We start from the raw sequence: 1,081,093 nt of genomic DNA on the forward strand, positions 1-1,081,093 counted from the left end.
TCATACAAAAATCTATACACACACAGTTATGTGACCCAGTTGCTCTCCCTCTAATGTGACAGCGCATGCCTTCTTTCCACCCCAGATTTCCCGTGTCCATTCAACCAGGTCCTGTCCCTTTTTGCCTTCTCATCTCGCCTCCAAACAGGAGCTAGGGCAACCCTATTTTTAATCAGGAAAGCCCAAAGTGCCCCAGAACACCCCCTCCTAGCAGACTTTCATTTGGTTTCATTGGCAGAACTTCGACCCTCAATCACCCCTTGCTGGATCACCCCTTGCAGTAAGGAAGGCTGGGAAAGCTGGAACACAATTGTCATGGTTGGCCAAAACCAATCACAATCCATCCATCGCCTCCGGTGAGGCACACTGCTGCCCCCAAACAAAGTCTGGGTTCCATTGGCCAAGGAGAACAAGGGAGGTCGGTGTTGTGGGTACGCAGCTGTTCCAGGTACCAAGAGTGTGTAACAAACCATCCCCAAAGAGAACGGCTTAGAACAACAGCATTTATTTTGCTCACTAATCTGCACTCTGGCAGGGCTCAGAGGGGATACCTTGTCCCTGCTAAAACAACAGCTATGTTTATTTTGCTCATGATGCTGCAATTTGGACAGGGCTTGGTGGGGTCAGCTCACCCCTGTTTCCCTTGGTGTCAGCTGGAGTGTCTGGAAATCTGGGGCCTGAAATCATCTGAAGGCTCATCTGCTCACATGGCTGGTGCCTGGGCTGGGACGTCTCAAACAGCTGGCTCTCCTCAGGCTTCTTTCTGTATCTCTATGTGGTCTCTCCCTTGGACTCCCCTGCAGAGTGGCTTCAGGGTAGATGATCTTAGCTCAGCGCAGGGATCCCATGGCATGAGTTGCAAGAAAGAGAGTCCAGCTGACGCTGTATCTCCTTTTGTAACCTAGCTCAGTCACAGCCTTATTTCTGCCACATTCTATTAACTAGAAGGAGCCCTGGTGGCACAGTGGTTAAGCGTTTGGCTGCTAACCAAAAGGTCAGTGGTTCCAACTCACCAGCTGCTCTGGGGTAGTAAGATGTGGCAGTCTGCTTCCGTAAAGGTGACAGCTTTGGAAATCCTATGGTGCAGTTCTACTCTGTCCTATAGGGTCACTATGTGTCAGAATTGACTTGATGGCAATGGGTTTCCCTGAAGTGTCACCTCTTGCCAGAAGTCCTCCCCCCCACCTCTGTGTCAGTCTGTGCTGCCCTCATCACAGTGTTTCTTATGCTCAGCTAGTGGTGTCTCTGGGAAAGAGGGGCTGGGTCTGTCTATTCCTGTCCCCCCAGCTCAAGACCTGGCACAAGAAGTGTACAGAAATAGACACTGACTGACTACATTTTTCATGCCCATGCCATGGCTTGCCTCCAGGTATTTGCTTATACCATGCCCTCCACCTCCATGCCTTTCCACCTTTTCCTCTCTCTTCCTCCATGGGCCTCCCCACTGACCCTTGGAGGCATCCATCAGAGGCCACCTCCTCCAGGAAGCTGTCCCTGCTCCCCCGGGGCTGAATCTCCTGTGTATCACTTACTTGGGGGTCTGTGGCTGTCTCACCCACCTGGTTGTAAGGTCTCCAGAAGGCATGGCTAGGGCTTGTATCTGTCTGCATCCTCAGCACTTGTCACCGGTCAGGCACACAGGAGGCCCAAGAAGGAGTGAGTGCAGCAATGAATAAATGAATGAGACTGAACTACAGGTCATCAGTAGTATTGAACTACTAGGTGTCCTCTCCTCTAGGAAGCTAACTCTTACTCCCAGGGGCTTTGTGGTTTCCCTGGCTTACCCCCACCAGGATACTTGATCCCACTGGGCTGTAATTGCCTCAGAGGAGTTTGCCTCCTACCCTCAGACTGGGAGCTCCTTGAGGGCAGGATGGGGTCAAATTCACTCTCTGAGTGCCCAGCACTTCCAGCCCAAGCCTGTACACTGCCTACCTCACCTCCTGTTTTCCAGCCCTTCCTGGGTCTCCAGCCACCCTGGCCTTCAGGCATATACTCCAACATGTGAACAAGTCTTCCAACAAGTGAACTGGGTTTCTACCTCAAGGCCTGTGTACTTGCTGTTCCCTCTCCCTAGCTAAACACTTATCGCAGTCCAGTTGATTCCAACTCATGGCGACTCCATGTGTTATAGAGCAAAACGTTTCCATAGGGTTTTCTTGGCTGTAATCTTTATGGAAGATTGCCAAGCCTTTCTTTGGGGTACCACTGGGTGGTTTTGAACTGCCAACATTTAGATTGGTAGTAGACTACAAACCATTTGTGCCACCCAGGGATCTATCTCCCTAAACTAGTCTTCCTCATATCCTTCTCTTTAGGTTCTCAGTTCAAATGTCTCCTCCACAGAGAGAGGCCTGCTCTGACCACCTGCCCCGCTCTCTTCACTATTTTCTTGTTGGGCCCTACTATTACCTGAGATGGTCTTACCTGATTTGTTAGTGTGCTTTCCCACACTGTCAGGCATCAGCAAAGATGTCACTTTAAGGACTAAGGTGCACTTGACCCAAACCATGGTGTTTTCAATCGGCTCATATGCATGCGAAACCTGGGCAATGAATAAAGAAGACCGAAGAATCGATGCCTTTGAATTAGAACTATGGTGTTGGTGAAGAATAGTGAATATACCACGGACTGCCAGAAGAACAAATCTGTCTTGGAAGAAGTACAGCCAGAATGCTCCTTTTAAAGCGAGGATGGCAAGGCTTTATCTCACATATTTTGGACATGTTATTAGGAGGGATCAATCCCTGGAGAAGGACATCATGCTTGGTAAAGTAGAGGGTCAGGGAAAAAGAGGAAGACCCTCAACAAGATGGACTGACACAGTGGCTGCAACAATGGGCTCAAGTGTAACAGCCATCATGAGGATGGCACAGGACTGGGCAGGGTTTCTTCTGTTGTACATAGGGTCGCTATGAGTTGGAACCAACTTGACAGCACCTGACAACAGGCTCCAACACTTTTATGGTGATCTACGTAACCTGGGTTCCAATTCCTGCTCTATTGCTTACTTGTTTCATGGCAGAGCAAGTTTCTTAACGGCTCTATGCCTCAGTTTCCTCATCTGTAAAATGGGGTAATAGTAATAGCTCCCTCATAGAGTAGTTGTGAGGATTAAATGGGTTAATACATGCAGTGCCTTACAACAGGGTCTGACAGACTGTATTAGCTATTAACTAAACCTTTGTTAAGATGCCCTGGTAGCGAAATGGTTAAGCGCTGGGCTGCGGTTGGAACCTCTCAGAAGCTGGGCAGGAGAAAGGTGTGGCCGTCTGCCAGCCTTGAAAACCCTATGGGACTTCTACTTTGACCTATAGGATCACTGTGAGTCAGAATCGACTGGAGGGCAATAGGTAAAGGGTTGTTTTCTTATCTAAAAATTTCTGGAGCCCAGCCCTGGTGGCGCAGTGGTTAAGAGCTCGGCTGCTAACCAAAAGGTGGGCAGTTGGAATCCACCAGCAGCTCCTCGGAAACCCTATGGGGTAGTTCTACTCTGTCCTTCCAGCGTTGCTTTGAGTCGGAATCGACTCCACAGCAACAGGTTTTGTTTGGTTTTCCTAGCGTTTTATCGTAGGCGCTCAGAGAAACATTTACTGAGGAATGAACAAACCTTGGCACTTGTTGGAAGCTGGGCTGTTGGGAAGAGGCTAAGGATTCGAGTTGGTCCAGCCCCAAACCCAACTGGCCCCTCGGCAAAGTGAGGCGAGGGGGTCGTGGCAGGAGGGGAGGTAGAGGGCGGAGCGGGAGCCTGGAGAAAATCCGCAAGGCTTTCTTTGCATTTTGATCTGAGAGCGAGGTGGGAACTACTCCAGATTCTGAGCGGAGCGCGGCCGCGTGGAGAGCGTGGCGGCGAGGATCCTGGTGGGGTGCTGGCCTCGCCCCCAGGGGGGGATGGCGACGCCGACTGCAGGGGGCGGTGGCGACAGTGCCAAGGACGCAGAGTCCAGCCTCTCCGCCTGGTGAGCCAGCCGGACTCGCTCCCGGGGGCGCGCGACGCCCTGCATTGCCGGTGCGCAGACCAGCCGGGCCCGGGGCGGGGCCTGCATGCAAATCAGCCGTCCCCGGGGCGGGGCCTGCATACAAATCAGCCGGGCCCGGGGCGGGGCGCGGGAGGCCGGCGGCCGAGATCCGCGCCCAGGAAAGCCCCGCGCTGCGCTGAGGAAGGTAGGGGCGCTGGGGTCCCCCACTTTTCTTTCGAGGCGCCCGAACGGCGAATGGACCAGGATCGCTCAGGTAGGATCCGGGGCCGCGCGCGGAGGAGGTTCTGGGGGACAGCACTGGGGGCGCAGCGAGCGTCGGGGAAGTTCCCGGCCTGCGGCCGGGATCGAGGCGCCGGCGACCCCGGGGAGCGCCCGGAATCGCGCGGGGAACGCCCTGGCACCCGCCCCGCACTGATCGGGAGCCGGGGAGGGCTTGCCTGTGGGTGATCGGGCACCCAGCACGCCCCCAAAACTCGTGCTGTCCACGAGATGTCAGGGGGGACGGACCCTCGGGGGCTTTGGGGACGCCACGAGTTTGGGGTGAGGCAGGTGTTGGGCCACGCAGTCCCCTTCTCCGGGTAATCACTCCAGCCCCGCACGTAAGAGCCAGGACGTTGGTGAGGACTGAAAGAGAGTAAGGGTGTGAAAATTTCTGAAGACGGTGAAGTTGGAAAGGAGGTCAAGGAAACAAGGCCCTTTGGACTTCTGTGCTCCTCCTCTGAAGATTAATTGGCCCGGATAATAGTGATAAAAAAAAAATAGTGATAGGGACTTGTTTTATGCAAACTTTCCCTGAATATTCAAAGTATCCTGAGGTAAACCTCACAGTAACCTCTCTGTGGTTGGTGCCATGTATCATGGCCATTTTACAGGTGAGAACGCTGAGGCACAGGCAGGTCAAATAACTTGCCCAAGGTGATGCCCAATTTTGTTGAAGCAGGATTCGAACCCAGGCAGTCTGACACCAGAGCTCACTGCCCTCTGTCTCTCAACAATATAGGTCAAACTACTCTGCTCACAGGATTCTCCAGGGAATTTGTCTAAAAAGAAGGTTCCCACACTCCTTCCCTGAAATTCAGATTCAGTAGACCCAGAAATCTGGACTATTATTATTTCTTAAACAAAATCTGGTTTTTTTGTAGTCAGGCAAGACTGGAGCTCAGCAAACTCTATGCTGCTGGGATTTCCAGTGCCCTCAAGCCAGCACCAATCCTGCTTGAAGCCTGAGCTCTGGCTTACCCCTCACCCTTTGCAGATGTGACCCACTGAGCTTCTCCCTTCTGGGTCACCTTTTAGGAGCCTGGGGGATTTGCTGGGACATCAGTCTCTTTATTAAAATCCTAAAGTCCGGTGGGGAAACGGAGGCTTGGCTGTACGTGTGGCCAGGGTGGCCCGCCCAGTCAGGGGATCCAGAGGCCTGGAATCTCTGGTGCTGCAAAGGCCTCTTAGAACTCAGAGCCCATTACTACGGATGGACACACTGAGGTGCAGTGTGAGGTGGTGGCCCAAACTCACTCAGCACTCATTGAGCTCCTACTGTGTGCTTCATGCTCTGGGGGCTAGTGTCTGCCCTCAAGGAGCTGCCCCCTGGGGAGAAGATTGAGCCAGGGAGGTCGGGGGTGAGCTATGAGGGCAGTGGGAACACACAGCAGGGCAGTGAATAAGGCTCACAGAACGGGGACCCTGAGCCAGTCTTGAAGTAGAGGTGTTTGGCAGCTGGGAATGGGAGGTAAAGTCATGCTAGGTTGGGCATGGAGGTTGAGACTACGGAGTAGGAGAAGGCAGAGAGGGATGGAAAGGTGAGCCGGGCACACCTAAGTGCCTCACTGAGGAGCCTGGATTTTATTCTATAGGCTGATGTGTAAACCAGAGGAGTCACGATGCAGATTCCTGGGCCCTGCCCTGGACCTCTTGACCCAAATCTCTATGGAAGCTGTGGGAGGCAGCAGGGCTAAAAACTGATTTTGAGTTACCCTGGTTGCAGCACACCCAGTTGTGACCTGAGGATTTCCACATTCCGGGTGGTGACTCAGTGTCGGATGTGTTTTGTGCAACAAATTCCCAGGGTTGCGGAAAGCCCAGGCAGGAGGTGGAGGTGCCCCCTCAGACAGTCACGCTCCCTGATGCTCAGATTTAGAAGCAGCTTCAAGGAAGCTTCAAGGAAGTAAAACCTTTCTAAACCTCTGCTCTCCCTGCGCCTGCTTGGGGAAGAGGGAGGAGAGGGTTTAAGATCTCTGGGGGTGGGGCGGGGCCCAGAAGCCACCCTGGTCCTCTGTTTTCTCACCTTTGTAAAATTGGGTTTTCCTGAGGCTTACTGACCTCACGTTTTATAAGTGTCTTAGTTATCTAGTGCTGCTATAACAGAAATACCACAAGTAGATGGCTTTAACAAAGAGAACCTTATAGGACAAAGCAGAACTGCCCCATAGTTTCCAAGGAGCGCCTGCTGGATTCGAACTGCTGACGTCTTGGTTAGCAGCCATAGCACTTAACCACTACGCCACCAGTGTTTCATCCCACAATCCACTAGGCTAGAAGTCTGAACTCAGGGTGCGGGCTCCAGGGGAAGGCTTTCTCTCTGTCGGCTCTGGAGGAAGGTCCTTGTCATCAGTCTTCCCTTGATCTGGGAGCATCTCAGTGCCGGAACCTCAGGTCCAAAGGATGCACTGTGCTCCCAGCACTGCTTTCTTGGTGATATGAGGTCCCTCACTGCTCACTTCCCTTTCCTCTTGTCTCTTGAAAGATAAAAGGTGGTGCAGGCCACACCCCAGGGAAACTCCCTTTACAATGGATCAGGGATATGACCTTAGTAAGGGTGTTACAATCTCACCCTGATCCTCTTTAAACATAAAATTTCACTCACAAATTGGAGGACAACCACACTATACTGGGAATCATGGCCTAACCAAGTTGACACTTTAGGGGGATAATTCAATCTATGACAATAAGCTGCTAAACACAGTTCTTAACACAAAGGAGATCCACAGTAATATTGCAGACTGTTTTTTACCTGTCCAGAAGTATGGGTTGGGAGTTAAGAGCATGGACCCTCGGAGCCAGACTGCTCAGGTTCAAAGGCTGGTTTTGCTACTTACTGTGTGGGGTAGGCAAATTATTTAACTTCTCAGGACCTCAGTTTCCCTACTTGTGAAATAGGAATAATTGTAGTGACTACTTTATAGGGTTGTTAAAAAAAAAAAAAAAAAACCACCAGCTGCCCATGGAGTTGATTCTGACTCATGGCGACCCCAAGTGTGTCAGTAGAACTGTGCTCCATACAATTTGCAATAGCTGCTTGTTTTGGAAATAGATCACCAGGCTTTTCTTCCAAGGAGCCCCTGGGTAGACTCGAACCTCCAACCTTTTGGTTAGCAGCTGAGCGGGTTAACTTGTTTGCAACACCCAGGAACTCTTAGAGGGTTGTAGTGAGCATTAAATTAGTATATCTCAAGCATGTTGATCAGAACCTGGGATGTAGTAAGCACGAAGTATTTGTTAAATAAATATTAATTGCTGCGGCCATGAACCCCATTCTTTGGGCCTTAGCCTACCCATTTTGCAGGTGAGAAAACTGAGACCCAGAGATCTGTGCAGTGGCCTTGCCTAAGTCCCCACTAGGAGAGATGGAGGTATTGGAACCCACTTTCCTTCCCAGCCTGGGTTCTTTTGCTCTGCGTCAGTTTGCTGGTGTGACCAAGAGGACATGTTTCCAAGAATTCCTCATGGCTGGCCCTGTGGAGACATGCCCAGCCACATATGGCCAGACTTCCTTTGGCTGTGTTGGAAAAGAGGTCAAGGGCTTGCCTGGACTTTGCTTGGACTTGCTTTTGCCTGAACCATGGTGGGAATTTTGAGGGTGCTGCAGAGGCTGGGGATCCAGCATCAGATAGAACATTTTTCCTATTGCTTTGTGCTGTGTCTTCCAGCAATTTGCTCTGGTTCTCTGAGCCTGACATAGGCTTAAAGAGAGGTAGACCCAGGTTCAAATCTGGGCTTGCTGCTTCCTAGGTGTGTGATCTGGAGGAAGTTGCAGAACCTCTCTGAACCTCAGTTTGCTTGTTTGTAGAATGGATGTATTTTGGGGTGGAGTTCATGAGATAATTTTTATAGACACCTCGCTCATGGAAGGGGCTCAGTGATTCTTGGTTCTCTCTCCATGTAGGACAGTCAGTTCTCCGTGTCCACCACCTGCCTTTCTCATTTGTTTCTTCTTCAAATATTAATTGAGCACCTCCCACATACCAGGCACAGTGCCAGGTGCTAATGAAAGCACACAGGACAATCTTTGCTCTCCTGGAGCTTACAGTCTAGTTGAGAGACAGGCAGTACGCAAACATATATGCAGACCTACACCCCTGACCTAGAACTCTGAAATCCACAAGCTCTGAAAACCAAAACTTTTCTTGTGACTCAGTTGGAATCAGACCCTGACCTGAACTAAACGTGAGGCTCTTTAGCATCGTTATCATCCTTGGGTGCGGTTTCATATGTCTGGCTGCAGAGAAATTAACATGATTGATCACGGGTGCTGCCCCAGACCCTGTGAGAGGTGGTTATGTCGGGGGGCGGGTATTTTATACAAGATGGCCTTTCTCAGGTCTGAGTAATTCTGCATTCTGAAACACATCTGGGCCCAGGACTTCACAGGACAGACTGTGGCTCGCAGTATCCTGCCAGGTGGTGACAGTGCTGTGAAGTGTAAAAGAGGGCTCGGCAGAGCCCAGAGAGCTTTTCTGAGGAGGACCTGGGGGAGAATGGGCCAGGTGGAGGGGACCAGAGAATGGTCGAGAGGGCCTCGTCCACCCCACAGACCCCACTTCCTGGCCCTGGTGGAACCTTGCCGTCCGCTCCATGAGCGCAGTTCTGTCTAAATGCGTACATCCTTGCCCTTCCGAGAAGTGGTGAGAGGAGGTTTCAGGTTTGGCCCCGACTGACTCATTCTTGCTCCGGGGCCTCTGCAGGCCTCCTCACTGCCTCGTGTTGCTTAACAGTATGGCCTCATTGAGGACACTTACCAGCTGGGCACGCTTCTGAGTCCTCACCGCCTCCCCTCCCAGAGAGAGAGGAAGTGGGTCCTGGTGAGGGGAAGAGGTGGTTTTGAAGGTTTGGAGGGACAGAATTCCTGGAGGGTGGGGTTCTGAGCAGTGGGTGTAAAAAAGGACTAAGCCTCCAGCCTCCAGAGCCAGTTTACAAAGTTAAGAGAAACGAGCACTAACATGTCTGGTCTTGCCATCCCTGGGCTCAGTGCTTACATTCACTCAACAGTATGGTGGCCCGTGGGCCAGGTGCAGCGAAGAACACAGGAGCCAGGGCCCGCGTGGACCTGACACTCTAGTGGGGGAGGTGACTTTTGAGCTGAGATCTGGAGTAACAAGACATATATGGATATCTGAGAAAAGAGTCATCCAGGAGAAGGAACAGCAAGTACAAAGGGCCTGAGGTGGGAACACGCTTGGTGTGTTTGACCCATGGCCAAGAGGCTAGTGTGGTTGGACAGGATTAAGTGAGGGGGGAAAAAGCCAAACTCATTGCCATCAAATTGATTCCAACTCATAGCGACCCTATAGACAGAGTAGAACTGCCCCATAGGGTTTCCAAGGAGTGGCTGGTTGATGGATTTGAACTGCCAATCTTTTGGTTAGCAGCCAAGTTGTTAACTACAGGCACCACCAGGGGGAGAGGGGTAGAAACAGGTTAGGGGGTGTCTTAGTCATCTAGTGCTGCTGTAACAGATATACCACAAGTGGGTGGCCTTAACAAAGAGAATTTTATTCTCTCACACTCCAATAGGTTACCAGTCCACATTCGGGGTGTCAGCTCCAGGGGAAGGCTTTCTCTCTCTGTTGGCTCTGGAGGACGATTCCTTGTTATCAATCTTCCCCTGGTTGAGGAGCTTCTCAGGCACAGGGACCCCAGGTCCAAAGGATGGGCTCTGCTCCTGGTACTGCTTTCTTGGGTGTATGAGGTCCCCCACTCTGCTTGCTTCTCTTGAGAGATAAAAGGTGGTGCAGGCCACACCCCACAGAAACTCCCTTTACCTTGGATCAGGGAGGTGACCTGAGTAAGGGTGGTGTTACAATCCCACCTTAATCCTCTGAACATAAAACTACAATCACAGAATGGAGGACAACCACACAATACTGGGAATCATGGCCTAAACAAGTTGATACACACATTTTTGGGGGGCCATAATTCAATCCATGACAGGGGGTAAGTGGGAGCCAGATACCTGCATTATCACAGCCAACTTGTATAATAACCCTGTGAGGTAGGGGCTACTCTCATCCAGATTTTATGGATGGAGAATTGGAGGCACAGAGGGGTTAAATTACTTGTCCGGGATCACACAAATGGAAAGTTGGCAGAGTTGGGCTGTGAACTTGGCAGCTCCAGAGTCCTCAGCGTTAACCACTGTGGACAAGTGCCTCCCTAAATAAATGTCAAGAGAGTTTAAGCACAAAGTGGAAACTGTTCTTAAATGCTAAAGGCCCACCTTCAACTTAGATCTGCTTTCCTACATTGTCTGTGTGCTCACTACCACCTGCTGTCCATCCTCCCAGCAGCCCTGTACATGTGGTCAGGTCACAGTTGGTTCTCCCAAGGCCCATTTTACAGAGGAGCCAAATAAATGCACCTTCCTCGGTGTCACAGACAGTGAGGAAGTACCAGAGCAGAGTGGGTGTGGAGTGGAAATGAGCTTTAAGGGAGGCCCGAGTCCATGTCAGGTGCAGTGCTAGGTGAAGGCAGGTACAAGGGTGTCCACACATTTCACTGAGGAGGAGTCTGAGACTTGGGGTAGAGACTTACCTGGGTGACACAGCTTATAAGTGGCAGAGTCAGGATTCGAACCCTAGGTAGTTGACCTTGAAGCCCAAGGAGTAGAGTTTTAAAGAACTAAAATTCTTATCTTGGAGATAAGAACCATTTTGGAGAACCAGCCGGGGAGGCCTGAGGTTTTCCTGAAGCAGCCAGAAAAGAGTTCTGCTTTATCTAAAGAGGAAACGAAACTTCTCCAGAGGACAGATAAAAGCTCTCTGAGCTGGGCAGCTCTCCAAGCCCTCAGAGCCACAACATCCTGGCAGTCGCTTGCCCCCTGCAGAAGCCACATTTCCACAGCTGGGCATCTCTAGTGGGAAAAAATCCCGAGAATTAGCCAAATTAACTTTGCAGGAGTCACTTTCTGGCTCTGGTTCTGCCTCTTGTAATTAGTAACCATTGTCCTCCAACCCCAGCCTAGTATTTCTCTTATCCAGACTACACAGTGCTTTCAGTCATTCTTCTTGACTCAGGGAGTTGTAAATTCAATCTGGCTTTGGACAGGATCCCACATAAAGCCCATTGCCTCCCTCAGGGCTGCCCAGTCAGAGAGGAGGGAGACTATCACCTCCTTGGATCTTGAGCCTGTATCTCTATTGATGCAAACTGAAAGCATACTTTGTAGAAACCACATCCCACTCGACCTCCTATGGGTCTTACCTCCAGGTCTCTCTTCCACATCAACTGCTGTCAATGTTTGTGGTATTTCTTGTTTTCTAATCTGTTTCAGGATATAAAGGCTATTATTTTTTCTCTGAGTACTACTTTGGCTTCATTCTGCAGGTATTTTTCATTGCTAAAATAATTTATGACTTCTCTTTCAACTTAGGAAACCCTGGTGGCGTCATGCTTAAGAGTCCGGCTGATAACCAAAAAAGGTCAGCAGTTCAAATGCACAAGGCGCTCCTTGGAAACTCTATGGGGACATTCTGCTCTGTCCTGTAGGGTCGCTATGAGTTGGAATTGACTCGATGGCAATAAGTTTTTCTTTCAACTAAGAGTTATTCAAAAGTATTAATGCACTTTGAAAATTTTTTCAGGTGGCTGGGATTTTTTTAATTTATCTTCGTATTGTTTATTTCTAAATTTATTTCGTTATAGTCAATATGTGTGACTTTTATGATACCAGTGATGGGGGATTTTTTGGAATCTTTTTTGTAGCATTTTCTGGTCAGTTTTTTTTTTTTTTAATGAATGTTCCTCTTATATTTGAAAAAAATTCTATTTTTTATTGGGTTTTTAGTTCTAGAAATACACCTATTAGATCAAGCTTGCTAATTATACTATTCATATTTTCTCTTTTTATGTTCCTTTCTCTGCCAGATTTGTCTCCTGTTATGATGGAGGATCTGTTATTTTTCTCTGTAGTTCTATCAGTTTTTCGCATTGTTTTTAAAGCTAAGTTGTTAGGTGCACGAGGGCTCATAATTTTTATACCATTTTGGTGAATTGCTCTTTTTATCAGTATAAAACAGCCATATCCTCCCTTTTAATACTTCAGTGCCTTGAATTTTATTTATCTGATATTCGTATTCCTACACTTATTAAAATTTGTATTTTTCTAGACTAAAGAATTTTTTAGGTCTTGGTTTTGTTCAACCCTAAATACAGGACTTTTTTTTTGACCCGGTCTATCAGCCAGATAAGTTGAAAGAAAACAAACACAGAAAAAACTTCCATTCCCGTCTCAGCTCTGCCGTGACCTTGGGCAAGTCATTTTTCTGTGTTTGGGTCTCAGTTTCCTCTTCCATTAAATGGGGCTATGATGACCTGCTTTAGCTTTTTCTAAGGGTTTTTGTGAAAAGCAATACAATAGTGAATATGAAAGGCACTATGAACTTCCCTGTACCCATATTAGTTGTTGGGTGAAAACAAGTTGGCCGACATTCCAGGCAATGAGAATGGCGTGTGCAAAAGCCTGGAGGTGGGAAAGCCCCCAGTGATGGGGAGAGGGCAATGAGGATGCTGGTGACCTCCCATCTGTTGACTGCCTCCTCCTTTCAGAATAAGACATGAAAAGACACAGTCCCTGCCCTGGAGGAACTTTCAGTTGAAAGGGAGAGAAATGGCGTGCACAGGTCCCTATTAATGAGAGTGAAAAGGAGGTTGGGAGAGAGGGACAGAGAGAGCTGTGAGTTGGGCTAAGGAATAAGGACACCAGGAGTGTCATGAGGGGGAGACATCTGGAAGAGGATGGCATTGGAGGAGGCACTGGGAGGCAGAGGAAGGCATTCCAAGAAAAGGTCCACACAGAAGTGAGAGAATGGAAAGTTGGTGGCACCTTTGGGGACTGGTGGGACGGGGGTGGGAGAGGGCAGGGTTTGTAAAGGCTGCTCTTGGACCCCGTGCCTTCTCCCAGAACAACTTGAATCTTTACTGATGCCATGATGCTGCTCCTGGGGCATCTCCAGTCCAGCTCACTTCTCATCGCCATAACAACCTGCATCCGATAATGAGCAAGAGGTAATCAGGAAAGGGTTGGAAAAGGCAGCCTTTCACCTCCCGTTTGGAGGTGCCAGTGCTTGGGCTAGAGATGGGGTCTCATCTGCTACCCATTTCCCCCCGTTGGGGTCTCCTGGCATCTCAGAACCCTCAGCACACCACACCCCCCTCACCCCAGGAGGACACCAGCTTGGCCATTGTAAGCCAAACTGGGACCACAGATATGGGATTTCAGGGCCCCAGGGAGGCTTTAATAAACTCACTTAATTTTCAACATTTGCAAACCAGGACAATGCAAATCTAGATTTCTGGCTTCTCTTGAAAAATTGAAAGACCTAGCGCTAACCAGGCCCTCATATTCCCATGACACGAAGCAGCTGGAGTGGAGTGGCGACTGCCACTTTAGAACTCGGCTGTGCTTGCCACTTGTCCCTCCTGTCATGTGCTCTCTTAGATATTGCTGTTTACTCCGAGAGAGGTGACTGGCCACCAGGTGAGCTTCCTGTGAGCCGCCTCCAGAACAGTGAGCATCCTGATGCTGAAGACATGTAACCAGAGGGTAGATGGACCCTTATAAAGGCCGAAGGGGACCTGCAGTGTCATTGGGGTGGACTGACGGGCCTTTGGGATCCTAGTGGCCCTGGGAATTGGTGGTTCTGAGGTCTTTGCTGATACTCTCAGGTTTCAGACTAGGCTTCTCCCTTCCCCCTCATCCATTGTTTTTCTCTTTACCTTCTTACTGAGATGCAGCATACCTGTGGGGAGTGCCAGGCAGGTGTACAGCCTCGTGAATTTTCTCCTGTGTGTTACCCAATCAAGAAATAAAACAGGACCAGCTCCCCAGAAGGCCCCTCCTGTACCCTCCCAGTCACACCGCTGCCGCTAGGGGCACCATCCTGATGTCTAGGCTTCCTTTCTTTGCTCAGCACTGCACCTGTGAGGCCCGTCCAGGCAGTCATGGCAGCTGTTGTTTTGTCAACAGTGTCCCGGCCTCTTCCACCCAGCCATGGCTTCTTTGCCTCCTTGCAACTACCCAGTGAGGCAAGTGGTCCCATAGGGTACCATTTCACAGATGAAGAGACTGAGGCCCTGACACGTCACCCAGCCCGCAGGTTGGGGTCCACACTTAGGCCTAGAGTTACCTTCCATGTCTCAGGTGCTCTGGAGTTGCTGTGTACATGGGTGGCCACGCATGTCTCTGTGTCCCCGGCATGTCTGTGTGTCCCCACCCAAGCCGGGAATGATATGGTGCAAAACAACAGGAAGAGCTTGAGAAAGGAAAGCACCTCACCCAATCCCATGCTTGTGTGCAAACAGAAAATGAACAGGGAGCTCTTATCTGCACTGACAAGTTGTGGGGGCAAAGTCCTGGGCACTTTGAAACATGTTCAGTGAGGGCTGGGCAAAGAGTGAGTGTGTGGCCCCAGCTTGGCCACTTCCTGGTTTTTCACTGTCTTAGTCATCTAGTGCTGCTATAACAAGAATGCCACAAGTGGATGGCTTTACAAACAGAAATTTATTCTCTCAGAGTCTAGGAGGCTAGAAGTCTGAATTCAGGGTGCCAGCTCCAGGGGAAGGCTTTCTCTCTCTGTCAGCTCTGGGAGAAGGGCATCAGTCTTCCCTGGGTCTAGGAGCTTCTCAGCCAGGGATCCCAAGTCCAATGAACATGCTTCATTCCCGGCTCTTCTATCTTGGTGGTAGAAGGTCCCTCTCCTCTCTGCTTGCTTCTCTCTTTTATATCTCAAAAAAGATTGACTCAAGATACAACCTAATCCTGTAGATCGAGTCCTGCCTCACTAACATAACTGCCTCTAATCCTGCCTCATTAACATCATAGAGGTTAGGATTTACAACCCATAGGATAAATACATTAGATCACAAAATGGAGGACAACCATACAATACTGGGAATCATGGCCTAGCCAAATTGATACATATTTTTAGGAGACACAGTTCAATCCATAACAGTCACCTTGGGTGATTTCTTCCAAACTGGACTTGCCGGGAAGAGCAAACAGAGAGATGTATGAAAGGAGTGGGTGTATGGCACTACACTGTGGACTCCACAGACAGGAAGCCTGGTTCAAATCCTGGTCCCACCACTTACTAGTCGTGTATCCGTAGGCAGGTCCTGATGCCTCTCTGGGCCTCAGTCTTCCCATCTCTACAATGGGGATAAGGATAACTGCACCTGCCCCAGTCTTAGGGTTGTCATTGTGTGAGTCAAGGGCCCTGATGCCATGCTGCTGTGTGAGTGCAGAGGGATCTGATGGCAGCAAGCATGGGTGGCAAGTGAAGTGGCGTCCATGGGCAGAAGGGCCTAGGGCATGGCCTCTAATGGGGACTTGCAGGGACAACTGCTATAACTTCTCTGGACCTTGGGAAGGAGGTCCATGGGCAGCTGTGACTGTCACTGTTGTCATCAAGTCAATTCCAACTTATGGTGACCCCATGTGTGCAGAGTAGAACTGTTCCATTGGGTTTTCAAGGCTGTGACCTTTTGGAAGCAGATCACCAGGCCTGTCTTCCAAGGCGCCTCTGGGTGGGTTTGAACCACTAACCTTTTGTCTAGTAGCAGAGCCCGTGACCATTTGGGCCACCCAGGGACTCGTGACTGTTGCTAAGACAGCCAAAACCTAATCGGAGTCCTGGGGCCAGACATCATCATCCCGAGGAAGCCAATTGACTGATGCAGTCTTAACAGTCTCAGCTGGGGCAACGAGTAATTATCTTCTAATGCCCCAATTACCAGCTTTCTGGAGGCCGGCTGGGGGATGGCCAGGCTCTGTGCCTGCTTCTAGGTATTTAAAGGAGACTGAAAGCCAGAATTGGTCAGTGTTTATCCAGTGAGGAGAGGTGGAAAATTCCAGCTCTTGGAGCTGCTTCCCTGACCCCATCAGGGAAGGCTGACTGGGTCGCTCTGCACACACACAAACGAAACCTGTTGCCATCAAGTTGATTCCAACTCATAGCGACCCTACAGGACAGTGTAAAACTGTCCCATAGAGTTTCCGAGGAGCGCCTGGTGGATTCAAACAGCCAACCTTTTGGTTAGCAGCCATAGCACTTGACCGCTATGCCACCAGGGTTTCTGCCCTGCACATAGCCGGGGGAGTTTGTTCATTCATCCATTCAGCAAATATTATGGAGTCCCTGCTGTGTGCCAGGCACTGTGTTAGGAACTGGGGACACAGCCATGAATACAAGAGACACAGCCCCTGCCCTTGTGAAAGCCAACGCTCCACTGGGGGATATCACTGATAAACAGATAACTCCTGAGAGTAGAAAATGCCACCAGGGGTGAGTGTGTTGCTGAGAACCGAAGCAAACGAAGGGGTGTAGAGTGGTGGTAGTCAGCACTGCTCCTGAGGAGGGGGCGTCTGGATAGGAGCTCCTTGGGCTGAGGCTCCTCCCTGGGGCATCAGGGACTTTCTGAAGCCAGGCTTGGTTTCCCGGATCCTCAATGGGGTTGCTGGGGCAACCAACACGTGTCCACATTGCCGTAAAGTGGTCATTGGCATGTGATGATGGCCTGTTGCCAAGACAGTGGCCCCTGGAAGCCAGTCCACAGTCTCAAACCAACCCTCCCTGTCCCTCTCGGACAAGGCCCTTGGCTCACTCTGTCTGGGTTTCATCCACAGTATCAGCTGATGACCCTCAAATCTATCCCCAACCCAAAGTTTTCTTCTGACCCAAAGACCACAAGATCACACTGCCTCCTGGGGCCCTGCTGTCTGCTTGGTTTTGATGTAGCATGGCACAGCTCCTGGGCTTCCCCAGCAAGCTTGCTCCTCTCCCCATCTCTATTCCAGGGAGAGGAGCCACCACCCACCTCCACCCCAGCTGAGGCCCACTGCTCCCCCCCTCAACCCTTCTTCTCCAGCTCTGGCAGCACTGCTTTCATTTCTCTCTTGATGGCCTGGGTAGCCTCCAAACCCATCTACTTGCTTCCATACTTACTTACCCCTGCAATCTTTTCGCCACTCAGAAGTTAAGTGGTCTTTTGGAAAGCAAACCTGAGCCTAGTCCTTAACCAAATAAACCAAACCCATTGCCGTTGAGTCAATTCTGGTTCATAGCGACCCTATAGGACAGAGTAGAACTGGCCCATGGGGCTTCCAAAGAGTGGCTGGTGGATTCGAACTGCCGACCTTTTAGCTAGCAGCCATAACTCTTAACCACTTCAATGGTTCCCATCACCCTTGGGATGGAGCCTGAGTCTCTTACCACGCCTGGTAGGCAGCTTTGCCCTCTGGCCCCTGCCAACCTCTCTGCCTTCATTCCCCATGCTCTATACGTCACTCCAGTCAAAGGGTCCATACTGTGGGCAGTAAATGGGCCACCCCCTCTTCCCTCCCTGGTTATTCATTTAGTCCAACCCCCCAGTGGGTCACGTGAAGACTTGGAGTCATTGTTCACTCGCATTTCTCCTCTTTTTCTCGCATCTACCCCCCAGCATCCATCTGTCAGCAGGTCCTCCAAAACAGATCCAGAATCCAGCCCCCTCCAACCCTGGTCTGGACCCAGCATCTCGTTGCTGGTTCCTGCTTCTGTCCTTGACCCAGCAGGGCATCCACCACCCCACAGGCTATCCACCACCCCACAGGCCATCCACCACCCCACAGGCCATCCACCACCCCCAGGCCATCCACCACCCCACAGGCCATCCACCACCACACAGGCTATCCACCACCCCAGAGCCAGAGGGATCCTTATAAAAGTCTTGTTATGTCACTTTTCTGCTCAGAACCATCCAGTAACTTCCCATCTTACTCAAATACTTGTCAAAGGAAGGAAGAGAGGAATGAATGAGTGAATAAATGGCCTTGTTTGCTTTCATAGTAGCCGGCACATAGTGGGTGCTCAGAAAACACCTGCAATAAGAATAAAGGATTGCAGGGCAGGTAGATGTGGAACTGGGAGCACACAATAGGTGTGCAGGAAGCCTGAGACCCTGAGGGCTGAGGCTCTGATGCTCCTGTGGCAATAGAACCAGCTGTCACCCCCACCCCTTCTATACCAGCGGGGGTGGGGGTAGGCAGAGCCCAGGGCACGCTGGGGCATTGGCCTGGCTGCCTTACAGGCTGGGTGGGGCTGTTGACGCAGCTATGGATTCTGGGAACACTGGCCAGGCAGCAGTTCTGGGAAGCCTGCTGCTCCGGGACAAGTGCGGCCTTGGGCCCCCGGCCAGACCACCCAGCTGCCCTGAGGAAGCTATCTCGAGGAAGCTCCAGGCCGGCTTACTGCTGGAGTTTCAAGAGTCAGTGGTTCTGAGCTGCCCAGCCCCTCTGTCCTTGGTTTCCTCTCCATGTGCTGCTTGTCACGGGTTGACTGCATCCTGTCTGCAGATTCAGCTTGTCTCCTTCCAGCTGGGTTTGCTGCCGGGAGCAGGGAGGAGAGATCAGGAGGCCTATTCATCCCACTGGGCTTGAGAAGAACCCATGGGGTCCCATCCAAGCTGCCGTGGCTTCTGACGTCCCAGGGCTCACCACTCACCTCTGAGAAATAGTGAGTTGTGTGTGTTTCCCGCCAGCAGGACGAGGTCATTTCCCTTTCTGGGCCTTTGCACTCTTCCTGGCTCAGGCTTCCACCCACTCTGCGGCTTTCAAACTCCACACCCTTGACAGTGTCACTTGCCCTCTCTCAGCCTCAATTTTCCTCTTTGGCCGTTTTTCCTCTTCGGGGTCTAATAACACCACCTCCCAGGGCCCACGGGGATTAGAAGGCTGCGTTTCGAGAGGCAGCAGAGCACAGCAGTTTAAGTGTGGACTCTGGAGCAAGACTGCCGAGGTTCAAATCCTGGCTTTAACCTCTCTGTGCCTCATTCTCCTCACGTGTAAAATGTGGATTTTAATGGCAGCTACCTCAGGGTTGTTGTAAGGACTCAGTTGATGAATTGGTCAAGAACAGTGCCTGGCACCTAATAAGTACTGCGCGAACGGTTTGCACTCAACTACTAACCTAAAGGTCGGTGGTTGGAACCCATCCAGTCCCATCATAGAACAAAGGCCTGGCAATCTGCTTCCATAAAGATTACAGCCAAGAAAACTCTATGGAGCAGTTCGCCTCTGTAACACATGGGGTCTCCATGAGTGAAATCGACTCAGAGGTAACGGGTTTGGGGTTTTTTTTTTAATATATATATATATATATATATGTGTGCATAGCAATTATTATGAACAAAGCCCTGGTACATAGTACATGTTTAAAAATATTGAATTCGTTACTGTTGAATTGTAGCCATTTATTCATTCAACACATGTTTATGGAGCACATGCTATGTCTGTGTCAGGCACTGTTTTAGGAACTGGGGACACAGTATTGACATGGCAAACATAAAGCTCTGCCGTCATGGGGCTGGGATTCTCATCCGGGGAGTCAAAGAATACGTATATAGAAATAAGTAACTTAAGTGTTACAGGTTATCTTTTACACTCCCAACTAGCTGCCTACTGGGAGAGGCTATTTCACATCTTGCCAGCGTGGAATTCTTTTGTGAACCATTTATGTCCTTTGCCTATTTTTCTTAAAGAAGTGTTTGTCTTACTGATTTGTAAGATCTCTTTATATATTAAGGCCATTAACCCTTTGTAATGTAGATTGCTGCCTTCTTGTAGTCTTTTGCCTGATTTCTATTTTGTGAATGGTATGTTTTGGTACAGGGATGTTGAAAAATTGCAGTCAGATCTTTCTATCTTTGCCTTCTGCATCCTGAAATAAAATAAGCATTTATACATGTAACCTCACTGAAATGATTAGGGATGGTGATAAGTATTGTGACGGAAGTAAACAGGGTGTGGTGACAAGGAGTCATGGAGGAAGCCCCCATTAGATGGGGAGCCAGAAAAGTTCTCTGAAGTCTTTTTGGGTGTAAAGACTGTGAAGGAGGACAGTCTGTGAGTGCGTCAGAGTGGTAAGGAGGCCAGCGAGCCTGGAGGCTTGTAGGGGACAGGGAGGAAGCAGAGAGGACGTCAGAGGCTTAGCTGGGGCCCAGTCATCAGAGGGCTTGCAATTTTTTTTTTTTTGCACTCTTTTAAACTTTTGCTTTTGAGGTAATTATAGACTCATATTTTTTATGTAGTTGTAAGAAATAATACAGAGTGATCGAGTTTCCCCAAATGGTATCATATTGCAAGGTTATAGTACAGTATCACAACCAAGATATAATCTGCTGATCTTGTTCAGATTTCCCTGTCCTACTTACACTCATTTGTATGGGTACGTGTTTGGTTCTGTGCCATTTTGTCACGTGCCCAGTAGGCTTATGTGTCCACCACCACAGTCAAGATGCAAACAATTCCATCATCTCACAGATCCCCCTTGTTGCCCTTTTATAGCCACACCCATTTCCCTCCTGCATTCTTAACCCCTGGCAATCACTCATCTGTTCTCCATTTCCATAATTCTGTCATTTCAAGAGTGCTATATAAATGGGATCACACAGTGGTTTGGGGAGAGGTGGAGGGCAGCAGGCAGCGCTTAGATTTTATTCTGAGTCGGAGATGCCCTGCGTTTATGGGCCATGGATCCCCCAGTGAAGAAAGCCTTCAGGAGCTGGAGGCCCCTGAGGGTGTGAGCAGGTGGTTCCTCGCCTGGTTTCCAATTTAAAAATGACTCTGGCTGCAGCAAGAAGAGACCCATGTCTGCAGCAACTGCTAACTCCGCATCCCACCATACTCTCAGCCCCAGAATGGGTTTTTGAAAGATGTTGCCACTGCCCAGCTCACAGACCTCAAAAGCTGCTAATTACCTAAGGAGGGGCCCTTGACTGGAGCTCTAGGGTGAGCTTCAGGCTATCTGTGAGCTCTGATATGGAATGCAAAATTAAATGGGTGCCCTTTTCTAGAAAGAGGGTTTTTTTGGAGTTTGCATCATATGTTCAGAAAGGTCAGTGGTCTCCCTGAAACTTCTAGGACTCTGGTTTCTAGGTAGAGATAGTGGTGAAGAGCTTGAAGCTCTGGATCCTGAACCCAAGGTTTGAATTCTAGCACAGTCAAAGCTCTGCAAATCACCTAACCTTTCTGTGCCTTGGTTTTCTCATCTGAAAATGGGAAATATAATACTGCCTATTTCATAGGGTTGTTCTGACTAAGAAATGAATTAATATAGGTAAAATGCTTAGAAGACAACCTGGCACTTGGTAAATATGTTTGTTAACCTTTTAGGCAAAGACCTTCTAGGCCCTCTGGGATTTTCAGATCCTCTCTGTGTCGGTTGTGCTCCTTTCAACAAGCTTCAGCTCAACAGTATGCCTTCCAAAGAGGGCACTGTCACCTCCCTTGTCCTGGCTTTCATAAACCTTCTGTTAATATGACCCCAGTTTTTGTTCTTTTTTTTAAAGCTACTGCTTCACCATTGGTTTTTGCAGGCAATGAAATGCCCAGGCGTTTCCAGTGCTCAGCCAGGCTTTCTAATTCTACGCTTGGGCAACTAGTGTTTCCTATTGATAAGTAGAGTGGCCAACTTCTCCCGGTTCATTTCATTTCATCTTGTTGGTTTCAGCCTGTGGTTCTAGGAGAAGGAAAAGGAATTGTTGTATTGGAATGCACTGTGGACTTGGTAGCAGACAGGCCTAGGTTCTGATTCTAACTCTGCCTTCTGTCTAGTGTGGGGTCCTGGGCAAGTTATTTGACCTCTCTCGGCCTCAATTTCCTCAGCTGGAAAGTGGGGATAATAACAGTACTTAGGTTTCAGGGTCCTTGGGTGGATTCAATAAGGTAATGTTTCTAAAGCACTTAGCCAGTGCCAGCAACAACTTAAGTTAACAAGCAGGGTTTTGTTTACATAGATCTTGGCTCAGCTTAAGGAAACTTTCCAGTAACCAGGCTCTGCTCAACCATAACCGGACAGTGAGCACCTTGTCCGAGGAGGAAGCCAAGCAGAAAGCTAGACAGCAGCATGTCAGAGATGGGGTGTTTATTTGCAAGGCATTCCTGTCCAGGCTCGCAGTTGAGCAAGGCAGGCAACTCCTGAGGCCCCTGAAGAATCCCTGGATTCAGTATGCAAGGTTGAAATTACATCCTCTTGCCACTACTTGACCCTGGTCATTTGGCAATTCTTCTTAATTCCTTGAGTCATCTGAACCTTTGTCCTTCGTCCCCTGTGGGAGGTGTCTTCTCTCACTGTGTCTGTGTCATGCTTCACCCTGAAATGCAGACTGTACACATCCCTGTGAAGCTCGCTGGAGGCGTGTGTGTGTACACGTGTGTGTGTTGGCATGCCCATGTGCTCACCCTCCACAGCAAATCAAAGGTAACAATCTTGACTGGCAGTAGACCCGACATTTTAGTGCACTCTGACTGGGGTGCTTGACATCTCTCCCACTGGAGGACTACCATGAAAGTTCTTCTGCTGTGTGACCTTGGGCAGGTAGCTTGGCCTCTCTGTTTCTCTTTTTTCAAAATTGGGGCAAAGGTAACAGCTTTGCCCCTCTGCCACAGTATGCTGTGGGCATCTTCTTTGAACTTGTGGGAGTGAAAGCTACCAGGACTTTGCAGAGGTAACTGGCGTCACGGACCTGCTACCCCACTGCCATCCCACCCTCCTTGATCTTCACCGTGACATTCAGCCATGGAAGGCAAGGTAGATAGGGAGGTCCCTCCAGGAAGAGCTCTCCACCCCAGGCTGAGCCCTGCGTCAAGCCCATTAGGGGCCCCACATCGTGTCCAAAACGTGTTTGTTCAACAAACACTTATTGAGTACCTATGTGCCAGGCACCATTGTAGGTACTAGGGACTCAGCAGTGAACAAGACAAGGCTCTGGCTCTGTGGATTACAAACAATTAAAAAAAGGAACTGTTCCTCACATTTTCCTGTTTTTTGCACCCGGGGTCTTTTGAAAAGTACAGGCCAGTTACTTCATAGCCTGCACTTCAGTTTAGGTTGGCCAGATGTTTCCATGCAATTCGTGTGTTTTCGGCAGGAATACCAGGGAAGGGAGGCTATGTTCTCAGAGCATCATTGCAGAGAGCTCATGGTGTTGGTTTGTCTTGGCACTTTGATCACTTGGTTAGGATGGTGTCTGCTAAGTTTCCCTATTGTAAAGTTAATGGCCTGCAGGTTGGTGGTTCGAACCCACCCAACAATACCACAAAAGAAAGGCCTGGCAATCTGCTTCCATAAAGATTACAGCCCAGAAAACCCTTTGGAGCAATTCTACTATATTATACATGGGGTTGCCATGAGTTGAAATCGACTTGATGGCAATATCTCTGGTTTGATTTTCTGGCTTTTTGACTCATTAATTAATAAATAGTTGATATGAGTTTTGCAAGGAGATACTTTGAAGCTGCTATGGTACAGAGAACTTTCCCTTTTCCCCCATTTACTGCTCTCTAATCAGTACAGAAAGGAGCCCTGGTGGCACAGTGGTTAAGTGTTCACCTGCCAACAACCAAAAAGTTGACAGTTCAAACCCACCAGTGGCTCCGGGGAGAAAAGACCTGGCAATCTGCTTCTGTGAAGGTTACTGCCTAAGAAACCCTGTGGGGCAGTTCTACTCTGTCACGTGGGGTCACTCTGAGTCAGAATCGACTCGACGACACACAGCAACATCAGTATAGACTCCAGGTTCCTGTTTTACTCCAAGGGTTACAGTTGGTTACTCTGATATTTATTTTGCTGCTCAGATTGTCCCCATGTTAGCCAGTGGGCACGTGTCAAGCTAGCACCTGTCTTTTTCACATGCCCCCATCATTCTTTGAGTGCTTCCCTGCTTTCTGGCACCAGAAGACTCCCAGGCTTTTCTTGTACTTCCCTTGCTCCGGGAATCAGCCATTTCTGCAGCTCTGTTTCCTGTCAGTGCAGAACGGCATGTAGAAGTCAAGGTGTGGTGCCAGAAGACATGATAATCCAGTGCCGCTCATGTTCCTGGCTTGGCTCCAGGGCTTATAAAGGGCATAACTGAAGCAGTTAGCAAACTTCAAGCAGTGTCTGTGGAGTAGGTGGCAGTAGTGCGTTTGCCTTATCTTCCTAGTTTTGATGGTTGTGTTGTGGTTATGTGGAGCCCCGGTGTCACAGTGGTTAAGAGCTCAGCTGCTGACCAGAAGGTTGGCACTTCGAATCTACCAGCTGCTCCTTGGAAACCTTATGGGGCAGCTCTACTCTATCCTGTAGGGTGGCTATGAGTCGGAATTGACTCAATGGCAACAGGTTTGGTTTTTTTTCAATTGTAATTATGTAGGTGAATGTCCTTGTTTTTATAAAATATACCCTGAAGTATTGAGGGGGTAGTTTATTCTTAAATCTTCAATGTTCAGGAAAAACGAGAGAGAGAATGGGGGAGAGGGAAGGGGAAAGAGAAGGAAAAGGAGGAAGGCCACTCGGGAGGAAGAGTGGGGAGAGGAAAGGCCCCAGGTGGAAATGAGTCGAGTATGTTTTCAGGCAGTGGGTGGTACAGATGGTGGGCCCGAGGCTGGAGAGGGAGGCAGGCCCTGCTGGGTAGGGCCTTTTGGATGTTGTTACAGGTGGGACACAGTCGCTCTCAACAGGGGCTGGGGGCCTTGACGAGGCGTTCAGCCCTTACTGTGTTCCAGCCACTGAGAAAGTCCTTTACTTCTAGTAAAAAAAAAAAAAATAGTACCTCATATTAATCTTCAATGTGAATCTCTGAGGTAAATTCTGATATGATTCCCATGTTCCAGAAAAAAGAAGCAAAGCTCAGAAAGGCAGAGTAACTGTTGTAATGTCACCCAGCTCCCAAGTGGCAGAAGGAGGCCTGGGTGTCTGAGGTCAAGCCTGTGCTCTTGCCACCAGGCTGGGTCACTTTTCTGAATGAGCCTACAGATAGATACCCAAGGGGCCGGCGGGTGGACCCTCTCAACGTTGCCGGGAAATACAACCCGGTATGTTGTTTTTTTGGAGGGAATTTGGCATTGATTAGCAGGAGTGTAGAGGAAAACGTGCACACTTCTTAACACCATGGGATTCAGCTTCTGAGGGTTGTTCTTACTGATAATAACCGGAAACGTTGCTTGAGTCTTTTCTCCGTTCCAGTCACTGTTTTAAGGGCTCCACGTGGGTTTATTTAATCCTCACAAAATTCCAATTTTATTATCCCCACTTTACAGATAAGGAAACTGAGGCACAGCGGAGTGAAGCAGCTTGCTCAAGGTCACAGCTAGTAAGTGACAGGGCAGGTGTTCAGACTTAAGGAAGTAATCATAGAAATGTGTAGAAATGGTAGTTTGTATCAATGGAATCGTATATCACCCCTATTGTGTGAATGACACCCAATAATATATAATTAAGGAATAAAAATAAAAAGGCACAGCCACACACACACACAAACACAATTTAAATTCCTCTCGAAACCACAAGGCCCAGCAATAACTTTATTTAATATCTCTTTTCATATTTTTATATAAAAATACGAAGATAAGTAGATATTTTATTTATCAAAAGAACAGCACCTTCTACATACTGAAACTTAAATTTTAAACTTAATATATCATTAATATCTTTCTACGCCCCTAAATTTAAATCTAAAGCATCAAAATTTAATAGCATTCCATTGTAGGTTGACCACTGGATATTTAGCTCTTATTTATTATTGTTATTTTTATTACCATTATTATATTTTGCTAGGGGTCTTTTCAACGGCAACGGGTTTGGTTTGCTTTTTCCGTGGGCTCTTCCTTAGAAAACCATCTCTACACAAATAACCCACAGCCTTCTGTATCTGCATCCTTCTCACTCAGGTCAGAAATCTTGGGGTCACCTTTATCTCTTCTCTCTCTCACCCCAATTCCAACTCGTCTTCAAATCTTTCCAAGCAGGTCCAGAAGCCAGTCCCCTCTCACCTCCTCCACGATCCGAGCCGCAGTGTCCCCCTGCCTGGTTTACCACAGTGCCTCCTCCTTGGCTTCCCACCTCCACTCAGTCCTGTTCTCCAAACAGCAGTCCAGGGGTTCTTTCCCCTCCTCGTGTTCACACTCCTCCACCCCACTGGCCTCCCTGCTGTTGCAGGAACATTCTGGGTATGCCTTTCTCACAAAGCCTCTGCCTAGAATGCTCCTCCCACAGGGAACCACCTAGAACACCATGGCTCCCTCTATATCTGCATGGCTCCTTCCCTCCCCCACTCAAGTCTCTGCTCAAATGTCACCTCAAGGAGGCCTTGCCGGACCATCGTGTTTTAAATTGTAATGCCGCCCACCCCACCCTCTGTTCCCAATCCTCCCAGTTACCAAGGAGTCTACTCTACAAACTACAAAACAGCACAGGTGATTATGGGGTTAGGAGTCAGGGTATTGGTGGTTGGGGTAATGACTGGAGGGGAATACAGTAATGCTATGGAACAAACAACCACAAAACCTCGGTGGCATGTGACTACAGACGTTGATGCAGCTCCTGAGTTTGCAGGCCCCAGCTTACCTGGGGTTGGCTGATCTTGGCTGGGCTCAGGCATGCATCTGTACCCAGCTGCAGGTCGGCTAAGCAGCTCTGCTGATCTTGTTTGAGCTCATTCACATGACCAGACGCTGGCTGCTTGGTGCCTCAGCTGGGGCTATGGTGGTGCCTCGGCTCTGCTCTGCTTATTATCCTCCTCCAACAGGCTAGCTTGGGCATGTTCTCAAAGGTGATGGTCATGGTGCAAAAGGTCAAGCAAAAACTAAAAAATACTTTCTCAAGCCTCTGCTTGCATTATTGTTGCTAATATTTTGTTGTTGGCCGAAGCAAGTCACACAGTTGAGTCCAGAGTCCAGGGGCATATTAGAGTCCAGAGTCCAGGGGCATATTAGAGTCCAGGGTGGTGGTAGGTGCATTGTGGTTACATAGATACAGGAAGGGGTGAGGAACTGGAGCCATTGATGTGATCGGTCTTAGACACTCCGCAGCAGCATGTTTAGTGATTGTCTAATACTTCATTGCGTGGATCCGAATAAAAAAACCAAACCCCATCGCAGTTGAGTCGATTCTGACCCATAGCAACCATGTAGGACAGAGTAGAAATACCCCATAGGATTTCCAAGGAGCAGCTGGTGGATTCAAGCCGCCGACCTTTTGGTTAGCAGCTGAGCTCTTAACCACTGTGCCCATAATTTATATAACCAGCTCTGTAAGGCTGAACAGAATCCCTGGGTGATGCAGTTAATGTGCTTGGTTGCTAACTAAAAGGTTAGAGGTTCGAGTCTACACAGAGGTACCTCAGAAGAAAGGCCTGGCCATCAACTACTTCTGAAAAATCAGTCATTGAAAACCCTATCGAGCACAGTTCTACTCTGACACACATGGGATCACCATGAGTTGGAATCAACTTACAAGCAATTGGTAACTGGTAAGGCTGAACAGTTAGATCAGAATTTCCAAAATATATTTTAAGGAATTGTAAACCCTGCAGGGAATTAATTGGATTTTTTCAGGCGGGGGGTGGGGGGGCGGGTAATGAAGGGAGAGTATGAATAAATATGGTAATCACTGGGTTAAATGAGGAAAAATAAGTTTCTTTATTGCAGGACTTATCAGAACCTTTACATACAAATGTGCATTATGAACTTCCAGAAGTCTGGGGCATTCCTCAAACATAGTGGTCCGTGGGATTTTCTTCAAGAAGCATCTCTGGGGACAGGTATTCCATGTTCCACACTCTGGGATCTGGGTTGTGTTTCATGATTGTAAACAGCGCTCTGGTGAACAGGGAGGGGCTCTTTGTTGGTGCAGATATAGATGGCCTGGGTGGCGGGGTCAGCTCTGAGAGCTACACGCAGGATGGTGGACATAGTGGGAACTGGACTGGCACTCACAAGGCTTTCTTTCTTGTAGCAGGTGCCTTAGGATCTCCCAATGGGGTGGCTTTGCTCTGGGCTCATGTTCCCCATGGGCTGCCTGATCCTGATGTGGGCCGCAGGCTCTGGTAAGTCACCACCTCTCACTCATTCACTCAACAAATGTTTATTGACTGCCAGCTATGGGCCAGGCACTTGGGATAGGTCACTGAACAAAATGAAGATGGCTGCCCTTGAGGAGATGACACTGCAGTGGGATGAGACAAACAATGACCAACCCCAAAACAAGCCCGTTGCCATCGAGTCGATTCTGACTCATAGTGACCCTATAGGACAGAGTAGAACTGGCCCACAGGGTTTCCAAGGAGCGGCTGGTGGATTCGAACTGCTGACCTTCTTTTGGCTAGCAGCCGAGCTCTTACCCACTGCACTACTAGGGCTCCACAGACAATGATAGAGGGTCCTAAGATAAGTAAATTCTAAGGGCCATTAGAAGGTGATGGGTGCTAGGGATAAAAGACTGTTTAGAATAGAGTTAAGGAAGCATTGCCGGAATCCCTGGGTGGTGTAAACGGTTAGCATGCTCAGCCGCTAACTGAAAGGTTAGAGGTTCAAGTCCACCCAGAGGCACCTCCGAAAAAAGGCCTGGTGATCTACTTCCGAAAAATCAGCCATTGAAAACTTATAGAGCACAGTTCTACTCTGTCACACATGGGTCACCCTGAGTCAGAGTAGACTCCTTGGTAACTGGGAGGATTGGGAACAGAGGGTGGGGTGGGCGGCATTACAATTTAAAACACGATGGTCCGGCAAGGCCTCCTTGAGGTGACATTTGAGCAGAGACTTGAGTGGGGGAGGGAAGGAGCCATGCAGATATAGAGGGAGCCATGGTGTTCTAGGTGGTTCCCTGTGGGAGGAGCATTCTGGGCAGAGGCTTTGTGAGAAAGGCATACCCAGAATGTTCCTGCAACAGCAGGGAGGCCAGTGGGGTGGAGGAGTGTGAACACGAGGAGGGGAAAGAACCCCTGGACTGCTGTTTGGAGAACAGGACTGAGTGGAGGTGGGAAGCCAAGGAGGAGGCACTGTGGTAAACCAGGCAGGGGGACACTGCGGCTCGGATCGTGGAGGAGGTGAGAGGGGACTGGCTTCTGGACCTGCTTGGAAAGGAGACTTGAAGACGAGTTGGAATTGGGGTGAGAGAGAGAAGTGATAAAGGTGACCCCAAGATTTCTGACCTGAGTGAGAAGGATGCAGATACAGAAGGCTGTGGGTGCAAGCAGACATTTGGGGGGAAATCAGGAGTTTGTTTTGGATCTGAGATAAGTTCGAGGTGTTTATTAGACATCTAAGATTTTGCCTTGCCATGATGAGCCCTTCAGCCATTGAACCAATGCAGATTAAAGTCAGCTGTGATGGGTGGGAAGGCCCTTGGTGGTGCAGTGCTTAAGTGCTCGGCTGCTAACCAAAACGTTGGTGGTTCGAACCCACCAGCCAGTCTGCAGGAGAAAGATGTGGCAGTCTGCTTCCGTAAAGGTTATATAGCCTTCCCCCCGACACCCTTCTAACTCAGGAATGAAGCCACTCCTGAAGTTTACCTTTCAAACACAGGTTGGGTAGTGGTTAAGAGCCACGGCTACTAACCAAAAGGTCGGCAGTTTGAATCCACCAGGCGCTCCTTGGAAACTCTATGGGGCAGTTCTACTCTGTCCTAAAGGGTCTCTATGAGTCAGAATCGACTTGATGGCAACAGGGTTTTTTTTTTTATATAAGACAAACAGGAGCGCTGGTGGTGCAGTGGTTAACAGCTCGGCTGCTAACCAAAAGACTGGCAATTCAAATCCACCGGTTGCTCCTTGGAAACCCTATGGGGCAGTTCTACTCTGTCCTGTAGGGTCGCTATGAGTCGGAACTGACTCGACGGTAATGGGCTTGGGTTTTTTTGTTTTAATTTTACTTTAGATGAAGGTTTTCAGAACAAACTAGTTTCTGATCACACAGTTAGTACACACATTGTTCTAAGACATTGGTTAACAACCCCATGATGTGTCAGCACTCTCCCTCTGCCTGCTCAACTCTGGGTTTCTTATTACCTACTAGGTTGGTTTTTTTTTGTTTGTTTGTTTATAAAACAAACAGTAATGCACATGAGAAATGTGTGTTAGATCAAGTTTGTGAGATCAAATGGGTAACACCTGCTCAGGAACAAAGACAAGAAGGTGAAGGAGACAGGGAAACTGGACGAATGGACACGGTGAACCTGGGGTGGAAAGGGAAAGGGGGAGAGTGCGGATACAATGCGCGATTGCAGCCAATGCCACGAAACAATTTACCTATAAATTTTTGAATGGGAAACTAATTTACTCTGTAAACTTTCACACCTAAATCACACACACACACACACAAAGAGATTACAGCCTTGGAAACCCTACAGGGCAGTTCCACTCTGTCAGGTCGCTATGAGTCGGAATCCATGTGACGGCAGCGGGTTTGGTTTTGGTTTTGGTTTTTGTGATGTGTGTCCTCCAAGGGAGCAAGACGCTCCCATCGGGCTAGAGTGAGGGCCATGACTTTCAGACGCTTTGGCTCGCCACAAACCCAGTATACAGACTGCTGGTTTGAGTCCCTGCTCTGGCCCCAACTAGCTGGGGAGGGAGCTGAAAGAAGAAATGCCCCAATCTCTCCTCCTGCCTTTCCATCTTCCCCTCTCACCAGGTGAAACCAACTGGAAGGCAGAGGATAAGGGAGTCAGGTGATGAGACCATGGGTCAGCCTCCTGGGCACAGAGAGGGCAGGGAAGGGTGGAGAACAGATGGAGGGGAGACAAATGGAGGATAACCAATAAGTATGGAAGCTGGCATAGGTAACAGCCCTCCCTCACCCACACTCCTCCAAGACGGGTGCTTGCTCTAGTTGTTAACCAAAACCCACTGCCGTCAACTTGACTCCGACTCATAGTGACCCTATAAGACAGAGTAGAACTGCCCCGTAGGGTTTCCAAGGAGTAGCTGGTAGACGCGAACTGCTGACTCTTTGTTTAGTAGCCGAGCTCTTAACCACTATGTCACCGGGGCTCCCACTGTAGTGGAAAAGCACCCCTTAAACAGATACTTTTTCTTTAATTTGGCCAAGGGCAAGAAGTTGAGTTTGCGTAAGATAAAGGTGCCTTTGGTTCCACTCCCCTTGAATGGCTTCTGCACTACGGGGGTATTTCTTCTGCTTCAGGAATCCCCCCACAGGCTAGCTGGCTTCCAAACTCTAGGAGCCCTGGTTTTTGCCCCAGTTCAGTGGGAATTAGCATGTGACATTGCCTGGGCCTGTGGTCTTGTTTTTTTGATTGTCCCCTTGGTCCAGTTTGGACTGGTTTCTGACTTGCCTCAGTGGTGTGTCCCCCTTGGTTGTTGGTTCACAGCTGCTCAGAGCTCTCTTGTGTCTCCCCAGGCAGTGTTAAGGTCCTGTCTGAGCCCACCTGCTTCTCTGACTTCGTCACCACCTCCACCTGTGAGTGGAAGATGGCGGGTCCCGTCAACTGCAGCACTGAGCTCCTCCTATCCTACGAGCTGATGTCCTTCCAGAAGATTTCTGACACCTTCGAGTAAGCTGTGTTGGAGCTGGGTATTTGGGTGGTGGTCCCCACGGGGCCTGGTCCAGGTGGTGCCTGGAGGGTGTGATGCTAAATGGGGTTCACTGTGGCTTATTGGATAGGGAGTTAGAGATGGAGTGTCATGGGGTGGGCGTATGGAAGGGCTCAGAGGCCACTGTCAGTGGATGTGGTTCCAGGTGGAATATTGGACTAGGCCAGCAGTTCTCAAACAAGTTAGACTCAGGATGCTTTTGCACACTTAAAAATTAGCAAGGACCCAAAAAGTTTTGTTTAGGTAAGTTATATCTATCGATATTTACCCTATTTGAAATTAAAACTGGAGAATTTTAAATCACAAGAACACACAAGCCCACATTCCATGAGCCATCAGAACAATGACATCATTGCACATCACATAGCTTCTGGAAAATTCCGCCATACACTCATGAGAGAAAGAGGGTAAAAAAGGCAAATAGCATCTTAGTATGAAAAAAGTTTGACTCAGTGGACCCCTGGACCACACTTTGAGAACCACTGAGCTGGATCATTGTTCTGGGGGTACAGAGGTGACGTTCACTGTGACAGTTGATGGATCATGGAAAATGGGGTACATTGTTCCAGGTGTTTCATTGGGATAGTCTATGGTACACAGGGTGTTCTGTTGCAGGGGGTGCCCATGACGTAATTGGGTACACGAGAAACATGGTTATGGGGCACACGGGTATACAGCACACCCAGTAGACAGGGTACACGGATAGAGGTGGTATTCCATGATATACTGAGCTAGGTGGGCTGTGCTGTTGTGTGTGCTACATTGGCCTAGACCAGGGTTCAGCAAACCATGGCCCATGAGCCAAATTCAGCCCACTACCCGTTTTTGTAATTAAGTTTTATTGAAACACAGCCATGCTCATTTGCTTACGTATTGTCTATGGCTGCTTTGTGCTACAGTGGCAGAGTTGTGTAGTTGTAACAGAGACTATATGTCTTTCAAAGCTAAAATATGTACTTTCTGGCCCTTTATAGGAAAAGTTTGCAGACTCCTGGCCTAGCCCCTAGCCTAGATGTGGGATTGGCTATCAGAGGTGGTCCATTAGGATCATACTGTGGTACACAGGGCAGGTGTTTATGGGCAGATGCCAAGACATGCCATGGTCTACTGTACACTGGGAGAAACTGCTACACAGGTGCCCTGGGACTCACACATATGTTGTTATAAATAGTTTCAGTAGAGAACCATGTCAAGGGTTCTTCCCTTTTACTGGCTTTCAGGGAAGAGCTCAGTCCTGGGACCAGGACCTATAGCAAGGGGCATAGGAGCATCCATGGTGAGTGTGACGAGGGCTGGAACCACTAAGGAAGGCAACCATATAGTTTGATGTCGCCAAACACTGACCACCCCCAAGTCGCCAGAACAGGGTGATCAGGAAGCTGGGAGAGTGTGTGGTTCCTTGAGGCATGTCCTGGGGTCAACTGTGGGTCACGGCCAGCCTAACACAGGCACGTTGTGTGTGCAGAAGCCGCACATGTGTCCCTGAGAACAAGGACGGTGCGGTGTGCGTGTGCAGTATGATAGTGGATATCATATACTCCGTGGACGTCTATACCCTTGAACTGTGGGCTGGGCAGCAGCTGCTGTGGAAAGACATCTTCCAGCCCTGCCATCATGGTGAGTAGCAGTGGGCTAGGGGCAGGGACTGCAGGTGTTCCCACAGCTGGCTGGGCTCTGGGACAAGGGGGGCAGGCAGCAGGTGGGGAAGGGAGTCCAAGCAGCAGGAACTACATTTTCCCAGATGTGATAGGCTTCCAGCCCTTTTCTGGGCCTCAGTCCTCCCATCTGCAAGATGGGGTTGGGTTCAGCAATAGATCAGGCTTCTTTCAGCTCATATACTTCACCTCCCTGAATTTAAGTGCCCAGGGAGGGGTATTGAGATGAGGCATGTCTGATTGAAGGCATGCTTGCTGGAGATCAAACAGTTAGCTGGGAACATCCCTTCCACCTTCTGTTGACTGGTCATCTGCTGCTTCTTTGGATGGTCTGGACCATGGAATTCTGAGCTCATCCTGGTACTTGAAGCCTGTTGGATCTCCCCATAAGCTTGTTGGGGTGTAGTGACAAGTGTTTAAAATACCACTCGTTGCTTTCACATTGCCTTTCGTAGCCTCAGTTTCCAGAAGGTAGTTAGTATTCCCATTTTACAGTTTAATAAACTGTAGTTCAGAGAGGGCAGGTAACATGCCTAAGGTCACACAGCTAGAGAGCAGCAGAAGCTATATTCAAAGTCAGGCCTCTGCAGAACTTACAATCTTAACCACTCCATGAGCGTTTCCTGAAGGGTCTAGGCATACCTGCTGGTGGTTGAAAGGTTATTTAAATTGACCCATGGATGACCTTTAAAATAACTTTTATATTTGTGCATTGATTTTAATGCATATTCTGTACTCGTGGTCTCATGGATATGATTCCTTAAAAAAAAAGAAAACTAAATGTTTTTAAAACGGCGAATCAATCAAAGTAAAACAAACAAACAAAAAACTTAGTAAAGAATCGTACAGTACCCAGATGTGGCCAAAGATGTGAAGGATGAAAGTGAAAAAGCTAATGTTTGGGTGTCTTTAGCTTGTACTTTTTGCATCTACCGTAGTAAGACAGTTTATAACAAACACTGACTGAAGTGCTATGAACAATTTTAGCAACATTCTAGTCTGTGTTATGGTTGTAACTCTCTGTGCTTGTTGACTGAAATCTAAATGACTTGGGGTTCTGTGAGGCTGGATCCTGGGCAGGGCTGTGCCTCCTCCCATTGCCTGGCCAAGCACCTCACACAGGCAATGCTTCTCCCACAGTCAAACCCAGGGCCCCAGAAAACCTCACGGTTCACAAGAATGCCTCTGACATGTTGCTGCTGAGGTGGGGCAACCCATACGCTCCTGCGGATCTCCTGTACTCGGAGCTCACCTACCTGGTCAACATCTCAAATGAAAACGACCCCTCGGATGTGAGTGGATGGGCCAGGGAGTTTCTTTGTACCGTCTTGGGAATCCTTGAGGGGAGGTGGGAATTTAGGCTTGTGCGGGACAGGCCTCTGGGCTTCGTAGGACACCTGGACCGCTGCAGGGCTGTTGTCGCCAGAGACCTGGCTCCTAACCTGGCTATGCTCTGTGACCTGGGTCAAGTCCCTCAACCTCTCTGGGCCCCCAATTCTCAGTGTGACACAAAGGGAGCTTATTTCCGCTCACTGTTCCTCACCTTTATAGGAGGGCCTTTGGACCATATCTGTGTTTCCCAGAGCCTGGGACACATGGAACTACACACTTAAATCACCTGAGCCACAAAGTAAGACAGTATTCCATGTCAATTCCCTCATGGTCCTAGGTGGTCAAGGAGGAAGTCTCTTCAAGCGGATAGGCTTTCTAATCCCTCTTTTTAACAAAGAGAGAAGGGGCCGCAGGCACAGAACCTTCCTGGAGAAAACAGTTTCGGCCAGTGATGTTGCTTGCTTTTCATTGTGTTTACTTTTATGTGATATTCGTGGCCTGTGATACTTGTTTCCCATTCACAGTAGTAATAGTATGGTTCCTTTGAAAGTAAATGTATTGAAGTTTTTTAAAAAGGGGGGAATAGATTTAAGGGAGTCCTGGTGGCTTAGTGGTTAAGAACATGGCTGCTAACCAAAAGGTCGGCAGTTTGAATCCACCACCCACTCCTTGTATACCCTATGGGGCAGTTCTGCTCTGTCCTACAGGATCACTATGAGTTGGAATTGACTTAACAGCAATGGGTTTGGATTTTTTTGGGGGGTGGTTATTAAGTAAATAACAGCAGAGGCAATACACAATGGATGGCTTGGTCCCATCTCTCTTAGTTGCAGGTGGGGGAGGAGAAAGGAGGTCACTTCCTGCCATCCAGGTTTTGCCTCCAAGTCCCAAACCCACCTTCCTCACATTCCCAAGGGGAACAGTATCAGAAGACCTTGGACCCCAGAGTCCCACAGAGCTGGGCTCCTTCCCTGCTCTGCCAGGTACATGAGCTTAGGCATCTTATGTAGCCTCTTTGTGCCTCAGTTTCCTCATCTGGAACATGGAGATCACAAGAGTACCCACCCCATGTGGCTGTTGACAGCATGAAATATGTGACATAGCAAGGGCTCACGGTGTGGTCAGGGGTGCACAGAAACCAGTGACTGGGGCAGGTTCTGTGTTGTCAGCAAATCTCCTTCCTGGGTCATGGGTCTGTGCCAGGCCTGCTGAGAACTCAGGGGCATGGGTTCCAGGGGAGGGGGGGTGAGATCTTCTTTCTTGAGTTACCTTCAGGCATGGCTGGATCCGGTTGCACAAATAAGGTTTTAGTAATCTATTCATCTCTTGGCCACGATTTATTTTGTGTTAGCGTCATTTTGGGGCAGTCTCTTCACTTGGGCAGTGGCAAATATGCCCCCTAGCAGCTTCACACCTGTCTTTCCTGACAGTCTCAATAGAAGTCTTGGGGCTGATGTTCCCTGGGCCCGGCTTGGATCACATGCCAGTCTCTGAGCCAGTCATTGGCTGTGGGGAGGAGAGGGTGCTGGCAGAGGCTCTGATTGGCCAGGGACGAGTCACATGCCCACCTCTGGAGCTGGAGATGGGATCAGCTGGACTGAGAATGAGGAGGGGGATTCCCCAAGGGAAACTGCAGAGGGGGAAAAGGACCGGCCTGGCTGAAACACTGGCCAGGTGTAGGACCTGGGGCCCCACTCCAGCCATGGGATAGAACTGGTCAGCATGCCTGGGCTACGGCTCAGTGGGCATGGCAGTCTGCCCCTGGGACACACAGTACCAGGTCCGAGGCAGCAAGATGAAGCCCAGCTTCTCCTGTTGGTGGGGCAGAGCCTGCTGAGACTTCTACCCCCATCTTCCCACAGACAGCTGAGCCTGAAGATTTCCCTTCACTAGTCATTGGCCAGAACAGGTCACATGCTCTCTTTAACCAGTCACAGGCAGGGAAATGGGATCACCATAATTGGCTTAGAGCAGCAGGATTAACCCTCTAGAGACAGAGGCTCCCTGACTGCGTGCTGCTGGGTGGGTGTCCACCCGTGTCTGTTATGGCACTGTGGACACAGCCCTGGCTCAGACAAGTACATTCTAAGAAGAGACATTAGAACTTCCTGTGGAGTTTTGGGCCTGGGAAATAAAGAGGCGCTCTAACCCATAGGAGTTTCCTGGATAGGGAAAGGAGGAGACAGTACGCCAGGCAGAGGGAACTGCGTGAACAAACGTGTGGAGGTGTGGACATTCGTGGATACCTTAGGACTGTGGAACATGGAGGTGCCCACAGTGAAAAAGCAGAAAACGAGAGCACAAGTTTGTTTTGGGCGGTGAATGCCATGTTCATGATAATAGTGTTACCATTTCTTATATGCCTACTATGTGCCCAGCACAAGGTATGCCATCACCAATTGTTATGAAAACCCTGCAGGAGAGAGGGTATTTGTCTCTTCCATTTAGAGATGAGGAAATTGAGGTTTATCCAAGGTCACACAGCTGTAAGCGGCCAAGCTTGGATTTGAACCAGCTGTCTGGCTCTGGAGCCTGTGCTGTTTCTTCTCCCCAGGCACGGGCCTGTTTGTTACAAAACCACAAATAGTTGCTTGGAAGCTCCCATTTCTCTTTTGTTTCTTAGTAAAACATTCTCCAATTTCTTGCTGCTTTCCAGGGTGTAGGATTCCTTTCATGAAATAAACCCAGCATTGCTGAAATGTCCTCCTTTCCCTCCCCTCCCCCAGATCCCCCTCAGTCTCAGCTCATCTGTAATGGGAAAGCTCCCAGCCCCACCCTACTTTCTCTAGCAACCTCCTGGGGGCTTTGCTTCTTTGTCATGAAAAACCAGCCCCTGGCTCAGTTTGCAGAGCCCTGGTGGCATAGGGGTTAAGAGCTACATCAAAAGGTTGGGTGTTGGAATCCACCAGCCATTCCTTGGAAATGCAGTGGGGCAGTTCTACTCTGTCCTACAGGGTTCCTATGAGTCGGGATAACTCGGTGGCAATGGATTTTTTTTTTTTTTTTTTTTTTTTTGGTTTTGGCTCACTTTGCACCAGACTGTTTCCCCAAACAACTCTTCCAACAGGAAAGGGGCTGCCAGGCCTGTGGAGGAGAGAGCCAGCAAAGGAATGGATCTCTCAGGTAGAGGCATTACAGGCAGAGGCTTCAGGCCATTGACTTGCTCTCAGAATCGATACTGAACATAGTGTTTATTTCATTTTTCACTTAAAATCTTTTTTTTGTAAAAGTAGTATTTACACGAAGTAAAAAATGCAAATGGTGCAAAAGGACATAGAATGAAAACATATTCCCCTCTCAGCCCCATCCTCCCATTCCCTTTCCCAGAGGTTGACTTCTGCTCCCTGTCTCCTGCCAGGAGGAAAGGAAGGCAGGGATGCAGCAGGCAGAGGGCATGGGGGCATGCATGCCTTTCCCAAGAGTTTGTGCCTCTACTAGGGAATGTGTGTGTTCATCACTGCAGGTTAGCATTCTATTGCTGCATAACAATACCAGCACAAGCTTAGCAGCTTTAAACGGCACACATTTATTATCTCACGGTGTCTGTGGGCCAGGAGTCTGGGCCTGGCATCCCTGGGTCCTCTGCTTTAGGGCTTCGGAGGCTGTAATCAAGGTGTCAGCTGGGGCTGCGGTCTCATCTGAGGCTGTCCCGGGGAAGGACCTACTTCCAAGCTCACGTGGTCATTGACAGGATCCAGTTCCCGGTGGCTTGTTGGACAGCGAGCCTCAGCTTCTTGCTGGCCATTGGCCAGAGGTCCTCTTCAGTTCCTTGCCATGTGGCCTTCTCAAGGCCAGCAGGGGAGAAGGGGTCTCCTAACAAGATGTACACTGTAGTCTGATATGATATAATCACACACTCGTAATCCATATACCCATCACCTTTGCTATATTCTCCTAGTTAGAGACAAGCTACAGGTCCTGACTACACCTAGAGGGCATGATACAAGGCGGCGATCATGGGACCATCTTAGAATCTGTCACCCTCTATCACTATGCCTTCCCCTTTTCTTCTTTTCAACATAAAAGGTAGCAGACGACACATACTATTCTGAATCTTACCCTTTCACTTAACACTAGATCTGGGCAGTCACATGCCAGGTGAGGCTAGTTGGGCAGGGCCTTAGAGTCCAGGTCAATGACTTTGGCCTTGGCCTTGGTGCTAGAGAGCCCAGGAAAGATCAAGAGGGACGGGTTGGCCCTCTCTGCACTTCAGAAAGATCATACTGGTGCTTCCTATGTGCCAGGTGCTGTTCTAAGTGCTTCCCTGCTATTAAGCCATTCAATAAAGGTGGCTTTATTAAATGGGTTTATTTATTTATTTAATGGGTTAATGAGAGGTAGCCACCTTTATTATTCCCATTTTGCAGAAGAGGACATTAAGGCCCAGAGAGGTTGTGGCACTTGCCTAAGGTCACACAGCCAGAAAGCAGATGTAGGAACTTTTCTTATTGTTATTTTACAGATGAGAAAATTAAAATTCAGAAAGCTTAATCAACTTGCCAGAGTGATGTAATATGGGTAATTTGTGGGGGAGCCGGAGTGAGGGCTGATACCCTGACTGCTTCACTCTACTCTGATCACTGTTGTGGAGGTGGCAAGCAAAGACTCAAGTTAGGGAAACAACTGTATGTCCAGAATGGTGTCTCTTAAACATTGTGGGGTCAGCTAAGGACAGCAGCCAGGGCGAAAGCTGATGCCCCCTCCCTTAGCTGGTGTACTAACGTCTCCCTTTCCTCTACCAGTTCGTAGTCCAAGAGGTGATCTATAAGGAACCCTTCCTTTACCTGCCAGCCAGTTCCCTAAAGTCTGGAGTCTTCTATAGGGCATCAGTGAAGGCCCAGTCTCAGGAGTATAACAGTACCTGGAGTGAGTGGAGCCGCAGCAACACATGGTACAACTGTGAGTATCAGGAGCCCTGAGCATAGAATCGCAGCCCCACCCTTTTAGTCTGTGGCCAGATCCTTCCCCTGGCGGAGCCTCTGATTTCCATTTCATAGGATGCCTCTAATGTCAAATAACAGAATTACTGACTGATGTGGTGTATTAGGGTGGGTAGACTAGGCAATGGTAACAAATAAGCCCACAATTTCAGTGGCTTAACACAATAAAAATATATTTCTTGCTTGAGTATTTCTTGGCTTTCCTCCCTGTGGTGATTTGGTGACTGGAGTTCCATCCATCTTTGAGGCTCCATCATCCACTAGGGCAAAGGTTTTTAACATTTTTGTGTCATGGACCCCTTTGACAGGCTGGTGAAGCCTATAAACCCCACCTCAGAATAATGTTTTTAAATGCATAAAATAAACTACACAGGATTACAGAGGAAACTAATTGTTTTGAAATGCAGTTATGTAATATTCTTAAACACATTTGTTACCTAGGAATAGACGTGCGTCATTGTTAACACGTTAAATAACAAGATCTAGTGGTAGATCTTATAAATACTTAATTTCAAAGTAGATGAGCATAAATGATGTCTGTGACTCTGATGTGATGTGAAGATAGCTGTGACGTCTATTGGTGACAGTCACTGATGCTGCCATTAATGTGGTTTGCCCCCTACATTCCTAATGGAAGAAAATGCTGAATGTCAGTTAGAGGTTAGTGAAATTAAAGATGTCATTTCTTTCCCATCGAAGTTCCCAGGCCCTGGAATTCTATCTATGACCTTGTTGGTGGTTTGTGGACCCAAAGTTAAGAATCCCTGCTCTAGGGCCTCCCATTATCTGCATCCAGCCAGCCAAAAGGGAAAGAAAGCCTAGAGACCACACCTACTTCTTAAAGCTTTAGCCTGGAAGTGATACAAGTTCTATTGGTGAAAACTGGTCACATCGCCACACATAGCTGCAAGGGATGCTGGGAAATGTAGTCCTTGACTTGACAGCTACATTCCAGAAAGAACTGTTTATAACTTTGCAACACATGGCATTTATAATAGGAATATTGAATTATATCACATAATATGAAGTCTTACAAGTGAATCTTCCCCGGGCCCATCCCAGCTCAGCAGTGTCATCCTTCTTCCCCTCTGCTGTCCTTGGCATGGCCCCAAGTCTGCTGCTACATATACCCTCACACACTAGGGCCCAAAGCAGGAAGGAAAGGAAAGGCTGCTGTCATGGATTGAATTGTGTCCCCCCAAAATATCTGTCAACTTGTCTGGGTCATGATTCCCAGTATTGTGTGATTGTCCACTGTTTTGTCATCTGATGTGATTTTCCTACATGTTATAAATTCTATCTCTATAATGTTAGTGAGATGGGATAAGCAGCAGTTATGTAGACTCAATCTACAAGATTAATCTACAACTTAAGCCAATCTCTTTTGAGATATAAAAGAGAGAAGCCATGCAGAGAGACGGGGGACCTCATACCACAAAAAAAGCAGCGCCGGGAGCAGAATGCATCCTCTGAACCCCAGGTTCCATGCAGAGAAGCACCTGGACCAGGGGAAGATTGATGACAAGGACCTTCCCCTGGAGCCGACAGAGAGAGAAAGCCTTCCCCTGGAACTGGTGCCCTGAATTCAGACTTCTAGGCTACTAGACCGTGAGATAATAAACTTCTGTTTGTTAAAGCCATCCATTGTGGTATTTCTGTTATAGCAGCACTAGATGACTAAGACAGCTGCCATGAGGGAGTATACCTCATGTATCTCTCTCTTCTATCTGGAAGTATAAGTCTTTCTGGAAGCTTCCGTAGCAGACTTCCCTTCTTATTGGCAAGCACTCTTCACATGACCTCTCTTAACTGCAAGGGAAGTTGGGAACTCAAATGTCTGGAAAAGAAATGAGAATCATGATCGGCCCAAGCCTCAGTGTGGGCACATTGCTGCCTAAGAAAAAAGAAGGGGAAATGGCTGTTGGGTAGGGTAGGCTGCCTCAGTCATCGTCTGTACAATGGGGAGGAGTAAGGCTGTTACGAAAATTCAATGAAAGAAGGAACCTTTAAAGTGCTGGGCACAGTGGGGTTGGCAGTTACCCTGACCCACCTTGCCACTTGTCCCTCTCAGCATTGCTTCTCTTGTACTACGGATGTCTGTTGACCTGTCTCCCACTTAAGGGCTGTGAGCTCCTTAAGGCAGTATCTTCTCTGTGTCGATAGCTCTAATGCCCAGAACAGGGTCAGGCACACAGTAGGTACTTGGGAAAGTTTTCTCAAATTGGTTGAATTCTACCATTGATCTGGAGAAAAGGAAGGTGATACAGTGAACAGGTACGATGTGGTGGACACTCATTAATTATTCCAACAACTGCTAATATTGAGTTCCTACTGTGTGCCTGGCCCTGCGCTAGACACCGGGGAGCCAATAGAGAATAAAACAGACAAACGCCTCACCCTTGTGGAGCTGACATTTTTGGGGCGGGGGAGATAGAAAAGAAACAAGTAAACAAAGAAGTCAGATCTAGAAGACAGCAAGCGCTGGGGAGAAAATAAATCAGGGTAAGAGGAGGGAGTCATGGAAGTGGGCAACAGAGGGAATCAGAGACAACATCTTGAAGCAGGCGACAATGAAGTGAACTTGAAGAAGGAGCCAGCCACGGAAAAATGATCACAGCGGATGCCTACGGAACATGAGGGCAGTGTTCTGAGTGCATTGCCTATTAAATCATGTAATCTTCCCACCACCCTGTGAGAGAACCACTGCTATTAACCCACTGTACAGATGAGAAACTGAGTCACAGAGAGGTGGGGGAATTCTCACAGTGTAGGAGGCTAGACCTCACAACTGGACCAATGAGCAACATCATGATAAATGGAGAAAAGATTGAAGTTGTCAAGGATTTCATTTTACTTGGATCCACAATCAACAGCCATGGAAGCAGCAGTCAAGAAATCAAAAGAAGCATTGCATTGGGTAAATCTGTTGCAAAGGACCTCCTTAAAGTGTTGAAGAGCAAAGATGTCACCTTGAAGACTAAGGTGCGCCTGACCCAAGCCATAGTATTTTCAATCGCATCATATGCATGTGAAAGCTGGACAATGAATAAGAAAGACCGAAGAAGAGTCGACGCCTTTGAATTGTGGTGTTGGCGAAGAATATTGAATATACCATGGACTGCCAAAAGAACGAACAAATCTGACTTAGAAGAGGTACAACCAGAATGATCCTTAGAAGCAAGGATGGCGAGGCTATGTCTTAAATACTTTGGACATGTTGTCAGGAGGGATCAGTCCCTGGAGAAGGACATCATGCTTGGGAAAGTACAGGGTCAGCGGAAAAGAGGAAGACCCTCCATGAGGTAGATTGACACAGTGGCTGTAACAATAAGCTGAAGCATAACGATGATTGTAAGGATGGCACAGGACTGGGCAGTGTTTCGTTCTGTTGTGCATGGGGTCCCTGTGAGTCAGAACCGACTCAACGGCACCTAACAACAACAGCAGGAGGCTAGAAGTCCAAATTCAGGGCACCAGCTATAGGGGAAGACTCTCTGTTGGCTCTGGGGAAAGATCTTTGCCTCTTTTATCCTCTGTAGCCCCCTCCGGTGTTCCTTGGCTCCATGGCGATCTTCATGTGGCAGTTATCCCTCTTATCCTTCTGTGTCCCCTTCTGTTCTAATCTGCTTTTTTTTTTTTTTTTTCTAACTCACAAGTGATTAGTGTAGGACACACCCTACGCTGATATGGCCTCATTAACCTAACAAAGAAAACCCTATTCCCCAATGGGATTACATGCACAAGTATAGGGATGTTGGTTAGGATTCCAACACATGTTTTGGGAGATCACACTTCAGTCCATCACAGGACTTGTAGGTCACCCAGCAAGGATATGACAGAATCAGGCTTTGAACTCATGAAGTCGGGCTCCAGGTCTGTGAGCTGAACTTCCCTCCATGCTTCAGGGGGGAAAGCCCAGCAAGTCCAAGGCCCTGAGATGGCGCTGAGCTCTGCAGGGTTGGGGGACAGCCAGGAGAGCAGTGTGAGCAGGAGGGCGGGAGAAGAAGATGCGGTGGGAGGGTGGGTTGGTGGGATCACCGAGGGTCTGTAGTCCAGGAAGCTGAGACTAGGCAGTTGCAGAGTGTAGTGCTCATACTTCCCCCTTGCTTCCAGACTATGAGAAGCCCCTGGTGCAGCGCCTTCCGCTTGGCATCAGTATCTCCTGCATCGTCATCCTGGCCACCTGTCTGTCCTCCTACTTCATCATCATCAAGTGAGTCCTGGTGGGCTTCAGCATGGGGACCGCTGAGCTGCCCCTCTCAGGTGGAAGTGGGGGGGTGGGAGGGAAGGGCTGTTCTCCCCGCTGGCTCCAAGAAGAAATTCTTTCTCTAATCCATTAGCTCGTGGTCCTTTCATTCAGCAGTAAAGATTTATTGGGCACCTACTATGCACAAGACATTGGGGCTAGAGCTGAGAACAAGACCCTGGCTCCTAGTGGGGAGACAGAAGATGCCCGGTGAACAAGTAACTAAGGCGGTTTTCTGTAACTATCCAAGTTTTGAAGGAGGTATACAGGGGAAGGGGAGAGATGTTTTGGGGGCACTATTTTAGACAGGAGGAGCCCTGTTGGTGCGGTGGTTAAACACTCGGCTGCTAACTAAACGGTTGGTAGTTCGAACCCGCCAGCTGCTTCGTGGAAGAAAGATGTGGCAGCCTGCTTCTGTAAAGATTTAGAGCCTTGGAAACCCTATGGGGCAGTTTACTCTGCCCTATTGGGTTTACTAGGAGTCGGAATCGGCCATTCGGCAGCAGGTTTGGTTTTTAGTTTTGTTTTGGATGGGGAGCCAGAGCAGGCATCTCTGAGGAGGGATATTTGAGCAGAGACTTGACTGGAGAGAAGTAGTGGCCAGGGGAGACCTGGGAAAGACCTGCCTTTGACAAAAAGGAGCTGGAGTTATCCTGTGTCCCCTTATCCCCCTGGGTACCTCAGGAGTGGTCCAGGCAGAAGCAAGGACTTGGGGGCAGGAGATAGGAGTCCTTGACGATTGTCCTGATGGAGTCAGGGGACTTGCATCTGAATCCTGGCCTCGACGCCTGGCAGCAGTGTGTCTGTCAAGCTGCTGAGCCTCTCTGAGCCTTGGGATCCTCCTCTGAAATGGGAACGGTGATATCCCAGTGTTTGCCGTGCAGACTGAGAGCAGTGGGGAGGACATAATTCATTGGTTGTAAGGGGCTGACTCTCCACCACCTGTCACCTGCTGTGTCCCAGCACTCCAGCCTCCTTGCTGTTCTTTGCACACATCTAGCAAGTTCTCACCTCAGGGCCTTTGCACTTGCTGTATCCCTGCCTGGAAAGCTTTTTCTCCATGCGTCGCTGTGGTTTACTCCATTACCACATTCATTCGCTGCTCAGAAGTCATTCCTCGTTGCTCCCCATTCCTCTCTACCCCCCATCTTTAGTTTATTTTTTAAAATACTTTCTTTTATCTGTTGTTGTTGAGAATATACACAGCAGAACATACAGCAATTCCACAGTTTCTACATGTACAATTCAGTGACATGGATTACATTCTTTAAGCTGTACAGCCATTCTCACCTTCCTTTTCTGAACTGTTCCTCCTCATTGACATAAGCTCACTGCCCCTTATCTTTGTTTTTATTCATGGCCCTTATCGCCAGGAATGAATGATGTCACATCATTCTTTCTGTATCTGTTTATTGTCTGTCTCCCCATCTAGAATGCTCACTGTTATGTTCCCAGGGCCTGGCACAGTGAGTGGAACATAGTAGGTGCTCATAAACACGTACTGAAAGACCGGCTGAAGTGGGCGGAAGCTAATCCAGAGGTGGAAGGAGGGTCTTCCCTCCCAGCACTGATGCTCGGAGGCTCCAGGCTGTTTCTCTAAGGGTCTTCTCAGCTTCCCAGGCCACTCCAGGCCTCACCCTGGTACCTTACCCTCTGCTCCAGAGAGGGCATTGGTGATGCGGAAACCGAGAATTCTTTCTCTGCAGCTTGAGTCGCCCCTAATTCCTTGGGGCTGACTGTAGGATTTGGGGCTTCGTTCCCACTGGGGACAGAGGTGGCCACGTCAGGAACTCCATTCTGGGGAGCAGAATGCTGGAGCATGTACCCAGCTCTGCCACCTACCAGCTATCATTTCACCTCTCTGGGCCTCAGTCTCCTCATCTGTAGAATGGGTTAACAGTAGAACCCATTTCATAGGATTAGTATGAGAGTTCAGTGGATTTACATCCCACAACCAATCAGCATAGTGTCTAGTGCTGCACAAGTCTTAGCGACTACGATAATTTTTGTGGGAAGAGCATCAACCTATCAATGGTTTGGAGACCAATTCCGTTTCCTTTTGTTTTTCAGGATTAAGAAAGAATGGTGGGACCAGATTCCCAACCCAGCCCACAGCCCCCTCATAGCTATCATCATCCAGGACTCACAGGTAGGAGAGTATGTTGGTGAGGATGCTTTTGACTGTGCCTATCAGGAAATACGATTTAAAGCATCTGGGATCTTAAGGACATTCATTGGCTTTTGATATTAGCAATGAAAAGTTAGGTAGATCTCCAGGTAGGTTGTTTCAGCAGCTTAATGTGGTTGTTAGGTGCCCACAGTCTTTTCTGACACCAGCTGTCCCTCCCACGGCACTCTCTACTCCTCTTCTGGGTTCAATAATCCATTGCAATGGCCACTCAGAACTCACAAACTATACTCACAGTTAAGTGGTTTATTGAGGAAGTAACAGGATAGGACAGGCTGGAGCCTGGTGGGCGGTGAGTGGGGATATATCAGAGGAGGAGGCCAGCTCAGGAGAAGATGAAAGAGAGGAAAGCAGGTCACCAGAGACTTTGAGAGGTGCCAGCTTCTCTGAAGCATTACAGCCTCCCTCCAAACCAAACCAAACCCAAACTCATTGCCATTTAGTCAATTCCAACTCATAGCGACTCTATAGGACAGAGTAGAACTGCCCCATAGAGTTTCCAAGGCTGCAATCCTTATGGAAGCAGACTGCTACATCTTTCTCCCATGGAGCAGCTGGTGGGTTTGAACCACTGACCTTTTGGTTAGCAGCTGAGCTCTTAACCACTGCACCCCCAGGGCTCCAAAGCACCAGCGGATCTCCTCAATTCTCACTGGCCTGAATTGTGTCATATGCGCTTTACAAAAATAGCCAGCATTGTGGTGGGAATACCTTACGAACAGCAGGTGGCCACCCCTGAGCTGGGGGTGGGGTCAGCTTCCCCAGGGCACTGGCCATGTGTGGATGGGGTTTGCTTAAGCAACATCAGGGTTCTCTAGGAAGAAGAGGGGGATGCAAGTCCAGCCAAGAACAGAAATGCCATGTGTCCTCTATTCTCTAGGGACTCTAGCAGGCTTGGAGTCCAGTGGGGCTGACTTAAAATCTTGCCTCTGCCACTTACCTGCAGTGTGGACTTAAGCAAGTTGCTTAACTTCTCTGAGCCTGCTTTCCTCATGATTCAAATGTGAAGGCAGGTGTTGGAATTCACTGAGAATCCACGCAAGGTGCATGTTAAAGGACCCTGCATATCGTGCCATTGATCGATCAGTTAGGTCTTGCCATGTAACGATCACTCCAAAATTTAGAGGTTTAAAACAACAGTCATTTATTCAGCTCATGCTTCTGCAGGTGGGCAATTTGGCCTGGGCTTAGCAGGGGGTGGGGGATTCTGGGCTGGGCTCAGGGTGGGGGAAGTCTGGGTGGGCTCAGCAGGCAGATTATGATCTGGGCTGGGGAGAGGGGGAGCAGAGCAGGGTGTGGGGAGGGGACAGGGTTTCTGGGCTGCTCTGGGCAGATCTTGCCTAACTGTCCTGTCCCTGGTGGTTTACTCACAGGTCTAGCAGTTGGTAGACCCTCAGCTGGAGTAGTAGAGGTGACTGAGCCATGGTCCTTGGCTCCAGCAGGCTAGCTCAGGAGGAAGTGACTGAGCTGTGGTCCTCCGCTCCAGCAGGTTAGCTCAGGTGGAGATGACCAAGCCATGAGGCTGGTTCTCCAGCAGGGTAGCTCCAGTGGAGATGACCGAGCCCTGGGCCTTGGCCGCCAACAGGCTAGCTCAGGTGGAGGTGATCTCGCCGTGGGCCTCATCCTTCATTCAGCAGGCTAGCTCAGGTTCAGTCTCACGGGTGGCAAGCTCAAAGGCCTTCTGAGGCCTAGGCCCAGAGCTAGCCCACTGTCACTTCTACCTCACTGTGTTGATTAAAGCAAGTCAGAGGGCCAGGCCTGATTCAAGGGGTGGGGAGAGCTGCAGAGTATTGTGGCCATTTTGTCATCAGCCACAATACCTGTTAATATTAGGGCAATCTCATTAATTCTCAGAGCTCCCCACCCCCACCCCAGGAGGGCTGTGTTAGCCCCACTTTACCAGTCAGGAAACCCAGGCTCAGAGAGCTTATGTGAATGGTTGGAGCTCAGACCTGTCAACACTAAGGCTTGCACTCTACCACAAACATTTCCTGAGCGCTGCTGGAGGTCACTCAGCTCCGTTTCACTGGCTGTCTCTCTGTTTTAGGTGTCACTCTGGGGGAAGCCGTCCCGAGGCCAGAAACCAGTCAAGTGCCCGTATGTATATGAACTTAGGTTGTAGCCTGAGTGGGTTCTGAGGTGATGGAAGTGGGGTGGCGGGCCCATCTTGAGCTGGGTCACCCTGCCTCCACATCTGCCTTCTGATCTTGGTGTCTGATAGATGTCCTGGGACACTGGGCTGCGAAGGGTGGGAAGAGGAGGGGCATCTGGGTAGGTTGGCTGCTGGCAGAGGCCCCTGTTTCATTTGTGGGTCTGGCACGTGCTGAATCCCATGGGGAGAAGGTCAGGGTCTTTGGGGGTGCCCAACCCAGCATAAACCAAAAAAAACCGTTACTGTCGAGTTGATTCTGACTCATAGTGACCCTACAAGACCCTATAAGACAGAGTAGAACCACCCCATAGAGTTTCCAAGGAGCACCTGGTGGATTTGAACTGCCGACCTTTTGGTTAATAGCCATAGCACTTCACTACGCCACAAGGGTTCCCGACACAACTGTATACTGGTTGGCAAATAGCCCCTGTCCCAAACCCTCCAGTGTCCCACCACCCCCTGGCCTCCCTTGCCCCTCCCTGAGGGTGTCCAGTAAATAACGAGCTTCTGCCTGAGTCAGTAGGGGGCTCCAGAACCCTGCTCCAGCCCTGGGGCCCCACGTCTATTCTAATTGGTCGTTGCTTATGCTATGGTGTTGGTAAGTATTTGAAATATCATCATCCCTGATAAAGACTTATTTTATTAATAGATTGAGTTTGAAATAAGTGCCAGGTCACGTGCTGGGCTCTAGAAATCTCAAAGTAAGATGCTGGCCCTGCCCTCAAGGAGTTCCCAGGCTAGTAGTGAAGGTAGACTGATAAGATTATTGATTATAAAATCAAGAGGCATGTCTGCAGTAGAGAGAAGTCAATATAGGTGATTTCAAACCGGGCTTTGAAGGGTGGATAGGAGTTTTCCAAGAGGAGAGACTGAGCCCTGACCAAACTTGCGTTTGCTTTTGCAGACGCTGGAAGACTTGTCTTACCAAGCTCCTGCCCTGTTTTCTGGAGCATAACAAGGAAAAGGATGAGGATTCCCCCAAGGCTGCCAAACATGGGCCTTCCCAGGGCCCTGGAAAGTTGGCCCGATCCCCTGCAGAGCTCAGCAAGGCAGTGCTCTGGCCAGAGAGCATCAACGTGGTGCGGTGTGTGGAGCTGTTTGAGGCGCAGGTGGAGGGCGAGGAGGAGGAAGTGGAGGAAGATAAAGGGAGCTCCTGCCCTTCACCAGAGAACAGTGGGGTCAGCTTCCAGGAGGGCAGGGAGGGCATCGCGGCTCGGATGACAGAGAGCCTGTTCCTGGACCTCCTCGGGGGCCAGGATGGGGTCTTCAGCCCACAGGGCTTGGGAGAGTCGTTGCTTTCTCCACTGTCAGGAAGCGGGAATACTCAGATGCCCTGGGCGGAGTTCCCAAGTACAGAGCCCAAGGAGGCAGCTCTGCAGGGCGGGGAGCCGGAGTCGACCAGCCTGGCTTTCACAGAGTTGCCTGCTGTCATGGAAGACAACCCCACGTACCGCAGCCTCAGCACTTTCCTAAGCCAGTCCCCAGGCTCTGGAGAGCTGGACTCAGACCCGCTGCTGGCTGCATGCCTAGGGGAAGCAGACTCCCAGACCCCCTGTGCCTCCCAGCCCTTGGAGGAGCCCACCTCGCTCCAGCCGGAGCTGGAGACCTGGGAGCAGATTCTCCGCCGGAGTGTCCTCCAGCATGGGGCAGTCCCAGCCCCCACCTCAGCCCCTGCCAGTGGGGCAGCCCAAACCCCAGCCTCGGCCACCATCAGTGGCTATCGGGAGTTTGTGAGTGCAATGAAGCAGGGTAGCACCCAGGATGGCCAGACAGTGGGCCTCAGCTCTCCCGGAGAGTCTGGGTACAAGGCCTTCTCAAGCCTGCTTGCCAACAGTACTGCCTGCCTGGGGATATCTGGGGTTGAGGCCAGCAGTGGGGAGGGGGGCTATAAGCCCTTCCAGAACCTCCTTACCGACTGCCCTGAGGCCTCTGGCCCAGGCCCAGTCCCCCAGTTCACCTTTGGACTGGACATGGAGCCCCCTCACACCCCACAGGGTTCACTCTTCCCAAGCACTTCCCCAGAGCACCTCAGTCTGGGGCCAGTGCTGAAGGGAGAGGACAGCCAGAAGCCCCTGCTCCCCACAGAGCAGGCCATGGACCCCCTCAGGGACGACCTGGGCAGTGGCATTGTCTACTCAGCCCTCACCTGCCACCTGTGTGGCCACCTGAAACAGTGTCACAGCCAGGAGGAGCATGGCGAGGCCCACGCTGTAGCTGGCCCCTGCTGTGGCTGCTGTTGTGGAGATAGGTCCTCACCCTTGGTGAGCCCCCTGAGGGCTCCAGACCCCTTGCCAGGTGAGCTTCAGCTAGAGGCCAATCTCTCTCCAGCATGCCTGGCTCCCTTGGGTGTCTCAGAGGAGAACAAGTCCTCACTGTCCTTCCAGCCTCTCCTCAGCAATGCTCAGAGCTCAGACCAGCCTGCCAAAATGGTGGCCATGGCCTCCACGGAACCATCACGCATGAGGGTGACCTAGGTGTATGCCATTGTCATTGAGGACCCCAGATGAGGGCTGGAAGGCAGCCAGGCTGGCAGATTTCTGGAAGACTCAGAGAACTCTGGTATGAAGTTGCCCCGACATGGAGACTATGGAGACTATACCCTCACCCAACATGAGCCTGGGCTTGCCACAAGGCCCCGCAGCCACCCCCCCGCAGTGGAGGGCACCAGGCAGCTGGACCCCACAGCGGGCAACTACAGGGCTTAACTTCCCTCATGAGGCCCCTAGGTACCGTGACTTGTGAGCGAACCACTGAGGCCTTCCTTGGCTTCCCCAGCTGTGGGCCTTTGACCTGCCCACTCAACACGCTCCATACATGGCTCCACTCTGTCTCCATGTCTCACTCTGTCCTGGGATTTGCTGCCACATCTCACTGCATTGGAAGCGGAGTCTAGAAATTAACAAAGCCAAACAAGGAGACGTTGGGAAATAGATGGGAAATTGAGGTCCAGGAAGGGTGATCACTGCCCAGAGGTGACCATTCATTCAACAGAGCTTCACTGGGTGGACGCTGGAGACAGAATCCCGGCTCTCGGAGCGATGCTCAGTCAAGTGGAGGCAACAGAAAACCCCGTTGCGTTTGAGTCGATTCTAACTCATATCAACCTACAGGACAGGGTAGAACTGCCCCCCAGGGTTTCTAAGGAGCGGCTGGTGGATTCTAACTGCCGACCTTCTGGTTAGCAGCCTGAGCTCTTAACCACTGCACCACCAGGGCTGCACTGGTGGCAGAAGAATGCGGAAAATTTTGATTACCAAAGCCACATAGTATGCATCAGGCTCCCAGACACATCCGTCAGGCCAGTTCTCCTGTTAAGCATGGAGTCTCCAGGAAAAAATGTGCCCTGCGACCTTGAGACCAAAAGGGAGTGGTTCCCGTCTGTGACACTGCTCCCCTGGGCCATGCAGAGGGCAGGCACCCCGCAGCCTGCGCATTGGCCCAGACTTGGGCTAGGGATGGCGGGGACCTTGGGTTGAGCAGCGTTTGTGTGAGTCTGAAAGATTGTTTTATCACCTGAAGAGGGTGGGTGGGAGGGGGCAGGGCTTTGCAGTAATTAAAGGCTCTTGACCTCTTTGTTTTCATTTATTAAGCAAACATAGTACTTTACAGTCTACTGACTCATTTCATCCTCACATCAACCCTTTGAGGAATGGAGATGCAAGAGGTGAAGTAACTTGCTGTCTGGATTTCCCCAGACCAAGCCACCACCCCCGCCCCCCCTACACATGTGGTTTACGGATGGGAAAATGTAGCTCTACAGAGGGAAAGGGACTTGCCAAGGTCACAGGGTGAATGACAGAGCCTGAACTTGGACTTTTTGCCTCCAGGTGAGAGCTCTTTATAAACAAATATAATTTACTGTAAAAATAACAATTTAGAGCCAAGAAACATGCTAAATGCTACACATCCGCTATGTCATTTATGCCTCCCAGCAGCTCCAGGAATCAGGTTCATTTATTATTCCAGTTGTACAGATGAGAAAACCAGCTCAGAGAGGTTGAGAATTAGCTTAGAGTCACACAGCTAGGGTCCCAGTGCAATTTGTTGATTTCGGAGGTGATCCCAGGAAGACCTGGAAGGGGAGCAGAGAAATGAGACAGGGAAATGAAGGAGGCAGGAAAGGGTGTGTTACCGGACAGATCACCAGTGTGGCGGCTGACTCTGGATCCCGCTGAGAAACTCTGGGAAACGACGCCCAGAGCGCAAAAGGTGAGGGAGCCAGGGCATGTGTCCACTAGCTCCCCATCTGGCACTGGTTGAGGGCTGCCCCACACTGCAGCTTGCCTGCACTCTGGCTGCTCCAGGCAAAGTCTCTGGACTGAGAGGTGAACATATTTGAGCAGGGGAGCTTGACCGGGCAGCGACAGCTGCAACTGAACTTCAGCAGGGTCCCACAGTTGGTTTGTGGCAGGCCGATAGCTGAACCCGGGTGTGTCCCCATTGTCCATACCCTCTGTAGGTCTGTAGGTGGCCTGAGCTTGACATTGGACAAACAGTGAGACAGAGTGGTGCTCACACAGGGGACTGCGGGAACAGGGAACCTTAAGCTCCTGGTCTGTGATCACTGTCTGAGTAGCTGCTCCTACTTCCACACTTGGCCTTTTGAGGCTCCTTCCTGTTCTGGCGTACTACATATACACTAGAAGAGGTGGGGAGCTCACTACTTCACGTGCAGCCTGATGTGTGCGCTCAGGCTAAATCTAATCTGTCCCTTTAGCTGCTCACCCTTGGAAGAGACCAAGCCACACCATACCACCCCCCAACCCCCACCCCGCCACAGAGTTTACAGATGGGGAGACGTAGCTCTAGAGAGGAAAAGGGACTTGTCATGGTCATATAGTGAATGGCTGAGCCTGAACTAGCCTCTGGACTTTTTGCCTCCGAGGTTAGAGCTCTTCACAAAAAAATAATAATTTATTACAAAAACAACAATTTCGGGCCAAGCAACATGCTATACATCCACTATGTCATTTATGCCTCTTAACAGCTCTAGAAGGCAGGTTCATTTATTAGTAGTCTCCTCCCTTATCCGCGGTTTCGCTTTTCCCAGTTTCAGTTACCCATGGTCAACCGTGGTCTGCAGTGCTCTTGTAAATCCTTAGTTTACTTGATAATGGCCCCAAAGCACGAGAGTCGCGATGCTGGCAATTCGGATATGCCAAAGAGAAGCTGGGAAGTGCTTGTATTCTATTATTAGTTATTGTTAATCTCTTACTGTGCCTAATTTACGAATTAAACTTTATCATATCCGTGTATAGGAAAAGAGTACATTCAGGGTTTGGTACTATCCCTGGTTTCAGGCATCCACTGGGGGTCTTAGAACATATCCACTGTGGATAAGGGGGGACTGCTATAGTCCAGTTGTATAGATGAGAAAACCAGCCCAGAGAGGTTGAGGATTAGCTAAGGTCACACGGTTAGGAAGTCATGGCATCAGGATCTCAACCCAGGTGTGACTACAGAGCTTCCAGCCACCCTGATAGGCCATCTGATGTACAGCATGGTGCCTACTTAAATGTCAGCCCTAGCTTTGCCTGAGTATGTCCCAGAGAATCCAATTAAAAAATTTAGCAGCAAAGAGGGAAGGTAAATTATTGTCTGAGTGGTGAAGCTACGGCTCAGCTGGGAGCCCGAGACAGCATTGAGGCCTGTCTCGTTGTTCTTGCTCCAGGATCTTCTGAGAAAGACCCAACTAGTCAGCTGAGGCTCCTACTATAGAATTGGCTGTGTGTGTCCCGGGAAGCAGGAATGGAAAACTAGACAGAGATGCCTCCCACCTTCTGCTCAGATTTAAACCAACCTCCCGGTCTCATGGAAGCTGTTGAAACACTGGCTGATCTTCCTGCTTCCCCAGGCCCTCCCCAGCTTAACAAGTGGAAGGAGGAAGCGGAGAAAGCAAGGAAGTCACACATCCCACCAATATTTATTGAACACCTATTATGTGCCAGGCACTGGGCTGGGTGCTGGGAAACGCCTATGAGTGAGACAAGTGACGTCCCTGCCCTTCTGGGTTTCACAGTCCAGGGGGGAAGACAGACATGCAGCCAGTAATAGGAAAAGTTCCAAACTGAAGGGTGCTATGAAGAAAGCAAATGCGGGTCTGAGACATGGCACTAACAAGATGACCAAGAAGATCTCTGAGGAGGTAACATTTGAGCTGAGCCCTCAATGACTGGAAGAAGCACATTCTGGGCAAAGGCTAGAGCAAGTACAAAGGTCCTGAGGCACAAGGAGCTTGGCATGTTCACAGAATTTATTCGATGGACTATTTTATCCCACTAAAACCTGACCCTCACCTGCCATGCACTGGTCTCCTCTGGAGTGTGAAGCCCCAGGATCCTTCTCCTGATCTCTGTCCCCTGGATCCTCCTGGTGCCTCAGTTTTCTCATTTGTAAAATGTGAAGGATAATAATAAAAATTTGCATTGTAGGGTCGTCCTAAAAATAGTGCTTATTATCATGTCTCATCATCTCTTGGATGTGCTCCTGGCAGGTGGTGAGAATAAAAAGATACTAACAGCTTAAAAATCTAGAACTCTCAGTGCTGGTCATTGCTCTGGGCTTCCTGAAAACCTGCCTGGTTTGGCCTCTAATGGTTCCCTGCTGCCTTTGGCTAATTCTGACATGGGAGCTCCCCAGCCTGTGCTCTCTCCCAGTCCCGCATCCTCTCTGGCTTACAACTTCTCCGCACTCAGCTCCTTCATTCCAGTATTTATTGAGGAACTGACATTATGAGTGTGGATCAAAGTTTTGTTTAGATTTGCAGGAAGAGAACCAGAAAAAAAAGAAAAAGAGGGAAGAAAGAACGTTGGATCAAAGAACAATCTTAAACCAAAACTTGCCATAGAGTCGATTTCAACTCCTAGCGACCCTATAGAACAGAGTAGAACTGCCGCATAGAGTTTCCAAGGAGCGGCTGATGGATTTGAACTGCTGACCTTTGGTTGGCTGCTGAGCTGTTAACCGCTAATCTTAGGAAGCGGTTTTATGGTAAGACAAATGAGTGCCTAGAACAGAGCTGCCCAATGGAACTTTTTGCTGTGATGGAAATGTTTTCCTCTGTCCAGTATGATAGCCACTAGCCAGTTGTGGCTATTAAGACTTCGAAATGTGGCTAGAGCAACTGAGGAACTGGTTTTAATTTTTTTATTTTAGTTAATTAATATTTAAATTTAAATAGCCACATGTGGCTAACTGACTACCATATTGGACCAGCCAGGGCTAGAGGATAACTTTATTCTGATATACTTTTATTAACTAAGTGGGCGTGGACGAGGCAGAGAATGATCTTGAAAGATGGAAGAAGAGAGAAGAGGTGCAGACTGCACCAAATGTTTGCCCCAAGAGCCACGGAGGAGTGCGGGTCTGGTGGACCAGGTGGGCCCAACTCAGGCCCTGCCCCGCTAGAAGAAGGCGTGGGATGTGGGATGTGGGCGGAGCGAGATGCTGGCTGAGGGGAGTTTCCCAGCGTCCCATGCTGGGCTGGACCAGCTGTGCGGAGCGCAGGGGGGTCTGGGCGTGGCCGCACCCCTCTTCAGGAAGGAGGCGTTGATCCTCTTGTCCCCTCGCCCCCACAGCGCACGGCTCGCCTCGTGGTCCTGCTTTTACAGAGATTTTTCCGAGGGGGAGGGCGGTGAGTGCGTCTGCTCTTCTTTTTTAAAGGCTTTTTTCTGATTACTAAATTGGCACGTGCCGACCTTCTCCGATTCAGAGAAAACCTAAAGGTCTAAAGAGGAAAGTGAAAACCACCGGAAATCCCATCCTCCGCCCTGCGCCTGGCACCAAGTGGGCGGTCATAAAATGAGTGGTTTTGGAGGATTAGAATGTCCGTTCACATCTTGTTGAACAACCTTTCTGACATGATTTTCCCACGAAAGTTATTAATGTACAAAAGCAGCAAAAAGTGAGCCCCCAGTGCCAGGGACTATGGCCTCGTGCAGCCTCACAGCAGCCCTTTGAGACCCCCGCGGGGCTTACCTTGGATGTGTAGCTCCCTCGCACCATCTCTGGGGCTTGAATCGGGGTCTGGCTGACTCCTAACCCTCTTGCATATCATTTGTGCATATTCGTATCCCCCCTTTATAGCTTAGAGAACGGAGACACAGAGAAACAAGGGCTCTGGACTCGCCCTGCCTCTGCTCTTGAGATGCTGCGTGAGCATAGGCAAGTTGCCTGACTACTCTGGCCTCAATTTCTTCTCGGTTTTGACCACATTACATAATGAATGAAAAGCAGGTGATGTCCAGCTGTTCTTGGAATTGATTTGCCTAACCGACGGTAGCAAGGCGATGCCGGTTCTTCCACAAAATCGCACACTTTTCCATTGACAAGCCGGCAGCATCCACCTGCAGAAGGGAGTGGGTGGCACCAGTGGCTGGAGGGCCAGGAGGGAAAGGAAAGGGAGGCCCGCTCCTTGGTCCCTGCTGCCCCCTGGTGGCCCACATCTGCCCCAGCGGCTCCAAATCCAAATCCAGACCCTGGTGGCGCCATGGCCAGAAAAATCGGCTTGAGAGTCCCCCACCCACCTGACCCCACTTCTCTTTCATCTCTGCATTTCCCCCACCCCCTCCAGCACCTGGCAAAGGGCCTGGAATACATTAGGCATTCAGGGTGCTCCAGGGACCAGCCATGTGATGCAGGGCAAGTCACAACCTCTCAGTGCTTGCTTCCTCATCTGTAAAATGGGAATAATTCACCAACCTCGTGGAGCTGTTGTGAGAACTAAATATGTGGATACTTGTAAGGCACTTAGAACGGTGCCTACTCATCGCTGATGCTATGAAAGTATTTGCTGGCATTATTTTTATTATTGTGCTGAATGGGTCTGAAGATGTGGTGGGAGGTGAGTACATAGAACATAATTAAGGAAATAATGACATTTAATATTTAATGTTACTTTATTGCAGAAAAAGACAGAGTGGAGCAACAGAAATTCAAGGCAAAAGTTGTCCCATACCATCATTCTGTCAACTCGTGTCTATGTTACCTTCTATATGTTGTCCATAGGCATATCTAGTCGTTGCATAATTGCAGTTTCATATCATGTGTTTTTCACCTAATATATATTACGTATACACACACGCCTGCTGGAAACCCTGGTGGCATAGTGGTTAAGAGCTATGGGTACTAACCAAAAGGTTGGCAGTTCAAATCCACCAGGCGCTTGTTGAAAATTCTATGGGGCAGTTCTACCCTGTCCTATAGGGTCGCTATGAGTTGGAATTGACTCGACAGCAACAGGGTGGGGACACACCTGCTTGCTTGTTTCTGTGTCCCTTCCTCCCCACCCCCACATTTTGTGACAGCCCTTTTTTTTTCCTTTTTCCCTTGATGTTCTTCATATCCAGTCTTACAGAGCCCCTATCCAGACTCTACTTCTCTCCTTCCCATAAACGAAAGTTCCTGAGCTTCCAACGGGTCTTTCCAGAGAAGACCAAGTCAAAGAGAGAAAGAGATGCACAGAGAGAGAGAAACACTGAACACCTGACCCAGCTCGAGTTGGATACCTGAGTCTAAACACAGGGTGGCCTGATCTGGGACACAGACTGACTTCTAATCCTGGCCACAGTCTGTCTCCTGTACCTGGCCGTAGGCAGATTCCTGACCCAGGCTATAGACCTATTCTTGATCTTGGCTGCAGACTGACTCTAGCCACATGTTGACCCTTAGCCCTGGTCACATACTAATCTTTGACTTTAGCCATAGATTGACTTCTGACTTTGGCCACCCTGTGCCCTCACTTTTAGACACTGACATCCTACCCCAGCAGGGCCCCACCTAAGAACTGGTACTTCCTGACTTCCAGCTGGTAAATCCAGTTCTAGTTGATCAACACAGTTGGCCTATCTGTCCTTCCTCTCTACCATGGAACATCAGGGAAAGCTGAGAGTTCTCCCTGATCAAAGAAAGCAGCATGAGGACAGGGCCCCTTTGCCATCTTCCCTCCTGCTTTGGATGTGGAAGTGATGTCTGGTGCTTTAGCAGCCATCTTGTGATCATGAGGAGAAGGACCTGGAGATGAAAGATAGCATTTTGAATATGGCAGAGCAGGGAAGAAAAGAGCCTGGCTCCTGATTACATCATTGAATGACCAAACCAACCTCTGGGTTTTTGTTTAAACCTCTGCTTTTATTTAAGTCACTGTAGAATCTCTCCCTTTTGCAGCCAAAAAGCAGCCTTAAAGATTGTGGCAGGAAGAATAATGGCCTGCCCAAAGATGTCCATGTCCTAATCTCTGGAACCTGTGATTCTGTTATATTACATGGCAAAGGAGAATTAAGTTTGTAGATGGAATTAAGGTTGCTAATCAGCTGACCTTGAGATGGGGAGATTATCCTGAATTATCCAAATGGGCCCAATATCATCACAAGTTCCTTGAAAGTGAAAGTGGGCAGTAGGAGAGTTAGAATCAGAGGGAGATATGAAGATGCTTTGCTGCTGGCTTTGAATATGGAGGAAGGGGACCGCAAGCCAAGGAATTCAGGAAACCTCTAGCAGGTGGAAAAGGACTCTTTCCTAGAGCTTCCAGAAAGGAAAGTAGCCCTGTCAACACCTTGATTTTAACCCAGTGAGACCCATGTCAGACTTCTAACCTCCAGAACTGTTGTTTGTGTTCATTTGTTACACCAGCAATAGGAAACTAATACACAGTTACATTCCAGCATCCCAGTTTGGGTCCTGGACTCATCACCAGGCTTCTTTTCCTCAAGCGCCTTCCCCACACCCCATCTCTCCCTCATTGTTGGTACTCACCAGCTCAGCAGAGGAGAGCCTTTTGCCCACCCCAATCCAGTACACCTCTGATCAAGCGTTGCCATCTTGAAATTCTTAACAGTTTTTTGAACAAGAAGCCCTGTGTTTTCATTTTGCATTGAGCCCCTCAAATTATGTAGACAGCCCTGGTGTGGGTCATTCCTTCTCTCCAAGGCTTAGCCCTCCACTCCCTCTGAACCCCAAGCTACCATCACTCCCCTGCTGGTTTCTTCCCATCACCAGGTCTGTTCAAGTCCCTCCTACATTCAACAACCCAATGTTCCTTCCACTCTGCCCTCTATTTCTTTCTCTCCTTCCCATCTCAGTGTTAGTTCTCAGGCACTGTCTCCTCTCTCTGTCTCCACTTCCTCCCTGCACATCTACTCTTCAACTCTCTCTGCAGAATCTGCCTGCACCTCGGCCATGAAACTGCTTTCACTGGAGCCAGCCACCAAGTCAAGATCTTGGTTTCAGTCTGCCTCTTTCCACAGCATTGGCCTCTCCCTCATTCTTGAAACTTAGCCCCTTGTTGTTCTCTTTCCACTGGCCTGCTTGCTGGTGCTCAGTCTTTTCTGCAAGGGTTGCCTCCTCTGCCCCTCCCGTAAACATTGGGGGTCCTCAAGGCTCATCTCTAGCTCCTTTATGTCTCTCTCTCTACACACGCAGACACACACACTCCATGGACAATCTCATCCATTCCCATGGCATTTACTACAACCTTTACTAAATCCAGCCTGGAATTTCATGGAGTAGGGACTCTGTGGCCCAGCACCCAGCTCAGTGCCTGGCACATACAGTGTGTTCAGTAAACACATTTGTTGAATGAATGAATGATGTTCCTTCAATACATTTCTCCAGTCCATATTTCTTGCCTGAGCTCCAGACCCATCTATCCAACCGCTACTGGGCATTTCTAAATCTCCACACCTCCCCTGTGGAGCCTAAGGACATGGTTGCTGCCTCCCAGCTTGCTATGGTGGATGTGGATTTTCCAGGCTCTGTTGAACTATTGCCCCAGTATTCTAGCATCTGAAACTATAAGGGGACTTTCCAAGTCTGACCTCAGTTACGGGACACCCAAGATCATGCTAGGACTATTTAAACAGAAGTACTTAGCATCTCAGAATTTCGGAGGATTCTTTAATTTACCCTATCTCTGTTACAATCCTGGAATCCTCTACATTTGCTTTTATAATAGATTGGATTATCTTCTCACCTTCCAATAAAATCCCCTAATTAAAAAAAAAAAATATTCATACCTCCCATCCAGACATTTCAATACCTATTTAGCTGCTAACCAAAAGGTTGGCGGTTCAAAGCCACCAGCCACTCCTTGGAAACCCTATGGGGCAGTTCTACTCTCATATAAGGCTGCTGTGAGTTGGAATTGCAGTCGGTTTGATTGGCTGTTTTAAAGTACGAATCACTATCTAATGTGACATAATATACCTCCTTTGTTTCTTATCAGGCTCTCCCACGCCCCAGCTCCCTACTGGAAGTTAGGCTTCATGGGGGCAGGGATTTTTGTTTGGATGGCTCACTACCATGTCCCCAGGGCCTAGAACAGTGCCTGGTATGTTGGAGGTGGTCAATAAATACTTGTTAAGCAATGAAAGCTTCTCCACCTGATGGTCCCACATCTCAGGCTCGGTGTAGCCAACACCGGGGTCTTCGTTGTCCTCTTTAAACCCTCTCTTCTCAGTTCCTGTTCTCAACCGCTACAGTTAGAGAGTGGGTGTCATCACCTCCTGCCCCTCTACCGATATTCAGGCTGTAGCAGTCTGTCCACAAGTTCCCTTCTCTCAGCTCCTCTCTTGGGCCAGGTTAGCCTCCTTGTTTGTATCATCTGAGATCATGCAAACAATGCCTTCTTTCTCACACAGCCTTCCCACCTGATCAGAGCCATCTTTATAAAACCCAGCACTCAACATACCCTTCCTGCTTACAGCACCCCCTAGCTTCCATCAGCCAAAAGTGTGGGACACACACCCCTGGGGTTAACCCAAGTGTGGGCCAGATCTTGGGACCCTTAAGATGCCTTTAGGTGGCGCATGGGAGTGGTGTAACAGGACGTCAAATTACTCATTGGCAGCGTGATTCCTTTTTCAGTTATCCTTCTCTTCTTCTGATGAAACTTCGCAGGCTGTAGCATCCAGCGTGAATCTAATAATCCAGTTTTGGTTTGTTTTTGTTTTCACTGTGCCCTCCTATTTACGGTAAAGGATGCTGGTTGTCCATTTATGATGGTGACAATGTTTCTACTCTTAAAAAGTTATTTAAAGTGAGTCAATATGAAGAAATTTAATAATGATAGACGGAAAAAAATGTAAATACGGCAAAAATAACTTGTGACAGGGGTGTGTGAGGGGATGAGAGCTGACAACTCTGATCTTCAGGCCAGAATCCAAACCTGTGATTCGGCACCGAGCCTCTTTGCAACCTGGGTCCTGGCTCCCTCATTTCTTCTCTCTTCAGCTTCTGCCCTGCTCCCTAGACACCATGACCTGCTGACGCCGCCAGAGCACACCTGGCAATTTCAAACCCCCACGGCTTGCCTCATATACTTCCCCTACCAAGCTGCCCTTCCCCACTGCTCCATCAAGCACCTCCATCCTCAGCCACAGGGACTCTGGTTTGGCCTGCCCGCATCCACACCCCCTTCTGATAACAGCACCTGGTCCTCCTTGAGGGACAATCTGTCCCTACTCCTAGTTCATGTAGTTTCCATGGAACTGACCCCACTCTCAGCTTTGGAATAGGACACATGACTCAGGCGTGGCCAATCCGAACATTTCTTCCCCAGTCTGTACAGTGATTGGTTCAGGGACTGGCACATGGTTAAAACTGACCAATGAGAGTCTTTCCCAGTACAGTTGTTGGAACCATTGTGAAGGAGACTTTCTCTTTCCTTCATGGTTCCTGAGCTGATAGGCTATAAACTTAGACTTCTGACAGTTGTTTTTTTTTCCATCCTGAGGCTCAAGCTGCTTGAAAATGAAGCCAGCATAGAGGAAAGCAGAGCCTTTCCACCTGAAGAAATCATTTGAGCACACTAATCCATCCATGACTTTTACATTTTTTTCTTAGCAATGGGCCAATAAATCCATTCAAAAAAGGCCACGTCTGTCACTTGCAATCACAAGGCTCCTAGTTGAAACATCATGTTTTTTTTTTTTATGCAGATAAAATTTATATAACATAAAATTTACCGTTTCGAACATCTTAAAAATATAGTGTTCAGTGGGTTTTAGAATATTTACGGTATTGTACCATCATCGCCACTATCTAACTTCAGAACATTTCCATCACCCCAAAAAGAAACTCCTGCCCCTTAGCAGTTAATCCCCAATCCCCCGACGCCAAAGAATGAAACAGCACCTTTAAGGTCAGTGGCAGTGGGCGCGCCCCTGTGACCCTCAACCCAGAGCAGAATTGCACTCTGCTCTGTGCCCACCCCTCTGTGATCATTATTGTAACTGTCTATCTTTATTTTTAATCAAGAAATACATCTGCCTCTCCTACTAGCATCCTGGAAGGCAAGGACTGTGATTTATTTCTTCTTGCATCCCTCCCAAGCCCTGGTCTAGATGAGGGATTTGATGAAAAACAAAACAAAAAATAGTAAACAAGGGTTCACGCCAAACCCCTCAGCCTGAGGCCTGGCAAGACGCGAAGACAGCGGCAGATGTTTGTTGCCCCGTGATTGGCGTCCTTGGTAAACATTTCCACCCTGCTCACCACTCTTTCCTTGTTGGTGTGTGAACCCATCATTTCCCACACTCTGACATTTAATTAAACCCAGAACTAAACTGACACTTGGTTGCTGTGCCTGGGTACCCCCTAAAATTTCCCAAGCCCCACCCACTTCAATTAGACGCTTAGAGGCAGCACAGCACGGAGGCAGAGCAGATCAGTGATCGTGGGCAGGTTGCCTTAACTTCTTTCTGTTTCAATTGTCCCACCTGTAAAATGGGGCTAAGAACAGTAACAACCTCACAGGGTCATTGTTAAGGGTTGAATTGTATCCCCCACCAAAGATTATGTTGACATCCTAGCTTCCCAGAGCCCGTGAAGGTGACCTTGTTTGGAAATAGGGCCTTTGGAGATGTTATTAGTTAACCTGAGGTTATACTCCAGTAGCTCCCTGTTGCCGGGTGGAGTCAATTCTGACTCATAGCCACCCTATAGGACAGTGTAGAACTGCCCCATAGGGTTTCCAAGGAGCAGCTGGTGGATTTGAACTGCTGCCCCTTTGGTTAGCAGCCGAGCTCTTAACCACTGTGCCACCAGGGCTCCTACTGGAGTAGGATGGGCACTAATCCAATATGACCGGTGTCTTTATAAAAAATGAAGTGACAGAGAGACACAGAGAGAAGATGGCCAGGCTAAGGTGGAGGCAGAGATTGCAGAGGTACATCTATAAGCCAAGGGGCCCTTGAGGATGGCCAGAGACCACCAGAAGCCAGAAGAGACAAGAAAGCGTCTTCCCCTAGAGCCTTCAGAGGAAGCATGGCCCTGCCAACACCTTAATTTCAGACTGCTAACCTCCAGAACCGTGAGACAATACATTTCTGTTGTTTTAAGCCACATAGTTTATGGTACTTTGGTCCTGTGGCCTTAGGAAACTAATAGTCGCCGTGATGAGTGAATACCTGTAAAGCACTCAGGATTGCGCTGGCTCATTTAAGTATGTTAAACAGGAAATTTTTGGTAGATTAACCACGAGGTGCATGAGATTGCTAAGCCATTGCACATGCTATTTCCTCTGCTTGACATACAACTCTTTCCTATCCCTCATTCACCTGCCTTCCTCTGTTAGCTTAAATGCCACCTCCTCCCGGAAGTCCTCTGGGTCCTCAGTGCCTTGCTCCCCTCAACGAGGTAGGAATGATCTGAGACCTCTGCATGCCCCATGCCTGGCAAGCAGGGTGGGTGTGCTGAGTTAATGGAAGAACAAACCAGAACGTGTTTCAAAGGATGAACAGAGGTTTCTATTCTTGTCCATGACCTTCTACCGGGGCCCCAAGGCTCTGGCTCCTTCCTTGGGAGTTTCCGGGAAGAGGAGGTGGTGAATCGGTGATGCGCTGAAGCTGATGTGGGCATCTCTTCTCAGCTCTGCCTCCATGACATCATGCTGAAATTGGCCAAGGTGGGAGTATTTACACCATGGAAAGCAGCAAACACCACATATCAGGCTTGTTTTTTTTGTTTTTGTTTTTAAGAGAGATGGCTTACCAGTACACCACCAGTTGTGATTCTGGGGGCCACAAGAATGCTGACTGTTTCAGTCTGAACGAGAAGATCTTCCCGCTGCTGCCTGGACTTCCTCTGCTCAGTCGCCCCTCCCCTGCGGGCTAACTGCAGCACCCTGGTGGATGTCCTCATGGATGTCCTTGTGGACACCCTCATGGATGCCCTTGGCAGCTGCAGTCTCTTGGAACACAGGCCTGGGCTTCTTCAGCCCTAGGCCCACAACGCCCAGCCCAGCGTGTGAGCTGGCAGTAAATGCTTGTCGATTGACTGACAGACAGTTCCTGGCAAGTGGTTCTGCAAAGGTTTGACCTTTCCCCATGCGATTGCGGGGAAACCACGGCAGCCTGAGCTTTCAGTAAAAAGGAGCCTCTTTGAGGAAGGGAGTCTTTGCATAAACTCACCACAACTGCCTGGAAGCCGAGTCATTGCAGCCCTTCCTCCCTGGGTGTGCAGCATCTGGGAAGACCCAGGTGCCTCTGGGCCCTGGCTCCCTGAAGTGCAAGATAAGGAAGAGGAGGGGTCGGAGACTTTGGGGCAGTTGACTTCGCTGGGAGGGCTGGGTGAGTGTTGAGGGGCTTGCACACACACGTGCACACACACCAGCACACGTGAGGCGTACATATGTCTGCAAATGCAGGTAGCATTTGTCACTTGGATTATGGTCTGATCTCTGGAGGGCTGATGGAACCACCCAACGACCAAACCCTCTGTTGTCAGGTTGATTCCGACTCATAGCAGCCCGATAGGACAAAGTAGAACTGCCCCACCGGGTTCCCAAGGAGCAGCTGGTGGATTCAAACTGCAGACCTTTTGGTTATCAGCCATAGATTTTAACCACTGCATCACCAGGACTCCGATGGAGCCACAGGAGGTGTGACTATGATGCTGATCTCTGTGTCCTGCACCCAATCACCCCCCTGCCGAGGCCCAGACTTGTGCATGTGGCCCCTGCATGGAGGGGGTCTATACTCATCCCCGTACATGTAAGCGTGGGGAGTGTGGCATTGACATGGCTGCCTAAGGCACATGCAGGCTCCAGCAGAGCAGCAGATGCAGAGTAAGCTCTGGGGAGCTGGAAGTGGCCTCTCTGCTGCATGTCTGTGCCTGCGGGTGCCCCACTGGAGAACAGGCTTGCAGAGGGTAGGGCTCTGCTCCTTCACGGCTGCATCCGTAGCACTTGGCACGGTGCTGGGCACATAAAAACCCAAAAAACCAAACCCACTGCCATCGAGTCGATTCTGACTCATAGCGACCCTGTAGGACAGAGTAGAACTGCCTCATAGAGTTTCCAAGGAGCGAGCGCCTGGTGGATTCAAACTGCTGACCTTTTGGTTAGCAGCTGTAGCACTTAACCACTACACCATCAGGGTTTCCACTGGGCACATAAAAAAAAGGTGCTTAATAAAATATCTGTTCATGCGAAAGCATGCACACATACATGCCTGTGCTTGTAAGACCAGGTACACGCACTTTCCAAGGTGGGAACATGGGTGGGTGGGGAGGTATGTGCTTTTCTATGGGACGTGTTAACAGGGAGCTTATGTCTGTGTTCACGTGCTTACAGAGCGTGCACACATGAGTGGGGGTGAGTACTGGCTGGACTTCATGACCCTGCGTGATGGCTCTCACACTATGTGGGAATCCCTGTCTATGTGCTTCAATTGTACGTGCACATGGGTGCGTGAGCAAGTGTGTGATTTCCTGTGCCAATTCGCATACACATTTGTCTACACATGTATGTGGTATGTACACTGGGGGCATTTGTGAGAAAGATTACAGAGTGGTAGGTAGCAGTTCAGGCTTTGGAACCAAAATGTCCAAGTTCAAATCCTGATCTCAGGTCTTCCTATCTTTGCAAATGTGGTGGTTGTTGTTAGCTGCTGTTGGAGCCAGCCCCTGACTCATGGTGACCCCATGCACAATGGAATGAAACACTGCCCAGTCCTGCACCTTCCTCATCACCAGTTGGGAATTGGACGGTTGTGATCCATGTTTTCATTGGCTGATTTTCAGAAGTAGATAGCCAGGCCTTTCTTCCCAGTCCGTCTTACTGGAAGCGCCACTGAAATCTGCTCAGACCAGTAACAACAGTGACAGACAAGTGGTGGGTGTCCATGAGGTGCATTGGCCAGGAACAGACCTGGGTCTCCCACATGGGAGTCAAGAATTCTACCATTGAACCCCATGCGAATGTGGACAAGTTACTTAAACTCTTTGTGCCTCAGTTTCTTCATCTGCAAGATGGGGATAACCACTGTATATACTGCCTCGTAGAGTTGTTTTAGAGAATGTATGAGACACTAGTATCTGGCACACAGTATGTGCTTAGTACATGTCACCTGTTGCTGTTTTCATTTGCGTGTTGCACATACATGTGTGTCCCCCAGAGTACCTCCCCACCCTAGCCCTGGGGAGACAAAGATCCTGGCTGATGGCTACCAAGATTAGCATGTGTCTCCTGGTCTACGATGATTGGAGGTGGGGAAAGGTCTGCGTGAAGCTTTCTCCACTCAGGCCATCACACCACTTTCTCCTTGACCTTCCATCCTCCTGGGCTGGAGGGATCTGCTTCTGCCAGAACAGCTCACTGAGCTTTGGGGAGACTGGGTGAGGAGCTCAGTCCAGGGTAAAAGGTGGCCCCAAGTTGCCCACAGTGGAGCCACTTGGAGGTGGTACTAAGTGTACCCATCACAGGCCCGCTGGGCCAGGCTCTTCCGCAAATCCCCATCAAACTGGAAAAGCCTGGTACTTTTCAGAGTCTGAAAAGACCTATAATGCTCAGGAAGGAAACACTGTACCTCAGAAAGCATTAGAGGAGTCTGCGTCCCTGAGAGTGGTTAAAGAGGATGAGGGCCCCGTCACCCCTGCCTGGGCCCTATAAGGGGCTGGAGGGTGCAAGGACCTTTGAGGTCATCTAATTTAGATCATTCATTCTGTACCAAGTCATTCAAATCCCATCTCCATTCTAGACCCTGGGGGTATAAGACCCCCTTTGCGCTCATGGGGCTTGAGATTAAGTGTATAAGCAACAATAGCACAGTGCGTCTGTGATATGATGGAACGTACAGGGGTTGGAGGAGGGATAATTCACCCAGATCTGGAGGATCAGGGAAAGCTTCCTGTAGGAGGTGGCATCTGAGTTGAGATCTGAAGGATGAGAACTCGTTTAGCCAGAAGACGGCAGGGAGAGTGTGCAGCACCTGGCAAAGGCCCGGAGGAAAGACGCCTGCCTGGCTGAAGCAACCAATACCGGGAGATGAGGTGGAAGGTGGAACTTGAGGTATAAGCAGAGCCATGGGAGCTACACATGGGGCCAGAGACCAGCCTAACTCAGGGAGCAGCAATTCTGTGTCCTGGTGAAACCCGCTTCATTGCAGCTTCCCCCTGCTCTGCTGCGGCTCTTCCCCCACTTTAACTGCAGCCCTTCAATATCGCGACTTCTAACTGTAGTTTGTCCGGCACCAAATCTTTGCGCATGTGCACGTCAAGGCCTTGGCACCTGTGCAGATCAAGAGAATCTTGTCCTTAGCCTGACCAGACCTGAGCAACACTGGAAGGGAAGATATTCTCCAGCACACAGTTCCACCCGAGCCCCTTTGGAAAGTGACAAGTCCTACAATGCGAACTTCTTGTGAAGAGTGACTAAACCGGACTCAGCACCCGGATCACCAAATTTGGGCATGGAAGGGCTCAGGGTGTAGGGTTTTAGGCTCCAATCCCTGCCCCCCTGCCCCGGGACTTGAGGACATAAAAAAGGTCTCCCATCCCCTGGGGAGGGAAAGCATATGGTCTTTCGGCCGCTAGGCCCCATGTTGATCCTTGTCTGCGCAGACAATAAATTTGCCACTTTCTGTTTCCTTTGCAATTAGTGTCCTTCTTATTTCAATCAGCTAATAGAACAGGACAAGCACCCAAGGCATTCAGTTACACTGGGGAGAGCCCCTGAGAGGGAGTGGAACTGACTGTGGAGAGGAGGGCTGTCTTAGGCTGGGTTCTGTAGAGAAGCAAAATCAGTGAAGAATATGTGTGAGTATATAGAGAGAGATTTATTTCACAGAAATGGCTCACACAGTTGTGGAGGTTGGCAAGTCCCAAATCCATGGGTTAGGCATCAGGCTGGAGGCTGCTTCTGACTCACGTGGTTGCAGGAGCTGAGGAACCAAAATCTGCAGGTCAGGCAGCAGGCTGCTAGCTCAGGTCCCAAGAACTGGAGGTCAGAGGATGACAAGTTGGATGCAGGATGGAGACAGGGAGCTTTGCCAGGACAACTATATATATTGAGTGCAGGCCACACTCCCAAGAAAACGCCCCTTTCAACTGATTGGCTGCTCACATCAGATCACGAGATGGAGGATGATTACATAATATCTGCCAAACCACTGAAGTTCATGGTCTAGCTAAACTAACACATAACATTAACCATCACGAAGGCCTTGAAACAGCCATTCATTCACTCAACAAATATTTAGTAGCCACTCTTGTGTGGCAGGCCCTGTTCTAGAGGCTCTGCTGTGAACAGAAGAGGCTCAGTCCTTGCGGAACTGATAGTCTAGTGTGGAGACAGACGCCCAAGAGACATGCAAATGAGCACACTCTGTGAGCGCTGTCTGAGTGGAAAGAGGGCGAGGCTGGGGGCTTAAAGCTGCTTTTAGGGGGGTGATGGGGAGGCCTCTGGCAGTGGGAACTTGTTGAACACACGCTTGATTGAAGTAAGGGAAGGAGCTGGTCATTCCATTGTCAGGGTGGGGGGTTCTAGGTGGAGGAACAGCCAGCACAAAAGCCCTGAGGGGAAGCCAGTGTGTTTGAGGAGCCGCAAGGCAGCCCGTGTAGCTGGAGCAGAGAAAACAGGAGAAGAGAGACAGATGAACTCAGGTGACGGAGACCAGCTCAGAGAAGGCCTTGCCAGCCACAGTGAGGAAGTTGGGTTTATTCTACACATAATGAGAAGGCTTTGGAGGGCTAAGAAAACGGGCGCACCGTAATCTGTTTTTTGTTTTAAGATGATCACTCTATGAGGAGACTGACTTTTTGGCAGTGGAGGCACAAAGGTAGATCGTCCAGTGGGTGATGAGGCCTCGGTGCAGGGTGGGGGCTGTGGAGGCGGATTCTGGGAATGCTTCCAAGATAAGACCGACGGGACTTCCTGGCGGATGACAAAGAGGGAGGCTAGGATGGCCTGGAGCTGTGGCCATCCTGGTCCCCAGCCTCGCATGCAGCCACCCCTTTGGCCTGGTCCCAGCGGGGGTGGAAAGTGGCCACTCAGGAGCATGATCCTGACTGCTGCTGTTATTGGTCCTCTGCTCTGCAGGCTCCACGAATTCACTGTGCCCTCACAATTATCCTTGGGCTGGGTCTTCCCACCCCCATTTTGCAGATGGTGGTGTAGATGCTCCAACACAGGAACGGCCTTGTCCAGGTCACTCAGCCCTAAGGTGGGTTAGGACAGTACAGTCTCCTGTCCAGCTCTGGGTCTAGTGCCCCTCCTGCCACAGCACTCTAAATCAGTTCTCATCATGGGGTGGTTTTGTCCCTGGGGGACATTTGGCAATGTCTGGAGACACTCTAGATTGTCACAACTAGAGGGGGTTGCTACTGGCGTCTAGTGGGGTGGTGGCCAGGGATGCTACTGGATATCCTAAAATGTACAAGACAACCCCGCAACACAGAATTGTCCAGCCCAAGTGCCAACAGTGGTGGCGCTGGGAAACCTGCTCTAAATCCCTATGAAGGCTGGAGACCCTATAGCTCCACAGCCTCCCCTGACCTTCCAGGACTTCTTGAAGACCTCTCAAGGGGTTTGGCAGCCCCTTCCAGAAACGGAAGTGAGCCTGTGCCAAGGTGGCAGTGGGCAGCCAACCACTGTGGGGGCAGTTTCCCCCGTGACAGCAGCTGTTTCTTGGAAAACTGAACTTGGCTTCGTTTGTGGCTTTTCTTCTCCTTTTCAATCAGCCTTGGGTGTTTGGGGCACGTTCATCTGAGGACAGTCTCCGAGGGTTCTGCATATCCCCAGCCCAGGTGGGATGGCAGCGCAGCTTGGTCTTGTCACAACCCTGCTGAGGAACTGTCCCTGTTTCCCACCAACAGGGTAAAGTCCTGGTCCTGTTCCTTTGTAGGGATGCTTCTCCAGACGCTGGACACCGCCTTGCTCACCACTCTGGGCCTCACCACTTCCCTCTTGCTCTTGTGGCTTCTTGCCGGCCCTCCCCACACCAGGGCACTCATCATCCCCTGAACAGCCCATAAGTCCCGCCCTATGTCTCTGGTTTACCAAAGAGCCAACTTGGGGCTCGGTTGGTCCTCTTGTTGAATGCTTCTTTCTCTTTCAATCTGCTCTTGTCTTTATTGTTTCAGTTTTTTATTCTCTTCCATGTTTATTTTGCTGTTCTTTTTCTAAACTTCTTGAGATGGATGTTTGGAACATTAATTTTTTTTTTAAGTTTGCTTCTTTTCTAATTTATGAATTTTTTTAATTGCAGTACAAATATACATAAATCATTTGCCAATTCAATTTTTTACATGTATAATTCAGTGACATTGATTACATTCTTCATGTTGTGCAACCATTACCATTATCTTTTTTGGAATCTTTCCACTACCATTAACATAAACTCAATGCCTCCTAAGCAAGGAGCCCTGGTGGCTAACCGAAAGGCTGGTGGTTTTAACCCACCAGCTGCTCTACGCGAGAAAGATGTGCCAGTCTGCTTCTGTAAGATTACAGCCTTGGAAACCCGAGGGGGAAGTTCTATTCTGTCCTGTAGGATTGTTATGAGTTGTATGTGACTCAGCAACACACAACAGCAACACAGCCCCCTAGGCAAAAACTTCCTCTTTCCCCTTCTCTACTATCCCTGGTAAATATTAATAAGGCTTGATTTCTATATATTTGTCTATTTCATATGAGTGAGGTCATACAGTATTTGTTCTTCTGTGACTCACTCGTTTCACTCAGCAGCATGTTTTCAAGTCTCATCCATATTGTGGTGTGTATCACGACTTCATTTCTCTTTATGGCTGAGTAATATTCCATTGTATGCATATGCAACATTTTGTTTATCCATTCATCTGTTGGTGGACACTTAGGTTGTTTCCACCTTTTGGCTATTGTAAATAGTACTGCAGTGAACATTGGTGTACAAGTTTCTGTTTGTGTTTCTGCTTTCAAGCCTTCTGGATATATACCCAGGATTTGGATTGCTGGATTATATGGTAATTCTATGTTGAACTTTTTGAGGAACTGCCATATTGTTTTCCACAGCGGCTCTACCATTTTACATTCCTACCAACAATGGATGAGGGCTCTAAATTCTCCACATCCTCCCCAACACCTGTTGTTTTCCGTTTTTCTGACCATAACCATTCTAGTGGGGGTAAGGTGGTTTCTTGTTGTGGTTTTGATTTGCATCTTCCTAATGTTGAGTATCTTTTCATGTGCCTGTTAGCCATTTGTATAGCCTCTTTGGTGAAATGTCCACATTCTTGCCCCTCTTTTGATTGAGTTGTTTGTCTTTTTTGTTGCTAAGTTTGAATATTAGCCCCTTATCAGATGTACAGTTCCTGAAAATTTTCTCCCAATCTGTAGGTTGTCTCTTCACTTTGTTGAAGTCCTTTAATGAACAAAAGTATTAATTTTTCTGAGGTCCTATTTATCTATTTTGTCTTTTCTACTCATGCTTTTGGTGTCCTATCTGATCATCCGTTGTTAAAAACTAGGTCTCATAGCCATACCCCTATGTTTTCTTCTAAGAATTTTATGGTTTTAGTTTTTACATTTAGGGCCTTGGTCCATTTTGAATTGTTTTTTGTATGTGCTGTGAGACATGAATCTTGCTTCGTTCTTCTGCATGTGGAAATCCAATATTCCCAGCACCATTTATTACAGAGACTCTTCCTTCCCCCATTGAATGGACTAAGCACCATTGTCAAAGATCAATTGACTGTAGATGTATGGGTTTATTTCTGGACTCTCAATTCTATTCCATTGGTCTATATGTTTATCATTATACCAAAACCAGGCTGTTTTAATTACTGTGGCTTTATAGTATGTTTTGAAATCAGGAAGTATGAGTCCTTCTACTTTATTTTTCTTCTTTGCATTTGCTTTAGCTATTCTGGATCCCTTGCCCTTCCATATAGATTTGAGGATTGATTCTTCTGTTTCTGCAAAGAAGGCTATTGGAATTTTGTTAGGGAACACATTGAATTTGTAGATTGCTTTGGATAGTATTGACATCTTAACTATATTAAATGTTCCAATCCATGAGCACAGAATGTCCTTCCATTTATTTAGGACTTCTTTAATTTCCATTTATTTAGGTCCTCTTTCATTTCTTTTAGTAATGTTTTAGAGTTTTCAGTATACAAGTCTCACTTTCCTGGTTAAATTTATTCCTAGATACTTCGTTCTTTTAGATGCTATGGTAAATGGTATTACTCCCTTAATTTTCTTTTTATATTGCTCATTGCTGATGTATAGAAACCCGACTGATTTCTGTGTGTTGACTTTGTACCCTGCCACCTTGCTGAATAAATTTATTAGCTCTAGTAGCTTTCTTGTAGAATCATAGGGTTTTTCTCTATATAGGATCGTGTCATCTGTGAAAAGGGATCATTTTACTTCTTCCTTTCCAGTTTGGACTCCTTTTGTTTCTTTATTTGTCTAGTCTAATTGCTCTGGCTAGGACTTAAAGTACAATGTTGAAAAGCAGTGGTGAGAGTGCACATCCTTGTTTTGCTCCTGATATTATGGGAAAACTCTCAGCCTTTCTGCACTACATATGATGTTAGCTGTAGGTTTTTCATAAATACCTTTGTTACACTGAGGAATTTTCCTTCTATTCCTAACTTGTTGAGTCTTTTTATCATGAAAGGATATTGAAGCTTGTCAAGTACCTTTTCTGTGTTGAGATGATCATTTTAATTTATGAATTTTTAAGGCTATGACTTTCCATCTAAGCATCGTTTTAGCTGTATCCCCTAAGTTTTGATAGGTATTTTTAAATATCATTCAGTTCTAAATATTTTCTAATTTTTCCATTGTGATTTTTCTAATTGGCCCTGGGGTTATTGAGAAGTGTATTTCTTGGGGACCACAACTACCACAGCCTCCACCAGACTGAGTCCAGCACAACTAGAAGGTGCCTGGCTATCACCAACCACTAACCGCTCTGACAGGGATCGCAACAGAGGGTCCCAAACACAGCTGGAGAAAAATGTACAACAAAATTCTAACTCACAAAAAGAAAAAAGACCAGACTTATTGGTCTGACAAAGACTGGAGAAACCCAAGAGTATGGCCCCAGACATCTTCATAGCTCAGTAATGAAGTCACTCCTGAGGTTCATCCTTCAGACAAAGGTTAGACAGTCCCATAAAACAAAATGAGACAAAAATGGGCACACCAGCCCAAGGGCAAGGAAGAGAAGGCAGGAGGGGTCAGGAAAGCTGGTAATGGGGAACCTAAGGTCGAGAAGGGGAGAGTGTTGACATGTCATGGGGTTGGCAACTAATGTCACAAAACAATATGTGTATTAATTGTTTCATGAGAAATCAGTTTGCTCTGTAAACATTCATCTAAAGTACCAAAAAAAAAAAAAGTGTATCTCTTGGTTTTCCCCTGTGCATGTTTTCAGAAAGTTTTCGAATGCCCTCCCATGTCTTTTTTTGTTGTTGTTATTGAGCATAGACACAAGAAAATACACACCAATTCAACCATTTCTACATGTACAATTCAGTGACACTGATTACATTCTTCGAGGTGTGCAACCATGCTCACCCTCCTTTTCTGAGTTGTCCTCTCCCATTAACAAACTCACTGTCCCTAAAGTTCCTGTCTAATCTTTCGAGTTGCTGTTGTCACTTCGATCCCATATAGAAGGTTTTTAAAAGAGCACAATGCTCCCCCTAGTAGTCCTACTCTGATGCCACGAGGTATGAGCTGGATCCTGAGAACATGAGTCCACTGCTGTACTTTCTATAGGTAGTAGGATTAGATGGCTAAAAAAAATTTTTAATTTTTTTTGTTGAGCTATAATTCACATACCATAAAATTCACCCTTTTAAAGTGTACAATTCAGCAGTTTTTTAGCATATTCACAAGGTTGTACAACTACAACTATCTAATTCCTGAGCATTTTCATAACCCCAAAGAGAAACCCCAGTCACTGCTCATTCCTCCCTCCTGCAGCCCCTGGCAACCACTAATTTACTTTCTGCTTCTATGTATTTGCCTATCTGGGCAGTTCCTACAAATAGCGTTGTACAATTAAAAAAAAATTATAATGTTCAAAGCTGACTTTTTTTTTTACCAGTCAAACTAAATTATTTTAGATTTTAAAACTTCAGGGAATATTTTTGGTTTAAATTTTAAAGATCATCTCAGGGCTATAGTTTCAGGGGTTCATCCAGACACCTTGGCTCCAGAAAGTCTGGAGTCCATGAGAATTTGAAGTTCTGTTCTGCATTTTCCCCCTTTTGATCAGGATTGTGCTATAGGGTTCAAAATGTTCAGTAATGGTAGCTGGGCACCATCTAGTTCTGGTCTCATGGCAAAGAGGGCAGTTGTTCAATGGAGACAATTAGCCACACATTCCATATCTTCTTCCTATTCCTGACTGTTCTTCTTCCTCTGTTTCCCCACACAAATAGAGACCAACTGTGCTTTGGATAGCCACTTGCAAGCTTTTAAGACTCCAGGCACTGCTCAATGAAGTAGAAGGTAGAACAGAAGCACTAAACACGTTATTAGGCCAATTAACTGGGATGTCACATGAAAAAACCATGACCCTAACCCTCCAAACTAAGGAACCAAATCCCATGGGGGTTTTTGGTTGTACATAAGCAGTCTCAGCAGCTCCTTTTTTTGGCGTGGTTGTAAATGTATCTATCATACAACTTTTGCCAATGCAACTTTTTACAGGTGTACAACTTACTGACAACATTACAATAATCAGCTGTGCAACACTACCCTTAATCAATATGATTTTTCCATCACAGCTAGCCCCCCCACCCCTTTGCAACTCCCTTTTGCCCTTGGTAACCGCTAATGAACTTTGGTCTTTATACATTTGCTCTTTCTGGTTTTTTTTTTTTAAATATAAGTGAGGTCATACAATATTTGTCCTTCTGTGACTGACTTATTTCACTCAATATAATGTCTTCAAGCTTCATCCACATTGTAACATGTATCAAGACTTCATTTCTTCTACAGCCAATTAGCATTCCATTGTATGTTTGTACCACATTTTGTTCATCCATTCATCTGTTGATGGGCATTTAGGGGGTTTCCACCTTTTGGCTATTGTGAACAGTGCTGCAATGAACATTGGTGTACAAATCTCTGTTTGAGTCTCTGCTTTCAAATATTTTGGGTATATACCTAGGAGTGGAATTGCTGGGTCATATGGTAGTTCTATTTTTAGCTCTTTGAGAAACTGCCACGTCATTTGCTCTCCCCTGTCTTTTCAAAATGAAGAACTGCTCTTCATCAGTCCAAGTCCAGTTAAAGTGACCCCTCCTCTGTGAAGCCTTCCACACCACCCCAGGCCTGATTAGTAGTTGCCTCCTTTCTGCTCCCACTGCGTTTTGCACAGACCATCATTATAGCACCTTTAGGTATCTGTCAAAGTTCTTTTTGTTTCAAGTGAAAGAAACCTGGTCCAAACAGGCTGAAGCCAAAAGGGAACTTATTGGCTCATTTAACTGAAAAGTGCTGGCCTTTACGCACAACAGGATCAAGGAATCCTGTTTTTTGATCACCCAGGCCATCTTTTGGGTTCATCTCCATGGCGACTCCATTCTGAGGTAGGTTCTCCCCTTGTGGTTACACGATGCTTATAGTAACCCCAGATATCGTGTCCTCTCAGCTTCAAGTCTAGAGGCTTTGCCCCAGTAGTCCCATCAACAACAACTGTAAGTAACCCTTATTGAGTATTTACCATATGCCACTATGTGAAATGCTTTACTTTTAGTCATGTGTGTCAGCCTTCCCCACTATGATCATTAAGGTTGTGTGTCAACTTGGCTAGGCCATGATTCTCAGTGGTTTGGCAGTTACAATGCAGTTGGGCAGTGGTATGATGACATGATCACCTCCATGATAAGATTTGATATAATGTAATCACCTCCCTGATGGGATCTGCTGTGAGTATCCAATGAGTTGAAAGGGAGTTTCCTTGGGTGTGGCCTGCCTTAATATAAACGGAATTTCTAGCAAGGCTATGGGCTTTTGGTTGTACTGGATCCTGCAGCTGGCTCCTGTTCATCTGATCTAGAGATCAGATCTTGGGATTCTTAAATCTTTGCAGCCTGTGAGCAAGATCCCTGCTGTCTGACCTGCTGAACTTGGGTTCATCAGCCCCTGTGGCTATGTGCATCAGGAGAAGCCTCTATCCTAACCCACAGACTTGGAACGTTTCAGCCTCTACAACCTCGTGAGCCATTTCCTTGATATAAATCTCTCTCTATATATATTTATACACTTTACTGGTTTTTCTTCACTAGAGAACCCAGCCTAAGACACCCACTGAACTTGAGACTTTCAATAGTGAGGAAGGATCTAACTGATACAAATTTTGAAGCAGCTTAAGAAGGAGGAGAACAGCAATTCTTCTCTGGCCCTAATCAGTCTGTCTTCAGACTTTGGAGACTGGAACCTCTTGACCAGAGCTCCAGCTGCAGGATCCCTTAGAGGAAGCTTGAAGAGGTACGTGGGTAGTGCAGTTGCAGTAACTCCCTTTCTAGAGAAAGCCCTCCCACAACCTTCTAAGAATCAGAGACACACAGACACTTAGCATTAGATAGAGACTTCATGGCCTTATGTTCCAACCACACGTTCAATCTAAAAATCTCTTCCCCAGCACCCTGATGGTGGCCAAGCCTTGGCTTGCATACCCTCAAGGACAGGGAGCTTACCACTTGATCCACTTAAGCAATTTTGACTGCACTGGTCCTGGACTGAAAAGTTATGAAGGCATGGCCTTCACCCTGACTCTTCTCTTCTTCAAGCTAAATAGCTCTGTTCTCTCATGGTTTTCAAACTCTCCACGCCCCAACCCCTACCTTCTTGGTTGCCTCTTTTGAATATACTCAGTTTTCCAATATTATTCTTAAAATGAAGGCCCAGACCTGGACATAGATTTCAGGTGTGGCCAGTGCAGTGAGGCTAACATCCCTTGTTCTGGGCACCGCACCTCAGGACGCTTCAGGTTTCTGTCAGCTGTAGTATACTCTTGACATTGGGAGAAGCCCCCAAGAAATTTCCATATGACATACTGCCTCCATGGCTATAATCTCCCTATATGTGTAATTGACTATTTGACCTGAAGTAAAGGACATTACCTGTACCCCTAATCAGTACCTTTGGAAGGACCGCTACTCACAGCTCTGTAGATTCTAAATGCCTTCCCTTCTTGCTTTCCCCTCCCCCTAGCACATTGATGCTTTGTGCCTTTCCTCTCTTTTCCAAAATGGAAATAGCTTTTTATATTTTCAGACTCTAGGAATAATATATCACATACAAAAATCAGACAGTACAGGAAGTCATAAAAATATTAAAAATAAAAATTCCCACCCAGAAGTAACATTTAAAGCTAGACTGCCCGGGTTCAAATTCTGACTCCACCATCTACTAGCTCTATGACCTAGGGCTTCATCACCTGCACTTCTGTTTCCTCCTGTTTAAAATGGAATATTAAAAGGTGGTTGTATTTTGATAAAAGATTCTAGAGAAGAATCCTGATCAAAAGGGGGAAAATGCAAAACAGAATTTCAACTTCTCATAAAATCCAGATTTTCTGGAGCTATAGAGGCTGGATGAACCCCTGAAATTATTGCCCTGAGATAATCTTTTAATCTTAAACCAAAAATATTCCCTACAGTCTTCTTAAAACCAAATAATAGTTTAGCTTAACTAGCAAAGAATGTCTGCCTTGAGCATTATGCTGTTTTAAGATCTATCTATAAAGGGATCAAATTGACAACAGCAGATCAAAAGTTAGGTAGGAAATTAGGGGGCACTGAATCTATGTTAATGGAACAGAAACAACTCAGAAAAGGAGGGTGAGAATGGTTGTACAACTCAAAGAATGTTATCAATGTCACTGAATTGTACATATAGAAATTTGAATTGGTGTGTGTTTTTGCTGTGTATATTCTCAACAACAAATAAAATAAATTATTAAAAAAAAAAAAAAGGAAAAGGTACCTGCCATGTGGTAAGTCCTTTAAAAACAATCTGATTATTATTTTTATTAATATTATTTATGTAATGGCTACTGTCTTTACCCAAGGAGCTCTGGTGGTGCAGTGAGTAAACTGCTCAGCTGCTAACGAAAAGGCCAATGGTTTGAACCCACCAGCCCCTTTGCAGAAGAAAGATGTGGCAGTCTGCTTCCGTAAAGATTTATAGCCTTGGAAACCCTATAGGACAGTTCTACTCTGTCCTGTTGGGCTGCCATGAGTCAGAATTTGACTAGGGTAATGAGTTTGGTTTTGGGTATTTTCTTTGCCCAACATGATCCTGTGCCCCCTCCCTCCATCTTTTTGGAATAACCACAGGAGTCGTCAAGTAACTGGATCAGAGTCCCCCATCTCTCTGGCCACAGTGATTGGTCCAGGGGTTGCGAGATTACTCAGGCTGAGAGATCATTGGCCCCAGACTCAGACACAGATTGCTTGTGACTCACTACCAGCCAATCCAAATAATCCCCAGGTATTTTTCTGGCTAGAGCCCCTGGGAACAATACCTTTCCTCCGTGGCTGCAGAGCTAATGAGATGGGAGGTCAGGTTCCCCGACTTTACGCAGAGAAAGCCTAGTTGCAGTCGCTGAGAATGTGGCTGGTGCACAGGCAACTGGAGACCAGAGATGGGCAGAGATGGACAAAAATTCACTCCTTTTAGCATTCTGAGCCCTGACGTCCCTGAGCAGTGCTGCCCTTTCTGAGCTCTGGCCACCAAACCCAATCCCTTCCCATTTTTGCTAAGCTTGTTTGATTTGGCTTTCTACAACTGTGATGGAAATAATAATGTTACTAAAGAGCCCTGAGTAACAACGTTTGTTTTCTGGGGATATGACAGAGATTGTTAGTTGCCTACCAAGTGTCAGTTTTGTCCTTCTTCCTCAGTAGCAGTACCCTGATCAGGATTATATCCACATCTGTGTCTATGTCTGTATCCAGAGCCATAGCTACATCTGTATCTGTGAGTACTAGTTCAAATGTAGGCTCAGCTGCATGTAACAGAGACCCACATTAACAGTGACTTCAGTAAGATTGAAGTTTTTCCTCATAGGTAACACTGAGGAGGGAGGTGGTCCAGAGTAATGCTCCACACGTTTACCCAGGGACCCAGGCTCCTGTCTGCTTGCTCTGTCATCCCTGCTTTGTCCTTGTCTGTGTTGTTGGAGATGGCCACCACCATTACTACCATCATCACCACCACCATTACCACAATCCAGGCAGTAGGAGGAGAATGGGAGGTTACATTCCCTCACTTTATTTTATATGTATGTATATATATATATATATATATATATATATATGGAAACCCTGGTGGCGTAGTGGTTAAGAGCTGTAGTTGCTAACCAAAAGGTCACCAGGAACTCCTAGGAAACCCTATGGGGCAGTTCTATTCTGTCCTGTAGGATCACTATGAGTTGGAATCGACTCGATGGCAATTTTTTTTTTTAAGTATATATATATATTTTTAGTGGCTTTAAACAGTCATTTTATCATGATCATGGATTCTATGGGTCCATAATGGGGACAGGACAGAACAGAGATGGCTTCTCTGTGCTCCATTGTGACTGGGACTTCAGCTGGGAAGATTTGAAGGCTGGAGATGACTCAACAGCTGGGGGCTGGATCACCTGCAGGCTCCTCCACCTGCATGTCTGACACCTGGGCTGGGGTGACCCAAAGGCAAAGCCGACTGGAGAACCTGTCTGGGACCTCCCAGTAGCCTGGCGACCTCTGGGTAGTGGGGCTTCTTACATGGCATCTCAGTGCTCCTACAGCAAGTGTTCCAACCTTCTTTTATTTTTAAAAATGTTTAAAATGTTAAACTCTAAAGCCCCTCAGTAGAAAGGGAAGACTGAAATCACACATGAGTTTCCACTCACATAACCTGATTTTCTCACTTAGTCTACTATACAGTTCAATTTAAAATACTATGGGATATCTATTTTTTTGTTACCTACCTTTATATACATGTTTATTATTCTTTTCTAATAGCTGTAGGAGGAGCCCTGGGGCACAATGATTAAACGTTCAGCTGCTAACTGAAAGGCTGACGGTTTGAACCCACCCAGTGGCTCATGGGAGAAAGACTAGGCGACCCACTCCAATACCAGGCGATCTGCTCCCATAAAGATTTCAGCCTAGGAAACCCTATGGGGCAGCTCTACTCTGTTCTGTAGGGTTGCTATGAATCAGAATCAACCTGATGGCACACAACACCAATAACGATAGCCGTATTTTATTTTATGAATGTTTTCTAAATTATTAATCCAACACCATCATCATGGTTCTTTCCCACTTTGTCAGTATTTTATAAACACCTAGCATAACTTGGATCACTAGTTTGGGTAGATGAATAAGGCCTTTTCTCTTTTTGATAGCGGTTCAAGCCTCTTATATGATTAAGGGTTTCGTTCAGATGTTGTAATAGAGACCAACCACAGTGACTTAAACACTTAAAGGTTTATTCTATTGTGTAATGAGAAGTCTGGAGACAAATGATCCAGTGATACCAGGGTCAAGTTCTCTATAATTCCCTTGGATCTTTCCTTGTGGTTCCAAATGGCTGCTTGAGTTCCAGCTACCACACTTAAACACTTGAGGTGAAAGAAAAGAGAAGGGGAAGAGTGGAAAGGTCAAAAGGTGCTCCCAGAAGCTCTATCTGACCACTCCCATCAGGGTAATATAGTAGCTGGACATGTTACCATCTAGAATAACACCATGGTTCTGATATGAGGAAGAAGGGCAGGGAGGAAGCTAGGAGGCAAGGAGGGGTCATTGTCATTTGCCCTGTAGCAGATGTGGGAACTTCACCCTTACCCTCTCAGCTCTACATGCAAAGCGTTTTTACTGCAAACACCTGCAACTCTCTACCTGAGGGCTTCTTTTTGGCTTCAGATGCACACAGGTGGCAAGCTGGAAGTGTTACAGAGTTAGCGCCCTGGAAACAGCCCTCAACCAATACAGATGGAGTTTTGGTAAGGAGATGCCCCAGCTTCCTTGTCCCCATTTGGGACAGTTTGAAGAATGTTCTACACCATCTCCCAGAGGTCCAGTGGGATTAAGCTCCAGTAGCCCTTAGTAGCACCCTTTATTGACTTCCTTTCCTTCCCTGCCTCCTCACTTCCCCACTCTGCAAGTGATTCCTGGGATCATCTCCCAAGTATACTACTTGCACTTGAATCTGCTTTGAGGGGAGCTGTGAAGAGGCAGTCCTTTGGACCAGCCCAATTCTTCCTTGTTCCTCCCCTTGCCAGCATCTTTAGGCCTTGGAAAAAAACCAGCGACCCTCTCTGACCCTCTCTGATGTTTGTCAACAGGGTTAGAAAGATACAATTCCGGGCTAGGAACCAAAATGTCTAACCATCCCCCCAACCCATCACGTGATCAGGTGGGAAAATCTACATTGCACTCTGAGTAGTGAGGCACATAGGCTTTGGGCTATAAAAATGGCTAGGGGAGGGGGTTCACAGTCCATTGTCCATGGTATAAAACAGGTAGCAAAACTTCCCATCCCACCTGACTAGTCTACCTAGCCAGGGGGAATTGGCTTACGGAAGGCCCTTTGAGACCCTCACCTGTGATACAAAGTGGGGCGTGGACAGAAAAGTCGTCATTGCCATCTGGAAAGCCTTTTTGAGTCAAGTGGGGACCTGCTCAAAAATGGATCTGTGTTTGTTCTGGTGTGTCATGTGTTTCTTTTTGTAAGTAATGACAGCTACTTTCCATGTGCTAATGCCCTGGGAGTACATTGTGTGTTCAGACTCTGATCGAACAGATGTGATATTCATGGAGGCCTCACTATCAGTGATTGGTGTCCGTTTCCTAATGGCCTGGCTATTTAGGATATTGGGGCTACCAGAGAGACAACCTGTGAATGTATCACAGGAACCCAACCAGGACACCCTTCATGCTGCAAATGTTAGACAGCCCTGTGATCTCTGGCTGGAAGATTGATCAGCCCACCCAGACAGTCTGATTTTGGGCAGAGATTTACAACATTCTAAGGCATTCTTATCATCTGCTTGAATGATACCTGTATTCTTTCAGAGCCTGATACAAACCAAGGCAAGTCTTTAAAACAGGATAGTCATATTCCTTCTGTGTTATTCACAAATGAGAGTAGTATTTATTAGTTTTCTTCCCATTCAGCGATTGCTCTCAAAATAAACCCATTGTATCAGGGCAACTGAGTGAAAAGCAGGGTCCCAGACTCGGCCATGTATTGTGTGCAAACCAGCTTTCCTGCCCTGACCCTCTAGACTTTTTCCTTCGTGGTGAGTTCCCACTGAAGGTGTCTCCTGTTCTTTCTTGACTGTGACCGTCAGCAGGGGAGCCCTACAATGTTGGACCTCAAAGGGGATGGATGGGGGAGGGTTTATCTGAGACAAATATAAGAAGATTGGAATAAATGTTTGTGGATTGGAAGACTCAGTATTGTTAAGATGGTAATTCTTCCCAGATTGATATGTAGATTCAAAGTAATTCCTACCAAAACTCCAGCAGGCTTTTTTTTGCAGAAGCTAACAAGCTGATCCTAAAATTTATATAGAAATTCAAAGCAATTCTGAAAAAAGCAAAACAAAGTTGGGGGCTTTCACTTCCTGATTTCAAAACTTATTATAAAGCTACGGGAATCAAGACAATTATAAAGCTGCTGGAATCAAGACAGTGTGGTACTGGCATAAGGATAGAAGACATATACAGAAATAGGACAAAACAGAGAAGCCAAAAATATACACTTATGGTTAAATGATTTTCAACATAGGTGCCAAGATAATTCAATGGGGAAAGAATAATCTCTTCAACAAATGGTGCTGGGACAATTGGATATCCCCATGCAAAAAGATGAATTTACAACCTTACCGCACCAAAACAAACAAACAAAAAAACCAAACCCAGTGCCATCCAGTCGATTCCAACTCATGGCGACCCTATAGGACAGAGTAGAACTGCCCTATAGGGTTTCCAAGGAGCGCCTGGCAGATTTAAACTGCCAGCCCTTTGGTTAGCAGCCATAGCACTTAACCACTATGCCACTAGTGTTTACCCTTACCTCACACCATACACAATAATTAACTAAAAATGAATCATAGATCTAAATATGTATTCTGCTGTTGTTGGATGAAGTACTGTGTTCTGTAGATGTCAGTTAGTTTCAGTTGCTTGATGGTGATGGTCAGTTCAATTATACTCTTTCTGATTTTCTGTCTGCCGGTTCTGTCAGTTAATGATAGAACTGTGTTGAGGTCTCCAGCTATAATAGTGGATTTGTCCATTTCTCCTTGCAGTTCTATCAGTTTCTGCCTCACATAGATGCTCTTTTGTTAGGTACATATCATTAAGGATTGTTGTAACTTCTTGGAGAATTTACCCTTTATCATTATATAATGCCCCTCTTTATCCCTGATAATTTTCCTTGGTCTCAAGTGGGCTTTGTCTGAAATTAATATCGCTATTTCAGCTTTCTTTTGATCAATGTTATCATGGTATATCTTTCTCCAACACTTTACTTTTAATCTACTTGTGTCCTATTTAAAGTGGTTTTCTTGTAGACAACATATAGTTGTTGTTGTTTTTTTTTAATACACTCCAAAAGTTTCTGTCTTTTAATTGGTATATTTAGGCCACTAACATTTAAAGTGATTATTGATATAGTTGGATTAATATCTATCATATTTGTAACTGCTTTCTATTTGTTACTCTTGTTCTTTGTTTCTTTTTTGTTTTCCACTATTTTTTGCTTGTCTGGTTTTAACTGAGGATTTTATATGATTCTATTTTCTCTCCTCTCTTCACGTATCAATTATACTTCTAAAAATGTTTTAGTGGTTTCCCGAGTTTGCAATGTACATTTACAACTAATCTAAGCCTACTTTCAAACAACACTATATTGCTTCACAGGTAGTACGGGTATCTCGTAGCAGGGTATTTCTAGTTCTTCCCTCATGTCTCTTATACTTTGCTGTCATTCATTTCACTTATCCATAAGCTATAATCACCCTATGGGTTGTCGATACTATTATTTTGAACAAACTTTATTAGATAAAAAAAGAACAAATTTATTTTTCTTTCATTTATTCCTTCTTTAATGCTCCTCCTTTCTTCATGTAGATCTGAGTTTCTGAACTACGTAATTTTCCTTCTCTCCGAAGAATTTCTTTAATATTTCTTGCAGGGCAAATCTACTGGCAATAAATGTCCTTGATTTTTGTTTCTCTGATAAAGTTTTTTAAAGCTCCTTTACTTTTGAAGAATGATTTCTCTGGATACAGAATTCTAGGATGGTAGATTTTTTTTTTCAATCTTTTAAGTATTCTCTTTTTTGCTTACATAGTTTCTGAAGAGAAGTTTGATGTAATTCTTATCCTTGTACCTTTATAGGAAAAGTGTTTTTTCCTCCTCTAGCTTCTTTTACGATTTTCATTTCATCTTTGAATTTTGTAGTTTGATTATGATCTGCCTACGTGTAGAGTTTTTGTTATCTATCCTGCTGGTGTTCTCTTAACTTCCTGAATCTATGGTTTTGTGTCTGTCCTCAATTTTGGAAAATCCGCAATCATTATTACTTCAAATATTTCTTCTGTTTCTTTCTCTCTTTTTTCTCCGGTATGTGTTATTATATGTAATTCCCATTACACATATGTTGTTGTTAGGTGCTGTTGAGGCAGTTCCAACTCATAGTGAACCTATAGGACAGAACAGCCCCATAGGGTTTCCAGGGAGTGGCTGGTGGATTTGGTTAGCAGCCAAGCTTTTTACCACTATGTCACCAGGGCTCCTTTATGTATATGCTACATCTTTCTTAATTGTCTCACAGTTCTTGGACATTCTGGTTTTTTTTTTTTTTCTTTGATTTTCAATTTGGGAAATTTCTGTTGACATGTCTTCAAGCTCACTGATTGTTTCCTTGGTCACATTCAGTCTACTGATGAGGCCATCAAAGGCTTTCTTCATTTCTGTTGTAGTGTTTTTGATTTCTAAAATTTCCCTTTGATTTTTTCTTAGAGCTTCTGTCTTTCTGCTTGCACAATTCATTTTTTCTTGCGTGTTGTCCACTTTTATCATTAGAGCCATTAGCATATTAATCACAGTTATTTTAAATTTCTGCTCAGATAACTCCAAAATCTCTCCCATACCTGAATCTGGCTCTGATGCTTTGTTTATTCAGACTGTGTTTTGTTTTTTGTTTTTGCCTTTGAGCATGCCTTATCAATTTTAATTGAAAGCTGGACACGTGGGGTGGGTTATCCAATACGCAAGGTAAGCCCGGTGCTTACCTTGCTTACCAGGTCATCTGTAGGGAACAATTTCCCTACATATGAGGAAGAAAGCACAAATTAAGCCTGTGTTTACCTTGCTAATTGGGTAGTCCCCCTGCATGGACATATTATCTCAGGTAAAAGGAACTGAGGTATATGGGTATAAGGTTTTATGTTTATCTGGCTAGGAGTTAGGCTGTGTTTACTGTTTGCTCTAGCTGTGGTGTCAGAGGCTAAAATTTCTTCTGGTGTCCTTCTTTTTGTCTCCTCTGTTGTTTTTGGGTTTCCCTAGAGTTTCCTTCTTAAATAGGGTCTGTGGCTTACAGTTATTTTAGTTGCACCCCCTGCTATTAAACAGGAGCCCTACTGATGTAGTGGTAAGGTGTGGGGGAGGGGAAATGCTCTACAGTCCTATGATTAGGTCTGTCTTTTAGTGAGCCTGTGTCCTTGAGCCATGACCTTCACAAGTGCTTCTCAGCTCCCAAGACCCCCGGGTGCGATAGGAAGGCTAGAAAGGGTTGAAGTTGGGTATTTTCCTTTCCCCTAGGCTGGTTAAAAAAAAACAACCTGATGCAACTCATAGCAACCCTATGGTTGGTTAGGCTTTGGTAAAACCCTAGTCCATTAAATCAAACCAAACCAAACTTATTGCTTTTGAGTCAATTCTGACTCAAAAAGTGCCCCATAGGGTTTCCAAGGAGCAGCTGGTAGATTCAAACTGACGACACTTTGGTTAACAGCTAAGCTCTTAACCACTGCACCACCAGGGCTCTCTTAGTCCATTAGTAGTCCATTGACCCGATCCACTGCTGTCGAGTGGTTTCCGACTCATAGCGACCCTATAGGGCAGGGTAGAACTGCCCCACAGGTTTCCAAGGAGTGCCTAGTGGATTTGAACTTGCTGACCTTTTAGTTAACAGCTGTAGCTCTTAATCACTACGCCACCAGGGTTTCCAGTAGTCCATTAGGCTCTGGAAAAATAGTTTGCCTTTAGGGCAGGCCTTGCTAAGGAAAACAGAGAACTCTGAATGTTTTCCAAAGTGATTTCTTTCCACCTTCTCTTGCCAGAAGCAGGAAGGGATTTTTCTTGGAGCTCCTGGAGGCAAAACTCTTGAAGGTGTGGGAGCCCCCCTGCAAGGCTTCTCTGTGCCCTCTTCCCTGATGGAAGTCCACATGAGCCTCCAGCAATTCAGCAATTACAGCTGAAAGCATTAATTACTATTAGTATTGGCTGTAGCTGCAGGCTTCTGCTCCTAGTAAGCTGTGATTCTCTGTATCTCCAGTTTTGGGGGCAGCCTTTTGCCCTGTAACCTCAATTCTCTGATGGATCCAAGAAAAGTTTTTGATTTTCAGTTTGTTCAGCTTTTTCTGGTTGTGAAAACTGGAGTGATGACTTCCAAGTTCTTTATAGGTCAGACTGGAGACTCGAAATCCATAAATCTAAATGTAAGAACCAAAACCATAAAACTTTTAGAAGGAAACATAACAGAAAATTGTTGTGACTTTTGGTTTTTTGGGTTAGGCAAGGAATTCTTAATTGTGACACCAAAATCCTGATCCACAAAAGAAAAAAGTTGATAAATTTAAGATGTTTATGCTTTTAAAAACACCATTAAGAAAATTGAAAGACAAGCCACTGGCTGGGAAAAATATTGCAAATCATATATCTGATAAAGGAGTTGTCTCCAGATTATATGAAGAACTCTTACAACTCAATAATAAGAAGATAACACAATTCTTAAAAGAGCAAAGGATTTGAATAGAAGTTTCACCACAGAAGATATACAAATGGCTTATAAGTACATGAAAATACGCCCAGCATTAGTCATCACTCAAACCCGTTGCCATCAAGTCAGTTCCGACTCACAGCAACCCTACAGGACAGAGTAGAACTGCCCCATGGGGTTTCCAAGGAGCAGCTGGTGGTTAGCAACCTTTTCGTTAGCAGCTGAGCTCTTAACCACGACATCATTAGGGCACCTCATCAGCCACTAGGGACATACAAATTAAGCCATAATGAGATACCACTTCACACCTACTAGGATGACTATAATAAAAAAGGTAGACAAAAAACACAAGTATTGGCACAGATATGGATGTAGTGGAGCCCTAATACATTGCTAGTGGGAATGTAAAGCTGTTCAGTTGCTTTTGAAAACACTTTGGCAGCTTCTTAAAAAATAAACCTAAATTGACCATAATACCAAGCAATTTCATTCCCAGGCATCTACCCAAGAGATTTAAAAATATGCGCCCACCCAAAGACCTCCATGCAAATGTTCATAAAATCTTATATTAAAAAGCCCCCAAATAGACACAACCCAAATGCTCATCAACTTGTGACCCTAATACTCTACAACATATTTTCTTCTTCAAAATGGGTGACTGAGAGCTTGACAAAACTAACGCCATGTTGAACCTGTAAGTTTTTTTTTTCTGCCTGCCTTCTTCTTTCTGCATACTTTTGTTAATGGCTTTGTTTTGCTCTATCCAGCCACCTGTGACTTACGACCTCCCACTTGAAGATTAGAACCCAGAGGTCTGGCATGTATATCTTTAGCCAGGTAAGGAGATGTCCAGCATGTATCTCTTTAGTCTGATAAAGAATCTGTTGTCATTACCTAGTAATGAACAACTCATGCTGCCATGCCATTTGTGGGCAACGTGCCAAAAAGACCCTTCTAATCCTTGCAACAGTGATATATAAGTTCTAATGTAAAACTGGCTTTCAGGACTCTATAAAGACATTCCGTGTTGCTGACAGACTCCCCATTACTGTCACCTCCTAAATAAACTTTCTCTCTGACTTGGAGTACATTTCAGTGGCTGGACTGCTCCAGGGCATGGACCCTAATCAGGCAACAAATTGGTGAATGGATAAACAAAACATGGTATATCCATGCAATGGGATATTATTTCATAACAAAAAGGAATGAAGTACTGATACATGGTACAACTTGAATGAATTTCAAATACATTATGCTAAGTGAAAGGAACCAGACCCCAAAGAGCACATACTGTGTGATTCAATTTATATGCAATGTCCAGAAAAGGAAAAGGAGAATCTGGAGGCCCAGAAAGTAGATTAGTGGTGCTGGGAGTGGGAACGGGGAGTGACTGCAAAAAAGCCCAAGGGAGCTTTTTTTGGGGTGATGAAAATGTTCTAATACTGGATCTCGGTGATGGCTGTGCAATTCTATAAATTTACTAAAAATAATTTATTTGGACACTTAAAATGGGTATTTGTAAATTATACTCCAGTAAAGCTATTAAAATTAAAAATTTAAAAAGGAAATGGGTTGACAGGGGAGTTGTCTCAATTCTTTTTTTTCCAGGAGGCCCCTTGGCTGAAATGCAAATTTAACCACTTCCTCTCAGTTGACCAGCTCTGAATACTAAGGGGTGTTGGAGGGCCCCCAGAGATCTTCTCAAAGCCATGGGCTCACACTTCTGGGACATTTACAGACCCAGAAGGACTGTGTTCAGGGATCCTTCCCTGAACACAGATCTATTTCTGAGGGAACCATGTTCATCCCGATGGACATGGATCTGCAAGCTGTTAAATTTCCACCTTTGAAGGTATCTTTATAAACACCGAGGGGCTATCTGGCCCCTGCTGTATGCTACCCACTCCCTAAGCCATTGCCCAGGGGGTGGCCAGAGTATTCTTTTGAAAATGTAAACCATTTCCCTGATGAAAACCTCTGATGGCTTCCCACTTCCCTTGGAACAAAATCCACCTTCTTTATCATGTCCTGAAAGACCTGGGGTGGTGTGCATGGTGTGTGACCTCCCTGACCTCACCTCCTCTTATCCCCTGCTTGCTCCGCTCTGTTCTACCACACTGCTCTTCTTAGGTTCCTAGAGCAAGCCACATTTTTTCCCACCCAGTGCCTTTGCACTGCCTAAAATATTTCCTACCCATGGCTGGGTCCATCTTATCTAATGCTTCCGTGTCACTACTTTGATCTCTAGCCTGTTTTCTATGACATTTAGTATAATTTGCATTTAGTTTGTCTGTTACTTCTTTTTGTTTGTTTCTCCTTGCTAGAATCTAGGCTCTGTGAATGCTGCCATATACATATTTCTGTGGGGCATCCTCAGTGCGTAGCCAAAGGGCTTGCTCAATAAATATTGGTGGAAAGAAGGAAGGAAGGAAAGAAAAAAAGAGTAGATGGATGGGTGAATGGATAGAAGAATGGATGAGTGGATGGATGGACAGAAGAATGGATGGATAGATGGGTGGGTGGGTGGGTGGAAAGAAGGAGGAGAGGAAGGAAGGAAAGTAGGCAGGAGGGAGGGAGGAGGGGGATGAAGCCCTAGCACACATCGAGAAGCAGTGTAGTGAGTGACGAAAACTGTGAGCTCAAGAGCTCAAACGACTGAATTCAAATCCCAGCTGCTGCTCACCAGCTGTGCAACCTTGGATAAGTTACTTAACCTCTCTGAGCCTCAGTTTTCTCATCTGTAAAATAAGGAAGAAGATGGTGATGATGATGATCACTAACTTCTTGAGTTCTGAGGCTTAAGTGATCCAATGTACCTTTCACTTCCTTAGAACCGATATAAAGCAATATCTCAGCAAATATTAACTTGCTTTACTATTACTTCTCTTGGTCTTTCTACCACTACAAATTCCCGTACACGATACAAGAAAATTCATTCTGAAGAGCAAGAGAAAGAAAAACTTGCTTCCTCCCAAGATTTGTTCTCCAGAGAACACGAGTTATTTTGGTGGTGGGGAGGGGAACCTCTATAGGGTAAACATCTTTCAACTCAGCCACAGGGGAATTTATACCAAGTTCCTCAAAAACAGCTAGAGAAAGAAAAATTAAAAAAAAGGAAAAGAAATAAAAAGATGCTTTCTCTTTTTCCCTGGACTGGTCATGTGGTCAGCTGCTTTGTTTCCCAAAAATGAGTCAGCTGGGGAGAGACAGCATGTGTGTTTGAGCCAGCCTGTGTCATCAAAACAGCACAGAATAGCCCCCACCACCCCGGTATATTCCATCCTGACGTGGGCCCATTTCTGCAACCTGGGGCAGGCTCAGGAATCAGGTACGCTCAGGTTAAAATCCCAGCTCCAACATTTCCTAGCTTGCCTGACTTTTTACCCCTCTGAGCACTGGTGGCACAGAAATTAAGCTTTCAGCTGCTAACCAAAAGATCGGCAGTTCAAATCCACCAGCCGCTCCTTGGAAACCCTATGGGGCAGTTCTACACTCTCCTATAGGGTCGTTACGAGTTAAAATTGACTGGACAGCAATGGGTTTGGTGTTTTCGGCTTTAGCTTCAGTTTCTTCAACCGTAAAATGGGAATAATCTTGCCTGCCTCATAGCATTCGTGGGATAAACTGAGATCATATAGGTGCCTAAGAAATGCAAAATAGTAGCAGAAGTTGTATTCTTCTTATAAAACCGCTGGCTGAGAACTTGCTGAATTTGTCCCTGGATTTCTTCAACAGAAACAGCTCCTTTGAAACAGCTTCGAGAGTCACCAGTGTTAACAGCTGCCTGCCCTTGTGGCTTGTTGTTTTTGGGTGCCGTGGAGTCCATTTCGACTCATGGTGACCCTGTGTGACAGAGTAGAACTGTCCCATAGTTTTCTAGGCTGTAATCTTTACCGGAGCAGATCACCACGTTTTCCTCCTGCAGAGCGGCCCGGTGAATTCTAACCGCCAATCTTTTGGTTAGCAGTGGGTGTGCCACCAGGGCTCCTTCCTTCCTCCCTCGTGCTAAGTACCCCCATTTGACAAATGGGCAAACCGAGGCACTCAGAGAGGTATTGCCACAGGCCAAAGAGGCTGTCTTCTCAAGGGCATGGAGACAGGGTTCTGCTCCTTGCAGCCTCGAAGCAGAGGCCAGTGGAAGGGAGCAGAGAGGAACTGGGTTAGACCACAGCAGGGGTCTTGAACTCAGACCCTACAGATCCTGCAGACAGCAAGAATGAGTAGGGCAGGCCGGTTGGCAAACTCTGGAAGAGGCACTTGTGATGGAGACCTTGGGCAAGTCTCTTGCCCTAGTGGCCCTCAGTCTTCTCTCTGAGCTGACCTGGGCTTTCTTGGGTCTCCGACTTCCAGGTTGTTAAGATTCCCAGCTGTGCCTTCCCTTCAGCCCCTGAACCTCAGTTTCCACGTCTGTGACAAGTGGTGGTTCACGGCCGCCTTGCGTGCCTCATGCATCACGGCTTGAGGGCTGTGGAGATGATGCCATCCGCCCCCAAAAGGGAGACGTCACCCTGGCGGCCCCAAATTTCTCATCAGCAGTTGACCTCTGAAGGGGAGCAGTGCGCCCCTGCGGTGGCCGAGCCTGCTCCCACCTCTTTCTCACTCCCCCTCCCCTCTGTGTGGGCGGGGCGCGGTGTGGGCGTGGCCGCGGGTGCTGCTTGTCGCCGGGACCCTGCCACATCCTGCGCTCTGCCTCCTCGCCCAGCGCACGCGTCCCTCGGATGGCGGCGCAGCGCGGCGCGCGGCCCCTGACCGACCGACTGTCGTCTCTGCCAAATGACTTCCACTCAGTGTGACTGATGGCCTCGGGGCCGACTGTGGGCCTCCTTCTCTCTGTGTGGCTGACAACCGCGCAGAGGTCTGTCTGGCTCGTTGCCTGTATGTCTGCCTGACTGGCCAGCCTTGTCTGCCGGTCTGTCCATCCCTCGGTGCGTCTGACTGGCCCCTGCCTGACAGTGTCCGTCTTCTGTTTGTGTTGTGACCTCTCTGGAGTTGACTGCTCCCTCGGCGTGGGCTGCCTCTGCGGGATAGGCCACCTGTCGCCTGTCGGTGGGGGTGACAGCTCACATGACTGTCTCCTTGATGACTCAGAGAAGATTGTGGATTCCCACCCCAGACCCCTGCCCATCCTCTTGGACCCTCATCTCCCACTCCCACGCTGAGCCCAGCTGCTCCTCGCCATTCCTGGGAGCCTCAGGCTGCCCCCAGTGCCCCGAGTGGATTTCCCAGGAGAAGCTGGACCACAGGTAACACACTCCTGTCTGCCCTGGGCTGGGCTGGGCACCCTCTCTGCCCTGGAGGCCTATCCCCTTCCTGAGGCATACAGAGCACAGGGAAGGACTGTGAGAGGACGCCTGTGCTCTGGTCAGAGTTGGGGACACCGAGGCACAGAATGCTCATACAGTGAAGCCAGACAGCTCAGGGTGACTGGAGTTCTCTGTGGATCTGCAGAAGGCCTGGAGCATGGAGGCAGGAGGATGGCTGAGATGACCCCAGCAGCTGTCTGTGAAAACAGCTTGCTAAAGGGGCAGAGTGCAGCAGGCAGGTTCCAGGCCAAACGTGGCCCAACAGTCAACCTGACTCTGGGCAGCTGAACTGGGCAGGGGTGGCAATGGGTACGGGGAGTGTGATGCTTTTACATGGCTCATTTCATGGTGGTGGCGGTGCTGGGGGCATCAACTTTGTGCAGTTTTCTCCATTTTATCTCCTTCCACCGTCCTTTGAAGTAGGAGCTGGTGAGCCCATTTCACAGTGGAAGAAATGAGGCTCAGAGAGGTAGTGATTTTTCCAAGATGGCTCAATTAGAAGGAAGCAGGGTGGGCTTCAACCCCCCTCAGCCGCTGCCCTCAAGTCATCTTCTCATCTTTTTCTGAAAACGTGGGGGATGGGCCCCACAGTAAGAGAGAGGTGACCCCAGGGGTGCAAGGAGCGTGGAGGGGATCAGGCTGGATCCTGCCTGAGAGGGTCTGTCAGGGAACCTCCAAGGATGGATTGAATGTTGGCATGTGAAAGAAAGGGAAAGGCAGAAAGAGGCAGAGGCCCCCAGGGGAGTAAATGCCTGGACCGGGGATCTGAGGACTTGTTGAGGAATGGTAGGTTAATGGAGCTGATCAGCTAGAGCAGGGGGCCCAGTGATCTTAGGGAGGCACGAGGCCGTCCCTGTAGGGGCGTCTGCAGCTGGGGCAATGGCGGGGGGATTTCATAAGCATATGGTGGAGTGGGGAAAACCTGGTGATTCAAAATCTGGCCATGTGCCTTTCTAGCTCGGTGACTTTGGGTGAGTCGCTCTACTTTTTCTAGCCTCAGTGTCCTCATCTGTAAAATGGGACAAAAGTAGCTCTGCCCTCATGGGATTATTTGTGAGAACTCCGGGGCATAAACTTGTGAAAGCTGCCTGCTGGAGGCCTGTGCAGAGTTGATCGTTGGTGCCAGTTTCCCTTTTTGGAAGGGAGTTTGCATTGAGAGGAACCTCAAACCTGTGGAAGGGAAAGGCCAGGCTCCAGGAAGGTACAGGGACACACTTGGGGAGCTGGAGTCCTGCTCCCCTAGCCCCTTGGCCTCTGACCCAACCAGGTTACAGACACTTCAGGGTATCCCATAATCCTCACAACACCAGCGGAGGCTGGAGGCCTCACTCACCCATTTCACAGATGAGGAGACTGAGTCCCAGCGGGGAGACTCTTGCCCCAGGTCATGCTACCATGAGCTGGGATCTGGGATTGGGTCCCAGTCTGTTTGATGTCAAGTTCACAAACCCCTGGACAGGATAACATAAAAATAAGACTCATGTCCTAGAGTGTCTTCTGAGAAGAAGAGTCAGGGTGGCTGGGCATCCGAGGGCAGGCAGGAAGTCCCAGGAGGGAGGCCCCTGGTCCTCTTCTCCCCACTGCTGTTTAGCACAGCCCTCGTCCTGCCTGACTCAGCCTTGGGGGGGTTGGTGTCTGAATCCTTATTCAACACCTCAGCTGAGGAAGCTGAGAGCTCTTAACGCCTGGAGGGGGCCAGAACTGGGGTGAGGGTGACGAAGGCAAGGCCAAGGCTGAGCCCCAGGTGCTGAAGGCTCCTATCTGCCCAGTGAGTTGTCATCAGGCCAAGAGAAGGGGCGGGAGCCTGGTGGGGAGTGAGTTGGGGGCATCCCAGAGGAGGAGGCCAGCTCAAGAGAAGAGGGAAGAGAGGAAAGCAGGTCACCTGGACCTTTGAGAGATGCCAGCTTCTCTGCAGCATCAGGGCCTCCTTAGTGCCCAAGAGATAAAACCCGTTGCCATCGAGTCAATTCTGTAGGACAGAGTAGAACTGCCCAAGGCTGTAATCGTTATGGAAGCTGACTGCCATATCTTTTTCCTGTGGAGCGGCTAGTGGGTTCGAACCACTGACCTTTTGGTTAGCAGCCAAGCGCTTAACCACTGTGCCACCAGGGCTTCACTTGGTAGCTACATGAATGAAAGGGAGGGGGGCACCCCCAGCTGGGGGCAATAGCACCTTCGTAATCCCTGAAGGCAGGACTGACCACTACTCAGCCCTTCTTCACACAGCTGGGAGGTCCTTGGGGTCAGGTGGGGGCTTTGGAACTGGCTCCCCAGCACACTGCCGGTTGTGATCTTGGGCTGTGGAATCAGCCAGACCTGGGTTCAAGTCCCAGCTCCACCACTTAGTATCTGTGTGACATCAAATAAGCCACTCAACGTCTCTTAGCCTCAGTTTCCTCATCTGTAATATGGGAATAAGAATGCCTTTCTCGACTTTGTTGTGAGGAATTTATTCAACATGCATTTATTAAGCCCGACTGCATGTCAGGCTATGACACTGAACAGGTTTTGATGGAACTTCCAGACTAAGACAGACTAGGAAGAAAGGCCTGGCAACCTGCTTCTGAAAATCAGGCAATGAAAGCCCTATGGATCACAACAGTTTGATCCCTAGCCTATTGTGGGATGGCACAGGATGGGGCAGCATTTTGTTCCTTTGTGCGTGGGGTCACCATGAGCCAGGGGCTGAATGGATGGTAGCTAACAATTAGTGGGGACTTGCTAGGGGCTGCCCAGGGAGTCATTTAGAGGTAGAGGGAAGAAAGCTGTGAGAACACAGCCCAGAGAGGCCCAGTGCCTGGAGGAGGAGGGCTTCATGTCCTCAGGGCCCCTTCCTCACATGCTCCCCTTTGCCCTGCCTCCAGTGCCCCCAAAGGAGTGGAGGGGGGAACTGAGCTAGAAGAACTCCACCCCCGGCTCACAGGTGCGACCGCCCCCACTCCTCGCCCTGGCCCCTGGCCAAAGGGACTTTTCACGACAGCTCAAATGAGAGCTCTGAGTAAACCTGGAACTTCTGAAACGACCTGAGAATGTTCCCCTGGGAGAGGGCAGGGGCCCCATGTGAGGGCCCCAGCTGGCCACAACATCTGCAGCAGAGACTGACTCCAGCTGGCCTGCTGGCCCCTGCAGCCCCCAGGAGGGACCCAGCCCCCCCCTCTCCGAGCCCCCAGGGAGGTGGGACAAGAGCACCAGCCTGGCTCCTGGACCAAGCCTGACCTTCCTTACTGTGTGACCACAGACAGGCTCTGGACCTCCCTGGGCCTGGATCACCTCGTTTGCCAAGTGGACTTGATGGTCTAGTCCAGGCCTGGGGCCTGCAAATATTCTCCAATGCAAATTAGTCACACTCAGCCACCTTAGGCCTGGACAGGGGCAGGCTGGTGGGGCCTGCTGGGTAAAGAGGAGACACAACAGCCTGCCGGCCCTGCCCCGCATGTTCCTGTCTTGTCTCAGGGGCCTTTCTTGCTCTGCCTTACTTGGGGCCAGGTTGCCCAACCCAGCCCCTCCTGGTCTGGGGGAAATGGGGCTGGAGTGAGGTGGGGCTGCAGAAGCTGAGAGAGGTTGCACAGTCTAGGCAAGGTTGCCTAGGGTGGTAGACACTGCAGGATGATAGAGGTTACACAGGCAGAAGAGGTTGCTGGGAGTACTCCGGGGCTCAGCTAAGGGAGGTTGCGCAGGCTGGAAGACGTTTCAGGAGGGAGAGGTTGTTCAGGCTAGCAGAGGCCACATGAATGGAGATTTACTGCCTGGCTGGGAAAGAGAGAGAGAGGCTGATAGGCTAAGAGGTTGCACTGGCTGGGAAAAGACAGGCCCTTCCCGCCATGTTCCCAGGGGCCCTGGTGCAGCTGTCCCCAGACACCCATAGCCTGTCCCTCACCACTGGCCAAAAAAATATAAAAAGCAACTAATAGTAGCCACAGTGTGCCTAGGACCTGCCTTACTCCCTCAGCCAGGCCAGGTCCTCTGCCCCCATTCTCTAGATAAGGAAAACTGAGACTCAGAGAAAGGAAGAGACTTACCCAAGGTCTCTAACAGAGCCTCCTTTCTGACCCAGGACCACTGGGCCCGTAGCCTGAGAGCTCCACTTGGCTAAGAACTCACTGTGGGAACCTAGGCAAGTCACCGTACCTCTCTGAAAGTTCCTTGTTATTTATCTGATGGCAGTAGTCATGATCACTCACTCTGGGAACTGAGAGTATTGCCAAGACACGGGGGTGGGGTAGGGAGAAGGCTGGAGAGTTCCTGTGGACAGCGACAAGGCTGATGGAGAAGCCAAGACCTCTCTCAGGGGCTGCCTCTGGCACCGTTCCTTCTATAGCTAGACACAGCAGTTCTCAGCCTCATTCATTCACCCATTCTTCAGCTACTTACTAGCACCTACCGTGTTCCAGGCTCCGTTCTATGTAGTGGAGATACAATGGTGATAAAAATGGCTGTTTCCTTACCTTCAGGAGCTTATGGTCCAGGAAAGGGACAGGTCATAAACACAAAATCGGCACATTACTGAGTCACAGTATTACAACTGCTATGGAGGAGACAAACATGGGGGTGTGTGCCACACAGAACCTCAGAGGAGACTCACTTCAGACAGAAAAGATGGCCTCTCTGAGGAGGCAATTTTGAGACTGAGACCTGAAGGCTGAGAAAGCCAGTCCTTCATAGAAGCAGATAACATGTTCTGGCAGAGGCAGCAACACATGCAAAGGCCCTGAGGTGGAGCATTGGAGCTTTGGCCTTCATCCTGTACACAGAGGCCCTCGATGCACTGAATTTAAGAAAAAGGAGTCAGAAACAGTAAGATTTAAGCTTAGAATGCAGTTGTTACGGATTGAATTGTGTCCCCCCAAAATGTGTGTCAACTTGGCTAGGCCATGATTCCCAGTATTATGTGGTTGTCCTCCATTTTGTGATCTGATGTGATTATCCTGTGTGTTGTAAATTCCAACCTCTATGATGTTAATGAGGCAGGATTAGAGGCAGTTATGTGAATCAGGCGGGACACAATCTACAGGAGTAGGTTGTATTTTGAGTCAATCTCTTTTGAGATATAAAAGAGAGAAACAAGGAGAGAGGAGAGGGACCTTGTTACCACCAAGCAGGAAGACCCAGGAGTGGAGCATGTCCTTTGGACCTGGGGTCCCTGCACTGAGAAGCTCCTAGACCAGGGAAAGATTGATAACAAGGATGTTCACCTAGAGCCGACAGAGAGAGAAAGACTCTCCCTGGAGCTGGTGTCTTGAATTCAGATTTCTAGCCTCCTAAGCTGTGAGAGAATAAATTTCCATTTGTTTAAGCCATCCACTTGTGGTATTTCTGTTATAGCAGCACAAGATAACTAAGACAGTAGTGTACATAGATTTTAATGTTAAAGGAAGTCTTCACAATCCACTATATTAGGAAGCTTTCTCTTTAATTAGTCATCCATTAACCAAGAGTTTTGATCACCTACTATATGTTGGGCATTGGCTGGCCACTGGTTATTTAGCAGTAAAGGAGAGATCCATGGCTCCTGCCTAGAGGTGCTCAGAATGTAGAGCTGTGTGCCCTGGTGGAGGGATGGGCCCCAGAGGAAGGAGTGATTCTCACTCCTTGGAGAGGTCAAAAGAGATTTACAGAGGAGATGACATTTGAATTGGATTTGGAAGACAGCGTAGGAACTGACAGTCGGCCAAGGAGGGTAGAGAGTTTCAGCGACAGGGATAGCACGCATGAAGCTTGGAACCCAGATGAATGGGGCATGTTGGTGGAGCTGTCAGGAATCTGGTGTAGCTGGAGTCCTGAGGGCATGCGTTGTTGGGGGCCAGATCCTGAAAGATCTTGAATACTGTTTTTTCTGGAGGAAACATGGTTGGTTTGAGGACTGATTGTAGGGGTCACACTAGAGAGGTCAGGGAGGAGATCCAGGAGAAGGTCCAGCAGAAGCCCTCAAAGACGGGGAGAACCTGGGAGTCCTTTCTTCTGTGTTCCATCTTGGGAAGTACCTCAGTTTTGACACTTCTCCTTCTGGTGTCCTCTTGGCTGCTGTGTCTAACACTTGTGGGGAGTCCCTCCTCACCTACCCCATTTCTTCTTGATCCCTGTGGGAACATTTTGCTTTTGCCACACCCTCGCCTTTCACTTTCAACCCACAATTCTACCTGGGTTGGGTTAGTGTTGATGACTGATTTGAGGAACTAAACAAATCTCATCCCTGAATAATCAGTGAGGTAATGAAGATGCAGGGAAACCAAGAAATTGGGTTGTTTCCAGTTTGGGGAAGTTGTAAATAATGCTGCTATGAGCATTATAAAGAGCCCTGGTGGCACAGTGGTTAAGCACTTGTCTGCTAACCACCAGGTTGGCGGTAAGGACCCATTAGCTGCTCCGTAGGAGAAAAGATGTGGCAGCCTGCTTTCATAAATATTTGTAGCCTTGGAAACCCTATGGGGCAGTTCTACTCTCTCCTCTAGGGTCACTAAGGGTAGGAATCGGCTTGATGGCAATGGATTTTATGAACGTTATGGTACGTGTCTGCTGGTGTGTTTATTTACACATTTCTCTTTGGAATGTAACCCAGAAATGGAATTGTTGGGTCTCTTGTTGAGGAAAAGTTTTCCAAAGTGGTTGCACCAATTTGTACTCCTATCAGAATATTGACTAGAGATTGAGAGTTTCAGTTACTCCAAATCTTTTTCGGCACTTGGAATTGTCTGTTTTTCATTTTAGCCATTTTGGATTGGCATGTAGTGGCATCATATTGGGATGTAAATTTGCATTTCCTTGGTGAATAATAATTCTGAGCACTTTTTATATGCTTTTTCACTATTTGGATGTTCTCTTTTGTGAACTGTTTTTTTAACCCTTTTGTCCATTTTTTAAAAAACTAGGCTCTCTGTTTTTTCTTTCTTTTTTTATTATTTTATGGGAGTTCTTTATATATTCTTGACACAAGGCTTTTGTCAGATATTTGTATAACTGTCTACCTACCTACCTACCTACCTGTCTGTCTGTCTTTCTATCCATCTATTCTCTTAAAAGTCTTAATTTTAAAGAAGTTCAATTTATCGGTCTTTTTCTTTATGGTTAGAGCTTTCTTTGTGCAGTTTAAGAAATGTTGCGTGCTCTAAGGTCATGAAGATATTATCCTATGTTTGATTCTAGAAGCTTTAGTGTTCTACCTTTCCCATTTAGGTCTACAATCTATCCAGAATTGATTTTTTATGTATGATGTGAGGTAGGGGGTCAAGTTTTATTTTTTCGGTAAGGATATGAAATTAATTAAAAAAAAATGTATCATGCTTTCCCACTGCTTTGCAGTGGTGTCTTTGTTGAAAATTAAAGGGCTATATGTGAGTTAAGGAGCCCTGGTGGCTCAGTGGTTAAGTGCTTGGCTGCTACCCGAGAGGTCAGTGGCTTGAACCCAACAGCTGGTCCATGGGAGAAAGATGTGGCAGTCTGCTTCTGTAAAGATTACAGCCTTGGGAAACCTTGTGGGGCAGTTCTACTCTTTCCTATAGGGTCGCTATATGTTGGAATCGACTCCACAGCAATGGATTTTTATATGTGAGCCTATCCTGGACTCTACTCTTTTCCATTAGCCAGTTTTTTTCCTTGCACCAATGCCATACTTTATTACTTTGTAAGTCTTGATATTCTTCTTCAAGGTTGTCTAAATTATCCTCAGCCCTTTGCATTTCTATATAAATTTTAGAAATAACCTGTCAAACCCCTGCTGGGATTTTTTTTATTTTTTGGAATCTTGGGGTTTCACTGAAACTTTAGTTCAGTTTGGGGAGAACCGAAATCTTTAAAACATTGAAATTTCTGATTCATGAACATAGTATATCCCTCCACTTATTTATATTTTCTTTAATTTATCTTAGTAGTATCTTGTAGTTTTCTGTGTAAAAGTCTTGCATATCTTTCACTATATGATGTTTTTTAATGCTAATATAAATTGTATTATTTTTAAAATGTCATGTTTGTTGTTAGTTTATAGAAATACAGTAGTGTTTTATATTGATCTTGTATTCAGCCTGCTTCTGCTAAGGCTACCCATTCCCACAGCCTTATTGTCAATAGTTTATCTGTTGAGTTTCTTTGATTTTTACTCAAGTCTTACACCGTTCCATCTTTGTAGTTTACTAACTTTTCTAAATTTATTTTTCTTGCCTTATTGCATTGACCATGACTTCCAGTACAAGACCTTCTTGTCTTTTTCTTGACCTCTGGGAGAAAGAGTTCAGTATTTGACTACTAAGGATAAAGTCAGCTGTATATATTTTGTACATGCGTGTGTGTGTATGCTCTTTATCAGATTAAAGATTTCTTCTATTTATGGTTTTCTGAGAGAGGTTTTTTTAAATATAATATGAATGGGTGTTGCAATTTATCAAATGAGTTTTCTGAACTTTTTAAATGATCGTATACATTTTCTTCTTTATTCTGTGAATGTGGTGAACTCGATTTCTGATTTTCAAGTGTCAAACTAACCTTGCATTCTTGAAATAAACCCCACGTGGTAATGATGTATTATCTATTTTTGCATATATAACCAGCTTTGATTTGTTAATATTTTGTTTAGGATTTTTGCATCTCCATTCATGAGAGAGATTGACCTATACTTTTACTTTCTTTTAATGTCAAGCATTGTTGTCAAAGTTACGTCTTTTAATTCCAGTGCTTAGTCCGTTTACATTAATGTAAGTACTAATGTGTTTGGGATAAAGTCTACCCTTTTGCTATTGTTTTCTTTTTATCTCATCTGTTCTTTGCTCCTATTTTCTTCTTCCTTGTCCTCTTTTTAAGACGACTCAATTTTAAAAATTATCATTCTATGTTCTTGTCTATTAGTTAGTTATACATTCCTTTATAATTCTGCTAGTGATTATCTTAGAGATTACAACATGCATCTTTGACTTTTTAGAATCTATCTTAAATTGGTACTTTTACCTCTTAACCAGACAATACAAGGGTCTTTAACTCTATTCACCCTTTCTTACCTTTGCGGTATTGTGGGTCACGTATTTTAATTCTACATATAGTTAAATTCCATAAGACATTCTCATTATTGTTGTAAGCAATTAATTTATATTTATAGTACTCTCTGTTGCTCTTCATTCCTTCACACAGTACCTTGCCTCCCATCTAGGATTATTTTTCTTTTGCCCAAAAAACTCACTTTTCCATATCTTCTGAGGCAGGTTTCATAGTGACAAATTCTTTCAGTTCCCTCCTCCTCTGCCCCCTTTTTTTTTCGGTCTGAAAAATATTTTTACTTTGCCTTCGTTTTTTTGAAAAATTAAATTAGGATGTAATTCACAAACCACAAAATTCACCCTTTTAGATAAGTGTACAATTCAGTGGTTTTTAATATATGCAACCAACACCACTATCTAGTTCTAGAACATCTTCATCACTCCAAAAAGAAACCCATACCCATGAGCAGTCACTCCCCATGGCCCTCAGCCCCAGCCCCTGGCAACCGCTAATCTGTTTTCTGTGTCTGTGGGTTTGCCTTTTCTAGATAGTTCATCTAAGTGGGATCATACAATATGTGTCCTTTTGTGTCTCATTTATTTCGCTTAGCATAATGCTGTCAATGTTCACCCATGTTGTACCCTGTATCAATACTTTATTTCTTTATAAGACTTGCTAGTATTCCATTGTATGGATATACCACACCTTGTTTATCCAGTTACTAGTTGACAGATATTTGGATTGATTCCACTTTTTGACTGATACGTTGTAAACATTTACATACAAATATTTTTTGTTGTCATATGTTTTCAATTCTATTGGGTGTATGCCTAGTAGTGGACCTGCTGGGTCATATGGACACTCTATGTTTAACTTTTTGAGGAACCACGAAACTGTTCCACAGCAGAGGCACCCTTTTACATGGCCACCAGCTATGTGTGAGGGTTCCAGTTTCTCCACATCCTTGCCAGTACTTGTTATTTTCCATTGCTTTTAAATGTTATTATTATTATTATTTTTAATTTTCCTATAACCATCTTACTGGCCCCTCAAGTACTGTCTAACTTGGTTGCAGTCCCATGCTGTCTTAGTCGTCTAGTGCTGCTCTAACACAAATACCACAAGTGGATGGCTTTAACAAAGAGTTTATTCTCTCAGAGTCCAGTAGGCTAGAAGTCCGAATCCAGGGCACTGACTCCAGAGGAAGACTTTCTGTCTCTGTCAGCTGTGGAGGAAGGTCCTTGTCATCAATCTTCCTCTGGTCTGGGAGCATCTCAGCGTAGGAACCTCAGGTCCAAAGGACATGCTCTGATCCTAGCACTGCTTTCTTGGTAGCATGAGGTTCCCAACTCTCTGCTTGCTTCCCTTGCTTTTCCCCAGGGAAATTCTCTTTACGTTGGATCAGGGATATGACCTGGTAAGGGTATTACAATCCCACCCTAATCCTCTCTAACATAAATTTACAATCACAAAATGGAGGACAACCGCAGTATATGGGGAATCATGGCCCAGCTAAATTGATACATCCATTTTCGGGGGACATAATTCAGCCCATGACACATGCTTTCTAGCAGTTTTTTTTTTTTTTCCCCTTGTTTTGGTAGCTGTTCTCAGTGGAAGGATTAGTCTGATACCAGCTACTCCATCATAACCAAAGTGGAAGTTTCTTCTCCACACACATCTTATTTTATAAAACCAAGACTCACTTACATTTAAAATGTTATGAGCTAGCTTAGACATGCAAAAAGGCATAGGAATAATATAATCAATAATATAACCAATAGTACCTGTCACTCAGCTTAAACAACACTGTGAGGCCCCCTAACACCCCTTCTCATCCCTACGACCCCTTTTCTGCATTATTCTAAAGTTGATGTTTATCATCTCCATGAGTTTCTTGATACTTCAATGACATGTATGTGTTCACCTAAACAATATATAGAACTGTCTTCTAGGATTTTTGCCATGTAGGTGGTATTATGTATATGTTCTTCTCTTACTCTTTTTCTCTTTACATTTTGATTGTGAGAGTCATTGGCCTGGTTGTGTGTAGCTGTAAGGGATTCATTTTCATATTGAGCGATTATGTCATGATTGATTTCTCCATTCTCCTGCTGAGGGACATTTAGGTTGTTTCCAGCTTTTCACTGTTGATATCAATGCTGCTACAAACATTGATCTGTATGCTTCTTGTGCACAAGTGCAAGAGTTTCTTTAAGAGTGTACCAAAAAGAAAAGTACCAAAACAAATAAACAAACAAACAAACCAAACCCATTGCCATTGCGTTGATTCCAACTGATAGCAACCCGAAAGGACAGGGTAGAACCGCTCCATAGAGTTTCCAAGGAGTGCCTGGTGGATTCGAACTGAGGGCCTGTTTTGATTGGCAGCCATAGCTCTTAACCACTATGCCACCAGGGTTTCCTTAGGAGTGTACAGAGGTGTGAAATTGCTGGGTCTTAGGGTAGGCACTTGCTCACGCTTATTAGATTCTGCCAAATTGTTTGCCAGGCCAGTTGTATCAGTTTATATCTCCTGTAGCTATGAATGAGAGTGACCGTCACCCCTTATCCTCAGCAACATGTGATGTCAGACCTTTTTATCTTTGGCACTCTGATAAAGTTAAAATAGTAAGTCGTTGTGGTTTTTATTTGCAATGTCCTGTTGACTGGTGAAGTTTAGCCCTTTATGTTCTCCAAAGTACTTACCACTATCTGATCTCCTATCCCCAAGCCTCTCTAAAACTCGTTGCCGTCAAGTCGATTCCGACTCATAGTGCCTGGTGGCAATGAGTTTGGTTTCTTTTGGTTGGAAGCCTCTCTACTCTCCCAGGGGCTTCTGAAATCTGGCCAATTTTTAGTCTGAATTACCACAATCCCAGCTATGAGTCGGAATCAACTCGATGACAACAGGATTTTTTTTTGTTTAAGAGCCCTGGTGGCGCAATGGTTAAGAGCTCAGCTGCTAACCAAAAGATTGGCAGTTTGAATCCACCCGCCGCTCCTTGGAAAACCTATGGGGCAGTTCTCCTCTGTCCTATAGGGTTGCTATGAGTCGGAATCGACTTGACTGGCAACGAGTTTTTTTGTTTGTTTGTTTTTGTTTAGAGCCTGGTGGATAAGCCCCTCTCCAGGGCTGCATCCCACCCAGCAACCCAGCACTGTGCCAGAGTGCTTCATGTGGAGTATTTCTTTAGTGCTCACAACAAACCTACAGCACAGATTCATGACCACATTTTACAAATGAGCAAACCGAGGATCAGAGAAGTCAGGTAACTCGCCCAAGGACACACAGCTGGAACCCGGCAGACTCCACTCCAAGTCAAGAGCTCTTCTCCTCAGCAAGAGCCCCCAGGGACAGAGAGCTGCAGGAGCGCCCATAGCAGGAAAGCCCATAGGGCACCCTATGCTCTTCATTCAGGAAGCACACCTGGTCGTCTGGTTTGCGTGGAGGTCTCTGCTTGGCACCGGGGAGTAAGTTGTTGCTGCCCGAGTGGGAAGACGCTGAAGGATGGGCTCATGGCAGGGTGGGCAATAGGACGGGGAGGAGTCCCGACTTGGTGCTGAAGGAGCCCAAATAGGGCATGATGGAGAAGCAGTCATTGTTCAAGGCTTATATTGCCCAAAAGTGAGGGGCTTATTTTAACGTGAAATATGCCTGAGCCAGCCCCTTTTGGTCCTGGTGATGGAGAGGTGAGAGTCTCAGTTTGTTGCTGGTATGCCTTAAACACCAATCTGATACCCTGTGATCCTCCTTTTGTAACAGAGGCAAAGCATATCTCCCAACTCCCATAAGCCTTAGAAGGCGACAGTATTTTGCTAAAATGCAGTTTTCCTTGTATTTAGCTTTTACATTTCATTGTATTTAGTTTTATGGCAAGTTGACTGTTTTGTTTAAGAAACACTCATATAACATCTATTAAGTGACCCCTGACGATGCAGTAGTTAAGAGCTTGGCTGCTAACCAAAAGGTCGGCAGTTCGAACCCACAAGCCACTCTTTGGAAACCCTATGGGGGCAGTTCTACTCTGTCCTATAGGGTCACTATGAGTCGGAATCAACTCGACGCCAACAAGTTTTGGTTTCTGTACCAGGTGCTATTCTAAGTGATTTAGAAGTATCGACTTAGCTTTCCCGATGACACTATGAAAGAGCCCTGGTGGCGCGACAGTTAACCGCATGGCTGCTAACTGAAAGGTTGGCAGTTTAAACCCACCAGCAGCTCTGTGGGAAAAGAGGCCTGTCAATATGACCTTGAAAAGATTAAAAAACAAACAAACAAAAAAACCCGTGTGTGTCTTTTCCAGGGTGCGGGAGTCAGCATGCTGCGTGGTTGGGCCACCCCATTCCTGTTGCTGATGCTTCAAGGTGGTAAGTAGCTGCCTCGGGGGTCTGCAGATGGGGAAGGGGCTGTCTCTCCCCACAGAGCCCAGCAGAAGCTTGGCTAGAGGCTATGGGGCCAGAGTCTATGGCTTCTCTCTACTTGAGGCCGACAAGGTCAAAGAGCCAACTCTCCCTTAGCCAGAACCCATTCAACCAGAGAGCTCCATTAACCGGAAATAGTGTACTCATGTCCCAGAGTGACCGAGCACACGGCCTTGGGCCTTCAAGCCCTTCTTGGGGGATGAGAGGCTCAAGCCTTCACTCCCAATGCTCTCTGCCTTGGCTGGCTTCCAACCCTCAGAGTGACGAAGTCCTGCCTTGGTCTAACCTCAGTTTCTCCTTTTGTAATGATGCCCCCTGGGGGTTGTTTTGCAACAATCACTAGATCCTCAGCAGGTACCATGTATCTTGAGGGCTAAAACCCAGTGTCGTCGAGTCGATTCCGACTCATAGCGACCCTGTAGGACGGAGTAGAACTGCCCCATAGAGTTTCCAAGGAGCGCCCTACGGTAGACACAAAAAGAGCAAGAGTCAGGGAAGTCAGCCCCTGAAAGACGAGAAGTCACAGCCAGAGGGAAAGATGTTAGAGATCAGAGCTGGGACTTCTGGGTGTGGGGAAGTCCAGGACTCTGACTGAGGGGGGAGTTGCCTAGGGCTGGGAGATCCAGGAGGGCTTCCCAGAGGAGGTGGCTGTAAGGAGGTGGGAATGAGAGCACAGGCGTGAATGGAGCCTGGACGGGGCAGGGAAGGTGGTCAGCCACTGCCGCTGACTCATCTGCGTTTCTCTGGTTTTTACCAAAAGACCCAGCATCTCAAATAGCTCCTTCAGGAAACAGCTGTCAGCTCTTTTATTTTCTCTTTCTGAGTGGTCAGCGCCTGTCCTGGCTCTAAAAGGCCTTTAGGTCACCCACCATGGCTGCACACCCATGAGTGCAAATGAAAAGCCCCTGAAGTCCTGGGTGGTGCAAGCAGTTTATGTGCTTAATGGCTAACAGAAAAGTTGGAGGTTTGAATCCACCTAGAGGCACTGCAGTACTACTCTGTCCTATGGGGTTGCTATGGGTTGGAATCGACTCAATGGCAACAGGTTTGGTTATCGGGTAGAGGTGCCACGGAAGAAAATCTTGGCAATTTACTTCTGAAAAATTAGCCCTTGAATACCCTATGGAGCGCAGTTCTACTCTGACACACACAGGGTCACCACGAGTCAGAGTCAACTCCACAGCGGCTGGTACTGGTATTGGTACTGCTGTACCCCCGGCGCTGAGCCCAGTCTTGTTCTAGTCTCCTGACGGCGCTGGGAGGTCCACGCTGCCCTGGCGCCCATTTTTCAGTTAAGGAAATTGAGCTTCAGAGAAGATAAGGGGCAGTCCATGGCCACACAGGGGCAGTGGCAGAGCTGGGGTCAGTTCCTGAGCCTGCCTGACTCCTGTAGTTTTAACCACTCAGCTCAGTTGCCCTCTGTTGAGACTTTCACGTGCAGGCACTGTGACCTTCACCGTGTGACCTCATCTAAACGCCTCAACAGCTCTGAGGTGGAGGGTCCGCATCACCAGCTCACAAACAGGGCTTTAAGCCATGTGCCCATGGTCGCACTTTGCGTGGCCTCTCACTGCCAGGATGCTTCCTTAACCCCAGGCGTGCAAAGACCCTAGGAGGGTATCTGCCTGGTGCTCCCTGATGCCACCTCCATGCCAGCTTGGTCCCCAATATTTTATCCCAAGCCTGGGGACAAACCCTGATCCTTGGTGGCCTTGAGCCCAGCTGGGAAAGGCAGTTCCTTTTCAAGCTTCCGGAGCCCTCTGAAAGAACAGCCAGGAAATAAGCTTGGAGAAGACACAGCCACGCAGTGGCACCTGCAGCCCTGGGTTTGAGTCCTGCAAAATCAGGCCTCTTTTGTCCACAAAATGCCTGCACTAGCCCCTCTCAGCCCCACTGACAGGCCCTGTGTGCCACCCCAGGGAAAGCCCCCTCCTAGAACAGGATTCATTTCCATGACTCAGACTCCTTGGTAGTGACTGCCTGTGGAGCTGTCTTGAGAAGGATGCTGAGGCTACATCTGGGGAGCGAGCGTCAGGATAGATTAGCAATGTCTGCCACGTGTGTGCATGTGGAGAGCAGCAGCATAGACTAGGTTTGACCATCACTGGGTGACAGTCTCGGCAGGCAACCCAGACCAAGAGAGACAAGAGGTGTGGCCGAGTCTCCAAGCCCTGGTGTTCTCATCTATAAAATGGGCGCAGGGACTGGACTAAAGGATTGGTCAGCAGTGTTCTCGGTTCTCAATCCAGGTGCTGGCCTAGAACGAAACCCACGGGTCTTCATTAGTAGAAGAAAAGTAGGAAAAAACAACTTAAAATGCATCCATTTTAAAAAGAGAACACAGTTCCTAGTAAATAGCAGGGGTGGTGATGGCGGTGTTGGCATTTGATCTTATCACATGAAACTAGAAATCCCTCGTCAGGCCTCCCTTTCTCTGGCTTCATGACCGTCTCGCAAGATATGCGGTTTCGTGCTGCCCTGGGTTTGCCCGGTGTCGTGGGGTGTTCAGGGTATGCCATGCTGGGTGGGAGACTGGTCAGGAGAAATGCCAAACTGGTGGCTGGAGACAGGGCTTGGGGCGGGGATGCAGGTGGTGAGCTGGGGACCCGCTTAGTTTATTATATTTCATGTTGGGAAGTGTCTCGTCTCTATAATCAGTCTTGAAATTTGGGGGTTCAAACAAGGAATTTCCAGTCGACGGGGACCCCATTGCCCCAGGCTTATATATTAAAGACTTGCAGGACCCCTGGGTTATTCAGGCCCTGGGGCCCCTGTTTCCATCCATTGTCCACTCTCAAGAGGGTGAGGGGGGAGTCTCACCCCCGTGCCCTGCAGCCCCTGTCAGCCCCCCACCAAGGCCTCTCTTTCCCCGACCCTCCAGCCTGGGGCTGTTCAGATCTCGCCTGCTACACTGACTACCTCCAGACGGTCACCTGCGTCCTGGAGACCTGGAGCCTCCACCCCCGCGTGCTCACCCTTACCTGGTAAGTGGATCCATCCTGAGGATGTGGAGAGGAAGCAAAGAGGGCTGGGTTGGGGCAGGAACACAGGAGACCACAGCTTGAGTTGGACGTACTGTGTGTCAGGCAGGTGGCTTAGCAATAAAATAACAGCTGCCTCTTCCCAAAGCAGTTGGTTTCACTCGGAGAATGGTTCTGTGAGGTAGGAATCACCGTTTCTACCTTAGAGATGACCATGTGGGCTCACGGGACTTCCCCAGAGCTGCGCTGTCCAACTCCAGAGGCCACACTCTCACACCCACATAGCCTGAGAATGGTTTTGAGGCCCCAAAAGAACCTGCCTGCATATGGCCTGTTTTGAGAACTTACTATGTGCCAGGCACCCTGCTATGGGCTTCATATGGATTATCATTTCCAATCTTCACAATAGCCCAGTGAAAGAAGTCTCATTACATCCATTTTACAGATGGGGAAAACGAGGCTCAGAGAGGGGAAGCAACTGGCTCAAGGTCACACAGCCAGTGAATGGTGGAATTGGGATTCAAACAAAGGTAGTCTGACAAAAAAATCCATAGGAATATGCAGCTCAGGAAAAAAACTAGCTGGATTTCATTCCATCATCTATCAGTTCATTCATTCATAAAACATTTATTAAGCTCCTGCCAGACCCTGTTGTAGGCACTGGGGATTCAGCAGAGTTCAAGGCTGACAAGGTCCCTGACCTCCTGAAGCTGACTTACTATGGAGTGGGGATGAGTTGGGAAGACAGGCTTAAACACATAAGCAACCAACGGTATACTTCCTAACAATGATGAGGGCTACAAAAAAAAGGCAACACCACTGGGTAGAGGGTGAGTGATATGGCCAGGCACTCTCGGACCGCCAGTCAGCTAGGGAGCTGGGGAAAGGGCACCCCAGGCTGTGGTGAGTCTGAGGAATAGTGAGGAGGCCGGTGCTAGCTAGAGCTAGGGAGAATAACAAAAGAAGAAGGCAGCGAGGTCAGGCAGGGGCCAGATTTTATCCTCTGGGTGGTGAGGGCTTTAGGCAGGGAGTGACAGGCAGTTTGTGAAGCTCCCACTGGCTGCTGTGCGAGAGGAATAGACAGCAGGGAGGGATGACCGGCGAGGTAGGGACATCAGCCAGGTAGCCGTTGTAGTGGTCCAGACCAGAGGTTTGGAGAGCATCTATTCAGCAGAAGTTTCTATATTCAGCAAATGTATAACAGATAACTGAGACCACACATCTACCAGACATGCGTCAACATTGACCTTGGAAGATGTTCAGAGCCTGAATATGTGTGTGAAAGAAACCTGTTGCCATTGAGTCAATTCCGACTCACGGCAACTCTATAGGACAGAGTAGAACTACCCCATAGGGTTTCCCAGGAGCAGCTGGTGGATTCGAACTGCTGACCTTTTGGTTAGCAGCCTAGCTCTTAACCACTGTACCACCAGGGCTCCAATATGTGTATAGGGAATTAAATATCTGGTGAACTCCATTATTTCTGCTCAGTGGGAGGAAAAAAGCTAGAATATCCCCCTCAGTCCCTCACCAGCTGCCGCAGAAGTTTCCCCAAAGCAGGGAATAAGGTTCATTTAGCTGATATTTCAGCCTTCGCCCTCAGCTCAGGCACCTATTAGGTATTCTGTAGGTGCTGGAGGGAGGTAGGGAAGGAAGCCTGAAATACCTCCTGTAGAACAGTGATCCAGTTGATGAAATGACAGCTTCAGGCTCAATCCTATCAAGAGTGACCCCAAATTTCCAAAGTTGAGAGTTGCTGCCCTAAACGGGGTAATGAGTTCTCGGAGGCATGCAAGCCGAGCCTGGAACCATCCATGCAGAGGGGAGGGTACCTGCCTTGGGAAGGATTGGTTAGACCAGGTGAGCCCCAGCCCCATCGCAGGTCCTTCTCAGCCCTGAGATTCTGGCTTCTGCCCTGGCTCTGTGGGCTGAGCACCACCAGCCTCCAGCCATGACTGGCTGTTCTGTCCTTGAAGGCAAGACCTGTACAGAGAACTGGAAGATGAAGTCATCTCCTGCAGCCTCCACCTGTCCAGCCACAACACCACGCACGCATGGTACACGTGCCACATGGATGTGTCCTGCTTCATGGCCGACGACCTTTTCACTGTCAACATGACAGACCAGTCTGGCAAACACTCCCAGGAGTGTGGCACCTTTATCCTGGCTGACAGCAGTGAGTACTCCTTGGTATCTCCACAGCTGGGGAGATTCCAGGTGGGACCGGACCCTGTCTTTCCTGCTCTCAGTGCCAGCTCTCCTCCCTCCACCAAAACAGATGTGTCCTCTACTTTCACCACCTCTTTGAGTTCTGCTCCTTGTTATCCAGGCAACAGAGAGCTGACCAGATACACTACTTTTTACTAAGACGTGATGGGTTGATATTACGTTTGGACCTTCGCCCAAAGAAAGGCAGCAGAGGTGTGGAAAGGAGCTGGGCTGGGATCTAGGACTTGCGGCCTTCAGTTCTAACTCAGCCCCTACCTGCCTATGCAACCTTAGACAAGGCATGCCACACCTCTGGGACTCAATGTCTCTATTTGTAAAGGCTCTTTTAACCCTGACCTTCTGAGATTCTGAACCCATGATGAGCTAAGTGGAAGACACTGAATCACAAGGAAAAAACCAGAGTTTCCTCCCCCTTAAAGAAAAAAAAAATTTTTTTTTCTTTTTTATTAGCTCCAGTGAGGCCTGGAATTTCCCTCCAGGCTAGAGGTAGGGGCAGGCAGCTGCTGGTAGAAGCACTTGTATTCGTGGGTCAAAGCCAGGGGAGGGAAGGGTCCAGAAGGCAGCATGTGTGTGTGTGTATGTGTGTGTGTGTGTGTACCCAGAATGGGGTATCTAGGGAGTAGGGTATCTAGGGAGTGGGGTGTCTGGAGATTGGGGTGTCTAGGGTACGGGTATCTAGAGAGTGGGGTGTCCAGGGTGTGGGGTGTCCAGGGTGTGGGGTGTCCAGGGAGTGGGGTGTCTAGGGAGTGGGGTGTCTAGGGTATGGGTGTCTGGGGAGTGAGGCGTCTGGGGAATTGGGTGTCTAGGGAGTGGGGTGTCTAGGGAGTGGGATGTCTGGAGAGTGAGGTGTCTGGGGAGTGGGGTGTTTAGGGAGTGGGGTGTCTAGGGATGAGGTGAGAGGTCCATTCCCAAAGGCATGCAGACACATGCTGCAAAGAGAGAGAGCCCTGCCCATCCCCGAGGTCTGGGAGTTTCTGTCCCCAGATTCCCAGTGGTGGGGCCGGGGGATATGTGGGCTCTGTGATTCACACTCTAGGGATCCAAGTTTGCACCACTTTGCCAGTGTTGTACCATAGAGGGTGTGAGTGAAGTTCCACACACACCCAGACCCACACATAGTCACGGGCACACAGACCCGGAGTCTCTCTCTCTCACACATACGGATACCCATAAATACACCCCCAGATAAACTCCCAGGTGCCCCACCGACCCCTGGCCCAGAGGCCAGGACACTGATGCCCAGTGTGATGCACAGACCCAGATGTGCTGACCTGACCCCCTGCATGCATGCCCCGTGAGCAGGGGGGCAGTCTGCCTCTCTTGGTGAGCTGGGCAGGTAGCAGTCTCCTTCCACCGCCCCCCACCCCAGTCTCACAGAAGCAGAGGAGCCCAGGCAGAGAAGGGGCTGCCTCGCTGCCATCCCCTGAGCTGCCTCCATTTCTCTCTGGCCCCTCCCTTCCTTCCTCCTTGTCAGGCAGTGAGGCCAGGCTGGGCCCAGCTGTGACAGAGAGTGGTCTTCTGCCCCTGGCGACCCCATCCTGGGCCCCTGGCCTCCCTGGGCTAAGAGCCACATTCATGCCTCCCAGGCTCTGCAAAAATCCTGTGAGGTCTGCCGGCCATTCTTAGTTGTCTAGTGTCTCCTTTAATCAGTTCTGACCAGTAGCCAGTGCCCCAGCCCAGGTGACATGACCTGCCCAGAGGAAAGGAAAAGGTGGGCCAGGAACTATTACACCCGAAGAGGACCCATCACTGCTGCCATAATAGCAACAGCACCATCACATCCTGTGTGGCAGTTTTCCTCAAAGTGGGGTCTTCTCCCACGGCAGGTTATGGCTGGAGCCCCAGGAAGGGGCTCAGAATCGTAAGCAGCTTCGGAGTTCCTTTGTGGAACCCCTGGAAATTTCATCGATTCATTCAGCAACTGTTTATCAAGCGCTTGCTGTGTGTCAGGTGCTGTTCTTGGAGCCAATGCAGGCACAGCATTGGCTAGGCAAACAAAACCCCGCTTCCCAGGAGCAAGATCCCATACAGTGTTGTTGTTAGGCGCCACTGAGTTGGCCTGGTCCTGCACCATCCCTATGATCATTGGTATGCTCAAGTCCGTTGTTGTGGTCACTGTGTAGCTTCAGTGCCTTCCAACCCAGGGGGCTCACCTTTCCAGCACTGTATCAACAATATTCTGTTGTGATTCATTAGCTAATTTTCAGAAACAGATCGCCAGGCCTTTCTTCCTAGTCTATCTTAGTCTGGAAGCTCTGCTGTCACGTGTCCACCGTGGGTGACCCTGCTGGCACCTGACTTTTGGGGTTAAAACAAAATTATACAGTCATTTAGAACAGAAATTGAAAACAGTAGATCTGTTTAGAAAGTGTTTGGATTAGGAGCTAAGGTTTAAAACTTGAGCCCTCTCACATAAGGGTCTGGATTTCCAGGAGCCGTTTCACTTTCTTGAAAACATAGGAGATTTGGCCCCCTGGTCTGCTTTCTCGCCTGGCCATGGTGGACCCAGCCTGAGTCATGGCTGTCCCCCGTAGACTGGGAGTGGCCTTCTTTTCCCACAATCCTCAAACCTGCTTCACCCATTTCTGTTACCTCCTTGGCCTGGGAGGCATATGAGTTTGCAACCACAATGTAGTCCAAGTCTCTTGTTTTTCAGACAGATAAACTGAGGCCCAGAGACAGGTGGTGCTTTGTCCCAAGTCATAGTCCTGAGCTTATAAGTAATGGGTCAGGCCAGGGGTGGGGGATGTCGTCCTGTCACCAAATCTTTCCCACCTAATGTAAAATCTCACCCCATCTTTACGTATCTGGCTTTTTTCTCTCAGTCAAGCCGTCTCCCCCTTTCAATGTAACTGTGGCCTTCTCGGAACAGTATAACATCTCCTGGAGCTCCGATTACGATGACCCTGGCTCCTCTGCACTGAAGGGGAAGCTTCAATATGAGCTGCAGTACAGGAACCGGGACAACCCCCGGGCTCTGGTGAGGAAGGCAGGAAACTCGGCTGCCCAGCCATGGGAGATGGGTGGAAGGTGGAGGGTATGCAGGTCATCCAGGTTGGAGGGGGTGGTCTGAGAGACCAGAGACCTTTGTAGTTCATGGCCAAGAGCGGACACTAAGGACACACACACACCAAGGTGTGCCTCCCTTACAGTGGGCTCTCACTGGGTACTGCCCTTCCTCCAGCTCCACCTGGGGTAGAAGACCCCTTGCTATTCTCTCCTTCCCATCCCTGTTCCATTCCCCACCAGCATGTGAAGATGAAGACTGCTGCCCCAGGTTCTGACTCAAGTCTCGTACAGTCACAAAAGAGGGCGTTCTAGAAGTGACCGGGGCTATCTGGAGCCTTCCCACTTCCTTAGAGTGACCATACTTGAAGAGTTCCAGGAGCATCAGTAATTAAACAGCCCACTGTTAGGGGGTCCATTGTTTCGAATGCGAAGGCTTCTAGAGGTGTGCTTTGTTTGGAGCATCTGTTGTTGGGCTTCCAGGATGGCCCAATATTTAGAATATTCACAGCTAAAAATGCTCAGCATGGTCCCAGCGAGGACTTTCATGAATGCTGTTGTTTAGAATGTCCCTGGTGGAAGACAGCCAGAGGTACCCATTGCCAAGATGTCTAAAGTGGAAGACTTCCAGAAATACCCACTATTGAGAATGTCCACTGTTGAAGAATTCCAAAAGTGCCTGTGGTTTGGAATACTTCCAGTTGAAGATTTTTAGGAGTATCCATTGCCACTTCTGGAACATTCCCAGTCCCCGGAGAGAGAGTCCCCTGCCAGGGCTGTGAGGGATGAGTTGGGATCTGAGGGGAACAGAACACAGTTTTGGATCACAGGCAAGGCCAAGGCAGTGCCAAGAACTCTATGCTGCCCACACCTGGGTGGCCAGGACTCAGGCCTGGGCCTGATTCTCATGGGGAGATAGGATACTGTGTGGGAGAAACTAGTCTCTTTGACCTGGGCTGGTGAAGGTGGTTTGCTGGAGGTGGGGTACTGGCCTGATTGAACCCTGACCCAGTGCATCCTTTCCACCTGTTGGCAGAGTCCGGGGAGAAAGCTGGTCTCTGTGGACTTGAAAAGTGTCTCTCTCCTTCCCCTGGAGTTCCACAAAGGCTCAAGCTACGAGGTGCAGGTACGGGCAGGGCCCCAGCCTGGATCCTCCTTCCAGGGAACCTGGAGCGAGTGGAGTGACCCAGCCGTCTTTCAGACCCAGCCAGATGGTAGGTGTGATGCTGGGGTGGACACTCCCTCCTAGTACCAGTTTGGCCTCAGTGGCTGGCCACCTAGCCCTGTGATTTCAGCACAGCCGGGAGGTTTTCACTCAGTTGTAGCCAGTACAACCATCTCGTTTGCAATTCAGCCACATTTCTGGAGCCCCTGCTTGCTGAGTCCTGCGGTGGGTGCTTGGTGCTTCTCTCTCCAGGGCATTTGATGCTCCTGATAACTCTGTGAAGGGGGAATCGTTACCCCCATTTTGCAGATAAGGAAACTGAGGCTTAGAGAGATGAAGTTACTTGTCAGGGGTGGGGGCGGGGGCAGGATTTGAACCTAGATCCATCTCACCTCAAGGCCCCACCCATCAGTAGTAGCCTCCCCACCCCTTTCACTCCACCCCAGACCCGTTTTCCCACCACATGCAGCCCCTGGTGGAAGACATGAGCTCACTTTAGCCCATGGTGTGCTTTCTTCCCAGAGACAGAGGGAGGGACCAGAGGACTGCGCTCTTCCCTGCCTTACATCCTTGCAACCACTATCCTTGTCTTCTTGGGCCTGGGGTACCGCCAGACTCGGAGGTGAGGCCAGGAATCAGGAATGGGGTCAGCTTGGGCCAGGGTCTTGCTGTGAACCCCTAGGGCTGGAGGGGCACCAGGTGGGGGTGAAGGGGTTGGTGGGCTTATTCACCCCTGCCCATCCCTTCTGCTTCAACCAGAGCTCTTTTGCTCTAATTTGTTTTATATTTGGGGTTTCTACTGAATGTTGTCATAGAGTGCTGCTGATTACAGATAAATTTTAAAACTCACTGGCCTAGTCCAGCACTGCTGGTTGAAGCAAAGCTCAAGGATGCAGTTTTCTGAGTCCTTGCTACATGACAGGCCCTGGGCAGGGGCCCAGCACGCAGGGGCTCATTTGTTCATCTTCCTCCAGAGAACAAGACACAGCTAGGCAGAGGAATTCAGGGCCAGAGATAATGGTGCTGACACGGACTGATGTCCTGGAGCACCCCGGGTACTGGATGCTGGCTGTCACTTTGCACCCCACCACTGTCTGTGGAGTTGGCACTTGGCCATCCCTGGCTGGTGAGGAGGGAGTTGAGGCTCAGAAGGGGCATCATTTGCTGAATATTCAGGAACCTGTGAGGAAGGCTTGCTGCTCCCATTTTACAGATGTGGAAACTGAGGCCCAAGGAGGGAAGGGAGGCACCTAGGCTGTGTCTTGGGACACAGTGGGGGGGGGTTCTGCAGGAGGCGATGTGGGGGCCTCACCCATCTCTCCGCTCCCCCAGGCTGTGGAAGGAAGTGTGGGTGCAGGTGCCCAGCCCAGAACAGTTCTTTCAGCCCCTGTACGACAGCCACAGCGGGGACTTCAAGGTGAGACCCCTGTCCCAGAGCCTCTCGCTCTCTCTGGAGCCCTTCTCCACCCTCGCCCCAGAAAAGGGTGGAAGGTGGGCCCCAGTCCCCTGCTTGCAGGCCCAGGGCAGGTCCCAGCCAGGCCTCGAGTTCAAGCTCGGTCTCCGCACCGGCATAGTAGAGGGACTCATTCATGTGAGGTAGAGCGGACCTTAAACACGATCACTCATGGTTTCCCACCCCGAGAAGTCATGCTGGGGGAGGTTGAGCCGGTGGTCCCTGGAGCCTTCCACCCCCAGGCAGAGCCACAGGGGGCCTCCTGGCTCTTTTTCAGATGCTCTTGATAAGGGAGCGGAAAGGGAGAGGGCTCTGAGGAGGGTATAACCCCACCTGCAAAACACACCCACCTCCCAAGCCTCAGCCACCGCTGCCACAGAGTTATCTGTGCCTGTTTCTGGCTCTCGCCCACCAGGTGGGGGCGGGAGGGGCTGCCGCAGAGAGGATGTGGTGGTGAGGGGCCGGGAGGGGCAGCCCCACCTTCACCTGCAGCGCCTGGAAGCCCGGAAATGTAGACAGCAAGCGCGGATCAAGCTCCTGCAGTTGGTCTGGTGCTGGGCTAAGCACCCTTGGCCCCCCTCCCCTCATGCCGGTAGCAGCCCTACAGGGTGGGAGCCCCATTATCCCCCTGGACCACAGAGGAGACTGAGCTCAGAGAGGGAAGAGGCTTCATCAGGGCAGGGAGGACTCTGGACTCCAACTCACATGGGAGTGACCCCAGACCCTTTCCTCTTTCCTCCGCACTTTGCCTGCTCCCCTAATACAAAAACCAATCCAAACCCGTTGCCGTTGAATCAATAGTGACCTGATAGGATAGAGTAGAACTGCCCCATAGGGTTTCCAAGGAGTGGCTGGTGGATTTGTACTGCTGACCTTGTGGTTAGCAGCCAAGCTCTTAATCACCATGCCACCAGGGCTCTGACTGTAATAGCACATTATTTTAAAATTAATATTATAAATGCTTATATTGTGCTGGCTGTGGGCCAGGCCCTGCTGTAGGAGCTTCACACGTATTAGCTCATTTAATCCTCATAACAACCCGATGGGGTGGCTACTATTATTAGGCCCATTTTACAGATGAGGAAACTGAGGTGAAGAGAGGGTAAGTAACTGACCCAAGGCCATGCAGCTGAGAAGTGACTTCAAATCAGTGGTGGTGGCCCTGTTGCTGGGTTCTGAGATTAGCTTCCAGAGTGGGAAGATTCAAAACTGGGAGATTCTGGCTCTCAGGATTTTTCTCTGCTAATTGGATGGAGTCTTGCCTTCATGAGTGAGACCCCCAGCAGCTAGAGGAAGGTCCTCAAAGCTTAAGGGCCTCTGCCACAGTCACCCCCATCATCACTTTTATCTACAAAATGGACAGAGTCCTTTCTACGCAGCTTGTCATTTGCTCATCCATTCAGTGATAAGCACGTATTTAGCACCTCCTGTGTGCCTGGCACACTGTACAAGCCTCTAGGGAGACAGCAGTGAACAGAAGAGCCGAGCTGCTGCCCTGGCCACTGGTCACATGTCTGCTCCAGTGAAGACCATACACAGGAGGAGGTTAGGTTGTGAGGAACGTCACCAAGGAGAGAAAACATGGCTCTCTCAGACCTTGGGACACCTGCTCTGTGTCCCCCCACTTGACAATCTGGGCCCTGCACCCACACTGACCCTGGGCCATACCACAGGTGGGGAAACTGAGGCCCAGAGAGGGGAAGGGACAGTGGCGATGTTGCCACCACACAGGGGCCTATCATGGTCCTGATTCATCTCTGTCTCTTTCACTGTCTCTCTTTATCTTCTGATGTGGTGACTTTGTCTCTCTCCATGTCTCTTTTTCTCTTGTATCTCTGCGTGGTCTCTGTATCTCCGTGTCTGTCTCTGCTGTTGTCTGTCTGTCTGTTTACACCCTTCACCCGCACCATCCCATGACTCATTCCTTCTCTCTCTCTCTCTCTCACAGAAATGGGTGAGTGTGCCCTTCACTCTCTCTAGTCTGGAGCTCTACCCTGGGACCCCGGGGGCACCTTCTACCCTGGAGGTGTGGAGTTGCTGCCCGTCACAGAGTCCAGGCAAGGGGCCAGTGCCCACAGAACCACTGGAGACTGCAGATGTCCTGGAAGCTGATGGGATGCCTGAGCCGAGCTCCTGGGGTCCAACCCCATCTGCGGCCGGCAGCTTGGACGGCTCCACTTACAGTGAGGAGAGGGACCGGCCATATGGCCTGGTGTCCATCGACACAGTGACCGTGGTGGATGCAGAGGGGCCGTGCACCTGGGCCTGCAGCTGTGGGGACAACGGCTACCCAGCCCTGAACCTGGATGCTGGCCTGGAGCCTGGCCTGGCCACTGAGGACCAGCTCTTGGGCACAGGGACCACAGTCCTCTCCTGTGGCTGCGTCTCGGTTGGCAGCCCTGCCAGGCTCGGAGCCCCCCTGGGCAGCCTCCCGGACAGGCTAAACCTGCCCCTGAAAGCCACAGGGGGCTGGGCCCCCGGGCCACCATGGGGTGGTGGGCTGCCCAGTGGCGTCTTTGACAGCGAGGCGGGCTCGCCCCCGGCCGCCCTGGACATGGACACATTTGACAGTGGCTTCTCGGGCTCTGACTGTGGTAGCCCTCTGGAGTGTGGCTTCACCAGCCCCAGGGACGAGGAGCCCCCCAGAAGCTACTTGCGCCAGTGGGTGGTCATGGCCCCTCCACCTTCAGGCCCGGTGTCCCAGGCCAGCTAGGGAGACAACTGGCCGTTCAGGGCTAGCCCCACCATGGCCACGAGCCAGAGACGTGGTGTCTGGGCTAGAACGTGGGAGGCCAGCGTCTTTGGTCTCGTGACTGGCACCTGAGCCTAGTGTTCACAGTGTATGTGCACATTGCACGTCCACGTGTGTGAGCAGCCCGTGAGCCTGGGCCATGGGAGAACACCTGTGGTTATCTGTACGTGGGTTGCCATGCAGCACCTGTCTGCTCACTTGAGCTCACCTGTGTGCAGGAGCATGAGCAGTGTGCGTGCTTGCAGCCACCTGGTCTCCCTGGTTTCCTGCAGGGGCTGCAAAGAGGGGCTGCTGGGAAGTCCCTGCTGTTCATTATCACCTCAGGGCTGAGAGAGGGGGATAGAGAGCCCCTGGTGACCCGGGGAGGGGGTGTGACTCTTGGGGGACCCACTGGCCTAGGTCTGTATCCTGACACTGAAGCTTCCTGGCTGTGCCACTTGGGGCAGGTTGCATCCCTCTCTGAGTACCAGTCTCCTTGTCTGGTCAGTGGGACTGACATAACCTACCTCAGGGAGAAATCCGAGAGGTCACCTGTGTACTGTGTGTAGACAGAGCAAACCTTCAATCAGCGTCAGCTTCCTTCCTCCTGCGGCCAGTGCCTAGCTGGTGCCGGAGGTGGGTGGGGGTGAGAAACCAGCCAACAGCGGCTACGGCTACGGTGTCTGCGGGGCAGTCCCACCTGCAGAGGGGCACTGGGGAGTTTCCGGGGTGAAAGTCAGCCTTGTCTCTCAGAGCAGCTCCCGACCAACCAAGAGTTCTTTTTCTGTCTTCTGCTGCCCCTTTAAAAATTCCCTTTATGCACCCAAGAAGTATTTGTTGGGCACCAGTCTGAGGAAGGCATCGTGCCAGGCACTGGGTGTGCACGGAGTGAGGGGACAGACAGAGGAAGCGGCAATTCCAGAACCTTGTACTCCAGGCCGGGGGCAGGCCGCTCTGGTCAATTGGCATCGCGAAGTTTCTGGGGAACCAGCAGGAATCGAAGTGCTGTCTGTTTTCTCTGAGCGCCCATTGAAATGTGAATCAAGGAGCCCTGGAAAACTTCTGAGCAACATTTCGAAGGCGCCCCACTGAACATTAGCTTCGTAGAGGAGCTGGATTTAGGTCCTGGATACAGCATCAAAACCATGCTCTTTTTATTTTTTAAAATGGATTCTGTTCCCTCTAAGGGTGCCCACCTCAACTTGGCTTTTTCAGGCCCAAGCTGGTTAGGCAGTGAAGAGTCTAATTCAGCTGGCCTGCCCTCTGGAGTCTTAAGGGAATCCTTCCCCTGACCTGGAACAGGGCCCACCTCAAGGCCAGGCTGTGGGGGTGTCTGAAGTAGACAGCTCTGCCTCTCTCCCCTTTTGGAGCCAGGCTGGGATGAAGTCAGGAGAAGTCAGTGCTGCTGAAAGCTTCATCTGTAAAATGGGACGGGGGGGAGGTGGTCCCTGGCACAGCTGGAAAGTTCTAGAACACTGATGCTTTTAATAGTTGTTCTGTTGACTTGGGATCAGGTGTGTGAGACTCAGATGGGTGCACAAGTGTGAAACCACAGTTCCTGCACGTGTGAGTAGCCCTCATCACCCTAGAGACACTTGGGCCAAGGTGTGCTGTGGTTTTCTCACAATCCCGGGGGCCACAGGCTCCCTGGTGACCCAGCTTGGCTCTGCAACCACAGAGCTCTGCGAAGAGGCAGGTAGAAGAGGGGGGCAGCTGGAGACTGACTGATGCCAGGCCTTTGGGTTAGACAGGGGCTCTGACCTAGGTAACGTGGTTCCTCACCGACTCCACCTTGAAGGAGACTCAGGTCATCAACATGAGTGCAAAAAGTTGGGGACAAGGACTGATCCACCTGGAAGGGTGGATAAATGAATAGGTGGGTGCATGGATGATAGATGGATGAGTGGGTACATGGGTGGGTGGGTGGATGAGTGGGTACATGTGTGGTTGGGTAGGTGGGTGGGTAGACAAGTGAGTACAGTGTGAATGGGTGGTGGGTAGATAGATGAGTGGGTACATTAGTGGGTGGGTGAGTGGATAGATGAGTGGGTGCATGTGTGGACAGGTGGATAAGTGGATGGATAAGTGAGTACAAGTGTGAATGGGTGGGTGGGTGGATGAATGGGTACATGAATGGGTGGGTGGGTGGATGAATGGGTACATGAATGGTTGGGTGGGTAGATGAGTGGGTACATAAGTGAGTGGGTGAGTGGGTGGGTGGATGGATGAGTGGGTACATGAGACCTGAGTGGGTGAGTGGGTGGGTGGATGGATGAGTGGGTACATGAGACCTGAGTGGGTGGGTGGGTGGAAGGATGAGTGGGTACCTGGGTGTGTGAGTAGGATGGATGAATGAATGGATAGAAGGATGGCTGTTGTTAGTTGCCGTTGAGGGATCGCCATGAGTAGGATGGTAGAAGGATTGAAGAAAGAACAGTTGGCTGGCTGGATAAACATGTTAGAGGCAAAGATGATAGATCAGACATAAGCTCTGTGAGAGCCTTGTCAATTTTTTCACTCTTTTGTCCCCAGCCTTGCACGTAATAGGGACTCAAAAAAGCCTGGTTTGTAGCATTTGCTGGTTTCCATGGTGTAAATATTTCTATCACGGCCAATTTCAAGCTACCAACATGAAGATACTAAACATGGAATTGGGAAGAGATGCAAACTATCAGCTCTCCTGTCCTGAGCTGGTCTGAGCTGGCTCTAGCACACCGCTGATAGGAGCCCAGAGGGGCATCACAACCTCAGCCTGCGGTACATGTGTAAAGCTTCAGGGAAGCAACAACAACAAAACCAAACCTGTTGCCTCATAGCGACCCTATGGGACAGAGTAGAACTGCCGCATAAGGTTTCCAAGGAGTGGCTGGTGGATTCAAACTGCCGGCCTTTTGGTTAGCAGCCCAGCTCTTAACCACTGCTCCACCAGGACAAAAGCTTCAGAGAAGAGAGCTGGTTTTTGTCGGTTTTTTTTGAAAAATGAATATGAGATGTTTGATGCCCCTGCTATTCCAGGCAGAAGGAAGGGCTTGAGTAAAGGCTTGGAGCTGTGACCAAGCAGGAGACTGGGATACTCGGGGAGGAACAGGCCTAGAAAGCAAGTGGGGAAGGCAGGTGCCTGTCACCCCAGTCCAGGCAATAAGAGCTATGGACCACCTTTTAAGAGGAAGGAGCAATGATAGCAACACCCCTCCTGTGGATACACATTCTGCTCCTTGCCTAGCCCTTTTCTGACTATAGGATCTGAGGGTACAGGGATGAAGACTCTATTTGACAGATGAGAAAGTGAAGGTGCAGAGTGGACCAGTGACCTGCCTGAGGTCACACAACGAATTAATAGTCAGAGTCAGAACTTAGCCTCTGGTCTCCCAATCCCAATTCCAGCTAATTCTCACCTTACTCTGCTGGGAGAAGTATTTATTAGGAGTTAAGAAACTCTTCATAAACACCTGTGGATGCCTGTTGCTTTGGCCCAGGCAACATCCTTGTGGGTGTGTCTGAACCCCCAGCCCTGGGATTAGCTACATGACCCCCGCCTGGCCAATACAGTATTCATCCCCCTGGCCACAGTACCTGGTGCAGTGGTTAAGAAATCAGCTGCTGACTGAAAGGCTGGCAGTTCAAACCTACCAGCCACTCTTTGGAAACTCTATGGAGCAGTTCTACTCTGTCCTATAGGGTTGCTATAGTCGGAATTGACTTGATGGCAACGGGTTTGATTTTTCTTTTTGGCCACAGTACCAGCTCAGGGACAGACATGTGGCCCAAGCTGGTGCATACTCTCTACTGTGATTGCTGAGCTGTAGGGTAGACTAAGCCTGGATGTGCTGAGGGACCTCGGAGCCTGCCTGAGGTAAAGCCATCACATATGAAAGTAGAGCTGAGAGATGGAGACACGTTCCTGGCAATACCTCTTGAGCCCCCAGATGCAGCCATGCCTGAAACTATATTCCCATTTCCTCTGGCCCTTTTAGATACGAATGGAAGTCACGAATGCTGCTCACCAAACATTTCCAGCTCTTGGCCTTCTGGGCACATGGCAGGAGTGCACTCCTGGCCCCTGGTGGTTGGATGGGGCCATGTCACCAGACCTGGCCAATGAGTTGTGAGCAGAAGCGTCACTTCTAGATCAGAGCATTTAATTGACAGCCGCAATGCCTTCCAAGGTGTTTTCCTATGAGCCACAGTATCCAGTGATGTTTGCGATGGCGGCCGCTCCATTAGCCTGGGCCCTGCGCTGAGGAGGTGCAGGACAGACCTCTAGTTCGCCTGTGGTGGACATGTGTTGTAAGATGAAATAAATCCTTTGTTTTTCTAAGTCACTAAGATTTGGAGGCTGTTTGTTACACAGTGTAAAAATGGCGTGGGGGAGAAGCATCTGACCTTCTCTGACTTCACAAGCGGAAGGAGAACCAAGGTCAACAGCCCAAGGCTGATTCCTATGAGGCGGAGGTCAGACATGCCTCCTCTCTCCACCATCTTTATCAATTTTGACACCAACCGTCCCTCACATGGCAATCTCCGCTTCTCTGCTGGGTTCCATAATTCATTGCAATGGCCACACAGAACTCACATACAGTACTCACAATTATAGGGTTTATAAAAGAAGCAACAGGTTACAATTCAGTATTCAGGAACAGTCAGAATACAGTTCCTCCATTCAGGACAGCCTCTTCCCAGCTGTACCACAGGCACACCTCTGGTCCCTTGGCCTCTGCCCTGCTCAGGCAAGAGCTGGGCTGCTAACCAGAAGGTCACCTGTTGGACTCCACCAGCCAGTCCTTGGAAACCCTATGGGGCAATTCTACTCTGTCCTATAGGGTCACTATGAGTCAGAATTGACTCAACGTCAACAGGTTTGTTTTCGTTTTTTAATAAATGCCCAGAGGCACCGTACTCCACCAGTAAGCCTTGGCCCCAAGGTGCTCAGCTTTCTTGCTCCTGCGTGGGCAGGAAGCCCACTGTGCCATCTCCTGTGTCATTTCTCTGGGTGTCCTTCCTTGGTGGTGTATCCTCTCTCTTCCTCCTCTGGGCACGCTCACCTCAGTCCCAGCGGAATGACAAAACTGTCTTAGTCATCTACTGCTGCTATGACAGAAATACCACAAGTGGATGGCTTCAACAAAGAGAAGTTTATTTCCTCACAGTAAAGTAGGCTAAAAGTCCAAATTCAGAGTGTCAGCTCCAGGGGAAGGTTTTCTCTCTCTTTTGGCCTTCTCATCAATTTTCCCCTAGTCTAGAAGCTTCTTTGCACAGGGACCCCGAGTCCAAAGGACGTGCTCTGCTCCCAGCACTGCTTTCTTGGTGGTATGAAGTCCCCCTGTCTCTCTGCTTGCTTCTTTCTTTTATATCTCAAGACATTTTCTCAAGATATAATCCAATCTTGTAGATTGAGTCCTGCCTCGCTAACACAACTGCCATCCATTCTCCCTCACTAACGTCATAGAGGCAGGATTTACAACATATAGGAAAATCACACAATACCAAGAATCATGGCCTAGCCAAACTGATACACACATTTTTGGGGGGACATAATTCAGTCCATGACACAATTACCCTATCTGCACACTCCCACCCAATCACCTGGGTGGGAGTTACAAGACCATGTCAAGAAAGACCACACAAAAGCGATTCATCACACCTGACACAGACTAACCCCGCCTGTATACTGTCAATTTATCAGTGAGCTGATAAATTTTGTTTTTCACTTTAGCCGGTTTGAGATGGATTTCTGTCACTTGCCGTAGACAGTGCTCTATTGTTGTTCTAATATCATTCCTACACTAAAGACTCTCTTCCCATCCTAAGGAAGGGCCACGTTCAAAGGGAGCACAGGATGGACTCCATCACTTCTCATGCATGACTTTGGGCAAGTCATTTGGTGTCTCTGAGCCTCAGTTTCCTCTTTTGTCAGGTGGGGGCTGGAGTCAATCCTCTGCTTGCTGGGGGATGAAGAGAGAATGAGGACAGGAGAAGACATACCAAGACTCCTCGTTAGACGTGTGTTTTCTTCTTTCTCCATCATCGGTTGAGTGGGTTCTGGGGTCAGAGGAGGACAGGGATATGGTCCCAGACCTTCCATGAGTTCACAAGTGCTTCACCCAGGAGGCCCCGAAGCTTCCAGTGCCCTCTGCAGAGACTCAGAGAACTCAGCCCTCCAGCTCCTCTGGCCCTCAACGGTTACTCCAAGGGCTTGGCAGAGGGTGCCGTGTGGGTATCCTAGATGATCTAATCCGGGAAGGAAGGAGGGAGAAGGTGAAAATCAGAGCCTGGCCTTCCTTTTACCCTTCAGGAAACAGAGGTCCAAAGAAAGCAGTCACTTGCCCAGAGTCAGCCTGCGCCCTGCTCCATGTTCTGGGTTCTTCTGCCCTCCTCTGCAGGGCATGCAGTCGGCCTGGGCCTGGCTGCTGCACCACCATGTGGTCCAGCCCTTCCCGACCCAGCCACACCATCAGTCAGCTGCACCGTCAGAACACCAGGCCTGCGACTGGAAGACAGCAGACTGAGCACACGCATCTTCCCCTCCTGGAAGCTCATGAAATCAACAGTAAAGGATTGAGAAGCATACAGTCTAAACAGGGAAGAGAATGGGGTCAGCTGCGCTTAACAGACATCAACACATTAATAGGAAGAAGATAGAGTCAAACATTTGCTCATATGTCACCTTGTCAATGGGACCTACCCCGGGCCCCTTACTTAAAACCCCAGCACCCACCCCCAGCCCCCTCAAATCCTCTGACATGGTCCTGATGCTCTCTGGGGCCCTTATTATGCTCTAACACACTGTACGTTTTACATGGAACCTGCTTACGTCTGTCTATCTGCGTCAACAATGAGCTCTGTAGGAGCAGGAATTTTGCCTGCTTTATTCACTGCTATGTCTCTGAGCCTGCAATAGGGCCTGGCACATAGCAGGTACTCAAAAATATTCAATGAATGAATGAGTCGATTAATAGCAGAATAGTGACTGACGAAGCAGTGGACAGAGGGGAGGGAGGAAACTGGGTCCGGGATGGACCATCTGCCCCTGGGCCTGGAATACCGCAGACGGATGAGGATGAGAACAGGGGCTTCCTTGGAAGTCTTTAAATGGGACCAGAGACTCGCCACCCCCATTGCTTAGACCACAAGGTAACTAGGAACCTTCCCCCTGCCCCGAGTGCCACCAAATTTGAGGGTTTTTACTCTAAAAACTGAAGGCCCCAGAGAAGAAACCTCATTCTGCTTTTTAGGGGGTCTTTTTTTTTCCTAGCATAATGGCTGGGTCCGCATCCCAGCTCCCAAAGCAAAGCCCACTACTGGAGAGTGATGTGAAGGGCAAGGGTTCTGAGGCTGCACTGCCTGGGTTGGAATGCCGGCAAACCATCTCCTAGCCTCCAACCGTTCAGAAATCATTTTACCTCCTCGTGCTTCAGTTTTTTCATCCATGAAATGGGTATACTGATTGGACATACTTCTCAGGGCTGCTGCGAGACGAGGAGTTAATACATACACATACATGCACATGCATATGCACACATACACACACAGTGTGTGGTACATTGCAAGTGCTCAGAAAATGTTGTCATTACTATATCATCGTTTTTGTGGACAAGTCACCCGCAACCCCAGTCAGTTTTTACTGGTCCTACCCTTAAACATGAGTGGACAAAGAGCAACTGACATTTGGAGACTAAGAACCAAACCCTTCCCCCCAAAAAACCCAAACCCATCGCTGTGGAGTTGATTCTGACTCACAGCGACCTTATAGGACAGAGTAGAACTGCCCCATAGGCGTTCCAAGGCTGTAATCTCTACACAAGCAGACTGCTGCACCTTTCTTCTGCGGAGCGGCTGGTGATTTCAAACTGCCGACGTTTCAGTTAGCAGCTGAGCACTTTAACCACTGTGCCACCAGGGCTCCTTTAGAGCCAACAAGAAGTGTGAGTTGCTGATGCCACCTGCTGGTAATGACTGGAATACACTAGTGTCAGCGGAAGGTGGTGCCTCTCCTACTCTCTATGTCCAGGGAAAGGGCTCACACTGGAGCAACTTCCAGGTGCTTTGTTAGGCAGCTTATACAGGTGACTCTATACAATTGTCGCAGCAACCCACTGCAGCGGGGAATACGGGCCTGGCTTACTGATGAGGACGGGAGGTGAACTGGTGGATTCTTTTTTTTTTTAAATTCAACAAGGTGGCCTCTTCCCTTTGGGTGGGTGGACGTGCATTGGGCACTGGGAGGTGGAAATGGAGTTCCCGCTAGGCAATACACACATACGTACACACCCATATACACATACACACATGCACACACACACATACACAAGCAATACACACATATACCCACAAATACACACATGCACGCACATAACCAAACACACATACATACACACACATGCACACACATTCATTATACAAAACATACATATGCACACACACACACGTGCACACATAAATATATACATACACATTCAATATACAAAATGTATGTACACACATACGCACGCATGCACACACATGCAGACATATACACACCTGCATATACACACATACACACATGCGTGCCCATATACATATTGCTATGGATTGAAGTGTGTCCCCTAAAAGAGATGCTAAAGTCCTAGCCCCAGTACCTGTGATTGTGACCTTCTTTGGAAATAGGGTTTTTCTTTTGTTAACGAAGCCGTAGCAGAGTAGGGTGGGTCCTAATCGCTTTGGGTGGTGTCTAATAAAAGGTGAGAACAGACATGGTGACAGAGTCACACACAGGAGGAAGATGCCAGGTGAAAATTCATCTACAAGCAGCAAAGAAACGCCAAGGATTGCTGGCAGAAACCAAAAGCTAATAGGGAGGCACGGAACAGCTCCTTCCTCGGAGCCCTTGGGAGGAAATCAAACAGCACCGATTTGGACTACCAGTCCTCAGACCTCTAAGACAATACATTTCTATTTTTTAAAGCCACTCAGTTTGTGATATTTTGTAATCGCAACCCAGGAAACAAAGACACAAATCTACACATACACAAGGCACATACACCCATGTATACGTGCATGCACACACATGTAACACACACGATACATGTACACATTTACACACGCGCAGTGGTTAAGAGCTTGGCTGCTAACCAAGAAGTCAGCAGTTCGAATCCACCAGCCACTCCTTGGAAACCCTATGGGGTAGTTCTACCCTGTCCTGTGCGGTCACTAGGACTCATATACACACCTATGAAATATACATATACACACATGCACACATATACACATAGACACAAATGCACACATTCACAAACAGGCACACATACATACATGCACACACCCGTCTGGCAGAAGTGGGTGAAGTGGGTGAAGGGTCCACGGGAGGGGTGGGTAGTCAGGGGAAGTCAGAAGACAAGGCACCCGGGAAGATATGAGGCTGGTGGGGAGCAAGGTGCCCCAGGAGGTGGTCAGCAACAGACTGAAGATCTGAGAGGAGCTTGAGAAAGAACGGGGGCTGAGCCCCAAAGGCAGCCACGAGGATGCACAATGGAGCCTTGTGCGCCACAGGGGAAAATCGCGAGGCAATTTAAACGCTCTCCATTAGGACAAAGCATGAATACCCCACAGGACATTGGGTACCGGAGATTCCACTGTCACTTGGAAAGAGGCAGCCCTTTACATTCCGGCACAGACACTCAAGGGGTGTTGCTGTAAAATGGCATATTCTGTGTAACACTGGTACCACACTCCCATGTTTTCCTGGGGTGCATACATATGCATGTAAATGTAAAGAAAAAGGTCTGGAAGGATCCATGAAGGAGAAAGTGAATTCACAGGCTTTTAGCCATATCTGTTATGCTTTACGTGTTTAAAGTTAATGCATTGCTTATGTAACTAAAAAGGAATAAATATGAAAGTAGATTGAGGAGGGAGAGTCTGAGGAAGGGCAGGGTGCTTGGCCCCAGTGTGTGGGTGGCTGGCGGGTTCCAGGGGAGACCCAAGTGCGAACAGGACCTGTTCACCCCCTGGGTGGGAAGTGACAGGTGGGGCATGGCCCGAAACAACCCAGCACTACTCTGCGGCTGCAAATGGACAGACCAATTTTTGCCCCTTCATGGGTTTTATCTGGTTGCTCAATCCTGCGACATCTTCACCCTCAGGAGTACGCTTGAGTCCATTGTCGTGACCACTGCGTATTGTGAGTGTCTTCCAACCCAGGGGGCTCATCTTCCAGCACTATATCAGGCACTATTCTGTTGTGATCTGTAGGGTTTTCATTGGTTAAGTTTTAGAAGTGGCATGACTCAAAATGTGACCAGCTGCAAACATCCATTAATAATTGGGACGTGGGAAGTATGAAGTCTGAATCTAGGAAAACTGGAAGTCATCAAAAAAGAAATGGAATGCATAAAGATCGGTATCTTAGGCATTAGTGAGCTGAAATGGACTGGTATTGACCATTTTGAATGGGACAATCATATGGTCTACTATGCCAGGAAAGACAAATTGAAGAGGAATGGCTTTGCGTTCATCATCAAAAAGTAAATTTCAAGATCAGGCCTGAAGTACAATGCTGTCAGTGATATGGTAAAAGCCATACAGCTACAAAGAAGCCCAGTTAGTACGAATATTATTCAAATTTACACACCAACCACTAAGGCCAAAAGTGAGGAAATTGAAGATTTTTACCAACTTCTGCAGTCTGAAATTGATCAACCACTAAGATGCATTGATAATTACTGGTGATTGGAATGTGAAAGTTGGAAACGAAGAAGGATTGCTAGTTGGAAAATATGGCCTTGGTAAAAGAAATGACACCTGAGATTGCATGATGGAATTCTGGCGAGATCAATGACATTCATTGCAAATACAAGCAGAGGGTCAGGGAAAAAGAGGAAGACCCTTGACGAGATGGGTTGACACAGTGGCTGCAACAATGGGCTCAAACATAATGACTGTGAGAATGGCACAGGACCGGGCAGAGTTTGGTTCTTTTGCACACAGGGTCGCAGTGAGCCAGAACTGACTTCACGGCACCTAACGACAACATCAACAATTCTTAGAAGTAGATTGCCAGGACTTCCTTCCTAGTCTGTCCTAGTTTGGAAGCTCTGCTGAAATCTGTCCACCATGGTGACCCTGCTGGTATGTGAAATACCAGTAGCACAGCTTCCACTCTCATAGCAACAAGCAAGTCATGGTACGACAAACTGACAGGTGGTGGTTTATTTGGTCATCAATACTTAAATATATACATCTTTTTCTTTTAAATTTGATTTCCTTCACTCTTTAGTTTGCCACAGTCCCTACCACTCACTCTCTAGTCTTTAACCCGAGGCCCCTGAAGACATCTGTGCTCACAACTTCCCGTCAACTTCTGTGGTTTCTGAAAATCTCTGTTCAGAGCTTGGAAGGGCAGAGGGCTACCTGAGATGGATGGACAGACAGGAGGCAGATGAATGGATGGTGGGTGGAAGGGGCACACGGGTGGTACAGGGATGAGTGGAGGGAGAGGAGAGAAGGGCTGTTCACAGAAGCCCTGAGGGCTGCACCCTCGTCCCCGTGTTACACCACCTCTGGGAGGCGCTGGGAACGACATGCGCTGTGCTGAGTCGTGCCACAGGCAGCGTTTGGTGATCTTCAGCTTGTCTGACCCTGTATGAGGGAGACGTTCAAGCCTCATCTTTCAGGTGAGAAAACTGAGTTCGGAGACATTAACGTTAAGACTAGTTAGTATTTTAAGTCACAGCTGCTGGATTCTCAAATCTATCTTCCTTCCACGACACAATGCATTCCCAAATAATTGGCATTTGTATTGTTTATAAAGCAGATCATACCTGTTCTACTTGATCTCCTCAAAAAATCCTATAGAACGCTTGAGTGAAAACAAACATAAAACAAAAAAAAAAAGGTGCTAAGACTTGTTCGAGGTCTTGGCTGTGCTGGGGTTTACCCTGTCCTTACCCCTCCTCACCCACAAGTCTGGCCCGGAGCGTCCAGGATCCTGGTCCCTCGTAGAGAGAAGATGGAAACAGCGTTGAAAGTTGGGCCAGATCAAGCGTCCCAAGATCAAACGTCCCCCAGGAGGTACCGGGAGTGAGACCCAGAGCCTGGGGGTAGGGCTGTGTGTCTGGGAAGGCCATGTCCATTTGCCGCCTCCACTTGGCACCTCTGACTGTCACATACAGGAACGTAAGCCAGTGTTGCCAGATCTTTCCATTTTTCAAGAGACGATAGAAATGAGGATTTTTCAAAAACGTGAAACCTCCACATTTTTAAAATGTTGGCAACTAACTAAAATACTTAAAATGTTGTGGGCTAATGAGAATATTAACAGGCCAAATTCTGCAACCTCGCCACTAGAGTTGGCCTTGCTGAGAGGTGACTGTGGGCCGGCATTAGCGCTCGGAGGCTCTCTCATACACACTGCCGCGCCCCCCACAACACTCCCCTCTTTCCCCCGTGCGCGTGCACACACACACGCACCAACACACACGCACATGAGCTTCTTGGTGAAAGGATGGGAATGGGAGCAGCTGAGAATGTAGAAGCGCTTTGGAAGGTGCCTATGCCCCCACGACCCTGAGGGCTGGTGCCACCCAGACAGATGGTTTGTTGGGTTTGCTGGGAACACCTTTCCGGACTGTTCCATCACTGAAAGCAGGGAATACCCCCAGGGGATTGAGGATTCCTTAGGAAACACACAAAACTAAACACTTTTTGCTTCATTTTAATTAAAAAAAAAAAAATAAAATAAATACATGCCAGGGACTTTTTTTTTTTAAATCAGGAAGGAGGCTGAAAGAACTAAACAAAACAAACAAAACCCAAGTTGACAGGGCATCCTCATTTCTAGACTACGTGCCGAGAAGGGTGGTGGGAGGGGGGAGGGTGGGCCAGCCCCTGGGTACTTGCAAGGTAGTAAGAGCGCACCTGCCCCTCTGGGGGGCTCACTCCAGCCCTCAAGAGGTCCTGCTCGAAGGTGAGTCTAACTCGCTGCCGTGGCAACCTGGTGGCGGGTGCACAGCTCCCGGCTCAGCAACATGTCCTGGTGGCGGTACGCGGGTTTTCTGGGGAGCCTGACAGCGGCCTGCCATGGTGGCCAGAACTGACATGAAGCGCACGCAGACCGGGCAAACCCCAGAGGCCCAGGGCTCCCGCTCCCCACCCCAGGAGGCTTGGGTGCTGTCTGTGGAGGTGGCTGTTTCCAAACGCAGCCACATCTTGGGACCCCCAGGGGGACAAGACTCAAGGGCCCCTCAAGTGCCCCCCCCCAACAGGCAGCTCCAATGAGAGCAGGGAAGGTGCCTGTAATGCCGGCCAGGGGACTAAGGGAGTCAGAGTTGGAAGAGAGTGGGGAGGGGACCACAGTGGCCTCGCAGCTGTCCTGCCACACCCCAGCCCGGCTGGGACAAGAAGCACCAAGTCCTGGGAGATGATGCAGGTCCTGAGGGCAGCCCAGGTCGAGCTCCAGGGAGCAGGCAGGCGGGAGGCCCCTATCGCCAGATGTACAGAATGGGGACCATTGTCAGCTTGGTGGCTCTGGCCCTGGGCTCAGCCCCAGAGCATGTCCTGGTGCACGGAGGCGGCCTCACCGGCTGCCGGGGCTTCAGGTGCTCTACCCAGGAGAAGATCGCAGCTGGGAAAGGGTGTGGCAGGTGGCAGCTGGTAGGGGAGGGGATGGCTACACGTGGCTTAGAAGTGGACCCACTTGTTCCAGTTGATCTCATGGGGGAAGACTCGGCCCAGGCGAAGGGTGCAGTCTAGTGTGGGCTCGTAGAATGCCGTGGGGCTCTCGTTCTGGTCGGGGGGCGTCTCTGCTTCTTCTATTGAGGGCTTCGAGAAGAGCGAGACGGCTGAGGGCTTCTTCAGCAGGCGCTTTCTAATGCAGCCGAGGGATTCCAGACCCTGAGACGCCACAAAAAAAGGTAGAGATGCCTTAGCCTGGCTTGTTTATTCTCTAAGCATTTATGCAACATATCCCAGTACCAGGAAGTTGCTTCCCGTAGCAGATGACACCTGGAGTAGTGATTAGAGTGGGGGTGACTGGCATTTGTACAGTGGCTGGAGCCACCATAGGAAATAGGATTTCTGGAAGAGTAGGCAGAGAACAGTGGTCGCAAACTGGCTTCCAGTGGGGTTCTGTTTGGCCTGAATGTGCTCTAAAACTCAGGGAATTTCACACCACACTCAGGCCCAATGCTCTTGAGGAGCGGGAGCAGCTGGTCACCAGGGGCTGAGTGAGCACAGGGTGGCGACTGGCCTACGGAGCACATACAGTCTTGGGAGGGTGGGCACCCTTGCTGGTTCCCCCTTGACCCATGAAGGCTGTGCCACTCATTCCCCTGCTGGGCCCCGGGGGCTTGTGAGCCTGTGACCTACTGTGGAGACAAAGGGGGCAGACAAGACCCCCGGAACACCAGCACTTTAGGCTGGGCAGCAGCACTGAGTATCAAGGATGCTGAGAGGGGTGGCCTGAGGGTGAAGGAGAAGTCTGGAGAAGCAGGGCTGGGGCCCTCGTTGCTACTAAAGGCCAGAGAGGCCGGAGCAGGGGGATGGAACACGGGCAAGGGCGGGTCTGTGGGCAGAGCGGCCACCGTGCACACTGGGCCGGTCTCCCCGTGGAGGCTGAAGGGGAGTTGCAGTGGAGGCAGTGGGGAACCTGCGAGCAGCAGCCCTGAGGGGGCCTGCTCTCAGCTGGGATGCCTGAGCCGCTTGTTTGCCGCCGTGCCTGGCACCTTGCCTCACATGTCCACAACCCCATCCCTGGAGACGCAGAAGCCCAAGGCCCAGGAGGAGGGAGCTGCGGCAGGAGGAGACGGGGTGCCCACCGGACCCCGTGTGCCTGGGGCCGCACCTGGAGGAGCTCGAGCACGGCGACAGGCTGCAGGACGCCCTGGTAGTGCTGTAGCAGGCAGCTCTCAGGGATGCCGGGCTTGGTCATGATGTGGTAGAGCAGGGCCTCCATCATGCCCTTGCACACCGGCATGTTCAGGTGGCCATCCACAATGCGCCACGGGCGGCCGATGAAGCAGATGCTCTCGCAGTCCCTGCAGGGGCAGGAGACGGTGTCAGTGCTTGGCAGGGGAGGAGGGGGTGTCTGTGCTCGGCAGGGGAGGAGCGGGTGTCGGTGTTCGCCAGGGGTAGGAGCGGGTGTCAGTGCTCGGCAGGGGAGGAGGGGGTGTCAGTGCTCGGCAGGGGAGGAGGGGGTGTCAGTGCTCGGCAGGGGTGGAAGGGGACAGGCTCCTTCACAAGCGGCCCTAGGCTGTGAAGGTGGACAAGGAGACTCCAAGAGGCCCGGAGCCCTTGTTGGGAGCCGTCTACCTTCTTCTCTGCTCGTGGACCTCTTCCCTCTCTCCTACCTGGAGAGAGCGGTCCCAATCCCAGGGCCTTGGCCCCGGCTGAGGGCAGGCCCAACATGGGCCTGCTCAGACCCACCACGAGCATGCCACAGGGACCAATGATCTGTCTCTGCTCAGATCCACCGTGACCATGGCCATAGGAAGCAATATCCCATCGCTGGGCCTGGGGCCCCAGCCACCCAGTATGACTGCTGCTTCTCCCCACGCCAGCAGGGGAGGGAAAAAAGAGTTCTGACTTCTGGATTCGCCAGTTCCACCCGGGACCCGGAATCAGTGGCTGCCTCAACCTCCAACCAAGCTCAGAGGTCTGTGTCCAGAAGCTCCACTTCTGTGTGGTGGACAGGGGTTCTAGGCACACTTGCCTTTGAGCAAAGGTTTCTGCTGCTAAACCACTGGCCGATCCCTCACATAGGCCTAAGCCTGTGACAAAGCCCTGGACTGGCAGCTGCTTGGCTCTGACTGCCTTGTTTGGGGCTGGGGAGCCGAGGGCACTGTGTAGAGGGGTATCCCCTCACCCATAAGACTTTTGTGAAGCCTGAATGTTGGAGGCCCTGAAGGTAGCGTTTCTGGCTCTGAAGACTGCAGCCCCTCCTGATAGGAGTATACTCATCCCAGGGCAACCTTTTAATTCTGAGGGGCTGAGGGGGCACAGGAGTCCCTGGGGCAAAGGCGGAAATCCCTGAAGGTAAAACTGCCCTAGGCTGGGAGTTAGGAGCTCTTGGTTAATCTGGCCACACGGGCTGTGGCCTGGGGCAAGTGCTATATCTCTTTGGGCCCTTTTCTTGCCTGTAACAGAGATGAGGTAACCATGGGCGTGAGGAGGCCTAGCGAGAGCAGCACGGGACAGCATTTGCCCATGTTCTCAGCAGGCGCTATGGGCACCCTGGTGGACTGGCTTGCTGCTCGACACTGTCTGGGGCACTGAAAGTCTATTACCAACAAGGAGCGCCTCTGGCCCACCCAAACCCCCATCCTCACCCCCAGTGAGTGTGACAGCCAAAAAGAGCCCCGCCCATTTCTGTCTCCTGCTGAGAACTGCTATACTGGACAAATTGTCCAATACTGCGCCCCTGGGCAAGATCTTCGTGCTCCTAACTAGAACCAGGGTCCCTGTCTGCAGCTCTGAGGACAAACATTCCCATGCTCTGCAGGGCCTGAGACAGAGTCCCATACTCACCTTCCCTGCGCTGCCTGGGAGAGGCTGCCGGCCACGGAGCTCTCGGCCAAACCTGATGGAAGAGGAAAAGGCTGTGAGGAACGCAAATACGGGGGAGCCCGTCTCCTCCTCCTTCACTGCTGCGCTCTGGAGATAATGCAGTGAGAACAAGGACAACAGTCCCTTTCTTCACAAAGCTTCCAAGGAGGAAGCTGGGCCTTGGAGGTGAAAGCCAGCACACTCCAAACAGCCGGAACCGACAGAAGCGTGCAGGTGTGTGTGCTTGTCCCCAGGGCTGCGGAAACCCCACTAGGGGAAGCAAACGAGCCCCTTGATTCCCATCTAGAAGCCCTGGCCACAAACGCTGTGTTTGGAAAACCCTTAGGCAAAACACCTCCCAAAAGACAAAAGCTCCTTTAGAAACCACACAAAAAGGCCACTGTTGATAAAAAGAGGTACCCAGCAGCAGAGGCAGAAGGCAAGTTTCAGAATGTACATGTCTGCCAACCCTCACAAATCCGCTACTGCCTTCACACAGCAGACCGCGTAGGCGGACACTGTTTGCCAGAGCGCCTCTAGCTACTTGTCATTCCAAGATCAGCTATGAGTTTCTGAAGCCTTCTGCCCTCTAGTGGAGACATCCGGAGGCAACATCTTCCTCCCTCAAGCCTTAGTCTACGAAAAGCTGAAATCAAAGTCCCCCCTTTTGCACCCAGTGGAGGGTTCCCAATCTGGGTGAAAGGTGTGGGCCATTCAGGTCTGAGGACAGAGAATGGGCGGGGTGGGAGACAAGGTTTGGTACCTCGGGGGTCTTCACAGCCTTCTGGAAGCTGGGCCTGACAGCTCAGCTGTTCTTGATCTGGTGAGCTGGGTTCCATGACACCCTCTTGGTCCCCCTGCCCCGCCCTGGATGCTCCTGGGGGAGGTTCCCTGGCCCCTGTGTCTTCACAGGCTGCAGGCAGAGCAGGGGCCCAGGTTTCTGGCATCGCTTCTGCTCTCAGCCCGAGGCTGGGGGTGGAACACACGTCCTGGAGCGCAGGCCTCTTTGCGGGGGGCGGCTGGATGCTCTCAGAGCTGCTTGGGCTGGCCGAGTCGCTGCTGGCCCAGCTGGCACGCCTCTTGGTGCTCCAGGGTCCCTGAGGAAGTGGGGTCTGCCTTTCAAAGGGGCTGCTCTCACTGAGAGGCCCTTCCAGGGGTCTGGCCTGGGGGTCTTCTCTTTGAGACTCAGCATTCTCCTCTTTGCCTTTTTGACGCACAGAGTGCAGGAGCCAGGGCTCAGCAGAAGCTATGGTCACCAGGCGAGCAGTGTTGCCACCAACTTCCAGGACCTGGTGCTGCTCCAGGAGGTCCTAGGAAAAGCGGGAGACACACACTGGGACTATCTGGGTTTGCCTGACAGGGGACAGCTGAAGTAGCCTTCCCTGTCTGATGGCTGTGTCTTGAGCAAGTGGCAAGCTCAGTTCAACTAGGACACACACAGTGTTTGAAGCGTGAGACGTGGCATCTGGTCCTGGGTCGGCCAGGTGACCTGGGAAGTCTCTTTCCCTCTCTATGCCTCAGCGTCAGACATGCGAACTTCTTGGGAACATAGCCACGGCCTCAAAGCTAATGGGGATTTACCACAGTCTCCTTCCGCATGGCCAACATCCTCCCACAGAACTCAACACCCCAAGCTCTATCAAGATCGTCCTCAAAAAGCATTCTCATTCCCTGGGGATGACAACTCCTTTCAGATTTATGCCACACCTGCTTCTCACACCCTTGTTCATATCTAGGAGAGCCACCAACTCTGGGAGGCAGGCAGAGATTACTGCCATCTTTCTTCCATAATCAATGGGCTCTGGAGCCCATAGATAGGGGAGGGCTGGCACCTGGGCTCTGCCACTGTGGCCTTGGGAACACCACTGTCTCTCCTTGAGCCTCAGCGCACCTCCAAGGGCTGTGTAGGCACCTGAGTCCAATGAATAATAACACACTATGAGAATGGTAGTCATTACCCCTCTCTTATTTCCTGCACTCATTTGATAATGACAAACATTGGCTTCCATTCTGAATCTGGGAAAATAAGAGGTGAGGGCTTCCTGGAGGAGCCCCATCTCCCTGTGGGTATCCCAGCTGCCTCTGGGATCTGCAATGCCTGAGCCGGCTCCTCCTCCCGCACGATGGCTGCATGGCAAACGTCTCAACACCACGACCACCAAGTGACCCTGCATCCTACTGCCTACTGACTACCCACAATGCTCAGGGACTCCTTCCTACCACTTCCACATCTGCATATTTATTTTCCCAGTTGTAGCTTTAGGGTAAATGCGATTCTGTGGTCACTTGGCATTACCTCACCGAGACGTTCCTTTGTTTCTACAGTCTTCACATCTGACACTTTGAATGGCTGCTCTGCAGCCCGTGGAGTTCATGGGCCTTCAATTCCATCAACTGCTTCAAGTCAGTAGGCACTTGAGTCTCTATGTTTTGGTTCTACCATGATTACCTCTGAAGTTTCTGAGAAAAATATTAGTGGGCAAGTTCCAGCTCTGTTGTACAAACTGACCTCTTAAACCTGGGTATCCCTGGTCTAGAATGTTCCACAACCAACAGAAAATCTAGAAGTCAGCAAACCACCAAACTTTCCTAAACCACAGGCCACCATAGTTCAGCAGACAGTCAGCACAGGGTAAGAACATGACTAGTCCACCACGTCAGTGCGGCTGCCTCTCCAACTTACTGCCAAGCTTTTGTAGTGCCAGCACACGATACAAGGGTGCTAACTGGATTTGCTTATCATTAGTAATGATTTGCTCTATTAGGTAAAAAAGGTGAGTGTTAGGCCAAGGAAAGGAGTTTCTTATTAACTGAGGCGAGAACACCCTCCCTCTTAAAGGGGAAATTTTCCTGGTGCAGCTTGCTGGGCCCCAAGGGGACTTGACTTAAGAGGCCCATCTGTTGGTGTATTATTCAGGTTCAACAGTCATTGACTCAAGTGGGACTGCGCAGCTAAAGTGGGTGAGTCAGATGGGCCAGGTATCAGAGCTCAGGGAGCAGTAGGGACACGGGTGAGCTAAGGAGTACATGACCATCTGGAGGAGGGGCAGCCACTACTTGGCTCCAGCCAACTGTGCTTCAGGAAGAGGCCCAGTATGGCTGGATCTTCTAACTTTCAGGAGAAGGTGGATTTTAGGTGGTATCTCCTGATTTCTAAATACTGACAACCGATTTAATGTTTTTGAAGAAATACACTCTATGGCCTAAACCAGGCCTGTCTATGGTGCACATCTGGTCGGCAGGTCAGAATCTCTGCTTCAGCACATTGGGCTGCTTAGCACTCACTCACCTGGACATAGTCGGTGAACGTCCTTGTACGCTCACTGTCTGTCTTCTCAAAGGCAGAGAACTGTCTGCTCAGGGCCATCCTGTCAACCCCAAAATAACCTGTGGCTGCAATGGCCCTCTGGATCTCCAAGGCGGCAACCACATCTCCTGGTTTGTACCCAGACAGCGCCACCTGGTGGACAAACTCTTCCAAGCTCTTCTCCTGGGTGTTTATCACTCTGGTAAAAGTGTCCGGGAGGCAGGAAGTTCCCACTGCCAGCTCTTCCAGAGAAGTGGCTGCAAAGATGAGGAGGAAGGTCAGAAAAATCTCTGACAGAAGACCACTCCCCAGACCAAGGCACAAGGAATACCGAGGCAGGACACGCTCCAGTGCCCACTCACTGCTTCCCAAACAGCCACGAGGGTCACTTGGGTGGACATGGTTGGGCCCTTGGCAGTCAGATTTCTGATATGTGACCCCAGGACCTTGATTGCAGCTGACTGGATTGGATTTATCCTGGTCAAAACGATTCTCTTGCTCAAGAGGCTGGTTACTGTGTCCAAGTATGGGAAACCAGAGTTCTGAAAAACAGTGGTCCTTAGCTCTGGCTGTCTGGTTCCCGCCTGCGCTCACGTGTCCACTTCTCCTTAGACTCTGTGAGACAGCTGGACCCTTCCAAAAAACCCCCACTTTTGCTTAAGATAGCCAGGGCTGGTTTCTGTTGTTTCCTACAAGAGATGCCTCAGCTAAGACAATCATCGATAGGTTGGATTTGCCCTGTCCAAACTCCAGGCAGCACAAATACTTCATCATGGTTATAGAACTGAGAGCCAACACCATCAACCTCAACAATGTAAAAATAAAGGTAAGTCAGACAGAGCTAGGACGGGGACGGGAAGGAGGAGGAAGGGAGGTACAGGGAAGGGAAGGGGCTGGAATAGCCTCGCTTTATGCAGTGGGGCAAAAGAATGCCTAAAAGTAAGGGCTTGGGAAACAGAGGTTTAACTACGTCATTGAATGTTTCAAAGGTAGGCAATAGAAGAATTTTTTTTTTTTAAAGTATAAATATTAGAAGTAAAGGAGGAAGGAGATAAGAAATGTGAGGCAAATGCTCATCTTTCACTGCAACGGTCAACAGATAATGCTTAAACCTTTGACGAGCACATGTAATTTAGAGTTATGGAGGTAACCACCAGAAAAACTAAAAGAGAAACAGTGAAAAGGTTACCTCTGGGGAGTGGCCAGGGGAGAGGGGGCTGGGATGGCTTTTCATACAAGCCTCTCTTGACTTAAGGAGGATGTGGTCCACTCTAAAGTGGGGGCGTGAGCACAGCCCTGTGGCCCCTGAGTGGGTGGTCACCAGGAAAGGGGTCTCAGAGGGTGTGCACTCCTGGGGCTAGCTGCCAAGGTGGTGAGGTGTTTTTCCTGGTTTGTTTTGTCTTAGTGCCATCACTGTGACCTCCTCATTGGCCTGAGAGCCTGGAGGTGAGCATCCTAAGCGCCTTTGTGGCCGGTCAGTTGGCCCCGTCCCCAAGCCCAAGAAGCGAAAGCACTCACCGGTGGGCCCAAGGTGGGTGGGCCCAGGGGTGTGGCGGAGCCGGAACTTCACCTGGCAGGAGTTCACAACGATGTTGTCGTTGGGGTTGAGGTTGCGGGTGCTGACAATGCCGGGGGCATAGTAGCCCCTCATCAGCAGGTAGTTGGTGTGGGAGGCCTGGGGGGCTTTCACCTCAATGCTCCTGCGCTTGCCCCCTGTGCCTTCATCCAAGTCTTCCTCTTCATCGTCATCATCTTCCAAGCTCCCGTCCTTCCCCAGGCTAGAAGAAAAGTGAGACCCAGCTGATGGGACTCAGCCCCCAGCTGACCTCCAGCTGCCTCTTGCGGTGACACTAGCTCCCTCTGAGAGGTGGGTCCTCTGTAATTTAGCCTTGCCAATCGCCAGCACTAGCTACGGACCCTCCACTGGGGTCTGGCTGTGCTTTTTGCCCCTAGAAGGTCTAGCATGGGCTGCTGCTCCAGTTTCATCTCTTCACTCCATCTTCCCATGCACACCTCACTGACCCATATCATCCATGTGTCTTTGTAAGAGCTGTTCCTTCTGCCTGGAAAACCCATCCTACGCATCTGTCCAAAAAAATGCCTGTTTCCATTAAGTCCTAGTTCAGCTATTATTCCCTCAAGCCACCTTCTCTGCTTACCCCTCCCTGCCGCACTGTACCATGTCCTTCACTTCGGCAGGCCCAAGCCACCTCACCCTTGCTTCTCATAGCATTTGGAGGGACCACCAAGCCCACCTGCACATTGTAATTCCTAGTTTACAAGTCTGCGAGCCCTCTGAAGGCACCGCCTACGCCTTGCTTGCCTATGCATGGTCAATGCCTAGCACAGGGCCAAACACAAAGCAGAAAAGCCCAGCAAGTGCTTGTGGGAAGAATAAAGACCAGATGACTGAATGTGTAACATCGCCAACGCCACAGTGCTGAGAGGAAACGATGATGCCCAAAACTCTGTGAGCACACTCAACCCGAAACCGTGGCTCTGGGCAGTGTGTGTGGCGCCAAGCATCAGAGCTGCTGCTGACTCTGGACTCTTACCTCTTAATGACATCGTTCTCCACCATCGAACTGTCCACTACCACGATCTGCTCTGGGATTCTGACGTCCACGGAAACAAGGCCCAGAGAGAACAGGGACAAGGCGGCCACACAATGTCCCCCAGGACCATCCAAAGAAAATGCCACCAGGTCATTGGTGGAGTCGTTACTATCCTGGTCTTTGAAGGTAAAATGATCAGGCTGGTCTGACTTGCCAGCAGCCAAGATTTTGCTGAAGAACTGGAATGATTCTGTACAGACGGTGCTCGGAAATCGCCAGGTGAAAATCCTGTAACGAACAACAAGCACGGAAGGGCCTGACTGAGCACAGAGAGCTGGAAGTCTTCACCTGGCTGGGCTATAAGCACTTCAGATTATTACTGTAAAAACCAGACACACCATTTCTCCACCACCCGTGACAAATGAAGAAGCTGCACCTCTACCAAACTGGCTGTGTCTTTCTATCCCACTCATCGCAGCACCTTAAGCAAGGGCCATGTCTTTTTATCTTGCATTCCTGAGGCCCAGCCCGTGCTGAATTGGGCAAGATAAAAGCACTTTTGTGGTAACCATCTTTAAACAAACCAAGCCCTGAGCCCACCTCCGTCCAAGAGGATAACTCTCATGAATGTGGAACAACAGGGACAGGAGGGACCTGTAGGTCAGAGAAGGGACCGAGAGGTTCTAGCTCTGCTAAGCATGCTCACGATTCCAGTGAGGATGTGCGCGCAGGGAAGCTGCTTAAGGTCAAGCAGCCTTACTGGACCTAGACCCACACCAGCTTTCACGTTCACGGCTCTGACTGTACCAGGCTGCTTTCTGGGAAGGCAAAGGAGACTGAGGGCCTTAGGGATGAGGATTTAGGAAAGGAAGAAGTGTCTGAAGTCACAGGCAAAGAGATAGGATAAAAGAAACATACAAACGAAATCCTTATTTTGCTGACTTTAAGTTTCTGGATGCAGCCTCCACAGATCTGAGAGTGAGCCAGGAGACCAGCATGGAGAAGGGGAAGCTGCTCAGGGCAAGGAGGAACTCCTTGGGAATACTTTAACAGACCTTCTCTGCGTGTAGTCTAAGCCAGTGAGGCAAGGTGCCAAATGTGCAAGCGAGAAGAGCAGCCCCCACTGTGGCGTGAAGTCAGGCTGTGAGAAGCACTCTTTTCAGGGGAGCCCAGGAAGGTGGTTCTGGGAATGCAACTCAGCACCTTGCCCCACCACTTGGGGACTAATGGGCTGCAAACCGCCTGGAAAACATGTGATGGCTTAAAAGAAAGCATGTGAGTCTGCAGGACGGGAAACCGTGGTGCATCTGAGCTGTGGGGACCACGGATTGATCCTCTACAAGGACGATGCACTTTATTGAACCAATTTTTAAATTAAAAACTGATGTCACCCAATTTGACAGGACAAAGGGAAAGAAATGCCCTGCAAAGGTAAATGCCCTAACACAAAACGTTGCCAGCCTTATTCCCACGTGAACGAGGGATCGGTGTGGTTGAGAAAATGCGTTCTCACAGAAGCCACGCCTGCACACGGCCGCAGAAGCATGGGTCCCCACCTTCTCTGATGCAGGATGGTTCCTGCTATTGTCCCCCTGTGTGCCACTCTGCAGAGGGCAGGGCTCACCCCTGACCTGGATCACCGCCTGCCCAGCCCAGGCTGCACGGGTCCGAGGGCCTCACCTGTAGTAGGTCTGGGACAGCTGGTAGGACATGGGCACGAAGGGCAGAGCCCGGTTTTTCTTTGGGCCCAGCGTGTGATTGACCCGGCGCCGGTTGACCAGGCTCCTTTTCTGGCACTCCACGAAGGCCTTGACGAGAATCTGGTCCTTGTATTCCCGGTATATGCGGAAAGTCTGCAACACAAGTGAGGTTGTGGGTGAGCCCGGATGTGTGGAGGAACACAAGGTACAGCTGTTCGTTTATGAGGACCACGCCAGTAGCCTCCAGTTTGCTGGTCTCCCTGCTTCTACACTTGTCACTTGGCCCCCTCCGTTCTCCACAGCAGCCATAGTACTCCTTTTACAAGTAATCAGACCACACATTACTTCTCTACTGGAGCAAGCCGTGGTGGCGTAATGGTTAAGAGCCAAGTTTGCTAACCAAAAGGTCGGCAGTTCCAATCCACTAGGCATTCCTTGGAAACTGTATGGAGGAGTTCTACTCTGTCCTAGAGGGTCGCTATGAGTCAGAAGTGACTTGGCAGCAATGAGTTTGCTTTTTTTCCCCAGAAACACTAATGGCTTCCCTCTGCACTTGCAGCGGTCCTGACTATAATCAACAAAGACCACGTGAGCTGGACCTTGCCCACGACTCTGGCCTTCACTCTTGCTCTCCACACTCCATCCAGCCTCTACGGGCCTTCTTACATTTCTCGAAAATGCCAAGTTATTCCCCCCTCAGGAACTCTGCACTTGCCGCTCCCACTTCTTGGAAAGCACCTCCCCAAATCTCTGCACGCTGGACTCCTTCTCAACAGTAAGCTCTCAGCTCAAACGCGTTCCCTCCGGCTCCTCTGCAGGCACGTGTATTGTATCAGCCTGGCTGCGTAACATGGACCTCTGACGTGGTCACACTTGTTTATTCACTGCCTCTCTTTGCGAGCAGAAAGGAAGTCCCGTGACAGTACGGACTTGACTCTCTTGCTGCTGCCCACACGGGGCAGGTGCTCCCTGCATAAACAGGGCTCCCCCTGCTGGCCCTGCCATCATGACCTCATGGTTCAGCCTGTTGGGTCTCACAGACTTAGGTCCTCCCAGAGGAAGAAACGCTGAAAGGACTACAGGACCAGCAGCGTCCCTGGTACCCCAATTTTCTGAAAAGGGTTAGTTTAACCAACCAGCAGCTAAAGACTGTCTTGCATCCACGAGCCCCTGAGAGTTCCTACTAGACTTTCCCCTCTGAAGTGCTGGCCAAGGAGAAACTCTGTCACGCTCTGAGAACTGTAGGCTTGGCAGGTCCTCTGACACCACTACACCAGAACCTCTGGATGACAGAGCAGATTGAGGCATATGACTGTGAGTGATCCTCCGAGGCCGTGTCACCAGGCTGGGCTGGAAAGAGAACAAGGCCTCCTGCCTTGAGTCCAGTGACCCGCACTTTCCTTAAGGCAGATGGACAAAGGAGGCAGGGGCCTGAGCAGTGGCCAGTCAGGGTTCTGGGGCAGGACGGGGGTGTACTCCAGAGCTGGACACTCACTGGCTCTTGTCAGACTGAGGCCTGCATACAACCTGGATTTCTCTAGTCCTGGGTGTGCAGACTACCAGGCCTTACGGGAAAGCATGCTGCATGGGGCAGAGGGAAAGACCAGAGGACTGGTGTGGATGCTGGGATCTGGCTTCTTGTGAAGAGTCTTTTGTGACTTTTGTTCTTCTCCTCCATCTGAGGTATGATTTCAGAATGGCTGCACTGCCCTAACAAAGGCTGCCATGGATAGGAGAACTGAAAGCATGGATAAGTAGGTGGGGAGCCTGGTCCACCCAGTCAGATTTCCAAGAGGCTGAGATGTCATAGACACGGGAACTGGAAACCTGGGGCTGCAGGGGGGCCCAGTAGGATGCTGTATGGGCCTCTGACATCATTGCTAATGGGCCTTCCAGCCTCATGGGCAGATTGAGGAGTTACTACAGAGACTTGCTTCCTACTGGAGGAGGAGGAGCAGGCTGGTGGTCTCAGCTGCCCTTTCTCCTGCACTTCCCATGGCCCTAGGGACTGTGTGTGCGTGCGGGGGGGGGGGGGGGGGCGGGGGGGAATGGCTTCCCTTTGTCACCACACATTAAATCCCAGGTTTCCAGCTGGAAATGGAACCTGAAGAAGGAAAAGCCACAGCACGATACAGAGGACAAGGCCCTGCCTGGAGCACAGAGCCCTGGCTGGTGCCATGATCTGGCTCTGACAGGGGTTTCTCCTTCTCTGTGTCTGGGTTTTCTCACTTGAGAGGAGTGATCCCTGAGGTCCCATCCAGCTCTAACTCCCTGCTGAGCAGGAAGGCTGAAAGGTCTACTCCACGGCCACCAGGCGAGTGGATAGAAGGGGCACTCGCTGGCCAGCCAGCCCCAACCAGCTCTAAAGACATAGCATCATGGCCCAGAGCAGAAAGCAGACTCAAAATCCAACCTCTTCTCCAGGGCCTCAACATAAACATGTGCAGGGGCCAGGCAGGTAACATAAACATGGAACTTGATCGAAGGAAACGTGGAAACCAGCATGCAACCAAATGGGCAAAGGCTGGTTTCGCCATGTAGTCATGAGGCCCAGGGTTGCTATATCTTCTGGTTTCTTTTTTTTTAAGACAAGTCAGAAATTTGGATTTTTATGTGCAGTGCTGGTACCCAATTAAAAACAATTTTTTTTGTTGGTGGTGTTTAACAAGCACGGGCCTAACAAAACCAATGCAGGGGCCAGACTTGGTGTGTGGGCTGCCTGTCTGTGCCCTCCTTCTTACTCTCTGCATGTGCTCAGACGGGGCTTCTTCACTCTCATCACTGCACACACCTGTGTGTGAGGATGGGGACACATTGCACTGAGACCAGCCCCAATGCTGCCATGCATACACTTCACTGGGCATAAAACAGGGACAAGAAAACAAAACCACTGGGGTCAAGTGCTGAATGGCAACAAGTGTATCAACAAGTGATCACTGTCACCTCCCTGATTTGAAGATCCCAGACGGTGCAGGAGGCACACGGTAAACTCAAAGGAGGCAAAAAACAACTCATGGTGGTGAACTAAAACAAGAGAAATCAAATTAGCACTCAGCCTTTGGTTTGCAGAGGCCTGGGCACTGAGGTAAGATGACAAGGGTGGTGCTCTGAAGCCCTGCATTCAAACCTGAAGGCCCACTTACTGCCCTTAAATAAATCTGTCTTCCCCAACCTTCCTCCATCCCTCTCACAGCCAAAGTAACAAGCACACACCTGGGAAATATTAGCAACACCCAAGCTAGGGCCACACCAGTGCTTCTCAAAGGGTGGTTCATGGACCAGCTGCCTCAGCATCCTGGTGACAGGTGGCATGCATGGGTTAGGGTTCCATGCCCTCTAACTCCTGATGGACTGGCTAGGGCGGGGGCTTGGGGGTCATGTGCTAAAAAGCTCTCCAACTGACTCTCAGGTGCTCAAAAGTTTGAGACCCCCACCAGTCTAACTCCACCAGTGAGGTTAGAAATATCATCCCTGTGTTTTCTTCATTTTTTTCCCATCATATTCCAATTGGGGCTGATCTGATAAGGTAAGCCGGAGGGTTTTTAGGGTTTAAGAGTAAACATAAAAGTACATAGGTTCTACTTAGAAAACATGTTTGTGATCTTAAAAACAAGGGAGAACAACCTCCTGGGCAGCAACTGCTCAGGAAGTGGGACTCTCTCAGCACCTCTGTTTGGGATTCGGAGCCAAACAGGCCTCAGTTTGACAAATGAGCTGTGTGCTCCTGCTGTATCTTTTCAACTCCTCTGAACTGCAAGTTTCCATACTTGTAAAGGTGTAACAATACCACCGATTTCCCCAGCTCACTGTGGGGTGACATGAGCCTTTGCTTTCTCTCTTTTATCTTCAGTTAGCCGTAATACCACAGGGCATTAGAGATATACTAAGTCCTTGGGAGACACGTAAGACTCACTGCCCACGGAACAGCAGCTTCCCCACTCAGTGATCGCTCACAGTAAAAATCTCTCAACATTTATAATTTGAAAGATAGGCGACACAGCTCAGTTCCTCTCTCAGCTCTCCTGCCACACCTCATTTCTTCTTCTGCCTAATTTTCTGTCTGAAACAGCAGACTCAAAACCTCAGCACTGGAGGGGTTTTGGGGGCCACTGGTTCCCATCCCCATACTTTAAAGATGAAAGAAGACAGCCTGAGTCTCAGGGGGATCAGGCCCCCTGAGGCCCCACTGCTGAGCAGTTCATGAGCCAAAACCTCACCTGGCACCGGCCTCTGCAGGGTCCCAAGCGCCATCAGCACTGCAGGGACGGGCGTTGGGTGCCTGGTACCCACCTGAAATGACTGGCAGGACTTCATCTGACTGTCCGAGAGGGCCAGCGTGCTCTGGATGAGGTTGTGGAGCACCAGAACGTGGATGTCATCCACGCTGAAAGAGACAGAGGGCGGCAGGGCGACATGAGGCCAGGGGCCACAGGCTGCCATCTTGAAGGAATCAATTCTCATTCAAAAGGGAAAAAAAGGTATCAATCTCACAAAAATGACATGAAAATCAAAAGGATCCAAAAAAAGTAAAACAAAATAAATGATGCGTTTTAGATCTTACAAACTGGTCAATTTTTACAGGTAAAAGTTTCAATCTAGTGGGTAAAAGGCGACACAACCTAGAAATGTGTTTATATAACAAGAAGCAAATGGAGTCTATGCTTATATTTTTCCCTCCAGTTTTAAATATGTTTTTCTCCAATGAGAATAGGCTTGTCACTGAAATGAGAGCTAAAATCAAACTGAACTAATATGATTTTCCAAGATGGAGAAAAAAGAAAAGAGTAAGTTGAGCTTTTTAACTAGAGTTTTGCTTGGATGGCTCATGGGGTAAGAGTTCAAACCTTTTCCCCAACCCGTCTTAAGGCTGGACCAGTGATACGCTGGGCTATGAGCTGGCAAACCTTTTCCGTAAAGGACCAGGTAGTAAATGTTTTGATAAAGTTTATTTCCAAGGACAGGTGGCAGACTAGATTTCTCCCATGGCCATTTAGGTAACCCCAACAAGCAGGGGAGGAAAAGATACTCTGTACATCAGTACTTGCCTGTTAAGTTCATCCTCTTTATCGATTTGATCTTTTTCATCTCCAATTGCCAGAACTCGGTATCTGCATAAGAAGTAAGAGAAGAATGTGTCAATGGAACAAAGCAGAACCTATGGGGGTTGAGGCTTGTGCTCAAGACGGCCAGTTAGTGGCTAAAATACAGGAAAAAAAATGTTAAGCTCACTAAAAATGAAACACTGCATATGCAAACTAAAATGAGAAAATACCATGCTCTGCCCGCCAAATAAGTATTTCATAAAAAACGAGGGTTGACATGAGAAATGGTCACGTGCTGACAATTATGAAGCCACATGTTAACTGGCAGGGAGCCGAGTGTTCAGTGTTAAGAGAGCAGGGTATAAAATTGTGGGCTCATTATGATTGAAAACCCAGCACAAGGGAGAAGTCTGGAAGAACAGACACAAAAAGAGAGCAGCTTTTATTAGGGTGTTGGAATTATGGGCTATTTCCCCATCTATTTTTTGAGCTTCATGTAATACTGTTTTACCGTGTTTACACGAAGGAAATAAATATGAGAATAAATAACAGAATTTACTTTTTTTCTTTAAATGGCCATTTCTAAGACTTTTTTCTTTGGTTTCTACAAAACCAAAATCGAAGATGAGTTTTTATCTTTGTAATGGTAAATTCTTCCTAAAATTTAGTGCCCAGAAAAACAATCTTTTCAGAAAAACCTGTGAGCTATTTTTAGTCACACAAGGAAAAATATGGAACCATTTTCTTTTTTGCCTCACCTGCCAGAATACTCAAGATCAAATTTATTGTTAAATTGCAACTTTTTCTTCCCTTTAAAAGACTTGTGAGCTCTCCTTTAAAAAAAATCTTTATTTAAACTGCCTGGTTTTATGACTACAAGTTGTTTCATAGCTTCACTGGAAATAAGTGTGGCTGCAATTAGAGAGAGGTAAACAAGCTATTTGAAACACCTTTAAGACTGAATATAAAACATTCGGGAATTCTGAGGAAGAGTTTACTGCAAAAACAAAGCCCAAACCCCCAAAATAGCTAAAGCTGTCAGCTCTGAAAATGTGCTGCAAATCTCTCCTTAGGCCTGGCATGTCTTGGAGTTTCCTCACATGTAAAGTAAGCACAAGGAAAAAGCACACCTACCACCTGGTGAAGCCCGAATTAAACCAGCAGCCTGGGGCTCAGTGAAAAAATGTATGGAAGTGCCTGGTTGGGTGCTAGGAATAGTGGTCCTGTCTGTTTCAAGTCGCCCGTGGAAGGCTAGAGCTCAGGCGCTCCAGATACTTGAGAGACGTGACTTTAGCTATCAGGCCAACCACAACCAGGCAGGTTCCGTAGGCCTCATGGGACTGCTGGACAAGGAACCTCTGGCCACCTGAATTTCTGCTCTCGCCCAGCAGGGACCACACGGAACCGCCCCAGAAGAATCTCACCTGGCAAACAGCTCCTGCAGAGTGTCTGGGATTTCAAGGTTAGGATTCTTTAGGGATGAGCTGAACTTCTCTTTAAGCTTCTCCACAAATTCTTTAAACTCGTTGGCACAAACCTTCAGATGTGAGAGAATGAAATGTGAAGCCCTTTCTCTCCACGAAGAGAGGCCTTGCTAAGATGCACCAAGGAGCACCTGTGCCAAACTCACGTGGCAGCTGTGTGTGAGAAGCCCTGGCAGTGCCACCCCTCTGCCTTTCCTGGCTCCCCAAGGCTGCCCGATGCCCACAGAGCAGACCTGACCAGGCACGCTGTCAAAGGAGGCGAAAGACACTCACCCCATGCTCAGGAACTGGGGCACTTGGTGCCAACTAATGCGCTGATGGGCCTCACAGCTGCACCCCAGGTCTCTCTCCTGAGCCCCTGATCTGAGCACAGCCCCCAGGACGTCCTCACCGCCTCCCTCCTCCCAGTCAGTGTCTCCCTCCCATTCCCACTCACTCAGCTCCCCTTCTTGTCCTCCACCCCACACTCAGCTGGTGGCTCTCACGTCGGTCTCCTCCTCCACCCCACACCCAGCTGGTGGCTCTCACATCAGTCTCTTCCTGCTCTCACATTGGACTCCTCCTCCACTGCGCACTGCGGCCAGCTAAGCCCAGGCCGTCCTCATTCTTTACCCAGAGCGCAACACAGCCTCCTCACTGGCCTCACTACCTCTAGTCCATCCTCTCGGGGTGGCCAGAATGAGCTTTCCAATATGCAAAATGATCAAGCCAGCCCCCTGGTCAGTACTGCAGGACAAATGCCCACGCTGTCCTTGGCCATTGAGGTTCTGCTGCCCTCCTAAGTCTGTGCTGCATCAGGCTGGTGTGTGCTGGGCCCTGGGGAAGCAGGCTCCCTCACCTTTTGGGTTTCAGTTCAGTGTCAGCTCCTTTCAAAGCCTCTGGCAGACACTGCTGGCTGCCTACTTCATGCTACCCACCCCTCTGTTCTTTCTCACTCATGGAGCCAACCCAGATTTGGTTTAGAGAGGCAACACACCCAGCCTCATAGGTGAGTCAGGCCAGGCCCAGACCCATCATGGCCTTGTTCCCCTGTACTAGCTGCTGCTTCCCAGCCATGTGACCCAGGTTGGCCAGGGCGCCTCTAGGAAAGACTGCCCCTCCCTAAGACAAGGGCCACGTGGGGCCAATGCAGCCCCTCATTCATGTCTTCCTGCCCTGGGATTCTATTGTGATGACCTGCGCGACAGTAGTCAACTTGCAACCATGAGATGACTTACACGAGGTGGGCAAGCTGTCCACTAAGGATAGACAGTGAAATGACAGGATCAACCTGGGTACTTGGCGGCAGTGGTGTTCTGCTGCACCAGCCTGGGACTGCCTACCGCCAGACGGCTTGGCTCATGGGAACAATGAAGCCTTAAGCCCCATGAGGCTGGGTTTTCTGTTACTTGGATCCAGATCATTCCTGATGCTCCCTCCCGAACTAGCTGGCCTGTGCTGCGTTTTCTCAGAGAACTTGTTCACTGTTCTGCAGTGCCCATCTGCTTCTCTGGCCTGACCTGCTTCCCTGCAGGCTTCCTGAGGGGGCATAGCTGAATCTGTGCATCAGTGACCCCACCTGGCATGCATGCAGCGGGTGTTCAGTAGGCTCTGAGCCAAGAGCAGAGAAGTCTGGGTCTGGAAAGACGACTTCCTTCTTCATAGCTACCTTCTGAACCCCTGTGACCCTCAGTCCATGAGCTCCTGCAAGTTCATTCCAGTCCCCCTTAGACAGGGCCTTGAGGGTGTATTTGAGTAAAGGTCCTCTCAAGAAGAAAGCTCTTACCCTATGTGCAAGCTTTCCAGGAAAGCCTAGCTACTTGTTGTTTCTGAAGAGCTGCCCCATTTTCCTAACAAACAGGCCCAAGGCACAGCAGCACTTCAAAGTGGCATGTCAATTCTAATCATCTCTAAACACTGGTGCTGGGAGCCAGATCAAACATGGTCCAAAGCCAAAGATCTGACAAGTAGATTTCCCACACGAGCAGGGAAAACGTCCTGTCTGTGAGGCTGGCAGAGTCACTGTTGGCCCAGGGGGGCAGTCTGGCACTTGAAAAGGCTGCCTTCAGCTGCACGGGGCTTACCTTCGGGTCGTCATAGTTACACTTTCGATTCATAAACTCCCCAACCAGTGCTTTGTCCTGGTAGACCTCGGCAAGGCAAACCCTGCAGAAAGAGAAGACAAAAACGAGGTCTGGTGTTCATAATGCTGTTCATGTACAGAGCCACCAGAAGGCTCCTGTCCGAACGTTTCTGGTCTTGGTTACACATGAACTATGGTTTTTATACATCTGTTAGATAATTACAGCTTTTAAAAATGCAGGATTTGGGGTTAGCCAAACCTGACTCAAGCCAAGCCCGCTAGCGTTCTTGTTTTACACCTCAGCTTCTCTGCACTTCCGTCCCTCTGTGTGCAAACTGGGCTGTGCTTCTCACCTACCTCTCACAGGGATCTGGGCAGGACCAAAGGAGACAACCTGTGTCAAAGCCTATGGTCAACTTTAAAACGTTCCGTAGACACTGGTGTTTATCGTTAGTAAGCGCTCTAATTTCCTCCAGGGCACTATGTATCCATTTCATAAATCTTTGGATCTCCATGATGTAAGGAGAGCCTGAGTTGCTCAAAATGAATCGAAAGAGAAGACAACCAGCATTTGCTGGGCTCCGATGAGCCAGGCACTTTAACCTCCATAAAGAGCTTGTGAGGTAGAGACTGACATTCCATTTTAAAGCTTGGTGAAGTCAAGGGCGCCCAAGGCCCCACAAATACCAAAGGTTAGCAGCAGTCAGGACAGGTGTGGTTATTATTAGTTTTACTGTCCTGTTTCACAGGTGAGGAAACAGCCTCTGACTGACAATGCCCTGTCCCCAGGTCCCATGGCTCTGGAGAACTCTCAGGAGGACCTGACTGAGCTTCCTGACTCTGGAGCCCACTCCTGTTGCACTTCCCCACACTACTGCCGGGAGAAGGGAAGAGTGCCAGGCAGGGGTCAGGAAGGCCAAGTTCCAGCTCTCACTTCACTGCCACCCAGGTCAACTTGCATCCTCTCTCTGGGCCTGCTTCCCCTTCTGAAAACAGAGGCATTTGGACCAAGTGATCAGGGTCCTTTCAGCTAAAACAGTCTAAGATTCCATGCACGGGGAAAATGGCTTCTTGCAGGCCTCTTGGTATGTCTAAGTCAGTGTTCTCAACGAGGGTGACTTTGTCCCCTAGGGGACATCTGGAGACACTTTTGGTGGTCATGGGGCGGAAGGATACTACTGATATCTAGTAGGTAAGAGGCCAGGGATGCTACTAAACATCCTACAATGCACAGGACCGCCACCACAGAAAGGAATGATCCAGCCCCAAATGTCAACAGTGCTGAGGCTAAGAGATCCCTTCCTTCATCTGTAAAAACAGATTAATAGCAGCTATTTCATAAAGCTTTACTAAAGTCCAAATCCCAACACACACGTCAGAGTACCTAGAATCACACCTGGCCCTCCAAAGATCAAGGACCATCTTACCTATAAACTCGAGGCCCTCCAAAGATCAAGGACCACTAAACTCCAGCAATCAAAAAGGGCTGCTGGACAACTTGGTGTGCTAGATCTGGATCTTACACAAGAATCTTAAGCAAATGGGATGAAAGAAGAGTGAAGAATGAACTGGAAGCACTGGAATAACCTTGTCCTAGAGTTACGAAATTTCAGAGATGGCTTACTTATAGTTCAGATAGGCTTGTGGGTTTTTCACTAAGTAGCGAGCTCTTCGTCCAACCGAGTGAGAGGTTTTATCCAAAGACTCCTCAAGGGAAGCATGCAGAATGTCCCGCACGACCTGCCAGGGGACAAACGGGCCCTTCACCTGGATCAAACACAGAACCAAGACAGAAAATCAGGATTCCGGGCTCACGTTAGTGGTCATGAATATAAAGGAGCGGGGAAAAAATATGTTCAATGGAGTCTCGTTCCTCAGAGAATACTCAAAACTATCACCTCATGTTTTTGAGCAAATGTTTGCTCAGTCACATTTACTAGACACCAACTGAGTGAGGCGCAGGGGAGAGAAGAATAAGACAAGTCCTCAATGTCTGGTGGGAACAATGTCTTTCTGGTAAGTACCAGCCAGAGTGCACAGAGGGCATTGGGTAGTACTGACTGGAAGGGTAATATATTAATAAAAGAAAAACCATTGCCGTTGAGTCAATTCCAACTCATAGCAATTCTACAGGACAGAGTAAAACTGCCCCTTAGGGTTTCCAAGGCTGTAATCTTGATGCAAGCTGAGGGCCACATTTTTGTCCCACAGAGCAGCTAGCGATTTCAAACTGCCAACCTTTTGGTTAGCAGCTGGGCTTTTAACCATTGCGCTACCAGGGCTCCTTGGGGGAGGTTATAAGTGTATACAATCTGTTTTGTTAGAGGGTTTTAAAGGCTTAATTATATAGTTACAAATGCTTAGAAACAGTGTATATATTGTGATTGTATGTTATGTTAGTAGAAGTAGAATGTACTAAATTAGCAGAACATCTCAGCCAACGATACGTAGGAAGGCAGAGCTGAGATGAGGAAGGGAATGGATGACAAGGTTATTTTCTCATAACCCCAAGAATGAGATGACCCAAGAATCTGGTTTAAGTGCAAGCAGGGAGTGGAAGGTCCAGGTGACAAAGACCACTCCTGCTTCCTTGAGGACGGAGCAGAGGCACACCCCTCCTACCAGGACCACCATGAAAGTCCCCTGGCAGATTCAGGAGGACACAGCAGCACATCATGTTTCAGGTTTTTCCTTAGAGAAGGGATTGGATTGCAATTTAGGCGGGGATGGCTGACAGGTGAGAGAATATGGAGAAAATAATCAAGAAAAAAGATCTACTGAGCCTGCAATCGGGAGAGCATCTTGGACACAGGACACCTGACTGGGTTTCTCTTGGCTGGCATGGTTGCAACCAGCCCACACAAACTGCGTTCTTTAGGAAGCTGCCTCGCCTACTCTGGCTGGCCACGTGACTGTCTGGAAGGGACTCTGGACTGGATGATGCTAGAGCTCCATTTCCTGGTGGGACACTTGCCCACCTCAACTGCTGTCTTTGGGGAACAAGACAGGGAGGCAAACTCTGCCTTGGGCTGCAGAACCTTCTCGGAGGCTGTGGTATTGGAGGAAAGAGGAAGTTGATAGTCATAGAGCAAGAGCTGGCAAGGCCCTCTCCACCTGCCTGGGATTCAGGGACGCAGGCAGGGAGGATGTGGTGAGTGTGGGGAACTGTGGTGCAGATGGCATGGGGGTGGGGGTGAACTGTGGGAAACCTGGTAAGCCAGGCTGAGGCCACTGCCACCATTCCATTTAGATTCAATAAATATGAACCAAGTGCTTACTGTGTAGTAGGCACCATGTTAGGGGCTGCCGCTACGAAAATAAGTTTAAGACAAGTTTCTTTGACGTGAGGAGCAGTCACTCTAGTGGGCCAAGGGGTTCCAGAAACAACATGAGAAGTATGCATCCAAGGGACAGAGAGAGAAGAGAGTAATTACTTTCACCTGGCAGGGTCCATGAAGTCTGTTCTGAGATAAGCAGTTACTGAAAGATAAATAGGAGGTTTTCAGGCAGATGAGGGTGGGAAGAGAGGAGCAGGGAAGTGTTAGATTTCTGGTAAAGAGAGACAGGGAGAGAACGGCTCTGAGCTATTTTGTCTGCAGCTCTAGGCAAAAAAAATTTACGTATTTCGCTGAAGGCTGAAAAGAAATGTGCAAAAAACGTTATTAATTTGTCAGATTCTGGGAACTGTCTCTTCTGGTGGCCAAGCAGAAGGAGATGCGATGAGTGGACATGGGGGCCATGAGCTGCCCTGCAAGGGTCCAAGACGGGAAAGATGGCTCCTGTGAGGGGGACAAGCATATTGGTTGGCTGGAGACTAGAAAGGGAAAGGAGCCTGGTGGGCTGAATGAATACCTTCGTGTTGAGGACATTGCTGGCAATTCGGCAGAAAATGAGCAGCCTGTCCTCCTGCATGGACCAGGTCACCCGCAGTCGGGTCATCCTCTGCAGGGCGCTCTGGTCAGCCTCGTCATGGTAGCGCAGCCTTCTGCTTTTTTCTTCCGGGAGCTCTTCTAATAACACCAGAGGGAGAGAAAGGGACCTTTAAGGATGGGTTTGGAGCCATCACTCTGGAGAGAGGAAGGTAGCCTACCCAGCTAGGAAGATCTGACAAAGGGGATGTGTTCTCAGAGCTCATTGTGTCTAAAGCCCTACAAAACCACCACAAAACAATCCTTCCTGAAAGATCTTATTATTTTTTACTACTCCTTTCATGATTTCTCTTTGGTCAAATTTCATGGTGATGGGTAGGGCTGACTGAATACAGCCTCTTATCTGTTATTTATCAATCTCCAATCTGTCCCACTGTGTCGCTAAGTCCTTTGAAGGTGCCTCGTACAGAACCTTACAGAACATCCTCAGGGCATGTCTGCCGAATGCGTGGGACAGTCAACTGTGGAGCCACGTAGGCCCTCACTGCTCTCTTGCCCTGTGACTGAAGAGTGTGTTAACTCTTGTGTACCATGGAGCCAACGAGTTCCTTACAAGGCTGTTGTGAGGACTGAACGAGACTGTGTATAAAATGCCTAATATGGTGCCTGGCACAAAGTAGCTGCTAAATAAGTAATAATAGCTAACATGGAATATTTACTATGTGCCAAGCACTGCTCTAAGCTTTTCACATATATTAACTTATAATTAAAATAATACTTAGTTCACAACAACCCCATGGGATGAATACAATTATCATCTCCATTTTATAGTTGAAACCCTGGTGGCGTAGTGGTTAAGAGTTACGGCTGCTAACCAAAGGGTCAGCAGTTCGAATCTGCCAGGCGCTCCTTGGAAACTCTATGGGGCAGTTCTACTCTGTCCTATAGGGTCGCTATGAGTCGGAAATGACTCGACGGCACTGGGTGGGTTTTTTATTTTATAGTTGTGACCATATAGGACAGAAAAGAACTGCCCCACAGGGTTTCCAAGGAGTGACAGGTGGATTTGAACTGCTGACGTTTTGGTTAGCAGCTGAGCTCTTCACCACTGTGCCAGCAGGGCTCCAACATTTTATAGCTGGGGAAATGAAAACAGAGAGAGAGCAAATTGCCCAAAGTCACACAGCTAGTAAGTAGCTGATAGAGGTTTTGAACCTTGAGCTCTTGCCCACTGGGCTTTCCAAGGTCTCCCCATGGTGGGGATACTCTGGTGGTTTCACAATTTCACACAGACCCTATATGCCACTGCCAGTTCCAAAAGACTGTTCTCTGAGTGTCTTCCAAATTATTCTGATGCTAAAGGCAGAAGAGTGGGGCAGGAAAATTTGGCTTCACAGTGACCCTATCATATGTTTTGCCCGGTAAATGAATTTAGGTCATCATGAGCCAAACTGATCTTACACACATCTGGAATAGGCTAAATGGGGTGGTGGGGTTGGGTGCGAGTTAACAGATGTAATGTTATTTGCTATGAATGCCAGCCAAATATACCACTAAAAATGGGCTCCTGTGTAAACACTGTTTTTATCTGAAAGAGAGCCATCGGATTTTTGTTACAACACAAGGTCTGTGTAGGTGAGAGAAAAGTGGTTCAGAAAATGACGCTGGTCTCCACGCTGCCCTCCTTCTGCTCTCTTTGACTATCAGTCCTGCCCAGAGGAGTACCTAAAAGGGCCATCTGAAAACACCACGCATTAGGGGTTGCATCAGCTCTGAGGAGATTCTGCAAGGCTTATATAGTTCCCAGCTTTCCTCGGATTCAGATACAACATGACTTTGAACTTTGGCCCGATTAGCATAAATGTAGATATTAAAAGTTAAGGCCGAGAAAACAAAACAATAGAACTTTGGTTGGCTGTGATGAGAATTTTGCTAAAGGTTTTTTTTTTTTTTTTTTATTAAATAATTTAATTTTTATTGTTATTGTTGAGAATATACATAGCAGGACATACACCAACACGACGGTTTCTATACGCACACTTCAGTGACATTGATTACATTCTTCGAGTTGTGCAACCATTCCCACCCTCCTTTTCCTAATTGTTTGTCCACCATTAACATAAACTCAATGCCCCCTAAGTTTCCTATCTAATCTTTGGAGCTGCTGTTGTCAATTTGATCCCCTGTGGATAGATCTTAAAAGCGCACAATGCTCAAGGCAGACATTCTTTACTAGTTGAGCTACACTACTATTTGGCTTAAGAAGATTTCAGGGGATACTTTTGGTTCAATCCTAAGGCAATAATTTCAGGGTTCATTCAGTCTCCTTGGCTCTAGAAAGTCTGGATTCCGTAAGACTCTGAAATTCTGTTCTGCATTTCCCCTACAGAAGGATCCTTGATCAAAATGCTTGGTAATGGTTTTGCTAAGTTTTTTATTTTTTTGCTTGAAATGAAATTATAAGTCTAAACCGATCTGAGAAAAAACAATTTCTAAGGTAAAAGGCTTTACAAAATGCAAAGACCAAGAAAGCCAGGGGAAGCATATAGGAAATTCCAGGCTCTCCCAGTCGGCCAGACGGATTTGGAAAATGAAGAGGCAATCACCCACAGTTAGTGTTAACAGATTCACGGGAACGTGGACACCTGTGTCTGAGGGCAGAGCTCAGGTCTGGCTGGAAGGAGGCTGCTGCAGAGCTCCAAGCCAGGGCGGACTGAGACAAGGCCTGATATACGCACGCGACCATCATGTCACCTTTCTTCTTTCTCTTGATCTTCTTTCCAGGGTCCTTCTTCATCCGCTTCCGCTTCTGGCTTTTCCCACCCCTCACTCTCTTGTTTCTGTCCAGTGTGGGCTCTTTGTCCATCTCAAACTGCTCTTCCCTGTCAGCACTGAGCTCAGGCGCTGCTTTCGCTTCTCCCCAGATGTTCAGTCTGCTGCTGCCTAGAAATAACCATAGGAGATCAGTTTCAAGATGAGCTCTGCAAACGCCAGAGAGGCCAAACTGAACCTGTGGTGTCTGCCTTGGTCCTAAACTGCTATCACATCTATTTTTGGGGTGAGCTCCCAGCATACGTACCTCCACCACCGAGTGGCAATGGGTGCTTGGTCAGAAATGTCTGGAGCCTCACCGTGAGCCCGTTTTCTGAGGCGACGTTCTCCTAAAAGACAAGGATGTTACTGGAATGAAGCATAAGCTTCAGTAAATCCCCAAGAGCCTGGAGCAATAAGGGCACTGAAATATCCAAGTCTCTGATAAAGCTGGCTTCAGGGGTGGGGTTCCCCAGTGCAGCTGTTTGATTACCGCACATGTACTCCCTCTCGTCTGACCCTGTCAAGGACTCTCCACTAATCCTTTCAAAAAGGGCTACCTAGCCACATCGCAGAATAAGTTTTGAGTCCACCCGAAACAGAATAGGCCAGGCAGGTATTTTAGGCACCTGGCCTACCTTCAGAAACCCTGGTGGTGTAGTGGTTAAGAGTCTGGCTGCTAACTAAAAGGTCGGCAGTTCGAATCCAGCAGGTGCTCCTTGGAAACCCTATGGGGCAGTTCTACTCTGTCCTCTGAGTTGGAATCACCTCGACAGCAATAGGTTTGGTTTTTGGTTTGGGGCCCACCTTCAATACATGTGGAAGTCAGTGTCTGCTTCCCTGGTCTGTTCTGCTTTCACCAGTTCAGAAGGTGTAAGGCAGGGAAGGGACAGGAGGAGGAGGAGTGAGGGCAGTCCCGAGTGCTGGTCCAGGTGTGGGGTGCCTGCCCCCACCGAGTGCCTACCTTTTTGGCTTTGTTGATGATGTAGCTGGTCCAGATCCAGTTGCGCTTTAAGTGTCCGTAGAAACTAGAATCAAGCCCAGCGGCTCCCAGCCCGTCCCCGGGGATCAAACCTTCATCCACGACCTCACGACGCCCCCTGAAACATGGGGAAAGAACACAAAAAGAGCCGCCCTCAGTAACTGAGGAGGTCACGGAGTGGAGTAGTATATTTATTTACAACCAACTTTTACCTTCCCAGACAAACACCTGACAGGAAGAAATGAAGAATTGGGAGTCCTACGATTGACATGGCCAAGTCAGAAATCCAGATTTTTATGTGAAAATTTCTAGTTTTTGAGTGTTGGCAATTGATTCCATTTTTATTTAACAATATGTGGGCCTAGAGGCCAGATTTGGCCCATGGCCACCAACTGGCAGCCTCTAAGGCAGGGGCTTGGGCCATTCTGGCTCTGATATCCTGAGGTAGCCGTGGAGGAGTTAGGATGCCCGGGATGGGACGTACGTGGTGTACTCCATCATGGCACACTTGCGCTCCAGGTTGTGCTTGTCAATGGCACTCTCCTGCTCCTTCCGCAGACTGCCCTCCTCATCGCTGCCCTGATCTGGGCCATTGGTCTTCTTGGGGCGCGGGTTGCGTACCACGCCTAGAAAAACCAAACACAAGCTGAATGCTGACCCCTTCCTGCCAGGTTTGGTCAGGCTTCAGGCTGCTGCTGGACAGTGTGAGGACAACAGATCTGCTTTCTGTGAACGGGCCTCCTGTATAGACGAGAGGGTCTGAAACTGACAGGGCCTCTTCATATAAAACACCTTATGAGAACACTGCTAGGAGGGAGCCAGGAGCAGGAAGACAGGAGGAAGCACCGGTGGGTGAGCCTGAGAAAGAGGTCTTTGGCCAGGCTGAATCCCACTAAGGGGAGAAGGCAGGGAGGCAACCAGAGAACCCAAAAGACTGGGGAGTCCACAAGCACAGGAAACCTGTCTTCCCCTGAGGGTTCCCAGGAAAACGGAAAGCCCGGGGGAGTTCCCATGTGCCAGCATGGCAGAAGCAATGGGCAGAAATGACTGCACTTGGTGGTGATGGGCGGGGTGGGAGTCGGGAAGGACCTGGTCAAACAGTCTGCGACAGTGTCATGTCCCTGGGCCTAGCTGGGTTCCAGGAGCAGCCATATGCTTCCTGAGTGCCCAAGAGGTACGTTAATGTAGTTGAGAAATTAAGTTGTTATGAGGAAATTTAAAAAATGGCATTTCTTACAAGAAAATATAAAGTAGTACTAAAACCACTGCTTGAGTAAGACAAGTAAGTTTATGGAAGTTTGTGGAAGATCAAAGTCCCTCTCATCATGTGCTCAGAGACCTTGGGTTGAGGGCACTGGGCAGCCAGGAGAACTCAGCTCTCCCCACCTCTCTCCATCTAGAGCTTCCCCGGAGCCCCACAAGGCAGTGGAGGCACCTCGCCCCTCCAACCCCCCTGTAGAGATGAAGGCTCAGGAAGATTACAAATAGCTTTCCTGAGGCCATCCATTTGAATGGACAGTTGAAAGTAAGAGCACTTAAGGTATGCTTCTCATGTGCAAATAACAGCTACACCACCAAGCTGCTTGTAATCAATGCAGATTTACAGGCCATCCACCAGGCCTGCCAAACCTGAGTCTCTGCGGAGGGCCCAGTAGTCAGCATTTTAAAACGCTCCTAAGATGATTCTCGTTCACACACACGTGAGGGGCCGCTGCTTTAAAGGATGATTATTACGTTTATGATGGGATGTTTTTCTCCCAGTCCTTGGGGCAGAACCTCCTCAAGTGTTTGTTGAATGAATAGACAATTGATGTCTGATTAATGGGCTAAAAAACAAGCTTGTAGCATTTCTGCTCACAAATACTAAAAGAGATGGAAATTCACCAATTGTCAGCCTGAAAAACTCTGGTGCAAATAACATGCTAGTTCATAAATCCTCATCTGGATATAAAATGCAGGGGAAGTAGGGCGTTTTAAAAATCTGAAATGGTAAAAGCGTAGCTCACGACTGAATGCCTGAAATCTATTAAACACACAGTTTTAAAATTTGTTTGCACCCATTAAAGGTTCTAAACACCAGCGCGCATTACTCTGCTGGCATTAAATAATTCTACGGAAGAAATCTGTGCCTCCTGCTTTGTAAACATCAAAGGGTAATGCTGATCTTTCAGGTCTGTGATGGGAGGAAGAGAGTGATTCCTCTCCCAGGTGCAAATCCACTGAGACATCCTTTCTCTCCTGGTAGAGGTGACAAGGAAAGACGAGACGGAGACTGACTTCCAGGGAGACTGGGCTCAAGGTTCTACGGCTTCTATGGCCTTAATAACCCCCGCCTCATTCATTCAATAAACACGTACAGGCTGTCTACTGTGTACCAGGCACTTTGCTAGGACCCGAGGATGGAAGTCAAAGTGCCTGTACTCGAGAAGATCACAGAAGGAAATGAGATGATAATAAAAACGCTGGAAAGGGCGAAGGCTCTCTTCAAGAGGTTTGATTCAAGCTAACAGCAAAAAAAGCAGCAAGTCTCCCCTAAAATATCTCCCTCACCTTTCCCCTCTCCTTCTTCACTGCTGTGCCCACACATCTCTCTCAGACAAATTACAACCTTTCCCTGCTGCCATTCTTTTCCCCTCCCTCAGTCTGTTCTCTACACAGCAGCTACATTTTTTTAATATTTTTATTGTGCTTTAAGTGAAAGTTCACAAATCATGTCAGTCTCTCATATAAAAATTTATACACACCTTGCTATATACTCCTAATTGCTTTCCCCCTAATGAGACAGTACACTCCTTCCCTCCACTCTCTCTTTTCTAGTCCATTCGGCCAGCTTCTGACCCCCTCGCACCCCCACTCCCCTCCAGATAGAAGATGCCAACATAGTCTCCTGTGCCTACTTGATCCAAGAAGCTCATTCTTCACCAGTATCATTTTCTATCCCATTGTCCAGTCCAATCCCTGTCTGAAGAGTTGGCTTTGGGAATGGTTCCTGTCTTGGGCTAACAGAAAGTCTGGGGACCGTGACCTCCGGGGTCCTTCTAGTCTCAGTCAGACCATTAAGTCTGGTCTTTTTACGAGAATTTGGGGTCTGCATCCCACTGCTCTCCTGCTCCCTCAGGGGTTCTCTGCTGTGTTCCCTGTCAGGGCAGTCATCGGTTGTAGCCAGGGACCATCTAGTTCTTCTGGTCTCAGGCTGATGTAGTCTCTGGTTTATGTGGCCCTTTCTGTCTCTTGGGCTCATAATTACCTCGTGTCTTTGGTGTTCTTCATTCTCCTTTGTCCCAGGAGGGTTGAGGCCAATTGATTCATCTTAGATGGCCACCTGCTAGGGTTTAAGGCCCCAGACGCCACTCTCCAAAGTGGGATGCACAATGCTATCTTAATAGATTTTATTATGCCAGTTGACTTAGATGTCCCCTGAAACCATAGTCCCCAAACCCCCGCCCCTGCTACTGTGGCCTTCAAAGTGTTCAGTTTATTCAGGAGGCTTCTTTGCTTTTGGTTTAGTCCAGTTGTGCTGACCTCTCCTGTATTGTGTTGTCTTTCCCTTTACCTAAAATAGTTCTTACCTACTATCTAATTAGTGAAAAGCCCTCTCCCTCCGTTTCTCCCTACCCCCTCTCGTAACCATCAAAGAATATTTTCTTCTCTGTTTAAACTATTTCTTGAGTTCTTATAATAGTAGTCTCATACAATATTTGTTCTTTTGCGACTGACTAATTTCACTCAGCACAATGTCTTCCAGATTCTTCCATGTTATGAAATGTTTCACAGATTCCTCATTGTTCTTCAATGATGTGTAGTATTCCATTGTGTGAATACATCATAATTTATCCACTCATCCGTTGATGGGCACCTTGGTTGCTTCCATCTTTTTGCTATTGTAAACAGTTCTGCAACGAACATGGGTGTGCATATATCTGTTCGTGTAAAGGCTCTTATTTCTCTAGGATATATTCCAAGGAGTAGGATTGCTGGATTGTATGGTAGTTCTATTTCTAGCCTTTTAAGGAAGCGCCAAATCAATTTCCAAAGTGGTTGTACCGTTTTACATCCCCACCAGCAGTGTATAAGTGTTCCAGTCTCCACAATCTCTCCAACATTTATTATTTTGTGCTTTTTGGATTAATGCCAGCCTTGTTGGAGTGAGATGGAATCTCATTGTAGTTTTGATTCGCAATGGCTAATGATCGTGAGCATTTCCTCATTTATCTGTTTGCCGCCTGAATGTAGGGTGATCTTTTAAAAACAAGAAATCTTGTTACTCCCTTGTTTAAAACTGTCTAATGACTCAAGAACAAAAAGACAAACAACCCAATTTTAAAAATGGGCAAAGGACTCACATTTCTTCAAAGAAGACACACAAGTGGCCAAAAAGCACATGAAAAGATGCTCAAAGTCATTAGCTGTTATGGAAATGCAAATCAAAATCCCAGTGAGATACTGCTTCATATCCACTATGATGGCTATTATAAGAAAAAAAGAAAATAACAAGTGTTGGAGGAATCGGCCTAACCCTAGCCCTTAGTTTATCAATAGCCTAAGCTTCTACTTTAAGAATCTAGAAAACAAAGATTAAACTAAACCCAAAGTAAGCAGGAAATTGGAAACAATGAAAATCAAATAGGAAATCAGTGACAAAAAAGGGAAAATAGAGAAAAACAAATGAATCCAAAGTTGGTTCTTTGAGAAGATCAATAAAGTTCACAAATCTTTAGCCAGGCTGATGGAGAAAAAAAGAGAAAACCCCAATCCACTGTTGACAGAATTGTAAAATGGTACAAACACTGTGGAAAACAGTTTGGAGGTTCCTCAAAGAACCCAACATAGAATTACCATATGACCCAATAATTCTACTCCTAGGTATATATGCAAAAGACTTGAAAGCAGGAACTCAAACAAATATTTGTATACCAATGTTCGCTGCACCATGATTCACATTTGCCAAAGATGGAAACAACCCAAGCGTCCATGAACAGATGAATGGATAAGCAAAATGTGGTACATCCATACAGTGGAATATTATTTAGCCACAAAAAGGAACGAAATTCTGATACGTGCTGCAATACAGATGAACCTTGAAAACACCATGCTGAGTGAAATAAGTCAGACACAAAAGGACAGATATTGCCTGATCCAACTTTACATGAAATATCTAGAATAGGCAAGTGTGTAGAGACAAAAACTTATTAGTGGTTATCAGGGGCTGGGGGAGGACGGAAAGCGGAGTTGCTGCTTAAGGGGTACTCAGTTTCTCTTTGGGGTGATGAAAACCTTTTAGGAACAGTGGTGATGGCTGCACAACATGGTGAATGTAATCAACATCGCTGACTGTACATTTAAAAATGGTTAAAATTTTTTGTTATAAAGATGTTATCATAATAAAATTTAAAATAAACAAATAAAATAATCCAATGGCTTTTCACTGCTCTTAGAATAAAACCCAGACCCTTCGCCATGTTGTGCAAGGCCTCTGCAGCTGGCTCCTGTCCACCTGTCCGCTCTCCGCTGCTGCTCTCCTTCTCACCCACACCGCCTCTTCCATTTCTCCCAGCTCCTCTCAGGGACTCTGCACCTGCAGTGTCCCTGGCCTGGAACGTTCTTCCCAGCTCTGGGCCTGGCTAGCTCAGCTCATCTTTTGGGTCTCAGCTCAAAGGTCTCCCCCTCAGCAGGGCGTTTCTGACCACCCCATTTAATACCCCTCACATTATCACCCTGGGTCCCACCAACCACCCTGCTTATCTCCACCACAGCCCACATCCCACTCTGTATCTCTGTGTGCTAAGTCTCATGAAGGTAGGGATGGGGTGTGCTTTCATCGGCATGGCATAGGACATGACATACAGTAGGTGTTCAATAAATATCTACTGAACAAATGACTGAAGACACAAGTGGAGCTCCTGGGAGTAAACTGGGTGTGGGCCCCATTGCCCCCCTAATTCAAGGCCCACCTCTGTCCTCTGAGGGATCCTCGAGGACACGCCAGGCCCCGGGAGCAGTCTGAAACACAGGCTAGGCCACCTCTAGTCCCATCCAGCTCTAAATCCCGGTGGTCCCACAGAAAAGCAGAAGCAGTGAGGCCAGCAGAGCTGACAGTACCTAGTGGGGTGTTGAGGCAGACGCACTGCAGATCAAACCAATAGTTTTCCACATCCTGCATGGAGTCGAGGACATAGAGACGCCTGTCGAAGGGCCGGCTGCTGTGGGCGAGGTTGTAATGTGGATCACAGATGGTGGTATCAACGATGACTGCATTCTTCTTCAGGAAAATGAAGACCTACAAGAGAGAAATCGGGTAGAAGGGAGGGGCCCCCATGGTCATCAAAATCAGAATTGGGTGTGTATGCCATATCCAGCCATCAGGACCACATTCCTTTGGGCTTGAAAGACGTTACCTGGTCTTTATCCTGAAACTTTTCTGTAGGACCGAACTGCAGCAGCCCCATGTAGCACAGCCTATGAAGGCTCTCCATGACCGAAAAAATGTAACGCCTGGAAAACACAGGGAGTGGTAGGTTCCCATCACACCGCACTCTCAACTGCCTCCGGGACTGTGTCTGGGGTAAGGAATGCAATTCAATTCTCCCCTTTTCTACCTGGTTGTGCCTGGGGGCCTGGCCTGAAGCCCTGCAAGGTGCCTAGGCCCAGAACGATCTTCCTAATACCCAACTAGGGTGATGGACCATTGGTCCCACACTTGGGGTTTGGTTTAGTAAGTCAAAGTAAAGAAAAGAAAAAAAACACTCGAGTACCCGTAGCCTTTATCAGCAGACTTTATACTTTAGGTGAACTAGGCCATAGCTCATTTGCCCCTGTCCTTTATCCAGAAGGTGCACGGGGCCCTGAATGAGTGAAAATCGATCGTCTGTACAACCTGGAAGGTAGAAGCCTTTTCCTTTTCCCGGTGCAGGAGCCTTTGGAATCCGAACTTTAAGGGGCCTGTGGGGGCCTGAAGCTGCTCCATATGGGTTTCCATGCCCTTACCTCTTGTATAGAAGCTGCTGCCGGACGGGCCTGGGGAGAAACCGGATCAACGTGTGTTTCTTCAGAGGGTCGTTCAGAAACTCCTCGAGGTTGTCCACCTGAAGAGATAAATTTCAGGTTCAGCTCACCCCAAGGCCAGGTTGGATTATAAGGATTGTGAAAAAATACTCACCAGTATTGTCTCGGCTGCAGTTTCCCTGAGCCTATCAGTCCAATGGACAGCCCTGCCCCCAAACACCCTACATCTCTGCTCAGTCCTGTCACCCCTCCCTTCCAGCCTATCCACCACTGCTGGGGACAACGGGCAGGTGCCTTCATCTACCGCTGGTGGGCACAGTAACTGCTGAAACATTTCTGGGGGCAATATACTCATTTATATTAAAAAAAATGAAGGATACTCATTCCCTTTAAAGCCTGTGATTCTACTTCTACCCTTATCCCAAGGGAAAAATTCAAGAGCTGGTCACAAACATGTCTACCCATAAGGTATTCATCAACATGTCATTTATAAAAACAAGAAATTGGAACTTCAGTGTCCAAAAAGAGAGTAATCGGAGTAGTAGATGCATATAAAGGAATACTATGAATCTACTTAATACCAAATTAAAAAAATCTAATGATGTGGAAATACAACATACTGTTTGGTGGAAAGAACAGATAATAATAAAAGAGTAAATACAGTCTCAAGTCAGTTAAAAAAAAAAAGGACATCTCCCCCCCTCCCCACACACACACATTCTCACACACAAAAACATGGGCATAGGGAAAAAAAAAAAAAGACAACATACCAAAAAACATTAGCAGTTATTCTTTCTCTGAGTGACGAAGTTATGGGTAATTTTATTTTCACCTTTTTCTATATTTACCAAATTCCTAAAAACAATGTGTTTTATTTGTTACACTGTAACGGTCTGTCGATCCAGCTAGCTACTTATCTACCTGTCTTACCTATCTAGAAGAACAACTCCTAGTCTTTCAAGTATCTTCCGTTGAAAGACATCCATCTGTCCGTCCGTCCATCCACCTACCCACCCACCCACCCATCCAAGTGACCCCAAGCCTTCGAGTATTCCTCCTTGACTGTGTGAGTGCAGGCCCTCTGCCCTGGAGCTGAGGGGCCAGCCCGCAGGATGTGTGGTGGCCTCGGGAGCTGCCAGTACCTTGTAGCAGACTTGCACAATCTGAACGAAGACAGAGAGGGGCAGGCGGAGGAGAATGTCACTGACAAGAGCCCAGCCGAAGCCAAAGTCCCTGTGGAGTGGAATGGGAGGGACGTAGCGCATCCACGAGGCTTCATCCACGTACACTAGGGAAAAAATCGGTGTCAGACCCAGTAGAGAGGACCCCGTCATCTCACAAGTAGGTCACTCGGATCCTTTTGACCACAGAATCCTACTGGTCAGGCAGGAAGCAGGAGAACACAGGAGCTCAGAGGTTCAGGAAGTTTGGATGATCAGTGGGCTGTATGGTAATTCAGCTGGTTCAGGCAGTAAGAATAAGAAACTGTGTTTCTCTTTGGATACCCCCACACCTACCCGCCTCAGTCACAGGCATGGCGTAGGCAGCTCACCTGTCTCCGTGGGGAGCTCCACTTCAGCCTCTAAGGTGCCAAGGTCTTCATTGTCTCTGGATGGGGCATCAGAGGAGGCCTCCGAGTCATTTCCGGAGTAGGGCTGGGCTCCTACTCGCCCAGGCTCCTGCTTTCCCATTCTCCTTTCACTGTTGAGGGCTGGCTTTTCCACCATGTTGCCAGCAGGGTGTCCGTAGATCAGGTACCACAGGAACACGTGGACCACCCGCAGGCGAGGCATTTTGGGCAGAAACCCTAGAGAACGCCCAAGTCCAGGAACTGGGGCAAGGAAGAGGGAGGGCAGTGCTTGAAAAACCCCAGGTTCAATTCAATCAAAAAATAAATATTGAGTGCCACTATGTCCCAGATGTCAGAGAGACAGCAGAGGACTGAACAGACAAATGTTCTTACCATTGTGGAACTTACTTTCTAGAGGGGAGAAACAGACAATGATAAAATACATAGAATGGTAGGTCAGATATAGCTGGTAAGTGGAAAAATACAGCAAAAAAGGGATAGAAAGGCTGTAATTCTAGAGAGAGAGGCCAGGGAAAGTCTCCATGGGGAGAGGCTTGGAGTGAAGTCCCACAGTTGGCCACGCAGACACTGGGACGTGCAATGCACGGTGCCTGAGATGTGTGTGTGCTAGGCCATCCGAGGAAGGGCCAGGAGGCTGGAAGGCTGGTGGCACAAGGGAGAAGGAGAGCACAGGCAATGAGGCTGGAGTGTATAGGAGCAGACAGGCAGCATGGAGGACCTGACAGCCACCACAGAAGGGACTTACGGCTTGATGGGGACTGTGCAAAAATCCCCAAATCTCGTTCTTTTAAAGTGGTTTCTTCTCTTTGTTGATACAGATAAAGCTTTCCTCGACTTCCCCCAGTGAGAGAAGACAGGTGTGAGACAGGGAGATACAGTAACAGGGTAGTAATAACAAGTGACCAGAGGTCCCTTCTCCACTGTCACCCTCGCCCATTTGAGGACCAATCCCACTGCCTCTGCCTCTGCACGTGCATGTGCTATTGGGGATCGTATCATGTGCCCCCTTCAATCTGCACGTTTTCTGACCGTGAAACCTCGAAAGCAAAGGCCAGGCTTGTGTGATTGGAGCCCTCAGAAAGGGCAGTCACACAAACTACCTCTTCAGTTTGGAATTCCTGGGACCTGCCGTGTCCGATTCCGGGGCACTTTCTGCTTGACTGAGGTCTGTGCCCTGTAAGCCAAGCTTGTTCTCCTCCACCCACACCCATGCACTGGTCAGGAGAGGACCAGAGCGCCTAGTGACAACAGCCTTGCCAGCTGCACCAGCCCAGTACACGTTCACATGAGAGAAGCTTGGTGCTGAGTGAGGGAGGAGGCGAGCCTACTAGAGACCTGGCGTGAGGAAGAGTAAGTGGGCGCTCAGACTTGCCAGTGACGGTACCTGCTGAGGGCTTATGGGATCAGGGGAGGTAGACTGGTTCCCAGAATGCTCCAGCCCAAGGATATACATGGAGGAAGTTAGTATTTGTGAACCATTCTCGTACTGGGGTCGGACATACTTTCATTTGAGTCTCTCAACAGCCTTGTGAGGACTGCTGGGCAAGAACTACTCGCCCCATTCTGCAGATGGGGAAACCGAGGCTGGTAGAAAATACGTGACCAGCCCCACATGGCCCAGGTGGTAGATGAGACCTGACTTTCCCTGACTGCATCCCAGTGCTCAAATGTGGGATACCAAGTGACTCGAACATCATTATCCGAACCAGTGAAATACAATCAGATGCTGCCAGGAATTGGCTTTTTACCTACAACGGGGTGGTAGTTTTTAAGCTGGGTTATACCCATTTTCTCATCTGTTTTTTTCATCCGTCCACTTTCAGGTTTAGAGGAAGCATTCTGGTGAGAGTATCCTGATCCACTGGGACCTTCTTTTCCTTGACTTTCTTCCTCTGCCTCCCCTTGGGGCGCTGGAGGCTGGGAAACTTTAACCCTGTAGTTTAAATATAAAAAGTGATCGTTTGTTGAGAGAAAGGACAGGATCTGTCAATGTGAATGGGATGAAGCCACTTGGCCCCGGGGTCTCAAACTCAAAGGCTAGTAGGGGCTGAGCATATGATGGAAATGAATAAAATGTGCCAGGTCACGAAGACATCTCAGCGGTGGTGACCATCCCCGGGGGCAGCTGCTGCCTCATAAGACAGGGAGCCCTATGTGCTAGGTCTTCTAACATTTTAGTAAATGCCAGGAATGAGGACCTTTATGTGAAATCTGCTGGCAACTGTTTCAAAATACATGTGAGCCAGCAGAGGACAAACCACACAGAACAACATCTGCAGGCCAGAACCAGCTCCCTGCCTGCCTGCTCCAACTTCTAGTGTAGACCCAGCTAAGAACTCTCTCCCAACCCTGAGTTTCCTCTCAGCCCACCAGGTGGTTTATGAACAAAACCAGAGGAGACCTCAGAAAAGCAACTAGACTCATCTGTGAGCTGTTATGAGCCCAGCTGAGGTCCATACATCACAGGGCCTGTGACTGGGAGTCGTCTGTCCAATATACAGACAGAAGAGACTCAAGAATGGTTAAGATTTGTTTTGTCCTTAAAGAACCTGGAAACTGATCCTTGTGTAGATCAGGGGATCATGGGTCACAAACCCTAAACCTGTGAAATCACTGATCTCACACACAAGCATAAACAAAGGGCTTTTTTTGAAACTTGCTTTAGGATGGAGACAGCTCAGCTAATGAACTCTTACGGGGCTCTGCCACTTGCCTGCCTGCTGTGCTTGAGTTGGAGATCCGGAAACGGACCTGCTCGATGGCACTTCTCACCAGAGGGTCGTTCTGGTCCATGGATGGGTGTACCACCAGTTCTATCTGCAGAGAGAGGGGGGTACGTCCCACAAGGTGGGGGCAGAGCCAGGGGGTGGGGGGTGGGCATGGCTGCTTTCACTAACATTTCCTGAAGATAATTCTGAGATTGGAACAAAATGCATTGCTAAACAGTTTGCTGCTGTAGCCACTGGCCTCAAAAACTCTTAAGTGCCCCCATGCTAAAGCTCTGTCATCAGTAATGCTGCTGCTTTGCTCAGAGGAGGAGTTCCAGCTGGGAGAAAGAGCAGTACAGCCTGCAGCCCCCTGGGTGGACCACCACAGCCCACTGGGCTCCGCTGCTGACCAATGTCCTAATGTCTGCTGCTGCTCCCAGTGTCCCGTGGCCTCGACCTGAGAATTTCCCATAGCTGTGTGGGAATCCTGAGGGTTTTCATCTGGAAAAGTAAGCAGCCTTCATTAATCTCCCCTCACTGAGTGCCCTCGGGGGATTCCTACCACGCGCCTCTCTAAACAAACTGGCAGAGGACCTAGAGCTGCCTTTGTTGTTTTACCTTTCCCAAGGTACTGAAGCTGAACGGTTAAGGTGGTGAGCATCTCAAGAAAGGTATACAGGACGAAAAATGGAAACTGCTTGGGAGAGAAATGATTTTCACAACCAGCAGAGAGAGGTGGAGTTTGGCAGAACAGGTGTGCGTCTGAAGGCAAAGCACAACGCCCGGAGCCCCGTCCTGTCTCTGTCCTCAGCAGGAGAACGGGGCGAGGTGTTTTGGGTGTGTTAACGCTGGCCGGCAGGCTTTGTCACTAACATGAAGCAGTACCTACACAGGGACTCCAAAAGCCTGTGCTCTTTCCACTGTACTTGGCTCAGTCCCTTCAGCACTTCATTCATGAAATGGGGACCAGCCTCCTGCCCTGCCAACTCTTCTGTGGTTTTGTGAGGCTCAAATGAGATAGAGTTAGGCAACGACTCAGAGAACTGAACAGCACAGCATAAAAACACAGCATTCCCATCTCCCCACTTTCCACAGTCCAACAGCCCAGCACACTGCCTGTAGGCCCAGCGACAGGGCTGGATCTGGGGCAAAGGCACAAGACTGACGGCAGCACACTCACAGCTCGGCTCCAGCGGGTCAGAAGGCCACCGGAGCACATCCTCAGTCCTGCAAGAAACTTAAGCCAATTCCAGATGCAGACAGACACTACTGTGGCCCTTTCCAGATGGAAAACCGGGCTCTGTGGTGGTGGCAGGAGGTCCCTATTATCAGGCCCTTTTGGTTTTGAGGTCGTGTGATCTTATCTGCTGCACCTGTGCCCCACTCCCTCTGGTCCAGACTGGTGGATACGGTGCCAGATAGGAGCTGGAAGACACAGCTGGCACCCATGCGAGGGCCTTCCCCTCCATTCCTAAACTGGGGGAGACCTTTCTTGCCCTTGATCCCCCCACTGAGAATGCTGATTTACGCAGATGCTGCAGCTCAAGACGCTGCTGACGGGCTGGGCTCTTCTTGTCCTTCCACGAGGGCACAGGGCTCCGCTGCCACTGCTCCATGGGACTAGTGTCAAGCTGGCTGGGGTTGTGGCGTGGGGCAGGGTCAAGGCGACTTTACTGTTTTATTTTAAACCGTATAAAAACATTTAAACATATAAAAACACGATGAGAGCTGTCAACTTGGAAAGTTAGAAATGGTATTAAGTCGTTTTTTGAACTGTGTGGAATTTTTCAAATTTCTCTCAAAATAAGAGAAAGCCAAAAAAGAAAATGACCTTGCCAGCTTATTAAGAAAACAGAATATCAAAGCAGAGCTTTCTTAAGGCAGAGATTTAGAATGCAGTCAGACAAAAAAGATCAGGAAATTAAAAGTGATTATCCCCACAGCACCTTCTCCTTTGGTCTCAGTGCCCAGCTGGGCTATCTCAAATTACTCCAACCCTGAAAAACATATGCTTTAGAATATGTGGAAAGCAGCTGAGCTACAGTTGCTACGGGAATGGCCCTAAACTTTAGATTTTACAGAAGTGGATAAGTTAGTAGACAGAAGAGATGTATTGTTCCCATCGGACAACCCCAGCAGTGCATACTAATTGGGTTGCTGCCATTCCTTCCTCTGGGATATGTTTCCTCAGATCTCCATGGAAAATGTTCTGGCTGCTTAGTCTAAATCTCCTGCCTTCTAAATGTTACTTAGTTTCTCCCAGCATTACTCTGCTGAACTGCAACAGGCCACCACTGTTCTTTCTCTCTTTCACACCTGGCTGCACTGCTGGTCACCTGCCTTGGGTCACTGCTTTACCAAAGGATGCCGCTCAAAGGTCAAAGCAAGTTATTGCTCTTTTCTGCTTCCAGCTTCCACAGAAAATGGGGATTGCTCTGGTTCCCCAAATTTGGGGGCATGACAGGAAATTTTGAGTTACTGGCAACAAAGGAACACTGAGATACAATGACCAGAGGGGCTGGATAAGAAAACTCCCACCAGGGTCAGGCTGGCTCTGGGGGTGTTGCGGGAGTCCGTGGTTACCTTCTTTTTGATGCCATCTTGAATGATTGTAGTTCGGTAGAGTCTCAAGAGGCCTTCCTCAGACAGGTTCCGCACCAAGCGCACGATGGACTTCTTGCAGCACTTGGTGGACACACCTTCTTGCTTCTCCTGATCCATGATCATTTTCTGAATCCTGGGGCATCACAAAGTAAGCAGTCAATACTCCCATTCTCAACATGGAAGGCTGTTCTCAACCCAGGCAACTGAGACATGCTTAAGGGATCCAGCAGAAACTAGGGAAGAACCGAAGGGGGTTTTCACCCTGGAAAGGTTAACTGCTTCAAATATTAAAGATCACCTCTTTTTGGTGAGTTAGCTAAAAACAAGCAATCACTCACAGCAGGGTCACATTCTGAGCCTTGCACCAGGATCTAAAGAGGGTACATGATTTGATATGTGACACTGGTGGCAGGAGACACCAAGCACCACGATGGAAATTCACCTTCACTGAGTCTACATGCTAATATAACAGTCAGCTAAAGAATGCTCTGGTTTACCACTGACTCCTCAGATCTGAAGCTCTTTTTGATTCCCCTCTTGATATACCTTGCCTTACTTTCTGGCTCTTACTGAGTCACTCCGGTAATATTTCTAGATCACATACGACAGAATGGCAGGGCTGGAAGGGACATTAAGAACCCATAGCCAAACTCCAAGGAGCCCTGGTGGTGCAACGGTTAAGTGCTTGGCTGGCTAACTGAAAGTCTGGCAGGAGAAAAGACCTGGAAATCTGCACCTGTAACGATTACCGCCTCGAAAACCCTATGGGGCAGTTCTACTCTGTCATACGAGTCAGAATCGACTCGACAGCACACAACAATGACAACAGCCTAACTCCTCACTACACAGAAGAGGGGACCCAGGGGACGGTATCTGTGGATGGTCTCCCCGCCCCCTAGCTGGAGACAAAGCATATATAAGAACTCATGTCCCTTGACTCAGGCATAAGGCTCCTTCTAATCAAGTAGCTTTCACTGAAGCCTGAAGATGCCACCCCAGAAGGTGGTGGTAATAACATACTAGAAGGACCAACACAGAGTTCAAAGCCTCTACCTCATTCCACAGCACAGCTCCTGTCTCTTTTGTTTATGCTTCCAGGGGATTTTGTCTGAACTAAAGTCTCCATGGAGAACTAAAATGAAAATCAATGCTATCACGTGCCTAACGTTCCTCTTACCCCTTCCTTGGCACCAAATTTCCAAGAAAGGAGAAAGGCAAGTGCACTATCCACATGACTTCAATTTCTTGCTCAATCTTTCTCTCCTGGTCTGTTGTTGCTGTTACGTGCCGTTGAGTCAATTCCAACTCAGAGTGAACCTACAGGGTGGGGTAGAACTGCCCCATAGGGTTTCCAAGGGTGTAATCTTTAAGAAGAGAGATTGCCTTGCTCTCCCCTGGAGTGGCTGGTGGGTTTGAACCACCGACCTTTTGGTTAGCTGCTGAGCGCTTAACCACTGTGCCACTAGGGTTCCTTCTCCTGGTCTAGCATATTGTAATACCAATTCATTCAATGTCTACACTTTTCGAATAACCAGAACAAACTCTAAATCCTGTGTGCCACAAAGGGATCCTACGAGAATCCATATAGCGGAACAGATTTCAGCATCTCTCAATCATTTCTGTGGACTGTGATGACCAACTGGTATGAGAATTATTGTTAATGCAGGTCAGGCAGACAGGCTACTCCTTACGTGAATAAGCTCTCGATTAAGCGGAGGTTGGTGACAGCTTCTATGATCAGATTCCTGCGTTTCAGCAGACGGTAAGTTTCGTGGGGCTTGTCTTGGCCTTGCTTCCCACTCTTCTGGGAGCTGCTACTCTCCTAGAACAGAGACCAAAAACATAAGAATACACTAGCTCAGCAAGGCACGATGCTGGACACCACTCCTGTGGGTGCATGTGGTCTCTTTATGGAATGTCTACTCCCATGTTGAAAAGAGGAAAATCAAGAGGATCACTTGCCCCTACAGGATCCCACCGCCTTACTACTTCAATGCTTTGAAATAGCAAAGGTGCCTGCCAGCAGAGGATTGTGGAGAACTTTATGAACATCAGCTGGTTTCAGAACAGAACTTGGAGGCATCTACTCCAGCAACTCCTAAGGCAGTAGCAGTTCTTCCATGACGGAAAAAAACCGACATCCTGAGGGATGACTGAATACATGCCAGACACTGTACTATGAGGAAATTCTATCTCAAACATATTCCTTGCAAATCACTTGGCACAACTCAGCCCTCAGAAGACAGCCTCAAGGGCATGATTCATTTGACGTCCTCTTCACTTCAAGTAGCACTTTCAGGAAAATGGGAACTCGCTTAGAAAGGTTACTCGTGATGGTACCCGAACAGGCAGATACAAGTTCATTCCACTGATAGCTGCTTGGAGCTCTGGTGAGACACAGTTCTTTCAAGAAAGTGGGGAGAGACTTGAGGAGCGACAAACTCCAGGGATTCAAGAAGGGTCCCAAGAGTGATGCAAAGACCCTGGTGCTCCCTTCTCTGTTTTAGAGTGACCGTTGTGAAGGAGAGCCAGGTAAGTAAGCTCCGTCGCTCTCCACGAGGCTGTTGGGGAGCAAAGTTGAAAACATGCTTTGCGAAGAAACCCTCAGGTTCACGCCACTCTTCTCTTCCAGGTACGCAAAAGGAGGACAGGATTCTGCTATGACTCTGAGAGGAGATTTATAAGTGGAAGAGCTGCAACACCTGAGCCAGGAAACTGGTAGCAGGCCATTCTAAAGCTTGGAAGGGATGCGGTGTGGACCCAGTTAGAGGATGTAAAGTGGGGAGGCAGGCAGGGAAAGCCCTTGGGCACCTGCCAGGATCCACCTGCTGGCAGGCCCAGGTACTACAGGTAGAGACAGTATCAATTATGACTCAGAAGAGTTACGGCATCCAATGGACAGCAAAGGGCGAAAAAGGCAGAAAAATCTGAAGAAAATCTTCTTCCCCACCCCATGCGCCCATCACTTCTGCTACAGGGGTATCACCAAAGCACAGACCTCCGTAGCAGAGAGTGAGAAACCAGGCAGGGTAGGGACCGTGGCACATGTGGGTCTGAGTCCTCACCTGGCCATTAACTGAGCAGGTTAGTTCCTCACTTTCCTCATCACAAACCAGGGCTGAGATCTATCTTATGGGGTAGTTGTGAGGCCTGAATGAAACAGCAGCAGTAGCACCAAAGGCCACCTATCACAAGTCTACTCTAGGCTAAGTGACCTGTCCCCTGACTCTGCATCCCATCATGCAGGAGGTACCACTGGCATAGCTAAGGCACTTTTAGGTGACAAGGGACATGGTGTTAGGTGAACTGAATCACAGTGAAGAAGACATTCCTGGGTCAATTGCCTTTTTTTTTTTTAAATCTACAATATATTTATTTGTTCTAGTATTCACATAAAGTCGTGTTGTTTTTTTTTTGGTTGTCCCAATTGTCCTTTAACCTTTCTAATTACACTGACGAAAAAGTACTGGGTTGGTTCTAGTGCGTCCTTAACACCTTGACACATAACAGTATCTACTATCCATCCAGAATGCATTAATAGAGTTTTGTTTTTATTATATCTAACTTATGATTCCCTTCTTTTATGGCAAATGATATCGGCCTTCCATCTGAAGCAGGGTCTCTCAACCCAGGCACTGCTGACATTTTCCGCTGAGGCTGTTCTGAGCCTTACAGAATATTTAGCTGCGTCCCTGGCCTCTGCCCATAGATGCTGGTAGCATTCCCCTCCCCCAGTTGTGACAATAAAAAATGTCTCCAGGTATTGCCAAATGGCCCCTGGGGGAGGGCAGGGAATAGGCCCAGGTTGAGTATCACTACTAAAGTAGTGATACCAATTTGCTTTCTAAAATAAATTTATTTAAATAAAAAGAGTAAGTTCTTGGAAATGAAAGTATCACGTAAATGATAGTGCAGGGATGTCTGTGTAGGGCAGACTGTGCCGATAAGCACTGCTTCCTCCCTGTAAAGCACGCCCACGGCACCACCTCCCTGTAAGGCATGCCGCCGCCCACGCCTGCCATACACTGAGCGCCTGTATGGGGCTCCTTTACTGTTACTGATTCCTTTGTGGTTGTGATTCCTTAGCATAGAGATGACAAGGCTGACGCCCAGCTCCCGCTGCCATCACTGACCTTTGGATTTTCCAGCCTGACCTCTTCAATCACAGCTATGTCACCAGTGTTGCTCTCCATGCAGTGGGCACCAAAGGGCACATTGCCGTCTGAGAAGCCACTGGAATTGAGGAGGCTGTCCCCACCGACAGAGCTCCAGCAGGCTTTGTCCTCGGCAGCTCCTGAGGAACAGGATGGCTGCTTCTTCAACGGGTGTAGGTTTAGGACCTTCCACCCACCTGTGGGGAGGGCAGGAGGAGAACAAAAGAACTTCAGCCACATCAAAGAGGAAAGCGAGGGGCATTTACGCTCGGCCTGACCAGACCCACGCAGACCAAAGGATTCCACTTAGAGCCACTTTAAAGACTAGCTTAGCGGACCAAGCAAGGATACAGAGTTTGCAGGTTGGCCACCAGCAGTACATGCTGTGCCTTTAAAAAAAAAAAAAATCTTCCATAAGAAGAAGCGGAGGTGTTCTTAGTTCTTAAATAGATAATCGAAGGGAAGGAGACGGGGGAGTTTATGGAATTCCCAACCTTTTAAAAGTAAAGACACAACAAAACAAAACGAAACCCAGATCACATGACCATCTCCTCCAAATTTAGGATTGTTTGATTTAAGTGATACCATCAGACCCCGAATGAGGCTGGCAAGAAGGAGACACTCCAGTGTTTGCTGAACTGAAAGGCAGCTTCCTGAAGCTACCCAGAGGGCTCAGTGGCAGCCCCAGGGCACCCCTACCCACCACTGCCCCCAGGCCCGAGAACGCTCCCTACCCTTGGCCGGGGTGGAGTGATGACGTCTGTCCCCCTGCGATCCTTTGCCTTTCCTCTTCCTTCTTCTGCTCTCCTCCTCACTGTCCGACTCGGAGAGGAACGTGTCTTCTCCCTCAGGCAGAAGCGACTCCTCTTGCACTGAGGCCAAGCTCACTGTGGTCAGGAGCTCACCTCGGGCCTTCTCTCTTTCATACTGCCTGCTGAGATCACTTTCTTCGGCAAACACGCAGGAGATGTACTTGGTGGTCCGCTGCCGACCTTCATCTTCCATGAATCCCTGAGGGGATTAGATGTGTCAAAAAAGGACATTATAACACCGAGGCATTCAAGCGACCTGAGCGTTTGCAGTGTCTAGTACCGCTGGTCTCTGCCTTCACTGGTGTCTCTCCATCTCCCTGTCTGCGCTCTTGGCTCACAGGTGCTCCCTCCCCAGCTTCCTGCCACAGCCTCCCCCACCAATAAGCGTTTTCTAAATCACAGTCCTGAACGTGTGTCTCCTCTATAAAACCGTGACCTCCTTAAGGTCAAGGGCCCTAACTCAGTCCTCCGCATAACCCGAGTACCTGGCAGAGGGCTTGGCCCGAGAAATGGGTCAGTAAGCAGTGAGCGTTTGCCACAGAGAGTTCTATGCTCCAGAACTGCTGCCATAGACTATGGCAACCAGCCCCACCCAGCCACGGCCATTAGGATGGCTGAAAAAGTTACCACCAATCTAGTCCCATATTATCTTCTAGAACAGGGCCCCAAATGGGAGAAACAATTAACATCGTCTCTGTACCAACTACATGCCAGGGATGGCACTAAGTCCTCTGCAGTTGTTAAAACCAAGCCCGCTGCCGGCGAGTTCAATTTAACTCATGGCCAACTCATGTGTTACAGAGCAGAGCTGCTCTATGGGGTTTTCTTGGATGTCATCTTTACGAAAGCAGATCGCCAGGCCTTTCTTCCATGGCGCTGTGATGCATGGGTTTGAATCAATAACCTTTAGGATAGCAGTCAATCGCAAATGGCTGGCGCTGTGGGGGACCTCTGCTGACTATACCCAGGCATGAGGGCACTCTGGGTGTTGCCACGTCTTCTTCAGACAACTCATTCAATTAAAAATAAAACTTAAAAAAAAAAAAAAAAAGACACAAAACAACACAGTGAGAGTGGGACACAGCATGCCCATAGCAGGGCATGCCCAGTCGGCAGGGCTACCGCACAGTGGGCTGTGATTCTGACATCCCTTCAGAATCACATTACACGTGCATCCAGAGACGATGCGTTACGCCACTGGATTCGTGGGATTACCTTGACAACTTTGAATCTCTGAAGAAGACGACACAGCATTCTGGCTTCCAGTTTCCCCACATTCATAGCCACTCGGATTTCAGCTTGGGAAATTCCTTTAGTGCCTCGGCGCTCGACTGTATTAAAGAATACACATGAACCCCGACCGCTGCCAAGGAGCCGTTCTGTGCAACTCCAGTCAATTGCTCCCTCCCCTTAAGCACAGACATTTCAGTGTGCTGAGACCAGCAGAATACAATGTGCTCTTCTCTCCCTTCCGGGCCAAGAATCTTGGAGTCAAAATACTAATGGCTAACAGTCTGAGTGCTTCCTAACTGACGTCTCTATGTTAGACCGCTAAATGGCAAGTGATCACCTGCTGATCTACTGAGTTCCAGTACCATTGTTTTCATCCAGCAGCAGGAAATGAGGTCACTGACATAAATACAATTTCTCAGACAACTGAAATCAACCCTTTCAAAAGGCATCAAAATAATTTTTAATTAACAAGTGCTTTTTTAAGTGTGTGTTTTTCATTTCCTTGTCTTTTTTGGTAGACTCTGAAGCATCATGGACACCAATTACTGACTGTTCCATTAACACAGTCAAGCTAGCAGGAACTATGGAAGAGAAAAATGCTGTTTAGCGCTATATAAATGACTAGCAGACGACTGTGCTCTATGGCTTGCTCCATATAATTTGTCAGCTCGTGCCCTTTTTAATGTATCAGTACTAATCTGGGGCTGGGAACTTCAGGAAGAAGCCTGGCTGGTGGGGGACTGGGGGAGGCAGTCCCACCCATAAAGCACATGAACTACAGAGCAAGCTTATGACAAAGCTTTTTGAATGTTCAGAAATATTTTCCCTTTACTTTCTGATACATCCCCATGTAAGGCTACCAGGTAAAACCAATTTGGATAAAGGAGGTTTTGCTGTATTGTATACGTATAAAAATAAACACTGGGGTGAAGGGATAACTAGAACACTGTCCTATATTGAGTTAGATGGTAACATGCTAAAGGCAGGAGTGGAGGGGTTGAGGACAGCTTCTGGCAAAGTCTTCTAAGGAACCCACTTTGGGAGATGTTAAGAGTTGATAAAACTGCCAAACAGTTTTCCCAAAAGGCTATACCAATTCACCAGGGTGGTGTCCTACCTGCTGTGGGTCAGTCTTCACAGCCACCTCACTCCACTGTCCTCCCCACGTGGACCTGAGGCTCCCACCAGCCATGGCACTGGGCCACTGCAGTCTTACGCAGACGTCAGGGTGAGGAATGGGAAGGGACAGTGTTCCCACTCCATCACTAGAATTCCCGGCCTGCAGTGTGACTCCAGTCCAATTTTAGTAGGTGGCTCTCAAATGTTTGAATACTACTACTAAGAGCAAATTTTCTGAGTGCTTGTTATGCACCAGCCACTACACCAAGTGTTTTAATCCTATTCCTCATTAAGCTCTCATAATGTGCTAGTATGGGTACACATCCATTTTACAGATGAGGGAACTGAGGCTCAGCAGCTTTGCTAAAGCAGTAGAGCAAGGATTCAAACTCAGACCAGATTCAAAAGCCTAAACCTTTCAAGGGCACCCTGCCACTTCCAGTCCAGAGCAGAGACCTCTTTTGATATCTGGGGAAAACACTTCTTGATCAAAACGCCCAGGAAACACATGCAGGCAGGTGTGAGAACGGGACCTACTGAGTTCGTAGGTCTGCGTGAGCATGTCTCGCTCAAACACGATGTCCACCGGAGGCACTGCCTTGGAGATGACCTCCTCGTCATCGTCCTCGTCCTGGTCATCTTCATACCTCCGTTTAAATTCCTTCAGCAGCTTCAGGCACCGAACCATGACATCAGTCCCTAGGAACACAAGCACAGGTTTTGCAGCAATGAGTAAAAAAAAGTATTGCATGTGGGAATGGGCAGGGGTTTGGCAATGATCACAGCTGACTTAGCTAGAAAGAGACCCAGAGAAACGTCATACACATTGGAGACAAGGCCTGAAAATTTGCTCCATAAAACTGCTTTTCATTTTCAATAGATAAGTGAACCAAGAAAAGCAAATGAAAGGAATAATGTGACCAGAGGGGCCACACTAGTCCCGCTAAATAAGCAGCCGTATCTCCTGCTAGAGACAAGCCCCCTGACAAGAGGAACCTGCCTGTCTTTCCACTCAGCCTCCCCAGTACCCTGAAATACCTGGCACCCAGCAGACACAAAAGCAGGATTTGCTGGATGAATGAAAACATCTTTTTTTCTTTTAATACAGGCTGATACTCAATGCCAAAAAGGTTGTGGCAGCAGTGTAATGTGTTCTATAACTCATCTAGAGCATTTCAAGAGGCCAGGTAATATTCATAACCTGAAGGGTGATTGCCAAGAGTGGGAATTTGTCCCAAGAAGATAATTCAAAAAGAGGCAAAAGCTATAAGTAGTAACAGGTCCATTACAGCAGTCTTCATAACATTAACTTTTATGGGTATTCTAAAGAGACAACAATGAAGGACTAAGTGGTGGTATAAGAGACCACACTCTTATCAGACAATCACACTGTGCCAATGCTGCAGCCTACAGCAGTACGATATGAAGAAAATAGCAAGCCTGTGCCTACAGTTAGAACAAGAGAAAGACACATGTATACATGGACTAGAAAGGTACAAGGAAAAACAAATATATCCAATGCTTCACATGTTCTAACTCATTTGATCCTAACAACCTAGGAGCATTTTACAGATGAAGAAACTGAGGTACACATGGGTTAAATAACGTACCCAAGCTCCCAACGCTAGTAAGTGACAGCGGACAAGGTTACTCAGGCAGAATCACAGGTCTCCAACAGTGGAGAAATAATTCTACACCAAGATATCCTATGATATATGATGGAGGTGGTAGGCAGAAAAATGGCCCCCAAAGGTGTCCACATCCTAATTCCTGGAACCAGTGAATACTTCACCTTATGCATTAGTTTCTGGTGGCTGCCCAATGCTGACTAAACCTCCTAAGCCATGAGATAGTCTATCACGGCCACGTGGTGAGGCCAAAACCTTGGGAGACTGAGGTGCAGTGGGGCTTCCTGGGTGGAGAGAGGAACATGTGCTCTTGGAGGGGTAAGTGCAGCTTCCCCAGGACACAGAAGCTTTGGGCTGAGACCACTCCTGGACCTCATTCTCTGTGTTTGTATCCTTTATTCTATTAGATTAAGGTAGTCCAGTTAATATGACTAATATTCAAATTTACGCACCAACCACTAATGCCAAAGAGATGAGTAAAGTCTCTTACCAACTTCTGCAGTCTGGAATTGATCAAATATGCAATCAAGATGCATTGATAATTACTGGTGACTGGAACGCCAAAGTTGGAAACAAAGAAAGATCAGTTGTTGGAAAATATGGCCTTGGTGACAGGAACAAGGCCAGAGATCGCACAATGGAATTCTGTAAGGCCGATGATTTATTCATCGGAAATACCTTTTTTCAACAACACAAATGACTATACACGTGGACCTCGCCAGATGGAATACACAGGAATCAAATCAACTACTTCTATGGAGATTTATGATGGAGAAAGTCAGTATCATCAGTCAGAACAAGGCCATAGGCCAACTGTGGAACATACCACCATTTGCTTATATGCAAGTTCAAGTTCAAGCTGAAGAAAATTAAAAAGTCTACAAAAGCCAAATTGGAAAAGATGTGCGCCACAGTTGTATCCCTTCATCATACTTATTCAATCTGAATGCTGGGCAAATAATTGAAGAAGCTGGACTATATGAAGAAGAATGAGGCATCAGGATTAGAGGAAAACTCATTAAGAACCTCCGATATGCAGATGACAACCTCGCTAGCTGAAAGTTAAGAGGACTTGAAACACTGATGAAGATCAAAAACTACAGCCGTCAATATAAATTCCACCTCAAAATAAAGAAAATAAAAATCCTCACCACTGGACCAACATGATGATAAATGGAGAAAATTTTTAAGTTGTCCAGGATTTCATTTTACTTAGATCAACAATCAATGTCCAAGGAGGCAGCAGTCAAGAAATCAAATGACATATTCCATTAGGCAAATCTGCTACAAAAGACCTCTTTAAAATCTTGAAAAGCAAAGATGTCACTTCGATGACTAAGGTGCACCTGACCCAAGCAAGATATTTTCAATCGCCTCATATGCATGTGAAAGCTGGACAATGGAAAAGGAAGACAAAAGAAGAATTGATGCGTTTGAATTACAGCGTTGGAGAAAAATATTGAATATGCCATGGACTGCCAGAACGCTCCTCAGAAACGAGGATGTCTAGACTTGGTCTGGCTTAGTTTGGATATGTTATCAGGAGGGACTAATCCCTGGAGAAGGACATCACACTTGGCAGAGTATCAGCGAAAAAGAGGAAGAACCTCAAGGACGTGGACTGACACGGTGGCTGCAACAATGTGCTCAAACATACCTACTATTGTGAGAACAGTACAGGACCGGGCAATGATTCATTCTGTTATACACAGGGTCACTACGGGTCAGAACTGACCCAACAGCACCTAACGGCAACAGCTTCCTTTTTTTTTTTTTTGCTAAATTAAAGATAGTCCTTTCCCTGCAGTTTATGAGTTGTTTCAAAGGATTATCAGACTGAAGAAACAGAGAAGGGGCCAGTACCTGTTGACCTAGCCCTGGGCAAATGGGGTTGAAAGAGAAAGGGTTGCATGAAGCACCTGGTGTCTGAACTGACCAGGGAAGGGAAGCTGAGATTAACACAGGACGTAGCTGGCGTGTGGACTGGGATTTATTATCCACCGCACATCTGGCATCACAGGTGGACATCTCGGCCACAGTAGATTATCCTGGATTATGCAGGTGTGCCCAATGCAATCACAAGAACTCTTATAAGACGGATGCCGGACAATCAGAGTGAGAGACTGAAGGACAGTATGCTACTGGCTTTGAAGGTGGAGGAAGGGGTCCCACGTCAAGAAATGAAGGTGGCTTCTAGGCACTGAAAAGGAAGTGAATGGATTCTCCCCTAGAGCCTCCAGAAGAAATGCGGCCTGCTGACACCTGGGTTTTCGCCCAGTGAAACCTATTTCAGACTTCTGACCGACAGAACTGTAAAAAAGAAAAAGTGTGTTGTTTGAAGCCACTAAGTTTGCGGTAATTTGCTATGGTGGTAATAGGAAACAAATACAGATGGTTTCTCCTTCAGCTTTTGTCAGCGTAATGATTGGCAGGATCCTTGGGTACTACAGCAAGAAGGGATGTCAATAAAGCTGGTCTCTGCAATCCAGCCCCCTCTTTTATATAAATGCCACACATGAGCACTGCAGACTGACTTCTGAGGAAGGTCAGGCCAACCACCCACGCGCAGGCAGGGGACTCTCATGGAGGCAGAGCTCTCGGCTTACAGGGAAAGTTCACAAACAATAAAGCTTCTCAGTGCCCTGAACTCATCAAACACTTAGCCCTCAGAGTAAGGTTCAGCTGTTGGAAGAGAACCTGTAGCTGACATACCACAGTCCTCTGGGAGCGCTGGCCCGAGGCACAGTGGTTAGCAGAAGTGCAGGCAGCCTCTGTGGGCCTCAGACACCGACTTGAAGCTGATTTTTCCCTCCGCTCCTCAAAGTGACAGAAAATGCCCAGTTCACGGCTTTCCATCAGAAGAAGCCAGAGGCCCTAGTCCCAGCACAGCCTCCTCAAGCCTCAGTTCCCCCCACTCCTGCCATGTCCTCCCAGTTCTCTTGCTTTCCCCCTGCCTTTTATTTTTTGTTCCAGGACCCAGCCTTGCCTTCTCCCTCAATCTCTCTCCCAGGATGGGACCCTAAAGCAACCAGAGGAGGAGACAGGGGACAAGGGGGCTCTTGGGCCCAGGTGAGTATGTGAAAATCATTTCAAGGCTGGGGTGACTGGGACTGAGTCCGCTGCTGGGTTTCCTATGGGATTTCTTCTAGCAGGGACATATGGATGGAGGCATCAATGATTCACAAAGCCTTGGCTGGACTGTGCAGGTGGTTAACACACCCAGCACACAGGTAGAACACTGACCACTCAGCCATTCTCCATTTGGTCTTCCTCTCTGACCTCTATTCAAGTCCCTCCCAACTCTCGCATTTTACCCAAAGATGGTGGTCACAGAGCAGGTTATTGCTCCTATTAATAAAAATATTACCATTTATTGAACACATACTATGGCCTGGATACTGTTCGAAGCTCTCTATGTGCATCCAGAGTTAATCCTCATCCGAGCCTTAGAAGGGAGGTGCTATCACACACGAGAATGCTGAGGAGCTAAGCAGTTTGCCCAAACTCCTTTCCCTTAGCAAGTATGGAGCGAGGACCGGCTGGGCTGTCTGGCTTTGGAGGCCAGGCGCTACACCTTTGATGATATATGGTCCCTAAGTCAAAGATGCCGAGGTGACTAAGAATACCTTCTGTGTGAGCAGTGGCACAATACAGCACTTGGGGGGGCTGACTGGATATTCTCTCAGCCAATAGCCCAGCGTTACTTCTCCCACTTCTTTTTAACTTCCTTGGGGGCCAGTTAGCCAGGAAGAGATAAACAAGACAGACCTCAAAATAAACACAAGCGGAAGGGGAGAAATATAGGAGCACCCTCATAGCCCAGTGGTTAACCCTTCTCATCTCTCCATTACTGCAGCACTTGACACATACCCCATCACCTTCACATGGCATGGGGGTTATACGACACCTGCTTCTTCTACTAACAGCGAGGGCACATGTTCAGAGGAGGAGTACATGGATTTGAATCTCAGCTCGACAACTTATCAGTTCTGTGACTTTGGGGAAATTACTTAATATATCTGCCTTCCGATCAGTAAAATGAGATGGCATTGTTTTCTAGCTCACAGGGTCAATGTTAGGAGGGCCCGCGACGATATCTATAAAGCCTGTAGCGTGGAAGCTGACAGGAGCAATCACTTAGCACTAACAACCGGCACTTACTATGTGCCAGGCACTGTGCCATGGCACGCCATGTGTTAACCCACCAAATTCGCCTCACAATCTTGAGACTGATTCCATTTTACACACGTGGAAGCTGAGGCACAGAGATGTTAAGAGACTTGCTCAAAGTGACAGCTACGAGGTGGCAGAGCTGAGATTTGGACCGTTGTTTGAACTGTGGCACCAGAGTCCGTGTTCTCAAACAATCTAGCAGTCCTTGTTAATATCACCAGAACCTAGCATGATGTAGAGGTGTAACAAACATTAGCTGAATTAAAGAGAGAGAGGTTACTAGGTCACCCTCTCTTCTTGCAGGTGAAAGCATGGTAGGATAAGCCCCACAGCTGCTCTACAGTTGTGAGGGGCTCCTGGAGATGTGTGGGAATGTGCCCTGCTCTGGGCCTGAGCACTGGGCTCAGGAAGGCACCTGGACAGCACAGGCTATTGGCTGGGGAAGGCTGAGGGAGGCCAACTATTTCCAGAAACTCATACTGGGCATCACCAGCTCTGGGTTCACAAGAGCACGTGACCCAGAGGAGGTCAATCTCCAGCTCACCACAGGACCTTCCAAGGCTGGGCCTCTCCTGAGGCCTGGTGCGACCCTCCCTTACCCAAGTGGCAGCTGACGAGGTTTCAGGTCATGGGATCTGCAGCTCGGCCAATCCCAGAGCATAGCTGATGTCTCTGCCATGAATCCCAACTGCACTGGCTTTCTTCTGTACCCATCAGACAAGTAAACTCTGCTTTATTTGCCCAAGCTGTGTCTGTCCCTGGTCTTTCTCAACATACGGGTCATGCAAACATAATACTCCCATCCCCCGCTTCCCCATGGCACGTCACACACATCTTTACTTTGCAAAAACCTTTTGCTGGAGAGGCAATATAGACCAGGGGTAAGAATCTGGTCTCTCCTACCAGGGCTTAGTGAGTCACTGGCCTGTGGGAGAACCTGGGCAGGCTGCTTGACTTCCCTCAGCCTCAACAGCCTCTCCCATAACGTGTCTAGCCTCAGGGGTTCGTGGAGGGAATTTTCAGAGACAAGGCTGGAGCACAGTGCCTGGCCTGGCATTTGTGCTTCATGAATCTAAGGGCCCACTCATAATCAGTTTCACTGGCCTTTTATACCTGTTCCACAGTTCCAGGGTTCTACTGGCCAGTAGGTTATCTTGCCAAAGAGCCCTGGTGGCACAGTGGTTAAAGCGCTTGGCTGCTAACCGAAAGGTCAATGCTTCTAACCCACCAGCTGCTCTGTGAGAGAAAGATGTGGCAGTCTGCTTCTGTAAAGATTACAGCCTTGGAAATCCCATGGGGCAGTTCCACTCTGTCCTATAGGGTTGCTATGAGTCGGAATCAACTTGATGGCAGTGAGTTACCAGGCATCTTGCCAGGCCTCAGATTTTTGGTTTTTATTACTAAAACTCCTTCTGCTCACACTTGTCTCTTCTAAGGAGACTGTTCCAGTCTGTGAGTCTCAGCCAGAGCAAAAAGCAGATGGGGTCAGAGTGAGACCCTGGCAAGCAGCCACACCGGGGGAAGGGGGCCTCTCACTTCATTTGAGCTGCTACCTTAATGACCAGCAATTCCCCCCAGAGGAATCAAGGTGCCTGCTAATGGTTCTCTTTTCAGGAACAAAAGGCAGGAAGAGGCATAACCAGCCAGCTCATGGCACATTCTCACAAGCACAGGAGTTTCAGGCATTTTAAAGACATGGTATCCTGATGCAGGCAGTCCCACACAAAGGAATCACTTGGTTCTTTTGTGTCGTAGATTCAGGATGGGCTCCCCCTGACCGTGAGGAAAAGCTGTCTCAGTTTAGACACTCATTTCGAGGAAGGAAGGAAGGCGTGCATCCTTACTGAGCACCCAGTATGACCCAGCTACCACATTAGGTATTTCCAGAGGCTTTTTTACTTATCCACCATGTTGACTCTGTAAGTTACTGTTTTTGCCATTTTAAGAAAAGAAATGCTGAGGCGCAGAGGGGCCGAGTGCTCTAAATGAAGTCCCAGAGTGAGCAAGTGGCCTTTCTTCCAAACTAGGCCACCTGGCTAGGTTAGACTTCCAAAGTCCTATCTGAAAGCACTGTGCTCACTGTAAACAAAAACTCGGAGTGGCTGTGAAATGGAGCCACAGTCCACGTTTCTCCATTCCCAGGGAAAAATCTCAGTTGGCCTCCTGGCAAACAAAATGGGGCTTTTACCAGTTGTTAACCTGGGAAAGAATGCAAGCAAGGTGCAAACAAATGAGCGCCAGGGCAGGCTTCCTCTTTATGAGTGGACAAAGGGGAAGCCAGGCAGACGCCATGTAAATTGAGTACCTTACCACTGCCCACCCGCAACATACTCACATACCCCTGCACAACCTAGGAAAGAATGGAGGGAGGGAGGGAGGGACTGGCCAGCACAGGGAAGTCATTCAGATAGATAAACAAGCCAACAGGACAGTCCAGAGGAGGAGATTCCCTGTGAACCAGTGGAGAGGCCTGATCAGAGGCTGGAAGCAAAGGATTTAAGGTAGCACCTGGAATAATAATAGAAGGAGTTGCAGTCACTGCACCAGGGCGCTGTGTAGTACACAGGTTAAAAGTACAGGCTCTGAAGACAGACTATCTGGGTGGGAACCTACCTCTGTAGCTTACCAGCTGCGTAACCTAGGCTAAGTGAAACGTCTTCTCTGGCACTCAGATTCCTCAGCTATGAAATGGGGAAAAGAAGGGTTATCTTCCTTAAAGAGATGATAGGAACTAATTTATGCCAGGTGCTTGGGAGGGTGGCTGGAATATAACATGTATCATAGTTATTGCTATCATTACCAAACCCAATGCTGTTGAGTCGATTCTGACTCATAGTGACCCTATAGGACAGAGTAGAACTGCCCCATAGAGTTTCCAAGGAGTGCCTGGCAGATTCGAACTGCCCTTTGGTTAGCAGCCGTAGCACTTAACCACTACACCACCAGGGTTTTTGATTAACAATAATAATTACTCATAATTATAATAATAATAAGCCTTGGAAAAACATGGCTTTTGAGAATCAAGTATCATACCTAGTCACCTGGGCTGAAAATGTCAGGGACTGCTTGTGGCCTTTAATTCAATTTCAGTCCGTAATTTGTTGGGGCTGGAACACATAAAAGATTAATAAGACATAGTTCCTGCTTCTGCAAAGGGTCAGGTTTAACAGAGAGGTCAGGGCAGTTTACGGGTTACAGGCTTGGGCTTCACATGAGCCTGGATTTGTATTCTAGTAATTTAACGAGTAAGTTACCTGCCTCTCTGAGCCTGGGGTTCCTTGTCTATAAAACGGGGGTAATTCTAACAGCACGTCTAGAATAACCTGGTAGTAGCAGCCACCCTCCTTTCATCTCCTCATTAGTTCTGACACCTCTCACAGGAGGCAGTAGAGGCAGGGACTGATTACATGCACAGGCTCAGGAGTCCAGCTTTCTGTGTTCAAGTCCCTGTACCAGCGCTTAGTAGCTCTGTGCCCTGGGGCAAGTGATTTATGCCTCAGATTCCTCATCAGTGAAATGAAGGAAAAAACAGTATAGGCTTCCTGGAGTGGTAAAAAGATTAGAAAAAGAGAAATAAAACAGCACAGTGCCTGGCATGTTATCTTGATGGTTCTTCTGCCTTCTTCCCCCTACAAGACCAACCGCAAGTTGCTGTAACAGAATGGTATAATGTTCCCCAGTTCCTTCCTCTTTTTTATGCCCGAAGACAGGCCCACAGAGTCTAACGTTTTTCTTACTAATTGTGCTGGGAAGCAAAGCTACTGAAAATAGTATGCACGGGGGCCTAGAAAGGTTTAGGAGATTGTATAAATGTTCTTGGTCTCGGGTTTCAGACTCATCATTAAATATCCAGTAAAATATCACCTCTTTCTTTGGGTCCCCAAGGTTCTTTAGGTGAGACTGATGGATGGAAAGGGCTTTTGTGTAAACTGTGCAGTGATAAACAGGACAGCAGCCCCTTTCTTGAGGGTCCTAAACCAGGCACTGTGTAAGAATATAACCACCACCACGCTGAGTCCTCACAACCACCCCATGCACTGGGTCTCATTCTATACCCTTTCTCCTACAGTGAAGTTCCAATCTCAGTCACTTTACTTAGTCCCCATACACCCCTGTGTTGCCATGCTTTGCTTCCCTGCAAAGAATATCTTCTTCCATTCTTTTTATGGAAACCCTGGTGGCGCAGTAGCTAAGTGCTACAGCTGCTAACCAAGAGGTCGGCAGTTCAAATACTCCAGGCGCTCCTTGGAAACTCTATGGGGCAGCTCTACTCTGTCCTTTAGGGTCTCTAGGAGTCGGAATTGACTCGATGGCAGTGGGTTTGGGTTTTTTAAAATTCTTTTTATGTTTATGCTCACCCTTTAACATTTTTGTTTTTCTGAGCTTCATTCTTAATTCCATGGCTTAAAGCTTTTTACACACTTTAATATGCCTCATTTCTCTTTTTTCTTAGCTTGTATACTTTAATCCTAATCTAAGTTTTTAGATGTCCCCTTTTGCCATATTAATGCTTTTAATTTAGTTTGCTGTACCCTGTTATAAGTGTTTTTTGGTTTTCATTTTTACTCATTTAGTTAAAAAATTTTAAAGTATATTAAGATGTAATTCATGTGATTAAAAATACAGTCTCACCTCACTTATCAACATGGTTAGGTTACAAAGACCAGGTTGTTATGTGAAATCGCTGTTAGGCAAAAATGGAGGATGATCACATCAGATCATACAAACGGAGATAGTTATATCATTACATAACTGCCAAATCGCATCATTACGTAGCTGCCAAATCACTGAGAATCATGGTCCAGCCAAGTTGACACAAAACTATCAAAGCCAGCGCCTCGGTGTTCATTACTACCAGACGTACGTCGTTAGTGCTCAAAACAGTAGGATAGTAGATTTTTTACTATTGTCGTAAATGCAAGATGTTGGATAACGAGATAGTCAATAAGTGGGAGAAAGTGTACCATATAATTCACCCATTTAAAATATAAATTCAGTGGCTTTTAGTACATTCACATATATGTGCAACCATCACCACAATTTTAGAACATTTCCATCATGCCTCAAAAAGAAACCCTGTATCATCCCTCCATTCTTCCCTCAGCCCTAAGCAAACACTGATCTATGTTGTCTCTATAGATTTCCCTGTTCTGGATCATATAATATGTGGTCTCTTGAGACTGGCTTCTTTCACTTAGCATGTTTTTCAGGAGCATCCATATTGTTGCATGTTTCCGTACTTTATTCCTTTTTATGGCTGAATACTATTGCATCGTATGGATATATCACATTTTGTTTATCTACTCGTCCACTGGCGGACAGCTGGGTTGTTTCCACATTTTGGCTATTACGAATAATGTCCCTATAAACATTCACATACAAGTTTCTACATGGACATATGTCTTTAATTCTTTTGGGTATATGCCGAGGAGTAGAACCTATCGAGAGGTACTGTGGAAGAAAAGGCCTGGTAATCTGCTTTGTGAAGATTACAGCCAAGAACACCCTACAGAGAAGTTCTTCTCTATTAACACATGGGGCTGCTATGAATTGGAGTCGACTCAATGGCAACTAACAAGAAGAACTGCTGGGTCGTATGGTAACTCTAAATTTAATTATTTGAGGATCTGCCAGAATGTTTTCCAAAGCAGCTACACCAGTTTACATTTCCACTTGTAAGGTATGAGGCTTCCAATTTCTCCACATTCTTGCCAATATTTGCTGTTATCTGACTTTGATTCTAGCTATCCTAGTAGGAGTGAAATACAATTTCACTGGTTTTGATTTACATTTCCCTGATGACTAAATGATATTATCTTTTCATGTGCATATTGGCCACGTGTGTATCTTCTATGAAGACAGTCTATTCAGATTCTTGGCCTATTTTTAATTGGGTTATCTTTTCATTGAGATGTAAGAGTTCTTTATACATTCTACATACAAATTCTTTATCAGATATATGATTTGCAAATATTTTCTCCCATTCTGTAGGTTGTGTTTTCACTTTCTTACAGTGTCCTTTGAAGCACGAATGTTTTTACTTTTGATGAAGTTCAACTTATCTATTTTTTCTTTTGTTGCTTGAACTTTTGGCATCATATCTAAGAATCCTTTCCAATTCCAAGGTCATGAAGATTTATCCCATTTTCTTCTAAGAGTTTTATAGTTTTTGCTCTTACATTTACGTCTTTGATCCACTTTGAATTAATTTTTGTCTAAGGTGTGAGGTAGGGGTTCAACTTCATTCTTTTGCATTTGGCTATGCAGTCCTTCCAGTACTATTTGTTGAAAAAATTACTGTATTTTTATGCAAATAACACATGGAGACTGCTTTTTTGCCAACCTCACCCTCCCCCGGACCCCGTGAGGTATTTTTGAAAGTGTGCTATGCTCATTCTTTTTTACAGCAAGATGTAAAAAAGTTAGTATACCATGCTTATGAAAATACTGGGGGGCGCGGGGGGGGCATGGCTGGCAAAAAAAAAAAAAAATAGCAAGTGCATGTTATTTGCATAAAAATACAGTATTCTTTTCCTCATCAAACAGTCTTGGCATCTTTGTCAAAAACCAGTTGACCACATGAATTTATTTCTGGGCTCTCAATTCTATTTCACTGAATCCGTATGCCTATCTTTGTGCCAGTACCATTGTCTTGATTATTGTTGCTTTGTAGTAAGTTTTGAAATCAGGATGTGTGAGTCCTTCTACTTTATCCTTCTTTTCAGGATTGTTTTAGCTATTCTGGGTCCCTTTCAATTCCGTGTGAATTGTGGGATCAGCTTTTCAATTTCTACAAAGTCAGCAGCAATTCTGATAGGGACTGAATTTGAGGATAATTTGGGGAGTACTGCCATCTTAACCAAATTAAGTTTTCTGGTTCATAAGTAAGAGATGCTTTTCCATTCTAGATCTTTAATTTCTTTCAACAACGTTCTGTAGTTTCCAGAGTATGTTTTGTACTTCTTTTGTTAAGTTTATTTATTTTTTGATGCTATTGTGAATGGAGTTTTCTTCATTTCATTTTCAGATTGTTTATCACAAGTGTATAGAAACACAATTGATTTCTGCACCTTGATCTTATATCCTGCAACCTTTTTGAACTTGTTTTTCACTTTTGAAGAGTCACAGAGGTAACAGCTGTGCAGCCTGCTCTACGCCTCCCCACCATGTTCAAAGCTGGATTCACCTCTTGCCTGAACCTAGCAAACTTGCTCAAATGACCACCTCTGGTATCAGCCCTGGAGAACACAAACAACCTCTGTCAATTGTGATCCAACTCTGATCATTTTCTGAAGGATAGCAAAATTAATTTCTGTTTCTCTTCCTTACTATTCTCAGCACATTTCAATAAACACAGGATGACTGGAAAGCACTTGAAGAAAATAATCCAAATTTGCAAAGCAGATCAGTTCAGGGTAACTGTTTTCATTACCAAGGTGTTTTTTTTTTTGCAAAACAGATTCACTGTTTGCATTTAAAACATGCCTGAAACCAAACTCTTTGTTTACAGACCTTCACACCTGTAAATATACATGAAGTAATACATCATCTTTATTTATTATTTAGTCTTCTCTACTCCATAATGCCTTAGAGGATTATGCTAATTTTGCAAACTGGGGTGACAAAGCTCATGGCAAAACAGAACCCAAAGCTGCATTCAGCCCTCATTTCCTACATAAGGAGAGAAACTGGGGTGGCACTTAATTAAATTAAATTTGTCAAACATTTACTTAGCACCTACTCTGTTCTAGAACGTGTCCTTGGGCGGTGCAAACGGTTGTTAACCAGGAGATTGGAGATTTGAGTCTACCCAGAGGAAGAAAGGCCTGGTGATCTACTTCTGAGAAATCAGCCACTGAAAACCCTATGGAGCACAGTTCCCCTCTGACACGCATGGGTTGCCACCAGTCCGATCTGACTGGATGGCAACTGAGCAGGCATTAAGGAGATAAAGCATATAAGGGATATGGCCACCACCCTCCAGGAGCTCACAACCTACCTGGAAAAAAGCCACATAAATGAATGAGATACGACGTGATATGGGAAGTGAGCAACAGAAAGGCGGGTAACAGTGTGGGTGAAAAGACCACCATGGGACTGAAAGGCACCCCCGATCAGATGGGCTCTGTGTGTGTGTGTGTGTGTGTGTGTGTGTGTGTGTGAGAGAGAGAGAGAGAGAGAGAGACAATCTAAAATTTCTGATTGTTATCATCTTGAGTGCCCGTGATCTTAATCCCAAGGAGCCGAAGCCACCTCTATCCTTCGTACCCAGTCTGTGCTCTGAGTCATGCTGACCCTTCTCTCCTCCCAGCACCAGACCTAAAGATAACTCGGGCCACCAAACTGTGTGACAGGTCCTAAACTAGGTGCTACTCCTGGGGTTGAGGATGGTGAGGCTAGACATGCGTTTAAGGGTCGGGCGGATAACACCCCAGAGTGAAGCAGGCTTCCGGTTCCACAGCAGGGAGTGGGAGTCCCTGGTGAATGGAGAAGGTGGGGCCCATCTAAAGGCAGTAGTAGCTCTCTGCCTAGCCAAGTACTGTTGAGGAAATGCAGTTCAATGTAGCCTAATCTTATCTGTGCACAGAAGTTGAAAGTCTGACTTTCTAGGTGAAATTCCTATTTTTAAACGCCCAGCAACTAATTCAATTAAAACAAAGACTGTGAGCCATGCAAAATAACACTGCTACAGGTCAACAATTTGGGACCCCGCTGCTCTGTTTATATTGTCTCCTGTAAGCCTCACAACATCTTGGAAGGTGGGTATTATTATCCCCAGATAATTGGGATGAGGAAATTGAGGCTTAGAGAGGTCAGATAATTTGCTGAAGGTCAACCCACCAGAAAGTGACAGAATAAGAATTCTAACCCAGTGCTATCTTCCTTCAAAGTGCATTTAGGTGTCTGTTAATTTTGAGTGTTAGTTTGAATTTCTGGGTTCCTCAACCCTGGGAGAAGCCTTTCTCCATGGCTACCTGCCCAGTGTAAACAGTTCACATGGGCATTTCCTTCTTAGTTTCTCTTTAAAAATGAAATTACTCCAGCCTGTTTATTTTTAATACTTTTTAAAATAACTGGCCAGGAAATAAAAATAATAGATTCACAGGTCATTACTATTTCAGGCATTCAGATAATCATGATCCCACATCAAATGCTGGGGAATTCCCTAGCTGTTAGGTTCCCCAGGACACCTCCCATTTCCCTGGACCTTCTCTTTCATGCCATAGGACCCAGCCATGCTTTCTGGTTTCCTTTCTACTTCAAGGCCAAGGCCACCCACTCTTGCCCTTGATGGGCTCGGGCCCCAGACATTCAGTTAAGTACACATTTATTCAGCACTAAGGGATGTGTTAAGAACTAGGGACTTCCCCTCTAAGATCTGGAACAAGACAAGGATGTCTGCGGTCACCACCGCTATTCAACCTTGTACTGGACCTGCTAGTTGGAGCAATTAGGTAAGAAAAAGAAACAAAAGGTATCCAAACTGGAAAGGAGGAAGTGAAACTATTTCTATTCACAGATGACATGATCTTAAATATAAAAACCCCAAAGAATCCACGAGAGTTACTAGAGCTAACAAATGAATACAGCAAAGTGGCAGGGTACGAGATAAACATGCAGAAATCAGTCGTGTTTCTGGACACCAGCACTGAACAATCTGAAAAGGAAGTTATGAAAACAACTCCATTTTCAATAGCATCTAAAAGAGTAAAATACCTAGGAATAAATTTAACCAAGGAGGTGAAAGACACCATAAAACACTGCTGAAAGACCTAAAAAAATGGAGCTACAACCTGTTTATAAAGACTCAATATTATTAAGACGTCAATACTACCAAAAGTTATTCATAGATTCAACACAGTCCCTATCAAAATTCCAACAGCCTTCTTTGCAGAAATGGAAAAGCCAATCCTCAAATTCATATGGAATTGCAAGAGGTCCCAAATAACCGAAGTAATCTTGAAAAAGAACAAAGTAGGAGGCTCACATTTAGTAATTTCAAAATTTTCTACAAAGTTACAGTATTCAAAATAGTGTCATATTGCCGTAAGGACAGACATACAAATAGAATAGAATTGAGAGTTCAGAAATAAACCCGTACATCTATGGCCAATTGACTTTCTATTACAGGTGCCAAGTCCATTCAATGGGGAAAGAACAGTGTCTTCAACAAATGGTGCTGGGACAGGGATCGCCACATGCAAAAGAATGAAGTTGGATCCGTACCTCACACCATATATGAAAATTAACTCAAAATGGATCAAAGCTCTAAATATAAGAGCTAAAACCATAAAACTCTTAGAAGAAAACACACAGATAAATCTTCAAGACCTTGTACGGTGAAATCCGTGAGAGCTGGAACTTGACGGGACTGCCTTATTTTCCCAGGTCTCACAAGTCTTCCACCTTTGATAGGGTGCAGTCTCACCACTTTTCTATCACTCTCTAATAGTGGAAAATATTTGAGTTTTCTTTCTCTGATAGGTTTCTGCCCTACACAGGTGCCATATTTCGCAGGTTTTACTATTTTTTTGGCAATGGATTCTTAGATATGACCGCAAAAGCACAAGCAACAAAAGACAAAGTAGATAAATTAGACTTCAAAAAAAAAAAAAAAAAGATTTATGTATCAAAGATATTATTGAGAAAATGAAAAGACAACCCATGGGATGGGAGAAAATATTCACAAATCATATCTGACAGAGGTTGAATATCTAGAATATATAAAAAAAAATCCCTACAATAACAAAAAGACAAACAACCCATTTCAAAAATGGGCAAAGGAAATGAATAAACATTTTTCCGAAGCAGCTATACAAATGGATAATCAGCACATTAGTCCCAAGGGAAACGCAAATCAGAACCACAATGAGGTACCACTTCACGCCCCACCATGGCTGTTAAAAAAAAAAAAATCGGAAAATAACAAGTGTTGGCTAGGACCTGGGGAAACTGGAACCATGTAAAATCATGCAGCTACTGTGGAAAACACTTCAGCAGTTCCTCAAACAGTTTAACACAATTACCATGTTACTGTTGTTCTGACTAACAGTGACCCTGTAAGACAGAGTAGAACTGCCCCCCATAGGATTTCCCAGGCTGTAATCTTTACAGGAGCAGATCATCAGGTCTTCTTTACTATAGAGCCTCTGGTGGGTTTGAAAAATTGACCTTTCTTTCAGTTAGCAGCCGATATAACCCAGCAATTCCACTCCCAGGTGTATATACCCCAAATAAGTGAAAGGAAGAACTCAAACAGATAATTGTGCACCAATGTTCGCTGCAGCAATATTCACAATAACCAAACAGTGAAAACCACCCAACTGTCCATCAACAGATGAATGGGTATAACAAAATGTGGTATATACATACAACGGAATATGATTCAGCCGTAAAAAGAAATGAAATTTTAATATTTGCTGCAACATGGATGAACATTAAAAATACTATGTTAAGTGAAAGAACCCAGACACAAAAGCGCAGACTGCTGAAGTCTCAGAATGTTGCACCTTGGTATGCTTTTCTTTTCACTCATTATACTAAGCACCTGATAGCTCTTCCGTTCCGGAAACTCATGTCCTTCAGATCAGGGAAAATTCCTGGGTCATTTCTCATATTCTCCTCCCCTATTCCTCTCTGAGGAACCCCTGGTGGCATAGTGGTTAAGTGCTATGGCTGCTAACCAAAGAGTTGGCAGTTCGAATCCACCAGGTGCTCCTTGGAAGCTCTATGGGGCAGTTCTACTCTGTCCTATATGGTCGCTATGAGTCTGAATCGACTCAACGGCACTGGGTGGTCTGGGTATTCCTCTCTGCACAACAAGCTCACGCCCCCTCTTGCTCTCATTTGCACTCTCTCTCTTTGGAACCCCCATTATGTGGATGTTGAGTCTTTCAGGCTGTGTCCCTTATTTTCAGCTTGGCTCTCCAGTTTCCATCTCTTTGAGTTTTTATTCTTTCTGGAAGATTTTCTCCACCTGATCTTACTAACTTTCCTGCCACCAAGTCTTCAATTGCAACAGTTTTCCTATTTATTCCCAAGAGTTTTTTGTTTTCTACATGTCTCCTCTTTACAGCCTCTTGCTCTGGTTCCATGGATGTGAAATCTCTTTTCTCTGAAGATTTTTTTTTTCTTCTTCTTCTTCTAGTTCCCACTTTGTTTCTTTAATTTGGAAACATATTACAGTTTCTCTTACTTCCATATTAGAGTTTTCCTCAAATGCTTGGTGAAGCATTAAAATGTGCCTTGGAGGCTGGGGAAGAGGGAGCGGTTGCCATCTTGTGGGCTTCAGTGTAGGGAGAGTAGGCAGGGGTCGGCTATTTTGTTGGTAAACCCCCAAATTTTACTATCTGGAGGACTCTTCTCTTGGACTGGTCAGTTTCTGCAGAAAAGGAAGCTCCAGCCTCTGGCCTAGGGGACTGTATGTCTAGCTGCCAGTGTTCTAGGAGAGAAATTGGGAAAGGCAACTGAGGGCATCTCATCTTTTAGGGTATGGAGATTGTCACCTAACCCCCTTTTCCAGCCACCACCCTGTCCCTAGATGGGTCTGTGTCTGTGAGTCTAGAAACCCTCCTGTGCATTCTCTCTCAAGATAACTCCAATTTTCTGTCTTTGGGGAAAGGAACTTGTTACCTGGCTGTGCAAAGTAGGGGAGGGGACCCAGGGTGCAAGTGCTTCTCACACACCATCAACCAATCCTCCTGTCTCCAGCTCCAGTCACACCTGTGCTTTTTCAAAGGTACCTAGAATGTCCAATTTTTTAGTTTATTTTGTGTTCTGAGGTACCAATTCTTGGCTTTCTCCTTCCAGAGGCATTTAGCTTCCCCAGTCTGCTCAGTCAGCTACCATCTGTCCATCTACCTCTGAGCTTCCAAAATGTTGACAACTTTCTCTGCTGTCATTTCCTGTCCTATTCTCTTTGTACTTGTGGGTTTATTCCTTTTATACCTCTTATCATAACCATGATAGAGTTTGGGTGGTGGTGGTGTTAGGTGCCATTGAGTCAGTTCCGACTGGTAGTGACCCTATGTACAATAGAATAAAACACTGCCCAGTCCTGCGCCATCCTCACAATTGTTGCTATGTTTGAGCCCACTGTTGCAGCCACTGTGTCAATCCATCTCTTTTTCGCTGACCCTCTACTTTACAAAGTAGGGTGTCCTTCTCCAGGGATCGGTCCCTCCTGATAACAGATACAAATTACAAGACGTGAAGTCTCTTCACGCTCCTTCTAAGGAGCATTCTGGGTGTACTTCTTCCAAGACAAATTTATTTGTTTCTCTGGCAGTCCATGGTATATTCAGTATTCTTCGCCAACACCATCATTCTAATGCATCAATTCTTTGGTCTTCCTTATTCACTGTCCAGCTTTTGCATGTATGAGGCGACTGAAAATACCAAAGTTTGGGTGCAGTACACCTTAGAGGTCTTTCGCAGGTTTGCCCAACACAATATGTCATTGGATTTCTTGACTGCTGCTTCCATGGGAGGGTTTGGGTAAAGGAAAGAAAAATGCATATATTCCACTTATCACCTTCTGCTGAAAGCTCTGGCTTTTTAAATGACTTTGGTTAATCAGAAGGGTTAAAACGGCATGGGACAAAAATTAAGAATAGAGAAAAAATAAAAAGACTAAAGAAAAATTTTAAAGTTTTATTTAGTCCTTGGTATTACCTTCTTAGAAGGTTCAAATAATAACTCTGCTGCTAACTGATTATTTAACCTTATGTAAGTTACTTACTTTAGTTTCCTTTCTTGCAAAATGATGATAATACCACCGACCTCATAGGGCCAGATAATGAGATCATACAACAAAGAGAGATACTTAGAAATTGCTGGCTCAGGAATGAATAGTGGCCTAGTATAAGAAGGAGAAGATGAACTTGTTTTTTTAGACACAATGAATTTTGAGATTCTGAAAGGACATCCAAGTAGGGATGCTGCTAGAGGTTAGAACTGCTTTCATTCAGCAAGCATTTTCTGACCACCTCCTATGTAGACAGTCCTAAGTTAGGCACTGAGAAATAAATCCAAAAAACCCACTGCCGTTGAGTCAATTCCAACTCATAGTGACCTTATAGGACAGGGTAGAACTGCCCCATAGGGTTTCCAAGGAGCGCCTGGTGGATTCGAACCACCAACCTTTTGGTTAGCAGCCGTAGCTCTTAACCACTGGGCCGCCAGGGTTTCCAATAGTTGAACAAATATGTGAAGTCATCATAACTCAAGGCACAACGCGATGAGAAAGGCTTAAAGCTTCGAAGAGCGAAGTGAAAGCCATTCATACAGCCAACAGAATAAGAAGCGGAGACTGTGCCATTACCTTTCTTTGTCTTACAAGGTCCACGTTCAGGGTGAATTTCTTGTAAGGGACGAGACACCACCTTAGCTAGCCCAGCACTTAGCATGTACTGGTACAAACGCTTAAATGTCCTTTCACACAGCCCCTGCCGAAAGAAAATTTAAAAGCTATTATTAGATACAAGCAAGGTGTTTGAGACTACTAAAGAGTCATATCATCGAACACAAGTTCAGGACCTGACTTAACTGCTTTTTCTAATTTAAAAATTCAAGAAGGGATTCCAAACAATTACATGGGTGAATAAACTCAGTCTAAAATGATTCCCTGAATAATTTTAAAAAATAAAGTTCAATTCCAAAAATAAATTACAAGTTATTCATTGCAATACTGGCTGTAATAACAAATGATGAGAAACCACCTGAATGTAAATCAAAAGGGGACTGGTAAATGACAAAGGACATGCCATGGACAAAAACGTAGCTATAAGCAAGAAAGAAGAAACGCTGGAGTTACTAACGAAGGAAGACCACCAAGCTACGCTCACTAATGAAGGAAGACCTCCAAGCTCTGGTCTCGAGGGAACAAAGCAAGTGCAGAGCAGTGTATAAACGACGCTGCCTTTTGATCATGGGAGGGGGAAAGACATTTGCTTAAAATGATCCTAAAACAACAGTCAGGGTGGGAATGTAGCCGATTAGGGTAGACAGAGGAGCTTCTTCACTGGGTATCTTAATGTTTTTTAAATTTTGAATCAAGTGTATTAGGTATTAGTAAACACACGCAACTGCATGTGCGCATACACACAGACACCCCTCCCCTCGCAGCGGCAGTGGAAAACACAGGGACAACCAGGAAAATTTAAAATAACATTTCTAAAAAAAAAATTAGCGAAGCCACAACAAAATGACGCTAATTATATTCATCCTATCGCTCCTATTTCTCCAAGGCCAATACAAACAAGATGATCAGAAGTGCATCCTAACTGCAGGCGTCGCCAACAGGCAGCCTCCAGCGCAGGCCATGTCTTTACATCTGCATGATGTGTTTTAAAAAAGTAATTTACTTTCCAACATTGAAAAGTGAGGGATTTCACAGGCATTAAAAAAAAAAAAAAAACCAGATTCTGGCTTTTCTTGAAAAACTAAGATCTGGCAACAAATGCTAGGTTTGGAGTCCTCAGAGCAACAGTCACCTGGGGCCAAGGGCGGCTGCTTTCCCTCGATGGCCTGTGTCCAGGTGCCCCAGCCTTCACAGTCCCTATCAGATCCTTTGACGCTGAGCCAGAACCCCAGTCGCCATTTATCACCATTTCTGCGCTGCTTTTACCTTACACTAGTTGAGAGAAAAATTAAATATTTCTTGAATCCATAGTGCTATCCAAATTGGTTTTTCCACTCGGCCCGTTTGACTCATTTATACTGCTCTCCTGGCCACTGCTGGCGTTCTCATTTGTAGCCCCTGGGATAGTAAGATGAGTTGCCACTGCTAGAAGTTATGGATTGAACAGGAGGCACTCACGACTAAGACTTTTCAGTTGAGTCTTACAAGTTTCCTCTTATGCTCTGGAGGAGAGAGGAGGCAAATGTCTGTAGGCTGCCGCTGCCACATGTGTGATCCAGTCTGAGACTAGCCGGCACTCTAGCTGTTAGGCCTCGAAACATATGGCCATCAAAGACATACAGATGACTCACGTACGGCTCCTTCAAACCACTGGTTTGTAAATGGCATCCATTGTTAATCTAGCCATGCCCACAGCATCATGGAAAGACCCTTGTGAAACTCATCCATCACACCCTCGCCCTAAACATATGGTACTAAGCCTTGGACCATCATCCTATGTGATGGAGGATTATGTAGTCCTGCCTTCTAGGGGGACGCCATCAAGAATTCACACAATCTGCTCAGTAAAAAGAGAAGGAAGGAACAGGACCCCCCCCACACACAAAAAAGACAGCATCTATATTCATGGAAGCAACCTTATCCACAGGCCAATTATTCCCTAAATGCTGCTCAGTTGCCTGTGACCCCCTACTTCTAGCTGTGGACTAGACATCACCAAGCGAACATTCCAGAAGATCCTCATACTCAATAAATTCCAAAATCAATTTGTTGTGTGCCTCCTTCCCACCCAAATTTGTTCCTGTTTCTATACTCTCTACTTTATGCGTATATTAATTCAACAAATATTTACTGAGTATCTACCTTGTGCCAGGCATTGTCCTCATAGTGGGGGGCGGGGGGAGGATTCAGCAGTGAACAAACAGACACAGTCCCTGCTCTCATGAAGCCCACTTAGCTCTCTTCTACTTTAGTGAGTGCCAATCACTGTAGCCCACTCAAGCCATGGGCTTCATCTTAAGACTCCTTCTTTGTCATTCACCTCTAAATCCTGGCTCCAGTCATTGATCAAGTCTTGTTAGTTTCACCTCCCAAATGTTTCTCCAACAATTCAGGCCCACATCCTGGCCTGAGGCAACGGCATTCCCCTCACCACCCTGCCTGCAATCTCCTCTGTTCACCAGTTCCTCTTCCAAAACCCTCTTCCTGTAACTTCCCCACTTATAAAGTGCCATCAGTTACTGTCCAGTAGATTCTGACTCATGGTGACCCCACGAATGTCAGAGAACTGTGCTCCATGGAGTTTTTAACAGCTGATTTTTCAGAAGTAGATCACCAGGCTTTTTTTCCAAGGTGCCTCTGAGTAGATTTGAACCTTCAACCTTTTGGTTAGAGGCCAAGTATGTTAATGTCTGCACCTCCTAGGGACTGTGAAACGACCACCAGCTACCAGAATCTAAAGGCTAAAGTCCCACTCAAGATCTTTCTTATCTGGTCCATTTTCATTTCCAGCCACATCTCCGGCTACTCCCCTACCCCTGGCCACACACAGGGTCATTGCTATCTCTGAAAATGTCCTATGACCTCTCACTACTCCATGCCTTTGTTCCAGCTGGTCTCCCTTGCCTGAAATGCCATTTCTTCTCTGTCTACTTCTGAACACTTCATCTTCAAAGCCCAGCACAACATCAACTTTCTCCAAGAAGCTTTTCTCAGCTCTCTGAAGAACGCCCCTTCCCTCCTGAGCTCAGACACATTCTCCGATGTGACACCCTGTTCTAAGCATGTCTCACACGCCTGCCCCTCCACTAAGCTGCTTCATGATAGTGTGCCATCTGTCATCCTCACTGATTTTTGTAATCTTAGTGCAGAATAGTTCTGACTCAAAGTAGACACTCACTGAAGTATTTGTTAAAGGAATAAATGAAATAATGTCCCATTAACAGTCAAATCGTGTCACTTGATAGTCCATAGCGCTGGCCTGAGGCCAGACTACACCACCACCTTTGTCACCGAATGGCCCTGCAGGGCCCAGGGTTTCAACCTCCAGTGTCTGCATGGGCCAGACAAGTACTACATAAATGAGCAAAGTAGTCAGATATTCACTTAGCACATAGAAGGTGTCTTCATTTCTACTATGGCCTCTTAAAGACAGGTCTACCTTTCATTTTCCACTTTTGATAGAAACTCAGATATAGAGAAATATTCCTTTCCTGCTACATACACAGCAGTGCACATGAAATGACAAATGGCAACTGACTCTGACTTGGTGTCTGAGAGGTGACAAGAGATGGGGGAGAGGTGGAGAGCTGGCCAGTGTACAACTAGCTCTAGCTAATTGTTGCCACGAGAGACTGCAACTTGCCAGAGCTTGATTTTTTTCCAAGGGAAGCTGGAAGCCTAGATTTTTATGTGAAATCTTGGTTTTTGAAAATGCTGTGTCAAATTTATTGTTAACAACGTACAGGCCAAATCTGCCCCACATGCCTCTGGTTTAAACAGACTTGGGGCATACAAGGCATCTAGCAATGGAGAAGCAGCCCCCTTCCCCTCCGAAAAATGAAATCAGCAACTAGAGCTTCACCAGGGCAGCATAAGGTGAGAAGCAAGAATGATTACCTGGTCTCTATAATCAGGCTATAAACCATGTTCCTTTGGGGACTCATTACTCGTAACCCAAAACTTACCTGTTCTACATTAATCTTTTCTAAAATATGGCTTTACATTTTACTGTTTAGCCTACAGGGCAATCCTATTTATTCTCCCATTTCCAGCGCTGGTTCTTTCTTAACTTCCACTGAAGGTTGTATACGTTTTTCCTCTCCATTCTCACTTTGTCACTGCCTCTATTTCTGGGCCCAAGACAAAGCCGGTCAGTAATTGTTTTTCTCCTTATATCATCTCACTTCCTTCTCAGTACAGTCACTTTGTTATTTCGGTATACAACTACTGCATTCAAAATTGCAAGCTTCATTACAAAGGTAAATCTAAATGCCAAGATTTACAATTACATATGAACTATGGGATGTCCTAGAGTAAACCCCAGGGGAAAACGGAAGTCAGTCACGAGAAGAAGAATTTACATTAAGAACTGAGCACTTTTTTCATTCTGTAAGCCAAAGGAAAATCCCATCTGTTTCCTGGTTAGGGATATTTAGGTCCATGACAGGGCTTGAGCTGGCAACGCATCTACATTTGACAAGGAGCTCCAGGCAGTGGGACAGATCACATTCAGCCCAGCACCCGGGAAGTCCCCCCAGCAGCTCACCAGTTCTTCCCTTAGCTTTCCTAGTGTCTCTATCTGGTTATTCCGGGTACTCAGCACCCCTGAAAGCTTCTCCATGAGGATGTCGTACTTACTCCTCCTGCAAGAAAGACAAAGCAGTTCATTTTTCCAAACCGACTGCTGAAGACTACCTGCTTGTTAAAAATGACAAGGCAAGACTTAAATGACAACATATCAAACCTCAGATCCTTGATCTCAGGACTCAAAAGATCATCCAGTCCAACCCCTGCATTTGACCGGTACTGGGCAGTTCAGTCACATGTCCAGGTCACCAGCTACCGAGTAGCAGTGTACAGGCTAGACTCTATGGCTAAACTTTAACGAAGTGATTCTTTAAAACTCCTTATGTTTTTATACTTTCCAGTTGAGGAAGCATCTCATATGTTTCTTTAAAAAGCATTTGGTGAGGAAGGATGGGGATCATTTCATAAAGAAGTTAACAGGTTTTTCTAAAGCTCAGGCCCAATATGCAAACCAAGTCTTCTCTGAATCCAGTGCTCTCTTCACTGCGTCATGCTGCCTTTCTGAGTCTGAAATCCTGACTCTGACCTCTGACGTCAGTGGCATGACCAATCCCACCTTCCATGCCGTGTTTGTTCTGTGAGGTGGATGTCATCACAAATGCCTCCAAGCTAATGGTCACCAAAGGAAGCTGTGAAAAAGAACTAAGAGTTCCTCAGGTGCTTGCAGGTGCGTGTGCCTAGGGAAGGCTGGTGCAGGGAGGGGTCTTGTGCATCAGTTAGGCTGGGAAGGACACCTTGGCTTGAACTACCCACGGACCTAGGGGAAGGCAAAGGACATGTATGGCATGCAGAGACTGTGTTCACTTCGTTTTTACCACATCTCAACAAATGGACGTGAAGGGACTTACCCAGTGTGAATTAGTACCATGCACTGTGTGACAGCCATTTTATAGAAGAGGAAATGGTGGTTCAAAGAGATCAAGTGGCTTTGCCCAGTAAGTGGCAAAGATTTAAACACAGATCTTGATGTAATCTCGGGTTCTCTCTGCTATCATGGCTGCCGCTCTATGTTCTAAGTAGGTCACAGGCTACATACCACTTAGGAGACCGGTGATACAGTATGTGACTAATAGATAGGATGACTAAATAATTAAAATGTGAATTCACGAAGCATGAATTCTCTCCAATATAGTACTCCCAAAATCTAGCCTTGAGGGCAAATTAGGAGTTGAGAATATTTTCACAGGAGCACAGTAGTAATTTTTACTCCTGGAAGCCCTTAGTCAGCAGTTAGTCTACCCACATGTATTAAGTTCTTCCTTTGGGCAAGGCTCTGTGCTATGGAGTTGGCACTATAAACTTTACAACTTATATCTCATGAAGAATGCTCATTCCTCCTCACCCTTTGGAGGGTGCACTTGGCCAGTGGGGTGAAAGGCAGGGCCTCTGCCGCTTGGCCTGGGGGAACTCACAATGTCACTTCCGTGGTCCGAGGAAAGGTCAGCCCACCTGTCTCCCTCAGTACTGCCTGCCTCCACCACCATCAAGGAGCTGCTGGTGGCCGGGGCCTGGAGAGCTTGGCGCTTATTTACCCAAGGTCCCTTATCCTAGGGGTCCTGCACCAGCTCGACCCTCCCCGATTCTAGTTTTTCTCCTTCTGACAAAGAAGGGTGTGGGGTTATGGAGTGGAGGCTGAGACCTCTCTATGCTGGGAAGGTTCCTTTCTCCCCTTCCTGTACCAGGTAATTAGTCACCCCAACAGACAGAAGTACAGGGTCAGGGATAACTGCTCACTCCCAGAAACTCCCTACCCCAGAAGGAATGTGCATATTTTGCCAGCTTGCTGTAATCTCTGGGCTGGGGAAGATGGTTGTAATAATATCATCATAATAATAATTTTAGCATAATCTTATCATCTCGTCCATATGGTATGGTTATTATGGTCCTATGCTGTAAAAACATCCCAATTTGAAATTGACATAATAGGAAAAAAAAAAAAATTCAACCACAATTCTTCCACCAAAACAAATACAATTCGACATTTTTAAAAATATTTTTACTAGAAAAACAAACTCAAGAAGATCATAACACAGCACATTGCTGGGTTGTGAGATTATACGTGATTTTTTCCTTCTTTTTTGGTATAATTTCTAGGTTTTCTAAATAAGCATAACTGAGCTTCATAATCAGAAACAAGCAGTAAATATCTTTTTTAAGACGTTACAGTCACGTTCTGGTTTGGTTTCTATGATTTTCAAAAGCATAGCACACATGGCTGCAATATAAGAGTAACCTAATGCTTCCTTCTGTACACATTGTACCTGTCCACGTGAAACCGGTTCAGGAGGAGGAGGATTGAGTGTTGCTGGGCTCCAGAGGGTAGTCGGATCACGTGTGACTGCATGGTAATGAGCCTGTTTTTGTTCAGTATTTTTCTGTGATAGTGAAGCTTCCCAGCATCAACCCTGGGGGAGAGGAAGAACATGGGCTGTGTCATTTTGCTTTCTTGGTAGCTTTTACCCTGCAATGTATGAAGCCTCTCATTTGGACATAAACACCAGAGGGACACATACCTCTTATCTTGCTAACCTAAAAATACAGTCACTGTGAAACAATGGCCATGGAAAGAAAAGGCAAACCTCAGCCAAAGAGCAACCCCCGGATCTCCCAGGAAAAGTAGATGGGTGATGGGGATTAAAGGCAAGGGAAAACGGAGTGAGGAAGGGATGGCTGGAACGGGAGATGATAAAGGGTTAATAAGAGGCTGATCAAACCTGAATCTCTAATCCTGTAGTGGCCAATAACTAGGGTGGCCATACATTCTGGTTTCCCTGGGATGGTCTCAAATTATGCCCATGGCCTTGGCAACCCTTTTGGTCAGCTCCACCTTTCTTCACTCTCAAAGTTATTTTGGTTTTACAATAAATTATATGGTCACCTTAAGGTCTCTTTAAAAGAAAACACTGCGTTCCCAATCACTACAGATTACAGGACTGGTTCGGTCGTAGGGATGACAGGAACAGGGAAGATGAGTCAGACACCCTATTTTTGGAGTACAGGGCACAGTTACCCCTATAACTTAAAGCAGAGAAGAAAAGTCTTCCCCCTTACTTGAAAGCAGTGCTGTGAAGGTCTCGCTGGAGCTCTCCTTCCCACCTGGACCTGCCTAATCGCTCCAAAATGCAGTAAGAGAAGTCAGGAAGCTTCAGGTCAGGATCCCCCTCCGAGCCGATCAAGGCCCTGTAACGCATGTCCTGGGAGGCAACAATGATCAGTTTCTTCCCCCACCTGCAAATCAGGACCAGCCACATGAAGAAATAAGTTTAAATGATTTCGAGAAAATTGAAATATGTGCTTTCAGCTGAATCTTTTAGAACCTATAGAATCTTCTAGAAGAATTTTGCTTCTTCTTAGAAGTTCTCAATAACCTCCCCCCAATTATGCAAGTTTTTGGGTTCTTAGGACTGTTCTCAATGAGCAGAGTCAATCTTGTTATTTCTTCGCTTGAAGCCTAACAGGGTGGCTGCCATCCGCATGATGGTGGTGTAAGCAACTACACGTTCCTGTCTGCCCACAGAAACACCCTAAAAAAAAAAAAAAAAAAAGCAGAACCTGGCAAAACCAACTTTGTCAGAGCTCTGAAAACCAGTCAAAGGTTTCCAAAGGTTTACAGCAACTAGTGAACACTGAATCGAGAAAAAGGCAACTTCCAAATGGTTGGAAAACTTCCATTTTCTATGTGTCCATGCCATTCCTAACCTAGCCCCTGGTTCAGTGGCAGTCTTGAAGTGGTGACAGCCCACGTTCCCAGGCAGGAACCCTGGTTCCTGGGTCTGGAGGAAGCAGAACAGACCTTATTCACAAATTATTGAGTTTGTCTGGGGCTATCTGAAAGACTGACACAAGGCATGCATCTGTTTGGCCTACCTCAGAACTCACATGGGGTGGAGAAGTGGCAGTCACTGCCTGAAAACTGTAGCCTCCTGTAGCTGCCTGGGGCTAAAGAGTTCTATTGAGACATACAGCAGACGCCTAAGGACTAGGAAGAGAAGCCACAGAGTTTTTTTGGGAGGGGGAGCGGGGAGGGGGAACGGATACAGCATTCAAAAGCACGAAGAAATCTAGAAAATCACATGTATGCCCAGGATAAGACGCACGCTCGAAAATACTGAAGAAGACTACACTTTGAACTCAGCCTGATCCGTAGGCCCATGTAAGTCCAGCTCAGTGTTGAAAGAGTGTGCCAGCACAGAGCCAATCTGCAAAGAATGGAAGAAGTATTATCGTTTCCTCCCCTGGTGTTCTTAGAAATCTCTGTCAAAACACTAGCTGAACACAGCTAAGAAACTGAGACGTCAATGACCACAAACAATCAGGAAGGCAGGCATTGCAAAATAGTCAGGGGAAGCCACTAAACAAATGGACAACTACAGCTTTCAACAATTAAAAACAAACAAACAAAACCCCAGAAAACCCAGGGGGAAAGGGAGAATCTGATTTCCAAAGTTATTACATTATGATATTCAAATGTCCACTTTTCTGGACAACAACAAAAACAAAAAAAAAATCTCAGAGCATACACAGAAACAGGAAAGGATGGTCCATTTAAAAGAACCAATAAAGCAACAGAAACCAACCCTAAGCAAGGCCAGAGAATGAATTTACTAGACAAAGATTTAGAAGCAACTGCATTAAATGTATTCAAAGGACTAAAGAAAAAGATGGGCAAAGAACTACAGGAAATCAGGAAAAAAAGGACACAATGACAATATCAATAAAGAGACAAATGATAAAAAGGAACCAAACAGAAACACCAGAGCTGAAAAGTATAACAAAAACAAAAAATTCACTGGAGGGGTTCCATAGCATATTTGAGCTGGCAGATGAATGAATCAGCCAATTTGAAGATAGGACAATTAAAATGATCAAGTCTGAGAAGTAAATAGAAAAGAAAAAATCAAAGAAAGTGAACAGAGCCTAAAACACATGGAACACCACCAAGCAAGTCAGCGCCCACATTGTGGGAGTCCTATAAGAAGACAGAGAGAGAGAAGGGAGCAGGAAAAATATTTGAAATGATGACCTATAACTTCCCAAATTTGACAAAAGACATGAATCTACAAACCCAAGCTCAACAAACTCCAGGTAGGATAAACTCAGACATCCACCACATTGACGCATGATCATCGAACTCTCAAAAAACAAATACAAAGACAGAATACTGAAAGCAGCAAGAGAGAAGTGAATTGTTGCATACAGGGAATCCTCAACAAGAATAACAGAGGATATCTCTTCAGAAACCATGTAGGCCAGAGGACAGTGGGATGACATACCAAATATGCTGAAAGAAAACCATTCTCAGCAAGAATTCTATACCTGGGAAAATCTATCCTTCAAAACTAATGTTGAAATTAAGACATTCCCAGGTAAAAAGGAGTTGAGGGAGTTCTTTAACACTGTACCTGCCCTACAAGAAATGCTAAAGGGAATCCTTCATATTGAAGTGAAAGGACACTAGAATAGTAACTCAAAGCTGTATATTTCAAGATATCTAGTTAAGGTAATTCCATGGGTAAATATAAAAGACAGTTTTATTGTATTTTTGGTTTGTAACTTGCTTCTTATGCCCTACATGATTTAAATGACAAATCCATAAAAAATAATTACAAACTTATGTTATTGGGGATACAATGTATAAAGATTAATCTGTGACAACAACATGGGGGGCGGGGACAGAGCTGTACAGGAAGAGTTTTTGTACGCTCAGTTGGTATCAATTCAAACTACACTATTATAAATTTAGGCTATTAAGTGTAATCTCCATAGTAGCCACAAAGAAAATATCTAAAAAATACACACAAAAGAACAGGAAAATGGAATCAAAATGGTCCATTTAAAAAATCAACTAAACACAAAAGAAGGCAATACTGGGACAAAAAGGTATAAGACACACAGAAAACAAATAACAAAGTGGCAGGAGTCCTTCTTTATTGGTAATTACCTTAAATGTAAATAGATTTAACACCAATCAAAAGGTGGAGAATAGTAGGATGGATTTTTTAAAAAATTATCTAACTATATGCTGTCACCAAGAAACTCACTTTAGATCGAAAGAAACAAATAGGTTGAATGTGAAATATGGAAAAAAATATTCCATGTAAATAATTACCAAAAGAGAGCTGGGATAGCTGTATTCGTATCAGATACAATAGACTTAAGTAAAAAATAAAAGGGTCATCTCAAGAAAATATAACAATTATAACTATATATATACCCAATACCAAAAAAAACACCTAAACCTGTTATCATTGAGTTGATTCTAATTCATAACAACCGTACAGAACAGAGTAGAACTGCCCCTATATTGCCATGTAAAAATTCAGTCCCAGTGTGGTCAGTCCTGTGATTTTTCGAGATTTTTCTTTTTTAGAAATCTAGGTTTGTAAATATTGGCAATGAAATAAAATTTAAAACAAAACACCACACTGGCCAAAGCATGTTTGTGGGGCAGATTTGGTCAGTTTGAAACCTTGGCCCTGGTACCCATCACACTTTGATCTTAGAAAAAAACACTCCATAGCTGTGTAGAAAGTTACGAAGAAGAGAGACAGCAAGAAGGGAGACAGTTAGGACATTATTGCATTAATTCAAAGCCAGCGGGGCACTGAGGGTAATTTAGAAGGTAGGATCAACAGGACTTGGTGGCCAACTCAATGTAGAAGTCAGGGAGAGGACGGGGCCTAGGAAGAGTCCTCAGCTTATGGCTTGTACAGCCATGTGCATGGGAATACCTCTGACCAGCACTAAAAATCAAAAGAAGAAAAGGAAGAGGTGGTGGGTTTGGAGTGAAAGAGTGTGATGATCTCACTTTTGGGCACACTGAGGTTAACCAAGCCAAACCAAACCCAGTGCCATCGAGTCAATTCCGACTCATAGCGACCCTACAGGACAGAGTAGAACTGCCCTGTAGAGTTTCCAAGAAGCGCCTGGCGGATTCGAACTGCCGACATTTTGGTTAGCAGTCGTAGCACCTAACTACTACGCCACCAGGGTTTCCCACTGAGATTAAGAGCTGGTTATTGAAACATCATATATGGCACAGAGGGAAAAGGTCTGGGGAATAGATATCAATTTGGGAATCATCATGTAAAGCTTATGTGTACAGACGAAATCAGCGTGTGTGCGTGTGTGTGTGTGTGTGTGTGTGTGTGTGTGACAGAGAGAGAGAGAAGGCAGAGGACAGAGCCTTGGCAGCAGCCAACAATTAAGCAGTGGATGGAAGTGGGGCATCCACAAAGGAGCCAAAGAAGAAACAGCTAGAAACTAGAAAAGTAAAGAAAAGTTGCTAATGGTGTAGAAGGGACAAGGAGATAAAGGGCACAACAAGTGTTCACAGGCTTGTTACCAGGGATCTTGGATGATATAGTTTCAGTGAGGTAACGAAGTCAGGAATTAGGACTGCAGTGGGTTGAGGACTGAAGGGAAGGTGAGGAGACAGAAACTGAATGTAGCCATTTCTTCCAAGAAGCATGGCTGCATAGCTATAGTTACAGAGGATACTAGGTTAAGAGAAGGAACTTGTTAGATGGGTGAGTCCTATGAGCGTGCTGAGGAGACAGCACCAGTAGACAGGGGAAAGTAGAAAACAACGGAAAAACCTGAGCTAACCTACAGAGGTAGGAAAGAGATGGGGACCAGAGGAAGCAGTCCTGGGAGCTGAGCTGGGAATGAAGGGAGAACGGAATGAAGAGAAGCATCCGGGTCACGGTCTTAGACAGGGCCTTCATTCCTTCTCTCCTGTGAGATGAGGAGAGCAGAAAAAAGGGTGCAAATGTGGGCAAGCCTGCAAGCTGAGGAAGAAGTTGCAAATTAGGGGAGGTCACAGCTGGTAGCTTCTCTCTCTAGGAGTGTGGTTGGCACGAGCGGTTTGCAAGTGGCTGCTAACCCAAAGGTTGGTGGTTCAAACTCACCCAGTGGCACTGCAGAAGAAAGGCCTGGTGAACTGCTTTCATAAAGATTACAGCCAAGAAAATCCTGTGGAGCAGTTCTACTCTGTAACACATGGGGTCATCATGAGTTGGAAATGACTTGATGCCAACTAACAACAACAGCAGCTTCTCTGTGGTCCGCAAAGTAGGAAGGGAGGTTGGAATGAAGGTGGGGGCTGAGGGTAAGGGAGATGGCTTGAGAAAAATGACACTCCCAACCTCATGTATCCCCCACACTGTAAAGTCTTCTCAACAGAAGGAGTGAAGAACAGAGAGAACGGGTCAGTGCAATGTTGATGCCCTCTGACCAACACTCAGGCTGCAGGCCAGGTCCTAGTGCTCTGACCACAACCCTGACTTCCAATCAATAAAATCTCCATGATTTAGTGCAAATCTGTTACCTGCCAAAGGCTTCCACCATCGTACAACGAGGCTGCAAAGACTTGGTCCTGATTTCATTGGTAATGTTTTTCCTCTCCTTAAAATAACGGCAGGAGCCCTGGATGCCATCTTTATTCTCTAAGATCATGTGAATGGGGTAGACATCCTCCAGAGGGACCGGGTCCCTTTTGGACTCCAGGATTCCGGTTTCAAAATCAATTTCTTCATACCTGTGGGGAAAAGCAAACATATAAAAACCACAACTCAGCTTCAGAAATAATACCCGCTTGGCATGTTCTTTTGACAGCCTCCAGTAGAGAAGGAGGAAGTAAGCAGATCACTGGGTCTTCCTGCTTTACAAAAGCAGATAATCTTGACACGTAGGGTTCCTGCTACATTACCCCAGATGACACAGGCCTTTCCAACCAAAAAAGAAAACCACACCTGCTGCCGTCGAGTCGATTCTGACTCATAGCAACCCTACAGAACAGAATAGAACTGCCCCATAGAGTTTCCAAGGAGCACCTGGTGAATTCCAACTGCTGACCTTTTGGTTAGCAGCCGTAGCACTTAACCACTATGCCACCAGGCCTTTCCAGGCCTTTCCAGGATCCCCCAAATCCACTCCAGAAGCTGGATACGGAGAACAGAACCACCTTATTGGCCCAAGTCACAGCTTTTTGGTTCCCCTCTGTTACGGACTGAATTATGTGCTCCAAAAATATGTACTGCAAATTGTCATGGATTGAATTGTGTCCCCCCTAAAAATATGTGTCAACTTGGTGAGACCATGGTTTCCAGTATTTTGTCATCTGATGTGATTTTCCTATCTGCTGTAAATCCTACCTCTATGATGTTAATGAGGCAGGATTAAACCCACTGCCGTCGAGTCGATTCTGACTCATAGTGACCCTACAGGACAGAGTAGAACTGCCCCACAGAGTTTCCAAGGAGCACCTGGCGGATTCGAACTGCCGACCCTTTGGTTAGCAGCCGTAGCACTTAACCACTACGCCACCAGGGTTTCCAAGACAGGATTAGAGGTAGTTATGTTAATGAGGCAAGACTCAATCCACAAGATCAGGTTGTATCTTCAGTCAATCTCTTATGAGATATAAAAGAAAGAAGCCAGTGGGAGGGGGTGGGGGGAATCCTCATACCACCAAGAAAGTAAAACTAGGAGCCTATGTCCTTTGGACCCAGGGTCCCTGTGCTGAGAATCTCCTAGAGCAGGGGAAGGCTGATGACAAGGACCTTCCCCCAGAGCCTACAGACAGAAAGCCTCCCCCTGGAGCTGGCACCCTGAATTCAGACTTCTAGCCTCCTAGACTGTGAGAGGATAAACTTCTGTTTGTTAAAGCCATCCACTTGTGGTACTTGTTATAGCAGCACTAGATAACTAAGACATAAATCCTAACCCCTTTACCTTGGTTCTAATCCCATTTGGGAATGGATTTTCTTTGTGCAGCGGTGTAGTGGTTAAGAGCTACAGCTGCTAACCAAAAGGTTGGCAGTTTGAATCCACCAGGCACTCCTTGGCAGTCCTACTCTCTCCTGTAGGGTTACTACGAGTCAGAATCGACTCAACAGGAGTGGGTTTTCGGTTTTATTAGTGTGGGGTGTGTCTTAAATCAATCTCTTTTGAGATATAAAAAGAGCAGATTGGGCAAGCAACAAAGTAAGCAAGGAAGCACAGGTAGGGGAAGACAGATGCCACACCATACGAGATCTCTAAGGAACCAGGAAACAAAACCTGAAAAGAGACAAGGACCTTCCCCCACAGCCAACAGAGAGAAAGCCTTCCTCTAGCATTGGCGCCCTAAATTCGGACTCTAGCCTCTTAAACTGTGAGAAAATAAATTCTGATTTGTTAAAGTAAAACATCTGTGGCATTTCCGTTACAGCAGCACTAGATAACTAAGACAGAATTTGGTACCTGGCAGTGGGGTGCTGCTCTAACAAATACCTAAAACGTGGAAGTGGTTTTGGAATTGGGTACTGGGTGGAGGCTGGAAGAGCTTTAAGGTGCCTAATAGTACAACGCTGGTGGCATAGCAGGTAAGTGCTACGGCTGCTAACCAAAAGGGTGGCAGTTCAAATCAGCCCAGGTGTTCCTTGGAAACTCTATGGGGCAGTTCCACTTTGTCCTATAAGGTCGCTATGAGTCGGAATCAACTCGATGGCAGTGGGTTTTTGGGTTATAGAGTTGCTGAGTCGGAATCGAATCAACAACAACAGGTTTTTGGTGTAATAGTAAAAGTCTAGATTCCTAAAGACACTTTTGGTAGAATCAAGGATGTCAAAGGCGATTCTGGTGATGGCTCGGAAGAAATTGAGAAGAGTCGCAGAGATGTCTCTGTCATCTCAGAGAATACGTATGACGCCAACAAGAGAATTGTTAGACTCGTGGACCTTAAGTGTGCTTCTGGAGAGGCCTTAAAAGAAAATGATGAACCTGTAATTGGACAGTGGAGGAAGGGGGATGCTTTTTACTCAGTGGCAAAGAACTTGTCTGATTTATGTTTAAATGTTTGGTGGAAGGCAGAACTTCTAAGTGATGAACTTGGATATCTGGCCGATGAGATTCCAAGCAAGATCTTAAAGGGGCCACATGGTCTTTCCTTGCCATTTAATAGTGAAATGCAAGAAGAAAGAGATGGACTTAAAAATGAACTACACAAAAGGAAAACAAAACTTAAAGATTTGGAAAATTCTGTTGTACAAACTCAGAACATGCGTTCTAGAATTTTCACCTAAGATGTGGCTACACAATCTTTTGTTAAAGAGATTAAGCCTGTGACTGATGAATCCAACCAACTACCACAGCAGAAAACTCATAAGCTTAGATTAAAGGGGACAGAGACAGGACAAAAGGAAGGGAAGTTGTCTACCTCTTGGAATTCTACAGGCAGGAAACAGGCCAAAGGAGCTGTATCTGTTGTCCTTCAAGAAAAGGACCATTCCTGGAGCAGCTCCTAGATGAGAACTGTTTGAAAGAACACTGGAAACAGGGCTAACTTGGTTTCAAAGGGTAGAGCCACAGCCTCTTAGATTTCAAAGAGTGGAGCCACGGCCTCCTAGATTTCAAAGAAAGAGGTCTCCACTAACTCAGTTCCAAGTGTGGGGCTACCAGTCATGGGGGCCAAGAGGATAGGGCCACTGCACAAAGATGAGGGTATGGGGCTGCCATGCGCAGGGGCCAGAGAATGGAGCTTACTGAGGCTGAGGGGATGGGGTCACCCAAAGCCGAGTAGGCAAGGTTTCCATACCAGTGGGCTTGGAAGGTGGGGCTTCTGCCCAGGCCAAGGAGCCTACACTCAGAATCTGGAGAGCATGGCCAACACCATGAGTCTAGAGGGCAGGGCCATAGCCCAGATGATCTCAGAGAACAGAGGATTATTTTCAAGCCTTGAGAGCTAATATAATCTGTTGTGCTGAGTTTCCGACTTGCTTGGTGCCTATGAACTCTTCTTTCCCTCCAATTTCTCCCATTTGCAATGGGACTGTCTACCTTGTACCTGTTCCACTGTTATACTTTGGAAGCTGATGATCTGTGTACTCTAGATTTCACAGGTTCACAGATGACAAGGAATTTTGCCCCAGGATGGAATTTGGCTAACTTCTCAGCCGTAGTCGATTAGAGGATTCAGAAGATGAGATTTTGGATTTGGAGTTGATTTAAGACTTTTGGGATGGTGTGATGGGGTGAATGTGTTTTGCATATAGCAAAGACATGAATTTTAGGGGGCCAAAGGGTAGAATGTTATGGACTGAATTGTGTCCCCCCAAAATATGTGTTGTAAATCTTAACCTCTATACCTGTGGTTATAATTCCACTGGGGAATGGGTTCTTTCTTATGTTAACAAGGCAGTTTTCGTATCTGCTGTGTCTTAAATCAATCTCTTTTGAGATATAAAAGAGCCAATTGAGCAAGTGGCCTAGTGAACACAGACAGGGGAAGATGGATGCCATGCCACATGAGATCTCCAAGGAACAAAGAAATAGAAGCTGAAAAGAGACAAGGACCTTCCCCCAGAGCAGACAGAGACAGAAAGCCTTCCCTTAGAGTCAGTGCCTTGAATTCAGTCTTCTAGCCTCCTAAACTGTGAGAAAATAAATTTGTTTGTTAAAGCCACCCATTTGTGGTATTTCTGTTATTGCAGCACTAGATAACTAAGACACCGTCTAAATCTGGTGTCTAGTCTCCCAACTACCAAGTTTGGACTTAATGATTCAAGGCTTTACTCCTTTAAGAAGTGACCTTTGCATCTCTCTTTAATTATCTCTTTAGTACATGCATCCATTTTTATGATTTCAATTATCATCTGCATATCATCTGCATATTGCCAATTCTCACATGTGAATCCTCCGTCTTTTTCCCCAAACACCAATCTTCAATTGTTTACCAAACACCTCAAATTCAATGAGGAGAAAACCAAAGTCATGACTACCTCTCCCCACCACCGGTAAAGTCCCTCTTTTCCTTTCCTTTCCTTGCATCAACACCTTGGAGTCAACTTTGACTTTCTTTTCTTCTCTTATCCAATCAGCCAAGTTTGTCAAATGTTCCTTTGAAATCTGATCGCATCCTGCATTAATCTAGTTGAGGCTAAATCCATGCTTTTCAACCCTCTTTTTCCTTGTCTTTTCTGTGACAGCTGCTTGTTTAACACTCCACTCTCAAATCCCATCTTACCCTAGATTTCACGTCACCACCCCGGCCTGAACGTTCTTCTGTCTCTTCTGCCACACCTTCCTAGACTTCTTTTGAAGGATCCTTGGCCTCCATCTAGTCTTTAAATGTTGGTGCTTCTCAGGGCTATGTCTTAAGGCCTCCAGTTACACTACACACTCTCCTCAGGATGATCTTATCCAACAGTTCTAATTACCAACTATATGGGATGACTCAAGGAGCCCGCTGGTATAGTGGTTAAGTGTTCAGCTGCTAATTGAAGGTCAGGGGTTTCAACCCACTGGAGGCTCCACAGGAGAAAGATGTGGCAGTCTGCTTCGGTAAAGATTACAGCCTTGGAATCCCTATGGGGCAGCTCTACTCTGGATCACGATGAGTGGGAACTGACTTGTGGGCAATGCGTTTTGGTTTTAAGCGATGACTCACAGATGTTAAGCTCAGTTCCTCCCTCCCATGAAACCACATGTTTGCTAAACAGAATCTGGTAAACATCTGGCTTCATGGGAGTGAAAGCAGGGCAGAGTCTCCACCTGGATGCCCCAAAGCAATCTCAAACTCAATGCGTCCTGAAGTAAATCCAGCACCTTCCTCACCTCCCACTAGACTCAGCCACCATGCTGCTTTTCTCTTTTGTTCCCTACCTCAATGTGGAGCATTTGCTCAGGTACCCATATATCAGTAACTGGGGGCAACATCTTTGATTCCTATCACTTCTTATACCCCACATCCAATTAGGCACCAAATCCTCTTGATTCTTCTACCTAATTGGTCTTAATTCCACCTGTTTCACTCCATTCCACACCCACTATGGTAAACTAGACCACCCCTCTGTCCATGATTGTATTAATACCAATCTAATTCCACTCTTCGCCCCTAGTCTGACCTCTCTTCCCAATATTTCAACAGGCCACTTCCTTCAGTAGCTTGCAATTCTCCTTTTGATAAAGGATAAACCTCTTAATTTGGATTGAGCCAATTAAGAGCAGAATGGATTCTGAACCCATACTGAAAAAACAAACTCGTCTTCGAGTCAATTCTGACTCATAGCAACCCAGACTACCTGGATTCAAATCCTAGTTCTGCCCTTGCTAGCTGATGACCTTAAGCAAGTCACTTAACCCCTCTGTGCCTTAATTTTCTCTTTAGAAAAATGGGGATAATAACAATACCCACCTCCTAAAGTTGTTGTAAAAATTAAATAACTTGCTATATGTAGGATCGTAGAACAGTGCCCAACTCATTATAAGCACATTTAGGTGTCAACTATTATCCCTTATTCCCCACCACCAATTCCACACTTCAGCCAAACGTTTCTCTTCAGGCTTTCGCATTTGCTCATCTCCACCCAGAATACTCCTCACCAATTGGCCAGCTAAATCCAAAGTTTAAGTATCATCTTGGACCTTATTATCTCTGGGGGCCTCGCCTGACCCTCACAATACGGCTTAAGAGCACAGGCTCTGGAGACAGGCGGCCTGGGTTCAAATCAACATTTAGTCACTTATTACCTCCACAAGCTTAGACAGGTTACTGAATTTTTCTCTGTGACTCAGTTTCCTCATATATAAAATGGAGAACACAACAGCACCTACCTCATTAGGATTGTTGTGAGAATCAAATGAATTCATCTAACTGAAGGTCCTAGAACAGGAAGTTAGAACAGTACCTAAACCCATTGTCCTCGAGTTGATTCCGACTCATAGTAACCCTATAGGACAGGGTAGAACTGCCCTGTAGGGTTTCCAAGGAGCGGCTGGTGGATTCGAACTGCTGACCTTTTGGTTAGCAGTCGACCGTTTAACCACTGTGCCACCAGGGCTCCATGAACAGTACCTAAAAACAGTACCTAAAAAAAAAAAAAAAACAGTACCTAGCCGGTATTAATTCCTCAATGAACGTTAGCTATTATTATTACGGCTGAGTCTGCTGTTAGGCAGATCTCTTAGTTGTTTTAGATTCATGAAACTGGCACTGAATGGATGCGCCCTAAAGGTTTGTTGACCTCAACGGTCCCCAGTCTTGATCAGAACTGCCCTCCCACTCCAATCCTATCTTCTACCTTACAGGAAATACTCTTGAAGCCGGAAGAATAACTCTCCGTCCCCAGTCCTGCTCTTCGCCACCCACAAACACACACACATAATGGGACATTATCAGATGGTCCCCCGACCCCATCAGGCCCCTGGGCCCTGCCAGGCCTAAAGGACCCTGATTCAGCCTCAACACCGCGCCCTCCAGCAGACTCCAGTCTTCGCTGGGCTCATTTTCCCCATCCTCCTCCCGTAGGAACAAGCTCCATTAAACCCCGGGCTCTGGGCCCGTCCCCCTCGCAGGGCCAGGCAGCTGACCGGTCCTGGAGCTGGAGGTCGGGTCGCTCCCGCGGTTCCTCATAGAAGCTGATGCCTGGGTGCGTGGAAAGGGCCCGCCACAGAAACTCCCGAGTGTAGGGCTCCAAAGGCAGCGGGAAGGGCGGCACTCGCGTCTCCAGACGGCTCCAGAGTGCAGGCAGACAAAGGCCATCGAGCCCCTCCAGGGCCACCTCGTCCAACAACGACTCCAGCGCGTCCATTGCTACTTCAGTTGGCAGCGCTCTAAGCGCCTGCGCGCCACTCTGCCAAGGCCCTCGGCCCAGCGCGCCTGCGCACAACGATTGGCGGTCCTGGGAGGCGGGTCGGACCAGAAAATCTGTGGGGCAGCTCCAGAGCGCGCGCCTGACGTCACTCGTTTTGGGGGCGGGCTCAGTCGATGGAGCTCCACCACCATTGGCCCGGAGCCCCGCAGTAACCAGGGGAACTGCAAACACTGTAGGGCCCGCTTCCGGTTCGAGTACCCGGAACCGCCGCCTCTCGGGATGGACGGTCAGTGTCCGTGGGCCCCTCCGGGAGGTTGGGCAGCTATTCTCCCATCTAAAGAAAAGGAGGCTTTGTGCTCCGGGATTGGGAGAAGAGGCTGGGGAGAGTGGTCAGTGGTATGGCCACTGCGCCAGGCTGTGCTACTGTAGGAACCTGGTACTGGCCGGGGCCTCAGGGAGGGGTTTTAGGATAGAAAAGGAGAGTAGAGGTTTGGGGAGGATCTTTTGTGTCTGGAGTTTCAGTGGTTTCCAGGAGCCTGGGATGTGGAATTGTGGGATCTGGGAGTTGGTATGGGGATAAGCGTCATCATGGGGAGTGCGGTGGTCACTTGCTGGAAAGAGAGTTGATAATGGAGGTGGGGAGAACTAGGGAATACTACCTTAGGGAATACTACCTTCCTCTTCTTTGGTGTTGATAATGATAGACCACATTAACAGAGCACTGTTCAGTGCCAGAAACTCTGTGAGTGGTGTCAGGCGACAGCTTTGTAAGCTTCATAATATCCCTTTGAGGCCAGTGTTAACGCCTGTCTTACAGATGAGGATATTGAGGCCCAGAGAAGTTAAGTAATGTGCCCAAAGTCACACAGCCAGCAAGTGGCAGAGTGAGTAAGGAACCCAGACACTCTGGGTCTGGAGCTGCGTTATAGAATTTGAGATTTGGAAAGGATCTTACGCACCATTGATCCCAGAGGTTGGGAATCACATGTTTGCAGGGGCAAGTCTAGTGGGCTGGGTTGGGACTGTGACTAACTGAAAATCAGTTGCCTGTCTAAAAGGGAAGCAGTTCACTCAGCTCCAACCAATTGTCTTCATGGGGCACTTCTCAAAATACCACAACGGCCAAATCAACCTGAAAGCCAGATGCAGCCTGTAGGCCACTCACTAGTTAGGAATCCCTGATTTAGAATCATGGGATTGACAACTGGAAGCAAAGATAAAAAATGTATTGCCATTGAGCCCATTCCAACTCATAGCAACCCTATAGGACAGTGTAGAACTGCCCCACAGGATTTCCAAGGCTGTAATCTTTAGGGGAGCAGGCTGCCACATCTTTGTCCCATGGAGCAGCTGGTGGGTTTGAACCACTGACCTTTCTGTTAACAGCCGAGTGCTTAACCACAGTGCCAGCAGGGCTCCTTAATCTAAAGATAGGCTATTCTAGTATCTCATTTTACAGATTGGAAGACTAAGGCCTAGAGAGACTGGCAGGGTCTGTGCTAGAATCCAGATCACTTCTTTTTTTTTTACAACACTATCTCTCACTCCTGGAGAATTTGTTCCTCTGTGATATCCACTTCTTGCAGGGTAGAAAAACATTTTTTCTAACTGAAAAATGTCTTATGCTTAAAAGACATCTTTGCCCTTTGTACATCAGAGGCACTGTAAAATGCCATTTAACACTTTGCCCCGAGGAAAGGTCAAGGTAATCTTGCCATGAAACAACAGAAGTCCTCAAGTGTTTGTTGACTCAGCATTTCTTTATGTGATTATGTCAAAAGAGCTTCATTTATGTGGGTTATATCTACAATATTTATCATATTAGAAATTAAAACTGAGAAAATCTTACAACTTTCACTTACCAATTCATTTAAAAACAATAATAAACTCATTACATCCGAAGGCTTTAAATGAAAAATACTTGTATTTTCCAAAACAATAAAATAACATAGAAGAGTTATTGCTTACATTTTTGCGGATGTCTTCAATGTTTAGTTTACTAGAAGGCAGCTAGATTCTCATACCTCCCTTTGCGTCCAAGCTGTTGTCATCAGGGCAAATGTTCACACAGTGAAAAAGACCAATAACATTTTAGGATGGTTATGGAAGTAGTTTTGTTCTAGCAGACTCTCAGATATGGTTTTGAAGACCCCCTCCTAGGATCCGTGCAACACACTTTGAGAAACCATGCTATATTAGACCATTTTCAAGAAGTCTGACTGGTCACTTCTAATTGTTAGCCCATCATTACTCCTAGTAACGTTATCGCCCAGTGGAGGAATCTGTTTCCAATTATTCCAAAAAGGAATAATTTCTCCTCTTGAAGAATGTATTTACCCTAGAACTAGATTTCACATTCAAAGAATCCCAGTTTCCATTCCAATTTTTATAACTTTGATTTACGCACAATTTTATAGGCACATACACATTCGTCCGGTGAAGTGAAGCGTACCTGGATGAGTTACGATTCTAGCCCACTAGGTAAACCAAACCTGGCCTTATTAGAAAGGTGTTTACTTCCTAAACTGACGGAAGCTCAAATGTCTAGCAGATATCCCCAAACTGAATTGTCGTTTGGTTTATTCTGCATGTCAAAATCACATAGCTTTTCACAACTACCCCCAACCACACACACACACACACACACACACACAGGTTTTGACTTTGGGCAAGTCACATCTGACTCTGCAGTGCAGCATGGCCTATGCTCATCAGTTTTGGGTGGTCATATATAACCCTGGATTTGAATCTCAGCTATGTACTTTGGACTCTCTAGGCCTCAGTTTTGCCTGTCAGAAAAATGGGGATAATGATGAAGCCTGCCTTGTTTTGTGGATTCGGTAAGATAGTGCATAAAGCCACTTAATACCAAGTCTGGCATATGAAAAAAACAATAACAACAACTCTCCTGTGAGGTAGCTAATGCTTCATTATGTACAAACGAACCAAGTTCTTCGACACTGCAGGCAGAAGAAGGAAGGGGGACTCTGACAGGAACTCTCTAGCAAACAGTCATCTTTGTCATTAGCTGAGTCTTTATTGAAAAGAAACCCCAGTGTTTGACATTTTTAATTTAGACAAAGGTAAACTGGCAATGCGTGAGTCTTCTGCCTATGAAACCGTTCACCTTTGTGTTAAAGTCAAATTTCCCCCTAGTGTTTTTATAATAGGAGGTGGTTTAGAAAAAATATTTCTACTCAGTTTTCTGGGAACATAATAATTATAGACAAAAGTTCAGCACAGCAGAATCATTAGAGAGGATTTTAAAGCTGTTCATTTGCCTTTTGTTCCCCCCACCAGAGCAAATATTCAACATTTCCCCTGTTTACACTGTTCATTTGCTTAGCAAACTTTCTCCAAGAATTCATAATGCCAAGATGAAATTTCGCCCAGCTTGTCCAAATAATCCCCAACTGCACACCGGGTGATGGTTGAATTAGTCAGGTTTTGCTGAAAGTACACTGTGAGCATATCTGATCTCCCCTGTGCTGGTATGTGTTCACCTGGGCTCCTGGGAATTGGCCTGTTTCTCTTACTGCTTAAAATAAGCCAAGCAAAAAACAACAATAAAATAAAGCAAGCATTCAGCAGGCAAAAGAAATGTGTATTCCAGATAGTCTCTGCGTCTCTTCAGTTGTCTTCTTTGCTCCCATCCGTGGGTCTGACTCGTTTCCTTTCTTTCCCATTCATGCCACCCTGTCGTTTTAGCTAACTTGACCTTGATGTGCTAGGCTTTGCTTTTGTTTCCTTAAATGGCGTTCATTCATTGATCCAACAACATTTCAGTGCCCTCTGTGTGCTGGGAGGCAGAGATACCAAGATGAATAAGATCGAATCCAGGCAAAGGGTGTATGCGTTGTACTATTCTTAAAAGTTTTCTGTAAGGGTGGTTTTTAGTTTTTTAAATATAAGTTAAATTTTTTTTTGAAACTCAAAAAATAGAGATGTAGTGATTTGAAAATGAATTCTCTATATCAGAGGTTGCAAACTGATAGCCTCGGAACTGAATACAGCCCCAAACCAGAACCAAACCTGCTGCTCTCTAGTCAACTCGGACTCATGGTGACCTCATATGTTTCAGAGTAGAACTACACTTCACAGAGTTCTCATGGCTGTGACCTTTCAGAAGCAGATCACCAGGCCTTTCTTCTGAGGTACCTCTGGGTGGGTTTGAACTGCCAACCTTTCAGTTAGTAGCTGAGTGCTTCAACTGTTTGTGCCACCCACTGCCTCCCTGAACATAATCCATACCAAAAAAAAAAAAAAAAACCCAAACCTGTTGCCGTCAAATCAATTCTGACTTGTAGCGACCCTATAGGACAGAATAGAACTACCCCATAGAGTTTCCAAGGAGCACCTGGTGGATTCCAACTGCTGACGTGTTGGTTAGCAGCCGTAGCTCTTAACCACTATGCCACCAGGGTTTCCACTATGCATGTTTATTTAGCCCATAATAATTTGTTTTAAAATTTTTTAATTAGTCACCAACACTGAAAAATTGGGAGATTTCACACAAATATCTGATTATGTTGTTCACTTGAAAATGTCAAGAAATTCTGTCAACTCCGAATCAGAATTCTGCATTGCAGCAATTCCCTCATGGCTAGAGCTGAGCCACTGCCCCCTTTAGAAGGGAGCAGCACTTTTCACTTCATCATAGCACCTGCTTGGCCAGCGTCCCTCAGGACATGCGGACCTACCTGGCCCAGTAGTCATTTAAAGTTACAATCCTATTCTAGTATTAACTTGGGCATAGTATGTGCCATACTGTGCCATATTTGTTCTTTTAGTTTTACTAATCTGAAAAGAGGAGGATATGTGCCCTGCCCTTAAGAAGTTCGTGGTCTAGTGAGAGAGGCCTAAAGATACATCAAAAAAAACCCAAACCCAATGCCATCGAGTCGATTCCGACTCATAGCGACCCTATAGGACAGAGTAGAACTGCCCCATAGAGTTTCCAAGGAGCACCTGGTGGATTCAAACTGCTGACCCTTTGGTTAGCAGCCGTACCACTTAACCACTATGCCACCAGGGTTTCTTAAATATACATAGGAGCCCCTAAAAGATAACATTGTAAAGGCCTTTGCCTTTCCCAGAACACTCTGGCCCACTGCCCGCTTTTGTAAATAAAGTTTTATTGGAACACAGCCACACCTGTTGATATCATGTTGTCTATGGCTGCTTTCATGCTACAGTGGCGGAGTGGAGTAGTTATGACAGAGACCATATGGCCTGCAAAACAAAAAATATTTACTATCTGGCCCTTTATTGGAATAGTTTGCCCACCCCTAGCATAGAGGATCTCATTTGGTTCTTGAGACAAATCAGTATACCAAAAAAAAACCAAACCCAGTGCCATTGATTCTGACTCATAACGACCCTATATAGGACAGACAGAACTGCCCCATAGAGTTTTCAAGGAGCGCCTGGTGGATTCAAACTGCTGACCCTTTGGCTAGCAGCCATAGCACTTAACCACTGCACCACCAGTGTTTCCAGACTGTGCCCATTTTGTACTATACAGCCCATCTGTAGCAAAGCCAGGACTCAACACAATAAAGTTCACACTCCTTAGTATATCATCAGCCCTCTCTCCACCCTGCCCCTCCACTGTGGCCAGGGAGTGAGTCTGGGGGCGCGGCCTGCCGTTTGTGCCAGTGGAGGTATAAGCACAGTTTAAAAAGCATCACCCTTGATTATCTTTCAGCTCCCTCAGGGCCTGCCTCTGTGGCTGGTCCTGCATTTCCAAGTAGACGAGGCCTTAGGAACAGCAATCTGGTTGGAAAGGAGAGCTCGAAGCTACTTGCAGAGCACTTTATATGTAAGATTATATATAAGATTAAGATTAAGTAACAGTTGTCCTCAGTGCTACTGGGCTGACTACTGGTGACATTAATAATTGCCCTGTGGACATAGCACTTTAATGGGAGAGCTTCTCTGGGTGAGCAGTTCTCCTCCCCTCTCACCTCCCCGAGGTTGTTCTGCTAGACTCCAGCGCATCTTGACACACCCACTTTCATCTCATGTCCAGGAGTTTTTTACTGGGCTGAACCGGATCCATAGATGTTTTTCCCCTACTTAAAAACAGAGATTTCACATAAAAACCTGGACTTCCCAGTCTCTTGATAAACAGGGTGGTTTGACCCCACGGGGCCTGCCATCCCACACTGCCCTGGTTGTCCAGCGCTGAGCTATGGTCACTCCCTTGATCCTGGACCTGCGCTGATGGTTTGACCCCTTCTGGCTGCTGACTTCAGTCATGAGAGCTCACTACTTGCATTGAGACACTGGTCTGACCCTGCAGGTATCTGAGATTCCAGCTCACACCCAAGCCCCTTCAGAATGCTGGCCGTCTCTTGAGCTCACCATACTCATTCCTGCCTCCCTGCCTCTGCCCTTGCTGTGTTCCTGCCAGCTGTGCCCTTCTCTCAAGTTCCCTCTACACTGTCGATTGCAGCAACTGGCACCACCTACAAAATTAAGTCCTCCTGTGTGGTGAGATTCCATAGCTCTGTATGCATCGGGCTGTATCATAGCTGTTGGGCTCCATGCCTTTCTCTCTCTTTGAGGGCAGGAGCTACTTTTGTTCCTTTGTATGCTGAACACCCGGCACAAGGACTTGGCACAACATAGATGCCTGTGAGTGTTTGCTGGGTTGACATTGTAACCAGGAAAGAGATTAACTGACATGTCCCCTGGTGAATTGCTGGCTGATCTCCATCAAGCAAACAGAAAGGCCTTGTAGCCAAGCTTCCAGGCTAAGTTTCAGAGGCCCTTGCAGGTTTACTTTTTCTCTAGCACAGAAGTATGGTTCCTCCAGACATTTTCCTTTGGAGTAGTTCTACCCAGTCATCATAATGTTCCCTGTCCTAGCTACCTTTACTGTAGCCTCTGTTTTCTTGTTATTTCCCTCTGTACTTTTCGGTTAGCCTTCCTATCCTTCCCCAATAAATTTCCTCTCCCAATAAAGTCACTTCATTCTTACTTTACTTTTGAGCCTACTGCTACCTTGACCACCTGCAGCTGGTGGGTTCTCTGGAGATAGCTCTTGACTTAAAGCATCCTTTGGGATAGGAAAGGCACAGGTGAAGGTGGCACCTGGCAGGAAAGTGGAGGGACCACACACATCAGGTCACCAACCACAGGACTCTCAAGGCGCACACCTTTCTGACTTCTAAGTGAACTTAGAAGTGACTTCTAAGTGAACTTGTGTGTGTGTATGTTCTCCGAATAGTCCCCAACCTTTTAGATACATTTTATGAACCCACCTAAAATCACAGAAGGTTAGAGCTGGAAAGGACTTGATCAGTCTAGTCCAAGGTTCTATTTTGGGGACCCTGAGGTACCTGGAAACACTGGTGGCAAAGTGGTCAAGAGCTATGGCTGCTAACCAAAAAGGTCAACAGTTTGAACCTACCAGGCGCTCCTTGGAAACCCAATGAGGTAGTTCTACTCTGTCCTGTGGGGTTGCTATAAGTTGGAATTGACTCGGGGGCAACAGGTCTGAAGTATCTGAGAACCCTAAGGTTCCAGGGTAAAAAAAAAAAAGGGATCACAAATTTAGAAGCCTGCAGGGACCAGGTAGGTAATGTAAGTGACTGCAGTGGCCAGGATTTATATCATTATGCTGTTTTATGTTGGAGTCTTATAACACCTAAACATACTTTATATATCTGATACCCAGGAATATTATTCAGTTTCATAAAGAAGTCTGTTGTCTACTAGTTTCTTGAAGCATGTGGGGGCCTTGGTCTCTCCATCATCTAGACAATGGAGATGATAATTGTATCCACCTCCTAGGATTGCTGTGAGAATTGAATTGAGTTAACAGATGCAGAGTCCTTAGATCAGGGCCTGGCACACAGTAAGTACCTGTGTGAGTATTAGCTACTTGTCTGATTTGATGATGCTCTCACTTTTGCTGGAGACGTGGACACAAGGACCTCACTTTCATCGTTACTACAGGGAAAAATCTCTCAGGCATTGTGACAAATGGCAACTTGGAGTTGGCCTCCGTGGCAAGGAGACAGCTGTGAGGTGGGGGCGGGAACCGGAGGGCCCCACACCATCTGGCGGCCCCTCGCCCTCACCTCCTGTTGTTGACTGTTGCCAGGGAGGAATACAGGCCCTTATTGCCAGATTTTTCCATTTTTTCAAGAGAATCCAGGTATCAGTAATTTTTAATGTGAAATCACCAAGCTCTAAACGTTGACTAGGAAAACAAAACACTTTTTTTAAACATTACGGAGACCCGACAGACATCTGTGCGCTGGATGCAGCTAGAGAGAGACTTGGGATCTGGTCTGATTGCTGTCCTTCATCAGACACTAAGGCCAAGGCCGAGGGAAGTTAAATGCCCACTCCTGATGACATAGCCTGGGAGTGGGAGAATAAGGTCCAGGTCTGTCTCAGCCCAGCACCCCACCCCCACCGCATAGCCTCCCTCCTAATGAGGCTGCACAGTGTGAAGTTCTGCTTCTTGCCTTCTTTGAGATGGAGATTTCATTTTAAGCCTGCAGAAGGGAACCGTGAAAACCAGGGCAAAGGCTTAGACTCTTCTCCCTCCCTCTCTTGTGGCTGCTCACTGCCCTGTGCCTTCCTTATTCTGGAGAGAAGCAGAAGGAGCAGAGCTGCGGAGTCAGACAGAGGGGGTTCAAACTCAGATTCCTCCTCTTACCATCAGCTGCGTGACCTCGGAGAAGGCAGTCACTTTATCTCTTAGTGCCTGTTGTTGTTAGGTGCCGTCTCGTCGGTTGCGACGCATAGCCACCCTATGTACAACAGAACGAAACGCTGCCCGTCCTGCGCTATCCTGACAATCCTCATTATGTTTGAGCCGATTGTTGCAGCCACTGTGTCAATCCATCTTGTTGAGGGTCTTCCTCTTTTCTGCTGACCCTGTACTTTACCAAGCATGATCTCCTTCTCCAGGGACTGGTCCCTCCTGATAACTTGTCCAAAGTATGTGAGATGTAGTCTCGCCATCCTTGCTCTAAGGAGCATCCTGGCTGTACTTCTTCCAAGACAGATTTGTTTGTTCTTTTGGCAGTCCAGGGTATATTCTTAGTGCCTAGACTCTTAAATCGTAAAATGGAAATGATAAAAGAAACTTTCCATAGGGCTGCTTTGAACATCAAGTGAATTCATTCATCTAAAGCCTTTAGGACCATGCCTGACTCTTAGTAGGCTACCGGTAGGAGTCAGCTGTCCCAGGAGTGAATGCCTGTTGTTTCCTTAGGGTTCGGGGGAGGGTCTCATGCATCATTTCCCGTGTTTTCCAAGACAGATTAGAGATAACAGATACAGGCCTTTTAATTTGGATGCACACACACACACACCCATGTACACACCTTTTCACAAATGCCAAGCCCATGCTTGTTTTCTATGGGAAGCTGGGAGTGGGAGGATAGAGCTGAGTTGGGGGGGTGGAGCTTGTGTGATAGAACAGCGGTAGACCGAAGTACAGTTCAGCGTGTTGTCATATAAACCACTGATTAGATTATAAAAGTGTGGCATTTACTTATCTTTACTATTCAAGTGGGGAAAAAAATCAATATTATCCAATTACCTCCAATGGGGTATTAAACTTAACTTTGTCATATTTTGTTTCACCATCCCAGAAATAGTGGGGGGAAGGGGTCAGCAAAGCACATTGCCAGAGAAGATGAAGTCTTTACTGCAGTTCATAATTATGCCTCCTGTCCCTTCCGGCATTGTCCATTCAGAAATTCAGTCATTTGTTCATTCATCAATTCCAGAAATGTGTTCCAGTGCCGATCCATCCCAGGCACTCTTCCAGGTGTGGGGAATTCAGTGGTGAAAAAGCCAGATGGGGCCTCTGATTTAACAGAGCAGCTATTTAGTTGGGGAGACAGACCACAACAAACACATTAATAAGAAAAAGATAAGTGCTGTGCAGAAAATTAAAGTAGGGACCCTGGGGGCTAGTTCTCTCTGAGAAGGTAGGTCCATTTAAGCTAAGACCTGATCGATAATAAGGAACTAGCCATTCCAAGACCAATGGGAAGTGTACTCCAGAAAGAGGGAACAGAGAGAGTAAGGGCCACGAGGCAGGAAGGAATTGTGCACTAGAAGAAAGGCTGATGGAGCTGCAGGGACCTGGGCCTGAGCAAGGCGACATAGTGAGGTCCAAGAGGTCACAGGTGCCTGGCCACACAGGCCTGGTCATCCAGGGCCAGGAGTTTGGATTCTCTTCCGCATGCAGAGGGGAACATTGGCAGGTCAAGCAAATGATAACGTGTTATTTATATATGGCTGCTGGGGGTCAAGGCAGGCCAGGATGGAGGCTGAGAGACCACTAGATGCTTGTTGAAGAAGGGGGCTTGGAGAGGGGTGGTGGAGGGGAGTGGACGGATTCCAGATATATTTGGGAGGCAGAATTCAGCAGAACCCACTGGGATCCATGAATAGTCAGTAGTTCATGGGAGAGGGAACTAATAACCAGGAACTACCTACTGTGTGCAGGGCACTGTTTTAAGTGTTTTTACATATGCTGTCTTAACCCTGACAATGAACTTAAAGGGAATTCGTACTATTAGGATTCGCAAGAAGGTAATAAGCGGCTGAGCCAGACAGGCTGACCCAGAGCCTACCCTCTCCACCCCTTCATTGTCCTCAGGCTCTCTTCTAATTATGAAGCTGGCCAAAGAACACATAGCTAAGCATTTCTAGACCAACCGAATGTAGGAAACAGTGTGCAAGTTATAAATAACCATTGCTAGCTGCCAGCTGCTGTTTGGGTTTGGAAAGGAAAAGAGGATCTTAGCATGACTTGTTTATCTCAGGTAATTTGGCAGTAAACTGGGCCCCGGGAATTTGATTTACACAGAAAATGCAAAAAAGAGTGACAGGCACATTGTCTCAGGCTTTCGGAAGGCAGAATGTAACTTAGAGGCCCACAGCCACCCCAGAGGCCCACATAGGGGCCTGTGTTTACCAGGTATGCTCTTTGTCTCACAGATTCCTGTTGTTTTGATGCAATTTCCTTAAAGAGGTCCTTCCAAAGGGGTCGTTGGCATCAAGATAAACGAAAAGGGAAAAAAAACCTTTGCGGTTGAGTCGATTCCGACTCGTAGCAACCCTATGAGATAGAGTAGAGCTGCCCCATAGAGTTTTCAAGGAGTGCCTGGTGAATTTGAACTGCTGACCATTTGGTTAGCAGCCATAGCTCTTAGCCACTACGCCACTTCCACAATGAGGGAAGTAGGAGATTTTTCAGCCTTCTGCCTAGTTATTTATTAGGTTGGAAACTAGAGAGCTGCTTTATTGGGCCTGCATAGAGCTTTAAATTTTAATGACTTGTCAACATTTAAAAATTAGACGCTTTCTCATAAAACCAGACTTGCAGCTTCTCTGGAAAAATCTCGTCTAGCAAAATGGAGTCCCTATTCTTGCATGGAAACCGGTTGGAGCTGAGCAGTGATTCCCCCTTCTAGGCTAAGCAGGTGGTCTCAAGCCTGCCCCCACCCCACCACCTGAGTTTGCCACATTATCCAACATGTGTCTTTGCAACCCCTGCAGGTGGAAGCCAGGATGAAGGTTCCAGAAGTGCTCAGGAAGTTGGAATGGGGCTGAGGGTGTGTGCGGGAGGAGGTGGGTAATGACGATGTAGCTGGGGGGCTCCACATTCCTGGACTTGAAGAAGGGCGTGCAGGCAGGCGGTAGAGGATTGTAAAGAGCCTGAGCACCGGGGGTATAGTCAGACCCATGGGTTTCTAAGCCGAGTTCTTCCTCTTCCTTCCTGGGCAAGTCACTTTACTTCTCTGAGCTGCTTTGTGGCATAGGTTAGGAAATTCTGAGAGCTATCGTACAAGGAAGCGTCTGGCAATCAATGTAGGTGCCCAGGAAGCAGTAATGGAATCCAGCCCCAAGTAAAACCATGATTTCCAGACAAGCCTTCTGGCCAGGCCCCAATTTTATTTTCTGATCCCTTTTCTATCCTTATCTTAGCTGGCTATTTCATAAAAACTTTGCCCTCACATAAATGAGTGGGTCACCAATAGCCCGCTGGCTTAGCGAAGAAACATAGGGCCATTGTTTCAATTTCCAGAAACCATCTTTTGTCATCACTTCATTCTTATCTCTCATACATTTACAGATTGATCTCTTAAAAGAAGGCAGTTTGTCCTCCGAAAATATTATGTTCTTTTTCCGGCAAGCTTCGGGGTCCTGAGGTTCACGGAGGCTCTTCCATCACCTGCTGACGGACCGCCCTCTCTTGGGCCTGAGCTGGGAAAGCCTACAGCATTTCTTGTTATACTATTTTTTTTTTTAAAGAAAATTTGAATCAGCCTTTTGGACACTTAATATTTTAAGTTTAATTTAGTTTTTTTTTTTTTTGAATAGGAAATAAATCCAAATCTTTCAAAAAGAAAAACAGTATTAAAAAAATATATGGTAAAAAGTCTCTCTTATACATGTGCTCTCTCATTTGCTTCTTTGTTACAAATAGTAACGATGTGACTATTTTATTTTCTCTCAGAGAAAAGGTCATATACTAAATATACTTTCTGCTCTTTGATTTTTTTTCATATAATATATGGCCATCTGACAAAGATATATGGGGCACTGGTGGCACAATGGTTGAGAGCTACAGCTGCTAACCAGAAGGTCGGTGATTGGAATCCACCAGCTAGTCCTTGGAAACCCCTATGGGGCGGTTCTACTGTGTCCTATAGGGTCGCTATGAGTTGGAATGGACTCGATAGCAATGGGTTTGGTTTGGATAACAGGGTATATAAGGAGCTTGCTCATCCTTTTCCCCAACTTATTAGTATTCCATTCCATCCTGTGGATTCCCCATAGTTATTCAGCCAGTCCCCTACTAATGGACCTATGGGTTATTTCTAATATATTTTTTTTTATTACAAATTGTAATACAGTGAATACCTTGTACATATGTTGGTTTCCTGTTTGTGGAGGGGTTTCTTTATGGTAAATTCCTAGAAGTGATAGTGCTAGCTCAAAGGGAATACTTTTGAAGATGTTGCCAAAATACCCTACAAAGGGACTGTACCATCTTGCCCTCCTTCCAGCCATGCTCAGAAGTGCATGTTTCCCAGGCCTTGCCAGCAGTGCATTGTCAAACCTCTGGATTTTTGCCAATCTCATAGACTAGAGAAAATGGTGTCTCAGCAGGATATTCAGCATCTAAATTAAAGCACCTGGAGATATAAAATGAGAGCAACATGAGCCCTCATGGTTGGATGAGAGAAAAAATAAGTTGAGTCTCATCTCTGTAACCAAATGGAGGAACCATCACCCCACTGGGGAGAAACAAGTTCTTTCTTCAAAACTCCTTTGTGACAGGTTGGTCCCTGCATGGACAGACCTCTTTGCCTGCAGAATTTTCATGGAGTCACCTTTACTCTCCAATGCCCAGGCTTTCCTGCCAAGGCTGAGCATTTTATCCACGTGGATGAGAATGAGTGTCTTGATGCCCAGCCTGCCTCTCCACATTTGGCATTTTATTCCCATCGTCATATTCCAGATTTTCTCATTGAGCCATCTGGCTAGGTGGGAGCTCCATCTTCTTTGACCATTGGGGAATCATTTTCTTCTCATACCTCTATTAATGGCTCTTAAAGTACATTAAAAAAAAAAATGGGTCACAGAAAGAGCTTCTTAAATCAAACCCTTTCGCCAGCACATTCTGTTCTTGCACTGGTCTTTAACCACCTCAGGGGTGGTGTAGTGGTTCTGAGTATAAGCTCTGGATGAGACTGCCTGGATTCAAATCAAGGAGAACTGCTCCATAGGGTTTCCAAGGAGCACCTGATGGATTTGAACTACCAGCCTTTTTAGTTAGCAGCCGTAGCTCTAAACTCCTACGCCACCAGGGTTTCCTCTCCACTCACTAGGTGGATTATGTTGGGCAGGTTTCCTAACTTCTTTGGGTCTCAGTGTCCTCATCGGACATGTGGGGTTAGTAATAGTACCTATTTCATAGGGTAGCTGTGAGGAGTAAATAAGTTGATGCAAGTAAAGCACTTAGCCCTGAGCCTAGTACTTGGTAAGCCCTACCCAAGGTGAGCTCTCATGGTGATGGTAATGATGGTGGTGATAATGATGATGGCAGTGATGATGGTGGTGATGATTATGATGGTGATAATGATAGTGAAATGACATTTTTGGGACCTTGAGAAAGCAGCCCAATCACTTGGCCTCAGTTTGCTTGTTTCTCATTTCTTCCTTAGTGCGTACCACTGGGAATAATAATATCCATCTAAAGCAGGAGTTGGCAAACTATAGCCCATGGTTTGGCCCACTGCCTATTTTTGTGAATAAAGCTTTATTGTGGCACAGCCATGCCCATTTGTTTACATATTGTCTGTGGCTGCTTGGGTGCTACTAGGGTAGAGTTGAGAAGTTATGCTAGCAACCGTACGGCCTTAGGACCTTCTGGCCTGCAAAGTAAAAAGTATTTACTAGCTGGTCCTTTACGGAACAAGTTTGCCAAGCCCTGATCTAAAGGACTGGTTGTGCGGATGCGGATGATGCCTGTGCAGAAAACCTGATACATCGTAGGTGCCCGATACCATGGAGCTGCAACGATCATCCAGGCATTTAACTTTCATGAACCCTGTGCTTGCTTCGTGCTCCAGCCCCACCATTCCCCACCCACCCTGAGGGGAAAAACAGAGGGAGTAATTACAATATGAATAGTTTAATTAGAAATACCATGAAATTATATTTTGCATATGCATTTTTTATCATGTACTATACACATGAGCCCTGGTGGTTCAGTGGTTAACAGCTTGGTTGCTAACCAAAAGGTCGGCAGTTCGAATCTACCAGCTGCTTCTTGGAAACCATATGGGGTGGTTCTGCTCTGTCTTATGGGGTCACGATGAGTCAGAATTGACTCGATGGCAATGGGTTTGGTTTAGGGGCCTTGGTGGCACAGTGGTTAAGAACTCTGCCGCTAACCAGAAGATCGGCAGTTCAGATATACCAACCACTCCTTGGAAACCCTATGTAGCAGTTCTGTGCCGTCCTATAGGGTCACTACGGGTTGGACTCAGCTCGATGGCAGCAGATTTATACACATACACCAAATATTATACATGTGTATTAATCTACAGAATGGATGTAAAACCTGTGTCCTGTGGTTTGCAGGTGGTTTAAGGCTCCTTTTCAAGGGTAATTTTGACTTTAATTTTCTCTTGCCTGATGACTTCAGGAACTGACATTCAAGGAGGATGTGACCCTCCTCTAAATGGTAGCGATGGATAGTATCTGTATCTAGAACAAAGTAAAACTCAAGTGTCAGAGTCTCCTGACCATTGAAAATAAACCCTAAGTGCAGATAAAACCTCTCTGAAATCCTAAGCAGATGAACAGCATTATTTTTACACAAATTCAATGCCTTCACTTCTTTGTTTCTTTTCCCTGGGCACACATCTGTTCTGTAAAGTGAGGTACACGTGTATCATTTTCATTTGGCCTTATTTATTGCTTCAGAGCTGAAGCAGGCAGGTCACCTTGCAAAATGCAAAGGAACACTGCCTTAATTTTGCAAGCAGTGTGTATTGATATTAATGTCGCCTTCTTCCACCTCCCTCCCTGAGTGTTTGTGAGAATAAAACGAGATATGGGTAGGAAAATACTCGGAGAAGCTAAGTGGAGTAGACAGGCATGCCATGATATCGTTAAGGCACTTCCTGCCATCCTCTCTGAGAAGGTACTGTCTCCGTCAGCATCAAGCTACCTGGAGGAGAAAGAGGCTCAGTGACATGAGGACCTGGGACCACCAGTCTTCTACGAGTGTTTAGATAACAAATGCACATAATTAGAGCACATTATCTTAGTTGGAAAATAAGCAAATTATTTTCCAATTTAATGAATAAAGAAGCTTCTTCTTAATTCCACTAGAGGTTTGCTCTCAAATTTCAGTAGTTAAGCTCTGTGTTCTTTCTATTAATATTTTGTTTTTGTGGTCCATTTTAATTTTTTTTTTTTTTACTGCTCTTTATTGTTACAACTTAAATCTTAGAGCTGAAAGCAAACCTAGAGGTGATTCAACCCACCTGAAATTTTTTTTTATTAAAAAGGAAAATACGGCCCAGAGAGATCCTGTGACTACAGGTCCCATAGGTGGTCGGCTGTCCACCAGGACCAGGTTACAGGAAGTGTATGTAGCCAGCAAAGGAAGCGCCTCAGTCAGACCGGGGGCACTGCCATGTTTGCTCCTGGACTGGTTCCGCGTCTTCCCTGCTCCGTGCTCATGCTCTGGGCCCAGCTTCACCCTGTTGGCATCTTACTTGTCTCAGCCCTGCTTCTGCTGCCAGGATCTGTTGACAACCGTGACTTCTAACCTTCTCTGTCCCCTTCCAGCTCATGGCTATCTTCTGGGTCCAGCTCCACATTACTCGTCCTGACTACCTTCTATCTCATTCTCTCTGGCCTGCCTTCGGGCTCACCCAGAATCGCTCAGATGGACAGCCAGGGCAGGTGTGAGGTTTCTATCTGTACACCCCTCCCTCCTGCCCCAGAGCACCAGGGTCAGGCAGGCATGAGAAAACTGGCCCAACAGCTCCAATGCCCTGATCTCTAAATACTGGGCCCTTTTTCATTCCTAAATCCTAGGTTCTTTTTCTTTGTCTTAAGGAAAAAAAAAAAAGAAAACACACGCACACAATAATTAGTTGTAAGAGGGTTTCTGTGGAATGCAAAGGCAGGCATGCAGTGGGTTTCAGATCAGTTCATTCTTTCTTGGCATCCTGGCCTTCTTTGTTAGTCTGTCCCTGAGGCAGGTGGCTGATGGCCGCTCACAGCATCAAAGCTCACAGAGAAGGCCCTACCCTGCCCATCCGCCCTTGTCTCTTAGAACCAATTCCACACTGCTGGGGCTGCGCATGGAGGACTGGACCGGAGTATGGGGCCATGAGCAGCCATGGCTGCCAAGGACGCCACCCTGTGGATGGGGAGGAGAGAAAGAAGAGGAAGGTAGTTACAGTGTCATCGTGAGCTGGGCAGACAACCCAAAAGATGTCTCCCATACCACTCCAGGGTCTCCTATAAACTCTCCAGCTGCCTTTTTTCTAAATCCTTTTCTATATTGTCCCCAAAGTACGGGTGTTGCCAAGTGTCCACCCTTGGCCCTTTGCTCTTCCCCATATTCTCACTTTCTTGGAAAGAGCACCTTCCTTTGACTTGAATTTATCACCAGCTGTGACCTTCCCCCTGTGCCCCCGCCATTGGAAGTGACCACATCCAGAGACAGAGGCTCCATCTTTCTCCTGAGGCTCAAGTCCCCATCTCGACTCCACTACAGTGTCATTAACCCCTTTTGCTCCTGCTGTCTCAGTGTGGGGCATGTGGTCGTGGCATTCTGACAAATAGCCACCCGAGAATGAAGATGGACAACTGGGAAGATACACTGACAACATGCATTGACTCCCATTTTACATTTTAAAGCCAAAGCAACCCATTAATATTCCATCAGGGAATCTTTTTATAATGGACGCTTCCATAAAGGTTGTGAAAACTGCATTCGGAACAGCATATTTAAACGTTATGATGTAGATTGAATTTATGCATACCTTCAAATGTTAGTGTTCTAGTTTTCCGAGAACAGCAACAATTCTCTCTGAAAGGGCCCATTATGTGAAATGTGGCTGATTACCACTAATTCACATCTGCACCATCACCTCTGTGGTGAGTTTGGGGGTTCGCGCAGCACACAGGCATGCACTCATCAAAAATTATGTGTATGCGCACAGTGGAAGGCATTTCTGTGGAAGGCACTTTATATAATTCCAAAGCATTTAATGAAAATGTAATTTGACTGGGAAAACTACAGTCCACCGGCCTTTTCAGAGTGCAGGTAATGGTCCAGATTAAAGGGCTGGAGTTCTGTGCGTTATAGTCCAGTAACATGAGTGTGGGAATTACCATTTCCTTGCCGTTGGTCTATTTCAAAAGTGTGCCATTTTCCCATTATAATAATAGGCTGCGTTTTCTTAAAATCGTTTGATTACGATTGGTCTCGTCTATTCAGTTTGCAAATAAAAAGCTTTTGCAGCGATAAACTAGGTGTTCTCGAACAGTCTTCACCTCTGGTTCTGCTTTTGAATCACTACAGGTCAGGCTCTGCGGAAGGCTGAGAGAAGCCGCTCCTGCTCACGGGAGAAAAAGGAGGTAAGCGTGGCCCTGCTGAGGGCCGCTGAGGGCGGGGGGGCAACTCTTTAGAAAGGCTCTGAAGGAACTGTCTGGTAAAGAAGTACATCTTACTCATTTCTGGACATCTTACTCATTTCTGTCTGAGTCCTAACCAAAGGGACCAAATGATAGCTGGTGTGATCATTAAGGTGGTATGTCAACTTGGCTGGGCCGTGATTCTCAATGGTTTGGCAGTTACGATATAGTTTGGCTGTTGTATAATGATGTAATGACCTCAATGATGAAATCTGATATAATGTGATCACCTCTGTGATAGGATCTGCTGTGAGTAGCCAATCAGTTGAAAGAGCGTTTCCTTGGGGATGTGGCCTGCATCCAATATAGGTGGACTTTCTGGCAAGGCTCACGGGCTTTTGCTCACTCTGGATCCTGCAGCTGGCTCCTGTTTCTCTGGCCTCCAGTCCTTGGGACTTGGCCCGGCAGCTTGCCTGCTGTCTTGCTTGCTGATCTTGGGATTTGTCGGTCTTTACAGCCTGTGAGCTAGGGCTCTGCTGTCTGGTTTGCCAGTCTTGGGTTTGCCAGCCCCTACGGCCACGTGCGTCAGGAGAGGCATCCAGCCTGAACTACAGACTTGGGATGTTTCAGCCATTTCCTTCGTATGAATCTTTCTAGAGATCAGCTACAAACCAAAAGGTCGACAGTTTGAATCTACCAGCCACTCCTTGGAAACCCTATGGAGCCGTTCTACACTGTGCTATAGGGTTGCTACGAGTTGGAATCAACTCAACAGCAGTCGGTTTTGGTTTTGGTATATGTATATATTTATGTGCTTTACTGGTTTTGCTTCTCTGGAGAACCCAACCTAAAACAGCTGGCAACTAGTGTTATCAACCTAGTGTCGTTTGTTAGTAATCTCCTACTGAGTGTAACAGTTACCTTTGGCTGTACAACAAATCACCCCACATTTTAGTGGCTTAAAACAACAACCATGGATTTAGTTCAGGATTCTGTGGGTTAGCAGTTTGGGCTGGGCTTACCTGGGAAATCCTGCTGATTTGGGCCAGGCTCTGCTGATCTCAGCTGGGGCTCACTCATGCATCTGTGGTCAACTGAGTGGCTGGGGTCTGGCCGAGTGTCACTTAGGGTGCTTCCATTCTCCCCCACCTGCTGTCTTCCAGCAAGCTGTCCTGTCTCATTCATATGGTGGCTCAGGGTTGCAAGAGTACAAGATGCAGGCCTCCTACAGACCTGGGCTCAGAGTTGCCACAGTGTTACTTCTGCCACTTTCTAGTGGTTAAAGCAAGTTGCAAGGTCAGCCCAGATTCAAGGGGTGGTGAAATAGGCTTCACCTATTGATGGAAAGAGCAAAATATTGTCACCATTTTTGAAACTTACCACGCTGAGCTCCTTCTGCTCCGTGCCAGGTACCATGCCAAGGGCTGGGACTCAGAGATGAGTGAGACACAGCCCTTGATCTCAGGACACTCACAGTGTAATTGGAAGAGATGTGCAACAATGCAGTGTGAGAAGTGCCATCAGAAAGGGCCAAAGAAAGTGGGATTTTAATACAGAAAAGGGGTCACCTAACTCTGCTAGGTCTATCAAGACAGAGTTGTCAGAAAAGGTGGTGTGTGGGCTGCCTCTCAAAGGATGTATAAGAGTTTTCCAGGCCAAGGAGACATCATGGTCAAAGTCAGGGGACATGAATGAGAAAAGTTGCAAGATTGTTAAGCCGGAAATGGGGTGGAAAATGGTAGGAAGAATCTATAGATTAAGAAAGAAGGAGCAGACAGCAAGACCCTTTGATCAAGGCTCGGGGGAGTTTAAATGTGAGTCTTATTAGTGGTACAGGGGTACAGGCAAGTACACAGATATTGACCAATCCTGAAATTCATCAACATTGGCGTATTAAGTCTCTTGATTGTAAAGTGACATAATTCCAATAATGAAAGAGAATTTGTCAGGCTCTGCTGCATCTGGGGGCTCATAAATGGCAAGACTTGGTGTTTCTCTGTTTCTTGGTTCTGCTTTCCTCTGTGTTTGCTTGGCTCTCAGCCAAGCTCTGCCCTCATCCTATCACAGTGGCTACCACCACTTCCTAGCTTATATTCTTTCACTTCGACATCCCCCACAGGAAAAGGGCTTCTCTTTTCTAGTGGGTCCAGCAAACATCCAGAGGCTAGTCTCCCTGGACTTCCTTATATGCCATTCCCTGAACTAATCACTAGAGCCAGGGAGATAGATTATGCTGATCTGCCATACCTGGGTGAGGGCCGGAGTTCTGGAGCAACCCCACCTGAACCACACAACTGAGCCCTGTGGGCCAGGTAAACCTGACAAAGCATAGATAAAGAGTGAGGGCCTTTGGCCTCTGAAAGCAACCCTGGCTTCCCTCCAGAGGAGCAATTGGCACAAGACAAGCTTGAAGATGTAGGTAGCACAAGGGACCTTTTGTGCTTTGCTGTGTCTTTGATCCTCTCTTCTGGTGTCTTCGGGTGTCTCAGCCATAGCCAGAACAGCCAGTGTGGATTTTCTGCTTATTTAATCACCCTACCTGGAATGAGCGCTATGAGGTAACTTAGGAACTTTGGTACTGCCAAGAAGATCTAAATGGGAGTGCACTGGCCAATCTGGAGGTGAAGTAGGTAGGTCTCCCACTCCCTTCTGTTAAGGACTTTTTTCTGAAGGCAGGAACAGGTGTGCCTGTTCTTCTGCAAAGTCCTTTCAGACACCTGAAGGTGGAGGAGCTGGAACAGGAGTATGGGCCTGCAGGCTCCTGGATGCCCTTGGTTAAAGGACCAAAGCTGAAGAGCAGCCCCTGGGCTGGGAGCGAGTTGTTTAAACCTAACCAGCCTTTTGGCCACAGAATAACAGCATCCCATTTTCCACATTAAGAAATTAGCTGGGAAATGAGGGAGCAGGCAGCGGGTAAGTTGCTGAGATACCCCTTCCCTTTCCGTCTTTCTCCTTGGCAACAGGACTCCTCTAACTGCTGCTTTCTCAGCTGCTCCCATCATGCCAGTCGCCGAGAGCGTTTCAGATTGCTCCCTTCTGAAAAGTGCTTGAGGTGAGAGAAGACGGAGAGTGAGGTGGTTTATCTCAGTATCCAGATTGAACCCTGAGAGAGATTTGAGATGGTTTCAGGCCCTCTGAAAAATAGGATGCTGATTCTCTTAACAGGGCTTTTGTCTGGTTAAAAAATAAAACAAAAAGCTAGTAACAAGCTGCCAGGACTCTCGTCCTGATATGTGATAACGTGCCTTTTCCACCCCCTCCTCTCTCTGCCTCCCTCCCCTCCTTGTCCATGAAACCTGGACTTCCTGGCACTGGGTGACTTATACAGCCTGCCAAGTATAGATCACGCCATGTCACCATGAAAGGCAAGGGAAAGACAGGCTATCTCTTTCCCAGTGCTGGTTAGAACAAGCAGACGGGGACACGAGCTGTGTCCTGCCTTCTGTGGGGAGACTGTATGGCTGCCTCACGCCCTGCAGGTGAACGTGCAGTTTTCACCCAAGGCTAGGAGTGTGCTGTTGTCTGTGGTGGTGGGCTGGGCCATCACAGGTGTGAGGCTGCGCTCAATGAGCAGGCCAGTCTCAGCCCAAAGATGTGTTTTTTCTGATCCATACCCTGTTACAGGAGCCCTGCTGGTGCAGTGGTTCAGAGCTCGGCTGTCAACCAAAAGGCCAGCAGTTCAAATCTACCAGCTGCTCACTGGAAACCCTATAGGGTTAGTTGTACTCTGCCCTATAGGGTCACTATGAGTCAGAATTGACTTGGCGGCAGTGGGTTCTGATCCTATTACAATTTTCAAAAATTAGTTGTCCACATTTAAAAATTGGGAGATTTCACATAAAAATGCAGATGTCTGGCTTCTTTGGGAAAATTGAGAATGACAGCACTGAGTTCTTATTCCTGTAAAGCAGCAGCAGCAGTGGGTGTTATTGAGTATGGCTGCCTCCCCGCCCCCCACCACGCACCTGCTCAACAGCTAACAGGTATATGGCAGTCATGCTGGTCCAGACCCTGTGGTAAGTGCTTTGTGTCAGTGGTTTGCGCAGTCTGGCGCACTTTAGAATCATCTGGAAGCTTTTAAACATCCTGATGTCCAAGCCTCTTTCCAAACCAGTTACATTAGATTCTCTGGGGGTGCGACCCAGCTTTGGAATCTTCGACTGTCCAGAGGTGATGCCAGCATGCAGCCACAAATGAGCACCAGGGCTTTATGTGTGATGCCCTGTTTACCTTCACAAATAGCCCGTGGGGTAGGATGTGGTAGTTATTATTCTTCATAGTTCACAAAGAAACTGAGACAGAGAGAAGGTAAATGACCTGCTCAGGGTCACACAGCTAACAAGAGGCAGAGCTAGGCTTCAAGGGCTTCACACTGAAGATCCTTAACAAAGATGCTTTGCTGTACACTGTACATGGCCAGCCTGGCCCCAAGGGCGCTTCAATTCTCAACCCACAAATCAAAGAAGAGAGTGATAAACCTCCTGGAAGAGACCCACATAAAGCCCCAGGGGTCTTCAGAGGAGGGAGAGGAGACTTCCTGGAAGAGACATCTTGAAGTGAGGTATGATTACAGTCATTTCTGAAAAATGTATCTTCGATGGTTGGCTTGAAGCAGATAGAGACTTTCAGTTCAGCTGGTTAAAAATATTCTCAGCCTGGCCTCTAACTAGCATTCGCGGTTCCTGCCAGTGGAAATTATATAGTGTTTATGGCCCTGGGTCATGAATTATTAATGATTTTGAAATTGTGGTCATTGTAGTTTACTCAAAAATCATTAGGAAGTAAATTTATCACACAGTGTTAGGAGAAAAAAAAGAAAAGGGAAACATGGAAGAGGAAGAAATCTTTGGTCGTCACCAAGCCTCACCTCACAGCGTCCCCTCTTGGCACTGTGGGCTTCTGGCATGGCTCTGGGCTCACGTCCTCTTACTGCACAGAAGCCGGCGGGGTCTGTGTGCACTAGCATCCACAACGAGGCAGTGTGTGATGATGGCTACAGTCTAAGTTCTGGAGTCAGACATCTCTGCCTCAAATCCCAGCTGTGTGACCTTAGATGAGTCTCTTGACCCCGCTGGTCCTCGTTTGATAATACCCACTTCAGGGAGCTGGTATATGGATTAAAGGCGGCAGTGTACTAAAGTACCTAGCAGATGCTTGACCCATAGTAGGCATTCCATAATTGTTCTTAGTTCCACTATCTGTTAATCATTCTTTAGATGTTGTTAGTTTAGATGTTGGATATTGGTTAGCGTTCAACAAAGATTATCAGTCTCCTCCACAGGCAGAAGGCGGACAGGTGACTGATGGTGCAGGCAGCACAATTGCGCTTCTTACTGAAGGTGACTCCCTTGCTCCAGCTGGACTTGAGGCTGATTCCAGCCTTCCAGCTTCCTTGCTCTGTGGCGCCAATAAGTGGATCCCAGGCAGACTAACTCCAGGGCCCACACCCTTAACCATCCTGAGGGGCTCTAATGATAATGCACTGCCTTTTGCAGTTGATTGGAGATTTCTGGAAAATGCTTTTGATGGCACACCTATCTGCTAAGCTCACTTGGCAAAGGACTACAAAAATCATTTAACTCAACCACCTAGAAAATGTTAAACCTTCCCTTTTAATGCACAGACATGCACGTATGCATGCATGCAGGCGTGTGCATGCGTGCGCACACATGCGCTTGCACACACAGATCCTGATATTAAGCAGGGCCTTTTTGTGCAGGGACTAGAGACTTCTTGTGGCTTTCCCAAGCAAAGGAGTAGACAGAGATTGCAGGGGAACACAGCAAAGGAGAGAGTTCAGGATCCAGGGTGCCTCCAGGGACAGGTTGTCTGGACGACTCTCTGTCACTTCATGGTGCCACCATGAACACGCCTCTGCCCTCTTCTCATCTCTGCACCTCTGGTTGTCTTGGTGCTCCTCTCTACCAGCTAGCTGTTCCTTCTCTAGAACCCCAGTTCAGAGAACAGAGAGTCTGATCGACCTGCCTAATCAATACTCAGTGGCATTGGGGGGCGTCTTAGTCATCTAGTGCAGCTATAACAGGAATACCACAAGTGGATGACTTTAACAAATAGAAATTTATTCTCTCACAGTCCAGTAGGCTAGAAGTCCAAATTCAGGGCACTGGCTTCAGGGAAAGGCTCTCTCTGTCAGCTCTGGAGGAAGGTCCTTGTCATCAGCCTTCCCTTGGTCTAGGAGCATCTCAGCACAGGAACCTCAGGTCCAAAGGACGCGCTCTGCTCCTGGTGCTGCTTCCTTGGTGGTACGAGGTACCCGTATCTCTCTGCTCCCTTCTCTCTTTTGTATCTCAAAAGAAATTCGATTAAGACACTACCTAATCTTGCAGACCTCATCAATATAACTGCCACGAATCCATCTTATTACATCATAGTGATAGGATTTACAACATATAAGAAAATCACATAAAATGGTGAACAATCACATAAAATGGTGGACAGTCACGCAATACTGAGAATCATGGCCCAGCTAAGTTGACATATATTTGGGGGATACAATTCAATCCATGATGGGGATACAGTGCTTCTGATGCCAGGCCCCCTGCTCCCCTCCCAGGAGGCAACTGCTATAATCAGTTTCTTACATGACCTTCCAGAAATGTTCTTCAGGTATGCAACCATGCAGTGCATGTATTCTGTCCTCCTCTACCCTCCCCCAATCCCATTTTTAAATGCAGTGATAGCATGTGATACACATTATTTTGTTCCTTTTTTTTTTTTTTTTTTTGCTTAACAAGGATCTTGGAAATCATTCCATGGAAGGATGTGTGAATTGACCTCATTCTTTTTTATGTCTACATAGTACTCCATTGTGAATGTATAGGGAAACAAGTCTTTTTTTAAATAATGTATTTTGTTTTTGTCGTTGTTGAGAATATATACAACAGACATACACCAATTCAACAATTTTTACATGTATAAGTCAGTGACATAGATTACATTCTTCGAGTTGTATGACCATTCACACCCATTTCAGAATTATTCCTCCCCCTTAACATAAATTCACTGCCCCCTAAGTTTACATCTGATTTTTCAAGCTGCTGTTGCCAGTTTGATCCCATATAGATAGATCTTAAAAAAGCACAATGCTCAAGGCAGACGTTCTTTACTAGTTAAGCTAAACTGTTGTTTGGTTTTAAGAAGACTTGAGGGAATTCTCATAAGACCAGACTTAATGGTCTGAATGAGACTGGAAGGACCCCTGTGGTCATGGCCCCCAGACCTTCTGTTGCCCCAGGACGGGGACCATTCCCAAAGGTAACTCTTCAGACAGGGATTGGACTGAACAATGGGTTGGAGAGGGATGCTGGTGAGGAGTGAGCTTCTTGGACCAGGCGGACACTTGAGACTATGTTGGCATTTCCTGCCTGGAGGGGAGATGAGAGGGTGGAGGGGGTTAGAAGCTGATGAAAAGGACACGAAACAAGAGAGTGGAGGGAGAGAGCAGGCTGTCTCATTAGAGGGAGAGTAATTGGGAGTATGTAGCAAGGTGTATACGGGTTTTTGTGTGAGAGACTGACTGGATTTGTAAACTTTCACTTAAAGCACAATAAAAATTATTAAAAAAAAAAAGAAGACTTGAGGGGATGTTTTTGGTTTAAGAGATAAAGGTTATCTCAGGGCAATAGTTTCGAGGATTCATTCAGTCTCCATGGCTCCAGAATATCTGGATTCCGTGAGCATTTTAAATTCTGTTCTATAGTCCCTCCCTTTTGATCAGGATACTTCTGTAGAACCTTCAATTAAAACATTCAGTAGTGGTAGCTGGGCACCATCCAGTTCTCCTGGTCTCATGGCAAAGGAAGCAGTTGTTCATGGAGGCAGTTAAGGGAAACAATTCTTTATTCAGCACCTTTGGGGCCAAATGTGTTTTACTTTTTAAAATCTAGAAAGTAATATAATCCCAGGAGCTCTGGTAGCCTAATGGTTAAGCGTTTGGCTGCTAACCAAAAGGTCAGCAGTTCAAATCCACCAGCTGCTCCTTGGAAACCCTATGGGGCAGTCCTACTCTGTCCTATAGGGTTGCTATGAGTTGGAATCAACTTAACAGCAATGGGTATGGATACGGTAGGACCTGGGGCAGCACACTGTAATGAGATACATTAATATATTTTATATTAATGTATATAATATACAAAATATAACTGCAGCAAAATATGAATACTCATACTACTGAATATTCATAATATTTGTAAAAAAAAGACTATACAGTTCATGTTCATTCAGATCAAGTTTTGCCACCAAATATTTGCATCTAAAGGGTTGTGGACCTGTCCATGAATATAATACTAGTTCCTAACGGATGACTATCTAGGCTATTAATAGTCTTTTGCTACTGTTTGTACTGTACTTTAAAGAATATTCTAGTTCAGACATCTTGGCACATGTGCAGGAATAGCCAACGGTTAAATTCTTAAACGTGTTATTAATGGAAAAATGGGTATTTCCAATTTGTCCCTTAACAGTGTAAGAGAGGGGCAGAACATTTTGTTCTCGGCTACCTCATAAAATGCTGGCCAGGTTCAAGGGTAGCTGCCCTTGGTGGAGGTACCTAACATTGGAACCGTGCAGTGGTCACCCCTATAGGTTCCTATTCTACTTTTCTCATGAGGGTACGGGGCGGGGGTGGAGGCATATTCAGTTCCTGGATTTCTGAAAGCCTCTCTCGCTGGCCGTCAGCTCTGAGAGCGCCTGTCTCGGCCAATTGGAGGTCAGTGGGGCTGTAAATTTCAGACATGGCTAGCATACAAACAGCAGACCCTCCCCTTTTCTCATTTAAGTTCACAGTGTTCTTGCACCTTCAGCCTTCTGGGGAACCAGGAGCTGCCCCTTCTATGTTTACAGATCTCAATTGCTTTGTTAAAAAAAAAAAAAAGAAGAGAGAGAGAGAAAAGAAAATGCAGACTGATGGTGCCACATTCCAAGAGCCTGATATGACAGCTGACATTCCAGATCTGCACTTTCACCAGAATGAAACCTTTTAGTTCCTATTTCTGGGCAGAGAAGAACTGAATGCATTTTAGACTCAACTGCCAAATTCATTTCCAGTTGTGAAGTTATGATAGTCTGTCTGCTTCTTGAGGTCTTCGTCTCTGCAGCTTTGAGGTCTTGGAGAGTGGGGCCAGTAGAAACACTGAGGCCACTTCATGATTTATGAAGGGCCAGTAAGTCACATGGCAGGGTTAGAAGCACTATGGCAAAGTAGTTGAGGCCGTGAACCCTGGAACCAAACAGCCTGGATTTCTAGCCTGGCCCCTCCACGCAGGCATCTTCTCCGTGACTTGACTTCCTCTTGTATAAACCAAGGATAGTGTAGAACCTTTATCACAGGGCTGTGGGAAGGACAAGGACCTACTGTGTTAATACATGTAAAGTGCTTAGAACAATGCCTGGCACATACTTGGAGCTCAGTAAACACTGTATCATAATTTAGGACTCGCAGGGGCAAAATAACCTGTTTGAAAAGCTAATCCCTTCAAAGTCAGAGGTGGAGGAGAGACTTGCCAACAAAAAGCAGGACATGGGTCAGGCCAGTGTTCATCCTCACCTCAGTGGTGCAATAGAAGAACAGGCAGGTAATCTCTTCCCCATCGGAATTATCTTGCAACCGAATTACCAGCCTCCTCCGCGATCCCTGGGATCAGGTTGGGAGCTGCAGGAAACATGTCCACTGACGCAGTACCGGAAACCCAAGTTTTAACAATATCAAGGCCAAGACTCAAGCCTGGAAAAGCAAAGAGAATCAATTTCTGAGAAAATGCCAGGAAGGGGATTGACATGTCTGAAACCTTCCTGGTATCAGTTTAGCTTCCAGCACAAGACTGAACTCTAGGAAAAACCCATCAGAGAGCTGCAATTTGTGGCCAGAAAGAGATAATGTTGACGGCTTCCCCTTCCTGGGTAAGCAGCATGCCCTTCAGCAGAGTTTTCTCTATCCTCAGATCTTAGGCAGGAAATTGCCTCTGAAGTGTCTCCCTTTACCTCTCCCAGCCCATCACCTTATAGAATCTTACATACGATTAGAAAAGAGAATGATACTATCTAAAGAGAAGGCAGTTCCTGCAAGTTACTCATGAACCAGAAAACCAAACCCATTGCCATCAAGTGAATTCTGACTTATAGCGACCCTGTAGGGCAGAGTAGAACTGCCCCATAGGGCTTCTAAGGGGCACCTGGCAGATTCGAAGTGCCACTCTTTTGGTTAGCAGCTGTAGCCCTTAACCACTGTACCACCAGGGTTTCCAAGTTACTCATAGGTGTATATAAGCAGGTAAAATGGGCCTGTGAGATCTGCCCCCCAATCTGGGGACACCTCTAGAGGAACTGGACAGGACCATGAGAGCAGGGCCAGGTTGTGTGGGCTCCAGTCTGGGTCCACCGCCACTGACTGTGGCCACAGTCGTTTTCTTCTCGGTGCCTCTGTTTACGGTCTCTCAGGTCTGACAAGAGTCAGTGGTTCTGTGACTTCACTTTGTTAGGGGTCGCAGTCATGTCTTTCCAACTCTGTTCAAGTGATAGAAGCCCTCCTCAAATCAACTTTGAGCAAAAAAAGGGGACTTTGTCGCCTCACCTAACTGAAAAGTAGACAGCACCAGGCATGGCTGGACCTAGGTGCCCTGACACTCTCTTGACTCTGTGGTTCCATTCTCGGCAGGCTGCTTCCTCTTGGTGGCAAGATGGCTGCCAGCAGCCCAGGCTTACAGTTATAGAGACCACAGAGCATGAGTGGAAAAGCACAGGCGCTAGAGCCAGGTAGCCTGGGGTCACATCCTGGCTCATCACTTATCCAAGTAGCTTGACCACCTCTGAGCCTCAGTTTCTGCACATGTAGGATGGGGCATAATAGTGGCAGCACGTACCTCAAAGGATAGTCATGGGTGACTAGAACAGTACCTGACTTATAGTAAGCCCTGAATAAGCTATAGGTGCTTTTTCCTCTTCTTCTCCATCCCTGTCATTACTATATTCTCTCAGCCACTCCAGCAAAAAGAGAGTAACCCCTTCACCACAGTTCCAACCAAGTCTCCGAATTGAGATTCCCTGGCCAGTCAGGGCCGTGTATCTGTCCTGGAGGTGAGGGTAGGGTAGAGTCAATCCTTCATTAAGCACAGGGTAAAACCAAACCAAACCCATTGCCCTCAAGTCAATTCCGACTCATAGCAACCGTGTAGAACAGAGCACAACTGCCCCATAGGGTTTCCGAGGAGCAGCTGGTGGTTTTGAACTGCCAGCCTTTTGGTTAGCAGCCATAGCTCTTAACGCTGTGCCAAAGAAACGGCTGTTTTCCCAAAGGAAAATCAGGATACTGTTGCCAGAAGAGGAGCCCTGGTGGCACAGTGGTTAAGAGCTTGGCTGCTAACCAAAAGGTTGACAGTTCGAATCCACCAGCTGCTTCTTGGAAACTCTATGGGGCAGCTCTGCCCTGTCCTCTAGGGTTGCTATAGGGTCACTGTGAGTCAGAATTGACTCAATGGCAACTGGTTTAGTTTTTAACGGGTTGCCAGAAAAAGAAGCGAAGAATAGGCAGGCAAAAACATCAGCTGGGCCCCACATGGCCACTTTGTGGTGGGAGTAGTAAAACATAATTGTTAAAAAATGTCTTGTACATCCTTCATCTAATTTGCTCCTCACAATATTATCCTTGTATGTGAGGAAACGTAGGCTCAGAGTGGTGAAGTGGCCAGCCTAGTTGACATAGCAATTGCAGGGCCCAGCGGATACGTATGCTGTGTTCCGTGCACCAGGGCTGAGTGGCAAGAGCATGGGTCACTTTGGAGGCAGCTAGAGGACCTTAAGTAAGTTCCGTAGCCGTTCTGGGGCTCAATGTCTTCATCCATAAGGCAGAGGTTATCTGCCCTTCTCCCTGGGTGTTATGAGGACTTGATGAGATTGGGGGAGACAAACACATGAAGCCCAGCCCCACTCTCGACGCTGGATGGCTCAGCAATGCTCCTTTCCCTCCTCTCCTCACAGGACCCTACTGTCAGCTTGTAGCCAGACAGAATGACTCTGTGCATTCCTGTGCCCACAGGGCTGGGCAAGTGAATAGTAAGGCAGGGCAACAACTGCCAGATAATTTCCTCATCCAAGGAGCAGAGGTAGTCTGATGCTTGCTTCTGTTACAGGCCAGGGCTTCCCAGCTCGGGAGTAAGCGCTGCTTATGTTCCTACCTTCTTCTGACTAAGAATGACCAGGAGAGGCTCAGAGGTTCCACAGAAACAAAGGTTTATTAGGAAAAGCCTGGCGAGGGAAGGATGGAGAGGGGTTTTCACCTATCTCTCCCTGAACGAAGGATTTCTTAAGGCTTATAAAAAGGCATTATCTTTATTCATTAGATGGGTGGAGATTTTCAGGAGAAGGGGAAGGATTATGAAAATCAAATGCGCGCGCATTTGGAATTCAGGAAGGATTTCCTCGCAGAGGTTGCTGGAACTAAGATGGAGTCTGTCACAAAGGCTGCTGGGATGTCGAATAGGACTTATTCTGGGATGTTGCACATGCGTGAAGTCTGTGGATCCTAGTTCGAGTCTTGGCAAGGGATCTTTGTTCATGATTATCTCATGTGGAAGGTCATTCATAGGCTACCTTGATTTTTACTGTGCATGCTCTATACCTGGTGGGGGACTTGAAAAACAACTCAAGAGAGTTATCAGTAATTTATAGCAGGTCAAGCATGTAGGGATAGGAAATGTGGCCCCTTATCTTGTCTGAGCACCTAGTTTGTTAATCACAAGTAGTTCTCGGATGCTAGCAGTAAAAATTATGTGGTGGTCTGCACTTAGGTTTAGATTCCAGGAATACTGAATCAGAGGTTATTTAATTATAGCCAGTCTGATCTCTTGCCTGTCTCACTTCCCCCGTCTAAATAAATGCAGTTATGCAGTTAACAATGACTGGACTCTGATTAGAAGCCTCCAACACTGAAGAGATTATGTGTGCCCTCTTTGCCCCCCACTGTGTAATTCAAAACCAAAACTGTGAAATAAGTGTAGGGAAGGTCAACAAAGCTCTGTATTCCTTTTCCCATGACTTTGACCCCCTCCCTTTTTTTCTTTTTTTAATAAAAATTTACACTCTTTTGTCATGGATTGAATTATGTCCCTGCAAAAATGTGTATATCAATTTGGCTGGGCCATGATTTGCAGTACTGTATGGTTGTCTTCCATTTTGTGATTGTAATTTTATGTTAAGGAGGATTAGAGTGGGGTTATAACACTCTTTTTTTACCCAGGTCACATTCCTGAGCCAATGTAAAGTGAGTTTCCCTGGAGTGTGGCCTGTACCACCTTTTACTTCTTAAGAGATAAAAAGGAATGAGAAGCAAGTAGAGAGTGGGGGACCTCATACCACCAAGGAAGAAGCACAGGGAGCAGAGCATGTCCTTTGGACTCAAGATCCCTGCACAGAGAAGCTTCTAGTCCAGGGGAAGATCGATGAGAAGGCCAACAGAGAGAGAAAGCCTTCCCCTGGAGCTGACACCCTGAATTTGGACTCTGAGTCTATTTTACTGTAAAGAAATAAATTTCTCTTCGTTAAAGCCTTGTGGTATTTCCGTTATAGCAGCATTAGATGACTAAGACATCTTTCAGAAAATTTCTTTTGGCTGTTCCTGTTTTGTTGATGCCGTGGGAGGTAGCTTGGTACATAAGAGGCAGAATGGCAGAGTGTCAAGGGCAAGGTAGGAGTCTGGGTTGCACTGCCTGTGTTTGCATCCTGGTTCTTAATAGCCGTGTCGTCTTTGCAAGTTACATAACCTCTTTGTGCTTCAGCTTCCTCTAATGCAGAATGGAGCTGAAAATAGAGTACCTACTCATGGATGGGGCTGTTGGAAGAATTAAAAGAATTAGTACATGCAAAGTGCTTTTAAAACCAAACCTGTATGTTATTTGGGTTTTGGGGTATGTTATTTACGTGTCTGCTGTTATTATTCGCATGTCCTACCACCGGGCTCTGTCCACTCAGTGTTGCATCAGGTGGGGTGACTAGGGCAGGAGGAAGGTTAACATAGTTCACACCTGCAGTCATCCACCTCAGTGAAGCCTACAGTGGACATTTTTTCTCTCTCTCATTCCTGAAGTAATGCATACCGATTGTTATCAGTTAGATGTTCATCTTTCTAGACCTATTTTTATCTACTGTGTCAGTTAGGAATGCATTTGGCTGCAAATAGCAGAAAACCCTAACTAAGAATGGCCTAAGCCAGAGATTGGTAAACTTTTTCTGTAAAGTGCCAGAGAGTCAATATTTTTAGGCTTTGCAAGCCATACAGTCTCCATTGCAACTATTTGACTAAGTTGTTGTAGCACAAAAGCAGCTGTAGTCAATGCGTAAACAAATGAGTGTAGCTGAATTCCAATAAAACTTTATTTACAAAAACAGGCGGTAGGCCAGTTTTGTCCTATAGGCTGTAATTTGCCAACCATTGGGATTTATTTGGCTTACATGGCAAAAAAATCTGGAAGTAGCCTTGTAAGAAAGACCATTTACACTCCTACCAAAAAACAGATGAAAATGCCTTACCAATACTGAATATTAACAGCCTTTTATATTTTTGCTAGTCCTCTTTTCCTTGTTGTTGTTGTTGGTAGGTGCTTTTGAGCTAATTTTGACTTATAGCGATCCCATGTGACAGAGTAGAACTGACCCATAGGGTTTTCTAGGCTGTAACCTTTTTGGGAGCAGATCACTAGGTTTTTTTTTCTTGTGCTTTAGATGAAGGTTTACAGAGCAAATTAGTTTCTCATTAAACAATTAATACACATATTGTTTTGTTACATTGGTTGCCAACCTCACGACGTGTCGACACTCACCCCTTCTGGACCTTGGGTTCCCCATTTTCAGCTTTTCTGTCCCCTCCTGCCTTCTCATCCTTGCCCCTGGGTTGGTATGCGCATTTAGTCTTATTTTGCCTTATGTGCCTGTCTAATCTTTGGCTGAAGGGTGAACCTCAGGAATGATTTCTGTCCTGACTTAAAAGTGTGACCAGGGGCCATGCTCTTGGAGTTTCTCCAGCCTCTGTCAGACAGTGTTTGGTCACCAGGTCTTCCTCCCATGGAACCTCTGGGTGGCTTCAAACTGCCAGCCTTTCACTTAGCAGCTGAGCACTTCACTATGGTGTCACCAGTGCTTCTTTTTTGTCTCTGTATCTGTGTGTTTGGTAAACGCCTCTGCCTAATCTTCCAGCTCACCAGTATGTTCTATATGTTGACCTATTCTGTGTTTTAGCCATCTACTGGAGGTTTTTTTTTTTTTATGATTAAATCTTTTATTTATGATTTCTAATTAATTATTTTCCATGACAGACCGTTCTTGTTTAAAGGATACAATATCTTCTCTTCTCCCTCTGAGAGTACTGAATACATTCTAAATGTCTCTGCTTACATTGCTATCTCTGTTTCTTTGGCTGTTAGTGTGCCTGTTTGTTGAGTTGGTCCCTGTCTTTCATGGCGTTGGTTTGCTGCCAGTGATTAGGGGTGGAGGGGCAGGACTTGCTACAGGAAGTGTGGTGTTAGTAGTTTGTCTTCTGAGCACAGGTTCTCCCTTTTCTTTCTTGACCTGTTCTGCCTTCCTGGCCCAGAGACCCCCAATCATAGCTCCTGCAAGCTAAGTGGAAAGAGGGGCCACCTCTTGGTATCCCCCCAGAGTTCTCCATCATTCTGCTTGGCACTTGGCCGAAGACCCTCTCCTCTCCCTGCACAATGTGCTGCCTCTGTGTTTGGAGCAGCCCGGGACCACCTCCGCCGTTCACAGCAGCTTTTCCTAGCTTCTGTTTTGGCCTGTGTTCCTTTTCATTAATCCAATTCTGTCTGCCATCCATTTCTCAGGAATTTCTCAACACTTTAATCTGCCAATGGCACCCTCTTATTTTCCCAGGCTGTTATAGCTTCTAAATGGTGTCATTTCTGTAGATTTGTGTAAGAGAGGCTGATATGTGTCCTTGCTCTTGGTCTTCCCTACTTGAGTCAGCCTAATGTGACTTCTGGTTAGAGTCTTTTTTTTTTTTTTTTTTTCAATTTATTTTGTTGCTGTGGAGAATATACAGAGCAAAACGTACATCAATTCAAGAGTCACTACATGTACAGTTCAGTGCATTGATTACGTTCTTTGAGTTGTGCAACCATTCTCACCTTCCTTTTCTGAGTTGTTCCTTCCCCATTAACATAAACTCACTGCCCCCTAAGGTTCCTATCTAATCTTTCGAGTTGCTGTTGTCAGTCTGGTTAGAGTCTTAAACCTTCCTGGTCACTTTCATCTGGACAATATTTATCTTACCATCCTCTTTCTTTAAAAGAAAGTCCTAGAACCAGACTGAATATTCCGGCTAGTAACTGATCAGCCTAGAATGTAGGGATAGGGTCCACTTTCTAATTAGAACTGGGTTCAAATACTAACTCTGCTTTATATTAGCTTGGTCAAGTCCTTTTACCTCTCTCTACGCCTCAACTTCCTCACCTGTCAAATGGGGATAATGATAATAATACCTCCCTCATAGGGTTAACGAGAATATCGGTTGAAATAGTATATGTCAAGTGTTGAACATTGATTGGCCTGGCACACCGTAGACATTATTTCTTTTCTTCTCTCTTATTCTGAGCAAATATTTCTAGTGTTCTCATTGTGTTTGCCACGGTGGTGGTAGTTTCTGGCAGCCAGACCACACTGTTAGTTCATACTGAGCACATCAACTAAAAGCACTGTCTTTTGTCTTGTGAACTTTTCTCAAGCCAGACTTATCTCCTAGTGCCTCCGCTTGTACCAGACCTTTACCTTGGCCGTGATGCATTCCATCAAGCTGCCCTTGACCCATCTCTAGCCTATAGAAATTGATCTGAACCCAGATTCCTTCATCCAGTTCGTTCCATGTGCCTCTCCTCTGAATGTCATCTGCAGACTTCAAAAACAATCTTCAACGGCCAGATCCAGCCATTGATACAAGGATAGCCCAGCATGGGACCAAGGACAGAATCCCAAGGCATACCACCCTCCCGGGGAAGAGTAATTTAGATGACTGGGCAAGATGATTTATTTATCCAGTTCCTGTAATAGTATGTCCTTGTGGCTTGATTATAGTAAGAATGTTATAAACTGTGTATTTAGGTGTTATTTACTGTGGGCCAGGTAAGCACTTTTCAAATATTATTTTTATTTCTTATAACACCTCTACAAGGTAAATATTTGTATTACTTAGGACTTGGTTAAAAAAATAAATAAACTCACCCTAGCTTTAGCAGAAGGGGGACTCTGTTACTTTATCAAGGCTATGGAAAGGAATTGCTTTACAGAATCCAAGGGCAGGGATGCATCAAGTGTCAAGAACAGATGAACCAGTGCCTGGGTCCCTAGGGTCCCAGGAAGTGCTTTCTCTACAGATCTTACCTTTGCATCTCTCCGCTTCCTTGTCATTCTTCTCACTTGGCACAAACCAGTTTTCTTTGTTCTCAGCTCACCTGGCAGAAGACAGCTGCCACCAGCAACTCCAGAGTTCGCTTTCCCCTTTTAAGAGCGCAGCCAGATCCTCCCAGAACCTTTTAATCCAGACTTCCCAGGATTATTGGCCTGGCTTGATTCAGGTGCCTGCTCTTGGCTCAGCCAGTTGTGGTCGAGGTGGGGACACACTACCTGGACTTGGCCTCCAGGAATGTCAGTGCTGTGACTGTGAGGCTCCTGGGACAAGGTGATATCCAGACTCCAGCTGCCCATTTTACAAGTGAAAGTGAGGCCCAGAACCACACAGCTACTAAGCAGATGGAACTTGATCCTGAGGGTGTCTGATGCTGGAGCTCATGTTTTTAATGCTGTGCCAGGCGTGCTCCTTTTGCTGGGCCACTTTGTCCCAGGGTGGCTTTAGTGGTGGTATTGGTGGGGGCTGGCCAGGGTCTCAGGCCGGGGAGCCCAAGGACCATCACCATGGTCCAGTCCCAGGCCAGGGCTCTAGAGCCCAGCGTTTTCAATTCAGATCCTTGGCTTGTTTATTTGTTTATTTCTTTGGTCACGTGGCATACACCTCAGCCCTGGCCATCACAGACTCACAATTTAGTGGAGCAACCTGACACTAAAGAGCAAAAGACTTTGGACTCCCGTAAAGTGGGGTTCAAATTCCAGCTCTGCCACTTTCTTACTGGGGAACTCTGGATAAGTCTCTCAACTTCTCTGTGCCCCAGTTTTCATAACTGTAAAATGGAGATAAGAATAATACTTTATCAGTTGTTGTGTGGATTCAATGATAATCATCATGCGGCCGTAGTGGCCAGCAGAGTAAACGATTCTGTAAGTGGTAGCAGTTTTCTTGTTGTTCGTTGCCATCGAGTCAGTTCCAACTCATGGGGAGCCCATGTGTGTCAGAGTAGAACTCTGCTCCATAGGGTTTTCCAGGCTGTGACCTTTTGGAAATAGATCACCAGGCCTATCTTCTGAGGTTCAAACTGCCAACCTTTCGGCTAGTTGTTTGCACCACCCAGGGACTCTGGCAGCAGTTTATTAACTATGAAACAATGGGAAAGGTACAAGACTGCAGGAAAGAAAGCTTTTAATTTGGCCAGCAGAATAGGGGTGGGAGAGGGCCAGGGCTTCAAGGAGGAACTGACATTGAAGCTTGAATAATGAATAGACGTAAGGGCAGGATGGGGTAAGGGCTCAGCAGATAAGAACAGATGCAGTCACATGAACTTGTACAGGAGCTGGAGAGACCAGCAAGTGATTGAAGCAAAGAATACATACTGGGAACAGATGGGGGTCACTGAGACTGGTAATGCAGACTGGAGCCCGATGTAGAAAACTTTGCTTATTTATTCAGTCACTTGACATAAGTTTATGATGTACCTGCTATGTGCCAGGCATTGCCTTAGGCACACAGGACATTCAGCACTGAACTAAACAGACACAAATCTATACCCTCCGAGAGCTTATGTCCTAGTAGTAGGAGGCAGATACTAAGCAGATAAGTAAAATATGAGGAGTATCAAAGAAGAAGAATAAAGCAGGGAAGGGGGATGGGAGGGCTGAGTGTAGAAAGGAAGGATTGCTCTATTAAAGAGGGTTCTCAGGGAAGCCCTCACCGAGGGGGTGAGCTGAGACTTAACAGAAGTGAGTGAGCCATGCAGATCTCTGGGAAGAGAGCATGTCAGCCTAGAGAACAGCAGGGCCAGAGCTTGAGGTGGAAGGAGCTTGGTCACCTTCAAGGGATGACAAGGAGGTTTACGTGGCTGAAGCAGGAGGGCAAGGGGCAGGGGCGGGGAAAGACCAGATGGTGTTGGGCCTTGGGACCATTTCTAAGGATTTAGGCTTTTCTTCTAAGTGAGGTGGGAGCCATGGGAGTGTTTTGTTGTTGAGAATATACACAGCAAAATATAGACCAATTCAACAGTTTTTACATGTACAATTCAGTGACATTAATTACATTCCTTGAGTTGTGCAACTGTTCTTACCCTCGTTTCCTGAATTCTTCCTCCACCATTAACACAAACCCACTGCCCCCTAGGTTTCCCATGTAATCTTTCAGGTTGGTTGTCAATTTGATTCCATAGACAACCAATCAAACCCATTGCCATTGAGTCGATTCCAACACGTATCAACCCTATAAGGACAGAGCAGAACTGCCCCCATAGGGTTTCCAAGGCTGAAATCTTTACAGAAGCTGACTGCCATGTCTTTCTCCCAGGGAGTGGCTGGTATGTTCAAACTACTGACCTTTCAGTTAGCAACCAAGCACTTTAACCACTGCACCACGAGGGCTTCTTTGATTCCATGTAGAGAGTTCTTAAAAGAGCACAAAGCTCAAGGCAGACATTCTTTACTAATTAAGCTAAAGTATTGTTTGATTTAAGGAAGATTCAGGGCATATTTTTGGTTTAAGGTTTAAAGATTTCTCAGGCCAATAGTTTCAGAAGTTCATTCAGCCTCAATGGCTCCATAAATTCTGGATTCCAGGAGAATTAGAAATTCTCTTCAACATTTTACTCCCTTTTGATCAGGATTTGTCTATAGTAATGGTAGCTGGGCACCATGCAGTTCTTCTGGTCTCATGGCAAAGGAGGCAGTTGTTCATGGAGGCAATTAGCTACATATTCCATTTCCTCCTAGTCCTGACTCTTCTCCTTCCTTTGTTGCTCCAGGCAAATAGAGACCAATTGTTGTACCTTGGATGGCTGCTTGCAAGCTTTTAAGACCCCAGGCACTATGCAGTGAACTAGGAGGTAGAATAGAAGCACTAGAAATTATATTAGGCCAATTAACTGGGGTGTCCCATGAAGCCATAACCCTAAACCTCCAAACACGGAGCTTTTTGAGCCAGAGGAAGGATATCACCTAACATTTTAACAGGATCTCTCCAGCCATGTGCAGAAAATAGACTGTGAGGCTAGGGAGAAGCAGGGAGACCAGCAAGGGGCTGTCACGGAATTCCCAGGAGAGAGGATAGTGGCCTGGGTCGGGGAGGTAGCCATGGAGATGCTGAGAAGGGACTGGATCCTGCATATTGTAAAAGTAGAGCCAACTGGGTTTGTGGTCAGATTGAATATAAGTGGAAGAGCAAAAGAGGAATCAAGAAGTGGACTTTTAGGTTGTGGTGTGAGCAACCGTCGAAACCGACTCGATGGCAACAGTTTTTTTTTTTTTGAGATAGGAAAAAGTGTGGGAGCAGGTCTTGACAGGGAAAGATCAGGAATTTGGCTTAAAACTTGTCAAGGTCTCGAATAGGCAGCTGAATGTGTGAACATGGAGTTCAGGGGAGAAAGCCATGTTAAACAGAATCTGAGCGGAATGTGGAACCATTGGGGTTTTTTTTTTTTTTTCCCCCTTTTGGCGAGGCAGATGGGGTAGGCTGAGATCATTAGTTATACAAGTAATACATGAAAACAGCTTCCTTAAATTATTTTTAACCTTCTAGTTAAGGCTAAAATTCTTTGCCTATTCCCACCTTTGTCTAATCTCAGCCTTCCTGTTTTGGAGTAATGGATTTGGCGTGTATCCTTCCAGGCTTTTCTCTGTGCATTTACACACCCCAGTGTATCCATAAAATATATGTGGTATTTTATTGACTATGTGTATCTTAACATAAATGGTGTCATACTGAATGTATTTGAATGTGTTCTGCAACCTGATTTGATAACTTGCCTATCTTCCCTTAACTATATGTCTTGGAGATCCATTCTTGGTTTTATAAATAAACCAAGTTCTTTTTTTTTTTTTTTTTAACCTATTGCATCCATGGTATGGATATTGTTGTTGTTGTTAGTTGCCATCAAGTCAATTCCAACCCACGGCGACCCCATGTGTGCAGAGTAGAACTGCTCTGTAGGGTTTTCAAGGCTGTGACCTTTTGGAAGCAGATCACTAGTCCTATCTTCTGTGGTGCCTCTGGGTGGTTTTGAACTTTTTACCAGCCTTTGTCTAGTATTGAGCACTTAACCATTTATGCCACTGTCTTAGGCTGGGCTCTTTCTATGAGCAAAACCAGTAAAGCATATAAATATAAATATATATATAGAGAGATTTGTATCAAGCAAACAGCTCACAGGATTGTAGAGGCTGGAACATCCCACGTCCGTGGATCAGGATAGAGGCTTCTCCTGATTCACGTAGCTGCAGGGGCTGGTGAACCCAAGATTGGCAGGCCAGAGAACAGGGTTCTTGTTCACAAGCTGTAAGGATCGATGGATCCCAAGACTGGCAGGCAAGACCACAGGTTTCTCCTGATTCACATAGCTGCAGGGGCCGGCAAATCCAAGATCAGCAGATTGGAGAGCAGGGCTCTTGATCACAGGCTGTGAAGATTGACAATCTCAAGATCAGCAGATAAGCTGCAAGCTCAAGTCACAAGAACCAGAGGTCAGACAAACAGGAGGCAGCTGCAGGAGCCAGAACTGGCAAAATCCATAACATCCACTTATATTTGGATACAGGCCACATGCCGAAGGAAGCTCCCTTTCAACTGATTGGCTACTCACTGCAGATCCCATCATGTGGGTGGTTACACATAAACACTGAGAAGCATGGTCCAGCGAAGTTGACACACAATCTTGACTGTCACAGCTACTCAAGGAGTCCCAATGGTATGGATACACTAGAGGTTATTTCTCCAATCCGCAGCTGGAGGGCATTAAGGTGGTTTTCATTCCTCCTTGGGCACCTGTGTGAGTCTTTCTCGAGGGTGGTTTCTAAGGAGTTAAATGACCAGCTCAGAATATACTGATGCTGTGCAAGGGTTTATTTTGTCTTACTTTAATAGATTTTACCACATTACTCTTCAGAGTGCCTCTGTTAACTTACTGTCACAGCCACAGAAGGTTTTAATCAGGGGAGCCATGTAGATCTGTGTTTTAGAGCAAAGCATGCTGGCAAGGCTCTGGATTGAAGGAGCAGCAGGAGGCTGGGAGACCATGGAAGTTGTGGGCTGCTATTCTGCTCTGAAGAATGGATCAGACATACACTACCCTGAGGGCTGAAGAGCCTCTCCCGGTCAATCCTGTCCTTTCCTCCCAAAAACAGAGCAGCACACAAACGAAGCACCGTCTCTGTCACAGTCTATATGCCTGGCTTCTTCCCTGTCACTTGGTTTCTATGCCTAGACCTCCTCACCAGCTTGAAGTCATCTCCTTTTGACAAACACGCCACTTAAGACATTATAAAAACGCTATTTTTTATCAGAGCAGACCAAGCCCTCTGTCGTTGGCCCCGGTTTTCTGTTGATGCTCCAGGTTCTGCCTTCTGCCACTAAATCGATACCATTTTTTGGCTGCCACCTGTGACAACGCCTTCAAGGGTTGGTGCACAGCCAAGGTGGTGATTGTCACCAGCCCGGTGGCTGTTCTGAGAGTGTGATAGCGACCTCTTTCCCAGAGGCAGACCAAATCTACACCCACCTGCTCTCCTCAGAAACAGTTTAGCTCAGCCACTTGCTACAAGGGGAAAGGAAGGCTGTGTCCTTACAAAACGTTATGTCATCTTTGCGCGAATTTCGAGTGGGTGTTACCTTTGTGGTATAAAGTCCCTCTGGGTTAGCTCAGGGAGCTGGACGTAGGGCCACGATGAGTTCAGGTTTTGTGCCACCACGTCATTTTAGGCACTAACACTTTTCAAGCACGTGGTATATGCCAGTCAGCATTCTAAGCATTCGTATTTATATGGTGAATGCTTTCACCATCACCTCGATTTCTTTTTCTATTTAAAAAATTGAGTTATAGTTCATGTAACATAGAGTTCACCATTTTAAAGTGTACAATTTGTTGGTTTTTAGTATATTCATAATGTTTTGCAACCACCCCTGCTATCTAATTCCAGAACATTTCCATCACCCCAAAAAGAAACCCAATATTGTTATCAGTCACTCCCAATTCTCCCTTCCCCCAGCCCCCTGCAACCAATAGTCTCCTTTCTGTCTCTCTGGGTTTGTCTACTCTGGACATTTCATATACATGGAATCATATAATATGTGGCCTTTTGTGACTGGCTTCTTTCAGTTAGCATAGTGTTTACAAGGTTCGCCCATGTTGTAGCTTCATTCCTTTTTTTTTTTATAATCACTGAATAATGTTCCATTGGATGGATATACGTCTTGTTTATCCATTTATCAGTTGATGGACATTTGGGTTACTTCCACTTTTTGGCTATTATGAATAATGCTGCTATGACATCATCCCAATTTTAACAGTAGAGTAAACTCAGGCACAAGTACCGGTCCCCAGTCATGCTGCCAGGCTGAGGTTCTTCCCCATGCATCTGGCTCCACAGCCCAGAGTCCTGGGCGCCCCACTCAGCTGCTCAGCTGCTGAATGAAGACCCGGGAGTTGAAGGCCTTACATCACACACTTCCACAGACCATATTTTCAGAGTCAAAAATTAGGGCCTGTGGCCTGAGGGGTAAAATCAGACTTTTGGGAATTTGGGCCTGGCCTGTTTGAATTCAGGACCGTTGTGGAAAATTCTGGCTGAGTCAAGATTGTTCAGTTCAAAATGCATTTATTCAGTGCCTTTGCTGCAACAAGCTCAGCCCTGGCCTGGGAGCTCACGGTTAAGGAAGGAAGGCGTGCTGTGTCAGGCTTCCTGGGAAACAGACTGAGGTGGCTATGTGTGTGCAGGAGATTTATGAGGGAGGGCTCTCGGGAACAACAGCTGCCAGGGGGAGAAGGAAGCAGGAATGGGTAGAGGGAGGAGGTGAGCTTCAGTGCAGACAGAACATGGCCTCAGTGATCTCTGAGTGGCCTCTCATGGAGCTCTGGGGATGGGCTGGCCCTTCAGACATGTTCCCTGACTGAGGCAATGAGCCTGAGTCTCCGTACCCTGGTGTTGACTGGTCCCAGAGAGGAGGCATAACCATGGGCAAGACAGCATCCTTCCTGGGACACAGCTGTGAGTACCACCATCAACACCTTCCATGGCCAGGGGAAGAGTGAGGGACCTGGTACCATAGCACAGCATCCGCTACACACGTAAGACTGTGACCATGGTTCCTTAGGTAGGACTTCGTTAGGAGAGAGGTCTGGGAAAATGCTGCAAGAACTTAGCTGAAGGGGGGGTGTCACCCAGCCTGGAGCGAGGTCAGCAGAGAAAAGTGACATCTTTACTGTGCCTTGAAGCCCAGGACTCCAAACCTGTCCATCCAACTGCTGGCCCATGATGCTTTGCTTGGTGCCTTAAAGCTTTTCAATGCAGCATGTCCCAAGCCACACTCAGGCCAGCTCCTCCTCTGGCCCTCGCCTCCCTGTGAATGACACCATCATCCCTCCAGTTACACAAGCCAGAAACCCCAGGGACAACCTCTATACGCCCTTCTCCTTCATCTCCTCTTTCCAACCCATCGCCAAGTCCTATGTCTTAACCTAAAAAATGTCTTCTCCCTGCCTGCTCCACGTTACTAATACCTTTCTTCTGAACCATCACAGCAGCCTCCTTAGTGCTCCCTAGTACCCACTCTGGGCTCCTTCCACCCTTTACTCAGTGTGGCCAGTCACCCTTTCAGAACACAAAGCTGTTCACAGCCCTGATGCCACACTCACCCTCCACCCCAATCGCCTGTCATGGCTTCCCATGGGTCTTGGGTTAAGGGCAAAACTCCCTGTCATGGCCCATGTGGATTTCGTGGTCTGGCCCTGCTTAGTCCCATGTCACTCTATGCTCCCCTGCCCTCCACACCCCTACCCCAAAGGCCTTCTCCTGTCCCTTCTGCTCTCTGTGCTTATTGTCCCCACATGGCCTTTGCCCGTGCCATCTACTTTGCTTAGAACACTGCCTCCTCCACCCCCCAATTAACTTGTTGATCCCGCAGATTTCTATTCTGTGGTCCCCCTCAGTGAAGCTTTACCTGGCCCCCGGCCATGTCTCCCCTTTAAAGTTTCTCATGGTGGCACCACGTACCCAACTGAGAGCCCTTGAAGTGGCTGACATCGCACAGTTGGTGGTGGGGTGACTTGTTTAAAATCTGCCTCCCTCACTACGGTCACTGGACCGTAAGCTCCCTAAGGCAAGGGACCATGTCCTGGCACGGAATAGGAGGTGCTCCGAAAATCCTAAAGAAGGCAGGAAGGAAAGGAGGGCTGGAAGGAGGGAGGAAACACAAGCCCCAGGTGGGTAGAGTGAGAGGGAGCCAGCATGAACTTACCCCTTAATATTCCGCGAGCTACTTAGCTCATGTGGCAAAAGTCATGTCTGTAGTATGTGAGAGTAAGTAGAGCCTTGGTCCCAAGTCTCACTATGTTGCCCCAGGCTTGGAATATGAGGCTTCACCCCTGCCTAAGCCTTCCCGGCCACTCAGTGTCACTAGCTGAGACAGGTTTTGCTCCTCATCAGCCTTAAAGCAGGTCTGAATGTCAGAAGCCAGTCCCTCTAGTTGACCGCTGGGATCCCCCAGCACGCTCTGCCCACCCTCCAGCCCAGCCCCAAGCTAGGCTCCAGAATGCCCTGTCCGTCCTCCCCTTTTCAGTGCCTGTCCTTTCCTCTTGTAAAGCCTGACCTGGCTCCCCACATGGCACAGGTGCCCACCTCTTCTGCAGCACTTACCACATTGCATTGTTGTTGTGTTCCATCGAGTCGATTCTGGCTCATAGCAACTCCATTTGACCGAGTAGAAGTGCCCCATAGGGTTTCCAAGGTTGTAATCTTTATGGGAGCAGACTGCTACATCTTTCTCGTTGGAGCAGTTGCTTTTCTGTTTCCACTTCTCTGCACCAGGTTCCTTGAGGACAGGGATTTCTGTTAAGATCACACACAAGAAAACCCTGTGGAGTAGTTCTACATGGGGTCGCTATGAATCAGAATTGACTTGATAGCAACTAAGAACAATAGGGTAGGAGAGGGTACTAGTTTCCTATTGCTGCTTTAACAAGTTACCATGAGTTCAGTGGCTTAAAACAACACAAATTTATCATTTTACCATTTGGAGGTCAGAAACCTAAAATCAGTTTTACTGCGCTAGAATGAAAGTGTCAGCAGATTTGTGTTCTTTCTGGAGGCTCTAGGGGAGAGTCTGTTTCGTTGCCTTTTCCAGCTTCTAGAAGCCACTTGCATTCCTTGGCTTGTGGCCCCCTCCTCATCTTCAATGGCCGGATGAGTATCATGCTGTATTACTCTAACACTCATCTTCTGTAGTCAGGTCTCCCTTTCCCTCCCTTTTATAAGGCACCAGCTGCTCCGTGGGAGAAAGATATAGCCTTGGAAACTCTATGGGGCAGTTCTGGTCTGTCCTGTAGGGTTGCTGTGAGTTGAAATTGACTCAACGGCAGTGGGTTTGATTTTTTTTATTTTTTATTTTGGGCTCACCTAGGTAATCCAGGGTAATCATCCCATCTCAACATCCTTAATCACCTCACCGTGTAAGGTAACATATTCACAGGTCCTGGGGATTCAGACATTGACATCTTTGGGGGCATGGGGATGGAGTGGGGGGCATTATTTAGCCTACCACAGGTACCAATAACTTTAGGTTATTTGAAAAATAACCCAAACCCTCCCTTTGATTATCCATATGGCACGTGCATAGCAGGTTATTTTAACAGAATTCTAGCCCAGGGGGTGAGAAATTCCGATCTTTGCGGCACTGTTTTATGTCGTTGAGTTCCACCTCTAGGGGGCAGTATGAGCCATTGGTTTGGTCTGTTGTCTTGGCTTCTGTTTGCAGTGTGTGAACGTTGAGTGCAGAGTATTTGTTGTTACTTTTTTGAGGATGGGAATACATCTGATATGTCAGCAAACGCAGTGAAAAGTAGGTTCAGAGCTATATTTTTTCATCCAACTAACAGGTATTAAGGTCCCAGCAACACTGGGACACGAAGAACAAAATCACTAGGAAAACAGAGGAGGACACATGCGGTAGGTTTGGAAGGAAGAGTAGGAGTTTTGTACTATGAGATACATTTGGGTCATCTCTTACTGTGGGCTAAGGGGCATTGTTAAGGACATTCTTTTAAAGTATCATTTAATCCGCTACTAAACGCTTCTCTGAGCCCTTGGACATGGCACAGACTTTGGATTCAGATACGCTAGAGTATTGCCCCACCACTGTAGCAGCCAGAACCCACTCAGATGTGAAACACACACACACACACACACACACACACACACACACACACACACTTCAAACTGGCTTGAGTAAAGAAAGAAGTGTATTAACTCATGTGACTGAAAAGTCCAAGATAGTGCCGACTTCAGGCATGGCTGGATCTGGTAGGGTAGGAGGGGAGTGTTAAAAGGATGTAATTTCTCTCTGGTCTGTCTCTCTCTTTCCATCCTTGATTCTTCGGGCTCTGTGGAGGCAGATCTCTCCATGGAACATGAAAAACCCAAACCAAACCAAACCCGTTGGCGTTGAGTCGATTTCGACTCATAGCAACTCTGTAGGACAGAGTAGAACTGCCCCGCAGGGTTTCCAAGGCTGTAAATCTTTATGGAAGCAAACAGCCACATCTTTCTCCTGCAGAGCAGCTGGTGGGTTAGAGCTGCCAACCTTTCAGTTAGCCAAGCCCTTTAACCACTGTACCACTGGGGCTCCTTTGGAACATGAAAGGATGCCCATAATTATGGCCCTCATTAGTTGATAAAAATGGCTTTTTCCTTAATGGTGGTCCTAATAGCTCTCAGCTCCTATCAGCTAATAATTCCAGGGGAAGAGATATAGGACTTTTCTAGTAGATTCAACCAGTCCCTGAAATGAGTCTGTTGGCTTGGCTTAAGGTGTACGTTTAGCCCTGAACCAGTCGTGTGGCCAGGCAGGTAAACACACTGATTGGCCAGGCCTGGGTAATGTGCCTGCCTTTGCTTCCACCCACACCACATGGCTTAAGAGTGGAGGAGAGGTGGTTTCCCAAAGGAAACCTGAGGTGATGTAACCAGAAGAAAAGGGATGAATGCCATGCCAACAAAACAACAGATGCAGTTGCCACTTAAAGGCTTTGTGGCCTTCAGGCAATTTGCTTCAGGCTTCACAGCCTCAGTTTCCTCATCTGTAAAATGGGAACAATGATGCTAGCACATAGGATTATTGTGGGAATTAAGTAAACGCCCTCAGAGAGCAGAATCAATGGCAACTAAGGCAACCTGAAGAGCTGGCCCCAGTAACTGGAGCGTTTGTAGGCCATGCGTAAATCACCCCTCAGCAAAGATGTAGCACTCTGGGGGGCTTGAGCTACTCGACTTGGGGTGAGGCAGTGCTCTGTGAACTCTGCAGTGCCCCCAGACTCTTGGTGAAATCACACTAAGTTATTGTTCTTCTCTGCTGGGACCTGACATTCTCAAGCCTGAAAACCAAGGCCTGACTCACTCGCACGCCTGCTGGCTCGTTAATGCAGCTCAGGCTTTGGCACTCACTAAATCAGCCCTGTTTAGGAGACTTCCAGTATTCTGGCCTCAGAGGAGTATGTGGTCCCTGAAATAGAGACTCTATCAAACACCTTTAAGCATGACTTTAAGCATGACGTTTCTATCCAATGCCAGTCCTCCTTACCCCACCACCAGAGAGAATTAATAATATGGCCACTGAAAGAATCCTACACCTTTTCTGGAGCCAGCACTGGGGATAGAGATAATAAGGATAACAGTAGTAACAATGAGACTTGGCTTTTATGCCCCATCCAAACTCCATAGACCCTTTAATATGCTTAACTTGCACCTCCTCAGGACCCATCACCCAACTTCTGGCCAGTCTAGGAACATTTCCTGCTTTGTTGCGCCCCCAAGCCTTGCACATGCTGATACTGCTGCCTTTTTTTGTTGCCCACAAATGTTGCAATGTTCAACTCCCAGCTCAAAATGTCTCCTCATTCATTCATTCCCTCAACCAACATTTATTGAGGGTTGATGGTGTGCCAGGCTCTGTTCTCAGGGTTGAACAGAACAGACAAAGTGCCCATCTTTATGGAATTTTCATTCTGGTGCTGGGGACTGCTGCTAAATAAAAGGCATAATAAATAAGATAAATTTGAAATTATGCTAGCGGGGGAATTGGGGAGCGGCAGTGTGTGTGCACAGCCTGCAATTTGAAACAGGGTGGTCAGGGAAGGCCTGGTGGAGGAGGTGAGTTCTGAACCAAATCCTGAGGGAGCTGAGGTGTCTGGGTATTTATCTGGAGAAGAGCATTCCGGGCAGAAGGAATGATGAATCAAAGACCCTGCGGTGGGAGTGAGCTGGTGTGGTGAGCAGCAGTTACGAGGCCTGCACAGCTGGCTGATGCTAGAGTGAGGGGGAGGAGGAAGAGTGGAGTGAGGGGGTGGGTCAGAGAGGCGAGCCAGGGTCTGTGGCTGTCACTGAGTGAGGCTAAGCTGAGGGGCCTCCTGATTTGACCGCCTTTTCCTCAGGACCCCTCTGGCTGCTGTGGGAAAGCAGAGTTTGGGGGCGAAGGCAGGAGCAGTGAGGGGGCCTGGGCCAGGGTGGTGGGGCGTGGGGACAGTGGTCAGATTTTGGATGCGCAGTCTTTTTCATGAGAGTCTGATAGTTGGATGTGGGGTGGCAGAGGGTTGGGCTGACCGTGCCCTCAGAGGCCTTTCCCGGCTCCCCAGCCTTGCCTGGCTTCTCCCCTTAGTGCTTCCACAGCTCTTTGTTCAGACCCTGGCATTGCATCTCCTGCATTTTATTTTTATCATCTGTCTTTTGGGTCCCAGACACCGTTGGTGTTCTGATGGGCTGGATGTATATGGACTCTCTCCTCAGAGAAATATCTTGTGTACACACACAATTTTGTATGCAGTTTAATGATGTTCCCAGAACCCCCTGCAGGCCATCCCTGGCTGTCCTAGGCATCCTGGGACCTGTGGTTAGGGACCCCTGGGCAGTGGGTGGTGTCCATGACCCAGGTTGCTTGACTGGCTACAGTTCCAGCCTGCTGTAACACAGCAACAGGGGGCCCCATTCACAGGAATAAGCATGAATGGTGGCACCGGGTCCTGCAGTGTGGCCCCTGACGGGCAGGTTGAGTACAGCCTACTGGAGCCTACTGGGTACCTGAAAACACACAGGGCCAGAACCTTTGCTAAGCCCTGATTACACAGGTAAGAGGACCACATAGTAAGCACTTGATAAATGATTGAGAAAGCAATGACTGATAAACTGAGCATTTTACAAAGTTCCCATACCTTTTTAGGGTACCTTAAAAGTAGCAATACCCCCATTTTATAGATGAGGAAATAAAGCCCCCTCAAAAAGCAGTGTGCCAAGGCAGAGGGGGACAGGAGCTGTTTGAACGTGGGAGATACAGGGTGGAGAGAAGGAGTGTGCTGTCACACTGTAGGGAGAGCTACTAGGGTCACATAACAATGTATGTGTAAGTTTTTATATGAGAAACTGACTTGAATTGTAAACTTTCACTTAAAGCGCATTAAAAAAAAAAAAAAAGGAAGCGTGCTGTGCCATAGAGAGGCAGCGTCATGTTTGGTGGCTGCCCAGGGTCATGGTGAGGGTTAACACTGAGTTAGGCATGAGTTAGGGGTTAGAATAGTGCCTGATGCTAAGTGCTAGTTCAACCTTAGCAATTATCATCATAACACTAGGTGGTGGGGAAGCTAGGACTGGAACCCAGGACTCCCAAGTCCCCTTGCGAGGTTCCTTCTCCTTCCCAGTGCTGCCCAAGATATTAGTTCTTGCCACCAGGAAATTATAATCTGGCTGGGAATCAATAAGAACAAGAAAGAAGAGGATCCTAATTCACTTTTACCTTTATCCGAGTTAATCCTTACAGCAGCCCCATGAAGTGGGCCTTATTAATGCTCCCTTTTTATAGACCAGGAAACTGAGGCCGAGAGAGAGTAAGTGGCAGAATTCTGGGTTCCACCGCAGGCCTCCAAATCCCCAGATAATTAGTGAGCAATATACATAGTTAAATGCTAACAACACAGCACTTAATTACATACTGTTTCGTACTGTATTGTATATAATTTAATACTAATTGCAGGGTTTCAGAATGAGCTGAAGTGAGTGGGGGCGAGAGTGGCAAGGGAAGGCTTCCTGGAGACGTTGGGCATTGAGCTGGGCCTTGGAGAGGACTTGGGTGGAGGCTGGAGTGGGATGGGATAGGTTTCTGGAAATGGAATACAATGCTTTAAAGTATCAGGGTGGCCCCGAGCATAGTGTGGGAAGTGGGGAGGGCCTGGGATAAACCCATTGCCGATGAGTCTATTCTGACTCATAGTGACCCTATAGGACAGAGTTGAACTGCCCCATATGGTTTCCAAGGAGCGCCTGGTGGACTTGAACTGCCGACATTTTGGTTAGCAACCATAGCTCTTGACAACTGTGTCGCCGGGGTTTCTGGGGCTGAGATAGTGCTATTTAAATAATGGAGTTATTATGATAAACATAATTACCGATCAGTGGGAGCTTTGTAAATTCCAGGTACAGTGTAAGTCCTGTGCACATGTTATTGCATCCCATCTGGTACTATTATCATCCCCATTTTACAGATGAAGAAACTTGGACCCTGGACTGGACTCTATAGCTTATGTTCTTTCCAGCCCAAATGCAGAGAGGTGGGAGGTGCAGGTAGGGGTATGGTGAATGGTGGGAAATAAGGTTGGCCAGTCTAGGGCCCTCCTACTCAAGTGCGGTCCATGGGCAGTGCCTGGGAGCTCGTGAGAAATGCGGATTCTCAGGCCCTCCCCAGTCTGAACCAGAATCCGCATGGCAACAAAATCCCCCAAATCTTGAGAAACACAGAGCAGGTGCCTGAGAATGAGTGGCCAGGAAAACTGGCTAAGAAGTTCCACTGGAGATATGTCTGTGCTTTTCAAGTTTTTCTGATGTCGTCTGCATCATAGCAGAGGAGAATATAAATGTGTTCCCAGAGAGTTCGAGGTGAAAGCCCAGGGCAGCCCACCACAAGCTGAGATCTCTTTGAAGTCTCATATTTCATCTCAAAATGTCGCTGAATGTTTCATTCCATACCATAATGTATCAACAGTCATTTTAATATTTCAAAACGGTTATGTAAATTACCTTGGAGAAGGAGCCGTTTTCCAGGTAGGTACATGGGATGGGTTTCCGTGTATCTTAAATGCGGTAATAATAACCACTTCAAGGGCTGCTCCGAAGATCAAAGAGAATCATGTATATGGAAACACTGTGCAAACTGTCTGCACAATACACGTGTTATTATTCTGAAAGGAACCGAGATCCTCCCCAGACCCAGCCTCCTACAAGCCAGCTCTCCCGAGAGCTGAGGTCTCACGTGCTTCATGTCGCACTCAGGGTGAGGCAGGCCCAGTCCCGGGGGAGGACAAAGTCACCTCCGTGGGTATCTCAGGAAGCCAGGAAAATGAGGTGCGAGGGAACAGGGAAAGCTATTGCTAGTTTTGCTGCCTTTTTTTTTTTTTTTTCCTCATAATTTCATAATACCACCCTTGCTTATTATTGCTCACTTCCTTGGTTGGCCAAATTAGCCAGTGGGAAAGCCCCAGTAAAAGTCAGAGGTTTTGTGTACTTGTTTTAGTGACATCAGGAAGACAGAGATAGGGTCCTGCATCCTGTTCCCAAGTGGGCCTAGGGAGGGGGGCTTCTGGGAGGAAAAGTAGGGTGGCAGGGACAGATGTGAGCAGATGGCAGCAACCTGGGTCCTGCAGGAAAAGGAAGAGAAAGAGGGATTGGACTGTCAGCCCTGGACCAGGAGTGACTCTCTGGGCTTCCCACTCAGAGGGTCCTGTTTCATCACGACCAGAGAGAGAAGTGAACAAAGAGAGGGAGGGAGAGAGAGACAGACTGACTAGCCACAACTGAGAGCAAAGGAGGAAGGCTCACCAGAGACTGAGCAGGCAGTGAGCTGTGAGGGTGGAGACCCATTCGGTGGCACAGAAGCCCAAGGAAGAGCAGGACCTAGAGCAGTTGAAAAGGACAATGACAAGAAGAGGGTATGGGTCACCCACAGGTACATACTGGTAGAATTAAAGCCAGACTTTGAGGAGTTAAGAAGAGAATGATAGAGATCTTTTTGTTGTCTCACTTTGGACACGTTACCAGGAGGGACCAATCCCTGGAGAAGGACATCATGCTTGGTAAAGCAGAGGGTCAGTGAAAAAGAGGGAGACCCTCAGTGAGATGGATTCATAGTGGCTGCAACAGTGGGCTCAAGCATAACAACGATCGTGAGGATGGTGCAGGACCGGGCAGTGTTTCGTTTCTTTCTGTTGTACCATAGGGTCGCTATGAGTCAAACTGACTCAATGGCACCTAACAACAATGTAATGATCATTAGGATTTTCAAACAAATTGCGTTTCTGTCATAAACATCCTACTTTCCATTTGAAACTGAATTCCTGTGACTTGCTGTAACTTGTGACTAGTACCAAGCTTATATGGTAGCTTTAAACCATTCCTTGGCAAGAAGTTATCTAGGAAACATAGTAAATTGCAAAGCATTATTTGCAGTGTAGACCCGTTTTTGTTTAAAATAATATATGTGTGTGTTTATAAATATGTATATTATGAACAAAAAGAAAATCCAGAGGAATATATATCAAATAATAATAAGGGTTTTACTGGTATACACATATGTTGTATGAAATAGGTGTAGTTTATTATACAATAATTTTACCTCCATAAGGCTGTAAAAAATTATAATGGGGTTGTCTCTGATTGGGGGTTTATGGTCTATTACTTTTAATTCTTTGGACTGCGGATAAATGAACTCAACTGAAACTTCTAAAGCAGTAACTGAATAACATCTTCAGGCATGTCTTGATCCAGGGGCTCAGATTATATCCTTAGCAGCCTATCTCTTGGATCTGCTCTTTTCTCTATTGGCTTTATTCTCAGGCAGTTCTAGGCCTGCATCTCATCAGCTCTTTCCCGAGAGTATCAGCAGAAGTTCCACGGCTGATGTTCAAGGACCCAACTTGGGTCAGTGAATCACTATGGCTGGGGGAAGCAGTATGTTGACTGGCAAGACCAAGTCAGTGACCCAAAAGGAGAACAAGGGAACTTTCGAGGCCATCTAAGGAACGCAATTGGAGGGGTTGAATGATTTCCTAAGGGAAGTCCAGAGTCCTGTTACCAGAAGAGGAGACACAAAACAACAAATGCCCACTCCAAAGGGGCCTTCACTCTCTGGGTCATCTATTTCTGTAATTGAGTTGTTTACAAGAAGTGTGGGGCCCTGGTGGCACAGTGGTTAAAGAGTACGGCTGTTAACCAAAAGGTTGGCAGTTTGAAACCACCAACCGCTCCTTGGAAACCCCATGGGGCAGTTTTACTCTGTCCAATAGTTTTACTCAGTCCTACTCATTGTCAGTAGGAACAGACTCAATGGCAACAGGTTTTTTTTTTTTTTTTTTGGTTTACAAAAAGCATGTGTTTTTATTGTAATGGTAAGGAAAAAATGAGATCCTCTTTTAAACAACTGACTTGAATTGCGTTTGGTTATGACGATTGAGATAGGAAATAATGAGTGTTGAGGAAACAGTAGAGCCTCAATCTCGAGAGAGCCCTTGATTTTATAGGGAGGGCACAGGAGAAATGAACGATGGCAGGCCTGGGGAACCAACTTTCTCCTTTTGTAGATTATTAAAGCTGTGTATGTTCAGGGCCCACGGAGCCATCAGGCAGGCTGCCTCTGGGGCTTTGAGTCACCAAGTGACGCACCCAGGGAGCTGGGCCTTCGTCATGGTCGGCCTCTGCCCCTTGGCCTCCTGGGCGGGGTATGCAGCGCCCCAGCTCTCAGTCAGTGCTTCCCTGCATTCCAGTATCACACTGCTCTGTTTCTTCATTTCAGGGTTACACTAAGGACATGGTGACAGACTTTGATGAGAAACATGATGAGTATTTAATATTGCTTCAGCAGAGGAACCGGTAAGATGAAGCCGCTCGACGGCAGCCCTTAACATTAGCCAAATAAAAATCCTCTTTAGATTTACTAACAGTGCAAAGCTCTTGTTTCTGATGGGAATGGGGACGCAGAGCCACCCTCCACTCAGAGGCTTAGAATATCACCTGCAATCCCAGCTCTTGTTTCCCCGTCCATGGATTTAATTTCTTCTTTTGATTGAGCTGTAGCAAGCTGTTCGGTGTGTAAGTGCCACCTCTTGCCTCCTGCTTCTGTTCCGGAAGAAGGTGGGATTGTCATGAAAAGCTAGAATTTTGGCAGGCCTGCGCATTAGTCACCTGAATTGCCCAGTCTGTGATCTTACAGGCTTTGAAATCTGAGCCTGTCATCATGCCTTGTTATGGGACGGTGGAATTATTTTACATTCATGTGTGAAGTTGATCAGTATATCATTTACCATTAGTTAGGGTGGATTTTGACTCTGGACAGCTGGTTCTTGAAAAAGCCTGCAGTGTATACAGTGTTCAAGGTCAAGGCAGCGTGCCCTGGTTTGAAGGAGGCTTCATCTCTTCAGATGCCTTTGCAAGACTGAGGAAGTTCACTGTCAGTTCACTGTGGGTTTTCTTCAGTTAAAGCTTTGCACCCAGCTGGGTTTGCAAACTCAGATGCTAGGAGGGGCCAGACAGGTATGAAATGTGAGTGAAGCTGGCTGAGTGGGGACAGTGAGGACCTAGAGCTCTCATGTCCAGCAGGTGTTGTATGGGAACAGGGGTCCAGATCTTCCATGTTTTCCAGAGATGCTATCATCTGGATTGGTGTTGCAATATCTCCTGAGTTTTCAAATGTCGGTAATGAATTCAAATTTAAACACAATACAAGCATGAGAATGCCACAGACCCTGCAAAACAGATCTGTGGGAGGGGTTGTAGGAAGGCGGGGTGCTCATTTGGGCCTTGCCTTTGTACTATGGGAGTGGACTTGAGAGGTCTTCCAGGCCGGAGAATCTGGTGTTGGTCAACAGGGGCACCAGTGACATACCGCGTGAGATGAGTTTTCCTGGTGCAGGATAACCCCATGCTTTTGTAGGAGCTTAGTATCCCTGCCCACCACCCACCTTGCTTAATTCCACTATGACTCCCCACCTTGCTTAATTCCACTATGACTCCCCAGTCTCTATGACAACAGCAACATCCACTAGGGAGGTGGTACCACCTCCAGTGGAGAACCTCTGAACTAAATACACTCACCAGTACCCACCAGAAATGCTGTGGGATGTCCTCCTTGCCCAGCTGCTCCACACTTATCTTCCATCATCCCACGGATGACCTCAAACCAGGAGCAGAACGAGTGCTGATTAGACCGACCTGGGTTTTTATCATCATTAATGCCACGGAGCAGGATGCTTTTATTCAGTCTCTGGCCGGCTGGCTGGATGATGCCACCACACACCTGGGTGATGGTTTAATCATTTATGTGTGACTCGTCTGGGAGGAAAGTGTCATAGTTCCTTATGAGCAAATTGCTCTCATTAATCAAGGGATCAATAAGTGTGCGATCACAGGGGGACCAGCCAAGAGCATATATGAGAGTTTCTAGAGACAAGGTCCCAGCACAAAGGCAATTAAAAATATATATCAACACTGAGTTGCCATAAAATTTGGGAGGACATGTTGTCACCCAGAGAGAGCTGGCTTGATCACAGGAAAATAGAAGACAGAACTGAAAAGGAACACCTTGAAATAGAGACCTATCAAGAGAGGGAGTACTTCGGAGCCATCATTGGGTCGAGCCTTAAAGACACGTTTTCTGGAGTGCCTGCTGCGTGCCAGGTGCCTCGCCCCATCATTTCATTTGATCTGCACACTACCCAATGAGGCAGATACAGTTTTACACCCATTTTACAGACAAGGAAGCAGAGACCCAGTGGTAGGAGTTTATTATCCCTGCCCCCCTCACCTTTCTAAATTCCACTTTGACAGCCCAGTCTCTATGACAACACTAACACTCATCTACATTTCCAGAGCCTGCTAGGGAGGTGGTACCACCCCCGGTGGAGAACCTCTGAACTAGTTGTTGTTAGTTGCCATGGAGTCAATTCTGACTCATGGTGATCCTATGTGTGCAGAGTAGAAGCTCCTTAGAGTTTTCAGGACTGACCTTTCGGAAGCAGATTGCCAGGCTTCTCTTCTGATGTGCCTCTGGATGGGTTTGAACTGCCAACCTTTTGTCTAGTAGTTGAGCACTTAACTGTTTCCATTACCCAGGGATTCTAAGAGGTGAGCAATTTGCCTAAGTTCACAAAGCCTGGAGGAAGTGGTAGAGGCGGGCTGCACTTTCTTATTTATGTTTTATTTGACATTATCATGAATTGTCAAGAGGACAGAAATGTACCAGGGTTGCCAGTGGCCTTAAGTTCACTGGAGGGGGGTTTGTGGGAATCAACTGCAGTTAATGTGGAAACCTAGTTGCATGACTAGGCAGAAAACCATCCTTTGAGCTTTACTCTGGGCACCATGGGAGATGAAAACCCAGGACAGGGCTGTGCCATCATTGGGTGAGTTCTGCCCAGAACACAGCTGCCCAAAAGATGCTGAGTGACATTATTCTTTCATTCATATAGTGAGATTGCATTGAGTAATCTAAGTGTCTGGCATTACACTAGTACAAAGAGGAACATTGAGATGAGGAAGACAGACTATATTACTCAGTACTCATTTTTTGTAAGGGATGGAAGTCCAAGGACTTAAACAACAAGGAAACTTATTGACTCATGTAACTAAGAAATCCAGGGTGTAGGACTGGCTTCAGGCATAGCAGGATCTAAGTGACATGCCACTAAAGTCAGCCATTTTCCATTTCTCAGCTCTGTTTTCCCATGTTAAATTCATAGTCAGATAGATACTTCCTTCATGGTAGCAAAGTCAGCCACTGGAAGCCCTGCGCTTACCCCTACCCCAAAGGAAAGAGAATACTTCTCTTGTAATTGCCCAGTAAACATGCTGAGGAGGGCTGCCATTGGCTTGGCTTGGGTTCCATTCCCATCCCTGAGCCAGTCAGTCACTGTCTGGTGAGGTGGCATCGTCTGACCAACCACCCCTTGCCACCTCTGAAGTTGAGAGACAGAGTCAGTTCCACCCAAACCACATGGAGTAAGAGAGAGTGGAACAGTTCCCAAAAGGAAATTCATGGGGATATTTTTGGAAGATGAGGGGGAGTTGCTGGGCAAACAAAAAGAACAAGTATCTACCACATAGCCATTGCCCTTGAGAAGCTCCTTGGCTAGTGGCAGGGTGAGCTCAGAGCCACCCGTAACTGTGTCAGAAGGTAGGAAGTGATCACATGCTCCAGGAGGAGGGGTGGGGAAGAGGGAGAAGACTCTGCAAGGCTGGCAGCCCCGTTTCACCCCTGCACAAACCCACATTGCTGCTCCTCCCAACAGACTCTTAGTGATTCTGGTCACTCAGCTTCATGAAAGATGTAATCACAACCAGCAAGGCTCACCAAAGCGCAACCAGAGTGATCAAAGGGCTGAGATGTGAGGAGCGACTGAAAAGATTAGGGCCCTTGTATCTGAGGAGATGGTGACAGAGAATTGAATTGTGGAGGGTGAACACAGATTTGTTCACCAAGAATTCAGTGATGGTATTATCATTTGTTCCTTGAAAAAGGTCATTTGAGGAAAACATGCCCATGAAAGAGTGAGCCCAGTGCCCCATGAGGAGATTCAGGCTGAGAGAAGGGAGGAGAGAACTAGCATTCATTGGGGGCCTCATACGGGCCAGTCTAGCTGGAGTTTTAATCCAACTCAGAGTTTGCTTTAACCGCAGGTCATCCTCACAACCCCCTGAGGTGTGGGCATCCTTAGTCTCATTTGACAGAAGGGGAAACAGGCCCCGGGAGGTGTGGTGACTTGCCCAAGGTCATGCAAGCTGGGAAAGTGGCTGAGCTTCAAGAACTGAGCTGTGTCCTCCACACGCTGCCCCCTTGACATGCATGGATGGGAATTGAGATCGCTGCTCTGCTGAGGTGATACCCTGGAGGACAAACACCAGGCCCTGTGGGCTGCCCCGTGTCCACCACTGCCCACTACCCCTGTATCCTCCAAGGCTGGACTCAAACACCACCACCTCCAGGAAGCCTCCAGCTGGGAGCGATTGCTCCCTCCTCTGAACTCTCCTTGCTCAGAGCCCCTGTTTCTTGATGCCTAGTGTTAGAGGTAGGGGGCAGCAGGGAGGAGTGGGTGAAAGCACAGACTCTGGAGCCCTATGAGCTGAAATTTATATCCTGGCTCAGCTGCATCCTTGGCTTTCTGACCTTGGGCAAGTTCCTGTATAACATGGCTGATGGTAGACCTAACACTGAGGCTGCTGAAGGATTAGGTGAGATGAGGTACTTGAGGGCCCATAGTGAGCCTGTCACCCAAGTCGACTTCTTTCCTCCTCATCGTCATCATTTTAATATTAAAAATGCCTTCTCCCTGAGTGGACAACCAGATAATCCCTAAATGCCTGACCCTTAGAGTACCCTTCAGTTGACACTCGGGGAAATTGAGGTTTAGAGGAGCCATGTGGCTGGCCCACAATCCCACAGCTACAGCCACAGAGACCAGCGATCAGCCAGTCATAAACCCAGTCACAATTAGGCCAGTGTCCCATAAGCAGCCCACACACTTGGCCTTTGTGCTCAGCTAAGTCCTCCTCACCACCCAGGTCCCTGCTTCAGTGCCCCGAGAGGAGCGTCATCCCGACCACCTCAGCGTGCAACTATGTCATGTCCCCGTCACACTCCCTCTTGACAGTCCGTACCCTTAGCCTCACTGTGCCTGCATGTCCTCATCTGTGCACAAAAGCTATCCACTGTTTCCCCCCAAAGGTCACTGCAGGGACAAAATGGAAGCGATGCCTGTGATGCACACAGGGTTTCGAACCAGACACGCAGAGCTTCAAACTGGTTGGGACCCCTGCTGAGAATGTGCCTTTCCATACCAGATATACTGAATCAGAATCTACAGTTTAACAAGATCCCCAGGTGATTCTTCTGCATAGTAAATTTTGAGAACCACTGCTCTGCTACATAGTGGCTTTCCGAATTGGTCCCTAAGCAGCAACATTAGCATTGCCTGGGAACTGGTGTTAGAAATGCAAATTCTCAGCAGGGGTTCAGACCCAAATGAGCCGCTTCATGGATGCACATCAGATGAGCAGCTGCTGTGAGTGTTAGGATTTCCATCCATGCGCTCCCTTGGGGTCCTTGAGGCCGCTTGTTCAAGAAACGGGGATGGAGAGCACTCCGCACAGTTCCTGGCTCTGAGCTTAGATTTCAGGGCGGGAGAAGAGACAAATACACAGATAAATCCATTATCCAGTATTGGGCGGTGATACATGCGCTATGGAAAAATAAAACAGGGCAAGATAATAGAGTGGCTCTTTATGCAAAGTAGACTATCAATTAAGAAAAAAACATGAATATTACTGATGCGCGCTCAGCTGCAGTAGGGCGCTCCTTTAGCAATGCCTTTCACAGTCTGCATAATTATCTTCTCATTTATCAGTTTCATAAATCCATATTTTCATAAATCATTCTGCTTAAAGAGAGGTCCACATGGAGCGCTAGCCCCAGTTTCCGAATGAACGTAGCATCAGGACACAGGGTGGTCCCTGGGAGGGAAATTGAGGCAGGCGCTCTGCCTGGGAGATGAGATTCCTGACCTGCTCCGCCATGGGGCCTCCCGGGGCCTGGTCCCCCCTCTCTCTCTCTGGAGGCTGCTGGTCCCCCATAGCGTTCTTGATTGTTTGCTTTGGTGAGTACAGCTGTTGCCATGTTTGGAGATTGTCGCTTGGTTACTTGTGTTTTCCTTTGTTTTGTGCTGTTGCCCAACAATCAGGTATCTCTCAGGCTTCAGAGGCTGGCAAGAGATAAGGAGCCTGTAATAAATGTTCCTGCCACAACTGTTGAAAAGATGGATGTGTCAGCAGCTAAAACATTTAAAAAACAAACAGAGAGATGGCCTGCAATGCCATTGCCCTAGCTCAACAACTGACTTAATTTTTACATTTATCACTGTCCGCTCTGGGTCCACAAACACTTTTTCCAACTCTGCGCTGACCATGTATGTACTGTTCTTATTCCGCTTTACCTCTCTCCCTCTTGTTTTTACAAAGTCTTTACCATTATAGCAACTACATAGCATTCCAGCTTCCATTACCCCTAGTGTTAGATGTTTCGGCTGCTCTTGGTTATCTAGTGCTGCTATAACAGAAATGCCACAAGTGGATGGCTTTAACGAACAGAAGTTTATTCTCTCACAGTCGAGGAGGCTGGAAGTCCAAATTCAGGGTGACAGCTCCAGGGGAGCACTCTCTCTTCCCGTTGGCTCTGGGGGAAGGTTTTCCCACCAGTTTTCCCTGGGTCTAGGAGTTTCTCAGTGCAGGAACTCTGGGTCCAGAGGACGCTGTTCACTCCCAGCACTTCTTTCTTGGTGGTAGGAGGCCCTTTCCTCTCTGCCTGATTCTCTCTTTTATATCTCAAAAGAGATTGACTCAGCATAAAACCTAATCCTGTACATTGAGTCCTATCTCATTAACATAACTGCCTCTAACCCTGCCTCATTAACATGGGGTTAGGATTTACAATGCATAGGATAATCACATCAGATCACAAAATGGTGGACAACCGCACAATACTGGGAATTATAGCCTAGCCAAATTGACACACATTCTGAGGGGACACAATTCAGTCCATAACAGTTGCTTTCAAGGTTTTGTCTCAACTAAACACTAAATATCTTCTTGCCCAGAGTTTGCTCAGGAACAATTTGCCAAAACGTGTTGACTGGGCAAAAACCAGGCATGTGGCATTTTGTGTATTTCAATATTCCTTCCGAGAAGGCTCTGTGAGTTTGCTAGCAGTGTCTGAGTTTGCCAGTTTCAACATCATCTCCCTGGCTTTGTAAGTTGTGTCCTTTGTGTTGTGCTGAAGACCCTGGAGCCAGATTGCCTAAGTTTGCATCCCAGCCCTGCCACAAGTCGCTTAACCTCTTTGTGCCTTAGTTTCCTCATCTATTAAATGGGAATAGTAAACGTAATTACCCCATAGGGTTGTCGTGAAGATTGCTATCTTAATACATGTAAAGTGTCTAAAACAGAGCTTGGTACGTATTATATACCTTTTATGTGATACCTTCATATATTATTTTTAAAAATTTAAAGTTTGCTAATTTGGTCGGTATCTGCCACAGAGGATGCACATGGGTTGCCATGTTGATTGGTTGTCTGTATTCTTCTCTTGTGGTGGTAAATCCAGTTGATGTGGGGTGCGTTGAGGTGTTTGAAAGACACTGAGGAGTTTGGCTTCAAGTGGAGGTGGTTTTGGAGGGGACTGGAGAAGACACCAGGGCACTGTGCGTGGCTTGCCATGTCAGGAGTGGGTAAAGGCCAATCCCAAGTTGTGAGGTGAGGCTTTTGTGAAAGCTGAACTAGAGACCAGGCCATGTTCATGCCAAGACCCTTTTTGCCCTTTTAGCTAGGATGGTCACATCTTTCATCTTAAACAAAGGTCTACATTGCTATGTTTTTTAACTGCCTCAGAGTAAGAACTTACGGCATTTGAGGTATCAAGGGTGAGTGTTTGAGGACACACACACACGTTTTCTGAAGCAAAAATCCATCAGTCTGGTCTGATTTGTAGCTGTATTACATGAAATCCCTCTCACGAAGGCTTAGACCCTAAGCCACATTTTGTTACATATTGAATAAAGTGTCACTATCCGCACAGTAAAATCACAGGAGATTGGGATCCTCTCAGGAGACCCAGGCTGTGTGGCAGCTGTGTACACATGTGCCTCGACGGGGCCAGATCGTGTGTGTTCGTGTTTGCTAATGCAGCTTCCAGCCTCAGCCCCAGAGCCAGGAATGCCCCACAGGGCCCGCGGCAGCCTCCCTCCCGCTCGCTGCTTCACTGTGTGTCTAATGGGCCTCATAGAGGCTGTTTGTAGGCGAGCAGCTGGGCCCACGCCACCCTGCCGCTGATTAGAGACGCTTCGCCATCAGGGCAGCAGTTGGCTCTGTGCTGGGGGGCGGCTGAGACTCCTATGAGGAGGAGCAAGCAGTCCTTTCTCTTCCAGGATATTAAAGCATTTGAAAACCAAGGATCCCGTGCAGCTGAGGCTGGAACACTTGGAGCAGGGGTTCTCTGTCTACATCAACGGGGCCAATTCTGAGCTGAAGACGTCGCCACGCAAAGCCGTCCACTGCGACTTCTCCAGAGGTGCCTCACATGCCGAGGGGACACACGGTGAGCACAGGCCTGTCCAGGTCTAGCAACAGCATCAGTTGATTAGAGGAGTAAATCCACATTCCATGCACGGACGCTTTCCAGCAGATAACTAGTTAACCTAGACAAGTGAACTATAGACTTGAGTGTTTCAGCAGAGCTTCCAGACTAAGACAGATTAGAAAGAAATCTACTTCCAAAAACCAGCCAGTGAAAACCCTGTGAATCACAACGGTCTGATCCTATTGTACAGCTAACAACAACAAATGCCTGCTTGGCCAGAAAGAAAGAGTGCGTGAGCATGAGAAAGAGAGAAAAATCCTTTTTTAAAATTCTTTTTCAAACCAGTCTTGACCTTCACTAACCCAGGGCAAAGATGGCCAGAGCACAAAATTCCTGGCTTTCATGTTTCTTAGATCTCAAGTGCCAGTAATTTAAGGAATTTCCTAGGGTAATTTGGATGAGACCTGATTTTCAGTTTATATGTGTTAAATTCAGTACCTAACCCCTGTGTGACAGTTGGCTTCATGCTCATTTCTGCATTTAGTTAATCCATACCATGCATACTTCAACCAGATTTTGTGTGATCTATAATAAAAGCACAGAACGCCAGTGAAGCATAATAGGAAAGCACCCAGCCCAATGTCTGGGCCGCTGTCGGCACCAAAAACAATTGGTGGTTGAATGAATGAGATGGCAGAGCATATGGAGTTGGGTTCCAATGTGGTCATGTTACTATGGGGAAGCCACTTGAGAGGCCAGCATGCGACTGAAAAGGAAGGAATTTAGAATGAGGCGGAGCTGGGTTTGAACCCTGTTCTATCACTTTCTGCTTTGAGATCTCAGGCAATTGGGACCTCTCTGACCCTCAGTTTCCTCTCCTGTAAAATGAGAATAATTTTGCCCACCTTGTAGGCTTGCCAGGAAGACTAAATGACGTAAGAAATGTAAAGTGCCTGGCACGCAACGATCTTGATTGCGTTGTTCTAATTCATTGCTTCACATGTACTCTAAGATCCCAAGCCATGGATCCACACATAGTAAAAGACAAAACAAACAGAGTAACAACAACATGGGGATAAAAGGAGAAAGTGATATCCCAAAGCGTTCCTTAGGAAAGCCATTGCAAATTAAGCTTGGAATTTAGCGTGAGCTTCCTAGTCCCCAGGGCAAAGAGGGAAACCAGATGGCTCCCTAGCTTTCCTAGTGGAGGAAGACAGGCATACCTGCTGCTAGTTAGGAGATTCAGGCCTTTCTTGCTTCTTTGTACCTGGAAGTCTCTGTACCTGGGCCCCATCAGTACATTCATGCAGTCATTCAACAAATGTATCTACTCCCTGCCCCTTACACAAATGCTGGTCTTTTTTGCACACTGTTCTATACCTTCTATATCTTAGAGATTGTTCCTTGTATGTGTAGATCTGCCCAGTTTGGCTGTACATCATTATACATCTTATTCCATGGCATGGATGTGCTGTAACTATGAAGCCACCCCTTTTTTTCTGGGCATTTAGCTTGTTTTCTAATGTCTCGCTTTTGTAACCAGTGCTGCAATGAGCATGCTTGTGCACACAGCCTCTAGGTTCACTGACATGCATTTTAGATGTACGTTGGGAAACTCCCTCACTGCGAGCTTGTCTCCAGTGCCTCACCAACTCTCCTTCCCTCATCTCTGGTGCAGATTACGGACGAAGAGCCCTGTTTAGAGAAGCTGAAGAAGGCTTAAGACGTGGCTCCCGGACAGCCCCCAGCAAAGTCCAGCGCCGAGGATGGCACCAGGTCTGGAAACCCAGGGCAGGGTCAAGCCAGTGGCCTCAGCTCACGCTGTATACCAAGGAGTGTGATAGAAACATAATAAAAGTGTTTAAAATCCCCACGAGTAACAGGTGGGTCTGGCTGGGCACTTCAATGGAGCCCTCTCTGCATGTGGAGTGAGCCTCTAGAGAGCTGAGGACCCCTCACCTGCCAGCCCTCCCTGCTGATGACCCTCCGTCTGGATGGGGGCCGCCCTAGCCTCCTTGGGAGTGGAACAAGGCCAGACTCACAGTCCTGTCATGATGACTCAAGCATACAATGACTTTTTATTGAGCACCTATTGTGTGCCTGGCAGAGACTTAGATGTCAGGGATGCAGTGGTGACTAAGACAAAGCCCTGCTCCAGAAAGCTGAGCTGATCAGCTTACATTTTTAAGCACCTACCAGGGGCCGGGCGTAGGCCATGTTCTCCAGTAACTCCTCACCTTTGCCCTCAAAGCAGACCCACAGGATAAATGCTGGCATTGTTCTTCCTTTAAGGGGCTGAGGAGACAGGTGCTCAGAAAAGTCAAATGAGTTTTCCAAGGCCAAGAACTAAGAAGTGGCAGAACCAGGACTCAAGCCCAGGTCTTTTGATTCAAGTTCAGTGTTTTTGGCCACATATACCTTGCCTCGCAGTCACTCAGACCTCACCTCGGACCAGTGGGTCTCAGCCCCACTGCCCATTCGAATCACCTGGGAGGTTTTTAAATCTGGGTGCTCAGGCCCCATCCCCAGAGATTCTGCCATAATTGGTGCCAGGTGAGGTTTAAGCACTTGTGTTCACCAGGGTTGGGAACTGCTCCCTGATAACATTTTACCCATTACCAAACATAGGGGCCTGTGTAGATGTTTTCATATGTGCTTTGTTGGTCCAGCTTTATAATGATCCTGTAAGTCAGTAAGTGTCCGCATTGTACTGCTGAAGGAATTGAGGCCCACAGAGGTAAGGCAACTTGCTCAGGGTCACACAGCTACTAATCGCCAGGAGGGAGGGAATAGGTAGGATCTGAACCCTGGACATGTGAGTCCAAGCCCAGTAGTCCTGTGTCCTGTTGGGGCAGCATTTTTGGGTCTGAGATGAAATGGGGAAGATGGTTCTGCCATCTAACTCCTGCCGCCTACTCTGAGGCTAATGAGCCAGGCCTGCAGGGCAGACAGCCTGGAGGCTTCTTTTCGTCCTCAGCAATGAATGTTAATTTCTCGTTAATGAGGCCTTTCACTGCTTCTAACTTCAGACAGTCCTTCCAGTGGTTTGAGTGCCTTCTATTATCAGGAGCCGTATTTGTGTCATAGACTGTGACTTAACGGCTGGCCCTAGAGTCTGTGCAGCTTAAAAGGCCCAAGTTTAATTAGCATCCTTCCCAGTCTCTCCCTGTGGCCCCAGGCTTCACGGGGCCCAATCATGGCTAATTTCCTGGCTTCCTGATGCCATGAGGGCAGTGATTGTCCTCCTGCACCATCAGTCAGGGGTCAGTCAGTGCCTAGCAATAGAGACCACTACTTTCTGCTGTTTTAAGCAGGAAGAAATTTAATAGAGGTCATCAGGTGCTTATAAAATCATTGGGATGGCGTGAGGAGTGGGCGCTGAGCTGGGCCTCCAGGAATGGCACCAGAAATCATCTTAGCACTGGCCTACCAGGAGCGCTGGTCCCCGTGACACAGTTGGGAAGGTAGGGGATCCCTTAGCTGTGTGTGATCTAGGACTCAGAAAGCCATTGCCACAACTATAGGGTTCAGGGTCTTTCTGTGCCTGCCAGATCCACCTGGCAAACAACAACCCTGTCCGTAGCCTGTCTAGCCAGTGTGGGACATTGCTGAAAAAACCATCACCTCCACAGGTGTGCTTACCACAGAAACAGTGACACGTGCCCCGCCCCTCACCCCCCACTTCTGCTTTCCCTGTCTCTTGCATGACTACCTGATGGCTGAACCTAAGTCATATCCGGAACCTGAGCTGAAAGGGGGCCTGGGGAGCGCAGCATGCGGCTTTCCAGCCTCTCCTGAACACAGAGGCACAGTAAGGAGAGTGGAGTAGGTGCTGAGGGCCAGCCCACCGCACTCACCACAGTGACTGTGCTTTACCCCCGTGTGGTCCTTTGGGGACCACCTGTTCGTGGATACACACAGGAGTGAGTTCAGAATGAGGCAAGCAGGACGTGCCTAGTGAGGGGACTAGGATCCATTTTGTGAAAGAAATCATCCATTCACTTAACATGACATTTGTTGGCACCTGCAGTGGGTCTGGCACTGCACTAGGCTCTGGAATTAAAAACAAAAAGCAAACAAATCAAATAAAGCTCAGTTCCTGCCCATGAAGACCCTACTGTGAAGCTCTGGAGACTGTCTAATGTGGGAGGAGAATGCAGCAACTGTTTTCAAACGTAGGGAAGACTGGCCTAAAACCAAAACCAAACCCGTTGCCGTCAAGTCAATTCTGACTCACAGCGACCCTAGAAGACAGAGTAGAACTGCCCCAAGGAGCACCTGGTGGATTCAGACTGCCTACCTTTCGGTTAGAAGCTGGACTCTTAACCCTATGCCACCAGGGTTTCCAAGACTGGCTTAGTGGAATCCAAAAGTTAAAAATTGGAAGCCTGTGAGTCAAATTTGCCCCAGGTCATTTTTTTTAGACTCACATAGTTTAAAAAAGTTTTTTTGTTTTTGTTTTTGGTTATCATTTTCTAACATTTAAATTCTCTAAAGATTTTATATTAAAAAAAAACCTAGGTGTCTACTTCCCCGGAAACATGGAAAGCCCTACTCCCACAAGGCAGCCTCCAGTGGGAGTCAATTAGCGGCTGTCCCCTTTAGGCCCTGTTTGCCGGGGTCCCTACCACTGCCTTTTGAGCCCCAGTCTGGAGACCGAGTGTCGGTTGCAGTCTATTATCACGACTGGCCTACTTCTCTTACACCTGGGTGAGTTTGTGGATCTTGGGGAATAGAAGGAGGTGGGCTTTGGAGTCAGACAAGCTGCTTACTAGCCGTGCACCCTAGACCTGGCATTGTCACCTCTCTGAGCTTTGATTTCATCGTCAGCAAAACCTCCCAGGGCTGCTGGGAAAGAATGCTGCACCATACATGTCACAGGTGCACTGTCTGCAGGGCGGTTGCTTCAGCTGGGGCACCTGGAGGCAGGAGACAGACAGCTATAGAGAGACGGTTAAGAGCACAGACTCCAGAACTCAGCAGCCTGGGTTCAAAGCCTTGGCTCCACCACTTACCATTGTTGTACGGTCTCACATAAATTGCCTAACATTTCAGTGCCTCTGTCTTCTTGTCTGTGAAGTGGGGTTGATGATGGTACTTTCCCCATAGAGTAGCCAATGACGATAGAATGAGCTAGTATTTGTGGAGTGTTCTAAGCAGTGCCAGGTACAAAGGAAGCAGTCCCTCCTTGGTTAACGATGCTGGCTGTGATGAGTAAAGGGGCAGATGCTGAGGGTGGTCAGCCCGGAGACCTCCCCTGGGCTCTTCACTCTGATGTGTTACTTCACTCACACAGTCTGTTCATTCTGTGACTGTCTTTTGAATACTTCCTAAGTTTTAGATGCTTATGGGACTAGGGTCAGAGCAGTATATGAAGCTGGCCAGGCCCTATTCTCCTGGAGCCCACTGTTACAGTGGGGCAGGAGGGGGAGGCAGAGGACCAGAAGCAATCCAGCAAGTAAATAATTGAGATAATTGTAGACACAAGTGCTGTGAAGGAGATAAAGCAGCAAGTCGAGGTAGATAGTGTTGAGGGGAAGGCACCATGTCCATGCTGCAGCCTGAGTATTGAGACAGAGCCAGCCATGGGAAGATCTGAGGGGAGAGACTTCCAGGCAGAGCATCCTGAGACAGGAGTAATGGCAGCAGGGACAGGGTGAAAGGAGGCTGGTGTGGCCAGTGCACAGTGGTGGAGAGGGTGAGTGCTAGGGGTTGGGGTCACAAAGGCTGAAGGGGCAGGTCACAATGTGGGGCCCGGGGTCGCAGAGGCTGGAGGGGCTAGGTCACAATGTGGGGCCCGGGGTCACAGAGGCTGGAGGGGCCAGGTCACAACAGTGGGGGCCAGGGTCACAGAGGCTGGAGGGGCCAGGTCACAATGGTGGGGGCCAGGGTTACAGAGGCTGGAGGGGCCAGGTCACAATGGTGGGGGCTGGGGCCACAGAGGCTGGAGGGGCCAGATCACAACAGTGGGGGCCGGGGTCACAGAGGCTGGAGGGGTGAGATCACAGCAGTAGGGGCCAGGGTCACAGAAGCTGGAGGGGCCAGGTCACAACAGTGGGGGCTGGGGTCACAGAGGCTGGAGAGGCCAGATCACAATGTGAGGGCCAGGTCACAACAGTGGGGGCCAGGGTCACAGAGGCTGGAGGGGTCAGATCATAACGGTGGGGGCCGGGGTCACAGTCTGGAGGGGCCAGGTCACAACAGTTAGGGACTGGGGTCTCAGAGGCTAGAGAAGCTGGGTTGCCTGGTGGGGGCTGGAGTCACAGAGGCCAGAAGGGTCAGATTGCATGGTGGTAGGAATGGGGTCACTGAGGCCAGAGGGACGGGTCACAGAGTGATGGAGCCAGATTCACAGAGGCCAGAGGGGCTGGTTCAGGGTGGGGGATGTAGTCACAGAGGCCGAGGAGCCAGGTTCCACAGTGGTAGGGACAGGGTCACCAAGGCCAGAGGGGCCAAGTCATACGGTTGTGGTTCAGGGTGGAACAGATCACACCGTGGTAGGGACAGGATCACAGAGGCCAGAGAGGCCTGATAGCATGGCACCCCGTGGGCAGGAATTTCGATTTTCTTTAAAATGTGAGGAATCCCCTGGAGAGTTTTAAACAGGAGAGTTACACATTTGGATTCATGTTTTGAAAACACCCCGAGCTGCTGCATGGAGGACAGCCGGTAGGGGGCCAGAGTGGCTGCCAGCAGGCCCAGGCAAGCAGCCGTGAGGCAGGGTTTCCCTGTAGGCCTCTCCCTGTTTTTCTCTCCACGCCTGCTTTCCACCTTCCGCTACCTCCCAGGCTCTGCTCCATCATACCTTCAACTCTCACTTGGCCCACTGGAACTTCTCCATCTAACAGGCTTCCAGCTTCCTTTGTCATTGCTAGCAATCTCATTCCCTCAGTGTTCGTTTGTTGGAATCTTCCCAGAGAGACAGTCCAGGTCTCTCAGCTAGTCTTTGACTGGTCACCTGTGTATTTCCTAGTCCTGGCTGAGATGCCTACTCCTGCCTCAGTCAGCTGTGGCTAGAGGTGGGTCACAGGTGGGTCCTGTAGCTTCTCACTGAGGAAGGTGCAGGTTGGATGGTAAATAGAGTTGGTGTGCCAACTATACTATTATTGTTGTTACCATCGTCATGAAGAAGTGGGGTTGGACTTGTTTCCTTTGACCCCAAGAAGATTTAGGTAGAGTCTCTCCCTGGTGGAAAGTACATGGAGACTGATTTGGGTCTGTGAGGTGGAGAGGACAGTCCCTCTCCTGACCCTTTTGAGTGTGTACCATCACCTTGGAGGTAGCCAGGGATCAGGCAGTGTGGTCATGACAGCCATGTCATCATTAAATTCACAAAAGCCACCCCCTCAGGAGAGAGACCACGGCCCTCTCCCAGCCCTGGAGTTCCTCCCCTACAGCAGTGCCCACCAGGAGGGACTGGTGAGACCATGCAGCGAGGCTACAGCCAGGTCAGCAGGAGCCCAGCAGTCACAGTGGACCTGCCGTCACAGCACCGTGTCCTCTGCTCTATCCTCCTTATCTGCCAGTGTTCCCAGTAGCTCCCCAACATTCACTGTAGTCTCACATCCCATTCCTCTCACCAAGCCCATTTACCTTTTCCAATAGAGCAGATTTTCCTTCTTAGAAGAACCCACTGCCACCAAGTCGATTCCTACTCATAGCGAACCTAAAAGACAGGGTAGAACTGCCCCAGAGGGTTTCCAAGGCTGCAATCCTTACGGGAGCAGACTGACACATCTTTCTCCGAGGAGCGGCTGGTGAGTTTGAACTGCTGACCTTTCTGTTAGCAGCCGAGTGCTGTAACCACTCTGCCACCACGGCTCCTCCCTTCTTATACTCCTGCCAACAGTTAGGAAGGTCTTTTGGGTGGCACTGGCTTGACGGAAGGGGCTGCCTTGGAGCACAGACCCCAGCACGCCTTGGCCACAAGGCCACAGAGGCATGCAGTTGTTGGCTGGGAGGTGGGCGCACTCACGCTTGTAAAGCCCCCTGCGCCGAGACTGCGATTCTTGGGGATTGGGCGAGGCTGATGGCGGCTGGGCTGTGTGGGCTTCCGCAATGCCGTCACTGTAGAATGCGGCTGGTGGTGATATACGGGCTCTTGTTTGTACTGTCCTTCCCCCTACCCCCACTTCTAGCCTTAGATTTTTCTGCTGCTCCCAGTGGATTAAGATTTATGGTTTCCTCGGCCTTGGAATACTTGGGTGGACAGCGGGCTAATCAACAGAGCCGTTGCTTACCAAAATGCTGTCAGATTTGATGAACATCATCGGCTCTTAGCATTAAATTGGTAGTGAAGGGATTGGCCTTCCAGCAATTTACTGTGGGGAGGGCTTTCCTTAAAGGTCTGGAAAGCTAGCTCATTGCAATTATTAAAACAAAGGCTTCACTCTTGCTCAACCCCCACATCCGGTTTCCTGTTGTGGGCTAGGCAGCTGAGCTTGCCTGAGCACCTTCACAGGTGAAAGCTCACGCGTGAAAATGCGAAGCATTAGAGGCCCTTTCCTCTCTGAGCTTTGAAAACCCCTGCAGTGAGGACAGTAAGGGAAACAACCCATCAAGTGTCGTCCTCTACAGTAACCTTGCACAGTGCAGACTGTCAGAGTGTCAGGTGCTGTTATTGTAAGAAATCAGACAAACCTGAGAAAACAAAAACCAAACCAAACCCAGGGCCGTCAAGTCGATTCCGACTGATAGCGACCCTCTAGGACAGAGTAGAACTGCCCCATGGAGTTTCCAAGGAGCGCCTGGCGGATTTGAACTGCTGACCCTTTGGTTAGCAGCCGTAGCACTTAACCACTACGCCACCAGGGTTTCCATAACCTGAGAAGAATATAGCAAATAAGGTAGCCCTAGTCCTCGCCCAGGAGTCTACAGTTAATCTTGTGGCTGTTCACCAGAAGGTTGGTGATTCAAGTCCACCCTGAGGTGCCTCGGAAGAAAGTCCTGGGGATCTGCTTCCAGAAAACCAGCCATTGAAACACATGGGGTCACCAGGGGTCGCCATGATTGGAGTCGACTGGATAGCAGCTGGGTGACTCCCCATCCCAAACCCGCATCTGTCGGTGTCGTCAGAGCCATCCTACCTCTAGAGGGAGCCATTGACCTACGGCACAGCCACACCCGGCAGCCCCCAGACTTGCTTTTTTCTATTTTGACAATAAGCTTTGATGCGTACCTCTTAGGACACCATGCTAAGAGGGGCGGCAGATCCACACAAACAACTCTGGGCCTGACACTGGGCTACGTGTACGCTGAACGTGGAACAATCTGCCCTTGGGGTGCCAAACAGAACATAGATGCTTGCGTGGGGGGGCTTTTAAACCCTGTCCTGGCATATAATTGATCTTGCAAGAGCCTGCCGGGCCCTGGGTGCTGCAAGTAGGCAGGAAGAGCAGCCACTTAGAAACTGCCACTTTGGTGAAGCAGCGCACCAGGAGGGGAGGCAACCAGGAGCACTGGCATTATCCCTGTGCAAGGGCGGGAAGGTGGGAGGCCAGAGCAGGGAGCAGGGCCCCGCGCTGCCTGGGGGCTGGGTTGGAGCCTGCAGCCCTTAGAGCCTGGTCGGGAGGTGGATGTTCTCTTGTGGGAGGGCTGCTTTCGAAGCCCATCCAGTGGTGGCAAAGGAACCTACTTGGGCTGGGGGCGGGAGAGCAGGCCAGATGGAGGGCTATTTATTCCTTTTCCCCTGACATCCACTCCGCAGTTAGAAACTTTCTGAACCACATTAATTTTGTTACAGGTTGCTTCGTGAACACATTAAGTGAACTCTTTGAAGCCAGGGCATTGTTTTTTTTTTTTTTTCATTTTTTAAAACATCTGGCCGTGTTTCCAGAACCTTGTATGCAGTCAGTACTCAGTAAGGACTTGCTGGTTAAGTGCCTAAGTGCCAACTGCAGATCTCTCTCCTGACGCCTTGGAGAGGCAAGTCTTTGAGGTCGGTCTCCTGGGGGAGGAGAGAGGGATACTTCTGGAGTAAGGGGGGAATGGGAAAGCTGCATAAGGAAGAGAGAGATACACCTGCCTCTCTTCCCTGAATACTGGAGCTCTTTCTCCTCTTCATGATCAAAATCATAAGCCAGCAGAGGTGTATTAGTACCTGTTCTCTTACTGACCAGTGTAACATGCCCAGTTCAGGTGTGGCTGTATCCAGGTGCTCAGTCAGTGAAGCAGGACTCCTCCATCTCTCAGCTCTGCTTTTCCCAGTATTGCCCTATGTGGTGGGTAGCCTGCAGCTCCCACCTTATATTGCTATGTCTCTATTGCGTCTCTTTGGCTTCCCTAAACCAGTCACTGTGGCTCTGATTGTCCAGGCCTGAGTCACATACCCCATCCACCCCAGGAACAAGTCAGTTCCATATGAACCATTTGGATTAGGGTGAAGGTGAGGGTGGCTGGGGGGTGTGTGTGGAAACTTCCCAAAAGAAAACTAGGAGGCTTTTACTGGTAAACAGGGAATGCACGTGGGACGACAAGCAGAAACAACGACAGCGCCCTCACCAGGCCTCACAGATCTCCTGATCTGGCGCTTTTCAAACTTCAATGTGCATGTCAGTCACTTGGGGTCCTGTTAAAATGCCAATTCTGATTCAGTAGATCTGAGATGGGCCCCAAGATTCTCCCTTCTCCCAGGTTCCCAGCAAGGCCAGTGTTGTTGTCCATGAACCGCACATGGAGTAGTGAAGCCCTAATCTATGCGCCTCCCTTTCCAGATGAAGGAAGAGACCCATCGAGGGGCCGGGCCTCACAGACCCCAGCCCTGAGGTGGCCCAGGGGTCCTCCCTCCGTGCTGCCTCCATCCGCCTTTCCTGCACTGCCCTCCCACCTACAAGGCCTCTAGCGTTTGGATGTCATCAAATGGTTCCTGGGGAGGTGGGAGGGGTGCACTGTCCCCAGGGGGTTTCATAGAGAGTCCATTTACAGCTTCATCCTGGCTGGAGGCAGGAAAGCCTGCAGGCATCTCCTGGCCTGGAAGCCCAGGTTTTGTGTATTCTGGGTAGCGTGTTGCCTCTGAGCGAGGACCCACTGCTGATGCTGACAGATGCCTGAAAGCAACATGACAAAGCCTGGAGGAAGCGATGCACACTCAGAGCCAGAGCCCTGGTGCCACTAGGCAGATGGTCAGGCAGGCAAGGAGGCCAGGCAGTGGGGATGAGGGAGTGGAATGTGTGGCCCCCAGTATAAGAGAGCACACGCGGAGTCTGGTGGGGCATCTTGAAGTGACTGGCGCCTCCTTTAGGAGGAAAAATGTCCCATAGGCCCCCTCCTTGTGCACCTCTCCCTCCCCCTATTCTCGGGTGGGGGGGGCGACTCCCTAGCCACAGCTTCTGAGACCATCACTTTCTCTTTTTCTTGAATGATCTGTGGCCCAGCCCTTGCCTCCTCTTTTGCATGTTAGATACTGCCATGAGTCAGAATTGACTCCACAGCAGTGGATCTGTTTGTTTGTTTGTTTCTCTTAGTTCTCTCCTAAGACCCCGTAGCCCTGGCTGACGCATTTGTTCTTCGCATGCCTGCTGGGGGCAGTAGAGCGTGGTGGTTCAGAGCAGAGATTGGCAAATGACGGCCCATGGGCTAAGTCCAGCTGCAGCCTCTTTTTGTAAATAAAGTGTTATTGGAACACAGCCACGCTTATTCATTTATGCATTGTTCCGGACTGCTTTTGTGCTACGATGGCAAAGCTGAGTAGCTACGACAGAGACCATATGGCTCACAAAGCTACAATATTTACTCTCTGGCCCTTTACAGGAAACCTTGGCTTATCCCTGGTTTAAAGGAAGGCCTCTGGGAGCCATACTAAACCAAAACCAAACCCGTTGCTGTCGAGTTCATTCTGACTCATAGGGACCCTATAGGACAGAGTAGAACTGCCCCATAGGGATTCCAAGGCTGTAATCTCTACGGAGGCAGACTGCCACATCCTTCTTCCGAAGAGTTGCTGGTGGGTTCAAACTGCCAACCTTTTTGGTTAGCAGACAAGCATTTTTATAACTTCGCTTTCTAAGGCCACACTGCTCGGGCTCTCATCTACTCCCTAGCTGTGTGATCTTGGGCAGGTGACTTATGCCTTTGTGCTTCAGTTTCCTGCCTGTGACATGGGTGTGGTGGTGGCCCCAGCCTCCACAGGTTGCTCTCAGAACCAAAGGAGCAAATGCACCTGACGCCCTTGAAGCAGCGCTCGGTCTGCATGAGGTGATGTGGCACACAGTATAAAAGCCCTGGTGGGAACCAGTGTGAACGTGGGTCAAAAACAGGTTAACTTCAATCCGCTGAGAACTCCAAAGGGCAATAAGGGCTGGGTGAGAGTGAGGAAAGCGGGGTGCCTAGGGTGCTAAATTCAAAGGGGCATGTGTTCTCAGGCTAATGCAAGTACAGGGTCGGCCGCTGAGAGTGAGGGCCTCCTTGCATTTTACACTCTGGGTGCCTCACTTTCCTTACCCTATCCCGGCCCTGCTCTCTAAGTCCACCACAACCAGCCTTAACTCCAGCACTGGCACAGGCTGCGGTTTCTTTGGTCGAGTACCAGATGATATGGTTGGCTTGCTCTTAAGGGCCACGTTGGGGGGAAATTTGGCCACATGAGTAGAGTTGGTGTTGTGTAGGGCGAATAGGTGCCGCCCCACTGTGCTGTGTGCCAAAGCCCTGTGCCAGGGGCTCAACCTGCTTCACTGAGTGTCACGACAGTGATGCCGAGAAAGTGTCATTAGTTTTCTTTTAACAGATGTGGAAACTGGTCCTCAGAGAGGTTTGGTGACTTCCCCAAGGTCACACAGGGAATAAGCATCAGAGTTCCAGGAATCCACTCTGGTCTGCCTGAGTTCAGAACCCAGGCTCTCATACCATGTGTGAGCAACTCTAGTACAACTACCAAAAGTGACAAGTGCCCTAAGGAAGGTTATCAGCTTGGATTGAGTTCGGCTGCATGTAGCAGAAAGTGGGCCAACTAGATTGGGTTTTTGGTTTGTGTGTGTGTATGTGTATGTGTTTCTTTTTTTTTCCCTTCACATATGCAAGGCATTTGGAGGCTGACAGACAGCCAGGCTGGTGGGATGGGTGAATGATGCCACCAGGGACCCAGGCTCCTTCTGTTTTTCTGTTTGGCCATCCCTAGCATGTAGCTTGCTTATTCTCACGAGATGGCTGCTCTATCTCTAAACATCCCATCCACATTTTAGTTAGGGAGAAGGGTAGAAGGGCAAAGGCTGGAAGTCCTGTGTCTGCTGAGTCTGTCCTGATTACCAGGAAAACAGCAGCACTCTCAGAACTCCACCTATGGACTTCTAACCACTCACGCTGGCCAGGCCTGGACCATGTGGCCGTCCTAGCTGCAAGGGCCTCCTGTGATGTGAACGTCTTTACAGGGCATGTTGCCGTCTCAACAGAATTGGGTCCGGTGCTGACAATGGAGAGGACAGCAGTCGATATTGGGTAGGCAGAGTGCAGTGTCTCTGCCACAGAGGGGCACCAGTAAAGGTCATGGGAGGGTGAGAGGAGTAGGGACCCCAAGGAAGTTTTCCTGGAGGAGGTGACACTTGAGCTGAGCTTCCACAGTAAGTAGGATTTGAATACACGGGGAAGATTTGGAAGATGGCAAACACTGGGAGAACATAGCGAGCAAAAACGCACAGTAGGGAGTTTAGGGCACACGGGAGGTGTCAGGACTCTGTCACAAATGACAGAAATCCTACTCACGTTGACATAAGTGAAAAAGTTGCAGCAGTGTCTTGCCTCAGGCATAGCTGGATCCAGGGGTTCTAAACAAGCCCTTCAGGAAATCTGCTTCCGCTCCGTTCAGCTCTGTGTTAGGGGCAGGCTGGGCCCCAGCAACTCCTGGTATCCTTCTTGTTAGCTTAGCACCCTTGCAGGAAGAGAGCCCCCTCCCCCAGCTCTAGCAGATTCCTAGGCTGCTCGCATCAACCTGTCTTTGGTCCATTCCCACCCCTGCACCAACTGGCCAGGTGTGTTGTGAGGAGGTGGGATAGGCTGATAGTGTCCGAGCCTGAATCCTACTGCTGCCCTTGGGCCCCACATGGACTGAGAGTGGGGGAAGGAAACAGTCCCGGAGGAAAACGAGGGAGGTGTTTCATGAAGAATGGGGAAGGAGGCTGGGCTGGCAAAACTGCAGATACTTGGGGTATAGGAAGCAATTCTTTTTGGTTGGATTGTCAGATGTGTGATTGGACTTGCAGACCCAAAGTAGGAAAGATTGGTTGAGGCCATGTTTCCCACTTCACCTGCCATGTGTATTGGTTAAAGTACAGGTTTGGCTGCTACACCAGAGAAAGCTAAACAAACAACATGAAAGCCAATGTCTACCTGATACAACAGTTCGATGATAGACAGTCACCCTGTTCCAAGAGGCCATGAAGGGACCCAGGCACTATTTTGTTCTACCACCTTCCAGATGTTGTCTTCCTTCTCATGGTCCTAAACAGCTCACCACCACCTCCACACTCCAGCTGACAGTAAAGGGGAGCAGGACAAGGAGAGGCCATTCCCTTTCCTTTAAGGGTACAGCCTTGAAGATGCACGTGTGCCTTCCCTCCACCCACGCCACAGTAGCCAGAATGTGTTTGCATGGTCCCATCTAGCTGCAAGGGAGGCTGGGAATGCTGTGTGCACATCTGGAAACTCTATACAAGATAAGCAGGGGAGAATGGACACTGGGGGACAACCTGCAGTCTGCCACACCAGGCCAAGGAGCGTTTCCCAAAGAATGACCTAAGGTGTGCTAGAACGAAGAGATGCCCTACCACACAAGGTTTCCACCATCCGAAAAGTTTGGGAAACGGTTCATGCTATTTTCATTCTAGGAAATCTCAGAGCAGGGGAGGGGGGCACGTGCATATACATACACACACAAAGACCCTGAGAAGTCCTACAGGAAAAAAAAAAGTGTGCCAAACTTCTTTGATCACAAAGCCCTTCTGAGGAGGTAAATCCGCCAATGAAAACTGTGGATCACAGTGGTCCGAGTTGTCATCCGATCACGGGAATGACAGCATTTCATTCCATTGCATGTGGGGTCCCTGTGAGTTGGAGACCGACTTGATGACAGCTGACAATAACAACAAACACCTCAATAAAGCTCCACTGATAAATTATTTCAGAATAAAGTTATTTAGAAAATTCAGTTGAACATACTCTGGCCAGCGGGGACTGGTAAGGACTTTTGAACAGAGGTGGCATGACTCATATGAGGTAGATGCTGGTCTGTCGTTCGTCCTAACACAGCTGTGTTCTACCCAGACAGACCGCCAATCAAACCACCACCCCCTGAAGCTAATTCTCACAGCCAACCTCTAAAGTGCCAGCTCTTGTCCCTCGGAGGAATAAAAGCGTTCATTCTACCCTATCTGAAATGGTTTAATTTTTATATCTAGAAATCTGTGCAAATCAGAACAGAAGCTGGCTCGCGGCTCCACATCGAACCTCCTCTGGACTATTCTGAAGATTTCGAGTCATGTGGGGAAGTGAATGTTGAGGCAAAGGATGCTTCTGGGGATCGTCCACAGGTAGGAACCAGCCTTGGCCCTGTGCTTGGAGCTCCTGAAGGACAATGGGCTCAGTGCTACAGTGGCTCTCAGGCATGTTTAGACAGCTGTGACTCCTTCCTTCACGCACCCCTGTGTCCCTTGCACTCATTTAATATGTGTTAAGGAGCCACAGACCATGTGTTAGACACATTGCTAGCCATCCGATGTCCAGAGAGTCAACAACTCACAGTCCCTGAACCAGGAGAGGGAGCGCAGCAAGGGGGGCAAAGAATGGCAGGCACAAAGGAGGGAGAATATCCAGAAGGCTCCCCAGAGGGGGTGGCAAAGGCTGGCTAACAGTTTGAGGGGCAAGGAGGTGAGGGCAGGCGGGCAGCAGAGCTGATGTTCGGCCTGTGTGCACTAGACACCCAGCGGCCCTGTGGAGCTGTAGCTCCGAGTCCGTGGCCACGCAACAGCTGACAAGTTAACAACTAGGTCATTTTTAATCCCTATTCCCAAATTATTTCCTTTCTGAAATCCTTTAAACTGTAATAGTGTATCCCAGTCTTTGTTGTGTACCTGCTCTTGAGCCTCAGGCTCTGTCCTGGGCACCAGAAATACAGAACTGAGCAAAACTGACAAAGTGCCTAGGCTTAAGCAACTTATGTTACAAGGGGGAGACAGATAAGAAAGAATAAAACCAAGACATAAATGAGATCATTTCAGGCATCGATAAGTTCTGTCGGTGAGGGGGAGATGGGCCGTATTAGGTAGGGTAATGTCTCAGGTATGACATTTCAGCTGAAACCTGATCAAGAAGGAGCCAGCTTGGCAACAAGCAATGGGAAAAGCACTCCAGGCCAAGAGAACAGCAAGTGCAAATGGCATGAGGCTGGGCTTGTTTAAAGAATGGAATGCAGGCATGGTGTAAACAAGGGGAAGTGAGGTGGAGGGGATGGCAGGGCCAGATCAGGTAGTGCATCATAGACCTGGGGTTGGGGATTTGAATTTTATTCCAAAGGCATCCCTTTTATAATTAGAGCGAGCAATTAACCCATCTCCCCGGCGTACATTCAAGCAAAATTATTGAGGGTGGTAGGACAAAGTCAAGTTGCTAAGCCATGTCCTGTCCCATTTGCAAGAGTGCCATTCCTTCAGCTGTGGGCCCAGGCTGCAGACTCCCATTACCTCACCAGGATCTTGCTTCCGTGTGTCACTTCTGTCCCAAAAGCCTGCTTCTATGAAATGCAAATGACCAGTAAAGGAGGGGGCAAGCTACCCATGAAACCTTCCTCAGATCTTTGTTGCACGTTTGTTTCTTTATTTGCTCAGAAAGGAAGGGCAGGCAAGGAACAGGAGACCATCTTGTTTCATATCCTGATTGTGAAAGTCTGAGAGTAAAGTGGAAATTTTTGTCTTCCTGAACAACAAAAAAATTTTTTTTTAATAGAACAACCCCATAACCTTGTTTTCCTGTTTGGTCCACAAAAAATGAAATTTTACAGTAGACGAAACTGTGGACTTCATTACCTTGAATGCTTACCTCCCACACAACACATGCTCACACTTGCTTTTGAATCAACAATACAGTCTTCTAAAAAACAAAACAAAAAAAAATATTTTTTGTTGTTGTTGAGAATATATACAACAAAACATACACCAATTCAACAATTTCTACAGTGACATTGATTACATTTCTCAAGTTGTGCAACCATTCTCACCCTCCTATTCTGAATTGTTCCTTTCCCATTAACATAGACTGACTGCCCCCTAAACTTTCTGTCTAATCTTTTGAGTTGATGTTGCCAATTTGATCTCATATAGGTAGTTCTTAAAAGAGCACAGTGCTCAAGGCAGACATTCTTTACTAGTTAAAATAAAATAGTGTTTGGTTTAAAGAAGACTTCAGGGAATGCTTTTGGTTTGAGGTTTAATGATAATCTCAGGGCAATTTTGAGGGATCATCCAGCCTCCATGACTCTAGAAAAATCTGAATGCTGTGAGAATTTAAAATTCTGTTCTACATTTTCCCCCCTTTTGGTCAGGATTCGTCTGTAGACTCTTTGATCAAAACATTCAGTAACAGTACCTGGGCACCATCCAATTCTTCTGGTTTCATGGCAAAGAAGGCAGCTATTCATGGAGGTAGTTCTGTATCCTCCTCCTATTCCATGTTTTCCTCCTATTCCCAACTCTCCAGCCTGTGCAAAATTGCTGTCAGTTTCTCTTAGTTTGGGAGCCTGGATTTTAGCCGAGTTCAATCTGTTACTGTCCCCGCCCTACCCCAGTGTTGCAGACTGTGTGCCTGCCGTAAAAGCAAGAGGCTGTGGTAGCTTCGTTTGGCTGAGCACTCGGCACCTCCTGTTAAATGGACATGTGTCCCTCCCTTTCCAGGCTCCCAAGCTCCCTGCAGCACAAGCTCCCTGCAGCCACGTCCCTCACGAGCGATTAAGTTCCATTAGCATTCCTGTGCCCACGTGCTTGGAATTGGCACCCGCTGCTTCGCCAGCGCTTAATTTTCTCCACTGTGAGTGCTTGACTGTATTTCCTTCTTTCCTTTTTTTTTTTTTCCTTCCCCATCTTGAGGGGACACTCCTTACGGCTTCACAGTCAATTTCCGTTTGGAGTTATTTTCCTGCTAAGTGAAAGTATAAAATGGCAACGCCAGGTTTCAGCAAAGGCAGAAGGAAGCCTTAAGAGATGCAATCTGAACAGGGAAAGGAAAAGCACGTGGCTAAATATACCCAGCCACCTCACACGGTTTGCAAGTGCAGCCTGAAATGGAGCAAAAGAAAATGCATGTCTGCGTGTATACTTTTCATCTGACCTTCACTGTTGAAACACGCGAGCCTTTTGGTTTCCAATCATATTCTTAGTGAACTGCCATTTCTTGGCTGGGCGGAGTTCACAGACCTGCATGCTGCAGACCTGTTTTGTTGGCCTCCATCCCACTGACTCACGCAGTGTTTTTAAAAACGTGAATTACAAGCTGACATTTAAGAATCAGGAGATTCCATGCAAAAATCTGAATTTGGAACTTCTCTTGAAAAATCAGAAGATTTGGGTCTCACATTCTCACCCAACAGCAATGAGCTGGACCTGAGGAGCAGATGTCCCCCTAGCAGGCACGTACTCCCCGATTTGCCACAGTCCCCACCACTCGGCCCCAGACACTGTTCTAGCTAGCTGCCGTGGAGTCAGCTCCAACTCCTGGTGACCCCGTGTACATCAGAACAATACATTGCCCCATCCTGTGTTATCCTGATAATGGCTGGCATGTTTGGGTCCATCGTTGTGGCTATGGTACCAATCCATCTCACCAGGTCTCTCCCTTGCCCTTGCTGGCCCTCTGCCTCACCGAACACAATGTCCTCCTCCAGTGATTGATTCCTTCTGATGATGTGCCCAAAGTAAGTGAGTGTTCTGTTGTGATCCATAAGGTTTTCATTGGCTAATTTTCGGAAGCAGATCACCAGGCCTTTCTTCCTAGTCTGTCTTAGTCTGAAAGGTCCACTGAAACCTCTCTACCATGAATGACCCTGCTAGACACTGAAAATAAAACAGTGAACAAAAACCGCCTTTATGGAAGGGAGACAGACAAACAAATATATTTCGGGTGATGATAGGCCTTATAAGAAAAATAAACTAAGGGCATAGAGAAAGATGGGAAGGGACCACTGTTTTATATGGGGAAGTCAAGGAGTCTCCTTGCTGAGGTGATGTTTGAACAGAGACCTCAAGGAAAGTGAGAGAGTGGGCCGTATGGAGAAGAGCATTCTAGGCACAGGGAACAGCAGGTGCAGAGCCCCTGAGCGGTAGGACAGGGAGGAGCCGGCATGGTTGGAGCAGAATGAGCAAGGGAGTGAGGAAAAGGAGCTGAGGACAGAGAAGGAGCCATTGGTCAGGTCACAGAGGGCTTTGAGGGCTGTAGTAAATATGTGGGATTCTAGTTTGAGTCAGATGGGAAGCCATCGTAGGGTTTTGAGCAGCTTAACACCTCCAATGAAAGGAAGGCACCTCTTTCTAGAGAGTTCCACCATAGTCCCAGGACTTAGTTTTCCTGGCTTTCCTTGGGTTATGAGCTATGTGCTGCAATAGATTATATTAGCTCCATTTAAATGATACTGACTCCATTTAGGAGACCTGGTGGTGCAGTAGTTAAGAGCTCGGCTGCTAACCAAAAGGTTGGCAGTTCAAATCCACCACCTGCTCCTTGGAAGCCCTAAGGGACAGTTCTACTCTGTCCTATAGAGTCACTATGAGTCAGAATCAACTAGATGGCAATGGGTTTGTTTTGTTTTTGTTTGACTCCATTTAAGTACCGTGAATGAAGCAAAGCACACATTTTTTCAGTTATTAGAATGTAATATCTTAATAAATCAACAGTTTATCATAGCCATCTCTTCACACTGGTACTCAGTCATCACATAGTCCAGCAATTCAGAGCACCGTTTTGGGAGTTGGCGGCTTGAGTTTGAATCCTGGTCCATGTACTAGCTGTGTGTCTGCAATGGCATTTGTAAGTTTTTGTGTGTGTGTTTTTTCTGGTAATGCATGATCAATGTAAAAAACTCAAATGATACTAAGAAAATAAAACTTTTTTCATGATCCCATTGGCCCAGCGATAATCACCGTGAGTAATGGGTGTATAGCCATCCAGACTGAAAAACTGTTATCTCACTCTATCTAAAAGAAGACAGTTGATTTGGAATGTTCTGGTCCTGGCTCATTCCTGATGAGTGGAATTTCCCAAGTTTAGATCTCATAAGCCTCTAAGAGCATGATGGTTGATGGGGAGACTTGACCACCCCGGCGTCTTCTGGAATATCTTCTTTGAGGTTTTCTTGCCATTGTGTGGCTCCTGTAGGGGAGTGAGCTGGGTATTTTCTCACAGTTACAATTCATTGTTTTAAAGCCCATTGTCACTTGCTTACACATATAAACAGATAAGGACTGTCCCAACCCACACGCCACCAGCAGGTCTGCCATGTGCAGACTCTGCCATGGCCCATCACCCCCACCCACGCTCTATGTACTGTATGGAGTGGGCAGCTGTGACACCCCTGGTCAAGCATCCCCTGGTGGGATAGGCCCTCCCCCTGCCTGAGCAGGGCTCTGCAGCCAGCCCTTTAATCACCTTTCATTAATTTCAATGGCAGGTTTTTAAAAATGAGGTTTTATTGGTTGGGTGTTCCTGCTATTTTGGACTACCATATAAATAACTTCTGAATGAGTGTCTTTTTACATTTATTTTTTTTTCAACATACGTGGGCTTATACTGATGTGCCAAAAAAAACAAATCCATTGCCGTCGAGTCGATTCCAACTCATAGTAACCCTATAAGACAGCGTAGAACTGCCCCATAGAGTTTCCAAGGAGCGGCTGGTGGATTCGAACTGCCAGCCTTTTGGTTAGCAGCCTGAACTCTTAACCACTGCACCACCAGGGCTCCTATACCACCGTAATATTTAATAATTCCACTTTTGGGGATATGTCATCAATAGTTTATTATGGCTGTCTCTTCACACCGGTACTCAACCATCACATAGTCCAGCGGTTCAGAGCACTGTTTTGGGAATTGGCGGCTTGAGTTTGAATCCTGGTCCATGCGATAGCTGTGTGTCTACAATGGCATTTGTAAAGCAGGAATGGGTATGATTACTTTGGGAGGGAGAGCAAAGAATGGGTTGGGGAAGAGAGAGACAACAGGAGGCAGGGAGACCAGTAGAGAGAATGAGGGTCCAGGACAAGCTTCAGGAACAGTGAGTTCTCTGTGCTTGTCCCTAGGATACCAAGTCTCCCATCAGCACTGTGCCCTGCGATTTTAATTTCTCTCTGCTGAACGCACATGGACATCCCAACCCTCCGAGCATCATGGACAAAGAAAGAATCCTATTAACTATTCATGATGTGATGGTAAGATCAGCATCCTACCCATGAAGAGTCAGGGTCTTTTCCATAGCCAAGGCGCTGGGCCACAGGATGGACCCACGTGAGATTCACTTACATCTGGTAAAATGATGTAGAGTAACAACAGTAGTTGGCTTTAACAAAAAACCTGGCTCACCCACTAGAAGATTAAAAGCAACACACAATACGTAGATTATATTTCATGATATTAAAAATTTACATTCAGTGAGCACTTACTAAGTGGCAGCACTGTGTTGAGTGTGTAATCACCGCACCAACCCTGTGAGTTAAGTGCTAGGTATTTTCATTCCCATTTTATACTTTGTAGAAACTCAGGAAGAGAGATGATGTCAATCGCCCAGTCCTTAAAGCCAGGATTGGAAGCCCAGGCTCTGTGACTCCACGTTCTTTTGAATTAACAGTTGCAGGCTGGGAATTATGCTGACATGTTTTTGCTTCAGAAAACGCCCAGCTCTCCGAAGGGACACAGTGTGTTGTGTATTATTGGTGCTGTGCCTGGGAATAAGGTACAGAGGTAGCCATCCATCAGTTGGGCTGAACAGTGTTTAAACAGTGATAGAGAGTCCCTCTCCTCAGCCAAATACTTCCCCAGTGAACCCACAGCTGAGAGTTATATGCTGTTATAAGAAGTGATAAGACGGAGTCCCGTACCCTTCACCCAGTTTCCCCCAATGGTAACATCTTGCCATAATTATAATACAATATCACAACCAGGAAATTGACACTGATACAGTCCTCCTGTGCTGTTTTACCTAGGTCTCTTCTTTAGTTTTTTTCCATCGACTGTTAACATTTGCCACATTTCTTTATCTATCCCTCTCTCTCTCTGTCGTTCCCTCTCAATAAGTTTGCACTTATTATTATTACTGAACCACTGTGCATCAATTATAGACATCACAGCAAACGTTAACATTGATGAACTTATATGAAGGGTATTTGAGTGTTTTACATTATGCTATTCATATAGTTTTTCTGTGGTTTTATATTTTTTCAAAATAAAAAGTTTAAAAAGAGGGAAGGGGAGTGGACTGCTAGCACATTAGAGAGGAAATGAGCTGCTCCCATAGAACTAAGCATCAGCAAAGAAAGAGAAAAAACTATTATTGTTATTTCTTATAACAGTGCATGATGCTACAATTAACTCAAAAAGTGAAAAAGACACATACATGTGCAGATGCCCAGGTCCTGTCACCCTGAGGTTCTGGTTCTAATTCGGGTTTGGGCCCAGGCATGATCATTTTTTAAGCTCCTTACATGACTATATGACTTCACAATAAAGCTTGAGAACCACCCAAAATGAAACCCATTTCTGTTGAGTTGATTCCAATTCATAGCAACAGAGTAGAACTGCCCCATAGGGTTTCCAAGGCTGGTGGTGTGTCGTGGCTGAGAGCTCAGCTGCTAACCAAAGGGTTGGCAGTTCAAATCCACCAGATGCTCCTTGGAAACCCTATGGGGCAGTCCTACCCTGTCTCGTAGAGCGCTATGAGTCGGAACTGACTCGATGGCACCTGACAACAGCAGTCTTTACGGAAGCAGACTGCCACATCTTCCTCCTGCAGAGTGGCTGATGGGTTCGAACCGCTGACCTTTTGGTCAGCAGCCGAGCGCTTTAATCACTGTGCCACCAGGGCTTCTTGAGAGCCATTGTTAGGAGGAAAGGATCGAGGAAACCAAAAGCAAAGAAATGCCTTGCTATTCTGAGAAAATTGCCAGATGACTTTATCTAATCAAAGAAATGGAAAAAAGCCAATAGGTAATAACAGAGCCATGGTTCTCAAAATTTGATATGCATGACAATCATCTAGGATACTTGTTTAAAAGGCATGTTTTTCGATCTAATTTTTAAGCAAAGTGAATTTGTAGATATGAGATACCACATTTTTTAACAACAGAACTCCAAAACTCCAAAGCTACTCTGAACCAGGAGGCCTAAAGGATACATTTCAAAGGGAACTGTTTTTTAGATACCTTGGACTTTGTGGCTTGGATTTGGGAACTATAAAAGAAAGACGTTTTAAAAATTAAAAGTTAAAACCTCTACTACATAATACAAAACAAAAAGAACTAAAAAGTAAAAAACAAGAAAAAACAAAGGTTCACCGAGGCCAGAAAGCTACAGGGTGGAAGAGGGGTCTGCCCTTGTTTTCAAAACTGTGTCCTGTACCTCAGGACCCTTGGGTGGGAGAAGAGGAATTCACTTAAATAATAATCAGTGAAAGATATTACTCAAAGCAAAACGAGACAGACATGAAAGCATAATCGTTCCTGACAGTGTCGCCCGTACTGCAGAGTCACTTGCTATCCAGATGATTGACCAGTAGGAAGCCCTGGTGGCACAGTGGTTAAGTGTTCAGCTGCTAACCAAGAGGTCGGCAGTTCCAATCCACCAACTGCTCCTTCAAAACCCTATGGGGCAGCTCTGCTCTGTCCTATAGGGTTGCTATGAGTTGGAATTGACTCAACTGCAATGGGTTTTGGTTTTTTGGTTTTAGGAAGTCTTAGTATATTTTAGAAATATTTTCTTATAAAATTAATTGGACAGTTCGGTTTTTGGCATTTAAAGAAGTGAAATTTAGAGAAATAGAAAATTAATTTTGTGTTGTCATATTAACAAAATGAACGCGTACCCTTCGTGTTCGGTTTTTCTCACTTTAGTCACATCTACAATTCGTCTCAAACTGGAGAAAAAAAATCCAGAGAAAATAGAGGCATGGAGGAGAGGCTTTCTCAACAGTTATGACTAGTAAGAACTTTATGCTAAGATTCAGGGTAGACTAAGATAGAAATACAGGGATGAACGGGAGGAGGTATGGCCTCGACAGGGCTGGGCCTGGGACTGTGGAGCCAGCTTTAGCTTACAGATGTGTTTTGTGGTTATTCCGGTGTCATGCTGTGGGCATTGTTGTTGCTGTTTTATTTTGAATGAGAAACCTCCATTCAGAGCATGCATCCTCTAGTTTGCCCTGGTCCCCACCACTCCCTACTGTATGACACTGAGAGTCATGTCGCTGTTTTACATTGCTATCCTAGCTTCTGAAGATGTTGGATTTTGTGATTGCTCTTTTAGGAAGTCAGAGAGAAAGTGACTGGAGCTCAGCAAGCCTGGAGAGAGTTTGTACGTTTCTACAAACTCTCTGAGAACCCTCTGGACCTTGGCTAAGTCACCCTCTTTCCAAACCTCTATTTCCTTCTCTGTGACAAGAAAGTATGGATTAGATATTTCCTGTGCCGTGCCTGCCAGCTCTGAAATTGTAAATCTTAGGTGGGGAGGAGGGGGGTTTGTACCCTACAATCTGTAGGAGTAGAGCATACTTAATAGTTCACAGAGCCCTCATTCATCTGAGGGCTGTATTTTTGTAGGTCATTTGCAAGTTAGATACTTAGAGCTTGCAACATCCTTTCCACATCCCGGATCTAAGCTTCATGATACCTGGTCTGTCTCATTGCCTGCTGTATTTGGTCCCCAGAGAGGTACCAGGCACAGAGTTAGTTTGCAAATAAATTTTAAAGCAAATAAAGTGAATGAGTGGTATAAATGTTGATTAGGTACCCTGGCCAGTGCACACAAGCTGACTTAAGCCAACACATCGATAAATTATAATTATGGTAACTATCTTCCAAACTATGACTCAGGATCTGACAAAGAATTTTTGTGTTGCTTGTCTAGAACAGTCAGTTTGAGAGATGTAGTTTGGATCCTGAAATACTGGAATTTCTGGGACTGTTAATTAAAAGGAATATTTTAAACCACATGAGTGAGGCAGTTGGGGGGTAACCATAGCACTTGGCCTCAGTATCAAGGCATAGCAGGGAGCCATTGAGACTGTACGGAATGATCTCTACACAGCTCAGCTGACTGTTACCATGTGAAAATAGCAACCCAATGTTTCAGGCTTTCTAGTTTTAAGAGAAGCCAGATATCCAGGTTTCCTTGATAACTCTCAATTTTTTAACATTGGTAACTGTGAGGGTTGATGTTACGTGTCAGTTTGGCTAGGCTATGATTCTCAGTGGTCTGGCAGATACTATGTAATCATCTTCCATTTTGTGATCTGATATGAGCAGCCAATGGGTTGAAAGAAGAGTTTCCTTGGGGCCTATCTCCAGTATATAAATGGATGTTTTGGAAAAGCTTGCACTTTTTCTCAACCCTGCACTTTTCTCATTGCCTGATCTTTGGCTCTTGGGATGTAAGCCTGCGGAAGTCTCTGGCCTGCTCCCTGACCTACAGATTTTGGGTTTACCAACCCCTGCAACCCTATAAGCCAGCAGAGGTCTCCAGCTTGCCGCCTGACCTTCAGATTTTGGGTTCATCAGCCCCAGCAAGGTCCTCAGCGTGTCACCTGACCCATAGATTTGGGACTTGCCAGTCCCTACAATTGCATGAGCCTTTTCCACACAATTGTGGGAACCATTTCCTTGAGGAAATTTCTCTATATGTTTATATACGCTGCTTTTGTTCCTCTGGAGAACCCAGACTAAGACAGTAACCAATTCAAAATTTTCTGTGGGTCAAACAAAATATACTTACTGTCTCTGGTTTAGGCAATGAAAGCTTTGTCAGTTCCCAACAAGAGGAGGAAGAGGCTCTTCTCCTTTCCTGTGGCACTTGAATTAGCCCCGCTGGTAGTCAGAACTATCAGAGGCATCGTGTCCTGAGTGCACCCAGAGATGCCCAGCTGGAGAGCTCAGACCCAAGGACAGCCTGGCTGATGGCATTAGGTAGGGCCTGGCAGGTGGGTCAGACAGCCCAAGGTCAGCTAAGCAGGAATAATTCGGTGACAGGCATGAATGATTCATGTGGAATGATGCTGAGCAAGCACTAACTGCCTGTGAAATGTGGTCCAGAAATGAGAAGAGTGATCCTTTCACCCCATGGAGTGTTTCTGCAAGTGAGGATTCCAGATGGCACCTGACTTTAAAGCATCCTTTTCAATCTTAATCAGGAGTGACCCCTGAGTCAATATTTGGGATAAGTACACTCACTCCTTACTTATCCACATGGTTAGGTTCCAAAGACCAGGTTGTTATGAGAAAATCGGCGTTATGTGAAAACGGAGGATTTTTTTTTGTTTTCAGACCATCCATTTTTCCGATTTTTTTTAGAAAATATGATCATAGAAATAATAACAGCTAAGATTTGCTGATATGCTCATCACTGGGATGAGTTATGGATTATTCCTCTGCAGAGAAGGAGGCTTGGCGGAGACAAAGCTGGATAAAGCCGGCCTGTGTGACTGGAGGGCCCACATTTTAACCACTTCACCTTCCTCCTGTGCTGGGTCAGAGCTTCCCTGGAGGAGCCGCCTCCAGAGCTCCACTCCCACCCCTGCAAGCCCTGCATTCAGGATCCAGGAGCCTGCTCTGCCCTCTTTCATTGGTTGTTAGTTCTTCCATTGATTACATTTGATGACTGCCTTTCAGGATGTTGGTTTTGTCCAAATGTTTGGTTATTCTTGGTTGTCTATTCATCTTTGTATTTGAGAATCCTACTTCCTGTGCCTAGTCTATCTGATGTAACCTAACCCTGGTGATCGTGGGGTTGGGATAGAACAGGTTTTTGGAAGCTATGTGCCTTGGCTTCTGTTCAAGTCAAGAATCTCCCAGCCTACCTAGGGGAAGGTGACCTCTGGGGCATTGCTCTGGCTTCTTACCCTAATACCCAAACTCAGGCCTTCAGCCTGTGAGGGAGTGACTCTGCAGCCTCTGACTTAACACAGTGGGGTTTGGGGTGTAGGGAGCAATGAATACCTCCAAAGGCTTCCTCTCACTCGATCTCAAGTCTGGACTCAGTTACACACACATACACACACACAGTCCTATGGACAATTTTACTGCTCATGTTTTGGCCTGTGCTTTCCTCTCTTTTTAGGTCTTCATAGATATGATCTCTGCTTTCTGTCTTTCAGGAATTCCTCAAAATTTCTAGTCGGTCTGGAACAGTCTTTCTGTTCTGCTACCCTTATCCAATTTATTATCTATTGATACTTCAAATAACCAAGAAACATCTGAGGAAAGCCTTCAGCACTGGTCTGCTTCCTGCCAGTGTTCTTTCTCTTCTGTCACTTCATGCCCTAAGACAAGGATGATTTTTTTTTTTTTTTTTGCTACATACTGATGAACTCTAGAGACTGAATCCCAAGGTGCTACATAAATAAATTTAGCCTTGAATAAAAATTACTAAAGGAAAATCCAAGGTCGAATGGTACAGTAAGAAGGTATCCAAAAAAAACCGAGTGCTGTCGAGTCGATTCCGACTCATAGCAACCCTATAGGACAGAGTAGAACTGCCACATAGAGTTTCCAAGGAGCTCCTGGTGAATTCGAACTGCTGACCCTTTGGTTAGCAGCTGTAGCACTTAACCCCTATGCCACCAGGGTTTCCAAGAAGGTATCAGAAAACTAAAAACAGTCCATAAGCATTTGAAGCACATGTATAAATCACATTTTCCTAGCCGTAGTTCCCTCAGAATTGATGTACAAGAATGTAATTTTTAAAATGCACAGAAAAGACCTTAAACCTAGGGTGCAAGTTACTTTATTATGGACAGTTTGGGATCTAGGAACCAGTGGGCTTGAGGCAGGGGCTAGCAAGCTTTAGGTTTGGGATTTTGACACTCATGGCACTTGTAATTTTTTTTGTTGCCAGATGATAAATTCCATGAGAACAGGGGCCCAATCTGTCTTGTTCATCCCTCTATCTCTAGCACTTAGCAGTCGGATCTGCTTATGGGGAACAAATAATTCAACAATAACTATTTGTTGAATAAATGAATGAATGAGTAGAATAGTCAACTAATCCTTCACTGCAGAATAAATAACATTTAGGGGCTGGGCAGGTTAATATAAACGTGTAAAGTGGCTCATATAGGACAATAGGAGTTAGTGGAAATTATTATTTTTTTTTTAGTGGTGCATGTCAGACTAAAGATGGTCAAATCCCAGTTTTGCAAAACTGCTGGCCAGATGAGAGACATTATTGGAGTGGGTGGGATTTGGTTTTTCTGGCTGCCTATCAGTGACCTCTGCCCCAGAGATTACTGTTTCCGCTTGAAGACTGCCTCAATGTAACCGTGTGGCCTCAGAGTCCCAGCATATGAGCTTCTTGTAGGCAAAATCAGTAGGGTCTTGTAATCTAGCATTAGGGCTGGTCTGAATTCCCAAGGAGAGATGAGAATCACCATCAGCACAAAGCTGATTCCTGTGAGGTGGAGACCAGACATACCTCCACTTATCACCGTTTCTGACACCAGCTATCCTCTCCATGGCACTCTCTACTTCTCAGCTGGGTTCAATAGTTCGTTGCATTGGCCACACAGAACTCACACACCATACTCATGATTGTGCAGCTTTTTAGGGAACTAACAGGCTACAGCTTGGGCTCAGGATCAACTTGAAAGTAACAGGATACAACTCAGAAGACAGGATGCAGTTCTTCGATCAGGGCAGCTTCCGACCAAGGCAGCTCTCAGCTTCTTCTCAGCTGTGCCCATAGGCAGGCCTTCCCTCAGCTGTGCCCACCGTCAGCCCTTCTTTCAGTCTCTGCCCTGCTTGGGCAAGCGTTACAGCTCTTTAGCTCTGCCGACAAGTGCCTGGAGGCACCCCACTCTGCCAGCAAGCCTCCTGCCCAAAGATGGTCCACTCTCTCTCATTTGGTGGGTTGGCAAGCCCACTTCAGCTGCCTCACACAGACCTCCTGGTTCCCGCTGCTCATACTGCTGCCGCCATTTCTCTGCTGCTGGACTCTGCTGTGGTCGCTGCCATTTCTTGCTGTCTTGCACTGTCTGCAGTGTTATAGCTCTCTCTCTCTCTCCTATGTCTAGGAGGTTCTCAGCGCAGGGACCCCAAGTCCAGGGGATGCACTCCTCTCCAGGCTCTTCTTGAAGGCAGTGAGGTCCCCCACACCAACCTCTGTGGGATTGGCCCATATGTAAGTCTACTCCTTGTGCATATCAAGGCACGGTCCTTCTACCAGGACCCCTCAGTAGACCACAATCACTTAGTTTACATAGTAATCGACCAATTCCCACGAGGTCATTTAATCCTACTAGGTGGTCTTAGCGTAGTAGACTAACCAATCCCTTACAGCCTCGTAGCCTAGCCAGTCATTTTAGCAGAATTATAAACCCAAGGCTGGAAAGGCTGTATATAAGAGAAATCTATTGCACTGCAGGTCTGAAAAAAGAATATGCTATCATCTCAATTTTAAATTTTCTGTAAAAACTAGAACTCTGTTAAAGCAATCATGAAGCACTAAGTCATAGCTTTCATCTCCTTGTGTCCAGTCAACAGATTGCCATGTAGTCAGGGCACATTTTTCCATTTTATAGGTGGGAGCTGGAGGCCCAGTGACTTTTCCAGTGACACAGGCTGGCTGGAATTGGGCCTAGAGCCCACCCAGGCCCAGAACTTAGACCCAACATGTTGCTCTTTCTAAGTACAGGTAGTTCCTGAGTTACGATGAAGTTCTAACAACTCCATTGTAAGTCAGTTCTAACATAAGTTGAGTACCTCTTTCTTTTTTTAATGTTTATTATTATTGTCTTTTATTATTAGTATCTTTATAAATCCGATCTTTAAACATCTACAAGTGAATACCTGAGAATGATAACATCAGCAAATTGCACACAGCAGCATTACATGTAGTATATATTACTGATAAGATGTACCCCCCCCCAAAAAAAATTGGTGGCCTTAAGTGCAGTTTGTCATAACTGGGATACGTTTTAAGTAGGGAACTACCTGTAGTTAGAGGTTTATTGCTTCCGCCACTGACGCTTACCACACATTTTAATACATTTGGGGGCCTCAAGGCAGCTTTGTATCTAAAAGCTCTTCCAGGCCACTTTTATCAGTTCAGTGCAAGTCATGGATCATCACTGAGCGCAGGCCTCCCTTCCACTCTCTAGGCCACTTTCTTCCAATGCATCGGTGTCAGTCAGGGGCTAAGTGTGGTCATGTGGTCAAGAGCCTAGACTTTAGGGTCTGACAGTCATTCATCTAAACCCAGGCTCTGCCATTACTAGCTGTGTGACCTTGGGCTCATGACTTGAATGCTCTGAGCTTATAAAGTGAGGATACCAACCCCATCACACTGAGTGCGGGGAGGCTGAAATGAGATAAGGATAGAGAGGTTAGCTCAGTAGCAAAAGCTTAGTAATTGGTAGCTGTTATTGTTGTCATGTTTGTTACTGATGTTATTGTTACTGTTATTACAAAAATGTCATGTTCTATAGCCAGTCCGATTTCATTCCTTTCCTGTTGTTGTCAGATGCCACTGAGTTGGTTCCAACTCATAGCAATCATATGTATATCAGATTAAAACACTGCCTGGTCCCACACTATCCTCACAGTCGTTGCCATGCTTGAGCTCATTTTTGCAGCTACTGTGTCAATCCATCTTGTTGGGGGTCTTCTCTTTTTCGCTGACCCTCTACTTTACCAAGCATGATGTCCTTCTCCAGGGACTGGTCTCTTCTGATAACATTTCTAAAGTACATGAGACGAAGCCTCACCATCCTTGCTTCTAAGGAGCATTCTGGCTGTACTTCTTCCAAGACATACTTGTTCCTTCTTCTGCCAGTCCATGGTATATTCAATATCCCTTGCCAACACCATAATTCAAAGGCATCAATTCTTCTGTCTTCCTTATTCATTGCCCAGCTTTTGCATGCATATGAGGCGGCTGGAAATACTGTGGCTTGAGTCAGGTACACTTTAGTCTTCAAGGTAGCATTTTTGCTTTTTAACACTTTAGAGAGGCCTTTTGCAGCAGATTTGCCCAATGCAATGCATCATTTGATTTCTTGACTACTGTTTCCATGGGTGTTGATTGTGAATTCGAGTAAAGTGAAAATTCTTTTCCTAGCCCAGTAGAAAGAGGAGGAGCAGGCTTAAAAGATACTAACTCACCTGCTACCTTTTAGTCAATGGTTCTTCTAGCAACTACCCCTTTAAGTCTTTAGCTAGCTATATGTCCCTCCAGTTCCTTCTGGCTCCCCAATGAGCAGGCTGGCTTGTGTGCAGTCCCTGTCATCTGTGCTTCATCTGTAGTGTCTGCAGCCTGGCTGCCATTGCACAGGACTGTCTGTTGAAAGGGCTTGAACTTAACATTTTAAACACTGAGCATTGAAATGGAATATAACAAGGCTTTAAAGCAAAACTATAAAGTAAGTTTTCACAGAGAAATTTTTGGATGATAGCTTCAAAGCAACGGTAGATTCCACAGCATGGTATCCCTTTGTAGTACCGGCAGGTTGGCTTTCAAAGCTCCCAGCCCAAGGACCTCATCTTTCCAGATGGAAAGGCTCTGAACAGCTTTCTCGTGAGAGTATTGCAACTTAGTTCATTTCCCCTTTGCCCCTGGAACAGATGGTTTTAGATCACTTGGACCTTATAGAGCTTATGTATCTAAAGTTTGCTCACCCAGTATGGAACAAATGTGTTCTTTTCCTTTGTGAAGAAGGTACTAACCGTACAGAATCTAGCCTCTTTCTCCTATATATTTTGTGAATAAAATTATGGTATTTAAATTTGTATCCATATAACAGAAGAATAATAAACCAAATCGAAGCAGGAGGTATTATTGAAATTCAGATTTCTTTATTGCAAGCAATATTATTTCTTAAAATATCTGTCAGTTTTCTCTAAAACCTATATGATTCTGTCAAAACTCAACCACAAAAAGACAAACAACCCAATCAAGAAGTGGGCAAAGGATATGAACACGCACTTCACTAAAGAAGATATTCGGGCAGCTAACAGATACATGAGAAAATGCTCTCGATCATTAGCCGTTAGAGAAATGCAAATTAAAACTACGATGAGATTCCATCTCACTCCAACAAGGCTGGCATTAATCCAAAAAACACAAAATAATAAATGTTGGAGAGGCTGCAGAGAGATTGGAACTCTTATGTACTGCTGGTGGGAATGTAAAATGGTAGAACCACTTTGGAAATCTATCTGGCGTCATCTCAAACAGTTAGAAATAGAACTGCCATACAACCCAGAAATCTCACTCCTCGGAATATACCCTAGAGAAATAAGAGCCTTCACACAAACAGATATATGCACACCCATGTTTATTGCAGCTCTGTTTACAATAGCAAAAAGCTGGAAGCAACCAAGGTGTCCATCAACGGATGAATGGTTAAATAAATTGTGGTGTATTCACACAATGAAATACTACGCATCGATAAAGAACAGTGACGAATCTGTGAAATGTTTCATAACATGGAGGAACCTGGAAGGCATTATGCTGAGTGAAATTAGTCAGAGGCAAAAGGACAAATATTGTATAAGACCACTATTATAAGATCTTGAGAAATAGTATAAACTGAAAAGAACACATACTTTTGTGGTTACGAGGCGGGGAGGGAGGGAGGGTGGGAGAGGGTTTTTTACTGATTAATTAGTAGATAAGAACTGCTTTAGGTGAAGGGAAGGACAATACTCAATACATGGAAGGTCAGCTCAATTGGACTGGACCAAAAGCAAAGAAGTTTCCGGGATAAACTGAATGCTTCAAAGGTCAGCGGAGCAAAGACGGGGGGTTTGGGGACCATGGTTTAAGGGGACTTCTAAGTCAATTGGCAAAATAATTCTATTATGAAAACATTCTGCATCCCACTTTGAAATGTGGCGTCTGGGGTCTTAAATGCTAACAAGCGGCCATCTAAGATGCATCAATTGGTCTCAACCCACCTGGATCAAAGGAGAATGAAGAACACCAAGATCACACAATAACTAAGAGCCCAAGAGACAGAAAGGGCCACATGAACCAGAGACCTACATCATCCTGAGACCAGAAGAACTAGTTGGTGCCCGGCCACAACCGATGACCGCCCTGACAGGGAGCACAACAGAGAACCCCTGAGGGAGCAGGAGATCAGTGGGATGCAGACCCCAAATTCTCACAAAAAGACCAGACTTAATGGTCTGACTGAGACTAGAGGAATCCTGGCGGTCATGGTCCCCAAACCTTCTGTTGGCCCAGGACAGGAACCATTCCCGAAGACAACTCATCAGACATGAAAGGGACTGGACAGTAGGTAGGAGAGAGATGCTGATGAAGAGTGAGCTATTTATATCAGGTAGACACTTGAGACTGTGTTGGCATCTCCTGTCTGGAGGGGGGATGGGAGGATAGAGAGAGTTGGAAGCTGGCAAAATTGTCACGAAAGGAGAGACTGGAAGGGCTGACTCATTGGGGGAGAGCAAGTGGGAGTACGGAGTAAGGTGTATAAAACTTATATGTGACAGTCTGACTTGATTTGTAAACGTTCACTTGAAGCTCAATAAAAGTTAAAAAAAAATATTCATCAGTTTAAGAAATTATGAAAAAATATTAAGAGGTTGCAGTTGCTTTTTTTCTTTTTACTGCATGTGTCCATTTGAGGTACATTTGAATTGAGCATCATCAGCTGTGGAAGATGAGGCCAGACATGTACCCGCCCTGCCTGCCCGCTCCTGATTTTTGTTACCTAAACTGTAGTCACTGGGCTAAGGTTTATACCATTGCATTCTGCTCCAGAACCCTAATGTACATAATTGTCTAGTCTTTATTATTTAATCTCTAAATGGCTTCAGTGCTCACGATTAGTTAGACCTTTTACCATAGCTTCTCCATGTCTGTATTCTTTATTTTGATTTCTCCCTTTATTGTCTGGATTTTGTTATCGGCGAGTGTTTTCTCCAGAAGGGCTAATGGGTACTATATTCCTTGGGTTTCCTCCTGTTTAAGGTCTGTGGCCTGTTGCCTTTTAATCTGGAACTCTTGGCTAGATACAAAGGTTCCTGGTGGTGCAAACAGTTGTGTTCAACTATTAACCTAAACGTTGGCAGTTTGAATCCACCCAGTGGTCTTGCAGGAGAAAGGCCTGGCAATCTACTTCCATAAACTTTACAGCCAGGAAAGCCCCATGGAGTAGTTCTACTCTGTAACAGGTGGGGTTGCCATGAGTTGGAACCAACTCGACAGCAGCAGGTTTGGTGATTTTTGGGTTTTTTTTTTTTCTTTTTTTTGGTTGGATGCACTGTTCGTGAGTTAGATGGCCCCGCTCCATTGTCTTCTGGTATCAAGTGCTTCTGCTGATCGCTTTCCGAGTCATTCTTTTGGAGACAAGTGTTGCAGAGATAGAGATCAGTGATTTTTCAGACCACTGGCAGTCCAGGGTCATCCACACCACTATTCCCCAGTACTCCTGGGGAATTTATTTGCAGGAGTGAGGAGAGAATTTAAGCATAAATATACACACATATTTATAATAAAAATAAATAAATAAAGTAAAACAAAGCAGAAAGGAGAGTCCCCCAGAGTGGTGGTTACTGGGTGCTGTCAAGTCCATTCTGACCCACGGCAACCACACGTGACAGAGTAGAACTGCCCCATAGGGTTTTCTTGCCTGCAGTCGTTATGGAAGCAAATCATCAGATCTTTCTCCTGCAGAACCTCTGGGTGGGCTTGAACCACCAACCTTTCAGTTGGCAGCCAAGCACTTAGCTGTTTGTGCCAGCACTATTAATAGTTTCGTATCTATTTTTTCAGACTTTTTGTGTGCATATACATGTACATGCATAGAAACTCATAATTATTTTTTTAAATTAGGTTCATACAGTATGTACATTTTCAACATGCTTCTTTTTCAACATGCTTTTTTTTTTTTTCTTTTTACTTAAACTTGTCTCTTGATATCTTTCTGAATGAGTACACAAGATCTACCTCATTCTGTGTAAGGACCGACTGGGCCCTTGACTCCTGCTCCCTTAGCTGTGTAGCCAAACCCTTGTTGGTAGACATTTGGATCACTCTACATTATGTGATGCCTCAATGATCTTTACATATTTAAGACTGAAAGATGAATCCCTAGAAGTGTTAGGTCAAAGGGTATGCATGTTGTTAATTTCCAGTCAGCAATTTCTATAATCCCTGCCCCCAAAATGTATCTCCCTGCCCCTCCCTCTGCGGCCATTTTCATCTCTTACTTGCTCCTGCAGCTGCTACTGTTTGTCATTGTGTCCACCCTTACCCCACCTCTCAAAATCCATCTTGACACCCAAGAACCATGCCAAAAGAAACTCATTGCCATTGAGTTGATTCCAACTCATAGTGACCCTATAAGACAGAGTAGAACTGCCCGATAGGGTTTCCAAGGAGCATCTGGTGGATTTGAACTACCGACCTTTTGGTCAGCAGTTAACTGCTATGCCACCAGGGCTCCCCAACAGCCATAGCAGTCTTTTTAAAAACAGCAGAAAATATTGTCTCTGGCGACCACCCTTCAGTAGCCTCTCACTGTGCATAAAACAAAATCCAGACTACTCCATGAGACCTACAAAGCCCTGCCCCATCTGGCCCCTGTTCTCTCCTCCTTATCCTCCTCTTGTCCTGCGTGCACTACCCTCCAGCCATTTCTGCCTCTGGGCCTTTGCCTCTGCTCTTCCCGCTGCCTGACACGCTCTTGCCTCAGTTACTCCCCGGGGGGCTCCTCAGTGTTCAGGTATCTTCTCTCAGCTTCTCTTACCATCTTCCACTGGGGGCTCTTGCAGCCTAGTCACTCTTCAGCCCATCATTCAGGGCCACAGTCCTGGCCACATCTGATGTCCCTGTTAATTTTTCATTATGCATTGATTTTTTAATCTCTTCACACTGTACTGTACACCCCATAAGGGAAGAGGCCTTGCCATCTTTTTCTCCACTATTACCCCAGTCCTTGGCAGAGTGCTCGTAGTGGCAGAGCCCTGATATCTGCTCTCAGTTACTGCTCTCAAAAGTCCCAAATCTTGTCATCTAAATTAGGTATGTGTGAGACTCTGGGTCTGATCCATCTTGGGAAAAATTCTTCTGTGAACCTGAGAAACTAGAAAAGTTATCTGCTTCCAAATACAATGGCAGATTAGGTATGGGGTAACAGTTATAGATGTTAGTATTTAAAAACGGAGAAAATGAAAGGAAAAAAGGAGTCACCAAACCCAAGCAATTCCAAAATCCAACTGGGCAAATTCCACTAGGTTTTATAATCCTCTGTGGCTTGGGGTTCTGCCCTTCGAGTCCACAGCTTGGCCCCCAAAGTCATCCTTCCTTTTTTCATGAAGGATAGCACGTGTTTGCAGCTGAGAAGTCTTAGCCTGTTTCCTACCTATAGAATTTGGGGAGTTTGACAGCTTTCTTTGATTTTGCACTTTCTCTGTCCCTTTCAGTCCAAGCAGTGTTTCTGCTGCTGTAACATCCTCAAAAATTGTAGATCTTCTGTGTATGTCTCTAGGGTTCACTCCATTAGACTAGAGACTCCTTTACAGATTTTTCCTGGATGATCCCATCTCTATTCCTGGCTTTTCCTGAGATGACTGAGGGAATCTATGAGTCACACATCTAATCTCTTCAAAGAGCCCTCTGTGTGACTGAATACCCTATCCTTCTAAGGCACTGATGGAAGGTTATCCAGCCACAACTTTGCTTTTCTCTCCAGAGCCCTCCTTCCAACCCTTAATCTCCTATTTTAGCATCTTTTGAAATCTAGATATTCTGAGAATTTCCCAAATCACCAAGTCTAGGTTCTCTTTTGCTTTACAGTCTTTCCCTCAATCTATCTCTTTCCTCTCACATTTTATTATAAGCAACAAGAAGAAACCAGGATACAGCTTCAATACTGTTTGGAAATCTCCTCAGCTAAATATCTAGTGCATATATGTTCTATTTTCGACATAACTCTAGGACACAATTCACCTAAGTTTCTGCCACTAAATAGCAAGAGTTTCCTTTCCTCCAGTTTATAATAACGTGTTCTTCATTTCCTTCTGAGCCCTCACCAGCAGTGCCTTTAACATCCGTATTTCTACCAACAGTCTGTTTATGATAATTCAGGTATATTCAGGTTTTCACTGGCAGAGTCACATATTCACAGGTTCCAGGGATCGGGACATGGACATCTTTGGGGAGCCATGATTCAGCCTTCCACAGCAACTATTAGGTTTATTGGCCAACCATCAAACTTTATTGATTGTTTCTCATTTTCTCAGAACTATGTTAGGTACTGTGAAGGCTGCAGAGTAGTTTTATTACATTAACCCAGCATTGTGGTTTGCCCACTGTCATGGATTAAATTGTGTCCCCCAAAAATATGTGGTTAGACTATGATTCCCAATACTGTGTGGTTATCCTCCATTTTGTGATTGTAATTTTATGTTAAAGAGGATTAGGGTGGAATTGTAACACCCTTACCCAGGTCATATCCCTGATTCAACGTAAAGGAAGTTTCCATGGGGTGTGGCCTGCACCACTTTTACCTTAGAGAAATAAAAGGAAAGGGAAGTAAGCAGAGAGTTGGGGACCTCATACCACCAAGAAAGCAGTGCCGGGAGCAGAGCACATGCTTTGGACCCGGAGTCCCTCCGCAGAGAAGCTCCTAGTCCAGGGGAATGTTGATGAGAAGGCCGGCAGAGAGAGAAAGCCTTCCCCTGGAACTGACGCCCTGAATTTGGACTTTTAGCTACTTTACTGTGAGGAAATAAACTTCTCTTTGTTAAAGCCATCCACTTGTGGTATTTCTGTTATAGTGGCACTAGATAACTAAGACCAAAAAAAAAACCGAAAACCAAACCCATTGCTGTTGAGTCAATTTCGACTCCTAGCGACCCTAAAGGACGGAGTAGGACTGCCTAACAGAATTTCCAAGGAGCACCTGGTAGATTCGAACTGCTGACCTTGTGGTTAGCAGCCGTAGCTCTTAACCACTGTACCCACACGATTCCAGTTAACACTTTTTGACTCTATGTGAATGTAGTAGTACCTTTTTTCCCTTTGAGAAGTGTCCTGATTAGGTGACACACTTTCTGATCACTGTAGTATGGATCTTAATGCTTGGCCTTAAAGAATCTACAATCTCATGGGGACAAAAGGGACACATATGAAAAACATTATCAAGCAGTTATAGTTAAATGCAGAGTTCCGGTGGTGCCGTGGTTAAGAGCTCAGCTGCTATCCAAAAGGTCGGCGGTTCAAATTCATCAGCCACTCCTTGGAAACTATGGGGCAGTTCTGCTCTGTCCTACAGGGTCGCTTTGAGTCGGAATTGACTTGACAGCAATGGGTTTATAGTTAAGTGCTAAATGCTATAGCCTTTAGATGCTGCTAAACATCCCATAATACACAGGACTCCCCCTCCACCCCAACAGCTATCTCTTGGGTATTTTGCCATCTGGAATTTCAGGGTCATTTGGAAGCCTTTGGGATTTCATATTCAAAGTGTGTGGTCCCTAGACCAGCAGCATTACCTGGTCAGAAATGCAAATTATTGTTCCCCATCCCAGACCTACGGAATCAGAAACTCTGGGGGTGAGGCCTGCAATCTTTAACAAGCCCCATAACCATATCATTTGTTACACACGCACACACTCTCAGTGGCATCCTAGGTATATGAACACCAGAGTTAATACTATAAGTACTCTTCAGTGCAGAGAGGTGCTCATTCATCCCTGCCATTTGTTTCCCCAGCTTTGAAGCAGTGACAACACGTGGGTTGAGACGATGTTTGGTACGTGTTAGTTTGGTGGCAGTAGTCCTTTGGTGCTAATGACGTATTTTCAAATGGGTTTTTCTAAAAGTCCCATATTTTATTTTTCAACTCTTTGCTTGGCTTTTGACAGGAGCTGAGAAAAAGCTTAGAGCTTAGCGTAAATCTACAAAGGAAGCAAAAGGATTATTCCAGTGATGAGTACGACTCCATTGAAGAAGATGTACTCTCTGAGCCCGAACCAGAGGACCAGGCACTGATGGGCCATCCCAGAGATGACCCCCTTCTTTCAAGTGGGGACTCAATGCAAAAGGACCTTCCTGAGGACCAGGAGGCAGAAGGACACCCTCTCCAGGGCCCAGATACGCTGGTGGTGCTGGGATTTAACACGACTTCCAAAAGTGAGCTCTGTCTTATATGATTTTTTTTTGCCTTCGGTGTCTCTGGATCTACTAGTAGGACTTAAACTTGCAGCAGTATTGTGAATTCAGCTCTGGGTAGAGTGGTCGCATAGGCCAGGGAGGTATATTAGTCAGGTCTCTACTGATTGCGAGAGGCAGATAGATATCCAGTGCAAACTGGCTTAGGCAAAAGGGCCTAGTTATTGACTCAGATAACTGAAGAGTCCAGGGCTGTAGCTCTGATTTCAGGCCCAGCTGGCAGAATCACATATTCAGAGATTGCAGGGATCAGGACATGGACATCTCTCCAGAGACGTAGACCAGACTCTGTCCTCAGGGCTCCTGCCTGCCTGCCCAGCATCCTTTCCCCTCCTTCGGATAACCACACCTTGATTTTTCTTTGGGAACTGCCTTTGCTCTACTGTTGGTCCATGTGGTTTGGCCACTGGCTGGGTCTGGCCACTCAGAGTCACAGTGATTATTTGGTGCTAGGACATGACCCAGGCTGGGTAAAGAGTCAGACCTGGGACATTTGGAAAGGAAGAATTTCCCAGTGGGGTTCCCCTCTTCTCCCTTTCCCTATCCTCCCCTTCTTCCTTTGTGTTATACCATTTTTAGGTAGCTTATGGAGGCAAAATTGCCTTCATCCAAGCTACCAGTGGGAATTTTTTCTTTTCTTTTTGTGTGAGACATGTTGGGAACACATTGTTCCAGTGGATTGTAAGTACGAAGCACCAGACCACAGAAGGAGAGGAATTTGACACCGGACTCAGTTTGAGACTGATACCACGGCATAAAGTGAAAAGAGAGAACTTCAGTTTCTTGACATTTTACATTTTTTAGCAATTAGTCTGCTGGTGGGCCCCGTGTGTTGTGGTGATGTCTGCCTCGGGCAGGGTCTGCTGGGAGTGAACACACAGAGTTGTGTTGGTGCGTGCCTCCTGAGGCCACTTTGCTGTGTTCCCTTTGATCTGCAGCAGGAGGCCCAGGGGTCCCCAGACTGGAATTGCAAACTAATCCTGAGCACTTACTCAAGAGCAGTTGGCAGTTGCCTGAAAAGATGTATTTGGTTCTGGGACGTACACTCATTCATGCACTGGTCACATATCATGTCCCAGGCATTGTGTTAGCTCAGGAGACTCAGAGAGGAACAAGACAGGCCCAGTCCCTTCCTCTGCAGCACTCTCATTCCAGCAGGGAAAACGGACAGTAAGCATGTAAGCATAAATAAGAACAGTGGCCAACATTTATTGAGTTTTTATTGACATGTACCAAGCACTATTCCAAGGGCTTTGCACATAGTCCCTCATTTCATCTTCACCGTAACCCCAAGGGAAGAATTGTCATTGCCTTTATTTTACTGATGGGGAAATTGAGGCACAGAGAGATCAAGAAACTTGTCCAAGGTCACACAGCTAGGAAGGGGCAGAGCTGGGATTAAAATCCTGGGAGTCTGAACCCCAAAGAGCTCTTAACCACCATTAAGTAAATAAACCAGACAAAGGTAGAAAGCAGTTGTTAGGCTTTGGGGAGCCAAAAAGTCACCCTCCTCTCCTAAGTTGTGAAATAAATGAGAGATGCATGTATGACTCTGATGGAAGGAGATCTGGTTATCACCTTTACAACTAGTAAGAGCTGAGTTGGTGGCTCTCCAGTACTGCCTCTGAAGTAGACAGTCCTCCAGACGTTGGCAGAACTGAGCCCAGTGCTGGCAGCATGGTGGCAAGGGGCTTTGTGTCCTGAGGGCAACCCTGCCTGGGCTGAGCCTTGGCTGCTTCCTACCCCTTACTCCTTCCAACTGGATATGTCCTCCTTGTAAGCAAGGGGCACAGAGAAAGGCAGAAGTCATTTTTCCAGTATCTGGGAAGAGAAGGGCCAGGATCCTAGGTCAGGTTAGGACTTCAGGGAGGAGGAGAGAATGGCACCCTCTTAAGAGCTGTGAAGATTATAAAACAGAACCCAGCAGTGTGGGGGGTGGGGGTGGGGCCACTTTAATGGGCGTGGTCAGAGAAGCCTTTTCAGGGAGAGGGTATTTGAGCTGGGACAGGCATGATGAGGAGAAACCACCATGGGAGCAGCGTTCCAGGCAGAGGGAACAGCAAGCACAAGGGGCTTGAACTGAGAAAGGTTGGAATGTCCAAGGACAGGAAAAGGGTCGCTGGGACTGGAGCTAACTGAGCAAGGGGGTGTGTGGTGTAAGATGGGACCAGCAGTGACCCCAGGCCACTTTCCATGCAGATCTGAGGGTTCTAGGGTTGTACAAAGAGGCTGGGTCCTGCAGTGCCCTAGAAAATATCCTTATGTAGATTTTTTTAAATTTTTTAAATTTATGTTGTTGAGAATGCACACAGCAAAACATGCACCGATTTCAAGGTTGTACATGCACCTCGTATAGACTTTTGATGGCTAATGCAGATGTCTTTCCCAAAGTTTCTGAAGGGCTGCTTTATGGAGAGGAGGCAGTCAGTGTAGACAGGGAATGATGTGGGTAAAGGCAGGGCCTGAGCCAGGCAGGCCTGGTCAAATCCTGTTTCCATCACTTCCTAGCTCTGTGACCTTAGACAAGTGACTTGAACCCCAGAGCCTTCCCCTATAACAGGATGTACTCACTTTCTATTGCTGCTGCAACAAATTACCACAAACTTGGTGACTTAATACACGCATATTTTTTATCTCACTGGTCTGGAGGTCAGAAGTCTGACGTAGGTCTCGCTGGGCTAAAGTCAAGGCGTCGGCAGGTCTCCATTCCTTTAGGGGGACTCCGTTCCTCAGGGACAGTCCATTTCCTTGCCTTTTCCAGCTTCTCAAGGCTGCCCACATTCCCTGGCTTGTGGCCCCTTCCTCCATCCTCAGTGCCAGCCACGTTCCATCTCTCTGATTATTTTTTCATAGCCACATCTTCCACATCCTCCTTCTGCCTCCCTCTTCCCCTTTTAAGGGCTCTTGTGATTACGTTGGGCCCACTCAGGTAACCAGGATAATCTCCTTATTTTAAGGTCAGCTGATTAACAAAGTTAATTCCCTTTTGCGATGTAACCTAGTATATTCACAGGTTTTGGAGATTAGGACATGACATCTTTGCAGGGAGCCACTGTTCTGCCTGCCACCTTGGAGTGTATCTACCTCCTAGGATGGCTAAGGGAGTAAATGAGCCCATGTGTACCCAGGACACAGCACAGTACCTAGGCACACAGGAGGCTGAACCAAATACAGGTTGGTCATTGCTCTTACCATCCTCAGCATCATTTTCAGCACCTGGGGAGCCAATCTCCTGGTCATTTACCCCCTTCACTCTTTGTGTTGTCCTGTTGGACATAGTCATTCCTCTCTCATATCATAGCCTCCACTTGGGCCCCGGGTATCTGGCCAGCCAGGGAGCAAGTACTTCAGAAAGTGATAGAGAAACATAAGTCCTTCACAAAGCCAGGAGGGGTGGCAGAGAGGTTAGTGCAAGTCAGACAGACATCACACACCTCCCAGACATTAACCCTGAGCTCCCAAGAATCCCACATATCCCTGATTCTGGGACTCCCCCTCCTTTGGGACACCACAAGCCCCCAGGATCGTCTAAGCTGGGATTCACTTTACATTGCACTTTAGGTAGACACTTCCCAAGTTTCTGGTTTCTCAGCCCAGGAGGACCCCAAGCACAGGGACTCCATGACTCTAAGATGGCCTTGGTTGCATAATCATTTCATATACCATGAGGAAAGAAGAAATGCCAGTTAGAACTGACAGGCCATCTGTTGTAAGATGTCCCTATTTAGAAGTGTTAGAATTAGAAAACCTGTGCATTCTGGAATATTTCATTTATTTTCAAAAAGTGTGGGGTTTAGCACACAATGACTCTCTCAGCAAACTTGTTTTGTTTGGCCAAACTAGCATGGTGTCTGGCACAGAGTAGGGGGTCCAATAAATATTTGTTGAATGAATAAGTGAATGGGCAAATAAACAAATGCCTGAGCAGAATGTCCCAGCTCTGATTGCATTCAGTGTCTTGACGGATAAACTTTGTTTTCCTACAGGTAGTAAAAGGGAAAGGCATTTATCTGCTAAACGGAAGGACAATGCTGAAGTCTTCATTCCCAGCAAATCTGAGCCAACCCTGAATCACCAGCCCCCAACCATACTCCCAGAACAGGAGAGGCCCTGCTCCAGTAAGTTCTGGGTGCCCCTGAGCTGGGCTGGATGGGGTCATCTCAGCTGGGGCTGTGATGGAGGAGTAGCCTCCCCACTGAGGGCTGAGCTGATTTTTGGCCACTTTCTGGTTCTACAACAACTACGTGGTTATAGTTGAAAATTGCTTGTATTTTTGTCTTTAAAATTAATTTGCTTAATTTATCTGGGTAATAATACATGCAAATGGTACAAAATTCTAAAGATGGGAAAGTTTATTGTGAATAGTCAATATCCCTGTCTTCGAATGATATGAGAAGTTACGTGTATCGAGCTAGCCACCGATGTAAGCTGCTACTTATATCATCTCATATCTTCCTTATAAGCCAAGCTTTAAGGTAGTCTCTGTAGTTGTACCCATTTCACAGACGAGGAACTGAGGCACAGAGCAGACAATTCACCCAGCTGGAAAGTGGCAGAGAGAGGACTCAAGCCTGGTAAAGTGACTCCACTGCTGTGCCCTTGACCAGGAAACTTCACACATGTGAGGTTACAGGTGTATCAGCTCATCCCGATGCCTAGGCTCGAAACCAGTGGCTGAAGTAGCTCTTTGGGGACCACCTGGTTCTGGGCCGTCTGTGACCCAAGAGAGTTCAAAGAGCTCCAGGCATCCTCATGTTGTCCCAAGATTTTGTCCTGGCTACAATCCAATCCCATCCCAGCTAGTCTTATCAATGACAAAAGCGTTGGTCTGAGCCAGGGCCCTGACCCGTTTTTAGACACACCATTCTTATTCACTGGGGAGCTGGAGAGATTGTTTCCTGTTGGCATGGCTGAGGGACCTGGTGGGAGGAACCAGCCTCCCCAGCAAAAAAGGGGGGACCATCCCACTCCAAACCAGGCTTAAAGCTCTGTCCCAGCTTCTCAGGGCCCATGGAGGCAGGAAGAGGAAGGGGATACCCTGGAGGAAATAATGACAATAATAATTACCACTTACGAATATTTACTCTTTGCTATAGCTGCTAACCAAAAGGTCGGCTATTCAAATCCACCTGCCGCTCCTTGGAAACCTTATGGGGCAGTTCTACTCTGTCCTATAAGGTCACTATGAGTCGAAAACACCTCCGTGGCAACTTTTTTTTTTTTTTTTTAGTTTTATATCAATATTGTCTTGGTTTGGATTCCCCTAGCAGCAGACTCTGAGATAAGGATTTGAGGACAAGTAATTTACTTGGGAGGTGATCCCAGGTCCCAGATAGGGGAGAGGGAAGTGAGACAGAGACAGGAAGGAGCCCAGTTAGGTTCATTAACAAGCAACTTCCACGGGCATGTGGAGCCCCACCTGCCAGGGAATTTCTGGGAGGCAGTGTGGGGCCCAAGCCTCTGTGATTACCAGCGTTCCCCACCAGGGGCCGGGGAGCTGAGCTTTTACACACCCACCCCTCTGGGTCATGGTTGCAGGCTGTTCCTGGGGGGTGTTGACTCTCGAGCACTTCAGGCTTTGCAGGCTCTGGGTGCCAGAGGAGCCTGGAGACAGAGCTGCAGATGTGGCCAGTGGAGCCCTAGCTGCAGGGATAGCAGCAGGCATTATCTGAATCAGCCCTCATCAAGACCCGGTTATGAGAAAAGACTGTCCAAATACAAGACAAGACACGTTGGGTAGCAAGTGATAAAAAGAGTAGTATTAAAAGCGGCTTTAAGCGAAAGGAAACCCTGGCGGCGTAGTGGTTCAGTGCTACGGCTGCTAACCAAAAGGTCGGCAGTTTGAATCCACGAGGTGCTCCTTGGAAACTCTGTGGGGCAGTTCTACTCTGTCCTATAGGGTCACTACGAGTTGGAATTGACTCGACGGCAGCAGGCTTTTGGGGTTTTAAGTGAAAGAGACTACGCTGGCCCTTTGCAACTGAAAAATCCAAAGATGGAGTAATCTTCAGGCATAGCTGGATCAGGGTGACTAAAATATGTCAGCAGTCACCCTTCACCCCCTCTTGGCCCAGTTTTCTTCTTCGTGCCCTTCATTCTCAGACAGGAGGTGCTGAGATGGCCAGCAGGAAGTCCAGGCCGGCAGCCCACCAGCCCAGCCACCCTGGCAGAAAAGAGCGTGGTGACTCTGGGGCCCAAGTGCCTGGTGCAAATCCTGGCCCCAGAACTAATGGACTAAAGAGAGAATTGATATAAAGTGCTTGGAGGAGTGCCTGGCTCAGAGCAAGCACTCAGTCAGGGCCAGTTAGCACTACTCCCAAGACCACCTGCAAAAGCCTGGGCACTGCTTCTCATTGCCCAGCATAGTCATGGGTAGTCACGTGAAGAGACTTGGGTACTGTTACCAGAGGATGGGAGAGTGGGTGCCAGGCAGCAAACTCCAAGAACTCCATTATAGATACTGTTACCCTCTCCCCCCATTTCACAAATGAGGAAACTAAGACTCTGAATACAGAAGTAACTTGCACAGAGTAACACAGACAGAATAGCTAAGCTAGGATACATACCCAGGCTTTTCTGCTCCAAAGCATATACTCTGAATCCCTAGGCTGCCCCTCCTAGAACTGGCTGATTACAGAGGTGGCTGTGGAGCACTACCCCCTCCCGAATCCCCACCTGGTGGACCAGGTGCCTGGTGTAGGTTCTGACAAGCTCAGTTGTGACTCAGGCAGTGTTACCCACAATTTTTCAGTCTGGAACGTGGAGCCCTGGGTTGTAGAATCTAGGCAGCAGTCAGGGCTGGCCGCAAACATTCTGGGGACGTGCTCTGGTCTGTGGACAGGGCCAGCAGGGGCAGGCAGGGCCATGGGGCCCAGGCCCAGGGCTACAGGTCAGGTTATCCATTAGTCCAGCAGAAGGAGGGAATTCCAGGCAGGGTAATAGATCATCTTCATTGACCTCTCCAGAAACCTGTGTATCAAGACCTACTATGTGCCGGGCCCTGTTCCAGGCACTGGAGATGCAATAAACAATACAGACATCATACCTGCTCTCATGCCCTTTACATTTTAGGGAGCAGAGATAGATAACAAACAAGTGAACAAATGGAAAGATTGGATTGTAACAACAGCTGCCAAGATAGCAAGAGAATGAAGATAGGATGAGCAGGCAGGGTGGTCAGAGAAGGCTTCTCTGAGGCGGGGCGGCTTGAGCTTAGATCTGAGTGATATCAAGGATACCCCTTGGCCGAGGGTACAGCATGTACAAAGAGCTGCTCGGATGGCTCAAGAATCAGAAAGGAGGCTGGAGGCTAAAGCATAGGGAGTGAGTATGGGCAGCTGAGATGAGGTCACGGAGGTGGGCAGGGGCCAGAGCACATAAGACCGGGAGAGGGACTCACTGCTGGGGCGCCTCTGCTGCAGGGCCGCCCTGACTTGATTTACATTTTAACCAGATCCCTCTGGCTGCTGTGTGGTGAGTGAGTTGTCGGGGGCCGGGTGGATGTGGGGTGACCAGGAAAGAGGCCGTTGCAGTCATCCAGAATGGAGAGGGTGGTGGTTCAGTCTCTGAGTGTTGCTAATGGATGGCTTCCAGACAGTTCTGGAGGCAGAGTTGTTTGGGTTGCTGAAGATTCGGTTGTAGGGTCAGGAGGGGCAGGTAGGTATAAGACTGGTCATGACTTTTTGTCCTGTACAACCTAGGGTAAGAACCTGGGCACTGGGGACCCTGCAGTGTTGAGGCAAGAGATCTGGGCCTTGATAGTGTTGTGGCGCCCCAGGGGACTCACTTGGATAGGGTAGGTTCTGAGTCTGTGTTACTGGGAAAGGAGACTCAGGACCACGTGGGTCCCCAGAGCTGGCACCTGTGTCTGGACAAGCTACACAGTGCTAGGCCCCTAGCTGGAGAGCGGAAGCCTCTGACCTGTGTCCCACCTCAGCAGGGGGAGAGCTCAGAACCACAGCCAAACAGAGTCTGCAGGTAGGGGGATTGCTTGCCTCCCATCTGGAGGAGCCAGTATCCACTGGGGGTAGATTTAGGACCACTGGTTCCTGGGGACTTCTCAGCAAAACCCAGAGTCTGATAAGAGGCCTGCATGGGGCCTGAGGAAAGTAAAGGTGGGAAGGGGTTCACTGTCAAACCCAAGTGCCAAGGTCACTGCAGCTGATAGGGTTAAAGAGGTTTCACATTTGTAGATAGATATGGAAAGATAGTCTATAGGAGTGAGTCGTAAGATATAACGTGTAAGATGTCACAGAAACCTGGAATTTTGGATCTGTCAGCTTTTGGATGAGATTTGCTTGAGAAGCTGAGAAGGAGTGAGAGAAGAGAAGGGACCATGGGACAAGATGCAGACCCTGGTCAGCTCTTGGTGGAGGATGTGGGTGACAATTCTGCAGGACCTCGTTTCTTCCATGCCCCCCGGGGTTAGCTCCACTGGTGTTACTCAGGTTGACAAGCAACAGTTTGTACTCCTGGTGTTGTCTTAACTCAATGTAAAAATTAGAAAATGGCTTTTCAGAAAGGTCTTCCAAAAGAAGTTGTTAAAAAAAAAAAAAAATGAACCAGGGTAGTGTGCCACTGAGCAAAACGCCCCACCCCTCCTCCCCAAGCCGCAGGTAGGGAGCGGCACAGGGTGGTTGTGACCCCTTCCCAGCCATCCTACTGAGTTCATCAGAGCATCCCTCTTCCATGGATGTGCCACCTTTGCTAGTTTTTGCATGTCCAAGGAATAAAGTTAGCTAACACAAAGCACTGAACTAGCTCTCAGGGGCTGTGTTTTAGCATCACATATGTAATCTTGCATTTCATCACCTCAGCAACCCAGTGTGGTAGGTACCACTTTTATTGACACCATTGTACAGAGGAAACTGAGGCACAGAGAGGCTAAGGAACCTGTCTAAGTTCATTGAGACAGTAAGGCATGGAGCCACTCTTTGAAAACATGGGCTCTAGAGTCTTGTTCTGAACTACTCCACTTGTATGGCACCTCATGGCCAACTCAACTATCATTTGCTTCATATATATCTATATCAACGTAGTCCTAAGTAATAATATCCCTCAAATTCACAGGTTTGAATCATGTTATATTTCTTCTAATGTTCTTTAAAATAAATATGTTACTACTAATATTTTTAAAAGCAATCCACGTGTCAACTAAAATCATCTCGTATATCCTCATGTACAGCACTTTAAGAAGTAGACTTAATTTAGAATCTGCCTTTCTCTAAAAATGTTCTGACTTGGTCTAACAAATCACATACAGTCTGTCATGCAATACTTAGAAAATATATGAGAAAATGAGAGTGAAGGGAAAACCAGGGCAGAAAGGAAATGTACACCAGGGTGAACAAATGAACACCTAAGGTGGGCACAGTTGTGGCTCTGAGCTTCCTGGCTGCCATAGCAAGGTAGCATGCATTCCATTAAAAGAACACGTGTTCATCTGATTGTTCATCTGATTAAAGTCTGATTAACTGCTGTTTCTGGAACTTGGTCCTTAGAGTAATTCGTCCCGTGGGTTCTCTTAAAGAAGATACTGTTTGAGGTAGTGGAATTCTCTTTTTGAACAGGTTTGGAGCTCAGCTTTTATCTGTTAAATATACTTGGCTCCTGCATAAGTCAAATTTGAAGAAAGGGTTCTGTGGCTAAGAGGCAAATCGAAAGCCATGACATTCTCAGCACCCTTGTGCTGAAGTGGGATTACAGTGGAGCCACATCTCACACAGAGATTGGGCTCTCAAGGTAGCAAAAAGTGTAGGTGGTCAAAGCTACCCTTGGAAATCCCTCACATGGCTGCCTGAGTGCAGCATACAGCGCTTTATCTGGACAACCCCTCAGCAAGCCCAAGAGAATTGGTCTCTGCTCCAGTGTGGGAACAATCACCTCTTCTTGATAAAGCCCTCATTGAAGTAGTTGGCTTTGCTTAGGGCGTGGGATGTGGGGAAAAATTGTGTTTTTAAATGCTGGCATTACACTGAGGGAACTGAGATGTTCACACCACAATAAGCCCAAGGGACCCTAGACTTTCTGAGAGGACAGTGGAGTCGCAAACCACCTCGCACCCCTCCAGGCAAGTTCAGAGGGTAGACTTGCCTACATGCTTTACTTTATATCTACTAAGGCTTTTTTGGTGCATACAAAATTAGACTTTTTACATCTTCCTAGTGAACTGAACCTTTTATCAGTATTAATCTCTCTCATGACGCTTTCTTTCTAGTAATGCTTTTTGCCTTAAGGTCAGCTTTGTTTGATACAGAGCTATACCAGCTTTCTTTTGGTTAATGTTTACATGGTATATATTTTTTTCATCCTTTTACTTTCAGACATCCTGCATTGTTGTATTAAGATTTGTCTCTTGTAAACAGCCTGTAATTGGTTTTTATTTTTATCCTTTAACCATCTATGTGTTTTAATGACAGCATTTAGTCCGTTTACGTTTAATGTAATTGCTGATATATCTGAGTTTAAATCTACCATCTTATTTTTGCTTTTTATTTGTTCCGCCTGTTTTATGTTCCTTTCTTGCCCTCTTTTGAACTGATTACTTTGTATTATTCCTTTTTTCCTCTCTATTAGCTTGTTAGTTATACATTCTTTTATTATTCTTTTAGTCATTACCAGAGATTGCAACATGCATTCTTGACTTATTAAAGTCTACTTTAAATTAGCAAGCTTACCACTTCTCACTCAGTAGGAGGACCTTACAATTCAGCAACTCCATTTACTCCCGTCCCAACTGAAATGCTATTATTGTCATACGTTTTAATTCTCTCTAGATTTTAGACCCTGCTAGGCACTATTTATTATTATTTTATAGTCAGTAGTAATTTGGATTTACCCACATTGTTAACCTTTCTGTGCCCTTCACTCCTGGCCTATTTCCAAGTTACCCTGGCTCTCAGACTATAGCTCCTGTGTCTGTCACAAGCTCTGCTCATCTTCCCAGCCCTGTAGCCGCCCTCATCAGAACCAGCAGCGCCTCAAGGGGAGATGCTGGGTGCACCTCCCTGGCTTTCCGTCTCCTCCTTGCTCTTGTCCCTATAATTCTCCCTAGCCCCATTATCTCTCCATGCTTTCAAATCCATTTCTTTTTCAAGCAGATTTTTATAGTATTTGGCCAAGGCTTTCTAGGGACCTGCACTGGGGATGGGTTGATCTGAATTAGCTAGTCTGCCCTTACCAGAAGCATAACCTATTGCCTGTACTCCTTAAGAGTTATTTCTCCCCCGTCCCTTTTTCTTTTGCCAAGCCCATAAAATCGAATCTGTATCAATTAAATGTGCATATGATGCAACTCCGTGATAGCTTAATTCCTCGCTATTACTGTAATTGTCTCTGGTTCTAATGAAAGGGCCTTGTGTCCTATATTACTCCAGGCTGTATCCATGAGCCTTCCAAGAAATGAATATAACCTCCTTCCAGAGACCTGTTGTCTTCCTGAGGGTGAGAGAACGTTAGTCTTTAATGCAGAAGGTTTACTGTCCAGGTTGTCAGAGTGCTCTAAGGAAGCGATATGATCTGAACCACTTTTCCCAGACAAGCTGCCAACCATAGAAGTAAAGTAACACCCCTCAGTGTGGCTACCTTAGAGAAGCCTGAGCCCTGTAGTTAGCATTTCTGTCAGGAGAAACCTGCAGCAGAAAGACCATCTGCCAATCTCCAAAGTCTCATAACATTGGCCAGCATTCATTAATAGCAAGTGAAAGAAAACCAAAGTGACTTAAGCAATGAAGGAAAATATCTTGTTCACAGAACCGAAAAGTCCCACCTATACATGGGCCTCAGGCATGGCAAGATCCAGGTGCTCAGATAATGTCATCAGGAAGCTGTTTCTTCATCCTTTAGCTCCACTTGCTTCCTGTCCAGTGGTTCTCAGACTTGTGAATGTGCCTCAGAATTACTTGCAAGGCCAATTAAAACACAGATTGCTGGCTTCCACCCCTAGAGTTTGATTCAGCACATCTGTGGTAGAACCTAAGCTTTTTTATTTCGAACAAGATCCTGGATGGTGATGTCACTGGCCCAGGGACCATACTTTGAGAACCACAGCTCTACACAGGTGCTTCACTTGTGGCCCAAAGATGGCCCCCAGTGGCTCCAGACTTCCTTCTACCAGCAGCCCCAGGGGAAAGAGGGTGCTCCTTTTCTAATAGTTCCAGAAAGAATTCCTCAACCAGCTCTTTGATGAACCAACCTCCATGGCCAGAAAGGTATAGTTCTCTCATTGCCCAAGACAATGTTTGAAATCAGGCAACCCTGAAAAACCCACCAACTCAGATTTACCCAAACCCTGTTGACTGAGAAGAGTGGGAAAGGGTGGTTCCCTAAAGGAAAACTTGCGTGCTGTGACTAAAAGAAGGGAGGACGAAGGCAACTACTGTTCATTCTATGTAAAAACTAACCACAAGACATTTTGCTACAAGTTCTTCAGAGGCAGGATATGGAGCAAAGAACTGTAACATCCAAGAGGAAAGACTAGAAGCCATTTAGTCCAGGGGTCCTGATGACCTTCCTTGAAAATCATGTTTGTTCCTGGGCCCAGGAAGTGACAGCAGCTGGAAGGATGTGTGTTAAGGTATTCAAATAGTATCTGTGGAGAGGCCCAAGAACAAGCTTTAGTGATGGGAAGAGAACAGGCGTTGGTGACCGTGACCAGTCATGTATTTCTACTCTGTATTGCTGCCTAACAAACCACCCCAGCGGCCCTTTTATTGTTGCTCATGAGTGTATAGGTTGACTGGTGTTATGGATTGAATTCTGTCTCCCCCAAAAATATGTGTTGTAAATCTGAACCCCTATACCTGTGGCTGTCATTCCGTTTGGGAATAAGTTTTCTTTGTTATGTTAAGAGCCATACCAATGTAGGGTATGTTTTAAGCCAATTGCTTTGAGATATAAAAAGAGCCGATTAGGACAGAAAAGCAAGAAAAGATGGAGGAAGATAGATGCCATGCCACATGAAGATCGTCAAGGAGCCAAGGAAAAGAGACAGGGACCTTCCCCCAGAGCCAACAGAGAAAAAAAAAGGCCTCGTCTAGAGCCAGCACCCTGAATTCAAACTTCTAGCTTCCTAAACAGTAAGAAAATTAATTTCTGCTTGTTAAAGCTACTGACTTGTGGTATTTCTGTTACAGTAGCACTAGATAACTAAGACAACTGGGCGGATCTGCAATGAGCCAGCAGGTTGGCTGGGGTAGGTGGTCTAGGATGGCCTCGCTCATGACTGGCAGTCTAGCTAGTGAGCCATCCAACGCCCCTCCATCCTCATGCCTTTGTGGTAACTTGTCACATTCATGGCAGATCTCCTGAATTGATACTCCTTTTGTTTCTCTGTGAGGCAGAAGCCAGCCGAGTGCTGGTGAAGTGAAGGGAAAGGGAACTCACTGGAAGAGGGATGGTTTTCAACCAGAAAAGAGCAGCTTGGGATAAATTAAAATGTGGACTTTTGCTTTTGCTGGTGGCACAGATTCATTGTGTGCCTAAATCCACCATCCTCTAGATCTATGATGAGAATAAATCTGCCATCATACGGTGTTCAGGCCAGTGCAAAAATGGCTCACCCAAATGAGAGACGAGAGTGTCAAGAAGAGTTAAAAGGTGGCTCCCTGGTGTGGGCTGGGGAGAGGACAGTGAACACACGCTGGTCAGCAGAAATGCAATTTGGGAGAATGTGGGCATTTATACAGACATTTCTGAGAAGCCACGGGCGGGGAAAGCTCTGGAAGTGGAGCTGCTGAGTTGACCTTCACTCAGAGGAAAGGGTGATTTAATTTTTAAAACCATCCTCTTAGCATAATATGACTCAAAGGACACAGCCGGCACCTCGACAATCACATTGCCTGAGAAACATTCCCTCCCAAATGAAAGACACTCGGGGGCAGGAAGGTCCGTGAATATCCTTTTCCAAGAAGAGGCCAGCAGAGGCTGCAGGCAGCCAAGGACAGACTGCCTCCTCTGCTCAGGCCACGCAGCAGGCTTCCTGATGACCTCAGGTGTGCGCTCTGTCAGTCCCAGTCGCAGACCATCAAGGCACAAGAAAGAGCAAGAGCCTCTTGGCCACATGATGGCAGGCCAGTAGAAAGCCTAGTGTCCCCACACAACTCTGCTTAAATGGATTTTATACGTGCTCTTTATGGGAAATGGAGAAGGAGCTCATGAATTTTAGGTTCTGCTCATTCTGGTGCTGGCTCGAGCTTCCCACCACGCTGGCATTGGCACCCCCAAATTTCAGGGTGCTGGGGCATTTTTTTAGCTTTATACACAATCTTAGTCCTTTATTTAGAGGCTCTTTAAAGGGTCGGAAGGGAGCTTGAAGTTCTCAGTTGTACGGGGAAGCCATGTGCTTTAGTGACATTCACAAACACCCAGATTGACATAGTTGGGGGTTGAAGTCATTTTCTGTCCATTCATTTGGCAAAAGTTACCGTGTCAGTCTCCAGGGCTGTAATGGTAAACACGATGGGGTGGCCTCAGGAAGCAGTATGTGGCCTTGAGGCTGTGCAGGAACTGAGCCTGAAACTTCTCTACCCTCAGTGCCTGCTACTCTTGGTTGCCCATTCCAGGCCCCCAGCCATTCCTTGCTTTGCCGAGCTCTGCCTACCTGACACGTGTTCCCTCAGCCGGGAACAGCCTGTCCACAGTATCTGTGGGCTCCCAGCTTTCAGACCTCCGCTCGGATGTCACCTCAGAGACTCTGTCCCCAAATGTGCTGCCTCAAATAGTATCCCCTCCCCTGCCATCATTTCCAGCCCTGCATCCTGCTCTTTTGTTCCTCCTAGCACTCATCACCCTGACGCAATTATGTGTGCAGCTAGCTGCCTGTTAAGTGTCTTCTTGACGCCTGACTGTGAGGGCAGTGAGCCAGGGGCATGCCTGACTCACCCCTTCTAAATCCCCTGCCCCAAGCAGCATCTTGGTCAACAAGCTAGTGGAGGTCGAGAACCTGTCTTTCAGTGACTTTTGCCTTGTGGGCAGCATGTTTCTGCTTCAGTTATTCTTGGAGCAAGGTTGTGTTTGTACTTGAAGGTTTTCAGCGCCAGCTCCAGTGTAGCTTAAGACCATGCTTTTTAGCTTCCTTTTTCCTGTCCTCCCAGCTATTTCAGGGACTGGATGCCTCTGCACCAAGTGACGAAGATCTCCATGTGGTTCTTATCTTGTCCCCACCTACATTTCCGTAACAATAGGGTCCTCACCATCAGTTTGTGAGGCCCCTTCCCGCCTTCACGTTCCCTGCCCTTTGCCTGTTTTACTGTCTAATCCCTCCAGTTGCAGAGCAGACCAAGTAACAGAAAAAAAAAAAGACAAACAAGGGAGGATAAAGGTGAAGGAGGGGCCTTGATCAGGGTGAGCAGGATTCCATGTCACATTTCCAGCAGCTCCTTACTTCTATGTCTCTGGTGCTTCCCCAGAGACAGTAGTACATCACAGTCCGAGAATACCCACTCAGTGTGCATTGCCCGGGCCAGCCCTCTGCAGGCCCTGTGAGGAGTCCTTAGGGTCCTCTTGACCACCCCACTGAGCCGCTGGGACCGCATGCATGGGCTCTGTTGGTCCTCACAACGCTTCTTCAAAATTGACATCAGTTGTGGACAAATTGTTGTTGTTGTTAGGTGCCGTCGAGTTGGCTCTGACTCATAGCAACCCTACGTACAACAGAACTAAACACTGCCTGGCCCTGCGCCATCCTTATAATCGTTATGCTTGAGCCCATTTTCGCAGCCACTGTGTCAATCCACCTCGCTGAGGGTCTTCCTTTTTTCCGCCGACCCTGTACTTTGCCAAGCATCATGTCCTTCTCCAGAGACTGATCCCTCCTGACAACATGTCCAAAGTATGTAAGATGCAGTCTCGCCATCCTTGCTTCTAAGGAGCATTCTGGTTGTACTTATTCTAAGACAGATTTATTCATTCTTCTGGCAGTCCATGGTATATTCAATATTCTTCGCCAACACCACAATTCAAAGGCGTCAACTCTGCTTCCATCTTCCTTATTCATTGTCCAGCTTTCACATGCATATGATGCTATTGAAAATACCATGGGTTGGGTCAGGCGCACCCTTAGTCTTTCTTCAAGGTGACATCTTTGCTTTTCAACACTTTAAAAAGGTCCTTTGCAGCAGATTTACCTAATGCAATGCGTCTTTTGATTTCTTGACTGCTGCTTCCATGGCTATTGATTGTGGATCCAAGTAAAATGAAATCCTTGACAACTTCAGTCTTTTCTCCATTTATCATGATGTTGCTCATTGGTCCAGTTGTGAGGATTTTTGTTTTCTTTATGTTGAGGTGTAATCCATACTGAAGGCTGTGGTCCTTGATCTTCATTAATAAGTGCTTCAAGTCCTCTTCACTTTCAGCAAGCAAGGTTGTGTCATCTGCATAACCCAGGTTGTTAACGAGTCTTCCACCAATCCTGATGCCCCGTTCTTCTTCATATAGCCCAGCTTCTCGGATTATTTATTCAGCATACAGATTGAATAGGTATGGTGAAAAAATACAACCCTGGCGCACACCTTTCCTGACTTTAAACCAATCAGTATCCCCTTGTTCTGTCCAAACAGCTGCCTCTTGCTCTGTGTAAAGGTTCCTCATGAGTACAATTAAGTGTTCTGGAATTCCCATTCTTCACAACGTTATCCATAATTTGTTATGACCCACACAGTCGAATGCCTTTGCATAGTCAATAAAACACAGGTAAACATCCTTCTGGTATTCTGTGCTTTCAGCCAGGATCCATCTGACATCAGCAATGATATCCCTGGTTCCACATCCTCTTCTGAAACCAGCCTGAATTTCTGGCAGTTCCCTGTCGATATACTGCTGCAGCTGTTTTTGAATGATCTTCAGCAAAATTTTGCTTGCTTGTGTTATTAATGATATTGTTCTATAATTTCCACATTCAGTTGGATTGCCTTTCTTGGGAATAGGCATAAATATGGATCTCTTCCAGTCAGTTGGCCAGGTAGCTGTCTTCCATATGTCTTGGCATAGATGAGTGAGCACCTCCAGTGCTGCATCCATTTGTTGAAACATCTCAACGGATATTCCATCAATTCCTGGAGGCTTGTTTTTCGCCAGTGCCTTCAGAGCAGCTTGGACTTCTTCCTTCAGTACCATCAGTTCCTGATCATATGCTACCTCTTGAAATGGTTGAACATCGACTAATTCTTTTCGGTATAGTGACTCTGTGTATTCCTTCCATCTTCTTTTGATGCTTCCTGCATCATTTAATATTTTCCCCATAGAATCCTTCACTATTGCAACTCGAGGCTTGAATTTTGTCTTCAGTTCTTTCTGCTTGAGAAACACCGAGCGTGTTCTTCCCTTTTGGTTTTCCATTTCCAGCTCTTTGCACATGTCATTATAATGCTTTACTTTGTCTTCTTGAGCCACCCTTTGAAATCTTCTCTTCAGTTCTTTTACTTCATCAATTCTTCCTTTTGCTTTAGCTGCTCGACATTCGAGAGCAAGTTTCAGAGTCTCCTCCGACATCCATTTTGGTCTTTTCTTTCTTTCCTGTCTTTTCAGTACCTCTTGCTTTCTTCATGGATGATGTCCTTGATGTCATTCCACAACTCGTCTGGCTTTCGGTCACCAGTGTTCAATGCGTCAAATCTCTTCCTGAGATCGTCTCTAAATTCAGGTGGCTTATACTCAAGGTCATATTTTGGGTCTCGTGGACTTGCTCTGATTTTCTTCAGTTTCAGCTTGAACTTGCATATGAGCAATTGATGGTCTGTTCCACAGTCAGCCCCTGGCCTTGTTCCAAGTGATGATATTGAGCTTTTCCATTGTCTCTTTCCATAGATGTAGTCAATTTGATTTCTGTGTGCTCCATCTGGCGAGGTCCATGTGTATAGTTGCCATTTATGTTGGTGAAAGAAGGTATTTGTGATGAAAAAGTCGTTGGTCTTGCAAAATTCTATCATTCGATCTCTGGCATTGTTTCTATCACCAAGACCATATTTTCCAACTATTGATCCTTCTTTGTTTCCAACTTTCGCATTAAATTACCAGTAATTATCAATGCATCTTGATTGCATGTTCGATCAATTTCAGACTGCAGCAGCTGATAAAAATCTTCTATTTCTTTATCTTTGGCCCTAGTGGTTGGTTCATATATTTGAATAATAGTCGTAATAACTGGTCTTCCTTGTAGGCGTATGGATATTATTCTATCACTGACAGCAGTGTACTTCAGGGTAGATCTTGACATGTTCTTTTTGACAATGAATGCAACACCATTCCTCTTCAAGTTGTCATTCCCAGCATAGTAGACTGTATGATCGTCTGATTCAAAAATGGCCAATACCAGCCCATTTCAGCTCACTAATGCCTAGGATATCGATGTTTATGCATTCCATTTCATTTTTGACAATTTCTAATTTCCCTAGATTCATACTTCATACATTCCAGGTTCCGATTATTAATGGATGTTTGCAGCTGTTTCTTCTCATTTTGAGTCATGCCACATCAGCAAATGAAGGTCCCGAAAGCTTTACTCCATCCACGTCATTAAGGTCGACTTTACTTTGAGGAGGCAGCTCTTCCCCAGTCATCTTCTGAGTGCCTTCCAACCTGGGGGGCTCATCTTCCAGCACTATATCGGACAATGTTCTGCTGTTATTCATAAGGTTTTCACTGGCTAATGCTTTTCAGAAGTAGACTGCCAGGTCCTTCTTCCTAGTCTGTCTTAGTCTGGAAGCTCAGCTGAAACCTGTCCACCATGAGTGACCCTGCTAGTATCTGAATACCGGTGGCATAGCTTCCAGCATCACAGCAACACTTAAGCCCCCACAGTACGACAAACTGACAGACACGTAGGGGTATGGACAAATAAATTCACCTAAATTTCAGATTCTACCTTTTCTTGGAAAAAAAAAAATGTATTTGGCAACACTAGAGTGACAATCCTATATGGCAAGCATGGGCTGGAGCTGGGAGGTTGCTGCTTGTTCATTGGGGCTGTACCCTCACGTTCTGTCTCAGTCATGTAGTGCCTGCCTCTGGTCTGGGGGCATTTGTGTTTGTAGCCCCTCTCCTTTTAGTTTAGCTTTTCCTTGAAAACCGACAGTCCCCATCAGCCCAGTCTCTGGTGCTACTAGAAGCCAGCGCAGTAGAACTGCTGTGTTTTCTTCTGTCCCCTGCTAATGCTGCTCTTGACATTGCTACTTGAACTCTCATTCAGACACAACATCCTAATAGGAGTGTAACAGCAGGGTCAAGTGCTTCAACAGGAATCTTTAATAATCAATGGCTGATGGTTTACTGAGATCATGAAGATGAAGGGATGCTGTTTTCTGAACAAGTCTTGCTCCAGGCCAATAAATAAATATATATACATATATATATATATATTTTTTTTTCCCCCTGGAGAGGTTATACCTGCGAATTCCCAATTAGTTTATTATAAAAAGAAAAAAAATCCCGTTGCCGTCGAGTCGATTCTGACTCATAGCAACCCTGTGGGACAGGGTAGAACGTTCCCGTAGAGTTTCCAAGGAGCGCCTGGTGGATTCGAACTGCCGACCTTTTGGTTAGCAGCCATGGCTCTTAACCACTACACCACCAGGGTTTCCAGTTTATTATAGGCCACCGTTAATGTCAGTCTTTGATATTACCATTAGGTGATGCAATCCAGTTTCCTTGGTTGAATTCACATCTCCAGCCCTGACCTCCCTCCCAAACTCCAGACTCATGTACACATGCTGACTCAACAGCCCCACTTTGATGCCACAATCGCTCCTCAAACCCAACTTGTCCAAAGCTGAGTTCCTACTTTTCCCTTCCAAACCTGCTCCACCCACAGCCTTCCCCAGCTCAGGTGAGGGTGACTGCATTGTCCACTTCCTTAGGCCAAAACCCTTGGAGTTATTTGTAGCTTCCTTTCTTTCTCCCTCACCCACATCCTACCCATCAGGAATCTTGTTGGCTCTGTCTTCGGTATATCTCCAGAACCTGGACACAATCTCTATCTGCCCTCCAGTGCTGCCATTGCTTCTCGCCTGGGAGACAGCAGTCGCTCCTAACTTGTCTCCCTGTTTGTACCCTCGCCTTCCTTCAGTCTATTTTCCTCTCAGCACCTAAGTCAAATCAAGTCCGCCCTGCTCTAAATCCTTCATTGGCCCGTCATTTTACGTAGAATGACAGTCTTACAGTGGCCTCCGAGGCCCCTCAGCCTTCTCTAACATATAGCCCTGCGTGCCCTGCTCCAGCCCCAGCTGCGTGTTGCCGCTCTGTGAATACACCACACGCTTTCCACCTAACGGCACTGCCTAGGAGGCACCAGGTACACTGAGGCCCACCTTGCCAGCTGTCCTTGTACTTCTGATCTCCCTTACCCTGCTCTTCTTGTTTTTCAATATCATTTTCCGCCACTTCATGCTCTGTATTGTTTATTTATTATGTCTATGGCTTTTTATAGCCACGTAGTACTCTGCTGAGTGGATGTACCAAAATTTGTCTTATTTAGCCATTCTTGTTAGGGATTTTTTGCATATCACTTTAAAACCTGTTGCCATCGAGTTGATTCTGACTCATAGCAACCCTACAGGACAGAGTAGAACTGCCCACATAGAGTTTCCAAGGAGCCCCTGGTGGATTCGAACTGCTGACCTTTTGATTAGCAGCCTAAGCTCTTAACAACTACGCCACCAGGGTTTCCGTGCGTATCACTTTATAAAACCCATTTTCCATACATTGAGACTTCCACGATTGACGGCAACTTTGTGATACATTTTTTTTTTTAATTAAGGTATGATTGCTTTGCGATACTTGGTACACAAGCAAGAGCAAAACAAAATAAAGCAAAAACACTATAAAATACTCGTCCCTCTCCATGATATGATTCCGTATAGGTACAGGTGAGCCTCATTTTTATGAATTCCACATGTGCCAAAGGGCCTCCTCGTTAAAATTTATTTGTAACCCCCAAATCAGTACTCATGGCACTTTTGCAGTCATTTGTAGACGTGTGCAGAGCTTCAGCAACGCGCAGGTTCCCAGCCGAGGTCAAACAGGGTGGAGCTTGCCTGTGAACAAGTGTCTCAGTGTTCATACTATATACAAGTACCCTCTTGGCAGTCTACTTGGTGCCATATTTTTTGCAATTTTGTGCTTTTTATTGGTGATTTTGCTGCTTTAAAATGGCCCCCAAGTGTAGAGCTGATGTGCTCTCTAGTGTTCCTAAGTGCTAGAAGGCTGTGATGTGCCTTATGGAAAAAATGTATGTGTTGGATAAACATCGTTCAGGCATGAGTTATAGTGCTGTTGGCCGTGAGTCCCATGTTAATGAATCAATAATATATGTTAAATAAATTAAAAAAAAAAAAAAGACCAAACCCCATTGCTGTCGGGTCTGACTCATAGCAACCCTATTAGGACAGAGTAAGTTGTCTTTAAACAGAAAATAAAAATACTAAATGTAAAATAAGGCTATGTATTGATCCGTTGACGACAGTGTTGTGGCCAGAAGCTCATAGGAGCCTAACCTTGTATTTTCCCTAGGAGCAATGGTTGAGTATTTGCTAACTCAGTGTTTGCAGTGACTACTGCAAATAACACGAATCAACTTCATTTTGTTATAGTTATTTTTTAATAATTTTTTATGTTGATACAATTTTAAACTTACAGAAAACTTTTAATGTAAAATCAACTCCCATATAACCCTCCATCCAGATTCACCAGCCGCTGGCATTTTGCCCCAATTGCTTTATCGTATTCTCTACCTACCTTATCTATCTGCACATATGTATATATGTATATATTCAAATCATTTGAGATTAAGTTGCGCACATCATTCTCTATGCCCGTGAGCACTGCAGTATGTATATCCTAGGGCATTTATTTTACCAGACCACAGTATAGTGATCAAATTTAGAACAGTTTGCACTTATAAGCCACAGACTATATTCAGATTTCTCCATTTGTCCCAATAATGCTGTGTCTAGCAATGTTTTTTGCAGGCCAGTATCCAGTACAGGATCATACATGCATTCACTTGCCATATCCGGAACAGCCTCCAGTCTGTCTTTGTCTTTCATGACCTTGATATTTTTGGAGAGTACAGTTCCAGCTGTTCTATAGAATGTTCCTCAATTTGGGTCTAATAGCCTTTCAGCTGCACTCCGAGAATGTGATCTGAAGAAGTATCCTCCTGTTTTCTGCCCCCCAGGGCCCGGAAGCCGACGAGAGAGACCCCTGTCAGCAACCCGAAAAACCGTGCTCAAGGCTGAGGACCGGGAGGAAGACGCCTCGGCTGTGCTCAGAGCCATCCAGGTGGAGAACGAAGCCCTGCAGAGGGCGATCCTCCGCAGAAAGGCTGAGCCTCCAGCCAGCCAGCTGCAGGTGTGTTCAAAGGCAGAGGGGAGGAGCTGAGCACTGTGGGGCCCACTCAGGCCAGGCAGCTCTCTTCACCCAGCTGAAAAGAGCCCATGGTGAGGAGAGAGCAGATGGGAGGTTTCACTTGCCTCAGACTCATCTGCATTTCCACTGCTCCACGGGACATCACTTGCTGACCTGCCAAAGTTCCCCTTTCCTCCACCTTCTTTCAGTTTTGTGTTTACTTCACAAAGAGCCTAGGTTGGAGGCAAATATCCCTCCAGTCCTTGCTGACATCTCTACCAACAAGAAATGGGTCCCTCACACCAGGGATGCAAACTGGGGAAGGGAGAGGCTGGGGAGGAGGGAGAGAACAGGTCAGTGAAAGAATGAGCGAGAAACATGAAAGAACCTGGCTCTGGCTTCTCTGGAAAGGTCTTCTTCCCCAGAGCTGAGCGGAGGAGCATGAGCCCTCCAGGCCTCTGTAGTCCTCACACTCCCTGTTTTCCTACCTGTGGCCCATTTCACTTGGTCGTGAAATCTCCCTGGCCCTCCAGGTGTTGACTCTGTGCCCCCTGCCTGCAGCTTTGAGCAGCAAGCCAGAGGATAAACGGTGGGGTGGGGTAGGGAGTCCTGAGCATATGAAAGCCTTGGGCATACCTCAGTGTGCACGTCCTTTCTTGGAAGCAGGTTCCCTGACTCACTATTGAAACCCTTTCTCTGACCTTGTCCCACTTGATGCTCACAGTAACAGGCAGGCCTTGCTTCAGAGCCCCATGTTGTAGAGATAAATTGCTCTGCCACCCAGAGAAGCCAAGTAGCCCGCTCAGGGCATGTCTTTGGAAGTGGCTGGGGGCTGCCTGTGCACACTTCTGGTGGCGCTCCAGGCCCAATTGCAGGGCTGCTCTCTGGTGCTCCGTCAAGCAGCACCTGTTGTCTCTTTTCTGGGAGCTCTGTGCTTTGGCCCTGCTGTTTATGACTGTCCGTCTTGAGAAGGTCCCTGTCCCTCTCAGGGCCCTCATCTGCCAGGTGAAGAATGCAGTGAGTGGCTTTGGCCTGACCTCCTATCATGTGATTATATCATTCCAGGATGCAGAGGAGCCTCCGGCAAAACCGCAGGCCAGTCTGCTGAAGGGCAAGGAAGAGACATTGTCCCTTGAGGTCAGTGAAAGACAGAGATGAACAACAAAGGGCCCCGCCGACCACACACACGCGCACAGCACACAGTGTCCAGAGCTCTCCTCCACGAGGCCCCAGCACTTGGTCTCTGTACCCAGGGAAGTGAATAGCACCCATGTCCTTCTGCCCATTTTCCAGATGAGGAGATGGAGACTGGAGTGACTTGCCCAAGGGTACAAGTTGAAGTCAAGACTCACACCCAGGCCTGCTGATTCAATTTCTTGTTAAGTTTCTCTTTCCTGACACACACACACACACGAATCATAGCAACCCTATAGGACAGAGAACTTCCCTATAGGGTTTCTAAGGAGTGGCTGGTGGATTCGACAAAAGCATACAAAAACAGGTCTTAGTATCCTGAATAAATAAATTATATCTATATCTATCTGGATCTATTTGGCCTATCTCAGCAAAGATGCCCCCAGCAGATAATGACAGATTACTGAAACTCCCGGGATTGCCTGTGTTAGATCCTGTGCAGGCCCAGGCCCTGTGCTCAGAATACTTAGGTGACTAAGACAGATGCCCCCAGCCTTAGGGAGTTTACAGGCAACAAGCAAATAAAGCACTAAATTTAGAGAGGGAAGACCATAAGGTGGCCAATGGGCAAGAGACTGTCAGGCAGTAGAATGGCAACCGCCTCCAACTGGGTGGTCAAGAAGGCTCCTCAGGAGGTGTCTCATGTAAGCTGAGACCTGCCTGTTAAGAAGGAGACAACCAGCAACAGGGAACAGCATTCCAGGTGAAAGGAATAGCTAGGGCAAAAGCTTTGAAGTAGGAATTAGCTGGCTTGATCAAGGAGTAGGAAGGAGTCTGACATGTGGTGGGGAAGGGAGACGGGGAAAGAAGGGAGAGATGAGAAAAGACAGAGAGGAGGGGCAGGGAGAGGGTGAGGTCAGGAAGAGGGTGAGGGGCAGGGAGAGGGAGGGGAGAAGGAAGAGGGGAGGGAGAAGGGAAAGAAGGGGGAAAAGGAGAGAGGGTGGGGGAAAAGGAGAGAGGGTGGGGGGAAGGGAGAGTGGGGGAAGGGAGAGTGGAGGATGGGAGAGAAGAGAAAAGAGGTGGAGAATTGAGAGGAAGGAGGGAGAGAGGGAAGGAAGGAGAGAGGATGGGGGAAGGAGGAAGGGAAAAATGAGGGGAAGGGAGTGGGAGAAAGGAGAAGGTGGAGGGGAAAGGAGAGAGGGTGGGGAAGGAGAAGGGTGGAGGGGTGGGGAGGGGAAGGAGAGAGTGTCCAAGTGGAGGTAGGGTGGTAGATGGGGCAACACCCCAAAGCACTGTGGTAGCTTTCTTTTTTTTATTGTCCCTGACTCATCCATGAGCCCTGGTGCTCTTGGCTGCTAACCAAAAGGCCTCTGGTTGGATGTAGCCCACCAGCAGCTCCTCGGGAGAAAGATGTGGCAGTCTGCTTCCATAAAGATTTCAGCCTTGGAAACCCTATGGGGCTAGTTCTAGTCTGTCCTGTTGGGTTCCTATGAGCCGGAATCAACTGGACGGCAGTGGGTTTGGTTCAGTTTTGTGAACTCGCCCATTATTTCCTGGTCGCCTAACTGTCTCCAGCTGGTGTTTCTGGCAGGCCTTCGACACTGCCCTTTCTCCCTACCATGGTCCAGGATTTCTGGATGATCTGACTTGCGACCCTCAGAGTTTCTGACAGCTCAGAACATTGGCAGATAGAGAACAGACCACGCTTCTCGTTTAGATAATAAATGAAAAAGAAGGGGAAAAGCTTGGAGGATTAGAAAAGGCAGAGCCTAATGATGTTACTGGAATTCTAGGTGGACTCTGGTTACTTTGTAGCAAACAGAACAAGGGTTCAGGTGAGACAGTGAAATGTTTTGATAAGAAACATTTTTCAATAGCACATTGAAACCGATTGGTGCCTCGGACCCCCCAGACCATAAAGAAGTGAGTTCCTGCCATTTTGCAAGGATGTGAGAGGGGATTCTTGATCTAATCAGCTCAGGCAGATACTGTCTGTCTCCCAGTCTTGTTTCCCACAATAGGCTTGTGCCCTGAAACGCACGTCCACTTGACCAGGGCTTCACTGTGGCTTGGGTCAGGAATATTGTTCCAACATCTGTTTAATAAGCTCATCCATTCTCAGCTGCCTCCCATCATCACCTCGGCGACCACCATGCAGGAACCAGAGCCTGGGCCTGAGCCATCCAGGGCAGCAGAGGGAGCCAGAGGCATCAGTGATGCCGGTGATAAAAGCAGCCTTTTGGGAAGCAGGTACTGAGCAAGGCTGACTGAAAAAAACTGAAACAGAAAAAGTCATATCAGTACAGCCATAAGGATCTTCTTAGCTATGGTTTTGCTTTGCATTTTCTATGCTACTCTAGATCATTTTAAGCTGTCCCTCTAGACAGCACCCTGCCTCAGCCCTCCAACCCTAAAGCACAAAATTGACTTAGTTTCTCTCAGGGAGGTGGCTCTGGCTTGCTCAGCCGGGTCCCAATCTGTGTAAAATTCCACCCTTCCCAAAGGTTTCTGCTGGAGTACCCCACAAAGCAGAGGAAAGCAAACTTGTTCCCAGCTGACCCTGGGGGTAGGGGGTGGGGGGGGCGGGGCAGGAGACAAAGCAGCCACGCCAGCACCATGTCCTTTGGCCCCTTCTTTCTGTTAAAAGTTTGTCCAAATGTAGCATCGTGTCCATTAACACGCAGCATCCCTGTCAGTTTAATTATCAAAATAAAGGCCTCCTCCATCTTCAGGCAAAATCGGTGCTTCAGAAAGACACATGAAGTTGAGCCTGCAGTTCCAAGCATGCCACAGCCAAAGCCACACTCCCGGGCTGCTGGGCAGAGCTGTGCGCATTGTAGACTGTGCCAAGTACCTGGTCGAGAGGCATGATGGGCTGAAACCCAGCCTGACACTGGACTGCATCAGCCCAGGAGGGGTGGGGTCTTTTTCTCTATACTGCCGAGGCCAAGCCAGGAGCCCCCCAGGTTGATGTCCCACCAGAGGAGCTCCTGTTTCTGATTTGCAGAAAAACTGAATAGGCTAAAGGCAGCCCTATGTGTTCCTCCGAGAGCCTGAAGACCACAGACCAGAAACTGGCTGCAGACCACCTTGGCCATAAATGAGAACTTGCAACTTCCCCAGATGTGAAAGGCTTGGGCCATGAGGATATTTTGCAGCGGATGGCATTTCATTTGCAGGGAGCACACAGACAACCAAATGCTTCTTTCTTCATCATCAAGATGCTTTGTGCATCAGGGACTCGGGGTACCCAGCCGCAAACAGCGCGTGTGGGGTCCGTTTGCAAACAACTCGGGCACATCCCTGGCCATGCAATGCCTGTGTCCTCATTCCGGAACAAGAGGCGCACAGCAGATCTCTAGACTGGGGGTTGGCAAACTTTCTCTGTAAAGGGACAGATAGCAAATACTTTGTTGTTGCCACCTGCCATCAAGTCAGCCCCTGACTCATGGTGACCCCGTGCACAACAAAACAAAACGCCGCCCAGTCCTGCACCATCCCCATCATCAATTATGGATCAGATCGTTGTGATCCATAAGATTTGCACTGGCTGATTTTTGGAAGTAGGTTGCCAGGCCTTTCTTCCTAGTCCATCTTAGTCTGAAAGCCCTGCTGAAACCTGTTCAGCATCATAGCAACATGCAAACCTCCACTGACAGACTGATGGTGGTTATGCATGAGGTGCATTGGCCAGGAATTGAACCCAGGTCTCCTGCATGGAAGGCAAGAAGTCTACTCTTAAACCGCCGCTGCCAATAAATTACTTTAGGCATTGCTTTAAAAAAAAAAAAAAATTCATTGGCTCACAGGCCATTAAAAAAAACAATCCGCAGGCCAGATTTGACCTGCAGGCCGTTGTTTGCCAACCCCCGTTCTAGCCTCTTAGGAGTTCTGTTAGCTTAAGTAGGTCCGCTGGCAGCCTTGCCCCAAGCAGGGTTTCTCTTACTTGACTCTGATTTCATCAGTAATTGTACAGTTATTTATAAAGGGAGAAAAACAGTGTGAGCGTTCCTTTGAACTGTCTGAAGGTGGAGACTTCCTTCTCAGATTGTTACTTCTCTTTGAGTTAGAAAATTAAGTGTGGCAACCTGGGTGGGAACGTTCTCTTTGGTGTATCATCTGTTACTACCTGTTTACTAAAGCAGAATCTCATTTCAGACAACAGCAGAAGCTTCTGAAAGTCCCCCAGGCCATCGAAAGTGACTCTACCCCCCTCAGCCGGGGGCTTTCACCCACTGAGGAGCAAGTGCCAGACCCAGAGGTGAGAGCCTCGACTTACGGAAATTTCCACATGCATTCAGTGCGCTGCCCAAGAGCCGAGGCTGGAAGGGCCCTCGGAGCAGTCGTTTCTGTTCCGTGGGGATCGCTCTGACAATGGTAACCTTGGCATCTTCCTACCCGAGTCTCTGTCCCTCCTCCCTGGCACACAGATGCACATGTGATGGAGTGGGAGAAGGAGAGAAGGAAGGATGTGGGCCAGAAGATTCACCAGAGAGAGAAGCCCATCCATACAAAAGGCAATATAAATAGCTTGTAAGCCCGTAGGAAAATGTCCGGCATTGCTGGTAATCAAAAAATGCAAATTAGACCAACCTTCATGTCCCATTTGATATCTGAGCTAACAAATTATTTTGAATGATAACATCTGGTACTGGCAAGGTTACAGTAAAACTGCTGCAGTCATATACCCTACTGGTGGCAGTACAAGTTGGTGAAACCCTCTTGAAAAGCAGAATGGCTGAACTTAGCAAGAGTCGCAGAAATACTTACGTCTTCCAACCCAGTGGAGCCCTGGTCACACAGTGGTTAAGACCTATGGCAAGCTACGGCTGCTAACCAAAAGGATGGCAGTTTGAATCCACCAGCCACTCCTTGGAAACCCTATGGAGCAGTTCTACCCTGTCCTAGCGGGTCGCTATGAGTCGTAACCAACTCTACGGCAACGGTTTTCCAACCCAATAACCCCACTTACTATCCTAAGGAAATAGCTCGACAGATATAAAAAACTATAGGCACAAAAATGTCTGTCGTTGTTAGGTGCTGTTGAGTCGGCTCTGACTCATAGTGACCCTGTGTAAAACAACCCTTTTTTTTTTCCTTCTTCATTTTTTTTCCTACCTAAATAATGGTGCGGTAGACGTCTTTAGACATTTTTTCAAAGACGTCTACTGCACCATTATTAGAAGTGGATAAGAAAATGAACAAAAAAAAACCCGTGGAAATAACCTAAATGTTTCATAATAATGGAGTTAACCAGGAAAGTATCAGCCCAGCGCAGTAGTATAAAAGACGGAAATTGTCGTTATGGAGATTTTACAGATAGAAAATGTTAAGGATATAAAGTTAACTGCAGAAGGTGCCATTAATCTTCATCAAGACCAATGTGATTGCAACGACTGTGCAAAGATATGGCGGTGAGCACGCTGGCAGAGCTGGAAGGTCCTCTGCAGAAGCAGACAGGTTGTGTCACAGTGGTAGGATAGTGAGGGATCCTTTCTTTTGTGTTGAAAGGTCTGTGTCCTGACATAAACTTCTCGCTCCTTCCTCTATCCAAATCATACTTATAATTATTTGGTACAGTGGTTGTCTTAGTCATCTAGTGCTGCTATAACAGAAATACCACAAGTGGATGGCTTTAACAAAGAGAAGTTTATTTTCTCACAGTCCAGTAGGCTAGAGGTCCGAATTCAGGGGAAGACTTCCTGTTCTCTGTCAGTTCTGGAGGCAGGTCCTTGTCATCAGTCTTCCCTTGGTCTGGGAGCATCTCAGCACAGGAGCCTCAGGTCCAAAGGACACTCTCTGCTCCCGGTGCTGCTTTCGTGGTGGTATGAGATCCCCCTGTCTCTCTGCTCACTTCTCTCTTTCATATCTCAAAAGAGATTGACTTAAGACACTGTCTAATCTTGTAGACCTCATCAGTGTAACTGCTGCTAATCCATCTTATTACATCATAGTGACAGGATTTTTAACACATAGGGAAATTACATCAGATGATAAAATGGTAGACAGTCATCTAATACTGGGAATCATGACCTAGCCAAGTTGACAGATATTTGGGGGGACACAATTCAATCCATGACAGTGGTGAAACAACCTTATGATTGGCCAGTTGGGACCTAACAGGAAGGCATCCCCCCAAAAAAAGCTACATGTAAAAAGCATGTGGTTTCAGAAAGAGCCCTGGACCTAGACAAGATATCCAGCTTTGACCCTGGAGCCATCATTTTGAAGGTTAAGTGCTCTCTGGTCCTGCAGTCTGTGGCTGTCAAGAAGGAGAAAGGACACACACCCACGGCCACTGTGAGGATTAAACAGGAACGGTCTGGGAGGGTACATGGCTTAGTGCCTGGCACATGGCAAGAAGGAATTGGTAGGTATCAGTTGAAAGTTTGCCAACTAGAAAGGTCCAAGCTTTGTTCCCCTCTGCATAGAATAGTTGCTTTCTTAGCTGTGAAGATTCTGAGTGAGGAAACTTCAGCCACATTAAAAAGAGCCTGAATTAATATCTTTACACTATATACATAAAAAGAAAACCAAACCCATTGCCGTCAAGTCGATTCCGGCTCATAGTAACCGTATAGGACAGAGTAGAACTGCTCCATAGGGTTTCCAAGGAGCAGCTGGTGAATTCAAACTGCTGACCTTTTGGTTAGCAGCCAAGCTGTTAACGACTTCACCACCAAGGTTCCTCTTACATTATAAGACATAAAATTCAGCGCAAACTGACTTACCTAACAAAGAGAATGTACAGATTCTTGGAATTGAAAATGCCATAGTTAGCTCCAGGGGAGGCTGAATCCAGCAGCTCAGCCTGCATCCTTCCACTCTGAGTCCACAGTATCAGCTGCATCCTTGGGCTCCGTCCCCACCCCCAGTGCCCTGTCTCCACTCTGCTCTCTCCCTTTGTGATCCCTAATAGCTGGGGTGGTCCCAGCCTTGCCCCTCACACATCTACCCAGTGTCAGGAGAAAAGGAGTAGTTCTGCCCAGTTGAATCTGGGATGGGCATGCTTGCATTGACCCAAGCTGGACCGTGTGCCCATCTCTGTCAGCTCTGGAGGAAGGTCCTTGTCATCGGTCTTCCCTTGGTCTGGGAGCATCTCAGCACACGAGCCTCAGGTCCAAAGGACGCTCTCTGCTCCTGGCGCTGCTTTCATGGTGGTATGAGATCCCCCTGTCTCATACCACCCAGAAGACGGTCCCTATGGCCCAGAGGATCCAGCACACTGGTTGGCATGGGCCAGTCAAGCTTTTCCTGGGGTTGGGGAGGGATCAATCTCCCTATGCCTTATGGATGCGAGGGAAAAAAAGACAGGTGACTTCTCCAAAGGAAAATCAGGTGGCAGTGAGAGAGGGGGCAGTGGGTGTCAGAGACCAGGTAGCTTCCCAACAGGTGTTCTCGCCAGACCCCCAAGAGAGATCCAAAATCAAGCACTCAAGAAAGCAGGGGTAGACAAGCGGCAGCGTGACGAGTTGTGACATTTCCCTAGTTAATAGACCCTTCGGCGTCTTCATTTAGAAGCTGGCTGCAGGAATCTACACATTCTAGATTGTACTGGGCGGCAGCTCGCCTCCCATCTGGCCCTCCATCCCCTGCCAAGGAACAGCCGCTGCTTCGTCACGCCTTCCAGACCTTTCATCTGGCAGTGGAATGCTCCTCACAAGCACAGCCTCATTAACCTCCCCAACCCCCCTGCCCCCCACCGTTTGAGCCGGGCCAGTTTAGGTTTATCACCATCCTGCAAGCCTGGGACTCAGGCCCAGGGCAGCAGAGGGCTTGGCCAGGACATGGCATGGTGGCGGCCGCGGAGGAGGAAGCTGTGGGCTCTGCAGGCTGAGCTAAGAAAAGCAGACCCTGGTTTCCTACCGGGGGCTCTACGCTGACCTCTCCCTCCCTCCCCAGCCCCATCCACATTGCGTGGCAATCAAGGCTCATCCAGACACTCACCGAGAGCGATAGCACGTCTCGCTGGCTATTAATTAAAAAAAATAAGTAGGGAACAGTTGCTGTTCATTTGCTCAGCTCCCTGCTCGCAGAACCGTTGCAGATTACTGGCATTAATTAACAGAGGGCATGTGCACACGGGGAAGGCACCGCTTCATGAGCGACTGATCCGTGGCGGCTGGTGCTGCATTCCCAGCCCCGGAGGGGCCCCAGGAAGCCATTCCGCAGTGTTGCTGCTTATTGATGGCATTCACGCAGACTCTCAGGCCAGACAGCCTGCCCAAGGAGGAGGCCAGCATTAAAATCAGTGACGGAGAGAACAGGAGGAAACGGACACTTAGGGGAGTGCACACAGGCCAGGACTGGTGACAGGGCCTTCTCGGGTTGATACCTCGCTCGGTCTCCATGACAGCATTGTCACAAGATGGTGTCATCTTATTTTCCCCAACCAGGAACAGGCTGAAGTGTGTAAAGTGACTTGTCCAAGGGAATGGGGCCTTTGTTAGCCTCTAGTTCAGCAGAAATCACGACATGCCTCCAGGAGGTAAATATGGGGTCATGGAGGAGAGAAGTGCACATTTCGGCAGAATCCGATGCTTTTTAAATATTTTCATTTATTTGCAAACCCTTAACCGAGTACTTACCAAGTGCCAAGGCACACAGTAACTCTGTTTTAAACTCCTTACCAATATGAACTCATTAAATCTTCATAGTAACTGTTATGAGTTAAATTGTGTCCCCCTCCAAAAAAAAATGTGTGTCAACTTGGATAGGCCATGATTGCCAGTATGTGTAGTTGTCCACCATTTGGTGATCTATATAATTATCCTACGTGTTCTAAAAGCTAATCTCTATGATATTAATAAGGCAGAATTAGAGGCAGTTGTGTTAATGAGGCAAGACGCAATCTATAGGATTAAGTTGTATCTTGAGACAATCTCTTTTGAGATATAAAAAAGAGAAGCGAGCGGAGAGGGGAAGGGCCTTATTACCACCAAAAAGAATCACCAGCAACAGAACACATCCTTTGGACTTGGGGTCCCTGCATTGAGAAGCTTCTAGACCAGGGGAAGATTGATGACAAGGACCTTCCCCCAGAGCTGACAGAGAAAGCCTTCCCCTGGAGCTGGCACCCTGGCCTCCTAAACTGTGAAACAAATTTCTGTTTGTTAAAGCCATCCACTTGTGGTATTTCTGTTACAGCGGCACTAGATAACTAAGACAGTAACCATACAATGTGGGTGCCATTATTATCCTCATTGTACAGGGGGGAAACAGAGGCACTGAGAGGTCACATAGCTTGATGAAGGTCATACATCAGCTGAACTCATGCCTCCTATGTTTTCATTCTTTGGCATTCTTTTTCTCTCCTTTAGGATAAGTCGAGGACCAAAGTGGAGGAGATCAAGGATGCCGTTTACGTGACCATGGAAATCCTGTCCAACTGGGGCGGCACAGCATGGGTGGGGCTCACGGAAGTCGAGTTCTTTGACCTTAACAACACCAAGCTTTATGTGTCACCTCGTGATGTGGATATCCAGAATGCCAGCACGCCTGGGGAGCTGGGCCACCTTGTCAATCGGAACTTGGCAGTAAGTGGAGAGGTTGATTCTTTGCCCACAGTAAGTCCGCGATAAGGATGTGGATGCAAGGAGCGGGGAGGATAATGTAATCCCCCACAGTCGTTCATTTGGGCCTGAGGGAAAGGTGCCAGTAAAGGTCTGCCTCTCCCTGAAGCTCTTTCCTAGATCCCTGCCCTGTGGGTTTTGGGGGTACGAGGTGGGTAAGGAAAGGCCAGTTTACTCCCTTTTATCTACTTGGCAATTTACTGCCGTTACCACCAGACATGGGTCTCAGGGGTCATTGAGTCAAACACCCTCGTTTTATAGATTGACTTAGTCAAGGTCACAGAGCTGGAAAGTGGTGGAGCCAAGGTCATACCGTGTACTGGCCTGGAGCCCATGCCATACCCCCTCAGGGCCCTCCTGTCAAACCTGGCATGGAGTAAGCACCCCAAAACTTTGGAAGTTGCTTTCCTTTCAATATCCAGCAGAAGTTATTAAAAGGCACTGGTAGTTTTGCTTTCTGCCACTTGCAAGGTGGATGCAAGAGTCTGTGAGCAAAACCGAGATGGACCAACAGGTGATGTCATTTTTGCTATGATAAATGTGCTTCATTGAACATCATTCATAATTATCCCTGGAACGGACCTGAGAAACCAGGAGCAGAGGTTGCCTCTAGGAGGGGAACTGGGTGCGCAGGGGATGGGGTGTTAAGAAGACTGACTTTTCCTGAGGTGCTCTTCTGCACCTTGTAAATTCCCTGCATTGTGTTTATTATCTGTTATGTACTATCTATTCTCCAGAACAAATTATTAATGTTTTACGAAGTATTGCAAATGAAAGCAGCTGCCTTGTGTCCAGTTCCTGCCTTGTGCCAGGCGTTGTGCTCCATAAGTGTCTTATTTATTCCTAACAGTATACAGGCTCAAGAAGCAGAAAGACCTAGGTTCAAAGCTTACTGCTTACAGCTTCATGACCATGAGCAGCTCACCTAATCTCTACTTCAGTTTCCTCATCTGTAAAATGGGGGTAACAGTATTACTCACCTTGATGGGATGTTGTGAGCAGTGAATATAAATATAAAGGGCTTAGCACCATGTCTGGGTCTTCCTAAGAGCTTCAAAACAGCAGCTGTTATTGTTGTTACTATTATTAACATAATATTAATACCACTAAGTAGATATTGGTATTCCTCATTTTAAAGAAGAGGAAACAAGGGAGGCTTTGAAATCTCCAGCTCTGGAGACCTAGATCTGCCTCTGACGCTGTGGCCTTGGGCAACTTATGCGCCTGCTCTGAGACTCAGTTCTTCTGCTCCTAGAAAATGGGGGCAATGGGATATCTGCTGTGGCTCTTAGATCGCCAGCAACAGCAACTGAATCTGGTTCACTTTTGCGGTTTTTTGAAAAAGAAATTTGTTGCAAGTCTTTTGAGTAGCTGGTGTACTCACTGTCACCCAGGCTAGAAGAAGACAGGCCCCGTGGTCATGTTGGGGCTCATCCTAGGTAGCATTTGAGGTGGCTTTCACACACAGAGCACTCAGGGCCTGGGTTTCTTTTGGGGTGGGGGTGGGGAGTATTTATTGGTTGGTTTGTTCTCTTGTTCCTCTGCTCAAGCTATCCAGTCCCAGGAGAAAAGGCTGATGGGCCAAGCAAGGGCCCACCCTTTGCCTAGGAGGACAGGGCATCTCAGTGCCAGTTCCACCAAGACTGCCCAGTGGGGCAGGAAGGAACTCCCCCTGAAGGAATTCAGGGTGCTACAAAAGAAAGGCAGACAGGTATCAAGCGGCTAAGCACTGTCCCAAGGGCTGGACTAGATGGTGTCTGAGAGCCCATCCATCCAGAGCTGTGCTCTGTGACCCTGAACCTCAAAGAAGCTGCCCTGTGGGTAATGGCTGTGTAGAAGCTCTGGCCTTGCAGGCCCTGCTCTACTTTCGAGTCCGTAGGCTGCAATGTGTACTGCTGAGACTTGAACCAGCTTTCGACCCCCCAGCCCCTGGTGCAGAAGCAGTGGCACTTTGAAAGCCTGCTCTGCAGAACAGAACATCCAGGGGCGATAAACAGCGTCATTGGATTTGATGGGGACCAATTCCAGTGATTACTCTCCCTTTGCCTCTGTTTAGCAGAGACTGACGAGCTTTGCCACCAGGGAAACAGTGAGAACTTTGGCCCATGGTTTGGGTGGGCTTATGGGATTTTATTTTGGGTTCCTGAGGTTGGGATATCAGGCAGCTGTCTCACCCTGGGCTGCTAGGTCTCTGGGCCCAGCTGTGGGTGGGCTGAGTTCCATCTGCTGCCCTGGCTTAGGGGGCTCCCTGACAGTTGTCCTGTGAGCCAGGCCTGGGGCTACCAGAACATGCTGCTTCTCAGAACCCTCCATTTCACAGGCGTTTGTTGAAGCCCCGCAGTGCCCCAGTTAGGGCGTTCTGCATCACTCATTTAATCCTCAGAGGGCCTGCCGAACTTGGGAATGACTTGCGTTTTATAAATGAGCAAACCACATCTCTGGGAGGTTAAGTGATTGGCCCCATGCTAACACTCAGCTGTGGTGAAAGCTGACCTAAAGGTGCCTGGAAGAGGAGTCTGGATTCATAGGACAGTTTGCTTCAGTGGAGGTGAACAGGGGCATACAAGGAGAGGTGGGAGTCCCCCAGACTCCGTGAAGCCTTCCTCCTTCACCGCTTGCACCATCCCCCTCAGTGGCCTCATCCAGACGTATGCCTTTAAGATGACTTCAAACATATATACCCAGCCCTGCCTGCTATTCTGAGCTCCTGACTTGAATGTCAGATTCCTGCTTGACAGCCCTTCTTGAATGTCTAAAAGCCATGTAAGACTTACAAGATCCGAAACCTAAGTTTTGGTTCTCCTTGTCCGTGCCCACATCTCTTCTTCCCCCGCTATTTCTTTGCTTCACATCATTACTCATTATGGAAATACAAATCGTCAAAACCATAAGGAGATACTACTTCACGCCCACTAGGAGTCGCTACAATTAAAAAAGGGGATGGAGAATAACAAGTGTGGGCGAGGATGTGAAGATATCGGAACCCTTATACATTGCTGGTGGCAGTGTGAAATGGTGCAACCACTGTGAAAAACAGTTGGGCAGTTCCTCAAAAAGTTAAACATAGAGTTACTAAGACCCAGCAATTCCACTCCTAGGTATCTACCCAAAAAAATGAAAGCATGTGTCCACCAAAAAACTTGTACACAAATGTTCGTAACATCATTATTCCTAGTAACTGAAAAGTGGAAACGGCATCAAAGATGCAGTGTCCACCAACTGCCGAACGGGTAGATAAAATGTGGTGTATCCATCCAGCGGAATATTATTTGACAATTAAAGGAATGAAGTACTGACACATGCTACATGGATGAACTTTGAAAACATTATGCTCAGTGACAGAAGCCAGGTACAAAAGGCCACATACTTTATGATCCCATTTATAAGAAGTGTCCAGAATAGGCAAACCCATAGATACAGAAAGTTAATTAGTGGTTGCCAGGGTCTGGGGGAAGGGGAGAATGGGGAGCGAAGGGGTAAACAGGGCACAAGAGTTCTTTTTGTGGTTAAGAAAATGCTGTCCAACCTTGTGAATATATTAAAACCCACTGGATTGTACACTTTAAAATATAGTGGATTTTATGGAATGTGAATTCTATCCCAATTTTAAAAAGGTAGAGAGGTCCCATGTGCTTTTACCCAGCCTCCCCAAGGCTAACATCATATAGAACTGTAGTAGAATATCAACACCAGGAAATTGACATTGGTTCAATCTACAGACCTTATTCAAATTTTGCCAGGTTTTTCACGCACTCATTTATGCGTGTGTGTTTGTATGTGTAGTTCTACGGAATTTTATCATGTATAGATTTGTGTAACCATCTCCGCATCAAGATACAGAACTGTTCTGTTGCCACAAAGGAACTCCATTGCGCTACACCTCAATAGACGCACATCCGCCATCCCAACCCCTGGCAGCCACTGATCCGTTCTCCATCTTGATTTTTTTTTTTTTTCATCATCTTAAAAATGTTATATTAATGGGGCCACACAGTGTGTAACCTTTTGAAACTGGCTTTTTTCACACAACATAATACCATTGAGATCCATCCAAATTGTTGCATATATCAATAGTCTGTTCCCTTTTTTGCAGTCACCTATTTACTAAATGTTTGCAGCTGTTTCTTCTTATTTTGAGTCATGCCACATCAACAAATGAAGGTCCAGAAAGCTTGACTCCATCCACATCGTTAAGGTCAACTCTACTTTGAGAAGGCAGCTCTTCCCCAGTTGTCTTTTGAGTGCCTTCCAACCCAGGGGGGCTCATCTTCCAGCACTATATCAGACAATGTTCCACTGCTATTCATAAGGTTTTCACTGGCTAATTCTTTTTAAAGTAGACTGCTAGGTCTTTCTTCCTAGTCTGTCTTAGTCTGGAAGCTCTTCTGAAACCTGTCCGCCATGAGTACCCTGCTGGTATCTGAATACCAGTGGCATAGCTTCCAGCATCACAGCAACACGCAAGACCCCACGATACCACAAACTGACAGTTTGAGGGATCAGTCCCTGGAGAAGGACATCATGCTTGGTAAAGTACAGGGTCAGTGGAAAAAAGGAAGACCATTAATGAGATGGACTGACACAGTGGCTCCAACAATGGGCTCAAGCATAACAACGATTGTGAGCATGGTGCAGGACCAGGCAGTGTTTTGTTCTGTGGTACATAGGGTTGCTATGAGTCTGAACTGACTCAATGGCACCTAACAGCATTTACTGAATGAAGTTGGAGCTGCTTCTGAGGGCAGTTGGGCATCCCCCTTGCACATGGTGAGATGTGTGTTAGGCTATGTTGGAATAGAAAAACACCTTTGGTTTAGGAGTTAGAAAGTTTACCTCCTCATGGAAGCCATCCCTGACCATCAGTTCTTAAAAAGCCCTTTCATTGGCCATTAATAATTATCTTATTTTCTTCATAGAATTTTTCCCTGCCTGGTCTGTGTTTCTGAATTTTATGTGTTTGCTTCCCCCAGTAGCAGAGCTGGGACGTAGTGGGTCCTGTTCATCTGCAAACCTCCTTCCTGCCCCACAAGAGGGATTCACTCAGCACTTGTTGGATAAGGTGTGGCAGCTGCATTGGTGCCTCTCCACGGGCCCCTGCCCTTACTGATGGTCAGCACTGACATTTCCTTGATGGGAGATTTCTTTCTGGCCTCCAGAGCCCACTTTGCCCCCCATGCAATGGGCCCAAACTGGTGGGGAATTGAGGCCTGCAGGAGCAGTCTTCCTCCAATGGCTCATGGGAGTTGGTGGATAAATACCGCAGCTCCCTTGCCGGTGGGTGGAGTCGCTCTGAGGTTTGTTCTGTCCTGGCTCCCAGAGCTCCCTCTGGGATGAAGCAACAGTTGCCCACAGTAGTAGCTGGTTTGATACAGCACCCTTGTTGGCTGCCATCCCTCCTCCATCTCACTTCCACTCTGACTGGTGTTTCCTTTACTGTCTAAATAAGCAAGGTGCTCTCCAGTCCTTGCCTCAGGGTCTGCCTCTGGGGGCATTTAAACTAAGATGTATTATTGAATTAGAAATCTAGATTCAAATCCTTACCCCACCACTTGGGCGTTGGGCAACCTCAGGCGAATCACACCCCCTTACAGAGCTGGTTTTCCGTCTATAACATGGGTGCCATAGCAATACTCACCTCCCAGGATTTTGAGAGAACTGAGTTAAATAACAGTGTGGAAGTGTCCTGATTCTCACCCTGCCATCGTCCTTACCACCCACGATGGGGAGGGAGCAGCAGGCACTCTGCCTGCCAGCCTGGCACCTGGAGTCTTACCCAGCATGCCTCGGGTCATCCCTCAGCAGCGCTCTCCAAGACTGTGTCTGTGGAAAGGAAACATCAGAAGGTTCGGTTGCTAATGAGGCCCTGAGTTATCTTCAGGTTAATGTTCTTGGACTTTGAACACTACCTTTCCCACCTAGCCCTCCATTATTCCGCCTGCTGACAGGAATGTGAAAGGAAATCAATTACAGTCCCCTCGCCTGTGTCTGAGGGTCAGGCTTCAGCCTCTCTTCCTTTGTCAGACAGCTACAGTGTCCCATTTCAGGCCCCAGCTCTGCTAAGGAGTGAGCCTTGCCCGCAGGATCTTGAGATGTGCTTTCTTGACCCCTCACAGCTGCCCAGAGCACTAAAAGTTCTTGCAGAGCCTGAGAAACTTGCCAAAATAAGTCAGAACCCCTTGAACTCATCTCTGCCCCTTAACAAAAACCACCTCCTCCCTCCTGAAAGGCACCATTGTTGCCTGGAACAAGCCCCCTGTGTCCTCCCCCGCAGCTGGAGCTGGGGCCGCCCACCTCCCAGGGGGCCCAGCAGAGCCCTGATTCAGCCAGTCTCCTCCTTCCCTGGCTCTGTCAAGTAGCACCACATTCCTGGTGATGGGAGTCTGGAGGCACCCTCAAACACAGAGTGATGTTCCCTTTAGAAAAAAGAGACAACTTGGGCAAAACGGTGTCAGAGACACAGCAGTGGTCACCCACAGGCAGATGGGGCTTTCTGTGACTGCTCAGCCCCGAGGCAGGGACCAGACTCAGATGCCTCCAGGGACCAGGAGGGAACATAAATGAGGAAGTAAGTTGGCTGTACAACAGTAGGGAGCAGTGGGGACTATGGCACCAGATGGCACCTTCCCTGGATAAAGGGGGCAGCCACCATTCAGCTCCAGCCAGCAGCTATCAAGCACCCCTGCTGCCAAGGCTACTGGGTTTCACAATAAATTCCATAAGAGCTTGCCGAAATCTAGCTCTTGGTGGAAAATCTCCCCATTTTTAAGTGTTGCCAATGAATTTGCCTTTTTTTTTTTAAGCAACATTTCATGACCCAAGCAAAACACTTAGCAGGCCAGACCCCATTTATAGTCTCTTCTCTAAAGTTTTGATGAGAAGACAGATACTCTCAGTGAAACTTTAGAGAAGTACATTTCATTTATTCAGTCAACAAACATTCTTTGGCGTTTACCATGTGCCAAGGAACTATGCTGAATGCTAAGGATTCTGGAAAGTATTAGACACAGCTGCTTCCCTGAAGGATCTCAGGGGAATAGAGAGTGACATAAGCATGCAAACAGAGATAGCCGTGGGTCACTGGGGTCAATGGAAGAGAGAGGTTGGGTCAGGGGAAGGGATGACGGGATTGGGCATGGGGTCATCATGTTTTAGTTGGGTTTCCCAGAGTGAGATGGCAGGAAGAGCACTGAGTGGAGCCCAGGTGGTGCCAGGCTTTGGTGTTGAGCCATTGGAGAAGTATGGTAGAACTGTGAATTTTGTTCAGATGGAGAGAGTAGAAGAGGTGTCCAGAAGAGGCAAGAGAGGAGGGGGCTGGAGCTGAGAAAAAACCCTGTGTTTTCCACCGTTGTTGGTGCAAAGGAAAATGGCAGCCTGGCCTTCCTACTCTCAGCCCCCCTCTCCGGTCTTGAAGAGGCCTTGGCTGCTCACTGGCGGGCAGACACGTCACACTGGGGTCTTGAGACTTGGAAATTCTGGACGGGAACAGAATTAAGTCCCAAGGCTCAGTGCCATGGCCTCATCCCAATATACGCCTGAGCTAGTTTCTTTCTTTTCTATTTTTAAATTTTAAAAAATTCGGCAGGGTTTCACAAAAGAAAATTAAAGGCTCTGTTTGCCAGGTTAATCAGACAGCGCCATGGTGGCTCCTTTCCCGATCTCTCTAGCCTCTCCTCACCCACTAGTGCACGCCTCAAAGCTGACTTCAATAAAGCCACTGTATTTTAAATTTGGTCTGGATGGCAGATCAGAGGGCCTTACGCAGCAGCCTTGTGCCAGGACAAGGATCCGTCTGGTGCTGGCTGCAGTCCAGGCAGATTGAGAGCCATGATGCCCCACCTGGGTCATATGGCGGCTCCCTGGCTTCCTGCCTCAAGCCCTCTCCTGGCTTTCATGATCGCAAGAGACACCATGATTTGGGGAAAGGCAGAAATGTGCTAACGACTTCCCTCTCTTGCTGGCATTTCAGAGCAAGAAGGGCCTCCCTCTGTGGACATGCCCCTTCCAGCCCCCGCTCCAGCTCTTCTTTATTGTCCGCAACACCCAACAGCTGCACGACTTCCGGCTAGCCAAGATCAAGGTCTGGAATTACTGGACGGCTGAGGGCGTAAGTAACGGACTCTGACTCCTCGCCGGGCACTTGGTTGGTGGAAGCGCTTAGCGGTTTGCCAGTAGCCTGATTCCTGAAGTTGCAAAATGGGTACAGGAGGCCCTGATACCCTGCCTCCTGGGTGTAGCAAGTGCCTGCCTGCAGGGGCCTTCACGCTACACTCGGTCAGAGCCGCCAGGAGGCCAGAGGCTCTATCTCCTAAGGTTTCAGAAGTGATGTCAGCCACCCCTTGGGGGAACTGGAAAAATATGAACTGACACTCATCAGCACTGGGCACTTGGTATTTGCAAATCAGTTTTAGCCTGACATATACAATAGCTAGCGTTTCTTGGGTGCTGAGCTGTGAGCCATTTAATCCCCACCACAGCTCTATGAGATAGCTCATATTGTTATCACCATTTTACAGATAAGGATAGGGAAGCACAGAGAGGGTAAGTAACTTGCCCCAAGTCACCCAGCTCATAAGCAGTAGAGTGAGAATTTGAACCCATACCCATACCATCGGACTCCAGGCTCATCCTCTTAGCTAGCACTTCTCAAACTTTAACATGCAGACAACTCACTTGGGGATCTTGTAAAATACAGGTTCTGATTTAGCAGGCCTGGGGCAGGGCCTGAGATTTTGCGTGTCTCACCAGCTCCCAGGAGGTTCTGATGCTCCTGGTGTGGGAAACAACTCTGAGTAGAGACCCTTCACCCCTGTGCTGTCTGCCCCTCTGGTATCGGAATCCACCCCCTCCTTCCTACCCTCACAGCTACTACCTACGCCCAGACCCACGTCCTCTCTTCTCTGGACTGTTTTTCATGTATTCCTTTGCATTTCTTCATTCATTCAGCATTTGCTATTGAGTACATATTGGTGCCACCAGGCTTCATGATACATTCTGGGGGTACTGATGTAAAAGACACGGCCCATGCCCTGGAAATGCTCCTTGCTTGAGTATAGACAGACAAGTAAGTGTAGACGTGCAATGCAGTGTACTAATAAAGGTGAACCCAGACTGCCAAGGCAGCAAATTCAAATGCCCTAAGGCCCTAGCAGGGAGCTAATTGAGTAAGGAAGGACAGGAAGGAGCCCTTCAGCCTGTCTTGATCCTTTTTTGATAGACACGAGGATGAAAATTGTTTTACATTCCTCTCAAATCTGCTATAAGGGAACTAATAATGCAAATGAGATGATATGTGGGAGCTGATCCTCAGCCTCTGACTGTTAGAGGGACACGGGTGTGGTGGGGACTGTGTCAGACTGGCAAGCCCATGCCCCAGGTAAAGGGGCGACCGCTTTGCAGTTTCAGCTGCTAGTCTCTGTGTAGGGTGTAGGAATGGCAGCCAGTGCTGCTAGGGCTTCTGCATTGCCCCAGGGAGCTGGAAGTCTGGATTTTGATATCAGCTTTCCAGGCTTGTAAATGTTCATAGCTCATTTGAATTCTTTTGTAACAACTCATAGTTGAACCAAACTCCTCTTGGAGCTGGAGCTGGCCTGCTCCAGACTGCAGCTCCTTGAGGCAGGGTATGCCTCAAGACTGGGAGAGTCAGGGAACATTCTTGCAGGAGCACAGAGCTGAGCTGCAGTGCAAAGAGCAGTGAGCCAAGGCAGCAAAGGAGAAAGCGCATCTGGGTGGAGGGACCTGTGTACACCAAGTCCGCAGCACAGGCCTCCTCACTGCTCTTCCTGTCTCTAGGCCCCAACCTCAAGTCTGCCCTCCAGCAGCCACCAGGGGGCGCTGATCAGGCTTATCTGCTGCTTCCACCCCTCAGAGACTCTCCTTGACCCAGAGGATCAAGGTCAAGCCCCTGAGTGTGACATGAGAGCCAGGTCCTGCCTCTCTCCCATCAATACCTGTCCCCTTGCCCAAGTCACTCTCCAGCAATACCAGCTGCTCATGGGTCTCTAACACCCACCACATTCCCCTCACCTTTGGTCCCCAGCCCCTCCCATCTCACTCAACTCAGAATGTTCATCTCTGTCTTGTATTCCTAGAAAACCAGACACCCCTCTCCAGGAAGCCAACCCTGACCCCTCACCTGCCTGCACCGGAACTGACACCTTCCTCCCTCACAACACTGTGGACATGTTGAGGGCAAGGCCTGAGCCCTGTAGCACTTCCCTATCCAAAGTCGAAATGAATGGTTGTGGAACGAATGAGCCCATTTCCCCTATAACCCATAAGCAGTTGTACTATCCTTTTGTTAGCAAGATGAGCCATGAGTATAAAAGGTTGGCTTGTTTGCCTGGGTCATGCATCAGGTCACAGGCAGAGCTGGGAATCAAGTTCAAGAGCTGGGAATCAAGTCCTCCTCCTTCCCGCTCTCCCTTCCTGTCCCTTCCTGTGCTTCTTGTTAATTCCTTCATCCACCCACCCAGCCTCCCGCCTACCTAATAAACATGGATTGAGCACCTACCATGTGAAGACCAACATGGCAGATACAGTCCCAGCTGGCTCAGTTCACGGCACCATGCTGCCCCAGAAAAGTAATAGAAGGCTTCTTTTGATTTCTGTTTTTCTGGGTTTTTTAAAAAAAATGCCTCAGGGTTAAATTTGAATATCTTGAGCCTTGTCCTCCCATTCCCGAGTCCCATTTGGTGCCTCCTGGCAGGTGGTCACCAGCATCTCCTTCTGGAATGGGAAAGGAAACAATACGGGCTGCCCAAGCCGGCCCTGTGGCTCAGCCCTGTCACTGCATATATATCTCAGGCCAAGGAAAGCAGATTTTATGTGCTGGATTACAGAGAAGATAATCGCCATCCCTTTTGGCCGTGGCCCACCTTTCCTTCTTAACCTACACTCAGCCTTCCCTGCTTGAGCAGAATTAAGAAGAGGGGAAGGATCTTAAAAGTCTCCCGAGAACACAGGGGTGTTGTTGCGGGTGTACCGTGGGCCATGGGGATTAGAGCCTGGAGATGTTTCTACAGAGTGGAGTGTGGAGGACTGCAGTCCCTAACAGGGCACCGCTTACGTAACTCACACCCATCTGTTGCCAGAATTTACCGGGGGCAGGAAAGCGCAAACAAATGCAACTGCAGGTTGGTTTGATTTAATATTCTCCAGAGAATGCTATTACTGTGTGTTTTAGAGGAGATAGAATGAGAGTTTATAGGAAATATAGCTCGGCCTGGTAGACCGGGCTTGTTAATACAGTGTTTTGTGTTTGGGAATCCAAGGAAGAAAAGTTAAATGTGGGGAGCTAATCCAACCAAGGCTTATTTAAAACATAAAAAAAGAAGCTACTAGAAAAAGGGGAGTCTTTTTTAGTGGAAAAAGTGCTGCCCGTTAAGTCCTCAGCTAACGTTTATGGGCTTCTCTCCCCTCAAATGGTGCTATGGTGAGTGTGAGCTGACCCAGAGCAGTGGGGCTTCGGAGGGAAAGTAAGGACGTGGAGGCCATAATCCGTCCACAGCAGGTGTTCAGAAGGCAGCACACAGATGTCTGTATGTGTTACAGCTGCCATTACTGAATTCTGTGTGTACCAGGCATGTGTGAGGCCCTCAGTGGACCCTCAGTAGATATTTGTGCATGAACAAATAACAAATGAATCATCTCAGTTATCTGCCCCCCCTACCCCAACAATCCTGCAAGGTATTATTCCCCACCTTATGGGGTGTTATTGCCATCTTGTGGATTAAGAACCCGGATTGTAGCACGGTGAGACCCTAACTGGCAGATAGACTGCATCTCTTTTGCCAATGCTGATTGGAATGGAGGTTTGGAGTGCTGTCTTGAGAAGGATCTGGAAGCTACTTTCTGGTTCATCAGGAAAGGGTGCCAGGATTGATTTGGATGTCTGCCCTGGGCTCAGGAGGAGGACATGATAGTGTGTATCCCATATTTGATGTTCCCAGATTAAACGACTTACCCAGCTAATGGCTGGTAAGGGGCAGAGCTGGGGAGGAAACTGAGGTCTGTTAGATTCTCTGGTTTTTCTCAGCATTGCCACCCTGCGCTGATATCCCACATCTGTTGTGAGAAGGGAACCAACGTCTCCTCCCTAGAGTATGTGAGAAACTCTCTGAGAACTAGGCTGAAACCCATCCTTTGCAGTGGGCTTCCTGCGCTCCCATGGCCCATCTGTTTTCCTTCATAACAGTCATATTAGTTATCTGCTATGTGGTACCACTTTTTAGTAAAAGCAGGCTCACCATCACCATCTTCACTCATGTCACCATGCAAGTGCCGCTCCGGCAGTGGCATTAACGCAGGACGGGTACCAGGAGTGTGTTGTTTACACAGAAATGGTGCTCAGTAAGTAGTTTTTGAATGAATGAATGAATGTTGTGTTTCCCCAACAGTGTATTTCTATGACATGTCACAGTAGTCTAGACCAGCGCTACCCAACAGGACTTTCCACGAGGACAGAAATGGTCTTTATCTGCCCTGCCCAGTATGGTAGCCACTAGCCACAGGTGGCCATCAAGAACTTGAAATGTGGCTAATGTACCTGAGGAACTGCATTTTTTATTTTATTTTAATTAATTTAAATTTAAGTATTCACATATGGCTGGTGGCTTCATATTGACAGCCTAGGTCTAGGTGCTCGGAGCGCAGTGGTAAACCAATAGATGAGAGCTCTGACCTCATGGCTCCGTCCTTCTTATGGGGAGAGGACAGTAAACAAGGAAGCAGTTGAATCAGGTAATTGCTCAGTGCTCTGAAGAAAATAAAATAGGGCCATAGGAGTGAGGGGTGGTGAGAAGGTGGTGAGCAAGGTGGCAAGGTCTTCCCTGACCTGAATGACGAGGGGCTGGCTGTGAGAAGAGCATTGCAGAGAGAGGAAGCATCAAGAGCCAAGGCCCCAAGCCAAGAACAAGCTTAGACGGTTCCAGGTCAGAAGTTTGTCATGACCGGAGCATGGTAGACAAAGGAAGGCGTGAAGGGAGGTCCCTGAGGTAGGTGGGAACCTGATCGAGAGGACTCTGCAGGTTTGGATTTCACCCCAGAAGAAGCAGACTGGAAGGGTAGGTCAGACTCAGGGCCTCGGAGAGCTGCCTTGGGTACATCCTGCCTCCTCCTCTTCCTAGCTGTGTGACCTTGGACAAGTTATACAATGCCTCTCTGCCCCGGTCTCTTCATCTGTGAAACGAGGTAAGAATTGTTCGGTTACTACGTGTAAAATGCTCAGAACAACCTCTAAGAGCTCTGTACAGCTGTCACCTCTCAGCGTCATTGTTGGAAGGTTTTGAAGAGGGGTGAAGTGATCTGATTGAGGAATTTAAAGGATTACTCTGTCTGCTGTTACAGAATGGATCATAGGAGAAAGGGGGAACAGAGAGAGGCCTGTGGCATAATCTCCCTACAAATGATGGGGGCTTGGACTAGGTGAGAGTCCTCATGGGAAGAAGTGGACCCTGCAGCATGAGTAGACTCAATTCATCCATGACAATATTTGCGTTTTTAGTGATGCTTTTTTTTTTTTTCCTGGAGATTTTCAAACAAATGCAAAAGTGGAAAGATTAGGTCAATAACTGTTCAAGTACCTGTCACCCAGCTTCAGTAGTTATTAACATTCTGCCACTCTTGCTTCATCTATGCCTATACACTTGAAAGTGAATTGTAGATAGTATACCATTTCACTCATAAATAGTTCAGTATTACTCTCTAAAAGATAGTTTTTTTTTTTAATATAACCCCAATGCCACTGCCGTACCTGATAATAATTATTATCCTCCAATACCCAGTCCATATTCACATATCCCTAATTGTCTCAGATTTGTCTTTTTAGAATTGGTTTGTTTGCATTAGAAAACAAACCAAGCCCAAATATGGCAATGACTTTTAAGTAAAAGGTGTAACCTTCATTTGGTCAGCTGATCCAGTGTGAACTCATGGCCTGACAAAATGTACACCTTCTGGCCCATGGCAGGGTCTGGGCACCCTCAGGCCTGGGAAGCATGATGGCAGCTTAGCACAGTGGCTGGTAGAAAGGGGATGGAACCAGTGCCATGAAAGCTTTTGAGGTGTTGACCTCAGACTTGGTCTAGGCCCTTGTCAGTCACCGATGCTGCTCTCGGATAGGTGGGATGCAGCCGGAATCTGGGGGCAAAGTCCACACTCAGGTATACAGGCATGATAGCCATAGGAGTCGCAGGAGGCTCAGGGTTAAAGCCAGCCCCCAGCAGCAGGGGAACGAGAAGTGAGCAGAGAATTCAGCCTTTGGAGAGAGGGGGCCCAACAAGAAGTCTAGGCTCCAACCAGAAGGCTGGGACTCAGAGCCAAACTTTGCTCCAGAGCCAAGACATAAGCTGAGGCCATGCCCTGTGTAGTGCAGGTCAGAGGGAGGCTGTGGTGGGGCCGGGCAGATGCCTGAGCAGCAGAGGGCTGCTTGACTCTGTGCAGGTGCTGGCCTAGGCAGCAAGACAAATCCCAGACCCCCATGGGGGTGGGATTCTTAACCCCTGTCCTGCTGTCCTGGCCAGGACTGATTCAGTAGTTGAGCCTATTGGTTGAAGTTCTCAGTAGCAGGGCCAGGATTCTCTTGGTAGCAAACGGTAGAAACCCTAACTGGTTTAAGCACAAAAAAAGAATTCTTTGGCTCCTGTCACAGAAGAGTCTGGGGCAGCTGGCTTCAGGCGTGGCAGGATCCAGGAGTCCACATGGTGGCATCAGGACTCTGCCTCCATCCATCACTTATCTCTGCTTTCCTCTGTGTTGGCCTCATCTTCAGGTTCCAAATGGTGGCCTCTGATGGCATTAGACTCACTCTTGACTGTAGCAGTTCCTGCAGAAAGAGTTTTCTTTGCCAACTGACCTTGTGAAAGCCCCAGATCTAGCACCCATTGGCCAGGCCTGGGTTGCAACCTGAGGTGGGGCCCATATTTCCCCATGGAATGAGGTTGAGGGAAGGGTGAATTCCTAGTGGAAGATTGAGGTGCTATCTCCAGAAGAAGGGAAAATCACCAGGAAAGGCAGAAAGTGATACCCAAACTAGGCCCTTTTTCTTTTTTTCTAAGAACATAGGAGCCACAACCTGTTGAATTTATCCATCAGTTCCCAAATCTAAGCCTCACCCAAGGTTTAACTTCTGATCCAAGCTTCAGTCCTAGCCACCAGATAATTTGCCTTGGCATTTCCATCTGGGAATGCACTGATATTCCAACTCAGCATACCCGATCCCGGCTTCCATCCATTCCAGGACTCCTCCGCTTGCTTTTTTGTCCATGGCAGTGCCTCTGAATCTTCTTCCCCTCCCTTTGCCCCTCGCTGCTGGTCATCTCTAGGCCCTACCATTTCTATTTCCAAAATCTGTCTCCTTCCAGCTCCAGCTCCTCCTTCCTTTTCTGCCCGCCGACCCAGCACGGCACTTCGTCCCTGTCTCCCCACTCCACTCTCTTGTCTACTCGGTCCCTCTTTTCATCAGTGTAGGTGTATTCATTGCCTCACACTCAGGAGTTTTGCTGGATGGGGAATCAAACACTCCAGCTGCTGCCCCTGCAAACTCACACCACAGTTCAATGGGGCTGGTGCTGTGATGGGGGATGAGCCAAGGCCTCTGAGGGCTGGGGGAAGGCTGAGCAGGGCCCACAGCTGCAGGGTGCCTCCGGGGAGCCGCCACTTCCACAGCTGACACGTGCTCCCTGGAAGGGGCCCCGAGGCTATGCAGCGGTGGGCCAAATGCAGCGTACAGACACATTGCAACGGGCTCACCTGGTGTTTTCAAAATTCTTTGAGTTAATTGCCACCATCTAAAACTTGGGAAATTTTGCATGAAAATGTGGAATCTTGACTTTTCTTGGAAACTGGAAGACCTGGCAACACTGGGCCCGCGTTCATGCTTGGAAGCTTTGGCGGAGCTGAGTCACAGCACCACAGTCTCCAGCACTCCCACTTGTCTCCCCACACAGTAGCACAGTTGTCCTTACCTCACATCACCAGCCCCACTGGTTCTTCTATCATATGTACCTTCTATGAGTCCCTCCCAGTCAGCCTCTGTGCCTTTGCTCCTGCCATTCCCAGCCCCTAGAGTGCCTAGCCCTTATTACTTTCTGAAACGTCATGGTTCTGCTTAAGCCTTCATGCACATGTCCCACCCCCACCCCAGTCTGTCCCTAGGCCCCTTCTGGTGGTCCCTAGCCAGACCCTTCTGGGCCAAGTCACCTGCATCCCTGGGGTGTTCCTTAGTTTCTGAGCCTCGGATGTCACAAATAGGTGCCCTCAGATGTCACAAATAGGTGCCCTCAGCTGAACCTGACCTGCTGATGCATTCTGTTTGGCCTGTACAGTGTTTTACAGCTTGTGAATCATTTGACAACGTAGAAATTGGCTTTTGATGAGCTGGCCACGTTCCCGACGTGACAGTCACTGTCTGGTGCCAAGTGGCCACTGTCCCCGCTGGACTGACCAGACACACGTCCTCCAGCTCACCGAAACCCCGCTACCCCCATGACCCCCACTCATGGTGGTACCACAAGCATCTGAGTTTGCAACCCTCTAATTTGCAGGCTAGCCGTGATCTTTGCAAGGAAAGGGGCCTTGTTTTCTATTTCTCTTGCATCCTACACAAGCCAAGACCCCAGCAGCCGCCACATGGTATTTGCTGAATTGAATAAAGTTGCAAGAATTGCATGCTGGGACCTCAGCCCAGACCTAGCAGAGCCCAGACCTAAGGCAGCAAGAGTAATTCTAGGCCCACCCGAGAGTGGATAGGGTTCCTCTGTGCCTGCTGCCAGCCTTTGCCAGGAACGAAGGTGGGAAGGAGCTACTTGGGTTATGAGAGCAGGAGGTCCCTGGGCCATGCTAGCCCTGAGCAGCCAGCCTTGGGTACAAGACAGTAACGATAGCTCATGTTTCCTCAGCACTTACTATGTGCTAGGCAGTATTCAAAGCACTTTATATATATTAGCTCTCTTATTCTGCACAGCAGTTCTGTGAGATAGGTACTGTGATTATCAGCACCATTATACAGATGGGGAAACTGAGGCACAGGAAAGTGAAGCAACTTACTGGTGATCACATGACTGACAGGCAGCCTGGTTCCCACCTCATGGTCCTGCCTTTCAGTAGAGAGGGCTGGAGAACTGGGGCCCTGCCCAGGGCAGCCACTGCTCAGCATTTCAATGCCAGCCTGGTACATCTGATGGCCTCATTCTTCAGGAGACGCCAGAAATGCCCATCGTTGTGTAAAAGCTCCCAGTTTTTAAATGTTAACAACTGGTTAGATAACTTTAAAAAGGCTCTGTGGACCACACAAGTACAGATCTAGTCGTCGGGCCCCCAGTTTGTGACCTACATTATCATAGGCCAAGTCCACCCTAGTTCACCACCCTCAGAGCCCATGATGCTGCCTGAAGCCGGGTGTTGTGCCCAGAGCCAGTAGGTGCTTGTTCAGTGTCACGTCACACCATCTTCTTCCCCTTTTAAGGAAACATTCTCCATTAGAAAGAGTGGTTTTTGTTGGCCTTCCTCCCAAGGTGCACTGCGAAAGTCCCCAACAGACCTCGGGGTCCCCTGTTACTTCACAAGTTCAGTCACTCCACAGAGGAGCAAGTTTAGATCTCAGAACTAGGCCCATTCCCCACCCTGGGGATCTCACATTGCGGTAGGGGACAGGTGACGTAAGTGGACACTTCACTACATAGTACAGTGATCAAGATTTCAGGCCCAGCTCTGAGAGTCTAGAGGAAGGCCCTCAACTCAACCTGGAGTGGGCGGGGGGCTCCCTGGGCAGCAGCAGCTCACTTCCCAAAGCCCTCTGGGCCCCGATAAACCTGCTGTCTATCAGTTGGGTTAGCCGCAGTGAGCCTACTATGTGAGGCCTACGGCAACAAGCCGCAAAGCCCCTTCCAGTAAGCCCAAAGCCCCTAACCTCCTGCTGCTGTGGAGCCAGCATGCCTGGGCAAAGAGGACAAAGGGGGGCTACATGCTCGTGACCTCTGTGGAGGGGGCCGTGGTTGCCCCCAGACTGCGGGGCACCTTCAGTGTGGGCCCCAGGGGCTGTACGTCTGGGCCAACTCAGGAAGCTTTTTTGCCAAGCAAGAGTGTGCTCTGTGGACCCACCCTCAGCATGTGGCATTCAGCCCAGCCAAGCCTCTGCTCCAAATATTTCCACTGAGCACTGGCCGAACTTGCAGCAATGACTGCTTTTCCTACCCCTGTGTTCATCTCTGGGGAGGGGCCCTGTGAGTGCAAAAGCCCATACCTCTGTTTGGGTCGTTGTCATGGTGGAGCAGCACTGCTATTAATTTTTGCTGAGCAGTTCATGGGTTCATTGGAAGAGATGCGTCATTCTATCCAGGGCCAGAGTGGCCAGTGGCCTTGCTGAGCTAATTAAATTACTTAAGTGGAAATAATATTGATGTTTTTGTATTAAAAAATGCAATACCATCTCAATATGGTTGGGTCTCGTCAACTTTAAAGAAGCTGGCTAAAGGCAAGATGTGGGCTAGGAAAGGTGCTGACGTTAATAAAGTGCCAGCCACAGAGCCTCTAAATTCCTCTTTGAAAATCCACTCCCAGTGGGGCTTGCGGCAGCATCAACAAAGGGCATAACAATAACTCCAGTTAAACAGGGAATAAAACATTAGCACCAAGGAAACAAGAAGGATGGGAAAAACAGATTCTGAAGGTTAAGGTAGCTGGCATGATCTGAGTCTCGCCCTGAACTTCCTGGAAGCGAGACAAAGGAGGAAACAGCCTGGGTTTAAAGCCCTGGTTATTGGAAAGGAGGAAGCAGACTGGTTCTTTAGGAGCGAGCAGTTTTTCCCTGGGTCCATCCTTAAAGGCATTCCTTACACAGAGATTTATAGGGAGATTTGCCAGAGGAACACAGAGAGCTGTGGACCTGCAAAATCCTCCACACTTTTCTCACAGCGCAGACATGGATCTCCTTCCTTTTAATCGAAACTCTTGAGATATGGTGATGGGTCCATCAATATGTACATAAATATGTCGGGAAAAAGTCTGAAAGGTCTCTCTCTCTCTCACACACACACACACACATTCTCACACGCACATCATCACACACACACTCACTCTCACACACATTCTCACACACATCCTCTCACACACATTCTCACACTCACACTATCAGCTCTCACACACACTTTCACACACTCACACATTCTAACACACACATCCTCTCACACACTTTCACACACATTCTCACACACACTCTTATACTCTCACACTTTCATACACTCTTACACACTGTCTCACGCACACACAGACACACACACTTTCACGCACACACTTTCTCACACACACACAGTCTCTCTCTCTCTCACACACTCTCTCACACGCATACACCCCACCCTGACAGTGATTACCTGATTATCTCTGGGGAGGGAGGAGGGAGCCAGAATGGGGGTAGGAGAGAGTTGGTCCAGGGAGAGTTATTTTTAAAAAATTGGGGGCTCCAAGTTCTACCCAGTGCAGGTGACTCTGCAAGTGACCAGGCTAACACGGCCAAGGATGAGGCCTTCTTGGGGTCTAGCTAGGCCCAAAGGGAGATGGCAGTCAAAACCTCAGGTGTTCTAGCCAGTCAGTCCTGGGTTCAGAGTCTGGCCCCACCACGCACCAGCTGGGTGACGACAAAGAAGGCTTTTTGCCTCAGTTTCTTCACTTGTAAGGCAGGGACCCTCATGCCTACTTTGCTGAGTTGTTCCCAGGACTGCAATGGGACGATACAAGCTTTTATTTTTTAAATTTGGACTACCCCGGGAAATGACGAATACTTGTTCCCTATTAGGGATCCTTGGGCCAAATCTAGCCTGCAGTCTGTTTTGCTTGGGCTACAGAGCATTTAAACTTTTCACATTTAAATACCCAGTTCCCCACGACCCCCAGCATGCTCTATGATTTCCACCCAAGCCCACTTCTCTGTTACCTGACTGGCCCCCGTGGGCCCTGGAGTCTGCAGCCCTGGCCTGAGCCAGCTTCCCACACTCTGTTCCTTCTCAGCCAGGCTTCTCGGGGAGAGCTGGGCCCCAGACAACTGGTTAAAGGTGAGAGGTTAGAGGGTGCCCTAGCCTGATAATGGAAGATAGATGAGAACATTTCAGAAGCCAGTCATTCCATTAGGAAAGCCAGGATACCCACTTTATGACCGTGTCGGCCTAGAAGACCTCCCACTGCCCCACCACCTCTTTAAATGAGAGTGTTTCTGTCTCACCAGATGTTTTCACGATGGTAATTTTGCAGAACTAGTCATCGAAAGCTGCCCATGCTGTCCTTTGCGAATAGCTATTTCCTGATTAATTCACAGCACGCACTCGCTCTGTGCCTCCACTAAACAGAGAACACATCCATATAAACATGTAAAAGAGCGCTTTGAGAATCGACTTTTCTGACAGTTGGCAAATAGTAGCCTGCCATCCTGCAATTGGACGATTGAAGCCTAGTCCCTGTGGTGTATCGCAGGCTTGATGGTTCTCCTCAATTGCTACGGAAACCTTCGTAACTTGGTGAACTAGAAACTTAGTTAGAGCGTACTTACCTGGCATTTAAGAAGGCAGGGGGGCAGGGAGAGAAGAAGTATAGGTGGGCACCCTCTGGGGTTTCAGGCCCCATACCCCAAGAACAGACCGGAAGCCGTAGGAAAATGGAAAATGATCTGGGGGGAAACCAGCAGGCCTCAGTTTTTTCTGATCAGGTTTGTTGTCTGAACATCATCAGAGACCAGTGCTACCCTGGGAGAAACATATCTGTGTTTGATCACTTACTGATCCCAAAGTAATTGGTGAATGCCCACTATGTGCCAGGCACCCGTTAGGCCCTTGGGCAAGATTGGCAGGGCCTCTGCTGTTTTGGAGCTTCACTTTGCGTGGGGGAGACAATAAATAAGTACAAAAAAAAAAAGCTGATAAGACCATTTCAGAGACAAGGAAGTAAAGCGGGGCGATAGGATAGAGAAAGGACCGATGGGGCAGGGACTGCCCCGGAGAGAGTGGTCAGGGATGGTTTCTGAGGACAAGGAGGAGCCAACCCTGCAGGTGTCTGGGGGAGATCACTCCAAGCAAGCACACAGGTCCTCAGGTGGGAATGAGTTAGGCAGGATCCAGAAATAGGATCAGATTGGTGTGTTGGAGCAGAGTGAGAGGGAGCAAGGGGGAGTGTGATAGGAGCTGGGCTCAGAGAGGTCAGCTGGGCCCAGGTCTGTTGTTTAGGCCTTGTGGGCCTCTTAAAAGCATTAGGATTTACTCTTGGAGCAGTGGGAAGTCACTGAGAAGTTTTAAGCAGGGAGGCTGCCATGACCCAGGTTAAAAACAGTCTCGGGCTGCTGTGTAGAACGGAGCACTCGGAGAGCAAGTGCAGAGGGGAAGCCGAGAAACCGGTTAGGAAGCTGCGGTTGTTGTCTCAGGAGAGACAACAGTGGCCAGGCTGGGGAGGCAGCAGTGCATTCGGGGAGAAAAAGTCAGATTTGGGATGAGTTGTGGAGGGAGAGCTGCAGGACTTGCTGGTGGATGGACATGCGGGTGAGTGAGAGCAAGAGGACTCAAGGAGGACTCCAAGGTTTCTGGTACGTCATTGGTTGGTGGAACCATTCCTGAGATGAGAAAAACTCCTATTTGGGGAAAGTGAATTAGGGACTCTGTTTTGGCATATTGAGGTTGAGATACCTGATAGAGAGGTCAGCAGCAGTCATTCGGGGCCTGGCGGGGAGGGCAGCATCAGAAATGAAAATAATTGGGAGTCTCCAACACAAGGGTTGTATTTTGAACCTTGAGCCTGGATGAGGCGACCCAGTGAGAAAGTGTAGAAAAGTCAGAAGGCCCAAATGGAACCCTGGAAGAGCGCAACCTTCAAAGGCCCAGCTGAAGAGGAGGCACCGGCAAAGGAGCTGGGGAAGTGTGGCCATGAGGCAGGAGGAAAGCCAGGGGGCTGCAGAGCAATGGAAGCCCAGAGAAGAGAAGCTACCAAGGAAGAGGAGTGGCCAACTGCACAAATACTGCTGAGTGGCTGTGCCACCTGGGAACATCTGAGAAATTCCCATTGGATTTGGCAATTTGTGGAACCCCAGTTGATGACCCTATGGTCTACTGTCCAGAGTGGGACACTTTGAGAGTGAAGGGAGCGCTGTTACTGGTTGATTACACCAGGATAATAGGTGTAAACAAACAAGGAAGCTCCATCCTCCTCGATCCTGGGGCCTTGGTAGGGTTGGCTGCAGTGTGGAGGTGGAGACAAAACCTGGCTGGAGGGAGGGCTTGAGAGTGAACAGGAGGAGAAGCAGTGGAGACAGCGGCCCTCAAAGAGGCTTGCTGCACAGCTGAGTGGATAGGCTGTGAGGCTCCCATACAGTGGGATACCCTTTACAATAAAAAGGAATGAGCTGTTGATTGACACAACAACATGGATGAATCTCAGAATAATTATGGTGAGTGAAAGAAGCCAGGCAGTACATACTGTATGATGTTGTTGTTAGCTGCCGTCAAATTAGCCCCCAACTAATGGTAACCTCATACGCGGTGGAATCAGACCGTTGTGATCCATAGGGTTTTCAATGATTGATTTTCTAAAATAGATCACCAGGCCTGTCTTCCTAGTCTGTCTTAGTCTAGAAGCTCCACTGAAACCTGTTCAGATCATAGCAGCATGCACGCTACCATTGACAGGTGAGTGATGGCTCTGATGAGGTACATTGGCCAGGAATCGAACCTGGGTCTCCCGCACAGAAGGTGAGAATTCTACCCCTGAGCCACCACTACTTCCCTCCATACTATATAATTCCATCTATATAAGGATTCTAGAAAATGCAAACTAACCTACAGTGACAGAAAGCAGATCAGTGTTGCCTGAGGATAGGGGATGGGGATGGGGAAGGGAGAGATTGCAAAGGGGCACGAAGAAACTTTTGGGGGCGATGGACAAGTTCATTATTGTGATTGTGATGATGATTTCATAGGTGGATACATACATTCAAACTTACCAAATTATATGCTTTAAATATGTACAATATAAGGTATACATTATATTCCTTGATAACGCTGTACAAAAAAAAAAGTTTTGTTGTAAGAGGAATAGACAAGTGGGACAAAAGGAGGAGGAGGTATGATTTTATTCTAAGCATGAACAGAGAAGCATTGAATACCTGTATGATAAAAAAAAAAAATGATAGAGGACAGGAAAGCTAGATAGGGACTCTTTTGTGAAGGTTACTTTATGTCATGCCCAGGGGTTTGAAATTCATCCCATTGCCCTGAGAGTTTCCACCTTAGTGTGCAAAGGAATCATCTGGAGAACCTGTTATAAATGCAGAGATTCCCTAGCAGGTCCCCCCTGGAGGCCATCACATCCTCCAGTCTCACCTCTGATTGCAGGTGGAATAGCACCCTCCGCAGGCAGACTGCCCCGCCTCAAGTGCTCAGCTTGTGCAAAAGTGTCTTAGGCTGTGTTCTCTAGAGAAGCAAAACCAGTAAAGCATGTAAATATAGAGAGAGAAATTTATACCAAAGAAAAGGCTCACGCAGTGGTACAGGCTAAACGTCCCAAGTCTGCAGATCAGGCTGGAAGCTTTTCCTGATTCATGTAGCCGCAGGGGTTGGCAAACCCAAGATCAGCAGGTCAGACAGCAGGGCTGTGGCTCACAGGTTGCGAAGACCTATGGATCCTGAGATTGGCAGGCAAGATGGCAGGTAAGTTGCTTGCTCAAGTCCCAAGAACTGGGGTCAGAAAAACAGGAGCCAGCTGCAGGATCCAGTGTAAGCAAAAGCCTACGAGCCTTGCCAGAAAGTACACCTATATTGGATGCTGGCCACACACCCAAGGAAACTCCCTTTCACATGATTGGCTGCTCACAACAGATCTCATAGGCGAGGTGATCACATCTTTATACGACTGCCAAACTACATCGTAACTGCCAAACCACGGAGAATCATGGCCTAGCCAAGTTGACACACAGCCTTAACCATCACAACAAGGCATAGGGGACGTGGGGCGAGTCCATGCCCCTGGGGGCAACCTTTACACACAGGGGATGGCAGTCAACGGATAAACGCCCCAGCCTCTGGAAGCACATTGCTCAGGTGCATTCTATGTGGTTTCTCAGAGGGCTCCAGCGGGATGGAGCCCCAGTTGCCCACAGCAGTAAGCAACTCAAACACTTTGGGGGTTTCTTCCTGCCCTGTCTTGCTCTCCTCACTCCCTCTTGGGATCACCTGCCAAAATAAACTATGTGCACCCGAGTCCTTGTCTCAGGCTCTGCTTTCAAGGGATCCAAAATATGACACACATGAGCCCGACGAGTCCACACTTTATGTGCCCAGCAGGCTGTTCTGACACAGACAGCCCCAGAGCCTGTCCTTTGAGAACGCTGCCATAGGCAGTGGGGAAAAAAAAAAAAAAAACACTGAAGGATTTTACAAAGGGAAATGACGAGACCCAATTTGCTCTTGTAGAAAATTAACTCTGGTGGCAATGTGAAGCTGAGGTTGAAGCAGCAAGAGACAGGAAGCAGGAGACCAATTAGTAGGCTGTTAGAAATGGCCCAACAGGAGGTAATGACGACGAAGGCAGCAATTGAGGCCATCTTTTATGAAAGTCTTTTGATTTATAGCGTTTGTAACAGTTCACACAGAAACCGGGCTGAGTCTTCTTTAACATTTCCAGTGCTGTAGTTATGTAAAGCTCACGTTGCTAGCATTTCACGGCTTTGTTTTTTGGTTTTTTTTTTTAAAGAAAAAAATTTTTTTTTTATCTTCTACTAATAAAATTTGGTACATCAATCTGATGCCACACATCTTCTTTTGTATCTTATGGTTTCAGGATCTTGACATTGGTGCCAAGAACGTGAAGCTCTATGTCAACAAAAACCTCATCTTTGATGGCAAGTTAGACAAAGGTGGTGGAGAGGCCCCTGCTGACCAGAGCATCTCAGTGGACCTGAAGAATGAAAAGAATGAGAGGATGGAGAACGCTGTTAACACTCACTTAGAAGACAGCGAAGATGCCCACAAGATGGCTGCCGCAGATGGGGACAGAGAGCTCAGTCTCCATCGCTCCCAGCCAGCTGGAGTGTTATTGGATTCGAAGGTTTCTTCACAAGAACATTTATTTGGTGAAAGAGTGAATTCTACTAACTGCATGAAGGACAATTTGTCCAAGTTAGAGGGAGGTTTAAGAATGTTAGCTGCCCCCATCTTGATGGATGATGTCCCTAGTGACCCTTCCCCATCCCCACCTGTGAAATGCCCTTCTCTTGAGGAGCTCTCTCTGATCCAGCAACTGGAAAACCTCATGGGCAGGAAAATATCTCAGCCACCAGGGAAAACCCCATCCTGGTTACAACCTTCTCCCAAAGGGAAAGGCAGGAAGCAGGAAGGCAAGAAGCCAAAACCTCTCTGGCTTAGTCCTGAGCAGCCGCTGGACTGGAAAGGCCAGCTTCTGTCAGAGGATGGCATTGATACAGGTCCTGGAGAGACTGAGGCTGGGGATAAAGGCACCAGGCGTGAGCAAGGATGGGCAAACAGCAGGAGCATCATCACTGGCGACAGACCCCAGAGGGTAACCCCCAGAGTCTGCAGGGACGACTTAGACATCTTTAAGCTGCCGTCCAGCAGAGAGCGCCCTGCGAGTGGGAGGAGGAGCTCCAGGAAGGATGTCCTCAGCAGTAGTCATGGTGATGACCAGCCCACCAGCAGAGGTAAGCTCCCAGAACTCAGCATCTGAACTCAGGTGTTATCATCCTTGTGTAAGGACCTCTAATGGGCACAAAGCCATTAGTGCCCTGAACCTCAGTTTCCTCATATGCAAAACAGGGTTTGCTCTCAACCAGGGGTCACAGATTTGCTGTCTCCGGGGCCAGGGAGGTGACATAAATGACTGAAATGGACAAGCCACATTTTGCACATTAAACTCATAGATAGATTTGTCATTGCCACCAACATATGTCCCTTTGCCCAGTTTTCTTGTAATACCTGGCTTTTTCAATCTAGACTTTATTATTCTGCATTTGATAGGACATTGGTACCCAAATGGCTCCACTTTATTCCTAACTGCACCATTAAAAAAAAAAACACCAGTGTGATGATAAGTAGTAACTGACATTTTCCTGGGTGTCAGCGGGACACTAGGGAGTGGTGAGACCTGTGGCAAACTGGAAGCCATAGGCCATGTAAAGGAGGCAGCTGCGCTGTACTCAGGCTTCTCGCTGGCATTCAGGAATGCAAGGCGGGTGTGCCAGCTCTTCTTTCCTTTTTTCAAGAGAAGCCAGAAATGTGGAATAGTCCCATTTTTCAACATTGACAACTAAGTCAGATTATTTTTAAACCACCGCGTGGGTAAAAAACAAGAGCCCAGGTGGCACAGTGGTTAAGCACTTGGTTTCTAACCAAAAGGTCGGCAGTTTCGAAACCACTAGCCACTCTGCGGGAGAAAGATGTGGCAGTCTGCTTCCGTAAAGATTACAGCCATGGAGACCCTATGGGGCAGTTCTCCTCTATTCTTTAGGGGTGCTATGAGTCAGAATTGACCCTACAGCAACGGGTTTGGTTTGGTTTTTTGGTCGGTCAAAAAAAGAAAGAGAAAAAAAGCAGTAACACATCTGCTGGCAGGGCTCCCCCTGAGAGCTTTTTAAAGAGTCGATTATTTCTAAGGGCCTTTCCAATCTGAAATGAGGCTGGGATTCCGAATATCTGCACTCAGATTTAGTGACTGGGAAGGAGCACAGCATAGTATCTGAGAGTCAACCCATTGGAATCCAAACTCTGCTACTTACAGATCTGGGGCTTCTAGCTGGGCACTTCCACCCTCTGAGCCTCAGTGTCTTCACCTGCAAAATGGGAACGAAAACCCTCCTTCTCAGGGATGAATGCAATGATGGCTTCAAAATAGTAATGCAGAGCCTGGCAGATGGACAGTGCCGAGCACGTGGCAGCCATTATGTCAACACCGTATATACGTCCTTTACCGTCTACAAAGCACTCAGACCCAGTGAGCCAGGGCTAGATCCTCAGAACTTCACCCCCACCCGTACTGCACAGAAGCAGAAACTCTGGAGTCAGAACGCTCGGGCGTGTATCCTGGGGCCCCCACCTCCAACCCACACTTTGGGCGAGTTCTGAAATCCTTCTGAGCCTCTGTTTCCTCATCTGTAAAACAATACTAATAATACTCATAGGGGTGTTGGAAGGATCAAATGTGATATTAACATGCAGCATTTGGTGCAGTACCTGGCACATAGGAACACCCCGTGGATACCCACTCTGTTACTCTGCTTTTTGGTGTTGAGCCTATATGGAAAGTAATATATATGTATTTTTTGATGAATTATATTAGCATATGGAAACCCCATTGGCATAGTGGTTAATTGCTATGGCTGCTAACCAAAAGGTCAGCTGTTCAAATCCACCAGGCCCTCTTTGGACACTCTATGGGGCAGTTCTACCCTGTTGTATAAGGTCTCTATGAGTCAGAATTGACTCAACAGCAATGGGTTTGGTTTGTTTTTTTTTTTTCTTTAGTAGCACATACTCTATTAGCATGTAGTAGACAGACCCCAAAGGTCACCATTCAGCCCTAGGCTACATTTAGAAATGTGGAGAGTCCCTGGCCTCTTTCAGACCCCTGATAAGTCACATAGGATACCAGAGCAAGGCCCCCAGACTCCTAATGCCAGGAGGGCCTGAATCACTGCCCTCCTGTGGTGAGTGACATGCTGCTGTCTCCCAGCAGAGTTGGCCCTCCAGCTTCCCCAAGCTTACATGTTTCTGCCCCCCACCCCTGCCAAGACTGAACACTGAGACTGGGTACCAGGGAGGAAAGCCAAGTGGGAGAGAAGACCAGAGACACTCTCTGAGGATAGGGATCCTGTCTATTCACGTCAGAATCCCCAGGGCCCAGCCTCACGGAGGCCCCTGCCACATGGGTGGAGGGCATGGTGAGAAGGAACTAGAGACGTGGCATACTTGCAATGAGCCAGGCTCTGGTTCAGGCACATCACCCAAATGAACTCATGTCACCTTCACGACAGCCCCATTTTACAGGTAAAGAAAATGCGAGGTTTAAGTAACTTCCCTGGGGTCACACAGCCAGTAAGGGTCAGAGTGGAATTTGAACCCAGCTGTCCTGCCATTAAATAAGATCCCAGTATTTCCTTCTATCCTCTCCTTTCAGTCCTGCGGCCTAACATCTGGCAGATGGAACGTCCCATGTGGTTGTCAAACCACTACCCAGTGGTGCCCTGTCACCATAGCCACCGTCAGCCATCTGCCCCAGGAGAGCCAGGCAGTTACAAGCTTTCCTGGTAGACAGACCTGCAGGGCCCCTGGGAGTGCTGAGGTGGTGGGCATTTTTCTAACTTGCCCAAGTTCAGAAGATTTTGTTTCACTTTCATTTCTTCCCAGGCATTTCACTACTTGGCTCAATGACATGTTAAGAACCCAGCCTTTGGGATTTAATGCTCATTAAGCCAGTCATGCTAAAAAGGAAGGTTGCTTAGAAATGTTTAAATTGCCCATTACACAGACTCAAATCCCATAGCCAAGCCCTCCAAAAAAGGCGCAGGCCTAGCCCTCCAGTGATGCTGCAAATGAGAGCCTGCCCGTGTCCTTCCCTGGGCCTGGAATAGTAGTGTTGCCATAAGAGGAGCCTGCAAAAACCCTTTAGCCAGCAGAGACTCTTATGGTGATGACAGCTGCATCTGGAAAGTGTCCTTGTCAGGGATCATTTGGCTACAGGTGGATGGCATCTAGTTAGCCCAGTTTGAGCAGTAACCAAAAAAACCAAACCCATTACCATCGAGTTGTTTCCAACTCATAGTGGCCCTATAGGACAGAGTATAACTGCCTCATAGGATTTCCAAGCCTGTAATCTTTATGGAAGCAGACTAGTACATCTTGGTAGGTTCAAACTGCCAACATTTTGGTTAGCAGCGAAGCGCTTTAACCATTCTGCTACCAGGTCTCCTCTTGAATAGTAAAGGGTTGTTATTTGGAGAGTGCTCAAAGAGAGCACCTCAGCCCCATAGACAGGAGGTGTGGCTGCTCATCACAGGGACCAAATGACGAACCTAGAAAGCGAGCAGGAACCAAGGGAACTTTTCCCTATCTCTCCAGGTTTGCTGGGCCCTACCTCTGCCTCTCTGCCTGTCTACTTGCCTCACTCTTCCTGCTGAGACCAGCTTTTTTTGCTCTATTCACACAGCAGGAAATGGCCTCATAGCCCTAGAGTTATACTATTTCCCGACTCTAGCTCCAGCAACCAATTCCAAAGACCCGGAAGAGAAGCTGATTGGCTTCCTCAGGTCAGGTAACCATTCCTTGTCTAGTCAGCTATGGCTGAAGGGCAGCTCACCTAGAATAAACATGTCTGTTATATCTATGTACTTTTTAATCTCCTGTTTCAGTAGCAATTAACATGTGCCTCATGGTGGTGCAATTGATTTTTATAAACGTAGGTTTAGAACTTCATAGTTTATATTAGTCTCAACCAAGGAATATTTTTGAATCTTTGATCCCATCATTTAATAACTGGTGGTGCCTCCCAGATTTATGTTGACAGCATATTGAAGGGGAGCCTTGGTGGCACAGTGGTTAAGTGCTTGGCTGCTAACTGAAAGGCCAGCAGTTCAAACCCACCAGCTGCTCCACAGAAGAAAGATGTGGCAGTCTGCTTCCATAAAGATTTACCGCCTTGGAAACCCTACAGGGCAGTTTTGCTCTATCCTTCAGGGTCACTGTGAATTAGAATCAACTCAACGGCAGTGGGCTAATGGGGCTATGTATTGAAGCAGCAGCTTTCTCTTTGTTCAAACTTGTGGATAGAAATCTTGACAAAGACAGGGCCAAAGACTGATCCCAACTGCTCCCCAGGCTCCCAAGGAGTAGCCAGTAGTGTGTTTTCCCAAAGACAGACAGAAACACAGGCCCCAAGCCTGTTGTCACCTCTGAGAGGTCCAGGGGCAAGTTTATACTCCTCTGCTTTTAAAACCGGGATTGTACAACTTGGACAGAACAGGTCTGAAAGCAGATGTGGAATGAGAGCCAAGGCCCTGACTTCCTTGCACACCCAGGCAGAGAAACACAGGCGAGGCCCTGACACGTGACGGTTGGCCTCTTATCCTCGGTGCGCTTGCAAACCAACCCAGCCATGCGTTTCAATCAGCGGAAATCCAGTCACATACACTGAAGCCGCGGCAGTCCATATGGGAAGTTCTGTCAGCCAGATGTTAGGCTGCAGGACTGGGAGAAGAGGATGGAAGAAACCACTGGCATCTTTTTTTCATGGCAGATGAGAAGGAGGGGAGGGAGGGGTGTGGACAGGTGCAGGAGAGCTGACAGGTGGATTGAAGAGTCTCTCAGCCTCCAGACCTGGACCGTAGCGGGGCGTAGTAGTGGTGCCAACCATTCATCCATTCACTCAGCAAACATTTGTTGAGCGTTTCTGTGCAGGGCATGGGGGACACAGCAGGGAACAGGATGCACAAGGTCCCTGCTCTATGGGAGCTTCAATTTCTTGGGGGAAACAGGTCATAAAGACAATAAACCAGGGTATTGTGATAGAGCTATGGAGAGGTGGAGTGAGAAGGAGCAGGACTTCAGAGAAGGTAATCAGAGAAGCCAGTCCAAGGAGATGGGTGACAAGTAGCCACCTGAGTGGAGATGTGGGGGAAGAACATTCCTGGCAGCAGGCACAGCGAGGGCCAGGGCCCTGAGGCAAGAAGAGGATCAGTGTGTCTGGGGAGCAACAGGCCAGCGTGCCTGGAGTGGAGTGAGCGTGGAGGGTATGCGATGAGCTTGGAGAATCAGTGGGGCCGCATTCAGGGCCTTGTCAGCATGGTAAGGAGTCTGATTTTATTATTCTCATGTAGTAGAAATGATGCTGATTGGACAGCTTGATGACAAACTTGTTTGGAGTTTGAAGTGACAGAGGTACATCCAAACGGACATGTCTAAGACGTAGTTGGAATTGGAAGATGGATCCTGGGGGAGAAAAGTGGAACCCAATGGATAGAATTGAACCTAAAAAACCTACTGCCATTGAGTCGATTCCAACTCATAGCGACCCTGTAGGACAGGGTAGAACTGCCCCATTGGGTTTCCAAGGAGCGCCTGGTGGATTCAAACTGCTGACCTTTTGGTTAGCCATAACACTTAACCATTATGCCACCAGGGTTTCCAGGGATAGAATCGAGCGGTGCCTAGATGGGAGCTGGGTGAGGCCAAGAGGGATGACGGTGTCAGGAGAGGACAGAATGGGGCTGGGATTCAGGCCTTGGAACACACCCAGACTTAGGTGTAGGGAGGAGGTGGCTGGTGTGGTAAAAAGAGAAGGAGCTACCCACAGGGGAGGTGGAAAAGCAGTAAGGTATAATGTCGCCTGTGCCAGCAGAGGGAATGTCAAGTGGACAGGGTTTGCCTGGGATGTCAAGGCCCATGGAATGAGGACTGAGAATAGATTGAGAAGTCATTGGCCATTTGGAGAAAAACGTTTCAGTGGATGGTTGTGGGAATTGTAGGAGTCTTATGAATGTAAGGGACAAAAAACTACCAGGGGTTTGACTTCAGGAATGGCTGGATCCAGAGGCTCAAAGAATGTCACAGGTATCTCTCTCCATCTCTCAGTTTATGTTCCCCAAGTTGGCTTCATTCTTGGGCAGGCTCTCCCTACACGGTAGCAAAATGGCCACTGACAGCTCCATGCCTACATCCTACCAGCTTAACCTCGCTGGTTTAAAGAGAGCCCTCTTTCCCCATGGCTCCTTTCATGGGCCCAGCTGGAGGGATACTGTTAGCATTCAAACAATTTAGGTGGGCTGAGGATGTGAGGATGGGTGGATCCCCAAAGGAAAGTCACGGTGCATCCCCAGGAGAAGGGGAAGTGGCATCTGGGTGGGCAAAACAGCATCGTTACAAACAGGAGTCAGGTTGCAAGGGCTTGAGAGCAGGCAGTGGTGATGAACGTGTAGAATGTCTGCAGGGAAAGGAAAAGAGGAAATAGGACAGTGGTTCAGCAGAGACCACAAGATCAGGTTGGCTTCCTTTTTTCCTTTCTTTGGAGCCCTGGTGGTGCAGTGGTTAAAGCATTCGGCTGCTAACTGGAAGGTTGGTAGTTCGAGCCCACTAGCCGTTTTGTGGGAGAAAGATATGGCGGTCTGCTTCCTTGAAGATTACAGCCTTGGAAACCCCATGGGGCAGTTCTACTCTGTCCCCTTGTGTCGCTATGAGTTAGAATTGACTCAACGGCAACTTTTTTTTTTTTTTTTTTTTGGTTCTTTTCCTTTAGGTAGGAGAGATTTATGCATGTCTGCAGGCAGAGAGAGGAAAGTGCCAGTGGGGAAGGAGCAATTGAAGATTCTGGACAGGAGATAATTGATGGCGCCAGGCCCCTTAGGAGACAGGCAGAAAATGGAGTACAGGGTATGGTAGGATATGAAAGGAGAAAAAACAGAATGCCAGTGTCGTCAGCTGCTGTTTTTCCAGAATGACACCCCTTAGATGGCGGTTAGCCATGACGTGGTTGTGAGGACAGGCTGCTGCTCAGTGCGCTCACAGGGGCCTTTATATTCTACATGGAGAGCAGGGCCTTCAGTGCTGTCCCTCCTTCCCTCCAAGGGCCAGGCCACATTCTTGAGATGCTCAGGACACAGGCTTCTGCCCTTGGAGCCAATTTAAGCCACGAGGAAATGTGAATTCCTTACTGTCTTAGTTAGCTAGTGCTGCTGTAGCCCAAATACCACAAGTGGGTGGCTTTAAAGAACAGACATCTATTTTCACACGGTTCTGGAGGCGGAAGTCCAAATCAAGGTCTTGGCCTTGTTGATTACTTCCTTGTCAGTGGCCCCAGGCATTCCTTGCTCTTCCTTGGCTTGTGGATGATTTCTCACATGGTGTCTGTCTTACCCCTGGATGTCTCTGTATCCGTTCTGCTCTTTTTATCACTCAGAGTGATTGGATTTAGAACCCACCCTACTTGGGTATGACCTAATTAACATAACAAAGAAAACCTCATTTCCAAACAGGGTCTTATTTAAGGTATAAAAAACCAAAACCAGACCCATTGCCAGCTGAGTCAATCCTTCCTCATAGCGACCCTATAGGATAGAGTAGAACTGCCCCATAGGGTTTTTAAGGAGCAAGTTGATGGATTCAAACTGTCCACCTTTCGGTTCACAGCCAAGCTCTTAACTACTGCGCCATCGGGGCTCCAGTGTTCAAGGTACAGGGCCGGACTTTCAACGCATTTTTTTGAGAAGACCTAATTCAGTGCATACACTTACCTTATAATCATACCTGAGTCATCTGCTTTCTGTAATAACATGTTTTTCCTGATGATAAAAGTTAATACCAACTCCACCTAGGGAACTTAGAAGAGAAAGTTACAAAGAAGAAAATAAAAGCCTTTCATACTCACCACTCAGAAATGGTCCCTATTAACACAGTGGTACATGTCACCCATCCTAGGATATGCTGTGTCTAAAATTGCATAGCTGGGTATTTTCAATTCAACATTCTTTCGTGAGCATCCCACCTGCCATTAAGTACTTTGAAAACACCGTTAGAATCACGTGATTGTGACAGCCTCAAATGCTGACGCCAAGTTGCTGACTCAGACACCAGAGCAGGAGCATTGCCACCAGTGAGGTGAGCTTCCGAGGTGGTGAACGACTTCTGGTACAGTTTCTAGTAAAACAAAATAGTCTTCCCTTAATTTGCATGGTAGTTGCATTCTTCAAAAATTCTGTGTATATCAAAAAATACTTTGTGTGGTGTTAAACAGCCAGGTACTAGACTTAAGCCATCATAAACCATTTTTTACTGACCTGAATGTTCGGGGGGATGGTCCAAAGTTGTGTGAGACTCAAGACCATGCTTGGTTGACCAACTGTCCCATGCTCAAAGGATATTAGCATACCTGCCCCCACCCACCAAGGGCTAGTAGGACACCGAGACAGCCAAGAACAACACCACTGGTTTCCAGAATGCCCCCTGGAGGGTGGCCCTGGCTGGCTGAGAGCCACTGAATGAGATGGTCTCATGTGTCCTTTTCTTCCAGAAGACGCCGTGTCCACCCGGATCCTGCCATGGTCCCTGTGGCGCAGCGAGCAGGAGCACATGCTGCATGAGTCATGGAACTCCCTCAGTGCCTTTGACCGCTCCCACCGGGGGCGCATCTCCAACATGGAGTTCCAGGGAGACATCCTGGATGCATTCCTGCAGCAGCAGAGAAGCAGCCGGCAGAATGACCTGCCATCTCCCGGGAAGGAGGAGAAGCCAGAGCCACTGCAGGGCCAGGATGACTGCTCCGTAGAGACAGACGATGGCAGTGACTTTAAAATCCCCGTCTTGCCTTATGGACAGCACTTGGTCATCGATATCAAGTCAACATGGGGGGACCGACACTACGTCGGCCTTAATGGAATAGAAATATTCACTTCCAAGGGCGAGCCGGTGCAAATCCTGAACATTAAAGCAGACCCCCCTGACATCAATATTTTACCGGCATATGGGAAAGACCCCCGTGTGGTCACCAACCTCATCGACGGGGTAAATAGGACCCAGGACGACATGCATGTTTGGCTGGCGCCCTTCACGCCAGGCAAGTCCCACTCCATTGCCATTGACTTCATGCACCCTTGCCAAGTCGCCCTGATCAGGATTTGGAATTACAATAAATCGCGGATACATTCCTTCCGCGGCGTGAAAGACATCACGATGCTGCTAGACACGCAGTGCATCTTTAAAGGAGAAATCGCGAAGGCCTCGGGAACCCTGACGGGAGGTACGGTATGTCTGTAAGATTGCTTTCTGAGCCCCTACCTGCTACTCGCTGAGGCTGGGAGGGAAAAACAGACCCACTGGCCAGCCAATGACCCATCAGTCTCCCCTCTTTCACACCCCTGGTCTGCTCCTCACCTTTTGCAGCCTGAGTGTGTGGGAGCTGACCTCATACATCTATTTAAACCCTCAGTTAGGGGCCTGCCTTAGTCAGGTTCCCTGGAATCTGGGCCTGGGAAGGGGGATTGCTCTGCAGGTGATTTATGGAGGGAGTACTCACAAGAGAATCATGCGGGGCAGCAGGAGCTATGGGATATAGAACGAGGAGAAACCCAGCAAGGATATGGCTGCCGGGAGGCCCAGCCCAGCCTGCTCCATGGGAGCTCTGGGGCATCAGGTACAGGGCTTGTCCTGCCTTTTAAGACCAAGGAGCTGGACCTCTGTACCCTGCGGCCAGTCAGGCATCGGTACTAGGCTCCCCAGAGCCCTGTAAAAGGGGCAAGCAAACATCTAGGTGGGCACCAGCTGCTTCTGCTGCAGTCTCATTCACACCTAAGAAACGTCACCTGCTTGATGACAGGTCACAATGATTCTCATTAGATTAGGTCCCTTACTCAGACTTACATGGCTCTTATAGTCCCTGAATTCCACTTGCAAACCCTTGAAGAATAAGAAGACTCAGGAATCAAGAGCTGCTAGTGGGTCAGGATTTTATAGTGCAAGGTTGATGGGTTTATGTTCTTGACCTAAAAATCACTGGGCTTGGGGGAGGGTTGACCCTCTGCCTTTCTGGTAACTCTTTCAGCCCCAGAGCACTTTGGAGACACTATCTTATTCACCACCGATGACGACATTCTCGAAGCTATCTTCTGCTCTGATGAGACATTCGACGTGGACACGGAGAGCCTGTGCAGCCTGCAGCACGAGGAGGCGCTGAGGAGGCCCAGCACGGCCGACAGCGAGGGTGACAACAGGCCCTTCACCCAGGCTGGCCTGTGGGCTGACGCCCTGGTAAGACTGGAGCTGGGGGTGGGGGCGCCCCTAGAGAAATTTCTTCTCGTAACTCACAGCAGAGCAGGAGGAACTGAGACGGATATTCTTTAAGCTGCTGGTGCTGCTGTTTTGACATTTCCCATTTTTCTACTTCATTTTTTGTCTTGTATGTCATATTTCATTTTCTAATTATTATTATTATTATTTTTTTTTAACCAAAGTATTCAAATTTTAATCAAAGCCGAGAGAAGTCAGCTTTGTGTCATCTCTGTAATTTGGAGGCCGGCCGTCTCGGGGGAATTTTTGCTCTGGGTCACGTTTTGATCACTCCCTGTTGTTTTTGATGGGAAGATTAGAAATGCTTTTAATAGGCAGACTTACAATTAAAATAATGATCATCCCGGCTGTGATTTATGAGCATGGATTGTGATCCAAGCTGGTGCACAGGCGTTATCGGGTGGAACCCTCATGACAGCCCGTGAATAAAATAGAAACTACTAATACTTCCATTTAGGAAACTGAGACTCAGCCAGCTCGCGTGACTTGCCCAAGGTCACATAGTGAGAGAGTAGCAGAGCCAGGCCTTAAACACAGGGCTGCCTGATTCCAAAGTCTATGCTTTTAATTGATGAACAGATTTTTTGAAATGAAAGATGACCTTCAGGGCAAGGGTCAGTCCACAGCCAAGGACTAATAATGAAGGTGAGGAGACCCCAGGGTCGCCGGGGTTGTTCTAGAAGCTAGAAGGAGAAAGGGGAGATGGTTAAAGAGGGTGGAGGAGAGGCTGGAACAACTGGAAACCAAAGGAGGGAAGGTGGGCTGGGGGCTCGCTGTGACTGAGGCCAGGCAGCAACAAGGCCCATAGATCCCACGATGTTCACTGGGGGCCGCCAACCGTATGCCACCAGGGTGGGCGGTGCCTGGTGCAGATGGTGGGGAGTGGTGGGGACACCTAGCTGGGCGTGTGTGTCCCTCCCCACTGCTGAGGAAAGCAGCTGCCACTCTGCCCAGTTAAGAGTTGCTCGTGTTATTGCTAGTTCTCCTGATTTTTCCAAGAAAGGCCAAAAGCCTGGATTTCTTATGTAAAAACCCCCAGTTTTAAAAGGTTGGCAGCTAATTCAAAATGTTTCCAAACCTTTTGTGGACCATAAAACATGCCTGTGGTCTGGATTTGAGCCGTGGTCTCCAGGTAGGAGTTGACCTTGAGGACTTGCATTCTCCCAGCATTTTCCTTCTAAGCGAATCTCTAATGGGACCCAATCCTGCGAGGGGCAGGGAGGGAGCACTGTCTCCACCTTAGAGATGAGGCAGGGCAGGGGAGACCTAGGTGGTGTGCCTGGAAATCACCATTCGGAATGGGGGCCGGTAGGGATCTCCACCCCAGCTGTCTGAGATCCAGGTCTAGTGCACCCACCAGAGGGGTGCCCAGGAGACTCCATGGAAACAGGGCCTAGAGAGGCACCGTGGGCCCCAGGGCAGCAGACTTCCCAAGGGCTGGGGCTGCTCAGTCTCAGGGGTGCTCGAGCAGACCCCTCCCCACCTGGGGGCAGGGCCTGAAGAAGCTGTCCCTTGGGGCTGGCTGTGGGCTTATCAGGTTGTCATTGGAACTGGAGCTCCATGATCTGGACAAGGGACTTCCCTTCTTTTTGCATCTCAACTTTGCCATGTATAAAACAGAAAAAGTGCATTGGCCTTTTTGCCTTACGGTGCAGAGATCTAACAGGCAAAATTATCTATGAGACCCTTTCCCTATCTCAACAAGCAGGGTGTGGCAGCCCACTCTTGACTGTCTATAGGACGGCTTCTTTATCCTGGTTACGCATGGGGATTGCCTGGGGACCTTTAAAAATGCAGATACCCGGGCCCCATGCCTAGAGATTCCATGAATGGCTAGGGTTGAGAACCACCATCTATAGTTGGAGTCCTCCCTTCCTCTCTTCTCCCTCCCTCCCTCCTTACCCTTCTTTCTCCCTTCCTTCCTTGTTCTCTTTCTCTTACTCACTAGGTTAACATTTTGTTGGGTTATTTCCTATTCAAAGAACATCTAAACTTCAAGCCTCTCCCCTACCAGTAAGAACTACTGGCAAGGACTCAAACCCAGGCTTTCTTGGCCTGCCCATATTTATAGTCTTGGAGCTTCCATGAAGGCAGAAAGTGTGAGGAAAGACACAGGGACTTACCTGGGCATGGGGTGGGCGGCCGGCCAGCTATGTGGGTATCATTAAAATCACCTTTTCTTCTGCTTCTCCCCCAACTGGTGTGCAGGTCCCGGATCCAGAGCTGTCGCCCAGTCCACCCATCCCTGAGGTCACCACACCAGAGCCAGGCGTCTACCATGGGCTCTGTGAGTATCCTCGCCAGGGGCAGTGGCAGGAGGAACTTCAGGGGCAGGGGGAGAGTTGTGGCCACTGGGAGCAGGACTTACTTGGATAGTCGGTCAGGTTATACTCTGCTCAGAGACTCCAGGTAGGGGCAAGTGGGGCTGAAACCAGCCTGCGTGTGGCTCACTGGCCCTGGCAGGGCTGTGTCACTTCAGAAGAAGGGCATCTCTTTGCAATTTGCCCTCCCAGAAGGACAGTTTTGCATTTCGCGTGTAGATGCCTTACGTTTTCACTGTGGCCCTGACCTGGGAGGCTGCAGTTGGATTCCAAAGCATAGAACAAGAGGCCGTAAGAGCCAGAAGGGACAGAGGCATCTGCCAGTCCAGTGGTTCAAGTTCAAGCTGTCTCTTCACACCCCGCCATAAAGCTTTACACCCTACCATAAGGCAGACACATGAATAAAAAGCCTGCTCTCTCCCGTTCCAGGTAGGCTGGGCTAGCAGGACTACAGGCCAGGCTACCAGGGTCTCTAGTTTCTCAGAAGAAGGCAAAAACTAGATTTTGATGTAAAATTCCAATTAAAAAAAAAATTTTTTTTTAATTATACTTTAGATGAAGATTTACAGAGCAAACTAGTTTCTCATTAAACAATTAATATACATATTGTTTTGTGGCATTGGTTGCCAGCCACATGACGAGCCAATGAAATGTACTCCCAAGTCAGAAAGAGAGAGTAAGTTTATTAGGAGGTGACACCAACGGGAAGCCCAACAGCAACATTGGCTGTCTTCACTGAGTCCCGAAAGGCAATTTTATATTAAAGCTTATATATTGTTGTTGCACAGGTTACACAGTGTCTTTAGGTATGTAGCCCATAAATGGCCGGATGAGTTATACATTACAAGACAATTAAGAGAGACTCTTTATCAGACTAAAGAAATACATGCCAGACATCTTCTTATCAGACTAAAGAGATACATGCCGACATCTGGACTCTAATCTTTGTGTTGGGGGTCATAAGTCACAGTTGACTGAACAGAACAAAACAAAGTTATTAACAAAAATATGCGGAAAGGAGAAGACAGGCAAAAAAAGCTTATAAGTTATTTAGAGTATCTTCACGGTGTTAGTTAAGTCAAGCTCTCAATCACTCATTTTGAATAGGAGAAAACATGTTGCAAAGTATTAAGGTCACAGTTTCCCCATTACAAGCTTTCTTGTCTCCTCTTACCTTCTTGCCCTTGCTCCTGGGCTGGTATGCCCATTTAGACTCATTTTATGGGTCTGTCTAAACTTTGGCTGAAGGGTGAACCTCAGGAGTGACGTCATTACTGAGTTATAAGGGTGTCCAGGGGCCATACTCTCGGGGTTTCGCCAGTCTGGTCTTTTGTGTGTGTGTGTGTGTGTGAGTTAGAATTTTGTTCTACATTTTTTTCCAGCTCTCCCTAGGACCCTCTATTGTGATCCTTGTCAGAGCAGTCGGTGGTAGTAGCCAGGCATCATCTAGTTATACTGGACTTAGTCTGGTAGAGGCTGTGGTAGTTGTGGTCCATTGGTCCTTTGGACTAATCTTTCCCTTGCGTCTTTGGCTTTCTTCATTCTCCCTTGCTCCAGACGGGAAAATCACGATTTTTAAATGGTGATTAATTTTCTAATGTTAAAACACCAAATGAGCCAAATAAAACCCACATTGTGCATTCAGCCAGCAGGCTGCCAGTTTGCATCCTCTGAGTAAGGTGTCAGCCGTGACTGTTCTTCTCTCTTCATTTTCCACTTACCCTTCCAGCCAGGTCCTCTCTTAATCCCTGCATGTCCACATTAGTACTACTGCGTGCTAGGGAATCTCAGGCCCAAAGCCACAGCTGACTCTGTGATATCCTTGCTAGTTCCCTGTTAACAAGGTTCTTCTGATTCGCTCATTATAGCATCACGTCCCTGCTATTTCTTTCCCTGTGCATGTCACCCGCTTCCAGTTATCTTCTGAACACCCAGATGTGACGTTGTCATGCTCCCTCTCCCACCACCCCACCATCATCTCTACAACATGTCCAAGCCCTGGCCTTATCTCTGGCTGCATCCCCTGTACCCCCATTTCCTGAACCCTCGCAGGTGTGAGTGCCAGCTGCGCCTTTGGCTGGCATACCCTTCCTCTCCATCTCTGCCTGTGGAAGACCCCTAGACTCTGAGATGGGGGTAATATGCAGGGAGATTATTGGGGGTGCTCATGGGATCTACACCTGCCGCGGAAGGGCAGGAAGCAGTGCTGGGCAGTGAAGAAGTTGGGCTGTGGCTGCTGCGCAGTTACATCCAGGCCTCAGCCGGCCCCACAGAGAGCTCTGAAGCAGGGCTGACCCTTCAGAGTTCTCCTGAGTTGAGTGAGGAGGCTGGGCCTCAGTAGTCACGGCCTTTTGCAAGGAGGCTCTCTTCAGCCAGCGGTAGTCACAGTCGGGCGGATGTAGCTGTGAACCATCAAACAACCACCAGCACTCCCAACCCTAGAGGAATGAGCCCTCAGGCCTGGGGAAGAAGTGGGGTCCTTCACACTATCTCCTTTAGGCCTGCTGCAATCCCAAATCCTCCCCAGGAAGTCTTCCTGTTATCCCCATTGAAAAGTCCTCTCTCTGTCACCCGCTCCAAAGGAATAAATTATCTCTTAGAAAGAGAAAGTTGCCTTATTTTGAATCCCTCCAGCCCCGTACATTCCAGGACACTCTCTCAGTGGACTTTAGAACAATACAGTAACTTAAAAAACAGCCTAATACTAGGCGAGAGCCTGGCTACCAGCTCAGAATTGTCTTCTGTTCAGGCTCTGTGTCATGGCCTTTCCCTACCTTACCTTGTGAAACACAACAGCCTCAGAGGTCAGCTCTTATTAGCCCCATTTTCCAGTTAGGTTAGGAAATTGAGGCTCAGAGAGATTGAGTAACCCACTCAAGGTCACACAGCTTGTGCTGAGCCAAGAATGGGGCCAGGCGTGTCTGAATCCAGAACCCATGTCCTTGCCTCTCTGCCACACTGCCTTGGGGCACTGCTTGGGGATTGGTCAAAGACTGCTTCTCATCAGAGGTCTTTGTGCAAGAGTCAGATACCCCCACTAGGCTACAAAGAAGACACTAACCATTACTTGTTCAGTTTGGTCTCCCCTGCATTGGTCAGGATTCCTTTTCTTCATTTATTTTTAAGCAACAGAAACTGAATTCAAACTGAGTTAAGCAAAAAAAAAAAACGGGGGGGGGGGTGGGATTTATTGGCTTATGCAACTGAAAAGGTCAGGGTTGCTAGTTTCCAGAATGGCTGGATCCAGGTGTGCAAATGGTGTCACTAAAACTCAGTGTTTCTCTGCATCTCTCTGCTGTTTTCTTCTCTCTTTCCTTTCTCCCATCCAGGCTTTGTGCACAAGAGAGCTCCTGGAAGCTCCGGGTTTGTATCCACCTTAGACCCAGCAATTCTAGATAAAAGAGAACTTCCATTTCCCAACAGTTCCAACATTCATCTGAGTTAATCTTCTTGGCCTAGCTTGATCATGGCCCGTCCTTGAACTGTGGCTCACTGTAGAGGTGGGGGGTGAGGGAAGTTCCTGGGAGATGGAAAACATGACCTGGCCAGTCCTGGGTCATGTGCTACCCTGGAGCCAAGGTGAGGGGTCAGAACCTGAGCAGTGTGCACTGAGTGTAGGGAGGCTTGCCAAGGGAAATCAGAGTGCCGCCACCACAAGAAGAAACGAATGCTGGCCAGGCAGAGGCAACCAGGGTCCCCTTCATTTGATGGCATCCCCAAATATGCTGCTCTGTAAATGTCTCTCCCACCGAACAGGCTGTTGACCTTTCTCAGAAATGTTATTTCAATGCCTTGGGGAATTTTGCCCTGGAGTCAAGCTCAGGAACTTTTTGGTGAAATGAAAGTATGACTTCTCTTGTCATCTCAGTAGGAAGGCAGAGGGGCCTCACAGCCAAGCATTCTGCACTTGTTTTGAGGCCTGTTATTTCTAAATCTCTCTTCTCTGAACCCTTGGCTTTTTCCTCACTGTTTCCAAAATCCAAAACCTGCCTCACCAGCCCGTGCAAATGGAGAGAGCTTTAATAAAGTGACCCAGGGGGATGCGTTGGGGTTGGCAAATACGACCAATCCTATTAATGTTTTGAAAGGGGATCTATGACTTGCTAATTTGCAAATGACACTAATTTTGGAAGTTTTGCAAATATCAGCGGTGGTGAATAGGAAGGGGGCTGAGAGGCTTGAAGCACAGAGGAGAAAGAACAAAATTAATTTCCATTTGTATAAATACTGATACACCAGAGGAAAATGAATATAGAGCACAGATATTAGCTCAAAAAGGAAAGCAGTCACTTTCAGAGCGCCCCCAAATTAGATATGGAACTGCGGTGTTTTGCCAGGCCCACAAAGGGGTGTCAGACCCACGGCACCATCTTGTTTGTTTTCCTAAGGGGAGGTGGCGTTTCTCTCTCCTCACTGATCCCTCTCATCCAAATCCAGGCTTCTTCCATCTCAGGAAACGGTACCCTGGCTACTCTGTCACTTGGGTCAAAGCCTCTTTTCTTTCCCTCACTACCATATCCAGGGCATTGAGAAGTCCTGGCAGTGCTGCCTCCAAAACAGATCCTGAATCCATCCACTTCTGTCTTTTCATCACCACCACCCTTGTCCAAGTGTCCTGTAACAGCTGCCTCCTCAGCCTCCCTGTAGGGGTCACCCTCCTGTCCTCCCTGCAGCAACCCAAGTGAGCTCGCTAAGATGCAGATCACAACATGTCACTGTCCTGCTGAAAAGTGTAACCCCCCAGCAACTTTCCTTTGCACTGAGAAGAAAACCCAAACTTCTGGTTGTAAGCTAGCCTCTGCCCAGCTTTCTGATCTCATTTTCCTCCACCTTCTCCTTCAGTCATTTGGTTCCAGCCGTGGGTCAAATTTGTTCCCATCTCATGCCCTTCGTCTTTGCTGTTCTCTCAGCATAGAAAGTCCTTCTTTCAGAAATGCAAATGTATGGTGGCTAAGTCTCAGCTCATATGTCACCTCCTCAAAGAGGCCCTCCCTGATCACCCCACCCCTACCCAGTTACTCCCCAGCCCGTATCTGTTTTATCTGTCATGGTATTCCACGTGTCTGTGAAACTGTCATATTTATTTATATGCTGTGTGCATATTGTATGTCTTTGCTGGAACGAAAGCTCTTTGGGTCCATAGATTTTGGTGTCTTGTTTACCCTTGTAAACAGAATGAGACCTGGTACATAGTAGGTGTTCAATAAATGTGTGTTTGCCCTTGACTGTGGATTTGGTGAAACCCAGTTGTTTTGTTTTGGCTCATTCACTCGTGGATATCTACTGAACACCTACTTGTCAATCAATCATTTATTTAAAACAAAAAAACCTGTACTGAGCACCTAATTGCCAGGCACTATTCTAAGGGGCAGAAACCCTGGTGGCATAGTGGTTAAGTGCTACAGCTGCTAACCAAAGAGTTGGCAGTTTAAATCCACCCGGTGCTCCTTGAAAACTCTATGGGGCAGTTCTACTCTGTCCTATAGGGTCGCTATGAGTCAGAATCGACTGAACGGCACTGGATTTTTGTTCTAAGGGGCCCTGGTGGTACAATGGTTAAGTGCTGGGCTGCTAACCAAAAGGTCAGCGGTTCAAACCCACCATTAGCTCTGTAGGAGAAAAGACCTAGCGATCTTCTCCCATAAAGATTACAGCCTAGGAAAACCTGTGGGGCAGTTCCGCTGTGTCCTTAGGATAGCTATAAGTCAAATCAACTCCACAGCACACAACAACGCTGTAGGCTTTGGGAATACAGCAGTGGACAAAACCAACAGAGTCCCTCCCTGCCTTCAAGAAGCTTCTATCCTAGTGAGGGAGACAGACAAAAACAAGCAAATAAATGTAGACTATATTGTCTTTTTTTTTTTTTTTATGTTGTCAGGTAATAGTAATTGCTATGAACAAAAACTGAAGCAGGGTAAAGGCGTAGAGGTTGGATAGTTAGAGAAGCCTTCTCTGAGGAGAAGACATCTGAACACAGACCCATGGTGAGAAGTAGTACTACATCAGTTAATGTTTGCTACTGAACAAACCAACCCAGAATGTAGTAGCTCAAAACAGCCCCCGTTTGTTTAGCTCATCACTTAGTGCACTGGTTGCACTGGCTTGGCTGGGCCCTACTGGGCATGCTTATGTGTACAGTCAGCTGGCAGGTAGGTTGGCAGCTACATGATCTAGGACAGCCTCACCCACATGTCCCTCTGCGGAGGAGCTGTTAGCCAAGTGACGGGCAACTGGACCTCGGGTCTCTCTCATCATCCTACAGACCAGCCTGTCCTTCACTTGGCGGTCTCAAGAGTCCAAGTGTAGAAAGAGAGGATAAGCCCCAGTTCACAAGAGCTTTACGAGCCTCTCTTGTACCACATTTTCTCCTGTCCTGTTGGCCAAAGAAAATCACATGGTCCACATTCAAGTTGTGGAGAAAGCCTCCATCTCTGGACGAGAGAAGTAGCAAAGGCACATGGGAGAGGAACAAGGACATGGGTAGGAGGGATGTGTGGCCATTTTTGCACTCTACCAAGGATTTAATTGTGAGAAGATAGAATGAGCTTGGTACTCTGCTGGTCACATGTCTTTTTCGTCTGCCCTGATACTCAGAATTACCTTGGCACCATAGACAGCAGGGGCTTTGGAATTACAAAAATTATCCTGGAAAATGACAATGGCATAGGAGAGAAAACCAAGCTCCAGGGAGATTAAGTGACATGGCCTCACTTTGTAGCCACAGGGATGTCCTTTAGCCTCTCTGGGCTTCTGGTTCTTCAGGTGAACTGAAATGGGGTGGGACTAGCTGTGTCCAGGGCTCCTTCTTCCAGCTCTGCAATGCAAGGTTCTGTGAAAGTTGTAGAGTGTGAATCTTTTTAGCTCGACCACCCAAAATACTGAATAGTTAAAATAGGCTACCCTTACCCCAAGGGTAGGAGAGTTCAATGGGCTTGGTCCTGCTCTAATGGGGAGATCCTTAAGGAAAGAAGTTCCAGCCAGACATCTGATAGGGCTTGGGCAAGAGATGCATTAGGTGTGAGCTCTCTGGGCAAATGAATGACTCACCTGAGCCATCTTGTCCCAGGGCCACAGGAGGTCATTCTAAATGGTCTCTGATACAGGAGGGATAGGATAGGGGCAAAAGGATGGAGGTGTCACCATAGGTCACGTCCTTTACCCTGAATGAAGCCTTATTAATCCTCATGAAGGTGGTCAATTTGCATAAAATGTTGATGTCCAATGTGTGGCTTACTGATGTAACTGCCTCCATTTAGTTGTTGAATCATTCAGTCTGTACTGAGCTCCTGCTACGTGCCAGGCGTTATGGGGACACAATGGGCAAGAAAAGCAGATGAGGCTTCTGCCCTTGGGGCGCTGTCTGACAGGGCAGACAGATATTTACCAAAGGTTCACAAGATCACAGTGGTGACCAGGGCTTGGAAGGGGAAGGTTACAGTGACGTGACAGGCTGTGAACAGAGGGTTGACCTGGTCAAAGAAATCAGGAGAGCTTCCCTGAAGCAGCAAGCCAGGATCCGAAAGATGAGTACAGGTAAAGCAAGCCACACGAGTTCCAGAGGAAGAAGACAGTATGTGCAAAGGCCCTGTGATGGGAGAAAGGGATATATGTATATGCAACTGAAAGACAGCCTGGGTGGTTGATGTAGGGGGGTCCCTGGTACAGAATGAGGCTGCAGAAGTCAGTAGAAGCCAGGTGGGCGAGGTCTTGTTGGCCAAACAGCATGGGAAGCCATACAGAGGTATTCCATGTGAGATGGGCGACATGGTCTGGTAAGTGCAAGAACCCAAGGCCATGTGCAGGCTTAACCAGCACTCCCTCACTCATCCTGCAGATGTTTCCTGAGCCTTGGCAAGGCTCTGGCCCAAGAGCCTTGGAGAAGAAAGGGCAGAGCCTGCCTCAAGACACTCACAGTTGAGGCTGTCTTCAAATGGTACCTGTCTCTGGAGCTCTGGTACTCACAGACTGCTCTGCTTCCTGTTATAGGCCTTCAGCTGAATTTCACTGCCTCCTGGGGGGACCTGCACTACCTGGGGCTCACAGGCCTGGAGGTGGTGGGCAGGGATGGCCAGGCACTGCCCATCAGCCTGCACCAGATATCTGCCTCCCCCAGAGACCTGAATGACCTCCCCGAGTACACCGATGACTCCCGCACCCTGGATAAGTAAGTATCCACAAGCAGCTTCACTTTCCCAGCAGGGGCTCAGGGACCCTGTTCTGCATCTTGACGTCAGGCACAAACATCAGCTAGCACTCCTCGTGTCACCTCCTAGCAGCCACGCTGTGAGGTCTGTGGTCTTCCCTTTGACAGTCAGGGGAAACCAAAGCTCGGGGAAGGGAGATGGCCTTCCCAGGGCCACACAGCTAGAAGTGGCCAGTAGGACTCAAAATGGGTCCTTGTCCTTGCAGATACAGCGGTGGTCTTTGTGTTCTCCATTGTGACTAACACAGTGCCTGGCACACAGTAGCCACTTGGTTAGCCCTCCCGTGGGTGGCTCTGCATTTAAGCATGCATGCCTCCCACCCCTCCTCCTTGAGGCTGGAGGTGAATGCTGAGCAAGCTCTGCAGGAGGCCACGGCTGCCCTTCCCTGTGCACTTGTCAGACTTCATAAGCCCAGGTTGGGTCAAGTCAGTAAGGGGACAATTGACTTGACCCAACCTGGGCTTATGAAGTCAGATATAGCATTGATCCACAGGGACCCCGTGACCTGCAGACCAGTGCTCAGCACCCCGGCTCAGGACAGCCGTTGGACCTGGGCTTAGCCTGCAGGTGTGAACGAGAGTCTAGGGAATCAGAGAGATGGGGGCTCAAATCCCAGCTCGGCTCCTTACAGGCTGACTAAGTAAGTTTCTTAACCGCTCCAAAAATAATAGCTATGGTCGTAGCAACAATATTATAGTTGCCATTATCTCAGCATTTATCAAATGTTAGGGTCTGGCTTATGCTAAACGGGGTATAGGTATTCATGCATTTAAGCCTCATCTCATTTTATACATGAGGAAACTGAAGTTCAGAGAGTTCAAAACTTGGTCTCAAACTGGTTAAGTGGCAGAGTCTTGATTTGAATGCAGGTCTGTGGGATCTGTGCACTTAACTTATATTGTCTCCCCAGCCTCAGTTTCCATATCAGTAGAATAGGACAATAATTCCCATGGCTGGAAGAGGGGGAGGGGATTGTCATATTGCAGCTGTGCCGCCTGGCCTGGCCCAGAGCGCACACGGTGTCAGTGGTAGGCTCCCTTCATCATGGCCCTTATCCCCCACTGTCATTGCCTGCCCACAGGCCACTCTGACCTCTGCATCCTGGCATATCAAGCTTCCGCATGCTAAGGCCTGGAGCCCCGTAGACTCCAGGTCAATGTTTTGAACCCATCAGCCACTCTGCAGGACAAAGATGTGGCAGTCTGCGCCCATATAGTTAAAATATATATATATATATATAGTTACGGCCTTGGAAACCATATGGAGCAGTTCTGCTCTGTCATGCACGGTCACTATGAGTCGGAATTGACTCAACGTTAATGGTAATGGGTCCCAGATCAGTTTGAAGCAAATCACAGACTCGGTAGTATTTCATCTCTAAATGTTTCAGTAGGTATCTCTAAACAATAAGAAGACATAATCTCAGTATTATTATTACAGCTAAAAAAAAGCAACAGTGATTCCTTAAATTACCAGATATCCAGCAAGTGTTCATATTTCTTCTTTCCTTTTTTAAGAGTTTGTGGGCTTGAACTGAGATCCATATAGGGTCCGTATGTTGTTTATATGCCTTTTAAGCCTTCTGTAATCTCTAGGTTCCTTTTCCATCTTTTTTTCATTTTTCCTTGTAACTTTTCTGCTGAAGAAACCAGGTTTTTTGCCCTGCGGAGTCTAGACCTGACTAGTTGCAGCCCATGATATTGTTTAACCTGTTCCTTGCTCCCCAGCATTTTCTGTAAATGGTTAATTAGATCAAGAGGCCTGATCAGATTGAGGTCTGACTTTTGGGGCAAGACAACTTTATGGCTATTGCTGTGTGTTTACATCAGGACATATATAATATCTGGTTGTCAAATGACATTGATGGTCATTGGTGCTCAATGCCTAGATCCATTAACTCATTAGGGCTTGCAAAATGGTGATATTCTTTTCCTGTGGAAACCCTGGTGGTGTAGTGGTTAAGTGCTCCAGCTGCTAACCAAAGGGTTGGCAGTTTGAATCTGCCAGGCACTCCTTGGAAACTCTATGGGGCGGTTCTACTCTGTCCTATAGGGTCGCTATGAGTTGAAATTGACTCAACGCCACTGGGTTTGGTTTTCTGGTATCATTTCTTTTTCACTTATTTGCTGAAAATCCTGCCATAAAGGGAATTTTTCTCCCAAACGTTTGGTTATTATGAGGTACAATTCAAACAGGAAAGACAGGCTAAATGTGTGATTCTTTTCCTTTATCTGTCAGTTTTCACAATAACAAACCGGTTCTCTAGCGTACTCTAAAGTGTTTGTTTTTGAGAGTCATTTTAAACTCAAGGACTTAAATGTACTGTGCTTGTTGGGTCTCAATCCATTGCAGTTGTTACCCTTATCGATGCTCAGATTGCCCCTTCGTGGACACTGGAGACTTAGCCACATGGACTCCTGAGTCCTTTTAAGATAGTAATCTCTGATAACTTTCTTCTTGTCTGATGTGACAAGGTGTTCCAGGCTCATCTTGTACATTTCTTGTCCCAGACATGGCATCAGCCATTTCTCAAAAAAACCCTGGTTCATTTTAGTGGAAAATGGTATTTAGAGACCATAATCTAGCCACTAGGGATGCCCATTGCTAATGGGTTAGTCCTTGTTTCTAGGCCTTTTCATGGACAGAGGTGGGAAGTATCATTTAGATATTCTTGGGGGGATCCGTAGGGATGTCCCTGCACTGTCAACTGTAAATGCTTCAGCAGTTCTCTCTGTTTTCATAATTGGGCAACCATTTTCCTGTCCAGATGGCCCCATTTCTAAGACAGAGAGGTAATTGCTTTTGGAAGGAAAATAGAAGGTTTTCTGGTGGTAATCCTCAGTCAGCTTAGTTCCATAAACAGTGTTGTACTGCCAAGTTTCCTCAGTTTTAAGATGCCATCATTTGTAAGACACACAATCCATCAATCTAATAACAGCCTTTTGGAGAAAAAAGAAACATTACCTCCTTGGATGAACACTTAGATTGTAAGATTTATTCCAAATCCAAAACTCTAAAATATGAATATGTATTTTTTTTAAGATTTATTTTTAAGTCCAGGAAACATGGCAGCAGGCTGAGTTTCTCCCAGGTCAACACCTTGAGGTCACCAGGAGGCCAGGGGTATGGAGTAGGAGAGGCTCACAAAAATGAGGGGACAGGGTAGGGGATTGCTCAAGAGGCTGACGGTTAAGTCCCTGTCTCTGGGGCCAGGCCTCTCAGTGACATTGCCAGACACATGAACCAGAGCCAGGATAAGGGTGTGAAGTCTAGGCTAAGGCTTGCTGGGCAGATGAGGGCAGCCAGAGGCAGCATGGTCCTTGGAACAAATGTGGGCAGGGTTGAGGATAAGGCAGGAGTCCTGGAGCAGGGGGAGCCAGAAACTGGGAAAGAAGAGAGTACAATGTGGCCCAGGTGACACTTCCAGAACAGTGGCTGAGAAGTGTACAGGGTGCTGGAGGCACCCTGGTAATAGTTGGGGGTTGCCCTGGGGTACCAAGGCCAGACCAGCTCCCCACAGAGGCACTTGCCCCTTCGTGTACTTGTCCTATGCTAGAAGCTGCCAAGTTCACCCCACCGCTTTAGGATCTCTCTCTCCATCCCAGGAAAGAAAGGGTACAGGTCTTTCAAATCGTATCATAAAGTCAATGCAACAATTTTATAGCAAGTTTGGAAAATAGAGAAAAATACTCACCTACCAATCCCTCTGAGTCAAATATGGTTTCGACTTCAGCCTAATCTCACCTGGCCTTTCTCCTCCTTTTCCCACAATATAGTCAGCATTCCTGCCATCATGTAGCCTACCTTCCTCTGTGTAGTGAAGTGAGCTCCTTTATGTGCCTTTTGTCTTGATTGTTTGGAAAAACAGCTTGAGAGATTTTTTTCCCCTAAGCCCTGAGGAATTACTTTTGCCCTAGTTTTCTACCCCAGAGTTTGTTATTTTTGTCCAGGTTGATTGGCATTTCCTAGGTAAGCTGTAAACAACTCGTGGTTTGATACTTTTTGTCTGGCTCTGGGCTGCAGCCTGCCCCGTGACTGGTATGCACATTGTCAGGGATTGGTCGATAGACTATGCAAAAGAGGTGAGTTGTAACCTGCTATGCAAATGAACTGTCTGTGGCCTATCAAGAGGGGATTGGTTAGTTTGTGTGGCCCACCCCCCGGGAGGGGCCATGCCTTGAAATTGACAAGGAATTGTGTATATAAGCAGCGGACCCCAAAGAGGTTTTTGAGACAGAAAGAAGTAGAAAGAAGCAGAAAGAGGAAAGCAGGAAGAAGCAGAGAGAAAGAGGCAAGGAACTTCCTAAAATAGCTGTAACACAGGTCAAGGGCTGTAACACTGAAGATGGGGACAGGTCCAGAAGGGACCTAGTGGCAGAGCGGGCAGTGACAGCAGGGCCAAGAGGAGCCTGTCCTGAGGGGGCTGAGAGGAGCCCATCCTGAGGGGGCCTGAGAGGAGCCTGCCTCGGTGGGTGCCAAGAGGAGCCTGTCCTTGGGGGTCTGATCCTGATCCTGAGTGGTGGCTTGTTGGTCCTGGTCCTCAGTTGTATCCTGTTCCTTAATAAACCACTTAGCTGTAGGATCTCTGAGTTCTGTGTGGCCTTGGGCAACGGATTGTCCCATCCAGCAGAGAAATAAAGAGTGCAGGGGGAGGGACGGCTGGTGTCAGAACTGATAAAAAGATTGGAGAGTGGAGGCATGTCTGACCTCTGCCTCGTAGGGATCAGCTTTGTGCTGATCCTGGTCATTACTCCGCCTGAAGTTAGGTTCTGACGTTGCTGCCGTTACTCCTACCTAGGTTTTATAGCGTGTTCCTGCACCATCCTCACGATTATCATTTTAACAACTGCACAAACGCGCTTTACTGTTTCTCTGTCTTGCAATCTTTTAAGAGCATAGTCTCATATTTTTTCTTTTCCTTTTTTCGTATCTTGTTTAACCTGACAGGTGAAGGGTGGCCCCCTGCTGTCGTTTTATTAGTCCCATCTCCCCTTAGTGAGCCTGTTTAGCCAGGCTAGTGCCAGGTGATGGGTGACCACGGTGGGGAGATGAATGGGTGCTGGCCCCATGCTGTGATGTCTTCCCCATGGGCCAGGCCACCCCCATCTCGCCTCTGCGTTCCCATTGGGTGCAGGTTAATCGACGGAGCCAACATCACGATGGAGGATGAGCATATGTGGCTGATCCCCTTCTCGCCGGGGCTGGACCACATGGTCACGATCCGCTTCGACAGGGCTGAAAGTATCGCAGGCTTGCGTTTCTGGAACTACAATAAATCTCCCGAGGACACCTATAGAGGGGTAAGCCGGGAACAGTGGCGGGCTCCATCCACCATCAGGGAAACGGCGCCTTGATGAATGACTGGCGTGGCTGCCAGAGAGGAGCATAAATCCTCCAGAACTTTCCAAATGGAGCTGGTTGGGGGGGGTTACGATCAGGGAGAGAGCACGCTGCTGTTGTATTCTATTTCTGCAAACAGCAAATGCAGTCTTAGCGCCCAGGGCAGACTCGAGAAACTGTAGAGCCTCGTTTTTTCTAGGGGGGAACAAGGGAGGCTCTAGCAGCCCAGCCCCTGACTTGTAATGGCAAATTGTGTCCCTGTGTTCTTTGAAGGCTACTGGGGGCCAGGCTCTGTGCTGAGGGCTTCGCAGGCATTCATCATTTGGTTGGACCCTCATCCCAGCCTCTATAAGGCAGGTGTTATTACCCCCAGTTTTCAGGGTATTAAGCTGAGGCTCAGAAGAGTTCAGTTACTCAATCAAGATCACACAGCTTGAGCTCCAGGCAGCTCTGCCTGACTTGGAGCCTACCCTGCTAATTCCCACGGTACGTCCTTTTCCTGCTGGACAGGAAGGTGCAGGGGAAACTCAGCCACTGTTAGAACAGGGAAACGAGCCTCAGAAGCTCTGCTTCCTGTGGGTTCTTCACCTCGTGCAACTAGGAACAAATAAGCATCGTTACCTCCTCTGAAAAAAAAGGGAGGCTAAAGGCCCCTAAAATAGAATGACCCAGCTGGAGCCCAAAAGTTGGAAGGTCTCAAGTGTGAATCTCAGCTCTGACCCTTACGAGCTGTGTGACCTTTGGCTTGATTTCCCTGGGCCTCAGCTTCCTCATCTGCAAACTGAGGATAATTGTAACACCTGCCTCGTCAGGTTGCCATCGTCCTTTGTCACACAGAAGTTGACGGACCCAGGGCTTGGCCCCCTGTACCTACCACCCCACAGAATTCCTTCTATGGGACCTGTGTGGGGTCGGCAGCCAGCCCAGCCCTCTGCCCCCAGTGGCGTGGAGCCGAGCTGGCTGCACGTGCCACGGCCATGACTCCTCTGAGCGTGCAGTCCACAGTCCCCCCAGAGCTGCCCATGCCCTTGTAAGTGCTCTTGGAGGCGTGGCGCATTTGAAAAGTCAGATACATTGGCATTAAGAAAACATTCTCTTGCCTTAAGATGTGCCTTTGGGCCTTTAAATTCCCTTGAGCAAATCGCAGCCTTTCTGGGTGAGCTTTCTTGACCTGAATTCACCATCTGGAATGCTTGGCCCAGAGTCCCTGCTTCACAGGTCTGGTTCCCAACAGCTGGTGACAGGTGGGCATGGTGGCATGAGGAGACAAGAGGTGGGGCATGTGATCTGAGAGGACATCCCCAAGTTTAGTGTGATACAAACAATGGACCCTCCCCAGAACAGTGCTTTGGACACCTGCCTCCCCAGGGTGGGCACCTGGTTAGGAGCCCTGGTTGTGGTTAAAAGCCAGGACCTTGGACTCCCTTTCATTCCTCCACTCATTGTGTATCCTCAGGCCAATGGCTTCGCCTTTCTGAACTCTGGTTTCTTTAACTATAAGATGGGGCTGGTTATAGAAGCCACCTCCTAGGGAATGAGCAGAGGACAGGGACAAGGGCCATCTCTCCTGGGAAGTGGGAGATGCTTCCTGGGGAGGCAGTGGTTCTGGAGGTTGGGTAGGGGCTTGTGGGCCTCTGCTTTGTACCATCCTAGGTTTCGCTTTCAGGGGACCGTCTCCACAGGGTGAACCCTGGCAGCTCCCAAGCCTACACCTTGCTTTCCCCAAGTCCAGCAAAAGAGAAAACTCCCCTTCCAAGATGAGGCGGCAAACCCCCAGAGCTGTCCCAATTGATTCAGGTTCAGCCACAACCCTGAACCAATCACATGCCCAGCGGGGTGCTGGTCTCAGTTTAGCCACACCAGGGTCATAAGGCCAATTTTAGAGCCGAGTTGGAATCAGATTGATGAAAGCAGAGCAGAGAGAAGTAGAGAGACAGAGCCCAGGTCCTAGTGACATCCTCGGGTCCCCATATCCAGCCATACCCGAAGCCAGTTTACCCTATACTTTTCAGGTTTCTGTGCCCTTAAATTCCTTTTCTGTCCCACTTGCACCCCAGAGAGCTCTGATGACTGACGTAGCAGGGACTGCCTGAGAGCTGAGGACACATTAGTTGCTCATGATCCCCAGAACAGACCCTCCTTCTGCCTGGAGCTGCCCCTCTGCCCTTTCTGAGAGGAAACTCCAGCAGTGTGGCAGGCGGTTGGGCCAGGTTGCTAACCACGAAGGTGGGATAAAGCATCCAGGAGCCCTGATTCTAAATCTGTAGTCAGAGAGAAGGTGCTGGCTTATCGCCCCTCTGCTCACCTTGGGGAGCACAGCACAGGTTTGGCCAAGCCCCCTCATACTCTCCCATGAGGCTTTGAGATTTACTGGTGAAACCCAGCCTTTTGGCCAGCACAGTCTAGCCTGGATCCACATCAATTCAGCAAGCTCTTGGTAAGCACCTACTGTGTGCCAGGCCTTGAGGTGGATATAGAGATAGTCCAGCCGGGGCCTCTGCCATCCAGGAAGACCCAGAAACCACCAAGGACTCTGCCAGGCAATAAATACATGCCCTAAGGAAGGACGAGCTAGGTGCTGTGAGGAGGAAGATTGGGAGGTGGCTCATTGTGTTCCAGGGAAGGTGCCAGGAGAGGTGGTGAGTGTGAGCGGGGGTGTAAAGAAGGAATGGGACAGGTTCACACTTAAAAAAAAAAATTGCTTATTCTGTGCCAGGTGCTGTTCTGGGCACTCCACATACGTTAGCTCGTTAATGAGGTGTGAGAAGGTCGCACAACTACTAATGGTGGATGTCCGAGCACCCGAGTTCATGCCCTTGACTCCACGTCATAGCGCCTCAGGCCCCTGCAGCCGGTGAGGTGGGTGGGCCCTTGGCCCAGTCATGTTCCGCCCTTGAGCCCTGTGGGCCAAAGAAGCTATGTCTGTGACTACTGTGGCAGGGGCCTCATCTCATTCATACTGTGCTGTCTGGCAAGTGCCCAGCACAGCACCTGGCATGGAGGAGGGGACGACCCTGGAAAGTGGGGCCCAGCGAGGTGCTTCTGGCTTGGGAGAAAAGCCAGACCAAGCCATTTCTGAAGCCTAGGGGCTCCGTTGTAAATGCCAACGGCCGCAGCACCAGCAGTGTTAGCACCCTCTGCTCTCCCCTGCGGCAGCTCCAGCTCTTCACGCATGGTTTTTCTTGTATTTGCAGGCCAAAATCGTCCACGTCTCCCTGGACGGCTTGTGCGTCTCCCCTGCGGAGGGCTTCCTCATCCGGAAGGGGCCGGGGAACTGCCACTTTGATTTTGCTCAAGAAATCCTCTTTGTGGACTACCTGCAGCCTCGCCTGCTGCCCCAGCCAGCCAGGAGGTGAGCGGGCTGCAGACTGTGGGAGCGCTCCCTCCTGGTCTAGACACTTGCTCTGCACGTGGCTCTGAAGCGTATACTTAAAGGGTTTTAAAATGATGATCAAACACACTGCTTTTCAACTGGGCCGTTTTCTAAAGCTTAGCCAAGCCTCTCCGGAAGCCTGTGGGATGCACCCGCTTTGTCTGGGGCTGTTTGGGTTTTTCACAGTCTGGAGTGCTTTAAAATTTTAAATGTTTCATCGCACTTCCTGCTGGGAAGAGAGGCTAAGCCTGCCTGGATTCCAGCAATGCCCGCTGGCCAATCCAGGGAAGGGCCTTCCTTCTCTTGCTTCTGCGTTCCTGATTTAGAAAGATTCAAAGAGAAGAATTGAGGCTAACGTTTCATGGGTTCACTGGGATTTCTTGGCCCCAGTCTCAGCTGCTGTAGGATCATAACAATTTGTAAATGCCATGTTAAGTTTACTCATTTAAACCCCCTGATGTCCAAAGACCAGAGGCCAGGCTCTCAAAACAAAATGAGTTTCTCTCCACAGTAGCCAGGATGGGTTCTTGGGCTGGTCACTAGGAACAGTCACCTAATTGTAGCATTGCCCTTGACATGGAAGAAAACCAGGCCAGGGCTGGAGGGGACTGGCTGCAGACCTGGGAGAGAAGCGCTGTGGGGAGGGACATGAAGGGGAAAGGAAGTGAGGGTTCTCCTTCCAAGTGCCTGCTATGCCTAGGTGCTTTGTAGTCATACATTCCAGAAACCTTCGAAGCAGGGGGTGTTATGCCCATTTTACAGATGTGGGAACTGAGGCCCTGACTGGTGAAGCCGCTTGCTCAAAATCACAAAGCTGAAGCCTTCATGGCCCTCCCCACCTCCTACCTCTTCTCCTTTTCCTCTCTGCATCCTGTCCCCCATTCCATCCCTCTAGCTGCTTTCTGGAGCAAACACCCCCTTCCACAAGCTCATTCCTGCCTCAGGGCCTTTGCTCTGGCTGCTCCTCTCCTTGGAATCCTGAGCTCTGACTCTTCCCATGGCTCCCTCCTCCTTGATGCTGAGCCCTTAGCTCACACAGGCCTCCCCTGACCATCCACCTGCGGTAGCGTGCCCCCACCCAGTCCCCATACCCCGTCGCCCTGCCATGGGTCTCCCATAGCTCTTATCACACCACAGACTTGCCTTGTTTGTGGAGAGGTGGGGGTGGTTGAAAGAAGGCTCCACACTTGAACAACCTCTGGTCACGTCCCTCTTCTGCACCTACCACCTACCTTGAGCAAGTGACTTCACCTCTCTCTGCTCCAGTTTCCTCATCTGCATCTCAGGTGTACAACAGTACCCACCTCCCAGGGTTGTTTGGAGGACTGAGAGTGCCTGTCTGTCAAGCCCCAACGACAGTGATCCCTGGCAGAGTAAGCACCATGTCAGCATTGGTGACAACTGTCACCTTTGTACAGTAGCCCCTCCAGTAAAACGGAAAGTCCGTGCAAGCAGAGACCTCACCTGTCTCTACATCCCAGGAGGCCGCTAAGCTGCCATGTTTTCCAGGCCTGTGCCCAGGTGAATAACTGAGCAGCAATCCTGAGTGGCAGGGCTCTGCCTTACAGTGCTGTTTTGTGTTTTATCAGGCCCCACATGAAAAGCCGGGAGCACGCAAGCATGGACTACGAGGCACCGCTGATGCCGTGTGGCTGTATCCTTCTCCCTGCCCCGCCCGCACAGCCCAGGCCCCTCAGCTCCTTGTCATTAACCAAGGAAGGGCGAGGCCCTGGAGCCACCTTGCCAAGGCTCCAAGGTATCTGGGCCTTAGCTGCCTGCCAGGTTTTCAGGCAGGCCACAGCACAGAGAGAGTACCTGGCCGGACAACCCAAGGTAGAAATGGAGTCTTGTGGGATGGGCTGCGGTGGCGGAGGGTGGCGAGGACTCCCAGGTTCAAACTTTCTAGACTCTTACTATGGCCCAGCACTGTCACAATGTGTTGTCTGCATTAACTCAGTCTTCACAACAACTAGATGAGGTAGGTACTGCTTTCTTCCCATCTCAAAGCAGAGAAAACTCAAGCATGGAACGGCTAGGTGACTTGCCCAAGGCCACACAGCTGGGAAGGGCCAGGGCCAGGTTAGTGAACTCTGGCAGCCTGGCTCTTTCGCCATTATGTTCTCCTGGAAAGATTGCCTCTAGCTACACCATTTCCTGGGTAGGAGGGCCTATCTGCTTCCTGAGGAAGGGTTTGACTCCTGGTTGTACATGTGGGCCTCTGGAAGCAGTGGTGGTTACAGGGGACTCCACCCTCCTGGCCACTGGTCTATCCACCCCCCCACCCGATGCTGCAAAGCTCATGCATTCCACACACCTTCATCTCTTACACACCTGAAATGGGTAGAGAAGGGGCCAGGTGTTCTTGTCATCTCACAACCAGGAAAACTGAGGCAGGAGACAGGGAAGCCATTTGTTCAGCATCATACAATGAGTTTGTGACACAAGTGTTTCCCCACCCAGTTGAAGCAGAGGCTGGGCCTGCTCCCTGGGAACATCCACATCCCCTGTCTCCTGGGCCCTGGAAAAAGGTTCTGAATTCCTCTTTTAGATATAAAAACCCAGTCCCAAAATATACATATATATATACTCCTCATTTATCAACTCTCTCTGCCTGACATTTTGCTTTTATGACAATAATAAAAAATCTACTATCCGACTATTTTGCTCATCAACAAGGTACATCTGGAAGTAACGAATGCAAAGGTAGAAGGCGAGAGTAATGCTGGCCGTGATGGTTGTGTGTTAACTTGGCTGGGCTGTGATTCCCAGTGGTTTGGCAGTTACATAATGATGTAATTTGGCAGTTATGTAATGATGTAACTTGGCAGTTATGTCATGATGTAACTCTCCTCCATTTTGTGATCTGATGTGGTTGTCTTACATTTTCACATAATCCCAATTATCGCATAACGACCTGGTCTTTGGAACCTAACCATGTCGGTAAATGAGGAATGGCTGTATATACATATATGCAGTTTAAATTAAAGAAAATTTGATATATATTTCGATAGGCTTCAGTCTCAGTGAGAGGAAAAAAAATTTTTTTTTCTCTCTTTCATTTGTATAAACCAAAAAGAAAAATCTGTGTTATTTATGTCATTGTTTCACTTTGTTCTCCAGAATATTTCACCTGGTTCTCCTTAATCACATGTACCAGTCATCTTCCAGTTTCAGCTCCTTACCAGCTGGGGCGACCCCTACTACATCGGCCTGACCGGCCTGGAGCTGTATGACGAGCGAGGAGAAAAAATTCCTCTATCAGAAAACAGTATCCTTCCAGGGCCAAAGGGGGCTCCTCCAAACCAAAGGGAGCATGGGACGGTGGGGGAAGGAGCAGAAGCCTTGAATGTAGAGTAACCAGAGCCCTGGATTAAAAATGCCATGGGCTTTGTTTAGAGCCAGAGACTGACTCTTGGGGGAGGGCAAAGCAGAGAGCAGTTCCCAATCCTGCCTCTGAGGCATCAATTACAGGAGCCTCACAAAACAAAGAGTCCCTTGGCCGAGGCAATTGGGAGACGCTACCAACTGCAGCCCCCTCCCGGAGAACCATAGGTACTTTGGAGTTCTAAAGGCTCTGACAAGTCCTGCAGGGAGAAGCCTGTTTTGCTGTGTTCAACTCAGTGTGTCCCAAATTTATTGACCATGGAACCCTTTGTTCATGGAATACTCACACCAGAATTTGCAGACTACTAGCCCAGTGAGTTTCTAAATATGACAGGCAGGATCCAGCCACCCCCCTGTTCCCTTCTGAAAGGCAGGATCCAGCCACCAACCACCCTGTTCCCTTCCAAAAGAAGACCTCAGAGTTTGCCCGCCACCCTCCAAAGCAGCAGCATGTTTCTCCTGCCTCTGGCAGTTCTGTGAAAATCCTCTTTTCCAGCCAGCTTTCTGCTTGGTTTCTCCCCTTTGTGCTTGGAACTGCACCGCTGCACACACATACCCACCCACTCTCCCCAGGCCCCACATGCTCCTTCCCTCGCACGTGTCTAATTTGGCTGTTTTGCCTCCAGCTGCCCTGAGCAGCCACAGTGGTTCTGCCCCCCAGCCCCACAGCACCAGCAGTGCTGGCAGCCCCGGATCCCCTGAGCTGCGCCGTCAGCATGACAGAGGCTGGCGGCCCTGAGTGTGGCCCCTGGTGCCAAGCATATCGCCTTCCGGTTATGACAGCTGACAGGCTTCTCCAGATATCGCCGCCTTCCCAGACAGCGTGAACTCCCTAGAGGGCGTATGTGGGGACGTCCGAACCCCTGACAAGCTCATCGACCAAGTGAACAACACCAGCGACGGCAGGCATATGTGGCTGGCTCCCATCCTGCCGGGCCTGGTGGGTTCCCAGTGGCAGTGTCCACTCCCGGACAGGGGGACTTTCTGGCCCGGGTCTCTTTCTTCCAGGCCAACCTAGGTAATCTCACATAAATCAAGTGCCTCGGAGCCATCAGGATAGTATAGGTCTTTGCTGACGCTCTTGATTGATGGGGTCACCTCTTTAAGGCCAGTGGTTCTACCTCTTTGGGACGGTTATTACAAGGGGGCACCAGGAAGATGAGGCACCTCCTGGGAATCTGAGGCCAGGAAGCCTGGTGTCACAGGCCTGGGTGCATGGGCACAGCTGGTCTCTGTGGGTGCACTATGGTTGTCTTTCCTTCCTCCACCACTCTCAGCAACCCCCGGCCTGTCCCTCCCAGCCCGGTCTCTCCACAGTCATTGTCATTACTTCTAGCATCACCAGGTGTTTGACCCCAACACAGCCACCCCTGCCCACTCTGGCCCCAAGGCTGCCAGGTCCTGCTTATCTTTTTGTCCCAAGGCCTCATGGTGAGCCCAGGCATGGTCAGCTGTGGGTAGAGAGGGAGGAGATAGGCCAGGAGGTGGGGACAGTGGGACACGGGGAGTGTGGTTATCTCTGGTGGGTTGAGCACCTGCCCACCCCTCACTCAGAGCCCAGACGCCTGGGTCAAGATGTGCAGCAGGGTCTGGGGCATCTGTGAGACCACTGAAGTGTCCCCTATTTCAACTCCATGTGTTTGGACGGGAGGAGGGGGTACAGTTTCCTCTGAAGACACAGGAAGGTACAGCACCGGCAGTCGTGTGACTGATGTTGTTCAAAGGCTGCCCCAAATGGGCCCCCACTGAGGCTCCATCAGCTTCGCTTGCACTGCGGTCAGCCCCTTAGCCCCAGTCCCACCACTGCACAGGGGAGAAAGCATAGATCTATCTGCCTTTGGGCCTGGGGCTGCAGACCAGTGGCCCACCAGCCAGTCCGGCCATTGCCGTCTGGAACGCGGCCAGCACGGTGCTTACCAGGGCCTCTCTCTTGAAGGCCTTCAGATGGGGTGGGTTGCTCCAACTGTCTATCCCCCAGCCAGAGTTAAACATTTGTACCTGCTTGAGCCTACAGGCTCAGAGTTTGAGGACCTCATCTAGATCTTTTTTGTTTCCCTGATTCAACCAGAAGGCTGACCTCACCCCCATTCCCACACACCCTTTGGGGCATCCTTAGAACAGCCACAGGCTTAAAACCAGGACCTGAGGCAAAGTGAAGGCTGCAGCCTGTGGTCAGCACTGAGTGACTATTACTTTCTCCTCCCCTATATTTGAAATTTGTTGCGGGGGGGGTGGGGGGCAGCTGTTCAAGGCCGTTGGGTGCTACTTTACCAGCTGAGTTCTGCCCCTGACCTGGGCAGCCCCCTCCCTGCTCCCCCCAGCGGAAGGCTCAAGGATATATGCCTAAAATTACCTAGCAGTGCCTTTAGGGCCTCTGCTTTGCTTTTGAATTATGAGGCTAGGGAAAGGACAAACGGGGGTCAAGGCAGGCGGACTGCCTCGGGGCAGTGCTTTCCGCTCTGTGGTTGGCGACTGTCCCTTGGCCCATGGAGCCCCAGACTGTGTTTCTGGGCCTGGCCTTGCGGAAAAGCAGTGGGTTTCCTCTGGAACGCTGGTATTTAAATGAGGGCCACGCCAGGCCCAGGAAAACAGGCCCTCCAAGAGCCAGCTCAGCAGTTTGCTGGAAATGCAGCCACATGTGACCTGACTCAAGATGTGCTTTTAGGAGATGAAAGGTGCCTGCCTGCCACACCCTGTGGACCAGAGCAGCCCAGGCTGGCGGGCGTGGGCAGGCAGTGCCAGGGCTGCCCACCTGGCTTGTCCCCTGCCCATACCCAGCACCCTGGCTCAGGCGAGCGCCCTTGTTTCCAAACACGCCTGTTTTAATTAGTTGTTCTCTCTGACAGGTGAACCGGGTTTATGTGATTTTCGATCTGCCTACCACCGTGTCAATGATCAAGCTGTGGAATTACTCAAAAACACCCCACCGAGGGGTGAAGGAGTTTGGCGTAAGTACTTATTAGCTGGGTTTTTTGAGATAATTATGCTCGTTGGTAATTAGGCCACCAGCAATTATCATTTGTCGCAGTGTGATTTACTTCTCTCTTTTCAACCTCAGACACAAACGCCTGGTACTCAGACGCAGAGAAATTCCCCATCTAGTCTCGAATTCGAAACCTCCCCGGATCGATTTGAACCATCAGACTGAACACATAGAAAGGGACTTTGCCTTTCTTTCTTATTTCTCTCTTCTGCTTGAATCACACTGGGTTGGGAGCTCTTCATGCTGGGAAATGACTTGGCTGGGGAAGGCAGGGACCCCAGAGCTGAGGCCTCCTTGCTCTGCCTCGCAGGCTAGCGGTGTTTAACCCCACTGAGCCTCAGCATCCTCGTCAGATGGTTGTGGAGATCTGAGTTACTAGTGCAGGCCTGGCACACAGTAAGCCTTGGGGCTGACACCACCTCCAGAAGAGGGTGCCAGGCTCTGGGCAGTGCAGCACTTTGCCCAAGGTCAAACGTGGGAAGGAGAATTTGAACCCAGGGCTGTCCAGCTACCTGGCCAGAGTTTTTCCCCCTGGATTCCTGTTTCCCAAGCCCCAGGCGTTCAGGTACCACCATTAAGTTTTGCCGCCCACACAGCTTACACCTGTACCATCAATTAGTTACTGTTTGCTTAACTGACTCACTTATTTTACTTACCTTGTGCTAAGCCATGGTCACTATGAAACCAGGGATTTGAAGTGTTAGTTAAATGTTCTTTGCTAGTCCCCACTGAAACACGTAACTGTTCATATCAAAATGGTCACCCGCACACCCAGGGTGGCCACGTGCCATGCTTAGGAGGCCCTTGCTCCACCCCACTGCACTGCCAGCTGGTTGCCACCCAGCCCTCCTCTGTGTCTGTCTGTCCAGCTCCTGGTGGATGACTTGCTGGTGTACAATGGGATCCTGGCCATGGTGAGCCACCTGGTGGGGGGCATCCTGCCCACATGCGAGCCCACAGTGCCCTACCACACTATCCTCTTCACCGAGGACACGGAGATCTGCCACCAGGAGAAGCACACGACTATCAGGTGCGTCCCCGCCCAGCACATGCCCTCCCACCAGCCAGGCCAGCTGTGGCCCTGCCTCTGGTGAGGACAAATGGCCAGGACATGTACACAGCCTGCAGACTGAGCCATCTCCGGTCTTCTCCCTCCCGCAGTAGCCAGGTGGAGGATCAGGACGTCCAGATGATGAATGAGAGCCAGATTGTTACCAACTCTAAGCGGAAGCAGAGTGCCGTTGACCCAGGTCAGTTTCCTGTCTCCCCCGCCTGGGGAATTGGGACCAAACAGAATGCAATGACAGCCTTCCCACCCCCGCTCTCTCCTGCCCACCCTCAGGTCACTCTTCTCCCCCCAGAAGCCTGCTAGGGGGCTGGGGAGGGACTGATGGTGGAGAACCTCAGTGCAGACTGTTACCTTCTCCTGGCAGGCCCCTTATAACATGGTATGGTGTCCCCTGTGCCAGGTGTTATGGGTACAGGTGGGGAAAGGGCAGTCGAGGGCCCAGCCCTCCTGGCGTCTGTGTTCCGTGGGGAAACAAGCAGGAGCCAAGTAAGCAAACAAATGGGAAGATTTCAGCTCCTGTGAGGAGCCCTGGGGAAAAATGGCTGGGATAGAAAGTGGATGGGGTGGGAGGCATGGGAACGGGAACTTTACCTAAAGGGGCCTGGGGGATGGGGAGGTGGCATTTGAGCCAAGACCTAAAAGATGAGAAGGAGCCAGGCACCAGGGCAGGGAAGAATATACCCAGGCCAAAGGAACAGCCAATGCAAAGGCCCCGAGGCACGTATGATCTCAGGATATTTAAGGCACACAGAGGGGGCCAGTGTGACTGGGGCCCAGAGGGATGGAGGGCAGGAGATGAACTGGGAGAGACAGGTGGGGTCAGACAATGCTGGCCATGCTAAGGGTGCAAAGGGAGCCACTGAGGAGCTTTGTGGAGATGTGGCATGCTCCAGTGTAGAGTTTTTAAAAGATAATCTTGCGTAGTAACAGCGAACTTCTCAATAGTGTGAGGCAGTGTTCCAAATGCCTTAAAATACTAGCTAAGTTAATCCTCACAACAGCCCAGTGAGGTAGGGACTGTTGTCGTTGTCTCCATTTGATAGATGAGGAAACAGGGGCACAGAGAGGTTAAGTAACTCATCCAGGGTCACACTGCTAGAACTAGAAGGGACAGTCTGACTCAAGAATCCCTGTTTAATCACGTACGCTATAGCACTTCTTCAGACAAGGAACCGTCTCCTTAGTTGAAGTGTCTGATTACCTTTAGGCAACCCTTTGATCTTGATCCAAAATATCTATAGTTTTCTGCCTTGACAAGTCTGGGGAATGTGGCTGGCTCCGTTTTTGCCACTGAGGCGTACCCACTCTTGCAGATGTCTTCGATCAAGCATCTGCCGGGCCTGCTCAGCCAGCCTCAGCCAGCCAGGGAAAGGGGCAGTGTGAGGACCCAGGAGGGAGCCGTGAAAGTGAGAGGTGTGGGGAAGGGGCCGAATGAGTTTAATCTGAAGGATGGGGAGTTTGGGAGGCAGGAAAGGCTGGGGAAGCTGCAGGAGGCCCAGGACTTGGACCAGTACATGGAGGAACTGGAGGCAGCTTATGCTGCTGTGGCACAGTGAGTGGTGGGCGGTGCCAGCACAGGGACTGCCTGGCCAGGAGCCAGGCCTCACCTGGAGGGGGCTGGGAATTGTGAGCAGGGGAGCGCCATGGTCGTGAAGGCCTTTCAGAGCAGGCCATCCAGCCTGGGGGTGGGGGGTCAGGAGCAGGGAAGGGCTTTGGGGAGCTGATGGTGGAGCCGCTGCTGGCAGAAGGAGACCATGAGAAGGTGGAGTGGGCAGGACTTGGTGGGCACTGGGTATGGGGGGGAGCCTGAGGCTGACCACTGCCAGCCTGCCCTCTTTGGTCACCCTGCCTCCTTCCCATAGCCTCCCTGGCACTGTGCTCCAAGAGCAAGGATGTCTTTGAACAGACTAGGCCAGAGAGCAAGGGGTTGAGGCAGGGCGTGGAATGTCACGTACAATGGGGTCTGAGCCCCAGCTCTGCTGCCCATGTGTGTGTGACCTGGGCAAGCTCCAGCCTCCTTGGGCCTCAGTGCCCTTGTCTCTAAAAGGCAGCTGGTAATATCCTGTAGGTTTGTTGTGACAGTAAAACGAGATCTAGGCTCAGCGTTTAGATGTATTTTTAGAGCATTTGACTTGGGCAGGCAGACCTGAGTTCAAATCCCAGCCACCTACTTTGTTAGCTGTCAGAGCTTAGAGAAACCCCTCTCTTCTCGAGCCTCAGTTTCCCCCTGTAAGAGGAGCTGATCTTTCCTGCCATGCCCCATCACAGCAGCTTGCGAGCCCCAAATGGGATACCAGGGTGAGGGGCTTTGCCGCTTGCGAGGTGGCATCTGCCTCAGCTTCGCAGCTCTGTCCTCAGCACTGCGGAATCCACTTGCTGACCCCAGGAGGGAGCGAGGGTCCCAGGTAGGGAGGGTCCCTAGGTTCCCACTCCTACTACCCTCACCCCACATTGTCTCAGAGGCTGAGATATCCTGAGAGAGGGGCTCGCTAGCTCTGCCTGGAGACTGGGCAGCCACTCTCGAAGCAGCCACCTGGGGCCTCCAAAACGTCCCCATCATGAGCCAGGCTCAGCTCTAGCGAAGGCACCTGACCCTGGACCCACCCCACCCAGTTCCCTAGGCAGCCTCCCTTCACCCTAGATGCCGGACCCCTCCTGCAGGCTGACTGTTGAGCTGTAAGGTGGTCAGGCTTCCCAGACTCCCTTACTCACACAAGTTCATAGGATGTACCAGGCTCAGCTCTAGGCCCTGGAGAACAGCACTGACCGCACCATCCAGGCTGGCGGCTGAGGAGCAGGTAGGGGAGGCAGACCTGCATCGAGGCCTGTGGGAAGCCAGCAGAGGGCGAGGCTTCCCAGAGGAGGTAGCATTTGAGATATTCCTGAAGGTTGTGAGGAGTTTGCCAGGCAGCAGGAACAGCAGGGCAAAGGCCCAGAGGTGTGGCAGGGCCACGCAAACCCTAGGCAGGGGCCAGGGTGCCAGGAGCCCTGAACTCAGAGGTTCCTGGGAGATGCAGGCAGTCACCAGACCCTACAGGCCTCGAATGGCAACCCAAGCAGTTTGGATTCACTCTGCGGGCATGGGCGTCCCTCAAGGATTTGAGGTTCAGTGACTCTGGTCCTTCTGTGCTCTGCCTCGACAGCCTTACGCCCCAAAACCTGCATAAGCGAGAAGGAGCCGGCAAGACGGTGGCGGTGCTGATTGACCCAGGGAGAGCAGCCGCCAGCCAGCAGAGAGCGGGTCCCCACCTCCCGCCAGGGCTCTGCCCCTGGCTTCCCACAACCAGTGTCCCCTGTCCACAGTCCTCAGTGTGGGCCAGCCCGGACCCTGGGGCTGGAAGAGAACCACCGCAGGGAAAAGGAACTTGGGGAATGGGAAGCCTGGGAGATATAGGCGTTACAGGCAGGAGGAAGCAGGCTGCCGCTGCAGGCCTTGATGTGGCCTTTGGGCTTCCCCTGCAGTTCTGAGGCCAGTGGCAGGAGCCCAGGGGCACTTCCCTTGGTACCTCTCCTACCAAACCCAGCAAATCAGGGCCCATGTCCTCTCAGGTCTGCCCTGTGATACCTGGACTGGCCCTGACTTGGACCAGGACAGTGAGGTGGACGGGGAGACCTCCCATCAAGCCTGCTTGGGGCCCAGCTCATGGCTTAATCTGAAAAACCAATCAATACCAGCATTGTGTGAGGAGCGTTGGGGGAGGCCCTGCCCCAGGCCCCACACACACTGTCTGCACATCTCTGCCTCGTTAGGCGGCCAACACAGCTGGCTGTGAAGGTGGGATTGTTTCCTGGCCCTCGAATTTCTGGTCAGGACTGCCACAACCCCCTCACTCATTCTGGGCCCTGCCCAGGCCCAGTCAAGAAAGACGGGCCCCTCAGGGAGCTGGGTGTGTAGGTCACTGTCCTCTGGTCAGAACTGACAAGGGCTGGCCCAGGGCTGTGTCCCGCTGAGGAAAGGAGTGAGCTGTGCCCACTAGGTCCCTCTGACATGCCAAGGGCATTTCTACAGTGCTGCAGGCCCAGAAAGCATGGCGGGCAGGTGGGCAAGCAGCTTCACAGCCCAGAGGGTGGCAGAATCCACCAGATGCACAGACCTGGGCACAGGGTGAGGCAGAGGAAGTGGACTGTGGCCGCACCAGAACCTCACCCCGGGCCAAAGAGGCACACCTCCTTGTTCCCTTACTCCGTGCCCTTGCCATCTTGCTCAGGATCTGCTCTCAGGCTTTCGGGCTTGCTTTCTGCCTCGGCCCCGGTGCCCGACTCCTCCCTCTTCCAGCCCCTTCCCAGCAAGTTGGAAATGTGCCTTGCACCCACAGCCGCAAGGAGCCCAGAATGCATCTATTTCCATCTATGTAACAAGCTTGGATCGGGGACCTAATTGGTTTCCCAGTGGTGGGTAATTTCTCGTTCCAAATATTAATCCGTTGTTTTCCTGGCACCCAGCCCAGCCCGCCGCGATACTGTACTCTTAAGTACGTTCCTATGCAACTGAGAGCCCGAGCAAATACTTTATGAGCTTTGCAGCTTGGGCGGGAGCAACTATGCAAATGCGCTTTTCATTTGGAGCTTGGGGCTGATGCAAAGATAAGGAATTGTTTCTCCGGAGCAGATCCATCATTCCCATGGCTTCCAGGCCCCCAGCTTCTCTGCTCACCTCCCAGATGTGGCGGGCATCTCCTGGACCACTTCCCAGGGAAGTCTCTGCCGATCAAGCCAGCTCTTAGTGACCAAAGCCAGTGCTGTTGCTTTAAAAGAATCCAGCTTTCCATTCCTGCCCAAGGCATCAGTAGGGTCAGATTTGTCAGGGAGATTGCACAAATACTACACACACTCGCTCCCAGAATCTGAGCTGATGTTTATAATAATTGTATGTACCATGCAATTTAGGAGGGAAAAGAGGTTGTACAGGCATTCACTCTAAAATAAATTTCTATTTTTTTCTCTTGCAAAATCAATAAAAGATGTTATTAAGAATACAGTCTGCTGCACTAGATTTGGGGTCAGAAGGGAGGGAGCCCTTGCTGCCTGCAAAAACTGAATCAGAGATCACTTGCTGCTTGCTGAGGGGCCCGGGCAAGCCCGCTCTGATCCCTCCTTTCCCCTCTGCAAATGGGGTTATGACTAGACCTGCCTCCTTGGCGAGTTGTCGTGCTGCGTCAGACAGATAATAATAGCCAGTCCTCAGGGAGAGGTCGTGACGCGCCTGGCGCTGTTTCAAGCACTGACCCACTGAATCCACTTAACAACCATATGAGGTAGGCACTATTATTTTCCACATTTTACAGATAAGGGAGCTGAGGCACAGGGAGGTTGAGGAACTTGCCTAAAATCACACAGCTCTGGAAAGTTTTAGTCAAGGCATAAATCCTGGGAGAGCCCGGGGAGGACACAACCCTATGGGCTTTGGCCCTGGAGTTTCCCAGATGCCTGTTCCCCACGTCCCTTTGTCCTCCAAGGTGCTCATTGGCATCTCTTGGCTTCTGGACAAAGCAGCCCCTGGGGGTGGGGCAGGGGGTAGGGGGGAGGTGAGCTGCAGCTCAGGTGTAAGCCAAGCCTTAGCATTCTGGCTCGATCAGAAGGCCCTTTTGAAAACCCCCACCCTCCAGTTGTGCAGTGAGAAGGGCAGGGAGCCAGGTGCCCACCCAGAGAGGCCCAGCCTGGTATTCAGGAAATAGCCTCTGGGCTGCCTGCTACCCTGAGTTCCCACAAGACAAGAGGACCCTGCTCTATGCCCCCACCCCCTGCTCTGGTAATGCGGAGCCATCCCCCTAGCCCCTGCAGCCTGGAGCCCTCATGGGCAGGTAAGCCCTTCCAGCTTTGCAGCTGGTGTCACGGAGGCAGGTGGGTGTCCTGATGTCTTGACCTTGATAAGCCTTTCCAGCCACCAGCCAGAGCCTTGGGCCTGGGCTCCCATTATTCAGGAGCCCTAAGCTTAGTGCTCACAGGGACCGGGCAAGTAATGTCAGCGAGTAAAGCTGGCCTTGGAGAACTGGAGCCAGCGGGGCAGCACAGGCCCCATCTAAGGGGACAGCTGCAGCTCAGCTCCAGTGGCCCTAAGATGCCAGGTCTGCAAGATTTTTCACAGAAGACAGAAGCTAGGAGATCTGTTTTCTAATGTGAAATCTAACTTTTAACTGTTGGCTCAACCAAACCCATCACCATCAAGTCGACTCCAGCTCATAGCAACCCTATAGGACAGAATAGAACTGCTCCCGTAGGGCTTCCAAGGCTGTAGTCTTACGGAAGTCGACTGCCACATGTTTCTCCCACAGAGCAGCTGCTGGGTTTGAACCACCGACCTTTCACTTAGCAGCCAAGTGCTTAACCACTGCGCCACCAAATAAAATCTATCTGCATGCAGGCTTTGGCCAGTTTGCAAGTCTGGCCATAACCAACCCTCCACCCCAGTTCCCCACCCCCGCCAGCTTCAGCCAGAAGAACAAACAAATCTGTCTTGGAAGTACAGCCAGAATGCTCCTTAGAAGCAAGGGTGGTGAGATTTCATCTCACATACTTTGGACATATTATCAGGAGGGACCAGTCCCTGGAAAAGGACATCATGCTTGGTAGAGGGTCAGCGAAAAAGAGGAAGACCCTCAACGAGATAAATTGACACAGTGGCTGCAACAAAGGCTCGAGCATAACGATTGTGAGGATGACGTGGGACCGGGCCGTGTTTTGTTCTGTTGTACATGAGTTCCCCAAGTGTAGGTACTGACCTGACAGCTTCTAACAACAACAACCAGCCTCAGCAGTGAATACCAACGCCACCCCCCAACCCAGGCTCTGAGGCTACCCTCTCCCTTCCTGCCCGCCCTGGCTACAGTCCCCAACTACCAGCTAGGGCTGGTCCCTTGGTACTCCCCTTCCCTCTCCTGGAAGAGAAAAGGAGGGAGGGAGTCATAGATGACCCCTGAACCCCCACCCATCTGTCCTGCTATGGGCAGAAAGGCAGGTGGCCCTTCTGCATCCTGGGGTGAACAGTGGCATTCCCCTCTCCACCTTCTGCTTCCGTTTCTGCACTCCACCATCCCCCAGAGGGCACACATACAAAAAAACCAAACCCACTGCCGTTGAATGGATTCCGACTCACAGTGATCCTATAGGACGGAGTAGAACTGTCCCATAGGGTTTGTATAGGGTTGCTATGAGTTGGAATCCACTCAATGACAATGAGTTTTTTAATAGGGTTTCGAAGGAGCAGCTGGTGGATTCGAACTGCTGACCTTTATGGTTAGCAGCCAGGCTCTTCACCACTGCGCCACCAGGGTTTTGCACACTGGGGTGTAAATCGCCCAAGGCTGCAGCTGCCAGGGGTCTGGGGGCTGGTCGGCACCCAGGCACGGATTACTAGAAATGAACCCTTGTCACAGCTGACAAGAAGGCTAAGGAAGAGCAGGGGCGGGCTCCCGGAGGATCTCCCCCCAGACCCCAGGGCTCTTCCCTCTTTATCCAGCATGGGAGGGATGGCTTCCCTTTATTCAAGGTTGGCTGGTTTGCTCCAGCATAGGCACCACTACCTCAGAGGGTCCCCAGAGCCTGCCCCACCCCAAGGACATTTGCTGAGATGCTCTGGTCCATCCTCAGGCCTCACCTCCAGCCCCGTTTGAGGCCCCAGCCCCTGCCTGGCCTCTGGGGGAAATAGCAGATCACAGTCAGGTGGCTCAGTCTACTCAGGTTAGGCTGGCTGTGTTGGTCTAGACAATTTTAAATTTTAAAAATTAGTTGCTTTAGTTTAAATATCAGATTTCACATTAAAATTCAGATTGCTTCCTTCTCTGGAAAAATGGGGAAGATTTGGCCACTCTGGTTGCACATTCCTGAATGTCACCCAGAGCCTGGGCAGGTGCTCTCCAGATTGCCACAGTCCTCAGCATTCCCTTTTGTCTCCCACTAAGCCTGCGTCCCTCACTTACTTTACCTTCACAGTCCCACGGGCATCTGAGTTTGCAGCCCCGGAGATAGAGACAGGTAACAAGTGCAGAGGAGCAGGATGGGTGTGGTGACCTGTGGGACCCCTCAGAACCAGGCCACTGCTGCCTGGGTACGAAGACAGCTCTCCCAGGCCCTGGGATACAAGCCTCTGACATCCAGTCAGCCAACAGAGCGATGAGGAGGGAAAAGGAAGCAGGAGGGGACTGTGGAGACAAGAAGGGGCCAGACTCCATCCAGCAAGTCCTCCTGGGTTCCCATGTGCCCGTGGGGGTGTCTCCTGTGTGGACACGTCCCTGAATCTCCATGTGTTGTGTAGCTACGTCCCCTGTCTACATTCTGGAGCCGTCAATTTCTAGTTTCCTTCTGGGAAACTTCTCCCCCTACAGCCCTGGCAGGAGGGACAGCATTTGGCAACCTTATTCTGTAATAACAACAAAAATAACAGCCAGCACATATGAAGGTCCCGCCTTGTGCTTTATGGGTTTTGTCCCTGAAGGTGCAGGTACCCCCCCACCCCCGCATACTGGAGGAGAGGGGCAGTGGCCTGGGTTCCCAGCTGTGTGGCTGGGCGAGTGACTTGACATCACAGTACTCTGCTTCCTTACCCGGAAGCCAGGGCAGCCGACAGCAGGGCCTGCTGGGGGCGGGGGCGGGGGCGGGGGCGGGGGCGGGGGCGGGGGCGGGGGGAGGGGGCAGTGAGCTCTGCCCTTAGAGCAGCCCCTGAGGGGAGACCACTCGGGAAGTTTTACGATGACCCTCTTTACAGCTGCATAAACAAAAGCTTTGGTAGCAAGAGATTTGAATCTGGGGCTTTGGGGTGGAGGTTTGGCTCCAGCTCCAGGCCCTTCACCTGAACAGTATCACACCAGCTCCCTCCAGCCCCTCTAGGATCTCAGGACACCTGCCCAGCCTCTGCTGATTAGTCCATGATGAGCCCGCCTGCCCTCAGAGCAACCAACCCTCTGCTGAGCCACAGGGTCCATGTCTGGCCCCACTCCTATCAGCTCTCGCCCCTGCTCTGATGATTTACTGCTGTCCCCTGCCTCAGTTGGTCTCCCGTCTGGTCCATCCCTTGCCTCCTCTCTAACCCACTCTACCTGTGCTCCTCAGAACACACCCCCTGGTAGTTGTGGGGGAGGGCCAGAGGGATGGGGAGACACACATGGGTCACAGGCTTCGGGGGTGTGTGCCAACTCATCAGCTTAGCCTCACGCCACAAGCTGTACATAAAGCCCCTTGCTGCTCCCCCAGAGCCCCAGGCCCCTCACTCTCTGGTGTCCCCTCTCCCCCCCGCTTACCCCCATGCCCCCCCCAAGTCCTGGCAGCTGCCCACTCCCACGCTTCTTGCCATCAGCCCTGCCCCCGGCCTCCCCCAGAACTGAAATGAGGCCCAGGATGAAATGAGGCCCAGGAAGCAGTTACGGGAAGCAGGGGCAGGGTAGAAGAGGTCCATGCAGTAAATCCCCTCACTGAGGAGATTGGTTCCTCCTGATGACTGATGATCCATCAGCAGGGCCCAGTCGGTCCTCAATCCCGCAGACAGCCCAGGCCCCGCAGGCAGGGCAGCTGTACAGTGGTGCCATTTGTATGCTGCCCCAAGCCCCCCAGGAAGGGGCAAGGGGAACTGGGCTCCAGCTGCATCTTCTTTGGTTTTAATTCACCCACAGAGGGGGCACCTCTTCCTGATTTCCGCCAAGGTGCCATATGGCCTCCAGTCTCCCTGCCTGCACGTCATCAAAGCCCCATGCAGGAGCCCAAACAGGAGAAAGGGCAGCCCAGCTGGGGCATCCCGTGCTCCCCTCGCCACCCGCCTCCAACTCCACTGGCTCCACTGCTCAGCTGTCCCCTTCTCTCCATCCCCAGGGCTACTGTGGCCTCAGCCACCACCATTTTCCACCAAGACCCCTCTTCTCCCTGCCAAGACCCCCCTTCTTCCCTCTCCACCCCCATCTCCCAGGCCTTCCCCACACACAGCCAGAAAGAACTTTCCCAAATGCAGATACAGTCATGTCTGCCTCTGAAAACCTTCCTGTCAATGGCTCCTATCAAGATAAAGTCCATGACCCCTAAGGCGGCAGACCCCAGGCCCCCTGAGATCCATGCACTCCATCCTGTTTCTCACTGCCACATACAACCACGGGACCTTTGCACATGCTGTTCCCTCTGCCCATGTTTTACCTGGCCGTTTCCTCATCCTCCAGTTCCGGCTGCGAGGTCCCTTCCTCTGCACAGCCCTCTTTGACCCCTCTGGTCTAAATCAGGTCCTTCCTTGGTTCACCTACATAGCACTTCTCATAGTTTGAAGTAATCTCTCCTCTACTGGAGTGTACACTGCGTGAGGGCAAAAACAGTGTCTTTCTTGATCACCGAGGCAGCTCCAGAGCATAGCTCAGTCCCCAGCACATGTAAGTCCCTCAGAAAATACTTCTTGGGTGAATGAGGCCCACAGCAGGCATGTGGTAGTGTCAGGATTTGAACCCAGGCCTGTCTGACTCCATGGCCCCAGGTACTTTCCTCCGTCTTTATTTCCTCCTAAGCAAGAGAGGTCGGCCCCCTGGCAACAGTCACCCTTCCCAGGAGATGAGGCTCCCCCAGCACAGCTTGTCCTCAGGCCTGGCTGCCGCAGACGAATGCCCATGAATCAAGTTGACATTTCCATTACCAGAGGGAGACGAGTGTGTGGCCGGGATGGGCTGGCTCTGGTGGGGGCCGCAGGATGAGTGCTCATCACAGCCAACACCATGGAGGGACGTCACCCAGTTACTTACTGAGGTCTGGGCCTACCCGCCAGCCAAGGACTCTGGCCCCAAGGGTCTTCTGGACATGGAGACAGAGGGAGTGACGTGGGCCAACGAGGGCACAACCCACATCAGTGTACAGAGCTTATGCAAACACAGATGAGTGTCCAGGGCTGGGACATGTGCTGTGGGGACTTTTGCTCAGCATCCACGCCTGCGTGGTATGTGTGTGCAAGGCCAGCACACAGGCATATAAAGCGAGCATGCATGCACACGTCCAGGGCCACGTGTGTACAAGGAGGCTCACGTGTGCTGTGAGGCTAACCTGAGCATGTGGAGTAAATACATGCATGTCCAGGGCCAGGCATGGGTGAGTGCACAGTGTATCCAGGTGAGCACATATGTATGCATAAAGTGCTAACTCATACATGTACAATGTCAGCGTGTATGTGTGGACAGGCTCTGTACTTAGGGGTCAGGTAAGCCTCTGGTGTTCTTGGTAAAGATGGCATGTACCCACAAGCTCAGGACTCACGGAGACAGGGATGCTGGATGGGGTGCCCAAGGCAGAACAAAGATGCTGATTGACTGTGGGTCTGGCCAGTCAATGGACAGGTGTCGAGACTTGCAGCCACGTCTGCAAGTGAGCAGAAGATGGCCAGTCAACACGGGGGCTAGTGAGCCAAGAAAGCTGTTTTGGCCAAGTGGCAGATGGGGCCCCCTCCTTGCCTACCCAGGGCCCGGTGGCCTCAGCCGGCATCCCCCTGCCTCCCCACCAGGCAATGTCATCTACAGGTGAGGACTCCCTCCTCCCAAACTCAGGCAGACAGTGCAGTTTGCTCCCTGCCTGAAGACAGCCGTCATAATCACTCTCGGTCACCCTGTTAGGATACTCACCCGGCCCCCGGAAGTGCTTTCTGGTATCTAACCAGCAGCCTTTTTGCTGCAGGCTCCATGGGATTGGGAGACGCCTGGTTCTCAGCCCCTGCCTACCAGGTGGGAACAGGGGAACTTGAAGCTGGAGTGATCCCGTGGGCAGGGTGAAAATGACACTTTCTTGAGCATCACATACCATCATCACATTCTACTTGCACAATTATTTATTTAATGTTTTCCTTTAAGCCGACTCTCTTTATTTCAATGCCTATTTTCATTTCATCCTAAGCAATAACGTCTGTGAGATCCTGGCACTGATGTGCCCATTATACATTTTTTTCTAATACACGTTTACATAAACACAACTATTAAAATAGATTAAATTTTTGCCCGGGTGCCAACTGAAACCATCTCCTGGACCTCCACACACCAACTTCAGAAAGACCCCAGTAAGAAGAAAAAGCTCCCAAGATGCCTGGCGCCCAGGGCCAGATTCCAGTCTGACCCTGTCCCTCTCCAGCCCCGTATCTGCTATGGTTCCCTTTCTCCCAGAGGCCAAAGCCAAACTCCTTGTCCTGGCATTCAAGGCCTTTGTCACTTGGCCCCATTCTCTCTTCCAGACCCACTTCCTCCTCCACACAGGAGGTTCTCAGTATTTACTGAATGAATAAAAAATGAATTGAGGAATCATATACTCGATTAATCAATGCATGCATGCATGAATGAATGAATGGATGGGCACACACCTTCACCTGGAAGCCCCCCAGGCACCTGAGACTCCAGACATGGGCCGTCTCCATCTTCCCCCTGCCCAGCTGCCCAGCCCCTAGCCTGAGAGCCCACCTGCCTCTCCTCCACACCAGTCAGTCCCTCCTCACTCACTCCTGAACCTGCCCGCATGGTTCCATTCCCTGGGCCCCTTTCCTAGCCAGGCCACTCTTTTCTCTCACTTGGGGTACAGTAAGGATGGAGAAGGGGGTGCTGCCTCCCTACATGTACACTCTGCCAGCCACTGCAGTGATCTGCCTAAGTGGCCAACCTGGCCACACCCCTGCTCTGCTGACATGCATCTGCTGCTGCTGCCCCTGGATAAAGTCTAAGTTTCCCAAAGAGGCTTCCGAGTCCCTTCCCAGCAACTCCACCGCCCTCTGCAGCCTTATTCCTCACCTCCCACCCCCTGCCCCACCCTTCCTTCTCCCCATACCTGCCATCCGGACTATTTTAAAGCTCCTATAATGTCCTGAACTTCTTTCCCCCTCTACACCCTTGCCTGTGTGACACCTAGACAACCTCCATGTCTCAGCTTAAGTGTCATTTCCCAAAGAAGCCTCCCCTAGCCCCCCTACCCTAACCTTTGCTGATGCTTCTTTTGGGCTCCTGCAGCCCCGACTTCCGCTCCTCATCACAACAGCAAACACCCACAAAGCACTGACCGTGTACCAGGCTCTTCTAAATGCTTTGCATATATTCGATCATTTAATTCTCAGCACAACTTTAGGAGGTAGGTATAATGATTTTTTTATAATGATTAGCCCCATTTAATGGATGAGGAAACTGAGGCACAGAGAGGTCAAGTAACTTGCCCAGAGTCACAAGTAGAGGAGCTGGAATCTGAACTCAAGCAGTCTGTTCCCAGAGCCGTGTACCACACCACTTCCCATGCTGCACTAGAAGTGTCTGTCTAGTGGTCTGCCCTGCTCGTCTGTGAGCTCTGTGAAGACAGACTCCCCCTCTGGATAGTTCAGAATTCTATCTCAAGTGCCTACCACAGTAGGAGCACGTAGTACGAGCACAATCATTAAACGGGTAGATAGATGAATACCCGGATGATGGTTGAATAATAAGAACGAGTGATGAATGGAAGGATGACTGATGGATGTCTGACACAAGGAAGGGTGACGGATGGATGGATGGATGGATGGATGGATGGATGGATGGATGGATGGATGGATGGATGGATGGATGGGTGGATGGATGGGTGGGTGGGTGGGTGGGTGGGTGGGTGGGTGGATGGATGATGATGGATGGATGGATGGATGACAGATGGATGAGTGGATGATGGATGATAGATTTATGGATGAGTGAAGGAGAAGAAAGTGCTTTGATTGAGGGAAACCTCTAAAAATCTGTCTGGGAAGATACGATCTCTCTTGGGAAATCATTGAACTCTTTCTTGGGAGTCTTGGTTCGAACTCCAGCTCTGTCATTTGCTAGCTCTCTGTGGCCTTAGGCAAGTTACTTCATCTCTTAGGGCTCCACTTCATTTCTGCAACCCTAAATTCCTCATCTTTATGATAGGGACTGTTTCGCCAGGCACCTAAGCCCTAGGATTTTATTTAAAGGTGGCCCAGACACAGGGCAAAGGGTCCCCATGGGGGTCAGGGCATTGCTAAGCTCTCAGGAGAGATGTGGCTTCTCAAACTTCCCAGCTTAGGGCTTGAGTTTGAGGGCCCATCTCCAGACTACCCACATTTCCTGCTCTCCTCTCCCTGCCCTCTGGAATTCAAGGCAGCCCGTGCCAGCTGGGCTCCATCCTGCACCTGCCCCCAGGCCCGGCTTTGGCTCTAGGCTCCTGCCTGCCACACCCTCAGTGTCTGCCCCTTAGCTCAGCAAACCTAGGGCTATCTCAAGGAGCTGGCAGGTGGGGCAACTAGTAGCCCCAAGAGCAACTGGCCTTCACACACAGCTATAAAACAGGTCAACAAGCATTTATTGAGCCCCTGCTGTGTGCCTGCTGGTGACTCTCCCCCTGCAGTGCCAGCACAGCTGTCCCTCCTTCAGGAAGTCTTGCCCTCTGCCCCCCTCAAGGCTCTGTACCTCTGGGCACCTCCGGGCACCTCCTGAACTTCTTGGCTGGTCTGTGGGCATCCAGGCATTCAGTGGCTGGTGTCCGTGTCATTCCTGGTGCCAGCTGCACCCAGCAGGGCTCTGTATGTGGTGGTGGCAAGAGTTAGGGGTTGCTGTCCCAAAGTTGCCCTGGGCAGCCCTGTGCACTCCCTTGCCCCAGAGCTCTGAGACCCAGGCTGCCGCAGGAAGGACAGGCCCCGTATCTCCAATGAAGGCTGGCTGAGCTGACGGCACACAGGCCAGATATCCAGTGGCGCCTGACTAGTGGTCTTATGGCAGGTAAGTGGTGCCAGCGGTGGCCTGAGGTCCAGGAGCCAGGCTGGGGTGTCTGTCACACCCAGTGACCAAGGACCCAGCACTGGCGGTTCAGCTCTGGTGCCTCCTGTGCAGAACTCCTGGGCCAGGAATCCCCCATGTGTGGCTGGTGTCCTGCCAAGAGACAAGGCGGTCAGTGCTGAGGCCACCCTGCTTCACCCACAATCCATCTACCCATTGCCTCACCATCTCACACATCCACCCACTGGCATATACATCTACCAATATTCACTGCCATACACTTACCAACCCACCAATGGATCCACCATTCCACTTACAGTCTTCCCACTACCAACCCAAACACCCGCTCATCCACCTCCCACCTGTTAACACACCAGTACATCCACCACTGCACCCAATTAACACACCCATAACCCACCTTTCCAAGCATGTATCTACTTATTACCAAACACCCGTTTATCTACCTCTCCACTCATCTGCTTATATATCCACTAACTCACCAAGTAGCCAACCGACCAACCTTCTGCCCACCCTCTCATTCATCCTCTAACTCACCAACTTAACCGCTCATCGCTCTAACCCTGCATCCACCCATCAACCCCACACACCCACCTGCCTACACATTCACCCAGCCTGCACTAAACCATTCACCTGCCCACTTTCTACCTACCCTTCCCTTTCACCTACCCATTCACCCAGCTGTCCCAGCCATTCTGGAACCATTGTTCCACCTAGCCACCCACCTACCCAGTAAGGTCTGCCTGAACTCCATCATGTGCCCACACATGTCCAAGGAGCTGTGGGAGGGTGACAAGGAGAACATGTGTAGGTGACTCTCCCACTCCTAGTCTTCACTTGGCCCCTGGGACAGTGAGCATGTCCATGGATTGCCCAGAGCTGACCTGGAGCAGCTCCCATTTTCCCTTCCCCATCATTACTTCCTAATGGTGCCCTGGGCAAGAGGAAGGGCTGGAAACGTCCTCCTAATCTCATGTACTCACTCTTTTGCCTTTTCCTTGATTCTCAGAAAGATCACTCCCCTGCCTTCCTTCAAGAGTCTCCTCAAGGTCTTGCCAGCATGCCAGAACCATTCCCATCTCCATGCTGTGCCCCTGCCTTCACCCTCTGTCCATCAAGCCCTCAAGGCCCAGTTCAAGTTTCACCTCCTATAGGAAGCCGCCCTTGACATCCTTTCCCTGACCCTTAGGGGTCTCCCTCCTCCTGGAGCACCCACCTGAGCACACAATGTGCCAGCTTCACCCCTTTAGACTGTGAGCCCAAGAGAGCAAGGGCTGAACCCATGGTGGGTGCTCAGAGGTGCAGAGAGCAAGAGGAACACAAAGGAAGGAGAAGACTGGAGTGGTGGGGTGAAGGGGGCAGAAAACGAACATTTACTGAGTATTTACAGCCCTAAACACCCTACTAGAGTCTATCCTTACAACAACAGTATGAGGCACATACTACCCATTTTACAGGTGAGGAAACTGAGGCTCTGCAAGGATAAGTAGCTTGCCTTAGGATTCATAGCCACGGTGGATCTGGATTGGATTCATTTCTTTCTGGTTCCAAACTTCAGCATTAAAAAAAAAAAGGCGTGCTCTCTGCTGTCTTGTTTTTCTACTCTGCTCTCTAATGGATACTCAGACACACTTGTCACACTCTAGGGGTACACAGGCTATTTGTAGAAAGCCCCTGGAGGTGGGAATTCCTGCTGAATCCAAGCTCCTGCCTGCACACCTCCAGGGACAGCGAGCTCATTGCTCTTCCTCTCCCCACAAAGCAGCCCTGACTGTTGGGAGATCCCTCCTAATACCCAAGGCTAGAAGAGAACAAGAGAAGATGAAGGTGGTTATGTCAGTACTGGGTATGGGTTTCCTTTGGCTTTTTTTTTTTTTTCTTCCAGTTTTATTATTTTTATTGTTGGTGCTTTGCTAGTTTTACTATTTTTTTAAAAGTGGGAAGGGGATGGTGGGAAACATTTTACAAACATTCTGGAATCATTTGGCCTCGGGAGAAAAACATTTGTTTTGGCCCCAGTCACTGAAATGTTCTTTGGAAGCATTTGCTGCCAAAATAAAGGTGCTTGGGTTTTTTGTTTGTTTGTTTGTTTTAATCTGGAAGCAAATATTTGGTGCACAGAAGAGTTTGATTGTTTTTCTAAGTAAGTATTTAGAAGTGAGTGTAGCTGCTTTTACAGCCACCAACAGGCGGAACCCTGGAGAGTTTATTGGAACAGAGAGAAAGTAATCATGTATTTTTAAGGAAAAAGAAAGTCTACCATCACTATCCTTAAGTTAAATCAGGCTTTTTGTTTTTTGGATCCAAAAGCCAACTTGCTGAGGACTGGGGCTCTCTTCCCCCCTCCAACCTCCCAGAAGGCACTTGGGGCTCAGAGCCATTTACAGTGTGGGGGGAGCCCTGTCCTCACCATACCAGAGGAGTACCATCACTACTCGAGACATCCCACGGCCCACCAGAAACCCACCCACTTCCCCCGTCTCCCAGTTCCTTTATTCTTGGGCCAATCAGCAGTCATAAAAATCACCTTGTGCTACAGATTGGGGAACCCCAACAAAATGTCTACTGGACCCCAGCAAATAATGTCAATGGAAAAAGTGGGCCAGAGGCAGCCATCATGGCAGCCAATTGTTACCATAGGGAATGTGGGCTCAGATCTTCAAAAACTTCCATTGAAATTCTACATTTCAAAATAAAATCTTCTGGCTTTTAAGTGATATCAACTAACGTTTAAAAAAAAAATGTTTTGTGAGCCAAGTAACATCTCCCAGGTCAGATTCAGCCCATGGGAGGCCATTTTTGTGATCTTGAACTGTTCCCCAACCTACATCTTTATTCTGACTCCAGCTTTTGCTCGTGCTGGTCCCTCTGCTGGAAGTACTCTTCCCTGCTCTTCTCTGGTCACTGCATTCCCCACTTCTCTTTCAAATGTCGCCTCCTTCAGGCAGCCTTCCTCCCCTCCATGGTGCTGCCTCAGCACCCAGCATATCCCTCTCTCCCTTCGTGCTCATCACGGAGTAGTAGCCAGCTCAGTGTCAGTCTCCCCAGCTACCCTGGGGATTCTATGTGGACAGGGAGTAAGTCTGCTTCATCCTGCAACCCTCAGCCCCCAGCATCTGGGCAGACACAGAGCAAGCCCTGAGCTGACTTTCTTAATAAATAAAGAAACCATTGAGGAGGAGGATGGGGTGATTTCTGAGCTTGGAGGCTGAGCTCCACCCACCCTTTCTGCTCTGAAATCCTGTACATCACGAAGAGGCTTTTCTCTCAGCCTCTTCTCCTCTGGGCTATAGGCTTGGGGCAGGCCGTTACTGTATGTGGAGTCTGACAGTCAACGGTTCAAACCCAGGTTCCACTACTTATAAAACTTTGTGACACATACCAAACCAAAACGAAACCCGTTGCCGTCGAGTCAATTCCAACTCATAGTGATCCTATAGGACAGAGTAGAACTGTCCCATAGAGTTTCCAGGAAGCACCTGGTAGATTCAAACTGCTGACCTTTTTGGTTAGCAGCCATAGCACTTAACCACTATGCCACCAGTGTTTCCGTGATACATAAATACATACATATATCTAATATATATATTTATGCTGTGTGACTTTTGACAAGTAACTTCACCTCTCTGAGCCTGCAAATGAATGTGATTTACAAGAGTCAGCTAGTTAGTTAGATCAGCAGGCCCAACAGGTCCTCTGTATAGAAGCCCTTAGTTATCTGACTTTAGATACTGATGGATATGAAAATAACAAAGAGCCAGCACTAAAAGGGCTTAATGGCCTCTTTGCACAGATGGGTGAATCAAGGCCCACTGGTGGGAAGGGGCTTGTCCAAAGTCCCATGCAGAGAGGTGGTGGCAGGTATTGTGCTTTCAATTACCTTGGAGAACCCCAGGCTTAGCAGAGAACCTCCCATAGGAGTTCTCAGAAGCAGTGATTTCTATTCCTCTCTTAATCCAGAGATCAAAGCCAACATATTTAACATCCACTCTTCCAGTCTTAATTTTCCAATCCTTCAGTGGGAAACCTCTGACTAGAACTCTCTCCAGGGCAGCATGATCCTGGGGCCCAGCTCTCGGATCTGCTGAATTGAATTAAATCACACCCTTTGTTCCACAGTGGATTCCCCAGGAAGACCCTTCAAGACCAAGAATGCCAACACCACCACAAACATGCAGATGGGAAACCAAGGCACTTACAGGGGAAGTGATGTGGTCAAGGCCACCCTGCAGCTTTTAAAGTAATTAGTGAAGGTGGGCAGGCCCCAGGGCTGCACAGGTAGCTGGTCTTGGCGTTCCTGACCCATAGAAGCCAAGCCTAGCACACAAGAGCCAGGTCCTTTTATGAGGGAGTGCCTTCCGTGGCTCATCCACCCACTCTCCAAGGTGCTGAAGGCCTCTGCCTAGGACTCTCAGGCCTATCAGAGCCTTCTGTCCGTCTGCCCAACCTGGAACCCTGCCCTCCAGATAGATATGGCACTGAGGTATTTGGCTTTGGAGATCCAGCAGCTAGTGGCACCATTATCATTCTGCTGTTAGCTAAAATGTCACAGCTTTGGAGAGGGCATGCTGATGGCCTCATCCCAGTCGACCCTGCTCTATAAATTTCTGTCCTGAGGGACCTTGGAGGCACTGAAATATTTGGTAATATCTGTTTACTTTTTTCCTCCCCAGTCCTTCCTACTCAGTGATACGTACCATGAGGACAAAGCTCTGGTTTTATTCATCATTGTAATCCTAGCAGAGTCCCTGGTTGGCACAAATGGTTATGGGTTCAGCTACTAACCAAAAGGTTGGCAGTTTGAATATACCCAGAGATGCTTCAGGAGAAAGGCCCATGATCTACTTCCAAAATCAGCCATTGAAAGCCCTATGGAGTACAGTTCTACTCTGACACACGTGGGGTTGCCATGAGTCGGACTCAACTTGATGGCAACTGGTATGTTTTTGTTTTTTGTATTCTTAGTGCCTAGCACAATTCCTGACACAGTGTTAGAAGTCCAGATCTGCCAAATGAATAAACAACAGAAGATTCAGGAGGAAGGGCAGATTTATGTGGGATCCAAGGTTGGGTCTTCTGGTCCACCTTGGCAGGGTAGATTGTCTTGGCAGATTGAATAGGGGGCCCAGGCTTCTCTTCACTGGAGTCCATCTTCTGGGGACCCCATGTCCTTGTCCACACCTGGGATCAAGCTGAGTCCACTTAGCCTGCCATCTCTCCCCGGACCCATTGACTGCATTGTTCTCTTACTAAACATTTGTTGTGCACCTACTATGTGTTAGAGTCCATATTGGGTGCTATGTCTACAGACATGAATGAGACACAGACCTGCCCTCTGGGCCCTCACAGTCTAGGGAGGAAGACAGACACCTAAACAGATGAAGAGATGATAACAGTAAACATGCCTACAGCTTTTACCACATGCCAGAAACCATCCAGTGTGCCTCACGTATGTTGGTTCATTTAATCCTCTACAATATGAGTTAGGTGCCATTTGTATCCCCATTTTACAGACGAGGAAACTGAGGCCCAATGTCCAAGGTCTTACAGCTGGGATTTGAACCCTGGCAGCCTCAATCCAGAGGCTAGGCTCGTAACCACTGTGAAATTCTGCTTCATAGACACAAGGCTGTCCTGCCTCAGGACAAGAAAATGCAGAGATGAGCGTGACCACCTCCTTCAAGTAGTGAGGAGGGACTGGCTGCCATCCCAAGACATTTGATTGAGCCGCGAAAGCACTGTGAAAGCAGTAAATTCCAGTGATAGGCCTTGGTTTTCATCAAACAGAGGAAGAAGGCAAGTCACTTCAGGCAGAAGGAACAGGGTGTGAAAGGGGTTCTTGGCAGGCAAATGAGGTTTTCAGAAGGTGTGAAAAACCTAGCAATGTTGGTGTAGGGGGAAGGCAAGAAGCCCTGTGCGCCTGGAAGAGATGACACATATGGCCAGGGGGTGAGGATTATAAGGCTACAGTTGCTAAGGTTGCTGGGTGCCAGGAGTAAAAGGCCCAGCAGGGCCCCTGAGGGCTTACAGGACTCATCCCATACCCCAGGGGTTTCTGCCTCATCAGGCTCATAGGATACAGATTCCTGGGCCCCACCCCACATGGAGCAACTGAATTCTCCCGGAAATCTATAGTTTTCAACTGCCCTGGTTGCTTCCTAGAGTCAGGTGGAATTGGGTGGCACGCCGTGGGAAAAATGGGCAGAAAGAAGAGAAGAATGGCCCAACTTCAGCTCATACAGACTGTGTGACCAGGACAAGGAACTTTGCCTCTCACGACCCAAGCATCTTCACTTGTAAAATGAAAATACTACTCACTGCATCTGCCTCAGAAACCCTGATGGCATAGTGGTTAAGAGCTACGGCTGCTAACCAAAAGGTCAGCAGTTCAAATCCATCAGGTGCTCCTTGGAAACCATATGGGGCAGTTCTACGCTGTTCTATAGGGTTGCTATGAGCCGGAATCAACTCAACTCATTGGCAGTGGGTTTGGTACCTGCCTCAGAAACTCTGGTGAAAGGTTAGCAGTGTGAATTCACCAGCTGCTTCTTGAAAACCCTATGGGGCAGTTCTACTCTGTCCTATAAGGTTGCTATGAGTTGGAATCAACTCGACGGCAATGTGTTTGGTTTGGTTTTTGGTACCTGCCTCAAGGAACCCTGGTGGTACAGTGGTTAAGTGCTCGGCTGCAAACTGGAAGTTTGGCGGTTTGGACCCACTAGCTGTTCTGCGGGAGAAAGATGTAGCAGTCTGCCTCTGTAAAGATTTACAGCCTTGGAAACCCTATAGGGCAGTTCTACTCTGTCCTATAGGGTCGCTATGAGTTGGAATTTGATTCGACATCAGTGGGTTTGGCTTTTCGTATTTTGTTCCTGCCTCACAAAGTTAAGGTCAGGACTCAATAAGCGAAATCATTCAAACTTATTGATGACCTACCAAGTGCTAGGCACTGGGATTGCCACTGACTATGACAAGGTCCCTGTCCTTATGAAATGTCCATTCTAGTGGGGAGAGACTGGAAACAAACATGGTATCAAAGAAGGGCTCAGAGAGTGATAAGGGACTGAAAGAAGGCGAGAAGGGCTCGGTGGGAACGTGTGAGGGGGTGAGCCTGACGGTCACCAGCTGCGCGAGTCATTATACGGGTTTTAGATCTTGGAGGCTTGGGGGAGACATGATTAAGTTTGTGTCTTAGGAGGATGGATTGGAGGAGACTCGACCCTCGAAGCAGCATTTTCAGTCTAGAAGTTGCTGGATAGCTCTAGCAAGTGACAAAATGCAGACTTGCTACCTGGCAGTAGCTTCAGAGAGAAGGTATTGGCCCAGGGCTTAGTCCTGTTGACAGTCTTGCTACTCACAACGTGGTCTGTGGACCAGCAGCATCACTGGGAACTTGTTAGAAATGCACAGTCCCAGGCCCCACCCCAGACCTGCTGAATCAAAAGCTCTGGGGGCAGGGCCCAGCAATCTGTGCTTGAGCAAGCCCTCTAGGTGATTCTGATGTTAAAGTTGGTGGGATCCCTCAAGCCCCAGTTCCAGGGACTTGGACCTGTCCAAGCTGCAGGCCTGTCTGTGCTCAGAGCAAGTTCGCATTGATATTTATTTCAGAAGTATTGCCTGTTTCCATTTTAATAAAGGAAGCAACCCTAGAAGCACTATATTGGATTTGATTTTGATCTAATAAAAATGCCAAGTTGCTCTGGGCCCAGAAAAAGACTTCCTTGAAATTCACCCTGCTATTTTTGGGGCAGCAGCGGCAGAGACCTGTCTAGACAGAGCTCCCAGAAGCCACCACTGTGCCGGCAAGTGACAGCTCTCACCTAGCCCAGCCTTACTGACGCACCTGGCAAAGTCAAAGTCTTGTCTTGGGCATTGAACTTGACAACTGCAATCAGGTCCAAAGCCCATCGCCCCTGAAAGGAAGATGCAGACACCTGGACCATATGGCAGCATCACCTCCGTCAAATGTCAAGTCTCGTGTGCTTCCGAACTAGCTGGTGGCTCTGCAAGGCCCCAAAGGTAGGTTTCAAAAGTAAACTCTTTCCTCAGGGGGGTAAAAAAAACTGTGGCAGAATTCATATCACAATAGCCAAAGAAAAAGTAGCAACTTTGGGGGCAGTTAAGACAACCGTAAGTTTATGTACCTGTTATTACATACGAGTGGCTGTTGGGATGGGAAGTGGTGAGAGCAACTTAGAGGATCAGAGTTACATCTGAACACCTACTATTTGCCACGCACTGTGCTAGGCTCTCAGGAGACATGCGAACAAAATCAGCAAGGTGCCTCTTCTCACGGAACTTACAGGAGACAGGCAACAAAACAAGAAACAAAGCAAGTAAATAAACGTGAAGGTCATCTGAGAGTGTGCTAAATGCTTTGAGGAAACCTGGTGGCATAGAGGTTAAGAGCTAAGTCTGCTAACCAAAAGGTCAGCAGTTTGAATCCACCAGGCACTCCTTGGAAACCCTATGGGGCAGTTGTACTCTGTCCTGTAGGATCGCTATGAGTCGGAATCGACTCCACGGCAAAGGGTTTGGGTTTTTTTGTTTAAATGCTTTGAAGGAAAGAAAACGCGCATGTAAGGGTGTCTGGGGAAGGTAGGTTAGGTCAGGGAGAGCTTCCCTGAGGAATTGGCCTTTCAGCTGAGACCTAAAAGATGAGCCAATGGCAGCCACGTGAGGATTTAGAGGGAGAGCAATCCAAGCAGAGGGAACAGCAGGCTCAAAGGCTCTGTGAAGGGGATGAGTTTTGTGGTGTGAGGGAGGAGAGGCTGGGGGTCTGCAAGTCAGAATAGGAAGACCCTCCTTGTCAGAGTAAGGGGAGAGACCTAAACACCAAGCTGAATTTTACCGCCCAGTGGTCCAGAGAGCTCAGCAAAGCCAATTAGCCTTTCAGAGCCTTAGTTCTTCACTGACATAACAAGAATAAAAACTCCTCCTTCCCAGGGCTGTGTCAGCCATCAAATGCAATGACAGTGAAGTGCTTAGTACAGACCTGCACACAGTAAGTGTTTAATAATGCGACTCCCTGACATTCCTCCTCCCCCGTTCCTCCTGCTGGAAAGTCAGCCCATCACAAGAGCCGAGCAGCTGCTGGTGCAGAAATATTGCAAAACTCATCCAGGCATTTCCAAAATATTTTCTTGGCTGAAAACCCACTAGCAGCTAAGAGGCCACATGCTGGAGGCGAACTCATTTCCCTAGATGGTCTGATCAAGCCACCATCCTAGAGTGTGAGTGACCTGAGGACCAAGACCACGTCTCCTGGGCCCAGTGTCCTCAGGACCCTGCCGGAGGGCAGATGGCACCATCGACTGACACTGGGCAGTTTGCCTAGTGGGTAGGGCGTGGGCTTTGGAGCCAGAATGGCTGTGTTCAAATCCCAGCTCTGCCACTTCCTGGCTGTGTGATGTTGGCAAGCCATTTGACCTTCCTGTGCCTCAGTTTCTCTATCTGTGAAATGGAGCTGTATTTAGGATGAAGTGAGTGAATAAACAATACGTGTAAAGCCCTCAGAACATATGTAAGCAGGGCCAGATCATTCAACAGGCACGGTAAGCACGGTGCTTACCTTGCCTACCAGGTCATCTGTAGTGAATAAGTTCACATTTTTTCACCACATCAACGATTCTGCTTCTAGGTACGGCTGGCATCTGTATCTCTCGCAACCCCATGGCACCTTCCTACGGAATCAAAGCCTCTTTTCAAATTTACAATCCCTGACAGGGTGGATGATCCACTACAGATTAGGACGTAAGCACAAGTAAGCCTATGCTTTCCTTGCTTATTGGGTCATCTGCCCCTGTATGTAAGTAAGAGACATGGTGGAACTGTGTTCTTCTTGTCCATTTTCATAATCAAGTCGAGGTATCGCCATTATAGCTGCAGAATCCCTACCAAGTTGGCTCACCCCTGCCCAAGTACCCCTTCTCCACCCCTCCCTCTCCGGCACCCTGCCCTTGCCCACAGCCAAATGAGGTGCCACCCCTCTCTGCTGTGACAGTGCCTGCACTGACCCCCATTGTAACTTTGACCACACAATACAATGAAGGCTGGGGTCTTGGAGCTCTCCAGGGTTGAGACATGCCTTATTTATCTCCAGCTTCCCGGGACCCAGCGCAGAGAAGCTTCTTCAGTAAAGATTTGTTGACTAAATGAACGGCCACCGAAGCAGCCAACTTCAGGATAGTTAAAATGGCCCACAGTTGGCACATTCCATATGGCAGAACTCGGGCAGGGTCCTGAGGTCACGGGGCCCAGCAGACGTGGTCTTGGACCTCAAGTTGCTCCTAGTCTAGGGCAGTGGTTTGATCAGACCATCTAAGGAACCGAGCTCACCTCCAGCATGTGGCCTCTTTGCTGCTAGTGGGTTTTTGGCCAAGAAAACATTTTGAAAATGCTTGGATGAGTTTTGCAATATTTCTGCACTGATTCACTAACTTAAACCTACGCAGACGCCTCGGTGAGCATACGGGACCCTGACGATAGTATCCCAGCCGGCCTGTGGGCCGTCACCCTCAGCTCTGACACAGATGGGGTCTTCTTCTCCTTCCCCGTGTTAACTAGGAGTCCCAGCACCTCCGCTCACGCAGAGAGGCGGCTGTCCCCGCAAACGCCTGGGTACTTGATCAAAAAAGCACCTGGCTATTGAAGCGGAGGCTCTTTTCTTCCCTGAGAAACTGGGATTTGGAAAATCTCTGGGGACAGCTGATAGCTTCCAGCAGCCCCTTCCACAGTTACACTTTGAGTGCCCAGGGTTAGGGCCCTTGTGGTGCTGCTGTCTCTCCTGCCCCACACATTCTTCCCAGAAGGTCCCATCAATCCCTGGGCTTCGGTCATCTCTATTCCTATTCTGTACTACCACCCTGTTAGTTCCCCATCCATCTACCCAGTTGCCTCCTGAACACCCCCACACACCCTGGACCCCCCCCCACACACACACCCTTCAGACTCAACACGGACATCATTGCCCCTCACAGTCCTGCCACCCCCTTTTCCATATTCCACTCATCAGAGGCACCGTACCCTTGATTGTTCTTGGAAAACTTCAGAGCCTATCCTGGGTTCTCCCCACCCCTCCCTCACCCCTTGTCAGTTAGCTCCATTTCTCAGACCTCAGAGGTTTGGCCTTCCCTCTCCCAGCTCCCAGCTGCCCTCAAGGTGAGCCCTGAGGTCTTTCTCCCTCCTGGGTTTCCTGCCCACTCTGCAGGGAGCCTCTGAAGGCTGTGGAACATGCCAGGGTTCTCACCTCTCTCCCCTCTATGATGGACCTGCTTCCCTCTGTGACCACTGAGCCAGAAGCTCCCCAGCCTCTTCCATCCATTGGCTCCTGACCCCTTCCTCCAAGAACCCCCCAACCTGAGTACAGACCCTGAGCATGAAGCAATGGTGTGTGACCCAGGGTCCACCCCATCGCTCCTCCAACAGGCAATCAGCATTTGAAGGGTTGGCTGTCTCCCTGGGCCCATGCCCCCTACAAGAGCCCAGCCTCCTTCCTTCTCGGCCTGCCTTGAGTCCAGCTGGACTCCCCCAGGCTCCTCCTCATACCATCCTCTCCCTCCAAGCAGAGCTGTTTCTCCTTCAGTTACTGGGATCACAGGATTTGGAGTCAGACAGACTGAGTTCAGATTCTTAGTTTGGATTCCCCCAGAAGTAGACCCTGAGAGAACTCAAGGGTTGGTGACATATTGAGGAGGTGCAGGGAAGCTGGATGGGAACAGAGAAAGTGACACAGGGAGGGGCTCCTGCCAGGAAACACAGCAATCCCACTCAAGGGGTGAGGGAGCTAGGGTATCTATACAGCAATGTCTGTGGCACCCCTGCCTTCTGTGAGTGGTGGTGGAGGAAGCTCCCAGGTTCCGGAATACAGGTGCTGGCAGCTGGAAACCACTGGAGCTTCCTAAAAGGTCTGAGAGATATGGGCTGGGGTCTGACGCATCTACTGTAACTGCTCTGCCACTGACTAGCTAAGCTGCGTGACCTTGGGCAAGTTGCTCCTCGTCTCTGAGCTGAATTCCCTCATCTGCAAAATGTGGGCAGTGATCCTGGCCACAAGAACTGAGGGTCAGAGAGGATATGAGATCAGGCATAAAGAGCCCTTTGCACGGGGTAGGTGGGCAGGGAAACACACAGTGGGCATTCAGCAGGCTCAGCTGAGCTTTGAACATTGTAACTTCACTCTTACATTGGCTCTTGCCTTTTCTATCTTGAGCCAGGCCCTTTCTCTCCTTTTACCTCCCGTTTCTATTTGCTTTCTGCTCCAGACATTTGTTTTCCTAGTGAGTGCCCTAGATTCTGCCTTACGGTCTCCCCTACAGTGAGGCATATGAAGTCAATGCGTTCTAAGCTGCCAGAAGCATCCATGGCCCAAACAAATTGTATCCACTGTCACCTTCCTGACTTGGCAAATTCTATCCCAGACCTACAACTAACCCTGGCCTGGACTTGAGCTTTGTCTTCGCTGCCTGCCTGCCTTTAATGCATCCTCATCTCCCTTATTTCTCAGCATCCCAACTCCCATCATGAAGGCTGGGGCTGCTATAAGCAAAGCACTTGCAGGCTGAGACGCCAGCCTCAGTGTCCCCATCTTTAGTGTGTGTCGATGGGATAATGCAGGGTATAGGGGAAAGTTGGCCTGGCTCATCTCTAGGGGTTCTTTCTCCTCAGACAGCCGACGAGTCTGTAGACCAGGCTTCCATGGATGAGGCCACTTACGGGTGGGATATCTCTCATGGCGGCAATCTAAGCGAAGGTCCTCTTCCTCGTTCCCATCTCTCTTCTCGATCCTGTAAAGGGAACAAAAGCCTGTGTGAGAAACAGCGGGCTGAGCTGGCACAGATCCAGGACCTGAAAAAGTGCCTGTAGTCCTTCCCCATTGCAGGACAGTTTGCAAGACAACCTTCCACCCACTGCCCCGTGGGATCTTTACCACAACCCCGGGAGAGGGTGTCATTAATTCCATTTTATTGGTGAAGAAACTGAGGCACTGGGAGGTGTTGCAACCAGCCCAATGCCACAAAGCTAGTAAGTAACAGGCTGAAGGGGAGGCAAACCCATGTATTCTCACAAAAAGATATTCAGCTATGTGTAAACGGTATGTTACTGAAGAATGTATGCAGCTTGATCCCGTATCTGTTTTGAAAACTATATACTGAGAGGCACAAAACTATTTGGCAGGATATATACCAAAAGGTTAATGGTGATTACCCTAAGTAATGAGAATAAAAATATAGAGGGTTAAATCTAGAGCCTTTTTTTTGCTTAACTCTACTTTTTAATTTTGTTGGCAATGGACTTGTTTCTTGTTTATTTTGTTGTTGTTGAGAATATACTCAGCAAAACATACACACCAACAGTTTCTACGTGTACCATTTAGTGACACTGATTACATTCTTTGAGTTGTACAACCATTCTCATCCTTTTCTGAGTTGTCCCTCCCTCATTAACATAAATTCAGCACCCCCTAAGGGTGAGTTGCTGTTGTCACTTTGATCCCACAAAGATAGTTCTTAAAAGAGCATAATACTGAAGGCAGACCTTTTCTTACTGGTTAAGCTAAACTATTGTTTGGTTTTAAGAAGACTTCAGGAGATCTTTTTGGTTTAAGGTTTAAAGATCATCTCAAGGCAATAGTTTAAGGGGTTTATCCAACCTTCATGGCTCCAGAAAGTCTGGGGTCCATGAGAATTTGAAATTCTGTTCTGTGTTTTCCTCTTTTTGGTCAGGGTTCTTCTACAGAATCTTTGATCAAAATGTTCAGTAATGGCATCATCCTGAGACCAGAAGAATAAGTTGGTGGCCAGCCACAACCGATGACTGCCCTGACAGGGAGCACAACAGAGAACCCCTGAGGGAGCAGGAGATCAGTGGGATGCAGACCCCAAATTCTCATAAAAAGACCAGACTTAATGGTCTGACTGAGACGAGAGGAATCCCGGTGGTCATGGTCCCCAAACCTTCTGTTGGCCCAGGACAGGAACCATTCCTGAAGACAACTCATCAGACATGGAAGGGACTGGACAGTGGGTAGGAGAGATATGCTGATGAAGAGTGAGCTATTTGTATCAGGTGGACACTTGAGACTGTGTTGGCATCTCCTGTCTGGAGGGGGATGGGAGGATAGAGAGAGTTGGAAGCTGGCAAAATTGTCACGAAAGGAGAGACTGGAAGTGCTGACTCATTACGGGGAGAGCAAGTGGGAGTATGGAGTAAGGTGTATATAAACTTATATGTAATAGCCTGACTTGATTTGTAAATGTTCTCTTGAAGCTCAATAAAAGCTAAAAAAAAAAAAAAAAAGTTCAGTAATGGTAGCCGGACACCTTCCAGTTCTTCTCTTCTCATGCAAAGGAAGCAATTGTTCACGGAGGCAATTAGCTACGTATTCCATATCCTCCCTGTATTCCTGACTCTCCTTCTTTCTCTGTTGCTCTAGGCGAACAGAGATCAATTGTTATGTCTTGGATGACTACTTGCAGGCTTTTAAGGCCCCAGGTACCACACAATGAACTAGGAAGTAGAAGAGAAGCACTAAACACATTATTAGGCCAATTAACTGCGATGTCCCATGAAACCATGACCCTAAACCTCCAAGCCAAGGAACCAAATCCCATGAGATTTTTGGTTGTACATAAGAAGCCTCAGCAGCTACCCTTTTTTATTGTTGTTGTGGTTGTAAATATATTTATGGCAATGGACTTTTATTAGCTGTATAATTTTTCTTAATTAAATTTAAACACTTTCTAAATATAATTCTGCATATTAACAAAACTCCTTGTCTTCTAACTTCTAGCACAGTGATCTTTTCCACCAAAACCGCAGGAGTTTTTCAAGTGTGGTTTCCCTCCCCAGCATCATACGACTACCAGTTCCAGAGGGTGCTGCCCCTATTGCCGTGGCAGGGGATGATGAACACGGATCAGAGGCTCAGAATATCACTCTTGGTCAATGACACGTAGAATGGAGGCAGCTGCATGCTCCCTGACACGGTTCTAGACCTAGACCCTCATTCCTATCCCACCAATGACTGGGCCAGAGAATGGGTGGGACCACATTCACTTATTTCACTCCTTCATTTGTAACCCAGATAAATTCCAGAGCTCCACGTGGCCCAGCCCAAAGGCACATCACATTTACAGAATCACGATCTAGTTCCCTGAAGTAAAAAATAATTCTAATCATTATTGTATCTCTTAAGGAATACTGAAAGTCCTCTAATTCACAATCTCCAGCCCCACTTCTCAACATTTTTCTCCATTCCTCTCTTTGCTTTTGCATGCCTTCAGCTGTCCTGAAACCTTTTTCGCCCTGTGTCTCACTCTCACTGTTTCCCCCAAACTCTCTCCAGTGCCTTCAGCATGGTGTCTCCCTTTTTCTCTACCCTTCCTTCCTTCCCATGCTTATCCTCTTTTCCTTCATGCAAGTAAGTCTCAATGCCTTCCAAAAACAAAGCCCCATACCTGTCTTTTTGATTCCTCCCACCACCTCTTATTCCTAATTACATAGGAATGTCTAGAAGCTTGGGGTTAGGTAGGAGTCAGGGGGGGATTTGGTAAATGACAAGGAAGCAATGCTAGAAATGTCCTTAGCAGAAGGGAGAGAAATACTCATAGATGGATAGTTTTGGTCCCTGAAATCATTCATTCGTTCATCCGTTCATTCGACAGGAATTTCTTGAGAACCTACTCTGTGTAGTCTGCACTAGAGGCTGTGTAGAAAACAGAAATGTCTATTTCACAGTCTGTCCTCAGAGAGCTTCCAGTCTAGTAGGAAAGACAAGTTCGTCTTGACAAGAGTTGAATAATACCACACGAGGATTGCTCAAGCTGTCTGCACCAAAGCACTAGGCTTGTGCTTCCCAGAAAACAGATTCTGAGTGCAGTTTCTCTTTACAAAGTTCTCCCATGGCCTTTGATGGTAGAATAAAGGATCGTGTCCTGATGCCTCAGGAAGGCAGATTGTAGCTCAACGTATGGGAGGATGTACGTCATCGTCATCATCATGGTCTTCTCTTTTAATGGAAATGTCTTTGTTATTTTCCTAATAACACAGGTTTGTTGCAAGGGAAAAAAAAAATCTAACCTCATAAAGAGAGTGAAGGTCACCCTATAATCACACCTCCATGTAGTGAGAGGTGTTAGTAGTTTGGTGTTTATCATTTTAGAATTAATACTTTTTTTTTTTTTAATAAATTGCCTCAAATTAAGCATCCCTTATAACTTGATTTATTTATTTTTTACTTACCCACAAATTTCCAAAATCCTTCCATATCAGCCCACATAGATGTCACTCATATTTTCTCTCATAGTTGAATGAGAAAGAATAATTGATAGACATTTAGTTGTTTTCCAATTTTTCCATTCTTCCAAACAATGTTATGGGGAATATCCTTGCATGTATATCTAACAAGATGGTGAGTTCCCCATCACCAGGGGTACTTAAGCGGAGGCTGGAGTATCACCAGTCATAGAGCTCTAACTGGATTCAACATTGGATGGGAGGCTGGACCAGATAACAGCCCCAACCTCAACCTGAAGCACCAGCAACCTGGCCATATCCAGCATCTTTGGGTCAATAGATTCCACCCCACCATGCAGTGGGCTGCCCACATCTTCCTGCACTTCACAGCCCTAGCCTTGAACCAATTCCCCGATCCACCCCAGGATCCCAATTCTCATGGCTTCCTTCTTGAGATCCATCTTCTTCTGGGCCTCACGCTGGGCACCCCTTGGGCTCTCCTGGGACCCTCAGCCCTGGCAAGAGGGCCCCATAAGCCATAGGGCTATTGCTTAAGGAGAAAGGCAACCCAGCCTGGCATGGCCCCTCTTAGCCCCTCCCCAGTCACCTAACCCTTGCTGAGAAGCCCCAAGTTCAATAGGTAGCATATCAAGTAACGCCTGCCACTTAACGAGTGTCTACGGTGCGCCAGGCCTCGTGCTGGGTTTGGGGGCCACAGGGATGACTCAGATGACCTTGAGATACTCATATTTGTTTTACACAAATGATCACAGCTTAGCATGCTAATTTTTAACCTAGAATGATGGTAAGAAGGTTGGCAGGCACAATAGAGTTGGCAAAATTTTCTGTCAAAGTCCAGACGGTAAATATTTGAGGCTTTGTGGGCCACAGCTACTCAGCTCTGTCCTTGTAGCAAAAGTAGCCACAGACACAACAGAAACAAACGGGTGTGGCTGTGTTTCAGCAGAACTTATTTACGACGGAGTCCCTGGGTGGTACAAATGGTGACCAATAGGTTTGGGGTTTGAGTCCCCCCAGAGGTGCCTTGGAAGAAAGGCCTGGTGACCTACTTCCAAAAAGTCAGCCACTGAAAACTCCAGTTCTACTCTGACACATATGGGGTTGCCGTGAGTCTAAGTCAACTCAGTGGCAACTGGTGGTTTATTTACACCCACAGATGGTGGGCTGGATTTGGCCCTGTTCTTGCCTAGTGCTCCTCAACCTTGACTGCACATTGAAATCACCGGGGGAGTTTAAAAAAAATACCCCAGGTGATTCTAATGTACAGCCAGCATGGAGGACCACTTGCGGGGAGGCCAGCAGAGGCCTCACAGAGAAAGCGACACCTGAGCTGTGTCTTGACATGCTCGCTTTTCCAAGAGGGAGCTGAGATCCAACCCTGGAGCTGCCTGTCTTCCTACTTGGCTGCATTGCCATTCTGGAAAAAGCTGGTTTCCTTAAGCAAATGCAGTCCTCTCTACCAGATTCACCAGCGAAAATAAAAGGCTTGCGGAGCCTGCAGGATCTTGGCAGTCATCTGCTGAGTGGCTAAGACTTGGCAGGAGTTATGGGCAAGGGATAATGACCCTTTGCGGGGCTGAGGGTGTCAGATGGCAGTGAATGCTGGCAGGAAACACACAGAGGACAGGGGATGCTTTGGGCATGAGTGAGAATTTGGGCCCTGCAGCGAGGAGGAAACTGGTTGAGCCTTAAACCAAAAAACACCAAACCCACTGCCATCAAGTTGATTCCAACTCATAGCGACCTATAGGACAGAGTACAACTGTTTCCATACGATTTCCAAGGAGTGGCTGGTAGATTCGAACTGCTGATCTTTTGTTTGGCAGCCAAGCTCTTAACCACCGTGTGACCAGAACTTCAGTTGACCCTTAGGTCTACTATGTACAGGCAGCATGACCTTGTACCACACACTTAACAACTCCGAATCTCAGTTTTTGCATGTACAAAATGGACATAATAATGGTTATTATTGTTAGTTGCTATCAAGTCAGCTCCAACTCATGGCCATCTTCTGCATAACACAACAAAACGTTGCCTGGTCCTGGGTCATTTTCATCATCATTTGTATATTTGAGTCTGTAGTGACTATTCCAGGTCAATCCACCTCACTGAGGCTTTCCCTCATTTTTGCTGACCTTCTATTTGACCAAATATGATGCCCTTCCCTAGTTATTGATCTTTCCCAATGACTAAGGTAAGCAAAATGAAGTCTTGCCATCCTGGCTTCTAAAAACCATTCCAACTGTATTTCTTCTAAGACTGATTTGTTCCTTCATCTGGCAGTCCACAATATATTCAATATTCTTTGCCAACATCACAATTCGAATGGATCAATTCTTCTGCCTCCTTTTTCACTCTCCTGCTTTTGCACACATATGAGGCTATTGAAAAGATCATGGCATAGGTGAGGCGCACCTTAGTCCTCAAAGTAACATCTCCACTTTTGAAAACTTTAAAGAGGTCTTTTGCAGATTTGCCCAATACAATAGGCCGTTTGATTTCTTCATCGCTGCTTCCGTGACAGTGGCAGTTGTCATCTCAATACTAACGGTACCACCCCGCATCACTGGGATGTTGTAAGGATAAAGCATAGCACCTGGCACAGGTAAGGGCTCAGAACTTGTTAATTATCATTGTTAACTTGTTTAATAGTCTGTCTTCCCCAGTCAGCTCCAAGCTGAGAGAGAAGAGGTATGGAGTTTATCTCATTCTCTGCTCGTAGCCTCAAGGTCTAGCGCAGTTCCTGGCACAAAGTATCTCAAGTAATGTTAGGAAGGAAGGAAGGGAGAAGGAAGGAGGAAAGGAGGTGAGGAAATGGAGAAAGGCAGCCTGAAGCTAAGCACAGCTCAGAAAGGGGGCAACCATGGGTTGGTTATCCAAGGATCCTGAACACTGTGTCAAAAGGAAGGAAAAACTACTAATGTCACTGGGTGACAAGTGCTTTGATTTGAACTGTAATTTCCTGTAGGAAATATGAACAGTAATTTCCGCAGGAAGTATGTGTTTTCTGAAGACGAATTTTTTTTTTAATGGTGGCGTAAGAAATTACCCACAAATCTGCATCAGTGCCCTGGAGGGTTATGGCATGATGCTTGGTGAGAAGCGGGACTCAAACCAGGCAGCCGGAGGTCTGGGCAGTCCATGTACTCTGTTCACTGTTCATTCCCATGTGTCCCTTCCCCCTCCGGGTCTCGGTTTTCTCCTCTGTGCGGGGTTGGAGTGGTGGTTACATCACTTACCAGCTATTTGAGTCTGGACACGTCCCTTATGCTGAGTCTTGGTTTCCTCATATGATATTGTTCTCTGCTGTCAAATTGGCCTCCAACATATGATGACCCCATGCATAACAGAACAAAAAGCTGCCTGGTCCTGCCTAGGGTTTTCATTGGCTGATTTTCAGAAGTAGATTGCCAGGCCTTTCACCTAGTCCATCTTAGTCTGGAAGCTCTGCTGAAACCCATTCGGCATTATGGCAATGTTGCAAGCCTCCACTGACAGACAAGTGGTGGCTACGGATGAGGTACACTGACCTGGAATTGAACCTGTGTCTTCTACCACTAAACCACCACTGCCCCCTTCATCCTATGATACATGGGCATAATAATAGCACCTACCTCTTAGGATGGTTGAAAGGATTAAATGAGTTAATACATGGAACAGTCCATTTATTCAGAGTGCTTAGAACACTACTTGGCACACAGTAGGTGCTCAACAAATATATTACTATTATTGCTTGTCTTCGTTTCCTAGGGCTGCCATGACAAAATACAACAAAGTGGGTGGCTTTAAAGAATTTATTATCTTACAGTTCTGGAGGCTAGAAGTCCAAATCAGGGTATCGGCCATGTTGATTCCTTCCGAGGGCTCTGAGAAACTGTTCCCTGCCTCTCTCCCAGCTTCTGGTGGCTTCTGGCAATCCTTGGCTTATATCTGCTTCTGTAATCACTGGACGGACATCCTTCTGTCTAACTCTTCATGTCTGTTCTCCTCTTTTACAAGACACCACTCAGATGGGATTGGGATCCACACTACTCCGGTATGATCTTATGTTAACTGATAACATCTTCAAAGACCCTATTCCAAACAAGGTCACATACACAGGTACTAGGGGTTAGAACTTCAAAATACCTTTTTTTGGGTACATAATTAATCTAAAACATTACTATTGTCATCATCCTCATCTCTGGGGGTCTTTTTATTTTCATTTATTTATTTTTTATTTATTGTGCTTTAAGTGAAAGTTTACAGATCAAGTCAGTCTCTCATACAAAAACTTATACACACCTTGCTATGTACTCCTAGCTGCTCTCTGCCTAATGAGACAGCACACTCCTCCTCTCCACCCTCTATTCCCTGTGTCCATTCAACCGGCTCCTATCCCCCTTTGCCTTCCCATCTCACCTTTAGACAGGAGCTGCCCACATAGTCTCATGTGTCTACTTGAGCCAAGAAGCTCACTCTTCACCAGTATCATTTTCTGTCTTATAGTCCAGTCCAATCCCTGTCTGAAGAGTTGGCTTCAGGAATAGTTCCAGACTTGGGCTAACAGAGAGTCTGGGGACCATGACCTCTGGGGTCCCTCTAGTCTCAGTCAGACCATTAAGTCTGATCTTTTTACAGGAATTTGAAATCTGCATCCCACTGTTCTTCTGCTCCGTCAGGGATTCTCTGTTGTGTTCCCTGTCAGGGCAGTCGTCAGTTGTAGCAGGGCACCATCTAGTTCTTCCTTCTCAGGCTGATGTAGTCTCTGGTTTTATATGGACCATTCTGTCTCTTGGGCTCATATTTACCTTGTGTCTTTCTTTATCTTTGGTGTTCTTCATTCTTCTTTGCTCCACTTGGGTCGAGACCAATTGATGCACCTTAGATGGCTGCCTGCTAGCATTTAAGACTCTGGGGGCCTTTTAAGCTCTGTCACTCTGTGACTCCACATTCACTTCCACCTCATGGTTCCCAACATGGGGGACAATTAATTTTAATATTTTCATTACTCTGCTTTCCTAAACGCACACACCCCCTTTCTTCCCTTCAGTCACTTAGATCTGAAACCACTGTGATGTCCTCAGAAAAGGGACCCTTCGGATGAAGCAGAAAAAGGCTTCAAAGAATCAAAAACCTTTGGATTTAGGGCAGAGGGGACCCCCAGTGTGTCACAGTACCGCCTTCTGCCCCTGGAGACACAGAGTCACCCCTAACTGGAGACAGGAGAGTCAAGAGTGAAAGCTAAGCTTGAGTTGATGCTGTGTGTCCCGGGAGGGGTGACAATAACAGATGTACCTGCTCAGACTTTTCAGTGAGAAATAAATGTCAAATGTTTTAAGCCCTTGTTATGTTGGATCTGTTTATACCCATTCAAACCCACATCCCAACCAATAAATAGCTCATCACAGGGTCGCCATCATCGTCAGTCTTATTATCATTCCCATTTTACAGATGTGAAAATTGAGGCTGAGATAGACTAGCAACTTGCCCAAAGCTTAGTGGTATGTCGAGTGTTAACAAGTTGGCTCACCAAAAGAAAAAAGAGCTCTGATTTGCACAGTTTGTCAAATTCCATGGTGCAAACGCCCCCACCATGACTGACTTTAAGCTACCACGCATTAGTCGCCTGCCCCTGAACACAGAGGTGGGAAGAGGTATGCACCATGGGCCCCAGTGAGCCCGTGGGGCCAGCTCTGGCACACCCTAAAGTTGGCTGGTGCAGGGTTGGGACTCGAACTTAGTTGATATGTCCCTGGAGTGTAGCTTGCTCCCATTGCTCCCTGCGGACACCCCAGCAGGCAGGGGATTCTCCAGCCCCAGCCTGGATACACCCTGGGTTGTGAGGTCCTAAGGGAGGGTGACGTTAGAAACCGCCAGCTCTGGCTCTCCTACAACTGCCAGCAGCTGTACCAACAGTGCTCTAGGGGGTGACAGCAGGGTCACGCATCACTGTCCCGAGTAATCCACAGCAGACTGGGAAGACTGAGGCTAGGGGCTTACTCTTTTCTAGAGAAGTGTTCAGAGCAGTTGGCAGAACAGGGAGCCTCTGTGGATGGGACAGAACCCATGTCTTGTCTCCATGGGAAGCCCCACAGTACCAGTGTGCATAATTCCAGGGCCGAATGCAGCCACAGCAAGCCAGGTATCGGCAGCCAGGAGCTGGGCAGGCCTTGTCCCTGGTGTGCTCGGCATAGGTGCTGGGCACCCAGACCTCCCCAACACAGTGCTCCCGACATGTTGCCCACCTCAAGAGGCCCAGTCTGTGGCATCTTCGAAGCCAGCCAAGCTCTTTCCCCGGCCCCAGGCTGGCTTCTCTTTCCCAAATCTCCAGCCACTGCCTGGTGCTAATAGTCTATGTGCTATGCCTCTCAAACTGCCTTCATGTCCAGTCCACCATGGACCTGTGCTTCTATAAAATACAACACAAGTGAGTTACTAGAAAATGAAAGGGAAAAAAACACATGCAAGCAGCAAGCTTGGACGTCCCAGCAATGCCAACTTGCTATGATAGTTTCTAAATGCTTATCTCAAGTTCAGTACAGTGGTTAAGTAATATGGCTAACAAAAAGGTTGGCAGTTCGAATCCACCAGCTGCTCCTTGGAAACCCTATGGGGCAGTTCTAATCTATCACCAACGATGTTCACAAAGGGGCACTGGTGTGGGGACCACATTCTATCTAGACGACCTTCTTCTTCCCCTTGCCTTTGCTAGCCACATCCATCTCCTGATCCCATGACCAGGGCTGCATCTGCTCTGTCCTGCGGCCCAGCCCAGCACTCCCCAAACTTTAAGGCGTCCACAAGTCACCTGGGAAGTTTCTTAAAATATAGATTCTGACTCAGCAGGTCTGGGGTGGGGCCTGAGATTCTGCATTTCTGACAAGCTTCCAGGTGAGGCCGATGCTGGTGGTTGGCAGGTCACGTTGGAGGAGCCTTTGGCTCTAGATGGAGCCCTGGTGGCACAGTGGTTGAGAGTTCAGCAGCTAACCAAAAGGTCAACAGTTTAAATCCACCAGCTGCTCCTTAGAAACCCTATAGGACAGTTCTATTGTGTCCTATAGGGTTGCTATGGGTCGGAATCAACTCAACGGCAACGGGTTTTTGGTTTTTGGCCTTGGAAATATGTGGCCCTCCACTAAGCTTCAACCCAGCCATCCTCCATGTGGCTGTAGGTGGCCGTCCGATGGGCCCTGGGAGCCAGTCTCCTCCCCACAAGTCCTGGTTGCATATGGGCATCTCCAGAGAAGTTGTAGTGGTGCCAGTTGGGCCTGAGGACTACCTCCGAGCCTCCCAGGCACCTCCCTTCCATCGCTCATCTTCCCTCCAGTTGTCTGGTATTTAGGAGAAGATGTGGGTGTCCAGGGAGTGCCCATCCATCCCAAATGTCCCTTCCACATCCCTTTGGTGGTTTCTCCACCTCCAGGACCACTGTGTGCTCTTCACCTTCCTTGCATGATGGCGTCGGTCAGCAATCTAATCGTGTGAGCCTGCTCGAGGTCCTGCAACCTCCGCGGCGCCATCTTTAATTTCTGGGCGCTGCACTTCTCTCAAGAATAAACAGTGATTTCAAAGGATCCTCACAGGGAGTGGCAGACTGTAAGGCAGCGAGAAGTAATATTCCAACAGTGAAAACAGACGGGAAAGTCGGAGTCGTGACTGAAGACATCGCAGAGGTTAAACATCCAGGCAACAGTTGTGGAGGACAAAGAGCACATTAATTTTCCATGATCAATTTACAATGGGATGGACAATGGAATTAAAAAGAATTTGGGGAAATAAATGACCACATCTAGTAAATTAAGATTCTATAACATCACATCAAAAGCGCCGTTCCAAGATAGGAGGAAATAAATGGTTTTTTTAAGAAGATTCTTTTTTTTTTTCTTTATTTTATGAGTAATAGAATCATAATAAAAAGCATTTGGAAAATAACAGAGAAAAAGATACAGCTACCCACAGTGTCAACACTGCAGTCTAGTCTTTATATGCAGCTTGAAGTTTTGTCTCTCCCTTCTTCAATACTGGGTTCTAAAAAAACACACCTAGATATTAGCACCTTGAGATGCTTTTCAGAACTGCATAAGTTAGAAATTTTCACTCGGAAATACAAATAATCACTAGCATTACTGGAGCCCTGGCCCCCATCCCATTGCCACCTTCAATAGCCTCTAAGCGGGTCCTGCCAGCCCCGAAAGCTCCACAGACAATGTGAAAACCTCTAGACTTGGTTTGCCTCACAAGTCCCTCCACCATCCAGACTTGGACACAGGAAACACAGCAGTGAGCAGAGTCACAAAAGTGGAGACCCCGAGGTGTGATGCTGGTCAGCTCAGCTGGCATGTGGGGAAGAGGCCAAGCAAGTGGGACCTTGGCAGCTTCCAGAGGGCAGAGGTTACCCTTGTCTAATGGACTGCCCAGGGACAGACCCAAGGGGTCCCTCCAAAGACATCTTCCTTTCTGTTCTTTGTCACTCTCTCCATCCAGCCTACTGTTTGGGAGTGACAAGGTGAGTGGCCATGGATCCCTGTCTCCGTGGGCTTACACAAACAAAAATCTAAAACCCAAACCCATCACCATGGGGTTGATTCCAACTCTTAGCAACCCTATAGGACAGAGTAGAACTACCCCATAGGGTTTCCAAAGAGTGGCTGGTGGATTTGAACTGCCGACCTTTTTGTTGGCAGCCGAACGAGCTCTTAACCACTGTGCCACCAGGGCTCCTACAGAAACAAAGGCAACATTAAAACGAGGATAGGTTTTGTGGGGAGGGTTGGCAGGGCTGTGAGGGTGACATAGGAGGGGAATTTGGACAGATTAGGAATTGACAAAGGGGAGGAGGTAGGAGGCTCTCCAGGCAGAGAACAGCAGGGTCAGTCAGAGGTTTCCCCGGGGCCAGGAGAATGACTCATCTGGGCCCTGAGGCGGGCCAACAGGGGGTGTGGAGTGTGGGGGGAAGGATACAGGGCCAGATCACCAAGGGCCTTGTGAGGAATGTGAGGCCTTGAAGGTCACTCTGATGTTTTAGGCAGAAAGATGGGGGAAATGCTACCCTGATCACATTTGCATATTGCATGGTATTCTGGCTGCTGTGAGAACTGATCAGAAGAGGAAATGGATGTGGGAAGACCACTCAGGAGGTTGTTGGATTTATCCAGGGGGGCGCTGACAAAGCACTGAGCTAGGTGAAGGCACTGGGGACAAGGGAAGTCAGCTAATGGAGAGAACACCCAATGGATGTGTGAGATTTGACGAGGTTAGGGGACGACGGGAAGGTCAGGAAGGACTTGCAGATTTTGGTCTTGTACAGTACAGTGTTGACGGAGAAAGACGCTGAAATGGGGTTGGGCTTGGAGGACAGTGGCATGAATGAGTTCAGTCTTGGATATGTTGATTTGAGGTGATCTTGAGGAACGTGAAGAGGCAAGTGGACATGAGCTGGGCAGACTGAAGAGGACTCCGTGGACATGGGAGTCCCTGGTGTAAGCATGGCCACCGAGGCTGTGGACTCAGGAGATAACGTAGACTGAGGAGAGAAGGGGGCCTGGAGTGGGACCCTGGGAGCATCAGCACAGAACCAAATGAAGAAGGAGGGCCAGGAGGAGGCCAAGGAGGGGGATAAGGCTATAAAAGAAACGGAGAAGGAACAGCGAGGGGATCAAACCCAGGAAGAGTGGATCTTGGGAGCCGATTCAGAGAGGGTGTGTATGCGGCTGCCGCCAGGTGCTTTGGTGGAATGAGGAGTGGAAACCAGACTGGAGTGGGCTGTGAAGCGAGTGGGTGGTGAGGAAGTAGAGTTGAGTCCTTCAAATCGGTTTCCCTACAACTGACAGGAGAGAGAAGGGCTGGGGTTGCGGATCAATGTGCTGCCTCCAGGCCAATCACCACTGTGTCCACACCCCAGCTCCCTGAGCGAGGTTGGGATGCTTCCTGTTGGCCTCAGAGCCCAGTGAGGAAGGAAGGAGGCTTTGGGAGGGTTTCCTCTCCATCTTGGGAAGATAAATTCACTCCCTGGATGGTGCAAATGGTTAACACACTTGGCTGCTAACTGAAAGGCTGGAGGTTCATGTCCACTTGGAGGTGACTTGGAAGAAAGGCCTGGTGATTTACTTCCGAAAAATCAGCCAGTAAAAACCGTATGTGGCACAGTTCAACTCTGACACACATGGGGTCACCATGAGTTGGAGTCCACCTGATGGCAGCTGGTTTTTAATATTCAAATAGCTGCTACCACCACCACCCCACACCACCCCACACCAGACCTGTAGGTCTGATGAATGCTTCACGTGTCTTTCAAAAGTTGGCTCAAGGGTCTCTTCCGTGAAGCCTTTTCTATCCTATACCTCCCCTGCCCTGGGTGGGACTGATGGCTCTGGCCTTGCAGCTACATCTCGGTGATCCCCACCACGGCACCCACACACATCTGTCTCGCCCACTGGACTGAGCCAGGGGGCTTCAGGGGCCAAGCACATAATGCAAGAGCCAGGGCTCTGAGGGGTAGCTGCTCCTCTGCTCTAGTGAAGGGTGCCCCACAGGAACGCAGGCCCACCGTGGCCAGATCTTTGGCTTTTTTAGGAGAAACCAGAAACCTCGATCTTTAACATGAGATCTCCTGATTTTAACAACACAGCCCCAAATTAAGAATTTCTAAAACCACCATGGGGCCAAGCACTACTGGTGGCATAGTTAACAGCTACAGCTGCTAACCAAAAGGTCCGCAGTTCAAATTCACCAGCGGCTCCTTGGAAACCCTATGGGGCAGTTTTACTCTGTCCTATAAGGTCACTATGAGTCAGAATCAACTCCAGGGCAACTTTTTTTTTTTTTTAATGGGGTCAAACAGCACAGCTTCAGGCAGGATTCTCCGAGACCGCCAATGTGCAGTGTGACTCTTCCTCAGACAGGGGGCGCCCTTCAGGATTCTCCAAGGGTCTCCAGTGTGCAGCGTGATCCCTCCTCAGGCAGGGGGCGCCCTGTACCCAGGGAGGTCTCTGAAAGGGTGGAGGGGGGGACCCTGGCTTTGCGCCAGAAACTTGTGTCATCTCATGTTATCCTCACAAGGAAGAATAAGCATTAGCCCATTTTCCAGCCAGGAAAACTGAAGCTCAAAGAGGCGCAGGGACTTACCTGAGGACTCACAGCTAGTAAACAAAGCCTGGCCTACTTCTTCATGCACTCCACAGCGCTAAACGCGTGCACACAGGCAAGACACTTGCAACAGTGCCTGTTAACAATAGAATTAATTATGAGTCCTAATGAGCACTGTGACTTACTGAGCCTTTTCTTGTAGGTGCTGGGACAGAGTGGCGACACTCATCTAGTGCGCATGCGAAGGAGGCAGGCAAATGAACAAACAAGTATTGCGCCGGAGCGAGACCGGCTAGAGAGAGAGGCGCCCTGACAGGGCGATCCGGCCACTGTGAAGGAGGCGCAATGTCTAGCTGTGGCTGAATTCCCTGCAAGTCCGATCCAACAGGTCTCATTTTCATCTACATGTTGTTAAACCAGATCTGAACATAAAGTATTCAAGAAAGACCAATCTGCAAATATTTACCTTTCACTCGGCAGCTTTCAAACTACACCCCCCTCCCCGGAGGTTCCATTAAGATGCCCTTCTAGGGGACAACAGACAGGGTGATGGTACCAAAAAATCAAACCCCAGACAGGGTGATGCTACCAAAAACCTAAACCCATTGCCGTGGAGGCGACTCCGGCTGCCCCACAGAGTTTCTAAGGAGCTGCTGCTGGATTCGAACTGCAGACATTTTGGTCAGCAGGCAAACACTTAACCACTGCCCCACCAGGGTAATGTTGTAAGGGTTTAATTCCAAATGGTTCTCAGGCTGGGACAGGTGAAGCTGCTCAGAGTCAGGGGAGTATAGGGTCTCCTCAACACACTTGTATACTGGCCTCTCTGTCTACACACACACACACACACACACACTACCATATTTCAAAACTCCTGGAGCCCATTCAGAATCTGCCCAATGGCTCCTCAGACTCCTCAGCCTCCATGAGAGAAGATACCAGTGGAGTGAGGAGAGGAAAATGGTTCAAGAGCTTTCTGTTCCCTCATCCCATGGCACCCTCAATCAGGTGGACAGCACAAATGGCATAGATGAAGTGGGATCCACAATGTCCCCCACAAGCGTTTCCCCACTGACAGGAAGGCTGGGTTTGGGACACATGGGGAAGGGAGACCAGCAGCCCTCTCCCATAACACACATCATCCCATTCCCCCATTCTGCATCCACGACCTATCTCTGGCCTGACTCACGCCTCACAGATGGGAATCCCCCCGCCACCCTTACCCTGTGACCCAGGTCCTACCTCAGTGTGGGGCAGAGTTTACTAATCAGTCATGAGAGGTGCACAGCAAGGGGAATGACTGGGTGGCTCGGAGCTAGCCTGCCTGGGTTCAAATTCTGGCTCTGTCACTTCCCAGCTGTGTGACTTTGGGCAAGTCACTCCACCTCTCTGTGCTTCAATTTCACATCTATAAAATGGGAATGATGATAAGACCTACCTCACAGATTGTTGTGGGAATCAGTTGAGTACCATCTAAAGCATTTAGAAGACGGCCTAGCACAGGGTAAGCACAATATAAGCATTTGCTGTAGTTATTGATAGGATTTTTACCAGTATTATCTAAAATTCCATCTCCATCTGCATCCTAAACTAATTATTATCAAGGTCATACTTCACCCTGGGTCCAGTGAAGGCATTAGTAGCACAGGCGACAGTAACTCTCTCTCTGTCTCTCTCTCTCTCACATACACACACACACACAGAACACACATATGATGTCCTCTGTGTGCCAGGCACTATGCCAGCCCTTTACATAGGTTATCACATTTGAGCTTTCCCAAGGTCCTGAGAGCTCTAGAATCTCTCATTGTGGGTTACAAGAAACAGGGCTCAGAGAGGCTCAGTGGCTGGCTCCAAGTCACAAAGCAGCAAAGAACTGGAATCCTGACTCAGATCTGGGGGCCTCCAAACTCCCTGCTCTTTCCACAGGACCCTCTGTCCCCCAGGAAGTAGTAAACGTGGGCAGGTGGGGCCACAGATGTCTTTCCCTTGTGTCCCTGGCTGCAGTTTCGGGACACTGGCTGATGCAGAATTTCAGCCCTGCTTCTGAGCTCGCCTGCAAAGCTTCGAGGAGATCTCTCTGTGAGCTCTGAGCTCTTTGCAGGGAAGGCACCAGATAGATAAATAAATAAATAAGTAGAACAGCCCAGCTAAGCTGAAATGCTCTCCTCGGAGGGGAAGGGAAATAAAATTTGATGAACCTCTGCATAATGTTCAAGTTAGGAACGTGTGAAATGATATTCTGCACATATGCTGGGAAGCATCCATCTTCCCCCACATCACCGGGGCCTGAGCAGTGAGGGACCATGCAAATTGGGGCACCACAAATGGCAGCTCCCTGCTGGAGGGGTACAGAGAGGTTGTAGTCTACCTCAGCAATAGAAGGTGCGATTTGCCCACAGATGCCCGAGGAGGCGGACCTCCCACAGCCAAGGTGACAACTGACCACAGGGTTAACTGAACTGTTTTAGACATCAGGCTGCTCATATTCCTGCAATAAACATTTACTGAGCACCTACTCTGGGCCCTGGGCTATGCCACCTTCCCAGTGAACGTGTCCTCTCCACATCTGGGCTGAGGAGGCAATCCCGATCTGGCAACAGCTGATAGCACGTCTACCTGTGCTGGGCACAGCATCTCTCCCAGGACAACAGCTGATAGCATGTCTACCTGTGCTGGGCACAGCATCTCTCCCAGGACAACAGCTGATAGCACGTCTACCTGTGCTGGGCACAGCATCTCTCCCAGGACTTAGGAATGGGGTGCTGGGACCTGAATCTGTTAGATGGAGGCTTGAGCTGAAAGGGCATGAGGAAGTCAGGGTGGAAATCTCCAAAGAGAAAACTCAGCCAATCACCAAAAATCATTTAATGAGCACCTACTATGTGCCTATAGAGGACCAACGAGGGTGAGGGAGACCCCGGGTGAGAGGGACTGGCACAACAGCCTCAGTGAAGGGTTCGAACACACCAGCAATCATAAGGTGACGCAGGACTGGGCAGCGTTTCATTCTGTTGTACATAAGGTTGCCATGAGTCAGAGTTGACTCGAGGGCAGCTATCTATCATCTATCTATCTATCTGTCTGTCTATCTAATGTACCTATCTACCTATCTAATCTATCTATCTAATCTACCTATCTACCTATCTAATCTATCTATCATCTATATCCATCCATCCATCCATCCATCCATCCATCCATCCATCCATCCATCCATCATCTGTCTATCTAGTGCAGGTGCTCAGGATAGACTGGGGAACGAGACAACCAAAGCCTTCTATCATGGAGCTCACAATCTACAAACAATAGACTAGCAAACAAGAGAAATAAACAATGTCCAGTTGAGCCAGATGCTATGAAAAGACGGTAATGGGATAAAAAGTGATGAGGACAGGGTGGTGGGAGGGTGCAGATTTAGACCAAGTGAATAAGGATGGCATCACCGAGCAGGGAGCATCTGAGCTGAGACAGGAGTGCACCAGCCTTGTGAGGGTCTGAAAGAAGAGGGTTCCAGGCAAGGGGCACAGCAAGTGCAAAGGTCCTGAGGTGAAAATGAGCTTAGAGTGCTCAAGGGACGGAAAAGAGGCCCACGTGGCAGAGGAGAGACGGTGAGTCTGTAATAGAGAGGTCCCTGTGTGGTCCCGCCAGGCCCCACCATGTGACTCCTCTGCTCGGAGCCCTTCCACGTGCCCCACAGAGAGGCCAACTCTTCAGCACTGCCCAGCTCTACCGCCTCCTTTCTCCCTTTCCCTTCTCAGACTCTGACCTTCATCATCTTGAAAGCTTTTCAGTTCCCTGCCACTGAAAGGCATCAACCAAAAAAAAAAAAAAAACCAAACCTATTGCCATCAAGTCGATTCCGACTTACAGCGACTCTATAGGACAGAGTAGAACTGCCCCATAGAGTTTTCAAGGAGCACCTGGTGGATTTGAACTGCTGACCTTTTGGTTAGAAGCTTTAGCTCTTAACCACTACACCGCCAGGGTTTCCCTGGAAGGCATCAGTGTATGTCTAATTCTGGTGCCCTGGAAACAGGCCCTGTCATAGGGATCTGGGTACAGGTCATGTATTTGGGAGGTGGCCCCAGGTTTCTGCTGAAAGCAACTGGGGCTGGACCCAATGGAGACCTCTGGGAGGACAGCATGCCTCAGCGCTGTCTCATCCAAGGGCTTAGGAAGCTGGGGTCCTCATTCACCAACTTCTACCAGCCGATGGTTGAAGGCTGCTCCTAGGAGCATCAATGCCCTGGAGTCCCAGTGAGCCTATGTGTGGACAGATACCCCAGGGTCAGAGAGAGCCCTCCAGCTGAGAGTCACATGTGTGGTAGTAAGAAGCCCCAGCCTGCATAAGAACCCCAGTGCTGAGCAGACACCAGCGGGCACAGCAGCATCTCTGTGGACTCGAGCTGGACTGCCTGCTTTTGCTTCTGCCTCTGCCTCTCCCATCTGGGTGGCCTGATCTCCAAGGGCACCGCCAGCTCTGACTTTCTTTATTTCTCTTAACAGCCATGCAGACCTGGGTCCTAACTCCCCCTCCAGCACTGTGCAACCTTAAGTGTCTTAACTTCTCTGAGCCTAGGTTTTCCTCATCTGTCAAATGAGACTAATAGTACTAACTGCATAGGGCATTGTCAGTGAAGTGAAGTGCATCAGGCGCAGGACCCAGTACACAAGGAGTCCTCAGAGATGTTAGCTGTGATGGTTGACTCTGACCTCGGGCTGCTGTACCATCGCTTCTCGTCCAGGAAGAAAAGCTGAAGAGCATGGGGGCTCCAGGCCCAGATATACCATTCTACAGGGACAGGAGCTCAGGATGGACAGGCTAGGGTGTGGCCAGGACGAAAGTCAGTGCAGCCCTCTCCCTGCCTCTGCTACCACTGACTGAGACAAGCCTGGGAGGCAGATGGAGCTCAGATAGAGCAGCATATGCTGCGATGATGTGGGACCTGCTGTGCACACAGGCACATCTGCTCTGGGGATGTAGGGTGTTCTGAAGGAGGGCTGAGGAGTGACCAGGCCCAGTGGCCCCCCTCAGCCCGGAAGACACTAGAGCAGCTAAAGAGGTGCAGGTTAGAACCAAGCTGGAGAGCAGTCCGTGGTGGCTAGCCCACAAGAACGCCTTTGGATGGATCCAGAAGGACAAGAGCAGAAGGTGAGGCAGATACAGCAGGACTACTGGGAGGGAGGAAGGGCTCAGAAAGCCCAGGTCTCAGGCTGATGATGCTCTGAGTAGCTTCATCAGTAGAAGGTGTCTGGGAGGAGTTCTGCCTAAGGATATCTTCAGCTTCTGAAATACTGCCAGCCAGCCAGCCATCTGTCTGTCTGTCCTTCCCTCATCTGTCCATCTATCCATCCATCTGTCCGTCCGTCCATCCATCTGCCCATCCACCCACCCGTCTGTCCACCCATCTGTCCGTCCGTCTGTTCATCCAACCATCCATCCGTCCATCCATCCATCTATTCACCCAGCCATTCAGCCATCCATCTATCCACTCACTCACCCAGCCATCCATCCATTTACCCAGCCATCCAGCCATCTATCCATTAATCTATCTACACATTCATTCACACCTCTACCCACCTATGTATCCACTCATCCATCCATCCCTTCATCTATCTACCATTTATTGTCACCTCTTCTATTCCCAGCTGGGCTCTGAGGACTCAGGTGATCAGATGTAGCTACTAATCTTGAGGAGCCCTCCTCCTCTAGCAGCCATCACCAGTCCCAATGCTGGGTTCTCTTTTCACTCAGTGCTGTGACAGAGTCCAAGAAAGATACCTTGGTTCAGCCTATTTATGCTTCTGTCATGGCCCTAAGAGCATAGTGCCAAATGGAAAACACTCTAACTTAGTTCCCTTCTGGGCTTCTCAGGCCTTTGATCACGCAAGCCCAAGGCAACCTCATGCCCCACAAAACATTAAAATTCCCCAAATAGTCCAGCCTAGTGTGGTCCAAACTCTGCCTCACCCAGCCTGCGTCTTCCTCCCCACCGTTTCCCAGAAAACCTTTGTCAGACCACTCCACTTTTTGGCTGAGGCCCTGTAGCCACAGAGCCCAGGCCCTGGGCTTCAGATTCCCAGCGGTGGCTGGAGGTGACCCCATGTGCACTGACCTCTCCCGGAAGTACTTGATGGCCTCAGGGTCTATGAAGGTCGGCTCCTCCCGGTAGCCCTGCTCAAAGACCTTGCGCTTGTGCCGGAACTCAATGACCGTCTTGGTGTAGGAGTTGAGCGTGGTGACAGAGGCTGCCATGCAGCAGGTAAAGGAGCCCCACGCCAGGCTGCCAAGAGATCAGGAGAGAGATGCCACAGTGAGGGTGGGCAGGGGATAGTAAATCTCCTACCAAACCATACCTTTATCCATTCCTGCATGGCTGCCTCCCAGGGAGGACCCTGAGCAGGTGCTGCAGTAGAGAAGAATAAGACATGGTTTCTGCCCCACTCAGTCTGCTCTGGGAGGCAGAATTATCTGTACAACGTGATGCTGATATGACAAGAGTTCATTATTCAGAGGCAAGAAGAGGGCGAGTCATTTCACCCAAGGGGGCTGTCATTAGGAAGAGTTACACAGCACACAAAAAAGCTTACGCTGGGTCTTGTAGGATAAGTGAGTGTTTGCCAGGGGAAAGTGTATTCCAGGAAAAGGAAACAGCATAGGCAAAGCCACAGCCCATAGGGAGCATCCCACACTGTAGGAGGCATGGGATGTTAGAGTGAAAAAAGCATAAGATTAGTTCAAGTTGATTATGCAGGAGTAGAGAGGGCCAGACATCCTAAAAGCTGGTTTTTCATGAGCTCTGGTGACACACTGGTTAAGAGCTTGGCTGCTAACCAAAAGGTGGCAATTCAAATTCACCAGCCACTCCTTGGAAACCCTATGGGGCAGTTCTACTGTGTCCTATATGGTCACTATCAGAGCCAACTTGATGGTGCCTAACAACAACAAACTACTTTTGTTCATGTGTGATCTTGGGCAAGATGCTTAACCTCTCTGGCTCATATTCCTCATGTCCACTGAAAAATGGACATAATAATAGCGTTGTTGAATGAGTAAAAGGAGATGATTCATTAAAAAATCTTAGAACAGTGCCTGGCACACAGTAGGCACTCAAGAAAGTTTGCTATTGTTAATATCATCACTATTGTTATTAACATTTTCGCTACCCACTTCTCTATGACTTGGTTTCCAAGCTCTCCCTCTGGGATATTGTTACAATAATCTGTTGGCTTGCTACTCCACACTGTCTCTCTCCACAGCTGGGGACTCTTGGCTACACTCATCTGATGTGTATGTTGAGCCAGGTCAATGCTGGAGACTCTGACCTGTCCAAGTCTGGAAAGAAGGGAAGGGGAGGTATGGAGTGAGGAGACAGCCAGCCAGGTGCTAGTCCTTCTATGACCATTCCTGTTCCAGAAATGGCCTCCTGCCTGATTCCTCTGGCCAAGACTGTGCAATAACATTTAGTACCAGAAGCGGGGTACCTGCCTTGCTCTAGCTACACTTGGTCTGTATCTGGGTCTCTTTATCCTGTACTCTGCCTTGATACCTGATTTCCTCCAAATCAAGGGCTCAGTTTTGCTGTTGCCAGCCCTGTACTGTCTCAGAGCCTCAGGCCTCCCTGCAGCCTGCCCACCCAACCAGCCTCTGAACATCACTGACCCTGCATCCCAATGGTCAGGTGCAGCCCACCTCCAGCACCCACTGCTCTTCTTTCTGTCAGGCTCAGGGCACCGTCGAAGAAAAACAAGGAAACCTGAATATTTAGCCTTTCTCAAAAGCACCCTTAAGAACCATCTATTTCCTTTACTGGAAGACCCATTAGTGAAGAGATTCTCCAATTTTTTTTCACAATAAGGAGCTAATTTAGATCTTCCAGAAGCCCTGAGTGTCTGTAAGAGACAGCTTTGGGGGTAGGCCTGGCCTCTCTAAGAATTGCCCCATCCACCAACGGGCCTAGTATGTAACTTGCACCCCCTTGGCCATAGATGACCAAGGGCTGAACATCTGACCAAAGTTGGTCCAATCAGACACTCTCTTCGGAACAACAAAGCAGAAGGTTCTAGTTTAATCTGTGATGTCTGCTTGAATTAGCTCAGTGGGAACTTGGAACTTGAGTAAGGAGAATGAAGAAGCAAGTTTTTTCTGGAATTCCAAGTGTATACATCTATTAGGTTGGTTTGATCATCATCCATTCTTCCTTTCGGTAAAACCAAAAAAAAAAAAACCAAACCCACTGCTTTCGAGCCGATTCCGACTCATAGCAACCCAATAGGACAGAGTAGAACTGCCCCACAGAGCTTTCAAGGAGCACCTGGTGGATTCGAATTGCCAACGTCTTGGTTAGCAGCCATAGCACTTAACCACTATGCCACCAGGGTTTCCTTTGGGTAGCAGCATCCCAATTCTACACTGATCATTTATTCCCTCCTCTCAGGCCATGTAATTTGGTGGGCCTTGCCCCACCCTCAACTTTTAGAGATGAGCACATGACCTAGGTTTGGCCAATGAGAGTGTTGTTTCCTTCTGGCAGTGGTAACTGGTTCAGGGATGGGCATGTGACCCAAGTCAGGATGAGTCTTAATCCCAGGACTTTTGCCAAAGCTCATCTTTCTTCTGCATTGTTAAGCTGGTGAGATTTGGGCCAGGAGCTGCTGGGGACCAACTTGCTACCACTTGGCCTGAGAATAAAGCTAACTCAAAGGAAAAGAGAGCCACAAAAAGGAGCTAGATCCTTGAGCTAAAACCTTTATCCCTGGACTTTTCAATTATGGGAACCCGTAATTATTTTCTATAAATTCCCTTCTTCTTCACGTTAGTTTTGAAGTGAGTCTTTACTGCTAGGTATCTTAACTGTGACCAACTTTCCAACCTAGAGGAGGGAGCAGAAACTTTCCAAGCATTCAAATTAAAGACCTAGCAAAGTTAAAAACAAAAAAAACTGTAGTGGTGGTGAAGTTCAAGGGGAGTTCCTGGGGAGCATACAGGGTCACTAAAGCTCAAGGGCTCCAGAACAGGCACTGAAGGTATAGAGCAGGGGGGCAATCGCTGGACAGGCAAGAGGGGAGATGGACCTGGAAGGAATGCCCACATCCCTGCCTTTCCATCTGTTTAGACGTAGGACCTTTCTTTCAAATGAAATGTCACCCTGAGCTAGCTCCCTCTGGCTCCCCACCCTCCAGTCACATGGCCTCCTTTCTATGCCTCAAAAACACAGACTTACCCCCATCTCACCCGTGGAGCCTTGGACTTGTTATTTTCTGAGCTTTCTCAGGCTCTTTGCCTGGCTGGTGCCTTTTCACCCTGAGTGTCACCTCCTCCTCAGTGGGGCCCTCCTTGTGTATCTAAGACACCCCCCTCCCTCGCTCTCCTATTTAATCTCGTCACAGCCTCATCACACTCTGTCGTTCTCTTGTATTTTTTTTCCTATTATTTATCGTTGTTTGTTTTTAAATGAACCTCTGTATTTTGAGGAAACTCTGCTGGCATAGTGGTTAAGAGCTACTGCTGCTAACCAACAGGTTGGCAGTTCGAATCCACCAGGCGCTCCTTGGAAACTCTATGGGGCAGTTCTACCCTGTCCCATAGGGTCGCTATGAGTCGGAATCAACTTGACGGCAATGGGTTTTGGTTTGGTTTGTATTTTGAGATCACTGTAGATTCCCATGCAATTGTAAAAAATAATATAGAGAGATCCTGTGTACCCTTTACCCAGTTTCCCCCGATGGTAAAATCTTGCAAAACTATATACGATATCACAACCAGGATATTGACAGTCAAGATGCAGAACAATTCCATCTCCACAAGGATCCCGCCTGTTGACTTTTTATAGCCACACCCACTTCCCTCCTGCTTCCCAAGCCCTGGCAACTACTGATCAGTTCTCCATTCCCATAGTGTTGTCACTTCAAGAATGTGATATAAACAGACAGTATGTATGTGGCGATTGGCTTTTTTGACTCAGCATAATTCTTTGTGGATTCACCGCAATTGTTGCGTGTATTAACAGTTCGTTGCTTTATGTCTCTGAGTGATATTTCATGGAATGGTATGGAAGTAACACCATTTGTTGAACATGAACCCACTGAAGGATATCGGAGTTATTTCCAATTTTGGCAGTTATGCATTAAGCTTCTATGAATATTCATGTGCAGGTTTTTGTGTACACATAGTTTTCATTTCTCTGGGATAGATACATAAGAGTGCAATTGCTGGGGTGAGTAGAACTGGCATGTTTACTTCTTTAAGCAACAGCCAAACTGTTTTCCAGAGAGACTGAGCCATTTTTTACAACTTTTTCAACAATGTATGAGTTTCTCCACATCTTCGCCAGCTTCCAGTGCTGTTGCTGTTTTTTGTTTTGTTTTGTTTAGCTCTTCTGATAGGTGGAAACCCTGGTGGCGTAGTGGTTAGCAGCTATGTCTGCTAACCAAAAGTTCTGCAGTTCGAATCCACGAGGCGCTCCTTGGAAACTCTATGGGGCAGTTCTACTCTGTTCTATAGGGTCGCTATGAGTCGAGGAATCAACTCGACAGCAATGGGTTTGGTTTGATTTTGGTTTTATTCTGATAGGTATGTGCTGATATCTCATCGTGCCTTTTGTCTGCATTTCCCTGGTGACTAATGGTGTTGAACATTTTTTTATTCGCTTATTTGTCATCTTTGTATTCTCTTTGATGACATACATGTTCGTGTTTTTTCCCCATTTTCTAATTGGATTGTTTGGTTTTTTTACTCTTGAGCTTTGGGAGGTCTTTATACATCCTAGATGCTAGTCCTTTGTTAGATAAGAAGTTTACAAATATTGTCTCCCAGGTTGTCTTTTCATCATCTTAGTAGGGTCTTTTGCAGAGCAACAGTTTTTAATTTTGATAAAGTTCAGTTTATCAATTTTCTTTCTTATGTTTTTGGTGTCAAGCTCTAGATTCCAAAGATTTTTCTCCTACATTTTTTCCACTGTCATGGCCTAGCCAAGTTGACACACCCATCACACATGGGGCGAACAGAGAACGCAGGGCACTCACCACCATGTTGTTCCTAGCTGGTCTGCCAACTTCCCTCCAGCTTTCAGAATTTTTTACTTTTGTTTTATATACAATATCCAGTGGGGTTAGTTATACTTAGTGGAAGGAATAGGGGAAAGTACATGTACTCTGTCTTCCCAGGAGTGGAAGTTCTTATTATTTGTTTTTTTGATTGTCTCCCCATACACACCAGAATGTCAGCTTCATGAGAACAGGAGCTTGATTTTGTTCTCTGCTCTATCTTCAGCACCTAGAACTGAGCCTGGCATGTAATAGATGCTCAGTAAATATTTGTGGAATGAACGAGTGAGTGAACAAATGAACACAGAAAATAAAAACAGATTAAAAAAAAAATATATATATATATATATATATATATATATATATAAAACACTGCTCCAGTTTTAGTGAGGGTGAGGGACTACACCCGTGAGTCTTCATTTTCCCTATTCCCCTTGCCCGTAGACCCATAAAGACCCCACGTAGGGCACAATTTGAAAACCTCGGGCTGGAATGCCTTTGGTGTTTGCAGCATGCATATCTGAGCTGGCGCAGTAGGTACGTGGGTGGTTGGCCTGGTTTTCAGAGTAAAGAGCAAATTGGACATTGCGGGGAAAAAAGGGGAGGGTACAGAGGAGAGGGTGGCTGTCAACCCCCTCTCTGCCCTTGGGGAGCCCCAGGAGCAGGGGCAAGGAACACTGGAGAAGCAGAATTTCAAGACACGTGGATGCCACCTTGAAATCTACTTCAGACCCTACTTGCTGGGGAGATTGTAGCTCATTACTGAGGGAGGTGGCCCTTGCCCACCTTCTGATGCATTCAGACCAGAAGGGCACTGAGTCCCTGGACTGGGCAGGTGAGACCCACACGCTCAGTCCCTGCCGCCCTCAGCGCCCGAGGGCTGATGGGCCAAGGAACTGATGGCTGCAGGTTCTGGGGCGCAGCTGGTCCATTTCTGACCAGCAAGGCCCCCTTGGGCAGCCACACCACTCTTTTCCCACCCTGATCTTGCAGAAAAGGAGGCCAGAGCCACCTGCCTACAGGGAGATGAGCAGAAGCGAGTGCTTCCTGCTGATCACACAGCCTGTTGGCAGGCGGCAACACCAGCAAACACATCTCTCTCCAGAGGCTCTTTGGGGCCAATGCTCTTCTAGGGTCATAGCCAAGGGATCAGCTTGCTGAAGCACCAAGCCCTGCAGAGGAGGGAAGGGGCAGCCTGGGCTCCTGAGGGAGGTGGCTGGCCTGCTGTTTCCACAGGGTCATGGAGACTGGAGGGCAGGGGAAAGGGAAGAGTGGTAGGTGGCAATGAGAACACAGTATTCCACAAAGGTGGAGCAAAAAGAGAGGCACCTCCAGGAAAGCAGAAGAACCTTCCAGGGACTGGCCCAGCTTGCTTCTCATTTGCTGTGTGGCCTGGGCCAATTTGCTTAACCTCTCTGGGCCTTCCAGCTTTTACAACCTCTAACTCTATGATGTTCCACTACCCTCAGTCTGCACAGAAAATGCTCAGGATTGGGGTTTCACTGTGTGTAGAAGGGGCCCTTTTCCCATCCTTCTCCATTTTAATCAAATGAAAGATAGAAATTAAAAGTATTTATCCAGCACTAGCTTCTCACTCTTCCCCTACCACCAGGAAAGCTGACAAGTTGACAGTGTAAACAGAGGTCACAAACTCAAATTCTTGCAGGATTAGGCAGGTGACTAGGTGAGGAAAGCGGGCGTAAGTGTAAGGCAATAGGGAGTGGTGGGGATTGGGGTGAACTGGAGAACAGATGCCCCATCCAAAGGAGAGCCACTACTCAACTTTAGCTGCCTGTGGCCATGTGGTAATGTAGTTCAGGCATTGTCAGAGCTTCCAATATTCAAGAGAAGCCAGAAACCTGGATTTTTGACATTTTTACCTGTTCAGATGTTGGCAATTAGTACAAATTTTAGAAAACACTGTGGCAGGTTGAGTTCAGCAGGTTGAATTCAGCCTTGGTCTGTGTGCAATTCGCAGCCTCTGAGGCTAAGCGTCTACTGACTTGGCCATTTCTGAGCCTGTTTCCTAGTCCCTGAAATGGGGAAGCTAACTCCTCCTTTGGAGGGCAGAGGAGAGCAGGGGCCAGAGTAGACAGCTCACAGCTTATAACATGCCTGGCACAAAGTAAGGAAGACCCACCTTAGTCTAACTCCAATACCACCTCCATCCCCTGAAGCCAAGCAGCTGCCCAGGGTCCTGCCTTGGCATTGTCAGAAGGTGGACATAGGGAGAGCTGTGGCACAGAGCCAAAAGAAGGCATGGGCAGGAGGCCTGGAGCGCCAGGGCTCAGGTCTAGGATGCGGCTCTGAAGCTTTATATTGTTGTGTGCCGTTGAATCAATTTCAACTCATAGTGGCCCTACAGGACAGAGTAGAACTGTCCCATGGGGTTTCCGAGGCTGTAATCTTTACAGGTACAGATTGCCAGGTCTTTTCTCCTGCGGAGCCACAGGTGGTTTCTAACCACTGAACCTTTAGTTAGTAGCCAAATTCTTAACCATTGTGCCACCGGAGCTCCTTCTCTAAAGCTTAGTCAGGGACAAAGCAGGAGAGGCGGGGGAGTGAATGACCAGTGTTGGGGCCTGAAGAAACACCAAAGTCCTGGGAGCAAATGAACAACTCCAGGGGTTGGGGACATGGGAGAACAAAAAACAATGGGCTGCTTGCCCACCAACCGATGCTGTCCTCTTGGTTGTTTGGGACATGTGACTCCGAGGACAGAGTGGCATTGCCAAAGGCCTAATGTCAATGTCATTATTTATAATTGCTGCCATTATTGAGCAATTACTGTATGCCAAGACCTTGAAGAGCTGTGTCTTATGCAATCCTTAAGGCAACCCCATTAAGTATGCATCCTTGTTATCCCTGTTCTAGAAATGAGGGCACAGAGGTTGGGTGGCTTGCCTTTAATTCACTAATATTGACTGAGCATGTCCTATGTGGAAACACTGGTGGCGTAGTGGTTAAGAGCTTTGGCTGCTAACCAAAAGGTCGGCAGTTCGAATCCACCAGGCGCTCTTTGGAAACTCTATGAGGCAGCTCTACTCTGTCCTAAAGGGTCGCTGTGAGTTGGGATTGACTCGACAGCAATGGGTTTGGTTTTGGTTTTGGCGTCCTATGTGCTCAGTACCCCACAGGCATTATTTCATTTACTCCTCATGGTAGCTACTCTCCAAAGATGGCCCCCAATGAGCCACACCTCCTGGGGTCCCGATTTTGTGACATCCTTTCGCCAAGAATCTGACCCCATCACTCACTCTTGAGCAACAAAATGCAGCAGAACTGTGGGACTTCAGAGCCAAGGTCATAAAAATGCTGCAGCTTCTGCCTAGGTCTCTTGGAGCGCTTGCTTTGGGGACACCTGCCCTTGGGCCCCAGCCTCCGTGCTGTAAGAAGCCCAGGCTGCATAGAAAGGCCATATGTAGACGCTCCAGTCAACAGCCTCAGTTGAGTTTGCAGCCAACAGCCAGCACCAGTGCCATGTGAGGGACCACCTTGGATGCTCAGCCTAGCTGGGCCTCCAGATGACTCTAGCCCAATCAACATCCAGCTAAAATGTCATGGAAGACCCAAGCAAGGACCACCCTGGCTGAGCCCAGTCAACCTGCTGAACCACAGGAAGTAATACATTTTTATCTGAAGCCATTAAATTTTGGAGTAATTTGTTACACAGCAAAAGAGCTAGTCATAAGAGCCCCATGCGGTAGAAGCTTGGGCTATACCCAGTTTATAGATGAGTACACTAAGGCGCAGAGAGGATAAGTGATTTGGCCAAGGTCCACAGCTGACAAGGATCAGACCCAGGATCTGAACCCAAGCTGTCTGGCTCCAGAGGGATGCTTGACATCCCTAACCCACCTACCACTTCCCCAACTCCACACTGCCCATAGCCACACAGCAGTGAGTGTCAGGGTGGAATTTGAACTCTGTCTGTCTGACATTTAACCATAAGACCTTCCACTTCCTGCTAGCGTTTCCCTCTCAGAAGCTGCTGCTCAACGTCGATGGAGCCCCTCAGAGCCTCCCTAACACCGGAGCCCCAAGCCTTGGTCTCCTTCCCTGCTGGCCCAGAAGACAGGCTGGTACTGTCTTTCTTCAGAGCCAGTTCCTCTCTGGTGCGTGGGTGGGGGCAGGGAGGCTCTGGGGCCAGAATTTTGACAAATGGCCTCACACATATTAAACAAGAGCAGTGTCACTGCACGGCCCTGGCAAGGCCCCAAATGCGAGAGATGAAAAATGGGACTGATCCATCTTGCCAGCTTCGGTGACTGGGAGAAATGGATCAGCCCTAATAGGGGCCGCTGGCTGGGCCCCGGCCTTAAATAAATCAAATGGGAATTCAGTGCCCTCAGGAGGCCAGCCCCACAGGAGCAGAGGGGCAGGTCAGGAGGCCTGTGCTTCCTGAGACAGAAAGGTTCCAGTGGCTGACATCAGCAGGCTTGTGCTAGGGTGGAGAGCAAGGGGCTTCTGGGAAGAGCGATCTGGTGGGGGAGGGGGCTCAAAATCCTGCCACTGATGGCTGCGGCACCCCAGGCAAGTGACCCAACCTTTCTGAGCCTCAGTTTCCATATGTGCAAAAGGAAGCTGTTGCATGTGTTAAATTTAATAGCAGTACCAAAAACCCAAAAACCCATTGCCATGTATTCCAACTCACAGTGACCCTATAGGACATTCTGACTCATAGCCCAAAAGGGTTTTCAAGGCTGTAAGCTTTATGGTGGCAGACCGCCACATCTTTCTCCCATGGAGTGGTTGGTGATTTCCAACCTCCGACCTTTTGGTTAGCAGCTGAGTGCTAAGCATTGTGCTGAGCACATCCACAGATTATCTATCGCCCCATCATCTCAGAGAGACAGAATATAGGAGCTGAGAACACGGCTTCCAGTGTCAGACTCAAAAAAAAAAAAGAAAAGAAAAAGCCCATTGCCGTTGAGTCAATTACAACTCATAGCGACCCTGTAGGACTGAGTAGAACCGCTCCATAGGGTTTCCAAGGAGTGGCTGGTGGACTAAAACTGCTAACCTTTTGGCTAGTGTGTTTGGCTAGTAGCCTAACACATAACCACTGCCCCACCAGGGCTCCTATAGAGTCAGATTGCCTGGGTTCAAATTCCCAGCTCTGCCCCTCACAGGCTGGATGGCCTTGGACAGGTTACTCAAGTTCTCCGGCTTCAGTTTCCCCATCCATAAAATGGGGACAAATAAAAGTACCAACCTCATAGCACTGTTGTGAGTAATGACACATCAGTGCTCAATAAATGTAAGATTATTACCCACATGGTAGATCCTGAAAAACGTTAGTTCCCTTCCTTTGGCCTCTTCTCCAGTCCAGAGCGAGTCCCTCCCAGATGAAGGGCTCCGGAAAAAACTACTCTGGGGGGAAAGGGTGGGTGAAGGGGAGGTAGAGCCTGGGTTTGTTCCACTTAGGTAGGGAGCCCTGGTGGTGCAGTGGTTAAGCATTAGGCTGCCAACGAAAAGGCCGGCAGTTCAAATCCACCAGCCTCTCCTCGGAAACCCTATGGGGCAGTTCTACTCTGTCCTGTAGGGTCATGACTATGAGTCAGAATCGACTCCACAGCAATGAGTTTTGGAGTTCCACTTAAGGGGATCAGGATCAAAGTCTCTTCAAGATCACACGTTTGGTTTTACCTCTTCCGTTACTCTTGGATTAACGGTATACTAGCCAATTTTTATGCCTCTGGACCTCAGAGGTAAGGTGTTATTCCGGTTCTAATCCATTTAGCGTAAAGGTGGGCTCCGTTTAAAATGCGTGAAGCTCAGCAAACTGGAGTTGGAGAGCCTCACTGTTGTGTAGGTTGAGCATTCTATTACGTGATGCTTCCTGAATGTGTTAATTTCGTAAACTTTTGCCTTTTTCCCCTTTATTTCTGTGAGATAAACCTGGCAAGCACAATTATGGCTTTCCTGTGTGATAGTTAGGGGGCCCCGATGGGTTTGTTTTGTTTTGTTTCTGTGTCATATTTGGGAAACCAGAGGTTCCCCATATAGCCTAATGGGAAAAGGCACCAGCAATAAATTATCTATATAGCTCTCACTGGTATATTGTCACACCACAGATCAGTGGCGCCACAGTGCCACTCGCCTCATTGGGGGCTTGTGTTACCAGATCATATTTCTCAAATTCCATATGACCACCCAAAAATTTAAACACACTCAATTAGTAAGCACGTATTCCAATGCTGAAAACACATGCCATCAAAAAAAAAAACTAAGGAGAAAATGTAGTAATGAAATTAAGGGGGCAGAGCCAAACAGAGAGTGGGAAGGGGTGGAAGGTGATCACCAGGAGTCTCCACTGGTCTGAAATGGGGTCTTCCCTCATCACAGCTCTCCCTGCTCACTCTGCCCATCCCTCCCAACCTCCAAGGCTTTACATGTGCTGTCCCCCCACCCCATCCCACTGTTATCTTGTTCCCATCCTCCTCCAGCTGGCCTAAGAACTTCCCTGAGGGTCCTCCTCCCCAGAGGCGGGGTCAATGACCCTTTCTCTGTGCTCCCACAGCTGTTCGTGAGCCCCTCCCTCCACACAGCACAGTGCAGAGAACAGCTGTTCACTGTCTCAATCCCTGTCACAGCACACTCCGGGAGGCCAAGGCCACACCTGTCCTGACCACTGCCATATCCTCAGTGACTGGAAGGGTAGCTGTACTGGAGTCAGTTCTTGGTAAATATTTGTTAAAGGAATGAATGGGTAAAGGGTTCTGGCTTAGTTATCTAGTGCCCCTATGCCAGAAATACCACAAGCAGGTGATTTTAACCAACAGAAACTTATTCTCTCACAGTTTAGAAGGCTAGATGCCTGAAATTAGGTCACCAGCTCTAGGGAGAGGCTCTCTCTTTCTGTCGGCTCTGGGGGAAGGTCCTTGTCTCTTTTCAACATCTGTGGGCCAGGCATTCCTTGGAGATCTCCATGTGTCTTGACATCAAACTTCCCCTGGGTCTAGGAGGATCTCAGCACAAGGACCGAGGGGCCAAAGGACACACTCTGCTCCTGGCTCTTCTTTCTTGGTGGTAGTGAGATCCCTCTCCTCTCTGCCCACTCCTCTCTCCTTTTATTTCTTGTAAGATAAAAGGTGTGACTCAAGCAGGATGTGGCTTGAGCAAGGGTATGGGCTTAAGTAAGGCAGTGACTTGAGTAAGGGCAAGATAAACCCCTTACTGATCCTGCCTCATTAACATATTGAGGTGTAGGATTTGCAACACATAAATACACAATATCACAAAATGGAAGACAATTACATCAGATCACAAATGGAGGACAATCATACAATACTTGGTCTGGCCAAGTTGATACATGTTTTGGGGGGGACACAATTCAATCCATGACACGTCCCCAGCCACTAGAACTGGGACCTAGATGTCCTGAGTAATGGACACCTGTGGTCCTTCCTTTCCAGCAAGCATTCCCTCTTCTGGTAACAGCCCACCCCCTAAACATAATTTTCCATTGGGCACCACCCCTCCTTCCCTCTCTGTCCAAAGGCTTGAGTGGGGATGACCCCACCACCTGGCCTCAGGTGACTCAGGCCAGACCAATTAGAGCATTACAATCTCTCTACCGGACTAAGTCACTGCTTCAGGGGTGTTCTCATGACTTAAGATAAACCAATGAAAGTCATAACCAGGATTTTAGCTGGAAATACTGGAAAGAGGCCCCATCTCTCTGCTGGGATTACTATATTTATAAGATAAAAGATTCAAGCTATGCATGGTGACCATCTTTGCTACCACTTGGGGAAAAGCTGCCTGAGAATGAAGCCAACACAAAGGGAAACAGAGAAAGGAAAGGAGGAGAGAATGACTGAGTGCCTAAAGATATCATTTGGCTACCTAGATCCAGCTGTGCCTGAAGCAGACATAGTGATAACTCACCTAGCAATCATTCCACCCACTTGAGAGCTTTTTACTTATTCCTAGCTGCAGAAGTGGGCCCATTGACATGAGCCAATAAGCTCAGGACACACCCTAGCCATGCTGATTAATTCAGGAGAGAGAACACAACCTACGTTTGTCCAATCAGAGGAAAGCTTGGTAGTTGGGAAGAGAAAAGCTTTTCCCCAACCCTGTATGAGAAGGGGAAACACTGGCGGCATAGTAGTTAAGAGCTACGGCTGCTAACCAAAAGGTCAGCACTTTGAATCCACCAGGCTCTCCTTGGAAACTCTATGGGGCAGTTCTACTCTGTCCTATAGGGTTGCTATGAGTCAGAATCAACTCGACAGCACTGGGTGAATAACCTAAAGGATGGCAGTTCAAGCCCACCCAGTGATGCTGAAAAAGAAAGCCCCGATGATCTGCTTCTGTAAAGATTACAGCCAAGAAAACCCTACAGAGCAGTCCTACTGTGTAACATGTTGGGTCGCCATGAGTCAGAATCAGCTCAGTGGCAATGGGTTTGGTTTTTGTTTTATGTGAAAAAGGAGCTGATAGCTTTCTCAGCGTAAGGCGGGAAGTCAGCTCAGGGACAAAGTCAACATGTGGAGAGGGACAGTGCTCAGATGATCACAGAGGAAGAGAACTCAGCCCTGATGACATCAGCACCTCTGGATCAAACATACGTGAAGTCCACGCCACAGCCGCACTTTTCATTTACACGAGCCAACAGATTTCCTTATTGTTTGGACTGATGTGGTGGGTTTTTCTGTTACAACCCCGAGCACCCTAGCTGACACACCTGGACTTTTCAGTTACATGAACTAATCAACACCCCTTAAGCAAGCAGTAAGTAAACACTTAAGCCGGTTGGGATGCTATCACTTGCAATCGGAAGAATCCTGACTAATCCTGCCTTTCCTTTGCACGCTCTGCTCTGAGGTGCTGATTCCATCCCTGTATCCAGGGCCCCTCACTGGGGTCCCCCTACCCCATTGGACCACCCTGAACCTTCCACAGCCCAAGTCTCACCAGCTTCCTTCTTCAAAGCAGGCCTCTATGGCAGAGGCCAGCAAACTGTACCTGTAGAGGGCCAGGTAGTACAGGTTTTAGAGTCTGTGGGTCGTATGAATTCTCTTGCAGCCATTCAACTCTGCCTTTGTAACATGAAGGCAGCTGCAGACGATATGTAAATGATAAGCATAGCTATGTCCAAAAAAGCTTTATTTATGGACACTGAAACATGAATTTCACATATCACAAAACATTCTTCTTCTTTTGATTTTTTTTCATTCATTTATGAATGCAAAAAACATTCCTAGCTTTTCGACCACATAAAAATAGGTAGGGGACAGGATTTGGCCTGTGGGCCACAGACTGTCAACCCCCACTCTAGGGTCTCAAGGTGCCTTTGGATATGGGCTACCCCCACCTAAAACTCTGTTAGGATCCTTCCTCCTTTGCCACCCAACTGGGCTGAGCTGCTGAAGTCCCAGCATGCCTTGGGGCTCTAGTGTCTGAAAGTGCTCTTGCCATAACAGTCAAGTAACTTACCAGAAGGACCACCCATAGTCCCAGGAATGGGGCCTCCAGTCTTCAGGGCCGAGGGTCACGGTGACCTGGAACACTTGTGTGTACATCATGTGAGCGACCATTCCCAGGAGGCCTGTGAGGGGACAGGGAGCAGAACATGTCAGGAAAGCAAAATGGGACTTTGTCGCCCTCCCCCATGGTCCTCTCAGGCAGCCACCTGACTGTTAGTGCCAAGGGAGAGATGAACCCCTGGGTAACAGAGGTCAGCAAGACCAGAGCAGGGGAAGCCAGAGGATGGCAGTTTTCTAAGCCAGGCCAAGGAGCTTGCATCTGGTCCAGGAAGGCAAAGAGGAGGAGTCCGGGAAAAGTTTAAGCAAGGAAAAAACACAGAATTAGATCTGTGTATAGATTGGCAAACTTTTTCTGTAAAGGGCCAGAGAGTAAATATTTTAGGCTCTGTGGGCTATACAGTCTCTGTTGCAAAACAGCCATAGACAATAAGTAAACAAATGAGCATGGCCATGTCCCAATAAAACATTATTCACAAACACAGGCACTAGGGGTAACTGGAACCCTTAGCCATTGCTTATGGGAATGCAAAATGGTACAGCTACTGTGGAGAACAATGCGATGGTTCCTCCAAAAATTAAAAATAGAACTACTATATGACCCAGGAATTCCACTCCTAGGTATATACCCAAGGGACTTAAAAGCAGTGACACGAACAAACACGTGTATACCAATGTTCATTGCAGCATTACTCACAATAGCCAAAAGTGGGAACGATCTGAATGTCTGTCAGTGAATGGATGGCTAACAAAATGTGGTACATACATATATACGTTGGAATACTCCTCAGCCATAAAGAGAAATGAAGTCCTGATACACGCTACAACATGGATGAACCCCAAACACATTACACTGAGTGAAGTAAGTCAGTCACAAAAGGATAAATATTGTATGATTTCACTTACAGGAAATGACATGAACAGGCAAATGTATAGAGACCGAAGTTTATTAGTGGTTTATCAGGGGCTGGAGGAAGGGAGAGAGGGGAAGCCGCTGTTTGGAAAGCAGTGAGTTTCTGTTTATGATGATGGGAAATCCGGCATCGATGAAGGGTAATGGTTGTACAACATGATTCATGTAATTGACATCTCTAAGCTATACACCTGAAAAAGGTTTAATTGGCAAATGTGGTGTGATATATATTTTTACAACACCAACAAAAAAGTACCTGCTGATACTGCTTATATACAACTAAACATCTCATGGAATTTGTTTTCTTGGTTCATAAGTTTAGGGTCATGGTTTGTGGGACATTCCAGTCAATTGGCTAATATGGCTTTTTAGTACTTTTGTTCTACTTCTTACTTCATTGTGTAGTGTTTGGGGTCTTAAAAGCTTGCAAGCAGTCATTTAGGTACAACAATTGGTCTCTATTCACCTGGAGCAGCAAAGGAAGAAGGCATGTCAAGAATCGGAGGAGGAACTGGAATGCTTTTCTAACGGCCTCCGTAAACCAGGGCCTCCTTACCATTAGACCAGAAGAACCCAGTGGCGCCAGCTACCATCACTGAACATTTTGATAAAAAATTCTATAGACAAATCTTGATCAAAATGGTGAAATGAAATTTCAAATTCTCTTGGAATCTAAACGTTCTGAAGCCACTGAGGCTAGATGATCCCCTGAAATTATTGCCCTGAGGAAATCTCTAAACTTTAACCTTAAACCACCCCCTGAAGTCATCTTTAAACCAAACAATAGTTTAGCTTAATTAATGAAGAATGTTTGCCTTGAGTATCATGCTCTTTTAAAGAATTATCTATAAGTGAAGCTTAGGTGGCAGTGAGTTAATGTTAACAGTGGTGAAATAATCTGGAAAACGATATCGAGAAAGGTGGCAAAATTTGAAGAAGGTAACCAATGTCACTGAAGTATACACGTAGAAATTGTTGAATTGGTATATGTTTTGTTGTGAAAAGAAAAAAAAAACCCAAAACTAGCACTGGGCCAGAGTTGGCTGAAATCAGCCAGGATGGGAATATTTACACCATGGAAATTGGCAAACACTACATATCAGGGTTTGTTTGGTTTATTTTGTTTGTTTTCCCAGAAAGCCCATTTTAAACATTTACCATCAAACTACTGGAATACCTCAACATTGTTTTAGGTTTCATATTTCCCTTATTTTTGGTGAGTTGGGGCATTTTTTACATGTTTATTAACCATTTCTATCTCTTCTATGAATGTGCCTGTCTGTATCCTTTGCCAATTTTTCTTTTGGTTTATCTTTTTCCCTATCTATTTGTAGGAATTCTTTATGTATTCTGGACACTAATCCTTCCTGTTGCATGGGCTCTTATAAGTTTACTGCTTGTCTTTTTCCATGCACAGTGCATCTTATGTCACACATTTTTACATTTGATATAGTCAAAATTTGTTAGTCTTTTCCTTTTTGGAAACCCTGGTGGCATAGTGGTTAAGAGCTATAGCTGCTAACCAAAAGGTCAGCAGTTCGAATCCAACAGGCACTCCTTGGAAACCATATGGGGCAGTTCTGCTCTGTTCTTTAGGGTTGCTACGAGTCAGAATTGACTTGACGGCAACAGGTTTGGTTTTTTCCTTTTTGGTTTTTGACTCCTGTATCTAGTTGAAGAAAACCCAAATCATAAACACATTATTCTATATTTTTCTAACATACTCATAGATTTTTCTGTTAATCCACTTGGAATTTATCTTGGTAAAAAAGTGCAAAGTAAAAATTTCACTCAAGTTTTTTTTAAATGAGTAGTTAATTGCTTTCAACCATTATAGCATGGCTCATTCTTTCCCCAGTGATTTGAAATGACACCTTCATATCATATTCCAAGCCCCACATATACACGGGTCTACTTCCTTCTGTCCTACTGATACCTCTCTCTCTCTTTCTCTGTTCCTATGGCAGCACCACACTGTTTTAATCATCAAAGCTTTAAAATAGAGTTTGTTATCTGGAAGGAAAGAGTCTCATTTTTTATTGCTCCCAGTGCTCATCCCCTCCAGGATTGCCACCCTACCCAGAAGCCCTGCCTGCTCAGAGGACCTCAACCCCTTCCTTAGCCTGTGCCAGTCCCCTCTCTGAGGACTGGACCTTGCTCTCCAAACCCTTTGCTGTTGCAACCTCTTTAATTTCTCCCACTCTATACCAGTCCACTTGCTGTCTGAGTTATTTGACCTCTCTGTGCCTTGGTTTCCTCATCTATAAAGTAGGGATGACTATAAAACCCAGTGCCGTTGAGTCGATTCCGACTCATAGCAACCCTACAGGGATGGCTATAGGCATAGGAAATTCCAATGAGTGTCCACTAAACCAAAACAAAACCAAGCCTGTTGCCGTTGAGTTGATTCCAACTCATAGTGACCCTACAGGGCAAAGAAGAGCTGCCCCATAGAGTTTCCAAGGAGCGCCTGGTGGATTCGAACTGCTGACCTTTTGGTTATCAGCTGTAGCACTTAACTACCACGCCATCCGGGTTTCTGAGTGTCCACTAGTGAAGAAAAACATCCATGAGACCCACTCTTCCTCATATAAAGACAGTAGAGACATAACAGTACCTTAATACACAAAAATTTCCAGCTACATGCAGAAGGTGGACCCAACCCATTGGCGGGATAATTAATTTCCTGAACTCTTAGTTCAGAAAAGCATCAATTCCTAAACCGAATTCCCTTTATTCCCAAATATGAAAGGGCCTGCTTTAAGAAAATTCAATAAATGAAAATTATAATTCACTCAAAGGTAGGCTGGTGAGATTCTCTAACTGCATTTTAAAGATTCTGCTTCAGAACTCTGATCCCCCTCCCAAACTTCTGGGAGCACGTCTGTTCTGTAAAGCCAGACCCATCCGTAAGCATCTGTCCTGTGATTCCTCAGCAGAAGGAATTGTCTCCATCTCATCTGAATAAAAAAGTGACTTTCTGCTGAGTTATTGCAACTCCTAAATTAGAAACGACTAAATGAATGAAACTTTTCTGCTGCTGCTACTGGGTCCTGGTTTGGACCCGCACCAAGAAACCCATGGCTATAAATCTCTTGTCTTGTGATTTCTAGAATCTTCCATCCTTTTAATACATATGGGGGGCCTTGGAGAGCTTTGCAAAGAGGGAGAGGGTGGCCATGGGCCCAGAGCTTGGCTGAGTGTGGTGCCACCCAGAGCCCAGAGCAGGAAGAACCATGGTGGGTCCTGGCCCTACCTGACCCTACAAAACTTTGATAGTCAGGCTGAGAGAGTTAAATTCTGTTGTCAAAGGAACCATTCCCGAAGCCAACTCTTCAGACATGGATTGGACTGGACAATGGGTTGGAGAGGGATGCTGGTAAGGAGTGAGCTTCTTGGATCAGGTGAACACATGAGACTATGTTGACATCTCCTGCCTAGAGGGGAGACGAGAGGGTGGAGGGGGCTAGAAGCTAGTGAAATGGACACGAAAACAGAGAGTGGAGGGAGAGAGCAGGCTGTCTCATTACGGGAAGAGTAATTGGGAGTGTGTAGCAAGGTGTACATGGGTTTTTGTGTGACAGACTGACTTGATTTGTAAACTTTCACTTAAAGCACAATAAAAATTACCAAAAAAAAATTCTGTTGTCAAGTTCAGAGGGGGCAGTGTGGGACCAGAATCAAGAGACAATGCCAAGAGGGTCAGAATATAATCCCCAAATGAAGCAAGGGAGAAGCAAAGTGAGAGAGAAGACCCAGTTTCCACCTCTGCCACTTACCAACTGCATGACCTTGGATAGGCTACCTCACCTTTCTGTGCCTCAGTTTTCTTACCTGTAATATGAGGATAATAATAGTACCTACCTCATAGCTGGAAACCCTGGTGGCATAGTGGTTAAGAGCTACAGCTGCTAACCAAAAGGTCAGCAGTTCAAATCCACCAGGTGCTCCTTGGAAACCCTATGGGGCAGTTCCACTCTGTCCTATAGGGTCGCTATGAATCTGAATCAACTTGAGGGCAATGGGTTTGGGTTTTACTTCATAGACCCACCACCCGTCTGTTTGTCTTTTGCGGTGGCTTGTGTGTTGCTATGATGCTGGAGGCTATGCAACAGGTATCTCAAATATCAACAGGGTCATCCATAGTGGACAGGTCTCAGTGGTGCTTGAAGAAAGGACTGGAAATCTACTTCTGAAAATTAGCCAATGAATCACAGCAGAATATTGCCCAATATAGTGCTGGAAGATGAGTCCCCTAGGTTGGAATGGACTCAAAATACACAGGGGCCACAACAATGGATTTGAGCATACCAATGATCCAGAGGATGGCACAGGCTGGGCAAGTTTTCATTCTGTTGTACATGGGGTGGCCATGAGTCAGGGTGACTCGACAGCAGTGAATAACAAGAACAATCTCATAGATTTGTACGAGAATTAAGTGACCTGCATTCATAAGACATATAATAAGCTCTATATGAGTGTTTTTGGATGGGTGAATTAGCATATGAATGAATGAAGGAATGAATGAATGAGACTCACTATATAGGACTACTAGAATGCATGCTAGTCCAGGGACAAGTCTGTTTTGCTCTCCACTGAATCCTCGTACCTAGCACTGTGCCTAGCACATCCAAACCAAACCAAGCCTGTTGCCATCGATTCTGACTCATAGAGATCCTATAAGACAGAACAGAATTGCCCCATAAGGTTTCCAAGGAGCAGCTGGTAGATTCAAAGTGCAGACCTTTAGGTTAGCAGCCTTAACACTTAAGCGTTGGGCCACCAGGGTGCTTAATACGTGTTTGCTGAATGAATAATTGCCACTGATTCCCAGGTGATTGGGGGTGTTTGGCTGGCTGGTATAAAGGTCTAGGGTCTGGTATATGGGAATGAGCTTGGATAGGGAAAGATTACAAAACTTTGGCAAGCACACTGTCTACATGGGGAAACATCAGAGTCAGCATTCATTCATCAGTCAACAAATACTGATCAAATGCATTTCACATGCCAGATACTGTTCCAGGGATAGAGAGGGGCTGGAATAGACAGACAGGTGCCCTGCTCCCAAGGGTGCCAGATTCTCGTAGAAAGAGCCAGACAAGCACGTAAACTAGCAAGAAAAATTCAGGTAGTAAAAAGTGCTGAGATGAAAATAAAATTGGGCAAAGTGATGGGGAGTGCCTGAGGGGCCGGCCACCTCAGATGAGGGAGCTGGGAGGGCCTCTCTGAGAAGGCGGTATATAAGCAAAGGCTTTCATGGAGAGATGGAGGCAGCTACATGGAGATCTGGGGAAGAGCATTCTAGAAGAACAGAACAGCGGGTACAAGGACTCCAAGGCAGAGTGGAGGTTGACCTGTTGGAGGAAGCGAGAGGTATGTGGGATAGAGTAAAAAGGAGGAGGAAATGAGGTCAGAAAAGTGGGGAGGGGCCAGTCATTCAGAACCTTGCAGGCCCCAGTGAGGGGGCTGGTTTTTATTCTAAGTGTGATGAAAAGCCATTCGAGGGCTTTAAAAACCCATTGTTGAGTCGATTCCAACTCACAGCAACCCTATAGGGCAGAGTAGAACTGCCCCATAGGGTTCCCAAGGAGGGCCTGGTGGATTTGAACTGCTGACCTTTATGGTAAGCAGCCAGAGCTCTTAACCACTACGTTGCCAGGGTTTCGCATTGGCATATGGATGGTATATAACACCATAGGACTAGAAGAGACCACCTGGAGAGAGATTGTAGGAAGAGAAGACAAAGCATCCCGTGGTCATGCCCTGGGGCAAACAGATACTTAGTGTTTCAGCCAAGCAGGCAGAAGCCACGAAGGAGGCAGAGGAGCAGAGGCCAGGGAAGCAGGAGAAGCAGTGTCCTGTCTGTGTCACCAAGGCCAGGAGAAAAAAGGACTTCAAGGAGGAGGGAGTGACCCATTCAGTGACATGAGGTGACAGATGTGATCTCAGTGCAGTGGTGGGACAGATGCTCAGCTGGAATGGGTTAGAAGAGAAGAGAAGATGGCCAAATGAATATAGAGAATGCTCCCTGTGGAAAGCAGGAAAAGGGGTGATAGTTTAAGGGGGCATACGGTCCATGATGGGAGATGCTAGATGCTCACCCTGACCGATTAAGGCAAAAGGGAGAGACTGACGGTGCAGAGGAGCGAGAGGGCAATTGCAGAAGGAAAGTAGCAAGAAGGCAAAAGGGGCAGGGAGGGGGGTCTTCCAGAGCACAAGGCTTTTGAAGGGTGTTGGGCACCTCACCCAGGTAACAGGGAGGAGGAGAGCAAGCAAGTGCAGATTACAGGACTTGGGTAGACTTGGCGATGCAAGGAGAGGTGTCCCTGTCTGATCTACTTCTGTCTCTCCACCAAGCATGAGGCTAGGTTACCAGTTGACAGCGAGCCCAGGTGGGTGGGAGGGGAGGTTGGAGGAGTGAGAAGAAGGTGTGAAATAGTCTTTTCTCAGAGAGTGGGAAATCACAAAGGCACTGTGGAAGTGCAGAGGGCTTGCTGGGCAGTGTTGCGAGCCCGTGTGAGATTGGAGCTCCTGAATTTAGAGTTGAGGCCAGGTGGCTGGCTGTGGGCTTGTCTGCAGCTACACTCAGGTGACGAGAGAGGAACCTCCTGAGTCCAGGGACACGCAGGAGTGCCAAGCTGAAACTCCCCAGAGCATCCCTTGTTCCAAACCATCCCTATTTTGAGTTGCTGTGAGGGTGTGGTGGACCATGGCCCAGGTGAGCTCTCAGGAGGAAACGCTCTTCGGTGTGGGTGCTGCCTGGATAAGGATGTGTGATGTTGAGCTGAATTCCAGACCTGCTCTTGCATCTGGCCCACTCTCGTTTGCAAGGTTGGGATAAAATATTATGCCAATGCCATGCTTCATTTAATTGAGATATCAGGGAGCTGGCTGATTAATTAATTTATAATAGAGTTTACTATTAAAGATGCTGTCTCAGTTATTACTCAGAGCACTCAGGGCACATTCATGTCTAAATAAATATTCTTGTTTATGTTGGGCACTGATCCGGAATTTGCCAGCATTCCATGCATTTCTTGTCAGGTAGGTGAGAGGTGGAGAAACTGGTGGGAGGTGAGAGGTGGAGTGATGTTGGGGACCGGAGGAAGCTAGAACTGGACAGCATGAGCGTGCAAGGGCAGCCTGGCATTCAGTTTGCTGCCGAGCATATACTGAGCACCTGCTGTGTGCCAGGCTTTCTTCTAGGTGAAGACACACCTGGGAACAGGGGACCTGCCCACCCCATGCTGCCAGTGGGGTTGGGGAGAGACCAGCAAATGGGTCACCCGACTGTGTGGTCAGGATACTAACGGGGGGGGGGGTCCTCGGGGTGAGGAAGTTGCCACAGGCTCCTTGAGGAGGGGACGTGCAAGCTGAGAGCTGAGTTGTCAGAGGGGGAGGAGGGCAGACAGGCATGGAAGCAGCTCCTGAAGAAGCCCACAGGCAAAAGTGGTTTGGTGCGACTGTAACAGGCGGTGGGCAGGGCCCGTGGGTGGAGAGAGGTGCCGCCGGAGGGCTAAACAAGGGCCTTCATGAAGAGTTCTGAAGCCACCTTAAGGAGCTTGGACTTTACCCTGAGGGCGATGGGCAAGAATTACATAATTGTAAGCAAAACCCATAAAACCCGTTGAGTTGATTTCAATTCACAGTGACCCCATAGGACAGAGTAGAACTGCACCATGGGGCTTCCAAGGCTGTCTGTAGTCTTTACGGAAGCAGGCTGCCACAGCTTTCTCCCAAAGACCATCGACCCTTCCATTAGCAGCCAAGTGCTTAATCACTACGACACCAGGGCTCCTTAATTGTAAGCAAGAGAGGGAGAATCAGACAGGGTTCTTAAAGACCCCTCTGGCCTCTGTATGGAGAGGGGATTAGAGAGAAGGCAGGGGTGCAGGAGGGGCAGGCGCAGGCCTCCCACAGAGCAGGCAAGCCCAGGACAATGGCACCCACCAAGATGCAGGAGGAGGTGGGGGTAGTGGGCAGCCTAGGCAGAAGGAACCCCAGAGTTACTACCCCCACCCCAGGCTGATTCCTTCCCAGCAAACCCTCAGCACTGGAGAGACCTGAATGGGGAGGGACTGGGAAAAACTAGGCAGAACTGGGAGAAGTTATTGGCACTGACCCAATTAACATCAGCCCTGAAATCTTCCCCAGAAAAAAAACTGTGAGACCATCAAGGCTGGTATTTCCTGACGCCAATCATCTGGCTATGACTGGAAAAAGTAAATCCCCTGTGTACACACATCTAACAGATCCAGATGTTTGTCCCGACAGAGACCAAAGAGCTGACTCTCCTCTCGTGCCCCTCAGCCTAGGGTGGATGCCCATGGCCAGGCAGGCCTGCACTGCAAACCCCGAAGTTATGTGCGATGCTGTTTAAAGCTTCCCAGATCTATTTTTAAAGTACAGGCTATTTTTAGACGCTCTCCCGAGAGCCCGCAGCCTCTCTTGGTAGCATATTTCGGGGTTTTAAAAAGTTCTTCCTTACCTAAAAACTAAAAACCCATTGCCACGAGGTCAATTCAGACTCATAACGACTCTCTAAGTTAGAAACGACACCACGGCAATGAGTTCCTCCTTACACATAACCTAAATCTTTCCAGCTCCAATTTAAGCTAATTTTCTGCTCTGCCCTCTGAGGACCAGGAGGATGAGTTAGTCGGCATCTGCTTGAAAGGAATCTTTCCGGAGCTCGGCAATTACCGAGCCACCCCTCAACCCCATCTCCTTTGCACTAGACCGTCCGATTACTCTGCCCTTTCTCCAAAGCTCCCATTTTAGGCCACTTGAGTCATTAGCATCTTTCTTGTTTGGATTCTGCCCATTGCTTTATTTGCCTTTTAAAGTGACATGGCCCAAATCGGAGGTGGCATTGCATGGGGGACCCTCCAATTTCAAGACATCTGTTCATTCAACCTCTCACCATCCTTGTCCACCCCAACCACCCCCACCCAGCCCTGAGGCAATGCTGACATGGAAACCGAGGGGCTAATGGGCACAAACCCCTGGCGGAGGGTCCTAGAATGAGTCTGGAACCTATGACCCCAGTTCCTGATGGGTCTTGGGGTAGCCCCAGAACAAATTGGTGGTGGGATGATTTTTGATACTAATGGGTATGTCTCCCTGCCCCCAACACTCCCTGTTACCGTCCTTCATTTAGGTAACTAGACCTAAGACATCCACTGCCTCAGGGCACAGCTGCCACTGAAGACCAGGAAAACAAGTCAAACTCCTGACTTCCAGGATTTCAAAAGCCAACATCCAGGTGCTCCATGAAAAAGGTTTGGAAAAACAAATGACCAGACAGACCCCGTTCCTCCTCCCCCTCCACCTGGAGACCAGGCCAAGGTGCTTGCCTGGGGGGAGTAGAGAAAGAGCAGGAGGAGAGCCAGAGAATGGAGAGTCCCAAGGGAGAAAGTGGTCAAATACGTAGATAAGAGCAAGGTAGCTCGCACTTCTAGGCCCTTCCATCACATCCCCCGGAGTCACATGGATGTGAAGTTAACACCCACAAAGGGGCCATTTCCCATTCAAGTGAGCAGCGGACACCCTGGGAGAGAGGCCATGTGTCCATCTATTTGATAGTTCTGGATGAGAACTGGTCACGGACACAGCAGTATGTCCTTGAGCACTGTGTGGAGAGAGTGATGTCTACCTGTGACCCCTCATGTGACTCTTCACGTGGACTAGCACCTATTTTGATGGCCTTGGGTGCTCATAAATTCCCCCAGATGGGGGTGGGCTTTCCCACCTAGAGGATGATGGTGTGAGGAAGATGAGAAAATCCCTGGCCTGTGCTTGGGTGGCAAAGAAGAAAATAAACTAGAGATCACACACAATCAGGACAGAAGTGAAAGGTGATGGCTAACATTATGTGTCAACTTGGCTAGGCTATGCTTCTCAGTGGTTTGGCAGATACGATGTAATCACGTTCCGTTTTGTGATCTGATATGAGCAGCCAATCAGTTGAAAGGGGAGTTTCCTTGGAGGTGTGGCCTGCCTCCGATATATAAATGGATTTCTGGCAAAGCTCTCTCTCTCGACCCTGAACCTTTCTTGTCATCTGAACACTGGTTCTTAGGACGTAAGCCTGCAGGAGTCTCTAGTTGGCTGCCTGACCTGCAGATTTTGGATTCACCAACCCCCACAACCCAGTGAGCTAGCAGAGGCCTCCAGCCTGCCACCTGACCTGCAGATTTTGAGTTCATCAGCCCCTGCAAGCACGTGAGTCAGCAGAGGTCTTCAACCTGCTGCCTGACCCACAGGTTTGGGCCTTGCCAGTCTCCACAACTGCGTGAGCCATTTCCACACAATTGCGTGAGCCATTTCCACACAATTGCGTGAGCCATTTCCACACAATTGCGTGAGCCATTTCCACACAATTGCGTGAGCCATTTCCACACAATTGCGTGAGCCATTTCCTTGAAGTAAATTTCTCTCTCTATTTATATATGCTTCACTGGCTTTGCTCCTCTAGAGGACCCAGGCTAAGACAGGCCCCTCGACAGGTACACACCTGAGTCACAATCCCGCCCTTCTCCTCCTTTGTTCTCTCATATCATTACCTGGAAATTCACACGCCGAAGTGGTCTTGACATTCTGCCCAAGACTTGACCTTTGGACAAGGCTCTGTGGGAGACAGCCTGTGCTGTGTAGTGCCTTCTCAGCAGGCACCCTATCCCCATCCTCTAAGTCCTGCTGCTAACAGATCGCTGTGAGTTTAGAAAGAGTGGGGTCAGGGAGGGATGGAGCAACAAGCAAATTGCAGGGCAGAGACAGCAAGTATAGACAGCTCTTTCAAGCTATAGTTACCTGCTTGGCTTTCCACATGTCCCACTAAACTACAATGGATTACCCGTTAGGGGACCATATAATTTATTGACCAAGCCAGGATACTTTGAGAGTGAAAGGGGGCACTATTAAAGATTACTCTGGGACTACGGGAGTACAGGGCACTCAATAAAATGATGACAGAATGAATGAATGAATGAGTGCTCTCTCAATCTCACAAAGGATCTCTTCCACGTGCGACATCCCCTAGCCTTCGCTGAGTGCTTACCCTCTACCAGGCACGTTTATACTCGTCTCTTTGCTCCACACAGTAATCCTATTGGTGTGCCCATTTAACAGGTGAGAGAAGTGAGGCTAGTGGGGAATTCAGGAGTAGAATGCATATCTCTTTCTTACCCAATATTCAGTCATTCATTCCACAGATGATTCTTGAGCATCTGCTAGGACCCAGACACAGTGGTAAGGGCTGGAGAAAGAGACACACAAGACAGATGTGGTCCCTGCCCGCTTGAAGCTTATAATTTAGTGAGGGAGACCAAAGACTGCCAGTAAGAAAAACTGTCAAGGGTCATGAGAGTTAGGAAATGAGAGGCCAAGGGGCCATAGGAGCCAGCATCTGGAGTCCTCTCTTCTAGGGACCAGGAAAGCCTTCCCTGAGGCAGGGCTGTTTCAGTAGACCCTGAAGGATGGGGCAGAGTTAGCCAGATCACAGCTGCCCAATGCGCAGGGCACAGTCCTCTGTGGGGCTCAAGATTAATTGAGACCATGTTTCTCAACCTTTGTCACTGTCAACATTCCAGGCCAGATAATTCTTTGTTGTGGGAGCTGTCCTGTGCATTGTAGGATATTCAGCAGCATCCCTGGCTTCTACTTACTAGATACCAGAAGCAACCCTTCCCCCAAGTCATACAATCAAAAACGTCTCCAGACACTGCCAAATGTCCTCTGGGGAGCAGAATCGCCCTGGTTGGGAAAGATGGTACGTGAACATTTTTACAATGGTAGAGTTTTTATTTTTACAGCTCCCTTCTACTTCTTGCAAAGTGATACTTTCATTTCCGGTAGAGATCTGAAGCCTGGACCTCCTTCCCTTAGATCAGGGAATGACTGAGAGAAAAATGCTAAGTAAATAAAGGTATCTGTGACACACAGACGTGGCAATGGTCGTGAAGAAGAGTGCTCACAACGAAAGTGGAAGAAAAGCTGAAGCAGGGGAAGAGTGGGCCCAAGGGGGACCAGGCTGTGGTGTGTGTCAGTGTTCTGTGGGGGCGGACCTTAAAAGTACACACGAGTCGCACAACATGCTTGGGAGTCCCTGGGAGGCGCCATCTTGGAAAGCATACTAGTTCTTTCCAGGCTAGTTGTCCTCCAGGCTGGCAACAGGTGAAACCCTCTTTGTGTGAGCACCAGAGGAAAGAGGTGGCTTAACTTTGGCGAGCCATGTTGTATGGAAGGTAAGAATCTTTAAATGCTAGAAGCGAACTCCTTGAGGCAAGACACTGGCATTACGAAAAAGCACTGGGGGCTCTGAAGTCAGCAGGGGGTGGGCAGCAACTGGGGTCTCCCATCTCACTTTCCTTCTAGGGCAGAATACCCTTCCCTTGGGCTTTTTTCTCTTTCTGCCTCTGTTTCTCTCTTTCTCTCTGTGTCTCCCTCTCTGTTTCCTTTCTCTCAAGGTTATTTCAGACCAGGTTTCTCAACCTTGGCACTGTTAATGTTTGGGGCCAAATAATTCTTTGTTGTGGGGAACTGTCCTGTGCATTATAGAATGTTTGGCTGAGAAGCATACCTACTAGATGCCAGAAGTGATCATTCCAAGTTACGTAATCAAAATGTCTCCAGACACTGCCAAACGTCCATCTTATCTATCTCTTGCTCTGTTTCACTCTTGGCTTCTTCCCATCCTTGCCACTCTCTCCCTCTGCCCCCCTCCCCCCCTCCCCCGCTCTGTTTCTCTGTCCTTCCCCTGCCCCCAGTGCCCAAGTTACAATTAGGACTATTCACTCTATTCAAGTCTTAAGCAGTGGGCTGCCCCTTCCCTCCCATCTTGCCTGCACAGGACCCTGACCTGCACAGAGAAACCTGGACAGGCCTGGGTCTGAAATTTCAGGCCCACCTCACCCATGCTACTCTCCCCTTCTGCCTCAGAACAGAGTAGATCTGCTGCCAGCCCTCCATAATCAGCCTTGAGAACATTCCTCCCAGGGCTACCCTTCCATCCCTTGGGCCACGTTAGCTGAAATGCAAGTCCTACTCTTCTGGCCAGTTAGGTTTTAAGTGTTCTGAGTTTCCACACTCCTCTGCAACAACACTGTGATACCATCATCAGATTAGTTTTACTGCCCAGGAAGTTGCTTGGTCATTAGGAAAATGAGGGGATGAGCGGCCACCTTGCTGTGAAACCTCCAGAGAGCAAAAAATGACAGCTCCTCCCTTCCTTGGCACATTACAGCTCAACAAGTACTCGACAAGCTCAAGGCTCATGTCATTCTTGCCTTATCCCAGGAAGGCTAGGCTTGGGTACACTCTTTGACAAACGAGAGGGTGAAGCTCAGAGAGGCAAAGCAACCCACTCAGGGGAACACAGCACAGAAGTGTATTTTACTCCAGGTCTGCCCAACTCCAAGTCCAGATGTTTTCCTTTCCATTACAGCCTCTTCATTCATTCATTCGTTCAACCATTCATTCAGCACTTACAGTATGCTGTGCTGTCTTCATGGTTCAGGGAATAAATGAGTACATTAGACGAACGAGGCCCTGCATTCATGGAGCTGATGTTCTTATGAAGGAAGATAGGAAGTAAATGAAAACAGTTTCATAAATACTCGGAAGGAAAAGTGGGGGGTGGGAGGAGAGTGACTGGGGTAGTTGGTTTGGCCAAGGAGGTCAGGCAGGCCTCTCTGAGAAGGGAGTACTTAAGCTGAGACCTGAAGAATGAGGGGCCAGAGAGTGCAGATCTGGTGGAAGGAGGACCAGACGGGGAGAATGGAAAGCGCAAAGGTCCTGAGATGCGAATGGACCTGGTGTGTTCACAGAAAAGAGGCCAGGGCAAGGAAGAGGTGAGTGAGGAGGGTGAGAGGTGGGTGTGCTGATTGTGGGGCTGGGGGAGGAGGGGATCGTGCACTGTGAGGAAGCTACTGCGGAGTCTTGAGGAAGTATGTGAGTGGGAGAGACGACACTGTCAGAAGAGCGTGCTGGCTGCCGTGCAAGGTGGTCTCTCTGCCGGCTCCATGTCTTTTCCTGACCTCTGGCTCCAGGGGCCCACGAAGCTCACACACAGAGGCCCAAACACCAGTGGGTTCAGGTTCACTCACCCACCCCTCTCCTGGGACCAGACCCAGACAGCCCAGGGTGACAGAACATGGAGCTAGAGTGAAGCGTCCCGTGAAGCTCAGAGGGGTGTCGTGGCACGTCCTTCAGCTCCCCTCCTCAGTTCCCCTCCAACCAGCAGGGTGCCTGCAGGTGCTGAGGTTCCAGCCGGGTCAGAGGCTCTAAGATTGTGGGGCCTGGGCAATGGAGGTGCCGCAGGGGCCAGGTGGAAGACAAGCAGCAGGACCCCTGGGAGCCTAGGTGTGTGCCCAAGGCTGCCCTGCACCTCACTGCTCCTGTGGCCTGGCTCCCATCTGTCACCTTCCTTGGGTGGGAGCTGGTTTGCCCGCCTCTGTTCCAAGCCTCTCATAGAGGCAGGCCTGTGACTCAGGCCAGCTGCTTGCACCAGGGGGTCCCTCGTCCTCAAAACAGGGATCAGGGATTAGGCTGCGCTGCCCCCACGACTGCAAGGGATTAAGTTTCAGCTTGTTTTTCAGGCTGCTGAGCAGCAGAGGCAAGTGAGGAGAGAGGTTCGGAATGACAGGTGGCTCTGAGCAGACGCTGGGTGGGCCTTCTGGGCTGAGGTTCCCTGGCGCCTGCCTGCCTGCCTGCCCCAGAGACGCACAACTATGCAGCTGTAGAGACTCCTGGCCGCTGCCCTGTTCTCAGGAGACAGGCCTGACGGGGCAGGCAGCTGTGCAGGAGCCCACCACCAGGAGGTGGGATCTTCATGGGTTTCCCTTCCTTGGGAAATATCCTTTCCATAGTCTGGAAGTATCCTGGCACACCCCTACCCTACCCACAAGCTAACAGTGGTCTTCCCCAACCCAAGTGCTAGGTTCCTGCCCCAACTGCTGTTGTCCTCTAGCACCACAGGAACGGGCCCTCCACCCTCCACTCATCCCAGACTAGACCATCCTCCCATCCCCGCTTGCTGGTTGGGTCTCTTCCTTAAGCCCACAGACCACTTAGAAGCTATGACAGGGGCAGGGAGGGGTAGAACCTGGAGTCAGGCCGCTTGAGTCCAAACCTGCCTCCAACATGTACTGGCTGTGTGATCAGTAAATGCTCTGTGCCTCAGTTTCCCCAACTAGTTACAAGAATCAGTAATGAGCACATAGAACAGTGCCTGGAGCATAGTAAGCCTTCTACAAGTGTCAGCTGAAATGCTTATCACTGTCTCTGCTCCCCACCATACTCTGGGGCTCCTGTTGCAGTGCTCTGCCTGCCAGACTGGGTCTCCTCAGACATACATACGGACCTGTACAGGGTCTAGGTTCTTCCTGTCTCTCTGGACCATGTTATCTCATCCTTATAGGTTCTCCTGGCCCCCGTAGTTCCCAGCTGCCATCCCCAGCCTTCTCCTCTCCCCATCAAGCCAAGGAGCAGAGGGGCCATGTGTTCCAACTCAACTTACAATGCACTTACTGATATCTCTGTTTGATGCTCTGCCTGGCCATGACCTGTGCCGGTGAAGGGGCTTCGGGAATGATGTATGTCTTCATGGAGATGAGGGGGAGGGATGGGAGAGCAAATCACCAGGAAGTGCGGTGAGCAATGTGAGAGGAGATCTCACAGGGCACACTCTGAGAGAATGCTGAGAGGGGTACCCACCCAGACTTGGGGGAAGAAGGCCCTGCAGGGTGGCGCCTGGGCTCCTTGGTGAATAACACAAAGCTAACATCATGAAGTACTGGGCTGTATGCACCAGGTAAGACTTCTGCACACACCATCTCACTGATTCTGCACAGTAACTGTGCAGTATCTACTACTAGTATCTCTATTTAACAGCTAAGGAGACTCAGGCTCAGGAAGGTTAAGAATGTATGTGGAGGGTCAAGTACGCTAGCTCCATAGTGAGCACCCTTGAACATTTTTCTGTTGCCCCTCGAAGGGCCAGTTTCTCCAGACAAATGACACCACCACTGCCCTCCCATGCAACCTGAACCTCAGGAGAAGATGTATGACTAAGCATGATGACAAGAAAAATGGAAGTCTGGCTGGGGGAGAGTGCAGGACTGTGAGTCATCAGAGCAGAGGCGGTCTTGGGCTGCAAGGGGGCAGAACCCCAGGGAGAGCTGGGATCAGGATGATCTGACCAACGTGGGGTCCCAGGGTGGCACTGGGTGGTGACCAGACCTTGCCTGCCTTGTTACTGGTTGACTCTTATATGGTCTCCATCCCAGTGAATCTCAGAGCCCTCAGGCCTCTCCAAGCTTTATAATGTCATGGGCAATATGTGGCTTGGCTTTATTCCAGAGAGAAGAGAACAAGGGGACAGCAGCCCCTCATTCCAGTCTGCTCCCTGTACCCTCCAGCACACCTGCACAGATACTCCTGGGCTTCTAGTTTTAAACACTGGCCTGACTCCTGTCCATCCTCTCTGGACATCCAGCGGGAAGGAAGTCACTGGGTTGGAGTAAGGTAAGCCTGGGTTTGAATCTCGTTTCCACAACTTCCTGGCTGTGTGTCCATGGAGAAGTCACTTAACATCTCTGAGTCCCCAATTCCTGGAAAATGAGGATAATTCCTAATCACATTCACTCATACCACCAATACTTACTGAACACCTGTTGTGTGCCAGATATTGTTCTAGTCTTGGGGACACAGTGGAGAGCAAGATAGGCAAGGTCCCTGCCTATGTGAATTGACATTCAAGCTGAGAGACACACGATAGATGCACACTATCTCAAAAAGAAACAGATCAAGGAGATAGAGAGTAACTGGGGAAGCTACTTCAGATGATGTGTCATGGAAGACCTCTCTGAGAAGGGACTTCAAAGCTGGAACCTGAGGGGTAAGGAGGAGTCAGCCATGCAGAAAACCTTGGAAGAGTCGCAGGCAGAGGGAACAGCAAGTGTCGAGTCCCTGAGATGGGAAAGAAGTTGTCATCTCAAAGAACTGAAATTAGGTCAGTGTGGTTGGAACATGGTGAGCTAGGGGGCGAGGGGGCTCAGAAGGCAGAGAGGTTCCTCTGGGAGAGCCCTGCAGTGGGGTTCGGATTTCATTTAGAATGCAGTGGGAAGCCATTGGAAGGTTTTTAGCAGGAGAGTAATGGGGCCCCATTTGTATTCAGGTGCTCAGTAAATGCTGGTTGACTCTGTGGTCTCTAACCCAGGGGCTTCTTCAGCCTTCTAATGTCACATGGGCAGTGTGTGGCTGGGCTTCATCAGGAGGGAGGAAAATGAGGGAGCACCAGCCCCTCATGCCAGGCAAGGTGTCTCTTTTTCCTCTGTCCCCAGGCAGCTTCTACCACCTCCAGCTCCAGTCAGCCACCTTCCCAGAGACAAATGTGGGCAAGCACGAATCATTCATTGTCTCAAAACGACCACTGGGGACTTTCCAACTCCTGGGAAAAGCACACAGAAGATACTGTTTGTGAAGAGAATTTTCCAGCATGGAGAATTTCCATCAGTGGGAAGTGTCCTCCAAGGGGCTCTTAGACTCCCCAGCCATCTGCAGAAGCAGACCAGACATCGGGAGGGAGGGGCCGGGGATGAGGAAAGACGGGCGCCTAGGGAGACGGAGCAGCAGCTCTTTAGCGTGAAATAACCACGGTTGGATGCCAGGCCCAGGGAGATCAAGGAAGTCAAAGGCATGGAAGGGCCAAGTGGACTCCCTCAGAGGGGTTGGCGGGGCTGCCAACTCCAGAGGGAAACTTGGCAACGACTGTCATGATATGCACCTTCCTTCTGACCCAGCAATTCCACCTCAAGGGATTTACCCTCAGATGTATTTGCACACATGGGCAAAGGTACATAGGCAAGGATATTCACTGGAGTAAAAGATTGAAAACACCCTAAAAGTCCACCAATAGAGGACTGATAAATTAATTCAAGGCACATTCACGCAACGGATATCCGTTTCCATCCTTCACTTCACCTCCTGCCCCTCTTGCCCTCTGTCACTCCTCTCCAGCCACTCTGGCTTCTTTGCTGGCCTTTAAACACATCAGGCATGTTCCTGCCTCAGGGCCTTTGCTCTTGCTGTCCCCTCCACCTGGGCCATTCTCTCTACAGATATCTGCATTGCTATTACTTCACTTCTGTGGCAGGAAGCCTCCAAGATGACCCCCAGTGATCACCGCCTCCTCGTGTTCACACTCTTGTGCAGTCCCCTCCCCTGGAGTGTGAGCTGGACTTACTGACTCACTGCTAACAGAATATGCAGGATTCTGACATTGTATTTTGAGCCCTCTCTTGCTCTTTCTTGGCGCACACGCTCTTTCTTCCTCTCCTTCAGGTCACTTGTACTGGGGGAAGCCAGCTGCCATGTTTGAGCAGCCCTAGGAGTGGCCCACATGGCATGGCAAGGAACTGAGTGAGGCCTTTGGGTCAACAGCCTGCAAGGAACAGGAGCCACCAGCAACCAGCAGAGGGAGCTTGGAAGTGGAACAATAGCTTGACTGCAGCCTCATGAGAGGCTCAGAACCAGGGTCACAAGCTAAGCTGTGCCTGGACTCCTGACCCACAGAAGCTGGGAGATAATGAATGTTTGTTGCTTTAAGCTAAGTTTTGGGGTAATTTGTAGCACAACAATAGGTAACTCTACAACCTCCTTCAGGCGTCTGTTCAAATGTCCCTTTCCCATAGCGACCTTCTCTCCCTTCTCCATCTTCATAGCGCTTATCATCCCTGATATTTTATTTGTGCGTTTATTTATTAAATATCTCCCCTACTAGCACATCATGGCGCCCTGGTGGCACAGTGGTTAAGAGCTCAGATGCTAACCAAAGGTTGGCAATTCGAATCCACCACCCACTCCTTGGGAACCCTACGGAGCAGTTCTACTCTGTCCTGTAGGGGCGCTATGAGTCAGAATTGACTCGACAGCAATTTTTTTTTTTTCCAGGTTACAAACACATCAACTCCCTGAGAGCAGAAACTGCCTGTTTAATTCACCATGGTGTCTCCAGTGCCTAGGACAGTGCCTGACACATACTAGGCACTCAGTAAATATTAACCATGTTAATAATTAGTAAGTAAAAAAAAAATAGGTAGATTAAAACATGCTGATCAGGAAAGACTTTCAAGAAATATTAAGGCAAAAAAGCAAGGTGCAGAAAAGTAAGTGCACCATACCACCATACATGTAAGAAATATTTCAAACAATTCTAGAAGGGTAGACAAGACACTGGTAACAGTGGCAAAGGAAGCTTTCACAAAGGAAGTGTTGTGTGACCTTGAGTTTTAAGAGAAAGGCAAGAAAAAAGAGGAACAGTATTTTAGGCAGGAGAAGCAGCATGGGCAAAGGCAGGGAGCTGTGGGAGCGGTCAATGCTGGGTAAGTGGTATCTAGTCTTTCCCCTGCCCCCAGGGCTCACATTCCAGTCCTCTCCATGACGGCTGTGGCTGTGGCTATTTGGAGGCCATATTCCCTGGGCTTCAGAGATAACAGTGCAGACCCACTCGCTCTGGAGAAGCCAGAGGAGACAGTGACAAAGCGGTCTCTACTGTCTCGGAAATGACTCAAACCAAATGGATGGGTCACACGCCACTGGGCCTTCTAGTCACAGGGCACCATCCACCAAGCCTGCCAAGCCGCCATTTATCAAGTTATGGTGGACAGATTCTCAGGTGGCCCTGTGATCTCCATGCCCTAGTGTAATTAAGACAGAGGTCCCCAGGCTGTGGAAAATTCCACTGTCTCAAGCAGCTTGCTTGGCATGCCCCGGGAGCTTTACATTAAAATCCTGGTTCCCCTCTCCTTAACTGCTGCCCAAAAACTAGAGGAAATCGGCATAAACCAGTTGAGGCATCATGTTGATGTTCAGGATAACCTTTTTGCTCATTAAATACCTCACACACAGTAACTTCTTCCCCTCTAGGTGGAGTTTAACCAACAGTTTTTGAACATGAGATACATGAAGTTATATGTAAACCCCATTGTGCCTGCATAGTATGATTAAGAATGTCACTGAGGTAACTTGTATGAACTTCCTACTTGTAAACCCCTTGAAAGTAACCTTGCCCCTCACCCTCACTGAGCCGTCTTGGTGGCAGCAGCCCCGATTGTTTCCTTTCTTTGTGCAATGATATAAAGGTGCCTTCCACTCTCCCACTTCAATCTCTCGTTCATTGGCTGAGACGAGTGGTGCTGAGCAGAACCTGGAGTTTCCACCTGGCAAAATAATCCCTCTCCTTGACTGTGGGCAGAGCTGTAACTTGCATCTAATCAATAAAAAAAAAAAAAAATTTTTTTTTTTTTTTTTTATAGAACACGACAAAGGTGACAGAAGGTGCACAATTACGTTACATAAGATTGTAACACCTCTCTTTCAAGGAAACTATCTCCCTTGATGGCCCAAAGAAGTAAGTGTCCATGTTGGGGGTTCACATGGCAAGGAACTGAGGGTGACCTCTGGCCAACAGTCAGCAAGACACTGAAGCCCTGAAAGGAACTACAAGGAACTGAAATCTGCCAACAACCATGCAAACTTGGAAGTAGATCATTTCCCAGCTGAGCCTCCAGATGAGAACCCAGCTCTGGCTCACAGGACCCACCCAAGCTGTTACCTGTATCTTGACCCACAGACACTATGAGATAATAAATGTGTGTTGTTTTAAGCTGCTAAGTTTGAGATAAGAGATAACTAGTACATAGGCAAACATTTGGTAAATACAGTTGTGGGTCCTAGGCCAGACCTGACCAGGGTGGGCAGGACAGCTAAGGGTGCAGCCCCAGCTAGCTAGTGGGACTGGGTCTTATTGCTTTCAGCCTGGTTCTGCTGGGGGCGCCACGTTCACCTCATTACCCAGGCCACACCAATGGCCTTCACGCCTAACTACTCTGCTTGAGACCAGTCCCCTCAAACCTTGAATCCCAGGTTGCTTGGCCAAGCCTTTAAACCCATCCTAGCTCCAGCCAGTTTCTCTTTATCAGTCTCAACCCAGCTCCTACACAAGGCAAAATAATATAGAGCTTTGGAAACAGACCAAGCAGGTTCAAATACAGGCTCCGGCATGTTTGTTTTTGCTGTCTCTGTGTGTGCTTAAAATAAGTATTCTCTGTTTTGACTTTTATTAATTGTATTGTTTGACTCTTCAACAGTTCAGCTCATTTTTTCATCTGTTTTATCTCATTTTCTGAGGGGTGTCTGTGTGCGTTAAAAATTTCTATTTCTCCCTTATGATTTTTTGGGTCTCAAATTCTATTTAGTCAGATATGAAAGTTGTTAACCCAACGTTCTCTTGGTTCATATTTTCCAGGTTTGTTTTTTTTTTTTTCCCCGTTCTATTCTATCCTTCTATGTCTTTTAAAGTGCATCTCTTGTATCACTGGATCTAGTTGTTTTTATTTATACAGCCTGAGAGCTTGGACTTAAATTGGTGGTTTTAACCCAGTTATACTTACTGTAATTTGATTTATTTCTACAAACTCCAGCGCTTACAAATTATGCCACTGATAGCTCAGAGGCAGAGTCCGGAAAGGCAACAGGGGAGTCTAGGAACGGCGATGCTGGGTCAACTCAGGAGAATATCTTGGTTTTGTGACAGCCAAAAGAGAGCCTAAACTCCCCATGTTGGGGCAGGGGAAATAAAGCCAACAGCCTGAGGAATTCATGTGATTCTGATCAGCTCCTCCTACCTACCCTGCAGATAGGACCCACAGTGTTTGATAGCGGAGCCCATTTCAGCTGTGTTAGGGCTCTTAAGGTTACAAGAGGTGGCAATACAGCTCAAAATGAATTAAGAAATAGAGGAAATATGTTAGCTCATGTATCTTTAAAGGTCATGGATCATTTGGCTTTAGGTATAGCAGGATCCAGGTGCTCAATGATGAGGTCAGGAATCTGTCTTTTCCTCTCTCAAACTCTGCTTTCCTCTCTGCTGGTGTCATTCTCAGATAGGTTCCTACACATGGTGGACCCATCAGCTCCAAGCTTCTGGTGTCACACCAGTTGCTACAAATGTCCCATAACTGAACCTCATTGGCCTGGTTTGTATCACACGCCCATCTCTGAACCAATCATTGTGACCAAGGGGATGGAATGCTTTGACTGGCCAGGGCATGGGCCCACTTCTAGAATGGGAGTGGAGTGCAGTCGACATGGCCTATGAGTAAAGAACAGATGATTTCCAAGGAAAATCATGCTGTTTTGAGCTGAAGAAAGGACAAAAGGATGCTAAAAATGCAATACCATAGACATCCACTATAAACATTATGACATGGAAAAAATTAGAGGCTGGGGACCCACATTCCTTCACAGCCACACTCCTGCAGCTCTCAGCAAAGGAGTCCCCACAAGTCAAAGTCCTCAACTGGATTTAATCTTCTCAAGAGTGGCTGCCCTTCCTCCTCTGCCTGCATGCAGTCACTACCAAGAAAAGTGTTGAGAGATGAAATTATAGAATGACCTTTAGAAAAATATGGCTCTGGCTCAGACGAGACAAATCTCAGCTCCTTGAACCATGAGACAACCAAAAATCAGGAATGAAACCAAAAAGGCTTTGAAACTGCAAAATGGTGGTCACAAAGCCCATGTGTGAACTTGCAGGAAAGCTCTGAACCTCAGCCTACAAAGCTGGGGACCAACCTCGGTCACCAGGATCAGGGCTTTCCCTGATGGCTGCATTCCGGCTACCAGGTGCCCAGCCCAGGTTGTGTGTTGACCACCTCCAACACCATAACTCCACCCAGAACCCAGTCATTTGTTCATTGACATTCACAGATGCTCCGTCTGAATCCCACCAGGCTCCAGAAACATCAAGATGAACAGAACATGGTTCCTGCCTTTGGGAGGCTCAAGGTCTAGTTGGGGAGACAGGTATGAGCTGTTGGGGTCCATGGAGTAGAGGCCAGCTATTATGTCTGATGCCTGAGACCAAGATGGCATCACCCCACCCAGTCTTTTGTGAGCCAGCCTGGCCTGCCTCCACACACTGGCCCCCAGCCACACCGAGCTCCAGCCTAGCAATCTCCTGAGGTTCTCCTTGCTTCTTCCCTACCACAATCCTATTCTTCTCCAGGCACACCAAGCTCCTAACCCTTTGTCTCTCTGTACCTGCCCTGGCCCTTGGAACTTGTTTTCCTGAACTGGATTAATCAAGACCAAGAATCATCTTTACTTTATTCTCCTGGTCATCCCAGGGAGGGCTTCCTGTCCCAATGTCACCTGAGACCCAATACCTGGCTGTTTGGTTGGCTTGACCAGGAACTATATAGGCCTTCTTAGCCCCAGAGGGGTTCAGACAACTGCCTCATGGTGGGGAGTGGAGGTGGAGGTGGCTGCACTGGATAAATGTAAACAGCAGGGCCTGGATGCCTCTCTCTCTGTTTCTCTACTTCTATCTCTACATACCATGAAAAGCCCCAAGCTGCCACAATATTACCAGTTGTTACACCCATAATTATAGCTGCCCAATTCTGTGACCCAACCCTGTTCCAGGCACCATGCTAAACACCGTCTACATACTCACTCCTTAAATCCTCACTGCCCCCATACGATAGGTATGACTACCCTCCCATTTTGGAGAAGTAGTAACCAAAGCTCGGGGAGGAGAGAAACCTTGACCAAAGGCACACAACTGATGATAAGGACAGGATCCATACCCAGGTGGTCTGCCCTTCGCCCCACCTGATGTTGCTTCTCACCTTCACCTTTCCAGGCCTTTGATGGAGCACTTGTTAGGGAGTCCCCAGCCCCCACCAGAGAATGGGATCAAGCTGATGAATGTCGCTCATGTGCTGACCCCCTCCACTCCCCCCACCAGTGGCCCACCATGACTCAGGTACAGAGGAAACAGCTGCTATATGAGGGAGCAGAAAGGGTCCCCGGTCTCAGGCATCTCCCCCACCCACCTCCCACCACACACAGATACCCCTTTGGGTAAGGAACGCTTCTATTACGCTCATTTCTTCAAAAAGCATTTACGGAGGGTAACCGTGCCCGGTAATGGGCATCCCGCAATGACCAAAGGCAGACCAAGTCAGCCCTAAAGCTCATTTTCCAGCAAGAAGAGGCAGGAATAAACAGATCAACACACAAGTTCATTTCAGAGCATGGTTAAGTGCTACCGTATTTAAGAGGACAGGCAATGTGTGGTTCAGGCCTAGCTCCCCCACTCATTAGCTGTGCAACTTTATGCATGTTAGTTAACCTCTCTGGGCCTCTTTTTTCCTCATCTCAAAATTGGGATAAGATGCCCAAATAAAGTGCCTGGCACACTGGTGCTCACTGGCAGGTGAAGCCGGAAACCCCTGGAGGCAGAGGGTGGACCTGGCTCTGGCCTGGATCAGCCACAGGCAGTACAGACTGACAGCCTCAGCCCATGAGTCCCTCACAGCCTCCTTCCCTCTGGTTGGTGGACTGGAGTTAGAGGCTCTCCGCTAAGCCTTCACCCAGGGTATGCAAGAGACACGAGAACCTCAGCCCTGGCCCTTACAAATGGGCCTTGGCCTCAGTTTCTTTGCCTTGTTTCCTACCCAACCCACTCCCCTGGAATTGGACCCTATGCCTGTACTGCCCCCTGCTGCCTAGAATTTTGGTCACCCAGAAGAGAGGGCCCATTCTGGGAATCTCGTTTCTGCGTAAGGCCACGCCCCTCAGAACAGGCCATTTCCTGCCACGCCCCTCTGAGCCCAGGCTTCCGGTTGGGCCAGTGCCTGAGCCTCCAACACTCCTGTCCAGGCTTCCTTGAGTTTCTCCAGAAACCAGATCCTTGAGGTCCCTGAGCTCCCAGCATCCACTGCTGCACCCACTCCACTAAGTCCGTTAAAACTGCTAGAAACGAGCAGTTCCAGGACGGTGGGTTTTACTAACAACTTATATTAAACTTATTAAAATTCTTACCTCCTCCCATCCCCCAGAAGCCCAATTTCTGCTGGTTCTGTGCCTGAGGCCAGGCTCATTTGTATGAAAGGCCCGGTGGCCCACACATTCCCCCAGTCCTTGATTCCAGGAGCGTGCAAAGGATGTGAGGGAATTTAAATTACGGATGACCAACCTCAGTGGGGCTGCCGACGGGATGCAGCCTGCCCCCTCAGTCCTGCCCCCTCAGTCCTGCCCCCTGAAGACACACTGGCTGCCCCTTGTAGAATTTTCAGATCCCCCTGCGGGCTGCTTCTAAAACATTACGCATCCTTTGTGTGCGAAGCATCAGACCGGCCCCTGGGTACTCCTATGAGTACAGCATGGCTATTCCCCCAAGGCTAATGAAGAAGATGACCAACAATTAAGTAAAATTAATTATTGCTGTTAGCTGCTGTCGGGTGGCCCCTGACTCATAGCGACCCCATGCACAACAAGATTAGACTTGTAATCCATAGAGTTTTCATTGGTGGATTTTTCAGAAGTAGATAGCCAGTCCTTTCTTCCTAGTCCACCTTAGTCTGGAAGCTCTGCTGAAACCTGTCAAGTGTCATAGCAACGTGCAAACCTCCACTGACAGGTGGTGGCTGCCCATGAGGTGTACTGGCCGCGAATTGAACCTGGGTCTCCTCCTCATGGAGGGCAAGAATTCTACCACTGCCCCCCAAATCAATTTTTACAAATACTAAAATAGAAATATATACAGCCACACTCTAAAACTGGCAGCCTATGGGCTGAATCCAACCTGCAGATGTAGTCTAAAGCTGTAAAAAATGATGAATTTTTGCCAACATTTAAAAATCTGGAGGATTTCCATTAAAATATGGGATTTTTGGCTTGTCATAAAATCAGAAACTCTGGCAGCACTAGGTACACACTCCCACTTGACGCCCTCGGCTGGAGCTGAGTAGAGCTGTTCCATTGAGTCAGGCCTGCACCCTCTGAGCCCAGCAATCCCCGCCGCGCCCATCGTGTCCTCGTCTGTTGCTCCTCTCTGCCTTCACTCCTGCAGTATTCCTGGTTCACTCACTCATTCACATTTTCTTCTGGGCTCCTGAAGATATTTGAATTTTTGACTTCTTGAAAGCAGCCTGAAGGAGAGAGGTCAGTTTTACCTAGGTTTGGGGAAAAGCCTGGAAGACGAGGTGAGATCAAGCTGAGCCTGGAAAAACCAGAATGTGCTCACCAAGAGGGTGCGGCAGGAGGGGATGAGTGGGAAAGGCATCCAGGCAGGGTGAGCAGCCCAGGCAGAGGCAGGGAGGATGGTAGCCAGTGGGAGGGGTCAGGCTGGGCCTTCCAGCCCTGCAGAGCTTGGCTTCACCTGCTTTGATGCGGTTCCTGCCTTAAGACTGTCCCAGTTGTGTATCTATCTCCTGAAGCCTGCCATGACAGGTGAAAACAAGGCTATAGGTGAGTGCAGACCACTGAGGCATAGGGGATATAAATAGAAGAGGTTGCCAAGTTGGTCATCTGTCTGGCATCTTCTAGCTCTGAAAATTGGTATTTTTAAATAACTTTTTACTCTGAACTAATTATATATTCACAGGGGGTGGCAATGATATGTATCAGGAAGTCTCATGCACCTTTCCCCAACTTCCCCCTTCTTACATAACTTGTATAGTACACTGTCAAAACCAGGAAATTGACCTTGGCACCACCCATACAGCTTACTCAGATTTCACCAGTTATACATGCCTTTGTGTATATGTGTGTGTGTAGCTTTCTGCAATTCTGTCACAAGTATAGCCTCGTATAACCACCACCACAATCAAGATACTCAACTGTACCACCGTCACAAGACTCCTGCGTGTTACCTTTATAAAAAACCCCTTGCCGACGAGTTGGTTCCAATTCATAGGAACTCTACAGGACAGAGTAGAACGGCCCCTTACAGTTTCCAAGGAGCGCCTGGTGGATTCAAGCTGCAGACCTTTTGGTTAGCAGCCGTATTTCTTAACCACGGCACCACCAGGGTTTCCGACCCCCTTTATAGCCACACCCATCTGCCCCCTCCCATCCTTAACCCCTGGCAACCACTCATTTGTTTTCCACCTCTGTAATTAGAAGGAGCCCTGGTGCTGCAGTGGTTAAAGCGCTCGGCTGCTAACTGAAAGGTCGGCAATTTGAACCCACCAGCCACTCCGATGGAGAAAGATGTGGCAGTCTGCTTCCATAAAGATTTACAGCCTTGGAAACCCTAGGGAGCAGTTCTACTGTGTCCTATAGGGTTGCTGTGAGTCACAATCAACTCAACAGCTGTGTGGTTTTCTGGTAATGGTTATGAAGGGAACCATACAGTCTGCATCCCTTTGAGACTGGCTTTTTTCATGCTGCATAATTTCCTCAAGGTTCATCCAAGTTGTTGCATGTATCAATAGTAAATTCGTTTTTATTGCTGAGTAGTTCCATAATGTGGATGTACCATAGTTCATTTACCATTCACCCATGGAAGAACATTTGGGTAGCTTCCAGTTCAGGGCTATTACAAATAAAGCTGCTATGAACATTTATGTACAAGTTCCCGAGTGGAAGTAACCGGGTTAAAGCCTGCCCCCAAAGCATGGACGCAATAGATGACAAATTGATTGCTATTTGAACCGAAGATTGGGTAAAAAATGGGGAAGGGAATTTCATAATGCCCAAGAACGCAATTGCTGGGTCCTATAGAAACCCTGGTGGCGTAGTGGTTAAGAGCTAAGCTGCTCACCAAAAGGTTGGCAGTTTGAATCCACCAGGTGCTCCTTGGAAACCCTATGGGGCAGTTCTACCTTGTCCCTTCGGGTTGCTATGAGTCGGCATCGACTCAACGGCAACGGGTTTTTTTTTTTTTTTTAATGGTAAGTCCATTTTTATTTTTGAAAGAAACGACCAGACTATCTCTAGAGGCTGGACTCACATACTCACCAGCAATGTATGAGTGATCCAGTTTCTCGATAACTGGGATTTTATTGAAGAAAAAAAACAGAGTTCTTCCTGGGCCCCAAGCATTCTGAGGTTTCAGTATTTCTGAGCAACTCTAGGATTTTGATGTCTTTATATCAGCCTGTTCCCCGCTCCTTTGCCCCCAGCCATGAGCTGGTAGAGAGTGGAGGCTGAGCCTTACTGAGATCTGTGGCCCTGCACAATGCATGACACATAGGAGGCACTCTGTGAAGGAGAACTAAATTGAACAGAACCACTAAACACAAGTCAGCAAAAAGCCCCAGCCAGCAAATCAGTTAGAGCAAAGGGCAGATGCCAGCTCCCCAGTTCCCAGGGCCAAGGCCTAACTCACCAGGGGCAAGGTCACCATCACCCTAGCACATGCAACATAGTCTAACTTTTTATGTAGAAAACACAGATGTACATATGGAACATAAACAGATATACAGTGTATCTATGATGTTAAAATTCCATGGGGGCGTTTAGAGGGAAAAAAATGTGAAAAACACTCCTTGGGGATGACGATGAAAAAAAGGTGGAGAAGCACTACCTTAGCAGGTGCCTGTGCCCCCTCCCCCTGCCCAATCAGCTCACACTGGTGGAAGGTGAGTCAGAGGGCGCAGGCCACCCCAACTGGCAGAGGAGCAGACCTTCTGAAAAGGCACTTCTGACCATTTCACTCCCTGATCTAGAGCATTCACTGGCTCCTCACTGCCTCCAGAGGGAGGTCTGAACTGCTGAGCACGGCTGCCTCTCCAGCTTCATAGCACCCCACAGCCTCCTCAACCCCCCCAAGCCCCACTGTCATGGATTGAACTGTGTCCCCCAAAAATGGGTGTCAACTTGGCTAGGCGATGATTCCTAGTACTGTGTGATTGTCCACCATTTTGTTATCTGATGTGATTTTCCTATGTGTTCTAAATCCTATCTCTATGATGTTAATGAGGTAGGATTAGAGGCAGTTATGTTAATGAGGCAAAACTCAATCTACAAGATCAGGTTGTATCTTGAGTCAATGTCTTCTGAGATATAAAAGAGAGAAGTGAGCAGAGAGAGAGTGGGACATCATTACCACCAAGAAATAAATGCCAGGAGCAGCAGGCCCTTTGGACCTGGGGTCCTGTGCGGAGAAGCTCCTAGACCAGGGTGAGATTGATGACAAGGACCTTCCCCCAGAGCCGAGAGAGAGAGAAAGCCTTTCCCTGGAGTTGGCACCCTGAATTCAGGCTTCTAGTCTCCCAGACTGTAAGAGAATGAATTTCTCTTTGTTAAAGCCATCCACTTGTGATATTTCTGTTATAGCAGCACTAGATGACTAAGATACCAGACACAGCTCATGTCACAGCTAGAGTAAATGACAGATCTATCTGTGCTCTCCAGGCCCCAGCATGCCTCCCTGCCTCTGCACTCACTGTTCCTTCTGCTTGAAATGCTTGTCCCTATTTTTTATCCAATCTTCCGTTCAAACAGCAGTCAATTTGTCATCTCTGCAGAGAAGTCACCTTCACCTCCCTCCTCCAGGTCTATTCTTCTGGTGCAGCCTTTATCACATCATATTGTCACTAACCTATGTGACCGTTTCTCCAACTAGACTCTGTGTTAGGGACTGAGCGTTACTCACCTGCAGCATCAAATGGGCATCTCAAATGAACATGCCCTAGACTGGGCTCCTGATCCCCCAATTCTCTCCACCCCACCCAATCTTCCCGACCTTAGTGAAGGAAAACTCCATCTTCTCAGTGGCTCAGCCCTAAATCCTGGAATCATCTGTGACCTCTCCCTCTCCAGTGGTATCTGTCAGCACATCCTTTTGGTTCACCCTTCAAAACATAGGCAGAAGCCAACCACTCCTCACAACTCCAAGGTTGCCACCCTGTCCGAGCCACCAGCATCCCTCGTCTGGACCGTTGCTGTAGCTTCCTCACTGGCCTCCGCTCTATTCAACATGGCAGCCGCCATGATTCTTTTAGGAATAGGTCAGATCATCTGCCCTTCTGATCAGAACCCTCCAGCAGCTCTCCATCTCCTGGGGCAAAGTCAAGGTGCTCAGCATGGCCAACAAGGTTCTTCACAATCTAAACTCCATCCTCCTCTTGGTCTCTGACATTCTAGCACTCTCTGCCTTGCACATTCCACCCCAGGCACACAGCTTCCATGTTCCCATTCCTCAAAGGTCCTACCTACCTACCTTTGCACTTACTCTTCTTTCCTCTTTCTAGAATGCTCTTCCCAGATTCACATGACTCTCCCTCTTCAGAGGGGCCTCATGTTATGGGTTAATTTGTGTTCCCCAGAAGATACGTTGATGTTCTAAACCCTGGTACCTGGAGATGTAAACTAGAGTCTTTGCAGATGTAATTAGTTAACATGAGGCCATACTGCAGTAGGGTGGGCCCTAATCCAATATGACTGCTGTCCTTATAAAAAGTGAAGAGACAGAGGGGGAAGATAGCCGTGGGAAGATAGAGGCAGAGATAGGAGTTATGCTGCCACAACTCAAGGAATGCCTGGAGCTATAGGAAGCTGGGAGACACAAGAAAAGATCTTCCTCTAGAGACTTTGGGCATGACATCCTGAATTCAAACTTCTAACCTTCAGAACTATGAGAGAATAAATTTCTGGTGTTTCAAGGCACATAGTTTGGGGGTAACTTGTTACGTCAGCCTAGAAAACTAATATACCTTCCCTAACCACCCTGTCTGGTTGTGCAGTGGTTAACCGTTCAGCTGCTAAACAAAAGGTCAGCAGTTCGAATCTACCAGCTGCTCCTTGGAAACTCTATGGGACAGTTCTACTCGGTCCTGTAGGGTCTCTATGAGTTGGAATTGACTTGTTGGCAATGGGTTTTTAGTTCTAACCATCCTGTCTAAAATAGCACACCTTTCCCATAACTCTCTAGCCCCTAATTTTCAACAAAGCATTTATCAGCACCTGACATTTTATCATTGTTACATTATCTGTTTATCCATCTAATGGTTTATCAGTCTGTCTCACCCCACTGAAATGTACAGTCCACAAGGTTAGGGATGTTATGTGTTTTGTTCACAGTTGTATCTTGCAAATTGAGAGCAGGGGTTGGCAAACTACTGCCCCGAAGCCAAATGTGGCCCATCGCCTATGTTTGTAAATAAAATTTCATTGGCACATGGCCACGCCCATTCACTTACTTATTGTCTATGGCAGAACTGAGTGTAATCGTGGTAGACCATATGGCCTGCAAAGCCTAAAATATTTACTCTCTGGCCCGACAAAGAAAAAAATTTGCTGATTCCTGGTCTAGAAAAACATCTTGCATGTAGGAGCTCAAAAAATATTGGTTAAAAAAATATATATGTATTGGTTGAATGAAGGAATGAACAAAATGGTAGCTATTGTTGTTCTCCGAATTCTACCACTGTAATTTAAGAATACACACACATACACACACAGCTGTATTCCAGACTTTATTCAACAATGGAGGGTCCCCCAAGGGTCTAGGAGTTTGGGAGGTGGTGAGGAGAGCCAGTAACCCTCCCTCACAGGATTGACTTTGATAGTGGCACACAACGAGGACGCAGTAAATGTTGGTGACTTTGCTGCTGTTTTCTCCCTGTGATCCTCTCTCTCCTTAGGTGTGGGTGGGTCTCTTCCATTGGCTTGCCCTTCCTGTTCATCGTCTGCTTCTGTCTCCCTCCCTCCTCCCCAGTCTCATCCCTCTCCCCACCAGGGACTTCCTTTCTCTTCTCTTCCCTGGCCCCTCCCTCCCAGCCCTGGACAGCTGGTGATACATTGATGGAGTATTTCCTCCTGGAGGTCCTGTCTCAGACCTCACAGCCAAAATGCACCCCACTCCTCCCCCAGTGCTTCTGACCCCAGGGAGCAATCTCCAAATTTCCCCATCATAGTCACAAGCCTGGGCACGCCCACCTTCCCTGCCTTTCTGCTTCTCTGGGATCCCTCCACATTCCCCCATTTCCACTGCCAAGGTATCCTCCTGCAGTGGCCTACCAGCTGGGCTCCCAGATCTGTGCTGGCCCTGTCCTCTACCCCAAGAGCAGTCTTTCTAAAATTCACCCCTGACCTCCTCACTCCTTTGCTTAAAACCTCCAGCAGTTCCCCATTGCAGCCCCTTCCCCCAAGGACCCATGTTTCCTAGCCTCGTGTTCCAGGCTTGCCACCAGGCGCTGATTATCCAATAAGCAAGGTAGGCACCAGCTTACTTGTGCTTACTTACTAATCTGTAATGAACAATTTCACCGCACCACATCAAAGTGAAACCCATGTGACATTGCTCACTACAGACGAGAAAGTAAACACAAGTAAGCGTGCTTACCTTGTGTCATGGATTGAATTGTGTCCTCCAAAAATATCTTGTCAACTTGGCTAGGTCACGATTTCCTTGTATGATTGTATGATTATCTACCATTTTATCTTCTGATGTGATTTCCCTATGTGTTGTAAATCTATCACTATGATGTAATAAGACGGATTAGTGGCAGTTATAACTGATGAGGTCTAAAAGATTAGTGTCTTAAACCAATCTCTTTTGAGATATAAAAGAGAGAAGCGAGCAGAGAGACATGGGACGCTCATACCACCAAGAAAGCAGTGTTGGGAGCAGAGCATGTCCTTTGGACTTGAGGTTCCTGCACTGAGATGCTCCCAGACCAAAGGAAGATTGATGACAAGGACCTTCCTCCAGAGCCAACAGAGAAAGAAAGCCTTCCCCTGGAGCTGATGCCCTGAATTTGGACTTGTAGCCTACTTGACTGTGAGAGAATAAATTTCTCTTTGTTAAAGCCGTTCACTTGTAGTATTTCTGTTATAGCAGCACTAGATGACTAAGACACCTTGCTTACTGAGTCATCTGCCCCCGTCAGGAACTGTAAATTTGAGAAGAGGCTTTGATTCTGTAGGAAGGTGCTATGGGGTTTGGAGATAGACAGATGCCAGCCATACCTAGAAGCAGAATCTTGGACGTGGTGAAAACAAATGTGAAATTGTTCACTACAGATTAGTAAGTAAGCAGAAGTAAGCCTGTGCTTAACCTTGCTTATTGGATAGCCCACCCCTGCCTGCCACCATCTGACCCAGGTTTCCATCCCCTGCTGTCATTCCGGCCACAATCCACAGATTCCGCATGCTGCCATGCCAGGCGAGGACCCATCCCCAGACATTCCCTGGCTGAAAACCCATTAGCAGTGGGCTTCCTTCCTGTTGTCCTCAAGAGGAAATCCAGACTCCTTACCTCGACTCCAGCCCACAGCATCAGGCCTCATCTCATACCTCCCCTTGCTCCCATGTTCTGCCTGCTGCAACCTCCCTGCAGACCATCCACACACAGGACACCCTGCCTTTGCCCTTGCTGGGCCCTGTCCTCCTGGAGCCCTCTCTGACCCCCTCCACCCACTGCCTCCTCACTCCGCTCTCTCCTTCCCATCCTTTAGGCCTCAGGAGGAAGGCTGGGCCTCTGGGAAGATCTCCCTGGGCTGTCACATTCCCCTGTGACTTGCTTTACTTTCTCTTCGTAGCTCTTACCACAATTACACAATTAATGCATTACTCCACGAGCCCCTGAGGGCAGAGGGGGTGAGCTCAAGGACTGTTTGTTGAATGAATGAGTGAGCAGATGAATGCGTGAGCAAATGAATGCTGCATGTCTGGTGAGGCTTTCTGCATTTGTAATTCTGTTCCCTCCACCTGGAGGGCTTCCTTCAATTTCTCAACTGCTCTTTCAGGTTATTTCGATGCTGGGTTTCCTTAAAGGCTCTGTCAGCGCCACCGTGGATCTTAATGCTTACACCCCGGGAAAGAGGGGGTCAGCCCGCCCCCCACTCTCTAGCTCCCAAACCAAGCCAGTCCTTTGCTCTCCTCTGCCCGCCCAGCAACAATCACAAGGAAAATAAAGGCCAGATGAAAGACAGCAACGTGGAGTCAAAGCTAAAAGCATTTTAAAATGAAAGGTCCCGTGGTTCCAGTCAGCGGAGAAGCTGAGCGGAAATGAAGCGAATGCTGGACCGAGGAGAAGAGGGACCATTCAAAGAAGCACCAACAGCTGGAAAGGGTGGGTGGGGGGATTTCAGCCTTAGGAAGGTAAGGGCAAGATACGGATTCTTTAAAACAGAAACCAAGGAAGTGCTCATGACGTCATAGATGGAAAAGTCCCTCATGAATAGAGGGATCATATAGCGTATTATCTGAGCCAGGATGCTCCTGTTAACACCTATGCTGGGGCTGTCCTGGGCAAATGGGACGTGTGGTCACCTGCCTTAGGTGAAGCCTTATACCTGGGCATGCACATTGCCCGGTCCTTTGTCATTTCCGTGATCTTTAATATGTTTGAGCCTGTTGAGGGTATTGTATCAAACCATCTCATTGAAGGTTTACCTCATTTTCACTGACCCTCTACTCTATAGATCCTCAGTCTCCATAGATTTGCCTACTCTGGACATATCATATGTCTTAGGCTGGGTTCTCTAGAGAAGCAAAACCAGTAAAGCATATAAATATACATACGGAGATTTATATCTAGGAAATGGCTCGCGCAGTTGTAGTAGAATGTTCCAAGTAAGTGGGTCAGGATAGAGGCTTCTCCTGATTCACGTATCCACAAGGGCTGGCGAACCCAAGATCAGCAGGTCAGAGAGCAGGGTTCTTGCTCACAGGCTTCGAAGACCAACAAATTCCAAGATCAGCAGGCAAGACAGCAGGTAAGTGCTAGCTTAAGTTCCAAGAACCAGAGGTGAGACAAATAGGAGCCAGCTGCAGGATCCAGCTCGAGCAAAAGCTCATGAGCCTTTCCAGAATGTTCACTTATATTCAATGCAGGCCACATGCCCAAGGAAACTCCCTTTCAACTGATTGGCTACTCACAGCAGATCCCACCATGGAGGTGATCACATTATATCAAATCTCACCGTAGCAGTGACCACAACATCATATGACTGCCGAACTCATCTTAACTGCCAAACCACTGAGAATCATGGCCCAGCCAAATTGACACACAACCTTAACCATCATAGTCCACCCCTTGTCAACTTGGCAACCGTACACATCTCCTTAAACCATACATAATCTCTGAATAAAGACAATTATAAGGTCATACTTGTGCCTAACATGATACAATGAACACACATACAACCAAAAATGCACTAGCCTTGTTTACATCTTATATTTTATAAGTGAACAAAACAAAAACATTTGATGCACACATACAATATAAACAGAATCATACATACAGTATATGGCCTTTTGTGTCTGGCTTCTTTCACTTTGGTTTTTTTTTTTTTGTTTCTTTCACTCAGCATAGAGTTTTCAAGGTTCATTCATGTTGTATCTTTTATCAGTACTTCATTCCTTTTTATTGCCAGATAATATTCCATTATTTGGATATACCACATTTTATTTATCCATTTATCAGTTGATGGTCATTTGGGTATTTCCAGTCTTTGGTTATGAATAATGCTGCTATGAACATTAGTGTACAAGTCTTTGTGTGGACATATGTTTCTATTTCTTTTGGGCAGGTATCTAGGAGTGGAATTGCTGGGTTGTATGGTAACTCTGGAGCCCTGGTGGCACAGTAGTGAAGCTTGGTTGCCAACCAAAAGGTGGGCAGTTCAAATCCACCAGCAGCTCCTTGGGAACCCTATGGGGCAGTTCTACTGTGTCCTATAGGGTCACTCTGAGTTGAAATCTACTCAATAGCAATGGGTTTGGTTTTTTTGGTTTTTTTAAAATGGTAACTCTAGGGAGCCCTGATGGCACAGTGGTTAAGCACTCAGCTGCTAACTGAAAGGTCGGCAGTTCAAACCCACCAGCTGCTCCCTGGGAGAAAGATGTGGCAGTCTGTTTCCGTAAATACTACAGCCTTGGAAACCTTTTGGGGCAGTTCTGTTCCGTCCTATAGGGTTGCTATGAGTCAGAATCGACTCTGTGGCAATGGATATGGTAACTCTAAGGAGCCCTGGTAGCACAGTGGTTAAGAGGTTGGCTGCTAACCAACAGGTCTGCAGCTCAAACCCACCGGCCACTCTGCAGGATAAAGATGGTCAGTCTGCTTCTGTAAAGATTACAGCATTGGAAACCTTTTGGGGAAGTTCTATTCCATCCTATAGGATCACTATGAGTCAGAATCAACTTGACAGCAACGGTTTTACGGTAACTGTACATATAACTTTTTAGTTAAAAATACTTTACACCATTGTGCCAGCCAACAAAACACGGCTCCAGGCCCTCAGCTCCTTCTCTCCTGCCCTAACCAAAAACCCTAAAAAAAAGCCAAGGAAAATTCAATCCCTTTTTGTCCCAGGGGCTGGAAGACAACTCACTCCTTCCCTCCCTCCCTTCCTTCCTCAGAGATCCCTGGCACAATCTCCTCAGCAAATTTAAACCTGTTGCCTTAAAGCCATTTCAGACTCCTAAGGACCCTATAGGACAGACTAGAATCTCCCCATAGAGTTTCCAAGGCTGTAAATTTTTAGGGAAGCAGACTCCCACAGAGTGGCTGGTGGGTTCGAACCTCTGACTTTCCGTTAGTGGCCAAGCACTTAACCACTGCATCACCAGGGCCCCCTCAGTAAATTTAGGCTTTTGAAAACACTAGCCAGGAAGGGAAGTATTTTGCAGACAGGTTTTACTTCCCTCTTTCCCACTAAACCTCTGCGACAAGGAAGTCTAGAGCTTCTTACCTGTTGAAAGAAAGGAAAGGGGGAAAAATACAGGAGACAGAAACAGCAAACATAAATCAACACCTCAAAATATTATCAAGCCACACCTATTTGCCTAATGATTGATTTGCAGACTAACAACTGGCCTAAAGGTGATATTCAGCCAATGTACAGCTCTCTGTGTGGTAACAAATAATACCAACTTCCCGCCTTTTTGTTGTTAGTTGTTGTCAAGTGGATTCAGACTCATGGTGACCCCATGTGTGAAGAGTAGAGCTGTTCCATAGGGTTTTCAAGGCTGTGACCTTTTGAAAGCAGATTACTGGGCCTGTCTTCCAAGATGCCTCTGGCTGGGTTCGAACCGCCAACCTTTCAGCTAGCAGTTCAACGCTTAACTGTTTGTGCCACCCAAGGACTCCTTTATATATATATATGTGTGTGCGTGTGTGTATTTAAACAGTTTTACTGAGGTATAAAAGTACAGCCAGAATGCTCCTTAGAAGCAAGGCTGGTGAGACTTCATCTCACGTACTTTAAACATGTTATTAGGAAGGACCAACCACTGGAGAAGGACAACATGCTTGCTAAAGTAGAGGGTCAGTGAAAAAGAGGAAGACCCTTATTGAGATGGATTGACACAGTGGCTGCAACAATGGGCTCAAGCATAACAACAATCGTGAGGATGGTGCTGGACTGGCAGTGTTTCGTTCTGCTGTACATAGAGTCGCTATGAGTCAGAACTGACCCAATGGCACCTAACAACAACAATATTGAGGTGTAGTTTACACACCATGAAATTCACCCATTGTAAGTGTACAGTTCTGTCATGTTTAGTAAATTTATATAAAAGTTACACAACTATGACCACAGTCCAGTTGTAAAACATTTCTATCACATAAGGTCCCCATGAGTCAAAACTGACTCAACAGCAACTAACGACAACATGGAGACAGAAAATAGATGAGTGATCGTGATCACCTAGGGCTGGGAGTGGGGGGAGGGGGAAGGAGTGGGGGAGGCTGGGAAAAAACGGGGAGTCACTGCTAGTGGGCACAAGCGTTTCATTTTAGGGTGTAGAAAATGTTCCGAAATTAAATTACGGTGATGCTTACTAAAAACCATTGAATTGTACACTTTAAATGGGTGAATTGTATGGCAAGTGTTCTCATTAGGTGCTGTCAAGTCAATTTTGACTCATAGCTCTTTTAGAAAATATTTTGAATTAAACATCAGGAAATTTTCCATAAGACCCCAGATTTTGGCTTTCCTTGAATAACCCTATTCCTCCATGGCTGGTGATGGGGTGTAGACCTTCAAGCTTGCCACAATCTCCACGCTCCCTGTTATACTACACCTGGCCAACTTCATTCATTTATGTCATCTGCATGGTCCCTGTGGGCATCTGACTTGAGACCCCTAACTGGAGTGATGAGACTACAGGTATCGAGGTTACCAGCCTCATTTTCCCATCTCACGTCTGGCCCTGGGGACCAGAAAGGCCCAGGTGGACAGGGGTATGGATGCTAGTCAGTAGCATACATGGACCACTGTAGTAATAAAGTACATGAGCTCTAAAGCCAGAACTGTCACTTATAGCTCTGTGCCTCAGTTTTCTGGTCTTTAAAATGGGGATAATGATAGCACCTACCATCAAAGAGTTGGACAGACGAAATGTGTTCACAATGGTGGCTGGCACACAGTAGGTGCTCAGTAAATGTGAGCTATTAAGGCCACGATTTTGGGTCTGAGATTTCAAATTCCCAGAAGTTCTAAAAACCGATAGCTTTTTCTTAACTCATTTGGCCACAAAATCTGACTTGTCCTGAACTCATTTAGCAGCAAAGCCTGACCTGAGTGGAAGTGAGGCTATTTATTGTCTTTATTTATCCCCCTGACATAAATATTCATTAGTTTTATTGAGAAACATGAATGTGTTTGGTTACAGGGTGCTGCCCCACACCCTGCTGGGGTGTTATTATGGATGGTCTATGTATTACCTTATCTTTCTGAGTCTGAAAAGTTCTGAGTTCTGGAATACTTCTTTCCCTCAAGAGTTGTAGATAAAGAACTGTGGCCTGTATAATGAAGATGAGGAAGACAAAGACTAAGCCCTGGACCCTCTTCGTCCCCTGAGGAACTTTGCATAAGACTATAAAATCATGGCTCAGCCCCAGGCAAAGGGAGCAGGGAGAAAGAATTCAGAAGATAAAACTACCAACCAAGGAGGCTGGGAGCTTGGAATCAAAATTAAGTTTCTCTCCAGAAATTCAAGAGCAGCCGTGTTCCTGCACACCTGTGTTCATGGGGTAAGAACCACACGGGTCTTAGCTTCAGACGAGTGAGCTTGGGGAGCCTCAGCTTGCTCTACCACCTCATGGGTCAGGAAGCTGTGGAGGGGCAAGAAGCAGCATCCATACCTGGCAGACACTCCCCAGAAGCCAAAGTTGCAAATGTTTAAGGCATCTGTCCCAAAGAAAGACTGCCCAGGCCTCTTCCTCCCTCAGTGGCTCCTGTCTGTCCAATCAAAACACAGCTGGGAGCAACTGACAGGGCAGCTGTAGGCACAAGCTCCTGCGGGTCCACTGGACCCTCCTTTGTCCTGATTTGACTTTCTGTGGCAGGTGCTATCAGTGTCCCATCCCTTGGCCCACTCCACAGGTCACTGCACTTTGGACAGATAGTTCTCACACATATTGATGGCTTCCTTCCTCAGGAACTTGCTTTCTTAGGTGGCGAAGGTTGGAGGCTCTGGGGAACTAATGCCTCAGGAGTGACCTTCAACCAGTGATGGAGATGGTGAATAAATACCACTGCTTCTCACTCCTTGAGGAAACCGTTAGGAGGTATGCTCTAATCGGTCTCTCAGAGGCTCCCAGCAAGATTGAATCTCAGTTGCCCAAAATGCTTACCAGCTCATCAACACCTCTTTTATTGGCTGTTCTTCCTCCCTTGTCTCACTTCTCCACTCCCCCACCATACTTGTGGGGGTCATCTCCCATATAAACTACATGCACCCACATCTTTATCTTAGGGTCTGCTTTGGAGGAACCCAAATTAAGACATCTGCCATTCCTGGGCTCTGAGTCCTTTAGCTCCACTGTTGGCCCACGGATAAGCCCCCAGTTAGACAATCCATTCAAACTTATAGTCAACCAGTTTCTTTGGGCAACCATTTGTCCACCATTGCATAATAATCCTTCTAGGACCACAACTATCCCCACACCACAGGTTTATCAGGTGACCTAAGCCTGGCTAACCAGAGAATTGCATCCTCTGACCATGGTGAATGATTTGAGAATGAGTCCATGAACCTAGTTGGGCCAATCATAGTCCACCTTGGATTTTTGGAGGAGCTATTGAGAAAGAGCTCTTACTACCTTTGAAATCATTTATGTGATGGTTAAGATTGTATGTCAACTTGGGTGGGCCATGATTCTTAGTGTTTTGACAGCCATATAATGTTGTGATCACTTCTCTGTTGAGATTTGATATGTGATGACCCCCATGATGGGAACTGCTGCGAGTAGCCAATCAGTTGAAGGGGGGTTTCCTTGGGCACGGGGCCTGCATTGCATGTGGGTGGACGTAGAGGAAGGTTTGGGGGCTTTTGCTTGTTCTGGATCTTATAGCTGGCTCCTGTTCATCTGATTTCTGGTTCTTGGGACCTGAACTAGCACCTTGAGTGCCAATCTTGGGATTCATCGATCTTCACAGCATATGAGCAACAGCCCTGCTCTCCAGCCTACTGATCTTAGGTTTGCCAGCCCCTATGGCTACATGAATCAGGAGAAGCCTCTTTCTTGACCCATGGACTTGGGACGTTACAGCCTCTGTGACCACATGAGCCACTTCCTTGATATAAATCTCTCTGTATATAAATATTTATATGCTTTATTGGTTTTGCTTCTCTAGAGAACCTAGCCTAAGACATTATGTAAGACTGGATTTGCTCATGGCCATCCTTCTCTCCACGTGGACAAAGCCTGACTGAGAATGACTTTAGCACAGAAGAAGGCAGAGTTTAGAGATGTAGATTCCTGATGACATGGTTTGATCACCTGGATGCAGCTATGCCTGAAGCCCACCCACCCTGTACTTTTCAGTTTTGTGAACCATTTCTATCATTACCACCTTTTTTCTTTCTTTAGCTAATTTGAAACTTGTCACTTACAATGAAAAGAATCTTTAATAATGTGCAAATACTCATTTCTCTGACTCAAACTCTCTGCATTTTTAGAAACAAAAATATACAAAAGTACTTGTCTTCTAAGCTATGTATGGGCAAGGGACTCAGTTTGGCCAGGGTAGGGGTACTGAACAAAGGAGACTATGGGAGAGAATTCTTTCAGTACAGACCAAAGGGTGGCAGGAATGTCTATTGGAATTAAGGTCCCAGAAAGCTCACCTTAAAATAATTTGTAGTGGTTTACAATAAAACAAAGGAGCCCTGGTGGTGCAATGGTTAAGTGCTTGGTTGCTAACCAAAAGGTCAGCAGTTCGAACTCACCAGTGGCTCTGCAGGAGAAAAGACCTGGCAATCTGCTCCCATAAAGATTACAGCCTAGGAAACTCTATGGGACAGTTCTACTCAGTCCTATAGTGTTGCTCAGTCATCTGGATGGCACTTAACAATGACAACAACAATAAAACACTACAATACAATAAAATGACTACAATAAGAGTAAGATCCAAGCAAAAGCAAGGAATTAAGTGAGGGGGTGGAATGGGAAGGAATTCAAGGCCACAGGAAACCTTGCTTGGCAGAAGCTGCTGTGTTGAACACAGAACTTAAATCCAAGCTTCCTGGCAGCCAACAAAAAGGCAAACGCAATGAGTTACAAGCTCACGTTTGCTGATAAAGGCAGTGGCAGAGTATGTCATGAGGCAAAAGGCTCAGCAAACATGCTTTCTTCTAACCAGAGCTTTATGGCTCCTGGGCTGGCAGTGGGCCCAGTGGAGGAGTAGTACTTTGCATCCCTAACACCTTAGTTCTTAAGAATTTTGGGGTAGCGTAAACAGTTAATGTACTCAGTTGCTAACCGGCAGGTTGGAGGTTCGAGTCCACCAAGAGGTGCCTTGGAAGAAAGGCCTGGGAATCTACTTCCAAAAAACCAACTACTGAAAAATCATCTTCCTTCTTCAATTCACATCTCCCTCTTAAAATGGTCCCTGAAACCCAGATCCCAAAGAGTTGCCTTTTCCTTGGTAGTTTTTTGTTTGATCCCAAAATATTCCTTTTCTCACTACTTAACACATGCACTCTTGCTGACTTCTCCACAAGATCTAGTTACTGCCAGAAAGGGATATGTTTCTTTTCATGCAGGTACTGTTCTTACTAAAAGCCAACAGTAGAAATTTTCCAAATGGGTCCCTCTTTTCCTAAGTGGATCAGCCTTATTTTAAGAAGAACTAGGAATGCAATCTTCCCCAAAACTCTCACATCCCTCCCGGGATCTAAGACCTCCGGCATCTCTCAGCTAAAGTCACAAGAAGGGGTAGTGTCATGAACTGAACTATGTCTCCCAAAAATGTGTGTATCAACTTGGTTAGGCCATGATTTCCAGTATTCTGTAGTTGTTCTCCATTTTGTGATAGTAATTTTATGTTAAAGAGGTTTGGGGTGGGATTGTAACACCCTTACCAGGCCACATCCCTGAGCCAATGTAAAGGGAGTTTCCCTAGGGTGTGGCCTGCACCATCTTTTATCTCTCAAGAGATAAAAGGAAAGGGAAGCAAGCAGAGAGTTGGGGACCTCATACCACCAAGAAAGCAGTGCTGGCAGCAGGGCTCATGCTTTGGACCTGAGGTTCCTGCACTGAGGTGCTCCCAGACCAAGGGAAGACTGATGTATCACAAGGACCTTCCTTCAGAACCAACAGAGAGAAAAAGCCTTTCCCTGGAGCTGACGCTCTGAATTTGGACTTCTAGCCTACTGGACTGTGAGAGAATAAACTTAATCTTTGTTAAATCCATCCACTTGTGGTATTTCTGTTATAGCAGCACTAGATGACTAAGACAGGCAGGGAGGATGCACAGGGCACATTATGACTTTCATGGGCCCTGGGCACTTCTGCCTTTGTGGGCCTGTTCCTCCATAAAAAAAAAATAATATTAAAAATTACACTTAACGACCGCAATGGTATAAAAATGAATACAACCCAGGCCAGATTCAGTCTTACATATTCATTATTATTATATTCATTCTTCTGATTTTAAAAGAAGTTAAAACGAACATATTTCATGGGTCCCTAAAAGCATCTCGGGGGCCAGGCCCTGTGCCTGCTAGAAAACTCACCTAGGCAAGGGGTCAACAATCGCAGTCCTCCCCCTGCCTTCAGGGCTGACCTTGTCTGTACGATCACCAGGGACACTGGACTAGGGAGACAGCCCTGCTGACCAGCCCTGGCACCCCTCTCCCCGGCAGATTCAGAGCCCCAGCCCTTGGCCCCAGCCTCACTGTGAGAGGGCTGCTCCCTGAGACTACCAGCTGCTCCTCAGCTGCCTCCAGGGTGATTAACCAAAAACCAAACCCATTGCTGTCAAGTCAATTCCGACTCACAATGATCCTACAGGACAGAGTAGAACTGCCCCATGGGGTTTTCCAAGGAGCCACTGGTGGATTCGAACTGCCGACCTTTTGATTGGCAGCTGAGTTCTTAAGCACTGTGCTGCCAGGACTCCACCCAGAATGATGAGAAGTAGTGACAACAACCTGAACTCCTGGTATTAAGCCACACTCCAAGCACTTTACCTGTACAGCTCCACCCAACCTTAGACCCTTGAGGCCAGGTGTGTCGCAGAATTTTCAGCGTCTTTTAGGAAGGTAATATGGTAAGTGTGGTATATATTTCGTGAAACCTTCAGCAGGGTCTGGGGCAGCACCCTGTACTCAAACACATTAATATTTTGCAATAAAACATATAAACCCAGTTATGGATTGAATTGTGTCCCCCCAAAATATATGTTGGAATTCTAAGCCTATACCTGTGGATGTAATCTTGTTTGGGAATAGGGTTTTCTTTGTTATGTTAATGAGACCATATCAGTGTAAAACCAAAAAAGAAAATAACAAAAAAACAAACCTGCTGCTGTGGAGTCAATTCCGACTCATAGCAACCCTACAGGAAAGTGTAGAACTGCCTGCCCCATAGGGTTTTCCAGGAGTGGCTGGTGGATTCGAACTGCTGACCTTTTGGTTAGCAGTATAATTCTTTTTTTTTTTTTTAGTTGTACTTTAGATGACGGTTTACAAAACAAACTAGTTTCTCATTAAACAGTACACCTATTGTTTTATGACACTGGTTAACAACCCCATGGCATGTCATCACTCTCCCTTCCCAACCTGGGTTCCCTAGTACCAGCTTTCCTGACCCCTCCTGACTTTTAGTCCTTGCCTCAGGGCTGGTGTGCCCCTTTAGTCTAGTTTTGTTTTACAGGACTGTCCAATCTTTGGCTCAAGGGCGAACCTTAGGAGTGACCTTATTACTGAGCTGAAAGGGTGTCTGGGGGCCATATTCTCAGTGTTTCTCCAATTTCTGTCAGGTCAACAAGTCTGGTCTTTCTTTTTTTTTTTTAAATAATTTTTATTGTGCTTTAAGCGAAAGTTTACAAATCAAGTCAGTCTCTCACATATAAACTTATATACACCTTACTACATACTCCCATTTACTCTACGCCTAATGAGTCAGCCCGCTCCCTCCTTCCAGTCTCTCCTTTCGTGACCGTTTTGTCAGTTTCTAACCCTCTCTACCCTCCCATCTCCCCTCCAGACAGGGGTTGCCAACACAGTCTCAAGTGTCCACCTGATACTAGTAGCTCACTCTTCATCAGCATCTCTCTCCAACCCATTGTCCAGTCCATTCCATGTCTGATGAGTTGTCTTCAGGAATGGTTCCTGTCCTGGGCCAACAGAAGGTTTGGGGACCGTGACCGCCAGGATTCTTCTAGTCTCAGTAAGACCATTAACTCTGGTCTTTTTATGAGAATTTGGGGTCTGCATCCCACCGTTCTCCTGCTCCCTCAGGGGTTCTCTGTTGTGCTCCCTGTCAGGGCAGTCATCAGTTGTGGCTGGGCATCATCTAGTTCTTCTGGTCTCAGGATGATGTAAGTTTCTGGTTCATGTGGCCCTTTCTGTCTCTTGGGTCATAATTATCTTGTGACCTTGGTATTCTTCATTCTCCTTTGATCCAGGTGGGTTGAGACCAATTGATGCATGTTAGATGGCCGCTTGTCAGCATTTAAGACCCCAGACGCCACACTTCAAAGTGGGATGCAGAATGTTTTCTTAATAGAATTTATTTTGCCAATTGACTTAGATGTCCCCTGAAGCCATAGCCCCCAAACCCCTGCCCTTGCTCCGCTGACCTTGGTCTTTCTTTTTGAGATAGAATTATGTTCTACATTTTTCTCCAGCTCTGTCCAGGACCCTCTATTATGATCCCTATCAGAGCAGTAAGTGGTGGTAGCCAGCTACCACCTAGTTGTACTACAAAAAAAAACAAGTACTAGCAGCCATAATTCTTAACCACTATGCCACCAGGACTCTAACCTAATCACTTCTGAGTTTAAAAAAAAAAAAAAAAAGGAGCAGATCAGACACAGAGATAAGCAAGCTCAAAATGGGGAAGACAGATGCCATGTAAAGATCGCCAAGGAAACAAGGAACGTTGGGGCTACAGAGGCTGAAGAGACAGGGATCTTCCCCCAGAGCCAGCAGAGAGCATGTTCCCCTACAGCCTGTGCCCTGAACTTAGACTGCTAGTCTCCTGAATTGTGAGAAAATAAATTTCTGTTCTTCAGAGTCACCCACTTGCGGTATTTCTGTTACAGCAGCACTAGCGAACTAAGACAATTGCTGCTGTTGTTAGTTGTCATTGAGTCAATTCCGACTCATAGCAACCCCACGTGTGCAGGGTAGAACGGCTCCATAGAGTTTTCAAGGCTGTGACCTTTCGGAAGCAGATGGTCAGATCCGTCTTCCAAGGGGCCTCTAAGTGGATTCAAATCACAACCTTTCAGCTAGTAGTCGAGTGTTTAACCATTTACACCACCCAGGGAGTCTTAGACAAACCCTAAGAAGGATACTTAAACACTATAAAAACCATCACGTCCAATCAGGTTTGGCAGCACACGTACCAAACTCGATTTTCAGAGTTTTTGGGATTAGAAATTATTGTCCTTTTATGTGCTCACGTAGTTCTTACAGCTGGATTTTGATCATTTTGCTTTGTTTTCTGAATGTGAAGAATTCAAAAATTTACATTTTATCAATACCGCTTTTAGATTTCCTGGGAAGGGATACTGTATAGAGTATTTTCAGTGTAAAACAAAATAAAGCTCTTTATGTGATAAAGATTCCATCATGATAGAATGAAAGGTACTTTTATCATCATGAGGGTGTGGCAGAAATTCTAGAAGAAGTGATCGCTATGACTAACCTTGTAGTTTGTACCAAAAAATTAACGATTTTTTTCAAAAATGATTATTTTTCAATCAGTAGCTATGAAAAGTCTCAGTTTACCAAAATATTCTAGTTAACCCTTAAAATATGCATCTACTTGGAGCCCTGGTGGCACAGTGGTTCAGAGCTTGGCTGCTAACCAAAAGGTCAGCAGTTCGAATCCACCAGTGGCTCCTTGGAAACCTTATGGGGCAGTTCTATTCTGTCCTATAGGGTCACTATGAGTCAGACTCGGTGGTAGTGGGTTTGGTTTTAGGTTTTGGTTTTGAGATAGTGAAGAAAAGGGGACTGAGCCCCTAGGCAAGGAACCCTACAACATCTGCAAGCTTGGCTAATCACATAAAACCCCCATCCTGGAATGTGCGATAAGGAAAGAACAAACAATGTGCTTCCTTATAAGATGTTTTCCAGAAGGACCAGCCTGATCTGGTCTCTGGAGCATGCGCAGACATCCACAAGGTGACTAACAGATGACCTCTGCCTGATGCAAGTACCTGCGACAGGAATCAAACCGGCACCGCAGGGGGACTGCACAGGCGCGACACCCCATGATAAGTCCTGCCACCCAGTCCCAGGAGCCTTTGCTATGGGTTCCATCTTGGATTCCAGATGCGCACGCAGCCTAATTTAGTATGCACTGCCATTCTGAGAAGTACCTGCCCCGTAAAAGAAACCTACTAAATAATCATTACTCTATTATCCTCACCAAACCTATATAAGCCCCAGAAAAACCTGTGTTAGGAGGAATAGAGGCTAGCGTTGCTTGGTCCCTCTCTGTTCCCTGCTCGCGAGCCTTTACTCTCTTTCTGACACTAATAAACTTTGTTCATGTGGAAGCTCTGAGCCTCTCCTGGTCATTCTTAGTAGAAGGCAAGAACCTAGGAAGGGCTTAGTACTGAGCCTTGGCCTACAACAGTTGCTCCTGTTGTCCTTGAGAGCCTCCTCCCAGGAAAAAATGGAAATTGCTCCTAGCTACCCACCCCCATCCCCACACAAGTCCTCACTACAATTTCACAGCTATTTTTTAAATCCAGGCCACCTTACTCTACAGCAGAAGTCGGAAAACTTTTTCTGTAAATAACCAGATTGTAAATATTTTTGGCTTTGCAGGCCATACAGTTTCTGCCACAACCACTCGGCTCCGCCATCGTAACATGAAGGTAGCCACAGACAATATATAAACGAATGGGTGTGGCTGTGTTCCAATAAAACCTTATTTATAAAAGCAAGCAGCTGACCAAATTTGGCCTGGCCTGTGGTCTCTACTTTGCCGACCCCTAATCTCTAGACCATATGTCTCTAGGTAGTGCAAACAGTTTGCACTTGACTACTAATCTAAAGGTTGGTGATTCAAACCCACCCAGCGGTGCTGCAGAAGAAACTCCTAGAAATTTACTTCCAGGAAGATTACAGCCAAGAAAACCCTATGGGGTTGCCATGAGTTGGAACTGACTTGACAGCAATGGGTTTCTTCTTTTGTTATTGTTCTCAAGGTCAGGATCCTAACCACTGTGCTACACAGCCTCTAGAGTCTGATCCATCTGACCTGAGTTCAATTCCTTCCAACTACTTGCTGGTTGACTCTATGAGTCTCTGTTCCTTGTCTGTAAAATAGCTCTCTGAGCAGCGGTTGGGAGGATTTGAACAGACCACAAGTACAAAGCTCTCAACCAGGGCCTAGCATGTGGTAAGTGTTTGATAAATGGCAGCTGTGAGTCAGAATTTACTCGATGGCAGCCAACAACAACAACAACAATTACTTCTTATTTCCAGCATTGACTCCTGCCAGGTCTTCTGAGCAGACTGAATTCCTTCTAATAGTGATACCTTCTGGAACCATGACCAAGTTAATCAAGCAGAGATCTGGAGATACCTGGACAGCACCCTAATGGTAATCCACCAACTGGACTGCTTTCCCTGGGCCTCATCAGGCTCTACCCTAGACTTCTCTTCCCTTACTACCCCATGAGTCCCACTACTCCAGTTCCTACAGGCCATGGGTAAAATTTTCCTGAGTTCTAATAAGCCTGGTGCCTCTTCAGCATGGCCCTATGCCCCACTCTTCCTGGAGCACACCAAGCAGACCTGTGCCAAAAGTCCCCAGAAGACTGCCTGTATCCTGCCTCCTCCCCCAAGGACCCACTGCACCAGGAAAGTTGGGAATATGGTGGTTGACAGAACGATTCTCTAAACCTGTAACACCTGTTATGTGGCCTTCCTTCTGCCCCCGACAACCAGCAGCCACTGAGTAGAGGACTACCAAAGATGTATTTTCCCCAAGCCTTCTGAATCCTCCCAAATATCCCTTCTTGTGGTTTAAGACCAGTTTTCTTTCCACCACAGGATATAAAAACATTGACCCCAAACCTTGGTACCCTCTGGGGATCAATCTGCATTGACTCCAGCTCTTTGGTCTTTGAGTTTATTCCTACACATTTCTCACTGTCCCTGTTCTAAAGCCCTAAAGAGCTTTGAGGAAGTACAGCCAGAATGCTCCTTAGGAGTGAGGATGGTGAGACTTTAGTTCACTTACTGTGGACACGTTATCAGGACGGACCATTTGCCAAAGAAGGGTATCATTCATGGTAAAGTGGAGGGTCAGAGAAAGTGAGGGAAACCTTCAACGAGATGGACTGACACAACAGGCAAAACAATGGACTCAAACACACCAACAATCATGAGTATGGTAGGAGCCCGGGCAACGTTTTGTTGTGTTATACATAAAGTTGCCATAAGTTGGAGCTGACTCGATGGCAACTAACGAGAGTCTGGTTCAACTAGGGGCTGCCCCAAACCCTGATTTCTCCTTTATCCTAGAAGGTATTGACCTTGACCTGAGGATCCTTCGGCGCGAGCTGGTTCAGGAGACGTCAGAACCCTACCCTCTCCCTGGATGGACTCAGTTCATGGGCCTCTCCCCAACACTGGAGAGTACAGTTTCCCATTTCTTCCAGGCAAAGCAGGTCAGATGCTTGGCTCTCTACTCAGCAGCTTTAATGTTCACCTCTTGGTATCACACCACTCTTCTCCCAGGCATGAATATAAAATTCTTTCTCACCACTGCTTGCTGCTTTGTTCTTATTACATCATCTGGCTTCACCCTTCTCAGTTACTGTTTTCTAAGGACTAAAAGTCAGCTCTGTCTCTCCTGGTCACTCCTACGGTGCGATACTATGAAAAGAGCACAGGGCTTTGAAGCCAGCTGGAGCTGGGTTTAATCCCAGCTCCACAATTTACCAGCTGTGTGACCTTGGGCAAGTCAATTAACCTCTCTGAGCCACGGATGGTTTATCTGCCTGAAATTATGGACATAATCTTATTTTCTTCAGCAGTGGGACTTCCCACCAGGAGGGAATCTAAGTTCCTTTTTTCTTTTTTTGAGAGGCAAAAACTTTAATAACCCCTTTGAGATAGGGAAAAGAGCCCCTCTCCCACCCACAAGTAGCATGCTCGAAGAACTGTAGATGGCTGCCTTTGGCTGACAACCAACTTTTGTTTTGGAGTAAGCAAGTCGAGGGGAAGGGAATGGTGCTTGGAATAATGGCTTAGTCATCTAGTGCTGCTATAACAGAAATACCACAGGTGAATGGCTTTAACAAAGAGAAATTTATTTTCTCACAGTCTAGTAGGCTAGAAATCCAAATTCAGGATGTCAGCTCCTGGGGAAGGCTTTCTCTGTCGGCTCTCGGGGAAGGTTCTTGTCATCAATCTTCCCCTGGACTAGGAGCTTCTCCATGCAAGAACTCCGGGCCCAAAGGTAGCATTCTGCTCCAGGTGCTGCTTTCTTCGTGGTATGAGGTCCCCCCTCTCTGTTCGCTTCCCTTTCTTTTTTATCTCTTGAGAGAGAAAAGGTGATGCAGGTCACATCCCAGGGAAACTACATTGAATCAGGGATGTGACCTCAGTAAGGGTGTTAATCCCACCCCAATCCTCTTTAACATAAAATTACAATCGCAAAATGGAGGACAACCACGCAATACTGGGAATCATGGCCTAACCAAGTTGACATGTATTTTGGGGGGACACGATTGAACCCATGATAGATAATAAAGGGAATTCCTTGATGGTTGGTGGAGGGAAAGAATAGGATGAAGAGGCTGACAAGAGAGAGGAGCCTGGATGACCCACAGTACATCACGCCCAGCCCGTTCAAGATGGAACTGACCATCTCCCCCAGCCTGCTCTTTTCCTGCCTTCCCCATCTCGGTGAGACCACTGCCCATATAGTTCTAAGCCAAACACCAGCCAGGCCACTACCCAGACCAGAGACTCTTTGCTTTTTTAAGCCACAGACCCTCTGGCATCAGGATCTCTGGACCCCTTTCCAAAATATTGTTTTCAGCTGCATAAAATAAATTACATAAGATTACAGAGGAAGCCAATTATATTGAAATTCGGTTAGCAAAACGGTAGAACAAATTGTGACATAGAATCTATATACTCCTTTCTTAACACATTAAATAACAAGGGTCAGTGGGGTCTCTAATAAATATTGTACATTTGAAAGAGTACATTTCAAGCTATCTGCAACAGCAATAGTATGATATGAAAAATATGAAATTCATTCAGTGGATCCTCACAGGTGCTGCTCCCACAACGGTGGTTTGTTGCCTCCATTCATATTTGAAGGAAATACTAAATGTCAATTAGAAGTTAGGGAAATAAAGATTTTTTTCCCCCATCCACGTTCATGAATCGCCTGAATTCTGTGGACTCCAAGTTAGGAATGCTTGACCTAGATTCTATTTTTCTTTAATGCCCCCTCCCCCCCAGCCCCCCACCTCTCCTGATCTGCCCCCAAGCCCTGGTGATTGTGCCTCTTTATTGTTAGCACGGCTGCTCGCGTCTCTTGGTTCCCACTGCACTGCATTAGGGCCTCATCATATCTCACCTCAATCATTACAGCAGCCTCCACACTGGTCTCTCTGCCTCCACTCTTACTCCTCCCCATCTGTCCTCCACTCTGAACCCAGAGAGGTCATTCCAAAGTGCAAACCTGGCCACGTCACCCCTTGGTCTGAATTTCTCAGTGGCTCCCTATTGCCTACCTAGTAAAATCGAAAGGCCTCTGCAAAGCACCAAGACTCTCATCCAGCTCTCCAGCCTCATCTCTCAACACTCTTTTTCTCCCTCCTCTCCACCATTCTGAACTACCCGAAAGTTCCCAGAACAAGCTCCCTTTCTCATGCCTCTAGGCCTTTGCCCATGCTGTTCTCTCTGCCTGGAATCTCCTCACCAACTTGTCCAACAAGCAAATGCTTACTTATTTTCCAAATTCCAGCTCCAATGTTGCCTTCTCTACCCCTCACCCTACTCACCCCCTACTCGCTGGGTAAATGTAGGTGCCCCTCTTCCAGGACTCTCAACACACGTGGCTCATGGAGATAAACACATCATGTTATATTGTTGGACATGCCTGCCTCTCTACAAGACTGCAAACCTCATCAGGGCAAGGACTGGGTCTGTCTTTCTTCAACTCTCTCAACCTGGTAGAGTGCCTTCAGTGAATACTGATTGAGCAAATGTGTAAAAGAGAACAAGAAGAATAAGCAGGACTTTGGTCCTGAATAGCTGGGGCTTTGACCTTATGCCATGAGAATTGTTACGTTTTTTCTTGTCTTTCCTTTACAATTCCTGTGAGATTCCCCACACCCTGGGAATGACAGGCCACCCATGTTTAAACTATAGAGCACGCTATCCTTTCTTGAATTCAGCTCTCTATACTTTGAGGAACCCCCCTCTGTTATATATACCAAAACCAAACTCATTGCCGTCAAGTAAATTCCAACTCATATGGACCCCACAGCACAGAAGAGAACTGCCCCATAGGTTTTCCAGAGAGTGGCTGGTGGATTCCAACTGCCGACCTTTTTGGTTAGCAGCCAAGCTCTTAATCGCTGCATCACCAGGGTTCTGCTTCCTATACTCCTTGTCTCTTCAGCTTCTGCTTCTTAGTTCCTTGGTCTCTCAGCCCCTCAGGCCTCTTGGGCCGCCCCGGCCTCTGCCCTGCTCAGGCAAGTGTCAACAAAGCTCTTTGGCTCTACCGATAAGTGCCAGAGGCACCCCACTCCGCCAGGAAGCCTCTTGCCCAAAGGCACTCAGCTCTCTCGCTCTGTGGATTGGCTCCTGTGCTGTCTCATGCCAGTCTCCTAGTTCTGCTGCCACCATTTCTCTGCCACTGTTTCTCACCAACTGCGCCATCTCTGGTGTTACGGCTTTCCTTACTTTCTTCTAAGCCTACACCAGAATTGTCTTTGATGTCTCTAATTCCACCCATAGTCTCTTCAAGGCAAACTAAGATTTAACTATCAAAAAAAAAAAAAAAACAACCGAACCCATTGTGTCAAGTCCATTCCAACTCACAGTGCCCCTTAGGACAGAGTAGAATTGCCCCAAAGGGTTTCCAAGGAGCAGCTGGTGGATTCCAACTGCCAACCTTTTGGTTAGCAGCTGAGCTCTTAACCACTATGCCACCAGGGCTCCAAGCAGATGCATATTTTAAGGGCTGACTAGAATAGTTTAGTGAACTCAGACTTTTGACAGTTGTTGAGGACTGTGGTATTGAAAAATAATCATTTTTGAAAAAATCATTAATTTTTTGGTACAATTACAAGATTAGTCATAGCAATCATTTCTTCTAAAATTTCTGCCACACCCTCATGATGACAAAAGTGCCTTTCATCCTATTATGATGGAATCTTTATCACATAAAGACCTTTATTTTGTTTTACACTGAAAATACCCTATACAGTGTCCTTTCCCAATAAATCTAAAAGCGATATTTACTAACAAAATGTAAATTTTTGAATTCTTCACATTTAGAAAATGAAGCAAAACAGACAAAATCCAGCTGTAAGAACTAAATGAGCAAATAAAAGGACAAAAATTTCTAAATCCCAAAAGCTCTAACACTGAAGACGGCAAGACGTGGTGGCAGAGAAGCCAGAGCAGAAGAGACCAGTGGGGGATGGCGCAGTGGGGTCCCCGCCCACGGAGCTGAGCGCCTTTGGGCAGGAGGCTTGCTGGCGGGGTGGGGTACCCCCAGGTACTTGGTGGGGCTTGGCTTGCTGACCCACGGACCTAGAGCTGAGGGCCCTCGGGCTAAGGCTTACTGGTGGAGTAGGGTGCCTCAGGGCACTTATTGGCAGAGCTAAAGAGCTTTGTAACACTTGTCCGAGCATGGAAGAGGCCAGGCCCAGGGGCCAAGGGCCGGGGAGAGAACTGCCTGCAAGCACAGCTGAGAAGAGGCTGTCCTGATGGAAGAACTGTATCCCGAGCATTCCTGAACCTGAATTGTAACCTGTCACTTCCCTAGTAAACACCATAATCATATATATAGACATACCTCAATTAAAATACCTCAATTAGGGGGCACTTATTTCCCTTACCAAAAGGCTCATTGTTACAGTTTCATTAAGTAGAGAATTCTTCCAGTGCATAAAGAATAAGGTTAGATTTATAGAAATTCAATTTACATTTGGCTTTTTAGGAACAGATGTCCGACACAGCCAAGCCACCACTCTCTGCGTCAGTTTACTCTGCCTGAAGTTATAGCTTATAGGCTCCTTTTACTCCCTTCTGGCACACATCCCACTTAATCCCTTTATGACCTGGATCTGCTGAAACTGTGCTTTGGACATCTGGCCACCAAATCCAATGGCTTTTTCTTGGGGTCCTCTGTCTCCACCTCTCTGAGGCAGATGATGCTGTTGACCTTCATATGGATATTATAGGGTGTATAAGATTCTTCATAAAACTCTTAAAACCCTTGGCTCCTTAGCCTTTTTTCTAAGACATCCGCCCACTCCACTCCTGGCCCTGTGTTTCCTGATGTGTTTGTTCATCCGACTCCCTATGTGGCATCTCCACTTGGACACCTCAAAAGCAAATAAGCTAAAGTAGATGTGTGACGGAAACCCTGGTGGCGTAGTGGTTAAGTGCTATGGCTGCTAACCAAGAGGTCAGCAGTTCAAATCTACCAGGTGCTCCTTGGAAACTCTATGGGGCAGTCCTACTCTGTCCTATAGCGTCGCTATGAGTCAGAATCAACTCGACGGTAGTGGGTTTGGGTTTTTTGGTTTAGATGTGTGATGTGCCCCCAACCCAAATAGGCTCCTCCTCCACTTTTATATCTCTGTGAATGGCACTGCCGTCTGTCCAGCTCCACAACCACCTCCCTCTCCCTCATCCCACAAATCCGTCACCAAGTCTTGTGGCTTCTGTCTCCTCAATACATCTCAAGTTAATCTACCTCCCTTCTAAGTCTTAAGCTCCATGAGGGCTGAAACTGTCTGTTTTTGCCCGTTACTATAACCACAGAACTCAGCACAGTGCCTGCCACATGATAGAGGCTCCATACATACTTACTGAATGAGTGACTAAGTGAGCAAACAAATCTTATTTTACAAATCGGAAAACTGAGACTCAGAGCAGAGAAGTTTGTCCAATAGGTAGAACCAGGACTTAACCCAAGGTTTGGTCCAGTGTGCAGGTTTCTCCGTGGCTCCAAGCACTTGGGTATTTTGTACTCTTGCTCCATTCACTGAGACCTGCCTGTGCTTCCAGCTACCGGCCTGAAGGCCTCTGCCTTACCTGAAAGCACCGTGAAGACGGCTGCGAAGGCATTGAGTTTGAGCCCATCGATGACATTGCTGGAGTGGAAAAGCTCAAGACACATGAGGCTGAAGCCAACCACCAGCAGGAGAATATAGAGCACCTCGGAGACCACTGACAGCCACAGGACCCCTGTGTGACAAAGGCAGAAAGGTCATGAGATGAGGGACATACCATGGTAGACTCTCCCTATGTTCACTCTACCCTATACCCATTAGAGGTAGCAAGCCATTTAGAATAGACCCCAGTTCTAGGGGTGTGTCCTGATTAATCTAAAGAAATCGCGTCAGTCTTATCCTCCTCAGCAGTGGCTGGCTAAGGAAACCAAGCTTAAGCCAACTGGACCATGGCATTCTCTGGGTGACAATTATGGGTCCAGGGTGGCATGGAGGGAAGAACTCTTATCCTGTGGCTGCCCTTCTCTTTCTCATCTGGTAGATGATTGTTACTGGAAGCCATCATATGACCATGAGGGCCACAGGCCTTAGGATGAAGCCAACACTACAACTGCCAAGCAGAGTGATGGAATGATGACATCACTTGACCACCGAATCAACAGCTCTGAGAGCTACCCTACTCTGGACTTTTTTTTATATGGGATAGATTTCTTTATTGTTAAGCTGCTTTGTGTTAGGTTCTCTGTTGCCTGTGGCTATAAGCATCCCAACTTACACGCACATCATTCTTGTCCCTCGGAGGACACCTACGTTTTTATCTGACCTGTGTCCTGCCCCATTGGATGCAATGCCAAGGAGTCAGTCTCCTGGGACACAGGGCAGGGCAGAGATAATAGTCACAACAGTGGACTCAGACATACCAGCGATCATGAAGATGGCACAGGATTGGGCAACATTTCCTTCTGTTATACACAAGGTCGTCACAAGTTGGAGCCGACTCGATGGCAACTAACAACAACCCTGCCCCATTCTTTTTCTAGAAACGACCATCGCTACTCCCACTGCTTCAACCTCATGGCACTTCCAGGAGTTGCCACATCCTAATGTAGTCCTGCCCTTCTGGTCCGATATGATCATCTGACCTAGCATTGGCCAATCAAAGCCCTTCTCTGGGAATCTGAACTTGGAACTATGAAAGCAGACAGGGAGAAACTCAGATGACAGTGAGAGCATTCAGACAATGTGAGCACCTAGTTCTGGTTGTCCCCGAAGGTCAGCTGCACCCCTGTCCTACCAGTGGTTTGGCTGTTAAACCTTTCTTTGTATTCCATGAGATACCATAGCTCCTTTTTCCTCCAGATTGGTCCAAACTGCAACCTAGTGGAAGGTGTACCTGCTGTTTTTCCTACCCCAAGTCCTCCCCTCTTCTCCGCTGTGGTTTTTTTTTTGGAGAGGCCATCCCCTCTCTCATTGTATATGGTTCAGTTGGGGCTGACCTTACATCCTGGCTCTATGTTTGGACACATGATTCAGATATTGCCAATCAGAGCTCCACATCCCTCCTGACTTTAGCCATTGGTTCAGGAATGAGCCTCTCTGTACCTCAGTTTTCTCATCTATAAAGTGGGGGGAATAATAATATCTATCTCAGGGTACAGGTCAGATAAAAATTTAGGTGTCTCCTGTGATGGTTAATGTTATGTGTCAACTTGGCTAGGCTATGATTCTCAGTGGTTTGGCAAACACGATGTAATCATCTTCCATTTTGTGATCTGATGTGAGCAGCCAATCAGTTGAAAGAGGAGTTTCCTTGGGAGTGTGGCCTGCCTCCTGTATATAAATGGATGTTCTGGCAAAGCTCACTCTCTTGACCCTGCACTCTTCTTCTTCTTCTTTTTATTTTGCTTTAAGTGAAAGTTTACAAATCAAGTCAGTCTCTCATATAAAAATCTATATATACCTTGCTATATACTCCTAGTTGCTCTCCCCCTAATGAGACAGCACACTCCTTCTCTCCACTGTCTATTTTCGTGTCCATTCAGCCAGCTTCTGACCCCCTCTGCCCTCTCATCTCCTCTCCAGAGAGGAGCTGCTCACATAGTCTCATGTGTCTACTTGATCCAAGAAGCTCACTCCTCACCAGTATCATTTTCTATCCCATAATCCAGTCCAAACCCTGTCTGAAGAGTTGGCTTTGGGAATGGTTCCTGTCTTGGGCTAACAGAAGGTCTGGGGACCATGACCTCCAGGGTCCTTCCAGTCTCAGTCAGGCCATTAAGTGTGGTCTTTTTATGAGAATTTGAGGTCTGCATCTCACTGCTCTCCTGCTCCCTCAGGGGTTCTCTGTTGTGTTCCCTGTCAGGGCTGTCATCGGTTGTAGCCGGGCACCATCTAGTTCTTCTGGTCTCATGCTGACATAGTCTCTGGTTTATGTGGCCCTTTCTGTCTCTTGGGCTCATAATTACCTTGTGTCATTGGTGTTCTTCATTCTACTTTGCTCCAGGTAGGTTGAGACCAACTGATGCATCTTAGATGGCCGCTTGCTAGCGTTTAAGACCCCAGACGCCACTCTCCAAAGTGGGGTGCAGAATGTTTTCTTAATAGATTTTTTTATGCCAATTGACTTAGATGTCGCCTGAAACTGTGGCTCCCAAACCTCTGCCCCTGCCTTCGAAGCGTTCAGTTTATTCAGGAGACTTCTCAGCTTTTGGTTTAGTGCAGTTGTGCTGACCTCTCCTGTATTGTGTGTTATCTTTTCCTTCACCAAAAATAGTTCTTATCTACTATCTAATTTCCACTGCTATTCATAAGGTTTTCACTGGCTAATGCTTTTCAGAAGTAGACTGCTGGATCCTTCTTCCTAGTCTGTCTTAGTCTGGAAGCAGCTGAAACCTGTCCTCCATGGGTGACCCTGCTGGTATCTGAATACCGGGGGCATAGCTTCCAGCATCACAGCAACACGCAAGCCCCCACAGTATGACAAACAGACAGAGACATAAATCTGGGTAAACCTGCTGCAAAGGACCTCTTTAAAGTGTTGAAGAGCAAAGATGTCACCTTGAAGACTAAGGTGCGCCTGACCCAAGCCATGGTATTTTCAATCGCATCATATGGATGTGAAAGCTGGACAACGAATAAGGAAGACTGAAGAAGAATTGACACCTTTGAATTGTGGTGTTAGCGAAGAATATTGAATATACCATAAAAAATGGACTGCCAAAAGAACAAACAAATCTGTCTTGGAAGAAGTACAACCAGAATGCTCCTTAGAAGCAAGGATGGTGAGACTGCATCTTACATACTTTGTACATGTTGTCTGGAGGGATCAGTCCCTGGAGAAGGACATCATGCTTGGCAGAGTACAGGGTCAGCGGAAAAGAGGAAGACCCTCAACGAGGTGGACTGACACAGTGACTGCAACAATGAGCTCAAGCATAATGATTGTGAGGATGGCTCAGGACCGGGCAGTGTTTCATTCTGTTGTGCATAGGGTCGCTATGAGTCGGAACCGAATTGAGGGCACCTAACAACAACAACAGTTTTTTTTTTTTTTAACAACAACAAGTATCTAATTAGTGAAAACCCCTCTCCCTCCCTCTCTCCCCCCTCTCATAACCATCAAAGAATATTTTCTTCTCTGTTTAAACTATTTTTCGAGTTCTTATAATAGTGGTCTCATACAACATTTGTCCTTTGACCCTGCACTATTCTTGTCACCTAACCTCCAGCTCTTGGGACATAAGTCTGCAGAAGTCTCTGGCCTACCACCTGACCTGCAGATTTTGGATTCATCAGCCCTTGCAATCCCGTGAACCGGAAGAGGCCTTCAGCCTACCACTTGACCCATGAATTTGGTATTTATTTGCAAGCCCCCACAATTGCGTGAGCCATTTCTTTGAAGTGAATTTCTCTCTATATATTTGTACAAGCTTCACTTGTTTTGCTCCTCTAGAGAATCCAGACTAAGACATCCCCTGAGGCAACAATGAAGTGTGTGTAAGTTGTTATGCTTATAGCTGCAGGCAACAGAGAACTTAAACCAACTTAACAATAAGGAAATGCATTTCATATAAAAAGAAGTCCAGAGTAGGGGAGCCCTCAGGGCTGGTTGGCTGAGTGGCCCAATTAAGACAGGGACCAAAGGCCCTGAATTCGGAGGGTGCCTGTTTGAGAAATAGCAAAGAGACTGCTACGGTTAGAGGAGAAACAAGTAAAAGAGAAATCGACTATACTATAAGGGAGGTAATGGGGGTTAAGTGTGAACCCTAGAGACTCAGTAAGACAAGTAACAGAGGGGCCCCCAAATCTGCAAACAAAATAACAAGAAATGGGCCAGGGCGCAAAAACAAAGCCATTCCCCTGAACAGTGGGGCAGGGTATCTAAAAATAGCCCACAAACTTCTTTAAAGTTGCCCTTCAGAAGCAGCTGGAGAAAACCAGGCCCAGGGACATGCGCAGAACATCCACCTGTGACCGCTGTGTGGCCTTCCACCAGGGGCAGTGAGGAGCTACAGCCCCAGCTGGGGAATCCAACCCAGGAAGCAAGAGACTGCACAGGCGTGTCACCCCATAATAAGTCCTGCTACGAATCCCAGAGGCCTCCGGGACAGGAGCCATCTTGGAAAGCTGCTGCGCGTGTACCTTAGTTAACATATCCCTGCCTGTGCCTATGAATAAACATGCATCTTTTCCCACCCAATAACTTTTAAAAACTTGGGCCTGTCTTTTGTTCTGTGAGATGAGGGTATGCGTTGCTCTAGGCCCTCCTCTTCTCCGCTTGCAAGCCTCTTCAATAAAGCTTTGCTCGTGTGGAAAACTACGTGCCTTACCTGTTCGTTCTTGACCAGTGAGAGGCAAGAACCTTATTCTGGTAACACAATGATGCACAAGGATTCAATAACAAGCAATATTAAGAGCTTGTGCCTAACATATAGGGAGAACCCAATTCACATAAGATATTACAGTTGTTGTTTTTATATGGGCGGTATCATGGGGATACATCTAGTGGTGCCTGGAAACGGAGCCCAGAGGCTCTGGACTGAGCTCAAGGCTGGAGGGAGAAATGGAATTGTGGGAGACGATAAGATTTCTGAGAAAAAATGGTAGCATGGAAGAGGGAATGAACTAGGAACATATCCATATGACTTACCCTCCAAGCCATACTAGCCACATGATTCAAGTGGAGCCCTATAGAGATGTGCCCATGACCCAAGTCAGTTCAATGAAAGTCAGCAACAGGACTTCTGCTGAGACTACTAGGAAAAAGGGTCTCTTTCTTTCCACTGTGTTTGAGGCTGGGAGGGTGTAAGGATGGAGCTAATTGAGTCACTGGGTGTTAAGAGCCTTCCTGAGGGTAAAGCCAATGCTAAGGAAGGCAGAGCCAAGAAATGGAGGAAGATTGTGTCCTAATAACATTGTTTGAGCCCCTAGATCCAGCCATGCCTGAAGCCAGTGCCTCATTCTTTCAATCATATGAACCAGTTAACTCCTTGTCTTTGCCTAAGCAGTTTGAGATAAAATCTATATCAGTTGCAACCAAGTCCTGATCCTCAGGTTATACTATCCCTGAAGCTGTCAAACATGTCTTTCCCTACCTCTCTGCCTTTGCACAAGTTGTTCCATGTACCTGGAATGTCCTAGGGACATTCAATAAATAGTTCTGAACAAACAAACAGCAAATTCTGAGTCTCTATCAACTCCCTGATAGACACTCCAGATTCTGAAACACACTATCATCCTCAGCACATGGGACTTCTAGAGCTTTGGGGATTCTTTTTTTTTTTTTTTGCCTACAAAAATATCACATCTCCTGGGCAATCCTTTGGATTTCTGTATGGGAATGATGTACTCTTGGCAGCCTGGATGTTGTTAAAACACCCCCTGGAAGCTCACACTCACAACCTACCAGGCCCTTCGCTATGACAAAGCCCACCCAGCTGCAGGGAGGAAAAAGGAAATGTAGGGTGGGCTGGACGACATCAAGCAGGGGAGGCATTAGAGCTGAGCTGCAGGATGATATCCTACAGGCTCCATGGCACCCCACCCACAGGGTGGCTTTGTCCCCCTCCCAGCAGCCTTTGCTCCTGGTGACCCTCCCCCAGGCCTGGCAGAGGCTCCCTCACTAGGGTGCTGGTCGCTGACTCAACTGCCTCCCCTGCCCCTGTCCCACTCTCCCAAGGGGGGCGCTCATCCCTGCCTACATAGGCCCTGGGCTGGGCCTCCACCTCCACCTCCCCTCCCAGCGCTGCCCAGCTCTTCTCTTTCAGACCTGATGAGAGATGGGATGGGGCATGAAGGTTGGGATGCTCCAGAAGTAAGTTAACCATGGAGGAACAGGCACTGGTATCTCAGATGCCTGTCTGGGGTTATGCTTCTTATTCCCACTGGATTTATTTCCTTGTCATTCACTGGGCTCAGGAGCATCTGTCTGAAAGTTTCCGCCCACCCAAACCAAGGAAATGAGTAATAATAATAATTGCTGTTGTTGTTATGCTAATAATAACAGCAATAGTCAGAACAAGGACCAACAGTTATTGAGTGTTGATGATGTGCCCAGTCATAATCGACAATGTTGGTGCTCCACCCAATCTCCTTGGGTCTCTTGTTAGTATTCCTGTCTTTGGAGAATTGTCCTTAGGCAGTTGAAGCCCATCTTGCACTTCCCTCTTTGCTGTCATCAACCAATGGCTGACCAGTTGCATCCTGCCGTTTGCCTTTGCTGGAGCAACTCACCCTGCAGAGTCCCCCCAGGATCAGGTGGAAGCCACCCTTCCTGGGACCTGGCTTGAGATTGTCCTCTGCCCTGTCCTGCTCCCCAGTTCCTTACCAGTCTCCCATGGGAATGTTTCCTTTATAATTCACTTGCACACAAGTCCTCATCTCCGGGTCTGGATCTGGGGAATCCGACCTCAGACACAAGTGTCCGTGTGCATGATCTTCCCAAATCCTCATAACAACACTGCAATGTATCATCTATATTACAGATGATGAAACTTAGGTTCAGTGGGATTGATTAAGCAACTAGTCTACACAGCCAGAGAGTAGTATAGTCTGGATTCAAGCCCAGGCCTCTTTGACTCAAGAGACTATCCTGAGTAGAGAGGTTGTATTCTGGCAGGACAGAGTGGCCACTTTGAAATCATATCACTCTTCCACTCTTGGACTGGTTGCCATGGACCGTGTGGGTGTGGGGCATAGGGATTCCTGGCTAAGGCTCTCATTCTAGATGCTCTCCAGTATTCGAACAATTCCTGAGCCAGGGTTTCTGGAGGAGATGGGTACTGAGTGGGAAGGGTGGCCCTTTGGTTCTCAGTGATTCCGAGCCCAGCTGGCTACCAGGTGTGATGGGGAGGACCATAAGTTGAAGAAGATGGGTCTTGAAGACTCTTAGAAGCCAGGCTGAGGAAGATGAATTTGACCCAAATGGCAGAGGCACGTGAGGATGAGACAGAGCCCCCACAGTGCTGTATTCTTTATCTGGCTTCCTCTCCTACAGTGTTGTATTGCCAAATCGTTTCCTTTGCTGGGCTCCTTCCCCACCCCTTCAGCTTTGCTTTTGAATCCCGCTTTTGCTTGGAGGTTATATGTAAACCCCATTGCGCCTGTGCAGTATGATTAAGAATGTTGCTGACATAACTCTCTACTTGTAAACCCCTTTAAAAGTAACCTCCCTGCCCACCCTTAGCGAGTGGTCTTACCAGCAGTAGGTACCGACTGACTCCGTTTCCTTGTACAATGAGATAAAGGTGTCTTTTTGTTTTCCCACCTCAATTTCTCATTTATTAGCCAATACGAGTCATGCCAAGTAAGAACCTGGGGTTTCCACCCAGTAACAACAACTCACTGAAGGGTCTAAGCAAGGGAGCAGCATGATCTTGTATGTGCTGGGTGGGGGGACCACTCTGTCAGGAGACCCGAGAACAGACTGAAAGGAAAGGAAACGTATAGGAAGGGAGACCTGCTAGAGGCCTTGGCCACACTCCATGCAAGAGATGATGGTGGCCTGGGCCATGGCAACAATGGGGCTGAGGGCAAGTGGGTGGCTTGATTGAATCTAAAAAGTGGATTCCACAGGACAGTGGCCTATGAATGCAGTAGCTAAAACAGATGGGAGGTCCAGAATGGCACCATGTTTCTGGCTTGGACAACTGAGCAGACGGTGATGTTTTTCACTGAGAAGGGGAAGATATAAGGCAGGAAGATGATGAGGCTACTTCTGTACCAGCCAAGTCTGCATGAGCAGTGAAACACCCAGCAGGGATGTCCACGAGGCAGCTGGAGCCCAGACAATCTGGGGGCATTGGCAAGGAGTAGGCATCACTATTTGCCGTTATTGTCAAACAGATGGCAGCTGAAGCCATGGGAGTGGATGAGGTGCCCTGTGAAAATATGTGAGCAAAAGAGAAAAGGGTAGAAGGTGGAGGCCAAGGAACAGCAATACTTAAGGGTAGGGGGACAGAGGAAGGGGTCTGTGAAGGTGCACTTGCATGGCGCCAGCACCTGCATCTTTTAGCCTGAGGGCTTGCTCTGGTCTCCAACACCCTCTCCACCCAACCCCCATAGGTTGGACGGGCTGAGGAATTAACACCCCTCCACCTCGGCCTACAGCAACAGCCCTCAACCAATACCCCAAGGTGCATAGCATCGAAGGGTGTAATCTACAAATTTGTGTTTCCCGATAGGCAGAGGTGGTTTTAAGTAGTGTTGAGCAACAACATTACATTGTCTGAATCGGTGGAAAAGCTATCCGCTTTCCAATTAGTTCTTAATTCTTATTACCTCAATCAAAAGAGTCTCTGTTTGGTGCTAATGTGTCCTTAACACCTTTCTAACACTTGTCAATTTTTTTAAAACAAAGAGGTCAGCCTCAGGCTCAGAATCTTGAGCAGTTCCTAGCCAGGCTTGAATAACATTTTGACAGTTCCTTTTTGGGGTGGTGACTCACCATTCCCCCCATCCTGCCATCCCTCTCCCCAACCTGGGCCAACCACCCTCCACCCTCTCTGCCCTACTTTGTGTCCCAGGAGACTGACTCTTTGGACCTGCATCGCCCAGGCTCCCTGACCCTCTGACTTCTGACTGGGTTCAGAAAGGGTGTTTCTTCCCTGCTCCCTGCCTGTTCTGAGCCACCTCTCTGGCAGTGGCTTCTACCACCTACCAATGACTACAGCTCCCCGTGGTTCATCCTTCCAGCGCTAGCTGTCACAGGCTCCAGAATACTGTCCTGCCTTTTTCTCCTTCAGACCTAGAGGTGGTAACAGCTCCCCGGTGTTGCTGGCCTTTCGGTGCTTCAAGTTCCTTTAGCCCTTCTCTTTCCTCTGTAAGGAGTTCTTCCATTAAAGTGTTTCATTTGAACCACTTGGAGGATTCTGTTTCTTGAAGGGACCCAGTCTGTGCTTCAACAAGCCCTCCAGTCAATGCTGACGCACACCAAAATTCGAGAACCACCCATCTAAAGCCCCCCTTTGAATGTATAAAAATGTGAGTCCATGTAAGGAAAAACAGAGTCAATGACAGGACAGTGTGTGTTGGGGTCTAGCACACAAAGGAAGGTGGTGTGGGAATAATTACAATCAGAATCACTGCGTGGTGCCTGCCACTGTCATTACCAGCATGTGGAATGCACACCCAAGGGAGTAAAGGGAGGTGGAGAGGACAGAGGGCTAGCAGCCTTGGGTGGGGCCTTGCTTTGGTGAGGCTGGGGAAAGCCTCAGTAATAAAGGAGATGATTGTTACAAGTCTCCAAAACTTGCCACTAATAGCTCGATTTGCAGGAGAGAACAGGTGACCTCCCGGGGCAGAAGAAATGAAATGATTTCTCGTCAGGTGCAGGGTCTGTGGGGTGACAGTTAATCCTGTTAGCTGCACTTTTTGCCTTTTTAAAAAACAGCTTCATGACACCAACTCTGACCCTCGATTGATGGAATTGATGGGTTTGCAAGAGTGATTTCCCTCTCACTCTCGAGCCCTTCTTTGCAGAGACAGTTTCCAGGGCCAGCTCCTTGGTTGCATGGAAAAACATGGGTGGACACCGAGTCTTGGCTCTGTGACCTTGGAGGGGAAGGCTTAACCCTCTGTCTCTGTTTCCTCATTTGAAAAATGGGTATAATAGACTTGTCATGAGGATTAAATGAGACAGTATCTCTAAATCACAAGCCTGGCACTTGGCAAGTATTTCAGAAAGTTAAGTACTGCTATTTTTACTAAAAAGTATAATTATTAGCAATTGTGATAATTATAAGAGGCAATGAGGCAGAGGGGTGAGGAGCACAGATTCTAACTAGGGGGCCTGGGTTAACTCCCTCTGTCTAGGAGATTTGGGGCAAGTGATACGTCCCCACTGAACCTTAGTTTTCTCACCTGTAAGCTGGAGATAAATATAACACCCACTTCATGGACTGTTAAATGAGTTTGTTGATGAGTTAAGTGCTTAAGAGAGTACCTGGCATCCAGCAAGTGCTATATAAGTGTTAGATGTTACTATTATTGTTATTGTTTCTTATGTGATGTAGCCGAAGGGAAACAGGATGCCTGGGACAAGTACATATCACCTCTGGTGTTGTAGATTGAATTATGTCTCACCAAAATGTGTATCAACTTGGCTAGGCCATGATTCCAAGCATTGTGTGGTTGTCCACCATTTTGTGTTCTGAAATGATTATCCTATATGTTGTAAAACCTCATCTCTGCCTGTGGTTAATGAGGCAAGATTAGCTTATGTTAAAGAGGATTAGGGTGGGACACAACACCCTTACTGGAGTCACAGTCCTGATCCAATGTAAGGGGAATTTCCCTGGAGTGTGGCCTGTATCACCTTTTATCTGACAAGAGATAAAAGGAAAGAGAAAGACTTCATACCACCAAGAAAGAAGTGCTGGGAGCAGAGTGTATCCTTTGGACCCAGGGTCCCTGTGTTGAGAAGCTCCTAGACCAGGGAAAGGTAGATGACAAGGACCTTCCTCCAGAGCCGCCAGAGAGAGAAAGCCTTCCGCAGGAGCTGGCACCCTGAATTCGGACTTCCAGCCTCCCAGACTATGAGGGGATAAATTTCTGTTTGTTGAAGCCTTCCACTTGTGGTATTTCTGTTCTAGCAACACTAGATAACTAAGACAACTGGACAAACGAAACCCTTATGGGATCAGAGGCGAAATGTTACAAAACCATATGAAATCCCAAGAAGCAACAGCATTTCAAGAGAAAACATGTTTTTAAAAAACCCATCAGTTTAATTTGTCAAATCAGTAAGTCACAGCACAGCGGCGGCTGGCTGTGAGAGCGGTGACACGCCCCCTGATACTGAGCACGTTAGATCACGGAAATGACACGGCCTGGCCTCTGGGCTGGAAGCGACTCTGCAACAGCTGCTGTTTGTGAAATGTCAATACTGGAAGCTCAGAGGCAAAAGGTCAGAGGCCTGGAAGAACTGCAGGGAGAGACTTTGGAGGTCACTGAGTCCCCAGCCCCCATTTTGCAGATGAGAAAATTCACGCCCAGAGAGCAGCAAGGACTTGTCCACGTCCCAAAGGAAGTTGGAGGCAGAGCCAGGATAGGAGGCAGGTCCTTCCACCTCCCCAGCCAGATTTACACTGTGTGGCTGGGGAGGTGGATTGAACCTATCAGAGACACAGGGATTAAAGTTTTGGGGGAAGGGGTTGTCTCAAAGATGGAGCTGTGGCCAGACCAGTGGGTGGTGGGCTACACCCTGAGTTTGAGTCTTCATGCTACAGAACCTGGGGGAAACCTCTTTGCTGCTCTAGGCCTCAGTTTCCCCCTCAGCAAAACTAGTGGATTCTCAAACAAGCTGCCACCAGGCCAAATCTAGCCCTCATAAATGTCTTGTTTGGCCCACACAATATTTTAAAAATATCTGAATTCATTATCAACATTTAAAAATAGGAGACTACATAAAAATTCGGATTTCTGGATTTGTTGGCAAAATGAGTAGATGCAACAGTATGGGATCTGCACCCCTACACGGTGACAACGGTGGGGTGGGTCAGCGCAGACTCCACCAGCCCCTTCACTCCTTAATGCTTCCTGCCTGGCCCTGTGAGCATTTGGGTTTACAACAGCACATGGTGAGGTCTAAACTCACTTCTACCCCTGACATTCTGCACCAATGAGGCTCTTCAAAACCCTGTGTGGGCTCTCTGATACCTACCCCCAGAGGTGAAGTACCCAGCAGACTCTCAGTTATCCAGCTGGTTCAGGGACCAGGGGTTCTAGCAAACAACACCCTACCGGACACATGAGCCTGTTTTCATAGTTGGAATCAAAAGAAAGGCATTCAGCTCTAAAAATATACCCAGATTGATTTAATCAACCAAGAGTAGGAGATCCATGAGCTCTTCCTGGGAACCATCTTGTCTACCCCCATCCTGCCCACAAAGGCCAAGAAAGGGTGAGTTGCCCAAGGTCACATGCTGGGAATCCTTTTTAATGAGTCAGAAAACCTTCTAGACGTTGACTTCAGGTCACAGTGGCGATCCTCAGTGGCTGCTCTGGTAGGATGTGCGAAGACTGTTGGGTAGCAGTGTGCACTAACGGAAGGGGAGATGTACTCAAAGGTCAATCGAGGTGCTACCTTCAAAACACAGGCCCTGAGTGTGGCTGCTTTCTACAAAACCACGTCAGATGGCTCTCCCACTTTTCTAGACCCTAAAGAAGCAGGGTCCACAAACCAGCAGGATCAGGATTACCTGGGAACCTGTGGGAAATGCAGAATCTCAGGCCCCGCCCAGACCTATTGACTCAAGGTCTGCATTTTAACCAGAGCCCCAAGTGATTCAAATGCACGTCAAAATATGCAATCGGTCGTCTACAAAATAATGTTCAAATATCTTAGTATTGTAAGGGGGAGGGGGAGAGCTTACACTGGGAAGAGGAAGAGAAGGGGGTGGTGACATTCCTCAGTAAGATGGTCCCTACATAGTGAAACTTTAAGCCAAGGAAATGATCCCTATAGGGGTCCCTAACTTGATAGGGTCCCGAACTTGATAAAGTCCCTAACTTGATAAGGTCCCTAATTTGGTAATTAAACCTTAAGCCAAGGAAATAATCTCTATGGGGGTCCCGGTCTTGGCTGTTAAACGTTAACAGGCAGAGATAAGAAACGGGTATAAAACCCTAAGAAAACTACTATCGGGGCTCTCAAACTCTATATCTGAGTAGCCTGCTTGACGCTCCCTAGTCAAGTGTACTTTTGCTACTAACCCTCTGCTAGCTAATAAACCTGCTTGCTTGGCACTATTTGTCTTCCGTGTTTGAATTCTTTCCTACACCGAAGACAAGAGCTGAGGCCGTTCTCCGGTAACAGTATGACATTCAATGCCCTTGACAAGTGAGTCCCAAGCAACACTGCTCACTCCTCCCCTCAGAGCCAGCCAGAAGAAGTGCTGCTGCTTCTTGAACATTCATACCCTCCCATGCCTCCAAGCATGGCCCCACCCATGGAGGGCTGCTTCCTTCCAAGCTGGACTTAAAAATGGCCCCCAAAGATGTCCACATCCTAACGTCCAGAGCCTGTGAATACATTACCTTTCATGACAAAAAGAACTTTGCCGAGGTAACTAAGTCAAGATCTTGAGATGGGAGGATTATCCTGGATTATCCTGGCAGGTCCAGTGAAATCACATGGGTCCTTATGAGAGGAGGACCCCTTGCTGTCAAGTCGATTCTGACTCATAATGACCCTATAGGACAGAGTAGAACTGCCCTATAGGGTTTCCAAGGAACACCTAGTGGATTTGAACTGTTGGCCTTTTGGTTAACAGCCGTAGCTCTTAACCACTAAGCCACCAGGGTTAAGAAGGGGCAAGAGGGTCAATGTCAGGAAAAAGAGATGCGATGATGGAAGCAGAAGTTGGAGAGATGTACTTTGAAAATGTAGGAAAGGCCACGAGCCAAGGAATGCACGCAGCCTCTTGAAGCTGCAAAAGACACTGGAAACGGATTCTCACCAGACACGGATTCTCCCCTGGAGACTCCAGCAGGAGCACAGTCCTGCTGACACTTGATTTCAGCCCCATAAGACTCATTTTGGACTGCTGACCTCCAGGCCTGTAAGATACTAAAAATGTCACTAATTTGGGGTAATTTGTTATAGCAGCAGTTGAAAACTAGTGCATCTTCTTTCTCCATTCAAAATTACCTTCTCCAAGAAGACTCTCCAGACTGCTGCAGCCCCCGCTATGTCACCAGGCAGACCTCAGCAAGAAGGGTCTCCACCACTTCCATGTAGACATACCTCGCCATGGTGGAAAGAGCCTGAACTTGGGGTCAAGCAGGACTGGATTTGGCCTTGGGCCCTTACTCAACCTCTCTGAGCCTCAGTCTCTCTGGTTATACAACGGAATGAGCACCACTTACCTCACCATTTTCTGGGCAAGTGGGATGAGACAATGGCTGCACAGCTGCTCAGTCTAGTTCCTAATACCGAATGGTCCTTGGTAATGTTACATCATCAAGCTGAGCCCAGAGAAACAGCTCTCTCCCCTCTGTGCCCACACAGGACAACCTAGTTTGTCATTGAACGGATTCTGACAATGCCTTATTGCCCCAAGAGTTACACAGGATTGAGGTCCTGTCCATTCAGAAACATCTCTAGCAGACATTCCCGTTAGAAGCAGCTCTGCTGGAACCCACGGACAGTCACTGAGCATTTGAGACATGTCATGGTGACCCTGGCCTTCAGCATTAGGCTACAAGGACTTTTCTTTCCTTGCAGGATCCAGAGGCTGGCCTTGAAGTGAAGACCTGGCTCACATGGGCAGCCAAAGAGGGGCCTGGGCAGAAGCAGGATGAGGGTAGAGGGAAGGACTGAGAAGTCTAAGGTTGAGTTGTGGCCTCAAGTCTGTTCTCTCTCTCTGCCATCTTGGCAAATCATTTCAACTCCCTGGGCCTCCGTTTTCCCATTTCTAAAATGGGGTTTCTGTGCAGGCAAATGAAATAAGATAAGGTAGATGAGAAGCCGCAAACTGACCTGAAGACAAGATTTTGATTTGTTGTTTTGTTTTCTGTTTGTTTGTTTTGTTCTCTGTCTCTCCATGGTCTTTTTTAAAACTTTAAATTAGATCCCAACACAAATATGGGGAAATCACATGAAAATACACATTCTTTGGAAAATGTGGCAGACCAGGCCACATTCCCACATGATAGCAATGAGGGGGAGCAAGAGGGTGGCTGCTCCCTGTAGATGGGGCACATGCCCCCCAGCTTGCCACAGCCTCCACCCCTCCCTATTGTTTCCTGCCACTGAGGCTGAGGGCTACAGCCCAGGGAGTCATCCCATAGTGTGGGCAGGATACACTACAACGAAAACTAGAAGAGTAAGCCAGGCAGTGACTGCTCAGGGAAGCACATATATGCTTCTTTATCACTGCATTAAATAACAAGATAAAGTGCAGTTCTCATAACTACCCTACCTTTGAAGTAGTGAGGAGGGAAATGATATTTACAGATACCTGCAAACCCTGTAATGTGACATGAAAAATCTGAGATTTCTATTGGTGACTCAGTCTTGGGTGCGGATGGTCCCACTGAGGCCCCCGACGCATCTTGAAGGGACATGCTAAATGCCAGTTAGAGGTGAACAAGAGCAATGATGTAATGTTTTGCCCCTCAGAATTCTTTCCACCGACCTCTTAAGAGTGTCCAGGTTAATCTCCATCTAAGTAGTGGTTCTCTGAGCCCTGGTGGCACAGTGATTAAGAGCTCAGCTGCTAACCAAACAAAAGGTCGGCAGTTCAAATCCACCAGCTGTTCCTTGGAAACCCTATGGGGCAGTTCTACTCTGTCCTATACGGTCGCTATGAGTCAGAATGGACTCAACAGCAATGGGTTTGGTTTTTTAGGTTTTGTTAAAATGCAGATTCCTGGGCTGACTCCCCCCTCCCCAGGGATCTAATGCTGCCGGGTGAGAAGGGACAGAAATCTGCATTTAGAACAAGCGCCCCAGGTCTTTCTGATGTATGGGCCCTGTTTTGAAAAGGGAGTTTCTTTTAAAAATGTAAATACAATCCGGTCTCTCCCCTGCTGTGACCTTCTGGTAATCTCCCACTACACTTGGAATTAACACAAATTCCCTACCTTAGCTTTCGAGGCCCTACCAGACTGCCAGGCCACTGCCCACACTTAAAAAAAAAAATTTTTTTTTTTATTGTGCTTTAAGTGAAAGTTTACAATTCAAGCAGTTTCTCATACAAAAACTTATACACACATTGTTATGTGACCCTAGATGCTCTCCATACAATGTGACAGCACACTCCCTCTCTCCACCCTGTATTCCCCGTGTCCATTCAACCGGCTCCTGTCCCCCTCTGCCTTCTCATCTCGCCTCCAGACAGGAGCTGCCCACTTAGTCTCACGTGCCATCTTGAGCTAAGAAGCACACTCCTCACCAGTATCATTTTCTGTCTTATAGTCCAGTCTAATCTTTGTCTGAAGAGTTGGCTTTGGGAATGGTTTTAGTTTTGCACTGCCTCCACTTTGATGTCCCCTCACTCATGACACTCCAGCCACACCAGCTGTCACATTCTGCCAAAGCCACCTCAGGGCCTTGGCGCTTAGAAAGTACAAAAGAGGAAGCCAGGGAGGGGACGAGCATTCCCCAGCTCGGATATCACTGACCACTCCATTTAAAGTAGCTGCCACCCCGACACTCACAGTCATTTTCTGTCCTTCACCCTATTTTATTTTCCCCTGCCCTCATCATTACCTGAAACTGTGTGATTCATTTGCTTACTTATGTATGACCTGCTTCCCTCTACAACGAGAGCTCTGTGTGGGCAGGGGTTTTGTCTGTCTTATTCAGCACTGTCTCCCAGGACAGTGGCTGACCCTGGCACAGGAGTCATTCAGTAAATACTTGAAATAGATGAAGAAATGAAACAGGCCAAGAGGAACAGGAGGCTAGGGACCACACTCCTTCAGCAGCAAAGAGGCCAAGAGAAGACAGTGCTACTGGGAGGAGGGAGCCACTGGTGTGAGCGGCAGCAAAAGGTCAAGGGGAACGAGGACTGAGAGATGAGAAAAGGCCACGGGCTTTGGCAATTCCAACCTTTCTGATGACATTTGGGGGGCAGATGGTTCAGAGAGGGTGAATTTGACTTCGGGGGTGGGGAGGGTGTGGATGGGGAGGCTGCTGGTGCGGAATCCATGACCGAAGATGGGACCGGCAAAGCGGGGAGGTGTGCTCAGGCTTCAGAGCAGAGGGTGGGCGAAGGGGAGGGCAGCTGGTCTGGGGGTTTGGCCATCTGGATCCAGTGACACACTCATTAATTCAACTACAAATAAAATCCAAGCTCCTTCCAGGACTCTAGATGACCTGTCGCCACCACTTCTCCACCATTCCACAAATGCTCAAAACTTGTTCCCACCTCGGGGCCTTCGCACATGCTTTTCCTTTGCTAGAAACGTGGGTACGAGAAGTCTCTAACTTTCCTCTTTAAGGCACAAGCACAATAATAAATGAGAGCTGACATTCTGCTTCCGGGTCAGGAAGACAACAGGAAGTGGTGGAGCCTGAGGTGACCTGAGGAGCTCCCACCCAGGGGAAAGGGGAGAGGCCGCAGCTCCCCATCCACTGACTGGTGGAAATGTGCGCCCAGGGTTGCTAGATCTTCCAACCTTTCAAGTAAGCCAGAAATCCTGATGTTTTAGTGAAATCTCCCCCACTTTGAAGTAACGGCAATGAATTCAAATGTTTGGAAAACCACGTGAGTCAATTTAATCTGAGGAGCGGTGGGTAGTGCACCAGTTTACAACCCTCACAGTACCGAGAGGAGACCTCATAGCAATCAAATTCATTCCACTTCATTTTTCAGACGGTAACAATCCACCCCAGAGAGGGAATGAGGATTGAGCAAGGACACACGGCTTCTAGCAGAGCATTGGACTCCAACCCAGGACTTCTGACTCTTAAAAACAGAAATTTCTTTAACACCGATTATGCGCCAGGCTCTGTAACAGGTAACATGAAAACCACACAAAGGAGAACATGCCATGTGAGTTGACTGCAGCATCTTTAAGACATAGACAGAATAATGAAAAAGGTGTCTGTGGGCAGAAATACTTTGGGGCTTATCTGCAAGGGTGCATGAAGGGCTGTTCCCATGCAAAGTATGGGCTTCTTCTATCAAAGTAGCACATTCATCTTGGCAGGGGGAAGTATGATTCGGCCTGAGTCTCTCTTGTAGTCAGAATTTCTATTTTATTACCCTGAAACCAGACAGCATCTTCACTCTCTCCCCAGCCCTCCCTCGGCCAAAAGGATGCCGGTTTTATCATTCTGGCAGAAGAGCCTAAAAATATCTAGACTCACCAACTCCGGGGGTTTATTCTCTCATCTGGGAGGCACCCACAAAGCTTTTACCAATATAAATGGCATTTCCTTTGGTATTTTTAAAGATCAGAGAATCAGAGAGTGTGTAAGCTGGACGGGGCCTTTGAGATCACAGCTTCCAAATGTCTCATGTTTCAGGTGGGAAAAAAAAAGTTTTTTTTTTTAAGGAGGACCAAAAGGTTAGGCTTCCAGGTAATTCACAAAAGAAGAAGATACAAAGCTAGTTAAAACCATATGGAAAATACATTGGACCTAAGTAGTAGTAAAATTCAAATGAAACATCCATGAGATACGACTTTGAGCTGGCCTATTAAGCAAAGGTTTTTCAAATGGAAGTGTGTGGTAGAAGATAGTGGTTGGTAAGAGGATTTCACATGGCGGAAGCATTTACTTCTCACCCAACAGCCAGGCAATCCCCCACATTTTCCAGGCTCCATGCAGATAGCAAGGGCCATAGCACCTTGCAGGTAGCCCTGGTCATAGGGCTATGAGCAAAAACAATGTGCGTCACTTTGGGGACAATGCACAGAAAACCTGGACGGTGACCTTTCCAGGTCTCACCCCCCTTCTGGGGGATGTGAATGTCTCCATCAGCCTGGGTCCCTAAATGACCAAGTTTGGTTCAGCCTCAGGACATCTGCAACTAGCTCTTCCCTCTGGAATGTTCTTTGCTTTAGCCTCACACGACTGGCTCCTTTCCTCCATTCAGGTCTCAGCTCAAACATCCACTCCTCAGAATCCCAAACAGTCCCAACCTATCTGCCTACTCAGCGTTCCCCTTCCCCAGACACTCCCCATTCTGACATGTTCTTTAACTGTCTTCTTAGCAGCATTCCCGTTTTGAAATTATCACATCTCTGGCTCAGTTTCTTCATCTGTGAAATGGGCAGTCAAACTCAACAATTCCTAAGGGCCCATCCCTCTCCATCTTGACTCCTGCAACTCTGGTAGGTACTAACTCTCCAATTCTGCCACCACTCTCTCTCCTGTGCCCTGTGGAGGACATTGTGACTTATGTCAGCCCAGCATCCCTTTTGGTAATAAAACCCAATTTTTCTTCAGGGGCTATCCTTGTGGTATGGGTGGGGCAGACACTCCCTCCCAGTTTCAGAGCTAGGCACTGGACCCAGGCCTAGCTAATCAGAGTTCACAATGATTGGTTCAGGGATGGGCACATGACTTAAGCTAACCCAATCAGAGTCAGTCTTGGGACTAGACTAAAGCATTTGAGAAAGAAGTTGATGAACTGGAGAGAATGTTAACCTGGAATTAGTGGGGGCATCTCTGCTGAGCTGGGTAACAGAGAGGCCAGCTCCTGAGCACATAGTTCGAGAACCTGGATCCAGCTATGCTTAGACAAGTTCTATCCCTGAACTGTTAACTGAGCCAGTAAATTCCTCCACTGGCTCAAGTCTGTTTGAAATATGTTTTCTGTGCCTCCCAACCAAAACAGCCCTCCAGCCTTCACTGTCTCCTCAAGGATGGCCATCTCAGCTCCCAGAATGCCTGCTTATTGTTTAGTCTCCCTCTTGGACTAGGAGCTCTCTGAGGTCCAGGCAAGCTCCCTAGTCTCTCTGCCCCTCCACTGCCCTCCACAGCCCTGGCCAAGTGACCAGAAAAGACAGAACGCTCAGTAGCTCCAGGTCCTTAATTGGGGAGCTGTCCTGTCAGTCTCAGAAGCTTCAGACTGTATGATTGGAGCAATTAACCTTGTTGGAGAGGCCAAGGCCAATTAGATCCCTGGAGCCATCTGTGACATCTGCATAACAGACCAAGTGCCTCAGCCTCACTGTCTTGATTTTTATAGGACAAACATGGCATAATCAATCTCTTCTATCCCCAATGCTATTGCCCTGGTCCAGGCCTGTGTCCTTTCTCGTCGCTAAAACAGCTTCCAAAATACTTCCCTCCTCCCACTGGCCCACTTCAGTCCTTTCTCCACGAACTGGTTCCCTAAGACCTCTGCAGCCTCATCCGCAGCGTCCCCACACCCTGGCCCTTCAACACCCCCAAGCTCCCCATGTGGTAGATCTCAAGCATGGTCCCAACTCTTCACCCCTCCCTGCGTCCGTGCCCTTGCGGTGTCCTCCCACTCTGACTTTGGGTTTGGCCATGTGACTTGCTTTGGCCAATGGGATGTTAGTGGATAAGACATAAGCACATTGCACAACTGACTTTGCCCTCTCACTTGCACCTCTGTTATTACCATAGGGTGGCCTGCTGGAGGATGAGGGTCACACAGGCCAGGGTCCCGTCACATTACTCGTCCTAGGTGAGGCCAGCCTTAATCAGCCCAATGTCAGCCTATGCCCAGAATGTGAGCACGCCAGCCGAGATCAGCAGAACCACCTAGCCAACAGCCCCAGCTGCTTCAGCAATACACACTGGCTGTGTGTGCCTCTGGGGGCTGTGGTTATCTTTATGCAGCATCGTTTTGGCCAAAGTCCTTGGGCCTTTGCAAGTGCTGTTCCATCTGCCTCCATGCCCTCCCTGTCCCCACTTTGGTCTCCTGTCCAACTCCTACATCCTTCAAGGTGCAGATCAAGTGGCTCTTCCAACAGAGGCCTTCAGTAACTTCTCCCCACTTCAGTGCTCCATAGCTCACTTCTTTATGTCCTTGAAGCACCACTGTGCAGTTCAAGTCCTGGCTCCACAAACTGACTAGCTTTGGGCACTTTGTTTAACCTTTCTAAGCCTCAGTTTCCTCACCTGGAAATGGGGATGACGTTAAAGTATCACCCTCATAGATAACCCATAGAAGGATCTTCACAAGATGTCATCTTACTATGGCGGTTATCTCACCATCATACAGTCACCTGCCTCCCTTCTGAGACCCTGGGCCCTAGAAGTCAGGGACCACATTTTGTTCACCACTACCTGTCCATTGGCAGCCCAGAGAGGCCAATTCTAGTGGAATGATGAAGAAGGTAAAGGAACTGACGAAAACACCCACCTTGACCCCATACTGAACCCAGCTCTGGTAAGCTATCACATTGACTCTATGAAGAGGACATTAATAGTTCCGTTCTATAGCTAAGAAAACTAAGGTTCAGAGAAGCAAAGTTAACTTGCCTATGACCACACAGCGATTTAGTGATGTACACCCCTCCATACCTGGTTTAGTCCATTTTAGGACAAGAACACACATTGTGACATCCAGAAGTGAATGGTTCTTTTCAGGACAAATACTACTATTAATCTTAGCTAATAGTTATTGAGCTTTTACCAGCACGGTTCTAATCACCTAACCTATTTCAACTGATTTAATCTTCACAAAAGTCTCTATGAGGTATGTACTATATGATTATCCTCATTTTACGGTCAAGGAAACTGAGGCACTATAAGTGACTTGCTCAAGGTCACACAGCTAGTAAATGGCAGAGCTGAGACTTGAACTATGCCATCTGGTTCCATGGAGCTTTCTAGGCCCTGAGGCTGAAGGGCTTTTGTAGAGGACAGGATCTGAAGCGTTGAGAGGCCATCCCAGCACAGCTTCAGCCCAGGGCTGGTGCTCTGCTCTGGCCTCAGCCAACTCTAGGCTCAGCCCCACCCCTTCCTGAGCCCCACCAGTCTGAGCGTTCTTACATTGGTCTTGTTGCCACAGACCACGAGCCACGTGCTTAATAATCTTCAGTCTTCCCATCACAGATGCCCAAAAATGTACACGAGTACACACACACCTTGTCAACCTGCTTTACAAGTGGGAGCCTTGGTCTCTCCAAGCACTCCAATTCTCTGCCCTGAGTCCCTGGGACCCTGATGATCTGTTTAGATACTGCCCACTTCCTCCCTGGAAGCTGCCAGACCCCATCACACCTACCAACACAAGTGGGTTCCTTCCAAGCTTCTTGGTAGCCAGAATCAAGCCCACTAATTCTGTAGCTCAGCACAATCTGGCCTCCTTTCCTCTCTGACCTCATCTCTTCTTCTTCTTCCTTTTACTCTCTACTCCAGGCATACTAGTGCTTGGATGTTCTTTGGGCATACTGGGCATTCTCTTGCCTCAGGGCCTTTGCACTTGCTGTTCCTGCTGCCTAGAACATCCTTTCCCCAGACATCCTCAGGGCTTGCTCCCCCCTCTATTTCAGCTCTTTGTTTAAATATCACCTGCTCACGAGGCCTTCTCCAGATACCCTGTCTAAAAGTACAGACACCCTCTCACTTCCTGGCAATCTTTTCTCCTTCCTCTGTTGTGTCTTTCTTCACATTTATCTTCATCTAACAGCACTATGTAATCCACTTACTTCTTTCTTTTAATATTTGTTTCTCTCTTTGAGAGTGTAAGCTCTGTGGAGGTAGGAATTTTTGTCTCTTTTACACACCACTATACCCTGGTGGCTCGACGGCACTGGGCTTTTTTGGGATACCCTGGTGGCGTAGAGGTTAAGAGCTATAGCTGCTAACGAAAAGGATGGCAGTTCAAATCCACCAGGCATTCCTTGGAAACCCTATGAGACACTTCTACTCTGTCCCATAGGGTCGCTATGAGTTGGGGCCAACTCAAAGGCAGTGGGTGGTATTATACCCTAGTGCCTTGAACCACGCTGGTTCATAGTTTTTGTTGTTGGTTGCTGTTCAGTCAATTCCGACTCATGGTGACCTCATGTGTGCAGAGTAGAACTGCTCCATAGAGTTTTCAAGGCTGTGATCTTTTGGAAGTAGATTGCCAGGCCTGTCTTCTGAGGTGCCTCTGGGTGGGTTCAAACCATCAACCTTTTGGCTAGTAGTCAAGCCCTTAACCTGTTTGTACCACCCAGCTACTCCTAGTTGATCATAGGCACTCAAAAATATTTGTTGAATAAACCAATGATTAGCTTGTCAGCTTCAAATTCAAGCTATAAGACCACTGGCTACCTGCTTTGGGGGGTCAGGCTAGGGCTTGGTCAGTTTCCACAAATCCTACCAGGGTCTGACATCCCCCCCATTGCCCTCCCATCCAGGAGCCCAAGCCCCCAGCATGCCTTTGGGTCAGACCCACCCAAGTTAAGACCACTGGAAATAAGATTAAAGGTCTAGTTGTCCTGTCATCAGATCTCACAATGCTTTAAAATGTAAGTTAATATATTCAGTAATGATGTTAAGATTACAAATTACGAGGGTGTGAAGTTAGCAACGGCTGGTGGGAATGCAGAGCAGTGGCAACTCTTATCCCATGTTGGGGGGAATAGAAATTGCGGAAGCCACTTTGGAGAACGATTTGGCTTTACCTCGTATAGTTGAAGATGTTTAGACCTTATGACTTAGCAACTGCAGTCCTATTTATACACATAAAAGAAAGTCTTGCACCATAATATAGGTTCAAGAATGTTCATAACAGCACAGTTTGAAATGGAACAACAACAAATCATCTGGAAGCCACATCCATCAACAGTAAAATGGATGAATACATTGTGGTGTGTTCACAGTGCAACGGTGAAAAGGAGTGGTTGATGGCTACACACGTCAACATGGGTGAATCTTAAGGACACAATGTAAACAAGTTATAGAGTAACACATATACCATGATCCAATTTAGCTAAAGTTCAAAAACAGAACTATGCAATGCATTTAGAGATACAAATTTGTGGCAATACTATGAACACACACACACGCAGACACGGAATAAGCCGGTTGCCGTCAAGTCAATTCCAACTCATAGCACCCCTATCGGACAGAGTAGAACTGCCCCACAGGGTTTCCAAGGAGGGGCTGGTAGATTCGAACTGCTGACCTTTTGGTTAACAGCCCTAGCTCCTAACCACTGTGCCACCAGGGCTCCAAACACAGGGAATGTTACAGAAATCAAGAAAATGGTTCTCTTTAAAGGAGGGGCTGGGAGCTGGGGGTGGCAGACCTGGGGGCTTAAAAACATAATCGGAACGTTATATTTTTTACAATGGTGATTGGCACAAGGATGTTCACTGAGCTTTTATTCCTGATACTTTGAATTTATTTTCTTAAGTATTCTTTTTTATCTACTTCAATATTTAATAATCAGTTTTTAAAAGGGAAGATAATAATTTGCAAGAGTACAACAGGGGCTGGCAAACTACAACCAGCAACCAGTGGGCCAAATCCAGCCTGCCACCTGTTTTTGTAAATAAAGCTTTATTGAAACACAGATACATCCAGTCTTTTATGTATTGTCTGTGGCGGCTTTCATGCTACAACGGCAGAGTTGAGTCACTGAGATGGAGACCACATGGCCCGCAAAGCTGAAAATATTTACTCTCTGGCCCTTAAAAAAAACATGAACCAAACTAACAGGCTAACTTTAATGATTTCTAAATTTCTAAGTTAAATTATTTTTTTAACTTGAAAGTGATGCATGTTAATTGTGGAGAATTCTTAAAATATCCCCTCCCTGCCCAAAAAATAAAAAACTCATTGCCATCAAGTCAATTTTGACTCATAGCAACCCTATAGAACAGAGTAGAACTGCCCCAAGGAGTTTCCAAGGAGCATCTGGTGGATCCTAACTGCTGACCTTTTGGTTAGCAGCCATAGCACTTAACCACTATGCCACCAGGGTTTCCTCTTAAAATATAGAAATATGAAAAAATAAGGCTACCACCCAGCAGCAATAACCATTGGTAATATTTGGGGGCTATTTCCTTCTTCTTTCTCTGCATATGCCTGTGAGCCCCCTTCTCTAACCAGGGATGTGCTGATTATGCAGTTTTGTGCCCTGTTGCTTTCACTACATATCACCTCAGGAGCATTTTTCTGTGTGGCTTAATTACTTTAAATTTTTGCTATTATAGGTAATGATGCGATTAGCATCCTTGTGCACACGTTTTTGTTGACAATATGAAATATTACATAGTTGCCCAAAATGAATTCTTCAAGGGATTTTTAACAGCATTGAGACTGTCACGGATGCTTTATTTATTCCAGAAAAACACTGGAAACAACGTGAATGGCCTGGCCGTGGGAGAACCGTTACGTGAACTTGGTACATCCATTGGGTGGGATATTCTGCAGTTCTCTAGTGTGATAATCATGAAGACTGGAAAAACAGTTCTCTCTCTGTGCCTCAGTTTCCTCATCTGTGAAGTGGAGATAATACCTCCACAGAGTTGTGTTTAGGAGGATTAAAGGAAATGATAAGGAGCCCTGATGGCACAGTGGTTAAAGCACTCAGTTGCTAACCAAAAGGTCAGTGTTTTGAACCGACCAGATGCTCCAAGGGAGAAACATGTGGCAGTCTGCTTCCACAGAGATCACAACATAGGAAACCCTATGGGGCAGTTCTACTCTGTCTTATAAGGTCGCTGTGAGTCGGAATTGACTTGAAAGCGATAGGTTAAAGCACTTGGCGCCAATGAGTTTGGCACATGGGTTGAATTCTCTATGCTAGAGCTATTGTTATTAAAAATAACAGGAAAATGGGGGAAGGTAGATACAACCAGGGTGATAGGTCTGTCCTGCATTCTACCAGCTGCTAAATATTTTAGAGAGGGCCCCTGGTTATACTCACACCCAAGCAAAAATAACAAGTGTCTGGAAGGCCCCAGACAAGTGGCAGGAGACACTCCTTTCGTTCAACCTCAGAGCCCTGTGATTGCTGTTACCATATCATTTGTGTGATAATTGAAGGGCTGTGATTCTAAATGGGCTTCCATGCGAATCTACTTGCAACCAAGACAGGGGCAAATGCCTCTCAAATACAGACTAACTAAGCTGCTTCCAAGCAGGTATTGATCAGAGCTGAGGCAAAGCCCAAGCCAAGTGATGAGGTACCTGTCAGTGGGAACGGAGCAAGAGGCATCTCTGCCCCCAAGGATATGCGTGGACACACACACAATATTGGCTTTGAGAACTCACCAGGAAATAGGGAGGGAGGGACAGTGTGGGGGTCTGAATTCATGACACATGCCCAAGGAAGTCCAGTGATTTAGGGGGAGTTTGCCAGACTCCCATTTTAGTTATAAAAGAAATATTTGAAAACAAAGAAATCTATGAACAGCGGACAGCCTCGTGGGGCCATAAATAAAGATTGGGCAAATGGCGCAGGAAACTGAGCAAACCAACCACAGCAGTAACAGTCTGCTGGATTCCCAGGTTCAAGACCAAACCAGTCAACACTCACTCATTCACTCTACAGGTATTTACTGAGCACCTACTAGGTGCCAGGCACTGTCCAGGGTGCTGAAACGTAGCTGTGAATAAGACAAATGAGCTTTCTCTCTTGGGGAGACTGAAAACAAAAAAGCTTTAAAAAGTAAATGAGATCACTTCAAATAGGCATAGCCATAACAAAGTGGAAAAAGGCACAGGCTCTGGGTGCAAAACCTGGCTCTGCCTGCCACTTACTGGGTGGGGGGCTCGGGCAGGTCATTTAAACTCCCTGAAGTGGATGCTAGTGGTGCCTACCCAGAACCCCTTTACTGTATGTACACTAAAGACTCACAGTGCCCCCTTCTCCAGAGAACTGCCCTCGGCAGGGCTGGAGCCAACCTGCCTGGAAGGTGACATCCCCCAGGGCAGCAATTACTGATGGATTGGAGAGGAAAAGGCTCACCCCCCTTTGACTGAAAATGAGATCAGCTCCCCGTGGGGCCAGGCTGGAGCCAGTCTCTGGCAGAGACCACTCCTTTGCTTAGCCCCTTCTCTGGCCCCTCCTCTTCCCTCACTCCCTTCTCTTGAGCCCCAGTGCCCTCGAGTCAATTCTGACTCATTGAGAGTACTCTCAAAAAAACATGGGCACCAGAATCCCCATCAAGGCTCTTATCTAAGCTAAGCGCTTCATTATTCACTGGTAAAATGGGGATGATAATAACACCTCTTTCATGAAGTTGTTGTGATGATTAAATGAGTTAATATACAGACAATGACGCTTAGAACAGTGCCTGGCACATTACAAGTTTTATATAATTGTTATAATTGATAATTACTAATATTTATAATTACTAATAAAATGGATAATTATTTTACTATCATAACATTGATAATTATTAATGAAAAATGAAATCATTTAATGTAAAAGAAAGTTTCTAGAAGGAGGCTATGTTAGTTAAGACTTGCCAGGGAAGGTGTTTATGAGAATGTGACTTTGAGCTAAGTTCTGAATGATAGGAAGGAGTCAGCTAAGTGAAGAACTGGATGAAGAGAAATCCACCCACAGCAAGTGCAAAGGCCCTGAGGTGGGAACAAGTTTGCTTTGTCTCTAGTTTCTGTAACAGAAAGACTGGTGTGGCTAGAACATCAGAGGGTTGTAAGTAAGGATGTAGTCTAGTTTAATTTGCATTTACAAAAGATCACTCTTCAATAAAAAATTTTTTAAAAATCACTCTTGCTGCTGGGTAGAGAATAGATTCCTTGGTTTAACAAGTATTTCTGGTGGCCAGTTTTGTGCAATGTGATATAACCGGTATTTGGAAGGATTCAAAGATGGACACTATGCAGTCCCTGACTTCAAGGAGCTCAAGTCCAGAAGAGGCAGTGGGCCTGGGCATCAATCAGCTATGATCTAGGAAGTGGTACGAGCTGGTAGACAGGAGAAGATGAAAGCTGAAGGAGCTCAGAGAAGGTGACAGGGGCTGGGGGGAGAAGCTGTCATTCTCTAAACAATGATAGGAATTTGGACATGGAAAGAGAAAGGGTATTCCAGGTAGAGGAAACAGCATAAGCAAAAGCACAGAGATGAGGAAGAAGGAGACTTGGTCAAGGACAGTTAAAATGTTCAGTTAACCTGCAGTCCAGAATGCCTTAATCTAAGGCCAGAGAGAGAAAGTGGAGCTAGACTCTGGAAAATCTTGGGTGCCGGGTGAGAATTTGGACTTTCCTCCCAAGGCAGTGGAAAACTATTCCCAGATTCTTAAACAGATGAGTGTTAAACTATTTGTGTTTTACATGCTGAATATAAAATTTGTATCAGTTATGCCTCTTTTAATTCAAGGGACAGAAATACAACCCAAACTGGCTTAAAGAGAGGAATAATTTCTCAGCTACCTTGGCTGAAAAGTGTCAAGGCAGATGTAGCTTCAGGCACAGCTGACTCAGGACCCAGTTCTCTATTCTTTGGCTCCACTTTTCACTGTGTGGCTTGGGTCTCAGGCTCCATGCAGTGACAAGGAAGCTGCTAGCATGTAAAGAACTCCTATAACTCAACAACAAAAAGACAAACAATCCAATTAAAAAATGAGCAAAGCAACTGGACTGGACCAAAAGCAAAGAAGTTTCCGGGATAAACTGAATGCTTCAAAGGTCAGCGGAGCAAGGGCAGAGTTTTGGGGGCTTAAGGGGACTTCTAAGTCAACTGGCAAAATAATTCTATTATGAAAACATTCTGCATCCCACTTTGAAAGGTGGCGTCTGGGGTCTTAAATGCTAACAAGCGGCCATCTAAAATGCATCAATTGATCTCAACCCACCTGGAGCAAAGGAGAATGAAGAACACCAAGGTCACACGATAACTAAGAGCCCAAGAGACAGAAAGGGCCACATGAACTAGAGACTTACATCATCCTGAGACCAGAAGAACTAGATGGTGCCTGGCTACAACCAATGACTGCCCTGACAGGGAGCACAACAGAGAACCCCTGAGGGAGCAGGAGATCAGTGGGATGCAGACCCCAAATTCTCATAAAAAGACCAGACTTAATGGTCTGACTGAGACTAGAAGAATCCCGGTGGTCATGGTCCCCAAACCTTCTGTTGGCCCAGGACAGGAACCATTCCCAAAAACAACTCATCAGACATGGAAGGGACTGGACAATGGGTAGGAGAGAGAAGCTGATGAAGAGTGAGCTACTTGTATCAGGTGGACACTTGAGACTGTGTTGGCATCTCCTGTCTGGAGGGGAGATAGGAGGGTAGAGAGGGTTAGAAACTGGCAAAATTGTCATGAAAGGAGAGACTGGAAGGGCTGACTCATTCGGGGGAGAGTAAGTGGGAGCATGGAGTAAGATGTATATAAGCTTATATGTGACAGACTGACCTGATCTGTAAACGTTCACTTAAAGCTCAATAAAAATTATTAAAAAAAAAAAAATGAGCAAAGACCCTGAACACACAGTTCTTCAAAGAAGATGTACGAACGGCCAATAAGCACATGCAAAAAAAAGGCTTAAACATCATTAGTCATTAGGGAAATGTGAACCAAAACCACAATGAGAGACCACTTCACACCTACTAGAATTGCTATCATTAAAACAACAACAACAACCACAAAAAAATAAAAAGGGAAAAGAGTAAATGTTAAAGATGCGGAGAAATTAGAACACTCTTGCGTTGCAGGTGAAAATGGAAAATGGTGCAGGCACTGTGGAAAACAGTTTGACAGTTCAACAAAAAAGTTAAACATAGAATTACCCTACCAAAACAAAGGAAGGCAAACCCGTTGCTGCTGAGTCGATTCTGACTCACAATGACCCTACAGCGACCCTATAGGACAGAGTAGAACTGCCCCATAGGGTTTCCAAGGAGTGCCCGGTGGATTCGAACTGCCAACCTTTTGGTTAGCAGCTGTAGCTCTCAACTTCTATGCCACCAGGGTTTCTGGAATTACCCTATAACTCAGCAATTCCACTTTTTAGGTTTATAGCTAAAAGAACTGAAAGCATGGACTCAAACAGAGACTTGTACACTGATGTTCACTGTAGCATTACCCACAACAGTCAAAAGGTAGAAACACCCAAACGTCCATCAACAGATGAATGGATAAACAAAATGTGCTACATGCATACAATGGAATATTATTGGCCAGAACAGAAATAAAGATAGAACTTGTATTCTAGATTTTACAGGCTCACAAATGAAGAGGAATTTTGTCCCAGGACTGACTACACCTAAAGTCTCATCCATATTTTATTTAGATGACTTGGAAGATGAGATTTTGGACTTGGAGTTGATTTAAGACTTTTGGGTTAGTGTGATGGGGTGAATGTGATTTGCATGTGGGAAGGACATGCATTTTGAGGGATCAAAGGGTGGAATGTTGTAGACTGAATTATGTCCCCCCCAAAATATGTGTTTGTAAATCCTAGACCCTATACCTGTGGTTATAATTCCATTTGGGAATGGGTTTTCTTTGTTATGTTAATGAAGCAGTATTAATGTTGGGTGTGTCTTAAATCAATCTCTTTCGAGATATAAAAAGAGCAGATTGAACAAGCAGCCTACTAAGCACAGATATGGGAAGATAGATGCCACACCACATGAAATCTTCAAGGAACCAAGAAACAGAAGTGAACAGAGACAAAACCTTCCCCCAGAGCCAACAGAGAGAGAAAGCCTTCCCCTAGAGCTGGCATCCTGAATTTGGACTTCTAGCCTCCTAAACTGAGAAAATACATTTCTGTTTGCTAAAGCCAACCACTTGCAGTATTCGTTATAGCAGCACTAGATAGCTAAGACACACACACACCAAAGTTTATTTGTGTTTACCAGGGGCTGGAGGGAGGGGAGACCAAACCTGTTACCACAGAGTTGATTCCGACTCATAACGACTGTATAGGTCAGAGTAGAACTGCCCCATAGAGTTTCCAAGGAACACCTGGTGGATTCGAACTACCGAACTTTTGGTTAGCAGCCATAGCTCTTAACCACCAGGCCACCAGGGTTTCCGGGAGGATGGGGAGAGTGGGGAGTTATTATCTAAAAGGTACTGAGTTTCTGTTGGAGCCCTGGTGGTCCAAAAGGTCAGCAGTTCAAATCCACCAGCCGCTCCTTGGAAACCCTATGGGGCAGTTCTACCCTGTCACACAGAGTCACTATCAGTCGGAATCAACTCAACGGCAACAGGTTTTTGGTTTGGAGTTTCTGTTTGGGATGATGAAAAAGTTTTGGAAATAGATAGTGATGAAGGTTGCACAACATTGTGAATGAAATTAATGTCATAGAATTGAGCATTTAAAAAATGATTAAAGTGGTGACTTTTATGTGTATATATTTTACCACAAGAAAACGTTTAAATTTTAAAAGAAGAATAAAAGTGCTGGCAGCCCCTCAACTAGTGGAGCCAAAGGAAAAAGAGCCCTAATCTGTAGAACTTCTCTGGCCGATTTCAAGCTACCAATGTGACGTCACTGAACACCAAGTTGAACAGAGATGTGCACAGTTGGTTCTGAAGACGGCAGGAGACAGCCTCAGCACGCTTAGACCTATATCCTACTGTCTCCCAATCCACTGGAGGTCCCAGATGTCACAGCAAACATCTCACTACATCTCATGACCTCTGATTTGGTCATGGGTTCATCTCTCAGCAACCAACATGACCAGAGGACTGGTGGTGCTCTGACTGCTTAGGGCCTGGGGCACAGGTCCACTCCTCAGCCTGTGGTGGACACACCCAAAGCACTTGGGCTTGGGCAAGGGAAGGGGTTGGTGCCTCTCATGTATTGAATTGTGTGTCCCCCAAAATATGTGTCAGCTTGGTTAGGCCATGGTCCCAGTTTTGTGTGGTTTTCCTCCATTTTGTAATTGCAATTTTATGTTAAGAGGATTAGGGTAGGATTGTGACACTACCCTTACTCAGGTCACCTCCCTAATCTAGTGTAAAGGGAGTTTCCCTGGGGTGTGACCTGCACCACCTTTTATCTCTCAAGAGATAAAGGGAGGCAAGCAGAGAGTTGGGGGCCTCATACCACCAAGAAAGCAGTGCCAGGAGCAGAGCACATTCTCTGGACCTGGGGTCTTGTGCCTGAGAAGCTCCTCAACCAGGGGAAGATTGATGACAAGGAATCTTCCTCCAGAGCCAACAGAGAGAGAAAGCCTGAATTTGGACTTGTAACCTACTGGAGTGTGAGAAAATAAATTTCTCTTTGTTAAAGCCATCACTTGTGGTATTTCTGTTATGGCAGTACTAGATGAAAAAGACAGTACCCAAGGAAAAAATGGAGTATGGTTACCAGAAGACATGCTGGGTGGGAGACACACACAACAGACTGCTTCTTATTAAAACAGGTGCGAGGAGGCTGTGAGGAGCAAATGAGAAAATGGACATGAAACTCCTTAAGAAGTGGGAAGCCTGTATAAATTCTCTAACTTGTTGGACATTTTTATTCTTGGTCTGGTGCTCCAGGTTGCTGATATATTTGACTCAAAGTATCATAAAATGCTGTGGGAGACACCTCAGGGGCCCTGTAGCCTTGAGATGAATGATTCACCATTCCCCTTTCTTTACCCACGGCAGACATTGCTAATTGATCATGGCACTCTCCCACAGAGCCTGGGAGAGGCCTCACAATCCTTCTCCACAAAGCTGTCCAGGTAGGCACTGCTAACTGAACGGAGAAGGGAGGAAAGATGAAATCTTTTTTGTTACCATTAAACTTGTCCAATTCCATCATGAGCCAGAGTAGAAACAGGCAAAAGGAAGACACAACTTGCCCATTTCACTGAGCAAGTTATCAACAGAATCTGGAGATACCCTGCATCTTCCAGCTCCTAGTCATGCCTGCTGATATCCAAGATAGTTCAAGATGGAGGGATGAGCCAGGAACACACAAGGTTCAAGGGTGTGGTGATGCCCAAAGTGGTTTTGGCTTCCCAATGCTGCTAGAATACACCCCTAAATTCCCTACCTTCAAGGTTTGACACAATCTGGCCCCTATCTCCCTCTCTGACTTCACCTCCTACCATTCTGCCCCTCACCCACCATGCCCTAGCTATTCTATCTTTCTGTTCCTCAAAATATGCCAAACTCAGTCCCAATGACAAAGACATTCACCATAAGCTCCAGGTTATGACCTTCCAGCTTAGCTTGCAAGCCCACCAGAATGCTAGCTCTACTTCCTCAGTAAGTCCAGCAAAATTCCCAGGCCTGGGTCTCATTAGCCCATTAGAATCCAGTCCCCAACAAGGTAGCCAAGAAGATGGAAGACTCTGATTGGCCAGGCCCAGATCCTATGCCCATCCCTGAAGAGTAGATGCAGCCTCGTCCCAACCATGCAGACTGAGAGTGATGGAGAGGAGGTTCCCCAATGGAAATAATCACATTACATTGGCAAAGAGGGAATGGGGCTCAACATTACTCCCGGGCTGATCATGAGAGACCTGTTAGTTTTCACCTGGACATAAGAAAGGAAAAATATAAGAGACAGGATGTTCAGAGAAACCTGGATCTTTCAGTGCTTATCTATTTTCCCAGGAGCAAGGAAAACGGGTGCAGAAATAAGTGGATTTACCCCATCTCTCCCAATAAGGCTCTATTGCACTCTGTGCCAAATAGTATGTCCATAGGGGGTTGAATTGGGAAAAGATTGAGGCATTTAGGCTGGGGGATAGGTACCTCTTATGGCTTGGTCAAGATGTCCTCCTTTGAAGTATAACTGAGGCTCTACATTGCTCACCTTTCATGTAGCCATTGTGCTTCAAGAGGACAAAAAATTATGTGCCATTGTCTTATTTTAAGCAGCTAACCCAACCTCCAAAGAGCCAGTACTAACATCCAGGCTCCTCGAACATCCAGGTTTCGTGGTGCCATGATGAATTAGCAATGTCTGCCTGGAGGTATGGGCAATGGTGGCAGGCCTGCTGTATCTGTGCTAACCTTTGTCTACAGACTTCCTTGGACTTCCGTGTGATTGCAAAAAACCAAAAAGATCCCCACCTGGAGCTGAGCTGTCAGCATACCAGGCTGACTTAATTAAACTGAACAGAACCACCAAGTCATTATTTAACGGATGTAAAGTGTTTCCAGGAGTCATCAGGAGGCAGGCACCCCCTCAGGGGACCTGCTATGCTCTTTGTGCTCCATCCTGGCTGTGAGGCCCTCTCTCTTTTATCATCTTCCCTGCTGCAAGTGTTTTTCCCCACTCACTATCTGATCTTGCAAAATGGGAGTGAGACATGTTTTGCTCAGAAAAATGCAGAGCAGCCCAAGGAGCGTGGGCCGGCCACTGGGTACAGTGCCATGCTGGGGAGTTGCTGTTCATCACCACACGCTCCTGTCACCCTCCCAGTCGCAGCCTGCAGGAGCCTGTGATGGGCTGAAAGGCCCTCAGGGAACCTGTAATTAAATCCCAGAAGATTACCAATTCTCCTGCTGGTGAAGGGAGAAAAGAGTGAGGCACAGCAGGCGTGTCCAGACAGGGCCGAGCAGGGACAGCCAGCAGGGACAGAGGCAGCTCAGGCTGCAGTGGCCAAGAGCAGATGACGTGACGAGTCGGGATATGTTTAGTCTCAGAGAATGAGGGGCAGAGAAAAGCAGGTGATTTCTGACCAGACCCAGCCTGAGAAGGACTGGAAACTTATACGTTCTGTCAGATGGAAGGAAACCAGCCGAGATCCCTGCCCGTTCTAAAATTCTATTATCCATCAATCCACCTTGTGAACAAACATTTGCAGTGGGCAGAGCCAATTTTCAAAGCATAAATCCAATTGTATCACTCCCCTGCTCCCAATTCAACCTCATGGTCAACTAGCACACGGCAGTACAGCCATTCTGGTGGCTGAAACATGGAAATGCTTTCATGCTGTTCATACCAGTAAGCAGTTGCTACCTTGAGCTTTCCCGGTGTTTCCCCCACCACCACACGCTCACAGACACATACACCCTGCTCTGGTCTCTCCCCAAGACCCTTGGGTCTCCCTGCCAGGACTCGGTTCCAGCACCATAGCCAGCATCTGTTTTGCTGGGTTGTTAAACATTTTGAATATCACTCTTGCCACAACTCTTTCATCTGGCATACCTTTTTGAATCAACTTTTCCAGCCTCATCTCTCACAACACACCTACCATGAACCCCAGCTACACGAATTCCCAGAGGAAGACGTATTTATACATTCCCTTTACCTGGATTGCCCTGTCCCTTTATCTTTCCTTCAAAACTCCTACTCATCCTTCAAAGGCTTTCTCAGTTGTGCCCCAGTTCATATAACTGGGCTTCCTGCTAAGTCAGGGAAATGGCTTGGAAGCTTGGGTTCTGCCCTATGTATAACCAGATCTCTGGTTTTGGTTTCTGTTCCAAGTTCCTGTCTTATACATAGCCCCCTCCTAAGATCAAGACCCTACCTTGCTCATAACTGTTGTCTACTGTTTTAGCAGCAGCAAGAGACAGGGAAGATAGAGACTGATGTCATAATTTCTAGTAACTCAAGTTACCACCCAAAAACCATCAGGAGAGTATTTTCTGCCTTTCCCTAGTCCAAGGTGTCCTCCAATTGGTTGTGCTGGTGAGCATGATATAATAAGCTACAGAGATCCACCAACATTTCTTTTATTTACTCTGTTGTGATACCCATATGCATCCCTTTTATCCATCATCTACTTTCTCCCAGCCCAAAAATGACTCTTTTTCTCTTCTCTGCACTACCTAGTTCCTCCATCACTCTTGCGGTCCCAGAATGTCGAAACTGCAGTTTTCCCTCTTTATCATGCCTGTGTCTCCAAGTATCTTGCTTCCCAAGATATTTGTCTAATTCCATTGGTCCAATGTATTATATTTCTCCCAAGAAAGCATAATTATAAAATATTTCCCAACATTCATGGCCATATAATTACGGTTTTTCCTCCACAAACCTATAACCAAATGCATTTTATATACTTTATTTAATCTAATAAGTTTCCTTACTCAATTATAATAGATTTCCCCCCTGATTGATATTACCAATCACCTCTGTGGGAAGATGGGATTGTCTGATGCAGATGCTGACCTGAATTCCTAGCCCTTGTGACTCCCTCCCCCTCTCGTTTCCCTTTGTTCAATACACATTCTGCTTTCTCTCGTGACCCAGAGATTCAGCACTGCACTCTGGACAGCTCCCAACACCACTGGGCCGAGGGTTTGAGTCCAGTGGTGGACTGCTCAATCCTACACACCAGCCTTCTCCCCAAACGGACAGGTGGAGGCATTCCACGTTGGTGTTTGTGGACCTCCTCACCCCCCTTAATCCTCCTCAGCTGCTTCAACATATCATCATTCAAACATACTATTTGCTTAAACAGACTTGACAAATTCAACCAGTTTTTACTGGCTGGGTAAAGCCTGGTGTTGGAAGATGGGCTAGACATGATCATCAGCTTTGCTCCGCTGTGCCTGCCAGGGTATGTGCCTCTGTGTGGCACTCAACACACAGCAGCTGTCTGGGCAGCTGTTGCTGAGCTGCCACCTCTGTACCTGACTCCCCCTTCTCTTCTCTGCCCCTGACACCTCTCATATTCCTGACACACTCTTCCCAAGCTCTGCCTTCAGGGAGTCCACAGTCTAATGGCAAAGGGGAAAAATGACACAGATATCCACAGTACATGGCATACTACAGAAAGTGCCAAAAAGACTGATTACAAATAGTATTGTAGGAGTCATTTTTCAGGTTTATTTTTAGATTATAGTGGTACCACCTCAGAGGGAGTGTACTATGGTAATTAAGAGCACAAACTCTGGAGCCCAGCTGTGACCTTGGGCAAGTTACTTAACCTCTCTGGACCTCGGTTTCCTCAAAGTAAAATGGGAATAATTTTTTATCTCATAGGGTTTGTGAGGATTAACTCAGTTTAATATTTACAAAGTGATTAATATTTATAAATTTAATATTTATATTTAAAACATGCTTAAATTAGTATTAGAAAATTATATATACAACTATACATAAATATATGTATAGTTTATAAACAAAATGTTCTACATACTACTTTGGTAAGTAGCATCTGAGGTCTTCAAAGCTTGCAAGTCACCATCTAAGGTACATCTGTTGGTCCCATCCCACCCAGAGCAAAGAAGAGTGAAGAAAACCAAAGACACAAGGAAAATACTAGCCCAAAGGACTAAAGGACCACATGAATCAGAGACTCCAGAAAAAAAAAGCATATATACGCATATATAAAGTATACACATACATAAATATATTATTACATATAGTATTACATACTTGGTGTATACCATATATACCTCTTACGGAGCCCTGTTGGTGCAATGGTTAAAGCACTCAGCTGCTAACCAAAAGGTTGGTGGTTGGAACCCATGAGCCGTGCCACGGGAGAAAGATGTGGCAGTCTGCTTCTGTAAAGATTTACAGCCTTGGAAACCCTATGGGGCAGTTCTACTCTATCCTATAGGGTCACTACGAGTCGGAATCAACTCCACGGCAGTGGTTTTGGTTTGGTTTTTATAGTATACTATATAATATATACAGTATATATATTTAGTATAATAGGTATGTATGTTATACGTGTGTGTGTGTACAAACACATTGTTAAAGTTTGCGAGGAGTGGGGGTAGAAATGAACAAATTTACTACCCTAACACAGCTGTCATCATTTTGAAAATTATTTTCTTCTGATCTTTTTTTTTTTTCTTTTCATTTTCAAACACTTTTACATCATGCTGGATGGACCTACAATTTTGTGTCTTGAGTTTGGCATAAATTTTGTCACAAACATTGTTTCATGTGACTACATAGCCTTAGAGTTTATTTTTTAAAGTCTGTGTAATATCCCAATAAATAGACTGATCTGAATCTACAAGATAGAGGCTATTGCCCTTGTATCTGCTAGGCTGCTTTAGGCTGCAAGTAACAGGAAGCACTGACCCAACTATCTTAATAAGGGATTTTCTTATCTCACATAGAAGAAACCTTGGAGGGAAAGCATCTCGGGTGCTCTGCCATCCTGAGGGTGATGGATTATCCTTAATTTTCACCCTAATGATCAAAATATGACAGCAACAATCCAGGCTAGAGTAGAAGAAGAGGCCAACTCTTTCATTTCTTCTTTAGAGTAAGAAAAACTTTCCATGGTCGTCCTGCAGACTTTTCCTCACAGAACTGGATCACATGCCTACAGCTAAAACAATCACTGTCAAGGTGCATGACAACAGTATTTATTTCGGCCAATAAAAATTCACTCCTGGGCTAGGGGTACAGCGTCACATTCCCTGAGGGTGGATGCTGTAGATATCTGAACAAAAACAAATCTCTTTCAGAAAGAGGAGACTAGGTGGACTGATACTGGGGAGACAACTAACAGTATCTGTCTTGCTCCTAGTTTGGACATTTCACTTACTTCCAGCTTGGAGAAGCAATTAATTCTGAGTGAAGTGATGAAGACTCTTAAAGGAGGTAGCATTTGGTCTGGGCTTTGAAGAAAGTGTAAATGTCAGTAGGGGGAGGCTAGCATTCGGGCTGAGGTTCCAACGTGAGCAGAGTAGGGGAGGGGCAAAAATTGTGGGGCACTTTCCAGGAAGAATGAGTGCCCCCAGGAAGGTGGGATGTTGGTGGTGGAAGTGAAAAGGGGTGGAAAGTGAGACTAGATTGGGGCCAAATTGGGGGATGTTTAAAGGCTGATTGAAGGAAGCTGAATCCACTAAAGATTTCAGAGAAGAAAAAGGACCCAGAAAAGCTGAACTTTGGCTGTGGATATAGGATTCACAGCAGAGGAGGTGGATGAAGGGAGACCAATTAAGAACCTGCCAGGATGGTCCAAAGAGTGGCACCACAGGTAGCCCCACACCAGTTCTCATGGGAAGGGGATGACAGATTTCACTGACACCAGAGACCTGGGCTCCACAGGACTTTTCGTGTTAAGATCCAGAGCCAAGGTTCTGGGGTAACGAGGTGAATGATGGTGTCATTAACCACGCCAGCGAAGAAAAGAAGACAAAGGATCTACCAAGAATAGGACCCCTCCTGTGGCATGCAGTGGTCCTGGATTTCCAGGCAAGGGGCCAGCCCCTCACACAATGACAGCAGAGAGCAACCCGGGAGGTTCAAACAAACATGCATGTATGCCAACATCAGAGGGGAAGGACAAAATGGTGTGTGTTGTTGTAGTTTGGGAGGCATGCTCTGAGCAAGTTTTTCTTTATGTTAATTGAGGTGGGGTTTCCAACTGGATTAAAAAAAAAAAAAAGCCTTCATTAATACAAGACAGAGAAAAGGAGTGACAAAGCCTTATCTACCATTATTGTTCTCCCTTCCCCCAAGGAAAAGCCACTGGACACTAGGACTCTGAGCAGGGGAAGCCATCACTGAACTATTCCACAAACCCCAATCCTGACCACAAGCCAGTGTGGATTCAGTTCTGTCTCTATACAACAAGGGATGAGTTATCCATTTATTTATTCATTCATGTATTCATCATTTATCCACAAGCATTTACTAAGTACCTGGAGGGCTGTGGTGGTTCAACAGTAGAATTGTCATTTTCCATGTGGGAAAGCCAGACTCAATTCCTGGCCAATGCACCACTGCATCACTCATCTGTCAGTATGTGTCGCTATGATGTTGAACAGGTTTCAGCAGACCTTCCAGAATAAGACGGACTAGGAAGAAAGGTGTGATGACCTACTTCCAAAAATCATCCAGTGAAAGCCCTATGGATCACAACGGTCTGATCCCGTTGTATATGAAGTCGCCATGAGTTGGAGGCCAACTTGACAGCAGCTGACAATAACAACATGTACCAGACCCTGGTCTAGAAATGAAGCCATGATCAAAATACGTATGGTCTCTGCACTCACAAAGCTCAAGATGAGTCTGGTGGGGACTTCAAACAAGTGCAGTATGGTTGATGAAATGCTTTGACAAGGGAACCCCAGAGGAGAAGCGACTAGCTCTGACTTTGGCGCTCAAGGAAGCCTTCCTGAAGAAGATGATATCTGGGCTGAGGACAGAAGAGTAAAAGGGAGTTTCCCAAGTAGAGGCGGTTTGGAGGGTTGGTATCAATTCAATACCCATTCAGATGTCATCTCCCATTTATTTATCACAACAACCCTGGGAGGTGGGTATTAGTACTATTCCCACCCTTTAGATGAGGAAACTGAGGCCCAAAAGGATTAAAGACCATGCTCAAAGTCTGATGCCAGAACCCAAGCTCTTGACCTCTGCACCGAGCTGCCTTCCTCATTCATCACTGCTCACCCAGACAACTGTAGTAGCCTCCTAATGGGTCAGCCACGGCCACTCGGAACCCCCTCCAATCTACTCCCCAAACAACAGCCAGAGGGATCTTCTGAAAATGTGAATCTGACCTTGTTATCTCCCAATGGGATCCTTCAATAGCTTCCCTTGCAGTTCAGATGGAGGAAAGGACCATGGACTTCAAGGCCCTGCATGGTCTGGCCGTTCCCACCTCTCCACGCTTACCCTCTCTGTGCTCCAGCCACACTGGCCTTCTCTCAGATCCCCCAATGCCATGCTCCTTCGTACCACAGGGCCCTTGCACATGCTGTTTCCCTATGTGAACATTCTTCCTCATCTTCATTCTCTCCAAACTCCAAACTTAGATGACCCCTACTCTTCCCTCAGCTCTCAGCCTAAGTGTTACCTCCTCCGGGATACTCCCTGACCTCCCATTCTAGGCAAGGTTCATGTTGCACACAGTTACCCATTATCCTTTTGTTAGACCAGTGATTCTCAACACTGGTCACCCCCGCTCAGCATCATAAATGCCCAGACCCCAGCCTAGATCCAGTGACCCAGATCTCAAAGGGCAGGCCCTGGGCAGCATTTTTTTTTTTTTTAATAATCTCCCAGGTGATTCTAACCTGCAGCTTCAGTTCAGAATCAGTGCTTCATCATGATTTTCTTAATGTATAGACCATTCCTAGGATTACTGTATTCGTGTTTGCCTCCCCAACAAGACTATAAGCTACATGAGACAGTGAGCCTCTTCCCAGTACCTCTCAGCTCCTGAGAGAGTAGGCCCTCAGTAAATAATTATTTATCGAATGAGGGTAATCATAACACCCAGCATTTTTTGAACACTTACTGCATGTTGGAAACCCTGGTAGCGTAGTGGTTAAGTGCTACGGCTGCTAACCAAAGGGTCGCCAGTTCAAATCCACCAGGCGCTCCTTGGAAACTCTATAGGAGTTCTACTCTGACCTATAGGGTCACTATGAGTCGAAATCGACTCAGAGGCACTGGGTTTGGTTTGTTTTTGGTTACTGCATGTTAGCTAGCCTCATGAACTTGAAAGGGCTATCTTGTTTCATCCTCACAAAACCCTATCAGACAAGAATTCCTATTGGTCCCATTTGACACATGGAGAAACTGAGGGCCAGGAGGTCAGGAAACTTGCTCAAGGTCACAAAGAGAAGCAAGTCCCAAAGTGTGGATTCCAGCCCCATCCATCTGAGTCCAGGACCCACCTTGCAGATCCTTCTCCTTACCCAGCCCTGCCATCACCTCAAGAATTCACAAAAACCACACGCGTGAAAATGCCTCCTCTGAGTGAGACACTCATTTGCATGTCTGACTTGGCCCTTCCCAGTTTCTTCATCTCCAGGAGTTAGCTGACCCTTCTGAGCTGCCTCCAAAGCCCAGTTCTATGGGAAACAAACTACTTGTGAGTGAAAAAAACCAAAACAGAACTTCGCACCAGGGAGATGCCTCTAATTGGATTCCGTTCGCAGACCGCAAGCTTCCTGCTGACATTTGGCTGGCAGAGGATGGCGCGGTGAAGGGTTAGGTCACAGGGTCGACACGCTGGCCTGGTCCTTGGCCCAGTGCAGGAGGGGGCCATGGAGCAGCCCACCTCCCCGGTGGCAGGAGCTTAACCCTGGGTGGCCTTGATGCCTGTCAGAAGTCACACTCAACTGAAAGTCAGCCTTATCTCTGTCCCAGGGGACCTGGACACCAGCCCAAAGCTCATTTTTATACACACCAAAGAAGGGCTAAGGGATTTAGAGTCTGCTTATGGGTTTTTGTCCCATGAACTGAGAGACTAAAAAATCTTTCCCAATCATAGATGATCATACAGGGGGCTTAATGAGGGACAGGGATCCAGGAGAGCAGAATGCTCAGCTCTAACTGCATATTAGACTCATTGGAGGAGCTTTGAAAAACCAACGATGCCCAGGCTCTAGCTCAGATCCGCCGAGGTGGGGCCCAGTTACCTGCATTTCCTAAACTCTCCCCAGGTGGTTCTAACGTGCAGCCAGACTGGAGAAGCCCTGCGCTACAGGATCAATTGCTCCTTGGAGATGACAGAGGTCAAACCATAGTCTGCGGGGTAGAATTGCCCTAGTCCACTAAACCTTCTGCTAACAGCTGACTGGTTTTCGGGTGGGCCCTAAATCCAATGGCAAGTATCCTTATAAAAGAAGGGCAAAGAGAAATTTGAGACAGAAGAGGAGATAACACAGAGAGCGGAGGCAAGGGCCATGTGAAGACAGAAGCAGTGACTGGAGTTTTGCAGCTACAAGCCAAGGGTTGCCTGGAACCACTAGAAACTGAAAGAAGTAAGGAAAGTGTTCTCCCCTAGAGCCTTTGGCAGGAAGATAACCCTGCCAACACTTTGATTTGAGACTTCTGGCCTCCAGAACTATGAGAGAATGCATTTCCATTGTTTTAAGTCACACATAAACACACACATACAAACCAACTGACTGGTCTTCAACTGGGAAGCACCTCAGTCCATGTGGTTTGGGACCAGTCTCCGTCTTAGCCCCAGAGATGGCCACATGACCCAGGCTTGCCCAATCAGAGTCTTGACTCTCCCTAATGACAGTGACTTGTTCAGGAAGACACGGAACCCAAGCTGGATCAGTAAGACTCAGCCCTGGGATTTCTGTGAGTGCTGCTGAGAAAGAAAAACTATGTATGGAGCCTCCAGCAGTCATTTTACCACCTCCTGAAGACAGTCCGCCTGAGAATAAAACCAAAACAGAGGAACCGCATAGCCAAGAGCTAAAAAATGGTAGATTCCAGGGATGTCAGTTGAGAACTGGATCCAGCCATGCCTGAAGGCTGTTTCAGTTACCTGAAACCATAAATTCCCTTTTTTCTTTTCAGCCTGACTGAGGTGGATTTCTGTTGCATTTGGATTTAGAACATTTTGATAGAAGCAGTTTGTTACAGGTGTGGCTGCTCCACATGAGCTTGGTGAGGTAAGGGTGCAGGTCAGGTTCCCTCCCAGATTCCACAGGGCACCCAGCACAGAGTGTGAGGATGGGAAATGGGTGAGCAGGGTCCCAGCTCTCTGTCCTCCTCCACTGCACCCCCTTCCTTACTATCATTTTCCTTTCCTGCTCTTAGAGGTTTCTTACAGCTCAGGTTACATCCAGAAAAGACCCTCTGCAAGGAAACCACAGCCAAGCCACTGCACAGCTGTGCTGCCGTGATAACAACCACGCCATGTGTGCAGGACTGACTGGGTGTCCCACTCTGTGCAGCAGTTAGCGTCAGAGACCTAGGTGTGAGCCCACCTCCAGCTCTTAGCCAAGGCCAAGACAAGGGTGAGGAGAGTGAAACACCCTGAATGCAAAATTTAAGGATGCACTCACTTCCAAGATGGTGCCAGTGCAGGACCAACACTTACAAGCCTCTGAGAGCAAGGTCTCCTTAAATTTTGCACCACAGGTGCCTCACCATTGTTCTAGCCCACTCTTACAATAGAGTGGCTCAAGGCAGGCCACCCAACCTCTCTGAGCCTCCACTTCCTCGTTTATAAACTATAATCTTTTTACAGCATGTCTACTAGGTGCCAGGCGCTGCTCTAATTGCTTTCCCTGGTATGCCTCATTGACCCCACACAGCTGACAGCCCACCTTCGGCCCTTTACTCAGAGAGTAAAAAAAGCATCATCAAGGCTTTCTGGCAGGCCTATTTACAATAGCAACCACTCCTACTGCATTTTTCTGTTTAGCACTTGGCTTAGTCATCTAGTGCTGCTGTAACAGAAATACCACAAGTGGATGGCTTTAACAAACAAATTTATCCTCTCACAGTTTAGGAGGCTAGAAGTCTGAATCCAGGATGCCAGCTCCAGGGGAAGGCTTTCTGTCTCTGTCGGCTCTGGGGGAAGGTCCTTGTCATCAATCTTACCTTGGTCTAGGAGCTTCTCAGCACAGGGACCCTGAGTCCAAAGGATGCGCTCCACTGCTGGCTCTTCTTGCTTGGTGGTATGAAGTCCTTATTCTCTCTGCTGAATTCTCTTTTTCATGTCTCAGAAGAGACTGACTCAAGATACAACCTAATCCTGTGTTTTGAGTCCTGCCTCATTAACATAACTGCCTCTAATCCTGCCTCATTAACATCATAGAAGTTAGGATTTACAACACATAGGATAATTACATCAGCTCACAAAATGGAGGAGAATCACATACTACCAGAAATCATGGCCTAGCCAAGTTGACACACATTTTTGGGGGACACAATTCAGTCTATAACAGCACTTAACACCATCTGACATCCTTTGTGTGCCATCTATTGACTGGTGTCTGACTTCTCGCTGGAATATAAGGGAGGGGTGTTGTTCTTTCATCCACCGCTGTATTCCCAGGGTCTAGCTCAGTGCTCGGCACATAGTAGGCACTCAGTGAATATTTGTTGACTGTGTGAATGGATTCAATCCTTGCAACCACCCAGTGAGGTAAGTCCTACTCTTACCCCGAAAATTCGATGTGTAGAAAGTCCCTAGCATAGAGCCAGGCGCATAGTAGGTCCTCAGCTCATGGGTTTCAGAAATGCTCTTTTCCAAGCAACCTGAGAAAGGAGAGCTTGGTGGTGCTTTGTCAGCCTGCTCTCGAAGTCATTCATAATCAAGCCAATAATTTGACATCTGCTTCTTTTTTTTTTTTTTTCTTCACTCAGGTTCTTTGTGGGGCTAGTCAAGGGGACAACAATCGTCCCATCTCAGAGCTGTTAATGACAGGTAAATAATTAATGCATGGGCCAAAGCAGATGAGCCCTGACTTCTTCCTGGCTGAAATCTGCGTGTTCCCCACCAAGGACACAGCCACTTGGACGTCCTCCTCTGACCTCAACCCCAACACGTTCAAATGTGCAGCCTGGCTCCGCAGCCTGGCCGGCTCCCCTCCCAGTCTTCGGCCTTTCTCCTCATGGGAAGAGGATGCAAAGGATGTGAAGAGGAACCCAACCCTGAGGAGTACATGAAGAGACACTCAGATACATGACTAATCAGAGAAGTGGAAATTAAAGCAACGAGACATCACTTTAGACTGATTAGACCTCAACATCCGAAAGCCGGAAAATGGAATATTGGCTGGGGTGTGGGGGTGTGGGGACCCCCAGTAGTGCTGGTGCTCATTTGGCAGATTAAGCCCATCCTCCCCCATGACCCTACAATTCTGCTCCTAGGTGTGTGTCCCCAGGACGGTCTCCCATGGGTCCATAAGAACAACAGACTAGAGGATGCTCTTAGCAGCATCATTTGTGGAGACACGGTTGGTGGATGGTTGGAGACAGTGTTGGGGTTCACCCCTAGGAGAACAGACAGGAGCATTGGGAGGTACGGGTGCACACAGCCACGTGGGGGAACTGTAAACCTGGAGTGCTTCTTGCAAAACTTAATAAACAGATGAGATCTGTAAGCACACCGGTGGGCTGGATTACTGTTCAGTAAATGTTCACGCCTCTCCTTCTCAGAGTGGAGAATACTTCCCCAACTACCAATGTCCGGTGGAACAGGGGCAGAAGAGGCTGGGTACCAGTTCCCAGCCAAGACTAGAAGGCAGCACACCTCGGCTCAGCCCTCTTGCATTTCTGCCACCACCATGAGAACATTCTCCAGGTAGACACTGGCCCCAGAATGACAGGAGACGTGCGGGGCAGACACGAGCCCACGCCCAGCCTGGAACCAAGCTCAGTCTGCCCACCCAACCCCCAGACCTACAAGGAACAAAATGTTTATTCTTGTAAATTCCTGCATTTTGGGCGATTTGTTTTAGAGCCTTATTGCAGAAATAGCTGACTAATACACATAAAAAAAAAAGGTTATAAATCAAAGGATACATGCACAAAAATGACACATTTCATAAAAATACAAACATTAACATTTTCAGCAGAAGTGATTGGTTCCTGGGAAGGAGAGAGAGGAACAGGAAGAGGGAGGAGTTCGGGGAAAAGAGGATTAATTCATCAATCAGTCAGAGACTTGCACGAACCACTAATCACCATTGTCTTGATCTGAGCTTGTTAGCACCCCTCTCTTTCCCTGAGCTTTTGTCTCATCAAAAACAAGTCCATGCAGGCTGTTACTGGTGTGAGCTGCAGTATAGTTGGCCCTGACTCTGGTGACCCCAGATACAACGGAACGAAACCTGCCTGGTCCTGCACCATTCCCGTGATATGTTGCGGATCAGACCTGTTGTGATCCACAGGGTTTTCAGAGTACCACAGCTGGTGCTCAATAAGTACTTGGTGAACTAATGACTAAGATAAAAAGTCTGCAGGCTTCTCTGACTGAACTAATGACTAAGATAAAAAGTCTGCAGGCTTCTCTGACTCTCGGAACCCTAGAATCTCCCTTCTGGAAGGAAGGCATGCACCATCTGGACAGAGTGCAAACTCAGGTGCCTGGAGGGGTCTTTGTGGCATTTACCTCCCAGAGGAGGAACGCCTCAGAGAGGTCAAGTTACAGGCTCAAGGTCAAGTGGATGCCAAATGCTGGGTCCTGGACTCAGCCGCTGACCTGCTGGAGGTCAAAGCCCCTGCTCTGAGCCAGGCTCACCGCACTCCCTCCACCGGGAGCATGTAGGAGAAAGAAGGGTGTGGACTGAACTAAATTAAATCTTCCTCACCATCTCAGCCAGTTTGTCAACTTCAGTCCTAAAGGGACAGTGATGAAAACTCCACAGGAAATAATGAGGTGACACGGGGGAAGGTGAGTGGCGGCCAAGGACAACCTTCTGGGTGAACACGAACACGAGCGCAGCAGGTCACTGGTCAGTTTGTGTGGCCACTCACCTCTGATGCTGCCCCTCCCAGCTCATTTAATTCTAAACACAGTAAACCTCCAGGGGAGCCAAGTGATTGAGGTGCAGGAAGGAAAGGCTTAAAAAGTGAGCTGTGAATTTCATTTCCAAACTAGGATATGGAGAACTGGAAGTCAGAGACCCAGAGCAGAATGGCACTGGACCGCCATGGGTCTAAATTCTGACAGAGTCACTTTGAAGCTGTAAGGGCATGAGTAATGTGCTTAGCCTTTCTGAGCCTCAGTTTTCCCATCAACAAAAAGGAGACAAAACAGCAGCTACCTCATGGGGCTGCGGGAAGAATTCAGTGAGGTGATAGGGGCACAGCACCTGGCTCCAAGTAGGGGCTGTGTAAGTATAGCTCAGACATGGGCTGAGCACCTACTGGGTGCCAAGCTTTATGGTGGGGATTCAACACCAAACCAAGCAGTGCCCTCCTACAGCTCCTGGCCTCGTGAAGAAAACAAGACGGAAAACAAGTAAACACGTCAAACAAGATCATTCAGGGTTTTCCAGGAGTAATAAAGCAGGTGAGTCTATTTTAGGGTGATCAGGGAAGGCTTCTCCAAGCAGGTGACATGGAGGTGAGACCTGAAGCTGAGAAGGAGCCTCCTTCCCCAGCCTGTCACTTCCTGATGGGGAGAGGAGAACTCTACTTGGATTTTTATTTTCAATGCCAATTGTTGTCTATGACTGTCTTAGTTACCTAGTGCTGCCATAACAAAAAGTAATACAAATGAATGGTTTTAAAGAACAGAAATGTATTCTCTCACAGTTCTGGAGGCTAGAAGTCCAAATCAGGGCATCAGCTCTAGGCGAGGGTCCCTTCTTGTCCTTAGACTCAGGTTTTCCTTGGCGTTCCTTGGTTTGTAGACAGTTTCTCACATGGTCTCTTCTCCCTGTGTGTGTTTGTCTGTTCTGCTCTTTTCATAAGACACCTTATTGGGTATGACCTCATTCTAATATAACAAAAGAAAACCCCTATTTCCAAACAGGGTTATATTTACAGGTAGAGGGGTTAGAACTTCAGCTTAACTTTTTGGAGGACATAATTCAATCCATAACAATGACACAGGGCCTTTGTTTGTGGAATATTCAGTCAAAATCTCCACTGAGCACTTACTCAGTGCCAGGCTCTGAGCCACACACTAGAGAGACAGAGAGGGAGAGACCCATCTCCATGCCCTCCACGAGCTCCCAGAGTTCTTTTGGCTGCTGTTTCCCACAGATGCAGCCCCTCTGCCTAGGCACAGCTATGAATCACAGTTCCAGAGTTCAAATCAGATCATGTCACCCTGGATCTCATTGCTTATCCTCCAGGTGCCCTCATGGATATAGACTAAGTTTTCTTGATGTGACTTTGAGGCTTGTTGCAATCAAGCCCAGCTGACCTGTCCAGCATCATTCCTAACTGTTCCCTTCCCCTTAGTGATTGCTAGACCCAATCAGCTGCTATGGACAGAACAAGCCAGGAGACCCATACTCATTGAATTTGCACATGCTCTTCCTTCTAACTGGAATGCCTTTCCCTGTCCTGGCTACTCAGCCTGCAAGAACCATCACAAATGACACCACCCAGTGAATCCTTGTCTGATGATCTGATCTCTATCCCAGGCAGAAGAAGAACTGACGCATTTGAATTGTAGTATTGGCAAAGAATGTTGAAGATGTATAGACTTCCAGAAGAATGAACAAATCAGTCTTAGAAGGAATATAACCAGAATGCTCCTTAGAAATGAGGACGGGGAGACTTTTTCTTGGTTACTTTAGACCCATCATCAGGAAAGATCAATCAATTTTGGTAAAGTAGTGGGTCATCAAAAACGAGGAAACCCTCAATGAGATGGACTGACACAACAGCCTTAACAATGGGTTCAAGCATATCTAAGATCATGGAGATGATGCAAGGCTAAACAAGGTTTCCTCTGTTATATTTAAGGTCGCCAGAAGTCGGGGTCAACATGACAGCAACTAACCAAGTATGGTCAGGTTCAGCTCTGGGCTGCATATAGCACCTGTGCCAGAATCTGAGACCCTTGATTCCAGAACCCAGGAAATCAACCCCCCACCCCAGAACACTACCCAATCTTCACCCAGCCAACTCAGGACCTAAGGATTTCACACACCTAGCCCAATCATAGCCCAGGCAAGGAAGGGAAGAGGAGGCACCAATACTCACAGAACCCTTACTGGGGAGTGGTCCTGAGGGCACTGAGGCTTGGAGGGGGTAAGGTCATACAGCTCACAAATCAGAGATGGGACATAAACCTAGATCTTGAACTCCTCTGGCTCCAAGTCATCCTCTTTCTAGTAAACCAAATGGTGATTCACTCCCCATCTTCTACCCATAGTAGCCATGCTAATCTTTGCCTCCCTGACCACATCTCCTTCTTAACGAAACTGACAACAGATCTGGGGTGGTCGTCTCTGTACTGTGTAACCTCACCCCCTGCCTCAGCCGATGGGACCTGAGTTGCTATCAGCTCCAAGTTGGACCAATGGGACTATACTTTTTAAAATGGGACACAGAGACTTGGTTAACTGTAGAGTGATAAAGAACAGTGCTGAGCTGGAAGGCTGGGGAGACTACTCTGGGGCTCTGGACATCACCTGGGGAATGCCAGAAGAAAAGAATGAAGGAGATGTGCAGAGGAATAGAGGTAGGACGCCTCATAGTCAGAGCCAGACAGAAAAGTAGGCCCATTCTCATGTCCTAAGTTCTGGTCTTCAAACACTTCTCATCTGAGTTCCATGATATTCCTGACTCCTCTCATGATGCCCTTGCAGTGAAGCTAGTTTGAGTGGGCTTCTGGCCCTTGCAGCCAAGTTTTCTTCTTCTCTAAAAACTCCCACCAGCCTCCAATCCAACAACGGTGCCAAGAGTTCAGGAAACGTTCTCACTGTCCCGTCTGTCTCACTTTGGGAATGATCTAGAGGTGAATGAATGTGTCTTAGTCATCTAGTGCTGCCATAACAGAAATACCACAAGGGGATGGCTTTAATAAAGAGAAATTTATTCTCTCACAGTCTAGTAGGTTTTAAGTCCAAATTCAGGGCGTCAGCTCCAGGGGAAGGCTTTCTTTCTCCATAGGCTCTGGAGGAAGATTCCTTGTCATCAATCTTTCCCTAGTTGAGGAGCTTCTCAGGTGCAGGGACCCTAGGTCCAAAGGACTGGCTCTGTTCCTGGTGCTTCTTTCTTGGTGGTATGAGGTCCCCAACTCTCTGCTTGCTTCTGTTTCCTTTTATCTCTTGAGAGATAAAAGGTGGTGCAGGCCGCACCCCAGGAAAACTCTCTTTACATTGGATCAGGGAGGTGACCTGGGTAAGGGTGGTGTTACAATCCCACACTAATCCTCTCAGCATAAAATTACAATCACAAAGTGGAGGCCAACCACACAATACTGGGAATCATGGCCTAATCAAGTTAATATACACATTTTGGAGGGGGGGGGGCACAATTCGATCCATGACAGAGTGCCTGTTTGCAGACTCCCTTGCAACAAAGGAGCTGGACTCATGAGCACACAGAGGGTGCGTGAGACAAGGTGACCATTAGCTTCCTGAGTCCAAAATTCTAGGCTCCTCAAAGGTTTTCACCGAGGCAAGGGTCCCTCGACACGCGGCGAGAGTCTTTGGAGGGATGGAGGCAGACGCCCCAGTGGAGAAGAGTTCAGAAGGCAATGCAGGCAGGATATCAGGATGAGCATGAGAGAGCAGTCCAGAACGTTGGTATTCTGTCAGGGTGGGCACGTGCCTACCACCAAGCTGAGCTGCCAAAACCGCTGGGAGTGCAAAAAGTACTCTTTAGTCGAGTTCAGAACAAGACTAATAAGGCAAGGCTGAACAGGCTGCCCGGAGCCAAAGGGACGATGTCAAAAGCATGACAGAAAGTGCACACAACACCTCCAGTTCTGCTTTGTTTCTGACTTTTCTGGCAAGAAAGAGGATTATCTAAACTGAAAAGGGCAGAGTGAGCACTGACAAGGCAAAAGGAAGGCCAAAATGGAGGTCGAGGTCTCCGCTTTCTGAATTTGTTCTAGCCTCACAGCACAAACACACACGGGGGATAGAGCCCCTCTACCTGGGAATGCTGGGAACATTACTGGTGTGCCGCGGGGAATCTGGGAAACCAGGGAGAAACAAGGACCTCAAAACAGGTCATGGCATTCCAATCTCAACAAGAAAAAAGACATTGGAATCTGCAGACTAAAAGGTGGCCTATGTGCCAGCCGAGATGTTTGAGTTACTTGTAGTGGGATGATATTTTGAGCCATCAGCTGAGGTTTTCCCACGTCTTCCTTGAACCCCTCATCTTTCCCCACCCTGTATTCATTGCTGCAGAAATGGCACAGTGGAAGGCAGAGAGAAAGCTCTCAGGCCTCAGGAACAGGACTTCTGAGTTGCTAGAGTTTGGGCTTTTAAGTTCAAAAGCCTAAGTCTCACAGCTCCCACTGTGAATAATATATATGGAAGAAGAGATGAAGGTCTGGGAGATAGCCTGGGTTACCTCCCCTCTCCCATCTCCTCTCACCCATCCCACTCTACATGGCCTGGGGAGAGAGGAAAGGGAGTCAGAGGGGAGGGCATGACACACTCCCATGGTTCACCAAAATCCATTTCCTTTTCTTCGTGAGCACACAGATGAATTATATTTCCCATTGTTCTTTATAGTTGAGTGCTTTCATATGACTAAGCCCTGGCCAATGAAGTGAGACACTTCCAGGCCTGGACCATAGGAACCTTCCACTGGATCCTCCACTTTCTCTCTTCCCCAACCACTGGCGAATGGAAAAGACTCCAAAGCCCTAGAAGGGGGCAAAGCCACAAAAGGGAAGAAACCTACAATCTACAGAATGGGAGAAAATATTCGGTAGCCATACTTCTGGTAAGGGTTTTAATATACAGAATATATAAAGAACTCCTACAACTCAACCACAAAGAGACAAACAACTCAAACAAAAATGAGGCAAAGAACTTGAATAGACATTTCTTCAAAGAAGACACATAAATGGCCAATAAGCGCATGAAAAGACACTCAACATCATCAGTCATTACAGAAATGCAAATCAAAACCACAAAGAGATACCACTTCACGCCCAGTAGGATGGCTATTATTTTTTTAAAAAAATGGAAAATAACAAGTGCTGCTGAGGATGTGGAGAAATTGAAACCCTCGTGCACTGCTGGTGGGAATGTAAAATGATGCAGCCACTGTGGAAAATTGTTTGGTGGTTCCTCAAAAAGTTAATCATAGAATTACCATACAACCCAGCAATTCCACTCCTAGGTGTAGACCCAAAAGAACTGAAAGCATGGATTCAAACAAATATTTGTATACCAACATTGGCTGCAGCACGATTCACAATAGCCAAAAGGTATCCATCAACAGGTAAATGAATAAACAAAATGTGGTATGTGGTATATACATATAACGGGATATTATTCAGCCATAAAGAAAAATGAAGTTTGAATACATGCTATGACATCAGTGAACCTCAAAAACATTATGTTGAGTGAAATGAGTCAGATGCAAATGGACAAAATATTGTATGATCTCTCTCATGTGAAATATTGAGAATGGGCAAATGCATGGAGACCAAAGTTTATTAGTGGTTACAAGGGACTGGGTGAGAGGGGTGGGCAGCGAATTATTGCTTATGGGCACTGAGCTTCTGTTTGAGGTGATGAAATTTTTTGGAACTAGAAATAGTGGTGAAGGTTGCACCACGCTGTGAATGTAATGCCACTGAGTTATACACTTAAAAATGGGTTAGAATGGCAAATTTCATGTTATATATCTTTTACTGGAAACCTTGGTGGGGTAGTGGTTAAGAGCTACAGCTGCTAACCAAAAAATTGGCAGTTCAAATCTACCAGGTGCTCTTTGGAAACCCTATGGGGCAGTTCTACTCTGTCCTATACGGTCGGTATGAGTCGGAATCGACCGGATGGCAACAGGTTTGGATTTTTAGTTTTTATAACTTTTACTACATTAAAATGTTTTAAATAGGGATGGAGCCTGGGTTTCTGAATGAACACGTGTAAGGGTGCCTGCTGTCTGCTGCACTGGACTTCGTATGTGCAAAAAAATAAACTTTTATCATATATAGCCTCTGAGATTTGGGGGTTTGTTTGTTAAAGCAGCTAAGGTTACTAATACAGAGGGAAGCAAAGAAAGTACAGATTCTGGGCTGCACCATTAAAGTGAGTCCTCGCACCCTCCCCAGCATATGCACATACACACACCAGCCTTCCAGTAAGGGAGGGAATAATAGACTTCTTAGAGGAGGTCTTAGAGCAGAGAGGACCACTGCATTTCCCAAAGAGCCAAGGAGAGTGGGAAGACAAGAGTTATCACACAGCCAGCACAGTGCAGGAACAAATGAATGTTTGCAAGGGGTTTGCAGACAAATGGGCCTGGGACAGCTTTGGAGTGTTTTTCATAAGGCCAAAAATGTTGTGAATATGGCTGGAGAATTAGCACAGCTGATGAGGCTTTGAGGTCACGTCAGAAAGGACTCGGGTGGACCTGAAAAAATCAACCAAGATATCCCCAGTGCCTCACACACAGTAGAAATTCAGCAAGTGTTTATTGGATGGGTGGATGGGTGGATGGATGGATGGATGGACGGATGGACGGACGGACGGATGGACGGGTGGATGGGTGGGTGGATGGATGAGTGGCTAGATGGGTAGATGAATGGGTGGATGGATGAGTGGATAGATGGGTGAACGGATGGGGGAACGGATGGGTGGATGGATGGATAAATAAGTTCTGGGTGTGCTCATGCCCTTTTCTGTTTGTGTGCCAGACGCTGCTCTAAGTGCTACAATGAATAAAACAAACTTAAATCCCTGCCCTTGGTGGCAATTATACTCTTATTTGTATCAACACATTTAAGAGTCACTACAACCCTGCAGGAGCCCTAGCGGTGCAGTGGTTAAGAGCTCGACTGCTGACCAAAAGGTCAGCAGTTCAAATTCACCAGCAGCTCCTTGGATACCCTATGGGGCAGTAGTACTCCATCCTATAGGGTTGCTCTAAGTAGGAATCAACTCAACAGCAACGGAGTTTTTTTTTGGACAACGCTGCAAGGTAGGTGCTATTATTATCCCCATTTTACAGATAAGGAAACTGAGGTCCACCAAGGCTTAAGTAACTTGTTCCAAATCGCACAGCTGGAAAGTGGAGGAGGTGGAATTTGAACCCAGCAGTCTGGCTCCAGAGGCCTATGCACTTAACCATTAAACTATGTATTTTTAATTGCATGAGTTCACACACACACACAATTTCAGATTCCCCGTTGTCTTGGGAACCTCAGGTTTGTCTAGGCCTGAGTGTCTGGGAACAACTGGCTGGAACTGCACAGCAGCTGCCCCCTTCAGGTGGGGAGTGTGCCCTCCAGGTCAAGCGCTGTTTTTTTTTTTGCTAGGAGCTGGGCTCTGACTAGGCCCTGGCCCCACCTTCTTGCTTCCCTCATCCAGGCTTTCTGCCTGTGCCTTGTAGGTGTTTGAGTCTGTGCCCCTTGAAAGAAGCCCTTGGACATTTATTCTGTGCCAAATCAATGCAGGATAGAAACCTAGTCTCTAGGGGGTCAGTGGCAGCCACAGAACGTATTTGCAACCAAGGCCAAAACCCCCAAATAGGGCCTGGCAGCGTTTACAGGTGGGGGTCCCAATGCACTCTCATGGTGAATAGGAAGCAAACAGTGGCAGGTGAGGCCTGGAGCCAGGCAGGGCTGCCTCTCAGTACTTCCTACCAGGCACTCAGACATCGCTGATGCCTGAAACATCAACAAAAATACTGGTCTTCGCAAACGTGGACAGGGGCAATTTCTTAAATAGGACACATAAAGCACTAATCCTAAAGAAAAGAATGGATCAGTTTTACAACATTAAAATTAAGAACTTCTGCTCAATCAAAAGCCATTTGGGAAAAGGCAAGCCAAACAGCAGAAAAAAGGTATTTGCAATACCTATAAGTGACAAAGGATTATAACGTATATTTTTAAAACCTCCAATAAAGTCAATTTTTTAAAAGACAATCTAACAGAAACACAGGCAAAAGACATGAACACACACTTCGTGAACGAGAAAATCCAATAGCCATAAACATGGAAAGATGCTCAACCTCATTAAACCAAACCAAAACCAAACCCACTGCCGTTGCGTCAATTGGCAACCCTACAGGACAGAGCAGAACTGCCCTACAGGGTTTCCAAGGCTGTAAATCTTCCAAACACAGACTGCCCCATCTTTCTTCTGCAGAGCAGCTGGTGGGTTTGGTTAGCAGCCGAGGGCTTTAACCACTGAGCCACCAGGGCTCCTATTCAAGCTCTTTAGTAATCAGGGAAATGCAAATTGGAAACCACAATAAGATACTCTTTCTCGCCCTCCGGATGGGCAAAAATTTTTTAATCTTATAATGCCAAGTACTGTCAAGGATAGAGCGACGGGAATTCTCAGGCCCATCTAGTGGAATGTAAATTGGCACACCCACTTTGGAAAACAGGTAAAGGTGAAGCTATGCAATGTTGACTCTGCAACTCCACATCTAGGGAAACACTCGAACAGTGGGACTCTTATTGTACGATCCCACTTACAGAAAACATCCACAACAGGCAAACGGATAGAGACCCGCATTGATTAGTGGTTACCAGGGGCAGACGGGAGAGGAAAATGGGGGGTACTGTTTAAAGGGTACAGAGTTTTTGCTTAGGGTGATGAAAAAATTGTAAATGAATTGTGGTGACTTCCGTATAACATGGTGAACGTAAATAATGGTGCTGAATTGTAAAATGATTGAAATAGCAAATGTTTTGTTACATATATTCACCACAATAAAAATCAAAACAGAGACACTTGAGGGTGCACCAGCATCACCTGGAGAGCTTGTGAAACACAAACTACTGGGCTCCAGGTGAGAGCTTCTCCTCCAAGAGGTCTGGGGGGGAGCCTGAGAATTTGCATTTCTGGCATGTTCCCTGGTGGTGTGGAGGCTGCTGGTCCAGGGACCACCTTTGAAGAGCCACTGACCTAAAGAAATATGTGCCAATAAGGACCAGGAGACAGTTCAAGGATATTCACAGCTGCACTATTCATGATAAAAACTTTAAAATGACCTGAATACCATTAAGAGCAGAATTAACCAATAAACCAAAAATAAAAAAACTCCATTGCCATTGATTTGATTTCCACTCATAGCAACCCTATAGGACAGAGTAGAACTGCCCCCATAGGGTTTCCAAGAAGCAGCTGGTGGATTTAAACTGCTTCGTTAGCAGCTGAGCTCTTAACCACTTCACCACCGGGACTCCAGAATTTACCAATAGAAGGTGGTATGTTCGTACCATGGAATATTACACAGCAATGAAAAAGGTACAAACTATAATTACATCATCACCATAATGCTGAGCAAAACATTTGTGTAAAAGATTATATTTACATATGATCACATTTATGTAAAAATTTCAAAAACAAGCTAATCTGTAGTGTTTAGTTTGCATACTTAGGTGGTATAACTATAAAGCAGGGGTCATCAAACTTTTTCTGTAAGGGACAGAAAGTAAATATTTTCTGCCTTGCAGGCCAGAGGCTTTCTGTTGCAACCACTCAACTCTCGCATCATAGCATAAAAGCAGCCATAAACAACACACAAAAAAATGAGCATGGCTGTGTTCCAATAAAACTTTATTTTTATATAGTTTATGAAAACAAGCAGCGGGCCAGATTTGGCCCACAGACCATAGTTTGCTGACCGCTGATATAAAGCTAAGCAAGGAAGTAATTACCTTCTTTTGGGGGAAGGAAGTTGGCAGTGATCAGGAAGAGGGGCCTGGGAGGCTTCCGGGAGGTGGGCAATGATCTATTGCTTGACCTCTGGGGTGGTTATAAAGTTTATGCTTTAAAGAATTTATTAAGCTATATATATTTTAAGAGGGATCCTTGGTGGTGCAGTGGTTAAATACTCGGCTGCTAACTGAGAGGTTCGTAGTTCAAATTCACCAGCCGCTCTTCGGGAGAAAGATGTGGCAGTCTGCTTCTGTAAAGATTACGGCCCAGGAAACCCTCTGGGGCACTTCCACTCTGTCTTATAGAGTCAGTGTGAGTCGGAATCAACTCAACGGCAATGCGTTTGGTTTTTGTTACATATTTTATGTGCTTTTTGAATTACACTATGTTTCACAATTTTTAAAAGCTTTAAAATATAAATGAATAATGAATGGATAAACAAAACGTAGTACATCCATGCAATGAAATATTATTCAGCCATAAAAAGGAATGAAGTTCTGATACAGGCTACGACATGGATAAACCGTGAAAACATTACATTAAGTGAAAGAAGCCAGGCACAAGAGATCATATATTATACTATTCCATCAACAGGGTGTGTTCAGAATTGACAGAGCTATAGAGACAGAAAGTAGATTAGAGGTTGTCTAGGGCTGGGGTAGGAGCCCTGGTGGCACAGTGGTTAAAGGCTCGGCCACTAACTGAGAGGCTAGCCGTTCAAACCCACCAGCCGCTCCACGGGAGAAAGATGTGGCAATCTGCTTCAGTAAAGATTACAGCCTTGGAAACTCTATGGGGCAGTTCTTCTCTTCTTACAGGGCCACTGTGAGTCAGAATCAACTCAACAGAATAGGTTTTGGTTCGGGGTGGGGTGAGGAGGCTTGAGGGGTGATGATTGAAAGATACGGGGTTTCTTTGAGGGGAGATAAAAATGTTCTATAATTGATTGTGGTGATGGTTGTACAACTCCATGAATACACTAAAGCCACTGAGTTGTACACTTTTCATGAGCAAATTATATGGTATGTGAACTAGATCTCAATAAAGCTATTACAGAAATAAATAATAAACAGAGAAAATCGCCGGCCTCTTACCCTCCACCAGAGATGGGCCAGGAAAGGGCATGCAGGATGGGAACCAGCCAGACAGAAACCTGATTTGGGGAAATCACCTGTTCTTCTTGTCTCCAGAGGCCTTCCTCTGCCTTTGGCAGGATATGTGCTAAATATCAGAAGCCCAAGAGCCAGGGATGCTGCGGACAAGCAGAGAACAGGGCACCCTACCAAGACACGAAGAGTTTTTTACACTCAAAATGAAATTTCAGGCAAAAGCCAAAACGAAGCAGAACCTCGTGGGAGTCAGGCTGGTTCCAAGAGCCTGTGGGAGCCAATTCCTGTTCACCAGGATTTGTCCTAGAGTTTCTAGTTCCTGGTGGCTTTGAGGAGTGGGTATCGGGGACTTGGGCCCCTGTGGTCCTCACACAGGCTGAAAGCAGCATGTTTGGGGACTTCTTTGTTGCATCCCAGACTTTCTAGCGCCTCCAGGGAGCCGGGCAGATGGCTGGAAATGACGAGGCTGCAGTAGCCAGCAGATGGGATACCTGAGGAGCAGAGGGAGCTGGGAGTGGCCCCTTCAGCTGCCACCTCCCTCCTGCTCTGCACAGCTCCTGACAGCTGGGAGACACGAGCCACCCAGCCAGGTCAGAGCACACAGCAAAGCTGACCATGCTGGCCCTGAGGAGCGGGGGAGGGGCTGGGAGGTGCCAGGTAGGGCGCCAAGACCTGTGAGGTGTGGCAGAAAGAGCATGGGGCTGATGGGGTACATCACTCTGCTGTGTGACCTCAGGCAAGTAACTCAACTCCTCTGAGTCTGTTTCTTTGGATATAAACCAGAGATTATAGCACCTGCCCCTATAGGAATTAAGTGAGACAAGGGGTGTGGAAGTATCTGACAGTGAATGGAATTCTGTACATTATTCTGTAAAGTTTAGCTGAATGTTAAATCCAGTTGCCATTGACTCAGCTCTGACTCATGACGACCCCATGTGTGTCAGAGTGGAACTGTGCCCCACGGGGTTTTCAATGGTTGAATTTTCAGAAGCAGATCACCAGGTTTCTCTTTGGAGGCACCTCTGGGTGAACTCAAACCTCTAACATTTCAGTTAGCAACCCAATGTGTTAACTATCTGCACCACCCAGGGACTCCAGCTGAGTGTTAGCTGAATACAAATAAACATAAATTGAGTTACAGTTGTTGTTAGTTGCTGTCGCGTCAGCTCTGACTCCTGGCAACCCTATGTATAACAGAACAAAACGTTGCCCAGTCCTGTTACAGCCAATCCCTCATTATTTGGGGACCCCATATGTGCAAATTCGCTTCTTCAAGAGAAGTTATTTGTAACCCCCAAATGAAAACTCCCGGGTCCTGCGTAGTCATTCATGGACATGTACAAAGTGGTAGAAAATTTGAGTCACCTGACTTGTGATCTCAGCTGAGGTTGAACAAGGCCAACGCTCTGCCTTCTCGTTTCAGCTCTTGTGCTGTAAACATGTGTCCTTTTCAGCCTATTTAGCACCACATTTTTCACTTTTTGCTAACTTTGTTGTTTAAAATGGCCCCAAGTGCAGTGCTAAAGTGCAGTCTAGCGTGCCTAAATGCAAGAAGGCCGTGATATGCCTTACGGAGAAAGTACGTGTGTTAGATAAGCTTCACTCAGGCATGAGTTATAGTGCTGTTGGCCATGAGTTCAATGTTAATGCATCGGCAATATACACCATAGCTGTCTTTTAGGAGAAAATTTTAAAAAATAAGGCTATATATTGATCATTTGATGAAAGTATTGTGACCAGAGGCTCATGGGAACCTAACGCTGTATTTCCCCCAGGCACAATGGTTCAGTATTCACTCAATGTTCAAAGCGGCTTCATAGACACATGACACATGACAAGAATGAACCATACTTTCCAAGTTAGCTTTCCAGCTGGCTGGGCCATGCTTCAGAGATGGGGATATACAATGAAATACTCAAGCTGACATTTATTGAGCCAGGCCCCGTGTTAACCTCTCATGTGGATTTTCTCATTCGATTCCCCAAATCAAATGTTATTATCCCATTTTACAGATGAAGTAACTGAGCTGTAGAGAGGATGAACAGCATGCTGAAGGTCCCACAGCCAACGAGGCAGAGAATTTGGAGTTGAATCCAGAGCCCATGTGCTTTACCACTACACCCAGGAGCCCTGGGTTTAAAGCCCAGATCTGCCACTGCTTGGACGTGGAACAAATTTCTTAACCTGCCTAAGCCTCGGCTTCCTCATCTGCAAAAGAGGACTAATAATAACGCCTACTTTGTGGACTGTTGAGAGGATTAAATGGGATAACATGCCAGAAAAGGTCTGGTATGCAGTAGATGCTCAATGAACGCCGGCTGTATGTGTCAGGGCTGGTGCTAGAGGACCCCATTTCTTAGTGGGTCTCAGATCAGCAGCTAGATTTTTGACAGAGGTGCCCGCTGAGCCTTTGAAACATGACATGGCTCAGCAACAGCCTCCAGACAGGCTGGGAGTTGAGGCTGGCCACCTGCTGGGCGCGGAGGGGCAGATAAAACTGGGCATGAGCAGGCATGGCTGATGCCAAGTTTGTGGGCAAGAAGGGATGGCCAGACTCAGGTGGTGAAAGACCTTGAATGCCAGGTCAAAGGAATTGTGTCTCTAGTTCCTGGCTGCTCAAAGTGTGGCCCGTGGACCAGCTTTGTATGGGTGCTAGTTAGAAATGTAGAATCTTGGACCCTATCCCAGACCTACAGAGTCAGAATCTGCATTTTAGCAAAATCCCCAGGTAGCTCACGCGCACATTAAATTTCAAGAAGTACTGGGCTAGTGACCAGGAGGGCACAGGGACATTTTAAGCAGAGAAGCAACATGATCCAAACTTGGTTTCAGAAACATCACCAGGAAGTGGCATGGAGGACGGAGTGGGAGAAATCAAACACAGAACACAGTACGACACCCTCGTAGTGCCTTTGACCTTTCTAGCTGTGTGGTCATGGGGAAGTCACTTAACCACCCCGAGCCTCAGGGTCCTCATCTTGAAATGGGGCACAGGACAGTGCTGGGCTCAAAGTGCTGCTGGGAAGACAGGCTGAGCTGCCATGGGGAGGAGCCCAGTGCTGCCTTGGGCCCAGCACACAGGAAAGACTCACCATGCTCGACCGTGGCAGCCATGCATGAAGTGTTATCTCAGGGCCTGTGTTAGTTTCCTATTGCTCCTGTAACAAATGACCACAAACCTAGTGGCTTAAAACAATACATGCTTATTCTGTTACAGTTCTAGAGGTCAGAAGTTTAAAATCAAGGTGTTGGCTTCAGGAAGAATCTATTTCTTGCCTTTTTCAGCATCTAAAGGCTGTCTGCATACCTTGGCTTATGGCCCCTTCCTCCCATTACTCCAACCTCTTGCTTCCATTGCCACATCTCTTATTTCTGTCTTTGACCATCCTGTATCCCTCTTATAAGGACCCTTGTGATTACATTGTGCCCACCCAGATAATCCAGGATTATCTTCCATTTTAATCACATCTGCATAGTCCTTTTTGCCATGTAAAATAACATATTCACAGGCTCTGGGGATTAGGATGTGAACCTCACTGGGGGTCTATTCAGCCTACCACAAGGCCTCAGGTTTGTCTATAAAATGGAGACATGAGACCAGCTCTCTGAGGCCCTTTCAGCCCCAGTAGTCTGTGCACAGGGGTCAGGCTCATCTCTTGGAACCAGAAATATAACAGGAAGGAAGCAGAGGAAGGTGTATGAGGCGGGGGAGCCTTGGAGAACCACAAGCATCGTCCCATAAGGCATGATGGCCCCTTCTTCCTCCCCAGCCCCATCTGGCCAACACTTACCTTGGCCGCCCTTTCCTAAAACCACTAGATTGTATTATGTATGTTGTCTCCCTTTCACCCTGTCTGTGTATCCCTGGCAACCATGTGCAGTTGTACAGGATGTGCACTGCCCAACCCTATGCCATTCACATATAAATCCTTCCCCAATCATAGTCCACTTTGGGACTCTTTTTCCTACCTTAATAGCTCACACTGAGGCTGTACTTGTAATGTTGAAGCTCAAGGACGCAAGAGCCCACCTGCCCAGGTTTAAACCCATCTCCACCACTTCCAACCCATGTGATCTTGGGTGAGGCGACAACCTCTCTGGGCCTCAGTTTCACCATCCATAATGTCATGTAACAATAGCACAGACCTCGTCGAGTTGTTGGGGGACCGGGCATGCTGGAAAAACAGAACTAAATTTTTGCTGTTATTGCTTATTTAAGGTATGTTGGAAAAAAAACTGACACACTAAAACCATGAGTTGATAGCATATCCATATAATGGAATACTGCTCAACAACAAAATAGGATGAACTCCAGACATATCTGCAACATGGATGAATTTCAGATGCATTATACTGAGTTAAAAAAAAAAAAAACCCAGACACAGAAGAGTACATACCGTATGATCTCATTTATACGAAAGTCTAGTACAGGCAAAACTAATCCGTGGTAATAGATGCTTGTCTCTGGGGGTGGGGAGTTTGGAGCATGAGGGAACTTTCTGGGGTGGAGAAAATGTTCTATACAGGACAGGCTATGGTATTTGCTGAGCCCAGTGCAAAATGAAAATGCAGGGCTCTTGTTCAAAAATTATTAAGAATTCCAAGACAGTGAAAAAAGACCAGATTAACAATCTTACTGAGACTGAAGGAACCCCCGAAGCCATGGCCCCCGGATGCTCTGTTGACCCAGAACTAAAACCATTCCCGAAGCCCACTCTTCAGACAAAGATTAGACTGGACTATAAAACACAAAATAATTCTCATGAAGAGTGTGCTTCTTAGACTACATGGGTGGCTTCTGTCCGGAGGCAGGATGAGAAGGCTGGAAGGGACAGGAACTGGTTGATTGGAAACAAGAAACCCGCGGTGGAAAGGGAGAGTGTGCTGTCCCATTATAGGGATTGCAACTAAGGTCACATAACAATATGTATATGAATTTTTGTATGAGAAATTAACTTGAGCTATAAACTTTAACCTAAAGCACAATAAAAAATAGTGATAAAAAATAGAATTAAAAAAAAAAAAAAAGAATTCCAAGACAGCGAGAGTAAACCATTAAAACCAAGGGTGAGGCTCTTCTATGCACAGGGTCCTGTGCGTAGAAGGTGCCTGCCTATGGAGCCAGCCCTGGTTCTTGGTCTTGATAAGGGCATGGGTTACACAAATAGGTAAGCATGAGGTGTGCATTAGTTAAAATTCATTGAGCTGTACCCTTAAGACTTATGCATTTTCCTGTAAATTATACTAATTAAAATTACATCAATTTTAAAAAAAGGAAACATGACAAAACAGGGTTACAAACTCTCAGCACATCACAGGCAGTATGGCTCAGCAATGAGGTGCCGGTCTAAGCTTGTATTATGTATGTTGTCTCCCTTTCACCCTGTCTGTGTATCCCTGGCAACCATGTGCAGTTGTACAGGATGTGCACTGCCCAACCCTATGCCATTCACATATAAATCATGACCCCAGCCCCCCAGAGTTGCACAATGAGTAACCTGCCCAACTGTACAAGGTGGCCCTGATTTGTAGCTATATGTCTAACCTAATTTGAAGGAATCATTAAACGGCAGAGGCCCTTCGTGAATTCAGGGCCTAGGCCAAAAGGAAGGATCTTGGGGCAAATTCCATCCCAAGGCACAGAAGCAAGAGAAAGACCCAGGAGGAAACAGCCTAAGGAAGGACTTTTTTGGGATTCTGAGAGGAGCCACACCTCAAATTCTTCAGACCCGGTGAAGCTCAGCAAGCCCCATCCCCCAACACTGCTGAAACCTCCATTTGGCAGAGCAAAGAGCTAGACTTCAGCATCCCAGGTAATTTCTCACACCAAGGTACAATAAGACCACAGAGGCATTCAGAAATTTAAATGACTGCTGTTTACACTTAACAGGGTCTTCTCACCATGAAGAAACTGTTTCCAATTATGAAACATGAAAGCTGGTCACTGTTTGGGGTTAATACAACACTCTCCAAGAGAGCGAGCAGGCGAGACTACCCAGACACCTAATTACTGGAAAGATAATCTTGAATAATTGGAATTAGAGCAACTAAAGCAATTATTAGATGTTGTGATCTCCAGGAGCAGTCCTCTACCAGGCGTAGGGATTTAATCACCTTTAATAAGAGCCGTAATTAGAGGAGTCCAGGATTTCAGAAAAGGAAGTGGCAGAACTAGCACTTGAGAATTAAGGAGGTGGGAGGGCCATGCATGACACTAGAGAAAATGAGGCTCAAGGGATGGGGCGGGAAGGAAGAGTAGGATGTGGAGGGCTGGCCTGGCAGGCAGGCAGGGCACCGTTTCAAAGATCTTCAGCGAACAGGGAGCAGGCCTGGGGAGAGAGCCTGACTCTGACCTAAACCTGCTGTGTGACCTTGAGTAAGACACTTCACCTTTCTGGGCTCTCCCTTCCTTTTGTTAAACGTCTGCCATATGCCCGGCACTGGGACCTGGCTCTCACAGTTTTGCACCTGCTGCTCATTCCACCTGGCATGGCCTCTCCTGGTACCCTTTATGCACTAGAAGAGATCCCATACCTCCTTCAAGACCCTTCCCAAATGGTGCCCCTCCATGTGCCTTCCCGGACTGCCACATTTCACCCCCAGTTTTTTGTCTCCTCTCTGGACCCCTGTGTCAGATTGGGATTCTCTGCCTCCTGCTTGTCTCCCCCACTCGACAGCCAGCTCCTCAAACACAGGAGCTGTGTGCAATCCTCCGTGCTGCCCAGCCTTGGCACACAGTCTGTCACCAATGGGTGATGATCACTGACCTGGGCGAAGGCCACTGAGCCTGTTCCTGAAAGCTGGGCTGCAGCCTGCCTGCCTCCGAGAAGTAAATGGCACCAGGTCAGCCGACCTGGGTTGTAAGGTCCATCTCAGGGTTGTGCAAAGCTAGCACTTAGCTCCATGCCTGGTACCTGTAGGTGCTCAGGAATGCTTTCCATAAAGCATGGGAAGGCTCTGAATATGAAATTATCTGCAAGGTCCTGGCTGAGGTAGGACAAGTAGCTTTTGCTTAGAAAAAGCAAAATGGAAGGGCCATTCAGATGATCGAAGATCCCACCCTCAGCCAGAGGGCTGGAAGTATGAGCTCAGTAGTGGCTGGGAATGGCATAGAGAGGGTATAACGGACATTACAGTGAAGCACTTGACCAGCCTCCTGCTTCTTGGTGTCCTGAAACGTCTGGGATGGAAAGGAGCAGAGCTTCCCTTTGTTAGGCCCTGGGCCACAGGTCTGCACTTGGAGACTCAGGAGCACCAAGCAGGGAAGCGAGGAAGGGGCGCTGAGGCAGGGCCCTTGGGTTGGCTCTTGAATGCTTATGGACAGGTCCCCAGGCAGCCAGGGGTGACCAGATGGCCCAGGGCTCATGTGCAAGCACATGGACGTAGCAGTGGCTGCACAGCGTGTCTGGGCTGCGGCTGCAGGCTGACCCTTTTTTATCTCTGACTTCAGACTCGGGTGGCTATGAAAGTTGGTTCCCCTCTCTATTCCCTGCTCAGCATGTTCTGATCTATACACGTTTCAGATCTATGACATGAATCAATAAAATGCACTAAATAAATTAAGTGAGCAGTAGAATTGTAAATCGATTTCAGACGGAGAACAGAGAGGTTGAGGAACCCAACAAGAGACTATTAGAGGAACTGAAGTGAGAAATGACTCACGCAAGAGGGAGGATTGTGGCCACGGAGGCTCTACCTCGTTACACAGCCCTGAAATATGAAACAAATGAAACCCACAAGTGTTGAGATTGTTTCATAAAAATTGTTAGCTGGTGGTTGCCAGAAATCCCAGCCCACTGAGAAACAGGACAGGGATGACTTAAAACAGAGCTCAGGCATCAGGAATCTGGATCCAGGTTTCCAAACCCAAATGGAATGTCCAGTGTCTGTAACACAGCCCCTGTTTATTTCCTCATTCATTTATTCAACAAACCTTTCTTAAATTCCTACTCTATGCCAAAGACTCAGTGCCTGCCCTCAGGGAGCACCCTGTCTGATGGGGGAGATCACCTTAACACTAATAGTGCTAACAGGACAAGTCCTTGGGGATTCCGGGATGGCTTTGCAGAAGAGGTCATGTCTAGGCTGGGTTTTGAAAGATGAATAGAAGTTTGTAAAGCAAACAACAGAAGTAAAAGCAAGTCAGGCAAGGGGAACAGCATATGCCAAGGCACAGGGGCACAAGTGACTACGAGGAGATGTATGCCAGTAGTGAGGCAGAGCTGGAACCCAGGGCCCGTGCCAAGGATTGTAGGAGGTAGGGTGGGAAGGGAGACAAGGGTCAGATCATGATGGGCCGTGAACACTCTGTTAAAATGTCCTGTGTAAGTTTGAGAGCCAATAAAATTATAAGAAGGAGGAGCCTGGCATGACCAGGTTTTCATTTTAGAAAGATAATTTAGAATTCAGTGTGAGGAATTCATTGTCATTTGCTTTTGAGTATAATACACCTACAGAAAAAATGCATGTATCACTAATGCACAGCTTGGTGGATTGTCATAAACTGGACACACAGATCAAGAAAAAGAACCTTCCTCACCACCAGTGTCCCCTGCACATGACCGTTTAGGCACACCTTTTCAAGGGCAACCACTCTCCTGACTTCTAACAACATAGGTTAGTTTTCCACTCTTGTATAAATGAGATCATATAGCATACATTCTTTTGACTCTGGCTTCTTTTGCTCAACACTCAGGTTGTTGTGAGTCAGTGTTGTTCGGTGCTCCACTGTGTTGATGGGATTGAGGAACGGATTTTAAGTAGCACAGACTGGAGCCTGGGAGGCCAGCAAAGAAAGACTGTTGCCATAATCTGGGACAGCAGTGATGAGAAGGGGAACTAGGAAGGGGCAGTGGAGTGGGGACAGAGAGGAGGCACAGACGCAAGAGATATTTAGGAAAGACAAGAAACCAGACTTGTCAGATAATTTGGAGAAGCAAGAGTTGAGGATGTCTTCCCAGTTCCTGGCTTGGGAGAAAGAACAGATGATGGTGAAGACAGGACAAAGAAGAAGGAAGAGGTTTAGGGAGAAGACAGTGATTTCCACTGTGGACAAGCTGAGTTTGCAGTACCTAGGGGCATCCCAGGAAAGGTGTCTAGGAAGAACTTGGAGGTAGAGTCTGGAGGTCAGGAAAGAGATATGGGCGTAGGAAGTCAAAAGTGGGGTTGAACATGGCGGGGGGGTTAAAGAAAAGGTTTATCTCTGCTTCCTTTCAAAGCTACCCATAATGACAGTAGAGGAATGAGAAAGGCATAATTCCACAAGGACAAAGAAAATAGGAGAAGAGATGGCAATAGATAGATGTCAGCAACATTTTAAAATGTGGAAAATTAATGGATAGGTGGTTAATGGCTTAGCAGATGGGAGAAAGCTGAATATTGACCACCTTCAGGGAGGAAGCTGATGAGAAGGAAACCTAAGAAAAACCTAGGAATGTAGGCACCAGGTTCCACTGAGCTCCATACTTAGAACCAAGAATTAAGTGAAAGTCTACATTTGGGGCAGTGAGACATCTCCTATCACCCTTCCCCTACTCAAATTCCAGGATGCGAGCAGCTAGACTAATTAATACACCAGAGATAGGAGGGTTCCTCTTTGGGAAACAGACCAGCCCAAGAGAAAAGACCAGCTAAAGGTGGATGGCGTAGTGGTTAAGTGCTATGGCTGCTAACCAAAGGGTTGGCAGTTCAAATCCACCAGGCGCTCCTTGGAAACTCTACGGGGCAGTTCTATTCTGTCCTATAGGGTTGCTATGAGTCGGAATCAACTCGATGTCACTGGGTTTGGTTTTGGGTTAAAGGTGGATGTGAGCCCTGGTGGTCCAGTGGTTAAGATCTTGGCTGCTAACCAAAAGATAGGTAGTTGGAATTCACCAGCCACTCCTTGTAAACCCTATGGCGTAGTGATTAAGAGCTACCGCTGCTAACCAAAAAGTCAGCAGTTTGAATCCACCAGGCACTCCTTGGAAACCTCACGGGGAAGTTCTACTTTGTCCTACAGGGCCACTATGAGTTGGAATCCACGCAACAGCAACAGGTCTGGTCGAAGTGGATATGGGTTGACCAGATGGCCTTGTTATATGAAGGATCTACAGACCAGATGATTGGGAAGCTTATGGGCCAATATCTACCCCTAATTCCATCTAGAACTTCAAAATAGCACGTTAATGCCTCATTCTTAAAGGTGAGTATCAGCTATTTGAGGAACAGTTATACAAAACAGAGGCCCAAAATAAAATAAAATAGGCAAAAGAACTTGAAAGGGTACAAAAGAATTTTTTTTAATTAATATTCTCAGAGAAACAGAGAGATAAGATACTACATTCGTAAAGCAAAAGCCAGAAACTATAAAAAGGGACACTCAGATAACAAGAAAGCCCCTTAAGATTAAAAATATGACTATACAAATTCAAAAATTCAATAAATGGTTGAAAGATAAAAGTTGAATAAATATCTCAGGATTAGAATAAAAAGGCAAAAATATGGAAAATATTTTTTAAAAAATAAATAAATAAGAATAGAAAATAAGATGCTAAAATCTTCCAGAGAGGAAAAAGCTAGATCACACAAAAGAATCAGATGGTGTCATGGACTGGATTATGGCCCCTAAAAAATGTGTGTATTAACTTGGTTAGGCCATGATTTCCGGTATTCTGTGGTTGTCCTCTATTTTGTGATTGTAATTCTATGTTAAAGGGGATTAGAGTGGGACTGTAACACACTTGCTCAGGCCACATCCCTGATCCAACGTAAAGGGAGTTTCCCTGGGGTGTGGTCGGCACCACCTTTTATCTCAAGAGATAAAAGGAAAGGGAAGCAGGTGGAGAGTTGGGGACCTCATACCACCAAGAAAGCAGCACCAGGAGCAGAGCCAGTCCTTTGGACCTGGGGTCCCTGTGCCTGAGAAGCTCCTCGAGCGGGGGAAGATTGATGACAAGGAATCCTCCTCCAGAGTTGACAGAGAGGGAAAGCCTTCCGCTGGAGCTGACACCCTGAATTTGAATTTAGACTGTGATAAAATAAATTTCTCTTTGTTAAAGCCATCCACTTGTAGTATTTCTGTTATAGCGGCACTAGACTACTAAGACAGATGGCACTGGACTCAACAACACTAGAAGACAACTGGAAGCTAGAAGACAAGTGGGCAGCCAATGTTTTCCAAATTTAATGGGTAAATTATTTCCAATCCAAAATTTTATACTCAACCAAGCCAAGTGTGAGAGAGAAATAAAGACATTAGGTATGCAAAGTCTCAACCATTTCCTTTTCTCAGAAAGCTACTGGAGAAGAAGTAAACCAGAAAGACTACCTGGTATCCAGGAAAGAAGGGATCCAACATGAGAGAAGATGGAAATTCCCAAAATAATGGTAAAGAGGGCTTCCAGAATAACAGCCCTAGACAGCCACTGTGCCAGACTGAGGATGGAAATCAAAGGGCTCCATAATAGAAGGAAAAAAAGAAAGGAGGGAGGGAAGGAGAGAAGTCTTATAAATACCCAGTTCTGCTTGAAGATATTGAATTTTACACTTTTGCAGAGAAATCCAAGATGGATTTGTGATACCCATTGCCACTGAGTTGATTCTGACTCCCAGCAACCCTAAAGGACAGAGTAGAACTGCTCCATAGGGTTTCCAAGGAGTGGCTAGCGGATTCGAACTGCTGATCTTTTGGTTAGCAGCTGTAGCTCTTAACCACTTTGCCACAAGGGCTCCAAATTTGTGATACAAACCTAGAATAGAAACCTAAAGAAACGAAAGAAAACTATTAACTCCCAGAAGAGAAAAATTATATAAGAAAGAAAATGAAACCATAGTATATTACATGGCTCAGTTGTGAATAATATTTACGAGTAATGATAATGTAAACAATTGACCACTGACTTAAGCAAAAATTGTGGCATAACTATATTGGAAGGATAGAAAGAGGGGAAAAATTCTGGGGGTGCTATAAGAGAACTAATATCTATAATTGTCTAATCATTAAAAAGCAAGATAAGCACATTATTTTTTAAATATTGAGATAGATAACAAATGAGCTAAGTTGGTAGCCTTGGGGAGTGGAAATAGGGAGTGGGAGGAGTGAAGTGGTGACTGTTGTTGTCACCATCAGACATAGTATTTTTTCACTTTTAAAACAATATACATGTACCACTTTGACAAAAAAATTAAAATTACTTTTAAAATATAAATGAAGAGGCAGAATAGGAGAGTCTGGGTGTAGGGTATACAGGAACGAGCTTCACAATTTTTCTGTAGATCTAAGACTGTTCTAAAATAAAATTTTACCAAAAAATAATAATAAAGGAAGAGGTGGAGGTTGCCAGCCACAGTGGGGATAAAATCACCCAGAAAGTAGAGTGCCTAGAGTGAGGTTAGAAAAGTGTAGGAAGGAACTCTGGGACAGAGACAACTGGAAGGTAGAGGGAGGAAGATGAGTACATAAGGGAAACTGAAAAGAAGTGATGGGAGGGGACAGAAGGACTAGGTGGGAAGGAGTCAGGTGAGGATAAGACGGGAGCAAGCTTCCAGAAGGTGGCACCCACTCAGAGTAAGCTCTCCGCAAATGCATTTGCTTAGTCAGTGTTGACAGCTCTTGTAGATGAATCCAGGCAAACAAGGACTGAGAAAAAGCAGTTGGATTGGCAATTAGGAGGTCACTAGTGTAGCCTTGGAAACCCTGGTGGCATAGTGGATAAGAGCTATGGCTGCTAACCAAAAGGTTGGCAGTTTGAATCCACCAGGCACTCCTTGGAAAACCTATGGGGCAGTTCTACTCTGTCCTGTAGGGTCACTATGAGTCGGAATCGACTCAATGGCAGTGGGTTTGGTGTTTTTGGTTTTAGTGTAGCCTTGGAGCCCTGGTGGTGCAGTGGTTAAGAGCTCGGCTGCTAACTAAAAGGTCGGCAGTTCAAATCTACCAGCCGCTTCTTTGAAACTCTATGTGGGCAGTAGTACTCTGTCCTATGGGGTCGCTATGAGTCGGAATCGACAGCAATGGGTAGTGTAGCCTTAATGGTAAACACGAACCATGAGCAGCTCCATTTGTTTGTTCGTTCATTTATTCATTCACAGTCAGAGGTCATCTACCTTTGAGGTTAAGCTTTAACCTGGGATTTAGGAACTGGGAACTTTGCCCCAGTCAGGCTTTGACAAATGACTTGGGGCAATTCTTTGATGGTGGGCTGTTAGCACAATGAAGGGAGGAAAACCCAAACATCTTCCGGGACTTTCTGGAAGGATCCAGAGGGGGATATTTCTTTAGCTGATGCCGAGGGAAAAGATTCCCCAATGTTTTGCAGCCAAGGGGGTACTTTTCAATCCTCAGTTGGAGCCTTTCCATGATGTCTGTTTACCGAGCTCCACTCCAGGAGGGCAGAGACTTTTGCCTCATTCATGGTTGTGCCCCAACACCTAGCCCAGAGCTGGTAACTGTAAATGCTCAGGAACTGTTTGTCAACTTGAAAGCTTGTGCGATGGCTGGTACACAGAGGATATGAAACTGGTGTTTGGCAAGTGAATGACTATAACCTCACCCAAATATTTAGGTCTCTTAAAGAGAAATAAAAGTCCTGACAATGACCAGGGGAGACCTTGACAAGCAAGTTACTGAGTCTCACACACACACACAGACCCAGAAACCAGCCAAGTCAGTTCTAACCCTACCATTTGCCATTCATTTTTGAGTCCTGGGTGATAGCCCAGAAGGTGGTAGATTACATGATCGTTCAGCAGTATTTACTCCATTCCACCCCATACCTCCATGTTAGGAGTGTATAATGATGTTTCATTTGGCTGTGTGACTCGCTTTGGCCAACGGGGTATTAGCAGATATGATACAAGCCAAAGTTCAAATGTGCTTGTGCAGTTAGCTCCCTTCTTGTGTTTCTGCCATTACAATGGCAAAGGCTTCTGCCAGGTGAGTAGCTCCTATCCCTTCAACCTGGGACCCAGAATGAATGCACGTGGAGAAGACCTGAGCCCAGTCCACATCCTGGAACAAAGCCAGCCTAGATCAGCTGAACCCAAGTCAACCTACAGACATGTAAGTTAAAAACAAAGGCTTGAATACCCCTGAGCTCTGGGGTGCTTGTCACACAGCATTCTCTTGCATATTACTGATCAGTACACCAGGTTTTAAGATGGTCAATTGTCACATTGTTTGGTAGGAGAATCTTGCTAAGAGATGGAGATTCTGAGGGACAAAGAAGCCAGGCACACAAAGCTTTGTCTCTGCATTTTCAGTATCAAATTTCCAATGCACAGGCTTTGCCATTTATCTGCATTTGCATACTTCATTACATCTTCATGAATGGCTTGGGCATCTTTAATTAACTTTTTCTCCTCTGCCTCATACACCTGCTGTGAGCCCTTCACTAGGGCACTCGGTAACCAGCTTTGCCAGGGCTGGTCCCTGGAAGCCCAGAGGTAAGGAGGAAACCATTGCTACCCTCAGAGGACTCCCACTCTGGTGAGGGAGAAAGATACGTGCACGAATGCTCAAAGTGCACGGGGGAAAAGCTGAACGACAGCTCTAGAACTTCGTTAAAAAATTTACCCCGTTTGGTGGAATCTGATACAGCTGTTTAAAAAGACAAGGGTGAGTTCTATGAATTGCTATGGAAAGCAATCCATAATATATTGTTAACTTTTATTTTCTGAATGAGTGTGTGTGTGTCAGGAGTGGATTATCCAATAGGTAAGGTCATCCGTAGTGAACAATTTCACATTTTTTCACCACATCAAAGATGCTGCTTCTAGGTATGGCTAGCATCTGTCTCTCTCCCAACCCCACAGCAGCTTCCTACAAAATCAAAGTCTTCAAACTTATAATCCCTCACAGGGGCGGATGACCCAGTAAGCACAGGTAAGCACGGGCTTACCTGTGCTTACTTACTAATCTGTAGTGAACAATTTCACATGAGTTTCACCACATCAGAGAAATAAAAGTCCTGACGATGACCAGGAGCGACCTTGACTGAGTCTCACACACATACACACACACACGCACCCAGAAACCAGCCACGTCAGTTCCAGCCCTACCAGTTGCCATCCATTCTTGAGTCAAAGATGTGGTGAAACCCATGTCAAATTGTTCACTACAGATAACCTGGTAAGCAAGGCAAGCACCATGCTTACCTTGTCTCTTGGATAATCCACCCCTGGTGTGTGTGTATCTACGTCTTTATCTCTGTGTTTATTCATCTTCAAGGACTGATACATCAAACTGTTAATAGTGAATACCTAGAGAGGGGCTTATAAGAGACTTTCCTTTCTAGTTTCTACACTCGTTAGCTGCCTTTGACTCAACTCCGACTCGTGGCGACCTTATGCACAACAGAATGAAATGTTGCCCCATCTTGTGTCATTCTCACAGTCGCCAGCATGTTTGAGTCTATGGTTGTGGCTATTCTACCAATCCATCTCACCGAGGGGTTCCCTCGACCTCGTTGGCCCTGTACTTCACCAAACGTGATGTCCTCCTCTAGCAGTTGATCCCTCCCAATGATGTGTCCAAAGCAAGCGAGTCAGACAATGTTCTGTTCTGATCCATAAGACCTTCATTGGCTGATTTTTGGAAGTAGAACAGCAGGTCTTTTTTCCTAGTCTGTCTTGGTCTGGAAGCTCCGCTGAAACCTGTCTACCCTGAGTGAACCCGCTGGTATTTGAAATACCAGTGGCATAGCTTCCATCATCACAACAACATGCGAACCACCACAGTAAGATAAACTGACAGACAGGTGGTAGAGTTTCCATTTAGGAGTTGTTAAAATTTTTATAACAAGTGTGTTTAATGTTTAAAATCAATATTCATTTTTCATACATTCAACAAGCATTTTGGAGCGGGAGCCCTGATGACACAGTGGTTAAGAAAGAGCTTAGCCACTAACCAAAAAGTCAGCAGTTCAAATCTACCAGCTCTTCCTTGGAAACCCTATAGGGCAGTTCTACTCTGTCCTATAGGGTCACTTTGAGTTGGAACCAACTCGATGGCAACGGGTTTGGTCTTTCACTTTTTTATTAGTTCCAGGCATTGTTCTAGGCACTGGGGACATAGTGGGGGACAAGACAAAGCCCCTGTCCTCATGGAGCTGGTGGTCTGTTGGAGAACTGCCATGAATCAATAACCACTGAATAAAAAAGATGGTTTACAGGTAGTAATCCATGATGTGAAGAAAATTAAATAGGCTAAGGGAGCAAAGAAGGACTTGGCAGGAGGAGGGGGTGCACTGAAAAACAGGTTCAAGGAAGACCTCTTTGAAGAGATGACGTTTGGACCGAAACCTGAATGATGATAAGGAGCCAGGTGTGTAGACAGCTGAGAGAACAATGTTCCAGGAGGTGGGAAGGGCAAGTGCAAAGGCCCTGAAGTGCAAACTAGCTTGGCCGACTCAAGGGACAGCAAGGATGTTGGAAGGCTGGAGTGTGGTGAGGGAGGAGAGATTGTAGGAGATGAGATCCCAGAAGTACAGGGCCAATCCCACAGGACCTTATAGGTCACACTGAGGACACTGACTTTTATCCTGATTCAGATGGAGCCACAGGAGGGTTCTAAGCAAGGGAGCCACATGATATGATTTATGCTTTACAAAGATCAAGTGAATCAGGGGGCAATACGGAAGTGGGTAATCAGTTAGGATGTAGTGGCAGGAGTCCAGATGAAAACTGGTTGTGGCTTAGACTTAGCATCAAACAAAAAGATATTCCCAGTGTAAAACACAAAACTAGAATGGTCAGGCAAACTAAGAAAAATGGTTGCCATGGTAAGACCAGAGCCCTGGTAGTGCAGTAGTGGTTAAGAGGTCCAGTGAGGTACGGCTGCTAGCCAAAAGGTTGGTAGTTCAAATCCACCTTGGAAACCCTATGGGGAAGTTTTACTCTGTCCTATAGGGCCACTATGAGTCAGAATCAACTTGATGGTAATTGGTTTTCGGTTTGGTAAGACCACTGATGATAGACAAGTATTTTGCCAGGGAGAAAGTGAGTAATCAAGGGGCTAAAGGGAATTGGAAAAAATGAGAAAGAGAAGGTGACATTTGAAAAGGAGCTTGAAATTGTGACTCTGGTTTGCCAGGTGGAAGGAGGTTCAGAAGGGAAGGGGAGCACTAGCCTAAAAAGTCCCTGAACCCAGAGGTCTTGATGAAGGATGGCAGGAGACCATCACCCACATCTCAAGAGGCCTCACACATCAGCAGAAGGACCAGGCAATAAAGTGTCAAGCTGCTCAGGTTGGAATCTCAGCTCCCCTGCATCTTAACTGTGTGGCCTTGGGCAAGGCAATTAACTTCTCTGTGCCTCAGTCTCCTCATCCTTAAAATGGGAATTAAGAGAGCCAGTATGCGTGAAGTTCTCAGAACAGTCCTGGCACCTGGTAAGCACTGCATGAGGGCCAGTTAGTGCTATCCCCCGATTATTATCATAGTTGGCAAACCAGAAGGAAACCAGGTGGGAACTCACAGAGGAAGCTGATACAGGGGAAGAATCTGGGAGAAGAGCATGCTTTGGATGAGAACATCCGTCCCAGACTCCTTCTGTGGCCTTGGGCAAGTCACCCACCTCTCTGTGCCTGTAAAGATGGTAAGGTGATGGACGGAATGGCCAATGCAAAGCAGGGCTGCCTGAAGCCTGGCTCCTGCTGGTGCCTCCTGAGGGGGGCAAGGCTGGGAGGCTCAGGGGGAGGTCAGGGGGGCTGCTGTGGACCAAACCCCTGACACTGATGGAAAAGTGACTGAGAGGCCACGAAAACAAAACAAAACAAAAAAAAAACAATCCCGTTGCCATCGAGTCAATTCTGACTCATAGCGACCCTATATGACAGAGTACAACTGCCCCATAGAGTTTTCAAGGAGTCCCTGGTGGATTCAAACTGCTGACCTTTTGGTTAGCAGCCGCAGCCCTTAACCACTACACCACCAGGGTTTCCTGAGAGGCCATGAGTACACGAAAATCATTCTGGAAAGCGTGGCCTCCCAATCAGGCTCCTTGTAAACATTTTTATATAGGCTGCCAGAGGTCTTCAACACGGCCTCCAAGCACTGTAAGTAAAATCACGAGGCCAGTAAAACACAAAAATGCAACCTCTCTGGGACCCCATAAAAGAAGCAGGAATGAAGGTCTCGGGGAGGAGGCATGAGCAAACCCCCTGTCCTGCACACAGATGCCTGCATACATGTGCACACACACACACCCATGCCCGTGCTCACACTGGAGCACACACAACTGCCCACATGCTTGCATGGCACACATGTGCACATACACTCTCACACCTCTGTGCTCACACTCACACACGCTTACCAGCATGCACACGTGCTCACATGAGGTATGTGTGCACATGCTCACAGGAGCACATGCTCATGCAACTCACACTCATTCTCAACAGGGCACACATACATGTGTGCACACCCACACACAGGTCCCAGGAACCCAAAGGCCTTGGGGATTATGTGCTGTGCAGCCCAGAGTGCTGCCTCCAGGTATCCAGCTTCCAAGACGCAGCGTAGTGGAGGGTACAGAGCCTGGGCTCTGCCCCAGCCCTGCCCCGGATGAGATGTGAGACGTAAGTGACCTAGGATCGGTATGCCTCAGTTTCCTCATCTGTCAAGTGGTGGTGAGAATGACAGTCTCTCCTATAATACATGTAAGATGTTTGGCACAGTGCCTGGCACATAATAACTGCTCAATAAATGCCAGCCATTCATTATTGTTGTTGTTATTATTATTTCCCAGAGATCTCAATTGGAAGCCAGGGCCCAAGATGCTCAGCCAGCTACCTCAGGGATGGCTACACATAGAGATTAAACAGGATGCCAAACCAAAAAAACCAAACCTGTTGCCATAGAGTCAATTCTGACTCATAGCGACCCTATAGGACATGGTAGAACTGCCCTAAAGGGTTTCCAAGGAGTGCCTCGTGGTTTGAATCGCCGATCTTCTGGTTAGCAGCCGTAACTCTTAACCACTAGGCCGCCAGAGAGGAGGTGGCCCCCCATCTCACCTGCCGCACTTTAGCAGGAGCTCTCCAAGGAGATGGTGTCTGTGAGACAGGAAACCCACCTGCCTTCAGGACACGGGTCTTTTTTGACTCCCCTTCTTTATCAACTATTCAGGTGGTGTCAGGGACACAGAAGTTATCCTGCAGGCTCAGTAACCCGAGGGCCCCTCCAGGTTTGAGCCTCCTGACTGCCGCAGGGAGTTGCAATCTCAGTCCCACCAGCAGGGGGTGTGGGTGGTCACGCGTCCTGAACGCAGGCATTTCCGAGGGAAGTACACCAATGCTCCCTATGCTGGGACAGTTTATATGACTGAACTTCTGCCTCAGTTTCCCCTGACTCCCAAACCTAGAAGCCTTTCCTGAGCTCTGGGCTCTTTGAAGAGACCTGAACACCTGTTTCTGTCTTGGGACCTTTCTCCTTGGTGGCAGGGGTAGGCAAGTGGGGAGGTTGCCACTCTCCCCGATGTTCCCGTGGTGGGTTTCTCCAGTATCCACTCTCCTGCTCTTCCAAAATAAAAAAACAAAAAAATCAAACCCGTTGCCGTCAAGTCGATCCAACTCACTGCAACCCTATAGGACAGAGTAGAACTGCCCCCGCAGGGTTTCCAAGAAGCGGCTGGTGGATTTGAACTGCAGACCTTTTGGTTACCAGCCAAGTTCTTAATCACTGTGTCACCAGGGCTCCAAAAATAATAAAAACCTCTCATTTTTAGCTGGGCACACAGTTGCCCAGGATAAGGATCAAATCCTCCAGCCTTCTGTGCAGCTCAGTGTGGCCATGCGATCAAGGTCTGGTCAATGAGAGACAAGAAGGTGTTGTGGGGCAATTTCTGGAAACCTTAGAGTTGACACACAATCTTTGCACTTTCTTCTTTTGCCCTTTCTTTATTCTGCTGCCTAGAATGCAGATGCGATAGCTGGAGCTCTCGCCACCATCTTAGAGCTAGAAGAAGCCTAGATCCCAAGGACTTTGTGAAGCAAAGCCACCTGGATGGCCTACTTCCAAACTTTTATGAGAGAGAAATAAACTTCTTCATTAAAGCCAGTTATTTTGGGTCATTATAAATTGCAGTGGAGGAAAAAAAAATTAGCCAGTGAAGACCTTATGAATAGCAGCATAACATCATCTGATATAGTGCCAGAAGATGAGCCCCTCAGGTTGGAAGGCATTCAAAAAAATTAAAAAGCTGCCTCCTCAAACCAGAGTCAACCTTAATAACATGGATGGAGTAAAGTTTTTGGGACCTTCATTTTGCTGATGTGGCATGACTCAAAATGAGAAGAAACAGCTGCAAGCATCCATTAATAATCACAATGAGGAACGAACAAAGTATGAATCTAGGAAACTTAGAAGTTGTCAAAAATAAAATGGAACACTTGAAGATAGATATCCTAGGTATTAGTCAGCTGAAATGGAATGGCATTGTTCATTATGAATCAGACAATCATATGGTGTACTACGCCAGGAATGACAAATTGAAGAGGAATGGCATCACATTCATTGTCAAAATGAACATTTCGAGATCTATCCTGAAGTACAATGCTATCAGTAACAGGATAATATCCATATGCCTACAAGGAAGACCAGTTAACACGACTATTATTCAAATTTACCCACCAAGCACTAATGCCAAAGATGGAGAAATTGAAGATTTTTACCGACTTCTGCTGTCTGAAATTGATCAAACACCCAATCAAGATGCATTGATAATTACTGGTGATTGGAATGTGAAAGTTGGAAACAAGGAAGATGGATCAGTAGTTGGAAAACATGGCCTAAGTGAGAGAAATGATGCCGGAGATCACATGATATAATTTTGAAAGACCAACAACCTATGCACTGGAAAAACCTTTTTTCAACAACACAAGTGGTGCTTATACACGTGGACCTTGTCAGATGGAATACACAAGATTCAAATCAAATCAAATCGACTACTTCTGTGGAAAGAGACAGCGGAGAAGCTCAATATCACCAGTCAGAATAAGGCCAGGGGCCGACTGCAGAACACATCACCAATTGCTCATATACTAGTTTATGTTGAAGCTAATGAAAATTAAAACAATTCCATGAGAGCCAAAGTACAACCTTTAGTATATTCCACCTGAATTTAGAGACCATCTCAAGAATAGAGTTGACACATTGAACACTAATGACTGAAGACCAGACGAACTGTGGGATGACATCAAGGACATCATACATGAAGAAAGCAGAAGTTCATTAAAAAGACAGGAAAGAAAGAAAAGACCAAAATGAATGTCAGAACAGACTCTGAAACTTGCTCTTGAATGTAGAGTAGCTAAAGCAAATGCAAGAAATGAAGTAAAAGAGCTGCACAGATGATTTCGAAGGGTGGCTCGAGAAGACAAAGTAAAGTATTACACTGAAATGTGCAAAGAGCTGGAGATAGAAAACCAAAAGGGAAGAACACGCTGAGCATTGCTCAAGCTGAAAGAACTGAAGAAAAAAATTCAAGCCTCAAGTTGCAATATTGAAGGATTCTATGGGCAAATATTGAATGATGCAGGAAGCATCAAAAGAAGATGAAAGGAATATACAGAGTCACTGTACCAAAAAGAATTGGTCAACATTCAACCATTTCAGGAGGCAGCGTATGATCAAGAACTGATCGTATTGAACAAGAAGTCCAAGCTGCACTGAAGGCATTGGCAAAAACAAGGCTCCAGGAATTGATGGAATACTAATTTAGATGTTTCAACAAATGGATGCAGCACTGGAGGTGCTCACTCATCTGTGCCAAGAAATTTGGAAGACAGAGACCTGCAGCACTGGACGAAGGTCCTTGTCTCTTCTGAGTTTCTGCTCCTGGGTGATCTTCACGTGGCTTGGCATCTCTCTTCCCCCATCTCTGCTCTGCTCGCTTGTTTCATCTCTTTTATATTTCAGAACAGACTGACTCAAAATACGCCCCACACTATTGCTGCCTCATTAGCATAACAAAGACAACCCATTCCCAAATGGGATTATAACCATGGGCATAGAGTTTAGAATTTATAACATGTATTTTGGGGGAAAATAATCCAATTCATAACACTGGTCTTGCCTGGCCCCAGCTTCCGCATGCCCCATCATGCCTCCCCCAAAGTCCCAGCATGCAATGAACTGATGGAAAGGTGGTGAACCACAGGACTACCCCACCGAGTAGGGGAGGGCAAGATGATCTTTCTCCATCTGCCTCTCCCACATCACTGAGAACTCAAGGAACCCAGGGCCTTGCAACAGGACATCTGGCTTCCTGGAGCACCTTCACCTGGGTGTGCTGCAGTAGGGCTTTCCCAGGGCTGTGGGCAGGGAAGATGCCTTCAGAGAGGGCGGGGCCACACTTACCTTTCTCCGATGCTGGGGCCAGGTCAATGAAGCTGCGGCATTTTTCACCTTTGAAAAGAAAAAAAAGAGTTTCAGAATGCGGGAGGACATAAGAGCTTCAGGCTTTCATCTTTACCCCTCCTGTGACCCCTGGAGCTGAGTGGGGGAGAAGAGGGAAGGGGACCTGAGCATCTCTAACTTAAGTGGCATCTTTCTCTAACCCTTATTCCTGGGAAGCCAACGTCCCTGAGGAATGTGGACAGCAAACCGGTGATCTCAGCTGAACCCACCCAGTGCCTCAGCTGAACAGCACCCTGCAATGCCACGGCCTCTCCCTCCTCCCACATCTAATCCATTTAGGCCTGTCAAGTCCACCCTCTCAATAGCCCTCAAAGTTCATCCCCTTGGCCTCTACCCTGGTCCAGGCCACCATCATCTCTCAGCCTACTGAGGGAGCAGTCTCTTCACTGGTCCTTCCAGGTCTCCACTCTTGCCTCTCCCCAATCCATTCTCCACACTGCAGCCAGCAAGGTATTTTCAAAGCACAGCTCCGATCATACCAAATACACACACTCTCTGTCTTTCTCTCTCTCTCTCTCACACACACACACACACACACACACTCATGCATGCTCCTGCTCAAAAGCCCTGATGACTTCCCAGAGAATAAAACCCACACATGAGCCCAGGCCTGGCCTCTCCCCACACCCCACCACACTCCTCTCCTTCTCCCAGCTCCTTATACTCCCCATGCTCCCTCCCACCATGAGGTCTTTGCACATTCTGTTCGCCCTGCCTGGAACACACTTCCCCCTCTTATAAGCTCTCCCAGCACCTGAGCCTTCGCCACTGGGGCACCAGTAGCCGTTATGATTCTACCTTTGTGTGTGTAATTCTTTGATGGGTGTTTATTTATATCTGTTCTGCCCTCCCAAGCTGTGAGCCCCATGAGGATAGGGACCATGTTTTCGATGCATCCCCAGCTCAGTAAATGGAAACTCCATCCTCCCAGGTGCTTGGGTCCAAAACTCTGGAGTTGTCCTTGACTTCCCTCCTTCTCTCACACCTCACATCTGACCTATGCTTCTAGATTCTCAATGTTTCTAAGATTCAGCCACTTCTCACCACCTCCACTGCTGCTACCCTGATTCCAGCCACCATCATCGCCCACCTGGATTGTAGCAGTAGTCTCTGCACTTGTCTCCCTGTTTCTGCCCTTAGCCACACTGTGGCCAGAGGAAGCCTGTTATAACTAAGACAGATCACGTTCCTTCTCTGCTCAGAACCCTCCATGGTTCCCACCTCACTCAGAGTCACAGCCTGGGTCCTCACCATGGCCTGCAAGGCCCAAGGTGACCTGTGTCCCCATCACCTCCCTGACCTCATTTCCTACTATCTTCTCCCTCACTCACTTCACTCCAGCCACAGGAGCCTCCTTCCTGGCTCTCGAACATGCCAGGCACACTCCTGCCTCAGGGCCTTTGCACACGCTGCCTCTTCTGCCTGGACTGTTCTTCCCTCAGAGAGCTGGATGGTTTACCCCCTCTCCTTTATCACTTTCCTCAAATGTTACTTTCTCAGGCCAAATTCAGACCAGCACCCAAAACTGCATGATGACTTTTGTGGGCCGTAGGCACTTAAATATCTTCATGGGCCCCTTTCTTCATAAAAATTAAAAATTATACATTACAATTACATTAGTATAGAGATAAGTATATTAATATTATATATTAAAACATTTTCTTCAATCTAAGAGGTCTTTTTTCTTCTGATTTGAAATTATAACACCTTCACGGGCACTAAAAGTAGTGTGGCCCTCAGCACTGCAGCCCTGTGTGTGATGGAGAAGTCATCCCTGGAGCTCTCCCAGCTCCCCAGCCAATGTCTTCCCACCACTGACTGGCTCCTCAATAATACTGGAGATTTACACACTAGGCATTTTCCTTCTCTCCTTTTTTAATAGCTTTATTGGGTATAATTCACATGCCATACAATTCACCTATTTACAGCATGCAATTCAATGGTTTTAGAGTATTCACAAAGTTATTCAGCCATCACCATGGTCAATTTTAGAACATTTCACCACCCCAAGGAGAAACCCTATGTCCTTTTGCCATCACCCCCTAATCCTCCCATCCCCTTTCCCCTAGCCCTAAGCAACAACTAATCTACTTCCTCTCTCTATCCATTTGCCTTTTCCGGACATTTCCTACAAATGAAATCAGACAATATGTAGTCTTTTGTGACGGGCTTCTTTCACTTAGTATAACGTTTTCGAGTTTCATCCATGCTGTAGCATGTACCAGGACTTCATTCCTTTTTATGGCTGAATAATATTTCATTGTATGAACATACCCAATGTTATTTACCCATTCAGATTGTTTCCACCTTTTGGCTATTTATGAACATTGGTGTACAAACTTTTGTGTGGTCATGTTTTCATTTTTCTTGATTGTATATTTAGCAGTGGAATTGTTGAGTCAAATGTTAACTTTATGTTTAACCTTCTGAGGATCTGCCAGACTACTCTCCAAAGCAGCTGCACCATTTTACATTCCCACCAACAGTGTTCCAGTGCCTCCACATCCTCAACAACACTTGTTATTGTCTTTTTATTATAGTCATCCTAATGGGTGTGAAGTCGTATCTCACTGTGGTTTTGATTTGAATTTCCCTAATGACTAATGATGTTGAACATCTTGTCATGGGCTTATTGACCTTCTTTGGAGAAATGTCAATTCAGATCCTTTGCCCATTTTTTAATTGGGTGATTTTTCTTTTTATTATTGAGTCATAAGAGTTCTTTATATGTTCTAGATATAAATCCCTTATCGGACACGTGATTTGCAAATGTTTTCTCCCATTCTATGGGTTGTCTTTTCACTTTCTTGGTGGTGTTCTTTGAAGCACAAAAGTTTTTCATTTTGATGAAGTCCAATTAATCTTTTTTTTTTTTTTGGTCACTTGTGCTTTGCCTAAGAAGGCTTTGTCTAACCCAAAGAAAAGAAGACTTACTCCTATGTTTTCTTTTAACAATTTTGTAGTTCTAGCTCTTACATTTAGGTCTATGATCCATTTGGAGTTTGTTTGTAGATGGCTTAGAAAAAGGGGGCCCAACTTCATGTAGGTATTCCTTTGTTCCAGAATCATTTGTTGAAAGACTGTTCTTTTCCCCATCAAATTGTCTTGGCAGCCTTGTTGAAAATTCATTGACCATAAATGTTAAAGTTTATTTCTGAACTCTCAATTCTATTCCATTGATCAATATGTCCATCCTTATGCCAGTACCCCCACTGTCTTTATTTCTCCACCTTTCAGTAAGTTTTGAAATTGGGAACAGTGAGTCCTCTAACTTTGCTCTTTTTCAAGATTGTTTTGGTGATTCTGTGTCCCTTGTATTTCCATATAGATTTTTAAATCAGCTTTTCAATTTCTATAGAAAATCCACCTGGAATTTTAACAGTAATTGGGTTGAATCTGTAGATCACTTTGACGAGTATTGCCATCTTAACAATACTAACTGTTCTGATCCATGAACATGGGATGTCTTTTCACTTATTTAGGTCTTCTTTAATTTCTTTCAACAACGTTTTGTAGTTTTCAGAGCATAAGTTTTGCACTTTTTTGTTAAATTTATTCCTAAGTATTTTATCCTTTTTGATGTTATTATAAATAGAATTTTTTCTTAATTTCATTTTCATATTGCTAGTGTATAGAGATACAGTTGATTTCTATATATTCATCTTGTACCCTGCAACCTTGTTGAACTTGTTTTTTATTTCTGACAGCATTTTAGTATATTCATTAGGAATTGCTATGTACAAGATCATGTCATCTGCAAATAGAGATAGCTTTACTTCTTCCTTTTCAACCTGGATTTCTGAAAATGAAATTCTTTCATTTTCATTTCCAAATGAAATCTTTTATTTTATTTTCTTCCCTAATTGCCCTGGCTAGAACCTCCAGTACAATGCTGAATAGAAGTATGGAATAGAATGTTGAACAAGAAGCATCTTGTTCCTGATGTTGGGGTGGAGAGCATTCAGTCTTTCACCATTAAGTATGATGTCACCTATAGATGTGACATGAACTCCTTCCATTTCTCCCCCATAGGTTTTTTCATACACATCATCTATGAGGTTGAAGAAGTTCCCTTCTCTTCCTAATTTGCTGGGTTTTTTTAAATCATGAAATAGTGTTTGCCTTTTCTTTAATCCTATAAAAATCTGCACTGTAGCTCTGACAGTCCCCATTTCAGAGACAAGCAAACTGAGGCTCTAAGCTTTCAGTAACTTGCCCAAGACGGCTGTCGTGGATTTAATTGTGCCACTCTCAAAATATTTATCAACTTGGTTAGGCCATGCATGGTTGTCTCCCATTTTGCGATTATAATTTTATGTTGAGAGGATTAGGCTGGGACTGTAACACCACCCTTACTCAGGTCACCTCCCTGATCCAAGGTAAAAGGAGTTTTCCTGGGGCATGGCCTGCACCACCTTTTATCTCTCAAGAGATAAAACGAAAGGGAAGCAAGCAGAGAGTTGGGGGTCTCATATCACCAAGAAAGCAGCACCAGGAGCAGAGCGCATCCTTTGGATCCGGGGTCCCTGCACCTGAGAAGCTCCTCGACCATGGGAAGATTGAGGACAAGGACCTTCCTCCGGAGCTGACGGGGAGAGAAAGCCTTCCCCTGCAGCCGATGCCCTGAATTTGGACTTGTAACCTACTAGATTGTGAGAAAATAAATTTCTCTTTGTTAAAGTCATCCACTTGTGGTATTTCTGTTATGGCAGCACTGGATGACCAACACAACCACATAGCCAGTTAGTGATGGGGCAGGACTCAAATATAGGTCCATGGACTCCAAACTCCATGCTCTGAAATCTTCTCAGCTATCTATTCTCATTTTCTATGTTAGAATACCCTACAGCAGACAGCCATTCCCACTGTGTAGAGTTGCTGGGAGTCAGGGTTTTGAAGGCTGAGAATCCCCTAAGAACATACCTCTGTGCAGACAGGAAAATCCAACAGGAATTTTTAAATGGCTATCACGCTTCTATTTCTGCTACATGAACAAGATTGAACAGATGTCTGAGCAGAGATGATAAAAGTTAGCCCACACTACCTATGCTGGGTAAAGCTGAAGTTTAAGGAAAAATCATAGAGATGACATGAGGAAGACAGGATATTTCAATAGTCAACAAGTCCAACAGCTGAAATCCCAACACAGAAGGAGTTTTTGCTTCCAAACCCTTAATCTCCGTGACAAAGATTAGCTAAGAATCAGTGAGAAAGTTATCAAACTGTGCTCCATATGGGCTTGCTGCTTTAAAAAGTGGCCCTTAAAATGTTAACATCTTTGTCAATTATTATTACATTTATATGTTTAATTGAAGGTTCTATTTTGGGTACAAAACTGAAGACAAATTCACTTATCGTTCAATCACACAGACTTCAGATTGAGGCTTGACAATTAGATCATGGAGCTGTGGCTTGTCACTGCCACCTGATGGCAGCATACCTTCCATGAACCATGGAATTTAAAAGTGGAAAAGATCCTAAAGGTCATCCAGTTTAAGTGGTTCTCAGCCCTGGGTGCACATTAGAATCACCTTGGAAGCCCAGGCTCCACCCACAGAGGTTCTGATTCCATCAGTCTGGGTGGAACTTAAGCATTAAAGAAGAAGTAGCGTGGGTTTAAGAGCTCCCCAGGTGATTCCAATGTGCAGTCTTGGCAAGAAAGACTCACACGCCACTCTACCTTAAAAAAGAAATGTATTTACAATATTAGGAAAACAATACTGTGTCATTTTAGTGACATCTCATACTATTGCATTGGACGCTCTTTCAAGCAGCAGTATTTATGGGGCAGGAGAGCAGAACAGCCATGGGCTCAGACTCTAGAATCAGCAGAAAAAAACAGTGCTGTCAAGTCGATTCCGACTCAGCAGAGCTTGGTTCAAATCCTACCTCTGCCACTTACTGCCACGTGAAATCCCAATCTTTCTGTGCCTTGATTTCCTCATCTATAAATGTACACCACAAGTGTAGGGGTGTTGCGAAGACTGAATCTGGACAAAGAGCTTGGACGCTGATGGGAACAGAGTGGGTACCCAGGAGATGGCAGCTCTCTCATATCTCTGACATGTGGGCAGAGTGATGGGAGATGCAAAGGACACAGGGGCATGGTCCTCTGCAGTCTAGTGGAGGGGAAACAGGCTGACACACGGACTGGCACCCAAGACTGGCACAGAGGAGTGGGTGGTGCTATCACTGGTTCCAGCTTTCCTGGGTTCAATGCTGGCTCTATCACTTACTAGATGAGTGACGTTAGCATTAGCCTTTCAGTGCCTCCATTTCCGCATCTGTAAAATATGAAATCATAGCGTGCTCATTACAGGGTGGCTCAGCAGGGATTGGTGTCAACCACCAGGTGGTACCAGGACAGCTCAGTGGGCAGGAGCCCAGATTTCCAAGTGGCCACTGCAGGAACATTGTGGGCTCCCCTGTGGTCCTGCCTGGGGCATGGCTGCCCCTTCCCTTGTCTCCCTACACCCATGTATATTGTCTAGGAACTGCCTTGTCTGGGCTGCTTGAAGATGGATGCCCTTTCTCCATCGTCCTCCCCCTGTCTGATTCCCTTTGACCTTGGTGAGATACTAGGTAGAAAAGGAGGGTAGCAGTCAGCATCTTCTTCCCCAGGGAGGAGAGTTCCCGAAAGGCCATTGAGCCTCTGGAGGCCTAATGGGGGGTAATGTTGCCCCCAGTTCAGGGAAGCAACAGAGGAGGGAATTCTTGCAGGAGGAAAGTGTAGCCCGCAAGTCCCGGGGGAAAAGTGGTTTGAGCTTACAAGTAGCAAGATCCCCACAGCACCCAAAGGAGATGTCAGGACCTTCAGGGAAATGACCTGGGAAGACTGGACTCTGGGGTCAGAGGTCACAGGCTCAGCAAGAATCCTACACCCCAGCAAGGGTCCCAAGCCCCCATGGGGAAGGAAACCATTAGTAGCAGGGAAGGGGGTAGACAAAGGCCAGACAGCTCTCTCGAAAGTTCTGAAAATGTCATATGACTCCAGAGTCTGGAAGAAAACCTCATTTATATGAAGATGGAATTTCTTGTTAACCTAGAGAGTAAAGCTCAGGTCCAGATAAAATAATGAGGCATTTTTTGTCTGTAAGAATGGAGATTGCATTTTCATATCCACCATAGCCTTAAAGGGACACACCCCGTACAGCATACTCACCCTTGCTCCCTGTCCTGAGGCCAGTGGCCAACAGATGGGACTTGAAACCCAGTCTCAAAGCAAGGGTCACAATCTCAAGTGATCTCAATCAATAGCCCAGCAATGACAGAAGGAAGACCAGTGGGGACTGGGGTAACCTGGAGAGGGTGTGCCTTGCCTAAATGAATATGAATTGACACCTCAACCACTTGGGCCAGCCAGAACAGATGGCACCGGTGAAGGAGCTCACGAAAGACTGTGAACTGTGGACAGGGTTGAGGGCGAGCAGCCTCTTACCACAGGGGTGTCTTGGGGCTGATCTATGAGGGAAGAGCAAGCAGAAGGGGAGTGTTCACACTACCCAGGGAAAAGGTGGTGGCCCAGGGCAACTGCTAGGCAGCCAAACCCAGCCTCACACCGGCCACAATGCAGGGACCTGGAACTCAACTTGGACATAACATCTCTGGATCTCCCGGCTCCAATAAGCTCCGTCATTCAACCCCAACCTCCTGTATACTATAGCCGTGTACATTTACATGCCTGTTTGCCCACCTCCGTGCCCTTGTTCTTGTTGCTCCCTCAATCTCAACTCCTTCTCGCCTCCATTTCCCCAGCCTTTGGGATCCAGCTCAAATGCTCACTCACCTCCCCCACCCCCTCCCCATGAAGCCCTCCTGGTTCACCAACTGCCTGCCCCCTCCTGAAGTCATCTTGCTCTGCTCTGAACTTCCAGTGTTTCATCAAGATGTTGCTCATCAAACCGTCACATTCCACCTTGAGCATAGGTTATTTATGTCCCTGGCTTGGCTCCCTCTTGGCTGTAAGGGGCAGCTCTCACCACCAGCAGGTGGAAGCTAGAGTTTGTCATGTTGCCTAAGACTCAGGCTCTTGCCACCCCAGGACAGTCCAGGGCTAGCACCATGCTAAGGACATGGACACATCACAACAATTCTGTGAGGTCCATACCCATGCCAACTTTACAGATGAGGAAACAGGCTCACAGAGGCAGAGGTTACACGGCCAATACAGAGCAGAATCAGAATCTGAACTCAGGTCTGTATCTTTCCAAAGCTCTTTGCATCAAGCAGCTGCTCCATAAGTGGGGCCGGGACCCAGGGCATGCCTAGTTCCAAACTGGCCAGACCAGGTCATTCAAACTCTGAAAAACCAGTTAAAAAAAAAGTTGCTGTCGAGTCAATTCCAACTCATAGCAACCCTATAGGACAAAGTAGAGCTGCCCTACAGGGTTTCCAAGGAGTAGCTGGTGGATTCCAATGCTGACCTTTTGGTTAGCAGTCAAGCTCTCAACCGCTGCGCCACCAGGACTCCAAATCAGTAGTGTCTCTGAAATGTCTTTATAAAACATTTCATTTGCAAACTCCCATCTTTTACAAAAGCAGAGAGAAAAGTACAAAGAACTCTGTGTCCTCATCACACAGTTTCGATAACTGTCAACTCACGGCCAGCCTGGTCTCATCTACACCCCTCCTGCTTCCCCCCGCCACCACCACCGAGGCATTATTTTGAACAAATCCCAGAAGCTGTATCTAAAAATGACTTTTTGAAGGGCTTGCTCTCTTGTGTTCAGAAAGACAAATGGAAGGTCATTTCTTCCTAGAACCCATGGCATCACCTACCTTATGGGGCTGTTGGCGTTTTACAGCATGGGAGTAAAGCCCAAGAGGCCCTGACCTCCCCTCCCTGCTAGCCTCTTCTGATGGAGGCCCGACTGAGCTATGGGTGGGGGGATTGGTGACCAGAAATCACCCCCACCGCAGTGCCCTGAACTTGTCAGCTGGCATATCTTCGCGGTGACCAGGGAGAGTGAGCCTGGCGCCAGCCCTCGACAAGAAGGAGCTTCCAGAAATTCATCCGAATTCAGCTGGCCAGGTCACAGCTGCCTCCGCTCTGGCTCACTGCTCATGCCTGATTCCAGGAATTCTACCCCCAGCTCTCCCTCCTCCAGGCCTGGTGTAACAGAGAAGGAAGCGCGAGCGTGGAGGCAGTGAGGGGAGGTGGGGAACCAGGGTGGACAAGGAGGCCAGGCAGCGTGGCCAAAAGCCTGGGTTCTGACTTCACACAGGCCTAAGTTCAAATTGCACCTCTGCTAGCTGTGGGACTTTAGGTAAATGATGCTCTTTTAGGGTTTTTTTTTTTTTTTTCCGGCAAATAAAAGATAATCATTCCAGCCTCATGGGGTTGTTTTGATGACTGGGGCTGGGTATATAAAAGCCAGTATAGGACTTGGAAGGAGCCATGGTGGCACAGTGGTTAAGTACTCAGTTGCTAACCAAAAGGTCAGTGGTTCGAACCCACCATTCACTCCATGGGAGAAAGATGTGACAGACTGGTTCCGTAAAGATTTGAAAAAACAAAACAAAACAAACTATTGCTATCGAGTCAATTCTGACTCACAGCAACCCTATGGGGCAGAGTGGAGCTGCCCCATAGGGTTGCCAAGGCTGTAATCTCTACAGAAGCAGACTGCCACACCTTTCTCCCACAGAAAGGCCAGTAGGTTCGAACTGACAGCCCTTCAGTTAGCAGCCGAGCGCTTAACCACTTTGCCACCAGGGCTCCTTGGAAACCCTATGGGCCAGTTCTACTCTGTCCTATAGGGTCACTGTGAGTGGCAATTGCCTCAATGGCAATGGGTTTACAGGACTTGGCACACAGGATGTCTTCAGTTAGGATTTCAATCAGGCAACATCAGCAAAGGGAAAGGCAAATAGAGGTGTCTTGGCTCAGAAGCTAGGGACATGAGTTCAAATCCATCCTCTTCCTCTTCCTAGCCATGTGACCTCAGCGAGTGGCCCACGTCTCTGAGCCTGCTTCTCACCTGCCAAATGGGAGTCTTCAGGGTATCTGCCTTCCAGCTTGGAACCAAGGTTAGAACGTGTGTGAAAATGCCTGCCTAGTGCTTGGGCCCATAAATAAGAGCTATTTTGTATTCCTTCCTTGGATCCAGGTTGGAGACACACTTCACTCCTCCCAAGGACAGCCTGGAAGTCTTCTCAAACCACGAGCAGGAGGCTGTAATTCCGCCACCTCAGCCTATGCAGGTGGAGGAAACCTGGCAGGGCCACAGGCAGAGCCCAGGGAGGGGCCAGAGGCAGAGGCCTGATGCCCAATGATGGCAGAAGGTATGCGGAGTGTCAAGGGTTGGCCAAGTTACCCCTGGCGTGAAAGCTCAGGAGCCCAGGTCTGGCAGGCAGCTGAGAGGCAGGAGTAGGGTGGGGCATTTGGGAGCCCAGCATCCTTGGCTGGGTCCCCAGATCCTATATCTGAGGATCGTGACTTAATTCCAGACCCAGCAGATGGTGTAGGTAGAGCTTCTGTGGAGTGGGGTGGGGGGCTGGAGGAGGGCATCAGGCAGGCCCTGGTGATGATCTGGGGAAAGCAGGGGCCACAGAGAGGTCTCACAAAGTCAGCCAACAAATACTATCTGCTAACCTTTATCACACATGTACTTTGTGCCAGGCCCTGTTCTAGGTGCTTCACCTACCACTTACTGCCGTCGAGTTGATTCCGACTCATAGCGACCCTATAGGACAGGGTAGAACTGCCCCATAGAGTTTCCAAGGAATGCCTGGCAGATTCGAACTGCTGACCTCTTGGTTAGCAGCCATAGCTCTAAGTGCTTGACATGTTATCAATTCACTTAACCTTCACGACAGTCCTATGAGGCAGGTCCTACTACCGCCTCCCATTTTACAGATGAAGAAACTGAGGCACAGGAAGATTGAGTAACTTGTCTAAGGTTGCACAGCTAGTGGTGGAGCCAGGATTCAAATGGAGACAGTCCGGCACAGAGCCTTTGCATTGAGCCACTATTCTATAATTTCTCTGGAGTCCTTGGGTGGTACAAATGGCTAAGAGCTCAACTACTAGCCTAAAGGTTGTTTGTTTGAACCCACTCAGAGGCATCTCAGAAGACAGGCCTGGCAATCTGCTTCCAAAAGGTCACAGCCTTGAAAACCCTGTGCAGCAGTTCTACTCTGCACACATGGGGTCGCCATGAGTCCAAAAAAAAAAATTTTTTTTTTTTTAGCAACAATACTGCCTCTTAGCAGAGTATGCAGGTTCTAGAAGAATCCATCCTTTCTAAGGGAAGTCCTCAGACGCCCTCCAAGGAGGACTCAAGGAGGGGATCCGCAGGCCTCAGAATATGCTATATTTCCAAGATACCCAGCCAAGAAGACCCAAATCAGACTGGTTCTGAGTTTGAGCCTGGGTCTGAGACCCAGAGTTCATGAGGAACACAACTTCTTGGCAGACACATGGTTAGTTTTCTCTATAGTAGGAGCTTTCAACTTGCTGGGAAGGCAGAGAAGAATTGGTCCTGGCCCCCAAAAAATGCGGCTGAGAAGAAACAACTGTGACTGGTTGGCAAGGGCAAAAGTTCACACAACTTCACTGGCTGGATTCACGGAAAAGGGCACCCACAGGGAGCAGGGAGAAAAGAAAAATGCCAACAGCTCTCGCATGAAGCTTTTCCTCTCACTATCTGGGCTGGCGGCAGAGCCTTGGCAAGCACTTCCTTGGAATTCTCCAGGGGCCTCTGCCAGTTCAACTGACAGGGCAGCAGATGGTACACACTTATCTGCTGATGATATTTTGATTTATTTATCTCTTACAGATGGTACCAGGCCTTGATTTCTGGCAGGAGCCCAAAACATGGGTCAACTTTCTGGGGATAATCGTTTCTACAAGTGGATAAAACACTGAAGACTAAAACTCGCCTCACGTCATGACTGCATAACTGTGGCCTCCAGATGTGCCTTGCTTGGGCATCCAGGGCATTGTGGGTAAATCAAAAGGAAGGGATTTGTTCTAAGGAATTTGAAACCCGGAAGAACCTAAATGCTTATCTAAAAGATAACATCATAGTGTTAAGTATAGGAGCTTCAAACTCACAGTCCTGAGTTCAGGTTCCAGCTGTGCCACTTAAAAGTTCCGTGACCCAGAGTCTGTGACTGAGACTCTTTGGGTCTTAGTTTCCTCATCTGTAAAACGGGTATAATTGTCATCTCCACCACACAATGTGTGACAGGAACAGCTAGTTGTCCACCAAAAATGTTGCTGCTCCTTCTGTAGTATAGACTTGTTGCCAGGAAGTCACCGTCTGGCCAGGCGCAATATTTCCCAGCAGCCTCTGCATCTAAATGAGGTCAAGTGACTAGTTCCCGCCTATAAAACACGAGTGTTCGTGATGTGTGGCACTTCCTGAGGAGGGTTTTTATGAAGAGCATTCTTTCTCTTTTCTCTTCCACCTATATGTGGGGGATTCGAAGACTCCAGGAAATGGGAGATTCATAATTAGGATGGTGCCTGATCCCACTGTGTGGAGAAGGGCTGCACCCAGCAGCATCACCTGCACTGAAGTGTTACAAGAGCAGGAAATAATCTTCTCCTGTGTTAATCCACTGACATTTTGTGGTTTATTTATTACAGCAGCTAGCACTGCCCTATACAAGAGCTAGTTGGGATCAAACAAGATAATACATGTGAGGCACTTGGCCCGTGATAAGGACTCAATAAGTGTTTTTATCGTCATTATTATTACCATTATCATCATCATCTTTCAAGGGAGCCTGATAAATAAAGGATAAATTGTGATTTTTTTATGTCATCCCATATGTTGGCTTTGGCTAAAGCAAGGCAAATGTGCTTTTCCCAGTATTTCAGTCTTATTTCTGCCCTTTTTTGATACTATCAAGAATCCTTCAAGCTCTGTCCTATCTCACTCTCCAAAAAAATACTGTCTCAGTTATCTAGTGCTGCTATAACAGAAATACAATAAGTGGATGGTTTTAACAAAAATTTATTCTCTCACAGTTTAGAAGGCTGGAGGTCTGAATTCGGGGTGCCAGCTCCAGGGGAACACTTTCTTTCTCTGGTGGCTCTGGGAGAAGGTTCTTGTCATCAGTCTTCCCCTGGGTCTAGGTGTTTCTCAGCGCAGAATCCCCAAGTCCAAAGGACTCGCTCTGCTCCTGGCTCTTCTTGCTTGGTAATAATGAGGTCCCTTTCCTCTCTGCTCACTTCTCTCTTCTATATCTCAAAAGAGATTGACTCAAAATACAATCTAATCCTGTAGATTGTGTCCGGCCTCATTAACATAACTGCCTCTAATCCTACCTCGTTAATATCATAGAGGTTAGCACTAACAACACACAGGATAATCACATCAGACCACAAAATGGTGGACAACCACACAATGCTGGGAATCATGGCCTAGCCAAGTTGACACACATTTTTGGGGGACAAAATTCAATCTATAACAAGCATGTTTCAAAAGAGATATTAAAAGGCGGGGAAGCTATTGGGTAGTTTCCTGTGACCTACAGTGGCTGACACAGTGAGATTATGGTCAGTGATTATCTGCATCCTGGGTCTTCCTCTCTGCTAGAGACGGGACGAGGGGCTCAGGGACCATCAGGCCCACCATCCTCATATTCCAGATGGGGAAGCCAAGACTCACAGAGGTCTTGATTAAGGTCTTGCCATGAGTCAGATATTGAGCTGAAGCTGGGACCCAAGTCCTCAGCCTTCTAACCCAGAAGATACAGGAGGACAAGGGTCCTACCATTCCTGGCTATAGAAAATACTAAGAGCTAACTATTATGGATTGAGGTGAGTCTCCAAAAAGATTATGTTGAAGTCCTGACCTCTATACCTGTGAATGTGACCTTGTTTGAAAATAGGGTTTTCCCTTGAAGATGTTATCAGTCAAATAACAAGGTCACACCAGTGCAGGGTAGGTCCTAATCCCTTCTGAATGGTATCTAATGAAAGGGGAGAACAGACACCGAGGCAGAGTTACACAGAGGGAAGATAGACATCATGTGAAAATGCATCTAAAAAAGCAAAGGAATGTCAAGAAATGCCTGGGAGCTATCAGAAGCTGGAAAAGACAACGAAGGATCTTCCCCTAGAGAGGACAGAGAGCATGGCCCTTCTGACGCCCTGAATTTCAACTTCTAAGCCTCCGGAACTGGGAGGCAATAAATTTCTGCTCTTTAAAGGCACCCATTTTGTGGTATTTTATTACAGAAGGCTTAGGAAACCAAGACAGTAACACTTATCGAGAACTTACTATATGCCAGAAGCCCAAGAGGTCAGCAGTTCAAATCCATCACCCACGTCTTAGAAACCATATGGGGCAGTTTTACTCTGTCCTACGGGGTCACTATCAGTTGGAATTGACTCAATGGTAAGGGGTTTACCTTTTTTTTTTACTATGTGCCAGATGCTGTTCTGAATTGTTTAATTCTAATAACAGCCGCATGAAGGAGATACTATTATCACTCTTCTCTTTGGTGAAGAAATTGCTGCTCTGAGAGGTTAAGTACCTTACCCAAAGGAACAGAGAAAGTAAGTGGTGGAGACAGGATTGCAACCCGGGCACGCTAACTCCAGAGCCCACACTTTTACTCATGTTTGGAGGAACAGAACTTACAGGAGGGATTCAATTTATTCTGCTTGACTCCAGGGGCAGGGCCAAACCCAGCGGGTCCAAGTAGTAGGATTTCTGTCCAATATAAACTAAGAATTGCCCAGCCATGGAAAAAGCCCCTCTGAGGCAGTATTAAACTTCCTAATGGTGAAAATATATAAGAAAAGCCTTGGGCCACCCCCTGGGGATGCTGCCAAGAGAGACGTTCAAGCAGCTGGTGGAGTATGGAGCGGGGTCAGTTCCCCCATGTGTGGGGCGCATACCACGGTGGTTCATGATGGGTGGATGCGATGTTAACTTACAAGAATCATGGCATGGGGCAGGATTCTCCCTTCCCAACTCCCTTCTGATCCTTCAAGCTACTTCTGGGAGAAAAACTTCAGTTTTGTTCTAGTATAACTTATTATAACTCTTAACACTTGCTTATCTCTCATTTTAAAAAGAGAACAAGGACAAAAGTATCCAGGTAGAATTTGATAACATCGTTTTGTTTTATGCGTGTGCACACACATGTATGTGTGTATATATTTCTTCTCTTTTTGACAAGTTGTGCTGGTTTTCCATTTCTAATTGTGATACAAAGCTTCCCTCTGAAATTCATTTATGTGAGGAAAAAGTGAACCAAACCAAACCCACTGCTGTCGAGTCAATTCCACCTCATAGCGACTCTACAGGACAGAGCAGACCTGCTCAGTAGGGTTTCCAAGGAGCGGCTGGTGGATTCAAACTGCCAACTTTTCGGTTAGCAGCCAAGCTCTTAACCACTGCGCCACCAGGGCCCAAGTGAACCAAAGTAGAGCAAAAATATTCATAATGGAACAAGGGCATGTGGCTAGGAACAAATTCACAAAGGTGATGTGTGCAAATGACTGAAGTCTGGGAAACACCAGGATAAATGAATTCTACAGCCCCGGGTGGTGCAAACAGTTAACATGCTCGGCTGCTACCTGAAATGTTGGCGTTTCAAGTCCACCCAGAGGCACCTCAGAAGAAAGATCTGGCAATCTACTCCCCCAAAATCAGCCCCTGAAAACCCTATGAGAGCACAGTTCTACCCTGATCCACATGGGGTCACCATGAGTCAGAATCAAGTCAACGGCAGCTGGTGCTGGTGGACCCACTCCAGGCTGAGAGCGCGCAGGGCCGCCACCACAAGGCGACGGGAGCGCTGTTCACACCATGGCTCACGTGAGTGACATTCCCTAGAGTCGTGCAGTGTACTACCTACATGGCTGTCCAGTCGTGGATATTTTTAGAGGAAGAGAAACTCCTAAACATACTAGGGAAGAGAGGTAATCCTCTGGCTGGCTGCCCTGAAATTGGCAGCTGAAGTTTCTCAGCCCAAATGCTTATACTCTCTGTTCTCCATCCTCCTAGAGCAGCTGAGGCACTGCTGTACCCAGCCCCATCCCCAGGAGGCAGAGGGGAGGGGACCCAGGCACAGCATCCTTCCCAGGGAAGACGCACACACAGAATTCCAGCGAGGCTCCAGGAACGTGAATGGCGCTTGAGCTGTGCACCCAAGTCCAAAGGTAACGGGCAGACATTCTCAGACAGAAAAGCCCTTGGAGAATATAGCACCCGTGAGCCATTCTTTAAAGAGCAAGTTGACACTGAAATCCAGTCTACTGGGGAAGAATCAAAATAAACTCAGCCATGGAGAATTCGTAGGAAAAGGACCGTGGTGAGTAAGGAACCTACCTAAATACAAAGCCAAAGCGAGTCAACTGGGGATATCGTAGTTGTAATGCCTTGACAGTCAGGAGTGTGAATGTTAGGGTCTCACTGTTCTTAGAAGAGGCCTAATACTTTAAACGTCTTGTTTAAAGACAGCAATGACACATTTCTCTTCCTCTTCCCCACCAAAATTGCAGGGTTAATTTCTACCCAGGGTCAAAATGATCGGACAGAAGAGAATGGAGATTAGAATTTAGGCCTAACATGTAAATACAAAAGTGAATCTCACACGTCCTCCAGGACCCAGGGCCATTGAGGAAGAGTTTCCCATGGTGATTAAAAATCCTGAGAATTTCAACACTCACCCTGGACAGGCCAGTGCTAAACCTCCTACCCTACACACACACACACACACACACACACACACACGCACGCACGCACACACATGCACACACACACTCTCTCACACTCACACGTGCTCACACACATGTACACACATATACCTACTCACAAACACATATGCACAATGACTCACACACACACACACACATATGTACATACACTCACACACACCCCCATCTCTCTCCAGGACCACTGCCTCAGCCTCTCCCCTGGCCCCTCTGCCTCCACACTGCCAGCCACAGGGGCGTTTGGTGAGCCCAGATCTGAACTCTGTTCCAGAACCTCCACTTGTTTTCAATCCCCACCAGAATCACCTGCGCCTCAGACATTTATCAAAAAAGGCAGAGGCACACATTCTCTGTGACCCAACAATTTCATTTCTTGGAATTTACCTTACAGATATACTTACACGTGTCCAAAGCAACAAAAGGTCATAAAATAAAATAATTCATTGAAGAATGATTTTAATAGCAAAGGACTAGAAATAACCTAAATGTCCATTAATTAAATAAGAAATGTACATTCAATCTATGAAAAACCCATACCCATTAAAATGAACAATACAGTTCTCTTTCTCTCTCTTTTACATAGATGATAGATAGATAGATGATAGATTAGATAGATAGACAGACAGACAGACAGATAGATAGATAGGTTGGTAGGTAGGTAGGTTGGTAGGTAGGTAGGTAGGTAGATATAGAAGATAGGTAAGTAGGTAGGTAGATGCCAATACAGAATATTAAGTGGAAAAGCGGGTACCCTCTGAAATGTGAGAATAAAGGGTAAGTCCAAACAATTCTGCCTGCCCCTTCTCTGCCCAGTGTGGTCTCTTGACATTCTTCACAACACTGTATCAGTGTTCTATTGTTGCTAAACAAATTATCAGAAACTAAATGGCTTCAACAATACAAAATTTTTATCTCACAGATTTGTAGGTCAGAAGTGAGACATGGGTCTCACCAGGCTAAAATTAAGGTGTTGGCAGGGCTGCATTCCTGTGGAGGCTCTGGGGGAGATTCCAGGTAAGGTAACACAGGTTCCAGGGATTACAACGGGGACATCTTTGGGGACTGGAGCATTACTTTGCCTACCGCACATAACGTGGGCTCCAGCCATCTCAGCATTTAATCACATCTCATCAAACCCAAGACCTCCTAACACACCCCAGCTTGTGTGCCAGTCCTTCTTGCCTGAAATGCTCTCTCACCTGCCAACTTCTACTCCAACCTTCAAGGCTGAACTCAAAAACCCCTTTCCCATGAACCCCTCCTTGATTCCTCCAGGCAGAATTAGCGCCACTGATAACACTTTGAAGACTCCTCTGTGTGACACTTACCACTTGGCATTTATATTATTTGTCTACATTGTATCTCCCAGCAGCCTGCCAGCAACTTGAGAGTAAAAACTGACCTATTCAACTGCACATTTCACATTTGGCACAATGCCTGGCACATAGTAAACCCAAAAACCAAACCTGTTGTTGTGGAGTTGATTCTGACTCATAGTGAATCCACAGGACAGAGTAAGAACTACCTCATAGGGTTTTCAAGGCTGTAATCATTACAGAAGCAGACTGCCACATCTTTCTCTCGTAGAGCAGCTGTTGGATTCGAACCACCAACCTCTTGGTAGCAGCCAAGGGTTGAACCACCGAGCCACAGGGTTCAGTAAACACTGGAGGAGTGAGTAGCTGATTCCCTTCTATATTACTGTGGTGTGCACTATATAAATTGTATTCCAAAATATGATTTTAGATGTATGTTGTTTTTATTTCACACACCTGGCATATAGTAGGAGCTCAATAATTATTTCCTAAATAACTAAACTAATACTCATACCTAATATTTATTGAACATTTTCTATGTGCCAGGTACTTTACTAAACTCTTTATAAGCTCTTCTTCCCTCATTTAATTCTCACAATAATTCTCAGAGTTACCATGTTTATTATTAGTTGGGATAGTCATGCTAGCTGCTATTACAAACAACCGCCAAATCATAACTTCCTCTTGCATGACCCCCATCCATGAAGTGACTCAGGTTCCTTCCAGAGTATGTCCACACCATAGATGAGGAAAAGCGGGCACACTGTATACTTAAGCACCTTGGCCCAGAGGTGACAGACTTCACTTCCACTTGGATGTACCCCATTGGCCAGACTAGTCACATGGCCAATCCAACTGCAAAGGAGGCTGGGAAATGGGGAGGAGTTCATGGGTATTGATAAGCATAGCAGTCACTGCCACAATTATTATCTTCCTCATCTTACGGACTTACATTTACAGATGAGGAAATGGCAGTTCAAAGGAATGAAGACACTGCCCAAGATCTTTCAACTACGATGTGCAGGAGACAAATTCAAACACACGTCCCTCTGCCCGCACAGCCCAAGCCCTTAACCACTGCTTGCTCACATCTGCACGGTCTGTGTGCTCCGAAGTTAGGCCACTTCAGAGGATGAAGACCTGGGACCTTGCTGCATGGCAGGGAAGACCCTTCCCCAGGACGGAAATTTCCTCTTGTCAGCCCCAGAAGTGGGTAATCCAGGCTGAGGTAATTGAGAGCTGGCTGGTCGCGTGCTGCACGATCTATTTGCTTATCCCTGCCTGTGTCAGTTTATTCATAAGCATCTACGTGATGACACTAGGCAGATGTTACGTGCTTGATTTTCCCCTCCAGATTCTTGCAAGAGGGGAAACAATCTTTTTTTGACACGCACATCAGATGAAGCTTGAACGAAACCAATAACTCTTTCAGAACGAGTGGCCCCCTAAGCTTCCCGCGATGCTCTTGGAGTGTCATTTCTGGGGTTTATTTGCAGTTGTTTACTGTCTGCAAAGACATATCGCTCCTTCCTGTGTATGTTTCTCCTTTCTCTCTTCCTGCAACCTTCCCCAACACTGTTAGCCCTTTGCCCTGTATTGCAAAATCGTAATAAAAAATTCTCACCTGTCCTCAGTTCCTTTGCCCAACATCAATTCCAGGTCCAGCACCCTCTCTGCAAGCCCTCTCAGTCTTTTCTGCCTGTTCCTTGTCTCCCAGCAGAAGCACCTCGAGACTGAGACAATTGTAATTACAAGTCAATTCTCAATTATTCAGGGCTGATTACTCAGGGAGTGGACTGTGCAGGCTTCTTGCTTCCTCTCCTTCCCTGTGAGCCTTGCGTTACTCATTCACACCTCCATCAGAAGACAAGAAAGGGAAAGAAAGTTTGTCGAACTCCCATCCATCAAAACCAGTTGCTGGTTAGCCATTTCTGTTTCACGGGGGAGGCGAATGGCACTCTGGACTTCATCTGCTCCTGCTGCTTCTTCCCCCATTAGCACAGAGAATTTGGAGTTTGCCATCATTTTTCCAGAAGGAGAGCTACGGCCACATCAGCCTAGACCTTTCCTCCTCAGGGATGCCGCCACCAGCCTGTGGTGTCTGTGTGCTTGTATGAGCAGGTGTGTGTGTACGTGTGTGTGTGTGCATGAGCAGGCAAAACGCTCCAGGTTGTCAGCTAAAGAGACCAGCTTGATGGCTGGGGCTGTCTCTTTACAGCATGAGATATGCCGAGGGACCACTGTGTAATGGCATATCTAATAAACACAATAAATTTTTTTTATTAATAATTTTTATTAAGCTTTAAGTGAACGTTTACCAATCAAGTCAGTCTGTCACATATAAGCTTACATACATCTTACGCCATACTCCCACTTACTCTCCCCCTAATGAGTCAGCCCTTCCAGTCTCTCCTTTCGTGACAATTTTGCCAGTTTCTAACTTTCTCTACCCTCCTATCTCCTCTCCAGACAGGAGATGCCAACACAATCTCAAGTGTCCACCTGATACAAGTAGCTCACTCTTTATCAGCATCTCTCTCCAACCCATTGTCCAGTCCCTTCCATGTCTGATGAGTTGTCTTCGGGAATGGTTCCTGTCCTGGGCCAACAGAAGGTTTGGGGGCCATGACTACCGGGATTCCTCTAGTCTCAGTCAGACCATTAAGTCTGGTCTTTTTATGAGAATTTGGGGTCTGCATCCCACTGATCTCCTGCTCCCTCAGGGGTTCTCTGTTAAACACAATAAATTTTTAAAAACAAAAAGAGAGAGAGATGGAAGGCAACTCACCCTCACGTGAAATGGTCTTCTTTGCTAGCTGACCCAAGAAGGAGCTGGTTTTCAGACAAGAGGGCTTTCCCCAGGTCAAAGTCCCTGGCCTTGAGAAATCTGAACCATGGTCCCTTTGAAGTCTTTAGAACAAATGGGTAATTCCCCTGAGGAGACCATTCCCTAGTGTCCACAACAGACACTGGACAGAGTCGGCCCCAGACCAGAGGGGACCCAGGTCAGTGCAGGCAGAAGGGTCACCTCTGCTGTGCTCACCACCTCCATCCACTGCTTGGGAGCCCCCCAGGACTGTTACCCACAGTGTAAGAGCAACCAATAGGCAGGAGTAGGGACCCTGTGTGGGGAGAATGAGACCCCATGGGGGGAATGAGGTGGGCCCTTTAACTCTCTCCCTGAAAACCCCAGGCACACTAATTCCAGGCTCTTTACCTCATTTTTGCATTCAATCAACAAATATTCATTAAGCACCTACTATGTGTCAGTCACTGTTCAAAGCACTGAGGATTTGGGGTGAGCAAGACACGGCATTTTCATTCTAGTGCTAAGACAGGCAGTAAACAAGTAAACGAATGAAAGCAGCTGGGCTCAGGGGACATCTAGCTCAATTGGCACACCATAGTTCATAAATCAAATGTTCTACATCTGACTAGGGTGAGCAGTGTCTGGGGTCTTAAAAGCCTGTAAGCATACATCTAAGATACTCCACTGGTCCCACCCTATCTGGAGCAAGGGAGAATGAAGAAAACCAAAGATACAAGGGAAAGATCAGTCCAAAGGACTCACGGACCACAACTACCACAGCCTCCACCAGACTGAGTTCAGCACAACTAGATGGTGCCTGGCTACCACCACTGACTACTCTGACAGGGATCACAATAGAGGGTCCCAGACAGAGCTGGAGAAAAATGTAGAACAAAATTTTAACTCACAAAGAAGGACCAGACTTATTGGTCTGACAGAGACTGAAGAAACCCCTAGAGTATAGTCCCCAGACGCTCTTTTAACTCAGAACTGTGGTCACTCCTGAGGTTTACCCTTTAGCCAAAGATTAGTGAGACCCATAAAACAAACAATAATACATGTAGCTCAACCTTGTAGACAAGACTAAATGGGCACACCGGCCCAGGGACAAGGATGAGAAGGCAGGAGGGGACAGGAAAGCTGGAAAAATGGAAATGGGAACTCAAGGTTGAGGAGAGAGTGTTGACACGTCACAGGGTTGGCAACCAATGTCACAAAACAATATGTGTATTGTTTAATGAGAAAATAATTTGCTCTGTAAGCCTTCATTTAAGCACAATTAAAAAAAAAAATACAGCAGCTGTGGCCATGAACTCTGAATAAAATAAAATAGCATGTTGTGGTGAGTGACTGGGGTGGGTGAGGCTTCTCTGAAAGGGTGATCAGAGCGTCCTCTCAGATGATGGTCCATTTCAGCTGAAACCTGAGGAAGACAAGCCAACCACGTGAAGATCCGGGGGGTAGCATCCCAGGCAGAAGACACATCAAGTGCAAAGGTCCTGGGGCAGGACTGGGCTTGGAGTGTGTGGGAGGAACAGCAAAGTGCCTGGAGAGCCGGGGGTCAGGGCCAAGCAGCAGGAAACAAGCTGGAGAAATGGACTGGCGTGAGGAGCCATCCGGGAGCTCTAGGAAGCTACCCAAGGGATCCCGGCAGAAAAGTGCTGTGATCTGGTTTGCATTTTTAAAAGCTCTACCCGAAGGCTGTGTGGTTTCAAAAGACAGAACCCACTCACAAGATGGAAGGATACAAGAGTGTCTCACCAAACCCAGGAGCAGGAATACAGGGAGAGGGAACCTGTGAAGAAGCCATCAGGGGTCAGGGCGGCCTCTCTCTGGTTCCGAGGTCTCTCTTCTCAACCCCCCTCTGCTCCCCTGAACACGGGCTAACTCAGGTACTTGGGTCCCTCTCCTATACCTAGCCCAGAAAAGCCTGTCTCTCCAAGTCCGCCAAATTCCCAGGAGAGCAAAGCTGATTGGCCCAACTAGGTCAGGTATTCAGCCCTCCTGGCCAATCATCCATGGCCAGGCAAGGGCAAGGCCACACAGGAAAACATGGCTGCCCGTGGTGGGCAGGACTGTAGCGGGGAGGGTCTCAGAGAAGGACAGGGGCTGGCCTGGACCAAACCAATACCAAACTCATTGTTGTCCAGTCGATACTGACCCATATCGACCCTGCAAGTACAGCTGCCCTATAGGGTTTCTGAGGCTATATGTAATCTTTACAGGGAGCCCTGATGGCATAGTAGTTAAGCATTCAGCTGCTAACAAAAGGTCTGCAGTTCAAATCCACCAGACGCTTCTTGGATATCCCATGGGACAGTTCTACTCTGTCCTATAGGGTCCACTCAAAGGTAACTGATTTTTAATCTTTACAGAAGCAGACTGCCACATCTTTCTCCCATGGAGTGGCTGGTGGGTTCCAACAGCTAACCGAGCGCTTTAACGGCCTAGGCTGGACAGACACCTCCAAACCGTCCACTCCGCCGCCACTCCCCAGAATTCCCATATTGGCCGACTTTGCTGAATTCCTCCAGTCCTATCTCCATCTGATTCCCCATCTCTGACCCCGCTGGGAGACCAGGTCAGGTCAACCCACCAGAAGGCCTTGGAGCTGGGGCGGCGGTGGGGGAGTTCCCAATCAAGGCAACAGGGGGCCCCAGAACAGGGGCAAGAAAGGAGAAAAGCCATACCCAAAAGCTGGGGCAGGAGTCTGGAGGGCAAGAGACTGTACGGGCCCTAATAAGATCCTGAATCCAGAAACCAGGAGCAGAAAAGCAAGTGCCATGTGGCAGGACTGTGTGTCAGCCAGGCCTGGTGGGCAGCTGGGCTGGTGGCCACTCAGGAAGACATGGCCCAGCCCTAGCCTCAGGTTCCTATGTGCATGGGAGTGGGGAGGGAGGAGGAGAAAGCTCACAGCGGGTGAAGGGCTCAGCTTCACACCTCCTACAGCTCGGGGCATCCTCTCTCAGATGGGGGGCCATTCGTCAGCCCAGTGCTGCTGCCCCCAAGGTCCCAGGAGGAGCGGCACAACATCCAGGACCCTGGCATGTCAGAGGTCTCACTACAAAGGGGTGTTCTGGGAGGCACAGTGGCTGGAGGCGGTGGGGGAGCTGAGAGCCAAGTGAGAGAGCAGGGCCAGGAAGAAGGAGGAGGGAAAGAGGGAGACAGAAACAGAGAGAGGGGGAGAGAACAGTGTTGGGGAAACAGGAAGAGGGTGAGTGAGAAAAAGAGAGGAAAGGAGAGAAAGATCAAGACAGAGTAAGGCACAGAGAGAGAGGAAATGAGAAAGAAACCGAGACAGAAGCAGAGAGAAACAGGTGAGGAGCTAAAGACCAAGGACCAGCCAGAGAAAGACAGAGCGGTGGAGATAGCCACAGGGACCTCAGCAGCTGCTTGGAGGCAGGACACAATCTACAGGTTTGAATCCAGATGCCACAACTAATGACAAGCTACTTAACCTCTCTGGTGCCTCAGTTTCCTGAGTCTATAAAACGGGCATAATAAGGCAAATCATTCTGCAGATTTGGTGAATTACTGCTCATAATAAATGATTAATAAGCGTTAGTTGTCATAATAATCATTATTATCATGTCATAACAATCATTATCATTACTCTGTGTAGTAAGCAGAATAATGGCCCCCAAAGGTGTTCACTCCTAATCCCCAGAACCTGTGAGCATGTCACCCTACATGGCGAAAGGAGCTCTGCCCTGTGATTAGGCCATGGATCTTGAAATGGGTGATTAGCTTGGATTATCCAGATAGGCCCAATCTAATCACGTGAATCCTCAAAAGCAAAGAGAGAGAGAGATGTGCCGATGAAAGAAGGACTAGACCCACCATTGCTGGCTGTGAAGATGGAGGAAGCGGCCACTGGCCAAGGAATTCAGGGGGCCCTAGAAGCTGGGAACAGCTGTCAGCTCATAGCCAGCAAGAAAACAGGGACCCTGGTTCTACAACCACTAGGAACAGAATTCTGCCAACAACCCAGACGAGGATATACAGACTCTCCCCTAAGCCTTGGAAAGAAAAGCAGCCTAGGACACCTGGACATTAGGTAGGTAAGACTGACTCCTGGCCTCCAAAACTATAAGACAATAAATATGTGTTGTTTCAAGCCACTACCCTGTGGTCATTTGAGGACCCTGGCTGTTATGGATTGAATTGTGTCCCCTCAAAACGTGTGTCAATTTGGCTAGGCCATGATTCCCAGTACTGTGTGGATATCCATCATTTTGTGATCTGTGATTTTCCTGTGTGTTGTAAATCCTCACCTGTATAATGTTAACGAGGCAGGACTAACCAGTTATGTTAATGAGGCAGGACACAATCTACAGGATTAGGTTGTATTTTGAGTCAATCTCTTTTGAGATATAAAAGAAACAAGCGAGCAGAGAGGAGAGGGACCTCATGCCACGAAGAAAGAAGCGCCAGGAGCAGAATGTGTCTTTTGGACTCAAGGTCTCTGAGCTGAGAAGCTCCTAGACCAGGGGAAGATTGATGGCAAGGACTTTCCCCCAGAGCTGACAGAGAGAGAAAGCCTTCGCCTGGACCTGGCACCCTGAGTTCGGACTTCCAGCCTCCTACCTTGTGAAAGAATAAATTTCTGTTTCTTAAAGCCATCTATTTGTGGTATTTCTATTATAGCTGTACTAGAAGATGCTGGCCAAGGCTGATCTCATGACCAGTCACCACTGTCCCTTGCCTGGACCACCTTGCAGCCACCTCATGGCCTCCCTGCCTCCTTCTCACCCCTTTCCCTCGGTCCCTGCCCAGCCACAGGGAGATTGTTTAGAAAAGTAAATCCATGGACTTCTCATCACACTTAGAATCAAACCCACATCCTCACAGCGGTCTGCAGGACCCTGGGCCAGTGATTCTCACCTTTGCTGCATATTTGGTTCACCTAGGGAGCTTTGAAAGCCCCCCAATGCCCAGGAGGTGGGGGTTCTAGGTGATTCTAACAGGTGCAGCCAGGACAAAGAACAGGTGCCCCTATGAGATGCCCCTTGCTCCTCTCTGACCTTGCCTCCCACCTCCCCTGGCCCCCCACCCCAGCTTCCTCACTGCCTCTCACATACTGAGCACTGTCCAGTCCTATACCTAGCACCTGCTTACCCTCTCTCCCCAGGTATCTGCAGGGCTCGCCTCCCCCAAGAGACCTTCCAGACCACCCCCGATTATAAAACAGCCCCTCCATGCAGGCCAGAAGGCAATGGGATGACATATTTAAAAAACTGAAGGAAAAAAATTGCCTGCCAAGAATCATATATCCATCAAAACTGTCTCTTAAATATGAAGGTGAAATTAAGACATTTCCAGATAAACACAAGTTGAGGGAATTTGTAAAAACCAAACCAAAACTACAAGAAACACTAAAGGGAGTTCTTTGGTTAGAAAATCAATAATATTAGGTATCAACCCAAGACTAGAACACTGGGCAGAACAACCAGAAGTCAACCCAGACAGGGAAATCCAAAAAAACAAAGTAAGATTATAAAAAAAAAAACAAAAAACCCAACACAGGGTAACGGCAATGTTATTACATAAAAGAAGACAAGATTACAATAATAAAGAGGGACTAAGAAATGTAATCATACACCTTCCATATGGAGAGGAAGATACAGCGATACAAAGAAATAAAAGTTAGTTTTAAATTTAGAAAAATAGGGGTAAATAATAAGGTAACCACAAGGGAGACAAACTATCCTACTCAGCAAAATAAAATACAAGGGAAAAATACACACTCGGCAGAAACAAAATCCACAACAACAAATATGAGGAAAGGACAATATATAAAGAAAATCTACTCAGCACATAAAATCAAGTGGGAAAAAGAAACTCTCAACACACACAAAAAGACATCAAAATGATAGCACTAAATTCATACCTATCCGTAATTACCCTGAATGTAAATGGACTAAATGCACCAATAAAGAGACAGAGAGTGGTAGAATGGATTAAAAAACAAGACCCGTCTATATGCTGCCTACAAGAGACACACCTTAGACTTAGAGACACAAACAAAAACACAAAGGATGGAAAAAAATATATCAAGCAAAACAACAATGAAAAAAGAGCAGGAGTGGCAATATTAATTCCTGACAAAATAGACTTTAAAGTTAAATCCATCAGAAAGGATAAGAAGGGACACTATATAATGATTGAAGGGACAATACACCAAGAAGATATAACCATATTAAATACTTATGCACCCAATAACAGGGCTGCAAGATACATAAAACAAACTCTGTCAACATTGAAAAGTGAGGTAGACGGCTCCACAGTAATAGTAGGAGACTTCAACACAGCACTTTTGGTGAAGGACAGGACATCCAGAAAGAAGCTCAATAAAGACACGGAACATCTAAATGCCACAATCAACTAACTTGACCTCATAGACATATACAGAACACTCCACCCAACAGCAACCAACTATACTTTCTTTTCTAGTGCACATGGAGCATTCTCTAGAATAGACCACATATTAGGTCATAAAGTAAGCCTTAGCAGAATCCAAAACATTGAAATATTACGAAGCATCTTCTCTGACCATAAGGCCATAAAACTGGAAATCAAAAACAGGAAAAGCAGGGAAAAGAAATCAAACACTTGGAAACTGAACAATACCCTGCTCAAAAAAGACTGGATTATAGAAGACATTAAGGATGGAATAAAGAAATTCAGAGAATCCAATGAGAATGAAAACACTTCCTATCAGAATCCTTGGGACACAGCAAAAGCGCTGCTCAGAGGCCAATTTATATCAATAAATGCACACATACAAAAAGAAGAAAGGGCCAAAATCAAAGAACTATCCCTACAATTTGAACAAATAGAAAGAGAGCAACAAAAGAAACCCACAGGCACCAGAAGAAAACAAATAATAAAAATTAGAGCTGAACTAAATGAAATAGAAAACAGAAAAACAATTGAAAGAATTAACAAGACCAAAGTTGGTTTTTTAAAAAACTCAACAAAATTAATAAACCATTGGCCAAACTGACAAAAAAAAAAACAGGAGAGGAAGCAAATAACCCAAATAAGAAATGAGATGGGCGATATTACAACAGACCCAACTGAAATTAAAAGAATCATATCAGATTACTATGAAAAACTACACTCAAATTTGAAAACCTAGAAGAAATGGATGAATTCCTAGAAACATACTACCTACCTAAGCTAACACAAACAGAGGTAGAACAACTAAATAGACCCATAACAAAAGAAGAGATTGAAAAGGTAATCAAAAAACTCCCAACAAAAAAAAAGCCCTGGTCCAGACGGCTTCACTGCAGAGTTTTACCAAACTTTCAGAGAAGAGTTAACACCACTACTACTAAAGGTATTTCAGAGCATAGAAAAGGATGGAATACTACCAAACTCATTCTATGAAGCCACCATATCCCTGATACCAAAACCAGGTAAAGACACCACAAGAAAATTATAGACCTATATCCCTCATGAATGTAGATGCAAAAATCCTCAACAAAATTCTAGCCAATAGAATTCAACAACATATCAAAAAAATAATTCACCATGACCAAGTGGGATTCATACCAGGTATGCAGGGATGGTTCAACATCAGAAAAACAATTAATGTAACCCACCACATAAATAAAACAAAAGACAAGAATCACATGATTTTATCAATTGATGCAGAAAAGGCATTTGACAAAGTTCAACACTCATTCATGATAAAAACTCTCAGCAAAATAGGAATAGAAGGAAAATTTCTTAACATAATAAGGGACGTTTATACAAAGCCAACAGCCGACATCACCCTAAATGGAGAGAGCCTGAAAACATTCCCGCTGAGATCGGGAACCAGACAAGGATGCCCTTTATCACCACTCTTATTCAACATTGTGCTGGAAGTCCTAGCCAGAGCAATTAGGCTAGAAAAAGAAATAAAGGGCATCCAGATTGGCAAGGAAGAAGCAAAAGTATCTCTATTTGCGGATGACATGATCTTATACACAGAAAACCCTAAGGAATCCTCCAGAAAACTACTGAAACTAACAGAATAGTTCAGCACAGTATCGGAATACAAGACGAACATACAAAAATCAGTTGGATTCCTCTACACCAAGAAAAAGAACATTGAAGAGGAAATCACCAAATCAATGCCATTTACAGTAGCCCCCAAGAAGATAAAATACTTAGGAATAAATCTTACCAGAGATGTAAAAGACTTATACAAAGAAAACTACAGCACACTTCTGCAAGAAACCAAAAGAGACTTACATAAGTGGAAGAACATACCTTGCTCATGGATAGGAAGACTTAACATTATAAAAATGTCTATTCTACCAAAAGCCATCTATACATTTAATGCAATTCTGATCCAAATCCCAACGACATTCTTTAATGAGATGGAGAAACAAATCACCAATTTCATATGGAAGGGAAAGAGGCCCCGGATAAATAAGGCATTACTGAAAAAGAAGAACTAAGTGGGAGGCGTTACTTTACCTGATTTTAGAACCTACTATATCACCACAGTAGTCAAAACAGCCTGGTACTGGTACAACAACAGATACATGGACCAATGGAACAGAATTGAGAATCCAGACATAAATCCATCCACATATGAGCAGTTGATATTTAACAAAGGCCCCCAAACAGTTAAATGGGGAAAAGACAGTCTTTTTAACAAATGGTGCTGGCATAACTGGACATCCATCTGCAAAAAAATGAAACAAAACCCATACCTCACTCCATGCACAAGAACTAACTCAAAATGGATTAAAGACCTAAATATAAAATCTAAAACGATAAAGATCATGGAAGAAAAAATAGGGACAACATTAGGAGCCCTAATACATGGCATAAACAGTATAGAAAACATTATAAAGAACGTAGAAGAAAAACTAGATAACTGGGAGCTCCTAAAAATCAAACACTTATGTTCATCCAAAGACTTTACCAAAAGAGTAAAAAGACTACCTACAGACTGGGAAAAAGTTTTTAGCTATGACATTTCTGATCAGCGCCTGATCTCTAAAATCTACATAATACTGCAAAAACTCAACTGCAAGAAGACAAATCACCCAATTAAAAAATGGGCAAAAGATATGAATAGACACTTCACTAAAGAAGACATTCAGGTAGCTAACAGATATATGAGGAAATGTTCACGATCATTAGCCATTAGAGAAATGCAGATCAAAACTACAACGAGATTTCATCTCACTCCAACAAGGCTGGTATTAATCCAAAAAACACAAAATAATAAATGTTGGAGAGGCTGTGGAGAGATTGGAACACTTCTACACTGCTGGTGGGAATGTCAAATGGTACAACCACTTTGGAAATCGATTTGGCCCTTCCTTGAAAAGCTAGAAATAGAACTTCCATATGATCCAGCAATCCCACTCCTTGGAATATATCCTAGAGAAATAAGAGCCTTTACACAAACAGATATATGCACACCCATGTTTACTGCAGCACTGTTTACAATAGCAAAAAGATGGAAGCAACGAAGGTGCCCATCAATGGATGAATGGATAAATAAATTATGGTATATTCACACAATGGAATACTACTCATCGATAAAGAACAGTGAGGAATCTGTGAAACATTTCATAACATGGAGGAACCTGGAAGGCATTATGCTGAGTGAAATTAATCAGCTGCAAAAGGACAAATATTGTATAAGACCACTATTATAAGAACTGGAGAAATAGTTTAAACTGAGAAGAAAACATTCTTTTGTGGTTATGAGAGGGGAGAGGGAGGGAGGGTGGGAGAGGGGTATTCACTAATTAGATAGTAGATAAGAACGACTTTAGGTGAAGGGAAAAACAGCACACAACACAGGGGAGGTCGGCACAATTGGACTAAACCAAAAGTAAAGAAGTTTCCTGAATAAACTGAATGCTTTGAAGGCCAGCGTAGCAGGGGCAGGGGTCTGGGGACCATGGTTTCAGGGGACATCTAAGTCAATTGGCATAACAAAATCTATTAACAAAACTTTCTGCATCCCACTTTGAAGAGTGGCGTCTGGGGTCTTAAACGCTAGCAAGCAGCCATCTAAGACGCATCAATTGGTCTCAACCCACCTGGATCAAAGGAGAATGAAGAACACCAAGGACACAAGGTGATTATGAGCCCAAGAGACAGAAAGGGCCACATGAACTAGCGACTACCTCATCCTGATACCAGAAGAACTAGATGGAGCCCGGCTACAACCGATGACTGCCCTGACAGGGAACACAACAGAGAACCCCTGAGGCAGCAGGAGAGCAGCAGGATGCAGACCCCAGATTCTCATAAGACCAGACTTAATGGTCTGACTGAGACTGAAAGGACCTCGTTGGTCATGGCCCATAGACCTTCTGTTGGCCCAGGACAGGAACCATTCCTGAAGCCAACTCTTCAGACATGGATTGGACTGGACAATGGGTTGGAGAGGGATGCTGGTGAGGAGTGAGCTTCTTGGATCAGGTGGACACTTGAGACTATGTTGGCATCTCCTGCCTGAAGGGGAAATGAGAGGGTGGAGGGGGTTAGAAGCAGGCGAGATGGACACGAACAGAGAGAGTGGAGGGAGAGAGTGGGCTGTCTCATTAGGGGGAGAGTAATTGGGAGTGTGTAGCAAGGTGTATGTGGGGTTTTGTGTGAGAGACTGACTTGATTTGCAAACTTTCACTTAAAGGACAGTAAAAATTATTTAAAAAAAAAAAAACAGCCCCTGCCCCATACACCTTGCCCTCTGTCCTGCACATTTGTCCCCGCAGCTCTTGCACCTGACTGGTTGAAACAGGTGCACTTATGTGTGGGCTGATCGGCTGTCTCCCCACAAGGCTGTCTATTCACCACGACACCCCAGCACCAAGTACAGTGCCTGGCACAAGGTTCAACTGATGTTTGTGAAATGAATAGACGAATGCGTTGCTGTTACACCCCACTCTTCTAGGCAGACCAGGCAAGGCTCACGCCGGAAGCCAGTCTAGCCCCATGCTGCAGTAAAGGGGCTTGGATGAGGCAGAGGCACAGAGAAAGAGCACTGGCTTTGGAGTCCCAGGGGCACCTCACCCAGTCAGGGGACCCTGAGTGAGTTGCTGTACCTGAGTCTCAGTTTCCTCATTTGTAAAATGGGATGGTAACTTACTTCTTCTGGCCCCGTCTCAGCTGTCAGCAGCCTGACCAGGTGAAGAAACTGTGTTGCCCCAGCTGCTGGCACCAGAATTCCTCTTGGGGACAGAAATGACTTTATTTGGGAAAAATGTTTTGACACTTGCTTCATCTGTGGGTTTATACACACACATACACACACACACACACACACACACACTCACATGAGGTTGAATGTTGGCTGCCAACAGGGAAGTCTTCAGAGGGTGGTGCGGGAGTGCTGGGTGACAGAGAGAGACATGGGAACTCCTTGGCAAACCGAGGTGGAAGGAGAGAAGGAAGAGATGGGAGGAAGAGGAAGCAGAGGGAGCCAGCCAGAAGACACAGTGACCACAGAGACCGTGACTCTGTGGGGAGCTGGACCATATGTACCCCATTCTGAGGGATGCAGAGGCCCGACCCACAACTGGGACCCATGAGGAGCAAGTTAGCCTTCTGCAGACTGTGAAGTGCTAGTCTAACTGGAGCTGCTGCCGTCCCCATGCCTGTTTCCTGCCCACCGGCCTTCAGTCTCCATAAGGCTCACACCACTGGGAGGAGTGTGTCTGTTCTCCATGGCACTGTAGTCACTAACACTTACCTCTCAAAAGAGAAGTCTCCATCCACCCTCCTGAACTGAAGGGGAAAGATGGCAGTGAATATCCCCACGGAGGAAATCATTCTTTGGCAACTGCTCCCCAGCAGGAGAGGAGAGAATGTAATCTAGAGCTTCCACAGGCTTTGACCGCAAAATCCATACGTAGCTTGACTGCCCCCAATTGCCTCCGACAAGAAGTCTGAGCAGCATCCTCCTTGCAGTGGTGGCTCCCACAGTGCCAGCTGGGGATGGCCAAGCAGGGCCGGGGGTTCTGAGGGCAGGGCCGGGGGCTCTGAGGCAGGGCCGGGGGCTCTGGGGCAGGGCTGGGGGCTCTGGGGCAGGCCTGGGGAATCTGAGGGCAGGCCTGGGGAATCTGAGGGCAGGGCTGGGGGATCTGAGGGCAGGATCTGAGAGCAGGGCTGGGGGCTCTGAGGCAGGGCTGAGGGCTCTAAAGGCTGGACTGTAGGATCTGAGGACGGGGCTGGGGGATCTGAGGGCAGGACTGTAGGATCTGAGGGCAGGGCTGGGGGATCTGAGGGCAGGACTGTGGGATCTGAGGGCAGGGCTAGGGGATCTGAGAGCAGGACTGTAGGATCTAAAGGTAGGGCTGGGGGCTCTCAGGGCAGGGCTGGGGGCTCTGGGGCAGGGCTGGGGGCTCTGAGGACAGGCCTGGGGAATCTGAGGGCAGGGCTGGGGGATCTGAGGGTAGGGCTGGGGGCTCTCAGGGCAGGGCTGGGGGTTCTCGGGGCAGGGCTGGGGACTCTGGAGCAGGGCTGGAGGATCTGAGGGCAGGGCTGGGGGAATTGAGGGCAGGGCTGGGGGATCTGAGGGCAGGGCCAGAGCCTCTGGAACAGGGCTGGGGGATTTGAGGGCAGGGCTGGGGGCTCTGGGGGCAGTGCTGGGGGCTCTGAAGACAGGCCTGGAAGCTCCGACTGGCCACCAGGGCTTTGGCCAGGCTAGTTGCATGTTCTCCCACAGGAGATTCCGGGTAAGGGCTGGCTCCCCGGAGCTTCACCGGAACCCTGTGTATAGACTCCAATGGCCGTTTGAGGAAGCTCCTGCCTCATGTCCCATAAGTTTTCCTGGAGAGTGGGCAGACTTTGACGACAGAGGGACTAGCTGGGACCACACTCACCAGGATGGTGGAAGGAGGAGTGGTTTTCCAGCACACAGCTGGGTGAGTCTCTGGTACATCCGTCCAGGAAGCTTTCCTGCCCCACCTAAGCTAGACCTCCTGGCTCCACAGCCTCCAGGCCCCTCTGCCCAGGCAGGGTCTGCAGATGCATGCCTCAGCCAGGTAGGTAACGCAGACAAGGAGGGGGCTGCTGTAAGCTGACTGATGGTAACTGACTCATCTCCTCAAAGGCCAGGGGACAAAAGGGAGTGGTGGGGACTGTAGGGAACTGGCGAGCACAGACTCAACCAAAAAGGACAGGCGCTGCTCAACTCAGGTCTACTGTGGCCATGCGTGACCCAGCGCTGCCTCGAGAGCAGCCCCAAACCCTGATTTTTATGTGAAATCTCCTGAGCTTTCAAGTTTGAAGTGAGAAAGAGTGCAATTTGGCCCAATATCCACTGCTTCCCACATTGGGTGCTGGAATCTGGCTGAGGTGGTGGCCACTATGTGTGGTGCAGACAAAGGTGATGCCTTGGGGACAGCAGAGTAATTGCCTGGAAGGATCCTGGGCCCCTAATGTGGAGCTATGGTACCCGACTAGTTCAGACTTTGAAGAGAGAGAGAAATAAACTTCTACTTCGTCTAAGCCGCTGTTATTTTGGGTGCCTGGCTCAGCAGTCGAACTTAAATCCTAACTAATACAGTTGGCCACAAATTCCATTTTAAGACACTGAGTGAGCCCAGCCAACTCTGCCAGCCAGCAGCTGCCAATGTGCAACCCTGGCCTAAGGTGATGTTCTAACAGAACCTCTGGGTCCTGCCACTCCCCAGCTGACAAAGCTCTGAGGACCACTCCCTCCCCAGCCCCCCATCAGCTTAACTAAGTCCAAATTCCCTGACAACCAAAGCAGAGGCTTCACCACCTGCCCTGCTTTGGGTCTCATCTTTCACTCTCCCACACAGTCACTATAGCTACTCCAAACTGCCCACGGTTTCTAAGCCTTCAAGGTCACCACCTCCTCCAGGCAGCCACCCCTCCCCTAGGCTGAGTCAGTCCCGCCCTCCTCTGCCCTCCCACCACCCCTTAAAAATACCCCATGAATACCCTATTATAGCACACATCATGTGGTATTCTAATTGCATTAAGCTGTGAAAGCAAGGGCTCTGGAGGCAGACAAGCTGAAATTCCAGCGCCCGAACTCGGTAGCTGTGTGCTCTTAAGCCAGTTACTCAGCCTCTCTGAGCCTCAGCTTCCTCATCTGTGAACTGGTAATTTGTTGTTGTTAGTTGTCTATCGAGTCACCTCCAACTCATGGCCAATCCCATGTACAATGAACGTAACGTTGCCCAGCCTGTGCCCTCTTCATGATCAATGGCATGCTCAAGTCCATTGCTGTGGCCACTGTGTATTTTGAGAGACTTCCAACCTAGGGGCTCATCTTCCAGCACTATATCACAATATTCTATTGTGATCCATAGGGTTTCCTTTGGCTAATTTGCAGAAGTTGATTGCCAGGCCTTTCTTCCTAGTCTGTCTTAGTCTGGAAGCTCCACTGAAACCTTCCTACCAGGGGTGACCCTGTTGGTATTTGAAATACCAGCCGCATAGCTTCCAGCATCACAGTAACACGCACGCCATGACATTACGACAAACTGACAGACAGGTAGGGGGAACTGGTTAAACAGTTAAACAGAATGTCTATTGGGCCAGGCATTCTGCTAGGTGCTGAGCATACAAAAAAAAAAAAAAAAAAAAAACCCTTGTTATCATGGGATTGACCTGGAATAAAATCTTATACAAAAAAAAAACCCACTTCAGTGCAGTTGTGTTAAAATTTACAAGGAAAACGTACAGCGTGTGGGTAATGGGGGGACCCAACCTACTTTGGGAGAGGGCGTCAGAGAAAGTGTCCTTGAGGATGTAACATTTAAGAAGAGACATAAAGTAGGAGTAGGCTAGGTGTTATGGACTGAATTGTGTCCCCCAAAATGTGTGTTAACTTGGCCACGATCCCCAGTATTGTGTGGTTGTCCTCCATTTTGTGATGTGATGTGATTATCCTATGTGTTGTAAATCCTAACTTCTATGACGTTAATGAGGCCGGATTAGAGGCAATTATATTCATGAGGCAGGACTCAGTCTACAGGATTAGGTTGTATCTTGAGTCATTCTCTTTTGAGACATAAAAAAAAAGTGAGCAGAGGGGAGAGGGACCTCATGCCACCAAGAAAGAAGCGCCAGGAGTGGAGCACGTTCTTTGGACCCAAGGTCCCTGCACTGAGAAGCTCCTAGATCAGGGGAAGACTGATGACAAGGCCCTTCTGCCAGAATCGACAGAGAAAGAAAGCCTTTCCCTCGAGCTGGCACCCTGAATTGGGACTTCTAACCTAGACTGTATATTGAATATACCATGGACTGCCAAAAGAATGAACAAATCTGTCTTGGAAGAAGTGTGGCCAGAACGCTCCTTAAAGGCAAGGATGGGGAGCCTGCGTCTTACATACTTTGGACATGTTGTCAGGAAGGATCAGTACCTGGAGAAGAACATCATGCTTAGCAGAGTACAGGGTCAGCGGAAAAGAGGAAGACCCTCAACGAGGTGGATTGACACAGTGGCTGCGACAATAAGCTCAAGCATAACAACGATTGTAAGGATGGCGCAGGACCGGGCAGTGTTTCGTTCTATTGTGCACAGGGTCACTATGAGTCGGAACCAACTCGACAGCACCTAACAACAACAACAGCCTAGACCGTGAGAGGATACATTTTTGTTTGTTAAAGCCATCCACTTGTGGTATTTCTCTTATAGCAGCACTAGATAACTAAGACACTAGGCAAGTGAGGAGGCAAGGCTGCAGGAAGAAGGGGTTTTGGGAAGAACAAACAGCAAAAGCAAAGGCCCTGAGGCAGGAAGAGAATTTTCTTTCCCAGAAACCCAGAAGGACAATGTTTGAGGACAGAGCAACTTGTCTTTGGATCTCCAGGGCCCATGCTTGGCTTATACTAAATGTTACTACAGACTGCTGAGTGAGTGAGTGGCCACGTTCAGTGATGGTGTTATCATGCGCTGGCTTGGCTTTTGCCAAGCACCGACCACATGTCGGGAGCTGCTCGACATGGAGAAAGATGCAAAGATGGGCCAGTCCTGGATCCTGCTCTCTCAGCCTTTCTGCTCCCAAAGCCAGGACATACGAACAGGTGGGCACCAGACATGAGGATAAAGGGTCCAAGTCTGTGGCAAGACTGGCCATTTTCCACTAAAACCGGTTTCATTTCTTCTATAGTATTGGAGACAGTCAGGCCTTCTGGGCGGTTAGGCACAACTGGGTGAGGCTCTCGACAGTGGCTTGTGAGTGGATGCTCCAGGTCAGAGGATGAGGACATCATGCAGGCCTCCTCCACATGCTTTCCCCACTTCCTGGGTGGCCCAGCCTCAACCACACAGACACCAAAGTGCCCCTCGTCCCTGAGGGGATGGGACAGCAATGACTTGGAAGGAAATGGGTCCTGGAAGGACTGCCCCAACCACCAAAGCCATTACTTAAGAGAGAAATCGCTTCTATGTTAAGTCTCTGTATCGCGGGGTCTCTTGTTACAGCAGCAGAGCCTTATGCTGACTAATATGGGACCTGAGAAAGGGACAAGGAATCGGGACTTTGGCACAGGAAGGGGCCATTTTGTGCGGTAGAAATCAAGGAAGACTTCCTGGAGGAATGTGTCATTTGCACTAAGCTAAAAGGAAGTCTATATTCTGAACAATTAAAGGGTATCCATTGGAGGATTATTAAATAGCCATTAAAGAGAACGAGTAGATCCATATGTGTAGATATGGAAAAATGCCTGAGTTCTCCTGTTATGAGAAGAAAGCAAGTGTAGAATCATACATTCATGATTCTCTTGCTTTACCCAAGTGTGTAGTTGTAGTTGTACATGGAGAGAAAAACCACTGAAAAATTACAGAATAAACTGAGGAGTGGGGCTAAAGCACCGGGGAAACCCAAAACTAAGCCCATTGCCGTTGAGGCAATTCTGACTGATGGTGATCCCATGTGTTACAGAGTAGAACTGTTCCATAGGGTTTTCAATGGCTGTCTTACGGAAAGGAGCCCTGGCAGCACAGTGGTTAAAAAGCTCAGCTGCTAACCAAAAGGTCGGTGGTTCAAACCCACCAGCCGCTCACTGGGAGAAAGATGTGGCCGTCTGCTTCCTCAAAGATTTCAGCCTTGGAACCCCTATGGGGAAGTTCCACCCTATCCTGTAGGGTCACTATGAGTCAGAATTGACTCAATAGCAATGCTGGGTGGATTCAAACCAACAACCTTTTGGTTGGCAGCTGAGAGCAAAGCGTTTGTGCACAAGGGAAGGGGAGGGATATTCTTAATTTTCAAATTTTTGCACTACTGTTTTATCTTTTGACGATCAATACCTATTGCATTATAAGTTTTTTTGTATTTCCAAAGCAAATTAGAAATGTGCTTTTCCTGTCCTCTCAGGAAAGAAGATGCTGTCAGTAATCACTCAGACACTGCCCTACCCCAGCCAGGATGTCAGCTCTGACAGGAGGCACTGCAAGATTCTAAGTCCTGTGCAGTGCTGCCAGGACAGAGACCACCTTTTCTAGTGGCAGGGCTCTGCGATCAGTGGTCTTCCAGAGACGAGAGTCTTAGGGGTAGAGAATTTGCCCTCTTTGCCTGGCCAAGAGCAAGGACATTTGACCTCATAGGACCAAGACATGGCCAACCAATAAAGGCCTGGGCAGCGTCCTGTCAGCAGGAATCCCTTGTCTGCTGGTGGCACCAGGGACAGATGGTGACTCAGGAAGGGGAGCTCCCACACACAAAAGGTGGCCAGATGAATCACAGCTGCTTCAGCCAATGGCCCTTCAGATCTGATCTGTCCTCAGTCACAGAGAAACTGAGGCTGCGTGGCTAACTTACCAAAGGTATTGAAAAGCCTCTTCGTTACAACAGCAGAGAGCTTTACCCTGACTGATACCGGACTCTTAGAACTCAGAGCAGGAAGAGTCCGTGGACACAGGAAATTGATCATTTTTATAATCCTAGAACAGGAGCTGGAAAGCTTTTCCAGTAAAGAGCCAGATAGTAAATTTTTCAGCCTTTGCAAGCCACATGGTCTCTGTCACAATTACCCAACTCTGCCATTGTAACAAGAAAGTGGCCATAGATAATACTTAAAACTGGGCATGGATGGGTTCCAATAAAACTTTATTTACAAAAACAGGTGGCAGGTTAGGCTTGGCCCCTGAGCTGTAGTTTGCCAACCCCTGCTATAGAATAGCAGAGCTGAAAGGACTCTTAGCAAGCACAGCTTGCTCTGTATAATGCAGGTTCCTTTGATACAGATTACCTCTGCTGTGAATCGTAGATAGGGGACTAATGTTGAAATGATGGGGAAGATATATTCATCTATGATTTTCCCCAGCATGTTAATACTTTTAAATAGTCAGGAACAAACACAATTAAGGAAATATCCTTAGCAGAATTTTAAGAACTTAGTAAAATAAGAATAAAAAAAAGAAGTACACGTCTACAGAAGCGCCTCCCCCTGGTACAAGCAGTGGCTGTGTTAGAAGCTTCGAGAACCTCTAAGCTGTCTGCTGGGTTAAGCTACCTGAGAAGGTGATAAGTTTAGATGAAGAAGCTACAAAGTCATTTCTACCTCTACTGGATGATGGATCAGTGATGGAGGCTGTACTTTTAATCCTATTTTTAATGTTGATGAGAACAGCCCTGGTTAGAAGCAGATGCCCTCGGGACCTAGTTCGCAGAGGAGGAATGAAGAGCCTTCCGGTTTATGACTATCATGTGTGACTGCCCGTGGCTGGGTGCAAAGGCCCCTGGGTATGTGCCTGTGTTCAAGTTTTATTAGGACCGTTATTGATTTTGTTGGAACTTAGGGTTTGAGATATCTGACCAACTCAATTTTTCTCATAAGCCCACAGTTTTGCACAGTTTCAGTGCACGATTTTGGAGATCACGGGGGTTTTATGGGAATGCATTGACGGTATGATGGCAGTAACACCTGGAGCTGTTCTCAGCCCCACCACACCATTTCACAGAAAAGAAGGACTACGAATAGTAGCTGCTAGCGCTTACTAAGCACTTACCACATGCCAGGCTCAGTGCTTCACACACCCCCTCCTCACAATCACCCTACGTGGTGGTGGTGGTGGTTGTTAGCTGCAGCTGAGTCAGCCCTGACTCATGGTGGCCCCATGCACAACTGAACAAAACACTGCCCTTTCCTGCACCATCCCCATGATCTGTCGTGGATCAGACTGTTGTGATCCTTAGGGTTTTCATCAGCTGATTTTTGGAAGTAGATCTCCAGGCCTTCTTTCTACTGTCTTATTCTGGAAGCTCCACTGAAGCCTGTTCAGCATCACAGCCCAACGCATAGTACCAAACCGGCTGCCATCGAGTCGATTCCAACTCATCACGGCCCTACAGGACAGAGTAGGATTGCCCAATAGGGTTTCCAAGGAGCGGCTGGTGGATTCGAACTGCCAGCCTTTCGGTTAGCAGCCAAGCTCTTAACAACTGTGCAACCACGGCTCCTGACACATAGTAGGTGCTTAATAAATGCATGTTAAATAAATTTGTCACAACAAAGTCAAGATACCCCAAACCATTCTTATTCCTACATTACAGATGAGGAAACAGGTTCAGAGAGATTAAGTGGCTTATTCAAGGTGACGCAGATACTAAGTGGTGGAGCTGGGACTTGAGCCCAGTTCTGGCTGATTCCACAGGCCAAGATCACAACCAGAAGTGTGCTGGGGAGCCAGGTCCAAAACCTCCCACCTGACCCAGGGGCCTCCCAGCTGTGCAGAGAAGGGCTGAAGGGTCAGTCCTGCCTGTGAGGATTCTGGAGGCGCTATCTCCCCAGGTAGGGGTGCCCCCTTCCTTTCATTCATGTGTCTATTGGGCAAAGCCCTGGTAGTGCAGTGATTAAGCACTCAGTTGTCAACCAAAAGGTCAGTGGTTCGAACCCACCAGCCACTCCACGGGAGAAAGATGTGATGGTCTGCTTCCATAAAGATTACAGCCTTGGAATCCCTACAGGGCAGTTCTACTCTGTCTGATAGGGTCACTACGAGTCAGAATCGACTTGACGGCAACAGATTTTGTCTACTGGGCACTAAGGAGGCCCTGACGCTTCAGAGAAGGTGGAGCCTCTCAAAGCTTCTGGTGACCTGCTTTCCTCTCTTCCATCTTCTCTTGAGCTGGCCTCCTCCTCTGGGATGCCCCCAACTCATCAGGCCCCCAGCCCCCAACTCCAACCCCCTTCTCTTGGCCTGACTACTGCCTCACTGGGTGGGTAGGAGCCTGCAGCAGCTGGGGCTCAGCCTCTGCCTTTCTCTCTCATCCCCACCCCAACTTTGGCCCCCTCCAGGTGTAAGGACTCTCAGCTTCCTCAGCTGAAGGATTGAGTAAGGAGCCAGACACCCCCGAGCCCCAGGGCTGGGGTGGGTAGGACCAGGGCTGTGCTGAACCCACCTTGAGGAGCAGAGGATCAGGGACCTCTTTCCTGGGGCTTCCTGACCACCCTTGGATGCCTCCACTGACAGGTGGGTGGCTCTTCCATGTAGAAGATGAGCATTCTATCACCGCACCACCAATGAATGCTTCATAACCCTACATAATCATCCCCATTGTAACAGAAGAGGCAAGTGAGGCTCAGAGAGGTTAAGTGACCTGTCCAAGGTCAGTAATTAGGGCCAGGAGAGGATTCTCTCACTCCTTCCAAATCTTCTGGCCTACCCAAGAATGCCTCCAATGTCCTCATCTGCCTGCAGCCGGCATGGCTGAGAATCCTGGAAATTTGCCTCCACCTTAAGACTTGATTATTCAAAACAGATAGAGAACAGAGGGGGAGAAACTGCATGCTGACCTTCAAGGAGAGTTCCCACTGATGCGCGTGAGCAAATGGAACCAGATGCAGATTTGAGAACTGAGAACATTAAGTTGGTTTTCCTCCTTACTGGAAACTCTTAAATCTGTAGAAGCCAGGGTTAAAGACCACAGGGGAGGCCTTGTTTCAGGACCTCAAAGGTTGCGCTGGGGTGATCTTTAAATCAGTATGGATGCTGATCTTTAATGGCAAATGGGGCAGGACATCTTCAAAGGTTGGAGGTGAACTTTGCTGGGATGCAGGGCCATTCAGAACAGAACGTGCCTAGGACCAAATGTGGGGGGGGGGTGTGGAGCAACATAAGCGTTTAGCCACTGCTGGCGGGAGTATACATTGGTGCCACCACTTTGGAAAACCAATTGGCATCACCTAGCGAAGGTCACACATGAAACCCTAAGGCCCCGTGACTTCACTTCAAGGCATATGCCCTAGAGCAACTCCCTCCATCCTGAGACCTGGACAAGAATGTTCAGAGAGATGGGAAGAATTAGATGGTGCCCAGCTACCACTGATGACCGCCCTGAAAGGGAACACAACAGTGAATACCTGACGGAGCAGGAGAGCAGTGGGATGCAGATCTCAGACTCTCAAAAAAAGACCAGACTTAATGGACAGACTGAGACTAGAAGGACCCCAGAGGTCATGGTCCCCGGATCCTCTGTTAGCCCAAGACTGGAACCATTCCTGAAGCCAACTCTTCAGACAGGGATTGGACTAGACTATAAGACAGAAAATGATACAGGTGAGGAGTGAGCTTCTTGGCTCAGGTAGACACATGAGACTATCTCGAGGCAAGATGAGAAGGCAGAGGGGGACAGGAGCTGGCTGAATGGACACAGGAAATACAGGGTGGAGAGGAGGAATGCGCTGTCTCATTAGGGGGAGAGCAGCTAGGAGAACACAGCAAGGTATGTATAAGTTTTTGTATGAGAGACTGATTTGATTTGTAAACTCTCACTTAAAGCACAATAAATAAATTTTTTTAAAAATTCAAAAGAAGAATGTTCAGAGAATCCTTGTTAGTAACAGCAAAAGAACTAGAATCATCCCCAGTGACCATCAACTGCAGAATAAATATATAACCTGCAAGCTAATCCGATAAGGAAAGGCTACGCAGCATTGAAAATGGCAGAACCACTGCTACCTGCGTCAACATGCTCACAACTCAACATAGACCGTGCAGGACAAAAGAGGTGAGTTACAAAGGAATGTGTATTGTATGGTTCCATTTGGATAAAATTCAAGACAGGCAAAAATTAAACATTATATTGTTTGGCAATACAGAGGTGGTAAAACTATAGAGAACAGCAGAAGACTGATCCAGGGTAAAATTAAAGCTAGTGGTTACCTTTGGGGAGAAAGAAGGGGTGCAGTGAGGAGGGCACCAGGGAGCATCTAAGGTTTAGTAGTGTGCTAATGTTTAACTTGAGTGGTCAGTACATGGATGTTTATTTTATCATTCTTCTTTGGACTATACAGATAAGTTTTAAATACTCTTTTGCATAGGCGATATATTTTACAATTTAATTTTTAATTGAGGGATTAAAAAAAATAGAAACTGGCCTTAGGGATAGGATGAGGCCAGCATAGACAAAATTCAAGCCCCTGCAGGTGTTCAAGAGGCATGCAATTCTCCATCCCATCCCCTCAGACAACATGCTCAAACACTCCCTATATCAACATTAGGAACGTTTTTGGCTGCAAAAGAAAACTTAACTAGCAGTAGCTTAAAAAATAAAGGCACCCGATTGTCTCTCATAACGAGAAGCCTAGAAATAGGTGGTTAAGGGTTGATCCAGTGGCTCAGCAATGCCAGAGATCTAAGTCAGGATCTCTGCAATTCTCTGTGCCTTTTCCTAAAGGCACAAGGTGGCGGCTGCAGCTCTAGACATCACATCCTCACCCAACCACTTCCAAATGCACGAAAGTAAGAAGCATCCCAGATGGTGAGGAAGACTTCAGTTGTATATGCACAACTTTTCATCAGGGTGAAAATATTTCCCCCAAATTCCCGGAAAACTCCTGCTTATATCTCACTGACCATAACTAGGTCACTGACCACTGTGAACTGCAAGGGAGACTAGGGAAGCATCTGCCCTTTTCAGCCTCGTTGTCAGAGGATGATAAGGAATTAAAGTGAATAGCTACTGGACAGAACCCCAGCAATGCCTGTCACAACCCACCCTCACCTCTAGGCGTTAAGTCATCTGTTCCGCTGTTAATGCTCTCAAAACCAAACACAAAAAAATATCCGTTGCCATCAAGTCAATTCCAACTCATAGCAATACTGTAGGACAGAGGAGGAGAACCTCCCCCCCACCCCGTAGGGTTTCCAAGGAGCAGCTGGTGAATTCAAACTGTCAACCCTTTGGTCAGCAGCCGAGCTCTTAACCACTGCACCGCCACAGCTGCTGTTAATGCTCTCAGACCTGGCAATGAGTCCAGATCCCAAGTCATATGGCAGCCAGAACCCATGCTACACTGTCCTGAAATGAACTGTCAAGATGTGTCTGCTGCCTCCATGAGATGCATGAGGGAAACTCTGAATTTCCTTTGCATCTCCAGCCCCCAGCTCATGACGTAGAACAAAGTGATAAACCTCACTTTGCCAATCCACAGAAGGTACCAGATGAGGGAAGAAAGGAAATCCTCCCACTGTCATGACCTGGCCAGGTTGAACTCTGGTACTTGATGGGACCCCAGTGCTACAGGCCTATAGAAAAGGAAGAAGCTGGTCTGCGGAGGCTACTAGCCATTAGGCACACTGGATGCAAATCAACTGGACAACTCATGCTCAACCCAGGCCAGCATCAAGGACTCCCAAGGCTCACTGTGGTGGTGGAGCATGACTGCAAACTAGGGAAAGAAGGAAGCAGAAACAGAGACAGCCCTGGTCCACAGTCTTGTAGACCATGATTGGGTGGCATGTAGAAGACTATGGCCCTAGAGACAGGGCATGGGTTCTCCTGTTTGCCACAGTCCCCACTGCTTCCAGTTGTTTCTCTCACACTGAAGTCAGGAGTCCACTGCTGTTTACCATCATTCTTACATGGCTCTTCTCACCCTTGGTCACTTCTAAAATGTGGGTTACCCATCTGGCTGTGTGAGCACTTGAGTTTTGGACCCTCGAACTAAAGCACTAAAATCTGTCAAGTGTCCCATTCTATGAAGAAAGTAAGTCTGCTCTCCTATCAATGCCTTCATTTGCTCTGAGGCATTTATGTGGTAAGTGATTGAAGTCAAAGATATTAAAATCCAGCCCTATTGTCTTGTAGGCATTGGTGACTCAGTCCACCCAGTGAAGTAGACATGCAAGATGGCTCTGTGGGGGCCCCCTTTATGCAGTGGCTCAAGCACACCTCTGGTGAGTACTTCAAAGTGAAGCTATTCGTGATTACTGTTACATGGGGTGTCTATCATCCCAGGAAACCTGAGACTAGACCTACAATTACAATATTAGAAAGCGAAATAAAACCCAGAGTACATGAAGGTGATGCATTTTGCAGCGTTTCTGAAACGACAATAATTCACACTCATACGAAGCTTAGTTTGGGCCACCAATGTCCTAAGTACTTTCACATGGATTAACTCAATCCACACAAGAACCCCATGACATGGTTACCGTTAGCCCTATTTCCAAGGTAATGTGGTAGCCAGCCTCCTAAATGACTCCCACTGATCCTTACCTCCCAGTATTCATGCCCTTGTGTAGCCTCTGTCACATTGAACTGGGGATGATCTGTGTGACCAATAGAATATTGCACAAGTGGCAGCGTGTGACTTCCAAGGCTGGGCTACTTCTGCCTTGGTCTTTTGGATGGCTTGCTCTAGAAGAAGCCAGCCACCACACTGGGAGGACTCTCAAACAGCCCTGAGGATAGGCTCACGTAGAGAAGACCCAACTAGCCAGCTCCAGCTTGCTCGCCATAGGCGTGCGCCATCTTGGAAGCAGACCTTCCAGCCACAGTCAACATCTCTCTGCAGCTGCACGAGAGGCCTCAAGCCAGAACTACCCATCCAAATTGCTCCCAAACTCCTGATCTACAGAAACTATTATTGATAAGAAATGATTATTGTTGTTTTAAGCCACCAAGTGATTTGTTAGGCAGCAATGGATAACTAACACAGGTGAGAAAACTGAGGGAAGGGGACAGACATCAAGTAACTTGCTCAAGACCACATGGCTGGCAAGTAATGGAGTCAGGATTCAAACCCAAGCCACCTGTCTCAGAGCCCATACATCTAACCACTCTACGGTATTGCTCCTACAGTGGCTTCCAAAAGATTCCGTTGGTGTTTACCTGTATACATCTCCCTTTTACTGAGCGCCCGCTCTGTGCTCCAGGATTTAGCTACGTGAATTCATTTCACCCTCCCAACAGCTTTGGCAAACAGGTATTATACTGTCCATTTTATACTTTCTATTAAAATTTCCCCCACATGTCTGTTAGTTTGTCATACTGTGGGGGCTTGTGGAAAGAGGAAGACCTCAACGAGATGGACTGACACAGTGGCTGCAACAACAGGCTCAAGCATAACAACGATTGTAAGGATGGCGCAGGACCAGGCAGTGCTTCATTCTGTGGTACACAGGGTCGCTATGAGTCGGAACAGGGTTGAAGGCACCTAACAACAACAACATTAAAATTTAATTACACAAATGATGTTTTTCCTTGTAGAAAATTCAAACACAGGCATACCTCGTTTTATCGCGCTTCACTTTATGGCACTTCACAGATACTGCGTTTTTTACAAATTGAAGGTTTGTGGCAACCCTGCATCGAGTAAGTCCATCAGCGCCATTTTTCCAACATTATTATTATATCTGTTATGGTGATCTGTCATCAGTGATCTTTGATGTTACTATGGTAATTGTTTTGGGGCGTCATGAACCATGCCCATATAAGACAGCAGCCTTAACTGGTAAATGTGTATGTTCTGACTGCTCCACCAATCAGCCGTTCCCCATCCCTCTCCCTCTCCTCAGGCCTCCTTATTCCCTGAAACACTACAATATTGAAAGGAGGTCAATTAATAACCCTGCAATGGTCTTCAAGTTTTCAAGTGAAAGGAAGAGGCGCACATCTCTTTAAATCAAAAGCTAGAAATGATTAAGCTTAGTGAGGAAGGTATGTCGGAGCCGAGATAGGCCAAAAGCTAGGCCTCTTGCACCAAACAGTGAGCCAAGTTGTGAATGCAAAGGGAAAGTACTTGAAGAAAATTAAAAGTGCTACTCCAGTGAACACACGACTGATAAGAAGGCGAAACAGCTTTATTGCTAATACGGAGGAAGTTTTAGTGGTCTCAATAGAAGCTCAAACCAGCTACAACATTCCCTTAAGCCAAAGCCTAATCCAGAGCAAAGCCCTAACTCTCTTCAATTCTATGAAGGCTGAGGGAGGTTTGAAGCCAGCAGAGGCTGGTTCATGAGGTTTAAAGAAAGAAGCCATCTTCATAACATAAAAGTACAAAGTGAAGCAGAAGTGCTGACCTAGAAGCTGCAGCAAGTTATCTAGAAGATCTAGCTAGATAATTGATGAAAGCGGCGACACTAAACAACGGATTTTCAATGTAGACAAACCAGCCTTAATACTGGAAGAGGATGCCATCAAAGACTTTCACAGCTAGAGAGGAAACATTAATCCCTGGCTTCAAAGCTTCAAAGGACAGGCTGACTCTCTCGTTAGGGGCTAATGCAGCTGGTGACTTTCAGTTGAAGCCAGTGCTCATTTACCATTCTGAAAATCCTAGGGCCCTTAAGAATTATGCTAAATCTACTCTGCCTGTGCTCTGTAAATGGAACAACAAAGCCTGGATGACAGCACATCTGTTTACAACACGGTTTAATGAATATTTTAAGCCCACTGTTGAGACCTACTGCTCAGAAAAAAAATACCCCTTTCAAAATATTACTGCTCATTGACAATGCACCTGGTCACCCAAGAGCTCTGATGGAGATGTACAAGGAGATTAATGTTGTTTTCATGCCTGCTAACACAGCATCCATTCATCAGCCCATGGATCAAAGAGCAATTCCGACTTTCAGGACATATTATTTAGGAGACACGTTTCTTAAAGCTATAGCTACCATAGATAGTGATTCCTCTGATGGATCTGGGCAAAGTAAATTGAAAACCTTCTGGAAAGGATTCACCACTCTAGAGGCCATTAAGAACATTCATGATTCATGGGAGGAGGTCAAAATATTAACAGGAGTTTGGAAGATGTTGATTCCAACCCTCTTGGGTGACTTTGAGGGGTTCAAGAGTTCACTGGAGGAAGTAACTGCAGACATGGTGGAAATAGCAAGAGAACTAGAATTAGAAGTGGAGCCTGAAGATGCGACTGAATCGCCACAATCTTTAATAAAACTTTAAGAGATTAGGAGTTGCTTCTTATAGATTAGCAAAGAAAGTGGTTTCTTGAGATGGAATCTACTCCTGGTGAAGATGCCATGAGCATTATTGAAATGAGAACAAAGGATTTAGAATATTACATAAACTTAGTTGATAAAGGGCAGCAGGGTTTGAGAGGATTGACTCCAAATTTGAAAGAAGTTCTGCTATGGGTAAAATGCTATCAAACAGCTTCGCATGCCATGGAGAAATATTTTATGAAACGAACAGTCAAATGATGTGGAAAACTTCATCACTGTCTTATTTTAAGAAATTGCCACAGCCACCCCAGCTTTCAACCACCACCACCCTGATCAGTCAGCAGCCATCAACATGGAGTCAACACCCTCCACAAGCAAAAAAATTACGACTTGCTGAAGATTCAGATGATGGTTAGCACTTTTTAGCAATACAATATTTTCGATTAAGGGATGTACTTTTTTTAATATAATGCTATCACACACATAATAGACTACAGTATAGTGTAAACATGACTTTTATAGGCAATGGAAAACCAAAAAATTCATATGACTTGCTTTATTGAGATATTCGCTTTATTGCAGCGGTCTGGAACTGAACACACAATGTCTCCAAAGTATGCCTATAGCAGAGAAGACCCCAGACCTTAAAGCACCCTGATCCCTACTTCCAGGTCCGTTACCAGAGGTCACACCAGCTCAGTTTGGTGGGTACCTTTCCAAGACTTTCCTCCTAATCACTTAAATTCTTTGTTACGTCCCCGAAGAAACTACATAGCAGAGCAACCACAGGGTTAATTTTCACAAAATAATGTGGAGTAAGACACCAGTCACAACAGATTACACTGTGTGATTCCCTTATTGTAAGTACAAAAAACAGGCCAAATTATACTATAGTGTTTAGGGTTGCAAGCCTAGGTGGTAATATGATAAACCAGATCAAGGAAGTGGCTGCCATAAACACCAGGATAGCGGGTACTTCTCAGAGTAAAGGTGGGGGTAATGGCAGGGCACAGGGGAGTTTCTGGGGGTGGTGGCAATGTTTTTACCTTGGAGGTGGTTACACGAGGTTCACTTTGGGATAGGTCGTTAAGCAGGCCATCTTTATTTTGTACATCTTTCTGTAATCATGTCAATTCACAAATTTAAAAAGAGTTTTATTTAAGGAAATATAAAATATCACTCCCTATTTTTATTTTGTATCAAATTTATCATCCTATAATTATCTTTCTAAACACCGTTTTTTCCCCCACTCAACAATAAGTCAATCCATTTGTCACCTATAAATTTACTTCATTCTTTTAATGGCTACAGCATAGTCTAACCAGCTGCTGTGGAGTCGATTCTAACTCGTGATGACCCCATACGTGTCAGAGTAGAACTGTGCTCTCTAGGGTTTTCAATGGCTGATTTTGTGAATGTAGATTGCCACGCCATTCTTCCAAGGTGCCTCTGGGTGAACTTGAACCTCCAACCTTTTGGTTAACAGCCAAGCACATTAGCCATTTGTACCACCCAGGGACTCGAAGCATATTCTATAGGGTGAATATTCCACAATTTATTTAGCCATCCCCCTATTGATGAATATTTGGCTTGTTTCCCGTTTTTCCCTATTTTGAACAACAAGACTGTGAGAAGCATCTAAAGCATGTTCTGGGGCAAAGTGCTAGGGCAAAGGTGTGAACATTTATACTTTTAATAAACATTGCCAAAAGGCTGCCATTGTGGTTGTACCAGTTCTTCTCCCACCAGCATTGATGAAGACTCTCCTGTTCCCTCATCCCCAACCCATGATGTCATCAAATGTTCCCTTCTTTGCACTTTGGGGAAGAAAAACAATGTTTCATTATTATCTATTCCAGAGATGAAGAAACTGAGGTTCAGAGAGCTTAAGTGATTTGCCTGGGGCCACACAGCAGCAGGTGGACTTGAACTCAGGTCTTCTGCCTCCAGACCTAAGCTCTTGCCAAGCTCCTTAAAGAGCAGGTGCTCCCGAGATGTGCCATAAAGCTCCTACCATGAGGCACGGGCAGGTCTGTCCCGGGCTCATAGCCGGCAAGTGCTTTGGGGAGCCTGCTCAGAGTCTGGCAGAGACCCCCGGAGGCAGGTAGGCCACCACCTCCATGAAAACCATCAGGGAGGAAATTAGCTCAAAATGGAATCAACAAGGTGCCGCCGCCGCCGCCTCTGATAGTAAATTAGATAAACTTGCATCTGACACCATGCATTTAGCGCAGGGGCACCGCAGGTTCTCAGCTGCTCCCAAGCAACGAGCCAGTGGGAGCGAAAAATAAAACAATCTATGAAACTACAAAATGCAATAATGAATGATAACAGGGCCCGGAACAGCAGGGGAGAATTATTGGAAAATCAGCTAAGAGGCCATCAGGAAGGAGGCCTTAGCTATTGATGGCAGAGACAGTGAAGTGGGGCAGAGAAAGGGCAGAGCTTGCAGTCAGAGATGCCTGGGTGTGAAGCGGCTCCACACTTGCTGGCTGGGTGATCTTGGGGAAGTTCCTAAGTTCTCTGACACTCAGTTTCCTTGCCTGTGAAACAGGAGTAAAAACAGAGCATACCTACCTCCCAGGGCTGTTGTAAAGATTAAATGAGATAGTGACTATACAGAGCCCAAGACCGCCAAGCACAGTTGTTCAGGTTGTGCATAAACAAAGATTCTTAGCCACGGCTATGAGTGGGACTGCAGTCGAGCCCATCCTCCATGCCCAGAGGGGCAGTCTTTCACAAATTTACCAAAGCCTCCCACGTGCTGTAACAGCCCTGAAAAAGCCTGGCACAGAATAGGTGCTGGAAAAATGTGAGTGTTCTGGCCAGCCTGATTTCCTGCCTGGGGTTCAGGCCATTCCAACCACTGCTCTGACATCGGGGTCCTGAAACGCCACGTTGCAGGACCCAGAGGAAGGAGTTGTGGGCTGCTGCAGCCCACAGGGAAAAGCTGGGGGCTCCCGTAAGAACCAATGAGCCAGGGTGGGCTGTGCCCTGGGCCTGCCAAGGGGAGGCATGTGGTGAACCACATCAACTGGAGTCTCAGGCCAGGAGCAGGGAGCCCAGGGAGCCTAGGCAGACCCCAGCTAGGGTCAGGCATTCTGGGACCCAAACGTCAGGATGATGGGCAAGCTTGGCCTTTGCACAGAGGAGCTCTTGATGGAGTTCATGACATTCACCCTGAGAGGGGTGGCCATGAGGAGGACATGAGTCCCCCTTCACAGGGCTGTCTTCAAGCCCTCATAGGGGCCGTGGGCACCCTGCCCCACAGCCTTCCTCCTTCCCTGCACTTGTCTCTGCCGAGAACACCCTCCCTGCCGTCTGCTCTGCACTTCAGCAATCTCATCTATCCTCCAAGTCCAGCTCAAATGCCACCTTCCCCAGAACGTCTCCCCTGGTTCCCTGGGCCCCCACAGTCCTGCCTAGGCTGGAACAACTGGCTGCATCTTCATCATCTCTGCACGAACCTCTACCCCCCCCCCCCCCGCCAGCCCCCAGCAACTGGACCTGGTTGGTTTTCAACATGCGTCTGATCAATTAATGAATAATGAATAAATGAAGGTGAGAGAGCCAGGCCTTTGCCTAGGACCTTATGAAAGAATGGGAACCCCCACCCCTGCCGATCCTTTTATAATTAGGACTAGCAAAGTCTGAAGTCAGAGAACAACGTGTTGGGACAAGAGAGGGCTGACAGTTGGGCATGAAGCTCCTGTCATTCTGATGGCCCCAGGGACTGCAACGGGAGTAAAATGTGACCCACAGCGAGACAGATAAATGCCATCGCAGGTGTCGGATGGAGGATAATAAGCTCCTTATTACACAGAGAAAGATCTCTGGAGCCCTCCAGTCTTGCTGGACAACCTGTACCACGAGGGTCACACTTTTATCCCAGGGTCGTTTTTAAAGAAACTAATCAGACGCACTCGTTGCTCTGGGTCCACAGCCAAGCCAAGCTCCTGGGCTGTCCTGGGCCCAGGTCTGCCAAAGCTGTCCTGTGGCATCTTCATTACAGCTCCTCAGCCTCTCTCCCCACCAGCTGGGAGCACCTTGAGGGCAGACACCAGGTCCCTTTAGTTCCAGTACCTAGCAGACCACGGAGTTCAGCCAATGACTGAATGAATGACAGCAAGCTGATGAGAAATCAGGAGAGGAGCCTTTCAGAAAAGTCATGAGCATGTCTGCTCTGAGTTGAGTTTGCTCTTCACTGGAGTTTGACTCTGTCACAGTCTTCCCACACACTATCATGTGACCTCAGCAGAAGCCCAGAGTTGACAAGAGCAGGAACCAGGACGGGACGGGGGAGGGGAAGAAGACTGGCTATGAATGAGTCCGCTTCTGCTGCAATAACAAATAGTCCCGAAATCTCACCAAGCACTCAGTTCTTGTTCTTGTTACGTGGGGTGGTGCAAACAGTTAACGAGCTCAGCCGCTAACCAAAAGATTTAAGTCCACCAGTACGTGGCTTGGAAGAAAGGCCTGGTGATCTATGTCCAAGAAAATCAACCACAGAAAAAGCTATGGAGCACAGTTTGACTCTGACACTCACAGGGTCGCCATAAGTTAGAATCGACTTGATGGCAAGTAGTATTTTTTCTTGTTACACGAGGTCAGCAGATTGGATGCAGCTCCGCTGGGCTCAGCTGGTCTCAGCTGGCCTCCCTGTGTCTCCTCATTCTGGGACAGGCTGAAGGAACAGTGACTATCTGGGATATTATGTCCTCATGGCATAGGGCAGATGCTGAAGGACAGCTCAGCCCCCATGCTTAGATATGGCTCACATTTCATTTGCCAGAGCAAGTGGCAACACCAAATCCAAAGCCAGTGGGTGGGGAAGTACAGGTGGCCTTCAAGGACACATGGCAAAGGTGGGGAGGAAATGAGTAATTGTTGAACAAATAATACAATCTACCGCAGCGTGGTATTTCTGGTTCTCTAGCCTCCTCTCTACCCCATTCTGGGAACATATCCCATGTGGTTTGGGTAGGGCTGACCATCCCCCAACTGAAGTAGACTTAAAAAAAAAAAAATCAATTCTGACTCATAGCAACCCTATAGGAGAGAGTAGAACTGCCCCATACATAGGGTTTCCACTGCCGTAAATCTTTGCAGAAGCGGACTGCCACATTTTTTTTCCTGTGGAGCGGCTGGTGGGGCTCGAACCACCGGCCTTTCAGTTAGCAGACAAGCACTTCACCACTGCACTACCAGAGCTCCGAGGTGGGCTTAGACCTGCCAATTGAAGTACTCCATTCCCGCCTCTAGGCCATGGTGGCTGGCTCAGGAATAGACAGGCGATACAAACAAAGCCAACAAGAGCCTTCCCTTGGTCTTTTCTGCCAGAGCTATCAGGAAAGACGTGCTCTAGGGTTTGAATAGCAGGTATGATGAGAGCTTACAAGTAGCCAGATTGTCCCGAAAAAGGACAGCAGTATGGTAGCAGCGATGAAATGTTCTGTGTCATCCAATCCAGTGGTCACTAATCACTTGTGACTCAGGCAAATAAGGAACTGAACTTTACATTTTATTTTATCTACAGGTAAATCTAATAGCCACATGGCTAACGTCTACCATACTGGACAAAGTAGATACAGAGAAAACCTGTCCGAGAAATAGAGTAAGAACCTTTGTGACATTTTTGGCCCCTGGATTTAGTCGAACCTGATGGCGCCCAGACTTTATAGTTCATCAGAGGCAATAAATTTATTTTCTTTGCTTAAGCTAGTAGCATTTCCAACACTAGAAGTGGAAAGAGTGTCCCCTAATACCATCGGCAGCAGTATCCTGGCTATTTATTTTACCCTACTGTTTGCCAGGCATTACAGAGATCACTGATATCTCCAGGCATTACAGAGATCATTGATATTTCCAAAGAAGCCCATGACAAACTCTGCAGCCAGACTGCCTGAGTTTAAACACCACCTTCATGAATTCCTGGGCACTGCACTTTCTCTGCCCCCATTTCCCTCTGTGTCCAGTGGGGATGATGGTAGCCCCTACCCCCAGGGCTGAAAGGGTTAAGTGAGTAATTACATGTAAAGTGCCTAGAGCAGTGCTGGGCATATAGCAAATGTTCCCTGGTGTTGGACAATTTTTTATTATTTTCATCTTGATCCGGCAATGAGTAAACTGGGCCCGCAGAGAGATGGTCACCTGCACAAGCTGGCAAAGGTAACAGGTGACCAAGCTGGGACTGGAACCTAGGCCTGTATGATTCCAGAGTGCAAGCTCTTTACTGCATTATTCCACTGCAGCTTTGAAAGTCTATAGCAATGATGAGAATGATATTAAACACGAGTTGGCACTCATTGCCTGCCCAAGAGCTTAAACCCTGGCAGTTTTGCTTCAGAGCCCAAGCTTTGAACTCTCAGAGAGAGAAAATTATTTCCTTTTTAATATGCCTCCTGTCCGATTGATACCAAGAGAAAGTCTCAGCTTGGTGCTGATATGTCTTTAACGTCTCTCTCGCATTTAGTGATCTCCGTTTTGAGCAAAGAAAGAGCCGGCCTCAGGCTCAGAGCCAACCACAGTATTAAGGAGAATTTTATAGGCCTTCTGCTTCACCTCTATGCTACGTGCCTCCCTCAAGCAGAATCCCCTCTCTCTAGAGGTGCTGTGGCCAGAAAGGCAGTGGTGGGAGAGGGGAAGCTTGGCTTCAGGGAGCTCCTGGAGCCTGCGGAGTGGCCAACAGTCAGCCAGGCACTCATTCCTAGCCCAGGTGAGATTAGGAGGGGTGATGGACGGCAGACGTCAGGGCACTGGGGACCATCAGCTTCTCCATGACACCACCAGTGTTGCCCAGCCAGCAGCAGCTGCAGTGACGGAGCTGCAGAAATCCCCTCATGTCACAGCACCAGATTAGGAGCCAAAGACCCGTATTTGAGTACAGGCTAGTCCCCAGGTACGAACAAGTTCCATTCCTAATTCTGTCTTTAAGTCGAATTCATACATAAATCAGGACACTTAGGTATCGTTCATATCTAACATCAGTTAGTCAAATGTTTGCCCTAGAATATAATATATAGTGTACCTTTCTATGTATAAAAAAAATGAAAGAAACAAACTTCCAGATACACTAAAATATCTTTAACATAAAAACCAAAAAAACCAAACCCAGGGTAGGACTCCCCGATAGGGTTGCCAAGGAGCAGCTGGTGGACTTGAACTGCCAACCTTTTGGTTAGCAACCGAGCTCTTAACCACTGAGCCACCAGGGCTCCTTCTTCAACATAATAATACATTAATAATAATAATGATGTTTTGATGCATGTCACAAAGTAGCTCCTGCTTGTTATTACAAACCACTGCACGTATCTCAAATTTTTAATGCAACAGGCTTTACACTGTGCGTATGTCAGACATTCATAACCCTGGAAATGCCTGTACTTTCTCCACCACAACCAGGGTGAGGGTCCTTGAGCAGTTCCTTGCCCTCTTCGGACTTCAGTTTCCTCACCAAAAAATAGAGACAATACCTACCCCCAAAGAATGATCCTGAGAAACGTAGCGAGGCCATGCATGAGAAAGTGCTTTCGTGAAGACCTGAGCAAAGGTGAACGGTTGGCATTTTCATTATCTGAGTGTCAGTGTGTTATTTATAAGTGGAAGTCATCAGCATAAAGTAAATGCCTAGCACTAGAGGAGTTGGGTTCACCTGTATCTTTTTGAATTACCTTTACTTGTTTTGAGGTCTGTCTCACTGTATTTTGCTCCCCCAGGGCAGGAATTTTCTTATCCTTCTGGGTAACCCACTGCCAAGACAGTGCCTCGCACAGCGGCGGCATCAACAAATATTTGCTATATGGGTAATCATGGATGATGGATAAATGGAGTGCTGGCTGTGTGGATATATGAGTGGATGGAGGGATGGCTGGAGGATGGCTAATGGATAAATGAATTGTGGATGGACGAACGGATGGGTAGCGATGGATAGATGGAAGGATGATGGATTGGTAAGTGACGGATGTCTAATGGATGAACGAAAGACGGATAAATGGATAGATGATGGATGGGTGGTGATGAATGGATGACGGATTGATGAGTGATGAATGTATTATAGGTGGATGAAAGACAGATGGATAAATGGATGGGTTCAAATGCAGTTTAGAATGAAATTCTTGGCTAGGTCAGAATCTTACTGTGGTACTAGATCCCAACTACCCAAAACTCTCAGGCCACAAGGATTATGTGTGTGTGTGTAGGATGTGGAAAGCAAAAATGCTCAAACAAGGCCATGTTTTTAAAACAACTTTGGGGGTATTCCCTCTGGGAGTCCACATTCTCCCCACTCTCCTAACAGCAGCTACCGGGTCAAGAAGGCAAGTGTTCGGGAAGCTCGTGGTAAGGCCCATCAAGGTGAGTGCCCCTCTGAGAAGCACCTGTTGTGCTGTTCAGCACAGCACACACCCAAAGATTTTCACAAAAGATTGGGAATGACGGCTCTCTGGCTGACTCTCCACCACCCCGAACTTTCATTTATCTGAGGTGGCCCATCCTCCAGGTGGCCTACTTAAAACAGTGCTGGTCTCAGAGATTGTCTGCTTCACAGTAGATCTCTTGGGCCCTCGTTGAGCCAGAGGTGGGGACAGGTCAATAAGGTCCCCATCCAAAAGTAGTAACCTGCATGCCCCCACATGGGTGAACCTTGAAAACATCATGCTGAGCAAAATAAGTCAGCTGCAAAAAGACAAATACTGTCTGGCCTCATTTATATGAAATAAGCAAATATAAAGAAACCAAAGATTATTAGTGGTTTCCAGTGGTGGGAGGGGAAGGGGAAACTTTTGGTTAGGGGGCACTGAGTTTACGTTAATGGTGGTGGAAAGATTTGGGAAAGTATAGCAAGAATGGCTGCACAACTTAAAGAATGTAATCAATATCACAGAATTATATGTGTAGAAATTGTTGAGATGGCCTATGTTTTGTTAAGTATATTTTCCCCACAAATGAAGAGTGGCTAACCATGCCTTTGAGATGGAGAGAGTTCTATCAAGGAAGTGATATTTGACTTTGAGTTAAGGCCTGAAGGGTGTGTAGGGCACATGGCAGTCCCAGAATGGCAAGCAAAGGACACACTGCAAAGTATTCTATAGGCTTCCCCCATACATACTGTGCATCACAGACAGACAAGTGTGAGGAATGGGGGCACAGAACAGGAAGTGGCCAGGCATCCCGGGTCATGAGGAGCGGGTGAATGAAGCATCATAGGTGGAGGAAGCCTCATGTAACCCTGAAGCAAGAAGAAAAAGGAATTTTCCAGAAAGACCAGATTGGGGGGGGGGGTGGGTATTTCAGAAGGGGGAAGCTGTAAAAAGCACAGATGCAGGAAGAAGCTCTTTGAAATGGGTATGACAAGCATTTGCTGGTGGTTCTGCCTGCCCAGCACCAGTGCCCCCTTCCTATGGGAGCAAATTATGACTTTATTTACTCTGGGGAGCCACACTCTCAGTCCATGAGGTTCTGTTGAGGCTGGCCCCACTCCTAGCTCCAGAGGTGAATGCATGACCCAGCTTAGCCAACCAAAAAACCTCCTAGCTCCAGAGGTGAGCGCATGACCTGGCCTAGCCAATCAGAGCACCGCATCCCTCAGACCACAGTGGCGGCCTAGGGATAGCATGTGACCCAATCTGGCTAATGCAAGTTCACCCTGGGACTGTTACTGGTGCTAAACTGGAGAGGTATAAATATGCGGGCGGCTATTGAGGCCACCACATGGAGAGGGCCGCCAGAGAGTGAAACCAACGTAGAGGATGCAGAGCTCTTGAGAGATAGGGAGAGAAAAAGAGAGACAAAGAGAGGTGGGAAAGAGAGATTGATTCTAAATCCTGTCAACATTATACGAGCACCCAGATCTAGCTGAGCCTGAAGTCATACTACAACACAGGAGTCTTAGTTATCTAGAGCTGCTAAAACAGAAATACCACAAGCAGATGGCGTTAACAAAGAGAAATTTATTCTCTCACAGTTTAGGAGGCTAGAAGTCCAAATTTAGGGTGCCAGCTCCGGGGGAAGGCTTTCTCTTTCTGTCAGCTCTGGGGGAAAGTCCTTGTCATCAATCTTCCCCAGTCAAGAAACTTCTCAGCACAGGGACCCCGAGTCCAAACAAGATGCTATTCTCCAGGCTCGTTTCTTGGTGGTATGAGGTCCCCATGTCTCTCTGCTCGAGTCTCTCTTTTATACCTCAAAAGAGACTGACTTAAAACACAACCTAATCTTGTAGATTGAGCCCTTCCTCATTAACATAACTGCAGCTAATCCCACCCCATCAACATCATAGACAGGATTTACAACACACAGGAAAAATCACATCGGGTGACAAAATGGTGGACATTCACACAATACAGGGAATCCTGGCCTCACCAAGTTGACAGACATTTTGGGGGGGCACAATTCAATCCACGACAATGAACTAATAAAAATTCTCCTTTTTGCTTAAGTCTGTTTGAGTTGGATTCTGTCACTAGCAACTAAGCAAGTTTCCTTATTCATTTTTGTATCCCAGTGGCCCGACTAGGAACTCAGGTCTTGGAAAGGGAAATGGGATGGGAAAGGATGGGATGGGATTTGGTGGGATGCCATGGGGGCAGGGGCTCAGCCTGGCCTGTCATGGTGACTACACTGGGGCCATGCCGAGAATGTGAACATTATTACCAGAGCTCAGCCGTTAAATTTTCCAAAGCAGGTGTCCAAGAGCTTAAGGCTGATCTCGGTTATAAATGGGTATGTTCATTTGTCCATTGGTGAGAGGCTTGACCATAGGGGTGACCTATAATTTCCTGCCTATTTTAAGATCAGTGGCATGCTGATGTGATCCGAGAGACAAGCTCAGTTCACATGGGTGACACTCCAGAAACATCTGTTCAACGAACTAGTTAATGCCACCTCATGTCAACTTTAACATCAATATGAGATGTCCTTTCTGGATGTGTGTAGCCTATTTCTGCAGAAGGCAGACTCCGTGCCAAATTCCAAACAGCAGCTACTCAAGGAGAACATGCATTTCCTAATTCCGTGCCTTGACGTCAGAGAGGAAAAAATATTTACTTCCCAGGGCTTTCTTGAGTTCCGAAAGGAATTATAACCCAACGGGAAAAGAAAAGAATCTGGAAGAAGAGAAAATTAGGATTTTTTTTTAATGAAAGGCAGCTAGAATCCATTATAGCAAGAGAAGCAACAGAGCCGGGTCTCTCGGGTATTCAGGAGACACACAAAGGAGAGGAGACAGCCCAACCCTTCACCAGAAGGTTCCTCTTCAGTGAGCACCCATGGCTTTCACGGCAGAAATGGCTGGAGATGCATGAAAATGACAGGAAAACCAAAGAAGCTTTTTTTCTTAATTTCGGTATCTGTCAGGCTTTGATTCTTACCCCATATGAGGTAAAGTCACTAAAATAACTAAGAAAGCCCCTAGAATCCAAAGACAAATGGCCACCCAATTGCTTTACACTCCTTACCGGCTATATTATACTTTAGAAAATTCCAAATCAAATAACAAAAGTAACATCCGGAGATGGTGTGAAACTAATAGATTCATGCCTCGATGCCTCATTGATGCACCACGCACGTCCCCAGGAAATCTCAGCCAGGCCTGTGCCCGATGTCTGTCTCCAGCCTGGACCACCCCTCTGATCTAGGGGTACAGTCTTCCTATGCCCCTGGCACTGCCTCTAGGCTGATACACAGGCATATTCAACTTAACGTGTCCTGGTCTGAACTGAAGATTCCTCTCCTCCCACTAAATAATCAAACAAACAAAGAAACAAAAACCTGCTTCCACCTCTATAGTCTCCATTGCAGTAATGGACATAACCATTTATTTGAGCTAAGAATCTAGGGCTTGTCCTCAATGCCTCTTTTCCCTCGTTCCACAGCCCATTTATCAGCAGATCCCGTTGGCTCTGCCTTCAGACTCTATCCTGAATCCACTCGTTTCTCTCCATCTCCCCTGCCGCCCAGGCCAAGCCGCCAGCATCTCTCCCCCTTCTCATCCTTCTATTTCTGCCTCTAACCCATATTCTCCATCCATCAGTCAAAATCCTCTTTCAGAAAATGCGAATCATATCCCATCCCCTCCTTGCTTAAGAGCCCTCAAAGGCATCCCAGTGTATTTAGAATAAAGTACAAATTTCATACCAGCAAAGCCCTGCATCACCCGGTCCCTTCCAAGCAATTGATCCTCCCTCACTCTGCAGCAACCCCAGTGGCCTCCTTGGAGCACTTCAAATCTACCATTAAATTCCCACCCCAGGGCCTTTGCACTTGCCTTCCTTCTTCCTGTATCACTCCTCTTCCAGGTTTCCACTCAGATGTCACCTCCTCAGAGAGGCCTCTCCATCCTCCCCATGTAACGGGGATCCACTCCCCATGTAGGGTCGCTATGAGTCAGAACCGACTCAACGACACCTAACAACAACACTCCCCATGTACAAGACAGAATAGCCTGCAGAGAATGATACTAATTATAAAAAATGCATGTAGAAGGATACTTGGAAACTGCTACTAGTGGTTGCTCCTGTGAGAGGAAGTGGGTGGCTAGGGACAGGGAGGCTTTTTGCTGTGCGCTGTTTTGTGCCTTTGAATTTTAAGCCATAATATGTATGTATCGTTAGTCCGAAAAAAAAAAGTAAGTAAAGCAAATAAAATAAAAGAAGGAAGAGAGGGGAAGGAAAGGAAGAAAGGAAGGAAAGAGGAAGGGAAAGAGAGAGGGAAGAAAGAGAGAAATACCTTTAGGAAATTGTCCTGAAGGCATAATTGAACAAACAAAAATGTTCTCCTCAATAATCATCGCCGCATTAAACTCTAAGGAAACAAGATATAATAATAAAAGAAATGTCCAGCAATCCAGGAATGATTCAGGAAATAGTGCTTTGTGAATAGGGTGGAACAGTATGAAGTCATTAATAATAATTATGAAGACTGCAGAAAGGGGAGGAAAAGTTTATGATGATAACTGACGGGAAAGCGTACTATAAAGAGTGTATTAAGAAGAGAAAACGGTGTGCTGCAAAGTGAAGAATTGCTGAAAGGAGGTCCACAGCATTCACTGCCTTCTCAGGAGAGTCCACCACACAAAAAAATGTTGGTCACATCTCAGCACTAACTGTGTACCCATTTTACAGATCCGAGAGTGAGGCCCGTCAGATTCCTGAGCAGCGCTAGGGGGAGCAACACAGTCAGGTCAGAGGCCGGGTTAGGACTCAGGGAGATCTTAGCAGGTGACACTGGCTGGGCAAGGGTTCTCAGCCTCAGCACTCTTGACATGGTTATTTTTCGTTGTGGAGGGGGGTGATCCTGGGCATTGCAGGATGTTCAGCAGCACTCTTGACCAGTGGCACCCCCCTCCCTAGTCATGACAACCGGAAATGTCTCCAGACATCGACAACTGTCCCCTAGGGGGCAAAATCGCACCAGTTGAGAGTCTGTACACTAGACAAATGGCTTCACTTCTCAGCCAGTTTCCCCATCGGTAAAAAGGGGGAGGGAGCCTAACACGTACATAATTCTCTCCCCTCCTGCGTCCACACTGAAATGGCAGCTATATTTTTTTTTAAGTGTATGTATTTTAAACGATTTTTATGGTGCCTTTTAAGTTAAAACAGGTGAGGAGCCTGTCTCGTGGGAGCCCAGCTTGCTCGCCTTTCAAGGGCAACCTTCAGGGACAATGACTGTGTATCTTCTCCTTGTCCCCCTCACATGCACTGGGTCTGGTTTTAGGGCACATGTGCCCACCCTCACAAGGGTGGTGGCTGGGGCTTTAATGGGGTCACATTTAATTAATAAAATATTAGAAGGCACTTTGCTACTTAAAGGGCTACACCATGATCATAGCCCTGGTTTCCACACAGGGGTCTTTGTAGTTTAATGGTAGCTCAAACAATAAATTGCTTGAAAAGTCTTATTCAAGATTTTCTAGAGCCTGAAAATGTCAGCTCTAGAATTAGAGATTTCCTCATCTAAGACCTCAGTTTGCAGATGGAATATGTGAGGCTCCAAGAGAAAGTGGCTGTCTGAAGTCTCAGGGCCCACACAGGACGGAGCTGGGATGCGGGCCGGCTCCTCTGGGGTGCTGAGCCAGCTCAATACCCCACACCACACTCCCTTAGAAAAGCACTGCTAATCAACATAGATTCCTTGGGGTCAGCAAATTGGACAGTTGCGACCAAAAGCTGAGCATCTGAGTGGGCTCCCCAATTTGGAATTAGCTTGAGAATAAGGCTGGAGTGGGTGGTTTAGGAAAAAAAAAAAGCTTGAAAAAAAAGTTATCCTTCCTCCACGTCCACCCACCTCAAAACTCCCCAAATCATATGTGGGATATCGAGGTCTGGGATGACATCATCTCTCAAGCAGGCAACATGTACAAAATGCTTTAGAAATTTCCCATCACTCCCAGTAGACTCCACCCCGCTCCCCCACCAAACAGTCATCCAGGCACCTGTTCCAGGACCTGTGTCAGAAAGCCCACTACCCACTACCCACCTCCCATACCTCCCCAAAGCCGCCAGGTCCCCGCACTCACCATGCCCCCAAATGCCACAGGTTCCTCTCTGCCAGCTTCTGTGCCTGGCCCTGGCACTGGCTGTGCTCAGCCAGCTCACCAAGCAGGCTGGAAGCTGGACAAGTACCCTTGGCCAATGGCTGCCAGGAGCTGGTGGGTAAATACCCCAGCTCCCTCGCCCCTCAGGGGATACTCTGAAGCATGTTCCCTGCAGTCTCCCAGAGTTCTCCAGTGGGAGAAGCCCCAGGTGCCCACAGACAGAACCTGCTCAGGAGCACACCTGCATGGGCTGCCTTCCCTTCTCGACCTCACTGGCCCTCCTTCACCAGGACTTCCTGGGCTCCTCCCACATGAACCATGCGCTTGAATCCTAGTCTCAGGGTCTGCTTACAGGGAATCCCCCTAAGATCATGGTTGAGCTTGGGTCAGAGTTTCCTTCTATTACGTCTCCGTCACTTACTCTCTGTGATGGTGACTTTGTCCCCTGAGGCCACATAGGATGCCTCAGGCCCTTCCCCAACACCCCCCCCCTCAACAAACTCTTAAAACGTTTCAAGATGCTCCCAGATGCTCCCAGGCCACACCCACTTTCATTCTTCTCTTCTCTTGGCTTAAAATGCTTCCCCCTACAGCTGAACCCCAGAACGTTTAACTACATTTCCACTGTGTATGAGAGTCGCATGCCTGATTTACGCCCCCTAAAAGAGTGTGGAGCCCTGGTGGCACAGTGTTAAAGTGCTCAGCAGCTAACCAAAAGGTCCAGGTTCTAACCCACCAGCCCCTCTTGGGTAGAAAGATGTGGCAGTCTGTCTGGTAAAAGATTTACAGCCTTGGAAACCCTATAGGGCAGTTCTACTCTGTCCCATAGGGTCGCTATGAGTCGGAATCCACTTAACAGTGAGTTTTTTGTTCTAGCTGAGTGCGCACTCCAGGAGGGCAGAAAGTGCCTTTGGATCCTAGTTCTCTGCACGAGAAGTTGTTAATGGATGAATACGACACAGCCTCCATTCCAGCCACTCCTCATGGAATAAGGTTTCCTGATAAGCCACCCATCTGGTTCCTCTCTAGATGACTCACTCCAGTTCATTAATGTCCCTCTTGACCAAGGCCCCCCAGGAAAAAATCCAAGTACTTCGGGTGGCCCCTATTATGGCAAAGAAGAAAGGAACAATTACCTCTTTTTACATATAATGTTTCTATCAGTGTAACCCAAGTTCACATTCTGGGTTTGGGAAGCTGTTGGCACATAATAACAAGAACAACAATAGTAGCAATGGCAACAATAATAGTATGAAAACGCATATATACCTTTATCACGTGCCAGGTCCTGTTCTCATACAAATCCACAGATGACCAAAGCCCTGACACCTCTCTCACATGTTGCTGGTTCAGTCAGTACCTGCCCATTAGATCCTGTTTGTTTTCATTGGCTGATTTTTTGGCAGTAGATTGCCAGGCTTTTCTTCCTAGTCCATCTTAATCTGGAAGGTCCACTGAAACCTGTTCAGTATCGTAGCAACACGCAAGCCTCCACTGACAGACGGGTGGTGGCTGCACACGACATACGTTGGTTGGGAACTGAACCCAGGTCTCTCGCATGGAAGGCGAGAATTCTACCCCTAAACCACCACCACCTCCCCAGATCCTGTTGGTTTGATCTTTGTACCTGAGTACTGGGGTTCCTGTTTTTCCATCTCAACCAATGGGATGCAGCCACCTCCATCCTCTCCCATCTCTCTGCATCCCAGAAACTCCTCCGCTGCCTGTTTGATCAGTGTGCTCCATTCCCTCTCACAGGTCACAGATTAAATGTTTCCAAGTCAAGACTGAGGACAGCTTCCCACTGCCCCCTGTGGATCTCTGGCCTGGACCCCCAGCCACTAGTCAGCAGCTTTGGGTGCCATTGTTTACCCAAGAACAATTTCCCATGCTTGCCTCTGGTCCACCTCTCCCCATCCTGTCCATGGCCTTGTACCAAGCTCTACCCAATACAGGTATCAAGCATCAGGCTCAGTAAAATGTATTTACTTAAACACCTACATAGCCAGGCATGGTCCTAAAAGCTTTACAAATATTAATTCATTTTATCTTCATAACAACAACTCTGAGGTAGGTACTAGGATTATCCCACTTTACAGAGGAGGAACTGAGGGGCACAGAGAGGTTAAGTAACTTATGGTTACTCATCCAGCAAAGCTAGAGCCCAGATATGAACCCAGGCGGGTTGGCCCCAGGCCCTGGCATTTAATACCACATCAAGCAGTAAGCTGCGGACATAACACTCTAGTTCGTGGCGTGGGTGACTGGTTCTTGGGGGTTCATATTAATTACATAAATAATTACAGAAGCGATGCGTAGACCTCGGGTGAGAGTATATCACGAACCAAGAGTTTTGTTTTGCTCTTTCTGTTTTTTTGTTTTTAGCCAAGGATTCTGATTACTGTAATTCTGGGTTCCTGAGTTTCGATTTAAAAATGTATCAAGTTATGCCACATTCTGTAAGTACTTGAGAGATTACAGAGCTTCTCCATCGGTGATGTATTTTATCATCAACAACAACAACAAAAAGTATTTTATCTTTTTTGAGGCTCCGAGAGGCTAGGTGGCTTATTCAGGATCATACACTCAGGAAGGGACAGAGGCAGGACTCGAACTCACAACTCTGGCGTTCAGACACTACAAGGTTGGCCTCTCTGGGCTCTTCCCTGACTCTTCCCTGCTGCCCAAGTCAGAAGGAGCCAGGTTGGAAGAGTGGGCACGTGTGTGTGTGGTGTGTATGTGTGCGCAGGAGTGTGGAGTCAGTTCCATAGAAAGAAGGGAGAAGTCTGTCTCCATGGTTACCCTGCACCTGAACAAAACACCGTACACAGATTACCGTAGCCTTGAGCATCGCCATTCTGTCCTCCCAGCAATAGCCCGCCAAAGCCGATCGCCAGGCCTCCTGGCCAGCTCTCCCGCTTCCGAGAGCCTTCCGTTCTCATTATTCCCATTATTAAACCTGGCACTTTATAACAGCTAAATGTTTTCTAATTTTTTACAGGTTCACCTTCACAGCACCCCCTGAGACAATGACTCTGCTGCGCACTTCTGTAATATTCTGCCCGCCTTCAAAAACTCAGGCTGAGATACAAGGATTATCTCATTGATCCTCCCATCTACGGCTCTGAGAGGCCCACAGAAAGCAGTTAGGATTGCTTCTATCTTACACACAGGGACACTGAGGCCCAGAGGTCTAAGATTTCACTGCAAATCAGTGTGTGAGCCACAGACAGCATTCTGGGTTCTTTTTTAATACCCTAAAACAGCAAGAATAAATGGGTTTCATCTCATGGGTCAACTCGAGTCATTGGTAATGGCTAATGGTTTGCTGTGTTAAAAAGGATTCTGAGATAGTGTCTGAAGTTTGTAGGAAAAAGTAACGTGATCAGCTAAGGATGTCATACCACGTGTGCTGTGAGGTTTCCATTCCTTCCTGTGACAACAGTAAAAGTCCCTATGAAGGTCTCATAGGTTCTTAACCAGGAGCCATTTTGTCCCCCAGTGGGGGGACAATGGGGATATCTGGCAATGCCTAGAGACTTTTTTGATTGCTATGACTGGGGACAGGGGCTACTGGCATCTAGTGGGGAGAGACCAGGGAGGCTTCTAAACATTCTACAATGCACAGGACAATACCCACAACAAAGACTTATTTTGTCTAAAATGTCAACATTTTAGCAGAACACATACATGCATAGACACTCACACACACACACACAACACTATGAAATTCTGTTCATCAGCAGGCCAGAGAAGGGTCAGAAATCAACATACTTTATGTCCAAAAACAAAATTCCTGATTTTCTCCTTAAACTTGTTCTTTCCCATTTTTCTCCATCTCGGGAAATGGTACCACCTACCAGCTTCTCAGGCCAAAATCCTAGGGGTCATCCCTGACTCCTCTCTTTCTTTCACTGGTCTCATCATCAGGTCCCGTTAATCCCACTTCCTGTAAAACAATCCCCACACCGTCGTCACCTCTTCCTCTCTCTGCCACTACCACGGCTCAAGGCACCATCCTCTCTTGCATGGACCATTGAAAAGGCCTCCTAACCTGACCCCCAGCCCCTTTCAGCTGCCTCCTTTCTGTTCCACCCAGGGCCTTTGCACATGCTCTTCCCTCCGCCTGATACATTTTCCCTAGAGCTTCAAAGGAAGCTCCTTTTTGACACTCAGGTCCCAACAGAAATGTCACCTCCCCAGAGGGGTCTCCGTCCCCTGACCTTAGTCACCCGCCATCCCACCACCATTTTTCCTTTCTCTCAGTGTAGTTCAAACTCTCTGAAACCATCTTATTTGTTTACTTATTGATTGCTTCACCTCCCCCCTCACAAATAAAGAATGAAAAGTTCAGAAGAGTAAGAACTCTGTCTTAGCCACCACGTCTCCTCAATATCAAAAAACAAAAACAAAAAAAATGGCCTGGCAAACAGTATGCACTCAAAAATGTTTTCTGGATAAATAAATGAATGAAATTTCAAAAGCAGATGCTCTTACAGCAACCCAAGCAGAGACCCCTTCCAGTTCGAAGGACCCAGGAGATACAGGCAGACTCTCAGCCCCCAGAACGTGAGGGCCTTCTCTTATTGGGATCCAGCCCCTCTGGACACGCAGGTAAATGGTGGGCTTTCAGAGGCAGCTCCCAAAGCCTCCCACCCCCCAAGGCACAACAGTGTTGACTGACCACCTGCTGTCTCTTAAAATCAGTTAGGATCTAGTTAAGCTCTCTTTCCCCATCCAGCATTCCCATCCCAGGCCATCTCTCTGCATTCCACGTGCTTTATCCAGGCTTCAGATTAGCAAACATCTATGAGTTGGAATAGACTAGACAACAATGGGTTTGGTTTTGGACTGGGGACTTACGCTGGACCAAGCACTGTGTGAGGGATTTTGCCCATATGTTATGCCCTCTAAACCTCACAACAGCCCTTCAGGTGTTTGTTTTTTTTACTGATGGGTAAAATGAGGCACCATCATGTTCAGTCATTTACTCAAGGTCCCACAGAGTTAGTAATGAAAGAACTCCTCACCAAACAAAGACCCAGTAGCTATCAGGAAAAAGGTACTCTATCAGGAGAAAGTGCTTTGTATAATATTAGTGTACATCTGGGACCTAATAAATGTTCATGGAATGAATGAGTGAAGTGAGTAAATGAATGAATAAATGAGCCACAATTCCAGTTCATATCTTCTTGATTATAAGTCCAGTGATGTCTATCATACTCTCTCCTCCTGTTTATCAAAATTTATGTGATCTGATATGATCAATCAATCAGTTGTAAGGGGAGCTTCCTATAGATGTTTTGGCAAAGGTAGTTATCCTCAACAAAGGATGTGTGGCTTCTGGGTTAAGGCTAACTGGCCAGGGATATGTAATCTGCCCCTCTGTTTTAGGCTGGATTCTCCAGAGAAGCAAGACCAGTGAAGTGTGTGTGTATATATATATGTATACAGAGAGAGAGTTATCTCAAGGAAATGGTTCACACAGTTGTAGAGGCTGGCAAGTCCCAAATCCTTGGGTCTTGTGTCTGGCTGAAGGCTTCTCCTGACTCACACACCTGTAGGGACTGATGAATCCAAGATAGGCAGGTAAGACAGCAGGCTGCTGGCTCACAGGCTATGGAGGCCAATGGATCCAAGATCAGCGGGCAATATGGCAGGCTGCTGGCTCAAGTCCCAAGAACCAGAGGTCAGATGATGTCAAGCTGGATGCAAAATCCGGAGCAAGTGAACTAGCTTTGCCAGAACATCTATATAAATATTGGATGCAGGCCACACTCCCTAGGAAGCTCCCCTTACAACTGATTGATTGATCATATCAGATCACATCATGGAGGATGACTACATCATTACATAACTGCCAAACTCCATCATTACATAATTGCCAAACCACTGAGAATCATGCCCCAGCCAAGTTAACACACAACCTAACCATCATACCCTCTCAACCATCTTTCAAATGAAATGCTCGAGTAGACCCACAAAGCAATGAAATGTTACAAGGGGGGCTAGAAATTAGGCCTATTATCGGTTAGGTCTGCCAGACCACAGAAGGAATTTCCACTAACCATCTTATCTTTGGCTGCAGCCAAGAAGGAAGACAGAAGGGATTCCACCATTCTCTGCCTACCTCTACATCAGTGACATCATTGAGCCTAACAGAGGTGGCATCCACCCTCTGCAACGCATGAGCTACTTTGTGAAGGCACCAGGACTATTTCATCTCCCAGCTTCAGACCTCTCCCAGATTCATATATTTTGCTTTCCATCCATGTAGGATCTATGATTTCCAATGATGATGCATGGCGGAGAGTCTATGTGGACAAGCAGTGGTGCATTGCTTCATGAGTCACAAAGCAAAACTAGACAAAGAGGGGAAGAAATGTATACTGGGAGTTATAGTTTTACATTAACCATTTTCATCAACAAATTAACTACAGAGTACTTCAAATTACATGGAAGTAATTGCCCTTTTTCATCTAGCAAAGTCACAAAATGTGACAAAATCCTAAAAAAAAAAAAACAGAAACCTGCTTCTGATACAAATATCAGCCAGTATTACCACTTTTGATATGAGAGGAAGAATCAAACAGCAACTAGGTGAGTGATAAGGATCAAAGAGAACCCATTCACTCTATTTTTGAGTAAATACTAGGCCTGGAATGATCTTTCCATACCCAAAAATAAAGAAATAGAGGAGAAACAATCATAAATAGGGCACTGGGAACAATTCTACAACCTAAAGAAAGGAGTGATACACTCAAGGTAGGAAATAAAAGCAGGTCTTTGAAATGTACTTATTACAAGAAACAAAAGATAATCATCAAAAGTTTCTGTTCCTGTTTCCAAGAAAACATAAACTCTGCAACCAAGATTTAGCAGATTAGGGAATAAGAACAGGTTTCATGAAAGGAGAGCTTCCAGAAAGGCGGTGCAGGTGAAATGAAATCTAAACTAGGAAAGAAAGGACTGTAAAGGAACTGAAAATGCAAGAGCAAAGTTAAAATGCACATTAGAAGCAGTAAAGAGCAGAAACCATCTTACAGAAAATTGAATCAACTAGGTATAGGGTTAGTGAGACTAAATTCTAGGCACTTAAATCACTGCCAAAGAGGAAGTATTTTTATATGAGACAAGAATATAATTAGGTACAACAATGGACAAAGAGAATTTTTCTTTCTTCTGGGTCTCTGCTCCTTTGAACTGGGACTGTAATTAGAGCCTATACCCTCCTCTTGCTTTCGTGGAGGCACCATATTTTCCATCCTTAGAAAACCAGCAGAAATCAGGCTGGGGGACAGGGGAAAGAAACTGAGGAGGAGAACACTCAGTCTAGGCAAAGGCAGCCTCAAAGCTCCCACGTAGTCTAGTCTTGACCACTAAGGCAGAAAATTATAAAGGATTTGAGGCTTGATGGCTTCTCTCTGGAACATTCAGAGATACCAAGAGCGGGAGTACACATTTTCTAAACTATCTGGGAATGCAATGGAATGAGAAGAAAATAAAATTAAAATAATGAGAGAGAAAATGACAGACATAGAGGTCAGAGAACAGAAATCAATCACATAAATAAGTGGTATTCCTCCATTCCCAAAGCCAACTCTTCAGACAGGGGTTGGACTGGACTATGGGATAGAAAATGATACTGGTGAAGAGTGAGATTCTTGGATCAAGTAGGCATGAGACTATGTGGGCAGCTCCTGTCTAGAAAGGAAATGAGACGGCAGAGGGGGTCAGAAGCTGGCCGGATGGACACGAAAAGAAAGAGTGGAGGAAAGCAGTGTGCTGTCTCATTAGGGGGAGAGCAACTAGGAGTATATAGCAAGGTGTACATAAATTTTTCTATGAGAGACTGACTTGATTTGTAAACTTTCACTTAATGCGCAATAAAAATTTTAAAAAATAAATAAGTGGTGTTCCTGAAGAAGAGCCTGGAAACAAATTGAATAGTAAAATAATCTAAAATATAATACAGGAAAGTCTTCCTAAACAGATCTCAACAGGTACCAGGCCAATTAAGAAATCAACATTTATATACTCCATGATGAAATTCTCTATTCTGAGGATGAATGGAAAAAAAAATCATATAAGAATTGGGAGAGAGGGGTTGCCTATAATGGAACAAATATTAAGTTGACTTCAGATATTTCTTCCTCAACACTAGATGCTAGAAAACAGTGGAATGATGCCCACAGTATATTGAGGGGAAAGGTTTAAACTTGTGAATTCTAAACCCAGCCAAGTTACCATTCATATTCAAATACCATGGAAAGATATTCGTAGATATACAAGAGCTAAGAAGTATGCCATGTGCACTGGGAATAAAATCTACTCCCTCCATGGCTACAAACCCCTGATCTTGTCTCTGCTCCCTTTTCACTTCACCTCACACCACTCTTGCCGGTGCCCACTATACTTCAGCCACTCCAGCTTTCTTTCCATTCTTTGAACTTACCAAGCTCTTTCCCTGGGCAAAGATTCTGCACATGCTGTTTCCTTTGCCTGGGCACCCTTTCCTCAACTTGTCTCACAGCTTGTCTAACAGCTGGTTAAGTGGTTAGTCTCTCTAAAGTGGCACCTCATCAGAGGGGGATAGGTATGCTTCCTTGTGCATCGTCCCTATACCAACACACACACACACACACACATGCACATACACACTAAACTAGACATCCCATGAGGGCAGGACACTAGTCATCTCCTCCACCGTCGCATCCCAGCATCAAGCACACAACTGGTGGCCAGCACATATAACATCAGAGACGGCTTTCAAAGCCAACCAAGATACGAGTAGAAGTAGGGAAAATGGAAAGTAAAGGGACTTGAAATTAACACTGAAACAAATTAAGCACAGATTTAAGTTGAAATTGTTGTTAGAAAAAGAAATAAAAAACAGAATTCAAGAGCAACTAATTTCCTCATCATTATCAGGGAAGATGTAATAATGCTGTTTCATAACTATTAGAAAAATAGAAGTGCAACTATTAAAAACAGAATTAACCGTATGTATATTTTTTTATACTTTTTAAATCACTAATAAAGAAAAAAGAAATAAAAGCTAACCCAGATAGTGAAAGATAAAAATAAAGAAAATGTTTTTAAAAGAGGAATAAAGAAAGCATTCAACAAAAAAACAGAAGTGAGGTTACATCTATATATTACAGAAATAAATGTTATTTAGTTAAGCCCCTCAGGTTGGACCAAGAGAAAAAATCTAACCATACTGTTCTTAGCAGATATATACTTAACAAAAAGACATGAAAAAGTTCCAATAAAAAGGCTACATAGACACATATCAAGAGGATACAAACAAAAGAAAGCAGGGATAGTAGTATTAAAATACAGAAAAATAGAATTCAAAGTAAAAGCATTCGCTAGGGGAAAATAGTCATTTTTATCTAATCTACAATTCCACAATGAAAATATAGCTGTCATGAATTTTTTGTTATGAATAGCAGTGAATCAAACTTTATAACAACAAAAACTATCAGAAATACAAGTAAAAAGAGAAAGACTTTGGCCTACCTCTTCCAATTTTGGCATATCAAGAAAAAAAAAAAGATAAATAACAACATAGGATAAATAAATAGCAGTAATACTATCTATAAGACTACTTTGACCTCTACATAGGGGATGCAGCTGCTTTTTCAAATAAAACATTTACCAAAAAAAGTTGTGAACATAAATTGCACAGGCCACCTTCTCTATCATTTAGTAAAGCTAGGAATTAATAAAAATTTAGGCAAATAAGTCAGGGAGACGGGGGAGGGATGAAGAGGTGGAACACAGAGCATTTTTAGGGCAGTGAAACTATTAGATACCATATGGTAATGGTGGACACATGGCATTACGCAATTGTCAAAACTCAAAGGACAGTACAACACAAAGAGTGAACCCTAATGTAAACTGTAGATTTCAGTTAATAATAATGTATTAATATTGGTTCATCAATTGTAATAAATGTACCACAGAAACACAAGGTTTTAATAATAGGAGAAACTGTGTGCAGAGGGGAAGGATACTCTCTGTACTTTCTGCACAATTTTTCTGTAAACCTAAAACTACCCTGAAAAATAAAGTCAATTAACAAACTTTAAGCAAATGAGACAAAGCTCTGGGAAATTTTTAAATGCTCTACTGAGTTACTCTAGGATCATTGGAGAAACAAAAATTCACAGGCTATGGCCAACTGGTGCTCAGAGGCAAACTCATAGTATTAAAATGCACTTATTATTTTGGATTTTTTTTACTACGAAAAGTAAAACTGTCAACTAAAAAACCAGAAAGTATTAACAAAACAAACCTCAGGAAAGTAGGCCAAAAGAAAACAAACGTAAATTACAATTTTTTTTAAAACACAATTGATAAATACAAGAGCACTGATTCTTTACGAACAAAAAAGAAATGAGGGGAGGGGTTGGTAAAAACAGACAAAACTGGAAGACAGGCTGAAAAAAGGGGAGGTAGCTGGCACAAATTACCAGAACCTCGAGCCTGACTACATAAAACATCAATGTAGATCTCATGTAAAGATTTCAAGATAATTCTGCTCTTTCTAGAGGGTCAACATTCACCAAGGCCCACATCATCCTCAGCAGCTTCGAGCAAGAGAGAGAGAAAACACAAATAATAGGATTAGGAGTGAGGAAAGAAAACTAGCCAAAGATAGACTTTTTTGAAATTCCTCAGCCTAATAAAGGGCCTTATACAAAACCAACAGCCAACATCATTCTTAATGGAGAGAGACTGAAAACATTCCCCTTGAGAACAGGAACAAGACAAAAAAAAAAATTGCAACCGATGTCATGGGACAATTTGTATAAAACTTGTTAATTGGGAACCTAATTTGCTCTGTAAAATTTTCACCTAAAGCATAATAAAATATATATTTTTAAAAAAGGAAGGAAAAAAATGGGCAAAGGATATGAACAGGCACTTCACCAAAGATAACATTCAGGCAGCTGACAGACACAAGAGGAAATGCTCGTGGCCACTAGCCATTAGAGAAATGCAAATCAAAACCACAATGAGATACCATCTCACCCCAACATTACTGGCATGAATCAAAAAAAACAGAAAATAACAAATGTTGGAGAGACTGCAGGGAGACTGGAACTCATAGGCACTGCTGGTGGGAATGTAAAATGGTACAACCATTTTGGAAAATGATATGGTGCTTCCTTAAAAAGCTAGAAATAGAAACACCATATGATCCAGCAATGGCACTCTAGGAATATATCCTAAAGAAATAAGAGCCATCACAGGAATAGACATATGCACACCCATGTTCATTGCAGCATTATACACAATAGCAAAAAGTTGGAAACAACCAAGACACCCATCAACAGATGAATGGATAAACAAACTGTGGTACGTACATATAATGGAACACTAGGCAACAATAGAGAACAATGATGAATCTGCAAAGCGTCTCACAATATGGATGAATGTGGTGGGCATTGTGCTGAGTGAAACAAGCCAATTACAAAGGACAAATATTGCATGAGAAAACTATTATGAAAACACAAAAAGAAACAATCTTTGGTGGTTATGAGGGAGGGGAAGGGTAGGCAGGGAAAAACACTAAATACACAATATGTAACTGGTTACTTTGGTGAAGGGTAAGACAGTACACAATACCAGGGAAGCCAGGACAACTTGACCAAGGCAAGGTCATGGAAGCTCCAAAGACACATTCAGACTCTCTGAGGGACTAAATTACTGGGCTATAGGCTGGAGACCATGATCTCGGGGAACATCTAGCTCAACTGGCATAATATGGTTTATAAAGAAAATGTTCTACATCCTACTTTGGTGAGTAGCGTCTGGGGTCTTAAAGCTTGTGAGTGGCCATCTAAGATACTCCACTGGTCTCACCCCATCTGGAGCAAGGGAGAATGAAGAAAACCAAAGACACAAGAGAAAAGTTAGTCCAAAGGACTCGTGGACCACTACTACCACAGCCTCCACCAGACTGAGTCCAGCACAACTAGATGGTGCTTGGCTACCACCACCAATTGCTCTGACGGCGATAACAATAGAGTCCCGGGCAGAGCTGCAGAAAATCATAGCAGAAAATTCTAACTCACACACACAAAAGACCAGTCTTACTGGTCTGACAGAGACTGGAGAAACCCCCAAGAGTATGGCCCCCAGATACTCTTTTTAGCTCAGTACTGAAGTCACTCCTGAGCTTCACCCTTCAGCCAATGATTAGGCAAGCCCATAAAACAAAACGAGACTAAACGGGCACATCACCCCAGGGGCAAGGACCAGACGGCAGGAGGGGACAGGAAAGCTGGTAATGGGGATCCCAAGGTCGAGAAGACGAGGGTTAACACGTCATGAAGTTGGCAACCAATGTCACAAAACAATATGTGTATTAATTGCTTAATGAGAAACTAATTTGCTCTGTAAACCTTCATCTAAAGTATAATGAAAAAATTTTAAAAAGAGACTTTTTTCTAAGTTTCAAACTCATTTGCATAAAATTTTACATAAAATGCAAATAAATTTTATGCAAATGAGTTTGAAATTTTTGATGAATAAATTATTTTCTAAGAAAACATACATAAATCACTAAAAATTGACTCAAGATGTGGAAAACTGAAGTGACCAAGGACAAACTTATTCTGCCTGGAATGCTTCCCCCGAGACTGCTTCGCTGTCTCTTTCTGGTCATTCAGATCTCCGTTCAAATGTCATTTCTCCAAAGAAGCTTTCCCCGACACCTTATCCAAAGCGCCACCTCAAGTGCATCGCATCACCCTGTTGCACAGTTGCTGTTGCCGTTAGCTGCTGTCTCACACCGACCGAGTGCACAACAGAATGAAATGCTGCCAGTTCCTGCGCCGTCCCCAAGACTGGTTGCAGATCTGACCGTTGTGATCCATAGAGTTTTCATTGGCTGATTTTTGGCAATGGGTCGCCAGGCCTTTCTTCCTAGTCCATCTTAGTCTGGAAGCTCCAGTGAAGCCTATTCGGTATCATAGCAACATGCTGTTTGATAGCACTTAAAAAAAGTTTAAAAAAAAAGCACTTATCTCTTTATAAAATCACTGATTTATCTGTTTTATAACAGGCTAGTTTTTTCTCTCTCTCCACTAGAATGTAAGATCCTTGTTTGACCTGATAAAGTCTACCATGTATTCCTGGTGCCGAGCAGAGGACCTGAGGAAGGAAGGGAAGGAAGGAATGAGGAAGGAAGGAAGCAAGGAAGACGAAAGGAAAGAAAACATCTTCCAGAAAATCCTTCCATATAATCTCTTATTACAAAGGAGCATTGGAATAACCTGGCTGGCAGGTGAGAGTTAAAATATGGATAGATGGCCATGGGGCATAGAATTTTCCACTGTCCTCATTAGAGGAAAAATTAAAAGCAGGTTCAGGAGATCATAGAGATACTGCTGGCTTGGGCAATCAAGAACCCGTGTGGAAGAATGAGTGACCCATGAGCCTTTACCACTCAGGGGCCACTGTTTCCCAAGGCCCTGAGTTCCAGGGGTCATCCTGGCCTGAATCTGGTGCCACAGAACCACTACCACTGATAAATCAGTTCTCATTGTCTGTCCGCCCCCCAAGAATGTAAGTTCCATGAGGACAAGGACTGTGTCTCTTTTGTCCACCACTGAATCCACAGTAGCCCTAGTAGGTGTTCAATAAATACAGGTTAAATATACAAGTGAGTCAACAATCTCTTGTTGTCTGTCTCCTTCCTCTAGAATGCAAACTCCATGAGGTCAAGGACCTAGACAAAACCTGGCACATACTAGGTGTTCATGAAATGAAAGAAGGAACGAATGAATGAACAAGAATTTGAAGCCTTCTCTTCAGGGTAATTCCAATTGTTCATTTCCTACTGGTACTAAGGGTTTTGGCATTTTCCTGACTTTTTTAAATATGTATAACATTTCTGCGGCAACTAGAGCATAAGCCATGAAACTGATGGTCAACGTGTTTGGCTCTTGAAGAGGTGATCAAGGATCAGCAACTAGAAACCAGACCTAAGAGAAAGCACCAAGCACTAAGATTCTACCACCATTTCTGGAAATTGCTTGGGGATGGTTCTGAGTAGGTCCTTTTCCTGCAGAGACTCGGGTTTCCATAAAAACAGAGTTGCAGATCGGTGATTCTGAAAGCATGGATTGCATAACACCAGGGCATCGAGAAATCGGTGACAGAATGTCAGGTGAGGAGAAGTGTTACAAGGGAAAAAAATTAAGCTGGGTAGGGGAAGAGGGGTGATGGGGAGGGAGGCCACAACTTTAAATAGGGTGGCCAAGGAAGATCTCATGGAAATGGGAACGTTTTAGCGAAGTGAAAGAGTGGAGACCTGGGGAAAGAGTGTTTCAGGCCGAGGGAACAGCAAGTGCAAAGGCCCTGAGGCAGGAACAGACATGGGATGTTTGAGCAAAAGCCAAGAGGATATCAGAATGGAGCAGAGAAAACAAGGACAGGTGTAGTGGGAAAGGAGGCAGAGGAATAACAGGGGACGAGCTAGGTCAGGTCTTGTAGCCACTGGGAAGATTTTGGCTGTACCTGGAGTGAAATGAGAGCCACTGGAGGGTTTGAGCAGAGGAGGGACATTATCTGATGATAATAGATTCCCTCAGGCGACCTGCCTGGATTGGTCTCCCCTGCATGGGCCAACCAGCGTGTCTCCTCTTGCCAGGGACACAGTCTGTCCTGGAAAAAAGGGAGGCAGAAAGGGCTATGTGTGTGCTTTCCCGCCTCCCCAGGCTATTTCAGGCTCCCCTCACTGTCTCTCTCCTCTCTAGCTCCTCAGGCAGGCACACCCCCTGTGCCTGAGTGTGTGTGCGTTTGTGAGTAAGTGTGTGTGTTTCTCTGTCTCTGCCTTTCTTTCTCTCTGTCTCTGTGTGTGTCTCTTTCTCCCTGTTCCTCTCTGTGTGTGTTTAGTGTGTGTCTCTGTGTGTCTCCCTTTGTTGTCTCTCTCTGTATTTCTCTGTCTCTGCCTCTCCTCGCTCTCTCTCCCCACCCCCCATGTACCCCTTTTTCTTTGTGTCTCTCTCACTCTCTCCCTTTCTGGCTCCCGCACTCTCCCTCTATCTCAGTCTTTCTCTCTCTCAGATTCTGTGTCTCTCTCTTCTCAATATCACTGCCTCTCCTCATGACATCTCTTTTTATATATCTGGTCCCCCCACTCCCCACCATTGCTGAAGGCTGGGACAATGGACAAGACCTGCCACAGCCAGGGCTTCTCCCCCAGGCTCTGCCCCTCCCCAGACCTTGCCCCTCCCCCAGCTCTGTTGCCAGAAGCCTGAGCACTGACCTCCCCTCCCATCCCTTTGAGCAGCAAAGGGGGCAGTCCCCAAGAGAGGGCCTGCATCCAAAGGCCAAGTTACCCAAAAGCAACATGGAGGCAGCCTCAGTCGGGGCAGTCCAGGCCAGGCGGTCTCTCCCACCCCCCAACCCAGCTGGAGTCCAGGGCAGAGCTCGGGTTTCATTGTATGAATTCCTGCAGTCAACGGACAATTTCTGGATGGGGATCCAGCCTCCCAGAGAAAGGAACCAGGCAGAGCTCAGTACTATTACCTCACTCTTCCTGTGAGAAGACTGGAAGCCGCCTGGTTCCTCAGAAAACCCAGAAGAAAAACTCAGGCTTGCTCTGTACTGAGCCACTGTCTCCACCAGCTGGAGTCTACCCAGGCCACACCTTCCTCGGGACCCTTGGGAACCTGCCAAGGCCTGGCTCAGAGTCCAGGGAGGGCCATCCCCTCGCCTCTGGCCGGGACCGGGGAATCCTGGAACCCTGACACCACCATCTGGAACAGCCGCTCCGCACAGCCAGGAAGGCCATAATCTTCCCTGTTGGTCTGATCCTGCCCCGTCACCTTCTTCCTCCCACCCGGCCACAGCCACACACAACCTGCCTTCCCTGACAGCCCTCAGCCCTTCCCTTCTAGAACTATACTTCATTTGGTTTTGAGCATTTCTAAAGTAATGGTCACATCCAGTGGGATGGCCAGAGACATCCAGGGGCCATGAGACATGGCTCAGCCCTCAGATCCGAAGGGATCCTACCACTTACAAAGTTCCCACTGTGCTCTGCGTCCTGAGGATGACACGGTGGAGAAGTTAAAACCGACCACGCCTCCGCTATCAGGGTGAATAAGAGATACAAATAGTAAACACGCGGAGAAATAAACAAGGTAAGTTCAGAGAGCGGTGTGTGTGTCAGAGAGCAGTACCGCTGTGAAGACAAGAAACTTGGAGTGAAATAGCAGCCAGGGCTGCTGACAGCTGAGCTGAGACCTAAAAGACAAAAAGTTTTCCACACATAGCGAACAGGCATCTGAGGCAGAGGGGCCAGCAAGCACGAAGGCCCTGAGTGGGAAATGAACTTGGCGTGGCCTAGGAACCGCAGGGAGGCCAGCATGGCAGAGCAGAGTGAGAAGAATGTGGTACCAGAAGAAGTCAGTGCAGTAAAAAAGGCAGGGGCGAAATCAAGAAAAAGCAGTGGGCTGGAAGTCAGGGGCCTCTGGCCAGGGTCCCAGCTCTGCTCCAAACCCTGGGAAATCCTACATCAGGCCTGCCCACTATACACTATAGGCCGCTATGGATTCCCAGACGCAAACAAGAGGGCTGGATGGAAACACTGGTGCCCAAGCCTGGCTGTGCTTTGGAAGCCTGTGAGGCTGGTTAGAAATGCACATTCCTGGGCCTCACCCCAGACCCACCAAGCAGGAGGCCCAAGGGTGACGCCCTGGGAATCTGCATCTTAACAAGTTCCCCTGATGATTCTGCAGTATAGCCAAGTTTGGGAAACACCAGCTGGATCAGTGTGGTCTCCACTGATGGGGCTCAGGCCAAACTATGTGTTTGAGGGCATGCATTTCTCTGGGTTGAAATCCATGGTTTTATCCCATCATCACAGAGCTCCATAAACCCATTGTGGTCAAGTCGATTCCAACTCATGGCGATCCTACAGGACAGAGTAGAACTGCCCCATAGGGTTTCCAAGGAGCGCCTAGTGGATTCGAACTGCCGACCTTTTGATTAATAGCTGTAGCTCTTAACCACTATGCCACCAGGGTTTCCTTAGCGCACCACAGCACCATAGCACCACAGCACTGGACAATTAAGCACCTCTGAACTCAAACACAGATGAATCAGGGGCCAACGGAGTGGCCACAAACTTTCAGTTTCTAGATTTGTCCTTGTAGAAGTGGGAACATCTGCTGTCCTCAGCTGACCTCTTTTTATTGGGACCAGCCCTCAATTTTGAGGAAATGCCTGAGGTAGAGTGGCTGCATTCATGGACTCAATTCTTCACCCCTCCCTGTATCACAACAGAATATAAGCAAATGTAATGCAAGCAGAAGCACTTGCGTAATTGCTCTGGCTTTTACTCCTCTGCCACTACCACGAAAATATGCCCAGGCTAGCCTATTGGAGAATAAGAGACATGAGCCAGTTGCCCCCATTGCCCCAGCCAATAGCCACCAATCCGCCAGACATATGAGTGGGCCCAGTCCAACCTAGTCTAAATCACTGGCCATAGACTCATGAATAAAAATTTGCAGCTGTATGCCACTGAAGTTTTGTTACACAGCATTATTGTGGCAATAGCTAACTGATACACTCCCTTCTTCCACTCTCAGGACACATGGTTTAGGTGGAGCTGTCCTTATCTCCTGTCCCAGGGTGGGCGTGCGACCAAGGCTCAGTCAATCATCATAATCCATCCCCTTTGGCCACACTGATTGGTTCAGGGGTGGGGACATAGCCCAAGTTGGTCCAACGAGAATCTGTTAGGACTTTTGTTTGAAGTTTGGGGAGAAGAATCTCTCTTATTCACTGAAGTTTCTGGAAGGAAAGGGAGTAAGTTTAAAGCTTTCAGGGAATACCACATAGGGAGAGTCCATCTGAGAATAAAGCTAACCCAGAAGAAGACAGCGAAGTAATGGAAAGAGACAAATACCCAGCAACACTGCTTGATCCAGCCATGCTGTAGCCCTGGACTTCTCTATCATGTGAGATCATAAATTCCCTTTTTTGCTTAAGCCCATTTCAATTGAGTTTCCATCACTTGCAACTGAAAGAGCCCTGACTAACAAGGTTGACTGTTTGGGGGATGCCTGCTCAAGCCCCAGCCCATCCCCCTGCCTCCAAATTCTACTTCCCACCCACCCACAGTACTGGGTTATGTGATCCTACACCCACTCTCCCAGGCCAGAGCAGACTGGACCAGCCATGACCCCCAGATCCACGCTGTCCGGTCAGATTCTCCTTCAAGAACGTGACACCATAAACAAGGACACTGGGAGCTGGCAATGAGTCATTGTCTTAGGCTGGGTTCTCTAGAAAAGCAAAATCAGTAAAGCATATAAATATAGAGAGAGAGAGATTTATATCAAGGAAACAGCTCACGAGATTGTAGAGGCTGGAACGTCCCAAGCCTATGGAACAGGATAATAGCTTCTCCTGATTCATGTAGCCACAGGGGCTGGTAAACCCAAGATCAGTACATCGAAGAGCAGGGCTCCCACTCACAGGCTGTGAAGATCCACTAATTCCAAGATCAGCAGATAAGCTGATAGACAGCTCAAGTCCCAAGAGCCAGAGGTCAGACAAACAGGAAGCAGCTGCAGGATCCAGAGCGAGCAAAATGCCAGAATGTCTGCTTATCTTTGGATGCAAGCCACACACCCAAGGAAACTCCCTTTTAACCGGCTGGCTACTCACAGCAGATCCCATTATGCGAGTGATCACATATAAGCACTGAGAATCATGGTCCACCAAAGTTGACACACAACCTTAATCATCACAGTTGTGTTAATGGTGAATCCCTGGCCTGGAAGTTGCAAACTGGCAACACAGGCTCTACCCAAGCCTCAGGACTGTTGGATTTTGGCCTGCAGAGTGGTTTTCTTTTCTTTTTCTTTCTCTCCCTTTTTTTTTTTAAATTGAATTAGTAACCAAATTTAGTAATCAAGAAATTTCATATAAAAACCTGAAGCTTGGACAAAATGGACAACCTGGCACCACATGGGCCCCATCCCGCATGCTAACAGTTGCCTGGAGCCCAAACACGGCCACCCCTTTAGACAAGGTCAACACTCCCCACTTTCTCACAGTCCCCACCCTTCCCTCTTGCTCTTTCGGGTTTCTGGCCTGGCCCCTGTGGGACTTTAGATGGCGACTCTGGGCCCAAGGGAGAGCCACCAACTCTGGCTTCCAGGGGCCCATGTGGCTCTGGCTCTGACTGTGAGGCCTGGTGGTTTCACCTTTACCTACACTCTATAAGCAGCCACATGATTGTTATAAACTCCTCCCCTGGTGGCGCAGTAGTTAAGACCTCAGCTGCTAACCAAAAGGTTGGCAGTTCGAATCCACCAGCCGCTCCCTAGAAACCTTATGGTGAAGTTCTCCTCTGTCCTGTAGGGTCACTATGAGTCAGAATCAACTTGACGACAACGGGTTTGGTTTTTGTTTTGTTTTGTTTTGTTGGTTTTTATTCTTATTTGGGATCAAATCTGTTTCTGCCACTTGAGACAGAAAGAGCTTTAAAAAAGAGCTTAATCACCAGGGTCCTGGAGGTAGCTCAGAGATCCGAGGTCGCTCCATCTCCTCAAGATGGTTCTGAGTCTGGGGGACCTCAAGTGAACTCCATCGGCTCCTCACAGCGCTCCATGAGGCACCTCTTCTCTTTTCAGGAGCAGGGCGAAAGAAGAGGAAAAAAGGAACAACAGGTTCATGGACACAACAGGCACGGGGTATGGAGCCCAGTCCTCTCACTGCACACAGAAATTCCGAGAAGTTCCTAGAATCCCAAATGCAGTCAACAAATATTTACTGAACCCTTATGTCAAGGATTGAATTGTGCCACCCCCAAAATATCTGTCAACTTGGCTAGGTCATGATTCCCTTGTATGATTGTATAATTGTCTACATTTTATCTTCTGATATGATTTCCCTATGTGTTGTAAATCACTATGATGTAGTACAATGGGTTACCGGCAATTATGCTGATGAGGTCTACAAGATTAGGTAGTGTCTTAAGCCAATCTCTTTTGAGATATAAAAGAGAGAAGCAAGTAGAAAGATACAGGAACCTCATATCACCAAGAAAGAAGCACTGGGAGCAGAGTACGTCCTTTGGACCCAGGGTTCCTGTGCAGAGATGCTCCCAGACCACGGAAAGATTGATGACAAGGACCTTCTTCCAGAGTGAACAGAGGGCGCCTTCTCCTGGAGATGACGCCCTGAATTTGCACTTGTAGCCTACTAGACTGTGAGAGAATAAACTTCTCTTGCTAAAGCCATCCACTTGCGGTATTTCTGTTATAGCAGCACTAGGTGACTAAGACACCTTACTAAGCGCCAACCTCATCTAGGTTCTGGGATGTGGCATTATGTGAAATGGACAGCCCGGTCCTCCTAGGGCTGGCATTCCAGAAGTGGAGCGAGACAATACAGAAGATAAATGGTGCATAGTGAGTAAGACAGCAAATAGAGCAAGGGGGAATAAGGGAAGTGGGGGAGTTTCAGGAGGCTGGTTTAGACAGCGTGGTCTGGGAAGGTTTCACTGAGAAGAGGGCATTTGAGCAGAGGCCCACCTGAGAAGGGACGGAGACTTGCAGATATCTGGGAAAATTTTCCAGACAGCTTGAATAGCAAGTGCAAAAGTCCTGAGGCAGGAGGATCTTGACCTATGCAAAGACCAGCAAGGAAGCTTGTGTGGCTGAGCAGAGGGACTGGCAGGGAGAAAAGAGAAGGTCAGAGAGGCAATGGGGGATGCAAGCTCCACACATCTTCATGGGCATTGGAAGTGAGATGGAACCAACAGGAGGGTCCTGAGCAGAAACAGGAGGGAGATGACCTGACTTGGTATTATGGATTGAATTGTGTCCCCCAAAAATGTGTATCAACCTGGCTGGGCCATTATGCCCAGTATTGTGTGATTGTCCACCATTTTATCATCTGATGTGATTTGCCTGTGTGTTATAAATCTTACCTCTAGGATGTAAATGAGGCAGGGTTAGAGGCAGTTATGTTAACGAGGGAGGACTCAATCTACAGGAATAAGTTGTATCTTGAGTCTATCTCTTTTGAGATATAAAAGAGAGAACTGAGCAGAGAGGATGGGGACCTCAAACCACCAAGAAAGTAGCGCCAGGAGCAGAGCATCCTTTGGACTTGGGGTCCCTGCACTGCCAAGCTCCTAGACCAGGGGAAGATTGAGGACAAGGACCTTCCTCCAGAGATGACAGAGGGAGGAAGCCTTCTCCTGGAGCTGGTGCCCTGAATTCGGATTTCTAGCCTACTAGGCTGTGAGAGAATAAACTTCTGCTTGTGAAAGCCATCCCCTTGTGGTATTTCTTGTATAGCAGCACTAGGTAACTAAGACACTTGGGTTTCACCAGGGTTCCTTTGGCTGCCCTAGGGCAGAAGCAGGGAGACCGGTAAAAGGGCTGCAGCCTGGTCCAAGTGAGAGGTACCAGGCTCAGACAGGCAGGGGTGGCGAGGCTGATAGGATGAGGCCAGACTGGGGCTGATTCCAAAAGAGGAGTTGGTGGGCTCTGCCAATGGATCAGCCATGGGAGTGAGAGAGAGAGGCATCCAGGAGGACTCCAAGGCTGGGGGCCTGAGTACCTTGAAGGGCAAGTCCTGTAAATAGGGAGGAGGCCAGAAAGTGTGGGGGGGGGGTGTGGGCAGTCTGCAGACTCACCTAGAGGGGGAGCTGCCACACATGTAAGAACCTGGGCCCTGTGAGGACAGATCTGCCAGGTGCTTGAGAAAAGCCATAAATCCAGGTGCTTCTGTGTCTCAATTTTCAAATGCTGGCAACTTATTCAAAAGCACTGTAAACACTGCGGGCCAAACAAAATGGATGTACAGCTCAGATCTGACACGCAGCCGCCTCTGACGTGATGGGTGGGTTACAGCAGGCTTCGTTTATGGAGCACTTGCTGTTTGTCAGAGTCCTGGTGGCGCAGTGGTTAAACAGTTCGGCTGCTAAGCAAAAGCCCAGCAGTTTGAATCCACCAGCAGCTCCTTGGAAGTCCTATGGGGCAGTTCTACTCTGTCTTACAGGGTCGCTGTGAGTCGGACAGATACTATCATGCCACAGAGGGCAAGTCCTGACCCAAGGCCACACTGCAGGCGAGTGATGGCAGAGGACTGGGACCCAGGCTGTCTGACCCCATACCCTGTGGTCAAATGATGCTCCCCCACCTCCATCACTCAGCCAGAAAAACAAAAAGAAACTTCATTTTACACATGAGGAAAGAAACGGCCAGAGAGAGGGAGTGTGACTTACCCAGAGTCACTCAGCAAGTTGACATAGAAGCTGAACTCAAACCCGGGGCTCGTGACTCCTAGTGGAGTGCACTTTCCAATAAGGTCACGTCAGAAGAGCCCAGGGAGCCTGAGTGAATCGGCTTTAGGGGTAAGGGCAGCAACACAGCAGGCAAGAGCTAGGCTCTGGAGCCTTCTGCCTGGTGCGCATCCCACCTCTGCCACTTGCTAACTATACGACCTTGGGCAAGTCATTTCACCTCTCACTGCCTCGGTTTTCTCAGCTGCAAAATGGGGATAACTGTGGTACCTACCTCCTAGGGCTGTTACGTGAATGAAATGAGGTAACACGTGTCCAGGGCTTAGGACAAAACCAAAACTAAACCCGCTGCCTTCGAGTCGATTCGACTCAGCAACCTTTCAAAGTTGGAATCTTCATCCATCAGACGGGCCTCACACAAGGCCATCTACTATTACCCCCACACACTCTTAAGGATTAGGAACTCCCTGGTTGGGGACATCACGCGTGTGTCTTCCTGCTTGTGAAAAGGTAGCAGATAGTCTGGGGTCTTAAAAGCCTGTGGGCGGCCATCTAGGATACTCCACTGGTCTCACCCCTTCGGGAGCAAGGAAGAATGAAGAAAACTAAAGATACAAAGGGAAAGGTTAGTCCAAAGGACTGATGGACCACATCTATCACAGCCTCCACCAGTCTGAGTCCAGTACAACTAGATGGTGCCCAGTTACCACCACTGACTGCTCTGACAGGGATCACAATAGAGGGTCCCGGACAGAGCTGGAGAAAAATATAGAGTAAAATTCTAACTCAAAAGGAAAGACCAGACTTGCTGGCCTGACAGAGACTGGAGAAACCTAGAGAGTACAGCCTCTGGACACCCTTTCAGCTCAGTAATAAGGTCACGCCTGAGGTTCACCCTTCAGCCAAAGATTAAACAGACCCATGGAACAAAACGAGAATGAAGGGGCACACCAGCCCTGGGGCAGGGAAGGTAGGAGGGAAGAGGAAAGCTGGTAATAAGGAACCCTGGGTTGAGAAGGGAGGGTGTGGGCATGTCATGGGGTTGTTAACCAATATCATAGAACAATGTCTGTACTAACTGTTTGGTGAGAAATTAGTTTGTTCTGTCAACCTTCATCTAAAGTACAATTAAAAAGAAAAAGAAAAAAAATGGAGCAGCATAATCTAGGAAACTGGGCAGAAGAGCTGGGGTTTTCTGTAAAAAAGGAGGAGGAGAAAGAAAGGCATTGGGACCTTCTGCTCTACCCCTCGCATCCCCCCAGGCTCACTTGTATAAGCACAAGGAAGTGTAGTGAGTGGTAGGTGCTTCACTGGAAGGGAGAGGCCCCTTGCCTCACTGTAGATTAAGAAGAAACTCAGAGCCACGGAAAGAACTGGAATACAAAGAGCAGCCATAATAAAAGCCACCGACATCTACGTCACAAATATTTATTTATGTGCTAGTGTTTTAGGCACGGGGGACCCAGCACGGAGCAAAGCAGATGAAAGTTAATTCCTGCTCGCAGAGTGCTGACAGGCAATACAGAAAACAAGCAAGAACATCTATGTGAGGTTGGTGGTGGTCAGGGCAGGAAGTGGGGACAGGTGTGGGGGATCAACTTTTAATCAGGAGGTCAGTGAGGGCTCACTGATCGCAGCCTTGCAGGTAATGGTTGTGTGGCTACCTGTGGGAAGAGTACCTCAGATAGAGGAAACAGTCAGTACAAAGGCCCTGGGGCAGGAACGTACCTGGTGTGTTGGAGGCCAGCGGGGCGGCTGAGAGGGGAGTGGAAGGAGGGGTGCTCAGAGAGGCAGGGTGGCAGGGGAGGGGGCTGAGGGCTTTGGCTCTAAAGGGAGGTAGGGCATCAGAGAGTGTTGCCCAAGGAGGGAAGGGATCTGACTGAGGTATGACTACCCTGATGCTAGGTGGAGAATAGACTGAGGGAGCAATGGCGGAAGCAGGGACACCAGTAAGGAAGGGGTTGGCTGCCAACGTCCATGTGACAGACTGGGGGGAAGGGTGGCTTAGACCAGGGTGGCGGCTACGGAGGTGGTGAGCAGGCACTGGACACTTTTCCTGCTCTATTTCACTGAATTCTCACATCTCGTGCAGGTGCTAGTGACTCTGATTCCCATTCTACAGGCTAGCAAACTGAGGCTCTTGCAGAAGCCACACTGCTAGGAAAAGGCAGAGCCTACCCTTGAATTCAAGCAGCCAGGCTTCCATCCTTCACAGGAGAAAATGAGCATCGCTCCACAGATTCTGCTGCGGAGAGAGTGGTTCTAGAGTTGGAGCCCCAAACTTAGCCCTTTCCCAAGGTCTCGGGGACTGTTGGGGGGCCATGGTTGTCCCAGGCACTGAGGTCCCCAACTTTGAGTCACACATGATGCTCCTGTCTTCCTCACCCACATCCAACCCACTGCCAAGTTCTGCCCCTCCTTCCTGTGACTTGTCTCTGCTTCCACTTTTGACGCCCTCTTGCCTCCAGTCTCACGTCCCCCAGCCATCCTTCCCAGCAGTCTTCCACCCGCTGCCCCATCCGTCTTCCCCAAATCACCATTTCCATCACCTGTGTCCCCAGCTGGACAAGCCACCCGCAGTCACACGCCTCCCCCTCCCACTCCAGGCCTCACCGTCCCTCCTCCAGCCTGGATGTCTGTGTCCCCACCCAGAATGCCTGCGGCAGCCCCCATCCAAGCCCTAAGAGCAGCTACAGCCTGAAGAGAAGCCCAATCCGCGTGAAGGGCTTGGGGTAATGCTGTGTGGTAGCCACGCTCTCCTTTCAGTTTGTTGAAGGAGGTTGATGTTCCTTCTTGGAGGAAGGAGAAAAGGTTTCTTTGTGCCAGGTCCGCTGAAAGTGTGTCTGTTTAGGACAGGCTGCAGTTTTCTTTGTGAGCCCTGTCGATTTTTAGTGTGGGAAAAAGGGCTTATTAGATTTCCCCGTGGCTGCCCAGAGCAGGGAGAGGTTTTTCTGAGTGCAGAAAGAAATTACTGAACAGGCGTTTGAGAGGAAGGAGCATTTAGCAGCTGCTTCTCAAGGAGAGGTTAGGATTTCGTGGTTGCTGTTTTCATTCAGGCGTAGGTAAAATGCAGAGAAGGAAAGAGGGGGTCTTCTCTGTAGTTTATGGGAGGGAAGAAAGTTGGGCCTTGATTTTCTGGGGGATGGGGAGAAAGGAGGGCAGGATTTTTCGTTTGGGGGCTGTTGGGGGTGTTTTTTTCTCTTCAAGTGAAAAAAAAAAAAAAGATCACAGAACCCAGAGGAAAGGTTGTCATGGCAACAAAAGTTTGCAGCCAGGTACTTGCTGCCACCCTTTCGGGACCATGGCGGTGCAGGAGCAGGATCTGGGAGCTGTGTGATCAACCAGTGACACCAGCAAGCTGGCTCAGCCCTCCCGAATTTTTCACTAGCACTGACAGGCTGATAACTATTTTCCAAGCTCCCAGGGAAGAAAATTGTGATCTTCTGGGAGGGGTGATCTCCAGCCAATAGTGAACAAAACAAGAGAAAAGAAAAAAAATGTGGATTTGTTTTATCTTCCCAACGAACCAACCATCCATGATCTTCCTAACAGAGGACTATAGGGGAGAGGGGATGACACCCCAACCCATGGCTCTTATGATGACCCCTCCAAGTTCCTGCCTGCACCATGATCTTCCTGCATCGCTGCACCAAGCTTCCCTTCTGCCACTGGGAAGACAAGCCAGGCTCCCTCGCTAGCTGTGAGGCCCTGGACAAATCACTAAACCTCTCTGAGCCTCAAGTTCCTTATCCAAAAGTGGACATCACAGAAGGGCTTGCCTCAAGGGTGGTGAGGATTCAAGAACAACCTGCCAGCTGAAAACTCATACAGGACCTGGTGTGTGTTAAGGCTCAATCAATGTTAGCTAACACTGGTTTGTTTGGTTTTTTTAATATTTTTCAATTAATTTCACTTAATAATTTCCAAAAATCCTCAGGCTTAAATGTCCTGGACCAAGCCCTGGATGCACTACAAGGACATAACTATAGGAGTCGGGCTATGACCGACCTTCAGGGAGAGGCCAGGAGAGACCTCAAAAAGTTAAAGAGGCTCGGCTGACCAGCGTGGCCAGGACCCTCCACAGAGACCTGGCTGGGGCAGCAGAGCTATGTTTTTAAGCCTGTGCTTGAAGAAGAGAGCAAGGTGGGGCTACGTTTCTACACAAAAGAGGTACTCGGCTGGAGGGGAGGGGCATTTCCCAGGTACAAGGACTCCCAAGCCTTGGAAATGTTTTCTTGAGCTGGAAGAGAGATGTGTGGGGACCTCTACTCTGAAGGCTGCAGATGTTTCAACAAGGCATTATGAAGCCTCCGTGTGGGAGGTTAGGGTTGGGCTGCGTGGAAGCTTGCAGAAGGCAGGGAATTACAGCCAAGATGCCTTTTGAGGTTAAAAAAAAAAAAAAAAAAAAAAGTGTGGTTTTTTTTTTTTTTTTTTTAATTCCATTCTACAGTGAAAATTCGAGTCATGAGTGCACACCAGAAATGAGTGAAACCGGCCAGGGGTAGGACCCTATCCAGACACTGTGTGGCTTTGGCAAACGGCCAGCTTCGCTGATGTAGAGAGTCACAGAAAAGTCCCATGGGGCACCCCTAGAGGCAAGACAGAGAAGGCAGCACCTGATGAAACCTCCGATTCATCATCCAACATCTATTCTACAAATGTCTGTTGAAGACCTACTATGAGCTAGACACCACTCAGAGTCTGGGCACACAGCAGTAAACAAGGCTGACAGGGTCCTGCCCTCACAGAGTGACACCCTCTCTGTGACAAGCTAGTGACAAAAGGCAAGCATCAGAACATTTCAGGTTGTGCCAAGTGCTATGAAGGGGACAAAGGCAGTGACACTTCGGAAGGCAGGCTGGGAAGGCCCATGGAGCTGATGGAGCTGGCCACGGAAAGATATGGGGAAGGACCTTCCTTCCAGGCAAAAGGAGCAGCTCCTAACTTGGGTCTATCTTACACCTTCTTTCCCCTGTCCTTTAAGCCAGCTAAGCCAGCAGGGCCAAACTAGTCTGCTTATTCAGGGCAAACTACCGGGGGGCGTCCACTCCCATCTGCACTGGAGTGCACACATACCCTGTCCACACTGAAGAGCTGTGCCTGGGTGGGAGGCATTCTAACCTTGGGAAAAGAAGTCAATTCACTCCGTAGGGTCCCCACACCGGACAGGAGCAACGCCCATCTCAGAGGCCAGGGCATGGGGACCAGCACCTTCTGGCATCTGGCACAATTTACTGTGGGGCAGCTTCCCTGAGCCCTGCTGTACCCTTGCTGCCTACCTCTGGGGCAGAGGAAGGGGTACCAGAGGAAGGAGTAGTTTGACTTGCCTTCTGAAAAGTCAGCTCTCTCCCTCAATTCTGATGGAGCCGTCGGCTGCCTGCCATGCCCTGCCTGACTCCGGACCTCCCGCCGCACCCCTCCGGGAGGGGCCAGGACACGAAGGGCTCCCTGGATTCTGGCAACAGGGGCTCCTCTGGGCAGGACTAGCTTTCCAGGAACCCACGGGACGCCCCCCACTCTTGTGCTTCCCAGGCCCGTCTGGGAGCGGTTGAGCGCGGTTGTGGATGGGCTCCTGGCTCTGGGGGTCTGCGGTGGGAGGGGCAGCCAAGCTAGCACCGGCCCCTGCAGCCCACCCCCAGAGGCGGGAAGGGGTGGGAGGGAGTACGTAGTGCCCCAGGGAGGAAAGAGGGGGAGGGGCGAGCATGGAGAGGAGTTCAGGCGCGGAAGAAGCGCGCGCCCCGCCGACCTCGGCTGGGTGGGCGCCCCGGACGCGCCCTCCAGGGCGTGGCAACATGCCCAAGCCGTCTGGCGTGCTGAGGGGCCGGAGTTGTGCCAGACCCTTTCAACCGCGGGGCATCCCGAACGCCCACATTCTGCCCTGGACCTTCAGCGCGTCCTCCACAGCCGAGCCTTCCCCACAGCCCTGCGGAGCGCGGGGAACGGAGTCCGGCGGCGGTGCGGGCCCTCACCCTCCCAGGAGAGCGAGGTTCGGGCTCGGGCCGCCGGGGCCGCGCAGCCGGGAGCCGGAGCCGAGCCCGCCGCCACCCGGGCGCCGCGCGCACTCACCGAGCCCGCCGAGCTCCTCCTCGCACGAGTACCAGATGCCGGTGTGGAAATTCCTGAAGAGGAAGCGGTCGTCGCCTGTCTCCCAGCTGTAAAGCGCGCCGCTAGGGGGGCCGCTCGCCGAGGCGGCGGCGGCGGGGGCGGCGGTGCCGTTGGCCGTGGCGTTGGCGCCCGAGTTGGGGCAGTTGGCGCGCCCGCCCTGGCCGCAGCCGGGCTTGGGCACCCGCTGCGTACCCTGGCACCAGTGCGTGGTGAGGAAGGCGGTTGTGGCGAAGAGCAACGCCAGCAGGTTCAGGGCCACGGCCAGGAGCGCTCGGCCGCGGCGGCTTGTCTTCATGCCGCCCGCGCCGCCGGGACCGCGCCGCCGGGGAGCTCCGCGCGCGAAGTTGGCAGCCGGCGCCCGGCGTCAGCGGCCGCTGCCCACCGCGCTCCGGAGCTCGGGCGCCTGCGATCGGCGGCGGCGGCGGCGGACGCGGCGCGGGCCCATGGCCCCCGAGTGGGGGCGCGGCGCTGGGGGCGGCGACGGCGGTGGAGTGCCTCCGGCGTGCCCGGAGCCCGGAGCGCAAGTGCACCTCGGCGAGGAGCCGCTGGCGCCTGGCAGTGGCCACGGCGCAGAGACGCGCGCCCCTCCGTGGGGAGACACCTGCAGGCGGCCGGCGACACTGATCTGGCTCCCGCCCGCACAGGAGAGGGGGCGCCCCACGCCGAGCGTGGGCGGGGGACCGAAGACTGGAGACGCCTGTCAGAGAGACACCCAAGTGGCGGGTGGGAGAGCCAACGAGGATACCAGGCGGGGTGCTACCAGAGAAGGAGGCTCCCCATGGGGGTCGTGGGGCCACAAAACTGGCCGGCAGGGGTATCTCACAAGGGACCAGAGAGGGCCTGCCCACGGGAGACAGGAACATGGCTCCCCACGAGGGACAAGGAAAAAAGCAGGACCCCACCAAGCGGGGCCCCACTTGAGACCCCGAGAAAAGAGTACCCTCAAAGGTTCTGAGCTGCAAAGCCTCAGGGGCTTTCCATAGCAGGAAGAGGCGACGTACTGGCCCGGGAGTTGCAGAACTGGTCTGACGGTGCTCGAGGGTCTTGTGCTTCCCCTGGGGCGGCCCCCAGCAGACTCTGGCCAGTGGCAAGAATTCCCCTGCAAGATGAAGCTGCAGTCATCTGGTGTTCCCTACTGTGGGCATGGGACAGAAGGAAGGATGACAAAGAGGTGCCCCATACAGGATGCCAAGTGTTGGGTGTGACAAAAGGGGGTTTCCGACACAGAACACCGCAATCTGAAATCCTGAGCAGCATGACCCAAGGAGGTCTCATGCTGGACACCAAGCTGCTGTAGCCACCAGGCAGGGGTACACCACCGGGGCTGCCAACCAGGAATCTTCAAAAATCCAAATGTATTTTTAAAAGTTAAAAAAAAAGTTGGAAGATATTCAAGAGACCTGCAGAGAGAATCTTCATAATGAGAAAGGGGAAGAAATTCCACAGTAGAGTCCTTCACTGGGTGCTCTACGGCATGGGGCTGGAGAGCAGAGTTCTCAAGCATAGTGACTTTGAGGTCAGGTAAATCTGGGGCTTGACCAGCTGTGGAGGCTTGAATAAGTCCCTTAACCTCTGTGAGACTCCATTTCCATGTCTGTACAGAGTAATACACCTCAGAGGTAATGTGATCACGCCTGGAAAATGCATTTAGCACATAGTAGGAGCCCTGGTGGTACAATGGTTAAGCACTTGGCTACTAACCAAAAGGTTACGGTTCAAACCCACCCAGTGGCTCTGTGGGAAAAAGACCTAGCCACCTGTTTCCATAAAGATTACAGCCTAGAAAACCCTATGGGGCAATTCTGCTCTGTCACTTGGGGTCACTGACTCCACAGCACCTCACAACAACAGGTGCTAAATAAAGGGTAGCCACTGTTATTAACATCTGGACCAACAGGGGTTGACCAAACTAGGACAAACCTTTTTGGATACTCTCATGCTAAGTGGACTCACCAGTGTGAGTGCCCCATCCCCACCTTTGCTCTGAAGCTGAACCTGTTCCTTGGACTCCCTGCACAGCGCAAGCGTATTGCAAACGGTGCCCCGGGCACAGGGTGTGCAACAATTAATTGCATGTTGATTGCAAGGGCTCATTTGCATTCTGCCCAAGCTTGAGAGCGGCTCCCACACCCCCTCCCCTCTCCTCCCAGTTTGCAGAGCGGCAGGGCTTGCAGAATTCAAGGTTAACAGACTATGAGTTGTCTTACTCCGGTGGGCGAGCCTGTGCTCACTGTCAGCTTCTGCTCTGCCTGAGGGTAGGTGAGGATAAAGCATTATGGGCAACATCTCTGGCAGGAACACAGATGAAAGATAGCCAGGGGTCTCCAGATTTGTTTATTAGAGCCCTTTTCCAGCCTGAGGCAAGGGGTTCCCAACTCTTTTGAGAGGGAGGACCTCGATGCAATAGTAATGGTGTCGAGGGTATTGGTTGACAGAGAAAATATAGCCAAACATCTGCAAGAAATTCAGTAACACTTTTAAACGGGCATGCAATATTCATCACAAGAGTGTCTATACACACTTGAAATCTCCTGCCTCAGATGCATGTGTAACATGGTACTTCTTTGGGCTTGAGACAGTGGTTGGTAGGCATGTGCACAGGGCTTGGTGACCCACAGCTGAAAACACTGTCCTGGGCATTCAGGGCTAGGACAGCCAGTATAATATGGGTGAATACCCAGAGGAAGCACAGAGGGGGTTGACACTTCCACCTAAGATACTCATTCACTGAGCACTGAGTCTATGCGAGGCACTGAGGAGGAGAGAAACCAGGAACAAAATCAGTTAGGTAGATTGTAGACTGCTTTCAAGCTCTTAGGTGATAAGAACCAGGGAGAAGAACAAAGCAGGGAGGGAGGATAGAAAGTAAGGAGAGTAGGGACTTGGAAGACCCCACAGGGAAGGTAAGATTTGAGCAAAGACTCGAAGGAGGTACGGGAGTGAATCATGGGGCTGTCTGGGGAAAGAAAGCTCTGGGCAGAGGGAGCAGCCAGTGCAAAGGCCCTGAGGTAGGAGAATAAAGGACTGATGTGGCTAGAGCTGAGAGAGCAAGGGGGAGAGTAGAAGAAAGGGAGGGAGCAGATCACATGGGTCTTTGTAGGCCATTCCCAGGGCTCTGACATTTACTTCGAGAGAGGTGGGAGCCTGAGGAGCTTCTGAACAGAGGGCAGACATGACTGGACTTAGGGTCAGGTCCTAACAGGACCATTCAGGCTGCTGTGTTGGGGAACGGGGGAAGGAGGCAAATGAGTGAATCCAGGTGAAGGATACTAGTGGCGCAGCCCAAGCTGGTGGCAATGGCAGTGGAGACTCTGGGTCTGTTTTCAAGGCAGAGGCAGCAGGATTTGTTCAAGGATCAATGTGGGGCATGAGAACAAGACGGCTCCAAAGTGTTTGGCAAGAGCATCAGCAAGGGCAGGGCTGCAGTTGGCTGAGACCGGCTCCTTGGGAGAAGCAGGCTCGGAGGGTGCAGGGACCCGAAGTTCTGATTGACCTGGTGCTGGGCCTTACAACCAACTGAAGTTGTGGACAACAGGTGAAAATTTCATCACTGGAGGGGGCCACTCCATGGGTCTGCACACCCTTCTCAAATGAATCCAAACTCATTAGCAAGCCCCTTGGATAGTGTGGATATTTTTATCCCCAAATAGTAATATAGTTGTCATTACCTTGGACAGATGGGAGCCCTGGTAGTGGGAAGCCCACTACCATATGCCAGACCTCCCAACAGCCTTCTGTCTCCCTGCTCCTCCCCAGCCCAGCCCCTACCCCAGCTCCCCTCCCCACCATGGCATCACCCTCTTGCTGCCAGGGAAATCAGCCCATCACGCCTCTGTTTAAACCTAACCCAAGAGTTCCCCGTTGCCTGCAGGAAAAGGTCTAAATGCCTGCGTTTGCCATTCCACGTCCTAGGTGACCTGGCTTCTGCCTACATCTCTAGCCTTCCCCTCCCGCCTCCAGCCCCACCACCACCACCACCATGTCCACGGCCACTGCCAAGCTGCAACCACACCAAATCGCTCTGCAGATCCTGACCATCTCTTGCCGGGACCAGTTTCCTGGCCTTTGCGCCTGATCCTCCTTGACCTGCGATGCCCTTGTTCTTCTTGTCCAATGTGTCTTCCCAGGTGCTCTGAACCTTCGTTCATCGCAAGGCCTTCCTTGGCCCCCGCCCTGGACACTCTCTGTGATGTCTGCTGTCACACCCGCTCCCACACTGGTTGGCAGCCCCTCGAACGCACCCTCACTGGCAGTCTGCAGACCAAAGGTGCCCCAAAGACATGTTTTTTTTTGGCCTGGATGGAGGGGACCCCCACAGTGTTTTAAATTTTTGGAGGTGCCAGCACTCAAGAGTCATGAGATTTCACATAAAATCCCAGAATTCTAGCTTATCTTGCAAGATCACATTACCTGCCAACACTGGGCTTGCGTTTCTATGTGCTCACAAGGAGCCACGGTCTCACCTGGCCCAGCGCATCATCAACGATACCTGTCAGGCCCTTGGGGCATTTCAGTTTGAAAACCTGGAATCAAGGCCCAAAACGGTTTTGATAAAACCTATCTGTGGTGCTAGAAGTTGGGATGACAGTTATGTTACCCTTGGGAGGAGGAGTAACTGCAGGGATCATAAGGGGGGTCTTTTGGGGGCTGACCACAGGGGTGTGTTCAGTTTAGGGAAACTCATTGAGCCTTACGATTGGGAACTATGCGCTTTTGGGGATTCAACATTTACAAAAAATCATTATTGCTACTAATAATGAAATTCATACTTTTCAGGAAATACGAATATGCTTTGCAGGGACACGTCCCAAATGCATTCATTTTTGACTTTTCCTTGGAGTTGGCTGCTACAAAGGCTGAGCTTCCTAAGGCACTTCCAGTTTCCTAAACCTTCCAAATAGAGCTTGGGAAACCAGAGCATCCCTGCCTCCAGGCCCTCCTAATTTTAGCACGAGATTAGCCGATTTCCAATTATCAGAGAGGTTTTTTAAACACTGATTCTCAAGGTATCTAGGCCTAATACTCACTTTATTCCCCTGGTTAAGCCGTTCCTGGTGTTCAGTGAAACCTGGCTGGGTGTTTACCAGGCTGCTTGATTCTTAGGGCTAGCCTTCCTGGGGGTGGGGAGCCTGGAGCTCTTTGCAGTCAAAGAAGTCCCAGGAGGCGGAACCAACTTCATTAAGAAGTGATCACCCCAGCAACTCCGATTGTTCTTTGAAGCCATCTTGGGTCCTCCATTTGTTCTTTCTTCAGTTCAAGAGGTATTTATAAGCCCCTCATCTGAGTTCAGAAACCCTGGTGGTGTAGTGGTTAAGAGCTACGGCTGCTAAGAAAAGGTCGGCAGTTCGCATCGACTTGGAAACCCTATGGTGCAGTTCTGCTCTGCCCTTTAGGGTCGCTATGAGTCAAAATCAACTCGACGGCAATGGGTTTGGTTGGTTTGGTACTCCGAGTTTGAGTCCACCAACCACTCCTTGGAAACCCTATGGGGGCAGTTCTACCCTGTCCTTAATAGGGTTGCTATGAGTCGGAATCAACTCAACAGCAATGGGTTGTTTACTCTGTCCCTGTTTGTTAAATGCTCAGCTACTGGCCCAAAGGTTAGCAGTTCAAACCCTCCCAGAGGCATCTTGGAAGATAGGCCTGACCATCTTCTCCAAGAGGTCATAGCTTTGAAAACCCTGTGCAGCAGTTCTACTCTATGCACATGAGGTTGCTATGAGTCAGTTGACTCAACCGCAGCTAACAATAACTCTATGCCAATAAGGCACTGAAAACACCGGTTCAACAGTAGAGTTCTCACCTTCCATGCAGGGGACCCAGGTTCAGTTCCTGGTCAGCGTACCTCAGGCACAACCACCTGTCTATCGGTAGAGGCTTGCATGTTGCTATGATGTTGAACAGGTTTCAGCAGAGCTTCCAGACCGAGATGGACTAGGAAGAAAGGCCAGATCTATTTCCAAAAATCAGCCAGTGAAAACTCTATGCATCACAACAGCCTGATCTGCAAGCGACCATGGGGACGGAGGAAGACTGGGCAGCGTTTCCTTCCAGTGTTTTGCCATGAGTCAGGGGCCAACTGGACAGCAGCTAAAAACAACAATAGCAATTCTGTGCCAGGCATTCAGTGAACAAGACACGCGTGGTCCATATCCTCATGGGGCTTCCATTCTAGAAGGGAGACAAAGATAAACAAGGAAACATAATAAACTCAATCATTTCAGATGGTGATACATTCAGTGGAAGAAAGGAAACAGGGATGTGAGAGGGAGCAACTGGGGCCTCCCAGAGGAGGGAATTCGATCTGGGAAGAGGTGGAAGATGTCCCAGACTGAGGGGGAGGTCTGAATTTTAATCCTGGCTCTGCCAGGTGTGGTGGATGGGAGGGGAGGAGTCTTGCAGATAGGTTAGGAGGCTCAAGTACTGAAGCCTGGTCTGAAGCAATAAGAAGGAACCCCAAACTAGTTACCTAGGTCCATTGCTAGAGAGCGAGGCCCCAAGCCCAGACCCCACCATGAAAGCACTTAGTATATCCCTCCGGAAGTGTTCTCAGAGGCCCAGCGATAACGGTGACAGCCAGCCTTCACTCCAAAGCCCAGGGCAGACAGGAAAAGAGCAGGGCCTAGAAAGCAGAAGTGCCTGGGGGACTGGGTTTCAGGAGGCATGGGCCACTGCCCTCCTCTGGTGGCCACCCTCAGCTGCAGCATCCTCATCCTCAGGGTGGCAGGCCAGGGAAGATTTCAGTGGGACGGAGTAGCAACCAAGCAGGGTGAGAAACAGTCCCTCCTCAAGTCAGGGTCCGTGAACCCAGGTGAAATTGTTCACTACGGCTTAGTAAGTAAGCACAGGTAAGCCCATGCTTACCTCCCTTATTGGGTCGTCCATCCCTGGGAGGGATGACAAGGAAGGTTGAGGAGAAAGGTGTCTCCTAGGCCAGCCCTTCTCCGGCTGTTTTTCTGATGAGGTTGCAAAGCTCCTGTTTGCTTCCCTCTGCTTCCCCCTAGGGGCCAAGAGCAGGGCAGCCAGCCTTGCTTTTTCTTCACCCGCCTGCCCACCATCAAGAAACTGAAACTTCAGGGTAGAGAGGGACCGGGAATTCACAGACAGCCGTTAAGAGCAGAGGTCTCCAACTGGGGAAATGTATTTATAAATTACATAATTATTTACGAATGTATTATGATCAGGGTAAGCTTATATAAAAACCAGAAATTTTTAAAGGGCATAAAGATGAAATAGACTCTACTTTTAAATGTTATTTTATTTTCTAACAGTATTTACAGCCAACCTTTCGTTTAAAACTTTCTTAATAGTATTTTTTTCCTGACAGCAATGCAACTGGATATCCCGGGTTTTCTTTTTTGGGGTTTTTTTGTTTTTTATTTTTCCCTAAAAGGGTAGGTTATTCCCCCCTGGGCTGCAGCAATTCCAGGGTCTTGATCTATGTAGAGTTATTCCCATACTTGCTTTGAAAGGCTATTAGAGCTGAAAACGAATTTTCATATCGCAAAAATCCGTAAATCCAAATGGAAGGAGTGTCTCCTGGGCTGTGATTTCTAAATAGCGACATTCATATTTTAAACCCATTTGCCAAATGTGAAACCATTTTTGGTGGAATCTGTCTACTTTTTATGCCCATCATTTAGTCTTGCAAACAAATCAGGAGATGTGTATTTTTGTAGTTTTCATGAATGACTTCAAGACCCCCTGGAAGTTTTCTTTTGGAAGGTTTTGAAGCTGGTTGGGATTTTCTATTTCCAAGTCCTTAAAAAAAGCGCAGACCTGAAAGTTTTTAAAGGAAAGGTACTTTCATTGCTTTTTTAGCAATAGAAGCTTGTAACAATGGAGACATTACCAGACATCTGTTTTCAAAATGCACTTTCCCAAAACGTGAGTCTCTTTCAGAAAGCAGTTACATTCTCATTGTTTAGAAATCACCTTCATCTTGAAGGAAAAGATTAGGAGCTTTGTTTTGTGGGGGAAACAAATCATGAACAGTCACCCCAGCAGAGGTGGGTGAATGTGGGCGCTTGTCTTTTTAACTGAAACGAGAGAGAGAGGGAAGGAGGAAGAGAGAGAAAGAAAGCGTGAGGTAAAAGGCGGGCGGGGGGGGGAGGAAACAAGGAGGGAAGGAGGGAGGGTAGCGGGTAGAGTAGGGCTTCACCGGGATCCGAACATTTTTAATAAGGTTTTGAAGCATCTTGGTGCAGGAAGAACAGCTCTGGCCAGACCAAAGCCCCCAGCCTCAGCAGCTGTTTTGAGTCACCTTCAGGGTCACTCCCTATCTCATAACAAAGTGTCATCGAAGAGTCTTCTATTCAAAGGCCTCGTTTTAAGTAATGAAAAATAAATAATAAATATAATAATAGAAAATATTGACTCTATAAGCAGAAAGTCGCACATTATTAACCCATTCCCTCCACGAAACAACCCTGCGAGGCAGGCACAGTCAATAGTTTCCTTTGACAGATGAGGAAACTGAGGCACAGCTACACAGTTCAGAAGTGGCAGAACTAGGAGAAGTCAACTGGAAAGTGTTTTAGGATATTATTGTTGTGATTGTGACAGATGATACTGTCCGAGGGGCGACTGTTGGTGGCTCAAGGCAGACGGTTCCCAGTCTGAGAACATGGCCACCCTCAGACTTGGAAACCAGAGCTTCCCTGACCACCAGGAGGCACCTTGAGCTTCTAGCAGACTTGGGCCCCGGCCTGTGGTTGAGGCAGAGGCCACAAGGGGGCGCACGCCCAAGCCCTAGGCTCTGATGGAAGGTGAGGGGTGCAGAGCCTGGCGAAAAAGGGTGAATTCTTGCTTCCATTGGGCCCTGCCCCACCTTCGCCAGGTTTACGATCAGGACACAATTTCTATAGCCGCTCATCTTTACCACACAGGCAATCTGTTACCCAGCATAGATGTTCACACACACCAGGGTTGGATGACCCAATAAGCAGGGTAAGCACGGCTTGCTTGTGCTTACTTACCAACCCTTAGTGAACAATTTCACATGACTTTCACCACAGACAAACATAAGAAATTGTTCACTACAGATTAGTAAGTAAGCACAGGTGAGCCCGTGCTTACCTTGTTTACTGGATCATCCATCCCTGTTTTAAAAAAAAAAAAAACCTCGTTAGGGCTTATAAGTTTGAAAAGAGGCTTTGATTCTGTAGAAAGGTGCTGTGGGGTTGGGAGAGAGAGATGCCAGCCATACCTAGAAGCAGAATCTTTGATGTGGTGAAAAAATGAAATTGTTCACTACAGATGATCTGGTAAGCAAAGTAAGCACTGTACTTACGTTGTCTATTGAATAATCCACCCCCCTCCCCGCACACACACCTGCTTGATGTTTTTTTTATTGGTCTAACCTCCCATGGGAAAGCAAAGAGAAAGACAGTTTATTGAGCATCTACTAAGTTCCATACAGTGCACTCAACACTTTATGCACACGGCCACATTTACTCCTTGCTACAGCCTTGTAAGACAGGTGCTCATATATCCCCATTTCAAAAATGGAAAAACTGAGGCTCCAAGAGGAGAAGTGACCAGCCCAAGGTCACACAGCTGGTCAGTGGCAGAGCTAGGGTTCAACCCCAGGTCTGTGACTACAGTCCCAGTGGCCCTGGAAGCCTTGACCTGGAAGCCCTCACCCCAGGAATGGGCCTCCCTAGGAACCCTCTCAGCAATCATCCACGTTCTTCGTGTTGGGAATTTTTAACCAGGAACTTATTGAATTTAAGGAGGTTTCCCCCAAAATATGTGAAGGATGGAGAAACAGAAATAGGAGGAATGGGGTACATCCCATCCCTGCCACCCCAGGCTTGAGGAGAGCCAACCACTAGCTAGAGCTCACCCCAGTGAAAGGGATGGAGCCCCTCCTTGGGGAGAATGCTGGTCTGGAGGGGGTTTGCCTGAGGTTGGCACGGGGAGCGAAGGATGGACACATGAGTGGATGGGTTTGACTGTAAATAGGAGTTTGACTAGAGGTGGAGGATCCACTTCCAAGATGGCTTACCGGCACATTCATGCTGGCTGTTGACAGAAAGCATCAGATCATCTCTACATTGATCTCTCTATAGGGATGTTTGAGCATCCTCACAAGATGGCGGCTGGCTTTCCTTAGTGTGAGTGATCTTACAGAGCAAGGTGAAAGCTGCAAGGTCTTTTATGACCTAGCCTTGGATGTCACACACCGTCATTTCCATAATTTTCTATGGGTTGCACAGGTCCTTAACCAATATGGGAGAGGACTTCTTAGAGACGTGCAGAACAGGAGACAGTGATCACTGGGGGCCATCTGAGATGCTGCCTACCACATCTGCCCAACACACCAACACCAGTCTGCTGCAGACTTACTTCTCCGCAAAACTTCTACCTTTTTTGGGATTTTAACCACCAAAGAGCCATCTTCTTCCCTTCTTTCCTTCCTTTCTCCCTCCCTCCTTTTTTTCCTTCTTTTATTCCATCCTTCCTTCTTTTTTCTTCTGATTATAAAGATAACGTGTTGTGGAAACTTTGGAGAATACAAAAAAGGGTAAAGAATTTTTTACGTTGCCTAAAAATTCCTCAATTATTAGATGTTCATTTTGGTGGATGGTGTAGTATTTTAATGCAAAATTTTATGTACTTTTTTTTTGTGCTTTAGGAGAAAGTTTACAGCTCAATTTCTCATTCAAAAGTTTATACACATATTGTTTTGTGACATTGGTTGCAATTCCCAAAATGTGACAGCACACTCCGCCTTTCCACCCCAAGTTCTCTGTGTCCATTTGTCCAGTTCCTGTCCTTCCTGCCTTCTCCTCCTGCCTTTAGACAGGAGCTGCCCCCTTGGCCTTGTATATTTGATTGAACCAAGGAGCACGTTCCTCACATGTATTAATTTTTTGTTTTATAGGCTTATCTGATCTTTGTCTGAAAAGTGGGCTTCAGGAATGGTTTCAGTTCTGCATTAGCAGAGTGTCCAGGGGCCAAAATTTCAGGGGTATGTACAGTTTCTAAAAATTTTAATTACACCAAATATTCAGTTTTGTATCCTACTTTTTACACTTAAAACTATATCATTATAACTTTCCCATGTCATTAGATGTTACTACTATTAATAATAAAATCAAAACCAAACCCATCGCCGTCAAGTTGATTCCGACTCATAGCGACCCTATAGGACGGGTAGAACTGCCCCATAGAGTTTCCAAGGAGCACCTGGCAGATTCGAACTGCCGACCTTTAGGTTAGCAGCCATAGCACTTAACCACTACGCCACCAGGGTTTCCACTACTACTACTACTACTAATAAATAATAACAATAATAGTTTCCATTAATTAAATATTTAGGAATGTCCCAGGCCCCATATTGAGCTCTTTACGTATTTCATTCCATTTTTTACAAAAAGTCCTATGAGCAGACACTATTATTGTCCAAATTTTCTAGGTAAAGAAACTAAGTTTCAGCAAAGTTGGATAACTAGCCTAGGGTCACACAGTAAATAAATGATGTAGTCAAGACTTCAACTCTGATGTGAGGCCTCTATTCTATCCTAATGACTGAAGAGTATTTCACTGTCTGAAGTCCCTTGATTTAATTAACTTCTTCTTGTTGGACAATTAGCTTATTTCTAGCTTTTCAGTAGAAACGGTGTAGTAATGCACACCCTTTAACATATTTGTTTGTCAATGAAGGTCCCAACTTCTTTTCAAAAAATCTATAAACACATCCCTGTTGAACCCTGAGTGTACTTGTGCCACACCTTGGAAAGAGGTGTGTCAGTAAGGGCTGGATGAAACCATTGAAAGGTCACTCACTGGCTTGTAATATTGTAAAAGCCCAAGACAGGTCTTGCTTTAGGTATGGTTTGATCTAGCCACTCAAGAATGTCAAGGACTTGGGTCCTCTCCAGCTTTCTGGTTTGCATTCTGCAGTGTTAGCATCAACCTTTCCTCCTCTGGCTCCACGAAGAAGTCCCCCAGAAGCTCCAGGCTCTCCCCAGGCAATGAGAAGGCTGCCCTGACTTCTGTCCTCACGAGCAAGATTCCTGACGTCTCACTGTGGATGGGGTGTGGGGAGTGGGAGGGTAGGGATGGGAACCTCTGATTGGCTTAAGCCAGTCAAGACCCACCCCTGGAGTCAGTCCCCACTCAGACATCAATGCTGAGACCAGGAGAGGGGCGGCAGCAACAGTTATCTTTTGTTGCCTAACACACTCCCAAAACATCATGGCTTAAAGCAACAATGATTACTTCACATGGTCCTGTGGGTTGGAATCTGAGCAATTGTTCTGCCCGTCTCTCCTGGGCTGCAGTCTTCTGATGATTGCATGGGGCTGCAGGGTTCAGGGTAGCTTCACTCGCCTGTCTGGCAGCAGTCCTCAGTTCTCCTCCGTGCAACCCCTTATCCTCCAGTAAGCGAGACAGGGCTTCTTTTTGGCATAGCAGTCTCAGGGTCTAGGAGGGCAAAGGGAGTAGCAACAGGCTCTCCTCAGCGCTCATACAGAGTGGCTTCCACAGCATTCTACTGGTCAAAGCCACTCAGCTCAGATTGAAGGGGAGGGAGACTAGACTGCACCGCTGCACCTGTGTATGAGAAGAGCAGCAATGTCACGTTGCAAAGGGCCTGTGAGATGAGAGAGATAGTTGTGGTCATCTTTGCAACCAGCCTCCCACGGGTGATTGGGGCAGACACAGGACAGATCCTGGACAGCCTAAATGACCAGTGACCGCCACAAGAGGGCAGAGCACGCAATGGCAGAAATGCCTTCCCAGAGGGTAGGACGCCTTCGGCCCACGAATGCCCTGGTTCTGAAGTTTGGTTGGCAATGACCCTGAAGACAGCGCTTGCGTTAAACACAGGAATGTTCCCAGGACCAATCACCAGAGATAATCTTTGAGATCAGAGCAGGAGGGGCCAGGATTACATATCATCCACGCTAAATTGAGTCATGAAAGTTTTATTAAGGGATATAGTTTGTCAACGTCAAGAAAACAAGGCAATTCTGGGCAGATTCATTAAGAGCAAATCCTTCTCCACCAGTGCACTCTCGATTCTGATGGAATTGTGAAATTAGAGAGTGAAGACAAGAGGGGGATTCACAGAAGAGACTGTCTAGCCCGCTGAGTGCGTGCGAAGTATTTTCCCAGGCCCCCAAGAATCCAGGCCTGGCAGCCTCACCCATTTTCTCAAGGTTTCTTCACAAATACAAGTGACAGCTAGTGCCAACAGACGTGGGCATAAGTGCCCAGCCACTTCATCAGCCAAGAAGGAGGGACCCATAAGGGACACGCATAGCTTTGTCCCCGAACACCACCTTCCTGCCCCCTCTGACTGAAGGCAACTGAGGCTCCAGCCACCCACCTGGAGAGACACTCTCTGACCCTTGCCTCTGCTCTGAATGAGGCCACCACTTGAAAGACATTGGGAAGTCATCAATATTCAGTTTGGCTGTCTCATAACTGTGTGATGTTGGTCAAGTGACTTAACCCCTCTGGGCCCTGTCCGTAAGATGGGTGTAACAATATCCACATAACATATGGAAAACTCTTGAGGACGTCCTCATGCCTAAAAAAAAACATTGCCATCAAGTCGATTCCGATGCATCGCAACCCTATAGGACAGAGTAGAACTGTCCCATAGAGTTTCTGAGGAGGGCCTGGTGGATTCTAACTGCTGGCCTTTTGGTTAGCAGCTGTAGCATTTAACCACTACATCACGAGGGTTTTCCCTCATGCCTAAGGGACACCCAATAGATGTTAGTCTCCATGGTGATGGTAACCATGAACACTCACGGTGTGTTAACCACATCCTTCTCACTGTTCTTAGCTCGCTGAATCTTCACAGTAACTCATTTTGGTAGTGAGGTACAAAAATTCAACTCACATCAGCTTAAGCAAGAAAGGGGTTGTTGGCTCATGCAGCTGACAAGGCTGTGGGGTGACCGACAATGCCAAAGGGAAGATCTGCAGGAGTCAGGGCCTCAGGGCCATCTGCACTCTAGCTCTCTCCCTCCACCTGCTTCTCACCTCTGCCCACTCTGCCCTTTGCCTAACTATCCTCAGGGCCTTCTCCATGGGGCAGGGAACACGGACACCAGTAGCCCCAGCTCAGCAACCAGAGGGGAAAGGGCGAGCCTCCATTTCCCAGCATTGGTATATCAATCCCAGGGAAGAGCTCTGATTGGGCCTTGTAGGTCATATGCCCACTTCTTGGACACGTCACTGCTCTAGGGAGATTCAGTACCAGAGCTGGGTCCTATAACCACCTTGTAGCTGGGGCAGAGTTCACTATCAGAAGAAAGGGATGAGCCTGTTTGCTGAGCAGACTGAAGGCAGTATCTACCACCCCCCACTGCAGCTCTATTCCCTTTCCTTTGGGAAAACCCAACTAAAATGACAAAACTGGGGTGAGCCTGAAATGGAGGGCCCATAATAGACGCTCGACCAGTGTTAAGTCAGCAATCTGGTTGCCCACCACAGATCCAGAGTGCAGACTTGTTTGGTTCAGGCAATGGCTTTGTGTTTTTATTGGAACCAAGATTTTAAATCAGGAGATTTTATATAAACGATTGGATTGTCCAGCTTCTCAGGAACAACCTGAAAATCTGCCAGCACCAACCCTGCTTTCCCACCTGGCCAAAGTGGCTGGAGCTAAATATTTGCCTTAGACAGGAGATGGGCTGTCTAGTTTGGCACAGTCCCCACCACTCCCTGTTGTCTTACATCAGACCCACTTTGCTCACTTATATTCCTGGCCTAATGCTGGAAGGCACTGAAGTTTGCCACCCTGGGCGAGTGTTTCAGCGCCACTGTCCTCCAAACTCCACACAGAGGCCTATCTCAGGACCCACCCCCACTAAGCCCACAGTGCAACACATTGGTCCACAGCAGCAGGTGGTCATAACTTCCACCTGTCTCTTCCATCACGTCAGCCACCACAGCCACTAACCAGCCAGGCACCTGGGCAACCTCAGCCCTAAAATGTACTCCCTGCTGTCTGTGGCTGAAGACACTAGGTTAGGGCAGCTGCCTTAAGCAGTTTTCACAGTCCCAGAATCTAAATCTATTTGATTTTTCTGGCCTGTTAGTAGGTTTGCAAATAGCTTCATCACAGTCTCTGGGCTACTTGACTGGATCATTCTTCAACAAATACTCATCAAACAGCTGCTACTAGGGGCCCACAGGCAAAACCCAGCTGCCTCCTGGTTTTGTTCGGTTGACAAGCTAACAATGGTCATTACATCTGTTTAAATAGTCGAACAAAAATCAAAAAAGAGTCATATTTGTGACATGTGAAAATTACATGAAATTGAAATTTCAGTGCTCATAAAGAAAGTTGTATTGGAACACGGCCACGCCCATTCATTTAGATTGTCTGCGACAGCTTTCTCTCCATAGTGGCTGAGTAGAGTAGTTGTGACAGAGACCGTCTGACCAGCAAAAGTGAAACTATTTATTCTTTGGCCCTTCCAAGGAAAGCTTGCTGCCTATCCCCTGCCCCGCCACATTCCAGGCCCTGTTCTGGGTGTTGGTGATACAGTATTAGTTTCCCATGGCTGCCATCAGGAATTACCACGAACTTGGTGGCTTAAAACAACAGAGATTTATTATCTCGCCGTTCTGGAGGCTGGGAGCCCAAAATAAAGTGGTCAGCCCATCTCCTGTCTAAGGCAAATATTTAGCTCCAGCCACTTTGGCCAGGTTTTGCTGAGCACGACTCATCTCAGTCAATAAATGAGATACCAAGGTGGGAGATCAGAAAGGGGCTTTTATTTCATTGCTCGAGGAAAGGAACAGTCGGGGCTGCTGCTGCTGAGACTGCTCAGTGAGGGTGAGAGGAAAGGTTACCTTTGTGGGGTTTACAAGCAGGAAGTTCATACAAGTAACAACAGCAACATTCTTAATCATACTATGCAGACACAGTGTGGTTTACATATGACTTCATGCATCGCATGTTCAGAAAATGGCAGTTAAACTCCACCCAGAGGTGGCAGAGTTACTATGTATGAGGCACTTAATGAGCTAAAAGGTTATCCAGAATGTCAGCATGGCATCTAAACAAATTTTCACAGATTTCTGCTAGTTTTGGGCAGCAGCTAAGGAAAGGGGAACCAGATGCTAATGTAAAGTTACAGGGTGTGTCAAGCAAGCTGCTTGACGCAGGAGAATTTTCTGCAGCCTGAGGACCTCTGTCTTAGCAGTTTGAGGCTGGAGGCTCTGGGAAGAATCCTTCCTTGTCTTTTCTGGCTTCTGGTAGCTGTCGGCATTCCTTGTGGCTGCGGCATTCCCGTATCTGCCTTCCTCTTCTGTTCTCTCTGAGTCTCTTGTAAGGACACTTGTCTTTGGATTTAGGGCCCACGCGGATAATCCAAGATGATCTCATCCAGAGGTCCTGAACTTAATCATGTCTGCAAAGATCTTTGTTCCAAATAAGGTCATACTCACAAGTTTCACGGTCTAAGACATGGACCTATCTATTGAGGGGCCCATCGTTCAACTACTACAAGTAGTTTCTTGCCTTCTACAATCTTCTGTTCTTTTGAGGGACACAGAGGACAATCCCCTCAATCCAACCCCCCTCCCCCCCGAAAAAGAAAACAGCCCACAGCATGTCAGGTGCTGAGAAGAGCTAGAAAGACAACTAAAGCAGGACAAAGGAAGGGAGAATGGGGGGAGATACATACAGAGGTCAGGGAAGGCCCTTGAGCAGAGACCCAGGGGACTTGTGGGAGCTGCACCGACATCTCCGAGGTGAGAAAACAGCACTGCAGAGGCCTGAAGTGATGTGGACTTGTGTGAGGAACAGCAGGAGACCTGTGTGACCAGAGAGGAGTGAGCAAGAGAGGCAAGGGGCGGGAGTAATCACAATATTAGTACCTTTGTTCAGTGTCTACTCTGGTCCAGGTTCTTCACCCCAGGATAAGAACTAACCCCCCTACATTTCTTTTATGTACCCATGCTTAACGTGGACTATTTCTTTTAATTCCCACACAACCCTAATTTACAACTATTATGATATTATAGCCCCATCTCCCCCCATTGTTTGGATAAGGAACTGAGGCTCAGAGAGGTCAGGTGACTTATTGAAGATCAATTAGTGAATAGGTGGCAGAGCTGGGACCTCAACCCAGGGCTTCGGGACCCCAGAGGTATCTCCCGGGCCCCATCCCCCCACCCCACCCCTTCGTCAAGGCCTTTCCGTAAAGGGCTTTCTTAAAACAGAAAGAAGAAAAAGGGAGGATGATTGGGCTTAAAAGAAATTAATCCTCCTCCCACCCCCACCCCCACCCCCACCCCCTGCCCCCAGGCTTTCAGAACAAATGTGCTTTTCCAACAGCGGGAGGCTCTGGAGGAGCTCAGGAGGGGGCCACTGATTGTCCTGTTTTGACTTTCAAGGAGGTCAATTATCCCTGAAACCGGCTTCACAATCAGAACTCCAGGGAGCAACTGGCAAAACCTGTGTGTACAATCCAGCACCAGGCCCAGCCTCTGCTGCTGGGGGCCTGGAGGGGCTGGGGACTGTCAGGCTGGAGTGTGGGCATGGCAGCCTCATCAAGGTGCCCTGATGGGAAGGGATGAGATGTTGAAAGCCCCCTTCCCAAAAAGCAGCCAGGGCCAGACAGCTCCAACCTGGGCAGCCTTGAGGGCTGGGGAGAACTCTTTTTGTACTGCTGCTGTCTTTCAATTATTGTTTAAAATTCATATCCAAATAATACATGTGCATACTTAAATAACCAAGTATTATCTGACACTACTCCCTCCCCTGCCCCTTCTAAATTCTGGCCACACTGGCCTTCCTTCTGTCCTCAGGGCCTTTGCACTGCTCTTCCTCCTACCTGGAAAGAGATCCTATTTTCACATCCTGGCCTCAGCACATGCTCACCTCAGAGAGGCCCACCCTGACCACTTACCCATGGGTGCCCACTCCCATCACCAACGGCGACTTCCTCCCAGCACTTGTTGAGTAGTCGCTTGATCTTTTGTGGTTTGCTCTGTCTCCCCCTGCTATTGCCAGGAACCCCAGGTTCTGCTCAGCCCAACTCCATCCAGGGTCAAAAAGACAAGAGACCGAGTTGGGGAGAATGAAAGGCAACTTTATTGATTGGCCAAGCAAGGAGACAGACAGGGCTGTGTGCCATCCAAGACCGCCTCGCAGGCAGCTTGTTGAAGCTGGTTTATATAGACAGCATCAGTTTCGGAATACAAAATGGCATGAACGCAGGCATTTTAGAATGTATAGAATGTATAAGCATTTTCTAAGGGCTGGGCTTGATTCCCCACACAGGAGGAATTTAATCATTTTTGTTGATTAGCATGTCAGCTCTCTACCCAGGGGTGGAGAATTTACCCTGCGTGAAGCAGTTAATGAGCTAAAGATCACCTGGAATGCCAGGACGGAGGGCAGGACCTGTTTCAGCCGATTCCAGGTGGCCCATGGCTGTTTCTCTTTAAGGAGATTCCGAGGAGGAAAAGAAAGAAGTCTAGGAAATGGGCTGGGTGAGGGGCTATCTTGGGGCTAAGAAAAATGGCTCTAGCCCTGTCTTACCAAGAGAGTACCAGCCACATGAGGGCAGGACCATGCCTGTCTCTCTCACTGCAAAGTCCCCAGTGCCTACAGCAGAGCCTGGAATATAGTAGCTTTTCATTGCATGTTGGTCAAAGGAAGAGATGAAGATGGAACGGAGGGACAGAACCAAGAGCCACAGCCACCCTTGCCCACCACTTACCCTCCACTGGCAAACAGAGCTCAATCCTTATCCATGAATCTGACCCAAGTATAGCGGCTGCTCTTTAGGGGTGCAGGGGGTGGGGGGCAAGTAAGTGAAGAGTCCTGAATACCTTCCAGAAACCCTGGCCCATCTCAGCCCGTGCTCATATGGCCGGGAAAGGCATGGGCCTCTGTAAGGTCACCAGGTGGCACTGCCTACTCCACTGTCCTGGCTGAGAGTCCTCATCCCTTCCTCAGGATGTGACAGAGCGTGGTGACTAAGAGCAAAGACTCTGACATCAGACACAACTGTGCTGGAATTCTGGATCCATCCCTCATGACCTTGGGCAGGTCATTCAGCATCTCCAAGCCTTAGAGTCATTGTCTATAAAGTAGGGTGATCTTACTGACCTCGTGGAGAAGCCATGGAGGTTAATCAAGATAATATTCAATTAACAGATCATCCAGTGGGATTTTTTTTTTTCCTGTTGTCTCTAATGGGTAGCTAAGGCCCAAAGTGGGAGGACAAAAGGTGGCAAGTACCACACATTCTAAAGAGAGAGGCCATGCAAGAAGTGTGTAGAAAGACGGGGATGCCAGCAAAGAAGGGGACCTGGCATCTCGTTGTCTGGCTGCAGAACCCACAGGCTCACCCTAGTGAGTGGGCAGAGGGCTCCCTTGGAGCCCTCACAATGGGTGACTTGTTTTATTCTCAGTCTCTCTCCCCCACTGTGGGGTAGAAAATGGGGGTGTGTATCAGTTAACTGGCCATAAAATGGTTGGCGTTAGTTGCTGGTGAGTCGATCCCCAACTCATGGCAACCCCATGCACAATGGAAAGGAGTCCTGCCCAGTCCTGTGACATCCCCATGACCGATTGCAGATCAGACTGTTGCGAGCCTTAGGATTTTCACTGGCTTATTTTTGGAAATAGATAGTCAGGCCTTTCTTCCTAGTCCACCTTAGTCAGGAAGCTCTGTTAAAACCTGTTTAGCATCACAGCAACATGCACGCCGACAGACAGGTGGTGCCTGTGTTTGAGTTGCATTGGCCAGGAATCAAACCCGGGTCTCCCTCACGGAAAGCAAGAATTCTACCACTGACATGGTAACGCAGCTTAACAAAGAGCCATAGATCTCCACAGCACACAACAGCACACATTTATTTTGCTCAGGAATCTGTAGCTGGCTGGGTTTGGATGACCTAGAACAAGTCTGGCTGGGACGGATCTGCTGATCTCCATCGGGCCCATTCATGTGCCTGCAGCTGGCTTATCTGGGCTGACCTCAGCTGGAGAGTCTTGGCTCTTCTCCTTGTGTCCCTTGTCCTCCTCCAGGGATGTTGTTGTTAGCTGTTGTGGACCGTACGTACAACAGAACGAAACCTTGCCTAGTCCTGCCTCATCCTCACAATCACTGGCATATTTGAGTCCATCATTGCAGCTATTGCTCCAGCCAACTCACCAAGGGTCTCCCTCACCCTTGCTGGGCCTCTACTTGACCAAACATGATGTCCTCCTCCAGCGATTGATCCCTTCTGATGTGTCCGAAGCAAGTGAGTTGAACGATGTTCTGTTGTTTTCCCTAAGATTTTCATTGGCTAATTTTCAGAAGTAGTTCATCAGGTCCTTCCTCCTAGTCTGTCTTTGTCTGGAAGCTCTCCTGAAACCTGTCCACCATGGGTGACCATGCTGGCATTTGAAACACCAGTGGCATAGCTTCCAGCATCACAGCAACACGCAAGCTACCACAGTACAACAAACTGACAGATGGGTGGTAGCCTCCTGGGATAAAAAAATCCCGGCATATTTTTCTCATGACAATGGCAGAGGTAAAAGAAGACAAGGATGAGGACTCTGAAGGTCTAGGCTCAGAACTGATACATTGTCACTCATACCTCACTCTGTTGGCCAAAGCAAGTCACGTGGCCAACCCGGAAGTCAAGTGGCAGGGGAATAAACTCCTCCTTTTTAGTGGGAGCAGCAATAGGTCATAGGCAAAGAAAGCCTGTTGCCATAGAATTGATTCTGACACAGAGCAACCCTTTAGGACAAAGTAGAACTGCCCCATAGGGTTTCCAAGGAGTGGCTCTTGGATTCCAACCACCAGCCTTTTGGTTATTAGTCGAGTTCTTAACCACTACACCACCAGGGCTCCCACAGGCAAAGGGGGAGTGAAAAATCAGGACCAATAATGCCGTCTACTGTGGGGTGCTCAACACTTGGAATCTGGGGACATTCTGGGGACCCTGGACACAAATGTCATTTCTGGCCCAGAGGCTTCTGAGGTGGTGAGGCACTCCAGGTGATCTCCATTGGAAGGGCCTGTGGTGCTGCATGCCTGGGGGGACCTGGGGGAATCACATCTCATTGCATCTCCATGGCCCTCTGAGGGATAGGAAGGACACACTCACACTCTCTCACACACTCACAGTAGGAGGCTGGAGGAGGACAGGAGTCACAAGGCTGCCCGAGGGAGCAGCTAGAGATCCAAGAGATGGTGCAGACACCCAACCTGGAAAAACATTTAAAGGACTGAAGCAGGGAGGGGAGGGAGAACAGGGGATACCAAAGGGACCTGGGTGAAGTTGACCTCTGGTCCAAGAAAGCCACACCCACGATTTACACAAGAACCCCCACATCGGCAGGAGCCTCTATGCAGCCCTCCCTCTCCCTCCTCCCTGTCTCCAACCTCGAAGGAGTTTATAAGCAGAAGAGGGATGAGGAGATGTGGAAGACCCTGACAGCACCCCGCACACTCTCACACGCACATTCTCATACACGCTCACACACTCACATGCTCACACACTCACACGTTTACACACACACATGTTCACATACTCGCACACACTCATACACTCACACTCTCACATGCTCACACTGGCACGTGCTATCACACACTCACATTCATACACTTACACTCACACACACACGCTCACACACTAGCACACGGTCTCACACTAGCACACTCTCTTACATACACACACACTCACACACGCTCTTACAGACACACACACTCACACACACACCAAGCAGCTCTGGGCCCGGCTCTGGTCTGCAGTGGGGACAGAGGAGGAGGGAGCTCTGATGTGAAGATTTAAAATCTAGCAGGTCTAAGCCTTACATGCTGAAATGAGAGCATTCCAATAATCAAAATGGACCAGAAGTTATAGAATCTGGCCAGCCTACCACTGAGGGCAATAATTTGAATAATAATTAAAAAAAAAAAACTATAATAATAACAGCAGCAGACACCTCTACAGCTAACATATACAGCCAGCCACGGTTCTAAGTGCAAGGTATTGGGTCTACACGTTCTCCAGGGTTTATGCTTTGGCCCTGCAGTCAGGAAGCAGTAGCTTGTGAACAGGAGTCCCAATCTGCAGGAGTCTGCCTCCTCAGCAAGGATGAACAGATTCTCACACCGAGCTCCTACACCACCTCTCCAGCAGCCTGGGCACCTCCAGACATATGACTGGGGGAGAGAAGAAGAGGGAGGGGTCCCAGGAAGGTCCAGGCAAGCTCCCTGTGCTTTACCCTAACCTGAGGGGAAGGGTGGGCCTAGAAGTAGGGGTCCTGGGGACCCAGAAGAACTCGTGTGGCTGTCTGCTGGACATAAGTCACCCATGTGGCTGCCCACCATATGTATTTGGGGAAATTCTCACTCTATGAGTTCCACCTCCCCGGTGTAGTCAGTATGCATGTACTTTGCACGTGACATGTGTCCTTGAGTTGGGGGTGGGGATAGGAAGTGCAAGGTCAGATGTGCTTCGTGATCTCCAATGGGAACCTAACATTCTACAACCCCATCCACGGAGAAGCCCAAAGGAGCCTTGCACTCAGGGATGATGGGGACAGGAATTGGCCAGCAGACAGCCCAGACCCTGATCTGCCGGAGTGTCCAGGATCTCCCCAATGTGCAGCCACACCTACAAAATGGACTCTACAAACAGCCATTAAAGCCACCAGGGGAAGTGGAACCCACTAGGTATGGAGCCCTACTATGTGTCAGGAAGCCAGCCTATTCTTGATGTACATTGACCCAGCACGTCCCCACCAGGCTGAGAGCAAGAGGAGGAAACGCGGCCCAGAAAGATACAGGGATGGGACCTGGCAAACATCATAAATCTGCCACCCAAAAGGACTCAGACTCCACCCTCTCAGCTCCACGTTCTTCCCACAGCCAGGCGCAGGCTCTGGAATTCCCCAACAGCACCACAAGGCCCCCTGGTAGCAGGTCCATTCAGACTTTTTAAATTAGGTAAAAAAAAAAAAAAGAGCAAAGCAGCCATGGCACCTCTGGGGAACACAGGAAAGAACAGACTGTGGAATCGTCTAGACCAAGTCTCCAGGTCTGAATTCCACTTTGCTGCTTTCCTGCTGTGTGACCTCAGGCAAGTCACATAACCCCTCTGGGCCTCAATATCCATCCAGCACCATGGGAGCAGAGGCAAGTGTCCTGCCTCCTTGACTCATTGGAAAGCAACACTTCCCAGGCCCCCCGAAAGCTCTGAGGAGTGCAGTGGCCTTGGTTTCCCCAGTGTGGCTAAGAGGAAGCCAACCTAAGAGAGCACTGGCAGTGCAGAAAGAACACAGGCTCCGGTCCAGACAGACTGAATTTGAATCTAAGCTTGGCCAGCGACTTGCTGTGTGGCCTTGGGCAAGTCACTTCCCCTCTCTGAGCCTCAATTTCCTGATCTGGAAGCATTTGCTCTGCAGACAGGGGACTTCTAAGGGGTGGGGTGGGTGACTGCAGAAGGCAAACCCTGGCTGCATCTGGGAGGCCGCGGGGAGGTGACAAGTATTTTTGGAAATGCCACAATATGGATCACCAATATAACAAAAGCCCCAGAGCTTCATGCACGCTCCCAGCTCCTCCCTAGGCAGGCTAGGTGAAAGGAGGATTAAGATGCTGTGCACATCCTTCTTCGGAGTCTGAATCACCCGCTTCTACTCAAGCGCCCTTCAGAGGCTGAAAGCAAGGTCACTGTGACTCCATCTACTCCAGTGTGAGCCCAGGGACTTCTGGCAGGGGCAGGGAGGAGGCGGGGTGTGGGCAGGTTGTAGCCTCTGGACCTCAGGCCCCACCTCTGCAAAATGGGGATTAGGCCATCCTCAGGGGCTACAAGGGTGACAGCAGGATCTGGACTATGCTGGTTTTTAGGGGGGAGCCCACACCTCTGAATACTCTTCTCAGCCTTCCAGCATGGCCCAGGCACCCACGTGGGTCAGAGGGTGAGGGCCCAGATTATTTCACATCTCACTCTGCAGAGGCTGCATCGTCCTAATTGGCTCAGGTTGAAACGCCACGGACAGCTGGGGCTACATAGACAGCTGGGGCTACATAGACAGCTGGGGTCTCCAAGGGGCCAGCTGGGGCCACACAGACAGCTGCAGTCTCCAAGGGGCTGTGTGACCCACTGATTTAGGAAATAATATTGGAGTCATTGTTCCCTGTCCTTGAGCATACAGAATGTGACCCAGCTGGAGCTGGGCTCACAAGGACTCACTCCCAAGGACACATCAACTGGGCCCTGAGGTATACAGACAATAGATACGATAATCTTGGAAAGTATCTTTTAGGGAACCTTTCACATAAGCCAATCTAACAGAACACAAAAGACCTTCCACTCTTATCTTTTTCTGTTAGCATTTAGTGATTAGAAATTGGTTGGACCAACGAAGACCCTCCTGACGGTCGTTACTGAAACCCGTACCAATGATTGTTAAGAAAGAATTCAAAACGTAGCATCACAGCTTCTAGCCAATCTGTGAAAAGGTGAAGCTTTCAGTGGTTTTGCCCATTTTGTAATGTTAACATATACCGATGACTCTGTAACCTTCCTCGGACTTGGGCAGACATTGCTCTGGCAGCGAGGTTGTCCGTTTCCCACTTTTGCCTTTTTGAATATATGCCAAATAAAACTTTCTTTTTGCTTTACTAAACTTTGGGTTTTTTTTTACCCTACAACACCACCAAAAGAAGTGTGTGTGTGCAGAGCGGCCTAAGGGGGCCGATCCCTGCCACACATGTAACATGAAAGAGGTGTGTGTATGAACGGGCACTAAAACCAAACCAGTTGCCTTCAAGTGGATCCCAACTCAGGCAACCCCGTGTGTAGAACTGTTCCATGGAGTTCTCAAGGCTGTGACTTTTCAGCAGCAGGTCCTCAGGCCTTTACTTCTGAGGCATCTCCAGGTAAGTTCAAACCAACAACCTTTCAGTTAGTTGTTGCTGTTAGGTGCCGTCAAGTCGGTGCTGACTCATAGCATCCCGCACAGCAGAACGAAACACTGCCCGGTCCTGCGCCATCTTTACAATTGCTGCTCTGCTCAAGCCCACTGGGGTAACCACTGTGTCAGTCTACCTTGTTGAGGGTCTTCCTCTTTTCCGCTGACCCTGTACTCTGCCAAGCATGATGTCCTTCTCCAGGGACTAATCCTTCCTGACAACACGTCCAAAGTATGTGAAACACAGTCTCACCATCCTTGCTTCTAAGGTGCATTCTGGTTGTACCTCTTCCAAGACAGATTTGTTCGTTCTTTTGGCAGCCCATGGTATATTCAATATTCTTCGCCAACACCACAATTCAAAGGCGTCAATTCTTCTTCAGTCTTCCTTACTCATTGTCCAGCTTTCACATGCATATGATGCTACTGAAAATACCAGGGCTTGGGTCAGGTGCACCTTAGTCTTCAAGGTGACATCTTTGTTTTTCAACGCTTTGAAGAGGTCCTTTGCAACAGATTTATCCAATGCAATGTGTCTTTTGATTTCTTGACTGATGCTTCCATGGCTGTTGATTGTGGATCCAAGTAAAGTGAAATCCTTGACAACTTCTATCTTTTCTCCGTTTATCATGATGTTGCTCATTGGTCCAGTTGTGGGTATTTTTGTTTTCTTTATGTTGAGGTGTAATCCATACTGAAGGCTGTGGTCTTTGATCTTCATCATTAAGTGCCTCAGGTCCTCTTCACTTTCAGCAAGCAAGGCTGTGTCATCTGCATAATGCAGGTTGTTAATGAGTCTCCTCTAGTCCTGGTGCCTGGTTCTTCTTTATATAGTCCAGCATGTCAGATTATTTTCTCAGCATACAGATTGAATAGGTATGGTGAAAGGATACAACCCTGACGCACACCTTTCCTGAGTTTAAACCACTCAACCCTTTGTTCTGTCTGAACGGCTGCCTCTTGATCTATGTACAGGTTCCTCATGGGCACGATTAAGTGTTCTGGAATTCTCATTCTTCACAACGTTGTCCATAATTTGTTATGATCTACACAGTCGAATGTCTTTGCAAAGTCAATAAAATACAGGTAAACATCCTTCTGGTATTCTCTGCTTTCAGCCAGGATCCATCTGACATCAGCAATGATATCCCTGGTTCCATGTCCTCTTCTGAATCCAGCCTGAATTTCTGGCAGTTCCCTGTCAATACACTGCTCACTGCTACAGCCGCTTTTGAATGATCTTCAGCAAAATTTTGCTTGCGTGTGGTATTAATGATATTGTTCTATAATTTCCGCATTTGGTTGGATCACCTTTCTTGGGAATAGGCATAAATATGGATCTCTTCCAGTCACTTGGCTAGGAAGCTGTCTTCCATATTTCTTGGCATAGATGAGTGAGCACCTCCAGAGCTGCATCTGTCTGTTGAAACATTTCAGTTGATATTCCATCGATTCCTGGAGCCTTGTTTTTCGCCAGTGCCTTCAGTGCAGCTTGGACTTCTTCCTTCAGTACCATCAGTTCCTGATCATATGCTACCTCTTGACGTGGTTGAACGTCCATTAATTCTTTTTGGTATAATGACTTCTTTTATTTTGGTTAGTAGTATAGTACTTACATGCACATAAATACAAGGAAAAGTCTGGGAGGCCACCCACCGAGATGTTATTAAATCACTTAGGAGATTTTTATTTCCTTTTTTTTTTATAATCTCCAAGGAACAGGTGTGATTCCTATAGTAAAGAGAAGGGGAAAGACTAAATGTCTTTTAAAAAAGAAAACCTAGCTGTTGCCAAAATGCCCACCTAGGTCAGGCCTGTGGAAATCCAGGATGTTTTGCTTAGTTCATTTGACTTACCTGGCTGGCACCCAACTTTTTTCTGAGCCCCTGCAGAATCCCTCCAGGCCGAGGAGCCCGCACCGGACCAAACTCTCATCTAGACCCAGTCACAACCCGTGTCTCCTATCAACACACCACCCCACCCCACCACCTCCCAGGGCCTGAGCCATCTAATTAACATTTAAAAGATGTTTCCAAATGCTACAGAAAGGCAAGGGTGGAAAAGGGAGTCCTTGAGCTGAAGAATTTCTTCACTTCAGAGCCTTCCACTTAAAGCGCTTTTCCCTATGGAGCCCTGAAAGTCCAAGGCGTTCTGAGCAGATGCCAAGAACGTGGTTTCATTATGTTAGAAATTAGTCAGAAGACACCTCAGTGCGACTCCAGGTTTCTTACTGTGAGGAAAAACCCATTTGGAGAAATCTGAAAAATCCTTGGGCACTTAACGTCTCTCGGGCACCTGCTCTGAGCCAGGCCCCATGCTGAGTGCTGGGGACAGAGACCACCCAAGACCCATCTCCTGCCTTTAAGACAGGAAACAGAGGGCCCCCCAAATCTACAAAGTAACAAGAAATGGGCCAGGGCGCAGAAACAAAGCCATTTCCCAGAACAATGGGGCAGGGTACCAGAAAATGGCCCACAAACTTATTTCTTTAAAATTGTCTTTCAGAAACAGCTGGAGAAAACCAGCCCCAGGGACGTGCGCAGAACATCCACCTGTGACTGCTGTGTGACCTTCCACCAGGAGCAGTGAGGGGCTGCAGCAGCAGCCAAGGGATCGAACCCAAGGAGCAAGAGACTGCGCAGGCACTACACCCCATAATAAGTCCTGCTATGAATCCCAGAAGCCTCTGAGACAGGAGCCATCTTGGAAAGCTGCTGCGCGGGCACAGTAGTTAACATATCCCCACCTATGCCTGGGAATAAACAATAATCTTTTCCTGCCCAAGAACTTTAGAAAACCCAGGCCCGTCTTTTGTTCTGTGTGATGGGGGTAAGCGTTGTTCTAGGCCCTCCTCGTCTCTGCTTGCAAGCCTCTTCAATAAAGCTTTGCTGTTATGGAAAACTCTATACCTGCTCATTCTTGACCAGTGAGAAACAAGAGCCTTACTCTGGTAACACCTTCAGATAGTGCTCCTCTTTATGGGGGGACACCGTGGGTACCAATGACAAGGGGGGTGCAGGTGCCAGGGTGTTAGTGAGGAGGGAGCCCCTCACTGTCCAAGGAGTTCAGGAGAGCTTCACAGAGAAGGGTGTCAGAGCTTGAGGAAGGGAAGTTGGAAGAAGAGTTGGACCAGAGCAGCCAGCTTAGTCCCTCTGAGAGGAGTCAGGAAGACCTTTCCCCAAGAACTGGTCTCAGGGATGACCCACTGGGAACACATTTGCAAACTGGTCCAGCAGCATCCACCAAAACGCTCAGTGCATAGTGTACAACCTTGCCCGTGGTATACAGTTTGTCTGAGTGCCAGGGGCCAGTTTAGAGTTGAGTCTTCCTGTTGAACCAAGCCACTGCATTTGAAGTTAAGAAACAATTTCCGGGGTCCACAGAGTTGGGGTGACCCACCCACACCACTTACCCTTAGACCTCCTTTTGAACCTTGAGCCTTGAAGAAACTGGTCTCCTAAAAGTCACCTTCGATTCAAACAACAGTCTTTGACTATTGTTTTTCTTAGGGGTTGTGCTCTTTTGAAGAATTTGGTCAGTTCTGCGAAACTGAAACTCCAGGGTCTGGCTGGAAGCTGTGTTTTAGGGTAAACAGTTGTTATAAAAACATTGTTCTGGCCCTATTTCCATGGCCATGTTGATGCGGAGGGGTGTAAGAGTCTTCGGAGGTTTTCTCATCTTCAGAACACTCGTCTGACTTCCCAACCAGACGATCCCTGGTTCATGAACTAAAAGATAATGAGTTCATATACAAACGTAATATTGTGAAAATTTTAAACTACGTGAAAAGGCAGAAAACCAGCAGTACTCCATCCTTGTTTGACGACTCAACAAGCCTCACTGGGCCAGGCACTTTTTTTTTCGTGACTAGGGTGACCACGAGTTCTGTCTTCTACCTGTCGTCCCAGAATTATTACCGAAAATGTCTTTCTTGCTCTCAATGTGTTCTGGTTTGGAAAAATATATATTTACGTACATATATATAACCACCCTATCCATTACCCCATTACAGCTTCATAGCAATCTTCAAACTACTCCAGTCAGCTCCCATCTGTTTGCCATCCTTAAAGATGGCTGTATCACACCTCCATGCCTTCACCCTTTTCTTGGATGGACTCACCCCACCCTGCCCCCTACATCCTCCAAGAACTTGCTCAAATGAATGTCACCAGCAATGAAGCCTTCCCTAGACCTCACTCCCACCTCTTCCTCTGCAACCCTCTGTCGCTGAGGTCCCAAGCCTCCATCTCAGTACTTCGCACATGTAAGGAAAAATTCAAATATGAAAATGATTCTCCTTAGAGAATAGCGAGTCGATTCCAACTCGTTGCAATGGAGCCCTGGTGGTGTAGTGGTTAAGAGCTATGGCTGCTAACAAAAGGTCGGCAGTTTGAATCCACCAGCTGCCCACCACGGGAGAAAGATGGGGCAGCCTGCTTCCATAAAGATTACAGGCTTGGAGACTCTATGGGGCAGTTCTACTCTCTATCGAGTCACTATGATTTGGAATAGACTTGGCGACAAGTTTATATAAGGGTAAGATTTCTTTTTGTCTTTGCAATCTCTTTAGCGCATCACCTGTGATACATTGCCTTCTGGTTTAATGCTTATTCAATAATAAAACTTTTCTTTCTCTTCTATTTTTGTGAAGAGGTTTTCTGGGTTGGGAGTAGAGTTTGTTTTTTGTAACTTCCCCCACATCATTCTGTAACAATCTGTCTTCCTGTCTGTCTCCCCAGTGGTCTAGAAATTCCTTCAGGGCATAGACTGTGTTTTACTATCTCCAAGTCCATCAAAGGCAGCCCAGGGCCTGGCTTGTAGAGGCACTTGATAAATAATGTTTGTTAAATTAACAAACAGCCATCAATCAATGGGTTCTTCCACCAAGGCCCAAGGAGTATACCAGAACTATCAACTCCTTTCCTCTTCCTGGTCCCCACCATCCTACAGAGATGTCAGAACTGAGAGGAGCACTGGGGTAATTGCATTGCTTAGAAAAGGACAGGAGGCATGGAGCTGTGTCCTTAACCTTGGCAGGCCCTGTCACTAACCAGCTGGGAGGCCCTGGGCATCAGAGTCCCCAAGATCCACAAAACCAGAAGCTGCTTTGGTCAGATGGTCTCACTGGAGCCTTAGGGCTCAGACATTTTGTGACTCCAAAGTCTGTAACTTTTATGCTTCTTCAAAATAAAAATCAGGCCCCAGCAATACCTATTACTTCACAAACATTTGACCTGGCAATTCCACGTGTAGGAATTTAACCTGTGGAAATGATCAAGCACAAAGATTTATGTACAAGGCTGTTCAGTGCATCATCTGTAGTGAAAGAAAAAGTATATACACAATGATATTATGGCATATTCACATGATCGAATACCATTAAAAATCGTGTTTTTGCAGAATATTTAATGAGAAAATGCTGACAAGTGTGATTTAAAAAGAGATCACAAAACAATAGCAGCTCAATTTTACAAAAAACAAAACAGCCAAACCATACATATTTGCACACATATAGAGAAATATTGAAAGAAAATTCACCAAAATATTAACAGTGGTTTTCTCTGGGTAGTGGGGATTCGATGACTTTATTTTTTAAGAGTTTTCTGCATTCTTCCCATATTCTTCTACAACAAACATTTTATAGTCAAGTGAAAAAAACAAATGCTGTTAAGAAGAAAGAAAAACCCAACCCTCCATCTTATGAGGCCAACGGTAGACAGTGTAGGAAATGCTGAAAACTGTGAAGATAAAGATTTCGTCAGATCCTTTCCTCTTGGAAGCCAGTGGCTGCACCTTTTGTGGGTGAATTACTCCAACCAGAAGGCAGGCATGACAAGGGCAGGAGAATGGAGCAGGACAGCCCTTGCCATGCTCAGGAGGCAGGAAAGCAGGCCCATCTTTTGGAGAAGGCCCCGGCAGACTTGGCCCCCATCTGAGACTGATCTAAAGGCTCTTTGTCACCCAGCTCTAGTCCTCCTCCAGCCCTTTCTGCAGAATGCAAAGAGGACTCCTGGATTTTTCTAGGGCTTGGGAACTCAATCCAATTCCACCCATACATCCTAAGCATGCCAGGCCTTATGTGTGATACTGCAGACAAAAGGAAACTTATCAGAGATATTTTTAACCTCCATCCCGAGGAGAAGTCTTTGAGTGATGAAAACAGTCTAACCAAAAGGTTGGTGGTTAGAATACACACAGAAGTGCCTTGTAAGAAAGGCCTAGCCATCTACTTCGCTAAGGTCACAGCCACTGATAACCCCATGGAACCAGTTCTACTCTGAAGCACATGGGGTTGCCGTGAGTCAGAATCTACTCAAGGGCAACTGTTCCCCACCCCCAACCCCCATGGGAGGAAACCCTTCTGCAGGTCCTCAGCCCCTGCTTGCACGCCTCCAAGGACTGGGAAGCTCACTACACCCAAACAGGTGGGACCATGCTCATCAGTCTAAAAAAACTTCCATCCCATTCCACCTTACTCCACAGGCTTTCCTGTTCTACCCCATGTCCAGCCTGGTTCTCTTGTCCAAGGGTGGGGCCACAGACTGACAAATCCCATTCCCTCGCCCCTCCACTTCCAGGTATACAAGAAACCCTTTCGTGATGTCAGGCATAGACAGTACACCTGGCCTTCCCTACCAGACAGGTGAGGTGGTATTTATAGCCCGGGAGTAACTGAATGTTAATTCCTTTCTGCAGAAGTGTGGTTGGAGTTTCAATTCCCTCCGTTCTGAACTCTAAAGTGGGCTAGCTGCACACGCACACGCACACACCCCTCAAACCCCACTCAGGTCCCCAACCCTGCCCAAGTAATTCTTACAAAGGTCCCTTCCTCCTTGGTCCTACCAACAAGACAGTGTCCACCCTTCCCCCCGCCCACCTATATGCGGCATTCCCACCCCCATTTTAAGGTGAGTGAAGCTCCTCCTGCCAGGTGTTGTACGCCAGATCATAATCTCCCCTAGTCTTGCCTGTCCAGAGTCATTCTGACACCCAAAGCAGGGGGAGCGACTATTCCAAAAACTCCAAAGACAAGTACTGTTTCCACACATGAACGGCTGGGTGAGGTCCCAGCTCTCAGACACACCGTAAGAGCCTCCGAGTCCCAGCCTTTACGCAGGTGTGCTCATTCGTCCTCCCCTCCCTATTCCAGCCTCTACTCTCCGGTAGTCTATCGAGAGACCTCCACCTCCCAGCTCTTAACTTCCTGCCAACCTCAAGTGAGACATGAGTCTACTGAGGGACAATTGTTGGCTGGGTATTTTGGGAAGGGGTCCACTCTCTGGGAGGTCAAGGCATTGGAGCCCATACTTATCACCTTGAGGGGTGGTGGACACACAGGTGCTATGGGGGTCAGGCAGGGCTGGACCCCACACCTACCTCCACCACCTGGCTGCGTATGAGAAACGGGGCCTTGTTTCTTCATGTTGCTTCATGGAGATGTTGTCTAGAAGAGGCTGGGATGTAGCAAGAACTCTGTACAAGTTAGTCCTCCTCTGATATGGTCTCTCAGGGTCCCCACCCTGGGGTCCTCACTGCCCCCACCCTCCTACCAGGATGGTCCCCTCACCTGGATGCTAGCCTGAAAGAGGCTGAGTGAAAAGAAGCTTCTTAACCAGTGTTTATATAACAACAACATAAGCATTTTATTTTTTCATTAAGCTTCTTACTTTCTTGGTATCACAATGGAATGATGAGAAAACAACAAAAACATGAGTCTTTGCAAATCTCTGACAAAGAGCAGAGACTTCAAGGCAATTGGGGGAAGGAGGGCTTGAAAGAAATGCCAAAATAGTTCTGACATCATGTCTCTACTTGGCCAGCTGGGCCAGGGCGGGGGGGGGGGGGGGGAGGTGGAATGGTGAGAAGGTGCCACTGTCATTAAGTGTCCTTGGCATTTCTGTCTCATGACTGATAGCCACATGTTCTGCACAGACCACCCCATGGGATTTCCCAGCGCCTCCCTGGTGTCTGGCCACACGACCCTCTGCCTGCTCCTAACACCCTGGAACTGGAACGCCAACCAGGGCTAAGCTACACCCTGAAGCCAGTTCTTCTGGGTGGGAGGCAGGAGAGGAGAGTGGAGATGGGGTGGGGGCAGGCAATGCTGCTCAGGGTGTGAGAATCCAAGGAGTGGCCAAGACTCATCTGGGAGACATCTGTGGCGGAAGGTGGAGGTGGTGCAGGTGGCAGCGGCAGAAGGTGGTGTCCCTCAGGAGGTAAGCAGGCCGAGCAGGCGTGCAGGCGTGCAGGGCCGAGCCTAGAGCTTCACAGTGCCAGGGGGCAGGCTGTCGTTGCAGAGTCTGTAGTAGCGCAGGTCATTGACCAGCCTGTGCACATTCTGGGTGAACGAGGGCAGGTCCTGGAAGGCAGGGGCACAGCTGCAGCTTGGCCGTACTGCAGGCCCTCCTGCCTCATCCCACGCCCCAAATCACCTATCCACCCAGCCCACCTGACCCCAACAGCTGCTTCCATCCCAGAGCGCACTCTGGAGACATTTTACAAAACTCAAAATTTTCACTCATTCTTGCACTGTGTGTCAGCAAAGACTCTGGGCAAGGCACCATGGAAGAAAAGAGTAATAGCTAATAAATACTTCATAGCATTCACCATGTGCCAGGTACAGTTCCAAACAGTTTATAGGTATTAGCTCGTTTAATGTTCACTATTTTATGGATGAAGAGACAAGCACAAAGAGACTAAGAAACCTGTCCTGGGTCACACAGATAGGAAGGGAAAGGGGTCCGGATATGAATCAGCAAGCTTGCTCCTGAGCTCAGGCTCTTGAACACCGGTGTGTCTGCTGATACACCCTTCTCCTTCACTGTGGCCAACCGAGGGGACAGCACCTATACCCAGCAATGCTGGCAATGGCTGGGCTCCAGGCAGCCCTTACCAACTGAGAGCAATGTGCAAACAATATCTCTCATGCCACCCCTACACCTGTCCTGCTAGGGAGCCACATGGAAGCACAGAAAGCATCCCAACTATGCAGCCAGAGAGCCCCTCTCAGTTTAAACCTGAACTCTACCACCTGCTTGTGACTGGGATTATCGAATGCCTATTTGTAGGCCCCAATGAGGAGTAAAATGAACATGAGCCCTGTCAGTGAGCTGGATCCCTGTCCTGGCTGGGAGTGCCAAGGTGCCCCTTTCTTAAATCCATGAGCAGCAGAAGGGAGCCAGAGGGGAGCTCCAGGTGGCACGACTGGGCTTAGAAAACAGCTGAAGACACTTCCAGCTTTTATCTACCATGCCCACCATCCCCCCACCCCCAACGCCTTAACTGGCTAACTGCTACTCCTCTTTCAGGATTCAGTTCAAAGTTCCCTCAGGCACCTCCCAGTTCCTGGGCCCAGCTGACCAGGTCAGTGTCTCTGTGCCAAGCTCTCAGAGTGGCCTCGGCCCACCCTGTTACTGGGGGGTATGTGCAGGCTCTGGAGCCAGAAGAACCAGGTCTGGGTCCTGCTTTGTGGCTCTGCCAGTTCCAGTTCTGTAACTGCCAACTAACTGCCGACCTTTCTGTGCCAAGTTCATCCATGAAATGGGGTTAATAGCAGTACCTGCCCTTCAAAAGGCTTAAACTAGCCAGACATGTGAAGTGCTTGGGACAGTGTGGCCCACAGAGGGCGCCGTACTGCCTCTCTTCCCCCCAAGACTCCCTGAAGACAGGGACTGGTATCCTAGCACCTGGCACAGGGCCTGAGAGGCAGCAGGCTTCAAATACAGTGAATGGGTGAATGGAAGCCATGATTGCTTTACTTAGTTCACCCTCAAGAAAACAAACCGAGGAATGAATGTCTTTTAAATCAGTGGCTCTCAAACATCAAATCAGAATTTCCTGAAGTAGGTGGAACACCAGAAGTCTGTTTTTGTGTTCTTAATAAGCACCCCAGCTGCTTCTGATGCGTAACTAGATTTAGAAACCACTGCTTTAAATTAGGAAACCCTGGTGGCATAGTGGTTAGGAGCTATGGCTGCTAACCAAAAGGTCGGCAGTTTGAATTCACTAGGTGCTCCTTGGAAAATCTATGGGGCAGTTCTACCCCGTCCTATAGGGTCACTATGAATTGGAAACAACTCGACAGCAACAGGTTTAATGGGTGGCACAGTGGTTAGGAGTTTGGCTGCTAACCAAAAGGTCAGCAGTTCAAATCCACCAGCCACTCCTTGGAAACCCTATGGGGCAGCTCTACTCTGTCCTACAAGGCAGCTGTTGAGTCAGAATCGCCTCAACAGAACAGATTTGGTTTTTGTTTGGGCTTTCGATCAAGAAACTGACAGGTGATGACATAATTAGATAGACAAGTTCATATTGGAATTTGGCCTCTAGGAAAAGGAAGGAAAAATATCCAAGTGGCTGAAGTGAAGTTCAGGAAGCTTAGGCAAAAATAAGACAGCTCTCAGGGAAAGAAAGCCAAAGGAGAATAAGTGCTCAGTCAAAGAAAAAACTATCCTGACACATCGCAAAGTGGAGAGGCAAGGGGCAAGGGCACCATATGAATACTGAACACTGAATGCTGAAATCTAGGACTGTGGACAAGCTATTCAAGTACAGAGATCCAGCAAGTAACAATAGGAGTCAAGGCAGAAACGCCAAGAAAAAGGTGGTAGAAAGATAAGATTTAATTTAACCAAGTGTCAGAAGTAGAAGAGGAAAGCTACTTATTCTACAGGAAAAGTTCCAAGAGGAGCCTATTGCCAAGCAGAGAGGCTTCTACGACAGACATCTGAAAAGAAGGAAAGCAGGTGAGCTCCCAGGAAGGGGGTCTAGGGCAGGAGAAGCCAGGCACCCCAGGGCCCAAATGCAGCAACAATGGCTCCACGCATGTCCACAGCCATCTCCACTCCAGCTTCCACACAAAGTGCTGCGCGGGCTGAACAGCCCACCTGACCTCCACGAGGTGGGCAGCACGGGGGCAAGAGGGCGCGCACCATGAGGGCCCATCCAGCCCACTCAGTTAACACCAAACAGGCACTCAGCTAGTCTAGGGAAGCCCAGGGTCTAGCTGCAGGGGAGCCTGAGCCCCATCTCTAACCCTGGGGACCCAGAGATGCAGCTACCAAACACCAATCTTCTCAGCCTGCCAGCAAGTCTGCAAGTTTGGCTGAAGAGTCACAAGTGTGACCTCAACTAGACTTTAGCGCTGCTCCTGAGGTGGCTCATCACCCACGAGAAAATAATAACGGCAGGACCCTGATCAAAGGTATGCTCTGACAGGGTGGAATAAGTACAAAGAGGCTGAGATGGAGATTCTCCTTCCTCCAAGACAAATCAGATAGATTGCCAGGGCCAGGAATTGGCTGATGGGGTCATCTCCAATGGCTGCGACTGTGAACATATGTGCTACAGAAGGCAAGACTGGGAAGAGCATGGGCCCTCTAGCCAGCCTCAATGCCTACCACAGAGTCATCCAGGCACTGCATGAGCTACCATCAGCCCACAGAGTGGGTCAAACCACACGCGGAGGCCCTCAAAGCCCCCCAAGACAGCCTGCCCCACCTCACTGAAAAGGCACCAGGTCCGAGAGCCCACACACACTTGCCCTCCCTTTGGTCTGGTTTCTTTCTCTGCTCACCCGATCCATTTTGAAATTCCGCCCCAGCACATTCTTTTGGTTGGCATCCACACCATCACAGCTGGTCAGGAACTCTGGAAGGAAGGCTGCAAAGAAGCCATCAAAGTCGACCGAGGCCATGTTGTAAATGGCAATGCCGATCTCCTCCTGCAGAAGGTCGTGGGACTTGTGGACTAGGACCTGGAGCAGCACATTCACAAACTGGAACAGCATGGTGGTCCGGAAGATCTTCTGCAGAGACCAAGGTGAGCGATGGCTGCGTGAGCCTATCCAGGACCCCTGGAGCCCGTCATAGGTCCCAGACTGCCCCCTGTCCATGTTTCCCAGCTAGAGACCTCAGAAAGGTGGGCTCTGCCTGAGCCCATGCTGACTCTGAGGAAGGAGCCTTTCTAAGAGAGATGGGGCTCTTACCTTGTGGTATAGCTTCTGCTTGGTGTTGAGAGTCTCCAAGTAGAACAGATTTTGTTTAAAGAGGTGGATATCAGGCTGTAGAAAGGACTGTCCAAAAGCCTAGGAAATAAGACCACCATTTTCGAAACAGCATGTAAACACCTTTAGACCAAGTCCTTCTAGGGGACCTATCCTATGTCAAAAGCACTGACGCTCCTTGAGTGTCCCCGTGCTACTGGCTGGGGTGAGGGTGCCCACTGCCTCAATTCTTCTGGTCTATCTGGTCAGATCTTCAGAGTGCTCCTCTTTTGTCTTAGCTCCTTCATCTTCCCCACTAAGTCTCACCTCTTTATTTTGATATAATCTTGCCCCTTTTGTGATAAACCTCTAGATCTTTCATGGGACCTAGCTTTGAAGTAATCCGCCAACAACTCTAGTTAAATACTTCGGCAATCTTAGGAGACACCAATGTCTGCCTGGCTCCCCTCAAGCCAACCAATCCCACTCCATAAATCACTCCTCTCCTTGGCATTCCAGGTCTTATAAGCCACAAATCCTTAGAAGCTCCTTCACAACTGGCTGTCTCTACCTGGGGCTTAAGCAACAGCAAATTTTTAAACTGCTCTGCAATTTCCAGATTGTAAAGTTTCTAGTTCAGCGACAAAAAGACACACATCCCGACATCTCCAAACAGTCCTGCTCCGACAGTAAGTGACTGTGGAAGTGAGGTAAATGAAATGTGAGCCCAAAGGTCCTCAGGAAACCTTCCTAGAATGAGCTGGTGACTGCTTTGTCATTCTGTCCCTGGGCACCTAAGCTGTGAGAAGGGAATCTTGTAATTCCTGCTGCAGTAATGGGATCCCCATAATGGCTGGCTTTTTTTTTTTTTTTAAAGTCCCGTTTATTGAAGGATAATATACAGTAAAATTCACCCTCTTCACTTACCACGGCATGAATTCTGACAAACAACACAGTTGTGTAACCACCATCACAATCAAGACAGAGAACTTTCATCTCCCCAAATAGCTCCCCCTTGCACCCCTTTGTATTCAATCCTCTTCCCCTACCCCCAGGCAACCAATGGTCTGTTCTCTGTCCCTATAGATTTTGCCATTTCTAGAATGGCAAATAAATGGAATCACACATAGTATGTGGCCTTTCGGATATGGTCTCTTTCTCGAAGCATAATGTATTTAAAAGTCATCCATGTTGTTGTTTGCATCAGTAATATGTTTGTTTATGTTGTTGCATGGTACCCACTACATGTACCTGCATGATGGCACTGAACTGGGGCTCATTCTCCATCTGCTCCTCAGCAATCCCCCTCTGGACACTGGCCAGGACAGTGGACTTGAAGAAGTACCTCCAGTTGTGATGCAGCATCCGGAAAAGGAGCTCGAACAGCTCAGCCTTCACATCAGGGGAGGGGCGCTGTGGAGACAGAGACTCTCAAAACCTTTCCTTCCTGCCGCTCAGGGAGCCACTCAGCCTGGGCCCGGCAACAAATGAGCCTAAGAGATACCTAGAAACAGCCAGATATCAGCATTCCACCCGCACGCCTTTCATTTCCTACAATGAACTATCAAGCTACCCTGAGTCAGTTCAAACCAAAAGTGCTTCAGCAGAGATAGGGCCTATGTCTGAGACAGAATGCATGGGTCAGGGCTAAGGGACCCCTTTTCTGATGGACACATTCAGCTTTTCAAGCCAGGATAAAAGGCTTATAAGTGGAAGAACAATTAGGAATATGGATTTTCTGTTCATAAAGCAGCTGATTTGACCTGTCATCTTCTTGGTTGTATTGTTCCTTCCTCCAGGATAAAAAACGCTGTCCCAGGCAGCTTGGTCTTATGCAACCTCTGAGGCTAAAGACAAATACGATGCGGATCTGTATGTCTTACAAGCAGTTCTGCCCTCTACAGAAAAGGAAAGTCTATGTTTAAAGAGCACTTAGGAACCACAGAAAGTGACATTAAAGAGGACCGCTCGGTAGAGGCAGACTGCAGACTACTGCACTAATTGCTCTCTGGCGCATCTCATCTTACTGACAGCTAGGATTCCGGGAGGCGCACAAGAGGAGAGGGAGGCAGGGCTCAGCAATATTTTCTAACTTAACCAAAAATCTCCAAATCACTGGAAAGCATGACAGGTCCCATTATTCCAGGTGTCTCTACAGAATTAAAAATTTTAAAACTCAGCTATATTAATTCAAACTTGATTAAAATTAAATTGAAACCAGAGGTCACAAACTTCCACAGCAGGGGCCCTTACAGGGCCCAAGGGTGTTCAACAATGCAAAGCATTTGGACTTACTTAGTCTGGACAGATCTTGTCAACGCTCAGTGTGTTTCCTAATGGCAAGGAGCTTTCCTGTAACATTGGAAGGTTTGTCTGAATGGTTCTAAGAACTTGCTTTGCATCCTTGTGACTGTGAAGGCTTTTAAGGAGCCCTGGTGGCACGGCAGTTAAGAGCATGGCTGCTAACTGAAAGGTTGGTGGTTTCAACCCACCAGCCGCTCCACAGAAAAAAGACCAGGCGATCTGTTTCAGTAAAGATTACAGCCAAGGAAACCCTATGGGGCAGTTCTACTCTGTCGACTCGACGGCACCAAACAACAATAAAGGTTTTAAATAGGAAAGTACATTTTTTATGTTTGCTATAAAAGCTCATATAATCACTTAAAGTCATAAATTGTTTGCCACAGAAGACTGAGTTTACTCACCAACCTAACCTTGAGATGATGAGCCTATTATCCTTGCACTAAACTAGTTCTATTAACTTGTACACAGTTCTTCCCTTTAAATGCAGTATTTTTTTCTTTCTAAATTTTATTTATTTTGTTGTTGAAAATACACACAGTAAAACATCAATTCAACAGTTTCCACGTGCACGATTTAGTGACAATGATTACATTCTTTTGAGTTGTGCAACTATTCTCACCTTTTTCTGAATTGTTCCTCTCCATTAACATAAACTCGCTGCCCCCTAAGGTTTCTAGTTAATCTTTTGAGTTGCTATTGTCAATCTGATCCCATACAAAAAAACCAAACCCACTGCCGAGTTCGAATCCGACTCATAGTGGCCCTGTAGGACAGAGCAGAATTGCTCCATACAGTTTCCAAGGAGCACCTGGTGGATTCGAATCGCCAACCCTTTGGTTAGCAGTCGTAGCTCTCAACCACTGTGCCACCACGGTTTCCTGATCCCATGTAGACAGTTCTTAAAAGAGCATAACACTGAAGGCAGATCTTTTTTTACTAGTTAAGCTAAACTATTGTTTGGCTTTAAGAAGACTTCAGGGAGTATTTCTGGTTTAAGGTTCAAAGATTTATCTCAGGACAATGGTTTCAAGGGTTCATTAACCCCCCATGGCTCCAGAAAGTCTGGAGTCCAAGAGAATCTGAAATTCCCTCTTTTGTTCAAGATTCTTCTACGGAATCTTTGATCAAAATGTTCAGTAATGGTAGCCGGGTACCATCCAGATCTTCTGATCTCAGGACAAAGGAGGCAGTTGTTCATAGAGGCAATTAGCCACATGTTTCATATCCGCCTCCTCTTCCTGACTCTCCTTCTCCTCTATTGCTCCAGGTGAATAGAGACCAACTGTTGTGCTTGGATGGCCACTTGCAAGCTTTTAAGACCCCAGGGACTACGCTACAAACTAGGAGGTATTACGCCAAAACTGGGCTGTTCCATGAAAGCATGATCCTAAACCTCCAAACCAAGGAATCAAATCCCATGAGGTGTTTGGTTGTATGTAAGCAGCCTCAGCAGCTTTTTTGTTGTTGTTGTAAATACAGGTATCATACAACTTCTGTCAATTCAAACTTTTTATAGGTGTACAACTTACTGACAGCAATTACATTAACTGGCTGTCCAACCCTCCCCTTAATCAATGTCATTTTTTCATCACCATTAATCCTCCCTTTTCCCCTCCCTCCCACCCCTGGCAACCACTAATAAACTCCAGTCTCTATACATTTGCTTTTTCTTATCTTTTTATATAAGTGAGGTCATACAATATTTGTCTTTTTGTGATTGACTTATTTCACTCAGCATAATGTCTTCAAGCTCCATCCACATTGTAGCATGTATCAAGACTTCATTTCTCCTACTGGTTGAGTAGTATTCCATTGTATGTATGTACCACATTTTATTTATCCATTCATCTGTTGTTAGACATTTAGGTTGTTTCCCCCTTTTGGCTATTGTGACTAGTGCTGCAATGAACACTGGTGTACAAGTTTCTTCTCGAGTCTCTGCTTTCACGTCTTTTGGGTATTTACCTGGGAATAGAACTGCTGGGTCCTATGGTAGTTCTGTCTTTAGTTTTTTGAGGAACCGCCACATTGTTTTCCACAACAGTTGTACCATTTTGCATTCCCAACAGCAATGGATAAGGGTTCCAATTTCCCCACATCCTTGCTAGCATTTGTTATTTTTTGGGCTTTTTAAAAAAAAAAAATCTTAGCCATCCTAGTAAGAGTGAAATGGGCATTCTTTCTTTTAAAAACTATTTTAGAAGATTAAAATAACTAACAAATCAACTTTAAAACACACTGCCTTTTGCTGAATATGTCATTCCCTCCCCAGTCAGGGAACAGGAGGCAACACAGGGGACCACCACAGCCCCTCCTACCTCAGCAATGATGGGATACACCTGCTCCATGCACAGGGAGATGATGCTGGGAAGGAAAGGCTTGAACACCTGGCCAGGCTCCTGGACCACCACCTGCAGGATCTTCAGGAACTTCTCGACCACCCGACAGCCTGTGCTGCCTTCGTGGAGGATACTCTCAGCCAACTGTTCTCTACAGACAAGAGAAAACCACGTAATAACCAAGGAAGCATTTCCTCGCACGAAAACCAATGCTGTGGTAAGTGAAGAAGGGGAGCAAACAACTGCACGGCTTGTAGCCAGGTCCACTACTTCTCACCTGGAGTCTGAGAACTACGGCCAGTGGGTCTGTGGTTACCTGGTAAACATATTGAGGAAAGTCTGTATGATCTGTTCCGTGAAAGGCACGCCCATCTGTACTCTAAGGCCTCGAAACAGAGTGAGGAAGAAGCTCAGCATCTCGTCAGTCACATCTAAGTAAAGGGACAAAGCAAATGATCAAAGGCGTGCACACAGGGAGAAACAGGAGCCTTTCGCTTGATCAACTTTGTTTTGCAATCTGCACTATCATCTCCCTCTAAGGCTTCCTGCTGGAAGAAATTTCCCCAATGCCACCAGAGCCAATGATGGAAAGTAGAAAATGATTAAGGACATGCTGAGAAAATAGCTCTGGTACAACGAACCTCTGCCTGATGGTTTGCTACAGGAAATTAAGGGTGTCTGGAAGCCTCCCTCACTGTCCAACATCCAGAGACATTCTGAGTTTTCCCTGCAGATGGATCATTTTGTGCTTGCACTGATGAAACCATTCAATTGGGTCACCACCTGAGTGCCTTAGCCAGTTCTCTCTATGACCAATAATTCCTGCAGTTGGGTAAGAGGTTAAGTGGCTAAAAGTGGATAATGAGGGTATATTCAGGCTGCATACCCTCATCCATTAAATGATTAATTGAAGAAAACACTGGTTACATTTAGCATGGTTCCACTTCCAGATGCAGGCAACCATCTTGCATAGCATGTTTTAGCTCTAACCGCACACATTCTGCTTGCAAGAGGTGATCAGATCAGCGAACAGTTATAGACTGAAAAATCCCTGACATTCCTCTCACAGGACAAGACTACTGTGAATGCTCCTGTGAGAGCCAGGTAAGAACATCCACGGAGCTGGAAGGCTCCACCAGTGACAGTGATAGGGCGGGGTGAGGGAACAAGCTCAGTAAAACTCACCCCACCACATAAGTAAATAAGGAGACCTGTCTGAAAAAGTTCTTTGTTCCCCGTTCGTATAACGCCCTAGTAGTCTCATCCATTTATGTGCCGTACTGGAAGAAGGCAGACGCTTAAAATCAAACACTGGGCAAAGAGGTTCCAAGTGACTCAGTGCCATGTGGCACAAGTGCAAAGGTCCAACCCAAGGGCTCTGCTGCACTCTTCCAGGGTGCCTGGCCCCAGACTCCCCACTATCCCTTCTGCCTTCAGGGCCGCATTTCCCCTCACTCAAGCACTAGGCCAGCTCGGTGAGCTTCACAGATCTGAGCAGTTACTCTGGCTCCAGTTAACACCATCCCCCAATGCAGTCTCTGAGCCAGCTCCTACCTGACTGATGGATAAAAGCTGGAAAGAGGGCCAGGGAGACCTGAACGGATTCCTGCAGCGACTGGTAGCAGATCTGTCGGGACTTGGTGGATTCCCCAGAGATATTCTCCACAATATCTTCTAAGACACTAAGTGTCTGGTGGATAATCACTTTGGCTGCAAATCAAGATTAAGGTGCATGTTATGACTTGTCTGAGGAAGGAGCTGGGTGTGAGAGAACATAGGAAATGGGGGGAAATTTGCAAAGGTATTAAGACGGCAATCACACAGAAGTCTTGCTAAACCAACATATAAAGTCTCTTGATTAAGTTAGAAATATCCCTCTCTCTTTCCATATCCTTTTCATTTTTTTCCTTTTTACTGTCAGGACTGCAGGTGCCTGCCTGCCTGCTAAGTTTTTTTTTGCCTCTATCCTGCCTTTACCCACTAGAAGCAAGTCCACAGAGAAGAAAGGACCAAATTTACCCTCAGGTAATTACAACTAAATTACCTTACAACTAAAAGATGGTACACAGGCTGATAAGAAAATAAGTGTTGCAAGGTGATTACCACAAGTTAAGAACAGACATATAGAGAGCAACATTTTCTTTCCACTCTAAATGCTACTCTACCCTGGTAATCCAGTTACCTTGCCACGAACATCCAATGGTGCTGGGTTCAGGAATAACTTGTCCGTTTAGTCCCTGGCCTATTTGACTTGTGTCCAGACAATATATACATAATAATTATTACTATGTTGTATTCTATGTTATTGAGCCATTATTTTATTTCATTCTCAGTTCTGTGAGCAAGGTGTCAATTCTAACAATGCACTGATGGATGAGCTTCTTACGAATCCCATACAGCACACAGGGAAAACAGAGGCTGTGGCAGACGACAGGGCAGTAGTACTGAGGAAACAGCTATGTCCCGGGATCAGAGAAACCTGGATATGAACCGCAGATGATCACTAGCTGGCTATATCACCTGCAGCGGGATTCTTGTCAGTACAATGCTGGGAACAGCCACTAGCCCCACCTCTGCAGGGCTGCTGTGAAGATTAGAGACAAGGTTGAGAAGGGTTCTAGCAAAGTGCCTGGCATATGAGAGGTGCGGGGAATGTTATTCCCCAGCATAAATCCAGTGGGGTTTCTTTTCCTTTTAGACTTGGAGCTCCCCTCAGTCTGACCTTGACACCCTCAACCCTGGCCGACTTCCACAGGCCAAACCAGAGCTAGGCTGAGAGCTCTGCCCTCCGCTTAGCAGCACTCTCTGAATCACCCTGAACCTCAGAGCTCACCAGCATCTGTGGGGCTGAAGCAGCTTCCAAAGAAAGCGACAGCAGAAAGAACATATGCTTTGGAGGTGGGTGGCATCAGCATCGACTCCTGGCGCTGCTAGATAGATTCTGAGGCTCAGTTCCCTCATCTGAAAATGTGGATAACACTTCACTCACAGAACTGATTATGGGTGAAATAATGGCTCACAACAGACCAGGTCCACTAAAGGCTGGTCATGGTGACATATGCAAAGTGGATGAAAAGCACACCCACACTACGTATTAAGGATCCACTCACTCACAACTTGCATAAGCACGTGGACTTTTACCAAGCCGGGAAATTGTACTTGGCGCAGACATTTCTCAAGAACTCACAGGCATAGGCAAAGCAGTTTAGGGAAAAAGCTGGTAGAGTCAAAAGACCAAAATCTGACCTCTGACAAAAGTTGAAGGAAACTGAAACAAGACCCAAGCAAGAATCACTTACAAAAATGTACAAGTGAAAAACTGAAAGCACCATGGATATGTAATTACAGGAAAATGGGTACACAGAATGTGGTACCGCCATTAAACATAAGCATAAAAACAATGTTTTTAAGAAGAAAGAGGCAACGCGGTTAAGAGCACAGGATCTGAAGCCATATAGACCCAAATTTCACTCCTGACCCCATCGCTTTCTCTATGGTCCTAGGCACCTTAGACCTTCGAGGCTTTGGAGAGAAAAGGTGTCTTTACAATGGACAGACTGGCAGACACTGCCCAAAGTAAGTAATTAAGCCAAGCCTCACCAAAAATGGGACAAAGAGAAACAATACAATAAGAAGTATGCAACACTACCTATGTGGCATTCTTGCCAAAAATATTCAAACTGAATATACCCAAGAGGAAACAATCTGACAAATCCAGATCATAAGGGACATGCTACAAGAAAAAAGCCTGGAATTCAAAAATGTCAATGTCATGAGAGACAAAAAACGGGGTAATTTTCTATATTAAAGGAGATTAAAGAGCTGTGACAACCAAATATAACACATGAACCTTGCTTGTACCCTGGATTTTTAAATAGTAAAAAAGGATATTTTGGTAGCAACTGGGAAATTTTCAATGTGGTCCACATGTTAAGACCAGGCGCTCCTTGGAAACTCTATGTGGCAGTTCTACTCTGTCATATAGGGTCGCTATGAGTCAGAATCGACTCGATGGCAGTGGGTTTTTCCACATGTTAAATGTCATTACTAGAACAACATTAAACATCTTTGTTGTGTTAATGGTGCTTTAGTTATATAAGAGAATATCGTGTTCCATATACAAACAAACGCTAATCATTCAGGGAAAAGTCTCAAAGCCTGCAACTTTAAACGGCTCAGTCAAAAGATAAAGTGCGTGCACGCATGCAGATTGGGGGGAGCAAAAGTGGCAAGATTGGTGAATGCAGGTGAAAGATTTATTTTCTTATTCTTTCAACTTTTGTGTAGGTTTGAATTTTTTTTTCCAAGCATAAAACTGGGATAGGAAAAAAACAACTCTCCAAGCCTTCATTTCATCACTTATGGGATAAGGACGATTTAAGATATTCTTCAAAGAGCTATAGGAAAGACTAAATTAAATAATGCTTATCAAGCTCTTAGCCCTGTGCTTGGCACACAATAAACACTCAACAAATGTTAACTATGTCCTTTCATGACGTTCACTGTGGAAATCACTGCCATCCAGCCAGTATTTCCACCACATGGTGGCACCACACTTCCCCACCCCTCTGAAGTTAGGCATGGCCATGTAACTTGCTCTATCCAATGAAATGTGAGTAGAAGTGGTTAAGAGTCACTTCTAGGCAAAGCTTTAAGAATTACTACACAATTCACCATGCTCCCTTCCCAGTGCCTCAGGGATCATGGAAACGTACTTTGAAATGGAACCGTCATCACCTTTGGCCCTGAGGGACTACAATGAGCAGGACCTACCTCCCGTTTGACCCAAGCTGGGCATGTTGACAATTCTTTTCACTAAGCTTTTGGAGTTATTTGGTACCACACAGCATAACCTAGCCTATTCTGACTGATACAGTTACCACGTAAGATAAAGTGAGAAAAGAAAACCATTAACCTGTTTATATGATTCCACAACAGCTACACAACCTGCCCTGGGCAACTTTCTTCATCTTCTCATACCTTAGTTTTCTCCGGGATAAAATCAGGGTAATAAACAGTATCTAACTCATAAGGCTGATGTGAAAATTTCAGTGAATTAATCAACCAGTTGCTGTTGAGCCGATTCTGAATGATGACTGAATGTAAACCACTTAGAGCCACGATCAGACAAATACCAGACTCTGAAGGCTGATGCTGGCATAGCCAGAGATTTGCTGGTAGGTACAAAATCACCTAGCACATAGTATACGCCCTCAACGACTCAGCTATTCTTATTCCAACTATATAACTATAAAAGATATTTTAAAATAGAAAAAGGAAGATAACGACCAAAACAAGTTAAAATAGTTGCTTTCTAAAATATTAAAACTGGTAGGATTTAGGAGTCTCTTTTTCCTTTTTTATACTATTCTAATATTTTCATATAAGCATATATTAGCTTTCCTGATTATAAAATGTTTTTTTATTGACATTCTACAAATGATACCATTTAACAATAAATTTTCTTATTGTGAAAACTGACTATTTTAAAATATTTCCAAAAGATTCTTCAGAGAAATCTGATTATCTCCTACTTGAAATACTGAGTTTTCTTGATTCCTTTTTTTCTTCCTCTTTTAATATAAATAATTAGACTTGAAGTACCATTTGGAAAGATACCAAGCTCTCTGAAAGCCTCTGAAATAATTTACATTTGAGAAAAGTTAAAAACCATTTCAAAAGACAGAGTTCTTAAATTCATTTTTCCTAGTTTGTAGGGATGAACTGCTTTATGTTTTTTTTTTTTTTTTTTGCTTATACATGTATCTAAAATGGATCAATAACTACTATAGGATTTATTTTATTAATGGGAGGCACCATTAATAGTATCTTCTATAGATTTTTTCCCCCTTGGGTCTCCAGCGTTTTTTACATTTAAAGTAAGAGAAGGGTCGCCCTGCATTCAGAAAATATGTCCAGCTGATTAACTGAATTCCATGGAGAAGCAGGATTCTATCATCCCAAGTCTGACTCTTCCGCTTAGTAACTGCGTGACTATGCACAACTGAATTTACCTCAGGAGCCTCAGTGCCAATCTCATCTGCCAAAAAGGGAGAACCATGCCCACTTATCTCCCTGGACTTGCCGTCACGATACATACTGTCATCCAGCGGCACCTTCCTGTGTGGAGCGACAGCACTGGGTTTCAGGTTGCGGTAGTCTCGGGAGAGTGCTGAGATGAGGCTGGCATGGTTGATGGAGCGCATAGGCCACTGCTGCTCATTCTCAGGAAGGTTTGGCCATGGAAGCAGCAGGATATTAGAGAGGGCTCGGCACACCAACACCTGAGCCTGGAAGGGATCATCGAAGGCATTCAAGGTCAAAGAGCAACAGATAGCAGAGCAGTCCCTCCCACCCTGACACAGCCTCTGGCACCCACTGCACACTCAGGCCCCCAGACTCCTTTCCGACAGCCTGAGCCTGGAGCTTTGGTCCAACTCTAAGGCAACCCAAGAGGAAACAGAAATGAAGAAATAACACCAAGTCTGGGTCTAGCACAATCCAGAGCCACCCTCAACAGTCACTTCTGGTGCCTTCCCTTCCCCTCTGGCACTGGAAGCATTACACAGGGAAAATCACAGAGTTTAACTTGCCCCTCAGCTGCTAGCTTCTGATACCCTTTGAGGAGCTACTGAGAACAAGGCTTTCAGAAGAATCTCTTGTAAAATCAATGTGCCTTTGGCACCAGGTCCGCAGCAATGTTTACATCCCAGGCGCTCTGAACTAACTGCTCTCACTCCTCGGTCTGACCCCTTTTTTGTTTGTTTTTAAAATTCTAGCCTCCTAGGATTCTAATAACTATCTGGAGCCTCTCAACCCTAAAAGGAGAAACAAACAAATTACAACAACAAAAAAAACCCAGACTGTCTTAAACCAAAACAAATGCAAAGAGGACTCCCACAATGCCGGCCACATTACCAGTTCTTTCAAAGACCAGGAAGTGGCACCTGTCCAGGAGGAACTCTTTCATGTCTGAATTGGCAAACTGACTAGTTGTGTTAGGAAGGGCATCACGAGAGACCAAGGAGGCTGCATCAGGGCCACACACTTAAGAAATCCGTGTGTGTTGGCATGGCCTGTAAGCTTGGAGCGCAGAAACAAAAGCCAGACTCTTCTTCCTCGGCCTCCCTGGGTCTGAACCACACAGCTCTGGGCATCCTGGGACAGCCCTGGGACCTCACCTTGTCTACAAGTCGCTGGGCAGAGGCATCGGTAATTCTGTTGAACACCTTCTGTACTGCGGGGATGCTGATCAGAAAGACTGGCCGCACAGTGGTGGCTAGCGAGACCAGTAAGTGGCACGCAGACAGCAGCAACTTGTCTTGGACCTGGGAGGGAAGAGGACACGTCAGCTCACTGCATCCCTGTGAGTGTGGTATCAAAAGAGCTTTGATGATGTGCCCTTCTCAAAAGGCAACCACAAGCTTAATATGGTTCGTGGCTGCCAAATATACCACTTAGGCAATATCTCAAAGTTTTCCTATGCTGACTCTCGGCAGCAAGGTGTCCACACTTCTTTGCCATGTCCACAGTTCCTGCTCTTAAGCCAGTATCACTAACTCCAGTTTCTCCCTGTTCACAGTCACTGAAATGTTTGAACTCAGTCACTACCCGCTGAACAATCTATGGTAGCTCCCTATCAGCTGTTAAATCACATGGCAAACTCCCTGGCCTATCATTGAAAGTCTTTCCCTTCAAACAACTCAGGATTCTTCATCTCACTGCTCTTACTCCAACAAAGCCATAATCTTCCCTGGCCCCCTCCTTCTGCACTCCATCAACCACACCAATCCTTTACCGCAATATGCCTATGGAAAACTTGGGTCAAGTACCATCCTGTCACCTTCAAATTGCAAAAGAGACAGAACCTAATGCTGGTAAGACTGTGGTGAAAACAGCACACCAAAACAGAGTTGGGGGGCATGTAAAAGTATTTAGGAAAGAAATATTATTATTTCCTAGAGTCCCCACTTATGGTAAGGAAATTACCTAAAAGCATAAAGTAATATTCACAAATATAAGCATTTCAAAATTATTCATAATAATTTTTTTAAAAAATCACTGAGGCAGCCTAAAAATTTAGCAATGGTAGGTAAATTATGGAATAACCCCCTCACAGGATATTATAACTATTTATAAATTATAATAATAAACATAACATAAACATACAGAAAATAAACTGTTCTGTTAAAAATGGTACAAAATGGTAACACGATTAAAACTACAAAAAAAAAAGTAAGAGAAACAAGCATCTATTTCCTCTAGCAGTATTAACTGGCAGTCTTTTTAGAGGACAATTTAATGGAATCTATCAAATTTTACAGCCTTTGACTCAGCAATTCCACTTCTAGGAATTCATTCTACAGACCCGCTAGCATATGTGTATAAAGACATACATATGAGGCTATTCACTGTAGCCATATAAAATTTTAAAAAGCTAAATTTCCATCAGTAGAAAAATTACAATACATCCACAGTACAGAACAGTACTGGGCAATTTGAAGAAATGAAGTTGCTTTTCTAATTTTTAAAAAAAATAATAGACTGCATTTTCGGTGAAGATTTACACAGTAGCTTTGGCTGCCATTTAACAATTTCTACACAAGCTGCTCAGTGACACTGGTTACGTTCTTCACAATGCATGAACATTCTCATTGTTTCTGTTCTGGTTGTTCCATTTCCACTACTCTAGTTTCCCTGTCCCCTTACATTCTCTTCTCATCTTTGCTTTAAAGTCATTGTTGACTGTTTGGTCTCATACAGGTGATTTTTCAAAGAAGCAAAGTACTGACAGGTGATATTCATTATTTTTTGAGCCAATTTGTTATTTAGCTACAAGGTGACCTCAGGGGTTAATTTTGGTTTAACGTTTTAAGAACATCTCAGGAAAACAGTCTCCAGGAGTCTTCCAGTCTCAACCAGTTCAATAGGTCTGGTTTTTTGTGTTTTGTTTTAAGGAATTTGAGGTTCTGTTCCACATTTTTCTCCCAGTCTATCAGGGTCCTCCTGTTGTGGCCCTGCTTTTATTTACGTATGTAATGACACAGAAAAGTCTGGAAGGATATAAAACAAACTGCTGACAGTGACTACCTAGAGAAGGAAAATGTCCTGGAGAAAACGATTAAAGAGTACTATAACTTTCTGTCTATAAATTTGAACACTATATATATTTTTTTTTTACAATTAATATGTGTTCATGTGGAACTTAAAGGTCTAAAAAGCTAACACTATTTGAATTTATGCAGACAGTGCTAAGAATTACAGTCTCCTGTGTAATGTTTTGTTTTTATAATAAACGGGTATATGGACAGAAAGACAGACAGATAAAAAGTGTAGCCTTTGCTGTTCAATACCTTGGTGCTGATTAGAGGTGTGATGGCGTCCATGGTAGTAGAGACCAGAGAAACAAACTGCTGTGTATTCTGCCGATGAACTTCACTGTAATACTGTGCTAACCAGTGAGAGTAAGCCTGGAGAGCGGCCAGGGACTGAGCATGCCTGTAAGATGGAAAAAAGATGCAATTTTAAAGGTCATGGTCAAAATATATTAGCATTAAACCTGCTTCCACAGGAGAAAAAAAATGCCACCCTCCGTGTGTTTACTGCTCCAGGACACGAGTGACAGCATGGAAGTTGTTTACTTGCTCACGCAGGACCTAAAAATTACAACACTCATCATCTAAATATTGTCTCCACTGCCCAGAACACAGTAGGCAGTTAGTAAATGTCTACTGGATTTGTTCAACCTTTCTTTGATACATGAGTTCACCTGAAAGAATGGCAAGAATATAAAAACAGAATCGAAGAGCTGTAAACGATAATGTGTTGACTTCGGAACTAGTATAGACAACTACCAGGTATTACAGCTTTATAAATAAAGTTTTGAAGGAAGATTCTCAAGTTTAAGTTTCTACGACACCACACATTATTATCTACCTAGAGGATATCTGTGAGGTGGCAAAAACCTGCTTGGTTTCTGCAAATTTTGTGCTGCCTCATACACATAACAAAATATACATCCTAAAAGCTCACCGAAGATAATACGCAATAAATCTTAAACAAGGTGTTAGTTCTCAGAGCTTCAAAACACCAGCTCTTCTAAAAGAACTAAATGGAATTTCTCTTCTTTCTATAATAATTAATAATCTGTGAGGTGATACTTCGAGACTACACACTGTTCTCCAACAAATATTTATTTATCCATGGTTTTGGTATCCATTAAGGATCCCTGCCTAAATCTTTATCATGCTGGAGACTGCAAACTGGTGATTTTTCTCTCTTGCCCTTTCTATTCATTAGCTGGCATTCTTCTGTAAAAAAGAGCTTTCCCTCCCCCATCTTTTTTTAAATCACTATGGATGCATAGATTCTTTTAATTCAATACGTTAAAACCCATTATCATCCTTATTCTTTTCTTGGTCTTTTTAAAAATAATTTTATTTTTTTGTTGCTGAGGATATACATGGCAGAATAAGCACCAATTCAACAGCTTCTACACGGATCATTCAATGACACCGATTAACATTCTTCAAGCTGTGCAACTATCCTCACCCTCCTTTCCTTAACTGTTCCTCCCCCACTAACATAAACTCACTGCCCACTAAGTTTCCTATCTAATTTTTCGAACTGCTGTTGTCAGTTTGATCCCACACAGATAGATCTTAAAAGAGCACGATGCTCAAGGCAGACATTCTTTACTAGTTAAATTACTGTTTGGTTTTAAGAAGACTTCACATGGTATTTTTGGTTTAAGGTTTAAAGATTATCTCAGGACAATAGTTTCAGGAGTTGGTCCAGCCTCAATGGTTCCAGAAAATCTGGATTCCAAGGGAATTTCAAATTTTGTTTTGCATTTTCTCCCTTTTGATCAGGATTCTTCTATAGAATCTTTGATCAAAACTTCAGTAATGGTAGCCAGGAACCATCCAGTTTTTCTGGTCTCATGGCAAAGGAAGCAGTTGTTCACGGAGGCAATTGGCCACACATTCCATTTCTTTCTCCTTCTTATTCTTTCTAGATGATCTGATTGCCAAATGTAACCAGGAAAAACCCTTCCAAGCCAGCGCCTGCAACCTTTTCATGCATTCGCAATACTCACTGAGCACTTCCTCACTCACTGGCTCAGTAAGACTCTCTAGGACCACCCTGCCCCAGACCTGGAAGGGGCCATTTCTCCAAGGAGTTCTGGTTCCTCTTAGTGGGGAACGCATTTTAGAAACCAAACCTTGGATATGAGGGGCCGCACTGCTACTGGGGTGGCACTGCTTCTAGAACCTTTCGGTGGCCAGAGCTAAGATATAGGCAGGCACCATTTTAAAATCAAACTTCGCATCACAATTACAGGGCAAATTGACATTAAGTGCCTCCTGATATGATGATGCAAGAGGAAGCACACACCACCACCTGTGTAGTGTTCCTGCCAAAAATGTTTAACCTAAATCTAACATACAAGACACAACTAAACAAATCCAATTACAGGATATCCTTAAAAAAGAAAAATTAAGGTCTGATCTTAAAAAGTCAGTCAGTCTCTCTCCCAAACACACATACACGCTCACAAGCACAACTGGGAGAATTGTTCTAGATTACAGGGGACAATGAAATTTAATGTGTGATTCGTGATTAGTTGGGCCTTGGATGCAAAAAAAAAAAAAAAAAAAACCCCATAAAGAACATTCCTGGGACACTTGGGGAAATGTGAATACAGACTATGTATTAGATAACAGTATTGTACCCAGTGAATGTTTTGCATGTGATAACAGCATTATGGTTGCGTAGGAGAATGGCCTTGTTTTCAGGAAATACACGCTGAAGGATTCATGAGTGAAGTGGCATGTTGTCTACAATTTATTTTCAATCAGTTCAGCAGAAAACAATGTGTGTGTGCATGTGTGTACACAGAAAGAAAACATAAGAAACAAAAGCCAATGGGGCAAAATATTAACTGGTGAATCGAGGTGAAAGGTGTGGACATTCTAAGTGAAGAGTATAAGGGTGTTGGCTCTACTACTTGGAGTTGGAAATTCATAGTGACCAGGCAGGTATTTTTATCTTATATTTAGACTCTACTGCTCATTTTATCCTTAAGTTCTAAGAGCTGAAACTAAGGAGGAAGATCAAAGTCTGCCTTTGGGGTCTGAAAATTTCAGACAATCTACCAAATTTACAGAGCTTGCATCTCAAGGCTGGAAGGAGAGATCCTATAACTTCCTGAAACTGTGTGCAAGCTGCTTTGTTTATGAGAAAATTAGCATCTTTCTGGGGAGAAGCTTTTGATTCTAATTCTCAAGAGGAAAGCAATATCTCCCCCAAAATAATTTTAAAATCACTATGGTAAACAGATTCTCTTCCCATCATTTATCTAATTTGCAGCTCAAGAATGCTCCAGAGCAGAAGTCAACAAATGTTTTCTGTTTTAAAAAAAACAAACAGTATACATGATACATGGCCTTTCAGGCTATAAATTTCTGTCACTACTATCCATCTCTGCTGGTGTAGTACAAAAGCAGCCATAGATAATACATTAATGAATGGATGCAGCTGTGTTCCAATAAAACTTTATTTACAAAAGCAGGGGGGCGGGTCAGATGTGGCACAGGCTGTAGTTTGCCCATCACTGCTCTAGTCTAGAGCAGGCCTTCTGGCCAGTGTATTCTCTGACATAAGGTCCCCATCTTCAGCCCCACTCCTTCAACCTCCACCCCTCCCCATCTCTTTCCATCACGACACTTTCCTAATGGCTTTCAACAGAGTTTCTCAAAGGGTGGTCCCTAGATGTCTCATTTCGAAATAACCTAAGGTTCTTGTTCAATATGCAAATCCCTGAACCTAGTGTCATCCTGCTATAATCAGAACGTCTGGGGAATGTGTTCCTCAAGTAATCCTTCTGTACTCTACAGGTTCAGTCATGGTCTACAGGACAAGACTCATGGCATTCACTTTCCATTTTAGTCCTGCCATGCCTATCCAGCCTCACCTTCCACCACACAAAGTGCTCACCACCTCCCTAAATGTGTGACTCTGCAACCTCTGTGCCTCACTTCATGCTGTTCTTTCTTCCTGGAATGCCTACTCCATATACCTCCCACCCCATCTCTCATCTACCTGACAAATTCCTCTTACTTCAACCACCCCCACCCTAAGATATACAAACAAGCTCTTTCTCTTTCTCGGTATGGAGTGAGGAGCTTTCTTCCCTTTATGATAGCCGGTAATGTTCCTTTGCATCTCACAAAACATTTGGGGCATGTAACACAGGTCTTCCCCGAGGCTGTACGAAGCACCAAACTCTGTACTTACACATCGATGAGGTCAGGTTTCAATACTGATGGCACAGCAGTCTCAATGTTGTACAGTTTTATCTGAGATCCATACAGAGTGACTTTGACTAACCTGTTGGCAAAGAAACAAGTCAGAAAGACCATTTAGCTTATGGACTAAAATAGACAAAATGGACAAGGTACCAACAAAAGCTTGAGGACAGACCAGAATTACTTTTTCATACAAAAAAAGAATCAAGATCAGACCTTCAATTTTATCCCAAGGAAATAATCTAAGATGTGCATAAAAATTTATACACAAAGATATCAATTAAAGCATTATTTACAATGTCAAAAATTTTGAAAACAATATAAAGATCCAACATAGAAGAAGAGATACAACACAGATGATAAAAACCATGATTAGAAGAGTATTTAATGACAAATATTTAAGATATTTGAAGCATGAAAACACTACAATACATATACAGAATGTATCCCAATTTTGTTATAAAAATGTATGTCTATTAACAGAAAAAAGGCTGGAAGACTGTTCACCAAAACATGTTTACTGGTTACCACTTGCTTTGGGGGTAGGATGGAGTGGGTGGATTATGAATGATTTTTTCCCCTCTCCTTTTCTATACTTCCAAACTGTCTATAAAGAATATATAATACTTTCCCAAATGAGTAGCATATAAGATTTTTTTTTTCCTTAAACAAACCTGCTGTTTTGATAATTTATCTTAATAAGTTGGCATGGATCTTCCTATAAAATTTGTAATGATAAAACCACCTTAAGCTTTTATTTAAAAATAATTTTTGTTAAAGTAAATGTTTCAAATGGATGTATGATAAAGCAAATACAGAAAAATGTTCACTGCAGAATCTAGGTGGTAGCTAAATGTGTTATTTCCTGTACAATTCTTTCAACTTCTCTTGATGAAACATTAGGGGGCGGGAAGAATAAATGTTTCTGGGATAAACTAAGATTTTTAAACTCCAAATACAATTCTTTCAAAAGCAAGCTATTGAACCCACTAGCTGCTCAAGGGCTCACTGTATCAAACGAGCATTAAATTCAATAACTAATAGTTAGCTCTATTGGGAAATGGAAAATGTCTCTTTCATTAGAGACAGAAAACCATTCCTTTCTGAATGAAAGGAAAGAGGGAAAAAAAAAAAAAAAAACCTGAGACTTGGCTAATTCCACTCTGTTAGGAAACCTAGGAGATGGATGCCAAGAAAGATAGGATGTTTTGCTCCCTCAATCCAGTAGGAGAGAGGTTCTCAAACTCTGCTGAATACAAGAATCAACCGGGGAATTTTGGTACAAATGGAAACTCCCTTGGTCTACCCCCACGACTGACTGTCAGCAGGGGTCTGGAAATCTGCACCTCTGAAAAGCAGCCAGAGGACTCTGATGCATGTGGGCCACATTCTGAAAAATGTTGCTCTGAGGGAGGAGAAAGCAGACTTTATTTCAAGGAGAAAACCACAGGCTTGAGCCACAAATTGTTCTGGGTTGGGGAGCAAACAGAAAGGGGCTCTTCTAGTAAATCAAGAAAATGAGAGTAAGTAAAAGAGCCAAGAGTTCTCAATCTGAAACCCCAGGAAAGGGGGCAAGTGGCGATAATGAAGAATCAAAACAGTTACTCTTGGTAAGAAATACCCCAACTCACATCTGGTGTTTAATTCTCTAAATATTGTTCTACACTAAGAATGGACTTCTAAATATGTCTTTTAATAGAAATCTATGTTCAGCAGTTTTGATATTAAGTTTTATGTAACCTGTAAGTAAAAACAACACTAATCACAGTGGCTATTAAGATCATGTAGCCATAACAAGAAGCCTTCTCTCAAACTGATTCTAAATGAAGACAAAATAGTAAAGTATCTTTACATGCTGAACTTGCAAACCTAAGCAGCACAAAAAGATGTATAAGGACCTATAAAATGTTTCAAGATCTCCGATAAATCATTTCACTACAAAGTTGAGATGACCAATATGCTGTGTAACAGAGAATAAATTCAAATAATGGATGCTTATCTATGGATTTTAGACAGGAAGACATGTCCTACTACACATCCAGTGGAAACAGGTCTAGCACAGGAAGAATGGAAAAAACAGACTATGGAAGTAGAAGCACTAAAATTTGGGAAAAGCATTTGAAATCAGGAAACCAGTTAAAACCCATGTGCCGCCTCTTATAAACTGTGTGACCTGAGGCGAGGTATTTATCTCTGAGCTACAGCTTCCTCAATGATAAAATGGCAATACCTGCCTCTTCGAGTACAAAATAAGATGAAAATATGCAAAAACATTTTTGAAAATTTCAGAATACTGTATATTGCTTTTATGATTAGTATTAATCTGGTTTTTAAAGAATTTCTTTAAAATTTTTATCTAAAGCTAAGATGTAACAGTTAAAGAACAATCTGGTAGGCAAGTAACTAGGCTCTTTGGGCTTGGTTTTCCACTCTGTGTGTTACAGTGATACGGCTACTGGGCCAATGAAAGCATCAGGTGTCTTGGCTTTGGGCTGGATCCACAGCCACTCAGTTTTGGTCTCATCAACTCAATGGTTATCTTGAAATGGTCTGAACCTCCTATTGCTTATAACTGATTTTTTTTTTCCTGTGGTTGTTCCTTTTGTTGAGAATATACACAGTACAACATACACCAACTCAATAGTTTCTACATGTCCAATTCGGTGACATTTATTACATTCTTTGAGTTCTGCAACCATTCTCGCCCTCCTTTTCCAAATTGTTCCTCCCCCATTAACATAAACTCACTGCCCCTTAAGTTTCCTATCTAATCTTTCGAGTTCCTGTTGTCAGTTTGAACCCATATAGATAGTCCTTAAAACAGCACAATGCTCAAGGCAGACTTTGTCTACTAGGCAAGCTAAGCTGCTGTTTGGTATATAGAAGACTTTAAGGGATATTTTTGGTTTACGGTTTAAAGAGTATCTCGGAACAATAGTTTCAGGGGTTCACCCAGCCTCAACGGTTCCAGAGTCTGCATTCCACAAAAATGTGAAATTCTGTTCTGCACTTTCCTCCTTCTGATCAAGATTCTTCTATACATCTGATTTTTTTAAGTGTATGTGAAGGTGGGTTGGTAGGGGACTGGGTAGAATGAAATGCTATTCAACAAACATAGCTGTAAACCCCCTGTGGGAAGAGGTACTAAAAGAAGCCTCATGGTGGATAAGTTGGGAGCCACCTCTCAGGCCAGTTTTGGAGGCTGCTCAGATTTAACTCCTTAGGATCCTCATGGGACTGGAAAAAAACACAAAAAGCCCCATCTCTTTAAGGCAGCATTTGGCTGTCTACTTGGACAGTGTGTGTTGTCCCTTATTAATAAGGCTTTCCTAGCATCTAATCCTGTGGGAAACATGACAAGTGGCCTCATCTGATCTTCTGACCTTACAAGATTTTCAAAGAAGTAACAGCTTATGTTTACTGAGGGTTTTGCTTTGTACTAGGCACTGTGTTAAGTGCCTTATCTTCATTGGATTCACACAGAAACCTAAGATACACTACTTCTATTTCTTGCTCCATTTTACAGATGAGGGACCTGCAGTTCGGAGAGATTAAGCAACTTGCTCCACATCAGCTTATACGTAGCACAGCCCAGATCTAACTGGTGCCAGAGTGGAAGCTATCTGGTAATATGCTGCCCCTCACACCAGAAGATAAAACTGGGCCCTGAAGAAGGAACAGATCCATAATGTAACTGCCAGCCTACCTTTCCACGACAGTGAGGGCATCGCTGAACCGTGCAGCAAACACATCACCGATAAAGTACTCAGCTAACCGGCCCACAGCCTGCAGCAGGGAGCTCAAATCTCTCAGGGAACAGTGCAATCTCCGGCAGTCATTCTCCGCTGTGATGTTTAACCTGTGTCCTGGAACATAACACCTCAGACAGTTTTTCATAGGAAGAATACACTTTAGTTACCACTACAGGTAACAGTTCATCCAGACAAGCTACACTTAGCAAAACCAATTTGCTTTCTCAAAGCAAAGCAACCCACTGGCTGCTGACCAGTACTGAGCGGGAACCACCACACAGCCTCCACCTATAGCCACACCCACATGCACTCCAGAGGCCAGAGGGCAGGACTGACAAAATGGAGGGGAGAGACAGACAGAGTGGAGGAGGGACAGATAGCCTGGGGTATGCTAACACAAGACTGAGCACTGATTCCTCTTGACCCTGTGAGGTCCTGATACCGCAAATTTTATATACAAGGAAACACACTCAGGATGGCTCAGAAACTTGCCCAGCATGGACCATATTTCCGGGGGAGAGCTAGTATTCTAAGCTAAGTCTCTGTATTCCAAGCCTGCTGCCTTTGCCACATGACCCGCACTGGGAATAAAATCCCCATCAGCTGACAGGCAGGAATGGGGTTCACTCAGCATTCCACCCCAGAAGATTTTAGGTGGCACAGAATGGAAGGAATAACATGCACAGGACTTGGATGCATAAGACACAGATTCCCAGCCACTTCCTGGCTCTATACATCCTTTAACCCTTCTAAGTTTCAGTTTCCTTGTCTGTAAAATGGGAAAAAAATGCTACTATTTAATTCACAGGATTCTTGTAAGGGCTAAATTAGAATGCATAAAAACCCTGTAAACTAGAAGCATTATTCAATATTTGTAAGTATTACAAACAACAAAGAGCTGGTGATTTTTCTGAGGCCTGAAACTACTTCTTACCATAGTTTCTTCAGTCTAAACAGGGAGGATGCTAAGACGAAGGGCAAAATCATCCACAATTCAGTCACCTCCTGGCCCTTGGCACTCTCCTCACACGGCCCATAAGGGACGGTAAGAATTTTCAGGCCAGAAGAAATGCCACTAAGCCTGACAGAAAGTCCTCCTCATTCATCTAAACACAGTTATACGCCGTGAGCCTCCAACACTTCTGCAGTGAGGCTGGGGCAGTGGCAGTAAAATCACCAGCCTTTAGGGCACTTACAATCCCACCACTGCCTAAACACTCCTCAAGCTGATTCCTTCCTTTGCCTCAGGCTTTTACTATCCCTTCTGGACTTCTGCCCATGGGGCTCTGCAATCACCTTCCTAGAGCCCAGATCTAGGCACACAGTTCCCCTTAAGCCCGGTGTTAAATTTTGCTCTCGCCAGCTAAAGGGGGGAAGCCCAGACTCCCCAGCATCCACTATTAGGTCTCTCATGACTTCACCTCCGTAGACTACTCCACTGCATCATCTGGACCCACTGACAGATCACTCCTAGGAGCCTCGCATCTCTGGACCTCTCATAACTAACTGTTTTCTCTGCCTGGACTACCCATCTTGTCATCCTCTTCCCACTCAAACCTTGCAAGCCCCTCCATATCCTCTAGACTCACATAAGTATCATTTCTTCAGTAAGTTCTTTCCTTCCTGTCTCCCCAGCAGAGGGAGCATGCTTCCCTCCGCTCCTTCACTCCCTCGCGGGAATGTGCACACATGGAGATAAAGGAATAACTTACAGGCCTATCTCCTCACTGCACTATGAAGTCCTTCTCAGTGAGGGGCTATGCAGTGTCCTATCTCTGTGCCCAGCACCCAACACAGTGCCTAGTGCAGACTGGGTGGCCATAAATGTACAAATGAATTAGGTATAATTTCCTCATACTGCCTGTGGGTAGATTCACTTGTATGGTTTAAAGATAAATATGGATAAGCACCACTTGTACAGAGGAAAACAGCAAGGCCAAATACTTGTGAAGAAAGTGGTGGCTGAAGTCGCAAGCTTAATACCTCAGACCCTACATCAACTTCCAAGGGGTGAGGCTGTGACAGCCCCCAAGGGAGAGTAGAGCATCCCCTGGGCAGGAGCCTGGCAAAGGGGAGACTTTAGCCAGGGATGGGTCACATGTTGCCAAGGAACAGAAGAACAGAAAGAAGGGCATCTCAGGGAAGGACCTTACAAGGAGACAGCCAGTGACAAAGGCCAGCTTCGACCTGGCCCAAATCACCCTGTTTCCTCCTACAGTCCACATGGAGAGCGATGTCTTGATGCAGAAAACGGAATTCTCAGCCTCCAGACAGCCACAAGGAGGCCGTTGGAGTGGGTGTCGAAAGAGAGTGAACCAGCTCCTCTAGTCACAGAGCAAGAGAATGACCACCCCACACTGCCAGATGAGCCCACAGAACAGAGCCAAGAGGTATTTTTGGTCATGCTTGGTCATGCAGGAGGGAACAGTGCCTTCACGGGCTGCAGAATGAGAGGGTTCTAATCTCCCAGTTAACAAAGGTACCACAATTACACATCTCCTGGATGTCGGCAGGATTTTCAGATCACAGGCTCCAAGAGTAAACTTCTAAAAACTGTTACTCCTTTGCACACCAAGCAAATACTAGGGTTATGTGAAAAACATAGCCTGGAATTGGATTTAGGGGTAGTATCAGCTTTTCTTTCAAAGAGCAATGTGCACGGGTCATTGAACTAGCATCCATTGCCCCTCACTCTGCTTGTATACACCTTCTTCATCTTCTGCTTGACCTCCCAACAAGCTCCAACCTGATCACTAGTTTTCAATTTATTCATTGTACTTAACACTAGAATGAAGTACTCAGCTCTTAATTATTTTAACCATATAAGGGAAATACTCTGTGTTTCTCTTTTAAAAGCCAAACCAAAACACCTCCCTAAATCAAGACTCCATTTTGGTATGGTATTTAACAGACAGCCTAAAGGTTATCCTGACCAAGCCCCTTTGCTCCCTGCATCCACACAAATCCATCTGTGTGGGCCCTTTCTGCAGCATTTCTTCTTCACCACCCAGCCCTTTAGCCTCTTCCCGGATACTTCTAGTGAGTACTGGGGAGCTCAACGCCTCTTGAGGGAGCCCTTCCATCTTTGGACAGTTTGGTCAGAAACACGAGAAAAATCTGTCTCCCTATAATTGCTCCTTGTCATTCCTACACCCCTTGGGGGTAGAATACAAAACAAGTCTAAGCCTGCTGACACAGGACAGCCATGGGGAGATATGAAGACGGTGCTGACATTCTTCCAAATCTCTTTTTGGTTTAAAGACACTCTTGGGTCCCTTCCATCTCCTGTGTTACCTTCCTTTGGAGAATCACTGTCATCCTTTATCATGCCTCTCTAAACCTGCCCTAATTTGTCTACCAACATGCAGTCCCCAGAACAGAAAACAGCATGGAATTTCTCTGTGTGTGTGTTTTAAAGTATTAGCTTGAATCACTATGAAATTGCTGGTACTTGACCATTTCTGCCCTAAAAAAACTGCAATTCATAGAGTTAAGGCATACGCATCATCTAAGAATCACGTTAGTTAAAAATCACAGCTGGTTCTTTCTTGCTGTATCTGCAAGGTAGACACTACACAGGCAGGAAGTACCCAATTAAAGCCCTCCCCATGCCTACAGCCTAGAAACCTAGTAACACCACCATAAAACCATGCTAGCACCAACTGAGCTTGAGGGAGTGGGCCAGAGTTCACACTGTGAAAAGCTGTTCAGATCTACCCACATTTTCTTCTGTTTGGCTAAGGCTTGGATTTCTCCCCTATAGCACAGAATATCACAGAAGAATATTGCTATATATGGGTTTAGAGAGACAAAATAACATGACGATACTAAAAGACGTCCCATCTTCCATGAACCAAGTCATCCTGACACCACCCAGGTACACTCTAAGCCACATCGAAAGAACAGCCCCTGGGAAATCACTGCCCTAGAAAAACATTTTAATGTTGAGCATAATTCAGTAATTACCCCCCTTTTGGGGCGGGGTGGAGGGAAGGTAAGAGAGAGAGAGGAGTGAAAATTAGCATGTAAGGTGATCCACTCTGAGAGAACAAACAAATCATAACTGAATCCAATTACAACACAGAACCTAAGTCCAAAGAAGCTTATATATTATAGATGGAAAGATCTCTCAGGCAGGGAAGCCTGCACGGCTGACTGGAAAAGTTAAAGGGTTACTCAGAGCAGAAATACTGCCTCAGCGAAGAAAGATCTGACGGAGGAGAGGCAGAGGCCACACACAAAATGAATACTTTAGGGCCACATGCAAGATGCCATGTAAGAGGAACAGCAACCAATGAGAGGATTTCTTAATCCACAAAAAAGTAGGAAAGTCAGACAGCGACAGCAAAGGATGACCTCCCAAGGACAAGAGAGGCACACGGCTACTGATGTGCCACAGCGACATGACATGTTTTGCACTGATCTCTACTGAGGAAGTGGGTTAGTCAACTCCTCTTTGGAAGGAAGAAGATCAGCAGCAGTAAAGCAAGTCGTTAGAACACAGAATCTTCTGAATTTAAATGCTCTACCAAAATCAAAAGCAGGGCCCTGAAGGTTTCACTGCTGGCCAAAATGCACACCCTGTTGTTATAAGTGACTACAACACCAGAAGAGTTCAAGAATCTTGGCTGACTCCCATCTACACAGGCTCCAGGGGAGACCTAGGAATTACAGTCAAAGGGTAAATACAACCGAAAAGAGTAGACCAAAACATATGAGGAGAAAAGATAATGTGGTTGCTGTTAAGAGGCAATAAGGCTGACTAGTATAGCATGGAGGTTATTTGAGAGGGTAAATGGCCATGGGAACTAGGGAATGAAATGTACTCAGAGTTTCAATTTAATATCCTTTGCATTGGAAACTTGGCTTTTCCACCACCAAGGGGAGGGGGGAACACTTTGTCATGGATAAAAGAGCTCATTTTCAAACAGGAAATGAGTATTTCTCTGGCCTAAGGTTCTGCCGTTGGACTACGCACCAAGGATCAGTGCTGGGGATACAATTTATAAATGACCTGGAAGAGTCAAGCGCCCTGTGAAATTGCCAGCAAATGGACTTCAATGAGGGTAGGTATATTTCATTTAGGGAAAAATAAATCAGATTATCCTTCTAGCAAGAGAAGCTCTGAGCTAACAATTATGTCTCAGAGAAAGGGTTTAAGACTCACTGCAGATTTTCACCTGGAAACAGACTCAACGCAATACAAAAGTCAGCTACAACACTAAAAAGGAAACCGAGGGGTCAGCTTTTTTGGGGGCGGAGGGGGGAGGGCGGTGGTATATGACTTTTTTAAGATCAAGAATAATATCTCCAGAGTCTTGAGTATATTCGAATTTGAACAGTGGCCCTAAAGGAGAGACCACCTAGGTACGATTATTCCCAAGGTTCTGGAATCATCTGCCTGTAGCATTTGTACACAAATAATTTTCATTAACTGTGACAGTATATTTTACAGGCAAGTCTGCTTCGAAAATTGGTCTTTTAAAGTTCTGCATAAGCTGTTTTTACCCTATCTTCAAAGTCAGGGCCTATTCCGGGGGCATGTCAAATTCTATCAACCTCTTGAGGCCCACTAGATTATTTAGAAGCTAATACAGTCATGGAAACAAGCCATCATGGGCCACCAAGAAGAGCAGTCTCAGAAAGAGCCTCCCGTAGACACCCTGCCATGAAAAACATCTGGAGGAGATGGGCCACACTTTGGGCAGCTCGGTGCCAGGCTGAAACAAGAGAGGGGCTGAAGGGCAGAGCCAGGCATGACTCTTGTAAGGAAAACCCTGTGATGAAAAGCAGTATGAAATGACATATCAGAGATGACTGGCGGGGGGGGGGCGCAGGGGGCAGGGAGGACATGTGTGTTTGCAAGCACGATATCAAGTTTCTGGTGTTTTCAGCTGGCAAAATCAATGTCCAATTTTAATGCAACTTTTATCACACCCCATGATATGCATGTTGGGACTAGCACTAACAAGCTATGTGACCCTGGGTAGATTAACATCTCTGAGCGTCAATTTCCTCTTCTATAAAATAGGAGTAACTAGTAATGGTACTTACGCCTCACAGCACAATTAAGAAAACAAATTGAGATAACATGAGTAAAACCACTTAACACCATGCCTGGCATGTAATTCAGGAGTGCTCTACAAATGGAGGTAGTTATTACTATTACTATCAACAAAATAACAACAAAATGTTAACCCTAAACCCCATGCAGGTGAAACTTGCAAATGGCAGACCAAAGTCTTTGTAACTAGCTATAGTCTGAGCTTCCCACTGGCCATTTACAACAGAACAGCTAACTACTAGCTATCAGTGTGGTCCTCCACGATTCACCCTGCTGTGGAGCTGTTCCTTTTGATTCTAAAAACCAGAGATGAATAAAGAGTACATCATAAGAAAGTCCAAGGCTATTTTTTTCTAGCTAACTTGCTAGTTTAAAGGACATAAGGAAATATTCTAACTGCTAGGGTTTTTAAGAAATCTGACTTCTCCGCTCCAAATTAGCTTCTTTCTCACTGAAACTCTCTTTAGAATATATTGTCATAACCTCATCTTTTACCTCCCCCACAGCTCCTTTTCACCATGATTTTTTTTCCCCCCATGTTTTCTATTTAGAAGTGAGAAGAAATGGAGAGGCAGTGAGGCAGCAGTGGAGAAATCATGTTCTAACAGCAAAGAAGGTAGTAATTAAATATTAGTCCCCCTTTTTTTTTTTTAATTAAATTAAAAAATAAAAACCAGTTTACCTGACCCTGAAGTAACTATAAATTGCTGTAACCCCAGATAAACTTCTAAATTGTCCTGAAGAACTGGGAACTGAAAAGAAACAAAGGTTTTTAAAAAAATCAAAAATGCAAGTTTTAACATTTTAACATTAAAATATTTCAAGCACCTCTGAGGGGGAGGAAAGGGATCCAAAACTTTTCTCTGGGAACCTTTACATCCAACTAAGAAGAGGTGGCTCCTTCTCTGGTACCCCACCACCAACTTCTACAGTTGAAACCACCAGTTGATATTTGGAGTAAGAAAAGAAGACAGTATGTCAATTTGATACTTTTTCTTTTTTTTTTAAAGCAAAAGATGCTCAGGTGGAACTTTTATGTTCCAAATAGAGGACACTAAGTCCCAGAATGATCTATCCTTTCTGGAGCTCTAAGGCTGGGGCCATAGCTCCCTTCATATCCCAAGGAAACCCTACCCTTGAGAGAAATATCAGATGTGCCTTATTAAAGTGCACGGCAAAGTGAGAGACAAGCCACATTACTTCGAAGTCAGTTTCTCTTGCTGATTTAGCAGATAGGACTTTATAACCAGAGGTGTATCTTTTATGTCTAAAGCTGCTACACTCACCAAGGCCATACGTTACGATAAAAACAAGACCTGAATGTGACAGCTAGGCACCTAAGAAAGGCAGATGGCAAAGTAAAATGGCACTTCCTGTGACAGAGAACACACGACACGGCTGGGCTGCACAATACAAGTGCTGACCCTTCTAACTGATCTTGCCTTTGAAGAACAGATGGACTTAATGAAATCTCCTCAAATAACAAGCACCACTTACTGTATGAATCAGTCCTTATGAATAAAGAGGCTAGCACTTATACACAGGTGGAGAGAACTAGCAATCTGCTGAGAGTGAGTTTTACAAAGGCTAACTGTTCAGCAACATAACTTTTATAAATAACATCTCCTCCATTTGGCCTGGCCACTTTCAAGCTACTGGTGAAGGCATTAAAGCATTAGTAAAACTCACATTATGTCCAAGAGTTTGGGAAAGAAAAACAGAGCCTCCGAAGTTTAAAATATTTTTTTTGATACAGGTGAGCAAAAAAAGCATTTTCCATCATGTTATTACGTGCAAGGAAGTAATTAGACTCTTCATTCCCCTCCAAATGGTTAGTTACCAGTGTTGAGAAGGCGTGGGTGGGAAGGAGCTCCATCACTTTGGCCACTACCTCCAAGCTCTGGCGTAAGTACCGCTGCCACTCTGTCTGCTGCTGCGAGGGAAAACACAAAGGAGTCAGCTCTCCCAGACAGCAGAATCTGTAGTCATCTTCCCTGCCTATCTGTCCTTGGTCTCAAAGTCCACCCTCAGACATAAAATTTTGAAGAAATGGGAAATGATGGAACCAGGTTATTTGGTACCTTAAAAGGCCAAGCTAGAATATTTCCTAAAAATAATTTCACAAAAAGTTATTTCCTCAGGAAGCAAAATGACTGCAAATGATCCATGTAGAATAACCTACTTTTCTCCCTAGAATTATAGGAATTCAGAGTTAAAAGAGCCACTTGGGAGATACTTGTGTCCCCTTTACATCACTGGTCACTCATTACCTTCTGAGACCATCCATTTCTGTGTTCATATAACTGATTAAATTGCTACCCCTCAAAGTACGGTCTACAGGCAGGCCCCCTCAATTATCACTTGGAAGTTTGTTAGAAATGCAAATTCTCAGGTCCCACCCCAGACCTACTAAATTAGAACCTATCTTAACAAGCTGTCTTGGTGATTCTTATCCACCCTCAAGTTTCAGAAGAACTAGCCTAAATCATAGAGTTAACAAGAAGTGACACTAAAGTTTACCAAGCATCTATTAGGTACTTAGCTGGTCCTTTCACAGGCATTATCTCATATAACTGTCACAACAAATCAGTAAGATGTACCATTTCTCTTTGGGGAGATGAGGAAATTAAGGCTCCAAGAAATTCAAAGCCCTGACTCTATCTCTTCTGTGCCCAAGGTTGCAAAGATTCAAATCCAGGCCATCTGGTTCCAAGCCCAGGGCTTTTTTGATCCCAACCTTAGCTATCCTTCAAGGTCTTGACCATGCTGTACTGTTATTTTGAGAACTATACCAGTGATGAAAATTTTAAAGTGCCTGGTGATTAAGAAAAATGAACACTGGGGTTGGTTGTGTCCTTAAAGTTACTTTCCTTAAGAATGTTGGGCAATAGCATCAATAAACATAAGATTGGTTTTACGTGATATTAGTTCACAAATAAAATATACTCAAAAGATACTTCATTTCATTCTACCTGTATTAGTTACGCATCTCTAACTATGTCCACTGGTATCCGGCTAGCTTTTATTTCTTGCCTAGATGAGAGGCAGGGGCAATAGGAAGGGATCAGAGTTCTCATTAAATCACTTTTCACTGTACATATGGTTTCTCTTCTTCCATCTCTAGACCATGTAGGTAAAAATGTCTGTAAAACTGTTTTAATGGTTAATGAGCCCAATGAGACTAGCAGGAGATGAAAATTTTCAGATGTACAACTCAACCCATAATACAACCACCTGTCTCCAAAGCAGAGGGTCTACAGGTTCTAAGTCCCAGTTCTGCTTTATACCACAACATGGTGATGATGAAAGGTCAACTAGAGTGCGCCACTTACATCATCATCCAGAGTCTCATCATCCAACTCCTCCAGCTGGGCCTGGTTGTATCTGAACTGGATTCGATTCAACACCTCTGTGAGCAAGAGGACCAGGGCATCTTCGTACCTGTGTGGCAGGAGAAATTCAATATCCGGTGAAAGGAGGCCTTTAGCCTAGGATTTCAAAAACACCCCCTGTACTATAAAAGGAATGGCTTCCATGTTGGAACACTACGAACAAGAAGCATCTAAACTCCGAAGCATCTAAACTCCTAATGCTTAGTTTATGGATTGGCAAGTATGTGTGTGAGTGAGCAGTAGCAGGGGTATTTATTTAACTATGTACCCAGCACTGAATCTTGGTGGATTGACTCTTATTATTATATAATGTCCTTCTTTGTCTCTGGTAACATTTGTCTTAAATATTATCATTCCAGCTCTCTTTTCGTCACTGTTTGTATGGAATATCTTTTTCCATTCTTCTGTTTTCAACCTGCTTGTATCTTTGAAATCCAAGGTGAGTCTTTGGTAGACAACATGTATTCGGACCATCATTTTTTTAATCCACTCGGCCAATCTCTGCCTTTTAATTGGAGAGTTTAATCCATAATCCTTTATATTTAATGTAATTACTGATAAGGACTTCTGCCATTTGCTATTTGTCTTCTATGTCTTAATATCATTTTTATTCTTTAATTTTTACTCAATGTCTTTTGTGTTCAGTAGATATTTTCTAGTGTCCAATTTTAATTCCTGTTGTTTCTTTTACTATGTATTTTTCTTATTGTCCTGGGTATTACAGACACCACCTATAAATATGAATTATTTAATTCTTTTAACAGCTGTGGGAGGTAGACAGTATCATCACCATTTTACTGTTGAAGAAACTACAGCTAACAGACATTAAACTGCTGTTAGGTGAAAGTCCACTTCAGACCAGAGAGCAGCCTGCTTACTGAAAACGGAAAATGTTGGTTAAAAGAATTCCGTTATCTATGAATTGTCTGGCTGAGATGAGAGAACATTTAGAAGCTTTCTAAGGTCACACAGCTAGCTGATTTGAACTCGGAACCACCTGACTCAAAATCCCCAGTTCTGCTCTCTACATACCAAACCAACAATGGGCTTTGAGCCTGCCCTACATCCCCCCTCAAAACCTAATCTTTAGCCAAATTTAAGAAGACTAAAAACTTAAAAAGAAACGGAAAAGGCATGGGGACTCCTGGCCCTTTATATCAGTATTTAATAATAATTTCTCTAAGGAACACTCAGGGCCTTGGGTTTAGATATTTCTCACATGAGATAAGAACCTAACTCAAGATAGCAAGTTATACGCAGTAGTTGATACCAAGTTACCACAGGGCCAAGAGACCATTAATTTTCAAGAACAAATCACGTTCCTTAAATGCTTGCCTGTCCAGAAATGGTTCTAAGATAAGTTAAAGCATAACCATCCATGTTAGTTATTAAGCTTTGTCTCTGAACTCCCATCTACTCTCTATACTTTGTGATACTGGGGCTAAGAATATGCCAAGTACACTTCTCCTCTGCCAGCTAGATTCCTGTTGGGCTCTGCCAATACGGACACTAGAGGAAGACTGGAAGGCAGAAGGAGGGGAAAAGTGACTTTATTCTCCTCGTGGGCTTGCTGTCCTGGCAGTGCTGCCCCAATAACGATCACCTGGCAGCAGCAACTGGTCCAGTTTCCAGCTTCATTCCGTACTCCCACAACCAGCTTCATCAGGCATTCTCAGAGGTACCAGCAGCAGCCAGGTCACATCCTCTCCTCAGAGGATCAGTCCCAGGTCCATGGGGCCTCTGCTCTGAATTCTTGTGGCAGCTGGGTGGGGCCATCTCCTCAGAGGTCTGAGCCCTAGCTGCATGGGGGCCCACCCCTCTGAGGTTCTAGATTTTGATAACCCAAGCCTCTTTCCTTTGTACCCTCAGCCCTAGGGGTGGAGCTGCTTCCTGTAGTTGTCATCTGTGTTACCTCAGTGTTCCCTTTTTGCTTTTCCAGTCCTCTAAAACCAGTTTAATCAATTTCTTACACTAAATTTTCTGTTAAAATAATTGAGTGTGGTTTCTATTTTTCTGACAGGACCCTGTCTGATATACCACCTAATCTAACACAGGTGATACTGGAACACCAAGATAACCAAAGCCAAAAGGTATATCAAGAGCAAACATATTCCATCTGGTCTAAGAGTTACAGGCCATGTGATGAGACAATCTAAGACCTCCTACAAGTCCACAAGACTGTTGCATCTCAGAGCTTAGTTGGCACAATAGCTCGATTCTTCACTAGAGACAGAGACACTGGTCTGTCCTGCCAACCAGTAACAAATGATTAACAACCTAGCAAAGCCAGTTCTAGACTAAACTGGAAACTGAACATGGCAAAGTAAAGAATGCTGGCAAGGCAAATTACTGATAAAATTGGTAACATCTAGTGGGGGAAATGTTCCGCTGCTATTCATAAGGATTTCACCAGCTAAATCTTTTCAGAAGTAGACTGCTGGATCCTTCTTCTTAGTATTTCTTAGCCTGGAAACTCAGCTGAAACCTGTCCCCCATGGGTGACCCTGCTGGTATTTGAATGCTGGTGGCATAACTTCCAGCATCACAGCAACACACAAACCTCCACAGTACGACAAACCAATAAACAGGAAATTGTCAAGGATTTCATTTTACTTGGATCCACAGTCAACACCCATGGAAGCAGCAGTCAAGAAATCAAAAGACGTATTGCACTGGGCAAACTGCTGCAAAAGACCTCTTTAAAGTGTTGAAAAGCAAAGATGTCACCTTGAAGACTAAGGTGCACCTGACCCAAGCCATGGTGTTTTCAATTGCCTCCTATGCACCTGAAAGCTGGATGATAAATAAAGAAGACCGAAAAAGAACTGACACCTTTGAATTGTAGTGTTGAAGAAGAATACTGAATGTACCATGGACTGCTAAAGGAACAAACAAATCTATCTTGGAAGAAGTACAACCAGAATGCTCCTCAGAAGCCAGGATGGCGAGACTATGTCTCACATACTTTGGCCATGCTGTCAGGAGGGATCAGTTCCTGGAGAAGGACATCATGCTTGGCAGAGTACAGGGTCAGTGAAAAAGAGGAAGACCCTCAATGAGATGGAATGGCACAGTGGCTGCAACAGCAGGCTTAAGCATAACGATTTTAAGGATGGTGCAGGACTGGGCAGTGTCTTGTTTAGTTGTATATATGGTTGTTATGAGTCAGAACCATCTCAATGGCTCCTAACAAGTGGGGGAAAAAATTACAGAGTCAAAATCCCACTTTAGTAGACTTTACAAAAAGGTAAGATCAAACACGTATGCCTGGCACTTATATTTGTCATTTGCTCAGACATAAATTCCTCAAGTTACAGAAGTTTCATGTTATAAATTGCTATGGTGAACTAAAAGTCTCACACTCTGCTAGGGAAGAAAGTCCACTTTAGACCAGAGAGCAGCCTGCTTATAGAGAAGGGGAAATGTTAGTTAAAAGAATTCTGTTACCTATAAATTGTCTTGCTGAGCTGAAATGACGTTCAGAAGTTTTATAAAAATCTACCTTCCTAAAAATCCTTATTGTCAGTTGGCAACTCTGGCTGCAAACAAAACATATCACTTAGAAAATTAAACCCAACCAGGAGCCAGACTGAATCCTACTTAGGTAACCAATCTCCCAAAGTATGTGGTGGAGAATGGAGTGAAGGAATATGGGTGGTAGGGGGCAGGGGTGCATGGGTGTGGCAAAAGCTCTGGTTCCGTACCCAATATCCATTCTCCCCTTCTTCCTTAAAAAGAACACTGGGCATGGAGGTCAACTGAAAAATGACATTTCCCAGCCTTCCTTGCAGATAGGAACAGATAATGAGATGTTAAAAGAAGTCATGGGTAGTGCTTCTGGGAAAGTTTCTTTTGTCCAGCCTTTCCCCTTCTCATCCCTGCTGCTTGAATCCTGAGTGTGATGTCTGAAGGTATAGCAGTCATCTTTTAACTGTAAGACAACTGTGGAGATGGAAGCTATGCCTAAGGCTGGTGGTAGAACAAACAGGTAAAAAAGGATCCAAAGCTTATTCCAAAAAAGTGAGTAGAACCTGACCATTTCTCAAGGGAAGAGATAATCAACAGACATCAGTCTCAAAGTAACACAGATGTTGCAATTATCAAAGACTTTAAAGCTGTTATTATTACCATAACCATCCTCCATGAGGTTCTTCAGATGGAAGGTAAATAACATGACAAAGAACCCTGGAACTTCAAGAATGAATGAGAAGCAACAGAACTGGTAAACATCTGGGTAAATATAATAGACTATTTCTCTTTTCTTCAAATCTTTAAAATATAAATGACAGATGAAAGCAAAAACTAGAACACTGATGGGATTTTCAATGTATGTAGATGTAAAACATATGACAACATCAATATAAAGGAGGGTAGAGGGACCTATATAATGGTAAGGTTTGTAAGTTCTACCTGAAGTAGAAAATGCTAGTGTAAAAAGAATGTGTAAGAACAAACCCAGAACAACCAATTAAAAAAAACAAACTATATAAAGAGATACAGCCAGTCCCTAATTTAAGACAGGGTTCCGTTCCAACAACGCCATCATAAGTTTGTTCTGATGTAAGTCGAACACTTCATTTTTTTTTTTTTTTTAGTTTTCATTATTATTGCCTTTTATTATCAGTACCTTTATAAATCCAGTCTTTGGGGGTTGGAAACAACACATATAAACATACACACGTGCAGTAACGCTGCATGTAGTGCAGGTGTCCCTTGCTTATGACGGGTTTCCTTTCTGACAGAAGTGCAGTACGCTCTAACTTGAATACATCTTAAGTCGGGGACTACCTATACAGTCAAACACTCAATAGATAAATTGAAAAGGAAAACTAAACGCGTGTGCAACTAGCAAAAGTCTCAAAATACATGAAGCAAAAACTGGCAGAACTGAAAGGGTTGAAATAGGAAAAATCCACAACTAAGAGACTTCGACATCCCTCTCTCAGTCGGTAATTAACAGAACTAAAACAGAAAATCAACAAGAACAAAGAAGACGTGTAAAACACTATCAACCAACCTGACCTGACATTTATAGAACACCCCACCCAACAACAGCGGAATACACATTCTTTTCAAGTGCACATGGAACAAATCTTAATAAATTTAAAAGAACTGAAATCACACAAACCATTTCAAAATTAAACCAGAAAATGATAACAGAAAGACATATGGAAAAATTCCCAAAATCTGGAAATTAAACAACAGAGGAAGCCTCAAGAGAAATTACAAAATATTTTCAACTGAATGAAAATGAAAATACAACATATTAACATTTTATGGATAAAATTAAAGCAGTGCTTAGAAGGAAATTTTTACAGCATTAAATGCTTATATATGCCATGGACATAAACCTACATAGCTCACAAGTTCTGAGAGTTAAACAAAAGTATACATGTTAAGGTAACTGTATAGTAGCTGCTCAATAAATACAGAATGAATGAATTCATGGAAGGACAAATTGGAACAAAAGATGAATAAATATTCAGGAAATAAACAGGCAAAATGCCAAGTCAGATAACTATAAAGGACTGAAGCACTGTCCTCAATAGCTTATTCATCTCAATGAAATAACTAAAACCCCATTCACTTGCTCTCAGGGGCAGTCAAGAGCATGCATTTCTCTCAGCAAAAGCTAGAAACTACTGAAGCATTGATCTAAACCTAGTTAACACCTTTTATTAACTGAACCAAAATGCCATGTGTCACAATGACACTTCCTCTTTATTAAACAGAATAACTCACTCCAAAAGGAGAGTAACTTTCTCACGCTCACCCACATCTGTTTACAGTCCAACCTAATGACACCCAGAATCCCTGTGCTGGCCATAGGCCAGCGCTTGTCAGTGTTCTTGCAACAAAGGGGTTCATAGGACATGACTCAATGTCTTCAGGTTGCTTAACGCACTTCAGGTTTCCTCAACTTCCTGTAAAAATAAGTTTCTACACAGGTGGCTACCTTCACACTGACAAGCACAAAGGGGAGGGAGTGAGAGGAGAAAAGGGAAGAGAACTAATTTATTTACTGAGCACCTACAGTCAACCGAGGCACTTTCCACGCATTTGTTCACTTAGTTTTCTCAGCAACTTGTGAGGGAGACACAACCATCCCCAAAGTACAAACGAGGAAAAGGCAACTGAAATTCAGGCCTTTCCACACCACCACTATGGATCTCAAAGTGGCCAATTACGACAATCAACCCCATCAGCAATTTTGCTCAGCTGTGTATGTTACAGAATATTATTCCAATAATACTGGAACTCGAGTTCTTCTAAAGTTCTCACCAGCTCTGATGTTCTATGATCAAGAAACTCTTGCTCATTCTCACTGAGCAAGGAGCTCGAAGAGCTCCAATTTCCAAGCTCCTAGGATCAAAAATAAATCCATGTATATTTGTGCTTCTAAATTTGTAGCTTACAATGCCTGCCACTTTGTTGTGATGAATGATGCAAAACCTTTAACCACAAGGGACAGGAACTAAGTGCTGCCTCTGTGCCTTAGCCACACCTATGTTTCCCATTTAAGACACCAAGAGAACATTCTAGACTACTTCCTGCAAGATCAGTCGCTTCTCAAGCCACAAACGTGATTCCAAAAGCACCCAACTTGTCTTCGATGTATTTTACCAGTTGAAATAATTTGATCATGTTTACATGCTCCTAGTAAAAATGAACGTGGTAACCTCCAGCGGTCAGTGCTCTTCGTCAGCTGCTCCTGCAAAACAGCGCATCTCTGATACACTGGGGACTCTCATGCTCCAGAGAGGTGACTGCCAAACTTTCGAAACTTGCACTTAAGAGCCTCTGGACACACACTTGTATATATGTATAATGTATAAGGATGACACGAAAAATACCTAAGTTTAAGTGCTGGTATTTTTGTGCACTTCAATGGACTATCTTACACATCCTTCTTTGTAGTCTACTGCCTTTGACTGGTCAGTGGTGTCTTCTAGGACAAGCTATTGCCCTGATTACCACTTAATGGCATTAACCACAGACCAGCTTTGAGGGCTTTTTTGGTTGCTGGCTTTTTAAAGACAGAAATATATTATTAGCTTACGGATTTTTTTTTTAAATTCATGAAAAATTAGAAAGCTTCATTTAGAATGATTACCAGATTATCAAGGAGAAAAATTCCTAGTGTTTAAAGCAGTCAGAACCACTGACAGATGCTTGGGCAAGGGAGATCAACATCTGTAGGTGGGCTAAAGGCCTTTAGGCTGTCCAGGAGTCCTGTCACTGAACTCCACGGTCAGTACCATAGTCAGATGGTAATAACATCTTCTATTAATTATTATTGTTGTTGTTGTCATCCCTGGGACCATTTACTGAGTGCCAAATACATGCCAGGCCCTGTTTCCTTGAGTCCTAGCCACCCTGCAGAAGACGTACTATTATGTGCATTCTACAAAAGGAAATGAGCTCAGCATAAAACCTGACCAAAAGTAACACTGCTGCCATGAAGCAGAAAAGGAACTCAAAACCTCTGCGCCACTGCTCCTTCTCGTGGGTAAAATCATCTGCACAAGAGTATACTTAAAGCTAATAATCTGCTGGTTTATACTGTCTCATTGGAACCACACTCTTCATAACCCCATTGGTACTCTGCCCTGAAGAGCGTTTTCGTATCCATCATTTCTCAGGTTTTTTCTCCCAACAACCCGGAGGAATGGGAAGGAATTCACCTACCACTGAATACAGCAAAACAGGCACAGCCTCTGGAACCAGAGAATGCCTGCTGGCATACAAGGAGAATCTGGCAAAGCCGTCTCTTTGACGAATCTCATTAAAATACACAATTACTTGGACTTCACCAAAAACAGGATCTACTATTGTGCAATAAGGTTTCCGACACATGAACGTACTACCCACTACCCGTACCCACATTTGACCTGACAGCATAGCAACTTGGAAGCTATTTTCCAATCATAAAAATAATGTTCTGGGAACAAAAGTACAAATGTTTATAAACTTGGAATGCCAATATTCTGTTTAGATTTTAAAAACTCAGAAAGCCTCCATAGTGGAAAAGGTTTTTGAGGCCTAGTCCTACTGCTCTTCCCAGGCAGGGATTCCCCTCTACACGGCACACTTCTGGGGAAGGTTGTTCACTAACTCCACTACCAAACACAGGTACCATTTACTGAGCACTGACAATGTACCAAGTGTTGTAGATATTTTAGCTCATTATTTCATATAATTGTCTCAACAACTACAAGTGAGTTCTATGAAGACTGCCTCAACAACTACAAATGAAGAAACAAGTTTTCAGAGGATAAGTCACTTACCTAAGGATACCCAATTAGGAACTACACAACCAGGATCCAAACCTAGGTCTGATTACCAGTCCTGGCTTCTACATTCTAGAGCCTACCTCATCCACTAGACAGGCTTCACACTTAGGGCGGGATCACTTAGCTTGTAACCACATACTGTAATTGTACATATGTGCTAAAAATATAAGAATCACGTTAAGTTTAACAGGAAACTACTCTGATCCTACCATATAAAATACATTTTGTCTCTTTCGCGACTGCCTGGTCAGTACGTGACTGGAATACAGCCTTAAGAACATCACGGATCTATCTGCTAAGAAGAGCAGCCATTTTATTTTCCCTACATATGGATCCTCCCCTTCAGTTACTACCATGCTGAATCTATAACTTCTCCTCTGCTCCCCATCTGGACAGGGGCTTTGGTCGGATACAGTACTGACTCAGGAAAGGCAAAACCCAAAGTGGCACCAGAATCACACTGTACAGCAAACATATGTTCTGCCTACAAGCTAGGAAAATGGACTTAGAAAAACTATGCAGGAAAAGAAAAACATTTCCTCATTTTCTGTTTTAAGAATTAGAGTAAAAAGTACCAAAGGAGTTATTTCTGAACTGTGGGATTATGAATAACTCATTTTCTTTTTTAAAAATAAATACATATTACTTTTTTTCATGAAAAAGTATTTATTACTTTAGGACATTTTCAAACACGTATAAAAGGAGTAATAAAATAAACCTCAAGTTCCTATCAACCAATTTATTTTATTTTATTTATTTATTAACTTTTATTAAGCTTCAAGCGAACGTTTACAAATCCAATCAGTCTGTCACATATAAGTTTACATACATCTCACTCCCTACTCCCACTTGCTCTCCCCCTCTTGAGTCAGCCCTTGCAGTCTCTCCTTTCGTGACAATTTTGCCGGCTTCCCTCTCTCTCTATCCTCCCATCCCCTCTCCAGACAAGAGTTGCCAACACAATCTCAAGTGTCCACCTGATATAATTAGCTCACTCTTCATCAGCGTCTCTCTCCCACCCGCTGACCAGTCCCTTTCATGTCTGATGAGTTGTCTTCGGGGATGGTTCCTGTCCTGTGCCAACAGAAGGTCTGGGGACCATGGCCGCAGGGATTCCTCTAGTCTCAGTCAGACCATTAAGTTTGGTCTTTTTATGAGAATTTGGGGTCTGTTTCCCACTGATCTCCTGCTCCCTCAGGGGTCCTCTGCTGTGCTCCCTGTCAGGGCAGTCATCGATTGTGGCTGGGCACCAACTAGTTCTTCTGGTCTCAGGATGATGTAGGTCTCTGGTTCATGTGGCCCTTTCTGTCTCTTGGGCTCTTAGTTGTCGTGTGACCTTGGTGTTCTTCATTCTCCTTTGCTCCAGGTGGGATGAGACCAATTGATGCATCTTAGATGGCCGCTTGTTAGCATTTAAGACCCCAGACGCCACATTTCAAAGTGGGATGCAGAATGATTTCATAATAGAATTATTTTGCCAATTGACTTAGAAGTCCCTGCAAACCATGTTCCCCAGACCCCTGCGCTTGCTCCGCTGACCTCTGAAGCATTCATTTTATCCCGGAAACTTCTTTGCTTTTGGTCCAGTTCAATTGAGCTGACCTTCCATGTATTGAGTGTTGTCTTTCCCTTCACCTAAAGCAGTTCTTATCTACTGATTAATCAATAAAAAAACCCTCTCCCACCCTCCCTCCCTCCCCGCCTCGTAACCACAAAAGTATGTGTTCTTCTCAGGTTTACTATTTCTCAAGATCTTATAATAGTGGTCTTATACACTATCAACCAATTTTGACATAAATTATCAACACATGGCCAACCTTGTTTCTTCTATACCCCGACTCACTTTCCCTTCTGCCCACAGTGGATTATTTCAGAGCAAATCCCAGATGTCGTATCATTTCATCCAATAAAAACTTTAGTTTGTACCTCTGAAAATAAGGGCTATTAAAAAAAAAATACCACAAAAGCATTATCACACCTAAAAAATTAACAATACATATTTTTTTTTTTATTACTTTCTTAATCAGAAAAAATTGTTTTAAGAAAATAAGATATTTGAAAGGAAAAAAAGAAAAAAATGCTCAGTGGCATTCCTGCCTCAACAGCTTAATTACACAACGCTGTTTTCACTTAAGAGGTCTGGCTGCATATCTGCCCCTTTAGGACACAAGAAAAATGGGAAGAAATACCTATTTCTAGTTACCAATCTTTCTAGGATTTACCTGTTGAGAACTGCTTCCTTGTCTCCCAGACGACTTTTAATTTTACTTGTCAGATAGTCCAAAAAGAGCGTCCATATATCCAAACAAGAGAAGTAACCTTCGTGAGTAGGCTATGGTGCAAAAGAAATCCAAACAATGAAATTACTTAATGAAACTATTCCTTAGAAACACGCATACCAGTGTTTACTTCCAGAATCGTAAAACCATAGCCTAGATTCCCTCAGTTTCCTGGTATCTACAACTGGTGGTTTTTAATCTTCACACTGGGCCCTGTTGAACCTAACAAGGCAAGGGTACCAGGGAACATTTCACTGGGGAGATATTGGGCAGGACAAACTGAATTACAAAATAAGTCAAGCAAAAACCTATGTTAAAATCCGAGACTGGTGGAGACAGCTCTTACAGCTCATCCAATTCAAATCTATTCTATAGAGAAAGAAATGGCGATCTAGAGATGTGATTTGTTCAAGGTCGGGGTAGGAGCAGGCTCCTTTATCTCCAATCAATGTTCTTTCCACTACATACTATTTCTATTTATGCACCCAAAACCAGAAATAAGTTTCAGTGACTCAAAGGTGATAGGGTTATACATTTGTGGTCTTCCTATATAACAGATTGAAAATGAGCTTGTTAACCCTGACCTTTGCAGCATTATCCCATCTACAAAAGTAGGGGTGTCACTCAGGCTAACAGCAACCTCTAACCAGGTGTTGATAAGGACAAATAGAGAAGAAAACTGCAAGGCTGTGCAGGGTCCTAGTGTGTGAGCCATTATACTCCTAAACTTTCTCAAGAGCCCTGAGAGTCTATTTCATGCAAAATCCACATGCTATACTCTCCAACATCTAGTCCTCCCACATACATTCAGTGTCAACTTGTGCCCCTCAATCTCTTATACTTACACTCCAGAACCTACAATAACCCTTTGGTTTTGCTAGTGACTGCTTCACTGAATCACATATTTGGTGGCAGGATCAGATATGGAAAGAAGTAAGACCATCCCCTTCTTAGATCAGTTTCCTTCCATTTCCGATCCAGAAGGAAATGGAGAAGCTTAAAAGGGCACATGAGGAATCTGCCCAAGGAATGCAGTAGGGGTTCTGCACCCACACTGACATCTGAGACAGAAAAATTCTAACTTAAAGAACAGGGCAGCCTCCAACCTCACAACCCAAGAGTAGCCTGGAACTAGACTTCTACAGTTCAACCAGGACCACTAATAGGACCATCCTCAGTAAACAAAATGACCACTTCTCATCTCCACTTCATACTTCACAAAATCCAGGCTGATGCCCATAATGACATGAAATGGACCAAGAGAATAACCTGAAAAAAACAGTAAGGTGTGTGGAAACAATATTGGTAGCTGATGTACAGGCTACTAGACAACCAGGAAATTCAGTCTTGTCCTGTTTTCAACTTGCTGAGCTTGCCTTAAGTCACCTAGTTGTCTTTCCTTGGTCTGAAATACCCATCAGCTCCCTCAAAAGAACACAACTGATTAGAGTACAGGTGGAAGTGCTTTTGAGAAAAGTCACCACATAAGTACACATCTTATGGATACATCATAATACTTTACAATTCTACACATCATTGATGATGATATGTAGGATTTGCTATGTGGCTCAAGGCTGGGGAGAAAAAGGTAGGCAAATATGCCATTTGTAGGACCTGAAACACCATCATTCGCATCCACATCTGAAGGCCCCGCTGTGAGGCCTTGTGAGCTGTACGGCCTGCCCATTGCAGGGTCCTCTGACAGACTGTTAAGGTCATAAAGACGATGGGTTGGCTCTACTTTTAGAGTCACCCAACTTCTTAGAACCCTCACAGATCCTTTTTAAAATGGGCCTGTACTCAGGTTTACTTTTCAGATTCCAGGGCTGATTAATCACTGAAAATCTTAACAAATTTCTTTAAGAAACTAATGATGCTAATCTTACTTTTCAAGTGCTTTGCAATATTTAGTTTTCATTTGCATTAGTCTGTTTGATCTTACAATAGTCTGGGAAGTGACAGATATTTTTCCTCTTCCCACTTTACAAAGAAACCAAAGCTGTGAAGTCAAAAGTCACCACTCTAAGGTGGCAAGACAATAAAATGGAGTCAGAATGAGAATGTGGTTCTTAAGGCTTCCTAGTCCAGAGCCGTTTTCCCTGTGCTGTCTAGGAAGAAGGGACCAAATAAAAAAACACAAGACCAAGAAGGAACTGAGGATACAGTAAGATCAGGAGCAGGAAGACAGAGAAATCATGTTGATACAGGGACTTCAAAGGGCTCAGCAAGCAAGAAAAGTAATGGTGAAGGCAAAAGCCTGGTCAACACTAGTAGCTGGAGGGGGCTGCCGGCAGGACACTTAAAGAAGGAAAAGAAAAAGGAGAAATGGTTAAAGAAAGGTACTATCTTATTACTGTTCTTTCAAATATTTTTACCAGTATTAAAATCTCAATGAACTTTAGAAATAAAATGCAAAAAATATCGATACACTCATAGTAACCCTCTAGGCAAGAAAGAAGGAACTCACGTGTTCTTGCTTTATAGATAATAAAAGTAGATAAAGTAACATCACACTGTTAGTGAGGAGGTGGGAACTTAGAGCTCTCTCTCTCAAGAATTCTTTAAAATTCTCATTCTTAATTCTTAGTTCAAAGATCTCCTCTACTAACAGTCCCTGGTCCTAGAGTGTACCCTGCCATCTCTTCTCCACTCTGCCTCTCCAGTCAAGGGTTGTCTACCCAGCAATAAACTGGGACAGAGCACACCCCAGGTTCTTGCCCCTCTTCCCAATGCTAGAATCTGATTCTGGTTGGACCTCAAGGACACCTATTTACACAGTCCATAAGCCTGCTCCCTAGAAAGGAAGGTCCTCACACAGGAGACCAAGAGAGCAGAAGGGAGCTCAGCTGAGAGGAACCTGCCAGTGGAGGGAGGAAGAAAGAAGCTTGCTGTTTGCTTCATGACCACATGTCTATTTCTATTCCCAAATACAAAATGTCTCAGTTCAAAGGAAAACTAACAGGTGTCGGGTTCTAGTGAAAGAACCCTAAAAGATAAGCACTGGGAAAGACCCTGAAGATGCCCTCCGCAGTCTACATTCTTTGGTGAGAAAGCAGAAATCTAAAGAAACTAAAAAGACTTGCCCAAAGACACACACCTAATAAAAATCACCAGAGCTCAAACACAAAACTTTTGGGTCCAAATTCAAAGAAGTAGGCATAAAATATGCATACTTTAAAACATTTTTTAAGCTTTCTTCTATACTATATGTACTAAAAGATCCCATTTTACATAGAGAACAAAATTTTAAGATATTTTCATTCCATGTTCCCAAATAAACCCCTTCTTTCTGACCTCAGCACTGGTTCTCTTATCTTTCTTTTATTTCTGCTATATTTTATAATACTTAAAGTTCTCCCAAATCTTTTTTTTTCCTGGTTTCCTTTAATATTTCTCTGGATCTGTCTCAAAATGCCCCACCTCTGATTTCCCTCTCCTGCATCCTCACTCTCCCACAATCTCTTCATCACCTCCTGTATTCCTCCTTCAGCCTGGTAAGCTCAGCTTGTGTTCCTTACTCCATACTCACAGGACCCTCTATCAGACAGCCTCACACTTGTTTAACCTGTGGTCCTCCTCGTCCACCTGCCTCCCACCGCTTCTCCCAGGAATGGTTCACCCTCACCACTGGGTACTCTTATTTTTATTTATGTGCCAAGTAACTCTTTGAGGAAGGCTAGTTTGCACACCTAACCCTTGCTCCAAATTCCCTGTCCTACACCTACACCCCTCCCTGTCTAGACCCTTGCATCTCCTCTAGCCTCATTAAGCTACAACAGCAGCAATTTTAAAAAAGACAAAAAAAGTCTACTTTTAGAATCAGATGTACCTATCGACCTAGCAGTTTCATCTACAAGAACGTTAGCTGCAACGTGATTCGTGATCACCCAAAACGGGAAATAACCCAAACTGACAGTGAAATGGGTCAATGAAATATGGTGGTTTTTTTTTTTCAGATAAGTACTACAAAGCAGTGAAAATGAACAAACCACTGCCACATACAACACAGATAAATCCACAAACATAATGGTGAATGAAAAGGCCAGACAAAATGAATAAATATCATATGCTCCCACTTAGAGAAGTTCTAAGACTGGCAAACCTAAACTATTGTATTAGAAGTCAAGACTGGGGCTACTTCTGGGGATAAGGAAGGAGGAAGTGATTGGGAAAGGATATGACGGGATTTCTGGAATGCTGGTAATGTTCTACTTCTTGACTTAGGTGGTGGTCACATGAGTGCCCATTTTGGAAAAATTCATCAAGAAGTATGATTTATGCACTTTCATGTATGTATGTTATACATCAGCAAATAAGTTTATTTTAAAAAACACACATGGGAGATGAGAGAGCAGAGGGGGTCAGAAGCTGGTCAAATGGACATGAAAATAGAGAGTAGCGAGAGGAGTGTGCTGTCTCATTGGGGGAGAGCAGCTAAGAGTATATAGCAAGATGTATATAAATTTTTGTAGGAAAGACTGACTCCATTTGCAAACTTTCACTTAAAGCACAATAAAAATTAAAAAAAAACACACACATAAATCGGTACAAGGGAACTCTGGGGAGTGATATAAATGTTTTAAAACTGGGCTGTGGTGATAACTGTACCACTTGATATAATTTTACTAAACATGACTCAACTGTACACTTACAAAGGGTGAATATCATGATATGTAAATTATACCCCAATAAAGCTGTTCAAAAAAAAAAATACACACATACATGTATAAAGGAGTCCCTGGGTGATGCAAATGGTTAAGCATTCGACTACTAGCTGAAAGTCTGGTGGTTCGAACCCACCTAGAGGCACCTGAAAAGACAGGCTTGGCGATCTGCTTCCACAAGATGAGAGCCTTGAAAACCCCATGGAGCAGTTCTACTCTGCACACACGGGGCAGCCATGAGCAAGGGTCGACTCAAAGGCAACTAACAACATATAGATAAATAAAAGATTGGGTCACCAGAAGATAAATTTCATGAAGGTAAGCACTTTGCTTGTGAGGGTTATATGCTTAGCTCCTGAAATACAATAGGGGCCCAAAAAGTATTTGTTGAATGGAGAGGGATTAGACACCACCGAAAAGAACTCTTGAAAGCTTTACTATATATAATTCTCTTGTGGGAGTTTTAGTGGCAGTTACAGAATAGAACTAACTAAAGGTCCTCAGTTCACTTTTTCTATATTTTGTTTCTCTAACATATTAGCGGTTAAGAGCACAGACCCTGTGGGTTCAAATTCTGTCTCCACCATTCACTAACCGCATGACTTTGAGCAAGTTACTCCTTGTGCCTCGGTTTCTTTATCTGTAAAATGGAGATGATGATAATAATTGAACCTACCTCATAGGGCTGTTATAAAGATTAAATGTGTTAATCTTCACATAGAAGGTAGTATATAAATGTTTGGGGGAAAAAATTAAAGAAGTTCTTTCCCTTAAAAATAACTAGGCAGACTTTCTTTGGAGGGGAAGGACTTCTGGTACTTTACCTGATGAAATGTGTACTTGAACAAAAGTGTCAAAAACTCCACCACAGGGAACTGAGAGTAAGACTCGATTCTTCTTAGGTGAACACTCACAAAGAGCCGGAGAAAGTCAGTAAACTTCTCTATGTAGCTAAATGAGACAAGAGAAAAAGTGACAATAAGAAGGCTAGCCACCTCCTCAGAAGGGAACTTAAATTCAATTGAAATTTCTTTCAATGCAGAACTATACAGATATATATTTTCAGATAAAAATATAAAGGCCTACAACAATTACCTACAGGACAGGCAACCCTTCATTCCATTACCACCTGAAACATAGCAGAAAAGCAACTTTAATCCTCAGACACTATCTACTACGGCTTCTCATAAGCTAGTGCTCTCATATTTTCTAACTCATTAGTGCTATGACTCAATTAGAGTAAAAGTAAGTGGTGCTAAACGGTTGATGGGCAGATCATGTGTGTCACTTCAATCTGGACGTGTGCGAGGCTGGTTTTCTTTGTTAGCCGGCCAAGATATTAAACCAAATGTGCCAAAAAGAAAAACAAGGCTACACAAAGGGCATGGCACCTAGGTGAGAAATATCCAAGCTTGGAACCCAACATTTATTTTTGTCCACCCTCTAGGCTCCTGGTGTTAATAAACATAGTACATCCCAATCCTCTCTAAAAATTATTTCATATATAACAGCGGAAGGTTGTTGCAGCTGGACAGGCCTCAGAGACAATTTACTCTGATGCTTCCATTTTATGGACAAGGCCAAGTCCCAGAAGGATAAAACGACCAGCTCAAGGTCACTCAGCCAGCTCATGGCAGAATGGAACTATCGTCCATTCCCAAACTTTCTTTTCAGATCACAATGAATTCCCCATTCATCTGCATTCAACAAAACCATTTCACAGAAGGGTGTGGGCCACAGCTGCAAGGATAAGAGAGTTTTGTTATTGAAATACACAGCACATCGTCACTCTCACATTTCAGAAACTGTCATTTTAAGCCCCTGTATACCAAAAGGTGAATCGAAAATGAGATGGCCAGACCTTCATATATCATATTTCAGAGACCAATAAAAACAATAAAGGCTTACTAGGTCTTGGCCCAAATTAATAATGGCTAAAAGTGATTCTGAGACTCCTACCTGCAAAAATCTACTTTTTAAAGCAGAGATACGTGAAATAGTGGGGGAGAAGAAGACTACTCCTCAGAAGGGTAAAACTGGCCCAGAATTAAAATTTCTCCAAAAATTGTTCCTGGGACTTACCTCCCTGACAGTGGCCAACCTGCCTCTCTGATCTCTAAATGGCTGACTCATGCACAAAGAAATCAGCTTACTTGCTATTTTTTTAAACATCAACCTGATTAATACGGAGGAGGGCTGTCTCTACAGATCATGGGGCCAAATACTAGAAAAACATTAATAAGGCACTAAAATGAGTTGTTTTGAGAGATAGGAAAGTATAAAGGGACTTCTCTCTGATGCCCTGAATCACTAATCCTCGAGAACAGGAATTCCTCATTCAGCTTATTATAACACTATATTTTTATAGAGATTTGAATTTATGAACCAGTTTACTGTTCTTCAGAAAGAAGTGCTCAATCCCCTACCACCCATAAAAGAAGAGAAGTCATGGGTAAAACAGCCAGCAATCTCAATTTTACTTTACCCTCCAACCCAATTAAAAACAAAGACCAGGCGTTTCAGTAGCTAAAACTACCAATTTTATTTCACCTCATTTTCTTGCCCTTGCCCACCTTCTGGTACAGGTGCTAATGAACAGTAGAAAGTTAGAGGAAAAAAAAAAAAGCAGTAAAGGAGAAGAGAAGCAAAGGACCTGGTTAAGCAGCTCCTAAACAACTGAGAATGGACTTAGCTGTTTAGAATTAGTGGTAAGGGGCCCAAGAGCCAGGAAGCAAGCACACAGTATTGTTCATGTCACCTTTCTGCTTCCAGGCACCTCTCAGCTTTCACAGGGCAATAGGAAGCATAGGATTAAAATACAAAACCAAGAGCACAAAAGTTACATGTAGTAAAATTAATACACAGATAATCCATGATGACATTTCTATATCACCCGAATATAAGCCATAACAAAACATCTGTGACTTAGTACCCTACAAGCAAAAGTCAAAACAACTGATGTTTGATCACTGGTATAATCGGTTAGCTTTTCTTTAACATATGAAGATAAAACCATTTTTCTTAACGTTCAAAGCTAGAAAGTATGTAAAGTTGTGTATGTCGAATACTCATACTCTTGAATTCACAAAGAAAGTTATCACTGAGTAATTAAAAGAAAAACATTACCATATCAGATTATGAGTTCTTTCGTGATTATACAAAGAAAATTTCACACGAAACTTGTTTGTAATGAACCAAACCAAAATAAATTTATGTACCATTTTTTTTTAACTTTAGAAAAACCTAATACAATTGCTAAATTTAAAAAAGACTAAAAGTTTCTTAACTTTAGGCACCTGGCTTTATATTCTGTTACTTACTCTAAGGACAGGGAAACAGTTTAACTCTCCATAGTTAATAACAAAAGACAATCCAAGAAAAACTGATTAAAATATTAAGAACTTTGGCTACCAGGCAATCTATAAATACCAACGTTTCTGAACACCGTTAACGCGTATATTTCTTAAGTTTCCAACACCCCTCCTTGTTTTATGCAACAGTATTATCATGTTCATGAAAGTTGTAAGATACGTATATGACATCTGCAAGGGAAATAAATGAGACTCTGCCTCAGAGTACTGTGATGTATTCATCTTTTAGAGTGTTTTAAGAAAAAGAGGCTAGGTAATTTGAGGCTCCATTCAAGAGGACAATGACAAAGAAACATAGGTGCACACGTTAACGCGTGCCCACCTCATCAGCTCTCCTATCTTTTGATGAAAACTTGCCATCTGGATAAAACTCACAATAACTATAACACTCCTACAGCCCAAAAGATGTTGACTCGGGAAAAGTCAAACAGTGAAAACTGACGAGTGACACAGCAAGTGAGGAAGGGCAAATTATAGCTCCTGTACCTCCACGGACCTCTTCTCCTGGTCCTGGCTGTGCATGAGCAGCTGTCTCAGTTCCTGCACACCTCAGACCTGCAGGCATACGGTCAGGAAGTGGAGACGGGGCGGGGGGAGGGAGGACAGAAAATGGATGGAGGGGGAAAACAACAAACCTACACAATTGACAATCACTTTTCACACTCAACTCATTTCCCTTAACCACCCTAGCCCTTCCAGCTACTCTTAGACTTACTGGCACACACCTACCTTTCCATTCCTTACCAGGAGGCCCAAATTCTGAAATCAAAGAGGATTACAGACACTACGCAGCACGATGTGATACACAGTCAGGCCCATTCTTAGGGCATGATCGACTCCACACCTGTTTTCATTACCTCTCGTCAAGTTCTTCTAGTCTGCTCTTCACTGTGTGGGCATTGTTATCCTTGGTGATTTTCTGCAGGAGGTAGAAAGTCTGCTGGAACATACGCAGTAAATACTCCTCAAATTCCATAGGCACACAGTTCTTGGACATGAGTTCATTGATGCAGGACATGGCCAGAACCCCAAGCCGGCCACGTTCCTGACCCAAGACACAGTTCTGGCTGCTGCCGTTAACTGATGCCATCTTTCTGGCCCGGATGTCACAGCCAAAGCGCGCAAAGTGGAAGATGGTGGTAAGAAGGGATGGGGTGATGCTGGCAGAGAGAGGAATCCAACTGAAGAGATGAGCCAGGCACTCCAAGGCCAGGGAACAGATATACTCACTCTCCACATCAAGGATGGGGATTGGCTGATTCAACAGTTTGGCTGAACTAGGACTCTGCAACAGGTTACTCAGCAAGTCACCTGAAAATAAAAAAGGCTTCTGAGATATCTTTTTTTAAGATACCCAGTGTCAAATCTCTTATGAACCACTTTAAGTAACTCACCTTCTAAAAAAAAATTCAAAAACAAAAACAATTTACCTATCATACCAAAAAATAAAATCAATATACCCAATATCACTGTTGTTAGGTGCCATCGAGCTGATCTGAACTCAACAGTGACACATGGGACAGAGCAGAACTGCCTCATGGAGTTTTTAGGCTGTAATTTTTATGGGAGTAGATCACTAGGTATTTTCTCCTGCAGAGTCACTGGGTGGGTTCAAACCATCAACCTTTCAGTTAGCAGCCCAGTGCTCAAAGCACCAATTATAAAAACTTAACTGTATAGCAAAATTAACATAATTATGATTCATATCTTGAAATTAAAAAAATCTGGATAATTTCCAGTGTTTTAAATTTAGTGAGATTTGTAAGACAGCAGCATCTCAGGAGACAGAAGTAAGGAGGATAAGGACAGGTCTTTTCTCTGGCTGTAAAACCCCATGTCTACCCAAGTTTTTCTTCTTTCTACTGCCCCCCAAAATCATAACCTTGCTTTTGGGGAAAAAAAAAAAAGATACATGACTATTATTTAAATAAATAACTGAATCCCTAAGACTATTTATCAAGTTGGACTCCAAATGAATGAAAGACCTAAACCAAAAAATGAAACATTGAAATTAATAGAAGAAAATACAGAAGCATCAGAAATACAGGTGAGAGAAAGACTTCTTAAAACTACCAAAACACAAACCTTAACAAAAAATACTAACATCAAAATTAAGAGTTTCTATTCAATAAAGGACATTAAGGAAAATTATTAAGCATATAATAGGCTGTGAGAAGATATTAAAATTTTCTAACATCAAGGACTAAAATCTAAAACACACAAGAAAAAACCCTACACATCAACAAGTACAACCCCAATCTAAAGATAGGCAGCAGACTAAAGAGACATTTTTCAGAAGAAACTCAAAAGGGCAATCAGCATATAGGGAGATGTCAGATTCTTAAGTAATCAAAAAAAGGTAAATTAAAAGGAGTCTGCAAAAAATAAGAAGGTTGGATAAAGTCAAGTGTTGAGGGTGAGGGATGAATATAGGAACTTTCATGCAGCACTGGAGACAAGCACAGCCATTCGGAAGAAGAACCTGGCACTCGGTAAGTCCTGGTAAATATCCTATGGCCTGACAATTCCCCGCCTGGATGTGCCTCCCAAAGCCGCCTCCACACAGGTCCATGAGCAGCCAGTTATGAGGATGAAATCACAGTAGTGCTTGAGCTGGTGGGGAGCTGGAGGCAATCTGGGTTCCTCACTGCAATGAAATGAGTCACTTTACGAAGCTTCTTGCCTTGGCTCTTTAGAAAAACATCTTGGGAGATTCCCCCCTAAGCTCCCCTGAGGAGTTACCTTTGCCCTAGTTCTTTGGAGAAGCAATGGGGCGGGGGTGCTCTCAGACTATTTTCTGTCCCAGAGGGTTTGTGTTACTTCTGTCCAGGTTGATGGTTTGATACTTTTTGTCTAGCCCTGGGCTGCAGTAGGCCCTGTGATTAGTCTACATTATGAAACTGGCAGGGATTGGTCGGTTTACTATGCAAATTGAGTGACTTCCAGTCCTCTGAGGGGATTGGTCAGTCCACGGTCCTGCTGGGAGGGCCATGCCCTGAAAATGACAAGGAGTTTGCTTATATAAGCAGCAAACTCCACAGAGGTTTTTTGAGAGGCAAGAAGAGAGAGGAAGCAGAGAAAGAGGAGATGAGAAACCTCCTAAAAGATCTGTAAGACAGGTTAAGGGCTAAAACAATGAAGATAACAAGAGGCCTGAAAGATGGCCTATTGCAGAGCAGACAGCAATAGGCCTGGAAGGGGCCCAGCAGCAGAGCTGGCAGTGACAGACCCGAAAGGGGCTCTGCAGTAGAGCTGGCGGTAACATCAGGAAGCTGCTTCTAGGAAAGTGGCTAAGAGCTGAGCAAGCTGCTACACTGGCTATGAGCTGGGCCAGTTAGCAGTAGAGAGGCCAATAGCAGGGAGGCTAAAGGAAGAGAGGCCTACACAGCTGAGAGCGTACATTCACAGCTGAGAGGAGGCCTGCATGGCTGAGAGGTGCTGAGAGCGCTGTCCTGCACTGAAGAAGTGAGGGATGAGCTCTCCACTTTAGGAGAGCCTTCCAATTCTTGCCTGCATGCTTCCTGATCCTGAGTTATTCCTGTTACTTCCCTAATAAACCAGTAATTATGAGTATGGGCTGTGAGTTCTGTGTGGCCACAGCAATGAATTATCGAACCCAGTAGAGAAGTAGAGGGTGCCATGGGTAGAAGAGCCAGTGTCAGAAATGGTGAACAAGTTGGAGAGTGGAGGTATGTCTTTGTGCCGATCCTGATTCTTATCATTCTGGAATTCAGATGATTCTCTACATTGCAACACACTCACTGAGGGAAAATACAGGTATAATGCTGTTGATGTATGACACATCATACAGCCAACAGAAGCAATGGACTAAAAGCACAGACAGACAGCAGCTTGGAGAGACCTTAAAAACATATTACTCTGAATAAAAAGGACCAGAATTACAGCCTTACCACAACATTTATATATATTAAAATGTATTTACATAAAACTAAGTTTTTACAAGAACATGTTGCCCCAAAAAAGATACACATTATAAACATTAAGATACTTATTCTGTCTACAGAAGGGGAATAAGAGAAAAATCGGAATGAAGAGGAATAAATAACAAAAATAATGAGAGGAGACTTGCACAAACCAATAATATTCAAGCTCTACAAAATGGGAGTATGATTAAGTTTACTACTTGAGCTTGTGGTTTAAAAGAAAATAAATCCAAGCATTATAAAGCAGCAGTTCTCAAGGTTTGGTCCAGGGACTCCTGAGGATTCCCCTTCCCCCCTTCCCCCTGCCGCCCACCAAGACCCTTTCAGAGGATTCCACAAGATCAAAACTATTTTCAAAAGAATAAAATGGAAAATTTATTTTTTTCCCAAAAGAATACTAAGATGTTATTTGTCTTTCCCACTTTCGTTATCTCACAAGCGTACAGTGCAGTTTTCCAGAAGCTACGTTACATGTGATATTGCAACAGACAGAATACAAAAGCAAATAAAAGATTCTATCTTTCAATAGAGTATCTGGGTGCTACAAACGATAAACACATTCGGCTACTAACTGAATGGTTGGAGGTTTGAGTCCACCTAGAGACATCTCGGAAGAAAGGCCTGGGATCTAGTTCTGAAAAACCAGCCATTAAAAACCCTATGAAACAGACCTATATCCCTCATGAACATAGATGCAAAAATCCTCAACACAATTTTAGCCAATAGAATTCAACAACATATCAAAAAAATAATCTACCACGACCAAGTGGGATTTATACCAGGTATGCAAGGCTGGTTTAATATTAGAAAAACCATTAATGTAATCCACCATATAAATAAAACAAAAGACAAAAACCACATGATCTTATCAATTGATGCAGAAAAGGCATTTGACAAAGTCCAACACCCATTTATGATAAAAACTCTCAGCAAAATAGGAACTGAAGGAAAATTCCTCAACATAATAAAGGGCATCTATACAAAGCCAACAGCCAACATCACTCTAAATGGAGAGAGCCTGAAAGCATTTCCCCTGAGAACGGGAACCAGACAAGGATGCCCTTTATCATTGCTCTTATTCAACATTGTGCTAGAGGTCCTAGCCAGAGCAATTAGGCTAGACAAAGAAATAAAGGGCATCCGGATTGGCAAGGAGGAAGTAAAATTATCTCCATTTGCAGATGACGTGATCTTATACACAGAAAACCCTAAGGAATCCTCCAGAAAACTACTGAAACTAATAGAAGAGTTTGGCAGAGTCTCAGGTTATAAGATAAACATACAAAAATCACTTGGATTCCTCTACACCAACAAAAAGAACATCAAAGAAGAAATCACCAAATCAATACCATTCATAGTAGCCCCCAAGAAGATAAAATACTTAGGAATAAATCTTACCAAAGATGTAAAAGACCTATACAAAGAAAACTACAAAGTACTACTACAAGAAACTAAAAAGGACCTACTTAAGTGGAAAAACATACCTTGCTCATGGATAGGAAGACTTAACATAGTAAAAATGTCTATTCTACCAAAAGCCATCTATACATACAATGCACTTCCGATCCAAATTCCAATGACATTTTTTAATGTGATGGAGAAACAAATCACCAACTTCATATGGAAGGGAAAAAAGCCTCGGATAAGTAAAGCATTACTGAAAAAGAAGAAGAAAGTGGGAGGCCTCACTCTACCTGATTTTAGAACATATTATACAGCCACAGTAGTCAAACAGCCTGGTACTGGTACAACAACAGGCACACAGACCAATGGAACAGAATTGAGAACCCAGATATAAATCCATCCACATATGAGCAGCTGATATTTGACAAAGGCCCAGTGTCAGTTAATTGGGGAAAACATAGTCTTTTTAACAAATGGTGCTGGCATAACTGGATATCCATTTGCAAACAAATGAAACAGGACCCATACCTCACACCATGCACAAAAACTAACTCCAAGTGGATCAAAGACCTAAACATAAAGACTAATACAATAAAGACCATGAAAGAAAAAATAGGGACGTTAGGAGCCCTAATACAAGGCATAAACAGAATACAAAACATTACCAAAAATGATGAAGAGAAACCCGGTAACTGGGAGCTCCTAAAAATCAAACACCTATACTCATCTAAAGACTTCACCAAAAGAGTAAAAAGACCACCTACAGATTGGGAAAGAATTTTCAGCTATGACATCTCCGACCAGCGCCTGATCTCTAAAATCTATATGATTCTGTTAAAACTCAACCACAAAAAGACAAACAACCCAATCAAGAAGCGGGCAAAGGATATGAACACACACTTCACTAAAGAAGATATTCAGACAGCTAACAGATACATGAGAAAATGCTCTCGATCATTAGCCATTAGAGAAATGCAAATTAAAACTATGATGAGATTCCATCTCACCCCAACAAGGCTGGCATTAATCCAAAAAACACAAAATAATAAATGTTGGAGAGGCTGCGGAGAGATTGGAACTCTTATACACTGCTGGTGGGAATGTAAAATCGTACAACCACTTTGGAAATCTATCTGATGTTTTCTTAAAAAGTTAGAAATAGAACTACCATACAGCCCAGATATACCACTCCTCGGAATATACCCTAGAGGAATAAGAGCCTTCACACGAACAGATATATGCACACCCGTGTTTATTGCAGCTCTGTTTACAATAGCAAAAAGCTGGAAGCAACCAAGGTGCCCCATCAACGGATGAATGGTTAAATAAATTGTGGTATACTCACACAATGGAATACTACGCATCGATAAAGAACAGTGACGAATCTGTGAAACATTTCATGACATGGAGGAACCTGGAAGGCATTATGCTGAGCGAAATTAGTCAGAGGCAAAAGGACAAATATTGTATAAGACCACTAATATAAGATCTTGAGAAACAGTATAAACTGAGAAGAACACATACTTTTGTGGTTACGAGGCGGGGAGGGAGGGAGGGTGGGAGAGGGTTATTTACTGATTAGTCAGTAGATAAGAACTACTTTAGGTGAAGGGAAGGACAATACTCAATACATGGAAGGTCAGCTCAACTGGACTGGACCAAAAGCTAAGAAGTTTCCAGAGATAAACTGAATGCTTTGAAGGTCAGTGGAGCAAGGGCAGGGGCTTGGGGACTATAGCTTAAGGGGACTTCTAAGTCAATTGGCAAAATAAATTCTATTAGGAAACATTTTGCATCCCACTTTGAAGTGTGGCACCTGGGGTCTTAAATGCTAACAAGCAGCCATCTAAGATGCATCAATTGGTCTCAACCCACCTGGATCAAAGAAGAATGAAGAACACCAAGGTCACACGATAAATATGACCCCAAAGGACAGAAAGGGTCACATGAACTAGAGACTTAGATCATCCTGAGATGAGAAGAACTAGATGGTGCCCGGCCACAACGGATGACTGCCCTGACACGGAGCACAACAAAGAACCCCTGAGGGAGCAGGAGAACAGTGGGATGCAGACCCCAAATTCTCATAAAAAGACCAGACTTAATGGTCTGACTGAGCCTAGAAGAATCCTGGCGGTCATGGTCCCCAAACCTTCTGTTGGCCCAGGACAGGAACCATTCCTGAAGACAACTCATCAGACATGGAACGGACTGGACAATGGGTTGGAGAGAGATGCTGATGAAGAGTGAGCTACTTGTATCAGGTGGACACTTGAGACTGTGTTGGTATCTCCTGTCTAGAGGGGAGACAGGAGGGTAGAGATGATTAGAAACTGGCAAAAACGGTCAAGAAAGGAGAGACTGGAATGAGGGAGTGGGCTGACTCATTAGGAGGAGAGTAAATGGGAGTATGGAGTAAGGTGTATATAAGCTTATATGTGACAGACTGACTTGATTTGTAAACTTTCACTTAAAGCACAATAAAAATTATTTAAAAAAAACCCTATGGAGCACAGCTCTACTCTGACACACACATGGGGTTGCCATGAGTGGGAATCAACTTGGAAAAAAAAAAAAAAAAAAACCCTATGGAGCACAATTCTACTCTGACACACACGGGGTCACCATGAGCTGGAATGACTCAGTGACAACCGGTTTATCTTTCAATAAGCCACACATTAACAAGATCTGCAGAAATATAAAACAATGCCATAATTCTCAGTAAATTTTTCTGTTTGCTTTGGAAAATATAATTTTTTTTATTAAGATGTATTATTTGTTAATATATTTAATAGGGTCATTATGGTTACTTTTAATAAATTAATATGTATTTTTTCAATTTTCTCAGTTTCAATATCGATAGATATAACCTATGTAAACAAAAGCTCTTTGAGGAACTCAATAATTTTTAAAAGTAAAGGGATCCAGAAACCAAAAATCTGAGAACTGCTGAGCTACTCCAGGTATGGTCCATGGACCTCAAGGGCAGATTATCCAAGAGGCAAGGTAAGCACAATGCTTTACCTTGCTTACTGAATCATTTGCCTGTCAGACATTATAAATTTGAAAAGAGGCTTTGATTCTGTAGGAAGGTACTGTGGGGCTGGGAGAGAGACAGATGGCAGTCATACCTAGAAGCAGAACCTTTGATGTGGTGAAAAGATGTGAAACTGTTCACTACAGATGATCTCGTAAGCAAGGTAGGCATTGTGCTCACCTTGCCTATTGGATAATCCACCCCTGACAGGTCTGCATCATCAATAAATCTGGGAGCTTGTCGGGAAGGCAAAGTATCATGCCCCTACACCCGCTACTAAAGTAGAACCTCCAGGGGTGGGTCAAAGGAATCTGTGCTTTTACAAGCTCTCTCTCTTATATTTGCTTTATTTTTTAGAAGCACTGGACTAAAGAAAATCACACAAAATGAAATGGAGAAGAAACAAAGCTGTAACAATGATTGTAGAGGAGACAAAGAAAAACACTCAAAACTATAAGAGGAGAAAACTTTCCTGAAATAAGGATGTGATTCTACAAGATGAAAAGGAATATTCTATCCCAAGAAAAAAATTATGGAGCGTGATCAATACTAAGAGCATCAGGAATAAGGAAGGAATCTAGGCAGAAACCTATGCCTAATTCAGACCGCTCCACAGAAACATTCAAAGCCAGAAGACAGCGATACAGTCTCTACAAGCTCTGGGGCAAAATATGACATAACTCAAAGTTCTCCTTTGAGTATAAAAGCAGATGGCAATTTTCTCAAATACATAAAAAACGCAGGTAATGTATCACTCACAAAATCTTCTTACAGAGGATACTGGACAACGAAATTATGCAGACAAAGAAATGAATCAAAATGAACAATTAAGAAATGGTGAAGCTGTGGCAAAAAGATCAAGGCAGACATTGAATTAAATATAGAATTAAGACTAAACAAATGTAGGAATTATAGAAGGCTATGCTAGCTCTTTTTTCCATCTTTCACAAGCATGAAGTCTCAAAATATATGGCCTAAAATTAAAACATGTAATAAGAAATTGGTTTTCATACTCTTTTTCTTAACCTTAGAATTATCTTTTAGGAAGTACAAGGCTAAGTCAAAAAGTATTGCTACTAGGGTTCCAGTTCATACATGCACAGGTTTATTCCAAACAAAACATGTTTAAACATGTCTCTGAGATCAGTGGATGGCTGCAGACAAGTTCTCTCAGTAATACGCTCATCTTAGATTTTGAGGCCAGGGCTAATATCAAATTAACAATACTGAAGTAGGCATCTTCCCAAATCACTGAAGCTTTGCGACAAGTTTATAGGAATGCTGTCCCACATTAAACAATGGTTTTTAGATGGACCAAGCATTTCAAGGAAGTTTGAGAAGACCTCAAAGATAAGCCAAGGGAAGACCGCTCAGAAGGTTAAGGCAACTGTTTTTTTGGGATTCCAAAGGGGTAATTTTGATAGAATTTCTCTTAGGACACAGGATGATCATGGGTGCTCACTATGAAAAAGTTTTAAGAAAATTGAAAATTGCTTTGGTAAGAAAAAGGCCAGAAAAGTTGTGCCAAGGAATTTTTTCCATCCTGACAATGTACCTGCTCATTCTTTGAGGGTAGCAAGGGCAATCCTACAAGAATTTCGTTGGGAAACCTTACCCCATCCACCCTATAGCCCTGATCTTGCCTTTTTAGACTCTTTTTCGTTCCCAAAAACTCAAAGAACATTTAAAAGGAACACAATTTGAGTCCCTCGAGAATGCCAAAACTGCTGTTTTGACATGGTGTAAATCAAAGAAACAGAAAATCTTCTGAGAAAGGTTAAAAAGATGGAAACACCATCTTTAGAAGGGTACAGACCTAGATAAAGGACGTGTCAAGAAACAACAGCTTCGAGGTTTTGATATTTTTTTCAATAAGGGTTTCTATGATTTTGTAGCAATACTTTTTGACTTACCCTCATACTACCCCTTGTGGAAAAAGCACCTCAAGGTGAACGATTCCATCAGTTTAATATCTTGAAAGTCAAGTAAAACTAAAATGTAATTTTTATAAAAAACATGATGCCATTTTGTCTTTGTATCTAATCTAACGTATCCTATCTGTAGCTGTGTATAAAGAGAAGTCTTAAACGATGAAATGTTATTTGAAGTTATTCTTGTATGATGGCACACTGGATAAATTTTTACACTTTTTATACTTTATAAAGCAGCAGTTCTCAAATATTTTGGACTCAGAACCCCTTTATACTCTTAAATATTACTGAGAATCCCAAAGAGCTCTTATTTATGCAGGTTATTTCTATTGATATTTGCCATATTAAAAGTTAAAACTGATAAATTTTTTTAATATTTATTAATTTCTCTATAAACCATAAACCCATTGCATTCAGCTTCATGCAGATATGCAATCAAAAAAGTGAGAAGTATTTTAATGGCCTTTTCAGATAACTGTGGCTATTCTTTAATATTATACTAAAATTTGACCAGTACAAAATTTTTTAAAGGTTAATTGTGATGTGGAATTTAAAACCGTATCAATGAGTTTTTTTTATTCTGTATATTCGTGAGAAAATGGGGGTAAAAATGACTATGTGTTAATATTTTTATGAGTATATATTTGACCTCTGGGATCCTCTGAAAGGGTTTAGGGACCTCCAGGCATTCCCATGCTTATTGAGAAATCACTGCCTTATACTGCTGGATGAACATGAACATACAAACAAGTCAATTAACCATTCTTAGCCTCAATCTCCTCAGCCATTTGAATGAGGATTTTTGTACTTTATTAATAAGGGGTTTAATCTCCTTTGTTAAACACAGATTAAAAAACTGTCCCTATTCTAAGTCTCAGACAAATTTTTTCGCAACAGGACTGCTCAAGAGAAAGTAGAACATCAATGATAGTAAGAATAGCTACCATTTGCTAGAACTGCAGTCCCTAAGTGGTATAAATGGTTAACTCACTCGGCTGTTAACCAAAAGGTTGGCAGTTCAAGTCCACCCAGAGGACTTCAAAAGAAAGGCCAAAAAATCAGCCACTGAAAACCCTATGGAGCACAGTTCCACTCTGACACACATGAGAGGTTGCCATGAATCAACATCAGCTCGATGGTTATCATTTGCTGTGTTCTTACTACTGGCTTGGCACTGCACCGAACACTTTACATGTATATTCTCACACGTGTAATGCTCACAACTTCAGGGCAAATAATACTATTATCTGCATTTACAGACTGTTAGAATACTTACAGCACGAACAGACTGCTTCCCAAGGTCCCTCAGCTAGTAAGAGGTTGAGCTGAAACTGAAACCCAGGTCTGGCCCCAGAGGCTATACCCCTTCCCGGAACACAAGTCAACTGGAAAAATTATGCAACCAGGAAAAATGATAACTAAGAAAGTGAATATTCAAATATAGAAAAATACATATGATAGAAAGTCATGTGGAAACAACCAAAATGTAAAATGGCATGTGCAGGAAGATATATGCACATGGACAAAGACCGAACAGGATTATGTGAAGGTAAAAGCTGTTTAGAGGATGACCTTTGATTTTTTTTCTCAAAAAAATTATTTCTCAATAAAAACGCTTTTACTCAAATTTAAATGTTTCAAGGTATTTTAGTAGATTATGGAACAGTTTCTTTAAAATGTATTTTAATCAAAGTGGGAGGAATCACTACAGGACAGGGTCTCTGCTTCATACTGCAGTTAAGAAAACAAGTTACCTACATAAGAGGGTACCCTCGGCGAGTGACTTTATCTTTCCTGCACTGGACCAGGCTGTGGCAGCAATATGTAGCCATTTCCAGAGGTTGGCGGACTCTGAGGTACTTACTAACAACAAAAACACAATGGAAACATTTGCAATGGGATTTCATGCAGAGATCTCCATTTTTTTTAAAGTATTGAAATTTTGTGTTTTCTATTCAGATCTCAAGGTTTCTTAACCTTGGCACCACTGAAATTTTGGACTGGATCGTTCTTTGTTTTGGGAGCTGTCCTATGCATTGTAGGATGTTTAGCAGCACTGGCCTCCACTCACTAGATGCTAGTAGCACTCCCCCAGTTGTGCTAACCAAAAAATGTCTCCAGACATTGCCAAATGTCCCCTGGGCAGCAAAACTGTCCCGGTTGAGGACCACGGACCTAATAGCAGGCTCATTCATGAAAATGGGGGGAAACTCTTCAAGGAGCCCTAGGGAGAAGGAAATGGAATCACACAAGTTGCGAGTGATCCTACCAAGTCCTACCTGTATACAGGTAGCTTATAAGGAAACATGAAAAAATTTGCTAGTATAAAAAGAGATGCAATTTGGAAGGTGCTTTGGATAAAGCTACGAATTGGTCTCCATAATTCTAGTTCTCTAATAAACCTCCACTCTAAAAAACTTTTCATCACTAGTCCATGTACAGATCTATATTTGAAATTATATACCACGTGGACTAGAAAAATATGATCCCTAATTTTTAACGAACATGGAAGACCAAAGAACCGACGCCTTTGAATTACAGTGTTGGCAAAGAACTATACCACGGACTGCCAGAAGAATGAACAAGTCTGTCTTGGAAGAAGTACAGCCAGAATGCTCCTCAGAAGCAAGGATGGCGAGACTGCATCTTACATACTTTGGACATGTTGTCAGGAGGGATCAGTCCCTGGAGAAAGACATCATGATTGGCAGAGTACAGGGTCAGCAGAAAAGAGGAAGACTCTCAACGAGGTGGACTGACACAGTGTTTAGGAATAGCTTGACTTATTCACTGGGCCCTAAGGTTTCTCAGAATGAAGTTCTTCTACAAAACTGAGCTTATGATCAAGAAAGCTAAACAATTTCTAGAAGTTTTTACTACCATTTAACTTGGTGTCTTAAGTGTGCAAAGCAGTTGAGCAAAAGCATCAAAATAAATGTTGGCTGAATCATCAACACTGCCTATGTAATGGAGCAAGATCTGATGACTTCACTTGCAACTGTCATAAAGAGAAAAAAATTGTAACAAATCAATACGCAATTTCTTCTTCTTTTTTTTTTTTTTTTCCTTTTGAAAGGGGAAGTACACCCAGCTTAGAAGCTTACTTAACTCCCTAGGCCACCATGGTCTCAATTTATCTTGCTTTTCTCAAATACAAAAATCCAACAGTTCAAAGCTTTTTAATGGACTCTAGGAGGCAATTCTTAAGAAGTAAGCACCATATTTTTGGGTTTTGTTTGTATCTAAATGTCACATGAGCTCACATTTCACTGAACTTCATAAAAAAAACCTAGGCAACACGTAACATAAAAGGTAAACATGTTTGGTTTGTAGTACATGACAAACCCCAACCTAGGCCCCAGAAAAATAAAGTCTATCAAAGTATAAACAGAGTTAGTTCACAACATATATCTGAATAAAGCCAACTAAAACACACAGTTCTTGATAGTGGAAAACTTAAACTGGAGTCTAAGCTGATATTCAAGCATCTAAAAACAAATCTAATTCAAAAGAACTAATCTTTGCAAACTGTATTTAAACTAAACGAAAAATTTAATAACCAGCCAAATTGAGGGAGATTCCAAAGCGTTTACTCAAAATCAGATCTCTGTAATCACTTGCAAAATTTTCTTTTCTCATTCAAATATTGCAAAACATAAATGTGCTGAGCCACCTCAACTATCCACCTCAAGAATGGCTGGCAACAAAATACAAATAAAGTTCAATTTCCTGGGGCTCTTAATATAGTCTAGAATTCTATAGTATGTTTTAATCTAAGAGCGGTGTGACAGATGAGACTCTAATAGGTTTTAATCCAAAAGAAATATGATAAATGGAATTTGGAATAAATTAGTATACTATGAGCAGTCCTCAAGGCTTCAGGATATATTTTCAATTTTAAAATAACTGCAAGAATTTCAACTTCTACATATTAACAACCACCAAACCAAACCCACAGCTGTCAAGTCGATTCTGACTCATAGCGACCCTGTAGGACAGAGAACTGCCCGACAGGGTTTCCAAGGAGCAACTGGTGGATTGGAACTGCTGACCTTTTGGTTAGCAGCCGAGCTCTTAACCAGTGTGCCACCGGGGCTCTCATATTAACAACAGGCTACATGAAACAGCTTGGGTTTAGAGACATCTAATTTCAACAACGCATTTCCTTGAGGTAAACAAGAAAGATGTGGAAATTTTCTCATTAGCCACATCAACCTTTCCAGTAGAGGAAGAAATATGTGCCAATTCACAGGACGTACTCTACTTCAAAAGCATTTGTGATTATTTGGTGTAAACAGAAGCATTTAGAAACCAAAAGTTCCTGCTCAGACACAATTTCCCCTTTCCATCCATCCTTGAAAGTAGTCATTTTTAAATAAACTTTACTCGAACTGTTAAAACAAAAATTAATACCTGAATAATAACTAGCAACTGTAAACTAAATAGCCACTATAAATGCCCAAGCTTTATTAAATTATTCTTAACTGATATAAATTCAAAAACAATCCTACTGCAACTGGTCCCCATCTGTCCTGGCCAACATGACTTCTCCCTGAGTCAAGTGGGGAGGAAGGCACTCTACATTTCTCTGCCCTCTCCTTCAGCCCCTGCAGAGCCACGAAACAGACCTGTCAAGCCCACAGGATCATACCAACTTCAGCTCAAACAACACAGCCATGAAGTTTGAAAAAAGGGAAAAAACGAGTATAACAAACCGAGAGAGACAGCAATTATAAACTGGAGGGGATGGGGCAGGTGACAGAAGGTCAAAGGTGCCGTCTTCACGATGAGCAAGGAACGAGCAAAATGCATGAGTTCAAAATCTTGTATCAGAATGTTCAAGCACTCGCCAGGAACTAAGAAAGCTAGCTACTCAGAAAACATGGGCAGAAAGACCAAAAATAGATGAAGAATCATTATCTGTGTCTGGCCTAGATAAGCTATTGCTACCCTGACTCCCATCTCATTTAAAAAGAGGAATGCCATATGTGGCAGGCAGACCATACCACTTTCTCCTGAGGTCGGGGATGGTGGTGGAGTAGCGGCAGTAACACTGTGTTTGTCCCAGACAGTCTCTAAGATACCTACCAAGAAAAGAAAAACTGAGTTAGAGAGAAATAAAGCCTAGCATATGAAAATCAGATTAGAAAGAAAGGTTGATTGATCCATTGAATCAAACACCAGTATTTAAACATCCCTCTTTCAACCATACGTTTCCCTCTAGCTAATGGCTATGTCTCTTCACTCCCAGCTCTCTTCTAGAAAGTACTGTCCCCACCCAGAGCATCTCTGTTGCTTCACAATCTTGCAGTGTGGTTTCTCTCCCACTATGCACTGACATTGGGCTTTGCCTAGGTCACTTCGTTGCTAAGTCCATTCAGTGGCCACTTGATCCTTATCCTCCTTGACCACTCTGTGGCATTCCAGGCCACTGTCCATACCCTTCTCTAGAATCCATGGTACTACTCTTTCTGGTTTTTCTCCTGTTTCTTTAAACTCAATTCACTCTTTCAGTTATCTTCATCCTCAGCCCATCACTTAAGTACACATCTTCCCCAGGTTCCCTCATCAGCCCTCTTTTCTTCTCATTTCACTCTCTCTTTTACTTCCATGGCTTAAACAAAACATATCCTGAAGCCTCTCAAGTCTCTCTCTCAGCCCAAAACTCATCCTGACTATATATGCCAAGCTCAATGTCACATCACAGGGATTTAGAGACAAGGCAAGCATTCATAGACCCGTACAGCCAACTGCTTCCTGACAACACCACTGGATATCCCAAAATCAACTCATCCTCCTTCACAAACCTGCCACCACTTCTCTTATGTTCCTCACCCAGTAAATGGCACCACTCTATGCAATCTCAGCATCTAGCCTTTGCACATGCCACCTGGCCTCACCCACCCTGCTCACAGTGTTTGATGCTACGGCCCACCCCACCCACAATTCATGCCAAACTGCATGCTGTTCTTGAACATACAACCTCTTTTTCAATCTCTAAGCTGCTCTCCTCCCGCCAGTCCCAACTTGACCTCTCTACCAGACTCACTGCTCTGTCTGTCCCTCTGGGTTCCCCTCAGCTGTCACCTCCTCTAGAAAGTCTTCCTGCCCACTCAGTTTTATCTGCACCTAGAATGTACCTCTATTATAACTCTTAAAACATTTTTTTTTTTTAAACCGTTTGTCTATCTCCCCCATTAGACTATAAATTACTAAAGGGCAGGGACTGTGTTTTATTTCTCTTTATACACCCTGGACAGAACCTGGCACATAAGATGATCATAAAGGCTTCTGAAAATATTTTGTTCTCAAAATATTTAATATTACAACATGGATGTAATACAACCTTGAAAACATGCTAAGTGAAAAGAAGCCAGGCACAAAAGGCCACATATGATTCCATTTATATGAAATATCCAGAATAAGCAAATCCATAGAAACGGAAAGCAGATTAGTGTTTACCAGGGGCTGGGGTTAGGGGGAAAGGGAATGGGGGTGATTGCTAATGGATATGGCATTTTTTTGGGGGGGTGATGAAAACATTCTGGAAGTAGTTAGCGGTTAATGGTTGCACAACCTTGTGAATATACTAAAAACCACTCAATTGTTATACTTCAAAACTGTGAATTTTATGGTATATATTTCTCAATTTGAAAATATGTTTAATATGCTACTAAGAACAGCAGGATATGAAGGTGTAAGACATAGTTTCTAACTTTAGGAATTTTCCATCCAGTCAGGGTGTCAATAAATGTGCTGAATGCTCTGAGGTTTGGGTTTCTCCTGGGAATTTGGGGAAGAATGCAGAGGGTAAATGATAAGTTCACTTTTGATCATTCTTGCAACCAATTTTAAGTGCTCACTACATGCCAAGCACTGAACTGGATATACAAAAGAGAAAAATTCCTAGACATCCAAAAAGAAACACTGGGTAGGGGGAGTTGGAAATAAAAACATTTCTTTTCACAACATTCCTTCAAATAACCAGCCCAGGCTCTTGGTGCCTCAAGGACCTCGGGACTGGGCACTTTACATCAGCCTCCTAACTTGTAGGGTCTCACGGCAGCACAGCAGTTCTGGCCCTCATGACCCTCCACTCTCTTTCTGTCTCATTTTATAGTTTGCTTTCTTTTTATTCTTACCCTTCACACAACGTCATGAAGCTCTAATAAAACAGAAGAGGTAAAAGTAAGAAAATGCTACATACAGCTCTGTCTCACTTCCCTACCAAAAAAAAAAACCCCAAACCAAACCTACTGCCATCGAGTCGATTCCGACTCCTAGCGACCCTAAAGGACAGAGTAAAACTGCCCCATAGAGTTTCCAAGGAGCCCCTGGTGGATTTGACCTGCCGACCTCTTGGTTAGCAGCCGTAGCACTTAACCACTACACCACCAGGGTTTCCCACTTCCCTATACAGAATCTGAAATTTAACACCTCCTGGTCTTAAATTCAAATTATTTTAAGTGTGTGCCACCCACCATATTTAGAACACAGTAAAAGGCATTTCAATCACGTTCCCGTGACCTATTCTATATACCTCATTAATCGTAGTTATTTTAACACCCAACTGATGAAAAACTACGAGGAAAATCAGTCACATTTTTTAAGGTCTTACTATGTTCTAGACACTGCGTTAGGTGCCAGGAATATAGCACTAAATTCTTTCCATGTTTATGTTCGGCCTCAGGGACAGCTAAAACAACTGCTCAAAATTTCTGAGTGCTAGGGCCTGAGCTCCAGGCATCTGTCGGCAGGCCTCTGTCTCTTGGCACCACCAAGCTACTTACCTGTCAGTAGCCCGAGCACTGTCTGCACCTGGTCTAGCAGCAGCTTCCGCAACTCCTCCTTCCGAGCCACACTGAGGTCTTCACGGGGACAAGCCAGTTCCTCTGAAGTTGTCTTCAACATGATCAGCCCAAGGGGGGTTGTCACAGGGGACTGGATCAACTGCCAGGAAAAAGCAAGTTCTGAGTGCAGCATTTGGCTAATCAGGTACAAAGAGGGCTAAGTAGCGTTAAAGTTGCGAAGTACCTCTGTGTGTTTAATCTTATATGAACAGACTGCATAAATCAACCCTTTAGAAAAATGACTTACAGTCTTATCTTATTTAAAGACAAAGTCTAATACTATGAATAGCAAGACAACAATGCTCTTTTACACCTAACACGTACATCTAATTTTTATGTCTGCCCACATTCCCAACAGTGCCTTGGTTACTTTGCTGAGACTGATATATTAATGATATCTTCTCAGTTTTACTCAGGTGTTAAATCCAATTTACATTTCTAAATCTTACAAGCCTAAACTTGCAGGCATCAAAAAAGTTCAAGAGCAAATACATCATTAAACCAGGACCAGGTTATGACTTTGCAAGTACCTATACTGGTGGTGCAGTGGTTAAGAGCTCAGTTGCTAACTGAAAGGTCGGCAGTTTGAATCCACCAGCCACTCCTTAAGAAACCCTATGGGGCAGTTCTACTCTAACCTACAGTGTCACTATGAATTGGAATCAACTGGAAGGCAACAGGTTTTTTTTTTGTAAAGCAAATTAGTTACTCTTCAACCACCTACAATACTCTCAAACTATACTGAGGAAAGTTTCATTAAACAAGAGACAGAAAACAACCGTACGCCTTCAAAAGCCTAACATTTACTTATATCTTTCCAATCAATTTCGCAAAATTCAAAGCAATTCATCTTTGAATTACATCTATTTTTTTCAGTGTCCAGAAACAGTAAAAGTAAGCATGTTATAACTAAAATTCGCTGTCAAGTTAAATGCTACAATCTATTATTTAAAAAAAAAAAAAATTTTTTTTAAAGAGCACTTGACCTTTTTCTTTCACCATAATTAACTTTAAATGTAGTTCACTGCCTTACACAAGCAAGTTTTTTATTTACTGAAGCCAGAAAACACGAGCTTCATGGTAGAGGAGGGCACATAGGAACTGTGCCCATATAGGCCATATATTCTCCACTTTAAGGAACAGGGTACTTTCCTTTTCCTTAAGAAAAAGCTCATCCTGAAAAACTAGTAAATATTATATAACAATATAAACTCAAGGTAAATTCAACTGCCCTCAAAAGCAGCGCTATGTAAAACTAGCAGTGATTAAGGGTGTTACCCATGTTCCGTGTAAAACCAGTTCTCTTCAAACTATAACTTGAAAAGCATCCTCCAAAATTTTGCTCTTCATTTTCTACAAGTCTAGTCAGTAGGGAGAAAAAGAAAACTCCTCCTCTAGCAATTTTTCTTTACATAATAAGGTAGAGCTGACCCTTCGTAAGCATCTCTTTCCATTTGGAAACCTTTGGGTTAACAATCAGTATTCTAAAAGATTTGCATTACTTCTTCGTTTTCATTTCTTTCTTTCTCTTCTACCTCGTTTGTCTGTTTTTCCTTAAGTCCTCATTCTTATTCTTTCAGCCAGGAATAACATTTCATTTAGCAACACACTTTCCTATAGATGAAATGCTTCTGTTCTCCCCCGCGACAAAAGATTCCTACAGTATAGAAAATGTATCTTAAAGTTCTCTCATCACTGGGGGAAGGAGAGAAAGCTAGGAAAGAAATTGGCTGAAATGAAAGCTATTCTTTACTTGAAAAAGAACCGCCTGATAAAACACATTTTTTCTTCTCATTAGCTTTGTGTCCAGGAAGCTTTTTATTAATATGGTGTTTCCCCTTACCATCTGCACATATTGAATTTAAGCTCTTAACACAGGTAGCCTCTGCAGTTTAACAGACAATAAGCACCTTAGGGTTGAAGATCAAGTTCAAGTTTTTAGTGTGAGCTTCTAAGATGGTTCAACAATTTTTTATTTCTTCACCCGGTCAAAGAAGAAACAGCAACGCTTTTCTCTGCTCCTTGCCCCTTAATTATCCAGCCCCAGGCAAAATGCACAACCACAGGTCCACCTCAAGTTTTAGTGTTCACTTCAGGAATCTGAAGAACACAGCATAGAAAGCTGTGGTGTGTGTGTGCATGATGTGGGGAGGTGAAGAGAACAGGGGTCAGTTTCCACTTCAACTACTTCCTTCTCCAGTAACCTAGAAAGAGTGTAACCAACACAGAGAGCTCCAGGTATGTTTCTAGGGCCCCAAATCAATTCCCTTCTGCGTGGTATGGTGGCCATCACAATTATAGCATACACAGCACAATGTCCCAGTGGACTGTCACAATTAAAGTTAAAACAAAAAACTATGAACACCAGACTGCAAACAGACCATGACGGAATTGAGCCAAATAAGAAACCTTTTAGAAGGCTTAATCAAAGGATTGTGTGATGATTAAGTTGATCCAGAACCAGTTTGGACTTATTCCCCAATACCTGATGGAAAGGTTTAATTTATTATCAGAAATGCCAGTAACCGAGCACCAATATGTCACACCATTGACTGGTTTTCATGGATAAATAGAGAATATTAAAATTGAAAAGAATTTTAAAGACTGCTTACTCCAACCCTCTCACTTTACAAAGAAAAAAATGGAGGTGCTAAAACCAAAGATGATTTGTGACAAAGATAGACATAGAACCCAGACACGCTCCTCCCAGTCCAGTGCCCTTTCCACTACGGGGTATTTCAAAATCATAAAGGCTGCATGCAGTTAAAGGAGTCAATTATGAAGAGCTGGAGAGGGAAGTAACAGAGAACAGAGGAGGACAACTAGAGCCTGTTTAAACCTCCATGTGCACTTCATCTAAAAATGCTCTTCTAAATTCTGTTTATAATTAATTATAATTAATTCAGCTCTTCAACAGTTGTGGAGTATCACTTGCTATTCCCTCTGTCTAAATCACTCTTCCCCTAAATACCCATGTGGCTCACTCCATCACTTTCACTCAGGTTTCTGCTCAAAGGCCTGTTTCTCAGAAAAGCCTCCCATGGCCATCCTATCTAGCACCCCTGGCATTCTCTATCTCCTTATCCTGGTTTTAATTCTCTTCATAATACTCATTAATTACCTGAAAGTATTTATTTGCTTATTGTAACCGATGGTCTCCTCCTCTAGGTTATAAACTCCATGAAGGCAAGGACTTTGTTTTATTCATTACTATATCCCCACCAAGTGCTTAATTAGCACCTGGCTGGTGCTCAACAAATAGTTTGCGGAACAAATGCATGACTCTCCTTTGCTGTATAAATCCAACAAGTCTCTAGATAAATGAATCACTATAAAAAACAAACCAAAATTGAATGAAGGATTTTGTGCCACTCCACAAGGCAATCTGAGTGATGCAACACAGATTTTTTCTTTTTAGTTACTGTATAATTCAAATGGCTTATAGGGAGAGCAGGCAGAGTATTAGAAATGGTATTTTTCTGGAAAATCCTTGAACCTACAATTACGGAGACTATAACCAATTTTCAAAGAATTTTTTTTCTATCAACTGTACAAAATATTTATTTCCTGCATACCCTAGACTGCTACAATAATGCGATGTTATTTTCACAGGATTAAATGAACACCGCCACCTCACTCTTGGCTTTTGTTGTTGTTGTGCGCCGCCAAGTCAATTCCAACTCATAGCGACCCCATGTAACACAGTAGAGTTGCCACACGGGGTTTTCTAGGCTGAGACAGTTATAGGAGCAGGATTGCCAGGTCTCTTCTCCCTCGGAGCCCCTGGAAGGTTCAAGCCGCCAACCTTTCAGTTAGCAATTGAGCACTTAACCATTGCATCACCAGGGCTCCTTTCTTGGCTTTTAGGTTCTACCTATTCCCTAATGACTTCCAAATCTTGACCTTTAGCTAGACCTCTTTCCTAAACCACAGACCCACATTTTCCAAAGACTAAGTTGATACCACACAGAAGGAACACACAAACCTTAAATGCATCTTCTGCCAAACTTAATTCACCATCTTTTGCCCAAACCCATTCTACCTTCCTTCATCCCTGGTCTGGTAAATAGCACCAAAACTTAGCTCTGTGATCTAAGCCAGAAACCTGGGAGTCATTCTAGATTCCTCCCTTCCCTCATCCCTATCATTTAGTTACTGACTAAAGTCTCTTTAGTCCATTTCCTAAGTATCCTGCCTCCATCCACCAAATAGGTCTCTGCTTGGCTCAGATCTCCCTCGTCTCACTCAGACTTCTCCAACAGCAACCTACTGGTCTCCTTCCCACTAGCCCCTCACCTCTGTAATCTAGACTCCACACTGCTGCTAAAGTTACTGTTCCCACATAAAAACATGGTATGTTTTCTCCCTTCTCGAAAACCATCGTTAGTTCCTAAGGAAGCACTACAAACTAAACATCGAAATCCCCTTGCAACAGCTGTCAACAGCTGATCTGGCTCCCACCCCTCAATCCAGCCTCTTATGCTGCCACTCCTCCATCATGCCTCATTACCAACAAGGCTAAAACACTTTAGCTCCTTGAGTCCAAATGCTATGCTACCACTACACTCTGCATACACTTCCACTACATCATATTGTTGGATAATTACTGTTTGCATAGCTATCTCCCCGTTAACTTGGGAAACTGTCGGAGGCCTTATCCTTGCACTCCCAAAAGGTGGCACAGCACCTAACAGGCTTTTAAGTATTTGTTGAATGAAATTTCACAAGGGATTAACGAGCGAGCCAGTATTTTTTTTTCCTTTCTCCACTGTACAAAGATACACACGTCAAGAAGAAAAGGTTAACTGAATCAGATCATCTATCCTAAAATCACCTCGGTGCTGCAGCTCCAAAACACTAATCTTAAAACTCCTCTTCAAACAAGGAAATAATCACTTCTACAAACAAACTGTTTAAAAGATACCCAAGTTTCCTGGATTTGTTCTCAAAGTTTCCTTAAGTGTATCCTTACCTGTAAAATGTTAGTAAAAAAATCATGGTAGAACATTGGCCAATCTTGACGGCCAATGTCAACAATAACTTTGCAGAGCTTGTTCCGGATAAAGTAAGGTAAGGTTTTATGGTGAGCCAAAAGAAGTTTGGGCAGGCAGCTACGGATTTCCATCTTATCCTGAGATGGGACCCCAAGCCACATTTTATTGATCAGATTCTGAAAAATAAATACACATTTTTTAAGTTAGCAAACTGTACAAAAAATAACTGGTTTTCATCCCATGGTTAGCCATATCACCTCAAGTAAGAAACACTATCTTTTAAACAATGGTTTCAAGCAATCTGGCAATAATAAAAATATTCAAATCCTGTGTTATAACAATTTCATTCCTACAAAGATCTGCTAAACAAATAATTTAATAGAAACAAAAAGCTGTTCGTGCAAAAAATTTGTATTACACATTGTTTCTAATGGTCCCCCAAAAATGACAGAAACAATCTTAATGCCTGAAAATAAAAGAACTGCTTCATGGATAATGGTATGATCACTTACCAGAATATAATACAAAAGTAAGTGAAAAAAAGCAGAATACAAAATGTCAAGAGCAATCTGATAAAATTAGGTAAGAAAACAAAAACAAAAAAGGTGTGCATAGGAAGACAAAGATGAGAAGAGAGTTGATACAAACGAAAATTTTTGTGGTTGGGACCATAGGTGTTATGGGTATCATCCCTCCTCCCAACAAGTTTTTCTTTAATTATCTCTCTCTGGGAAAAGTTACATGTTACCACAAACAACCTAACCTTAAAGCCAACCATCCGTCTTACCCTTCTGGTGTGTAAAATGGGAAGGTATCCCGGAACACCAGTTGTCTTGATTAAGATGGTATGTGGTAAGAAGTCCCTGAGCTGAGTTACCAGTGTTTCCCAGCCATCTGTTCATCAAAGCTACAATCTATGACATGGCAACATGAATACAAAATATTTTTCATTAAAGTGTAAAATTGTCTGGCAACTTACCTCAAAAACCGTTAAACTGTACATCATTACATAATCATTCCTAGTGCTGGAGAGAAAATACAGGCAGAACCTCCAGGCTCCTATTTGCTGGGCAAAGTTATTAAGAAGCTCCTCTGGAAAAGTTAAATAGCAACAAAACAAGGCTATGAAAATACATGAAATTAATACAAGGCTGGGCTGTCTTACTTTTTCAATCATACCTCTTTCCGTATAATGTAAACGATGTCAAAAACAGCTGATTCTTCAAGATAGAAAGGACAGATGATAGACCATTTTTATGTCACTGAGGATACTGGTTCAGAGGTGACGAAGAACACTGACAGTGTTTTCAGCTAACTGAAAATTAATAACCTCTCTTGTGGACACTTTTTCAGGCAGAGAAACATTCAGTGTTAAAGTTCTTATTTAACCTAATCTGTGGATGGGAAACTGTAAGAGTATCATTTCACCTTCTTAAAAATGATGACTAGAGAAGCAGGAAAAGAAAAGGTTAAGACTAACCTCTCAAAGACAGATAGGAAAAAAAGCAAGAGAATTCAAGAAGGCTAACTCTCTTCATTGGGGTTTGGTTTCATTTTAAGACACCACAAAGAAGCATCTGTTAAATAAGAGGAACAATCAAATGGGAATTGCCAGGACACACATCAAACCAGTTAGAAATTATTCTGCTCCTCCTTAGCCTGCTGAAAATATCAGCCAGAATCCACAAGACAGCAAGCATTGAGACTGTGTCGTTAACGGTGCTACCCTTTAGTCATCTTGACCTACTTGCATTAGCCATGAAATAGGAGACAAAAATGGTGAAAGTACAAAGGCAACAACCCTGAGATATTGTAGGAAGACCCTGGGAAAACAGGACACACAGGTACCCATTCTAGTTCTAAAGCCACTGCCCTGCTAGCGCCCTACAACTTAGGCTAAATTCAACAAGGCAGTCTCATTAAGAATTCCATAGGAAGAAGCTGACGAACTGTCCCTATAATTATGTAAATGTCTCTAGGAATCCCAGAAGTGAAGTCAAAATGGAGAGAATAAGCAGTGGCTGGAAATGAGGAACTCTGGGCTCTGTTCTAGACTCTGCTACTAATTCACTGGGTCTGACCCTAAGCAACTCATAGCTCCTCTTTGATGCTTCAGCTTCCTCCACTATTAAAAAGACCAAATTGTCTCTCCAGCATCCCTGCTAACAGCTCTATCAAGTTCTAGGGCACCAATAACTCACCTTTGGTAGAGAATGGGTAGAGCCCCTTTAACGAAAGGCTTCCCTCCTTTCTCCTGCCTAGCTAAGAAAGCTTTAGTAGATCCTAAGACATCAAAAAAAAAAAAGCAAGTGGTTCCAGCCCACACAATCAAATACAGTTACAAAGACTAGGTACAAAGAGAGCTGAACTAAGACACTCCCATTGTATAGAACCAAACCCCCGGATTCCCCTTAGCCTGTATTTAAATTAGACATTTGTAGCATCTGGTTATTTAAAGCTATTTTAAAATCAGATTCGAATACGAACATGTTCAGAAGTTTTCACTTTTAATTCTCGAACACACAAGGTGAGCAATATTTGCTTTGCAAACCAAACCCAACCCACTGCCATCGAGTTAAGAGAAAAATCAAAAGCACTTCAATTTTAAGCTAACAACAGCACTTCTGAGAAATTAGTGTTGGAATGTAACAGACTGATGAAAGGAAAGATCCTCTGCTTCCTTTGGTAAAAATCACCACTGATACATTTACCGTAAGGTACTCTGGTGGCATAAAAGTAATAAGGGGATCACTCTGGGGGGCAGGAGGAGGGTCAGCCCAACTGAGTAATAAGAGAGAACACCTAGGGAAGTGAGCAGGGTGGATCTTCTAAGCCAGACACCTAATCATCTATTGGGCTCAGCTTTTATGCACTATCTCTTGTTTATAAATACTCCATTTCTACTCAGTGCACTCCCTAAGCGGGTGGGGGGAGCACATAGAGGGCAGGCACAAAAGGGTTCACCAGGTTTAAAACAAAAAGAAGTAAGAAGTTAGCATCTACCAGGAGCTGACAGAATGCTTAAAGGACTTAGGGGAATATGGGCTGTAGCCAAAGGCCTACTTACTAGGCACCCAGAATTCTGAACCCCAAACAAGCTTTGGACCAAAGGTGGAATCAGTCAAAACATTTAACTGGCCAACATCATTTAGAGAAGCCAAACAGGACAAAGACTGTGTCTCCAGGGTCCCAGAACCATAGAAAAAGAATTTCAAGATGGTGGAAGCAAGGAGGAGCCCTGGTGCCACAGTGGTTAAAAGCCTGGCTGCTAACCAAAAGGTCAACGCTTCGAATCCACCAGCCACCATGTGGAAACCCTATGGGGCAGTTCTACTCTGTCCTATAGGGTTGCTATGAGTCAGAATTGACGACAACGGGTGTGGTTTTTTGGTTTGGTGGCAATGACTATAAAGTCAGTACAGAGTAGTCAGATACACAAAGGGAGGAACCTTTAGGTATGGATAGCAAAAAATACTTTTCATTCTCAAGTTTAGCAGTAAATGAGGATTCAGGAGAAAAAAAAAAAAGACTACTTTAAGACCACAGTGTAGCACGTCTCTGTGGCAGAGATCTGACACATATATACTTTCTAGTTTACAGTATGCTTTAATGAACACTGTTTGTGCGAATGACTATAAAATTAACAAGCAGGTTCTAGAAGGTCCCAAGATTCCCAGAAGACCTGAATCTACCTATACTCCTATTTGTTTTTTTGTTTTTTATGGCGGGTATTCATTAAACTTGCAGAATAGAAGAATGAAAGAGATATAGTGAAGAAAAGGAAAAAGAAGCTAGAAGCCCCCAAAGGTAATACCAGTTAAAAAATCTCTGAAGACTAGATGAGGTTCAAATCAGACCTCTGCACACTGAAAAATATGTTCATTTTGACACTTCTATGAGGTTTTTTAAATTAATAGTCTCAGGCATTCTTTTAAAAGTTCACCAACATTGCTGAAACTGAGAACGAAACTGGGGGGAAAGAAAGGGATTCCCAAACTTGGCCAAAGGAAGGAAAATCTATACCGTAACTATGCCCTTGCAGCTAGGTTTGTAGACCTCACTAGCCACCACTCGGCGGAACCAGAGCAAATACAGTTAAGAATTCAAGAGGGAAACAAGTAGGCTTGACCAGCCAAGGCTGCCAACTCCTTCCTTCCCAATTTGGTCTTCTCATTACAAATGACTCTTTACAACTCAACACTTCACTTACCTATCTCACGTTTTCTTTCATTGGTTGTACAATCATGGAAAAATTCTGTCATCAGACTTTCCAATGCCCTGAGGGAGGCTTCTTCAGATGCCTAACAAAGAAATTTGAAGAGAAAAAAAAAAAATCAATAAACTGAATCTAGCTCTACTGTTCTTCAGTTCCTTCTAGGCTGCACTCAATAGCAAAAGCAATTTACTTCCTCAAATCATCTTGGCACAATGTTCTTCAAATACATGGTATAAGCCAGAAAAACTGAAGGGAATTTCCCAGTTGGCTTAAAACCCAAAGTTTTAGTCTACTCTGTAAATTCATGCTACTGTGCAGTCGATTTTCAATTATTTATGCTAATAAAGGAGAGCAAATCATTCAAATTCCAATTCTGAAAACTTGCTGAACACAAATGAACAGCCCCAGCCCTGCCTGAACAGGCAGAATGAAGAGATTCAGAGAGAAGGTTGGTGCTCCTTATAGATTATCCCTTTGCCCCATGTCTGACAATTAGCCATACTTTGATTCAGAGCAGTTGTCTGTCAAACTGCTGTGTGGATTCTTGGGAGGTTTTTTTGGTGGTGCTTCAAACATTTTGTCAACTCTCGATCTCAAAGGGCAGCCAACAGAGATTAAGATACAGCTGAGAGTCAAGTCAAGCAGGGGCTCAAAATTAGATGGTGCCTCCAAACCACAAACCCACAGAGAGAACCAGACTTTCAGCAGAAATGCTCAAGTTGAGAATGAGAAGGGAGGAGCCCAAGGCCCCCAACACTCAACCTCTCCCTCTTCATTATGGAGCCCTGAGACCCATTTCCTCTTCTCTCACTGAAGTAGGGGCACATCAGCCACGGAGATAAGCTTGAGTCAACACTCCTTCACTCAACCCATCTACAAAACGGTAAGCACTCCCAGACCATTTTTGAACCCTCACTGGCATAATCTATTCCAGAGACAATCAAGAGCCAACAGCAGTTCTGATTTTTTAATTATCTCTTAATTCCTTTCTTCCCATCTATCTCCTACCCTCCTCCCTTCCCCATATCCTCTCCATTGTCCCCGGAGTGAGATGTGACTATGTTTTTAACCACTCTTAAAAACAGCAGTTTTAAAACAAGCCCACAAGCAAATGTGTTATGTATCAAACAGTAAAATACTGGAAGTCTAAAAAAAAAAAAAAGACCCCAAACCCATTGCCACTGAGTCAATTCTGACTCACTGCAACCCTATGGGACAGAGCAGAACTGCCCCATAGGGCTTCCAAGGAGCAGCTGGTGGAGTCAAACTGCCGACCTCTTGGTTAGCAGCCAAACACTTCACAACTGGCGCCACCAGGGCTCCACTGGAGGTCTAGCCCACGGTAATTTACTTTTGTAGAGACTGATGAGCTAAAGCTTCTTCTGCCATCTCTGTGGCTACACCAGCACTTCTTAGAGGGTACTAATGGTAAAGGCTGAATCAGGCTTGCACAAGACCGTCTTACAGCAATTAGCACATGCAAGTACACTACACAGCACCTGTGGCCCAAGTTCAAGCAGTGCCAGGCACGGCTGTCACTCACATATTGCCACCACAGCGTGATGGCTGTGCAGTTACCACTGAACGCTGACAGGTTAAGTGATGAATTATTATGCAGTGGTTTTAGCCCTTGTGAGTTTGAGGGACTTTCTCATCTGAATTTTATATGCATGACAAGTATTAGCCTTCTCCTCTTTCAAACCTCTATATCAGTTTAATTGAAAAATATTCTTTGACCAGAAGCCAAGCTGTTTTATTAAGAACTACACAAGTTTTTCAAATGCAGAAATAATTTGGAACGTGGGGCTAAAACTAGACTGCAACTGTCGTTTCCAACCTCTTTCAACGTTTTGTGTTCATCAAAACAGCCTCACTGTTCTCACTGACTGAGTTTAAATAAATGTTATAAATTCAAACTTCTAAAATGAAATTACATAAATCAAAGAAAGCTTTCGTCTGTTTTATAAATCGAACTTGTATACCACTTCATTTAACTAAAGGATTTTTTTTTTAAGTTTGTAAAAAGATATAGAAGACTAAGTTTCAAGAAAAATAGTACATGTTAAAGTAACACTTGCAAAAAAAAACAATAAACATAAATCAAGAAATATTTGTTAACTTAAAATCAGCTATTTAGTTACTTAAAATAAACCAATAGCTCTTCCAGAGCCAAAATGCGTTCCGAAAAACTAAGAAATCACCTTCAAATCACACCTACTTCGTGAATTTTTTATTTCTTCTTCTTTTTTTGGAGGTAAATCATTTCAGAGTAGATCCTGGAAAAAACCTGAGCTCATCACATTCAGGCAATGTGGTCACATCAAGCACCGAGGTTTATTTCATACAGCTTCTTGAAGCAGAGGTTTGTGAAGCTGACCGCTACCGACCATGCCTTAAAGGCTGCCAGGGCAAGTTCCTGACAATCTCCCAAAAGAATTCAACCCTATCTCCATTACTAGTCCCACTCCCCACTCCAACCCAAGAAGCTAACACTCTTACAGAAAGTAGAAAAACAAAAGTATCACAGTATGGATCCTGTGAAAAAGGAAACTCCAAAGCCTAATAACCAGATGTTCCTCAATAAGAACAAGTAATACATTTGTCTGCATTTTTTTTCCAATCACTTCAATAATTTAAATGCTAATACCTGCCTCATAAGCTATTATGAGGATCAAATGAGTTGACCCATGTAAAGCTGCTATGTAAACTGTAAGGAATTATCTAACTCATAGTTGCTATTATTTTTATTTGGTCTTAGAAAAGAGACCAAAAGCAAAACAATAGAAGTGGTCAGGCCTGCTTTGAAACTAGAGACTCATGCCCTCAGGCTTAAGGGTTTTATCCCAACCAGCTCTAATGGGGCTTTTCCAACTGAATTTCAAAATGAAACTATGTTATGTTTACAGGGGAAAAAAAGAGGCCGAGACTTGCCAAGGTCATAGAATCAGAACAGAGATGGAAATACATAAAGGTTGTGTTCAAGACAAGCAAGTGGCTGAAAGATGCTGGAGAATCCCCTCCATTTGGCAAGACCACTAGAATCTTTCTCAGCTGTTTCAAGCAAGTGATGGGTTAAGGAATTAAATTAATGGAAAGTAAGGAAGTGGTTGAGCTGACTGGACAGCAACTGAACAACAAGGAAATGGCAGTATTTACCACAAACTACACTTTCAAGTAATGAAAGGAACAAAGAACATAAAACAAAAACCAAGTGCCAGGGTGTAGTAGGGTGGCTTCAATCTCCAAAAGCCATTCAAACTTTAGCTCCTGCATTGGACTAATTTATGAAAAACAGTCATGACTCAGATATATCTGAGTATTTCCATCTTGCACTTGGCATGATGTAAGCCCCAGATCTTGAAGAACTAAAGAAAGGTAAGATTAGCTAAAAATCAGATGAGACATGTTTACAACCAAAAATTCCAGTTGGATTGTAGACATGAAATGTAAAAGGTAAAACAAAGCTTTTAGAAAACTATACAGGAGAATATATTCATTACCTTGGGGTAGAAAAAAAATTCTTAAACAGGATTTGAAAAAGCACTAAACTTGGGAAAAAGATTAGTCCAAAACTGACGGAACACAACTACCACAGCCTCCGCCAGACTGAGTCCAGCACAACTAGATGGTGCCCAGCTACCACCACCAACTGCTCTGACAGGATCAAAACAGAGGGACTCAGGCAGAGCTGGAGATAAATATAGATCAAAATTCTAACTCACAAAAATAGACCAGACTTACTGGTCTGACAGAGACTGGAGAAACCCCAAGAATATGGCCCCTGGACGCCCTTCTAACTCAGTACTGAAGTCACTCCTCAGGTTTACCCTTCAGCCAAAGATTAGACAGCCCCATAAAACAAAATGAGACTAAATGGACACACCAGGCCAGGGACAAGGACCAGAACGCAGGAGGGGACAGGAAAGCTGATAACAGGGAACCCAAGGTCGAGAAGGGGAGAGTGTTGATACATCATCGAGTTGGCAACCAATGTCACAAAACAGTATGTGCATTTTTAATGAGAAATTAATTTGCTTTGTAAACCTTCATCTAAAGCATAATAAAAATAAATAAAAAGCACTAAACAATGGGTAAATAAATTGTGGTATATTCACACAATGGAATACTACGCATCAATAAAGAACAGTGACGAATCTGTGAAACATTTCATAACATGGAGGAACCTGGAAGGCATCATGCTGAGCGAAATGAGTCAGAGGCAAGAGGACAAATATTGTATAAGACCACTATTATAAGATCTTGAGAAATAGTATAAACTGAGAAGAACACATACTTTTGTGGTTACGGGGGGGGAGGAGGGAGGGAGGGAGGGAGAGAGAGGGTCTTTTACTGATTAATTAGTAGATACGAACTGCTTTAGGTGAAGGGAAGGACAACACTCAATACATGGAAGGTCAGCTCAATTGGACTGGACCAAAAGCAAAGAAGTTTCCGGGATAAAATGAATGCTTCAAAGGTCAGCGGAGCAAGGGCGGGGGTTTGGGAACCATGCTCTAAGGGGACTTCTAAGTCAATTGGCAAAATAATTCTGTTATGAAAACATTCTGCACCCCACTTTGAAATGTGGCGTCTGGGGTCTTAAATGCTAACAAGCGGCCATCTAAGATGCATCAATTGGTCTCAACCCACCTGGAGCAAAGGAGAATGAAGAACACCAAGGTCACATGACAACTAAGAGCCCAAGAGACAGAAAGGGCCACATGAACCAGAGACCTACATTATCCTGAGACCAGAAGAACTAGTTGGTGCCTGGCCACAATCGATGACTGCCCTGACAGGGAGCACAGCAGAGGACCCCTGAGGGAGCAGGAGATCAGTGGGATGCAGACCCCAAATTCTCATAAAAATAACATACTTAATGGTCTGACTGTGACTAGAGGAATCCCGACGGGCATGGTCCCCAAACCTTCTGTTGGCACAGGGCAGGAACCATTCCCGAAGACAACTCATCAGACATGAAAGGGACTGGACAGTGGGTAGGAGAGAGATGCTGAAGAAGAGTGAGCTAATTATATCAGGTGGACACTTGAGACTGTGTTGGCATCTCCTGTCTGGAGGGGGGATGGGAGGATAAAGACAGTTGGAAGCTGGCAAAATTGTCACAAAAAGAGAGACTGGAAGGACTGACTCATTAGGGGGAGAGCAAGTGGGAGTAAGGAGTAAGATGTATATAAACTTATATGTGACAGACTGACTTGATTTGTAAACATTCACTTGAAGCTCAATAAAAGTTAAAAAAAAAAAAAGCACTCAGCAAAAGAAAAGATTGATAAATTGGAGTGTTCATCTGTTGGCACAATACAGAATGTAAAAGAAAGCCACAGAATGGGAGGAGAGATTTGCAATATACATAACCAACAGAGAACCCATATCAGAGTATAAAATAACTCATACACATCAGTAAGAAAAAAAAAATTTTTTTTTGACTGGTAAATAGTAACTTATAAAAGAGGGTTTTCTAAGGCCTGTAAATACATAAAACCTCATTAGTCACTGAGGAAATGCAAATTAAAAACAAGACGGTACTCCATCTACACATCCACCAGAATGGCTAAAATTAAAAAGGCTGACAGTAGAAAGTATTGGTAAAGATGTTGAAAGTATTGCTGGTAGAAGTAAAAATTGGCATTACCACTTTGGAAAACTCTTTGGTAGCTGAACATACACATACCTTATGATCCCGCAATTCCTAGATAATAGAAACTTATACGTGTATACCAAAAGAAATGTATATAAATGTGCCCAGCACCATTGTTCATAATACCCTCAAAAAGAAAGAATTCAAATGTCCATACAAGCAGTGATAAATAGTGGTTTATTCATAAAGCAGAATACTATAATACAAAATGAATGAGTATTGTTACATACAAGAACATGGATGAATCTCACAAAAACAATGTTGCACAAAAGAAACCAAAACACATCCATCATGAGTTATTTTATACAATCTTTAGAAACAAGCAAAACTAATTTATGGTGTCCAGAGCAAACCAAAGATGAAAGAAAACCAAAGATGCAAGGAAAATATCAGCCCGAAGGACTAAAGGACCACATGAACTAGAGACTCCACCAGCCTGAGACCAGAAGAACTAGATGGTGCCCAACGGCTGCTCTAACAAGGATCGCAACAGAAAGCCCCAGGCAGAATGGGAGAAAAATGTAAAACAGAATTCAAATTCATAAAAAAAAAAGACCAGACTTACTGGTCTGACAGAGACTGGAAGAACCACCAAGACTACAGCCCTTGAACGTTCTGCTAAGCCAGAATTCAAACCATTCCCAGAGCCCACTTTTCAAAGATTAGAGAGGCCTCTAAAACAAAAAATAACACATGCGAGGGCCAAGCTTCTTAGTTCAATCAAATACACAAGACCAAATGGGCAACACCTGTCCAAAAGCAAGAGAAGGCAGGAAGCGACAGGAACTGGATGAGTGGACACAGGGAAGGGGGGAGGGCAGGAGCATGCTGTCACATTGTGGGGATTGCAACCAATGTCACAAAACAATATGTATAAATTTTTTAATGAGAAATTAACTTGAGCTGTAACCTTTCACCTAAAGCACAATAAATTTAAAAAAAAAAAAAAACTAATCTACAGTGTTATAATCAGAACCGTAGTTATCTTTGAGGAGGAGGGATTCTGAGACTCTGGTAATATTTTATTTCTTGATCTGGGTCTTACACATAAGGATGACTGCTTTACCTTATGATCTGTGTGCTTTTTGTAAGTAAACTGTACTTCAATTAAAAAAACAATGTTATATTTATTTTTTAAAGTCCAATTGGAAATTTCAGAGTTTAGAAACTGTGTTTTCAACTATTATCACAAAAACTAAGAGCAGTTTGGGGACCTGCAGCAAGCCTGCAGATAACAGTCTGAGCACGAGGTTCCTGGATTACTAGGGTCCATAATGTATTCATCTTCAGAGCTGTCAGGGTGGCAACACAAGGTATTACAACATCCCATAAGCCTGTGTTTCTCCCAAGAGTTACTTGGCTCACCTCAATAGCAAATGGCCTATAGACTTAAAATGAAAATTCTTGGGCAGAATGATGAATTAAATTTGGCTCAAGGATATACTCTTGGGGAGCTATATATACATCTAAAACAAACCAAAGTTTTCTGTGTCAGAAACAGTTAAAATGAGCAAAGTTAAGGGGCTTTCAACCGTGCCTACTGTTGACTTTGTTATCTGTTCGGTTTATCGCACTGCTCTTGAGCTCAGCAGTTCAGAGATCTATAATACTGACTCAGTTATTATAATCAAGCCAACCAAGATCAATAATTACCTAACAAATTAAAAGAAAAGCTTGGAAGAAGAGAAAGGGCCACATAATCTGAACCCACCTTTGACTCATCCCCACACCCTCTATCCCTATAACCAGTGTCATCAGATCTGCTAATTCTTGTTTTACAATATTTCTTCGATTTGTTCCTTTTCCTTCACTACTATTTCCACCAGGCATAAATTACTAAAATTTCTTTTACCTGGTCTCCCTGACACCAGCTTTTCCAGTTCTAATCCAATCTGTACTTCACCATTGGATAAATTCTCCTAATTATAGATTTTCTGCCCTAATTATTCTAAACTTAGCTTTAAAAAAAAATTTAGCTTTACAGAGCCTTTAAATCTAGACCAACTGAGAAATTAAGCTATTCATTTAACAAACGAACTCAATACTCACTAAGTGAAACCATATTAACCCCCTGAGATACAGAAGACTAGTAAAACTGTCTCTGCCTTCAAAGAACTGGAAGTGGTTGGCAGGGAGGGTAGGGGAACCTGCGAATAAAAATTAGAATATGATGGTCTACTTCCTATAGTAGTGGCATGCATATAAACAGCTTCAGGAGTACAAAGAGAATACCTGAGGGATACAGGGAAAGCTTCACAGAGGTGATAGTGCATTTCAGGTTTTGAAGAATGTGAGAAGTTTACTAGGAGAAAAAGGAAAACAAGCCCAATTCACCATTACTCACCACAGGAAGCCATCACTCCAGTTTCAACACTCATGGTCTCATAAGCAAGTATCTGTTCTCATCCTGCATTTTCTCCTGGGTCTGCAATTCACAGCTTTAACCTTCATGAAATTTCTTCTGAAGTTTACAGCATAGATCTTTCTTTTCATCTTTTGTCTGTGTCTTATAATCAGTACCACAGAGTAATGTCCATGGTACTATTCTCTGGTCATTTTGGTTCAAATCTGAATGCACCCCAACCTTGGCCTACTTCTTTAATCTGTCACTATTTTCCTCCTGTGCACAACTGGGGATAATAAAAGTACCTACCACAGTGGGTTATTCTGAGAATCCAATAAAATAATCCATGTAAAGCAATGAGTAAACACAGTGACAGGCATAGAGTAAGGGCTGAAAGCCACCGCTATGACTGTCAACACTTCATATATACCAGAATGTGAGTTGTCTGGAAAGAGATTCTACCTAATGTGTTTTTATTTTCTGTAACATCCAGCATGGTATAACGCTCAAATATTTTACAGGCCAAATTCAGTAAAAGGGAACAAGATTCTTGGTATGACTTTCAGTTTCTCAGGAACAACGGTAAATCCGCCAAATTTAAGACACATGTGAATCTGTTTAAACTTCCCCCTTTAAGGGTTCTGACCATAATGACCTTTTCTCACAGGCTCAATGTATCCATCTTGAAAAACAGGAGATTACTAATAATTTATCTAAAAAACACTAACACGGAAGGTGGGTCCGTAATAATCCGTTGCCATCGAGTCAAATATGGTGCTTTGTCCCTTAAGAGATGGCACCTAGATGATGGTTTTCTCCAGCTCTGATTAAATCTATGATTCTTTTACCCAGTAGCCTCTAAAACAGCTCCTCTATACAGCATAATCTTTTTACAAAATTGGTATTTTTTAAAAAACAGCTATTTTTAAGCAAGTTTTTATCAAGCTTTCTACCGCCTTTTCAGGTGCTGTATTTTGTATATTCTACTAGGAGGCAAATCATATAGCCTTTCTGTATTCAGGTTCATGGCCTCCTTTATACCAAACCTAAACAAACTGAGGACTAGGGTCCCCAAGTCCTGTTCGAATGCTCCTATATAATGCAAAATATACATGGTTTTATTACAACAGATACCATTAGCCATGAAATTCAATCTCACAAAAACTTTCCTGAAAGCTAACAGGATTATCATGGATGTCTTAAACTATCAAAAGTTCACTCTCATTCTTCCCTATACCCTCCACCACTGCAAAGAAAACAGACAAGAGAAAAAACCTCTCCAGCCTTTCAAAAACAAACAAGCCCACTGCCGTCGAGTCAATTCTGACTCATACCGTCATACCAACGCTACAGGGCAGAGTGGAACTGCCCCGTCAGGTTTCTAAGTAGCACCTGGTGTATATAACTGCTGACCTTCTGGTTAGCAGCTGGAGCTCTTAACCACTATGCCACCAGGGTTTCCCTTGGCCTTTAGGCCTGCATAAAAGTATAAAAACAAATACTAAGCTTAGAATAACCCATGATGAGAATCAGTGTGACATATACCTACCCCCTCCTGAAATCACCCAGCTCAAATATCTAGAAAACAGGCACACCGAGGAAGCCCCAGTCAGGAGAACAATATTCAGAACAAGTCTTTACTTTCCCGTCACTGTTCTTTTTCGTCTCAACCTACAAATACTTTCTTTTAAAGAACCAAAATAGACCCATCATGTTGAAGTAGAAATCTCACTTTATGTCTCTATAAGCGTACTGGTGAAACTAACTGGGTCTCCAAGGTCTAGCACTCAGAAGTACAGTCACTGAAACCCAGAGGCATTAAATAACTCAAAGACTCATGGCTAATAAGTTGCAAACCAGGTCTCCTGCCTGAGTCCCACCCACACCCATGCTGTGGTCACTGCCTTTAGTCTGTTTGCGATAGGGGGTAAGGACAAGGCTGGTTAAGCACTTGGCTGCTAACCAAAAAGGTTGGCGGTTTGAACCCATCAGCCACACTCCACGGGAGAAAAGATCTGGTGATCTGCTCCCTTAAAGCTTACAGCCCAGGAAACCCTATAGGGCAGTTCTGCTATGTCCTGTAGGGTTGCTATGAGTTGGAATCAACCAGAAGGCACACAACAACAACAAACAGAGGGGAGTCTAGGGGTACAGATGTAAATTGAAGTATAAATGTTGCAGGAAAAAAAAAAGTCTTCTACAAAGCAAAGAAACAGAGAGCCACACTATGTTACAGGAAAGTAAGGCCAGGGCGGGTGTAATTACCGCAAATCGTTACCACGGGTCTGGAACTATTAAAGTTATTCATCTGCCTCAGAAGAGCTCCTTGTTGTCCTGCCTACAGCTTATATCTTCCCTTTGGGAGTAACTATACACATAACTTTGCACGATACCTTCATGCAGGTATTTAATGTTTGATTAAAACATAACTTTTGGCAGCATGTAAACACATTTCTAGTCATTAAAAGGCATTTTTCTGCTTTAGTCTAAAACTACCAGAAAGGTAACCGATGGCAGAACATCCCGCAGTATTTCTCGGACTTGCACAAAGTGCCCAGTCAGGTTCTGTCTCTTCCGTAACAAAAGGGATCTGATTACTGCTGAGGACCAAGAGTTAGAAGCAGGATGACTGCCAGGCGTCTAGGCCAGAAAGCTCCATCAGTCCCACTGTGGTAGTGAGACAGTTGACGAAGTATATTCTGTCCTCATGGGGACTAATTAGAGGAAACATTTTTGTGCACAGAGGACAGTACGTTTTATGCTGGGAAAACCTATCATGTAGTCTGAACAACACAAAAAACAAGAGTCACCAATTAGTTACCAACGTACAGGTACTCTGGTTTCAAAAATCTACAACAACATATTTAAAGAAGATTAAAGTGTCATGACAAGTAAATGCAATACCTGAACCTACACTGGATCCTGTACTGGGGTAAAAATATGCTATAAAGGATATAAATGGGCCAACTGACAAAACTGGGATACAGATGGTAGATTAGGTAAAAGTAATGAATCAATGTTAAATTGATTGAAATTGACAATTGCACTGTGGTTATGAAAGAGAATATCCTAATAGGAAATATACTATACAGAGGCAATTGGCCGCGATGTAGGCAACTTACTCAAAAATACCAGTTGTCATCAAGTCATTTACGACTCATGGTGATCCCCCGTGTGTCAGAGTAGAACTGTGCTCCACAGCGTTTTTATTGGTTGTGATCTTTTGGAAATAGCCAGGCCTTTCTTCCAAGGCATGGCTAGGCGGATTCAAATCACCAGCCTTCCATTAGTAGTGGAGTACTTAACCATTTGTGCCACCCAAGGACACCACTCAAATACGTCAGAAAAAAATACTTTGCGTACATGTATGTATTATATATGTACGTGTGTGTGTGTGTGTAAGCTGTGGCCAGGTGGCACATTTAAGCGCTCAGCTACTAGCCGAAAAGTTGACAGTCTGAACGCACCCAGAGGCTTTGCCAGACAGATCTGGCAATCTGCTTCCGAAAGGTCACAGCCTTGAAAATCCTATGGAGTACAGTTCTACTCTTGTACACATAGGGTCACCGTAGTTAGGATCAACTTGACGGCACCTAACAACATTTATGTTGTTGTTGTTAGGTGCCATCGAGTTGGTTCCGACTCATACTGACCCTACATGCGACAGAACGAAACACTGCCCGGTCCTGTGCCATCCTCATAATGACTGTTGTTTGAGCCCACTGCTGCAGCCACTGTGTCAATCCACCTTGTTGAGGGTGTTCCTCTTTTTTGCTGGCTCTCTTTACCAAGCATGTATGTATGTATTTACATATGTATACACACACACTGCTATACATATATATACACTGTGTGTGTGTACATAGACACACACACACAGAGTTAAGCACTCAGCTGCTAACCAAAAGACTGGGAGTTCAAAGTTTAAACCTACCCAGCGGCTCCATGGGAGAACGACCTGGAGATCTGCTTCAGTAAAGATACTGCCAATCAGGATCACGGTTTCACAGGGCATTCCAGTCAACTGGCCTAGTAGTGACTTTGGTGCTTCTGTTTTGGGGGTGTTTTTTTGTTTGTTTTGTTCTATCTCCTAGTTGGTTGTGTAGTGCCTGGGATATTGAAAGCCTGCAAGCAGCCGTCAACGGTAAAACAATTGATCTCCATTCACTGGAAGCACCAGAGGAAGGAGGGTCAGCAATCAGTAGAGGAAACGGACTATGTGTCCAAATGCCTCCATGAACAGCTGGCACCTTTGCCATGAGATCTGGAGAGCTGGATGGTGCCCAACTACCAATACTTAACATTTAGGTTAAGGACTCTACAGAAAATAAAGGGGGGAAATGAGAAACAGAATTTCAAATTCTCATGAAATCCAGAGTTTATGGAGTAATTGAGGCTGTAGGACCGCCCCAAAATTACTACCCTAAGGAAATCTTTAAACTTTTAATGGCAACTATCCCCTGAAGTCATCTTTGAACAAAATGATTAAAAAAACAAAAAACCCTATCCAGTTGATTCTGACTCATAGCGACCCTACAGGACAGAGTAGAACCACCCCAAAGGGTTTCCAAGGAGCAGCTAGTGGATTCGAACTGCTTTTGATTACTAGCCAATCTCTTAACCACTATGCCTGAACAAAACGACAGCTTAGTCTAATTAGAAAAGAATGTCTGCTTTAAGCATGTACTCTTGTAAAGAACTATCTGTATGTGATCAGACTGACAAAAGCAATGCAAAAGGACAGATGAGTTTGTGTTAATGATGGTAAAATATAGATAGTCCTCAAATTACAACGAAGTTCTGTTCCAATGACTTCGTCATAAGTTGGTTCTGACGTATGTCAAATACCTTATTTTTTTTTTTTTAGTTTTTATTATTATTGTCTTTTATATCAGTGTCTTCATAAATCATAACCTTGAACTTCTGCGAGTGACCACCTCAGAATAACATCATACCCAAAACCCAAACCCACTGCTGTCGAGTCGATTCCAACTCATAATACATATTAATAATGATAAGGTGTACAAAAAAAAAAATCAAGACGTTCAAAAGTGCAGTTTGTCATTGATTCGAATATGCCATAAGCCCAGAGACTACCTACAGTTTGGAAAAGGTTGTCAAGAAGGGCGGCACAGCTTGAGGAATATAATCAATGTTACTGAATTGTACATGTGAGTGATTTGTACATGGCAGTGGTAAGTGTTTTATAGGGTATAAAAAAAAACGGTTGCCATTGAGCCGATTCCGGCTCATAGTGATTCTACAGGACACAGAACTGCCCCACAGAGTTTCCAAGGAGCACCTGGTAGATTCAAACTGCTAACCTTTTGGTTAGCAGCTGTAGCACTTAACCACTACACCACCAGGGTTTATAGTACATATTTCAATAAAAAATTAATTAAAAAAAATTACAGCCAAGAAAATCCTATGGGGTTCCCCGAAGTCATCTTAAAATCGAACAACAATTTGGCTGAATTAGTAAAAAAAAAAAAAAAGGTCAGCCTCAAGCATTATGCTCTTTTAAGAACTGTCTATCTGGGATCCGGAGGAGCCCTGGTGGTACCATGGTTAAAGCACTTGGCTGCTAACCAAAAGGTCGGTAGTTCAAACCCACCAGCCGCTCTGTGGGAAAAGATATGGCAGTCTGCTTCCGTAAAGGTGGCAGCCTTGGAAACCCTATAGGGCAGTTCTACTCCGTCCTATAGGGTTGTCACAAGTTGGAATCAACTCGACGGCAATCAGTTTGGCTTTTTAAATGGGATCAAATTGACAATAGCAACTAGAAAGGTTAGATAGGAACCTTAGAGGACCGTGAACTTATGTTAACGAGGGCAAAAAACTCACAAAAGGAGAGTAAAAATGGTTGTACAACTCGAAGAACGTAACCAATGTCACTAAATTGTATGTGTAGCAACTGTTGAATGAGTCTATATTTTGCTGTGTATATTCTCAACACCAACAAAATAAATAAAATTTAGAAGCAAAAAAAAAAAAAACAAACAAAAAACCCAGGGGGCAGTTCTACCCTGTAGAGAGAGAGAATGCAAATAATAAAGCAAACAGAGCAAAATATTAACAAAAGGTGGGCTGGGTAACAGATATAGGAGTGTTCTTTGTACTACTCAATCCTTGCAATTTTTCTATCAGTTTGAAATTATTTCCAAATAAAAAGCTTTTAAAATCTTATCCGCTGGATTGGTACTTTTCACCTTGTTCCTCACTGCTCCATGTTTGTCGGACAAATGGGAAAAAGAAAGTGAGGAAAGGGTATGACAGGAAGAGAAGACTACTTAATTTTCTCAGGTCCCAGGTTTATTTTCACCCATTGTTTTTTGAAAAATGACATTACACAGCCTAAACATTAAAATGTTTGTATCTGCTGGCTAGGTAACAACCATATCCCACTAGAAGCTGAAATACATATATTTTATATATTTATTTTACATTATAGATTTTAAGTATTTATTTATAGCTTAGTCAAAAGGCTTCAGACAGCCAAAAAAGTAAATGATAAAAATGGTTTTTTTATAAGAAACTGCCTAAAATAAATGAGAATATGTTAATATAGCCAAGAACAGGCTCTCTCGTCACAATCCCATCTGCTTTACTTTCCCAGGCACATACCCCAGCTATATAGATAGATATATACACATGCCTACTGAATTTAACTCAAAAGACACTTTCGAGCACATTAAGGCAAGGCATGCTACCAGGAAACCCTAAACAAGGATTCACAGAATCTTAAGACAGCAATAAACAAATCCCTAGAAAAGAGAGCTCCAACCTCATTTTATATATGGGGAAAATGAAACTCATAGTCTTGCCCAAAGTCAGCTAGTCAAGTAACTGAGTAAGGCCACTAGAGCCCCTCACCAGTGACAGTTCTTCCACCCCCTGCAGCAGCACAGAAGAGTTCTGCTCCAAGGGCTGGGCGGATGGTGAGTGAGCTGGCGTTACCTTCCATCAGATGAGATCAGGTAATGAACAAGTGTGAAAGTGATGGACCAGTACCAAAGTATGATACAAACCTAAAATTAAATTACAACTAACATTACAGCTTACAGGTAAATAATTTCATTTCAGCTGCTGTTACCACCTGCACTGTTTTAAGAGCAAGACTCTTTTATAAAAGGCATACCCAGGCAGAGCTGGGATTTTAAATAACATTTGTTTAATTTTGGCAAATCTCCAGACTACATTACAGACTGTTGGGATTGGGGGAGCATAATCACTTTCTTTCTCCCCTCCAGGTTCTATCTAGTTGCTATGCAGTCACAATGAACCAAGTGCAAATCAAAGTCTAACATCCTCTTCATTACTGGCAAAGATGTAATGCCTCCTCCTTCCCATTCTGAGTGGGCCTGACCCACCCGGGCCTAGGGAGAAAAGCTGGGCCTACCCACAACAGGAAGGCAGGAGGCAGTGGAGACCAGCTTCTCTTGAGGGTAAGCAGGTAAGAGAGTACAAGCACAAAGCTAGACAGTGTTCTGAGGTAGTGACTGCACACCTGGCAGATGTGGGTCAATGGTGTTAGGCTCTCCCCAATCCATCAATCAGATAAATCACTCCTGTGTGAAGAAGAAATGAGAGGGCGGAGACAGGGACCAGAAGTATGTGCTCCAATACTGCTCCCACCTGGGGTACAAGAGCCTCCTGCATATGGGCCAAGGCAAGAATAAGGGGACGCAGAGGGGGTGTCCTCCACTCAAGCAATGAGTAATCGGAGTTTTCATGGAAAACAGTCTTACTACTGAGGGAGGTACGTGGCCACAGCATAGTGGGCAGAAAAAATACCAGGTCAGAGCCAGCCCCGGCTCCAGTGAGAACAGCCTGTGCAACTTGGAGCAAACCTTGCAAGCTCCTGGAGCGTCCATGGTATTAAATACAGTCAGGTCTGTATACTGTATGTTGATTATAAAGTGCTACGGCTGCTAACCAAGAGGTCAGCAGTTCAAATCCACCAGGCACTCCTTGGAAACTCTATGGGGCAGTTCTACTCTGCCCTATAGGGTCACTTCATAATCAGAATCCAGAATCAACTCGATGGCAGTGGTTAGTGGGTATGCACGTGTTGGCCAACACGGTCTTCTCTCCTTCATTACAAGTTTCTCCTACCTGAGCGGATTTGCTTTTTTAAAGGCAAAACCCTCTCAGTTGTTACCACCTTGTCCCGCTGAATACACTCAGCATCACCTGAATATTTTACTTCTTAATTCTGGACCAGCCGCATGGCTCTAAGGCTCTCAAAGTATCACCAATTACCGAAGGGTGCTTCTGTACCACACACAACATAAACGACAATGCCCACGAGAGCAGCTGCTGGGATCTTTGATGGCAGGAAACGCAATGGTGCTGCACAAGCAGACAGCTGTGTTCAGTAGGAAGTGACTCTTCCTGACCGGAGGGGTTCTAAAGGCTCCTCCCATCACCACAGATGATGTGAGCATGCTCTGGAGAGAGCAATTCTCCATCTTTACCCCGTCCCCATTTTATAAACATAAAAACCTCTCCTGAACCGGGGAAGCTTACGTGCTCTGGGTTTCACCAGTCAAGGCAACTTTATTAACATTCAATAGCATGCTTAATAATCCAAACTATGATTTTACTTGTCATTTTCCAAGCAGAAAGCTATAACTTACAATGTGGAAAATTACACTGTAATATTAGACTTATACATGGTTCCCTCCCTCCACCCCACTGGGAAGAACCACTGGGTTAGAGATACAGAACAATGGTGGCAGCAGAAAAGCTGGCTGGAGGCATTTGTTTTTGTTTTTCCTTTTTTTGTGGGGGGAGGGCTGTGCAGGAGAAAGAAAACAGGTACTTAACTGCTATCCAATTACCCAACCCTGCAATCGACTTGACAGCAACAGGGTTTCGGGGTCAGGAACCTTGGCCCTTCTCACGGTCACAAATAATGAAGGAACGATTCTACAGTTTTCCATCAGCCCCAAGCCCCACAGAGGCGGTACGATGCGCTTGGGAGGAGGAGCATGTATCAGCCTTTCCACAGCTCTCAAGCGACCCTACTAGAATATGGGGAGAAGGAGAGTGAGAGAGGTGAAGCTAAAATGCTGCTTTGGATCCAGTCAGTATCCACTCTGCTCCTTCACTATGAGCAAGAGCTCAAGTCCAAGAAGGGCTAGAAATCCCACACCATTCCACCAGTGCCCCTTCCACCCCCGACAGGTGGCTGGGTACACCCTGTCCCAAGAAGGCCCTAAAATGAATTGTTCCTACAGTGTGATTGGGAAGGGTGTAGGCTCTGGAATCAGCCACAGATCCACATCTGATTCCTGACTTCACCACTTATCTGCGTGACCTTGAGGAAATTACTTATTAACCACTCTGAGCCTTCAACTGCTTCACTTGCAATATGAAAAGTACAACACTACCACTCCCCCCACCAGGTAGTTGTGAGAAATAAATGACATAAAGTATGTCTTCACTTTCATTTTTATACAGATCACCTACCAGCACTGCTGACAAAGAATCAAAGAATGTAAGACTGACACCACATGTCCTCCAGGCCTCCACAGCGTTTAACACCATAACACTTTGGTACTAGATCCACGATCCTAGCTTCTTTATTTTTTAAAGCAAGAAATATTGCATAGAGTCCCAATGTATAAAAAAGACTCAATTATAGATTCTGCTTAATTATCGGGGGGCAGAAGGGAGGCCCAAATACCTGTACTCCCAAACTCAGCACCTGAAACACCTCCAAGAAACCCTATGAACCCAGAGAGCACAGAACACCAGTACGCTAAAACATCTCTGCGATACAGCCCTTCCAGCTTTATGATTCAGGTTCTACTGAGGCTGGAAAATTTTCTTTGGGTAATAAATGGCTGCTAAAAAACTGGTTTGCAAGTTCTTTCTCAAGTATCTTCCAACTGCAAGCCCCATCACCACCACCTAGGGTCTTTGCTACCTGACCATCAGGGATGACTACCTAAAAAGTAAATCTGATCAAATCACTCCAACGTCTGGCCTTAACCTACCCCTTGAACTTCACACTGTCCCCATACTCCCCATCCAGACCCTTCATCCAACCTATGACTCAGCCACATCCAACTTCTCGTTTTTCCCTTCACACAACAGTTCCATGTCTTTACACATGCCATTTCTTACATCTAGAATACTATCTAGAAAACCCCTGCCTATCCTTTCAGAGCCCTTGAAAATGTTGCCCTCTGTGAAGCCTACTGTAGCCTTTCCCTTCCCCCCTCAAGCTGAGATGGTCACTCCTTCTGGGCTTCGCAACGTTACACCGAATACCCAAACCCCAGTGCCATCGAGTCGATTCCGACTCATAGCTCATAGCAAGTGAACTAAAATGACCTCTTTCACAAGAGTGGTGAGTGCATAAACTGGTGCCACCTCAAGGGGAGACAATTCAGCAATAGCTATCGAATTTTTTAACGCGCATACAATGTGACCCAACAATTAGAGTTTTAGCAAATTCTTCCTCCAGATGTCTCTGCACAGGAGCAAAAGTGTATATGGAAAAGAATCTCCATGTCAAAACTGTAAAACAAAAGATTGCAAACAACCAAAATTGCCATCAAAGCAGGGTTACATAAAGCGCATCCATACCACAGAATACTGGGCAACCATGGAAACCAATGAGGAAGCTCTATGTGTACTGATACAGAACTATGCCCAATATACATTAATTTTTTCTTAAAGGCAGAAAAGAGTACGACAGTTTGTCACACTGAAATAGTATGCTATGACAATGTAATAGTACGCCACCCATTAGTGAAGGCAGAGTATAGAATATAAACACACAGCACACACAAATATGTAAACACACACACGTACACTTTTTTTTTTTTTTTTTTTTGCACTGGTAATGGTGGTTGCCTCTAGGGAAACAAATGGGGTCCCAGGAGCAAGGGAAAGGAAGGAGGCTAACTTTACTCTGTACATCCTCTTCGACCATTTAAATTTTGTACAATGTACATTTGTTTAAAAAAAATAACTAGAGAAAAAAAAAAAACACCTGTCAATACGCAGGTTCGCCCAGGAGCCTGGGAGTGCACTGACTACTTCCCATTCACCTCTGCATTCCCAGGCCTACGTACAGTTTATAAATATATGTTGCAGGAATCATTTTAACTTTTTCTCTTATTTTAAATGAGGCTGTAAACTTAAAAGCTAACACTTAGCATTTAGTAAATGCCACAGGGTCCTAAAGAGTTGACACCATTAACTCCTTGAATCCTCATAAAAATCCCATTGCACAAATGAGGAAACTGAGGCCTGAAGAGATAAAGTAACTCTCCCCAGGTCACACTCCTGGGTAAGTGGCAGAGCTAGGATTCACACCTGGGTCCCAGAGCCTGTGCTCTTAACCATGAAGTTATACCACTCTTTAGACATCTAGAAGTGCATCAAAACCCCTGAACACTGAAGTGCACTCCTTACTGAATACCTGTGCAAAATCCTACTGTCCTTAACTGCGTAATCATAGCAGAATCAGACTATTGCCCACTTGGGAACGGAGGTATCCAAGGGCTCAAGCTCTGTTCCTTGGCTTTGCTGATTCACATCCCACCACACGGGATCAGGGTCTAGGGAAATGATTTACAGACTAATCAAAACGATACATTGACTTGCCCACCAATGAATTTATCATGGAAGCTCTATTTGTTTCAACAAATGAAATCCTCCATCTACACCAAGCACACCCTTCAGCACTCCATTTCAGTGGGTGAGTGTCCTCACGAAGCCAAATTACAGTAAAGAAAGCCTGATCAAACTCTGAAGGCCTCATTCCCATTTTTGAAAATTCTCTACCTAAAGAATGAAAACCACTCACCAGAAACACAACACTCCCCCATCACCCAGGATGTCAAGCACTGAGAAACAGACACCCCATTTTCTTTCTTCTCTGGACCCTCTGATTGTCCTTGTCGTCTCCAACACCACTTTTGTTCTTTAGTCAAAATTCATACATTTCCTGAGGTTTTATATATTAGATAGAGCCCTGGTGGCACTACGGTTAAGAGTTTGGCTGCTAACCAAAAGGATGGCAGCTCGAATCCACCAGCCACTTCTTGGAAACCCTATGGGGCAGTTCTACTGTGTCCTATATGTATTAAGACACTGTTACAAACAAACTTGTTCATTCATTTTTAGGCTGGCTATATTCTGATGACAAAGAGGGAAGCACCTTACTTCCAAGTTATACAAATCATGCTGCTATAAAGGTTAACTTCTAGAAGGGTTTCCTGTATATTCCCAGCTATGGAATGTGCTGTTATTACATTGGCTTTCATTCTGCAAGCACCATACTTTTCCAATTGTCCTTCTTTTAGGTTCCATCCTACCCCAAGGCCTCAGTCCACTGACAATTGTAGACTATTTTTTCTTAATGGTTGGGGAATGGGGCATCCTATCAATTAAATATGCTGAATTTATGACATAGATGGATTATCAATTTTCCACCTATAATATATAGACTCAATTCAAACTTTAGAGTTTTCTTTTTCCTGCCTTAAAATATATTGAGGGGCCACATATTGTATGATTCAGTTACATGAAATATGCAGGACAGATATATCCACAGAAACAGAAAGGAGATTTGTGGTTGCCAAGGGCTGAGGGGAGGATGGGAATGGGGAGTGACTGCTTAATGGCTATAGAGTTTCCAGTTGGGATGATGAAAAAATTCTGGAACTACACAGTGGTGATGGTTTCACAACATTGTGATTGTAGTTATTGTCACTGAAGTGTACCCTTTAAAATGGTTAAAATGGTAAATTTTATGTTATATGTATCTTACCCACGATAAAAAAAAAAAAATTTAAGACTGGGAAAAATTAAAAATATGTTATAGGGTCATTTCAAATACATTAATCAAAGTACAAAAGGTACTTAAGTAATATAAGTAGACTAAGCATAAAGGGTCTGTCTCCTATAAGCATTATCCTATTATCTGGGAAAAGAAAAATAAAATCTAACTTAACTTTTCCTAACAAAAAAACAAAGATACTGAGAAACAATGATGAGATGCTATCTTTTAACCTATAAAATTAGCTTTTTTTTTTTTTAAAGACTACCTAATGCTGGTGAGTGTATTCACCAACAGTAGGAAGTATAAACTGGCATAACCTTTCAGGAAAACATCTGATGAAGTAGCTTAAGAATGCTCATACTGAATCTAAAACTATTCTGAAATTTTTTAAAATGTAATTTGGAAAAAAAAAAGTTGATACCCTTGGATCCTTCTGGGAAACTATCCTAAGGCGATTTTCTGAAACAGAGAAAGAGCTTTTTGCAAAGACATTAATCACACATTATTTACAATGGCAAAAATGGAACAATCTAACTGCCCAAGAATCTAAGCAATGCAATATAATACAGCCATTGTAAATATTTATGAAGTATTTAATGATTGAGAAAACCACTTAGGCTATAATGTTAAGTAGAAAAGGCGAAAGAAAAAAGTGCATTTAGTTTAATCTCAACCATACTTAATTAAAAAGCAAATAGAAAATAAGGCTAGAAGAAAACAAACCAAAACGTGTTAGAGGCTCAATCAGATGGCAGTAATTTGTTGTCTTTTTTGGAGTTACGAAATTTTCTAGAGAGTTCAAAATACTTTTCATAATCAGGAAAATAAAAACTACGCAAAATCAAGAGGTGGCAGAGAAGACAGTGATTCTATAGTAGCAACAGTACTTATTTTAATTGCCAAACAGCACAGGAACAAAGGTGGTACAGAAATTGAGCTGAATTACTGGCCACAAATCTTGGAAAGATTTGCTAGTGCAGTATTTAAAAAAACAAAAAAACAGAAAAAAAATTCCTATGGGAGAAGAGTCTACAGAACTCCCTGTACTATTTCTGCAACTCCTCTTCAAGTCTAAAAATCTCTCAAAATAAAATGCTTGAAATAAATAACTCTCTGATAGGCCACTTAATTGTCTTTCTCTAAAAGTAGAAAGCAGAATTAGATGAATGTTCCGTGCAAGAATAAAGCACAGGGCTCCTTTCCTCATGAATTAAATAAATGACTTCCCTGGAGCAGCTGCCATCACTGAAATCACCTGTGCTGCCTATGAGAAGTCCAGTTCTGAAGCATTTCAAAGCTTTCATCTTCATGAACTGACCTAAACACACCAAGCTGTTTCACCCTTGGATGTATACCTGTGGCTCCATCTGCCCAAAACGCCCTTCCTGCTTCCCCATCTCATCCCCCAAACTCTCTGCCTAATGATTTCCTACTTATTTATCCTCTGAAACCCAACTCAGTCACCTCCTCTGGGAAGCCTTCCCTGATACGACCCTCCCATCCCCAATTTAGCCAGGTTTTTTTGTTTTTAACAGTACTGTTGGACCTCATACGAAGTTCTATTTCTGCATTTCGCCTCCTGCACTGTAATCCTTTGCTGATGTGAACATCTGCTAATCCAGGGTTATAAACTTCAGAAGTTATAAATTCCCAGAACTTCTGCTCACCCTTTTCCACGATTACGTTCAATAGCTGTAAATAGCTGTAGACTAGTTGAATTCCCAATTATTTTGCAACCTTGCTGCAAGATCCATCAGCCATCGAGCTGATTCCAACTCACAGCAACTCTATAGGACAGACTAGAACTGCTCCATAGGGTTTCCAAGGAGTGGCTGATGGATTCAAACTGCCGACCTTTTGGTTAACCACTTAACCACTGCGCCACCAGGGCTCACCTGTTACACCGAAAAACTAAACCTGTTGCCGTCAAGTCAATTCCAACTCATAGTGACCCTACAGGACAGGGTAGGGCTACCCCACACAGTTTCCAAGGAGCACATGGTGGATTCGAACTGCTAACCTTTTGGTTAGCAGCTGTAGCTCTTGACCACTACGCCGGCACGGTTTCCCCCCTGTTGTAAGGGACCCTTAAATTAACCAACAATGCTTCATTCAGCTCCTGATTTTGCATTTCACTAAGAATTACATTAGTCCATAGTCTCACATCACAAATGCCTTTTCAACTTTCTACACATAATCAGCACTTTTTGCAATGGCTTTTCTTTCCACCCCTAGTGTATGGCGGATTTAAGACACCAAACTTTAACATTCCACTCTTAATTTTTCTGTAATTTCTATTTCATAACTAAGAAGTTTAACTTCCTCATATCTTTTCATTTTCATTAGTTGAACTTCTTTGGGAGATTGTCTTCATAAAGTAATAAAGATTTTTATAACTCCCAAGTCATACCCTGAGGAGTAAAGAATCCCTAGGCTGCGCTGAGCTAACGGGTCAGCTAGGGCCACTCACTAGTCAGCCTCTGACTCACGGCGACCCCTGAATCATGCCGACCCCTGAATCATGGTGACCCCATACACAACGAAACAAAGAGCTGTCTGGTCATGTGCCATCCCCATGATCAGTTGCAGATCTGACTGTTGTGATCCAGAAGGTTTTCACTGATTGATTTTTGGAAGCAGATTTCCAGGCCTTTCTTCCTAGTTTGTCTTAGCCTGGAAACTGCTGAAATCTGTTGTATCATAGCAATACTCAAGCCTCCACCAACACTTGAGCAATGGCTATGCGGAGGTGCGCTAGCCAGGAACTGAAGCCAGGTCTCCCTCAAAGAAGGTGAGGATTCTACCAGCGAACCACCAATGCTCCCATACCTTTCCAAAATAACAAATTATTTACCAAAGGCTTTGAAGGTTACTGACAAATAGTCAAAAACACAAATGTTAAAATATCAGGGGTCTACTTTTTTTTTTTTTTTTACTGAGCATGCGAATAACAGTTGTTAACTCAAAGCTCTCTTTCACTTTCAATCTGTTCGCTATTGAGATGTAAAGGGAAGGGTTCCTTACCATTTCTCAAAATATTTTCTTGTATTTCTTTGAGGCCTTTTCAAAAGCCTTCAAGTTTTTTCTAATACACCAGGATGTCAGCATGTCTCAGAAATGAATGTCTAGCTACAGAGCATCAGATACACAGAGTCACCCTCACAGTAAGATGACACGAAGGCCACACTGTGCTCCTCAAATGCAACATATATGCCTGGACTTTGATTTTTGTGTGTGAATATTGGGGCAAATAGTTATTTAAGACACATACACAAATATATTTTGACTTCTAAACCATAAATTTTCCAGATACAACCCAATAATTTCAAGAAACTTCAGGTTTACAGAGAGCTGCTATGACCTCAGGATAACTGCCTCCCTTCAACCAGATATGGGCTCTATCTGCCATTAGAGGGAAGTCAGTGGAAAACTAAGAGAAACTAAGCATGACTGGTAGACTCTCCTATGAAGCTACTTCATAATATCCCTTGCCATTCTAAATTCACGTTCTGGTTCATAAGCCCAATTAAGAAAACCGGCAGCAAACTAGTTAAATGATTACCAGGAAAACACTTCACCAAGGTAAAATCGCAACATTCTGTCAATGGTATTGCCTTCTTACAACTCTTACAGTCTGACAAACATAAGGCCAAGCAAGGGACAAAATGCATCTTAATTACACAGATGATCAGACAAAAGATAAATGTGTGATGGCTTAGAAAACTATCAGATTACATAGTCCCACAACCAAGACTATGATTGTATTCAAGTCCACAGTACTAGTACACATGAAATGTTAGTGTGTTCTTAGGCTGACTAAAACCAGCGGCATGAGTTTCATCCTACAGTCGCGCAACCAAATATGCAAACTATTTCAAATCTGACCAATTTCATCAACGTTCTAAAATTATTCAGCTAAATCACATTAAAAAAAAAAAAAGCAAGCTAACCTAACAGAAAAATGGACAAAGAATGGTCAACTGACATAGGAAAAAATGCATATGGCAATAAACTACCAAAAGATGCTCCACCTCACTCATCACTACAGGACTGCACATATAATTCATGAGGTGCCATTTTCACCTTTCACGTGAAAAATGTTTAATGGTGTTGGCAAGAAGGTGGGGAAATAGGAACTATCCCACGAGTGAGAGTATAAACTGGTACAACCTTTTTGGAGGACTAGCACTATCTACCAAAAATTTTAAATGTACTTACACTTTGCCTCACAATTCCATTTCTAGGAATTTATCCTACAGTCTCACAAACTGTAAAAAGATACACTCAATTTATTTGTTGTAATATTGATGGTATTAACAGCAAACACAAGAAATCTAAAATAACAAACATTAGGAAACTAGGTAAATACATTAAAGCAGACCATGTTCCAGGGCAAACGGATAAAGAATGATCCACACTAAGAGATATGCCGATTGAGTTTCTGGACTTCGACAATAGATGTCTTCTAGCAACCAGGCAGGAAAGCAAGTTAGCGCTAACTGGAATGGGGTGAAAGGAGCAAACATTATATGAATTAGGCTAAACATGCTTTTCCACACAACATACATCATTCAATGGCAGAAAACAATGCAGAAATGTCTACAGAGTTCTTAGGAAAAGAACGTATGACCCCTGAGTATTACACCCAACCAGGTTATCATTCAAGGATAAGGACAACAGACAAGCATTTTCAAACACGAAAGAGTTCAGCAACCATGAACTCTTTTGAAAAAATTATCAGTGATGAAATCTAGTCAATCAGTGTTAAGTGGATTAAAAGGGTCAACAAAATATTCAATCCGAGAAGACAGTGGAACAAATACAACACAACAATTTTATACCCACCCAAGATGTCCTTCAAATAAAAGGTCAGGCAGACATCCTTAATTCACCAAATAAAGCAACCTTTTTTTGAAAACTGACAATAAAACCCAGCTAACAGGGAAATGAGTCAAAAATTAAGAAATAGAAAAACCAGAATTAAAAGAACCAGTGGGGAATACTGAATCCTTTAAAACATAAAACTACAATTCTGGGGGAATTATGATTCTATAGCAGACAATAAATGCTCTAGAGACTCTTGACAAAGTAAAAATAACAATTAGGGGAGGGGGTGGAAGCAGTATAAATTTTATTTTTCCTATTAAGTTTACTGAGCCTGCCTAGAGCTGAAACATGGAATGTGAACATATATATATATGCATATATACATATATACATAAATGTAAAAAATTCACCTTTGTAATGTTTATCACAATCTTTTTTCCTTAACCATACAGGGATTTATTAATTAGGACCTCTTTAAAGCGCTGAAGAGCAAAGATGTCACCTTGAAGACTAAGGTGCGCCTGACCCACGCCATGGTATTTGGAATCACATCATATGCATGTGAAAGCTGGACAAGGAATAAGACCGAAGAAGAACTGACGCCTTTGAATTGTGGTGTTGGCAAAGAATATCGAATATACCATGGACTGCCAAAAGAACAAACAAATCTGTCTTGGATGAAGTGCGGCCAGAATCCTCCTTCGAGGCAAGGATGGCGAGACTGCGTCTTACACACTTTGGACATGTTGTCAGGAGGCATTAGTCCCTGGAGAAGGACATCATGCTTGGCAGAGTACAGGGTCAGTGGAAAAGAGGAAGACCCTTAACAAGGTGGACTGACACAGTGGCTGCAACATTGAGCTCAAGCATAACAACGATTGTAAGGATGGCGCAGGACCGGGCAGTGTTTCGTTCTGTTGTGCACAGGGTCACTATGAGTCGGAACCGACTCGATGGCAACTAACAACAACAATTATTAAAACAAAGATTATTTGAAATTTGACAATTTCTTTCAGTTTCACTTGTTTCTTTTCCACTATTAAACTCAAGTGATATGGATGGACCTCAAGGGCATTACGCTTAATGAAAAAAATCAACCACAAACGCTTACATACTTCAGATTCCACTCATATAACATTCTCGAAATGATAAGATATAGACAACAGATAGTGCCTGCTAGGAGAGAGGGAAGGGGGCTGCAAATACAAGCAGGTAGTAGCATGAGGGAAAATTCTTTTGTGGTGATGGAACAATTCTGTTCCTTGATTGTGGTGGTAGTTACATGACTCTATATATGGAATAAACTGCATGGAACCGTACACACACACAAATGCAGGTTTAAAAAATGGTGAAAAATGAATAAGGTCTGTAATCTAGTTAACAACTGATATGCACCAATGTAAATTTTCTGGTATACTGTATCCCAAAAACCCCAGTGCTGGTATGCTGTATACAGCTACATAAATACCAAAACAAACCTACTGTCATCAAGTCGATTCCAACTCAAGATGTCACCACCAGGGGAAGCTGGGACAAGAGTACACAGGACTCTGTACTATTTTTGCAACTTCCTGTGAGTCTACAATTATTTCAAAATAAAAAGTTTTTTTGTTAATGCAAATGATAGTAAATCGATTTTTCTTTCATTTTAAAGTTAGCATGATCTAAATATCAGCATAATCACTTTTTCTTAATAAAAGTACTTATCGAGGTATTCATCCTCCTTATATATTATTTGAGTACAAAAATGTATGGAATGCTCATATAATGTTAATCCTAGTTTAACGGAGAAGGATTCAGGGTGCTTTTTTTTTTTTTGCCCTTTTCTTTGTACCTTTTGACACTGCTTGATTTTTTTTTTTTAAATGAGCACATAACCATTTTTATAAAAATTATCCAGTTGTTACTTAAAAAAAAAATGTTTTCTCAGGTCTGACTAGTAGTCAATTCAGAAACCAATGATTTTTTTTCCCCAGCTATATTTAGCTCATAAAATACCTTTATATTTTCAGGCAGCCCTCAGAGATCTTTTTCACTATAACCTTCATATAAAACAGTGGCAAGCTGCTCTAACGTAAATGAACTATTCCATATGCTAAGCCTAATGGACTTACCTGAACGGAAAGTCATAAAGAAATCAAGCAACCTTCCTTAATGTTGATGCCCTGTAATGCAGATGTCCTACCACTATGTCCTCAATTGTCGTACTTTTTCTATTCCATCACATTACAGGATATATGCAGAGGTATCTATTTTCTCTTTTGTTACCAACACAAATTTTACCATCTTGCCCTTCCTACTCTGAGGTATATTTTGCAAGTTTTAAGGTCAGATGACTAGATGTACTGTTTTTCCTAGGACATATACCAAGTTGCGTTCCAATCAAGTTAATTTATCTATATATACATTTCTTCTTAAGCCTATATACATACATGGGCTTAAGAAGAAATAAAACATGGGCTTTGGAGTCAGACGTTTGGGTCTGAATCCCAGCTCTGTCTTTTAAGTCACTATGAAGTTTTAGACAAGCTACTAAACATTTCCCTCCCTGAGCCTTGGTGTCCTTATCTTCCTCAACTGTAAAATGGGGACAGATAATAATACCTGCCTTGCAGGGTGCTGCAAGAGATTAAATGGAGTACTGAATGTAGTATACACGAGGGCCCTAGACAATGGCTAGCACAAAGTATAATTATGAAACATGTACAGACCTTTTCTCTTCCTCTAAACCCCAGCTTCCTTCCCGTCCCATTAATTACCTCTTTCACCTCTCCTCTGCCTTCTGGGTTAGTATCCACAACTGCTTCACCCTACCCCACCCCCACTCCCAAAAGTTCCCCAGCAGTTCTCCAATAGCAATTCAATTCTGGAGTCTCCTAGTAAGCACACCATCTACACAGCATTTGTTCTAATTTCCTTTGCTTACCTGCTCCCCACCTCCACCAGCCGAAGAGAAAAATAGTTATCTGAGCTTGCTGTTTGCATGGATTTTGGAAAAACAGGGTGTTTACTACATTCATATTCATCTTACCATACTCTTCAAATACACTACCATCATTTATTAACCTCAAAGTCTCACCTTGACCACTCTGCATTCATTTTCACACCTGACTCTCTCAATTACCCAAATATCTGTTGAATGCTTAGTAGGCGTTGAAGAAAAGACGAGTAAAACTCACCCCATATGACTCATCAGAACTAATTCTCCCCATCTCTAGGCTAGGGTGGGAGGAGGAGGGGGAGGGAGCAAGGGAAAGGATGGAAGAGTTTCTAATTTTGCTCTTCTAACTTCTGAATTGTTTAACATTTACTGTAAGAATGTAGTCTTGTAATTCTTATATAATGAAATTAAATAAAAATAATAAAGGCAAAAAAAAAGAAAAAAACCTAACTATACTTTTTTTTTTTTATACCAATAGAATAGAATTGAAAACCCAGAAATATACCCAAACATCTATGGTCAACTGATTTTCAACAAGGATGCCAAACCTTGTCTCTTCAACAAATGGTGCTGACAAAACTGGATTTCCACATGCAGAAAAATGAAACAATATTCAGACCTCATGCTACACACAAAATCTAATTCAAAATGGATCAAGGACTTAAATGTTAAAATCTAAAACCATAAAGTTCTGGGAAGGAAATACAGAAGTAAAGCTTTGGGGCCTAATTGTTTTCGAAGATAGATTATCAAATACAGCAACATCCGCACAAGCAACAGAAAACATACAGATAAGCGGGACGTTGTAAAAGTTAAATACTTAAGTTCATCAAAAGACTATCAAAAGAGTACAGACAGCCTACGGACTGATAGAAAATCTTTGGGAACAACATATCCAATAAAGGTCTAAGATCTAAAATATACAGAAAATTTCTCCAACTTAACAACAAAAAGACAACCCAATCAAAAACTGGCCAAAGGACATAAACAGACACTTTACCAAAGAGGATATTCAAATGGCCAATAGACACATGAAAAGATGGTCAATGTCATTAGCCATTAGAAAAATGCAAATCAAAACCACAATGAGATACCATTTCACTTCCACTAGGACAGCCAAGACTTTTTTAAAAATGGAAAATAGTGTTGGAGGGTATGTGGAAAAATTGGAACCCTCATCTATCACTGGTGGGAATGCAAAATGGTGCAGCCGTTGTGGAAACCAGTCTGGTGGTTCCTTAAAAATCTAGAGGTAGCACTGCCATATGACCCAGCAATTCCACTCCCAGGTATATCCCCTAGGGATCTAACAGAAGTGACATGAACAGACATGTGCATAACTATGTTCACTGCAGCACTATTCACAACAGCAAAAAGATGGAAACAACCTACGTGTCCATCAACAGATGAACGGGTAAGTAACCGTGATACAGACATACAATGGAATACTACTCAGTGATAAAAATGATCCTGAAACATCTTGGAATATGGATGAACCTGGAGGACATTATGTTGAGCTAAATAAGTTAATCACAAAAAAACAAATATTGTACGCTCTCACTTTTATGAAATGACATGAACAGGTAAATATTCAGAAACTATTGTTCACTAATAGTTACCTGGGATGCGGGAAGGGAGAGAGGAAGGCTCATTCTCTAGACAGTAAAAACCTTGTTATTTTTGGTGATGGGAAAGGTGGAGGGTGAAGTGTACACAGCTTGATGAAGGTAAATGATGTCACTAAAAACTACATAAGAAGAAAGGACCTGCTGCTAATTGCTATGGCATATATAATTTTGAAACAACAGAAAAATGTATGTGCGGGTACATATGTATCTATGTAAGCACGTATGTGTATAAAAACCGTAAACCCATTGCCATCGAGTCAATTCTGACTCATAGCAACCTTACAGAATAGAGCAGAACTGCCCCATTGGGTTTCCAAGGAGCACCTGGTGGATTTGAACTGCCAACCTTTTGGTTAGCAATCATAGCTCTTGACCACTATGCCACCAGGGTTTCCAAAACCTGTTTTATCGACCCCATAGGACAGAAAAGAACTGCCCTGGGTTTCCAAGGAGCTGTTGGTGGATTTGAACTGCTGACCTTCTGGTTAGCAGCTGTAGCTCTTATCCGCTACACCACCAGGGAGCTGTATATGTATAGATACACATATATGTCTGTGTGCGTGTGTATATATATGTGTGTGTGTGTATACACAGGTATAGGCACATGTGTCTTTGTGACTGTATCCCCATGCATTCATATATATAATAAAGCACACAGGGGGCACAGTTACGGATACTTCCTAAACATAATTTTACAGATACTTCTTATACAAAACCAAACTCCTCAAGAGATTAGATTTCTGTATTCGAAAGATTAGGACCACAGGCATTTATACAAAGCCAACGGCCAACATTATCCTAAATGGAGAGAGTCTGAAAGCATTCCCCTTGAGATCGAGAACCAGATAAGAATGCCCTTCATCACCACTTTTATTCAACGTTGTGCTAGAGGTCCTAGCCAGAGTAATTAGGTTAGGTAAAGAAATAAAGGGCATCCAGATTGGTAAGGAAGAAGTACCTCTATCTGCAGATGACATGATCTTATACACAGAAAACCCTAAGGAATCCTCCAGAAAACTACTGAAACTAACAGAAGAGTTCAGCAGAGTATCGGGATACAAGATAAACATACAAAAATCACTTGGATTCCTCTACATCAACAAAAAGAACATCGAAGAGGAAATCACCGAATCAATACCATTTACAGTAGCCCCCAAGAAGATAAAATACTTAGGAATAAATCTTACCAGAGATGTAAAAGATCTATACAAAGAAAACTACAAAACACTACTGCAAGAAACCAAGAGAGACATACATAAGTGGAAAAACATACCTTGCTCATGGATAGGAAGACATAACATTGTAAAAATGTCTATTCTACCAAAAGCCATCTATAGATATAATGCAATTCCAATCCAACTTTCAACAACATTTTTTAATGAGATGGAGAAACAAATCACCAACTTCATATGGAAGGAAAAGAGGCCACAGATAAGTAATGCATTACTGAAAAAGAAGAACAAAGTGGTGGGCCTCACTGTACCTGATTTTAGAACCTAGGTTCTGGGATACTGCCACAGTAGTCAAAACAGGCTGGTACTGGTACAACAACAGATACATAGACCAATGGAACAGACTTGAGAATCCAGACATAAATCCATCCACATATGAGCAGCTGATATTTGACAAAGGTCCAAAGTCAGCTAAAAGGGGAAAAGATAGTCTGTTTAACAAATGGTGCTGGCATAACTGGATATCCATCTGCAAAAAAATGAAACAAGACCCATACCTCACACCTTGCACAAAAACTAACTCAAAACACATCAAACACCTAAATATAAAATCTAAAACAATAAAGATCATGGAAGAAAAAATAGGGACAACGTTAGGAGTCCTAATACACGGCATAAACAGTATACAAAACACTACTAACAAGGCAGAAGTACAACTGGGAGCTCCTAAAAATCAAACACCTATGCTCATCCAAAGACTTCACCAAAAGAGTAAAAAGATTACCTACAGGCTAGGAAAAAGTTTTCAGCTATTACATTTCCGATCACTGCCTGATCTCTAAAATCTACATGATAATGCAAAAACTCAACTACAAAAAGACAAATAACCCAATTAAAAAATGGGCAAAGGATATGAACAGGCACTTCACTAAAGAAGACATTCAGGTGGCTAACAGATACAGGAGGAAATGCTCACAATCATTAGCCATTAGAGAAACGCAGATCAAAACTACAATGAGACTCCATCTCACTCCAACAAGGCTGGCATTAATCCAAAAAACACAAAACAATAAATGTTAGAGAGGTTGTGGAGAGACTGAACACTTACACACTGCTGGTGGGAATGTCAAATGGTACAACCACTTTGGGAATCGATTTGGCGCTTCCAGAACTACCATACGATCCAGCCATCCCACTCCTTAGAATATATCCTGGAGAAATGAGAGCCTTTACACAAACAGATATATGCACACCCATGTTCACTGAAGCACCGTTTACAACAGCAAAAAGATGGAAGCAACCAAGGTGCCCATCAATGGATGAAGGGATAAATAAATTATGGTATATTCACACAATGGAATACTACACATCGATAAAGAACAATGATGAATCTGTGAAACATTTCTTAACACGGAGGAATCTGGAAGGCATTATGCTGAGTGAAATTAGTCAGTTGCAAAAGGACAAATATTGTATGAGACCACTATTAGAAGAACTCAAGAAATAGTTTAAACAGAGAAGAAAATATTCTTTGATGGTTACGAGTGTGGGGAGGGAGGGAAGGAGGGAGAGGGGTTTTCATTAATTAGATACTAGATAAGAACTATTTTAGATGAAGGTAAGACAACACACAAGACAGGCGAGGTCCGCACAACTGGACTAAACCTGAATAAACTGAACATCTCGTAGGCCAGCATACCAGGGGCGGGGGTTTGGGGACCATGGTTTCAAGGGACATCTAAGTCAACTGGCATAATAAAATCAATTAAGATAACATTCTGCATCCCACTTTGGAGAGTGGCGTCTGGGGTCTTAAATGCTAGCAAGCGGCCATCTAAGATGCATCAATTGATCTCAACCCATCTGGAGCAAAGGAGAATGGAGAACACCAAAGACACAAGGTAATTATGAGCCCAAGAAACAGAAAGGGCCACATTAACCAGAGACTATACATTAGCCTGAGACCAGAAGAACAAGATGGTGCCCGGCTACAACCAATGACTGCCCTGACAGGAAACACAACAGAGAACCCCCGAGGAAGCAGGAGAACAGTGGGATGCAGACCCCCAAATTCTCGTAAAAAGACCAGACTTAATGGTCTGACGGAGACGAGAAGCACTCCAGAGGTCATGGTCCCCAGACTTTCTGTTAGCCCAAGACAGGAACCATTCCTAAAGCCAACTCTTCAGACAGGAATTGGACTGGACTATAGGATAGAAAATGATACTGGTGAAGAGTGAGCTTCCTGGATCAAGTACACACATGAGACTATGAGAGCATCTTCTGTCTGGAGGGGAGATGAGAGGGCAGAGGGGCTTAGAAGCTGGCTGAATGGACAAGAAAAGTGTGCTGTCTCATTAGGAAGAGAGCAACTAGGAGTATACAGCAAGGTGTATATAAATTTTTGTATGAGAGACTGACTTCATGTGTAAACTTTCACTTAAAGCACAATAAAAACTGAAAAAAAAAAAGCTTACGAGCAGCCATCTAAGGTACAACTATTGGTCTCTACTCATCTGAAGCAAAAAAAAAAAAAAAAAGAAGCCAAAGGCTCAAAGAAGATAATAGTCTATAGGACAAATGAGCTATACTGAACCATGGCCTCTTCTACCCTCAGACCAGAACTAGATGGTGCCTAGCTACCACTATCAACTGTTCTGATTAGAGCTACAGTAGATGGGCTCTGATAGAATGGAAGAAAAATGTGGAAGAGAACATCAAACTTCTTTAACAACAACAACAACAAAAAAAAAACAGACCTATTGGGCTGGTTGGGACTGGAGGACTCCCCGAGACTACTGCCCTGAGATATTCTTCAAACCTTGAGCCAAAACTAACCCCTGAGGTCACCCCGGAGTTAAATAACAGATTGGCTCAAAAAATAAAGACTAGCATCCATAAGTACTGTGCTCCTTTAAAAAATCACCTATATGAGACCAAAAAAGTAAACAATTACTTTAAAACAAAGATGAGAATGTAAGAAGGCAGGGAAACTAGATTAATGGAAACAGAACCACCAGAACGGATATAATCAGAATGTTCACGCAGCATGAAGAACGTAACCAACGTCACTGAACTTTTGTAGAAATGTTGAATAGGAACCTAAACTGCGTGTAAACCTTCACCAAAAATATAATTTTTTTTTAAACTAACTATAATCAACAATGATAAATGTTAACCTAGTAACTGGAAAGCCTCAAAGATGTGATGTTGATAGAGACTTGAAATAGTAGGTAAGATCTGGCAAAAACGAAGAGAAGGATATTCAAGCAGAGGGAACAGCATGAGCAAAGGCAGAGATGTATGAAAGTGTACTTGACGTTCTGGGAATGACAAGTGGTTTGTTGTGGCCAGAGAACAAGAGATGATTTGGGAAGTCTTTGAAAGATATCCGAAATAGATCACTTTAAGCATTTAATAAATCATCTTTATCCTTACTGAAAAGACTACAGTGAAACTGTCTCTGAAAATCCAGGGCCCACGTGCTTTCCACTACTCTGCGGAGGCAAAAATTTGGTCTCGGAAGAACAATGGGAACCTTCTGCTTTGAACAATTTTGGGTCAAGTGGCATGATCACATCTGTATTTTCTGAGGTAGCTCTGGCAAGAGAACAGAAAATGGACTGGTGGAGGGAGAACCTGGAACCTAATCAAGACACCAAGAGTAGAACAATAGACAATGATGGCCTGACCAAAGTAGAGGGAATGCAGAGGAAGGCTGGGGTCTGGAGGTAAATGTTAGCAGCATCAATAGGTCTGGAAGTAGAGCCTAAAAGAGAAGAGGAAGTTAAAGATGACTCAGGTTTATCGTTTGCATGTCCAGTGGATAAGGTCATTAACAGAACTAAGGCATGGGGAAGAGGCACTGACCTGAATGGAAGACGATCAATTAGGTTTAAGTCATGCTTAATTTGATACCTACAGGACACTCAGGTGGATATCTAACGCTGGAGAAGAAGGTTTAGTTCTCACTGGTACACAAGTCAGAGCTGAAGCCACGGGAAAGAAGATTAAGGGAGGCAGAACCAAGAGAGTAATGACAGGGAGGCCAAGGGAGCTAAGAAATAAAGAATTTCAAGAAAAGGAAACCAGTAGCTGCCAAAGGCCAAGAAGAAGTTAGACAGCATAAGGACTGAATAGAGGCTATTTATATTGGATTCAGCACATAGAGGTTACAGATGATCTTGAAAAGCACGGAAGGCAAAAGTCAGTCTGCAATGGGTTACAGAATGAATGAATGTGGGAGGGGAAACCAGGGGGTTGAAAAAGCAGAGGGAGAGAGTAGCAGCTACACTTGCAAGAATTCCCTCCCTCTCCACCCCAGCCTGTGCTATCACAGCTTCCTTGACTTGGACACGTATGCTGACAACCCAATTACCTAAAAATCTCCAGATCCTTGTCCTGCCCAGTGCTAATTAACCTTCATCCCATCGCAGCAGAAACCACTCACCTACATAGCCAAATCCTGTATTTCATCAGCACATGGTCCGTTTCTTCCTGTCATCTCTTCCATTTCTACCAAATCCAAACCACCAATTAATTAAAACTTCCCACTATTCTCAGGCATGCAGATTAGAGGCTTCCAAAATCAGCTTAAGTTTCTCCATTTTCTTCATCCCTTGAATCTGGAATTGGTCTTAAGTGATAACTCTCTTGCCCATGTATTCCTCTCCACTCCTTTTTCCACATCCCAGAACCTACCTTTTTCTCATCAACACAGGCATAGTGTCCTATCTGGTGTCCCACATGAATCTAACCTACACATAGCAGATGGAGTAATTTTCCTTTAAGGAAAAATCAGCCAAAAAAACAGTCAACCTCCCAAGAGTAGTACTAGAGGCCCTCCGTAATCTAGCCATAAAACTACTTAAGTCTTCTTTCCAGATACTCCACAAAAACCTCCACCATGGCAAAACCAGTCTAGTCAATGCTTTCTAACACTACACATTTAGTTACACCCTCTTCTAAAATATCCTCTCTGTAAGTTCTATGCATCCTAGAGAATTCCTTCTCTCTAAAGCCCCTTTGAACACCTATCATGAATTGAATTGTGTCCCCGAAAAATACGTGTATCAATTTGGCTACGCGGTGATTCCCAGTATTGTGACTGACCACCATTTTGTCATCTGACGTGATTTTCCTATATGTTGTAAATCCTATCACTGTGATGTTAATGAGGTGCATTAGCAGCAGTTATTTTGATGAGATCTACTAGACTGTGTCTTATGCCAGCCTCTTTTGAGATATAAAAGAGAGAAACCAGCAGAAAGACAGGGAGACCTCATACCACCAAGAAAGCAACGCCAGGAGCACAGCATGTTCTTTGGACCTGGGGTTCCCGTGCAGAGAAGCTCCTAGTCCAAGGGAAGGTTGATGGCAAGGCCCTTCCTCCAGAGCCGACAGAGAGGGAAAGCCTTACCCTGGAACTCATGCCCTGAATTTGTACTTCTAACCTACTAGACTGTGAGAAAAATTTTTCTTTGTTAAAGCCATCCATTTGTGGCGTATCTGTTATAGGAGCACTAGATGACTATGACAACACTTAAGGCCTCCACAAAATTTCCTATCACAATTTTTTTTCATTCCTTCATTTAACTGTCTACTAAGCCAGGAATTGTTCTAGACTCTCCATACTTTAGTGAACAAAACAAAGATCCCTGGCTTTAATATTTTATGGCACTAATATTTTACCAGAGGAAGACAACAAGAAATATACCATATAAATATGTTAAGTATATAAAATGTTTTAAAAAATGTAAATGCCACAAAAAGAAGTAAAGCAGGATATGAGGGACTGGGAGTTTTGGGGTGGGATTGCAATTTTAGAGGGAGTGGTTAGGGTAGGCCTCACTGGGAAGGTGACCCTTGAGTAGGCTTGAAAAAGTTAAGTTAGTCATGCAGATATCTAAGGCAAAGTGCAGTCCAACAGAGGAAACAGCCAGGAAAAATGTCCTAGGACAGGGATACACCATGAATGTTTGAAGAACAGCAAGGAGACCAGGCTACCTGGAGCACAGTGAGTAGGTGAGTTCAAAGAGTAACAGTGGGCCATAACATGCAGGCCATAGTAGGTCAAGTAGGACTGTGCAGGTCCCTGGAAGAGCTTTGGCTTTTACTCTTAGTGAGATGAAATGCCACTGAAATTGAAGAAAGATATGATCTGCCTTAGATTTTTTAAAGGCTCATTCAGGTTACTGTGTTGAAACAGTCTATAAAAGAAGGTCAGAAGCTAAGAGAACAATTAGAAGGCATTGCGGTATTCCAGGCGAAAGATGATGAAGGTTTGGACTAAAGAGATATCAGTGGAAGGAATAAGAAGTGATCAAATCTTAGCTACATTTTGAAGGTGGAAAACAACAGGATTTCCTGATACGGATCAGATATGGGGTATGAGAGAAAGGCCAAGGATGACTCTCAGCTTTTGGGCACAAGCCAACAGGAAGAAGTGTCCTCAATGGAGATAGAAAAGGCTGTGGGCTGGAGAAGGCTTGGAGGGGAAGATAAGGAGTTGAATTTTAGACTTACTACATTTGACATACCTGACAAAGGAGCTTTGATATCAAGTGGTGTTGCTAGGTGCCATCTAGTAGGTTCCGACTCACTGCTACCCTATGTACAAAAGAATGAAACATCCAGTTCTGCACCATGCTCACAATCCTTGCTATGTTTGAGCCCACTGTTGCAGCCACTGTCTCAATCCATCTCACTGAGGGTCTTCCTCTTATTCACTGACCAAGCATGATATCCTTTACCAAGCATGATATCCTTCTCCAAGGACTGGTCCCTCCTAATAACATGTCCAAAGTACATGAGAGTCTCAACATCCTCACTTCTAAGGAGCATTCTGGAGTACTTCTAAGGAGTTCTTCCAAGACAGGTTTGTTTGTTCTTCGGGCAGTCCATGGTATATTCAATATTCTTTGCCAACACCATAATTCAAATGCATCAATTCTTCTCTGGTCTTCCTTATTCACTATTCATGCATGAGGCGACTGAAAATACCATGGCTTGGGTCAGGTGCACCTTAGTCCTCAAGGTGACATCTTTGCTTTTTAATACTTTAAAGATGTCCTTTGCAGCAGACCTGCCCAGTGCAATATGGTCTTTGATTTCTGACTACTGCTTCCATGGAAATAGACTGTGGGTCCAAGTAAAATTAAATCCTTGATAACTTCAATATTTTTTCCATTTATCATGATGGTGCTTATTGGTCCAGTTGCAAGGATTTTTGTTTTCTTTATGTTGAGACATAATCCATACTGAAGGCTGTAGTTTTTGATCTTCATCAGTAAGTGCTTCAAGTCCTCTTCACTTCTGGCAAGCAAGGTTGTGTCATCTGAGTATCACAGGTTGTTAACGAGTCTTCCTCCAATCCTGATGCCTCACTCTTCTTCATACAGTCCAGCTTCTCAAATTACTTGCTCAGCATATAGATTGTGTAAGTATGGTGAAAGGATACAACCCTGACACACGCCTTTCCTGACTTTAAACCATGCAGTATCCTTTTGTTCTATTCGAACAACTGCCTCTTGATCTATGTACAGGTTCCACATGAGCACAATTAAGTGTTCTGGGGTTCCCATTCTTTGAAATGTTATCCGTAATTTGTTAGATCCACATAGTCGAATGCCTTTGCATAGTCAATAAAACACAGGTAAACATATTTCTGGTATTCTATGCTTTCAGCCAAGATCCATTTCACATCGGCAATGATATTCTTTGTTCCACGTCCTCTTCTGAATCTGGCTTGAATTTCTGGCAGTTCCCTGTCAATGTACTGCTGCAACTGTTTTTTAATTATCTTCAGCATAATTTCACTTGTGTGTGATTAGTATTGTTTCATAATTTCCACATTCTGTTGGATTGCCTTTCTTTGGAATAGGCATGTATATGGATATTGTCCAGTCGATTGGCCAGGCAGCTGTCTTCCAAATTTCTTCACACAGAAAAGTGAGTGCTTCAAGCATTGCATCCATTTGCTGAAACACCTCAATTAGTATTTTATCATTCCTGGAGCCTTGTTTTTCACCAGTGGCTTCAGTACAGCTTGGACTTCCTCCTTCGGTACCATTAGTTCTTGATCATATGCTACCTGCCACCTGAATTAGCTGAATGTCAACTAATTCTTTTTGGTACAGTGACTCTGTGTATTCCTTCCATCTTCTTTTGATGCTCCCTGCATCATTCAATTTTCGCCCATAGAAGTCTTCAATATTGCAACTGAAGGCTTGAATTTTTTCTTCAGTTCTTTCAGCTGGAGAAATGCCAAGCATGTTCTTCCCTTTGGTTTTCTAACTCCAGGTCTTTGCATTTCATTTTAATATTTTACTTTGTCTTGTCGAGCTGCCCTTTGAAATCTTCTGTTCAGTTCTTTTACTTCACTGTTTCTTCTGTTAGCTTTAGCTACTCTACATTCAAGAGTAAGTTTCTACTATGAAGTCCTATGCCAAGATGTCAAGTAGGCAGTTGGATATAAGAGAACTGGAGCTGAGGAGAGAAGTCTGAACTGGGAATTCTTTGTTTATAAACCAAAAAATACCAAACCCAGTGCTGTCGAGTCAATCCTGACTCATAGCGACCCTATAGGACAGAGTAGAACTGCCCCATAGAGTTTCCATGGAGTGCCTGGCAGATTTGAACTGCCGACCCTGTGGTTAGCAGCCATAGCACTTAACCACTACACCACCAGGGTTTTCTCTTTGCTTATAGGGCTTATAGGTGCCCTAAAAGAGTTCACTAGGTCTGAGGCCTAGGACATGCCAGCTGTTTAAAGATCAGTGAGACAAGAAAAAAACTAAGAGTACATCTTAGTGTCCTGAGGCCAAGTGAAGAAAGACTTAACAGAAGAGTGTTCAACATGTCCAATGTTGATCAAGAAAAATGAGGACTGAGAACTAATCACTGGATTGAGCAACAGAGGCTGGAGGGACTATGACAAAGTAAGCTTGAGAATGGAAGGTGAGGAATTAGAGACAAGGTACAACACACTCTTCCCTGGAGTTTTGTTGTAAAGGGGAACAAAGAAATGGGATGGTAGCTGCCGGGCAAGTAGGAGTTTGAGGTTTTTTAAGATGAGAAAAATAGCATGTCTGTGTGCTGCATGTATACATGCACACATTGTTAGTTACTGTCAAGGTGATTCTGACTGATGGAGACCTCATGCGTGCTTAGTAGAATTAACTGCTCCATAGGGTTTCCAAGGCTGTGACCCTTTGCTAGCAGTCAAGTGCTTAACTGTATGCACCAAAAACAAACTTACCGTGGCTGAGTCAATTCCGACTCATAGCGACCCTATAGGACAGAGTAGAACTGCCCCACAGGGTTTCCAAGGCTACGAATCCTTATGGGAGCAGACTGCCACATCTTTCTCCTGCAGAGCGGCTGGTGAATTCAGACTGCCGAACTTTCAGTTAGCAGCCAAGCATTTAACTACTGCGCCACAAAAGGCCCTAGAAAGTCCTAAGCATTCAATAAATGTGTATTCCTTCCTTCACTCTCACTTGACATCTATTATTTCCTATTATCTTTATTGGTAAATATCTGATTTTCATAACTATCTATAAACAGTTTTTACTTGGGAGGCCCTTCTTTTCCCTTTCCAACTTTTATTCTTCATTATCCTTCAAAACTCAACTTAAGTACTTCCTCCTGGGAAGCCTTCCCTGAGCCCTCTCCTCAAATGGTCTCCCTCAAATATGCTACCCTTTATACCAACACATTCTTCTACCATCACCCAAATTGTACTCACTGCCATCCAGTTCATTTCAACTCATAGCGACCTCAAAGCACAGAACTGCCCCATAGTGTTTCCAAGGCTATAAATCTTTCCAGAAGCTGACTGCCACATCTTTCTCCCGAGGAGCTGGGAGGTGCAAACCACCTACCTTTCAGTTAGCAGCCAAGCACTTTAACCACTGCACCATCAGGGCTCCTTACCTGTATCGTAGTCTCAGAATATACAACCAGCCTTCCCCACTAAACTGACTCCTAGAGGGCAGGGACACTTTACCCCTTCCAGGGTGAAAGTTAAGGGCACTGACTCTTGCGTCAGGCTATCTGGATGTAAATCCCAATTCTAGCACTTGGTTGTAGTGCGACCTTGGAAGCTGCCTAACCTCTCCATGCCGTGAATTTTCGCATCTATAGAATGGGAAATAAAAATAGTCTCTACCTCCTGGGGTTATGTGAAAGACTAAATGGGTTAATACATGTAAAGTACTTGGCATATACAAAGCCCTGAATGTATTAACTATTGTATTATACACTGTATCCACAACACCTAAGATTTTAAGTTTGACAGCAAGTTAGCAATTTTTTTTATGAGTAAACTGATTCACTAAAAAGTCCTCGCTTAAGGTAGAGAACTTCTCTATATCATATTAATTGGATTTTTTGTTTTCATTTACTGTACCAGACAATTTCATCATTTGAACCACACCATGTACTAATTTTTCCAAAAGCTGTCAAAGTCATTCTTTAATATTTAACCTGTCTCTCCAGACTATCTCTAGTTATGTGACTGACATATAAAGAACTCTGAGTACTAACGAACCTTTCTCCCTGGCATCTTCACCATGGTTTCTTCCTATCTCACTCAGCATGGTGGTATAATGCAACGCTGTTGATGACACACCATCTGAGTAGTCAAACGTAAGGTCTGATTTTTACCTCCTGATTCTACCCCTGTAACAGGACCACTCATAGTAGTTGACAGTCAAAAATAAGAAGTCTTTATAATGAAAGCTATTTCCACACAACTAAAAAACACTAATTTAAGCAATGACTCAATTTCGCACAAAATTTCAGTATTAAGTAACATTTCATTCAACATGAAGTAATAACTTGTCAGAGAAGTCGTGGGAATCTCTTAACATGTTACACCATTTAAGAACTCATGGGAATTCAACCAAAAATGATGATCTAATCTTATGTAGTTACAGTAAAGCTGTTCCAGTAATTCTGTACTACAACTACAAATCTTTTCTGACCTGGTTCTAAATCTCCAAGTTAAGATCCCTCTTCCCAGAGGAGCTGTTTACAGGAAGTTGCCCATGCCCCTCAACCCCATCACTAGTCTATCTCAGAATCAAACAAGTTGAATCACATTCTTGATTATCTTCTACATGAAGTGGCACCATGTGCTGCAGGGGACAGGCTTTGGAGTAGAGCACCTTGGGTCCAAATGCCAGTCCCACCACTTGTTAAACGGGTCTTCTAGAACAGGTCTATTAATGTTCCCCTCTAGTAATAATACCAATAATGTAATCTAGCACAGCTGGTATGGTTAACTGATGCTATGTAACTAAAATAATAATAAATGAAAAATAGCTAGCATATCTCAGATGCTTAATAAACGGTAGTTTTTAGAATTATTACGCCATTTTCAAGTCTTATTAAAAGCTGAAGTTTTAAAGAGAAAATATTAAAAAGATTCAAACTTATATGCCTAATACTCTTAAAAGTAAAAACGTTAAGTCAGTAAGAAATGGAAAAGAAAAGAGTTCTTGGAATAAATAAGACCTTGTGATCCCAGGGAAAACACTCTCCCACGACACCAGACAATGGCCTCCTTGCCTTTCTGGAACAAGGTCTCCCCTGCCCACGTCTCCTATTATGGGATACCTACAGGTGCTGAACCACTGGTATCAGTGATGTAGGAGGTAGTGATCAGACGGTCCTATTCACCAGACATCCACTAGGCCATTCCCTGTATGCTTAAATAACTGAGGTCTAGTTACAAAATGGATCGCCATGAGTCGATGACAAGAGGTTACAAAAACCTTGACTAGCAACTTACCTCAGAAAGAAACTTACACGGGGGTCATGAAGTCAACCGCTTTTCAATTAAATCATTACTAAAAAAAGGTCAATCATATTACACTCTACTGACTGCCAATTAAAACAAACCTGTATATAAGGGTGCTTGGCTAGCTCAGTCAATAACAAAATCCTGTCCAAGGATCCTGAGACAAGCTGTAAGCTCCCTGAAGGAAGGAGCTGTGTCTGTCTGGTTCATTTATACATTCCCTAGGGGCTGGCATATAGACTGTTATTGCAGTGTGCTACTGAGTTGATTCCAACTCACAGTGACCCTATATGACAGGGCAGAACTGCCCTCCAGGGTTTCCTAGGCTGTAATCTTTACAGAAACAGATCATCGGGTCTTTTCCCCTGCAGAGCAGCTGTGGGTTGAAACCATGGCATATAGATTGGTTACTTAAAATTTATTAAAAGAATAAATGAAGGAATACTGTGTTTTCATCAATCACTATATGTTAAACCTCATGCCTTAGGAATTTTCTAATGAATAATACAATCTTCACATTTTATAGATGCGGAAATTGAGATGCAGAGAGCTTAACTCAGCTGCCACCATACTACATAGCATATACTATATGGTGTTCCTCAGCATTAGTGGTGTATTTTATCCAAATGGTTGTAAGCCCCATGAGGGCAAGGGCTATTAGGTCCTCTTCCTATGCCCAGGACCCAGTGGCTTGAACACCTGTATCACAGAAGATGTAACTGCATTCCTCTCTCTACTACAATGCTAACTTTGTAGTGCTAAAGTGGGTGGCCTTGAGAACAGTTCTGTCACTGGCTGGACCACTCACCATGGGCTTACTATCTGCCACGAACTGGAGGAGATAAAGGTTCAGACAATTTCAACTTTGAGAGAGCCAAGTCTACTACAGTAGCCAGTAAGATTCAAACAACTGCACTATCAAAAAGGCAAATGCTTAACAAGTAGATGGGAGTACACAAATTGAAAGGAATAATGAAAGTGTCTACGGGTCCGGAAATTTTGTAAAGTATCTTCAGAAGAAGTGGCTTCTGAGTGGGATCCAAAAGGATGAATAGGTTTCCAGGCACTACCAGGAAAAAGGTCAAAGCATGTAACAGAAAGCACAATGGCCTGGGTGTCAAAAGAAGACTGTTCCTGACTCTGCTATTATCTACCTATGTGACCTCTGCAAATCACAAATCCTCTGTTGTTTCCACATACATAAACCTACAGTTGGACAGGATGTTCTCCAAGATCCTGGTCCAGCTCTGTAAGTGAGTTATACAGAACAGGAGCTGTAACGTCAGACTGCCTAGGTTCAAATCTTGCCAGTCACTTCAGAGCTGCTTGACTTTGAGCTGGATAATTGCTCAGTGCCTCGGGTTCCCCACTTGAGAACCTATCTCAGAGGGTTGGTGTGGTAATTAAATGAAACAGCTCATGTCAAGCGTTCAGAACAGGGCCTGGCAAATAATAAGTCCTCAATAAGTGATGGCCATTGTACGATGAGCTGTAATTATATAAGAGAGGCAAACACCACAAGTAATAAGGGTTGTGCCTGCCTGCTTCCAGGTCCCTCCCAGTCTGAGACATTCCCGGGAGGGATGGGAGCGCAGAGCCGGGCTGCAAACCCTGCACCCATGTGTCACCGCCGGGCTCCGCACGCGCCTCCCCGCCCCGGGAAGAGGAGCAACAGCTCAGCCACCCCGGGGCCCGCGCCCACCCCTCCGGCCGGCACCCAAGGAGGGCAGGGGGCTCCGACCCCACTTACCATACTGGCCAGGAGGAGGGGAGGCTCAGGTGAGCTGGTTCTGGGGCTTCGGACACGTCCCGCTGGCACAGTTCAGGTCATGGTCCCGGCAGGTTCGGGAAGACCCCGGCCCATGCAAAGACAACCCCTTCCCCACCCGGGCCCCGCGGGGACCCTCTAAAAAGAGCGCGGCCCCCCGGCCCGCCTCATTGGGGGCCCCCACGACAATTCATCCACACCCACCCGCCCCAACTTAAGGAAACTGAAAAAGCAGGAAATGAGGCTCGGAGGCCGGCAAGAAGGGCAGCGGCCCGGGGCCCCCCGCCCGGGCCCGACCCCCGAAGGGGAGGCTGCGGGCCCAGGCAGGGGATCCCCGTCTTCCGCGGACAGAGACGGCGGTGGGCCCGGCCCGGAGGCTGAAGGGGCGGAGGCTGAAGGGCCCTCAGCGGCGCAGTCGGGCCGCTCGCTCAGGGGAGAGGCCCGGGGGCCCGCGCTGTCCTTGCCACCTCAGCCCACACCAGCGCTGCTGCCGCCGCCCCCCGGAGCATCCCTGCGCGCGCCCGCTTGTCTCAGAGCCTCCCGCTGGCGCCGCGCGGCCGCCCCCGACCAACAGCCCCAACGCGCCGGAAGTGGCGAGCGCGCCCGGCGCGGCCCCACAGCGCGGCCGCCGGGCTGCGGCGCTGGAACCGGACCAATCCGGAATCGAGCGGGGGAAGGGGCGGGCTGGGCGGGGCCACACCTGAAGGCTCCAGCCTCGCCCCGCCCCCTGCGCCCGCCTCCTATCCACGCGGGCCGGCGGCCATCTTGGTAAAGGGAGCCAGGTCTACCATTTTAGTAAAGAGGTCGTTTCTCTTTCGCTTTGTTCGCACGTTCCTTCCGCAAATCTTTACTGAGCGCTTTTCAACGTGCCAAGCAACAGGCTAGAAGTTAGCCGGACGGCCTTGGTCTTTGTGGGGCGTACACGAAGGTGCTAGGACTACGGCAGTAAACAAAACTTCTGTAGTCCCTGCCCTCTAGGAGGCACAAATGAGTGAATTGGTTGTAAACAAAGAGGAGTGCTCTAAGTGTTATGAACAAAACAAACACTCAGAGGACTGAGATGTAGAATGGAAATGTAAACTGAAACCTGAAGGATAAAAGAAAGTCAGTAGCAGGAAGAGTCATCAAAGTTGAAGCTTCTGAGAGGGCAAAGAATGTGATGGATTCCAGTTCTAACCTCCAGCCCAGTTTATTTGTGAAAGGACTGATTTTAAGAGCCAGGAAACACTCCCAAGCACCAGAGGTTGGGTCCTAGGGTGTGTTGTAAGGGAAAAGAAATCCTGGAGTACAGTAAAGCAAAAAGAAAGTTTTATTTGGCATGTATTCAGGGAGACAAGAGGACAAGCATGCTGCCAGTCCTATTGTCTCTCCGAATCCGAGGAAGGTTACGGAATAATGAGTACATATTACCGCAGAAATGGGTAGAATCGTTGAAAGCGTCATCTTTTCACAGATTGGCTAGAGACTGTGATCTTACATTGCCATTTTTAATCATTGGAATAGCTTTCAGTAACTGACAGTCAGGAGGGTCTTCATTGGTCCAACAAATTTCTACTCACTAAATGTTAATAGAAAAGAGTGGAAAGTCTTTTGTGTTGATTCACTTAATATGAAAAGTTCCCTAAAAGGTATTTTTCTTCAGTAAAAGATAGTTTCTAAGATTGTACCATCTATTGTCTTTATCTCAGAGCCAGGTTGTTGTGTCCTTGTGAGTCCTTGTGGGCCCAGTTTTAGCTGGGTCACACTCTCTTTGCTCAAGGACAGGGAATAACAATCCTAATATTTTCTAAATCAGAAATACCTATTGCATAGATTAGAACAAATGTATATAACCCAGTGGTTTTCGAACTTTTTAGCATTGTCAGAAGAAACTGAATCAATAATAAAATTAATCTATGAGATGAGGTTTATTCTGGCAGAAGATTCAAGAATGGGGTAGTACCAAGCCGAAATTGGAAAGATATTTCTTCGAGTATCAGCAGAGACTAATTTTTATTGACAAAACACTGAAGCAAAAGAGGCTTATTTCGGATTGGCATATACAATTTCCTACTGAAGCACTTCAAGATTTTATTGTTCAAGGAGAGCTGTCAGAATCTCATTGGTCGATGAGGGTGGCCTGATTTGCAGCAAAGCCAGGCTTAAATTTCAATAAAGACAAGTCTTAGGGTGTTGTCCACTCCACTGCCGCTGCAATTTTTGTCAGCCCCACTTTATTTCATACGACAGCTTGCATCTGAATCACCTGGAAAACCAGTTGCCACCAGTGATTCTGACGCATGGTAATAATTCCAGAGAGTCACCTGGAGGGGCTGTTAAAACTGGGATTGCTGTGCTCTACCCTCAGAGTTTCTACAGCAGTAGGTCTGGGGTGGGACCTAAAATTTGCATTTTAAACAAGTTTACAGGTGATGATGATACTTCAGGTCCAGGAACCACACTTGGAGACTCACTGATATAATTCATTACCACAGAAAGCAATAGCTTTCATTTATTCTTTTATGAAATATTTATTGTTGCTCACTAAGTAACAGCCACTGTTCCAAGGATTCAGTTCTGAGCAAAACAGACACACTTGTGTCCTTCCGGAATTTAGAGTCAAATTATGAAAATATTATTACACTATAATTAATTATAATTATGATAAGGGCAATGAAGGAAAAGTACATGCCACCATGAAAATTAATAGCTGAGGGATCTAAGCTAATGGAGATGAGAGGATGTCAGGGAAGTGGCATATATTTAAGCCGTGGCCTCAAAGACAGGTCCGAGTTTGCTAGGCAAAGTGAAGGGGCAAAAAACATTCTAGGCAGTAGGAACTGCGTGTGCAAGAGAAGCTATCTCAGTAGGTAAACAGATAAATCAGGACTGAGGTCAAGTCACTTGTCCTTTTTTGGCTCAGTTTAGTGGGTGGAATCTCAGCTTTTACACTCACTGGTTGAGGTATCTTGAGCAAGTAACAAAATCTTGGTTTCCTCACTGTGTGCTGTATTTTTACACAAATAACACGCACCTTCTACGTTTGCTTGGCAATGGAGCCCTCTGCCTATGAGGTTTTTCATAAGAGCATTATGCCAATTTTTTACACCAGCATGTAAAAAAATTAGCATAGTGTACTTACAAACATACCTCTCGGGCAGAGGACACGGATGGCAAACAAACATAGAAGGCCAGCATTATTTGCGCAATAAAGATACTGTAATTGGATGAAATAGGAGAAACCCAACCCGTATGCATTTAAAGGAATGCCATTGGCTCACGTAACTGGACATTCAGAGGTAGGTCAGCTTCAGGCTGGGTTTGATGAGAGCCCGGGACCCATTCCTCTAGGATTCTCTTGGCTCTGTTCCCCTCCATGTGTCAGCCTTGTCCTCAAGATGGCTACAAGGAACAGCCAGGGCCACAAGCTTCCTCATTCACATCCAGCAAGAGCATCTTTTCTCACACCTGTTCTCACAGCAATAGGCTTTATCCTTCTGGTCCTAATTAACTTAGGCCTTCCCATCCGCAAACTGGCCATTGTGGAGGAGGACGTGATTGCTATGACTGGCTTAGAGAATCCTCCCTGGAGTTGATTTCGATTCACCAGAATAGACTAGATGTTGTCAACCACGTATTCATCGTGCTTTCATTGACCGACTGTGGCAAAGATTTAATTTAACGTATATAAAATATCCAGCACATAGCATACAATACATGGTAGCTATTATTAATTTTACTCCAGGGATGTTTTCCAAGTCAGCTAAATAACATTTTGTTATTAATATTAATCTCAAGCCTGTCTTACTCCAAAAAAAAGATTTAAGTCTGCTGTTACTTTTTGTTGGCACTGTAGGAATGGCCGCCATCCGTCTTCTTCTGCCCATTCCTATTACTACTGCCCTGTTCTCATTCATTCAGTTATTCATTCAACAAATATCCAGTGAGTTAGTAACAACTTTGTGCCAAGCCTTTGGCTAAAAACTAAGAACCCCGAAATGAATAAGATTAAGGCAAACTGTTCATTGCCTAGTGGCAGAAACAGCTGCCCAAGCAATTACAGCACATTGTGAGAGGTGCTATGATACAGGTGTGTTGCATTTGTATGCTAACCAAAAGCTTGGAGATTTGAGTCCACCCAGAGGAAGCTGGGAAGAATACCCATTGCAATGAGTCAATTCTGAGTTATAATGATCCTGGCAATCTACTTCCAAAATATCAGCCATTGAAAACCCTATGGATCCCAGTGGGGTAGCCGTAAGTTGGAATCCATTTGATGGCAACTGGATAAATCTTTTAAGCACACAAGGAAGTACGGAGGGAGCAACTAGCTGTGGAGGGCTAGCTGGAAGGCTAAACAAAGGTGATAGCCTTTGAGTTGGGTCTTGATGGATGAATAGGGGTTCATCCAGCTACTGCAGAGTCCTCCTCTTCCTACTCCAAGCTGTCTTCCACTGTGTCAGTCAGGACTCCTTCAGTTGCAAGTGACAACACTGGCACTCTAGAGTTAAAATTCTAAATGCCATAAGGAAAAAAAGGGAATATATCAACTTCTGTAAGAGAACCATCCAAAGGGTTGGCTGGATTTCAGAGATGGCTGGATTCAAGGTCTGAAATGATATCACAAAACTCCGTTTCTCCCCATTGTTTGGTTCTACTTCCTTGATTTGGGGTCTTTTATCCACATGGTGGCATGTTCAGGCTTTATCTTCTCCTAGGTTGAAGCCTGGTGGAGAAGATAATATGCCTGTTTTACAAATGTCCCAGGCAAAAAAAAAAAAAAAAATTCACTTTGATAGGATCACATCCCAACTCCCTGGACCAATCACTGTGGCCAGGGAAATGTAATGATCTGATGGCTGAGCCTGGGTCGCCTGCTCCACCTCAGGGTCCAATGGCCAAGATCTCTCTGAGCTCCACTACAGCTCTGTGAGGCAGTCATAGCCTGGAGAATTCTCCTGCTTTACAGATAAGGAAACATGTTGGTTTCTCAGCAGGCATAGGAGTAACAATGTCATTGCATATGAACTTGATGAAAGAAGGAAAAAACGATGAGAGCCTGGCAACATCTATAGGTGATGGGAATGCATTCTCCTTAGCCTGACATTCAAGGCTTTTGAACATCTTTGAAATTCAGTAGCCAGACTGCCTGGGTTGAGTCCTTCCTTTGTGACTTATGCAGTTGTGTGGCCTTAAGCAAGTCATTTCAACTCTCTATACCTCAGCTCCCTTATCCGTAAAATGGGGGCAATACCTAGTACCCATCTGGCTGGATAGGTACCTACATCAGTCAGGTTTTTTCAGGAAACCCAAATTAGTATTTGAAAATTGATGAGGGGTCTATTTTGAAAGGTTAGAGTGTTAGGATCATGGTTTTATGGGACATCCCAGTTAATTGGCCTGATAATGTGTTTAGTGTTTCTGTTCTACCTCCTAGTGCCTGGAGTCTTGAAAGCTTGCAAGTGGCCATCCGAGGTACAAGAGTTGGTCTCTATTCACCTGGGCAACAGAGGAAGAAAGAGAGTCAGGAGGAAGAAATAGACTGTGAGGATAATTGCCTCCATGAACAACTGCCTCCTTTGCCACACGACCAGAAGAACTGGATGGTGCCTGCCTACTGTTACTGAATGTTTTGATCAAAGATTCTATAGAAGAATCCTGTTCAAAAAGGGGGAAAATGCAGAACAGAATATGAAATTCTCATGGAGTCTAGACTTTCTGGAGCTGTGGATGGTGGACAAACCCCTGAAACCATTGCCCTGAGATCATCTTTAAACTTCAAACCAAAAATATCGCCTGAAGCCTTCTTAAAACCAAACAATAATTTAGCTTAACTAGTAAGGAATGTCTGTCTTGAGGATCGTGCTCTTTTAAGAATTATCTATAAGGGATCAAATTGACAACAGCAACTTGAAAGATAGGAAACTAAGGGGGCAATGAGTTTATGTTAATGGGGGAGTAACAACTCAGAAAAAGAGGGTGCGAATGGTTGGACAACCTCAAGAATGTGATCAATACCTGTAATGGTTAATGTTATGTGTCAACTTGGCTAGGCTATGATTCTCAGTGATTTGGCAGACACAAGCAGTTAATTTCCATTTTGTGATCTGATGTGAGCAGCCAATCAGGTGAAATGGGAATTTCCTTGGGAGAGTGGCCTGCATCCCGTATATAAAGGGATGTTCTGGCAAAGCTATGTCTGTCTCTCTATCTTTGTCTCTCAGCCCTGTACTTTTCTTGTTGCCCAACCTCCGGTTCTTGGGACATAAGCCTGTAGAAGTCTTTAGCCTGCCACTTGACCTACAGATTTTGGATTCACCAGCCCCTGTAACCATGTGAGCCAGCAGAAGCCTTCAGCCTGCCACCTGACCCGTGGATTTGGGACTCACCAGGCCCCACAATGGCATGAACCATTTCCTTGAAATAAATCTATCTATATACACTTCACTGGATTTGCTTCTGTAGAGAACCCAGACTAAAACAATGTCACTGAATCGTACATGAAGAAATTGTTGAATTGGTGTATGTTCTGCTATGTATATACTCAACAACAACAACAAAAAATAAATTATGTTAAAAGAAGGTCAGAGTGTAAGGAAATCCTACAACGGATAATACACTATCCCAGGTCTAGTAACAGCAGGTCTTTTAGGACCTCTAAGCCCGAAGGGCAAGAGGAGGATAGGTTAACAGAATCTGAGCAGCTGAGGGAAGCAGCCAGCCCAAGGTGAGCCTGTGGGGAAAAAGCCAGTGGAACAAATACCCTGACCTCACTGTCCTGCCTCCCTCTAATCTGCTGTGGCTCCCCATTGGACAAATCAAACTGGAAGCCAGAAAGTAAGGGAGTCTGGTGGTGTCGTTTATAGTGGTCAATCTCCTGGGGCACAGGACAAGGCAGTGAAGAGGGAGCATGACTCTAAGGGTACAAATGGAAGATATTTAGCACAGCACCATTACTCTGGTGAATCATCTAAAGCATTTAGAGCCATGCCTGACACAGTAAAAGATTTTCAATAAATGTTAGTTATTAATTACTATTTTCATCCTAGTTCTAGCCCACCTTTCTATCTTCTCTCTATAAGCCTGCTGAACTAGACTCCTCGTGGCTCTTGGAAATAGCAGGCTGTGAGCCTAGGCTTATACTGTTCCACTGTTTTGGAACGTCCTTTCCGTTATCCCTTTCCCTTCCTTTCAAATTCCTACTTACCCTGAAGACCCAACTCGAATGTCTCCTACTGGGTCACCTCTCCATGTGGAGTCCACAGCTGTTAGCAATCATCCACTGTCTTAGTCATCTAGTGCTGCCATAACAGAAATAAACAAAGAGGAGTTAATCCTCTCACAGTCCAGTAGGCTAGAAATCTGAATTCAGGGCGCAGACTCCAGGGGAAGGCTTTCTCTCTCTGTCGGCTCTGGAGGAAGGTCTTTGTCATCAGTCTTCTCTTGGTCTAGGAGTATCTCAGCACAGGAACCTCAGGTCCAAAGGACACGCTCTGCTCCCAGCATTGTTTTCTTGGTGGTATGAGGTCCCCTTGTCTCTCTACTCGCTTCTTTTATATGTCAAAAGAGTTTGGTTTAAGACACTACCTAACCTTGTAGACCTCATCAGTATAATTGTCGCTAATCCATCTTTTTTCATCGTAGTGACAGGATTTAAGACACACAGGGAAAACACACAAAATGGTGGATAATCACATAAAATGGTGGACAATCACGCAATGCTGAGAATCACAGCCCAGCTAAGTTGATAGATATTTTGGGAGACACAGTTTAATCCATGACATCCATTGAAACGATTAATGGAGAAATTTTGCCCAAAGACTTTCCTAATTGTGACACCCACTAGAAATACCCAGCAGGGATTGTCCTCAGGTACAGCATAATGTGGGCAAAGGGTCTAATGTTTGGTCACATCTGCCTCTCCTCTCTTCCAAGTGCAAGGGAGGGTTATACTCCCTCACTCCTTACAGCTCAGCAGGACGATGCAGGCTCAGGATTCTGGATCAGAGCATTTCTTTGCCTGTGCAAATCCCTACAATTCTGCTCTTCCGCTGCCGTGGTAAACCCTGATGCATCAAATTCAGATAGTGGTATCATGAGATGGAGTGACTACTTGGACCCCTCAGACCCACATCAGACCTACAGATTGAACAATAAACAAACTTGGGTTTTGAGACACCGAAATTTTGGGTGGTTTGTTACTGAAGCATAAGCTGGCCTATCCTGACTGGTACACATGACCATGTGTGATGTCTGGTCTCCAATGGTAGGCCCCCACTGAACCGTGTCTCCCAGTATTCACTGCCTCGTGTGGAGCCCTGGAGGTGCAGTAGTTAAGAGATCAGCTGCTAACCAAAAGGTCAGTAGTTCAAATCCACCTGCCGCTCCCTGGAAACCCTATGTAGCACTCCTACTTTGTCCTATAGGGCCACTATAAGTTGAAATTGACTCTCCTACAACAGGTTTGGTTAGGTTCTTTGGGTGTGTAATCTCCTCATTTGAATCTGGGGTAGCCCTATGAATTTACTCCTGACCAATAAAGAACAATGGATGTGAAGGGTTTGGTTTTTGGTTTGCTACCTATGGTTATAATCCCATTTGGGAATGGATTTTCTTTGTTACGTTCAAAACCAAAAATACCAAACCCACTGCCGTCGAGTCGATTCCGACTCATGTGTTAGTGAGACAATATTAGTGTAGGCTGTGTCTTAAATCAATCTCTTTTTGAGATACAAAAGAGCGGATTAAGAAAGCAAGCAAGCAAACAAACAAGCAAGCAAGCACAAACCAAGGGGAAGATGCATGCCACATGATCACCAAGGAACCTAGGAATAGAAGCTAAAAACAGACAAGGGCCTTCCCCCAGAGCTGACAGAGAGAGAGCCTTCCCCTAGAGCCAGCACCCTAAATTCGGACCTCTAGCCTCCTAACTGTGAGAAAATAAATTTCTGTTCGTTAAAGCCACCCACTTGTGGTATCTCTGTCATAGCAACACTAGATAACTAAGAGAGAGCCCAGGTGGTGCAGTGGTTAAAGCACTCAGCAAGGATAGATTACCCAATAAGCAAGGTATGCACATCTTCGATTTCTATGAGTTGGAGGTCCAACCTATCTCCACCCACCTGTTTACCAATTCTGACACCAGCCGTCTCTCCCATGGCACTCTTCTACTTCGAAGTAGTGAAACCCAGGTGAAATTTTTCACTACAGGTTAGTAAGCAAGCACAGTTAAGCCCATTTGTACCTTGCTTGCTGTAAGCTTGTGCATACTGTGCTTACTGGTTAATTCTCCCCTGGCATTCAGCTACTAAACAAAAGGTCAGTAGTTTGAACCCACCATCCATTCCATGGAAAAAAGATGTGGCAGTCTGCTTCCGTAAAGATTACAGCCTCAGAAACCCTAGAAGGCAGTTCTACCCTGTCCTGTAAGGTTGCTATGGGCCGGAATCAACTCAACCAATAAAGCACAACGGACGTGAAGTTGCATAACTTCCAAGGTTAGATTGAAAGCTTTGCAGTTTTTGCTTGGATCTCTTAGGAATATTCCCTCTGGGGTAAGCTAGCCACCATGTAAGAAGTCCATTTACTCTGATTCAAACCCACGAGCTGCTCCTCGGGAGAAAGATGTGGCAATCTGCTTCTGTAAAGATTTCAGCCTTGGAAACCCTATGGGGCAGTTCTACTCTATCCTATAGGGTTGCTATGAGCCGGAATCGACTCAATGGTAGTGGTTAATTTCTTCCAAAGTTTTCCATGACAAAGGAAATCCATTGGTTGAAGCTGTTATGGACTGAATTGGGTCCCTCAAAAAATATGTGTTGTAAATCCTAACCCCTATACCTGTGGCTGTCTTGAAAGAAGTACAACCAGAAAGCTCCTTAGAAGCAAGGATGGTGAGACTATGTCTCACATACTTTGGGCATGTTATCAGGAGGGATCTGTCCCTGGAGAAGGGCATCATGCTTGGTAAAATAGAGAGTCAGCGAAAAAGAGAACGACCCTCAACGAGATGGATTGACAGTGACTGCAACAATGGGCTCAAACATAGCAACAATTGTGAGAATGGCACAGGACTTGGCAGTGTTTCGTTCTGTTGTGCATACAGTTGCTACAAATTGAAACCGACTTGATGACACCTAACAATGACAACAACATACCTGTGGCTGGGCCCTGGTGCTGCAGTGGCTAAGAGCTTGGCCGCTAACCAAAAGATAGGCAGTTTGGATCAACCAGCTGCCCTTGGAAACCCTATGGAGCAGCTCTGCTCTGTCCTATAGGGTCACTTACAAGCTTTTTAAGACCCCAGGCACTATGGAACGAACTAGGAGGAAGAACAGAAGCACTAAACACATTATTAGGCCAATTAACTGGGATGTCCCATGAAACCAGGACCCTAAACTTCCAAATCTAGGAACCAAATTCCATGAGGTGTTTGGTTGTACATAAACAGCCCCCCTTTTTTTTTTTTTTTTTTTGGTTGTTGTTGTAAATATACCTATCACATAACTTTTGCCAATTCAACTTTTTACAGGCATAGAACTTACTGACAGCAATTACAGCAATCAACTATGCAACTCTACACTTAATCAATGCAATTTTTCCATGACCATTAGCCACCTCCCCCTCCCTGCCCCACCCCTAATAACCACTAATAAACTATGATTTCTATACATTTGCCTTTTCATTGAAGTGAGGTCATACAATATCCTTTTTGTGATTGGCTTATTTCACTCAGCATACTGTCTTCAACCTCTAACCATGCTGTAACACGTAACAAAGCTTCATCTCGCCTACTGGCTGAGTAGTATTCCGTTGTATGCACGTACCACATTTTGTTTATCCATTCATTTGCTGAGGAGTATTTAGGTTGTTTCCACTTTTTGGTTATTGTGAACAGTGTTTCAGTGAATGCTGGTGTACAAAAGTCTCTGTTTGAGTCTCTACTTTCAAGTCTTTCACTTATATACCTAGGAGTGGAATCACTGGGTCGTGTGGTAGTTCTGTTTTTAGTTTTTCAGGAACCATCGCATTGATTTCTACTATGGCTGTATCATTTTGCATTCCCACCAGTGATTGATATGTATTCCAACTGCCCCACATCCTCATCAACATTTGTTGTTTTCTGGTTTTTCATTTTTTGTTTTTTTTTTAATCTTAGCCACCCTAGTGGGACTGAAGTGGTACCTCATTGTGATTTTGATTTGCATCTCTCCGATAGCTAATGACACTGAGCATCTTTTCATGTGTTTGTTGGCCATTTGAATGTCCTCTTTGGTGAAATGTCTGTTCGAGTCCTTCGCCCATTTTATGATTGGATTATTTGCCTTTTCATTGTTAAGTTGTCAAAGCTTTATATATATTTTGGTTATTAGAGTCCTGTCAGATATATGGTTTCCAAAGATATTCTCCCAATCGGTAACTGTCTTTTCACATTTTTGGTAGTCTTTTGATGAACAAAAGGTTTTATTTTTATCAAGTCCCACTTATTTATTTTGTCTTTTGCTGTTTGTGCTTTTGTTATTATATTACACAATCCATTGTTGAAAGCTAGGCCTGACAACATTGCCGCTGCTTCTTATTCTAAGAATTTCAAGGTTTTAGTTTGCACATTTAGGTCCTTAATCCATTTTGAATTTGTTTTTGTGTATGGTGTGAGGCGTGGATTCTGTTTCATTTTTCGGCATGTGGAAATCCAATTTTTCCAGCACCATTTATTGAAGAGTCTCTTCTTTCCTCATTAAATGGACTTAGCACATTTGTCAAAAAATCAGTTGGCCATAGATATGTGGGTTCATTTCTGGACTGTCAATTCTATTCCATTGGTCTATGTGTTTATTGTTATACCAGCACTAGACTGTTTTGATTACTGTAGCTATATAGCATGTTTTAAAATCAGAAAGTATGAGTTCTCCTACTTTGTTCTTCTTTTTCAACATTGCTTTAGCCATTCGGGGCCTCTTGCCATTCCATATAAAGTTAAGGACTGGTTTTTCTGTTTCTATAAAGAAGCTGTTGGAATTCTAACTGGGATTGTGTTGAATCTATAGATCGCTTTGTATAGTAATGACATCTTTACAACGTTAAATCTTCCAGTCCATGAACGTGGAACATTTTTCCATTTATTTAAGTCTTCTTTAATCTCTTCCAGCAGAGTTTTATAGTTTTCTTTGTACAAGTCCTTCGCATCTCCGATTAGATTTATTCCTAGGCATTTTATTCTCTTAGATGTCATTGTGAATGGAATCATTTCTCTAATTTCCCTTTCAGATTTCTCATTGCTGATGTATAGAAACCTAACTGATTTTTGTTTGTTGACCCCATACTCCGCAACGTTGCTAAATGACTTTGTATTTTTGATGAATTGTGCCACAGCCATAGGAGTTATGCACTCATCCCAGCAACACCATGCTCACTTCCTTCAAGTCGATTCTGACTCATAGCAACCCTATAGGACAGAGTAGAACTGCCCCATAGGGTTTCCAAGGAATGGCTGGTGGATTCAAACTGTTGTCCTTTTGGTTAGCTGCCAAGCTTTTAACCATTGTGCCACCAGGACTCCCCAGTAATACAGAGAGTGTCTATTTCCACACAAACTCACTAACAGGATGTAGTGTCAAACGTCTGGATTTTTGCCAATTTGATAGGTGAAAAATTGTATCTCAGTGTCATCACCTTTTTTTTGAACTATCTGTTTATGTTCTTTGCCCATTTTCCACTGAGTTGTTAGGTTTTTTTGTCTAGATTTCTAGGAGTTCTTTTTGTAGTAGGAAGACTAACTATTTGTAAGATGACTTGCATATACTTTTCCCAGATTGTTGTTTGTCTTTTGATTTTGCTTATAGATTTTTTTTTTCATGAAAAAGTTTTTAATTGATTTGATCAGCTTTGTATGGCTTCTAGATTATGATTGATAGTTAAAAAGGATGCTTCTATTTACCAAAGTTATAGACTAATTTGCTCATGCTTTCTTCAAGTACTTTTATAGCTTTTTTTTAAAACGCATGTAAATCTTTGGTCTACTTTGAGTTTATTTTGGGTGTGCAGTGTGAGTTATGAAGGCAAGCTGTTGTTTTGAGACAAGAGAAACAAAACCCAAACCAGGGACAGACTAAGGTGACTTAGTTCCCAGAAGAAGGCCAGGCTGGTTATCAGGTCCCAATACATGGAACAAAGTGTCCAGAACTGGCCAAGTTTAGACTCCAGGTCAGCAGGAGGCAACATCATGTCCCCATAGGAATGATGGCAAGAAGAAACATCAGTTGACAAGCCCCTGGTCCCAACCAGCAGAGGGACAAAGAGAGCAGGAGAAGCGACCAGAAAGTTGCTTTCACACCCCAGATAAGACTACATATAGCCTGACATTTGTGAAATCCTGTGACTCCAGTTCTCCCAAGCCTCAAGGTCGTCACTACCCTGAACCGTACTAACAATGATCCACAGAGACAAGTGGGAGAGAGTCTCTGTCCTCAAAAGGTTCTCAGTCTTAAAGAAGGAGTCACATGCATCAGCTACCAATCTTAATAAAAGACTAAAGAAGAGTAAAGGTCCAAGGAACAATAAGCAATAACTTCTAACCCCAGAGGGCTTCATGGAAGAGGTGATGGCATTTGACCTGAACCATAAAGAATTGGTGAGCTTTTAACAGATGGAGAATTTAAAAAAAAAAAAACCCGTTCGTTGCATAGGTCATCTTAGGAAGAAGTACCATCTTTATGTTATTGACTTTTCTCTTTCAAGAATAGGGTCTGCCATTTTAGGAGTTCTAGTCTTCTTTTGCATCAGTTAGCATTTTAAAATTTCCTTCATATAGATTTTATGCATTTCTTATTAAGTCTATTCTTAAGTCTTTTACCTTTTGTGTTGCTATGATAAATGAGGTAACCGCTTCCATTATCTCTTCTAAGTGGTTGTTGTTGGTATAAACAGGGAAGTTATTGATTTCCTTATTTTAATTTTGAACCCAGCCAACTCTTATTCTTTGTTTTTCAGCAGATTCACTTGGATTTTCTGGGTAAAAAAGCTGTATCATCTACAAATCACATTAATTTTACCTCTCTTTTTCCATTTTTCAGAGATGACTGAAAATAAAGGAGAGAATTCCAATCTCAGTAAATAGTGAGGAGGGAGAGGAAAGAAATTTGCATTTACTGAGCACCTACTGTAGTACTTCATGGCCTTTTGTATGTTCTTTCCTTTCCATCCCACCCCTATCTTTCTCTTTACATAGTGGGTCCCTATCACTCTTCAAGCCCCAGCTCAAATGTCACTTCCTCCAGGAAGCCCTCCTGGACCTCATGGCCCAGGTTTGGTTGTCCCATATTTCTCTGTCATGGAGGCCAGCAGGTCCCTCATACCGTATTTGTAGGATTAATGTGATTAGTGTAGAAAGCTCCCAGAGGTCAGGAAGTGTGCCCACTGCCAGGGACACTTGTCTTCAGCCTGCCCAACAACCATCTCCACTTCAATTGCCTTTTGAGGTTTTCCTCCTCCCATTAAATACAGTTAGTTGGAATTGGAATCATAAGTCTGCCATCCTCTAGCCAAGAGGAGAGGCACATGATCAGAATGAGGCTTGGTGGACCCTCTCTCCCAGGAACTTGAATATTGAGAGAGAGATTGAAATGGTTGGATTCTCATAGTGAGGGACAAGTTCAGTAATTTCCCCTTCCAGCCTCTGGACCTGCCCAGTGCCAAGCTTCCTGCTGATTCCATGAACAGCTCATTTGTTTCCAGGAAATTCACTTGTACTTAAGTTAGCCAGTTGATGTCAGGGTAGGTTATGCTGCTGTAACAAACCTCCTAAAATCTCAGTGGCTCAACGCAGTAGAAGTTTATTTCTCGTTCACATCACAGTCATAGTGGGTGGGCAGTGGGGCTCCAGTGGGGCTCATCTCTGCACAGTCATTTAGGGTCCCAGGTATGGCTTAACCCTCCTGTAGGTCCTCAGAGTCCTCCATCACATTGTCTGCATCTGGCAGACATAACAAGAAAGAGTGTGGAGGATTTCCTGGTGGTGTTTTAGGGGCCAGGCTTAGATGTGACATATATCACTTAACTCAATTCCGTTGGCCTGAACTTCATTGTATGGCCCCACCCAACTACAAGGGAGGTGAAGAAATTTGTGCTAGCTATGTGCCCTAAAGAAAAAAGAAACAAGGTTTGGTAAGCAAATAGTGTTTTTTCTGCTGCTGTTGCTTGCAACTAACCAAGGAATCTTAACTGATTCGTTTTCCATTGTCTGCTCAGTCTCTATCCCTGGCACAGTGCCTGGCACAGTGTGTACTCAATAAATATTAATTGAATAAACAAACAAATGAATGAATGGCATGTGGTCTAATGTTCGCCCTCAAAAGGCTTAGAGAAGATAAGTAACTTGCCAAAGATCACTCCGCTAGTGAGAGGCGAGTCAGGGTTCCAAGCCAGTGTTCCTTCCATTGTCCCAGGCTGTCTCTCCAAAGTTCCACCTGTGTACTGAACCTGTCCTAAGAGTAGAAAATGACATTGATAAGAGCCAGCTTCTGGCCTGGAGGAGTTCACGTCAAAAGAGAAAAGTTAAGAGTAGCCCAAGTTTGCCAGGGTTTAAAGACTAGCTCAGGACAGCAGTGAGATCCCACATACCCCAGCACCAAGTGCACCACACGGACAAACGTGGAGAGCAGAGAGATGCACTTTGGGCTGGACCCAGTAGTCTGGGAGGTCCTCAGAGACAAGGCAGAACTCAAACATCCAGATAAGCTATACACATGCGCATTTTCCCAGGGACGTTTTGGATTCAGACTCTGGTCAACAAGTGCATTGCAATGGATTTGACAACAGGCAATTTGGGCTTTAGGACCCAGCCTAAAATAAAAAAAATAAAAAATAAAATTTTTTTTTTTAGCTGGCTGCATACTACAGTATTTGTTATGGGCTGAAATTCTCAAGACTTTTTCAGTCTTATTTAAAAGAAAGAATTCAGTTTGACTCTAACAAAACGGAGCTATATTCTGATTCACATATATAAAAAGTTCAGGTGGATGTGGCTTTCAGTCATAGCCTAATCCAGGGGCTCCCATCATGTCCTTGGGATGTGAACTCTCCATCACCTAGCTTTTGCTTTGCTCCAGACTGTCATTCTTTCAGGATTAAGCTCAAAAGAAACGGAGCTTTTCTTCCTGGATTTTTCTGGAAAGAGTCGCAGGACTTAGCCTGGTTGGCTTAGCTTGGCCACAACCTTTTAGCTGGTTGGAATTTAAGTTGAAGACCTGGTTCTACATAGTGCACATGTCCACACACCGACCATATCTGCCCTGTGTCACCCCTCCATTCTCAGGCCTTGGTGACTTTTGTTGAAGGAGATGGTGGAAGCAAGAACTAGTAGAGAGAGATCTCAGTCTGACACTTGCCCTTGGAGCAGTCAGGAGTCTGCCTAACCCATCATGACCCAGTAGAAGACCTCTAGTAGATAGGTCTGACACCCCTCAAACACTCAGTGAATGAAAGTCTTTGCTGCCTGGAAAGGGGACCAAGAGGATGTGGTGGGTCCCTAGGCTGACTATAGTTAGGGAACCATCTCTGTCCTCCAGCCTGCCTGAAGGGTGAATATTTTCCACTCAGTTCACCTGAGCAGCATTACCTCTGTGACTTCCTTTGAACATTAGTGCCTCACAGAGAGACTACCAGGACAGAACTGGTGGCAGGGCCTGGACTGAGCAGCACTGAAGGGTGGTTAAGAACTCTCTGGCCTTCACATTGTTGAGAATTAACAATGCCTGTTACTGTCAGGGCACAGCTTATGACAAGAAAGGGAAGCCCACTTGTGCTAATTTAAGTAAAGTGATAGTATATACATTAGGAATGCTTTCAGCAGCAAGTAGCATACACTGAAAAATAGGATTTTATTTTTCCTGTTTAGTGATAAATAAGTGATGTTGTATTCCCTCAGCTGCTCAATGGTACCATGGCATCTCTATCACTCTCTTGGCCTTGTCCTCATGGTGACAAGATGACTGCAGCAGCTGCAGGCATTGTGTTCACTTTCTAAGCATGAAGCAGAGGGAAATGGATGGTGCCAGCCACACTTGGCCCTTTTTTTGGATAAAGTAAAGAGCCTTCCTGTAAACCTTGAGTAGGCTTTGGCTCCTATCTTACTGACCAGAACTTGGTAGTACAGCCTCCCCAAAATGAAGAGAGACTGGGAAAACATACTAAGCTTTTCTAGGCTGTACGGTAGCACTAGCAGCAGAGAAGGGGGTAAGGAATGTCAGCATCAGCCACAGTGTATTGTAAATACAGCAGATTTTTTTTTTGAAGACATTAACTTATGTTCTTTTACATTTCCTGGTATTTTATGTTCTTTGTTCTTCTCTGTTGTTAAGCCAAAATCTGTCCTCGTTACTGCAAGAGAGGAACATGAAAAGGTGGAAAGCAGAAAAAAAAAACACGAGTCTCTGGCTTGTGTATCCTAAGAGATTAAGTCTCACTGGAGAGACACAGGAAACCCTGGTGGTGTAGTGGTTAAGTGCTATGGCTGCTAACCAAAAGGCTGGCAGTTCAAATCTACCAGGTGGTCCTAGGAAAGTCTATGGGGCAGTTCTACTCTGTCCTGTAGGGTCACTATGAGAGAGAATCGACTCGATGCAACAGGTTTGGTTTTTTTAGTTTTGGAAAAACATAAATTCCAAAATAGGGCTTGCCACCTTCAGAGCAATTATATTCCCCGGGGGCAGGGGGAGGAAATGAAAGGGGAAATAATGAAAAAAAAAAGACAGTTTGGGAAGTCTGAGAAAGAAGCCAGAACCCTACTTCTTATTGGCAGAAGCAGCGAGACCCCAGAGAGAGGTTTGGGAAACCCAAGAAGAAGGTGGGGAGAACACATCACAGAGCACTGCCTCAGGTCCCAGTGGGAAGGGGAGCGGCAGAATGAGCCCTGAACCTCTGGTGTGGCCCAGAGGAAGAGGCCAAAGGGCCTGGGCAGACAGAAACGAGGGGGTCAAGAAGCAGCCTGTGGGAGCTGAAAGCTGGGGGCTGATGGCTGAGGATGATGCCTTACAAGGACAGAGGCCTTCAAGTCAGACACTCCCAACCATAGCTTGGCACTTTGAAAGTCACCCAGGAATTAGACACGTTCACATTGAAAGCTGGGAAGTGTCATCGGGACCTGCAATAGAAATTAGGAAAAAGAAAAGAAAGCTCTTCAGACACACTTGAGTTTGTGGACTGAGATCACAGCCTGGGCAGAAACCACTGGCTGCCCCCTCCAGCACCCATTCTGCCCTTCCTCCTTAGGAATAGGGATATTCCTGGGCACATTTTCCAGCCCCCCGTGCAGCTAAGCATTATCATGTGACTAAGCTGTGGCCAATAAAGTGCTATGGGACTTGCAGGACACACTTATTCCCTTCTTCTTTGCAGCTTCCCGCAATAAGGCAACTCCAAGCCGCCATTTTGGCCCAAGAGGTGACCTCGAGTATGGAAGGTAGAAAAGAAAGCTGAACCTGAATCTCTCTGACATGACCATACCATCTTGGATTCCCATCTCCAGGCTTATTCTACATGGACAGGAAATCATTTTCCAGAAGTCAGGCCTGCCTGGCAGTACAGCTCTGGGTAAATAAACCCCCTGCCCTTTCTGAGCCTCAGTTTCCTTTTTCATAAATCAAGGGGCTTAACATGATGATGGCTGCTGTTGTGTGTTTTGTTTCTCAAAAGCTCCTTCTGGGGCTGCTTTTTCAGCTAAATTTAGGGCCAATCTGTCCCCTCTGTGGGCTCAGTGGAGCTGAAGAGGGGTGTGGGTGGACTCACAAAGTGATAGAGCTGGGCCTGCAGCCTCCCTTCCCCCAGCTTCGCTAGCAGCCTCCCTTCCTTTCCCTCAGCGAGGCTCTAAGACTGGTTCAGGCCCTCAGCTGACCACTGGTTGTCCTCCCAGGATGCAGTTGGAGGGGTTATGGACAAGGCCTATTCCTGGGCCCGGCATCTGCCTCGTGGCCCTGTGTCCAGGCTACCCTTGGCCTTGGGTATGGGACAAGATTTATATTGAATGAAGGCCAGTGATAGGTGCTTTTCATGGGTAGCTCAAGAACCATTGTCTTATAGATGGAGAAACTGAGGCAAATCCCTACACCTGGGCCTTGAATACCATACCCTCCTGCTTTCTCAGGAACTTAGCTCTTCTATATTTTCAACCACTTTCTCTTATTTGGATTCATCCCATTCATTACCTTTTTAGAAAACAGGTAATTCACATGGTTAAAAAATAAGGTTACATTTGTAATCTCTGTCTCCCATATTCCCTATTACCCAACTCCTTTATAGTAACCACTTTTTTCCCAGCATTTTTTATGTAAATACAAACAAATATAAATATGCCTTTGTTTTTCCCATTTTCCCCCATGGGAGAGATGGCACACAAAATATATTCTTCCTCCTAGCTTTTTTCACTTAACAGGATATCCTTGAGATCATTTCATTACAGTACATAGAGACCTTCTTCATTCTTTTTTTATAACAGGAAAATATTCTCTTTTTGTGGAAGAACCTAGTTTATTTAATCAGTCCCCTACTGATGGCCTCTTGAGGTATTTCTAATCTTGGAAGAAAAAAATGAACAACAACAACAAAATCAATCAATCGACCGATCGATCAATCTCTATCCATATGTTGTTAGCTGCCATTGGGTCAGCCCCTGACTCTCAGTGATTCTATGCGCCACAGAACGAAATTCTGCCCCGTCCTGTACCAGCCCCATGATCAGTTGTGGATTAGACCATTGTGATCCATAAGGTCTCATTGGTTGATTTTTGGAAATAGATCACCAGGCCTTTCATCCTATTCTGTCTTAGCCTAGAAACTCCTCTGAAACCTGTTCAGTACCACAACAACACCACACAGAGCCTCCATTGACAGGCGGGTAGTGGCCATGCATGAGGTACATTGGCTGGGAATCAAACCCTGGCCTCCCGCATTGAAAGTGAGAATCCTGCCATCAAACCGCCACTGCCCCCAATACACACACACACACAGATATTTTCACCCATGCCAAGTAGCTCTACAGCATAAATTCCCAGAAGTGAGAACACTGAGTTAAAGGACAAATGCATTTGTAATTTTGATAGACAATGCCTAATTACCAATCATAGAAATTGCTCAATTTGCACAACCCATTAGAAGTGTACGAAAATGACCTTATCTCTATTATCTCATCAGAGTGGGAAGTCAAATGAGAAACTAGGGGAGAATATTTACAGCTTATATCATAAATGAAGGGCTATTCTGCCTAATATACCGAATCTTGAAATCATTAAGAAAAAGACCTAATAGAAAAATGAGTAAAAAGGATTAAAAAAAAAAAAGTTCTTAAAAGAAAAATTGCCCCTAAGCATATGAAAGGATGCCAGGTTCACTCAACACAAGAGATATATACATCAAAATCATATCAGAGGGCATTTTTCACCTATCAAAGAGTGGCAAAAAAATCCAAAAGTTTGGCAACGACTCATCAATATTTGCATATTTTCAAAGCTCTCCTCTTTTAAAAGATAAAATAACTCTCCCGTGTCTCCCTCCAGGTACTACCTTCTTTTCTTCTCCACAGGCAAACTTCTAGAAACAGCTATCTAGTATCATTGCCTCCATTCGCACACCTACCCAAGGCAGGGGACCTCAATTGGGGGTGATTCTTGCCTTCCAGGGCACATTTGGCAATATATGGAGATAATTTTGGTTGTCACGACTTGGGGGAGGGAGGGTATGCCACCGTCCTCTAATGGTTTAAAGACCAGGGATGCTGCTAACTACCTGACAAGGCCCAGGGCAGCCCCAAAGCAAAGAATTATTTGGCCCAAATTATCAACAGTGCCAAGGGTGAGAAGCCCTGCATTAAGTATCCTGACGTCAAACTTAAATCCAGTGGATTTTTTTTTAAAGTCTTCATCTATCTTGGCCCCTCAGCAGCATTTCGCACTGTGCTTCTCCCTCTGTCTTAAACCCCTGACTTCTGTGACATGGCACCCTCCTGGTTTCCCTTCACCTCTCCAGCCTCAATTCCTCCACTCCCCAGGCTGGCTCATCTCCTTCTATTTGGTAATTAAATGTTGTGGATCCTCAAGGCTGGGTCTAGGCCCTCCTTTCCTCCCACTCTACACTAACCCTAGTCTATCTCACCTACACTCTTGGCTTAAATTACCGTCTCTACAGGGATGCTTTCTACAGTTACCTTCACAGCCCAAACCTCGCCTTTGGGCTTCAGTTCTGCACATCTAACTTCCCACTCAATAGCTCCACCAGGATGTTTCAAAGGCCCTGGGGCCCCTCATGGCCAAGACTGCGCTCAGGATCCTCTCCTCCAAATCCCGTCCTCTTTCAACGTTCCCTACTTCAGTAAATGTCAAGACCAGCCAGAAGCCTAGAAGTCATCCTCAGTACTTCCCTCTCCCTCAACCCTGTCTAACACCTCATCAAGTCCTGAGGTTTACCCTCTAAATATCTCTCTAATTCATCACTTCTTCCCATTCTCACTCCCACCAATCTGGTCAAGGCCCGTATCACTTGTAGCCTGGACCACTGCACCATCTCCTAAATGGGTTCCCTACCATCGCTGCACCCCATCCCACCCCCAACCACTCTCCACCAGCAGCCAGGGAGATCTCTCCAAATCACACACACAAATGTGATTGTGTCACTCCCTTGCTGTCATTGACCTCCACTTACTCTTAGGATAAAGATCAAAACTCTTCACCTGTTGGCCTGGCCGGGCCCTTGCCAGCCTCACCTCATTGATGTAAAGGGGATCCCTGCCCTCCAGGATAGTTAATCCAGATGACCTTGGTGGGTCCTTGCCACCTGAGATATTCTGCATTTCAGGCCAATGGCATAGTGGGTAAGAGCTACAGGTGCTAACCAAAAACCATATGGGGCAGTTCTACTCTGCCTTATAGGGTCGCTATAAGGCAGAATCAACTCAATGGTAATGTGTTTGGTTTGGTTGGCCATTACATAGTCCCCTAGACCATGCTAAGTGACACTTAAGCGACATACACCTGAAGGCACTGAATGGCAAGCTACCTAGGGGGAGAGAGATACAGACAGGAAGAGGAAGTGCAGAGACTCTTTAGTAATGAGAGAAGTTGAATATCTTTCCCCACATATTTATTGGCTCTTTCTATATATTTTAGAATTGCCAGTTCATGTTCTCTGCTCTTTTTTGTTTCTAAAGGGTCCATATCCTTTTCTTTCTGATATGTAAGAGCTAATTTTGGCTGAAGGATATTAGCCTTATCTATGGTTTGTATTATACACATTGAAAATAGTCTGTCATTTGCTTTTATTTTATTTATGGTAGTTTTTGCCTTGTAGAATTTTTTTTAAACTACCAGAACATCATATAAGTTTATTTCAGGTATAACAGCAAAGTTAAAATCAACCAGTTCAATTCTTAACTGCACCAAGTAAACTCAAACATTTAATTATGTTTTAAGGCTGTGTAGAATTTTTTAATGGCCTATTTTTTAGAGCAGGTTTACACAAAAATTGTACAGGAAGTACAGAGGGTTCCCATGCCCCCTCTCTCCCCTACACTGTGTAGAAATTTTAAATTTTTATACAGTTGAATTTATAATTTCTGAGTTTGGTTTCTAACCTGGTAAAGTCTTTCCCGTTGAGATTATTTTTAAAAATTCATTCATATTTAATTCTAATTCTGTTACAGTTTCATTTTTAACTTTGAAATCTTTGATCCATCTGTTGTTTCCTATGCTTTAAAGAGTGAGGTATCTAGTGAGTGAGATCTAGCTTTATACTTCTCCAAAGACTACTGAGTAACTCGTCTTTCATCACTAATTTGAAATACCCCTTGTCGTGGATTAAATTGTGTCCCCCCAAAATCTCGGTCAACTTGGCTAGGCCATGATTCCCAGTACTGTGTGATTGTCAACCAATTCGGCATCTGATATGATTTTCCTGTGTGTTGTAAATCCTATCTCTATGATGTTGATTAGATGGGATTAGCAGCAGTTGTGTTAACAAGGCAGGACTCATTCTACAAAATTGGATAGTGTCTTGAGCCAATCTCTTTTGAGACATAAAAGAGAGAAGCTAGCAGAAAGACAGGGGGACCTCATACAAAGAGAACAACACCAGGAGCAGAGCTCATTTCTTTGGACCCGAGGTTCCTGTGCAGAGAAGCTCCTAGACCACGGAAAGATTGATGACAAGGGCTTTCCTCCAGAGCCGACAGAGAGAGAAAGCCTTACTCTGGAGCTGGCCCCCAGAATTTGGACTTCTAGTCTACTAGACTGTGAGAGCATAAATGTCTGTTTGTTAAAGCCATTCACTTGTGGTATTTCTGTTATAGCAGCACTAGATAACTAAGACTCCCCTTCTATATGGTCACTGTGAGTTGGAATCTACTCGAAGCAATGGGTTTGGTTTTGGTTTTATACTCGGATTTGTGATGCTGAGCCTGGGATTGAAACCAAGATGCTGGTTCGCACATTCACAGCGTTCTAGCGCCAAATTCAAACCGCAGTTAGAGACCGCGGCTTGGCGGGCTATGAAATCAAGGAGGGGGAAGAACCACGTTAGAACAGGAGAAGCTTCGCAGAGGCTTCAATCTCCCCTCTAACAGGTTCCTTTTAATCTTAAAAGGGGCTTAGGGCTGAAGGTCTCATCTTCTGTTGCTTCTCCACGCTGGCTAAGGGCGCTGGCATAGAACTGGGCTCCAGCTGGAAACTGCTCTGGGGAGATGGGGTCACAGCATCATCTGCAGGTGGAACTTCTGAAGCCTGGAAGACACAAACTTTACTAAAAGGTTAAACAAACAAGGACCGCGCAGGAGCAGCAGAAAACCCCCACTGAAGGGCCATATTATTAACCTAGGGACAGTTGCTTTTGACAGCTTGCCCTGCCCCACCTCTTCCTCCTCTCCCTAAAGGGGGTTAAGAAGATGTGTAGAAACAGGAGAAAGAGCTTTCCCTCTCTCCTTGTGTTTCTCAACAGCCACTGATAGAATGAGATTTGGAGAGTGGAGCAGAGGTTACAGAAAGGTGGGAAACGAGTGTTGTTTTTGCCTTCACTTAGCTTTTGGTGAGGTCTTGATCACTGCTCAGTGAGATTTTCCTAACCAGGTACTTCAAGGTGTCTATTGGAGAGAATTCCCACCAGTCAGTCTCTGGCAGGTGTGGTTCTTTTTCTTCAGATTCTGGAGGCGGGGCTATCTTAATCCTGGAGTAATGGATCCAAGGTTTAAAACCTGTTAGTTTAACAGAAGAGTGACTAGTTAAAAGAATTTCGTAAGGGCCAACCCAGGTCTCTTGCAGGCCGCAGTTAGCCTCCCAGTGTTTTAGGAGGACTTGATCACCTGGTTGGAAAGAACGGAGAGGAGTGTCAGAAGGGAAGGACAGGGCTTTCTCAGCATATTGGTTTATCAACAACTGGACTGCCTACGAGGTCTGTAGGTAGCCATGAAGCCAGACTGTTTGCTCCAAATGAAGGTCCCAACCTGCACGCCTAAGGAAGGGTCTCCCATGTAACATTTCAAAAGGGCTCAATTTAAGCCCGCTTCTAGGGGCAACCCCTATCCTCAAGAGACCTAGTGGCAGAGCCTTTACCCAGGGTAGGTGGTTTCTTGGCACAGTTTAGCAATGGCCTTCTTTAAGGTATGGTTCATCTTTTCCACCTTTCCTAAAGATTGAGGTCTCCAAGCTGCGTGTTACTTCCACTTGATTTTCAGTGGAATTCAGATGGATTGAGTTATTTCAGCCACGAAAGTCAGCCCATTATCTGATTGGATGAAGGTGAGAAGTCCAACCATGGGATGATTTATCCCAGCAAGGCTTTTGCCACCTCGCCCGCCTTCTCTGTCTTGCAAGAAAATGCTTCAGTCCAATTGGTGAAAATACCTACTAAGACCAGCAAATATTTTAAACCCCTGGGGGCAGGGGGCCTGACTGTAAAATCCATTTGCCTATTTTCTCCTGGATATTGCCCTCTATATTGTGTTCCCCGTAAGGGGAGCAGCCGTACGTGTCATGGATTTTTCCATGCACAAGTCTCATACCAGCAGGCTATTTCTGGGACGACACGGGTCTTTTGAGGTTTGGCCATGATGGGTCCCGCCCAGTCCTGATAGGTTTCCATTCCCCAGTGGGTGCCCTCATGGAGGGTTTTAAAGATCACCCATAGTTGACCCTCAGGTACATATACCTTGCCCTCAAGGTTTTTATACCAGTGTCCTTCTCCCTGCCCCCCAGTGAACCCCCATTCTTTTCTCCTCTTTTCATCTTCCGGAGTATAAATGGGCTGGAGGTCCTTTAAGCAGTCCATGGGAATAAGCGGGCACACCTGGGTCAGTCTGCTTGAAGGCGGGCCCACCTGTCAGTGAGGTTGTAAACCTGGGCCTCTGGGGAGGACCCCTTTTGATGTCCTGGACAGTGCATAGCTGCTACCTCCACAGGCAGGAGTAACGCCTCTAAGAGTTCTTTTATTTGTTCCCCGTACTTGATTTCTTTGTTGTTGGCTGTTAACAGTCCTCTTTCTTGCCAAATGGCACTGTGTGCATGCACTACAGAAAAGGCATAATGAGTGACAGTCCAAATCGTGACCCTCTTGCCTGTGGCGATTTGGAGGGCTTTGGTTAGTGCTATTATTTCTGCCTTTTGAGCTGACATGCCAATGGGTAGGGGCTTGGCCTTGACCACTCGTGGAGTGGGCTTGGTGGTGACCATTGCATATCCTACATATTGCATACCTCCTCTATGAAGCTGCTGCCATCAGTGAATAATTCTAGGTCTCTAGCCTCTAAGAGTTGGTCCTGTAGGTCAGGACAACTTGAGAAAACGTCTTCAATTGTCTCAATGCTGTCATGCTGTATGTACCCGTCTGGTGATGGCATGGGGAGGAGAGTGGCTGATTTAAGGTGGTACATAACTTCAAGGTGATCAAGGAATTATCTAACAAGACGACCTGGTATCTGTCCATCCAGCCGGTCATCAATCAGAGCCCTCCCTTTTGCTCCAGCAAGGCCAAGACCACATGAGTGTATACCACCATTGGCTGCTGTATGGTCAGCTTTTCTGCTTCTAAGATTAGATCACAAGTGGCTGCAACTTCCCTAAGGCGGGCAGGCCAGCCTTGGGCTACAGGGTCTAATTGTTTTTGAAAAATACCCTACAGGTCTCTTCAGAGGTCCCAATATTTGGGTGAGGACCCCAAGAGCAACTTCTTGCCTTTCATGTACATAAAGCTCAAAAGGTTTAGTTAGGTCTGGGAAGCCACATGCAGCAGCCCTCATAAGGTGGGCTTTCAGTTTTCGAAAAGCCTGTTGGCACTGGGGCATCCATAAAAAGGAATTATTCTCTGCTCACTTTGTGGCCTCATACAGAGGTTTTGTGATGAGCCCAAAGTTAGGGATCCAAATCCAGCAGAAACCTGCCATCCTGAAAAATCTACAGAGTTGCCACTTTGTTGAGGGGACCTGGGTTTTGCAAATGGCCTCCATATGGGTCAGAAATGGAGTTCTCTCTCCCTCTGCAAGGAGGAAGCCTAGGTACTGGACCTCTCAGCGCGATATTTGGGACTTTTCCCTTGAGACCTTATACCCTGAGGCAGCCAGGTGATTCAAGTTCTCAACTGTATTTTTGTCCGAGGCTACTTTACTGGTGCTGGCAATCAAGAGGTCATCAACATATTGGAGAAGGACCCCCTCCTCTAACTGTAACCATTGGAGATCTCTCCCCAGATTTCCCCCCAAATGGTGAGGCTATTCTTGAACACTGGGGAAGCACACTCCATCAATACTGGGATTTTCACCCGGTTTTATCTTTCCACTCAAATGCAAATATCTCTTGTGAGTCTTTTTAAAGGGGAATGCAGTAAAAGGCATCCTTTAAGTCCAAAGCAGTGAACCATTTGCTCTTTCCAGGGAGGTTGGACAGCGGGGTATATGGGTTGGGGACCACTGGCTGGATGTCACTTACGATTTGACTGATGGCTCTCAGATCCTGTACAGATTGGTATTCTCCAGTGTGCTCCCAACTGGAGCCTCTTTCAACAGGAACTGGCCTCCAATGGTTGAGGATATGTGTGGCTCCTGACTGAAAGATAACCCACCCTTAGTGTGGAAATGGGAGACCATTTCCTTGGCTTAAGCTTTACCCTCTGACTCTCGGATCCCTGATCCTGAATCAGCAGGAGCTGTCTGGGGAACCGGGGGGTATATGGGCTGATATGCAGGAGGGGCTGAGAATCTGAGAACGGAGCCCTCGCCTGGCTGTGTTAAGACAAGGTGCTCTTTCTTTCTTCATGTTTTTACTTTCCTCCCTGTTGGACCATAATCTTACATTGTTTTTGTAGACCATTGTTATTATAAAGGGCCATAAAGGCCTGCACATAGGGCATCTCTTTCCACTTTCCTTCCCTTTTGCAAAATAGGTCCAGATGTAAGATGGTATTGTAAGCTACAAACCCAAAGCTGAGCCAAGTCTCTTGGTCCCCTAGTTGGTACTGGGGCCAAGCTACATTACAAAGGAAAGTTAGCCTTTTCTTTTTCATTCTCTCAGATTTGAAAAAATTCCAGTTCTTTAAAATACACCCCAAGAGTGAACACTCCAGAATGCTTTTGTATTACCCATGTTCTTATTCCTATACACTTATGTGAAGACAAATGAACAGATAAAGAATACCAATACGAGAAAGATGTTCCTGGAACCAAAACGAGGACCGTAAACAGAACCAAAACCTGAACTTAACCAAAATCAACAACCATAAACCAAGTTGCCCATTTTCTGCTGTTGGAGAGCAGAGCTAGAGATAAAAAGGCAAAGAGAAAAGGAGAGTGTTTCAAAAGAAAGATCATCGCCAATGGCGGGCAGCTCCAGAGGGACTTACACCCTTTACCAATACCCATTACCAGTTTACCAATATCCAATTCACCAATTGGATGACAACAGAAAGACAGATGGACACAGTGCGACACTGACCCTTTTACAGACGGACACAGTAGGACTGACCCTTACACAGATGGACACAGCAGTCACTGATGGGGTGAGAGACCCCAACTAGGCTGAGGATGGGTCCCAGGGCCCACTACTCCCTCCCTTGTTTTGTAATGGGACTCCTACCCCTAGGGTCTGGTCTTAGGACTGTGCTGTTGCCACACTTTTCTTTGCCTAGCTCCCCGGAGGGGTACTCCATCCCCCTCCAACCAGGGGAACAACCTGGTCCTGTGAGCTTACCTGAATTTAGAGGCCTTTCCCATCCAGTTTCTATTCCCAAGCTGAGGTGGGGACCTGGTGGACCTCATTCTGGGCTGGGGATCATGGTGGCCACCTGAAACTCCTTACCAACCAAACGAGATCGGGGCATGCCCTAAGGGGTTGTGGGGGTCTGGATACTCACCACCCAGGTTTCAGAGTCTGTGGGTCCTGGCAAAGTCACCAGAATTTGTAACCCAACACAGGTTCTTGTCCTGTCCTACTAGCCAATTCAAATAAGACATACACCACCAATTGCAAGAGAAACAGAAAGTGGGAATTTATTGTTTGCACAAACAAGGAGTAATGTGGGGCTTAGCAGCCGAAAGACCATGAACTTCCTGTTGGAGGGGAGCAGAGAGCTTTTATGTCCTTGAGTCCCCAGGGGGCAGGGATTGGCCTGGAAATCTGAAACTTGGAGCCCTTCCACGCCCAAATTTGGAGATCCGGGTGCTGAGCCATGTCGCAAAGGAAGGGACCTTTCCACCTGCAAAAGGGCTGGGGTGCTGCAGTGTGCCAGAGAATATTTTCCCGTCTGGAGATGTTCTGGTTCGGTCAGGTAAGGACACGGTTCTTTAGGTCCTGCCTATGCACCGAGATGCTCCTGGTTCGGCACATACGCAGCATTCTGGCACCAAATTCAAACCGCGGTTATTGGCCGAGGCTTGGCGGGCTCAGACCAAACTGCGTTAGAGGCTGCGGCTTGGCAGGCTGTGAAGGAAGTGGTGGGGGAACAGCAGCAGAGGCTTCCCCCACTCTAAGTTCCTTCTGCCCAGCACATACCTCTCCAGAGACAGACCCCAGGCCCAGAGTTAGAGTCCCGCGGTGTGAGGGGCTGACCCTGCTTTCTGGGAATCCACTGCCACCAGGTTTCTTTAGCTGTGGTGGGTGCCACTATAGTTCTTGGGCAGCTGCACCGCAACGTGGGGCCATGCAGCAGGCCAGCACTCTTGCTGGCATCTCATGGAAGGGCTGCAGCTTGCAAGGGAGGGATTCTGCTCATTCTGTTTGGGTCCCCAAGGACAGACTTACCTGGGACGTAGTGAGTTCCTCATCCCTGCTCCTGGCTTGACACTCAGTTCCTTCAAGTCTGTGTCGCTCAAGTGTCACTTTCTCAGTGAGGCCATCCTTGGCCACCATATTTCAAATTGCAAACCTCCCACGCTCACCCTTTCCACCTCTCCTCCTTAGCACCTATCAGCATATATTAATTAACTTGTTTAGTCTCTGTCCTCTGCCACTAGAATATAAACTCCACAAGGGCAGGGCTTTTTATCTGTTTTGTTCATTGCTGAATCCCCTGTGCCTATAACAGTACCCAACATATAAACCAAAAAAAAAACAAATCCATTGCCCCCAAGTCAATTCCAACTCATAGTGACCCTATACAACAGAGCAGAATTGCCCCATAGGGTCTCCAAGGAGCAGCTGGTGGATTCAAACGCCGACCTTTTGGTTAGCAACTAAGCTTTTAACCATTGTGCCACTTGACACATAAACTAAAACCAAACTGTTGCCATTGAGTTGATTCCAACTCATAGTGACCCTATAGGATGAAGTAGCGCTGCACCATAGGATTTCCAAGGAGTGGCTGGTAGATTCAAGCTGCCAACCTTTTGGTTAGCAGCTGAGCTCTTAACCACTGCACCATCAGGGCTCTACCTGACACATAGTAGGACTCAAATATCTGGAACAAATTCCTCATGACCACCTTCAGAGGTAAATATTATTATTCTCATTTCACAACTACAAAAACAGAGACACGGAGATTAAATGAGTGGCTTAAGCAGCATTTCCAACCCCAATTTTGGTCTCAAGCCTGTGCCCTTGACCCTGCAGTATCTAGCAGTTACAAAATGCTTATGTGTGTAACAGTGGAAGGCTGGAAACAACCTAATTTCCCCTCAAGAGGGTAGTCGCTAAATAAATTACAACATTAGCCATACTGAAATAGCCTATAAAAGCCACCTATAAACGAATTAAGCAGATCTATATGCACTTATGTGGAACAATCTCCAAGCTGCTGTTGCTTGAAAATAGCAAGATGTAGGACAATGCATTGCATGTGCTCTTATCTGTGAAAAATAAGCAGGATGGCTGTACACATGTCAGCTGGCTATGCAGGGAAATGGTCTGGAAGGACACTCTAGAGATTGTTGACAACGCAGGGAGGAGGCTGGGGTCTCTATGGGAGGAAGCCTTTGCATTACATTCTGCATTGTTGGAATTCTGCGTCATTAGCATTTCCTTTTTTTTCAGCAACATAAATCTTCCGCCTAACTTAACTCAAATAAATCTACAGGGCTTAGATGACAAATTCACAGTCCCACCTCCAGCCCTCTGCACTCCAGCTCTCCTCTTTCAGCTGGTCCTTCTGTTTGCCATTCTAAATCAGGCTTCCCAAACCCTAAGGAGCCTGAATCACCTGGGGCTCTTGTCAAACTGTAGGTTCTGATTCAGCAGGCCTGGGGTGGGTTCTAAGATTCTGCATTTCTAACAAATTACCAGGTGATGATGATGCTGTGGTCCATGGATCACTTTTTGAATGGCAAGATTCTAAATAACATGCTAATAAAGCTATTTCTTGATTTTTCTGTTTTTGATCTTAATTCCTAATATAGAAAATGAAAACGTAGCTTTCAAAACCTAGCCCCCTTGCTCACACACATACTTCTCTGTCCTCATCCTCCCAATTTAGTGACATATCCTTTTTGGTTAAGCTAATTTTTAGTGTTTACATCATTATGCCTTTGTAGATAATATTCACAGCTCAGCCACATAGTATCCTATGATTACATTTTCCTTCTTGTGCAACTTTTTGTTTTCCCTTGAGTTAATAATTGCTTGCTTTTGTTCATTTCACCTTCGTTATTGTATTTGAAAACCCTCCTGACACAACTGAAAATCTTTCACATGTTCTACCTCTTGGAGCCCCCATCCTCCTGTTTCAAGATAGATTGGTTGCTCCATATATTTCATGTTCAATTAAAAAAAAAAAAATGGGTTGGTGGGCAGATATGGCAGGAAGCAGAAGGGAGGGTTCAAAGCCTCAGTTATGAATTGGGCCCAATGATTGCTTCTTCTTTGTAATAATACCCCAGCGTTGCCCCAGTTTTTAACATGCTAGAAGTATTTCGAAACTGACTTTACCAGTGTCCCTTGCAGCCAAGGGGCCAACTACTTGCAGAGAGAACATAAATGGAAGTGAGGATAGGCCTAGGCACTTACGTGTCACTCCATCTTCCTCCTTCAGGGCCAAAATGTGAAATAGTGCTCATAAGGCAGCTTCAACTAGAAGGACCACCTACCTCTGACTGTTATGTAAGAGAGAAACAACATCCTACCTTCTGGAGAAAAATGTGGACTAGAACCTCAAATTCCTAAAAAAAAAAAAAAGTAATAATACTAATAAACAGACCTATTGAATTGGTTGAGAATAGAGGACTCCCCAAGACTATTGCCCTGAGATACTCTTCAAACCTTGAGCCAAAACTAACCCCTGAGGTCACCTTGGAGCTAAATAACAAATTGGGTCAAAAAATAATGAATATCACCCGTAAGCATTGTGTTCCTTTAAAAAGTCACCTATATGAGACTGAAAAGTCAACAATTACTTTAAAACAAAGATGAGAATGTAAGGGGGCAGGGAAACTAGAGTAATGGAAACAGCAGCCAGGACAGAAATAATGAGAAGGTTCACACATTGTGAAGAACGTAACCAATGTCACTGAACTTGTGTAGAAATTGTTGAATGGGAACCTAAACTACTTTGTAAACCTTCACCAGAAACACAATAAAATGTTATTAAAAAAAAAAAATCCTACCTTCTGTTAAAGAAAACTTGGACCAAATCTGATGTGGGACGTAACTGTGTTTGTTAAACATATATGTAATAAAACCGTTGCCATTTCAACATTCTTTACATGTATAATTCAGTGACATTGTAATTTTTTCATGTGATACAATTCACAAGCTTCTTCTGGGAAGACATTGGCATTCTTGATTAAATGCTTAAGCAATATTCTGATAAATTTTAATTCAGTTAAGACCTCTTCTAGGAAACTAGCCATCCTTCCATCTACTCAGCTGTCAATCAGGTGCTAATGATCTATAACCAGACTTTCTTTTGTGCCTGTGTTTGGTCTAACAACAAATATCACCAGCCATCCTCTTTCCTATAAATGTCCCTATCAGCTTGGTCAGACGCTTCCTCCCTCATAGCAAACCTGAAATAAAACTTTGGCACATGCTCACAATTCATTTATCAGAAGGCTTGCTTGAGCCACTGTAATTTGGGGCCTCTTTTACAGCAGCTTAGTTGTACCCCAATAAATAGAGAGAGAAGGGCCATCTCCCACCCACCCTCACTGGACAGGAACCCCCCACAGGTGGGATCATTTCCTGGTCCTCCCTGGGACACACTCTGGTCTGGCCTATCTTTCTCCTCAGCACTTACCATCGTGTATTTTAAATATGTGAATGTGCACCAGTGACTGCTGAATTTAAATCTGAAATGGGAGCCAGTTGTGTCCATATCTGCTTCCCACCTCAGACTATGAGTAAGTCAGATTCTGTCCCAGGGTATCACTCAGGTGTTTAGTGAAGGACTTTGAAAAACATCAGGCAGACACGTGGCAAACGTGCCGGAGGAAAACCAGAGAAAGGGGTTTTGTCCATACCCCAAAAACCCCCAGGGAACACAACCACCCCAGGAGATTGAACTAGGCTTCTAACTGACCAGTTACTGTGTGCTAGCTACCATCCTAAGCATTTTACATGCCTGTCTCATATAATTCTCCCAATGACCCCATGAGGTTGGTATTTGGAGTAAACATTGACAGCTTTTGCCTGTTCAGCATCCATGGGGATAAAAAGAAATAAATGAATAAAAACAAGGACAAGCCCCTGCATGGACCAGGAATAATAATGATCTATGAACACCTCAGTCCAAAATGGAAAATAAGGGCCAGGGAGTGCTGGAACTTAAGTGGTGGAGGGGGAATTCAAGGCAGGTCTGTCCCACTGTGACACCTATGCCCCGGGAGTCCTTCTCCAACTGGACCTGGTGTCCGCTGGGGCCTGGGTAGGGAAGGGAAGGGGCCAGAATGAGGCATGGGTGAACTGGGTGGCTAAGGCCTGGCAGCAGAGGTAGTCCTGGGTGCTGGGCCCCAGAGGGCCTGTGGTTAAGCTAAGAACTCAGCAGATAGCCCTGTAGGCCGCCCAAGCATTTCCAGCCAGCCAGGGGTGGGGCCCTGAGTCGGGGGGAGCGGGGTACAGTGGGGAGGCCTTCGGTTATCTGGGAAGTGGGCAGGGCCTTTCGGAGGTCAGGCATCTCAGGCCCCTTCCTTTTTTGGAGGTTCCTTGTTTTAGAAATATTAAGAAATGCAAAAAAAACCCAGCGTTAGAAAGGTTGTGGTGCATCTAAAATGTTTACACTTGCTAAATTAAAACTTTTAACACATACACACATGTCTTGAGAGTGCAATATAGTTGTTCCGCTCACAAGATAATTGCAGGATGCAGAAAGGACATTGACTGGGGGCACCGGGTGTGGTCTGACCTGGGACTCACTCTTAATGAATGTTCTCGGCTCTCAATCCTGTCAGAAATTGTCTGTGCCTGAGTGTGGAACTGCACAGAGAAATAACATTGAAAGTCTACATCGGAGGATCTTCAGGAACATGATGCCTGGGTCAGATACCGCCCGCCATACACCCCAAGACAGGCCTGGGAGCCAGGCCAGAGCCCAGGAGGATGACTGGAATGGTGAGCAGGGGAAGGATCCTCTAGGCCCCAAAACATCAGGCCTAGGGTTGCAGCCTGACTACAGCCCCCAAAAGCTGGTGGGGCTGACCCTGCTAGGGCATTTCTGATCCATAGGTCTGACACTGAGGACTGGAGGCTCCAAGAGCCCTCTTAGAAGGGTTGGGAATGGCCAAGACGTAAATGCACAGACTTTCTGCCCTGGGCCAGGCTTGGGAGCCAAAGGGTGACTCTTTCCCCAGGCAGGAGTCAGAAGGGGGTAGGGATAGGAGAAGGAAAGGTAGCATCTCAGCCTACTGTAAACTGGATGTGAGCCTTCACCCCCTAGCCCAACAGCCAGGCCCAGCCACCCAAACAGGAGACAGACAGGGCTTCACAGCCACTAAGAATTAAAACCTATCGATTTTCCCCATTAGTCAGAGAACGCCATCAGAGTGCATTAAAACCAGGCAAAGCAGCAGCATCGTGAATAATTAACATGTGCAAATGACAACCCTGTGGAGCCCAGAGGAGGGGGGAAGGGGTGCCAAGAGACCTGGGCACCCTGACCCCTTCCGACCCCCACCCCAGGGAGCCATAGCCTGGGCTGCCGCTCTGCTCCTTCTTCTCTGCACAGACCCCTCCCTCTTCTCCTCCCTGAATCTCCACCTTTTCTCTTGTCACCTTTGAATGCCTGTCCCCTCTTCAAGAGAACACAAAGTCTGGGGGCAAGCGGCCCAGACTGGCACTGGATACTGAAGACAGAGCATTGAGATGAGAGAGTCCCCGGCTGTGCTGTGTCACTGGGTGACCTCAGGGAGTCACTGCCCCTTTGTTTCTGTTCCTCTGTACAGCATAGGGGTTGGACTAGCTGGTCTGTAGCTAAGTCTGTAAGCCTGTGGTTCTGGAAGGACAGTGACAGGCCCAAAGCCACATGGCTAGTCTGTTGCAGGTCTCCTAAGCCATCTCTCCAGCCCATCTTATAGGGTGCCTTTGAGCAAATCAGAAAAAGGCACCTCCTTTCCTGATTGGGTAGACCAATTAGGAAAAAGTATTCTTCTGGGAGCCATCAGTTAGAAAAAGGTATCTCTCTCGGAAGCCCACTCTTTAGGTGGACCAATTAGATGAAAGCATGCTCTCTGGATCATAACAAATTGTGAAGAATGGGAATTCCAGAATGCTTAATTGTGCTCATGAGGAACTTTTACATAGATCAAGAGGCAGTTGTTCAGACAGAACAAGGGGATACTGATTGGTTTAGAGTCAGGAAAGGTGTGCGTCAGGGTTGTATCCTTTCATCATACCTATTCAATCTGTGTGCTGAGCAGATAATCTGAGAAGCTGGACTATATGAAGAAGAACAGGGCATCAGGATTGGAGGAAGACTCACTAACAACCTGCATTATGCAGATGACACAACCTTGCTTGCTGAAAGTGAAAAAGACTTGCAGCACTTACTAATGAAGATCAAAGACCACAGCCTTCAGTATGGGTTACACCTTAGCATAAAGAAAACAAAAATCCTCACAACTGGACCGATGAGCAACATCATGACAAACGGAGAAAAGACTGAAATTGTCAAGGATTTCATTTTACTTGGATCCACAATCAACACCCATCCTGGAAGCAGCAGTCAAGAAATCAATGGACGCATTGCATTGGGTAAATCTCCCGCAAAGGACCTCTTTAAAGTGTTAAAAGCAAAGATGTCACCTTGAAGACTAAGGTGCGCCTGACCCAAGCCATGGTATTTTCAATAGCATCACACGCATGTGAAAGCTGGACAATGAATAAGAAAGACCGGAGAAGAATTGACGACTTTGAATTGTGGTGCTGGCGAAGAATATTGACTATACCATGGACTGCCAAAAGAACGAACAAATCTGTCTTGGAAACAGTACAACCAGAATGCTCCTTAGAGATGGTGAGACTGCTATTACATACTTTGGACATGTCAGAAGCGATCAGTCCCTGGAGGACATCATGCTTGGCAAAGCACAAGGTTAGTGGAAAAGAGGAAGACCCTCAACTAGATGGATTGACACAGTGGCTGCAACGATGAGCTCAAGCATAACAACGATTGTAAGGATGGCGCAGGACCGGGCAGCGTTTCCTTCTGTCCTGCATAGGGACGCTATGAGTCGGAACCGACTGGAGGGCACCTAACAACAACAACGTGTTACCTGAACAGACCAATCAGAAAAAGGTCTCCCTTTTGGGGTGGACCAATTAGAAAAAGGACCCCTTTCAGGCTAACCAGTAAGAAAAGGGCTCCTGTCAGAAGAACCAATAAGAAAAAGGTATCCTTTTGGGTGAGCCAATTAGAAAAAGGCATCCCCCCAAGCTGTGGCGCTAAAGGTGGAAGGCAGAGCAGAAGCAGGGCCTGCTCTCGGCTCTCACCTCCCCTCTTCCGGGTGCCCTTGTGCAGTGTGCGCAGCCTAAACAACTGTATGCTGCGACTGTGTCCCCAGCTCCCACCCGCTTTTGGCCAAGGAGCCCCAGACTTGTTCCAGCCACCTGAATTCAATTCAACGTACGTAAATGTTTCTTTCCATGTCCCTGCCCTCAGCTCCTCAGCTGGCACAAGTTCCCACCACCATCGCCTTCCCCCTGGGAAGAGCAGCGCTAGAATGGCCTTCTCCGAGTCTGATTGTGTCATCCCTGTCCCTTCCCAGCCCAGCAGTTCACCACAGGCGCATCTGGTCCCCGGAGCCGTTGCATACTCCCTTTCCCTGCTTACGATGTGGCACCTCTGTAGCCCCCTGGAAAACTTGACTCGCTCTTCAAGGCATGGCTTAAAATCTTCGCTGTTCCTCATTTCCTTTCTCAAATGTGCCTGGCAAGTTCTTCCCTCCAGGCCCTTGCACCTGCTGACCCCTCTTCCTGGAATGTTTTCCTCCAGGCCCCCTGACTGGCTCTTCCTCCTTCAGGTTTCAGCTCCAGTGTCACTTCCTGGGGGAATTCTCCCCTGAACGCCAACCTAACCACCTCCTCGTCTGCCTCTCTCACAGCTCCCTCCCTGTTTCATTTTTTTTCGTGGCACTTATCACAGTCTGAGCTTATTTTTCCTTTGTTCATCGCTGCTGTGAACAATTGTGCATGTTGTAAACTGCAGAGGAGGTGGTGGCAGGGAGTGAAAGCCAGCCTTCTACCCACACTACAACTGGTGCTCTTGGGGCTGCACCTGCCTGTAGGTGAGCACCTTTCTCTATTTCACAAAATGATATGGGGGCGAGCTGAGGGCCCACTAGCCTCCTGCAGTGAAATGTAAGTCCAATCAAGGCAGGGATATTGTCTGCTCTGTTCATTGCTGTGTGCCTAGCGCCTAGCACTGTGCCTGGCACACAGTAGATGCTTCAAACCAGTTCATTCGAGTTTGAACTGCTGCTGAGAGTTTGCGCAGTTTTAACAAGTTCCCAGGAAGTTATACATAAAAATCACCTGGGATCTTATTAAAAATTAGATTCTGATTCAGTATATCTGGAATGGAAATGGGAATTCTCAGCAGGTATTTGAATCAGAACGAACGGATTCAAAGCCCTGCAATAAACATTTTTCAAGCAATCAAATTCTACCCTAATTCCCTACTCCCACCCCAGACACCCACAGCTTTTCCCATGCTCCTCAGTACAAACACTAGGGGCTGCATCTGCTTCACCCCCGGGTCCCGCTGGACTCCACGTGGTTCATCTGGATCCCACTGGAGAGTCAGCCACAGAACCAGGCCCAGAGTGGGCGATGGTGAGTGATAAGGGAAAGCAGGGGTGGCGCAGTGAATCCATGGGTGGACTGTGAGTTGTGGTGCCCTAGGGATGTGGGGGCAGAACTGGGGTGCCACCCCTCCCCTAGCTTCCCATGGCTACCTCACCAGGAAGCCTGGCCTTGCCTGTCCTGCCGGCCTCCCCAGCTCTGGCAGGGAAGGAGTTAACCTCGCCGCTTCTCAGCCTGAATGTGGAGCTATTAATACCCACAGCCAAGCCAATCTGCCTGCCAGAGCAGCCACTGGAGTCGAAGGGAGCAAGGGAGCAAGAGAGTGGAGGGAGCCTCCAGTCGGAGCCAGAGCTGGGACCAGGACTCCAGGGGCTAGAACTTTTCTCTGGGACTGTGTGGCACTGTGCCAGCTCAACTGGTCCTGACCCACCTTTCAGCTTCAGGCCCCAACCCTCTCTCCTGGAGTCCACCCAGGCCACCCACCCCAGCGGAGGAGAAGAAACTTTCTTAGGGAAAGCACCACCGCTGCTGTGTGGACTGGACAAGGAAGAGCAGACAGCTGGACAAGCAGCTGGACAGATGGGCAGGTCACCTGCAAGCTTGTCCTCCTAGTCCTGATTCTGACAGACAGCAGCAGAGTGGGCAGCCGAGGGACGTAGGGCTCCTCGGGGGGGCAGTGAGGGGGCCTGCCGGACCTCTGTCCACCAACGAGCCACCCCTGTGTACAGGCTGCTGGAAGCTGCTTCCCAAGGCCCACCCAGGTGGCCAGAACTCCTGTGGGTCAGGACAGGAGTCCCAGTCAGAGCCACGGGCTCTTCCACCCACCGAGGCGACGGGCAACCTGAGTGAAAAGGCACAGGTGGCAGGTGGGCAGGTGTGGGGCCCCGAGGCCGACAGGCTGCTGACCCTGGAGCACTCTGGCTCGGGGACCCCTGCCCAGGCTGGGGATGATGCTCCCGCGACCACCACCAGCCACCCCTGCCCCATCGTGGAGCTGCCCCCGGCCTGGCCCGTGGGCTGTAAAGCAGAGGATGTGTCAGCCTTCTGCTTCATCTGCTTCCACAGGGAGAAGGAGGAGGAGCTGCTGGAAGAGATCCCACTGCGGAGGTCAGTGCCCATGGGTGGGCGCGCGTGGGCAGTGGGTAGGAGGGCAAGGGCCCAGGGTTCAGACCTGGGGGCCCCTCTGAGGCCTGGCAGTCCAACTCCTGAGCCTCTCCATCCGGCCACTGCAAAGGTCAATGCCATGGGCAGGAAGGGCACAGGCGGCACGGCCTGGTGGGCCTGCCCCCAAGTCTCTCCATCCATGCACTGCTTACCACTCACTGCCACCTCCCTGCTGAGACTTCCAGCTCTCTCACCTGGTTGTCACCACAACCTCCTCCCTGTCTCTTCCTCCTAGCCCCAGGGTGACTATCCTGCCCTCTCCCATTGTGGTCCGGCCCCTCTCCTGCTCGGAGCCGTCCATGGCTCTTTGGCTTCCATGGGATGAAGTTGACACTTGACTGGTCATTCAAGGCCTGTGTGATCTGGGTCAACACCTCCCATCTCATCTAGCTCTGTCCCCCTATATTCACTCCATGGAACGAGCCACCTTGGCTTCTGCCTGGACTTCCCTTCCCGTGGCTCCCCTCCATCCAGACCCAACTGTAACACCTCCTCCTCCAGGAAGCCCTCCAGGAAGCCCCAGTACTTCTCCATCCCAAGCTGAAAGCCATCTTTCTTCCTGCATTGCCCTAGCACCTAATAAGTGTTCAGTCTTCACTGAATTAATAAATGACAATTGTGTGTGCATATATTGTGGGTTTGTGTATGTGTGTATGTGAGAGGGAGAGATAATGAAGATTTAGGTGGCTGAGTGGTTGTGTATTTGGGGGTGAGTGTGTGTGTTGTGACTGTGTCTACTTCTAAGTGAGAGCAGGTGTGAGCCAGATGTACCTATTTGGGGAGAGGGGTTGTGTACTGTGCCTGATAGGGGTTCACGCCCTAGGGGCCATTATCCCTTTTGCCAACTCTCCCCACCCCCAACTGTTGGAAAGCCCAGCTCAGGCCAAGTGCATTACCCAAGCCGTGGCCACAGGCTCCAGGAATGGATGGAAAATCTGCAGGGGAGACAAGGGGTCACCTCTGCTCCAGCCCAGCCCGCCCACGCCTCCACCACTGCCTGAGTCAGCACTGCCCCGGGTGGAGAGAAGGGCAGATGAAGGGCCAAGCCTCGTGCCCCTCCAGGCCCTGGCAGGAGGGTGGGGGTGCAGGCTCCTGCAGCCTGGGCCAGGGTCCTCCCTGAATCTCTGAGGGATGCTGGGTCAGTTATTTCTCCTCTGTGGGCCTCTATCTCCTCATCTGTGAAATGGGGAGTGGGGGATGCTCCTTGACAGTTGTCAGTTTATCATTCAGCAAACAGTGCCTGAGTACCCACAGAGACCCCGGGCTTCACAGGGTCACAGCCTCCTGGGAGAGACAGACAAGTAAACAGATATTTTGGCACAGTGTGCTGGGTGCCATAGTGGGAGTGGGCGCCCAGTGCCAGGGAGTCAGGAAGAAAATGACCACCTCTGGCTGCAGGAGCTGTGGGGGCCCCACTGGGTCTTCTTCCAGATGGTGAATGGCGTTAAGGTAAGGGCACCACAGGCAGTGGGCACGGGCATGAGCAAAGGCTCAATGATATGAAAAGGAAGCTCTTAGGGTGGTGGCCATGAGGCCGGTGAGGTCAGGAGGAGGCAGATCAAGATGGGGCTTGACTGCTGAGCCAAGGACTTGATCCTTAGGTGATGGAGTGAGCAATGAGAAGAGTTGGAAGCAAGATAGGGACAAGTCAGGAGGCTCCAATGAGCTTATAGGTGTGGAAGTGCTTTTTGAATTCCAAAGCAATAGATGCATGATAGAATCATTATTTTCATAGTTGGGGCTCAGAATACTTGTTGAATGAATGAATGCATGACTATGACATGTGCACCCTCCCAGGCCCCACCTTGGAGATTCTGTAGCCTCAAGTCTTAGAGATTGTGGACTTTTAACCAGATCCCCAGGTGAATGGCTTGAGCAAACCAGCCTTTGGGAAACATCAGGATGAGATAGGCACAGGTCTTAGAGTCAGGCAGTCATGAGATACTGTCCCCCCTCCTTCACCTCCCAGCTCCCACCTCCAACTTTGGGGGTCCCCCATAAGGGATGTCTCTCTCTGTCCTACCCTGGGGGCCTAGGGACCTGTATCTGCAAGAGCTGGTCTCCTTTCTAGCTGGCAGGCTCTGGCCCTTTAAGGCCTGGGGAGTGGGCACTGCCAGGCTGGGCAGAGACAGTGACCACAGGTGCCAGGTGGTGAAGCTAAAAATACTGAGTGATGTGGTCACCCAGGCTGCAGGAGCCAGGCAGTGCTATCTGGAGAATAGGGTTGGAAAGGTTCTGAAGTTTCTTTCCTGCTGGTAGAGAGGCAGTAGGGCAGTGAGGCTGGGTAAGTCACCTTGGGGACTCCATGGAGCTATGGCTGCCCCCTTGCCCTCCCAGTCATTCTTTCTGCAGTCTCTAGAAGGCACCAGGCTTCATTCCTGAACAGACTGCTGCCATGTTTAGCAGCCCTGGGGCATGCTAATTTCACTCCATCTTGCTTCTGGGTGACCCTGGGGAAGTCATTTCTTCTCTTTGGGCCTCTGGAAAGTTAGAAGGTTAGCCTTTGGCAATTTCAGAGGCAGATAGTCAATGAGGGGTGCCAGTGACTGGTTCATCCATTCATGTGTTCAACAAAATTTCCCTGAGGAGCTGGATGCTGACGCCACGGGCATGACTGTGACACAGGCTCCTCCCTGGAGTTGCTCACAGCCTAGTGAGGACAAGACAAGCACACCCTCAAACAAGTACATGCAGTGCAATGTGCTATAATAGAGGTGTGAGCATCGTGCTGTCGGCCTCACTCGTGGGATGGTACAAGAAACAGCCCTGGAGAGAACACACCTGCACTTGATAAAAAATTGCCAGCAAAAGTAACACCCACGATGTTGTTCACCAGCCACCTACTTATGTGTTTTGATGTATTAATTAAGGTGAGGCTATCTGCTATAACAAATAAACCTCGAAATCACAATGGCTTAACACAGTAGAGGGTTACGACCTGCTTATGCAAAGTCTAAGGAGCCCTGGTTGCACAAGTGGTTTGGGACTAGCTGCTAGCCTACAGGTTGGTACTTCAAACCAGTTCATTTTGATTCAAAGCCCTGCTGAGAATTTACATTTCCACTCTAGATATACTGAATCAGAATCTACATTTTTTTAAAAACATAGATTCAGATTCAATATATCTGGGGTGGAAATGCAAATTCTCAGCAGGGGGATGAACCAGAATGAATTGGTTTCAAGCCTTGGTTTGAGCCTATCCAGCAGCTCTGCAGAAGAAAAGCCCTGATGAACTGCTTCTGTAAAGATAACAGCCTAGAAAACCCTATGGGGCAATTCTACTGTGTAACACATGAGCTCGCCATGAGCCAGAGCCTACTTGATGGCAGCCAACAACATACAAAGTCTAGAGGGAGGTGTTGGGGGAGGGAGACACTGCTTTACACAGTCTTTCAGGGACCCAGGCTCCTCCCATCTGTGGCTCTGTCATTACCTGGGACCTCAGAACTCACAGCTGGGTCCTCTGCATCCAGCTGGCAGAGCAAGAAGAAAGAGAGTGGCTCTCACACATGAGGGTTTTATGGGCCAGGCTGAAAGTGGCCTCCCTCACTTCCACCACCATCATTGGCCAGAACCCAGTCGCCTGGCCTCACCTAACTGCAGGAGAAGCTGGGAAGTGTTGTCCAGTGTGAGGGCCTCATAGGATTGTTGTGGAGATGGAATAATTTGGTATACATGAAAGCACCCGGCACATGGAATAATTTGGTATACATGAAAGCACCCGGCACATCATAGGTCCCCAGTGTGTTCATTCATTCAACAAATTTCACTGAGCACCTTCAATGGGCTCGCACTAGAAACTGGGCAGTGAAAATACCATCCCTGCTCTCACGGGGGTTATATTCTAACAGAAAAGTCAAACAAATAAATATCATTGAAGTTCAAAACCCACTGGTAAGGAAATAGAGAGCTGGTAAAGATGACGCCTACCTTACGTAAGATAAGAGAGAAGGTGATGGTTGTTAGGTGCCGTCGAGTCAGTTCCAACTCATAGCGACCCTATGTACAACAGAACAAAACACTGCCCGGTCCTAAAGAAAGAAGGAACCCCGAGACTATCGCCCTGAGATACCCTTTAAACTTTATACTGAACCACGCACAGACGTCACCTTTCAGCTAAATAACAGTTTGGCTCATAAAAATAAACAATATCACCTGTGAGTACTGTGCTCCTTTAAAAAAATCATCTATATGAGATCAGTCAACTTTTACCCTAAAGCAAAGATGAGAAGGTAACGGGAGACGGGGGACGGGCCAGGGAAGCTAGATTAATGGAAACGAAACAACCAGAATGGAAATAATGAGAGTGTTGACACGTTGTGAAAAATGTAACCAATGTCACTGAACAATAAATACGGAAGTAGTTAAATGGGAGCCTAATTTTCTTTGTAAACTTTCACCAAAAACACAATAAAATACTATTTAAAAAAAAAGAGTGAGAAAGAGGTGGCCATAGGAAGAGTGAGAAGAACCATTCCAAGCAGAGGGAACAGTGAACGCAAAGGGCCAGAGGCCCTTAGGTGAGTGAAGGAAATAATCAGGTCATTGTGCTGGAGCACAGCAAGCGGTGGGGAGGGCAACATGGGTGAGGTGGGAGAGACAGCAAAGGCCCAGAGCACGTAAGTCTTGGAGGCCCTGGCGAAGAGAATAGATTTTATTCCAGACGTGATTGGGGAGCCTTTGGAGGCTTTTGAGTAGGGGAAGCGAGATAATCTGGCTGACATTTTAAACAGCCCCTCAGGCTGCTCTGGAGAAGAGCCAATGGCAGCAGGGCTGGAATAGATGCAGGCAACCAGTGTGGAGTCCTGGTGGTGATCCAGTGGGTGACAAGATGGTGGCCTGGGCCAAGGCGGGCATTGGAGATGGGGATGTAGATGTCTTCTAGACATATTTAGGAGACAGAATGCACAGAATTTGCTGATGGGTCAGAGAAAAAGGTTCTCTAACCAATCCCAAAGATGAGTCTGGGGTTTCTGGGTTGGATAGTCACATGCACTCAGAGGGAAGGAAGAGGTTTGGTGAGAAACTCAAGAATTCTGTCATGGACATTTTAAATTGGAAGCATGTGAGATACCCAAGTAAATGTCAAGTATGGATTTGGTAATAAGATTCTGGAGCTCAAAGGAGAAGTCTCTGCAAATTAAAACCACAATGAGATATCATCTCACCCCAGCATTACTGGCACAAATCAATAAAACTGAAAATAACAAATGTTGGAGAGGCTGTGGGGAGATCGGAACTCTTATGCACTGCTGGTGGTAATTCAAAATGATACAACCATTTTGGAAAATGCTATGGCGCTTCCTTAGAAAGCTAGAAATAGAAATACCATATGATCCAGCAATCCCACTCCTAGAAATATATCCTAGAGAAATAAGAGTCATCACACGAATAGATATATGTACACCCACGTTCATTGCAGCATTGTTCACAATAGCAAAAAATGGAAACCACCTAGATGCCCATCAACAGATGAATGGATAAACAAACTGGTGCATACGCGCAGTGGAGTATTATGCAATGCTAAAGAACAACAATGAATCTGTGAAGCATCTCATAACATGGATGAATCTGGAGGGCATTATGCTGAGCGAAATAACTCAATCACAAAAGGACAAATATTGTATGAGACCACTACTACAAAAATTCATGAAAAGGTTTACATACAAAAAGAAACAATCTTTGATGGTTATGAGGGAGGGGAGGGGTAGGGTTGAAAAAACACTTAATAGGCAAGCGGTAACTTTGGTGAAGGGTAAGACAGTGCACAATACTGGGGAAGCCAGCACAGCCTGTATAAGGCAGGGCCATGGTAGCTCCACAGATACATCCAAACTCCCTGAGGGACCGAATTGCCAGGCTGAGGGCTGTGGGGATCATGGTCTCAGGGAACATCTAGCTCAATTGCCATAACAGAGTTTATAAAGAAAATATTCTACATTCTACTTTGGTGAGTAGCCTCTGGGGTTTTAAAAGCCTGTGAACAGCCATCTAGGAGACTCCACTGGTCTCACCCTTTCGGGAGCAAGGAAGAATGAAGAAAACTAAAGACACAAGGGAAAGATTAGTCCAAAGGACTAATGGACCACATCTACCACAGCCTCCACCAGACTGAGTCTGGTACAACTAGATGGTGCCCGGTTACCACCACTGACTGCTCTGACAGGGATCACAGGAGAGGGTTCCGAACAGAGCTGGAGAAAAATGTAGAACAAAATTCTAACCCAAAAGGAAAGACCACACTTGCTGGCCTGACAGAGACTGGAGAAACACTGAGAGTATGGTCCCCAGACACCCTTTCAACTCAGTGATGAGGCCACTCCTGAGGTTCACCCTTCAGCCAAAGATTGAACAGGCCCATTGAACAAAACAAGACTAAAAGGTTGCACCAGCCCTGGGGTGGGGATTGGAAGGTAGGAGGGAATAGGAAAGGTGGTAATAGGGACCCAGTGTTGAGAAGAGAGAGTGTTGACATGTTGTGAGGTTGTTAGCCAATGCCATACGACAATGCGTGTACTAATTGATGAGAAACTAGCTTGTTCTGTAAACCTTCATCTAAAGTTCAATAAAAAATAACAGATTACAGAAAAAAAAAAAAAAAGAAGTCTCTTGACTGGTAGTAGAAATATGGGAGTCTACTGGGTTGAGTAGTAACCTCCTACAAATTCATGTTCACCCAGAATCTTAGAATGTGACCTCATTTGGAAATAGGATCTTTGCAGATATGATTAGCTAAGTGAAAATGAGATCATACTGAATTAGGGTGGGCCCTAAATCCAATGACTGGTGTCCTTATAAGAAGGCCATGTAAAGACACAGAGACAGAGACACACAGGGAAGAAGACCATATGACAGTGGAGGCAGAGTTTGGAGTGCTGCAGCAACAACCCAAGAACACCAAGGGTTGCTGGCAACTACCAGAAGCTAGAAGGCAGGGAACAGATTCTCCCTCAGAGCCTCCAAAAGGAACCAACCATCCGACACCTTGATTCCTGACTTCTGGCCTCTAGACTGTGAGAGAATAGATTTCTGGTGCTTTAAGTCACCCAGATTGTGGTCATTTGTTGCAGCAGCCCAAGGAAACTAAGGGAGTCATCAGCATAAAGACAGTGTTAAAGCTATCTGTTGGGTGAGATCACACCAGAGAGAGGGGGAGAGAAGAGGCTCCAGGATCAAGCCCTGAGGATTTCAAAATTCAGAGGTCATGGAGAAGAGAACCCTACAGGGTGGTGGGGAAAGAGCAGCTGGTAAAGTGGAGGAAAACCAGGGATGTGCACAGTCATGGAAGTCAGAGAAGGGTGTCTCAAGAACGAGGGAGAGAGTATCTACTGGCTCAAAAGCTGCTGCTAAACATTCAAGGAAAATGAGAATAGATTTAGTGACATAGAAGTCACAGATGACTTTGATAAGAACATTTCATGAGGAGGTGGAGACAAAATCAGGTTTCAGTGGACTTCTGGTTCAAAATGGTGGATTAAATAGTTATACATCTCTCCATCTCCTTAAACAGCATTAAAAGGACCAAAAAAGCCAAGCCAGTTGGCATCGAGTTGATTCCAATTCATGGCAATCTCATATGTTTCAGAGTAGAACTGCACTCCATAGGATTTTCATGGTTGTAACTTTTCAGAAACAGACTTCCAGGTCTTTCTTGCAAGGTGCCTCTCAGTGGGCTCCAATTGCCAACATTTCAGTTAGTAAATGAGTGCTCAACCATTTGCACCTCCAAGGGACTCCTCATTGAAAGGATAGTGAATGACCTTTTTTTTAAAGTGTGTGCATTCGTCTTCTATTGCTGCCGTAACAATGCAAATTTAGTGGCTTAAAACAACACAATGTATTTTACAGTTCTATAGGTCAGAAGTCCAACCCAGGTTTCACTGGACTAAAATCAAGGTGTTTTACAGGGCTGCGTTTCTTTCTGGAAACTGTAGAGGAGAATCTATTTCCTTGTCTTTTCTAACTGCCAGAGGTCACCTGCATTCCTTGGCTCGTGGCCCCTTCCTCCAGCCACGTTCCATCTCTCTGACTCTGCTGCCGTTGTCACATCGCTTGCTCTGACCACAGCTGAGAAGAGTTCTCTGCTTCTGATGATTCACGTGACTAGGCTGGGCCCACCTGGGTAATCCAGGATAATCTCCCATCACAAAGTCCTTAACCTTAATCAAGTCTGCAGAGTCCCTTCTGCCTTGTAAGGCAGCATCTTCGCAGGTTCCAGGGGTTAGGATGTGAACATTTCGGGGAGTTGGTAATGATCCCTTGCCACAGTATGGATCAGCAAGAACGAATTCTTTGAAAACAGAGACAATAGTAACAAAAGTATGGAATCTGGAAAGCAGGTAGATTTGAGGTAACTGATTTAGCAGATCAACAAAGTGGCACCTTAACTAAATCCTAAACTGGGAGTGGGGAAAGCCAAGGAGCACCACAATGTACCCCAAAGAACCTCCCAAAGGCGCCAATATGAACGAATGAGGACCTCTGGAAATGAGAGTAAAGATGGGGCTAAAAACTAGAAGGAGGCTTAGGAAGTGCTTCAATCCTCAGACGCCCTTCTCAGCTCAGAAACTGGCTCCATAGGGCTTTTGTTTTGTTTTAATAATATTTTCTTGTGCTTTCAGTGAAGGTTTACACAGCAGTTTAGGTTCCTACCCAACAATATCTACACAAGTTGTTCAGTGATATTGGTTATATTCTTCACAAATGAGTGAGCATTCTCAATATTTCCGTTCTGGTTGTTTCTTTTCCATGAATCTAGTTTCCCTGCCCCCTTACGTTCTCATCTTTGTTTTAAAGTGATTGTTGGCCATTTGGTCTGTCTAGTAAATCCTTATTCTGTTAAAGTAAACTAAGGAGATTTATTGAAGGTTTGATAAGAGTCAGGACTGGGAAAAACGTTTGATTTTACAGAGCGAACAAATACTTCCCAAAATGGCGAAGCTGTGGAGACCTTTTAAAGGGTGAGAACAAAGAATCTGGGATGTACTATTGTCGTAGACTGAATTGTGTCCCCGAAAAATATCTGTCAACTTGGCTAGGTCATGATTCCCAGGATTTTATGATTGTCTACCATTTTGTCATCTGATGTGATTTCCCTGTGTGTAGTAAACCCCATCACTATGATGTCAGTGGGATGGATTAGCATCTAATTAGATTAGCATCTAATTAGATCTAATCTACAAAATTATATAGTGTCTTAAACCAGTTTCATTTGGGATCTAAAAGAAGTGACCAGAGAGAGAGGGGGACCTCATACCACCAAGAAAGCAGTGTTAGGAGCAGAGCTCATCCTTTGGACCTGAGGTTCCTGTGCTGAGATGCTCTCAGACCAAGGCAAGAGCGATGACAAGGACCTTCCTCCAGAGCCAACAGAGAAAGAAAACATTTTTCTGGAGCCAGCACCCTGAATTCAAACTTCTAGCCTACTGGACTGTGAGAGAATAAATTGTTCTTTGTTAAAGCCATTCACTTGTGGTATTTCTGTTACAGCAGCACTAGATGACTAAGACAACTATTTTATCGGACATTTCAAACCTAGATTAACACTAAGGTGGGTTTACTGGAAGTGAGGGCTGGGGAGGTGGTTACAGGACATTTCTCTCTTACAAACAATTTGCTCAAGTGAAAATTTTCTTGTCAGCAACTGCCTAGGAGCTAGACAAGAGTTAGCATCAAGGCATTCTTCCTGAGACATTATTTCAGGTAGAATCTTGATAGCTCTTATGAAGCAGTTTATAGTTATTTTCTCAGCTTAACCACAGAGAAAAGGAGAAAAATTTTTTTTTTAGTTTACATTTAGTCACAGACCTTAAAAAATAAGTCAGTTCCTCGGTAAGAACCTGTAGGGCTGTAAAGAATAGTGTTGGCAGCAAAGATTTTAGAGTGACAAAGAGCCCTAACAACTCTTTTCACTTTTCTCAGACTACAGGAATAATCATACAAATCCCTAATCCGTACTTGAAACCTTTGGGGACAGATGTGTTTTGGAATTCAGAATTTTTCAGATTTTAAAAGGAGGATATAATGCATATGTCATATATTAAGAAATACCTCACTGGGATTCAGGGCAGTGCCCTGTAATCAAACACATCAATATTTTTGCACCTAAATTACGAGTAATCACACTAAGTGAGATAAAGACTATAATAGGATTATGATGGTTCAGGTCAGGTTTTGGGTCAAACTTACTGTTTTTTCAGAGTACTGGAATTGTAGATAAGGGATGCAGGTTTATAATTCCTCTCAGGAGCTATGAGGAATGACAGAGTGCTGGTAAAGCTTGCTGAACATATCACATTGAAGGTATGTGTGCAATCTCAATTCAGAACAAAATACACATGTCCAAGGTGGTAGATTTTGGACTTGAAGGAAGAAAGTTCTCAAAATGGACAATGTCCAGCTTTGGAACCAGCTGCCTTGGGGGAGTTGTGAATGGCCAGCAGGGTGAAGGTGCTTTAGGAGAGAGGCTTCCTATGCTGGGAGAGTGAGAGAATTTATTGCTTACGAACACTGGCTGCATATGATTTCCCTGTTCATGTACCAGAAGGGAAAGGTAAAAAGCGCTGTGCGTGAGTGTTTGTGTGGCACAGAGTTGTCACACATACATTTCTTTATAATAACATTGTAATAAACATCTTAATGCAAAAATAAATAAATAAATAGTCAGGGGTTTGCATATATTAAAAGAAAGGCAAGATGGAGTACGGCCCAAACTCTGAAGCAGCCATTTTTACTTTAGTCAGGTGCCTCAATTTACTTGCTCTTACTCATTTCCTCCTTTTGATCAAAGGTTTCTATGAACATCTTTTGATCACGTTTTGAATGAATGTTTCTTCTGCATGCACTTGAAGGCTGTATTCTTCTTTTGGTGGCTGTGTACGTTTAGTGAGCTTTTACATTGTCCTTCTTAAGTGGCTGCTGGTCATGACAAGTCTTTGCACTGCTTGGTTTCTTTTTAATAGTTGGCTACCACTGGACCTCTTCATCATACAATAGTTTGACATTCAGTTTTTGTGATCTTCTGGAGGTGGGTTAGTAAAGAGTGGGCCTACATTAGAGGAACAACTTGACTATTTTGAATGATTAATTCAGGATGTGGGGTTTCTCTATTTCACTGTAGAGATGGGCAGTCTCCCTCTCTCTCTCTCTACATATATACATAGGTCCAAGTGTAAGGGAATTGACCTCTGTATGCAAATACATACTTAGAAGGGGTACATAACATACAATTCTCAGTCGTTTTGTCAGGATAAGGGATGGACTTATTTACCAGCTGAACCTAATCTTTAGCTAGGGCATAATTAGATGCCTTAATTTGTTACAAAACCAGAAGTATTTCCTGCACATTCTGCAGAGAAGTTTTGATAATACTGTGGGAACTTAGAGTGAGTAACCAAATATTTAGAGACTCTTCCCTTGCACCCTTTCTGGAAGAAAGAGTTTAGAACTTCCACATTAAGAGTGGGTTTTCTGGGGCATTCTAATGCCAAATTTCAATGTGGGCTACAAGAGCCAGCAGAATACTTAAGGAAAGCTCTATAATGTAAAAATATTAATCAAAAATAGTTAACAAGGTCATATTATAAGGGTCATAAAAATTATATCAATTCCAAAATAAATTCCTCTCTCATTTAAAGGCATATATACTATTCTTAACAGGAAAACAGTAGCTATTAGAATTAGTAAGATGATTAATGCAGTATTATCTAATAATTTTAGCATGAAATCAGTAAGTTAAAATGAACAATTTATGAGTTCCTGTTCATAGAAGAAAATAACTTTAAAGATTATAAGTATTAGACAGGGGATAATGGCCTCTAGTGGGGACACAAGAAACTAATACTATCAAGGGAAATTTTTTTACATAGGAATAAGGCAACCCAAGTGTAATTTCATGACAACTATCAGTGTTAGTAAAAATAAAATTTTAAGACTCTCAACAGCCTGCATGAGTGAGAAGTGAGTAATGAAACAATAGCTTAAATTACTAATTGGTGAAACAAATACATTTTCATTCTACAAGTTTAAGTCAATAAAACAAAGTTACTTTAAAGGCTGTAAGTATCAAGCAGAGAGCAGTTAGTTCAAGGGTCTCTATAAAATAGTCATCATGGGAAGAGACTAACTAGGTGTAGCACAATTAGAGTTAGCATTATAAGGTACAACCCAATAATTTCAATTGTCTGCATTTGTGTGAGATTTTAGGTGTAGTGCTGAGGTGAATACAGGCATCCTGGTCCACAGGTCTTGGGATCAACAGTTCACACTAGGTGTCATTTATTTCTGACCCTCCTAATATTTGAATTTCAGTTTGAGTCTTCTGGTGGGCTGGGTAGTCCAAACAGGAGCCGCAGTCTTCTTTAGTTGGGAGAGGTGTATCTACGTCTTAACACTCTGTAATTTAGCAGCATAAGGATTAGTAAAAGAATTTCATATGGTCTTTTCCAATTAAATTCCAGGGATTTACTTATTTATTTCAACTGATGTATTTTCTAACATACATGATCCTTTGGAACAATATCAGGTAGATTTGGGGATTTTGGTCTTCAGTCACTGAAAGCTTCTTTAACCCGTGAAAACATTTCTCAGAGTTTTGGATAAAAAGCTGACAGCATCTAACAATATTAGACGTGGTATAAGCAACGTAACAGAAGGCTGTTTGGTTTGAAGAACTCCTTTTCTTATTATAGTTATTTCTGTACTCATTTCTTGAGTTCATCCACTGCTGTTGAGTCGATTCTGACTCATAGTGACCCTGTAGGACAGAGTAGAACTGGCCCATAGGGTTTCCAAGGCTGTAAATCTTTACAGAAGAAGACTGCCACATCTCTGTCTCTCAGAGTACCTGGTGGGTTCAAAATGCCAGCCTCTCAGTTACTATCTGAATGCTTAACCACTGTGCCACTTCGTAGGTGGAATTAGTTAAAAACATTCTGAATATACTTAATTATAACTTTGATACGTGTTATAACATCTTTCAATCTATGAGATATCCTGTAACCAACAAATGTTATTAGTTACTGAAATAACTGACTGGTATATGAAAAGAGTGAAAGGAAAATAAAAATGGTTTTCTACATTCAAAAGTTAGAACATTGAACATCAGTAATATTTTCACAAAAACCTTATGGTAATTCTCTTAGTTTACTCAGTCTCATGTAGTCAGTTTTGGTTTCATATTATTCTGGATCAGTAGCAACTTGAAAAACTCTTGTCAGTTTCTACATAAGAGTTTTAAAATCTTGTTTTAGTCCAATAGCATCTGTGTCTGAAATATTATAGTCTTTTTTTATAAGTTTATATAGTCATTTTCTGTTAAAATATCACACTCATGTGTCTCAGCAAATCAGCAAAGTAAACCTATCTGTAGATAACAAAACTTAACACGACCGTGATTAACTTAGGATAACACTATCTTTTAAGTGGAAGACTTGATGGAAATTTCAACAATAATGTAAAACTAAGTAAAGTCAATTTAGGCAAAAATACCTTTAAAACATTTGTAAAGAGCTTCAGATATAACACATAACAATCTTGAGGCATAAATACCATATTCACAAAATACCAAGATTATTACATCTTCAAACATCTTAAATGATGTGAATTTCCTCAGTTAAATTATTGGCTTGATGATACTAGATTTAAAAAGAAATTAAGTTGCAACCAAGTTAGCAATTGAAATAATAAAATTATGACATAATATCATGTCCTTGTTTGTTTAGTACCATGTAAATATTGTTGACATATCAGCTTTAACTCAAAGAAAATTTGGCACTTCTTCTGATTTGGCAACATGTTTTATGTAACTCATAACATATTAAATAAACATTTTTGTATTATTATTATTAAAAAAAAAAAAGAAACAAATCCTTCACAGGTTTCTATGAAGTTTTAAAGTTGTCAGGAGTTTATTACAGATTACTGAGAAACAATACTTAAGTTATTTAAAGCAAAGATTTTAAAGGTAAAGACCTTAGAATAATTTGTTTCTTTTTAAGGCTTTGCTGTATCAATTAAAATAAGCAATTCCTCTTTTTTCAGCGCATTTTTAAAATAATTTATATCAAAGTTTCTCAGAGTAATTACTAAAAGCCCAGGCACAAAAAGTAGTTTTTATTGGAAGAGAAAAGACAGCTTCATGAAAAACAGTAACTGCCAGCCATGGCCGTTAACTTTGTGAAATACAGAAACTCAAACATAACATTAGAGGCAAGTTTTCAACACAAAGTGAAACAGGAAAATGACATAAATCTATCAACTTGTGGGACCCACTTTAGACTCAGGTTTACATAATACTACACAACATAGGAAAGCCTGGTGGCATAGTGGTTAAATGCTATGCCTGCTAACCAAAAGGTTGGCAGTTCAAATCCACCAGGTGCTCCTTGGAAACTCTATGGGGCAGTTCTACTCTATCTACAGGGTCACTATGAGTCGGAATCGACTTGAAGGCAATGGGTTCGGTTTGTTTGTTTTTTACACAACAGAAGTAATTTAGTTTCTTAGCATCAAACAAAAGTTCCTCAGAGAGTTGAGAAGACAACATAAAATGGGAACTCATTTCCTTAAAGTGATCACTGAGATTCTAAATTTTTAAGTATATTCAGCTTATAGTTGTTTTTAAACATGAACTTTAAATCAGCATCATGGCAATTAATTTCAAAGGCCAGAAGCTTTGGGTGAAGTTTGCAGAGCTCTGAATTATTTATGGAGCTGTCTCTATCACCTTAAATGCAGGTGGCACAGTCAGTCTGGTTGCCCAGCAACACTGAGGCAGCCCTGCCTTCTGTCTGACCATTTATAGATTAAAAAACAAAAACGAAAAAACAAAATCTGTTGCCATCAGTCGATTTCAACTCATAACGACCCTACAGGACAGAGAAGAAATGCCCCATAGGGCTTCCAAGGAGTGGCTGGTGCATTCAAGCCGCCCACCTTTTGGTTAGCAGCTGTAGCTCACCATAGTTCTTAGCCACTGTGCCACCAGGGTTCCTTATATATAGACTAAAAAAAAACCAAACCCATTGCCATCGAGTCAATTCCAACTCATAGTGACCCTATAGGACAGGGTAGAACTGCCCCATAGAGTTTCCAAGGAGTACCCGATGGATTTGAACTGCCAACATTTTGGTTAGCAGCTGTAGCACTTAACCACTACACCACCAGGTTTCCTTATATAGACTAGCTGGTGGTATAAATAAGGGAGTTAAGGCTTTAAGAAGATTTAACCAACTTTAAATTGCTTACAAACAGACAAATGAACTAGTCAAAATAGGCACACCTGCAAAAACCATCAACCTGCATGTGCAAGCAGGAAAAAAAGAGAGAGAGAAAACAAGAGCAGAAAGTCCAAAAGATTCTCAAAGTGGCTATTGATTTTTTCCAAACTGTCAGACGGATAGAACAAAATGTGCACACAAGAAAATCCAAACTTGATCTTTACATTCAGTTTCTCAGAGTCAACCAAATGCAAGATTCTGAGATTCCTAGGCAGCGATCAAGTTACAGACATGAACTGATGTCTTGGTCAGTATACCCAAATTCACATATGAACTAAAAGGAGACAGACACATAGACAACAAATCCTACAATAAAACTCAGGAAGGAGCTTCTGTGCAAAAAGAGCAGAAGGCTCAGACCTGAGAGGTATTTATCTTGGTGCACTCTGGAATCCACCTTGGAGATAGAGGGCCCCAAAACGGCCCAGCTTGGTGCCATTTCACACAAAGTCCCTGTCGTCTTGGAAGTTACAGAGACAAATTCTCCTTAGGGTCCCTTCTGTACGAGTTGCCCTTTTACATCTAAGAGTAATAAACACTTTGTTAAAGTAAGGAGATTTATTGAAGGTTTGATAACAGTCCAGACTGGAAGAAGCATCTAATTTTGCAGAGTGAACAAACGTTATCTAAAATGGCGAAGCGTGGAGACCTTTTAAAGAGTGAAAACAAAGAATTTGAAATGTACTATTTTGACTGGACATTTCAAACTTAGATTAACACAAGGCAGGTTTACTAGAAGTGGGGGCTAGGAAGGGGGTGGTTACAGGACATTTCTCCCGCAGAAACAGTTTGCTCAGGTGAAATTTTTCTTGTCAGCAGTTGCCTAGGAGACCTAGATAAGCATCAACATCAAGGCCTTTTTCTTGAGATATTGTTTCAGGAAGGGTCTTGATAGCTCTTGTGACACAGTGTCTTAGGCTGGCTTCTCTAGAGAAGCAAAACCAGTGAAGTGTATAAATATGCATATAGAGAGAGTTTTATACCAGGGAAATGGCTCATGCGGTTGTAGAGGCTGGAAAGTCCCAAGTCCGTGGGTCAGACTGGAGGCTTCTCCTAACTCATGTGGCTGCAGGGGCTGGTGAATCCAAGATCAGCAGGTCAGACAGCAGGCCTCTTGCTCACAGGCTGTGGAGGGTCAGAAATCCCAAGATCAGCAGGTAAGCTGCTAACTCAAGTCCCAGGAACTAGAGGTCAGGTGAACAAGAGCCATCTGTGGGATCTACAGCAAGCAAGAGCCAACAGCTTTGCTAGAAAGTCCACCTATATTGGATGCAGGCCACACCCCCAAGGAAACTCACTTTCAGCTGATTGGCTACTCACAGCAAATCTCATCATGGAGGTGATTACATTATTATATAGCTACCAAACTACCTCATAACTGCCAAACCTCTGAGAATCATGGCTCAGTGAAATTGACACACAACCTTAACCATCACAGTTTGTTGTTGTCCTCTCAGCTTTTTCTCAGCTTAACTGCAGAGAAAAGGAGAAAACTTTTTTTTAGTTTATATTTAGTCACAGGCCTTAAAGAATAAGTCAGGGGTTTGTTTGCATGTATTAAAAGAGACAAGATGGAGTAGGGTCCCAAACTCTAAAGCAGACGTTTTTTACTTTAGTCAAGTGCCTCATTTTACTTGTTTTTACTCAGGTCTCATATAGATGATTTTTTAAAGAAGCACAGTACTCATGGGTGGTATTCTTTATTTTGTGAGCTAATCTGTTATTTAGCTAAAAGGTGACCTCCTGGAGTAGTTTCAGTTCAAGGTTTAAAGAGTATCTCAGGGCAATAACATCAGGGAGTTCTCCAGTCTCAGCTGGTTCAGTAAGTCTGTTTTCTTTTTTAGGAATTTGAGGTTCTGTTCTGCATTTTTCTCTCATTCTCTCAGGGTCCATCTATTATTGCCTCAGTCAGAACAGTCAGTACTGGTAGCAGACACCATGTAGTTCTTATGGTTCCACAGGGTTTTCAAGGCTGTCACCTTTTGGGAGCAGGTCGCCAGGCCTTTCTTCCAAGGTGCCTCTGGGTGGGTTCAAATCACCAACTTTTCAGCTTGTCATCAAGTGAGTGCTTAACTGTTTGTGCTACCCAAGGACTCCTAGTGGGGAGTTACTATACCCAAACAGAGGGATGACTGTGATGTTGCATGCTGAATGTGGAGAGCCCTCCCCTAGCCTCAGGCTTTCTTCCCCCTCTTGGCTCCCAGAGCTCTGAGTCAGCCCTCAACTCTCCAGGCAAGAAACTCCAGAGCTTATTCCCTTCAATCTCTGAATAGATTAATGAGTATTTTGCTATCATTTTTGTTTTGTTTTGTGTTTGTTTTCTTCTCCCTGCATAGCTTCTATTTCCTCCAAATTTCTTTTTTCTGTATGTGTTAGTTCTAAGTTTTATCTTAGAATACAACTAGCCAACTCAATATACCTAAGTATGTTGACATCAGGAAATTCCCAATGAAAAAACCCAAACAAAATTTCCTGTATTGAACTCCTGAGACAACCACCCCACCCCACACCCAAGCACAGGTCTCCTTATCAGCTTGCTTTTATAAATTGCGTTTTTATTTTTTAATTGTGGTATAATTTACTTACAGCGAAATGCAAAGATCTTAAGAGGTCAGTTGAATGAGTTATGACAAATCTATACATCAGTGTAAACCACACCTCATTCAAGATATAATGTATCCATGCCCCCAGAAAGTTTTATCATGCCCCACTCAACAACCTCCTTCCACATATACACAGAAGCAATAACTATTCTAACTTCTATCAGCTTTTTAACTCTCTTAAACACGAGCAGATAGCCAGGCATCATCAACATTTGAGAAAAGCCTCCAATATAAGAGACAGAACAAAAACAAACAGAAAAACACAATTCAGAGGAATCAGAGACTATTCAGGGAAAAGTAAGCTTAAAAACAAAACTATCATTAATATATTCAGAGATTTAAAAAAATACATTGCAACGATGAAAAAAAAAGCTGAGAACAAACAAAACAAAGGAAAAAGTTCTTGAAAATTAAGAATACCATAGCAGAACACCGTCTTAGCTCAGTAATGAAGTCACTCCCAAGGTTCGCCTTTCAGCCAAAGATTAGACAGGCCCATAAAACAAAATGAAACAACAGCCCAGGGACAAGGACTAGAAGGCAGGAGGGGACAGGAAAACTGGTAATAGGGAACCCAAGGTCGAGAAGGGAGAGTGTTGACATGTCATGGGGCTGTTAACAAATGTCATAAAACAATATGTGTACTGTTTAATGAGAAACTCGTTCTGTAAACTTTCATCTAACGTACAATAAAAAGATAAAAATAAAATAAAAAAGAATACCATAGCAGAAACAAAAAACTTATTTAAAAAGGTTAGAACAAGGGTTGGCAAACTACAGCCCAAATCTAGCCCTCCTCCTGGTTTTGTAAATAAAGTTTTATTGGAACACAGCTACACCCATTAGTTTATGTAATGTCTACATCTGCTTTCACACTACAATGATAGAGGTGAGTAGCTATGACAAAGACCTATAGCCCACTGTAGAGAGATTAATCCAATTTAATATCAATTCAATTTTGTTCCACTTCTGTTCAGACACCAACTGCACATGCAGTACTTCTTCCTTTGACCCTAACTACCCAGATCTAGGTCATTCCTCACAAGTTAAAGGGCACAGTCTTCCATAATGCCAAGTCTGCCCAAGACTTCAGGTGCCAGCTACAAGCTTGGGGGTCCCCAGGCCCCTCTCACCTCTGACCTGCTGGCTAAAAATTCAGAGATTTCCCACTACTCCCTCAGGATGCCAGCCATAACTTTGGGGGTCCCCAAGGCTCCCCTCACTTTTGATCTGCTGGCTATAAATTTGGGCTTTCTCACTACCCCTTCAGGATGCCAGCCATAAGCTTGGGGGTCCCCAGGGCTTCCCTCATTTTTGACCTGCTGGCTCCTTCTACTCCCTCAGGTTCAATAATTCTCTAGAATGACTCACAGAACTCAGGAAAGTATTATATTTATGATTATTATAGCAAAAAGGATACAGATAAAGAGATGCAATGTGAAACTTCCACGTCCCAAAGGACACACTACTCTCCCAAGCACCAATGTCTTTCACTAACTGAAGCTCAGGGAGCTTCCATGTCCAGAGCCTTTAATGGGGTCTCACTACGTAGGCATGATTGATTAAACCTCCATCCCTCCTCCCCTAAGGTCAGGCTGACGACCCTCAATGGACTTTCTGGCCTGGCCAGCCACCACCCAAGAGTCATCCCATTAGCTTAAAACCTCAGGTGTGATCTGGAGCCATTACAGATAAAAGACACTTCAATCACTGGAGAAATTCCAGGGTTTCAGAGGTTCTCTCTCAAGCACCAAGGACAAAGACCAAATTAACAGTAAATCCCACACCTGCAATGCCTCCCACCAGCAACGCCTTTACAATTGGGCCCTTTACAGAAAAAGTTTGCTGATTCCTGAGTTAAAAGATAAAGTTGAGGAAATTTTCCCAAAAGTAGAGCAAAAAGATAAAGATATGTGTGTCAGTCTGGGTCCTCCACTAAACAGATGCTGAGATAGAGTTAGAAATGAAAGAAGTTTAGGGGGTTAATGCCTGTGGAACATAAAAGAGGAAAAAGCAGGATTAAGCAGGGAGAGTCTTCAGACCATGATGTTGACCTGACACCTGTGAAAGGAAAAAGGGAAGAAAACAGAAGGAAAGAGGGAAGTCTGAGCAGGGAGAGCCTCAGACTTTATGCAGATCTAACAAAGTCTTGACCAGCCCAGTGGGGAGCTCCAGATCAAAGACTGCCCATTAGAGGAATCCCACACTGGGCAGAAATGGCCAGGCTCTAGTACTCCTGCTAAGCTCAATCACTGGCCAGGGCTGCGCAAGAAGATCTTTGTCTTGGCTCAAATGCTATGGCAGATCCCAAAGGCATTGTAGTTAGAAGTTGTCAGCCAACTCCATTCCTCACAACTGAATGACAAATTCTTTCTTGAAACAAGAACCATGTAGGGCACCTCCATGGCTGCCACAAAGTGAAAAATAGGAAAGAAAAGGTAAGGAAATTAGAGGATCAGTCCAGGAATCTAACATCTGAAAAAAAGAGTTCCAGGAAAATAAAACAGAGGAGAGAAAGGCCAAAGAAATATTTCAAATATTTCTCAGAATGGAAGGACCTGAGTTTCCAGATTGAAGGGGCCCACTGAGTGCCCAAGCAGAGGCAAAAAATGGACCCATGCCAAGACCAATCACTGTTAAATTTCAGAACACAGGGACAAGAAGAAAATCCTACAAAAGTTTAAGAATCATAATGGCATCAGACTTCTCAAAAGCAATCCTGGAAACCAGAAGGCTATGTTTTCAGAAGTACGAAAGAAAATTATTTTCAGCTTAGAATCCTCTACCTAACCAAATTATTAATAAAGTGAGCGTAGAAGAAGAACATGGTATCAGGATTGGAGGAAGACTCATTAACAACCTGTGATATGCAAATGACACAACCTTGCTTGTTGAAAATGAAAAGGACTTAAAGCACTTACTGATGAAGAGCAAAGACTGTAGCTTTCAGTATGAATTACATCTCAACATAAAGAAAACAAAAATCCTCACAACTGGACCAAAAAGTATCATCATGATAAACAGAGAAAATATTGAATTTGTCAAGGATTTCATTTAATTTGGATCCACATCAACATCCATGGAAGCAGTCAAGAAATCAAACAATGATTTGCACTGGGTAAATCTGCTGCAAAAAAAATTTTTTTAAGTGTTTAAAAGCAAAGATATCACTTTGAGGAGTAAGGTGCACCTTACCCAAGCCATGGTATTTTCAATCTCCTCGTATGCATGTGAGAGCTGGAAAATGAATAAGGAAGACCGAAGAGTTGATGCCTTTGAATTATGGTGTTGGCAAAGAATACTGAATATACCATGGACTTCCAGAAAAACAAACAGATCTGTCTTGGAGGATGTACAGCCAGAATGGTCCTTAGAAGGGAGGATGGAGAGACTTAATCTTACATACTTTGGACATGTTATCAGGAGGGATCAGTTCCTGGAGAAGCACATCATGCTTGGTAAAGTAGAGGGTCAGCAAAAAAGAGAAAGACCCTCAATGAGATGGACTGACACAGTGGCTTTAACAATGAGTTCAAACATAGCAAAGATTATGAGGATGGCACAAGACCGGACAGTGTTTCGTTCTGTTGCAGATAGGATTGTTGAGTCAGAACCAGCTTGATGGCACCTAACTATGACAACAACAGAAAAAAGATGTTTTCACATTTTCAAGGGCTCAAAAAATTTATCTCTCATGCACCCTTTCTTAAGAAAGCTACTACGGCAGGATGTGTTGCACTAAAACAAGGAAGTAAGCCAAGAAAGAGTAAGACCTAGGATCTAGGAAACAGGGGATCCAACGCAAGAGAAAGAATCCCTGGGTAATGGTGAAGGGAGATCCCAGGGCAGCATCTCTGGGCAGCAGGCCTGGAGTGTAGGCAGTTTGCATTGGAATAAGTCAGAAGGTTTCTAGAAGAGATTTCTTCAAGGAAATGAAATGGAATACCTAATGCGTTTGAACTTTTGAGAGATAATACACAACTAGGGGAGAATGTGGGGTTGAATTAGACATAAACTCATAGTTTTTTTCATAGAAAACCAAGCAAAAACAAAGTCCTTAAGCTCAGGAAAACAAAACTTTCATGCAAAAAGGGAAAGAAACCATAGTATGCCACACAGACCTATAAATAATGCTTCTAGAATATGTAAACACTACTGATGTTACCAACATTTTGCTACAACTGTATTGAAAGTGTAGTGAGGTGGGAAGCAGGAGAGTTGGAGCGGGAGTAGATGTAAGGCAGCTAAAATCCTCATCTTCCAAAGTGGGAAGTTGATAGGTAACCTAAAATGGAAAACGAAGCCATGTAGACAAGTCGTATAGGAAATGCGGAGGTAAAAATTACTAATAATGATCACTAAAAGAGTTAAAACGGTTGTCTCTAAGAAGTAGGAAATGAGAATGGGGGCTGCTTATGTTTTTTTCTAAACTATGGGCATGTTGAATAAAAATTAACGGTATATTTAAAAAAGGAAAATGAAGATAACAATAACAAAAGAGCAGCTGGGCATGGCAGAGCAGAGATAAGGAAGACAGCTCCATTGAGATGTTTTACTGAGCAAGTGGCCCAAGAAATGAATGGAGATGTGAGCCCAGGAGGAGATGCTAGAGTGTGGGCGCCCAGGGGTGAGCTCAGAGAACATGGGTGCCCATGGGATGATCCCCGAGAATGGGCACAGCAGACAGAGCTGGGAGAGGGAAAATCTGAAGCAATGAGATCCTTAAATGGGGAGGGTATGGTTCCAGCACCCACGTGGAGGGGGCTGGCCTCAGAAAGGAGAAGGAACTGGCCTCCATTGAAGCAGTTGGAATGAAGCCAAAGCTGAGGAGGATCAAGGAGCTAGGTGGGTTTGTGGTTTGTAGGTGGAAGGCAAAGGAATGGCATCTGTTTTCTCTGTGACGTGGGAGCCAAAGTTTGAGGAGAGAGGAGAAGATGGGGAAAAAGTCATCAAGACTTCACCACCCAGAGTGAGGTCTGCAGACCGACCAGCAGCTTCAGCACCTCCAGGGAGCTGGTTAGAAACGCAGGCTCTCTGGCCTCACCAAGATCCTCTGGAGACTCATAGGTAAATTAAAGTTTGAGAAGCACTGCTCAGAAAGAAGGGGGAAAGCAATGCAAATGGCATGGTGGTTTGTAGGGCTGTAATGAGTGCCCCTCTGAGACAGGAGACCATGAATTAAAGGGGAAGCTGACAGCCTGGGTGTGACTGGGAGTGGCAACGCAGAGACCAGCTGGCGCAGGTAGGCAGCAGGCCTGTGGTTGGCCTACTGCCCAACAGGTGCTACAGCAGGAGAGGTGGGCATGGAGTTGGGGCACTTCCTGGGGAGCAGCTATGGTGATGGTCTGTGAAGCCCAAGCAGGACCAGGTGTATGGTCACCACAGAAGGGGACTGGTGGGAGCGGTGTTGGCAGTTGCAGTCCCAATGAGGTTGTTGCCATCCCTTATCAGGACAAGTGATGAGGAGGATGGGGTGGGGGAACCAGAAAGGGGAGTGACCGAAATAGAGATCTCAGAACAGGTAGGGCGGAGGTGTTACAGGGGTCTGGGGTGTGTGAGTGAGCCTGGCAGTGGTGGCTGAGGCAAGTGGCAGTTAGTGGTGACCGGAGGAGGTGGGGAGCTGAGAGGCCAGCGTAGGTCAGGTGTCCCCTCTGCCTGAGAGCTCTGCCGCCCACCCCTCCTCCCCACCCCACCCCCGCCCATGAGGTTTGTATAAAGTGGTGAGGAACCAGGTGCTGATTCATTGGTTTGGGGTGTGGCCTGGGCTTCGGGATTTTTCAAACTCCCCAGGGACTCCAGAGATCAGCGGAATTTGAGAACTATGAGAGTAGACAGAGACCGAGTCTGTGACAGAGAGAAAAAGACGGACGAAGGGCGCAAGAAGGCATCCTGGCGATGGCACAGCGGGGAAGGAGAGGAGCCTGGATTGGGACAGGGGCCTTGAGCGGACCAGCTGGGTATGGGCTACGTGCTCTGGAGTGTAAGCGAGCTGGAGAAGATGGAAATCACGTGGTCTCCGCTGGGAGAATCTGTGTGTGTGTGTGTGTGTGTGTGTGTGTGTGTGTGTGTGTGTGTGTGTGTGTGTGTGTGTGTGTGTGTGTGTGGAGAGACAGACAGACACCAGCGCCCCGTGGACCAATTGTCCGCCCTGTACTGTGGCATGCTGGCCACTAGAGGGAGTGCCGCGCTCACACATGCGGGACTGACCCAGCGGGCAGCGGGTTCTGCAGCCTTCGGCTCTTTTTTCTGACAACTTCTAGGTTCAAAGCACAGGTTTCATAGCCACACGTACCCCTGGGTTAACTCCAGGTCCCACCACTTCCGGGTCGTGTGACCTTGGCCAGGTTACCCAACAGCTCTGTGACCCAGTTCGCCAGTCGTGAAATGGGCACAGCGATTGTACCAACCTTCTAAATTGTCCTGAGGGTGAATGAGGCCACACGTGAAAAGTGCGGCACGTTGGGGAGTGGCAAACCCAGTGTGGTGGAGGAGGAGGTTTTGCCACGGCCAGTCTATCTCTCCTTCTCCTGCAACACCTCAGTCCAGCCCTGCCCTGGCCAGATCCAGGGAGAGGGAGATGAAGGCCAACTTCTGGGGCTGGGAGAGGGCAGGGCTGAAGGGCCTCTGGGACAGGGAAGGAGACAAGAGGAGCCCAGCTGCCTCCCCTTCCTGCTCAGTCTTGCTGGTTCTCTTGTCTGGGAGCAAATCTCCTTCTGGGGCTCTTACCTGTCCAGGGCCTCTGCTTCCTGCAGGTGCCCAAGAAGTCCAGTGTTCCCTTACCTGGCGATCCCATCACCCCTGGAGCAGCACCACTGCCTGGCCCAGAAGGGGCTCAGAGGGGCTGTTCCTTCCCAAATACCCTCCTATCTACCCCCACCCCAGCCCCTACCCAAGACCAGCCAAGAGCTGATTCCTGCTCCTTAGCCCCTGTCCTATCAGGCAGGACCCAAGGTGGTGGCTGTGTCTCGGGGTTTGCAGCTGGCCGGACTCAGAGACCCTGTGTGTGGTGGTTGTAATGGACGGGGACCCCCATCCCCAAAAGCAGCCTTCTGTCCTATCCTTGGTTCCAAAGAGTTTAGCCTGTCCTGACTTTGTGTGTACATAAAATATATGTAACAATACATATGCCATCTCAACAATTTCTACAGTACATTCAGTGATTTCGTTCTTCAAGTTGTACAACCATTCTTGCCACCCTTTTCCAGATCATTCATCACCATTAACATAAACTCGATGACCCCTAAACAAAAACTCCCCCATCGCCTCCCTCTGACTCCTGGTAACCATTAATAAAGTTTGATTTCTATATATTTGCTTATTTCATATAAGTGGAATTATGCAGTATTTGTCCTTTTGCAACTGACTTACTTGCCTCAGCATGTTTTCAAGGTTCCTCCATGTCGTGGCTGCACCAGGACTTTTTTTCTCTTGATGGCTGAGTAGTATTCCACTGGGTGTTTGTACCACATTTGTTTATCCAGTCATCTGTTGATGGACATTTAGGTTGTTTCCACCTTTTGGCTATTGTTAGAAGTGTTGCAATGAACACTGGTGTACAGGTTTCTGTTTGAGTTCCTGTCTTAGCTTTTTCTTGGTACATAGAATTGGGGTTGCTGGGTCATATGGTGATTCTATGTTCTACATTTTGAGGAATTACCAAGCTACTTTCCATAGCGGCTGTACCATTGTATATTTCCATCAACAATGGATTAGGGTCCCAGTTTCTCCACAACCTCGCCAACACTTGTTATTTTCCAGTTTTGTTTGTTTGTTTTTTGTTGCCATGCTAATGGGGGTGAGGTGGTATCTCATTGTGGTTTTGACTTGCATTTTCCTAACGTCTAATGACATTGAACATCTTTTCATGTGTCTGTTGGCCATTTGAATATCCTCTTTGGTGGAGTGTCTGTTCCAGTCCTTTGCCCATTTTTTGATTGGGCTGTTTGTCTTTTTGTTAAGTTCTACAAGTTTTTTTTTATATATATTTTGGATATTAGACACTTATGGGATATAAACCAAAAACCAAACCCGTTGTCGTTGAGTCAATTCTGACTCATAGTGAACCTACGGGACAGAGTAGGTTGTGCCCTGACTTTTAGAAAATGATCTGCCAATATTTAATAAAGCAGGGTGTTTCACTCTAAGATCCAGATTTCCAACTTGTCTTGAAAAATCAGAAGCTCGGAGAACCCAAGCCCACATACTCACACGGCAACAGTGGACCTCAGCAGAGGAGAGGCTTCCCATTCAGATGGCCAGACTTTTCCATTCACTACTGTCCCTGCTCATTCTCTGTATCTGCCTGCCCCCATGGGCACCTGTTTAACCCTGTGTAGGGAGAACTGTGCCTAAAAGGGTTCATGTAAACATCTCCACATTTCAGCCACTGGTCAAGGCAGGCAGAAATGCAGAGGTGGAGGGGTGGGGGCACCCCAGAAGTGAGAGCAGACCCTTGGAGACAAAGCATCCGGTGGCCGACTGGAAGGCAGACGCTCAGTGTCCTCAGTTGTTCGTGTAACTTTGTGGTCCAGGTGCCCACGAAGCCTCCGCTCGTCCTATCACTTCCCCCACCCCGGTCATTGGACCTGGCAGCAGATCCTGTTGACTGTGAGTCCAGATATATTCAGACTCTGGCCAGCCCCCACCATCTCCACTCTTACCACCCTGGTCCAAGTTGCAATCTTCTCTCCCTGGCCTGGTGCAGTAGCTACCTCACTGCTCTCCTGCTTCCACGCTTGCCCCCCACAATCTATACTTCCCACGGCAGCCACTGAGAGCCTGTTGAAACCTAAGACACACCTCATCCCTCTTTGGCTCAAAACCCTTCAGTGGCTTCCACCTCACTCAGCCAAAGGCCTTACCGTGACCACAGGCCCTGCACAAACTGCCCCTACCACCTCTCTGTCCCCAGTGCCTCCTGTCCTTCCATAGCTACACCAGCCTCCTCCTTGTTCCTGTGCATCCCACACACTCCAGGGCCTTTGCACTGACTTTCCCTTTGTCTGGCTCCCTCCTCCCCCAGATATCTGCGTGGCTCCCTCCCTTGCCTCTTTCAAGTCTCTGCACAGATGTCACCACCTCTGTGAGGTCCTCCTTGATCACCCCTCCCCCAGCATATCCTGTCCCCTTCCTGGCTTTGTTTTCTTCCGTCACACTAACTCCTTTAAACATAGTCACTTATTTATTCTGTCTGATATCTTCTCCCCTCACTAGAATGGAAGCTCCAAGACAGCAGAGGTTTTTCTGGTCTACTGATTGTGAACAGCGCTTGGCACATAGTACCAGGAACCCACCACGGTTGAGTTGGGCTCAGAGTGACCCTGGAAGACAGAGTAGAACTACCCCATAGGGTTTTCAAGGCTGTAAATCTTTAGAGAAGCAGACTGCCACATCCTTTTCCTGCAGAGTGGCTGGTGGGTTCAAACCGCTGACCTTTCAGTTAGCAGCCAAGGACTTAGCCACTGTGCCACCAGAGCTCCTGGCACATAGTAACCCATTGCCATTGAGTCGATTCTGACTCATGGCGACCCTATACGGCGCTCAATAAATGCACAATTGAGTGAATGAACAGATGAGCACACGTGTAAAATGAAGGTAGAATAGCAGTACCACGTGTGTAGGGTGACCCTGGGGAGTCAATCAGGCCGTGTGCTGGCAGGGGCCAGCTTCGGGGTACAATCGGTGTGGTCATACAGGGCTTGTGCCCTCAGGGCCCACACCAGGGGATTCATGCTGCTTTGAAATTCTTCATAATGTCATCTCTGAGTTTGCAAGTGAAGTCTGACGGGTCAGAGGAGTATGCGCTGGGGGCTCAGAGCCTGGTCTCAGGCCACCCCCCCTGGATAGTGACCTGGGTGGCAAGGGTCAGGGTTGACTGTGCAGCAGGATGGCCCTGGGCAACTGTGAAAGTTTGTATTCACAGGCGAGTGTCCCTGTGCCCAAGGAAGTATGACCCTAAGTAGCAAATGAAGAACTCCAGACCAGGTCGGGAGAGAGGCCATGGAAGAAAAGAAGGGTGATTTTCCTGCTCTTTGAACGAGAGGCCCCACATAGGCATAGGGCCAAAACCAAAACCATCACCAGGGAGTAGATTCAGATTCATAGCAACCCTGTAGGACAGAGTAGAACTGCCCCATAGGGTTTCCAAGGCTGTAAGTCTTTAGGGAAGCAGACTGCCACGTCTTCCTCCTGCAGGGCAGCTCGTAGGTTTAAACCACCGACCTTCCGGTTAGGAGCCAAGAGCTTAACCACAGCGCCACCAGGGCTTTTTCTTATCATAGGGCCCTAGTACCACAAATTCTGCAATGGGCCCTGGTGTCACCAAACAAATATTAAGTGCTGTCTCCATGAGAGTCCTCGTTGTCGTCATCATTGTTGCTCAAAAACATGATTAGAGGGAAACATCCACCGAGCAAGAGAAAGCCCTCAGACTCCGGGGACAGTCACGGGCCTTCGAGGTAACTGGTACGGGCCTGGAGGAGGGAGTTCCTTTACCCTCCCCATGGCCCTGCATCCCTGCCTATACTGCAAACAGCAGGCCGAGGCCTGGGCCTCAGTTGCCACATCTGTGAGCTGGGGTGAGAGTCCTGCAGGCCCCGCTCCTCAGCAATAGTGGGAGTGGCAAGAAATGTGGGCCCTGCAGTTTGGGTTCTTGATCTCTCACAAGGGTATCATGGCTGCTCTGAAGGGTCAAGGGTCAGGGCTGTATTTCCATTCCCATTCCTGAAAATGTTCAAACAGAGTCCAATTTTAATCCCCAAGGCATGGGTGACAGGGGACCAGGGCTCGGTGGTGATTTCAGGACCAGGCACTGTTGTGACACATGGCCCTGCTGAAGGCTTCAGGTCCTGATGGTAACTTCAGAGGAGACCCTGAGGGTGACCTCAGTGGCCTAAGATCCCAGGGGTGGCCGGTGCCTCAGACAGACCCTGGCGACATTGGGAACGCACCAGGTAAAGCACCCCCTCCCTTTCCCAGCCCCACCCTGGCTAAGCCTCCGTCTCTCCCCAGCCACTAGAATTTGAGCCATTCCCCAGGATCCACTTAATTAGCCAAGCTCATTAACTCCCACAAGGCCTCTTCTCCCCACCTAATTAACTGACTTAATTAGGGCTTGCAGGCCTAGCTCCACCGAGCCCCCTCCTGCCTCCCAGCCCTGCCAGCCTCCTCCAGGCTCAGCCAAGTTGCCACCAGGCTGGGAATGGGGCATGGGTGAACTGGGCTCCTCCTGCCCAGGCCCTCCACCCTTGGCACCTCACCCCAGACCCAGGACACTGGGCAGTGCCCTTCCCAGGCAGCAGCCCGCAGGCAGAAATGGGAACAGGGACAGGAGGGGGTGAGGAGGAGATGGAAATAGAATAAAATGGGCCGAGGTGGGAGAAGCAGTTGTGGGGGTCATGGGGGCAGATGGGATGGGCAGTAAGGTGGTTTGGGCACAGCCTGCCTGGGTTGGAACCCTGGCTAGTGTGTGAACTCCAGTAAATTCCTTAACCGTGTTTCTGATGAGGACGCCTGCCAGAGGGTTGGTGGGAGGTTTAGGTGAGTTAGGAGGAGCCCTGGTGGTGCAGTGGTTAAGCCTATGTGTAACTGGCTTACATAAAACCTGGCCTGGCAGAAAATATGTGTGTGTTAAACAGTGGGTGGGAGTGAACAGAGGTACCCCTAGGGTGAGGGACAGAGAAAAGGGGGACAGCCAGAGGGTGCTATCCCTAGTGGTTGGGAAGACCCCTAAGCAGGCTCTGGGGTGCCAGGAATGGACTGTGCATGGAACTGAACAGGAAACATCTGCCCAGGAGGTTCCTTGGCTTGGGAGAGATTAGAGGGATGGGTTGGCAAGAGGGACTCAGGACAGGGTGCCCCATCTACTCCAGGGAGTGGAAGTGGCTTGCCTAATTAGCTCAGGACCTCAGCTCTGTGCCTCAGTTTCCCCATCTGAAAATATCTGGCATACCCTAGTTGTCAAGAAACTCATCCCTGAGGAGGCAGGTGACCCAAAAAGGGTTTTAAGGGAGGTGCTTGGCTGCCCTTCGCCTCACCTGGGACCAAAGCAAAGAAAGTGGCCTGTGGGGGCAGCAGGCAGAATGCAGGTTAGATGTAAGGCAGGACTTACTGGAGCTGCAGAGTACACGATCTGAAGGCTAGAAGAAGAAAGACTGTGTCTGAGTTGCTGGGTGGGCTTCAGGGAAGAGGTGGCCAATCAGCACCTGGGACTGAGGGAGAAGGGGCAAGATGGGGGACCTGAACACCATGAATGTGGAGGATCCAAGGGCACCTGAGCCCGTCCCCAAGTCCCTCAAACATGTACTCTTCTCCCTGCCACCCTTTACTTACTTAGCTCCTGCTTACCCTTCAGAGCTCAGTGAAAGCCCCCCCAAACACACACACGCAAGTGCACTTTTGTCTCTTCTTTATGCCTGGTCTCAGTGGGAATTTAACATGTATGGGTGTGATCAATGTATGCCTTCCCACCATAGACTAGAAGCCCCTGGAGGCAAGGACTATGCTGTTTGGGCCACCCTTTTAGCCCTGTGCCCAGTTAACAAGTTGTGAATATATGAATGAATTAATGAATGAGCAAATGAATGCCTTGGTCCAGAGGCTCCTGGAGCTTAGAGGGAAAGGGGCCCACACAGCAGCCCGGGCAGCCATCCTGCCTGCTCATCTGTGACCCCCACTTCTCACATGGCCTTTAGAGGGCAGGAGCTGGACTCCAAGATTCCAAAGTGTCCCTCTTGGACAGGCTGAGCCCCCTTCTAGAATCCCCCTGCACAACCTGGGATGCTAAGGAAATAGTGAATGGTGGTTGTGGGGGGCAGAGGGAAGAAGATTTAACTTACTCCTGCATTTTTAAGCGCTTGAGAAGCCCATGTATACACACAGTGAAAAGTCCTTCTTACCCATCATTCACTCGACAGAATATTATTGGAAAAAATATTATTGCGCTCTCTCTTGGGGTTGCAAGTAATAGCGGCCCATGTCCAATGGGCTTAAGCATAGAAGGGATGACTTTAGTTATGTAACTAAAAAATCCGGGTCTTCAGCCACAGATAGATCCAGAGGCTCAAATGATGGCAGGAGGATTCTCACTGCCACTATCTCTCACTATCCTGTCTGCTGCACTGGCTTCATCCTCAGGGAGGTTCTACCAGACTTACCTCCTACTCCAGGCTACCATCCTGCCACCTTTCAGTTCAATGGAAAGATAGCATTGGCCTGGCTTGGGACACACATCCATCTCAAAAGCAATCACCATAGCCAGGGCGATGGTATAAACTTAGTGGTAGTGGCTGGGTCACAAGTCCACCACTGAAGCCCTAATGAGTAGGGAAGGGTATGTCAGGGAGCATGGGTCCCAAAGGAAAATTGGGGTGCTGTTACTAGAGACGAGGGACAGATGCTAGACAGCAGAGGCCAACTCCACTTAGAATGTGTGGAACCATGACAGACCAAGGGCGCTGTTCTAAGTGCTAGCGATTTACTTGTAACAGATACTGCCTAGACCCCACTCATATCTCCTTGGGCCCCTGCCCAACTTCTACCTGCTGGCACCTTCATCTCCTTTCCTGAGGGCCTTTTCTGCCTCCAGCTGGCTCTGCCCACAGCTATAGCAGCTCTCTGCCCTCGGCAATGTTCAACCAGCAACTCACAGGAGTGCCCACCTCCCTCGCCTGTCGGGGGGATTCCATAAGGTGCATGTTCTACACTGTATGTCAGTGTTCCCCCAGTCAGGTTGACTTCCAGTTGCCCAGAGGGGAAACTTTCTTGATAATGCACCCCTTGCCAGCTGCCTCTGGTCTCACTTCTCCACTCCCTTACCAGTGCTTTCTGAGATCACCTACCAAATAAACTACTTGCTCTGGAATCCTTGTCTTACTTAGGGTCTGTTCTAAACTAGAACATCATTAAAGCAGTACCCTGGACAGCACTTGTTTCCTTCCAAATGACTCCGTTTCCAGAGATGGCTTTGATAATCCATTCCCATGTAGCCTTGCCTCTGTTCTGAGGATTTCAAGGGACAATTTTCTGCTCCCCACCAACAAGCACTGGGGCATGGAGAGGGAGCTGTGCATCAGACCCATGAGATCCTTGCTCCACACCTTCCCAGGGAAACAGCCCCATCCTAGCCTTAAGGTGCACAAGCACCCGGAACCATGGTAAACAGCAGGCATGAGTGGGAGCGTGAGCTGCAGGTGCCAAATGTATTATCCACTCCTAGTGTTTCTCAGGAGTCCCTGGGTGGTGCAAACAGTAAACGTGCTCGGCTGCTAACTAAAAGGTTGGAGGTTCGAGTCTACCCAGAGGCACTTCAGAAGAAAGGCTGATGATCTACTCCCCAAAACTCAGCCATTGAAAACCCTGTGGAACACAGTTCTACTCTGACGCACATGGGGTTGCCAATAAGTCAACACGACAGCCACTGGTTTAGTGTCTCTCAGAGAATGGTGGCATTGCTGTTAGTTGCCATCAAGTCAGTTCAGATTCGTTGCAACCCCATGTGTGCAGGGCAGAACTGTGCACCACAGGGTTTTCAAGGCTGTGATCTTTCAGAAGCAGCTCACCAAGCAAATCTGGGTGGGTTCAAACCGCCAACCTTTTGGCTAGTGTTTGAGCGCTTAACCGTTTACACTACTCAGGGACTCCCAGAGAGTGGTAGATGAGGTAATTTTAAATAGTTCACGGACTCGGCTTTAGAAAGCCTAAAATCATGTAGTGAAAAAAGTTATTTCTCTTTTTATTTCAAGTAAAAGAAATTCCAGAAAAATGTAACTCCATGCATTTCCACAGCTAGAGTCAATGTTAACGTTTTATCATATTTGCCGCAGACATTTTTTAATTAAAAAAAAAGAAAAAAACATGACAGATAAAGATGAATTCCCATGATCCCACCCCAGGCCCATTTCCTGGATTTCTTCTCCCAGGGCATCCACTCTCATGGTCCTTAGTGATATTCTTCTCTTATCAGGTGGCATGCTTTCAGCTGCAAGGAACAGAACTCCCAACTCAAAGTGGCTCCAAACACAGGTCAGCAGAGGCCTATCTACAGAAAATAGCACCTATGGCAATTAGTTGTCAATTGGTGAATGATCTCTCACAGCTGGCAATGGACGGTGATGGCCAATAGAAACTTGTCATGACGTCCCTCCTCAAGCGGTGCCCAGGGCACGCCCCCTGCCTACTGTACCTTAGTTACACGTCTGCGTGAGCTCAGCAGCTCTGCCATTTCCTTAAGAGACAGCCCTTTCCTCCCTGCATGGCCCTTAGCCCTCACACCATACTCCCATCAGCAGTGGCATCCTGCTGGCCTCTGGCCTCACAGAGTTGTGGGGCCACATGGGTGGAGGGACTTGTCAGCACACTCTAGGAAACACTGCATTTCTCACTTCAGAGTATATTCTCCAAAGAAGAACTGAGAGATTAAAAGATCAGAGAGCTATTGCCTCCAGCTGTGGTACATCCTGGCTGCCACACTGTCTTCTTTCTGATCCGTCTTGGGTTCAGTGGACCTCTTGGTTTTCTTTATGAGCAATTAACTTAACCTGTGTACCCTGGTGGCACAGTGGTTAAAGCGCTGGCTGCACACAGAAAGGTCGGCAGTTCAAACCCACCAGCCGCTCCAAGGGAGAAAGATATTACCGTCTGCTGCAAAGATTTACACACTTGGAAACCCTATGGGACAGTTCTATTCGGTCCTATAGGGTTGATGTGAGTCAGAATCGACTCAATGGCAATGGGTTTGTTTGTTTGTTTGTTTGTTTGTTTGTTTGTTTGTTTTTTTGGGGGGGGTCTCCCAGCGAGGGCAGTGGCGGGTCAGTGATAGGATTCTCCCCTTCCACGCAGGAGACCCTGGTTCAGTTCCTGGCCGATGCACCTCATATGCAGCCACCACCTGTCTGTCAGTGTGTTGTTGATACTGAACAGGTTTCAATGGAGTTTTGAGGCTAAGACGGACTAGGAAGAAAGGCCTGGTGATCTATTTCCAAAAATCATCAGTGAAAACCCTATGGATCCCAACAGTCCCTTCTGCGACTGATCACACGGACGGTGCAGAACTGGGCAGTATTTTGTTCCATTGTGCACAGGGGCACCATGAGTTGGGGGGAACTTGATGGCAGCTGACAACAATATGTCTCCCAGTGGAGCTAGACACTCCTGCTCCCGGCTGTCAGCAGCTTCTGTACCTTTGCCCAAAATGTCACCACCTTCTGCAGCCTAAACCTGATCGGCCCTCTGAGCTACTCAGTCACCAATGCCGCCAGGGTCCCTGATCATGCTGTACCAGCTTGTCACCAACACCAATGTCCTGGGCGTGACAGTGGCCCTGCTGAGGGAGGAGATTTTTTCGGTACAACAAGACCGTTGGAGTGCAAGACCAACAAGCCAGGAGGCACCCTCTCTTTGTCAGGGCTGGGGACCAGAGCAATAAGGAGCTCACTTTACACACTGTGGAAATCCTCAAATGCCATAATTTTTCCCAGCTTGGAGACTATCAATATGGCTGAACAATGTTAACAGATCGCTTTCAGGACAGCTGGTAGAGTTACCAGGCTCATATAGTTTGAACAGTTATGGCTTGTAGATGTTACAGGACAGGAAAAGGCTCTACTGTAATTCCTCCCCTATTCTCCCAATAGCAGCAAAAACTTCTGACACACCATCCCATTGCTGTTGAGTCAATTCCGACTCATAAGAGCCCTATGGGACAGAGTTGAACTGCTCCATAGGGTTTCCAAGGAATGGTTGGTGGATTCAAACTGCCGACCTTTTGTTTAACAGCCGTAGCTCACTGTAGCTCTTAACCACTGCGCCACCAGGGCTCCTCTAATGTACCAAGCCAAAAAAAACAAACCCAGTGCTGTCGAGTCGATTCTGACTCATAGAGACCCTATAGAACAGAGCAGAACTGCCCCATAGAGTTTCCAAGGAGCGCCTGGCGGATTCAAACTGCCAACCCTTTGGTTAGCAGACGCAGCACTTAACTACTACACCACCAGGGTTTCCACTCTAACATACCCAATACCAGTGCGTATAAAATGCAGCTAAAGGGAAGGTGCATAATGGCCAGAAGTTTCCGGAGTTCCTGGCCTGCCTCTCTTTCTTGTGCAGAGGTCAGCCACTAACTAACTGCCCAGGAGCAAAAAGACATGCCTGGACCGAAGAGGGCGTGGGCTCTGGTCAGGGAAAATCTAGAGGGAGATCTCTGCTTTCCGACATTGCCTATTTGAGTCTGTTTTCCGAAGGGCCAGGTGTTATCTTTGCATTCTGCTATCCAAATCACACCTACTGAGACAGTCCCTCACTGGGAAGGCGGCATTGCCGTGGACACAGACCTTTGAGCTGGCAAGGGTGGTATATCCTGGACATCAAGGAAAAAGGACTAGCATTACAAAACAGCCTCTCTAATTCCTTGCTTCAGATACGTTGTGTTGGTTCAGGTCCTCCAAGAAGCAGTCCAAGATGGGGTTAGTTAGGCAAGCGATTTTCTGGGGAGAAACGCCCGGGGGGGGGGGGGGAAACAGGGAGGGAGTCAGATAAGGCTGGGCGAGCATCAGACTGCAATAGATCTAACCCTTGGGAGTGAGGGAGAGGAAGGAAGGAAAGGTGGGCAGTGCAGTGTTAAGAGAGCTCCCAGAAAGCCAGTGGGGAGTCCTTGATTCCAAGTCCTCTGTCAGAGAGAACTCCTGGGTCTCCTAGGAACCGGCCTGCCTTAGCGTCCCTGCTGCAGTAAGCGTTGGCTAGGAAACCAACCGTGGCCTCCTGTGACCCACAGAAAAGTTTCACGGCTTCTGCCCCCAGCCAATCACTTCCCCTGCAGGCTGCTGCCCCCAGCCAATCACTTCCCCTGCAGTCGGAGATCTGAGTGGCGCATTTCCATGGCACCACGTTCCTTCCTTTGCACTCCTCAGCTCCTCTATGGATCTTGGGAGAAACTTTGAAGAGGGAGGTTGGTCTTGGAGCCAAAGCTGGTACTCACTCTGCTCCCGCCTCCACTATCCATTCTAAATTATCCTCATCCTCAGCTATCACATTGGCAGGTCTTGGTGGGTTACCTGGTGGTTGACCCAGCCCTTCGGTCCTGGTTATTATAACCTTTTTAGGCTGGGATTGCGCATCTGGGCATTCAGAGTCGCAATGGGGAAAGGGAAGACCAGGAGGCACTCCAGTGGATCCCTGGGTTCTATAGGTATTTCTCCCTGCTCCCTGCCTTTCCACTCATCACGATCGGTTTTTGTTGCCAGGTCCATGATTCCTCTTTGTTTGCTGGTCCCAGGATAAATGGAGTCCAAAGGGTCCTGGCAGCAGCTTATAGCTTAATTTTTTTTTTAAGTGTGAACATATTTATTTGTCATCCTTAGAAATTTTTATTTTTGACTAGATTCAGGCTTACAGGTAGAAGCTCTCAGAGAGGACAGCCTCTGTCTCTTAGAGATCTGCTCCTGTCATTTTTCTTTGGCCTCCTTCATGCTCTTGGCCAGAAGCTTGGGATATTCTACGGTCTCTTCCTTATTTTTCTTAGTGCGCTGCTTCTTCAGAGCGATACGCTGTCGCTTGTGTTGCAGGACATGTGGAGTAACAAGACACTGAATCTTGGGTGCTTTGGTCCTGGGTTCCTTGCCTTCTTTGTTCAAGGGCTTTCTCACACTACACTGGTGGACATCATCTTTAAAAACCCACTGCCCTCAAGTCAATTCCAACTCATAGCGACCCTATAGGACAGAGTAGAACTGCCCTGTAGAGTTTCCAAGGAGTGACTGGCGGATTCGAACTGCTGACCTCTTGGTTAACAGCTGTAGCACTTAGCCACTACGCCGTCTTCTTTAGAGAGATTGAAAAGTTTGCAGATTCTGCTAGCTCTTTTGGGCCCTAGGCGACAAGGCACAGTAGTATCAATCAGTCCCGGAATATCCTTCTCCCCTTTTTTTAACAATAACCAAGTTGAGAAAACTCCGATTGGTGGCCACAATGCAACCCTGGACAGGTTTGCGCTTTCTTTAGCGAGCTCTCCTTGGTCTGTAACAGGAACGCCCCTTACTCAGCAGCAGGAGGTCAAGACACCCTGCTTGATGGGAAAACCTTGTTTGTCGTTCCCACCACTGATTCGGATAACATATCCCTTCCATTCATCACCCAGACAGTCAGCAGCAACTTCTGTGGCCATTCTCTTCTCATAAAAGGTACGAAGTTTGCGTTCATCGTCCACTTCAATGAGTTTCTGGCAGACGGTGGCTGGGAAAGAGATGTTCAGCTTCATGGTGAAGCAGCCAATCGCCTCCGCGGTGCCACAGAAAAAAGCTATAGCTTAAATTTTAATGGGACCCTTGCTGTGCCCCCTGACAAAGGATGCCCTCTTTGGGAACCAGGACCTCCCAACCTGCAGAACCCAAGGTGGAGGGGTTTAATTGCCTATAATACATTTTGATAAACCTTTATTAATTGCATTGTGTATATTCAATTCCCCCAGTTTTAGAGGATACTTCTTATAGAAGGTGGCATTGAATCGGGTTATCCTTGACGATCACAGCTAGGAGCATTTTTTCAATGCCTGATTCGATCCTTTTCTCTCTCTATGCCTCGGTTTTCTCCTCTGTAAAGAGGAAGCTGCTCTCTAAGCCCTAATGTTCTGGGACAGGGTTGTTAGAGAGACACAGGAAGACATCCCCTTCCCTCTTCCTCCCTGTACAGTCTCCCTCCATTCACTTGTTTAGGGCACTAAGGCCTTACTTGGAAAGGATTAGAACAAAGCTAGCGTGAAATTTCAAATTGCTGTCCACTGACGAGACAAGGAAGGATGGGAGAGGAAGGCTAGACAGCAAGGGAGCATCTTGGAGGATAGTTTGTTTGGAAAACAAATAAGAGGGAAAGGATGTTCTAGACTAAGGAACAGAATGTGCAAGGGCACAGAGGTCTCAGAGAACAAGTGTGCCTCAGGTCAAGGCTGAACCAGAATGAGGGGCCTGAGTGGGGGGGAAGGTCGGCAGGCCCCAAATGCTAAGGGCTTCAAATGCCATGATAGGGGGTTAGACGTTACCCTGGGGCAACAATCATGGGCAGTTTTATATAGGGAAGCAACCCAATTCAATTTGTATTTTATAGAGCTGATGGTCATGTGGAATTTGGATTCTTGAAAAAAGAAGGCAGATGGAGACAAGCTATGAACTGAGGCAATATTCTCAATAGCAGAGGTTTTTGGCCTGTGGGCCAAAAGCATATTTCAATTGGCCCATTCACTATTTCTGAATTTTGGGATTAGTTTCAAACATTGAAAAGTTGGAAGATATTTCATTAGAAGATTGATGTCCTGCTTCTCTGGAAAAATCACCTGGCCACACTGGGCCTATGATCCTCCAATTTGCCTCAGGTTCACTACTCCCCATCACCTTATACCTGACCCTACTCACTAATTTATGCCTGCCTCCTGTAGGTAGGCACTTGGGTTTGGAATCGCTGGCTTTAAAAGCTCTGGAAACAGTCGAGGTGGTTGGGAAGGGCATGCTGGGTGGAGAAAATAGTCTGAGCAAAGGCTTAGAGGAAATAGGAAGACCCTGGGTGTGTTGGGCCTTTCTCTTGAAGGAGAGTGTGGCTGAGGATTCAGGGGTGAGGTTGGGAAGTGGGGAAAATGGGCCTGGGAGGCTGAGCTGACTTTCTCATCTGGAGCCTCATCAGCCCACTTCCCTCCAGGCCACCAATTTCCAGTTACATAACAGAGAGTGCTCCTCCACATCCAGGTGCCTTTACCCTTGCTGCTCCCCTTGCTTGGAACCCTTTTTCCTCCCCTCTATCTGGTGCAGTGTTCATCCAAGCTGCACCCCATGGCACAAATGCATCCTGGGCTGTTCATAGCCTCCCGGCCCCCAGGTTACAGCCTCTTCCCTGAGCAATTGTTAGCTCTCCAAGGTCTCTCTTTCCATATAGGATGGATGGATGGATGCATGCATGGATGCAGGGATGCACAGACAAGCGCAGAGCTTGGGTTTGTTTTCTCTCCTTCAAACAGCAGAGACACAGGCTCCGCCCCACAAGGACAGACTGGGACAGTCTGGGGCAGTCTGGTCCCGCAGGGGCCAGGAACCTGGACTAGGTGACCCTCTCAGACTCTCCCGAGTCCTCCCTAACCTCGTTCTCGCCCCCTCGTGGGCTCTGACCTAGAAAAGATGGGGGTGGGAGGAAAGCGAGGTAGTCCACGGGCGCTAGGACCCAGCGCGGCCGGAAGGCGGGATAGGGGCTCCGCGCGCAGCTCCCTTTCGGCCGGGCGAATCTACCCCCCGCGGCGCACAGCGGGAGGGCGCGGCGGGAGACACCGCGCGCGCCTCGGTGAGTGCGCGTGCGCGAGGGCGCGCGCCAAGCGGGGCGGACAAAGGGGCGGGCGGCGGCGCGCGAGCCGGAGGGCGGAGCCGCTGGCCGGGCGGGCAGGTGCGCGCGGGCCGGAGGGCGGAGCCGCGATGCCGCGATGGAGCGCAGCCCGGGCGGGCGCCGGGGCCGGGGCCCGAGTGCCAGGCGGAGCAGGAACCGGAGCCGCAGCCAGAGCCCGGGCCAGGCCGGGGTCCGGGACCGCAGGGCCGGGCTGCTCGTAGCGGCGGCGACGGAGCCCCCCAGCGGCTGAGGGGCTTCCTCCCAGCGCCTGCCGGTGGCCGGGATTCAGCAAGCTCCCGCAGCCGAGGAGTGCGGGGATCCCCCACCACCTCACATTTAGGACCCAGCGACCGCCAGGAAAGTAGAGACCCCCTCCAGATCCAACACAGAGCGACTCTCCAGCCGGGGAAAGCGGGGACTTCCCCCGGATTCAGGAGACAGCGACCCCCTACGGTACCGCGAAGACTCCCCCTCTTCAATCTGGGGCCCCCAAGACCTAGGACGCAGTGACACCCCCCTCGTCTGGGATTGTGGTGACCCCTGCCCAGATCCTGACCATTACAACTCCACACCTCAAGACACGAAGACCCAGCTCAAAACGCCCCCAGATCAGGGGCTCCTAGACCCCCCAACTTCGGTACACAGAAAGCCCAAATCTAGGGGTCCTGAGAACAGCAAGAGATTCCCCCTCACCAGCAAGAGGCCTCGGGGACCCCCCTCAAAGCTCCAGGACCGGGGCGACTGAGCCCCTTGCGGTCCGCCTCGCATCCCGGTCCATGGTTGTGGCGCCCTGAGCCCCCCCGGGCCGGGCTGACGAAGACCGAGACGGCGCCCAGACCCCCTGCCGCTGCGTCCCCGCGGCCCCCGCCCAGGTAAGCCGGGCCCAGGTGAGGGGCAGCAGGTGAGTGACCACTGAGGTCCCTAGCCCTTTAGGTGGGGAGGGAAGCATTGGGTGAGCGCTCTCCCCTCCCCAGCGTCGCCATGGAGCTGAGGCTGAAGGACGTCTCTTTGTGTCTCGCTTGGAGGAGCCGCCCCCTCCTCCTCTCCCTTCCCCCACCCTGTACCCCAGCCCCGGGGTTTGGACTTAGTCCCCGGCCCCAAGGAGACGGGTCACAGAGTGGTGGAGCCCCCTGCACCATGGAGAGGGGGTAAGAGGGTGGAGGGTCCCCCCAAAAATAACTGCAAGCCTGGAGCGTGGGACCCTCGGTCCTTAGTGCATAAATACACCCCCTGCCCAAAGGCCAGGCTGAGTTTTCAAGTGAAGTCCCCCTGGGAGGAGGGTATTTGGGGGGTGTCGGCAGGTTAGCGGGCCTGCAGTATATGGCCCTAGGGTGATGGCAGGGGTTTTGGGTGTGTGTCTTTGTCTGTCAGAGGATAGGTGAGGGGTGTGTTTGAGACTATTGATGGAAATCCCTTATTTTCTACGGAACTCCACTGACCTCCCCCAAGCCCAGGCCACAGTGGGGGTCTTAACCCAGGCCATACTTTGTGCTTCCTGTAGGACTAGGAGGGGCAAGCCCTCCCCAAAGTGAGGTTTTAGTTTCTGGGGAGGGGACCTAGATGAAGAAGCCGTTTCAGGTCGGGATACCTTTCTGGCCCATGTGCCCCAGGGGCAGGAAACCCTTCCCTTCTTCTGACTACACATGGGCAGGGCCAAGCCTAGGGTTGGGTCAGTGTGTCCTGAACAGCCAAGGGGCCATTCCAGGTTCTCACTTTCGCTTTCCAGGCGGTGTACAAACATTACCCTAGCTTGGTCCTAGTGAGGTCCTAAACCCCAGATCCTGGAGCTCTTGGGGAAGCTGAGAGGCCTGGGAGATGCTGTACCCTGAAATTCTGGATCAGAGGTCCAGACCATGTTGAGGTAACGCACTCTGGGCTGCCCCAGCCTGGGTGTGGGCTGCCACTGGGTTTTCCCTCAGACTCTTCTCTCCAAGCCCTCTGCAGGCAAGCAGTGATGCTGACCCCATTTGACAGGTAAGCAATCTGAATCTCAGGAAGGCAGGACCCTGGGTACAGGTGGCCCCATAAGGGGTACCTCAGTTCATTTATTCAGTCAACAAACCTTTGTTTAGTGTTTGTGATGTGCCAGGCACTGGAGTCAAGGTCCTTTTCCCCACTTCACCCTGACCTCCTTTCCTGACCTCTCCTACTCATCAGACCCCTGAGCTGTTCTACTTTGCCCAGAGCATGCTTTGTTGGGCCAGTTGACATGGACCTGGTCAGGCCCAGGGACCAGTTCTTGACCCCACACCTGAAGCACCTGATCCTCATCCTGCTGCACTTAGGAGCCCTAAGCCTGGGGCAACTGGTTCCTCTTTCCCTCCTTTCCAACACAAATGTCCCCATTCCTACCTGCCACGGACATTGACCAAAGGGGAGGGGGATGTGACCAGAAGAAGCGGGGGATACCTCAGGCCAGGCCTCTGGCATCCTCTTCTGCAAATTCAAGGACAGTTGAGGCAGCCGCCCTTGGCACAGGCTATGGGGGAACCAGCTGCCTTGAGTACTGGGTGACCTTGGGCAAGCATGTGGCATTTGCCAGAGACCATGACAGAGGGTGAGCCACTCACTTTGCAGCCAGTGGGGTGGCTGCAGATCTAAGTTGGGCCACAAGAAACATCCAGGTGTGTCCTACCATTTCCAGGCAAGTTTGCTTTCCCCGGTGGGTTCCCAAGAGCCTGGAGCTTTGTTGTATGACCCACAGGCAAGGCAGTGGAGCAAGAAGCTGAGTTTTTTGGGTCACTGTGACCAGGGAAAACAGTTAAGAGGCCACAGGGGGACAGGGGTAAGATCTCCCTCCTCACTAACATGCAGTCCCCATTGGGTCCAAAATAAAGCACAGCCTCGTTGGCTCAACAGTCAAAGTTCGTTGCATTCTGGCCCTAAACCACCTCTTAAGCGTCATCTCCTCTCCATTCGCCCTTCTCTACTCCTGGCTCGTCTCCTCAATGTCCCCTCATTCCCTCCTTTCATGAAGTCTTTATGAAGCCTTTATGGCTCAGTGGTTAAGTGATACGGCTGCTAACCAAAAGGCCGACAGTTTGAATCTACCAGCTGCACCTAGGTAATCCTATGGGGTTACCTCTGTCCGATAGGGTCACTATGGGTTGAAATCAACTCGACAGCAATGGTTTTTTTTTTTAAATGGTATCTTTATATGCGCTGTTCCATCCACCTGAAAAGCCCCACTTCAGGAAGGCTCAGGAGCAGATCTCTGCCTCCACTTCCCCTCCTGAGCTGACTTGGGCTGGCACATAGTAGGGAGCTGACTTTGGTTGATGGATTGGTTGACTTGGAGTCAGTGGCATGTGTCTCCATGTGCTGTGAGAGTTTGCCTCCATGTCTGGACTCTGGGCTCCAAGAGACAGGGGCCTTGGCCTTGTTCGTGCTGTTCCTGCGTTGTCTAACCCAGAGCCCCGCACACTGGACAGCCCATGTAAACCAGTGACCCATGGGCCACACAAGGCGTGTTTTCGTGGCCCAGACAGTGTTTCTCATATTCATATTTCCTGCCGGTGTTTAAAAAAGAAAAATTGGGCAGTTTCACATACAGATATGGATTTTTGGAAATCAGATGATCTGTCAAGCCCAGGCTGGAGCTGACGAATGACCGCCACCTTCTGTAGACAGGGCGTGCTCCCACCAGTCCCACCTGGCTGGGTCACTCATTTACATGGCCAGCCGGCCCCTGCCGCAGGCATCTGGGTTTGCAGGCCCAGGGTGGCGGCCAGGACTTGTTTGCTCAGCAGACGACCTTCATCTATGTGTGTTTTGTACACATGGATATTCTCCGGCTCTCTCACGGCCAAGTTAGAACACACACAGAACAATGTCCAGGCAGGGTTTTAAGAGCAAGTGGGGAAGTGAGCCTGACCATCTGCAGCCTGGCCCACTGACCCCCCTTGGCCCTGCCTGGTGCCCCATCCCACGCTAGAGGGATCCAGCTGCCAGAAATCCGTGTCCGTTGTCCCGCTTGCCCAGAAGGTGCAAGGCCGACGTTCTAGGCCCAGGTGTTCCCAAGGACTCTTGGGGGAGGGCTGCTCTCTAAGCCTCAGTTTGCCCACCTGTCCAAAGAGAAATTGGACTAGAGGGTCTCGGCTATAAGCCTTCTCCTTGCTCTAACTTTCTAGGACTGAGTCCAAGTTGCTCTAAGATTTGGTCAGGAGGGAGGGGTACGGGCCTAGGTGCAGGAGTCACTCAAAAATATCCGCATTGTCTAAACATTCATGAAACCAATGGGTGTTGCCAAGTAGCTGGGCCAGTGGCCCTGGAAGGGAGTGTGTCGTCCTGAGCAAAGGTCCACAGCAGCCTGAGGTCAAAGAATACAGCAGACCACCGTGGTTAGAGCACAGGCTCTGGACTCTGCCTGGGCTTGAATCCCACGTAGCTGTTGTGTGACCTTGGGTAAGTCACTTAACCTCTCTGGGCCTCGGTTTACTTATCCGTAAAACAGGGATAATATGGACTTCATAGAGTCAACAGAGGGATTAAAGGAGTTAAAGCATGAAAAGGGCCTAGGACAGGGACTGGCACGTAGAGTACTCAACAGCTATTGGCTGTTATTCAAAGGAGCATCGGTTAGGGGGTGACTAAGCCTTGGTCGTTATGCTTCCTTGGTTTCCATACAAGCAGGTCCAGGGAAGTGTAGGGCTTTTGGTACTATCCCTAAGAAAGAGGGAAGGGGTCTTTGAGAGGCATTACCTCATAGTACATTAGAGCATGGAGTTTGCCCTGCCGTGGGGGCAGGATGGTCACTCAAGCTTGAGAGTTTGTGAGGGTGAGGTGGTTAAGGCCCTCTTCATTCTCAACCTCAGCTGTTCAGGTGAGGTGTCTGCCTGGCCTTTCTGTTGGAGTGATTCCCGAGGCTTTCTGCCCCAGGAGGATGGGCCTCAGGCCAGACTGGGGACAGGTGGTTCCTCCATGCCTGGAGTCCACTCCCTGGTCCCCCTTCCAGGCTTCAGGAAGGGCAGCAGTGGCAGCTAGGCCTGGAAGGGCCTATTAAACCCCCCTACCCCTTCTCTCTTCCCCACCTCCCCATACTGCCCCAGCTGGGTGAAGCCTGGAGAAGGGACAGGTCCAGACTCCCAGCTCAGCCTCTGCTCACGGAGCCACATAATATCAGGGTTAGAAAGAAGCCATGGAACATTTTCCAATGCCAAGTGCTCCCTGCCAGGCACTGAACATCATTTTCTCACTTAGCCCTGCGAACAGCACGCATTGACCTCTTCCCTCAGAGAGACCACATAACACAGCAAGTCCGAGGCAGAGTGGGGGTTCGAGCCCAGCTCTGTGGTCCACCAAAGGTTTTCGTGAAACTGGCATCAGAGTGCCTGGGTTCAAATCCCACCTCTACCGTTTACTCACTATGTGAGCAGGAACAAGCCAGTTTTCCTCTGTGGCTTGGTTTCTTCTGATGAAGACTGGGGACATGAATAGCAGCTACTTGTTCAGGCTATTGTAAGGATTAAATGAATCCATTACAGGTAAAGCACCTTTAACAGTGACTGCTACCTAAGTGTTTGTTCCTGTTATTTCTGCCGCACCCTGCGTGAGCTTGTTCAAGGCCAGGGCAAGCCACAGTACCAACCCCCTGCACTAGCACTCCTTCCCTGCAGCTTTCCCAGTCACAGGAGAGGCACAGAATGTTCCAGCTGTCTCTGGACATTGGGATGGCCCTGAGAGTAGGCAGGCAGGGCAGGGTTAGGCGTCTGGGCTGGGCAGGACAGAGCCACTGCCTCCTCCTGGTCAGGCCTGGCCCCAGAGAGGCTGCATAGCTCCTTACCCTCACTGCCTCGAGGGCAGCTTCCCTGGGTGTGTTGGGGGCTTACCATAGCAGGAAGGGGGCCTCTGTACCTGAGCATAGGGCTTCCTACTTTCCTGAGCCAGGACCCTGTAGGAGGAGACCTTCCCACCCTGGAAACTTAGGTGCCTGCCAGCCCTGAATCCCAAGTGTCTCTAAGAGGGGCAGTGGGCCCACAGTTAATGACTGACAACATAACTTAGTGGTAAAAAGCAACCTCTGGCCCCAGCTGCCTGACCTTGGACAAGGTGCTTAGCCTCTCAATGCCTCAGGCCCTCATCTAAAAAGGGGATGGTGTTTGTACCTGCCTTGTAGGGTCCTTGCGAGGATTGAGGGAATGAACATATGTAAACTGCTATGAATGGCACCTGGCACCTGTGTTTGTTGTTAATATTAGTCCTCAAAGGCCTTGAGCAGAAAGAGAATGTTAGCCCACATTTACAGATGAGAATGGAGCTCAGATAGCGGGGATTCAAGAAGGAATGGAGTTCAGATAGCCAGGATTTGGGGAAGCTCTGCCTATCTTTCCACCATTTATGCACAGAATAGTGGTGCAATTTGTCATGGGCTGGACTTAGAGTCTCTTGAGTGCAAGGCCCAGGTCAGGCTTATGGCGTCTCTCCTCACCTCTTGGGGCCTGGCACACAGGTGGGCTTCAGGAAGGGTTTGCTCAGGTCTGGTGTTTGGACCGCAGTGTCTCCCCTCTCATTCGGAGTCCTCGCTGTGGCCAAGGCCAAGGCCCTACACGATCTGCTATCTCCTCATCACCTCCAGCCTCGTCTCCCCTCCTGTCCTTACCTATCGCACTACCGTCATGCCGGCCTCCTCACTGGACCCTGAGCACACCAGGCACACTCCCACTGGGCCTTCACACTTGTTACTGTCTGACAATATCTCTCACTTAGCTGTGTTATTGTCTGTCTCCAAACTAGAGTATAAGCTCCTTGAGGGCAGGGATGTTTGTTTGGTTCATGAATGTATTCCAGATCCAAGAACAGTGTCAGGCATGTAGTAGGTGCTCAGCAAGTGTTTATGGAATGTTCTAGAGCCAGATGCTAGGTTTAAATAATCTCTAAGCCACTTTTCCTAGCTACATGACAATGACCATCACTTAATCTTCTTTTGTTTGAGTCTCAGTTGTAAAATGGAAATAATATCAGCTACTTCTAAGGATGTTGTGAGGCTTAAAGGATCCCTGGGTGGCACACATGGTTAAGCACTCAGCTACTAGCCAAAAAGTTGACAGTTTGAATACACCCAGAGGCACCTAGGAAGAAAGGTGTGGCGATCTGCTTCCAAAAGGTCACAGCCTTGAAAACCATATGGAGCAGTTGTACTCTGCACACATGGGTTACCATGAGTCAGAATCAACTCAAAGACAACTAAGAACAGCATATGTAAAGTACTTATACTTTAAATGGTTCATAAATTTTGACTATTATTGATAGTACATTAACTTGTAGCATATAATAATGATGCGGAAATGGAGACACAGATTAAGTAACTTACCCAAAGCTACGTGGCTAGAAATGGTGGTGACCGGGTTTCACCCAGGAATGCTTGAATCTGGGCTCCAGGCTCCTGAGCTGGACTAGTTCCCTTATCCTATCCCTCTGCGAGGTCCTTGGGTGATGCAAACAGTTTGCCCTCGACTATTAACATGAAGGTTGGTGGTTTAAACCCGCTCAGCTGTGCCACAGAAGAAAGGCCTGACAGTCCATAAAGATGACAGCCAAGAAAACCCTGTGACGCAGTTCTACTCTATAACACATGAGGTCGCTATAAGTCAGAATCACCTTGATTGGATGGCAACAGGTTTGGTGTTTTGTTTTGTTTTTATTCCTCCATAAGAGCTCAGAGAAGGTGAGGGCTGTAGCTAGGGAGGAGCCTGTCTCTTTCGGGAGCCTTTTCCCAGCCAGCCATCTCTCCAGTGACCACAACTTGTCCATGGGCCTGGCCGCTGTGCTCATCGCCCTCCACTCTTGTTGATACCCCTGAGTGCTGGGGTTCCCGCCTGAGCCAGGCAACAGGCTGAGGGTCCACCAGAAAACCTCCCCACCACATGTCTTACCCCTACAGGGGCTGCCACAGGTCCTGGGCCCTCAGGTAGCCTGGGAGGGGTGAGGCCCAGGGCTCCTACCTCCCCCAGGGCCTTGCCGGGGAGCGTGTTCCCTCTAGCCCTGGGTACCAGCTGCAGGCACACAGCATCATGGGCTATTAATAACCACCGAGGATGTGCCCCGGGGAAGGGGCAGACTGTGTGCCAACTGGGAGGGGAGGCTGAGGCAGAGCCAATGGCAGCACCTCACAGGTGCGAGGAGAACCCCCGGCTGCCCCTGGTGCGGAAGGCAGTGAGAAAGAACGTTTGCTTCCATTTCTGCTGCTTGATCTTGAGAAAGCCCCAGTTCCTTTTTTCTGAACCTCAGTCTCTTCATTGGGAAATGGAGAGTTGGGACACCTGATCTCCAAAGGTCCTTCTGGCTCCAACAGGTCGAAGGATTTGGCAGAGCCAAAGTGGCCCTTATTTCCAGAACAGAAAACCAAGGCACGGTGAGGAGTCGCCCTTACCCAAGATCACCTGCAGAGTCAACAGCAGAGCCAAGGTCCCAGGCCCCTCTGTCCAGTAAATTCTTCCTGAGCATCTACTCTGTGCCAAGCATGCTGACAAGTACCCGGTTTCTTCGCTAGAGTAGCCCAACATACTAGGTGTTCTTAGCCCCATTTTACTGATGGGCAAACGGAGGCTTGGGGAAGTGCCTCTGCCTGCCCAAGGTCACACAGCTAAGGAATTTGCACCCTGAGGGGAAGAAGGAGGAAGGGATTTGAGATTATTTTCCATCTCCTCCTTTTGAACTGGAACAGAATGTGGAGTGGAGTCTATATTTGCGTGGAAGGACTGAAGAGTGGGCGAGGCCTTATCTAGAATCTCGTGGGCTTTCAGGGACCCTGACCGCCTAACACTTTTTGTAAAAGTGTGGGTGTGGTGCATGGGCACATATTCAGGGAAGGGGGTCCCAAGCCCTGGGTGACCTGTGAAGGGATAACCACTAGATTGGTTCCTTTCCTAGAGTGGAAAACTGAAGAGAATGAAGGGGGCTGGGCTGGTCTCCCTTGAGACCAGAGGCAGCAGCCAAAGCCTTTCCAAGTACTTCACAGGCCTCTTTGAGGGGCTAGACGGGCCAGCTTTACTCCACCCCCATCCCGCAGCAAATAGGAGACCCCGCATGCTATCAGATTTCTGCACTGTGCTAAACAAGCATCAGGGACATACTTCAGGGGAGGTGCTGAGAGGCAGAGAGCCAGACAGGGTGCTGGTGGAGTGCGCTGCCTCAGGGGGACAAAGAGGGAGGGCTGCCCGCCTTCCTGAGCACCGGCTGGCCTTCTGTGAGAATTCAGGGCAACCAAGTTGGACTGGTCCTTCCTCTCTGGCCCGTCTCGGGGGATACGGGTAGGCGTACAGGTGCGATCTCTCAGGCACTTTGGGATTGTCTGGTCCCCCAATCACAGCTGGTTCCGTTTACTCCCCAGGCCCAACAGGATTGTACCTAGTGAAAAGTTCCATTCTTACCCTGCCTCCATTCACTCAGTTCCCACTCACCAGAAATTCATACATCCGTTCACTCATTCAATAAATACTTACTGTGAGCCCTGGTGGCACAGTCGTTAAGAGCTAGGCTTCTGGGTTGGCAGTTCAAATCCACCAGCCGGTCCTTGGAAACCCTGTAGGACAATTCTATTGTCCTACAGGGTCACTATGGATCAGAACTGACCAAACAGCAACAAGTTTGGTCTTTTTGGTTTAGTATATGCCAAGCACTGTGTGTGCCAGCTGTTGGGGAATACAGCAGTGAACACGACCAGACCAACAAAGTCCCTGCCCTCTCAACAACACTTAAGTTCTAGAGGTGGAGAAAGACAGTCACAATGGGTATCGGAAATACGTAAATTGTGTAATGTGTTAGAAAGTGATACGTTTTCTCGGGGGGAAAAATAGAACAGGGTTAGGGAGACTGGGAGTGCAGTAGGAGCCCTAGCTGAGAAGGTGTCACTTGAGTAGAACTTGGAGGGAGCTGGCTATATGGATATCTGGGAGAAGAGTGGTCTAGGCAGAGCAAACAGCCCCTAGGCAGGGAGCTGGTGTGTTCAGGGGGCAACAGGGAGACCAATGTGCCTGGAGCAGAGGAAGGCGGGGTGGGGTACAGGTCGGAGGGGTAGATTGTGAGGGCCATTGTAAGGGTTTTGGGATGAGGTGGGAGCCATTGGAGGGTGTTGAGCAGGGGAGTAATGTGACCCCATTGGGTTTTGACAGGCTCCCTGGCTACTGTGTCAAGAAGAGACTGGGGAGTTGGGGGTAGAGGAGGGTCCAGTTAGGAAGTTACTACAGTAGCTGAGAATGTTGATGGCTCTGACCTGTGTGAGTGAGTCGTGAGTGCCTGGGATAAGTGCACCTTTATTAATTTCTGGTGCATGACTCTAGAATTTATGCAAATACAAGCAAATGAGAGTATGTATTCTTATTTTCCCCCATTTCAAGGTAGCATACATAAGAAACATCAGGGGGATACAGAGGCCCAGAGAGGGCGAGGGAGCTGGTAGCAGCTGCTGTGTTCACCAAGAAGAATCCTCTCCTATAGGACTAGGGGAGAGCCAGTGGCACAGCCCTCTGGGGGCATTGGGCACACTACCAAAATTCTAAGCACACTCACCCTTTGACCGAGAAACCCCATTTTCAGAATGCGTTACACAGACACACCTGCACACTGTGAAATGACTTCTATACAAGGCTACTCGTTGTTTGTAGGGGCAAAATGTTGGACATAAGCCAAGCATCTATCAGTGTATCAGTAGGGGGCTGGTGTAATCAATGGCTGTATATCTGTATGTAACTTTCAGCCCTGGGGACCTGAATTTCAATTCCTCAGTAGTTCCTCCATGCCTGGCTCCCTATCCTCCTTGGGCCACCTAGACTTGCACTTAGTGCTGGGCTGGCCTGGGTGCTGTCCATGCTTGTGGTGCTGAAGACAACAGGGCTGGAGAGAAGCGCAGGCTGCAGGCCAGGGACCAAGAGTCAAAACCCAACCAAACCCGCTGCTGTCGAGTCGATTCCAACTCATAGCGACCCTACAGGACAGAGTAGAACTGCCCCATAGAGTTTCCAAGGAGTACCTGGTGGATTCAAACTGCCGACCTCTTGGATAGCAGCCATAGCATTTAACCACTACACCACCAGGGTTTCCGGGACCAAGAGTAGAGAAGGGGTATTAGAGCAGGAGAACATCCAAGGTGTATGCTTCGCCTTGGGCAAGTTGCTTAACCTCTCTAAGCCTCAGTGTCCTTATCTGTAAAATGGGGTTGCTGTGAAGGTTGAATGGTCAGCAATATAAAGCCTTGGCACATTGAGAAAATAAATGATAATCAGTACTATGTCATTTTAGAGATTAAAAAAGGAGAGTGGTTAAGCTTTTGGACACCAGAGTGACAATGCCTGGATTTGAATCCTGACTCTGCCACTTACTGAACAGATAGCCTTGTTCAAGTGACATGATCTCTCCATGCCTCAGTTCCTCATCTGTTAGTTGCCACAGAGTCAGCTCTGACCCCACATACAACAGAATGAAACATTGCCTGGTCCTATGGCATCCTCATGATGGTTGGTACGCTCGAGTCCATTGTTGTGGCTACTAGAGGGTTCACCTTCCAGCACTGTATCAGACAATATTCTGTTGTGATCCATAAGGTGTTTTTTTTTTTAAATATTTTTGTTGTTGAAAATACAACAGAACACATACCAATTCAACAATTTCGACATATGCAATTCTTTAACACTGATTACGTTCTTCAAGTTGTACAACCGTTCTCATCCTCCTTTTCTGAATTGTTCCTCCTCCGTTAACATAAACTCCCTCTCCCCTAAGCTTCCTATCCTTCTTAGTTTCTGTTGTCAATTTGATCCCATATTTAAAAAAAAAAAAAAAAAACCATTGCCGTGGAGTTGATTCTGACTCATAGCGACATAGTTCTTTAAAAGAGCACAATGCCCAAGGCAGACATTCTTTACTAATGAAGCTGAACTATTGTTTGGTTTAAAGAAGACCTCCTGGAATATTTTTGGTTTAAGGTTTAAGATCCGTATGGTTTTTACTGGCTAATTTTTGGAAGCAGATTGCCAGACTTACCTTCTAGTCTTTCTTAGTCTGGAAGCTCCGCTGAAACCTGTCCATCATGGGTGACCCTGCTGCTGTTTGAAGTAGTGGTGGCATAGCTTCCAGCATCATAGCAACATGCAAGTCACCGCTATACAACAGACTGAACAGGTGGTGGTTCCTCAACTGTGAATTGAAATTAATAATAGCCCCTGTGTCACAGACTGATAGACAAGTTAATTCACATGAAGCACTTGGCACGTAATGGGAGTCCCCCAAGTGTTAGCTATTAGCATCACTTGCCTATTTGTTTCCATCATTATCACCATTCTCATTACAGCACTTCTGGCCTCTCTGTTCCCAGTGACCAGAGTCGTGCATAGATGCACCCATCTGTGTTCTGCTTTCGGCTGGGGCTGTTAGAGGAGACACCCTGACTTCTAGCTTCTAGCACAGCCCTGCCACTGACTTTTGGTGTGACCTTGAGCACCTCCCTGTTCCCCTCTGGCCATCAGTCTCTGCATCTATAAAATGGGACTAGTGATACCTCACACAGGCCCCTAGGGAGATAGCTATGCGCTTACAGGGTCACATTCAGGAAAGCCGAGATATAAAAAGGTACAACTTCCCAAACACATAAAGAATTATTCACCCAGCATTTGTCACACCCTGGCTAAGTGCTGGGAATAGCAAGATGATTAAGACATGGGGCTTGCTTTCAAGGAGCTTAGAAACTTCCCGAGTTTCTGGCTGGGTTTTTAAATCCCCTTCAGGCCCCACTCAGGGTCAGGCCTCCTTGGAAATGCTGGAGCACTGACCACTGCCTGCCTGACCCCATGGTTATCCATGCTTGTGTTTCTCTGCCTGCCTGCTTTGTAGGCTCATGCCCTTGCTCCGTACCCACCCCATGCCAGCAGCCAGCACAGTGCCTGAGCCCGAGTCAGTGTGGTCGTCTGGAATCTTTAAGTTGCAAGTTACATAAACTCAGCTGAAACCAACTTAAGCCAAAAAGGAAATGCATTGACTCATGGAACAAACATGCAGGATCCAGGCTCTCAAAGTCATCAGGAATCTGGTTCTCTCATCTTCCAGATTCTTATCTCTTTGTGGCTTCATCCTCAGGCAGACTCTACCCTCACGGTGGCAAAGCCAGCCTCTGGCAGCTCCAGGCCTCTGTCCCCCAGCTTTGCAGTCCAAGGGTGAGAGGGCATCTCTCTTCTGACAGCTGCAGTAAAAGTCCAAGGGCTAGCACCCAGAGGGTCACCTTGGGACCATGTTCATCCCTGAACCAGTCACAGTGGTCTGGGGAATGGGATGGGCCTGCTGATTGGTCAGGCCTGGGTCATGCCTACCCGGAAAGCCAGGCTGGAGACAACCCTATTCAGCCACGTGGACTGAGAGGAGAGGGGCCGTTACCCAAAGAAGGGCAGGAAAAACATACACGGCCACTCAAGAAACCACTGAAAATGGTGAGCAAGGCAAGGATTGGGTCAAAACTGGCCTTAAGACAATTTATCTGACTCCTTGTATAGAAGAGATTAGATCAGGGAGCCTGGAGGCAGGTGGGGGAGGGCATGTGGGGGTGCAGAGAGCTGACTCAGTCATGCAGGCCAAGGGAATGCAGCTCCAGCCCCCTCGCTTCGCAGATGAGCAAAGTGTGGCAGGTGAGATAGGCCAGAGGGGCTCCTTGACCCCGCTCAGAGCCTGAAATTCTACCGATGTGGTTTTTTCATGGAGACTTTTAATAATAATGTAAATCAAGGGAGGTGAGATGACCCGCCCAGAAGCAACTATCAGTCAGTGGCACCCTTCCAGACCAGGTCTTTTATTAAGGATACCCTTGGAGCTTGCCCATGCTAGGGGCATAATGTGGGTCTGTGACCTGAGAGAGGGCACCTGGGCATGAGGACTGAGAAACTTGGAACCCCAGAGGCAGGGTCAGGAAGGCCTGGCTGACATCACCGAGCCCAACCTCATCCTGCACTGATTCCTCAACAGATGGGCATGCAGCCTGTGCTTCCACACCCTTAGTGATGGAGAACCCACTTCCTACCCACTGTGACTATGAGGATCATCTTATTTTTATTGAAATCTGCCTGGGGCTGACTTCAGAGACCTCACAGAATAGGGTGCATAAGAACATGGGGGTCTGGAGCCTGCTAGTCTGAGTTCAAATCCCAGCTCTGCTCCTTATTAGCTGTGGATCATGGGCAAGTTACTTAGCCCCTCTGTGCTTCAGTATCCCTTCTGGAAAATGGGAATAGTAATAGCACCTACGTCCAAGGGTAGTTGTAATTGTTGAATGATTTAATCCAATAAAGTCCTTAGCACAGGACCTGGTATATGGTAAACACCCCATAAATTCTTATCAATATTCACCCACAAGACAGGCAGAGAGCAGACCCTCCTCTCTTTACAGGCTGGTCACCCTCCACTCACTCTTGGGACTGGATCTCCGTGACTTGGTCCCCAGTGTTATCACCATCCTGGTTAACCCTATGTGGGCACATCCTAGGCAGCTGACACACCAGGATTCAAATCTCAGTTCTTTTGCTTACTTGCTACATAACCTTTGGATGAGGTTATGTTACAGCTGGCTGCTGTAACAAATGAGCACCCATTCATCAGCTGCCTAACACAATAGATGTTTACTTCTGGTTTCCATAACAGTGCCAAATAGGTGATACTCATCATAGGAGACCTTCTACATGACAATCCAAGGACCCAGACTCCTCCTGTGTTGTGGCTCTACCATCTCTTGGAATCTTGGAGTCATCTGCATCAAGCCAGCATACGAGAGAATAGAGAAATTCATATAAGCCCCATCCTGGAAGTGCTGTGCATCACTTCTGTTCACATTCCATTGGGGAAAACCAGTCACATGGCCACACCTCGATGCAAAGGAAGCTAGGAAGTATAGCTCCCCACTGGACAGTTGCTTTCCAGCAACAACTTTGTGTTATAGAAAAGGAAACCTGAATTTTCGTGGTGGACAGTTGGCTGTCTTTGCTATAACCATGGGCAAGTCATTAACCTCTTGGGCCTCTGTTCCTCATCTATGAAATAAAAAGCATTGAATTGTAGTGACAGTTGCACAGCTCTATAAATTTCCTAAAATTACTGAATTGTGCCTTACAATGGGTGAAATTTATAGTATATAAGCTATGCCTCAACTAAGCTGTTAAAAAAAATTAGGAAGCATTTTGCCCCCTTAAGCAGGGTGGTTGCAAGGACTTGGTGAGTGAGATTTTACCAAGCTGGCACCGTGTGCACGTGTGCGTGTGTGGTGAGGGAAGTTCAAAGTAGGTCTGAGTTGTATTATGAGCTAGGTGTAGCTTTCACAAGAGCGGCACCCAGCTGGAGCCACCTGCCAACAGGAAGTGGTAGGCAGTTCACTCTTCTTGCTTGGGAACCAACACAGGGTGGAGGGAAGCCCCCCCCCACACCCACTGTGGGCCCCCAGGCACGTGGCAGAACACCCAGCCCTGCCAAGCCCAAGGACCAGAGCCATTGTGACCAGAGCCACACCTGCTGCCATGAAGCCCTGGTGACACCCGCCAGCCTGCTGCCTTCGGCAACAGATGGGCCATCAAGGCCTCCCTTGGGGCCAGTAAGACGCACACTTGGTGGGTATAGGGAATGTGGGCAGACACAGTGCTGACCACACGGGGTGGAATGAGGTCAGCCAGAGGATCCACCCCCCTCCACCCTGGTGCTTGAAAGTCCATAGCTGGTCCTTCAATTGAATGCAGTGATAATAATTATGCTAAAATACCCCTATGACCGAGTTTCCACCGATGGCAGACACAGGTGTCTCCTGGTCCTTGTAGCACTCACTGAGGTAGATGCACCTTACGTCACACTCTGGGCCTTGAACTCCATCTGTAACAGGGAGCTGATGTGCCCTCCACGTGGGTTTGTTGTGAGGATTAAATAGTTAACACGTGTGAAGCACCCAGACCAATACATGGCATCCAGCCGGCCCTCAGCAGGAGCTAGGTGCGTGCAGAGTGTCCTTGGCCGAGGCTCTGCTCTGTGCTGGGTCTTGGTTGCCCCACCTGGCTACCGAGGGTGCTGGATGAGATGTTGCCAACGTTCTGACTCAGAAAAATATAGTGGTTAAAAAGCACCACCTTTGACTGTTGGATTCTATTCATCGCGAGCAAAAGAGAAAGAAGGAAACCAAAGACTCAGGGAAGAAACTAGTCTACAGGACTGTCAACGTGAACCATGGCTTCATCTACCCCAAGACCAGAATAACTAGATGGTGCCCAACTATCACTACTGTCTACTCTGATCAGGGCCACAATAGATGGATCCTGATAGACTGGGAGAAAAATGGGGAACAGAACCTCAGGTTCTTAAAAATCCAGACTTACTGGATCAGTTGAGACTGGAGGAGTCCCCGAGACAATTGCCTTGAGATACTCTTCAAACGTTGAACCAAAATTACCCCCTGAGGTCACCTTTTAGCTAAATAACAGATTGGCTTATAAAATAAAGACTATCACCTGTGAGTACTGTGCTCCTTTAAAAAATCATCTGTATGAGACCAAATGGTCAACAATTTAAAACAAAGATGAGACTGTAAGGGGGTGGGGAAACTAGATTAGTAGAATTGGAACAACTGGAACAGAAATGAGAATGTTCACATTGTGAAGACTATAACCAGTGTCACTGAATGACTTGTGTATAAATTGTTGAATGGACACCTAAACTGCTGTGTATACTTCACCAAAAACACAATAAAATATTATTAAAAACAAAACACCACCTTTGGAGCCAATCCCAGTGCTAGCTGTGTGACCTTGGGCAAGTTACTTAGTCTCTCTGTGCCTCTTTTTCCTCATCTCTAAAGTGGCGATAATAATAACACCTACCTCACAGAGTTGTGAACATTAAACAAGTTAATCTTTAGGAGAGGGCCTTGCCCGTAGTACTATATAAGTGTTAGCTGCCATCGTTATTATTGTTGTTGTCATTGCTTTATTCGTTGTATGAATGAGGAAGCTGAGGCCCAGAGAAGTGATGTAACTTGCTCAAGGTCACCCAGCTAAAAAGTAGCGTGTGTTAAGCCCAAGGCTGTCTCCACTGCTCCCTGTGTGCCTTTTAAGTCACATGCATTGTAACTGGGTCAGAGGCAATATGTACCTGGGGGATGATGCCGCAGCAGGGACGGGTGTGGTTTAAGTCCTGGTCTCCTGCTGATACCTTGCAGAGAACAGACCTGAAGCAGGAAGCCCCAGGAAAAAGGAGTTTGGGAAGGGATGAAAGGAGGGGACAGTAGGGAGGACCCCCAAAACTGGACCCTCGGAGCCAAGGGAAAGGATGGGGGGGGTTCAATCTCGCCCAGCCCCTGCCTGCCCCCAAGGAGCTCTTGGCCTATTGATGGGGACACAGCAGAGACCACCCCAAGACATCAACAGGGGTCCTGAGAGAGGGACAGACAACGCTGTGTGAATCCTGGGGGTTCAGTAGAGGCAGGATCAGCACCTGCCAGGGCAGAAGGGAAGGCTACTGAGACACAGGAGATGGGATTTGGGTAGCTGGGGGAGGTGAAGGCAGGCAGCAGAGGTTGTTCAGGAATGGCGGAGAAGACTGTAGAGAGGCAGTGCAGGATAGTGGTCAGAGCATGGGCTGAACTTGGAGTGAGGGGGCAAGTGTGTTGCCTGACACACCCCACCCCCCCCCACACACACACTGTGGCTGTGCCCTGACCCAGCTGGTATCCAGCCAGGGCAGCTCTAAGGCCAGAGGGTCCGGGATGGGCCAGGGCACCCAATAGTCCCAGGGTGTGGGAGGAAGGGGCGGAGGCAAGAGGACTCGTAGCAACTTGAGGTGCCAGTCAAGCTACCTAGGGATGCAGAAACTGCTGGAAGCAACCTGGCAAGGTCAAAGCCCCACGTGGGAGAAGCTGCACACCTGTGTACACATGCCTGCACATGCGTGGTCCGTTCACCTCAGCTGCCCCTGAGGAGGCCACACACATCAGGAGAAGTAGGTCAGGAGAGCAGCCGGCATAGCACTGTGGCAGGCAGGAGAGAAGGCTCCCAGCACAGAACCCCTGGGAGACAGCCGCTCTCTCCACACACAGGACACACCGGCCTGAGGCTGCCTCCAAGGGCGTCTTCAGTTTTCCCATCAAGATGTGCGTCACCCACACATTCGACGGGGGTTGGAAGAGGTGACCCCTGCCAGCCCTAAAACCAGGGAGAGGCTATTGTGGACGGCTATCACCCCACTGCAGCCCAGTGGGTAGCTGTTGTAAAAAGAGGCCAGTGCCGCCCAGCCCAGGTCACGCTGCATAGGGACGTGGTGGCGGGGGCCATGTCAGCCTTGGTTCAGCGCTCTGAGTGGCAGAGGCCCGGTGTCTGTGGGCTTGACGCCACTCCTCCCTCTGAGAGTCCATGAAATGGGCTAGCCTCAGCGTCAGTGTGGCTTTTCAGACTCCCTGCATACGTTCAATGGAAATCAACTAGGAGAGAAAAGGTGGTGGGAGCAGGGGTGGTGGGGAGGCTCTGCTAGAATAGGGGAGACTTGAGCTCCCTCATGAATGGTGGAGAAGGGGGCAGCAGGTTCCTGAGGAAGCAGAAGGGGCGGGAGCCAAGGCTGAGGGGGATACCTCCTCCCCCAGCCAGCTGAGAGGACAGTGCAGATGGAGCACCGTTTGTGGCTGGGTGGGAGGCCAGGAAGTTCCCTCCTGACGTTCCCTCCTCTCTGTGTGAAGTGGGAGGCTGGGTCGTGTCGAGAGTGAAAGGGAAGGTAGAGGAAGAGAGGGGGCTGGGGGCATGGGAGAGAAGCTGCGAAGCCAGGGTGAGGATGCTGGGCACCGGGAGAGCTTCCTGATGCCAGCCTCCAGCACGTTCAGCAGCGCTTGCTTAGCAGGAGACCATGCAGGCAATAATGACTGCAACAACGTCTGACACAGAGCTCTCCACGTCTGTTAACTTAATCCTCACGACAGCCCCTCGGAAGAAGATACTATTTGTTGTTGTTAGTTGCATGGAGTCAATTCCAATTCATGGCGACCTCATGTGTGCAGAGTAGAACTGCTCCACAGGGTGTTCAAGGCTATGGCCTTTCACCAGCAGATGGCCAGACCTATCTCCCGAGATACCTGTGGGTGGGTTGGAATCCCCTATACTTCCGCCAACCTTTCGGCTAGTAGTCAAGCACTTAACCATTGTACCACTCAGGGACTCCTCAGGTACTATTGCCATGTCCTTTTTATAAACGAGGAAACTGAGGCACAGAGAAAGAAACTTGCCTAGGGACATTCAGCTAGCAAGTGCCAGGGTTGGAATTCAAACCCAGGCCACACCCAGCAAAAACCCAGTGCCGTCAAGTCGATTCCAACTCATAGCGACCCCATAGGACAGAGTAGGACTGCCCCACAGAGTTTCCAAGGAGCGCCTGGCAGTTTTGAACTGCCGACCCTTTGGTTAGCAGCCATAGCACTTAACCACTACGCCACCGGGGTTTCCTAAACCCAGGCCAACGGGCTCCAAATCCATGCTTTCTCTCAGCTGGAGCCATGGAGCTGCCGGGAGGGGTGGCTGAGGAGAAGGTGGTGGGATGCTGAGGGTGCTGGGTGCTACCCCTAGGATTAGGGATAGAAGAGAATGAGGTAAGGGCAGAGGGAGGGTGCCCCCGAAGGAGGCTTCCAGGGGCTGGGGGCCGAGAGGCAGGGGGGAGTATAGGGCATTCAGTACTGGGCCTCCCCTGGGGGTGCACGCACAAACACATACACTGCACCTGTAAAAGTCTCCACCTTCCCCCCCACCCCCATTTTACAAACAAGAAATGGAGGCCCCGGATGAGGAGTGACTTACTTACTGCCACCCACTTGGAGCCTTTAAGAATCCGGTCTCCCTGTCTCCAGCTCTGGACTGTACCCCCTTGTAGGTCTCTGCTCCCCAACACCCACAGGTAGACTCAAGGACACCCAGTCCATTCAGAGACAAATCCAGTAGCTCTGAGGGCTGTGTCCAGGAAGGCCGCCCCAGGCTCTATGAAAGGGTCAGTCTGTGAATGTGAAGGGAGGGCTGGGTCTTTGTGGGACAGGAGCTGGCCTTGTGTCTGGGGCAAGGGCTGGACGGGACCCCGGGACACAGCATAGTTGTGTGTACCTGAGGGAGCTGCACTGTCATCTGTGGGGGAGGGAGAGGTTATAAGGCTCTGGTTGTTGTGTGGCTGTGTGTGACAGGCTCTGAGATCCTGACCGTGTGTGTGGTTGTGTTATTGTGTGGCCGTGTCTGCACCTGCCAGGGCTTTGAGACCACGTGGTGGCGGTAGCTGATGTTACAAGCCTTTGCCCTCAGACTTCCCCTTTCCCCTCTCCCTGCTTTATTTTCTCTACAGCCCGTATCACCTTTAGTCATAGCATATAATTCATGTATTTGTTATGCTTACTGTCCATCTTCCCCTAGAATGTAAGCCCTGTGAGGGCAGGGACTCTGAGCTGTTTGTTCAGGGCTGTGTCCCCAGGGCACTTGTGAATGGGAAAGCTCCTGTGTGAACTCGGTAAGTGGCCATGTCTTTGTGTGACAGTCACACGTGGGCCTTGCTGACACTGCATCTGGATGACTGTGAGACAAATGGGCCCTGGTACCCACATGTAGCGGGGAATAGTGACTGTGTCTGTAGGGACTGCTGGTTCAGGTCCTGCCTCTGAAACTTTGGGTGAAAGGGATGCAGCAAAGATGCTTGTCGCCCCCTTGTGGTCACCCTGGGCCTGGCATCCAGGCCTATCTTCAGGGACCCTGGCTGCTAGGTGAGAGGAGAGAGCCCTGGCCTGAAGTTACACTCCACGTCATGCCTTCCACAACAGGGAGAAGATGAGTGTGGGCTGCCCAGAGCCTGAGCCGCCCCACTCCCTGCCCTGCTGTGGGCCGGGGGCCGCCCCTGGGCCAGGAGCCGGCGTGCCGCTTCTCACTGAAGACATGCAGGCACTGACCCTCCGCACACTGGCTGCCAGCGACGTCACCAAGCACTATGAGCTTGTCCGGGAGCTGGGCAAGGGCACCTATGGGAAGGTTGACCTGGTGGCCTACAAGGGCACAGGTGAGTGTCTGCAGGGCAACAGGTTTTAAGGTTGGGGGACATGGTCAGCTTTCAAATTTGTCTGGGACTTTCTGGTACTCTCCATGGGTGCCAGGAGGCACAGGTGGTGACCCAGGTAGAGAGGATGAGGCCTGAAGTGGCACAAGGAGGAGGACACTGGGCAGACGGGGCAAGGGAGGAACCTGGACAGAGTGCCCAGATTGGAGGGTGGGCTGCTTTGGGTCTGTCTGGGGTGTCTGTGGGACAGCCAAAGGCATGTACCCAGGGTCACGGGAGCTCAGGGAAGAAGTCAGAACTGGTGGTGGTATTTGGGGAATCACCCGCGTATTAGTGGTACCTGGCCCCAGGAAGGGAGACACAGGGTAGGTCCTTGGGAACAGGCTACCGTGCTTAAAGGGTGATGTGAGATGACCCCGTGAGGTCAGTCTGGCCACCTCCATTTCTCAGATGAGGACACTGAAACTCAGACAGATTCAGTTGCTTAGCCAATGTCATGAAGCTACTGAGGCTTTGAGCTTAACCACTGAGCTCTGTGGCTCTCCCACACCAGGGCTCACAGAGGTACCCACTCAGCCAGTCAGGGGTAGGGGGCCACATGAGCTCTCACAGCTGCACACACCTGGGGTAGGGGACTTCTGTGCCAGCTGTGGGCAGCAGGAGGAGCACTGGACATGGGGTCACCTGAGCTTTGCTACTTACTAGCTGTGTGACCTTGGGCAAGTCACTTAACATCTCTATGCCTTGGTAGCCTTCTCTGCAGAATGGGGTAACATTAGTGCCAGTCTCATAGGGTCACTTCCAGGAGTGAGCTGTAAATGTGAAGAGCTGAAGGCCAGTCCTGTGAGGTGTACATGCCCTGTAGACACACGTGTGCATCGCAGGGCCGTGGGCCCAGGTGGATACAGATGCTGCCCAGGCACAGAGTCAGGGACATGTGCCTCCCAGGCCCTCACTTCACTTCTCAGTGTCTAGTTTCTTCTTATTCATTCATCCCTTTAACAAATATCTGTTGAGTGCCGACTATGTGCCAGGCTCTGTTGTAGGCACTGGGGGTGTAGCAGTGAACAAGACAAGGGTTCCCACACTCAGGGAGCAACATTCTGGTTGCAGGAGACAGACAAGATAAACATAATACAGCAGGAAGAAATGGGACAGGGCAGGGGAAGCGGCAGGCCCTCCCCACCACCCCTGCCCCGCACAGGGCTGCAGGTCATATGGGCAACTTCTTGTAAGAGACCCAGGCTGATCCTTGACTTGCTGTGTGGCCCTGGGCAAGTCCTTTCCCCCTCTGTGGGTCTGTTTCCTCTGTGTAGGATGAGGACAGTCATGCCCGCTGGGGCTCCCGTTGTGCCTCATTGCTGGGACAGGTATGGGTATGTGTCAGGTGCAGGGGTGTGGGGTCAGGCTCTTCACTACTGCTGCTGTCACTCCTGTCAGGGATGAAAATGGCGCTCAAGTTCGTGAACAAGAGCAAAACCAAACTGAAGAACTTCCTGCGGGAGGTGAGCATCACCAACAGCCTCTCCTCCAGTCCCTTCATCATCAAGGTCTTTGACGTGGTCTTCGAGACTGAGGACTGCTATGTCTTTGCACAGGAGTACGCACCCGCTGGGGACCTGTTCGACATCATCCCTCCTCAGGTACTTGGGGTGCTCAGGTATGGAGGGGAGATGGTCTTCCAGGCCTCCAGAGTGCAAGAGTTTGGAGGAGTCAGACCACTCATTTTATCAACAAATGTTTATTGAGCGCCTGCTGTATGTCAGTCACTGTTTGGAGGGCTGAGGATACATACACAATAAAACAGACGTCATACAATAAGCCAGATAATGACAGATCAAGATCAAAACTGACAGGAAAGAAACAGGCTGATGGGACAAAGGCCAGCAGGACCCTCTGGAGCTCCATAGGAACTAGGAACTAGTGGAGGTACAAGAGTCAGAGTATCAGGGCCACCTCAGAGGGAGGCCCCGGAGGCTTCCCAGAGGAGGCCACCCAATGGGGAGAGCATGGGGAGGAGGATTCCCGGCACCCTGGCTTTGGAGTTGGCCAGGACTAGGTTTGAATCCACTCTGCCACTTACTGGCTAAGCGAGAAGGCCCCTCACAGCCTCAATGTCCTTATGGGTGAAATGGGCTAACGGTGGGGCGTTGGTGAGGCAGTGCATTAAAGGGCGCTTTGCACAGCACCTAGCCCACAATAGGCTGCAGTTATTGGGGAAAAGAAGCGTGGGGGTGGGGGAAGGCAGAAAGCCGCCAGGCCGGAGGGAGCACGAGCGGGTGGAGAGTGGAAGGACAGCCTGTGCCTGGATCATGGCCACTGCGCCGAGCCACCAGAGAAAGAGGCGAGAGGCCCAGGTGAGGGTGGGACGGTCCAGGAGACGGCCCGAAGCGAGTGCTGGGCAGCTAGGGAAGCAGAGCCAGGCGCTCCAGTGGCAGTGGTGGGGCCTGGACGGGAGGGGGGCGCGGTCGGACGCGGGAGCGGCCTCCTGAGCGCAGCTCTCCCCGCCCTGGCAGGTCGGGCTCCCGGAGGACACGGTGAAGCGCTGCGTGCAGCAGCTGGGCCTGGCTCTGGACTTCATGCACGGACGGCAACTGGTGCACCGCGACATCAAGCCCGAGAACGTGCTCCTGTTCGACCGCGAGTGCCGCCGCGTCAAGCTGGCCGACTTCGGCATGACGCGCCGCGTGGGCTGCCGCGTGAAGCGCGTCAGCGGCACCATCCCCTACACGGCGCCCGAGGTGTGCCAGGCGGGCCGCGCCGACGGCTTCGCCGTGGACACGGGTGTGGACGTGTGGGCCTTCGGCGTGCTCATCTTCTGTGTGCTCACCGGCAACTTCCCGTGGGAGGCGGCGTCGGGCGCCGACGCCTTCTTCGAGGAGTTCGTGCGCTGGCAGCGGGGCCGCCTGCCCGGGCTGCCGTCGCAGTGGCGCCGCTTCACCGAGCCGGCGCTGCGCATGTTCCAGCGCCTCTTGGCGCTCGAGCCCGAGCGCCGCGGCCCGGCCAAGGAGGTCTTCCGCTTCCTGAAGCACGAGCTCACGTCTGAGTTGCGGCGCCGGCCCTCGCACCGCGCGCGCAAGCCGGCCTCCGGCGACCGCCTGCCGCCCGCTGGGCCGCTGCGCCTCGAGGCTCCCGGGCCGCTCAAGCGCACGGTGCTGACCGAGAGCGGCAGCGGCTCCCGGCCCGCGCCCCCCGCCGGAGGGCCCGTGCCTGTCCCCGTGCCCGTGCCAGAGGCCAGCCTGGCGCCCCCGGGGCCCCCGGGCAGGACCGACGGCCGCCCGGACAAGAGCAAAGGGCAGGTCGTACTGGCCACGGCCATCGAGATCTGCGTCTGAGTCGCCCCGCGCCCTCGGGCCGGAGCGCCGTGTAGCAGCCAGGCGGGGCCAAGACGCAGCCCTGGGCCGCTCCAGGAGCCTGCTCCGGCGGCTCCGGGCGGGAGACCGATCGAGCCGCTGGTTCTGCGGCGGGAGGGGGAGTCGTAGACTAGGTAGGACCGCGCGGGCCCACCCGTCCAGAGGCCGCGGGCTGCAGCGGGAGGGTGAGCTCGCCATCAAAAGACCTCTTGCCCGGCCTGGCGGGCAGAGTCTTGGCCCAGAGAAGCCAAGCCCCACAGACCCGAGGATTCGGAGCCCCCCATACACACCAGGAGCAAGGGAGTTTGTGGGCATAGACTCCCGACACCCCCGAACCCTAGGACCCTGACTAGTTGCACCTGGCCTTTCTGACCCCCTAAGCAGATCACCCTGCAGACCCACCCCAAGTCCTGCCCTCGTGGCCTCACCCCACCCTGCCCCCTCCCCACCCTGGGCACAGAAAGGGACTCAAGCGTTGGGCAGAGAGAGAAGGGCGTAGGGTCCCTGGGCCACTGGCTGGGACAGGGCAGCCAGCTGAGGGCAAAGGGCAGCTCAGCTAGTGCTGCCCCTTTCCTGGGAGGCTGGAGGGGAGAGCCAAGCCCCCTACAAAATGTAGCAAATGTCTGGATGACCACATAAGTGTGTGTGTGTGTATGTGTGTGTACAGGCACAGGCCCTGAATCTAGTGACAAGTCCACCCCCGCCCCACAGATGACACATGAAGGCGGGCAACTGGCCTTGGGCCACACAGCCTCTGAGAGGTGGAGCTCTGTAGACCCCTCACCCATTGTTGAGACCACTCAGTGGAGAGAAAGGCTCCAGGACAGGGGCCTCAGCTGCCCCTGTGCCCCCAGGGCAGGGGAGTGAGTGCAGAGCTGAGGGCAGGCCCAGCTCCCCCAGCTCACTGCACCTTCCCCAGGCCCGGGGCTCTCCCCATCCTCTAAGCCCTCACTGCCTCCTCCTAGACACAGTGGCCTGGGCTTCTGGGAGGCACGGAGGTGATTTGTGCCAGGAATTTCTCCTGGGGTTCTCGTTGGGGGTCAAACATGGCAGCCTCTGAGACTGGGGCTGACCCTGCCCATCCTCACATTTCCAGATTCCTGGTACTGAGTGTGCAAGTGGGCAGGAGCTGCCTCTGTGGCATGAGCGGGGGCTGTGGAAACGTGAACAGGGGTGCCTGCGTGGATTGATGTGAGTGCGGCCTGAATGTGCCAAGGGTGCAGGTGTGTGGGTGCACCCCGTGTGTGTGTGAGTACCTGTGCATCCAGACACCTCACTAACCCCTCCCTGCCCCCAGTTTCTCAGCAGGCAGCTGCCAAAAGGGCACCCAGGCCTGCATTTCACCACACCCCTCAGGGAATCCAGCAAGGAGGCACCTGCAGGTTGGTTCAGGCCCCTAGGCAATACCCTGCGCCCTCACCGCCCCTCCCTCTGTGGATGCCTGGGACCCGGCAATAACCTCAACACGGGTGAGGCTGCGCCTTCCCCCTGGCAGTGTCCCACCCACCATCCTGGGCCGTCCCTGCCAGGGTCTCCCCTGGGCTTCTGGGGCACTTAGAGGGGCTCCTTGATGGGCCGGGCTGGCTAGAGGAGGCACCACCCACCCTCAGGCCTGGAGCCTCAGCTCTCTACTCACCCCTCATACTCACCGCGCAAAAGGGCTATAGGTCCCCCTGCCCTTCCCGGGTCCAGTTTACAAACTGTGTGCGGTTGCCCCAGGGCCTGCACCCTCTCTCCTGTAGTGTGCCCGCCCCTCTCGAGACCCCCCTGCCCAGTGGGCATTGGGGCCCTCCACACACCAGGTAAGTAGCAAACCCCCTCCTGCCACGGGCTAGTTCTCAGAGAAGGCCCCCCATCACTGCCCCTGGCCCACTTGGAGCCCATAGGGGCCCACTTCTCCCAGCCTCGACTTCTCCTTTTGCCTTAGGCCTCTCAACATCCTGATCTCTCCTGCAATAACAGGGACGCGAGATTCCACAGTAGACATCTCTCGCCATGTGCCCTCCTCTCTCTCTGTTAAGATCCTGTTTGGGATCTCTCTCCCTTGTCGTAGTATCTAGGATGTTAGAGTTGGGAAGGGACCGTAGTTATGTAGCCCAGCCCCCTCACTTTGGAGGCCCAGAGATGGGCAGCGGCCAGCCTGGCAGCAGAGGCGGGACTGGAAGCTGGACTGCCCTTTGTGGCCAGTCCTCTTCCCCACCGCCTCCTCCTGCTGGTCGGGTTGGGGCCCTTTGCCCCTTAGGAGACGTGTTGGTCACAGATGTTTACCTCAGTTTATGTCACTGTCGAAGAAAAAATAGCAAAAAATTAATAACCGTAGATATGAAGACTTAAAAAAATTCACACAAAAAATCTCCCCTCTCGACTCTTCTGTGAAGGTACAGTGTGTATGTCTGTGTGTGTGTGTGCGTGTCTTTGCCCCACCCCAGGCAGGTCGGGTCACCCCCGACCTCTGTCCCTGCCCCTGTGCCCCTCACACTGACCCCTGTCCTTCGGTGCTTCCCAGAGGCCCCTCTGAGCTGGCCTATGGGGTGTGGGGAGCCCCCGCCCAGATGGGAGGCAGGGTCACAGGTCTAGCTCCCACCAGGCCCCACTGAGCAGAGCCCCAAGGCCACCTGATGCTCCTGAGCCCATGCTGTGGCCGATGGGACAGTTCTGGTGGCTGGCATCAGCATCCAAACCTGGCTCAGGGCCCAGGGCAGGGTCCTGGGTGAAATCCCAGACCCTCATGTCTTGCCACCCCCCCCCCCACCCCATGTGTTTGTAAATACTCTGGCATCCTTTGGCCCTGAGAAGGTTTTTAAATGTGTTATTTACTTCTCTAATCACAACAATTGCTATAAAATAAACGAAAGTTTAGAAAAACGACTCTGCATGGCTGTCTTATCTGGGCTTCGTGGGGGGAGGGGCGTATGCTGGATCACTCTGGAACTTGACACACGTTCTAAGGAGATCTGCAGAGGCTGAGGACAGCTACTCCAGGCCTCCTAGATCTCTCAGGCCTAGAGAGGCCAGGGTTCTGGGGGGAAGGGCGGGGAATTGGCCTGGAGCCCTCTAGACTGGGTGGGAAACGAGCCCACCAGGCCAGTATTTCCAGAGCACCCTCTGTGTGACAGCCTCCCTGCCACAGGCTGGGGATACAGCAGTGAGCAAACAGATGGGACCCCTACAAACAGCTTGTGACCTAATGGTGGGGACAGACATCCAAACCTAAGGCTGGGCACTGGGAAAGTATACAACTGAGAAGCTCATGGAGTTTGGAGGGGTCAGGGAAGGCTCCCTGAAGGAGACCTGGAGGATTCGTCCTCTGGGCATCAGGGAGGGAAGAAGCTGTAGTGCAGTGGGTGCAGACTCAGAGGCAGAAGCCAAAGGGGAAGTGCTAGAGCAGGAAGGCGTGGTGCGGGATGCAGGAAGTCTCATGAGTCAACAGTCATTCAGCCAATAAATATTTACCTACTGGGTGCCAACAGAACAACTGGCTGTCCCTTCAAATGCAGGTGTATCCAGAATCTGGCCACTGCTTACCACCTGCATTGCACCTCCCAGATCCAATCATCCCTAGACTATTGCAGTAGCCTCCTCCTTGGCTCCTAGCTCCCCTCCTGACGCTCTTCAGCCTATTCTCAGTCCAGCAGACAGAATGATTCCTCAGTAGATGAGATCCATCGCTCACTCTGTTCAAAAATTCCTTATTCCACCCAAAATCAAAGCTCAAGTCCTCACAAGGGCCTCCATGGTCCTTCCGGCCTCATCCCCTATTGTCTCCTCGTGTGTACTGCCAGCCACATTGGCCTCTTGCTGCTCCCAGGACACACCACGCATGCTTGCACTGCCAGGCGTGGACACTTGCCTTGGAACTCTTCCAGATCTTTCCCTTCAGGTCTCTGCTCAAGGGTCAAGGGACCAGAGAAAACGTGTGAGTACCTTGCGTGGAGTAGAGGTTCCCCAAGCTCTTCTCCCTTCCTTTGCCTCCTTATACGCTGAGCACTCGCACCACTTGCCAACCATTGCCGTCAAGTCGATTCTGACTCATAGCGACCCTATAGGACAAAGTAGAACTGCCCCATAGAGTTTTCAAGGAGAGTCTGGTGGATTCGAACTGCTGACCTCTTGGTTAGCAGCTGTAGCACTTAACCATTATGCCACCAGGGTTTCCCGCACCATTTGCAGTAGCATATATGTTTGTTCTCTCTCTCCCCTCACTAGGATGTAGGTTCCATGCTGCAGGCAGTTTCTGTCAAACTGCCCCCCTCACCGCAAGCCTGGCACAGGGCCTGTCACAAGATAGGCCCTCCATAACTCTTTGTCGAATTGGTGAATGAAAGTTCAATACTATCTGAGGGGCAATAAAACAATAAACCAGACAAACAATCCCTACCCCATGAAGCTTACTTTCCAAAGAGGAAAAGACATTAAATAGGTTACATAATTGCCTATGAAATAGGAGTGAGGAGGGCAGAGGGAAAAGGAGAGATGAGGAAAACAAAAAATATCCTGACCAGATCAAAGGGAAAAGGACTCCTACCCAAGAATTTGATCTGGGGCATGTTGGTGGTGGTGGTGGTGGTGTCGAGTCAGTTTCAGCTCCTAGCAACCCTACAGGACAGAGTAGAACTGCCCCATAGGGTTTCCAAGGAGCGGCTGGTGGATTCGAACTGCCGACCTTTTGATTAGCAGCCTTAGGTTTTAACCTCTGTGCCGCGGGGCACCTAACCTATGTTAAGTATGTTTTTAACCTCACCATTTCAAAACTTCTGCCACCCCACTGCAACAATAAGGGTGGATACCTGGGACAACATTCCTTTTACTTTACAACGGATTGTTAAAGAGCAGTGGGGAAATCTACAGATGTACCCAGAACTATCCGGTTCCCTGGCTTCCTGTAGGAACATCACCTCTTCATAACTACCAACATGTCGGAGAATTCCAGGACTCTCCACTAGGGGGCGGTGGCTTTCTCCTGCTCTGCCACTCCACCACCACCGTATCTCAAGGTCCTGCAGTCTCGGGCATCCTCCAAGATCGTACCACACCAAGGTAGCTAGACCAAAAGGAGTTCTAGCCTCACCACACACTGCACAGACACCAGACCAAGGCCTGGAACCCCTTAGGTCCTTGAATTTAGCCTGGGCCACCTCCTCTTGCTCATAGCGAGTGCTCTTCTGGAGGGCCCTTGGTGTCTGTCCTTTTCTGCTTGTAGTCTTCTGTCTGGACAAACTTTGTTCATGAAAAAGGTTCTAATAACATTGAGCTTCAGGAGGGAAGGGGATTGTATCCTTGCTTCCTTTTGTCCCAGGATGCTTCTTATCTTTACGCAAATTTTCCCAACTCCAGGGACAGCTAAGCGCGCCAAGGCAAGGGGTACTGGAAGGGGCAGCCTCAAAGTTTCCATTATACCCTTCATACCAGTAAATAGATGCCTGATTGATCATCACTGATGTAGAGAATTCCCAAATAGCAACTCTCTCAAAAATGTAAAGACACACCCACTGCTCTAGGGCCTGGTTTGGGGAGGAAATGTGGGTGTAAAAAAGTAATTTAGAAAAGTAATTTACTGGCAACCGAAGGGAGGATAATGCTCGTCGCCCAGCCTTTGGTTAATGGACCTTTGGGGCAATGAAGGAATTCAGGGGTTTCCATTTGAGGGCATAGAAGGACAGAATGAAGATAGTGGCTCCAGAGGCCAAGAGCATACAGGGACAGCTGAGACCAATGTGGGAGACAGTGAGCCCTGACTTGGGAATCCTCAGAGAGATCATAGTGGGGGCTTGATTTTCCTTAATACATGGCTCAAGTCATTCCATTTAGATATCAAAGGAAAATGGTAGAAGGTAGAAGATTTGATTTCATATTCAATTACAATTGTGAGAGGACCACAGCATGCTAAGAAAAATATAAGACCTGGTGGACTTCTGAGCACTTAGTATGTTTCTTTCTTTCTTTTTTTTTAATTGTACTTTAGATGAAGGTTTACAGAACAAACTAGTTTCTCATTACACATATTGTTGTATGACATTGGTTACCAACCCCACGACACGTCAACACTCTCCCGTCTCAACCTTGGGTCCCCTATTACCAGCTTTACTGTCCCCTCTTTGCCTTCTAGTCCTTGCCCCTGGCCTGGTGTGCCTCTTTAGTCTTGTTTCGTTTTATGGGCCTGTCCAACCTTTGGCTGAAGGGTGAGCCTCAGGAGTGACTTCATTACTGAGCTGAAAAGGTGTCCAGGGGCCATACTTTCAGGGTTTCTACAGTCTTAGTAGGTTTCAAGCACTATGCTGAGCACCTTACATGCATTTACTCATTTAGTCTTTCCAAAAAACCAAACCCATTATCATGGAGTTGATTTCAACTCATAGCAACCCTATAAGACAGGGTAGAACTGCTCTATAGGGTTTCCAAGGCTGTAATCTTTACAGAAGCAGATTAACATCTCTCTCCCGTGGAGCGGCTGGTGGGTTCCAACCACTGACCTTTCAATAGGCAACACTTAACCACTGCACCACCAAAAAAAAAAAAAAACCTATTGCGGTTGAGTGGATTCTGACCCATAGTGACTCTATAGGACAGAGTAGAACTGCCCCATAAAAAATAGGGCAGTAAAATTCTGCTGAAGATCATTCAAAAACAGCTGTAGCAGTATATCAACAGGAAACTGCCAGAAATTCAGGCTGGATTCAGAAGAGGGCATGGAATGAGGGATATCATTGCTGATGTCAGATGGATTCTGGCTGAAAGTGGAGAACACCAGAAAGTTGTTTACCTGTGTTTTATTGACTATGCAAAAGCATTCAGTTGTGTGGATCATAACAAATTATGGATAACGTTGCAGAGAATGGGAATTCCAGAACACTTAATTGTGCTCATGAGGAACCTGTACATAGATCAAGAGGTAATCATTCAAACAGAACAAGGGCATAATGCATGGTTTAAACTCAGGAACCGTGTACATCGGGGTCATATCCTTTCACCATATTTATTCAGTCTGTGTGCTGAGCAAATCATCTGAAAAGATGGACTATATGGAGAAGAAAGCAGCATCAAGACTGGAGGGAGACTCATTAACAACCTGCGTTATGAAGATGACACAACCTTGCTTGCTGAAAGCAAAGAGGACTTGAAGCACTTACTAATGAAGATCAAAGACCATAGCCTTCAGTATGGATTATACCTCAACATAAAGAAAACAAAAGTCCTCACAACTGGACCAATAAGTAACATTATGATAAATGGAGAAAAAGTTGAAGTTGTCAAGGATTTCATTTTACCTGGATCCACAATCAACACCCACGGAGGCCAGCAGTCAAGAAATCAAACAACGAGCCACTAGGAGTACATAAAAAAAGTACATAGCAAGGTGTATATAAGTTTTTGTATGAGAGACTGACTTGATTTGTAAACTTTCACTTAAAGTACAATAAACACACACACATACACACAAAAAGAAAAGAAATCAAACAACGCATTGCATTGAGCAAATTTGCTGTAAAAGATCTCTTTAAAGTGTTAAAAAGCAAAGATGTCACTCTAAGGACTAAAGTGCGCCTGACCCAGTCCTGACTCACACGAATGCGAAAGCTGGACAATGAATAAGGAAGGCCAAAGAAGAACTGACGCCTTTGAATTGTGGTGCTGGCGAAGAATATTGAATATACCATGGACTGCCAAAAGAATAAATAGATCTGTCTTGGAAGAAGTACAACCAGAATGTTCCCTAGAAGCAAGGATGGCAAGACTACATCTCACATACTTTGGACATGTTATCGGGGGGGATCAGTCCCTGGAGAAGGGCATCATGCTTGGTAAAGTAGAGGGTCAGCAAAAAAGAGGAAGACCCTCAATGAGATGGACTGACAGAGTGGCTACAAAAATGGGCTCAATCATAGCAACGATTGTGAGGATGACACAGGACCAGGCAGTGCTTTGTTGTTTTACATACAGTCACTATAAGTCAGCACCTAACATAGGGTTTCCAAGGAGGAGCTGGTGGGTTTGAACTGCTGACCTTTTTGACCACGACTGAACTCTTAATCATTGCACCACCAGGACTCCTCATTTAGTCCTTACCAAAAGAAAAAAAACAAACAACTCATAGCAACCATATAGGACAGAGTAGAACTGCCCATAGAGTTTCCAAAGAGCAGCTGGTGCATTTGAACTGCCAACCTTTTGGTTAGCAGCCAAGTTCTTAACCACTACGCCACCAGGGCTCCCATTTAGTCCTTACTACCTGTTATTCTAGGTCCCTGGATGGTGCAAATGGTTTGCACTCAGCTACTAACCAAAAGGTTGGCAGTTCGAATCCACTCAGCCACAGAAGAAAGGCCTGGCTATCTACTTTCATAACATTACAGCCATTGAAAATCCTATGGAGCACAGTTCTACTCTGACACACCTGGGGTCATCAGGAGTAAGAATGGACTCACTGGCAATAGGTTTTCATTTATTTTAGGGTTTTTCTTTTTTTTTTTACTTCAGCTATTTTTGTTGTTCATCATCTACTCTCCCTTCTTTGAGTGACAGCACCCCTAGTTTCCTTTGGGGAACCAGCCCTTCCATGCTCTCGTTCCATGTGGTTCAGGTGGGACTGACACCACTCCCTTGCTCCATGGGCTGGCCACATGACCGAGGTCTATCCAACCAGCCTATCCCATCCCCTGAGCCACGGCGATTGCTTCAGGGATGGACACACAACCCAAGTTAGGCAGTTCCTGGCCTTTTTCTAGACCTATTAGGAAAACAGTGATCTGTTTTCATCGGCATTGCTGAGCTTGTGGGATGTGAGCCTGGACGTGCCGGTGGCCATCTTTGCCACGAATGGGGAGTTTCTGACCAAGCATGAAGCCTACACAGAGTAAATGAAGTACAGCCGCGAGATGGATTCTATGACGTTATCTGAGTACCAGGAACCATGTCTGAAATTAGATCTAAATGGGTTTTTCACTTCTGTGAGCCAATATATTCTCACAACCCCATTTAAGTTTGATGTCTGTAGCTTGCAATTAAAGGACTTTTGAATGTTACCCAAGAAACCTAATCTGTAAGGTCACTGAAGCCACCAGTATCTATGGGATCCTGCTGAGTAACAGTTTCCAATCACTACGAGAAACATTGATCAATACAAGCCACTAAGTGACTAGATGCCTACTAAGACTGAGCCTACTGGTGTATTTATCAGGACTCCTTTGGTTCCAAATTACAGGAAACCCAACCTAAACTGTCTTATTTGAAAAAGAAACGTCCAGGAATAGGACCTACTTCATGTGCAGCTAAACACAGGGGCTTAGGCTTCAACCCCAGGATGGGTTTCTCTGCATCACTAAGGTCTGCCTCCTCTGGGTAGAGTTCTTCCTGGGGCTTCCTCTCTCCTCTAGGTGTCAGGACAGTCACCAGCAGCCCCAACCTTACTCCTCTCAGAGTCACGCCCAGTAGGAGAGTCCCTTGCCCAGCAGTCCCATCCCAGAGCCTTTGCATTGTGTTTAGTTGGTGCTGCTCGGGTCCTGTATCTATCACTGATCCAATCACCACGGCCGAGGCAATGCAATTCTCTGAATGGCTGAGACCTACACCGCACACTCCACCCCTGAGCTCCGAGTGGTTGTTGTCAGTTGCCACCAGTCAGCTCACGTTGCCACCAGTCAGCTCACGTTGCCACCAGTCAGCTCACGTTGCCACCAGTCAGCTCACAGCAACCTCCTGTATAACAGAAAAAAACGTGGCTCGGTCCTGTGCCAGCCTCACAACTGTCCATACGTCTGAGTCCGTTGTTGCAGCTATTGGGTCAATCCGTCTCACTGAGGGTTTCCCTCTTTTTCACTGACCTTCTGCTTTACCGAACATGATGTCCTTTTGTAACAATTGGTCTTTCCAATCGCTAAGCAAGATGAAATCTTGCCCTCCTCATTTCTAAGGAGCATCCTGGCTGTGCTTCCCCCAGCACTGATTTGTTTGTTCTTCTGGTAGTCCGCGGTATACTCCGTATTCTTCACCAACACCACAATTCCAGTGCATCAGTTCTTCTTCCGTCTTCCTTTTTTATTGTCCAGCTTTCCCATGCATATGAGAAGTTTGGACATACCGTGGTTTGAGTCAGAGGCAGCTGGGAGTGAAGTCTCACCCAAATTCATCGACTGTGAGAGGGTGTTTTTAGTGGAAAAATCAGGCAAGGGTTACCAGAAGGATATGGTGAACGTCTCATTTGATCCAACTCTTCACCCTTCCCTGTACCCATGCCCTTTGTCATGTAACTTTGCAGTGCCCTCCCACCATGTGCAAGGTGACTTGTTCCTTCTCTTGAATCTGGGGTCAAACATGTGACTTGCTTTGGTCAATGGGATGTTAGCAGATGAGATTCAATCAAAGGCTCGAAATGGGGCTTGTGCCTTCATGCTCGCTGCCTCGTACTTTCTACCATTGCCATGAGACCCGTGTCTGGGCTAGGTCGTTGGAACAGAGCTGAATTAACACAGCCATCCTCTTGAGGCCAGCCTAGATCAGTGAACCAGCTAGCTGATCCCCACACATGCAAATAAGCCCAGCCACAATCAGCAGAGCATCCTAGCCAGCCCCCAGATGACTTCACTCACTTGAGGAATAAGCACTTATTGTTGCATGCCACTGTGAATTTGTGGCTGTTTGTTACACAACAACAGAAAAAAAGACGTCTTGGACTTTGTAAAGTTGTCCTGAGCTTTTGTGTTTGAGTTTATTCTCCCTTCAGTTTCTTATCTATCAGATGTTTCCTTGATGCCCCCCCACCTACATTGCCATCACTAAGGTAGGTGCTGATGTCACTTATATTCAGCTAAGGGGCTGCAAGACACATCTCAGGAACTAACATGTCTCAGGGCTTCTGTATGAAGGTATCATAAAAATTTCTTTTAGGACTAAGGGCAGAGGTAGGGGAGAGAAATTTTACTTCTATAAAGTAACAGGTTTGTTTCTTCTTCAGGGACAGGGAGAATAACTGCCTTTGTATTTTTCCATGTTTTCCTTTATCCCTTATTGTCTCAGTTTCTTAGTGCTGCTTTAACAGAAATACCACACGTGGGTGGCTTTCATGAACGGAAATTCATCTTCTGACGGTTTAGGAGGCTAGAAGTCTGATTTCAAGATGGCAGCTCAAGGGGAAGGCTCTCTGTCTCTGTCAGCTCTGGGAAAAGAGCTTTATCTCTTTGAGCTTCTCCTGGTCCTTCAAGATCTATCTTCCCTCTTTGTCCTTGCTTGCTTCTGTGCTTAATCTGCTCTTTATATATCTCAAAAGTGATTGACTTCAGACACACCCTATACTGATACAATCTCGTTAACATAACAAAGAAAACCCTGTCCCCAGATGGGATTACATCAAGAAGTACAGGGGTGAGGATTCCAACACATATTTTGGAAGGACACAATTCAATCCATAACACTTACCTACATAATATGTATTTTAAGAACTGGAGAGTATTACAGTAGGCATCTTCTCAAGAATGGGCTTTCCGGTTACACAGTTGATTATTGCAATGGTTGTCAATAAGTTGTACACCTGTAAAAAGCTGAACTGGCAAAAGTTTTGTGATAGATACACTTAGAACAATGACAAAAAAAAAAAAAAGGTAGCTGCTGGTGCTGCTTATTATGTACAACCAAAAACCTCATGGGATTTGGTTCCTTGGTTTGGAGGCTTAGAGTCACTGTTTCATGGGACATCCCAGTTAAGTGGCCTAGTAACGTGTTTAGTACTTCTGTTCTACCTCCTGTTTGTTGTGTAATGCCTGGGGTCTTAAAAGCTTGCCGTCCAAGGCACAACCATTGGTCTCTATACAGCTGGAGCAACAGAGGAAGAAGGAGACAGTATTAACTGAAAAAAGGCAAGACAAAAAATGGAAAATATGTGTTTTAGGTTCCTTTTGATTGTAAATGACAGAAAAGCACTCCAAATAAGTTTAAGGTAAAAGGTCTATTATGAGGACCCAGGATATATCATGGAATATAGGAATAGGAAGCGTGGCCTCAGACGGTAGATATTTAGAACCAGAAAACTGGCAAGTACCCAGCCAGTTACCCTCTTGGGCTCTCTGGAGCCCCATCACCTCTCATCTTCCTTCTCTGTCTTTCTTTCTTCTCTGTATTTCTCTGTTTGTCGATTTCCTCTCTCTCTCTGCAGCCCTACTGTGGCAAAGGAACCTGGGTTCCTTTTCTTCCTGGACACGCATTTCCCAGCCTCCATTGTGGTTAGATGTGCCATGTGACTTGTTTTTGTCAATGGAATATGAGTGGAAGGGATGTGTCCCAATTCCAGGACTGAACGGGTTAAGAAAGTGGATGTATCATTTCCATCCACCACTAAGGTCCTAGGGGAGAGCAGAGTCACAAGATGGGAGTCCCTGAACTACCACGTGAAAGAACAATCTTAGACTATCTTATGAGTAACAAACTTCTGTGACGTTAAGTCACAGAGATTTGGGGGTTTATTTGTTACAGCAGCCTTTAACTAACACACTGATTTTCTCTGCTTCTGTAGGCTCACCACCAAACATAGCTGTCCCACAGCTTCCAAATTCTTGTATTTTTAATTTAAGCAGATAGTGATTTGATTCTTGAGCTCAATTCCAAACATCTAGCTTGGAAGAACTTAGGACCACTCCTAAAGCAATCAGCTGTGGCTGGTGGGGAGGGTCCTATGGTACAAACACGGTGGTAGGCCCCTCTCCTCACCAGTGGAAAGGTAGGGCCATTCTTTTTTTTTTTTTTCCCCCTAAATTTTACTTATTTTGTTGCTGTTGTTGAGAATATACACAGCAAAGCATACACTAATTCAACAATTTCTTCATGTACAATTCAGTGACATTGATTACATTCTTCAAGTCGTGCAACCATCCTCACCCTCCTTTCCTGAAATGTTCCTCCCCCATGCCATAAACTCACTGCCCCCTAAGTTTCCTATCTAATCTTTTGAGTCGCTTTTGTCAATTTGATCCCGTATAGATAGAACTTGAAAGGGCTCAATGCTTGTTCTTTACTAGTTAAGAAAAACTATCATTTGGTTTTAAGAAGACTTCAGGGGATATTTTTCATTTAAGGTTTAAAGATTATCTCATGGCAATAGTTTCAGGAGTTCATCTAGCCCTCATGGCTCCAGAAATTCTGGAGTTCAGGAGAATTTAAAATTCCATTCTGCTTTTCCCTCCTTTTGATCAGGATTCTTCTATGGAATCTTTGATAAAAATTCAGTATTCCCAACTCCCCAGTTCTAAGAAACTTTTTGTCAAACCCAATAGGCTCAGGACACTTCTGTTTAGAATTGCGAATTGCCAGCTAACAGTAATTCTCCCATTGTTGACTTGAATTTCTCATGCTTTTATTACCTGGTTTTCTCTCGTGGGTCCAGTATTTTGTTTCTAGGTGTCTGCTGAGGTAAAATGAGGTTGTCTGTATAACTTAAGGAGAAAAGAGATTTTTTTTTTTTAATTAAGCAATTCCATTTGATTGAAAAATCAACAAAAAATAAACACCATTTACTCTAAAAAAAAAAAAAATGTTCGGTAATGGTAGCTGGGTACCATCCAGTTCTCGTCTCATGGCAAAGGGGACAGTTGTTCATGGAGACAGTTAGCCATACATTTTATGTTTCCTATTCCTGATTCTCCTTCTTCCTCTGTTGCTCCAGGTGAATAGAGACCAATTGTTGTGCCTTGGATGGCTGCTGGCAAGCTTTTAAGACCCCAGGCATTACACAACAAACAGGAGGTAGAACAGAAGCACTAAACATGTTACTAGGCCACTTAACTGGGATGTCCCATGAAACAATGACTCTAAGCCTCCAAACCAAGGAACCAAATCCCATGAGGTTTTTGGTTGTACATAATAAGCAGCACCAGCAGCTACCTTTTTTTTTTTTTTGTCATTGTTCTAAGTGTATCTATCACAAAACTTTTGCCAGTTCAGCTTTTTACAGGTGTACAACTTATTGACAACCATTGCAATAATCAACTGTGTAACCGGAAAGCCCATTCTTGAGAAGATGCCTACTGTAATACTCTCCAGTTCTTAAAATACATATTATGTAGGTAAGCGTTGTGGATTGAATCGTGTCCTTCCAAAATATGTGTTGGAATCCTCACCCCTGTACTTCTTGATGTAATCCCATCTGGGGACAGGGTTTTCTTTGTTATGTTAATGAGATCATATCAGTATAGGGTGTGTCTGAAGTCAATCACTTTTGAGATATATAAAGAGCAGATTAAGCACAGAAGCAAGCAAGGACAAAGAGGGAAGATAGATCTTGAAGGACCAGGAGAAGCTCAAAGAGATAAAGCTCTTTTCCCAGAGCTGACAGAGGCAGAGAGCCTTCCCCTTGAGCTGCCATCTTGAAATCAGACTTCTAGCCTCCTAAACCGTCAGAAGATGAATTTCCGTTCATGAAAGCCACCCACGTGTGGTATTTCTGTTAAAGCAGCACTAAGAAACTGAGACAATAAGGGATAAAGGAAAACATGGAAAAATACAAAGGCAGTTATTCTCCCTGTCCCTGAAGAAGAAACAAACCTGTTACTTTATAGAAGTAAAATTTCTCTCCCCCACCTCTGCCCTTAGTCCTAAAAGAGATTTTCTTTTTTAATTTTTATTGAGCTTCGGTTTACAAATCAAGTCAGTCTGTCACATATAAGTTTATATACACCTTACTCCATACTCCCACTTTCTCTCCCCCTAATGAGTCAGCCCTTCCAGTCTCTCCTTTCTTGACAATTTTGCCAGCTTCCAACCCTCTCTACCCTCCCATCCCTCCTCCAGACGGGAGATACCAACACAGTCTCAAGTGTCCACCTGATACAAGTAGCTCACTCTTCATCAGCATCTCTCTCCCACCCACTGTCCAGTCCTTTCCATGTCTGATGAGTTGTCTTCAGGAACGGTTCCTGTCCTGGACCAACAGAAGGTTTGGGGACCATGACTGCTGGGATTCCTCTAGTCTCAGTCAGACCATTAAGTATGGTCTTTTTGTGAGAATTTGGGGTCTGCATCCCACTGATCTCCTGCTCCCTCAGGGGTTCTCTGTTGTGCTCCCTGTCAGGGCAGTCATCGATTGTGGCCGGGCACCAACTAGTTCTTCTGGTCTCAGGATCTAAAAGAGATTTTTATGACACCTTCATACAGGAGCCTTGAGACATGTTAGTGGTGAGATTCTCTGAAGCTAAGGCACTTACACGTCCCTGAGATGTGTCTTGCAGCCCCTTAGCTGAAAATAAGAAACTTAGTGATGGCAATGTAGGTAGGTGGGTATCAAGGGGATATCCGATAAGCAAAGAGACAAGAAACTGAAGGGAGAATAAACTCAAACACAAAAGCTCAGGACAACTTTACAAAGTCCAAGACGTCTTTTTTTCTGTTGTTGTGTAACAAACAGCCACAAATTCACAGTGGCATGCAACAATAAGTGCTTATTCCTCAAGTGAGTGAAGTCATCTGGGGGCTGGCTAGGATGCTCTGCTGATTGTGGCTGGGCTTATTTGCATGTGTGGGGATCAGCTAGCTGGTCCACTGATCTAGGCTGGCCTCAAGAGGATGGCTGTGTTAATTCAGCTCTGTTCCAACGACCTAGCCCAGACACGGGTCTCATGGCAATGGTAGAAAGTACGAGGCAGCGAGCATGAAGGCACAAGCCCCATTTCGAGCCTTTGATTGAATCTCATCTGCTAACATCCCATTGACCAAAGCAAGTCACATGTTTGACCCCAGATTCAAGAGAAGGAACAAGTCACCTTGCACATGGTGGGAGGGCACTGCAAAGTTACATGACAAAGGGCATGGGTACAGGGAAGGGTGAAGAGTTGGATCAAATGAGACGTTCACCATATCCTTCTGGTAACCCTTGCCTGATTTTTCCACTAAAAACACCCTCTCACAGTCGAATTTGGGTGAGACTTCACTCCCAGCTGCCTCTGACTCAAACCACGGCATGTTCAAACTTCTCATATGCATGGGAAAGCTGGACAATAAAAAAGGAAGACGGAAGAAGAACTGATGCACTGGAATTGTGGTGTTGGTGAAGAATACGGAGTATACCGCGGACTACCAGAAGAACAAACAAATCAGTGCTGGGGGAAGCACAGCCAGGACACTCCTTAGAAATGAGGAAGGCAAGATTTCATCTTGCTTAGCGATTGGAAAGACCAATTGTTACAAAAGGACATCATGTTTGGTAAAGCAGAAGGTCAGTGAAAAAGAGGGAAACCCTCAGTGAGACGGATTGACACAATAGCTGCCTCATAAACATCATTGTAAGGCCTGCCAATATTCTGATGAGTCGATAGCCCATAATTTACTTCACCACATTCTTTTCTTTAATTACTTACATTACTTCTAATTTTTCACTATTTCAAATGATCCTGCATGAAAATTTTCATAATCTTGCCTTTCTTCAAACTCTCTCTTTAGGATAAATTCCCAGAAGTACAATTTCTAGGTCAATTGGCATGAACATTTTTATGATTCTTGTTAGATGTTGCCAAATTGCTTTTCATGGAATTGTACCCACCTTCTTGGAGGGAGATTTGGCAATTGTATTTAAAAATGCATGCATAAAATCATAAATGGTCAGTGAAAAAAAGGCTTGGGTCTTATAGCATACCAGAAAACTGAGGGAGGCCTGCATCCTTGGGATGCGAAGGTCACACGTCTCTCTCTTGGTCCTGCTGCCCTGGAAGGACCTCCCCGCCAGCTGCACACCTGACATCCTGAAGTTGGTGGGGAAGCCTTTCTAAGGCCCTAGGTCCCTCATCTCCTTTCAGTCTCAGAAGATGTGCCAGCTCTCTCTGGTGCCCCTTATATAACCTCGAAGGTGCAATGCTGGTGCCCTTCCTGGGGTGGTGATAGGAAAGAGGAGGTTTTTTTCTTAACGACTCACTCGAAGTACCTGTGTGGTCCTGCCCCAGTGCCCAGGCACAGAGCTCCCTGGACCCCAAGGACACAGAGGGGTCTCAGAGCTCTATTGGCTGAGCCCAGAAGTTTATCACACAGTAGTTCTCCAGCTGGCTGTTCACTGGTATTACCCACCTGGGGAGCTTTTAAAAATATTGAAGGATAGAGGAACAAGGTAAGTGACACAATGAGGGAACAAGCTGGCAAATCCAGGATGAGGGGTGCTCTATTGGACAACTGACCTGGTGTCTTAGTCATCTAGTGCTGCTGTAACAGAAATACCACAAGTGGATGGGTTTACCAAAGAGGGATATTTATTCTCTCGCAGTCTAGGAGGCTAGAAGTCCAAATTCAGGATGCCAATCCCAGGGGAATGTTTTCTTTCTCTGTCAGCTCAATCTTCCCCAGTTGAGGAGCTTCTCAGCACACGGACCCCAGGTCCAAAGGACAAACTATTGTCTTGGCTCTGGTTTCTTGGTGATATGAGGTCCCTATGTCTCTCTGTTCGATTCTCTCTTTTATATCTCAAAAGAGATTGCCTTAAGAGGCAACCTAATCCTGTAGATTGAGTCCTGCCTTGTTAACATAAATGCCTCTAATCCTGCCTTATTAACGTCATAGAGGTAGGATCCACAACACATATCAAAATCACATCAGATGGCAAAATGGTGGACAATCACACAATACTGGGAATCATGGCCTAGCCAAGTTGATGCACATTTTGGGGGACACAATTCAATCCATGACACGTGGTCTCTTCAAAAAGAGAATATGGGGGCGAGAAAAGGCAGGAGATTGTTCTACCAGTGCTCCTCAAACTTGAGCGTGAATAAGAATCACCTGAAGGGCTTGTTAGAACACAGAGTCCTGGGCCCCAGCCCCAGAGCCTTCATTCACTAGGTCTGGAGTGGGCCCTGAGAAATTGCATTTCTAACAGGGGATACTGATGTCTCCCATTCCAAACCACCCTGTGAATAACTAGAACTCAAAGAGACTAGAAAGACAGAACAACCAACCACAATGAACAAACCTTGATTGGGTCCTGATTTGGAAAATAAACATCTATAAAATGCATTTTGAGAATAATCAGATTCATTTGAACGTGGTCTTAATATTAGAGGATATTAGAGAAGGACTGTTAATTTTCTTGGGTATGATGACAGCTTTGTGGCTATGGGGGAGGATGTCCTTATCTTTAGGAGATTCATGCTGAGGTATTTAGGGATGAAATGTCATGATGTCTATAACTCACTTGCAAATGTCTCAGCAAAATACACACATACACACACACACACACACAAAGGAAAGAGGGCAAGATGGTCATTATTGAGTCTAGGTGATGGGTGTCTGAGTAATCATTATACCACTTCCAATTTTTCTGTTTGAAACTTTTAAAAATAAGAAGTTGGGTGGGAGGAAAAAGCAGTCTAATGTGGCCACAGCATAACTGAGTGAGGGGAGGCTGCCACAGGACGATCAGAGGGGCAGACTGATCGGATCAACCCTGAGGACCGTGATAAGGGCTTTGGGCTGTAGCCCGAGTGCATGAAGAAACCCTTGACATAGGTGTGTGGCAGGGTGTGACATAATCTGACTTTTTTTTTTTTAAGTTATAGTTTTAAAATACTGTTTTCCTTTTGAAGCTTGGCAAAATGCATGACACCAAAAATGGTTCACGGTCAAGTACCAGGAAGCTACAAACATCACTACCAGGAAAGGATACTTATCAAATTATAAACCAGAAGCCACCTTGTGGGTCAATAGCTGATAGTTCTGAATAAACATAGGTTCTTTGATTCCCAAAATCTGTGTGAAAACAAAATCTCATAATCACTTACAAATAACGGTAGTAATTATAACACAGATGGCAAGGCACCACCCAAAGCAATGATATCAAGTCCTTGGCACGGCGATCTGTTTACAGCTTCCCCAGGTGACTCTAACATGCACCGGGCTGAGCCTGCAGTCCTGGTGTCAGCAGGCCCATGACAGAGCAGCTCCTGGGGCTCCGGAGAACGAGGGCAGGCCCTCGGTGAACACCAAGCACTGAGCCGCAAGGACATGTTGCCACACTCTGGGCCTCTACAAGTCAGACAGCTCTAGCTCCCGAGGTCTGAGGTCAAAGAGACCTGCTCTGTCGATCTTTCCGGACCTCTCACTTTTTCTTTTCTTTTTCCACTCAGTTGACTTCTCTGATTATATCAATAATTCATGTGCATTTAATGCATTGTAAAGAATTAAAATAATATATAAAAGTATAAGAAAGAAAGTCAAAATCGCCTAGAATCCCACCACCCCAAAAGAGCCACTGTTAAGTCTGGTGACCACCCTTCAGGTATTTCTTTATGAGAATAAACACACACACAAACACCCCTAGACGTATGTAAGTGTGAACACTTCTTTAATGCAGTTTCCTTGTGTCTTTGGCTTACTTCCCACCCTCTGTCTCCCCTCCACTTTCACCCCCATCCCTCCCTAGGTAACCAAAGCTCACAATCAATGTGTTTCCTCTCATACCCTTTCCAGTCTCATATGGTCATAACCAAGCTCATCTATCCATAGAAAAACCAAATCAAACCCATTGCCATCAAGTTGATTCTGACTCATAGTGACCCTGTAGGACGGAGTAGAACTGCCCCACAGGGTTTCCAAGGCTGTAATCTTTACAGAACCAGACTGCCTCATCTTTCTCCCATAGAGTGGCTGGTGAGTTTGAACCGTCAACCTTTCAGTTAGCATTCAAGTGCTTTAACCACGGTGCCACCAGGCCTCCTGTATATACATGTAAAGAGAGTTATATTTTCATTTTACAGAACTTGAGTCCTATTATGCACACTTCTCTCCATCTTACCTTCTTCACTTAAAGAACATTGGATGTTCTTAAGGCTACTGGCATAGAACTACTTCATTCTGTTTCATTGCTCTGTAATATCCCATGGTGTAGACGCACCAGTTTGTTCAACCCTCTGCCCTTGATCGACATCACTTTGCTTCCAGGTTTTGCTGCTGCAAACCCTTCTGCAATGATCATCCTTTAAAAATTTATTGGTGCGTTAAAAAAAAAAAAAAAGAAGAAATAATGGCTGAAACATCCTAAATTTGATGAAAATCAATCTATCCACCTACAAAGTTTCATTGTTGTTACCTGCCATCAAGTTGACACCTTACTCATGAGACCCCCCATGCACAGTGGGACAAAACACTGCCTGGTTCTTGGACTATCACCTGGCCTGGCTTCCGGGTATGTCTCAACCTGGAAGCCCTGCTGACACCTGTTTAGTATCATAGCTACAAGCCAGTCGCCACTGACAATTGGGTGGTGGCTGAGCCTGAGGTGCACTGACCTGGAATCGAACCCAGGTATCCTGCCTGGAAGTTGAGAATTCTATCACTGAACCACCAATGCCTCATCCTCAGCCCTTTAGCAAACATTATTATAACATGAAAACTCTACCCAGAGTTAAACTTAGACTATTCTATATGCTTATTATTTATCCAACCCCAAACTCTCCACCAGTTGTTGAAACTGTTTGTCAAGATGTCCAGTTGGATGACACGGTTTATAAATTTCTGCATCTTGAAAAAGTCTCTGCTGAGCCTCTGTCTGACTGAAGCTCCCCAGGCCTGTGCACAGCGTCAGCAGGGGCCCCTCTCTTTTCATATTTCCCTGAGGAGTTCCTTCCCTCTTTCCTAGGCTGGAGGTTCCCTTTTTTATTTTGCTGGAACACGTTCTCCTGTCATTGCCCAGTTTTTATTGTTGTTAGTTTCCGTTGGGTCAATTCCAACTCATGCCAAACTGATGTGTGCAGAGTAGAACGGCTCCATTGGGTTTTCAAGGCTGTGACCTTTTGGAAACATAGGCAGGCCTGTCTTCCGAGGTACCTTTTGGTGGGCTTGAACTGCCAACCTTTCAGCGCTTAACGATTTGCACCACTCAGGGACTCTGTCATTGCCCAATAAAGGGCACATAAGAAGCAAATTTTTGGAGAACTTCCAAATTTTTTTTCCATTGGATATTGCCAGATTGCTTTCTAAGATGCTGTTACAGCTTGCATTTCTACTCCCCACAGAGCCCCACCAGCTTTTTATTTTTTGCCTACCTGATGGGTATAAAGTGCTCTCTCATTAGTACTTTCATTTGCATTTCCTGGGTTACTAGGGAGGCCAAGCATCTTTCGCGTATTTATTTGTCGTTTGGATTTTTTCCTCAGTGAATTGCTTTTTCATACTCTTTGCCATTTTCCTTTCAGGCTATTTTTCTGTCAGTCTGTAAGGACTGTCTGTGCACTGTAGGTAAGGACCCTTCACCGGTCATGTTTGCAAATGCAAGTTGTCCTTGAACTTTGCTTGGGGCATTGCCCCATAATTTTTTTCCTTCAATTTTAACATAGTCAAATTCATCGAAAAGATTTTTGGTGACCTCCGGGTTTCTTTTCTTGGTTTAACATTTTCCTCCAATTCTTAGGTTGTGAGTATAGTTTTCTTCTAAGATTTTTATTAAGTCTTTAATTCGCCTGGGATTTACTTTTGCAGAGGGTGTGAGGTATTGATCCAACTTTTTGACTTTATTTCTTCCAAATGGGTAGCCACTTGTGCTGGCTCCAGTTAATAAATAAACTGTCTTCTTTGGACTGAATTGAAGTTCCACCTTTGTCCTGATTTAAATTCCCACAGATTTTGGAGCCCATTTCTGAGTTTTCTATGTTGTTCCTCTGATTGCAGATTGTTTTTACCTTTTCCACATGAAATTTAATATAGTGTTATCTAATTGGTGGCCTAGTGGTTAAGTACTACGGCTGTGAACCAAGAGGTCAGCAGTTCAAATCTGCCAGGGGCTCCTTGGAGACTCTATGGGGCAGTTCTATTCTGTCCTATAGGGTCGCTATGAGTCGGAATCGGCTCGACAGCAGTGGGTTTGGTTTGGTTTGGTTTTGGTTACCTAATTTGCAAAAGGCCCCATTGGTACTTTAATTGGAGTTGCATTTGGGGACTTTCATATTTTTCTAATGTTAAATCTTCTCATTTTCCATTCTCTTACACTTCGTCTTTCAACATGTTTTTCTTTAGCGAGGTCCTGCACCTTCCTTGTTAAATTTATTCCCTAAGAAGATGAACGTGAGTGAAATTAGTTCCCTTTTCCAAGTCTACCCAATTATTTCTTACGATATACCACCTTATCAAGCTATCTTATTTCTCCTTTTTCAATAGTGAAATAAAATCCTTTTTTTTTTTTTTTTTTATCCTGGTGTACTTTTATCCTCCAGAACCTGTTTTATTTTGATCCTAAGGAAGATGGATTTAGTATTTAGAATGATGTTTGCTGTTAGGTTTTGTTAGATTTTTAAGTAACTTATTTTTATTTTTACTTGTTTGTGGGTTTTTTTTTTTAATAAGAAAAAGTTGTTGAATATTTTCAACATCAATTAATATGATCACCTTGTTATTAGTGTGATGTAAATAATTACGTTGGTCATTTCCTGATATTGAACCAGTCTCTCATGCCTGAAATTAACTCTGTTTGCTCAAGGTATATTAATCTTTTGACACTCAACCGTATTTTATTTAGAATGTTTACATCCAAATCATAGGGAGATTAGTCTGTGATTTCCTTTTCTTGGCTTATCTTTTGTTTTTGTTATAATCTGTTTATTGTATTTATCAGGTTTTTATATTAAGGTCACGGTTGAAGCAGCACATCAACAGGGAACTGCCAGAAATTCAAGCCAGATCCAGAAGAGGAACCAGAGATATCATTACTGCTCTCAGACGGATCTAGGCTGAAAGCAGAGAATACCAGAAAGCTGTTTACCTGTGTTTTATTGACTGTGCAAAGGCATTCGACTGTGTGGCTCATAACAAGCTATGGATAACATTATGAAGAATGGGAATTCCAGAACACTTAATTGTGCTCATGAGGAACTTCTACATAGACCAAGACACAGTTGTTCCAACAGAACAAGAGGATACGGCATGATTTAAAACCAGGAAAGATGTGTGTCAAGGTTGTATCCTTTACCATGTTTTTTCAATCTGTAGGCTGAGCAAATGATCTGAGAAGCTGGACTATATGAAGAAGAATGTGGCATCAAGACTGGAGGAAGACTTATTAACAACCTGCACAATATACAGATGACACCACCTTGCCTGCTGAAAGCTAAGTGGACTTGAAGCACTTACTGTGAAGATCAAAACTACAGCCTTCAACATGGATTACACCTCAGCACAAAGAAAACAAAAATCTTCACAATTGGATGAATAAGCAACATGATGAAAAACAGAGAAAAGGTCGAAGTTGTCAAGGATTTCATTTTACTTGGATACACAATCAACGCCCATGGAAGCAGCAGTCAAGATATCAAACGACATATTGCATTGGGCAACTCTGCTGCAAAAGACCTCTTTAATGTGTTAAAAAGCAAAAATGTCACTTTGAGGACTAAGGCGCGCCTGACCCAAGCCATGATATTTTCAATCACATCATATGCATGTGAAAGCTGGACTTATGATGTTGGCGAAGAATACTGACTATACCATAGACTGCCAGAGAAACAAACCATAAGTCTGTCTTGGAAGAAGTACAGCCAGAGAGCTCCTTGGAAGCAAGAATGGCGAGACTTCGTCTCACATACTTTGGACATGTTATCAGGAAGGACATCATGCTTGGTAGAAGGTCAATGAGAAAGAAGAAGACCTTCAAGGAGATGGATTGACACAGTGCCTGCAACAATGGGCCCAAACATAGCAATGATTGTGAGGATGATGCAGGGCTGGGCAGTGTTTCTTTCTGTTGTACATGGGGTCTCTATGATTTGGAACCAAGTTGATGGCACCTAACAACAATATTAAGATCATGCTGCCTTCATAAAACAAACTGGACAATTTTTCATCTTTTTCTATGATCTAGGGGTACAGTGCTGAAGAGCTCGGCTTCAAACCAAAAAGTCAGCAGTTGCAATCCACCAGCCACTCCTTAGAAACCCTATGGGGAAGTTCTACTCTGTCTTATAAGGTCACTATGAGTCAGACTAGGAAACCCTGGTGCCGTAGTGGTTAAGTGCTACTACAGCTGCTAACCAAGAAATCAGCAGTTCAAATCCGCCAGGCTCTCCTTGGAAACTCTATGGGACACTTCTACTCTGTCCTCTAGGGTCGCTATGACTTGGAATCGACTTGACGGCAGTGGGGTTTTTTAGTGGGATGAGTCAGACTGGACTCAATAGCAACGGGTTTGTTTTAGAATTAAAAAAAACACGCAGTGCCGTTGAGTCGATTCCGACTCATAGCAACCCTATAGGACAGAGTAGAACTGCCCCATAGAGTTTCCAAGGAGCGTCCGGCGGATTCGAACTGCCGACATTTTGGTTACCAGCTATAGCTGTAGTTTTAGAATAGCTTGCTTAAATAACAAAATAATCTTTAGTTTATCACTTTAAATGATCTGAAGATTTGCTAAGTTCATCTTGGAAATCATCAGGGCCTGCCGTGTTTAAAAACCAATTTCTTACATGAAAAAACATATGTGACATAATATGTTAGGAAACATAAAATGAAGACTCAGGGGCCAAGTTAAGGCACGTTTATAATTTACTCACTCACGTCACCAAGGTTCAGCAAGTTAAAAGGACAAGGGAGAGGTAATACTGCCCGTTTGTTCCTAATGGCTGATTCTAGCATCTATCAGCAGGCAGGCCAGACTTCCGCACTGCCCATGGAATGAGATTCGTGTTTTTCTCTCCTTTCCTCTTTTTTTCTTCCTTGTCATGAAAATCACCCACATTGCACTCCTGCCCCTGTACTGATGGGGTGAAGCTCTATTGGGGGGGTGGAGAAATGATCCCAGGCAGGAGAACCAGTGAGGGCCTGCAGACCAGCTCTGCCTGGTGTGGCCCTGGGTGCGGTGGGCATTGGCTTGGAGCTGCTTTTCTCAACTGGGAAATAGCTTTGTGTGAGGTTTAAATAAGATGGAGGCTATGCAGTGTCTGTCTCAGGCAGAAATTTCATAAATATGTCTCCTCCTTGTCCTCTCCTTGCCCCCACCTCCAACAAAAGAGACAAGAGGGAGCCACTGCAGGTCTTTGAAGTGAGAGTCACCAAGACCCAATAAAGTACAATAGGAAGGCTTTAGTGCTGGGGTGTGGATTTAACTAGCCTGATGCTACAGATGAGGAAACTGAGGCTGGGCAGGGGGAAGTTACTTGTCCGAGGTCACACAACTACAAAGTTAACAGTGCTGAAATTCGAACCAAGGTCACAGGGTCCAGCCTCCTACCCCCAGAATCTGGGAGACATCCCTCCAAGCCTACTGTGTCACCAACTTCCTGGGAGGGACGTGTGTCACCTCTGCATCCTGGCACCTTCCATACCTGTCCCGGCATGAGTCACCCACCAGAGCCAGAGTGAAAGAACCCAACTCCCCGGGGGAGGAGGCCTCCATGCAAGTGCATTTCGGGTTCCCATCTTAGTCACCACTGCTCTTGGTTCCCACCCCTCCCCCACCTTGCCAGCCAGAGCCACCTGTCACATCCCCAGGAGGCTCAGGCCTGCAGTTTGGCCGGGGCTTGGCAGTGGGGCTGGTGAAAAGGGCTTAAGGCCGGGCTCTGAGGGGTTGGCAGGGTGGCTGAGGGGTGGCTCCTCTCAACCTGCTCTCAATCTGCGTAAAAGCAATGAGCTTGCTGGACAAACACAGCCTCAGTACTAACTGACACTTCTAACGAGGATATTTCTAAAGTCCTTACTTTGGCCTAAACCCTGCTTTAAGCCCTTTGTGCCTATTAAAACTTTGAATCCTCCTAAAAGCCCATGAAGTACTATTGCCTTTATCTTATAGATGAGGCAACTGAGGCTCAGAGAGAGGACGAGACTTGCCCAGGGTCACAGAGCCAACCAAGGACAGAGCCGGGATTCAAGCCCAGGCTGCCTGCTTCAGGGACTGTACACAGACACCATGATCTGCCTCCCCACCTGGCTGGCCTCCCTGCCAGCCCTCCACAACTGGGTCCAGCACCATCACTTTCCCCCAGCCCTGCCCTGGGTCTCGACTTACCCCTTGAGCCCAGCCAGAGTCCGTGGGAATGGTGGGCTGGGGGCCACCCTCAGGGGAGGGGTGGGTGGGCACCAGCTCTGCTCAGCACAGGGGAGCTCTTGGTCAGACCCCACACCAACACCAGCCCAACCAAGCTACCTGCAGCTCCCTGAGGCACCAGGCTGGCCACCCTCCAGGCCTGCTTGGAATGCCCTCCCCCTTCTCTCCACTAGACCCACCCTGTCTTCTCCTGTAAAACTTAGGGGGAGCGTCACCTTCTCCAGGAAGCCCTCTGGAATGGGATCAGACACCTAGGGTGATATAGAGCCCTATGCCTCTCTTAGTGGACCGAAGTGTGAGTGCCAGATTGGCCTCTTGTTTGCTATGACCTTAGGCAAGTTACTGAACTTTCTGAGCCTCAGTTTACTCATCTACAAAATGGGGCTAATGATCTCTCTCGGTACTGCTGTGATGATTAAGAGATAAGCTGGACAGCGTGTTTACAACTGGGCCTGGCCCACAGCAAAAGCCCCCCAAAATGGGGCTCTTTTTATAACAATGGTCACACTGAGTTGACACTGTGTCTGTCTTTCCTGCTGGACCAAATGCTCCGAAAAAGCAGAAATGGTATCCTGCTTCTGTGTGTCTCTCCAGAGCCCAGCCTGCCCCACAGAAGCTTTCACCACATACCCTATTTACTGGTTGGAAGACCAAGGGTCGCTCCCTGCAGATGGAGGGGGCTGAGGGCTGCACTCCACCCTCTTGGACAGCTGGGCAGGGGAGAGTCGGCACCAGCATGAGGGATGCCAGGAAAATGTTGTGGTTCACTCCCTGTGCCTGGCCATCCCCAGGGCAGGAAGCAAGGCCCTTCCAACACCACCTGCTGGGGGCTGCCTCTCTGGGTGGTCAGGCTGGGCTCAGTTGGACAGGAGCTAGTGTGTGACCTTGGGCAAGTCACTTAACCTCTCTGCAACTCAAGTGCCCTGTTGGCCAAATGATGGTAACAATAGTCCTACCTCCAAGGGCCATGATAAGGATTCACTAAATTAATATTTATAAAGCACTTAGAACAGGGCTGGCCCACCAGGAATGCTGTGTGAGTGTTTGCTAAATAAAAACCAGTAGCTGCAGCCCTTTCATGTGTTAGCCTTCCAAGCCAACACTTGGCAGCTCTCACCTGTCCCCAGCCCCCTCAGAGACTTCAGGTTGGGAACACAAGGAGCCTTTCTCTGGGCGCCCCCTCTTCACACCTCCTATGGTAGCTGGAGTCTGAGCCTTTGGCTCATCGTCTGGGGACCCAGTCTTCAGCGCCATGGCAGTGCTCGGTGCCGGAGGAAGTACTACGGCCGACAGAATCCAGGCAAGGAAGGAAAAGTATGACCTGATTTCCTAACCAAACATAATTTTCTCAACTCTGACCTTCACCACCTCTGACAACATAACCAGGACGTGTTCGGGTAAATTCAGTGCAAATTGGTGATTTTTAAGTCACATTGACGACTCTTCCCAGACATTTTATAGATAGAGACCGTCATGGTGTCCTTCCCCATCACTTGCCTCTGGGCTGCCCGAAGACCTCAGGATCCCAAGGCCCGTGAGGGTGGGTCCACTCACGTGCCTGAGGGAGGAGCGGGGGAGCGAGTTCAGACGAGCTGGTCTCTTGGTCCCCTCCCACCCCCATCCCCCACCCCCACCCCCACCCCCACCCCCACCCCCACCCCCACTCAGCCCTGCGGAGGAGGGGCGCGGGAGCGCTGTGGTTTCCCTTGCAGCTTCAAGGCTTTCTTCTTCGTTTTTGCTGTTGCTGAGGCTTCTCAGCCTCCTGCGCAGGCCTGGCTGGCACCAGCTCTCAGCCTCAAGGTCGTGCTGCTCGAGGAGGGGGCGCCTCCCTGTTGGCAAGCGCACCAGCCATTACTGTGTCCCCACTGGAGCTGCGGAAACGCCTGGAACGCCTACACCAGGCACACCCATGGAGGGAGCCGCGGGTGCCCTGCCGTCACCACTCTGCCTTGGCCTCTTTGTGCCTGTGGGCCGGCTTATCAGATAAAAATGCCCAGTTAAATTCCAGTTTCAGGTAACCAGTTGTCCTGGAGTCGATTCTGACTCATGGCAACCCCATGTGTGTCTGAGTAGAACTGTGCTCCTTAAGGTTTTCAGTGATCACCAACTCTTTCTTCCAAAGCACTTCTGGGTGTACTTGAACCTCCAGCCTTTCCCTTAGCATCCAGGGGCATTTGCACCACCCGGGATGAATTTCAGATAAACAATAAATAACGTTTTAGTTTAAGTATGTCCCAAATGTTGCATCCTGTTTCATTTGCTGTATCTTGCAACTCTACTTGTGGGACTGGGTTTGTTGGTAAAGACCGAGTCTGGAAAACTCCAATGCTTTCCCTGAAATACCCAACACCCCGCCTCGTCCTCTGGACTGGCCCCAAGGATCAGTGGCAAGGGACACCACCCTGCTCCTTATGACAGCAAACTCTTCCTCCCTGCCCCTTTCCAGTGTATTCACGCTTTCTCTTGCTGGAAGAATCCCCTGCTCTCCCACTAGGCCTGCCTCCCGGTCTTGCCTGTCTCACACCTGGCACACAGGCCTTTGAACTGGCAGTTGGGCCCTCTGTCTTCTTCCCACCTGCTTTGTGGAGAGCGGGAAAACACAGAACACATTGTTTGATGCCTCAAACTAACAGCCGGCCACAGACGAACATCACGCCATCCTGCTGCACACACGCCCTCTCTTTGTTGCAACCTGCCCATTTCACAGATGAGGATGCTGAGGCTCAGAGAGATGAGGGCCTCACCCCAGATCACACAGCTGGTGAGTCACTGGCTGGGGTCTCTTTCCAGGGCCTCGAGGCTTCCCAGAGCATGCCTCCACATTCGTGGAGACCGGGATCCTGGCAGCGGCTCAGCAGGCCCAGCCACAGGCAGGGCTGAGCTGCAGGCTCCAGGGTGCTCAGCCCCTGAGGTATTTTCACGTGGGGAGCTGTGGCTGCCGTCTCTGGCAAGGCCTCATCCCGCCCTCCTCAACTCCGCAGCTGGTGCGGCCACGCCACATGTGACATTTCCTCTCCGGGGATCAGCCACTGCGGTGCAGGGCTGGGGGAGAGGGAGGGAGGGGAGGCCCTGTCTTGCCTGTGGGAACCCGAAGTCTGTCTGCTTGGGGTGACGAGGCCCATTCACGTGGGGCTCAGAACAAGTGCCACAGCTCACCAATGTCTTGGGCAAGTCACTTCATGGCTCCAAGCCTCAGTTCCCTCATCCGAAAATGGGGCCAACAATACTTTCTACATCACAGGGCTGAAAAGGGGATTAAAATAGCCATAACTAAAAAAAAAAAAAAAAAACAAATGGAGACCTGGTGGCGTAGTGGTTAAGAGCTCAGCTGCTAACCAGAAGGTCGGCAGTCTGAATCCACCAGTCACTCCTTGAAAACCCTCTGGGGTAGCTCTACTCTGTCCTATAGGGTTTCTATGAGTCAGAATCAACTCAACGACAACTGTTTTTTTTTTGGTATGTGCCAGACACTGTTCCAAGCACTTCACATAACACATTATATTATTTAATCTTCCCAACCACCCTGTAAGGTAAAAAAAAAAAAAAAATCTTATGGGGCAGTTCTCTGTCCTGTAGGGTTGCTATGAGTTGGAATCAACTCAACAGCAATGGGTTTGGTTCTGGTTTTAAGGAAAATACACCTAATTCAACAAGTGGTGTTGGAACAGAGTTTAGCCATCTGGAAAAAAATAAATAAGGCTGATCCATGCCTTACACGGTACACAAGGATGAATTACATTGGTTTAAATGTAACCAATAAAGCATCAAAAATACTAAAAATTAACCACGTCCAAATTTTTTTTTAATCTATGAGTGGGAAAGGCCTCAATATGACACAAAACCTAGAAGTGAAAAAATAAACAATGGATAAACCTAACTATTTAAAAGTAAAACACTTCTTATGGCAAAAGCCTCAAGAAGCATAAACAATGTTAAACAACAAGCAGAAACCCACTGAGCTGAACTTTTCTGGTTTCACATTTTGCTATGTGTGTGTTATACTTCCAGAAACAGTTTATTTTTTAAAAAATAAGTGGCATACTGGGGGGAGGGGTTTGTTCCTCATGTCTCAGATAGAGTTAATTTTCCTCATATATAAAGTGTTCCTAGAAATAAACAAGAAAAAGACTACTCAAAAAAAAAAAAATGACAATGGACATTGTTATGAATCGAATGACCCACTGCCATCTAGTCAATTCCAACTCATAGCAGCCCTATAGGACAGAGTAGAACTTCCCCACAGAATTTCCAAGGAGCTGCTGGTGGATTTGAACGGCTAACCTTTTGGTTAGCAGCCATAGCTCTTAACCACTGTACCATCAGGGATTGAATTGTGTACCCCAAAACAGATATGCTGAAGGGCTAACTACTGGTAATGTGAATGTGACCTTGTTTGGAAATGGGATCCTTGAAGATGTTACCAGTTAACATGACGTGGGTAGGATAGGTCCTAGTCCAACATGAGTGGTGTCCTTATAAAAGAGAAGAGAGAGACAGAGGGAAGACCACCATGTGAAGATGAACACAGAGACTGGAGATATGTATCTACAAACCAAGAAATGCCAAGGATTGCCAGGAACCACAAGAAGCTAGGAAGAAGCAAGGGAGAATCTTCCCCTAGAGCCTTCAGAGAGAGCACAGTCCTGCTGACACCTTGATTTCAGACTTCTAGCTTCCAGAACTGTGAGACAATAAATTCCCGTTGTTTGAGGCCACTCAATTTGTGGGACTTTGTCACAGCAGCCCTAGAAAAGGAAGACAGACATGAATAGATAGTTCACAGAAAAGGAAGTACCAATAACTCTTATACCTATGCAAAGACGCTCATCCTCACTCATAATACGAGAAATGCAAATTCAAACTATGATCAGAAGCCAATTTTCATTTGACAGTTCGGCAAAAGGTTAATGAGTCTGATAACACCCTGAGTTGGCAAGGATGTGGGGAAACAGACACCCTCAAACATTACTTGTGGGAGTGTCAACTGATAGCCTGTCCCTGAAGGGAAATTTGCCAATATCTACCAAACTCACACACGCCTATACACTTCAACCACATGCTTCCACTTCTTAGGACTCATTCATTATACAGATGGACTCCCACATATGCTAAATGACTTATGTACAAGTTTATTCACGGCAGCATTCTATTTTTTTTTTTTGTAAAGTAAAATACCGCAAGTGACCTAAATGTCCATCACTAGAGAATGGGTTAGAATAACTGCTATGCCATACAATTGAATACTATGCAGAAGTAAAAAAGAATGATCAAGGCCTTTGGGTAATGCTATGGAACAGTCTCCAAGACATAACATTACAGGAAAAAGTAAGGTGCAAACAGTATATAGAACTATGGCATTTATGTAATAGAGGAGGGGCGGAGGATATGCATATATGCTATTTGTTTCTATCTGCACAAAAAGTCTCCAGGTAACTGATCACACCAACTGGGCTTCGGGAAAGGAACTTGGTGGCTGGGGGCTGGGGCAGAAATGAGATTTTTCACTCTATACCCTTTAGGACCTTAGGAGTTTTGAACCATGGGAATGTACTACCTATTGATAAAAAATACATTTTAATTGGAAAAGTTTGAAAAGGAAAGAAAAGAAAAGGGGGCAGGCATTACCTAGCTCTGGCCAGGTGCTGCCATGTGGAAATGCAGACCTAGTGTTGCCAGATCACTCACATTTTCAGGAGGAACTGGAGCTGGGGTTTCTATATGGAAACTCCCTGTGTTCTTAGTGTTAGCCACAATGGAGAGCCTGCAATTTTTCTGCTTGTTGCCTGCTTTATCTTTCATTACAGAATTCTGTTTGTATTTGAGGTTGCAATGTGCTCATGGAAGAGATACGCTCCCTAGCCTCCCATGCAGTTAGGAGGGCCAGTGAAATACAAGCAGAAGGCCACCCGAGGAGAGACCCATAAAACCTCATTGATGGGGTCTTGTAAGTTGGTGGGTGGGGTGCCCGTTTTGCCCCTGGTCCTTCCTTTTCTTCTTGCCAGAACACAGAGGTGGGCACCTGCAGCCACCTTGTGATTCTGAGGATGGCGCTTAGATCTAAGGATGGCGAAGCAGAAGCACAGAAGGAGCCTGGGTGCTCGGTGAAGCCGCAGCTGGCAGGCCTCCCACTTCCTGGACTTACAAGGACACCAGACCTAAAGGTGCCCCATTTGCAGACTTGGAAGTTGTAGATTTATACATATATGGTGACACTTTCTGGAATTTAGTAATAGAATGTCTCATTTAACAAAATCAACAGATTACAACAATTTTCCAACAGGTAAAAATAAAGTCTCTTGAGAAACAGGTACCTTTTCGAAGTTGCACAAAGGCCCACCACCTTCCCCCAGCCTTTTGTTTGTTTTTTTAACACGCAAGAGGATTAGACTAATTATTTTGCCTAAGCTACGGGTCTCTGTTACTTAAAGTCAAATTTAATTCTAACTGGTAAATAAACTCATTTTTAAAAAAAGTTAAACACTTAGGACCTTAGTGCTGTGGAACAATTCAGTCAATTGGCATAATATAGTTCACAAAGTTCATGTTCTGCATCCTAGTGAAGTAAGTAGCACCTGGGGTCTTAAAAGCTTGTGAGCAGCCATCTAAGATACAATTACTGGTTTCCACTCATCAGGAGCAAAACAGAAAGAAAGAAACCAATGTCTCAGAGAAGAAATTAGTCTACAGGGCTAATAGTCTACACAAGCCACGACCTCATCTACCCTGAGACTAGAAGAACTAGATGGTGCCCGGCAACCACTACTGACAGTTCTGAGGAGGGCCACAATAGATGGACCCTAATAGAAAAGGAGAAAAATGTAGAACAGAGCTCAAATTCTTAAAAAGTCCAGACTTACTGAATCAGTTGAGACTAGAGGACTGTCTGTGACTATTGTCCTGAGATACTCTTTAAACCTTGAACTGAAACTATCCCCTGAGGTTACCTTTTAACAAAATAATGGAGTGGCACATAAAATAAAGGATATTATCTGTGAGTACGGTGCTCCATTTAACAACCGTGTGAGGCCAAAATGTCAACAATTACTCTAAAGCAAAGATGAGAAGATAAGGGGGCAGGGAAGCTAGCCTACTAGAAACAGAACAACCAGAATGCAACTCAAGAGAATGTTGACACATTGTGAAAAATGTAAATAATGGTACTGAACAATGTGTATAGAAATCGCCCAATGGGAACCTAACTTGTTGCTATGTAAACTTTCACCAAAAAACACAATAAAATAGTAATTAAAAAAAAAAAAACACTGTGAAGGGGCCACCAGCTTGCCATCTCTTCTTGAGACAGCGTTTACCAGAGTTGGGCCTGAGCCAGTGCCTTGGGACTGGAAGGACCTTGGTGAACTGGTAACTTAGGGGCTCTCATGCTTGCTTGCTTTAAACAGTAGAGCTCTTATTAATTAATTAATTAATAACACAAATATTTGCAGAGCCCCAACTCCATGTGAGGCTTTCTGCTAGGCCCTGGGGTGACAGAGGTGAACAGGCTCTCATAGTGCAGAGGGAAACATGATTAACACCAGATGCCTAAAAAAGATCAACGTTACTGTTTAGAATTGCCAGAAGGTGAAAACAATTCCAAAGTCCATCAACAGATGAATGGATAAACAAAATGTGGTACAGCCATACAATGGAATATTACTCAGCCGTAAAAAAGAATGAGGTTCTGACACAGGATACAACATGGATGAACCTTAAAAGCACTATGCTGAGTGAAAGAAGCCAGACACAAAAGGGCAAATATTGTATGATTACACTTATAGGAAATGTCCAGAATTGGCAAATGCAAAGAGACAAAAAGCAGATTAGTGGTTGCTAGGGGCTGGGGTAGGGGACCACAGGGAGTGGCTGCTTAGTGGGTATGGGATTTCTTTTGGGGGGTGACGAAAAAGTTCTGAACTATGTAGTGGTGCTGGTTGTGCAACAATGTGAATCTACTTAGTACCCCTGAATTGTGCACTTTAAAATAGTTAAAATAGCAAATTTTATGTTAATTGTATTTAACTACGCACGTAAAAAAAAGCGTTATGATGCCAATTCAATGGTGTAACCAGGCGATGGCGGACTGGAGGTAGGCTTAGACAGAGTGGGCAGAGAGAGCTTGGAGAGATGGAGGGGAAATTTTGGCTGAGACCCAAATGACAGAAGGAGCCAGCCATGTGAGGATGTGCGGGAGAGCATCCCTGGCAGAGTAGACAGCAAGTGCAAAGGCCGTGAGGCAGAAAGAGCTTGGGGTGGAGGGGAGCAGAAGGACCACATGGCAGGCTTCAGGAACAAGCAGGATGCAGAAGGGTTAAATGCTGTTGGCAGCCTCATACATGCAAACCATGTAAGAAGCAGTCTTTTACCGGTATAAACTTATTTTGTGAGTTCAAATGTATCATTAGCTTTTACGATAAAAAAAAATAATTATAAGAACAACAGTTTTGTCCTAGAGACGGGGTCAGCTGAAGCCCCTCAAAACCTCAGATTTGCCTCACACACACCCAGTGTCTGCTGAATCCCTGAATTAGCTCCTGAAAGTGATTTGAAAGCCGTTGACCTGATCAGCCCACTTTTCCAACAGCCCCTACTGAGCAGATGGGTGTACTGAGGCCCAGAGCGAGGAGGGGGCTCCAAACAAGGCAGGCAGCAGAGCAGGTGTTGGGCCTGGAGGGGAGGGACACATGGCTCCCCGGTTGGGAGTAGAAAGACCAGGGAGAAGGAAGGTGGGGTGGACATTTGTTGATTTCCACAGCCAATAGCCCTGATTTATGTGGAAGAAGATGCCGTTGTGGGGTATTAGAGGGCTCTGGACCCCACGTCCCTTGTGGAGAGAACCCCCTCCTCAACCCCTAGGCAGCCTGAGTGTAGGTGTGGGGCCTGGGCTAGGCCAAGGGCAAGATGCAGATAGCAAAGAGGGAGGGTCAGTTAGGAGTCAACCCCAGTGGCCTGAAGGCAGGACTGGGGTGGGGTGTCTGGGGCACAGCAGCAGCTGCTACCTGAGATCAGGACCATCCTTTTGCTTCCAGCAGGTTCTCCAAAGCCCACTGTCCTGTGACGCTCTGTGCTTGGGTCTACTTCCTGTGCATCTCTCTGGCATCAAATAGCCCCAGTTGGTTTCTGTTGGTCACTACCAGGAACTCTGAAGGATTCAGAGGGTGCCCCAGACTCCATCAACTCTGCAGTCATTTCTACAGTCCCTGCTGATGGCTGCTGAGGTCCCAGCTCTGCCACTGGCTCACCGTGTGGCCTTGGGCAGGCAATCGAGGGCTCTGCCAGACTGGGAGTAGGACGTAACAGAGCCAGAAACAGGCCGTCAGTCACCAAGTGTTCTAGATTCTTCTGAACGCACTTTCATGACTTTTGCCACACCCATAAACTGCCTATACCCAATTGCCTTATAATTTCTCTTAAAATAACTTCCTTTTAAAACTTACATTGATTTAAAAGGCAACTATATGTCCCACTGCTAAGTGGAAAACCAATGTTGCTTGCTCTTAAAAAAAAAGGAAACACTAAATAATAAAGCCAACAAAAATTAAAATTAATTACTTAATTTTATAGAGCTGCCTGCTCAGGGCACTGAGCTGAGGGACTTTCTCCCTCTGTGGAAAAAGGGAGGTTAGTAAATGTCCGGGTTGTTGAAAACGGCACCCCAAAAAAGACTTTCTCCATCACTGCTATCAGAGTTGAGAAGAAAATGACTTTCTCTCCTGAGCTATATGGCCTCTTTTTAGCAAGAACTGGTCTAACTGGATCAGTAGAGGCTTGCAGTATTCCCTCGAGATTCCTAGCTGTGTGACTTTAGGCAGTTCACTCAACTACTCTGTGCCTCAGTTTCTGAACCGGAGGCCCAGGGCGAGGAAGGAGCTCCAGGCTCTAAGAATTAATAACAGTACTGACCCCACAGGGTTGTGCGAGGGTTAAAGCAGTAAATATTTGAACAAGGCCTGTCACAGAGTAATTACTACCAAGGCCATCTAACTGATGGGATGACTGGGACCCGCTCAAGAGCACTGAGGACTCCCCTCCCCTCCTCTCAGCCCTTGCTAGCCCGCTGGGGTGCACCTCTCCCTCCTGTGTCACCTTCACCCTGCCTTACTGAGCCCCCACCCTGGCCAGGCTGCTTTATACCATTCTCACGCCAACCCATTGAGTGCAGCGGGTTCATCAGGCCCAGTTCACAGAGGTTAGAACTGAGGCCTGAAGAGGTGGTGTGATTCCTCCACCTGTCTGTCTCTGTCTGTATCAGGTTGGGGGCAGGGAACACTGTGGATTCTGGGCTGCCCCCACCCCCACCCGCCCCCACCACGCATTATCTCTGGGCTAGGCGGCAGCAGCTGAGCCTCCCGGTATCTCTCTGATCCCCTGAATTTCCGGTTCCCCAAAGACAACTCAGGATGTGGGGAGGGAGGGGCAGGGAGAGGAGGAGGGAGGCAAAGAACAGGAGAGAGATCTCAGAAAGAGAGCTCGAGACTGGCGAGACAGAATATCCATGACAGAGACCGAGACACAAGCAGAGGGCCAAAGAGACAGAGACAGACAAGGAGACGCAGACAAAGAGCGAGGCACAGACAGAGGCAGACAGACAGAAAGACAAAGAAAGAGAGAGCAGCAGAGGCAAAAACAAAGAGACAGACAGACCTGTGGAGACAGAAACAGAGACAGTCAGAAAGGAGAGGGGTGATCCAGAGACTCGCGGAGAGAGAAAGGGAGATAGGAGGAAGAGAGATACAGGCTGAAAATGAGGCAAAAATGAAAGCAGCAAGTGGGGTGGGGAGTGGGGGAGCCAGAGTCAGGGCTTGGGGTGTAGGTGTTAGAGAAGGGGGAGCCGGAAATAGAAAGAAAATTGGTGATTTTGAGAGCCAGGTGGGAGATTTTGAGATGTCCTCAGAGGCCCACCCAGATACACCAGGAGGCAGACAGATCCTGAGGGTGCAGCCAGAAGGGCCCTGAGGGGGAGGAGGCCAAAGCTCCAGGAGTCCTCCCAGCCCCCGCAGCACAGATGCCCCCAAGCATTAGCCCACTGGGCTCATGGAACCCTGTATCTCCAAGCACAGGGACTCCCTGAGGCCTGCCACAGAGCCAGCAGCCCCATGAAAAGGCCTCAGGGAGCTTCACTCTGAATGGCCTGAGCTGTCCACCTCCCTCAGGTACAGAGGTGGAGAGAGAGGCCAGCGGGCAGGCGCTCCTGTGGGATGGGACCAAGGAAGGAAGCACTCAGGAGCAGGGGCTGCCTTGGACTGCTAAGGCGGGAGAGCAACTGCCCTGCTTGGTCTGGCTACTTGCCCTGGCCAAGCCTCAGTCTCCTCATTTACAAAGGGGTGATAACGAGAAGAATTTACTCAAGAGTCATAGCAAGGGCCGAATTCAAGTGTGTGGCGCCATGCATAGCACATGGTTAAGTGCCTGGAAATGGCCGCCCTTGTTCATGCAGGTCGATGCTCCCACAGCATCCTGTCTGTATGAGTCAGGATGCTTTCATTTGCAAATGACAGAAACCCAGCTGCAGCTGGGTCAAGCTAAAGAAGAGTGTTAACTAACTCATGTAACTAACAGTTCAGAGGTGAATCCGGTTTCCGGAACAAGTGGATCCAGGACCTCAGGCCGCATTCTCAGCAACCTGTCTCCTTCCATCTCCAGCTGCCTCCTCTTTCAGGCAGTCATCCTCCTTCACATTGTAGACCCTGGCAGCACCAGACCCACATCCTCCCTTCTAATGGTCCCAGCAGAAATACAGAGCCCCATTCCCAGGAGTTCTGGCAAAAATTCCTGTGCAAAGAATTCACTCTCTGAAATTTTCCTTTTCTTCTTTTTCTACCGATTACTAACCAGTACACAGCCTCCCACTCCCCCACCCAAAGTAGGCTGCAGTTTCACAGTGGTTTAGCAGCTTCTGTAACTTTGGGATTTGCTGTGTGACCTCAGGGAAATCACTTAGCCTCTCTGATCCTGTTTTCTTTTCTACAAAATGGGGTTCCTCATACCTAATGGACAGGGGTGTGAAATAATGTCTGGCACACAGCAGGTGTAGAATGAGTGCCACCCAGTAACCATCCCCCCCTTCTACCAGTGATAGCCCCTAATTTGCCTTGGGTACCTCCTTTATTTTCAGTCTCTTAGAGTCAGGGGTGGAGCACATGGCACACACCTAAGCCGATCAGCACATGGTGTTTTCCTGTCCAGTGACTGATTCAGGTGAGACGTGCACCCCAAGCTAGTCCGCTGGAGTAACTTTAGGGCTTTTGCTGGAAATACTTGGACATTTTGTCCCCCAGGATGGGACTCTGGAAGGATGTGGTCCCTGGAGCTGCCAGAGCCATCTCATGACCACAAAGGGAAAGAATGTATGGACTGGAGTCAACACAGAAAGGAGAGCTGAGCACTGGAGAAAAGCTGGGAGTTGGTGATAATCCAGTCACACCTGAACATTTCCAACCTCCTCGCCAACAAGAGAACTTGTTCTCTCACTTTCAAGGACATCCTTTGGGGTGAGGGGCCCAGGTTTTTAGTCTAACATCCTCAAAAGTCCTCAAGGTCCCACAGATGTTTAGTGGTATTGTTGGGACTAAAAGTTATGCCTCCTGATGTGCATTCCAGTGTTCTTGACACCAAGCACGTTGTCTTAGTTAGTCAGTGCTGTTATAACAGAATTACCACAAGTGGGTGGCTTTTACAAAGAGAAATTTATTCTCTCATGGTCTAGGAGGCTAGAAATTTAAATTCAGGATACCAGCTCCAGGGGAAGACCTTCTCTCTCTGTCAGCTCTAGGGGAAGGTCCTTGTCATCAATCCTCCCCTGGGTATAGGAGTTTCTCAGCACAGGAACCCTGGGTCCAAAGGACACACTTCACTCCCAACTCTTCTTTCTTGGTGGTAGGAGGTCCCTCTCCTCTCTGCTCGGTTGTCTTTTTTATATCTCAAAAGACGTTGACTCAAGATACAACCTAATCCTGTAGATTGAGTCCTGCTTCATTAACATAACTGCCTTTAATTCTGCCTTATTAGCATCATAGAGGTTAGGGTTTACAACACATAGGATAATCACATCAGATCACAAAATGGAGGACAACCACGTACTACTGGAAATCATGGCCTCGCCAAGTCAACACATATTTTTGAGGGATACAATTCAATCCATAACACAGAAAGGCTTCTCTTTGGAATGATTGCTTGTCAGCCATGAGGCTAATAAAATCAAATAAATAAAACAGAAGTAAAGGAAGTCTGGAAAGATTTGCCTGAGGGAATTGAGGAGAGAGAAGGACAATGGGAGGGAATTAGGGAGCTGTGGGGGTAGACCTCATGATGCAGTGCTTAAGAGCTCACCTGCTAACAGAAAGGTCAGCAGCTCAAATCCACCAGCCGCTCTTCGGAAACCCTGTGGGACAGCTCTACTCCGTCCTAGAAGGTCACTATGAGACAAAATCGGCTCTATAGCAATAGGGTTTTTTTTCAGGTTGCCTGCAGTGACGGGGAAGATGGAGGAAATAGTCATCCAGGCATCTCCCAGCAGGAAAGGAGGAGGTGGTGGGTGAGAGAAAAAGTGGGCCTGGCAGTTTCTCATATTGGCCACCAGGGTATCATCACCAGGCAGGATGGCTTGATTGTGGTTGGGGTTTGGTGGAAATGTCATTTAGGAATCTTTTTGTTGCAAGTGACAGAAAGCCTGACTCCATCTGGTCCAAGAAACGGAAGAAGAGAAAGAAGGAAAGGAAGAGGGGAAGGGAGGGAGGAAGGAGGAAAGGGATTGACTGGCTCATGTTACAGAAGAGTCAAGGAATAATGGCTTTGGACACATTGGATCCAGGTGCTTCAGACGTGCCATCAGGACTCAGCTTTTCTATTCCCATTCCTGCTGACTCTGCTTGCCTCTGGTGCCTTTATTCTCAGGCAGACTCTCTACAAGTGGACGCCTGCAAGAGCCCAGGCTATGTCTTACCAGCTCGGCAGTGCCAGTCGATAAAGAGCTTCTCTTTCCCATTGGCTTCATCAAAAATCTCAGGAATGTGTCTCATTGGCCGAATTGGGTCATGGGCCCCTGTATCAAGCAATTATTGTGGCCAGGGGTGGATGTAATGATCAACCAGTCCTGGGTCACATGCCCATCTCACAAGTAGTCCCACTCGAGTCACCTGAACTGCAAATGGGGGCAGGGTGCTCCCCCAAAGGTAATCCAGATGGCATCATTGGGAGAAGGAGGAATGGAGGCTAGCAGGCAAAAATAAAAGATATCCTCTCCAGATGTTAAAAGTGATCGGCAAAATGCTAATAAGAACTTTTTCTTAAAGGCCCTGAAGTCAAATCAATTTGGGAAATGCTAGTTAAGCAAAGATATTATCACAGGACTTCTTGGAGCCTTTAATACATGCATGCATATTGTGACTATGCAAGAATACACTGGAGAATGCAGCTCTCCCCCAAATTCTTCTGACCACAAAGTCCTTTCTCGTGAAGCTTCTCACATGACTCACAGGGCACACAATGCATTTTGGGAAGAACTGCACTAAACCCCAGCAAAAGCCAGAGCTACTGTGTCACTGTTGACACCTTACCCAGTTCAGTGTACACTGCCTGGCTCAGCTGCCAGCAACTGGCTCCCTTTGCCTGAGGGATGGCTCTGGCCACTGGAGCCCACTGTGCCCATATGAGTGCAGGCCAGAGGTTTTAGAGAACTAACACCCCAGGGAACAGCCCTCAACCAGTGACTAACAGAAGCAGATGTACAAATGCCCGGGCTCCCTCACATGCCTGTGCTCCAGGCTGGTTCCCAGAGTTCCCCTGCAAGTCTGAGCTCCAGTTGCCCACAGTGGTCATTGGCTTTATAATGCCTTCATTGGCTGTCTTCTCTCCTGTCTCACTTTCCTGCTCTCCTTTCTGGGACCACCTCCCAAATAAACTACTTACACTAAAGCCCTTACCTCAAGGTCTGCTTCTGGGAGAACCCACATCAAGAGAACTGTTACCTCCTGATGGCTTTAAAAGCACTCAGATGTCTCTGTCAGCAATTGCAGAAACTCCCTTTCTCTCTCATTTATCATTAAACCTACCTTTCCCCCAACAACAAAATTCAAGAATAATCTATTTCTGCTTCCTAGGTTTCATTGGCAGGGATTCTCCCAACTGGCCAACTCAATGTACCAAGAAACTCCAGAACCAGCCCCGCAGACCTCATTGGATTGGCTCTGCTCTCTCTGTTCCACCTGGTCCATCGAACTGATGGAAGCAAAGCCACACCCCCTCGCTTGGTCCAAGAAACACTAATGGGAAACTGCTCTTGGTGCTTCATCAAATTCCCCTACCACTGTCACCATCTACCAAGGCAAGGACCAGAGTCACCCTGGACCCTTTCCATTCCCCACAGCCATAGCCAACCCATGACTGCATCCCATTTTTTTTTTTTTATCTCCCAAACACCTCCTAATTCTACACCTCTGTCCATCCCCCCTGCCACGTCTTTGGCCGCCCCACCGTTTTTCAGTTAGATTTCGCCAACAACCTCCTCAGTAGTCTTCCTGCCTCTTGTTTAACTGCCCTCACAAGAGGTCAACCAAGCCATACATTTTTGCTAACACACCAACCTGATCGTGTTGTCCTCAGCTCCAAACCCTCCAGAGGCCGCCCACAGGGCTCAAGACAAAGTTCTCACTCCCCACTCTTCGTTATTATGAAATGAATCAGACATGCACTTAAAGAATAATACATCAAACACTCACATACCCCACCCTGCTTAAGAATAAGACATTACAAATATCACTGAAGCCTGCCTTGAACTTGGCCACAACATCATTCCTCACCCCCCACTTCACGCTACCACTGTCCTGAATTCCTCATTCCTCCTACCTATCTTGATACTCTTCCACATATGTGTATCCCCAAACAGTACATATCATTTTGACACGTTTGTAACTTCACAAAAGCACTTGCTTTCCTTTTTTCACCCCACATTACGTTGATGAATTTCATCAATGTTGGAGGGTGTTGCTCCGATTCACTCATTTTTATCTGCTGTCGAGTATCATTGTGTGAGCATACTACAGTTTGTTGATTGCTGATGGGCATGTTTCCAGGTGTGGGCCATCGCAATGGTGCCCTAAACCTTTTCATACTCGCCTCCTGGAGCTGTGGGGTAGGATTTGTCAGGGTTTATACCCAGGAACTTGCTAAGTCAAAGGAAATACGCACCTTCAGCTTTGCTATACGTTGCTAGATTATTCTCCATAGTGGTCCTACCAACATATCTTGTTGGTGAACAATTCTGTGTCCCTCAGCCCAGGGACTAAGACACCTCTGCCCCTATTTCCTCCAAATAAAATTATTTAACTCCACCTGTTTATGTCCAACCTGTCCAGCTCCCTTCCCAAGCCCTTACTCCCCCATCTTCTCCCATCGGGGTTCTTATAAGCTCCCCCGTGCAGGACAGTGGCACTTTGTAGGGTAACCAGAAAGAGGAGGTGATTCGAGGCCAAAAGCTGCTGATCTAGTCCCAGACTTGCCTCTTTAGTTGTGTGCCTTTGGACAAGTCACTTCACTTCTCTGAGCCTTTTTACCCTCACATGCAAAATGGAGACGACAGTAACTGACAATAGGCTTGTCAAGATGATTACATAAGCATGTAAATGCAGTAGGTGCTCTACAAGGAGAAGCTGTTGTTAACACCTTTGGAGTCCACAGAGGACTGCCAACAACTTTATGTATCAATCAGGACTACTTTGGTTGTATGTGACAGAAACCACACGTCAAGTCAGTTGAAGAAAATGGTAATTTATTGGGCCATGTAACTGGGAAGTCTTGGTTGGGGGACAGGTCTCATTTCAGGTGAGACTGGACCCATGAGTTCTAATGACACTACCAGGAACCTGGCCCTGTCCATCTCTCTAGGCCATGCTGCCCTCTACATTAGCTTTACTGGGGTGAGATAAATAAATAAATAAGAGCTTCTCCCCATCACCTCCTGCCCAAATCTCAAGGCTGCTTTTCATTGGCCCAGCTTGCGTCACATGCCCATACCTGAACCAATCATGATGACCAGGAGAAAGGACGGTCATGATGGTCCAGGTCTGGGTCATGTGCTCACCCTGAGGTAGGAGGTAGTCAACAATCTCTAAAACCACATGGGATGAGATTGGGGAAGGAGTGGATCCCAGAGGAAAACTGAGGTGAATCTCCCAAAATAAGGGGAAATGAATCCTGGCCAGGTAAAAACAACATTAAGAATCTGCATTTTAACAAGATCTCCAGGTGATCTGTCTGCACATCAAAATTTTGAAAGTGCCACCGTCTATATTAATGCTGTGGTTAAGCACTTGGCTGCTAACCAAAAGGTTGGGAGCTCAAACCAAACCAGCAACTCTGTGGGAGAAAGACCTGGCGATCTGCTCTCATAAGATTACAGCCTAGAAAATCCTATGGGGCAGTTCTACTCTGTCACACAGGTTGCTACGAGTTGGAATCAACCCGAGAGCCGACTAACAACATTTAACGTTTTAGACAATTTTGTAAGTTCTGTTTTAATGAAAAATCACAAAAGGTAAGAACTACCAAAGCCCTTGGAGGTCTCCTGGTCCACCCCCTTGTTTTAAAAAAGGAGAAACTGAGGACCAGTGGAGAAGGAACTCGCTCTGGCCAGCCACTCCCACCCAGGGCCGTCCTCCACATCCCACTCTCCCGCCTGCTCAGCAATCATCTTGCCTGCCATGTCTGTTTCTCATGGGGAATGCAAAAGTGCCAGCCTGCCCTAGTCATCATCTACCCTCAGTCATACAATACCTGGCCAGGCCCCTCAGAAGCACTGAGCCCTTGTGGAGAAGGATGGAGACACACAGACTGAACAGACCCACAGAAACACACACACATTCACACACACGCAGATCTATCCAGACAGCCTCTGACTCACAGATTCACACAGACACACGTAGACACTCAGCACACCCCACCCTTAGCCACCAGGCCCACCAAAGCCAAGAGAGCTACAGACCACACCAGCCTTTATTCTATGTCAAAGAGTAGGGCTGGGGCTAGGGTAGTCCATTCTCAGGCTGCGTCAGAAGGTGCAGAGTGTTGGGGGAACACAAGCTGGACCCCAAAGTGACAATAAGTTAGGGGGAAATTCTCAGGCTGATATCAGGCTGGAACGAAGGCATAGCCAAGGCGCCCAGAGCCACTTCCGGCTGCCCAGCTCTGCCATCCCACAAGGCTGGCTCCAGGCAGACTCGCCTTACCTGAAACACCACAGGGCAGGGGTAAGGGTGTAGGTAATGGGCTCAAGGGTCAGCAGGGGTCAGAAGACGCCCCCAGAGTCAGAGAGGATAGGCCTGAGATGGAGGGGAGGGTTGGAAAGGGGTTCTTGAGGGCAGGGCCAGGGATGGGAGGGGCTCTCACCAGGTCCTCAGTTAAGTTTTTATAGATTCTCATAGTCTGGAGCTCCTTCCTCTTCTTCTTCTTCTTCCTCCACCTCCTGGGAACTTGCGGTGGCTGTGAGGGGAAGAGACGTTGGTCTCCGGCTCGAAAGCTGTCCCCCCACAGTAGCCCCCCCAGCTCCTGCCCCACCCCCCAGCACGCACCAGGCTCAGTCTTGGCCGTAGGCTGCAGCTCCTGGGACACATTCACATACTCCCGGCTTCCGTCTATGGGGACAGGTCAGAACAAGTGACAGCCACACCGAAAGGGAAGGCAGGCCACGTGGAGGGCAAGAGAGCAGGGGGACAAGACAGACAGAGGGATGGGAGCCAGGCTGAGGAGGTAAGATCATACCTGGGGTGGGGTCACCCGTACTGACGGCAAGGGGACAGGTGCACAGGCCATACTAAGGGCCAGGGTGGGGGCACACTGATGGTGAGGGGTCGGGGATTAAGTCACACTGAAGGGGGTAGCCACACCGAGTGAGTGGTCCAGCCACGCTGAAGATGAGGGGTGGGGGAACAGGTCATACTGCAGGACGAAGGGGTGAAGGAGAGAAGGTGGGCCCTGAGAGGGAGCCAGGGAAGCCATCACTCACCCAGAGATGCTTCGGCACTCTCTTCACTCTCGGGAACGTTCACGTAATCTTCGCCTGACTCCACTATAGGAAAACCATCAGAGCCCACCCCACCCCCAACACTGTTACCCAGAGACCCTCAAACATAGATTCCCAGAACCTCCAGCGCAGACACCCAGAGTTCCAACAGAACCATCTGAGACTCCCAAGCAGAGATCCAAGGCCATCCCCATAGCCAGTCCCAGAGAGACACAGAAAGGGCCTCTCTGCACAGATGACATCTGGACAAGAGACAGTGGCCTGGATGAAGACAAAGGTCATGGCAGTGAGAGAAGTAGGTCTCCTCAACCAATGCTGACTAGAATGAATGAAATGGTGGGGAGAGCAGGAGGCTTACGGACCCTGGCCTGACCCCTGGGTTGGGGCACAGAAATGAAGAGCAGCTTAGAGTGGAGCGAAGTTGGCAGTGTGTGTGGAGGGGGGTGACATGCTTGGTTCTGGCTGTGCCAAGTCCGAGGGGCCTGTGGCTCCCACTCATCAACCAGGCTCACCTCAAATGTCACCTGCTCAGACAGCCCACCTTGGCCCTGCCTGCCCAGCCACTGCCCATCCCACTCCCCCATCTCAGTCCCTTCGCAGCACTTATCACCACAACATCATTTTGTTCTTTTGTTGACTTATTTCCCCCATTGAGGACATGGACAAGCCAGGCTTTGGAGTCAGACTACCCAGGTTCAAATCCCAGCTCCAACACTAACTGAGTAACCTGAGACAAGTGACCTAACCTCTCTGTGCCTCAGTTTTCTCATCTGTAAAACAGGGCGAATAACAGGGTTATCATGAAGATTAAAGCAGTGAACGTTAGGACAGGGCTGAGTGCTGAGTAAGTGCTGCCAACTGTCTGTGAACTAAATAAACCCTGCCATCACGCAGATGAGAACACTGAGGCACAGGGTGAGGAGGGTCAGGTTCAAGAGCATCTGGGAGATGTGAGGTTTAATAAGTTGCTACACATAAAACTCTACGTAGTAAACCAGTAACTCGTTGCCATTTTGATTCATGGTGGCCCCATGTATGTCAGAGAAGAACTGTGCTCCACAGGGTTTTCGTGACTGTGACCCTTCAGAAACAGATCACCAGGCCTTCCTTCCAAAGCCCTCAATAACTATTAGCTATTTTTACCGTTGCAGCCTACCTAGTTAACTGTTATACGCCTATGATTAGCCCAGTGGAGGCAGATGGATAGATGAAAAGAAGCAACTGGACAGAGAATGTGGAGGCTCAGGAGAGAGGTGGCAAATTGGCATGTGGATACGATAGTCCAGGGCAAGTGTAGAGAGAGAAGAGTAACAAAAAACTGACGATCTTCAGACATTGAGGAAAGCCTCCAACATGCAGGATGAGACCAAAATGAAGATGGAGAAAACCAAACCCATTGTCGTCGAGTCAATTCTGACTGAAGAGCAGCTCAGAAGAAACTGAGACAGTGCCGTAAGCAGAAGAAAACGTCAAAGAAAAAAAAAGGACAATTATAATTAATATGTTTAGAGATTTACAAGACAATATTGCCTCCATGAAACAGAAACAGGAGGCTATAAAAAAGGAACAACGACCAAGAAAGTGCTTTGGATAGCAGAAACAAAATACCAGTAGAAGGGCTGGAAAAAGGAAGTTAAAATCTCCCAGACAATAAAACAAAAAGACAAAGAGATAGGAAGGAGGGGAGAGAAGGTAGGAAAATCAGAAGATCAGAGCAGAAAGCCCAGTATCTGAAGGACAAGAGTTCTAGAAAGGGGGAAAAGACAAAGCCAAGGGGTAGAGGTAGAAATCAACAAAGAAATAATAGAAGAGAGAAGACTGGAGGGGGCCAGCCACACATAAGCTGTAAGAGAGGAAGAGGAATGGTCAGGACCACCAACTCACTGGAGAAAGCACTGTCTCGGAGGCCTGAGTTGTTGGGCACAGGAGCTGGTGGGACAGCAGTGCTGGTGGCTGGGGTGCTGTCGGGAAGCACCACCCTGAGGCGGAAGGAAAATGGCGGGTAAGCAAGAATACCCCAGACTCAGCCCCCATCTCCCACCCAGCCACTCACAAGTAGCCCTCGTTGTGATAGTCTTCCTCATCCTCGTCTTCGTCTGTGTCCTCACAGGCTGGCTCTGGGGGTGACACAGGTGTCAGCACAGCCCAGGACAGGTCCCAGCCTCCCCACCCAGCCAGGGAACCTCAAGTCCCAGACGCACCCTCATTCTCGTAGCTCGCCACACTGTTGGCTTCAGAGAGGGAGCAAGAGAGAAACTGAGTCAGCTCAGGCTAAGCCTGTCCTCTGCCCAGCCCTGGCCCCCCAAACCCCTTCTCCACACTTACCGCCATCTGAGTCCTGCCGGGAAGATGGCATCCGGTGGGAGCCCCCGGGGGGCTGTGGGGATCTCCTGGGAGTCAAAGGATAGGGGTCATGCCTAGGAAAGGGACCTGGGGGCAAGGGGGTTTGCAACAGGAAAAGAGGCCCCCAATTTGGGGGGTGGTGAGAGGGCAGAGAATGGGATCTGGGGGAGAGGTGGTTCAGGGGCTACTCACGGGATGGGGAGCAGGTCTGGCTGGCTCAGGGGTGGGTAAGACGTAACGGGTGGGTAGGAGTTGGCAGGTGGCCAGGGGGCGAGAGTGTCTGAGGATAGGACCAAGCTGAAGGAATGACTGCGGTCATCATGCTCCCTACCCTCACCCAGGCCTTGAAGGGCAGACTAAGACCCCAGAAGCTCCTGTGCCCAGACAGGCCTGAGGGCTTCCCGTCTCCCTCCCCATCCCCAGCTCATGCCACGGTGCAAGACACAGACCCAGATGGGCAGCCCCAGCAGAGACCTCCACAAAGGCACACTCTTGCTCACACACAGGGACCTTCACCCCTCCACCCAAAGGTCCCATGTACTCACGAGGCCGCTTGACCACTATGTTACTTGGGTACAGACTGCCAGGAGAGACATAGCTTGGGAATGGGGCCATGAAAGCCCCTGCCCAGCCCCTGAGGCCCAGCCTGCTGCAGGGTAGTAAGGGGGACCCACAGGGTAGACAAGGGGAGACTCACCTATCTGAGGAAGCACTGTCATACGAGCCTGGGGAAGAGAAGGCCGGTAAGGCAGGAAAAGGGGTACTGGTGGGGTGTTAGAGAGGGCTAGAGTCTGGGGGCTTGCAGAGTCTCTGGGTGCAGAAGCAAATTGGGGTGGGGGGTGGGGTGAGGATCTCTGTGTTCAAGCAGCCAGTGCCCCCACTAGCTCCCCACTCACCTGGCAGCTCGCGGCAACGCAGACATAGGGCCAGCAGCAGCACAGCTAAGAGGGGCAGCAGCAGGAGCTCCAGCACAGTGGAGACCACGACCGCCGTCTCCATCTGTGGAGAGGGGTTGGAGCAGGCCTGGTTGCCCCCTGAAGGCCCTCAAGAGCAGAGCTGCAGCAGGGCTTGGACTGGGTCCAGCAGGGTACCAGGCTGGGGAGCCTGCTGGGGCGGCAGCTGTGCCCTCCTGGGGGCTCCCTCCCCTGGCGGGGCTGCGAGGGGGTCACCCCTGGCTCTGCAAGACCACCGGCCCCAAGTCGTTCAGGCCAGAGCCTGGGCTGGGATCCGGGGCCCCAGCCACCCCCTGCATCGTCCCTGCGCCCGTCGTACCTGTGCCTCAGCTCCGCACCGCCTCTCCTTGGGCACCCACCCGCCCGCCTGCAGCAGGAAGCTGTGGTGAGCACCGGGTGAGGGCAGGAAATCATCGGCTCCTCAGTCGGCTGCACCCGCCCCTTCCCACCCCCACCCACCAGCAGGGAGCGGGAGAAGGCCCTCATGAAGGGTCTGCCTTCCCCCAGGAGGGGGGCAACGCAGGCTGATGGGAGGAGGAAGACCCCTGCCAGGCGGCCAGGAACCTGGTCTCCGCGTATCCATGGGCTGGAGAAGGCAGCCGGGAAGGAGGCTCTGAGGCTGGGAATTTGAAGGGCATAGGGCAGTGCCCACCCCCACCTCACCCCAGCCTGCCCGCCAGAGGGGCAGGATCTGGGGGGGAACATAGGCGTGACTCATGGTCACATCGAGCCAGCTCACTTGGAGGAGAGCAGTCCCCTCTCCTTCACCCGGCCAGAGCACAGGGACTTGCCAACAACCTCACAGGAGTGACCCAACCATCCCAGGAGCCCTGGGTTGGGGAGGCGGCAGCCCTGCATAGCCAGAGGTCACAAGAACCCACAGAAAGACTCCAGCAGGCACTTGAGGTCTGGCTACAAATTTTATTCAGTTACAAATAGCACCGAGCCCCTGGGACTGCCCCAGTGGAAGGGATCCCCTGGGCCCCCACCTTCCCCAGCCCCACTGGGCTGCCCTTTAGTGTCTGGAAGCTGGAACACGGCCCAGGGCCCTCCTGGGAGCTGGGCCAGGCCAAGGCTTTGGGCCTGGGCCCCACCTGAGGTGGGGCTGGGACCAGGAGTGACAGGTATGCAGATAGGTGAGCAATGTCCCCTCAGATGAGCACACTGGACACAGGGACCCGAGTGGAGCGGCCTCGCTGGGGCACCACGATACGGTCATCTGTTGGCCCTGCCTCACGCAACACACCTGGAGGGAGAGAAGGGTCAGAGCCAGGGCTGGAGGGACAGACACAAAACTAGGGGTCGGGGAACAAACAAGCAGTAGAAGTGGATGGGGCAGCAGCCGGAGAGCCAGGGTTGTGGACACGGACAGACATCAGCCTGTTACACAGACAGACCCAGAGCTGAATGAGGGGAGAGATGCCAGGTACACAGGACTGGGCAGACAGATGGACAGACAGACAGGTAGGCAGAGTCGTGAAGTCAGGTAGGGAGCTACAGACAAAAGGAGGTCCCGACTGACCCTGCACGTGGAGCTGGGCCCGCCGACGGTCGCCCTCGATGAAGATGGCGGTGCCCAAGAAGGCCGCACCACCCAGTGCCCCAATGAAGGCGCAGAGCATGAGCGAGAACTGCAGGGCCCGGAACTCGGACAGGAAGGAGGGGGGCCAGCTCTGGCGGAGGCGGTCAGAGATCTGGGGGGAGAGGACAGTGAGCCATCAGAGGCGAGGAATACCAGCAGAGACCTAGAAAGGAGGTGGGAGAGGGAGCCCCTGGACTCTGGAAAAGGAAAACGGAGCCTGGGAAAGGGAAGAAAGTTTGTAGCACCCGGGACAGGCCCCCAGCCTTCCTGCTGGAGATCTTTGAAGACGAGATCCTTTTGGTCTAGCTGAGGCTCCAAGCTGAGGAGTGCCTGGCCAGTGGACATGGAACTTAACTGGTGCTGGTCCTGGGAATGAAGGGCCCCCTGACGCCCACAGGTCCAGCCAAGGGACAGTGCTCACCAGGCCAATGAGGTAGGGGCTCCCAGCGTCACCCAGCAGGTGGGACAGCACAATCTGAAAGGCCTCCGCAGTGGACCGTCGCGTGGGGATCACCACATACTAGGGGCAGGAGGAGGAGGGTTCAGTGGGCAGGCTCGCCCAGGAGAAACAGGAGGCAGAGGATGAGGACAGGGCCAGGGCTCAGCTAGGCAGGGGTCAGAGGTAACCCCTGGCTCAGAGATGTGACTGAGGTCCAGGCCACAGGTCAGGGCCAGGATTACAGGTCCATCTGGAGCTGGATTCCAGAGTCAGTCTGGGGTGGGTTTTGAAGAAAGGATAAAAAGCCTCCTGACCCAATCCCTGCTCCCATCAGCCTCTGGGCTAACCCTGGAGCTCCTAGCTACTCACCAGCAGAATGTCAGCCACAATGGCCCAGTTCATGGACAGCAGTGTCTCCCCAATAAAGATGAAAATCTGGGGGAAGGAGAGATCTCGCCATCAAAAGAACAAACACACAGAGTGATTACCATGTACCAGGCTCATCTATTAACTCATTTCCTCCTCACAACACCCCTGGAAGCCAGGTGTTACCATTACGCCCACTTTACAGATAAGGAAACTGAGCACAGAGAGGTTAAGTCACCAATGTCACACAGCTGGGAAGGAGCAGAGCTAGGATTCAAAGCCGGGCATTCCCACTCCAGAGTCTGCTCTTAACCACTATGCTGGCTGACCCTCGGCCTGCCCCAGCATACCATTCCTCCACCCCAGACCCAGAACACATCCTTGACACCTGTTGGCTACTCACGTAAGTGGCCACGATGCTACCACGGGCACAGGCGAGGGACAGGAAGAGGAAGGGTGCGGAGCCCAGGAGGCCAGCAGCACAGACCAGTGGATCAGCCCGGGGGTTGGAGCGGCGGAGGCGGCGGCTGATCTCCACGCCCAGGCCCACACCCAGGATGCCAGTCAGGCAGGTGATGAGCCCGAAGATGAGGCTAGGGGACAGGATAGGGGCATGTGGCCTAGTTCCTTTGCCTGCAAAGCCCCCCAGCCTCGCTCCCAAGGCCTGGAGAGGAAGATGCTCCATCCCAGCTGCCCACACCACTCCCGTCTATCCAGGCCCAGGCCCTGTGGTTCACAAAGCCCCAAGAGGAAGGCGTATTTCACATTATCAGCCATTTCACAGACTCAGAGAGAGGAGGTAGCTTGTGGAGTCAGGATTCAAACTCTTTACCCGAGTCTGAAAGCAGCCTCTCTTCACTCCACCCCTGCCACCTGCAGGCCATCCAGCCCAGTCTCATCTGCGCACCTGTCAGAGGAGGAGCAAGAGTCTCCAGGAAGGCAGGGTGGGGTCTCCCCCAGGACCACACGGGAACGCAGCAGGAATGCAGGAGCCCACAAAGCCAGAGAGCCCGTGACAAAGGCCACAGCAGTGAAGCCAAGGGACGACAGGACGAAACTGGGACTGCAGACGGGAGGGAAGGAGGAGGTCAGCCTTCACCAAGAGGTCAGGGCAGAGGACCGTTGTTCTCCCTTCCTGGCATGACTTGGTAAGGTCAGCACACTACATGTGGAGGCTCCTGGCCTGGCTCCTGGGCCTGTAATTCAAGCAGCTGCCACAAGGGGGCAGTGCTGGTGGAATCCCTGGCCTTGGGGAATGGCCAAACAAACCAAAGCCAAACCCAGTGCCGTCGAGTCGATTCTGACTCACAGCGACCCTATAGGACAGAGCAGAACTGCCCCATAGTTTCCAAGGAGCACCTGGTGGATTCGAACTGCTAACCTTTTGGTTAGCAGCCGTAGCACTTAACCACTACACCACCAGGGTTTCCTGGGGAATGGCCAGCTGACAGAACAGAAAACAAGGACCATGCCCACTCAAACAAGATGTTCAGGGCCTCCCTCAGGGCCTTAGCTGTTGGACTAGGACGGGACTAAACTCACTTTCTTGCCAGAGCCCTCAGATCTGCCCACCAGGAGGTGGTGCTCAGGGGTGGTGAGTCCGAGTGGCGTTCCACAGCTCCCCTTGGTGGCTCCCGTACTACCAGGACGAGCAGCAGGACAGCCACCACTCCTAGACCTGGCGTCACCTAGGGAAAGAGTGCACTTCATGACAGGCCCTGGCAGGGACAGACTCAAACGCTGGGACTGGGGAGAGAGAGGGCATGTATAGACAACTGGGGCCCCAAGGAAGCTGAACCTGTAATTGGGAGTGGGGGGAGGCTGTCACTAGGGACCCACCCTGTTTCTGCAAGCTTAACTTTTGTTCCCTCTGTGGTAACAGCACCCTAATCTTTTTGGGGGGAACCATCCTCCCCTTCTCTCAATCCACGTAATTCAAATAGGGCTGGACATGTAACCCAGGCTTGGCCATGTGACCCACACTGATCTAACCAGACACCAATCCAGGACAACCACTCAAGATTCCAGAGTACCGAGGTTTCTAAACAGTAAGGTGCTAGTTTGGAGCTTTCACTGGCTTGAGAATCAAGTGACCAGAGACGAGAGGAAAGCTGAGAACAAGATGATGAAAGTCCCATGACAATGGGAGGGCTGGAGCCAGCTCTATGTGCAGCTCCCCCTGGGACTTTCCGTTATGAGTGCCAATACAGTCCCTTCTTTAGGCTTACAGCTTTACAGTGGGCTCTGTCATCTGCAACCAAGAGTTCTTTCTGGCTTCGTGGTGAGGGCAGCCAGGTTTCACTGCCTCACCAAGGGGGTATGTAAGGGTAGGAAATGGGGACCAGCGAGAATGGCGCTGACCCTCCCCAGGCAATCAATGATCAGACTTACCCTCAGAGCCCAGTGCCAGTCCCCAGCCACATCCTTCACTTTGGAGCCTGCAATGTAGCCCAGACCACTGGGGATGGAGGGGACAGGGGGAGAGCCAGTCAGTCATCCCTCCTATTCCAGGCCCTCTGCCCCACCAGGCCCAAGGCCCACTCACCTGCCCACAGGGATGGCAAAGTAGAACACGCTGAGCATCCGACTCCGCTGGTCTGCCACGAAGAGGTCAGCAATGAGCGTGGGCGCGATGGTGGAGTAACTGGCCTCCCCGACCCCCACCAGGCCCCGGGTCAGGAGGAGCAGCCAGAAACGCTGGGGAATGAGACAAGGGAGGTAGCAGCCCGCCCTGAAGCCAGCCTCCCAGCCTACCTCACTGGCTGGCTCTAGAGAGGCCGTGGGGATGGCGGGAGAGCCCTGGCTTTAGGATCAGACAGACCTGGGCTTGAATCCTGGCTCCACCACTTACTTACTAGCTGTGACTCTGGGAAAGTAATTTAACCTCTCTGAGCCTCAGTTTCCTCATCTGCAAAAATGGAATAATAATACCTTGCTCACAGAACTGCTGGGAGGATTGGAAAAAAAAAAAAAAGGTCTACTTATTACTCTGCACCTAGTAGGTACAAAATAAATCTTACTTTCTGTTATCCCACCCCATCTGAGACACCCCAACAGTGAATTAGGATCGTGGATAAGGGCTCGTTTGTCTACCAAAGACACCTGGAATAAGACCAGTGTGTAACCACCCAAGGGAAGTGTGTAGCGCCAGGGCTGAGGACACAGTTCCAGGTCAGGGAGTGAGAGCAGATGGAGAAAACTTTACCGGGAGCAAAGAAACAACAGCCAGGAAAGCAGGAAGCCAGTGTGGGGTCAGAAGTTAGAAAAAGCTTCAGGAAGAAAGAAGTGGGTCAACCGAGCAAGAGGCTACAAGCAGGTTGAGCAAGAAGAGGAGTAGGAGGCCGGAGCAACCAGGAGGTCACTGCTGGCTTTGGCCAAGAACAGCTTCAATGGAGCAGTCGGGCAGAAGTCAGCCAGCAATGCTTCAGGGGTGAGTGGGAGTGAGAACATGCAGGCAGAGTGAAGAACTTTCCCTGGCTGCCCCTGCACCCAGAGTGGTGCTCAGCACGAGGAAGTCTGACACGGAGAGGAGGAGGGAGAAGGGGAGGGTGGCCCAGGAAGATTCTGTCCGCGGTAAGAAATGCGAATGTTCAAGTGTGGCGTGGAGGCAGGCAATGGTCAGGGGGAGAGGGAATGATGAACAAAAGAAGGTTCTAAAAGAAAAGGGGAGAGGACGGGGTGAGCAGATAAACTCAGGCAAGGAGCAGGGATAAGAAGGCACAGACTAAGGAAACTGCAGAAGTTCCCGAGACCCAGACTCCAAGGAGCAGCAGCAAAGAGATGGCAGAGTGGGGGGAGGAGGGGTCGCTAGAATCAGGGGCCAGCTTGGGGCCTCACCTCTCTGGGGATGAAGGATGATCCCAGTGTCACCAGGGACCAGAAGGCAATGCCCCCGCACATGAGATACTTCCGATTGTACCTGTCACCCAGGTAGCCAAATACAGGTGCCAACACCATGTAACTGGAGATGAACACTGCAGGGAAGCAGAGAGTCAAAGTCCAGCCCCCCACCCCTGCCCAGAACCCCAGCTCTGGGAGCACAAGGAGGGCCAGGGATGACCAAGTAAGAGATCCCCGACCTTTCTCCCACCAAGAGTTCACCCTATTGCAGCCCTGAAACCCATCAGAGCTTCCTGCCAAGGAGATTGTCCAGTCCCAGCTCCAACATCTTCCCAAACTTTCCACTGTAGAATGGATGGTCCAGCTGACTTGCCACTTCCCTCCACCCAGCCAAGAACAAAACCCAAACTCTGTACCATGGCTCACAACGCCCATCTGCCCAGCCCCTACCTACCTCCCCAACCTCATGCCTGGCCAGTTACTGTCCCTCCTACTCTCTGTACCCCAATGGCCTTCATTCTGTCCCTACAACTTCCCAAGCTCAATAGCACCTTAGGGCTTTTGGCACCTGCTTTCCCCTCTATGTGGAATATTCTCTCCTCTCTTCTGAGTTTCATAGGGCTTAGCTCCTTCAGGTTCCAGCTCAGATACATCCCCAGACCACCACACACCTTTCCCCTAGCTATCTATTGCGTTTATGCCATTTTCTTCTGTATAACACTTATCCTTATGGAAAATTATCTCATTTATTAGTTTACATTTTTATTGACTGTTGCCTCCTCATACACAGTGGAATTCCGGCTCCATGAAAGCCCAGACTGCCTATACTGGCCATGACTGTGTTTCCATCACTTAATACAGAGCCTAGCACTAAACTGCTGTTCAATAAAGAATTGTTGAATGAAAAAGTGAATAAACGGGGCTGCCTAAAATGATTTACTTCTTATAACTCAACAAGCCTTCAAAAGTTGGAAACCTTGACCTATGAGCCCATTCTCCTTCCTCCAGACTTCACCTTAAATACTTCTAGTTCCTTACTGGGCTGAAGTGGAGAAAAGACCACCACAAAACTGGTTTCAAATTTCGGTCTGCCTCTAACTTGTTATGTAACTCTGGGCAAGTTTTAACTCTTTTCTAAGCCTCCCTCTGGAGGGGTTTCCTTCCTCTATAAAGCAAGGATAATAACACCTATCCCTTGGGCCGATGAAAGGTTTAGAAAACAATGGGCATAAAAGATCTCAGCAAAGTCCTGCAGATGTTATCACCACTTTCTCCAGGATCTGAAACACTGTAGGTGCTTAAGACACGTTTGAGAAATGAATGAAGGAGGGAATGAAGGGAAAAAGGACTTGGCCCCACCTGTGCCTCTCCTGCAAGTCCCAAAGCTCTGAACAAGTAAAACTTACCTCTCCCCATTCCAGGCACTCTCTCCTGCCATTATTTATTGAGTGCCCACCACATGCCAAGCACTGTGCTAGGCACTTCACACACTTTACCTCATTTAGTCCTCATATCAGCCCTATAAAGTGAACTGTGTTATCGGGAGTACCATCTTACAGAGAAGGAAAAGTGAGGCTTAGAGAGGTTGAGTGCCTTGCCCAGCATCACACATTAAGTGGAAAAGCTGAAATTTAAAACCAGGTCTATCTTAATCATTATACTAACTCCCTCTTTAAATGTGGTGTTCCAACTGAACAGGACAGTGCCAGAGCAGGATCGAGGCCAACACCTCCCCTAGTTCTGGCCTCTGTTGTCATCTGTGGTGGAGTGGATTCTGACTCACAGCAACCATATAGAACAGAGCTGAACTGCCCCCATAGGGTTTCCCTTGGAGGCATCAGTGTGTTAGAATCACCAACCTTTCCACCACTGCACCAGGGCTCCTTCTCTGGCCACTTACTGTAGTACCCGTTGCCTCGGATTTTGACTCATAGCGATTCTGGCCACTAGACCTCCATTAACGGGGCCCCAGGCATGCCAGCATGTGGCCCCAACTAGGGCAGAGAAAGTAGAAGAGCTGCTGTGTGCCCAGGAGGGGCCCCTACTCACCGGTCTGGATAAGGCCGGAACTACCATCTCCGATGTCAAAGAACTGCTCGATGTCAGGAAGGACGCCTGGGAAGGAGAAGATTCAGGATGGGCCAAGCGAGGCAGCCCCACCCTCGGAACCCGCTCCCTTCCCCTCGCCTGTCTTCCTCTCTGAAGCCAGTACCAGCCACTGTGAAGCGATCCATGTAGTTGAGAAGATTAATGTAGCACAGCACGGCCACTATGAGAACCGAATGGCCCGAAGACAAGCCCGTGATGCGCTGCAGTCCCTCTGGGTCCGGGACCTCAGGCTCCCCGGACTTCGGGGCCCCCATGGACCCCGATAACCCCGAGGTGCCAGGCACTGGTCCGTCGTCCGTGTCATCCGCCTGGCTGAGGAAGGGCGTGGTGTCGGGCCCGGCCATGGTCCCCGGGGGCCGCGCCCGCCCGCGCTCCGGTTATCACCGATGATCCCACCTGCGAGGGGAGGAGGCTGCAGAAAAGAGGATGGAGGAAACCCAGGCGAGGAAAGTGCGCCCAGAGGAGGAAGAGCTTGCCCGGGGACACAGTGCACAGCTGAGAAGAGATCCGGACCCTGTCATGCCTCCCCGTCCCGGCAGACACACCGCGCGGGGGGACAGCACGGAATTCAGACGATGCCGGTGGCAGGAGCGGGTTGAGCAGGGCCCTACTCCCCCACCCAGGCTGAGGCTGCCCCTCACCCTAGTTGGGAGCGTTCTACACTCGCCGCAGCTCAGCCCCTGCGCTGCACCACGGCCACCGCCATGCTGCCTTAGAGCAGGTCATGTGACTCTGGGGCCCGCGTGGAGGAAGCCACCGCGTACCAGCCCCCGACACGTGACCGCCAGCCCGACTACGGAAGCTGCCACGGAAAGTTTATCGCGTCTCTTCGGCTTCGCCTCGGCTCCGGTGGCACTGGACTGACGAGTCGGTCGCCACGGTAACCGGGGACCCAGCTCCCACACGTCGCGTCCCCCGGCGTTTCAGCTGGCTGGGCAGCCATGGCAAAGCGCCGGCTCTGTTCCCGCCGAAATCTCCAACCTAAAGGGTGCCTCTGTGAATTGGTGAAGTCACTTAACCCTTCTGACTCAGTTTCCTTATCTGTAACACCCCGCTTGGCCGACTTCCTCAGGATAACCCAAAAAACCAAACCCACTGGTGTCGAGTCTATTCCGACTCATAGCGACCCTATGGGACAGAGTAGTATTTCCCCGTAGAGTTTCCAAGGGGCGCCTAGGCGGATTCGAACTGCCAACCTCGTGGTTAATAGCCGTAGCCCTTAACGACTACACCACCAGGGTTTCCAAGTAGAATGGCCCGTAAGGTTTCAAAGGAGTGGCTGGTAGATTTGAACCGCTGACCTTTTGGTTAGTAGCTGTCGTTTTTAACCACTGCACCACCAGGGCAGGATAGAACCAGATAATGGAATCTGATAGGGTTTTAGAAATACTCATCTCTAGAAATGCCAGTGAACAGTTCTAGCTGTAGGTTAATTGTTCTGTCTTCCTCATTGCCTGGTTTGCGACCTCACACATGCTCAGTAAACGTTTGTTGAATGACCCCGGTCCTGGCCTCACTCTCTCCCACCGTTCGGATTCCCCAGCCCAGCTAACGTTCACCCCCGAGCCTTCACTGTAGATACTCAAATAGATACTGAAGAAGGACCGGTCCACAGAACCCCATCTGCGCCCTCTGGAGCAGGTTTTTCCTCACATCCAATCGTGACTGAAGCCCTTTCGCCCTCTGGTGGTCTTATTCAGGGCAGACAGGGGCTCAAAAACTAAGGCGGCTCCTACCGGCAGGTTTGGGGTCAAAGCTCAACGGAGTGATGGCACCAAAGGGTAGCTTGGGGTGGTTCTTTAGTGGTTCCCCATAATCTCCAAGCTACATCTAATTAGTATTTTTTAAAAATTGCCCTCCAGGCCATTCCTACCCATAGCAACCCTATAGGACAGAGTAGAACTGCCCTATAGGGTTTCCAGGGAGTCGCCGGTGGTTTCGAACTGCCGACCTCTTGGTTAGCAGCTGAACTCTTAACCACTGCGCTCCCAGGGCCCCCCAAATAGTATAGCTCTATCCAAGTGTTGCTTTAAGACCCCTCTTCCAAAGAGACCTCTAAACTCCTCTACTGAAATTCTGAAGTCCCATGGGGACAGCGTGAAGCCCTCAAGAAGCCTTATTATGCCACAGGCAATATCTCATGTTTCAGAACTGTAAGCCGGGTATCCACTGAGTGTCTAAGGGAAAGAGGTGAGGAGGAACTTCTGGTTGTAGTCACTTAATTCCTTCAAGAAAATATTATTCAGCATCTATCTGCCTGGTGGTGTGCCAGATGCCCGGAAAAAGAGACTTAGTGTTCACTCTCATAGAGCTTATAATGTCATGGAGAAGACAGGTATCTACCAAGTCCATGTAAAACTGAACCTGAAATGAAAAGGGAAGCCACAGACTGGAAGATAATATCTGCAAAGCATATATCTGACAAAGGACTTATATCCAAATATAAGAATAACTCTTAAAGCTCAATGAACAAAAACACTTTTTAAATAGGCAAAATATTTGAACAGACATTTACAGAAGATACACGAATGGCCAACAAGTTTATGACAGCATTGGTCATTATGGAAAATACTGTACAATAAGATACCACTACCCACCCAGTGAAGGAGCCCTGTGGTGCAGTGGTTAAGCACTTGCCTGCTAACTGAAAGGTCAATGGTTCAACTACAGCAGATGCTCCATGGAAGAAAGATGTGGCAGTCTGCTTCCATAAAGATTACAGCCTTGGAAACCCTACGGGGCAGTTCAACTCTATCCTATAGGGCCTCTGTTTAATCAACTCGACAACACAAAACAACACCCACCCAGTGGCTCCATAGGAGAAAAGACCTGGGGATCTGCTCTTATAAAGATTCGGAGTCGTTGTCATTGAGTCGATTCCGACTCATAGCAACCCTGTACAGCCTAGAAAACCTATGGGGCAGTTCTACTCTGTCACATTGGGTCACTATGAGTCAAAATTTGACTGTATGGCAACTGATAAGAACAACAACAACACTAGAATAGCTAAGAAATGACAATACTAAGTGCTTGAAGTGATAGGGAACAACTGGAATCCTCCTACAGTGGGAATGCAAATGATACAGCTACTTTGGAAAACAATTTGGCAATTCTTTTACAAATCTAAACATACACTTCCCATATGATCCAGCAATTCTACTCTTAGCTTAGGAATCTACCTGTGAAAAATGGAAACACGTGTCCAAAGACCCGTATGCAAATGTTGGTAAAAAGCATTATTCATAAAAGCTTTTAAAAAATGAAAAACACCACATGTCCATCCACAGGTGAATGGTACATCCATACAGTGGAGTACTATTCAGCAATGAAAAGGGATCAATCATTGACATACACACGGATGAATCTCCAAAACATCATGCTAAGGAGCCAGACACAAAAGACTAAATACTGTATTATTCCATTCATATGAAAATCTTTAAAAAAGGCAAAACTAAAATGACAGAGAGCAGATTAGTGGTTCCCTGAGGTTAGGGGGAGGAGACTGCAAATGAGTACTAGGAAGCTTTTTGGGTTGAAAGAAGGGTCCTAAAATTTGATTGTGGTGATGGTTGCACAACTTCGTGTATTTACCAAAACTCACTGACCTGTACACTTAAAATGGGTTGAATGGTTAGGCATGTAAACTATACTTTGTTATTAAGAAAAAAAAAAAAAAGCCTATCTTAGTTATTTAATGCTGCTATAACAGCAATACCACAAGTGGATGGCTTTAGCAAAGAGAAATTTAGTCTCTCACAGTTTAGGGGTTTAGAAGTTCAAATTTGGGGTGCCAGCTCTAGGGGAAGGCTTTCTCTCTCTGTCAGCTCTGGAGGAAGTCCTTGTCTCTTCAACTTCTGCTTCCTGGTTCCTTGGAGATTTCCATGTGCCTTGGTATCTATCTTATCTCATCTCTCTCTCTGCTTGATTGTTTAATCTCTTTTTATATCTCAAGAGAGACTGACTCAAGATACACCCTACATTAACTATTAATCCTGCCTCATTAACATAACACAGACAACCCATTTCCAAATGGGATTATAACCACAGGCATAGAGGTTAGGATTTACAACACATATTTTTGGGGAACATAATTCAATCCATAATATTCCATGCTTTGGCCCCCAAAAATTGTCCTTGCCATAAGCAAAACACATTCACCCCATCACATGATCCCAAAAGTCTTAAATCAGCCCAAAGTCCAAAATCTCATCTTCTGAAGCATCTAAATTTCTCTTCATCTGTGAACCTGTGAAATCTATTACCAAAGTAAAATGGTGGAATGGGTTCAAGGTAGAGACTTCCATTATAAATGGGAGAAACTGGAGAGAAAAGAAGGGATAACAGGTACCAAGCAAGTCTCAAACCCAGCAAAACAATTTACATTAGCGATTAAGGCTTGAAAATAATCATCTGTTCTCAGAGACCATCTAGGGAATAGCCCTGCCCTAGAGACTCTGTGTGTTGGCCATGCCCTCTGGATTCTGGGTGGAGGCCCCTCAGCCCTGGGCTTCGGCTCCACCTTCCAGGCCTACTGGGATGGCAACTCTGCTCCCTCAGCTTTTGGCAGCCCCATTCTCCTAGTCCATCTGAGTGGCAACCCCAGCCCCTTGGCCCTGGCAGGCCTTGTTCTGCTGTCCCTTGGGCATGGCAGCCCAACCCCCTCAGTTTTAGGCAGCAGCCCCATGCCCCTGGCACACCTTAATGGCAGTCTCACACTCTGGAACCAAGTTGACGAAGATCCAACTCCTTGAAATCTAGGAGGCTGTGGTCCCACCCTTGGATATCCAAGAGATCGTGGCCCCCCCCTTTGAAACCAAGAAGGCCCTGCTTCTCGTGCTCCTTCCAATAGTTCTGCTGATCTCCAAGCTGTTCGAGGAATGGTCCTTTTTCTTTTCTTGGAGAACAACATATGTAGCTCCTTTGGACTGTTTCCTGCCTATGGAACCCCACAAGGCACACAGCATTCTTTCCTTTTGCTCTTTCTCTGTCCCCTTCAGTCTAAGCTGATGAGTTTTCTGCTGTGGTAGTTGGTTAGATTCATCAGTCACACACTTAATCTCTTTAACAAAAGATTATGTAGCCGTGTCCTTGGTAAACATTCTAGGACATGTGCCCTTAGTTTGTACAACAGAATTTTCCATATCTTTGAGTTCTGTTTTCATTCTGCACAGTTCCTTTTTAAGTTCAACTCTTTCCTCTTGCATTTTACTATAAGCAGCAAGAAGAAACCATGTGGCCCCTTTAAGATCTTGCTTAGAAATGTTATCAGCCAGGTATCCAAGTTCATCACTTACAAGTTCTACCTGCCACCAACCATTTGAACGTAATTCAGACAAGTTCTTTGCCACTGCATAAAAAGCACTGCCCTTCTTCCGTCATCCAATCACATATTCATCACTTTCTTTTAAAGCCTCACCAGAAGCACATTTAATGCCCACATCTCTAGCAATATTCTGTTGCTGGTGCCATATGTATTCCCTAAGACGACGCTTTGTTTATAGCTCTTCTCACTTCCTTCTGAGCCCTCGCTAGCATTGCGGTTGACGTCCATAGTTCTACCAACAGTATCTTCAAGACAATCTAGGCTTTTACTATTAGGCACCTTAAAACTCTTCCAGTCTCTTACTCATTAACGAATTCCAAAACCGCTTCTGCATTTTAGTTATCTGTTAGAGCTGCACCCTACTCTTCTGGTACCAAATTCTTAGTTATCTAGTGTTTCTGTAACAGAAATACCACAAGTGGATAGCTTCAAAAAACAGAAACTTATTTTCTCACAGTTTAGGAGGCTACAAGTCCAAATTCAGAGTGCTGGCTTTAGGGGAAGCCTCTCTCTGTCAGCTCTGGAGGGAAATCCTTGTCTCTTTAGCTTCTGCTTCTCGGTTCCTTGGAGATCTCCATATGTCTTGGCATCTATCTCATCCCATCTCTCTGTCTGTTCATTTATTTAATCTCTTTTGATATCTCCAAAGAGGCTGACTCAAAATACACCCTACACTGATCCTGCCTTATTAACATAACAAAGACATCCCATTCCCAAACAGGATTATAGTCATAGGCATGGAGGCTAGGATTTATAATACATATTTTGGGGGACATAATTCAATCCATAACAAGTCCAAACACAATACCAGAGGACATTAATGAAAATAAAACTTTCTGGTTATAAAGGCAAATATTTTAATGCTAATCGGTTTTGCCAAATGGGAAAAACATTTGGTTCTTCCCTGAGTACAGGTGCTTTTTAATTTGATGGATCTCTCAATTAAGATTCGAGACAGATTAAAGTCAGATAAGTAAATACGTCTTAACAGGTCTAATTGGTTTAAACTGAAGCCCAACTTTTGTTCTATTTGTTTGGAAATTGTGGTTTGTGAGATACTACGTACACATGAAATTTCTTGAGAAAAAAAGTTCACCTGTGACAAGTGCCACAAAAATGAAGTACAGCATATGGGTATTATAAGACCTGTACCAGGGGGATCTGGCCTGGCCAGGGGGGCTGAATACCAATGGTGTAGCTTCCAGCATCACAGCAACACACGACACCAGCAGGCAGACAGGTTTCAGTTGAGCTTCCAGACTAAGACAGACTAGGAAGACGGACCCAGCGGTCTACTTCTGAAAAGAATTAGCCAGTGAAAACCTTATGAATAGCAGGGGAACATTGTCTGATATAGTGCCGTAAGATGAGCCCCTCAGGTTGGAAGGCACTCAAAATACGACTGGGGAAGAGTTGCCTCCTCAAAGCAGAGCTGGCCTTAATGACATGGATGCAGTCAGGCTTTTGGGACCTTCATTTGCTGATGTGGCACAACTCAAAATGAGAAGAAACAGCTGTAAACATCCATTAGTAATAGGAAAATGGAATGTACGAAGTATGAATCTAGGAAAATTGGAAATCGTCAAAAATGAAATAGAACACATAAACATCAATATCCTAGGCATTAGTGAGCTGAAATAGACTGGTATTGGCCATTTTGAATTAGACAATCATATGGTCTACTATGCCAGGTATGACAACTTCAAGAGGAATGGCATTGCCTTTTTCCTCAAAAAGAACATTTCAGGATCTATCCTGAAGTACAGTGCTGTTGTGATAGGATAATATCCATATGCCTACAAGGAAGACCAATTAATACAACTACTATTCAAATTTATACACCAACCACTAAAGCCAAAGATGGAGAAATTGAAGATTTTTACCAACTTCTGCAGTCTGAAATTGATTGAACAGGCAATCAGGATGCATTAATAATTACCAGTAATTGGAATTGAAAGTGGGAAACAAAGAAGAAGGATCAGTAGTTGGAAAATATGGCCTTGGTGATAGAAACAATGTTGGAGATAGCATGATAGAATTTTGCAAGACCAATGACTTCTTCCCTGCAAATGCCTTTTTTCACCAACATAAAAAGTGACTATACACGTGGACCTCACCAGATGGAACACACAGGAATCAAATTGACTACGTCTGTGGAAAGAGACAATGGAAAAGCTCAATATCATCAGTCAGAACAAGGCCAGGAGCCGACTGCGGAACAGACCATCAATATGCAAGTTCAAGTTGAAACTGAAGAAAATTAGAAGTCCACAAGAGCCAAAGTAAGACCTTGAGTATATTCCACCTGAATTTAAAGACCATCTCAAGAATAGATTTGACATGTTGAACACTAATGACCAAAGACCAGATGAGTTGTGGAATGACATCAAAGGCATCACACATGAAGAAAGCAAGAAATCATTAAAAAAAAGAGGATAGAAAGAAAAGACCCAAATGGATGTCAGAAGAGACTATGAAACTTGCTCTTGAATGTCAAGCAGCTAAAGCAAAAGGAAGAAATGATGAGGTAAAAGAGCTAAACAGAAGATTTCAAAGGGTGGCTCAAGAAGACAAAGTAAGGTATTATAATGACATGTGAGAAGACCTGCAGATAGAAAACCAGCATTTCTCAAGCTGAAAGAACTGAAGAAAACATTCAAGCCTCGAGCTGCAATACTAAAGGATTCTATGGGCAAATATTAAACGACGCAGGAAGCATCAAAAGCAGACGAAAGGAATACACCAAAAAGAACTGGTTGACGTTCAATCATTTCGGGAGGTAGCATAAGATCAGGAACTGATGGTACTGAAGGAAGAAGTCCAAGCTGCACTGAAGGAAATGGCAAAAAACAAGCCTCCAGGAATTGGCAGAATACCAACTGAGATGTTTCAGCAAACAGATGCAATGCTGGGAGTGCTCACTCGTCTGTGCCAAGAAATCTGGAAAACAACTAACTACCTGGCCGACCGACTGGATGAGATCCATATTTATGCCTATTCTCAAGGGAGGTGATCCAATTGAATGCAGAAATTATCGAGTTTCATTAATATCACATGCAAGTAAAATTTTGCTGAAGATCATTCAAAAGCAGCTGCAGCGATGTATCAACAGGGAACTGCCAGAAATTCAAGCCGGATTCAGAAGAGGACGTGGAACCAGGGATATCATTGCTGATGTAAGAAGGATCCTGGCTGAAAGCAGAGAATACCAGAAAGTTGTTTACCTGTGTTTTATTGATTACAGAAAGGCATTCAACTGTGTGGATCAACATATTATGGATAACATTGTGAAGAACGGAAATCCCAGAACATTTAACTGTGCTTATGCAGAACCTGTACAAAGACCAAGGGGCAGCTGTTCAAACAAAACAACGGGATACTGCATGGTTTAAAGTCAGGAAAGGTGCACGTCATATGTGTATCCTTTCACCATACTTATTCAATCTATATGCTGAACAAATAATCTGAGAGGCTGGACTATATGAAAAAGTACATGGTATCAGGATTGGAGGAAGACTCATTAATAACCTGTGTTATGCAGATGAAACAACCTTGCTTGCTGAAAGTGAAGAAGACTTGAAGCACACTTACTGATGAAGATCAAAGACCACAGCCTTCAGTACAGATTACACCTCAACATAAAGAAAACAAAGATTCTCACAACTGAACCAATCAGCAATATGATAAACAGAGAAAATACTGAAGTTGTCAAGGATTTCATTTTACCTGGAGCCACAATCAACAGCCATGGAAGCATCAGTCAAGAAATCAAACAACTCATTGCATTGGGCAAATCTGCCACAAAAGACCTCTTTAAAGTGTTAAAAAGCAAAGATGTCACTTTAAGGACTAAGGTGCACCTGACTCAAGCCATGGTGTTTTCAATCGCCTCATATGCATGTGAAAGCTGGACAATGAATAATGAGGACCCAGGAATTGATGCCTTTGAATTGTGGTGTTGGCCAAGAATACTGAATATACCATGGGCTGCCAAAAGAACAAACAAATGTGTCTGGGAAGAAGTACAACCACAATTCTCCTTAAAAGCAAGGATGGCGAGACGTCTCACATACTTTGGACATGTTATCAGGAGGATCGGTACTTGTTTTCAAGGAGCTTACAGTCTAGTAGGGTGTCTTAGCTATCTAGTGCTGCTATAACAGAAACATCACAAGTAGATGGTTTCAACAAACAAGTTTATTCTCTCATAGTCTAGTAGGCTAGAAGTTCAAATTCAGGGCATCAGCTCCAGGGGAAGACTTTTTGGTGGCTCTGGAGGAAGGTCCTTATCTTCAATCTTCCCCCGGGCTAGGAGCTTCTCAGCACAGGGACCCCAGGTCCAAAGACATGCTCTTTTCCTGGCATTACTTTCTTAGTGGTATGAGGTCCCCCACACATCTCTCTGCTAGTCTCTTTTATATCTCAAGAGATTAGTTTAAGACACAATCTAATCTTATAGATTGAGTCCTGCCTTATTAACATAATTGTGGCTAATTCCTTGTCATTAACATCACAGAGACAGGACTTACAACACATAGGAAAATCACATCAGATGATAAAAGGGAGGGCAATCACAAATACTGGGAATCATGGTCTAGGCAAATTGATACTCATATTTTGGGGGACACAATTCAATCCATGACATAGGGGATAAAGACACAGACAAATGGGCGTAACAGTGTGCTGAGCTAGACCCCTGTTCCAGGTTCAGGTGGGACACACAAAAAAGACGCCTGTTCCAGGTTCAGGTGGGCTTCATGGAGGAACTGACCACTGAGTTGGAAAGTGGAGGCAGAGGTGGGAAGATGGGAGGCTTCAAAGGTGGAAGTCTATAGAGAAAGACAAAATAGTATCTTGCTACTCCAAGTGTGGTCCCTGGACCAGCAGCACGTGTATCATCTAGGAGCTTACAGGAAATGCAGAATCTCAGGCCCCACTCCAGAGGTGCTGAACCAGAATCTATATTTTAAATAACATCCCTAGCTGATTTGTATGCACATTAAAGTTTGAGATGTGCTGGTCTAGTTAAGAATTAACTGTTAGGCCCACCTGGGTTTCCATCTGGCTCTGTGACTTGTAGCTGTGTGGTCTGGGCCCCTTAATTAATGTTTCTAAGCTTCTGTTTTCTGTAAAATAGAAAGAATAATAACACCTACCTCACTGAATTGCTCTGAGGATTAGTGAGATTATGAAAAGTGCTAAGCTTGGTACATGGCACTGAGTAAGGGTTCACTGATGTTTTGAAAGGTCCCAAACAGGAGGATTTTAGAAAGATCACCCAACAAGTCTTTTAGATTTTGAAAGGAGGAACAATCTCTCATCACAGAGGAGATGCAAATTCTTTTACAGTAAGTAGTTTTTCCCATACCCTGCCCAGATTAAGTGCTGAGGAAGATGTGAAAAAACTGGAAACTTCTAGCACTTGCTAATAGACATATAAAGAGGCCCAACCACTTTGGTTGGCAATTTAACCGTATTCAAAAGAAACTGGGCAGGTACATATTCAACAACTGGTGGCTTCATTCCTAGACGTGAACCTCTGAACAAATCTCACACTGGTACCCAAAGAGGATTACTGTAGTCTTGGTTACAACAGCAATATCCTGGAGTTAGAACTAGGTGTGGTCCTCATCAAAGATTAGACAGGGCTATAAAATGAAAAATAATACACGTAAGGAATGTGCTTCTTACTTCCATCAGATATTCAAGACCAAATGGGCAGCTCCTGTCCAAAAGCAGGATGAGAAGGAAGGGACAGGAACTGGTCGAATGGAACCCAGGGTGGAAAGGGGGAGCATGCTGTCACATTGTGGGGATTGCAACTAGTATCACAAAACAATATGTGTATAATTTTTTTTATGAGAAATTAACTGGAGCTGTAAATTTTCACCTAAAGCACAATTAAAAAAAAGAACTAGGTATAGTTCAAGTGGCAGAAATCCCAAAGTAACAGTGATTTACACAAGACAAAAGTTCCTCTTTCACATAAAAGCCCAGGGGTCAGCAATGTGGGGCTGATAAGATGCTCTACGGAGACCAAGACTCAGGCTCTTCTCTCGTGTCGCATCCTGTGTAGCTTCCATTTCCAAGATCACCTCGTGGTCAGTATGGTTGTGCTCCTTCCAGCAAGCAGACAGGAGGAAAACAAAGGAGATGGGCACACACTCTCCTACTTACATCCCAGGAGCCTGGATTCACACCTGGCCACACCCAGCAGCAAGGGAGGCTAGGAAGTACTGCCTGTATTCTGCGTGGCCCTGTGCTTAGCTAGAAACGTGAGGAGGAAGAATGACTATGAGGGACAACTAATGGTCTCTGTCACAGGGGTTTTAGTGGGGATCACGTGAGGGCCACAAAGGAAGACGTCCTCAAGGATACACAAGTTGAATGTATTCCCATTTATTTTGCTGAGGCTGAATACATAACTTTAATGTGTTAGAACTTATTCGTAGACATACAGAAGATCTGAAAAATGGAGTTATACCATATCATGGATTATTTAAACATTACAAAGGTTTCTTTCTGTAGTCCCACATTGTAAATTCTAAGGAATCTCACATTCCAAAAAAAAAAAAAAGTTTTTTAAGAAGTTGACATACTTTTGCTAAAATTACACCATGTTATCAGTGGAGAATTCATGGATCTTTTAGTAGACAGTAATGAGAAAACTGGCTCGTTGTATGATGGAAATAAACATGGATCTCAAACACAAAGGCGTATTTCAAATGGTTTAAAGGCAGGAATGCTATTCAAAATATATAGCAACCAGTGCAGCCCAGCATCGACCAATCAGAGCAAGGGTTTGACCACTCAGTACAAGTATCACCAACGCCGCAGACCAGCTTGTGCCAGCGAGACTCCTGCCCCATTTAGCGACCTGATACGAAAGCAAATGCTCATTGGTTTTATCTGCTAACATTAGAAAGTGCAGAATGTCTTAGCTACTCTTAAACAAGAAACCAAAAGGCAGCAAACTCTATGACAATATAGTGAATTCATGTACTTTAAGGATTTCTATTCCATGAAGGACACCTGTAGAAATAAAAAAGACAAAGGCATTCTACGAGAGTTGTTTGCAATGCCTAAAACTGCTCAACTCCTGTGAAAACGTCAGGAAAAGACAGGACGCCCATGAGAAAACAAGCAAGTCGCAGAAAGGGATGCCCGAAAGGCTGCCACGTATATGAAGAGGTTCCCAGCATTACTGACGATCAGCTGAATGTACATTCAAACATGGCACCACTTGACACACATCAGACTGACAGAAATTAGAAAGCTGGGCAATAAGAAAAGCTGGGGAAGATGAGGAGAGATTAGGAGCCTCAGTGGGAGGGTCAATTACCTTTCTAAGGACAAATCTGGTGGAACCACAGAGAAACTACCCTGTACGACCCACAATCCTATCCTGGGCACCTATGCTAGAGAACTGTTTGTGCGAGCCCAGGAGGGGACACATAAAAGGATGCTTATTGTGGCCTTGTGTATGGTGCCAAGGAGTTGGCGGCACCCAGGTGTCCACCACTGAAGGGACTGGATTAGCAAAATGCAACTGGCGCCCACTGTGGAATACCAGGCAGCAGTTCAAAGCAATGAAGCAGAAACAGGGTAGGTGACAGGGCTAGATCCTAACACACGTTGAGTGAAAAAAGAAACAGCACAAGGTACCACTACGGATATTAAAAGCACATTCACACATAAAACACTGTATTTTACAAGAATAGATTCGTAGGGTGGAGAAGAGGGGAAAAGCCATAAAACCAGAGACTAATCCCAAGACCCAAAACAAAAACAGTTGAACGTGCTGCTATACCTTACTGTGCGTGCACCAGGAAGGGTAAACTAGGAAGGGTGAATGGAAGGTTCCCTAGAGTGAGGAAGACACCCAAGGCTGAGAATCCACTACCTACAGCCTTCAAAAGAACCACCAATTGTCTGCCTACACTTAAGCTAATGCATGTGTGAGCCTGGCCATTTATTTCCTGCGAGGGAAGGAACCACACCAGGGCATCTGCCTTAAGCAAATCCCACTCCCACCCCCGCAAATAAAAGGAAGCCCACTGTTGGTCTTAGACATGGCAGAGATCCCAGGTCTGGAATCCCAAACCCAACCCTTATTTAAATACAAGAAAGTTTCAGAGAACAGACATTTTGATGAAGGAAAGGGTGATGATGGACATGAAATGGTGGTGACGGAGGGACACCTCCTCCATGTCCCAGTGGCTGGAAAACTGAGCACAAAAATGTGGATGGAAGCACAGCCGACTCAGGGCAGGAACAACTACCACACAACTACCCAGGTAGTTAATGGCTTAAAACCAATGTCGACGGGAGAGAAAAGCCAAAGGTCACTCCTTGATTCTGCTTTAGCTTAAAGAAATGTTCTATCTCAGCTTTAACTAGCCCTTATGGGCTTTGGTAAAAACATTTTAAAGGCAAGGGGCTGATGTTCTCGCTGAGTCCAGGATGGGCCCGCAGGCAGGCCGAGGAGTCTCAGCCCCAAACCTCAATGAGGTCCCCGGATTCCATGCCCAGATCGGCCGGCAGCTCCACGCCTGAAAGCTTCGTCCCATCAAAGAAGAAAGCAAGCTTGCATCCTGAGAGTCCCATGGCCTCCTCATAGCGGGCCATGAGGGTCTTGAGGGGAGAATCCTGGATGGAGGGAAAAAATGGATGTAAGAACTTGAAAAAGAGGCTTCGGAGAACTTGTAGGGACAAACAGAGAACTTGGGACTGGAAACACAAGGAACTGAGTTGGTGAAGTTACAGCCCCAAAGAGAAGGCGAGTGGACCAAGAAGCCAGCACAGGTGAGTTCCTGTATGGCCTGTTACCGCCTCTGGTGAACTCTAATGAGTCCCTTCCTCCCTCTTGACCCCAGATTCCTCAGGTAGAGTGGGAATGCAGAGCTCAAGGCTTAAGAGTACAGGTTCTGGGTTAGAAAAGTTCTCCAAGCCTCAGTCTCCTCATTTGCAAAATAGAGATGCATACCACACAATGAAGGGAGCCCAGTCTCTGGGGTGAGAATGACCGGAGCTGGAAACCACGCTCTCCCACTTACCAGCTATGTGGCCTTAGGCAAGTCACTCCACCTCTCTGAGCCTCTCCTTCCTCACTTGTTAAATGAGGGCAACAACAGTGTTCTCCCACATAGAATTGTAGTGAAAATTAGATAATATCCTGAATGTGAAGTAATTATCCTTAGCTCTGGGACTGGCACTTAGAAGTGTGGCTGTCTTTATTCTTAGTTTGATGGCTTTTATTGGTTACTGCCAAAGGTTCCTTTCTATTTTAACTGTAAAAAGGAAAAAGATGGAGGAAGGAATTTGGAGGCTGAAGGGATGCACAGACTAGATTGGAGGAACCAGCAGAAGGGGACGAGAAGTTGACCAGAGGCTCTCCCCACCATCTGGGGTGGGTGGGACCCAAGAGTATGGAGGGCAGTGTCACCAGTCAGTCAGGATTAAAGGCAGAGGAAAGGGTGAGGGGCACAGAGAACCATTTCTCCCACTCACCGGAGACAGCGAGACTTCCAACACCTGGTGTTTCTCCTTCCCCTGCACCCGGAGCTGAAGCTGTTGGGATGTCTCCGCAGCCTCTGGAGAACTTGCGAGCACCACACAGTCTGCAGGAGGCAGGTCAGGAACCCAGGCCTAAGCTAGGGGCTGGAAGCAGGAGCCCCTCTGGATGGTCCCAGTAGCCCCTTCCCGTGGCAAAAGCCTCAAGATCCCACACCGCCCCACTGTCCTCTCACCAATGATGTCAGCCACTCCAAGCTTCAGGGTCCTTGGGGTGGCAGTAGGGGACAGCTCTGTCTCTCCAAATAGCAAGAGGATCCTGCTTGGGGATACCCCAAGGTGGTTGGCCATGTGGTCCACCACACTCTGCAGGGGCTCCGACTGTGGAGACAAGAAGCAAAGGAGGTATTCCTGCCTCCACATCTGCCCAACCCTCACCCCAACACCACCATCCCAAATGCAAGTTTCTAGTCTTGGCCACACACTGAGCTCCTCAGCTGGAAGTTTCCTCCTATTGCCCAGGCAATGTATAGAATAAAATCCTGTAAAGTAGGACTCCAGGCAAGTAACATAAAAGAAATGAAGCCGCCATGGGTTAGGAGGCAAAAGGGAGTGATGGGGACTGTGGAAAATTGGAACTCCATGCTCCATGCGTGCGGGCAGGCCAGCTGTCAGTCAGCTCCAGCTGATTGGTACCAGGTAGGAACACGGGCCAGTGTGGCTATATCTGCCTGTTTTTAAGGGAGGCCAGAAATCTGGACCCTTGTATGAAATCACCCATTACAAGGGTTGACAACAAACTGAGATGTTTTTAAAGCACTGTATAGGGCAAAGAAAGCAGAGGCACTGTTGATGTGGCCACGGGCTGCTACGCCAGATGCGGGGCTAAAAAAAACAAAACAAAACCCATTGCCCTCAAGTCTATTCCAACTCACAGCGATCCTATAGGACAGAGTAGTACTGCCCCACAGTGTTTCCAAGGAGTGGCTAGTGGATTCGAACTGTCAACCTTTTGGTTAGCAGACAAATGCTTAACCACTACACCACCAGGGCTCCAATGTGGGGCTAGTGCTCAATAAATGGTCATTTCCCTTATCATTCATGCTATTGAAATGGGCCATCCCTGCAAAGCTCCAGGCCTTCACCAGGAAGCCGGGGAAGCTCTGGGTGACTGAGTGACCTCTGCTGCCTCTAGTGCAGTAAGAGCAAATCAAGAGGGACACACAGGTCCTGGGGGAGGCAGGAGGGAGGAGCTCACCCTGGGGAGGAGGTCACCAACCAAAACTTCTGTGTCACAAAGAACTAAAGTTAGCCTTTTGTATCTGGTTTCTGAAAACAGCCCAATCAATTCAGGTGCTCTCTGTCTTTCTAACACAGCCAGGCAAGTAGAGGATACACAGGCCGCACACCTGGGGAACTTCAGGAAGGGAAGGGGATTGATGCAGTCATGCATATTCATTGATTGGATCAATCGTAACTATGGATTAAGGCTCCAGTCATGCATATTCACTGAGGTCCCAATGACTAAGGGACCCAGGACCTTGGAATGCTCTTTTTGGGGCCACCTGGATCAGTGAGAACATCCATCCACGGGAGAGGGTACAGCATGTCCCTGGGGATGATGGAAGCCTCGTGGTGCCAAGACCTCTCCCAGACCTTGCCTGATGCATCTTTTAGCTTGTAGCCTTTCTCGTTATAATAAATGCATAGCTGTAAGTATAAGTAATAGTCTCTGTGAATTTTGTGAGCCATTATAATTAACAAACCCACAGAGGGCAATGAGTCAGCAGGGGCTGGCAGCACAGGGTCAATTTGTATAGACCCAGCTCTGGGGGCTGCTGGTCAGGAAAAGGCCATGCAGGCAGTCGAAGAAGAATGGAGTCCTTCTAGCTTGTGACCTTGTCCTAGGGGACTAGAGAGAGAGAGAGACCAGCTGGTCTGAAGTGCAGGGAGTTCTGCCATCTCATGAGCCTACTCCTGGTCCCCAGTGACCTGGCCCCCAGGTGGCAAGGGATGTTTTCACTTGGCTCAGGGTGGTCAGGGATGAGGTCTGACCTAACTCTGGGTGGTTAGGGTCAGAGAGAGGAAGTGCCATATGAAGTGGCTGGCATGAGGTATGGAGATGTAGGAAGGTGAGGCTTGGATCCACTTCCAGCTGGGAACTTGATTCAGGCTGATCCTTGCCATGCAGAGTTAGTGAAAAAGGTCGGGTGTGCCCATCTAGCCCCTTTTGTACAGCAGTTTGTAGTGTCATCCTTACAGACTCTTAGAAGAGAGGATGTTAAAGAAAAATGCTTAATGAAAGAAAATGCATGAAGAATAGGTAGGAAGTCTGCCAGAAAGAGGGCGAGAGTGAGGAAAAGACAACACAGAGGGAAGAGCAAGTGACAGGCAAGGAGGACTGTGGGAGTGCTGGGCAGCTCCAGACAGCAGGAGTGTGATGAGAAAAGGAAGGCAGTCCCTCTGCCAGCAAGCCCCTGCCCAGCCTCCGGTCTCTCCAAAGGTGGCTCCCAGCCCCTCTTCTCAAAGACCCTCCAGGTACTCACCATTCGGACAGGCAATCTGACCAGGTCTGCCCGGCACCGGATTTTGAGTGGGAAGAGGCGAGGGCTCTGTGGGAAGATGGGCCCCTCCACTAGGACAACGTCATCCTCCTGGCTCTGACAGTCTTGGCCTTGGTGCTGCTTGGGGCTCAGGGAGGAACGAAGATCTTGGAGGCGCTTGTTCACCTCCCTGGAGCACAGAGGAGTTGGGGTCACCCACCCTTCCAGACTGTCCCTCCCCCAGCCAGTGCCCCTGCCCTCGCACCTTAACTTCTGGAGTGCCCTGGTATGCTTCCTGCTTTTGGTCCTTGGTGGAGACGGGGGTGAGGGAGACATGTCCTGGGCCCTGCAGAGAGAAAAGGGGCAGAATGGAACCAGAGGAGAGACCGCCGCCTCACACTTCTCATCATGGCATATGGGCCCCCAGGAGCCAGAGGGAGAGTTGGGGCATCTTCCAGTAGTTATCTGTTTTACTAGAAGATAGGAGAGAGAAGATACAAGTCACCATTTTTATATTCACACGACCCAAATATTAGGGAAGAAAAGGCCAAATTTTTAAGGTAAATTACTGCCCAAGTTAACATCCAATAACACCCAACAGACACAGAGCATGTACTATGTGCCAAGTATTAACTCAGGCAGCCTACTCTGCAATTCTCTAACACAGGTACCTCTATCATCTCCATTTTACAGAGGAGGAAAATGAAGCACAGAGAGGACAGGTAAGAGACAGCTGGCAGGACTGGAACCACACAGGCTGTCCCCCGAGCCACACCATTAGTCCCAGGTGTAATGACAAAACACTCCACTTCACGGGTGGTCCTGAAGGGTTTGCTATCATCCTGTGGGGTGGGCCACCTCCTCTCCCAAGAGCCTCATTCACCACCTGAGCCCCAATACTCCTGCATCCCCTCTTGTTACACTTCCAGTACCCACCCAAGGGTCCCGCCCACCTCAGCTTTCCCCTCCAACTCCCTTCCTGCTCCTAAGACCCAAGTGCCCCGCCTCACTCACAGAAACATCTTCTTCTCCTCCTCCTCTTCTTCATCCTTACCCCTCAACTTCTTCTTCCAGGTAAAGCCTGGATATGGGGGGTCCTCAGGTTGGGAACTGCTGGAATCTGCCATTTCTGCATCTGGGGCAGAGGGAGAGGGAGTAGAAGAGGGTTAGCCAAGAAAGGGCGGCTGGAGCCCCAGGAGAAACAAGTGGAGGCTTCAAGAAGGTCCTCATATCTACGGTCAATTGATTTTTGACAAGGGTGCTAAGTCCGTTCAATGGGGAAAGAGGAATCTCTTCAATAAATGATGCCGGGAGAACTGGTATCCACGTGCACGAAAATGAAATAGGATCCATGCCTCACACCATACACAAAAGCAAATTCAAAATGGATTAAGCACCTAAACGTGCAAGCTAAAACCATAAAATTCTTAGAAGGAAAAACAGGGGTGACGCTGTTAGGTTTCGCTTTTAACAGTAGATTATCTAATATAACAAAAGCACAAACAGCAAAAGACAAAATAAATAAATGGGACCTCATAAAAATTAAAAACTTCGGTTCATCAAAAGACTTTACCAAAAAAGTGAAAAGACAAGCTACCAACTGGGAGAATATATTTGGAAACACTGTATCTGACAAGACTCTAATAACTAAAATACATAAATACTTTGACAACTTAATAACAAAAAGACAAATAACCCAATCATAAAATGAGCAAAGGAGTTGAATAGACATTTCACCAAAGAGGACATCCAAATGACCAATAAATACATGAAAAGATGTTCAGCATCATTAGCCATCAGAGAGATGCAAATCAAAGCCACAAAGAGATACCATTTCACTCCCACTAGGATGGCTAGAAAGCCCTGGTGGCTTGGTGGTTAAGAGCTGCAGTGAGCTACAGCTCCTAACCAAAGGGTCAGCAGTTTGAATCCACTAGCTGCTCCCTGGAAGCCCTATGGGGCAGTTCTAACTCTGCCCTATAGGGTCACTATGAGTTGGAATCAACTTGATGGCAACGGGTTTGGCTTTTTGGTTTAGGATAGTTAAGATTAAAAAAAAAAAAAAAAAAAAACGAATGTCAGAGAGGATGCGAGATAGCTAAGATAACAAAAAAAACAGAAAATAACAAATGTTAGCAAGGATGTGGGGAAACTGGAACCCTTACCCATTGCTGTTGGGAATAAAAAATGGTACAGCAGTTGTGCAAAACAGTGTGGCAGTTTCTCAAAAAAACTAAAAATTGAACTACTATAATGAAAAAAAAAAAAAAAACCGGTTGCCATCAAGTCAATTCCAACTCACAGAGACCCTACAGGACAGAGTAGAACTGCCCCATAGGGTTTCCAAGGAGCAGCTGGTGGATTCGAACTGCCAACCTTTTGGTTATCAGCTGAGCTCTTAACCGCTGTGCCACCAGAACTACCATATGACCCAGCAATTCCACTCCTAGGTATATACCCAAGACTTGAAAGCAGAGACTCAAACAGAGACTTGTACACCAACGTTCTTTACAGCACTACTCCCAATACCCAAAAAATAGAAACAACCTAGATGCCCATCAATAGATGAATGGATAAACAAAATACGGTACATACATACAATGGAATACTACTCAGCCAGTAGGAGAAATGAAGTCTTGACACATGCTACAATGTGGATGGAGCTTGAAGACATTATGCTAAGTAAAATAAACCAATTACAAAGGGACATCTTTCATGGAGGCTACACCCACAGCCAGCACACTCCAGTGGGCGGGAGGCGGGGGAGATCTGATAGCAACAAGGCAGACCTCCCTGGGGGTTCATTTGGAGTATCCCAGCCCCTCCCTCACCCAGACACTGTCACCTGCAAGCCTGCAGTGAATTGCCACAGAAGGGCCTTAGAGTAGAATCTGCTCCCATAGTCTGTACTCTCCCTGCCTCCCTGTGTACCCTATAGCTTGGGTCTCTGAAACCAGTAGGACAAAGCTCCCTGTGAGTCATTTAGAGTTTAGTCTGTCCCTACTTCCAGTTGGCACAGAGGACTGCTGACTGTAGCCGCTGTATGTTAGAAAGCAGGACTCAGGTGGAAGCCGTACTCACAGCCAACATTCTACTGTGAGTACACTGATAACAAGGCAGATCTCCAAGGGAATCTGACCAGAGTGAGACACCCCCTGCACCTGGTAATTGTTGGTTGCCAGGCTATTGCAAACTGCTACAGAAGGCCCCTAAAGGGGAGTCTGCTCCCACAGTCAACATTCTACCAGCCTCCCTGTGCACCCCATAGCTCAGGCCTCTGAAACCAACAGGAAAGACCTCCCTGGGGATCAGTTTGGGTCTGTCTGCTCCCTTACAGTCAGCACTGAGGACTGCTTACTGAGGCTGCTATGTGTTAGGAAGCAGGCATCTTGAGTGGAGGCTACACCGACAGCCAACATTCTATGCAGCAGGCTCAGATAGCAACAAGGCAGACCTCCCTGGGGGTCAGTTCAGAGCATGACTACCCCTCCCCCAACCAGTAACTGTAGGATCCTGGACTGATACAAACTCCCACAGAAGGCTCCATACAGTGGAGTCAGGAGGTGAGTCATCTAAGTGGAGACTGCTTCCCCAATAACCAGAGGGCCACTGAGGTTCTGAAGCTGATAAGACAGATCTCTCGGGGCTCCTTGGGGAGTGCCAGCTCTTCCTCTCCCTGAAACAGAGGAATGTCTACCTGTGTGTCCCCTGAATGCCAGCTCAGACATAAGTAGCCCCTACAGAGCAGGGAAGGAAGCCTCATGCAAAGCTGAAGAGCAACACCCAGCCCCAAAGGAGGTTCACTGAGTATGTTTTCTGACTAAAAACGTGATTACAGAAACAGAAAAGGGAAGGGAGTAGTAACCAGAGAGTGGGACTGCACCCCTGGTGATCAGATTGATTAGTGTACAATATCTCGCCTGAGAAAGGGTGCCCACTGGTGCAAAGACTGACCACAGTGTGTTCTCTGTGAGAGACTGAAAATTGAAAAACAAGATCTGGAGCTTCTGAATCCCAATCTTACAGAAAGTAGTACAGGCAAAAACACCAAATACTGGAGAAAACTGAGAAAGTTAACATCCTCAAAAAATCCAATGCCCCAAGAAAAAGTCACAAGACACACAAAACAGAAACAATGGCTCATCCAAATGAATATGACAAAAGGAGTAAAAGTGCATTTAGGGATGACCAAATAAAGAAAAAAATGGAAGACTATAATACAGCATTAAATATAATTAAAAAACTAAGGGAAACATAGACAAAGAGCCAAAAGAAATAAAAACATTGCAAGAACAAATGAGAATCTGAAAAAAGAGATACTGCAACTGTAAGGGACAATAAAAAATGAGAAACGCAACAGCAGGACTTACCAACAGATTTAGTCAGGCAGAAGAAAGAATCAGTAAATTAGAGGATAAAATAGATAAAATTATAGACGTTGAAGAGCAACAAGAGCAGAGGCTCAAGAAAGCTGAGCATGGTTTAATGGAATTATGATGCAACAACAAGAGACCTAAGGTACGCATCATGGGAATTCCACGAGATGAGAGAAAGGGACAGAAAGAATATTTGGAGAAATAAAGACAGAAAATTTCACCGATCTAACAAAGGACATGAATCTATAAATCTAAGAAGCTCAAAGAACTCCAAGCAAGATAAACCCAAAGAGATCTACACCAAGACACATCATAGTTAGGGTCTCAAAAATTAAAGATAAAGAGCGAATAGTGCAAACAGTGAGAAAGAAGCAAACTGTCACATACAACAGATCCCCAATAAGATTAAATGCCAAGTTTTCCTCAGAAACACTAGAGGCCAGGAGGCAATGGAATGATGTATTTAAAGTGCTGAAAGAAAAAAAAAGTCAACCAAGAATACTATACCCAGTGAAACTATCCTTCAAGAATGAGGGCAAAATTAAAACAATCCCAGACAAACAGAAGCTAAGACAGTTCATATCCACCAGGCCAGCCCTAGAAAAAATACTAATGCGAGTTCTGTAGATGGAAGAGAAAAGACACTAGAAAGTAATTCAAAACTATACATAAAAAGAAAGATCCTTAATAAAGGAAAATGCATGAACAAGTATAAAGGCTAGAAATAAGGTATTCATGCTTGATAATTCTAAATGTTTTGTCTTTCGTGTTTTTTAATAACAAATATATAAAATGCAAAGATAAACTCGTTATAAGGCACGTGAAAAATAAAGATGTAATTAGTGATAACAACAAAAAAAGGGGGGAGAGGAATGCTACAAAGATAGAATTTCCTGTATGTTACCTGAGTTGGTACCAACTTATCCTAGAATGTTATAAATATAAGCTCTTAAATGTAATATTCATGGTAGCCACTAATACGTAAAAAACATATGTAAAAGGAAAGAAGAAGGAAACCAAAAAGACTCACTACAATAAACCAACAAAACACAAAAGCAAGCAGTACTAAAGGACAAAGACAAAGATGGCTTAAGACACACACACACACAAAAAAACAAACAACAAAATGGCAGAAGTAAGTCACTTCTTATCAGTAATTACAGTGAATGCAAATGGACTAAATGTTCCAATCAAAAGGCAGAGAGTGGCAGAATGGATTAAAAAAAAAAAAAAGATCCAACTATATGCTGTTTACAAGACATACACACCTTAAACGCAAAGCCACAAACAGGTTGAAAGTGAAAGAATGGAAAAAAATTACTCCATGTAAATAACCAAAGAGAGCTAGGGTGGCAATCTCACTATCCAACAAAGTAGAGTAGAAGACATAAAGATGGACATCATATAGTGATAAAAAGGTCAACTAATCAAGAAGATTTAACAATCATAAATAAATATTCACCCAACATTGGGGCACCTAAACTGATATAAAGCAAACACTGATAGTTAAAGGGAGAAATAGATAGTACTACAATAATGGTTGAAGACTCAAAACACCACTTTCAATATTGGAAAAAACATCTAGAAAGATCAACAAGGAAACAGAGGACCTGAACAACACTATAAACTAAGTAGACTTAACAGACATGTAGAACATTCTACCCAAAAACAGCACAATATGCATTCTGCTCCTGTGCACATGGATCATTCTCCAGGACAGACCACATTTTAGGTCATAAACCAAGTCTTGATAAATTTAAAAAGACTGAAATCATACAAAGTATTTTCTCTGACTACGATAAAGTAAAGCTAGAAATCAGTAACAGAAAACAAAACTGGAATATACACAAACATATGGAAATTAAACAACACACTATCAAACTACCAATGGGTCAAGGTACAAATCAAAAGAGAAATCAGAAATTTCTTAGAGTCAAATAAAAATGAAAGCACAACATAACAAAACTTCTGGGATGCAGCAAAGGCAGTACTCAGAGGGAAGCTTATAGCAATAAATGCCACATAAATACAACAAAATATTAAAAACAAAGTTAAAAAAAATTAAAGATTTTTACCAACTTCTGCAGTCTGAAATTGATCAAACACACAATTAAGATGCATTAATAATTACTAGTGATTGGAATGTGAAAGTTGGAAACAAAGAAGGATTAGTAGTTGGAAAACACAGCCTTGACAGAAATGATGCCAGAGACTGCACGATAGAATTTTGCAAGTCCAACGACATCTTCATTGCAAATACCTTTTTTCAACAACATAAACGGCAACTGTACCCATGGACCTCACCAGATGGAAAACACAGGTATCGAATTGACTTCATCTGTGGAAATAGATAAGGGAGAGAAGCTCAGTATCATCAGTCAGAACAAGGCCAGACACTGACTATGGAACAGACCATCATTTGCTCATCATGCAAACTGAAGCTGAAGCTGAAGAAAATTAGAGCAAGTCCATGAGAGCTAAAATATGACCTTGAATATATTCCACCTGAATTTAGAGACTACCTCAAGAATAGATTTGACACACTGAACATTAAAGACTAAAGACCAGATAAGTTGTGGAATGACATCAAGGGCATCGTACATGAAGAAAGCAAGAGGTCATTAAAAAGACAGGAAAGAAAGAAAAGACCAAAATGGACGTGTCTTCGGCTGCATTCTCTAAAAAAGCAAAACCAGCAAAGCATATAATTATCTACATAAAAACATACAGAGATTTATATAAAGGAAATGGCTCACACGGTTATAGAGGCTGAAACAAAACATCCCAAATCCATGGGTCCTGCTGGAGGCTTCTCCTGATTCAAGTAGCCGCAGGGGCTAGTGAATGTCGGCAGGTCAGAGAGCAGGGCTCTTGCTCACAGGCTGCAAAGACCTACGAATCCCAAGATCGACAGGCAAGATTGCAGGTAGGTTGCTAGCTCAAGTCCCAAGAACCCGAGGTCAAACAAACCAGAGCCAGCTGCAGGATCCAGAGTGAGCAAAACCCCACAAGCCTTGCCAGAATGTCCACTTATATTCGATACAGGCCACAAGCCCAAGGAAGCTCCCTTTCAACTGACTGGCTACTCATTGCAAATCCCATCATGGATGTGATCACATTATACCAAATCTCATCATGGGCCAATTTAATGGCACCTAACAACAACAACAACACCCCCACAAAGGTGTCATCCATCTTTATTTGCATTATTAGCAAGCTGCCCAATCCCCTTAGTGGGTCACAAGCACCTTATTTGCATAGTTGCACCCAGTCGTTGGAAACCCTGGAGGCACAGTGTTTAAGTGCTACGGCTGCTAATCAAAAGGTCAGCAGTTCGAATCCATGAGGTACTCCTTGGAAACTCTATGGGGCAGTTATACCCTGTCCTATAGGGTCGCTATGAGTTGGAGTCGACTCGATGGCAACGGGTTTGGTTTGGTTTTGGTTACCCACTCATTCGGTGGGAGTTACAAGACCATGGAAAGAATGGCCATATAAAAGTAATCCATTACACTACAGGGTAAACAATTGACACACAGACCAAGGGAAGAGAATTGAGCCCAGAAATAAACCCACACATCTATGGTCAACTGATTTTTAACAAGGGTGCTAAGTCCATTCAATGAGGAAAGAAGAATCTCTTCAATAAATGGTGCTGGGAAAACTGGATTTCCACACGCAGAAAATGAAGCAGGATCCACGCCTCAAACCATACACAAAAATAAATTCAAAATGGATTAAGCACATAAATGTGAAAACTAAAAGCATTAAATTCTTAGAACAAGAAGCAGGGGCAACACTGTCAGTCCTAGCTTTCAACAATAGATTATCTAATTTAATAACAAAAGCACAAACAGCAAAAGACAAATTAATAAATGGGTTCTCATAGTAATTAAAAACTTTTGTTCATCAAAGACTTTACCAAAAGAGTGAAAAGACAAGCTACCAACTGGGAGAATATCTTCAGAAACCATATATCCGACAAGAATCTAATAACTGAAATATATATAAAACTTTGACAACTTAACAACAAAAAGACAAATAACCCAATCATAAAATTGGCAAAGGATATGAATAGACATTTCACCAAAGAGGACATTCAAACAGCCACCATACACATGAAAAGATGTTCAGCATCATCAGCCATTCAAACCAAAAAACCAAACGCATTACAGTTGAGTAGATTCTGACTCACAGTGACCCTATAGGACAGAGTAGAACTATCCAAAGGTTTTCCAAGGAGCAGATGGTAGATTCGAACTGTCAACCTTCTGGTTAGCAGCTGTAGCTTGCCATAGCTCTTAACCACTGCACCACCAGGGCTCCCATTAGCCATCAGAGAGATGCCAATCAAAACCACAATGAGATACTATTTCACTCCCACTAGGATGGCTAAGATTTAAAAAAAAAAAAAACAACTGAAAATAACAAATGTTGGCGAGGATGTGGGGAAATTGAAGCCCTTATCCATTGCTGGTAGGAATGCAAAATGGTACCACTGTTGTGGAAAACAGTGCCACATCTCCTTAAAAAACTAAAAATAGAACTACCATATGACCCAGTAATTCCACTCCTAGGTATACACCCAAGACTTGAAAGCACAGGCTCAAAAACAAACTTGTATACCAATGTTCATTGCAGCACCATTCATAATAGCCAAAAGATGAAAACAACTTAAATGTCCATCAACAGACAGACGAATGGATAAACAAAATGTGGTACGTACATGCAATAGAATACTACTCAACCAGTAGGAAAAATGAAGTCTTCACACATGCTACAGTATGCATGGACGTTGAAGACATTACGCTGAGCGAAATAAGCCAATCACAAAAGGACAAATGTTTTATGACCTCACTTATGTAAAAAGAAAAGAAAAGGTAATATGTATAGAGACCAAAATTTATTAGCAGTTTCCAGGGGTGGGAGGGAGGGGGAAAAGGGAGAGTTAACAGTGATGGAAAAATTACATTGATTAAGGGTAGGGTTGCATAACCAATTATTGTAATTGCTGTCAATAAGTTGTACATCTATAAAAAGTTGAATTGGCAAAAGTTGTATGATACATATATATTATAACAACAACAACAACAAAAAGAGTAGCTGCTGAGGCCGCTTATGTACAACCAAACACCTTATGGATTCCTTGGTTTGGAGGTTTAGGGTCACAGTTTCAGGGGACATTCCACTTAGCTGGCCTAAAACATGTTTAGTGCTTCTGTTCTACCTCCTAGTTTGTTGTGTAGTACCTAGGGTCTTAAAAGTTCCCAAGCAGACATCCAAGGCACAACAATTGGTCTCTATTTGCCTGGAGCAACTGAGGAAGAAGTCAGTCAGGAATAGAAGAATGACGTGGAACGTGAGTCCAGTAGCTAAAGCAATAGGAAGAAATGATGAAGTAGAAGAGCTGAAGAGAAGATTTCAAAGGGCGGTTCAAGAAGACAAAGTAAAGTATTATAATGACACGTGTAAAGACCTGGAGATAGAAAACCAAAAGGGAAGCAAACGCTCGGCATTTCTCAAGCTGAAAGAACTGAAGAAAAAATTCAAGCCTCGAGTTGCAACACTGAAAGATTCTACAGGGAAAATATTAAATGATGAAGGAAGCATTAAAAGAGGATGGAAGGAATACACGGACTCACTATACCAAAAAGAATTGGTCAACGTTCAACCATTTCAGGAGGGAGCATATGATCAGGAACTGATGGTACTGAAGGAAGAAGTCCAAGTTGCACTGAAGGTATTGGCAAAAACAAGGCTCCAGGAATTTACGGAATACCAATTGAGATGTTTCAACAAACGGATGCAATGCTGGCAGTGCTCACCCATCTATGCCAAGAAATTTGGGAGACAGCTACCTGGCCAACAGACTGGAAGAGATGCGTATTTATGCCTATTCCCAAGGAAGGTGATCCAACCAAATGCTGAAATTATCAACTATCATTAATATCACATACAAGTAAAATTTTGCTGAAGATCATTCAAAAACAGCTGAAGCAGTGTATCGATAGGACACTGCCAGAAATCCAAGCCAGATTCAGAAGAGGACGTGGAACCAGAGATATTATTGCTGATGTCAGATGGATCCTGGCTGAAAGCAGAGAATATCAGAAAGATGTTTACCTTGTTCTACTGACTATGCAAGCCATTCAATTGTATGGATCATAACAAATTATGGATAACATTGTGCAGAATAGAAATCCAGAACACTTAATTGTGCTCATGCAGAACCTGTACAAAGACCAAGAAGTGGCTGTTCAAACAAAACAAGGAGATACTGTGTGGTTTAAAGTCAGGAAAGGTGTGCATCAGGGCTGTATCCTTTCACCATACTTATTCAATCTGTATGCTGAACAAATAGTCCGAGAAGCTGGACTATATGAAGTACGTGACATCAGGATTGGAGAAAGACTCATTAATAACTTGTGATATGCAGATGACACAACCTTCCTTGCTGAAAATGAAGAGGACTTGAAGCACTTACTGATGAAGATAAAAGACCATGGCCTTCAGTACCGATTACACCTCAAAATAAGGAAAACAAAGATCCTCACAACTGGACCAATAGGCAACATCAGGATCAACAGAGAAAAGACTGAAGTTGTCAAGGATTTCATTTTACTTGGATCCACAATCAACATCCATGGAAGCAGCCAGTCAAGAAATCAAAAAATGCGGAGGCAGAGCCAAGATGGCGGAATAGACCCTTCCCGAGAGCCCTCTTTACAACAAAGACCAGAAAAAACAAGTAAAATGAGTATATTTGTGACAAGCTGGGAGCCCTGAGCTTCAAGGCAAGCTTAGACAATGAACTGAGGGGCAGGGGGAGGAAGAAATCGTTCAGAAGTGGAGAGGAGTTGCCGGACCTGAATCGGGGGAGCATTCAGGCACCATTCCTGGAGCGGCAAAGTCAGCAGCGGTGGCGGCGGGCTGGTACTAGCGTTCAGCAGCAGTTTCCTCAGGGAGAAGCAGCAGCCACACAGCCTACTCACACCTCCAGAACCTGAGAAGAACGGCGCTCTCGGCAAAAGCTAAGTACTTGCATATATTTTAATGCGCCCCTCCACCCCTAAGCCCGCTTCAGCAGCTGAATCCCTGGGCCTGAGATAGGCCCTGTTGAGCACCTAGAGCCATCCTCCTGGCCTTGGGGAAGAAAAAAATTTGCAATTGGGGGGAAAAGATAATTTGCTAGTTCCATTAACCAGGGGAGCTCAGGACAGAAGCGGCTCCTGTCCAGGCATAAACCGTCCGTGGACCTTGAGCACCTTTCCCTTCTGCATGGACTTGTATGGGCCTATTTCCAGAGAATAGGCCCTTGTTGGCAAACTCCAACCGTTTCAGCTGTGTAGTGGAGAGGTGGGTGTTTGACGTTTGACATTGCTTTGTCTACTAAACAAGGTCCTCACCTACCCACATCAGGAACCAAAGGACTGGTAGCTCCACTCAGGTCACCAGCCATCTGCGACAGGGGACCAAAGATAACTGGTACCTCCCAGTCCTTACAACCAAAAACTTTGGGTGCCCATGGTCCATCTGCAGAACCCACCCACCTGCACGTTCTAGGGAACAGAGACGTGTTTTCCTCAGAGACACTCGGGGGCTGGTTCTCAGCCCCCTGTCTTGTTCAGAGCGTGACCCTCTGCTGCAACCAGATACCGGTATGTACGCCAATCACCCCTGCCCCTCTAAGACTGTAGGACAGAGCCTGTACCACAACACTTGATGATCAGCTACCTGGAAACCTTAGCCGAATTCATACAAGAAAACTGAATGGATTCCTAGACTGATATACCTGATAACAGCCCTAGCCAGCTGGGGACAGGACATCAGAGCTCTAAAGAAGAAAATAATCAAGCTAGCTCACTCAAGCAACCCATAGGAGTATCCCAAAACAAAACAAGCAGCTACGACACAGCAAGCAAGCATAAACTAATACAATAACTTATAGATGGCTTGGAGACAACAGTCAATATCAAGTCACATAAAGAAACAGGCCATGATCACCTCAACAGGCTCTCAAAACAAAGAATCCAGGGATCTTCTAGATGAAAATACATTCCTGGAATAACCATACGCAGAATACAAAAGTTTAATATACAGAACCCTTCAAGACATCAGGAAGGAAATGAGGTAATACGCAGAACGAGCCAAGGAACACACAGATAAAACAACTGAAGAACTCAGAGAGATTATTCACGAACATAATGAAAAGTTTAATAAGCTGGAAAAATCCATAGACAGACAGCAATCAGAAATTCAGAAGATGAACAATAAAATTACAGAGTTAGACAACTCAACAGGAAGTCAGAGGAGCAGAATTGAGCAAGTAGAAGCTAGAATTTCTGAACTCGAAGATAAATCACTTGGTAGTAATATATTTAAAGAAAAATCAGACAAGAGAATTTTTTTTTTTATTAACTTTTATTAAGCTTCAAGTGAACGTTTACAAGTCCAATCGGTCTGTCACATATATGTTTACATACATCTTACTCCGTACTCCCACCTGCTCTTCCCCTATTGAGTCAGCCCTTTCAGTCTCTTCTTTCGTGACAATTTTGCCAGCTTCCCTCTCTCTCTATCCTCCCATTCCCCCTCCAGACAACAGCAGCCAGCACACTCTCAAGTGTCCACCTGATATAATTAGCTCACTCTTCATCAGCATCTCTCTCCCACCCGCTGACCAGTCCCTTTCATGTCTGATGAGTTGTCTTCGGGGATGGTTCCTGTCCTGTGCCGACAGAAGGTCTGGGGAGCATGGCCGCCGGGATTCCTCTAGTCTCAGTCAGACCATTAAGTATGGTCTTTTTATGAGAATTTGGGGTCTGCATCCCGTTGATCTCCTGTTCTCTCAGGAGTTCTCTGTTGTGCTCCCTGTCAGGGCAGTCATCGATTGTGGCCGGGCACCATCTAGTTCTTCTGGTCTCAGGATGATGTAGGTCTCTGGTTCATGTGGCCCTTTCTGTCTCTTGGGCTCCTAGTTGTCGAGAGACCTTGGTGTTCTTCCTTTTCCTTTGCTCCAGGTGGGTTGAGACCAATTGATGCATCTTAGATGGCCGCTTGTTAGCATTTAAGACCCCAGACGCCATATTTCAAAGTGGGATGCCGAATGTTTTCATAATAGAATTATTTTGCCAATTGACTTAGAAGTCCCCTCAAACCATGTTCCCCAGACCCCCGCCCCTGCTCCGCTGACCTTTGAAGCATTCATTTTATCCCGGGAACTTCTTTGTTTTGGTCCAGTCCAATTGAGCTGACCTTTTCCATGTATTGAGTGTTGTCTTTCCCTTCACCCAAAGCAGTTCTTATCTGCTGATTAATCAATAAAAAACCCTCTCCCTCCCTCCCTCCCCCCTTCGTAACCACAAAAGTGTGTGTTCTTCTCAGTTTTTACTACTTCTCAAGATCTTATAATAGTGGTCTTATACAATATTTGTCCTTTTGCCTCTGACTGATTTTGCTCAGCATAATGCCTTCCAGGTTCCTCCATGTTATGAAATGTTTCACAGATTCGTCACTGTTCTTTATCGATGCATAGTATTCCATTGTGTGAATATACCACAATTTGTTTACCCATTCATCCATTGATGGACACCTTGGTTGCTTCCAGCTTTCTGCTATTGTAAACAGAGCTGCAATAAACATGGGTGTGCATATATCTGTTTGTGTGAAGGCTCTTGTATCTCTAGGGTATATTCCGAGGAGTGGGATTTCTGGGTTGTATGGTAGTTGTATTTCTAACTGTTTAAGATAACGCCAGATAGATTTCCAAAGTGGTTCTACCATTTTACATTCCCACCAGCAGTGTATAAGAGTTCCAACCTCTCCGCAGCCTCTCCAACATTTATTATTTTGTGTTTTTTGGATTAATGCCAGGCTTGTTGGTGTGAGATGGAATCTCATCGTAGTTTTAATTTGCATTTCTCTAATGGCTAATGATCGAGAGCATTTTCTCATGTATCTGTTGGCTGCCTGAATATCTTCTTTAGTGAAATGTGTGTTCATATTCTTTGCCCACTTCTTGATTGGGTTGTTTGTCTTTTTGTGGTTGAGTTTTGAAAGAATCATGTAGATTTTAGAGATCAGGCGCTGGTCTGAGATGTCATAGCTGAAAATTCTTTCCCAGTCTGTAGGTGGTCTTTTTATTCTTTTGGTTAAGTCTTTAGATGAGCATAGACGTTTGATTTTTAGGAGCTCCCAGTTACCGGGTTTCTCTTCATCATTTTTGGTAATGTTTTGTATTCTGTTTATGCCTTGTATTAGGGCTCCTAGGGTTGTCCCTATTTTTTCTTCCATGATCTTTATCGTTTTAGTCTTTATGTTTAGGTCTTTGATCCACTTGGAGTTAGTTTTTGTGCATGATGTGAGGTATGGGTCCTGTTTCATTCTTTTGCAAAGGGATATCCAGTTATGCCAGCACCATTTGTTAAAAAGACTATCATTTCCCCAATTTACTGACACTGGTCCTTTGTCAAGTATCAGCTGCTCATACGTGGATGGATTTATATCTGGGTTCTCAATTCTGTTCCATTGGTCTATATGCCTGTTGTTGTACCAGTACCAGGCTGTTTTGACTACTGTGGCTGTATAATAGGTTCTGAAATCAGGTAGAGTGAGGCCTCCCACTTTCTTCTTCTTTTTCAGTAATGCTTTGCTTATCCGGGGCTTCTTTCCCTTCCATATGAAATTGGTGATTTGTTTCTCTATCCCCTTAAAATATGACATTGGAATTTGGATCGGAAGTGCGTTATATGTATAGATGGCTTTTGGTAGAATAGACATTTTTACTATGTAAAGTCTTCCTATCTGTGAGCAAGGTATGTTTTTCCACTTAAGTATGTCCTTTTGAATTTCTTGTAGTAGAGCTTTGTAGTTTTCTTTGTATAGGTCTTTTACATCCTTGGTAAGATTTATTCCTAAGTATTTTATCTTCTTGGGGGCTACTGTGAATGGTATTTATTTGGTTATTTCCTCTTCGGTGTTCTTTTTGTTGATGTAGAGGAATCCAAGTGATTTTTCTATGTTTATTTTATAACCTGAGACTCTGCCAAACTCTTCTATTAGTTTCAGTAGTTTTCTGGAGGATTCCTTAGGGTTTTCTGTGTATAAGATCATGTCATCTGCAAATAGTGATAACTTTACTTCCTCCTTGCCAATCCGAATACCCTTTATTTCTTTGTCTAGCCTAATTGCCCTGGCTAGGACTTCAAGTACGATGTTGAATAAGAGTGGTGATAAAGGGCATCCTTGTCTGGTTCCCGTTCTCAAGGGAAATGCTTTCAGGTTCTCTCCATTTAGAGTGATATTGGCTGTTGGCTTTGCATAGATGCCCTTTATTATGTTGAGGAATTTTCCTTCAATTCCTATTTTGGTAAGAGTTTTTATGATAAATGGGTGTTGGACTTTGTCAAATGCCTTTTCTGCATCAATTGATAAGATCATGTGGTTTTTATCTTTGTTTTATTTATGTGATGAATTACATTAATGGTTTTTCTGATATTAAACCAGCCTTGCATACCTGGTATAAATCCCACTTGATCATGGTGAATTATTTTTTTGATGTGTTGTTGGATTCTACTGGCTAGAATTTTGTTGAGGATTTTTGCATCTATGTTCATGAGGGATATAAAAAAGGTCTATAATTTTCTTTTTTTGTAATGTCTTTACCTGGTTTTGGTATCAGGGAGATAGTGGCTTCATAGAATGAGTAGGGTAGTATTCCGTCATTTTCTATGCTTTGAAATACCTTCAGTAGTAGTGGTGTTAACTCTTCTCTGAAAGTTTGGTAGAACTCTGCAGTGAAGCAGTCCGGGCCAGGGCTTTTTTTTGTTGGCAGTTTTTTGATTACCGTTTCAATCTCTTTTTTTGTTATGGGTCTATTTAGTTGTTCTACTTCTGAATGTGTTAGTTTAGGTAGGTAGTGTTTTTCCAAGAATTCATCCATTTCTTCTAGGTTTGCAAATTTGTTAGAGTACAATTTTTCGTAGTAATCTGAAATGATTCTTTTAACTTCATTTGGTTCTGTTGTGGTGTGGCCCTTCTCGTTTTTTATTCGGGTTATTTGTTTCCTTTCCTGTATTTCTTTAGTCAGTCTAGCCAATGGTTTATCAATTTTGTTAATTTTTTCAAAGAACCAGCTTTTGGCTTTGTTAATTCTTTCAATTGTTTTTCTGTTCTCTAATTCATTTAGTTCAGCTCTAATTTTTATTATTTGTTTTCTTCTGGTGCCTGATGGATTCTTTTGTTGCTCACTTTCTATTTGTTCAAGTTGTAGGGACAGTTCTCTGCTTTTGGCTCTTTCTTCTTTTTGTATGTGTGCATTTATCGATATAAATTGGCCTCTGAGCACTGCTTTTGCTGTGTCCCAGAGGTTTTGATAGCAAGTATTTTCATTCTCGTTGCATTCTATGAATTTCCTTATTCCCTCCTTGATGTCTTCTATAACCCGGTCTTTTTTCAGGAGGGTATTGTTCATTTTCCAAGTATTTGATTTCTTTTCCCTAGTTTTTCTGTTATTGATTTCTAGTTTTATTGCCTTGTGGTCTGAGAAGATGCTTTGTAATATTTCGATGTTTTGGACTCTGCAGAGGTTTGTTTTATGACCTAATATGTGGTCTATTCTAGAGAATGTTCCATGTGCGCTAGAAAAAAAAGTATACTTTGCAGCAGTTGGGTAGAGAGTTCTGTATAAGTCAATGAGGTCAAGTTGGTTGATTGTTGTAAGTAGGTCTTCCGTGTCTCTATTGAGCTTCTTAGTGGATGTCCTGTCCTTCTCCGAAAGTGGTGTGTTGAAGTCTCCTACTATAATTGTGGAGGTGTCTATCTCACTTTTCAATTGTGTTAAAATTTGATTTATGTATCTTGCAGCCCTGTCATTGGGTGCATAAATATTTAATATGGTTATGTCTTCCTGATCAATTGTCCCTTTTATCATTATATAGTGTCCTTCTTTATCCTTTGTGGTGGATTTAAGTCTAAAGTCTATTTTGTCAGAAATTAATATTGCTACTCCTCTTCCTTTTTGCTTATTGTTTGCTTGATATATTTTTTTCCATCCTTTGAGTTTTAGTTTGTTTGTGTCTCTAAGTCTAAGGTGTGTCTCTTGTAGGCAGCATATAGATGGATCGTGTTTCTTTATCCAGTCCGTGACTCTCTGTCTCTTTATTGGTGCATTTAGTCCATTTACATTCAGCGTAATTATAGATAAATAAGTTTTTAGTGCTGTCATTTTGATGCCTTTTCATGTGTGTTGTTGGCAACTGCATTTTTCCACATACTTTTTTGTGCTGAGACGTTTTTCTTAGTAAATTGTGAGATCCTCATTTTCATAGTGTTTGACTTTATGTTAGTTGAGTCATTACGTTTTTCTTGGCTTTTATCTTGAGTTATGGAGTTGTTATACCTTTTTGTGGTTACCTTATTATTTACCCCTATTTTTCTAAGTAAAAACCTAACTTGTATCCTTCTATATCACCTTGTATCACTCTCCATCTGGCAGTTCAACGCCTCCTGTATTTAGTCCCTCTTTTTGATTATTGTGATCTTTTACGTATTGACTTCCATGATTCCCTGTTATGTGTATTGTTATTTTTTTTTTTAATTAATCTTAATTTGTTTGTTTTTGTGATTTCCCTATTTGAGTTGATATCAGGACATTCTGTTTTGTGACCTTGTATTGTGCTGGTATCTGATATTATTGGTTTTCTGACCAAACAATATCCTTTAGTATTTCTTGTAGCTTTGGTTTGGTTTTTGCAAATTCTCTAAACTTGTGTTTATCTGTAAATATCTTAATTTCACCTTCATACTTCAGAGAGAGTTTTGCTGGATATATGATCCTTGGCTGGCAGTTTTTCTCCTTCAGTGCTCTGTATATGTCGTCCCATTCCCTTCTTGCCTGCATGGTTTCTGCTGAGTAGTCTGAACTTATTCTTATAGATTCTCCCTTGAAGGAAACCTTTCTTTTCTCCCTAGCTGCTTTTAAAATTCTCTGTTTATCTTTGGTTTTGGCGAGTTTGATGATAATATGTCTTGGTGTTTTTCTTTTTGGATCAATCTTAAATGGGGTTCGATGAGCATCTTGGATAGATATCCTTTCGTCTTTCATGATGTCAGGGAAGTTTTCTGTCAGGAGTTCTTCAACTATTTTCTCTGTGTTTTCTGTTCCCCCTCCCTGTTCTGGGACTCCAATCACCCGCAAGCTATCCTTCTTGATAGAGTCCCACATGATTCTTAGGGTATCTTCATTTTTTTTAATTCTTTTATCTGATTTTTTTTCAGCTATGTTAGTGTTGATTCCCTGGTCCTCCAGATGTCCCAGTCTGCATTCTAATTGCTCGAGTCTGCTCCTCTGACTTCCTATTGCGTTGTCTAATTCTGTAATTTTATTGTTAATCTTTTGGATTTCTACATGCTGTCTCTCTATGGATTCTTGCAACTTATTAATTTTTCCACTATGTTCTTGAATAATCTTTTTGAGTTCTTCAACAGTTTTATCGGTGTGTTCCTTGGCTTTTTCTGCAGTTTGCCTTATTTCGTTTGTGATGTCTTGAAGCATTCTGTAAATTAGTTTTTTATATTCTGTATCTGATAATTCCAGGATTGTATCTTCATTTGGGAAAGATTTTGATTCTTTTGTTTGGGGGGTTGTAGAAGCTGTCATGGTCTGCTTCTTTATGTGGTTTGATATGGACTGCTGTCTCCGAGCCATCACTGGGAAACTAGTTTTTCCAGAAAATCCGCTGACTTCTACGCTGGCTCTAGGCTCTGAAAACAATCGCTGCCTCCCCGTATTTGTTTGTTCTCCGTCTCTAAATCTGTGTTTGTTGTTCAGGGTTCGTTGATTGTTATGTATGTGATTGATTCACTTGTTTTTCCGAGTCTTTGTTGCAAGAGGGATCCGCGGTAGCATCCACCTAGTCTGCCATCTTGGCCCCGCCTCTCCAGATAAGAGAATTTTTAAAAAATGAAGAAACCTTAAGAATCATGTGGGACTCTATCAAGAGAAATAACCTATGAGTGATTGGAGTACCAGAACAGAGAGGGATAACAGAAAATACAGAGAGAATTGTTGAAGATTTGTTGGCAGAAAACTTCCCTGATATTGTCAAAGATGAGAAGATATCTATCCAAGATGCTCATCGAACTCCACATAAGGTAGGTCTTAAAAGAAAGTCACCAAGACATATTATAATCAAACTTGCCAAAACCAAAGACAAAGAGAGAATTATAAGAGCAGTGAGACATAAACAAAAAGTCACCTACAAAGAAGAGCCAATAAGAATAAGTTCAGAACAACAGAGAACCCCTGAGGGAGCACGAGATCAGTGGGATGCAGACCCCAAATTCTCATAAAAAGACCATACTTAATGGTCTGGCTGAGACTAGAGGAATCCCGGCGGTCATGGTCCCCAAACCTTCTGTTGGCACAGGACAGGAACCATCCTCGAAGACAACTCATCAGACATGAAAGGAACTGGACAGTGGGTAGGAGAGAGATGCTGATGAAGAGTGAGCTAATTATATCAGGTGGACACTTGAGACTGTGTTGGCATCTCCTGTCTGGAGGGGGGATGGGAGGATAGAGAGAGTTGGAAGCTGGCAAAATTGTCACGAAAGGAGAGACTGGAAGGGCTGACTCCTTAGGGGAAGAGCAAGTGGGAGTATGGAGTAAGATGTATACAAACTTATATGTGACAGACCGACTTGATTTGTAAACATTCACTTGAAGCTCAATAAAAGTTAATAATAAAAAAAAAATTTATAATAGAATGACATAAAAAAAAAAAAGGAATAAGCTCAGACTACTCGGCAGAAACCATGCAGGAAAGAAGGCAATGGGATGACATATTAAAAAAACTGAAGGAAAAAACTGCCTGCCAAGAATCATATATCCAGCAAAATTGTCTCTTAAATACGAAGGTGAAATTAAGACATTTCCAGATAAACGTAAGTTTAGGGAATTTGTAAGAACCAAACCAAAACTACAAGAAATACTAAAGGGAGTTCTTTGGTTAGAAAATCAATAATATCAGGTATCAACCCAAGACTAGAACACTGGGCAGAGCAACCAGAAGTCAACCCAGACAGGGAAATCCAAAAAAACAAAGCAAGATTATAAAAAAGAAAAAGGAAAAAAAAAGCTCCAAACAGCGTAACAGCAATGTTATTACATAAAAGAAAACATTAAAATAATAAAGAGGGACTAAGAAATGTTATCATACACCTTCCATATGGAGAGGAAGATACAGCAATACAAAGAAATAAAAGCTAGTTTTAAATTTAGAAAAATACTGGTAAATAATAAGGTAACCACAAAGGAGACAAACTATCCTACTCATCAAAATAAAATACAAGGGAAAAATACACACTCAGCAGAAACAAAATCAACAACAAATATGAGGAAAGGACAATATATATAAAGAAAATCTACTCAGTACATAAAATTAAGTGGGAAAAAGAAACTATCAACACACACAAAAAGACATCAAAATGATAGCACTAAATTCATACCTATCCATAATTACCCTGAATGTAAATGGACTAAATGCACCAATAAAGAGACAGAGAGTGGCAGAATGGATTAAAAAACAAGATCCGTCTATATGCTGCCTACAAGAGACACACCTTAGACTTAGAGACACAAATAAACTAAAACTCAAAGGATGGAGAAAAAAATATATCAAGCAAACAACAATCAAAACTGAGCAGGAGTGGCAATATTAATTTCTGACAAAATAGACTTTAAAGTTAAATCCATCGGAAAGGATAAGGAAGGACACTATATAATGATTAAAGAGACAATACACCAAGAAGACATAACCATATTACTTTTTTATGCACCCAATGACAGGGCTGCAAGATACATAAAACAAACTCTATCAGCATTGAAAAGTGAGATAGACGGCTCCACAATAATAGTAGGAGACTTCGACACACCACTTTTGGTGAAGGACAGGACATCCAGAAAGAAGCTCAATAAAGACACGGAAGATCTAAATGCTATAATCCACCAAACTGACCTCGTAGACATATACAGAACACTCCACCCAACAGCAACCAAGTATACTTTCTTTTCTAGTGCACATGGAACATTCTCTAGGATAGACCACATATTAGGTCATAAAGCAAGCCTTAGTAGAATCCAAAACACGGAAGTGTTACAAAGCATCTTCTCTGACCATAAGGCCATAAAAGTGGAAATCAATAACAGAAAAATCAGGGAAAAGAAATCAAACACTTGGAAACTGGACAATACCCTGCTCAAAAAAGACTGTATTATAGAAGACATTAAGGATGGAATAAAGAAATTCAGAGAATCCAATGAGAATGAAAACACTTCCTATCAGAACCTTTGGGACACAGCAAAAGCGGTGTTCAGAGGCCAATTTATATCAATAAATGCACACATACAAAAAGAAGAAAGGGCCAAAATCAAAGAACTATCCCTACAGTTTGAACAAATAGAAAGAGAGCAACAAAAGAAACCCACGGGCACCAGAAGAAAACAGATAATAAAAATTAGAGCTGAACTATACAAAACAGAAAACAGTAAAGCAACTGAAAGAATTAACAAGACCAAAAGCTGGTTTTTTGAAAAACTCAACAAAATTGATAAACCACTGGCCACACTGACAAAAGAAAAACAGGAGAGGAGGCAAATAACCTGAATAAGAAATGAGATGGGCGATATTACAACAGACCCAACAGAAATTAAAAGAATCATACCAGATTACTATGAAAAACTGTACTTAAACAAATTTGAAAACCTAGAAGAAATGGATGAATTCCTAGAAACACACTACCTACCTAAAGTAACACAAACAGAGGTAGAACAGCTAAATAGACCCATAACAAAAGAAGAGATTGAAAAGGTAATCAAAAAACTCCCAACAAAAAAAGGCCCTGGTCCGGACAGCTTCACTGTAGGGATCTACCAAACTTTCAGAGAAGAGTTAACACCACTACTACTAAAGGTATTTCAGAGCACAGAAAAGGACGGAATACTACCAAACTCATTCAATGAAGCCACCATATCCCTGATACCAAAACCAGGTAAGGACACCACAAGAAAAGAAAATTATAGACCTATATCCCTCATGAACGTAGATGTAAAAATCCTCAACAAAATTCTAGCCGAGAGAGTTCAATAACATATCAAAAAAATAATTCACCATGACCAAGTGGGATTCATACCAGGTATGCAGGGATGGTTCAACATTAGAGAAACAATTAATGTAGTCCACCACATAAATAAAACAAAAGACAAGAATCACACGATTTTATCAATTGATGCAGAAAAGGCATTTGACATAGTTCAACACTCATTCATGATAAAAACTCTCAGCAAAATAGGAATAGAAGGAAAATTCCTCAACATAATAAAGGGCATTTATACACAGCCAACAGCCAACATCATCCGAAATGGAAAGAACTTGAAACCATTCTCATTGAGATCGGGAACCAGACATTGACGCCCTTTATCACCACTCTTATTCAACGTTGTGTTGGAGGTCCTAGCGAGAGCAATTAGGCTAGATAAAGAAACAAAGGGCATCCACATTGGCAAGGAAGAAGTAAAAGTATCTCTATTTGCAGATGACATGATCTTATACACAGAAAACCCTAAGGAAAACTACTGAAACTAATAGAAGAGTTCAGAAGAGTATCGGGATACAAGATAAACATACAAAAATCAGTTGGATTCCTCTACACCAACAAAAAGAACATCGAAGAGGAAATCACCAAATCAATGCCAGTTACAGTAGCCCCCAAGAAGATAAAATACTTAGGAATAAATCTTACCAGAAACGTAAAAAACTTATACAAAGAAAACTACAGTACACTTCTGCAAGAAACCAAAAGAGACTTACGTAAGTGGAAAAACATACCTTGCTCATGGATAGGAAGACTTAACATTATAAAAATGTCTATTCTACCAAAAGCCATCTATACATTTAATGCAATTTCATTCCAAATCCCAACAACATTCTTTAATGAGATGGAGAAGCAAATCACCAATTTCATATGGAAGGGAAAGGGGCCCCGGATAAATAAAGCATTACGAAAAAGAAGAACAAAGTAGGAGGCCTTACTTTACCTGACTTTAGAACCTATTATACCCCCACAGTAGTCAAAACAGCCTGGTACTGGTACCACAACAGATACATGGACCAATGGAACAGATTTGAGAATCCAGACATAAATCCATCCACATATGAGCAGCTGATATTTGACAAAGGCCCCAAAACAGTTAAATGGGGAAAAGACAGTCTTTTTAACAAATGGTGCTGGCATAACTGGATATCCATCTGCAAAAAAATGAAACAAGACCCATACCTCACTCCATGCACAAAAAACTAACTCAAAATGGATCAAAGACCTAAATATAAAATCTAAAACGATAAAGATCATGGAAGAAAAAATAGGGACAACATTAGGAGCCCTAATACATGGCATAAACAGTATAGAAAACATTATAAAGAATGTAGAAGAAAAACTAGATAACTGGGAGCTCCTAAAAATCAAACACTTATGCTCATCCAAAGACTTCACCAAAAGAGTAAAAAGACTACCTACAGACTGGGAAAAAGTTTTTAGCTATGACATTTCTGATCAGCGCCTGATCTCTAAAATCTACACAATACTGCAAAAACTCAACTGCAAAAAGACAAATAACCCAATTAAAAAACGGACAAAAGATATGAATAGACACTTCACTAAAGAAGACATTCAGGTAGCTAACAGATATATGAGGAAATGTTCACGATCATTAGCCATTAGAGAAATGCAGATCAAAACTACAATGAGATTTCATCTCACTCCAACAAGGCTGGCATTAATCCAAAAAACACAAAATAATAAATGTTGGAGAGGCTGTAGATAGATTGGAATACTTCTACACTGCTGGTGGGAATGTCAAATGGTACAACCACTGTGGAAATCAATTTGGCGCTTCCTTAGAAAGCTAGAAATAGAACTACCATACGATCCAGCAATCCCACTCCTTGGAATATATCCTAGAGAAATAAGAGCCTTCACACGAACAGATACATGCACACCCATGTTTACTGCAGCACTGTTTACAATAGCAAAACATGGAAGCAACCAAGATGCCCATCAACGGATGAATGGATAAATTATGGTATATTCACACACTGGAATACTATGCATCGATAAGGAACAGTGAGGAATCTGTGAAACAGTTCATAACATGGAGGAACCTGGAAGGCATTATGCTGAGTGAAATTAGTTGCAAAAGGACAAATATTGTATAAGACCACTATTATAAGAACGTGAGAAATAGTTTAAACTGAGAAGAAAACATTCTTTTGTGGTTATGAGAGGCAGAAAAGAGGGAGGGTGGGAGAGGGGTATTCACTAATTAGATAGTAGAAAAGAACAACTTTAGGTGAAGGGAAAGACAGCACACAGTACAGGGGAGGTCAGCACAATTGGACTAAACCAAAAGCAAAGAAGTTTCCTGAATAAACTGAATGCTTCGAAGGCCAGTGTAGCAGGGGCAGGGGTCTGGGGACCATGGTTTCAGGGGACATCTAAGTCAATTGGCATAATAAAATCCATTAAGAAAACATTCTGCATCCCACTTTGAAGAGTGGCATCTGGGGTCTTAAGTGCTAGCAAGCAGCCATCTAAGATGCATCAACTGGTCTCAACCCACCTGGATCAAAGGAGAATGAAGAACACCAAGGACACAAGGTGATCACGAGCCCAAGAGACAGAAAGGGCCAAATGAACCAGCGACTACATCATCCTGAGACCAGAAGAACTAGATGGTGCTCGGCCACAACAGTTGACTGCCTGACAGGGAACACAACAGAGAACCCCTGAGGGAGCAGAAGAGCAGTGGGATGTAGACCCCAAATTCTCATAAGACCAGACTTCATGGTCTGACTGAGGCTGGAAGGACCCTAGTGGTCATGGCCCCCAGGCCTTCTGTTGCCCCAGGACAGGAACCATTCCTGAAGCCAACTCTTCAGACATGGATTGGACTGGACAATGGTTTGGAGAGGGATGCTGGTGAGGAGTGAGCTTCTTGAATCAGGTGGACACTTGAGACTATGTTGGCATCTCCTGCCTGAAGGGGAGATGAGAGGGTGGAGGGGGTTAGAAGCTGGTGAAAAGGACATGAAAAGAGAGAGTGGAGAGAGAGAGCAGGCTGTCTCATTAGGGGGAGAGTAATTGGGAGTGTGTAGCAAGGGTGTATATGGGTTTCTGTGTGAGAGACTGACTTGATTTGTAAACTTTCACTTAAAGCACAATAAAAATTATAAAAAAAGAAATAAAAAAAAACGCATTGCATTGTGCAAATCTCCTGCAAAAGGCCTCTTTAAAGTGTTAAAAAGCAAAGATGTCACCTTGAAAACTAAGGTGTGCCTGACCCAAATCATGGTGTTTTCAATAGCTTCATATGCGTGCTGGATGATGAATAAGGAAGACCAAAGAAGAACTGTCTCCTTTGAATTGTGGTATCGGCAAAGAATACTGAATATACCATGGACTGCCAAAAGAATGAACAAATCTGTATTGGAAGAAGTACAACCAGAATGCTTCTTAGAAGCAAGGATGTTGAGACTTCCTCTCATATACTTGATATTTTATCAGAAGAGATCAGTTCCTGGAGAAGGACATCATGCTTGGTAAAGTAGAAGGCCAATGAAAAAGAGGAAGACCCTCAACAAGATGTATTAACACAGTAGGTGCAACAAGGGGCTTAAGCATAACAACAATTGTGAGGATGGCACAGGACCAGGCAGCGTTTCTTTCCGTTGTACACTGGGTGGCTACGAGTTGGAACCAACTCGACAACCCCTAACAACAACAAGTAATGTGTGGCTAATTGCCTCCATGAACAACTACCTTCTTTGTTACAAGACCAGAAGAATTAGATGACGCTCGGCTACTGTTACTGAACATTTCAATCAAAGATTACATAGAAGAATCCTGATCAAAAGGGTGAAAATGCAGAACACAGAATTTCCAACTCTCATACTCTAGACTTTCTGGAGCTACGGAAGGTGGATGAACCCCTGAAATTATTGCTCTGAGATAATCTTTAAACCTTAAACCAAAAATATCCCCTGAAGGCATCATAAAACAGAATACCTATTGCCATCAAGTCAATTTCGACTCATAGCAAACCTATAAAACAGAGTAGAACTGCCCCATAGGGTCTATAAGGAGCAACTGGTGGATTCAAAGTGTCCATCTTTTGGTTAGGAGCCAAGCTCTTTACAACTGCGCCACCAGGGCTCCAAAACCAAACAGTAGTTTAGGTTAAACAGTGAAAAAAGATCTGCCTTGAGCATTATGCTCTTTTAAGAACTACCTATATGGAATCATATTGACAACAGCAACTCAAAAGATAGAAACCTTAGTGGGCAGTGAGTTTATGTCAATGAGGAAGGAACAACTCAGAAAAGGAGGGTGAGAATGGTTGCACAACTCAAAGGATGTCATCAATGCCACCAACTTGTACATGTAGAAACTCCTGGTGGATGTTTTACTGTGTATATTCTCAACAACACCAACAAAATAAATAAAATTTAGAGAAAATAAATAAGTACTGCAAACCCAAAACTATGCTAATAAATCCTAGCTCAGTAGTTTGCAACCACAGGCAATGCTGCCCTCCAGGGGACATTTGGAAATGTCTGGAGACATTTTTGATTGTTATGCCTGGGAGATGCTACTATCATCTAGTGGTTAAAGGCGAGGGATGCTGTTAAACATCTGACAATACAGAGAATACCTGCCCCAACAAATAATTATCTGGTGGAAAATATGAGTAGTGATGAGATTGAGAAATACTCTCCTAGCAAGGGTCTAAGGCCAAATTTCTAACAAGCTCCCAGGTGATACCCAAAACAGCTGGGCCCACGGACCCCACACTGAGTAAAAACGACCTTTTACATATAGCCCCTAGCAGTATTCCCTTTAATTAAGTCTCACCAAAATCCTTTGATATAGGTCCACTATTATCCTTGTTTTCCTAATGAGGAAATTGAAGTATTAAGAGATTAGTAACTTGCCAAAGGCCACACAGCTATTACAGGAACCAGGTCAACAGGCTCCTAAGTCTGAGCTCTTAATCACTCTACCATGCTCCCTCAAGGTGCAAAGTCCTGGTCCAAGGTCTGCATTCTCCGCCCCATTATGGATTGAATTGTGTCCCCCAAAACTGAGTGTTGTTAATCCCAGCCTTTGTGCCTGTGGTTGCAGCCCTGGTGGTGCAGTGGTTAAGAGCTATAGCTGCTAACCAAAAGTTTGAATCTGCCAGCCGCTCCCTGGAAACCCTATGGGGCAGTTCTACTCTGTCCTATAGGGTCGCTATGAGTTGGAATCTGCTCTATAGCCATGGGTTTGGTTTCTGGTATGCCTGTGTTTATAATCCCATTCGGGAATGAGTTGTCTTTGTTATGTTAATGAACAGGGTTGTTGTTGTTAGGTGCCCTTGAGTCGCTTCCTACTCAAGCGACCCTATGCACAACAGAACGAAACACTGCCCAGTCCTGCACCATCCTTACAATTGTTACGCTTGAGCTCATTGTTGCAGCCACTGTGTCAATCTACCTCGTTGAGGGTCTTCCTCTTTCCCGCTGACCCTGTACTCTGCCAAGCATGATGTCCTTCTCCAGGGACTGATCCCTCCTTACAACATGTCCAAAGTATGTACGACACAGTCTCGCCATCCTTGCTTCTAAGGAGCATTCTGGTTGTACTTCTTCTAAGACAGATTTGTTCGTTCTTTTGGCAGTCCATGGGATATTCAATATTCTTCACAAACACAATTCAAAGGTGTCAATTCTTCTTCAGTCTTCCTTATTCATTGTTCAGCTTTTATATGCAAATGATGCGATTGAAAATGCCATGGCTTGGGTCAGAAGCATCTTAGTCTTCAAGGTGACATCTTTGCTCTTCAACACTTTAAAGAGGTCCTTTGCAGCACATTTACCCAATGCAACGTGTCTTTTGATTTCTTGACTGCTGCTTCCATGGCTGCTGATTGTGGATCCAAGTAAAATGAAGTCCTTGACAACTTCAATCTTTTTTCCATTTATCATGATGTTGCTCATTAGTCCAGTTGTGAGGATTTTTGTTTTCTTTATGTTGAGGTGCAATCCATACAGAAGGCTGTGGTATTTGATCTTTATCAGTAAGTGCTTCAAGTCCTCTTCACTTTCAGCAAGCAAGGTTGTGTCATCTGCATAACGCAGGTTGTTAATGACTCTTCCTCCAATCCTGATGCCCCGTTCTTCTTCATATACTTCAGCTTCTCGTATTATTTGCTCAGTACACAGATTGAATAGGTATAGTGAAAGAATACAACCCTGATGCACAACTTTCCTGACCCTAAACCAATCACTATCCCCTAGTTCTGTCTGAACAGCTGCCTCTTGATCTACATAAAGGTTTCTCATGAGCACAACTAAGTGTTCTGGAATTCCCATTCTTCGCAATGTTATCCATAATTTGTTATGATCCACAGTCGAATGCCTTTGCATAGTTAATAAAACACAGGTAAACATCCTTCTGGTATTCTCTGCTTTCAGCCAGGATCCATCTGATATCAGCAATGATATCCCTGGTTCCACGTCCTCTTCTGAAACCGGCCTGAATTTCTGGCAGTTCTCTGTCGATATACTGCTGAAGCCATTTTTGAATGATCTTCAGCAAAATTTTGCTGCGTGTGATATTAATAATACTGTTCTATAATTTCCACATTCGGTTAGATCACCTTTTTGGGGAATAGGCATAAATATGGATCTCTTCCAGTCAGTTGGCCAGGAAGCTATCTTCCACATTTCTTGGCATAGATGAGTGAGCAACTCCAGCACTGCATCTGCTTGTTGAAACATTTCTATTGATATTCCATCAATTCCTGAAGGCTTGTTTTTCGCCAATGCCTTCAGAACAGCTTGGACTTCTTCCTTCAGTACCACCGGTTCCTGGTCATATCCTACCTCTTAAAATGACTGAACTTCAACTAATTCTTTTTGGTATAATGATTCTGTGTATTCCTTCCACCTTCTTTTGATGCTTCCTGCGTTGTTTAATATTTTCCCCATAGAATCCTTCACTCTTGCAACTCGAGGCTTGAATTTTTTCTTCAGTTCTTTCAGCTTGAGAAACGCCGAGCATGTTCTTCTCTTTTGGTTTTCCATCTCCAGCTCTTTGCACATGTTATTACAATACTTTGTCTTCTCGAGCTGCCCTTTGAAATCTTCTGTTCAGTTCTTTTACTTCATCAATTTTTCCTTTTGTTTTAGCTGCTAAATGTTCAAGAGCAAGTTTCAGAGTCTCCTCTGACATCCATCTTGGTCTTTTCTTTCTTTCCTGTCTTTTCAATGACCTCGTGCTTTCTTCATGTATGATGTCCTTTCACAACTCGTCTGGTCTTTGGTTACTAGTGTTCACTGCGTCAAATCTATTCTTCAGATGGTCTCTAAATTCAGGTGGGATATACTCGAGGTCATATTTTGGCTTTCGTGGACTTGCTCTGATTTTCTTCAGTTTCAGCTTGAATTTGCAATTGATGGTCTGTTTCACAGTCGGCCCCTGGCCTTGTTTTGACTGATGATATTGAGCTTTTCCATCGTCTCTTTCCACAGATTCAGTCAATTTGATTTCTGTGCATTCCATCTGGTGAGGTCCACGTGTATAGTCACCATTTAAGTTGGTAAAAGAAGGTATTTGCAATGAAGAAGTCATTGGTCTTGCAAAATTCTATCATTCGATCTCCAGCATTGTTTCTATCACCAAGGCCATATTTTCCAACTACCGATGCTTCTTTGTTTCCAACTTTCACATTCCAATTGCCAGTAATCATCAATGCATCTTGATTGCATGTTTGATCAATTTCAGACTGCAGCAGCTGACAAAAATCTTCTATTTCTTCATTTTTGGCCCTAGTGGTTGGTGCATAAATTTGAATAATAGTCGTATTAACTGGTCTTCCTTGTAGTATATGGACATTATCCTATCACTGACAGCGTTGTACTTCAGGGTAGATCTTGAAATGTTCTTTTTGATGATGAATGCAACACCATTCTTCTTCAAGGTGTCATTCTCAGCATAGTAGACTATATGATTGTCAAATTCAAAATGGCCAATACCAGTCCATTTCTGCTAATGCCTAGAATATCGATATTTATGCATTCCATCTCATTTCCGACAATTTCCAATTTTCCTAGATTCGTACTTTGTACATTCCAGGTTCCGATTATTAATGGATGTTTGCAGCTGTTTCTTCTCATTTTGAGTCATGCCACATCAGCAAATGAAGGTCCCGAAAGCTTTACTCCACCCATGTCCTTAAGGTCAACTCTACTTTGAGGAGGCAGCTCTTCCCCAGTCATCTTTTGAGTGCCTTCCAACGTGGGGGGCTCATCTTCCAGCACTATATCAGACAATGTTCTGCTGCTATTCATAAGGTTTTCACTAGCTAATGCCTCTGAGAAGTAGACTGCCAGGTCCCTCTTCCTAGTCTGTCTTAGTCTGGAAGCTCAGCTGAAACCTGTCCTCCACGGGTGACCCTGCTGGTATCTGAATGCCGGTGGCATAGCTTGCAGGATCAGAGCAACAAGCAAGCCCCCAAAGCACGACAAACTGCCAGACACGTGGGGGATGACAGGGTTAGTGTGGGGTATATCTGGAGTCAATCTCTTTTGAGATAAAAAGAGATTAAACAAGCAAGAGAGAAGCAAGCAGAGATGGGGGAAGAGAGATGCCAATCCACATGAAGCTCATTCAGGAGAAGAAGCTCAAAAGAGACAAGGACCCTCCTCCAGAGCCGACGGAGAGAGAGAAAGTCTTCCACTAGAGCCGGCACCCTAAATTCAGACTTCTAGCCTCCTAAACTGTGAGAAAATAAATTTCCGTTAAAGCTACCCACTTGTGGTATTTCTGTTATAGCAGCACTAGATAACTAAGACATCCTTCCATCCCTGCCTCCTACCCCCCATAAATCATTTCCTCATTAGAATGAATTCCCATCCACTGCCTTTGAGTGATTTGCAAAAACCACACTCCCAGAAAGAGGACAGAGGCCAGGATAAAATTCAAAGAACACCCTGCTTGGTCCAGATTGTTCCCAGGGCACCCGTCCCAGATGTAACAAGATGTTACAGATAACCACACTTCCCCATCCACAGCACCTCCACCTGCTGGCTCCAGAGTGTTCCCCAGGAACTTGGTGCAGATATAACAAGATGTTACAGACTCCCCACTTCCCCTCCACACCAGGATTACAGAATTGGAGTTTCTGGAGGTGAGGCCTGTAAATCTGTATATTAACACACTCTCATGCTTGTTAGAGTTGGGAGGAGGGTGGTTTGACACAATTTCCTAAGTTGACTCCTATGCCTTCTGGTTAATAACCCAGCCTTTCTGGAGCTTTCTGAAGCCTTTCTCTACCAGGGATGCAGGAGTCACCTTTCCCACCTCCTTTTCCTAAGCCTCAGGAGAAAAATGACTACAGGGATGTGGACGCCGGGAAGTGTCCCTAGAGGGCCCAGCACTGGCTCCTCTCCCTGAAGCCCTCCCTTACCTTCCTCAGCCCCTGCAGGGCAGAGTTCCAGGAGGGGCAGGTGATCTGGGATGAGGTGGAGGCTGCTTTTCACCTGCAAAGACCAAGAAGAGCAGAAGGGTCAGCCCCAAGTCATCCCTCCAGTGAAAACGGAAGAGGAGGGCTGATTCCTCCCCACACACAGGCCTCCTCTAGCTCCCTGATCCTCCCTAAGGATGCAGACACCACAGCCCTCTCCCAGGGACCTGTCAGGCTTCCCCAGATTCCAGAATCATAGTACTCTCATAGAATCATAGTACTCTCATGCTGCACTTCCTCTTTCCCTAACGCACTGTTAACATGCAGGTTTGGTACTTTTTGTACCAGGTTGCTAGCCACCCTTCCTACCTTAGACTCCTAGGGAAGCCCACCCCCATCTCACCCTCCTAAGTGGGGACTCCAGCCTCCTCCCGGAACACCCATGGATCCCTGCCCTCAAGTCTCCAGTACCTCAAGTCTCGTCCCCAATACCCCAGGCCCCTGGCTCAAACTCCAGCATATCACAAATCCCTGTCTCAAATCCTCCCGGCCCCTCCCTGAACCCCCAGGGATCCGAGGACGTTAGCTTTTCTGTGCCCTCGAGACTCCAGCTTCCGGGAATCCCAAACTGTCAACACGCCCCAAACCCCTTCACCTTCCCGGGATTCCTGCACCTCTCTGCCCAAGAGCCCAGGCCCTGGCTTCCGTTTGCTCCCCCAAGACCATGGCCAGAGCCCTAACCTCAGCACTCCCTAAAACCAGCCCCTCGCCGAACCCCGGCCCGTCTTAGTTGCCCAGCCTCCTGGCCCTTCCACGCTAGTCCCCCACCCTCCGCCCCCGGGGACTTGGCTGCACCTTCTCGGAGTACACCGGAACCACCGGTGCCTCCCCCGGATCCAGCAACAGCCGCCGCCGCCGCCTGACCGCGGTTCGCGGTGCTCCTTCGGGTCGCGCGTCCGCCCCTTCGCTGTCACTGTCGCTGTCGTCCCGGGACGCGACAGGAGCGGGGGGCTCCGGGAGCGGGGCTTCAGCCGGGTCCGTAGCGCCGAGCGCCGTTGCGACCTCCAGAATATCTTCATCACTATCGCTGATCAAATCCACAAACACGGAGTCCAGGGTGCGCCGGGCTGGAGACCGCTGTGCGTGAGGACGCCGGCCTCGGCCACCCCGGGCCCCACGAGCCCCCCGAGCCCCCCGAGCCCCCCGAGCCCCTCGGCCAACACCGCCGCCTCGGGTCGTCCGACCCCGTCTCCTCACTGGTTCCGCCATCGCACAAACCGCACCCACGGACGCCCGCCTCTACTCGTCTCGCCCGGCCTCCTCCAGCAACTTCCGCTCTTCATTGGACAAACGGCCTGCTGGTCAGCATCCTACCCCGCCCACATCCTCTGGATCCGCCTCTCGCCTTCTCACTGATCACTACACCTGCCCATCACGCACCCACCACTGAAACTAAGGCGCCAAACAATCCAATCACCCTCCGTGCAATCAGCGTAGGTTTCGATTCGACTCTACTCACCCATTGGCCGCACTTCTCTTCCAGACAAGCCTTCTCGCAGACCCGCCCCCTAAAGATATCCGTTTTTCCAGTTGGTGGAGGAGCGGGGCATTCTGGGAATTGTAGTCCCCAAGCCCTAAAACTACAGCGCGAAGGAAGGCACGTTAGGATTTTCTTTTAGGAACCGCGGAAGAGGCCTGAAATCTCTGATAGCCATTTTACGGTTCCCCCCCGCCAACCCAACCGCGTTGTGGGCATGAGTTATTTCACTCAGCGTCACACACCGTCCCACACTCCCCACCTCATTTGCAGAGCTCACACAACACACCCCAGGCCTACACTTAAACACCATTCAAAGCTTCGAATTACCTCCACCAGCACAGAGCCCCCCCGCCTCACACCAGACATTCCTCACACATTACTTGCACAACGTCAACAGAACATATACAGTTGAACACAAATAGCATCAGAGACTCTACACATCCTCCACATATGTACCTTATTCGCAACTCCTGCACAACATATAAGCCAACATAACACAAACACACCCCTTCAACACTTCACACTCCCATATTACCTCCAGGAGCCACGGTGGTGAAGTGGTTAAGAGCTCAAGCTGCTACCCAAAAGATAGGCAGTTCGAGTCCACCAGCCGCTCCTTGGAAACCCTATGGGGGAGTTCCACTCTGTCCTATAGGGTCACTATGAGTCAGAATCAACTCGATGGCGCAGAACAGAACATGACCTCTAACAGCATAACCCTGTGTACACATCTTACACCATACCTACACAGCAATACCACGTGCCTCTCACATACACAATGTTCACATACCTCATACAGCCATCCAGAACAGTATCTCCAGCACCACCCACTTCTCATTCCATACAACGCAACTCAGTCAACCTACACCTCGAATAATTCATGCAGACTCAGTCAACCTACACCTCGAATAATTCATGCAGACTCAGCCCAGGTCAAGAATGAGGCACAAACTCCCAGCAGGTGGGGCTATTTCCCACGAAACAGAGGCTCCTGAGCTGACGGGAACCCCAAGGACTTCCCAGCCCCAGGGAATATTCAGCCACTTTTTGTTACTAGGCTGGGGGCGTTGAGACAGCACTGAAAGCCCTTCTGTGAGCTTTGGACCCACCGGGGCAGCCCCTGCGGGCTAGGAAAACAGGAGGTGTTCCCAAGGATCTAAATCATGCTTGTTTTCTTTCTAAGCCTTGTTCTGGTCCAGCCCCCTGCCAAAAAAAAAAATAAGTCATGGGACAGGAAGTTGAGAAGCTTTGGATACTGGCTTCGTCCAGAATGGAGGAAGCCCCAATCCAAATGGCCTTGGTGCCCTTTGACTCTTGGTACACAAAAACCAAACCCATTGCTGTGGAGTCGATTCCAACTCATAGGGACCCTATAGGACAGAGTAGAACTGCCCCATAGGGTTTCCAAGGAGCCACTGGTGGATTCAAACTAATCAACCTTGTGGTTAGCAGCCAAGCTCTGGACCACTGCGCCACCAGGGCTCCTAGCACACAAGAGACCCTTAGTAAATACCAAATAATGATAATAGCTAATATTTATTGAGTGCTTACAGTGTGTGCTTTGTTGTTAAATAAAGCTTTGTTGTTAGGTGCTATAAAACAAAATTACAAGTTTTACGTTATGAAAACAAAAAATTCTGTTAACCCACGACACTAAAAGTCATCTTGCTAAGTGTTGCTAGAAATCTATGGACTGTAATGAAACAATAACCTCTTAGCTAAGCTTTAAACTATAACTAACCTTTAGAGTCGCTTGTTTTGTTTCACGTAATTGTTTCTAGGTGACCAAGCTCACTGAAACTAAAGAGGCTGGTTTCATTATTCATTGACTTTCACTTGAAACTTATTCTTTCAGAAAACAATCAAGATTAATGAACAAACATATCCTGTTTTCAAAACTTCAGGGGTCTTGTAACCATGACTCACTAATTTTGTGATTGTCTTGTAATTGTTTAGCAAAGTTTGTATTTAAACTTTAATAATATGTGAACACACTGTTTTTTTAATGTAAATGTCAAATTTTGTTCAAGGTTCCCGAGAAAATTGTATGTAAGCACTTTAAAAATCCTAGTTAATCGGGCGTAGTAATTCATTCGGTAATGATGTACTGCCCAATTTGCAAATTGTCTACTAAACCGGCATAGCAATCTATTAATGGTATTCTGAGTTATTTATTTTTGATTGTGCCGTTGAGTTGATTTTGACTCATAGTGACCCCATGTGACAGAGTAGAGCTACCCCATATGGTTTTCTAGGCTATAATTTTTAAGATTGCCAGATCTTTCTCCCGCGGAGCTGCTGAAAAAGGCGTGAAGCTGGGTTTCGAACCCAGATAGTCTGATTCCAGAGCACTGGGCTGGAGTTAGCCCACTTCTGTTCCAGCGTCACCTTCTGAGACTTCCCTGGATGTCAGAGCCCACAACAGTGTCTCCATCCACGTGAATGCCTGAAGCACCCATCTCGGTACTTTCAGCAATTCTTCATTTGCTCCTCCCATATTTCCTGAGCTCCTTATCTTTGCCATCCCCTGGCTGGGCACCAGAGGCAAAGAGAAGTCCCAGACATGGATTCATCCTCAAGAAGGTAAGATGTTCAATGCTTCAGCCCCAGGCAGGAAGCCTAAATGAATGTAGCAAGCCAGGTAAAAAGTAATAGGCAATAGTGAGAATTATGGCAAAGCAGAGAGCTTATTTTGTCTGAAAGGTAAGGTGACGTAGGACAGCAGAGGGTCTGGAATGCTGAGCCAGACCTGGAATTTTTATTAATTTATTTATTTATGCTCAGGGATGTGTGTTCAAAATGGAAGACCAAGGAAATGCTAGAGGTTCATATCCCGCCTCTCATAGTCCAAACAACGCATAGATACATTAAGCAAAATATAAGGAAGGTTGCTTTTCTGGGGGGGGGGGGGCGGGTAGGGTGTTTTGTTTTTGTTTTTAATAGAGATAGCAGAGCTAAAAAGCAAGATGGACTCTTCCTGGTGCCAGAAATAAAGAAGGAAATCAAAGCCATGCAATGAGAGGGGGCTGAATTCAAGCAGCCCTCAGGGATGCCGGGATTAGATATACCCTAAGGTTGGAGTTTTAACACCTCTCTGGGGACAGAGGTCATGACTAAGGCCCCAGGAACAGCAGGAGGCTGAAACTGAGCTCCCTGCACAAACTAACAAAGAGCTGTCTTATCTTGGCACAAAAGAAACAAGGACAAAAGTCCCTCCACAGGCCCTGGGATGTGGTATGGAAGCAGGCCACCCAACAGGCGGTGGGATTCTGCTCTGAGAAATCAGAATCCCGAGACTCACCAAAGGGCCTGGATTTAGATCAAACCTCTGGTGTAAAAACTTAACTCTGAGAAACTCATGAATAAATTGGTCAGAAACCTGTGTAGCCTTTAAGGCTGTGATAGAAGCCAAAGCAAACTGGCCACAAGAGGTGTCAGTAGGGCCCAGGGAACTCACAAAACTCCTGCAGGCTGACTCACTCACAGAAGAGAAACACAAATAAGTCAAAGAAACCTTCCACGGTGCCACTGCCATGGGAGAATTTACCTAGAACCGTAATTATACAGACAACAGTAATCACGACATACCTTCTCCCTAATGCTCTTTGGAGAGGAAAAATTGAGGGTCAGAGAAGTTAAATAACTTGCTTAAGGTCACACAGCGATTGAAGTACAGTATTTAACTTCTCTTTATGCCTCAGTCTCCTCATCTGTGAGATGATAATAATTCTAGTGTACCTACCTCACAGGATTTTTGTAAAGATAAAGCGAGGCGATGCCTGCAAAGCACTTGAAACAATGCCTGGCACATAATAACCATAGTTCGTACAGATAGAATAAATTTTAAAAGTTCAGAGATAAAGGGATAGAATCTCTAAAACAAAAATAGGACATTATGAAGAACTGGTGCCTCAAGAAAAGGAAATTCTAGAAATAAAAACGCAGACATGGAAAAAATGTCAGTCAGTCTTACAACAGTATCGAAATTTATCGGGCAGGAGGGAGACATATCAGTCCTGGGTTTCAGAGAACCATTGTTGCTGGGGAGAGTGGTAACAGGGAGATCAGGCGGAAGACATCAGGAATACCAGGAATGGATTTGATTCCACCTTCACCTGAGACAAGAATTGGCCTGTGGTGGAGCTTGCCACACAGCAGCTCAGGGAGTGAAGACTTTATCTCTGAAAACCATTGTGTTCATGGTTTACATCAGGAGTAAGCACAGTTTATATCAGGTAGTGTCATGGATTGAATTATGTCCCCCCCAAAATGTGTTTATCAACTTGGTTATACCATGATTCCCAGTATTGTGTGGTTGTCCTCCATTTTGTGATTGTAATTTTATGTTGAGAGGATTAGGGTGGGATTGTAACACGACCCTCACTCAGGTCACCTCCCTTATCCAAGGTAAAGGGAGTTTCCTGGGGTGTGGCCTGCACCACCTTTTATCTCTCAAAAGATAAAAGGAAAGGGAAGCAAGCAGAGAGTTGGGGACCTCATATCACCAAGAAAGCAGCACCTGGAGCAGAGCCCGTCCTTTGGGCCCAGGGTCCCTGCACCAGAGAAGCTTGACCACGGGAAGATTGAGGACAAGGACCTTCCTCCAGAGCCAACAGTGAGAGAAAGCCTTCCCCCGGAGCCGACACCCTGAGTTTGGACTTGTAACCTATTAGACTGTGAGAAAATAAATTTCCCTTTGTTAAAGTCATCCACTTCTGGTATTTCTGTTATGGCAGCACTAGATGACTAAGATAGGTAGTAATGCTCAGTGGCTAGAGCTGCAGCCAGATTTCTAGATTCACATCCCAGCTCTGCCTATCTATTGCTAGTTGTGTGAGCTTATACATGTTACTCAGCCTCTCTGACTGTTTCTCATCTATAAAATTGCACCTAGGGAAGGAGAGTATTGGAATTTAGCATAGGGTTCTGGAACCAGCTCTGATTTAGCATAGACTAAGTAGTATAGGGAAACCCTGGTGGAGTAGTGGTTAGGTGCTATGGCCGCTAACCAAAAGGTCAGAAGTTCAGATCCACCAGGCGCTCCTTGGAAACTCTATGGGGCAGTTCTACTCTGTCCTATAGGGTCGCTATGAATCGGAATCAACTCGTCGGCAATGGGTAAGTAGTATAGGCTCTGAGTTCAAGGCCTCCTGATCTTGCCACTTATT

General features: G+C 46.7%; 11 protein-coding genes and 1 pseudogene across 46 annotated transcripts; 5 read left to right on the forward strand and 7 right to left on the reverse strand.

Annotated features, from left to right (window-relative positions):
* The first annotated feature begins 4,101 nt into the window (after positions 1-4,101).
* Positions 4,102-51,211, forward strand: IL4R (interleukin 4 receptor). Of its 5 annotated transcripts, none has more exons than XM_010598474.3 (11): positions 4,114-4,233; positions 27,694-27,806; positions 28,001-28,091; positions 31,402-31,555; positions 33,061-33,212; positions 34,391-34,542; positions 39,325-39,481; positions 43,636-43,735; positions 45,839-45,917; positions 48,004-48,053; positions 49,013-51,211. In XM_010598474.3, exons 3-11 carry the CDS (start codon positions 28,022-28,024, stop codon positions 50,580-50,582), a joined length of 2,484 nt encoding a protein of 827 aa, XP_010596776.1. In that variant the 5' UTR covers positions 4,114-4,233; positions 27,694-27,806; positions 28,001-28,021; the 3' UTR covers positions 50,583-51,211. The 5 variants fall into 5 exon arrangements, with proteins under 5 accessions (XP_064151804.1, XP_010596776.1, XP_023414637.1 ...); XM_023558869.2 differs by having other exon boundaries at positions 28,004-28,091; XM_010598475.3 differs by lacking the exon at positions 27,694-27,806.
* A 40,816-nt stretch (positions 51,212-92,027) lies between these two features.
* Positions 92,028-126,386, forward strand: IL21R (interleukin 21 receptor). Of its 2 annotated transcripts, XM_064295752.1 has the most exons (10): positions 92,028-92,580; positions 104,707-105,072; positions 105,906-105,969; positions 108,905-109,007; positions 110,981-111,180; positions 114,059-114,213; positions 115,276-115,453; positions 115,927-116,026; positions 116,737-116,821; positions 118,806-126,386. In XM_064295752.1, exons 3-10 carry the CDS (start codon positions 105,921-105,923, stop codon positions 119,568-119,570), a joined length of 1,635 nt encoding a protein of 544 aa, XP_064151822.1. In that variant the 5' UTR covers positions 92,028-92,580; positions 104,707-105,072; positions 105,906-105,920; the 3' UTR covers positions 119,571-126,386. The 2 variants fall into 2 exon arrangements, with proteins under 2 accessions (XP_064151822.1, XP_010596865.2); XM_010598563.3 differs by lacking the exon at positions 104,707-105,072.
* Positions 126,387-132,260: 5,874 nt separating this feature from the next.
* GTF3C1 (general transcription factor IIIC subunit 1) lies at positions 132,261-221,517 on the reverse strand. 4 transcript variants are annotated; one of them, XM_064295736.1, is made up of 37 exons: positions 221,240-221,517; positions 214,218-214,427; positions 208,940-209,116; positions 208,150-208,293; positions 205,848-205,944; positions 201,263-201,386; positions 181,676-181,837; positions 180,002-180,117; positions 178,709-178,985; positions 177,954-178,171; positions 175,512-175,642; positions 173,800-173,953; positions 171,222-171,325; positions 170,293-170,441; positions 168,470-168,748; positions 168,060-168,205; positions 166,900-166,997; positions 166,311-166,407; positions 166,015-166,192; positions 160,400-160,541; positions 159,898-160,033; positions 159,202-159,283; positions 158,877-159,065; positions 156,106-156,263; positions 153,878-154,020; positions 152,255-152,336; positions 150,132-150,244; positions 148,711-148,773; positions 147,956-148,049; positions 143,646-143,818; positions 141,966-142,253; positions 140,929-141,188; positions 139,393-139,667; positions 136,867-137,413; positions 136,086-136,137; positions 134,404-134,596; positions 132,261-133,454 (listed from the first exon to the last, which is right to left on the reverse strand). In XM_064295736.1, the coding sequence occupies exons 1-37, from the start codon at positions 221,458-221,460 to the stop codon at positions 133,242-133,244; spliced, it is 6,285 nt and encodes a 2,094-aa protein (XP_064151806.1). In that variant the 5' UTR covers positions 221,461-221,517; the 3' UTR covers positions 132,261-133,241. The 4 variants fall into 4 exon arrangements, with proteins under 4 accessions (XP_064151806.1, XP_064151805.1, XP_064151807.1 ...); XM_064295735.1 differs by having other exon boundaries at positions 170,257-170,441; XM_064295737.1 differs by lacking the exon at positions 221,240-221,517 and adding an exon at positions 213,799-213,880 and having other exon boundaries at positions 170,257-170,441; positions 214,218-214,326.
* A 116-nt stretch (positions 221,518-221,633) lies between these two features.
* KATNIP (katanin interacting protein) lies at positions 221,634-434,524 on the forward strand. Of its 16 annotated transcripts, none has more exons than XM_064295742.1 (30): positions 221,686-221,749; positions 238,313-238,431; positions 239,570-239,625; positions 274,817-274,893; positions 282,990-283,159; positions 284,820-284,917; positions 298,525-298,656; positions 304,405-304,533; positions 322,198-322,465; positions 326,491-326,622; positions 344,676-344,848; positions 345,911-345,982; positions 348,102-348,229; positions 350,138-350,240; positions 355,300-355,515; positions 363,518-363,655; positions 380,353-381,229; positions 389,581-390,306; positions 391,108-391,313; positions 393,561-393,639; positions 401,663-401,840; positions 407,015-407,180; positions 410,415-410,572; positions 412,183-412,247; positions 413,751-413,861; positions 414,778-414,917; positions 416,824-416,925; positions 417,830-417,990; positions 418,125-418,210; positions 433,729-434,523. In XM_064295742.1, exons 2-30 carry the CDS (start codon positions 238,341-238,343, stop codon positions 433,899-433,901), a joined length of 5,211 nt encoding a protein of 1,736 aa, XP_064151812.1. In that variant the 5' UTR covers positions 221,686-221,749; positions 238,313-238,340; the 3' UTR covers positions 433,902-434,523. The 16 variants fall into 16 exon arrangements, 15 of the variants coding, with proteins under 15 accessions (XP_064151813.1, XP_064151815.1, XP_064151812.1 ...); XM_064295739.1 differs by having other exon boundaries at positions 418,122-418,210; positions 433,729-434,522; XM_064295740.1 differs by having other exon boundaries at positions 389,584-390,306; positions 418,122-418,210; positions 433,729-434,522.
* Positions 431,593-707,343, reverse strand: GSG1L (GSG1 like). Of its 4 annotated transcripts, XM_064295753.1 has the most exons (8): positions 707,010-707,343; positions 616,100-616,147; positions 536,028-536,180; positions 480,537-480,648; positions 466,160-466,327; positions 461,394-461,451; positions 445,434-445,497; positions 431,593-432,854 (listed from the first exon to the last, which is right to left on the reverse strand). In XM_064295753.1, exons 1-8 carry the CDS (start codon positions 707,341-707,343, stop codon positions 432,757-432,759), a joined length of 1,035 nt encoding a protein of 344 aa, XP_064151823.1. In that variant the 3' UTR covers positions 431,593-432,756. The 4 variants fall into 4 exon arrangements, with proteins under 4 accessions (XP_064151823.1, XP_064151824.1, XP_064151825.1 ...); XM_064295754.1 differs by lacking the exon at positions 461,394-461,451 and having other exon boundaries at positions 445,434-445,504; XM_064295755.1 differs by lacking the exons at positions 461,394-461,451; positions 536,028-536,180 and having other exon boundaries at positions 445,434-445,504.
* Positions 707,344-740,210: 32,867 nt separating this feature from the next.
* XPO6 (exportin 6) lies at positions 740,211-866,534 on the reverse strand. Of its 5 annotated transcripts, none has more exons than XM_064295758.1 (25): positions 866,022-866,533; positions 848,207-848,303; positions 821,084-821,174; positions 817,853-817,965; positions 816,852-817,049; positions 811,820-811,979; positions 809,036-809,113; positions 794,571-795,024; positions 791,167-791,293; positions 785,622-785,731; positions 775,046-775,154; positions 773,554-773,643; positions 772,396-772,465; positions 765,604-765,763; positions 761,887-761,979; positions 757,941-758,085; positions 755,769-755,915; positions 754,688-754,877; positions 750,142-750,297; positions 748,904-749,018; positions 748,567-748,738; positions 745,196-745,357; positions 743,948-744,046; positions 743,537-743,767; positions 740,211-740,320 (listed from the first exon to the last, which is right to left on the reverse strand). In XM_064295758.1, exons 2-25 carry the CDS (start codon positions 848,210-848,212, stop codon positions 740,219-740,221), a joined length of 3,378 nt encoding a protein of 1,125 aa, XP_064151828.1. In that variant the 5' UTR covers positions 848,213-848,303; positions 866,022-866,533; the 3' UTR covers positions 740,211-740,218. The 5 variants fall into 5 exon arrangements, with proteins under 5 accessions (XP_064151828.1, XP_064151826.1, XP_064151829.1 ...); XM_064295756.1 differs by having other exon boundaries at positions 773,554-773,646; positions 866,022-866,531; XM_064295759.1 differs by lacking the exon at positions 809,036-809,113 and having other exon boundaries at positions 773,554-773,646; positions 866,022-866,534.
* Positions 866,278-907,389, forward strand: LOC111753058 (collagen alpha-1(I) chain-like). The gene is made up of 4 exons (XM_064294802.1): positions 866,278-866,807; positions 884,926-885,013; positions 904,209-904,804; positions 905,097-907,389. Exons 1-4 carry the CDS (start codon positions 866,278-866,280, stop codon positions 905,197-905,199), a joined length of 1,317 nt encoding a protein of 438 aa, XP_064150872.1. The 3' UTR covers positions 905,200-907,389.
* Positions 907,390-941,101: 33,712 nt separating this feature from the next.
* Positions 941,102-942,032, reverse strand: LOC100675039 (small ribosomal subunit protein eS6-like; annotated as a pseudogene).
* Positions 942,033-944,328: 2,296 nt separating this feature from the next.
* On the forward strand, positions 944,329-968,489 carry LOC100675319 (serine/threonine-protein kinase SBK1). Its single transcript, XM_064295761.1, has 4 exons — positions 944,329-944,962; positions 958,704-965,096; positions 966,534-966,736; positions 967,610-968,489. Exons 2-4 carry the CDS (start codon positions 964,871-964,873, stop codon positions 968,426-968,428), a joined length of 1,248 nt encoding a protein of 415 aa, XP_064151831.1. The 5' UTR covers positions 944,329-944,962; positions 958,704-964,870; the 3' UTR covers positions 968,429-968,489.
* Positions 968,490-1,009,826: 41,337 nt separating this feature from the next.
* LAT (linker for activation of T cells) lies at positions 1,009,827-1,017,045 on the reverse strand. The gene is made up of 12 exons (XM_064295762.1): positions 1,016,676-1,017,045; positions 1,016,477-1,016,504; positions 1,016,325-1,016,359; positions 1,015,972-1,016,059; positions 1,015,762-1,015,826; positions 1,015,638-1,015,667; positions 1,015,490-1,015,553; positions 1,015,321-1,015,415; positions 1,013,419-1,013,481; positions 1,012,985-1,013,047; positions 1,012,803-1,012,895; positions 1,009,827-1,012,642 (listed from the first exon to the last, which is right to left on the reverse strand). Exons 1-11 carry the CDS (start codon positions 1,016,776-1,016,778, stop codon positions 1,012,822-1,012,824), a joined length of 708 nt encoding a protein of 235 aa, XP_064151832.1. The 5' UTR covers positions 1,016,779-1,017,045; the 3' UTR covers positions 1,009,827-1,012,642; positions 1,012,803-1,012,821.
* Positions 1,017,046-1,017,633: 588 nt separating this feature from the next.
* Positions 1,017,634-1,025,788, reverse strand: SPNS1 (SPNS lysolipid transporter 1, lysophospholipid). Of its 5 annotated transcripts, none has more exons than XM_064295765.1 (13): positions 1,025,710-1,025,788; positions 1,025,172-1,025,380; positions 1,025,009-1,025,074; positions 1,022,957-1,023,093; positions 1,021,665-1,021,816; positions 1,021,511-1,021,577; positions 1,020,662-1,020,807; positions 1,020,027-1,020,182; positions 1,019,523-1,019,712; positions 1,019,123-1,019,188; positions 1,018,736-1,018,834; positions 1,018,255-1,018,426; positions 1,017,634-1,017,978 (listed from the first exon to the last, which is right to left on the reverse strand). In XM_064295765.1, exons 2-13 carry the CDS (start codon positions 1,025,320-1,025,322, stop codon positions 1,017,884-1,017,886), a joined length of 1,497 nt encoding a protein of 498 aa, XP_064151835.1. In that variant the 5' UTR covers positions 1,025,323-1,025,380; positions 1,025,710-1,025,788; the 3' UTR covers positions 1,017,634-1,017,883. The 5 variants fall into 5 exon arrangements, with proteins under 5 accessions (XP_064151835.1, XP_064151833.1, XP_064151837.1 ...); XM_064295763.1 differs by having other exon boundaries at positions 1,025,465-1,025,763; XM_064295767.1 differs by lacking the exon at positions 1,025,710-1,025,788 and adding an exon at positions 1,025,465-1,025,699 and having other exon boundaries at positions 1,025,172-1,025,376.
* Positions 1,025,789-1,036,881: 11,093 nt separating this feature from the next.
* NFATC2IP (nuclear factor of activated T cells 2 interacting protein) lies at positions 1,036,882-1,075,923 on the reverse strand. Of its 2 annotated transcripts, XM_064295768.1 has the most exons (9): positions 1,075,905-1,075,923; positions 1,075,241-1,075,512; positions 1,074,389-1,074,461; positions 1,043,462-1,043,582; positions 1,042,713-1,042,793; positions 1,042,451-1,042,637; positions 1,040,141-1,040,285; positions 1,039,902-1,040,011; positions 1,036,882-1,039,040 (listed from the first exon to the last, which is right to left on the reverse strand). In XM_064295768.1, the coding sequence occupies exons 1-9, from the start codon at positions 1,075,906-1,075,908 to the stop codon at positions 1,038,882-1,038,884; spliced, it is 1,152 nt and encodes a 383-aa protein (XP_064151838.1). In that variant the 5' UTR covers positions 1,075,909-1,075,923; the 3' UTR covers positions 1,036,882-1,038,881. The 2 variants fall into 2 exon arrangements, with proteins under 2 accessions (XP_064151838.1, XP_003418878.2); XM_003418830.4 differs by lacking the exon at positions 1,075,905-1,075,923 and having other exon boundaries at positions 1,075,241-1,075,669.
* Between the last annotated feature and the right edge of the window lie 5,170 nt (positions 1,075,924-1,081,093).

The sequence above is a fragment of the Loxodonta africana genome, chromosome 12 (assembly GCF_030014295.1).
Source record: "Loxodonta africana isolate mLoxAfr1 chromosome 12, mLoxAfr1.hap2, whole genome shotgun sequence".
NCBI lineage: Eukaryota > Metazoa > Chordata > Mammalia > Proboscidea > Elephantidae > Loxodonta > Loxodonta africana.

Excerpts from the sequence above, each read along its gene's own strand:
- IL4R (XM_010598474.3), top strand. The coding sequence starts at position 28,022 with ATGGGGTGGCTTTGCTCTGGGCTCATGTTCCCCATGGGCTGCCTGATC. Across the intron at positions 28,092-31,401 it reads GATGTGGGCCGCAGGCTCTG|GCAGTGTTAAGGTCCTGTCT; the intron begins GTAAGTCACCAC and ends GTGTCTCCCCAG. Across the intron at positions 45,918-48,003 it reads TCATCATCCAGGACTCACAG|GTGTCACTCTGGGGGAAGCC; the intron begins GTAGGAGAGTAT and ends TCTCTGTTTTAG.
- IL21R (XM_064295752.1), top strand. The coding sequence starts at position 105,921 with ATGCTGCGTGGTTGGGCCACCCCATTCCTGTTGCTGATGCTTCAAGGT. Across the intron at positions 105,970-108,904 it reads GTTGCTGATGCTTCAAGGTG|CCTGGGGCTGTTCAGATCTC; the intron begins GTAAGTAGCTGC and ends CCGACCCTCCAG. Across the intron at positions 109,008-110,980 it reads CGCGTGCTCACCCTTACCTG|GCAAGACCTGTACAGAGAAC; the intron begins GTAAGTGGATCC and ends CTGTCCTTGAAG.
- GTF3C1 (XM_064295735.1), bottom strand. The coding sequence starts at position 221,460 with ATGGACGCGCTGGAGTCGTTGTTGGACGAGGTGGCCCTGGAGGGGCTC. Across the intron at positions 180,118-181,675 it reads CACGCAGACCTACGAACTCA|TCGAGCGCCGAGGCACTAAA; the intron begins GTAGGTCCCGTT and ends TCTTTAATACAG. Across the intron at positions 173,954-175,511 it reads TTAATCGAGAGCTTATTCAC|GATTCAGAAAATGATCATGG; the intron begins GTAAGGAGTAGC and ends GTGATGCCCCAG.
- KATNIP (XM_064295739.1), top strand. The coding sequence starts at position 238,341 with ATGGAGGACTGGACCGGAGTATGGGGCCATGAGCAGCCATGGCTGCCA. Across the intron at positions 238,432-239,569 it reads AGGAGAGAAAGAAGAGGAAG|GTCAGGCTCTGCGGAAGGCT; the intron begins GTAGTTACAGTG and ends GAATCACTACAG. Across the intron at positions 418,211-433,728 it reads GCAGAGTGCCGTTGACCCAG|AAAGATCACTCCCCTGCCTT; the intron begins GTCAGTTTCCTG and ends CTTGATTCTCAG.
- GSG1L (XM_064295753.1), bottom strand. The coding sequence starts at position 707,343 with ATGAAGACAAGCCGCCGCGGCCGAGCGCTCCTGGCCGTGGCCCTGAAC. Across the intron at positions 616,148-707,009 it reads GGAGGAGCTCGGCGGGCTCG|GTGAAAAATGCCGCAGCTTC; the intron begins GTGAGTGCGCGC and ends TTCTTTTCAAAG. Across the intron at positions 536,181-616,099 it reads GGCCCCAGCATCGGAGAAAG|GGGTCCTGTGGCTGTCAGTG; the intron begins GTAAGTGTGGCC and ends TTTGTCACACAG.
- XPO6 (XM_064295756.1), bottom strand. Across the intron at positions 785,732-791,166 it reads TCAAGTACACATTTCATCAG|CCTACTCACGAAGGTTACTT; the intron begins GTAAAGTACCAG and ends TTTGCACCATAG. Across the intron at positions 740,321-743,536 it reads GGAATTTCAAAATGGATCGG|GACCTGCCCTCGTTCACCCA; the intron begins GTGAGCAGAGAA and ends CCTGCCTTCCAG.
- LOC111753058 (XM_064294802.1), top strand. The coding sequence starts at position 866,278 with ATGAGGCTCGGAGGCCGGCAAGAAGGGCAGCGGCCCGGGGCCCCCCGC. Across the intron at positions 885,014-904,208 it reads CAGGCTACCCTTGGCCTTGG|GGAAAGCACCACCGCTGCTG; the intron begins GTATGGGACAAG and ends AAACTTTCTTAG. Across the intron at positions 904,805-905,096 it reads GAAGAGATCCCACTGCGGAG|CCCCAGGGTGACTATCCTGC; the intron begins GTCAGTGCCCAT and ends TCTTCCTCCTAG.
- LOC100675319 (XM_064295761.1), top strand. The coding sequence starts at position 964,871 with ATGAGTGTGGGCTGCCCAGAGCCTGAGCCGCCCCACTCCCTGCCCTGC. Across the intron at positions 965,097-966,533 it reads GGTGGCCTACAAGGGCACAG|GGATGAAAATGGCGCTCAAG; the intron begins GTGAGTGTCTGC and ends CACTCCTGTCAG. Across the intron at positions 966,737-967,609 it reads TCGACATCATCCCTCCTCAG|GTCGGGCTCCCGGAGGACAC; the intron begins GTACTTGGGGTG and ends CCGCCCTGGCAG.
- LAT (XM_064295762.1), bottom strand. The coding sequence starts at position 1,016,778 with ATGGAGACGGCGGTCGTGGTCTCCACTGTGCTGGAGCTCCTGCTGCTG. Across the intron at positions 1,016,360-1,016,476 it reads GACAGTGCTTCCTCAGATAG|TCTGTACCCAAGTAACATAG; the intron begins GTGAGTCTCCCC and ends CTCTCCTGGCAG. Across the intron at positions 1,015,827-1,015,971 it reads CCAGACCTGCTCCCCATCCC|GAGATCCCCACAGCCCCCCG; the intron begins GTGAGTAGCCCC and ends TTTGACTCCCAG.
- SPNS1 (XM_064295763.1), bottom strand. The coding sequence starts at position 1,025,589 with ATGACAGGGTCCGGATCTCTTCTCAGCTGTGCACTGTGTCCCCGGGCA. Across the intron at positions 1,023,094-1,025,008 it reads TTCCGGCCTTATCCAGACCG|TGTTCATCTCCAGTTACATG; the intron begins GTGAGTAGGGGC and ends GCTTCCCTGCAG. Across the intron at positions 1,018,835-1,019,122 it reads TTGTGGCTGACATTCTGCTG|TATGTGGTGATCCCCACGCG; the intron begins GTGAGTAGCTAG and ends TCCTGCCCCTAG.
- NFATC2IP (XM_003418830.4), bottom strand. The coding sequence starts at position 1,075,654 with ATGGCGGAACCAGTGAGGAGACGGGGTCGGACGACCCGAGGCGGCGGT. Across the intron at positions 1,074,462-1,075,240 it reads TTCCGGTGTACTCCGAGAAG|GTGAAAAGCAGCCTCCACCT; the intron begins GTGCAGCCAAGT and ends TGGTCTTTGCAG. Across the intron at positions 1,040,012-1,040,140 it reads TGGAGTGGCTGACATCATTG|ACTGTGTGGTGCTCGCAAGT; the intron begins GTGAGAGGACAG and ends TGCCTCCTGCAG.